The sequence below is a fragment of the Mytilus californianus genome, unplaced genomic scaffold (genome assembly GCF_021869535.1).
Source record: "Mytilus californianus isolate M0D057914Y unplaced genomic scaffold, xbMytCali1.0.p SCAF_7, whole genome shotgun sequence".
NCBI classification, from domain to species: domain Eukaryota; kingdom Metazoa; phylum Mollusca; class Bivalvia; order Mytilida; family Mytilidae; genus Mytilus; species Mytilus californianus.
In genome coordinates this window covers 15549632-16703064 of record NW_026262723.1, presented here as the reverse complement: position 1 = coordinate 16703064, position 1153433 = coordinate 15549632, and the positions used below count along the sequence as shown (strand labels likewise).

The following is a 1153433-nucleotide window of genomic DNA, read 5'->3' as shown; positions in this document are numbered from 1 at the left end:
GGTTGATGAGTCACAGAAAAGACATGTGACAAGTAAACTGTTAACATCAAAATGATTTTTTTTTATCAGTTTCACTATATACCTACGGGATATCATACATGCTATATAAGGATTTCTACGTGGTAACTTTCCCCCGGGTTAATGCACGGTATTGTGAATTTTTTTTCACAATTGAATTTATAGAATTAACTTTTTTAAGATTCATTTTCCTATGTATCAAGATCAGCGGCGGATCCAGGATTTAGGAAAATGGGGGCGAAGTATGGAATCTTTTGCCGAGCGTAGAGAGGCGAAAAAAAATTTGACCTTTTTTTGGCTAAAAAACATAAAATAAGTGTAAAATGCACTAATTCAACGGCTCCTGATGTGGGGCATGTATATTCTTACAGTTAAAGTGTAAGGGTTAGACATTTTTGATGCCGTATTCTCCCCATTAAATGTCTATCATAAAATGATTGGATGGATCCAAAGCTATGTACCAATATATTTGATGTGGGATTTGTCAGTAAAAAATGGACATGGAAAAATTATCGTTTGTTGTATGGTTAGTTAGAATAACCTCACAGATTTCTTGTTGTAAACAAGATATACGGACATTCAATGAAATTTACAATACGAACGACAAGAAGAAAGACAAAAAAGCAATTTTTATCCCAAACGACCACTACGCCCCCCTCTGGATCCGCCACTAACAGATAGCTTTCTATTACCAGTGTTATGGCATTGCAACACCACTGCATGGGCATCCAATTAAAATTTAAATATTTATTTTATTACATAAGTGTTGTCATCCGTATCAATAAATTGTTAATCAAAATTTGAAGTGAGTATTAATAACGTCTAGGATAAGTGTTGGATTTGTCTGTTGATATGAATACACAAAATTTAGCTAAATTTGTATTATCTAAATTAATGAAAAGGCCAGCTAGTGTGTGTTTAAAATGATATTGTTGGAATGGATTTATAGCATGAAAATTGTTTGTGACAGAGATTTTCCGTTGACTTGGACTGCGAATTTGAAAATAATATATTTTTCAATTCACATTCTACAAGATGACATATTTTGTAAGTACTTTAACCTTTTATTCTAATTATGGTATCTTTGAGATGACCTGTTACTTACAACTGTCACGTGTACATGTTCAAGGCGCGTGCCGCTGAAATAGGTCACCTTTCAAGTTTGAAAATATGTGAATAGGTCGGGAAAACTATCAGAAATATATATGATAAAATCAGTTAAGTTCCCACAACTTCTTTGGTAAACTTTCTTGCTGTTCCCGGGTGTGTTTTAATCGAAAAATATTCTCTCTTTTGACACTATGGTATTCCACCCTTACATTGCACACCACATAAAACCTTAACATTCCAAGTGCAGTGACTTGTAAATTAAATGATGAAAAATTGAATTGCGTATAAGAATAAGAATAAGAATAAGAATATTTCATTTCCAATTAAAGGGCCCTATAAAGAGCTTTCATCACATTACATACAAGTACATAAGATTAGACATAAATTAGAGACATATAAGAAAACAACACCGTTTAATACTATTAAAAATGCTATAAAAGGCCAGGACAGAACCAGATAATACTGTAACGAAAACCGAGCGGTCGGGCCTTAGTGTTAAACTATAAAGGTTTATCCCTTAGTGTGTTGCTATAAGAATGTTCTTGTAAGAATGCATAATTATGTATATGAAATAAAAGTTATGACGGGAGACCCTTCTTTGGTAGCGTGGTACCCTGGTTTCGTGGTACTCTGGTTTCTTTCCACACCCTGGTTAGGTTGGTTACTCTGGTAAGGTGAAGACTTGGATAAAAAAAAAGGTGTATCTGGAAATATGTTTTTGGCCTGTGGAAGTGTTTGTGTGTTTTGTATGTAACTCTCCGTATTTGTGTTTGTAGGAATAACAGACTCGTTAAATAAAAATCAACTTATATTAACTTTAAGATGCATTAATTATCAACAATACAGATAAATATTAAATAACTTAACTATATCATAATCTTATAGATAAATATATTATTAACCTTCTATCGTGAAATGAAAGAAAATGGATAGCGGAAAAATATACCCAGAAAGTTTACTATTATAGTTGGGTAATCGGCAAATGGTAAATCAAATTCAATGCCAAAAGATAAAGTTTAACTTAATAAGTTATTTCCGTGTGTAACTCGTAAAGGAATTAACAAACCAAAATATGTACGGACCTATTCTCCTCAGACATGGTTATCTGTCGTCTGCTTGGTAACTGGTTCTACCGACTTGGTCTGGTAACTGGTACTTAATTTTATTATAACGCTTGGAATTAGCGAAAGTTACTTGCCCAGGGTAAAATATGAGCTGAAGACTTAGTGAATGTTCCGCTGTATTTATACTTAGGTAAACCAATTACCGAATTGGTTTACCATTTACCATTTTGGTTTACCATTTACCATTTAGGAAAATACCTAAATTACCAAAACCGGAACTGGTGATTACCAAAATTATGTTCGGGGTGTTTGGTAAAACGTTTGTGTACTTCAATTGAAATGAACAAAAGAGAGGTGTTCCGAATATAAAAACAAAGGCAAGAATAATAAAAGTTTAACAGTTAACCATGTTTGAACTGGGATTTTCACACATGAGCATGCAAAATAAAGGTAAATTCAGCAACAACTGAAAGCATAATTATCCATACTTTACACAATAACTACATAACAACAAAAGTAATGTATCGATACCATTAAAGCAATATCAATACACAAATTTGGGGGGGGGGGACAAGTTTCCTTAAAGGGAACCGACAATCGCAGTTGACTTATAAATTCATGAAAGGCGCTACTTATATCCCCTTGATGAGACATACGCGAAAATCCGTAAAATCCTATACAACTTTAATAGATGGACGCCAATTTTGTTACACTTTCCCCACCTTTGAAAAATAATGTTTGTCCTCAAACATAGTTTACATAAGTATTCATTGAATATTAGAAAAATAAAGGTTCAACATCAATAATATGAAATATTTTTGTAACATACATATACAACAATATATAACAATATCTATATATATTACAGTCTTTGAAATGTTCATTGTTCATAATTTACGGGGCTTCAAGCGAAGCCTGATATCCCAGTCTTTTCAGATCTTTTATTACCGCTAAAAGTTCATAGAGCACCAATATATCTTCTTTGCAAGACGAATGTTCCTTAATCGCAACTAATTCCGTGTATTTTAACGAATGTTATATAACACCAACATATCCTCTTCGCAAGACGAATGTTCTTTAATACATTGTTTTCCGTGTATTTTAACGAATGTTTATATAACACCAACATATCTTCTTCGCAAGACGAATGTTCCTAAAAACAAGTTACATATTTAAACAGGTTAAACAATCATGAAATGAACACAATATCAATATAAAGTTAAAGTCCACCCCCCTACATCCAATAAATATATACACAATAACACTATAATCTAAATCCAACCCCCATTAATGACAAAGGCACCAAATTAATTTTTAAACAAGTTCATAATTTCTACAAATTTTAGATACTTCTGGTAATTTGCCAAATCCATAATCTCACACTGTGTTTCGGCGTCCTTTTTTTCCGTTTCTTTCGGGTTGCTGGGATCAGGTACCAGGGAAGTAGTACAGGTATACTTACTTCCATCTGGTAACTGAAAACTGGCTGAAAAAGTAGGTGTTGGAGAAATAGGTGCGGTAACTGGTAGAGCCGATGTGGTGGTTGGTGGATTGGACTCGGAATTCCTAGGTCGGGTTGATGATGAACAGGTAAAATAAGTTGGTATTTCCGGTGAGATCGGACACATCAAATATTCGGAGGTCAAATCTCTTGGTTTGAGACTGACAGGTGTAAGAATGGTGTTATTATTAGCATCTCCCTTTTCATTCAGCTGTTCCTGTATTAAAACCTTACGGGGAGGTGGGAAATCTAGGTTAATACCACTTTCCTGGCAAGCATTATAAAGGAAATCAAACTCATTACCATTTATATCAGTTGGTTCATATAAGGAAATCGGAGTTGGTGATCTCAATGGTGACAACGGATATTTTTCTGAATTTACCATGGGTGCTGTGATGTATTGGGCATGCTGTTCTGACATGTGATTTCTCAGCATGTACCTTCTACTTTCTGGACATGTGAAAATACACCCATCAGTATTACATTTCAATCTGGGCCCATGGCGATCAGAATGGTGTCTTTTCAGCTGACTGATAAGGTCGTAGCTTTGGTCACACTTGGGGCAGTCATAGGTTTTCTTTTTCTCACTGAAAAGCGAAAAGCAATAATTAATTTGGGATAAAATATAATATCATTCAACCTTCATTAACAAATATATGGTTTGAGTCTGTCATGGTGAATAACTTTAGGTTTGGATTGTGGTGTTTGCTTTATTACATAGACGAGGTCCGAAATGATTTCTACTATTTGGTAGGGCCCAACCCATGGGTTTTGTAATTTTGGACACAGTCCCTTTTTCCGTGTGGTATCGTGTAACCAAACCAGTGCACCCACCGAATATTGTGTTTTATTTATTTTAATGTTATAGTTCCTTTTCTGTCGGTCACGGGCACCCTCCATTTTCTTGGAGGCTACCGTATGGATTCGATCGAGTCTGTTTATCAGCTTTGCTACATAATCTGAATGTGTGCTTGGTGTCACATGGGGTGGTAGACCTAAAAGTAGATCAATTGGTAATTCTGCTTCACGACCGAACATCATCATGCTCGGAGTTTGACCAGTACTGTCATGTTCAGACGTGCGGTATGCTAGCATCACCATTGGCAATACTTCGTCCCAGTTTTTCTGGTCACGAGAAACAACTTTACTTAGCATATCTTCTACAGTACGATTAAATCGCTCAACAAGACCATCACTTTGGGGGTGTAAAGCAGTAGTGAAAGTCTTGTCAATGCGAAAAGCATCACAGATTTCTTTAAACAGTTGTGAGGTGAACTGAGCACCACGGTCAGTGTGAATTTGTCTTGGAATTCCGTACCGAGAAATAAATTCAGCAATGAATACTCTACATATGGTATGGGCCTGGATATCAGGTATGGGGTACGCTTCTATCCAGCGCGTAAAATAATCCGACACTATAAGTATAAATTTATTTCCTTGTCGAGACTGGGGTAAGGGACCAAGTAGGTCCATACCTATGCGTTCCATAGGTGCACCAACAGCATATTGACCAAGGCCACCTCTAGCGTTCCTAGCAGGTCGTTTGCGGGATTGGCAAACCAAACACTTTTGACACCACAGATTAACATCTCTAGAAATATCAGGCCAATATACTCTGCTTTTGGTGCGAGCCAGAGTCCTACCGACTCCGAGGTGACCAGATCCTGGATCATTGTGCAACATTTGGAGCACTTCATCTCTCCATATTTTAGGTATAAGTAACCGTTTTATTATCTTATTTGAATCTACATCAAGGTAATTTATGTAAAGAACACCGTTGTTTATTATTAACTGTTTCCATTTTGTCCTTAAAATTTTTACACTTGTGTTATGAACTAAAACTTCGGACCACTCAGGTTGGCCAGAATTTGTTTCCAACCATTTCATTATAATATTTAAATCTTTGTCTGCTAATTGTGCCTCTCTGATTTCTTTTTCAGATCTGGGAGACAACCAGTAATCTACTGGTTCCTGGAAACTGGTACTTGGTACTTCATTACACTGGATAGCTCTGATGTATTGTTCTTGATATTCCTTATCTTTGGTTTCTTGGCGAAAACAATGATTGCATGGGAAACATTGGCGTGAAAGTCCGTCAGCGTTTCCATGCTGTTTCCCTGGGCGATGTTCAATTTTGTAGTTATAAGTTTCAAGCACTTCTATCCACCTAGCCATTTGACCCTCTGGATTTTTAAATTTACAGAGCCAATTAAGGGCTCCATGGTCTGTACGGACTTTGAAACAAGTACCATACAAATAATGATGGAAGTGTTTGACACTTTCTACAACTGCAAGCAGTTCTCGTCTAGTAACACAATAGTTGCGTTCTTGTTTATTGAGAGAACGACTATAATATGCAACAGGTTTTTCAATGCCATCATATACTTGGGAAAGAACGGCTCCTATACCATATCCACTGGCATCGGTGTCTAAGATAAAAGGTCTGTTCATACAGGGGTAAACTAATATAGGAGTTTGTGTTAACTTTTCTTTTAACGTTTGAAAAGAGGTTTCACAGTCCTCTGTCCAAAGGAATTTGGCGGTTTTTTCAGTTAATTTATTCAAAGGTCTGGCAATGTCGGAAAAAGAAGGAATAAATCTACGGTAGTAGGAACATGTTCCTAAAAAACTTCTGACATCATGGACATTTTTTAATGGTGGCCAATTTTTAACACATTCAATTTTCCGTGGGTCGGTAGAAACTCCCTCCTCAGAAACTATGTGTCCTAAGAACTTAACCTTTTTCTGAAAAAGGTTACATTTGTTTGGTGATATTTTGAGACCAGCATTGGATATTCTTTCCAAGACTGTATCCAGTCTTTGGATATGGGAATCAAAATCTTTAGCAAACACGATTATATCATCAATATACAAGATACAGGTTTTCCAATGTAAACCTCTTAAAACAGTTTCCATTAACCTTTCGAAAGTTGCAACGGCATTACATAAGCCAAAACTCATAACTTTAAATTGGTATAATCCTTCGTGGCTGGTAAAGGCAGTTTTTTCCTTGTCAATGGGGTCCATCTCGACCTGATAATATCCAGAGCTTAGGTCCATACTACTGAACCAAGAGGAGCCCCCCAGGGCGTCAAGGGAGTCATTTATTAACGGTAGGGGGTAACAATCCCGTTTTGTTACTTGATTAATTTTTCTGTAATCAATGCACAGTCTCGTGGACTGGTCAGGCTTGGTGACCAACACAATAGGTGAGGCATATGGTCCATTAGATGGTTCAATGATTCCGTCATCAAGTAAGCGTTTTATTTCTTTGGATGCAACTTCTCGTTTGGCCATAGGTAGACGCCTGGGTTGCATCTTAAAAGGTGGTGTATCCCCAGTATCAATCTTGTGTTTAACAATATCAGTTCTACCTAAATCTGATTTACACCTGGAAAAGGCAGTTTTGTATTTTGATAAAAGTTTAAAAACCTTGACTTGTTGTTCTTTTTCTAAGTGTGAAATGGACCTCTCATATAAGTTTTGTAAATATTCAGGAAGAACATCTTCTTGGTTGCTTATTTGATACAGTGTATCCCTAGCATTTAATTGTTTAGACAGTACATTTATTTCTATTGTATCACTGTTGATTAATTCACATTGACCAATAATTGCTTCCCTATATAACTGAACTGGTTGTTCACTAAGATTGATAATGCGGACAGGTAAGTACTGCTGACTAGGATTTACCACTGCCTTGGCAATAAGACAGCCATTTTCGGTGAGAAAAGGGCCTGCCGGTTCAATTAACCCAGTTACTTTATGTGGTGTACCCTGTAATATTGTTCCCTGGACAATCATTTCACAAGTGGGTGGAATTTCTACATCTTCAACAGACGAAATTTTAAAAATAGAATTTAAACAATGTTCTCTTTGACAGGTAATAAATTGTCCGTCAATTTCTACGGTTCTCCTTCCCATATCTAATATACAACTATTTTTATATAAAAAATCAAATCCAATTATCATTGGTATATCTATGTCTGCAACAATGAGACGGTGATAAACAATTTTTTTATTCAGCTGTACTGGAAATACAGCAGTCCCCATTGGCATAACTACACTTCCATTAGCCATGCGTAAACCAGTACATGCATTGGATAGCTCTGGCTTTACACTCTTGGACATGGTATTATACATGGATGAGTTAAGGACACTTACAGTGGACCCGGTATCAATCAAACAATTTAATTTCATGTCAAAAACACTGGCAATTACATATAAGCTATCAGAACTGGTTGATTTTATCTGACTCAATTTCTCAAAATTTTTGGACTCTTCAAAATCATAATTAGTCTCAGCTAAAACTTGGTCCTCAGTTTCAGCCACTAATAGTTTCCCCGACCAGTCATTTGGTCTGCCACTTTTCTTGGAAATGAGTTGTTAGGTCTGTTACCTTCAAACCGTTGGGATCGGTTATTCAATAGGGGACATTCCCTTTTAAAATGACCGGAAACCCCACAATGGTAACAAGAAAAAGTTTTCTTATTTTTTTCATCATTTTCTATTTTTGCAAGACGACCTGAAATGTCATCAACTTGTTCAGACAAATAAATTTCCCTATTTAAATCAAAATTATCATTTACAGCACGTACTGGCTTAGTGCCGTGTTTACGTCTGCCATTTTGGAATGCTTCATATTCTAGAGCTACTTGAATGGCGTTATCAATATTTTTTGCTTTGGCCTGGAAGATAGCCCATTCCATGTCAGCATCATTTAAGGAATCAATAAAACAATCTCGTGCTAAATGTTCCCTAACCTCCATTGGAGCTGATGGATACGCCAATCCTACTAGACGTTTTATGTCTTGGCCTAACACAGGTATTTGTTCTGTGCGTCCGCGTATTTTACTTTTCATTTGCGCCCTGTACATTTCTGCTTGGTTTTCTGGTTGAAAACGAGAAGCTAAGGCGGCTGTCAGTTGGATAAAATTGGTCCGCATCTCTGGTCTTAAATCAGTTAAAATACTTTGGGCGGTACCTCTTAAGCTAGTAGCTAGTTCTAAAGCTTTCTCTATGTCAGACCATTTGTTAATTGCTGCAATTAATTCAAACTGAACTAAATAGTCTTCCCAATTACCCTCCCCATCATAAAGTGCTGGTTTCTTTTTGTGGTATTTTGTATTTTGTAAGTTTATATCATAATCACGCTCATAATTTGGTTCATTGCTAATGCCAGCATAATTTATATTACTGGTCATTTCATCAGTTCGGTGTTCATGGTCGGTCCCGTTAACCCCCACTCTGAATCGTCCGCGGGACGTCAAAGGTAATGCTTGGTACGTTGCCCCCTGATTATGGGGTACGCCCCGGTCCAAAGTCCTAGGTAAATCTCCCGAATCCCATCTACCCCGTCGGGCATCGGATTCACAAGACGTCGCGACTCGTCTTGTATTCCCGGAGTCTCCCTCAGCAGAACCCCCTGCTTTCTGACTCCAAAACCCATACCTAGACCCTCTGGCAGCATGGTCCAAAAGAGTCCTTGACTCTTCACCAAAATTCTGTTTTACCGTATGCGCTGCATTTTTTTCCAAATGCACAACCGTTGCCCTATTTGAAACTTCCGGGTTTTTCGCTTGGTCAATGGCCACTTTCCTTGATGGTGATAGATCCCCTGACAATGGCCTATTGTCAGCATGATGTATACCATCCTTTTCGTATCTATTCGTATTCTCTTGTGAGGGCCATTGATCTTGGTTCACTCTTATGCCTATCTCTCCGGTCGGCGTCAGATCATGGAAAATTTCACAGGACCGAGATCGGGGGAGCACTGGTCTACCCTGGGCAGTTAACCTAGGTGTTTCAAATTGATTTTCCGTGCTATCCATTTTATTTATTTTATTTATGTCTTATCTTAAATATAATTACACTTATTTAAAGAATATAAAAATGTAGGTACGTGCCTCCGCTGCCACCACTGTAACGAAAACCGAGCGGTCGGGCCTTAGTGTTAAACTATAAAGGTTTATCCCTTAGTGTGTTGCTATAAGAATGTTCTTGTAAGAATGCATAATTATGTATATGAAATAAAAGTTATGACGGGAGACCCTTCTTTGGTAGCGTGGTACCCTGGTTTCGTGGTACTCTGGTTTCTTTCCACACCCTGGTTAGGTTGGTTACTCTGGTAAGGTGAAGACTTGGATAAAAAAAAAGGTGTATCTGGAAATATGTTTTTGGCCTGTGGAAGTGTTTGTGTGTTTTGTATGTAACTCTCCGTATTTGTGTTTGTAGGAATAACAGACTCGTTAAATAAAAATCAACTTATATTAACTTTAAGATGCATTAATTATCAACAATACAGATAAATATTAAATAACTTAACTATATCATAATCTTATAGATAAATATATTATTAACCTTCTATCGTGAAATGAAAGAAAATGGATAGCGGAAAAATATACCCAGAAAGTTTACTATTATAGTTGGGTAATCGGCAAATGGTAAATCAAATTCAATGCCAAAAGATAAAGTTTAACTTAATAAGTTATTTCCGTGTGTAACTCGTAAAGGAATTAACAAACCAAAATATGTACGGACCTATTCTCCTCAGACATGGTTATCTGTCGTCTGCTTGGTAACTGGTTCTACCGACTTGGTCTGGTAACTGGTACTTAATTTTATTATAACGCTTGGAATTAGCGAAAGTTACTTGCCCAGGGTAAAATATGAGCTGAAGACTTAGTGAATGTTCCGCTGTATTTATACTTAGGTAAACCAATTACCGAATTGGTTTACCATTTACCATTTTGGTTTACCATTTACCATTTAGGAAAATACCTAAATTACCAAAACCGGAACTGGTGATTACCAAAATTATGTTCGGGGTGTTTGGTAAAACGTTTGTGTACTTCAATTGAAATGAACAAAAGAGAGGTGTTCCGAATATAAAAACAAAGGCAAGAATAATAAAAGTTTAACAGTTAACCATGTTTGAACTGGGATTTTCACACATGAGCATGCAAAATAAAGGTAAATTCAGCAACAACTGAAAGCATAATTATCCATACTTTACACAATAACTACATAACAACAAAAGTAATGTATCGATACCATTAAAGCAATATCAATACACAAATTTGGGGGGGGGGACAAGTTTCCTTAAAGGGAACCGACAATCGCAGTTGACTTATAAATTCATGAAAGGCGCTACTTATATCCCCTTGATGAGACATACGCGAAAATCCGTAAAATCCTATACAACTTTAATAGATGGACGCCAATTTTGTTACAATACAATTCATATCTTTGAAATATACCATTCAAAATCATATACCATTCAAAATATGTGTATTTGTGGCTAATTTGCATTTATTATCTTTGAACTTCTCCTTCTCTCAAGATTTTTAGATAAATACTTTCCCAAACATTTATACATATTTAAATTTTCTTGTGTACATAGCCATGAAGATTTTGAAAAATTGTCTAAAGATTGAAAATTATTACAAGTTAGAGAAATTTCAGTAAAAAACTCATTTCTGTTATCAACATATAGTGGACATTCAGTCACAAAGTGTATCTCATCTTCAACTTTATTTAATGTACAGTATAAACATTTTCTAGACTTGTTAACATTTTCTAAGTATATATAGTATAGATTTGATTTGGCAATCTTCGTTTAGAGACCTTTGTGATTTATGCAATTTCATTTGTGGATTACTAGCATAAAGAATTACATGCACTTTATATATAAATGACATATTTTCTACATTAAAATAAAATTGAGAATGGAAATTAAAAGCCTATTTCAAAAACATAAAAAGGATTTTTATTTGTAACTTTAAAAATCCTCGAAAAAAACTTTGTAATTGAAAGTTTCTTTAATATATTCTACACGTATACGGAAGAGTGTTCATACCAATTGTGTTCGTTTAATACCGAACCCGCGTAACCTTAAAATTTAAGACATTACACGATCAAAACATTAAAATTTTGTTTATTACAGATATTTTATAACATCCACGGTTGAATGCACAATGTCCCTATCCAAGAGAACCGTCTACTATTAGAGGAGGGACGACAGCCTAGATGTCGTGTGCAAAAATAATAATCACTTGGTACGATTTCAGCTTGCGTTTTGCAATTTTAAATCGTATAGATCGATTTGTACGTGTTTTAAAATCAAATAAACTCTACTGCATTCCTGGAAAATATAGCAAGTTTCACATAGAAAACCTTCATTGATGATCGAAAATCACTTTGATATATATATATGTAAAAATAATGTATTTGTTACTTCTTTTTGGTAAATTGTATCTTTGAAGATCATATTCCGTAATGACCGGAATTCTATTCGATGTCTATAAAAATACCAGGCAAAAGGTTTTGTTAATATTTCGTTAGATCGCCAGTAGAAATCATTGAAATTTATAACAATTAAAGAATATTGTTCATACACACAAAAGGCATTATTATGTCTGCATCCGTTGCTGCATACTTACGACGCTAAAAACGACGATTTTCAAGTAAAATGTCCAAATATATTTGTCAAATACGTGAGAAAATACGTAACATTAGGACATAAAAACTTTTTTTTGTGTATTTTGATTAAATTCAAGATAAAATAAACACCTGAACAAGCATGTATAATAAAAAAGCTTATTTAAAAATGAGTGTTATTTGTGTATTGGTCGACTTCGTTCTCTAGTTCTCGTTTGTGTTTTTTTTTTTGTACAGATAAATGAAGAAGGAGTACAATATATCTGATTTTGTAACAAATACAGTTTGGTACGAAATAAAAGCTTAAAACCAATCAAACTATTCTAGTAATCTCTCCTTGCCGTATGAAATAAGCCCTTGGGGAAAGCAGTTAAATATGGGGATAAGTATGACAAGTACGTGTATTCCCGACAAATAATGACAATTACCAAATTCGTTTATTACGTGAACATGAATGTATATTGTATAACCATTACATCTGTTTATAAATGTATAATTTCCTTTCGTATTTATTGACACGTGCATTGTGAAGTTAATTTAATTTGAATAATTAAATAAATAAATAAAGTTTGACGAATACGAATACATACGAATACTTTATTTCTCATAAAACTACAATTACATAGTTATAGAGAACATACATAAATATAACTATAAGGTACAATTATTACATGCATGTGCGAACAATACACATGAAATTAACTTGGAGGACTGACTTTCACATTTATAACTTTGATAAATTTACATAGTTTTTCTAATATCACAATATTTGATGAATTAAACAGTTGATCAAAATAGATATTAGGGTTTGACAAACAGTATTTGGGTAAACATTTCTTTCTTTCCAACTTAAATGTTCCACAATTCATAATGTAATGGTACTCGTCACCAATGTCGTTTGAGTCACAGAGACGGCAGATTCTGTCTTCTCTCGGTAAACCCTGCCACCTTCCAGACTCAATCGGCAAGTGGTGACTTCCACATCTATATTTGCAAAATGTATGAATAAATTTGTAAGGCAAAGAAGAAATACATTTTTCAAATACATGACAAATAATTGTACATAAAGTATTTTTTGGTAATATTAATATTTAGGCTCTTTCTGTCAGTAAACGAGTCCGGCTAAACAAAAGACAGATAATACAAAACTGCCTGTATGACATTATTAGTAATAACACGGGCTCCGCTTGTAAAAACTGTGTGAGAGTGGTTTTAGTTCGTAACATAAGTCCACGTTGGTAGTCAGGGACTGTTTTACAACGGGAACGGTGAAATCGATGACATCCAAAACCTGTGATTTTAAAAACTTGGAACAAATATAGGAATCTAAGCCCTGCAATCAGCCAATTATTGTATAACTAAATAAAGTCTTTGACTTATTTTTACCTATAATAATGGTTTACTTTTACAAATTGTGACTTTGATGGAGAGTTGTCTCATAGGCACTCATACCACATCTTCTTATATCTATCTATACTGTTACTTCGCTTCCATATTGAGCAAACGGCAGTGTGAATATTTTGTGTGTGTGTGTGACACATACTTGTCAGCCTTTGGTAGTTGTTGGTGTATATAATACAGGTTATAATCTTCCAAATTTCTTTCTTTATATTTTAAGCATCAAATAAAAAGTAGTACATGTTTGAAAATTTAGGTGATGAAATTTAAGGTAAAGTATTGATTTAGTCCAAATTAAAAGGATAAAACACTTGTATGATTGAAGCTTTCAAACTAAATTGTAGACCCCAACCTGCAACATAGAATGGTTCACATTTTGAGTTAGAGCTGTTAGACTGCTCTATAATTTCGGTACGTCTAAACACTGCTAAGGAGTCCTTAATGCACTATAAGGACGTATACTATGCCACTAAGGACTAGAAGGGGTGCTGTTACATGTATTATGTTTACATATTAAGTTAGAGATTGATATTTTGATAATTTGATATAATTTGTCTCAAAAGTAGTACACTGCACTGTGAGCATCTTTTTTGAGATAGAGCACGCGCGATTTTATTATTTAAAAAAAGATGCTATACGAATTAACTAGGATCAGTTCATTTGTACTCGCTACACAAAAGGAGAAAAGATTGGTGCGCCTCTCTTTTTGTCCAGTTACCAAAGTTCGTAAAATAAAATTAAGTTTTCCGACAATGCACACATATATTGTATATGTTATTCCAACACTTTCATTTTTCTTATTCTTTTAATTGTGTGGCTATTTAATGACCATTTTTATTTAAAGCCTGGATTTTCATCCTTCATTCTTAAGTACGTTTGAATTTCTACATAGATCACACTTAATTAATAAAAGTTTTGTGTTAAACGTCAATGACAAAGCAACCAATCCACACAAAAAAAGACATCTAGAGGACACATAGAGATCTTTCGTCTGGCAGCACGTATAAACCACAGTTATCGTAAATTATATAAAAGTACAAAATCGAAATATAAAAAAAAAACATTATTTTTTTTTTAAGACAAAACAGAGAAAAGAACTGATAGGTCCGGGTGATCCATGCGTCTATATATAGCTAGCTCCCGTTATGTTTCGATTTATTCAAAATTCATGTTAATTAAAAAATTATACCACATGAAACCTACACTGGTGGGTTCCATGTCATAAACCCACAGTTCGTCCTGAACATGCATGAAATATTTGCCACTGGACTTTAAGCAACCAACAATCAATCACAATTCACAACTTATAGTATATATAGTTGTGAAATACAAAATGTATGTAAAGTGATACAATTTTGCCAAATAAATAGAATACAAATACACACCGCTTTATATAACTGACACAAATTAAAGGAATACTCTCTAAACTATATAAGTAGAGAAGCGAAAAGTTTCTTTTGAATACTAAACAAACTTCCGAACTGTACATGTTTTTTTAATGGTTTGCCATGCAGCGCTCAAATATTTTGCATTATCTTTTGGTATAGTGTTTAGAAATATATAATATTGTAAGAACCTTAAACTACACATACTAAGCTATAATAGATTGATTGATTGATTGTTGGTTGCTTAACGTCCAGTGGCAAATATTTCATGCATATTCAGGACGAGAACAAGTTCACAATAAATACAATAGGTAGGTTCTGTAATAGATTAAGGTCGGAGAAATTTAGACTGCCACGGGAAACGAGGGTATATTGGATAGTGACAGAAATTTAGCCTTGCAACAGGTCACCTACGGACCCCTCAAAGAGTTGTTGCAAAGGTTCTTAACGTGCAAAGAGCGTGACACTCTCTTTACACGAGGCATCGGATTTAACGTCCCCATTCTGACCGGACGTGGCTGCAAATTTGTACATCCCGCACAGCCAAACGGACGCCCCACTTTAGCACGGGTTTTACTGCCGGTCGGAGGAAGACCAATGGTGACCATACTTCTATTCCCCAGTCACCCTTGGGGGAGCTATAATAGATTCAGATTCATTATTTTATTGAATATAAAACATAGCATATATTAAAACTGACGGTCAAACATCAACAGCTTAAAAACTAATACGTATACATAAATTCATTAATTCTTTATTAACTTTTAGCCCTACGGCACCTTTTTATTCAGAATCATGAGTGTAATTGTAAAATAGTCATGTACTTTCTTACGTTATGGATCATTGATTTTGTTACCTGTTGACCCGGTTGATTACTAGCACGTGCCATTGAACTCAATCATTTGAACTAAAACGGAAAATTTTAAATTTACGCCATACACTAAGTACTATATATATATATATTATATGGGTTAGAAAATAAATATAAGGATACATTGTTTGAATGAAAATCTTTATACGGTGGTACTTTATTTATAGTTTAACACTGTCTCGACACAGACTGAATGCAGTATCATGATCAGCTTCATGTACTATGGCGACCTTGGTGGTGTTTAGACGCACCACTATGTAAAATAAATTATTGTTTAATAATATAAAATTATATTGTAAAGTACAAAGCTACGGCAATAAAAGCTTTTCCAAGTTTAATAGAGTAACTCGCATGAAAATAAAAAAAACCAGCTCCAACGGTAATAGTAAACTAGGACATATCAACAGAAAACGAATTAAACCAACTGACATAAAACAAAAATACGCATGTGTTAATTTGCCTCCGCTTCATTTCTGTGGATTGTCTCATTGGCAATTATACCACATCTTCTTATTTTTTTAGGTTACGTTTAAGATTTTCCGTTACTAATTTTCAAATACGAAAAACATTTTCACACAGGGTTCACAACATTTTTAGGTTAAATGTATGGCAATCGTTTTTTTAAGTATACAATTAACATACGTCCTTGCATTTAATAAGTATATAAATGAATAAACTAACATTTATTAAAAAAATAAGCAACATATATAGACGAATAATTTATTAGTTCCTCAACAAAACAACAACAGAAATAAAGAATCTACAGAGGATTTAATCTTTAATTACTTTTTATTTATTCGAGAGATATACTTTAAATTCTAATAAATATATATATATTAATCTAAAATGCATTATCAAGTAGAAGGGGCGTAACTCGTAGTATCATACCGGCATACTTAACGGATCTAAACATGGTCTGACAATTTTGAACGTTAATTTTGAGATTTGGTCTGTTTTGGTCTGACACCGTCGTAACGGATCTTAACAGCTTGCTAGAAGATTCAGTCTTGTTTATCTTAACATGCCTTAACGGACTGATTTACCTAATGAGACTATCGATCGGAACGGCGTCTTAAAGTTCTTAAAAGTCTTGACGTTTTTCTCTAGCGGTAAATCCAGTCGATTAAGATATGATCAGACCAAAATGACCGTTTCAGACTGAAATCGTGCTACTAGTGAATATAGGGGAAGTCCCTAGGGTTACCCCACCCCTCCTGTTTGAGAACTTGGAAACAGTCGAGATCCCCACCCCTAAACCATATATATTCATGTATGGGACAATATAACTAATCAAATGAAATACAGGGGAGTCCCTGGGGTCACCCCAACCCTCCTGTTTGGGAACTTTGAAATGGTTGAGATCCCCACCCCTAAACCAAATATATTCATGTATGGGACAATATAATAAATCAAATGAAATATAGAGGGAGTGCCTGCGGTCACCCCACCCCTCCTGTTTGAGAATTTGGAAACGGTCAAGATCCCAAGACAAGACAAGACAATTTATTTAAACTTAAGCACACATATGGTGCTACAAGAGGATAACAATTATACATTAACAATTACATATATACTTATACATTTACAAGCAAGACACACAATAAATAAATAAGTGATATCATACAATAAAATTGAAATAAACCATAGTTGGTTGATTTGTTTGCAAAATTCTTAATTGCAACGTGGATATGAAGTTATTGTAACATGCTTTGTATTATGAAAATATTTTTTCAATATGTCTTAGAAACATGCACACTTTTGTTAGCAGTGGCACGTTACAGTGTGATAATAGACCAGTAAGTTTCAATTGGGAAGGATTTTGTGTGTAATATGTAGGTATATATCTTTCTCTTAAAGACATAATTTGTTCATTGGAGCAAACAAAAAAATAATGATCCCATAAACCATACATATTCATGTATGTGACAATATAACAAATGAAATGAAACATAGGGGGAGTCCTTGGGGGTCACCCCACCCCTCCTGTTTGAGAACTTGGAAACGGTCGAGATCCACCCCTTAACCATATATATTCATGTATGGGACAATATAACAAATCATATGAAATATAGATTGAGTGCTTGGGGCCACTCTACCCCTTCCTGTTTGAGAATTTGAAAACGGTCGAGATCCCCACCCTAAACCATATATATTCATGTATGGGACAATATAATAAATCAAATGAAATATAGGGGCAGCTCCTATGGTCACTGTAAACCATCCTGTTTGAGAACTTGGAAACGGTCGAGATCCTCACCCCGAAACCATATATACTCATGTATGGGACTAAATAATCAAATGAAATATAGGGGAGTCCCTGCAGTCACCCCACCCCTCCTGTTTGAGAACTTGGAAACAGTCGAGATCCCGACCTCTAAATTAAACCATATATATTCATGTATGGGACAGCAGAACTTATCAAATGAAATATAGGGAGAGTCCTAAGGTTCACCCTACCCCCTCCTGTTTGATAACTTGGAAACAGATGAGATCCCCACCCCCTAAACCATATATACTCGTGTATTTGGCAATATAAAAAATCAAATGAAATATAGGGGAAGTCACTGGGGTCACCCCACCCCCTCCTGTTTGAAAACTTGATAACGGTCGAGATCCCCACCCCTAAACCATATATATATTCATGTATGGGACAACATAAAAAATCAAATGAAATATGGGGTTAGTCCCTAAGGTCACCCCATCCCCTCTTGTGTGTGTTTTAAGAACTTGTAAAAGTTTGAGATACCAACTCCTAAACCATATTCATTCCTGTTTGTCATTTCAAACAGATTTGAATGACATACAAGGTCAATCTCATAGGCATCACATATGCATATCACTTTACTAGACCTAATCAATGTGTACTAGACTTTGCCCAATGTCAGGCGACCATGGGAATGAATAATTATGGCAGCTTTGTTTGGGAGACTTCGTAACAGCATTCTGTTACAATTATTTCTTGTTTATTATAAAATTTTATAGATGCAAAAAATGAGTAGGTTTAAAGAATTTACCTTAATTATATTTTGAATAATTTCTGGTTCTATAAAAAATTTCATTTTAATATGGCTCATTTTAAAGAAAACATATCTTTCAAGCCCAAGAGTGTTTGACCAACTTTATTATAATCACCTGTCATTTTATTCCAAACTTAGACATCATGGACTTGGGGTGAAGGCGGGGGTCATTTACATTTACTATGGGCAGGTCAGTCAGACCTCACCTTTGATCCCCGTAGTAGTAAACATTTGTCTGATTTGTGTCTCATAACTTTTGCACTGTAGAACACAAACTCAGTTTTCTTTCCAGGGAAGCAAGTCCATGCATAATATTACAAGCTCGTACTAAGTCAACTTGAACTACTAACAGTCAACTAATACCAACGTTAACTATCAACTAGAACAACTGCAATCATTTCGAACTTGTACCACTGCAGACACATGACCATTAAAAATATACTTGATATATGCGTTGCTTTTGAAAACCTTGATAAAATATGAATTATTTGCCTTAATAATTAATTCATTAAATGAACATAAATGCACAATATATGAATGTTTAATGTTTGTTCTTTTAAATCTTAAAAAAAATGAAGCAACATAGCCACAGTTTTCATAATTATGTTTGCCTTGGTTTTTGGTTAACTGCCTACAGCGCTTACAGTGCTTTGATTTACCTCGTATCGTCTAATTGTAACTCGTACATAAATAAAACTTGTAGGGTCCAAATCTTGAGTGAATAAGCTTCATTATTATGTATACTTATTTATGAAAGGTGTTATAAAAGTATTCTAAAACAACGATGGAAGTTGAAATTTTTTTTGGAAAATTTGCGTAGGTCTACGGAAAATCCCAAATCATTTCTTAAATGGGTTTGGTAACGTATGGAGGGGTATAAAATATGAAGTAAAACCATTTTCTGCATCTTATATATTAATTATAGATCATAAATTCCCCGGATACGCAATTGTGTCAGCTTATTCGTGGCGAAGCGGAGATCAACGGGAGATAACTCCGTACACGCGTCGTAGGAAACTGCAAGTTCACAACAGTAAATTCGAGTAAAATTAATGATTGTAGTTATATTTCGACACTTTCTTGAATAACCATTCAATATTTTATGTTCCTCTACTCTTGTAACATTAAAATAGTCATGGAATGTTTGAATATGGCATTTTTTCAAGTACCCTAAAACAGGTTTTTGAAAACTTCAAAGAAGAAAATTATAGATAACTGACTTTTCTCTGAAACTTGGACTTATTTGTATATTCTCAAACACCCTTTTGGTAGATGGAATGATACAAGTCTTTGTTTTACTTTCTTTGTATCAATATTCTAAGAAAGGATATGAAAATAAACTCAGTGTTTGTACATGTTGGTTGTTTAGAACAGTTTGTTTAAATATATTAAAATTTCACTCTAAAATTAGACTTGAATTTTTATATTTAAATAAGTATCTAACATAGAAAGTTGTTAATCTGGTGCACTGAAAATGTTCCATCAGAAATGAGATTTAACAAAGTTATTTAGACTGAAGAACTTGTCACTTTTTATGCTGATCATATGGAGAAAAAAGAGTGATATTATAAATTCTAACACAGCATCAATTGTGAAACAATAGTTCTTTCCTACAGACATTTTATTTTTCAAGATGTGAGGCTTGCGGATCAATTTACATATTTAAGATTTCACTGTTAAGAGTGGAAAAATAACTTATTGACAGAGATTCTGTATGGGAATGTTTCTCTTGATATTTTTAAATACATTTATGTTACCAACTACATTGTATCTTTGTTTTTCTACTATGATCTGCAAAGAGATGGGTTCTTTATGTGTGACCTCAATGATTGTCAAGCATGATTATTGGTAGCCTTTATTCCTGATGTAACAATGGAAAATTCTGAGAAAAGCAAGAACTTTTAAGCAGATCCAGGTCTTTTATAAAGAGAGGGTGGATTATTCCTAATTTCCATATACAGAAAAAACATATTTCATTTCATGCCAAATAATTACATACAAGAGGGGTTTATCAGCCATTTGTCAGCAGAACTTGTGTTACAATAGAATTTAACTTTGCATTACATTAAATTACAATATGGAAAAAAAGAAAATGTAGACAATACATGCCCCCCTCCTCTTTGAAAATTTGCTTGATCCACCCCGAGATAAGAAACTATATAAGATGTACAAGTTCCGTTGCTCGCTCTTAATCAAGAGAAAAAATCTGAACATCCAAAAAGCCAGAAAGGGATTTAAAACATTATAATCAACACAAAGAAAACTGAAAAAAAAGCTGTATTGCAATCTGATATCATGCAGTTCTCATAATTCCTATTGCATGTATTACTTCAAGTTTTGATTTTTTTCCCTTATATTTGAATTCATAAGTCCTACAAACAACTGTTGAGTCTTTTAATTAAATTATTGATTGAATAATGAATGATTAGCTAAGCTGGTCTGTAAATAAAGTCTGAAAATGCTTTGTTTAAATAAAAGAGTGTTATTATGTCATAAAATATACTGAATCAACTTCAAATTTAATCCAAATTCATATTTAACTGCTCTAAAATGCATAGTCAATTGAACTACAAAACAAAAACCTGAGACTACTATAACAATTAACATAGAGATTGGTCACTTCCCATGTTATAGTAGTCTCAGACAAAAACAAAGCTGACTTAAATACATGTACAGTATGTTCAGAAATTTTTTGAAGAATGGACAACAATGAGATATTTATTTTTCTGATATCAGAAAAAATCTCATAGTATCAAATCAGAATGAGAGTTCTTTTTATTGAGATAATCAATTTAATCGCATTATTTACTTTAATAAAAACCTCATGATAATATCTGAATTTACAGTCATGACTTGTCAACCTCTACACTTAAAATTTAAGGTTCCTAGGCCTAAATGTGGTTGAAATACAGACAATTTTGGTAACTTTTACAAAAAATCTCTTTTTTATGACATACCTTACAATTTCAGAATAAGCTGCATTAAGTTATATATGTATCACATATAAGAATGCTAGTTTGTATTTTAATATCATGATTATCATGATTATTGCAATAAGTTGTTATTATTCAATTAATTAAAAAAATCATCAATTATTTTTGAATTGATAGATCTGGAACTAGTACATACATTTGATTTTTAAACATCTATATACTATTCATTAGGGAACTTATTCAAATATATTTTGTACAAGACAGTCATGGCAGTTCACAATTACAGTGGTCATTATAAACATAATGACACAATTTATACAACCAAATCTTATTGTTGATATATGTTAACTGAAATCATTGCAGAATTTTTCTTTCAAATGATTTAATGTTTGTTAGTCACTTACTTTAAATACTTAACCTGTACTAAAATAAAGAGATGTGGTATGATTGCCAATGAGATAACAGTATAGAAACTATCCACCAGAGTCCAAATGTCTGTTAGCAGTTAAATTATAAGTCACTTTACAGACATCAACAATGAATACATTTCATTGTTATCAGGCAGATGAGGAAAAAGAGTAATGATAGCTTTTAGCTTACTACATGTACAAGAGAATATAAGAAATATAATAATATAAATAAGGAAATAATAGAGACAAAAAAGACAGGACTTAGCCACTGGACTATATGTAAAGTGTTCCCTTACTAATCCTTAAAGGAGCTGCTGTATACTTAGAAAAAAGGTTGTTGAGGACTTGGCCACATCAATCAGCATTTTTAGACACTACATTATGGTCGATTGCAATCTGCCCTATTTGCTCCAACCTCTAATGAGTATTAAAATTAATACCTAGGGTGGGAATTAAACCCATGTATGTTCATTTACTCTTTTGTTCTCTATGTACATACATGTACATATATATGAAATATATCAAATGCAAAAAAATGCTGGAATGTAAATATGGTAATTTACATCATGTACATTATTACAGCCTCTTTTTTAGCTCACCTGGCCCGAATGGCCAAGTGAGCTTTTCTCATCACTTGGCGTCCGTCGTCCGGCGTCATCCGTCGTCGGCGTTAACTTTTTACATTTTGAACTTCTTCTAGAGAACCACTGAATGGAATGAAACCAAACATGGCATAAATGTTCCTTATGAGGTGCTCACCAAGTGTTGTTACTTTGTAGCCGATCCATCATCCAAGATGGCCGCCAGCGGGGGACTTAGTTTAACATAGGACCCTATGGGAAATGCATACAAATGACTTCTTTTAGAGAACCACTGAATGGAATGAAACCAAACATGGCATGAATGTTCCTTATGAGGTGCTGACCAAGTGTTGTTACTTTGTAGCCGATCCATCATCCAAGATGGCCGCCAGCAGGGGACTTAGTTTAACATAGGACCCTATGGGAAATACATAAAAATGTCTTCTTTTAGAGAACCACTGAATGGAATGGAACCAAACATGGCATGAATGTTCCTTATGAGATGCTGACCAAGTGTTGTTACTTTGCAGTCGGTCCATCATCCAAGATGGCCGCCAGCGGGGGACTTAGTTTAACATAGGACCCTATGGGAAATACATACAAATGTCTTCTTTTAGAGAACCACTGAATGGAATGAAACCAAACATGGCATGAATGTTCCTTATGAGGTGCTGACCAAGTGTTGTTACTTTGTAGCCGATCCATCATCCAAGATGGCCGCCAGCGGGGGACTTAGTTTAACATAGGACCCTATGGGAAATGCATACAAATGACTTCTTTTAGAGAACCACTGAATGGAATGAAACCAAACATGGCATGAATGTTCCTTATGAGGTGCTGACCAAGTGTTGTTACTTTGTAGCCGATCCATCATCCAAGATGGCCGCCAGCAGGGGACTTAGTTTAACATAGGACCCTATGGGAAATACATAAAAATGTCTTCTTTTAGAGAACCACTGAATGGAATGGAACCAAACATGGCATGAATGTTCCTTATGAGATGCTGACCAAGTGTTGTTACTTTGCAGTCGGTCCATCATCCAAGATGGCCGCCAGCGGGGGACTTAGTTTAACATAGGACCCTACGGGAAATACATACAAATGTCTTCTTTTAGAGAACCACTGAATGGAATGAAACCAAACATGGCATGAATGTTTCTTATGAGGTGCTGACCAAGTGTTGTTACTTTGTTGCCGATCCATCATCCAAGATGGCCGCCAGCGGGGGACTTAGTTTAACATAGGACCCTATGGGAAATGCATACAAATGACTTCTTTTAGAGAACCACTGAATGGAATGAAACCAAACATGGCATGAATGTTCCTTATGAGGTGCTGACCAAGTGTTGTTACTTTGTAGCCGATCCATCATCCAAGATGGCCGCCAGCGGGGGACTTAGTTTAACATAGGACCCAAGGGAAATACATAAAAATGTCTTCTTTTAGAGAACCACTGAATGGAATGGAACCAAACATGGCATGAATGTTCCTTATGAGATGCTGACCAAGTGTTGTTACTTTGCAGGCGGTCCATCATCCAAGATGGCCGCCAGCGGGGGACTTGGTTTAACATTGGACCCTATGGGAAATACATACAAATGTCTTCTTTTAGAGAACCACTGAATGGAATGAAACCAAACATGGCATGAATGTTCCTTATGAGGTGCTGACCAAGTGTTGTTACTTTGTAGCCGATCCATCATCCAAGATGGCCGCCAGCAGGGGACTTAGTTTAACATAGGACCCTATGGGAAATACATACAAATGTCTCCTTTTAGAGAACCACTGAATGGAATGAAACCAAACATGGCATGAATGTTCCTTATGAGGTGCTGACCAAGTGTTGTTACTTTGCAGTCGGTCCATCATCCAAGATGGCCGCCAGCAGGGGACTTAGTTTAACAAAGGACCTATGGGAAATACATACAAATGTCTTCTTTTAGAGAACCACTGAATGGAATGAAACCAAACATGGCATGAATCTTCCTTATGAGATGCTGACCAAGTGTTGTTACTTTGTAGCCGATCCATCATCCAAGATGGCAGCCAGCGGGGGGCTTAGTTTAACATAGGACCCTATGGGAAATACATACAAATGTCTTCTTTTAGAGTACCACTGAATGGAATGAAACCAAACATGGCATGAATGTTCCTTATGAAGTGCTGACCAAGTGTTGCTACTTTGTTGCCGATTTACTGTTCAAGATGGCCACCAGGATATTTTATTAAATAACGGGACCAATATTAATCAAAATTTGGCCTCAATCATTATTTGGGTATCTGTTATGATTTTTATCTATCTTTACATGATTTCTAAAACCAAAGTAGAGTCAGGTGAGCGACACAGGCTCTCGAGAGCCTCTAGTTTAAGGACCTAGTAAAGGAGGTCCATGGACCTAGCTAGACATATTTCTTAGGCAAGGTGTATTATATAACTCTTGAAAGTAGTTAAATGCAATTGTAAAATTAATTTTATCTGCTGTTAAACAATAATAACACGATAATGGTTATTTCTAAGTATTTAGTAACAACAGCGTGCAATTTAGGTAAACAAACATCAATAATCTACCACGTGTTTGTCTGCTGTGCTTGAATATTCAAAACGACCCATCGGGTTTATTTACACGAATTTTTGCTAAAGCAGACAGTTAAACATGTCTGTTTACCTAGTAAGTTCTATAAAAAATGAATTTGCTGTTATGACTTGTGTATGCATGGAAATATAATGAACATTACATTGATTATTTACCGTAAATATTGAATACACATCATTCCTGAGCTATACACACAAAACACATGGCACTGTTGTAACGATGGCTGGTAACGTATAGCCACTTTATAACAGTAAATCCCATTGGATAAGCTACCCTACACAGTACATAATATGCAAATTAATGATTGGATACGAATTTGTGTCAGCTCTCAAATCGATCGAAAAATGTAAACATTGGAATCCGCCATTTTGACATAGGAAACAAACTAATTTTGAATCTTGGATTAAAGGACATTGCGCACATTGCCAGCGTATCATGCATAACCAGTCATGTGCAAATATATCTTTTAATTAGTTTTATACACTTACTTTTCTATGTTTTAGTTAATTTAATGTTTTAATTTACTACAGAACGGAACATCGTTCTCAAAGACGCCGTAGAAAAAATTATAGGTGGCGCTGTCTGTGGGCGTAAACATTTTACATACGGGTACTTTTTTTGTCGACAAATTGACCTCTGTCTGTCAGATTCAGGCGTTTGCCGTTCAACTGATGAGTGAAAATCTTATCTATTTGATGGAATAACTTCTTCATTAACTGTACATGCAATATTTTTGTAGTTTTTTTTATAACCGTGCACATTCCCATTGCATGTCCGCAAGATAAATGGGTTATGCATTTGTGAATTGTGTAAGACCCTACAGTAATATTGTGTAATAATTTGTGACGGTCAGTGCGTGATCACGTGACATTATTATTTGTAAACAAACGGGCTCCCCATGTAACACGTGTCGGAACTATCCATTCAAGGTGCAATCAATCTTTTATTTCACTATTTGATGATATTTTTGTGTCTGTTTGTAGGTTTTGCAGATCAAATCATTGACAGATGTCATAGTGTAGTTTCATAGGTAAAAAAGTACCATGATTGTTCCTGTTCAGTAGTTGTGAATTTTTTTTATAGAATTAGAAGGTAATTCTACATTAGTCATTATTTGAATTAAGTCTGAAAAAAAATGACTCAACTCTCTGTGTAATTTTTCCCCAATTTTTGAAACATGCATAATTTAAAGAGCATTTGCTTCCCTTGAACCCTCCCCCCTTACAAATTGCCCAAAACTCATACTCATAGTCTGAGATTACTCTGGTGTCCAAAATCTGTTTTTGCGATTCCGGCATTTTAACTCTTTATTTTCAAATTGAACACGCTCGGCCATTCAGCTTATTTGCATCATAAATGAACGATGTGTTAGATTATGTTTTCCTATTGAATAAGGGTCATTTTCATAAATCAGCTCTCATACATGTAATGCATTGTAAATTACTTTTTCTGTTGGTCATGTCACAATCTTTTAAAGTTAAAGTAAAAATGCCAGTATTGATGTGTCGATGTGAAAACTGTCCAAATATGAGAAAATAGTGGGTGGCAGGTCGATTAAACTTACTTTAATGAAGAGAAAAATGAACTTATTGAGGCTCGATTTATATAGATTATGTTTTCCTATGGAATATGGGTCATTTGCAGAAATCAGTTCCCATAATGTTGGTCATGTGACATTCTTATAAAGTGAAAGTTAAAATGAGGGTGGTAATGGGGGTACCTTCATGACGAATAACGGTAAAAAAATCCAGCCAAATGATGTTAACTGTAATTTTTGGTGCATGACGATAAAATACTTTCTTCAAGATGATAAAAAAATAGACAGATTTTGACGAATCACGTTAATTTTTCCCCAAAAATAACGGTAACGATAATTATTTGAGACCTCTAACGAATCACGATAAGGATATGTTGATGAATCACAGTAAAATGTTAACCAATTTGATGCTAACGGTAACTGAAAATGACTGTTTGACGCCTGACGGTAAAGGGCATTCATACCCTCTAAAATGCCAGTATTGATGGGTCAATGTGAAAACTGTCCAAAAATGAGAAGATAACGGGTGGCAGGTTGATCAAACTTACTTAAATGAATAAATTGAGGCTTGATTTATATGAATCCAGTCGCCTCCACTTAGATCAGGCAAATATCATCTATCTGATATGGGACCAGCTGAAGTCCCACTGCCCTAGCTGGTGTCGCAAAACAGTCGTCGGAGGTTAGAGTAATCTCCGACTACAAAACTCAATTCCAATGACAAAAATGCCCTAATCTTAAATTGAAAGCATTGGAAAAGTAAACTAAATTATGATTTTGACAATGACCACAATTTGTTTTAGTTCAATGTACATGTAATAATATGCGGGATAATACATGAACTTAATACTGCTTCAAGGTTAAACAGGTTTGTCAATGTAAAAATAAAATAATTTGTTTGCTAACTTAGGGAGCTACCATTTGATTTTTTAGGGGGGAGTCCAGGATGAAATTTGAAAAAAAGCAGGATGAGACAATATGAAAAAAAAGGCAGGATGACAATTTATGTAAACAAGTCGGGATAAACTAATAGAAAAAAAGGCAGGACAAAAAAGAGTGAAAAATAAAAAGGCAGGACAGATTACATCTCGAACTAACAAAAAATACAGGAAAAAAAATTTTCATCCTAGCCCACCCCCCCTTTTTCCCCCATAAAAATGGAAAGGAAGCTCCCTTATAGTGTTTCCTTCAGAGGGTGTTGGCCTGGAATGGTACCCTGCAGTTTTCATACGCCTGTTCATGAGAAATATTATGGTATGCCTTTGTCCGTCTGTCTGCCCTGATCTGTCAGTTTCTAGCATGTTGTTCACTAACTCAGTAATATTTTCACCAATTTGCATGAAACTCTGGTGAATTGATTATATCTACTGACGTGAGCTCCCTTTTAGATTTTTAGGAATTTTATAACATACATTTTCAAAATGTGAGGTTTTATTCATTAAAAAAGGGGGATTTTCATGTTAACGCCCATTAACTCTAAAAATGCTTTGTTCACCAACTCTTCAACGCTTTGACCAATTTGCATGAAACTGTTGTGAATTGATTATTTTATAAATTTTAGGTATCCCGTTTCAGAGTTATATGGGATTGTATTTATATATTGATGTGAGCTCCCTTTAGATTGTTTTGGAATTTTAGAATTTACATTATCCAGTTACAATGGAAGGGGTTTTATTCATTCAAAAAGGGGGATTTCCATGTTTTCGGACATTAACTCGAAAATGCTTTAAGCAGTTGTTATTTGTCATGAAACTTTGGTTAATTGTTTATATATATCTATTGATGCAAGCTCCCTTTCAATTTAATAAATTGTGGGAATTTATTCGTAAAAAAGGATGGCTTTCCCAGTTTGCAGATTAAATTCAAAAGTTTGTACATGCACTTCTCTGGCATGTTTCAGTAAATGTGTAAATTATAACTGACTTAACTAACTTTGACAATGACCACATATTTTTAAGTTCAATGTACATGAAATATACAAGGTAATGCATGTAGACTCGATACTGCTGCAAGGTTATACAGGGTTGTCAATGAAAAAAAAAAAATTTGTTTGCCAACTTTAGTGTTTCTTTCAGAAGGTTTTGGTGTGGTATGACACCCTGTCATTTTTATAGGCTCGTTTACGGGACGTACTATGGTATACCGTTGTCCATCTGTCTGTCCGTCGTCAACATGTCGGACATTAACTCAAAACCGCTTTAACCAATTTGCATAAAACTTTGGTGAATTGTTTATATCTATTGACATGAACTCCCTTTCGTTTTTTATAAATTTTAGATTTTACATTTCTGAGTTGTGGACTTTTATTCATTAAAAAAAGGGGGATTTTCCAGTTTTCAGACAATAAAAGCTTTCACCTACTTGCAAGAAATTATGGTGAATTGTTTATATCTATTGACATGAGTTCCCTTTGATTTTTATATACTGTAAATTCAGAAATTATTGCGTGCATTTATTATTGCGATTTTGTCATCATAGACTAAAATGCGATTTTAATTTTTGCGATATTGAGAAAAATCCTGTTTAATTCATATAAAAAATTTCAAAATGCGAGTTTAAATTATTGCGAATATAACCCTGTCGCATTTTTCGCAATAATAAAAACATCGCAATAATTTCTGAATTTACAGTATTTTAGATTTTACATTTCTGAGTTGCAGGGTTTTATTCATGAAAAAAGGGGGGATTTTCCAATTTCGGACAAAAATCAAAAATGCTTTCAGCAGTTCGTATGAAACTTTGGTGAATTGTTTATATCTATATTGATGTAAGCTCCGTTTAAAATTTTATAAATTTTACATTTTACATTTCTGAGTTATGGGGTTTTATTCATTAAAAAAGGGGTGATTTTCCAGTTATCGGACAATAGCTCAAAAATGCTGTCAGCAATTCTCATGAAACTTAAGTGAATTGTTTACTGTGGATTCATTTATTTTCGTTGGTTTCAATTTTCGTGGATTGCTGAAAACTTGCACATTCGTGGATATATGATTTCGTGGTTTTGCCAATCTCTGTATATAAAGCCTATTGGAAATATGTTATTCGTTGAATATTTGAATTCGTGGTTCACCATCACCCACGAAACCCACGAAAATTGGTATCCAACGAATAATAATGAATCCACAGTATATCTATTGATGCAAGCTCCCTTTACAGTTTCATAAATTTCTAATATGACTGGGAATTAATTGAACTTTATTTGTTTATAGTCTGACGACAGATTTACTAAGTATTGCGCAACAGCACAGTGTATTGCACAACAGCAAGAAATCTTTAATTTCATCACGTTCTAATGAAGTAACAAGCTTATTTTGCCAAAAGTTAGAATGATTTGATCTACAATGGAGTAACAAGTACCAGAAGTGATAAAAAAATTGTCTTTATGAAAATAACATGCAACCAACTTTAAAATCAATGCTTTAACCTCCTAAAGAAAATAAATTGTTTACGTCTTTGAATTTCTTTACTTTCAAATGAAAAATTGCTGTTTCAACGACTTGGTAAATGTTGAATATTGGTGATGACGAAAAAGCGACTGAAAGCGAGTATCGTAAACAACAGGGCGACTAGATTTCGCTTTTGAAGGTCAGTCAAAGCGAAGTGGCGACCGGGAAAGCGACTTTGTCGCCCCAGTAGCATGGTAACGTGAGCCCTGCACAATGCTTATTACTTTAAAACACAGTCCTGTAATATTTTTTATTCTACTTTGAATATTGCTTGCTTATTTCAGCAACTATTCTTACAAAACAATCCTCTATTTATCCTAAGTGTTGCACTCAGTATTGTTGATTATATTTATATGTATATGTAGTAAAGTGAATGCAACCCCCTTTTAACAAACTTTATCACTTATCAGTAGTTTAGAATGGTTTAAAAAAAGATCTAATAGATGTTACATGCATTTATTTATAATGCCTTCCTCTCAAAAAGTTTGCATGTGATTTAAAGTGGTTATTTAGCAATGTAATTTTTTCCCTCAGTATTAACATTAATTTGGAAGTAAGTTAAAGGATTTCAGTTAACCAAATAGTTTGGAAGTAAGTTAAAGGATTTCAGTTAACCAAAATTATTTAACGCCTAATTTATATAAACAAATCCCACGTCGATATATAACATGTACAACAATCAAACATCAACCCACGCCAAACTGTATGTAATTGAAAGACATCTAGAGGTCAATATACAGTCTCGAACAAAAGACAAAATGAGGAAAAATATAGCGAATTTTTGAGAATTATTATTGCATGTATATTTGCAATATTTAAAATGCATAGTTTAAAATCTTTTGAGTTTTATGTACACCTACCATTTTAGAAAACTGGGATTTCATTGCAGCTAGTCTATTAGATAACATTTTATAGTTTTGAATGTTTCTTCATCAGTTAACTAAAATGAGGTGGAGGTATGTTCTTATTTCTGACAGAGGGGTACTCAACCTATATCAATTTGTGCATGAAGCTATTGATAGTTGCTAGATACTGAATAATTTTACCACAAATTTGTAAAAGTTTTAATTGGTGTATATACTTAAAATATGTTAATAAAGTTCATATCTTTTTCAGGACTTCTGATACAACCATGTAGTATGGCATGTTTGTGAGATATGGTTTTGGCCAGTAGGATGTTCATGAAGGACCTGTAGTACAAAGTATATCACTGGATTAAGCTCATTGTCTAAGTGTATTATCAAAGTGCTTTGCTTTGAGCTCAGTTCATTGTTATGCAATTCATTCTTTGTGAAATAAAGATTTGACAGACAACTCTCATGTACAAGGAATTGTCAAAGTAGTATCCATTCTATGAACAATGTAAGTAATAGGGAGATAAAAGCATTTTATTTAGATTTGAATCAAACATTTTTTGTCCATTAGCCAAACTAAAAAAAAGAAGCACAAATTTACCAAACAGTGCTACTGGCGCTACTAGCAATATGATGCTAGGTTCTTTTGTTACACTTTATCAAGCCCCAGCCGTATCGGAGGGGGCATTAAGTTTTACCCTTGTCCGTCTGTACGTACGTACGTCCCAAAATTGGTTTCCGTTCTCTAACTTTAGTTTGCCTCAACCAAATGTTATGAAACTTATACACAATGCTTATTACCACAACACACAGATCAAGTTTGAATTTTGGTGGCGTCACTTTTACCATTCTAGAGTTATGCCCCTTTACAAATGGAAAAATTGCTGAATTTTTCGTTTCCGTTCTCTGACTTTAGTTTGCCTCAACCAACTGTTACGAAACTTATACACAATGCTTATTACCACAAAACACAGATCAAGTTTGAATTTTGGTGGCGTCACTTTAACCATTCTAGAGTTATGCCCCTTAAGAAATGGAAAAATTTCAAAATTTTTATTTTCTTCTAAATATCAAGTAATTTTTTAATTGGAGTTATCTTCCTTTGTCCATGATTATAGTTGAATCAGCTACAATCAATGCTTTATACAATGCAATGTTTAATTTTGACTTCCACTGATAAAACACAAATCAAGTTGAATTTGGGTAGTGTCACTTCAATCATTATTGAGTTATGCCCCTTTATAAATTGAAAGATTGCAAAATTTTTAGTTCCCATTCTGTAACTTAAGTTTGCCCCAACCAAACATTATGAAACCTATACACAATATTCATTACCACAAAACTAAGATCAAGTACAAATTTTTTGTTTCCGTTTTCTAACTTTAGTTTGCCTCAACCAAATGTAATGAAACTTATACACAATGCTTATTACTACATAATACAGATTAAGTACGAAATTTGGTGGCAACACTTTTACCATTCCAGAGTTATGTCCTTTTATAAACATAAAAATTGCTGAATTTTTCGTTTCCGTTCTCTAACTTCCAAATGTTATAAAACTTATACACAACCGTTCTAGAGTTGTTATTATTTATTGCGTGTTTACAAATAGAAATTGCTGAATTTTTAGTTTCTGTTCTCTACTTAAGTTAGCCTCAACCAAATGTTATGAGACTTGCACACAATGCTTATTACCACAAAACTAGGATCAAATTCAAATTTGGGTAGTGTCACTTTTACCACTTCAGTTATGTCCCTTTATAACTATATGATATGCAAGTGGGGGCATCATCTGTGTCCACATGTGGACACTATCAACATTTATTTTTTTTTTACATCTGTACTGCCTACTGGTGACTCAGTTCTGAGTGTAAATAGTCATTCAGTATGTTAAGAAAAAGATCAGAATTTATAAGGCCTATCTGGCCTAATTGATTTCTAAAATATATTTCATTGTACATGTTCAACATTTATCATTCATTTGTTTATTTCTTAATTTGTGTGAATTAACAGTAAATGTTAGTTACTACACTTTCATACCATAACAAAACTGCCTTACTGTATTGGTATCACTTATATTTGTATCCATATAACAAAAAAACTGAAAAGAGAATACTTTTGCAATAGCTTTTTCATATTGAATACTAAAACTTTTTAGATATTTAGAAATATTAAGTAGATGTTCATAATATCCACTTGACATTTTATCATATGACTTCTGTAGTTAGTTATGAGTCTTTGAAGCATGCTCACAAAGGTTCTTTTGTTGATATCATTTTCATACTGGTCAAACCTTTTTTTTTGCTTTGACCAGCTTTGGAGGAGATATTTTCAAAGAATTAATAAAAAATAACACAGAAAGTCACTTTCTAGCTCATCTAGCCCCAACATCATGTCAGGCATTGTCATTACTAAAAAACATTAAATGTCTTCTAAACTGAGAAACAATTTCCACATTTAACCGAAATTTTTTACTTATACTGACAATCCCCCACAAAGTAATATAAATAGAACCATACAAATAGTAAGCAAATACATGTTCTCAGATACCATCTCCCATATAAAAAAAAATCACATTAAGAAAAAAATGAACCTATTATGTGTTCCTCTCCTAGCTACAAAATGTATCCAAAATCAAAGATGTGGAACATATATATTCTATCATAATCATTTGGTAATTAATGCAATTAGTATCTGTTGAACATAAAAAACTAAATATTACATAAACAACACCCCTAATGCTCATGTTGGTTGTCATTGTGCAACACAGTTAATACATAGAAAACATAAAACATAGAACTCCTTTTGTCATATAAAACACTGTCAAACATCCAATCATACTGTCCACACTGATCTGTGTCCACACTTGTTAAATTCATAAAAAAAATGAATTCGTGGGGTTCTTTGATAAGCAAAATCTAAAAGTGCATTTGGATTTTCAATTTTGGGCCTCGTTTTCAAATTGGTCTACATTTTTGTTCAAAGGGTCCAAAACTAAAATTACGTTGAATTTGAATTTAACAAACAATGAATTCTTGAGGTTCTTTGATATCCTAAATCTAAATATGTATTTAGATGTTTTATTTTGAGCCTAATTTTTAAAGTTGTCAGAAAGTTTTTGTTTGATTTCAACAAAAAATAAATTTATTGGGTATTTTGATATGCTGGATTTAGCTTTTGAATTTTGGGCTCGTTATCAAATTGGTCTACATTGAGGTCCAAAGGGTCCAATTTTAACTTTGCATGATTGCGGTGTCAAATATTTAATCCCAATCCTCATTCAGAACTGTATCAAGCGTGAATGTTTTGTTCATACTTGCATCGTCTGTTCATGGTTAGACCTTTGCTGTCGTATCAAGCTGCGCCCTACAGAGCATTTTATTCAAAAAAGCACTTGTTGACCAAGCCCCACTTCTTAATACACTTCACGATGGACAACTAGGGATGTATAGGACACCCTCAACACCACATAAAAATCAGCTCAAAATAATGATTCAATTACCCTTGCTTAATGAAGTGGAGTAATTTAGTAGTCTGTCCATGCATCAATCCGCTGTCATGGGCAATTTCATTTGAATCAGCAAAGAAATTTAAAGAAAACCTTAGAATTCACTTTATTTTCTAATGATCTTCATAAAAATATGTTAACCCCTTTATTGTTATGCCAACTTCGATAATGCTGAAAAAAGGTTTGGAAAGTCTCGATTCGCTTCTGTGCATTCCTGTCAAAATGTGTTATCAAATAATGTTATGAACCTTCAATTTAGGTTACAGTATATAATATGCTTTTATGAAATAGATCTAGGAATGTTAAACTTTGTGTGTATAACACATCATTATGTTATCGCATAATGTTATATGAATATAATGTAAGCTGTGGTATGATCCAGGACGAATGATGCTGTATAAAGCATAGAACTCGTAACGGTAAGACAATTCATATCTTTTATCAAACAGTATGTCAGCTCTTAACGTTTAGGTTCCAATTGGGGATAAAAACGTCGTAAATACCCCGACAGTTTCCTGAATATAAACTGACATCTCTGTGTTGTTATCCAATCACAAAACTCGACACATTTGTAATCCGTAATATAAATACATATCCAAATTGGAAATGTAAGTCAACTCGTAACGTTATGTGAATACATATATATTATAAATTCAAAACGTTATGTGAATTCATATCTAAATTGGAAATGTTTATCAACTCATAAAGTTATAACTTATACGAATACATATCTTAATTGGAAATGTATGTCAACTCAAAACGTAATGTGAATACATATATATTATAAAACTCATAACGTTATCTGAATACATATCTCAATTGGAAATGTTTGTCAACTCATAAAGTTAAAACTTATACGAATACATATCTCAATTGGAAATGTATGTCAACTCATAACGTTATATGAATACATGTCTACTTATAATGCTATATATGAATACATGTCTACTCCTAACGTTATGTGAATACATATCTAAATGAAAAATGTATGTCAACTCATAACGTTATATAAATATATGTCTCCTTATAATGTTATATGAATACATGTCTACTCATAACGTTATATGAATATATGTCTGAATTGAAAATGTATGTCAATTTATAACGTTATATGAATTCATGTCTGCATGAATAGCAAGTGTATGCAAACTCATAACGTTATGGAAGTATCTGCTAGAAATCTAGAAACAATGCGAATCCATATCTACATTGCAATTTTCTATAACTCAAAACGCTATTTCAACAATTAATTCTGCCACTGCAAGTTGAAAGCATAATGCAAGTTGAAAATATAATGTGTTAGCACTGTTTTCATATTTTGACATGGTTTGTGAAACAAAAACAGAGCGAGCTGGCCCTACCTCTTTATTGACAATTTGTTTTACATATAAAAAATGACACTGAATGAAAAAAGAAAAACTTGTATTGGCTCTTTTTTGATTTTAGAATGTAAAATAAGATCAAAAACTGAAATTATATCTCTATTCACAGTGTTGAAATTAAACTCAAAATTACAACTGGCTTTGTAGTCGCTTTACTAGAAACTGAAAAAGATGCTGAGTTTTGTTTATAAACCCAGAACAAAACCCGAATTGTATATAATAGTAAGGAGATATGATTTGATTACCAGTTATACAACAATCCATAAAGACCATAGACAGAGATGTGAATAATTAAAGTCCGCCGTACTGTCCCCAGCAATGAACAAAACGTATAAATACGTACAGTTTTTAGTAAGTTATAAATCGTCCGGTACATATACATCAATATAGTACTTATATATGGCTTGCATTGCACACATATAGATTATCATATCATCGCTATCTAAGGGGAGAGAACCTTGGCTAGTAGATGAGATTCTCATTAAACACGCTTTATTGGGGGATATTTTTTGCATTATCATAAACTTTCTATTCTTATACCACATACTTAACACTATACTATGGTTTAAATGTTCAGTGTAAAACAATGGGGAAAACACGACATCGAAATCATGTAACCAAGCGTTTGTGAGTAGGTATTGCCAACTCTTTCATTATCCCTCATCGACCATTCAATTGAGTATCTATTTCGAGTTCGTTATGGGGCAGAAGTTTAAGAAGAAAAAACATGCAGAAATGGAGGAAAAGCATACGCCGTTACCATGACAAATGACAAAAAGAAAAAAAAGTCTACAGAACACCCGTGCTGCAACGTTGAAAAAAAAAAAAATTGAAGACACTTTATTAATTTTGGGCTTCCGAAGCACTTTTTAGAAAACGTCACTGATTCAGAAACAGTGATATCTCAACGAAACCTCATTGTATGCCCTTAGTTTCTTGCTTGAATTGTTTAACCTTGTCATTTTTTTAATCGTGTTATACACTGGATCGGGGTCTTATTATTCATAATTTTAGTATATCACCAGATACATACGTTTTAAATTGACCGACCTCCAATATTTACATATACTGACTGACTATAAAATTGCAAAACACAATTTTGTGTTTTTTTTTACCAAGTCTTGGTTAATCTGCACATACGCTTACCATACTTCTTTCTGTTTAGGAAAATGCAATGCCTGACCTACCTTAAAGCGATATTTAAAACCAAAGGATGAATTTTTTTGAAGTTTTGTTTTTCTTCGTGAAACATTTCTTCGAATTCATACCCACACTTTATTCAGTAAAAATGTTGCAAATCATACTGAGCAATAAAAATCCGAGTGAGGCCATAAGAATGTTGAAGGCATGTATACGCCAACATGCTGTTATTAGACAATTTCACGTCAGGAACTCCTCTTACAATCCTTAGAACAACGGTACTGGCAGACATGGTTTGTTATGACCACCCATGACCACATCAACCTGTAATGACAACACGTCAATAAAATTTCTATACGCAACGTCATTTACAAGAGAGGTTTGATTACGACTGCAATGTCAACTGCTATAACCACGTCACCACATGTCATGGTAAACAGATTCATGCCATAAATGCTTCCCATATACTGAAATGAAAAAAAAAAAACGACTGCAAAAAAAAAAAAAAAAAAAAAAAAAAACATTTTAAGGCCTACAGTTTAAACCGCATAATTGCCAAAAAAAACCCCCAAACACAACAGACTGTAATCGGTGATACAGAGGCTAAATAATAAGGGATAAGACAGAACAGAAAATATTCCCACCAGAACTGGTTGAATATTCTGTCAAACATTTAGACGTTGGTTACAATTAAGCAGCCATGCCTTCGACATCGACACATCCATTGTTAAGGAGAAAACCAGGGTTTTATCCATAAACAATCCAACTTTCGAAGCGACAACTTTATTCAAACAATGAATTAATTATTGACATTTATGTTTATTATACTTAATTGGTTAATACGAGGGAGATAATTTACTCTATCCAATGGAAAATACTATATTACCCTTCACGGAGACGCTTAGTCAAACGTGCGCCTTATTAAATATGGTGAACAAGACGTCATACTTTATTAATAAGAATTAGAAATTTAAGTGATAGTTATTGACCTAGCAAGTTGGTATATATCATTTAATCTGCACAGCTCTTAACTACGTCGTTCGGGTTAATGGGTCATCCCGACCGTGCAGATTAAATGATATATACCGAATTGATTGGTCAATAACTGTTTTAACACATGACACCAATAATTTACATGAACGTTTTGGAAGTATTCGGACGATATTCAATCCACGGCACCAGGAAAATTATAAGTAAGGGTAAAGAAAATGAAAATACGCATTTAAAAAGTAAAAGGTTGGTAACTTTTGAATTACAACTTTTTTGATATTCAGGCTTTTTCCTAAATTGTTACAGTATTTGGAGAATTGTTTTTTAATGGCAGATTGAGATCTTTGATTTTTTCTGTTAAATTTATTCACAATTTTTATATAATTTTGTGACAATCAAATCAAATCAAATAAGTTTACTTTTGAGTCGGCAAGTTGAATAACAATACAACATAAGCTTTGAGTGAGCTTTCGAACCGACATAAACGAGTTAGAACTTGACATATTGTTTAGACACCTGTCTATTGTTGAACACTATATGTTGCTTAAGTAGTTTTTGTCGTTTGATTAATGTCTTATTGGCGTATAACTCACATCTCCTACAGTTTTAGTTCCGTTTGATATACTTTTAAATCGGTGTATGACAAATCATAAATGAAAGGATTATTGAGTATAGATGTATTGCTTTTCTTTTCCTCAAGAATATGCTTAGTTTAAAATGAATCGAAGAGAGATATTCTTAAATTTATAGAAAAAGTAAAGAAAAAAAAAATCACTTTTCAATCTTTAACTCCCCCCCTCCCTCACCACCATATTTTTCATCTTTATTCATTGCTGAAGACATGTCCCATCTAAACGAAGTATGATAGATCTCCAACTATTAACTAGTATATTTTGTTTATGTTTTGGCACATACTTGAATATAAACCTCATTAAATTCGATCCCAAAATAGTCACTTAAAATGAATTGATATTTGTAACAAACTAATCCAAATCAGGTTTCAGCTATTTGGATATTTTAAGAAATTACATTTTTTTTTTATCTTGTTTGACTTTGAAACACTGCTTTAAGATTTAAATTGTACACATACTATCATAAAGTGTTCTCAGTAATGAGAAGCACTTTCAGTTTCATAATTTGAAACGGCAAAGTGTATACAAAGTTGCTAATCGATCAACTATGTCGTAATTTCCTGGTCAGTGGCGGATTCAAAAAGGGGAGAAGAAAGCGTACGCCCCCCTTTTGATTGGAAAATATATAATTCTTAATCCTAAAATCGTCAAACTTCTTTTTATGGAATTACGCCCCTATGTCTTTGAAAAATCCTGGATACGCCCCTAGAGATAAAAGTACATTTGAACTGTGCAGTATATCTGAGGTTGTTGATGCACACCTTAACTGTGTATTATTCAGATTATAGTACAGAACAACAAAGAGATTTTGTCTATGTCATGTGTTAATAGACAATACATGTAAACTTTTCTTGTTTTAGCTTTTTTCGTTTTTAAAGGAAAACATATATCAACAAAGAAATGCAGGGTGAATGTCAATCAGACAGCAACTGAAAAATTCAATAACACCAGATAGGAAGGCTGTAGGGCAACATACCCCGTCTTTAACAGTATGCAAACGTTTGTATAATGTGTCAATCAATAAATCGTCCTGAGACTAGACACGTTTTAAATTCAATTTAGATAGATACTTTCTTCACAAAAGACTAGAAATAGTAGCATAATTGCAAAAATTAAACGATTTAAAAAAAAAAAAAAATACGTTCTGATTTTTTCGATCTGTAGTAAAACGAATAACTTAAAAGCAATGCTTTCCTTCTTTTTTGTATTTCTTTCTTCGGTTGTTTATTTGTTTCTTGTTTATGTTTACTTGTTTGTTTGCTTTTATTTTGTTTTTTAGGGGAGGGAAATATCTATTCATACATTTGCTGTTAAAAGTTTTTTATCGTAAAGCTTCGCAAAAAAAAAAAAAAAAAAAAAAATCGGAAGCATTTAGTCCGTCCATCTGTGTATCAGAAACAAATGGTTTCCTGCTGATAACTTGAGTGTCTCTTGCTTGGTTGAAATGAAAGGAATACAAATTGAAGATACAGGAAAAGGGTAAAAGCTCATTGATTGTTGGGTCAAAGGTCTAGTTCATTGTTTCTAAAAATAGATTTTTTTTCCGATTTATTCAGATAAATCTTCACATACCCTTATAATACACTTGTGATAAAAATATTGGATTGAATAACTTGATTAGAATGAAACATCTACTGGTGGGAGACATAGCTAAGGAAAGAAGCCTTTTGGTTTGGGGTCAAGAGGTCAAAACACGGTCACCGTTAATTATAATTATAGACAAATTTAGGGAACATGGTTTAAGATGATAGTTTTCCCTCATTGATTTGCGTAAAATTTGTACAGATGGAAGATATGGAAAAGGGGAAAAAGACCATTGACACAAGGGTCAATAAATCGAATACTAAGGTCACTGTTACTTAAAATACATTTCGCTTTTTTAAATTTGGTTTTGGGATGGTAATTAGATTAAGGTTCCTATTTTGGTTCAAACCGAAACGTGTAGTGATGGATGATATAGAAAAGGGAAAAAAGCATATTGTTTTTCAGTTCAAAAGGTCAAAAGTCAAGATCAACTCTTGAAATAGCAATATTTTCTCTAAAATAAATGTGCAGTTTGTGGAGCATCAGTTTGCAGGGCCAGCTTTTCAATTGTTGTTTGCTTTACGTCTTGTGGCAAAATGTTCCTATATATATGGGACAAAAATAATTTAAAAATAAATGTATCCGATAAAAAGGTTCTGCAAAGTGTGGCGCAAGAGAAGACCGACAGGAAATATACACTTTCGCTGGATAATGAAGGCTTTATAGATAGCATCAGAAATTTACACTTGCAACTGACCCTCAAACATTTGTATTAAAAGATATGTTACACACAAAGAGCTTAGAACATTCCGCCTAAGAGGTATCGGAGTTAACGTCCACATAACCACCGTACATAACTGCTTATTTATACATTACAAAGTCGAACGGACTGCCCTTCTTTAGCATGGGTTAACTGTTGGAGTGAGATGTCAAGATAAATGTATAAAAATAATCTATATCATAGTCAAACCGTTGAATATTGTTCTTTCGGGTGCGCCAGAAATTTATCTGGTTTTATTTTCCTGTTTTGTCGTACTAACACTCCTGCAACACAATTGCTTTGAACGGCTTCAGTTACTTACAACATTATCAATTAAGCAATTATTAATTCTTCGATTGACGCGTGACCTCGTTTTTCTTGTAAAACTAATGTGATTGAAAGGAGATGAATGACAATGAGGCTGCAACACAACAACATAGTTTTACAAAATAGAAAACTTTTAGTACACCTTTCTAAAATTATGTGGTAGATTTTAATTTATGGAAAAATATGACAAACAATTGAGAATAAACTATTTATTTCAATATTCATGTATGTATTTATTTTGAGCATACAACACAAGTCATTTCCCGGCCATCAACATATGGAGGACATGGTAGTACTCCATTGCATTTGGCGGCAACAGCGTATAAAATACTCTTGTTGGTCCAGCTGGAAGCTTTCTTCAATCGCTCAGAATCGGCATCGACACATATATACTCTGTTGCAGACTTATGGTCAGGCCAACCAGACATTAGGTACCCAGTATATTCTTTATTCCAATCCCCAATGCAATCTTTACGGCCAGGGATCATAAGTGTTGATGACCCAATCTTGGTATGACAGACAGCACATGGAAAACTGTACCCGTCATATTTGCTTTTGTCAAAAAGTGAGTTTTTTATGTCGATATCGTAGATGTTGAAAACGGCTGCCCCGACAAAAGGATTATTGTTAACTTTCGCATCGTAAACTCCCCATTGTGGCTGTTTGGGTAGACAAAGGTGGTTGACTGCTGATCCTTCTTTTGTGTGAGACGATCCACCGGTGTATCCTGTAGAAGTTTAAAATACTGATCATTGGATATAAAAGTTTTAGACAAAAAATGCATTCACAGATACATGCAAATGAGATAATGCATTATTTATTTTAGAGGAAAACATAATATTCCATTCAATATAAACATGGGGAGATGTGGTATGATTGCAAATAAGACACCTATCCACGAGAGTTACTAGATGAAGTGAATGTAAGCAATTACAGGCTACCGTACGGCTTTTAAACAATGAGACAAACCCACGCCGTATATTTGGTTATAAGATACCCCGACATGAAAAATGTGAAACAATTCAAACAAGAAAAACCAACGGCCTAATTTATAACAAAACAATTTATCAAAACAAATATCACTTACATGAACCAAGTTATACATAAGGATCACACAATAAAAACATAACAAATAGATATTCTAATTAATATGGAAAAACAAATCCAGTTCATTAGTTATATTTGCCTTTATTGTTAGACTTGTCTTTGTGAGTTTTGTTTTCATGGTTGAGTTGCATGTTATTGTTGATCATTGATACAGTTTACTTTGTTTTTGTTATTTCTTATGCAGCAAGAATCCTGCAATCTTATTAGTTAATTTCCCAAGTGTAAAAACACCCCATCCTTGTTCACCCGGGGGGATAACATTTTGCCACAATTTCCAAAAGTTAAAATATTTGCTAAAATTAATAAATTTTAAAATAATTAAAATGCAAAAATTACAAAACAAAAATAAAAGTTTTTGCAAAATTCAAATACAACAAAAAGAAGATAACATTTGACAATGCGCAGCAACATCGGTGTTAAAAAAATGTTGTAGTGGAAGTTCTCCATAAACATTTTTCAATTTTACATCCCGGTATAAAATGAGTAAAGGAACGCTTCATATGAAATAAATTCGTTATCTTGGTGTAATCAGGGGTGTATGGAATTTTACACAGTCAGGTGTTTAAAATGTATACACCCTTCGGCTGCGCCTCATGGTGTATGAATTTTCCACACAGGTGTGAAATTCTGTACACCCCTGATTACACCAATATCACTAATTGTACACTGTACATCCCATTACTCACGAATATATTTTTATCATGTACAAGCATCACAAAGGATACAGCAATCAAAGACAACCATTACATAACAGGTGCCAGAGGCATGTGAATAATGTGGCCAGATTCATATAAGAACAAGGATATGTGGTATGATTCCAAATTAGACAACTATCCACCATAGACCAAATGACGTAGATGTAAGCAACACGTTTGTGAACGCTTGCTCAACCTTCCCCTACCTTGGAAGTGATGTAACAGCACAGCATAAAACGAACTGTTGTATGCACTTATGATAATATCAACATACCGTCGTAAACGAGCTTCGAATTTCTACTAGTGCACGTTGATCTACCCCACTGTATGTAGTTCGAACCGCCAGTAGCTTTTCCTGTAATAAATGAAAGACTTTAGCAAATGAAATATGATAACGTTTGGATGGAATATTTAACAAGCGTAGTCATTAGATTATCAACGGTGTTATAGCTGGGAGCTATCTTAAAACATTTGTTTCTTGAAACCTGAATTTACTTTGAATAAAGTCAAAGGACTATATAAGATGTTATACAAATATATAATTATGTTAGTTACCCTTAATCAACGTTTTGTTTCCTGTTATGAGGGTAAACCTATGACCTTTTTTTTTTAAATTTATATCCGTGTGTGTATGAGTTTATGTGTATGTATGAACACCACTGCATTGTTTTAAAACTTATATATGATTATCGTTTATCGAGGAAATTATTTTTAAGATTGAAATACAATTGATGGCGCAGTGAAAGGTACAACCAAAACGAAATAACTACGTTCAGTGGTATTCCTAAAGACGGTTTAAACGGCTATTTCAAAGTTTTTTAATGACCTTTTTGCCTCATGATCATCCGTCCTACATTCTTTTGTATCCATTTCCCCCCAAAACTATAATTGACCTACCTCCATTATTTTGATTATTTGGCTCGTGTTTCAAACTTTTCAGTCCAGCCCAGATAACCTGAAACATCATAGAATCCATGTTATCAGTACATGCTGAATTTGTCTTACATACAGTGGGTTTCGTCTGTTCCAGCAGCAACACAAACACAAGGAATATGTATATAGATGACATGATAATTCCGTGAAAACAATAGCACTAAAGCTGTGTATATATAAACATATATTTTTTAAAACCCGATAAGTTTGTATATTGAGTAACATATTGTACACGATATCTGATATGAAACATGATAGGATGTCAATAAATTCAATAAACATGAAGTTTCTTGATACAACGAGCATGTGACTTTCCCAGAAATATTAACTTTGAATTTGTCAAATTCACGAAATCAAATATCAACGAAAATTCAAATTTTACTCAATCCACGAAAATTAAGTTACTTGGAGTTAGGTATTTTTGTTATTTCACGTTTTACTCAAGAACTCAAAATTAATAGATCAAAAGAAAACTATCTGCCAGTGTACTTAGTGTCTTTTTTGTTGTAGGAATGTATAAGTACCCTTCCACGTCCACTCTGTGTTTTTGTTAGATGTATTGCTATTTTTATCCATCTGATGAGTTAAGCCTTTTTCAACTGATTTTTATAGTTTGTTCTTATGTTGAACTGTTACACCACTGTCCCAGGTTAGGGATAGGGTTGGCGCCTTTAAACGAGTTTAACCCCGCCATATTCTGTATGTGCCTGTCCCAAGTCAGGAGCTTGTAATTCAGTGGATGTCGTGTGTTGCTGTGTAACATATTTGTTTTTCGTTCATTATTTTATACATAAATTAGGCCGTTAGTTTTCTCGTTTGAATTGTTTTACATTTGTCATTTCGGGGCCTTTTATAGCTGACTATGCGGTATGGGCTTTGCTCATTGTTGAAGGCCGTACAGTGACCTATAGTTGTTATATTTTGTGTCATTTAGTTTCTTGTGGAGAGTTGTCTCATTGGCAATCATACCACATCTTCTTATATTTATAAACTGTATATAACTGTCTTAATTTTTAATAACCGTAAGTGAGTTGAACTTAGAATCGATCACTTCGTGGACAATCATTATGGAACTCCCAAATGAATTGAAAGCCTTACTTGTAACCATAAAATTGGGTGGAAAAGAGCCGGAATTGAAATTCACCACCAGTTCTGACCAAGTTTCAGTACAACTCACCTGGATCAAGCCCAAGGAACCGGACACGTCCTCCAGGAACCCTAAGCCGGCTCTGCAAAAGAAAAACAAGCCACCATCTAGCAGGAGACGCAACACTAAGAGTGTTGCCCAGTGGATGGACACACAAACAGCCGTTGTTCCCGCTGCTGCCAAAGAGCAAAACACCAAAGCCAGCGTTGACTACAACAGTCAGAGGGAAACCAGGGACACAGCAGTTGGTAAACAACTCACACCAACTAAGCACAGAGGTGAACCAGTGGGAGTTGACACGGACATTGTCACCAGTCCGTACAACACCAAAAAGGCATGTCATCGCTTCATTTACTACACTTCAGCTACAGAACGAGACAAGCGTAGTAGGATTGACTTCGATGAGGGGTTTGACATCGACGACCCGGACCTACTAACCACACCACCACATACGTCGTCCTTGAACCTTACATCTAAAGAGGCTATAGAAGCTGCCATACTATTAGAACGGTCAAACATTCCGTACTAGCAACAACACCGCAGGTGGCAAATGAAAGCGAAAAGACAAGCAACACTAGGTACGATAGTCCGCAATATCCGAAGGATAGCCGGACCCTAAAACCCACATATCATCATAACCGTAAAGTTCATCACATTCAAAACTATATTAATACTGATAACATAAATTGAACTTTTTTGAAAGTATTATGTCTTTGGCTAACTGGTTAGGGGTTCAGTCCCCTAAACCAAATCAGTCTCAATCCCCAAAATCTAACTTAAAAAGAAAAATCACAGAAGAAACTGATCAAAATTTAAAGTCCAAAAAGTTTTGTAAAGTAATGAGACAAGATTGTTTTGATTGGTATAAAGAAGACCCAAAAGGTCTTTGGCACTCTGAAATTTGTCGTGCTGCTAAAAAAGGCAATGCATATGCTCTTGGTCATTCAGTTCATTCAGTTCCTGCTAAGAGAATAAATCACCAGAGACATACTAGGAGTAAGTTTTCTGCATTCAATATTTCAATAAAATAAGAGTGGGGTAGATGCATATTGAGACTGTAACAAAAATAATAACAACATTGTTTTGAATATAATTTTTATTATTATTTAATATAAAAAAAACTAGGAAATGTGGTATTATCAGATTGCCAATGAGACAAATCTCCACCAGAGGTAACTGGTTGCAGTATATATGAATAAAGACATTGTTATAAAATATGGAAAAAAATTAATTAAAAATCTAAATTTTATTTTTGTATCTTACAACCCGTGATCATATAGATGCACAGGCTTTCCTGAAATTTAAAGATCAACGCCTATGCAAAAATGTTAGATAATAAACTCAGTGAAAATGAAGAAGACATCACTTCTGCCATGAACGTTTCTTATCATCTAGCAGTGACAGATCACCCTAAAAGCCATTTTTCCGCACCAATTGATTTGTTAGACTCTGTAGGGTTACACTTGTCATCTAAACTTTGTAAAGCTAAAAATGCTAGTTATGATAGTCAGGCATCTGTAACTGAATATCGGTCATGTATTGCTGAAAGTATTATGTGAAATATTGTAAATGATGTAAATAAATCAGATTTTGTTTTCTTTTATGGTAGATGAGAGTACTGATAGGGCAAATACAAAGCAACTTCTGATGTTACTCCAGTATTTTAAAGACACTGATATTCAGTCAGACCTTTTAAAAATATCCAAATTACATCTACAACTGTAAATCTGAAATGGTTGTTTTGGTCTTAACATCATTTGCAAAGTGTGAACAATAAAGTATTAAGTCATGTTAAGACTATCGGTCAATTTTCAGGCTAAACTACTAGGGTAAATTGAGGACTGTTTAGACAATTCGCTTGCAGTTAATTACGTACTGTTCAGTAGCTCTTCAGATAATCAGTATGTTGTTGATGTGTAAAGATAAATAGCAACAACTGAAAAGTTTGAGCATGAACTGAACAGATCTTTATTGTCTGAAAGCAGATTGTCTGAACAGTTCTGAATTGACCGCAGTGGATAAATCTTAAATTTAACTGAAAGACATAAAATGTAATAATAATCTATTGTTCAGTCTTTTAACATGTTTAAGATCTGTTTAGATCAAAATGTCCGTTTCAGATCAAAGTTCGTTTACCAGTGTTTGGATTTAATTAATTTCATGCTTATCCATTTTCGTGGATACAACATACATTGTATTGTTGTTGATAGTTGATTTCGTGGTTTTGTCCGAGTTTGCATACAAACCTTAACGATATTTTTATTCCGTTGAATATTTTGATTTGTGGTTCTTCTTTACAGAATCAACGTAGATTGGTACCCGACGAATGCTAAAGAAAACACATTAAAGCATATTTATACTTAAGTTCTCCAGAAGCGTCTACTGAAGAGTTATCAGTGATTCTCAAATTAAAACATGCAAATGAAAAGAAAAATACATTTCCAAGATGAAGAGAAGGAAACACCCAAATTCCCAAGGATTTGTCAACATTCTCTAAAGTCATCTATGCCTCTAGTTGAAACAAATCGTTAGTATATTAAATTATTTGTAATGTAATGATTAATGTATTATCGAAAAATGACCTTTTAGCAAATGATATTTTATGTCAACGCATGAGTACTGACCACCGAACGGTTGTTACCCCCAAGGAGGAACATCAAGATGTGGAGGGCTCGGTCCAGTGGTTGTAAAACAAACCAAAGGCATAAATTTTCTAAGTGTTGTAAACGAGTCATACCTTTCAGCGTTGTTCAAATATTTTTATGATGACTCGGTTCGTAAAATGTTTTTTCTGAAAGCAAACTTGCATACTGAGCATTAACTATATTATTTGAAATCAAATGTTTTCTCGATCTGTTTTTTTTTTGACATGCAAATAAATATTGCTATGATTTTTCCTGGAGTCTATTTTTCATAATGTTATTCAGGAACTATACGTTACATTTAGTAGATATAAGACGATGTGGTATGAGTGCCAATGAGACAACTCTCCATCCAAGTCACACTTTGTAAAAGTAAACAATTATAGGTCAAAGTCCAGCCTTCAACACGGAGCCTTGGCTCACACCGAACATCAAGCTATAAACTCCCCCAAAATGACCAGTGTAAAACCATTCAAACAGGAAAACCAACGGTCTAATCTATATAAAACGAGAAACGAGAAACACTTATGAACCACATCAACAAACGACAACCACTGAACATCAGGTTCCTGACTTAGGACAGGTGCAAACAAATTCAGCGGGTTTAAATGTTTTAATAGGCGCCAACCTTCTCCCTACCTGAAACAATAGTGTAACATCACAACATAGAAAACACACTATAAAATATCAATTGAAATGGCTTATCTCAATCAAAAGACATATTAACAAAAACAAGTGAACATACACTGAACGAATAAATTTGATCTATAACACAATGTAAACACAAAATTAATAAAACAAGGGGGTTAGATGTATAAAAATATCAGAAAGACAACCACAACCTTGGACAAAATGCCGCCAAATAAAATAACGTACACAGGTAAAAAAAAAATAATTTGGTTGTAAGGTATACACGGAGTACGAAAATAATTTTTACAAAATAAATAATTTTGTTGTTCCTAGTACGAGAACAAAAGTAAAAATTTATCGTCATACGAAACACTTATCAACGGTGGTATATATTAAAAATAGTGAGACTAGATATAACACCGAATAAGTAAACATTAAATAACAAAAATACATTACAAATTGTATCAACAGGTCAAATTAACACGAAAGTACGATTTGAGAGTACTCGCAGAAAGCTAGTTAAAAGCCAAAAACAATTAATAATAAAAAATCATGCATCACGGATAAGAACTACTTTTGTTAAACATTATTAAGGATTTCAAACACGTATCTAACAATACTAAACTATTTATTTAAAACAGGAGTAAGACTAAGTGTCCCTGTTTGCATGGTAGATATTGCGATGTTTGTTTTTAAATTTATGTAGAGGGGTAATATAATATGGAGGTTGGTTGAATTATCAGGCTATTTTGATAAGGTGCTTTAATGTGATGAATGTATTCGTCAATTACAGCTAGAATTTGTGAACCTGGCGAGAAAAAGTGTGCCTACAATTATCAGTGTATAAACATAGATAAGGTTTGTAATGAATATACGGACTGTAATGATGAATCTGATGAAGATGCAGTAGCCTGTAAATGCACTTTTTACATTTTACTTACTGCTTATGTACATATAGATTTGATCAGTTCATTTTTTTGTAAATCCACATGATCTTGACTTTGGGATTCAGTTTTTAAAACCAACATGATATTTATTAAATTATCAATCATGATTTCCCTTCGTATATCATCTGAGTATATACAAAATAATGTTTTTCTATTAAATTGATTTATTGTATACTAATTCCCTCCTGTGATCTAGATAGTTATTTATGATCAATGATTAAGCCATAAAGACTTGAGGAAGATCGCCACGCACCACTGTTAAGAACGTTGAACATATGATTATAAAAAAGTATATTGCAATAGAGAATAAACTTACTTACTTGGTAAGTTTAACGTTGGAGTATTATCCATCACGACCAAACTGGACTGAAGATTGAACTACAACCATTTCCAAAAGTAAAAAAAAACCAAACATAACGAACTCCAAGGAAAATTCAAAACGGAAAGTTCCTTAACAAATGGCAAAATCAAATGCTCAAACACATTAAACGAATGGAAAACAACTGTCATATTCAAGTTATCAATATCGTAAAAATAGTTCAAATAAATTTTTTCAGACAAATAATTCTAAACATTCGACAAGACATACCGATTATTAATCTGATGGACTGGTTATTGTTTTCTAGAATACCAATGTCCAAATGGCAAGGTAAATGTGCGGATGGAAAAGAATGTGCACGTCCAGACCATATCTGCGACGGCCGTGAAGATTGTCGTGATTGTAGTGATGAAGATAAAGAAAGATGCAAAGGTAAACACCCATCATAACATAGAAGAAAACATTGAAAAAAGTATATTCAACAAGAAGTGTATCCCCTATCATCCGACACAAATAGGTCGTCTTCAATACACACATTTGCAATGTTGTGTTCTGATTTGTCAATTTAAGTCACATTTGTGTAAGCATTTGTTAGAAATGAGTGCCAATGAGACAACTCTCCATCCAAGTCACAATTTATAAAAAGTAAACAATTATATCTCAAAGTACGGCCTTCAACACGGAGCCTTTTGCTCACACCGTACAGCAAGCTATAAAGGGCTCCAAAATGACTAGTGTAAAACAGGAAAACCAACGGTCTAATCTATATAAAAAACGAGAAACCAGAAATACCTATGAACCACACCAACAAAAGACAACTACTGAACAACAGGCACCTGACTTTAGGACAGATGCATAAAAATGCAGCGGGTTTAAACGTTTTACCAGACGCCAACCTTCACTCTAACCTGATACAGTAGTGTAACATTACAACATAAAAAGACACACTATAAAATATCAATTGAAATGGCTTAACTCGATCAAAAAGACATTAAAACAAAAACAAGTAAATACTTGTTTTTGTATGTAACAATGACGATCCCTCTACGTACAGTGTAATATGTTTTGCAATAAAAGGCATGGTAAAATGAAAATGTGTGTAAAACGTTGAAGATAATTTGTTAATATAATATCCTTTTCACAAGTTAAGCATAAATGTCTCAGACACTAAGTGGTATTTTTTTTTATCGTATCTGCATTCGACTATTTTGATGAATCCTTTGCATTTACCCTCCTCCATAATATAATTGCAATATTTGTTTTTTGGCATAAATAAACTTATGATTATCCAATGCAAAAGATGAGCCACTCAGATCCTGATTTGTTTTCGCCGACATTTTCAAATCAAACACTTTGAAATGCATAAAAGTTCAAACTGGACTAAACATTGAACTACAACCATTTTCAAAATTAAAAAAAACCAAACATACCGAACTCTAAGGAAAATTCAAAACGGAAAGTCCCTTAACAAATGGCAAAATCAAATGCTCAAACATATTAAACGAATGGAAAACAACTGTCATATTCAAGTTATCAATGTCGTAAAAATAGTTCAAATAAATGTTTCAGACAAATAATTCTAAACATTCGACAAGACATACCGATTATTAATCTGATGGACTGGTTATTGTTTTCTAGAATACCAATGTCCAAATGGCAAGGTAAATGTGCGGATGGAAAAGAATGTGCACGTCCAGACCGTATCTGCGACGGCCGTGAAGATTTTCCTGATTGTAGTGATAAAGATAAATAAACATGCAAAGGTAAACACCCATCATAACATAGAAGAAAACATTGAAAGAAGTATATTCAACAAGAAGTATCCCCTATCATCCGACACAAATAGGTTGTCTTCAATACACTCATTTGCAATGTTGTTTTCTGGTTTGTCAATTTAAGTCACATTTGGTGTAAGCATTTGTTGGAAATGAGTGCCAATGAGACAAGTCTCCATCCAAGTCACAATTTATAAAAAGTAAACAATTATATCTCAAAGTACGGCCTTCAACACGGAGCCTTTACTCACACCTTACAGCAAGCTATAAAGGGCCCCAAAATGACTAGTGTAAAACAGGAAAACTAACAGTCTAATCTATATAAAAAATGAGAAACGAGAAATACCTATGAACCACACCAACAAAAGACAACCACTGAACAACAGGCACCTGACTTAGGACAGATGCATAAAAAAGCAGCGGGTTTAAACGTTTTACCAGACGCCAACCTTCACTCTAACCTGATACAGTAGTGTAACATTACAACATAAAAAGACACACTATAAAATATCAATTGAAATGGCTTAACTCGATCAAAAAGACATTAAAACAAAAACAAGTAAATACTTGTTTTTGTATGTAACAATGACGATCCCTCTACGTACAGTGTAATATGTTTTGCGATAAAAGGCATGGCAAAATGAAAATGTGTGTAAAACGTTGAAGATAATTTGTTAATATAATATTCTTTTCACAAGTTAAGCATAAATGTCTCAGACACTAAGTTGTATTTTTTTTATCGTATCTGCATTCGACTATTTTGATGAATCCTTTGCATTTACCCTCCTCCATAATATAATTGCAATATTTGTCTTTTGGCATAAATGAACTTATGATTATCCAATGCAAAAGATGAGCCACTCAGATCCTGATTTGTTTTCGCCGACATTTTCAGATCAAACACTTTAAAATGCATAACAGTTAAGGTATATTAATGTGTTTTTAGTTAAACAAAAATTAGTGAATATTTTCGAATAGTTTGATGGTGTAAGAAACAATGGTCAAATATGTACAAAAGGTCGCAGTTTCCCCACCATTCATGACACTCGAATACAAATTGGTTAAAAACCTGTTCATGACTAACAATGTGTTCACTGAATGAATATAGACTAGTTAAAGTTTAGAAAGGTATTTGTATCAACCGTCCCCAGTCATAGGAAGTGTTATTGTCATAACCAATGGTCACAAGGAGTTGATAAATCATGTAAAGCATTGCAATCACTGTAAACACGTACAAAACATTTGGTAACAAACTCTTGTACTATAACCAATGCTCACAAATTGAGACCATTATCATGGCAGTCCATAATAGTCAAGTATAAATCTTTACATGAAGTTTTTCTCCTATTCAGTTTCCTTACGATACCTTGTTTCTGTATGTCTTTAAATAACACAGAAAATACCACTGCAATACGCAGCTCTATATTCTAAATTTCTTACCCTGATCGAATTATTTCTTTCAGCAAGAGAATGTCCTTATGGTTCTTGAAAGTGTAATGATGACTACCGTTGTATTAATGCGAACAGTGGTGTGATGGACGTAATGGGTGTTCAACGGGAGAAGACGAAGATCCCGATATGTGCTTACGTGAATATGCATATCAGCTATCCTGATTTTTAGGTGCTGTGTTTGTAAACTGTGCTACAAAAACTAAATTACTGAAAATTAACTCATTAGCGGGAGAAAAATAAACATATAAAAACTTATAACATATTAAAACTTATAACATATCTAAATGGAAATCTTCTATTAAGTTTGTTTGTCATAGCGTCACATATTGTCTTAAAAAAGATATATCAATTGTTTTATTAAAACTTGCTTGAAAAGTATCGATACTTGTGAACCTCTGGGCCCGCTGAAAAACGAGCTAATAACTTTCAATTATATAGCAATAGGTCTATAGATAATTAGATAACATTTAACATTAGACTCGTTCTTGATCACACACTCACACACTCACGCACATGTGCAACACATATTCGATAAACATACTTCCATTTCTCGAAAGTGATTTTTTCATTGAATTGTGGCCAAAGGTATCGTTTTCTTTGTTCTATTGTGTCTGAAGTCGTTTCATTCATATACTAAATGACCGTATGTGCCTTGTATAAAAATTGATTTATTCAAAATGTTTATTGAAATAAGTACATGCAAAAACGCCAGTGATTTAGAAATTAAGCTCTTTCGTGGAGTTAAAAATGACCAAGCACAAAAAGGAAATTGTGTAACCCTTAGAATATTATATTGGTCTTTCTTCTGTTCCACTTTTTTTTCACCCAATTAAAATTTATATGCAGAGCAATATTCTGAATGCATGAAAATACAAAGCAAAAAAAAAAAAGAATTAATTTTCAACAAAATAAGCAAAAGAAACCGGCAAGCTTTTTGGAAAAGCTATTACATGTAAATACATAATACTTCTTTTAAGGGGATACAGAACATCAAAGGTAGTTTACTCTTTAAAAATCAGATGAACGTTTTAATCACATACTATGAGTAAAGAGAAATCAAGCTACTGAATGATCAAAATTGGTGTTTGTCAAACTGATATATAATCAACGAAATTATTCCTGTAAATTGTGGGGTTCAAATTTCTTGAAATTTTTACATTTTTGTCAACAGATCAAAGAAAATATTTTGTCAAAATTTCATTAGAATTAAACGAGCCAATTATATTTTAGTCAAAGTGTATTTCGGGAATTATCTGAAGTTTTCAATGAAAATAAAGATCACACTGTCAAGACATACATCTATTAATATTATCTTGTACATGGCTTCAGAAAAGTCTGTTATTATAAGTTACTCCAGTATCAAAAATTCATGGACACGAAATATGTTCATTCCTTCTAATCTACTAATAAAAGAGAACCAACTGCTTTCTTAAACTTTATCAAAAGATTGCAAAAAAGATGCTGTCTATAATTAAATAGAAATTCTAAATCAAATAAAACATTTATTTAATCTGCGACACACGTAATTTAACAGACGCAACTCTATTGTAATTTTTGTTTTTTATGGAATGTATACTATATTAACCAATTAAACGGTGTTAATTCAGAGTCCCATGCATATATGTTTTAATTAAAAATAAAAAAAAACCTGATGGCCTTACCATGATGTCTTTTGAGTATTCCCTTTACTATGGCTTCATCTTTTGCGGATTCAATGACTGCTAAATCTGCTCCTAATATGTTACAAAGGCGCTGGAATATATGAGAAAAAGAATGTAGTTCTGAGACAAGCTTGAGAACTCGAATACAATGCAATTATTTGTTTAATATAAATAGTCATACGTTTTTATTATACAAGTATTTATGAAATTATCATTTAATCATGCATCTCAACAATTAATTGTAAGAAATGGTAATTGGAAATTTTGATTTTACCTTTGCTTCAACCGCCAATGACGCCAACAGTCCGACAGCTTGGTAACATTTCATTCATGACGTTCAAATGCTTCCGGACAAAGACATGCCACAAATTTAACTAAAAGGGTGGAAAAAATCATAGCGATCACAAATACATAAAAGAAAAATGCATTTTATATATCATAAAAGTATACATTACGTGAGGGGGAGATACATGAACTCGTAACCAGATTTGCCGTTCGGCGTGAGCCAAGGCTCCGTGTTGAAGGCCGTACTTTGACCTATAATTGTTAACTTCTTATACATTGTGACTTGATGGAGAGTTGTCTCATTGGCACTCATACCACATCTTCTTAACTATATAGTGTGTGAATGATCGTTTTTATTCTTATTATTAAATAACCATTTTTGTAATCGACAACCCATTCTAACTATGACGGTTTCTACTTGTTTGGAAGTCACTTTGTACACTTCCTGTACATCTGATTACCCACCCGGTCTATGGAGTGGTTCATGACGCAATTTATAGTTTTTGTGTAGTTTTTGGTTGACTGTTGTTTGTTTTTTTTAAATTTTTCTTGCCATGGTATTTTCTATTTTCCATTTACTAATTGTTTTAATTGACCCTTGATATCGTCATCATTCTTTTGTTTGTAATATCTACGAATTATATTGTAACGCCATTGGTAATGGCTTTTGTTGCTGATATCAGGTTCAAAAAAATTTACATTGAAGTTAACATTCTCGTTCACCGATGTATCAATATTTCTAGTCATGCGCAATGCAATTAATATAGATGTAATGGTTAATATCGTTATATCGAAGTTCAAATGGCTCTATCTCTAATTCAAAAGATTTCCATATGGTTTAAATGAATTTCAATCAGTGAATTGTTTTTTACGACTTTTGTATATTTTCAAGCTAGAATTTTTTGCAAGTATCAAATCTTATGGTGAGCGAATTTTAAAAGTCAATATTCAAATTAAATCTGCCTTTAAATTTTAGAATAATAAATTCTGAAATAGATAATATTATGAATATATAACTGTTTCTTGTTTTATTATTTGAGGCAAGCAGTTTGAAAAAAAATGTAAATGGTATACGATTACATAATTATTGATTCTTGTTATTTTCCTTCAAACTCTATTGTCAGTAGGAAGGTATGGCGGAAAAAATGAGTATATCAGGCAAGTTATGAATTTATTTTAGATATCTTTCTAATGAGAGCAAAGAAAGTTTGTTTTGAAGACAAAGCGTGATACTAGATTGCTACTGTGTTTTCAACTTAGGCGTTGTTAATCAAATTTGTGTGCAGCGACTGAATATATTTTGTTTTTTCTTTGTTGACATATTTGTTTGTTTGTTTAATGATTAATTTTAAAAAAGAAGATGTGGTATGATCGCCAATGAGACAACTCTCCACAAGAGACCACATGACACAGAAATTAACAGCTATAGGTCACCGTACGGCCTTCAACAATGAGCAAAGCCTATACCGCATAGTCAGCTATAAAAGGCCCCGCAATCACAAATATAAAACAATTCAATTGAGAAAACCAACGGCTTAATTAATGTACAAAAAAATGAACGAAAAACAAATATGTAACACAGCAACAAACGACAACCACTGAGATACAGGCTTCTGAATTAGGACAGGCACATACATACAGAATTTGGCGTTGTTAAACATGTTAGCGGGATCCCCCCCCCCCCCAAAAAAAAAAAACCTGGGACAGTGGTGTAACAGTACAACATAAGAACGAACTATAAAAATCAGTTGAAAAAGGCTTAACTCATCAGATGGATACCAATAGAAATACATATAACAATAACACGTGGACGTGACCGGGTACTTGTACATCCCAACAGCAAAACGACACTAAGTACAGATCTGAGAGTACTCGCAGTTACTGACAGCTAGTTCAAAGCCAATAACAACTAACATAAAAAATCATGCATCTAAGACTAAATTATCAATCAGTACACATCCAACATCCAATGGATTTAGTGTAGAGACGTCATAAACAGTCAGAGCAAAAACATGACCGTGCAATGCCAAATGCCAAATGCCAAATGCAAAAATTTATATCACAATGTTGACTGCTGTACCCCTATTTTTGACACTTTTACCTATTGTGTCTGTTTGTTTTGTTCACAAATGGAATTTTAAGCGACTGTCATGCAAGTTAAAGGTTTAGCTAGCTGTAAAACCATAAGGTTATGTCTGTACCAAGTCAGGAATATGACAGTTGTTTTCTATTCGCTTGATGTGTTTGAGCTTTTGATTTTGCCATTTGGTGAGGGACTTTCCGTTTTGAATTTTCCTTGGAGTTCGGTATTTTTGTTGTTTTACTTTTTACATCATAAAGGATAACAAGAATTGGCAAAATATTATGCTGTACAACAGAAAACACACAACTAATGAAAACGACAAACACAAAGACAAACAAAAACGACATACACACGCAGACAAACAAAAAACGACATACACACAAAGACAAACAAGAAACGCACATTACATAGTCTAGATATCCTGACTTAGTGTAGGAACAAAGTATAGTGGGGCTAAAATAAGGTTTTTTGCACTTGCAGTTGTTCAAATGTTGATTTGATTAGTGAAATTGTACAACAGAATATGAAGAGCAATCAAAGGCTAAAAAAGGAGTGGCGGAAGATCAGTCGAAATAATTTACAAATAATTAAACGAAATCCTTTATCAAAGTGAGAAATACACTTCGGCGAATCTCTGTTTCTAAGCCCCATAAAAGGTAATGTATTTCGGACAGATATTGTAAAAAGAGTATGGTTTACGTAAATCCAACGATCTGTCAACAGCGTTATTCTGAGACAATCTACACAAAAATAATGATAACTACTTACACGTCCACATTATTGCGATTAAATATGACAACATTATCACGTATTGATACTAAACAAAAATGCAGACGGGCTATAGCTATTGCAAAAAATATACCTTTACAGTGCTAACAGTTTGTAATAATGATTGCAATACACTTTTCTATGATAGTCTAAGTTTGTTCTGAAGGATCATAAATGAAGATAGTTTATACACGTATGTACCTGAATAAGATAGAAATAACAATACAACCCCGATTTTCATAATTGCAAGTCTTATCTAAGGACGTCTAAAATGTGGAACAAAAAGCTGATAAAAGAACAACTGAAAAATGTGTGCAAACGTGGCAAATATACAAACTAGTTAAGTCAAAGTGTTTAATTATTTATCCTGTAAAGATTTTACACAAAACTATTAAGTGATAGATAATCAACAAATCATTCAGCAACAATTTTTAGCTTCATTTTTTTATTCCTGTCACTTTTCTACAAACGAATGCAGAAGCAAATTAAAGGAGAAAATACTAAACTTGCTATGAATACCTTTGTGTATATTCTCTTTTTATCGTCTTTCCTAATTCTCATCAAGACAATGATATTAATAGCAACATCCATGCTTGTCTGTGTACTTAGACATATGTTGTCTCCCCTTTTAGAACAGTTCGTGTTCTGATCTCAATTTTTTTTAAGTCAAATTTATATCATATCAAAGTGAATCAACGGAACAAAACCAATAACATTCTATCCATATTTACTGAATTTGAAAACTGTTTATTCTGATAAAGCTAATACATTGATTGACATAGAAAAACATTGGTTTTTTTTATTCGTTTTCAATATGAATGCAAAAAACGAAAAGCAATCGCTACAATTTTTCAATGACTTATGCAACATAATTGGTTTTGAAAATGCGGTGAAAACAAGAAGAAATATTTTCACAGGTTTTGACTCTATTCCTATGGAGTATCTTGTTACCCCCATAAGTAGTGGCAGTAAAGAAGAAGGTTAAGATCTCGGTAGTGATTACGATCAGATGATGTGTCTTACGTTTGTTTGTGTATACGAGAGTTTAAGGAATGTCCCTTCTTATTCAAATAACATAACGTTTTATATGGATACCAATGACGTAAAACCTGAATTCACAAAATTGAAGTTCATTAATAAATCAGACATTGGTGTTGACACAAAAAAATAATTGGTGTGAGACTCATATTACGTAAACGTTTCATGGAACGCTTCTTAAGTGATGGTTTGATAATTAATGGTTCATATCAGTCTTTACCAGGTGATATTTATGATCGTGCTGTGTGTTGTAAAAGCGACGAATGGATAACACCAGCCCAACACTGTATTCATAGACCACGTTCTACATGGCCGAGCTACAAACTAGTTACATCAGTTATACAATACTGTCTTTTATCCGTTTTTTCTTTTACCATCTGAACTGACGCCGTTAATAGATAAGGAAAAAAATAAATTACAACCCGTTGTTTACTCTTATATTTTATTATGTTTGTGCTCCCACCATATTGGAGACTACAGATCGAAACCTAGCGCACTGCTTGATCTGGAACAAAATTCATTATGTTACCAATTGCAAAAAAAAACACAAAATAAATAAAAATAGTATATAAATGTATCTGTATACTTGAAATTGTAAAAACAATAATATGACAGTTACTTCGGAAGTTGTAATAACAATTTATAAAAACTGTGCGCGCAAAGGTTTGGATTTACATGATTTATAACAGGGAGTGATATGCAAGTAATTTGGTGAGCACTTTGTTGTTTTATGATCCTAGTGCAGCTAAAGTATTTTTTTAAAAACTTTTTTTGAGTTTTATAAAATATGAATAAAAGTATATTTGGGGTATACACTTATTTCAGATTATTCGTTTTCACAATCAACGTTACATGATTCATTTTTAGTTGTGCAGATTAAGGAGTCATCATTTATTAGTTTCACGTCACCTTTGTCAAACATATTTAGCAAATTCTCTCTGCATTTACTTAATTTTAGAGTAATTATTGATAATGAATTTAGAAAAAAATGGATATAAACATGTTTGATAACACAATAAATGTCCAGTAAGTGATGTTAGAAGCCTAAATATTGGAAAATCCAAAAACTGTATATACACGTTGAAGAGCTGATTAAAATAAAAAGAACTAGCAGTAAAGAAAAACCCATTACTAAGCTACGACGAGGGAGGAACATTCTTTAATTTTAGGTAATTTATTAATTGTTTCAACGGCAAATTTCATTAAACAATATCCGTATTGTATGCCAGTACCGAAAAACTGGCTACCTGTGCCACCGTCCAACACGAGATGTATAGACACTTTAGTAGTAACAACATTAACGGTAACAATGTTTACTGCACAAGATGTATATTTCAACATGCAATATCTCTTACATGTAAGTGATGCCTTAAATTGATATACTATTACTGTAGATATATTTTAACGGCTGTTCTCTTGTAATCGTAATAGTCTGCAGCACTATACAATAATGTTTATCTTGTTTAAGACAATTCAAATTTGTAATGATAAATAAACATTCCATCTGTTTTGAAGTGTTGTCGTCTTATTTAGTCTTAATTTTTCTTTGTGGAGTTTTGAGGATCTTATTTTTCTTGTCATCATCTTTCTTTTTTTTTGCTATTGCGTTGTCAGTTTTTCTTCAACTAATGAGTTTTAAATGTCCCCTTGCTGGTTTGAACGTCTTTGTGAACAATTTTGCAATTTATATTTATTTTATACAATGAACCGTGTAAATTATGTTTACTTTATATTGTGTTCCTTATTAATATATACGATGTCTTTCTACTAAGTAATTTTGTAAAATTGGTATATTTTCGTTATGAATCAAGATACCTAGTAACCGCTTAACGTGTTTAGGTATTCCATACTCCGTCCTTTCAACAGTTAATATCGGCAGTTAACCCGATGCCCAGATAACTACTTGTATTTTAAATGTTGCGTCAAATGATGTATACAAAATAAACAAGACCTTTATTCTTGTAACTTAACAAACGCTCATTCTATTTAATCTTTTTGTTTTGGAAAATTAAATTATTTATTGATCTGAAAGAAAACTATATTATTTGTAAAATTATACAGAACAAAGATAAACATAAACAATGTTGTGGAGAGTTGTTTCTTTGGCAATCATACCACATCTTCTTATTTTTATATAAATTAAAAAAAATATCAAGTGTATTAAACTACACAATTACGAAAGCAAATTAACACGTTATATTGAAGGAGCGAACTTTCAAACGAGACTTTTTTTGGAAAGACATGATCTCAGCCTATTAGATCGTAGCATTAATTGATAGCTTGGCGATGTACAAAGGAGATATTTCAGTCATATTCAGGGTGATAACAGTCTGATATAATATTATATAAAATGATATAAACATGACATCTGCTTTTCTAACCCGTTCGGATTTGTTACGGACATAATAACAAGGTAGCAGCCAAAGGGTAGACATGTTATCCCACCCTGACACTTTAATGACCTCATGAACAGGTTTCCCTTTAACGTGACATGCTTAGCAGGGCAGAAAAAAATGCTAAAAGTAAAGTCTGTTGGTTTACAAGGACTTGCGGTATTCGGAGAGAACACGTTACCCTGAGATCACCAAAGATATCCATGTATAGCAGACATCAGAGACTTATATCAAACCCAAGGACAATAAAAACTCCAATTAAACTGGAATTTTCATGACGTTTTCAATTTCTCCCATGTTTTATAGTCGACCTATTCATTTACATGGACTTATATCGTATCTACCGGAGCAACTAGCGACAATAAACATGTTTAAGGATATTCGCAATTAAAATTAAAAGTTTCAACGTTTTCATAATCAAGTTTCCTTTAATGCAGAATATATGATACATACAATTATCATAAAATATTGTTAGATATATATGCTTATACTGTGAGATACAACCATTGGAACAGCTATTTTTAAATACTTTTTGGTGACAAAAAGTAGCTGTATTTTTTATGCGGGAAGGAAAACATGAATATTTTGCTGAGTTAAATATTAGGAAATAATGCTTGGATAGTGTCAGCAGAGTTTTTTAGTTTGTAATTAGTGTTTTTCATTACTTAAAACAAATTTAGAAATGTAAGGGTTTTTATACAGTCTAAAACCCATGGCAACATTTACATTTTATTCTTATCTTCATGAGGTAATTATATCTATCAGTTAGAGGGTGCTGTTGGTTTCAGATGTCACTGTATAAAACCATTATCTGTCAGTTATAATTATCTTTGCACTGCTGGAGAAGTCAAATATTTTACACGTGTGTATGAGATAAAACCAAGTACAACACACAAGCAAATCAATTATTTATTGGACAGATGATATGCAATTTAATATATTATTGTGAAATGATAAAACTCATTTGATATAAGATGCAAAAAGACATGTTTACTCTTGGAAAATGTTACAAAAAAAGATGAATGAAAATACGGAGAGAGTAGTTTTTTTGCTATAAAAAATTGAAAACTTCAGTCACAACTGCGGAATTAAAAAAATATATATACAACTATAAAATAAACAAGTTAAAAATGAATGAAAGCATTTGCAATCATATATTTCGAAATATAAAAAAACAAGATAATCATTACTTAAAATAGCTAAACACTGAATGTTTGAAGTTTAAATGTTATTTTGTTCCCTTAACTGTACCAGAAGCCATAATAGTACAAAATTATTGTCATTAGTATAGACATTGACTTAAAAATTAATCCTGTATAAATTATGAGATATAAACAGTGATCTCTGTTTATCGACCAGAGCATAAATACATTGTTAAAACTCAATTCAAGGAATATCACTTTTCTTCGGTGTTGAGGCTACTGGCTTCTGCTTTCTTCGTCTTCCTTTCTGGGGAGTTCAAAATTTTTGATTCCTCACCTAGGTCGAATTTTATTTCACCTGCCTGTGTTTTTTTTCAGGCAACCTCTAGATATGAAATCAGGCAAGTCCTTGTTGTGGTGGCCGGCGGTTAGATAATAGTCAATTAAACATTGAACATTTGTAGCAAGTTTTAGAAGTGCAGAAGCAGGTGGCATCCAAAGCTGTGGATTTTTTAATTTCCCTTCTTTTTTACTAGATAGAAATTTCATGGTTATCTTCCGAACTTCTTCAAACGAGAGCTGTTCTGTTTTTTCCTTCTTTGAACAGTACAGTGTTTTTACAAATTCAACATATAAGGCATTATCAATTTTCACTGTTGGTGCACTGCCAAGTATTCCACATTAATGAGAGATTTTCTGAATTTTTCCTGAAGAAATACATCTAGGGTCTTTGAATGTGTAATCTTATGAAATTTGGGCGAAAAATCATTTCCACCAAGACTTAATGCAACAACTACTTTTGCTGCAACATATTTGTCTTTCCAAGCTTTTTCAAGGACTTCTATAATTTTGGTTATATTATAGATGTCCATCAATGATCCTGCTTTTTGAAGAACAACATACACATCATTCTTGAATGTGCCATCCTGAGATCGAGGCCAGAGAAAGGATAAAGTGAACAAATGAATCACTACTGCGTCAATGTCACCAGATGTGACAATACTTGCACACCCATCTCCTTGTTCCAGTTTAACAGCAAACTCAAGCAGCTAATTTAACTGAGTCATTTCTGCCTCCCCTTTTCTTTGTTTGATGTTTACCATTTTTGTTTTTGTTTTCAATCCCTCTTTTTTTTCCTAGAAGACATTCGACCGGTGCTGTATATCCATCTTCTTTGTAAAATTCACTGTCATTTGTTAAAGTCAGGTCCATGTATAGATGTAATTCATCTATTCTACGAGCCAGGTATGTACTAATAAATGATTTGCCTTCTGCAGTTGAAACCAGTGATGCTTTATCAAGTCTATTGGCAGATATTATTTTATCCACTGTTTTTAAATGAGATATGCCAACATTAGCAGAAGATGTTCTCTGTGCCCTAGTTGCTGCTTTGAAGTCATCGGGGGTAAAATGATATTTTTCCTCGTATATAACCATCCTTGAAATGTTTGGCATCTGGTTAATAGTTTTCTGAATTACATAGTTCTTTACAAAATCCAGATAGTCATTCCCACTAAATACTTTTGCCTTAAACTTGACTCCAGCGAATTCCACTGTTGCTAGTTTAACCTCTGATCGTATGGAATCGGGTAAAACATTTTCTGCAATTTTAATAATACCATTGTCCTGTATTTCTTCTTGCAAATGTCCATCCATCATATATAGTGACTTGGCCGTTAGTTGTATTATGGCTTTCTGTATACCGGTTGACTTAAGAACTTTTGGTTTGGAACAGTCTGGTTTCAAAATTGCTTGACATGCATTAATTTCTGAACTTATGCAGTCAATTGTCCTAGCCTCTCTCTTAACGGCTGTCTTCCGCTTTTGTTCTATTCGTTCTTTCTCTGATTTTGCAGTCTGTGTGTTAGCAGATGATATTCTCTTGATTGTGACACCTTTTGAACTTTTAACTTTTTGTAGTAATTGCTTAGGACCAGTAAGATCTTGCATGGATGGAGTGTCATTTTTACTACATTGAAACAGTCCACTTGTACAAAAGTACTTTTGTATCAAATATTTCCCCACATCTACAGTATGCCTATCAAGTATTGAAATAGGAAGCTGACTTTTAGGGTTAGAATAAACATTGTAAGGTATGTCATCTTGTTTAATTGAAAGTCCATCTTGTCTAAGAATAAGTGTAACAATTCGTGTTATATATGTAACATGTGTTTTGTTTAGTGATATACCAAGGATCTTTCTTCCATTAACCTTTTGATCATCTTGTCCAGCATCTGACATGACGAGACTCATTTTACTGCAATTCGATGCTTGATTCAAAGTATCTATTAGAGACATTCTTGGTAAAATGGATGACATTGTTGACCCAGAGTGGAAGCTTTTAATGACATCTTTATGATCCATTTCCCGCTGGGCATCCAAAGCAATATTTACAGTGCTACCCTTATGGGGAGTGGTATAGAGCGAACATTTCATGTTCTGGTAAAGTGGTCCTGATATAAAATGATTATACAATAAATTTACACAGTAGGCATCGTAAGATGATGCTCCATTCAAAAAAGCTAGAGGTAGAGAATTTTTAACTGCTGAAAGCAAGAGACCATACCCGTCTTTGCCTCCTAGTCGTTCGGCTAAAGCAATAGCAGCAATTTCATCAAAATGATCCATCATTTCTTTATGAAGACAAAATGTTGCATTTCCTTTACATCCTGCTTCAATAAATGCATCATAACCACTTTCAAACTCAGTTTCTGGCATTCTTCCACTTGCAAGCAATTTACCAATTCTTCTACTTTCATCACTATCTAACGTTTGCAAATAACTACACATAAAGGCAATATGAAATGCTAGTGACAACCTCTTAATGTACCTTGTTGCTTATTCTATATGGTCATCAGAAATTAGTTTTTTCAATTCCTTGTAGTCATCATCTCTCATATATTTTAGTATATGAAGGATGCCAGCTTTACTGTATGCACTACATACAGTGTTTTTTTTTATTTATTTCCGTAAGTGGAGTAATGGAAACTCAGGCAAAAACACTTTGTATTTCTTGTTTTGAACAATAAGCTTGAGTAATATATTGCCAATCTTATTATCAGGTCCAAATAATATCTTATTGAAACGTACACAGCTTTCATTAGAGTGCTTAGATTTTATCAGTATATCATCCAAAACTTTGCGGATGTTAACAAGATCGTCATCCCGACCTGTAGCAGGTGGGGGGTGGCGGGTAAACAATGAAGGAGGTTTGTACTCTATGACTCCAAGATCTTCTAACAGGGATGTTTGTGTTGCTTCATTAGTTTCATCTGATTTCAGCTGTGTAGTCTGAATTATATCTGTGTTGTTGCCTGAAGACTGACGCTCATCATCCTGATTTTCATTTAAAACCTGAAAGCAATCCAGGTCGTTCTCATCATTAAATCCCTGAATATCATCGTATTTGTAGCAAATCAACTTCATCAAGTAGGTTGTCCAACAATGATCCATCCTATTAAAAAATATAATTTGTGAATATTTGATCAACTTGTGTTCTATGTGACCAATGCCACATGTGAACAGAATCTGCATACTCATCAAAGGGCAAAGGCAACTCAAACAACCACATTTTGGTTCTGTTCTTTATGCTTAGTTTATGTTATTGAAAGCAGTGTTTAGAAGATTCATGTTTTTTCTTTCTTGATTTTTTTTGGCTATCAGCTCAATCTTATTTAATGAATTTTGATTATTGCTTTGGTTTCATTTGTGTTTTTGTGTTATTGAATTGAGTTAAATGTATTTGAAAAGTTATCGCACATCAAAAATAGCTCAATTTTGGGCTCCATGATTGCTCAATAAAATTATCATATAACCATATAAACATATACCTCTGAGTCCTGATCATCATCAAAGTCTCTGTCATCTATGCTGTCTATATCTAAAATATCTGGTAAACTTTCTTCATCTGTTGCATATGTTTCATCGTTCCCACTTACACTGTTTCCATCACATTTGTCTACATACATTTCTTCACTGTCATCTTCATTGTTTTAGCTGGGACTATTATAGTATAATAGTCCCAGGTTTAAGATATCGACAAACTGTTCAGGATTCAAAGCAAGAGGTAGTTCATAATCAATAGTATCATCAAGATCGGTTTCTTCCATTGGATTGTATGATTCCAAGTTCAAAGAAGCAAATGATGCTTCCAAAGGCTCAACATCCGGTCCCATGGACATTTGATCATACAGGTCTGGAGCTTCTCCTGAAATTACATGAAAGGAATCAAAGTTTTTTTTATTCCCTTTATATTTTAATTCAAATTGGTAATGTATCAAAAAAGTATTTGGATACTTTATGTCTTATTTTAAATCACTGTTTGTTATTCAATTATCAAGCTCATAATCAAAATCTTTGTTCCATAATGCTTGGATAGTGTCAGCAGAGTTTTTTAGTTTGTAATTAGTGTTTTTCGTTACTTAAAACAAATTTAGAAATGTAAGGGTTTTTATACAGTCTAAAACCCATGGCAACATTTACATTTTATTCTTATCTTCATGAGGTAATTATATCTATCAGTTAGAGGGTGCTGTTGGTTTCAGATGTCACTGTATAAAACCATTATCTGTCAGTTATAATTATCTTTGCACTGCTGGAGAAGTCAAATATTTTACACGAGTGTATGAGATAAAACCAAGTACAACACACAAGCAAATCAATTATTTATTGGACAGATGATATGCAATTTAATATATTATTGTGAAATGATAAAACTCATTTGATATAAGATGCAAAAAGACATGAGACTTTGAAAATGTTACAAAAAAAGATGAATGAAAATACGGAGAGAGTAGTTTTTTTTGCTATAAAAAATTGAAAACTTCAGTTAAAATAGCTTAACACTGAATGTTTGAAGTTTAAATGTTTTTTTGTTCCCTTAACTGTACCAGAAGCCATAATAGTACAAAATTATTGTCATTAGTATAGACATTGACTTAAAAATTAATCATGTATAAATTATGAGATATAAACAGTGATCTCTGTTTATCGACCAGAGCATAAATACATTGTTAAAACTCAATTCAAGGAATATCACTTTTCTTCGGTGTTGAGGCTACTGGCTTCTGCTTTCTTCGTCGTCCTTTCTGGGGAGTTCAAAATTTTTGATTCCTCACCTAGGTCGAATTTTATTTCACCTGCCTGTGTTTTTTTCAGGCAACCTCTAGATATGAAATCAGGCAAGTACTTGTTGTGGTTGCCGGCGGTTAGATAATAGTCAATTAAACATTGAACATTTGTAGCAAGCTTTAGAAGTGCAGAAGCAGGTGGCATCCAAAGCTGTGGATTTTTTAATTTCCCTTCTTTTTTACTAGATAGAAATTTCATGGTTATCTTCCGAACTTCTTCAAACGAGAGCTGTTCTGTTTTTTCCTTCTTTGATCAGAACAGTGTTTTTACAAATTCAACATATAAGGCATTATTAATTTTCACTGTTGGTGCACTGCCAAGTATTCCACATTAATGAGAGGTTTTCTGAATTTTTCCTGAAGAAATACATCTAGGGTCTTTGAATGTGTAATATTATGAAATTTGGGCGAAAAATCATTTCCACCAAGACTTAATGCAACAGCTACTTTTGCTGCAACATATTTTTCTTTCCAAGCTTTTTCAAGGACTTCTATAATTTTGGTTATATTATAGATGTCCATCAATGATCCTGCTTTTTGAAGAACAACATACACATCATTCTTGAATGTGCCATCCTGAGATCGAGGCCAGAGAAAGGATAAAGTGAACAAATGAATTACTACTGCGTCAATGTCACCAGATGTGACAATACTTGCACACCCATCTCCTTGTTCCAGTTTAACAGCAAACTCAAGCAGCTAATTTAACTGAGTCATTTCTGCCTCCCCTTTTCTTTGTTTGATGTTTACCATTTTTGTTTTTGTTTTCAATCCCTCTTTTTTTCCTAGAAGACATTCGACCGGTGCTGTATATCCATCTTCTTTGTAAAATTCACTGTCATTTGTTAAAGTCAGGTCCATGTATAGATGTAATTCATCTATTCTACGAGCCAGGTATGTACTAATAAATGATTTGCCTTCTGCAGTTGAAACCAGTGATGCTTTATCAAGTCTATTGGCAGATATTATTTTATCCACTGTTTTTAAATGAGATATGCCAACATTAGCAGAAGATGTTCTCTGTGCCCTAGTTGCTGCTTTGAAGTCATCGGGGGTAAAATGATATTTTTCCTCGTATATAACCATCCTTGAAATGTTTGGCATCTGGTTAATAGTTTTCTGAATTACGTAGTTCTTTACAAAATCCAGATAGTCATTCCCACTAAATACTTTTGCCTTAAACTTGACTCCAGCGAATTCCACTGTTGCTAGTTTAACCTCTGATCGTATGGAATCGGGTAAAACATTTTCTGCAATTTTAATAATACCATTGTCCTGTATTTCTTCTTGCAAATGTCCATCCATCATATATAGTGACTTGGCCGTTAGTTGTATTATGGCTTTCTGTATACCGGTTGACTTAAGAACTTTTGGTTTGGAACAGTCTGGTTTCAAAATTGCTTGACATGCATTCATTTCTGAACTTATGCAGTCAATTGTCTTAGCCTCTCTCTTAACGGCTGTCTTCCGCTTTTGTTCTATTCGTTCTTTCTCTGATTTTGCAGTCTGTGTGTTAGCAGATGATATTCTCTTGATTGTGACACCTTTTGAACTTTTAACTTTTTGTAGTAATTGCTTAGGACCAGTAAGATCTTGCATGGATGGAGTGTCATTTTTACTACATTGAAACAGTCCACTTGTACAAAAGTACTTTTGTATCAAATATTTCCCCACATCTACAGTATGCATATCAAGTATTGAAATAGGAAGCTGACTTTTAGGGTTAGAATAAACATTGTAAGGTATGTCATCTTGTTTAATTGAAAGTCCATCTTGTCTAAGAATAAGTGTAACAATTCGTGTTATATATGTAACATGTGTTTTGTTTAGTGATATACCAAGGATCTTTCTTCCATTAACCTTTTGATCATCTTGTCCAGCATCTGACATGACGAGACTCATTTTACTGCAATTCGATGCTTGATTCAAAGTATCTATTAGAGACATTCTTGGTAAAATGGATGACATTGTTGACCCAGAGTGGAAGCTTTTAATGACATCTTTATGATCCATTTCCCGCTGGGCATCCAAAGCAATATTTACAGTGCTACCCTTATGGGGAGTGGTATAGAGCGAACATTTCATGTTCTGGTAAAGTGGTCCTGATATAAAATGATTATACAATAAATTTACACAGTAGGCATCGTAAGATGATGCTCCATTCAAAAAAGCTAGAGGTAGAGAATTTTTAACTGCTGAAAGCAAGAGACCATACCCGTCTTTGCCTCCTAGTCGTTCGGCTAAAGCAATAGCAGCAATTTCATCAAAATGATCCATCATTTCTTTATGAAGACAAAATGTTGCATTTCCTTTACATCCTGCTTCAATAAATGCATCATAACCACTTTCAAACTCAGTTTCTGGCATTCTTCCACTTGTAAGCAATTTACCAATTCTTCTACTTTCATCACTATCTAACGTTTGCAAATAACTACACATAAAGGCAATATGAAATGCTAGTGACAACCTCTTAATGTACCTTGTTGCTTATTCTATATGGTCATCAGAAATTAGTTTTTTCAATTCCTTGTAGTCATCATCTCTCATATATTTTAGTATATGAAGGATGCCAGCTTTACTGTATGCACTACATACAGTGTTTTTTTTAATTTATTTCCGTAAGTGGAGTAATGGAAACTCAGGCAAAAACACTTTGTATTTCTTGTTTTGAACAATAAGCTTGAGTAATATATTGCCAATCTTATTATCAGGTCCAAATAATATCTTATTGAAACGTACACAGCTTTCATTAGAGTGCTTAGATTTTATCAGTATATCATCCAAAACTTTGCGGATGTTAACAAGATCGTCATCCCGACCTGTAGCAGGTGGGGGGTGGCGGGTAAACAATGAAGGAGGTTTGTACTCTATGACTCCAAGATCTTCTAACAGGGATGTTTGTGTTGCTTCATTAGTTTCATCTGATTTAAGCTGTGTAGTCTGAATTATATCTGTGTTGTTGCCTGAAGACTGACGCTCATCATCCTGATTTTCATTTAAAACCTGAAAGCAATCCAGGTCGTTCTCATCATTTAATCCCTGAATATCATCGTATTTGTAGCAAATCAACTTCATCAAGTAGGTTGTCCAACAATGATCCATCCTATTAAAAAATATAATTTGTGAATATTTGATCAACTTGTGTTCTATGTGACCAATGCCACATGTGAACATAATCTGCATACTCATCAAAGGGCAAAGGCAACTCAAACAATCACATTTTGGTTCTGTTCTTTATGCTTAGTTTATGTTATTGAAAGCAGTGTTTAGAAGATTCATGTTTTTTCTTTCTTGATTTTTTTTAGCTATCAGCTCCATCTTATTTAATGAATTTTGATTATTGCTTTGGTTTCATTTGTGTTTTTGTATTATTGAATGATTTAAATTTATTTGAAAAGTTATCGCACATCAAAAGTAGCTCAATTTTGGGCACCATGATTGCTTAATAAAATTATCATATAACCATATAAACATATACCTCTGAGTCCTGATCATCATCAAAGTCTCTGTCATCTATGCTGTCTATATCTAAAATATCTGGTAAACTTTCTTCATCTGTTGCATATGTTTCATCGTTCCCACTTACACTGTTTCCATCACATTTGTCTACATACATTTCTTCACTGTCATCTTCATTGTTTAAGCTGGGACTATTATAGTATAATAGTCCCAGGTTTAAGGAATCGACAAACTGTTCAGGATTCAAAGCAAGAGGTAGTTCATAATCAATAGTATCATCAAGATCGGTTTCTTCCATTGGATTGTATGATTCCAAGTTCAAAGAAGCAAATGATGCTTCCAAAGGCTCAACATCCGGTCCCATGGACATTTGATCATACAGGTCTGGAGCTTCTCCTGAAATTACATGAAAGGAATCAAAGTTTTTTTTTTATTCCCTTTATATTTTAATTCGAATTGGTAATGTATCAAGAAAGTATTTGGATACTTTATGTCTTATTTTAAATCACTGTTTTTTTTATTCAATTATCAAGCTCATAATCAAAATCTTTGTTCCAAAACCAGAGGTGAAAGTCTCAGAGGGGTGAAAAGATATAAAATGTAGCTAAATCTTTCTAACGCAGAGTACTGTAGGGAAAAATAAAATGTTATGATAAAAGTTCATAACTACAGAGTTTGAGTCTTTGGAATTGTCAATTTCATTATATTGTTTTATCTAAATATGTATTGTCTTACCATTAATAATAGACAGCCACAATGTGACAAATCCCCATGATAATAGTTTCTTAAAACTATTTGCCATCCTAACTTCATTTGCGACAAGTTGGTTAGTTCCTTCTGAAAATCTTCTTTGGTAAGTTTTCTCTCTTTTTTACAATTGCACTCATCTTGTCCTTCACAATCTGCTTCATGCTAAGAAGCAACTGTCAAAGAATCTTTAGGTGTTCCCTTCAGGGTAATTGGTAGGGTACAAAGTTGCAAAGCACGACTTTCACCTGGAGATGGATCAGCTCTAAACTTTAGTCTTACTAAATTTTCCATAAACAATATTAGATGGCAGTCTTTAAGATTAATGTTCTTCTTGCACATTCCAGCCTCAGTGTAATATTCAAGATCATACTCTCGCAAATATGTGTTATAAAAACAATGATCTTCGTTAACCATTTCTTTAAGTCTCCTCTCCGACTCATTCAAGCTTAATGTAACACCTGAGCTTTGAGTAACTGAGAAAACAGTTGAGACAGATTGAAAATTAAGTGCAAGCTCTTGAGAATTCAAGTCTTGTAAAACACCAGTATAGAATCTGTTGGAAAGATTCAAGAGAATATCATAAGCAGTATACAGTCTGGTAAACTTATTTTTTAGAAGAACTTCAAGATTTCCTGTTTTCTTAACACTGTTGATATTGATGAACTTTTCCAATATAATTTGTTCAATGAGAGGTACATCAAGTGTCCATTCTTGAAGAACATGAAATGATTGCCAAGACAAAGGCTTATGGATACTAAAAGTATAACAGGAAGAACAATTTCCTACGTTATTTCCATCAAGTGGGATTTCGATATCGGAAATGTTCGAGTTTGTCCAGTGATGTAAAATGTCATCATTACGTTTCATGTTCAGCAAATCTTCTCTGAATCTGTAACGGTATGGTCTTCCTAAAGAGTCGTTGTAAGGCAAAAATGTATCTTGTTTGAGAAACAAAATTTCTGCACAAGTGAGCTCATGACGATTGGCAAGGAAATTAGTTATGACTTCTGAAATAGTATTAGCACCTTCTAAAATATTCTGCTGCAATTCTACATATAAATGTACAGCCCTTTGATGGTGTAAACTTCCCAAAAAAAAACGTGTATGGTGTAATGGTGTATGGCATATGGTGCAATGGTAGAAGGTGTATTGTGCTATGGTGTATGGTGTAAGGGAAATGTTGTAATGGTGTAACGTGCGATCGGGAATAGAATGGTGTACGACATTTAAAATTATGCAAAATATTGATAAGAACTGATTTTTAATTTTATACATTAATTTACAATATTATGATCAAAATTCGTTTTTTGAAATAAATAAATAATATTGTAGTCGCACGCTTTCTTTGAAATTAAATTGCATTATGGTGTAATGTGTAAGGTGTATGGTGCAAAGGTGTAACGTGTATGGCGTAATGGCACAGAGTGTATGGTGTAATGGTGTATGGTGAATGGTGTAATGGTGTATGGTGTTAGTGGGAAGTTTACACCGTCCAAGGACTGTACAGACTTTGTATGTTGCCAGATTTAAGACATTCATGACAAAGGACAGAATTCATTCCACAGTCACAGAATTCTTCCAAAATTTGTGTCTCAATGACTTTTGGTAGATGCTTTTTCCGAATGTGTATGGTGATATCCTCATTCCCTGTAGCTATATTCTTTCTTTTAGTTCTTTCGGTAATAAGCTGGCACGACTCTTTTGCAGCTATCTTTGCCACTGTATTGGTAGTTTCTATTTCGTTAATAAATTCCAAACGTTTCTTGATCAAATATTCATACTCATAGTTTACAAGTAAATCTTCTAGGCGTTTGCAAAAATGAAATTCAAAGTAGCAAATTTTTGTCCACTCCACATTAGAAAAATCAGTTTTATATTGGATGTAAAGGCTAGGAATATCAGTTTCATTTATGTCTATATTCTGGAAAATATGATTTTCAATTACAGAACTTCTGAATGCCAAATTGGTAATACGTTTATAGATTTCTTCTACAGTGCAGGGTGCTTGAGTTTTTTCACTGGAAATTTTTTGTTGAATTTCATGAACGCATTCATGGCAAATCTTGTTGATCATAGTGTTGGAAAATATATCTGAGTACAGATGTGATAGTTATGTACAGGATACCATCTTTGTCCATTAAACTAACTTGATGTGTTTTAAACTCTGAAATAATGTTGCTTCTTTTAACTTTTTTAATTTTATCAGATGGACTGTGATATTGTCGAAGAAAAGATATAAATTCATCTAGTTCAATCCATTGTCCATCCCCAATATCTGTTCTGAATTGTAAACGTAACAACTTTGGTAAAGCCATCTATCTCTGAAAGAAATATAATGTGTCTCCCTTTAACATATATACATATTCAATGTTTTAAATAAATAAGAACCAATATTTGGAGCATTTTTTAAAAAAAGTTATGGAAACAGAATTACATCGAATTAAAAAAAAACGTTAAGCTACTTTCAATCAATGAAACATTAGGAACATTTTCATGTTTTATAAGATTTATATGATTTTTTTTTAATTTCCAACAAAGCAAATACAATTTAACTATTTAATTTTAGAAATTGCAATGAAAAATAGAAAAAAAAAATCTATATATATATATATATATACATAGATATAACAAGATGTGGTATGAGTGCCAATGAGACAACTCTCCATCCAAGTCACAATTTGTAAAAGAAAAACCATTATACATTGTAGGTCAAAATACGGTCTTCAACACGGAGACTTGGCTCTAACCGAACAGCAAGCTATAAAGGGCCCACATATATATAAGATATACCCATGAGGATGTAAGGTTGGATTGGTGTTTCAAAATTAATACTGATATATCAAGGTTAATGCAAAATTATAGGTTTAAATAATTTAGGGGTGTCTGTCAGCAATTTCACCTTACTTATGTTGTGGAAAATGCTTGTGGAGTGGACCCCCCTTTTATTTTGTTTGTCTTTTATATCTATATTACAAGTATTTTATTTATATGCTGCCTTCAAAATAAAAAATAGTGGAAAATAGGAATAGATGAGCAGAAGGTATAAACTACTACTATTGATATATCACAAAGTCAAGAACAAGTACCCTTTACAAAGTGAAAATATGTTTGGGGATATTATTATCGAAAAGGGGGGTCCATTCCTTTAGTATTCATCTTTAATGTTTTATTCATTAATTGATTTACATATAATGTCAATAATTATTAATTACTTACAAAATACCTGTATTTCTTTCTTTTCTTCTTCATAACTGGAACTTCATATCAGGCTTCATATAAACATTCCGATTCTTTTCTTTGTTTTACATATTTATGTATTTAAATAGCGCATCCGAGCTCACCCATGAGCATGAATATTGGGCCCGGTGTTTCTGCCGTGTTTGGGGAAAAATCCCTGAGTCCGGCTTTATCAGTGGTCGACTCAATAAGTTGTATATTGGCGTGTTATTTATGTTTTTTGTTTTATTTCGTATATTATATTGGACCATACACCGGTTGTCTTTGTATAACATATAAGTGGATTATGATTTAATTTTTTGTGAGCTCAGTATCATATTGTGTTGTGAAAGGTCGAGCAGACTATACCCGCTAATGCTTTGATAATAGTTCTTGTAAATTTGTATGTCTTTTATAAGCTATAATAGGCTGATGATTAAATATGTTCACACATTCAGAGTTTAATGAAATAAGGTTCCAGTGTTTTGTAATTATATTTTTTAGTTTCAGTATAGATGGGTTGAATTTTGTTAACATAACTAGTGGTTGTTCCCGTTTCGTTGGGCGTTGTATAAGCAGGTTTTTCCTTTCTATATTTTGTGTTTGATAAAAAATTTCGTTGATTTCAGATATTTTATATCCTCGTTTGAAGAGACGTGTTTTAAAAGCTTCCAACTGTTTTTTAAGTTCAGTTCTGCTACTGGTGTTTCTGATGTATCTCAATACTTCACCCTTGATAAATCCTTTGAAAACACTTTTCGGGTGTGAGCTGTATCTGTGTAGGTATTGAAATGTTTCAGTTGGTTTGATATGGGTTTTAATGTCTAGTATGCCTTCGTTAAAGAATCTTTCTCCTTTGTATATGACAGTGTCTAAGAATATTGTTTCATTACGGGAAAATTCGTAGGTGAACTTCAAGTGCGGGTGTGCAGTATTAGCTATTGTAAATAGTTCGTGTATTTCCTCTATAGGTCCGGAATATATAATCCAGCCGTCATCCCTAAATCTGGAAGTCATTATCATTTTGTTTCTGTGCTGAAAGCGTTGTAAAACGTTTTCAAGAATGACAAACATTGTAAGGTCAGCCAATTCAGCAGATGCCGATCCGCCCATAGGCACGCCCAAGGTTTCACGGTAAAGTTTATTGTTAAAAATAAATTCATTGTTCTCTAGAATAAGCCTTAATAGGCGAAGTATACTGTCCTTTGGTGGAACTTTAATTTCATACTCGCTTGGATCAATATTGGTCAGTGCCGCGTTAGTGGCTTCTAGTATTTCATTAAATGTAAAGCAAGTGTACATATTTTTGCATCGAATGTTACTAGATATCAGTCTCGTTGGGGTTTTATATTTTCAATCGAATTAATAAAACTTGACATATCTTTTATATATGTATATTGTTTTTTAACAAGTAGAACAAGAAAATAATCGATATAGTGCCCAATATTGTGAAGGGGCGTTCCACACAGTGATACAATTGTTCTGCCCGGAATTAAATTTTCTCGTCGAGCTGTTTCATTTCTCTCCATTTCTGATAGGATATTTTGAGATAGTTTATGTATTTTAGGCAACAAATAGAATTTTCCTACTTTAGTTGTATTGATGTTTTCTTTCAAATATTTGAATGTTATATTGTCAATATAATTATCATTATGTAGGTCTCTGATAATACTGAAAGCCATTTCAGCTGCCTCCTTTACTTTGGATTCAACAATTTCTTCGTAATGTATATTATGTAATTGTCTTAACCCTTCACGTAAATAGTTGTCTTTGTCAAGAATACACAGTGTTGAGTTTTTGTCTGCTTTACGTATTATAATGTTATTATTTTTCTTTAGATTCCGAATAGCCGACAATTCCTCGGCAGATATATTTCTGGTGTGTTTGTTTATTTTCATTCTACTAAGTTCTATTTTTGTTGAGAATATGTAATTTTCAATTGCTGGACAAGAATCCAACGGTTTATATCCCGAATTTATGTAAAAAGGGTGTCTCTTGTAAATTCTACCATCATTAAAGAGATATCGACACCTAAGTTTTCTTGAGAATTCGTCAAAGTCCTTCATAACGTTTCTTATGGCATTTTTGTTCGAATATTGGGCACTATATCGATTATTTTCTTGTTCCACTTGTTAAAAAACAATATACATATATAAAAGATACGTCAAGTTTTATTAATTCGATTGAAAATATAAAACCCCAACGAGACTGCTATCTAGTAACCATTGATGCAAAAATTATGTACACTTGCTTTACATTTAATGAAATACTAGAAGCCACTAACGCGGCACTGACCAATATTGATCCAAGCGAGTATGAAATTAAAGTTCCACCAAAGGACAGTATACTTTGCCTATTAAATCTTATTCTAGAGAACAATGAATTTATTTTTAACAATAAACTTTACCGTGAAACCTTGGGCGTGCCTATGGGCGGATCGGCATCTGCTGAATTGGCTGACCTTACAATGTTTGTCATTCTTGAAAACGTTTTACAACGCTTTCAGCACAAAAACAAAATGATAATGACTTCCAGATTTAGGGATGACGGCTGGATTATATATTCCGGACCTATAGAGGAAATACACGAACTATTTACAATAGCTAATACTGCACACCCGCACTTGAAGTTCACCTACGAATTTTCCCGTAATGAAACAATATTCTTAGACACTGTCATATACAAAGGAGAAAGATTCTTTAACGAAGGCATACTAGACATTAAAACCCATATCAAACCAACTGAAACATTTCAATACCTACACAGATACAGCTCACACCCGAAAAGTGTTTTCAAAGGATTTATCAAGGGTGAAGTATTGAGATACATCAGAAACACCAGTAGCAGAACTGAACTTAAAAAACAGTTGGAAGCTTTTAAAACACGTCTCCTCAAACGAGGATATAAAATATCTGAAATCAACGAAATTTTTTATCAAACACAAAATATAGAAAGGGAAAACCTGCTTATACAACGCCCAACGAAACGGGAACAACCACTAGTTATGTTAACAAAATTCAACCCATCTATACTGAAACTAAAAAATATAATTACAAAACACTGGAACCTTATTTCATTAAACCCTGAATGTGTGAACATATTTAATCATCAGCCTATTATAGCTTATAAAAGACATACAAATTTACAAGAACTATTATCAAAGCATTAGCGGGTATAGTCTGCTCGACCTTTCACAGCACAATATGATACTGAGCTCACAAAAAATTAAATCATAATCCACTTATATGTTATCCAAAGACAACCGTTGTATGGTCCAATATAATATACGAAATAAAACAAAAAACATAAATAACACGCCAATATACGACTTATTGAGTCGACCACTGATGAAGCCGGACTCAGGGATTTTTCCCCACACACGGCAGAAACACCGGGCCTAACATTCATGCTCATGGGTGAGCTCGGATGCGCTATTTAAATACATTATGATTGGGCCTAGCCCGCTACTCATCCTACTCGCGAATCACTGCTTGCAGTGATCCTCATGGACTTCAATCTTAGTCCAGCCAACCTAACTCAACTATGTACTTAGAAGTAAAAATAACAACGTACATTTAAAACAAAAGATATAACTGTAACCATATATCCTAATTATTGGACTCCAAAACTGGTTGTCTTTGGATTGTAACCGACATTTTACCAAATCACTTATTTACATCGTTCATACATAACTTTCTCAGGACACCACCCAAGGTGCTTCAAACTTATCTTAGTAGATGACAGATGACAAACCACAGTTAGCAATCTCTACCGTAAATTTTTACAAAGGAAATTACAACGCTATAAAACTGCATTTAAACTGTCAAACTACAGAACTGGTACTTCTGTGATATCCAAATCATTGAATGACGTGTCTCATATACAACCTTTTAACCTTAAAATTTCGAAGTTCGCTCACATTACTACTTGGAATTATGTGGCGCTACAATAACAAACTCTCTCTCAACAAAACTAATACAACTACGTACAATAGCCCGTTGCTAAAACTTGAAAAGGAATATAACTTAACAACGACCGAATACGACGGCAACATTTATTTGTGTGAAAAACCTCAAGCAGACAAAGAAACAGCAGTAGCAGTAGAAAATTTGGAAAAATTAAACATGGACCAAACTGACATGAACTTTACATTAGAACATCTAACCCAGAGGGACATGCCTTTGCCAGAATCCCTCAGTATGGATACCACTAAGAATGACAACCCAGTAAACTTTTTCGACATCGACTTGACATCTCCAATTCAACATGCAACACCAACAGTAGGAGCAACCATCAAAGCGATAAACACCATCCTTGAGAAAAGACATCACATTCTCACACTAGAGTATACAATGAGAAAAGAATCAACTAGAACACCCATATTTTTGAATACAAACATTGACTTTAGACCATTTCATGGATCAAATGAAGCAAAAGACTTCTTCGTGGGAAAATTAAAGGATATACGTCAAGAATCTGACCAGTGTATAATGGAAAAATTAACCGCATCCTGCAAGGAGTTTACTACCAAATGTACCTTCGATGCTGATAAACTTAAACTGGATCTATACAAAGAACTAAACTCGGGTTCTGAAAGTGGTAACAAGGCTATCACCGAGTTCAATGATGAACTACTTAAACTTAAAAACAAGTGGACGGAAGAATACAGAACAAGTGTGAACAGAATGAACTCAACATCGGGAAACACCACCAAGTTTAATAGGGATCGAAACCGCCCTTACTACAACAGGCACGAATCTACCGGAAAACTAAATAGAAAAAGATAAACTGTGCATTTGAATATATTACGCTATTTGTTCCTACTTAGTTTTTGGACTATTATATCACTATACAAATGTAAGTCTACCTCCAGATTAAAACATTAAACTTGTATATGATAGATGTTTGTATTTATTTCTATTTTGAATTTACTACGACTGGCTAGTCAATTTATGAAGAAAATTATATTAATATTGGCCATATCAACTACCATTGTACGTATTATAATTAAACCTTATTTATTACTCCTAAAACGAAACGATAACGATATAATATCTCTCAACCCTGCACCCATTAACTATAATGCAGAGTATACCAGTTGAGACAGATAAACACATAACATTTCAGTAACGATTACAACAGTCAAATATCTATACACTATACAATGTAACAAAATCAACGATATCAATTGTATTATAAACTATTATTCAGGGATGTGCAGAAAAATGTAAAATTTATAAAAAATTTTATATTATGCAAAACCACAAACTACAATTATTTTCGCTATGTGAAGAGCTTAGGAGGTCAGATATTCCATTCATAACTATTCACCTAATTAACCTTCTGCAAGTCATTCTATTTGTATCACAATTCTGACCCTTACATTATCTGCAGGTGATCGCTATGTAATACGAGAAATGAGGTTAACATAGCACGTGCACAGAATCAGTTCACTACTTTACAATCAACATGGCCAGACGCTTTAAACGAACTATTAAAAACAAAAAATTACGACATAAACTTGCAGAAAACAACAACAATAAAAGGAGTAAATTACATACCAAGTTAGTAAAAAATGCCAAATTATTTGTGAAAAATTTATCGGGGCATAATTTGACGGATCACGAAACCTTATTACTTGCAAAAGGTGTAAAGTTCATAATTAACCCTTCGAACAAAAATGCCATAAGAAACGTTATGAAGGACTTTGACGAATTCTCAAGAAAACTTAGGTGTCGATATCTCTTTAATGATGGTAGAATTTACAAGAGACACCCTTTTTACATAAATTCGGGATATAAACCGTTGGATTCTTGTCCAGCAATTGAAAATTACATATTCTCAACAAAAATAGAACTTAGTAGAATGAAAATAAACAAACACACCAGAAATATATCTGCCGAGGAATTGTCGGCTATTCGGAATCTAAAGAAAAATAATAACATTATAATACGTAAAGCAGACAAAAACTCAACACTGTGTATTCTTGACAAAGACAACTATTTACGTGAAGGGTTAAGACAATTACATAATATACATTACGAAGAAATTGTTGAATCCAAAGTAAAGGAGGCAGCTGAAATGGCTTTCAGTATTATCAGAGACCTACATAATGATAATTATATTGACAATATAACATTCAAATATTTGAAAGAAAACATCAATACAACTAAAGTAGGAAAATTCTATTTGTTGCCTAAAATACATAAACTATCTCAAAATATCCTATCAGAAATGAAACAGCTAGACGAGAAAATTTAATTCCGGGCAGACCAATTGTATCACTGTGTGGAACGCCTCTACACAATATTAGGCACTATATCGATTATTTTCTTGTTCCACTTGTTAAAAAACAATATACATATATAAAAGATACGTCAAGTTTTATTAATTCGATTGAAAATATAAAACCCCAGCGAGACTGCTATCTAGTAACATTCGATGCAAAAATATGTACACTTGCTTTACATTTAATGAAATACTAGAAGCCACTAACGCGGCACTGACCAATATTGATCCAAGCGAGTATGAAATTAAAGTTCCACCAAAGGACAGTATACTTCGCCTATTAAGGCTTATTCTAGAGAACAATGAATTTATTTTTAACAATAAACTTTACCGTGAAACCTTGGGCGTGCCTATGGGCGGATCGGCATCTGCTGAATTGGCTGAAAGCTTTACATTAGAACATCTAACCCAGAGGGACATGCCTTTGCCAGAATCCCTCAGTATGGATACCACTAAGAATGACAACCCAGTAAACTTTTTCGACATCGACTTGACATCTCCAATTCAACATGCAACACCAACAGTAGGAGCAACCATCAAAGCGATAAACACCATCCTTGAGAAAAGACATCACATTCTCACACTAGAGTATACAATGAGAAAAGAATCAACTAGAACACCCATATTTTTGAATACAAACATTGACTTTAGACCATTTCATGGATCAAATGAAGCAAAAGACTTCTTCGTGGGAAAATTAAAGGATATACGTCAAGAATCTGACCAGTGTATAATGGAAAAATTAACCGCATCCTGCAAGGAGTTTACTACCAAATGTACCTTCGATGCTGATAAACTTAAACTGGATCTATACAAAGAACTAAACTCGGGTTCTGAAAGTGGTAACAAGGCTATCACCGAGTTCAATGATGAACTACTTAAACTTAAAAACAAGTGGACGGAAGAATACAGAACAAGTGTGAACAGAATGAACTCAACATCGGGAAACACCACCAAGTTTAATAGGGATCGAAACCGCCCTTACTACAACAGGCACGAATCTACCGGAAAACTAAATAGAAAAAGATAAACTGTGCATTTGAATATATTACGCTATTTGTTCCTACTTAGTTTTTGGACTATTATATCACTATACAAATGTAAGTCTACCTCCAGATTAAAACATTAAACTTGTATATGATAGATGTTTGTATTTATTTCTATTTTGAATTTACTACGACTGGCTAGTCAATTTATGAAGAAAATTATATTAATATTGGCCATATCAACTACCATTGTACGTATTATAATTAAACCTTATTTATTACTCCTAAAACGAAACGATAACGATATAATATCTCTCAACCCTGCACCCATTAACTATAATGCAGAGTATACCAGTTGAGACAGATAAACACATAACATTTCAGTAACGATTACAACAGTCAAATATCTATACACTATACAATGTAACAAAATCAACGATATCAATTGTATTATAAACTATTATTCAGGGATGTGCAGAAAAATGTAAAATTTATAAAAAATTTTATATTATGCAAAACCACAAACTACAATTATTTTCGCTATGTGAAGAGCTTAGGAGGTCAGATATTCCATTCATAACTATTCACCTAATTAACCTTCTGCAAGTCATTCTATTTGTATCACAATTCTGACCCTTACATTATCTGCAGGTGATCGCTATGTAATACGAGAAATGAGGTTAACATAGCACGTGCACAGAATCAGTTCACTACTTTACAATCAACATGGCCAGACGCTTTAAACGAACTATTAAAAACAAAAAATTACGACATAAACTTGCAGAAAACAACAACAATAAAAGGAGTAAATTACATACCAAGTTAGTAAAAAATGCCAAATTATTTGTGAAAAATTTATCGGGGCATAATTTGACGGATCACGAAACCTTATTACTTGCAAAAGGTGTAAAGTTCATAATTAACCCTTCGAACAAAAATGCCATAAGAAACGTTATGAAGGACTTTGACGAATTCTCAAGAAAACTTAGGTGTCGATATCTCTTTAATGATGGTAGAATTTACAAGAGACACCCTTTTTACATAAATTCGGGATATAAACCGTTGGATTCTTGTCCAGCAATTGAAAATTACATATTCTCAACAAAAATAGAACTTAGTAGAATGAAAATAAACAAACACACCAGAAATATATCTGCCGAGGAATTGTCGGCTATTCGGAATCTAAAGAAAAATAATAACATTATAATACGTAAAGCAGACAAAAACTCAACACTGTGTATTCTTGACAAAGACAACTATTTACGTGAAGGGTTAAGACAATTACATAATATACATTACGAAGAAATTGTTGAATCCAAAGTAAAGGAGGCAGCTGAAATGGCTTTCAGTATTATCAGAGACCTACATAATGATAATTATATTGACAATATAACATTCAAATATTTGAAAGAAAACATCAATACAACTAAAGTAGGAAAATTCTATTTGTTGCCTAAAATACATAAACTATCTCAAAATATCCTATCAGAAATGAAACAGCTAGACGAGAAAATTTAATTCCGGGCAGACCAATTGTATCACTGTGTGGAACGCCTCTACACAATATTAGGCACTATATCGATTATTTTCTTGTTCCACTTGTTAAAAAACAATATACATATATAAAAGATACGTCAAGTTTTATTAATTCGATTGAAAATATAAAACCCCAGCGAGACTGCTATCTAGTAACATTCGATGCAAAAATATGTACACTTGCTTTACATTTAATGAAATACTAGAAGCCACTAACGCGGCACTGACCAATATTGATCCAAGCGAGTATGAAATTAAAGTTCCACCAAAGGACAGTATACTTCGCCTATTAAGGCTTATTCTAGAGAACAATGAATTTATTTTTAACAATAAACTTTACCGTGAAACCTTGGGCGTGCCTATGGGCGGATCGGCATCTGCTGAATTGGCTGACCTTACAATGTTTGTCATTCTTGAAAACGTTTTACAACGCTTTCAGCACAGAAACAAAATGATAATGACTTCCAGATTTAGGGATGACGGCTGGATTATATATTCCGGACCTATAGAGGAAATACACGAACTATTTACAATAGCTAATACTGCACACCCGCACTTGAAGTTCACCTACGAATTTTCCCGTAATGAAACAATATTCTTAGACACTGTCATATACAAAGGAGAAAGATCCTTTAACGAAGGCATACTAGACATTAAAACCCATATCAAACCAACTGAAACATTTCAATACCTTCACAGATACAGCCTACACCCGAAAAGTGTTTTCAAAGGATTTATCAAGGGTGAAGTATTGAGATACATCAGAAACACCAGTAGCAGAACTGAACTTAAAAAACAGTTGGAAGCTTTTAAAACACGTCTCCTCAAACGAGGATATAAAATATCTGAAATCAACGAAATTTTTTATCAAATACAAAATATAGAAAGGGAAAACCTGCATATACAACGCCCAACGAAACGGGAACAACCACTAGTTATGTTAACAAAATTCAACCCATCTATACTGAAACTAAAAAATATAATTACAAAACACTGGAACCTTATTTCATTAAACCCTGAATGTGTGAACATATTTAATCATCAGCCTATTATAGCTTATAAAAGACATACAAATTTACAAGAACTATTATCAAAGCATTAGCGGGTATAGTCTGCTCGACCTTTCACAACACAATATGATACTGAGCTCACAAAAAATTAAATCATAATCCACTTATATGTTATCCAAAGACAACCGGTGTATGGTCCAATATAATATACGAAATAAAACAAAAAACATAAATAACACGCCAATGTACAACTTATTGAGTCGACCACTGATGAAGCCGGACTCAGGGATTTTTCCCCAAACACGGCAGAAACACCGGGCCTAACATTCATGCTCATGGGTGAGCTCGGATGCGCTATTTAAATACTTTATTCATTAATTGAATTACATATAATGTCAATAATTATTAATTACTTACAAAATACCTGTATTTCTTTCTTTTCTTCTTCATAACTGGAACTTCATATCAGGCTTCATATAAACATTCCGATTCTTTTCTTTGTTTTACACATTTATGTACAGAAATCACCATGTGAAAAAATATAAACAAACTAAGCAATACAGATCTACCATTGCCTGTATAGAATTACATAAAGCCTCACCTAATTAGAATATGGTTATCAGCAGGAGATTAATAGATGCTGTCAACTGGGCAGTTAAAACAAACAATTTATGTAATTGGAAACTGATAAGAGGAGAGCTAGATTTAAGCCCTATATTATACCATGGGTGTAAGACTGTATACACTCATTAAACATATCAGTCTTGAAATTCGTTACAACAGACGCGCGTTTCGTCTACATCAAACTAATGAGTTGTGCTCGAATGAAAAAAATTAGAAAGCCAAATCCGATACGAAGTTGTACATATTATTCCGGCTGATTCGTGCATATGTTTAGAAGAATTGTGGGTTTGATCATAAAAGCATAATTTTTGACAAAATTGAACATATATATTTGGTAATCAATTTAAGCTATTGACCCACTGTCAAAAATTCAATTTTGAGGCCATTTTCAAAATGTAATCCAACGTTTCTAGCAAGTCATGACGTTAAATCAGACTTTTATATTGTTTTTCAAAATGGCGGAAAATTACAACATGGCCACCAAAAAATGAAAATAAACACAACTCACACAAGGCTTTGTTGATATATATTTATTCTATCGAATTGCACTTTGCATTTCTTATGATATTTTAGGGATAGCGTTTCCATGACACAAGGTTACTGCTTTCAAGACATTTTAATCAAGGGTTACAAACATGACAACATTCGAACGAAGGATGTAGGCCATCTGGATTTATTTGACCGTTAAGTACCATCTGAGTCACACGCGACTATGGATATGTTCCTCTTTTCCTTGCCACAATCCTTTCTCTTTCCTCGATTGTAACATCAAAATGTTCAAGAAGTACGACTAATCACCGAATCTATACTTTCAATGAAAAACACGTGCTACCATTTGGCCAAAAACTACTCAACCTTCTGAAACACTTTCGTTGACCGCTTGTTTTAGTGAAAAGACACACGTGTTGTTTTTGCTTTCGATGTTGAAATATTTTTTCAATGTTTGTGTTGCAACCAGTGAAAGTCTTGGTTATCAATCATACAGTCCTTGAAAACCATATTTCATATAAAACGTTCACATTCGGTCAAGTTGTAGATAATTTACCCCGTACCAATGGTTTTTATATGTTTTAATTTTGTGATTCTAAGGGTTAGAAAAAAGACATTTACATATCTACTATTGGATGATATATGTCAAATTACTGGATATGACTAAACAATCTATTTTAACAAGATCCCCTAGGTCTAACTTGGAGAAAAGGACCTGCTGGTCCTTCTTGAGCACCTGTGATCATCCTCGATTTTCATGACTGCTGTGTATCTTTTTGGCTTTTTTCCCCATGGTATTATCGTTTTTTTTTGTTCTAATGATTTTTGAGAGCCTACTTAGTATCTTCTTCATCTTTTTGTTTATCGTTTATAAAAAACAAGATATATCTATAATGTACATCAGCAGTTTCCAATATGTATTAAGGACAGCACATTAGTCTTTTTGCACACTAAACATCACACTTAAACATCACTGTACATACAATATTGCCCTCGCGCATTTGCATCTACTGCGACATCCGTTTCTATCTTTCAACCACATTTTATTAGCCCATTACAAAATGCTGATAATTGTCCAATACGGTATATGACATCGACATTCAGTCGAAGTAGCACCCTGGGTAAAAGGCCTAAACATTCCCCCTACCTAAACCTTTCACATGCTTTGAGAATGTAATTTATTCCTTTAAATCTCACATCAACATGTCCAGTTTAATCTTTGATGTTACAGACCAGTTGTGGTTAAGTAGACTCTTAAATTTCCCCTTATTACTCCATTCTTTGAATTTTGAATAGTTCCCGCCAGGGCTCGTTCCATAACACAAATTGTGTCTGGATCTTTGTATAAAAATGCGAAGTACACATGCTTTAACCTCATAAAAATGTCTTGTTGATGATTCATGAGAGACTCTAATGCAAGAATCTGTTGTTTCTAAAGTACTATGTTTCCTTGATTGAACACACTTGTCCAACCACTGTTTTCAAACCAATCACATTAGGTTCTCAACGATGCTATTTCTATATAAAGAGCTAAAAACAAAACTACTCTTTGTTCTGGAGAAAAATGTTTGCCTAGTTCCACTGTTTCGATTTCGCAAAAGCAAAAAAAGATTGATCACAAGTGATGTCCCTTAAAAAAATTAAATCATTTCTGGATTGTATTTATGGAATGTCGAATCGTTGAGACAGATTTGAGCTCTTCCTCAAACACTAGTCAATGCGGACTGATATATAAACGCAGATGAGCATTTGTCTTGGTTTTACATGCGTGGAAAGCTTTCTAGACATACTTAATGTCTTCATTATCATCTGCCTTAAGCCATCTGCGTTATTATTTTGTTTACTTAGTTTTACCATGTAAGAATAGAGATGCACAATTGACTAATTATACCACGTTGATATTTCTAGTTAGACAATTGACAGAGTGTATGCACATGTACATAAAACGGTTATTATTACAGAAAGTACGAAACGCATGGTTGTAGATTAATAAAAAATTTGGTGAGTATTAAGGATATATGCATATATATCTTATTCTACAGTATGAATTGTTATATCTATATATACATGTATATATATATTTATGACCGCCTCCTTCAATCCACAACAACCGATAAACTAAACCATCTATTTGACGAGTTAGCCTATAGATAAGGAATCAAGTCATTAATGTAAAGCTTAACGACACATGAGATGAGATTATGAATTTTTACTTATCAAAGTAAAATAGTCAACACATAAATGATGAGTGAAAAATGTCTTTAATAAACATAACTGAATTACATAGAAATAAATTGTGACAGAACATAAGGTAACATAAACGCTTATCCTAGAATGGAGACACATATGCCCATGCCAAATCAGTGTAAACTACTAAGAGGTAATTTCTTAAAACAAACACAGTGACATAAATATTCTATTATAGTAAGATATGCTACAATATGATTTAATAATCCATTCTCTTTACGCAAGTTTAAAAAGAAGATGATATGAAAGGAGAGCGGGAAAAACGAAAAAGCTAAATTATCTTATTAATAACAAATAATAGCGATCATCTTTCTGTCTGAATAATTAATTAGGAAGTATCTAAATATACCGGACCAATCAAAACACTTATGCTTATCTTTACATAAGAAATACAGAAGATGCCCTCTAAATGGTACCGAAAAATGTGGAAGAAGTTAAATGGTATTCTGATATACAAAAAGATTTCTATCATTAACATACAAACAGTTATCAAAATAACTTGCCCTTATGCTCTTCGCATTCAATCTACAACAACCGATTAACTAAACCATCTTTTCGCAGGGTTAGCTTTTTAATAAGGAATCATGTCATAAATGTAAAACATAAAGAACACATAAGATGAGATTATGCGTGTTTACTTATCAAAGTTAAATTGTCAAAACATAAAGTTTTACAAAACTTTACACTATGCACAACATGTAAATGATAAAATTGAGAATGGAAATGGGGAAAATGTCAAAGAGACAACAAACCGACCAAAGAGCAGATAACAGCCGAAGGCCACCAATGGTTCCTCAACGATAAGTGATAAATGTCATTAATTAACACAAGTAAATTACATAGCAATGACATTGTCACAAACCATTGTGGAATATAAACTATTGGCCTATAATGGGGTCACATATGACACCAGGTTAGTTGATATACAATAACATCCACCCCATTCCATCTAGGCCAAGATATTGGCAAACAATAAAAACAGAACTACCAGCTCAATCAAATAGTACTGAGTTATTTCATCTGCTGGACTGACAGTCCATTGGTATGCACCAGCATATTTATGCTATGTTCAGTCATATATCATTCATACAAAATGTGAAAAGTATACTTCCCATCAATAACAAAAATAAAATAAGATAATAAATGCAAACTACACTATACAGACAAAATAACAACCATAGTCACTTTAGTTTAAAAACCCAAACCAAAAGATGTGTAGTAATACCTTTTTTTTAAAGGAATTGACTCTCTGTTAAAGATATATATTATAATTATCTACACACGTTAAGTTTTACGTAAAATACTTAACGACCAAATCAGTTACGTTTTACACAAAAAGAAGCTAAGCATACATACTTATATTATTGAAAAGCGCTTTCCAAAATGCCTTCAATTGAAAAAAATACTGTTAATTTTGGTCACCAATCAACAATGTTTAATAATGCGTATATACATGTTGTAACATGTAAATATGATACAAGTAATGATACCGGCCAAAACAAGTACTAATAACACACTGTCATTTAGTATTGGGTATTAATTACTTTTGGAAGGCATTGGATTTCCAATTGCCCATAGACAGAAATTGTGATTCACACATGCCTCGTTTAGCTGCATATGAGCCAATATCTCTAATGCGCCTCAAAGTGAGGATATCAAAAATAGTGCTTTAAAAAAAGATCTATGTGCAGTGATATTGGACATGTTTCAATTTTTAACAAGTGACATATCTTAACCATTTGTGCTCATTTTGAAAGCAGAGGACCATAGAATAAAGGTGCAAAAACTATAAAGTTTTTAAATGTATGCAAAGAACTAAATATTCAAAGAACTTATTGTGTGAAAAAAGGGATTTTTTTTCCTCGAGAAGCCGCATCACAAAAGCTTGTCGGGGTGTGCTGAATTACGGAAAAAGAATCTTACTTCGGACCTCAAAATTTAACCACATATGTGAAAATGTCTCAGCTTCGAAACGAGCTAACATACACATCTAAGTTTATGATATGGGCAGAGGAATGGAGGAAAAGGTTACCATTACCACCAACCTGAAATGAATTGCGCATCTTTACCCATATGTAGCTGCTCTTATCCTAAAACTACGACCTTTATATCTCGAGCTGTCTATTCTACATAAGTGTAAACATTTGTATAACATTTTATAATAATATGAACGTTGTAAATGAATATTTTGCAAAAAAGGGTGTATGATGTGGTATGCGGTTCATGTAGATAATCTATAATAGCTCCCACTGCTGATTCAAATCAAATCCATTTAAAAAGTTGATAAGTTTTGAAAGGCTCTTACATTATGCTTAAATTTACGAAAACAAACTTCAACCTCAGAAGTTTTGGTTTCAACATAAATTAATGATAGATCCTGTAAGTATGATCCTCTGCCACATGTTGTGTTGAAACTAACTCCCCTATTCTAGCAAAGACTGAAAAGGCTAACAAGAAAAAAATTACTTTAAACAAAATCCGTTCATAAGAATTTATAAGCACTATAGAAATATTCTGTAGTAACTTTTTTGACCTGTTGTTGATAGTCGATTAACAACTGTATTTGATAATCTAAATGTTCTTGTTATCATTTTATAAACCATGAAATAATACGTATTGTCTGGTAAGGCTAACATTTTATGTACATATGCTATTGCTGAAAGATATGTGTATATTGTTGATGGCACAATTATTTGTTAAACATATATCCGATGAATAATGATAGTTGCCACAGATAATGAGAGGTGAATTGATAATTTCATTTTTGAAAGGAAAAGGTTAACCCTTTTCCATGGGTGTGGTGAAAGGATGAATAGCATGCCAGTTTAGAAAATATTAAATACCCAAACAAAAAAACACATAAAAAGATAAAAATATTCCTATTTTCATAACCCCCATTTCTCAATATCATTTATCCAAATTTACTAATTTGCTTTGTGTTTTTTAAATCTTTAGTACATTTTCATATGTGCATTTCAAAACATAAGATTTTAAAACTGTATAGAAACAAGTTTGAGTTATCTCTTATTGTATATGCTCTTATTTATGGATTGACTACATGTTGTAAGTCACAATATCTCATATTGTGTATATTTTGGTTTAGATATGAAAAGGGTTTTGGGTTTCTTTCAATTTAACTTTATTTCTTTTTCTGTTATGTCATACAAAAGAAGTTTACATATATCTTGTTTGAATATTAATGATTTTGAGCATAAGGAGTACAACAAACTAAGGATTTTTAAAAGAAATGAATAATAAAAATATGTTTTGTTTACAGTAAACCCATTTCTCCCTAGAGGATTCAATATCATTATCCGTATTTCAATTGAATGTAATGGAATTTTATGCGACTGTCATACAAGTGAGAGGTTTAGCTAGCTTTAAAACCAGGTTTAATCCACCATTTTCTACATAAGGAAATCCCTGTACCAAGTCAGGAATATGACACGTATTTTCCATTCGTTTGATGTGTTTGAGCTTTTGATTTTGCCAATTGTTAAGGGACTTTCCGTTTTGAATTTTCCTTGGAGTTCGGTATTTTTGTTGTTTTACTTTTTAATCAACCCAAACAGACTTTCACAAACAAAAGAGCAGGCGGTTAATCTGTTTTAGTTAAAAACAAATTAAAATCATGGTACCTTTTTCTTGAGAATACAAATAATGATTGAATATGATTAATGTCGAGTTTTTCCTTTTGTAATCTCCTTAAAGAAATATATATGTGTTTTGTTTATGTCCGCCTGGAAATTCATTGTACACTCATTCTTAATTAAATGATGATATATTAGAACTAATAAAAAGATATAGCAAAATATTCAGCATTTGGGAAATTTGCATTAGCTGCAGATCTTAACGTCAGAACCGGAAGTTAAGAATCTGGCTTTATCGATAATTATTTAACAGTCCGTCGTAGTAAAGACATACATATGAAGACCGTACTTTGACCTATAATGGTTTACTTTTATAAATTTTGACTTGGATGGAGAGTTGTCTCATTGGCACTCATACCACATCTTCTTATATCTATATATCCCGCGGAAAATTATCAAATGATATTTGTATGCATACAGGTCTCTGAATCCTTAACTGCAGAATTAGAGAATACTTTAGAGGACAATTAACCTGCTACAATCCTCGTTGGAGCAGTGTACTTGAATATCAGAGGAACTTATGAACAAAGCTGCCTTCTTTGATGTACATAACTTTTGAGCTGAACTTCCTGATCATAGTCAGGTCTCTGTAATGTTACATATTGATATGAAAATTCAAGTTTTAAATGCTCTGAGAAAACACTCTTAGTTACCACTACTTTACATTTTTGAAATGAAGAATCAGCATTAAAATTTGAAACAACCCTAGCTTCAATTGATATATATGCAAGAGAACATATCCACTTATTTGTCATATGACTCGGATTCCAATATTTGACCTCAAAACTAAACGAAAAAATCGACGAGACAGCAGATTAATCAGTCAATGATATATGCCCTAGACCTAATTCAAATAATAAACATATATAGAAACCCAAATGGTTTGATTTTTCTTAACTTAAAATGAGGAAACAATTATATGATAAAAACAAATTGTTTAAAAAAATAATAATGACACTATAGCAAGAGGACATTTCTTTAGCTTTTATGAAATATACAGTAAGACAAGAAAAAAGAAAACAAAGAGTTTAGAAAAGAACATGTTGGACAATTGCTACAATGTGAGAAAAAAAAAACCCATTTGATGTTGGGCTTTCTAACAGTCTCTTGGAAATGAATTCTACCAAAATGAGATACTTTAATATATCGGAATAAGAACATTATAATGATCCTACTTTGTAAAGAATCACTCTGATTCAAACAAAACATTCTCTAAAACGGACATTATCAAGATGTTTGATTTCTTGATTGACAACATATCTGTTATGTTTGGAGGACGTGTTTTTCAACAGACTGTCGGAATTCCAATTGGAACCAGCTGTGCCCCTCTTCTTGCCGACTTGTTTCTTTATTGTTATGAGGCTGACTTCATACAGGAACTTCTTAGGAAGAAAGATAAGAAGTTAGCAATATCCTTTAACTTTACGTTCCGCTATATAGATGATGTTCTCTCACTAAATAATACAAAATTGGGTGACTATGTTGAACGAATCTATCCCATCGAACTAGAGATAAAGGATACTACAGATACAGTTAAGTCTGCCTCATATCTTGACTTACATCTAGAAATTGACAATGAGGGTCGGTTGAAAACAAAACTTTACGATAAAAGAGATGATTTCAGCTTCCCAATTGTGAACTTTCCATTTCTATGTAGCAACATTCCAGCAGCGCCTGCATACGGAGTATATATCTCCCAATTGATACGTTATTCCCGGGCTTGTATTTCCTATCATGATTTCCTTGATAGAGGATTACTGCTCACTAGGAAGCTATTAAACCAAGAGTTCCAGATGGTGAAGTTGAAATCATCCCTTCGTAAATTTTACGGACGCCATCACGAGTTAGTTGACCGTTATGGAATAACCGTTTCACAGATGATATCGGATATGTTCCTTATGTCGTAACTACAATACCCTTCTCTTTTCACGAATGTGACCTACCCAATTAGACTATTTACCGGATTTGTAATAACATAAGCAACACGATGGGTGCCATATGTGGAGCAGGATCTGCTTACCCTTCCGGAGCACCTGAGATCACCCCCAGTTTTTGGTGGGGTTCGTGTTGCTTAATCTTTAGTTTTCTATGTTGTGTCATCTGTACTATTATTTGTCTGTTTGTCTTTTTATTTTTGGCCATGACGTTATCAGTTTGTTTTCGATCTATGAGTTTGACTGTCCCTCTGGTATCTTTCGTCCCTCGTTTACAATAGTTTTAAAAGCTTAATTCAAGCTTCTCAACTGTAAATTAAGATATAATTGATTCACTGAATAACTTAGAAAAAGGATAAGATTTTCACATATTTGAATTATAGAATTACAGAAAAAGAAATTAAATGCAGTAAAATCATAAAACATAATAAATTTAGAAGCTTTGACTCCAAAATAAATGAAATGCTGAAATGTAGCCAACTGTATTTACTCAAATATTTTATAAAGTTGATTAAAAAAGTGTTAGCGACAGAAAAACTTCCTAAAGTATGTTCCAATTCATTAAAGTGGTTCAAAAGGTTGTCCCTCCAAATTTAGAGGCATCCCAATAGGCAGTTGTATAAGAAAACTATTTTTGAAAATCCTCAATTAGCGAAACGAAAAGTTCATCACCAAAGGAAATATAGTTGGTCCTGAACAGATGTAATTTTGTAAAGGAAAAAGAACCAGTGACCACATGTTGTGCTTAAAACCCTGATTGATAAATATACAAAGCAGGTGCAAGAACGTCTCTATACCTGTTTTGTCTATTTTAAGAAAGCCTTTGCCAAGGTTTGGCACCTAGCCGTGTTTTTTAAATTGAGGGAGGTTGGATTGAGTGATTTATTTTATAATGTTATTAAGATATTTACAAACATACCTTTTGTGTGTAAACTACTAATGTCACACTTACTGGAAATTTTCCCTCAGGTGTTAATTTACGTTGGGGTCTGTCAAGACCGTAGTCCTGCTTTGTTTAAACCTTTTATAAATGATTTTTTTACCCTGAATGTTGCCCAGTTTCTTTTTAAATGAAGTACTCTGAACTGTTCAATATATGCAGATGACCTCATTATTATTTCTGAAATCTCGTCTGGTCTACAGAAATGATTGGACAACTAAGTGGATTATTGCAATAATTTTGGACAAGTAATTGATTTGCAAAAATAAAAAATAACCCAACCAGGTTTTATATTTCTAATAATACACTTAGAATATCCAATGAAAAATTTACATATATGGTTAATTTATAAAAAATAATTAGAAAAAATATGATAATCTTGGTACGGTATTTACTGTCACTTGAATATTTACAGACGGTAAAAGTCTTTTATACAATAAAGCATTGAAACATAAAAATAAGAAGATTAAGTATAATTGCCAATGAGACAACTCTTCACAAGAGACCAAGTGAAATAGAAACTAACAACTATAGGTCCCCGTACGACCTTCAACAACGAGTACACCCATACCGCATAGACAGCTATAAAATACCCCGAAATGACAAATGTATAACAATTCCAACGAGAAAACTAACGGCCTGATTTAAGTACAAAATAATGAACGAATAAAAAATATGATATACAGCAACAAACAACAACTACTGAATTACAGGCTCCTGACTTGGGACAGGCACACACAGAATGTGGCGCGTCTAAACTAGTTTGAAGGCGCCAGCCCTCCCCTAACCTGGGACAGTGGTGTAACAGTAAAGCATAAGAACAAACTATAAAAATCAGTTGACAAGGGTTAAAGCCTTTTCAATTTAAAAAGGTACTTTACTAATTTTTAATCATAATGTTAAAACTCTTTTGCGTCTTTTTGACCCTACCATACTTTGTTATATAGCTCAGTAAATTTGAGTCTGTTCACCTCAAATAAGTTGCGATCAAAAGGATATTATTAATTTTTTCCAAATGTGCAAAGATATAGTTATTGAAAAATAACAGGTCAAATTAATTTTGTAAATACACTTTGCAGGTGCCAATTAGGTCAGCTAACATAGCACATGTAGCAGTACTAGTGATGAGAGAACAGGGGCGTAATCCACTGTTCCTTGAGTTTACCCGAAACATGATAAGAAATAGTTCCGACTATAAGAACAAAATACTTTTCTCATAAAGAAGGCTTTTGACGAATTACAAATGTTATCTAAAAATATAAAGACCAGTTCGTTGGGTAGCATTTATTCCATATTGAAAAATAGTTTAAATATAACCCCGGAATACTTGCTAAATCCTAATTCTAATATGAAATCAATTATCATAAAGAGACTAAGAATCAAATGTGATGAAATTTGGTTAAACCAAATAAATAATGATAAACCTGATAAAGTGCAAAGAAATAAATTAAGAACTAACATACTTTTTAAGAATGGTAAAGGCCTTGAACATTATTTAAGCTTAGAAAATTGTACAACATTATATGAGTTTACCAAATTTAGAATAAGTGCCCATGACCTTGAAAACGAAAAGGGAAGACACCCAGGTATACCTCCAGATCAAAGATTGTTTAAAAGAGAGGCGAAACTATGTAACAATGACATTGATCAAGACGAAAAATGTATTTTCTACTTCAATGTCCATCTATTAAAGCTGAAAGGTCAAGTTTTATTTCCGATAAATTATCTAAATTTACTAATTTTAGATCTTTAGATGACACATCAAAATTTATATGGTTTATGTCAAATTTAGATCCTTTAGATAATAATATAGTGATAAATTTTTAAATACTTTAATCAGTACTCGAAGAGCCAAGTTAACTAATAAGAAATTAGTGGCCCTCCAGCTCTTTCAACAATTTACAGATTTTTGTTATCTGCACTGTTCAAACTGGGTTTGTTGTCTCCATTTTTATATATTTGTGAAGGTTAAGTTTACTGTTGTTCTCCAATCCAAAAAAAATCGTAATTATTTATTCGCTTTAATTAATTTGCTCTGAATTTTTGGGGCGTCATAATTGACATATAGAAATATTGTATTGTATTTTATTGAATTTATTTTTAAAGCATGAACATGAAATAGAAGATACTTAGACAAGTCAGACAAACTATATATAAAAATAATCCATTTACATATTTAGCTGGTAGCGGGAGACTTGTTCTATTTCAATCTATCAAAATATAATTTTTCGTTCGATTTTGGATGTCGGATATTTCAGGTAACAAGTACAATAGTCGTTTTTTAAATTTCTCATCCGTCCTTTAACATGTGGAACTAAACTGCACCTGATTAACATACATCACCCGCCATGGTATTCAGAAAGCTGTCGAAATGTCAAAATTGAGAATAGGACAACATCGATCAAATGACAGATCAGACGACTATACTGGTATTTATATAACTAAGATCGCGAGAACATGTCGCAAGAGAGTTGAGACATCGACACATCGTATCGATCAACCAATTTGTGATGTTGACCGTAAAACTTATGTAGTATCGATAAAAAGATGTGATACTATAATTTATATTTAAATGTTGTGTAACTAATTTTTGACGTATGTATCATTTAACTTGATTTGGAGTCTTATGTGTTAAGTCGTAAAAGCCGCCACATTATGTATGTGCCTTCCCAAGTCATGAGCCTGTATTTCAGTGATTGTCGTTGGTTGGTGTCTATCATACTTGTTTTTCGTTAATTGTATTGTCCAACTTAGGTCGTTGGTTTCTCTCGTTTTAATCCCAATTATTGTCATATTAGCCTATTATGTGTGTTTGGCTTGCTTTGCCACTTTTGTCAATACAACGAAACTATAAATAACTGTCAAACAATTGGGAGGTTTAGGTAGCCATAAAACCAGGTCTAACCCACCATTTTCTTTGGAAAATGCATGTTCTAAATCAGGAATATGGCAGTTGTTTTTGACTTGTTCCGTTGATTGATTTTGTCAGTTTTTATGGACTATACCCTTTCTGAATTTGCCTTGGAGTACGGTATTTTTGTTATACTTTTTCAATTCTTTTACATTTTGTCATGTTAGGGCCTTTTATAGCTTACCATACGGTACGGGTTTATCTTATTGTTGAAGGCCGTACGGTGACCCTTTAATTGTTCAAATTTATGTCATTTAGTCTCTAGTGACAAACATAATATATCTTCTTATTTTCATATTCAAAAGACTTCGCTTCGAACCATCATTCTAATTTTGTTCTTTTCGCCATAATTTACACGAAAAATAAGAATAAATGCAACGTATTTTATACGTATAATTGAGCATCACAATGCCACAATCGCACTTTAAGACGATCAAAAATTCACTTCATCTTCAAAAGTATCCATTTCAGCCTGAACATCGCAGTTTGGAGTCACATCGCGGTTCAGAGACCTACATTTATATGTAAATCACTTCAGAATTGTAAGAAAAATATATACACCAAGACATGAATTCAAGATGTTTAAATATACTTGTGAACCGATGGCATTTTGCTGTATTCAGCATTCAGTTATTCCGGACATGAACTGAATGCGTCCCGAAAAGTAAAAAAAAATATGTTAATATTTGATAAAAAACCAAGCTCTTATTTTTACAATTATATATTTACGGATATGAATTTCGCTGATTTTGGAAATTTTACAACAATCTTTTAGAATTTAATAAGCAAAAAATAGTCAACTGTTGTAACCAATGATTAATTGGATCGGTCGTTTGCATTTACATATCATTTATACTTTTCTGTGTACTCTTGGCAAAAATGACTATATTTCCCGACCCATTTGGCTCAAACAAAACAATATTTTGCGCACTTTTTTATACATATTATGACAACTTTATATTGATTGTTATCAGTACTACTTTTTTTTAATTGTTTCAGTACTGATTTGAATAGTAAGTCCTGATATGGTTTATCAGGTCTTGTTTTTTCAGGAGGTGTTGGGTTTCAGGGTTGATATCTATGGCACAGTTTTCTGCTGATATATTGATACTTTTGTTGGTACTAAATGAGTCATACACAATACGGTCAAAGCGATTTCTACATCAGCAATAAAACAGTACTTCAAAATGTAAGCTAATTATTGGTATTGTACTTACACTTTAAAATAAATTAATTCTCATATATATATTTATAAGTATTAGTGTTATTATCAAGCCGTTAAAGACTCTTCGAAACATGCACTATTTTGACTATATCTAACATGTCTAAATGTGTAAGCTTATAAAGTCAATACTTCTATGAACGAACAAAATATGATTGTCAGAGGCATACGAAGAAGCAGCGTGCTCTTCTCATAATTGAACTATAAAATATGTAAATATTGAAGCGTATAAGTAATATTATTTTGCTGTCAAATATTCTTGAAAACATACAGTTTTCTTCCCTATACATCGTTAGAAGTATTTAGTGTAATAACCCTTAAAAGATGCACAATTTTGACAATAGATACATTTGCATGTTTATAAAGTCAATATAACTATCCTATGTACTTTCTAGGGGCGTATGAAGGAGGAACATACTATTCTAAGTTTATGATTTATGATATACTTAAGATTCATTATTATTCGTGTGGTACCAATTTTCGTTGATTTCGTTGGTGTAGGTTTTCCAGGAATTCAAATGTCAAACGTAGTGCAAATTTTCCATAGGCTTGTTTGCAAACTTTAGCAGAAACGAAGTAAAATATACACAAAAATGAACTTTTTCCTCAATCCTCGAACATTGTTTACGAAAACACACGAATTCACAGTGTCTGTTCATATAATGTTATTGTATATACAATTGAACCTATTTTCATTAATTGTATTGGCTAATTCCGGAGGATAATCGATTGTAAACATTATGACATTTCAAATGCAGTATGTGTTTAATCTTACAATTTAATTGAACTAAATTTATATCACTTCCACGCCGAACACTTTTAGAAAAGGTGTTGAAAGGTCAAATATTTTTTCATATTTGAGTGTTTTTCAGTACTGTTTTTCAGTATTGATTGGTTTTCAGTACAGTTTTTCTCAGTTTTGAGTGTTTTACAGTACTGTTTTTCAGTACTACTTTGCAGTATTGATTGTTTTTCAGTACTGTTTTTCAGTATAGACTGTTTTCCCGTATTGATATTTTTCAGCAGTTTTTTCAGTATGTATTGTTTTTCAGTACTGTTGTTCAATATTTTGCATGACTCGGGGAAGGACTGACATTTTCGGTACATTTTGAATATTTCTTGTTCATGACTTTGACTTAATTATAGGTGTTTCTTCCCACTTATTGCAGTTCGTTCAAAATTCTCACCCAATTACAATTTGTTTTATCAAATCAAACTGTTCAACTGATCAGAAATGTAAAGCAACAGCAAAGTAAAGTCATCAAAGTGCAAAGGGATAAAATAAAAAGTATGCTTACAATTCTATAAGACTTCAATTTCACTTCATGGGAACTATAAAAATGTTGCCTAAATTTTCTATACAAATGATTATTGTAATGAGTCAATTGAAAGGCAAAGTATTAATTTTTGAATTGCTTACAAAATGTCAAATCTAAGTCTTTGAATTATTTCTTCTAAAAATTTTTTTCTATGCATGCTACAAAGCTGACTTCAAATCAAAATTTAAAATATTTGGTGAAATACTGCATGACTTATTACAGTAAATATATTCATAGAAATATTAAGCCATACTTTGATAGCAGCCTAAAAATGGAATTCATGTCTGATAGGAATGTAAGTATGCTTTATTTTAACACTTTGCACTTTGAATTTCCAGTTGGTTGAAATGTCCTACCACTTTTACAGCTTGATTTGATAAAATAAATTGCAAATGGGTCAGAATTTTAAATGAACTGCAAATAGGAAGGGAGAAACACCTATAATTGAGTCACAGTTGGTATTAGTTCATTTTTTTCCAACTATATTTACTTATACATCTCAGTTTGTGGGTTCAAAAATTTCACTCTAAACATTATTAACAATGTTAGTGGTATTTAACAATCAGTTATTATGACGTAAACAATTTTAATCCTGGTATCTATGATGAGTTTAATAAGATATTAAATATCATTTATATAAATAGTTACAGATTTAATATAATGTAGAAATGTACGAGCAGATAGTCAGAAAATAGGTGGCAATTTATAATAATGCAAATAAATTATACGAGAAATTTGAAATTAATTCTGATATTTACAAAATTTTTGATACTTTGAAAGTCTAAGCGAAACGTTTTTTGTTTAGCAATAAGTGGATTTCGAAAAGTATCTGGTATTTCCTTAAAAGGCTTTGATGAGAAGTAAGGTTAATGTAGAGTATATTTAGTTCTCTATTAACACGACGGGTGCCACATGTGGAGCAGGATCTGCTTGCCCTTCCGGAGCACCTGAGATCACCTCCAGTTTTCGATGGGGTTCGTGTTACTTAGTCTTTTGTTTTCTATGTTGTGTCATCTGTACTATAATTTGTCTGTTTTTTTTTAATTTTTGGCCATGACGTTGTCAGTTTGTTTTCGATCTATGAGTGTGACTGTCCCTCTGGTATCTTTCGTCCATCTTTTAAGAGGGACGGAAGGACCATTTTCTGGACGTTGGTAATGGGTCTTTATTTTTGCGGGAATTCGGGATTGACAACTTTCGGGACTTGGGATTTTTTAATTTTTTTTGAAATATGATGAAACATATGAAATTACATACTACAGTATTAGACACAAATTAAAAAAATTTAGTAACACTTGTAAGATTGATCAAGTCATAATAAGATATATTACAATTGATTTGGTTAGTCAAATGCTGCTTCTAACAATTTAAACTTTTTGTGCAGGGGTTAAGGAACAGGAGTATTTTCCTATATTTATCAAATATTTCAAATATTCTATCCAACCATAATTTGTAGACAATATGTTTTTACATCTTCATTTGTGGTTACTGATTACTAGTTTATTTATAAAACACTTAATAGAAAACACCCGGCTATCTACTGTTGGTCTGCACAAAATGTTGTCGTGTGGAATAGCTGTTGGTCCTTTTAATCCACATTTTCGCTATTGACGCGACGTTTACTGTAAATAAAATAAACCAAAACAAAACATTAAGTTATTTCTTGATTTTAGTTCTCTAGGTTTTGTTTGTGCTAGTCAGTCTTTATATTCTAAGAAGTGTTTCGTACACTTTTGTTTGTCTTTTCGTCGTTTCCTTTAAACTTATGAATTTTGATTTTACCTTTGGTATCTTGCGCCTATTTGTAGAATTAAAAAATGTATAAATTACCACAAACGGTCTATATTTCTGAGTAGTAGAAATACCTTGGATGTTATCTTTGAGCAAGTAAAGTAAAACTTTAAACAAATAGCAAACACTTTAACACAGATGTTCAATTGTAAGCATTGTAAAGTGAAAAAAATGATTTTGTAGCTAGTTTAGAAATGCATATTAGTAACTCGGAATCTAAAATGATGGTTGTTTGATCAGTCTTTATCCTTCATCTTAACGACGCATTGTTTTGTATCAATAAGTACAAATGCCCTATTTTGTCAAATATATTAAGTTGACCTTATACCAACATACACGATATATAGATGATGATGATGATGATGATGATTGAACGATGCTTCATGTCCAGTGGGAAATTCAGGACGAGAACATGCTAATGTAATATGAATATTACCCTGTATTGTACTAAGCCGCCATGCTGAGTTGGATTTTTAACGTGCTAGTTCATAATGTGACAGTCTGCAAGGAGACATGTAACCTTTCCTGGACACTTTATTATGACTCCGATCCAACTGTTCTTTGCTCTTACTCCCTAATGCCGTGTACTTAGCGGACAGATGTAGAGATGGCTGGCTGTTTAACTTCCATCGCAAATTAAAGGCGTATTCAGGACTAGAACATGATACATGATATGAAATAAACCCTGCTTTGTACTTGATCAACACGCTGAGATGGATTTTGAACGTGCTAGTTCACACGGTAACAATCTGCAGGAACAAATGTCACCCTACTCAGACACATACTCCTCTTACTCCCAAATGCCGCATGATTAGCGGAGAAGCAGCAAATACCAATTTGTAAGTCTTTGGTGTGACCCGGTCGGGATTCGAATTCAGTACATCCCGCACCCAAAGCGAAACGAAACCATGAGACCTCAGAGGTGGTACATAAAATATAAATCTGATACTATAATAAATGATATCTTATATATTTATTACCTCTTATAGTGACAGTAAATGCAGGAAATAAGGAGGATGCTGATAACAGATAAAGTAAAGCCACAAACAGCAGCAATGATAATCAAGCGTAAATGTGTCGTCGAATCTGAAATGTATTCAAATTTAAAATAAGGATTATTGTATGATGCATGCATGGCACGAGACGCTTACCCAGTTGATGCATCTAATCTCGTACCTTTATTGAGTGCATCCTAAGATTTCGTGTATGATTGACAAGAGAACTTAAATATGAATAATAATTATTTATACAATTTCCTTCTAAAAATCTATTTTAACTTTATATGTAACAAATATCATTTACAACTAACATTTCAAATGCAGTATGCGTGATATTCTTGACACACCATTTAAAGAATACAAAAGTCGATCCCTTGTAATTAAATTTGTCTTTTCATTTCTAATCAGGTTAAATACCTTTTAACCGTAAAAACTTTAAAATTGGATATAAGTTTTTACCGTCATTACATAAACAAATTGGTGTCCTATCTGACTCAATTCCATATAGACTTGTAGTTTCTGATGAAGAAAATTGTAAGTATAAAATGCGTATCTGAAATTGTTATTCTAGAATTTATTGTTATGGTTAGAATATATATTGACACTTAGGGAACAGATTACATTCCAAGCTTATATATCATTATGTGTAATAATGTTTTTGATTGGTTATTTAAATTAGTGGATGTAGTATCGTTTCCTTCACTACTTAAACATATTCTGCAGGTATTACCTGTACTAATCACATTTAGGCTTGTTTGAGTAGTTACTGAGGCTCCTTCTGTTGTCATCTCTGGTACACAATGATTTTAAAAAGACATAAATATCCTTGAGAGCAAAATATATTTAAAATATATAACAAAGTCGATCCCTTGTAATTAAATTTGTCTTTTCATTTCTAATCAGGTTAACTACCTTTTAACCGTAAAACTTTAAAATTGGATATAAGTTTTTACCGTCATTACATAAACAAATTGGTGTCCTATCTGACTCAATTCCATATAGACTTGTAGTTTCTGATGAAGAAAATTGTAAGTATAAAATACGTATGAAGTATATTCTTTGGAGAGAACACAAACGTTACACAATAAAGAAAACAAGGTGTCAAAAAAAAAAATTCAATAGACAATGTTATCTACTCGTTTCTGTTATATATAATCTTAAGTCTAATGCTATACATTATATATTTATTGATTATTTAATTGATATTGATTAACAATAAAGTAATCATCACTACCGATATTTCCTGACATGGCGAACGTCACATAATGTTGTCACGCTTGACTTATCTTATTTATGATGAACATTACAAATGGTTAAGCTTCTGTGCTATGATGTCACGTATAAAAAAAGCAATAATGATTGTGACACTAACTATGACAGCGGATAACAAATATTGGAAAAACAGTGTTGATCCTTCTAGTTTGCATGAAAATTTATTGCAAAAACGTGTTATTCATTGACTTATGCTATTGATTATAAACAATAAAACAGGTATATAACTTTCAAGAGTATCTGAAATTGTTATTCTAGGATTTTTTGTTATGGTTAGAATATATATTGACACTTAGGGAACAGATTACATTCCAAGCTTATATATCATTATGTGTAATAATGTTTTTGATTGGTTATTTCAATTAGTGGATGTAGTATCGTTTCCTTCACTACTTAAACATATTCTGCAGGTATTACCTGTACTAATCACATTTAGGCTTGTTTGATGCTGAGTAGTTACTGAGGCTCCTTCTGTTGTCATCTCTGGTACACAATGATTTTAAAAAGACATAAATATCCTTGAGAGCAAAATATATTTAAAATATATAACAAAGTTTCAAGAAGAAAACAAGAAATGCAAAAGCCAATACAAGTAAAACTGGAGTGATCGCGAGCATTTAGTTAAGATAAAAAGTCCAATATATTATTATTTATGCTGGATGTGCTTCTTCTTTTATGCCTTTGATTTGTGCCTTAATACCAGGTGAGAAAAGAAAGATATGTTTGTGACACTTACTATGTTAGCGGATAACACATATTTAAAAAAAAAGTCATATTTCATATTTATGAAAGAACTTTGCAAGAAAGGTAATTTCAAAACACATATTATTTACATGTCAATTTAAAATAGGCTAGATTTATAAAAGAGACATTTAAATTTTATAAGAAAAAGGGAAAACACTATGTCAATAAAAACCGCAAACGACGTAAAGACAATAGGTCAACAAAACGCTACACAGAAAAGTAAAGACTGAGCAACACAAACCTAACCCTAAAACTCGAGTTGATCTCATTTAAATATGACGCAGATATTTCAGTCAAAATTATTTAAAGAAAATATTGTTATCTGTTTTTCTAACATAAAATTTTGTATTTATAATAAACTACCTATGCAGTTGATGAAACCATAGTCAACTACCATTGTGCCATTACACATTGCACCTGTATCCTCGAGATTATGATTTTGTAAAAAGAACTTGAGATGTTCCAACTCGCAGTTCGAACAGTTCAGTGGATTGCCATGTAAATCCCTGTTGAAAAAATACAAATTACATCTAACTTTTTAATGTTTCAAAGCTTGAATGAATAGTATGATTATCCATGCACAACAGTATTGTATACATACAAAATGAAAAAGCTGGAACTGCCAACTGGTCCTTACTGAACTGCACTTGAATGAGGAGAAATCAATTTATTTCAAGGGTTCAAATACTAGTATGCTTGAAGGGACAAATACACATATTTTATTATCAAAAATATTTATTTTGGTAATATCGTCCTTGACCTTAGACCCAAAAAGCAATCTGATAATATCCCCTTCCGTTATATGTTCGATTTGTATAAGTCAATCAAAACAAGGAAGGGAAACTCAAACTACTACCAGGAAACAATGTTTTTATAGACACCTTTTCTATATCCTCCATCTATTTAAGTTTGATTAAAATCAGACGAAGGAATATCAAGATACCATCCCTTTTTCTCCTTTTTTTCATTTTTAGTCAACATGACCATTGATTTATGACCCCGAAATCAAAAGACTTCTTCCTTTTCCCTATATTTTCCGTATCATTGTAATCAAGGGTACACCAAGATACGATGAAGAAACTATCTTACGAAGTTTGTTCAATATTTAGTTACAGTGACCTTGATATTATACCTATTGACCAACCATGCATATTATTCTGTCATATCCTTGAATTTTCAAAAGTGTCATTCAAATCAAGCAATGGATTCTAGAGTTAATACACAGAAACCATTTGTTTTGGATTGCAATTGATTGACATATATTTCTGCAAAACAAATGGTCTTCGTCAATGTTTGTTTGTTTTTCAAGGTGTACAATGAGGCAATATGATTCATTTGTTTGTTAAACAAGCATGCTCAAATTAATATACATTGTGACTTGATGGATACTTTTCGAACTTATTGTGAAATTTTATTTAGAATATATTAAAGCATTTCCGAGTATTCGATTTTTACTAAACCTGCATATATCTACAGAATAAACAGCATTAGCCTATCATCAATATCCGTTATTGGATCATTAAAGTACTAAGCGTAGATTCCGAGTAAATATCATATTTCATGATAGATACACAATCAAATAATATATTTCGTACTTGAAATGTACAAAACTAAATTCCCATGTATCTTTGTACTTACATCAAGTTCGGGATAAACACTTAGTTGGTTTGACACATTCCATCAATATCATATTTTCAAAGGAAAATTTTAAAGATCAAAGATGATTTTATTCCAAAATCCCCCAAAATCTAAATTATCTAGCCATTTTATCAAATATTTTTCCCTAAAGTAACCCTTTCGGATATGCACATAGTACACTATTATGTACTTTATTTGCCGTTTTAACGTTTTCGATTCGAGCATCGAAGATAAGTCTTTTTTAGTCCAAACGCGAGTCTGGCGTAAAAAAATCAACGCCCGATATTTTTAATAAGTTTTTCGAGTACATCGTGTAGTAACTGATTCCTTTTCAGTCCAATTTATAGTATGTTTTTATTTGAAATTGCTTTTATATACTGATTATCATTCCATCCAATGTATGGTATTAAAATACTTTTTTTATATAGAAATAGAGTATATAGTCGAAAGAAAACAAACAACCAGCAAATTAAATAAATAGCAGATGCTCCAATGACAGCGCAGCAAAAAGAAATATTACAAGAAACGTAAGAATTGTGTAACGATACTGATAAAAGAATATACGAACAAGATGAAATGAAATTGTATTGAAAGATGTCTATACACAATGAAAGTCCCTTTTCAAAATGTGATTAAACAATAAGTTCTTTTGTGTTGAAAAATCTCTTTTCCTCATACTGGAAAAGTAGTGTTCCTATATGAGGAAAAGAGCTTTTTTCATCTCAAAAAATTAATTGTTTATACATGTACTCTTGCCCTTCATCCAGTAAAATAATATAAAAGCAGCAAGTACCCATTCTCAAGTATTTGGTTTGACAGATACGGTCTTAGTCTGTATTGCAAGTAAATGTGATGAGCAGACATTTTGAAGTTCAAATTCAACTTGTAAAATATTCGTTTACTGCTAGGCACGGTTTAAGAAGTAAACCGAACTTGGTCCTAGGACTGTTTTTATGACTTTTGAAAACGTAACCTTTTACAGGTCTGCCAGTCCTGGAAACAGATCAACTTCGACCCATGTTGCCCAGAACCCATACATTTTTGAACTGGTCTTCTCTTTGCCAAACTTGTGATCAGTATAAAATGAGAAGATGTTATAGAGTACCAATGATACAACTATCCACCAGAGATCAAACGACGTAGATTTTAGCAATATCGCCATACGGCCTTCAACAATGAACAATAATCATACCGCATTGCAAACTACAAAAGTCCCAGACAAACTAATATGCAAAACAATTTAAATGACAATATCAACCGCCTGATTTATGAACTGTACAACAAACAAAAAACAAAATATGATATACAGTAACAAACGACAACCAGTGAATTGCAGGTTCTGACTTGGATTAGACATACACATTATGTGGCGGGGTTCAACATGCTTGCGGACGCCCAATCCTCTCCCTAACCTGGGACTGCTGTATAGCAGCACACCATAAGAACAAACTATTTAAATAAGTTAAAACGGGCTTGACTCATCGGATCGACACAAAGAAAAACAAACACTAAAGACACAAAGTACCGACCTAAAAGCTAGTTCCAAGACATTATCACAATTAAGAAAAATCATGTATCCAATAAAAAATATCAATCAGTACAGATTCAAAGTATTTAGTGTAAAAACGTCATAAACAGTCTAGAAAACATGATCTGGATTTATTACGTAATAGTATCGACAGGATGAAGAACCTTAAATGTTAATAACTGTATAGCAAAACATAGTTACTTATGTTTTGATTTATTGGTAAGAAAATCAATGTTAGTACCAATAAAAACAACATTCAAAGATTTAATTACAATGTTAAAATGATAACCTTTAAGAGTAAGCTTATTCAAATGATTGATAAGCGATCAGAACGATGAATCGTTTCCGAATTAACGGGCACAGAGGAAATACATCATCATAAAACTAGAATTGTTATCCCTTGATGTAAAGGTTTTCTACAAGTGCAAGCAAACTTTAGAACTAAATTTTTGTGTTTATATAATAATTAAGTATAGATCTTACGTAATTTGAGGGAACATAATCCTCCACTTAATAACCTATCCTTGATAAACATATTAACACCAGAGGACACGTTACCGTCAAAAAAAGGTAAATTAAAAAAAGGTAAAAAAATCGTCCCTTTTGTATAGATTTAGTATATGATTGATTTAAAGCATGATGAATACACGATATCCAATTACATTCATGACATTTTGATGAACATTTTGTTGCAAACGTTAATAATTTAATCATATGTTCATTGAACATGTGAAAAAAAAGTCTGTAAAATTGGAAGGTGACATTTTTAAATTGATCGACAAGAAAGTTAAAAAAAAAAAAAAAAAAAAAAAAATAACAAAAGAAAAAAGGAAGAAAGAAAAAAAAAAGAACATAGAGAATACTAATGATTGCAAAAGAAGATAAAAAAAATCATGCAAATTTCTCAAATGGATAGAAAATTTTGATGACAATAAATATGGAGCAATAGAATAAAAAATTCAAAAGTTTGAGGGACAAATTCATTGAAAATGTAAAGTTGCTATATTGCAGTTATAACTCGACAAGGCCATAGACGGAGTTACAAAGCTCAAAATATGTTAAACAATTATAAAAACAGAGACAGCAAAATAATTATATTAAAAAATGTAAAAAAAACCGATTTATTATTACTAAAAAAAAGACGAAATATTATTCCTTTGCACGTCAAAAAAATAATTTTCAATCCAAATATTTGTTATTTTTGTCTTTGATATGCATCTTTAAAGGGTATCGAACATTCCTTACATTTGTACATCGGCATGAATCTTATGTAAAATCGACACAGTATTCAGATAGGATACGACACAAGTTAAGAAGTTCTAGCAAGTAAGTGCTAGCAATATTTCGAACCGTTGACTGTTTAAAATGTGATGGTGCCGGCAATATTGCTAGTTTCTGAGGTTACTCCCAGTTTTGATGAGGTTCCTGTTCCTAGTCTTTACATTTTTATATATTATCTGGTTGACTTATTTTTCGTATGTTCTGCAATGGCTTTATCGGTTTCCCTTCTACTAATGAGTTTTGAAGGTGCCCTTGGTATCTCTCGTCTCTTTTGTTCAAATTTTCATATCCTGCTAAAAATGACTGAACAGACTCCTTGTACCGGCCTTTTAAAAAACATGATAAAATAAACGATTGAAAAAATCATATTAAATCAAAAGTGAAATATTATAGGAAAATTGCAACATGCCTCTTTAGAAAACACAAAAAAAAAAACACAAACTTGGCCATCGGAAAATGTTAATTCTCAATGAAATTAAAATCATTAAGTTACATTTAAAGGACGTATTTTTAAGCAAACAATCAGCATACCCATGGTAAGCAACTGTGTCCCTCTTTTTTGGTGACCTGTTTCTTTATTCATATAAGGCAGACTTCACACAGAAGCTTCTAAGGAAGAATGAAAAGAAGCTAGCACTATCCCCACGTTCCGCTATTAAGATGATGTCCCCTCCCTAACAGTTTACAACCTTTCGATACCAGTGTAGTAAGCCTTTAATTGGTTGAATCAGACGTCGTAGATTTATACGCTCATGTCCTTAGCAAGATGAAGTTTTTGTTGTAAAAGTTGTGTGCAAGCAATCAAAAGCATTACAAGGTTGCTTCGAAAGAATATCAGTTAAAACATATCAATTTAGCTTAGGAGTCCTTATAAAAGTAACAAAATCCTTAATAAATCTATTATATTCTGCAAATGATTTGTAATGTTTCCCCTCAGTTTATTATTTTTGGGGAATCAAAATTGATCAGCACATCTTAAGTCTTTCTTCTTCATATGTATTTAATGCAAACTCTGCCAAAAGGGAGGGAAACATTTTTTAGCATTTAAAATTATAACTTTATATTTAAGTTTACATGAAAGATAGAATGAAACAGCAAACCACTAAAAAGAGATTAACAACTATTGTTTTTGGCAATCAATCTGCTTACAATGTAAGAAGCATCCTTAACAGGATTAAGCCATTAAATATATTTGCATCTAGCGTTGTTATTCTATTGGTATGAATGACCCGGAAAAAAAACAACATTTCAAAAATGTATTGCTACATCACTTTTTTCATCCTCATAATTACAAACATATTTACGTAACAAATAGTAGGCATGGATATAAGGTGAGATACAGCTGTTCGAAAGCTCATTGCACAAATACTCAGAGATGTGAATGACGCAATGGAAATTAGAGTATGCACGAACGCCTTTACTATCTCATAGCAAGGGATACTATCGTTTAAGTAAGCTCAGCTCTAAAACTTTAAAACAAATGTGTCATCATCCTGAATAGTTTGACCAGTACTATGTTTCTGTGTCACTCCTAGCTAGGACAAGTTTTTCGCTCTTTTGATCTTTACATACTACGAAAGTAGAAGGGGTTGAACATTCACTATTTGTGTTCAATTCCCGTTTATATAGTTGGCATGTAGTGACATGTGTGCATAGACGAAATCCCACTAATTAGAGTTATTCATTACTTCACTCTGAAGAGTATCAGCACTCATAGTATTACATTTCTTAGATATGGTACGCCTTAAGTGAATGATGAAATATCATGAAAAGAAAATAAGTATAGGACAGATCTTTTTTATCACTTCACTCAAAGTAATATTGGTCTACATACAAGTATGTTCAAAACAAAGATTTCAATATACAGTCATTTACCAAAGAAACAAATAAGAAACAGTTCTCCAAAATATAATTGATGAATGAAGGATTTTTGTTTCAAAGTACTGTCTAAGTTGCTTATTTGATAACCGTAGACTAATATTTCTTTCAACCAACCTTTGACTACTTTTGATTGCTTGCACAATATTCAGTCAACCTCAACTTTATTACGATTTTCATTGAGTTGTGTGAAAGCAATCAAAAGAGATCCAAATGCTTGGAAGCAATATTAGTGAACTTTTATCAATTCAGGAACATTGGCAATCTAATAAAACTAAAATCCTTCTTTCAGCAATTATGTTTTGCACAACGGTTTCTTTTTTCTTCTTAAGGAAATTATTTTTTTGGGAAATAGTATTGATCTACATATGTTCAGAGTCTTCCTTATTTAAATGTATCTTATTTCAAATTATAAAAAAGGGGCTATGTAATTCATAGAGCTGAAATGACAATTAGACATTTCTTTCTTAATTCATATTCGAAACTTGTTGAGCACCAAAAGAAAATACCAGAACTCAAAAAATTCACAAACAAATAGTCCAACAAATAATGTTCATGTAGTACTTTATATTGTGTTTTACTAATTAAAGAGAAAAAGCGTTGGCAATGCTATCATTGTATATGAATGTTAGGCATCAATACGATTATAACCAGGTATTTTCTGTTCCCGTTTTCTTAGTGTTCATGTAGTGAAATATCTGCGTTGACAAGATATGACCAACTTGAGTTATTTTATCACTTCACTGAAAAGATTTTTAGTTATCATATTATTTGATTTTTTTAGGTATGGGACGCCTAAAGTGTATGCCGAAATAGCATAAAAAATAAGTATATTTCTATGAAAGTTGCGAAAGATCTTTCAGAATCTAAAAAAATACAATTAGAAATTACGTTTACAAAATTTAAGATTCTATATGAATTAAGGAGACGGGAGATATAATGCAATAACAAACCCGGTTACCAAAAGGTGCAAAACTATTAACTTTTCGGCTATCAATTTACTTGCCATCGAAAATATTTTCATCTAGCGAGGTGATTTGATTATATTGCAAATCCCTGAAAAAGAACATTTTGTAAAATGTATTGTGCAACTACTTTTGTTATGTAAATAAGTACACATTTACGTCGGAAATATAGGTCAACTGAAGGTAGGACAGATGTTTTTGAAACATATATTACATATTGCACATGAACGGATAAATGTAATAGGTGATTTTTAAAAGCCGTTATTCCTATACGCAATGAAGATAAATATCATTAGATACATCTTCAAGATTAGCTCTAAATCTTCACAGTTGTTTGTTGTTACTGTTTTTGAATACGGAAAGACATATCTAAGATACTATATCTTACACCAACTAGATCGATAGAGGCGCAGTTAGACTTAAATCTGACTTCTACGGATTTCAGTGATTTACATCCTATTTTCATTAAGTCCTAAGCGAGCGGCAAGAAGTCGGGGTTGATTGAAATCTGTGCAAGAAATCAAAAGTATTCGAAAGTTGGTTGGAAGAAATATCAGTATTTGGTGGGGTTCGTAGCTCAGTCTTTAGTTTTGTATGTTGTGTTTTGAATACTGTTGTTTTTCTGTTTGTATTTTCTTTTTTAGCCATGGCGTTGTCAGTTTATTTTCGACTTCTCCCGTTGGTATCTTTTGCCTCTCTTTGGCAGTCCTATGACACTTAAATCCTTCTATCAGCAATTATGTTTTGCACAACGGTTTCTTTTTTCTTACTAAGGAAATGTTTTTTTTGCGAAAATAATATTGGTCTACATATGTTCAGAGTCTTCCTTATTTAAATGTATCTTATGGCAAATTTTACAAAAAGGGCTAAGTAATTCATAGAGCAAAAATTATATACTAAATTTTTATTGTTACTTTCTGATTTATAACCTTAGATCATTTGTCGTGATAAATCGATATAAGTTTACACATAATTTATATTGGAAACTAGTTAAACACCATCAGAAAATACCAGAACTCAAGAAATTCACATACAATTAGTCCAACGAATAATTTTCATGTAGTACTTTATATTGTGTTTTACTAATTAAAGAGGGAAAGCGTTGGTAATTTTACATTGTATAATAATATTAGGCATCAATTCGATTATAACCAGGTATTTTCTGTTCCTGTTTTCTTAGTGTCATGTAGTGAAATATCTGGGTTGACAAAATATGACCAACTTGAGTTATTTTATCACTTCACTCAAAACATTATCCGTTATCATATTATTTTATTTTTTTAGATATGGGACGCCTAAATTGTATGCAGAAATAGCATAAAAAATAAGTATATTTCTATGAAAGTTGCGAAAGATCTTTCAGAATAAAAAAAAAATACAATTAGAAATTACGTTTACAAAATTTAAGATTCTATATGAATCAAGGAGACGGGAGATATTATGCATTAACAAACCCGTTAACCAATGGTTGCAAAACTATTATTTTTTCGGCTATCAATTTACTTACAATATTTGAAGCGCCGTCAAGCCATTAAAAATATTTTCATCTAGCGAGGTGATTTGATTAGTTTGCAATTCCCTGAAAAAGAACATTTTGTAAAATGTATTGCGCAACTCCTTTTGTTAAATAAATAAGTACACACTTACGTCGAAAATAAAGTTCAACTGAAGGTAGGACAGATATTTTTGAAACATTAATTACCTATTGCACATGAACGGATAAATGTAATAGGTGATTTTTAAAAGCCGTTATTCTAATACGCAATGAAGATAAATATCATGGGATACATCTTCAAGATTAGCTCTAAATCTTCACAGTTGTTTGTTGTTACAGTTTTTGAATACGGAAAGACATATCTAAGTTACTATATCTTACACCAACTAGATCGATAGCGGTGCAGTCAGACTTAAATCTGACTTCTACTGACGTCAGTGATTGACATCCTATTTCCATCAAGTCCTTAGCGAGCGGCAATGAAGTTGGGGTTGATTGAAATCTGTGCAAGCAATCAAAAGTATTCAAAGGTTTGTTGGAAGAATTATCAATGTTTGGTGGGGTTCGTGTTGCTCAGTCTTCAGTGTTCTATGTTGTGTTTTGAATACTGTTGTTTTTCTGTTTGTCTTTTTCTTTTTTAGCCATGGCGTTGTCAGTTTATTTTTCGACTTCTCCCGTTGGTATCTTTTGCCTCTCTTTGGCAGTCCTATGACACTTAAATCCTTCTATCATCAATTATGTTTTGCACAACGGTTTCTTTTTTCTTACTAAGGAAATGATTTTTTTGGCGAAAATAACATTGGTCTACATATGTTCAGAGTCTTCCTTATTTAAATGTATCTAATGGCAAACCTTACAAAAAGGGGCTATGTAATTCATAGGGCTAAAATGACAATTATATATTTATTTTTCATTGTTACTTTCTGATTTATAACCTTAGATCATTTGTCGTGATAAATCGATATCAGTGTACACATAAGTCATATTGGAAACTTGTTGATCACCATAAGAAAATACCAGAACGCAGGAAATTTACACACAAATAGTCCAACAATTAATTTTCATGTAGTACTTTATATTGTGTTTTACTAATTTAAGAGGGAAAGCGTTGGTGATGCTATCATTGTATAAGAATGTAAGGAATCAATTCGATTATAACCAGGTATTTTCTGTTCCTGTTTTCTTAGTGTCATGTAGTGAAATATCTGCATTGACAAAATATGACCAACTTGAGTTATTTTATCATTTCACTCAAAAGATTATCAGTTATCATATTATTTGAGTTTTTAGATATGCGACGCCTCAATTGTATGCAGAAATAGCATAAAAAATAAGTATATTTCTATGAAAGTTGCGAAAGATCTTTCAGAATCTAAAAAAAAATACAATTAGAAATTACGTTTACAAAATTTAAGATTCTATATGAATCAAGGAGACGGGAGATATAATGCATTAACAAACCCGTTATCCAATGGTTGCAAAACTATTATTTTTTCGGCTATCAATTTACTTACAATGTTTCAAGCGCCGTCAAGCCATTAAAAATATTTTCATCTAGCGAGGTGATTTGATTATTTTGCAATTCCCTGAAAAAGAACATTTTGTAAAATGTATTGCGCAACTACTTTTGTTATATAAATAAGTACATATTTACGTCGAAAATAAAGGTCAACTGAAGGTAGGACAGATCTTTTTGAAACATTAATTACCTATTGCACATGAACGGATAAATGTAATAGGTGATTTGTAAAAGCCGTTATTCTAATACGCAATGAAGATAAATATCATGGGATACATCTTCAAGATTAGCTCTAAATCTTCACAGTTGTTTGTTGTTACAGTTTTTGAATACGGAAAGACATATCTAAGTTACTATATCTTACACCAACTAGATCGATAGCGGTGCAGTCAAACTTAAATCTGACTTCTACTGACGTCAGTGATTGACATCCTATTTCCATCAAGTCCTAAGCGAGCGGCAATGAAGTTGGGGTTGATTGAAATCTGTGCAAGCAATCAAAAGTATTCAAAGGTTTGTTTGAAGAATTATCAATGTTTGGTGGGGTTCGTGTTGCTCAGTCTTCAGTTTTCTATGTTGTGTTTTGAATACTGTTGTTTTTCTGTTTGTCTTTTTCTTTTTTAGCCATGGCGTTGTCAGTTTATTTTCGACTTCTCCCGTTGGTATCTTTTGCCTCTCTTTGGCAGTCCTATGACACTTAAATCCTTCTATCATCAATTATGTTTTGCACAACGGTTTCTTTTTTCTTACTAAGGAAATGATTTTTTGGCGAAAATAACATTGGTCTACATATGTTCAGAGTCTTCCTTATTTAAATGTATCTAATGGCAAACTTTACAAAAAGGGGCTATGTAATTCATAGAGCTAAAATGACAATTATATATTTATTTTTCATTGTTACTTTCTGATTTATAACCTTAGATCATTTGTCGTGATAAATCGATATCAGTTTACACATAATGTATATTGGAAACTAGTTAAACACCATAAGAAAATACCAGAATTCAAGAAACTCACATACAATTAGTCCAACGAATAATTTTCATGTCGTACTTTATATTGTGTTTTACTAATTAAAGAGGGAAAGCGTCGGTAATGCTTTCATTGTATAAGAATGTTAGGCATCAATTCGATTATAACCAGGTCTTTTCTGTTCCCGTTTTCTTAGTGTTCATGTAGGGAAATATCTGCGTTGACAAAATATGACCATCTTGAGTTGTTTTATCATTCCACTCAAAATAATATCAGCACTTGTATTATTCTATTTGTTGGATATGGGACGCCTAAAGTGAATGACGAAATAGCATAGAAAAAATAGGTATATTTCTCATAAAGTTGCAAAACATCTTTCAGAATCTAAAAAAAATACAATTAGAAATTACGTTTAAAAAATTTAAGATTCTATATGAATCAAGGACCGGGAGATATAATGCAATAACAAACCCGGTAACCAATGGTTGCAAGGCTATTTTTTTTCGTCTGTAAATTTACTTACAATCCTTCAAGCCCCGTCAAGCCACTGAAAATATTTTCATCTAGCGAGGTGATTTGATTATTTTGCAAGCTCCTGAAAAAGAACACTTTGTAAAATGTATTACGCAACTACTTTTGTTATATAAATTAGTACAAATTTACGTAGAAAATATAGGCCTACTGAAGGTAGGATATATCGTTTCGAAACATTAATTACCTATTTCATATGAACGGATAGATGTAGTTACTATATCTTAAATCAACTATATCGATAGCGGTGCTCTTACATGTTTTAGACTTACATCTGACGTCTGTTGACGTCAAAGATAGACATTCTATTTTCATCAAGTCCTTAGCAAGCAGTAATGAAGTTGAGGTTGACTGAATATTGTGCAAGCAATCAAAAATAGTCAAAGGTTGGTTGAAAGAAATATTAGTATACGATTATCAAATAAGCAACTTAGACAGTACTTTGAAACTAAAATCCTTCATTCATCAATTATATTTTGGAAAACTGTTTCTTATTTGTTTCTTTGGTAAATGATTGTATAAGGAAAAAGGACAATTGATCTACATATATTTAGTCCTCCTTTTTTTGTTTTAAATGTATCTTAAGCATAATCAGCCGAATAGGGGTGAGGCAATTTAAAGGAAAAAAACCGACAATTTTATACCTTAGTTTTATAATTGCTCCCCGACTTAAGGCATCGGCGTTAAAGTCGAAGTTCAATGAGTTGTGTGAAAGCAATCGAAAGCAGTCAAAATGCTTGGAAGCAATATTAGTGAAATTTTATCAATTCAGGAACTTTGGCAGTCTAATAAAACTTAAATCCTTCTTTCAGCAACTATGTTTTGCGCAACGGTTTCTTTTTTCTTCTTCAGGAAATTATTTTTTGGGGAATTAATATTGGTCTACATATGTTCAGAAACTTCCTTATTTAAATGTATCTTATTGCAAACTAAAAAACAAAGGGCTATGTAATTCATAGAACTTAAATGACAATTAAATATTTCTTTCCGATTGTTTCTTTCCGATCGATATCCGTAAATCATTTGTCGTGATAAATCGATATTAGTGTACACATAAGTCATTTTAGAAACTTGTTGATCACCTTAAGAAAATTCCAGAACGCAGGAAATTTACACACAAATAGTCCAACAAATAATTTTCATGTAGTACTTTATATTGTGTTTTACTAATTCAAGAGGGAAAGCGTTGGATAATGCTATCATTGAATAAGAATGTAAGGAATCAATTCGATTATAACCAGGTATTTTCTGTTCCTGTTTTCTTAGTGTCATGTAGTGAAATATCTGCATTGACAAAATATGACAAACTTGAGTTATTTTATCATTTCACTCAAAAGATTATCAGTTATCATATTATTTGAGTTTTTAGATATGGGACGCCTCAATTGTATGCAGAAATAGCATAAAAAATAAGTATATTTCTATGAAAGTTGCGAAAGATTTTTCAGAATCTAAAAAAAATACAATTAGAAATTACGTTTACAAAATTTAAGATTCTATATGAATCAAGGAGACGGGAGATATTATGCATTAACAAACCCGTTAACCAATGGTTGCAAAACTATTATTCTTTCGGCTATCAATTTACTTACAATATTTGAAGCGCCGTCAAGCCATTAAAAATATTTTCATCTAGCGAGGTGATTTGATTATGTTGCAAGTCCCTGAAAAAGAACATTTTGTAAAATTTATTGCGCAACTACTTTTGTTATATAAATAAGTACACATTTAAGACGAAAATATAGGTCAACTGAAGGTAGGACAGATATATTCGAAACATTAATTACCTATTGCATATGAACGGATAGATTTTAAAAGGGATTTTAAAAGTCGTTTTTCTGATACGCAATGAAGTTAAATATCAAGGGATATATTTTCAAGATTAGCTCCAAATCTTCACAATTGTTTTTTTTCACAGTTTTTGAATAAAGTAAGGCATATATAAGTTACTATATCTTACACCAACAAGATCGATAGCGGTGCAGACATAATCAAATCTGATTTCTCCTGAGGTCAAAGATTGACATCCTATTTTCATCAAATGTTCAGTAAGCGACAATGAAGTTGAGGTTGACTGAATACTGTCAAGCAATCAAAATGAGTCAAAGGTTGGTTGGAAAAAAATATATTAGTCTACGGTTCTCAAATAAGCAACTTAGACAGTACTTTGAAACTAAATCCTTCATTCATCAATTATATTTTTGCAGGACTGTTTCTTATTTGTTTCCATGTAAAATTAGTTTATAAAGGGAAAGGAAAATTGATCTACATATATTTAGTCTTCCTTTTTTTTTAGATATATCTTAAGCCAAATTTGCCAAATAGGGATGAGGCAATTTAAAGGGAGAACCGACTTAAGGCATCGGCGATACAGTCGAAGGTCAATACGTTGTGTCAAAGCAATTAAAAGTAGTAAAAATGGTTGGAAGCAATCTTAGTGAAATTTTATTAATTCAGGAACTTTGGCAGTCTTATCAAACTAAAATCCTTCTTTTAGCAATTATCTTTTGCACAACGGTTTCTTTTTTCTATCCTAAGCAAATGATTTTGTGGGGAAATACTATTGGTCTACATATGTTGAAAGCCTTACTTATTTAAATGTATCTTATGGCAAATTTTGAAAAAAAGGGGCTATGTAATTCATAAGGCTAAAATGACAATTATATATTTAATTATCCTTGTTTCTTTCCGATTGATAACCTTAGATCATTTGTCGTGATAAATCGATATTAGTTTACACATAATTTATATTGGAAAGTAGTTGATCACCATAAGAAAAAACAGAACTCAGGAAATTCACATACAAATAGTCTTAAAAATAACTTGAATGTAGTACTTTATATTGTGTTTTACTATTTAAAGATGGAAAGCATTGGTTATGCTTACATTGTACAAGAATGTTTGGCATCAATTCGATTATAACCAGGTCTTTCCTGTTCCCGTTTACTTGGTGTTCATGTATTGAAATATCTGCGTTTACACAATATAACCAACTTGAGTTATTTTATCACTTCACTCAAAAGATTATCATCACTAATATTTTTTTAATTTCTTAGATATGGAACGCCTTAAGTGTATGACGAAATAGCATAAAAAATAAGTATATTTCTAGGAATGTTGCGAAAGATCTTTCAGAATCTAAAAAAAATAAAATTAGAAATTACGTTTACAAAATTTAAGATTCTATATGAATCAAGGAGACGGGAGAGATAATGCAAAAACAAATCCGGTAACCAATGGTTGCAAAACTATTATTTTTTGTCTATCAATTTACTTACAATGTTTGAAGCTCCGTCAAGCCATTGAAAATATTTTCATCTAGCGAGGTGATTCGATTAGTATTCAATTTCCTGAAAAATAAAATTTTGTAAAATGTACTGCCCAACTACTTATGTTACGTAGATACATACCAATTTACGCAGAAAATATAGGCCAACTGAAGGTAGGACAGATATTTTCGAAACATAAATAACCTATTGCACATGAACGGAAAGATATAAAAAGGGATTTAAAAAGTCGTCTTACTGATACGCAATGAAGTTAGATATCAAGGGATATATCTTCAAGATTAGCTCTAAATCGTGACACTTGTTTGATTTCACAGTTTTAAAATACAGTAAGACATATATAAGTTACTATAACCTACACCAACAAGATCGATAGCGGTGCAGCTATAATCAAATCTGACGTCTCCTGAGGTCAAAGATTGACATCCTATTTTCATCAAGTCTTACCGAGCGACAATGAAGTTGAGGTTGACTGAATACTGTCAAGCAATCAAAAGTAGTCAAAGGTTGGTTGGAACAAAATATATTTGTCTACGGTGATCAAATAAGCAACTTAAAGAGTACTTTGAAACTAAATCCTTCATTCGTGAATATTTTTTGCAGAACTGTTCCTTATTTGTTTCCTTGACAAATGATTTTATAAGGGGAAAGGAAAATTTAATCTACATATATTTAGTTTTTTTATTAGATGTATCTTAAGCCAAATTTGCCGATAAGGGGTGAAGCAATTTAAAGGGAGAAAAACGACAATTTTAAATCTTAGATTCATAATTGATCTCCAACTTAAGGCATCGGCGTTAAAGTCGAAGTTCAATGAGTTGTGTGAAAGCAATTAAAAGTAGTCAAAATGCTAAGAAGCAGTATTAGTGAAATTTTACCAATTCAGGAACTTTGGCAGTCTTATAAAACTAAAATCCTTCTTTCAGTAATTATGTTTTGCGCAACGGTTTCTTTTCTCTTTCCTAAGCAAATGATTATGTGGGGAAATAATATTGGTCTAGATATGTTCAAAGCCTTACTTATTTAAATGTATCGTATGGCAAATTTTGCAAAAAGGGGCTATGTAATCCATAGAGTTAAAATGACGATTACATATTTTTTTTTTTATAAGTTTAATTATTTCTTTCCGATTCATAACCTTAGATCATTTAACGTGATAAATCGATATTAATTTACACATAATTTTTATTGGAAACTAGTTGATCACCATAAGAAAAAACTAGAAATTCAAATAGAAATAGTCCAATGAAAAATGTTTATGTATTACTTAATATTGTGTTTTACTAATTTAAGATGGAAAGCGTTGTTTATGCTTACATTGTATAAGAATGTTTGGCATCAATTCGATTATAACCAGGTCTTTTTTGTTCCTGTTTACTTAGTGTTGATTTATTGAAATATCTGCGTTTACACAATATGACCAACTTGAGTTATTTTATCACTTCACTCAAAAGATTATCAGCACTCATATTATTTATTTCTTAGATATGGAACGCCTCAAGTGTATGACGAAAAAGCATAACAAAATAAGTATATTTCTAGGAAAGTTGCGAAACATCTTTCAAAATCTAAAAAGAAATACAATTAGAAATTACGTTCAGAAAATGTGAGATTCTATATGAATCAAGGAGACGGGAGATATAATGCAATACCAACTTTCAATGTTTGAAGCCCCGTCAAGCCATTGAACATATTTTCATCTATAGAGGTGATTTGATTTTTTTGCAAGTACCTGAAAAATAACATTTTGTAAAATGTATTGCCCAACTACTTATGTTATGTATATAAGTACAAATTTTCGCAGAAAATATAGGCCAACTGAAGGTAGGTCAGATCTTTTCGAAACATAAATAACCTATTGCACATGAGCAGAAAGATATAAAAAGGGATTTAAAAAGTCGTTTTTCTGATACGCAATGATGTTAGATATCAAGGGATATATCTTCAAGATTAGATCTAAATCGTGACAATTGTTTGTTTTCACAGTTTTGGATTTCAGTAAGACATATATAAGTTACTATATCTTACACCAACAAGATCTATAGCGGTGCAGCCATAATCAAATCTGACTTCTCCTGAGGTCAAAGATTGACATCCTATTTTCATCAAGTCCTCAGCGAGCGACAATGAAGTTGAGGTTGACTGAATACTGTCAAGCAATCAAAAGTAGTCAAAGGTTGGTTGGAACAAAATATAGTTGTCTACGGTGATCAAAATAAGCAACTTAGACAGTACTTTGAAACTAAATCCTTCATTCGTGAATATTTTTTGCAGAGCTGTTCCTTATTTGTTTCCTTGGCAAATGATTTTATAAGGGGAAAGGAAAATTTAATCTACATATATTTAGTTTTTTTTTTAGATGTATCTTATGCCAAATTTGCCGATAAGGGGTGAAGCAATTTAAAGGGAGAAAAACGACAATTTTAAATCTTAGATTCATAATTGCTCTCCAACTTAAGGCATCGTCGTTAAAGTCGAAGTTCAATGAGTTGTGTGAAAGCAATTAAAAGTAGTCAAAATGCTAAGAAGCAATATTAGTGAAATTTTACACCAATTCAGGAACTTTGGCAGTCTTATAAAACTAAAATCCTTCTTTCAGTAATTATGTTTTGCACAACGGTTTCTTTTCTCTTTCCTAAGCAAAGGATTTTGTGGGGAAATAATATTGGTCTACATATGTTCAAAGCCTTACTTATTTAAATGTATCTCATGGCAAATTTTGCAAAAAGGGTCTATGTAATCCATAGAGCTAAAATGACGATTACATATTTAAGTTTTATTATTTCTTTCCGATTCATAACCTTAGATCATTTAACGTGATAAATCGATATTAGTTTACACATAATTTTTATTGGAAACTAGTTGATCACCATAAGAAAAAACTAGAAATTCAAATAGAAATAGTCCAACGAAAAATGATTATGTATTACTTAATATTGTGTTTTACTCATTAACGATGGAAAGCGTTGGTTATACTTACATTGTATAAGAATGTTCCCGTTTACTTAGTGTTGATTTATTGAAATATCTGCGTTGACACAATATGACCAACTTGAGTTATTTTATCACTTCACTCAAAAGATTATCAGCACTCATATTATTTTATTTCTTAGATATGGAACGCCTCAAGTGCATGACGAAAAAGCATAAAAAAATAAGTATATTTCTAGGAAAGTTGCGAAATATCTTTCAAAATCTAAAAAGAAATACAATTAGAAATTACGTTTAGAAAATATAAGATTCTATATGAATCAAGGAGACGGGAGATATAATGCAATTACAATTTACTTACAATGTTTGAAGCCGCGTAAAGCCATTGAAAATATTTTCATCTATAGAGGTGATTTGATTTTCTTGCAAGTCCCTGAAAAATAACATTTTGTAAAATGTATTGCGCAACCACTTTTGTTATATATATATTCATATAGTACTCAATATTGTGTTTTACTAATTAAAGATGGAAAGCTTTGGTTATGCTATCATTGTATAAGAATGTTTGGCTGCAACTCGATTACAACCAGGACTTTTTTTGTTCCTCTTTACTTAAATGCCATGTAGTGAAATGTCTTCATTGAGAAAATAAGACCAACTAGAGCTGTTTTATCACTTTACCCAAAAGATTATCAGCACTCATATTATTAAAATTCCTAGAAATGGCTCGAAAATCAAAAAAAGATTTTCGGGTATCAATTAACTTACAATCTTTCAAGCGCCGTCAAACCATTTAATACATTAGTTCCTAGATAGGTAATCTGATTGGTTGAAATGGACATATAATTGACATTTTAAAAATATATTTCCTCATCACATTTGTTATGTTTATATAAAAAAAATCAAAGCTAATATAAAACATATAAGGAAGCTAAGGTGAGATATTACTATTAACGTGTTAATCTAGTGCATGCATATATGACAGTTACAAAAAGTGCAATGAATAGTTGCTATTCTGGTTTGCCTTCACAAAATTGCTTTGACATCATTTATGAATAAAATGAGATAAAAGATTTGAAGAGAGAGCAATCACCAACAGATTGCTGCACAAATATCTGTTTTCGGAATCAGTTTACTCACAAGTACGTCAAGTTATGATATAGATTTGCTACAATCGTCGATATTTGAAAATATTTCAATTTGAAAAATAACATTGACAAAGTATGTATAACTTCATCTAATTTGTCGTCTTCAACAAAAAACCACACGTTTAGTCAAAGCATATTAGGCAACTGAAGGTTTTCCTTCTAATATCCCAAGTCAAAGGCGATGAAGTTGATGTTAATTGAGTGCAGTCAATTAAAAGACTGAGTTAGGATTTACATGGCGGGAGATGCATGCATAGCAGAAATAAGTATAATAAAGAAACCGAATTCCAAGGCAAATTCAAAAAGCGGAAGTCCATGAAAAATGAACAAAATCAAACGCTTTGAATTAAGAAAACAAGTGAAAAACAACTGCCATTTTCATGACTTGGTACAGACATTTTCCGAAGAAAATGGTGGGTAAAATTGGTTTGAAACGCTTACTCCGTCAAAGCACCCGGTCTTGCTCCTTTTGTAGTTCTCGAAGTTACATTTCTTTTAAAAAATGTCACTTCCGGTGTTATCTGTAAGGTTATTTCACACTGGTTCTTAAAATATAAGGTTTCACTTGTAATAAGGGAGACAATCTGCAATTTCCGGTTTACATAAGTTCACATCCGGTGCCATAAGATAGCTTACTTTACACAGATTTAAAAAACAATAAACATGGTTAATATATACTTTTCTTTAAAACAAAAGGAGATAATTAGCTGCTTCCGGTTTACAAAAGGTCATTTCAGTTGTCATTTTATAAGTCACTGTATGCTGATTCAAAAAATTAATAGTGTTTGAGTTCTTTTCCCTTGAATTTGTGAAAAAAATGCTACTTCAGATTTGCACGAGGTCACTTTCGGTTAATAATTTTCAAGGTCATATGTCAGCTTCATATTTTGCAAAACACCCCATGGCTTTATCATGTTAGAGATGAAGAAATAATCAATTAGCCTAAAAAGTTCTTCCACTCAAAAGTAATAATCAATTAGCCTAAAAAGTTCTTCCACTCAACAACCTAATAAATTTACATCAGTTCTTTTGTTCCTAGCTTTTACATTTTGAATTGAGATGCACACACTAACAAAGAGAAAGATTCAGAATATGGCCTTGACCTTATTTTCCAAGTTATGACTTGAAAATCTCAAATAAAAAAAAACATTAAGTCTTTACGCTAATGGTTTGTGAGTCATGTTTTTATACCGATTAATTAAAAGAGAGGCGAAAAATACCAAAGGAATATTCAAACTCATCAATCATAAATAAATTGACAACGTCATGGCTAAAAAAGAAAAACACAAACAGACAAACAACAGTACACAAAATCCAACATAGAAAGCTAAAGACTGAGCAACACGAATCCCACCAAAAACTGGGGTTAATCTCAGTTGCTCCGAAAGGATAAGCAAATCCTGCTCCACATGTGGCACCCGTCGTGTTGCTCATGTTAGTACAAACCCAGCGATAAGTCTAATTCGGTAGGTCACATTCGGGGAAAAGGGGACGGGATTGTTGTGATGATAATTGGAAAACATCCGTTGTCATCTGTGAAACGGATATTCAATAACAGTCAACCAACTCGTGATGAATTCCGTAAAATTTACGAAGGGATGATTTCAACTTCATCACTTGGAACTCTTGGTTTAATAAATTTCTTGTGAGCGGCAACCCTCTATCAAGGAAATCATGATAGGAAATACAAGCCCTGGAATATCGTATCACCTTGGAGATGTATACTCCGTATGCAGGTGCTGCTTGAATGTTGGTACATAGAAATGGAAAGTTCACAATTGGGAAGCTGAAATCAGCTCTTTTGTCGTAAAGTTTTGTTTCAACCGACCATAATTGCAAATTTCTAGATGTAAGTCAAGATATGAGGCAGACTCTGCTAGATATGTTGTATTCTTTATATCAAGTTCGATGGGATAGATGCGTTCAACATAGTCACCAAATTTTGAATTATTTAGTGGGAGAACATCATCTATATAGCGGAAAGTGAAGTGAAAGGATACTGCTTACGTTTTTACTTTCTTCCTAGAAAGTTCTTGTATGACATATTGATTTGTAGATAACTCCTTTAAAATGTCACCAGATCGCATCTGAATGACCAAAACTTAATAAGGATATAACGAACAATTTAGAAAACGAATTTTGTCAATATCTTTTTTTGTTACAGAGGAGGTGCACACACAAGATAAAAAGTGCACGTGAAGATAGCTCTTTCAAAAACAAATTGTTTGGCTTAGCAAGGTCAAAAGCACATACACTGTACAATATAAGAAATATCTAAGAGACATATTGCGAAACAAAAATTGTACCCAAGAAAAAAAAAAGAAATGATGATAATAATAATAATTAAAAACCAACTGTTCACTGAACAATTGAAGGTCTTTCCACATGAGATTAAACTAAGTGTTTTGTTAAGAAAGATAACATAAGTATAAAAACACTAAAGCTATGACAAAACATGTCACATGGAAGCATATTTTATACTAAATTAAAAAATATATGGCTGCAAGGGACATTTCTGAGAAAATAAAGGAGATAATATGCCACTTCCGGTTTAAAGAGAGTACCTATTGGTGTAATTAGGTTGCTCACTTTTCAAAAACATAAGGTAAGCTGATTCCAAAAATATCAAGTTTAATTTTGTTTTCCTTTTATAAGTTCAAAAATGGGTACTTCTTGTTTGCACACAATCACTTCCGGTTTATTAATTAAGGTCATATATCACCCAACCCTTTGCAAAAGACCCTATGGCTTTATCATGTACCAGTTTGAAGTACATTTTGAAGTAATATTCAATCAACCTTAAATTCTAACATTTGAGAGGCAATAACTCCGATAAGATGTCATTGGTTAGTTTCAGACCAAATGTATCATATCTTCATCACATTAAAAAAAAAAAACGTTTTGCACAAGTTCTTTTATATACATCTTTAAAATTTCCAGAGGACATGCAGGAACAAGCAAAAGTCAAAATTCAATACAAGACCTTGACCTTTGACCTTTACCTCATTTTGTAAGATATGACAAAAGGACCTCCAATATAAAGACCCATGGTCTATACGGCTTACGGTTTACGAGTTACAAAAACATACAGACACATTTAATTGTAAAGGGTAGATAACTCCTATCAGATGTCTGTGGATCGCTTCTGTCCGAATCAATTGAAACTTTCTGAGAATGTTGCGAACAATTAAGAAAAAAAAAAATTGTCGAAATCTTTTTCGGTTACGAAGGAGATGTAGTAAACAGGGTGAGTTACAAAATACAATAACTGTTCAATAATATATACAAAATAAAACGCGGTATCTTGCAAAACCACAATACGGCGCAAGAAAAAACTTAAGTGGAAGAAGAAAATAAAAATAATAAATATAAACCAACTGTAAACGGTCTTTCGCCTTCGAAACATGATTAATTGAGTAACTGATTGATTGACATGACTTGAGCTGTTTTTGCTTGCTTCCATGCTTGTTTGTTTGTAAATGAGTGTCTTAACGTTTATAGCTCATTGTTCACTATACAAGGAGAATCCGTTTTATTGTAGAAATTCACTGATATTTACAGAGCTCAAAAGCGATTTCTACATCATTGAAATTTGTTCACTCTACGGAAATTCTCGGGAGGTAGATGCACAACGTTGTTGAGAGAAGATGGACGACATGTTTACCCTGCTGAATTTGAGGTCAATTGGACGTGTAGTTTCAGAGCTGTTAGGATAACTTGCATTTGATCCATGTTTTCCGAGAAGAAATGTCATAACGATTTTAAAAACCAATGGTTCAGAGAAAAATTGAGGATCTTCCCCCATTAAATTTTAAAACAATTGATAAAAAGCTTCTTCCTGTTTACTCAAAGTTAATATTGGCGTCCAATCATAGGTTTCTTCATGCTGATTCAAAACAAATATATGGTTTGTATATACTTTTATCTGAAATAAGGGAGATAATTTGCTACTTCGGTTTCGAAAAGGTCACTTTCGGTCTCATATGATAGCTTTATTCACATAGATTCCAAAAATATATGGATTCTATATACTTTTGCCTGAAATGAGGGAGATAATTTCTAACTTCCGGCTTAAAAATGTCACTTCTGGTCTCATATGATAGCAGCATTTACGCTGTTTACAAAACTAAATGATTTCTATATACTTTTGCCTGTAATAAGGAAGAAATGTATTTACTTCCGGTCTCAAATGATAGGTTGAGGTCTACCTATCAAACAAATATATGGTATATAGGTCCTTTTCCAAAACAAGAAAGGCAAACTTGGAAATGTCCGGCTTATTCAAGGTTATTTCAGGTTTACATTTGTCAAGGTCATATGTCATCCAAGATTTTTCAAAAGACCCTATGGCTTTATCATGTACCAAGTTGAAGTAATAATCAATTAATCCTAAATTAAAACATTTTAGGGGCAATAACTCTTATTAGATGTCATTGTATTTTTTCAGACCAAATGTTTCATATCTTTATCACAATAAAGCAAATATTTTGCACCAGTTCTTTTATATATATCTTATAAAGTGTCAGAGGAAATAATAAAACAAGCAAAAGTCAAAATTCAGATCATGACCTTGACCTTTTATCCTGACATCATGTTGTAAGTAAAGATTCAAGGACATAAATACAAAGACCCTAGGTCTATCTGACTTACGGTTTATGAGTTACAAAAACATACTAACAAAATGAATTACAAAATTATAATTCAGATCTCATTTGAAAAAATACTTTATACTGATTTAAAAAGCATACTGTTGCAAGGTATTTTTCTGTGAAATAAGGGAGATAATTTGCCGACTTGGTTTCTAGAACGTCACTTTCGGAATCATTAGATAGCTCACATTACACAGATTTGAAAAAGATGTGTTTTTTTTTTTACATTTTAGCCTTAAATAAGGGAGATTTTTGTTTAGAAAATATCACTTTCGGTGTGATGTGAATGGTAATTTTACACTAATTCCAAAAATATATGGTTTCTGTGTATTTTCACTTGTAATAAGGGAGATAAGTGAGCCACTTCTTGTTTACAGAAGGTCACATCCGGTGCAATAATATAGTTTCTTTCATACTGATTCCGAAAATTTATGGTTTCTATGTCTTTTTTTCAAATAAGGCAGAAACTTAGCTACTTCAGGTTTACCGAAGGTCACATCCGGTACCATGAGATACCTTACTTTACACTGGTTCGAACAATATATGTCTTCTATGTACTTTTCTCTCAAATAAAGGGGAGAATTAGAGACTGCCAAATTTGCAAAAGATCCCTTCAGGTATTATTCGATAGACTACTGTATGTTTATTCCTAAAATATATGTTTTCTACGTTCTTTTCCATTAAATCAGTGCAAATTTAGCTTCTTTTGGTCATATGTCATCTTACCCTCTGCAAAAGAACCCATGGCATTATCATGTATCATTATGAAGTAGTAATCAATTAACCTAAAATTTAACCATTTCAGGGGCAATACCTCTCATAAGATGTTATCAGATAGCTTTTGACTAAATATACCATTTCTTCCTCTCAACAGCCCACATATTGTGTATCAGTTTTGTTTGAGAACAGAGGCACACACTAACAAATTTGAAATATGACATTGACCTTCCACCCTGACCTTAGTTTTCAAGATATGACTTAAGAATCTCAAATCAAAAGACCTAAGGAGGATATGTACCCACAACATAAACAGTTTCCGGGAAGATCACTCTTACAAAAAAAAAATGTTTGGTTAAGCAGGGTCAAATTAAATAGCGCCTACATTGTACAATATATAATAAAACAATATCTAAGCGACACATAACGAAACAAAATTTTGACTTTAAAAATAAAATTTTGGCAGAAATAAAAAAAAATAAATTAAAAACCGATTGTTCTTTCCACATATTTTAAAAGGAAAATAAAAACTCCCCGTAACAAAATGTAGATTCCGGTGTCAGATAATAGGTTAATCTACGCTGATTCCAAACATACATGTTTTCTATATACTTTGCTTGACATAAGGGAGATAATTTGCTACTCCCGGTTTCATATGAGAGGTTACTTCACACTGATTCTAATAATATATGGTTTAAGGTACTTTCAAATGGAATAAGTGCAATTAAAAAGGCTACTTCCAGTTTACACTAGGTCACTTCCGACTGACCATTTTAAAGTTAAATGTCTTCCAAACCTAATGCAAAAGATCCCATGCCTTTATCATGTAAAATATGAAACTATAGCAAAGGTCTAATTCTAGAACATCAAATTTACCTTTGACCTTGACCTATATTTCAAGGTTATAGGGCAAGGACCTCGTATCAAAAGACCTTTAATTTCTATCATATAATGGTAAAGAGTTATATTACCATACATCTTATTTTTAACATTTCAAGGGAGAAAACTCCAAGTAATAGTCACTGTATCGCTTTTTGGAAAAAATTTCCAGTTACGACATATGACAACTTACAATTTGGTGCAAATCTTTGGTCGATAAATATGACAGTTTTTTAGAAGTAGCATGCACAAGTAAAGGCAAATAAAAATAAAACATGGCCTTTAGCTTTGCCCTTGACCTCATTTTCTTTTTTGTAGACCCAGAACTTCAATTCAAAAGACGCTAGGTTTCTTTCACTTATAGTTTATGAGTTACTATTACATTTCACTTAATATGTCGAATACATAAAGGGAATATGGAACCTTTAAATATCTTCGATATAAATTATTCTTGATAACCTGAGGATATAACGAACAATTTTTTAAAACATTTGTTTTGTAATCTTTTATGGTTACCAAAAAGTAGTGCACACAAGAAACACAATGTTCAAGGAGATAACTCTTACAGCATGTACAAAGTAAAGTGTTCGGTTAAGCATGGTCAGTTTCAATGTATTACTTGTTGAAACATCAATACTGTGCAAGAAAAATATCTCAGACAGTTTTATTCAATTTTCATAATTAATTTGAATAAAGAAACATAATGTGTCTATATTTACAATACATATATCGATACCAGTATCGACAGACTTTGAAATGACATCAAAGATTTATACTACAATAGCTATAGTTGTATTAATAGTGTTTTCTGCAAGCAGGCAAAAATCTGCAAAACTTTTCTAATTAGTTGCTGTAAAATTCCTAATAAAAGCTTAAATTTATTTAGTCTGATAATTTCTTTAGAACAACTTTTTCTTTTCAATCGTTTACCAAAGGATTTGTCATAATTTTACAGATGTTCTGTTTTCTTTAATTAAAAATTGAATGCTGTTTTTTTTATAATTTTATTAGAGGTGTAAAAGCGTTGACCGAAGCACATTTTCTGCGCTTCATATTAAAAATGTGCGCACGATCAACGGTTTTACAACCCTATAAAATTATAAAATGTTATGCTACAACAATGAAATTAAGAGTTATACCAAGCTTTTCGTTTGTTTTTCAATGCACTATTTTAACATTGTCACGGATAACACGTGCAGTCATAGATGTTGTATTTTGTACGGAAATAAAATTATATCTTGGAGTGCCTTGCGATTCTTTTCAGCCAATCAAAATTACGGATTTTTTTTAAACATACATGTTTTGTAATAGTCAGCAATAGCAGACGCTAACTCTGCGAAATAACGTATTTAAGTAGATTTTATGTCTTTTATTCTTGACTCTTACACCACAAAAATAATAACGAAATATCTCGAATTTAGTTTACTCATAATTAATAAAAAGTTGGAAACATGTTAGTTGATATGACGAAGGTCTTAATACATAAAGTTTGATTTCCTGTGAGTTCTAGAAATATGAATTGACAATCGAAGGTGTATGGCGTCAAATAAGTTATATTATTTTGTTTTAAACATATTTTGTCTCAATTTTATAATAACCAGTCTTCCCTGTTTCTGTTTATCAATTCGAATTATCAAGGACAACAATTTTAGAAGCCCAGTCATGTCATTAAATACATTTGCAGCTACCGTGGTAATTTGATTACCGTTGATGTTCCTGAAAAAATAACTCTTTATCGTATTTGTTTGTAAATCACATTACATAAAATGCTTGATAATTGAATTAGAATTGGAAACTCAACATATACCCTAGCGCACTTAACACGAATGAAATCCTGGATAATCATAGGTCTGTTCTATGTTCATTTGGAACTTCAACCAAAAATTGTATTGGACACCTAGATTACATAAGTATCCTTACAAAAACGTTATATTGGTCTTCCAAGTGCTCAACGAAACCTCTTTATAAATTAACATCACTTCTATCAGCAGTCACAGCCGGGCTTTAAAGTTATTGTGAAACTAATTATTCTAGAGGTGGCGTGAATCGGATGTGGATACTTAAAAATTCCAAAGATCTGTTAGAGTACATACAATCTAAGACTCTTTCATCTTGCAATAGTATTAAAACATTTGACTTTTCTACACTTTACACAAGTACTCCCCATTCCAAACTAAAGGACAAATTGAAAGAGTTGTTCCTGCTTTGTTTAATAATAAAAAAAAAAAAAAACCAACGGAGATACAAGTATTTTGCCTTAGGGAGGAATAAATTGTACTTTGTAAACAATCACTCTGATTCAAACAAACAATTCTCTGAAACTCACATTATCAAGATGCTTGATTTCTTGATTGACACCATATTTGGTACGTTTGGAGGTTTTTCAACAAATTATCGACATTTCCATGGGAACTTAATGTACTCCTCTTCTTGCCGACTTGTTCCGTTATTCCTATGAGGCTGACTTCATGCAGGAGCTTTTTTTTAGAAAGAATGAAAAGAAGCTAGCATTTTCATTTTCGTCACTTTCCGCTATATAGATGACGTACTCTCATTAAATAATTTTAAAATGGTGACTTTGTTAATCGCATCAATCACATCGAACTTGCAATAAAGGATACAACAGATACAGTTAAGTCTGCCTCATATCTTAAGTTACGTCTAGAAAGTGACCATAAGGGTCGGTTGAGAACAAACCTTTACGACAAAAGAAATAATTTCAGTTTTCCAATTGTAAACTTTCCCTTTCTGTGTAGCAAAATTCAAGCAGCGCCTGCAAATGGAGTATATATCTCCCAGTTGATACGATATTGCAGGGCTTGCGTTCCCTATCATAATTTCTTTGATAGAGCGTTGCTGCTCACAAGAAAGCTATTGAATCAAGAGATCCAAGTGGTGACGTTGAAATCATTCTTTCGGAAATTTTACGGACGTCATCACGAGTTGGTTGAACTTATGAAAAATCTGTTTCATAGATGACGACGAATATGTTCAAATTCTCGTAACTACAATCCCGACCTCTTTCTAACCGAATGTGACCTACAAAATTAGACTTATCACAAGGTTTGTACTAACATGAGAATCACGACGAGTGCCACATGTGGGGCATGATCTGCTTACCCTTCCGGAGCTCATGACAACAACCCCGGTTTTTGATTGGTTTCGTGTTTATCAGTCTTTTTTTTTCTATGTTGCATTTTGTATACTGTTGTTTGTGGTTTGGTCTTTTTATTTTTGCCATGGCGTTGTCAGTTATATATCGACTTGTGGGTTTGAATGTCACTTTGGTGTCCCTTTGGTGTCTGTCGGCTCTCTTTTATAAAAATATTGCTATACAATATTTCTGATCTGAATAAAAGCAAGCACATAAGCGTGAAAAAATATAAGCAAATTGGTAGTAAGATATGACTTGTTGAAAAACCTATTGCATATGTAATGACTGATGTAAAATTAAAATTCATTACTCTTATACGCATTATATGATTGATATCAACATGATGAAGGGATATAACCTGCAAGGTTAACTCTTGATCTTTATAAATCTGTGTTCTCAGACAGCTTTTTTATCTATTGTTATTGATAATTAAGAATACAGAAACATATATCTGTATTCCTATTTTTAATAACAGTTACTATAATTAAAAAAAGGTCGACAATGGTCCAGTCATACTTAAGGTTCATCTGACGTTAAGGACTGATACATATGTTCATCATGTCATTTTGCAGCGGTGAGAAAGCCGATTTTGACGGAGAAAGACATAATTATCTAAAAAGTAAAATAACACAAATATCGAACTCCAAAGAAAATTCAAAACGAAAAGTCCCTTCTCAAATGGCTAAATCAGAAGCTCAAACACATCAATCGAATGGAAAACAACTGTCATATTCCTGACTTGGTACAGGCATTTCCTTAAGAAGACAATGGTGGATTTAACATGGTTTTATAGCTAGTTAAACCTCTCACTTGTATGACAGTCGCATAAAATGTCATTATATTGACAAAAATGTGTGTACAAAACAAACAGACATAATAAGTAAACATGTCAAAAATAGGGGTACAGTAGTCAACATTGTGTGTGTTATAATATTAATCACTATAAAAATAAACAAATATGTCAACAAAGAAAAACAAAATGGCATATAGACAAAGCACATAAGCAAAGTTAAAAGGAAAGTATACAAAAATTTACCATAGCACAATATAACAATGACGGGATGTATAATTACCGAGATACGCCAAAGGGATATTACCAAACATGGACTAAACAGTAAAGGTAATAATTTACATAGACAAATAAAAGAACAGTATAACACGTAATTAAGATGATAAACAACGTAAGTACCTAGCATCTATTTTTCAAGACCATCATGTATTATATGTGAAGATGATACGGAATATTTATCAACAAGGTCTAGGTATCTTCCGATGAACATTTTTAGAAAAAGGACGAGACGTTCTTTGACATAACTCCGGTTCATCAACTTTCTGCTCAGACACTGGTGACGTTTTATAAAGTCTGAGTAGCAGCAGCAAGCTCTTGAATACCGAATGAGTTGGAAAATGTATATCCCATATGCAGCTAAAGTTGGTAAGATGCTTCTGAGGTGGGGGAAATTGATAATTTCAAAATTAAAATCGTCTCGTTTGTCACCGTTTCTGGTACTGAGATGATCGTTTATTGTTATTGATAAATAGGAATACAGAAACATATATCTGTATTTCTATTTGTCAATAACAGTTACTATAATTAAAAAATCGGAAAATACCAAGACCTTGTTGATAAATATTCCGTATCAATGCCTGTACCAAGTCAGGAATATGACAGTTGTTATCCATTCGTTTGATGTGTTTGAGTTTATGCTTTTGCCATTTGATTAGGGACTTTCCTTTTTGAATTTTCCTCGGAGTTCAGTATGTTTGTGATTTTACTTTTTTTATGTCAAATTTGATGTATAAGTCTAAAAATTAGGCGGAGGAAGCCGTGTCTGTTGTTTCGTTAATTTCTAGTTCTGGAGGATATATAATGGAACCCAATCAGAAAAGATTGGCTTGTTAATTGAAAGAACATCATCAATATATCTGAATGTAAAATTAAATGTGGCTTCCTTGATCTTCTTGTTTTTGACAAGTGTCTGCATGAACTCCGACTCATATGAAAATAAGAAGAGGTCAGCAATGAGGGGCGCACAGTTCGTTCCCACATGATATTTACTACATTTTACAACAAACAGAGTGATAGAGTTGCAGTCATAGTTAAATTTGAGTTCTCCTGACGTCAAAATATATCAATAAAGCGTCTAAGACAGTCCTATGAAACTAAAATTCTTCATTCATCAATCATAATTTGCAGAACAGTTTCTTATTTGTTCCCTTACCAAATGATTTTTTCGGGAAGTATTTTGTCAACACATGTTCAGTCTTTTTCATTTAAATGTATCTTACGCAAAATTTGTACCTGCATGTGAAATTAAATTATCTATCTGATTTGTTCTGTAAGTATCTGAATGAACTCCGAATAAAAAAAATAAGAAAAAGTGGGCAAGCAGAGGCTGACAGCTGGGTCCAAAAGGAATACCGACAACCTGCTGGAAATTGTTTTCATATTCACGACAACAAACAAATATTCAAAACAATAGTAAGAAACTGAAGATAAAGACGCTGTCTACCAATATGTTGTCTTCCTTATTCAGAAATAACGAAAATTTTGCCAAACTGCTTTTCTTTTAGCTTGAATTGAACAATTTAGATTTAAGGTTTATTGTTCATTTAGCATATATCAATACAATGTAGTCTATTTTACGCAAAATGACGTGCACATTGCAACTTTAAAATCAAATATAAAAATTGCTCGATAGCCTTACAAAATAACAGAGTAGTTATATATTTTTTTACATATTTTGTAGAAATTATTAGTTTTATCTTAATCACATTATTTTTGCAAATTGTATTAAGTATTAAAAAGGCAGAAAATACCAAGGTGTAGTTTAAAAGTCGCAAGTGGAAGAAAAATAGATCACGCCATAGCAAAAAAAAGAAAAACGTAAAATGACAACAAAAGTTCACAAAACGCTTCAACGAGAAATAAAGACTGAGCAAAACGCACCCAAACAAAAACTGGATCATCATATGCTCCAAATGGGTAAGCAGATCCTGCTCCACTAGTTACGATTGGGCTCATTTTATGATGTCACAATCAAGGAAAAGAGGACTTGATCGTGTTAGCGAACACTTGCAGATATCTGTTGTGACATGTGCCTAACATATTTCATAACGGGCAATTACTCGTGAAGGTATACGTAAAACTTTTGAAAAAGATGAATTCATCTTTAACACTAGAAATCCTTGCACTATTGCGCGAAAAAAAAAACAAATGTCCATTTTATGATTCTTAGGACTAATTATCGCAATAAATCATAGCTAAAACAATTAAAAAACTCATCAAAGATACCAGGCTTATAATGCTGTACGCCAGAAGCGCTTAACATATTGCAACTACCATAACAATGATAATTCATTTCATAACAGGGGTGCCGACTACTGGGCTTGTGATAACCTTGGGGAGAAAATCTCAACCAGCAGTGGCATCGACCCGGTGGTTGTAAATAAACTCATCAAAGATACCAGGCTTGTAAATGTGTACGTCTTCAAAAGACTCATTAGTGACGCTCGAATCAAAACATTAAAAGTCCAAATAGATAAATTACAAAGTTGAATAGGATCCATAATTCTTAAAGGTTCTACCAAATACATCTAAGTTATGCAGAAACCCTTTTATATGAACAGGTTTCTCTATTGAATTAGATAAATCAAACACAAGTCTCTTGTAAGTACAAAATTTGAACCTCATGTTGGATTTAGTAAATGGCTTAGTATACAGAAAAAAGAAGATAAAATGTCATATCTAGACACTGTAAATATTTGAAAGAAAACAACATAAAACATTTGGGTGAAACCTACTACAGCATATTCTACATCCAATGTTTTTCGATTACAAAGCGTATTGCATTTCTCATCAACGACAAAACATATCGATTGTATTTAAAAACATTTTAATAAACCGTTCAACAACAGAGTAAGTTTGAAAAAAAAAATCATTATTTTAGCAGTCGTTAGACAACATTTAAATAATGTGTGATATTCCAGAATATGTGCTTGCTTTAATCTGAATTTGTCAACTAATAACTGCCCTAGGTAATAAGCATAATGAAACAGGGAATATCAGAAGGACCTTGGACCCATTATAACATTGAATAACACCAGTATTTGAAATAAAATATATATGATATTTTTTTAAACATTTATTTTATTAAAGACAAAATTAGCAAAAACTTCAACAAAAGTCAGGATACGAAATCGATAAACACAAGGAGTGAACCGTTGCGTTGTCCAAGACGAAATAAATCATCAAATGACATGTACAATATAAAAAACTACTTTAAATATTTTTCTGTTTGCATAAATTCTATTTTATTTTAAAAAATACTAGAAAACACAAAATTTTAACACTGATTTGACAAACTTTTGATAATGTCGTTGAAAAATTGTTTGTTCTTAGCGACTTATTTTGCAGCGACTTTCAACCCAGAATACTGTGATATTCAATTCTGCTTAAAAGATTTCAGTTAAATCCCAAATTAATTTCTTAAACGAGCCGCACAACCTCGAATAGCGTTCACATGTATAAAAAAAAACCTTTACTTGTTAAATACTTTTCATCTTTAAGTTGTCAAATTCCACAATAACACTTAATAACACAATCATGAACGCTTATATTCCCACAACTTAAATCTAAATACTTACAAAACGGTTGTTGAATTTGGAATTTCAGACGGAACTGTCGTTAGACCTTTTAATCCGCAAAAAACAGTAGAGCCATCACAAGAACATGCTTCAGGGCACCCTAAGACTGTACTTTTAAAGACAGTACATATAATTAAAAAAATGGTTTGTCGCATTGTCGCTTTAATTTACCTGCAAACAAATAATCATTGGACTGTCAGTTTAGTTTGGTTAAATACAATATAAAAGGCAAATGATTAAAAAAATACTTTACTTATATCAATTCACTCAAAATATGACAGTGATGAAGCTATACTTTTATCTCTTCCGTGCAAATAAACTGTTAAAATGATATGAGACAAAACTCTATTAGCAAAAGTTAATTATCCATATAATATGTAATTTACAAACAGCTAAGATTTCCAAGAAAATCTTTTCGTTCAAAACATTTATCCGACTGAAAACGTTCTTATTTTGTTCGTTCATAGAATTTTTAATCAAATCATACACGTAATGACTTATTTGTTAAATAAACACGGAGTATTTCTCGTGATCCAAAAAAGTTTTTAATCCTTGAAAAAAGTGAACGAAACGAATAACATTTTTTTATGAAGGCTTAATACAGAAAATGTGCGTAGAACGGACGGTTAATGCCCAGAATATAAAAAAAACTGTACATATCAAAGATTAGGTTTATCGATGTAGATATATTGAAATTTTAGTTGATGCATATTCTACATCGATTATATATTTGTTATTGGTCATAAACTTTTTCGTCGGTTAACCGTGCGTTTAAACGTACGTTCAGCATAACTATGTTTTTCTCTGTGGGTCTTCCAAAGAGTTCTGATTGTGCACTCCTATTGCTCGACTTGTTTGTGTGCCCATATGGAGCTGCTTACATAAAGAACCTTCTGATCTTTTCTTCGATATTGACAGGGATGGACGACTTCATAGTAGAATATATGACAAAACGAGATGACTACAACTTTCCCATTCAAAACTACTCATTTATCAGCAGTAATAATCCTCCACTACATCGTTTGGCGTCTATTCATCTAAGTTAATACGCTGCACTTGTGCATGTTCACACTTTATGGATTTCATTTACGGAAAGTGTGCTCCTTAAACCAAAAGTGCTCGAACAGAGTTATGAGGAAGAACGATAGAAGTCGATAAAACATCAGTTTTACGGTCACCATCACGAATAAGTTAACCGATACGATGTGTCGACGTGCCAAGTCAATAGCGGCTTGTCTTTTCTCGGTCTTAGATCTTTAGTCGTCTGATATGTAATTTATTTATTTGGTGGGTAAAGGTCAATGTAAACCACGATATTAAATGTTCAACAAAGTAATTTATTTTAATAGGCGTGTATACATATTTCGGCAAAACCACGAAATCCAATATCGACAAATATACATTTGTTCCTCAATCCACGAAATTGGAAAGCACGAAAATAAATGAATCCACGGTAACAAACAAAAACATTGGGAATTGCATTTTCTCCAACAGGAGCCAGACCGGGTTCGTCCACAGGGTAGGTGACTACTACTATGCATGCATCATCCACAATGCAAATTCAAAATCAGTCAGAAATAGCGAATAGGACACAATCGGTAGATTACAAATGTTACAGCCAGAAAATCACCTTTTAATTGTAGCCAACAAAAGACACAAATCAATAATAAAATTTAACAACATTTATTATACACAAGTTTACAAAAAGTATTACACAAAAAGAAATGTCAACTTAACTGTCAAAATATATGTCTGATCTTTTGTCTTTACTTTCTCCGGAAATCTTCTCGGGAATCCACGCAGAATATTACGTCCAATAGGTCACACTTTAGTATGATGTAGTTTGTAAATAAAAGTGTCAATCCAACTGCTGAGAATATTAATGTCTATCGATGTCTATGTCTGAAAGTTTAACTTAAGTGTCTGTATATATATAGTTGTCACGGAAATCTCTAGAACACACTGTAGAAAGGAAACTACTAGAAAACTTTAGAACGGAAACTTCTAGCACAATATTGACGTTCGAATTACGCATTTTTTGTTATGATCATTCTGGAAACATTATGTAAGTAAAATAGAAAGTTCTAATCATTCCTTGAGTGTCTATGATTGTTCCAGTGATTTTAAAACTGCACAGTTACAACATGTACAATACCATTTTGTAAACAAGTACAAATTATGTAAGCATATTATTAGGCCACACAAAAAACAAATTAGGCCAACTAAATAAATATGATAGTTACAATATCATAACACATATCAGACGATTGAAGATCCTAGAGAACAAGCCGCTATTTTTTCCTCAATCCACGAAAATTGGAAAGCACAAAAATAAATGAATCTACAGTATTTAAAATCTTACACATCTATTACATTAAAATTCTGTAATCAACATGCAAATGTGTATGCTAAATTTCTATATACACGTACCAGAATGGTATTAAAGCCCTGATGAATGCAAACATACAGTACTTGCAACCTTAGGCGTTACTACTTTAGCGGTCAGTCAGCAGTTATTGATCAGTCAACTATCAGTAAAATTTGGGTCAAACTTACGTCACCAATCCGTCACACTTACAATGAAAATATTTGACTGATCGGACGGATCGGACGGATTGAACTTTCTGGCGAATTTAACTCAACTACGTCACATGTCGAACTCTTACAAACTACGGAATTGAAGTTTCGTTTTATTTGATTAAAATGGTGCCACGGAAAAAAACGAGTCGTTTACTATTAATCATTCAGCAAAGTTTTCATAAGTAAAAGTTAACGTTTGTTAGAAGAGAAGTGAAATATGCAGATAAAACTAAATTTTATTTTCATTAAAGTATTGCGATTGTCGTTGGTATATAGACATTTCTTTTTATCAAACCCGATGAGTGCTAAACACGGTGTTTATCGCGATTGCAAAAATCTAATAAATATGCCGAAATTGCTCTAAAATATAAAACAATCAAATATTACAAATATCAGTGCATAATTTTCAATAAATAAACAAATATGGTGGTGGGACACTCTAAAAAATGCAAACACAATATAAAGTATATTTTTCTCTTAAATTCATCATATCTTTTGGAGAACAACCTATCCCGATATACAAAAATAATTTAATCACTAATGGTAAATGATTTCCATTAAATGTTAATGAAATGAAGAAATGAATGCATTCTTATTCAATACAAAAAGTTAAAGTATCTGTATCCTTATATTATTACAATTTTATAAAAAATAACTTATCTAAAGACATTTGATATAACTGATTGCAAACAAAAGTGCATTATTTTTGATAAATAGAAGAACTATTGGCATTTTAAAACAATGCAAACAACATTTTATTTTTTTTTTCTGATATTTTTTTTTATATTTTATGAAAAACAACCCATCCTGGAGTAAAAAAAAAAATACAAAAATCTAATGGTTGTTCATGATTTTATTTGAAATAAAGAAATGATTGCATTCATATTCAACAAAAACAAAAGTTTAAGCATCTTTATCCTTATAATATTAACATATCTTAAAAAAACTTATCCTGAGGCATTTAAACTGACTGATTGAAGATAACATTGCATTATTGTTTTTATAAAATGAGGAAATATTGGCATTTTTAAACAATGCGAAACAAAGATTAGTATCTTTTCTCTGATGTTCATCATATCATCGTCATATGAAAAACAAAAAATCCAGAGGTTCAAAAAGTACCTTAATCGATGATGGTGAACGATTGTCTTTTAAATAAAGAACTAATTGCACTCTTATTAAACACACACACAAGTTTAAGCATTTTTATCCTTAGAATATTGACATTCCATAAAGAAATAATTTATCCAGTTGCATTAAGAATGATTGATTGCAAACAACAGTGCCTTATTTTTGATAAAAGGAAGAAATATTGACATTTTTAAACTATACGACAAAAGTTTAGTATCTTTCTGATATTCATCATATTTTTTTTTAAACAATCTATCCTGATGTTCAAAATGTACAAAAATCCAAAGGTGGTTCATGATTAAGAAATATTTGCATTCTTATTCAACAAACACTTAATCATCTTTATCCTTATATTATTCACATTTTATAAAAAAAAAAAACCCTGAAAGATAGGCTTTTAAAATGAGTGATTGCAAAAAATAACAGTGCCTTATTTTTTATAAAAAGAAGAAATATGGGCATTTTTAAACAATGCGAACATCATTTTAGCATTTTTACTGTGATATTCATCATATTTTATGAAGAACAACACATCCTGATGTCCAAAATGTACTAAAAACCAAAAGTGGTTCGGGATTTCCATTGAGATAAAAAAACAATGTTTGTTAACTTAAGTTTAAGCATCATAATCGTTATATAATTCACGTTTAAAAAAAATGATCTTAAGGCATTTAAATCGACTAATTTTTTTTGTAAAGAACGGTGCATTATTTTGATAAAAAAAAAAGAAATATGGACATTTTTAAACAGTGCGAACAAAATTTTAGCATTTTGTCTGTGATACAAATCATAATTTATGAAAAATAACCCATCCTGATGTACAAAAAGTAATAAAAACCAATGGCGGTTTATGATTCCCATTAAATATAAGAAATAATAGCATTCCTTATTCAACACAAACAAAAGCTGAAGCATCTTTATCCTTATATTTAATTCACATGTTAAAAAAATAGAACTCATCCAGAGGCATACACAATTTTAGCATTTTGTCTGTGATATAAATCATAATTTATGAAAAATAACCCATCGTGATGTACAAAAAGTAATAAAAACCAATGGCGGTTTATGATTCCCATTAAATATAAGAAATAATAGCATTCCTTATTCAACACAAACAAAAGTTGAAGCATCTTTATCCTTATATTTAATTCACATGTTATAAAATAGAACTCATCCAGAGGCATACAAAATTACTGATTGCAAATAACAGTGCATTATGGTTAATAAAAAGAAGAAATCTTGGCATTATTGAACAATGGAAACAATATTTTAGTATTTGTTTCTCTGATATTTTTCATTCTTTATGAAAAACAACATATCTTGATGTTAAAAAAGTACTTAAAACCAATGACGGTGTATTTTTTCCATTTAAAAGAAGAAACAATTACACTCTTATTTAACACACCAACAAGTTAAGTACCTGTCTTTGTAAGAATCATGCAGAAGTTGATTCATAACATGTAACAAAGTTATTTTCTTTTGCCCTTTATCACAGGTAGATGAGTAAAATTATGTCTTTACTTTTCCTGTATGATGTGCGTTGCCATGTGAACAGTCCAAACAACATTTTGCCTGAATAGGTGAAAAAGTAGCCTTTGAAAATTGAAAATAAGGGAATTTAAAGTCCCATGGAAATAGAGTTAATCAATCAAAAAAAATAAGGGATTTTACATTGTTGACAAACAAAACACTGCACTATTCAAAAATGTCAAAATTTGAAATTTACCTTATAGTTTGTTTCCATAGCAACCAAGAAGGAATACGTTAAAATACTGTAATAAACAATTTCAAACATCGCCAATTTTTATTTCTGTTTATCTCCCAAGACCAACAATACCATAACGTGTCACTGACAAAATTTTAAAGACAACATATTATATATAAATGAAAAAAAAAGAAAGTCGTGTGTTTTTTTCAATAAAAAATATTTTTATTAAAAAATTGTCCATTTTCTCAAAAATCCAGATTGTCATACAGATGAACAATCAAATATCTTTAACTTAATAAGCCAAAATATTCCATTTATATGTGCCATTCTGGTGCAAATTTGTTAATTATAAATGATAATATATGACTCATTAAGATATTGGTACAGAATGAAAAATAATCACTCTGGGTATGGTGCACCCTCTTTTTCTTTGAAGAAGAAAAAAAAAAAAAAAACAGTTTTTCAAAATTATAAAATATCTCGAAAAAAAAGGTGGAATTTTATTATGCTTTCTTGTGAACATTTTGAGCACTTATAAAATTGCTGTAATAGTTCATGGAAAAAAAAACTACCTCCTCCACCTTTTTTAAGATATTAGATTTCTCATAAATATAAAAAAAAATGTTATTGGTTACGCATGACCCTTTGTCTTGCCTGAGACTGATGCTGTCAGTGTAAAAGAGTAATGTTGAATAACCAAAAAACATTTAAGTGTATATATAAAAATAAGAAGATGTGGTATAATTACCAATGAGACAAATTTCCACCAGAGACCAAAGGACATAGAAATTAACAACTACAGATCACCGTACGGCCTCCAACAATGATCATAACGTGTTTATCAGTAAAACAAAACAGTGAACAAATTTAAAAAAAAATAATTTGCTCAAGATTCTATTACTTTCAAGAAGCTTCTGTTCAAGCTTTGTAAAATTTCCAGAAGGTTTGAAATAGTTATCCAAATTTAAAAATCTTTAATCACAGACCAGGCTGTGCCTACATGTCAACCTTGAGTACAAAAAAGAAGTTAGTATATTTAGCATGGTTTTTATTTTTAATCTAAATGGCTATTAAGAAGCTTCAATAAAAATACCATGAAACTCAATGACAGTTTGAAACAGACTATTGATTTTTTAGTCTTTAACCCTAGACTGTTTGATCTGTTTCTAAATGTTAACACATAAAAAATGAAGTCCATTTTCCAGTTTAACATGTGAGATATGGGGAAAGTAAAATAAAATACTTTAGATCCTTTTTAGCTCACCTGGCCTAGAGGGAGCCAAGTGAGCTTTTCTCATCACGCGTCCGTCGTCGTCGTTAAATTTTACAAAAATCTTCTTCTCTGAAACTACTAGGTCAAATTTAACCAAACTTGACCACAATCATCATTGGGGTATCGTATTTAAAAAATATGTCCGATGACCCTGCTAGCCAACCAAGATCGTCGACATTGCTAAAAAAAGAACATAGGTGTAAAATGCCAGTTTTGCCTATTATTTTAAAAAACCGTTATTATTAGAGAAAATCTGACGGTAGCATAAAGATCAGAAAGTTTAGTTCTAGCAATGGTTTATATACGTCAAAACTGTCAGACGTCTTTTTATAGGAGTTATTGCCCTTAAATGACAATTTTTTCCATTTATTTTCTTTTTTGCCTATTATCTTAAAAACTATAATAGATAGAGAGAAACTTTAAAAAGCAAAAATGATCAGCAAGACAAGTTCTACAAACAAGCGTGCATGATTGAAATTATCAGTTGACTCCTTATTAGATATATTGTGCATTGATGACGATTTTTACCTTTTTTTTTGCGTTTTTGCCTTATATCTTAAAAATTGTAATGGACATGATAGATAGCAACTTAAATAAGCAAAAATTATCAGCAAGACAGGATCTATAATCAAGTTAAAAGAACAGATGTCCCCCGCGTTGCACACATTTTATCTACCCAAGGAACAAGGGCAATTACTAAAAAAAAACACCTTTATTTTGTTCTTTAAAACTTTCTATTAATATCTTTAGAGACATGAAACCTTCAGAGCAAATGCAATGTGATTTCAATTAAAATTTATATTTCCAAGGGGCATAACTCGTTTAAAATATTTGATCAGAACTTATTTTCGAAAGTGTCAAAGACATTCCTGATATGAACCTATGAAATAAGTTTCATAAAATTCTGGCAAGAATTAAACACATGAGAGCGCTAACATTGAAATTTTCCATATAATCAATATTTTCAAGGGGCATAACTCTTTTAGAAATAATTGATCGTCACTGATTTTTGAACCCTTCAAATACATTGATGATATAAACCTATGATATAAATTTCATCAAAATCTGGCAAGAATTGTACACATTAGAGCGACCATAAGGCAATTTTCCATATAATTAATATTTCCAAGGGGCATAACTCTTTTGAAAAATAATTTGATCGGCACTGATTTTCGAACTCGTCCAAGACATTACTAATATAAACCTAAGATATAAGTTTCATAAAAATCTGGAAAAAATTGCCCAAATGGGAGCGCTAACGATGCAATTTTCAATATAATTAATGTTTGCATGGGGCATAACTCTTTTAAAAATATTTTATCGGCAATGATTTTCGAACTCGTCCAGGACATTGCTGATATAAACCTACGATAAAAGTTTCATAAAATTCTGGCAAAAATTGTACACGTGACAGCACTAACAAGACCATCCGGACGGACGGACAGACGGACGGACAGACAGACAGACAGACAGACGGACGGACGCCCGGTATTTCTATGTCCCCTGCAACGCGTTGCACGTGGGACAATAAGACAATATGGAGGAAATCGTCAGACGACTCATCATTGGAGTTATTGCCCTTTAATGACGATTTTCATCATTTTTTTTTGCGTTTGCCCTATATGATAAAAATTATAATAGATAGACACTTTAAATCACAAAAATTATCAGCAAGGCAAGATCTACTAACAAGTCAAATTTTGCTGATAAAGTTGGTAGACTGTCACTCTTTATAGGAGTGATTGCCTTTAAATGAGAATTTTTTACTCTCTTTTTAGTTTTGAGCAAAAAATAAAGAAGATAGACAGAAACTAAACAGACTAAAATGATCAGCAATACAAGATCAACAAAACAGAAATTTTGTCGTGAATTCTATTCTCGTCTACAATGTTGGAGAGTTTCCTTTGTTGAATATGCACATAGACCAAGGTCGGTGACACAGCTCTTTAAACCTCTAGTTCTTGACAAACCTTCTGTTCATGTTTCATAGAAATCCATAAATGTTTAACAAAGCTAGGCATAAACAATAATACCTGTGTTTCTATTAGCATGCTGAAAAAATAGGGTCAATAGATATGCAAATAATTCTATTTTGAAAATGTTTTTGAATTAATAAGTGCTTGTTTATAAATGACAAAATATCTTTAAGGTAGACACTAAAATCCAGTGTAGGTATGAAGGATTAGTGGAAACAGGTATTTTTGTTCAGGCCTTATTAATGTCTTAGAAACATTTTAAGCACAGACTAAACTTAATTGTTGACAATAATGACTGAATGTAGGATTGCTATGACTCACCTTTGCGACCTTCGTAGCAAGCAATGCAATTAGCAGCTAAGAACGGGGCTCTAAATACACCCGTTTTGTACATATTGAAATTGTTAAGAGAATAAAGTGGAATATTTAGAATAAGGCATTTAATCAAAGTTGTTAATTAAATGGTTCACTTACAAAATTTGCAAGATGATTTCATTTAGGGAATGACCATTTAACTCTGATGGGGAGAGGTAATGTTTTTTTTCGCTAAAACTATTCTGATTCACAATTTTGAAGAAATAAATAAATTGACCAGGGAAAAAGAAAAAAAAGTATTTTCTGAATGAGAGTTATTTTCATCAAATTTTATATTAATTTCTGAAAAAATGTAAAGCAACAGAAACAATTAATAATATGACGCTTGCGTGGTTTCGATAAAAAGTGTCAGAACGAATAAAAAAATCGTAAGTGGTTCCGCAGAACCCTGTGTCTCGCCCGCGATTGCTGCTGGCAGTGTAAAAGTGTAATTTTGACTTAAAAAGTGAGTCCATTTATCACAGATGATATCGGATATGTTCCTTATGTCGTAACTACAATACCCTTCCCTTTTCACGAATGTGACCTACCGAATTAGACTATTTACCGGATTTGTAATAACATAAGCAACACGACGGGTGCCACATGTGGAGCAGGATCTGCTTACCCTTCCGGAGCACCTGAGATCACCCCCAGTTTTTGTCGGGGTTCGTGTTGCTTAGTCTTTAGTTTTCTATGTTTTGTCATCTGTACTATTATTTGTCTGTTTGTCTTTTTATTTTTGGCCATGGCGTTGTCAGTTTGTTTTCGATTTATGAGTTTGACTGTCCCTCTGGTATCTTTCGTCCCTCTTTTATCAGTAAAATACAGAATTTAAAAAAAAGTAAATTCAAACTTTATCTTTAGATGCTATTTCATGGTCTTGAATATTAGCTTCTGTCCAAGTTTCATAACAATCCATGAAGGTTAACAAATGAATCATGTCAAAAATATTTAATCCCAGACTGTGTCAATTTTAACTGTAAAAAACTACGTCCATCTATCAGAAAAATACTGAAAATGAAAAAAAAAACAATATATTTTCAAAAGTTTGCATCAGACATTATCTCTTAATCATGTTAATCATAAAAAACTTCTGCCAAAGTTTCATAAAACTCTGTGAAGGTTTACCAAAGTAATTTATAACAAACTTTAACCCCAGACTGTATCTACTTAAAAGATGTAAAAAAAAACTATTTTCACTTATCAGTTAAATAGGGAAAAATGAAAATAAATATTTGAAAAAAATTGTTTTGGATACTGTCTGTTGGTCATAAACAAGCTTCTGTCCAGGTTTTATAAACATTCCATGGAGGTTTGAAGAAGTTATTGATGACTGAAAAGCTTTAACCTCAGACTTAATATGAATGTTAACTGTAAAAAAACTAAGTCAACTTATCAGTTAAATACGGAAAAATGAAAATAAATATTTTAAAAATTTTGCTCTGGATACTGCTTTTTGGTCATAAACAAGCTTCTGTCTAAATTTCCTAAAATTCCATGGAGGTTTGACAAAAGTTATTGATATCTTAAAAACTTTAACCACAGACTGAACCTAAATGTTGACATCGTCGCCGACGACGCCGACGACAGAATCTAGGATCGTTTTGTCTCGCTTTTTGGGGGGAATTCAACATTACTCTTTTACACGGACAACATCAGTCTCAGACAAGACCATTAATATTTTTTTTATATTTCTGAGAAATCTATTAATATTATCTAAAAATAGGGGAGGGCTACATTTACTGCCATCAACAATTGAAGCAATTTCATGCTTAAATGCTCAAAATATTCACAAGGCAGCACAATTAAATACCACCTTTTTTATTTTTTTGTCATTTATAATGAACAAATTAGTGTCAGAATGGCACATATAAATGGAAGATTTTGGCTTATTGAGTTCAAGATGTTTGATTGTTTATCTGTATGGCAATCTGGATTTTTGTGAAAATGGACAATTTTTTAATAAAAATATTTGTTTAAAGAAAAAAAACCAAAAAAAATACAGGACTTTCTTTTTATTTCATGAATATATAATACATTGTCTTTCAAATTTTGTCAGTGACATGTTATAGTATTGTTGGTCTTGGGAGATAAACAGAAATAAAAATTGGCGATTTTTGAAATTTTTTATCTTAAAATTTTAACGTATTTTTAAATGGTTGCTATAGAAACTAACTATAACGTAAATGTAAAATTTTAACGTTTTTGAATAGTGTGGGTCTTTTATTGTCAACAACGTAACAGTACTTATTGTTTTTATTGATTAACTTTATTTCCATGGTACTTTCAATTTTCAAAGGCTACTTTTTGCACGTAAATAGGCAACATTTTGTTTTGATTGTTTCCATGGCAACAAAGGTCAAAAGAAAAAAATAACTAGTATATGAAACTTAATTTCATACCATACCTTCTTCAAAAACAAAATATAAAGACATTTGAAGAGGGGTCATGAATCGTCAATCAACAGGAACTTGCATGATTTACAAAGACAGGTACTTAAGTATCTTTATTTTAAAACTATTTACATATAGTAAACAAAATAACTCATCCAGAATAACCGATTATATGCAAAGTGCATTGATAGAAAATAAGAAAGTAAATGAAATATATTTTTGAATAATACATTAAATATATTTTTACTCATATCAGGATACCCTGGCATTTGTTTATACATTTATTAATGCCAAGTCATATGTATATAATTTTTTTATATAAATTTTTATTTTTTTCTTACATATCTGTGTTCAATACATTAAACATACATTGAACAATAGCAAGGTGTGTATGATGCACACAGTTCTGTACCAGTGTATTGTACAGTGTCTCATTTTAAAAATTATGTTTTGTGTGATGCAATTTAACAGAAATAAACAAAAAAGGAGAACAAAATACGTTATGTACGCACTTGTAAAAAGAAATGTACAACAACAAAATTTGAAAAAGAAAGGGTATCAAATCTAAACAGTTCAGCTTGCTGAAGTTGGATAGCCGATATTACTGTAATGTAAATCGGTCACAAACTTTCCGATGGAACGTTCAATTTATTAAGAAGCACAAACATGCACATATGATAACCAACTGTTAGATAAATGGGTAATTAAAAGTATTGAGTTGAAACTTAAAGACCAATTTATACAGAATTGCTTAAGCGAAATTAACACTACTCCTAAATGCTTATGTTATAGAATTTTTAAAACTGATATTAAATTGGAAAGTTATGTTTCCAAATTGTCAATATATAATCAATTTTTATTGTGTAAATTTAGATGTGGAAGTCACCGATTACCAATCGAGACGGGAAGGTGGAATAACATATCAAGAAATGATAGGTTGTGTCATCTTTGCGAATCAAGAGACATAGGTGATGAATATCATTATGTTATGACATGTAATGCTCTAACTCAAGAAAGAAAGAGGTTGTTACCACACTATTGTACTTTTTGTCCAAATGTATATAAATATCAACAATTAATGAGCTCTAGTAACTATATTGTTCTTGAAAAACTATGTAGATTTATAAAAATTATAAATGTGAGGGTCACTCCTCCTGGTTAGTTTGTAATTTAATGTTTATGTCTGTATTGTTCACATGTGCTTTAATATTTAATGTAATTGTTTATACATATATATTCTCTGTAACTATGTAATTTGTAGTTAATGAGAAATAAAATTCATTCATTCATAATAATTATACAGTTTGAATAATTGTGCCTCTTTTGTCAAGTTCCATAGAGCTTCGTTCTAACTGATCAGTAAATGTGTCTTCGTCGAGGTCCGCGTTTGTCACATGTAAACATTGCGGAGTCCGTTTCATATACGAATTTTAAATATATATATGTATCTGTCAGATCCGTGCATGTAATTAAAGGACAGATTGATTGCTGACTGCTGTCATGGTAACTCTCACATAAAATCCGTCAGATACGTCAAATAAGCTATGAGTCATCGATCACAGACAATTCACCGATCAGTCAAACATCCGTCACCGATCATTCACCGATCAGTCAAGTTTACGTCAAACAGTAACGCCCAAGATGCAAGTACTGTATATATGAGCCGGCTTGACTTTTCCAGGCTTTTGGAAATATTACGTCATCGTAAGAAAAACGCCGTTAACTATGACTGTTATTTAAATTTTGTTTTGGGATTTTCAAAAGTGTCTCATTACAGATTTGATAGCTTTGATATTTTCAGCAGCTTCAGATACGACACATAATTTCAAGCTTTCAGCTTAAAATGGAGAACTAAACGGATACGTGCAGAAGGAACATATGCGCTGATTATGTTTAACGATTGAACATTACAAAATTCATTTAAATTTTGTATCTTTAGAGATGCATCTTGGTTATTCCCTCTTCAACGTGATTTTTAATTGTCTTAATATTCTTTTAACTTTCAAAGTATGAGCAATATAAAAACAACTATAGAATAAATAAAAAAGAAATACAGAATAATTAAAACGAATCAGCATCTTTAAGAAAAGAAACAATTGTAACTTCCCTATATTCACGTCCATTTAAATGATACAAATTCGTATATAAAGAGATATAAATGACTAAAAGTCACATTTTGATCATTTTAAGTTTCCTTTTAAATAATTTGAGGTAAGTATCTTGGATGTCGAATTAATTTGTGCACACTGTACACAGACCGTGGTTCTAGGTGACAAATGTATCGTTACTTCAAAATCTCTTGTATCCATAAGTTTAAAAGGCCTAATCAGATGATAAGCTATAAAATATGCCGACACGACAGTACGTAAAACAATTCAAAAGGCCAAGTTTATGATAAAATCAATAAACATAATACAAATATAACTGACAGCAAGCAACGACAATAACTTAATTACAGATTTCTGACTTTGAACATGCACTACGAGAATATAACGGGATTACACATGTTTTGGGGGCTCAATCCTACCCTAATCTGAGGCAAAGGTGTAACAGTATAAGAACAGACTGTTAAATTCAGTTAAAATGGGCTTAACGTCTAAATATATATAAAACTTTGAACTTACCTAAAATGAAATTAAATACAAAACTCTCTTGGTTTGATGAACATTGAATTGTGGTTTCAATCATTACTTGTGTTGCTCTTATACGCAAACTGTCAAGGTTACACGCTTTATATCAAAAGAAATGTTGTTTCATGTGAGACTATCTACTAAAAATGTTTCATGGCTCATAAACTCATAAACACGTACAAATTTGAAATTATCACGTGAAAATTTTCTCCAAAACAATCTATGTTTACAAGATAATTCCTATTATAATGCAAATGGTCGAGAATCATATTACACTTACTATTTTTAATCAGTTTTTACCAGATTTTTAAAAAAAAATTAAAAAGAATAAGTTCACTGAAATTGCAAAATGGGTGATACTGAGAAGTATTGATAATGCCTCAAATATAGTAAGTCTTTATTTTTATGTTTTTATCTTAATTGTAAAGACAAATGGAGTCAGCATTAGCATTAAATAAAAGGGTTTGATATTGGTGTGAATACCACGTGTTCCGTTGATAGGTGTAATCAAGTACATTTATTCTAATTGTTTGATGCATACTTTTAAATATACTACTGTAAGGTTATATTTGATTTGCACATAATCATGACAGCTCTTGGGTAAAAATCTGAATAGAATTTTAAATCAATCGGATATATAGCATGCCTTTGAGAATTCGTATAGTGCGTGAAACATCAAAGAAGAGACACTTAACTTGTCAATGCACCCGGTCTAGTTCTTCGATTTTATACGTTTTTTCTCAGTTTGGTATGATTCTTGGACTTGTTCCTTCTTTCTTCCTTCATTTTGTCATCGAGCCTCACTAACGACACTAATGTTCAAAATACGCATCTGATAAAGTAACATGCGTATCGTTAATGTTAATTCACTAGGGCTTCACTAGCACAACAGGCAGTGCTCCAGTATATATGCTGATCTGAAATTTCACCCAATTTCTCTACATCTGCTGTTGATAAAACGTTAAAATCATTAACACTCTAGACGTTTTACCTCAGAAAATGATGAAATTATCCATAATTGACACGATTTATCTTCAATATCGTTTTAATTTTATTAAAACCATTGCATTTTCATTTACAAGTAAACGATGCTTACAAAAAAAAAAAAGAAATAAGAAAGAAACAAAATTACAATCGAGAGGACTAAAGTTTTTGATAAAATGAAAAAAAAGTTCTTATCACATATTTGGTCGTTCCGCCTTTTCTTGAAAGATCTTTGATTTTGTTTTCTTCCGCCACTTTTTGATGTGAGGATATTTTCCGTAAATAACCTTTTGATTTTGTTCTTATTAATTTTAGGTCCTACCTTTTTCCTTCAGAAAGATTTTGTTCTGATTATTTAGTCGTTCCACTTCCCATTCTGATATTTATTTTCTTCCACCACTTTTTGATCTGAGGGTTTTATTATTGTTTCGCAAAATATCGAAAAGAATTTTGACACATGATATCGAACAGTGATATGTTTCCGCAGTTGACCTTGTGTAACCGTACACTGTTTCATGTAAGTGTTATCTTTCAATACACTGTTTTTCTTGTTATCGCAACACCTTTGCAACCGTTGAAGAAATCGACAATTTAATTTCCAAATTGCTAGTTATATCCCCAAAATTTATTTTTCGATTTTGATCGAATCGATCTGGAGACTCATTCTAAATTTTGAAGTTTGCTTGTTATTACTAACCGTCAGAAACCGTCGGAGTTATCGACATAAGAAAATTGTTAGGCCATATCAAAACTTAGATACATTTGGGTCCTAGTGCTTAAATGACTTTAATTTCTCCACTTAGATATTCGAAATGAGCTGTTTGGCAATATACATCTTATTCCTTAAATCATAAAGATCAAGAGTCTTGTGATTTAAGATCCATAACCGAAGACCTTGAATCTGAGGTTAAGGTAAAAGGTATTTTTGACGTTTTTTGACTTTTTACCTTATTTTTAACTTCATACTGGTATATAATAAAGCCATACGTTTGTGGTATTGGATTGAAAAACGGTTCCCGGAAGTGACCTTATGCAAACCGGAAGTAGCTATTTATGCACTTACTTAAATCTTAAGTACTTAGAAACCATATATTTTTTCGCAACAGTGTAAAATATTAAACCGAAAGTGGTATTTTTAACTGGAAGTAGCGAATTATCTCTCTTATTTCAAGCAAAAGAGCATAAAGACCATATAATTTTGGATGTACTGTGATTTACCTATCATATGAAACCAGAAGTATCTTCATTATTTATAAAACGTCTTAAATCTATTGTTTTTTAATCAGTATGAAATAAACTATCTTCTCATTTTGAACTAACTTTTTAAACTAGAACATAATTTTTTTTTTTTACAAATTTCCTTATAAAATATGAATTTCGAGTAGTAGAAAGACCTTCAATATTTTTCTCTTAACATTTTTTTTTTAATTATGTCAATACTTAATAAAAAAATAGGATGAGTTTGTTAATTGCCTTTTCCTCATAATAATCATTTGGTCTTTAATTTTCTTCCCCTAAATGTACATTGTATGCCAAATATTTGCATGAAACTGTTGTTCATAAGGATTAAACCATTGTCATTGCCAGACAACAATTTTTGTGTTTTATGACTGTATATGCTCTCCATGAAAACGTTACAAAAATGCATAGGAATATTAAACAATAATTCAGCAAAAGAAATCTCAATTCAACTCTTTATTTCCCTGTTTTAGCATTTCAGAATAGAAACAAAAGCTGATTTACGATAATAACAACCACCCTCCCCCCCCCCCCAAAAAAAAACACGCTTTTGAGCTACAGTTAATATATAAAATACAGAAGTGTTTGTAGTTAATGCTAATTTTATTCTTAAATGGTCTAAAAAGAGTTATAAATAAAATATTATTGTTATCGGATATGTAGGATTTCGGGCCCCACCCATTCATACGAGCATAGTTTAATTATACGGTCCATACAAATACATTTATACGAAATCACCTTAATCTAATAGTTACAAAAATTTGTGAATATATATAGTTTCTGGTTTTGATAAATATATTTTCACAGTCAAGAAAAAAACAAATATTTAATAAAAATATTAGATGAGAGTTACGACAACTATAAAAACAACTTTGTACTATTCAACAGAATAACTTTGAACTAACTGTCAATGGAGGGCAAACTATCTATGTACCATTGTCTATACTATTTGACGTACTGCCTATATTTGTAAACAAGCATGTAAACTTATATCATATATCAAACATCGTACGTACCGCCTTGTTTTAACAAATTATTTTACTGCAACAGTTTAGAATCAAGCGATAGCCTCTAACGTACCAGATATATGTTTTTATATGCAAGAGTTGCATGTTCATTCATTTCTATATTATGTATTTGTCTTTGAATTGTCAGTACACCGAAATTTCCTTTATTCATATGACTGAACAAATTTAGAACATATTTTATTTCTAGGTAGATATATATTTCTAAACAATGTATTCAAATCATATTTGCACATACTAATAGCTTGTTGATTAATACATTTACCCATCAAAGAAAATTACACTATTTAAACATTTAAAACGAGTTTGGTATAAGATTAAAAGCACTTTAAAGCAGATCTCTTTAAATTAAAATTGAAATACGAAGATAGAAAAAACGTAAGAGAACTATTTCAAAAGGTGATTCATGTGCGTTGTATGATTGCATTCACATCTTCAAATTAATCTCTTAAATTGGCGAGAGATGATAATGGTTACAATGCTGTCTATGGAAGAGCATATTCGAGGTGCTGATTGAAAAAGGCAATGTATGAGCGGGTCACGTCCATTTAATGCTGTCTTGTTGCAAGAACGATCACTACAGAGTAAAGATTTATGTAGAGGTCATTTGGTTGTTTGGTCAAATTTTTCACGGAACGAACTCTCCTCTAATACAAGACAAACGACAATTCATAGAGAATAAAGTATGAGCAACACGAACTTCACCAAAATCTAGGGTGTGATCTCAGGTGCCCAGAGAGGGAAAGCAGACCCGTCACCTTGCGCATGTTAGTACAAACCTGGGGAATCAATTGTTTACCAAGAGTAGACATTTGGTCGTACACTTTTTCAGAAATCTTATCCTAAGAAACTACAAGACCAATAAAGACCAAACTTGGAATAAATAATACAAGATTCAAAAATATGTCAATAACTCAAATCATTGGATTACTCCTTCAAGGAATATTTTTCATTCATTAGTTACATGATACAATGTCTACAAAAATGCCATTAAATAAACAAGCATTACTGTTGACAACAAATGTAAACAACTTTATTTAAACCTGTTTATTTACTTTTGACCTTAATTATTTATCCCTTATAATTTTTATTCACTAAGTATTTGCATTCAGGTATCACAGATCAAATTTATTCGTTCATTGTGTGTTAATTTACGTTTTTTGATTGAGTTAAGCCTTCCAATTGATATTTTATAATGTGTCTTTCTATGTTGTGATGTTATACTATTGTTTAAGAAAAGGGAAAAGGTTTGGTACCATTAAAACGTTTAATCCCGCTGCAAATGTTTCCACCTGTCCTAAGTCAGGAATCTGATGTACAGTAGTTGTCGTCTGTTTGTGTAGTTCATACGTGTTTCTGGTTTCTCGTTTTTATATAAATTAGACCGTTAGTTTTCCCGTTTGAATGGTTTTACACTAGTCATTTCTGGGGCCCTTAATAGCTTGCTGTTCGGTGTGAGCCAAGGCTCCGTGTTGAAGGCCGTACCTTGATCTATAATGGTTAACTTTTATAAATTGTTACTTGGATGGAGAGTTGTCTCATTGGCACTCATACCACATCTTCCTATATCTATAGATTTCAAAAAGGTATATTTTTACAAGTTAGCATTTGAGCATAGAAGCTCCTTGATCCAATATATTTTATTATCAGAAACTGCTGCAGTTTATATGCACGCATCAACTTTATTCAAAATTATTGCAAAGCTTTGAGGCAAACTCTGCAATAACAACTTCTGTCAGATGTTCGTTGTTCTAGAAGGAAATACTAATTCAAAACTCATAGGTCGAAAAAAATAAACAACGCCATGGCTAGAAAAAGACAAACGAAAAAAAAAAGTCCCCACAACACTACATATAACACTAAAGACAGAGCAAAACGTCCCTTACTTTGAACCGGTGATAACTTGAGATGCTCCAATAGTGTTAGCAATTTCTGCTCCACACGTTGCACCCGTCCGACTGCCCATGCAAGTAAAAATCCGTCGATGAACTGAAAAAAGGACGGCGTCGTGGTTACTGCAATATGAAAATATCCTTGGTCATTTGTGACACAGATATTCTATTAAGATCAACCATCACGTGATGGCGGCCTTAAAACTATCAAACGGATGACTTCTATGTTACTATGGAACCATTAGTTCAAAAGCTTATTCGTAAACATCAACCCTCTATCAAGGAAAAATCATAGGGAACTCAATCTCTATAATATCGTAATAACTGTATTTATTCACTGCATTGCAGGCGGTGCTGGAATGGTCATTCGACGAAAAAGTCCACTTAAGGGAAGCTGAAATCATCCCTGTTGTGGAAAAGTTTTGTTTTCCACCGATCCTAATTGTCAATTTGTAGATATATGTTAAGATATGTTATGATATGTTAAGTTAAAAGAAAATGTTTGCTTCTTTTAATTCAACTTTAGAAACTGTTGACTGAAGAAATGGTAACAAACACATTTACCTTCAAACAGAAAGATAAACTGTTTGTTTGATATAAAGGCCACGAACATATGAAAAGGCTTTATCTATTTTATAATGCCACATACGGAGCAGGGATTTTCTTACCCTTCCGGAGCACCTGAGGTCAATCCCAGATTTTAGTGTGGTTCGTGTTGCTCAGTCTTAATTTTTCTATCTTGTGTTTTGTGTACTGGTGTTTGTCTTTTTGTCTTTTTAATTTTTGTTTACATGACATTTTCGGTTTGTTTTTAACCTAAGAGTTTGAATATCCCTTTGTACCTTCCGCCTCACTTTTTTAAGTCACATTATTTAGTGTTTTTATTTCATTGTAATATTTATCTAAGGGTCTGTATGGATATTACCGGATTTTACAGTCGTAAATTTTTGCATGATGGATTTCTGACACAAAACATGCAAATTTTATTCAAGTGGTCTATAACAAATCTGCAATACCCCCAACAATTAAAGAAATAGAAGAACATAATTTTACATTCACAGCGAAATTTCTTGCATTATTAAACCGATAACGATTTAAATACTTTCACCTTTATTTTTACATAATTAAACACAACTGTAATAAGGATTAATATGATTTTGTAAATTTATATTATAAAATATTTTGTTTATGAAAAGTGCCTCATAAAGCTTTACAAGCTGGTTGGTATAATGTACATGTTTATTGACACATATACGTATGTTTAAAAATGTAATATATTGTATTTCATGTAAAAGTACGAAGTTGACTTAAAATATATATGTCTATCTATCATACGAACACAATTTAATATATAATTGCAAAAATTAGTTTTAAATGTTTTGCGTTGTATATTTGATTGCTGATTGCAGCAAACCAATAAATCCTAATGTATACATTAAATTTGCATATAATCATTTATTAACTATACATACGCCCAGTTTTATTTGTGGAAACTAATAATTTTTTGCGAAGTCGTGCACATTGAGTTACATTCATTAGCATATAATTGGCCTTTTAAATGCACACTTGGATATTTATCAAGTAAATCAAATTCTTCAAACGCTTTTTAAAATGTATTTATACTCATCATTCGACTTTATGGCTTTAAGTGGATATATGTTGTCGTTGTGAAGTTTTCACCTGGGTAGAATAAAGTAGTGTTAACTGTTTAAACTGAACAATTTTATTAAAATAGAACGTGGGATATACATTTGATATACTTCAATGTGAAAGCCATTTAGAAAACAATTAACCATATCGAGAGATAAATATATTTTCTAAGTTCCACTATTTTCTTTTGTTTTTGATTTTGTAGTTTATTGTGATATGTTTTGTTATTAGAAAGAGGAATCCCGAAATAGTTTTTGGTGTTATTTTTCGTTCAATTAGTGTGCTGTAATTCACTGGCTTGACTACTTCACAAATATTGTACCTTTCTTAATCAAAGATGAATGTTTTGTTGTTTTGAAAAGTCATTTATTTAGTGAAATGTTACGTTCCTTTTACACAATCAAAAGTAAAATGGTACCTTACTTTTACACAATCAAAAGTAAAAATGTTCATTCCATTTACACAATCAAAAGAAAAATGGTACGTTCCTTTTACACAATCAAAAGTAAAATGGTGCGTTCAAATTACACAATCAAAAGTAAAATGGTCCGTTACTTTTACACAATCAAAAGTAAAATGGTACGTTCAATTTACAAAATCTCAAGTAAAATGGTACGCTCCTTTTACACAATCAAAAGTAAAATGGTACGTTGTTTTTACAAAGTTAAAAGTAAAATTGGGATGTTCCAATTACACAATCAAAAGTAAAATGGTACGTTCCTTTTACAAAATCCAAAATGAAATGATACGTTCCTTTTACACAATGTAAAATAAATATGTTCGTTACTTTAACACACTCAAACGTCAAATGGTACGCTCCTTTTACACAATCAAAAGTTAAATGGAACGTTCATTTTACACAATCAAAAGTAAATTTGTACGTTCCTTTTATACAATCAAAAGTAAAATGGTACGTTACTTTTAAACAATCAAAAGTATAATGGTCCGTTCCTTTAAAACAATCAAAAGTAGAATGATACGTTCCTTTTACAAAATCAAAAGTAAAATGGTACGTTCCTTTTACATAATCAAAAATAAAATGGACCGTTCCTTTCACACTATAAGATGTGAAATGGTACGTTACTTTTGCAAAAATAAAAGTAAAATGATACGTTCCTTTTACACAATCAACAGTAAATGATACATTATTTTTACTCAATCAAAAGTAAAATGGTACGTTCCTTTTACACAATCAAAAGTAAATGTGTACGTTCCTTTTTACATAATCAAAAATAAAATGGTAAGTTCCTATTGCAAAAGCAAAAGTAAAATTGGTTCTTTCCAATTACACAATCAAAAGTAAAATGGTACGTCCTTTTGCACAATCAAAAGTAAAATTGTACGTTCCTTTTACACAATCAAAAGTAAAATGGTACGTTGTTTTTACAAAGTCAAAAGTAAAATTGGGATGATCCAATAACACAATCAAAAGTAAAATGGTACGTTCCTTTTACAAAATCCAAGATGAAATGATACGTTCCTTTTACACAATCAAAAGTAAATATGTACGTTACTTTAACACACTCAAAAGTAAAATGGTACGTTCCTTTTACATAATCAAAAGTAAAATAGAACGTTCCTTTTACACAATCAAAAGTAAATTTGTACGTTCCTTGAACACAATCAAAAGTAAAATTGTACGTTCCTTTTACACAATCAAAACTAAAATGGTACGTTCCTATTACAAAATCAAAAATAAAATGGTACGTTCCTATTACAAAATCAAAAGTAAAATTGGTTCTTTCCAATTACACAATCAAAAGTAAAAGAGTACGTCCCTTTTACAAAATCAAAAGTAAAATGGTACGTCCTTTTACACAATCAAAAGTAAAATGATACGTTCCTCTTACACAATCAAAAGTAAATTTGTACGTTCCAATTGCACAATCAAAAGTTACATGTTCCGTTCCTTTCACACAATCAAAAGTAAAATGGTACGTTCCTTTTACACAATCAAAAGTAAAAGAGTACGTCCCTTTTACACAATCAAAAGTATAAGAGTACGTCCCTTTTACACAATCAAAAGTAAAATGGTACGTTCAAATTATACAATCAAAAGTAAAATGGTCCGTTACTTTTACACAATCAAAAGTAAAATGGTACGTTGTTTTTACAAAGTCAAAAGTAAAATTTGGATGTCCCAATTACACAATCAAAAGTAAAATGATACGTTCCTTTTACACAATCAAAAGTAAATATGTACGTTACTTTAACACACTCAAAATTAAAATGGTACGTTCCTTTTACATAATCAAACGTAAAATGGTACGTTCCTTTTACACAACAAAAGTAAATTGGTATGTTCCTTTTACACAATCAAAAGTAAAGTGGTACGTTACTTTTAAACAATCAAAAGTAAAATGGTACGTTCCTTTTACACAATCAAAAGTAAATATGTATGTTACTTTAACACACTCAAAAGTAAAATGGTACTTTACTTTTACAAAATCAAAAGTAAAATGATACGTTCCTTTTACACAATCAAAAGTAAAAAGGACCGTTCCTTGCACACTATCAAATGTAAAATGGTACGTTACTTTTACACAAACAAAAGTAAAATGAAACGTTCCTTTTACACAATCAACAGTAAATGGTACATTCCTTTTACTCAATCAAAAGTAAAATGGTACGTTCCTTTTACACAATCAAAAGTAAATGTGTAGGCTCCTTTTACACAATCAAAAGTAAAATGGTACGTTTATTTTACACAATCAAAAGCAAAATGGTACGTTCCAATTGCACAATCAAAAGTTACATGTTCCGTTCCTTTCACACAATCAAAAGTAAAATGGTACGTTCCTTTTACACAATCAAAAATAAAATAGTACGTTCCTATTACAAAATCAAAAGTAAAATTGGTTCTTTCCAATTACACAATCAAAAGAAAAAGAGTACGTCCCTTTTACACAAATTAGGCCATGTATATTATTGACAACAAATTCAACAATCATACTTTTTGGCATCGATATTTTACCAGCAGGTTACATGCTCGCAATTTGTCGGTTTAAGATCAAACGAACACAGAAGGATAACCAGCTATTACGAATATACCATAAAAAATTAGGAAAATACATTTAGAATACGTTGGGCACACATTTAACCCATGGAAATTTTCAGCAGCAGATATTTCCTGGAGCAGCGAGTATTTTGAGACAGCCCTCTATTTGTATTTTTCGTTATACTGATAACATTTGACTGCCTTATATATCAAAATCTATGTTTTTATATGCAATAACTCTTCCTTTTACTTTGTATATTCGCCACTATATCTGTTATTCAGGTATATGGTAGTATTCATCAGAAGTGTGTGCTGCACGACAATGGCGACCCTGAAATTTCTGTTATCCGATTGTGGCACCAAATTAAAGGGAAACAACTCGCGCCTGACAAAATTATCGTATTTCTCCAAAATAATCAAAATTTCGCTTTGTAATTACTAACAATCATATGTTAAATAAATTGATATTAAGATATCGTCCATTTCACTCATTATTATATTAAAGCGATCAATAAAGAATTCACAACAAAGTTATTAATTAGGTGCATTTAAATCAGACCTTTTGGGGTAGAGGGGTAAAACAAAAGCATGTACTTTTTGTAAAAGCCTGGTGACCCCCATTTTATTTTACCTTAAAAAGTTCGAAAAGTTCATAGCTTTGACATATTTTTCATATTTTTTCATGTTGGTGCCTAATATAGCAGACTATACGGTATTGGTTTTTATCATTGTTGAAGGTCATACGGTTGCCTGTAACTGCTAACATCCACTTCATTTGAAGTTTAGTAGATAGTTACTGTCAAACCTGTATTAAGCAGTCACTCATGGGAAGTACCAAAATTGACCACTAAAGAAAGTTGACCTTTCAAATGAGGTTCCGGAAAAATTTCGATTTTGACATCGCACGTTGACGGTTTAGGGAAAAATTGATGAAGTAATTTCTAGCGGTTGAGTTATCATTCGGGCGAGCAAACAAATAATATATGGCGGATTCCAGAGCTCTAAATTTGAAGAAAACATTCAAAATATTCGTAGAAAAATAATTCGATGATACCGTTTTTAATGGAAAATGAAAGGAGTGGAACACGCAAATTTCACAAAATTCACCTCGTATTGAGTGATCTCGGTTGCAAAAGGGTTCCGATTCTCATTTTGTCCTTGATACTGAACACATATTCTTTTTGTCATGATTATATTTTTGTTGTTAAAATAATGAAAATTATCGTTTTTAAAATGTTAAGATGACGATTTCGTGCGACAATTAGGTGACCGCTGACCACGTTAGACAGGTGGCCACGTGCAGAAGAGAATAAAATTATATAGTTAAACGTTTAGGGATATCTGAAAGTGACTGTTAGAGGCAGGTGAAAACCGCTGAAACGAGAAAATCATTAAGGCAGGTTTGACTGTATCTCATTGGCAATAGAACTCCATTTCATTATGTTTGTACAAATAACAGATTTCCTTCTAACATATACTACTGATGATCAGATATACCAGTAAAATGGAACAAAACTTTAAAAAATGCTTTCACCCATTACGCACATTCAAAGCATGTATGAAAAAAAAAAAAATAACAAAAATACCGAACTCCAAGGAAAATTCAAAACGGAAATTTCCTTATAAAATGACAAGATCAAAAGCTCAAACACATCAAACGAATGGAAAACAACTGTAATATTCCTAAATTGATACAGGCATTTCCTTATTAAGAAAATGGTGTATTAAGCCTCGCACTTGTATGACATAAAGTATAACTGGTTTACATTTGTATCCCATTTGATTAAGTTTTGGGACAAAAGTAGTTTAAATGTAATTAATTAAATTTCCAACTTAATTTCAATGTAATTAATTACATTTAAAAATTAACATAACTGAATTGTAATTTAATTGAAAAAAAATCAATATGTAATTGGAATGCAATTAATTACTTTGTCATGTAATTCATCACAGCTCTGCTTTCAGCACTCTCGCTATATTGTCGCGGCAAGTTTTTATTTGTTGAGAAAGCCGTAAATACGAGAAAACCACCGACAAAAAAAAACTGGTAATCCTGGTCAATTGAGAAATAGGAGTCAAAAGCACCTTTCACCACAGAGATTCGACCTTACTACCTCAGTGTTGACAGGCTAGTGATCACTCGTTACATAGATGTACAACTTAGACCACTCGCCCACCAAGGCCCCCAACAACAATTTAAGATTTTTATTTGCTTATTAGAATAAATATTAAACTGGCTGAATAAAATAATTTTTTGGAATATACACATTTTAAATATGCCGATTGATAAATATTGAGCAATAATATTTAGAGGACAGATTTACAACATGCAACAAATATATGAAACACGCTATTGTGCGCTTTTAATTGTTAAAAACGCAACGGTGATAAGCACAGAGAAAGGACAGACATTTGTTTTCTTCTGAAAGTGACGATAATGCAAATCATTTTGGCATTTAATCATTCCCTGTGATATTGATTGGTATAAAATCAATAAAATTAATAAAAAGAAACATGTAGTTTTGTGATATATTATATTGAGCATGTGTTAGTAGTTTCATCACTTTAAAATAACGGTAAAAAAATGAACAGAAAAAACACGTTTTTTTTTAGGTTGCTAACATATGGGCTTCATTTGTGAAAAGTAGGCAATCAAAGTTATATTTTCAATCGAGAACAATGTCTTACTTGCTATGCAAGTCAAGAGACCAATAAAGATTTTCAGACAAAAATAACTCTTATTCATAAAAAACGGAACTATGACGGAATGCTACAATGCTGAATGTCAACTCAAAGAAGGTTTTGTAACATTTTGCTATAGATGGAGCCGACCTTGATTATTTCATTATATCAGAATGTAGGACTTTATCTAGTTCTTTGAATCATTTTATTTTATAACTAGTCTTTAAGTTTCATTATATTCCAAAGAATCTGCAAAGCCCTTTGATCTTTACCTCTTACTTTCATATATCTTCAAATATTGTAGAAAATAATTATTTGAAACAAAAATATATTTAACTAAGTATATAATTTATTTAATAATTTACAAAGCTGGGTTTGAATTTTGAGCTGATTTTGTTGACAAAATCATAATAAAGTGTCAATTGATGACATTGAAAGACACACCATCATTAATAATAAGCTATAATTTTGAATTTATATTACAACATCGTGTTCCCTTCAATTAAATTAATAAGAATAGATGTATGAACTTCTGATAGAATATATCTGATAGGATTGTTTTCTTTTTAAAAGATAATTTTCGAAAATATCTGTTTTCTCACAAAGTAAAAACATTCAACCAATATCGGAAAATTGGAGAGGGAAGATGAAATACTAACATTTTATTGATACTTCATATGTGTCATATTTATTATGAATATGTATAAAACAGTTTTTTTTGTTTTTTTTTTAAATAGTATATAATTTATATAATAATTTACAAAGCTGAGTATGGCATGGTATTGGTTGCAAAAATTTGATATTTTTCATTTAAATGCAATATTTCTTATTTAATTGGTGTATTTCTTCATTTAAATGCAATATTGTTTTTATTTGAATGGTATATTTTTTCATTTAAATGCAATATTTTTTATTCAGATGGTATAATTTTTCATTCAAATGGTATAATTTTTCATTCAAATGGTATAATTTTCGTTCAAATGCAATAGTTTTTATTCAATTGGTATAAAATGTCATTTGAAAGCAATATTTTTTATTAAATTGGTATAGTAGTTTTTTATTTATATGCAATAATTGCATTATGGGTAATTCTTTGACGTCATAAGATCAAATTTGCAACAACGTTTGTGATTGGTCGGTAATTGTTTGGATTTCTCCCCTTTCTTTCTAAACTTGAGTGACCAAGAATTAAAAAACGCGTCAGAATATCGCCCCTCTAACTAAATTTGGCGTTCGTGCGAGTTCGTGCACTGGCTGTTAATGCCAATAATGGCCAGGACGAGCAAAAAATGCGAATGACAAGTAATAAAATTATAATTAATTTGACACACAACTTGTTCATGGATAGAAACAGATGCCTGTGTGCATGGCAAAAACACCTCCAATGAAAACCTTTTCTAAAGAAACTCTCCTACAGTCTATTGTACAGTACATTGAAATAAAAAAAAAATACATAGCTAGCCCCCCTCCCCTTTCTAAGTCCAGATAGATGTAATTATCACGTCTTTAGTGCTATATCATTTTTTACTTTTCTTGATCCTCAGAGACGTTGCAGGAAGGTTAACATGAAAAAAGAATAAAAAGCATCCAGGACGTTACAATTATTTGGACTAAGCCCCCTCTTTTTTACTACATGTAGAAAAAAAATCACCTAATTACGACAGCAGAACCAGAAACCCACAAGTAGAGACATAAGCTGTTATACTCCGGAACTAATTCTTTAATAACGACAATTCAGGATAAATTGGAACCAGTTACTAACCCATGTTACAACAATAGTTCTATGACATAGTACTCCACTATATGAGGCGTGAACTTCATATTTAATACTATCTATAATATGTGCTCTCATGTCTTATGCTGCAAATCATTTTATATTTAGGATTCGTTGCTGAGCTTTTTTTTACTGTTCTCGTCTCCGAATCCCTTAAATAGATTTTTTTTCAAGCCCCATAGTAGTTCAATAATTACTATATGTCTTTGCAAAAATAAGTATGCAGGGCATATTTCAAAACATATTTTATCTTCACGACTTTTAAACGATTTACTTTTCAATACTGCATTGGGAAGGGGGGTATACAAGTTTATTTTGTGACACATTATATAATATAATTAGGTATCCAACAAATTATATGATTGTACGTTTAGCTATTATCTAGACCCGTACACAATGTATATAATTAGACACATTTAACAGGGGCTGATAAAAAACCTCGGTGTCTAGAGGGGGGGGGGGGGGGAAGGGGGGGGGGGGGGTGGTGGCGTAGGTTCAAATTTAGATATTTGCATAGAGATGTATATATGCGAGTATTGGCAGTAATGGTTATGGTATGTGTGTGAGGGTAGGGGTTTCAGATCAAATATCGTTTCTATAATTCTATATCTTTTAGTTTTTACCATTTCACTCTATTCTTTATCCTTTGATCTGTATTATATTTGTTCTAAACATGCGTGACATATTTGCTACTGGACATAAGGCAACCAAAAGTCAATCAACGTATTCTGTATATTTCATCATTTCTTTATTATGTTTTCTAAAGGTTTGGTCCCGCTCCTTATCTATTTTTTTTGCACATTAGGGACGACATCAAAAGTTCAATGTAGGATAAAAAAAACTTAATTCATATAGTTTTTTTCACTGACCCCCTACCCCCCTTCCCCTCTTAACTTAATTTGGGAAAAATTGATTGAACAATAAGAATATGTATAAAATCGATGTTAATTAAACAAAACTTGCAGCAATTTTGATCCCCCCCCCCCCAAACTATTTGAATTAAGTTTTTTATCCTTCATTGATTTTCTGATGTCGTCCCTTATCCTCTCTATGTAAACCCAATTCATGTCCTGATAAATGGTGAATCATGCATAGCATCATATGTGGTTATTAAAACAAGAAACATATTCATATTATAATAATTAATGTATGCTAGGACTTATAGATAGATGTCATTAGTCCCAGGTAATGTAATAAAGTAGGTCTTATAAAAATACAATATCATTTTATTTTTTTTTTGTTCTTCGGAAGTGAGCCAGAAGAAGTCCATTTCTGTTTTTTTTTTGCATTGGGAAGATCTTCTGGCTCTCTTCCGCCTCTTCTGTTTTGATAGGTTGACGGCGGAGGCACATAACAAACATGGCGTCGTTTAGTCTAAAGGAAATTAATACATTGATGAATGCAGATATATTAGAATGTGAGCTGTTTTATAAACGTTTTTATGGTATGACAGCATTAGTAGGACATCCCTGTAGGACGATAAGCTGGATAAATATAAGAACTACACGGACAATAAAAGTTAAGGGATGATTATTTGATATTCTAGGGAAGGGATTTTGATTGATTGGTGTTTAACGCTACTTTCAACACTATTGGGCTATTCCGTGGTGGTAAGTTTAAATTAATAGATGAAGGATGGGGAAGGGAAGAGAGGGCATTATTATTCATTTCAATTTGTACCTAATCATGCCTATTTTTCAGCTCTTACCAGGTAACCATATTCATATATGAAATCCTTCTGTCCCCCACCCAACAAATAAATAAATATCAAATGATTTTCCTCTTATTTAACACAAGTTTAAATTGATTGATTGTTTGTTGCTAATTTTAACGCCCAGTGAAAATTATTTCATGCTTGTTCAGGAAAACACGAGTTTAGAAGTCACGTATATAATATAAAAATATAAAAATGAAGAGATGGTATATGAATGCTAATAAGGCATCTATCCACCGGAGTTCAAATATGAGGTGGATGTAAGCAATTATAGATAAGATAAGATAAGATGAGAAAAATGTATTTTAAGTCGTGTTACATGAAATACTACAAACATAAGCTCTGTAGAGCTTTTTGCCGTTATGTAGACAAATGCTTTTTGTAGACAATCGTAAGGCCTTCAACAATGACAAAAACCTGATACTGTAAAGTCGTCTACAAAAGGCCCGACATGAAAAGTGTGAACAATTCAAACGAAAAAACTAACAGCCTAATTATACATAACAAAACAATTTACAAAATATCAAATATGAGTCGAGACAGGAACCAACGACAACCATTAAACTACAGGCTCCATCCCTGGGACAGGCAAATAAAGAATATGGCAGGGTGGATAAAAAAACGAAGATGTGGTATGATTGCAAATGAGACAACTCTCCACAAGAGATCAAATGACACAGAAATCAACAGCTATAAGTCACCGTACGGCCTTCGACAATAAGCAACGCCTACACCGCATAGTCAGCTATAAAAGGCCCCGAGATAAAAAATGTAAAACAATTCAATCGAGAAAACTAACGGCCGAATTATTGTACAAAAAAATGAACGAAATACAAATATATATAACAAAGCAACAAACGGCAACCACTGAATTACAGGCTCCTGACTTGGGACAAGCACATACATACAGAATGTGGCGGGGTTTAACATGTTAGCGGGATCCCAATCTTCCCCCTAATCTGGGACAGCGGTGTAACAGCACCACAACATGTTTGTGAGCAACCCATCCCGAAGCTGGGACAGTGGTGTAACAGTACAATAAAATAACAACCTGCTCAAATCAGCAAATTAACTCAAAAGATCGGTACGAGACACACAAAAAAAAACTAACATTAAGACAATAGACACAAAGCACCGACATAAGAGTATTTGCAATTACTGGAAGTTTGCTCAAACCTAATTACAACTGGTACCGTAAAATAAATCTTGTTTTCCCAGACTGAGTTATCAATCAGTACACAACGCGCGGCAAAGGATTTATTAAAAAAAGAAAGCAGTCTGAGAAACGTCTGGTTTACGTTGTATATAGATATAAGAAGATGTGGTATGAGTGCCGATGAGACAACTCCCCATCCAAGTCATAATTTGTAAATGTAAACCATTAAAGGTCAACTTACGGTCTTCAACACGGAGCCTTGGCTCAAACAGAACAGCAAGCTATAAAGGGCTCCCAAAAAATTAGTAGTGTAAAACCATTCAAACGGGAAAACCAACGGTGTCTAATCTATTTAAAAAAACCGATATACTTGCATATAAATACATATTCAATGAAACGGTTTTTGAAAAGTGGACCGAACGTTTTGACCATCGAAATTTTGCAATAGAAATACTAGTTATGACCACAAGATTTTAACAGCCAGTGCAGGACTCGCACGAACGTTAGCTTTAGTTAGAGGGGCGATATTTTGACGCGTTTTTTAATTCTTGGTCACCCATGTTTAGAAAGAAAGGGGAGAAATCCAAACAATTTCCGACCAATCACAAACGTTGTTGCAAATTTGACCTTATGACGTCAAAGAATTTCCCATTATGCAATTATTGCATATAAATAAAAAACTACTATACCAATTGAATAAAAAATATTGCATTCAAATGACATTTTATACCAATTGAATAAAAACTATTGCATTTGAACGAAAATTATACCATTTGAATGAAAAATTATACCATTTGAATGAAAAATTATACCATTTGAATAAAATATATTGCATTTAAATGAAAAAATATACCATTCAAATAAAAAAATATTGCATTTAAATGAAGAAATATACCAATTAAGGTAGATAGGGTGTCTTCCTCCATCTTGGATTTTGAAATACCAGAAAAACAATCGGTCCAGATCTTTAATAAGAGGTGCAAATATTGAAAGTAGTAGGTAATTCATGTGTAAGAATTTTCATTTGAATAGAGAAAATGACATATTTTATCATATTTATGGTTGTATTTTACAAAAAAACACAATACTTTTGTTTGATTCTATTGTTTCCAACTTTGCCACATAAGGGGAGGCAACTCAAATGTAAGGGCAGATAATTCAGATAAAGTTACTTTACAATAGAATGTGTTAGGAATTTACCTATTTTATTATGTAGCAAGAAAACGGGTCCCGTGACCCCATTTTTTCTTTTTCTTATCTGAAAGCATACTAATAGAGCTATCTTCTAATATTTTATCTCAAAATTCTATGGTGTAGTTTTCGTTTTATGACAGAAAATTGGGTTTTCTATGCATAATCTATACAAAATCTGTCAATTTTGCATAACCTGTAGCGTGAAAATAAGCCCCGTGACCCATTCTTTTTATTATTTAAAAAAAAAGCATGATATAAACTACATTTTGGCAAATTATTAAAAAATTCTATGGATCATAATTCAGACACCCCATCTACCTTAAATAAGAAATATTGCATTTAAATGAAAAATATCAAATTTTTGCAACTAATACCATGCCATAGCCGAGTTTGAGTATTGAGATGTTTTTGTTGACAAAATCATAATTAAGTGTAAAATGATAACATTGAAAGACACACCATCATTAAAAAACATAATAACATATAATTTTGAATTTCTAATACAACATCACGTTCCCTTTAATTTAGTTATACCGTAATGATATATTAACTACTGATAGTATTATCTGATATGATTGTTTTCTTTTGATAAGATACTTTTCGAAAACATCATCAACAATCAACCAATATCAGAAAATAAAACACAATCATATTATTGATACTTTATATGTGTTTTGTTTTGTTTAAAGTAAATATATATATTTTTTAGAATATGTATAAAAAGTTTTGTTTACCAAAATATGTTTTAAATTGAGAACTTACAGTCCACATGCAGTGGTATCTACCCAGCGATAGTGAAAGAAAACATCACTTTATAAATTTAGTGCCTTCGAAACGCTTCTCTCCTTACCATTTACATAATTAACCTTATCGCCTGCTTTACCTACCGTTGTCAGAAAATGATAACCCTGTTCACACGCCGGGTCTCGTTTCTTTTGGAGTTCATGCGATACCCTCAGTTTATTGTTTGTTAAATTCATTTGTTTTCTAAATCGATTTATTAGAGTTTTCTTGCGCTATTTGGGTACTTGTTTTGTTTGTTTGTTGCCATTTTGTGTGTAGGTTTTGATAACTCCTAAGATGTTGCTAAAGTTTCCTTTCCTTACACATTTATTGAGCACAATTTACTGTAAAACTGGACAAACACAGGTGCATGTGTGGTATTCATAATACAGATAGGTCAAATGACATGTTGATTTTATAGAAGTAAATTGTAACTCTTTCTAAAGAGTCCCCTTGTTACTTTTTCCCTCACTACATTCGGAAAAGAATGGCTTTTCTCTAGTTTGTTCGTGTATTGCTTGTCTAATTGTTAGTCGATTTCTCTGAATTTCTTCATGTTTGGAGACGACGATAATTCATCCAGAATGTCGGAATTTCTGACTCGATGTATATACTTTCTGACCTTATTGCTATTTATTTCAATCCGGATAAGTTCTGAAATTACACAACGTTTTCATGACGTCACAATCCAGTTGAAGCTATCTTGGGCACTGTTTAAATAATGTTTTGTTCATAAAACGTTTAATGAAACATCTTTATAGCATCGTAAACAATCAAAGCATTTTTATGTTTGTAGGTAGTGTTTCATAGAAATGGATCATGATCTATCAAAAATGTTCACTGTATAAACTTTTTCCTCCCTCAGCTACACGTCCTTGACTTTCAAATGTTTGAATTTAATCGTTCCTGGTAAAGGTAAACCCGGAAAAGCGCTTTGTATTCGGACAAGTACCCACCATATGTATTCAATGTTATTTTAATTTAGCAGTACAATGTAGTATTAGTAGCACCTCAAGTTAGAAAAACAGAACATTGTTTTCAAACAATATATCAAATTCGATTTGTTAATTTTATAATTCGCAGATAAAATCTCAAGGTTAAGCGTTGATATAGTTTACAAATGACTGTACAAAAAACTGTATTTTTGTACTTTTCCATTTTTGTAATTAGAATATGATTAGAATAAACTGGAGTAGTAACACTATTTACCTCTAACGTGTAATTTCCCAGTGCATACCATGGAAACTTTGATAGTTAGTTCATTTAATGTTTTAAAAATCCACGAGCGTCATCATGGAATACATGGTTTAAGATTATAACACATTGTTGTCTTCTGTACCCCAATTTTTGACATGTTTACCTATTGTGTCTGTTTGTTTTGCTCACATATTGTTGTCAATAAAATGGAACTTTATGTGAATTAATCCTTGTTCATATTTTTGATATTATGAGTCTTATGTTGCTGAAAAGCGCTTCTGACGTACCAAATTATAACCTAGTTTTGAATTCAGTTCTGGGAACCAGTTGTTTTGAATTAAGAATTTGGTATATAAGGGAACAATTGGAACTATTGATTTACTTTAAACTCTTTTATCTGAAACAAAAGATACACAATCACGTTTTTTTAAACAATATTTTATTCGATAAGTCAAATTATGCTATTTATATAATACAGTATAAACAATGGGATCCAGAAACAAACAACATTGCTTATTTTAATCTGTCTTCAAAAGAATATTGACATACAATATAATGAATACTTGGAGCATGCTCTGTCAATTGGAATATATTAAGAATAGTAAATACAAAATAAGATTGATAATATATAGTTTGAGAAAAAGGGAGAAAAAAAAACCCCAAACAAAAACCAAACAAAAAATAAGTAAATGAAATAAGCTAAATGAAATGCAAGGAAAACATATAAATGAAGCTTTCATATTATGGTGTGAATCTTTCACCTTTCCATATATATTTCTGTACCAATACCAATACAAAAAGAGTACAATTTTCTTCATCAGTGAAACAATCTGACCCAAAAAGCAAAATGTTTACATCAATACGTTGCGGAAAATCAGCAAGATAATTCAGTAGCACTTGGCGTATGTTTGTATAGTAAGGACACGTTCATAAAAAATGAGAGTTTGTTTCTATAGCACCATAACGACATTTGGCGAAACCACCAAATTACATAAAGGTAAATTGGAGTTGAAAGCACTAGAGTTCATTCGCAAGCTAAAGCGTGCATCGAGAATTTGTCCAATACGATTTCCAAGATAATAATGTGTGGGAACCTTCTTATTTGTTTACAAATATGTTTTTTTAAATAGAAAGAGAGAGTCGCATTGTCTTATATTTAAAAGTATCTTATTCCATAATTTCACGGTTGCAGGGAAAAAGTATTCAGAATATAATCGAGTTCTTGTTCCGATTTCTAAGATATTTTGACGTTGCCTTGTATTATGGTTATGTCTACTTTCTACTAAACCTGGTATTTGTTCACGGAGATAACTAGGTGTTTTGTCATATACTGTATAATTTTGTGACAGAGTATCAATCTATGATTTTCCCTTCGTTTCGATAACTTTTCCTATTGAGTTTCGACATATCATTTACCAATATTCGTAAGTTTCGTCCCCCCTGTAACTATGCGTGCGGCATCTAGCTGGATATTTTCTAGCCTTTGTATTAGGTTGATATTATGTGTGTCTCATACAACATCGGCGTTATCAAGACTGGCCGTATAAAAGACAATCACGTTAATAATGGTTAGAATCTTTCAGTTTGTTGTGAATTAGAGTTATTAGTAAAGACAAACGTCTTATTTTAGTATCAAATTATGGAAATCACCAGACTGTACTTTAAAAGACATGACCAAAAAGAGTCGAAAGACACCATAGGGATAATCAAAGTCGAAAACGCACTGACAATGACATGGCAAAAAACGAAAAACGACCAACAGACTCACAAAAGTATACAAAACAAAATATAGCAAATTAAAGACTGATTAACACGGACCCAACCAAAAACTGGCGATGACAGCATGTGCTCCGGAAGGATATCCATATCAATATATCCTTTTTAAGATATTAAACTTTTTTTTAATTTCAAATACTGATGGCTACATTCAAACAAATAGAACAGATTGAATGTCGGAGCAACTAGTTATGTAAGTCGAGACATTATCTAAATATTTTGTGTGTTGGTATTATCATTCTGTTTCAACAGTTTGTTTTAAATTCAACAGAGACATTATTTAAAAAACAATTACATAAAGCATATTAGTATAAATAAAAAGAGACATGGAGTATTTTTCAACTATAAACAAACAAATATTCCACGCAGTATGCACAAGACATTGAAATCATAACATACAAAAAACATGATCTAATGTGTATTCCTCAATCTGATTTTGATATGAAAAAATTAGAAGTGCTTAAAAATTAAAGAATCGTTTATGATTAATTGGACTAGAATTCTGAAGAAATTGACAACAGGAGTATATACTGAGGGGACAATCAAACATGGCCAAAAGGAAATCTTTAAAACACTTCTTATAACTTAAATAGTAAGCAAATGAAACCCAATAAATATTGGAATAAACTCGAATTCACATCAAGGTAAACATATTCTGCTTTATAATTTCAAATACAATTCCTTGGTGTCACAATCGAAGAAAAGGTGACGGGGCAAGAGAAACACTTTCGTGGTCATCTTTGTCTACCAATTTATGATGGCGTCTTTTCGAAGTAATACATTCAACATTTCCAACTAGACCCTTCGTTCTAAAGCTACAGTATGAACAACTTTGTGCAAGCAAATATGAAAGAAAATATTGTACCCCAAAATGTAATGACAGAAATTCCAAGGTAAAGTTAAGAAGGGAAAGTCAATAAAGACTAACAAAACCCAAACGCTCGATTTGACACTACCGCACTAGGAGAAAGACTAAAACTGATGTGCTGTAACAGGTCTTTTATTTGGTTGGTATCTAAATCCGATCAACAACGTCTTATAGTATGTAATATCTATAAATGCCTATGCCCTGTTCTCATTACTGGAGATGTTAATACTTTTGAAAGAGATTTTTTGGAGCATTCGGCATACAAAGCAATACAACGGTCTGTTTCAGGAAAATTTTAGAATGTCTGTGCTCTGTGTCTAGCTCTTCATAAATGGTTAAAAACAAAGCATACTACCATTGTTAAGGATTTATTAATTAATAAATGTCGCTGATTTTCAGATTTGTTAGATGTCTTTACATAATTCCTTTACCAAGCAGTTACAATAATGTGAATTGCAAACAAATCATGGTTTATTATGACTTGTATCAACGACATCTCATCCGCTACCCATTTAATATGTATGATAATCTGACGATATATTTCCATTGTACTCTATAGAAATTAAATTTTGAGAGAACAATATGCATACCTGTAAATAACTGAATAACATTAATCCCTGAAAAAAACCATGAGCAAACTTTAGTTTTACTAATAATTTAGATGTGCTTCTTGTCCACCAAGTAGGAGAAACACATACAACACCATAACCAACAGAAAACCAAACAACAAACATTCAGTTGATCAGTAATTTTTGAATAAAAAATATTGGACAGTTTGAATGTTGTAAATTAATTTCTTAATGTTAATTATTTCAAAGACACTGTGTCACTGTGTCTAAAGTACCCCGGCAAAAATGTTTAGTCTCGATAGTATCTAATATCCGATAAGGTGACGGACCACCTACAAACAGAGAAAACATATGTTTTCTGTTACTTCATTTTAGTTGTTTTTGTATGAAATTGAAGAATATTAATATACATAGAACATGTATAAGTATGTTCAATTGCGAGATGTAATGTTTTCTAACTCGTTTTAGATTAACAGATAAATAAGTAAAAATGCACGTACAAATGATGACTAAGTAAACCACACCTCGAATGTATATAATGTCTCATTTAATTTTGCACATTGTACGGAAAGAAAGATATATACATGGAGATTACATCTCAAAATGGAAGGACCCAGTTTTGTCAATTTTGTTAACAACCTCAGGACCCGGTTTTGTCTTTATAAAGAACCATGGTTTGTTTCGTTTTGAAACCAGGAATTTATAAAAAGCAGCACGGATCTGCACATTTTCCGTCGAAAATAAATTATTTTACTAATATATGATAGTGTGTTGAGATATATTTTACTAGGAAACTTTTGAAGTAGGGAATAAAACACAATATTCGTTATCAAAATGTATTCTTTTGTAGTGTTAGTCCTTAAGAGTTGTCATCTGTTAAAACACACCATATTCATAGTAACATACCGTTCATCAAGTATGGACACTAACCACTATTGTATCTAAATACAATTCTAATAGTCACAATTGAATAAATATTAAATTTAAGCGATGTGACAAAAGAAGAAAGACAATAATATGGGAGACCAAAATCTTTTCTTGATTGATGATTGTTAAAAGTTTTGTTTCTTTGATGTCAACAGGATTTACCTTATGACATAGTGCAGGGAAAATTAAAATCACACTGTTAATGCAAACATGAGTAACGTTATTCTAACCGACAACTGAGAGCTATTCACTTGCTAGGATATTTGTGTCGGTGTCTGATAATTGTATTTTCTTCCGTCTGAGCGCAATTTTTGTGATATTTTACGTCCCTGCTGTTTCATGGTGTTAGAAAATTTCTTGGAACTACAACAATGTATAGCATTTGTTAAATTACTAGTCTAGCAGCCAGTACTTTGATACAGCAAGAAATTCTTTAATTTAATAATTCCCTTATTATAACTAGATGATGTTACAGCCCATTGGGCAATTGTCTCTTTTTTAAAAGATTCAAAATTAAAAAAAGGATATGTGTTATGTTTGCTAATGAAACAACTGTCCAACAAAGTTCAAATGAAGTGGATGTAAGCAATTATAGGCAATCATACGGCCTTCAACAATGAGAAAACCCTTTATCGTATAGTCGACTATAGGAGGGCACTACATGAAAATATGACAAAATTTATTTGAGAAAACTGACGGCCTAATTTGCAACAAAACAATGTACGAAAAAACAAATATGACCGACAAGAACCAACGACAACTACAACACAACAAGCTCCTGACTTGGGACAGGCACATACAGAATGTGGCGGCGTTAAAATGTTTGTGAAAGACTGTTTGTGTCCTTAGTTTTCACTTTTATCAATTATACTCGGTTTGACCACTAAAACATCATTGTTTGGGTTTATCACAGACAAAATCAATCTACAAATATAAAATTATATTCATTGGTTGAATGTTGTATTATTGATTGTTCTTTTGATAATTGTAGAATATACCTACAACATGTATTGAAGCAATCTGCTTGTGACTTTTCGGCGATTCCGCAAGTTTGTAATCATTGCGTTTACTTTTTTGCTTCAACTGCAAACGCTATTGGCCAGATTATTTAATGCGAATAGATGCATTACCATGTGTAATGACAATATTTAATAGTAACGAAACTCACATGAGTAGTAGTCATAACCAAACAAATTTAACTACATCTGAAAAAGCGACAAAAGTGGAATATCTTAACATTACTTCAGGAAATAACATTGAATACCATGATCAATCAAAGGTTTGGCTACCGTTTGAAATTGTTTCAATTGTTCTTGCAACATGTAGCATTTCAGTATGTGTGCTAGTAATAATTTTTGCATTTAAGAAAAACGGGAAAACATTTTTCAAATGGAAAAGGGCTCAGCGTTTCGTTGTAATAACATCAGCCTGCGATATAGTGTTTTACGGAGTACAATTCATATATAATATTGATACTCAGGTATCCGGACTCGTGCCTCCGCCCGTTATTTGTTCAATTTATGCATTTTGTTTACTAGAATTCGCCTATGCTTAGAGCAACTTGAGCATAATTACCGCAGCCACAGCTTGCTACTATATTCTAAAACAAGCAGAAATTGATTTAGGAAAGTATGATTGGAAGATGTTTTCGTTCATGTTTGTGTACCCAGCTATCTTATTGGGCATAGCAAGTTTTAATGGAGGAATGGCTCATAATGGTGTATAATAAGTTTATTTGTCTCTATCATATGCAATCATGTAATATCCTTTAGGGACCTCGCGCTGTTTATAGAAATGTAAACAAACATCAACATTTCGCATGCAGTATCCAGTAAAATATTATATGTATTTCAATCCAATTTTTAGAATGAGGTGGCTAATTTTGAAAAACATAATGTTAAGCTTTTCACCTAAAAGATACCAAATTTTATAATATTTTTGAAGGATCTATTGCTCCTTGCAATCTACAACATATCATAAGAATTGGTAACTTAAAGGCGCTAGTGCGTCAAAGTCGGGATGGTTCTGCAACAAAAGAACAAAAAAGGGCCATTACGTTAAACGTTACTCCATGTTCATTATGTTGTGCAGTTGGGAAACTGCATTTATAGTTTCAATTTCAGTACATGCATAATTGTTTAAAACTTTCATTAAAGAAGATACTGGTCGCATTATTTACGATCTTTTGTTGCCATTAAATTAGATAATAATTTGAATTCATATCAAGTTGCATGAATACCACAACGATTCGCTCCAATACGAACTTCATGAAATATTGTAATTTCAAGTACCTGATCAGGGTTAATTCCATTTGTTTATAAACATAGTTTGAGGTACTGTGCAGGATATTCTGTACACGTGAGTTAAAGGGAAATTTATGAAAAGTGTATTAGTAAATAGTAAATAGTAAATATAAAGTTTGAAAATGTATGTGTTTACTCAATAGTGTCATACTTTTCTCAAAGAAAACATCAAAAGAAAGAAAAATAAAATTATAATAATTAAAATCCCAACAAAACATGCAATGCAAGGGAAGTTGTGCTATATAAAAAATTAAATTGGTGCAGGTTGTGTAAAATAAAAATGAAATCTTTTATCTGACATAAAAATATAAAATGATGCAGATTGTGTAAAATTGAAAATGAATGTAATATTCACCCCCCCCCCCCACCCCCCCCCCCCCCCCCCCCCAAAAAAAAAGAATAAAGAGACAAAGCCAAAAAGGTAAAATGAAAAATCAAATTGAAAATAAACAAAATAGAGGCAAACAATATTTTTTAATCTTAAATTTGACATCATTTTGAGATATATATATGTTTTGTCTGGTCTGAAATATAATGGATACAAATACATCTGGCCTTTGTTAGTCTTGTATCATTTTTAATTTTAGTTTCCTGTGTATAATTTGGAGTTTAGTATGACGTCCATTATCACTGAACTAGTATACATATTTGTTTAGGGACCAGCTGAAGGACGCCTTCGGGTGCGAGAGTTTTTCGCTGCATTGAAGACCCATTGGTGGCCTTCGGTTGTTGTCTGCTCTATGGTCGGGTTGTTGTCTTTGACACATTCCCCATTTCCATCCTCAATTTTATGTAGATGTTGTTATTAATTTTCCTTATTTATCATTCAATATCAAGGATACAATATTAATATTTGTTATCAGCATTTTATTTATATCTAATGAAATGTAAATCTCCGCAATTTCTCATTTTTATGCTATTTTTTAGCGACCAAGCATAAATATGAGCAAGTGCGGAGATTCAATTTTAATTAGATTGCATTTAATATCAAATTGAATTTGTGTCATGGAACACCTACTGCACAAAGCACGCCTTCATCAATATTAGTATTACATAAATGCTTACAATCATAAGAATGAAACACTCACCGAATTCATCACGAAATTGCAAAATTGCTTCACTTATTTGAACCAAGTGCATGTCAAATTGCATGTACACTGTGCAATATTAAGATGCTTTTAATTTTAAAAATTATATATCCATGAACATCTTACAGATCTTTTTAAATCATATCTACAAATAAAAACGTCCGAATTGTATTAAAACTAGCTGTCATTAACCCAGGTGTTGTGCAACTTGGCTTGAGCATTTTGTTACTAGAAATGAAATAAGTATGCTTCTACTATCCTTTTTTTTCTAACAAAATTGTTGACCTAGGTTTAGAAAAATGGCCATCTGTGTAATTCTCCATTCCGGAAGAAAGACTCTTGTTGCGGTGGCTTCAACTTAGCTGCACGGGATATCAGATGCATTAATTATATAACATACAGCAAGATAAACTTTTAATCGATGCCCCGTTTTTTTAAGCTAGAGCGTTAATCTTACTGCAAAGCAGATCAAATTACCTTCTTAACAATCCCACTATTATATGTGGAAGTATACATTTCCTGCATTTCGTCACGATCTGCTACTTTTGTAGACATTAAATAGTTGAATTATTTCATTTGCTATGATTATCTACCTGAAATACTTGCCATTGGACGTTAAGCCAATACTAATCAACCAATCACATATCGTTACATGTATGAAAATCAGTCTACAGATGAATAAGTGTTTCTTATATTTAGCTGATTTGACTCCTTTATTGAAAGATTTGATGTTTTGGCCCAGCCTTAAACCGATTTTTTAAATATTGTAGTATTGATTTGTATCTGAAAGACAAACTATAGCTTTACTTCTAATATAGTGAAAGACATTTTTTGTGGTAAATATTAATATTTAGAACAATCTACGTAAATTGAAGTTTTAACCCATAAGGTGACATGTTGAAATATTAAAACAATAAAGTTGAAGTTTGAACTTCAAAGAACACATCAGAAGATATCATATCCTGAATTCAAGTAATGTTAAAGACGATGTGAAAATGGTCAAAATTTAATTTGTATATGCTAAAGTGAAAGTGTTGGTTCCTTCGTTATTAAATTCATCTGACTCTTTTTTGCATGATCTTATATAAAAATTAAATCATGAGATTTAAAGGAATCGTTAATATCTTGAACTGAATGTATGAAAAAGAGGCTGCAGATATGTTAGTTGTATACATGTATATTATTTTTATTTTCTGTACATACATGACATGTACATTCGCATGTCTCCATCCTGGCAGTGACACGGGTATAGAAATATGGTCATAATGAACCTCATTTTGACAGGTAGTAAACCTCTTGCCAAAATAGGGTGTCCGTTTGATGGTACGGAATGTTTCAATATACAGCCATGTTCGTAAGAATTGGGACGTTAAATCCAATGCCCAATGTATTTCCATTGCAACAACTCTTTTAAGGGTACGTAGATCGCCTTTTCCAATAGGAAAATGTCCTCATACAAATTACCCTCATTTTCCAGTGACTGTCCATATCTCTCCCTTGTTCACCCAGGTTAATGCTTTTTACTGGAACTAACTTTTGTATTTGTTGTTCTCGTCCTGAATATGCATGAAATATTTGCCACTGGACGTTATGATTCCCAATTCTTAATATTTTTATAACTGCCTCATTACTAGAAAGTCTTCAAGGTTGATGTAGAGGTTTTCACGTGGGACGGTGGATTGAAGTTATTTTCATTTGGATAGATCTCATGATATTATCAATATTCTAAGGATAAAAATGCTTAAACTTGACTGTGTGTGTGTGTGTGTGTGTTGAATAAGAGTGCATTTTTTTCTTCGTTTAAATGAACGTCATTTACCCTCATTGATTTTTTTAATTTTTGTGAACATCTTGTTGGGTTGTTTTCCATAATAATTTTTGAATATCACAGAAAAGATGCTGATACTTTGTTCCCACTTTTTTAAAATGCCATTATTTCTTCCTTAACAAAAATAATTCACTGTTGTTTGTAATCAGTCATTTTAATTGCATCTGGATAATTTTTTTTGTGATATAAGATCAATATTCTAAGGATCAAAATGCTTAAACTTGTCTGTCTGTTTTTTGTTTGTTTTTTTTTATCTATAAGATCAATATTCTAAGAATAAAAATACTTAAACTTGTGTGTGTGTTGAATAAGAGTGCGATTTTTTCTTCATTCAAATAGAAAATCATTTACTGTCAAGGATTTTTTGAAGTTTTTGAACATTTTGATAATATATGATGAATATCAGAGAAAAGTTACTAAAATTTTGTTCGCATTGATTAAAAATGCCATATTTCTTCTTTTTATGAAAATCAATGGACTTTTTTGTCAATCAGTCATTTTAAATGCCTCTGGATGAGTTATTTTCATGAAATTTGAATAATCTAAGGAAAAAGATACTTAAACTTACATGTGTGTTGAATAAGAGTTCAATTATTGCTTCATTTTAATGAAAAACACAAGCTACCGCTGGACTTTGTCACATTTTGTACTTCAGGATGGGTTGTTTTTCATGAAATATGATAATTATGAGAGTAATATAACTAAAGATGCTTAAACTTATATGTGTGTTGAATAAGAGTGCAATTATTTTCTTTATTAAAATGAAAATCATTCACCGTCATTGATTTTTTGGTACTTTTTGAACATCTTGATGGGTTGTTTTTCATAAGATATGATGAATATTAGATAGAAGATACTGAAATTTGTTCGCATTGTCTGAAAATGCCCATTTTTTTTTTTTATGAAAATCAATGCCGTTGTTTTAGCAATCAAACGTTTCGAATGTTTCTGGATGAGATGTGAATAATCTAAGAATAAATATGCTTAAACTTATGTGTGTGTTAAATACGAGTGCCCTTATTTCTTTATTTTAATGGAAATCATGAACCGCCATTGGATTTTTGTACATTTTGTACATCAGGATGTTTTTTGTTTTTTTTTTTGAAATAACGATGAATGATCAGAGAAAAGACACTAAAATTTTGTTTGACTGTTTAGAAAATTAATGCCCATATTTCTTCCTTTTAAAAAAATGTTCACTTGCAATCAGTCATTTCAAATGCATCTGGATAAGTTATTTGTTTATTGCATGACAACATTCTTACGATAAAAATGCTCAAACCTATGTGTGTGTTGAATAAGAATGCAATTATTTTTTTACTTTAAATGAAATCATGAACTGTCATTGGATTTTTGTAGTTGTTGTGCTTCAGAATGTGTTGTTTTATAAAATATAATAAATGGTAGAGAAAAGATACTAAAATGTTGTTCGCTAAGATTATGTATGTCAGTTATTTTCAATGCCTCTGGATAAGTTATGTTTTTATAAAATTGTAACAATATAAGGATAAAGATACTTAAACTTTTTTTATCGAATAAGAGTGCATTCATTTTACATTTCATTAGAATGTAATGGAAATTATTTACAATCATTGGATATCATTATTTTTGTACATTTTTGTATCTTTTCTCTGATATCAATAAAATATGATGAATTTAGGAAAATCTGGGACATAATATCGATGCGTTAATGTCACAACCAAGTAACTGAAAATATAGAATTTTTCAGAAGGCATGTTTTTAGTTTTATGGGTACTTTAAAGCAATAACGTGCACATACATGATTTTATATTTCAGTTTCAATGTTTACTAACAACATAAACATATCAAATTCATCAGAACAAAATAAGTAAGACAATTGATTTATTGCATTTAATTGAGACATACTAAAACATATTATTAAATTGAAAACAAAATTGCAAAAAACCTAGTAACTGGTGGTACAGTATTCAAATACTCATGTTTAAGAATCTGGTTTGATTGTGCCATAACACGGTAACTATCAATACGACAGTGTGGCTATTACATTTGATATGGAAACCATGCTTGTAGTAGTGTCATAATCATTTAACAAAAGATAATTGATTCTGGCATATCAAAATTAATATTATCAAACTATAAATTTTATGACAGAATACAATATCAGGCAATATGTTTTTTTTTGCCATTACAAAATAAAATGTATATTTTTTTTAAAATATGCCATAACCGTAAATAACTGATATTGACAATTCAAATTTATCATTATTTTGTGTTTAAAATAAAGACCACAATGCAATATCAAATATAAGATAATCAATTTATGAATCAAAACAAACATCATTATTGATATATGGATAAATATCGTTATGCAATATGTAAATACGTAAGATATGTTTGTAAGAAAAAGAACTGAGTATTTTTTTCTGAAATTTTAACATGTTTAAGTTTGTACTTTATAAGCAATCTATCACTCATTGTCCGAGTCTTGTTCTTCTTCTTCTACATCAGCGTTCGGTAGATTAGCAGGTATCTCTGCATTGGCAGGAAGACCCTTATTGAATTTGTGATATTCAGCGGAGATAGCCTTTGTATTGCAAAGGTAAAGAAGATCCTTCTTCTTTGCCAATGTAAAAAAGTAAAAACAACAAAAATTCCGAACTCATAGGAAACCAAACACGGAAAGTCGATAATCAAATGGCAAAATCAAAAGCTCAAACACCTCAAACGAATGGATTACAACTGTCATATTCCTGACTTAGTACAGACACTTCCTTATGTAGAAAATGGTGGATTAAACCTGTTTTTTTTAGCTAGCTAAACCTCTCACTTGTATGACAGTCGCATAAAATTCCATTATATTGACAACGATGTGTGAACAAAACCAACAGACATAATAGGTAAAAATGTCAAAAATAGGAGTTCAGCAGCCAACATTGTGTTATAATCTTAATCAATATAAATACAATCAAATATGTAAAAAAGAAACACGAAAAGGCATATAGACAAAGCACATTAGCAAAAATGAAAGACAATAATACAAAAATTTACCATAGCACAATAACACAATGACGGGAAGTATAAGAACAGAGCCTCGTGAAATGGATACCACCAAAAAATTGACAAAACAGTCAAAGTAATATTCATAAGAACAAATAAAAGAATACTATAACATGCTAGTAAGTGATAATTTACCATAGCACAATAATACTATGATGGGATGTATAAGTACAGAGCCACGTCAAATGAATATCACAAAAAATAAACTAAACAGTAAAATTTATATTCATAAAGACAAATAAAAGAATACTATAACACGTTATAAAGATGATAAACAGTACCAAGAATCTATACTTCCAGACCACCGTGTATTGTTTGTGAAGTTGATACGGAATATTTATCAACAAGGTCATGGTACCTTCCGATGAACTTTTTTAAAAAAGGACGAGACGTTCTTTGACATACCCCTGGTTCATCAATATTCTACTCAGACACTGGTGACGTTTTACAAAGTCTGAGTAGCAGCTGCAAGCTCTTGAATACCGAATAAGTTGGGAAATATATATCCCATATGCAGGTGAAGTTGGTATATTGCTACTAAGGTGGAGGAAACTGATAATTTCAAAATTAAAATCGTCTCGTTTGTCATAGATTCTGGTACTGAGATAACCGCGTATGTCAAATTCGAGGTATAAGTCTAAAAATGAGGCGCAGAAAGCCGTGTCTGTTGTTTCTTTAATTTCTGGGGGATATATTAATGGAATCCAATCAGAAAAATTTGGATTGTTAATGGTAAGAACATCATCAATATATCAAAATGTGAAATTAAATGATCTGGGTTCTTTGATCTTCTTGTTTTAGACAAGTGTATGAAGGAACTCCGACTCATATGAAAATAAAAAGAGGTCGGCAAGGAGAGGCGTACAGTTCGTTCCCATAGGAATGCGGACAATTTGTTGAAAAAAGTCTACCTCCAAATTCAACAAATACGTTTTAAATAAGTAACCAGCATACTGATCACTTGTTCCTCTGTGTAGCAAGTTTTACCTTTTTGTTCACTATTCACAAAATATGCCGTATCGTATCCCGAAATTAGTGTCTTTCCTTTGTATTTTCTTGGCCACTCGTGTTCCTAATAATTGTAACAGGAACTCCATTTTTGTCCAGCTCGATGACCCTAAATCTTCTGAAATCTTCGTCAAATGTATGCTTAGATATATATGTTCAGGTTCCTTTTTCGAAAATCGTAGCCATTTTATTTTTAGCACATTAACCTTTTCACCGTTGGCTTCCACCTTGCTGTAAGTTAGTAAGAGCTTTTTGAAATTGTAGACATCCTCATGTTGTATAGGTACTACCGAGTACAGATTAGTCCTCCTCGCCATCCTGACAACTGTTGCCCACTGGCTTGAGATGTAAATCTCAGTTTTTTCTTTGCACACACGATTGCTGGCTGCATGCTGTCACATTCCATCTGGGTGTGTCCACTTTCTAGGAACTTGTGGTCAATTATCTCTATATTTGGAAGATTGACGACAGCATGCATTAAGCCAGTTGCAGTAAACTATTTTGCCCTGCACATACACCTGAGTAGAGAATTACATTCTTGATATTGGCTGTTAGAGACAACAGTTTCAGATACAGGTAGTACTTTCTCAGGTTCCAAGTTTCCCCTCTACCTCTGACCATAAGTAGCAAGTTGCATTTTTGGTACCTAAGTTACCTAAGAAACATGGTGTTTGTAATACAGCCTGTAAGTCCAAAGTTGCTACAAAGGTTTGAGATTTATCTTTGTCTTTCTTTTTTTCCTCTCCCGCTCTCATTTTCATCTACTGGTGCTCATAATACCTCTTCTTCTCGTCTTCTGAAATAGATGCATCAGCAATACCCCTGTTACATTTGTACAAGTAACACAAAAAATACATTCGATCTTTGTGGGAACATGAAATAAGAAATTATATTTTTCGTTGAATGTTTCTCTGTATATTGTTAAACTAACTAATTGGTTCTGCGTGGTTGACACTTTGTAGTTATCAAGATAAAGCTGATACATCCTGGGTTGATGGTAATACATAATACTGATAGTTGTGTAAATTTTTGTTTTGAACTCAATTTCATACACTTTGTTTTGTGTGCATTATTTTCATATTGTTATTGTTACTCCAAGATTGTATAGCATTTAAATCGTTTTGCAATATGCTGTTAATTTGTTCGATATTCTTATCATAAAAATGCAATGTTGAATCATCAGCATTTAAATCCATGTTGAATTGCTTAACATGAAGTAGTAAATCATTGATATCAATTAAAAATAACAGGGAACCTAAAAAGAACCTTGAGGCACTCCATATTTTACAAATGTTTTATCAGATTTGATGTTTGCATATTGAACTTCTTGTTGTCTTTCAGACACATATGATTCTGTTCAATTCATCATACGTTCCTCGATAATCTCAAATGACATAACAACGCTATTAATGAGACTTAGAGAGAATAGACATGCTGGTGTCACCGATATCGAAAAGGCGTTTCTTCAAATCACGTGAGAAGAAAAAGACAGAGATATGACGATACAGACCGTACATAAGACTTGATTCCTTACCGCTTTAAAACTATCCTATTCGGTGCAACACCTTTTATAATGAAAAATTTACGTGAAAAGTCAAGTCATACATCAGGAATAATCATAGATGGATTATACGCAGACAACATAATTGCAGGCTTCGACAACACAAATTTATTTTTTGATGATTTATGGAGAGTCAAGAGCATTGATGACCAAAGGTGGATTCAACTTACGCTCATGGGCATCGAATTGTACTGCACTTAACGATTTAACCAAATTTTGTAACGTTAACAATGGAGATAATTGCATTACAGTTTGAGGATTACGATGGAACATCAAAGATGACTGTATTAGATTTTGATTCAAACCATTTTCTATGCTACCAAAAAATCAAATTACAAAACGAGAAATACTCAGAAGATCGTAAAATATCTACCATCCACTTGGAATGTTAAGTCCAGTTACTGTGCCTAGCAAAATACTTTTTCAGGATTTACGGACCAGAACCCAGCAAACAATTCAACATTTTAAAAACGTTTTAAAAATGTTTTGTTTTGGTTTCTAGAATGTTTTATTAAAACGTTTTAAAAACCAAAATTTGTAGACTCTTATAAATGTTTCAAAAACATTTTGAAGAAACGTTATTTTGGAACATTCAGAAAACGTTGAAATAAGGTATTATGAAAAACGTTTCTGTCAACCTCCAACAAACATTTTCAATACATTTGTGTAACAATGATGCATTAGTGCGACCACCATTACTTTGGTTTAAAAATATATAATTGATTGTGCAGTGTTTTGTATTTCATTCATTTCTTAATTGGTAATGCACGTGTTTAATTGAAGAAAAAGCAACATCTCCATAAGCTTGGATGGATGGTTGGTTGTTTAACGACCAGTGGCAAGTCAGATGCATATTCTGGATGAGAACATGATTATTAAAAATTAATACCCTGTCTTGTAATACACCAACATGTTGTGCCAGATTTTTTGGTTCTAGCCCACAAGGCAAGTTTGCAGGATGACATGTCACATTATTCTGACTACGGGCCAAGAAGTCTTTGCTCTAACTCATTTTGGGGAGAAGCAACAAATAATAATTTTATTGTCATTGGTTTGGCCGGGCCGAAGTTCCAACCCACAACCTCCGCACTTGAGGTGACGACACTGACCATTACACCAAAGCTCTAAAGGAAGATATTCTTTATAAAAAAAACTATGCCAAAGCAAAGCTTGTCAACCTCTAACTGTTTAAACTTGGTCCTGTGACCTTGAAAGTCAATTCAATAAGGTTCTTGCATTGACTAGGAGATAACATATCTCTTAAACCGAGAATTTGACATATTATCATAATAACTTCAGTCAATGGTCTAGTTTATAACCAAAGCTTCAATTGTTTGCAGAAATTGGAATATAGTTTTATAAACATCTTTAATCACTTTGCAACAAAAAAAAACCAGTATTGACAGGACTAAAATCAGTAGAATCAATGTACTTTTAAACAGTTTTATTTGTTCAGACTCCAATTCTTCTTGCGCAATCGTCTGTCCATTTCTTACAGGTTTCTGAAATGATCAAAAGCAATTTGTTAACGAGATCAGTACGCCCAAATACACTGTTTAGCATATAACTCTTAACCCCAGTTAGTTGTTGTACTCCCTTTCAATCAAGCTATTTCATTAAATCTATAAAGGGGAAGTTATGCTATTTTTTGCAATCCAAGTAATTATTAAGATAGGCAAAAAACATAAATAATATTTTACATGTCAAAAGCAATTGCTACAAATGTAAATCTCAATGTTTTACTTGTAGGATAAAGACAATAATTCCATCGTCAAGAACATAACAATGTATTATTCTAATGTCTCTAAATAAACAGAAGTTCTGCATGGTTGGCAAATGTTATATTGCTATAAGTGGCTCAGAAATTTGTGTATAGATATCCAAATTGCAAAAATAAACTTTTAAATAAATAAAACCTTCCACTTAAACGTATATTAAGATATTTAATTCTTCAATTGAAAAATACCTTATATTTTGGTCCTCCTGGCTTGTGTGGGGCCTGTTTTAGGAAGTCAATTAAGACACCCTCCATATCGGAAACCTTGGATTTTGGGAACACTCTTGTACAACTTTCTGAAAAAGTATTACAGAATTAAAAAGATATATTTCATTATTATTTTTAACTTCTTTAAACTTATATATATATATATATATATATATATATATATATATATATATATATATATATATATATATATATATAATAACTTTATGTAACTTTGCACTCTGTTTCTATCTAAAATAATAAGTGAGAAACATTATATTCATATTCATCATATGAATTATTTTTGAGATTAAAGTCAGATAAAAATTCCAATCTATATTAATGGCACTTGCTTTTAAATGTTCGACATATTTTCTTAATCAACTTACTCATGATTATCCTGCACAAAGGGTGACCTGTGAATGCCTCTTTTCCCTTTTGCCCCTTCAGACTGTATTTGGTCCATAACTGATTAGTGCCACACTTTTTCATCATCCTTCCTATACAGTTTGAAGGGCTGTGACCACCCTGTGACACCAAATACTGGACCTACAAAATTACAATTTAGTCCTGTTGTTATTTATTTATTTTTCGTGAAATCAAATAGTTGTTTTATAAATAATCGTGTCCATGAACCAATCTTAGCAAAACCTACTAATATTATTATTTTATTTCTTGTCCGTATCGAGTTTCTATAATGATTTTCCATGTATCGCTGTGTATACGTTATATGCAATTTTATATGCATTTGAATGTTTGTCTTCAATTACAGGTTTATTCTATTAATGCAAGATTTTTTTATTTATATATATAGCATGTTTCGCTTATATATATTTACTTTAAATTAATATATATTATCTTTAACTGTTAAAATCTGATATGACCTTTTCTCGGTAGATTGTTCTGGTGTTACATTATAAACTTTTACCCATCTATTTATTTGAAAGGATTTTCCCAACGTAAATGATCTGTGGTAATCAACACTGGTCGTATATGAATTTCTTTAATTGATGATATTACACCCGGTGTTTCGGATATCATTCAGGTCAAGTTTGACCAAGGCCGTTCATCCTCGTCAGGTGCCCTTGCGTAATATTTTTATTTACTATAACATTTGATTATGATTACTTTTTAACTATTATCAATATGTTTCTATCGTGTAACGTATCAAATGCAGTTACATTTTGCGGTAATACTGAATTGTTCATGACTGGCAAGTTACAATTAGTTTTAGTCAGACATAATCACATAAGATATTTTGTAAAATGAGGCCCAGCACTGGCAGCACGGCTATGGGTAGTCCAAAAAAAATATGACGTCTTGAAAGGATATTTTTGATTTTTGCTGTTGCTACGAAGTTGGAGGAGGGCGTCCACATTTTGTTTTGTCAAATAAGAAAGCCGTACAAAACGTCATTATTATTTGACTACGCTCTGGGTAGTTTAAATGATTAATTATGCTGTCTTCGGAAGCTTGATTTTATTTACCTCGTGTAAAAGTCATACCAGTAGCCCACGAGGCATGACAAATTGACACGTGATGGCATCATGCAGTGGTGAATGTGAATTTATGCCTATACTGTAGTAGTTAAATCTGTTAATCATGTAAATAGACTCATGCAAATCATACGAATGTCATGGAGAAAATAATGCAGTAATTTGTCTCAATTTCTACAAAATACATCGAATGTTTATTGATTTTATACATACCTCATAGACTGAACGCTATTCTGTAGAACTGCTCTTCTAGCATGTCTAGTGTCGTTGTTTTCCCAATTTAAAAAAGGCGGTGAGAGTATCCGGAAGTTTCGAACAAATTTTATCTAATGAAGAATTCTGCTTTAATACAAATTATTGTCGTAAATAATACATTTCTCAATTAAAATGTCTATCTTCGAATATGATAATACTTTAGAGATGCGATAAATGGATATATAGAAATGAAATACGAAACTAACTAATAAGTTACAACTGGTTCCCGGTTCTACAGAAAAGAAACCAGTTATTAGAATTCAAGAATTTTTTTTTTGGACATAACATATCATCATATCGACAGATCGAAGATGACTTTTTGTAATTAAAAATTAAAAGTAATTATTAAAAACAAAAATATTGCGGTGATATGGGAAACATGATTTATAAAGTTTTTCTATACTTATTAAAAAACATTTTTGAAACATTATCAAAAAACAAAATTAAAAACGTTGTTTTAAAATGTATTATTTATGTTCATCAAAAACATTTTTGAAAAAATGTTTTTTTTACGTTTAAAAAATGTTTGCAGAAACATTTCTACTATAGTTACAGAAAACGTTTCAATTTAACCTTTTAAAAACATTTCTTAAACGTTTTTTCGATACTAACTTATTTGAAACCTTTAAAAAACGTTTCTAAAATGTTCTGTGTTTGGTGGGAAGCTTGGTTGGGACGATCAAATACCATATGAAATAAGACATGAGAGGCATTCTATCGATGAAAACCTGAAAAGACGTTACTTACGTTAAATATGGACAGTACAGATGAACCTACCTTACATGTATTCACTGATTCAAGCACGGTAGCGTGAGAGCGCTTCTGCAGACTTTATAAAAGGGAAGGAATCTATCTTTATGTTGCCTTAAAATCGAGTGGCACCTTTAAGAAAGCTGACCATACCGCAACTTGAACTTATGCCATTAGTAAGAGTCCGATTATCGTCACATATAATGGCAAGTTTACGGAACATTGAAAAATGTGTACAAAGGAGTGACAATCAAATAATTCTACAATGGATATCTTTAAGAAAGCAACTTAAAACCTAATTAGCAAACAGAATTACCAAAATCAAAGAGCTCAAAGGTGAAAGTAGCTGGAAATATTACCCTACACAACACAACCCTGCTGACTTATTTTTACATGGCTTATCGTATGAACAATTAAAAATAGTAAACTATGGGTGCATGGACCTGATTGTTTGACAGACGAGAAACAATGGCCGAATGAATTCGGAATTGACAGTAAAGTTATGACCATAATTAGTAAGTACAATGAAAATCTAGAAACGCCAGATAACTATATACGGACGAAATCAATGTCGATAGATACAATTCAATCACAAGACGGTGCGTATCAAAGCTTACATACATAAATTTCTAGCAAACTGTCTTAATCGAGTTTCTGATCCTAGGTGAATGACCACAACATATCTGATACAACATGATATAAATAATGCAACAACAAAGTTGATTGAAGCTGTGCAACACCAAAGATACAGTGATACTTTTGAAAGCTTATCATCAAAGTCAAAACATAGCTTGATACGTCAATTACGGTTGTATCCTTACAAAGACGTATTAATACGATGTGGTGGGCGCATTAATTACGCACCGCTTCCGGAGAATGCACAATTTCCGTAATAATGCCATCAAAGCATAGACTTACAAACTAGGCATAGGAGCTAGCGTAACTTATTTGAGGCAGAAACATTGGATGCGTAATTCGAAAATGTTTGAGTTGTCGAAAAATAACAGAAGTTCTAAACAAAGCATGAAATCCTCTACCTCTACCTAATTAAAGATAGACTATCGTCCGAAGAACAATTTACTGTATTAGGCGTCGATTTCAACGGTGCACTTAACATAAAAGGAGAAAATGGGCTACTTCGAAAAGTGTATATATGGTTGTTTACATGTGCTAATACTCGAGCTATTCATCTTGAAATAGTTCCAGATATGAATCTTTACTTGAAAAATTAGGAAATTTGAAACCACATGGAAATTCATACTAAAACATGCCCCCTAGTACGGATGGTTTTGGGAAATACTAGTTGGACTCACTAGTATTAGCCTGAAAAAGATTCCATGACGCGAATGTCTATATTTACCGCTGTTACAGGCAATAGTTGTGGAAATTGAAACAAACCTTAACAGTAGACCACTTACCCATATATTTCGTCGGACATTGCAGATCCAGAGCCGCTTACTCCGTCGCATCTATTGTATGGAAGGCAGGTTAAATCTTTCCCGTATCCGTTACATACAAATGATAGAGACTGTTAAAGTGTCGATTTTACAAACAATCATTGAATATGAATTACCAAGTGAAAAGGAGATTACGTTTTATTAAACAATTCTTAGCAAGATAGAAACACGAATGTTTGAAATCTGTACGAGAATTTCACCGAGTGTCGGGAAGTGTAAAAATAGATGTAGTTTAAATATGCGATAATAATTCTAAACGTGCAACATGGAACTCGATGTAATAGAAACACTTACCTATTGCAACGATAGCCTTGTTCGATATGCGACGGTCCTAACTCTAAACTTAACCGACCAATTTTTAAGTTATATCCTTTGGATATTGGTGAATCTGATTCCATTATTATCCAGACGCAAAGATTTCAGCGAAAAGCCAAGACAGATGCAATAGACACTGATATTTAAGTGAAGTGACTGTAAAGTTATTTGAGAGACATTAATTTTATTGAAATATTTCACTTTATTTATATGTGAAATTTCTTTCAGTTCAAGGGCAATTTTATTCAATTTATTCACTATATTGAGCCACTTTATTCAGTCCCAGAGAACGTTGAGAAACAAACGAACTTTAACGTGACGTTGTGAAGATGTCATTAGAGAACTTCAATTTTAACGTCACTCTAGTATGTAGTTGTTACTCTATACCTTAATGTGGCTAACGTTATACAAATATACATCTTACAACGTTTGTCTCCTTCACAATATATACAAATTAATCTAACAAAGACGTCAACTAAAATGTTTAGTAGATAGTAAATTTTAAAATTTAAAATGACGTCAACAAACAAAAGTTTTTGTCGTTGATCATGTTGATAGTACATACCGTATATAGTATATAGTTACGTTTTTTTCTCAAAACGCACTCAAGACCCACTTGCACCAGGAATGCCCAAAATTAAAATATCAAAAACCCGATTCGGAATGTATAAATATCGAATCTCTTCATACGACGAAAAGAAACATAACTGTGCGTCTGATTTTGTTATGGGTTCTTTCAAAAGAAACGATTAAGTCCAAAACTTTGAATGCCATGTATGTATAAGTACTTGATACTTATAACTTGATTGCAGCTTAGTATATATGTAACAATCAGAAACGTGTCCTTCCCCCAAACGTGTTCATCCCTCAAACGTGTCCATCCTCCAAACGTGTCTTTCCCCCAAACGTGTTCATCGCCAAAATGTGTCCGATTCCCACAAATGTGACCATCTCCCAAACGTGTCCATATGACGTCACTGAACTGCAAACATGTCAGTTGCTAAGGGACATTTATGGGTCGAATACAAAATTTCAGTACATCAAATGGTCATCTCTAAAGATGAATTTGCAAATGAAGCCAGAAGTACATTTCCAACAATGGTTTTATAATAAAAGCATGAAAAGACTTGAATAAAAACTTGTATAAATCTTTCCCGAATCTTTGATGAGTTCTTATTTTTATAATTCTCAATAATAACCCAGAAAATGGATATTTTAAATGAAATTTTTTCCTTGTTTTCGTAAAACATTGGTAACGATATTTTTTATATACAAATTATCTTTAATAAAAGTCAAATTTGCTATTCTGTAATAAAAGAACATCTGAATTTTTATTTTAGCTGTGGACTGAAAGAAGGGAAAGGACTATTGTGGAACTTTTTGATGATCTTCATACCTATTGCCATATTGATCACGGTACTATCTATTGTATACTTCCTAATCTGGTACAAACTTTATGTAGAAGTTAAACAAATAAAGAAAACCCTAGGAAACCAAAGCATGGCATCAAAACAAATAGTTGTCGCCACTCGAAATATGTCCTTTTTCGTTTTAGTAAGCATTCTGAGGTTTTTAACACCAGCCGTTCATGCATTATGGGTATTTATCGACGAACCACCAAGGGCATTGTATGAAATCAACGCTTATGCTACCTGTTTTGGAGGAATTTTTAATGGAATCATTTATCTGGCTATTCGTCGTAAATAATTACAAGAAGATAGGTATAAGTCCTCGTGTAAGTGTTGTTGGCGTAAATGTGGGGTGTACATACGAAAATGAAAAATATAACATTTGGAATTTATTATGTATTTTCATCAAGATATTGGACATACATAGCGTATAGTCTCAAACACAAAATCATAGCCATTATGATCATCAAAGAAACCAACTTTCCAATTTCAGAACGAAGGACGCGAATTTCGTATACATAAGAATCAGCAATGGTGCTAACGAAGTTGAAAATTTCTAAAACAACAAAAAACAAAATAAGAATAATTTTGCCAAATCTGGCTTAAGTTTCTGCTTCTGAAGAAGAAACTCTAGTGTTTTTAATGGTAATAACATTTTGTCAACAGTTAATTTCCGACAATAACTACGTCAGTTGTTTTCATATTAGCTCAATGTGAAGGTATATCATTTTGTTTTGTTCACGCATCGTTGTCAATATAATGGAATTTGATACGACTGTCATACAAGTGAGAGGTTTAGCTAGATATAAAACCAGGTTCAATCCACCATTTTCTACATGAGAAGTACCAAGTCAGGATTATGACATTTGTTATTCATTCGTTTGATGTGTTTGAGCTTTTGATTTTGCCATTTGATTAGGGACTTTCCTTTTTGAATTTTCCTCGGAGTTCAGTAGTTTTGTGATTTTACTTTGTAACATCTCGTCAAAATATTTTATTGAGAAAAATACATTCAGAAGTTGCTTGAACAAAACATGTCAGTCATAAGGAGTAATTGATTAAATTAATTATTGGCTAAATGATATCCTTTGTTAACTAATTTTTGTAACTATATTCTATATTTTCCTGTTGCTGATTCTGGCCTTTCTACAATCGATTGTGAGTGTGTTACCCCCTTTATTGTGGCATAGGTGAATACGATAATTAGGGTTACATGCATCAATAATTATTGACACAATAGAATGATGGAGTACCCGGGCATAACTACCATATTTAATAATCCTAGTATATACATTCCTGATGTACCCCTCATATTTACTTTCACATTGATCATTTTTATGAATTAAAACAATTATACACTTTAATGCTAATGAATATAAATATTGAACAAATGGAAATCATTTGTAGCTTTAAAAATAGTGCAATACCTTTATCTCATGAGGATGGTAAGTTTTTTTTTATTTATCTGAATATTTTAAAGCTTTAGAACGCTTTAATAAAAAAGAAGTAGACTTATCTTTATTTGAAGTTTGTGCCTTTCAAATTCGTAGAGAAAAGGTAATATATAATTCTAATATTCCTCTCTATAAAGATATTTTAACTAAAATTGTAGAAATTGTTTCTTTTCTTAACATTTCTGAAGACAACTTTCAGCAATTTTTACTATTTTCACATATTTCGTTACATAATATCAAATCTTTCTTACCATTAATTCACTGTTTACTAATTTTACATTATCCAAATATTGCAAGATATTGAGCAATCAGAGGTAGGCCTCTATTATCGTTATTAAGCTATCCTCTAATTTCCTACAACAAATTTAAGCATATGTATAGAAACGCCAAATGCTTTAAAGTTAACATTTCAGCTCGGTGCCTTACCTTCAATGTACACAATTCAGACATAAATTATCATTGCATGACCAAGAAGCGCATTTTCATGAGAAAAAATATGTTCCTTGATTTGCAATGCGAGGAAAGTTAATTAATTTTGGAAAAACTACTTGGAATACATGCATAATGACCTTGATTGATAACGTTTACATAACGATAATCGTTTGTTTTAAAGTGTTCATTTGATCGAGGTTCATTAGACATTTTCAATATGTACTATTGTAAAAAATAAAGGCCTTTTATTGTTTAAGAATTTCAATTACATATTATATGGTAGCATTTATTACTCATGTTTTTAGCTCATGTTTATATCGTATGATTTATATTATTCGCATTATATCATTTTATCATCATAAATGAAAATAAAATAAAAAAAAAAAAGAAAAAGAAAAATAAAGAAATAAAAAAAAAAGTATTATTAAAAAAAATAAAACAAATAATAGTTATTACTTATAATTGCTATATCATATGTATATTTCCTTTATTGTTATTTAATGGATGTATATAAAAAATGTGTGAAAATACATGATTGATGGAATAATCATCTTTTTAAAGGGAGAACAATTATTGTAATCTGTAAAATTGTGTTTTATTTTGTTAATGTTCAATTGATAAATATTTGATATTAATTCTTGATGTTTGAAGTGATATAAGTAGATTTGACATGACTTTTGGACAAACTAGGTTGTAAACTATTTATCTAACTATTTCTGATATAATTATAAATTATTGATATCAATATGCTGTTATTAAGGTTAAAAATTGAGTTGCAAAATTCCACAACGTCTGTTATATGATTTTGTTGTCAGTACAAGCTAAAGATAAATGAATTCATGAAATTGAAACTGCTTTTATTGGTATACACGTTGATTTTATTGTCAGTAAATTAAAACCATACTTAATATCATTGTTATACACATATTAACATTAACAGTATTACAATCTGTCGATATCTATATTTTGACATTGCACAAGGTCATGTTTGACTGTTAATGACGTCTTAACACTCAATCAATTGGATGTTGGATGTGTACTGATTGATATTTAATCTTAGGTACATGATTTTTTATTAGGTGTTATTGGCTTTGAACTAGCTGTCAGTAACTGCAAGTTTTCTCAGATCTGTACTTTGTGTCTTTTTCTGTAATTGTGAGGGATGTATAAATTGCCACATCCGATCTGTGTTTTTGCTATGTGTTTTTCTGTATTGTATCGATATAATGAGTAAAGCCCTTTTCAATTGACTCTTATACCTTGTTCTACCGTTGTGCCGTTATGCCACTGTCGAGGGTTAGAGGAAAGTTGGCGCCTTAAAACATGTTTAACTCCGCCACATTCTAAAATTATGTGCCTGCTCAAGTCAGGAGCCTTTAGTTCTTTGGTTGTCGTTGGTTCATGTCTGTCATATGATATCACTTACACGTACACCTAGGACTAGACAAAGTACTTACAAAATCAATTTTGTCGAGTAATTCGTAAATTTTCGATTCCAAATATTTTCTCTTTAGAAGCGAATGTGTTGTACTTAAGATGGGGTCATTTGTTGAATAATACATTTTCAATAAATTCTTGATTTTCAGAATGGAAAGTCAGACAATCAGGTCAAATTGAATTAAATAATTCATGAACTGTGCGGGATACAATTTGACAAAGAATATTACTTTGGTATCTTTCACACTTTTCATGTTGGGACTTTATATAGGCGACTATACGGTTTGTGTTTTTCTCACTGTTGAAGTCGTACGGTTGCCTATAATTGCTTACACCCATTTTATTTGAAGTTTGGTAGATAGTTACAGTCATACCTGTATTAGACAGTCGCTCATGAAAATATACCAAAATTGACCGCTCAAGAAAGGCGACCTTTTAAATCGATTCCAACATCGCACTTGGACGGAATTGTTTTAGTGATTTCAATTGGTTGAGGGGTTATACTAATGACAGGACCGATGATAGGACAACGACAGGACCAAATGAAAATGACTTTTTTATTTCTCAAAGGATTTATCTCAAATTTAAAATCTAATAAGATTTTTTCAAAACAAAACGAAAAAAAATATTAAAAGCTTGCGAAAACGTGACCTGACCAACGTTTACAATGACCTGACCAACATCGACAATGACCTGACCGATGAAAAGTCCTAATTTCTTTGTTATTTTACTTACAAAATGTTTAAATTATTAAATTTTGATCCTTAATAATAAAGATATTATTAAAGAAATCAGGAAAACTATATTTTTTGGGTTAAGAAATTGTCCTGACCAACATTGACAATGACCAGACCAACATCGACAATGACCTGACCGATGTAAAGTCCATTTTTTGGTTATTTTTGCTTACAAAATTTATAAATTGTTAATTCTTGATCCATAATTTATGATATTACTAAAAAAATCGTGAACATATTTTTCGGGGGGTAAAAACATAAACTGACCAATGTTGACTATGTCCTGACCGTTATCATGACCAGGCATATACATACCTATTTATATGTAATAGGATTTGCTTCAAATTTATAGAAACATTAAGATAGAATCATTCATTTTATCAAATAAAAAAAAATAGAAAAAAACTTGACCTGACCAATGTTCCAAATGTTCAACTTGTCCAGAATAATCTGATTATCAGCTTATTGTAATTAAATTACTGGCTTCATCAATTCAATTATGATCAATGGTCACCAAGAAGAGAATACAAGCACTACAAACCAGTTAAAGTCTGAAATGGCCTATATCTGTACTCGACAAGGTTGACAAAAAAGCGGTCAATACTAGTATTGACCATGCCGGCGGTAAATACCGGTAAATACCGAAAAATACTGGCAAATACTGGTCGATTGAAATTTTGAGTGGACATTACTATAAAATCCACTCTCTACCTGGTCAATTACTTTTAGTAATGAAATAATAAAAGTGTTAAAGTCATGTTAAATGTTCTTAATTCTATTTTTATTATAAATTCTTAATAAACAGTGATTTACAATGATTTATTAATACATAAGATAGAAATGTTTCGTCCCTGGCAAGGAAACTCATCAGGTGGCTTTTGCACTGACTATAGCATTGCAATCATTACATTTTGCACTGGTTTTGTTGTTGACTTATATTGTATAAAAGTTCCAAATAGGGTCTTCAGGTTTCAGTTTGGTGCTTAAGGTCAAGATGGTTGTACTATGTGTATGTAAATCATGTATAAATTATTACTTGTAAAGGTAAAATTTATACATGTACTACATTATATATTTTTTGGTTTAAAACATAAATTACAGTTCAGCCATAAGAGTAAATGTCCTTCATAACTTCCATTTTCTGCATATATAAAAGATGATTTTTGTCTCACATTTAATAGACAGGAAATATTTTATTGTTTAAGTGAGTCTTCAAATATCACTTTTATTACTTTCAACCATGTTTTGTCATCATTTATTGGGGGCTGTTGTTTTTATAGTAATTAAATTTTCACACCTAGAAATGCCAGGTGATAGATAATAAGACACCTGTAACTTCATTTACTTGTAGTTTTATGTATCTGTAAAATTTATGCATTTTCAATAAAAAATATTTTGATTGAAAAATGTTGTAATAATTAATTTGCCAATTCTTTATATATATCTAAAATATGCGATATCGTAACTTATAAGGACTAAATTAGTAAGTATAAGTGTTAAAAATGAATAAAACATTTAAAATTCATTCAATTATATCAGCTGAAACATGCCAGAAGATAAAAGTTTAAATATATCTTACTTTTTGTCATTTTTTTACTTCAATAAATAGTAAAAACCATCATAAAAATTTCAATCAACCAGTATTTTCCAGTATTGACCACTTAAGGAGTATTTTCCGGGGCGGTAAATAGCGGTAAATACAAGGCGCGGTATTTACCGCCCAACCTTGGTAATCGACTGTACTGATTTTTACTCGATGAGTCTGAAATGGTCTGAATTTTAAGTGATATTACTCGACCCTAATCTTAACCATACTCGACTGTACTGATTTGTACTTGACCCTTATCATTGCTATTGAAAATAGTCTGAACTATTGCTCGACCAGTCTGAAACAGTCTGAACCCATTCTCGACCTGTACTCGACCAATACTTGACCAGTTCTCGACCTTTTTTTTCAGTCTGAACCACACTCGACCAAAGGTCTGAACAATATTCAACCAGTCTGAACCATACTTGACCAAATAACCTCTACTTTTTTTTTAATTTTGACTGTTAGAATTATTTTCTTTTTAACTGACATAACAACAGGCACAATAAATTAAAGATATCTATAAAAACAGATTTTTACATCCTTACATGATTCTCAGATTTATCAAATCATCTTAAAGTCTGAGTCTTGTTAAAAAAAATGAATTTCTTTTACCTGAAAACCACACCTTTACTAAGGGTAATAAAACCTTGAAAAAAATATCTATTCTTATTCTAATTTAAGATATATATATATATTTTAAAAAGGAATAAAAAATTAAAGAAATGAATAAAATTGTTCTTCTGATTAGGGGTAAACTATAAAGTAATACATCCTGCTTGGGACACACTTATTAAAAAGATCACACCTGTTCAGAGAGTAATAAATTTTAAAACTTCCATTGAAAATTACAACATCCTGTAAAACTTAAATCACAAGGCCTTTTGAATTCACAAGATAAATAATACACGAGTTTAAGAAAAATAGGGATTTGTTTGTACCTATAAAACACATCTGTACTGAGGTAATTAAACCTTATTAATGAGCTTCTTGTATGCCATGTCTTTAATTTTGACAAAACTTATTTGAATTTAATTAAAATAAATTTTTACTTTAGAATATATTTCCTTTTTAAAAGGTTATCAAGAAAGTTTTATTTTCATAATTATATTAAATTCTTGGTTTTACAAAACAAAGGTGTCATTTTTAACATTTATTAAGTTATATACTATTATATATATATTTTGATAAATAAAAATAGTCACTGCATTATTAACTAATCTCGACTGACACCATAAATCTAAATCAGGCTGAAGTTAGTGGTGAAAATTGTCCAGTAACCATAAAATATATTTGAAACATTAAACAAATTTTGAATAACTTAGATATTTGAATAATGATTGAAAGTTCTAGTATTTTGATGTACATAAAGCAATGCGAACATGCTATCATGTATATAAAATTCATGTAACGAAAACTTAATTTATTACATTATATTTTTTTAATCCAACCAGAAATTACTTCCTCTGATCACCTTTTTTTATTTTTATTTTAAAGGTGATATACATTGTATATATAGATATATATATATGAATGTATAACAGTTCCTAAATTGATGGAATACAATAGATAGATACAAACAATAGGTCTAGGTTGGTTGAGACTTGGTCGAGTATGGTTCAGACTAGGTCGAGTATGGTTCAGATTTGGTCGAGAATGGTTAAGACTATGTCGAGTATGGTTCAGACTGGTATAAAATGGTTAAGTACTGGTCAAGTAAAGGTCGAGTACATGTTCAGACTGTTTAGTATGGTTCAGACTACAGTCGAGTAATATAAAGTAAATTTCAGACCAATTCAGACTGGGCGAGTAAAAATCAGTACAGTCGAGTACAGATATAGGCCATTTCAGTCTTTTACTGGTTTGTAGTGAAGTCAAAGTAGCGTTTAACAAGTTTAATTTAAATCTCAAATTTGTGTATAACCTAATACTGATTCTGTAGCATAGTTCAAACTGTTTTGCTAGCATTCTGCATGACATTTATGGTCATCCCAGGGTACGTGGGCCTAGCTAGCAGTGTACCCCACCCTGCAATAAAGACAAATAACTATGATTAAACATGCAAAAAGATCGTTAAATTTCGATTTTCAAATTTTAATAATTGCCCAGTACTATTATTACTCTGCTATCCAGGGACTGCAGTAAAGTCTTGAGAAGATTTGCCCTCTGGTTGATTTCTTTAAGGTAGTCGGCGCGCTGAAGTAACCCTGGGAACTGATTGTCGGCTCTGGGAAGATGATGATATCTGCAGTAGGGTTGTTGTGCCAGATATCTGCTGTCAATTGCTGGTACGTCTTAAGCACAGCCTTGACTGACGAACCATGGGAAAGGTCTTTGGCACCGACGTGCATAACAATAGTCCTGTAGTTTTCTATGGTTGCCCTGATTGCAGTTAACATCTGACCAATACGGTAACTCGAAAAGGAAAGCACATTTTTTTTCAAAAATAGATATATATCAAAATACTTGGCCTGGGAATGGTCAGCTATTAACACTGGAAATACAGACCTGATTAAAATTTAACAATATGAAACAAAAAAAAAAAAAAAATATATCTTAATACAATTCTTTTTCTGAAATTATTTTTGCTATATATACTCTGATTTTTTGTCTTTTCTGAATTTTTTACATAAATAATAATTACTTTAAAGTAATACAAAGAGTATTAGATCTAAAACAATATAGCAATTCGAAATGATAAAAAGCACTGTGGTTGTATGTATTATAGCACTATGAAAACTTTTGAAAGGGGAAAAATGGCAATATATTTATAACTTCATGAGTTCTATTAATTGAGTTCACTCAAATTATAAAAGCCAAACAAATTTCCTTTATTCTTTTATTGAGTCAATGATCACCAATTATCCTTCTTATCTGTAGCCGATTACATTGAATGTTTATTGATAATGAATTGGATTAACAAGCCAGTAATCTAATCAAAATAAGCTGATAATTAGATTAGTTTGGACAAGGTGTACATTCGTCATGTCACGTTTTTTACCCTTAAACTGTTTTTTCCAGATTTTTTTAATTTGATAAACTTAACGATTCAATCTTAATGTTTCTATAAATTTGAAGCAAATCCTATAACATATAAATAAGTATAAAGGAATTACCCCTGATCAGTACAACGGTCAGGAGACAGTCAACGTTGGTCAGGTCAGTTTTTTTACACTAAAATAGTAATATCTTATATCAAAATTTAACAATTTAAAAATTTTGTATGTAAAGTAACAAAAAAATTAAGACTTTTCATCGGTCAGGTCATTGTTGATGTTGGTCAGGTCATTGTCAACATTGGTCAGGTCACGTTTTCTCAAGCTTTTAATATTTTTTTTTTCGCTATTGTTTCTTATATTTATGATGAAAGCTTATTAGATTTCAAAATTGAGATAAATCCTTTGAGAAATAAAAAAGTTATTAGCATTTTCATTTGGTCCTGTCATTGTCCAGTTTCATATTATCGGTCCTGTCATTAGTGTAACCCCAAAATTATCATCCGTGCGAGCAAACAAATAAAAAAATGGCGGATTCCAGCGCTCCAACTTAGAAAAAAAAACATTCAAAATAGTCCATATTCGTTGAGAAATAAATCGATTATACGGTTTTCAAAGGAAACTGAAAGGAGTGGAACACGCGAAATTCAAAAAATCACCTCCTATTGAGTGATCTCGGTTGTAAAAAGTACACAAAAATACCAAACTCTAAGGAAAATTCAAATTGGAAAGTCCCTTATCAATTGGCAAAATCAAAAGCCCAAACACATCAAACGAATGGAAAACAACTGTCATATTTCTTACTTAGTACAGACATTTCCTTGTGTAGAAATTTGGGGATTAAATCTGGTTTTATAGCTAGCTAAACCTCTCACTTGTATGACAGTTGCATAAAATTCCATTATATTGACAACAATGTGTGAACAAAACAAACAGATATAATAGGTACAATTGTCAAAATTGGGGTACAGCAGTCAACATTGTGTTATAATCTTAATCACTATAAAAAGAAACAAATATATCAACAAAGAAAAACAAAATGGCATATAGACAAAGCACATAAGCAAAAGGGTTCCGATTCTCATTTTTATCTTTGATACTGAATTGATGTATTTTTGATCGGGATTATATTCTGGTTGTTATAATCATAAAATGGCCGTTTTTAAAAGTTAAGATGACGCTTTCTTGCAAAAATGAAGTGACCGCTGACTGCGTTAGACAGGCGGCCGATGAAGAGAATTAAAGTATATGGAAGTTTGGGAGAGTCCACAAATGACTGTTAGACACAGGTGACCGCTGAAACGAGGAAACCATTAAAGCAGGTTTGACTGTATCTAATTGCCAGTAGTACCCCATTTCTTCATGTTTGTTCAAGTAACAGTTTTCCTTGTAACAGATACAACTGATGGTTAAATATAACATTGAAACAGAAAATTCAAAATCTTAAAAAAAAATACTTTTACCCATTACGCACATGTTTCAATTTTGTATACTTTATATAATGTATAAAAGTAAAACAACAAATGTATTGAACTCTAAGGAAAATTCAAAACGGAAAATTCCTTATAAGATGGCAAGATCAAAAGCTCAAACACATCCATCGAACGGAAAACAACTGTAATATTCCTGACTGGTACAGACATTTCCTTATGTATAAAATGGTGGATTAAACCTGGTTTTATAGCTAGCTAAACCTCTCACTTGTATGACATAAAGTATTAGCTGGTTTGCATTTTTATACCATTTGATTAAGTTTTGGGACAAATGTAATTGAAATGTAATATATTATATTTCCAATTTAATTTTAACGTATTTGATTACATTTCAAAGTTAACATAATTGTTATTGTAATTTAATTGAACAAATCTATAAGTAATTGAAATCTAATTAATTACTTTGGCATGTAATTCATTTTAGCTTTGCTTTCAGCATATTGCTGAATTGTCGTGGTGTGTTTTTTTTGTGGAGAAAGTCGTTAAAAAGAGAGAACCACTGAATTTCTGCAAAGAAAAACTGGTAATCCCGGTCAATGAAGAAATAGGAGTCAAAAATACCTTTCACCACAGGGGTTCGACCTTACTACCTCAGTGTTCACAGGCTAGTGATAAATCGTAGATGCACTACTAAGACCACACGACCACCAAGGCCTCCGAAAACAATATAAATTTTTAATTTGATAAGTAAAATAAATATATAACTGGCTGACATGGCTGAATAAAGTTATTTTTTGGCATATACACATTTTGAATATACCGATAGATAAATATTGAGCAACAATATATAAAGGTAAAATTGACAACAATATTAGATGCAACAAATATATGAAACACGCTATTGTGCGCTTTTCAATGTTAAAAAACGCAACAGAGATAAGCACAGAGAATGAGCAGACATTTTTCTTCTGAAAGTGACGGTAATGTAAACATGGTAAATCATATGTTCATTTAATCAATCCTTGTGATATTGTTTGGTATAAACACAGCTAAATGTTTAAAAAAAAACGTGTAGTTTTGTGATATATTATATTGAACATTTTTAACATGTTAAAACAATGGGGGAAAAATGAACAGAAAAAAAACATGTTTTTGTTAAGGTCAATGAAGGTTCTTAAAATATGGGGTTCATTTGTGAAAAGTAGGCAACCAAAGTTATATTTTCAATTGAGAACAATGGCTTAGTTGCTATGCAAAACAAGAGACAAATGGACTTTTAAGACAAAAATAACACTTATTCATAAAACCGGAACTATGACGAAATGTAACAGGTTGAACTTTGTAAATACAGCTGTTTCTCAAACCACGCCTCTTTTGGGAAGATATATAATAATTATAGATATTTCGTTTTGTTTACGTACTGGTTCCCAGATATGATCTCTATTTTTCATCTCATAGAGACATAATTTGGGAATGTTACCAGTATACAAAAATATTGTTCCGGTGAAAATTGAATAGTGAAGTAGGAGCAAAGTGAAGGTAGGGGAAGTACAGAATTTTAGTATAATTTAAACTCTAACAAGTTTGGGGCATATAAATGTTGAAAATCTGCCGCATAGCCCTATGTTTTGACCTTTGAATTAACTAGTAGTGTATGTCAACTTTCCATTCTAGGATATAATTTTTTACGAAACTTTATAGTAAAAGTGGCACAGTTTTAGCCGCAAAGGGAGTTCCTATGGGTGAAAAAAAGAGAACATACAGAATTTCACCAAATCTGGTTTATCTCAGAGATTTTAATAAAATTAACTCAAATATGAAGTTTTATAAATATTTCATGAAGATTGAGAAAATCCTGGGCCTTATCTATGATGACTCAGCATAAATTCACAGTTTGCAGTAAGCATAGTTTTCTTAAAGCCCTGAATGCAAAATACATTCATAATATATGCAAATTTGTAATTTGAATTGTTGAGAAGTTCTTATATTTACTTAGTACACATTTTTCAACGTTCCGTAAACTTGCCATTATATGTGACGATAATCGGACTCTTACTAATGGCAGTCATTGAAACTCATAGATTCTTTCTGAAAATTGTTTGTGGGGTATTTTTGTCCTGTCGATAACCCAAAAGTGAGCCGTAACACCTAAATGTGCTTTTTTGTGACCGCGGCATAAAAAAATACAAGCTAAAAATACAAAAATACCTCAGTAAAACTAACAATAGTGTGTTCTATCCTAAATATGTACTAAATATTCCATATTGCTAGAAACCACAGAATAATTTAGGAAATTTGAGGCCCCAGTGGCAAAAAACAGAGAAAAATGCCTAACCCCTGGGTCATAAAACAGATAATTTAACCTGTAAATGCTATGATAGTATTACTTAAAAGGTCTTTTGTATAGAAAACAATAACTGTGCTTGGAAGTTATGCAAAAATCAGATGTTAGCAGTCAGTTCTATAAAATTTTTAGTGAATTCATACATCAGACTGGTAACTTCATACATACAACTTTTGCAAATGTGGCTTTGTTTAAACACTTCTAGTTCATATATTTGCTAAATTATGTTAAATATATGGTTAGAGATTATACTGTTGTGACAAGATTTCAAAACTGACCATTTGAGGCAGAAATTGTGAACTTTCATTGACAAATAGGCATACAGTAAGATGTGGACTGGAGACAGAAGCAGGATTGGATACTTTATATAATCTTGAATGTTGGAATGATTAACTACTAAACTTTACATTATTTTAATAGTATTCTGAAATTAATTCAATTTGTTATCAGAATAGTTTCAAACAGGTTCTAGACATTGCATGTCAGAAAACATGCACATAGGGTAAGCTGGCAATGATTAAAGTCTTGTTTTCAAATTCTTTTAAAAATTGAAAGAGGGTGGGGTATAAAATGTACTGTAAAAGAAAACTCAGAGTATATGCAGTGATTTATCTAAGGCTACAATTCTGATAAATAAGTATTGTTGTGAGAAAAAGTGTTTTTAGAGAGTTTTCTATTTAAATAAATGTTAGTATAGGTTGCGCTTTGTAAATACAGCTGTTTCTCAAACCACGTCTCTTTTGGGGAGATATATGATATTCATAGATATTTTGTTTTGTTTACGTACTGGTTCCCAGATATGATTTCTATGTTTCATCTCATAGAGACATAACTTGGGAATGTAACCAGTATAAACACATATTGTTGCGGTGAAAATTGAATATTGAAGTAGGCACACAGTGAAGGTAGGGGTAGTACAGAATTTTAGTATAAGTTCGGGGCATATAAATGTTGAAAATATGCCGCACAGCCCTATGTTTTTAACCTTTGCATTAAAAAGTAGTGCATATCAACTTTCCATTCTAGGATATAATTTTTTCGAAACTTCATATTAAAAGTGGCACAGTTTTAGCCGCAAAGGGAGTTCCTATGGGAAAATGTATTGTCTGTATTTACAGAAATGCAACCTACAATGCTTAAATGTCAACTCTTTGAGTTTTTTTAACCATTTTGCTGTAGATGGAGCCGAGCCTGATTATTTCATTATATCAGAATGTAGGACTTTAACCAATTCTCTGAATCATTTTATTCTATATCCAGTCTTTAAGTTTCATTATATGCCAAAAAGTCTGTCCAGCCCTTGGTTATTACCTTTTACTTTCATATGTCTTAAAATATTCTAGAAAATTGTTTTTTGAGACAAAATATACTTTATTAAGTATATAATTTGTATAATAATTTACCAAGCTGAGTTTGAATTTTGAGCTGTTTTTGTTGACAAAATCATAATTAAGTGTCAAATGATGACATTGAAAGACACACCATCATTAAAATACATAATAATCTATAATTTTGAATTCATATTACAACATCGTGTTCCCTTCAATTAAATTATACAGAATGGATGTATTTACTACTGATAACATAATTTGATATGATTGTTTTCTTTTCATAATATAATTTTTTGAAATAGTTTTTTGAAACAAAATATACTTTATTAAGTATAGAACATGAATTTATACAGTAATTTACAAAGCTGAGTTTGAATTTCGAGCTGTTTTTTGTTGACAAAATCATAATTAAGTGTCAAATGATGACATTGAAAGACACACCATCATTAAAATACATAATAATCTATAATTTTGAATTTATATTACAACATCGTGTATCCTTTAATTAAATTATACTGAATGGATGTAAGAACTACTGATAGTGTAAATCTGATATGATTGTATTTCTCTTCATAAGATAATTTTCGAAAATATCTGTTTTCTCACAAATTATAAACAATCAAGCAATATCGGAAAATTGGAGAGAGAAGATAAAATACTATCATTTTATTAAAACTTCATATGTGTCATGATTGTTTAAAAGTTAAATATAATATTATTATGAATATGTATAAATTTTCGTTTTTTTTTTACCAAAATATGTTTTGAATATGGAATTAACAGTCCACCTGCAGTGGTTTCTATCCAGCGATAGTAAATGAAAACAACACTTAATGAATTTAGTGCCTTCGAAACTCTGCTCTGCTTACCATTTACCAAATATTACTGATTGACTGCTTAACCTACCGTGTCGACACGCCGGATCTCGCTTGGAGTTCATGCGATACCCTCAGTTTATAGTTTGTTAGATCGATTTGTTTTCTTACTCGATTTATAAGAGTTAACTTGCGCTATTTTGGTACCTGTTTTGTTTGTTTTTTGCCATTTTGTATGTAGTTTTTGAACACTCATAAGATGTTGCTATATTTCCTTTCCCCAACACATTTATTGCGCACAATTTACTGTAAAACTGGACAAACACAGGTACAGTTGTGGTATTCATAATACAGATATATTAAAAGAAGGACGAAAGATACCAGAGGGACAGTCAAACTCATAGATCGAAAACAAACTGACAACGCCATGGCCAAAAATAAAAAGACAAACAGACAAATAATAGTACAGATGACACAACATAGAAAACTAAAGACTAAGCAACACGAACCTCACCAAAAACTAGGGGTGATCTCAGTTAAATGACATGTTGATTTTATGGAAATAAACTTTCCATAGAGTCAACTGGTTACTTTTTCCCTCACTGAATTCGGGGAACAATGGCTTTTCTCTAGTTCATTCATGTATTACCTGTCTAATTTTTAGTGCATAGTTCTGAATTTCTTCATGTTTGGAGATGACGATTATTTATCCGGAATGTCTGAATTTCATACACGATGTATAAACTTTCTGATCGGTTACACCTTATCGTTATTTATTCTAATCCGGATAAGCTCTGAAATTACACATCGTTTTCATGAAGTCACCATCCAGTTGAAGCTATCTTTTATAATGTTCATAAAACTTTGTGATGAAACATCTTTATAACATTCTTAACACTTCAAACACAGTATTTTTATGTTTTTGAGTTGTGTGTCATAGAAATAGATCATGATCTATCAAAATTTCAAAATGTTCACTTTATAAACTTTTTCCTCCCTCAGCTACACGTCCTTGGCTTTCAAATGTTTTCATTTAAGCGTTCCTGGTTAAAGTAAAACCCACCAAATGTATTCAATGTTATTTTTAATTGAACAGTACAATGTAGTATTAGTAGCATTTCAAGTTAGAAATAGAGAACATTGTTATAAAAACATATTTCAAATTTGATTTTTAAATTTTACAATTCGCAGATAAAATCTCCAGGTTAACCGTTGATATAGTTTACAAATGAATGTACAAAAAACTGTATTTTTGTACTTTTCCTTTTTTGTAATTAGAATATGATTGGAATTTATACAAAGTTTTGATTTAAAAGAAAACAACTAAACTGGTTAAAAAATACGAATAATAACACCATTCCAAACACAATTTGATTTTACTATTCTTGTCGTGGTTAGAAAATACATAAAATAACACCATTACAAACTCAATCCCAATTTTGACATTCTTGTACGTGTCTATAAATAAAACCAATTTATTTTATTTTTAGAAATATACCTGTGATAATATAAACATCACAAAAAATACGTTACTTTATGCAACGTTGATCCATTCTTTTGACGCGCAGTTTATATTTCGTTTGTGGTGTCCTGGTGTGCTGTCGTTAAGTCATGGAAGATGTCCGTTGTCATTTTGCGGTTTACATGTTGTAATGTACTTTTATAATATTTACTAATATATTTCTCTGTGCTGAGTAATCTTGCGTTTGTTTGTACTGTACTCCTGTCACGTAGTGTCGTCATTTTAGCGGTATTTTTAACATTGCCATATAAGCGGGAGGTTTGGCTAGTCATAAAACTAGGTTCAACCCACCATTTTTGTCTGAAAATGTCCTGTACCTAGTCAGGAATATATCAGTTGTTATCTACAGTCCGTTTCTATGTATGTTGGAGTTTGCTTTTGTTGTAGGTCAGTGTTTCTGTTGTTCCGTTATTTTCCTCTTATAGTTGATGTGTTTTCTTCGGTTTAAGTTTGTTACCCGGATTTTTTTTTTTTTTTTTTTTTTTTTGCTTAATCGAATAATGACTCTTGAACAGCGGTATACTACTGTTGCTTTTATTTACCTTTATCAACAAATTAATTGTGATCAGTAACACTCTATAAAGGAAATGATATTAAAATACACCTGTGACGTACATCTTTTGTTCAAACTCTCCATTATTTTTCAGGAATGAAGCGTTATTTTCTATTGTTCGTCTTCATTCATCCGGACGTTTTGCCCTTAGGATGTTTCCATTGGCACTTTCTTAAAAAGTGTTCATCCATGGAAATAATTCTAAAGGACGTAACGCGATATTGAATGAAGATGAAATCTTGCTAAAACGACTGATACTGGATTTTTTTAAATTGGGATCGTGGTAATATAATGAACACTAAATATCTCATTATTAACAAACAGCTTTTATTTGCGAGTCGTAATTCCACCGTGTAAAATATAGTATCGTATTTACTAAATTTCAACAATATAATCCAAAATTTGTTTTCCGATGCAAATCTTGGTTGAATTTTTGTCACGGATAGTATCAAAGAGGGTAAAAACGAATATTTTCCATTGAGTCCCATTCCTCTTCTGTGTATCTACAAAATATCAAATGTGTTAACTGTGTGTAAGTCAGTGAATTATATTGTAATATTGAACACAATAACATTATTAATAATGAAAGTAAGAGAAAAATATATTTCACATAAAGATTTGATTTTAATTTTACCGTTTAAGATATCATTTCCTTGAAATATTTTGATTTTGTACAGCAAAAACCGTTTGTTGCATTTATATATATATATATATATATATATATATAAGTCTGAAAATTACACCCAACAGTGTTAGAATTAGACTTTTATGCTGACAAATTTTTGTCCCTCAACGGGATTCGAACTCACACTTTTGATACACTACAGCACCAATCGCTTAGCGTCATGTCCAGCGCTCTAGACCACACGACCACATCCGCTATATAAAAAATATAACTTCAATAGTCGTAGTGTTACCTTGTCACGTAAGGCGAATCTAGAGATAAGACATGTGTTTTAAGCGTGTGAAATATATAATATAACATCTTCAGTGTTCTGATAATAGGGAAGAATGAAAAATACTTTCAGTTTGCTTGTATTGCTATTTAAAACAAATGCATAAACGTTTTGTTCGTTATAATGAGCAAAGGGAAAGACGAAATGTTGGGTTGTGCATGACAAAAAATTAAAATCGAGCACACCGTTATTAGTTAAATAACCTATACTAGAGTCTTACATACCTAAAAATTCATTCTAGTTGTACCATTTCATTTTTCACAGACGATTCTACATCAAATACTTATCAAACGAAAAACACACATAACCCATTAACATATTTGCATAAACACTATTTTTTTTTACTCTCCCGAAATACCCCTTCAAGACACAAATAAATATCCTTTCATTCCCACTACAAGAAAGACGTGCGTATCTAATGACTTTAAACATAAATCTAAATGCACTTTATTCAAGATCTTTTTATAGTAATTATTCTACTGTTCATAAATACTTCGTTAAGTGAGTAGATGGTCAGCTTGATTTTCAATTTTGCCTGGGGAAAATGAACAGAAAACCATTACAAAATTAAATAAGATTCTTTAAAATGTTATAATCTGAAGATTCGTTTTTAATATATAAGGTGTATTCTAAGTTAGCGAAAGTCCAAATAACTGTCCATTCCTGGGAAATAATCGGCGTCGGCCCTACGGGCCTCCGCGCCATTATTTCCCAGGAATGGACAGTCTTTTGGACTTTCTCTATAACGTAAAGTATTCGTAATTGGTCAGTATTTAAAAAAATTGATAAATGTTGTGAACAGATATAAAAAGAACTCGTTGAACTACATCTGGATATAAAGAAGAAAAATATGAATCGTGTATTCCTCCAGAAAAAAATCAAACTGCATATTTGTGAAAATGCCTATAAATTTATAGAATGTAATAGAAATACAACGACGAAAATATGCATATTTCACCTAAAATTTCCATTCTCAAAAATCCGTACGCAGGCTTTTCTGTAGTACTGATATTGCATTGCTTTAAATAATTCCCTGTATTGATATGATACCATCAAGGGATCGTCGGATTCGTTTATTTCTTCAAAAGTCAGTAGAAATTAATGTGTATAATCAAATTCGGCTTAAAAAACCAAAACAAAACAAAATTGAAAACCAATTGTTCAGAAAACAACTGAAGGTGTTTCCACATCAATTTTCTAAATTATTGATGAGATAGAAGATGAAAGGATATGGAGTAAATGTACATGTACATGGAACAAAATCGCACAGAAAAAAATAGAAAACATATACAATTATCAATGAAGAAGGCTTTTATTCCTGCTACTTCCAGTTTACTCATAAAAGATAATTGTCAACTTCCGGTTTTAAAATATCACTTCCAGTCTCACATGATAGCATTATTTACTCTGATTCTAAAAATATATGGTTTCTATATACTTTTCCCTGTAATAATAGAGATATCCAGTTTAGTGAAGGTCACTTCCGATCTCAAATGATAGGTTTATGTATGCTTTTGGCTTTAATCATTTATCCCTTGTAATTTTTTTATTAACTGTGTATTTGCATTGAGGTGTCACAGGTCAAATTTATTCGTTCATTGTGTGTTAATTTACGTTTTTTGATTGAGTTAAGCCTTCCAATTGATATTTTATAGTTTGTTTTTCAATGTTGTGATGTTATACTATTGTTTCAGAAAAGGGAGAAGGTTTGGTACCATTAAAACGTTTAATCCCGCTGCAAATGTTTGCATCTGTCCTAAGCCAGGAATCTGATTACAGTAGTCGTCGTCTGTTTATGTAGTTCATACGTGTTTCTCGTTTCTCGTTTTTATATAGATTAAACCGTTGGTTTTTCCGTTTAAATGGTTTTACAGTAGTAATTTTTTTGGGGCCTTTTATAGCTTACTGTTCGGTGTGAACCAATGCTCCGTGTTGAAGGCCGTACCTTGACCTATAATGGTTTACTTTTATAAATTGTAACTTGGACTCATACCACATCTTCCTATATCTATATATATAAAAAAACATAGTTTTTACGTACTATTCCATAAAATAAGTGTAAAAATGGCTACTTCTGGTTTACTCAAGATCACTTCCGGTTGGAGAAATAATCAATTAACCTTAAATTAAATATTTTTTTCAGGGACAATAACTCCTATAAGATGTCATTTGATTGTTTCAGACCAAATGTATCATATCTATATCACAATAAGGCAAACATTTTGCATTAGTTCTTTTAAATATATCTCTATGATTGTCAGACGAAATTTCTGAACAATGAAAAGTCAAAATCTATAACATGACCTTAACCTTTGACCTAGACCTCAAATTTATTTTTATGAACCCAGGACCTCAAATACACATACCTTAGGTCTGTATTACTTACTATTCATGTGATACATTGACATATCACGTATGTCAAATTCAAAAGGGGAAATAACTGTCATATGTAGTCTACGAATTGAATCGGTTAAAATTTTACAGAACATCCTTAGGATATAACGACCAATTTAGGAAAATAAATTTGTCGCTTTCTTTCACGGTTAGGGAGGAGATCTCACCACAAAGAAAACAGTTTTTTTGGGAGATAACTCTTACAATAAAAAATCTTCGACTAAACAGTGTCAGTCTCAAAAGCGCAATTACACTGGTTCTCCGTTAAAGCACCCATTTTATGACGTTATTTTGTCCCACCGTAAGAAAGCAAAAATTAACGATTTCGAGTAATATTCCTGTAGCTTGTTATACTTATATCTGAGATTTTTTTATTTCTTTATTATCTATATTTTTAATTTGTATAAAGTTTGCACAACGATAGTGGTCGTACCGGCCGTCGAAATGATTTCTTCCTTGCCTGTAATTTCCGTTAACGGATAAAAGTTTAAGCAGGACAAATATTTAGCACAACATAGAGTGTGATATGAGTTTAATTTGATTATAACGTTACCATAAATAATTTTGTTTATAACAATGGTCGTTTATTCAAAATTATATCAGTCTGAAAACTAATCAAAGATGAAAACTGCACATTCTGCAAAGATTTGTTAATGAAATTGAGAATGTAAATGGGGAATATGTCAAAGAGACAACAACCCGAACAAAGAGCACACAACAACCGAAGGCCACCAATGGGTCTTCAACGCAGCGAGAAAATCCCGCACCCGGAGGTGGTCCTCAGCTGGCCCCAAAATAAAATTGTGCACTAGTTCAGTGAAAATGGACGTCACCCTAAACTCCAAAACATACCGGGAAAACATATAAATACAATAACATTTAAAAGCATGTTATCTCCGTGGAATGGTCTTTGCTTAACAAACACCAATTTTGAAAATAAATTCTACATCCAACAGATCGATATCGGTGTCAACATTTAATTTTAGTACAACTTCTATCTTAAGATACACATATTATATTTTACAACCGACCAAATCAACGAAATGTAACCTCCGTGTAGTTGAACGGCAAACGCCTGAATCTGACAGATAAAGGCCAATTTGTCGACACAAAAAGTACCCGAATGTACGCCCATAAACAGCGCCACCTATAATTTTTTTGTCGTCGTCTTTGAGGACGGTGCTCCGTTCTTTAGGAAATTAAAACTTTAAATTAACTGAAACACAGAATAGTAAGAATAGAAAACATATTTAAATATATATTTTATAATCACTCTGATATTTCCGTAAAGTTGTCAGGCGGTCAAAATCAAAACAATGAACGCGAATTTAGTGAATTGTTCGTGTTTTCGTGAGTTTATTTTTCTTGAAATAGGGGCATTTTAACTTTACGTGGGAACCTAGAGTTCAACGACTACACATACAAGGTTTTGACTTGCTTATTCTTTGGACATTCAAGTTTCAAGTTTCATCCCCGCAACCTGTTTTTGTAATGACAAAATTGACGTTTCAGCCATTTTAGCATGTATTTTATACTGCAATGTTAAAAGCCTCTCGCTTCGAGTTTTACAATAGCTCAGGAACCTTGATTTTTGCAACGACAGTCATTATGTTTCGTTTAAATGGTGTATATTGTTGTGTATATTTATTTTCTGTCCCCGCAACCTGTCTATCACTTAAATTAAAGTTAAAACAGACAAAATTCCCTATCATTTCAATATAATTTCCGTGACCTGTATCCGATTTCTTGAGTATAATATACAAATAAACAAAATGGCGTTGATTTCTGGATATGCAGATTTCATCCAATTTGTTATTTTTATCTTAGGAAAAAGGTTACCATGTCATAACATGTACCCTTTTCTTCGCAGGTCATTGAAAAACAAACTGATAGTTTACTAACATACTGTCTAAAATTTTTAAGAGCAGCATTCACACAGAATGTGTAGCATATTTGTTTTTTCCCCCCTTTTGAAAGTTAAATTTTATAAATATATTATTTACTAGCCTGGCATTTGAAAATTTAGTTGTCTGGAGTTGAGAAAAGTTCCTCACAAAGCAATATTTCTCTCTTATCAATTTGGAAGTTTTCATAATCTTCCACTGGAAGAACAGGAAAAAATACAATGTTCAACCATTCCATGTCTATTTTTGTGTGATAAATGTGAATGAATATGAAGTATGGAATAACGATTTAAAGAAACTCCGAAATATAACTGCAATCATTACTTTTACTCGAATTTACTGTTTTACTGAACTTGCACTTCGTACGTTGCGTGTACCGAGTTATCTCACTTTGATCTCCACTTCGCCACGAATAAGCTGACACAATTTCGTACCGGGGAATTTGGGATCAATAATGAATAAAATAAGAACCAGAAAATGGTTTTACTTAATATTTTATACCCCTCTATACGTTACCAAACCTATTGAAGTAATAATTTGGGATTTTCCGTAGACCTACGCAAATTTTCCAAAAAAAATTGCCGTTTTCATCGTCCTTTTGGAATACTTTTACAACACTTTTCATAAATAAGTATACAGAATATTGAAGCTTATTTACTCAAGATTTGGACACTGCAAGTTTTATTTATGTACGACTTACAATAAGACGATACGAGGTAAAAAAACACGACGTGTACACGTTCACAAAAAAAAAAACGGTAAACTCTGACCTTTTATCACGTGACCAATGTCTTGACCTTAGACGCCATTAAATCGTTTTCCGTTCAACTGCGTGGAATGTAATCTCCGTTGACGTGTTGGTAAAGGGTGCTTTCTATCACGTCCGCACTTTTATCGAGTATGGTATGCCAAATAAACATATAAGAAATTATGACGTCGGCCATAACTCTGGACCATATCTTATGATAGAGTACTATGTTAAACCATATTTCTGTACAAAGGGAGATAGCTCATTTTTAAAAGAATTCTTCGATAAATTGTTTGAAGATTTTTTTGCAGGTTTGTTTGTTATTTTGTATAAACTAATTTTCTGAATGCTATATATATATTAAAAAATTATGAAGTGAAATCCATTAATTAGATAATAATTTATTTTTATTAATGTATATATTTCATTACATTACATTGTGTACTAGATAAAAATTGTTGACATTTTTTAAAATAAGTTACAAATCTTTATTGGTTTGTGAAAATTGTAAAAAAAATATTTGGAACTATTAAATGTATTTGGTTATAAATTGAAAACAGACATACGCTGTATTACATCATATCTAATCTTAGATAACTATTAATCATATCTAATGTTAGATCTTTCCACACTTTTTTTCATCGTGTTTTTTTGTGTAGTGTTATGTTCCTTGGACTAGAAAAATTTACTCATATTTCAATTTTCCACACTGTTTTCAGTCATGCTTGAAGATATTGACTTGATATTTTGTTTTTGCTCACTCCATGACAAGTTATGGAAAAAGTTAGCATTTTGTTCCAGTATAATGAAGTTTTACCCGGTAGGGGACTATGTATTGCCATGCAATACTCTCAGAATGCTTGTTGAATCTGCAATTCCTTTCAATTCCCTTCAATTGTCCATTTATAAATTTTGAAATTATAAAGAAACTCAAGGTTACAACTCCATCGGGCAATGTTCTTTGACATCATTGGCTTTCAAATATTCGGCGCTATGCGTAAATGATGAAGATAAATCTAAAAAAGCGCTTCGGACGCATGAATTTTATAACTTGTTTTTTTCTACGATTGCAGAGCTTTTTGTTGTCAATGGTTATCTTGGTCTGACCTCTGTCACGCACTGTTTTATTAAAATATAATCATTGCTGACACAATACAGGAAAAGGACGTAAGGTTAACTTTGTCTGCAATAGGAGACGAAATGACGTTAACTCGTGAATGACCGAGGTTTTGGAGAAAAATACCGATGCTTATGAATGTATAGAATTTGCATCGCTATTTTCAATGAACCAGTTCCGATTACGACCAGAGTTCAACAGTTCATTACAAATGATCTACTAGTCTATTGTCAATTATCAATAATAAATTTGATAAACAGAAAACGCAAATTTTCATTATTCTGTAAATCATTTAATTTATTTCTGAAATCAGTATTATTTTTTTTATATTATTCTTAACTTTTATACAATTATTTCTTTTTTTACATTTTAGCACCCCAGTATTTTATATTCTTTATTTGAATGCCTATTTGTCGTTAACATTTTTTTACAAGGGTGGGATGGGGCGGGTGCTATATTTTTTATTCTATAAACCACCACATATATCTTGGGTTATTTCAAATAAATATCTAATATTCAAGCGGAATAGGATGCATAGCAGTAAGTTAGTATAAGGGTATCTACATGGGGAAGCTGTTCAATTGGTCGGTTTTTTTAAAGGGCCTTTTTAAAATGAAAGTAGGTGAGATTTATATGCTACAACTAACCAACAAAGAGGGTTGCCAGTTATGAATAAAAATATTTTTATATTTTATATTTTGCTGTTGGTTTTCAAGTTTTGTCGTTTCTCTCTCTCGTCATTGTTTTGTCTATCTATTTTAATTGGTATTTTTGAAAAACTTCTTTTTCAACGATAGCGCATGCAACATCTTATGCATTGTTTGAAAGTTCTTCTATCGGTCATCAATCTGCATAAAATATTTGCGACTGTAATTTCAGAAAAATAACAACAATCAATCAATCATGTCTCATCTAAAATTGCAGTATTATTATAACATTAGAAAATAAATTATTTGTTTAATCCTTTGGTCAGATATTAACACGTCTTGTCACTCTCCTAATTTATTTTTTTTTCAAATTTCCGATACAAAGAAAAAAAGTATTATTGAATATCAAAGGAAGTAACCCATCAAAAATACAAGGGTTGTTTTTCGGCTTTAAAAGAAAATTCTTAGTTTTTTTTCAAACTAATAAACAGAAGGGATAAATGCATTATACATTGTTATACGCCATTCATGTGAATTTTGAAATTGAAACAGTTAATTTATATTTTTTTCGATATTAATATGATCCTCATCATTAATAATTCATGATAACACAGATTGGCAAACTAGATGATAATGATGAAAAGGAAGAGGATTCGGCGGCGAATTATATGCATATTCGGGTCGAAAAGCATGGTAATACGATATTAATATTTATCCTGCTTTCGACAAGACCGACATGCTGAGTACCGTACCAATTCAGACGAAAACAGTCCACATGATGCTGTATCACCTTAATTTGTGTTGAAGAGATAATAAAAGACTTATATATAATAATGGAGACATGACTGAATATACCATAATTTCAACTCACATGAAAAACTCATATTAAAGTTTATGTGAATTGATAAAGATAACAAAACACCGTAAAAGAAAATTATTTCAAAGTTTGTAGCATTTTTGGTATTGAAAATCATGACGTCAAAGGAAATAAAATGACGTTTAATGTATTTTTTTTGACTTTTTGTTCATCAAAACTGTCTCGATCATTATAAATTAACGGTACCGTAGCATATTACATGCTGACATTTATATGGTGGATAGAATATACTATGAGGATGTTCCATGTTCTTTATTTACAAGTTTTTGCTGCCGTTTATATTTTATAATTTTTTACTCTAACGTTGGACGCTTTAACGGAGAACCAGTGAATAACTGTTCGATATCATATGCAAAAAGTCTAAGCGCCATCGTACGAAACCACAAAATAGGGCAAGAAACAAATTTGACGGGAGAAGAAAAAAATATTTTTTATTCTATAAACCACCACATATATCTTGGGTTATTTCAAATAAATATCTAATATTCAAGCGGAATAGGATTCATAGCAGTAAGTTAGTATAAGGGTATCTACATGGGGAAGCTGTTCAATTGGTCGGTTTTTTTAAAGGGCCTTTTTAAAATGAAAGTAGGTGAGATTTATATGCTACAACTAACCAACAAAGAGGGTTGCCAGTTATGAATAAAAATATTTTTATATTTTATATTTTGCTGTTGGTTTTCAAGTTTTGTCGTTTCTCTCTCTCGTCATTGTTTTGTCTATCTATTTTAATTGGTATTTTTGAAAAACTTCTTTTTCAACGATAGCGCATGCAACATCTTATGCATTGTTTGAAAGTTCTTCTATCGGTCATCAATCTGCATAAAATATTTGCGACTGTAATTTCAGAAAAATAACAACAATCAATCAATCATGTCTCATCTAAAATTGCAGTATTATTATAACATTAGAAAATAAATTATTTGTTTAATCCTTTGGTCAGATATTAACACGTCTTGTCACTCTCCTAATTTATTTTTTTTTCAAATTTCCGATACAAAGAAAAAAAGTATTATTGAATATCAAAGGAAGTAACCCATCAAAAATACAAGGGTTGTTTTTCGGCTTTAAAAGAAAATTCTTAGTTTTTTTTCAAACTAATAAACAGAAGGGATAAATGCATTATACATTGTTATACGCCATTCATGTGAATTTTGAAATTGAAACAGTTAATTTATATTTTTTTCGATATTAATATGATCCTCATCATTAATAATTCATGATAACACAGATTGGCAAACTAGATGATAATGATGAAAAGGAAGAGGATTCGGCGGCGAATTATATGCATATTCGGGTCGAAAAGCATGGTAATACGATATTAATATTTATCCTGCTTTCGACAAGACCGACATGCTGAGTACCGTACCAATTCAGACGAAAACAGTCCACATGATGCTGTATCACCTTAATTTGTGTTGAAGAGATAATAAAAGACTTATATATAATAATGGAGACATGACTGAATATACCATAATTTCAACTCACATGAAAAACTCATATTAAAGTTTATGTGAATTGATAAAGATAACAAAACACCGTAAAAGAAAATTATTTCAAAGTTTGTAGCATTTTTGGTATTGAAAATCATGACGTCAAAGGAAATAAAATGACGTTTAATGTATTTTTTTTTTACTTTTTGTTCATCAAAACTGTCTCGATCATTATAAATTAACGGTACCGTAGCATATTACATGCTGACATTTATATGGTGGATAGAATATACTATGAGGATGTTCCATGTTCTTTATTTACAAGTTTTTGCTGCCGTTTATATTTTATAATTTTTTACTCTAACGTTGGACGCTTTAACGGAGAACCAGTGAATAACTGTTCGATATCATATGCAAAAAGTCTAAGCGCCATCGTACGAAACCACAAAATAGGGCAAGAAACAAATTTGACGGGAGAAGAAAAAAATAATCAGAACCAATACAATAATAAGGATACAGTTGTGACAGTGTCATGCTGAAAAATCATAGTTTTTCTTGTTTTTACATACGTCAATCATACTTTAATTATTTAAACAGCAAAAACAAAAACAAAATATATATATAATTGTTAAACAAAGTTATCAATTCATGTGGACGAAATTTGGAGAAATCGTAATTTAAAGTACATACTGTTTTACTTCGCCGCTTGTTACGTACATTCTATACATTTGTAGATTGATTCTACAACTTATTAAATCGTCGAATATTGAAATCTATATTGAGATGAAGAAGGTCATCGAAAAACGTCGGAAAAAATGGTAAGGTTTTGTGTGATACAACAGAACGAATATGGACCATCTTTGTGAAATGTTGTTGTACAGGTTGAGATAGACAACGTTCTTTCGACATGTGTTGTCTCATTGATAATCATACCACATCTGCTTGTTTTATACTAATACATCATTGAATATTGTACCGAACATGCTTTTATTACTGTGATTGAAATTTAGACTTCCAGAGTAGTTTTTGCAATAAATACACCATAAAAAAATTACAGTCTGAAGTTTGTTGAATTACTTTCAATGCATATGGTTAGATGCTACAACCGGTAAACTTTTGGTCCCCGAGTAGAGGATATTACTAATACCTACCGCGTTGTAGTCAGTACTTTGGCACTGATATAATTCATATCCACTCTGTAAAAGGACTAACATTGATTAATTGATTGTTGGTTACTTAACGTCCAATGGCAAATAGTTCTTGCATTTTCAAGACGAGAACAAATTAACAATTCATATAATGTGTATGTCTTGTAATAGAAGCCGCCCGGGAAGAAGATTGGAGAAACTTAGACTACCACTGGAAAATGAAGGTAAATTGGATATGGACAGACATGTTGCCTTGCAACAGACCACCTACGGATCCCTCAAAGAGTTGTTGCAGGGGTTCCTAACGTGCAGAAAGCGTGGCACTCTCTCTACATGAGGCTTCGAATCTATATTTCATATTTTGACCGAAGTACTGCGTACTTCTACATCAACCAAACGGACGCCCAACTTTCGCACGGGTTTTACTACCGGTCTGAAGAAAACCTTTAGTGACCATATTTCTATTCTCCAGTCACCGTTAGGATGAAACGTACCGACAGGATGCAGTCTCCCAATTTAAGGATGTATTTCATTAGAACTACATTTATGGCATTGTTATATATAAATAACTAAGTTCAACAATCGATTTATGTAAATAGACTTAGTAAAATGTGTCTAGCTAAAGAAGTTATTACATTAAAACAATGTTGCCCTCCCGTTTGCATCGCTTTGAAATTCTCTGATACTGTTAAATCAATTACACTATATCAAATTGGACGTATGCTACAATGTATCTCATTGATCTGCTTCATATATTGTATGCACCAATTTTATCATGTTTCCCCTTAAAGAAGTTGATATAGATTGAAGATAGATAATGGTTTGTAGTTTAATTCCTTTTAAACCTGTCGAATTATGGGCGTTTGGGAACTCCTCTACTTTTTTTCCAATTATAAAGACACTTTATTTGTTTATATGACGTGGATCGGTACTTATACATCCCGCCATTGTGCTATGGTCAATTTTGAGTTCTTGTCTTTCATTTTGTCTATATGCCATTTTGTGTTTCTTTGTTGATACAGTTATTTATTTTTATAGTGATCAAGATTATATACAATGGTGACTGCTGTACCCCTATTTTTGACGTTTTTACCTATTATGTCTGTTTGTTTTGTCAACACATTGCTGTCAATAAAATGGAATTATATGCGACTGTTATACAAGTGAGAAGTTTAGCTAGCTATAAAACCAGGTTTAATCCACCATTTTCTAGATTTTTTTTTAGATTTTACTTTACAACTGTTTGTACTGGAGGGTCTTCATCATGTTCATTGTCAGTTCCGGATGACGGTTGGTTTTCCTGTATGACAGATGTGTTATCAGGACTGCTAGCTAGCTATAAAACCAGGTTTAATCCACCATTTTCCAGATTTTTTTTTTAGATTTTACTTTACAACTGTTTGTACTGGAGGGTCTTTATCATGTTCATTGTCAGTTCCGGATGACTGTTGGTCTTCCTGTATGACAGATGTGTTATCAGGACTGACGGGACCTTTTGGTACGTTTTCTGGACTAACAGGACGACTTGAACTTGGAAGTCTTGGTAGACTGACTTCTTGAATCTGGTCCCCAGTATTCTCTTCTTGCACTCTCTTTCTTGTTCCTGACATTCTCTTCATCCCACGGCCCAGGCCACGACCATGAACTGAATTACCTCCGCCTCTTCCTTTGGGTGGCATTTCGAATTGAATTGTTATGAAAAAGGCGGCAACACAAGACCATGTGTATTAGAAAGTAGCACAAACCCCCCCAAAATCACACGTCCCAGACACGCCAAAAGCACGAACAATCGTCCCAGGTACGTCTCAAATACGTTCAAGGGACGTTTTTCTTTCGTGGTTTTTATTTCATCTTCGTTAGACAAGCGCCAGACATAAGCCAACATACGTTACTTGAACGCCCGATAAATGCTTATGTACGCTTTTCGTACGCCCTAAACACGCTTAAGGGCATACGATACAGTTACAGGGGAGGTAATGACGTTGCTAACGTAAAATGTTATTTTGGCGACGTTAAACTGTGACATATTGGGAAAAGATGTATTTTTCGACTGATTTTTATCATTCAAACTGATTTAACTTGAAAACGAGTTCATGGACCCCTCTTTTTTAAAATGACATTCGGTTTGATTACGTATGAAGATTATTTGTACCAATTTTCATGAAAAAGTCAATAATGCAATCGTTTTAAATTTGATAAATATACAGCAAAAAAATGACGTTTTTTTCTACATTCATGAACATTTGATAAATTTGTGTTATTTCTAAACAAAAGATTTCATAAATTTATAGGATACTTATATAAAACAGAAATTACAAATAATTTAACAAAAAACAGTTTGTGTTTATCTTTTAAAACAAAAAAGTTATGCATTTCTGTCGGAAGGAAAAATACGTCCACAAATCCGAATTTTGAGCAAATGTCTGAAATTTCGAACTCATTTTACTCAAAAAGTAGCTCATGAAGGTATATTTTTTATTACATATTTGATTTAATCAGGTAAAAAATGGCCTATTTGCAAATTTTCATCAAATTTTCATTATGGGATCAAAACTGTATCGTATGCCCTTAAAGCTCGTTGTGCACACGATACAGATATAATTGACGAGTTGAATGCGTCCACAATTACTAGCGTATTGGCAGCGTACATGGTTTTTGACCACGCCCGGCGTACGTCGGTGCTATACGCTGATGTGTGATGCCGGTAATATAAAAACTAGTTTTTGTGTAGTTCCAGGTTATGACGTCTTTTTATCTTTTTATGTCGTGTTGCTATGTCTTGTCTGTTAACATTCCTGGGACTGGTGCGTGTAATTTTGTGAGTTTAAGGGTCATATATACCTGTTTACACGTATAGTTTACTTATGGATATCTTTTGTATATTTTGTTGTTTAGTTTATGTCTCATTGATGTATACTCCAAATCTCCGTTTATACATGTACATATAGTAAAAAGTGTGTATTTCATTACGATTACCCATACCCGGCAATAAAACATACAATTGATTTACTGATTTAAACATACCAATATTTATATTTTAGTGAACGGACTATGTAGTTTTCCGTGTAACTGGCAAAATAGTAGATTGTTTGTGTGATCAGATGGATCAGACAATACTATCACATGTCAGCAGTCCTCATTGTATACAGCAATTACAAGCGAAGACCAAACTGTAATAAGTGAATGTTATGCTCAGTCTGGTCCATTTATAGTTACCAAGTGAGAATATTTTTGTCATTAGCTCATTTCAATTCGCCGTGTCCGAATCTTATGCATTCTGGATAATATTTTCAAATGTGTACACCAAAACATTGTGATTGGTTTAAAACGTACTATATATAAATAATGAAAATTCGACCAAAATGTATTCATCAAGTATCAGTTCATGATGCCTTTAATCAATGTGTTTCGTGCAAATAATATGCAGTTACAAAGAAAAATAAGATGATACATCGGTGGCAATCAACGATCAAAGAAAGTCATTAGCAGAAGAACGTAAGACAATAATATAGGGGGGGCAAGACAACAGGATGTTTTAGTCTTAACAGTTGTGATTGACTTTGAACTATCTCTGTCAGTAACTGCGATTAAAACATTAACACTAGACTAGTAAGTCAAATCGGTACACTCTTCTTTTTGAGTCAACCGGGATTAACAGTAGTACATTTAGACAGGAAAACAACGGGATACTAAAAGTATGCTAAAGTATGCTTGAAAGATTGTTTCAAAAGTTCTTTAAAGTGCAGAGAACGTATCTTCTTTTCTACATACGGTATCGATTTAGAAAAGAGACAATATTTCAGTCAATACTTCGGCTTGGTGTCTGTAACTATCAGCGAGAGAGTGAAAATAAGATATTGCCGGATTTACATGAAGACATTTCTATAATTCAACGGTACATTCCTAAATACTTGTCACGACATGAAACATTGACTTAGAGCATTCGGAAAAATGACTAGAAGTGCACATCGATGTCTGCATAACACGATAGTATACATTTTATGTACACGGTTTTTAATTGACTTTTTCATAAAAAAAAAAGGAAATATACTATTGTGGACTGAAATTGAAAATAAAGGTTAGTTTTCCTTTATTCTTGTCACAACAAGGCCGTTTTATAAAAGTACTCCAAATTCTACAAAAAGAATCTAAAATATCACAGTTTCACCTGTGTAGTTAAGATTTAAAAACATTTTGAAATATTTCCAAATTTTGGCGGGAGGACTTCAACTTTACCATAACAAATTTATCGCAAAATTACGACAAGAAACGCAAAGGATAATATAGCATTCTTATTGGTAAATATGCACTTAATTTACACGTGATGTATATTATGTTACTACACAAATGAAAATATAAAAATAGTGGTATCAAGTCTCCACTAGAGACCAAATGACATAAAAGTTAAAACTATAGGTCACTGTACGGCCTTCAACAATGGTCAAAAACCATACCGCATAGTAAGTAAGCTTTAAAAGGCCCCGAGATGTTGTCTACATTTTAATAGTCAATGACCGACCTTGCATGACCCTCATCTATAGTCAAGGTCGTGAACCCCCCCCCCCCCCCCCAACCCCTAAGTAGTTTAAAAATAAAGTGTCGAATATGCATTAAGGTGACATATTTCAATAGTGATGAAGTAGAAACAAGACATTGAAACACTGTACAATTCAAATGTTTAATACTGAGAATTTCGTTAAGAAATTTAATATCTAAATGTCGTTTTTCATTTTTGCCAAGTTATATCAAAACGAAATTTTTTTTCGATTATTGTTTTAAGATATCAAAACCGAAATCGGAAACCCTCTTTTTTTGTTTTAAGATATCGAAAACGAAAAACGAAAACACTTATGTTTTTCGTTTTTGGTATTTGAGAAATCAATAAACAGCTGCGCCATGAGCGCATGATACGCCCGTCGTCTTGTGTGTGAATTTTTATGCAATAAGCATAAATAGTTTCTGACATACGGCGTGACATGCGAAAACCCCCCCTTTTTTTTTTTACAAAAAACTCAATATCTCTAAAATAAAATTTTGAATCAAAACCAAAAAGTATACAGATCTTTAGATTAATATAACTAAGAAGTGTGTAAAATTTTAAGCAATAATCATAAATCGTTTTTGAGATACGGCGTGACATGTGAAAAACCCCTCCCCCTTTTTTTACAAAATACTCAATAACTCAAAAATAAAATTTTGAATCATCACCAAAAAGTATACAGATCTTAAAGTTAATATAACTAAGAATTGAGTAAAGTTTTAAGCAATAATCATAAATTGTTTTTGAGATACGGCGCGACATGTGAAAAAAAAACCACACACCTGTTTTAGTTACTAAGTCCCGTAACTCAAAAATTTTAATCTTATTTTCACCAAAAAGTATACAGATCGTTTGACTATCATGAGAAACAACTATGTTAAGTTTCATGAAATTTGGATAAGTCATTCTCAAGTTACGGTGCGACATGTTTACGCCGGACAGACAGACGGACAGACGGACAGACAGACGGACAGACGGACAGACGGACAGACGGACAGACACACGGACGGACGCCGGACATTTGTATACCATAATACGTCCCATCAAAAATTTGACGGGCGTATAAAAATGGAGAATGAAAACACTTGTGATATGAACAAGTGATACTGTAACAGCAAATGCGTTAATTTGATTGGTCATTTCTGACTTGCAATCGGTAACAAATGTACAGCGAGTACTTAATTTTCCTTTGCAGTTATGCCGGTAATCCCGTTTTTTACCAACTCAGCACTTGATTTATCACCGAAAATGCGTTAAAGCGTTTTCATCAACACATCTGACCGCTTTGCGCCAAAAAATGACATCCCAAAGCGGCGTCAATTATGCCGAAAAATGCAAGTTTCTTCTAGTAATATTAAATTCAAACTTTTTCACATTCCATTCCTTCAGAATGTCAGAAAAATCTCCTAAACCGTTCAAAGTTATTTAATAAAAGAAGTAAGTTTTAGAAATTTACGATAAGCATCGACGCTTCTTTCAAAGACGGAATTCTCTCTTTTCAATTGACGTAATTGTTTTAATTTCCTCCCTTTTCTATATATTTTATTCAAAATATATGCTCTAATATAATTTTTGACAACTTTTCTAAAAGGTATTAGATTTCTCAAAATTTTGAAGATAGAGAATAAAGGTTTTTCTGAATTACTTAAGATCCAATTAGCGTTATGGTTATAATCTTGCTCGACACCTTTTCAATTATTTTACCAGATAAGAAGACCGAAAATAAATTATATAAGAGGTTGTCTAGCATTCAAATAAATGTTATAACATTCATCTATTTTAATTTTCAAGATAATAGGCAAAAACACTCAAATTCGTTTTTATTGTCAAAAACTAATGTAGGGTTCAATACATGGTTTTATGGATAATATGGAAAAAAAATCATTGATACCACCAAAATTAAAATTTTTTTACGCCAGACGCGCGTTTCCTATACATTAGACTCATCAGTGACACTCGAATAAAAAAGTTAAAAGGCCAAATAAAGTACAAAGTTGAAGAGTATTAAGGGCCCCAAATTCCGAAAGGTTTTGTCAAATACAGCCAAGGAAATATATTCCTGGGGTTACAAATCCTTAATATTTGGAAAAAAATCAAAGTTTATAATCAGTATTATTTGCAATTATGACCATATCAATGATGGTTCATGTCAACACAGAAGTGCTGACTACTGGGCTGGTGATACCATCGGAGAAAAACCTCCACAAGCAGTGCTGACTATTGGGCTGGTGATACCATCGGGGAAAAACCTCCACAAGCAGTGCTGACTACATGGCTGGTGATACCATCGGGGAGAAAACTTCCACCAGAAGTGCTGACTACTGGACTGGTGATACCGTCAGGGAAAAACCTCCACCAGCAGTTGCATCGACCCAGTGGTTGTAAATACACTAAAATCAGTCATGTATGGGCGATAACTACTCCGATGAGTTCATTGATGGTTGAAGTAATGCTGATATTTTATTTAAATTTTCCACTAATCACGTTTGCTGTTTACATTTTCTGCGTGTTTATTATAAAAGAGAGGTGAAGGATACCAAAGGGATATTAAGACTCGAAAAATAAACTGACAACGCTATGGTTAACAAAGAAAACTATCATCAGAAAAACAAATCAGTACACAAACTACAACAGAGAAAACTAAAGACTGAGCATCAAGAATCCCACAATAAACTTTGGGGATCTCACGTGCTTTGGGAGGCTAGGCAGATCCTGCTCCACATGTGGCATCCGTCGTATTGCTCATGTAAGCAACTTGCTTCTATCTTTTATAATTTTTCAGATAATAGGGAAAATAGGAAAATATTTTCAAGAATGGTAATCAAAGGGCAATAATACCGCTTAGGAAATTTCCGATAATGTCAATGGATAGTAGGTAGAACTTCACTTTTTGAATTTCCCCGTGCTATTCACTATATCTAATATGGTTTTCAAAATACTAGATATTAATTACTTGCATTTTACCATTACGTTTTATTTCTAGCCATGTCGGCTACGATAATTGATTCGAAAAAAACAAAACACATAAACCCTATTTTAAATACCTACGGATAATTCCATTCATCTTTTGTTGAAATTGGTTTCAGACAAAATGAGTTTATACAAAATGTTTTTGTTAGCAATTAGTCCGTTATCTTTCTGAAATGAATTACACGTATTTCATATTTTCAGATCGGGCATTTTATAGCCGACTATACGGTATGGGTTTTCTCATTGTTGAAGACCGTAAGATTGCCTTTAATTGCTTGCATCCACTTCATTTGAACCTTGGTGTCTCATTGGAAATCATACCACATCTCCTTAATTTTATACCAACGACGACGACGGACGCCAAGCAGGGGTTTAACTCATATGCAGGATAGCTGAACTTTCTTTTTATTTTTCAATTTGGATGTTTTTCATTAAATTTAATTGAAAAGAAGCGTCTTTTACGAAAATATTGTAAGTATGAATTTCTGAAGCTAATAAATCTAATCAAAAGATTGAATCTCTCTCTCCGTCCACTACAAAGTAGGATATGACCAATAAAAAGAAGAAAAGTCTTTTTGTAATTTATAATGACTAAGTTGTGTCATATTACAAATGTATCAACCATACAAGCAACATCCTACAATTGTTATGTTTCTGAAATCTAACAATGATTATTATTCATTACTTGTTGATGAGATACAAGTTGACAAACTATCTCTGTATACGAGAATTTCGCTTTATATATTATTACTACGAAGTATAGGTCTAAACATTATGAAGTAACACTACTGGAACAATGCCCCGTAGATTGTCCGTGAAAATATCCGTAAAAATGCTGGTGATTTTTACAGTGTTTGTCACGGTTAATTTACGGTGGGCCGTGAAACTTATCCGTGACAATACCGTGGAATGACTGTCGTGAAAAGGCTGTGAAAAGATTGTGAAAAGACCGTGAAGAGGTGCCACCTGAAAACTTGGGTGAAAAGACCGTAGAAACCCTGTGAAAAAAAATAATGTACACCGTGAAAAAGTCGTGATAATGCATTATGTGCCCATTGTGAAAAGACCGTGAAATGTAGATATAGTACAGTATATGCCTTTATTTGTCGTGAAAAGGCCGTGAAAACTTGGGTAAAGAGACCGTAGAAACCCTGTGAAAAACAAAAATGTACACCGTGAAAAAGTTGTGATAAATTATGTGCCCATTGTGAAAAGACCGTGAAATGTACATGTACTACTGTGATAAACAGCCATTCACTGATTGTGAAAACTCCTGTAAAATGTTAAATGTATTTTTCAGGCCATATTTAACAAAAAATGTAAATGCTGTTTCAATCAAGTGAAGTGAAATGCCTGAAAACCTAGTGAAAAAATCTACAGACAACTTATTTAAGTACAATTCAAGTGAGACTATGAAAAACCATATTAAAATGCTGTATTTTTTTTTAGTAATAATTGTGACAAAGAATAAAAATATTAATTTTAATAGAACTGTAGTAATTATGTAAAGAAAACATAAAAGCACACAAATGTCAATGTGATTAAGTAGCAAAAGTCAGCTGTAACATGTATTGTAGAAATTTTGTACATCTCTTGGGTCTGATTTTACCACTTCAGCAATATTTGTCTAATGTAATCCTTCACTTCACTGCCCTTTTGAATAACTATTCCAGAAAAACATTTATAGAAGTTCCTGTTAATTCCCAGGAAATACTTTTAACTGAAAAGCTCTTCTTTCCAACTGGATTCCTGAACTATTTTATATAAAGACTGCTATATCCTTTTGCTCTTCATTCCTAGAATAAATAAACATTACATATTATACATGTATATAAAAAAACTATTTATATATTCAAATTAATTTTTGGCATTTATGTACATACATGTACTTAAAACAGCTACAATATTATTCCATGCAATACAGGACTTCACGGTTAATGACCCCATATTGAATAGGGGGCAGATTTTCATACTGGAGGTGAAAATGGTATGAAAAATACTAAAAAACATCATTGAAACAGAACAGCCACTTGGAAACATGCATAGGTTTTCCCATATTTTCTTACCATTTTCCAGAAAATCTGCCCCCTATCCAATATATATGGCATCATTAGTTAACGAAGTTCTGTATTGTCAACTAATATTATTTTTTTTGATTTTTTTTAAAGACTAAAGACACTTTTAAGACAGACTATTAAATTTAAATGTTTCTTTGAAGTAATAATATGTATGGCTAAAGTCAAACTTGTCTAGACTAAGTGGCCGTAATGAGTTACAGCTATTTATTTTACAGGGGCCAGGGGCGTAGCAACTTTTACTGCAGGCACATTCGCCATACCAATTATTTTTTAAACACCTCATTGCCATACCAATTATTCTTATGATATGGCACAAACCCTTCTAGAAAGGACATTTTGTCGTACAAATATTAAATACTTTCCCTGCTACGCCTCTGATTAATCCCTTTTGAACTCTGTGTCCAGACGGCCAAGTCAGAAAATACTTAAATAGCTCCCGACACATTCAAAGGGGGTTACGCCTCTGATTATCAGAGTGAACTCCATTTCAGAGATACTTATTGCTATTATAATCATTTCCAATTATCTATGTCTATGTCTACGTAGTGTACTGTACATAAATGTCTTTTTTTTGGAAGCAAGTTAACTCGTACCATTGTAAACTCGTACCATGTAAACTCGTACCAAAAAAGTTAACTCGTACCAACGTAAACTCGTACCACTGGGAAGTCGTACCATTCAGAACTCGTACCACTGCAAACTCGTACCATTAAAAATATATTCAAAAATACGAATGTTTTATGATTTTTTTTTTGTAATCTTAATAAAAAAGTTGAATTACTTGAATTTTATACCAGATTTTAATGAAAACTTAGACAAAAATACGAATGTAATTCCTTAATTACCATGCTAATTGATATATTAAATTCCTTTGATTGTATGATTATTGGGTTATTATTAACTAGTCAACTTGTTAATCATATTATTAAATTTTGATTGTTGTTATATAATTTAACAGCTTGGAATTAAAAGCCACACGAACCCCACTTGAAACTGAGGGTAATCTCAGGTGCCTTTTCAGATATCAGTTATTTTCCTCTGTTGCTGGAGCGAGGTGTATCTTCGGCTACAGGTGTTATACATGTATATAAATCGGGAAAATTATAATGACCTTTTGATTATATGAATTAAAGCATGGTCTTAATCATGATTTTGTGCAACAATGAGCTGAATATTGTATAAAAATAAATTTCATACTTTCTAACTGTTGGTCATAACCAATTTTAAACCTTTAAAACACAAGAAATAAATTCTCTCATTAAATAAAATTCCTTTTAGAAACAATAGAAAAATACCCAAATCTATTCAATGTTACTTATTTGGAATGATTAAAAATTAAATCAAATAGTTGTCAGTAAAAGTAAAAAAAAGGGTCTGTTCAAGGGAGACAACAAAGCCAATCTGCCACGGTTTTCTCTATCCAATTAGACAAGGAAAATTAGCATAAATTGGTCAGTGTAATTTCAGATTATATACATTTTACAGACTTAAGAGGTATTGAGTGAAATTAAACTATATATTCATCATTAAACACCATTTGAATACATTTAAATAAGTTGGTACGAGTTTACAATGGTATGAATTTACCGTGGTACGAGTTAGCATTGGTACGAGTTTGCATTGGTACGAGTTTTTTTTTAGTGGTACGAGTTGACATTGGTACGAGTTTACAATGGTACGAGATAACTATAATTCTTTTTTTTTATGTGGCCAGTGTGGGGAAAAAGGACCCCCCCTTTTGTCCCCAAATACATAAACAAAACCGTAATCGTATTTAAAGGATCCGGTAAGTCTTAGAAAACATTAACCAAAATGATTAATGGAATCATGTGCAACAGACTCAAATATAAGTGAATATATCACATGCATGTTTGCGCGGTTTCTGCAAATTCAGTGAAAATCAGTTCAATGGAAATGCTCACAAACGTCATCAACATTTTGGTGATATGATGCATAAAAGAATAAAATGTTAATTACTTAACTTACCTCAAACTTGCTGTCACTCGTCTTGCATCTATAAAGTAAATATTAATCGACCTTCGGCGTCTTTCAAATTTCCTACCTAGCTTGCGGAAATGTGACAATTACTCTAAAAGAAACACGAATCCGGATACGGTCTGATATTCCGGGAAGTTCTCGTTTTTACATGTTTCGGTTCCAATTAAAATTAATGTTTACATTGTTTATAATAATGTACAGACGAGAAGCAAAATACTTTTCTTTAGATACAAAATATGTATTGGCACAAAGTCATTAATTATAACAATGAATGGTTCCATTGAAAAGTCAGTCCTGTACAGTAGTATTGCATATAATAATATTTAAACAGACATATATTTATAATGAAAAGTTTATAGGATATTTAGAAAAATGTGAGTGGAAATAATTAGACCATATTACAATAATCACATGGGATGTTTTAAATCTGAATTAGGATAAGAAAAAATTGACATGAAAAAATATCACGGCCTTTTCACTGGTTTCAACAACCAGTGAAAAGGCCGTGATATTTTTTATTAAGCATGAAAGGACAAATTATCACGGCCTTTTCACGGGATATTGAAATTTCACGGTCTTTTTCTAACATCAAATATTTTTCACGGCCTTTATAAATATTTTTTTTTACAAAAGTCACGGGGTATTTTTACGGGGTTTTCACGGCCCTGTGATATTTCACAGACATTTCACGGCCTTTTCATGGGCTGTTGTTACAGTAGTGTAAATACAGAACATAGTTGTGGTATAATTGTTTAAATTTCCAAGGTAGGTTTCATCATCATTTTTGTCTTTTTCAGTCTTTTTTTGACACCAAAAGTAAACCAGTAATTGCTGTCTTCAGAAACCTCCTCTTTGTAAATGCCGTTAATATTGGAATAGGTACAGGTTGAATGCCACCATCCGCTCTTCTCTGCAATACCACAATTGTGATCGTGGACATCGTTGTCCTTATCTCGTGTGGTAAATTTCATACCGTTCATTGAATTTCCAAAATGATCCTTAATTGAATCACCTGTAAAACAAAATAAAATGACTATAGAATACTTTGACAATAATACAACTAACAACTGAATCCTTTTTCATTAAACCGGTAAATGAGCATAAGACTGGCACATTCTCATCAATTGAAAAAATGTTATTAAAATATTGCAGACAAATTAACGATCAATAAATTGCTTGTCATATATATACAATATATAATTATGTGTAACTAGGAAGTAATACACAACACCGGGAGACACCTTTTTATGTATAATTATGTGTAACTAGGAAGTAATACACAACACCGGGAGACACCTTGATATGTATAATTATGTGTAACTAGGAAGTAATACACAACACCGGGAGACACGTTTATATGTATAATTATGTGTAACTAGGAAGTAATACACAACACCGGGAGACACGTTTATATGTATAATTATGTGTAACTAGGTAGTAATACACAACACCGGGAGACACCTTTATATGTATAATTATGTGTAACTAGGAAGTAATACACAACACCGGGAGACACCTTGATATGTATAATTATGTGTAACTAGGAAGTAATACACAACACCGGGAGACACCTTGATATGTATAATTATGTGTAACTTGGAAGTAATACAAAACACCGGGAGACACCTTTATATGTTTTGTATGGCCAAAATAATAGCAGAAAAAGGCAATTCTCCCGGATGGCCAGAATAATAGACATTCTGTGCTATTTTTCCGGCTAGTCGGAAGAATAGCCACTGCTTCAACAAACATTTATAGTACTAGTAATTCTTGTCTTGACGTTTGCAATATTAAGGAAACTGCCGAAATTACAATGTCTACTTCATATCTTGACTTTTCCTTGATATGAAAACAGATGGACGACTTCAAACTAGAATTGATGACAAAACGTGATTATTTAAACTTTCAAATTGTCAACTTCATATTTCTCAGTAGTAACACACCCTTTTCTACATCGTATGACCGTGAGTGCATTCCTGTGTATTGTTGTGACAGACATTTCTACCCACGTGACTTTCGTTTTTGACTGATAACCGAACGCAAAATAAAATTCCTTATCGCTTGTTATATATTAATTTCATCAATAAATATTCATGGAAATAATTTTTAAGAACATAGATAAATGATATGAAAATGTTTTGTCGTGAGAAATATATATATACGTGTATCAAAAACAAAACAAGAATACCAAAAATTTGAGTTAACGCATGCGGAAGAATATCCCAAAAACGTTTTGTGGGATAATATGAATGCCTACTCAAATCCAATCTATTAGAAAAATCGAATTATAACAGAAGAGTGTCCACCATGCACTTGCACTGCACTATCATTAGAATAGTAGAATAAAATGATATACAAATGGATTAAAATTATATATACATGTAACTGTTATATACAAATATTAATATAATATATAACAACAAACCAGAGTATACTGATTTGTATCACTACAATATATTAGTTATTACAGTGAGGTTGAATTCCCTGTCATTTATTCATCATCCACGCACGAACTTGTCTCTGAAAAAAAAATATATCTATGTACCTTAACCTCACTTTCAGGTATAGAGATGTGGCCATCCACAAAAACTTGCGGTCGTCCGATGGACAGTACTTCAGTACTTTGATTCCATCTAATGGCGTTTACATATCTAAGTTAATAAGTTAGACTCGTGCATGTTCAAACTATGCGGACTTCGTAAACAGGGATGTCATACATAACGTTTGACATCATACCAAAACAAACCTTCATAAATCTTTACTAACAAGTAAATTTAAGTATATCAGTACTCCATTTCAAAACCTTAACTTCTACCTCAGAGTCTATGATTTTTCAAAATATTTCATATCTTGAGGTATACCAAAATAAAACTAACCATTAGCAACTACTTCAAAATACAACAATACATCCTATAAGATATCTGTCCTACATGTATCTTGTCTAATCAACATATGTACATGTGGACCAACAAAAAATCATTGACATAGTGAACTTTGGCGGTATTTTCGCACTCAGTGTATTTCAGAAAATGATTAACTGTTCCGTTTAAATCACAACCATTGGCTTAGCAGCTGCAACACTAACTACATCGTCCTTCCTATACCCATAAGCTTTGCCCATTTTAGCTGCGGACAATGCACTAGCGCTGTCTTTATGTGTACCAGCCCTAACAAAAAACGCAAGCTGTTCCGGTAAACCCTTGATAAAATGAGAGAGAATTTCATGGTCCTTCTTTTTCAAAATCTGAGCTTTCTCAACTATCTGTCCATAAAAATCTTCCAAAATTTGACCCCTACTTAATTTCATATTTTGAAAATTTTCGCTCTCAAAGAACACGGTCGGCCAATCTAACTCTATTTACTTTTCATTAAAAATTGCAGGAAATTGTGTCCATGTGCGTTTGCTTCCCGCGTCTAGTGAATTAAACCATGTTAATGCAGGGCCTGTTAAGTTAAGGTGAAAAGCGGCAATCATTCTTTGATCATCGGCATGGTCAATTTTGTGAAGAGTTGCAAATGAAGTAAACTCTTTTATAAACACCGATGCATTTTCGTTGGGATATCTCCCAAATTTGCGACAAGCAGCCAATTTTTCTATTATTGCAGAATCTGAATCTCGAATAAAAATACCTGGTTGATTTGCCAATGGCACAGAAAATTTGGGAGTGTTAACTGAAGGAACTAAAGAAAGTAATTCGTTGAATTCGGCATCCTCAGATTCGTAATTTCGTGGCATATAAGTGTCATGAAAATGAGCTAGATTGTCGTCACTATTATATCGGTTTATGAGTAACGCTCGATCTTCTTGTCATAGAAAATTAAAATGTAATGAGATAAATCTCACATACATATATTCATACAGTGTTATGCAGTTCGACGGCCATTTTCTGCCCTCACGTAACGTGGTGTTTTCTACTGTTAACAATTATTTCAAGGCTTCATTTTAATGTTTCATATGGTCATTTTGTGTATATCAGGTACCAATTGTTTCGATTTTAGGGTACTCCACCATGTAATATACCTGACTTAGGTTTGGGGGATTAAAGACAAGTACTAGTATAAAATATAAATAAACGAAGAGCTCTCAAATAGTAAAGAAAGGAGATCGAACATGCTGCGATAACTACAGAGGCATAAAACTACTTTCTGTGCCAAGTAAAGTATTCACAAAAATCATTATCCAAAGAATACAAGAAGGAATAGATGAACAGCTGAGACAAGAACAAGCTGGATTCAGAAGGGGTTAAAGCACTACCGAACAACTTTTCACGTTAAGAAACACCATAGAACAATGTTCGGAATGGAATGCTCCTTTGTACATCAACTTTGTAGACTTTGAAAAGGCGTTTGATTCCATCCACAGGGAAGCTTATGGTCCATCTTAAAAGCTAACCACATCCCAGACAAACTCATCACAGTTATAAAACTCTTTTACGACTCATTTGAGTGTGCAGTCATAGACGAAGGTATACAATTGGAATGGTTTAAAGTAAAAACGGGAGTAAAACAAGGATGTCTGATGTCTGGTTTCTTATTTCTGTTAGCCATTGACTATGTCATGAAACAAACGATTAAAGATCATGAAACAGGCATCAGATGGAAATTCACCACCATACTTGAAGACCTTGATTTTGCTGACGACCTAGCACTACTGTCTTCCTAATTCCAACACATACAACTGAAAACAGATAAACTTCAAGAGAATGCCAGCAAAATAGGACTTAAGATTAACACCTTTAAAACAAAAGTAATGCGGATGAACACCACAAATAACAACCCTGTGAAGTTTAATGATAAAAACCTAGAGGATGTTGATACCTTCACTTACCTAGGAGAAATAGTAACAACGAAAGGTGGCTGTGACAATGACATGGACAACAGGTTGAAGAAAGCTAAAGGCCAATTTAGCAGGCTAAGAAAAGTATGGAGATCATCTTACTGTCATTTAAAACAAAGGTCAGGTTATTTAAAAGCTTAGTCATATCAGTCCTACTATATGGATGTGAAACCTGGAAAACAACCGAACAAGACAAGAAGAAATTGAACACCTTCCAAAACAGATGTTTAAGACAGATACTGAAAATAAGATGGCTCGATACTATATCCAACGAAAACCTCCACATAAAAGCTGGAACAAAGAAGCTAAGTGATGATATAATAGAACGGCGATGGAGATGGATTGGCCATGTACTAAGGATGGATACCAACAGAATATGCTCAGTTGCACTGACATGGAAACCTGAGGGAAAGAGGAATGTTGGACGTCCCAAAACCACCTGGAGACGGACTGTAGAGACTGAAAGAACATCACTCGGATGGAACAGCTGGGCTACAGCAAGAACAGCAGCTAAAGACCGTGTAAAATGGAAAAAAATGTATCAGGGCCTTAAATGCCGACCGGCATGAAGAGGATAGGTGAGGTGACTTTGGATTCAAACACAAAAAAGGCTGATACAAGTAATAATCACAACAATAATGGACAAGGCAATACAGTTCCGGAAAATACGGATTCAACATACAGGTATACAACAGTTTGTTTACTATCTTTATTACCGTTCGTTGTACATTCTTGTACTGTTCGTTGTGCAAAAGCCTATCAATATGGTAGAAATAAGTATGACACGGCGTAACAAATTTTCAAAGCTTTTTTAAGCGAGTTCTAAAGCTTTTAAAGGAAAAATCGCCGTAGAAATACGTTACATTCATCGATGTCCTGCTGCAGTAAATTTTCGGATCCATGACAAGATAATAGCAAACTCACCAACAATACTTAATATGCATGATATGAACGTGGTTATAGCCGTGTATATTCAAGTAAGCATCTACGACTAGCTTGCATTTCAAATTGTAAATATCACCAATATTAAAGTAATTTAAAAACTATTTTCAGTTGTTGCATGTCCAATTACATGTAACATATAAAACAACAATGAAAATGTATTGCACCTTCAAAAATTCCACGTCAGAAATGATTGCACTTACAGTGATAATTCATCGCATTTATATTTAAATGAATCGCATTCAGTAATTAGTATTATGGATTCTGCTGCTTTAATTACACTTTTTGGGACTTTCATCCTGCTATTATACATTAAAAGGTTATTTTCTAATGAAATTGTGTTAAAACATACATTCAAATCAATTATTTTGTACAAACGCAGTTTTTCCCATTATCCTTCACTCTACAATAGACATACTCGCATACAACAGTGAAAATGAAATAACTGGATTTGCACTGAGTATTTAATGCATGGATAGATTAAAAAAAATGTAAGTACAATTCTTAATTAGCTATATATATATAGATTGTTGTGATTCAACTGCTGCAGTTAACAGGTCGGGCTATTTCCAGAGGCGAACTTAAGTGGGGGAGGTGCCCCCTTATGTAGCTTCATACATGGTTATTGACACTTTTTACTTGTCCTACTCCTTACGTTGTCTAGTTTGCTCCCACCCCACCTCCTTTTCAAAATACTGGATCTGTATTTGATTCCCTTATACGGTTATGCAATATTTAGCATTCTAAAGCTTCCGCCAATACAAGTTTCAGTGTTTGTTTACAAATAATGCATTTTTTTTCTGGACGATTGACCGATCATTCCACTGATTGAGTTGCAATGCATGATGGACTACGATGTGTTTACAATTATTTATAACTGCATGACATACAACACAATTTTAAAAACGTTGCCGAAAAAGGAATTCATCGTTATACCTTTTCTTCATTTGTGTTTACATTTATGGTACAACATATTTGGTTCTGTGTTCAAATTCGCGAATAATTACTTCGTTGCTATATATACGAAAAAAAGTGTTTAAATACTTGAACCATAGCCACTAATACTATGAATATAAACAAAAACAAATCAGATATTCGTTCACGATGAAAGCAAAATATCCGAACTTCAACCACAAGGATGAACACACAGACTAAATATATCGTTCATGAATCAGCAGTCAATTGACAGAGACATAAACAATCAAAAGATTCCGAAAACGGGAGTCGCGTGAACTTTTCAGTAATCCAGTAAAATTGGAGAACCGATTGTCAAGTTTCCGTTAAATAAAAATAGACTAAAATATTGAAAAATAATAGGGTTCTTTTTTGTTAATTTGTTACTTCTTTTGATTTGTGATTTATTCATTCATTTCCATTTTCTGTTTATGCTACTAATAAACTATACCGAACCAGTTTCCCTTTACATAAATCATTATACAAATAGAAAAATCTTTTAGTTATTCAGATATACCTTTAGAAATAGAGACAATTAAGTAGTCTAATATGCTTAAATATTCAAAGCATACTGACCGTACGAGTCTTCTTAATGACTGAACGATTCAAATGATGTGCCATGCGAAAAATAGGAAGACATTTTCTCATTATCCTGAGCTCTTTTCACAAACAAATCTAATCCATGGAATAACCCGAAGGTTATTCTTAAATGTTCCAAACGTAGAAGTATTTTTTTCCATGTAAGATTTTTTTTGTGAAATAACCCCATAAACTTGAAGTTTTTTTCTAATAAAAATCGACATGTTTTACATTTAATATATTTCTATAATTTAATGATATTAGCTCTGTACATTTATTGTTATTTCAAGTGAAACTGTGGGGTGTGATGATAAAAAAATGATTAAAACAAATTCCCTTTAAATATTATTGAAAGAAAATTTAATTGTATGTATCGAAATGTAAAAGAAGTGATTATTCAAATCTCCGCTGGAAGGTTTCTGACAGACTGAGTGAGCGTAAAATCAATGTTATCGATAGCCGATGACAAACAAGTTAAAGGTAAATGATTCAGTATAATTAACAACAAAAGTATTACGGTTGTCCACACTGTTATAGAATTACCTCTAAAAGGAATGAAGCTTGCATATTTTGACGTATTTTACCCACCAAAATGGGAAATGTTGTTATGGGGAATATTGTATGTTGTGATGAAGAATGGTGCATGGTGTAATGGGGAAAAGTGTATGGTGTAATTAGGAGAGATTGTTAATGTAATGGGAATGTACGGTGTATTGGGGAATAGTTTTTGTTGTTATTGTGTAATCGAGACCAATGCATGGTATAACTGAGAATGGTGCATGGTCTATTATGAATAGTGTTAGGTGTAATTGAGAATGGTGCAATGGTGTATGGTGTATTTGAGAACGGTGTAGGGTGTAATGGAGAATCGTGTATGTGTAATGGGGAATGGTGTACGATGTAAAGGGGAATGGTGTATGTTGAAATTGAGAATGGTATGTGTTGTAATGGAAATGGTGTATGCTGTAATGGAATTGGTGTATGGGGTAATGCATGGGCAATAGTTTTTATTGTTATGGAGAATAAAGTATTGGGTAATTAGGAATAGTTTTTGTTGTTATGGAAAATGGTGTATGGTGTAATTGAGAACGCTGTAGGGAGTAATTGAGAATGGTGTATGATGTAATGGGGAATAGTGTATCGTGTAATTAGAAATGGTGTATGGTGTAATGGGGAGTAGTGTATGTTAAAATGGGGAACTGGTATGGTGTAATAGGGAATAGTGTCTGGTGTAATAGAGATTAGTGTTTGTTGTAATGGGGAATTGTGTTTAGTGCCATTGGGAATGGTGTATGGTGTGATGGGCAATGCTGTTTGGTTTTATGTGGAACGGTGTATGGTGTAATAGAGAATGATGTATGGTATTATCAGGAATAGTATATGGTAAAATGGGGAATGGGGAATGTTGTAACGGGTAATGCTGTTTTTGCTATGGTGAAGGCTGTATGATGTAATGGGGAATGGGTTATGGTGTATTAGGGAATAGTGTACATTGTAATAAGAAATGGTGTTAAATTTACACGGATCAAGTACTGCATTCATGATGTTGATTACCACTAGTAGGGCTATGTATAATCTTAATAGGCCTATTCATAATTTCAGTAGGGCTAAGTATCACCTTGGAAAGAACATGAGTAGTGCTTTGTGTAATCTAATTAGGGCTATGTATAATCTTAAAAGGGCTATGTACTTAGATGGACTTTGCATAGTTTAAGTAGGGCTATGTATAATTCTAGTAGGGTTATGTATAATTGTAGTAGGAATATGCATAACCTTCGTAGGGCTATGTATAACCAAAGTAGGGATATTTACAATCTTAGTAGGAATATGTCTAACCAAAGTAGGGATATTTATAACCTTAATAGGGCTATGCATGACCTTCGTATGATATGTTTAATCTTAGTATGGATAGTGAGTATCGTTAATGTGGAAGAGATTATCGTATTTCAGGGCAGAACTTAAAATACCTGCTGTTCCATGATATTCAGAAATGCTTAATAGGTAGCCTGTATCCTCATCACCGACTTTGAATGTGTCGTAGATAGCATATGCCGCATTTCCAGAATAATCTTCAAGGTCAAATCGGACTTTGTAATATTTTTGCTGAGTAATACTGTGAAGGTTATCATTTCCTGCAGAAAAAAAAAATCTTTGAAAGCAAATAACGACGATAAATCAAGACTTTTTTTATCCACATGTGTTATGGTCGCGCGTTTCTATTCTGTTGTTATTTAAGAAGACAATCGTTTGCTGTTTATGAATGGGCATTTATTCAACGTTTTGTATGTTTCTCTTCATCATTTTTGTTTCTCACAATATCACGAATAAAGGTGCCAGTGAGTGTTATCAAAACGGCGTATATGAACACAATTCTTACTTAACATGTTACAGGAATTTATAACGTACTGTTCGCCTTTGTTATGATTAATTGGAAATGACTAAGCAACCCAACGACAAAAAAAAAGATTTTGCGAGGTATTCAACAATGGAAAATGATCTACACAATGTGTCAAGTTCATGTTCGCCTAAATTCTATGAAATGTAAGAAAAATCTTAGAAGACAGTATTTCCCAACAACACCAAATTGTTTAATATATCTATCTTTATTATATATTTCAGTTTCACACTGAAAATCTATACAAAGATATTTGACAAAAAAGACGATTTTCGTTTCAGTTGTTAATTTGTGGATGGTGATGTTCCTTTGGTCCCTTCTTGTGTACATTCCACAACTCATTTGCCATGCTAGTGTCTGATGTTACGTTTTAGATTTCAGTGAGAGTAATCTAGGAATGACTGGTAAATTATTAAGGCAGGGATTTCGTTACTACAATTAATTTAACATTTACTAAATTCTTTTATAGATATAAAGATGTGGTTTTGAAGTTTGTTTCTACCTGTAGAAACCTTATCATTGACGGGATATTGCATCCTAATTTTTACGTTGATGAATTCAGAATTCATTCATGTAAACTTGATGATCCTTTAAATAAACTTATGTTTAAAGGTTATCATTTTAACATGTGTACCCATATTTTGCGGTTCACTGAAAATGGTAATTCCTAGGTTACTCTCACTGAAATGTGATACTGTGAGCGGGGCATAATATCCTATGGACACATAATCTAGTTTGTATGCACTATGTTAATTGGTTTAACATTACACGTGGCCACTGGTGTTTGTAATTCTTGCAATATATGGTTGTGTGGACGTATCAACTCTTTCAAAACTCGATCCCGATCTAACTCTTGGGTTTTCAAGAAGTTCCTAGCATATAAGCATACCTACCAAGCCAATGTTCTCCTTTGATGTCACCAAATCCAGTTTTGTAATCACTCAAAAACCTGAAGAAGTCTACTGTTCCGTCAAATCGTTTTTGAATGACCTACAAAAGTAGGTAAAATTTGTTGACATGCATCAAGATATTAAAAACTGCATTGTCAAAAATGATAATTTTATCCGAGGAAATGTATGAACTTAAACACCCTTTTTAAAAGACGGGGTTTCTTTTACGTCAGGTCAGAAAGACCATCAATGCCACCATCACGTACGTAATGACATCACTCCCGGAGCAAATGCTTATTTTTTGCTACAGATATTAAATCTTACTGCAAATTTTGGCGAAAAATAGGTGTTACAAGCAACAGTTATAATGAATTGATCTTTGATGTTTCAAGCCAGATGCACCAGTCGTATAATCAAGCTTGCATATTAGAGTCGTAGTAAAATTGCAAGTAAATTTGAAAACAAAGAACATTTAAAGGCAGCTTGTTGAAATATTTGCCCATTTTACATGTTCGCAAGAATTCAACAAGGACTGAGCTAGTCTGCTAACATCTTTCTTGGTGCCCAGATTTTGAAATAAACAATGTATTGTTCATTTTATAAGAGGTATCCAGGTAAGTATGAATAATCTATAGAGATATTCAGTATGAAGTAAAAAATAAATACTCATTTAACTTCGGTTGATGATTTAATACTTGTTTATTTTCCAAGTGAACAGGTTGCAATTCTGTAAATATAGACAATGCAATTTCCCATAGGAACTCCCTTTGCGGCTAAAACTATGCCACTTTTACTATGAAGTTTCGTGAAAAATTATATCCCAGAACGGAAAGTTGATATGCACTACTATGTATTCAAAGGTTGAAATATAGGGCCGTGCGGGATATTTTTAACATGCATATGCCCTCAACTTCTAAGAGTTTAAACTTATACTAAAATTCTATACTACCCCAACCTCCACTTTTGGACCTCCTTAGAATTAAATTTAAGGCGCTACCATTTTTTTTTCTATACTGGTAACATTCCCAAGTTATGTCTCTATGAGATGAAACACAGAGATCATATCTGGGAACCAGTACGTTAACAAATTAACATATCTACGAATATTATATATCTCCCCAAAAGAGGCGTGTATTTACAAGGTGCAACCTATACAAACATTTATTCAAATAAAAAACTCTTGAAAAACACTTTTTCTCACAACAATAGATATAGGAAGATGTGGTATGAGTGCCAATGAGACAACTCTCCATACAAGTAAAAATTTATAAAAGTAAACCATTATAGGTCAAGGTACGGCCTTCAACACGGAGCATTGGCTCACACCAAACAGCAAGCTATAAAGGACCCCAAAATTACTAGTGTAAAACCATTCAAACGGGAAAACCAACGGTCTAATCTATATAAAAACGAGAAACGAGATATACTTATTTATCAGAATTATAGCCTTAAAAAATCACTGCATATACTCTAACTTTTTTTTTACAGTACATTTTATACCCCCACCCTTGTTTCAATTTTTTAAAGAATTTAAAAACAAGACTTTAATTATAGTCAGCTTACCCTATGTGCATGTTTTCTGACATGAAATGTCTAGAACCTGTCTGAAACTGTTCTTATAACAAATTAAAAGCATTTTAGAATACTATAAATGTAAAGTTTAGTAGTTAAGCATTCCAACATTCAAGATTATATGAAGATATCCAATCCTGCCTTTGTCTCCAGTCCACATCTTATTGTATGCGTATTTGTCAATTAATTTATATAAAAGTTAACAATTTCTACCTCAAATGATCAATGTAGAAATGTTGTCACAACAATATCATCTCTAACCATATATATAACACAATTTAGCTAGTATATGAACTAGAAGTGTTTAAACAAAGCCATATTTTCAAAAGTTGTATGTATAAAGTTACCAGTCTAATGTACATGATGTATGACTTCACTAACAGTTGTAAAGAACTGACTGCTAACACCTGTTTTTTGCATAATTTCAAAGCACAGTTATTGTTTTCTACATGTATACAAAAGACCTTTGAAATAATAAAATCATTTACAGGTTAAATTAACTGATTTGTGACCCACGGGGTATACATCATGTACATTTTTCTGATGTTTTTTTTTTTGCCACTGGGGCCTCACAGTTGTTAAATTATTCTGCTTTTTTTCTGTGAATATGGAATATTCAGTACATATTTAGGATAGAACACAATATTGTTAGTTTTACTGAGGTATTTTTGTATTTCTAGCTTGTATTTTTTTATGCTGCAGTCACAAAAAAGCACATTCAAGTGTTACGGGTCCTTGTATATTTGCGTCCATTCGTTTTTCATTTTGAAATATCGAAAAAACAAAAAACGAGAGTGTTTTCATTTTTCGTTTTTGATTTCTCTAAAATCAAAACGGAAAACGAAAGTGTTTTCATTTTTTGTTTTTGATTTCTCTAATACCAAAATGAAAATCTAAAGTGTTTCCGTTTTTCATTTTTGATTTCACTAAACAAGAACTTTGTATTTAATTTTAATTATTTCTCGTTTTATAATGTACAATGTTTTCCTTTCTTGTTTCACAGTCATTGATAGTAAATAATGCCAATGTAAACACCCCGGTGTTCTTCCAACATAATGTAGACAAAATAGACCGCCTGACTTATGAATTGAACTACGGTGATATATGAATTAAAGCCTTTCAAATTACCTTGTTTATATCTTTAAAAAAAAAAAATATTATATCTAAATATTAAACGAATCATAAATTTAAATTGTACAATATAATATCATATAAAGATGGTACAAATAAATAGATTGATTACAACATCACATTAGCAAGGGAAGTTACTACTTTTTTAAACTTATAAGAAAACTACTCCGGTCGTTAAAGTATACATGCACAGTCACTGTGGTTATCAGATCTTTAATCGAAGATAATGTCGACGGATACAAAAGACTTTATCAATCTGAACAATAAGGGTGCGTGATCTTAACTTTTAAATTTAGAAAGGTTGATCTCAGATGATTAGAATTCATGACCAAGGTCCATTATACGAACATTCAGGACGATAATGTGTTTTGCTTGATCAATTGATTAAAAAACAAATTTCCGCAATTTCACAATTCAAACCGGGATTAGCATTCAATCATTTTGCAATTCGGAGCCTATTCGGTATTAGTTTTGTTTATTTTTGAAAGCTGTATGGTGACCTTAACTAGAGCCTGGGTGTGGATGGGGGTTTAAGGAATAGAGAATATAGGGCAAAAAAATATGAATAATAGAGACAATGGACCAAGAAATAAAAAAAAATATAGAATAATGAGGTGTTAAAATATAAAGAGAACAGAATAATTGGCAAAAAGTATAAAGAAATAAAGAATAGAGAAAAATGGCCTGAAACACTGATCAAAGAATAGAGAAAATCGGCATAGAATATCAAAGAATACAGAAATAAAGAACCCCGTATCCAGACCATCATCCTAGTTGCCTAAGTACATGTTATCTGGATGTGGATATGTAGATATAGAAAAATATCAGCCCGCGAGCCAGAATATGAAGCTAAATGTCGAGTGAGCGTAGCGAACGAGCCATTTAGCTTCATATTCTGTCGAGGGGGCTGATATTTTTCAATATCTTTACAATCCACATTCAGATAACATTTTTATCATCTTTCAAAGCAATGTTTTTTATCAAAATTTCCTTTTTCAATAATTTCGCGGGAATTGTTATTACCAGAGTGTCTCTGTTATTACTAGGCAACACACGTCATCAAAATATTAAACCGCGGATACACCTTGTGGCCAAAATACGCAGGGTAAAATATTCCCATTAACTAGAGGAAGAAAACTGTTTCGTGTACATGATAATGCATATATGAGAGTATAATATTTGAAGATGATACAAAAAAAAAAAGAAATATTAAAGATTATATTGAAAGATCGTAGTATTTCATATCACCAGAAGAAGAAAATTTCTACTCGCTGACTGCTGAAGAGCATACGCTTCATAAAAAAATTCCAGAAACGCATCAAAATGCTGTTTGTTTTCAAGACTAAAAGTTCACATATATATTTAAGTAGTCGTAATTCGTAAAGGAGAAGTTAATTTGAGAAAGACAGACGTTGGTAAATTGTCCTTCTTGTATGTAAATACCTCGACATCTCGCACCTTGTACCCGACCACCATTTGTACGTGAGAAGACAAGTAAGGTAGGTGTTATTTTTGTAACGACTACCCCACCAAATTGCATTGGGACGGTATTCTGGTTCAGGTTCTAGTGTACCATTTCCTATAAGTGCTTTGCCAAATGCTATCATTGAGGAAAACATATTTGGTTCAAACATGTCATAATCTTCCGTCAGATATTTTCTTCTGTATTGACAAATAACAGAACCAGATCACCTGGATTTTTGAAATATTATACAAAATTGCTTCGCTGCATTCTGTTTGTCCATATACATTGATATATCATTCTTTTGATGACTTGGAGTTAAAATGACAAGGTACATCATGTTTATGATTTTTTTTTAAATTATGCTTTCAGTGTATTCAACTAGGTAGCCCTGGGGTCAGAGCATCTCTTTATGAGAAGGTCTTAGGTTCAAATCCTAACTTAGTTACACTGAAACAGTAAATACTATAAATGGAATCTTAACATGTTTTACATGTATTAATCATTTGATATTTTGCTCTCTTCAGTCTATTTCATGTGAATTATCAATGTACATATACAGATATAGCAAATATATATGATTTACACCATTTTTCACAACAAAAACATTATACATTGTGACTTTTTGTGGAATTTTTCAGGATACCAATTTAATATTCAGTGAACATGATAATACAATTGTTGTATGTGTGCTTTTTTTTATGAAACAATTATTTTTCTTTGTTTTACTAGCAATTTGCGAAAACTTGGTATATAATTTAGGCTCAAATAATTTGGCATTAGTGATACATGTATGTACATGCACTCAGTTTGACTTTGACTTTCATTTGCTGAATTTCCCCCGAATTGAAGTAAAAAATGTCTGTTTGATTGGTCTTCAAAAGCATTATCTTTGTCAGTAGCCATTTTGTATGTTTGTTTTGTTTTGTTTTGTTTTGTTTTGTTTTAGCAGACGAAATAATATTTTAGACTTGTCAGAAAGAGGGTTGTTGTTTTGTGGTAGATTTTTTCCCCTATTTTATTATTTAAAATGAAATGTTTAATCTAGAGTGTATAATATATGTGCATTTAATTAATCAATTTTTATTATAAGTTTTACTGTGAATTTTATGATCACTATAAATGTTTATAATAATTTAAACTGCCACCCCCGCATACATCTTATCGCTATTTGTCCGCCATTACTGGACATCACACAGGTTCCCGTACAATTTCGACGTCATAATACAAACTATCTGACGCCACAATGGAAAAGTGATTGTTGTATGACGTCAAAAGTTCAAACGGGACAGATTCTCGGGTCAGGCGGGAATAGCGATAAGGTGTATTGTTGACATTTGTATCGATAGATTGATCTCAATACAGGTCAAATCAATAGTTCAAATTAAGTCAAATAGTTCAGTTCTGAAAAAAGTAGTGCCGGCAGAACTTATCAAGACTGCCGTCGACACCATTTTATCAACATCTCGTTTCAGAATGTAAAGTAATTTTAGGAAAAAAGAAATGGTTCATTGTAAAATATGTACTGCAAGTGTAATTTATTTTATTAAAAGAATTTATTTGGTGACTTACCACCATTACAATACAAGGCAGTTTGTTGGGAGAATTTGTTGATAAGTCCTGCTCACTTGATAATGTCTCCTCACTTGCACGCGCTAACTGGATACGAGTTTTACAGATATGTTGAGGAAGCTGATATAGCGGTAGGGAAGGATGATAAACCAACGTTATTTTGTCTCTGGTAGAATGTTATTGGTTATCATACGTTTTCTTTGTATTTCTATGCCTATCAATTAAGACGTGAGCTTTCATAATTTGCCAGCTTATTACATTATAAAAAAAGACTAAGCCGAACATCACCCTGGATTTTTTCTCAAGTGGGCCTCAGCTACCTACCCTACCACACCATTACCGAAAAGTTAATAAAAAAAAAAACTACTGCAATACTAGGTGCAAAGGGAAGTTGAGTAGCTGAGGTCTACTGGAGAAAAAAATCCAGGGTGTTATTCGTCTTAGTTTTTTTTTTTTAAGTAGGTCACCCAACCCCACCCTTACCGAAAATTTAATAAAAAAAAATTCTAAGGCAATACTTTTGTCCGCACTAAGACAAAGGGAAGCTTAGTAGCTGAGGTCTACAGTAGAAAAAACACAGGGTATTTTTCGGCTTAGTTTTTTTATTTCTAAAGTAGGTCCAAAGTTTAGGTCAGATACCCTACCCAATGCAACCCTTACCGAAAAATTAACAAACACAAATTCTATGGCAATACTTTTTCCGCACTAGGTACAAACGTAAGCTAGAGACCTAGCGCCTACTTGATCACAATTCCCAGTTTGGGTATAGCACGGATTATTTTTTAAAGCTAATAAATAATTTCCTTGCCCACCATACTTTGAGTACAAAAAAAAACCTTTCGTCCAATCATAAGTAAGCGAAATCCACTGTTTCAGAAGTAGAATGTTTTGTCAAAACAGTTTTGTGTGGCAAAAAAAAAGTTAAAGCACGAGTGCAACTTTTTTTCTTCTTATGCAGAACAATTGTTACTTTTCATGAACTATTTGACAGGATGCCGAGAATATGGAAAGCTATTTCACACAATAGTGCAATTTTGCCAACATTTAAATAATTTCATAATTATTTACGATTCTATATACACTCAAAAAGTGTTGACTATTTGAAATGTAAAGCGTGCAGCACGCTGTGTGATGTATTGAAAGCGATTTCGATTGTATTATTATAATTAATGAACAAGAAATGAAATTTTGAAATTCATTGAATAGTGTCTTTGACTGCTTAATTATATATTTAAAACTGATAATATAGTGGTTATATATTAATAAAAACATTTGAAGTACGTTTGAATCTTATGCAACATTTGGGTTTATATAAAGATCTGAAAATTGGCTGCTAGCGAAGTGGCTGCTAGCGAGTGGCTGCTTGCTTGAACCTGGTCTCACAAACTCATCATTTTCATTCACGTCTTCACATTACAGGTTTCAATAAACGTTTAGTAAATTATGTCAATGTGAAGAAAATGACCCGTATTATGCCAACAACTGGTTTTATAATTAATTAGTTTATTTCCGATGCAAAGACCTTATAAGTGAATCAATATTAATACACAAATATGTCATCTTTAATGATTCCTCAAGTGGTTTTTGATTATGTGATTACTTGGCCGTTTTTTTTAGTGATTATTTGATTACTAGACCAAATATTTCATGATTATTTGCTTATCTAGGACTGTATTTTAGATTAATTGATTACCAAGTTTAAACAATAAATTTGTGTGTATAGCATATATATAAAATTTGGCTTGAAAGACGTTATTTTTTTTTCGCCTCGCTCCGCTCGGTCAAATTGTTAAGAATTAAGTCCGAAGATTGAACGCGTTTGTCCAGTAATCTTATCAAAATTCATACAAAAAAGTTGTACAAGTACAACGAAATCAGAGATATATCTTTTAATTAGATTGGTTCGTCTAATTTAGTATTTTTATCTGAAGTAAATTTACTAACTTCTTTAAGGGAGCTACCATTTGATTTTTATTGGGGGGTGGGGGGTGGGGTGGGGGTGGGGTTTGGGGTTGGGGGGGGGGGGGTGGGGGTAGGGAAGGGGGGGGGGGGTTGCTAGGATGAAATTTGAAAAAAGGTAGGACAGGAGTTTTGAATAAAAAAAAAGGCAGGATGAGCAACTTGGCAAAAAAAAAAAAAAAGGCAGGATGACAATTTATGTAAAAAAAGTTAGGATAAATTAATAAAAAAAAAAGGCAGGACCGAATAGAGTGAAAAATAAAAAGGCAGGACAGATTTCAACTAAAAAAAAAAATGCAGGACAAAATTTTTCATCCTAGCCCCTCCATATAATCAAAAATAAAATAGATCTTTGAATATTGGTTTTATTGGTATAAATATTAATTTTGTTATCAGTAACTTAAAATTATACTACATATTATTGTTATACACATCAAGGTACTACAATCTGCTGTTGATACCTATGAGTTGGCATTGCACAAGGTCATGTCTTTCTCTGACTGTTAATGACGTCTTTACACTAAATCCATTGGATGTTGGATGTGTACTGATTGATATTTTAGTCTTAGATACATGATTTTTGTATTAGTTGTTATTGGCTTTACACTAGCTGTCAGTACTGCGATTACTCTCAGATCTGTACTTTGTGTCCTTTTTTGTTTGTTAAGGATGTATAAATACCCTGCCACGTCCAGTCTGTGCTTTTGTTAGATGTTTTTTTCTGTTTTGAATGGATCTGATATGTTAAGCCCTTTTCAACTGATTTTTATAGTTTGTTCTTATGTTGTTCTGTAACAAAAAACTCGTCCCAGGTTAACGGGAGGGTTGAGCGCTCACTTGCATATTTAACCCCGCCACATACTGTATGTGCCTGTCCCAAGTTAGGAGCCTGTAGTTCAATGGTTGTCGTTTGTTGATGTCTGTCATATTTGTTTTTCGTTTTATTGTGTTATAAATTAGGCCGTGTTTTCTCAACTGAGCTGTTTCATATTTTTCATGTCAGAGCCTTTCATAGCCGACTATACCCTACTGGTTTTTTTTCTCATTGTTAAAGGTGGTACGGTTGCCTATATATAATTGCTTATATCCACTTCATTTGAACTTTGGGGATAGTTGTCACATTGGCAATCATACCACATCTCCTTATTAAAATGTTGAGGGGGAAAGGGGGGGAGGGGGGGGGGGGGAGGGTGAAATTTGTATTTCTTAGGAAAGTTCCAATGTTTTTCTCCCAGGTCACCCAGTTTTAATTGGATATTTTCTCATTTTGCTGTGCCCTTGGATTTGTGTTTAAGGTCAACCAGAGCTTACTGCCTGTTGGTTGGTAGTTGAAGACCATATGGTAAGCTCTAGGTGTCTTTTTGTGTATTGTATATGGTGATTTGGTGATGTCTTCATGCCATTGTCCCATTACTTTATATAGACAGCTTATCAGTCAACCATATCTATCAAAGACGACAAATGATGGCCAAAGCTCTCCTGGCCTTTTGTATAGTCAGGCGAGAAACAAGATATAAACTTGGACTTGGCTTGGTATAAACATGTATATTTAGTAAATTCGTATAAATTCAAGTCAAATTAATATTTCAAAACAACATAAAAATATAAAAGTGTAAAAAAAATGTTTTTTTAATAAATCTTGAAAATATTATTGTGTTTGTGTGTGGCCATGGATAAAGGCATGTTTTTCAGTCTGGGTTAAAAAAAATTATTGACTTCAGGTACAAATCCTTGCCCCACCCAAGAGAATCAAATGGTTGTTTCCTATGGAACAATAGAGATTGAAGATGTTGAGAATGAAGATCAGGTAATAATTTTATGTTCTGCGGCGACGTTAAAGGAACACCAATCAGTCAATCGATCTTTATTACTATGGCTTCAGTTGTGTAATATTCCTTGTTGAAAAATCTCCCTTTCTGCTTTGTGTAGACTTATTAAGACTTGGAATAGATCTACGATGACTAATGAACGGTCGTGTATGGTTTGGCAATTTTGACAATGGAAATGGGGAATATGTCAAAGAGACAACAACCCGACCAAAGAGCAGACAACAGCCGATGTCCAGATATGATACGATGGTACCGGACATAGAAAAAACTGTCCTTTTTTTCATGGAAAATTAAACTGTTACAGTATATTAAAGAATACAAAACTAGCTCTCTTTTCTGTAAATACAAATAAAAAGCTGACATGGGGGAGATTAAAGCTAGAAATCCCAATCTCCCAATTCACTTAAAAAGACCATATATAGATATAAGAAGATGTGGTATGAGTGCCAATGAGACATTTCTCCATCCAAGTCACAATTTGTAAAAGAAAAACCATTGTAGGTCAAAGTACGATCTTCAACACGGAGCCTTGGCTCACATCGAACAGCAAGCTACAAAGGGCCCCAAAATGACCAGTGCAAAACCACTCAAACGGGAAAACTATGCAACGGTATAATCTATATAATAAACAAGAAACGAGGACACTTATGAACCACATCAACAAACGGCAACTACTTAACATCAGGTTCCTGACTTAGAACAGGTGCAAACAAATGCAGCGGGTTTAAACGTTTTAATAGGTACCAAATTCACTCTTATACGAAACAATAATGTAACATACAATGTAAGACCTTTAATATTGAAGGGCTAAACTTGCATTGAGCCGTGTTTAGGCCCTAAAATAGAAAATAAAGAGATGTGCATGGGACAAAATCGCACACAATACATAGAAAAAATACAAATTATCAATGAACAGGGCTTTTATTCCTGTTCTTCATCTTGAAAGTAGCTGGAGGGTCTTCAACGAGGAAAAGAACCATTCATACCCTGAAAACAACAGCCACACACTTGGCTATGTGGATTACAATGTTTTGCTTTATCCTACACCCTGGATTTTTTCTCCAGAAGACCCCAGGAACCCAGCTTCCCTTTGCACCCAGTGCGCACAAAAGTATTGCCGTAGAATTTTTTTTATTAACTTTTCGGTAATGGTGTGGTAGGGTGGGTAGCTGAGGTCTACTTGAGAAAAAATCCAGTGTGATGTTCGGCTTAGTCCTTTTTTATAATGTAATAAGCTGGCAAATTATGAAAGCTCACGTCTTAATTGATAGGCATAGAAATAAAAAGAAAACGTATGAAAACCAATAACATTCTACCGGAGACAAAATAACGTTGGTTTAGGCTACTAGTAGGATGGTCTGGATGCGTATTTCTTCATTTCTGTATTCTATGATATTCTATTCCATTTTTCTCTATTCTTGAATCAGTGTTTCATGCCATTTTTCTCTATTCTTTATCATGTTTATTTCTTTATACTTTTTGCCAATTATTCTATTCTTTTTATATTTTTACACCTCATTATTCTATTTTTTTTTTATTTCCTGGTCCAGTGTCTCTATTATTTATATTTTTTGCCCACTATTCTCTATTTCGTAAACCCCGATCCACACCCAGGCTCTAGTTAAGGTCACCATATAGCTTTCAAAAATAAGCAAAACTAATACCGAGTAGGCTCCGAATGGCAAAATGATTGAATGCTAATCCCGGTTTGAATTGTGAAATTGCAGAAATTGCTTTTCAATCAACTGATCAAGCAAAACACATTATCGTCCTGAATGTTCGTATAATGGACCTTGGTTATGAATTCTAATCATCTGAGATCAACCTTTATAAATTTAAAAGTTACAATCACGCACCCTTATTGTTCAGATTGATAAAGTATTTTGCATCCGTCGACATTATTTTCGATTAAAGATCTGATAACCACAGTGACTGTGCATGTACACTTTAACGACCGGGGTAGTTTTTAAAAGTAGTAACCTCCCTTGTTAATGTGATGTTGTAATCAATCTATTTATTTGTACCATCTTTATATCATATTTTATTGTACAATTCAAATTTATGATTCGTTTAATATTTAAATATAATAATTTATTTTTCATTAAAGATATAAACAAGGTAATTTGAAAGGCTTTGATTCATTTATCACCGTAGTTCAATTCATAAGTCAGGCGGTCTATTTTGTCTACATTATGTTGAAAGAACACCGGGGTGTTTACATTGGCATTATTTACTATCAATGACTGTGAAACAAGAAAGGAAAACATTGTACATTATAAAACGAGAAATAATTAAAACTAAATACAAAATTCTTGTTGAGTGAAATCAAAAACGAAAAACGGAAACACTTTTGATTTTCATTTTGGTTTTTGAGAAATCAAAAACGAAAAATGAAAACACTCTCGTTTTTTGTTTTTTGTTTTTGATATTTCAAAATGAAAAACGAATGGACGCAAATATACACGGACCTTTTTTGTTTTTTGTTTTTGATATTTCAAAATGAAAATGAAAAACGAATGGACGCAAATATACACACGGACCGTTACGGCTTACTTTTTTGTTATCGACAGAACAAAAACACCCCAAAAACAATATTCAAGGAGGATCTTTGAGTTTCAATGACTGCGAAGAGTAAATATAAGCACTTCTAAACAATTCAAATTACAAATATTCATACATTTAGAATTTGTTTTGAATTCAGGCCTTTAAGTAAACTATGCATACTGTAAACTGTGAATTTATGCTGAGTCATCATAGTTAAGGCCCAGGATTTTCTCAATCGTCATGAAATTTTCATAAAACTTTGTCTTTGAGTTAATGTCATTTAAATCTCTGAGATAAACCAGATTTGGTGAAATTTTATATGTTCTCTTTTTTCACCCTATATAGGTTGCAATTCTGTAAATATAGACAATGCAATTTGCCATAGGAACTCCCTTTGTGGCTAAAACTGTGCCACTTTTATTATGAAGTTTCGTGCAAAATTATATCCCAGAACGGAAAGTTGATATACACTACTATTTTATTCAAAGGTCAAAATATAGGACTGTGCGGCATATTTTCAATATGTATATGCCCTCAACTTCTAAGAGTTTAAACTTATACTAAAATTCTAAACTACCCCAACCTCCACTTTAAGCCGCTACCATGTTTTTTCTATACTGGTAACATACCCAAGTTATGTCTCTATGAGATCATATTTGGGAATCAGCACGTCAACAAGTTAACATATCTATGAATATTATATATTTCCCCAAAAGAGGCGTGGCTTGTGAAACAGTTGTATTTACAAAGTGCAACCGACATCAAAATTCCAATCTTCTCTCATCTACTCAAATGCCCAACGGTTCGATTCATTTTCATTAAATGCGGTTTACAATCTGCTTTCTTTCATGTATTTGGTAAACACATGGTCAATGCCACTTTGCTTAAAAAAGTATCAACAGCCAAGTAGTCCGCATACCTGTGCACAGATGCAAAACCATTGGTACGGCCTTTTTGTAAATGTACGGTTCATCAAATGTTAAAATCATTCAAACAGTAAGGTTTCTATCCCAAAGATAGATGGTCGCAACTATGATTTGGAACACTACTTCTGAATTGTGGTTTTCAATGCTCGTTAATTTGATAATTAATTTGGTAGTCCAATTGTTTATAATGTCTAAAGAAATATGCACCGCGCGGAGGTCGTATTCAATGATAAGCTAGGTATTTTTGATAGTTTTTTTTATCAACAAAGGCAATTATAGCATTATATTATTTTCTGTTTGTTTTCTACATACAATTAAACTCAAACTAGCGAACATAACCCACGCCGTCTAGAAAGTATCCAACTTTATATTATTTGAAAGGTTATGTATATGAGAGTTTGGGTCGGATGTATAATATGACAGCTGATTTGCAAACTTTACTAACAAGTTGACATATTAAAATTGTTTACTACAGAGAGGACTTATCACCGGAATTTTAAGTGGAATTAGCAAAAAGACAGATGTTAGCTTGGGTGTAGTATCTGCTATCCGTACATGAGCGCATGAGTTCTTCATCTATAGTTTTAAAGGGTTCGTGTTACTTTTGCTATATTTGTCTGTATTGTATATATTGTCTATTTTGGTCTTGTTTATTTTTGGTCGGGAAATACTGTTTCATTATATTTCCATTTTCGAATATTGACAATTTATGGTCGGATAATATACATGTACCGATGGTTTCTAATTTTGAAATGTATTTGAGACAAGAGACATTAGCCAAATTGAAGCATCACTGTGTAATGTCTTATCCCAAGTCATGACGCATTAACGAGTTTTGTTTGGAGTATTGTAATGGGTGTCAATAAAGAACCCATCCTCAGCACCTACTTTCATCCTCAATTTTCAGTGTAAAGTTTTGTTAACTGTTATTGGTTTTTTCGTTTTTTGTCTTGTTGATTTCGATTTTTCAGTTATATTTTACATATAGTATAGCATTCAGTAGTTGTGGTATGATTGCAAATGATACTATTGTCCACCAGAGACCAAATGACGAGTATGTAAATTATAGTGTTATTGAATCCCATTTATTTCTAGTTACTTTTTACACCAGGATGGAGATTAAGCTACCTAAAAGTATGAAAACATTCCCATCTTCATTTTAGTAATTATGTAAATTTCGTGTATTATTGTCATCTCTTTCAAAATGAATTTGCTCTCATTTGTTTTTGATAATAAATTCCTGAAAGATAACTGTAAGCGTGTAGCCGTAAGCTGATTACTAAAGAATGGTTACCCAGTCATATTCAATTGACTAGAATACTAGTATTTAATTTGATATAATCAAAATCGCGAACGTTAGCAGCGAGTCACGTACAAAAAGTGCCTTCTTTTTCATCATATTTATGAAAAAATGACAAAAAATAATTTATCTTATCTGCATTTTGCGCAATGTTCGAACATTCAAATTCTGTTACATACTTATTTCAAATAATTACTTGCATGTAGTCATTTGTAACATCAGTTGTGTTTGATCATACTCGTATACAGTGTACACTTCCTGCACACAATGTGCAAATAACCATAAATTTATTACGGTAAGATAAGTTTACAATTAAGAAATGTGCCTTACTGTCCAACCTCCATTATCAGTCTCCATTTCACAGAACACAGTCAGATTAACATCGTTTTGTTGTCTTATTATATATACTCCACTACACGTTCCTGGTAAAAGATCACTGCAATCCGTCGTTGAAGGGGTGATAACTCTTTCTGAAATAAGAAAATGGTCCAATCGGTTAACTTCAGGTGATTCCGGTACAAAATTGGCCGAGTTGTGACGAATGGAAAATGGTCATTATGTCATTTGTTTTAATAATTTACAGAGACAGCTAGTTTCTAGTAGAAAAACAGAATAAAAGAATGGATATGTGTCTCACTTTCTATTTTTTTTATTATTATTTAACATAACTTAGACATTCGGATAAGCGTATACGTTATACTTACTCAAATACCAGATTTCAATAATATGTCTCTAATCAGTGGTGTTCGAAATAAAATAAAAAAAATTCGAAATTTCAAATCAACCCAAAATAACTTACACTTCTCATGCTTAAGTTATAAACTTGCGTGAATTATTATGATGATATTAATCCTAACCCAGAACAAATATTACAGTTTGTTTAGGATTCACAAATATTCGCAAGCATCAGTATCAAATTACATCTCGCAAAATCCATAACACTATCTACGGGGTTAGTGTTACCTGAGGTCTTTAAGTCATGCAGCAAAAATATCCCCTCAAAGATAGAAATACAATCAAAATAACAAAAAAAAAGCTAAAATTGAATTAAGGCATTTCATAACCATTTCTACTTAGGTATATAGCAATCATGATGATTGAAGACTTGATATAAACAAAAATGGTATGCTGAATACACTAACTTGTCATATCATATGACTACCGACGTAGAAATGCCAAACATTCCCATTTTGTCAAATATATAGATTAACGATTACAATGCATGATATGACACGTATTTAATTTATTGAAAACTGTACATTACTAAAAAAAAAAGATATTTCTTCCGGAGACGTAAAAACTTTTGAATTTATTTCCGTGAGAAGACATGGATTTTGAAACGATTACATGTTCCGAAAAAAAAAAAAAATCATATTTATGATATTTCTTGAGGTACCAGAAGAACCAAATGTTAATGCTTTATGCCATATTTTGACGAAAGGGGAAATATGACTCCTTATATTGATGCTGACAACAAATGTATTGGCTTGGTAATCGAATACATTTTATACTTCATGATGGAATGTTTGACATTAAAGGGAAGGAATTAAGTTTAAAGTAGAAAATAAAAATGTTGTCGGTATCAACAGAAGATGCCAATACTTTCTATTTTGTTAGAATATTATATAATGGCATTAAAATTCTGGTTTTTTTTTGGTACTTCACGATTAATAGTTTTACACAAATTAAGAGCCCTATAGGAAAATGGTTACATTTACTTATATCGATAACAACAACAAGTGACAACCTTTCTTTCTTTTTTTATTAATGTTCTTGTACTGGCATGATAGTTGAGTAATTTTTGTAACTCAAGATGGATTTTTAGACATAAAAGAGAAGAAATCTAAGTTTAAAATTGCAAAATTTGTTGTCAGGATCCAATAAAGGTTCCAATATATTCCCTTTTGTTAGAATATTGTGTAACGGCATTATCATTTTGTTCTATCCTGATAATGGAGTACTTTTTATACCTCCAGATGGATTATTTGACATGAAACGGAATGCATTAAAGTTTAAAATTGCAAAATTTATTGACGGCATCAATATAAGGTGCCAATATTTGCCCTGTTTCTTGATTATTATGTACCGGCATTATCATTTTTTTTTTATCTTTTGGTACCCCAGGATGTATGGTTTTACACAAATTGAGAGCTCTTTAAGTCTACGGTTACTCATACTTATGTTGATAACAATATTATTTTTGCTATATAATAATAGCATGTACTGGCACGTACATTGATTTCTTTTTGTAAACTTTAGGATGTATTGTTTGACATAAAATGGAAGGAATTATTTTGACGCAATTATTTTTTACAATAAAAAGCAATTGCTGTGGTCTGCAGGAATAAAACAGCTTATAAAATTGATATTATATATCGTATATAAAGACAACAGTAGTATACCGCTGTTCAATAGTCATAAGTCAATTAAGTGAAAACAAATCCGGGTCACAAATTCAACAAACTTTGGTTTAAATACAGTAAACCATGAACTACGGCATCATTTTTTAATTGAGGGTATTGTCTGAATACAAATGTTTCATCAATCATTGCCTAGTTAAATCTGCCGTAACGAATATTGTTCAGATTATATAAAACTGTTTTTCTTTTTTTTTTTGTAAAGTGTTGCAGTTCTTCATTATCTAATAATTTCTTAAAATATATCTTTAGCGATACTTTATTTATTTATCATTTGCAACATATGAATAAGTCATTGAAAATAAAGAAAATGAAACTGTAAAATGTAATAGGTATCCAGATTAAAATATTTCATGAGAATCGGATCGAACGTACTGTTAAAAAAGTTATGATTTTATATCAAAACTTTAAAACTGAAAATCATTCTATCAAGAAAATATAGTTTATTTTTATAATTTTCACAAATAGTTAACGGGAAACGTTAACGCACGTTTTCTATATGGACAGGTAAAGATGTGAAATCTTAAGTAAACGCCCGTTAACTACTGACTAAACGAACGCAGAGTAAACGCGCGTTTTCTCGAGTAGACATTAGAAATTTCAATGTTGACCGCGTTAACGTATAGATATAGTAAACGCACGTTTACTAGCTAACGGGAAAATTAGAGTAAACAAATGAAATACGTACATGCGGCGTTAACGTGTAAAAAGTAAATTAATAATATATTATTACACACGGCAAACTGCATCAATGAATCGTTATACTACTGTTGATAATAGAAAATCATACAAATAATTTAAAGTACGAAACTAAGTTGAGAGAATTAACAATGTACAAGGCACCATCTTTTGAGGGGGATTAGGGTCGATTTAATGTGTTATTGATCTTTTATCATAATCATTTGATTCTTAATTTCTTGTAAAATGTATGTGTTTCAGCTGGAAGTGAAAAAAAATACTTTGTTTCCATTGAAAATTTGGGTAACAAAATGCAACATTCAGTTTCAGAAACAAAATATTGTTTCTTTATGTATTGAAAGCAAACAAATTGATTGTCCCGTAAAAAAATCATTCCCCAACAAAAATCGTAATAACTGGACATTAATTGATATCTGTTAAAGATTTTACATTCGGTTTACTCGATGTCATTACCTGTATACGTGTATTAATTGCACCAGCATTATTAAAACGGAATTCTGTCAAGTTCAGTTTTATCGAAAACAAACATTCGAACTGTGACGGATTAAGTCATAAAGCTTAGAGGACTATTTTCCGGAACGTAACATGAGTATCCCTTGCTTGATTGAAATAAACCTAATACAGATGAAAGATATAGGGAAAAGGAAGAAGCCTGTAGATATTGGAACTACTAGATCAAAGATAAAGGTCAATATAACAAAAAATAAACATTTTTTTGGAAATAATTTGTTACCGGATGGTTATATGTGTTTCCTTTAGTTGTTTCTTATGAAACGTATAAAGTTGGAAAACATGGAGAAGTTGAAGAAGCCTATTGATTTTGGGGTTAATAGATTTACGGTCAAAGACATTATTACTAAAAATAGAAACATTTTGTAAAAATGGTTTCCGAATAGTTGTTTGGGTTTCCCTTGCTTAGTTGAAATGAAACTGGGTTCAAAGGTGGAAGTCACTTACAAAAAAAAATCAGTTTTTAGTTAGTTTCGACATGGTATTCGACAACGAATGTTAACATGATATACTAGCGAAACAAGATATAATGGTACTTGCTTATGTGTTCCATTAAGCTTTCTAGTATTTTGAACCCTTGAAAGCAAATTATTTTCTCTCAATAAATGTGCAGTTCAGGGAGCAACAGTTAGTAGTACCAGCTTTGTTTGCGTTTTTTTTTTTCATTTTGAAAACATGTCACTAATAGTCGTTGTGAATTCTATAGAAACAATTCTCATATAATAAAATTGAAAATGGAAATGGGAAATATGTCAAAGAGACAACAACCCGACCAAAAAGCAGACAACAGCCGAAGGCCACCAATGGGTCTTCAACGCAGCCAGAAATTCCCGCACCCGGAGGTGGTTCTCAGCTGGCCTTTAAATAAATATGTGTACTAGTTCAGTGAAAATGGAAGTCACGCTGAACTCCTAAGCATATAAATGAACTAAAATTAAAAAAACACACAAGACTAACAAAGGCCAGAGGCTCCAGACCTAGGACAGGCGCAAAAACACGGCGGGGCCATGTGAAATTCCAACCCTCTCCCACACCTCTAGCCAATGTAGAACAAAGAAACACATAGCAATACGCACAGTAAAACTCAGTTTAAAAGAAGTCTGAGTCCGATGTCAGAATAGGTAACAAAAGAAACTAAGCAAAATGACAATGATACATACATGAACAAAGGACTTCTAGCAGTTACCGACATGCTAGCTTCAGACCCCAATTAAACTGATTGAAAGATTATGTCTTCATCATATGAAAATCAAGTACAATCCCTCCCGTTAGGGGTTTAGTATCACACTATCATAAAATATATTAGAAGAACATAACCCGTATCATCCCAACAAATGGTTTTAGAATAAATGTCTTTATTTCCGATGCAAAGACCCTATGAGTGAATCAATATTAAATACCGAAATATGCAATCCTTAAGGACTTGACAACAGTATTGTAACAATAACCCTATTTACATTTATGGCGACTACAGCTCTCTTCGAAAGTCCAACGGACCATTGTAGACTACGGGATCCTTATAAAAATCTTAGATTGTTTCAAAGAATGGCTAATCCGGATTGTTCTTAAAGCTGCAGGAAAAACGTATGCGGAGCCTTACTTTTTCTGCGTTATTCAGTGTTAGTACACTAAGAGAAGTGGATCATGGAAATAAAATCTTCAGATTTTTGTATATTCGTTTTGTACAAAATATCTGCAGTCTCGACCTTTGTTTGACTAATATCTTGGATCATGTTTCCGAAGTACGATATCAAAATATTATTTTAATGCTTTTGCCACAAGAAAAATTAAAAGAAACGTATGATATAACCTAAACTCAAATGCATCAAATTCACTAATGAAGATGTTGAGAACAACCTAACAAATGGTAACAATTATTCCAACACTTCGGTCACTCTCTCTTGCCCGATATCACGTTGAATCACATATGTTAAGGACGATGCCAGGTAGTTTCACATGTAGCATCCGTAGAAATTATAAAACTGAGACCAGACATAGATAATATAGTGAGAAAAACAAATATCTAAAATTTCCGCCTGAAAATCATCAACCCTCATTCGAAGCATTTTACCTATGTATACGTTGTTTTGTATGTTTTTATACATTATGTTTTTATCAGGACCAAAATCAAGTATAAAGACACGTATACCAAGAAAAGATTCTCAATTATTTGTTTTTTGATACGTTTGTGGATCACGTGTCGATAGCATTTTTGTAAAAAAATGTTAGGTAATAATCATACAACAACATTTTTTATTTATTAGTATTATTTTTCTGTGACAGTTGTTTTCCATTCGTTGGATGTGTTTGAGCTTTGGTTTTGCTATTTGATAAGGGACTTTCCGTTTTGAATATTTCTTGGAGTTTGCTTTTTTGTTATTTAACTTTTTATTTGCTAGCTTTTTGGTCACTTCCACTACTGATGTACTGTTAATCCCGAGGGTATCATCAGCTCAGTAGTTAGTGCTTATCAAATACTAATTTAAAAATTCCCTGTTGATAAATTAAGAAATCATTAAGAAACTAAAATTTCAACGCCCTTAGGCAAAGTTGGACTTTAATGAATTTGGTTATATTTTTTATGTCTTTTTTGGTCATATATCTTCTATCGTTTCTACGTATTTACACATCTCTGGCTTTCAAATGTTTATGTTTGATTGTTCGTGATGAACGTTACTCCCGAACAAAACCCGTTGGGTTCACTAAATTTATTAGGTGTCATTTTCATTTACGATACTGATGAGAAGAAGATTATGACCGAGAACGATCACATGATGGAATCATCCCATAGATAATATAATGAGGAAAAGGCAATTACACTAATTATATAATAAGACGAACGTTAGCACATCAAATGTTGTACCAGTTTAAAGATCCCTTTTACTTGACTACCAAAATGAAAGGATTATTTTCACAACACTTTACTGAGTAAGATGTTACTTCAGATGATATACTCTCAGTTTATAATAGTCAAGGTACTGCAATATGTATATTTTTAGATAATTTTTTTTTTAAATTGTTATCATAATGGTGTGTGTCTCTGGTGCATTTGTATTTCGTTCTGTTTCAGGTGGTAAAAAGGTAACTATTTTGTATTATTTAATTAGCAACATATAACTTCTTCAAATGATATTGTTTTTGTATGTAGATCGCACTCCTACGAGTGTCTTGTAATCGAATTCGGAATAAATGAGCACTCAGGTAATCCCAAATACAAAAACATATCATTTGACAAGGATGAGATTTTTGCGAATCATAAGTCCTATGATGAAGACATAATCTTGCAATTAGTTTAATTGGGGTCTGAAGCTGGCATATCGGTAACTGCTAGTTGTCCTTTGTTCATTTATGTATCTTCGACACTCATTCGAAGCATTTCACGTATGTATACGTTGTTTTGTATGTTTTTATACAACACATGGCTTCAATGAACATTACATCGAATAGCAAATCTGAAGACTTAACTTGTTTGTATTAGATACCAAAGCTTCACAAAATTCAGTATGAATGACGGCACATTCCCGGTATCTGCATGTTCTACAAATGGAATCGTCCATCAGATTGACAAAAACTATGTTCGCAGTGAAAGAAGATCTTCAGAAATACTGTGAAACTGTTGACTTGCGTAGAGGTATTAACAATATGTGGATTCTAAGAAACTCTAGGAGCTGCTGGATAATTTTAAATCTCAAATTGTATACCACCATTCCCAATATCAAATTAAAAAGTCGTCTTAAAGAAATAATCTACAATGCTTTTCAATATCAAATTGGTAGCATTCGCTATAAATATATCGCTTTCGAAGATCATACGACATATTTTGTCAATAGAGAACAGAAAGGTAAAACATGGTACACCGAGAAATAAGTGATCAGTATGCTTGAGTTTCTTATTAACACCAACATTTTCTAATTGGGTTCCATTAATATGTCATTCTGAACTAGAAAATAAAGAAACAAAAGACACGGCTTCCTCCACCTCATTTCTGGACTTATACTTCGAATTTGACATAAGCGGTCATCTCAAAACCAGAATCTATGATAAACGAAACAATTTTAATTTTGAAATTAAAACTTTGCCCCACCTTATCAACAGCAAAATACCAACTTCACCTGCATATGGGATAAACATTTCCCAACTCATTCGGTATTCAAGAGCTTACAGCTGCTACTCAAACTTTATAAAAAGTCACCAGTGTCTGAGCAGAAATTTGATGAACTAGTGTTATGTCAAAGAATGTCTCGTCCTTTTTCTAAAAAAAAATCATCGGAAGATACCAAGACCTTGTTGATGAATATTCCGTATCAACTTGATAATACATGATGGTCTTGGAAATATAGGTTCTTGGTAATGATGTTGTTTATCATCTTAATTACGTGTTATAGTGTTCTTTTATTAGTCTTTGTATACATGTATCTTTAACCTTTACTGTTTAGTTCATTTTTGGTCATATCCGTTTGGCGTGGCACGGTATTCATACATCCCGCAATAGTGTATTGTGCTATGGTCATTTGTTTATTCTTGTCTTTCATTTTTGCTTAATCTGTTATTTGTCTATAGAGTGTCTACATGCCGTTTTGTTTTTCTTTGTTGACATAGTTGTTTGAGTTAATTTTATAGTGATTAAGATTATAACGCAATGTTGACTGCTGTATCCCAATTTTTGACATTTTTAGCTATTATGTTTGTTTCATTTGCTCATATTTTGTTGTCAATATAATGGAATTTTATGCGACTATCATACAAGTGAGAGGTTTAGCTAGCTATAAAATTAGGTTTAATTCACCAAGTTCCACATAGGGAAACGCCTGTACTAAGTTAAGAATATAATAGTTGTTTTCCATTTGTATGATGTGTCTGAGCTTTTGATTCTGCCATTTGGTAAGTGACTTTTCGTTTTGAATTCAAAATTAAAGACACGTGATTGATTCAAAGTGCAAAAATATGACACATCAAAATTTAACCACTACTTTTTTTTTTAATCCCATTAAACTTGAAGTGAAGACTAACACAGATACAGCTAGGCCTAGTTGATATCTTCCGTAGTAATTGTCATTGATGATTGTATTTGAAATAAACTTAAATAAATAGAATATTTCAATGATTCCATAGTTGTGACTAGCCATGATGTTTCCAGGCTTGTTGCTGTAGGTTGTCTAAAATGGGCTTATTGCATGCATATCTAAGTACAAACTTACAGAAAACATCGACATAAGTTATCATGACAGATTTGTTGAAATACCTGAGAAATGGGTCTTTTTCTATATCGACATAACGCATATTCGATGGCAAAATTTTCGATTAAAGAACGCATTAATCTATAAGATAAAAATGCGTTTCATTGGCGCCTAGTAATTTCTAACAGCTTATCCTTACCTACATTTTAAATTATTTGTTCTTTTTTTCTCTCAGATATTTAATTAATATTCTTTAGAACATGTTTACAATGCGCCAATGAAACAAAAAAGGAAGAAAAGAGTGCTTTACTAACATGTTCATGTTTTTAAGACAGAGATTTTAAGAAGTTAAGTATACAGAATGTCACAACGTTATGCGCTGTTTGTGATTAGTTCTCTAGATTTGGCTGAAAGGTTTAGATTTTTTTCGTATTCAATGCTATTCATGCAGACTTTAAATTCAGTATAGAGATAAATTTGTATGTACCGATAAAAATGTTTATGTAACATTCAATGTTAATGGCTTTTTCTCACAATGGCGATATACCTCCATAAACATGGACATTTCCTTGCGGGTCACATGTATGTCGTAAGATTCCAACAACACCTGCATTTAGAGTACCTATTAAAATTGTTGTCATAGAGGATTGCTGCATAGCAAAAGTTCTTGGATTGTATGACTGAAGTCAAATATTACCGACGCCTTTTTATTTGATTGACTCTTTTTCTTTTTGGCCATGTTGTTTTTTTTTCTTCGACTTATTGTTTGATACTGACTCATTCGGATTTATTTACTTTCACTACAAAAATGCCTTACAGAAAAATAATTATGCATTTTCATTACTTTTGACAATAAGGTTCAACTCCTAAGACTGTCAAAACTCGAATTTTAGATTTTGTCAAAGGATATCTTGATAGTGTCAAATAACGAAAGGTTTATTAATTTTAATTAAAATTGCCCATAATGGCGTCCACCTTAAAAAAAAAGAAACAAAATTTATGACGAATTACTCTACTTTTAAAAGATTGAAATTTCAGAATTGTTAACGCCAACTTAAAAAAATGACATAAGAATCGACTGTTTCTGTTCTATTTGTAATTTTCTTTTCCTCCATTGTCAGTCTGCTGTTCCGTATGTTGTGCTCGCTTGCCGTTACGTCTCAAAATTAAATTAGGGAGTGTTTATATTGTTAAACATTTAAAAGGAAACGCAATATCATGTATTGGTAAAACTAATTACTGATATAAGTTCACAAAATATTTGTTGGAAGTACTATAAAATGTGGAATACAATACCAAGATTGTAATGGAAATGCTATTTGTAAGGCAATCAACATGACCAAGATAATGAGCTATCTTTTGGACTTTTATGCTTTTTTCATAGTGTTTTCTGTTTTTGCTATTAATATCTTGTTCAGATTTGAATAGTGCACAAGAGCTAGTCTTCCAACACTATTGTATACAAAAACAAACAACTCAACAGTAAAGCCGCCGATATAAGCGTGCAATATCTCGCATTTGGTACACTGTTCAACTATTTCAATAATATATACACGCTACAGTTTGTCATCAGACTGTTTTACAATATGTACATATCTGCAAACATGCATATGAAAATGATAGTTCCAATAAAGACAATATTCAAAGATCAGTGTTAAATTGATATCTTTTCAGAATAGGGTTTTTCAAAGGTTCAATCAGTTTACATTGATTGTATCTAAATGCATGCGCTTTGGAAATAACATCACAGTAAAAATTAATATGTGATATGTTTCTACAGATAAACCAAAACTTCCAAACAATAAGCTGCGTAATATTGTTTTACATGTACATGTGTTTTCGGTTTCCATTGTATCAGTTTAAATTTAGGTGGTCACATTGTATTTTTTTTTAACTTTCGTTGTTCCCCTGAACTAGTGTATAAAAGTGGAGGGTGATTGCTAAACAAAGGCCTTGTCTTGTCGCATGTTTCCATTCTTGTCCAAGATCGAAAACATTATCAGAAGTGTAGTGTTATCTTTATGCTTTGTGTTTTAAGGGAACATTGGTGTTTGTGTCAGATCTTTGATTTATTCACATCTTCTCCAGACGTGGGTATACCCTTCTCTGTATTGACTGTGTGGTAACTAACATATGTTTTCGTGGATGGCGTTCTTTTGTCGTTACATATAGGTAAAATGAAAAAAGAATCAAAAGTTTTAATTAAATATGCTGTGAAACCTAACTGCACAATATTTGAGTAGAAAGATACAAGACCTACCTTGAATGGGAGTCTTTATAAGTGTCGTTGATCCATCTACATGTTCAGTTGGAGGACAACAAGCGTAAAATAATGTACATTGTCCTAAAATGGTATCATAGTTACAGGAGCAGCATTTTGTCACATTTGTACATTCCATCGCACATTCTACTTCCGATAGTACATGCTTACTTTCTATTGACTCAACCCTGACAACTATTTGTCTATCTTTTTCTTTGGCAAACATTTGTGACAAAGTAGCAGAGAGGGATATAAGACCAAGAATATATGCGATTCTCAAATAAAACATGCTTTCTTTAGTTTGACAATGACATGATTGATGAATATTATTAAGAAAACATAGGTTTATATAGTGCTTATATCATTAACATAACCGTTGTTGAAATATTGATATTGCTAATCAATAACCAGACTGATCAAAAATATTATTTAATACAGATGCAATCTATGTATTCTGTAAAGTGAAAACCAACGGTTTGATTTAAACTACAACAATGAACGAAAAGCATATAGAACAACCAGCATCAACCACTGGATTACATGCTTGTTACATGCATTTACTGAATGTGATGTAGTTAAGCGTATTTGCACATGCCTTACCCTCCCCTAACACGGGACAGTGGTGTAACAACCAAACATAAGAACACACTGAAAAATCAGTTGAAAAGGGGTTGATTCATGAACTCGGCAAAGAGCATCACAGCTCATAAAAAAAAAAAAAAAAAAAAAAAATACACAAACCAATCTTATAGAAGTTGGCGTTAAAGAAACTATTTTTAATTCAGATTTCAATATTTCAATTACAAAATAACCATTTCTCCGTGACTTTTAAAATGTCAATCACTTAATAGGTCATAAGTAGTCTATAAACGGTGAAACGAAAGGAAAGCTTGACAAACGTATGTGTGGCCATAGCTCAGACATTTACAACAATGAATATGGCATTGTTTACTAGCATTTTAATTCCGTCTGATCATTCAAACTTGTCTATGCGAGTTCAAATCAACAAAAACATATACCACAGGACTAAAAATCATCTCCGTAGAAAACAAAGGAGATTACTGGATTCGAAAATTAGCAACTGAGACACCATATGGTTGTAATGACAAAATTGAGGTATAGTTATTCTATGTAGACCTTCCTGTTGCTCGATGAACGTAGTGAATAGTGAATAGTTGTAACTCCTTGAAGTAGACGCAACAACTTATGTTCGAAAACCACTGTTACAGACCCCCATTCAAATCATTTCAAACTTTCAGCTTTCATCTCATATATTGCCAGTCACAGATTTTTCAGACCGGTTCGCATTAGTAAAATTGAAAAGGAGAAAACATCCTTTTCAAAACTTTCCTTTGCTAACATAGATCTCGATGCCATCAACTTTGGCAATATCCGTCATCATAGATCAGTTCACTCGAAAATACCTCTCTACTTTAAAGATCAGTCTTAAACTTTCATCTCTTATGCCTATACCAAACCATTTTCAACTAAAATTTCCAATTACAAACACGTGTTGCATGATCTCAATATTGACGACTTCAAGTCTAAACCTCCTGATTGCAACTGTGCTAGCTCTCCATTCATATAATAATCCGACTAGCCATTTTGTAACAAGCAAACTAAACATTTTCAATTACACTTATCTGCGAAATGTTTTATGAAACTTTTCAGTAAGTCAATTACGATTGTTAAGTAAAATTTCTCTACAAGTAGTGTATTTTGGGCATACGAAAAAAAAAATGATGAACATCCTCAATATCAGATGTTCGGTTATGACTCACGCTGTTTTAAAGACTTGTTTTTAATTTCTATACCTTTGTATTTCTACTTTAATAACTTGGTACTTTATCAGGAAACATCTGAATGTAAATTTGTTTTGTGTTCGTCTTTGTCAGATATATTCGTATGTATTATGTCTGTGATGTTACAGTTTTCCCTTTATTTGTTTTTGTGCTATCGTGTTACGCTGGTCGTAAGACTCTAGTGAGCACATGACCCGATCATTAACACGTGACAGTGGTGTTACAGTATACAACACGACTGTATCTATACATCAGATACTCATTTAAAAGTAATTTACATTAGATAGCGTTTCTGATGAAAACTGATCAACAAGTAATTCTGACAATATCATAGAGGTATTTCCCTTGAAAGACCATATTCATAACTGCTTTTGGTTACTTTAAATGATAACCTTTTCCATTTATTTGAGAGAGAAAAAAAACTTAGAAGCAATTTTTCAAAAATAACTGTTTTAATGATACTTTGACTGTTAGCACACCTCTTTTGGTATGGGAAAAATGTTGACACATAAATTTTCTTAATATAAAACAAAGACGACGTGGTATGATTGCCAATGAGACAACCCTCCACCATAGACCAAATGACATAGCAGTTAACAACTATAGGTCACCGAACGGCCTTCAATAATAACCATATCGCATAGTCAGCTATGAAAGGCACTGAACTAACAAATGTAAATCAATTCAATCGAGAAAAATGACGGCCTGATTTATGTACAAAACAAATGAACGTAAATAAATATGATAATTGTACAGCAACAAACGACAACCACTGAATTGCAGGCTCCTGACTTGGTACAGGCATTTTTGTGTGTGTAGAAAATGGCGGATTAAAGCTGGTTTTGAAGCTAGCTAAACCTCTCACTTGGATAACAGTCGCATAACATTCCATTATATATGTAACAGGGTTAAATTTTGATTGTAATTTGTGCACTTTAACATCTGTAGTTGGTCAGTTTTTTTAGTGTAGAACTTATATAAACAAAAAAAGATGTGGTATGATTGCCAATGAGACAACTCTCCATTCAAGACCCAAAGCAGTGAACATAAACAATTACAGGTCATAGTGCGGCCTTCAATGTGGAGCCTTAATCACACCGCAATGTAAGCTATAAATGGCCCCAAAAATTACTAATGTGAAACAATTCAGACGAGACAAACTAAAGGCCAGATTTATATATAATAACAATAAACGAAAAATGAATAGTAAACTCAGTAACAAGCGACAACCACTTAAATTACAGGCTTGGGACAGGTTCATATAGTATATATGCTGAGCAGACCATAATACTTGCAGACAAAGCGGAAATGATGACGGCACGTAAATTTTTGCTAATTTACCCAAAATATTTCGCAACATGCTCCGTTCCGCAGAACAATATTTTTTGCACCCCCCTAACATTAAATCCTGGATCCGCACTTGATTTCTGGAGTTTCCGTGCTCAGAACCACCCCCATATATGAGTGGGATGAAAATTTTATGCATTAATATATGAATGGAGGTGGGTCACATTCCAGCCGCACTTCGGTGCCCATTTTTAACCGAAAACTAAAGTAATCCCCAACCCTTTTTATGTTATATTGATGCGGTTCCCCGGAAGGAAAAAGCTCTTGACGTGTAAACATATGTTGTTAAATTGCTGAGAGCGTCAAGGGAATATGTGTATCACAAACTGTTTCAGTGTAATGTCAATATTCACCGTATCTGCTACGAAATAAAATTTAATATTGCTGGGCAGATGTGCAATGACGCAAATGGTGACGGCACGTAAATATCAGAGCCAAACGTCGTGAAGGACGGTCGACCCGAACTGTTTTTTTTTCCGATTTTAACCCCCAAATACTCCTAAGAGATCTTGAAATGAACACATAATAAACTACGCAGGTCATTACCTATTTGTGGTGTAAAACAATATTCGTGGATTTTATGTGAAAGAAGAAAACGCGACACCCAATTTCAACTCTATTCATTTAGTAATATAGATGCAGCGAGGTTAAACGTATTTGCTGGATCCAAAACCTCCCTCTAACCTGGGACAGTGGTGCTACAGCACAACAGAATAACAAACGTTTTAAACTCTTTTGAAATGGGTTGAACTCATCATACGTTTACCATTTAACATAAAGTAACCAACCAATGATTAAACAGGTAAGATAAAAAAATTAATCATAAAGGACACCTCGAAGAAAATAATAAGGAATTAATAGTATCATCGGACAATTAAAACAAAGTAAAGATCTGCGAGTACTCGTAGGTACTGAAAGCTAGTTCAAAACCCGAAACAAATGATAGAGAAATCATGTGTTCTAGACCTAATATCAATCAATACACACCCGAGGGAGTTAGTGTATATACGTCATAACAGCCTGAGAAGACACAACATTGTACAATGCCAAAATAAAAGTAAAGACAGGTTGTAGGACAGTATGGGTTCATAGTACTATAAATATATATATATATATATATATATATATATATATATATATATATATATATAAGTGCCTATAAATAGCAGCACATGACATACAAATCTATGGGAGTGTGGACTAATCAGAACAGAGATTAATTCAATTACACAAATAAAACTATAGACTGCCTAACAATGTAATTTTAACACACTATTTAGTATGTAAATATAAGAATGTTTAAAATATTTACAAAACGATGAACATAAACGCAATATTTCGCTAGACTAACTAGCTTTATCAAGCGTGCATCTATCCAGGTGAAATCGGATGTAGATGATAAGAAACTTTTGCAGCTCAATGTATATGTTGCACTTGAATTTAGCTGCCTTGAAAATAATACATAATTTGGATGAGTTCAAGATTTTTACAAAATTGGTAGTTGAAGTTAGCAACGTCCATTGGCCAATATTACATGATAAAAAGGACGATGCTGTGTACTAAATTATTCTTTATCTTTCCTGTATCTTTATCATCGTTTTCGTTAAGACCATAAGGTCCTAAAGTGTGGAGTTGGTGGATCCAAACATTTTCTCTTCTCCTTCTCGCCGTGGTGTCCCACTCGGTGTTGACTTCTATGATTTGGAAAGTAACATTATGCAAATAATGTTTCGTTTAACGAATATGTCTTGTGAGAGGACAGTTTTTGTTGGTTTTGTACCATTAACGATGGTTATTTAGCCGAATATTAAATTTGTCCGTTGTTTCTCCCACATACTGAATGCCACAAGTGTCACATGTTAACATATAAATTGAGTTCTCCGTTTTACAGTTAGAATTTGAGTAGATGGTATAATTTTGTTTAGTAACGGAGCTGATGAAAGAACTGCTTGTATTGGCAGCTTTACAACACAAGCAGTTCCTTCGACCACATTGCTTGTGTTACAACCAGGAGATGGAGTAGGATGCTTTGCTAATACAGATGTCACTAATTTTTCACGGATGTTTTTAGGTCTTCTGAAGGCCATGACTGGTGGTGAGGAAAATACTTTTTTAAGATTTGAATCATTTTCTATAATTTTCCAATGCTTCTGAACAATGGCAGACACATTTTTAAAATTAGGATGGTACGTGAGTACAAGGGGTGTTCTGTTAGCTGCTTTATTCTTATCTTTGTACTCTAGAAGTTCTTGGCGACTAGTTTTGTTTGCTCTTTCGAATGCGCTATCAATGATGTTGTTATTGTATCCTCGAACATCTAGATGTTTACGTAGTTGTCCAAGTCTAGCATTTTGCGTATTTTCAGTAGAGCATATTCTCTTGATTCGCAATGCCTGGCTGAATGGGATGCCACGGGAGCAGTGTTAAGGATGGCAACTTTTAGGAGAAAGGAATTGATGTTTGTCCGTTTGTTTGGTATGAAGGTCCGTTATAATGGTTCCGTTCTTGATGTAACTCGTAGTGTCGAGGAAGTTTATTTTCTCCATAGATGATTCATATGTAAATTTTATTGAATGGTGGAAAGAGTTACAGTGTCATAGAAATTCATTAAGATGTTCTTGTGACTCTGTCCATTTCAAAGCCAGGCATTGCGAATCAAAAGAATATGCTCTACTGAAAATACGCAAAGTGCTAGACTTGGACAACTACGTAAACATCTAGTTGTTCGAGGATACAATAACAACATCATTGATAGCGCTTTCGAAAGAGCAAACAAAACTAGTCGCCAAGAACTTCTAGAGTGCAAAGATAAGAATAAAGCAGCTAACAGAACACCCCTTGTACTCACTTACCATCCTGATTTTAAAAATGTGTCTTCCATTGTTCAGAAGCATTGGAAAATTATAGAAAATGATTCAAATCTTAAAAAAATATTTTCCTCACCACCAGTGATGGCCTTCAGAAGACCAAAATACATCCGTGACAAATTAGTGACATCTGTATTAGCAAAGCAGCCTACTCCATCTCCCGGTTGCTACAAACAATGTTGTCGAAGGAACTGCTTGTGTTGTAAAGCTGCCAATACAAGCAGTTCTTTCATCAGCTCCGTTACTGAACAAAATTATACCATCTACTCAAATTCAAATTGTAAAACGGAGAACTCAATTTATATATTAAAATGTGACATTTGTGGCATTCAGTATGTGGGAAAAACAATGGACACAATTAATATTCGGCTCAATAACCATCGTTCATGGTACAAAACCAACAAAAACTGTCCTCTCACAAGACATCTTAGTTCAACGAAACATTCTTTTGATAATGTTACTTTCCAAATCATAGAAGTCAACACCGATCGCGAGTTGGACACCACGGCGAGAAGGAGAAGAGAAAATTTTTGGATCCACCAACTCCACACTTTAGGACCTTATGGTCTTAACGAAAAAGATGAGAAAAGATACAGGAAAGATAAAGAATAATTTAGTACACAGCATCGTCCTTTTTATCATGTAATATTGGCCAATGGACGTTGCTTACTTCAACTACCAATTTTGTAAAAATCTTGAACTCATCCAAATTATGTATTATTTTCAAGGCAGCTAAATTCAAGTGCAACATATACATTGAGCTGCAAAAGTTTCTTATAATCTACATCCGATTTCACCTGGATAGATGCACGCTTGATAAAGCTAGTTAGTCTAGCGAAATATTGCGTTTATGTTCATCATTTTGTAAATATTTTAAACATTCTAATATTTACATACTAAATAGTGTGTTAAAATTACTATGTTAGGCAATCTATATATATATATATATATATATATATAGCTATGTTACAAGTATATCAAACAAATTTTAAAATAGGCCTGTCTGTGTATTTATAAATCCCAAAAAAGTTCATTAACAAAAAAAATATATCTAGAAGTGTTTTAATTTATTGATATCAGTACCGATAAAAACAATATTTAATTATTTTATTACGATGTGAATATGATATCAACATAATAACCTACAAGAATTAGTATATTCAAAGGGTCAATAAGTTTATAAGGGTCGTTTATTAATTTTCGTGCTGTAAAAACAATAAAACCGTTAAAATTAGGATGCAAAATCCCGTTTTTTACAGGTATAGCCAAATTTTCTAACCAAATCTTTATATTTATGAAAGAATTTGTGAAGGATTTAAGCAATTTGTGGTAACGGAACCCTTGACTCAATAATTTACTAGTGATGCACGTTCGTTGGAATCTATTACCTCACTGCAGACAAAGGCATAGCGAACGAGTTGGCATATATAAACACCGTAAGATGGAGCCAATGAAACATCGCCTTCAAGAACAGGAAAATTAACAATAGGGAATGAAAAATCGTCTCTTTTGTCGTAAATTTTAGTGTAAAGTTTACCTTGAGAAATAGAAATATCTCAATCTAGGAATGGAAAACTACTACTGTTGACATTATATTTATATAAAGTAAGTTCCTTTGAGTAAATTTCGGCAGTATATTTAGAAAATTCTTGATTATTTAACGAAAAAAATATCATCAAGATAAGGGTAAGTATTGTTAAATATTTCTATTAAATGTACATATTACAAGGTTTGTATTAGCATATTGGGATTCAATGTGCTGTTGCCAGATTACAGTCTAATTATAATGTATATGACTAGCTATGTATTTGTTTTACAGGTAACATTCCTTGTGATTAATTTCTGTCTTGCTTGGGGTATGCCCGGAGACATTGCAAACACCCAAGAACTAAAACAATAAGAGGGCATTGGTTTACAGAGGTATTTAAATAATTATAAATATTTATATACTTAACAAATACAAAAGTGATTATTTTTAGGAAACTCAGTGGTACATGTATATGTTATAGCTGGGAACAGTATATCTAACACATGTATATATATATGTTCCTGGTTATAGTATATATAAAAAAAAATCTCAATACTAAAATTGGACTGTAAAAGTTCGTACGTGTTATGACCTGACATTTTCGTCTTCAGGACAGGTCATGACCTGCATTTCCAGTTTCAGAGGTTGACAGGTATGCATTAACAAGATTAAAATTGTTTTTATTTATGATTTTTGAAACTTCATTTTTGACAACACTCCTAAATTGTATTAAAAAATTGTAAGGCATGGTATGCAACACTTTTAAAACCATTCTGAACTCAAAACTTTAATCTGTAATGCAACAGGAACACCTCGTAAAAAAATGTTACTGTTGACAATTATGGAAAACCATTTCTTCCAGGATGCGCTCAATGACCCAAACATAATAAAAGGCAAATAAAACTAAGGTGCAATGTACATTGTTGTAGATACCTATTTAGGCTTGGAAACAGTACATCATACTTCTCAAATAACTGTCAATCTGACCTACTTTTCATGCTTGAATAACTTAATTGTAATTATGTGTCCTAGTATTTCTCATGTGATTCTTTGGTTTAATAAGTTTGAATAATATTTCTGAATTACAACTATTTCGGCCTCAAGCATCACTGAAGAACAATTATTTGTTGAAATGCACATCTGGTGCAACAAAAATTAGTTTTTTTTACATTTTTCTGTTTCATTGATTAGGATTTTATATATAAACATTCAATATATGTTTTATTCTTATTTAAGGTTGATGCAAAAAGGGCAAACAAAATAAAAACAGATGACAAGAGGACAAAGGGTAAGTTCAGCTTGGTACCAAGCCAGAGAATGGAGGCTAACTGCATCAAGATTTGGGGAAATATGGAAGGCAACCTGTAGAAGAAACACCACCAAACTTTGTGCATCTCTAGCTGGAAGGAACACTTTTTCAACCCAAGCAACACTCCATGGGAAAAATTATGAAAAGAAGGCTTTAAATGCTTTTCAATCAAAATCCAAACTACAAACCTCTGCATGTGGTTTGTTTGTATGTGTTGAATATCCTTATTTAGGTGCAACACCTGATACCACTGTGGGTGATGATGGATTGGTGGAAATCAAATGTCCATTTAATGGAAGGAGTGAACAAATTAAACCAGGGAAATGTTCTCCCTTTTTGAAATATGATGACAATGGCAATACAGTGCTTAGAAGAATCGAGCAACTATTTTGTTCAAATTCAAGGACAATTGTATGTTTCTAAAAGAGAATATTGCTATTTTGTTGTGTATACATTTTGTGATCTTTTTGGTCAAAAAATTGCCATTGATAATGCTAACTGTGATTCATGTCTTATACCAAAATTACAAGTGTTTTATAAGAACTTCTATAGACCTTACATTGCATCAAAAATGTAGAACTGAATGCATGTTATATTTTGCATATATGTATATACACATATATAAATATATATGTATACGTTAGAAAATCTTTTAAAAAGTGTTGTTTGGAACATTAAAGGAAAATAAAGATGCTTATTTAAAATGATTGATTAAATTGATAGGCCTCTTTGAGGTACATGAGTTTACATCACTTTCAAAATTAAAGAACCTTAGTGAGCACGCTCACATACCCCACGTCCCCACATTGTCATTGGAGAAATTAAATAAGTGTAACAAAAAAAAATTGTATAAGAAAAAAATATTGAATAATAATTTCCTGTCAATATGCACATCTACATAGTATGTCCTTCTTATCTACAAAATTTCATGAAATTCTGTTGTGTGGTTTCAGAAGAGTGGAGATGACAAACTGTTGCAGAAGTACATTGAAGCAAATAAGTTCAAAGGGGCGTAACTCCTAGAAAAAAAAATGAATCGTAATTTCCTGTCGATATCCACATCTACGTAGTATGTTCTTATTATCTACAAAGTTTCATGAAATTCTGCTGTGTGGTTTCAGAGGAGTTGAGATGACAAACTGTTGAAGTTGTACCTTAAAGCAAATAAGTTCAAAGGGCTGTAACTCCTAGAAAAAAAATTGAATCGTAATTTCCTGACGACATGCACATCTACATAGTATGTCCTTACTATGTTAAAAGGTTTCATGAAATTCAGTTGTGTAGTTTCAGAGGAGTTGCGATGACAAACTGTTGCAGTAGTACATTAAAGTAAATACGTTCAAAGGGGCGTAACTCCTAGAAAAAAAAATTGAATCCAAATTTCCTGTCGATATGCACATCTACATAGTATGTCCTTATTATCTAAAAAGGTTTCATGAAATTCTGTTGTGTGGTTTCAGAGGAGTTGCGATGACAAACTGTTGCAGTAGTACATTGAAGCAAATAAGTTCAAAGGGGCGTAACTCCTAGAAAAAAAATTGAATCGTAATTTCCTGTCGATATGCACATATATGGTTTGAGAGGAGTTGCGATGACAAGAAACAGGACTGACGGACGGACGGACGGACTGACAGATGGACGGGTCAAAAACATTATACCCTCCACAACTCGTTGCGTGGGGTATAATTAATCATTGTATAGTCGGTAGTACTTTATTACATATTTCTTTACTATTGACCTCCATATTCAAAACTGTGAGTTACAGCATTGGTCAGAAAAGAATAAATGAAATTTACAAAAAGATTTTGAAAATGCCAACAAGGCTATTATAAGAAGCTTATAACTCAATTCTCTATGAAATGCTCAAAATAAGTTAAGTTTTCCCAAAACAAAGCTAACAAGAAATTTAACCTAAAATATTGGCTATCATAATCTTGTATTAAAAGAATTTCATACTTCCTTGAAATATTTTGAAAAACCTGTAAAATTTACTTATAATGAGTCTTGTATTGAAACTATTAGCCCTTATTCTTATTTAGGTATAGTAATAGAATGTAATGGTAGTTTCAATTTAGCCATTTATAACCAGTGCATGCAAAATCAAAAATCCCGCATACAGTATTCTTCTACAATGTTATAAAATTAGTTTCTTTCGTAAAGTCTACACAATGGGTCAAAGACCATCTTATGTTGATATATTACACCAATTAAATTAATCATAGAGCAGCTATATGCAAAATATGCATTAAGTGCAAATGTTTTAATGATTGAAATGAATCTTAAAATCCTGTCAGTAATGACATGTCTTATTACAATGTAACATATTTACCTCAAAACAAAAAAATATTAGAAAATAAAATAAATGTTATACTAGTATTTAAGAAACAATGTATTTGCATTAACACTGTTAAAAAAATATTTCTATTGGAATTTAACAATACCTGGGCAATATTACTTAAGATTGTCTTCCTCTTTCAAACCAGAGTGTCTTAATACAAGAAATAGTGCAATAATATGATATATTAAGGATGTAGTCATGTCAGACGTTTTTACCCTATAATACATGGTAAAATATTTAGCCCAAATCACCAACTTAGTTTTCTATTCAATATCTCATAAAATGTCATTACCAAAATTTAATCAGATTCTAGGTTTCTTTTCATATGATTTGAATGCTAAATAATACCAATGTTAAATATAGTTAGAAGTTTGAAACTGCCCTTTCCTACCTTTTTTAAAGTCAAATATCTAGAAAAGGAGTTCCATTATAGCCTATCTATATAATATATATAATTAACTTAAATGTTTTTTCTGATTAAGATTATCTTTAGATTCCATTTTTTTTTTAAATTTCACCTGACTATAGATCCTTAACATGAAACAACTTTTCATTCTATCATCTCAATTAATATTATTCTATATATATGCAGTTGGTATTTACAATTTATTCTTAATGAGTTTGTGCCAAAAAACATATTTATGTATGTATCTTGAATAAAACTTTGAAAATCTTATGACACACGTTAAAATTATTTTTACTTTAGTAGCTTGATCAACCAGACTGATGTTCTAAGACTAATAATATGAAAGGAAGTTACTGTAGGTGAAATTTGTACAGTTGCGAAAAGAGTCACAATTATCATGAATAAAACATAATCCATATGAATGGATTTGTATAAATATTGATTATAATTAAAAAAAAAAGAGATATGATAATGATATGATTGCCAATGAGATAGTTTCCACCAGAGTTCAAATGAAATAAATGTAAACAACTTCACAACTGTACGGTCTTCAACAATGAGAAAAACCTATACCATATAGCATATAAATCAATTTTATCTGTTATGCATTTTTATGTACAATATTTTTTCTAAAATTAGAAAGGACAAAGCACACAAAGATAATTCTGGAACCAAGTTGAAGTTTTCCGCGGGGAATTCCATGTTTCAGAATTTTATAACTTTTCAACAATCCAATAACTCTTTCGATGTGGATTCTTTGGATGCTACTCCTATCATGAACCACTTCCTGTGGATCTAGTTGAGACTTCCCTTTTGAGAAGTGTTTGGTGTGTTAACAAACAAGTCTTGGCTGGCAAATAAATCTTGTTCCATAATGCCCCTATCTGCCATTATACTGTCCCCATTGTCAAACATTTTAACATCTGGATTCAGTTGTTTAGATTTCTCCACAATTTGTCTGTCACTTGCAGATCCACCAAAAGCTTCTGACACAAACGTTATGGCTCCCCTAGGACTACAGCCAATCATAGTTTTCAGAGTGTTTCTATGTTTATAGTTTGACCAAGTGGTGCTTTGGCAACTTACATGTGTGGGTTTTTCAATTGGTACCTCAGTAGCATCCAAAATTACACAGGTATTAGGAAACTTTTTCCTAAAGTCAACTGGCATAGTATCTTCGATGATTTCCTTGGACTGCCTTAAACCTAATTCTTTTAATTGAAAATACAAAAATTTTATCCATGTCATTATGACTCTAGAAACAGTGGACTCTGAAACTTTGAATAACATTGCTAGTTCAACTTCTAGTTTGCCTGTCTCAATTTCATTAGGGTTAAAAATAGTTGATCTTTTGGGTCTAATAAAGAGCAATGATACTGAAGTTCATATGCGGCTTGTCCAAGACAATGAAAAAAATATATTGAAATGATCATAATCATCAAAACCAGTGTAATAATTAATCAATTTACCATCAAATTTGAAACTCTCAATGCTGAATTTTCCAAATGAAGGAATAGCACACTGAATTCCTTGGTCATTAGAGGAAACATCATCTACTGTAATAGGCTTCTCATCTCTAGGTTCAGACGAATCTACTTCATACTGAAAATCAAAATGATTTAGTATCAGAGTTGGTTCTTCTACGGACCTCTGTTTGAAGCGTTTAGCTCTAGGTGATTCCTCTTTTATAATTGATCCAAAATTAAAAATTGACGGTATTGCTTCAGCTTTCAATCTTGACCGGTCACCCGAAAAAGTTATTCTATATATTATACACAATATATTTTCTCCTGAAGGTAAATTAACTATATACTGCTATCTTGGATTGTAAAATAGCAGTACACAATCATTCTAGTTCTGTGCTTATAATTCTGAAAATTCTGAGACAGATTAGCAATTAATCAATAATATGTAGACTGTTAATTTGAATTATGAAAAATAAGTGATTTAATTATTTAGACTGTATATCAAATAGCAAATTATAAATGTGATTGGTATCCTGTTTTTAAGACCACTTTACATGGAATATATATTATATGCTCACAAATGGAGTAATGCTGTCAAATCTAATGCAAAAAGGAAAAAAATATCTGTATAGTTACTAAGTATTAATGAAATTGAATAAAAAATATTTTCTGGCATAATTTTCTTTGACAGCAACCGTAGGGAACTACTTGTAGTGATGATCTGTTTCATTTACAGTACACTATCAGGTTTGGAACTAAGTTTTAGTTTTTGTCAGTATTCATACATTATGGTAATCATTTTTAACATACATGTACTTGTAGATAAGTCAACATTATGTCATATCTGTAAATGTATCGAATATTCTTATGAATTTAGATATAATAATTGCATGGGAATGATATAAGTGTTTCAATGTCCCGTGACAGTCTGTGTTTGACAGGTAGTAAATTGTAATCTTGTGAACACTTGAATGTCATGCCAAAAAGTTCACATTTCATCAATTATAGTATCTGCACAGGGAATGTATAAGCCTGTATTTTCTTAGAAGTGATCAAGGTGATAGTGCATTAATCACAAGGATTTATTCTATTCTTGTTCATATTGAATATAGGCTCATATCCCTTGTCAATGCACCCAATCAAGTTTAAAAATCTTATAATACAAATGTCAACCTCTGTTATCATCTAAGGTGTCTCCAGTGACACAATGTTAATCCTAGCAGTTGTAGCCTCTTGGATTTTAACCATGAATTCATAATAAAAATAAGGATGCATCCCATCCATCATTTCATGGTTGAGTAAAATGTCTGTTATCCATGATGGCATCTGAAATATTATAACAAGAAACCACAAAGCATCATGCTATTTAATAAACGGTAAATTCAGAATTTGGTTTCATTGTTCCTAAGGGACAACCATTTAATGCGGGGCGTGCACGTGGTAGATGTGTTTTTCCCCCACAAAAAATACTTACGATTTCCAAATTTCAAGAAAAAAAAAGATTGTTCTTACTGTATTAGCCATGAGTTTTATGTAAAGTCCTTAAAAATAAGACATTTATGTCACAAAGAAATAAAAAAAATTATGCTCATGAATAGTGTACCATATTGTTTTTTTCAAATTAAATGTTTGTTCCCTGTTAAATTAGAAATGAAACTGTGTTTATCATTTATGATTTACAATTACAAAATATTGAATGATTTGTAAGCAATAAATAAAATGTAATTGCATCAATCAATATATAATAAAATTCCAATTTGGTTGGGTTGTTCATGACAAAAAAAAACCCAAATTTTTGAATTAACATACTGTAATACAACATATAACAGAGACATTGAAAAAATATTTATCTATGTCTCTGAGGTTCTGAACAATGCAATACAAATTAACAAAGAAGAACATTTTTATTGTAATCATTTAAGAATTTAAAGGTGTTTGAAATGACCATTCAAAGGACAAATCATTGTGTGGGTTTATCCTTTATCCTCATTAGTGTTCAAACAATGTGATGATATTTAAAAATATGGGTATATGCTTGATACTTTTCCCCATAAAAGGATTGAATTATATATACCCATATTTCTCATCGTTTTGTGCATGATTTTGTCATGGTAATATGTTTCACTTGCCAAATAATTGCTTAACATAACTGCTATTGTCTAGGAATAATCTGATTAACATTGTAAACAAATGTATAGGGACTAGTGAAAAACTGACAAAATTTGTGGGTATTTGAAAAAAAAAATACATCCCTTCGACAGGTTGGGAACAAACCCTCTACATGGTGTTTTTACCTGTATAGAGATATAAACCTTCTATTAGAGGGATAAAATTAGCTCTCTATAGAGGGGTATTTTTGTTTATACTGGATTTAAAGCAAAATAGGGCAGATTGGCATTTTCTAGACATATTTGCTTTAATCTATAGCATTGTATGCATCAATTGATGTACTTAATTTAATTTGTACATACCCAGTTTACTGCTAAACTGACTGAATATACAATATATTGTCCATCATAATTGAAACCTGTGATGATCAGGTAAATTCTACTCAGTTATGCCTCACTGAACAGAATTTCTATTGTTAGATTTAACATAAAATTTAAAGGTCAACTGTCCCTTTTGTTGTTGATCAGGTGTTTAGATAGCTATACAATAGATTTCAAGTTCTGTCACTTTAGCAAAAAACTGGGCATCCCATTTTTTAGTAAAGTGCATTTATTGATGCATACAATGCTATAGATTATAGCCAATATAACTAGAAAATGCCAATCTGCCCTATTTGGCTTTAAATCCAGTCTAAACCAAAATACCCCTCTATAGAGGGATAATTTTATCCCTCTATAGAAGGATTATCCCTCTATACAGGTAAAAACACCATGTAGAGGGTTTGTTCCCAACCTGTTCGACCCTTGTCATACCCCCTATTTGTAAATGACCTGTCAATTGAACTGTTCAAAAATTTAAACATAACTGAATGCAAGAAAATTATGAATATAATAACCTAATCCAGTGGTTCTATAATCTCCTGGCGTGAAATGATTGTAACAAACTTGGTCAAATTTTCCAGGTTTTTATAACTTTTTGCTGGATGGATCAAGTCTTTTTATCGCCACTCTCTACTTCAAGTTAATTTCAGGATCTTTTGGAAATATGTGCACCCCTTCAGAATTATTGCAGCCGGGCACACAACAATATTGGGGCAACATTTAGTCAAATTATCGAGTGTTGATTTTGGTTACTAACGTAAACAGGTCCCCCGTAATGCAATTCAAGCGTTCAAGCGATTAAAACGTTTTCGACAACCACTTATGGAACACAAGCGACGTCTACAGGAAGAAAAATTACGAATGATCCCTATTATCAAAAATGTTAGCGTTTATACATGTTATAGTATCTGTAGTATTTGAACAGTTTTTTACCCGAGTTTTTTATTATACCAAGTGTTCTATAAGTAGAATAGACAGTTTAGTAATGGAACAATGGCTTGCAGACGAAATAAATGTTTATTTGGTACATAGTTGTAAAAAGGTAGCTAAAAGTAAATTTTTCAACCGAAATGTTTAAATGACAATTTACGTCCAATGCAGTAATAACATTAACGACACCAGATGCGTATTTCGACAATTAATGTCTCATCGGAGATATACGAGACCAAAATGTTTGAAAATCCAAATATTACTAAAAATATGAAGAGCTTATAATCCATAAAGAACAACAAAAAAAATATAGCCAAAGCCAGGCAACTAAACACAAATTGCATGAGGAAGATATATACCCCGTTCACACTATGCCTTTTTAAACCGGGTTCGACCCGAATTATTTAATCCAGGTTAAATTTAGGCAGTGTGAACACCTTAACCCCTCATTTTAGGTGGAGTTAATGTGGGGCGAACTCGGGTTAATTACCTCGCCTTCTATATGTTAACGCAAAGTGGAGTTAATGCGAGGTTGTTGTTATGGTAACACATGCAGTTTGGCTTAAATAGGGTTTCAATGTAACGTAATTATTGGATGACGTTATATTTTGACATTTTACGTCACAGACGTCCAGCTCCCTTGTTTTCTAGCACACGACATATAACCATTTAAATTAGCGGCAGCAATAGGGATAAGTTTATTTAACTATGTTTGAAGATTTGCATAATGACAAATGATGAGAATACGAACGGTTCAAAACCTTCAAGATTTCCGTCGCTTCTTTTGGGGCAAAACGGGTGAAATTTGGATCAATGACGTTCTTTGAAAACACGGAAAGTGATTGATGCAAAAAATTGAAAACAACACGTTTAATAATTCCATGCGTCCGAAGCGCTTTTCTGGATTTACCTTCAGCAGGAACGCTCAATGCTAAACATTTGAAATCCGAGGGATGTATAAGTACCGAAACAGTTGAAGAGCTATATGACAAAAATACCTAAAACAAATAGCCAAATTCATCTAAGGTCATCTTTGCCTGAGGGAGTTGAAACCTTAGTTTCTTTATAATTTCAAAATTTATAAACGGACAATTTTAGAAAAGTTTGTAATAAATCATGTCAGTACCGAAGTCCTGACTACTGAGCTGATGATACCCTCGGGAACTGATAGTCCACCAGCAGAGGTATCGACCCAGTGATGTGAAAAATTGGAAACAACACGTTTAATAATTTCATGCGGCCGAAGCGCTGTTCTGGATTTACCTTCATCAGGAACGCTCAATGTTAAACATTTGAAATCCGAGGGATGTATAAGTACCGAAACAGTTGAAGAGCTGTATGACAAAAATACCTAAAACAAATAGCCAAATTCATCTAAGGTCAACTTTGCCTGAGGGAGTTGAAACCTTAGTTTCTTTATAATTTCAAAATGTATAAACGGTCAATTTTAGAAACTGTGATTGAAAAGAATGTAAATATGTACAGTGGACGGATGCGGGTTACTATTTTGGCGCTTACATTTCTATTTTTTGTTGAGAGGGAAAATCCCAATCTGGGTTATTTTTCATTAAGTGTGAACTGGGGTAATTAATTCGGATTAATTATCTCGGGTTCGATCCGGAGCAGATTTCACAGTGTGAACACGCTAATATTCTTTAATTTAAGATAATTTTCAAAAAGTTGTAACAATAAATTAAAGTATATGGTAAATGGGATGTTTTTTTTTTTTTATTAAACATCGATATAGATAAAACAAAAAAAAAGGTAAATGGAATATACGTCAATGAGACAGCAATCCGACGACACAAATATTCAAATATCAAAATGTTCGATTTGACGGTACAGTATATTTACGCATCTCATATAATCAGGAATCTCATCGTCTAACATAATTATTTATGATATGTGAAAATGTAATGTTTAGTTGTACAAACAAAAAAAAAGCTTCAGTGAAGGGTATTCGCATATAACACGTGAAAATAAGCCGGAGCATGCCTCTGTCAATAAGGGACTATTATATGTATTAAGTTAACTAGTTGTACAGAATATGACGAAATCCATCTATCTGTACACATACATTATGATACTTCTTTTTGAATTATTGAACAGATATATCATGTTATGTAAGGGGTATTTGCAAAAACAAATACTAGCCAAGGGACCGTGAAATTTCCCGAGCCGCTAAGCGAGAGAATTTGGTCCTGATATATATGTTTAATTACACTGACTAGATTTTGATTGAAACTTTCTGTGCAGATGAAGGGAAATCGTTTTTTTTTAATAGTAAGCTGTAATCCATAAACATGTAAATGTATACGGGAATTATGCATGTACTTATACGCGTAAGCGCTGTCTTTATATAACGTCATATCTGACTCATTTTGGCGGAAAGAGTCATGCGGGACAGAAAAGGAATATCCAAAATGGCAAATACCACGGCACAGAGAGGAAGTTGAGGCATATTCACCGGCAGTGGAGAAAACAGACAGATCCGTTTGAAATGAGGAAAAAAGGTAAGAATATATGAAAAATACACTGGCTACCAACCAATCAAAAACCGGCATTTTTCTATAAGATGTAATTATAGTTAAAATAGCGTGACTGTACTTTCTCTGTGACGTTATAAGGAATAGTCGCCTTATTTCGTGAGGTCACATCAATATCAGAAAAAAAACAAGAACATCTGACGTTTTGTTTGAATTGTGATTAATGAATTAATGAATAAAATTAAATTAAAATCCACCCTTCTGGGTAAATAAAATTCAGCTAAGAATGAACTTGAGAATACTTTTCCTATAATTCTTTGCAATTCATTCCTTTGTGAACCCATAAGTTAATTTAGATATTTTTTAATCAACGTATGCTTGTCGATAATCATAATAGATTATTGGCTAAGTTAAGAGGTCAATATCTTTATCAGCTCTCAGAATGTATCGAGATGTGCTAACATGTGTTAGAGAAATAAACAACATTCTAAAAACATGTACGTGTACGCGGAAAAAATTAATCATCAGAATTTGTTGCTAAAGTCGTTTACTATTACATATAAATATAGATTTGATTAAATGCAATGTTCTTGATTAAAATTGGTCTTTTATAAATGTTTGCTTCCCTTTGATCCAGAGATGCAAAAATGAAGTTTTTGTGAATCACTTTCGTAAGTGTATGACACGTAAAAATCAAAGTATGGAGGCATACGAAAAAGATTTTGATTTATCAAAAATGAATATGTATTGATATTCACTAAACATGCTAAAGAAACAGATTCTTACATAGTTACTCGTGGATTATCGGATTTAGCCAATCTCGAGAGTTAAATCCGATAATCCACTTGTGCCAATGTATGAATCTATATGTTTATCACTCTATAAATTGGAATACTAAAACTTGAACTTGCGGTCCTTAAATTTTCGAGCAAGATTGTTATACTTAGACTCAAATATCAACCAAACAATAACTGGATTTGATGTTTCGGGAAAAAAGGTTGTACTCCGTAATGTGTAAAGTTTTATGACAGAAAGCCCTGTTGTGTGTGCCCATATAAGGATATATGACATTTTGGGTAGAAAGTAACAAGACAGGAGCAAACTTATATCCTAAAATGAAAAAAAAAAAAAACAAAAAGCGGAGAGGAGTTACCATGGGGCAATTACAAATCATTCTAAGTTTAATGCTAAGTAAAACAGGCAATGCCATGACCAAAAGTAAAAATACAAACAGACATCCATCAATCTATTACATTTTACAAATAAAACTACAGATTGAGGAACAAAAACTAAACCAATTACAAAAACCAGGGATAAAGAGGTTCTCCGGGAGGTTCAGCAGTTCCTGTTTTAAAAGTTACATTTTTTCCAAATTCGTTTAAAAGTGTAGATATGCAACAAAAGTGAATTTGTGAAATTCAATGCCAATTTGGATGAATCTTGATGACTTTTTGCAGATGGGATAATTTATTCAAAATTATAGCTTAGTCATAATAGTTATTGTCAGTATGGGTTGTTAGACATGTTAAATAAATAACAACTTTGGGAACTGTATAAATAGTTTACATAGTTAACAAGATAAAAAAACAAATTAAATTTATATAATTTTTTATATAATACCACTTTCTATTTATCTACTAAATTAAGAATGAAATTTGAGAAAACGTTTCGCTTACAGATAATGAATGGTGCATAATACTTAACATTCAATAAAATGTGTATTTCAACATCTGTATGTACATGTAGCAAGTTAAATCTCATACATTGGATTAGGCATACATACATTTTATTAGGATGTGATTCGAATTAAATGTCTTATATAGGTCGTTTGTCCCCACACATATCTCTGTGTCATTTGAAACTACGAAAACTCTAACGCGATCTGTACTCTAAAGGCTCGTGTGAAAGTTAAAAAATTACAATTCCTGAATAATGGACGATACTGCCTTATCATTACCAAAGGTTAAAACACTTGTTTTAGAATTTCGATAATAGCGTAAACATTAATTATCCAACAATGGATAAAAGGCACCCGTATGATCTGAAATGCATTCCTACAAATGATAAATTTTTAAACATCAATGATCTGAATGTTAAGACCATGATGCATATTTGGAAAAAACAACACTTATAAGTGTAAAAACATTCCAATAAAGTCCACAGATGATATTTAAATGGAAATAGGAATAGAGGGCCGCACATTGATATTGATTTCGATGTAGGAGTTTATTGATATGGAAACGTTTTTCAAAGATTTTACAACAAAAAAATATATAGCACATAGAACCATAATTAAAGCGTCTATGCCACAAACGCTCGTGATAAAATCGAGCTAGGCAAATCTTTCTTTTCTACTGTCAACGGGTAAAATACATTTCAATCAATTTAGTAAAACAGTTGATAACAAACTATTTTTGTTCTTTTACCCTCTTTGGTTTTTTAAAAAATTAAACTCCAATTTTACCAAGTTACGATATATTTATATATCTTATGAAACAATCAAAACACCATAATTTTTCAGACAGATCTTTCATTATATTCATTTTGTTAGACAAAAGTCAGAGTAAAGGTCAAGTCCTCCTCTAAACATTGAAACAGTATAACCTAAAATAAAATGGAAATAATTTATTCTGTTTTTAAAACGAAACATTTTTTTGTATACTCTGTCTTAAAAAAAACCATTAACAATAAAGGACATGCACGTTAATTCTTATTATCTACATAAGACCAAATTTACCATGTACCAATGCTAGAATATATGAATTTGTTTCAAAACATCCTTTAAATGGTATACATAATGGTATATAGAGTAAATGCCCAACAAAATAACAAACTGTAAAAATGTGTTGGAGAGGACTCATACAATCGACACCAAGCACAAACGAATAACAACACAAACATCAAATCTAAAACTACTCACAGTTATCTGGTTCAGACAATTTCAATTAATGAATAGTCCATTTGTTTCTAAATAAAAAGATGAGTATTTTAGACTGGTCGACCTCGGAGCCAAGTTTAAGTGACATTGAAAGATCTATTATGTCTCACTATAATTTTATCGATCTCCGGATGTCTTTTGAAAGTTGTTTTTTTATAACATTATGCTGGTAGTATTTGTAGATTACAAAAACAGAAATTTACCAAAGTTCTGTTTAATTGTAGATGTAAAGCCTTTATCTATGTCAAATAACTTAAAGGTCGAACGATCATAGAGGAACGCCCTTGACTTGTTCATTTGATTCGCGTCAATTTTATACAGAAAAGGAAGAATGGACAATTGTTTATGCATGAATTTTCAAATTTCATGAGTATTTCCGTGCTTAATGGTAAAAACATTATTAAGAAAGAGACAGACCTTTGATTTAATAGACAAATATGAAAATGGGGTTTAAACAGGCGGTAACTCATTATATATTCATTTAATATCCTTTGTGTTGTGAATATACATTTTCTTCTATTTAGCAATTCAACAAGGTGGGTATTGCGAAAGGAAGCAAAAATCATCGTAAAGTTTTGTTTTCAACTCATTGCCAATGTAAGTCAAGATATGAGGCAGACTTAACTGTATCTGTTGTATCTTTTATCTCAAGTTGGACGAAACAGGTACGTTTCACATAGTCACCAAACTTTGAATTATTCTGTGAGGGAAATTCATCGATATAGCGGAAAGTGATGTTGAAAGATAATGCTAACTTCTTTTTTCTCTTCCTAAGAAGCTACCGTATGAAGTTGGTCTCGTATAAATAAAGGAACAAGTCGACAAGAAGAGAGCACAGTTGGTTTCCATGGAATTACCGATTGCTTGTTGAAAAATACGTCCTCCAAACGTAACAAATATGTTGTCAATCAAGAAATCAAGCATCTAGATAATGTCAGTTTTAGAGATCTTTTTCTGTTTGAATCAGAGTGATTTCTTTACAAAGTACGATTTATAAAGGGTGGACAAGTCAAATGTTTTAATACTATTGCAAGATGAAAGAGTCTCAGATTGTATGTCCTCTAAAAGATCTTTGGAATTTTTCAGCGTCCACATATGATTCATGCCATCTCTAGAATAGGTAGTTTCACAATAACTTTGAAGCTCGGCTTTGATTGCTTATAAAATTGGTATTAATATTTTAAAAAGAGGTTTCGTTGAGCACTTGGAAGACCCAGCAATATACCGTTGTTTGTAAGGACATTAAAGTAGTTTAGGTATCCAATACAATGAAGAAAGATCAAATTCTTCATCCTTGGTTGAAATTCTAAAGGAATCTAGAACAGATCTATGACTATCCATGATTTCCGCCTAAATAGATGTGGTATATGTTGAGTTTCCAAGTGAACTCTCAATACCAAATTCAGTTATCAAGCAATTAAATATTTATTTAATATGTAATGCGATTTACACAAACACGATGTTGCGTAAATCTATAATTTACTGTTTAGTATTCATATCCCAAATTACATGAATTAAGTATACCTTTGATAACGTGCACAGGGCATACTTATCTTCTGTAACAAAACAGTTCATTTAACATTCACACAAAACGATTGAACGTGGTTTGGTTTCATTTCATAAACGATCAATATATATTCGCAGTATTTTATTATAAAAGACGAAAAATGATTTTTGATTATATACATGTAAGTTGAATATGTTCAGTAACGCGTTACGGTAGCTCTGCAAGATAAAAAGACACAAGATATAACTGCAATTCAAAGTTTGTCGTCAAGTGCAATAATTACATAACATGTCAATTTTGTGTCCGGTTTATATATAATGTAAAACAGTATGGCAGGAGTCTTTACAGGTATATTTTATTCGACAGTTTTGCTTTAAATATGTCGTGTTTGTTTGACTCTTTCTTGTTTATAATTGTCATAACAATAACAATTATTATACTAAATATCATTGCAGATATCAGTGGTGCTGTTAAAAATCTGTTCACTTCGACTGAACATTGCGACAAACTTGAAGATGAGGTTCGAATAGTATTGATAGGAAAAACTGGAGTAGGCAAAAGTGAAACCGGCAACACGATCCTTGGAAAGGAAAAATTTAAGGCAGCAATTTCGGGAAATTCTGCAACAAAAAAATGCAAACTTCAAAAAGCCGTTCGAGAAAAAAAGGAAATCGTTGTTGTTGATACGCCTGGTCTTTTTGACACAGCAACAACAAATCCAATAGACACGCACCGAGAAGTGGCAAAGTGTATTGGATTAACATCTCCGGGCCCACACTGTTTTTTAATTGTGCTATCAGTAGGCAGATTTTCCCCTGAAGATAACGATTCTGTAGAAACGGTGTTTAAGTTATTTGGAAAGGATGTACAGAAGTATGTTATTATTATTTTCAAAAAGCTTGATGCCATTCAAAAGAAAGGAAAAGTTAAAGATAAACTTCACACAATCTTAGAAGATATACCAGATGCATTAGATGCACTGTTGGTGCGTTGTAAGCATAGAGTCATTGCATTCGATAATACAGCACCGTCAAAGAAAAGAAAAGAACAGTTTAAAGAATTGTTTCGCCTTATTAGTGAAACTGAGGCAAAGAATGGTGGCCTTTACTTCACAAGTGAAATCTTTGAATAAGCTGAAAGGATAATTCAGCTGGAAATAGAAGAAGAAATACAAAAGCAAAAGCAGAAAGCCATAGACGAAGAACAGAAGCTTAGACAGGAAATGTCGACCGAAAAGGAAAATGAGGTCAAACTAAAGCTGGAAGAAGAACGATTAAAATTAAATGAAGATATAAAAGAGAAGATCAGACAACTAGAACTAGACGCCAAAGAACGGGAACAGAAAATAAGACGGGGAAATGACTGATGCTAAAGATGGCGAGATAAAACAGATACTAGACGAACAGCGTAAAAAGCTAGAGATCGAAAAAGACAAAATGAAAGATATGGTCAACAGCCAACAAAGATACAAAATAGAGGATGACGACTAATCCTGGACTGGGAATTTAATGCAAGGTGTTTCAGGTGTTGTATCTGGAGTTGGAAACTTTACCGTCAAAATTGCACCAGCTGCATTGGAAGTAATAAGTTATTTAACTAAATAAAACTGTGATTATTATCTAGATATTACTTCATACTTGTGCGTAGCAAACTTATCCAGATTTTGTTTCTGTAATGTGGAACCAGGTAAACATACAAGGCGTGTACCATTTGCAACCAATGAACTTTGTTTTTCTCTCGAAAACAAATGTTTATCCTGAATTCGCAGTTACCCTACATGTTACAATAAGTTCATACGTTTGCAAGTAATTAGGAAAATGGAGGTCATAATTAGTTGTGATGATTAGTTTTATAAATTGAAATCGTTGCACATTTCTACTTATATGCACGACTTTTCTTCTTGTTTACAGTTAATTTATGTATTTCAACGCTGCATAATTAATTTACAAAAGAAATATATCCCAGCTAACTTATACATGTTATATTTGTACGGCTAACAAAATTAAAGTCAGACAAGTATTGTCATTTTGAGGGATTAAATTTCAAAGGTGCGATGACATGATAATTTTTATAACAACAATTAAAAACTACATGTTTATGTATAAGTTTAAAAAAAAGTAAACCAGTTAATTATAAAATCGGTAGTGGATTTTCTAGAACTAAAGATATTGCACAAACTGGGGAAATGTTAGGGTATACAGATTAGATCAACGATTCTGATTAGAGATAACTGTATACGAGCAAGATAAAATAATATTTCATTGACAAATATTTTTGCATATCAAATAGGCCTCGGCAATGTCAACATTTATTTTCAAAATCATGGAACAAACATAAGACGATCCTTCAGTATATTAAATAGTTTCCAGAATCAAACGACTATTGACAGTGTTTATTTAAGACCATGATATACTATACCATGCAGATAATATATGCATTTAAAGCTATGTTGATATATATAGTTACGTCAATTATACAACCTAAGCACAACAAACACGGTTTTGTTTGTAAACCTCTTTTTTTTTTACTTGATTTTTTATATAAAAGTCAAACTATATTGCCATTAGTTATTTTATTGCTTGTGTTTATGGTCTCTCCTTAAATAAAAACTTTTATTACCAGAAGATTTCTTTTTGTAATTAATAATAGGAATGAAGTTTTCATAGTGAAATCTTTTGTTATGCTTCAGTAAGGAAAGTTGAAGATGTATTCGACACTGTATCAGTGGGAAATCTAGTGACAAAGTATTACCTCCCCCGTAAACACAGACATCTTGATCTTTAAATGTTTTTCTCGTTTTAGCAAGGACGCTAAATTCACAAGAAAACGTTCTGGTAAATAGTAACAAAAAAAAAAATAGATAGATATAAAAACAAAATATTCATATAATGTTATTATTCCCTCCTAAAATGGCAAATGACGAGTAAAACAGGCTATAAGCTTTGTGAAAAAATTGGTTTAAAATGTTGCTATGCAAACAAATTTCTGGAGTACTAACTTCAATATATTTTTTCTACTGGCTGTATATCTCTCCGGAACACGCCAATTATTCGTACATGTATGCAGCTAGATCAGAGAAGTTCAGGGAAAAATTTCAATGTAATCGATTAATATATAACAAAGATTAACACTTTTGAAATTAAGTTACTAAGCAAATTCAAACGGACCTTATCCCGATGTAAACATTGAATGTGAATATAACGAGAAGACTGCAAATACATGTACACAAATCGAGAGGACCTTTTCTTAAAAGTGTATGCAAAAAAATAGTAAACATCTTTTAACCGATAACTTACTTTATAAAAATAGTTATCTATAATTTTTTTACCTGCAAAAATATGACTTTTAGATTGTTATATTCACGAAAAGACAATGTATATTAAGCGTTCACGTAACAAGAGCAGACCGGTGTACTCGAAAAATTAAAATGTGAAAATTAGGTATATTTGGGGAAATTGTAACATGCTTAGGACTGTGTGGAACACTCCGAATTTTTTGGACTTGGAAGATCATTAGATTTTGTATGTTCATGATTTTTTCCAATTGTTTTTATCAATATATATGCAGCAATGATTAACATTTTTTATATTTCAGTTTCACAAGCTTCTAATGCAATTATCTCTGTAAATAATCACCATAAAACATAGTATTTTTGCATATATATTTCTTATAACACAGTTTAACAAACAAATTCTTTAAAATGTACGATTATTTTTTGATCAGTAATGTCACCTGCATTGTTTTACTATTCATTTTCTCGACTCTATCATTAGAAGAGATAATGTTCTATTGTTCTTGTTTATCAGTTAAGCCACTGTTCATACATGACTTCAGGTAAATAGTGGTGTGACTTTTTTTTTAAATAATTTTGTTCCGTAAACTTTAAGAGGATTAATCTGTGATCTGCAATTTCAAATATACCGTAGTTGTTTATTTGTTTGTGTGTACTAAGTACTTAGAATAAAGAATGGAAATTGGGAATGTGACGAAGAGAAAACAACCCGATCAATGAGCAATATACAGCCCAAGGCTACCAATGTAAAAGTTGTACACCTAAATACCCTTGATAAAATTAGGAGATGTGATATGATTGCCGTTGTGACGACTATCCAATATCATCCAAATGACGTGGATTTAGACAACTATATGTCATTGTACGGTCTTCAAAAAAGAATCACAACATTCCGTATAATCACTTATAATATTGTATAACAGGCTGCAGAAACAATTCAAATTAAAAAAAAAAAAAAAAAAAAAAAAAAAAAACAAAGACAAATAATTGCTGGCTTGTCCTGATAAATCTATTCTGTATATGTTTAGGACAGAGTTTTCTTTACATAAATCTTGCATCTTTTTATGCATAAATAAGAACACATAAATACAGTGTACTACATAAAACAATACTTAATTACGAACAAAGATTGGGTACACAAAACTTGGGTTGGACTGAAGTGTTCCGAACAAATTAACAGAGTATATCAAACATCCTCCATGACTGGTTGGTATGTTAATTCTCTGTTATCTAATAATTTTGTCTGTGATTTTGACTTTGTCCACAAAAAGAGGATATTCAGACTCATCAGTTGAAAACAAACTGACAATGCCATGTCATAAAACGATAAACGACGAAATGACAAACAATAGTACACAATACACAACATAGAAAACTAACTACTGAGCAACACGAACCCTATAGAGCTACCAGAAACCAGAGGTGACCTTAGGTGCTCTGGACGGGTTAGCAGATCCTGCTCTACATGTTGTGCCTGTCGTGTTGCTTATGTAAGTACTAGTCTAATTCGATAGGTCTATATTAAAAACAGAAAATATCATATTTTTCACGGTCACACTTTCCCTTTCCGTAACCAGGATAGTTTTGTCTCTTGATAGTTTGGAATAATAAGGTTTTACGATAACCGTAGCATACTTCCGTTCCCACTCTGATCACTCTTCCAGCTTGTATTGCCCTAAATTGTTTGTTCGCTTGACTCATTTATTTTTAACATTTGTTAGGGACCCCCTCCATCCTAAAACATCTGTTTGTATACGGAAGCCTGTATGCATTCGTTGGCACATGACACACACAAACATGTGTTTGTTGATAAATAAATCTGATTGATAAATTCTTTTTGTTTAATTTTTTTTTTCTTATTCACTATTCAATTATTCAATGATACAAATATGTCAAATTTAGGAAATTGAAAACTGCCTGAACTAAACCTAGCTTTGATTGCAAATTTGATGGGTTTTTTAACAAGATACTATTTTAAAATTATTATTCTTACATTAGAACCATATGACAGAAATCAGTCTTTTGGAAATGACTTTGCACATTTTATATCAAATTTAAAAGAGATATATCTGGAACTAATGGGGCAAATACTAGGCACTACAGCTTAGCAAATGTAGATTTCTGAAATACTTGCGACTGGGAACGATTCATTTTGTCAAATCAAAGTGTCATACCGAAATGACAAAACAAATCACCTAAAATGTTGATGTTTGCATATAAATGAAGATATATTTACCCTCACGACAATTACCAAAGAGGAAATCCTGGATAAGCATAGGTCTGTTCTATTATCCTTTGGAATTTCAACCACAGATGAAGAACTGGATCTTCCATCACTGTATTGGATACCTAAACTACATAAGTGTCCTTACAAACAACGGTATATTGCTGGGTCTTCCAAGTGCTCCACGAAACCTCTTTCTAAATTATTAACATCTATTTTATCAGCAATCAAAGCCGGGCTCCAAAGTTATTGTGAAACTGCCTATTCTAGAGGTGGCGTGAATCAGATGTGGATACTAAAAAATTCCAAAGATCTTTTAGAGTACATACAATCTAAGACTCTCTCATCTTGCAATAGTATTAAAACATTTGACTTTTTTACACTTTACACAAGTATTCCCCATTCCAAACTAAAATACAAATTGAAAGAGTTGGTATTACTTAGTTTCACTAAAAAGAATGGCGAACGTAGATACAAGTATAATGTCTTGGGGAGGGATAAATCCTACTTTGTAAAGAATCACTCTGATTCAAAAAAAAAAAATCACTGAAACTGACATTATCAAGATGCTTGATTTCTTGATTGACAACATATTTGTTACAGTTGGAGGACGTGTTTTTCAACAGACTGTCTGAATTCCAATGGGAACCAATTGTGCCCTCTTCTTGCCGACTTGTTTCTTTATTATTATGAGGCTGACTTCATACAGGTAATTCTTAGGAAGAAAGATAAGAAGTTAGCAATATCCTTTAATTTTACGTTCCGCTATATATATGATGTTCTCTCATTAAATAATACAAAATTTGGTGACTATGTTGAACGAATCTATCCCATCGAACTAGAGATAAAGGATACTACAGATACAGTTAAGTCTGCCTCATATCTTGACTTACATCTAGAAATTGACAATGGGGGTCGGTTGAAAGCAACATTTTACGACAAAAGAGATGATTTCAGCTTCCCATCTGTGAACTTTCCATTTCTATATAGCAACATTCCAGCAGCGCCTGTATACGGAGTATATATCTCCTAATTGATACGATATTCCCGGGCTTGTATTTCCTATCATGATTTCCTTGATAGAGGATTGCTGCTCACAAGGAAGCTATTAAGCCAAGAGTTCCAAATGGTGAAGTTGAAATCATCCCTTCGTAAATTTTACGGAGGCCATCACGAGTTGGTTGACCGTCATGGAATATCCGTTTAACAGATGATATCGAATATGTTCCTTAGGTCGTAACTACAATACCCTTCCTTTTTCACGAATGTGACCTACCAAATTAGACTATTTACCGGATTTGTAATAACATAAGCAACAAGACGGGTGCCATATGTGGAGCAGGATCTGCTTACCCTTCCGGAGCACCTGAGATCATCCCTAGTTTTTGGTGGGGTTCGTGTTGCTTAGACTTTAGTTTTCTATGTTGTGTCATCTGTACTATTATTTGTCTGTTTGTCTTTTTATTTTTGGCCATGGCGTTGTCAGTTTGTTTTCGATCTATGAGTTTGAATGTCCCTCTGGCATCTTTCGTCCCTCTTTTATCATAGAGTCCCAGTATGACTGTTCTGCAGGTATTGGCCCAACAGCTTGTTGTAAATATGTAAGTGCAGTTCTTTTTTGGCACTACATAATTTTCCTGTTTCAAGGAGCAATGGTAAAGGGGATGATAGAGGAAACTTGTACACAAGTTTACAAACATTTGATCAATATTTATAAATATAAACTATTTTCTGGATCGCCTACTGTCATATCTGTATAGCTATTAAAGTACAGAAACGGCCAATATCAAACAAGGGTTCAAAAGTTAGTTTTTATCCAAGGCCTCATGAATTTCGCAATTCTACTGGATACAACGAATTTTTCAGGATTATCTATATGAACCATCCTTGCAATTTCTAAATTACACCTATTTAGAAAATCCTTATCATTTTGACGTGGACCATTATTACTTTACTCTTTTATCTGAGGATCTTTAGGTAAAAGACAACACTCTTTTTTCAAACTTCCGAAGAAGACATAACTGCAATACAATGACATGAATAATAAACAGTAGGTAAACCAAAAAGCAAGCAGTGACTAAAAAGGCAAAAAATAGGAGTTGCTTTAAGAAATTGGTTTCATCATTTACAAGGTGTTGAGTTTTATACACAGCAGCTAACATGCATGGGAGACAATATCAACCAGTAGCAATAGAGAAGTTCGAATCAATCCCAAAGCAAAAAACTTTAAATGAGGAATATTTGTGTCCAAGTCACTTCCTTTTTTACTGCTTCTTTATGTGGATTAACAGAAAACAATACAGTTTTAAAAATCTAGTGGTCATATACAACCCGAATTAAAATAATCATTTTAGTCCAGCTGATTTGTGCATAGTTTTAGAAGAATTGTGGATTTGATGATAAAAGCATGAAACTTTGCACAATTGTAGATCTATGTATTATTGTCAATATAAGCTATGGACCCACTCTGAAAAATCCAATATGGCGGCCATTTTCAAGATGGCTGTCAATCAGTCAGACTATTTGTCTTGGCTCTACATGCGTGGAATGATGTCAAGACATACTTAATGTTTTCATTATCATCTCCTTCAAGCCATCTGTGTTATCATTTTGCTAAATTGTGTATACTATGTAAGGATAGAGTTGTACGATTGACTAATTATACTAGGTTGGCAAACATGTATTTCTGGTTAGACAATTGTCGACAGAGTGCATGTCCATAATACGGTTATTAATAGATGTTAGTATGAAACGCATGGTTATATTTGGTTAGTGCTAGGATATATCTTTAATATTCTATACTAATATTGTTAGTTACTAAGTTATAGCAATAATACGAACCGTTGTACTGGCGTATAATAAATTGGACTAACAGTTATAATAGTATCAGAGAAAATGAGACAAATGCATAAATTTCAAAGCATTAGGTTATGAAAAATAAGCCAAGTTAGACTAAAATCAATAAAGAAATATGGAAATGTTCGCACCATGTGACGATTCTTTAGCCGTAGTTGAACTCCTGTTGTTGTCAATATTTTCCACGGCTGCTGTTGTAAAAGCACCAGGATTCGTGGAAGGATCCAAATATTTAATACTGAATATTTCATAGATGAAATCTTCTATTACTCTACATAAATTGATAATTGGATCATACATAAACTGTACATTTTGTCATATATTTACTCCTTTACTGGTCCTAGCATCTAGTAGACGAGCCATATACATTAATAGATGATTCTAGCTGAGTTGAATGTAGTATTAGAAAGAATAAAACAGAAGTAACTTCGAAATGGACGGCGTCATACTTGCCTCAATGGAATAATACGACTGCATCTGAATATTTTCCCAAACGATAATCAACTAATGTTTTTGAGGACTGTGGAAGAGAGTTTGCCTACATCTTGTCTTTTTGAACTATTTGTATGTTTAGCTTAGCTGTATTTGCCACACTTTTAGGAATTTTTGGTCCTCAATGCTCTTCAACTTCGTACTTTATTTGGGCCTTTTTTTAATTTTGTTTGATTTGAGCGTCACTGATGAGTCTTTTGTAGACGAAACGCGCGTCTGGCGTGAATACAAAATTTCAATCCTGGTATTTATGATGAGTTTATTTAGCTTGTTCACGTATCGTTTTACAAGCAGATTGTTGCGATTGCCTTTGTAATTGCAACATCAAAATAATTATTGAACAGAAGAAGTAAGCAACTGCCTTGTTAATGGCATGGCAAGCCTCAGATTACTGCAATTTTGTTTAGATCATTTCTATATATATGTATCTTTTGCCTGATCATAAAGAAAACTGTTTTCATTCTAGTTAAATCTAGCTTAAATATTGGAAAAGCGCTAGTATCCATACGTGATCCCTCGATGTAGACTACATTTCTGCAAAAATGGTACAGTAGTTACGATTTTCTATACTTTCTTCACAAATCTTTTGATGTTTGGCTTTAGTATAAAAATGTGGCATACACTTGGTATCAAAGTCACTTGGTTCTACTAAAGGTACGTCAAAACAAAACACTGTGTAACCTTATGTTATGGATATTTGTTGATTTTTTATATCTTATGGCGGCCATCTTGGAAAAACCGCCAATTTGAAATTTCAACTGGGGTCCATAGGTAATATTGTGCGAAGCATCCAGCACGTCTAACATTCCAAATTTGAACTTGTATAAGTAATATTTGTTGATTTTGATATTTATATTTATAAAAGCCGCCATATTGAGATTTCAATGTTGGTCTATAGTCTATATTTTTCAAAATATCCCATCTTACTATCATGCCAAATTTGGCATTGCTTTTGACCTTATAAAGGTGATAAATGTTGATTTTTTATATTTTATGGCGGCCATATTGAAATTTCCAGGTGGGTTCATAGCTAATATTGTTTGAAACACCCAGGATTAGTTCCATGCCCAATTTTTTTTTTTTTTTCATTAAACCCACAATTTTTTCACCGATCTGCCGGACTACACATACATCTGTTTCTTACCTGTCTTAGGTAAATGGGGTGCTGGTGTAGGGTCAAATAACTTAATTATTACTTTAAAGTACAATGACAAATGTTTGCACTAGAAAAATGAACATGTGACTTCTTTGTGTACGTATTTAAAAATCACAAATAAATAACAATTCCAAGAAATTAGAACTCATTTCTGAAATAAAAGACGTTTTAACTTCTTTTATGAAAATATTTCAAACAAGTAGTTTTTGACAAATATCATAAAACCTTAGATTGTTCATTTGATTATTATTTTTAAGTATAAGTTATTGAATATTTCATTTCAACTTTCATTTAACAAAAAGTGTAATTGATGTATAATCACTCAGAACAAACAGATCACTGCAAACTATGCTGCCTTTGCTAGTCCTCCAGTTTTTGTCTTTTTCTTCCTTTGAATTTCTTTTTATTGAAATTATCAATTTTGTAACTCCCCATCTTTTGGAAACATATGTCCAACTATATTAAAACATACAGGCACACCCAAAGCTGAATATTTGAATGCAAGGATGTAATGTAACTGAAACAGATGAACAGCTATATTATCAAAAAAGAGCTAAATTAATAGTGAAAAAGAGTAGAGTTTCTAAGTTTACAAATGTATAAACGGACAATATATTTGTGCACATCGAAATGACAGTATTCAGTGTTTATATAATCATTAACTGCACCAGTAAACCAATTTTGATCTGAAACGGTCATTTTTGATCTGAACAGTTTTTCAAAGATTGATCAATTCATAATTCAGCCATGTGCAGTATAGAAAAAAATAAAAACTAACGAAATAAAAAACAAAAGATTAAAACAAACAGCCTGGTTTATGTACAAAAACAAAAGAAAAGAAAAGCAAGAATAACTGACAGAGACCAACGAAACCAATTATTTTACAGGTTTTTGACTTGGGACAGGCACACACATAATTTGGCAGGGTTAAACATGTTTGCTAGTGCTCAAATCCTTCTAATCGAGGACAGTTGTGGAATAGCACATCATAAGAACAAACTATTAATTGGGTTGAACATGTTTAACTCGCTAGGTTGACACAAAAACAAAATAAAATAACAAAAGACTTAAGGCACATAGTATCGATCTACGACTACCCAAAGTAACTGGCTAGTTCAAGGTCAATTACAAATAATAACTATTCTATGTATTCCTGACTTAAATCAATCAGTACACATTCAAGGTATTTAGTACACAGACTTCATCAATCGTTACACATGTTTATTTGCATTTGCAAGACTTTGGTATACTATACAAGTTTGAAGGAACAGACTTAACAAAGATACAACACTGCAAACAAAGGTCGAACTAAACCTTAAAATAGTTAAACAAATATATTTTTCTTGAAATCTTGCCTTTATATATCACATATTTATTAAAGCCTAGTCCTCACACGTTTTGTCTACTATGTTAAATGTCGGACATTTCTTCGGTCATCGGTGCAATGATCAGAATAAAAGAAAAACAATTTCAAAGTTATAGTTTCGAGTAAAAATCATGATTCCAGGTGCAGTCAATCTTTATATGAAGTAAGAGTCATAAATGATATCAGTTATGTTAATTTGCTTTATGTTTTCATTCAATGTAATGGCATGCAGAATACAGAAGATAACAAACATATATATGCAAAATCTAATATGCGTATCATGTTTTCGTACGTAACAACTTTATTAAAAAAAAATAATGAAGAGATATCGATTGTTGTATACTTTAAAGCTTTGAGAAAAACGTAATTGACTTTGCGCAAGATGTTTTACTTATGAACCGGAATTAGAACCTCGTCGACATTTATGTATTGTTGGGTATAATCTACAAACAAATAAACGTGTTTAATTCAAATAAAATAAGTGATATTGTCAACTTCTTATAATTTATTTACTATCAATAAAACAAGTAGCTGAAGTGCTTATATTTGTTTTTAACCAACACAATTGGTATAAAATTCAATGATTGTAGAATTACTTGCATATTCTAAAATTAACATGCAGAATGGAGTTGCATATTTTTTAAAATTGTAAAATGGCAAAGTATCAACAAACACAAGTAAACATGATATAAAATTAAATCTCTGCTTACCTTTTACGCAAATATCAAAATATTCATCTCCTCCGTTTGTGTATTTTTGTTGGCCGTTGCAGAACCGACTATCATTAATACACTGATGATAATTGTCCGAGCATCTAGACATTCCCGTAGTGTAAACTATGTCTGTAAAAGAAAGAAAGTTGTTTCGTATTAAATGTTTTAATCGAACATAGAGGATGTGATATTGAAAATGCATTTGAACACTTTCAACGGAATAAAACTCCGACTAAGTGACGTGGTATATTGTAAATTTCGAAATATTGCGAGGTTTTATTTATGTGAATAATGCGACTGAGTGGGTATAGCAGTAATAAGAACTCACGTTCTTATATCTGATACATATATCTGTATGCAGATTGTACTGCAATAGCAATAATCAATCTCGTATTTTCGTTAATTCTTTAAAAATCGCAATAATAAACGCACGCAATAATTTCTAAATTTACAGTTTATAACAGAGATATACCTTTTTTGGACATTATTGGCGGTATCTGATAATTGCAGTAAAAATTTAAGATCCTGTTTTTATCTCATATGTCCATAAAATGTATATGTATAAATACGGAAAATCTTAATGAGCATTATTTCAGAAATCTATTGATAAGGAGTAATCGGACACTAGGTAGGTCTACAATTGTCCGAATCTGCTTGTTAACTTTGAAAGACTGTACATTATTCAACCGTTATACCTTCGATGTCATACTTTTTAAAGTCCAACAATGATTCATGATACTTGTTCAAATCTAACAACACAGTTAAATCAAATTTCACCTGATTTAATTTTACACTAGCCCATTTTTCTAAAACAATCTAACATAATTATAGACTCAGGACAGCACTTCAAGTTTTTTAAATATTTCCGTCTATGTGACTAAACTATACATCCAAAGAGTAGTTTATTTACCTTACAAGGTAAAGACAAAGGGTGTCTTGATTTTAGATTCATAACCTTTGAACTTTAAATTACGGTCAAGATCAAAGGTCAATATGACGCTGTAGATTATAAACTTTTATATAAATTCATACCGGTTCATTTGTTTTGCATAAGGTTGGAAAAGATATGGCCTTGAAAGCAGGACGAAAGGATATTTGACCTTGAGTTTATCGGAAGTGCCCATAGCTTAAACTAAATGTATGTAAAAGTACTTGAAACCATATTTTTTAGGAGCAAGTGTGATAATCCTATTGTCTGAAACCGGATATGACTTTTTTGTAAATTGGAAGTTGCAAATTTTATCTTTCATTTCATCAAAAGTACATATAAACCATACATATTTGTTATAACTGTTAAGTATGCTACAAGTTGACACAGCAACTGGCTTTGCATTAATCGGAAGTGGCTCGTTAAATTTATTAAGATTTTGAACTTTGATTAAACTTCATACTGGTACATGATAAAGCCATAAAATCGTTTGCATTAGATGTGCCAACATATGAACTTGACAACAGAAAGAAGTATTTTGCACTAATTTCATGTCAAAGTACCTAGAAACTATATATTTTCAAGTTCAGTATGAATCAACCTTTTATATATTTAAAAATGGCAATTTTGTTAACAAGAAGTAGTAAATTATCTTCTTTATTATAGAAACCAAAGAAATTCAGGACCAGTGTTTTAAAAATTGGCATATGACACCAGCAGTGGCATTTTCTACACCAGTGGAAGCAAATTGACACTGAACATTATTTGCACATTTAACCATTCTAACTGAACAGGTGTGATCTACAAAAAATGTCCAGAAATTAAAATACATGAATGCATCTAAACCCTCTGATTGCTTGTGTTATAACAATGTATTTTACATGTGACTCAAATATGGTTTTTTCATGGACGCTGCATGGTTTACATGTAGCTTTATAAACGTTTGAATCAACAACAGAAACGCATAATGTAGGTTTTCATGCTAACGAAAAATTCAACAGAGGCTTGAAAACACTATTTTTCAAGCCTGTGCCAGTATTCTGGAATTGTTAAAAAGTATGTTTGATGAGTAACTTGAAATACAAAAAATATTTGTGTTGTTCCTTTTGTTAACATACCTACACTCAATATTATGTTTGAAAGTGTTTGACACTACAATGGTTTTGTTTACACAGCACACTGTTTCTTGTACATCATCATATTTTCGTTGGATTTGAACGTTAAGTGATTCTCAAAAATGCCGTTCATATGTTGCAAGTTATCAAAAAATAGTGAAAATCATTATCATACATTACACTGTTAGTTTTGACTTGACACAAACGATCACACTTCGCTTTCTTCTTAATAATAACAAGTGTAATGGATACAAAGATCTCCATGGATGAAAATTCAACGATGGAGGAACTTTCAATATGACAAAACCCCGCGTCTACGGCGTGGCGTCATCGAAAGTATTTCATTCCTTCATTTTCATGAAAGGAATGGTGAACAGGCTGATATATTGCTTATTATATTTATTTCATTAAAGAATAACCATTATTAATTACTATCATTAATTGTCATTTGTAACAATTCCAATGCTAAGCCGTCATGGCTCCCCCTAAGACAAGATTGACCACAAGTTGTCTTTAAGGTTCCCCACGTCGTTTTCTTGCTAATGATTAGCGGTCTTCAGCCGGATATCCCCCAGGGCTTTAAAACTGTTATCAGGAGGACCCTTTGGATTATAATACTAAAAGCCAAAGGGTTATGCAATTACATGCAATTGATTATAATTGCTAACAAAAATGGCGGCAGCTTGAGAAACAAAAACAAATTTTGACATTACGGGGATCATTTGACGATGGCGGAAGATGATTTAACGATGGCGGGGATCATTTGACGGTGGCGGAAGATATTTTAACGATGGCGTTGGGCCATCATAAACCAGGTCATGGACATTTCTTGGATATCTAGTTAACGTCATACATAGGATTTTAAAAATTTACCGGTTTTAATTGATAGGCGATGTTTGACCCAATTCAACATTTAAAGTGTTATTTGTCAACATCAGTGTCGGGTATATACCTTCTCGTAACAAGTCTCAAAGAAACTTTCAAAAACTATGCGATACCAACACTCAAACCTATGCCTATGCATACAGGAAACATTTTTGAGAAGGGGTCATCTCAATTTGTTCAACGACCATAGGCATTTCTATTTTATCTTTTTTAACTAACATTTTCAATACTGAATAAAACATTTATTTTTAATGACTTGCAACTTCATTGGCTCTGTTTAGTAGCTGGACATTTACCGATCTGAAAGTAGTGTACTTTAAAAAAAGGTGGGGAGGGGGGGGGGGGGGGGGTGGGGGTGGGGGTGGGGGGGGGCTTGTGTAATATAGTAGAACTTTAATCAGAAATAGGAACGTGTAAACCATTTTATAGCGTCAAACATAACGTATAAATATTATTAATTGTTTTGGTGTTATCAGGGGTGTACGGACTTTTCTACCGGTGTTGAAAATACATTGTAAAATTCCGTACATCCCTGCAGATTACACCAAGAACTGTTTATTTCTTATGTATCTTTTACTAATTTTTATACCTGGTTGTACAATTGAAAAAAAAATACGTTAATTAAATTTGTCAAAAAGACAAGTCACCCGTTCACTTGAACCAGTATAAATATCTAGTAATAAGTTTACTATATAAGTTTTCTATGTGACGACATGGGGCATTGTCGCCTTGTTTCGTGAGGTCATAGCAAATTCAGATTATCTCATTTGAATTTTGATTAAAGAATCAATTAGCTTGAGCGAATAACACGTTGCTTATAAAAAATTATAGTCAACCCTTCTGGGAAAGTAATATACAGCTAAAAATTAAAAAAAACAATTGTATAGCACTTTATAAATTTGTATACTAAAACGCTGACCATGCGGTAAAATAATTGCAAGCACGATTATCATAATCAGGTTTGGCTAGCCACAAAACCAGGTTCTACCCACCATTTTTTTCTTGAAATGTCATGTATCAAGTCAGGAATATGGCAGTTGTTATTTAATAGTTCGTTTCTATGAATGTTGCATTGTTGTTTGTTTTTTGTTGCACTTCTGTGTGTTGTTATTTCGTTGTTTTCCTCTTATAGTTGATGTGTTTCACTCAGTTTTAGTTTGTAAGCCGGTTTTGTTTTCTCTCAATCGATTTATGACTTTTGAACAGCGGTACACTACTGTTGCCTTAATTCAAAAATTAACTAATCAAAATACTGGATTTGGAGTTTCGAGAAAACGTGTTGTGCTCAGAGTATTGAGTACAGTTTTACAATCGAGAGCCTTGGTCTTCGTGCGCCATTTAGAATAAAAGGCATATTAGGAAGCCTACAATGTATATTGCCATATTGGGTAAAAAAAGAGAACATGTAGAATTTGACCAAATCTGGTTTATCTTTAGAGATTTGAACATTGGTGTTGGGGTATTTTGTCCTGTAAAGAAAACAATAAGTTAGGTGTAACATCTGACTGTGCATGTTTATGACCCTGACATCCATGAGTCCATCACACTTTACAGAGAAGACTACAGATTGAGCACAAAGCGACCCAACTTGAAAATATATAACAAAAATACCGATCTCAAAAGGAACACTCAAAATGACGTTATCAATCAACGGAACGAAAGGAAAACAACTGTCATATTCCTGACTTGGTACAGGCATTTTCCGAAGAAAATGGAAGACTAAACCTGGTTTTATAGCTAGCTTAACATCCCACTTGTATGTCAGTAGTTTATAGTTCCGTCGTATTGACAAAATTGGATGAGCAACCCAAACAGTCATAAATGGTGAATGTGAAAATAATTGGGATAAAAAATATCCAACTTACATACATTGATTAATTATTTTTTTACTAATGAATAGTAGGTAGCGGGGACATATTATATGGATTCTTCTTGTATATGAAAATCTCTGGTAACTGAAATATGTATATTTTTCTCGGTTCTAAGAATATATTTCTTTTTTTATATTCTACTCTTAAACATGTACTGATAAAAATCTTTGACATTTTTAAAAAGGATAATTGGGCCAAATCTTTGGCATTTTAATCGTCATTATAGCTTATTAAATGACTTGCAAAACTGCACAATAGTAAACAAAGTTCATATAACATGTATAACAAAAGTAAACTTTAAGTAAATATTGATAAGTAAATTTATATTAAGATATCACGTTTTATTGCTATGTTCATTTCATCTACTAGAATAAAAATGAAAGTTGAAAACAACACGTCTACATGTAATTGAAAGTACAATAAACTTCACTCTCAATATCCGCATGTATTGCTATAAGTATTCACTATTTGAAATATAATTGAATTTTAACAATGTTTCTGATGTAAGTCTATTGTGGTCACACAAATTGCTGTGTCCTTTAAAGATGTGATAACTTCGATACGATTTGTACCATTTAAGCTAATGTGTAACTTAAAACATAAAAATACCGGAATTCTAGACGATGCCGTTTAGGCATTACTAAAAGTACAAATGGTTTCATTATAAATGTTTGTTGTTGTAAATAACACTTATATTATATAAAAATAGTTATATATATATATTGGAACATAACAAAGAATTAATCCTGAAATTGATACGCCCTTGAAATAGTGCTGATTTATCACATGGGTGGAGCTAATAATTCTAAAATCTTTGATATAAAAATAGGAAGATATAGTTTGATTGCCAATTAGACAACTCTCCACAAGAGACAATTTGACACAGAAATTAACACTTATAGGTCACCGTTCGGCCTTCAATAATGAGTAAAACTCATACCGCATAGTCAGCTAAAAAATGCCCTGAAATGACAAATGTAATACGGTTTAAACAAGAAATGGAACAGCCTGATTTCTGCACAAAATAATGAACGATAAACCAATATGATATACAGCAACAAACGACAATCACTGCATTACAGGCTCATACAGAATGTGGCGGGGTTAAACTGGTTTGAAGGCGCCAATCTTCCCCCTAACCTGCGACAGTGGTGTAATAGTACAACATAAGAACAAACTATACAAATCAGTTGAAAAAGGGCTTTACTCATCAGATCAAAACAAATCAGAAATACATCTAACAAAAAACGCGTGGACGTGGCAGGGTACTTATACATCTCTAGGCCAAAAAAACACTTAGTACAGATCTGAGAGTACTGACAGTTACTGACAACTAGTTCAAAGCCTATAACAGCTAATAAAAGAAATCATGCATCTAAGACTTGAATATCAATCAGTACGTATACAAACGAATATCCAATGGATTTAGTGTAAAGACGTCATTTAAAGTCAGAGAAAAACACGACCTTGATCAATGCCAACATACAGGTATCGACAGATTGTAGAGCCATGAATGTGCATATGTATTTAAAACAAATTTTAGTTACTGATAACAAAATCAATATTTTTACCAACAAAAACAATTTCAAATATCAAATTATTGTGTTAAATTGGTAAACTTTCAGAAAAAGTTTATTTAAAGGATCGATAAGTTTAACCGGATCTTATCTAAAAATCCGGGTTCGATAAACAACATCTCCAAAAAATTATAGGTTGTGCTATCCCGTTTGAAATAAGTTTTCTACAGGTACAACTAAACTTCCAACCTAATCTTTATATCTCTGGATGAATTTAGTTTATATTACAAATGGGTTGTTTCCATACAATTGAAAACATATGAATGAATTACATGATTGGTTCTTTCAGCCAATAAACCATATATTAATAACTACTTTGAATATCAAAAATTAAATGCAAACTTGAAAATGCCCCTAGTAAGAAATACATTCTAGGGAAAATAGCCCTATTCCCGATGTAACAACTCCTCATTAAAATCAACCAATGAAAATTAATACCAATGAATGCCCTGGATCTCCCTTATGAATCTTCATATATGATAAATGCACAAACTTTTTACAAGTACCACTCTTAACACTGGCTTGACAAAAAGACCAGGCTTATACTTTAGTAAGCTATATAAGACTCATCAGTGGCGCTCGAATATAAACAGTTTGAAGGCCAAAATCTAATACGAAATTAAAAAGTATTTGGTGCAAGATTATGAAGCACCACAGCTGTCTTATCTGGTACTCTGACAATACGTTATGTGGCTTTCTTTTTATTAACTGATGATATTTTTTCTTCACATATATGGTTTTGACATTACGTTATAATGTCTTGATATAATTCAATATGCTATAGTCATTACTTGATGATATTTTGACATAACATGATATATTTTCTTAATGACTTGATATGGTTTTCTCATTACTATTACTTATAGTTTTGTCACCAATTAACATAATTTCAACATTATTTAATAGGGTTGTGTCATTAGGCAATGCGATTTCAAGAGTAATTGATGTGTATGTTTTTTAAATGTTATGTACTTGTTATATTACATAATGTAATTTTGTCTTTAGTAATAATGATTTGGTAATTCTTTATATGGCTTAACGATTACTTAATGATGCTTCAAGATTTGACGATTGTACACCACATGATGTATTCGTTCCATTATTTGATGTGGTTTTGTCATTCTTTGATGTGGTTTTCACATTACTTGATGAGATAAAACTACCTGACCATTTAAAGAATAGTCTTAAGAAAAAGCTAGACTGTTTGAATGATAAATGGGCTTTTTCAGGTCAGCATTACACTTTTGCAGTGACAAAATCATTCACAGCGGAACCCTTTACGATTTTATTTTACTATAATACTGCTTCCATTTGAGAGCTATGGAAAATAACGGGCGGAACGCGTAATTAGGGGAAATATATATCACCATTATGTCCGAAACGTTTTTATTTTTTTCTCAATTCTGTCTGCCGGTCCTCCATATTTTACGCACTCCCATCAGTCCCTTTTTCATCTCAAGTAAATCTAAACAGTCACTCACACTTTAATGTTAACTTTAACTTGATGGTTAGTTATATATAGCCACACCCAACCGAGGCACATAGAATAAACGACATGGAAATCGGTTTCAAATAGAATTAATTTTAAAAATGGTCACGTGGTTTCACCTCATCAAGTAATATGATAACCACATCAGATACTGGAACAAACACATATGGCAGTGTAAAATTATCAAATTTTGAAACATCATTATGTAATGTTAAAAGCCATATAAAGAATTTCCAAATTATCATTACGAAATAACAAAACCACACCATGTAATGCAACAAATACATTACGTTAACCCAAATACACATCAAATAATGCTAAAACAATATTGCATAATGACACAACCACACTGATAGTGTTGAAATCATATGACAAAACCAAATCAAATCAATACGAAACCATATCATATAATATGGAAATACCATTAAGTATTGGCAATACCAAATTGAGTAACATCGAAACACCATAAAGTAAAGTCAAAACCATATAATATAAAGACGAAATATCAACATACTGAATATTTGATGACATGTGTACATGTTACAACGATTATTTCCGTTTTAACATGGAAAAATCGTTGATGTTTAAATTAATTCCATATTCAATTGTGTGTCAAAAACTGCACAATTACTTACATTATATTCACACATGACCGTGAAGGTATTACTCATCTATGGTCTGTCAACCACATAGGTTGTTTTACACGGACTATTAAAGGATAAAACATGTATAATTATATATTATTTTAAGGATTACAGTTATATATATTGATGAATAGCTACAAAATTGGTCAAGCCTGACTTAAATGATGCTTTTATTTATCTCATAATTTTTACGTTTAGATAAAAGGCACAAAATTGCAAAACTATGACTAACTTTAAACTTACAGAAGATGGACAATAAAAAGAAATTAAAAAAAAAAATCATCAATCAATCTAGAAGGATTGCCACGTGTGTTCTCACAGTTTGGGTCATTAAAAGGATAAAAGACATGCTATTTGCAGAGTTTAATTATTACATTGCTGGAATTTAAAGCTGATATACATACAAAAGTAAGTAAACAAATTAAGACAAAAGTAATTGTTTTGCTAACGTCCAGTGACAACTTTTTAACGCATATTGAAGACTAGAACAATGTTTCCAATAAATCAAAGTCAGAATCTCCCAAAATAACCACGACCGAAATATAAGGAGAGTAACTTTAAAAAGAAGGTATTTTTTTATAGAAACATAAATGTCTACTTTCAACTGGCCACCAAGGTCCCAATGAGAAATCGATTTAAGGTTCTCTACCGTTCTCGTAATTTTTATACGAATCATCGGATTAACGTTCCAATTTCGAACGCACATAACTACATATTGGTACAACATCAAACATTGTCAAACGAACCTCTGTCTTCACGTTTTACTACCATAGACTGTATAGATTTACCCCCAAGTAACTCTTGAGGTAAAACAAATAGTTTGAGTGTTGGGGATAATTTTTAACCGCATTCACGGTCCAACTGGTCTTAATATGTTGTATTAACGGCTTAAACTCTTAGCGTAAGACTGATTATATTTATGTAGGAATAGGGAAATAGAAGTATTAAAGCAAAATAAATAAACGAAAATGTCCAGTGTCTGATTTTTTTACTTTTGTAGCTGGAACAAAGTGTGGATATGGAAAAATGAAGTGGATATCCCTTATCACAATACTATGTACATTTACTTGTCCCGAATCTGGTTTAAAAATGAAATTGACAGTTAGAAGAATAGTAAAATTAAACACGAGTATTGTTTCTAAAACATTCAATGATACTGATTTTTCAATGTTTTGATTACCAGAATATGAAAATATTTACTCATAAATGACGATGGGAATTTAAGGTCTTATGGTCAGGGTCGATAGGCAACTTCATTTCAGGCATGACTATCGTTAATGTAGATGTTGGTTTCAGTGCAAATTTGTACTTTTTTAGGCTGATAATATTCATGTATTAAACAATCAGTTAGTTTAGTTGGGTCTGCAAATAGGAAGACTGGAATGACATTTTGACTGCCACTGACGTTTGAATAAAAAAGAAGTGCATATCAACTTTCCGTTATAGGATATAATTGTTTACGAAACTTCATAGTAAAAGTGGCACAGCTTAAGCCGCAAAGGGAGTTCCTATGGGAAATTGGATTGTCTATATTAACAGAAGTGCAACCTATATTGGGTGAAAAAAAAGAACATATATAATTTCATCAAATCTGGTTTATCTCAGAGATTTTAATGACATTAACTCAAATATAAAGTTTTATAAATATTTCATGACGATTGAGAAAATCCTGGGACTCAATTATTGCTTGGTCTAGGGAGGATAGACTCACTCAGGAAAGATTTTGGATAAGAAAATTAACAACTTTGGCACAAAATGCGATAAATGAAAAGATGTAGTTCGACTCCATGCAGTGCTTCACATTTGGTTTATATTACTTATTATTACAGTCTCTGTTTCAATTTCTTTACTTTACTCTTCACTAAAATCTGTTGAATATACCAATTTAAATTGCTTAATTTTTTTAGGGATGTAAAAGTGCCAAGCCATGTTCAACTAGTTAACCTTAGTCAAAATTTATTATCATATTTTAACGGCCGTTTGTTTGCGATGTTTAAATACGCAGACTCTGTTGTAACTACTCTACCGTTGTCAAATTTGAAATATTTACAAATTTAGATCGTTCAGTGCTGTTTATTTGGAATTCTTATTGACGCAATCGTTCTTGTAACATCATAACTGTCGTCACCGTTAAAGCTTTAGAATTGTGCTAGTTCATATCGCACATTATTATTTTTATTTAAAGTATATATTTGAACTCTCTGCTGTAATTAGTCATATAACCTATGTCGTGTTTAACACATATTTAGAATTGTTCAAGCGTCTTACCTGATGTTCGGTTTGACTTTTTTATTGTATAAATTTCAAGATTGTTATAGTTTAATTTAAGTAGACTGATATATGATTCATCTAACATCACAATCATATTTACTGATGAAGGATATCTGTTATCCGAAATAATTATAAATAATTACATTTATAGGTTCTTTTTTTGTTATTGGTGTTGTTGTGTACACTTTTTAGGCGTTTATATTTATATATATATATATATATATATGTTGTGTACAAGATGCAAGTTTGTACAAATTATAATTTGTACAGGGTTTTTGTACAAGTTATATGTTTTTTGACACATACCTTTTAGCACCAGGTGACAAAAGTTTATCTTCTAAAATGTATCACCTTAATGTCTTAAATTCAAATTTATATACTTCAACATAACATTTAGTGCTATTCACCTAGTCCTAAAGCTGGAAATAAGGACACCTGAATGGTTTAAATTCTATTTTGATTTTTCGCCTTATACCAAAATCATATCCATAAAAAGTCTTTTCGTGTTCTTATCATGTTTTTTATATCAATGCTCAGTATTAGACTGTATCATTTAGTCATGGAAATATGACAGAAATGTGTGAAACAAAAGACTGTGTGCTTGCATCATCCATTTGTGTTAAGCGGTTCATAAAACACTGATAACTTGTACAAAAATTCTGTACAAATTATAATTTGTACAACATTACAATTTGTACACAACATATATATAAGATAAAATTAATTGTTTAAATATATATTCTACCACTGCATCGAGAGTGATACGATATTTATCCACTCGAGACAGTTAAATTTTCAAATTTAAAACGCGAGGCTTGCCGAGCGTTTTAAATATTTAAAATTGAACTGTGGAGAGTGGATAGATATCGTATTACACGAGATTTTGTGGTGGAATCTGTTTCTCTAATGATTTTCAAACAATACGCAGGCAAAACTATTCCTTCTTTCCGAATGATGTTCTTTCTATGTGACGTCATCAGACATGGTCGCCTTTTTTCATGCCGTCACAATAGGAAATTCAGAGGAAAGCAAGAAAATTCGACGTCATAATCGGATTTTAACAAATGAAGAACTGAGATCAAACGAACCACACGCTGCATGGATTAAATTTTTTTTATACAATGGGCGCAGAAAGGGGTAAATTGACGAATAATTAGAGAAATGTAAATATACAATGTTGTTTGTCGATATAATTTACATGTTCAAGGGGTATAACACCAGCAAAATTCTCAAATTAAACTGCTTTTCGAACTAGTTAAGATAATTCGGTAAGCCTTTAGCATAGAAGTAAAAAAAAATGCCATGAGAAATTTCTAGAAAAAATAAAAAACTTTCAAACAATATTGTCTTCAAATTTGTTTCTTTTTTATTTCAGCACACATGTGTTTAATAACAAACTGGGCATTACATTGTATCTATGAACCGAAAAAGCACGCATAATACAATTGTTGGCCATTAAGTCAATATAACCTAATAATGAATATGAAAAAGCAGACATTATTTTGGCGGGTAATGCTAAATATTATGTTTTGTCAGCAATATGTATACTATAATATAGATAACGGAACGGAGTTGTTGTACGCAGCCATAACATGGATAGTAAGCAGTTCGGTTTGATTGGTTTTATTCTGGTGTTGAAATATAGCTTAGGTAAGATTGTCATATATAATAGATAATGTTTTCATTGCCTTTGATCAAATATATTTTTAAGGAAAACAAATAGGAAGATGTGGTATGAGTGCCAATGAGACGACTCTCCATCCAAGTAACAATGTATAAAAAGTTAACAATGACTTATAGGTCAAAGTACGGCCTTCAACACGGAGCCTTGGTTCACACCAAACAGCAAGCTATGAAGGGCCGAAAAATGACTAGTGTAAAACAATTTAAACAAAAAAAAAAAAACAACGGTCTAATCTATATAAAAAACGAGAAACACCTATGAACCACACCAACAAACGACAACCACTGAACAACAGGCTCCTGACTTAGGACAGGTGCATAAAAATGCAGCGGGTTTAAATGTTCAAACAGGTGCCAACCTGTAGCTAAACCTGACACAGTAGTGTAACATTACAATATAAAAAGACACTATAAAATATCAATTGAAATGGCTTAACTCGATCAAAAAGACATTTAAACAAAAACAAGTAAACATACACTTAACGAATAAGTGTGATCTATGACACAAGTTAGTAATAAAAAAGATGAAGAAAGAGTGTCAATCAGATAACTCTTACCTGGGACAAAATGACGTTTAATAAAACAAAGTACACAGGTAAATTTAAATATAATAATTGTGTTTGTTAAGATGACGGATTCCCCAAGTAAACATTTTTTTATAAAAATAATAAATTTGTTGTTCAGAGTACGAGTACATAAGTGAACATTTATTGTCATACTAAATACTTATCAAAGGTGGTAAATATACAAAATAGTGAGACGAGATTTAACACAAAATAAGTAAACAAAACAAAAACCATGTATTTTTATTATTTGAAATTTTGAATAAACGACAGACGAGATTAAAAAAAATCTTCCACAGGGATAAAAAAATAAGCAAAAAAAAAAGAAAAAAAAAAAGAAAAAAACAAAACAAAAAACAAAACAAAAACAAAAAACATATAATTTTTTACAGTTGATGAATTTCTTGTCCGTTCTATTTATATTCTTCATACATTTTTTCATACATTACCTATTGTGTATTTGTTATATTGTAAACCATTTTATTTTAGCATTTAGAATTTTGGAGATATGTTTAACGTTTTATGGTTTATGATCTTAAAATACTAGAATAATCGTCTGATCTGTACGGAGTATGTCCTATACATTTAGTTGTACTTTGATTGAGATTGGAATCACTTGACGGTTGATACAAACATGCCTCTCCGAAGTCAGGAGCCTGTTGAATTTTTCATTTGAATTGTTTTACATTTTTTCGTTTTTCGGCCTTTTATTACTTGCTATGCGGTATGAATTTTTCTCATTTTTGAAGACCTATGGTCAATTATTGTCGATATTAATATTCACGTTATTTTGTCTCTGATAAATATTCGTTTCATATATGCAGCTTGGTACATCGATTTACGACGTGAAAACCACAATAGCACCACATACAACATAAACAACAACAATATTGATATAAAAATAAATGAAATCTAAATAAGTCTTTGGTATGACCCATCCGGTTTTCGGACCAATTATACATTAGACATGACTACCATTGCGGAAAAATATGTAAAAATGTAGTTCTTATTATGATTTTGAAAATCAGAAGTCAAGAAAAATACGTTTTTAAACTCATACTCCTTCAGCAAGATAAAGAGGAACGACTGATTAGTAGAACGAATTATTTCTTCACAAGTTTTACGGTCAAGATCACAAAGTTTAATGATCGTAAACGTAATTTCACTCTCTAGGTGTATACCAAGTTACATTTACCAAAAGTCCGCTATACAGTCCGTCTGACATAAAAACTGTTTTTCTCTAGTTCCAGGTCATATGTACCTGTGTTCATGTAAAGTTGACCTATAGATATCTTTTGGATATTTTGTTATTGAGTGTAGGTCTCATTGACGTATACTACAAATCTCATCAATGTAAACATCGGAAAAAAGTGTATATTTTATTACGATAACACGTGCCCGACAAAACAAACAATTAATATAGACTACTTTTTTAACATACCAATCATTTTATTAAAGTGAACGGACTTTGTAATTTTCCATGTAACTGGCAAAACAAAAGATATTTTGGGATATCAGATGGATCAGACAATACTATTACGTGTCAGCAGTCCTCATTGAATACAGCAATTACAAGCGAAGATCAAACTGTAACAGAGGAATGTTATGCTCAGTCTGGTCCATTTAAAGTTTTAAGGCGAGTAAACTAATGTTTTTATCATTAGCTTATTTCAATTGAGCTCAATATAAGCTATACAATTATGATCTCGTTATAAAGCGTTACCTTGTGTATAATAAGGACGTTAAAGAGTTTTATAAAAGCAAGTTTTATTCAACAAGTAGCAGTTCATGTAGCCTTTAATCAATGTATTTCTTGCAACTAACATGCAATTAAAAAGGAAAATAAGATGATACATCGGTGGTAATCAAAACTATTAGCCGAAGAACGTCAGACAACAATATGGGAAAGAAAAAAAGACAACAAACTGTTTGAGTCTTAGAAACACATGTTTTATTTAACATTCGTAGATGACTTTGAACTAGCTCTGTCAGTAACTGCGATTACAGCATAAACACAAAATCAAATCGGTACACTTTTCTTACTGGGTCAACCGGGATAAGAGTAGTACATTTCAACAGGAAAATGAAGGAGTGTTGGATGAGGAAAAACATTTTATCTTGCAACAGGTGACGCGTATTTTTTACATCCCGAATTGCAAAACCGAGAACCGAGGCACTTCATTGACGGAAGTTGTATTGCCAGATGGCAGAAGTTCAGGAGACAATATCTCAGTTAACCCTTTGACTTGGTGTCTGTAATTATCAGCGAGAGGGTGAAAAAAAGATATTGCCTGATTTACATGAAGACATTTCTGTAATTCAACGGCATATTTCTAAATATTTGTTATGAAATTGAAGATTTTTGACTTAGAACATACGGAAAAATAACTAGTCGTGCACATCGATGTCCGTATAGTACGATAATAAAATATGGAACGCCACACTGTCTTATGTGGTACTCTGATATTACATTATGTTGTTTTACTATTACTTGATGATATTTTGTCTTTACATAATATGGTTTTGAGATAACGTAATGATGTTTTGATATAACACAATATGGAATAGTCATTACTTAATGATGTTTTGATATTACTTAATACTTAATTACTGGGATGTTCCATGATAAAACATATTAGTATATATTTTATGAACATGTTTTTGAATTGACTTTATCATGAAAACATGTAGGAATCAATAGTGGACTAAAATTAAAAATTGAGAATAAAAGGATAGTTTCCCTTATTCATGTCACACCAGACATGCATAAGGACCTTTTATAAAAGTACTCCAATTAAAAAAAAAAAAAAACTAGAATATCACAGTTTCACGCTTGTAATTAAAATTTAAAAACATTTTGAAACATTTCCGAACTTTCGGAGGGAAGACTTCAACTTTACCGTTTACAACTCTTTATTCATATTGTTCCATTTAAACAGCCTTTATCGCAAAAAATAAACGAAAAAAAAAAAAACCGCAAATGATGATATATCATACTAACTGGGGGGTATACATATAGTTTACAAGTGCTGTACGAATATTGCTACACAAATGAAAATATAAAAATGAGAAGATGCAGTATGATTGCCATGACAATGAGACAAGCTTCAACCTGAGACCAAATGACATAGAAGTTAAAAACCGCAGGCCACTGTATGGCCTTCAGCAATGGTAAAAACCCATACCGCAAAGTAAGCTATAAAAGGCCCCGATGAATAAATGTTAAACTATTCAAACGTGAAAACGTACACTCTGATTTATGTCCAAACAATAAATGAAAAACAAAATTGATATACAGAAACAAACGACAACTAATAAATTATAGGCTCCTGACTAAGGAAACGATTTTTTATTTATTCTTACAATCTAAATTTCTGGTACCACATATTTTTTTTTATATATTATTTCCCAACGGAAATAATTTAGAATTAATTTGTTCACATTCATCATGTTCATATACACGCATTTATTTATAATTGCGTTCTAATTTTCTTATGTTTCTAAATTTAGACTTCAGAATACAAATCGGTACTTCTGCTTGAAAGACACATTTTTTGACAAGAATGCCGACATTATTTTCATCTACATAACACCAACCAGTAGGTATATTTTTGTATAATGTTTTAAACACAGGATTAGACATAAGGTATTCACTGAATTAAATTATTATGCATACGTAATCAGTCATATGAAAAAATAAAGAGAGAAGGTATTGTAACTTACAAAAAACTGATACTTTAAAAACTAAAATGTAGCGGCTGACGTTCAATTGTTTATTATGTTTTATCATATACCTAGCATTTCTATGATGGTCTTTGCATATGTTTAGCCACCGGACGTAAACTGGCCATAAATTGACACAAGATTGATAACCTTTAAGCATATCAGCCCTCTGTGATGTCACGTTGTTTGACTAATATGGGGTTATCAGCCTGGGTGCGTTCGTTCATCAGTAATATATGACAAAAAGATTAATACATGCCCCTTGTCATATCGGCTCGGGTATCATCCCTCGACCCATATCAGCCCTCGACCAACGTCTCGGGCTCATATGGGGGAATCATGATAATACCCGGGCCGATATGGAAAAGGCCATGTACTAATCTGTATTTACTATACTACTCAAACAAACCAACGTCGGCGAATCTCTTGTTATATGCATGATATGGGAGATATTGTGGTTGCGAATAATGATGGTCGTCTTCTCTTTTAAGGAACATACAAGCAGAGTCCTTCTATATGTGATGTGTGTTACGGTTTCCAGTTAAAACCCAGTCTCTACGTTAGTAAGTAAAATTTCAGTACACTTTGTCTATTTATTACACTTATCTGTCAAAATTTGTTGACGAACAGATGTAAGCTAAATGAAATTCCTGAAACATATTGTTTTCATTATAAATAAGGAGACGTGGTACGATTGCCAAAATTACAACTTAATACATACATTTAAGCAATAACAGGTAATCGTACAGACTTTACCTATGAGCAAAAGTCATATTATATAGCCAGTAATAAAAGGTCCTATCACAACAAAAAGTAAAATCACAAAAATACTTAACTCCGAGGAAAATTCAATCGGAAAGTCCCTAATCATATAGCAAAATCAAATGACAAAACACATCAAACGAATGGACAACAACTGTCATATTCCTGACTTGGTACAGGCATTTTCAAATGTAGAAAATGGTGGATTGAACCTGGTTTAATAGCGCTAAACCTCTCACTTGTACGACAGTCTCATCAAATTCCGTTATATTTACAACGATGCGTGAACAAAACAGACATAATAAATAAAATAGTCAAAATATGGGTAAAGCAGTCATCACTGTGTTACAATATCAAAACAAATCATAATTTACAAAAAAGCACAACAGCATCTATCAAATTAAAAACGATATTCATTGCTTCGCGTGTCTGACGTCAGAAAATGTAAACGTCACATAGGAAGAAATTTTTTCGTCCAATGTTTATTCAAAACAATTTTGTAATTTCACATGGGGAATGTTGGTATACAGAGTTAAAAAATCAAAAGTTATGTTAGAATTAGTTTCAGAAATAGACCGAGATTTAAAATTGTCCAGAAAAATGTGAAACAATAATATAAAAAAAAACAAAAAAAAAAAACAAAAAAAACTGACGGTCAGATTTAAAATTAACCAATACACGAAAAACAGATTCAAAAGACAGCAAATATTTGTTTTATAAGTTCAAGTTTCCTATTTAGTAGGTTTTATTTGATAAATTATTAATATATATTATGTGTGGGCACATATATACATACGACTAGATAGAAGTCAACAAGCATTCTTACGAGGGTGTCAGATCGTTATGGAAAGCGATATTGTACACAGTGAATACGCCTAAAAAGTACACAACAACGCCAAAACAATGACAAAACATATGAAACAAAAAATACAACACTCAATAAATATTTCGGATAACAAATATCCTTCATCAGTATAAGTAGACTGGTGTAAAATACCGTCAATAGCTATGGTAGTTTTCAGATATCTTGACCATTATACAAATCAAACACAGAACAATGTGTGTAGAAAAATTAAAGTTACAATTAAAAAAATCTTGACCTTCATACAAATTAATTAAAAACAAAAGGTGGAAAGTTAAGAGTTTTAGTATCTTTTAATCTTGGAAAAGTTACTTATTCTTATTTTGCTAATGTGTATATTACGCAAATACACCCCTAATTTAAATACCATACGAACGCAGTACACATAGACATCTATATACATTAATGACTATAGGCATATTTATATGCCCATGTAAATTTCAACCGAAAAATGTAATATTGTTCTAACACATTTGTTGTGTATACATTGTAGATACAAGAATCAATAAATACAAAATATACAAGTAATTCAAAATTTTGGATACGGATAAGATAAACTAATCCCCATTACTAGTGCTTTTGGACTTGTCATATTTGCATATATATTTTGCGGCATGTATAATCCTATTGACATTGCTGGTGTCAAAAAGAGTGAATATGACTGCTATGCTAGTTGAAAAAGTACTTTTGAAATATATGTTTCATATCTAGATGTATAATATCGTCCTAGGCTGTGCATGTTTTAAATAATTTTTCTTGCGCCGCGTAGTCAATTCAAAACCTACCAGTTAGACTTTAAGATAAACACATGCAAAAATCAACCAAGCGGCTAGCATAAATATTGACAGTAATTTGAAAACATCTGGTCAAGAATGAGGGGCGGTAGGAGAGCGGTGACATCCCGAATTCCCGGGATAAAAATCATTCTTTCAGGGATACCCCCCAAACAAAAAATCAATTCCTGAGTACCGATAAGGGTAAATCCTGAACTCCCGCTATAATAAAGGCCCAATACCGAATTTCCGCAAAAGTAAAGGCCTAATCCCGACGACCTAAAAAAAGTCATTCCACCCCTCAAGAATTTAACATTGCAAACACACATCTGTGTCGAATGTTTCGTTTCTATCAAATAATGATTAAGAGCTTTTATATAAGAAAAGTAATGTATATCCTTTCCTATCATATATTTTGTTTTTTTGAAGATTTACGTACACCGTTTTCTGTGTGTTTATTATTAAAACGATACCAGCAAAGGAACGCAAAACACTAAAAAAAACACACACATTTGGCCTTCCTGCTATAAATGTGGTATATGTATACAGATTGTTTTTTCTTTATTTCAGGTGATAATGTACAAATGAACAGTAAGTACTACAATGTATGAAACTTTCCAAAATCATAATTTATATGTTTTCTCATTCTTATATGTTGGAGTGAAAAGAGAGCCGAACGATACCAAATTGATATTCAAACTCGAAAACAAACTGACAATGCTATAGGATAAAACGGAAAACGACTAAAAGACAAACAACAATATCCAATACACGAACAACTCGTACTTCAACCAAACAACTTGAGGTGATTTCAGGTACTCCAGAGAGGTAAGCAACTCCTGCTCCATATTTGAAACCCGTCGAATAATATTTTAGTGATACCTCCTGGAAACAAAGTTTGGGATTATATAGGAATCTGTCTGGCTGGCCGTTTACCTGTCCGTCCCGCTTTGTGTCAAGTGCATAATGTTTATTCTGTAAAACATAGGTTAACCAAACTTCGTATGTAGATGCATCATTGGCTGGGGAATGGGTGTCATTTTCCGAAGTCAAGTGATTTTGGTCTTATGATAGTAAAACCTTGTCCAATTTGTGTCCGGTTCATAGCTTTTGTATCGGAAAACTAAGGTTGACTAAACCTTTTTTAGTCTTATATACATGATCTCTTTTATTAGTTGTTATTGACTTTGGCCTTTTAAAGCCGACTATACGGTATGGATTTTTCTCATTGTTGAAAGTCGTACGGTTGCCTATAATTGCTTACATCCACTTTATTTGAACTTTGGTGGATAGTTGTCTCATTGGCAATCATACCACATCTCCTTATTTTTTATATTAGTATGCTGTTGCTTCTGGGAATGGGGATCGATGTGTCACATACTAAAGTCAGGTCGCTCTCACCTTGACTTTGACCTTTGACCCCTATAATAGTCAATCCTTGTCCAATTCGTTTCCGGATTATAACTTTTGTACCGTTTAGATTAAACAACTTCGGTATGCAGTTGCATCACGGGCTTTGGTGTGTCATATACCAAAGTCAGGTCACTCTGACCTTTGACTCCTATGATAGTTAAATATTGTTTGATTCGTGGTTGGTGCATGCATTTTGTACTATATCACTTACTTTGACACAACTTCGTATTCCGAAGCATCATACTGATCTTACCTTGACCTTTAGCTTCTGGTATAGTTATTTCAGATTGACCTATCAGTAACAATGTGTCAATCTAACACAGAGGCAATGACTGTATGAAACGAATAGCTAAAAACCAAGAATATCAAAACGGCATTGCCTCAATACTGAATTTCACAGTAGGTACTAAAATGCATGCATGAGAGGTATAAGTCCCGCTATGCTGACAGCTGTATTTATTATTAAATGTTACGCTACTCTAGAAAGGGCTTATCCTTGTTACCCTACATGATCTTGTGCTATTTCTGTTACTGTTATACAAGTTTCGTTGTCGTATTCATTAATTCAAGAAGATCTGAGCTTAAACTTAAAACAAAAAAAAACAAAAAAATTCACACAACATGAACTCATCACTAATACAGATCAATTACGTACATGAGTACCCTTATGAGCATTCGAAAGAGTTAATTTGTTATTTGATTGTCGCATATCAGTATCAATGAGGGTATCTAAATAACTAAACTCTAAATTTATCAATTAAAATCTGTTCCTTTTCTGAGTGAATTATTTTTATTCCTTTATTCATTGAAATTAAAGTTTTAACATAGTATAATTACTTGCAGGCAGAATTCGTTTGAAAACGACAACATTTTAGGATTTAATTTGTAATATATATATTATATTTTCTTCTTCAGAATATGACACCATGAAACGTGAGTTGGTTTGCGTATCAAATAATAAGTCATAATATTACAACGTTATGCCTTAATAATAGTGTATCGAATGGAATTGAAAAAAATAGATAATTGTACTTCTATGGAAAGACTATTGTCTCATTACAAGCTTTCATTAGATTGTCGGTTAAATTTGTAGCCGGGTCAAATCGGAGACGTTATAAATTAGATTTCGATCACATTTTGAATGTCGGGGCGTTTTATAGCTTACTTTACTGTACTGAGTTTTGCTCGTTACCAAAATACCATACTGTATCCTATAGTTGCTTAAACCCGCAATATTTGGACTCGGTTTGATAATTGCCTCCATGGCAATAATACCACATCTTCTTATTTGATATTTAATGTCTTTAGGCTAAGTATTAGACATTTTGGATAGTGGTGCAATCTAGCTAGTTTGGAAGTAAAATATTTAAGGTGAGTTAGATGACATGTCTTCCTGCGAACTATTTACCTATCAGTTCACATTTTGTCTATTTTGAAACGAACTACTTTTGTTCATTCAAGCACTGAAACATAATTCACAATAACGGTTAACATGTTCCGTACCATATACGTATGGTAGGAGTAATAAAAGCTTTTTACAGTGCTTATTTTTTCCCATTTATTCTTTCAGTGAAATACAGTGGTAAGTAAAAGTCTTTTGCGATGCTTTTGTTTAAGCCTCTTCTTTTAAAAGCAAAATTAAAAATAGGAAATAACATTATATCAAAAATTAAATGAATCACTTTATATCTAATTGCAATTCAGGCCTTGCGGTCATAGACATTTCGAGCACGATTATCATACTCAGACTCCGAGTTGAACCAATCAAAATGCTGGAGTTGGTGTTTTGAGCACTCCGATTACTGATCATGAGTAAAATATCATGACCAAGGGCATAGATCTTTATAGTGTTACGATAGGAAAAGGGTTATCGCACTTCTTATTACACGTAGGTATCTTTGGTAGTTAAATAATCAACGGTACAGCTCTAAAAAAAAGTATACGTAACACGAATTCATTGAACTATTTATATTGTAAAAAGGTTCTTGTATATTTATGTTGTTCACCTATGGTACATACATGTATATACAGACTGTACCATGTATACAGCACTATTTATACAGGTATTTATATTTCTAACCTTTAGTACATACATGTATACAAGCACATATGCATCACGTTTGTTGTCCCTTTCAAAGTAAAATATGTGTCCACAAGTCTTACGATGCGGCTTGACAGTTTTCCGACCAACTTGCAATGATCGTCTACAGGATAGGATAGGAAGATGTCGACGTGCTATTTTAGTTTTTGATCTTAGACATCATTTTATTTCCGATACAAAAAGATATTCCTAGCTGTTTATGCTTCAATTAGGTTTTTAATTCACAACTCCTTACAACATCTTGATATACGCACATTAAACTTACACATATACTTGTACAAGACACAAGCTTTGTAAGAATTATATTTATTCTTATTTTTATTTTTGAATATTTGGTAGAAGATACATTTATTTAAACACCAAGAGTGTATAGGTATACTTTACTTTGTATTGATTTACCGTGTTGTCCAAACACAGTCCAAATAATAAACTGCCTTGTACAAGGCACAAGCTTTCATATACATCTTTTTAAAAAATGCATCACAAATACATTGTACATTTCATTGATGGTAGTCACAATTGCTCAAACATTATTTATTTGCTTTTGGCCGATAAATGAAAAGTAATGCATATGGCCATTTTGACATTTTTATTCATCTTCCTGAGCACTATAAAAAAATCAAGTGTATTATAACAAACAAATAGCCTCCGTATAATAGAAATGTGTCAGAGGATAAATTATCTTGCACGGTTTCCAAGAAGTATGTTGTTTATTTTCTTCTTTGAAATAAGGGAGATGATCATCCCCGCTTGAAACAGGGAACTTCCGGTGTTAATTGATAGCTTACCTTTCACTGATTCTAAAATTATGTGGTTTCGATGCATTTCACTTTGAAATAAGAGAGATCATTGGTTACTTACAAATAGCCGAGACGTTGTTATATGATTCGGAAATATATTTTGTTCATAAACTTGAAATAAGGGAGATGACTTGAAACTTTTAGTTTTTGCAATGTTCCTTCCAATTTCAAATAATAGGTTACTATTTCGATTCTAAACATAACTGTTACACAAAAAAAAGTGGTAGGGAAACCTACTTCCATGTACGAAAGCCACTGCCGATTGATCTTTTTTCAAGTTCATATGTCAAATCTAATGCACAATACCTTATTGCATTATCATGTATCAGTATTAAGTTATAAGAAAGCTCAAAACCTAGAAAAACACATCGAACTTTGACCTCAATTTTAAGGTGAAAAGTAAAAATACAAATACTGTACGAAGAACAAACACCTTAAATACAAACTTGTTCAATACGAATTTCAAACTAACCTGGTATATAAGAAACTTCCAGAAGGCAAGCCCAATTGTGATACATTTTTTTCTGCAAATGATTACATAAAAACAACGTCAGAGGGCCATTCGCTACGAGATATAAAAAAAAAATATGATTTGTTTTGTCCAATCATTAATGGAAATGATATAGTGATATGATTCTTCGCTTTTATTAGCCAGTTTGGTTCAGTTTTGTAAAAAAAAGCAAAGAAACATCGGTAATGAATTATTCACTTGCAAGTGAATAATTCGACTCTATTAAATCCGTATGCATGTTGACTTCATTGAACCCCTTAGCTAGAGATGGGTTATGCATGAAATAGACGTGTTCAGTTTTTAAAAAGAAAAGTATGTCATCATTGGAAGTGAAACAAGGGTAAACCATTTGGTTGACTGAGACGATCTACAAAAACTCATTGCTATAAAGGTAAAAACGATTATTAACATATTTTTCATACCTACAGTTTATATAAAATCAAACAGATAGACAGTCTTCGGAGGTCACCTCGATGGTTAATTAGAAGGCGTCTAGACTAAAATACACACGAAATGCTGATACATATTATCGAGTCCGTGCATCGTAAATTGTTTATTTTAGACTTTTTATTATTTGGATATAGATTATAGTATGTTATAAATCAAATATGAGATTTTGAATTAAATCGGTGAATATAAAATTGACAGCTATACCGGTACACCTTTAACAATTTCTTAAAAAAAAAAAAACTTTATTTCAGCCATCGGATGTAACCGTCCAAAGAACTGTCCAGCAGAAAAGCAAGGTGATTTCCAATGTACAGGATGTGAAGAGGCTTCTGATAATGGACTCTGTTGCTCCCAATGCAAAACACGACAGTTCACATATTAAATGAACTGTATGCATTGTGATTTCGCAATACAACAGTACATTATTATTAATATTTATGCACTTGTAGTTTGCCTTTAATTTACGAAAAAATCAAATTACTAGTATTGACAACAAGTTTCAGCTGTTTCTAAGAATCTCTTGAAAGCAGTTGTCTGCCACAAATAAACACTTGCACAAAAAGGCAAGTCCGGGAGTACAGTTGGTTTCGATAGGAATGTCAATTGTTTCTTGATAATTTACGAGAACAAACATAACAGACATGAACCAACGCCAACGCCTGAACTGCAGGCTCCTGACTTTAAAACCAGGTTCAACCCACCATTTTCTTAAAATGTCCTGTACCAAGTCAGGAATATGGCAGTTGTAATCAGATAGTCCGTGTCTATGTATATTGGCGTTTGTTTTTGTATCATTCCAGTGTTTCTGTTGTTCCGTTGTTTTCCTGTTATAGTTGGTGTGTTTCCCTCGGTTTGGTTTGTGACCCGAATTTGTTTTCGCTTAATCGAGTTATGGCTATTAAACAGCGGTATACTTCTGTTGCATTTATTTTGGACAGGCACATACAGAATGTTGCGGGGTTAAAATTGTTTGAATGCGTTAAGCTTTCCCTAACCTGGGACAGTGGTGCAACAGTACAACATAAGAACACACTCTAAAAATCAGTTGAAAAAAAGCTCAAAAAACATCTAATAAGAACACAGACTGGACGTGGCAGGTTTTTTTATACATCCCTCACAACACAGATCTGAGAATACTCATAGTTACAGTTTAATCACTTCAGATAAATCGTGGTTTATATAGAGTGTGTCCTTAGTTTTGTATGTTGAGGAGTGTTTACTATTGCTTTTTTTTGTATTAACATCCAATGTTTGCTTTTTGATTTATCGGTTTGAATATACCTTGTGTATCTTTCGCCTCCCCTTTAACAATATATCCAAATGACTTTGAATAATCCTTTAAGAGAAATAACACACAAGTGTCATACTAGTAAACATTATATTTAGAAGTGAATGGCAGGTTATGAAGTTAACAGACGGTTTATGACGTATGTTCACTAAATCGTGGAATGTGTACTGGTTGATACGTTAGTATTAGCGCATATGATATATCAAGTAGTTGCTATTGGCTCTGAACTAGCTTTCAACAACTGCGAGGATTATCGTGCTACATATGATTTGGTACATGAGTCAACTGTTTGATATACATAGATTGTAAAAAAAGCATCCATTAATACAGGTTTAATGTGCATTAAAACAAGTATACTTTACCTGTTATTGCAGTTACAAACAACAAAACGAGGAAATGAGAATATTGCATTGCCCTGTGAAATGTAATTGTATATATCTTATATAGGAAACTATCTATATCAATAACACAAAGCTGGGGTGATATAACAGATTTTTACCCCGGGGAAACATTGTCAACTTAGGCACCAACAATCTGCTCTATCACCCTCTTAGATATGTATTACACTGTATGTTCTGTTACTACTGTCTATTAGATTTAAATTTAAAGTAGTAAATTATGACGTCCTGTACATAACAACCATACGTATCTAATAAAGCGCATTATTCGATTATGACGTCAAATATTCTTGTTTTCCTCTGACTTCCCTATTGTGACTTCATAAGAAAAGGTGACCATGCCTGTTGATATCACATAGAAAACACACATCTTTTTGCAGATCATTCGAAAGAAAGGATTTAATTTGTCTGTATCTCGTTGAAAAAACATTAGAGAAACAGATTCCACCACCAAATCTTGTGCAATACGATATGTATCCACTCTCGACAGTTTAATTTGCATGTTCTTCAGTTAGGCGGGTTTTAGATGTGAAAATTTAAAGACTCGAGTGGATACATATCGTATCACACTCGATACAGTAGTAGAATCTATATGTGTTTTTTATCTATTACTATTGTTATTTTATTTTGTTTTCTCTCGTGACACAAAACATTAGACTAATGTTACATTGTTCAACGGATACCGAGAGTGAAACTTAGATAACATTTAGTATGAATAGGTAAGCTTCAACAAAGTTCAATGATATAAATTAAAACAACAAAATTATCATTACGATGTAGTCACGGTCAAAATATCAATTGCATCATGCAGCAATTGGGAGGAGACTTTTACCATTCATGAAGTATATCGGGATTTTTATGTAGTGATAGCAGGGGAAAAGAAGACAACTCAACTGTAATTATATTTGGGATTATTTAGGATACAAATGAAAACAAATAAGGATATTTTTCCAGAATTTAGAGGTGTATTTTCTTTTGGACAACATATCCATCTCGATTCGATGTAAACAATTATTTTTTAACATGAACTTATATGCAATTAACACGTTGTTTCATTCCAAGCTAATTTTGGATCCGTTCATCCTATTTCGACTCTTCAAAATTCCAAAGTCTATCCTAAATTGTGGAAAATTATATGGCCTTCCAAATACCGTTTCAATTCCTAACATCACTGAAGAGACATTAATTGTCGAAATCCGGATATGGTGTACAACTTTGAAAATGAGCAAAACAACGGGTTCAGAAAAAACAAATTACAACTTTGCCTGTTTACTTCTTTTTTTTTACTTTTTTACTTAGCATGCAGTTTTTTACCAGTACAGCTAAGCTTCTATAATATATGTGCGAAGTGGAGTGCAGTATTCAGGTACATGTATTCCCTCGAAACTTTATCTTATACGTAAAACACTTTGTTAATGGATGACGCAAACAAGATTCAGATAATACAGCTTGACTGTGATAACACTGTCTTGTAAAAAAATCATGAAGAATGAGGTGGCAATGAAAATAAATAATATGAATCAAGAAACCGACACCAGCACACACACACATACACAATTGCTTAAAAAAAAGTTATTAAACCATGAGTTCCAAGTTTTGAAGTTGAAATCATCGCTTGGATCATTTTAAATACGCCATCACGAGTTGGTTGACTTGTACGGAATATCTGTTTCATAGATGACGACAGATATATTTCAAATGCATAACTAAATGCCCGTCCTCTTTAACCATGATGTCGAGTCCAACCAAGCGAATAAGAATAACTAAAGGATGTGTACATATATAAGCAACGCGACGGATGCCACATGTGGATAATAATCCGCTTCTCTTACAGAGCACCTGCGATCACCCACAGTTTTTGGTGGGGTCGTGTTGCTTTAGTTTTATATATTCTTTTGGATACTTTGTTTGTCGTTTGATCATTCGTTTTGGACTGATGAGTTTGAATAATCATTTAGTAACACTTGTCGCTTTTTAGAATTGCAGGTTCATTATTTTGTTAACTATCTATAACAAAGACTTAAACCAAACTCATATCGTGAATTGTAAATGGTTATAATTTATTTAACGACACGACAATTAAGTGCAAATAAATTCAAGAAGTGAAATATTATGGCACCACATTTCTTTAAATTTCCATTTATGTTCTTTATATACATACATTTTTATATTCTTAAATAGTTATGATTTTTTTTATTTAACTTTTTCTGTACCTGATTCAAAAGAAAATAGTTTGAAATCAATAGTTCTATCAATAACCTTCGGTGACTCAACATCCTGTTCTCTAAAAGTATAGTTAACACATAAATGACAAGCAAGGAAGAACTTTTTTCATTATTTAAAAAATGATACAACATTGAAACAAGTTTGATTACATATTTACACATCTCTTTTACCTCAATTAGTATCGCAGTACCTCGATCATGGCATGTGAAAACAGATTATTATGTTACTGATATTTGCCATTGTTATACAGAACATCTTTTGTTATTTTGGAGTGTATCTCCCGCTTACACGACTCTGAGTACTTTTTTTGAATTATAAAACAATTTCTATTCTTTTCGATTACACCAGTTCTTCAAAAATTGTTTAGGTTTTCGAACTTCATATATGTTGGTCACCCGCCTCACTGAAGAAAATTAATTACAACAGTCTGCATAAACGCCTTTAGATATGTAATTTGTGATATTAAAAAAGTGTACCAACGAACTTAACGAAAATGTGTAGTTCACAATTAAAAATGAATCCACAGTAATCAACATTCAGCAGTGGGAATGGGCATGAATGTTTAATGATTTTAAAACAATTGTCTAGAGAAACTTAAGGCAATATAAGTATTATACTCTGTTCAATAGTCACAAATTGATTAAACTGAAACAAATCCGGGTCAGAAACCAAAACCGAGGGAAACATCTATAAGAGGAAAACAACGGAACAAAAGAAAAACTGAACTGCTACAAAATCAAACCTCAACATATATAGAAACAGACTATTTCATAACAACTGCCATATTCCTGACTTGGTACAGGATATTTTAAGAAAAAATGGTGGGATGAACCTGGTTTTACGGCTAGCCAAACCTCCCCCTTATATGGCAATGTTAAAAATACCGCTAAAATGACAACACATAATTCTAACAACTGTCGAGAAGTTTTCTCTGAGTGGTGACGTGGACTACCAATATAACAATTTTGCTAAAATTGAAAGGATAAGGTCAGCAGTGTTTTTCAAACTTATATTCTGTATATTTCGCTGCATAAGCAGTCTTACAAATATAAAGTTAGTGTCTTCTATTTTATCCATGACAAACAAAAGACACGGCGGGCTACTTTGACAATTTTATCAACATAAAGTTTTGGTGTCTCTTTTAGGCATGCTATTTGTATATAATTTCGTTTCTTGTTTTACTTAACTATCAATTCCAGTAAAACGATATTACATGTTTGTAATTGATATAAATCTCAAACTGAGACCAAATGACGTCAATGTTAACATCTGTAGGTCACCATACTGCATCTAACAATGAGCAAAACTCATACCGCAAAATAACTATAAAAAAAAACAGAAATGACAAACATAAAATATAAAATACAAATAATAAACGAATTATGAATATGATATAAAGCAACAAACGACAACCACTGTATTGCAGGCGTCTGACTTTGGACATGCACATACATAATTTGACATGATGAAACATGTCTCTGCAGACGCATAACCCTACCCCTTACCGGTGATAGTGACGTAACAGTACATCATGAAAACAATTATCAGAGAGTATTCGAAATTACTAAAACAAACAAAAAACAATATTAAAAAATCTAATGACGGTGTTGTATTGGTGATTTTTTTAGAAAAAGTTTATTTAAAGGTTCCCCTGATCGTATCTTAATTTACGGGCTAAGTAAATAAAATCACTGTAAAAAAGGATGTGCGTTCTAGTTTGATGCAATTGAAACACAAAAGGTACAGCAAAACTTAAAAGCTCAATTATTGTATCAATGAAATAATTTAGTAAAGTTTAAAGTAAATTTTGGTAATAAAATCTAGACTTAATAATTCACCAGCAATACAAATGTAGGACTCTAAAGTGCGATGGGGACGCTAAAACGCGATGGTCACGCTAAAGTGCGATGGTCTACGCTGAAGTGCGATGGTTTGATACGCTAAAGTACGATGGTCTGTGCTATTAAGTGGAACACGCTAAAGTCCAATGGCTCAATAAGTTAAAGTGCGTTTTTCCGCGAAAGTGCGTTTGTTCGCGAAAGTATGCACGTTTGCAACGATACTATCATTATGACGTTATAAGCCGTTTGTACAAACAAAAAATGGACGTTCCGTTAAACTAGAATATATGTCCAGATGAAGGGTTTATACTTGACAAAAAAAGAAAGGAAAGAGAAATTAATGAATCTTATCCGGAACATTTTTGGTCGGTATTGGAAGAGGTAAATTTGATATGCAAAAAGAAATTTGATGAAAATAGCTGGGGTGCTAAAAAAATAAAGGAAGAACTAAATTTACAAATGGGAGATACAAGTGTTAGAAAGTATGTTGCCAACTTTCTGTATGATGACCATACTTGTTCATTGTACCACAGAAGTACAAAGGTAGGAGACAATCATAGAAGAGTCGTATCTAAAGAAGAAATGATAGTGGAAATTAACAACAATCATAAAATTGATCACCACAAAAGTGACGCTATTTATGAAACATTAAGAAAATCATATTTTCTCGTAGTTCGTGAAAATACTAGATTACTGTTTAAGCAACATGTAAAATGTTCGCAATGCCTTGCAGGGGTTGATTTACCAAAGACACAGATAACTAGAAAACCAATACCAGCTACCTATTCCAAAAGTAGGTGGCAAATGGATTTAAAGAAGATGCCTCCATGTAAAGGATATAATTACATATGTAATATTGTTGACTGCTACAGCCGCGTTGCCTTTGGTGGACATCTCTAGCAGAAGACGGCCAAAGAAGTTTCCGAATTGCTCCTAAAATTTATCTATATATTTGGTCCACCTCGGATTCTCCAGACGGATAACGGGAAAGAATTTAACAATGCAGATCTTTGTGCAGTGATGGATGAGTTTAAAACAAGAAAAAATAATAGTCGACCGTACCATCCCCAATCACAAGGTTAGTTAAAAAAACTTAATTGTACTATAATATTAAATAATAATTTAGTATCACCTATGCATTACAATAGAAAAAGCAATAGAAATATATATTGCTTTTACATTATATCCAGGTTTACATCTTTAACAGGCTTTTTTAAAAACTTTTTTATGAATATTTATATATTTTTTTTACCTTTAATGTAGACAAACGATATACCTATACATTACTAAACTAAACTACTATCTTCAAAATGCTATATTCATTAAATATAGAATTTAAAACAATGTTATACCACTTTTTTACACCATAATTTCAGGACGTGTGGAAAGATTTAATAGAACAGTTGTTGCATACTTTAGAGCCTAATTTGTTGACACAAGAGATTGGCCAAATTAACTTGGAGAGGTTTATTACAAATAGAACAACAGAGTGAACAAATCTACTAGACCAATGACACCCCATCAAAGATTTTGCAAGACCCCAAACTTTTCAATGGCATTAGAAGAACAGGTACATTATATAAACTTTTTTTTATTATAAATAAGAAAATGAGGTATGATTGCCAATAGGACAATATTCAATTAAAATACAAATCACATATATAAAAAAAAAAAAAAAAAAGTTACAATACGATGTTTGATCATGATAAAACCCCACACTGAAAAGTACAGTTTAAAAGATCATCTTATCAACACAGTTTTATACACGAATCCAACGGTTAAATTTAAGTATACAACGTTACACTAAGTTTATAGGTTGTGTTTATTATAAAATATAAGTAAATAGTTTTATTACTTCTTGTAATTTCTTCAAGTTAACACAGTGAAAAATGATTTTTGCATGTTGAACGTACAGTGACAAATATAACATGCATATACTGGACAATCACACGCAACCTTTTGTTTATTTATATTTAAATAAATTTATTTATTGTACTGTTTATGTTTAGGTTGCAAAGTGTAATTTAACTAAAGAGGAAAAGGAATTTCTAGAGATGGATCACGTGGATGTAGAGGAAGATGATGACGACAACAATAACCTGACATTAAACATGTTAAAAGAAAACTTAAAATCAGTGAAAATAAATGGAATTACTGATGCAGAACCCGGGGTTGTTAATCAGGTATTAAAGTAGTTGCTTGTTTATATAAAATAAATTAAAAATAATGGAACTTGTAAAACAAAATATTTCACTAATGTGGGATGTCAATTGCACACAAGTCGTAAATAAAAAAATGTAATGAAATTACAATATTATTTATATATATATCTATTACTTGTAAGCTTATATTGTACCAGTGTATTATAAAGATTTCACATGAAAAATGTCTTTGTAGAAAAACAGTGAAGACCAGCAGTCGGAGATGATAGATAATACAATAACCACTGATTTTGCAACAATTGGTGCATCAAGTACAAATTCTGAGGTGAGTGCGAACACCTTGTTCTATATAAAAGCGCTTTAATGATATAAATATTTCTATTAAACAACAAATTAAAACATTGCATAACATAAATTTGTATGTTTAAAATAGGTTAAAATTCCTTTTTGTTATAATACTTGATTTATAAAACATTTTAATTGCATATTTATAGATTAACAGTGAAAGTGTGCATAAAAAATCTCAAGAAATTGCCAGTATGGATGCAGAAAATGATTATCAGGAATTTGTTGAGTCGTTGTGGAACACAAGAATTACCAACATGATCAATGAAAGTGAATTGGTATGATACATAACTGTTTATTTTAATTGTTTTACATTAAGGCATTTCATATAATTGTAATTTAATTGTAATAAGGTTAAAAAAAATGTAATGGAAGATAAAGTACTTTGAATTTGTGTACATAGTACTTGTTTGAGAATGATTATTTGTTTTCTTTACATTTCAGGTAATAAAGAGAAATGAAACTATAACTAGCAATGTACATTATATGCAGCCCGAAAATGGCGTAGAAAATGTCGAGGTAAGTATTGCTAAGATGTTTTGATCACTATTAAACGTTTAGATTGGGTATTTGGAATACATTTGAATTTTTAATTCTGAAAAAAAGTTCAATTGGTCACAACATTTTGTAAATTCTATTATACTTTTAAAATTAATACCTTATCTAAAAATACAAATATTTTTGTCGTTTTAGGTAAATAATAACGTACAGACTTCAAACAGATCGAATAAAATGATACCGTCACAACAGCAGCTCTAAATGTCTCAGCCACTGCAAGATATCACAAATTCACAAATGATGCGCAATACAAGTTTACATCAATTACGTACATTTTATAACTTTTAAAAAAGTAGCTCTTAAAAATATAGCCTAAACACTATCAATTTCAATTGCATTTCTAAACGAAATGTATTTCTATTTTACTGCATGATGTGTGTTAAGGTATTACGATTAATTATTCAAACACTTTATACAAATGTAAATAACTATTTATTCATGCGTACTAAGCGTTGTAAATAAGCAGCTATACTTACTTAATAATTAATTTTGTTTTAAAAAGTTAGAATACAAAAATAAGAAGATGTAGTTTGATACCCAATGAGACAACTCACCACTAAAGACCAAATGATATAGAAGTTTACAACTACTGGTCATCGTACGGCCTTTAGAAATGAGCAAAACCTATACAGCATTGTCAGCAGCTATAAAATGTCTCGTCAAAACAAATGTAAAACAAACCAAGAGAAAAAACCAACGGCCTGGTTTGTGTACCAAATGTTATGAACGCTTAAAAATTATAGAATATTTCTAAACCATTTCTTATTTGCTTTCAGTCAGAAGTTAGCCCATATTATAAGGACCTGTATGCAAGGAGATTCATACAACATACTGATTCTGGTATGCCAGGCTTTAAACGCCGTCACTTGGAAACCAAAATGTATATGTCTGAAATAAGCAACATATTTATTGTGACAAAATATAAATAATAATCAAGGTGAACGAACAGAGTGTAATCTATTATTTGTTGGTTACGTACTATTGAATGCTAAATTAAAGTATTATGAAATTTTTAAGCAAAAAAAAAAAAAAATATTTGCATTAATAGCGAATTTGTTTTTATTTTAATTAAGGACTTTGTTTAGTTCATAATCACTTGAACAATTTTTTTAATGATTGTTTCAATTTGTTACATTTGTTATTTTCATGTTTTGATTTAATGTTATATTTTATTGTAATATTTTACGCTTTTCAAAATCGTGAAGAATGGGACATTAGTATGTATCCGGAGGAGTTGTTCCCCAAAAAAGTATCCAAAATTACAGAAATGCAAACCTTTCATCCTGCAGTTAATGAAATTATAGACTTTAAACCAAATACAGCTCTATCAGCGGGAACAAACCTTTTTTTCTTTCAGGGTATTGGAAGAATGGACTTGTTATAAACATTGAAAATGACGACAGTAAGGGGAAGGTATATACCATAAAAGAGCTTGAAAATGGCAAAATTCATCAAGTTTCAAAATATCTATTTCGTCCAAATTTGATTTAGACAATTATTTTATGAATTCCATGTCATTTAGATGCGTCAAATAAAGTCTACTTTTTACTTTGTAATTAAATTATTTTATAAAATGTGTTTTACAACAGGTTTTATTATATAGATATTAGAAGATGTGGTATGAGTGCCGATGAGACAACTCTCCATCCAAGTCACAATTTGTAAAAGTAAAGGTAAAAGTATGTTTGTTAAAGAGATTAATATTCGCCAACAAGACAGTAACTTAACAACTAGAGGTGTATTATCATAATATGATTGCCAATGAGACAAGTCTGTGAAAGAGACGAACACTGGTCATCAAGACAGTAACGAAACGACCAGAGATTAGTATCATAATATGATTGCCAATGAGACAATCTCTATCCAAGGCTAAATGTCATTAATTCTAATAACCTATAGGTTACCGTATGCCTAACCCCGCAGATAGTAATCTATAACGACCAAAGGGTATTAAACGACAATTGAAACGGTCTGATTTATATACAAAACAAAAAACAAAAAAATATGTGGTGTACTTGTTAACGAAACAACTACACACTTAAGACCAAATTTCGTTGCTGTATGCACCTAATTATATTATGACCTTCAACGTGGAGCATTGAATCAGGCTATATAGGACAACACAATACTAGTGTTAAACAATCCAAAAGACGGTATGATTCATAAATAACACAATAAAAGAAAAACTATTATAAACACTTAAAAAACAAAAACCATTGCATTAATCCAATTCCAGTTTCACCATCGGATTAATGGTGTGTTATACCAACGCACTTTGCGTGTCGTATACCATCGCACTGTATTATGCCATACCATCGCACTTTTGCGTGTCAAATACCATCGCATTTTAGCATGCCAGACCATCGCTCTTTAGCGTGTTATACCAACGCACTTTAGCGTGTCATATACCATCGCACTTTAGCGTGTCATATACCATCGCACTTTAGCGTGTCATCTGTTTGCACTCAAAAAAACAAACAACCATCGCACTTTAGCATCTGAAACCATCGCACTTTAGCGTAGACCATCGAACTTTAGCGTGACCATCGCACTTTAGAGTACCATCGCACTTTAGAGTACCATCACACTTTAGCGTGACCATCGCACTTTAGCGTGACCATCGCACTTTAGCGTGACCATCGCACTTTAGAGTACCATCGCACTTTAGAGTACCATCGCACTTTAGAGTACCATCGCACTTTAGAGTACCATCGCACTTTAGAGTGACCATCGCACTTTAGAGTACCATCGCACTTTAGGGTACCATCTTACTTTAGCGTGACCATCGCACTTTAGAGTACCATCGCACTTTAGAGTACCATCTTATTTTAGAGTACCATCGCACTTTAGAGTACCATCGCACTTTAGAGTACCATCTTACTTTAGAGTACCATCTTACTTTAGAGTACCATCTTACTTTAGAGTACCATCGCACTTTAGAGTACCATCGCACTTTAGAGTACCATCGCACTTTAGCGTGTCATCTGTTTGCACTCAAAAAAACAAACAACCATCGCACTTTAGCATCTGACACCATCGCACTTTAGCGTAGACCATCGAACTTTAGCGTGACCATCGCACTTTAGAGTACCATCGCACTTTAGAGTACCATCGCACTTTAGAGTACCATCTTACTTTAGAGTACCATCGCACTTTAGAGTACCATCGCACTTTAGAGTACCATCTTACTTGAGTGTACCATCGCACTTTAGAGTACCATCGCACTTTAGAGTACCATCGCACTTTAGAGTACCATCTTACTTTAGAGTACCATCTTACTTTAGAGTACCATCTTACTTTAGAGTACCATCTTACTTTAGAGTACCATCGCACTTTAGAGTACCATCACACTTTAGAGTACCATCACACTTTGGAGTACCATCGCACTTGAGAGTACCATCACACTTTAAAGTACCATCGCACTTTAGAGTACCATCGCACTTTAGAGTACCATCGTACTTTATAGTACCATCGCACTTTAGCGTGACCATCGCACTGTAGCGTGACCATCGCACTTTAGCGTGACCATCGCACTTTAGAGTACCATCTAACTTTAGAGTACCATCACACTTTAGAGTACCATCTAACTTTAGAGTACCATCACACTTTAGAGTACCATCTTACTTTAGAGTACCATCTAACTTTAGAGTACCATCGCACTTTAGAGTACCATCGCACTTTAGAGTACCATCTTACTTTAGAGTACCATCGCACTTTAGAGTACCATCTAACTTTAGAGTACCATCACACTTTAGAGTACCATCTAACTTTAGAGTACCATCTTACTTTAGAGTACCATCTTACTTTAGAGTACCATCTTACTTTAGAGTACCATCTTACTTTAGAGTACCATCGCACTTTAGAGTACCATTGCACTTTAGCGTGACCATCGCACTTTAGAGTACCATCTTACTTTAGAGTACCATCTTACTTTAGAGTACCATCGCACTTTAGAGTACCATCGCACTTTAGCGTGACCATCGCACTTTAGAGTACCATCTTACTTTAGAGTACCATCGCACTTTAGAGTACCATCGCACTTTAGAGTACCATCGCACTTTAGCGTGACCATCGCACTTTAGAGTACCATCTTACTTTAGAGTACCATCGCACTTTAGAGTACCATCGCACTTTAGAGTCCTACACATATATAACTTTTATTGTAACTAAAACGTCACTACATACACTGGCTTAGCGGGAACTTAACCATAAAAATAAAAGAAATTTCAAACAGGGAACGAAAATTCATCCCTTTTGTCAAAAACATTTGTGTAGAGTTGTTTCCGTGTAAAAATGAAAAATCTAAATCTAGAAAAGGACATTTATTGCTTTTTATATTTGATTTATTTAAAGTACGCTCCTTTGGATTTGAAGGAATTATTGTATTCAATAAGAACTCGTAAAAATGTTCAAATATTTTCTTCGATGATATCTGCCTACTCTATTTACAGTTCAAACAGAGAGAACATTAGAGTAGTTAATGCTGTGTTTTAATCGGGCTCAATTTCTTCAAATTCGACATGTAAACAGATGAGATACTACTATGGTACAAAACATATAAGACGGTATAAACTAGAATTATGTATTAGAAAATACTTAGAGTTTCATTGTAAAGTATCAATGTTAACTAAATTCTGTATCGACACACTTAAATCAACAGTTGAAGATGGTTGTAATATACAAAGAGAAAATATAATTTGTTTATGTTGCAATATGAATGTTTTAGAGAACGAATATCAATTTGTGTTATCATTTCAAGCATATAGATCCTTGCGAATAGCATGTTTACCTAATATTTACTATACAAGATTTTTTAGAGCTCTTTGTAAATCTCTGACAGTAAAAATATGCAATTATGTAAAGGCAGCTTAGAAAATAAGATCCTATATATTGTCATAATATTATTGTATACTCCGTTGCTATTGTTCTCTGCTGTCTTTTGTTTGTTTGTCATGTGCTGTATATATCTTCATTTACCATACCATGTACATGCTTTTTGCAAATAAAGTATTCATCCATCCGTTCATTCAAAACAACTTTTTTTTCCATATCATATTATTAATTACGAAATCATGACCCAATACGCATGCATCTGAATATTTAATAAACGTATATACAGAACATATGTAGAATTAATCAATGAAATTATAGAATGTACACAACAAGCGACAGAATAAAAAAATTAAAAAGCAAATAACTGAACTCCAAGGAAAGTTGAAAACGGAAAGTCCTTTGGCAAATGGCAAGACAAAAACTCAAACCCATCAAACGACTGGAAAACAACTGTAATATAACTGACTTGGTACATGCATTTCCTCATGTAGAAAATGTTGATTAATAACACATTTTTACTTTTTGTTACACCTTTTTCAAAATTCAGTCAATATAAATTGATGACTTGTTTATCCATTATCTTTTATTTCAGTTTTAAAGATCAGACAAAAATAGGGAAGAAAAAGTAATATCACAAAAATACTAAACGCCGAGGAAAATTAAAAAAGGAAAGTCCCTAATCAAATGACAAAATCAAAAGCTCAAACAGATCAGACGAATGGATAAAACTGTCATACTCCTGACTTGGTACAGGCATTTTCTTATGAAGGAAATGGTTGATTTAACCTGGTTTTAAAGCTAGCTTATCCTTTCACTTGTATGACAGTCGCATCAAATTCAATTATATTGACAACGATGTGTGAACAAAACAAACACAATAGGTAAACATGTCACAAATAGGGGTACAACAGCAACACGAACCCCACCAAAAACTGTGGGTGATCTCAGGTGCTCCGGAAGGAACTGTTTTTGTTTTGATTTCTAAAAAAAATCAAGGATATTAGATGTATGTGATGTATATTTGACCTGTTGACACAATTTGTTAGCTTTTCTGTAATTCAATGTTTACGTATTTTGTGTTATTTTTCGTTTCACTATTTTAAATATGTACAAACTTTGAAGTATTTAGAATGACGATAAATTTTCACTTCTGTCCTCGTGCTGTGAAAAAACAATTTTGTAAAACATGTTTCCGTACTCCTAACAACAAAATTATTATATTTTAACTTATTTGTGTATGTTATTCTATTTAAAAACATTTATCCCAGGTTAGAGTTGTCTCTTTGACCATGTTCTCGCATCGTTTTATTTATTAAAATTGTATTTATATTATGTCATAGGTCAAACTTATTCGTTCAGTGTATGTTTAGTTGTTTTTGTTCAAATTTGTTTTTAAACTAGTTAAGCCACTTCCATTGTCTATTTATGTTGTAATGTTACACTACTGTATCAGGTTAGGATGCAGGTTGGCGCCTGTTAAAACGTATAAACACGTTGCATTGGCATGCACCTGTCCTAAGTCTGTTGTTCAGTGGTTGTCGTTTGTTGGTGTGGTTTATAAGTGTTTCTCGTTTCTCGATTTTATATAGATTAGACCGTTGGTTTTCCTGTTTGAATTGTTTAACACTAAACATGTTGGAGCCCGTTATAACTTGCTGTTCGGTGTGAGTCAAGGCTCTGTCTTGAAGGCCGTACTTTGACCTATACATCATTACAAACTTAATCTTATATTCTTGTACGTGTCTATAATAAAACAAATCGCTTCTAATTTTAGAAATTTACCCGTGATAATATAAACGTCACAAAAATACGTCACTTTTTGTGCTGTTGATATATTTGTGGGACGCACAGTTTATAATTCGTATGTGATGTCCTGTTGTGCTGTCGTGGATTCGTGTCCATTGTTATGCTGTGGTTTACATGTTGTAGTGTACTATCATATTATTTATTTACGTGTTTCTTTGTCCTGAGTGTTCTTGCGTTTATTTGTACTGTATTCCTGTCACGTAACGTTGTCATTTTTGCGGTATTTTTTATATTGCCATATAAGCGGACGATTTGGCTAGCCATAAAACCAGGTTCAATTCACCATTTTCTACATGATAAAATGCCTGTACCAAGTCAGGAATATGAAAGTTGTTATCCATTCGTTTGATGTGTTTGAGCTGGTTTTTTTGCCATTTGATGGACTTTCCGTTTTTAATTTTCCTCGGAGTTTGGTATTTTTGTTATTTTACTTTATTCTTGTTTACCATTTATACATTTTGACTTGGATAGAGAGTTGTCTTGTTAGCACTCATACATCATCTTCTTATTTATATGTAGAAACATAAAAAAAATATAACGTATGTTTATGTTGTACTTTTGAAGACTAAAATATTAAGGCAAATTGAGGTCTATTGACTTTATGAAGAGAAACAAAAGAATTCAAATGCTACCTGCTTTTTAATCACTTCAACGGATTTGTTTTCAAGCAATGACATGTCAATATAAAACAAAATTCTGTAAAAGGATTTTCAACATTCGAAATTTCAGTAGAACAAAACATATTTTACGTCGTTTAATTTCTATTACATTCTATACATTGATAGTCCTTTTCACAAATATTTAATTGGTTGAATCTCTAGAGGAATATGTGATTCGTGTCTTTTTTCGTATACAGATGCAGTTCACAGATTAGTTGTGTATCTAAATCTGCCCAATTACGTATACTTTACATTACGCTAATATGTTCTGGTGCTAGATGTATTATTACCTTTATAGAGTGTTTCTTATCACATTGAACAATGTTGAAGCTGTTGATAAGTTGAAAGCATACCTTCCCAAAATATGACGGTTATGGAATATTTGATTTCTCGGATATGTCACAATTGTCGTACTCTCAATACTGTTCTCTTTTTCAAGAGTTACCAGCTTATTTGCACTTAAAATTAGCAGCACCATGATTGTTATACGTGGGGAAGAGGCTGTGGATCGTTTCAGAGCACCTGTTCAACACCGGTTTTTGATCTGGGCCGTGTTGCTAAATCTTTATAAATAAAATGCTGTGGAATGAGTGCAGTTGAGACAAATCTCTATCCAAGTCCCAATGTGTAACAAGTAAACAATTATAGGACAAAGTACGGCCTTCAACACGGAGCCTTGGCTCACACCGAGCAGCAAGCTATAAAGCGCCCCAAATTGACTAGTGTAAAACAATTAAAACAGGAAAACTAAGGTCTAATCTATATAAAAAAAAAAAAACAAAAAAAAAAACCGAGAAACGAGAAACAGATATGAACCACACCAACAAACGACAACCACTGAACAACAGGCTCCTGACTTAGGACCTTTATTGTTTTAGTGTTGTGTGGACTTTTTTGTCTTTTTCTTTGTTCTTTTTTATTATTGACTGTTGTTTTTGAGTGTTTGGACTTTAACCGTGTCTGTATCAGTTTTAATTCCTTTTTGGCATTACTAGATTTGCTGCCTCATTGATATATGAAACATTGAACTTTGTTATCATTATATATATATATATATATATATATATGTATATATTTTTTTTTAAATCAACAAAGCCAATCTTTATCAAAAGTCTATTAATAGTGTCTACCCGAACGTTAAATGACTGTATAACTTGTCATTTTTTTTTCAAGAAAAAAAAAAAAAACATACGAGGGAAGAGTTCAAATGTTCGAATGTCCGCCAAAAATGTTACATTACGGTAGATTCACTGTATACTGCCTTCTTGCATTGTACAATAGCAGTACACAATCGGTCTAGTTCTTTGCCTAAACCTTCAAATTTTGAGACAGATTTATAATTTATGTGTCACACGGCTTATATGTATAAAGAAACATAATTGGTTTATTGCATTATCAACATTGTTCAAACAAAACCAAATATTTATGTGTTTAGAATCAATTTTTGAAACTTGGCCATTTAAGGGTAGATAACTCTTATAGTAAACATTTAATACTGGAATGATAGTGAAATTACAATTGTATAGTTGTAGCAAGAAAACAAGTTCGGTGACATCATTTTTTCTTTTTATTTTCTTAAAGCATATCATAAAACCTATCTCCTCATATTTTTATTTCGAAATTAAATCTCATATATTTCTTTTATTCACAAAAATGTGTTTTTTCATGAAAAATCTATACAAATGTGAGCAATTTTGTACGACTTGTAGATTGAAAAATATCACTGTGACCCATTCTTTTTATTATATTTTTGTTTAAAGCATTGAAAAATTTTCATTTTGGCAAAGCATAAAACAATTCTATTTTAGGAAATATATACCGTTGATCCACCGTAACAGTTCTAAATCCAACAACTTCCATTTGAGAAGAGGTACCTTTATTGAAATGAGCATCAGCATATATACATGCAAAAAGGTCAATAGAAATGGTAACAATAAGGATTGCATGAAAACGTAGTACATTGAACTAGGGCACATGTTAACATATACAAGTACTGTTAAACTCAAATTTAAAAACAAAATATTCTTAAAGGTTTAATCCGATCAACATTAAAATGAAATTGAGAATGGAAACGGGGAATGTGTCAAAGAGACAACAACCCGAACATAGAGCAGAAAGCAGCCGAAGGCAACCAATAGGTCTTCACCATTCAACATTGTTTTCTTTTCGTGTAACCAGTAATATATGCCCTAACCTCCGTTTAAAAAAATGGTGACTGTGCAAACACAAGAAGATTAAAAAGAAACAGACTTGACAATGTTATAGCCTAATTCACGTTTGTACCCTTAATGCAGATGTTGCTGTTGATTATCTGTTTTTGGTAAAATACCAATAGCAACCACCGTAAAGGGGACTTTCATCTGATTTTATTATCGTCATTAAGGCAATGCATACTAGCAATGGATGGTAACGCCAATGGCTTTTCTCTAGCGATACAAATTAAACTAATCGAAATTTGACAATGCCATGGTTTATCATCATTTTATTATCATATGATGATAACATCTCAATACAAAATTTCTACACACCAAATTGTAATCCACACTGTTTACATGCACAGTAAAGGCATGTAGTATGTATAACATAATGCATTTTTTTCTGTCGTCTTATGATGAAAGCAAGTTCGTTTTACTCAAAAATCCAATCCAACTACTATGTCAACCACGGAAATTTCTTGGATCCTTTTGGACCTGTGAAGATAAAATAAAAAAAAACATACAATGTCTAATAAATATAAAGTAATAAATTGAAACGTTTTTTGATGCAAATGATTTCTGGTATTCTGTATCATTCATGAATGTAAAATTTGACATTGTACACGTATACTACAACGAAACAGCATACTTAGAAAATTAAAAAAACAAAATACGAACGAAAGTATTCAAAAATATGCGATTGACATTAAATTCATAAATAGACATAATCTACACATATAAATATATAATATATATACAAGCCTTAATTGAAAACAACGATCAAACCTATGATAGCGTTGGATAAAAACCGCAATTTTTATACGTGCGCATGCAAAACAAATTTCTTGTTAGAGGGGTCTAAATACAGCACAAACAACATTTTCAAAAAGACCAAAAAAGTGGAAAAAGTATATTTTAACAACACGCATTTGACTAACAGGTCTAACAACAAATGTTCTTAAACCCTGCAGACTGCCATTGGCGATTGCCAAATAAACGGATCACCGATATAATAAATGGATCTTAATTTTAAATTTAATACTAAACAGAAAACAATAAATTTGCGGAAAAGATGATATACCGCAAACAAAAGGTGCAAAGGTTTTTGTACACCATATCCGGATTTCGACAAATAATGCCTCTTCATCGATGTTAGGAATCGAAACGGTAATTAGAAAGCACCTCAATTTAGGATAGACTCTTGAATGTATATTACATACAGCGATCTTCCCTTTTTTTAATGGACACTGCATTACGTATCAGTTTTAAAGTAATGGTATGAAAACTTTTTTTTTGTCATGCACACAAATAAATAGAAAATTAGTCATGAACAAGCAATCACTTAAAAAGTATCAGTACCAGCTAATATGTACTGTTAATACTAAACATTTTAAAAACATGTTAATAAATTAAGTATGACCAATAATACCAAACTCTCAAGTAATTTCAAGAGGGAGAAACCTATCAAACTTGACAAAATCAAACATTAGTCTTTATTAGCCAACAGAAACGAACTTTTATATTTTTTACACTGAACAGACATTATCAAAAGAACACGATGGGTTGAACAAAGTCTTAACAACACAATCAAACTCCAAGATCAATTTAAAAAGGGGGAAGTCTAAACCTTATACTGCATTTTTATATATTTGAGAAACTTTGCATATCATGTATTTCATTTTTTGAAGAAACAAAAAATGAAAAGAAAAATCGACTTATAGTTTACGCACATCTGAGTAAATATAAAATGATAAGCTCAAATTCACCAGTCCTGTCACCGTTCAAATTTAACCCAAACGAACGAAGTGGGTAAATGCAGTCGATATATAACAAATCTGCCTCTTTTTGCACATAAACAGTCAATACGTTCGATGTAAGGCATGCTATACATGTATATACGTAAAATACATCTTTATGTACACATGTGTTAATTTAAATATCTTCTTACGATTAAAGCAACTATTCGGACTTTCATCCTCTCTGTTTTCGCATTCGGGTTGGTTGTTGCAGAACCAACTATCATATATGCATTTTGGGTCATTTGCGGAACACCTAGACATTCCAGTAGGGCAAGCTCTGTCTGTAAAAATAGCGTAGATATTTTAATATACCATACACATAAGTCATGCAATTGCAGTAATTACAAAAACATTTATGGATAACGGGAGACGTAAACATCGTGCATGACCGGGAGTTGAAATTATTCCTCAGTTAAGGACCTAAATATCGTCCACAGTAAATTATCAATTGGAATGAGTGTTGTAACATCATCCGCGATTCACTCCTTATTTACTGGACGAAATGGATAAAACAAGAAAAATCTGACGTAAAGTCCTTAGATTCGTTTTGTTTATTTCAGTCATGAACGTAGTTATATTCAACATAAAGAACGTGTTACTCCTAAAAACAATAATAATAGCCCGATTCCTGGTATCAAATATAAGCTAAAAGAACTTGTCAGTATCTGCTACATATAGTAGTCCTTTGTTAACTTATGCATCATTGTCATTTTACTTGCTTTCTTCTGTTACCTATTCTAACATCAGACTCGGACCTCTTTCAAACTGAGTTTTACTGTGCGAATTGCTGTTTTCTTTTATTCTACATTGGCTAGAGGTATAGGGGACAGGTTCAGATCTACCGAAACATGTTTGGCCCTGTCATATTTTTGAGACTGTCCAAGTCAGGAATCTCTGGCCTTTGTTAGTCTTGTATGTTTGTTTTGTTTTTTTTTAATTATTAGTTCATTTTTGTTTGTTTCGGAGTTTAGTGACGTCCATTTTTGCTGAACCAGTACTCATTTTTGTCGAGGGACCAGCTTTTAAAGACCCATTGGTGGCCTGGGGCCTGTTTTCTGATCTTTGATCAAATTGTTGTCTCTTTGACATATTCCCCGTTTCCATTCTCAATTTTATTGTTTGGTGCTGTTTTAATACTAGGACAAATAGAACATAATACAAGTCTTTATCTTATAGTTGTGTCTAAAATTATATACTCATTACACGATCCCCTCCTCACTTGTACTCAACTCGGTAATGTTTGTTCTTCGTAATAAATATCTATATTTTCTATAGCCGCCAATGCAAAACATTAGTACATGAATACAATAACATTATAAAACCAGAAAATATACCATGAACGACCTTAACATACACATGGAAATAACACTGGTAAAAAGAATACATACAGAAAACAAAAAGTATAACGTAAAATAACAAAAATACCAAATTCCAATGAAAAATCAGAACGGAAAATCCTTTATCAAAAGGCAAAATCAAAAGTTAAAACAAATCAACCAAATGGAAAGCGGTTGTAATTTCCCTGACCTGCGTTTCATTGTGTAGACAACGGATAGTTGAATAGAAGTATATTATATTGAGAACGATGTGTTAGCAAAACAAACAGAAATAATAGGTAAAAGAGTCACAAATTGAGGCACAGCAGTCAATTATTGTAATTCAATCTTAATCACATTAAAATTAAATAACTATTTCAACAAAGAAAAACAAAACGGTAAATATATATATATACACTCGGTAGACAAAGTACCCTAGCATAAATGAAAGATAACTATACAAAAATTTCCATTTCACAATAACACAATGGCTTGATGTTTAAATACAAGACAATAGTATATTATATTGGACTATATTAGAATATATACAAAGATCAATAAAACGTTCACAATAACACGTTATCAAGATGATAAACAACGTCAGTACCTATAATCTATACTTCAAGATCACAGAATATATACAAAGATAAATAAAAAGTTCACTATAACACGTTATCAAGATGATGACAAGCGTCAGTACCTATAATCTATACTTCAAGACCACAGAATATATACAAAGATAAATAAAAAAATCACTATAACACGTTATCAAGATGATAAACAACGTCAGTACCTATAATCTATACTTCAAGACCACAGAAAATATACAAAGATAAATAAAAAAATCACTATAACACGTTATCAAGATGATAAACAACGTCAGTACCTATAATCTAAACTTCAAGACCATCATATATTATTGGTGAATTTGATATAAAATATGTATCAACTAGGTCTTGGAATCCATCGATGATTTTTTTCTTTCAAAAGGACGCAACATTCTTTGAAATTACCCTGGTTCATCAACTATTTGCTTAGACACTAATGACGTTTTATAAAATATAACTAGCAGCTGCAATCTCTTGAATACGGAATGGGTTGGGAAACTTATATCCCATATAAAGGTAAAGTTGGTATATTGTTTCTAAGTATATAAGATTTATAAACCAATAGGACAGACACTATATACATAACACATAGCTGAGAGGGTGATAGAGCAGATTGTTACCCCGAGAAAACATTGTCATGACAATGTCTTTTCGAGGGGTAACAATCTACTCTATCACCCTCTCAGGTATGTGTTATTCAATCAAGTATACTGAATGTTCTGTTATTACTGTCTATTAAATTTCAAATTCAAATTAATAAAATGTCGTCTTACAACAATCATCCGTATTTATTAAAGCGCACACTTGAGCAAGCGTCTCCGTGAAGGGTAGTATAGTATTTGCCATGGGATAGAGTAAATTGTCTCTCTCGTATTAACCAATCAAAATCTGGCATTTTGACATGAAATATAATAAAAGCATTTGCGTAATTGGTATATGTGCACAGTGTCTTTGCTCAATATCTATTTCTGTAAGTCTTCCGACACACACGTTCCAATGTTCAATGTTTTATAAAACCGTATTGCTAACATCTTGTCAAAATATGATAAAACGGCATAGACAATTAAAAATAACCATCAAAGACAACAGGCTTAAAATTTGTAAAAATTATTAGTACTGCATACTAAAACTAGCATTTATTTTTGAAATGATAAAATATCTTTAATTACCTTTTGTACAAATCTCTGGGCTTTCATCCGATTTATCCTTGCAGTCAGGATATTTACTACAAAACTGTATTTCATAAATACACTGAACCTTATCTTCACATTTCACCATTCCAACTGGACAGATACGATCTTTAAAAAAGATGCAAAGAAGTAAGAATAAGTGTATGTATCTTAAACCCTTTGACTGATGTCCCATTACAGTTTAACATATGTACAAACTTTATTATATATGATAATACTGTAAATAATGACTTTGTAAATATGTGCTGTTTGAGGAATACTTATCCGAATATTAATGTAGGTCTAACGTACATGTATATGATTCATGAACTATGTGCTTAATATTTTGTTTAACAATTTAATTATTTTCTAAAACTTATAATCATTTGATCTTTACTTTAAACAATAATGCATGGTCAGTTTTACACGAGTATTTATTTATTTATTTTGTTCAACATTAAAATTTTATTCATCAAATATTGCTTGATACAAAAACCATCAAGATTCCAAGCTTCTCTTGACGTACCCTGTTAAACTCCACTGAATACCCAGGGAATAATAAGCTGATTAGATTTATTGACATATACATTTTGTTTATATACATTTAACACTAGAATAACAATACTAGAAAATTATTCATTGATTATGTTTCTTTTGATTGTTAGTATTTATTGTGGTTTCTTTTGATTGTTAGTATTTATTGTGTGTTTATATCATTTCAACATGCAACCACTTGTGATAGTACATTTTGTTTGAGGTAGTGTACGTAAAGCAAGGAAATAATCTTATAACAACATGTTTAAAAATTAATTTCTATTCTCTAAATGTCTATGAATGCTTAAATCGAAGACAACTTAAATATATGCTTGGCAACACAACACACACTATATTATGAAAACATATGTAATGGAAATTAATCTGTGAATTATTTGATAAATGAAAAAAAGTTATCTTAGGTTTTTTTGAACATCGAAAGTCATTTTCATTCCTTGAACCTTTCGGCTATCATTTGTTTTATTGATATAATATCAATCATTGATTAATTCGATTCAAATAAACATACTCTCTACACATAAGTCTGCATTCTCGTCTGAACTATCTGCACAATCTGCAACACCATCACATGTCTTGAAATTGAGCACACATTGGTATTCATTATCACATTTCGACATAATGTCACCACAGCTGCGTGCTGCAATTGAACAACAACATGAACATTCCATGTACTCATTTTTAATTTGTCAATGTGCAGTTAACATAAGATAAGGATGATGTTTTTTTGTTTCATCTTTAAATATATGTTTCAGGCATACATAAAAAAAGACATATCTGAAAGATGCGAACCGAGAAAGAGGGATAGAAAATACCAAGGGGTATTTAAACTCACAAGTCGAAGACAAACTGAAAAAGAAATAAAAAAAAAGAAAAAAATTACCAAAGACAAACAATAGTCTATAAAAACAAAACATGGAAAACTTAAAAATCAGAAACCCCACTAAAATCTGGGTTATATCCTAGGAACTTCGGAATGATAAGCCGATGTAAAGAAAAAAAATGTACCTCAGACACTTTGTTTACAACAGAATCATTCACGCAACTAGCATAATAAAAAAAAAAAAACAGGCCGTAGATGACCAAGCATTACTCTTGTTTTTTTTTCCAAAATACACCTAACATACTCTATTTTATTAGATTATCTTAAACCTCTTACTTTTCGATTTTAATGAATCTGAACATCACTGTCTCAAATTAAAATGTGAAACCAAAAACTGCAAGACCTGTACAATCTAAATAACAGATGCTCAATTCACTAACAATTTAACTAAGAAATCTTATTTTACCAGAAGCTCCGATGATTTGAATTGTAAATCAACAAATCTCGTCTACGGATTAGAGTGTTACCTTCACGGATTGGTATATGTCGGGCAAACGAAATGGAGGCTTAACAAACCTACGTGCGGCCACTGATCAGAAATCAACAAAAAATCAAAAAGTAAAATAACAAAAATACCAAACTCCGAGGAAAATTCTAAACGAAAGTCCATAAGCAAATGGCAAAATCAAAAGCTAAAACACATCAAACGAATGGACTATCATTTGCAACACTTAGTACAGTGTAATTGTTAACCAACATTTCAATCATCCTAATCATTCAATTCTTTCTATGCAATTATCACTAACAATCCTCATCTTGCAACTCCTCTCAGTGGACAAAAAGAAGACTACTAGATTCGACAATTGGGAACTGCAGTAAAGTTATTTTATCTAGTCCTTCCTGTAGCTCGGTGAATGTGATGAACATTTTCAACTCTACTTCTCGACCTATACGCAGTCATGGTGATCGTCAGGTTTGCTATCTAAAGTGGCTATCTTTCGATGATAGTTTTCAAGATAAGACAAAACATAGTTAAAAATGTCGATTTTAGAGAAATTAAATGGTTGTTAAAGATATCTGATACAATGAATTAAGTGCAGTAAAAAAAAACAATATACTAGGAAGATTGATTCTGTAATAAGTGTACAACCATCATTCGGATCCGATTACAAAGAACATCAAAGAAATTAGAACATACAGGATGTTTTTTTAAAAAGAAAATAGTTCCTACGCATACCTGTACTTACTTTGTTTAAAAATAAAACATTTAGGTAGCTTTGATATCAAATAAAAGCTCAAGGGTTAGAGATACATGAAGAACATTTGTTGAAATCTCTTGAATAAAGAAATAAATGTATGAAATGATGAAATGATATTTGGTCTTTTGCTAAGATCAGAAGTACATGTTTCTATACTACCCAACACTCGGAAATCACTGCGATTTTCAGTACAAGTCAGAAAATTGTTCGTTTATTATAAAATGACTGCCACTTTATTTGAACTTTAGACAAAATTGCAATTTGGCTATGAATTAGTGATTTTATTCCAGACAGGAAATACATACATTCCTACTCACATCATATTAGTTACTTATTTATCTGTTTTATTATCTTTAGTAGGAAATGGAATATAAGTGAATGTCTGGTAATTGGCATAGCTCTTTTCTGTCAACCGTGAAATGTGAAGTAGTCCTGCATTTAACCCTGCTACTTGTAACGATTGAAAATACTCATCTTTATAAAAAAAAAGTTAATTAATGAATTACTTTTACAAAATTGTTGTTCATCTTCTGATTCGCCATCACACATCTGTTCCCCAGAACAAATCATTGACTGATGTACACATTGATGACCATTAGGACACTTTTCAAAGTACACGGGGCATTCGTAAGCTACAATATCAAGAAATAAATAACTGTTCGATAAATTACTAATTTTTGGACATAAACACAGTTTCAAAAGACATGCATTTCAGATTCGCACGAAGTGACAGGTAACAGAATCATTTTACACACTTTAGTGTGAATAAAACAAATATATTCAATTAATGCAAATCGATCCGTTATATCAATTATGTGTATACTGCCTGCGAATGTGTCTAGCGAATGTGTTTATTTAAAATGAGGGCTATATATCACTCATTTAGATAAAAAATGCAATATTGTTTTATTCCGGATTTGAAAATCCAGGAGTCTTGAGCACCGAAATGTATTTTTATTTGTTAACTGTGCACTCAAATGAGTCGTTTAATATTCGAGAATTTTCAAACATAATTCTGTAGCGGTTATACACATAGTAACAATATAAGAAGCTTAATCACGTGCTAGGGTTATAGCTGTTTAGCGTCAATTTGTTTAAAGAAATATGTTCTCTCTTATTTTCATTTCATTTTGTTTTATGTCCTATTCACCAAACTTGATCGCAATGTTGTTTACACATCTACATGACTGATATGGTTTATATGCCAAAGAGTCAGCTTAGGATCAACACAACAAACCAAACAAAATACAGTTACAATCAGTCAGTACATACTATAGTTGAACGTTGATATTAAAGATAGCATAAATGTTATTATTACTCAAACTGCATAAAATTTGTTTTTCTCTTACTTAAAAAAAAAGAACAAAAAAACCAAAAAATGAATAAGATAAAATAATCAATAGAAAGGATGTATTTTAAAAGCTTGAATTCTGCGACAATATTTATTTTTCTTTTTTTTTTTTGCCGTGGTATATTTTCATAAACACTGACACAGCATATAAAATAAACTGCGTTTCTTTTTCGGTTTCTGGAATTTTTTGAGATGCAAATTGTCCCTGTTTACTTTATCAGGACCTTTGTTGGCAAAGGATACGTTTTCGAAGGAACATTTTCTCCTTTTCATCTTTTTCAATAAGAACCAGTCTGAAACGTTTCATAACATATAACGTTGATTATTACGTTTAACCATTTTAAATAATTCACAAATTTATACCTGAACAATGATCTGTATCATTATCGGAACCATCTTTACACTCTGAACCCGAACCAAGAAAATTTCCAGTACACATGGAAAAAGCACGAATACACTGCAGCCCGTCTTTGCATTTTACAAATCCGACAGGACACTCATAATCTACAGAGAAAAGCAGATTTAATGTTACAAAAATATTACATTTTATGGCAATACTATAAGTTATATGGTTTGCTACTGACCCCGTACGGATCCATAGAGGCTTAGTAAACGCCATAGGGATGGAGCCGAAGTGTTTCAAACACTCTTTCTTTATCTTATAATATGGATTTAGGCAACTATATGTAATTTTTCGTCAATTTTTGTCAGAGTAAAAGCAAGGATAAGGATTTAAAAGTCTGTTGTCATCTTGATAGTAAATTATCGTTAACTGTATTTGTTTTTTGATCGGTGGTAGGTCGTACTCCATAAGCACAGAGAATATTGAATGTGTAGTCAAAATTAAGCCACATATTTATAAAGTTCATGTTTAGTTGCGGGACAATTTACTCAAAATTACCTACCGTGCATTCAAACATGAGCCCTAGCGTTTATATACGAAACTTTCAAATTGAATGAAAACAAATATCTTGCGTTCGGAGCTATTTACCTACACCAGGAACGTTCAATTGAAACCATTTCAAAGACCAGGATGTATCAATTCAAAGAACGTGAGAGCTATATGACTAATAGGGACCTAAAGAAAAACCATGTTTATGTAAAGTAAAATTTATCTGAGCATGCTGAGGGAGTAAGAACCTTAGTTTCTAGATAGTTTCTGTATTTATCACCGGGAAATGGTTGGAAAATGTATCGTACTCATTTCGATACCGAAACATTTGACTTCTTTGGAAAATCCGTAGTCAAATGGCAAAATAAAAAGCTCAAACACATCAAACAAATGGATAACAACTGTCATATTTCTGACTTGGTAAAGGCAGTTTATAATGTAGAAATCATATGACTAAAGTGTTGTTCAACCTGTCGTTGAATTCAATGCGGTGTTAAAAATGCTAAACCTGTCGTAAAATTAAATCCATGAAGGTGTATTAATTTTTAATTATATGAGTAAAACATCCAATATGGCTGTTGTAGTAATTAAAAAATTGGTTAAGACTCGAAAAATGAGACATTTTAGAGGTATTTATCCCCTATTGGATTTGAGCAATGCTCAGCTCTGAATGCGTTTTAGATTTGAAAGAAACACAATAAATTTGTTAGTAGTTGAGTTGAAACATACATTGAAAAGGGATTAGACGAGGCAAGGCGAATGATCGGAGAGGTTCATACAACGTAAATCTGATAACAGAAAGAAATTGCACATTTTGGCAGGTTGTATGCTATCGCTTTCTGAGCATTTCTGATTGTAAACATGGACTCATTGTTGTTCGGTATAATTCAACAAATTATGGCGAACCAGTATGTTTTTAATAAGAAATCTTTCTACAGCATAAATGTACAGGTCATAAGTGATTTCCAAAGCAAGTTTACTAATTTTCCCGTTTTTCGAAGTTCAAATATAGGAACAATTTATAACGCCCTTGACCTCACTGCTAACACTGGTACATTCTAATGGGAAAATTCAGCCCACAGATACTCCGGATCGTACGATGATAATATTTTTGCTTAGTTTTTTTTTTATCATATAGTTAGTTTCATTTAGTAAAAACTATGAGCCAAAGATGGATACAATGAGAGCTCTCTACCAGCAGGCTAAACATATTGATAAGGACAATTTACTTTTGTATATTTTATGTCAGTGGTTAAGTATAATTTATAGTGAACAAAAAGCCTCATATTTCTCAGCTGACACGATATACAAAGACAAGAACCTGTTACTCAGAATATGGGAAACCTAAGGTCAGACAGACAGGGATTTTTCAACAAAAGTCGTATAACCCCGTGTGGTTATAGGTAGGAGGCCTATTACTAGTATCTTCATGAAACACAAAACTTTCCAATCATTCATATCGCCAATATATTTTTGATTTTAAAACACTGAACACTACTTCTCCAATGTCTCCGGTAACGCAAACAAGGTCTACGTAAGACATGATAAATATAATATAAATTGCAAAAAGAGCATGCAGCATCCCTATAGTATTTACATGTAGTATTCAATATATAAATTTCACCATGTAATATTCTACCGTTATGTGAGAAGTAATCGTTACAGTTGAGATAAAACTTGATAGACACTCAAAATTAACCGTCAAACCCCAGCCGGATCAAACCAAAGACTTTGAAATTGGTATTTGGTGAGATTCAGCTAATCACGCGATATTGATGGATAAGAGGATAGGCTAGTCGGCTCATAGTCATACTAATGGGTCTGAGGAGAGTGATATGTCTTTCTGCGCACTGTTACCTTGTGTACCTCATGCAAGTCAAAAATCAGGCTCAGGCAGTCAGTCTGGTACAAATTAGGGTTAATATTCATATTGCATTAACATGTTCTAGTCTTAAATAGTATCTCATCTGAACATTATTCATTCATCCATCTTCATCATCATGAGACAAACAACCCATGAAGATACACGATGTATTCCTTTGATATTGTTTTAATTCTTTGTTTGAAAGCTGAAGGCAGGGTATGCATCTTTTAGTCGTCAAAGTTCAACTTTCCAGTCTTAGTAGTCACCAATGTATGGTATTGTTACAGTTCTAAATTTATTTCATCATTCGTTATAATTATCTAAAACTTGGCATGCCATATTTGATAGAAATGCAGACGTGAAAAAAAAGCAATCCTCAGCCATGTCAGCAAAGCGTCAACGGAGATTATATTTCACGGATGTTATAATGCGACGATTTCATCAATTATCAAAACCAAAATACGTGGAATCTGTATCGAGTTGCACTAAATTAACAACAGAAAATACAGGTTTTTGAAGGACCCATTATAATGTTGATGTATATATATATATATATATATATATATACTAAACAAAGACTTCAAATTATCTGCTATCAAAAACACTCAAATTCCTTGAAAGATAAAACATGTAAAATGTATGCAACGGAGAGGCGAAGGATACCAAAGAGACATTTAAACTCACCAGTCGAAAATTAACAGACAATGCCATTGCTAAAAAAGAAAATACAAACAATAGTGCAAAAAGCAAAACATAGAAAACTAAAGACTTGGCAACAAAAACCCCACCAAACACATGTATTCCGGAAGGGTAATTAGATGCTGCTCCAAATGTGGCGCCCGTCGTGTTGCGCATGTTAGTACAAACCTGGTGACAAGTCTAATAAGGTAGGCCACATTCAGGGAAAAGGGGGACCGGATTGTAGTTACGACAATTGAAACATATCCGTTGTCATTTGTTAAACGGATATTCCATAACGGTCAACCAACTGGTGATGACGTGCGAAAATTTACGAAGGGACGATTTCAACATCACCACTTGGAAATCTTGGTTTAATTGAATCCTTGTGAGCAGCAGCCCTCTATCAAGGATATCATAATAGAAAATACAAGCCTTATAATATGGTCTCAACTGGGCGATGTATACTCCGTACGCAGGGGCTGCTGGAATGTTGCTTAACAGAAATGGAAATTTCACAATTAGAAAGCTGAAATCATCTCTTTTGTCGTAATATTTTGTTTTCAACCGACCATCATTGTCAATTTCCAGAGGTTAGTGGAGATATGATGCAGACTTTACTTTATCTGTTGTATCCTTTATTTCAAGTTCGATGGAACAGATGCGTTCAACATAGTCACCAAATTTTAAATTATATAGTCAGAGACATCATCTATGTAGCGGAAAGTGAAGTTAAAGAACACTGCTGATTTCTTTTCTTTCTTCCGAAGATGTTGCTGTATGAAGTCACATTCATATATATAAAGAAACAAGTCAGCAAGACGAGGAGCATAAATGGTTAACGGTTAAAAAGGAGAAGAGAAGGTAACTTAAAGCAGAAAAGGATGTTATAGGCCCTGATTTTCAATGCATTGTGTATGTTGTGGGAAACACTTGCTAATTACCCAAAATTAATCATATGATTAAAAATGATTACAGTGCTTAACTTATAAAATTATTAAAATTTGTTAAACAACAAAATTTCATCATTGCATTTCTTATCATGCGATTAACTTTTAACGACTCGTTAAAAGTAATCATATGATTAGTTTAACGACAAGTTGAACAACAGACCCCTGATAATAAACATATCAGCAGTGACAAGCAACTGTAGTTATTATTTCATTTAGCAGATTTAAATTCAAGGTAAAAAGAACACCTGAGGGAATCAAATGAACTTAAAATGATCTTATTTGAATGCATTTTCCTGCTTTTATTCAAATAATATGAAAAACAGAACGAAGCTTATTTCAATGTCGGTTCGAAGATACTGGAGATTTGTTGTATTCTTCATACATTTATTAGAGACGGCCAGAAAATTGAAATACCTATAAGTATCAGATAAAGAAGACGTACCATTACAGAAACTTGGTAGTATTCTAACTTGTGTTTAAAAAAACACATATGAAATATTTAACATTTCACCAACCACTACCAATGCATACGTCTAATATTTAAGATTTATATAAGTGATGCTGAACATTTTGTAATAAGTTCAACTTCTAGAGCCGGATATCAAATGAAAATGTTTACAAGTGTTTGTGTGTTTGTGTGTATGTTTGTGTGTGTGTGTGTGTGATCTAGAACGAGGCTAATGTTAACTGTTATCTGTCTATCTATAGACCTATTGTTATATAATTGAAAGCTATTAGAACGTTTTTCAGAGGTATCAGAGTTTCACAAGTATCGATAATATTCTAGAATGTTTTAAAAACAGTTTATATATTCATTTTGAGACAATATGTGACACTAAGTTAAACAAACTGAATAGAAGATTTATACCTAATTATGCTATACATTTTAATATGTTAAAACACAATGTTGACTGTTTGCTTCCAATTTTTGACATTTTTATCTATTATGTCTGTTTGATTTTAGTACATTGTTGTCAATATAATGGAACTTTAAGCGACTGTCATACAAGTGAGCTAGCTATAAAAAAAGTTTTCATCCACTATTTTCTACATAAGGAAATGCTTGTACCAAATCAGGAATATGACAGATATTTCTATTCGTTTGATGTATTTGAGCTTTTGATTATGACTTTTGATAAGGGACTTTCCGTTTTGAATATTCCTTGGAGCTCGGTATTTTTGTTGTTTTACTTTTTTATAAGTTTTATATGTTTACATTTTTTCCCCACTAATGAGTTATTGTTCAGTGATTTAGATTTTGTAGCACGGTTTGCAAACACAGCACCTTATAATCAGGATAACTAAGATGCATATTTACGTAAGCACATATCTGGATCTTCGTCTTCTCCTGTTGAACACTCATCACGTCCATCACACCACCGTTCTTCATTAATACAACGGTAATCATCATTACACTTTCTAGAACCATAAGCACATTCTCTTGCTGAAAGAAATGATTCAATCAGGGTACAAAATTAGGAATATAGAGCTACAAATTTCAGCGGTATATTATTTGTTATTTAATGACACATAGAAACAAGGTATCGTAATTGTACTAACTGAGAGAATAATTTCATGTAATTATTTATACTTTACTATAACGAACTGCAATGACAATTGTCTCACATTTTGAATGGTGTTTATAGCGCCAAATTTAGTCTGCGACCATTCTTCGTACGTTTTGTCATTGATTGCAATCATTTACATGATCCATTAACGCCTTGTGAACAATGATCATGCCCGTTACACTTCCTATGATAGGGGACGGTTGATACAAATTACTTTCTAAACTTTAACCGGTCTATATTCATTAATGGAAAACAGGATTAATCATACACAGTTTTTATTCAATTGATATTCGAATGTCATGAATGGTTGCAAAACTGCGACCTTCGGCACATATTTGACCATTTGTTCTTACACCGTCAAAACATTCGAAAATATTCACGATCCTTTGTTAACTTGAATGCATACTTAGGAGATATAAACATTAAACAGGGAATTAAAGAGGTATGATGGGCAAAGTATTAAAACAGTTATTAAAATTGAAAAAAATAAAAACGCTTGACATGAATGTTTTGAATGAGATTTTTGCTTGCAGTCTTTCTATAGAAAATTGAAACATTCTTACAATGGTTCTTTAACATGCACTGAGTCACTTATTACCGGCGGGGGCCTCGGTGGCCGAGTGGTCTAAGTAGTTACTACTGTAATCACTAGCCAGTCAACACTGAGGTTGTGAGTTCGAACACCGTTCGTGCGGGTGCACTCGACTCCAATCTTAATTGATTATGATTGTCAGTTTTCCTATCGAAGGTCGGTGGTTTTCTCCGGGCACACCGGCTTCCTCCACCAATAAAAACTGGCCGCCACGAAATAGCCCAAAAGCGGTGCTTAATAGTGGCGTTAAACACCAAAAATCTAAATCAAATCAAACTTATTACCGGCATAAAATTCAACCTTCATAATCCGATCAAACGAACCTTGTATTTCTCAACCTCAAAAAGGACCTATATCAATGTTGATGTGTAAAATATTTTGCGATAAGGATTTAGTATATTGAAATAAGTTCAAGAGAAAACTGCTTATTTCTTAGTGTAATATATCTGAGAGTATGAGAATATGGACATAAAGTAAAAGGATCCATCGTCAAATACAGGTACGATCAGAAATACCTCTTTGTGTCTGAAACATTTATGCTTTTACATGTTTAACTAATGAAAAGAATCCTACAGTAACCACCCAACTGCAACTTTTTACAAAAATTTATTAACACACGCCTTTTATCTTTTATCAAGAATTATATTGCACTGCACGCAGAGGGATTTTCATTGTTGCATACAAAACATAGTATGTAACAAAATTTCTAACGATTGATTCTGCAAATATGACTTAAATTGACAAACCGAAACTATGAAAATGGGGGTATTAAAGACCAACAATTTGTTTCGGGTGATAGGGGATAAACTTCTTGTTGAATATACTTCTTTTATTGATTCCTCCTATGTTATGATGAGTGTTTACCTTTGCATTTTACTTTATCTTCGTCACTACCATCACGACAATCTCCATGGCCGTCACAGATACTGTCTATACGTACACATTCTATTCCATCCGCACATTTAACTCTACCACTTGGACATTGGTATTCTAGAAAACAACAACTAGAACATTCCATCCGATTTATAATCGGTATGTCTTGTCGAATATCTTTCACATTTATTTGAACTATGTTTATGACATCCATAACTTGAAGATGGTTCTAATTCAGTCTTCTGTCCAGTTTGGATGTGATTGATAATACTCTTACAATGTTTAACTTACCAAGTCAATAAGTTTATTTTCTATAGCAATATACCTTTCTTTGTCATATGTTCAACGTTTTTAACAGTGGTGCGTGGCATTCTTCCTCAAATCTTTATGGTGTAATCATTGATAATAAATAACTATATGACAGGAATGAAGTTGTATACAATATATCAATTTAAAAATTTTTAGGAAATTATTATTTTGTTTATTATTTAAATGATATACGTGGGAAATTAAGATTGATAATCAAATAAATGTGTTGGTCTTAAAAACTGAATCTCAGAGTCAAGAGCATGTAGAAATACACAGTGCTGTACACAAAAAGAAATTGATTAAATATATATGTACATTAACAGTAAGTTAAATGTAAAAGAAATACCTTTACAGGCAACTGCATCTTCGTCAGACTCATCATTACAGTCCGTATATCCATTACAAAAATTATCTATGTTTATACACTGATAATTGTCTGCACACTTTTTCTCGCCTGGTTCACAAATTCTATCTGTAATTGACGTATACATTCATCACATTAAAACACTTTATCAAAATAGCCTGATAATTCAACCTACCCCTATATTATCCCTCTACATAAAATTTAAAAAAAAAGTAAAAACAAATGTTGCAATATTTACCCTGCAAATGTCTCAGTCCTGGTTTAAATAAACAGTTTAATATCGTTAATACTTATTTGAGAACCTAAAAAATGTTTAACATAAGTAGTTCGTATCCGTGATGAACTAAGTGTAACAAATAGTACCAGAACAACATTATGAAAAATAAACTCCAGAAAAAATCAAAGCAATATTTCTTTCCGTGTCAAAAATACAGATCGGAAAACATTTGATTTCCTACAATGTAGTCAATTCTCAGTATGGAAGTTTTCAATCAGAAAATACTTTTTCCGAACTGAGTCGTCATAAAAAAAATTAGACAAAACTGAAAATTATGCCTTGTTTACAACACCGAGAAAATATATGCCTTTTATTAGTTTCACACCCACTGGACTTTGTGCTTGCGGTCAATTATGATCTGTTTAGTCTAAGCTCTAACTTTTTGTGTCTCAATGTTCATTGTATGCAATCTGAGTTTTGTGTAGAAGAAATGCGCGCTTCAACTCACATTATATGCAATCTGAGTTTCAGGTTTTGCATTTTAACCCCAAACAGGAATATGACTGGGGCAAATCTGCAGTTGATGTGCCATGTAGTGACGTCATCAGCAGTTATTGTGTTCTGTTATGACTCATAAGCTGTTATTGTGTCCTTTTATAAACTGTGTGTCTCAATGTTCATTTTATGCAATCTGAGTTTTGTGAAGACAGCAATGATGGACGAGGAACGTCGATTTAATAAGAGCGGAAGGTGTTAATGAAATTGTGAACACTGCTACTAAAGGAAAATCTCACATTGGTATCATAAAATTAAAGTACTACAAATTTAAACGGCCTGGGGACTCATAATAAATTTATTTTAATGGAGGACAAAACTTGCTAAAGTTTGTTCTACTTTTTTAAGCATTTATATGATATGTGATAAATATATAATAACACGTGGTTTGCCATATGAGCCCTGGTATCAGCGCCTTGCGTTTATTATGAGAGTCTCGGGATGATACCGGAGCCGATAGAAAAAGACATGTCTTAATCTATAATTATTTACTGTTGCATATTCAGGATTGTCATCTAAATCATTATTGCAAAAGATTAGTAGTAACATTAATTCCTATCCAAATATGTAACATTTTTTTTTTCTTCAAAATGATATTTATGTCGTCGGGTTGCAGTCTGGCAGATCTATAACAAAAGCCTCTTTTTATGCATGTTAAAAAGAAATTATGTTTAAGAATTGATTCTCCTCCTACTGTTCTATAACGAAAACATTGCAATGAAATAACAACATGCCAAACTTTTAATGTTTTTTTGTCAACAAATCACCATACAGATACACATCCAAATTCAAAATTCTCAAAAACAGACATCTGACTCACAATATCTCACCTTTACACATATCTTCATTCTCATCAGATTTGTCATTACAATGTGTGTATTTGTTACATACATTTGATTTATAAATGCATTGTATGCCATCATCACATTTCACTTTGACTCTGTCACATTCCCTTGCTGCAAAAAAGAAGTTATTCATGTTTCAGCAAAAGTGTTTGTTTTTGTTTTTGTATATCTTTTTTTTTTTTTTTTTTTTTTTATGAAATTTAAATGAAGATTAAACGGGTATGTAGATAAACTCAATCAAACATATTAAAAAGAAAACTAACAGAATGTTGCGTCTTTTGGTGCTTGTGATATCAGTATATATGATATTATTAGACGTGAATCTATCATAATATTGGTGTATAGGACAGCAGATTCCATTTGTACTCGTTGGTTTAACGTATTTGTTTTTACCGTAATTATTACACGAGTTCATTTGCTTCCCTTAAATTGATTTCTTTTCATTTCAGATACACATTTCTAGTCAACTAGCTGTGATTTACAAGAGGAGCTTCGGCATGATTTCATGGTCCTGCCGTACTAACATTGGAAAAAATGACTCGTAGGAATATGTCTGAAACCGATTATAGCAATACATTATACCGATCTAAATTTCTAATTTTCTACAATTTGTTTAAAAAGATCTCTCATATACTGCATGTATCCGTTTGGTGTACTGTTTTTAAAACGATAAACCTTGTGGCGACCTGTATGTCTTTAAATGGTGTACAATTTCCATGTGAACGCGTATAACGTCTGGTTGGTTAAAAAACAGGAGTCATTGCGTCATTGCCGTCTATTTTATGTTCTGTTAGTGATGTAATTCAATGGTGCAGGAAATAGGTGGCATGGTATTAGGTGTATTGTTTATGTGTGAAGTTACCACCATTTAGGAACTGTCATCATGTAAAAGAGATATTCAAACTCCTAAGTCGAAAAAAAAACATAATTAAAATGCCATAGCAAAATTTGAAAAAACGGTAAAATATGCATCAATCTGTAAAAAGGAAGATGGTGCAAATAACATGAATAAACCAGAAAAAAAATGTTCTCGTGCGGCCTGCGAGTTTCTGTGTATAAACAGATTGAAAAAAAAACGTTGCATGGTTTTAACCTCACATTTTATTTTTCAATATACCTCTACAAACGTCTGGATCTTCATCTGATTTATCTGTACAATCTTCATGGCCGTCACATAAGCTGTATTCACCGATACATTGCAATCCGTCAGAACATTTTCGATTGTAATCACTGCAGCTATAATCTAGATATGTGTATGCAATGTAAAATATAATCAAATGATAATTCAGACATGAACAGAGTTGTTATATCAAGCATATAATAGTTTTGCGCAGCTAAAAATAAGTATATGTGATTATAATGATATTTATTCATTTTTTTGTTTTTGCATTAGGAAACTGAGTCTGTTCCCACTAATGCCTCTGTATACACATCTGACACATTATTGTATCCAGTTTCAACATCAATTTTACCAAAACTGATATAAAATAAGGATACATTACCATGCCAAAAGTTATGTTTTAAAATTGCTGTTTTTTGTTTTTTGTTTGTTTTTTTTTTTAAACATGCAAAAATACCGTTTTTTTGTTGATTTTGATTGTTATCAAAGTATTGTGATATATTGAATATTATAATTAATTTGGCAGATATACTGTATAAATAGAATTAGCAGCATATCTCCTTAACGATATAAAACAACAAAAGTACCTCGACAAAACCCTTGATCTTCATCTGACTTATCGTTACAATCTACATTTCCATTACACAAACTATTTTGTTCGTCGACACATTGTTGTCCATCAGCACATTTCCTTTTCCACTCAGGGCAAACATATGCTAAACATAAAATTTAAAAACCTGTTTAAAATCAAATTATTTTAGCTTTTTATATGGGTTTAAAACATGTTATACATAACTATCATACACATAGTAAAAATAGATCAAAAGATCTAAATGTGGGACTAGCTGCCACTGCTCTGTTTCATAAATGAGTAAACACCATGTACTATTGTAAGCCTACTGTCGACATAAAATCTGTAATTGTTTTGAAAAACAATTGCACTAAGAAAAAGCGCGAACTGCGATAAACGATATATGCTAACTGGATGAAAAACAACAATTAAAGCGTTTTTTTATTTCGTATTTTACTGAATCATAATATTGTTTGCTAAACAAAAACCCGCCATTTTCCTCCTTAGTTGAAACAAACTTTTTCTGCTATGGTTAATTATATATTACATTTCTGTGAAGTGTTTTGTACACTCTTTATATATATATATATTTTTTTGTCGTTTACCTTTTTGATGATGTAGTTATTTGCTCATTTTCGACTTATATTTATAGTCTTTGCCCTTGATGTAATTAAGTGTTTGGTAAATTTTTACTTTCTTGTTTGAAGTGATTTTTTTCTCTCTGATTTTATGAGATTTTCACTGCGGAGGGTGCCACTTATGTTTTCAACAGTTTAAAAATTATTTATAATAATCATTCCCTATCGTTTGTCTGAAAAAAAAGATAATTGAGAACTAAAATAGATTATTATATATTTTTATCTGTAATAATATCTTTTATTTGAAGCGATAACAAAAATCGACAGTTAAAGTGTGCATTAAAGACGTTTGGTTCTAGTATTGCAATGAAATTTACGGAGGAAATAACCATTTTGAATTCAAACCTTAAAAGAATATTTAAGATGGTTAATTGAACAGAAAACCCGAAAGTGGAAACAAAACAAGACTAATATCAAGTGAATTTAATAATTTTACAAACTCAAGTCTTCATTTTAATATGGGTTAATCATGACATTACAGGGATCATACTTGTATCCTTTGAAGTACATTTAATTGAACGATGGGCGCAGTCCGAACCTGTACTTAAATTGACTTGGCGCCGAATTTTTGACTGCTGTTCAAGTTAACAAAACAAAAGACGGCAGACAAGCCAGTTAACTTCATCAGTGGTAAAGAGGACCTAAATCTACTTTTTCATGACTGATACAGACCTACTGACAAGTCTGTTCCAAACCAGACCTTTGAACATGAATGCTTTTGAACGGTCCTTATGTATGGTCAGCTCCAGAACTTACATAAGGACAGATTACTAATTACGAAAGATTGTTGGGCTAGTAATTGTTAACACTTTTATTATCAGACATGACCTTTGATTATATAAATGATAATCGTATTGTTCTATTTAACAATATATTAAAGTACTATTCTAGTTACCATGTGACTCAAATTTGTTTTCTCTGAATTTCATACCTGAGAGAATTTGTTTTTGTAATCCGAATGCGTATAAAAAGGTTATACATGCTTTGGAAAATCGAATTTATATGATGGGATAGTAAAACATTGTTTAAGTTGCTTCGTTTCCCATTGTTTACACTCTCTTCTTAATATATATTGTCTATGAAATAAATGGATTATTCAATGTGAATCACATTGTTTACCTTTGATTCGATTATATTTTCGACGGCAGTTGTATAGTGTCAGGATATAGGCGTTGTATAATTTTCTGAATCTTCTAGCCAATTTCGGCTTATTTACCTTTTTATCATACAGCTTTACCATTTTCATTATGAATTCCGAATATGGTAACTTTTGATCGATACGAACACAACGGTTTGTTATACAAACTATCTCAAGATATCTGATCTACTTTCTTTTAGTGACAGTTTAGTATTTTGGCTAAAAGAAGGAAGTGTTGACACTCGAAATTAAGGCGGACATGTAGTCAATGTGTACCAATGTCGCTTGCATTTGTATTATACAATCATCCTTAGTTAACAAATTTACTGATTTATGATACCGCCATATCATTTATATTACAAAGTATAAATATTGTAACCTTTGGTTGATGCAGACAAAATGATTCCACAAACCATCCTGAGATATCAAAACTACTGATTTTTAATGACGGTTCAGTACTTTGACATAAAAGAGGAAATTGTTGGCAGTCTAAACTGATGCAGACACATTTATGTTTTTAATGTGTACCAACATTGCTGTCATTTGTATTATACAATCTATCATGAGTTAACACATTTAATAATTTATGATACCGCCATTTGATTTCTTTATTTGCAAATATGATCAGTTTTGGTTGATGTAATCCAATATTGTTCTTACACAATATATCCTGAGATATATGAAAAATAGATGAAGTGCGGGCATTCTAATTAAAATTAATACAGACACAAGTCATAAGTCGGAATTAAATGTTTAGAATTTGGGATCTTAGTTTTGAAAGTAAGGTTAATCTGCAAAAGTCCAACGTGTATCCGAGGAAAGTATCATTTGGCAAACGCAAAACTATTTCCAATGGTATTTGATTTGTTTTTTGATCTTTATATAGTTTAAGTAGAACAATTAAGAACAAAATTACTTTTGAAATATTTGATAAAATTGATCGGATTCATGTTCTTGAAAAGTATTTTATTTTCATCACTTATCATTTTTCTCTCACTCGTATCAACACTCCAAATAAATGGGACGTTTAATCCTTAACGTAAAATTATAAACTCTGGCTATGTTATGTAAAATAAACACTTGATTTCTTTTAACAAACCTTTGCACACCTCTTCCTCTTCATCAGAACCGTCTGCACAATGTTTCACTCCATCGCAAAAAGTAGAATTATGGACACATTGAAGACCATTTGCGCACTTGACCTGGTAGTATTCACAAGGAAAGGCTGCATAGAATAAATTAAAATGTGTATGGTCTTTATTAATTCTTAAATTATAAACAAGCTATTGTTCTACCTCCGGCAAGCAAAGTTGACCTCATGCATATTTGACTTTTAAGTCGGTATGTATTCATATAGCTTAAAAATGTTTGGCTGTTATATTTCCGATGAAGGTTAATCCACAAAAGCGCTTTGGACGCGAAAAATTGATAAATCGTTTTTTGCATTTTAAACCTATAATATGCTGGTTTGTTTTTGTTTGTTGTTTGTTTTTGTTTTTGTTTGTTGTTTAGGTTTGTTTTTGATTTGATAGAATAAGAAGATTGCTTATGAGACAAAACTCCACCAGAGATCAAATTACCTGCAACGATTAGTAAATTCCATACCACATAGTGAGCTATAAAAGGCTCCGAAAATATAAAACGAATAAACAAGAACATTGTTTTGTTTGTTCATATTATCAGGCCGATAACTTGAGTCTTATATATATACATTTGTTAAAGGTTTGCATATTTAACGCGTTTGACAGCTAGACTTATTAAACAGGCACTCGTTAACCATATATGTCTTACGAAAATAAATCAAATATCTTTTGAAGTTTTATTGTTTTAAATATATCTAATTAATGCAAATACCCTACATGACCTTTTATACATGCATATACCTTTACACAATTCTTCATCCTCGTCAGATCCGTCGTGGCAATTAGTATATTGATTGCATAGACCTGATTTATAAATACACTCTATGTTATCCCTACATTTAACTTGATCATCTGGACACTTATAATCTACAATTCAAAGAAATGAAACATAGATAAAATCTACAAACATTTTATTTTGAGAAAAGTTTCGACGCTATCGTTAAAAACAAGGTTTACATCTATAATGAAAATCTTTTCCTTTCTTCTCGTGGATTGCACTTATTATAAAATGGTAAATTGAATTTGTCTTCCAGTATAAGTTTATATCTATCCATTTGTTTACATACTTACAATAATTGTTTGATATTAATATTAAAAACATGTCCTGGATACGAAAACATAAGTAGTGTCATTCAAAATATTAGTTGACATTGACAAATAATTGATAATGTTTCGTTTTCGAATCAAGTGTCCTGATGATTTGTTGAAGCAAGTTAAAAAACTAACAGTAGCGCAAGATAAAAAATAATCAATATATTCTTCTTAAAAGTGCTTCATTAAAATATTTCACTTCTTATTCAAAACTTTTATTTGATTTCAATTTTTACATAACAGTTCTTACTTTGACAATGTCTAAAATAGTCTCAGGAAATGAACAATTTTCGTTTCTTAATCGAACAAAAAGTAAACATTTGTTTGTATGTGTCAATTACAATGAACTAAATGAAAATATCGAACTAAATTCAGCGAAATTCATTCGACTGCATTTGTAAACAAGTCAACATTATGTCGTAGCTTTGCCCCATCATTTTACGGTGGAACTATTTTATGGATTTTTAAACGAATCGCCATGGAGTTTGCAAATGATCATTTTGTAATTAAAAAAAAAATACAGGCAATTAGTCAGATCAATCATGTTGTGAATAACCAGAATATTGGTCATCCTTATATATACCCTAGATACCATCCGGGCATTTGATCCTGCCTCCATCAACGATAATCAGAAAATTATTGACGCTTCTATAATTTTCAACAGTTAACCAAAAGCATAAAAAACACTATAGAAAATGATTTGTTTTATATCGGTGTTTTTTAATTGACAATTGTATAGCTCTGATTAAGTAACATTTAAAAAAAAACTGTATCAAACGCTTTACACAGCTCTTTGGTCGGGTTGTTGACTTTTTGACATATTCCCCGTTTCCATTCTCAATTTTGCGTAGCAGTAATAAAAGGTTGGGTACAAAATACGACAAAGCAAAATCCAAAACCAAAATAAAATGAACAGACCACAGCAGTAAGGAGTTGAAACATTGATTCCTTAAATAAGTAGTCTATTTTCCTATTACAACTATTGACTCCGGAGTATATAGTTTTCCAACAGATTAACTTCTCTGTTGTAGGATATTCTGGTACTCAGTCAATAGGTTAATGTCTCTCTTGTAGGACATTCTGGTACTCAGTCAATAGATTAAAGTCTCTGTGATAGGACATTCTGGTACTCAGTCAATACTTTCATGTCTCTGTGGTAGGACAGTCTATGACTCATTCAACATATTAAAGTCTCTGTGGTAGGACATTCTGGTAAACAGTCAATACGCTCACGTCTCTGTAGTAGACGAATCTGGGACTCAGCCAATAGATTAAAGTCTCTGTGGTAGGACATTCGGGTACTCAGTCAATAGAGTAACGTCTCTGTGGTATGATATTCTGGTACTCAGTCAATGGAGAAACGTCTCCGTGGTAGGACATTCTGGTACTCAATCAATACGTTAACGTCTCTGTTGTAGGACATTATGGAACTCAGTCAATGCGTTAACGTCTCTGTGGTAGGACATTCTGGTACTCTGTCAATATGTTAACGTCTATGTGGAAGGACATTCTGGTACACTCTCAATAGAGTAACGTCTCTGTGGCAGGACATTCTGGGACTCAGTCAATAAGTTAAAGTGTCTATGGTAGGACATTCTGGTATTCAGTCAATACGTAAGCGTCTCTATGGCAGGAGATTTTGGGGCTCAGACAATAGAGTAACGTCTCTGTGATAGGACATTCTTTTACACAGTCAATAGAGTAACTTCCCGTGGTAGGACATTCTGGTACTGAGTCAATACCTTAACATCTCTGTGGTAGGACATTTTGAGACTCAGTAAATAGATTAAAGTCTCTGTGGTAGGACAATCTGGTTCTCTGTCAATGGGTTAACGTCTCTGCGGTAGGACATCCTGTGACTCAATCAATACTGTAGTCTATTTTCCTATAACAACTATTACCTCTGGAGCATATAGTTTTCTAGCAGATTAACGTCTCTGTTGTAGAATATTCTGGTAATCAGTCAATAGGTTAACGTCTCTCTAGTGGGACATTCCGGTACTCACTCAATGGATTAAAGCCTCTGTGGTAGGTCAATCTGGTTCTCTATCAATACGTAAACGTCTCTATAGAAGGCCATCCTGTGACTCAGTCAATAGATTAAAGTCTCTGAAGTAGGACATTCTGGTACTCTGTCAATACGTTCACTTTTCTGTGGTAGGACATTCTGGTACTCAATGAATAGGTTAAAGTCTCTGTGGTATGACATTCTGGTACTCAGTCAATAGAGAAACGTCTCCGTGGTAGGACATTCTGGTACTCAATCAATACGTTAACGTCTCTGTTGTAGGACATTATGGAACTCTGTCAATGCGTTAACGTCTCTGTGGTAGGACATTCTGGTACTCAGTCAATAGAGTAACGTCTCTGTGGTAGGATATTCTGGTACTTAGTCAATAGAGAAACGTCTCCGTGGTAGGACATTCTGGTACTCAATGAATACGTTAACGTCTCTGTTGTAGGACATTATGGAACTCTGTCAATGCGTTAACGTCTCTGTGGTAGGACATTCTGGTACTCTGTAAATACGGTAACGTCTATGTGGAAGGACATTCTGGTATTCTGTCAATACGTTAACGTCTATATAGTAGGACATTCTGGTACTCAGTCAATAGATTAAAGTCTCTGTGGTAGGAAATTCTGGTACTCTTTCAATAGAATAACGTTTCTGTGGTAGGAAATTCTGGTACTCTCTAAATAGAGAAACGACTCTGCGGTAGGACATTCTGGGACTCAGTCAATAAGTTAAAGTCTCTGTGGTAGGACATTCTGGTACTCTGTCAATTTGTTAGCGTCCCTGTGGTAGGACATTCTGGTATTCAGTCAATACGTATGCGTCTCTATGGCAGGATATTTTGGGACTCAGACAATAGAGTAACGTCTCTGTGATAGGACATTCTTGTACACAATCAATAGAGTAACTTCCCGTGGTAGGACATTCTGGTACTCAGTCAATACGTTAACATCTCTGGGGTAGGACATTTTGAGACTCAGTAAATAGATTAAAGTCTCTGTGGTAGGACAATCTGTTTCTCTGTCAATGGGTTAACGTCTCTGCGGTAGGACATCCTGTGACTCAATCAATATAGTAGTCTATTTTCCTATAACAACTATTACCTCTGGAGCATATAGTTTTCTAGCAGATTAACGTCTCTGTTGTCGAATATTCTGGTAGTCAGTCAATAGGTTAACGTCTCTCTAGTGGGACATTCCGGTACTCACTCAATAGATTAAAGCCTCTGTGGTAGATCAATCTGGTTCTCTATCAATACGTAAACGTCTCTGTAGAAGGACATCCTGTGACTCAGTCAATAGATTAAAGTCTCTGTAGTAGGACATTCTGGTACTCTGTCAATACGTTCACTTTTCTGTGGTAGGACATTCTGGTACTCAATGAATAGGTTAAAGTCTCTGTGGTATGAAATTCTAATACTCAGTCAATAGAGAAACGTCTCCGTGGTAGGACATTCTGGTACTTAATCAATACGTTAACGTCTCTGTTGTAGGACATTATGGAACTCTGTCAATGCGTTAACGTCTCTGTGGTAGGACATTCTGGTACTCTGTCAATACGTTAACGTCTATGTGGTAGGACATTCTGGGACTCAGTCAATAGATTAAAGTCTCTGTGGTAGGACATTCTGGTACTCAGTCAATAGAGTAACGTCTCTGTGGTATGATATTCTAGTACTTAGTCAATCGAGAAACGTCTCCGTGGTAGGACATTCTGGTACTCAATAAATACGTTAACGTCTCTGTTGTAGGACATTATGGAACTCTGTCAATGCGTTAACTCCTCTGTGGTAGGACATTCTGGTACTCTGTCAATTAAGTGACGTCTAAGTGGAAGGACATTCTGGTATTCTGTCAATACGTTAACGTCTATATGGTAGGACATTCTGGTACTCAGACAATAGATTAAATTCTGTGTGGTAGGACATTCTGGTACTCTCTCAATAGAGAAACGACTCTGTGGTAGGACATTCTGGGACTCAGTCAATAAGTTAAAGTCTCTGTGGTAGGACATTCTGGTACTCTGTCAATTTGTTAGCGTCCCTGTGGTAGGACATTCTGCTATTAAGTCAATACGTAAGCGTCTCTATGGCAGGAAATTTTGGGACTCAGACAATAGAGTAACTTCCCGTGGTAGGACATTCTGGTACTCAGTCAATACGTTAACATCTCTGTGGTAGGACATTTTGAGACTCAGTAAATAGATTAAAGTCTCTGTGGTAGGACAATCTGGTTCTCTGTCAATGGGTTAACGTCTCTGCGGTAGGACATCCTGTGACTCAATCAATATTGTAGTCTATTTTCTTATAACAACTATAACCTCTGGAGCATATAGTTTTCCAGCAGATTAACGTCTCTGTTGTAGAATATTCTGTAATCAGTCAATAGGTTAACGTCTCTCTAGTGGGACCTTCCGGTACTCACTCAATAGATTAAAGCCTCTGTGGTATGTCAATCTGGTTCTCTATCAATACGTAAACGTCTCTGTAGAAGGACATCCTGTGACTCAGTCAATAGATTAAAGTCTCTGTGGTAGGACATTCTGGTACTCTGTCAATACGTTCACTTTTCTGTCGTAGGACATTCTGGTACTCAATGAATAGGTTAAAGTCTCTGTGGTATGACATTCTGGTACTCAGTCAAAAGAGTAACGTCACCGTCGTAGGACATTCTGGTACTCAGTCAATAAGTTACCGTCTCTGTTGTAGGACATTTTGAGACTCAGTCAACAGATTAAAGTCTCTGTGGTAGGACATTCTGGGACTCAGTCAATAGATTAAAGTCTCTGTGATAGGACATTCTAGTACTCTTTCAATAGAGTAACGTCTCTCTGGTAGGACATTGTGATACTCTCTCGATATAGTAACGTCTCTGTGGTAGGACATTCTGGGACTCAGTCAATACGTTAGCGTCCCTGTGATAGGAAATTTTGAGACTCAGTCAATAGGTTAAAGTCTCTGTGGTTGAACATTCTTGTACTCTGTCAATAGATTAACGTCTCTGTGGTAGGACATTCTGGTTTTCAGTTTATACGTAAACGTCTCTATGGTAGGACATTTTGGAACTCAATCAATAGAGTAACATCTCTGTGGTAGGACATTCTGGTACTCAGTCAATAGAGTAAGGTCTCCGTGGTAGGACGTCCTGTGACTCAGTCAATAAATTAAAGTCTCTGTGGTAGGTCATTCTTGTACTCTGTCAATACGTTCACGTCTCTGTGGTAGGACATTCTGGTACTCAATGAATAGGTTAAAGTCTCTGTGTTAGGACATTTTGGTACTCTGTCAATACGTTAACGTCTCTGTGGTAGGACATTCTGGGACTCAGAAAATAGATTAAAGTCCCTGTGGTAGGATATTCTGAAACTCTCTCAATAGATTAAAGTCTCTGTTGTAAGTCATTTTGGTATTCAGTCAATACGTTCACGTCTCTGTGGAAGGACATTCTGGGACTCAGTCAATAGATTAAAGTCTCTGTGGATAGGACATTTTGGTACTCGGTCAATGAAGTAACGTCTCTATGGTAGGACATTCTGGTACTCAGTCAATAGAGTAACGTCTCCGTGGTAGGACATTCTGGGACTCAGTCAATAGATTAATGTCTCTGTGATAGAACATTCTGGTACACTGAATAGAATAAAGTCTCTGTGGTAGGACATTCTGGTACTCACTGTATAGGTTAATGTCTCTGTGGTAGGACATTCTGGTACTAAGTCAATAGGTTAACGTCTCTGTGGTAAGGAACTGTGGTACCCAGACATTACGTTAACGTCCCTTTGGTAGGACATTCTGGTACTCAGTCAGTAGGTTAACGTCTCTGTGGTAGGACATTCTTGGATTCAGTCAAACCAAAATATAACGGAAATGAACAATTTTCGTTTCTAAATCGAATCAAAAATAATTGTAAACATGTGTTATTAAACCTATCAATTATGATAGAATCCTTGCCTAAACTTATTCTAGTTTTGAAATATCAGCATCTCTAGAAATATACTTGGCTTATGTAAGCATACGGAATAATTTGTTGAAATGTACATGTCCTTGATGTTATAGATTTCCATGTTAATATTTGTTATTGTACGATTGACATTTCATTGTTTTAATTTTCGTAAGTGGATGTTAGCTATTACAGGCAAGCGTACGGCCTTCATAAATGAGAAACACCCATACCGTATAGTCGGCTATAACATGTATAAAAGGCCCCGACATGAAAAATATGAAACCAGTCAATTGAGAAAACTAACTGCCTAATTTATAATATAACAATTTACGAAAAACACATGTGACCGACATGAACTAACGGCATTCACTTAAAAACAGGCTCCTGACTTAGGACAGGCACATCAAAAAGTGTGGCGTGGTTAAACATGTTTCTAAGCGCGCAGCCCTCCCCTAACCTTGGACAGTGGTGTTTATTTAAAGTCTCTGTGGTAGGACATTCTGGTACTCAGTCAATACGTTTACATCTCTGTGATAGGACATTCTTGGAATCAGTCAATAAGTTAAAGTAACTGTGGTTGGACATTCTGGTACTCAGTCAATAGGTTAACGTCTCTGTGGTAGGACATTCTGGTATGCAGTCAATACGTAAGCGTCTCTATGGTAGGACATTATGGGACTCAGACAATATTTAACAGTCTCTGTTTTAGAACATTCTGGGACTCAGTCAATACGTTAACGTCTCTGTGGAAGGACATTTTGGGACTCAGTCGATAGATTACAGTCTCTGTGGTAGGACATTCTGGTATTAAGTCAATAGATTAACGTCTCTGCGGAAGGACATTCTGGGACTGAATCAATAGACTAAAGTGTCTGTGCTAGGACATTCTGGTATCCAGCAATAGAGTAAAGTCTCTGTGGTAGGACATTCTGGGACTCAGTCAATAGATTAAAGTCTCTGTGGTAGAACATTCTGGTACACACTGAATAGATTAAAGTCTCTGTGGTATGAAAATCTGGTACTAAGTCAATAGGTTAACGTCTCTGTGGTAACAAACTGTGGTACTCAGTCATTACGTTAACGTCCCTGTGGTAGGACATTCTGGTATTCAGTCAGTAGGTTAACGTCTCTGTGGTAGGACATTCTGGGACTCAGTCAAACCAAAATATAACGGAAATGAACAATTTTCGTTTCTAAATCGAATCAAAAATAATTCTTAACATGTGTTAATATAACCTATCAATTATGATAGAATCCTTGCCTACACTAATTCTAGTTTTGAAATATCAACATCTCTAGAAATATACATGGCTTATGTAAGCATTAGGAATAATTTGTTGAAATATACATGTCCTTGATGTTACTTCTATTACACAGAGGACTATTTATATAGATTTCCATGTTAATATTTGTTATTGTACGATTGATATTTCATTGTTTTAATTTTCGTTGATAAACATAAAAATAAGGAGATGTGGTATGATTGCCAATGAGACAATTATCCACCAAAGTTCAAATGAGGTGAATGTTAGCAATAACAGGCAAGCGTACGGCCTTCAACAATGAGAAACACCCATACCGTATAGTCGGCTATAACATGTATAAAAGGCCCCGACATATAAAATATGAAACCAGTCAATTGAGAAAACTAACTGCCTAATTTATAATATAACAATTTACGAAAAACACATATGACAGACATGAACTAACGGCATTCACTGAAAAACAGGCTCCTGACTTAGGACAGGCACATCAACAAATGTGTCGGGGTCAAACATGTTTCTGAGCGCTCAGCCCTCCCCGAACCTTGGACAGTGGTGTTTATTTAAGTGAGTGTGTTTCTTAAATAATAATACATAATAATTAATAATAAATAGTAGTTGGTCTAGGTCAATGTGGTGCTAAATTTGAATTTTGAAATATACATTGCACTCCATAATTAAGTTGTTTTCTTACCATTACAAACTTCAGCTGATTCATCAGATCTATCTTTGCAATCCGGCCAACCATTACATAGACTTGTCTCATATACGCACTGCAAACCATCCTGGCATTTGACCTTATCTTCACCACATTCGAAATCTTAATAATAATCAGAAAATTATTTCCTCGTCTACACTTTTCAACTGACAACCAAATAAATAAAAACACTTTTGTCTACTGTGTCCTAAAAGAAATTATCTTTAGTATATTGGTGCTATTAGTCGACAATTTTGTAGCCCTAATTTAAATACATATCAAAACTAAATACATCGAAGATAAATGATCATAATGCATGAAACTCTTTACATGTACATTGTAGCGTACCAGAAATAGGTGGCTGTTTATCAAATTAAAAATGTCAAAGCAGGAATGCAGTTTATCAGTGAATCTTACGATCAATCATACACGCACACAACTAACACAAAAAAAAAATGAACACACGCCGACCGCAAGAAATTAAAACAATATGATTGTTATGAACAAACGATATTGAATGATATGTTCTTGTAAGGAAAAAATATAGGCACAAAATACCAAATATGACATTAAAATAAAGTAATGAAAATATCTGACAATGCAATGGCAAAAAAAAATCAACATCATACAAAACACAACACAACATAACAAAACTACAGACTGATCAGTACGTACTCTACAAAACGTTAGAGGTGCTCCGGAAGGGAACGCATATTCTGCTTCAGATATGACACGGGTTGTGTTGCTCATGTAAAAACAAACCAGGCGATGAGTCGTATCTGTAAGGTCACATTGAAATGAAATGTTTTTACTAAAAATATTAACTTAATGATGAATGTGAAGTTAGCCGCCGGATCGTTATTCGATATTCGATATTCTATATCCAACCGGCTGCTAGAATATTTGACGTCCCAATCCTTAAAACACAATTATTATGAAGAGCTGATCTCAGAAAGACAGGTGTATAGAAATAAGATAACAAAGATTGCAAAATCCAAGAAGCAGTGTGATAAAGTATTTATCCGGTGAAATACACAGAACAAGCTAAAAATTAAGAGTATATAAAATAATATAAAAGTATGCAAATAAGGATATACAGACCCACACATGTGTCTTTACTTTCGTCGGATTCATCATTACAGCGTGTATATCCATTACAGAGGTTATGCGTTCTTATACACTCTAAACCATCAGCACATTTTACATGATCCGGTGGGCACTGAAAATCTTAAAAAAAATAAATATTTGTATTATAGAAATAAGAAGATGTGGTTTATTGCCAATAAGACAACTCTCCCCAAAAGACAAACTGACATATAAGTTAACGAATACACAGACCAAACGTGGCAGCGTATTTATACACCCCTCAACAAAACGACATTTAGTACAAACCTGAGAGTATTCGCAGTTACGGTCAGTTAGTTGGAAGCCTATAACAACTAATACAAAATGATGTATCTAAGACTATTACCTTGATATGACAATATAATAAGGAAACACATTCGCTGACTCTTATACATGTATAACATGTTACAATTTAGTCTTAATTAAATTAAGCTAAGATATATCATGTTCTTTCAATGTGTTTAAAATACCAAGAAATTGTTTAAATCATGCAATATGACCATTTTAGGTTAAGTATAGATAACAACAAAAAAAAATAGAATATGAATTGACCATATGTAAAGTATATAAACAATTACCAATCACTATTTTTCAGTAGTGAAATGTGTGTATGTACACCATGCTCAGAAGATTAAGAATCTATATAAGCCAAAATTAAAACTCACAAAATATTACAGTTTTGTCAAAAGCATACTTCTTCTGATCATAACGCATAAATGTGTCATATATCAGTTAAGCAGTACTCAAATTAAAATTTAAGACTTTCAAACTAGTGTAAAACACAAGTAGTATGCAGAGCTGATCTCAGAAATAGGTGCATAGAAGAAAGATAACAAAGATTTCAAAATCCAAGGAGCAAATATACATGTAGGAAGCATATTTATCCCGTGAAATACACAGAACAACCTAAAAATAATGAGTAGGTAAACAATGTAAAAGTATGCTACATGTAGCAGTGCTACTCGAATGATGATATAAAGACCTGTACACGTCTCTTTACTTTCATCGGACCCATCCTTACAACGTGGATATCCATTACAGAGGTTATGCGTTCTAATACACTGTAAACCATCAGCACATTTTACTTAGTCCGGTGGGCACTGAAAATCTAAAAAAAATATTTGATTTGTATTATAAGAATAAGAAGATTTGGTTTATTGCCAATGAGACAACTCTCCACCAAAGACTAAATGACATATGAGTTAACAACTATATGTCATCGTAGGGCCTTCAACAATGAGTAAAACCCATACCGTATAGTAGGCTATAAAGGCCCCAATATAACAAATCTAAATAAATTCAAGCAAGAAACCTAACGGCCTGATTTATGTACACACTATGAACGAAAATAAACGATTAACAGCAACAAACGACAACCAATAATTACAGGCTCCTAACTTGGCGCAGGCAAATACAGAATGTGGTTGAATTAAACCAGTTTGCTGGCACCCGATCCTCCCCTAACCTAGAACAGTAGAAGTGTAACATTACAGCAGAAGAACAAACTATACAAAATAACTTATCAAATCGATACAAAACACAGACCGGAAATGGCAGGGTATTTATACGACCCTTAACAAAAACGACAATTAATACAGATCTGAGAGTACTCACTAGCTAGTAATACGTTTATCCGCAGACAAAATAGCGATTACTTTGTCAAACGCTTACTGTTTTGTCAAAGAGCAAACAGTCCAAAAACCTCCACATAGGGTTCATGTTCAGGTGTCCTTTTATTCTCTGATCATAATATTTTTACACGTTTCGTTATTGTTAATATGAACATTATTTGTCGAGTTACTGCCAATGTTTTTCTGTATCATTTTTAAATGCAATTTGTTTACCATGTTAATCTTTAAATCGTTCCAATTTAGTGAACCGACCTAATTGTAAACATTCAACAACGTAAGACAGTAAACTTTTTTTTCAATTTCCATTTTATAAATTGTAGTTTGCTAGAATGTTTAACCAATAAAAAGATGTTTGGCTTATATGGCAATAGTCATTAAACGGTATTTAAAAAAAAACATTGTACCTAAACAGTAATCATTTGTTTAACAAATGATAGTAAGTTGATAAGGTTGTAGCTATTAAATAATTCGTTGATAATTGCTTTGATGAACTGTAGCAGACAGTCTGTATGACCCATATATTTAATATATAATGCAGCTGTGTTTTTACAGCTGTGTTTTTACATTCAAACATTGTCATATTACACTGTAAATATTATGACTTTGTCTGTTTATGCTCTGTCCATATATGTGTGTGGTCATGAGGAGAATACTACTTTGATTGGTGTGAAAAGTGTGGAAGGGGCAGTCGAAGTGATATAGGAATTTAAGAATGTCGACATTCCAGAGGAATAGAGAATGACAAGTGAATAGACGTGTTTTTGTTTAACCATGTTATAATTGTAAAGTGTATTTATATTAACTTGTATATAATTCATATGAATATTTAAAACTACTTTTTATAAACCTGTGCTTGTCAAGAACTCCAAGACACAATACAGAAACATTATTCACATTTGCACTTAAGAACTAACCTTTGCACATGTCTATATCTTCATCATCACCAGTTTTGCATAATTCTGCACCATTACAGCGATCCTTTTCCGAATAACAAGCAATGCCATCACTACACTTTGTTGTATTAGTTGGACACGTTCGATCTGTTGACATGGTCGAAAAAGTAAGTCGACTTACTAATTACAGTAATGCGATAACGATATTAAGTTTTAAAATAATATTACTATAAACAGTTGTAGTAGTAGCAGTCTAATAACTTTATAAACATATTACTGCCTACTTTACAGAATTTAATATTTCCTACTTGTCGTTACAAATACTTTCCATGACAGATACGCATGCATTAATATCTAAATGAATGAACTATCATACATGCCATTGAATATATTAAAAGTAAGAAAAATAAAGGAACGGCAATCGTAAAATAGCGAGATTTTTTATATTGTTTTTTTTTTTTTTAAAGAAATCCATATTAATTTCGTATTAATGAAATAATAATGACCATTCCATTTTTATTCAAATGCGTATCTGTTGCAGTAAAATCGATAGCTTTAATGTTTTTAGTTGCTGACACCATTCTGCTTGGAATTTCATTTGGAAAAAAAATTCTTTATAGATAGAAATTTCAAATACTGCACAAAAAATATTAAACAAACCGTTACTATGTTTAGATAAAACAAGACACCACAATATTATGTCATTTTTTAAATTATGTTATGCAGCTATAACTCCTTACTTACTTTTGCACATTTCAGGATCGTCATCTGAACCATCTTTGCAGTAGGCGTAGTAATCACAAAGAGTATATTCAGGAAAACAATGTATCCCGTTTTTACATTTCATTTTTCCTTTTTCGCATTCCAATTCTAAATAAAACCAAGCAGCACATGATAGGATTAATGGGTAAACTACGTATAAGTATTTTATTACAGACATTTTAGGTGCACAATATTGATTGAGCTCCCATGTTGACCGGGCATATTCATATGACATCAAGAAAAGTCTGATATGGATTTTGTTTAGCATGATTTAACGTTCATGTTATCTTTCTAGAATAACAGAATGCTTCTAGTAGTATCTTGGTTAAACAGTAGAGGACTGGCGTTCTTTATTTTTCTTATATAATATTGTTAAAATTTTCAGATTTCGATCAATTCTTAAAATAATTTGTGGCCATTAAATATAAAATATTGAAAGAAATGAGAAAAAAAAAGAATGCCCTGTTTTGATACAAAACATGAATTATACATACACAATGAACAATCATTTTCTTAAAATATATAACAGATCCCTGTTACAGCTAAACAATTAACCTTGGTACCTCTACATAAATCCTCGTTTTCATCTTCGCCATTTGAACAAGTATTATATCCATTACAAAACGCTAGTCTATAAGCACAACCAGAACCGTCTGAACATTCTCTACATTCTCCTGGAGGAATAACGTCCGTCGACCCACCTGTTTAGAAATTACAATTATCAATTAGAACACATCTAAATTTATTATGTGAAATTTCCATGTGTGTGGCAAACATCAAGCAACGGATGTTTTAAGGTATATGTACTTATTTACTTGACTGTTATATATGACCACGAATATATTCTATTTGGTTTTGAACTAAAATCTAGTCCATATTTTCGATTGTGAAATAATCAAATTCTGCTTTTCACCGATGTGTTACTTGCAAGAAGTAACAGTACGTTTGGAACTATTTGCGCTATGCTTTATATGTGTCTTAAGTATCTAAGCAGTCTACTTTTGAGGAGACAAAATTACCTAACTAGCACGAACAGATTCCTCTGAAAATCTGACGAGAAATATATAAGTATTCTAATTCCCTTAAATCTAATGTTTTATACGAATATGTATAGAATCAACTACTTTTTACAAATTCAAACTTCTTTTTTATATTTGTGTTTGTTTACATTAGTAATTTTGTAAACTGTATATTCATTGATTTAATAAATGATATCGATTTAACAATCTTATCTAATGTCTATAATGATCAGATTGTTTTACTGGCCTATTATGTGAGAAGCCAAGTTTGTTAGGCCTATTATATGAGAAGCCAAATTTGTTAGGCCTATTACATGTATTATGTGAGAAGCCAAATTTGTTAGAGCTACTACATGAGAAGCCAAATTTGTTAGGCCAATTTTATTTCAAGCTGAGTTTGTCATTGTCTAGGAATGTTATTGGCCGAGCCATAAGAGATAGAAGATATAGCGGCATTAAACTCGAAATCTACGATAATGGCCGAATGGTCACACGGTCATCATCTTTTTTTTTAATATTGATTTTTTATTTCTGCCAAATAAGTTTTACCGATAAAAACTAATGAAGGTCACAATTTTAAAAGCCGTTACGTAAAGCTTCAATGCCTTTCTTAATATTACTAAATGGTGGTTACAAAATATGTTTTCTTTTCCAGAGTTCATTCGCATTTTATTACAAGTTACTAGTCCGGTTGTTTGTCGATCAGCTGTATTGGACCAAGGCTACGTCTCGAGCCAATACAGCTAACCTAGATTCTATACTACTGTACTTGAACATAATACATAATTAATAAGAAAACACCCATTTAAAGGGGCATTAGTTGTCAAATCCATGTTCACCGATTTGATTCAAGATCTCATATTTGATTTATAACATTCTAAAAAGTAGATCCAAATTATGGAAAATCTAAAATAAACAATTTCAAATGCATGGGATCAATAATATGTATCAGCATTTCGTGTGTATTTTAGTCTAGACGCCATCTTATTAACCATCGAGGTGACCTCCGAAGGCTGTCGACGGTAATATAACTTGAAATAAACATAACTATAGATATAAATAGATAGCGAACTCGTGCAATTGTTTCTTTCTAGGTCTGTTTGATTTCATATTATAGGTTTAAATATATGTTAATCCTCGTTTTACTTGTATACGAATGAGTTTTTGTGAATCGAATCAGTAAATCAAATGGTTTACCACATTTGCCATAGTTTCACTTTCAATGTTGACATTATTTTCCATTAATAACTGAACACGCCTAATTCATGCGTAATCCATCTCTAGCTAAAGGATTAAATGGAAGGTCACATGAATACGGATTCAATTAGGTCGAAATATTCTTTTCGCAGCGATTAATTTATCAGCGATGTTTCTAAGCTTATTTTGACAAAACTGAACCAAACTGGCTGCTAAAAGCGAATTATTATTTCACTATTTCACTTTCATTAATAGTTGAAAAAAAAAATCATATTTTAAATTTAATATATCTCGTAGCTAATACCCCTGTAATAACACTATGATATATATTTATACAATGTGTACAAATCTGTTTTATCCAAATGATTACAAATTTTTATATGAGATGATTAATGACACAGCAGATTTTTACTGTGCATCTAAAACAAAAACGTCCAATAATGATAAAGCAAATCCCAATGTTTTAATTCATATAATTATTACGATACTGTTGTCAGGTCATTAAAGATGGCATATATTGGTATTACTATTGATTCACTTATAGGGTCTTTGCATCAGAACTAAACACATTTATTCTAAAGCCAGTTGTTGGCATGATACGGGTTATATATGTTTTTCTAATATATTTTGTGATGGTATGATACTAAACCCCTAACTGGAGGGATTGTGCTCGATTTTCATATGATGAAGACATAATCTTTCAATGAGTTTGATTAAACTCTGAGGCTTGCATGTCAGTAAGTTCTGGTAGTCCTTTGTTAATTTATGTATCATTGTCAATTTGTTTAGTTTCTTTTATTACCTATTATGACATCGAACTCGAACTTTTTTAAACTGAGTTTTACTGTGCCTATTGCTGTGTGTTTGTTTTTTTTTTATTCTACATTAGCTAGAGGTATAAGAGGAGGGTTGAAATATCACAAAACATGTTTAACCACGCCGCATGTTTGCGTCTGTCACAAGTCATGAGCCACTGGCCTTTGTTAGTCTAGTATGATTTTTAATTTTAGTTAATTTAAATGTTTTAGAGTTGAGTATGACGTGCATTATCACTAAACTAGTACGCGTTTTAGTTTGAAGGCCAGCTGAAGCAAACATCCGGGTGCGGAATTTATTCGCTGTGTTGAAGACATGTTGGTGGCCTTCGGCTATTTCCTGCTCTTTGGTCGGGTTGGCAAATTCCCTATTTCCATTCTCAATTGTATTGTAAATCAAGCAGCTATCAGAAGTTTATTAACCAATGACTTAAAATACATTATAAATTTTCATTTATTACGATTCAGTGTATCTCAGAGATGGTCATTAGTACAAGTTTTTTACCAAATAAAGCAGTTAAAACAGAATTTTTACTGGCCTTAATACAGGATTTTTTTCTGGTTCAAAAAGGTGTCGGAAAATTAATAAATGTATTACGCAAAATATTAGATTTCAACATGTTTGATGTTTGAGTTGGTTTTATTTTTCATATGTTATATTATTTCTTTGAGTATATACATTTATGGACGATAGAATGTGTGAATATTCAGAATTGTCAACAATAAACGATTATTTCTCTGATGGTGCAGACTAAAGTGATAGTAATTTGTAGGGTTGGCAATCTTGGATATGATGTATCACTGTAGCATCAAATAATCTGTCAAAACATTAAGCCAGAGATTTATATTATGATCTCCTATGTACAATAAATGAAGACTCTCTGTAAAGTATTGGTGTCGCGAAAACGGCCGTTTGTGAATGCTTGCCTCGGAAGCAGATGGATTTCAAATATTTTTTTCTTTGTCACTCTAGTCCACAGACCAGTTCTTACCTGGAAGTTGTGTCATTTTTGTTAACATACGTAAGTAACGTCATTTTGATGGGAGATGACTCGTGTAAAAATCGAGTTTTTTTTATCGGTGAATAAGATGGTAATTCAACGCACATCATTACTTTTAAGTATTATTCAACATTCATTGTATTAGAATGATAATTAACGCAAATAGTTCATATTGATCCTGTATGATTCTTCCGACAGTCGTGTTTATCATTATCAGTCAGCTTACCTTGACCATGTTGACCCAATAAGACTGTGCTTGAACATAAAACAGTTATAATATGAAATCACCAATTAAGTGCAACCTCGCATAGATACAAGTATACTTCACCTGTTATTGCAGTTAAAAGCAACACAACAAAGAAAGGATAATTTTCCATTGCCCTGTGAAAAATAAGTAAAAAGTATAGCAACGTAGCACAGCTTTCGCATGTACTGTTTTTATCAAATCTTTGTCACTAATTGTAATATATTTTTCGCCAATTGTACATACATTAAACGAGTAATACAATTGATGATGAAGACATAACAAACTAAATTCAAAAGATTTCGAATATATGAAATAAGAAACATTTAAGAATTAAAAGTAAATGTTTTCAAAATTAAAATAGCCATATATTTTTATGTAATTTATATTAGTCTGGTTTTGATTTTCTATAATTTTAGAAAATATTTTTTCCTCGTGACATTATAATTTAGCTTAACAGTCAGGGGCATTACTTAAACAAGTAATTTTTTTTAGTTACTTATATAGGTAATTTTTGTTTTTAAAAATTATAAAATTACTCAATAGAGTTATTTTAAATTTCAATAGAAGCATGGACTGAATGTAGTTTTCATAAATTTTTACATCATTTTATATCATAAAATGAAGAATTTATTAGATTTTAGAGGAGTATAGAGATAAACGGTTACTTTAAAAACAATGACAAAAATATTGCTTGAATAAGTTATTTTATACATCTGTGAAATAATTAGTAATAACACTTATTTAAGGAACATATGTAAGTGTTTTGGGTTACAAATTATAAATAATTCAAAGTCTTACTTAATTCACAAGTTTCTATTTATTTATATCTGTCTACCTTCAAGATTTTTGAGAAAAATGATATTGTAATAGTCCCAAGAGACCAATCTTTGACCCAAAAGCGTCGATATAAAAGATAAGTGCGGCAGAAAGACAATTAGTGTTTCAGAAGGATTAGAGTTTATATTTCATGGGAAAAATAACCAGATGAAACCAGGTGAAAATTTGTTAAAGCTAGTAAAATCTGTATAGTTGGACACCTATAAAAATAATATTTAAAAAAGTTACTTATATAAGTAATATTAAATATAGCCTCGTTTTCAACATTACTTGTATAGGTATTTTTAAATGTTACTTTTTTAAGTAATGCCCCTGACTGCTTAATGTAAATTGTTGAAAGGATAATAAGAGTGACTATTAAATAACACTTAACCCAATAAGATAAACTTTGAAAAAAAGTTAATGATGTAAAACAAGACCTCATAATTAGCATAAAGATGTATGATTCAGTTAATCTGTTGAATTTTTTGCGACATAACCCAAACACCACAACGACAATTAGGTTTCGGATATAAATGAAAAAAAACAATACCAAGGATATAAGTACCAACAATAGATTCAGATGTGAATTTTTAGACATGATTTCCGTTCTCGGTTTAATGTTAAAAACTTTATTTTTCAAAAATGAACAAATGGATGCAAATTTACGCATTGTTTAATCTTATTAATGTTTCACATACAAAGCTTGAAGCCCAAATCCCGATAGCGTACGTAAAAATATGCAGACAAATTGATGTGGATTTTTATAGTTTATGGATGTTGGCTGTTATGTGTCAAAATAACAAGCTTTTACAAAAACTGTTATACATTGATAAAATATAGATAATATAACTAAATTACCAGAAAAAAATAAAAGGTCCGTTTCCTTATTCGTGCTATTTGTTTTTACACACAAGCCATTGCGAATTTTGCAATAAATGGTTCTCTCAATATTTTTATAATTTATGAATACTTTGTTGTATATGTTATAGCAACGAAAACATATTTACAACATGGTAAATGATAAACAGATTAGGTCAATACATTAAAAGCCTAATAAGAACACAAATAACATTAATTATGGCTATTTTACGAAATGTTCCTTTGATCTTAATGACTGATAATTTCCTTTCTCAGGACAGTAGAGTGATATGAAAAATTATCGCTAGAAACTTAGGGAGCACGTGCCGTTGTCAATGTAAATATCAACGTCGACATAGGCAAAATTGCGATAAACCGATTATCAATGGTCATTTCATCTCGATCGTTTTTCTCACTTTCGGCGTACCGGCTTAAGCGAGAAAATGAATCTCGTTGAGATGACCAACGATTATCCGTAAGTAGCAAATTGTGATCTGATTGACCCCGCAAATTGTATTTAAGTACACAATTTCCTTTATACGTAAAGCAAACGTTAATTTAAATAAATATTATAATTAAGTAATGGTTGGCCAAGAACAATTAACTTTTGTCAAATATTTAGGCCTAGTTGATATATAGGCAGGGCATACTGATAACAAATTTAACATTGTTACATTTTTTTACAAATTTAAATTAATTTTCATCGACAGAATAAGAGGATTCCGAATATCTGCCATGTCTGACAAAAGTCAATAAACAAGAATAGCAAACATCCTTAATATAACAACATGAGGTAAGAATTCATAAAATATGAACATGTACGTAATCAAATAGGTTTCATATAGGGGAAAACTTTATATCCAATAAAGTCATGACAAAAATAGGAGTAAGCGGGCCATATTTGTAATGGTACTTCGTCGATAAAATCAGAGGATCCCAAGTATCTGACAAAAAGTCACCTACAAGAACAGCGAACACCTTTAATATCAAAAACATTAGGTAAGAATTCGTAAAAAAAAACGTGTATGTTATCGAATCGGAACACATGGAGCAACACTTTATACAGGTTTTTAGAGATGAAAACTGTTGACTCTTTACGTTTATCAATGTAACCAACACAAAGTGAACTGGACAATGAATTAATCTTCAAACAAAAAATTAATAATTAACATTTGTCAATGAACGTTTAAAGCAAACAAAAAAAAACCCCACCTTTGATGCCCAAGTTTGCCTTTAGAAAATACATGCAATCATCAGATATCGAAAATTTATGTTACAAATTTTAATTGATATGTCTTGCATACTGAGCTACAGCTCTTGGATGGTGTAAACTTCCCAAAAAAACGTGTATGGGTTAATAGTGTATGGCATATGATGCAATGGTAGAAGGTGTTTGGTGCTATGGTGTATGGTGTAAGGGGAATGGTGTAATAATGTAACGTGTGATCGGGAATGGTGTGAATGAATGGTGAACAACATTTAAAACTATGCAAAATATTGATAAGATCTGATTTTTGATTTTATACATTAATTTTCAATATTGTGATTAAAATTCGTTTTTTTAAGATAAATGAATAATTTTGTAGTTGCACGCTTTCTTTGAAATTAAATTGCATTATGGTGTAGTGTGTAAGGTGTATGGTGCTAATGTGTAACGTGTATGGTGTAATGGCACAGGGTGTATGGTGTAACGGTGTATGGTGAATGGTGTAATGGTGTATGGTGTTAGTGGGAAGTTTACACCATCCAAGGACTGTAATGATAATATCAGAGAATAGCAGTCCAACATAAGGGGTCATGTGTTATGTAAAAAGCTCTTGTCTAGAGTTGACTTCATCAGGAACACCCAAAAGGGAAGCCAGGTATGCATATATATCAAAGGATTAAAACAAAATTAAAAATAAAAGCCAGATATATTTGGTCAGTGTTCTTGATTAGCTAATTATAAGTGAAGACATGCATGAATTATGTCATTTGCATTTCGTTGTGGACATGGTTGCTGATGCCGTCGAGGATTTACGGTCTATTCGGATTTTATTGGCCGATTAGTAGAAACACTTTTAAATTTGTATCGAGCCAATTAATGATCCTTTTATATCCAACACAAGTGTTCTGTGATGTATGTTTGAGTTATTGAAATAAAGCATTATGATACATCGTCAAATGATATTGACTATATAATAACATTTGCCAACTTTTGACATAAATAAGTTGGGTTTTTCCATCCATGTTTCACCCTTACATATAAGATTAATTGATGTTTGCTTAACGTCCAGTGTCATAAATTCAAAGCATTATTTGATTTGAAAATAATACAAATAATATGTACTTACACATATGTAGAATAGAAGCTTACTTTCGAGAAGTGAATATTCAAGTAAATCACAAGGCGAGTGGGAAACGAATTTAAATGTTTACAACCAATTACTGACATTTCAAAAAAAAAAACTGTTGATTATCCTTGTTTGAAACACTTATCTCTTTATCAACCATTTACCTCCAATAAATCATTATCCGCCTTTCTAAAAAAAATTACCATGTTGAACTTTCACATTTCAATTTAACCTACATGTAGGATGACCTTTCTAAAAAAATATAAATTTAATTGACGAGTCGGAAAAAATAGTTTTACACAGAAATATCCTGGGTTTAATGTAAAATGATACTAGTTATCACCATTGATTTGGCTGTGCATTATATAACTGCAGTTTAAATCTGTGGAAACATCATGATCGTGTGCATAGTATTTTTTACTGTATCTATTTTAGAAAAAAATGTCCGTTTAATATACAATGATATAAAGCAGCTTAGTAATAATTTCAGTAATTGTATGTTATATTCTGGCAGGATGATTTATATTGACCTTTATCATATATTTAGTACTAAATACAGCAATTTTTTATATCTAATAAAGGTTGTTTTTTTCGAGTCTGTATCACCTATCCTGTTTTGCATACCCCATATTGCATGGCTAAACCCGTATCGCATACCCCGTATCGCATAGCTTAACCCGTAACGCATACCGGTCGTAAAAGTTTGACATATGACGTCCAGTTGCTGTATTTCCTGGCATGATACGAAATGTAACCTCATTTAGTTAGAATTTCTGAAAAATACTTGCAAGAGAAAATGGGTCATTTATGACACTAATTCAGACTAGAAATATTAATTTTGGAAAATGATCAAAAGACCCATTCTCTCTTCACTAGTTTTTTTGTTTATTTAAAAGTACAGGTACATGAATGTGTGTTAATTTTGGTGCAATCGAACTGAGATAATAACAGTAAGGAGTCTATAGATTACTATTCTAAAGCATTTGTATTAATTAGCAATACTTCATTGATGTGCATTGATACTTTTCCTAAATCAAGGGTTTAAATAGCAAATTGTTCACTTCAAAATCCAAATTATTTCGAATTATGCAAATATTAAAAGTGGTGTTAAAACAAATTACATCTGCCTGTATTAATATGAGGTTCAAAATGAGAAAACGGAAATTTATAAATCACATGCATCAAAAAAGGGTGGGAAAGTAATTTTGACACCAAATACGTGTAAAACAAAATGAGTCATATATGCCAGAATAGGACTAGAAATTCCTAGGATGGATTATTTTAACAAATGACAGGATTTCTCTGTTAATAACAGTATTAAACCTAGTGTAGTTGTTTTTGATGTTATGTGATCCTTGTTGTGAAATTATTATTTTGATAGTTAGATTAAAAAGAAATGGTGTTTTATTAATATTTATTCATTTATCAGAGTTTCATTTTTGGAAATTCCAAGTCCAATGTTTTTAGTTCTAAAAAATGATGGGGTTTCACAAGCTTCAGAAATAATCATGGTATTCAGTATATATATATACCCCCTGGAAAAAAAAAACATGATAGTAAAGTTTTAACATCAAGTACTATTGAAGAAATTTTAGTTTTCGAAGTATACACATATTTGGTAGAGCTAAATTGCAACCCTGTCGAATATGTGGAGTTCATATAAATATATATATAGGAATCCCTCTGTTTGTCTGTCCATAATCTTTGAATTGATGATACTTAGTAACATTGTTGTCCACATTTATGTATATAAATGAGATCAGATTGCAGTATAAAATGGTTAAACTTAACAATAAATATTGGGAAGGTGAGTTGTATTCTACAGGAGAGAACAGCTGACAGTATCGTTAGTGAATGCATTTGAATGCATGGTCACAAAACATATTATTTGCCAATTTCATAGCTCTATATTGAGCATGTAATAAGGTTATAATGGACATTACGATGTCGATGTCTCGTCCAGTATGAACGATCCCGAATTTTGTTATGACTATCACGAAACGGGATATTAGGCAAAGTTAGGAAGTGTTTAAAAAAAAAGTCAACTGGAAAAATACAGGAAAATCATAATTTTCTTGTCTCTCACATATTTTACGGACAATTAAAACAGGATATCCCATGAATCTGATTCTATAAAAATATATGATAAACAGAATAATACATTGCAAAATCCGTATCGCAAGTTGTATTACCACTCAACCAATATCAACCCTCGGGACCTTCGGCCCTCGGGACTGATATTAGTTCCTCGTGGTGATACAGCATACGATACGGATTTCGCAATATATTATTCTATATTTATTTGAATTTCTTCCGTTGTTCTAATTTGGCTTCGCACCTGCTTTGAATTGAGCGCTATTGATGAGTCGTATAGTAGCTGAAGTAAGCGTGTGGCCTGTCACATTGTAAGCCAATTATTTATAATGAGTTTTTATATCTGGTCTATAATTCTTCATTAAACGTGAACTTCTGGTATTATTAACAAAAATGTATTGGAACTTTGAAAAGAAAAACTGTATCTGTAATAGTTTTGTTCATAATTAATATTGTGTCCTTAGAATAAATGGATAAACCAAATGCAATGCAAATACCCTAATATATGTTACTTCCATATTTCTGTTAAAAGACCTGAATCTGACATGACAAAAGAGGGACGAAAGATACCAGAGGGACAGTCAAACTCATAGATCGAAAACAAACTGACAACGCCATGGCCAAAAAAAAAGAGAAACTCTTTTCCAGTCGGTTTCGATAGTCGAGCGTTTAATTTTGTCTCTTTAAATGGACTTTTCCTTAAGGAAATCATTTCAGAATTCATTTTTTTTTATTACATTTTGAGTTGCAGTAATAAATAATGCAGTAATCTTGTACGTACGATATAAAAAGAAAATGTTCGATGAATTATAAGTTCGTTTAAAGTTGTTAACTATTTGTTAAAAGGGTAAAACATGTATGTATTGTGAATTATTATCATTTCTGTATTAGCAGTTTTCATGGTTCCCTGGGCATAGGTAGACCAAGAAGTAAATGTTCTATGGTATCCCGTTCTAAATAGATTACACAAAACTATCAATGTTTATGAATAAAATGTTGTATATCACACTGCAGATTTATTTTTTAAATAAAGCATGTAGAAAGTTTCGACAGTGTATATGATGCTTGTATTATAGTATTCTATGTTAATTTAGATGCAGCGAAAAACAATCCTTGATTTTCCTACCTACCAATGATTAACCACGATTGTATCATTTTAAAAACGAGTTCTTTGTAAAAATACGTAAATTTATATACTTACTTCTAATTTAACTCTGAAGAGCTAATGTTCGGGTAAATAATCTAGTGAAAGTAAAAACAACTTACAATTTTACATTGAATATCTGACATTTCAAAATCTATTAGTATACTGAAGTTTGAAATGCTAACTACCCCTTTATTAGCCACTATCCTCATTAAACTGTTATACGCCTTGTTAGACAAGACGAATGTATTATTATTGAACCTAACCATTGTTCATTTTACCTATGATAATCATTCTGAAAATATATTTAAAATAAAAGACAGTTAATCAAACAAATGTTATCACTAGATAGGAAAACTGTGAGAGTTCTGTCATATCATATGTAACTGTGTGTGTTGTTGTTGGATGTGTTTTTTCCTTTTTGTTTTTTTTTATTATTCAAAAAATAGTTTTCTAAAAGGTAAATGTAAGGAGATGTGACAAAAACATATCAACTCAATTAGAAATAAACATACATCTACAGAATTCAATTATATTTTGTTTATCTTTAGCATTAAATTTTACAAAAAGTAAAATGACATATGCAAAAAATAACTTCGAAATGCAATTACGATTTTGCCTTTTCACTTAATTTATCTCATTAGCATGCCTTTTTGAACGAGTACAACTTGGCTTCTAATACATTTTTTGGACCTTAGGTACACATTTACCTCGAAATGTCATCTTATCATTGAAGACTCGTTGTAAGTTGATGAAGAAAAAAAGATTCAGACGATGAATCTTTACTATGATAACACAATGATAAATAATACATGAACTTTAATAAATTAATCAGAGTTGATAAGTTGATGAACAAACAGACACAACCATATACATTATCTACTGTTACACAAAACAAAACCCGTTAAAGTTTTAGGTTCATAATTCAATAAACTATTTTTTATAAAGAACCAAACCAAACTCAAACGCCTTTATTGTAAATTGTTAAATGGCTAAATATTTGCACACAAGGAAGCTATTGAACCAAGAGTGCCAAGTGTGAAGTTGAAATCGTCCCTTCGAAAAAATTACGGACGCCATTACGAGTTGGTTGAACGTTATGGAATATCTGTTTCACTGATGACGACGGATATATTCCAATTGTCGTAACTAAAATCCCGTCCGCTATTGCCCGAATGTGACCTACCAAATTAGGCTTGTCACAGGGTTTGTACTTACATGAGTAACACGACGGATGCCACATGTAGAGCAGAATTACCCTTCCGGAGCATCTGAGATCACCCCCAGTTTTTATTGTCAACAATATTTCATCTGCATCAATTAAGAGTGTCAATAGTTCCTCTTTTAAGTAAAAAGTAAAAAAATCTGAACTGTCACAAGAATCTGAAGTTTTCATTTCTACAGATGGTTTGTATTTATATGGACCAAAAGTTAGTATATTTGTACTTTATTTTAACAATTGTATAGGCAAATTATAAGTCAGTAAATTTGTCAACTCAGGGTGGATTGGATATAAAAAATTACAGCAATATCAGTACATCATGTACATGATGAATGGAAAATTTTAACCGCATCAATGTAGAGTGGCAGTTTTCGTATCTCACGATCTTTAACCGCATCAAGAAAAACTGACCATTTTGATATTTAATAAGCCAATCATATATACATGTACATGATAAATATTATAAGAATGATAAATAAAAAAAAATGTTAACTCAGGATGAGACGTCACTAAGAATCTGTAGTGTCTATATCTCAGAGTGATTTGTATTATAAAAACTAGAACACACACGCGACATCGCGGGTCCGTGACTGAATTAAAGTATCTACGCCTTATTTTCAGCCTGGATTAATATTCGTATTGTCATTTGATAAAGTCATGCTGATTAGAAGGTGCACAGTTTTCTATGCCGTCAAAATTTGTCTGTGTTAATCCGTCCGGGTTTTTCTAACTACAGAAGGTAACTACTTGTAGATATATTGTTTTAGTCAATTATTAAATTTAGTAGTGTCAATCCCTGTATAATGACGAAGTTAACATCTGATTATTCCCGTGAACATAGCAAATCACAAATACACCGTTTAGTGGTGCGCCTGACAGAGGCGATACGTAGAGATTAGGTAACAGGTAACAAGTACTATTGGTGTCGGTATCGGATTCCACCCGGAATTTGTTAATTATTGGTAATAATAATTATGTGGAAAACAAAAAAAGACTCGAATGATGTAATTTTTAATCAACACCATTGTCCTACATTATTTATTAATAAAGTTGAATTGATTCGTCGTGTTTACGTCATGCCGGCTAATAAATTGGATCTCGTCATTTACGAAGTATAGATATTTGCCCGGTTCAACTTATACTTACCATATTTATGCTTAGATGAATAATGTACATTACTCTGCTTTAACATATTATACAGTTTATAAAATAGAAAAGAGATGGGAAACTGTTTTACATTAAAATCATCGTAAAGATTTTTTTTTTTAACTTCGTGAAATAAAATAAGAGAATTTTAAATATTGTGTGAAAACTTCATTGAAGTTTAGAAAAACTTTGCAAATCATTAAATGCGGATAGCAAAAAAGATTAATAATAAATGTTAATCAAGCATAAATATGTTCTCAATATACTAACCAAGAATAGCGAGTGACTTTGCTGGCAAAACCTGTTTTTGACATACTTCTTCTATACACTTTTTTTTCTGCACTACATCTCACAAACCAGTATGAAGATCAAACAGTACAAATAAACAAATAAATAAAAAATGACAATAAAGATAACTATGATAAAAAGAAAAAAGAATAACTAAATAAATAATGTTCTTGTCAGTTTTTTGTTACAAACAATATGTATTTAAAGAACCTGCAAGCGAACATTTTCATAGTTAGTTTGATCTTGTCAGTCTTTCATTATTTTCCATTATATTTATCATGAAAACTATCTATTTACTTATTTATCTTAGAATTACCTTTCTATCTTACTATTATTTGTTCGAAAGCAAAATTGCTGCCAACAGACAAAAAGATAGTCAAAATTAAATGTTAAACGTTAGAACTCATGTTTTTTTTTAATATGATATACAACAATACATGTATTTGGAATAATTGAACATATACATACATGGAAATTAATAAAGGTAAAGACATAAATAAATGAAATAGATATAAATAGAAAATAGTAAAAATATACCGATTAACTTTAGATTTAATGATTAATAAGTCAGCTGATTCGTTTTGGTTCACATTCCGAAAACTAACATAATTACCAAACATCCAATCAAGTGAGATAGTATCGTTTCAGAACGAAACAGGATTGTTAACACGGAATTAATTGATCGTTTTGTCCACACATGACTTTGAGCGGAAAACAAATATGCGAAAAAGGTGGAGATACACGATTCTGATTGATTTAAATCGTTCGTTCTCGTTCATTCCGTTCTTGTGTTCTTTTTGGTTTTGTTTAGTTCGTGAAAGAGGGAATTTGAGGGGTTCAGTAGCTATATAGCTATATATGCAACGATATTTTTAAGGGTTTTTGTGTTGTTTCGTGAGTCAATATATAGTAGGAACCCTCAGATGTTCTGACGAGGTATCAAGCCAATATGTTATGATTATATGATTGTCTACTACATGAATCTGTAGACATCAATGTAGAAGAATTTATATTTTCATTCTAGGTAGTATTTAGGACATGCCATTGCCGCAATGTTGGCTGTTTTGTCAGCCGGTACGAACACAAACTGTCTTGCGAGAACTTGAAGTTAGTTTCTTATTCTATAAATAGGCGTATTATAAATCCTTTTATTTATTTCTGATTTTGTTTTCAAAATGCAATTGTCGATTTTTTACAAGATTCATACTTTAATTTAAAAAAAAAAAGAATCAAAATATTGTTTCTCAGATTTTTCCTGTAAACACCAAGTTTTACAATAGGACAAAAGAGCGTCTTTAATTACATGTAGGCACTGTTTCCAATCTATTTTAGATGGATGATGATATTGAAGTTCTTTTGAAAAAAAATAAACATATTGGTCTTGAACGATGTTGAGGTACCCCGTATTTCCATGGTCATAGGAATCATATCTAAAATTCAAAGATTCATGGTCTCAAGTTGAAGGAGCATTACTTTCGATGACGTCTGATGTAACTGACATTAAATTAAAAACTTAACCTTTACTGAGTTGTTTGTATGTATACGAAATAATAGGTGGTTCTGTTTTATCAGCATAGGTAGGTACAAATAAGTTCAGGTGAACATCGATGTATGTCACTGTGTATCGTGGTTGAAATTGTAAGCCTATCTTATCTCATAAAAGGCACAGTAAATATCAAACGATAACATTGACGGAACAAGGTGAAAAAATGTTGTACAACATGTACAATGTGCATACAAGTTCGCAGATAATACTTAAAACTAATCTCATTATAACATTTATGACTTTTAGTTTAGTATTTCTGATAGAATGACGTTTTATAAATACATAAAAATGTCTTAACTGATTGAAGTGACCAGTTTGTTTATTATCATGTCAGAATATTGTGTATACTTAATACTTTGGACATCTATGTCTCTGGATCTGAACAAGGACGTATATTTTAGATATCATTCCTTGATCTAAACAAGGAAATGCAGCCGTTGTCTGACCTAGTATATTTTTACTTATTAAATATGGTTTCATATGTACATAATGCTAATTTTCGTATTTAATATCAAATTCCAATAACTATTGAAGGTGATACTTATACGTCGTATATTGGTCAAAGATTTAAGAAATAATGAACATTCATCTATTTGGCATGGGTCGATATTGTCAGTAAGTCTTGTTATCTAAACATATCTCCGCAGTTAAGCGCAGCCGGAGTTGGAGTTGTATTAGAGTTATTGTTTCAGATATTAGACATTGGTTTTGAATCTGAAGGAAACAAATTGCAAGGAATTAATTTATGTAGATAGCATAATTATGTCTGAATTAATTTCCGTTTTTTTTACAGTGAGTCTTACCAGTTAATAAAAAAGATACTTTTTAAATTTACAGTTTCTAAAAAATAAAAACAAAATGTTCTCAAATACTAGTATCGGAAAATCAATTATTAATGAATTACAAACGGCAGTGAACCAATGCCTGGTAACTCTTCAGTACGATAGAATCGCTCAAGTGGATACCCCGGGTATGCTTGATTGCTTATTGTTTAAGTTATAGACACTTTAAACGTACGCAGATTTAGGGGAGGGGTATCGTGCAATTTGACCAAAGAGATTGTGGTGTTTAGTTTTATTCTTGATATTTTTATTTTGACGAACTTTTATATTCCTCTAGAACTCGTTGAACGTTACAATAATTTCTTTGATAATGCCTGCAAATTCTTTTAATAGTTCGAACTAAAAGGATTATATGTCTTTTTTTAAAAGACCAAAATTCTACAAATGTCACATATAAATGGATGGGGTTTTAATATAAATACAACTTACTTTTTTTGGTACATCACATTATATATTGTAAGTAACCAAATAATGACCCCTTGCTTCTTGCTTATGCATTATGATAAGTATATATCATATATTTGACTTTTTTACACTTTACACAAGTATTCCTCATTCCAAACTAAAAGTCATTTTGAAAGAGTTGGTCCTGCTTTTTTTCGTAAAAGGAATGGCCTACGTAGATACAAGTTTCTTGACTTAGGAGAGGGATACATCGTACTTAGTAAAAAATCAGTCTTATTCAAACAAAAAGTTCTCTGAAACTGACATTATCAAGATGCTTGATTTATTTATTGACAACACATTTGTTATGTTTGGAGACCGTGTTTTTCAACAATCAATCGGCATTCCCATGGAACCAACTCTTTTTGCCGACTTGTTCCTTTTTTTATATGAGGCTGACTTTATACAGGAACTTCGTAGGAAGTAATAAAAGAAGTGAGCAGTATCCTTAACTTCACTTTCCGCTATATAGATGATGTTCTCTCACTAAGTAATTCAAAATTTGGTGACTATGTTGAACGCATCTATCCCATCGAATTTGAGATGAAGGATACAACAGATACTGTAAATTCAGAAATTAATGCGTGCATTTATTATTGCGATTTTTGAAGAGTGGACACAAATGCAAGATTAATTATTGCGATTTCATGAATATCTGCACACAGATGTGTGTATCAGATATCATAATGCGAGTTCTATATATTGCGATACTATCCCAGTCGCATTATTCGCGTTAATAAAAACATCGCAATAATTTCTGTTAAGTACAGTTAAGTTTGCTTCGTATCTTGACTTACAGCTAAAAATTGAAAATGATGATCGGTTGAAAACAAAACTTTACGACAAAAGAGATGATTTTAGCTTCCCAATTGTTAACTTCTCATTTCTATGTAGCAACATTCCAGCTCTACCACCATACGGAGTATTTATCTCCCAGTTGACACGATATTCCAGGGCTTGTATTTCATGTATTTCCTATCATGATGTTCATTGATAGAGGGTTGCTGTTCACAAGGAAGCTATCAAAACCAAGAGTTCCGAGTCGAGAAGTTGAAATCGTCCCTTCGTAAACTTCACGGACGCCATCACGAGTTGGTTGACCGTTATGGAATATCCGTTTCAATTTTCAAATTATCAGTTTCCCCCACCTTAGTAGCAATTTACAACTGCACCTGCATATCGAATATACATTATTTCTCAACTCATTCGGTATTCAAGAGCTTGCAGCTGCTACTCAGACTTTATAAAACGACACCAGTGTCTGAGCAGGAAGTTGATGAACCAGGGTTATGTCAAAGAACGTCTCGTAATGGAAGATACCAAGACCTTGTTGATAAGTATTCCGTATCAATTTCACAAATAATACATGATGGTCTTGAAGTATAGATTCTAGGTTCTGACGTTGTGTATGATCTCAATTACGTGTTATATTGTTCTTTTATTTGTTTTTGTAAATTAATATCCTTTTATGTTTAGTCCATTTTTAGTAATATCCTTTTGGCGTGGCTCGGTATTTATACATCTCGTCATTGTGTTATTGTGCTATGGTCATTTTCTGTATTTTTGTCTTTCATTTTTGCTGATGTGCTTTGTCTATAAGCCATTTTGTTTTTCTTTTTGACATATTTGTTTGTTTTATAGTGATTAGGTAATAACACAATGTTGACTGCTGTATCCTTATTTTTGGTACTGTTACGTATTATGTCTGTTTGTTTTGTTCACAAGTTGTTGTCAATAGAATGGAATTTTATGCAACTGTCATACAAGTGAGAGGTTTAACTAGCTAAAACACCAGGTTTAACACACTCTTTTCTACAAAAGGAAATGCCAGTACCAAGTCAGGAATATGACAGTTGTTTTCCATTCGTTTGATGTGTGTGAGCTTTCGATTTTGCCATTTTAGAAGGGCTTTTTCTTGGAGTTTGCAATTTTTGTTATAATTTAACTTTTTTTTTCACAGATGACAACGGATATGTTCCAATTGTCGTAGCTGAAGTCCCGTCCTCTTTTTCCTGAATGTGATTCACCGAATTGGACTTATCACCGGGTTTATACTAGCATGAGCAACACGACGAGTGCCACATGTGGAGCAGGATCTACTTACCCTTCCAGAGCAACTGAGATCAAGCCCCAGTTTTAGGTGGAGTTCTTGTTGCCCAGTCTTTCGTTTATTTTCTATGTTGTGTTTTGTGTACTGTTGTTTGTCTGTTTATCTGTTTGTCTTATTTTTTTTAGTCATGGTGTTGCCAGTTTATTTTCGACTTACGAGTTTTAAAGTCACTTTGGTAATCTTTGCCTCTCTCTTAGTTTATAAATATATAAAATGCACGTAACAATCGATTAAATAATTAAATAATACACATTTTACTTTTAATTACGATATTTTGACATTCCATCCAAATGAATTGATAACTGTGTTTTAAAATCAAATATTATTTATAGTTTTACAGATAAAAAAAAAAAACAGGGAGTAACTGCTTTCGTGTTTGCTGTCTAAATAATTTAAGTATGAGTGATGCATGTAAAACATGACAATCTATGATGCTGCAAATGCGACGGCCCTTTGGTGATTCCTATTCTTAAAACGGAAATATTCATTGCTATGACATATCTAGGGTTGAGATCTCAAAAAACATGTTTAACCCCACCGCATGTTTGCACCTGTCCCAAGTCAGCAGCCTCTGGCCTTTGTTAGTCTTGTATCATTTTTAATTTTAGTTTTTTGTGTATAATTTGGAGTTTAATATGACGTCCATTATCACTGAACTAGTATACATATTTGTTTAGGGGCCAGCTGAAGGACGCCTCCGGGTGCGGGAGTTTCTCGCTGCATTGAAGACCCATTGGTGGCCTTCGGCTGTTGCCTACTCTATGGTCGAGTTGTTGTCACTTTGACACATTCCCCATTTCCATTCTCAATTCTATTCTAAACAAAGTTCTGTGTATTGATTTTTGAGAATCAAATTTAAGGTGAAACATGTATATTTTTCGTCGTGTCAATTCTATTACATTCGATACATTTACAGGCTTGTTTTTCACAAATATTTAGTTGGTTGTATCTCTGGTGGAGTACATGATTCATATATCTGTTTTTTAATGTCTAGATGCAGTTCAACGAGTTTGTTATTTATCGATAATCAATATTTCATCATATCTATTTTATTCTGCCAAAACGACGTATATTTGATATTACGCTAATAAGTCGTGATGCTATCATTTCCTTTATAGAGTGTTCCTGATCACAATGAACATGTTGATCAAGTTGAAATCATCCCTTTTCTCAATATGAATATACCAACTGTAATGGAAAAAATGTAAACTTGGACATGTTACATTTGTCGTAGTCATAAAACCGTTCTAGTTAACCACATGTAGATGATAATAAAATCATTGTATTTTTACTTGCAATAAGCAACACCATTGGTATCATAATTATATATTGGACTGAGGACTTTCCAAGTACACGAGTTCAACACCGGTGTTTGATTGGACAGTGCTGCTTAACTTAAGTTTTCTCTGTAGTGCTGTATGGATTTTTTTATTAGTTTATTTCTTTTTTTTATTATTGTCTGTTACTGTTGACCTTATGGATTTCGACTGTCTCTGTGGTATTTTTTTTTTTTTTTTACCAGTAATGGATTTAATACCATGTTTATATCTTCAAATCACTGAACATTGTTATTGTTATATTCTAATTATCATACGATCAACACAGCCAAATCCGACTAAAGTTCATTTACTAGGGTTTTGCACAAATCTGGAAAAAAGGACCTGACATGAACTATTAAAATTAATGATTGACTTGTAAGAGGCGACTATATACCTTCTATAGCAAAAAAAAAAAAAAACGTATGTGGTACGTTATATCTTCCACATATGCAAGGACTGGTTTCAAGTTTGTTTAATGTCAGCTAGGAAATGTGTGTATAACAATTTGAAATCCGATAACCACATGTTTGAAGTGATTCATTATTTGAAATAAGTATCAGTTCATATACATGCAAATTTGAAAGTCTTACACAAAAAAACAATATAATAAAAACACCGAAGATTGCAGACAAATATGGTACATTGAATACGGGCACTTGTTTACATATACATACACTTAATTTAGACACTTTCTTTTATATACAAGTATAATACTGTGAAAATTCAAATTTAAAATCAAAATTGTCTTTAAAGTTTGATCGGATAAGCATTGTTTATGTTCGCGTTCCCAGATTTGTTTACCTAACCTCTTGAAAAGAAAGAAACATTGGTCATGACTGTGCATAAACTACAATTTGGGTAACTGCAAAACCGAGATCATACTGCTGGAAAGAAAAATCGTGACTATGAAAGACAGTTTTATTCCTCTTACATAAACGTTTTATCCTAATTCACTTTTTATATTCCATGTGGATTAGTTTGTACCTTGTGTGTTTTTTCTCGAAAAAAAAAATAAATTAGTTGTTATGACTTTCAGCTGATTCTTATATCGTCATGAATGCAATGCCTATTAGCTATGGCTGGAAACGCCAATGGCAAGACTAATGATATAAATAAACTTGGTCGAAATTGAACAATACCGTGACGTGTTTCATATCTTTTTATTATATGATGATAACATCTCAAAACAAGATTCGTACAAACTGTATTGCTATCCCAACTATTTACAGATACAATAAAGGCATGTAGTATGTTTAACATAATTAATTTTTTATATGTTGTTGTATGATTAAAGCGAGATGGTTTTACTAAAAATCTAATCAGACTGCTAGCTATGTCAGCCACGGCAATTTAATGAATCCTTTTGGACCTGTAAAGATAAATTAACAAAACCTTCAATATTTTATCAATATATTGTTATACTTTTAAACATTTTTAGATAAAAATAGTTTCTGGTGTTCTGAACCATTCTTAAATTTTAAATGATACATTGTACACGTATCTTACAACGAAGCAGTATACTTTTAAAAATCAAAAACGAAATTTGAAAGTATAAGAAAATAACGATCGACACCAAATTCATAAATGGACATAAGATACAAATAGATATATACAAAACTACATGCAAACGATGTTCCCTATCTTTAATGGACACTGCAACACGTATCATTTTTAAAGTAATTGTATGAAAAATGTTCGTTTCGTTATGTACAAAATAAATAGTTGTAAGAAAATTAGTCAAGAACAAGCAATCAATTACAAAGTATCAGTATTGATGACGGCAAAAAAACACAACACCCTAAAGTAATAAATTATACCATATCCCGATATAACGAGTATACATAAATTTTCGCGCAAGAACTTAATTTCATAACGTTTTCTTGTTTACACGATTTCATTTGTAGTTGAAAGACTTTTGATTTCATAAATGTTTTATTGAAGGAACATTCATAAAAAAAATACCGTTACGCATGCTCATCTGGAAACGAAGCTTACAATTGCACTCATAAAAAAATAAAACAAAAAACAGAAAAAAACCAAAGCAAAAACTGCTGATTTGTTATACTACATATTTTGAAAACATGCTAGTAAATCAAGTACTAACAAAATATCGAACTCTCAGGTAAATTCAAAAGGGGACAATTCATCAAACTGACAAAATCAAACATTAGTCTTCATCAACCAACAGAAAACAACTGTCGTATATCTGACTTTGAACAGACATTTTCCAAAATGTTGATGGGTTGAAAAAGTCTTAACAAAATTACCTAACTCCAAGGTAAATTCAAAAAGATGATAGTCTAAACCTTATACCGCATTCTTCAGATATTTGAAAAACTTTACATATCACGCATGTCATGTTTTGAAGAAAACAAATCAAAGATAAACATTTAAATATATTTTACGCACTTCTGAGCAAAAATAACATTTTGTCGTTCAAATTCACCTGTTATCGTTCCAATTTAATCCAAACGAAAGCAATGAGTTAATGAGGTCGAGTTATGACCAATCTGTCTCTTTTTCTACATAAAAAGTTTATTGGATCGATTTAAGGCAGGATTCGTCTACCTCACAAAATGTGTCCATGCTTTATTTATGTTATACATGGCGTAAATTAAAAACAAGCAAGTTTACATCTTTATGTACATATATGTTTTGTTAAATATCTTCTTACGATTCAAGCAACTCTTCGGGCTTTCATCCTCTCTGTTTTCGAATTATGGTTGGTTGTTGCAGAACCAACTATAATATATGCAATTTGGGTCATTTTCAGAACATCTAGACATTCCAGTAGGGCAAGCTCTGTCTGTGGAAACATAGCGTTGTTTTAATACCGGGGAACATCGAACATATAGGATATTCAATTGATAATGTTAAGTGAGTCTCAACGGAAATAAAACCAAAATGTGTAAGTGAAACAATTTGTTAAACATAAATCCAATATACCTGTGTTTTGAACATTTAGTTTTTTACATTTCTCTCGATTAAAACAATAATCGGGCCATTGCAGTTCGAAACTGAGATCAAGTCTTTATCTCATAGTTGTGTCAAAAAATATATACTCATTACACGACTCCACCGCATACTATATGCTTTAACCTATTATATATATTTATTTCGAAATAGTCTCTATATTTACCACTTATACTCAATTTAGATTTACACCATATTACATATAACAACTCGTTTGTTTTTGTCGTTCTTTATACATATCTATATTTTCTCAAACCGCCAATGCATAATATCAGTACATGAATACAATAACATTGAAAAAAGGAAACACGAAATTTACAATGAACAAACTTTACATACACATGAAACTAAAACTGGTAAAAAGAAAACAAAACGTATAAATTAAAATATCAAAAATACTAAACTCCAAAGAAAATCGAAACGAAAAATACTTTATCAAATGGCAAAATCAAAAGCTCAAACACATCAAACAAATGGAAAACAATTGTCTGACATAGACGTACTACTGTTTATTAAACCTTATTACAAACATCTTGTCAAAATACGATACACGCCATTGACAGCTAAAACTGATTACCAAAAACACCAGGCTTAATATATGTATAGTCAGGATATTTACTACAAAACTGTATTTCATAAATACACTGAACCTTATCTTCACATTTCACCATTCCAACTGGACAGATGCGATCTTTAAAAAAGATATAAAGAAATAAGAATATGTTTATGCATCTTAACCCTTTGACAGATTGTCCCATTAAAATTTCACATGTGTTTTATGCATGGTTTAGCTATATTTCAGTATGCAACAATAACAGAAAAGAAAACATGTTGGTTAAGTAGGTTTAAGTACTGACTGCAATTTCTACGGATGCGCCCACACACCATTTCAGGAACATTTTTGTTAAAAGTGACTCGACATTAGAAACAATTTTCGTATTTCTTTTGTCAATAAAGGTTAAGCTGATTTCAATGTTAAGTTTAAAAAGTGTCAACAAGTTTGACAGAATAATGGTTTTAATGTTTTACTTGCACAGCCAATGTGACTTGTACATTAATATATGTTCCTTGGATCTGTAAGGTTATTGTTGATGTCGACATGTCAATCAAATGTTGCAAATAATTCCAAATAATAAAGATCATTACAAAATTAATTATATATCATATTACTGTAAATAGTGACTTTTTAAAATATGTTATGCTTTAGGTATGGAAGCGCATATGGTACACCCCTTGTTAAGTTATTTTGTTGCAAATAAGTTGGAATTATTAGTTAAGTTGTGTGTTATAAGCTGGAATCAAACATCATATTGAACATGTTAAAGTCAACTTGTAGGAATGATGAAGAAAAAATTGCATTACAATGTCGACTTGCTAATATAAATGTAATGACATAGTAATAAGAAGTCGACATGTTGAATTCAACTTGTTAACTGATTAAGTCGACAACTTCTTTATTTGACGATGAGGTAACACCACGTGACCATTTTGGAAAAACATAGGTCTATTTTTAAATCGATTTCCATATGTCGTTTGTTTAATGTGCTTCGAATCAGTGTCGCTATCGATTGAGTTCAAGTTAAAATTAAAGTTCGAGTTGATGTTCAGGGTTATTTGGTATGAAAAGGGGGAACGGCAGTCAAATATAAGAAAATAAGTACTAAAAAAAATAACAATATTTCGGACATAAGGGGATATCACCACACCACATAGTCCGGCAGCTTATTTTCCTTAGTTCTCAAATGGAATCAGTTTTATAATAAATTCGTGGAGGATTCCACGGAACCCTTACTCGCCCGAATTGCTGCTGTCAGTGTAAAATTGTAATGTTGACTGTAAACAGTTAATTTTTCTGCAACATACAAAATTTAAAAAAATAGTTTTTTTTTCTGTAGATGCTTTATCTTGATCTAAAACATTAACTCCTATACAAGTTTTATAACAATTCATGGAGATTGATAAATTTATCAGGACAAAACAGTTTAATTAACTGCAAAAAAAAAATACCTTATATAAAAATAAGAAGATGTGGTATGATAGCCAATAAGACATCTCTCCATCACATACAAAATCATGGAGAAGTTAACAACTATATGTCACTGTATGGTCCTCAACAATAAGGCAAAATCTTTACCGCATAGTAAGCTATGAAATATCCCGAAATGACTTATGTAAAAAAAAAAAAAACGAGAAACATAACGATCTAAATGACGAAGACGCAGACGCCATTAACGACGACGGAATAAAGGTTTGCTGTGTCTCAGTTCTGCGGCATTAATGTCGGAGGCTCGACACAAATCAAAAGACTTGTACTTTGTTGTCAATAAATGAAATAAAATTGAGAATGGATATAGGGAATGTGTCAAAGAGACAACAACCCGATCATAGATCAGACAACACTTTTTATCAACTCACACTCAAGTTACAGGGAAACAACGGATAATATATTATCCAATTGTCGTAACCACAATTCCGTCCTCTTTTCCGCGAGGATGAGCTACAGCATTAGACTAAATCACTGGGTTTGTATTTTCACGAATAACACGATAGGTGACTCAGTTGAAGATCGTTGAACAGGATCAGCTTACTCATCCAAAGCATCGAGATCTACGCCGGATTTTGATGAATTTATATTTGCCGGTAATACCGATTTATTGAGTTAGCCAGCTGCAACTGATTTTATAGTTTCTGTTGTGCTGTTACACAACGGTCTCAGGTTAGGCTTATGCATATGCCTGTCCCAAGTCAAGAGCCTATAGTACAATGGTTTTCGTTGGTTCATGTGTTTCATATTTATTTTTAGTAAATTGTTTTGTTATAAATTGGGCCGTTACATTTCTCGATTGAATTGTTTTATATTTCCACGTGGTGGCCTTTTATAGCCGACTATAAGATTTGTTGAAGGTCGTACGGCTGCCTATGATTGCTAACATCCTCTTCATTTAAAATCTAGTGGCTGGTTGTCTCATTGGCAATCACCCCACGTCTCCTCACTGTATGTAGTAGTGGCGTCGGCGTTGGCGTCATTTAGATCGTTAGGTTTCTCGTTTGAGTTGTTTTACATGTCATTTCGGATTCTTTCATAGCTTACTATGCGGTAAAGGTTTTGCTCATCTTCTTATTTTTTGTAGTAAATTAAACTGTTTTGTCCTGATCAATTTGTAAATCTCCATGAATTTTTATAAAACTTGCGAAGGAGTTAATCTTTAAAACTAGTTTTCAAATTTTGTATGTTACAGAAAAAAATAAACTGTTTACTGTCAACATTACAATTCTACACTAACAGCAGCAATCTCAGGCGAGACAGAGGGTTCCGTTGAATCCTCAACGAATTTATTATAATACCGATTCCATTTGAGAACTAAGGAAAATAAACGCCGGACCAAGTGGTGTGGGGATATCCCCCTTTATGTCCGAAATATAATATTTTTTTTTGTACATTTTTATTGGTATTTGACTGCCGTTCCCCCTTTTCATACCAAATAACTCTGAACAACAACTCGAACTTTAATTTGAACTTGAACTCAATGGATAGCGACACTCATTCGAAGCACATTAAACAAACGACATATGGAAATCGATTTAAAAATAGACTTTTGTTTTTCCAAAATGATCACGTGGTTTTACCTCATCAAATAAAGAAGTTGTCGACTTAATCAGTTAACAAGTTGAATTCAACATTTCGAATTCTTATTACTATGTCATTACATTAATATTAGCAAGTCGACATTGTAATACAATTTTTTCTTCATTATTCCGACAACACTACTGGACGAAAAAACAACTGTCCATACCAGTAACAGTCGTTCTAAGACTGATAATGTTTGTTAAAGTTGTAACAGTTGTTAAATTTCACTGCTGCAGTTATTTTGTAACTGTCCCAACTTTGAAAGTGTTTGTCTATAACATAAATCGACTGCAACAACGCTAGAAATAACTGTCACAGTCATTAAAGGACTGATACAACTATTTCAAAGTTGTAACAGTTGATTTACCACTGTCCCAACTCGAAAAACGTTGCAACAGTCATAAATAAACTGATTAAACGCCTAAAAGGTTGTCACAGTCACAATAAGACTGCTCCAATCATTTGAAAGTTGTAACAATTATTTAACAACTGTCCAAACACGGAAAACGTTGAAACAGTCATAAATAAACTGTTTAAATGCTGAAAAGGTTGTAACAGTAAAATTATGATTGCTACAACCATTATATATTCATAGCTAATTTATAAGTGTAGCAACTTCCAAACATTGATAGTCATTAAGACTTAAAGTCACGGATACAAAATTTCTGACAGTCAGGGATAGGTTAAATTATTTGTAAAACAATTTTACCGTGTGCAATATAATTAAGGTTGTGACAAAGAGACACAACTATCACACCATTTAATACATTAACTTAAGATAGAAATTGATTTTTTTTTTAAATAGTATTTTGAAATATTTGCCGCTGAACATTTTGGTATTTCCCGCTTATTTAGTGAATGTGCTAAATTTATATAATTATTTAACAATACCTCGCCTCTCATCTCTTCGAACAAAATCGGAACCAGCACTAGATACTGTACCTGCAATTTCACACAGGACGGTTTTATTCGCATTTAAAACTACTTACAGATAAATCGAAAGAGGTTACCCCAAATGTATCTTTAACTGTATTAACAGTTGACAATTTTCAATATTATTTAAATACAACTTTTTAATTTTTTTATATTAGTTAGGTGTGAAATCATTCATGCATACAAGGTTGTCTTCAATACGCGTAGTTTTTACGAATCACATTACTTCATAATAACGGTCAATATACATGATATACTAGCTGTAAACCTAGCGGGGAACTCCGAATATACACACTTGTCAAATTTATCCCCATATCAAACTGCTTAATTTTTTCCCGAGGGCTTATTTCACACACTTATTTTGAGCTTTTATTTGCGGCTACATTTTTTTTCTTGCAAAATTATAAATATTGCCGTATTAACCATTTTGTTTTCTATACATATAAAAAAAACAAAGCTATAACTAACATTTATAAACACATCTTTTGCAGCTATGGAAAAACAAAAATATTCTTAAATCTATCTAAATTTAATTTATTTTACCGTATTTTATTTTTGAATAGTTCAATATTTACTTGACTTTGTACTGTATATTGTACCAAGTGGTCTATTTAAAGTTCAAATGTCCTTGATAAATAGCACTTCGGCATTCATGATTGAAGTAAAAAATATTATCACTTGAGATCATTCATATTTTCACCGATTTTTCGAAACCAATTTACCATACATATTTATAAGTATTTATAAATAGATGGACGTACTGTACAAGACCGACAAAATAACTAGCACCAGTGAAAGTTGAAATGTTCAAAACAAGAAAACTTGCATTGTTTCAGACAAGGAAATCAAATCTTCTTTTATTTATTCACATCACGGTTTAGAACTTGTGGTATTCTTTTGACTCCGGTCTTGTTAAATTCTACAGACTGACATCAGAATCTCTTTTGTGGTTTCAGTTGATCAGATGTCGTACTAACATTAACCCAAAATATTTTTCCCATTTCCATTTTTTAAATTCAATTTATTTAATCATATAAATGCTTGTCCAATATTGATATATTATTCAACCAGTATAGAAAACTAACAATTTTACTAGATGTAATAGAAATTTTAAAATGGTCACATTTATAAATTAGGCAAATGGGTCCATTATTCTGATTATTTTCATCTTCAATCAGTGATGAAAACAGTACATACAATGACATATTATGTATTACCGGCAAAACTTATTAGGGCGCCCCTTAGAAAAAAAATCATTGATTAAATCATACAATTTTTTTTTAACTCAATTTAATAGAAGGATGGACTGAAAATAAGTATTCTGGCCCTAGTCTGAGTGAAAATATATAATCTGGCTGCCTATATGTTGGAGATTAATATTCTGACCTTATCAAATTTGCCAGTTCAGTTGCTAACTTCTATGTCATTGGGTTTTCTGTGAAAAATTGCCTAATTTGTAAACAAGTACCACACCATTTTATTTATTAAATAATGATCTTATTAAAAAAAATGCAGTTATACATGTATTTAACATTGTTGTGTCGATATTTTGAGTAATTATGATTTCAGCCATGTATCGATCACCCATCAATGATCACTTGTTCTCCAATGGATGAATTTGTCATAAAGTTTTCACGTGTTTAGACGTACATATATATATATATGTTGACCTCTAGATTGTTATTTAGTTGTTGTTGGGTTGATGTCTCATAATAGCAGTTTACTCAATTTCACCAGTTTATTATCATGTTTTAGTCTATTTGTATTACATAGGCTTTTCATACCATGCTATATATATATATATATATATGTATAATGTACAAACATAGTCGATACATTAATTCTAATTGTACAACCACAAAAAAAAAATAATCCAATTATCATACCTTTCTTGAACCACTTTTTGTTTATTTTTTTTTCATTTCAGGTTGTTTGTTTTCTTTTGCTAGAAGTTTTAAAAATCATAGCAAATTAAAACCTCAAAAATATGCTTCCACACATAAATAATATAATTAAATTATAACAAACAGCTCACTAATAGTGCATAATACATGTATGCCTTTGTAATGCTTATTGTGTATATTGAAAATGTTGCTAAACATCTTGAGATATATATATATATAGAAGGCATTTATTCAAAAACAGATAGAATGGATTTGTAGAAAAACATGAATAAGGGCAGAAGCCTGTTAATATTGGATCACCTATAAGTCTTTGGTAAACCATAATATATTTGTCATCACTCATGTTTCAATGGGCCTATAAACATATACAAATGGGAGACATCAGAAATGATGATCCAGGAACTATTTTTTTCAAATTCTAAACATGCACAACTGTAATTTTGATGCCCTATATAGCTGGCTGTTTGGTGTGAGCCAAGGTTCTGTGTTGAAGACTGTACTTTGACCTATAATGGTTTACTTTTTCAATTTTTTTTACCTGGATGGAAAGTTGTCTCATTGGCAATCATACCACATCTTCTTATATCTATTAACTGACCTAATTTATCACCAACTGATTGTTTGTTGCTTTTGTATATAAATCAAACTTGGGTTTCTCATCTAAACTTGTTTATATTGTGTTACATATTCCAATATGGCTAGGCCTGTTATAGGTTTTTCATTATCATGATTATGGGTTACTGATTTTGCTCATTGTTGAAGGAAGTGCAGTTACTAACAATTACATCACTTGGTCTACAGTTGATAGTTGTCTCATTGAAAATCATACCACATCTCCTTATTCTGGTTATTGTACATTATACATGTTATACACCCTAGTTTATTTTCAATCTATGAGTTTGACTATCCCTCTGGTATCTTTCGTCCCTCTTTTATACAAGACTACAATATTATCAAATGAATTTTCATGATTATAACAATTGTTAATAGTTGTCCGACTATTGTTAACAAAAAGCAGCTATAATCAACATGGTCATGATGGTAGACATGATCAATGGTGATGTAAACAAGAGTGACTGTGCACACGCTGAAATGTCATGTCTGCTTTGCCTACATGTAAAATTGAATTTATGTTGAATGTAAAAAATGTAATACATGTATGAAAGGTTTTACTACATGTACAAGTATCACATAAACTTTCTATTATCAATTACCTTTGAAAATGAAGTCACGGTCAAATTAACCATGCCAGACAGATGATGTACACCCTATAAACTGACATTCCATACCCAAAATTTAGTGGTTTATAGTATCTGTGAAATAGACTTAACATCCAAACCATGAAAACTAAACACTGCCCAATGAAACATGAAAATGAGGTCATGGTCAGATTTAAAACCTGCCAATCAAACTTGTACAACTTACGAATATCCAATACGCCAAAAATAGTGATCCTATACATGACATGCATTATGCATGTACATGTACATGTAGTTTATAGCATCTGAGAAACATTGGGAAATAGACCAAACCACAAAAACTAAACATTGTTCAATGAACCATGACATTTTCATTGAGGTCAAAGTCTGATGCAAGTCTGGCAGTCAGACATATTCACCTTACAATCATTTCATACACCAAATATACATGATATAGTTGACCTACCATTTCTACTGCTTGTAGTATCTGAAAACAGACTTGACAAAGTAACTGAAATAACCTTAATCACTGATCCATGAAATGAAGTCAAGGTCAGGTGAACCCTGCCTGTCAGACAATGAGACATGTAGACCTTTCAAGATACCTACATATATATATACCATATAAATTTATCCAATTACTCGTTATACATGTTATACATGTAAGAGAGTATTTCACTGTATGACTGTTCAAACAGTAATATTTATTTTCAAACAGTCAGTGAACCATGAAAACAAGGTAAAGTGCAACGGACAAGTAACTAACAGAAACTTCATAACATAAAGAAGTATCCAGGTCTTTAAGCTTCTAAAATGTACCTGGTGAAGCTTTATACAAATAGGTTACACTGTAGCCGCTGCCAGATTTTAATACCTATTTCTTGCACATTGTTGCATACTTCAACTTTTGTTGCAGGCGGGACAATAAAATTATACTTTGAAGTACATGGTTTATTTGTTTAATATGCTTGGACACTAATTTAGATTTGTATTTAATTCTAATTCAGACTTCAAGTACAGCAGGCAGTCATTCATTGTCATTTGACACTAAACAATTGTGACGGACTATGAGAGACCCTCATGGGTGGTTAAGGTCTTTTTACACACCCTGGTGGTAGTTAACAATTGCAATGCCAACATAAACTTCAGATGCGATATACATGCACTTTATTGTAAATTTCACTGAAACTAGAATTTCACATTATCCAAATTGTTATTATATTAAAATGACTGATTATCCACTATTACTAAAGTATTCACGATTCATGAATTCAGATATGATGCACTATTATTATTAATATTCACTGAAACTATGAATTTTCATTATTCCAAATTGCTATTTCAAATGAATAATTATCCAAGGTATTCATGGAATTCAGATACAATGTATGATTGCACTATAAATATGCACTGAAACTATGAAATCTTGTTATTCCAAATTCATTATTGATATACCAAATGAATAACTATCATGATTATCCAAGGTATTTAGTCATCCAGTAATGTGGTCCTCCTTTAATACAATTTGTAAGTTTCCTATTTGTACAATGCACAATTTTTTCCTTGTCCAATTTAATCCTAACATCACATCATCAGCATGGAATAATGCTGCAAGCGCTATTCATTATAACCAAAAAAAATAACTAGCACAAAATAATGAATTAATCCACTGTTTCACAATTTGCAGCTATAAGAGTGACTCATTGACATCTATATTTCCTATGCATCAAAGTGCACATGTAGCAGGCTTCATATTCTAAGTGGGAATCATTCTCAAACCAATATGATTCTACAAAAAAAAATATACATTGAGACTAAAGTACAGTAAAATTTTAACTAATATAATACTATATATATTGTACGGTACTTAGAAGACAGTCAATTACAATAACTGTATTTACCTAGATGAAAACTAGCAATCCTTATTTGATTGACAAAAAAATTCTAGAACAAATACAATTATATTTTTAAGTCCCAATTAACAAGAAGTATAAATCTTTTTAGGGGGTCTAAATTCTATAAACGGTGTTGTCTTTTTTCCTACATAAATGATTTTTTATGAGTGACTGTGTACTTTCATTGAAGGGTTACTGTCTTATTGAGGCTCACATCATACTTTATTTCATCAATTCTTTAAAGTCAGACATAGTTATTCCTCTCTAAAACACAACAGGTTATTTCTTTTGTTCATGTTATGAAATAGATTGATACTACAGAGAAAAGTTTAAAGAATGAAAAAATAAATTAATAAATGCACTCTTACTATATAGATGCTATTGACTTTCCCTTTGTCAAGTGCATATAATGAATAAACCTTTGTGATGCAAATGTAGAATCTTTGTCCTCAAGTTAATCAGGAAAATATATATTCTGTTCCAAGGCTTAACCATCCCTGTTAATGTTTTAAATCCTTGAGTATTTTTACATCTTTTGTGTTACCCGGTATACCTTTTATTTATTATGTACAGCTTGTATTAAATAATGCTTTGCAGCTCAGACAACACTTTCTTTATTTTATTTTAGTTATTTACCCAATTTTATTTTGATAAATCAATACTCAGATAACTTTTAAAATATGCATTTTTTATATCCAAAATAATGTTATATCCTGCTGTTTCATATTTTTCTTAAATTATAATTTATTTTGAAAAATTTATCCAAATTTTGAAGAGGACAATTATAATTTGTGAACATCATCATAAAATCATCTTCAATATATACCCATGACAGTTTAAAATTCACCCCCAAGGCAATAAACTATTGTGTCTTAATCTGTATATTAGCTATAGCATGTATATAAGAATTCCTGATTATTACCTATCCAGTGTTAACATCCTGATTATTACCTATTTTAATGTCACATTTGCATGGTCATGAATTCATGTTCAGTAAATACATATATTTTAATTATTTATTTTGAATTTGAATAAAAGGTATTTTTAAACTAAATTATTAGACATACAATGCAGTTAACACAATAAATTTTATGACAACTTACTTGATAATACAATATCTATAAAAAATATTTTGAGCTTCATAAAATACTTTAAAAAAGTTTATATCATGTTTAGATAAAAAAAATATGCTTACAGATAGATTTTTTTGTTATGTTTTCCCCAAATATTGAATGTTAAACATAAAATAATTATGTAGAACATGTAGAAAAGGCAAAAAAATCTGCAGTCAGATGTGAATGCACATGATGAAAGGAGATGTGGGATATATATCAATGATGCATCAACCCAACAGTAAGGCAACAATAAAGTAACCAAAACACAATTTAACACATGTAGAAAAATATGGATAACAGGGCACAATTTATATAAAAATTTGACATGAAAATATATTGTTTAGGTTCAAAGTATTTATAAATGTATAGTGATGTAATATTCTATGTTAAATCTAAAAAGAATATAATTAAGATGCTAACTCTGCTCTTTTAATATGTTTTTTTATTTCTTTTTAACTTAAAACCATGTAGCAATAAACATGATGAAATATTTATAGATATTTTATTCATTGTAATTATTCATTTTGAGAAAAGATGCAACAACCTCCACAACCCTTGTTCAATATGAATCCTTAAGTACATGATGAAACAATTACTAATTGAATTAGCACATTTTGTTTAATTAACTGTGTTTAAATGGCAACTGTTATGACTCTGTGCATTGTTTCAGGAACATTAATTTAATAGTATTGTTTTATTTTGTTGATTAATGTTATTTTGAACCATCTAATACATATTCACTTTCAATGCCTTATATTATCAAATATGTTCATGTTTTGTTGTCCATGATTTTGGAATTACTTAAAAATTAAATGAAAATGCATACTTGCTAAATAAGTCACTAAAATTAATAATTTTCATAACATTTTATGGTCAGATCATATGTTTTCGTATGCCAACATATCAATTTGTACTATGCATGTTTTTTCAATGGAAATTGTGACGTCACAATGCATTCTTAATATCAGCTGACAAAGCAAAACCAGGGAAATACTTGTAATCCAGCATTAGTCATGTTAGTAACACAATTATATGGATATGTACATATAAGGATTGGTTGGTTGTTGGTTATAAAAAGTCCAGTGACAAGTATTTCATGCAATTTAGGACCAGAGAGTTAACAATACATTAACATACAATATGTGCATGATGTGTCCTGTAAAAGGCCATCCCGCACAACAAAAGTTAACTAATGCCCCACATGTTAGAGTTTAACAGTAAGAGATGAAGATCAAGAGTAACCTTTTTTTTTTATTCCCTTGACCTTGTCACCCTTGGGGTGATGTATGCAAAGTAAATAAAGGATTACATGACATACACATGATAAAAGGGGGAGGGGGAATGGTGTCATACATGAATTTCAATGATGCACACCTTTTACAAGCCCAAATCTTAACTTTGCCTTGGATCATGCAACTATGCACGAGTGTGGTGATATAGAACGTCGATTCATAGCCTATCTGTAGGAAGAACAAATGTGCACATTTTCCCTTCAAAATCTTGGATCCATGATTATTCGATAGACATGCTTTAAAATATAATTGTTCATTTCTACTCACCGATTGTAATTTCCATCTCAGCTTATATTGTACATGTGGTCTAACATCTGTACCTAAGGTTCCTGTGTAAAATATAGTTTGCCGACCTGCAGGTCCAGTTTGCCGACAAGAAAATGAAGAGGGTAAATCGTTTACGGTGAAGAATTGTTTTCCGTTTTTAATGAAACTTGACAGATCTAATTTATTATTATTTTTTATCATCGGAAATGTCCCTCATGGAGAGTAATTCAAATTAAAACGGTTTTATTATGCTGTACAGTATCGGTAACTTAATCATATTCTTTAAATTTACTTCAGGAACATCCACGGTAATGTTTTCTATTCCGCAGAATTTATCAAAACTTTTTTAAATATAAATCTGAATGAATTCATTAGCATCTTCTGCAATAATATTAAATTTCTATTTTTAAACGAAGGCTTCTGGTATGTTAAACCATACTTATGAACGAATCTGAATAGATAAAATAAAAAGTAAAGATAACTAAAGGAAAGTCAAACGCACATGTCAAAAATGAACGGACAATGCTATGGCAATAAACGGAAAACGACAAAAGAAAGACAAACAACGATCGCAAAATGAATAATTAAAAAACAAAACAAGTCAACAACTGCACAATAGATGATAATAGTATAAATTATGGGCTATTTCACAACTATATCAAATCTTGAGAGCCGGGTGAGACGTGATTTTTTTTTACACTGAGTTGCTAACGTGACGCTAAAATATTTGGATTAAACATTTACCGACTGCAACAACCTATGAAATGTTTGTTTTAAACATTTAACGACTGTAGCAACCTTTTAAAATTTGTAATAAATATTTAATGACTGTTACAACCTTTAAAAAGTTGTAACAAACATTTTACAACTGTCCCAACTCTAAAAACGTTGTAACAAACATTTTTTGACTGCATCAACGTCTGAAAAGTTGACACAAACAAATTTCAACTGTCCCAACTATTAAAAGGTTGGGACAAACATTATACAACTGCCACAACTTTTGGAAAGACTGTAATAAATAGTATTTGACTGTGACAACGCCGTAAATCACTGCAGCAGTCCTTAAATGACTGTTGATAACATTTTTTGATTTTCACAACCCATAAAAGTGTTGGGACAGACATTAATTAACTGTATCAGTTGCTTTGACAGTCATCTTCAGTTTTCCACAGACTAAGACAGTCGTACAACGACTGTTACTGGTATGGACAGTTGTTTTTTCGTCCAGTAGTGCAAGTTGACTGCACATGATGATTTAAATCCAGTTTATAACACACAACTTAACTAATAATTCCGACTTATTTGCAACAAAATAACTTAACAAGGGGTATACCATATGCGTTTCCATATTTAGGAATTCACATCCTAATATTAATGCACGTCTTACATATATAAAACACCGACTATGTAACTATGTTTGTTCGTTAAATCAATAATTTTCTAAAAATATAATCATTTGAGCTTTACTGTTAATAATATCAAACTCTTATCACTTGTTTTCCAATCTCTTCTGTGTGTTTTGGTTTCTGTGTAAATAATTTCAAATTGTAATGCATTGCAGATAGGAACATAACCTTACTCGATAGAAGCTGGATGGACATTTTCACTCTTCCTCTAGTTAAGAGGAAAAAGAAATCATTTTAATCTAATTGCCATCAATCTTTTTTCAAACCAATACGAAACAAACAAAGAGTTCGTTACTTGTATGAAATGTCATCCTTTTTCGAAAGGACATTTTTGATTTTTGCGTGGAAATGCATGGTCTATTTTACACAACACTATAACTAGTATTTATTGTTTGTTTATATTATTTTAACATGCAACCACTAGTGATTGTAATTCTTTTTGTGGTAGTGTACCTGAAAGAGAAATTATCTCATAGAAGCATGTTTTTAAATTACTTTCTATTCTCTAATTATCTGTATATGTTTGAAACAAAGACAACTTAAATATATAATTGGCCGCACAACAAACACTATACTATGAAAAAATATGTAAAGGAAACTAATATGTGAAATATTTGTAAGATAAAGAAAAAAGTTATCTTTAATGTTTTTTTAACCTCGACAATCATTTTCATTACTTAAACCTTTCGACTATGAATTGTTTAATTCTTTTGATGCACGTGAACATACTCTGTACACAGAAGTCTTGATTCTCGTCTGAACCATCTGTACAATCCGCGAAGCCATCACATTTCTTGGAATCGATCACACATTGGTATCCATTATCACATTTAGACATTATGTCACCACAACTACGTGCTGTAATTGAACAACATATGTATATCACATTTGCTCATTAATAATTTGCTAATGTACAATTATCATTCAGTAAGGATGATGATTTCCTATTTCATCATTTAAATATTTGTATCAGGCATACAATAAAAAGAGATAGACATATTCGAAAGATGAAAACCGAGGAAGTGGGGCGGAAATTACCAAGTCGATGACAAACTGAAAACGCAATGAAAAAAAAAAAACAAAACGAAAAATTACCAAAGAAAAACACCAGTCTACAAAACAAAACATAGAAAACTTAAGACTCAGCAACCCCACTTAAAACTGGGTTAGATCCTAGATGCCCCGGAAAATTAAGCAGACGTTTAGAAAAATATTGGTATTTCAGTCGCTTTGTTTACAAAAGAATCACCAATGACACTTGAATAAAGAAAGATAAACCGGCTGTAGAGGACCAAACATTACGCGTGGTTTTGCAAAATACAGCTAACGCACTCTTTCTTATTTGAATATCTTAAGTATTTCGGACAATTCAACGTTTTGTCATTAAGATTCGAAATACATTAACATACTTTTTTTTTTAGATATTTACACAAAGAAAAACACAACATATTGATTAATTTCAAAAGGTTATTCTAAACGAAATCGAAGAGCCTGTGTTGCTAACCTAGGTCTATGTGCCTCTTTAACAATGGACACTCTTCAACATTGAATACAAGAATAGAATCCATCACAAATGTTGATCTTGTATTGCTGGTAATATTTATTGTTTACGGCTTCTCTCTATCTTATTTAGTCTTCAACCAAAACACAAAAAGGGTACAAAATTTGATATTTAGGTGCTGTCACTACTATAATGAGTCTACTTTATAGGTAAATCCAGATTTTGACTTGTTAGTCATTTTTGCTATATGAAGGGTCTATATATATCTTTTATAGTTTTCAAGATAATAAGCAAAACCTTACAATATTCGTCAACATATTCATTTAAGAACAACTTCAATAATAAGTGGACTAACGATTTTGGCTTTGTTGAACAAATTTTAGATCTAGTCTTGCTGATCATGTTTTCTATCTGAAGTGGCAATCTTTCGATAATAGTTTTCACGATGAGAGGAAGACGACTAACAGAAAGACAAACATGGTTATTTAAAAGCAAATACTCTAATAATGAGTGGAATGATTATTTCGCCCTGAAGAATTATTTGTAGAAATAAAGGCAACAGTAGTATGCCGCTGTTCGAAACTCATAAATCGAAAGAGATAAAACCAAATCCGAGTTACAAACTAAAATTGAGGAAAACGCATCAAATATAAGAGGAGAACAACGACACAACAAAAACACAACATTACAATTTAACACACACAGAAACGGACCATAATATAATAATGGCCATTTTCCTGACTTGGTACAGGACATTTTAAGAAAAAAATGGTGGGTTGAACCTGGTTTTGTAGCATGCCAAACCTCCCGCTTTTATGGCAACGTCAAATACAACACCAAAACGACAACATCACATGACAGGACCACAATACAAATAAATGGGTGAACATATAGGACAAAGAAACACACGAATAATAGCTAACAAAAAGTACTAGGCTTAAAATTCAATACGCCAGACGTGCCTCTCCTCCACACAAGACCAACCAGTGACGCTCATATGAAAAAAGTTTGAAAGCCAAAACAAGTACAAAGCTGAAGAGCACCGAGGAGCAAAACTTCCTTGTCGTTCCGATCGTTTTTGCTTTCTATTATATATTACAATATATGGACTGCTTTATTTATAATCAATGAACAAATTCTTATAAGATCAAGACTGATAGATAAGAACATGGTTATTTGAGTAGATATTAACAAACAAACTAAAAATGTGTTCATAATGGAAAAAGTGTAATATTGGTCACTTTTATTATCCCAATGCAGTTTTGATGTCGATTGATACTTGAAGATATTTTTTGCACAATGTTTTTCCTACATTGGTGGTTTGTAGCGGCTACATACATATTACCAATATCAGAAGTTTAATGACATGTAAGAGTTTAGCTCATTCGCGTCAATTTGTTTAAAGACATATGTTTCTATTATTTTCATTTGGTTTAGTATTATTATCTGTATGTCCTATTTACCAAACTTGATCGCAATGTTTTTCACACATATGCATGACTGATATGCTGTATATGCATAAGAGTCAGCATTGGAACAACACAACAAACCAGACAAAAAAACAGTTAGTATATAATATAGTTGAGATATGATATTAAAGATAGCATAAATGTTGTTATTACTCAAATTGCTTATTATTGTTGTTTTTTAAGAGGATTTTTCTCTTTATTTAAAAAAAAAAAAAAAATAGAAAACAAGATACAATAGTTAAAAGAAAGGATCGATTTTAAAAGCATGAATTCGACTACAATTTTCATTTTTCTTCGCTTGTCGGTGTTATATTTCCATAAATACTGTCACAGCATGTAAAATTAAACATTGCTTTTCCTTTTTGTTTCTTGAATTTGAAAGATGCAAATTGTTAACAGGAAAAAAAATGTAAACAAATTGATTTGTTTTTAGTATCAATGTTCTTAAATCAATTTAAAGTTCTGCTGTATTTTGAGTTTTGAGGAATGCAATTGAGGTTTGACAAGTCCCAAGTGTTGGTCAAGTTACATTGAGCATAAAGGCAAGCATACATTTCACTTTTTAATGTACCATGAAAGCAAGTAGATTTCGAAAGAAATATAAGTCTAAGTAAAATTTTAATGAAGCCGCTTTTCATGACTTGAAGTTAAAAATTTATAACTTTACAGTATTTGTGAAAAAATAATGAAAAAAAGAATATTTAGCATAAATCAATTGAAAAGAATTTAAACAGTCAGATTACCTTACAAAATTCACAACTTTTGTACAAACAGAACATGCATATGGCACTGTGAATTCTGAATTTTCTGATTTAGCGATGGTCGGAAAAATTGTCTTTATAAGATGGACACATGACTTTATAAATAATGTATTCGGTAAAAAAAATTGCGGGCTTTGTTTTTTACACTTGCAAATAAACATGTGTGCAAAAGCCGTCGTTGTTTCATATATTTGAAATGTTCGAATGACTTACCAGTGCTCTACAGTCTAGTATATGTGTATTGTTTTGTTGACTCTCCTGAGAGTGCTAAAATAGTTCTTCAATGGGAGCTTTAAGGAGTTGTTGCAAGATTCGGGTAACTAAACCCACATATCGTTATTACATTGGTTAGCGATTAGGTCAAATTTATCCTTCAAGACTTTGTATGCAATGTAGTTCCCTTAATCATCATCTTTTTTGTAAAATATAAAAAGGCCTCATCACTTTGTTTATGTGGTGATATAGAAACCACAGCGCATTACTTGTTGCACTGCCCCTGATTTCACATCATGCGTGCACAGCAATTTTAAAACATCAGAATCAAACATTTTTTGTCAGAGAAAATTTTGTTAAACGGTTCAACGGAACTCAGCTACGAACAAAACATCGAAATATTCTTGGTAGTTCCAAAACTCATACTCAGTAGCAAAAGATTTGTCATATGATAACAAACATCTTGTTCACATGTCTACAGTGAATTATTCAATCTGAAATACTTCGGCCCGCCCAGCACTTTACTATTGTATTTCTGATGTATCTGATTTATTTCTTTTTCTTGTGCATGTTGTGTTCACAACTTTATTATATGTTTTGTTTGTTTTCCATCTAGTGTTACATTATTCAATTTTATACATTCTACTTCTTGAGTATTACACATATGAAATGTTCTTATTTGAATTAGGAAACGGATTAATACAAGATAACAGCTTGTTACCGCATCCTTGTTATTATTTAGCTATAATAATATGCTAATGCCAAAGTGTGTATATTATTCAACTTGAATTTAATAAATAGAATATGTTTACACAAACCAATTTGGAAAGAGTGTTTATGCTCTTTTTGTCACGTCAATCCCAATGCATAGAATAATCCTCGACTGAATCCATCAGAAATGTATAGTTGTGTTTTCAATTGATAAATAGGAAAAAGGTTTCGAAAAGACCTTTTCTCTTTTTCAGATATTTTATTTTACCAATAAGAACCGGTCTGAAAAGTCTTATAACATATAAAGTTTCATTTCTATGTTTAATCTTTTTATATAATTCACAAATTTATACCTGAACAATAATCTGTATCATTATGGAAAAAGCACGAATACACTGCAGTCCGTCTTTACATTTTACAAATCCAACAGGACGAAGAGGAATATCTTAGCGTTTATTTCGAAAGATTGTATGCAAAATAATTGATAGAACGGTGCATTAGGATCACCTTAGCTGTGGTTGGCAAATACAATGTGTCGTAAATGTTGTCTGAAATATTAACATGACGTACATGCATGAACACTTCTTTTTATTAAAATATTATACATCGGAAATTGAAAAGTTATCCACTTCATGATACACTTATTAATAAATGACTATATGGTTTGACAAAAATACTAATCATTTAAGCAGATGGAGCAAACCTCTCCAACTCTTATTCAGAAGCCGTAAACAGTTTGAAAGACGTCTATTTGTACACACATGATACAATTGATGTTACTAATTTAGAACGAGGTTTCGTGGAGCACATGGAAGACCGAACAATATACCGTTGTTTGTAAGGACATGTTTACTGGAATCCAATAAGGTGAAGGACGACCCAATTCTTTATCTTTCGTTGAAATTTCAAAGGCACATACCTATTAGTATCTAGGATTTCCTCCTTGATTAGTGTCGTGTGGTATATGTTGAGTTTCTAAGTGAGCCGTCAATACCTAATTCATTTAGTAAGCTGTTTATGTAATGTTATTTACACGCAAAAGCAATGTTGTTTGGGGCTTTATCTGCAGGAACAACAACATATTTGTCATGGAGGTAGGCAAGGTGCTCTACAATATCTATGGGTCTTTCAAGATTGAAGTAGTCTATGGATTCATAGACCCATTCAGTTTTCTTTTAAATTCTGATTAGTATTAACGACGTCACATCTATAATCAATATGGAAAGAGTATCTACGTCTTCTTTCTCGCGTTTAACCCATTGCTTGGAACAGTCCGCGACTGAATACATCAGCATATTTTGAAGTCGTATTTCCATAAATTAAAGCCATGTTGCGTTAATATTTTTTACTGTTTAAAGACACCTGCTACAAGTTAATCAACGCATTTCATTTCATTTTGTAAACATAAAAAAGGAAAAAGGAGCACGTGTAAGACATGTAATATGTTAATCACGACTCCTGATTTTACCAGTAATTTGACAGGTAAAACGTATTATACTAAATCTTTCGAGCCTCTGGACTGTTCCACGGACAATTTCTTGTACGGAATTGAATGTACTGTGTGCGGGCTACTTTATGTTGGTGAAACTCGACAAACTTTGCGCAAAAGGATGAATCAACACCGGTCTGATAATAAAGATCCGCAATTCAGGGTTCCTTATAACCATTTTAATCAACCTGACCATGATCCTTCTTTATCTATGAAAGTACGCATCATCGAAAAAATTTATCATCACACAAATAGCCCTGTACTAAGCACTCTTTTCCGAAAAGATAGAGAAAATTTCTGGATAAGGGAATCAGGTACTGCAATGCCTTATGGTTGCAATGATAATGTCAAAGGAGTAGGAAATTTGTCAAGTCCAGCCTGCAGTGAGTTTATTTAATACTACCTTACGACAACAACGTAGTCATGGGCAAAAAAACATTACCATCGGCCTAATGTAAAAAAGTCTTCCAAATCTAGATCGCCCTCTGGGAGCTTTGATAACCTTCTTTCACATCTTCATCATCCGCTAGGTTACATTACATTAGAACTATTCTCTTTTCACTGCCTGTTAATTTTCTTAAATGTTTGAGAGATTTTTCTCTTGATAAAGAAAAGAATTGAAAACAACACGTTAAATAATTTTAATGCGTCCGAGCATCTAAAGGATGCATCAATACATTTTCTCCCATATACAAACTTGTCAGTATAATTTGTGATCTAACTCTTTTCCGTCTTTTCAAACCAGTAAGATCGGAACTTTTACATGAGGAAAAGAGGAAATTCCTTCCTGTTCATTTTACCAGTAGAGGAATTGATGCAATCAACATCTGCAACGTTCTACATCACAAGGAGGTAGCATCTAAAATTCCTATTTATTTTCAAAATCAGTCTGTTCCTATTGTATCGTACAGTTACACCAAAACCATTGCACCCAAAGTATTTAACTATAAACAAGCATTGCAGAACCTTGATTTAGAACAATACCTAAAAAAACCCTAAGACATGTGACTGTTCCCCATTCGCCTTATAATTACAGCCCCTCTGGCCATGTTATTACTGGAGATCTAAACATAATTCAACATGAAAATCTCCGAAAGGTGATATCTCATGGTCCTAAGTTTAGAGAACCCCAACACATCAATTGGAACCATAACTTCAAAATAATTATGAATTCTTTTGAGGACTACGCCAGAGCATGGGCTAAACGAGAAGAAGTTGAACTGGACACTTTTTCAGAATGGGTCAAAACAATCAGGTCTCTGATAAAACGTCGCATTCATAAGTTGAAAACTGTGTGAATGATCGACCAAAGTCCATTTTCAGAAAAAAAAGAGGCTGTTTAATGTCTATCATCTCTTCATAATAAATATGTTGTTGTTCCTAAGGACAAAGCTTCACATGATATTGTCTTTGTATGTGAATCATATTACAACGAATGTCTTTTAAAAGAATTAGGAATAAATGAGCACTCAGGTAATCCCACATACAAAGACATATCATTTGACAAGGATGAGATTTTGGCGAATCATAAGTCCTTCATGGTTTCAATGAACATTACACTGGACAACAAATCAGAAGACTTACCTTGTTTGTATTGGATACCTAAGCTTCACAAAATTCCGTACAAACAACAGTACATTGCCGGCTCATCTGCATGTTCCACCAAAAAATTGTCCATTAGATTGACTAAAATACTGTCCGCAGTGAAAGAGGGTCTTCAGAAATACTGTGAAACTGTTTACTCGCGTAGTGGTATTAATCATATGTGGATTCTTAAAAATTCTAAAGAACTTCTGGATAATTTTAAATCTCGGTCTTTTTCTGAAATTAGTTCTATCAAAACTTTTGATTTTTCAACCCTGTATACCACCATTCCCCATGTGAAATTGAAAAATTGCCTAACAGAAATAATCCACAATGCCTTTCAACATAAAAATGGAAGCATACGCTATAAATTTATTACTTTTGGATACCATTAGACATATTTTGTTAATAGCGAACAAAAGGGTAAAACATGCTACACAGATGAACAAGTGATCAGTATGCTGGAGTTTCTTATCGACAACATTTTTGTTGAATTTGGAGGTAGACTTTTTCAACAAATTGTAGGCATTCCTATGGTAACGAACTGTGCGCCTCTCCTTGCCGACCTCTTCTTATTTTCATTTGAATCGGAGTTCCTTCAGACACCTGTCACAAACAAGAAGATCAAAGAAGCCAGATTATTTAATTTCACTTTCAGATATATTGATGGTGTTCTTTCCAATAACTATCCGAACTTTTCTGATTGGGTTCAATTAATATATCCCTCAGAACTAGAAATTAAAGAAACAACAGACACGGCCTCCTCCGCCTCATTTTTAGACTTATACCTCGAATTTGACATACACAGTCATCTCAGTACCAGAATCTATGACAAAAGAGACGATTTTAATTTTAAAATTGTCAATTTCCCCCACCTTAGTAGCAATATAAGAACTTCACCTGCATATGGGAAAATCATTTCCCAACTTATTCGGTATGCAAGAGCTTGCAGCTCCTACTCAGACTTTGTAAAACGTCACCATTGTCTGAGCAAAAAGTTGATGAACCAAGGGTATGTCAAAGAACGTCTCGTCCTTTTTTCTAAAAATGTTCATCGGAAGGTGCCAAGACCTTGTTGATAAATATCCCGTATCAACTTTACAAATAATACATGGTCTTGAAGTATAGATTCTGCGTACTGACGCTGTTTATCATCTTAATAACGTGTTAAAGTGTTCTTTTATTTGTCTTTATTTATATTACTTTTACTGTTTGATCTGTTTTTGGTGATATACATTTGACGTGGCTCTGTACTTATGCATCCCGTCATTGTGCTGTTTGTATTTTTTTTTTCATTTTTACTTGTGTGCTTTTTCCGTGTGACGTTTTATGATTCTTTGATACATATGACGTGTCTCTGTACTTTAAAAATCCCGCCATTGTGTTATTGTTCTATTATAATTTTTGCACACTTTGAAGGACAAAATGATTTTATATCTCTACCTGTGTGACGTTTACATTCTGACGTCAAACACGCAATTCTACGCCAGAGTTAATGTTAAAATTACGATTCGGTCCCAGTGCTTAAAATTCCTCGATCCTTTATGGGTTGATTTGGCATGCATAAATACAATACAAAAATAAGTAAGCAATGAACGAGGATGTTAAAGGTGATACATGCTTTTTTGTGCTTCTTTGTTAAACATTTGTTTGTTTTTGTTGTTATTAAGATTGTGACACGGTGTTGACTGTTGCACCCCTATTTTGACATTTTTACTTATTATGTCTGTTTGTTTTATTCACGCATCGTTGTCAATATAATGGAATTTGATGCGACTGTCATACAGGTGAGAGGTTTAGCGCCATAAAACAAGGTTCAATCCACCATTTTCTACATGAGAAAAATGCCTGTACCAAGTCAGGAATATGACAATTGTTGTCCATTCGTTTGATGTGTTTGTGCTTTTGATTTTGCCATTTGATTAGGGACTTTCCGTTTTGAATATTCCTCAGAGTTTAGTATTTTTGTGATTTAACTTTTTTTTTCCAATTGATTAGGCTCATAATCTTTCGGGCACATTTCGCAGTGAAGTGTTATTTACAATGTTAAGGTCTAGTAATAACGTGGTCTGTCGAATTATATACAAAATGGGGAACTTGCACAGAGGCAATCTGGAAGTTTAGACTTGAAGTCGTCATTATTGAGATCATGCAACACGTGTTTGTAAAAAGTAATTTACGTACGTACATTATTTGATCGATTTAACGGTTTTAATTCGAGCGTCAATGATGAGTCTTTGGTAGACAAAACGCGCGTCTGGTAACTCTGATGAATTTATTTACAAGTGCTTCACATGACTTATATAAAAATAAGAAAATGTGGTATGATTGTCAATCAGACAACTCTCCACAAGAGACAAAATGACACATGAATTAACAAATACGGTTGTGTTTGTTTTAGGATAAAAAATAGTTATTACTGTAGTTGTGACTTGCAGCTGATTTTTATATCGTCATAAGGGAAATACATATATATGCAATTGCTGGCAACGACAATGGTTTTTATCTAACGATAACACTTAAACTGATCAGAATTTAACTATACCCTGGCTAATTTCATTATTTTTTTATTATATGATTATAAAATCTCAATAGACGATTTCTAAACACAAAATTGCAATCCCCACTGTTCAAATATAAAGTAAAAGCATGTAGTATGTTTAACATAAGTTAATTTTTATTCTTTGTCGTATGGTCAAAGCAAGATGGTTTTACTAGAAATCTAATCAAACTACTAGCTATTTCAGCCACTGCAAGTCAATGGACCCTTTTGGACCTGTAATGATAAATTAACAAAAACATTTAATGTCTTATCAATATCTTGTAATACTATTTAAAATGTTAAAGTGAAAATAGTTTCTGGTATTCTGTTTCATTTTTGAATTTTAAATGATACTTCGTACACGTATACTACATCGTAGCAGTATACTTAAAACAAATGAAAAACGAAATTTGAACGTTTTAAAAAATCTACGATCGACAACAAATTCATTAAGGGGTATGAGATACACATACATATATACAAAATTACATGCAACGATGTTCCTTATCTTTAATGGACACTGCAACACGTATTATTATTAAAGTAATAATACATGTATGAAAACTTTTCTTTTCGTCATGTACAAAAAAAATAGTTGTAAGAAAATTAGGCAAGAATAAGCAATCAATTACAAAGTATCAGTATTGGTAATGCCAATAAACACAGCACCCCTCAGTAATAATCTATATATCACGATATAACGAGTATACATACACATTTGCGTAATAACTAAATTTGATAACGTTTTCTTTACGTGTAGTTGAAAGACTTTTCTTTTTAAACATGTTTTATTGAAGGAATATCTAAACAAAAATACCATTATGCATGCTCATCAGGAAATGAAGCTTAACATTGCACTTATATAAACAAAAAGTAAAAACAAAACAAAACAAAAGGAAAACAGCTATTATCTATTATTCATACTACAAATTTGGAAAACATGTTAATTAATCAAGAATTAACAAAAATACCGAACTCTCAGATATATTCAAAAGAGAGAAATCAATCAAACCTCACAAAATCAAACATTAGTTTTTAACAACCAATGGAAAACAACTGTCATATTTCCGACTTGGAACAGACATATCAAAAAGAAAATGATTAGTTAAAAAAGTAAAAAAAAAAAAAAAAAAAAATCCAAACCTTATACCGCATTCTTCAGAAATTTAGAAAGTTGTCATATCATGCATTTAAGTTTGTGAAGAAAAAAATTGAAGAAAAACAATGAAATATATTTAACGCACTTCTGAACAAATTGAAATTTTTTGTTCAATTTTATCGTTCCAATTTAACCCAAACGAAATCAGTGAATTAGTGAGGTCGAGATATGACAAATCTGCCTCTTTTTGTACAAAAACAGTTAATTAGAATGATTGAAGGGTGAATTCGTTTACCTTACAAAATATGTTCATGCTTTTGTATATGCCATACATTGCGTAAATTAAACATACGCATATTAACATTTCTAGGTATACATATGTTTGGTTAAATATCTTCTTACGATTAAAGCAACTGTTCGGACTTTCATCCTCTCTGTGTTTGCATTCTGGTTGGTTGTTGCAGAACCAACTATCATATATGCACATCGGATCATTTTCAGAACATCTAGACATTCCAGTAGGGCAGGTTCTGTCTGTAAAAAAGAGAGTTGTTTGGTACTGTTTAAATTTTGGGATACATAGAACATATAAATGATATAGGATGTTCAGTTGATAATGGTATGTGGAAAAAAACAAGATGTGAAAGTTTAACAATTTGTTAAGCATAACATGTCAACAATCCTTGTATTGTGTACGTTTTTTGAAATTTTTTTCTCGATTAAAGCCAAAATCGAACAATTGCAGTTTTAAACTGAGATCAAGTCTTTATATCATAGTTGTGTCAAAAATATATACTCATTACACCTCATGCTAAATGTTTGAACCTATTATGCATATTTATTCCGAAATAGTCTCTTTATTTACCACTTGTACTCAATTTAGATGTACACCAAATTACATTTAACAACTCGGTAATTAATGTCGCTTTATATACACATACTAGTATACACTTTCTCAGACAGTCAATGCATCAATACATGGATACAATAACATTAAAAAACACACAATGGTCAATATGAACAAACTATACATTGTGATACTATGTGATCCGTGTAAACTCATCGAACCTTTAAACAAACTTATTAGTAAAGGTTATCTTACCAATGTTGTAATTAGATCTTTAAATATAGTTTACATTGGCACTAATATCGATTTTGTCATCAGCAAATCAAAACATAACTAAATTTGTATTCTTTTCAACCGGGATGTATAAAGACACACCCACGTTCATGTTGATCTATAAAGAGGTTAAACTCCTAACTATCCTACTGCCTGTCGATACATTTATTTTTGGCATTGCACAAGTCATGTCTTTTTTGACTGTCCATGACGTTAAAATACTAAATCCCTTGGATGTGTTTTAGCTGATTTAAGTCTCTGATGCATGAATTTTTATCATTAATTGTTTTTGGCTTTTAACTAGCTGTTAGTAACTGCGAGTACTCTCTAATCGTACTTTCTTGTTTATTTGACCTGTTGATACTAATTGTAATGCGTTTTTGTTATTTAATGTTATTCCGGGTTATATCTGGTCTATATACCAGCTTTGATAAGTGTTTGGTATTACTATAAATTTTCACTTCGTACTATGAACATCAAAATTATTTATTTTGTAAGAAAAATTTCCTTTCTCTTTTTGAACTGTACACGTATACCTAACAACAAAATTATCTTCATTCACCTGTGTTTAAAGTAATTGCAAATGGCTGATATTTTTGTTCCAGCATATTGTTTTTCTTAAATTGTTTAAAATTTCATAGCGGTATTACATGTTACTTTTATTATTCTTCCCTTAGTTTATTTATTTTTTATTTACATTGTATCATATGTCAAATTTATGTGTTCAGTGTATGTTCACTGGTGTTAATATGTCCTTTGATTTAGTTAAGCTATTTCAGTTGATATTCTATAGTGTGTCTTTCTATGTTGTGATGTTACACTATTGTTTCAGAAAAAGGGTGAAGGTTTGGTACCATTAAAACGTTTAAACCCGCTGCAATTGTTTGCACCTGTCCTAAGTCAGGAATATGATGTTCAGTAGTTGTTGTTTGTTGATGTGGTTCATAAGTGTTTCTCGTTTCTCGTTTTTTATATAGATTAGACCGTTGGTTTTCCCGTTTGAATGGTTTTACGCTAGTAATTTTTGGGGCCTATTATAGCTTGCTGTTCGGTGTGAGCCAAGGCTCCGTGTTGAAGACCGTACTTTGACCTATAATGGTTTACTTTTATAGACTTTGACTTGAATGGAGAGTTGTCTCATTGGCACTCATACCACATCTTCTTATATCTATATACATATGAAACTAACAATGGTTAAGGGAAAGCATACAGAAAACATTAAGTATAAAGTAAAAAAAAACAAAAATACCAAACTCCAAGGAATATTCGAAACGAAAAATCCTGTATCAAATGAAAAAATCCAAACCATAAACACATCGAACGAATAGAAAACAACTGTCATATTCTTGCTACAGGCATTGTATTATGTAGAAAATGGCATATTAAACCTGGCTTGAATTCTAGCTTAAAATTTCACTTGTATGACAGTCGCATAGAATTCCATTATATTGACAACAATGTGTAAGCCAAACAAACAGACATAATAGGTAAAAATGTCAAATATTGGGGTACAGAAGTCAACATTGAGTTTAAATGTTTAAATAGTAATCACAATAAAAACAAATAATTATTTCAATAAAGAATAAAGACAATGGCATATAGACATTAAGGTGATAATAAAACGTCAGCACCTAGAATCTTTACCATCATATAATTTTTGTGAAGATGATACAGAATATTTATCAACAAAGTCTTGGCATCTTTCGATGAACTTTTTTTCGAAAAGGACGAGACGTTTTTGACATAACCCTTGTTCATCAACTTTCTGCTGAGACACTGATGACGTTTTATAAAGTCGGACTAGTAGTTGCAAGCTCTTGAATACCGATGAGTTGGAAAATGTATATCCCGTATGCAGGTGAAGTTGATATATTGCTACTAAGTATATAATGGTTACAAGCCAGGAGGACAAACACAAGTATTTGATATACGTGCGGCGTTTCTTTGCTAAATATTTATTTTTGTAATTCTTCTGACATAGACGTACTACTGTTTATTAAACCGTATTACGAACATCTTGTCAAAATATGAAACATGGTATTGACAGCTAAGAAAATATTATCAAAGACACCAGGCTTAAAATTTTGTATAAATTACTATTATTGTTTACCTAAACAAGCAATTTGTTTTTATAAATATAGTGTAATATATGTTGTTACCTTTTGTACAAATCTTTGGACTTTCATCCGAGTTATCTCTGCAGTCAGGATATTCACTACATAACTGCATTTCATAAATACACTGAACCTTATCTTCACATTTTACCATTCCAACTGGACAGCTGCGATCTTTAAAATAAGTTGTTATGAAATTAGAATAACTTTATGCATCGTAAACCCTTTGACCTATTTTCCAATTACAATTGAACATGTGGTTTTCATGCATGGTTTAGCTATACTTAAATAAAACATGTAGGTTAAGTAGGTTTAAGTACTGACGACAATTTCTACAGAAGAGCCAACAACATTTGACGAACATTTTTGTTAACAGTGACTCGACCTTAAAAACAATATTCGTATTCCTTTTGCCAATAAAACTGATTTGAATGTTAAGTTTAAATAGTGTCAACGTGTTTGACAGAATAATGGTTTTAATGTTTTACTTGCACGGCCTATGTGACTTGTACATTACTATATGTTTCTTCGTTCTGAAAGGTTAAGTGAGTGTCGACTTGCCAATCAAATGTTGCAAACAATTCCAAATTAATAAAAAAACAAGATCACGACAAAACTAATTATATATCATAATACTGCAAATAATAACTTTGTAAAGAAGTTATATTTTAGGAATACAGATTCTAATTTAAATGCAGGTCCAACATATATGAAAAACAGACTATGTGATTATGTTTGTTTGTTAAAAATATAAACATTTGAGCTTTACTGTAATAGTATCAAACTCTTATGACTTTTTTCCAATCTCTTCTGCGTTTTCTGGTACCTCTGTAAATAATTTCAAATTAAACATACTTTAAAATTAATGTCTATTATTAAACTATCTTTATATGTTTGAATCAAAGACAACTTCAATATATGGTTGGCCACACAACACAAACTCTACTATGAAAAAAATATGTAAAGGAAACTGATTTGTGAAATATTTGATAAATGAAAAAAAAAGTTATCCTTAGACTTTTTTGATACTCCACAATCATATTCATAACCTTTTGAATATAAATTGTTTAATTAATATGATATCAATCGCTGATTCATTTGATGCAAGTGAACATACTCTCTACACATAGATCTGGATTTTCGTCTGAACCATCTGAACAATCTGCAACACCATCACATTTCTTGAAATTGAGCACACATTGGTATCCATTATCACATATAAAGATCAAAGAAGCCAGATTATTTAATTTCACTTTCAGATATATTGATGGTGTTCTTTCCAATAACTATCCGAACTTTTCTGATTGGGTTCAATTAATATATCCCTCAGAACTAGAAATTAAAGAAACAACAGACACGGCCTCCTCCGCCTCATTTTTAGACTTATACCTCGAATTTGACATACACAGTCATCTCAGTACCAGAATCTATGACAAAAGAGACGATTTTAATTTTAAAATTGTCAATTTCCCCCACCTTAGTAGCAATATAAGAACTTCACCTGCATATGGGAAAATCATTTCCCAACTTATTCGGTATGCAAGAGCTTGCAGCTCCTACTCAGACTTTGTAAAACGTCACCATTGTCTGAGCAAAAAGTTGATGAACCAAGGGTATGTCAAAGAACGTCTCGTCCTTTTTTCTAAAAATGTTCATCGGAAGGTGCCAAGACCTTGTTGATAAATATCCCGTATCAACTTTACAAATAATACATGGTCTTGAAGTATAGATTCTGCGTACTGACGCTGTTTATCATCTTAATAACGTGTTAAAGTGTTCTTTTATTTGTCTTTATTTATATTACTTTTACTGTTTGATCTGTTTTTGGTGATATACATTTGACGTGGCTCTGTACTTATGCATCCCGTCATTGTGCTGTTTGTATTTTTTTTTTCATTTTTACTTGTGTGCTTTTTCCGTGTGACGTTTTATGATTCTTTGATACATATGACGTGTCTCTGTACTTTAAAAATCCCGCCATTGTGTTATTGTTCTATTATAATTTTTGCACACTTTGAAGGACAAAATGATTTTATATCTCTACCTGTGTGACGTTTACATTCTGACGTCAAACACGCAATTCTACGCCAGAGTTAATGTTAAAATTACGATTCGGTCCCAGTGCTTAAAATTCCTCGATCCTTTATGGGTTGATTTGGCATGCATAAATACAATACAAAAATAAGTAAGCAATGAACGAGGATGTTAAAGGTGATACATGCTTTTTTGTGCTTCTTTGTTAAACATTTGTTTGTTTTTGTTGTTATTAAGATTGTGACACGGTGTTGACTGCTGCACCCCTATTTTGACATTTTTACTTATTATGTCTGTTTGTTTTATTCACGCATCGTTGTCAATATAATGGAATTTGATGCGACTGTCATACAGGTGAGAGGTTTAGCGCCATAAAACAAGGTTCAATCCACCATTTTCTACATGAGAAAAATGCCTGTACCAAGTCAGGAATATGACAATTGTTGTCCATTCGTTTGATGTGTTTGTGCTTTTGATTTTGCCATTTGATTAGGGACTTTCCGTTTTGAATATTCCTCAGAGTTTAGTATTTTTGTGATTTAACTTTTTTTTTCCAATTGATTAGGCTCATAATCTTTCGGGCACATTTCGCAGTGAAGTGTTATTTACAATGTTAAGGTCTAGTAATAACGTGGTCTGTCGAATTATATACAAAATGGGGAACTTGCACAGAGGCAATCTGGAAGTTTAGACTTGAAGTCGTCATTATTGAGATCATGCAACACGTGTTTGTAAAAAGTAATTTACGTACGTACATTATTTGATCGATTTAACGGTTTTAATTCGAGCGTCAATGATGAGTCTTTGGTAGACAAAACGCGCGTCTGGTAACTCTGATGAATTTATTTACAAGTGCTTCACATGACTTATATAAAAATAAGAAAATGTGGTATGATTGTCAATCAGACAACTCTCCACAAGAGACAAAATGACACATGAATTAACAAATACGGTTGTGTTTGTTTTAGGATAAAAAATAGTTATTACTGTAGTTGTGACTTGCAGCTGATTTTTATATCGTCATAAGGGAAATACATATATATGCAATTGCTGGCAACGACAATGGTTTTTATCTAACGATTACACTTAAACTGATCAGAATTTAACTATACCCTGGCTAATTTCATTATTTTTTTATTATATGATTATAAAATCTCAATAGACGATTTCTAAACACAAAATTGCAATCCCCACTGTTCAAATATAAAGTAAAAGCATGTAGTATGTTTAACATAAGTTAATTTTTATTCTTTGTCGTATGGTCAAAGCAAGATGGTTTTACTAGAAATCTAATCAAACTACTAGCTATTTCAGCCACTGCAAGTCAATGGACCCTTTTGGACCTGTAATGATAAATTAACAAAAACATTTAATGTCTTATCAATATCTTGTAATACTATTTAAAATGTTAAAGTGAAAATAGTTTCTGGTATTCTGTTTCATTTTTGAATTTTAAATGATACTTCGTACACGTATACTACATCGTAGCAGTATACTTAAAACAAATGAAAAACGAAATTTGAACGTTTTAAAAAATCTACGATCGACAACAAATTCATTAAGGGATATGAGATACACATACATATATACAAAATTACATGCAACGATGTTCCTTATCTTTAATGGACACTGCAACACGTATTATTATTAAAGTAATAATACATGTATGAAAACTTTTCTTTTCGTCATGTACAAAAAAAATAGTTGTAAGAAAATTAGGCAAGAATAAGCAATCAATTACAAAGTATCAGTATTGGTAATGCCAATAAACACAGCACCCCTCAGTAATAATCTATATATCACGATATAACGAGTATACATACACATTTGCGTAATAACTTAATTTGATAACGTTTTCTTTACGTGTAGTTGAAAGACTTTTCTTTTTAAACATGTTTTATTGAAGGAATATCTAAACAAAAATACCATTATGCATGCTCATCAGGAAATGAAGCTTAACATTGCACTTATATAAACAAAAAGTAAAAACAAAACAAAACAAAAGGAAAACAGCTATTATCTATTATTCATACTACAAATTTGGAAAACATGTTAATTAATCAAGAATTAACAAAAATACCGAACTCTCAGATATATTCAAAAGAGAGAAATCAATCAAACCTCACAAAATCAAACATTAGTTTTTAACAACCAATGGAAAACAACTGTCATATTTCCGACTTGGAACAGACATATCAAAAAGAAAATGATTAGTTAAAAAAGTAAAAAAAAAAAAAAAAAAAAATCCAAACCTTATACCGCATTCTTCAGAAATTTAGAAAGTTGTCATATCATGCATTTAAGTTTGTGAAGAAAAAAATTGAAGAAAAACAATGAAATATATTTAACGCACTTCTGAACAAATTGAAATTTTTTGTTCAATTTTATCGTTCCAATTTAACCCAAACGAAATCAGTGAATTAGTGAGGTCGAGATATGACAAATCTGCCTCTTTTTGTACAAAAACAGTTAATTAGAATGATTGAAGGGTGAATTCGTTTACCTTACAAAATATGTTCATGCTTTTGTATATGCCATACATTGCGTAAATTAAACATACGCATATTAACATTTCTAGGTATACATATGTTTGGTTAAATATCTTCTTACGATTAAAGCAACTGTTCGGACTTTCATCCTCTCTGTGTTTGCATTCTGGTTGGTTGTTGCAGAACCAACTGTCATATATGCACATCGGATCATTTTCAGAACATCTAGACATTCCAGTAGGGCAGGTTCTGTCTGTAAAAAAGAGAGTTGTTTGGTACTGTTTAAATTTTGGGATACATAGAACATATAAATGATATAGGATGTTCAGTTGATAATGGTATGTGGAAAAAAACAAGATGTGAAAGTTTAACAATTTGTTAAGCATAACATGTCAACAATCCTTGTATTGTGTACGTTTTTTGAAATTTTTTTCTCGATTAAAGCCAAAATCGAACAATTGCAGTTTTAAACTGAGATCAAGTCTTTATATCATAGTTGTGTCAAAAATATATACTCATTACACCTCATGCTAAATGTTTGAACCTATTATGCATATTTATTCCGAAATAGTCTCTTTATTTACCACTTGTACTCAATTTAGATGTACACCAAATTACATTTAACAACTCGGTAATTAATGTCGCTTTATATACACATACTAGTATACACTTTCTCAGACAGTCAATGCATCAATACATGGATACAATAACATTAAAAAACACACAATGGTCAATATGAACAAACTATACATTGTGATACTATGTGATCCGTGTAAACTCATCGAACCTTTAAACAAACTTATTAGTAAAGGTTATCTTACCAATGTTGTAATTAGATCTTTAAATATAGTTTACATTGGCACTAATATCGATTTTGTCATCAGCAAATCAAAACATAACTAAATTTGTATTCTTTTCAACCGGGATGTATAAAGACACACCCACGTTCATTTTGATCTATAAAGAGGTTAAACTCCTAACTATCCTACTGCCTGTCGATACATTTATTTTTGGCATTGCACAAGTCATGTCTTTTTTGACTGTCCATGACGTTAAAATACTAAATCCCTTGGATGTGTTTTAGCTGATTTAAGTCTCTGATGCATGAATTTTTATCATTAATTGTTTTTGGCTTTTAACTAGCTGTTAGTAACTGCGAGTACTCTCTAATCGTACTTTCTTGTTTATTTGACCTGTTGATACTAATTGTAATGCGTTTTTGTTATTTAATGTTATTCCGGGTTATATCTGGTCTATATACCAGCTTTGATAAGTGTTTGGTATTACTATAAATTTTCACTTCGTACTATGAACATCAAAATTATTTATTTTGTAAGAAAAATTTCCTTTCTCTTTTTGAACTGTACACGTATACCTAACAACAAAATTATCTTCATTCACCTGTGTTTAAAGTAATTGCAAATGGCTGATATTTTTGTTCCAGCATATTGTTTTTCTTAAATTGTTTAAAATTTCATAGCGGTATTACATGTTACTTGTATTATTCTTCCCTTAGTTTATTTATTTTTTATTTACATTGTATCATATGTCAAATTTATGTGTTCAGTGTATGTTCACTGGTGTTAATATGTCCTTTGATTTAGTTAAGCTATTTCAGTTGATATTCTATAGTGTGTCTTTCTATGTTGTGATGTTACACTATTGTTTCAGAAAAAGGGTGAAGGTTTGGTACCATTAAAACGTTTAAACCCGCTGCAATTGTTTGCACCTGTCCTAAGTCAGGAATATGATGTTCAGTAGTTGTTGTTTGTTGATGTGGTTCATAAGTGTTTCTCGTTTCTCGTTTTTTATATAGATTAGACCGTTGGTTTTCCCGTTTGAATGGTTTTACGCTAGTAATTTTTGGGGCCTATTATAGCTTGCTGTTCGGTGTGAGCCAAGGCTCCGTGTTGAAGACCGTACTTTGACCTATAATGGTTTACTTTTATAGACTTTGACTTGAATGGAGAGTTGTCTCATTGGCACTCATACCACATCTTCTTATATCTATATACATATGAAACTAACAATGGTTAAGGGAAAGCATACAGAAAACATTAAGTATAAAGTAAAAAAAAACAAAAATACCAAACTCCAAGGAATATTCGAAACGAAAAATCCTGTATCAAATGAAAAAATCCAAACCATAAACACATCGAACGAATAGAAAACAACTGTCATATTCTTGCTACAGGCATTGTATTATGTAGAAAATGGCATATTAAACCTGGCTTGAATTCTAGCTTAAAATTTCACTTGTATGACAGTCGCATAGAATTCCATTATATTGACAACAATGTGTAAGCCAAACAAACAGACATAATAGGTAAAAATGTCAAATATTGGGGTACAGAAGTCAACATTGAGTTTAAATGTTTAAATAGTAATCACAATAAAAACAAATAATTATTTCAATAAAGAATAAAGACAATGGCATATAGACATTAAGGTGATAATAAAACGTCAGCACCTAGAATCTTTACCATCATATAATTTTTGTGAAGATGATACAGAATATTTATCAACAAAGTCTTGGCATCTTTCGATGAACTTTTTTTCGAAAAGGACGAGACGTTTTTGACATAACCCTTGTTCATCAACTTTCTGCTGAGACACTGATGACGTTTTATAAAGTCGGACTAGTAGTTGCAAGCTCTTGAATACCGATGAGTTGGAAAATGTATATCCCGTATGCAGGTGAAGTTGATATATTGCTACTAAGTATATAATGGTTACAAGCCAGGAGGACAAACACAAGTATTTGATATACGTGCGGCGTTTCTTTGCTAAATATTTATTTTTGTAATTCTTCTGACATAGACGTACTACTGTTTATTAAATCGTATTACGAACATCTTGTCAAAATATGAAACATGGTATTGACAGCTAAGAAAATATTATCAAAGACACCAGGCTTAAAATTTTGTATAAATTACTATTATTGTTTACCTAAACAAGCAATTTGTTTTTATAACTATAGTGTAATATATGTTGTTACCTTTTGTACAAATCTTTGGACTTTCATCCGAGTTATCTCTGCAGTCAGGATATTCACTACATAACTGCATTTCATAAATACACTGAACCTTATCTTCACATTTTACCATTCCAACTGGACAGCTGCGATCTTTAAAATAAGTTGTTATGAAATTAGAATAACTTTATGCATCGTAAACCCTTTGACCTATTTTCCAATTACAATTGAACATGTGGTTTTCATGCATGGTTTAGCTATACTTAAATAAAACATGTAGGTTAAGTAGGTTTAAGTACTGACGACAATTTCTACAGAAGAGCCAACAACATTTGACGAACATTTTTGTTAACAGTGACTCGACCTTAAAAACAATATTCGTATTCCTTTTGCCAATAAAACTGATTTGAATGTTAAGTTTAAATAGTGTCAACGTGTTTGACAGAATAATGGTTTTAATGTTTTACTTGCACGGCCTATGTGACTTGTACATTACTGTATGTTTCTTCGTTCTGAAAGGTTAAGTGAGTGTCGACTTGCCAATCAAATGTTGCAAACAATTCCAAATTAATAAAAAAACAAGATCACGACAAAACTAATTATATATCATAATACTGCAAATAATAACTTTGTAAAGAAGTTATATTTTAGGAATACAGATTCTAATTTAAATGCAGGTCCAACATATATGAAAAACAGACTATGTGATTATGTTTGTTTGTTAAAAATATAAACATTTGAGCTTTACTGTAATAGTATCAAACTCTTATGACTTTTTTCCAATCTCTTCTGCGTTTTCTGGTACCTCTGTAAATAATTTCAAATCAAACATACTTTAAAATTAATGTCTATTATTAAACTATCTTTATATGTTTGAATCAAAGACAACTTCAATATATGGTTGGCCACACAACACAAACTCTACTATGAAAAAAATATGTAAAGGAAACTGATTTGTGAAATATTTGATAAATGAAAAAAAAAGTTATCCTTAGACTTTTTTGATACTCCACAATCATATTCATAACTTAAACCTTTTGAATATAAATTGTTTAATTAATATGATATCAATCGCTGATTCATTTGATGCAAGTGAACATATTCTCTACACATAGATCTGGATTTTCGTCTGAACCATCTGAACAATCTGCAACACCATCACATTTCTTGAAATTGAGCACACATTGGTATCCATTATCACATTTTGACATAAAGTCACCACAGCTACGTGCTGTAATTAAACAACAACATATGAATACAGTTAACATAAAATAAAGATGATGATTTTCTGTTTCATCTTTAGATATATGTATCAGGCAAAAAAACAAGAGAAAGACATATCCGAAAGATGAAAACCAAGACAGAGGGGCAGACAATATCAAAGGGTACTCAAACTCATAAGTCGAAGACAAACTGAAAACGCAATGGAAAAAAACGAAAAATTACCAAAGACAAACAACAGTCTACAAAACAAAACATGGAAACCTTAATACTCAGCAACCCCACTCAAAACTGGGTTAGATCCTACATGTCCTAGGTGCCTCGGAATAGTAAGCCGATGTGTAGAAAAATAATAGTGCTTCACACGTTTTGTTTACAACAGAATCATTCATACCGTTGGAAAAAAATAAAGGCCGTAGATGATCAAACATTACGCTTGTTTTTCCAAAATACACCTACCATACTCTATTTCATTAGAATATCTTAAACATCTTACATTTTCGATTTTAATGACTCTGAACAACACCGTCACGTTTCAAAATATAAAACCAAAATATTCAAGACCTGTAAAATTTTAATAACAGATGCTCAATTCACTAGCAATTTAACTGAGAAATCTTATTTTACCAGAAGCTACGATGATCTGAATTGTAAATCAACAAACCTCGTCTACGGATTACAGTGTAACCTTTACGGATGGGTATATGTTGAGGAAACGAAAGGACGCTTAACAAACGTACGTGCGTCCACTGATCATACGTCAACAAGAATGCAAGTGACATTGTTTACCAACATTTCAATCAGCCTGATCATTCAATCCTTTCTATGCAAGTTCGCATCATCAAATAAATACACCACATCACTAACAATCCTCATTTTGCAACACCTCTCCGTATACAAAAAAAAAGACTACTGGATTCGACAATTGGGAACTGCGACACTATATGGTTGCAATGACAAAATTGACGGTAAAGGTATTATATCTAGTCCTTCATGTAGCTCGGTGAATGTGATGAACATTTTCAACTCTACTCCTCGACGTAGACGCAGTCATGGTCATTGCCATTATACATCACCTACTCTCCATGATGTCTCTGTTAATGACCTTCTGCCATTTATACAAAAGCCGTTAGGTATTCATCACATTCGCATGAAGCTTTATTCATTACCCCTTTTCAACACTTCAGTCAACTTGAGCAATATCCTTCACCATAAATCCGTTCAATCGAAAATACCACCCTATTTCAATATCAGTCTTTACCTATTATTTCTTATACCTATACCAAACTAATTGCAACTAAAATTTTCAATTACAAACACGTGTTGTCATTAAGATGCGGAATACATTATTATCCTCTTTTTGTTTTAGATATTTACACTAAGAGAATTACAGCAAATTTGTTAATCTTAAACGTGATTCTATACGAGTTGCCGGTTCGAAAAGCTTGTGTCGCTAGCCTAGGTCTATGTTCATCGTCAACAGTGGACTCTCTTCAACATTGAATACTAGAAAAATTGATGATACAAGACCAACATTTCTGGTGAATTATATTTTTTATTCACAGCTTCTCTCTATGTTCTTTAGTCTTTGCCCAAATACAAAAAAATAAATAAAATAAATTAACACTTGTCAATTAGGGGCAATCACTCCTACGAGTCTACTTAATAGGTAGATCCAGATGTTGTCCTGTTGGTCTTTTTTGCTATATGAAAAGTCTATATAACCTTTTAAAAATTTAAGATAATGGACAAAACCTTACATTATTCGTCAACATATTCATCTAAAAATAAAAATTCCAATAATAAGTGGACTAACGATTGTGGCTTTGTTAACTTATTTGTAGATATGTAAAAATAAGAAGACGTGGTATGATTGCGAATGAGACAATAGTCTTGCTGATCATGTTTGCTATCTAAAGTGGCTATCTTTCGATAATAAATTTTTTTATAAATGGCCGACGAAAAAACATAGGTAAAAATGGTGATTTAAGAGAAATTAAATGGTTTTTAGAAATAGATAATACAATGAAATTAAGTGCAGAAAAAATCAATATAAGAAGTTTGGTTCTGTTACAAATATATAACCATTATTCGGGTCCGATTACAAAGAACATAAAAGGAAGTAGTACATACAGAATGTTTTTAAAGAAAATAGTTCCTACGCATACCTGTGACTTCGTCCGAAAATGAAACATTTAGGTAGCTTTGATATCAAATGAAAGCTCAAGGGCAAGGGATCCATGTAGAACATTTGACCTGTTGATACTAGCTCTTGAATAAAGAAATAAACATATGAAATGATGAAAAGAGGGCATATTTGCTTAGTTGCTAAGATCAGAAGTATATGTTTCTATACTACCCAACATCCGGAAATCACTCCACTTTTCAGCACAAGTCAGGGGAGGTTTGTTTTATAATGAAATGACTGTCATTTTATTTGAACTTCAGATAAAATAGCAATTAGGCTATGAATCAGTGATTTTACTCCATACAGGAAATACATACATTCGTACTCACTTCGTATTATTACTTATTTAACTGTTTTATTATATTCAGTAAGAAATGGAATATCAGTGAATGTCTGGTAATTGGCATAGCTCTTTACTGTCAACTGAGAAATGTATAGTAGTCTCTGCATTTTACCCTGCTACTTGTAACGATAGAAAATACTCATCTTAAAAAAAAGTTAATTAATGAATTACTTTTACAAAATTGTTGTTCATCTTCTGACTCGCCATCACACATCTGTTCTCTAGAACAAATCGTTGTCTGGTCTACACATTGATGACCATTAGGACATTTAGCCAAATACACAGGACATTCATAAGCTACAATATCAAACCAAGAAATAAATAACTGTTTGAAAAATTACTTATTTGGAACATAAAAACAGGTTCAGAAGAGTCATGCAAATCACATTTGCATTAAGTGACAGGTAACAGAATCATTTTACACACTTTAGTCTGAAAAACAAAAATATATTCAATCAATGTAATTCGATTGATTATGTCAAGTATGTGTTTATTACCTATAGATGTTTCTATCGAATGTATTTATATAAAATGATGGCTTGGTGATGCAACATCAAATTGCATCCACTGTATGATTTAATTCAACGGATTGCTATATATCACACTTATTTAAATAAGAAATGCAAATATTGTATTATTCCGGATTTAAAAATCCGGGAGTCTTGAGCACTCAAATGTAATTGTATATGTTATATGTGCATTTAAATGAGTCGTTTGATATTTGATAATATGTTTTGGACAATATTTTTCATACATTATTTTGAAGCGGTTTAACACATATTAACAATATAAGAAGCATAATGACTTGTAAGGGGATATAGCTCATTTGCGTCAATTTGTTTAAAGAAATATGTTCTCTCTTATTTTCATTTCGTTGAGTATTATGTTCTATTTACCAAACTTGAACGCAATGCTGCTTACAAATATTCATGACTGATATGGTTTATATGACAAAGAGTCAGCTTTTGAACAACACAACAAACCAGACAAAATACAGTTACAATGAGCTAGTACATAATATAGTTGAACTATGATTTTAAAGATAGCATAAATGTTAATATTTCAAACTGCTTATAATTTGTTTTTCTCTTTTTTAAAAGAAAAACTAAACGAATAAGATAAAATAGTAAATTGAAAGGATCTATTTTAAAAGCTTGAATTCAGCGACAATTGCTATGTTTCTTTTCTTGCCGTGGTATATTTTCATAAACACTGTCACAGCATATAAAATAAACATTGTGTTTCTTTTTTTTACTGGAATTTTAAAGATGCAAATTGCACCGAGACCATTGTTGTCAAAGGATAAGTTTTCGAAAGAGCATTTTCTCCTTTTCATCTTTTCAATAAGAATCGGTCTGAAAAGTTTTATAACATATAACGTTTGATTTCTTAGTTTAACTATTTTAAATAATTCACAAATTTATACCTGAACAATAATCTGTATCATTATCGGAACCATCTTTGCACTCGGAACCCGAACCAAGAAAATGTCCAACACACATGGAAAAAACACGAATACACTGCAGTCCGTCTTTGCACTTTAAAAATCCAACAGGACATTCATAATCTACAATGAAAAAGCAGATTTACTGTTACAAATATATAACAGATTATGACAATTCAAGCGTTTATGTCGTTAATGTTGTTCATGCAATACTTCAATATAAGTCTTACAAAAGCATGAAAAGCATTGACAACAATAAATTTCAAAATTTGTACGAAAAATGGCTCAGGACATTTTTATATGTGTAGGGAGGAGGAAAGCCTCAGTGTTTATTTCAAAGAAGTGTATGCAGAATACTTGACCGAACAGTGCTTTAATTTTCACCTTAGATGTGGTTGGCAAATATGATTTGTCATATATGATGAATGAAATATTAATATGGCGTAAATGCAAAATAACTGTTTTTTATTAATAACTAGACATCGAAAATTGAAAAATTATCCACTTCATGGTATATATATTAATAAAGGACTATGTCGTTCCAAACACACTTTTTATCTTGTTACGTAATATGGATTTTTGTAACTATATATAATTGTTCGTCAATTTTAGTCAACTGATGATTAGTAACGTAAAAGCAAGGTTAGGATTTGAAAGTCTGTTGTCATCTTAATAGCAGATTATCATAAACTGTATGTTTTGGTTTTAGATCAGTGCTAGTTTGTACTTCATAAGCACAGAGAACATTGAATGTGTAGTCAAAATAAAGCCACATATTTTCCGTTGATGTTTAGTTGCGGGACACTTTACTCAAAATCACCTACCCTGTATTCAGAAATGAGCCTTAGCGTTTATATTCGAAACTTTCAAATAAGAAACAAATTGAATAAACACAAATATCTTTTCAATCAGCCTGATCATTCAATCCTTTCTATGCAAGTTCGCATCATCAAATAAATACACCACATCACTAACAATCCTCATTTTGCAACACCTCTCCGTATACAAAAAAAAAGACTACTGGATTCGACAATTGGGAACTGCGACACTATATGGTTGCAATGACAAAATTGACGGTAAAGGTATTATATCTAGTCCTTCATGTAGCTCGGTGAATGTGATGAACATTTTCAACTCTACTCCTCGACGTAGACGCAGTCATGGTCATTGCCATTATACATCACCTACTCTCCATGATGTCTCTGTTAATGACCTTCTGCCATTTATACAAAAGCCGTTAGGTATTCATCACATTCGCATGAAGCTTTATTCATTACCCCTTTTCAACACTTCAGTCAACTTGAGCAATATCCTTCACCATAAATCCGTTCAATCGAAAATACCACCCTATTTCAATATCAGTCTTTACCTATTATTTCTTATACCTATACCAAACTAATTGCAACTAAAATTTTCAATTACAAACACGTGTTGTCATTAAGATGCGGAATACATTATTATCCTCTTTTTGTTTTAGATATTTACACTAAGAGAATTACAGCAAATTTGTTAATCTTAAACGTGATTCTATACGAGTTGCCGGTTCGAAAAGCTTGTGTCGCTAGCCTAGGTCTATGTTCATCGTCAACAGTGGACTCTCTTCAACATTGAATACTAGAAAAATTGATGATACAAGACCAACATTTCTGGTGAATTATATTTTTTATTCACAGCTTCTCTCTATGTTCTTTAGTCTTTGCCCAAATACAAAAAAATAAATAAAATAAATTAACACTTGTCAATTAGGGGCAATCACTCCTACGAGTCTACTTAATAGGTAGATCCAGATGTTGTCCTGTTGGTCTTTTTTGCTATATGAAAAGTCTATATAACCTTTTAAAAATTTAAGATAATGGACAAAACCTTACATTATTCGTCAACATATTCATCTAAAAATAAAAATTCCAATAATAAGTGGACTAACGATTGTGGCTTTGTTAACTTATTTGTAGATATGTAAAAATAAGAAGACGTGGTATGATTGCGAATGAGACAATAGTCTTGCTGATCATGTTTGCTATCTAAAGTGGCTATCTTTCGATAATAAATTTTTTTATAAATGGCCGACGAAAAAACATAGGTAAAAATGGTGATTTAAGAGAAATTAAATGGTTTTTAGAAATAGATAATACAATGAAATTAAGTGCAGAAAAAATCAATATAAGAAGTTTGGTTCTGTTACAAATATATAACCATTATTCGGGTCCGATTACAAAGAACATAAAAGGAAGTAGTACATACAGAATGTTTTTAAAGAAAATAGTTCCTACGCATACCTGTGACTTCGTCCGAAAATGAAACATTTAGGTAGCTTTGATATCAAATGAAAGCTCAAGGGCAAGGGATCCATGTAGAACATTTGACCTGTTGATACTAGCTCTTGAATAAAGAAATAAACATATGAAATGATGAAAAGAGGGCATATTTGCTTAGTTGCTAAGATCAGAAGTATATGTTTCTATACTACCCAACATCCGGAAATCACTCCACTTTTCAGCACAAGTCAGGGGAGGTTTGTTTTATAATGAAATGACTGTCATTTTATTTGAACTTCAGATAAAATAGCAATTAGGCTATGAATCAGTGATTTTACTCCATACAGGAAATACATACATTCGTACTCACTTCGTATTATTACTTATTTAACTGTTTTATTATATTCAGTAAGAAATGGAATATCAGTGAATGTCTGGTAATTGGCATAGCTCTTTACTGTCAACTGAGAAATGTATAGTAGTCTCTGCATTTTACCCTGCTACTTGTAACGATAGAAAATACTCATCTTAAAAAAAAGTTAATTAATGAATTACTTTTACAAAATTGTTGTTCATCTTCTGACTCGCCATCACACATCTGTTCTCTAGAACAAATCGTTGTCTGGTCTACACATTGATGACCATTAGGACATTTAGCCAAATACACAGGACATTCATAAGCTACAATATCAAACCAAGAAATAAATAACTGTTTGAAAAATTACTTATTTGGAACATAAAAACAGGTTCAGAAGAGTCATGCAAATCACATTTGCATTAAGTGACAGGTAACAGAATCATTTTACACACTTTAGTCTGAAAAACAAAAATATATTCAATCAATGTAATTCGATTGATTATGTCAAGTATGTGTTTATTACCTATAGATGTTTCTATCGAATGTATTTATATAAAATGATGGCTTGGTGATGCAACATCAAATTGCATCCACTGTATGATTTAATTCAACGGATTGCTATATATCACACTTATTTAAATAAGAAATGCAAATATTGTATTATTCCGGATTTAAAAATCCGGGAGTCTTGAGCACTCAAATGTAATTGTATATGTTATATGTGCATTTAAATGAGTCGTTTGATATTTGATAATATGTTTTGGACAATATTTTTCATACATTATTTTGAAGCGGTTTAACACATATTAACAATATAAGAAGCATAATGACTTGTAAGGGGATATAGCTCATTTGCGTCAATTTGTTTAAAGAAATATGTTCTCTCTTATTTTCATTTCGTTGAGTATTATGTTCTATTTACCAAACTTGAACGCAATGCTGCTTACAAATATTCATGACTGATATGGTTTATATGACAAAGAGTCAGCTTTTGAACAACACAACAAACCAGACAAAATACAGTTACAATGAGCTAGTACATAATATAGTTGAACTATGATTTTAAAGATAGCATAAATGTTAATATTTCAAACTGCTTATAATTTGTTTTTCTCTTTTTTAAAAGAAAAACTAAACGAATAAGATAAAATAGTAAATTGAAAGGATCTATTTTAAAAGCTTGAATTCAGCGACAATTGCTATGTTTCTTTTCTTGCCGTGGTATATTTTCATAAACACTGTCACAGCATATAAAATAAACATTGTGTTTCTTTTTTTTACTGGAATTTTAAAGATGCAAATTGCACCGAGACCATTGTTGTCAAAGGATAAGTTTTCGAAAGAGCATTTTCTCCTTTTCATCTTTTCAATAAGAATCGGTCTGAAAAGTTTTATAACATATAACGTTTGATTTCTTAGTTTAACTATTTTAAATAATTCACAAATTTATACCTGAACAATAATCTGTATCATTATCGGAACCATCTTTGCACTCGGAACCCGAACCAAGAAAATGTCCAACACACATGGAAAAAACACGAATACACTGCAGTCCGTCTTTGCACTTTAAAAATCCAACAGGACATTCATAATCTACAATGAAAAAGCAGATTTACTGTTACAAATATATAACAGATTATGACAATTCAAGCGTTTATGTCGTTAATGTTGTTCATGCAATACTTCAATATAAGTCTTACAAAAGCATGAAAAGCATTGACAACAATAAATTTCAAAATTTGTACGAAAAATGGCTCAGGACATTTTTATATGTGTAGGGAGGAGGAAAGCCTCAGTGTTTATTTCAAAGAAGTGTATGCAGAATACTTGACCGAACAGTGCTTTAATTTTCACCTTAGATGTGGTTGGCAAATATGATTTGTCATATATGATGAATGAAATATTAATATGGCGTAAATGCAAAATAACTGTTTTTTATTAATAACTAGACATCGAAAATTGAAAAATTATCCACTTCATGGTATATATATTAATAAAGGACTATGTCGTTCCAAACACACTTTTTATCTTGTTACGTAATATGGATTTTTGTAACTATATATAATTGTTCGTCAATTTTAGTCAACTGATGATTAGTAACGTAAAAGCAAGGTTAGGATTTGAAAGTCTGTTGTCATCTTAATAGCAGATTATCATAAACTGTATGTTTTGGTTTTAGATCAGTGCTAGTTTGTACTTCATAAGCACAGAGAACATTGAATGTGTAGTCAAAATAAAGCCACATATTTTCCGTTGATGTTTAGTTGCGGGACACTTTACTCAAAATCACCTACCCTGTATTCAGAAATGAGCCTTAGCGTTTATATTCGAAACTTTCAAATAAGAAACAAATTGAATAAACACAAATATCTTGCGTCCAGAGCTATTTACCTACATCAGGAACGTTCAATTGAAACCATTTAAAAGACCAGGATGTATCAATACAAGGAAACATGAAAGCTTTATGACTAATGGGGAACTAAAGTAAAAACCTATTCATGTAAAGTCAATTTTATCTGAGGGAGTAAAAACCTTAGTTTCTATGTAATTTCTTTATTTATCAACAGGAAATTGTAGGAAAATGTATCATTACTTATTCCGATACAGAAAAAATCACTTGTGACCGGGAATATGTTGTTCAACTGGTTGTTAGTACTAACGAGTGGTTAAAATTTCTTAAACATTCGATTAAAAATAATCATATGATTAGTGTGTTGGTGTTAAATTTAATGCTGTGTTAAAAATGCTAAACCTGTCGTTCAATTTAATAAACCCCATGAGGATGTATTAATTTTTAATCATAAGAGTAAAAGATCCAATATGGCTGTTGTAGTTATGCAAAAAACGGTTTATGCTCGAAAACATGAGACGTTTTAAAGGTAATTATCCCCTGTGGGATTTGAGCAATGATCAGCTCTGAAAGTGTTTAAGATTGAAAGAAACACAATAAATCTGTTAGGAGTTGAGTTGAAACATAAATTTGAAAGGGATTAGACGAGACAAGGCGAAGGATTGGAGGGATACATATAATGGTAATCTAATAACAGAAAGAAATTGCACATTTTGGCAGGTTGTATGTTACCGCTTTCCGATCAGTTCTGATCGTAAACACGGACTCGTTATTGTGCGGTATCATTCAACAAATTATGACGAACCAGTGTTTTTGAAATAATACCACCGCATTAATGTGCAGGAAATAAGTGATTTCCAAAGCAAGTCTTTACTAATTTTCCCGTTTTTCGAAGTTCAAATATTAGCACATTTGGTAACGTTATTGACGTTAGTGCTAACAAAGGTACATTGTAATGGGTTAATTCGGCCCACAGATAGCTCGTACCGTACGATAATGATATTTTTGCGTAGTTTATTTTATCATATATTTATTTTCATTTAGTGAAATGTATGAGCCTGAGAAGGATACAATGAGACAACTCTCTACCAGGATACAAATATTCATAATGAAAATTTACTTTAGTAGGTGTTTTATGTCAGTGATTTAGTATAATGTATGGTGAATGAAAAGTCTCATATTTCTCAGCCGACACGATATACAAAAACAAGTACCTGTTACACAGCATTTGGGAAACCTGAGGTCAGGTACAAATTTGGATACAGACGTACGGCTGGGGTTTGAAAAACACACCCCATTCATATATTGATTTATGCTAAAATCCTTATCCATTCATATATTTCATATATATAACCACAACCCATTTCCATTTATTTTCGAGCTATCATGACATCTTATCCCAATGATATGTTAACCACATGGGATCCGATATTCATAGTACGAGATTAAATGATCAGAACACAGTTTTTTAAGACATCTTAACAGAAGATTAACATAAATGACCCATTGACGTATACATTTCTACACATTGACATATTACCTCCGTGAAAACATCCCATTGATAATATATTTGACATTCTAAAAAAGTGACCCATACCAGCGGGACGTCTGTGTATACCTTTATATAGGAAAAGAACCCCACCCCGTGTCCTCGTATATATAAATTTTTCTGTATGTGCCTGTCCCAAGTCAGCAGCCTATAATTCAGTGGTTGTTGGTTGTTGCTATATATTATATTTGTTTTTCGTTCATTGTTTTGTACATAAACCATGACCGTTAGTTTTCTCTTTTGAATTATTTAACATTTGTCATCTAAGGGCCTTTTATAGCGAACTATGCGGTAAGGGTTTGGCTAATTTTGACGGCCGTAAAATGGACTATAGCTGTCAAATTCTACTTTATTTTATCTCTGGTAGAGCGTTGTCTCATTGGTAATCATACCACATCTTTTTATTTTTATATTAACTATTATGCACCCTCCGCGTGAATATCGGATATCCAAGATATATCATAGGTATTGTATCGGATAGTTCTTTATTATTTTTTTTACGGCCAAAAATTATTTGTTAAGGGTTTTGTAAATAAATGTAACGAACAAGTCGTAACTGTATTTTACAAAACAAGGAGATGTGGATGATGCTCTGCTATGCCCTATGCATGAGTAAAGTCCCACATACTTTAGATTTCACAAAAAGTTTGTTGAAATACAACTTGAAATTGTTGCGCTGTCTGTAATACACCAATGATGCCCCCGCCTGACCATATGAAATTATAAATCAAACAATATATAATACTGTCAGCTACAAGTTTTTCTTAAATATACTCACTGAATTACTGACAAACAATAGCAAGCAATTTATGGTCTGAGAAATAAGTAGGAAATTCATAAATTTTGTTTGAAAGCATCTTTTAGTCGTCAAAGTTCAACTTTCCAGTTTTAGTAGTCACCAATGCATGTAATTGTTACAGATCTAAATTTATTTCACCATCCGTAATAACTATCTAAAACTTGGCATGCCATATTTGATAGAAATGCGTACGTGAAAGAAAGCACTCTTCAGCAAAGCGTCAACGGAGATTGCATTTCACGGATGTACAATACGACGATTTCATCAATTATCAAAAACAAAAAAAAAGTGGAATCTGTATCGAGTTGTACTGAATTAACAACAGGAATTACAGGTTTTTGAAGGACTCATTATCATGTTAATATATAGATTAAACAAAGACTTCAAATTATCTGCTATCAACACTCAAATCAATGAAAGATAAACTGTATGCAAAAGAGAGGCGAAGCATACCAAAGGGACATTCAAACTCTTCAGTCGGAAATTAAGGGACAATGCCATTACTAAAAAAGAAAAACAAAAACGAACAAACAATAGTACACACAACACAACATAGAAAACTAAAGACTAAGCAACATGAACCCCACCAACCATAGGGGGTGATCTCAGGTGTTCTGGAAGGGTAAGCAGATTCTGCTACACATGTAGCACCCGTCGTGTTGCTCATGTTGGTACAAAACCGGTGATTAGTCTAACTAGATAGATCACATTCAGGGAAAGGGGGACGGGTTTGTAGTTACGACAATTGGAACGTATCCGTTGTCATTTGTGAGACGGATATTCCATAACGGTCAACCAACTCGTGATGACGTCCGTAAAATTTACGAAGGGACGATTTCAATTTCACCACTTGGAAATCGTGGTTTAATAACATCCTTGTGAGAAGCAACCCTCTATCAAGGAAATCATGATAGAAAATACAAGCCTTAGAATATCGTATCAACTGAGTGATGTATACTTCTTACGCAGGCGCTGCTAGAATGTTGCTACAAAGAGATGGAAATTTACCAATTGGGAAGCTGAAATCTTCTCTTTTGTCGTAATTTTTGGTTTTCAACGGACCATCATTGTCAATGTCTAGATGTAAGTCAAGATATGATGCAGACTTAACTGTATCTGTTGTATCCTTTATTTTAAATTCGATGGAATAGATGCGTTCAGCATAGTCACTAAATTTTGAACTATTTAGTTAGAGAGCATCGTATATATTACGGAAAATAAAGTTAAATGATACTACTAACTTCTTTTCTTTCTTCCTAAGAAGTTCTTGAATGAAGTCAGCCTCATATGAATAAACAAACAAGTCGGCAAGAAGAGGGGCACAATTGGTGCCAATGGAGATGCCGATTGTATGTTGAAAAGCACGTTCTCCGAACGTAACAATATGTTGTCAATCATGTTATTGATTTAACCAACAACATAAAGAGATGACCGAAGACAGAACTGACAATGTTTCAAAGTTTGAATAGCCACATATATCCGACAGCACATTTTGTTGAAACGATTGCATTGATTTTCCGCATTTCTGAAATTATTTTTCTATTCAAGCACATTTCGTTTTGATATTTAAACAGACAATTATGGTTACTCTAAAATATGAACATGTTACCATACAAAATATGAACATGTTATAAGATATGTAATCAATCATATGTGTCGCCCAAAAACCTTTAAAAAACGAAGAGAAGGTTATTTAAAGCAGAAAAGGAAGTTATAGGCCCTGATTTACAATGCATCGGGTAAGTTGTGGGAAACACTTGCTAATTACCCAAAATTAATCATATGATCAAAAATTAATACAGTCACTGTGATTAACGAATAAAATAAGTTGAACAACAAAATTTAATCATTGTATTTACTAATCATGCGATCAACTTTTAACCACGCGTTAAACTTAATCATATGATTAGTTTAATGACAAGTTGAACAACAGAACCCTGATGCTCAACCTACCAGCAGTGACATGCAACTGTAGTTTGCCGTTTAACCGTATTATTTCATTTAGCAGATTAAAATTCAAGGTAAAAAAAAAACAATTGAGGGAATCAAATGAACTTTAAGAAGGGATATATGGTCAATAGGGTATCAAGTTATACACTTGACTGAACAGATCTGAAATGATCTCATTTGACTACATTTTGCTGCTTTTATTTAACTAATATGAATAAAAGAACAAAGCTTATTTCAATGGTGGTTCGAAGATACTTGCGATCTGTTGTTTTCTCCGTACATTTATTAGAGACGGTCAGAAAATTGAAATACCTAAATATCGGATAAATAAGACATACAAATGCAGAACCTTAGTAGTATTTTAAGTTGTGTTTGAAAAAAGAGAACATATGAAACTTTAAACACACTACCAATGCATACGTCTAATATTTAAGATTTATACAAGTGAAGCTGAACGTTTTGTAATAAGTGCAATTTCTAAAGCTGGATGTCAAATGGAAAAGTTTACAAGTATGTGTGTGTGTGTGTGTGATCTAGAACGAATCTAATGTTAATTGTTATCTGACTATCTATAGACCTATTGTTATATAATTAAGGCCATTAGAACGTTTGTCAGCGGTATCAGAGGTTCACAAATGTCGATAATATTCTAGAATGTTTGAAAAAAAAACCAGTTGATATATTTATTTTGAGACAATATGTGACGCTAAAACATACACACTTAATTGAAGATTTCCACCTAGATATTTTATACGTTTTAATATGTCAAAACACAATGTTGACTACTTTGTCCCATTTTGACATTTTTACCTACAGTTTGGTGCAGACCAAGCATTACATAAAGTAAACGCAAGTTAACGCCGCGTGCACATATTTCGTTAGTTAACTTCAATTTTGGCGTTTACTATAATTACGTTAACGCGGTCAAAAAGGAAATGTCTAATGTCTACCCGAGTAAACGGGCGTTTACTCTGTGTCCGTTTAGTCAGTAGTAAACGGTCGTTTACTTCAAATTTCACAAGTTTATTTTTACGTGCACTTAAAAGTAAACGGGCGTTTACTACAGATTTCACAAGTATATTTGTACGCGCACTTGAAAGTAAACGCGCGTTTACTTTTCGCGTTATCTTATTTTGTAAATTAAGAAATAAACTACGTGTTCATTTGGACATTTATTTTATTAAAACGACTTTTATCTAAATAATTTACGTATATGTTTCAAACCAGAACAATTCAAAAACACTTTTAATTCGAAATATTTACTTTTATTATTTACAAAAAAACATTTCCAATAACTTTACTGAGTAGCAGGTTAAACGTTTTCTATATTTTCTTTTCAAAAGTTACATGTACAAATATCGAGAAGGATAGAAAGGTTATCCAACACATCGGAAAAATATTTTTATATAATTGGAGATAATCATCATGATTTACGTTGCTTCGTTCCCCATTTTCAACAGTCTCTTCCTAAATATAGCTCGATACATTTTATACATGGATTTTTAATCGTAATTAACCTTGTTTGCCTTGGATTTATATGATTTAAAAAAAAGTAAAATCACAAAAATACTGAACTCCGAGGAAAATTCAATCGGAAAGTCCCTAATCACATGGCAAAATCAAATGACAAAACACATCAAACGAATGGACAACAACTGTCAAATTCCTGACTTGGTACAGGCATTTTCAAATGTAGAAAATGGTGAATTGAACCTGGTTTTATAGCGCTAAACCTCTCACTTGTACGACAGTCTCATCAAATTCCGTTATATTTACAACGATGCGTGAACAAAACAGACATTATAAATAAAATAGTCAAAATATGGGTAAGATTCTGTTTTGCAAAGTGTTCAAACGAAAATTGTACTTTGTAAATATAGGGATATTAATCAAGTATGTACATTTGTACCGTCTCCTCAATTTAGACAGACTTATCCATAACGATTATAAATGATATCTCGGACGTCCAAAAAATACACTCGATCTGATTGTGTTCCAATATTGCTGTCATTTGTTTTATATAGTCCTTCCTGACATAAAAATATTACTGATTAACTATGCGGCTATATAGACTTACATAATAAAAAGCAAATATGGTCAGTTTTGGTTATTGCAGTCAATTAATTTTGTTATACGAGTCATCCTGCGGAACCAAAACTACTGAAATTTTTTTACGATTCAATATTTTGAATAAAAGTGAACATGCTGGCATTCTAAATTGATGCGAACAGATTTTTGTGATGTCATTTGTATTATACTATCCATCCTTACATGAATATATTACTGATTTACTATGCGACTATAAATTTACAAAATAAAGTGCAAATATGGTCAGTTTTGGTTGATGTGGACAAATAATTTTGTTATACAAGTCATCCTGAGGAACCAAAACTACTGAAATTTTTTAACGATTCAATATTTTGAATTAAAAGAGGACATTCTTGCTCTCTTAATTGATGCGAACAAAATTTTGTAGTAATTATGTTCCAATATTGCTATCATTTGTATTATACAATCTATCCTTACATGAATATATTACTGATTTACTATGCGACTATAAGATTTACATAATAAAGTGCAAATATGGTCAGTTTTGGTTGATGTGGATAAATAATTTTGTTATACAAGTCAGTCTGAGATATCAAAACTACTGAAATTTGTTTTCAATTCAATATTTTAAATAAAAAGAGGACATTATGGTACTCTTAATTGATGCAAAAAATTTTTTTAGTCATTGTGTTAATATTGCTGTCATTTATATTATACAGTCTTTCCTAACATAAAAATATTACCGATTTACAATGCGGCTATATAGATTTACATAATAAAGAGCAAATATGGTCAGTTTTGGTTGATGCGGTCAAATAGTTTTGTTATACCAGGCATCCTGAGGTATCAAAACTACTGAAATTTGTTCACGATTCAATAGTTTAAATAAAAAGAAGACATGCATGTACTTTTAATAGATGCAGAATTTTTTTTGTAGTTATTGTGTTCCAATATTGCTGTCACCTTTATTATACAATCTGTCCTGACGAAAAAATATTACTGATTTACTATGCGACTATAAGATTTACATTACAAAGTTCAAATATGGTCTTTTTTTTTTGATGCGGACAGATAATTTTGTTATATGAGTCAGTCTGAGGTATGAAAACTACTGATATTTGTTTTACGATTCAATATTTTGAATAAACAAAGGACATGCTGGCACTCTAAGTTGATGCGAACACAATTTTGTATTCATTTTGTTCCATTATTGCTATCATTTGTATTATACAATTCATTTTTACATGAATATATTACTGATTTACTATGCGACTATAAGATTTACATAATAAAGTGAAAATATGGTCAGTTTTGGTTGATGCGGACAGATAATTTTGTTATAGGAGTCAGTCTGAGGTATGAAAACTACTGATAATTGTTTACGATTCAATATTTTGAATAAAAAGAGGACATGCTGGCATCCTAAATTGATGCGAACAAAATTTTGTATTCATTGTGTTCCAATATTGCTATCATTTGTATTATACAATCCATTCTTACATGAATGTATTACTGATTTACTATGCGACTATAAGATTTACATAATAAAGTGAAAATATGGTCAGTTTTGGTTGATGTGGACAGATAATTTTGGTATACGAGTCAGTCTGAGGTATGAAAACTACTGATATTTGTTTACGATTCAATATTTTGAATAAAAAGAGGACATGCTGGCATTCTAAATTGATGCGAACAAATTTTTGTGATGTCATCTGTATTATACTATCTATCCTTACATGAATATATTACTGATTTACTATGCGACTATAAGTTTACATAATAAAGTGCAAATATGGTCAGTTTTGGTTGATGTGGACAAATAATTTTGTTATACAAGTCAGTCTGAGATATCAAAACTACTGAAATTTGTTTACGATTCAATATTTTGAATAAAAAGAGGACAATATGGTACTCTTAATTGATGCAGACATTTTTGTTTAGTCAGTGTGTTCCAATATTGCTGTCATTTGTATTATATAGTCCTTCCTAACATAAAAATATTACTGATTTACTATGCGGCTATATAGATTTACATAATAAAGAGCAAATATGGTCAGTTTTGGTTGATACAGACAAATAATATTGTTATTCAAGTCAGTCAAAGATATCAAAACTACTGAAATTTGTTTACGATTCAATATTTTGAATAAAAAGAGGACATTATGGTACTCTTAATTGATGCAGAAATTTTTTTTTAGTCAGTATGTTCCAATATTGCTGTCATTTGTATTATATAGTCTTTCCTAACATAAAAATATTACTTATTTACTATGCGGCTATATAGATTTACATAATAAAGAGCAATTATGGTCAGTTTTGGTTGATGCCGTCAAATAATGTTGTTATACCAGGCATCCTGAGGTATCAAAACTACTGAAATTTGTTCACGATTCAATATTTTTAAATAAAAAGAGGACATGCATGTACTTTTAATAGATGCAGAATTTTTTTTTGTACTTATTGTGTTCCAATATTGCTGTCACCTTTATTATACAATCTATCCTGACAAAAAAAATATTACTGATTTACTATGCGACTATAAGATTTACATAATAAAGTGCAAATATGGTCAGTTTTGGTTGATGCGGACAGATGATTTTGTTATACGAGTCAGTCTGAGGTATGAAAACTACTGATATTTGTTTACGATTCAATATTTTGAATAAAAAGAGGACATGCTGGCATTCTAAATTGATGCGAACAAATTTTTGTGATGTCATTTGTATTATACTATCCATCCTTACATGAATATATTACTGATTTACTATGCGACTATAAGTTTACATAATAAAGTGCAAATATGGTCAGTTTTGGTTGATGTGGACAAATAATTTTGTTATACAAGTCAGTCTGAGATATCAAAACTACTGAAATTTGTTTACGATTCAATATTTTGAATAAAAAGAGGACAATATGGTACTCTTAATTGATGCAGAAATTTTTGTTTAGTCAGTGTGTTCCAATATTGCTGTCATTTGTATTATATAGTCCTTCCTAACATAAAAATATTACTGATTTACTATGCGGCTATATAGATTTACATAATAAAGAGCAAATATGGTCAGTTTTGGTTGATACAGACAAATAATTTTGTTATTCAAGTCAGTCTGTGGTATGAGAACTACTGATATTTGTTTTACGATTCAATATTTTGAATAAAAAAGGACATGCTGGCACTCTTAATAGATGCGAAAAAAATTTTGTATTCATTGTGTTCAAATTGTGCTGTCATTTGTATTATACAATCCATCCTTACATGAATATATTACTGATTTACTATGCGACTATAAGACATACATAATAAAGTGAAAATATGGTCAGTTTTGGTTAATGCGAACAGATAATTTTGTTATAGGAGTCAGTCTTAGGTATGAAAGCTACTGATATTTGTTTACGATTCAATTTTTTTGAATAAAAAGAGGACATGCTGGCATCCTAAATTGATGCAAACAAAATTTTGTATTCATTCTGTTCCAATATTGCTGTCATTTGTATTATACTATCCATCCTTACATGAATATATTACTGATTTACTATGCGACTATAAGTTTACATAATAAAGTGCAAATATGGTCAGTTTTGGTTGATGTGGACAATCAATTTTGTTATACAAGTCAGTCTGAGATATCAAAACTACTGAAATTTGTTTACGATTCAATATTTTGAATAAAAAGAGGACATTATGGTATTCTAATTGATGCAGAAATTTTTTTTTAGTCAGTGTGTTCCAATATTGCTGTCATTTGTATTATATAGTCCTTCCTAACATAAAAATATTACTGATTTACTATGCGGCTATATAGATTTACATAATAACGAGCAAATATGGTCAGTTTTGGTTGATGCAGACAAATAATTTTGTTATACCAGGCATCCTGAGGTATCAAAACTACTGAAGTTTGTTCACGATTCAATATTTCAAATAAAAAGAGGACATGTATGTACTTTTAATAGATGCAGATTTTTTTTTTGTAGTTATTGTGTTCCAATATTGCTGTCACCTTTATTTTACTATCTGTCCTGACAAAAAAATATTACTGATTTACTATGCGACTATAAGATTTACATTACAAAGATCAAATATGGTCTTTTTTTTTTTTATGCGGACAGATAATTTTGTTATATGAGTCAGTCTGAGGTATGAAAACTACTGATATTTGTTTTACGATTCAATATTTTGAATAAACAAAGGACATGCTGGCACTCTAAGTTGATGCAAACAAAATTTTGTATTCATTCTGTTCCAATATTGCTGTCATTTGTATTATACTATCCATCCTTACATGAATATATTACTGATTTACTATGCGACTATAAGTTTACATAATAAAGTGCAAATATGGTCAGTTTTGGTTGATGTGGACAAATAATTGTGTTATACAAGTCATTCTGAGATATCAAAACTACTGAAATTTGTTTACGATCCAATATTGTGAATAAAAAGAGGACATTATGGTATTCTAATTGATGCAGAAATTTTTTTTTAGTCAGTGTGTTCCAATATTGCTGTCATTTGTATTATATAGTCCTTCCTAACATAAAAATATTACTGATTTACTATGCGGCTATATAGATTTACATAATAACGAGCAAATATGGTCAGTTTTGGTTGATGCAGACAAATAATTTTGTTATACCAGGCATCCTGAGGTATCAAAACTACTGAAATTTGTTCACGATTCAATATTTCAAATAAAAAGAGGACATGTATGTACTTTTAATAGATGCAGATTTTTTTTTTGTAGTTATTGTGTTCCAATATTGCTGTCACCTTTATTTTACAATCTGTCCTGACAAAAAAATATTACTGATTTACTATGCGACTATAAGATTTACATTACAAAGTTCAAATATGGTCTTTTTTTTTATGCGGACAGATAATTTTGTTATATGAGTCAGTCTGAGGTATGAAAACTACTGATATTTGGTTTTACGATTCAATATTTTGAATAAACAAAGGACATGCTGGCACGCCTAAGTTGATGCAAACAAAATTTTGTATTCATTCTGTTCCAATATTGCTGTCATTTGTATTATACTATCCATCCTTACATGAATATATTACTGATTTACTATGCGACTATAAGTTTACATAATAAAGTGCAAATATGGTCAGTTTTGGTTGATGTGGACAAATAATTTTGTTATACAAGTCATTCTGAGATATCAAAACTACTGAAATTTGTTTACGATCCAATATTTTGAATAAAAAGAGGACATTATGGTATTCTAATTGATGCAGAAATTTTTTTTTAGTCAGTGTGTTCCAATATTGCTGTCATTTGTATTATATAGTCCTTCCTAACATAAAAATATTACTGATTTACTATGCGGCTATATAGATTTACATAATAACGAGCAAATATGGTCAGTTTTGGTTGATGCAGACAAATAATTTTGTTATACCAGGCATCCTGAGGTATCAAAACTACTGAAATTTGTTCACGATTCAATATTTCAAATAAAAAGAGGACATGTATGTACTTTTAATAGATGCAGATTTTTTTTTTGTAGTTATTGTGTTCCAATATTGCTGTCACCTTTATTTTACAATCTGTCCTGACAAAAAAATATTACTGATTTACTATGCGACTATAAGATTTACATTACAAAGTTCAAATATGGTTTTTTTTTTTTATGCGGACAGATAATTTTGTTATATGAGTCAGTCTGAGGTATGAAAACTACTGATATTTGTTTTACGATTCAATATTTTGAATAAACAAAGGACATGCTGGCACTCTAAGTTGATGCGAACACAATTTTGTCTTCATTGTGTTCCAATATTGCTATCATTTGTATTATACAATTTATTCTTACATGAATACATTACTGATTTACTATGCGACTATAAGATTTACATAATAAAGTGCAAATATGGTCAGTTTTGGTTGATGCGGACAGATAATTTTGTTATACGAGTCAGTCTGAGATATCAAAACTACTGAAATTTCTTTACGATTCAATATTTTGAATAAAGAGGACATCTTGACACTCTAAATTGATGCGAACAAAATTTTGTATTCATTGTGTTCCAATATTGCTGTCATTTGTATTATACAATCCATCCTGACGTGAAAATATTACTGATTTACTATGCGACAACAAGTTTAACATAATAAAGTGCAAATATGGTCAGTTTTGGTTGATGCGGACAGATAATTTTGTTATATGAGTCAGTCTGAGGTATGAAAACTACTGATATTTGTTTACGATTCAATATTTTGAATAAAAAGAGGACATGTTGGCACTCTAAATTGATGCGAACAAAATTTTGTATTCATTGTGTTCCAATATTGCTATCATTTGTATTATACTATCCATCCTTACATGAATATATTACTGATTTACTTTGCGACTATAAGATTTACATAATAAAGTGCAAATATGGTCAGTTTTGGCTGATGCGGACAAATAATTTTGTTATACGAGTCAGTCTGAGATATCAAAACTACTGAAATTTGTTCACGATTCAATATTTCAAATAAAAAGAGGACATGTATGTACTTTTAATAGATGCAGATTTTTTTTTTGTAGTTATTGTGTTCCAATATTGCTGTCACCTTTATTTTACAATCTGTCCTGACAAAAAAATATTACTGATTTACTATGCGACTATAAGATTTACATTACAAAGTTCAAATATGGTCTTTTTTTTTATGCGGACAGATAATTTTGTTATATGAGTCAGTCTGAGGTATGAAAACTACTGATATTTGTTTTACGATTCAATATTTTGAATAAACAAAGGACATGCTGGTACTCTAAGTTGATGCGAACACAATTTTGTCTTCATTGTGTTCCAATATTGCTATCATTTGTATTATACAATTTATTCTTACATGAATACATTACTGATTTACTATGCGACTATAAGATTTACATAATAAAGTGCAAATATGGTCAGTTTTGGTTGATGCGGACAGATAATTTTGTTATACGAGTCAGTCTGAGGTATGAAAACTATTGATATTTGTTTACGATTCAATATTTTGAATAGAAAGAGGATATGCTGGCATCCTAAATTGATGCAAACAAAATTTTGTTTTCATTGTGTTCCAATATTGCTATCATTTTTATTATATAATCCATTCTTACATGAATATATTACTGATTTACCATGCGACTATAAGATTTACATAATAATTTAAAAGTGAAAATATGGTCAGTTTTGGTTGATGCGGACAGATAATTTTGTTATATGAGTCAGTGTGAGGTATGAAAACTACTGAAATTTCTTTACGATTCAATATTTTGAATAAAAAGAGGACATGCTGGCACTATAAATTGATGCGAACAAAATTTTGTTTTCATTGTGTTCCAAAATTGCTGTCTATTGTATTAAACAATCCATCCTTCCATGAAAATATTACTGATTTGCTTTGCGACTATAAAATTTCCATAATAAAGTGCAAATATGGTCAGTTTTTCTTGATGCGGACAGATAATTGTGTTATACGAGTCAGTTTGAAGTATGAAAACTATTGATATTTGTTTACGATTCAATATGTTGAATAAAAAGAGGACATGCTGGCATCCTAAATTGATGCGAACAAAATTTTGTATTCATTGTGTTCCAATATTGCTATCATTTGTATTATACTATCCATCCTTACATGAATATATTACTGATTTACTTTGCGACTATAAGATTTACATAATAAAGTGCAAATATGGTCAGTTTTGGCTGATGCGGACAAATAATTTTGTTATACGAGTCAGTCTGAGATATCAAAACTACTGAAATTTCTTTACGATTCAATATTTTGAATAAAGAGGACATCTTGACACTCTATATTGATGCGAACAAAATTTTGTATTCATTGTGTTCCAATATTGCTGTCATTTGTATTATACAATCCATCCTGACGTGAAAATATTACTGATTTACTATGCGACAACAAGTTTAACATAATAAAGTGCAAATATGGTCAGTTTTGGTTGATGCGGACAGATAATTTTGTTATACGAGTCAGTCTGAGGTATGAAAACTACTGATATTTGTTTACGATTCAATATTTTGAATAAAAAGAGGACATGTTGGCACTCTAAATTGATGCGAACAAAATTTTGTATTCATTGTGTATCACTATTGTTGTCATTTGTATTATACAGTCTATCTTGACATAAAAATATAACTGATTTACTATGCGGCGATATAGATTTACTTGATAAAGAGCAAATGTGGTTTTGGTTAATGTGATCAAATAATTTTGTTGTACGAGTCATCCTGAGTCAGCCAGTCTGAGATGAAAAAAAAATGTTCGATTTAGGTGATGATTAAATTATTTGAATAAAAGAAGGACTTGCTTGAACTATTTATTTGTGAAGACAAAGAAATTTACTATGATTAATTTTCAATGAATTAAAGGGATGTAATAACATTATTAATTAATTGTAATCGTCAATATGTCAATCAAAAATGACCAGTTGGTCATTTAATTTTTATGTACCTTATCATTTGATATTTAAGGTCAGTGTATCCAGAATACGAAGACAATCTGCGTTAACGCGCGTTTACTACAAACAAAAATAGAGGACGCGCCTTTTTTCACGTTAACGAGGAAGTAAACGCGAAAGTAAACGCCCGTTTACTATTTACAAAATTAGAAGACGCGCCGTTTTTGCGTTAACGCGGAGGTAAACGCGAAAGTAAACGCGAAAGTAAACGCTAGTTTATTTTTTATGTCTACTGAAATTTCGGAGTTAACGCACAGTTAACACGGCGTTTACATGAAGTGCACGCGAGTAAACGCCGCATTAACTTTTTAATGCTTGGTCTGCACCCAACTGTATTATGTCTGTTTTATTTTCGTACATTGTTGTCATTATAATGGAATTGTATGCGACTGTCATACAAGTGCGAGGTTGAGATAGCTATAACACTAGGTTTAATCCACTATTTTCTACATAAGGAAATGCCTGTACCAAGTCAGGAATATGATAGTTGTTTTCCATTCGTTTGATGTATTTGAGCTTTTGATTTTGCAATTTGATAAATAGCTATCCGTATCGAATTTTCCTTGGAGCTCGGTATTTTTGTTATTTTACTTTTTTAAGTTTTAAATTTTTAGATTTTTCCCCACAAATGAGTTAATGTACATTAATTTAGTTTTTGTAGCACGGTTTGCAAACACTGCACCTTATAATCAGGCCAACTAAGATGCATATTTACGTAAGCACATATCTGGATCTTCGTCTTCTCCTGTTGAACACTCATCACGTCCATCACACCACAGTTCTTCATTAATACAACGGTAGTCATCACTACACTTTCTAGAACCATAAGGACATTCTCTTGCTGAAAGAAATAATTTGATCAGGGTAAGAAATTAGGAATATAGAGCTACATATTTCAGTGGTATATTATTTGTTATTTAATGACACATAGAAACAACGTATCGTAAGTTTACTAACTGAGAGAATAATTTCATGTAATTATTTATACTTGACTATAACGAACTGCAATGACAATTGTCTCACATTCTGAATGTTAGTTATAGTGCCATTCTTCGTACGTTTTTTCATTGATTGCAATCATTTACATGATCCATTAACGCCTTGTGAACAATGATCATGCCCATTACACTTCCTATGACAGGGGACGGTTGATACAAATTACTTTGTAAACTTTAACAGGTCTATATTCATTAATGGAAAACATGATTAATCATACACAGTTTTTATTCAATTGATATTCGAATGTCATGAACTACGACCTTCGGCACATATCTGACAATTTGTTCTTACATCGTCAAACCATTCGAAAATATTTACGAACTTTTTTTTAACTAAATACACATTAATATATCTTAAATATTATGCATGTCAAAGTGTTTCATTTGAAATGTTGGAAAGCTTCATGTCGACGAAAACAAAACATGATCTGGGTAGATCATCTTTTGCATTGAATGATAGTAAGTTCATTTATGCCAAAAGACACATATTGCAATTATATTAAGAAGGAGGGTAAATGCAATATACTTTAAAAAAAACAAGCTTTTCAACGTGTATCGACTCGAATTATTATAAGTCACTTAAACCAATGTTATTTCGTTGGAAAAGAGAAACATGCAGCACTATTGGAATGCATACTTACGAGATAGATACATTAAACAGGGAATTAAAGAGGTATGGTGGGCAAAGTATTAAAACAGTTATTACAATTGAAAAAAATAAAAACGCTTGACATAAATATTTTGAATGAGATTTTTGCTTGCAGTCTTTCTATAGAAATTGAAACGTTCTTGCAATGGTTCTTTAACATGCACTGAGTCACTCATTACCGGCAGAAAATTCAACATTCATAATCCGATCAAACGAATCTTGTATTTCTCAACCTCAAAAACGACCTATATCAATGTTGAACAGTGTAAAATATTTTGCGGTGAGGATTTGTCTTATATTGAAATAAGATCACGAGAAAACCGCATATTTCTTAGTGTTATATTTCTGAGAGTATGAGAATATGGACATAAAGTAAAAGGATCCATCGTCAAATACATATACGATCACTAATTACCTCTTTGTGTCTGCAACATTTATGCTTTTATATGTTTAACTTGTGAAAAGAATCCTATATTAACCACCCACCTGCAACATTTTACAAAACTTTCTTTAACACATGCCTTTTATCTTTTATCAGGAATTATATAGCACTGCACGTAGAGGGATTGTCATTGTTGTTTCATTTTCACACAAAACATAGTATGTAACAAAATTTCCAACGAGTGTTTGCGCAAATATGACTGAAATTGATAAACCGAAACACAACCATGAAAATGGGGGTATTGAAGATCAACTGTTTGCTTCGGATAATAGGGGATACACTTCTTGTTGAATATTCTTCTTTTATTGTTTCCTCCTATGTAATGATGAGTGTTTACCTTTGCATTTTACTTTATCTTCGTCACTACTATCACGACAATCTCCATGGCCGTCACAGAGACTGTCTATACGTATACATTCTATTCCATCCGCACATTTAACTCTACCACTTTGACATTGGTATTCTAGAAAACAACAACCGGAACAGTCCATCAGATTTATAATCGGTATGTCTTGTCGAACGTTTAGAATTATTGTCTTTAACATTTATTTGAACTATGTTTACGACATTCATTACTTGAAGATGGTTCTACTTCAATCTTCTGTCCAGTTTGGATGTGATTGATAATACTCTTACAATGTTTTTTTACCAAGTCAGTTAGTTTATTCTCTATTGCAATATACCTTTCATTATCATATGTTCAACGTTTTTAACAATGGTGCGTGGCGATCTTCCTCAAATCCTTTTGGTGTAATCATTGATTATAAATAACTAGATGACAGGAATAAAGTTGTATACAATATATCAATTTAATAATTTTTAGGAAAATATTATTATGTTTATTACTCAGATGATATACGCGGGAAATCAAGATTGATAATCAAACAAATGTGTTGGTTTTAATAACTGAATCCAAAAGTCAAGAGCATGTAGATATACACAGTGCTTTGCAAAAACATCAATTGATTAAATATATCTGTACATAAGCAGTAAGTTAAATGTAAAAGAAAATACCTTTACAGGCAACTGCATCTTCATCAGATTCATCATTACAGTCCGTATATCCATTACAAAAATTATCTATGTTTATACACTGATAATTGTCTGCACACTTTTTCTCGCCTGGTTCACAAATTCTATCTGTAATTGACATATACATTCATCACATTAAACACCTTATCAAAATAGCCTGATAATTCAACATACCCTTAAAAAAAGTACAAACAAATGTCGCAATATTTACTATGAAAATGTCTCAATCCTGGTTTAAATAAATAGTTTAATATCGTTAAATACCTATTTGAAAACCTTAATAATGTTTAATAAAAGTAGTTCTTATCCGCAAATAACTAAGTTTAACAAATAGTACCAGAACAACGTTATGAAAAATGGACTTCAGGAAAAATCTTAACAATATTTCTTTGCGTGTCAAAAATACAGATCGGAAAACATTTGATTTTCCACAATGTAGTCAATTCTCAGTATGGAAGTTTTCAATCAGAAAATACTTTTTTCGAACTGAGTCGTCATAAAAAAATTTGAACAAAACTGAAAAGTATGCCTTGTTTACAACACTGAGAAAATATATGCCTTTTATTAGTTTTACATCCTCTGGACTTTGATCTGAAACGGTCGTTTTGATCAAATCAAATCTTAAAAGACTGAACAATAAATCACTATTACATTTTCAGTCTTTCAGTTAAATTTTGAATTTATCAAATGCGGTAAATTCAGAATTGTTCAGACAATGTGCTTGCGGTAAATTATGATCTGTTCAGTCTAAGCTCTAACTTTTCAGTTATTGCTATTTACCATTACACATCAACATCATACGGATTCGTCTAAAAAACTACTGAACAGTACTGAATTAACTGCTAGTATGAACAGTCTTCAATTCACAGCAGTACTTTAGTCTGAAAATTTACTGATAGTCCCAACATGACTTAATACTTTATTGTTCAGACTTTTCAGGTGATGTTAAGACCAACATAGCCATTTCAGACTAAAACTCGTTACTAGAATTTAAAGAATTTATTCCACCAATGCCGTCGACATATTTGTGTGTTTTAATCTATCCAGACGGTATCACAAACCAATTAGTCAGCCTTTTTGTCTTTGTGCTCATATGACATTTATTTGATGCGATCATTATCATCTGTTAACCCTCAAACATTGTTGTCAGCCTGATTCGTCAAAACATATGTAATTTCAAGTATTTAATGCTCTTAAACTTTGTCATTGAAATGGATTTATTCAACTACTACTTATGAATTTTGTGTGGCAATGTTCATTGTATGCAATCTGAGTTTGTGTAGAAGAAATGCTCGCCTCAATACTCATTGTATGCAATCTGAGTTTCAGGTTTTGCATTTTTACCCCAAACAGGAGTATGACTGAGGCAAATCTACAGTTAATGTACCCTGTAATGACGTCATCAGCAGTTTTTGTGTTCTGTCATGACTCATAATAAGTTTTTGTGCCCTTTTATAAACTTTGTGTCTCAATGTTCATTTTATGCAATCTTAGTTTTGTGTAGACAACAATGATGGACGGGGAACGTCGATTAAATGAGAGCGGAATGTGTTAATGAAATTATGAATACTACTACTAAAAGAAAATCTCACATTGATATAATAACATTCAAGTACTACAAATTTAAACGGCTTGGGTACTCCGTCATTTTAAAGTTATTTCAATGGAGGACAAAACTTGCTAAAGTTTGTTCTACTTTTTTTTATTATAATAAGCATTTATATAATATGTGATAAATATATTATAACACGTGGTTTGCCATATCATATGAGCCCTGGTATAATCCCTCGACCCATATAAGCCATCGACTAGCGTCTCGCGTCTATCACCAGAGTCTCGGGTTTATACCGGAGCCGATTTAGAAAATGACATGTCATAATCGATAATAATTTACTTTTGCATATTCAGGATTTCCATCTGAATCATTATTACAAAAGGAATAGTAGTAACGTTAATCGTTATTCAGAAGACAAATAAACAATGTAACCTTTTTTTTTCTTCAAAATGTTATTTATGTCGTCGGGTTGCAATCTGGCAGATCTATAACAAAAGCCTCTTTTTATGCATGTTAAAAAGAAATTATGTTTCAGAATTGATTCTCCTCCTATTGTTTAATAACGAAAACATTGCAATGAAATAAAAACATGCCAAACTTTTAATGATTTTTTGTCACAAATCACCATACAGATACACATCCAAATTCTCAAAAACAGAAATCTGACTCATCATATCTCACCTTTACACATATCTTCATTCTCATCAGATTTGTCATTGCAATGTGTGTATTTGTTACATACATTTGATTTATAAATGCATTGTATGCCATCATCACATTTCACATTGTCTCTGTCACATTCCCTTGCTGCAAAAAAAAATGTTATTCATGTTTAAGCAAAAGTGCTTGTTTTTTGTTTTTGTAAATCGTCAGCATGGAATCATACTAATTAAATCAATGACATTCATTCTCTAGTTTTAACTAGCTTACATTAATAACAAATATCGTTTTAATATATTTTGAAAAACCGAAGAAAATTGTTTAATTTCAAAAACATTTGATCTTCATTTTTTGATTTTGAAAGTGTGATAACCAAGAACATTTGTATTTATTATTTTAATGAAATTTCAATGAAGATTAAACAGGTATATAGATAAACTCAATCAAACATATTAAAAAGAAAATTTACAGAAAGTTGCGTCTTTCGGTGCTGGTGATATCAATGAATATGATATTATTAGACGTGAATCCATCATGATATTGGTGTATTGGACAGCAGATTCTTTTTGTTCCAGTTGGTTTAACGTATTTGTTTTTACCGTAATTATTTAACTAGTGCATTTGCTTCGCTTAATTTGATTGCTTGTCATTTCAGGTACACATTGCTAGTCAACTAGCTGTGATTTACAAGAGGAGCTTCAGCATGATTTCATATTCCTACCCTACTAACATTGGAAAATATGACTCATAGGAATATGTCTGAAACCGATTATAGCAATACATTATACAATTCTAAATTCCCTATTTTCTAGAATTTTTTTAAAAGATCTTTCATATACTGCATATATCCATTTGTTGTACTGTATTAAAAACAAAAAACCTTATAGTAACCTATACAGTCTTTAAATTGTGTGCAATTTCAAAGTGAACGCGTATAACGTCTGGTTGGTCTTTTCTTCTTCCTGTTAAAGAACAGGAGTCATTGCCGTCTATTGTATGTACTGTTATTGATGTAACACAATGGTGTAGGAGATAGGTGTAATGGTGTTTAGTGTATTGTTTATGCGAGAAGTTTACATCATTTAGGAATTTTCATCATGTAAAGAGATATTCAAACTCCTTAGTCGAAAACAAAAAGAACATGCCATAGCAAAAATTGAAAAACGACAAAATATGGATCAATCTTTAAAAAAAGGAGATGGTGCAAATAAGCCAGAAAAAAAATGTTCTCGTGCAGGCTGCGAGTTTCACCGTATAAACAGATTTAAATAACGTTGCATGGTTTTAACCTCACATTTTATTTGCAAAACAATAAGTAGGTTGAGACTAAACAGACAATCGCTTCAGAATATACCTCTACAAACGTCTGGATCTTCATCTGATTTATCTGTACAATCTTCATGGCCGTCACATAAGCTGTATTCACCGATACATTGCAATCCGTCAGAACATTTTTGATTGTAATCACTGCAGCTATAATCTTGATATATGTATGCAATGTAAAATATAATCAATATGATAAAATCAGACATGAAAAGAGTTGCTACATCAAGCATACAATAGTTTTGCGCCGCTAAAAATAAGTATATGTGATTATAATGATATTTATCCATTTTTTTGTTTTTGTAATGAAACTGAGTTTGTTCCCACTAATGCCTCTGTATACACATCTGACACATTATTGTATCCAGTTTCAACATCAATTTTACCAAAACTGATAAAAAACACGGATACATTACCTTGCCAAAAGTTATGTTTGAAAATTGCTGGGTTTTTTTAAACATGCAAAACACCGTTTTTTTTTTATTTTGATTGTTACCAAAGTATTATGGTATATTGAATATTATAATTAATTTGACAGATATTCTCTATATCTCCTTAACGATATAAATCAACATTTGTTTTGTTCGAGAAAAAGAGTAAGCAGTTCCTTATTAAAGTACCTCGACAAAAGCCTGGATCTTCATCTGACTTATCGTTGCAATCTACATTTCCATTACACAAACTATTTTGTTCGTCGACACATTGTTGTCCATCAGCACATTTGCTTTTCCACTCAGGGCAAACATATGCTATACATAAAATTGAAAAACCTATTTAGAATCACATTATTTTAGTTTTTTAAATGGTTTTAAATCATGTAATACATAAATATCATACAAATAGTAACAAAAGATCAAAACGTCTAAATGTGGGACTAACTGTCACTGCTTTGTTTCATAAATGAATAAACACCATGTCATAATGTAAGCCTACTGTTGAAATATAATCATTATATTGTTTGCTAAACAAAAATCCGCCATTTTCCTCCTTAGTTGAAACAAAATTTTCCTGCTATGGTTAATTATATATTACATTTCTGTGAAGTGTTTTGTACACTCTTTATATTTCTTTTTTTTTTTGTCGTTTACCTTTTTTATCATGGTGTTAATTGTTTCTTTTCGACTTCTATTTATTGACTTTGCCCTTGATGTAATTTAGCGTTTGGTAAGTTTTTACTTCCTTGTATGAAGTGATTTTTTCTCTCTGGTTTTATGAGATTTTCACTGCGGAGAAGCCATTTATGTTTTCAACAGTTTAGAAAGAAATTATTTAGAAGAATCATTCTCTATCGTTTGTCTGAAAAGAGAAGATAATTGAGAATTAGAATAGATTATTATATATTTTTATCTCAAATTATATCTTTTATTTGAAGCGAGAACAAAAATTCAAATTATTTGGATCGACAGTTAAATTGTGCATTAAAGACGTTTGGTTCTAGTATTTCAATGAAATTTACGGAGGAAATAACCATTTTGATCTCAAACCTTAAAAGAATATATAAGATGGTTAATTGAACAGAAAACCTGAAAGTTGAAGCAAAACAAGACTACTATCAAGTGAATTTAATAATTTTACAAACTCAAGGTTGCATTTTAATCTGGGTGACACATTTGATTGACATATGGGCGCAGTCCGAACCTGTACATCAATTGACTTTGAGCCGACTTTATGACTGCTGTCCAAGTTAAAAAAAAAAGAAGGCAGACAAGCCAGTTAACTTCATCGGTAGTAAACAAAACCTAGATTTGCTTTTCAAGGGCTGCTACAGACCTACTTACAAGTCTGTTCCAGACCAGACCTGTGAACATAAATGCTTTTGAACGATCCGTATGTGTGTTCAGATCCTGAACTTACATAAGGACAGGTCGGCTTATGAAAGATTGTTGGGCTAGTAATTTTTAACACTTTTAATATCAGACAGAACCTTTTAAACGATAATTGCATTGTTCTATTTTACAAAACATCAAAGTACTATTCTATATACCCTGTGACTCAAATTTGTTTTCTTTGATATAAATACAATAATGGTTAACAATTTCGCATTTGTTGATCGTCATATATATATATATATGTACATGCATTTCATACATGAAAGAATATTATTTTTTTTTTGTTAATCCAAATACGTATAAAAAGGTTATATAATGCGTTCGAAAATCAATTGTATATGATGGGATAGTAACAACATTGTTTTAGTTGCCTTCTTTCCGATTATTTACACTCTCTTCTTAATATTTATTTTCTATGAAATAAATTCATTTTTCAATGTGATTCACTTTGTTTACCTTTGATTCGATTATATTTTCTACGGCAGTTGTATAGTGTCAGGATATATAGGCGTTGTATAATTTTTTTTTAATCAATTATGAACCTTCTAGCCAATTTCGGCATATTTACCTTTTTATCATACAGCTATAACATTTTTATCATAAAGCACGAATATGGTAACTTTTGATCGATACGAACACAACGGTTTGTTATACAAACTATCTCAAGATATCTAAACTACTTTCTTTTAGTGACAGTTTAGTATTTTGACTAAAAGAAGGAAGCGTTGACACTCGAAATTAAGGCGGAAAAAACTTTGTAGTCAATGTGTACCAATATCGCTTGCATTTGTATTATACAAACATCCTTAGTTAACAAATTTACTGATTAATGATACCGCCATATCATTTATATTACAAACTATAAATATTGAAACCTTTGGTTAATGCAGACAAAATGATTCTACTAACCATCCTGAGATATCAAAACTACTGACTTTTAATGACGGTTCAGTACTTTGACATAAAAGAGGAAATTGTTGGCACTCTAAACTGATGCAGACACATTTGTGTTTTTAATGTGTACCAACATTGCTGTCATTTGTATTATACAATCCATCATGAGTTAACAAATTTACTAATTTATGATACCGCTATTTGATTTCTTTAACTGCAAATATGATCAGTTTTTGGTTGATGCAATCCAATATTGTTCTTATACAATCTATCCTGAGATATATGAAAAATACTAATTTTCAGTGTCGGTTCAGTAATTTGAAAAAAGAGGAAGTGCCAGCTTTCTAATTTAAATTGATGCAGATAAAAGTCATAAGTCGGAATTATATGTTAGGAATTCGAAACCTTAGTTTTGAAAGGAAGGTTAATCTGCAAAAGGCCAATGTGTATCCGAGGAAAATATAATTCGGCAAGCGCAAAACTCTTTTCAATGGTATTTGATTTGTTTTTTTGATCTTGGTATAGTTAGTGTAGAACAATTTTGTACAAAATTACTTTTGAAATATTTGATAAAATTGATCGGATTCATGTTCTTGGAAAGTATTTTATTTTTATCACTTATCATTTTTTTCTCACCCGTATCAACACTCCAAATGAAGGGGACGTTCAATCCTTAATCTACACTCTAAGAAAACCAAAAACATTTAAACCTTTTATTTCAGTGATAAGTTAAAAAAAAAGGTTTGTTTGAATTTACATATAACTCTTTGAAAGTAAAATTATAAACTCTGGCTATGCTATGTAAAATAAACAGTAGATTCCTTTTAACGAACCTTTGCACACCTCTTCCTCTTCATCAGAACCGTCGGCACAATGTTTCACTCCATCGCAAAAAGTAGAATTATAGACACATTGAAGACCATTTGCGCACTTGACCTTGTTGTATATACAAGGAAAGGCTGAATAGAATAATTAAAAATGTGTATGGTCTTCATTAATTCTTAAATTATAAACGAGCTAAGGCTCTAACACCAGCAAGCAAAGTTGACCTCAGGCATCTTTGACTTTTAATTCGGTATTTATTCATATGGCTTAAACATGTTTTGCTGTTGTGTTTCCGATGAAGGTTAAACAATAAAAGCGCTTTGAACGCAAAAATTTGAAATCGTTTGCTTGCATTTAAAACCTCTAATGTGCTGGTTTGTTTTTGTTTGTTGTTTAGGTTTGTTTTTGTTTTGATAAAAAAATAAGAAGATTGCTAATGAGACAAAACTCCAGCAGAGATCAAATGACCCAGACATTAACAGCTATAAGTCAGGGTACGACCTGCAACGATGAGCAAAATCAATACCACATAGTGAGCTATAAAAGGCACCGAAAATATAAAACGAATAAACAAGAACAGTTGTTTTGTTTGTTTGTATTATCAGGCAGATGAGTTATATATACATTTTTTAAAGGTTTGCATATTTAACGCGTTTAACAGCTAGACTGATTAAACAGGCAATCGTTAACCATATATGTCCTTAGTTAATAAATCAAACATCTTTTGAAATTTAATTGTTTCAAATCTATCTGAGGCAAATACCCTAAATGACCTTTTATAAATGCATATACCTTTACAAAAATCTTCATCCTCGTCTGATCCGTCATTGCAATTGGTATATTGATTGCATAGGCCTGATTTATAAATACACTCTATGTTATCCCTACATTTAACTTGATCATCTGAACACTTATAATCTACAATTCAAAGAAATGAAACATAGATAAAAGAGTTTTTATTTTGAGAAAAGTTTCGACGCGATCGTTAAAGGCACGGTTAACATCTATAATGAAAATCTTTTCCTTTCCTCTCGTGGATTGCTCTTATTACAAAATGTAAATTGTGTGTGTCTTCCAGTATAAGTGTTTTATATTAGTTACTTAAAAATAGCCTGGATACGATAACATAAGTAGTGCTATTTGAAAAATTAGCTGACATTGATAATGTTTCGTTTTCGAAACAAGTGTCCTGATGATTGCTTGAAGCAAGGTAAAAGACTAACGATTGCGCACGATAACAAATGGTCCATAATTTCTTCTTAAAAGTGCTCCATTAAAATATTTCACATCTTATTTCAAACTTTTATTTGATATCAATTTTTACATAATAGTTCTTACTTTGACAATGTCTAACATAGTCTCAGGAAATGAACAATAAAGTGTCTTTATCGAACAAAAATTAAACATTTGTTAGTATGTGTCAATTTTAACCAAATGAAAATATCGAACAAAATTCAGCGAAAATTTACTCGACTGCATTCATAAACAAGTTATCATTATGTCTTAACTTTGCCCTATCATTTTACGATGGAACTATTTTATGGATTTTTAAACGAGACGCCATGGAATTTGCAAGTGGTCATTTTTTAATATAAAAATCAATACAGGCAATTAGTCAGATCCATCATGAGATTGTGAATAACCAGACTATAGGTCATCCTCATATATACCCTGAATACCATCCGGGCATTACATCCTGCATCCATCAATAATAATCAGAAAAATTATTGCCGCTTTTATAATTTTCAACAGATAACCAAAAGAATAAAAAACACTATTAATAATAGAAAATGATTTGTTTTATATCGGTGATTTTAATCGACAATTGTATAGCTCTGATTGAGTAATCTTAAAAAAAAAAAAACTGTATCAAACGCTTTACAGAGACACGGCGTCCATTTTCTCTGAACTAGTACACATTCTTTTTAGGGGCCAGCTGAAGCCCACCCCGGGGTGTGGGATTTTCTCGCTGTCTTGAACACCTATAGGGGGCCTTCGGCTGTTTTCTGCTCTTTGGTCGGGTTGTTGTCTCTTTGACATATTCCCTATTTCCATTCTCAATTTTACGTAGCAGTAATAAGTGGTTGGGTACAAAATACGACAATGCAAACGCCAAACCCAAAATAAAACGAACAGACCACGGCAGTAAGGAATTGAGACATTGATTCCTTAAATAAGTAGTCTATTTTCCTATTACTACTATTGACTCCGGAGTATAAAGTTTTCCAGCATATAAACGTCTCTGTGGAGGACATTCTGGTACTCAGTCAATAGATTAAAGTCTCTGTGCTAGGATATTCTGGTACTCAGTCAAAACGTTCACGTCTCTGTGGTAGGATATTCTGGTACTCAGTCAAAACGTTCACGTCTCTGTGGTAGGACATTTTGGTACTCAGTCAAAACGTTCACGTCTCTGTGGTAGGACATTCTGGGATTCAGTCAATAGATTAAAGTCTCTGTGGTAGGACAATCTGGTTCTCTATCAATACGTTTACGTCTCTGCGGTAGGACATCCTGGGATACAGTCAATAGATTAAAGTTTCTGTGGTAGGACATTCTGGTACTCTGTCAATTCGTTAACGTTTCTGTGATGGGACACTCTAGTACTCAGTCAATATATTAAATCTCTCAGGTAAGACTTTCTGGTTCCACAGTTAATACGTTAACGTCTCTGTGGTAGGACATTCTGGTACTCTGTGAATGCGTTAACGTCTCTGTGGTGGGACAATTTGGTACCAACTGAATAGGTTAAAGTCCCTGTTGTAGGACATTATGGTTCTCAGTAAATAGAGTTACGCCTCTATGGTGGGACATTATGGTACTCTTTAAATGCGCTAACGTCTGTGTGGCAGGACATTCTGGGACTCAGTCAATAGATTAAAATCTCTGTGGTAGGACATTCTGGTACTCTGTCAATACATTCACGTCTCTGTGGCACTCCATTCTGGTACTTACTGAATAGGTTAAAGTCTATGTGGTAGGACATTCTGGTACTTAGTCAACACGTCCACGTCTCTGTGGGTGAACATTCTGGGACTCAATCAATAGAGTAACGTCTTTTCGGTAGAACATTCTAGTATTCAGCCAATACGTTAACGTCTCTGTGGTAGGACATTCTGCTACTCTGTTAATACGTTAACGTCTCTGTGGTAGGACATTCTGGTACTCTGTTAATACGTTCACGTCTCTGCGGTAGCACATTCTGGGACTCAGTCAATAGATTAAAGTCTCTCTGGTAGGACATTCTGGTACTCAGTCAATACGTTCACGTCTCAGTGGTAGGACATTATGGGACTCAGTCTATAGATTAAAGTCTCTGTGGTAGGACATTTTGGTACTCAGTCAAAACTTTCACGTATCTGTGGTAGGACATTGTGGGACTCAGTCAATAGATTAAAGTCTCTGTGGTAGGACATTCTGGTATTCAGTCAACAGAGAGTAATGTCTCTGTAGTAGGACATTCTGGTACTCTGTCAATACGTTAACGTCTCTGTGGTAGGACATTCTAGTACTCAGTCATTAGGTTAACGTCTCTGTGGTAGGACAATCTGTTTCTCTATCAATACGTTAAAGTCTCTGCGTTAGGACATCGTGGGATAAAGTCAATAGATTAAAGTCTCTGTGGTAGGACATTCTGTTACTCTGTCAATTCCTTAACGTCTTTGTGGTAGGACATTCTAGTACTCAGTCACTAGATTAAATCTTTGCTGTAGGACATTCTGGTACTCAGTTGATGCGTTAACGTCTCTGTGGTAGGACATTCTGATACTCTGTGAATACGTTAACGTCTCTGTGGTAGGACAATTTGGCACTAACTAAATAGGTTAAAGTCCCTGTTGTAGGACATTCTGGTACTCAGTCAATAGAGTAACGCCTCTATGGTGAGACATTATGGTACTCTGTAAATACGTTAACGTCTCTGTGGAAGGACTTTCTGGGACTCAGTCAATAGATTAAAGTCTCTGTGGTAGGACAATCTGGTTCTCAGTCAATAGATTAAAGTCTCTGTGGTAGGACATTCTGGTATATAGTCAATACGATAACTTCTCTGTGCTAGGACATCCTTAGGCGCAGTCAATACGTTAATGTCTCTGTGGTATGATATTATGGTATTAAATCACTTGATTAACGTGTCTGTGTTAGGACATTCTTGGATATAGTCAATACGTTAACGTCTCTGTGGAAGGACATTCTGGGAGTCAGTCAATACGTTAACGTCTTTGTGGTAGGACATTCTAGTACTATGTTAATACGTTAACGTCTCTGTGGTAGGACATGCTGGTACTTACTAAATGCGTTAACATCTCTGTGGTAGGACATTCTGGTGCTCTTTTAATACGTTAACGTCTCTGTGGTAGGACATTCTAATACTCTGTCAATAGGTTAACGTCTAGGTGGTAGGACATTCTGGCACTCAGACAATAGATTAAAGTCTCTGTGGTAGAACATTATGGGACTCAGTCAATAGATTAAATATCTGTGGTAGGACACTCTGTTACTCAGTCAACAGAGTAACGTCTCTTTATTAGGGCATTCTGGTATTCAGTCAATCAGTTAACGTTTATGTGGTAGGACATTATGGTACACTGGTTATACGTTAACTCCTCTATGGTGGGACATTCTGGTACTCTGTCAATTCGTTAACGTCTCTGTGGTAGGACATTCTATTACTCAGTCAATAGATTAAAGTCTCTGTGGCTAGACATTCTGGTACTCAGTTAATACGTTAATATCTCTGTAGAGGGACAATTTGGTACTCACTGAATAGGTTAAAGTCCCTGTTGTAGGACATTCTGGTACTCAGTCAATAGGTTAAAGTCTCTGTGGTAGGACATTCTGGTATTCTGCTAATACGTTAACGTCTCTGTGGTAAGACACTCTGTTTCTCAGTCAACATAGTAACGTCTCTGTGTTAGGACATTCTGGTACTCAGTCAAAACTGTGGTAAGACATTCTAGTACTTTGTTAATACGTTAACTCCTCTGTGGTAGAACATTCTGGGACTCAGTCAATAGATTAAGTCTCTGTGGTAGGACACTCTGTTGCTCAGTCAACATAGTAATGTCTCTGTGTTAGGACATTCTTGTACTCAGTCAATACGTTGACATTTCTGTGGTAGGACATTCTGGTACTCTGTTAATACGTTAACTTCTCTGTGGTAGGACATTCTGGGACTCTGTCAATAATTTAAAATCTTTGTGGTAGGAAATTCTCGTACTCAATCAAAAAATTAAAGTTTCTGTGGTGGGACATTCTGGTACTCTGTCAATTCGTTAACTTCTCTAGGGTATAGGACATTCTAGGACTCAGTCAATAGATTAAAGTCTCTGTGGTAAGACATTCTGATACTCAGTTAATACGTTAATGTCTCTGTGGTAGGACATTCTGGTACTCTGTGAATTTGTTAATGTCTCTGTAGAGGGACAATTTGGTACTCATTGAATAGGTTAAAGTCCCTGTTTTAGGGCATTCTTGTACTCAGTTAATAGGTTGACGTCTCTGTGGTAGGACATTCTGGTACTCATTCAATAGGTTAACGTTTCAGTGGTAGTACACTGTGATACTCAGTCAATACGTTAACATCCCTGTGGTAGGACATTCTGGTACTCAGTCAATAGAGTAACGCCTCTGTGGTGGGACATTCTTGTACTCTTTAAATACGTTAACGTCTCTGTGGTAGGACATTTTGGGTCTCAGTCCATACGTTAACGTCTCTGTGGTACATGTAGGACATTCTGGTATTCTGCTAATACGTTAAAGTCACTGTGGTAGGACATTCTGGTACTCAGACAATAGATTAAAGTCTCTGTGGTAGGACACTCTGTTACTCAGTCCACAGAGTAATGTCTCTGTGTTAGGACATTCTGGTACTCAGGCAAAACGTTAACGTTTCTGTGGTAGGACATTCTAGTACTTTGTTAATACGTTAACTCCTTTGTGGTTGGACATTCTTGGACTCTGTCAATAGAGTAACGTCTCTGTGGTAGGACATTATGGTACTCAGTCAATAGATTATAGTCTTTGTTTTATGACATTCTGGTACTCAGTCAAAAAATTAAAGTCTCTGTGGTAAAACATTCTGGTAGTCAGTTAATACGTTAAAGTCTCTGTGGTAGGATATTATGGTACTCACTGAATACGTTAATGTCCCAGTGGTAGGACAATTTGGTACTCACTGAATAGGTTAACGTCTCAGTGGTAGGAAACTGTGATACTCAGTCAATACGTTAACATCCTTGTGGTAGGACATTCTGGTACTCGGTCAATAGAGTTAGGCCTCTGTGATGGGACATTCTGTTACCCTGTAAATATGTTACCGTCTCTGTAGTAGGACGTTTTGGGATTCAGTCAATACGTTAACGTCTCTGTGGTAGGACATTCTGGTATTCTGCTAATACGTTAACGTTTCTGTGGTAGGACATTCTGGTACTCTGTTAATACGTTAACCTCTCTGTGGTAGGACATTCTTGGACTCAGTCAATAGGTTAAAGTCTCTGTGGTAGGACAATATGGTACTCAGTCAAACCAGAATATATCGGAAATGAACAATTTTCGTTTCTCAATCGAATCAAAAATAATTGTTAATATGTGTTAATATAACCTATGAATTATGAAAGAATACTTGCCTAAACTAATTATTTTTGGATATAACAACATCTCTCGAAATATACATGGCTTATGTAAGCATTAGGAAAAAGTAGTTGAAATATACATGTCCTTTATGTTACTTCTATTACCCCGAGGACTATTTATATAGATTTCAATGATGATATTTGTTATTGTACGATTGATATTTCATTGTTTTGATTTTCGTTGATAAACATAAATATAAGGGGACGTGGTATGAGACAACTATCCACCAACGTTCAAAAATGAAGTGGATGTTAGCAATTACAGTTAAGCGTACGGCCTTCAACAATGAGAAAAAAACATACCGTATAGTCGGCTATGACATGTATAAAAGTCCCCGACATGAATAATATGAAACCAGTCAATTGCTAAAACTAACGGCCTAATTTATAACAGAACACATATGACAGACATTAACTAACGGCAATCACTGAAAACCATGATGCTGACTTAGGACTGGCACATAAAAAATGTGGCTGGGTTAAACATGTTTGTGAGCGCTCAGCCCTCCCCTAACCTTGGACAGTGGTTTTTATATAAGTTAGTGTGTTATTTAAATAATAATGAATAATAAATAATAGTGGGTCTAGGTCAATGTGGTGCTAAATTTGAATTTTGAAATATACATTGCACTCTATAATTAAGTTGTATTCTTACCATTACACACTTCAGCTGATTCATCAGATCTATCTTTACAGTCCGGCCAACCATTACATTGACTTTTTTCATATATGCACTGCATACCATCCTGGCATTTGACCTTATCTTCACCACATTCGAAATCTTAATAATAATCAGAAAATTATTTCCTCGTCTACACTTTTCAACTGATAATCAAATGAATAAAAACACTTTTGTCTACTGCGTCCTAAAGGAAATTATCTTAATTATATAGGTGCTATTAGTCGACAATTGTGTAGCCTTAATTTAAATACATATCAAAATTAAATACATGGAAGAAAAATTATCCTAATGCATGAAACTCTTTACATTGTAGCGTACCAGAAATGAGTGGCTGTTTACAAAATTAAAAAATGTAATAAAAGGAATGTAGTATATCAGTGAATCTTACATCAACCATACACGCACACAACTAACACAAAAAACAAGTGAACACCCGACGACCGTGAGAAATTAAAACAATATGTTTGTTATGAACAAACGATATTGAATGCTATGTTCTTGTAAGAAAAAAGATAGGCACAAAATACCAAATAAGACATTAAAATAAAGTAAAAAAATAACTGACAATGCAATGGCAAAAAATAAAATCAACATCATACAAAACACAGCATAACAAAACTACAGACTGATCAGTACGTACTCTACAAAAGTTAGAGGGGACCTCGGGTGCTCCGGAAGGGAACGCATATTCAGCTTCAGATATGACACGGGTCGTGTTGCTCATGTAAAAGCAAACCCGGCGATGAGTTTTAACTGTAAGGTCACATTGAAATGAAATGTATTCACTTAAAAATAGTAACTTAATGATAATTGTGAAGTATTTGATATTTGATATTCGATATTCAATATCCAACCGGCTGAAGTAACAATCCTTATATCACAATAATTATGAAGAGCTGATCTCACAAAGACAGATGTATAGAAGAAAGATAACAAAGATTGCAAAATCCAAGAAGCAGTTTGATAGAATATTTATCCGGTGAAATACACATGACAAGCTAAAAATATGTAAAAATAAATAGAGTATGTAAAATAATATGAAAGTATGCAAATGAGGATATACAGACCTACACATGTATCTTTACTTTCGTCGGATTCATCATTACAACTAGCATATCCATTACAGAGTTTATACGTTCTTATACACTCTAAACCATCCGCACATTTTACATGATCCGGTGGGCACTGAAAATCTAAAAAAATAAATATTTGATTTGTATCTTTTGTGACTAATACAAAATGGTGAATCTAAGACTATTGCCTTTATATGACAAGGAAACACATTCGCTGACTCTTATACGTGTGTTACATGTTACAAGTTAATCTTAACAAAATTAAGCAATGATATATCATTTTTTTTCAATGTGTTTGAAATACCAAGAAGTTGTTTTAATCATGCAATATGACCATTTCTGGTTAAGTATAGATAACAAAAACAAATAGAATATGAATTGACCATATGTAAAGTATATGAACAATTACCCATCACTATTTTCAATAGTGAAATGTGAAGAAGTAAGAATACTCAAAGATTTCTTATAAAACTAAGTAATCTCCTCAAATATCTCTTAACTCAAATCTCAAAATGGACTCCTATCAATTTAGCCATTTGAAACATGAATATATGTACTGGCGTTATTATGTACGTACGCCATGTACAGAAATTAATAATCTATATAAGCTAAAATTAAAACTCATTAATATTACAAATTTGTCATTAGCATACTTCTTGTGATCATAATGCATAAATGTGTTAGATATCAGTAAAGCAGTATTCAAATTTAAATTAAAGTCTTTTAAATTAGTGTAAAACACAAGTATTATACAGAGCTGACCCCAGAAAGACAGGTGCATAGAAGTAAGATAACAAAGATTGCAAAATCCAAGGAGCAATTATAGGAAGCTTAATTATCCCGTTACATACACAGAACAACCTAAAAATAATGAGTAGGTAAAAAATATAAAAGTATGCTACATGTAGCCATGATACTCAAATTAGGATATACAGACCTGTACACGTCTCTTTACTTTCATCGGACTCATCCTTACAACTTGGATATCCATTACAGAGGTTATTCGTTCTAATACACTGTAAACCATCAGTACATTTTACATGATCCGGTGGGCACTGAAAATCTACAGAAAAATATTTGATTTGTATTATAAGAATAAGAAGATGTGGTTTATTGCCAATGAGACAACTCTCCACCAAACACTAAATGACATATGAGTTAACAACTATATGTTATCGTACGGCCTTCAACAATGAGCAAAACCCATACTGTATAGTGGGCTATAAAGGCCCCAATATGACAAATCTAAATAAATTCAAGCAAGAAACCTAACGGCCTAATTTATGTACACACTATGAACGAAAATAAACGATAAACAGCAACAAACGACAACCAATAATTACAAGCTCCTAACTTGGCGCTGGCATATACAGAATGTGATAGAATTAAACCAGTTTTCTGGCACCCAACCCTTCCCTAACCTGGAACAGTAGAAGTGTAACATTACAGCAGAAGAACAAACTATACAAAACAGTTGAAAATTGCTTAACTTATCAGATCGATGCAAAGCATACAAAACACAGTCCGGAAGTGGCAGGGTATTTATACGACCCTCAACAAAAACGACAATTAGTACAGATCTTGGAGTACTTGCTAGCTAGAAATACGTTTATCGGCAGACAAAATAGCGATTACATTCTCTAACGCTTAATGTTTTGTCGCAGAACAAACAGTCCAAAAACCTCCACATAGGGTCCATGTTCAGGTGTCCTTTCATCTTCTCATCATAATATACTTAAACGTTTCGTTATTGTTAATATGAACATTATTTGTCGGGTTAATGGTCAATGTTTTTCTGTATCATTTGTATATGCAATTGGTTTACCATGTTAATCTTTAAATCGTTCCAATTTAGTGAACCGACCTAATTGTAAACATTCAACAACGTAAGACAGTAAACTTTTTTTTTTTTTTGCATATTATAAATTGTAGTTTGCTAGAATGTTTAACCAATAAAAGGATGTTTGGCTTATATACAATATTTCGAAAAAAACTGTCTTTAAATGATAGCAAATTGATAAGGTTTTAGCTGTTAAATAATTCTTTGATAAATGCTTTGATGAACTGTAGCAGACAGTCTGAGTAGCCCATGTATTTAATATATAATGCAGCTGTGTTTTTACATTCAAACATTGTCTGTAAATTTAATGACTTTGTCTGTTTATGCTCTGTCCCTATATGTGTATGGTCATGAGGAGAATACTACTTTGATGGGTGTGAAAAGTGCGGAAGAGGCAGTCGAAGTGATATAGAAATTTAAGAATGTCAACATTCCAGAGGAATAGAGAATGACAAGTGAATAGACGTGTTTTTGTTTAACCATGTTATAATTGTAAAGTGTATTAATATTAACTTGTATATAATTAGTATGAATATTTAAGCCTACGTTTTATAAACATGTGCTTGTCGAGAACTCTCAAGACACAATACAGAAACAATATTCACATTTTGCACTTAGGAACCAACCTTTGCACATTTCTATATCTTCATCATCACCAGTTTTGCATAATTCTACACCATTACAGCGATCGTTTTGCGAAAAACAAGCAATGCCATCACTACACTTCGTTTTATTAGTTGGACACGTCTGATCTGTTGACATGGTCGAAAAAGTAAGTCGACTTAATAATAACAGTAATGCAATAACGATATTAAGTTTTAAAATAATATTATTATATTAATTATAATTGGTAATATAACAGTTGTAGTAGTAGCAGTCTAATAACTTTATAAACATATTACTGTCTTTACTTTACAGAATTTAATATTTCCTACTTGTCGTTACAAATACTTTCCATGACAGATATGCATGCATTAATATCTAAATGAATGAAATATCATACATCCATTAAATATATTAAAAGTAAGAAAAATAAAGGAACGGCAATTATAAAATGGCGATATTTTTCGAATTTCTTTTTCTTTATAAGAAATCCATACTAATTTCGCATTAATGAAATAATAATGAACCTTCCAATGTTATTCAAATGCGTATCTGTTGCAGTAAAATCTATAGTTTTAATGTTTTTAGTTGCTGACACCATTCTGCTTGGAATTTCATTTGGAACAAAGTTCTTTAAAGACATATATTTCAAATACTGCACAAAAAATATTAAACAAACCGTTACTATGTTCAGATAAAACATAACAGCACAGTATTATGTCATTTTGTTAATTATGTTATGCAGCTATAACTCTTTACTTACTTTTGCACATTTCAGGATCGTCATCTGAACCATCTTTACAGTAGGCGTAGTAATCACAAAGAGTATATTCAGGAAAACAATGTATCCCGTTTTTACATTTCATTTTTCCTTTTTCGCATTCCAAATCTAAATAAAAACAAGCAGCACATGATAAGATAAATGGGTAAACAACGTATGAATATTTCATTACAGAATAGTTAGGTGCAGAATATTGATTAAGCTCCTATGTTGACCGGGCATATTCATATGGCATCAAAACAAGTCTGATATGGATTTTGTTGAGCATGATTTAACGTTCATGTTATCTTTCTAGAATAACAGAATGCTTCTTCTAGTAGTAGCTTGATTAAACAGTAGAGGGCTGCCGTGCTTTATTTATTGTATGTAATATTGTTAAAATTTCTTATATCGATGGATTCTTAAAATAATTTAAGGTCATTAAGTACAAAATATCGAAAGAAAAGAGGGAAAAAAAGAATGCCCTGTTTTGATACACAACATGAATAATACATACACAATGAACAATCATTTTTTTAAATATATAACATATCCCTGTTACAGCTAAACAATTAACATTGGTACCTCTACATACATCCTCGTTTTCATCTTCGCCATTTGAACAAGTATTATATCCATTACAGAACGCATATCTATAAGCACAACCAGAACCGTCTGAACATTCTCTACATTCTCCTGGAGGAATAACGTCCGTCAACCCACCTGTTTATATATTACAATTATCAATTACTACATATCTTAATTTATTATGTGAAATTTCCATGTGTGTGGCAAGCATCAAGCAACGGATGGTTAAAGGTATATATACTTGTTTACTTGACTGTTATATATGACCACGAATATATTCTATTTGTTTTTGAACTAAAATCTAGTCCATATCATCGATTGTGAAATAACCAAATTCTGCTTTTCATCGATGTGTTACTTGCAAGAAGTAACAGTACGTTTGGTACTATTTGCGCTATGCTTTATATGTGTCTTAAATATCTAAGCAGTCTCTTTTTGAGGAGACCTAATTACCTAACGTGCACTAACAGATTCCTCTGGAAATCTGACGAGAAATATATAAATATTCTAATTCCCTTAAATCTAATGTTTTATACGAAAATGTACAGAATCAACTACTTTTTACAAATTCAAACTTCTTTTTTATATTTGTGTTTGTTTACATTAGTAATTTTGTAAACTGTAAATTCATTTATTAGATTTAGTTAATTTTCTTCAAATTTAATAAATGATATCGATTTCACAATCTTATCTTATGTCTATAATGATCAGATTGTTTTACCGGCTTATTATGTGAGAAGCCAAATTTGTTAGGCCCATTTTGTTTTAAGACTAGTTTGTCATTGTCCAGGAATGTTATTGGCCGAGCCATAAAAGATAGAGGATATAGCAGTATTAAACTCGAAATCTACGGTAATGGCCGAATGATCACCCGGTCATCATCTTTTTTTTTTAATATTGATTTAAAATGTTTGCCAAATAAGTTGTACCGATAAAAACTAATGAAGGTCACTATTTCGAAAGCCGTTACTTAAAGCAGCAATGCTTTTCCTAATACTACTAAATGGTCGTTAAAAAATATGTTTTCTTTTCCAGAGTGCATTAGCATTTTATTTCAAGGTACCAGTCCGGTTGTTTGTGGATCAGCTGTTATGGACCAAGGCTACGTATCGAGCCAATACAGCTAACCTCGATTCTATACTACTGTACTTGAACATAATGCATAATTAATAAGAAAACACCCATTTAAAGGGGCATTAGCTGTCAAATCCATGTTCACCGATTTGATTCAAGTTCTCATATTTGATTTATAACATTATAAAAAGTATATCCAAATTATGAAAAGCCTAACATAAACAATTTCAAATGCATGGGATCGATAATATATATCAGCATTTCGTGTGTGTTTTAGTCTAGACGCCATCTTATTAACCACCGAGGTGACCTCCGAAGTCTGTCGACGGTAAAATGACCCGAAATAAACATAAATATAGATATAAATAGATATCAATTGTTTTTTTGTTAGGTTTGTTTGATTTCATATTATAGGTTAAAAATATATGTTAATCATCGTGTTACCTGTATACGAATGAGTTTTTGTGAATCGAATCAGTAAATCAAATGGTTTTCCATACATTTGCCATAGTTTCACTTTCAATGTTGACATTATTTTCAATTAATAACTGAACACGCCTAATTCATGCGTAACCCATCTCTAGCTAAGGAGTTAAATGGAAGGTCTCATGAATACGGATTAAATTAAGTCGAAATATTTATTTGGCAGTGAATAATTTATCAGCTTATTTTGACAAACTTGAAACAAACTGGCTGCTAAAAGCGAATTTTTTTTGTTCACTATTTCACTTTCATTAATAGTTGAACAAAAAAAATCATATTTTAAATATTTAGTAAATCTCGTAGCTAATGCCCCTGTAATAACACCATAATATATATTTATACAATTTGTACAAATCTGTTTTATCCAAATGATTATAAATTTTTATATGAGATGATTAACGACAAAGCAGATTTTTACCTTGCATTTAAAACAAAAACGTCGAATACACGTTTCGTGCTTCGTGAATAATGATAAAGCAAATCCCAGTGTTTGAAATTAATACATATATTACGATACTGTTGCCAGGTCATTAAAGATTGCATATTTTGGTATTAATATTGATTCACTTATAGGGTCTTTGCATCGGAACTAAACACATTTATTCTAAAACCAGTTGTTGGCATGATACGGGTTATGTTCTTATCATATATTTTATGATGGTATGATACTAAGGGATTGTGCTCGATTTTCATATGATGAGGACATAATCTTTCAATCAGTTTAATTGAGATCTGGAGCTGGCATGTCAGTAACTTCTAGTAGTCCTTTGTTAATTAATGTATCATTACCAATATGTTTAGTTTCTTTTGTTACCTATTCTGACATCGGACTCGGACTTCATTTAAACTGAGTATTACTTTGCACATTGCTGTGTGTTTGTTTTTTTCTACATTGGCTAGAGGTATAAGAAGAGGGTTGAGATCTCACAAAACATGATTAACCCCGCAGCATGTTTGCGCCTGTCACAAGTCAGGAGCCTTTGTTAGTCTAGTATGATTTTTAATTTTAGTTCATTTATATGTTTTGGAGTTTAGTATGACGTCCATTATCACTAAACTAGTACGCTTTTTTGTTAAGGGGCCAGCTGAAGCACGCCTCCGGGTGCAGGATTTTCTCGCTGTGTTGAAGACCCATTGGTGGCCTTCGGCTGTTTTCTGCTCTTTGGTCAGGTTGTTGTCTCTTTGAAACATTCCTCATTTCCATTCTCAATTTTATTGTAAATTAAGCAGCTATCAATATAGAATTTTATTAACCAATGACTAAAAATACATTATAAATTGTCCATTTTATACGATTCATTGTATCCCAGAGATGTTCATTAGTACAAGTCTTTTACAAAAAAGCCAGTTAAAACAGATTCTTACTGGCCTTAATACAAGATTTGTTTTTTGGTTCAAAAAGGTGTAGGAAAATGAATAAATGTATTACGCAAAATATTAGATTTCAACACATTTGATGTTAGAGTTGGTTTTATTTTTCATATGTTATATTATTTCTTTGAGGTGTGAATATCCAGAACTGTCAACAATAAAAGATTATGTCTCTGACGGTGCAGACTGAAGTGAAAGTAATTTGTAGGGTTGGCAATCTTGGATATGCACTGCTCTTTTACATGTCTTACTGTAGCATCAAATAATTTGTCAAAACAATTAAGCCAGAGAATTATTTTGACTTAAAATGCCACATCTGATCTCCTATGTACAACAAATTAAGACTCTTTCTGTAAAGTATTGGTGTCGCGGAAACGGCCGTTTGTGAATGCTTGCCTCGGCAGCAGATGGATTTCAGATATCTTTTTCTTTGTCACTCCAGTCCACAGACCAGTTCTTACCTGGAAGTTGTGTCATTTTTGTTTTCACACGTCAGTAACGTCATTTTGATGGGAGATGACTCGTGTAAAAATCGAGAGGCTCAAAGGTTTTTTTTTTTTTCGGTGAATAAAATGGTACTTCATCGCACATCATTTCTTCTAAGTATTATTCGACATTTATTGTATTAGAATGATAATTAACGCAAATAGTTCATATTGATCCTGTATGAGTCTTTCGACTGTCGTGTTTATCATCAGTCAGCTTACCTCGACCCAATACGACTGTACTTGAACATAATACAGTTATATTATAAAAACACACATTTAAGTGCAAGCTCGCATATATACAAGTATACTTTACCTGTTATTGCAGTCAAAAACAACAATACAAAGAAAGGATAATTTTCCATTGCCCTGTGAAAAATAAGTTTATAAATGTTACATCGTTTTCCGTTCTCGGTTAAATGTTAAAAACTATATTTTTCCAAAATGAACATATGGATGAAATTTACGCATTGTTTGATATTAAAACTGTTTCACATACAAAGCTTGAAGCCCAAATCCCGATAGCGTAGTACGTAAAAAATATGCATACAAGTTGATGTGGACTTTTATAGTTTATGGATGTTGGCTGCCCTGTGTCAAAATAACAAGCCTTTACAAAAACTGTTGTACATGGATAAAATATAGATAATATAACTAAATTACCAGAAAAAAATAAAAGGTCCATTTTTTTATTTGTTTTTACACACAAGCCATTGCGAATTTTGCAATAAATAGTTCTCTCAATACTTTTATAATGAATGAAAACTTTATTGTAGGAAGCACTAAATATGTTATAGCAACGAAAACATATTTACAACATGGTAAATGATAAACAGATTAGACCAATACATTAAAAGCCTAAAAAGAACACAAATAACATTAACTATTTTACGAAATGTTCCTTTGATCTTACGGACTGATTATTTCCTTTCTCAGCACAGTAGAGTGATATGAAAAATTATCGCTAGAAACTAAAGACGCATGTGCCGTTTTCAATGTCAACATCAACGTCGTCATAGGCAAAATAGCGATCAACAGATTATTATTGGTCATTTCACCTCGATTGTTTTTCTCACTTTCGCCTTACCGTTTGAAGCGAGAAAATCAATCTCGTTGAGATGACCAACAATAATCTGTAAGTAACAAAATGTAATCTCATTTACCCCGCAAATTGTATATAAGTACACAATTTCCTTTATACGTAAAGCAAACATTAATTTGAATAAATATTGTAATTAAGTAATGGTTGGCCAAGAACAATATAACTTTTGTCAAATATTTAGGCCTAGATGATCTATAGGCAGGGCTTACTAATAAAAACATTTAACATTGTTACATTTTTTGCCAAATATAAATTAATTCTCATCGATAGAATAAGAGGATTCCGAATATCTGACAAATGTCAATAAACAAGAACAGCAAACATCCTTAATATAACAACATTAGGTAAGAATTCATAAAATATGAACATGCATGTAATCAAATCGGTTTCACATAAGAGAAAACTTTATATACAATAAGATCATGAAAAAATAGGAGTAAGCGGGCCAAATTTGTTATGGTACTTCGTCGATAAAAATCAGAGGATTCCTAATATCTGACAAAAAGTAACATACAAGAACAGCGAACACCTTTAAAATCAAAACATTAGGTAAGAATTCATAAAAAAAAGCATGTATGTTATCAAATCGGAACACATGGAGCAACACTTTATACAAGTTTTTAGAGATGAAACCGTTTACTCTTTACTCCTTCAGGGATTTACGGTTTATTCGGATTTTGTTGGCCGATAAGTAGAAAATGAAGTTGACACTTTTAAATTTGTGTCGAGCCAATTAATGATCCTTTTACATCCAACTCAAGTGTTCTGTGATGTATGTTTGTGTTATTGAAATGATTTGATTTGATTTTTGGTGTTTTAACGCCACGTTTAAGCACCGCTTTTGGGCTATTTCGTGGCGGCCAGTTTTTATTGGTGGAGGAAGCCGGAGTGCCCGGAGAAAACCACCGACCTTCGATAGGAAAACTGACCGTCCTAGTGAATTAAGATTGGAGTCGAGTGCACCCGCACGAGCGGGGTTTGAACTCACAACCTCAGTGATGACTGGCTAGTGATTTCAGTAGTAACTACTTAGACCACTCGGCCACCGAGGCCCCGTTATTGAAATGAAGCACAATGATACATCGTCATATGGTATTGACTATTTAATAACATTTACCAACTTATGACATAAATTAGTTGGCTTTTTTCATCCATGTGTCACCCTTAAATATAAATTAATTGATGTTTGCTGAACGTCCAGTGTCATAAATTCAAAGCATTAGTTGACTTAAAAATAATGAAAATAATATTTACTTACACATATGTAGAATAGAAGCTTACTTTCGAGAAGTGAATATTCAAGTAAATCACAAGGCGAGTGTGAAAGAAACGAATTTAAATGTTTACAATTAAATACTGACATTTCAAAAAAACTGTCGATTAACCCTGTTTGAAACACTTATCTCTTTATAAAACATTTACCTTCATTAAATCATTATCCGCCTTTCTAAAAAAAAGTAACATTGAACTTTCACATTTTCAATTACACCTACATGTATGATGACCATTCTAAAAAAAATATTGATTTAATTGACGATTCGGAAAAAATAGTTCTACACAGAAATAGCCTGGGGTAATGTAAAATGATACTAGTACAAATTTATCACCATTGATTTGGCTGTGCATTATATAACTGCAATTTAAATATGTGGAAACATCATGATCGTGTGCATTGTATTTTTAACTGTTTATATTATAGAAAAAAAAATGTCAGTTTAACATACAATGATATAAAGCAGCTTAGTGATAATTTCGGTAACTGTATGTTATATTCTGGCAGGATGATGTATATATATATTGACCTTTATCATATATTTAGTACTAAATACAGCAATTTTGTATATCTAATAAAGGTTTTTTTTCCAGTCTGTATCACCTACTTTGCATCGCATACCCCGTATCGCATGGCTAAACCCGTATCGAATACCCCATATCGTATAGCTTAACCCGTATCGCATACCGTGCGTGACGTCATATATCAAATGACGTCAAAGTTTGACATATGACGCCCAGTTGCTGTATTTCCTGGCATGATACGAAATGTAACCTCATTTAGTTAGAATTTCTGAAAAATACTTGCAAGAGAAAATGGGTCATTCATGACATTGATTCAGACTAGAAATATTCATTTTGGAAAATGATCAAAAGACCCATTCTCTCTTCACTAGTTTTTTTTTTTTTTTTTTATTTTATTTAAACGTACATGTACATGTATGTGTGTTAATTTTTAGTGCAATCGAACTGAGATAATAACAATTAGAAGTCTATAGATTACTCTTCTAAAGCATTTGTATTAATTATCAATACCTCATTTATGTGCATTGATACGTTTCCTAAATCAAGGGTTTGAATAGCAAATTGTTCACTTCAAAATCCAAATTATTTTGAATAATGCAAATATTAAAAGTGGTTTAAAAACAAATTACATATGCATGTATTAATATGAGGTTCCAAATGAGAAAAGGGAAATTTATTAATCACATGCATCCAAAAAAGGGTAGGGAAGTAATTTTGACACCAAATACTTGCAAAACGTAATGATTCATATATGCCAGAATATACTAGCAGTTCCTATGATGGATTATTTTAACAAATGACCAGATTTCTCTGTTAGTTCATGTTTTAAACCTAGTGTAGTTGTTATTTTGTTTTTGATGTAATATGATCTTTGTTGTGAAATTATTGTTTTGATAGTCAGATTAAAAATAAAATGGTGTTATATTAATATTTATTCATTAGTACCAGAGTTTCATTTGTGGAAATTCCAAGTTTAATGTTTTTAGTTCTAATAAATGATGGGGTTTCACAAGCTTCAGAAATAATCATGGTTTTCAGTATATATATACTTCCTGGAAAAACACATGTTAGTAAAGTTTTAACATCAAGCATTATTGAAGAAATTTTAGTTTTCGAAGTATACACATATTTGGTACAGCAAAATTGCAACCCTGTCGAAAATGTGGAGTTCATACATATATATAGGAATCCCTCTGTTTGTCTGTCCATAATCTTTGAATTGATGATACTTGGTAACTTGTTGTCCACATTTATGTATACAAATGAGATCAGATTGCAGTATAATGGCTAAACTTAACAACACATATTGGTAAGGTGAGTTGTATTCTACAGGAGGGAACTGCTGACAGTATCGTTAGTGAATGCATTTAAATACATGGTCTTAAAATATATTACTTGCCAATTTCATAGCTCTATATTGAGCATGTAATAAGGTTATAAGGGACAATATGAGTTCGATGTCTCGTCCAGCATGAACGATCCCGAATTTTGTTATGACTATCACGAAACGGGATATTAGGCAAATAAGGAAGTCTCTAAAAATACAAGTCAGCTAGAAAAATACAGGTAACCATAATTTTCTTGTCTCTCTTATATTTTCGGACGATTTTAAAAAAGGATGTCCCATGAATCTGATTCTATTAAAATATATAATAAACAAAATAATACATGGCAAAATCCATATCGCATGATGTATCATCACTCGACCAATATCAGCCCTCGGGACCTTCGGCCCTCGGGACTAATGTGATACAGCATACGATACGGATTTTGCCATGTATTATTCTATATTTATTTGAATTTATTCCGTAATTTTAATTTGGCTTCGCACCTGTTTTGAATTGAGCGCTATTGATGATTCATATAGTAGATGAAATAATCGTGTGGCCTGTCACAATGTAAGCCAATTATTTATAATGAGTTTTTATATCTGGTCTATAATTCTTCTTTAAACGTGAACTTCTGGTATTATTGACGTGATCTTCTGGTATTATTGACGTGATCTTCTGGTATTATTGACAAATATGTATTGGAACTTTGAAAAGAAAAACTGTATCTGTAATAGTTTGCGTTTTGTTCATAATTAATAGTTTGTCCTTAGAATAAATGGATAACCCAAATGCAATGCAAATACCCTAATATATGTTGCTTCCATATTTCTGTTAAAAGACCTGATCTATAGGCATATAACAACTATGTACCAGTCGGTTGAGATATTCGAGCGTTTAATTTTGTCTTTGTAATGGACGTTTCCTTAATGAAATCATTTCAGAATTCATTTTTTTAAATAAATTTTGAGTTGCAGTAATAAATAATGCAGTAGTCTTGTACGTACGATACAAAAGGAAAATGTTCGATGAATTATAAGTTCGTTTAAAGTTGTTAACTGCTTGTTAAAAGGGTAAAACATGTATGTATTGTGCATTATAATCATTTCTGTATTAGCAGTTTTCATTGTTCCCTGTGCATAGGTAGACCAAGAATTAAAAGTTCTATGGTATCCCGTTCTATATAGATTATATATGATGCTCGTATTAAAGTATTCTATGTTAATTTAGATTCAGTGAAAATTAATCCTTTATTTTCCTACCAATGATTAACCACGATTGTATTATTTTAAAAACGAGTTCTTCGTTAAAATACGTAAATTTATACACTTACTTGTAATTTGACTTTGAATAGCTAATGTTCGGGTAATTATCTAGTGAAAGTAAAAAAAAAACTTACAATTTTACATTGAATATCTGACATTTCAAAATCTATTAGTATACTGAAGTTTAAAATGCTAACTATCCCTTTATTAGCCAATTACCCTCATTAAACTGTTATACGCCTTGTTAGACAAGACGAATGTATGATTACTGAACCTAACCATTGTTCATTTTACCTATGATTATCATTTTGAAAATATATTTAAAATCACAGACAGTTAATTAAACAAATGTTATCACTAGATAGGAAAACTGTGAGAGTTCTGTCATATACTATGTATTTCTGTGTAGAGTTGTTGGGTGTGTGTTTTTCTTCTTTTTTTTTGGATTATTCAAAAATAGTTTTTCTATAAGGTAAATGTAAGGATATGTGACAAAACAAATCATAACAAATAAAAATAGACATACATCTACAGAATTCAATTATATTTTGTTAATCTTTAGCATTCAATTTTACAATAAATCTGTTGATAAGTAAAATGACAGATGCAAAAAAATAATTTCGAAATTCAAATACGATTTTGCCTTTTCACTTACTTTATCTCATTAGCATGCGTTTTTGAACCAGTACAACTTGGCATCTAATATATTTTTTTGGACCTTAGGTACACATTTACCTCGAAATATTATCTTATCATTGAAAACTTGTTGTAAGTTGATGAAGAAAAAAAGATTCAGACAATGAATCTTTACTATGATAACACAATGGTGAATAATACATAAACTTAAATAAATTAATCAGAGTTAATAAGTTGATGAACAAACAGACACAACCATAATCATTATCTACTGTTACACAAAACGAAACCCGTTAAAGTTTTAGGTTTATAATTCAATCAACTATTTATTATGAAGAACCAAACAAACTCAAATGCCTTTATTATAAATTGTTAAATATCTAAATATTTGCACACAAGGAAGCTATTAAACCAAGAGTGCCAAGTGTGAAGTTGAAATCATTCCTTCAAAAAATTACGGACCCTATTACGAGTTGGTTCAACGTTATATAATATATTTTCACTGATGACGACGGATATATTCCTATTGTCGTAACTGAAATCCCGTCCTTTATAGCTCGAATGGGACCTACCAAATTAGACTTATCACAGGGTTTGAACTTACATGAGTCACACGACGGGTGTCACATGTGGAGCAGGATTACCCTTCCGGAGCATCTGAGATCACCCCAGTTTTTATTGTCTACAATATTTCATCTGCATCAATTTACAGTGTCAATAATTCCTCTTTTAATTTACAAAATCTGAACTGTCACAAGAATCTGATGTTTCATTTCTACAGATAGTTTGTATCCTCATCGACCAAAAGTTGCCATATTTGTACTTTGTTATAACAATTGTATAGGCAAATTATAAATCAGTAAATTTGTCAACTCAGCATGGATTGTATATCAAAAATGACAGCAATATCAGTACATGATGAATGGAAAAGTTTAATCGCATCAATTTACAAGGCAGTTTTCGTATCTCAAGATATTTGACCGCATCAACTAAAACTGACCATTTTGTTATTTATTAAGCAAATCATATATCTACATTTACATGATATATATTGTAAGAAAGATAAATAAAAAAAAAATGTTAACGCAGGATGGATTTTAACATACAACTTGACATCAATATTGTTACACAATGACTACAAAATATTGTTTAATTTGACATTAATCAAGAGTGCAAATATGTCCACGTTGTATAAAAAATACTTAGCCTTAACTAAGAATCTATAAGTTCTATATCTCAGAGTGATTTGTATTATAAAAACTAGAACACACACGCGACATCGCGGGTCCGTGACTGAATTTAAGTATCTACGCTTTATTTTCATCCTGGATTAGTATTAGTATTGTCATTTGAAAAAGTCATGCTGATTTTAAGGTGCACAGTTTTCTATGCTGTCAAAGTCTTTCTGTTTTAATCCGTCCGGGTTTTTCTAACTACAGCCGGTAACTACTCGTTTATATATTTGTTTTGGTCAATGATTGAATTTAGTAGTGTCAATCCCTGTATGATGACGAAGTTTACATCTGATTATTCCCGTGTACAAATACACCGTTTGGTGGTGCGCCTGACAGAGGCGATACTTAAAGATTAGCATAGGTGACAAATAACAGGTACTATTGGTGTCGGAATCGGATTCGACCCGGAACCTGTTAATTATTGGTCATAATAATAATGTGGAAAACAAAAAAAGCCTGGAATGGTGTAATTTGTAATCAACACCATTGTCCTATTATTAGTTATTAATACAGTAGAATTGTTTGATCCGTCGTTTTAACTTCATGCCGGCTAACAAATTGGATCCTCGTCATTTAAGAAGTATAGATATTTGACCGGTTCAACTTAGACTTACCATATTTGTACATAGATGAATAATGTACACTACACTGCTTTAACATATTATATTGTTTATGAAATAGAAAAGAGATCGGAAAATGCTTACACAAAAATCATCGTAAAGATATTTTTTTTACATCGTGAACTTTAAATATTGTGTGAAAAACTTCTTTGAAGTTTAGTTTAATAACTTTTTAACATGAATTGGATCATAACTTTGATAAAGAAAAACTATGCAAATCATTAAATGCGGATAGCAATAGATTGATAATAAATGTTAATCAAGCATTAATACAGTATGCATACTAGCCAAGAATAGTGACTGACCTTGCTGACAAAACATGTTTTTGACATATTTTTTCAATTCAATACACGTTTTCCTGCATTACATCTCATAAACCAGTATAATGATCAAACGGTACAAATAAACAAATAAATAAAAAATGACAATAAAGATAACTATGTTAAAAAAAAAACAAAATGAATAATGTTCTTGTCAGCTTTTTGTTACAAGAAATATGTATTTAAATAACCTGTATTACGATACAAGCAAAAGAAGAAGCAGACAGTTTGATAGTTAGTTTGATCTTGTCCGTCTTTCATTATTTTCCCTTATATTTATTATGAAAACTATCTATTTACTTAGTTATCTTAGAATTACCATTTTATCTTACCATTTTTTGTTCGGACGCAAAATTGCTGCAAACAGACAAAAAGATAGTCAAAATTAAATGTTAAACGTTAGAACTCATGGTTTTTTTAACATGATATACAACATTTCATGTATTGGATTACACATAAATACATGGAAATTAATAAAGGAAATGAAATAAATAAATGAAATAGATATAAATAAAGAGTAGTAAAAATATAACGATTAACTTTAGATTTAAAGGTTAACATGTCAGCTGATTCGTTTTGGTTCACATTCCGAAAACTAACATAATTACCAAACATCCAATCAGGTGAGATAGTATCGTTTCAGAACAAAACAGGTTTGTTAACATGGAAATAATTGATCGTTTCGTCCACACATGACTTTGTGCGAAATAAAATCGATTCGACTTCAATGTGCGAAATATGTAGAGATACACGATTCTGATTGATTTAAATCGTTCGTTCTCGTTCATTCCGTCTCGTGTTCTTTTTGTTTTTTGTTTAATTCGTGAAAGAGGGAATTTGAGGGGTTCAGTAGCTTTACACAGCCAAATTTTGCTCACGTGAATTTCACGTGAATCTCATTTCACGTGAATTTCACATGAATTTCACGTTAATTTCACGTGAAGTGATTTCACGTGAAATTCACGTTAAATTTTCACGTGAAATTATTTCACGTGAATTTCACGTAAAACATTTCATGTGAATTTCACGTGAAAAAATATAAATGGTGTCTAAGTTAAAAAAAAATAACCGAAAATCAAACATTTTGTCAACCTCTAATATCTTGTATTATATGTATCATATATTCCATGGAAATCTTAATTTAATTTGAAAAATTCTATTTTCACGTGAAATTCACGTGAATATTTCACGTGAAATTCATGTGAGTATTTCACGTGAGTATTTCACGTGAAATTCACGTGAATATTTCACGTTAAATTCATGTGAATATTTCATGATATATTCACATGAAAAATTTCACGTTAAATTCACGTGAACAATTTCACATGAAATTAACATGAATCAAAACTCATGTGAAAATGTTATGTTTCATTTTATCTGAATTAAACCATGAATTCATAAGAGAAATTTAACTTTATTGAGTTAAATTTTTGTAACATGAGAAACAAATTCACCTGAATTTTGCTATTATTCATTCCAATTTTCTTTTTGCCAAATTGAATCATTTTAAAAACTGTTATTCTTTGTCTCTCAAGATTTACACATTTGGACATACAATCATTGTAAATGATAAATATTTATCTTTTTGTTAAGCATGAATTATCTCCCTTGATAGTGGGTTAGATGCAACTACAAAAACATGTTGGTTTTGAATTATATTTTCTATCACTGTTTATATTTATCTCTAGTAGAGTCATTAGGATGGAATTTTGTATACATGTGTATCTCTTATTTCAAATTCCTAAATGCCTATATTATATTGATGGGCTAATTTGATTTACTAGTAATATTTCTATAATTATTAAGTAGTAAATTTAATTACTTTCACACATCTTATGTCTTCTTTACTTTTATACTTTTAAAAAATGTGGGAGGTAACTCCAACTTATGAAATAGATTACTGTTACTGTAATAGATTCTTTACTTCCCATTATTGCAAAGAAAAAAAGGATAATATATATCATATATATATCATTAACTTCCAAACATGAGTTATCTCCCTTTTTTACTGTGCATAAAACTTTTCCTCAAACTTATAAGTCAAGAAAATTTGTGAGCATTGAATCGCACATAAGTTTAACATTAGGACATATATGAATAAAAACTAGTAAGAATACAGAAAAGAATTTTATATGTACTAAATTTTGTCAATAAATGTAAATTTGAATGTTTATCAATTTTTTAAGTATATTGAAAGTGCAGTATAAAATTTTTTGTATTGCTTTTTATAACATGACATCTATACAAGAAGCAAATTTTGTTTATAATCTTTGAAATTGAAAGATTGCATGATCAATTGTTGCACTGGGACACATTTTAAAATTACAAAACAATTTTACGTCCCTGTATTCTTAGATTAATGTTTTTATTCAGAAAAAATGAATGGTTACATCAAGGAATTGAATATTTAAATATACAATTCCTTGGTTACATTTACACTTTATTATTAAAAAAAACTTACATTCTTTAAGCTTTAATAAATGTGTGGTAAATGATTGCCAATTAGACAAGGCTTGCTCATTGAATTAAGGTTAAACATTTTACTTTTGTATAGATATATATATATATTCTTTTACACAATGACATCAAAGTCATAATTGAAATTATATTTATTATATTTTATCTGGGACTATTATACTAAGTTAGTATAATAGACCCAGATTTTATAAATATATATATTAAATAGTTGTAAGGGTTTAATTAACTAACAGCTCCATGTGGAGGTGCTCCTATGTAAAGGATGCTTATTAACAAAATAATTTGTTATATGTTCCAAGGATTTGTATAGTAGGAATGGGGGAACTAGCAGGTACCTATTTTTCACTTTTCACATGGAGAAATACTTTGAACATCAGATCAGGACAATATCCGTGAATCTCTCGTCCGGAGTCGGGTTTTTTTAAAACGCTTGAAAGATACAGATTATGACGCGTCTTAAAGAGAAGAACGCCGTCAGCCGATTGTCAACAACAGTACTTGTTTCAGTTAATTTAACAAGACAAACAATACCAAGGAGCTATGAATCAATGAATACTCGAGGATGTACTACAGGTAACTCAAACAAATGATTTAATAGTGCAGGAATAAACAGAAATCTGCAATGACTGAATGAGAATGGTTTTCATCTTCGATTTTGGTATCGTTTTCGTTCGCTCCCAAATAATTTTTATACACGTTCGCCCCATAGGACCTAACGCATCTAATTTCAAATTCCAGTTGAATTGTAAGTTATTTTATTATTTGTATACAGTAACGTAGCTTGCATTCTGTTATTCACGAAGTCAAGGGGTCTTAAGCTATCGATTTTTTTTAAAAATTTAAACAAACTAAAGTTAAACTACCAACTTATTAGTTCATTACCTGCTTATAATTTTTCAATGTTCATATGGATACTTAAATCTTTTAAGACGCATTCATGATTTAGTTTCTCATATCGAATTCTTTAAGTGTCGCAACTTCCCAGATAATGGCAGATCAAAAAATATTTATGAATAATGGAGATGGATATGTCAAATTCTGACTGATTCTTATACAGTATAAATTTGTCACTTCTTTTTTTATTTGTGTATGATTCAAATCATACGTATTACTATCTTATCTATGATTAACTCAAAAGTTATATAGATAACAAACACTTGGCTGACTTGCAGTTATCACATACATGACACAAGACAATCACTGACAAGTTTCCGGACTTGCTAGCAGTAACTGAAAGCCAGATCAAATACAATGTACCTAATCTGTTGTACAAAATGTACACTCTAATACTGGTCACGTGGCTGTACCTCACTTTGACATTAGATTTAACGTCATATCAGAAGCAACACAATTGACTTGAATTGTGTCAATTTTTTTTATTCCAGCATATTTAGATTACAGAAAACTACAAATGGTATAAATCAATAATGACAACAAAACGATACAGTATAAAAAAGAAGATGTGGAATGATTGCCAATGAGAATGCTACAGGTCACTGTACAGCATGGCCAACTATTATCCTCAGTGTAAGCCAGTACAAGTTATCGCGCATGATTTTAATTTCTTATCCGTCTGATCAGTCTTTTCTGTGTGTGATATCTTATCAAGACAACATGCTGAGTTTGTAAAGACAATGTTGACACTCGTTAATAATTTGACAACACTAAGTAAACAATATTATAACCATATGACATTGTAGCATGCTAGGTTCCACATGAATACGAGTTGTATAAACTGACTTTATTTCCAAAAGATAAAATTCTATTTTACCGAATATCAAACATACAAAATAAAAAGTCGAAAAAGGACAAATACGAGATTATGATAACCAAACATATATACATGTATATATATCTATCATTAAATCGTTGGCTTGTTATAGTTTATAAAAGCACTTACATAAAATTAAAATTGTTCTTTAACAATTTCAAAAGCAAGAGGGTTGTAATTGTGAGGTTATATTATATTAGATATAATATTCTTGATTTCAGTAACATCATTTTTAGAGAAGTATGCAATGAGTTGACAATCAAAATATGGATAGATGTAATTCATGTAATAACAAAATACATAATCGAAAAATGATTCACTATAGTCATCAATAGAAATGTTCACACGATGTTGTTCGATTTTGATATATCTTAAACCTTTCTTTCGACGTAAATCCGAATATGAGACAACGTAGATTTTTATCTTGTTTTACATAAAGAAAGTCCCACAGAAAAAGTGTATACAATAATGTTCAGAGTATAATATAAAAAAAGGGGGGGAGTACCCTGCCCAGATAATAATATAACTGATATGTAAAGGAAAGTTTTAACCACAGATTTGAACTTGACAATTTTATCTGAAATTCACACCAGGTGACCAAATACATGTTGAAATTTGTGAACTTCACACGGATATCTTTAGAAAACATGCTAATCGAAACAACAGGGGTCGCAGGCATCTGTTTTCAAGTATAATTCTGAATTTTAACGATTCCAATTATCTTATTCATTTGATAAATTAAAAATTTCAAATTCTGCAAATACATGTACAAAAAATGTACAATATACATTTTTTTTTTTATAAATTTTGTAAATGTAAGAAGATGTGGTATGAGTGCCAATGAGACAGCTCTCCGTAAACTTTACATTAACAGAAAAATAATTAAAATAAGTTTCCTTTTTAATAAATATTTTACATAAATGTTCAATTGCAAAATTAAAATTTTTTTCATGATAGAATCTTTTGAAAGGACGGAGACAAATTAAAAATAATATTTATTTTGTTCAATGCGATTTATTTTTCTAAAAGTTAAGTGTATAAAAGGAGAATGTGCATCAAACAAGCAATAGACTAGTAAATTCACATGTACATGTATGTATCTAAAATTTTGTTTCTTAAGGTAGATAGGGTGTCTTCCTCCATCTTGAATTTTGAAATACCAGAAAACAATCGGTCTAGATCTTTAATAAAAGGTGCAAATTTTGAGAGTAGTAGGTAATTCATGTGTAAGAATTTTCATTTCAATATAGAAAATGACCTATTTTATCATATTTATGGTTGTATTTTACAAAAAAAACAGAATACTTTTGTTTGATTCTATTTTTTCCAACTTTGCCATATAAGGGGAGGCAACTCAAATGTAAGGGCAGATAATTCAGATAAAGTTACTTTTACAATAGAATGTGTTAGGAATTCACCTATTTTATTATGTAGCAAGAAAACGGGTCCCATGACCCCATTTTTTATTTTTCTTATCTGAAAGCATACTATTAGAGCTATCTTCACATATTTTATCTCAAAATTCTATGGTGTAGTTTTCGTTTTATGGCAGAAAATTGGGTTTTCCATGCATAATCATTACAAAATCTGTCAATTTTGCACAACCTGTAGCGTGAAAATAAGCCCCGTGTCCCATTCTTTTTATTATTTTTTTTTAAAAAGCATGATATAAACTACATTTTGGCAAATTATTAAAAAAATTCTATGGATTATAATTTAGACACCCCATCTTCCTTAAACTGTTAAAATATTTTAGTTCAATTTATTTCAATTTTAAGCGATTGTCGTTTTGTAATCTTTAAATTAGCATTACTACATACAAATATTTTCGTATATAGTCCACACTGGCACATATGCTGCCCTTGTCTTATTCTTTTAAGACTTTGGCAATTGGTTTATCTTGGAGAATATTTTTTTTTTCTCATTTGAAACTTTTGTGCATTGAAATTTACAATTTATAAAGTAAACTTGAAAAGAAAGAGGCTATTAAACATTGTTAAACCGTCAAAGAAAAAAAAAACACAAACAACTCATGTCTACTGAGAATAACAGAAGTTATCACATTGTCATGTGTTAATTATTTATCCATGAATATTATATTTACCTGGTTTGACTTAGATTATTTCTGGTCAACTTCAAAAAATGATCGCATCTCGATTTTTGAATAAAAAAGGCCCTGATTCAAAAAAAATTGTAAAATATGAAATTTATATCGTTGGATAGATTTAAAACCAGAGAATAAATATACATGCGAATGAAGCTGTTTCTAATAAAGATTTTATGTCAATTCATTAAAGAAAACCCATGTGCACACATTTTTGGTTTCGTATTGTATGAAGTACAATGTAATAGGTCGTGCACCCGGTGTTCTTTAATTGAAAAAGGTCCTAACTTCTGCAATCCTTATCAAAATACAAATTAGATCTGTAGAAAGCTTATAAATTGAACTTTCAAAATTGATGCCAATGAAAAAGAAATTTAATGATATTTACAGACAGCTAATCAAAATTTAAGATTTCCTTTAACAATCTATAGTAAATTTATCGATATCGATTGTGGTCAAATTTGACGCATGCGCAAAGCGGGTGCTGATAATAGTTGCGTATGGCCTTCAACAATGAGCAAAGCCCATACCACAAACCCAGCTATAAAAGGCCCCAAAATCACAAATGTAAAACATTCAAACAAGAAAACTAATGGCATAATTAATGTATAAAAAATGAACGCTAAAAACAAATATATATGTAACAAAGCAACAAAGGACAACCACTGAATTAATATTACAGGCTCCTGACTTGGGACCGGCAAATATATACAGAATGTGGCGGGGTTAAACATGTTAGGGGAATCCAAACCCTCGCCCTTATATATAGAATAGAATATAATATTTTTATTCACCAAATTAGGGCCCCAGAAGGGCATATAGCAAACAAACAATATTATTATAAACAATAATATTTAGATATGTATACATTATGACAAGTTCACAGATCAAGTTCAATATATATTCTGTTCAGAAAAAATAACTTAAGTTGTTTTAATTTTGCAGAGCTACATTCACGCAAACAATCAGTTTTTCACTTTCATTTTTATACTATCGCAAAAAATTAAAAAATTTTGCGGTCGTATATTGGTATGAAGTTGGCGTCGTCGTCTTCGTCCGAAGACACATTGGTTTTCGCACAATAACTTTAGTTCAAGTGAATGGATCTCTATGAAATTTTACCATAAGGTTTGATACCACAAAAGGAAGGTTGGGATTGATTTTGGGGGTTATGGTACCAACAGTTAAGGAATTAGGGGCCAAAAATAAACATTTTTGTAACTTCCAGACAATAACTTGTGTGTTAGTGTATGGATCTCTCTGACATTGTACCACAAGGTTCCATATCACAAAGGGAATGCTGGGATTGATTTTGGGGGTAATTGCCTCAAAATTTTAGGCGAGTCCCCTGGGGTCACCCCCACCCCCTTCTTTTTGAAAACTTGTAAAGGGTCAAGATCTCCGAAACCATATATATTCTTGTATGGGACAATAAAACAAATTAAATGAAATCCATGGGGTATAAGGCGAGTCCCTTTGGGTCACCCCCACCCCCCTCCTGTTTAAGAACTTGTAAACGGTCGAGCTTTTCATTATTAATAAGATAATACCACATTGAGGTCCAAAGGGTCCTAAATTAAACTTTTGTTTAATTTCATCAAAAATTGAATTCTTTGGTTCTTTGATATGCTGATTCTAACAATGTTTGAGTGTTAAATCATATCTAATTTTAGAGAACTTATATTAATTAGTCATCACTGGTTGTTGTTATTATATTATTGATTATAATTTGAAAAAATGCATCATATCTTATTTTAGAGAACTATTTATCCAGTTTGAGTTATTTCCATTTGCACAGAAAATATTATGGATAAAATTAACCAGTGTTTCATTTCAACATAAATTAAATATATATATAGGGTTCTTTCAAATGCTGAATTTAAACTCTATTTAGATATTAGATTTTTAGGCCCAGTTTTCAAGTTGGTCCAAATCAGGGTCCAAAGGGTCCTAGATTAAACTTTTGTCTGATTTCATCAAAAATTGAATTCTTGGGGTTCTTTGCTGATTCTAATATGTACTTAGATTTTGGATATTGGACCATAATAGGTATTTAAATGTCCAATTTCAAATATATCAGTTCTTTGACTACATTCATTTTGTGTCACAAACCTATGATGTGTCAAATATTCAATCACAATCCAAATTCAGAGCTGTTTTAAGTTTAAATGTAGTGTCCATACTTGCTCAACTGTTCAGTGTTCGACCTCTGCAGGAAAATCCGGTTTGCTGTCTCTCTGACAGCCTCTTGTTCAAATTAGTCTACATTAGGGTCCAAAGGGTCCAAAATGAAACTTAGTTTGATTTTAACAAAAATTGAATTCTTGGGGTTCTTTGATATGCTGAATCTTTAAGTTCTTTGACCACATTCATTCTGTGTCAGAACCTATGCTGTGTCAAATATTTAATCACAATCCAAAGCTGTATCAAGCTTGAATGTTGTGTCCATACTTGCTCCAACTGTTCAGGGTTCGACCTCTGCGGTCGTATCAAGATGTGCCCAGCAGAGCATTTTATTGTTATATATGCTTGAAGATATTGATCTGATAATTTTCATGATTATTGTATACATGTAGTTTTACCATGACAAGTTGCATATCAAGCTCAAATTTTGTTTCAGTTCAGATGATTTTTTTTTATAGCAGAAACTGTTTAGGACAAATGTAGGAATTATGGTCCAAAACAAGCATTTTTCATGTTTCATGGCAATAAATTGTGTATAAGTGTAGGATAACTATAAAATTGTACTACTTAATAGGTCATTTGTAGGTTCCATACCTCAAAAGAAGGTTTGGATTAATTTTTGGGGTAACAGACTAAACCATGTAAACCATTTAATAATTTGGGGCCAAAAAAAAAGAAGGATTTTCTGGTTTCAAAACATTTAAGTCTTGAATAATATACATTGTACATCATTTGTATATGTTCATACACCTGAACTAATATATAGATAAAAGAAGATATGGTATAATTTCCCTTCACCCAAGATTAAATGACATACATGTAGAAGTTAACATAAACTACAGGTCACAGTTCATCCTTCAACAATGAGCAAATCCCATACAGTCTAAGGGGAAATTGTAAACAATCAATTTCAAATGGTTACAACTTGAAAACTAATTTAATAATGACAAGGGGTCTTCAGTTACTGTTGTAAGACTACAATGGGATGACCTGCTTTTAGTTTAAACTACTGGACCAAATTTAATAAAATCATTAAAAGGGTATCTAATACTATTAATTATGATTTTCAAAACAACAGTGGATACAGGTGAGTGACACAGGCTCTTGAAAGCCTCTAGTTGATATTTGATAGTACAATTCTAAGTTTAATATAAATACATATAGCAAGAAATACATGTATATTATAAGCTAATTGTTTGCAAAACTCTTTGAATAGTATTGCGTCCACAAATGTACTGTTTTCTCCCTTTCAGCAGTATTACAAGGTATGGGCAGAGGAGTTGACTATTGATAATGACTGATACTGGAATTAATGAAGTAACCTACATGTAGTGTCCAATCTCTATGTGGAGTTTGCCTATCAGACAGTCCATTTTTACATGTACCAAAAAATGTACGTTGACAGCCAATGCTAAGTATTAATCTTAAACATATATTCAATGATTGTATGTGCATCTCTGATACATATATTTCGCTGTTGTGTGGCTTTATTTCTGATCAGAGACTGATAAAAATCAGATTATCCTTTATTTTAAGTTCAAATATTATGTACTAGTAACTACATGTACTCAATGTCTTGCATTCATTTAACTAATAATGATGATGTAGCATCCAACAAAAAGTATATCTTTTTGACCTTCATTATATGCCTCACTGATTATGTATATGTATGAATTCTGTCAGATTGTGGTACATAAAAAACGTTTGGAGTGTTTTGCACATATACTCTGTCATTGGACTTTAAATAAATTTGATTTCTGATAATGGCAGAGTGTTTTGAACATTGCTTCATAGTGATGATCAGATTACCTTTAATCAATATATATACAATGTACATGTACACTGCTACTGTAAAATAAAGTTTCCTAAATATTGCACTAATTTTAAAGTAACAAAATAGTACTGAATATTAAAAGTAGATTTCCAGTACTACATATGTTTGGTACAGAAATAGTACCTATGCAAAAGTAGCTGTGTATATAAATAGAATTTAATTGTTGCAGATTGATAATTTTTAGTAATTTGAAAATAAGGAGATGTGGTAGGATTGCCAATAAGAAAACTATCATGATCAGCCACGGTCAAAATGAAGGGGATGTAAGCAGTTTTAGGCCACTTTAAGACCTTCAACAATGAACAGAACAATACTGTTTACTCAGCTGTTAAAGATCCTGACAACATGCGCAACAGTTCAATCTAGAAATTTAGTACTAGTCATTTTGCTAGTGATGTTCACTTATTGGTTAAAAGAAAAATTAATTGTTTTCTCTCTTGGTGAATATTTTTATGCCCCTGCCGTAACGGTGGGGGCATTAAGTTTTACCCTTGTCCGTCTGTACGTACGTCCCAATATTGGTTTCCGTTCTCTAACTTAAGTTTGCCTCAACCAAATGTTATGAAAATTATACACAATTCTTATCACCACAAAACACAGATCAAGTTTGAATTTTGGTGGCGTCACTTTAACCGTTCTAGAGTTATGCCCTTTAGAAATAAAAAAATTGCAAAAGTTTTAGTTTCCGTTCTCTAACTTAAGTTTGCCTCAACTAAATGTTATGAAACTTATACACAACTGTTCTAGAGTTATGCGTGTTTACAAATAGAAAAATTGCTGAATTTTTAGTTTCTGTTTTCTACTTAAGTTAGCCTCAACCGAATGTTATGAGACTTACATACAATGCTTATTACCACAAAACTCAGATCAAGTTCAAATTTGGGTAGCATCACTTTTACCGTTCTTCAGTTATGTTCCTTTATAACTATATGATATGCAAGCAGGGGCATCATCTGTGTCCTCATGTGGACACTATCAACATTTATTTAAAACAATTGCCTGTGTGAATTTGACATATATCTAAATGAATTTTCAGTTGTATTGCCATGTTTTTATTTGGAAAACAGTTCATCAGCCTGATCAGGTTCAGGTCTTATATTTATAATAATCACTGGAATTTAAATTTTCAGAATTAGCTCCCCAGATGTAAGTGGAAGTGAAGTTATACATGTTATATGTTTCGATGAAATGAATGACTTGATTAGATATACATGTAGTGGAGACCCTATAGATACAGTACATGTAACTGGTATGTATTTGTTACAGTATTTGCTGTCAAAATTGTATAACAAAAATGCCGAATCCTGTGCAAATTTAAAAAGGAGTCCACGCAAACTGACAAAATAAAAAACACTATCAATCAACAGATCAAGGGAAAAGTTAATCTGCTATATATACATGTATGGAATAGGCATGTAGTTAGATTTGTTTACCCCTTTTCAGTCCATGTAAATTTATGAGAATAGAATATTATATTCTGGATTTCCATAGATTTCAATTCTTATTTCATATTAATATTCCCATGTGTATATATGTTATGCTTGTAGTTTGAGGAAAATTATCAAAATAGCTTGACCAAGATTGAACAATAACTGCTATCATGAATTAGGCCATTTTTGTCTTGTCTGCAACTGATTGTATGGTGTACATGTCTGTCTGGGCAGGGTTCATCTTACCATGACCTGATATTCATAGTTCATTAGTCAATAATAAGTTTCATATTTTGGTCTGTTTGCAGAGGCGGATTTAGAGGGGCAGGGGGCCTCCCCCTTCCCTGTTCTGGGAAAAATTTGGTTGATTATATAGGGAATCACTGAAGCTTGACCAGAGCGGGCCCCTTCTTAGGCAGTCAGTGGGCCCCCACTTATGAACATTTCTGGATTTGCCACTGTGTTTGTTGTATACTATACCAGCTATAATCAATTAACAGATCAGCTATATTTGGGGTAGGCAATGATTGTAAGGTGCACATGTCTGTCTGGCTTGGTTTTTCTGACCTTGGCATTATTTGCTTGACTGTATTTTTTTCATGGATCATTGGTTATGTTAAGTTTATATATCATACTTATAGTAAAATTATATCTTTAGCATGTTTAGAACAATCAACATAAAATATATCATGAATAGTAAAACATGCAAGACATTTCAGCGTGTTTACTCGTCTCTTGTGATATCTATTTTATATAAATTTATACTGAGTGCCAATAAAAACACAATTCTGGTCCCCTTACACATGCTACAGCACATGTAGTTATGCCCAGCAACAGTCGAGGGGGAATAATATCAATTTACCCCTGTCCGTCCGGATGAAAATACTTTGTTTGTCTGGCTATCTCCTCCTACAGTTTTGGAGGTACAACTTGTTAACATGGCAAAGTTCAACCATAATGAACCGCCACACTTCCGTTGCAGAGGTAATTAAAAAATGTACAGTCTGCTAGATTATCAATTTTCAGAGCATTTGGAGTTTTGATTTATACCCCTATGGAAGCTAATCACAAATTTCTTAACTGGAAAAGTATCAGGTAACCAGATGTTTCCAGAATGCATAGAGCCATAAACATACTGTGTTAGTATTGTAATTTAAATGGGGCTAAGACATGTAAGAAGGGGGCTTGAAAATGATGAGTTGTGTTTCTATAGGCACTAAGTATACTTATATATACAGGTAATGTGGTTTGTTTTCATAAGTAATTTATTATAAAATTTGACATGGTATGATTGCCAATGAGACAACTATCCACCAGAGTCCAAATGACTGAATATTGACAACTGTAAATGATCATATGTACAGCTTTCAACAATGAGCAAAACTGATACAGCATAGCGAGCTACAAAATGTCCTGAAACAGGGTTGGCAAAAACCTGGGTTTTATGAGTATTGCCCAGCCCAGTGGGAATTACTGGGTTTTACTGGGTAAATCACCATCAAATCACCAATGATCATGTCTGAGCTTAAAATACAAAACAGATATTATCTCCTAATAATAAGTTTGGTAATCATTGGAGATTAAATTGGTGTTATCTTTTTTGCTTGACTACAGAAACAAACATGCTGATTTTATTATATTACAGGAACTGTAGGAAGTATTCAAAGAGTCTGATTGCTAAGTATGCATTACAGGATTTTATCATTGGAGCAACATCTTAGGAGGAGAAGTGCAAATGTATGAAGGAATCCTTGGGTACAAATAGCAATTATATGCAGAAGAGGACTCTTAAACATTATTAACAGACATGTAGTCATAGTAGTGGTGTTTTCAAGAAACGTAAACCAACTGGAATTAACAATTGTGTATATTTTTTCAACCACAAGTACTTTCAGAATATAATACAATTCAAATTAAAATTATTGTGTCAACATACAAGTTACAGTAAAAAAATGAAAATGCATGTTTTAAAATGAATTTTATATAAAAAAATGAAATAACAAGAATTTTTAGCTTATTGTGCAGCCAAACTTTGAGATCTTTTAATGGTATATGCCTGTTGTTTGTCAACATTTTGCCTTAACCTTAAGATCAGTGTTAAAATGAGAAAAAAACTATTTTTGCATATATGAAATAAGAAGTAAATGGTTGTAAATTACAGAGAGCCTTTCAATATGGTACATTTGTATATCAGCTATATTTCACAGAACTTTCTATTTTAGTTTATTAGTACAATGAGACATGAGGTATACATCAATCAGCCAGCAATATAACAACAAAAACACCTGAAAGGCATTAAGGTGCTAACATGCAGTCCTCAACAAAAGACAGGTGTCTAAAAGATATGCCATGATCTATTTAATTGACCATAGGCTATAAAAAAAATTACAATATGAATCAAGAATAGCCATCAACACCAAATTCTCTGAATATTTTTTTTTATTAAGACGAGATTTTTGACAACCACTGAAAAGATTTCTGGCTTTAAGCAGGTACATGAATAAGTGGCGAGGTGAACTAGTTTTTTTTCTTCAAAACCTTCTTAAAGAGAATTGGCATCTTTTGCAAGTAAGTCTTTTCCATAATGTGATTGGTTTGTGTCAAAACTGATGACCACACAATATGACTTATACAAACATAATAAAAATCAACTCAAATGAAATATACATCAGTGCAATCAACTTCTATAAATGACCACAGTCCATAAATCATTTACAAAAAAGGATTGAGACTCAACACAACCAAAAAAGTTCTAGGAGTGAACTAAGGTGCCCTGGATATAATTTATATCCTGTGATGCATTTGCTTGCCTTCTTTGTTTAAGACCAAACAATTTTGGAAACAAAGAAAGTAAAACAGAATGGAAGTATGAACACATGGTCCAGACCAAGAATAATATTTTTCATGTTTATATATATATCAAAACAGAATTTGTATTAGATTAGAATTGACTTACATAAATAAGCTCAAATCCTGTGAAATTAGTGTGATTGAGGCTGAATTCACTTTAATTTCATTAAAAAAAAGAAGCTCGATTCATGTTAATTTCACGTGAAAAGTTCACGTGAATTTCACGTGAAGGCTCAATTCACGTGAATTTCACATGAAAAATTTCACGTGAATTTAACGTGAATCAGTATTTCACGTGAAAATCACGTGAGTTTAACGTGAAATTCACGTGAAATATTTCACGTGAATTACGCGTATAAGCTCGATTAACGTGAAATTCACGTGAATTTTTTCACGTGAAATTCACGTTAATTTCACATTAAATTCACGTGAACAAAATTTGCCTGTGTAGATGCGACGACATTTTTAAGGGTTTTTATGTTGTTTCGTTATCCAATATATAGTAGGAACCCTCAAATGTTCTGACGAGGTATCAAGCCAATATGTTGTGATTATATTATTGTCTACTACATGAATCTGTAGACATCAATGTAGAAGAATTTATATTTTCATTCTAGGTAGTATTTAGGACATGTCATTACCGCAATGTTGGCTGCTTTGTCAGCCGGTACGAACACAAACTGTCTTGCGAGAACTTGAAGTTAGTTTCTTATTCTATAAATAAGCGTATTTTAAATCCTTTTATTTATTTCTGATTTTGTTTTTGAAATGCAACTATTGAATTTTTACAAGATTCATACTTTAATTACAACAAAGAATCAAAATATTGTTTCTCAGATTTTTCCTGTAAACACCAAGTTTTACAATAGGACGAAAGAGCGTCTTTAATTACGTGTAGGCACTGTTTTCAATCAATTTTAGATGGATGAGGATATTGAAGTTCTATTGAAAAAAAAAAATAAACATATTGGTCTTGAACGATGTTGAGGTACTCCGTATTTCCATGGTCATAGGAATCATATCTAAAATTCGATATTTCTTGGTCTCAAGTTGAAGAAGCATTACTTTCCATACTGACGTCTAGTGTAACTGACATTTAATTAAAAACGTAACCTTTACGGAGTTGTTAGGTGGTTCTATTTCATCAGCATAGGTAGGTATATATAAGTTCAGTTGAAAACCGATGTATGTCACTGTGTATCGTGGTAAGCCTATCTTATCTCATAGAAGGAACAGTAAACATCAAACGATAACATGGACAGAACAAGGTGAAATAATATTGTACAACATGTACAATGTGCATAGAAGTTCGCAGATAATACTTAAAACTAATCTCATTATAACATTTAGGACTTTTAGTTTAGTATTTCTGATAGGATGACGTTTTGTAAATACATACAAATGTCCTAAATGATTCAAGTTACCATTTTATTTACTATCATTTGAGAATATTGTGTATACTTAATACTTTGCACATATATGTCTCTGGGTCGAAACAAGGACGTATATTTTATATATTATTCCTTGATCTTAACAAGGAAATGCAGCCGTTGTCTGACCTAGAATATTATTACTTATAAGATATGATTGCATATGTACCATGTGTACATAATGCTAATTTTCGTATTTAATATTAAATTCCAATAACTATTGAAGGTTGTATATTTGTCCAAGATTTAAGATTAACATTCATCTATTTGGCATGGACCGATATTGTCAGTAAGTCTTGTTATATGTAAATATCTCCCCAGTTAACCGCAGCCGGAGTTGGAGTTGCTTTAGAGTTACTGTTTCAGACATTAGACATTGGTTTTGAATTTGAAAGAAACAAATTGCAAGGAATTAATTTATGTAGAGAGCATAATTATGTCTGAAGTACTTTCCGTTTTTTTACAGTGAGTCTTACCAGTTAATAAAAAAGATACTTTCTAAAAATACAGTTTCTAAAAAGTAAAAACAAAATGTTCTCAAATACTAGTATCGGAAAATCAATTTTTATTGAATTTCAAACGGCAGTGAACCAATGCCCGGTAGATCTTCAGTGCGATAGAATCGCTCAAGTGGATACCTCGGGTATGCATGATTGCTTATTATTTAGGTTATAGGCTCTTTAAACGTAAGCCGATTTAGGGGAGGGGTATCGTGCAATTTGTCCAAAGAGATGGGGGTGTTTAGTTTTATTCTTTAACTTTTTTTATTTTGACGAATTTTTGTATTCCTCTAGAACTCGTTTAACGTTACAATAATTTCTTTGATAATGCCTGCAAATTCTTTTAATAGTTCAAACTGAAAAGGGTTATATGTCTTTTTTTAAAACCAAAATCTACAAATGTCACATATAATTGGATGGAATTTTAATATAAAAAATTAATACAACCTACATTATACATTGTAAGTTACCAAATAATGACCCCTTGCTGTTTGCCTATGCATTATGATATCGAATAAGTATATATCATATATTTGACTTTTCTACACTTAACACAAGTATTCCCCATTCCAGACTAAAAGACAATTTGAAAGAGTTGGCCCTGCTTTGTTTCATAAAAACGAATGGCCTACGTAGATACAAGTTTCCTTTTCTTAGAGAGAGATACATCGTATTTTGTAAAAAATCAGTCTTATTCAAACAAAAAGTTCTCTGAAACTGACATTATTGATTGACAACACATTTTTCATGTTTGGAGACCGTGATTTTCAACAATCAATCGGTATTCCCATTGGAACTAACTGTGCTCCTCTTTTTGTCGACTTCTTCATTTATTCATACGAGGCTGATTTTTTACAGGAACATCTTAGGAAGTAAAAAGAAGTGAGCAGTATCCTTAACTTCACTTTCCGCTATATAGAGGATGCTCTCTCACTGAGTAATGCAAAATGTGGTGACTATGTTGAACACATCTATGCCATCACATTTGAGATGATGGATACAACACATACTATTACAGTTAAGTTTGCCTCGTATCTTGACTTGCATTTAGACATTGACAATGCTGATCGGTTGAAAACAAAAGTTTACGACAAAAGAGATGATTTCAGCTTCCCAATTGTTAACTTCTCATTTCTATGTAGCAACATTCCAGCTGTACCACCATATAGAGTATATATCTCCCAGTTGACAAGATATTCCAGGGCTTGTATTTCCTATCATGATTTTCTTGATAGAGGATTGCTGTTCACAAGGAAGCTATTAAAACCAAGAGTTCCGAGTCGAGAAGTTGAAATCGTCCCTTCGTAAACTACGAGTTGGTTGACCGTTATGGAATATCCTTTTCAATATTCAAATTATCAATTTCACCCACCTTAGTAGCAATTTCCAACTTCACCTGCATATCGAATATACATTTCTCAACTCATTCAGTATTCAAGAGCTTGCAGTTGCTACTCAGACTTCATAAAACGTCACCAGTGTCTGAGCAGAAAGTTGATTAACAAGGGTTATGTCAAAGAACGTCTCGTTATTAGAAGATAACAAGACCTTGTTGATAAATATTCCGTATTAATTTCACAAATAATACATGATGGTCTTGAAGTATAGATTATAGGTACTGACGTTGTTTATCATCTCAATTACGTGTTATATTGTTCTTTTATTTGTCGTTGTAAATTAATAACCTTTTATGTTAAGTCCATTTTTGGTAATATCCTTTTGGCGTGGTTTGGTTCTTATACATCCCGTCATTGTGTTATTGTGCTATGGTCATTTTCTGTATTTTTGTCTTTCATTTTTGCTTTTGTGATTTGTTTATAAGACATTTTGTTTTTCTTTGTTGACATATTTGTTTGTTTTTGCAGTGATTAGGTTATAACACAATGTTGACTGCTGTACCCCTATTTTTGACATGGTTACGTATTATGTCTATTTGTTTTGTTCACACTTTGTTGGCAATAAAATGGAATTTTATGCAACTGTCATATAAGTGGGAGGTTAAGCTAGCTATAAAACCAGGATTAACCCACGATTTTTGACATAATGAAATGCCTGTACCTATTCAGGATTAGAACAGTTGTTTTCCATTTGTTTGCACTAGTAACCAGAATTTAGCTTAAACGGCCAAATAGGTATTAACCCTCTTTTAAAAAGATTACTGGAATATTGAATCAATTTAACAAAAATTAAAAACGGTTTTCTATCGTATTCAATCCATTTTAAACTATTTTAATACCAGTCAAATAGATTCCCTTGCGGTCATTCAAGTTATTTTAAGACCCGGTTAACCTCCGTCCAACCAATAAGCCGCGCCCCCGTTAAACTTTTTCAAACCGATGTTAAGTCGTTTTAAACTTTAATGTGACCGCCTCCTTGTAAGGTAAATCACTCAAGCAGAAAAGCAACTCCGATAGATATATATTTATCTTCAATCCATTCCATACGTTATCGAATTTCTTAACAATTATTCACAATTAAAATGACTTAATGACAAATGAAAATAAGAAACTTAAAGTTATTGATCTAAGATATATTTTTAAAATGCAGCAAGAAAAGTGAACCTGTTGAAAATAGAAATTTCCGGTAAATAATATGATGTCCACATGCAGTAGCTCTTTATCTGAAAGAGTGTTGATAACTGATATGAAAACTCGAGTTATCTCAGTATTTGTGGTCTCTAAGCAATAATGTCTAAAAAAAATTAAAACGAGAAACGGAATCAAGGATTGTGAAAGACAATAAAAAAATCAAATAGAAATAAATTGAATACAATAAATTTGTCAGTCTGTTACTTTGTATGGTGATGACTATTATTTATATTTCTGTTAATTTGCATTGTCGTATTCGCTTAAATTTACTTTTTCTCTTAGTCTGTATTCCTATCGTGTATTCCTTACGGATAATCAATAAAGGGACACATGTTAAAAGAACAGACAATAGTCATTGTTTACATAAATAAAATCGATAAAATTATGTATCCTTAAGGTTATTAAAAAACTCTTGCAAAGGAAGCAACATTGGTCATGACTGTGCATAAACTACAATTTGGTTAACTGCAAAACCAAAATTATACTACTGAAAAGAAAAATCTTGACACCGAATGAAAGCTTTATTTCCTTTACATAAACTTTTTATTCTTATTCACTTCTTTATATTGCATGTAGATTAGTTTGTACCTTGTGTGTTTTTCTTCGAAAAAAAAATAATAAAAACGTTGCGATAAATTTTAGCTGGATTTTATATCGTCATGAAGGCATATTAGCAGTGACTGAATACGCCAATGACAAGACTAACAATACAAATGAACCGGGTCGAAATTGAACAATTCCATGACGTATTTCATATTTTGTTTATTATATGATGATTACATCTCAAAGCAAGATTCGTACAAACCAAATTGCTATCACCAATGTTCAAAGATAAAATAAATTCATGTAGTATGTTTCACATAATTGATTTTTGTATCTGTTGTCGTAGTCCTAAAGCGACATACTTTTTTTTCTAAAAGTCCAATCAGACTGCTAGCTATGTCATCCACGGCAATTTAATGGATCCTTTTGGACCTGAAAAGATAAATTAACAAGAAGCTCTTTCAATGTCTTATCAATATAATGTAATACTTTCAAACATTTTCAGATGGAACAAGTGTCTCGTGTTCTAACCATTCTTGATTCCAAAAGAAACGTTGTACAGTTATACTCCAACGAAACATTATACTTGTACAAATAAGAACGAAATTTGAAAGTATCAAAAAATCTACGATCGACACCTAATTCACGAATGGACATAAGATACATATTACATGCAACAGTGTTTCCTATCTTTTATGGACACTGCATCACGTGGCATTTTTAAAGTAATGGTATGGAAACTTTTTTGGTCATATACAAAAATTAATAGTTGTAAGAAAATCAGTCAAGAACAAGCTACCAATTAAAAAGTATCAGTATTGATGGCGGCTAAAAACAGCTGATATTTATTGTTAATAATAAACATTTTGAAAACATCTTTATAAATAAAGTATGAATAATAATACTGAACTTTCATGTAATTTCAAGAGGGAGAAATCGTCAAACCTGATATAAATCAAACATTAGTTTTTATCAACCAACTTAAACCAACTGTCATATTTCTTACGTTGAACAGACATTTTCCAAAGATCACGATGGGTTGAAAAGGTCTGAACAAAAAAATCAAACTCCAAAGTTAATTCAAAAAGGAGGAAGTATAACCCTTACTCTGCATTTTTCATATATTTGAGAATCTTTACATATCATGCATTACATTTTTTGTAGAAAAAAATTGAAAAGAAACATCGACTTATACATGTTATATTTGACGCACATCTAAGCAAATACGAAATGTTCAATTTCACCTGTTATCGTTCCAACGAACAGTGAGGAAATGAGGTCGAGATATGACAAATCTGTCTCTTTTTGGACATAAAAAGTTACAAATTTCGAGTAAAGGTATGCTATACAGGGCGTAAATTAAAAGTACTCAAGTTAACATCCGTATGTGCAATGTGTTTAGTTAAATATCTTCTTAGGATTAAAGCAACTATTCGGACTTTCATTCTCTGTTTTCGCATTCTGGTTGGTTGTTACAGAACCAACTATCATATATGCAATTCGGGTCATTTGCGGAACGTCTAGACATTCCAGTAGGGCAAGCTCTGTCTGTGAAAATAGCGTAAGGATTTTAATAAACAATACATATACAGTAATTCCAAATACATTGATGACCCTAGCTCCCATGTTATAACAGGAGACCTTAATATTGTCCATGACCGACAGTTGAAATCATTACTCAGTAATCCCCTAAATATCATCCCCAGTCAATTATCAATTGGAATGAGTTTGATAACATCATCAAAGATTCACTCTTCGCTTACTGCACGAAATGGATAAATCGAGAAAAAGCTGACATAAAATCCTTCGATGATTTTGTTTAATTCAGAAATGAAATTTTGTATTTGCGCCAGACGCGCGTTTTGTCTACAAAAGACCGATCAGTGCCGCTCGATTCCAAAAAAGTTAAAAGGCCAAATAATGTACGAATTTGAAGAGCATTGCGGACCAAAAAGTCCTAAAAGTTTTGCCAAATACAGCTAAGGTAATCTTTTCCTGAGGTAGAAAAGCCTTAGTATTTCAAAGATTTAAAGTTTTGTAAACAGTTAATTTAAAATTATGACCATATCAATGATAATTCATGTCAACACAGAAGTGCTGACTACTGGGCTGGTAAGAGATATTAATCAAGCAGAAAGACACAAACATTTCCGTACTTGATATGTATGTAGAGTTTCTTTGCTCAATATTTTTTTCTGTAATTCTTCTGACATAGACATACTAATGTGCATTAAACTGTATTACTAACATCTTGTCAAAATATGATACATGGTTTAGACAGCTCAAAATAACAATCAAAGACAACAGGCTTAGAATTCGTATAAACTACTAGTATTGCATACTAAATCTATCATTTTATTCAAATGATGAAAGAACTGTTATTACCTTTTGTACAAATCTTTGGGTTTTCATCCGATTTATCTTTGCAGTCAGGATATCTACTACAAAACTGCATTTCATAAATACACTGAACCTTATCTTCACATTTCACCATTCCAATTGGACAGATACGATCTTTAAAAAAGTTGTAAAGAAATTAGAATAAGTTTATGCATCTTAAACCCTTTGACGGATTTCCAATTACAATTTCGCATGTGTTTAATGCATGGTTTAGCTATATTTGAGTATGCACCAATAACAGAAAAGAAAACACGTAAGTTAAGAAGGATTCAGTACTGATGATGATTTTTACAAAATTGTCAAACCACCATTTCATGTTATGTTTTAGGAATACATATCCTTATATTAATATAAGTCCAACATATATGAATCACAAACTTAGTAATTACTTTCTTTATACAATAAATCATAATCATGTGAGCTTTATTGTAAATAATATCAAACTCTTTTCATTTTTGTTTTCAAATCTCGTCGGCGTGTTCTGGTACCTGTGTAATTAATTTCAAATTGCATTGCATTGCATCACATTATTTAACCCTGACTCGATAGTAACTGGATGGACATTTTCTACTCTTTCTTTAGGTAAGAGGATAAAGTAATCAGTTTAAAGTGATTGCATTAATCTGTTTTCAAACAAATTAAACACAAATCAATTTCGTTACATGTTTGAAATTTCTTCTTTTTCTTGCGTGGAAATGCATGGTCAATGTAACACAACTCTATAACTAGTATTTATTGTGTGTTAATACTATTTCAACATGCAGCCACTCGTGATAGTACTTTTTGTTTGTGGTAGTGTACCTAAAGCAAAAAAAGAAAAACTCTTATTGAAACATGTTTATAAATTAAGTTTCTTTCCACTTACTGTCTTAATATGCCTGAAACAAAGACAACTTAAACATATGATCGGCAACACAACACACACTATACTTAGTGAAAACATATGTAATGAAAACTAATCTGTTAAATATTTGATCAATGAAAAAAAACAAATAGGCTTTTTCATTACTTAAACCTTTCGGTTATCATCTGTTTGATTGAAATAATATCAATCATTGATTCATGCGATTCAAATAAACATACTCTCTACACATAAGTCTAGATTCTCGTCTGAACCATCTACACAATCTGCGAAGCCGTCACATTTCTTAAAATCGAGCACACATTGGTATCCATTATCACATTTGGACATTATGTCACCACAATTATGTGCTGTAATTGAAGAAAAAAAAAAGACATTATCCGAAAGATGAAAACTGAGGAAGTAGAGCAAAACATATTAAAAAGGATATTCACACACATTTTTTTTTTTTGTAAGTCGATGACAAATAGAAAACGAAATGGGAAAATAAGAAGACGTCTAAAACAATAGTGGTACTTCAGACGCTTTGTTTACAAAAAAAAAAAACAAAAAAAAACATCCATGATACTAGAATAAATAATAAACAAGTCATAGGGTACCAAACATAACTCGTATTTGTATGCAATATACACATACACATAGCGTATGATTTTTGATTGTATTATCTTTAGTATTTCGGGCAATTTAACGTGTTGTCATTTAAATGCGAGATACATTGACATCTTCTATTGTTTTATAGATATCTACACTAAGAAAAACACGACATATCAATTTATTTTTAACGTTATTCTAAACCAGAGATTTTAAAAAGCCTGTGTCGCTAACCTAGTTCTATGTGCAACTTAAACAATGGACACTCTTCAACATTGAATACTAGATTAGAATTCATCACCAATGTTGATCTTGTATTGCTGATATTATTTATTGTTTAAAGCTTCTCTCTATCTTCTTTAGTTTTACCCCCCCCCCCTTTTCCCTCATCGAAAAAGGTTAAAAACTTGTCATTAAGGGGCAATCACTCTACTGTATATGTAGATTCAGATTTTGTCCTGTTTTCAAACAACCTAACTTCCGGAAACCAGTGAGCTGTAAAATGCAATAAAACGTAAGTTTAACTTTTCAGCACAAGTTAGGTTTATTCAAGACAGGCAATACATGCATTCGTATTCACGTCATAATATAACTTATTAACATGTTTTGTTATCTTCAGCAAGAAATGGAATATTAGTGAATGTCTGGTAATTGGCGTAACTCATTTTTGTCAACCGTGAAATGTGACGTAGTTTCTGTATTTTACCCTGCTACTTGCAACGATAGAAAATTCCAATCTTAATAAAAGAAGTGTATTAATAAATTACTTTTACAAAATTGTTGTTCATCCATCCTCTGACTCGCCATTACACATCTGTTCCCCGGAACAAATCATTGACTGATGAACACATTGATGACCATTAGGACACTTTGCAAAATACGGGGTACATTCGTAAGCTAAAATCTTAAACCAAGAAATAAATAACTGTTTGACAAATTACTAGTTTGAAACATAAAAACAGGTTAAAAACGATTCATGCAATTCAGATTCGCATTAAGTGACATGTAATAAAAACATTTTACACACTTTAGTGTGAATAGAAAATTATATTCAATTAAGGAAATTCGATCAATAATATGAATATCACCCTTGAATGATTCCATCGAATGTATGAATCTGAAACGATGGCCTGATAACGCAACACCAAAATGCATCCACTGTGTGATTTACTACAACGCTCTGCTATATATAAATTATTTCAATACAAAAAAGCAAATATTGGTATTCCGGTTTAAAAAATCCAGGAGTCTTAAGCATGCTAAGAAATTGTATTTCTTAATTGTGCATTCACATGAGTCGTTTAATATTTTAAGATGTGTTTTGGACAATGTTTTTCTTCCATTGTTATTTTGTAGCGGCTACGTACATATTAAGTGATAACCTGCCTACGATTGAGGCAGTGGTGAAAACATGACAAACAAAAACCCAATCAAGTTTAAATTAATTTTAAGTTCAAAATGTTTATTGGTGCATGAATATAACATTTGTTTCCTTTTGCTATTCTGGTATTTCAAGATATGATTTGGTTGAAATGCACTAGAAAAAAACAATTAAGGGGGCCAAGAGTGATCTAGAGATTTCTCGAATTAGCAGACACACAGAAACGAAAGACCTACCATTTCTAACTCAGGACGAGAATAACTTCAAAATAGGTTGGTTAACTTAGTGGGTATTTTTTCGGCCATGTTTTGAAATTTTTATAAATCGCCTGATTCTTACAAAGATTGCCATTTAATATAAAAAAGCTTAATGACACTTCAGAATGTATAGCTCAGTTGCGTCAATTTGTTGAAAGAAATATGTTCTCTATTATTTTCATTTGGTTAAGTATTATTATCTGTATGTCCTATTTACCAAACTTGATTGCAATGTTTTTCACACATATGTATGACTGATATGGTTTACATGTCAACATTGGAACAACACAACAAACCAGACAAAACAGTTAGTACATAGTATAGTTTAGATTTGATATAGAATGTTGAATGTTATCTTATTATTTAAAGATCCATTGTTATATAATTGAAAGCTATTTGATTGTTTTTCAGCGGTATCAGATGTCACGAATATTTAAATATAACAATCGATATATATTTTTTTAAGACAAGGTGTGACGCTATGAGAAACAAACTTAAGAATATGTCCAACTAGATACTTTATAAGTTTTAATATGTTATAATACAATGTTAACTGTTGTTTGTTCACACAGTGTGTCGATATAATGTAATTGTATGCGACTCTCATACAAGTGAGATGTTTAGCAGGCTATCAAACAAGGTTTAATCCACCGTTGTCTACATAAGCAATATAACAGTTGTTTTCCAGTCGTTTGAAGTGTTTAAGCTTTTGATTTTCCCATTAAATAAGAGACTTCCCGTTTCGAATTTTCCTTGGAGTTCATTATTTTTGTTTTTCAAAATTTTTGTTGATATGTTTTGATTTTGTTAACCACTAATGAGTTAATGTTCAGTTATTTAGTTTTAGTACATATGTGTATAGCAATAGTAGTATTAAGTTTGGTTTTTGACTATTGTCGTGGCTAGTTATTTATACGTCCCGCCATTGTGGTATTGTGCTATGGTCATTTTTGTATTCTTGTCTTTACATTTTGCTTATGGACTTTTTCTATAGCGTGTCTACCTGCCATTGTGTTTTTCTTTGTTGAAAAGGTTATTTGGTTTTATAGTGATTAAAATTGTACACACTATTGACTACTGCACCCAATTTGTTGACATTTTTATCTTTTATGTCTAATTGATTTGCTCACACATTGTTGTCAAAAAATGGAATTCTATATGACTGTCATACACGTGAGATGTTTAGCTAGCTATACAACCAGGTTTAATCCACCGTTTTCTACATAAGGAAATGTCTATATAAAGTCAGGAATATGACAGTTGTTTACTAATCGACTGATGTGTTTGAGCGTTTAAGTCTAACATTTGATACAGACGTTCCGTTTTGAATTTTCCTTGGAGTTCGGTATTTTTGTTATTTATTTTTTTATAATAGCTTGTATGCACTATGAGCATTCATATGAGTACATACACGATTTAAGATTTTGTAGAAATAGCAATACACATGAATAAATACAATTTTGTTTATCAATGAAAATATAACTTAGTCTTGTAATAAGTAAACAAAAACATATGAGGTTTTTGCTTAATTCATACATTTGTTTTTTTAAAGTAGATTAGTTTTCTTTCAATAAAAACATGACAAATCCTTTTATTAGTTTCAATTATATTGACATTTAATTTTTTCAAATTATTATTTATGATAAATCATATCTGTCTAAAAAAAGAATGATGTGTTTTAAAATGATATATGATATATGATCTCGTCTTAAAAGATGTTCTCGATTGATAATATTGCATTTAAAATCAGAAAGTCAAATTTAAATACTTTTCTACTTCCTAAATTAACACAGAGTAGTTAAAACAGTTGATTTATAAATTGATAAAACAACAACACAATAATACTAAATATTGGTTACACTGGAAAGTTCGACATACATAAATACAGATTTACCCAAAAAAATCAATCATCTCTTTAATTTCTAATATGTCTTATGCAATTTTTTTTATAGTAGTAGTTAATATGATTATTTTCATTTCGCAATTGAGCAAGTTTGCCAAATGCTCATTCATTTATAGAGAGAAAACAGAAATTTGCTTGTCATCGTTGTTTGCAATAAATAAACAAGACTTCGTTTTGTCGAAACACAATGCCCTAAGTTTAGATATCGTGTTGTTTCTACTAATGGTTATGCCACAGTAATCTCCCGCTTTTGACAACATGAAGACATCGTTTGCCATTTGATCCGAAACGTATATATTTCCTTCATCGTCGGATGCAATACCTCGAGGATATATTAAACTATCGTGGTATTGCCACTTTAGTTTGCCATCAGCGGAAATCTTATATACGGCATAGTCATCTGTGTACACAATACTATCTTCATCGGGTGTAATGATATTCTGTATCATGTGACCAGGCTTTGTTGGTACGGTGAGTCGAAGGAGAACACATCCACTGTTGTTTAGAATATATAAAACTCCATCCCCGCCAACTATAATGTTATCCTTAGACGCAGCAATGCCAACACCTTTTATATCAATGAGTATTGTTCTGTTCAAGCTCATCGACACAGTGTCAATGAGTTGTATGGCTTTTTGATTAGAAATGCTGACTACAGCGATATCTTTTTTGAGGATGGTGGCAATGTTACAAGGATTGCCATTTAGCTTGAATTCAGAAATAAGGCTGCCGTCAAATGCGTGTTTAGAAATTCGTCTTGAGTAGAACTCGATTATTAATAAATGATTGTCATTTGAAAAAGCCAGATGAATTCTGGACAATATTTCATCTTTTTCGAATTTAAATGAACGTACAGGTTTATTATTTTTAGAATCTGATACAAAATGTGCTTGTTCCTGTCCTATAGGTTCATATTTAATAACCGATGGTTTTACGTCTACTACTAGACTACCAACAATATTTTCCACAGAAGAGATATTTTCCAGAGACTCCCCATTATATTCGTATTCAAGCCTTTGAAAGTTGGACAAAAGAGTTTTGAGTTTGTGTTCATCGGAGAGAATTTTTACTTCTATTTGTGAAACGAGGACAAGCATATCATTATTTGAATGAAACTGTTTCGTACTATTTAATTGTTCTTCGTAATTTTCTAATGAAGTTTCAAGCGATTCTAAAATTGCATCTCTCTGAGTCAATTTCGAAAGTGTTTCGGCTTTCAGGATCGTCAGATCATCCAAAACTGATTTTTCAAATTCTTGCTTTTCAATTAAAGCTTTTTTCGCGGAAGAAACATCTTGCCTAATTTTTTCTTCCCGTGCTTCAAGATATCTTAAGCCTGTTCGGTTATGATTTTTTATTCTTGAAAGTGTTTTAGCGATATTTTGTACATCGTTCAACACAGAACGAAGTTTTTTATCTTTTGCACCTTTAGATGCAACTTCTATCGGATATATATTCTCACAAAGATTATTGCTTTGTCTTCATACACAACCTACAACAAATGCCATCATGTTTAGTGCAAAATGCATCAATTGATTCATCCGGGTGGATTTTGCAATATCGCCCTGAATAAATAGTTGACATTGAATGCGATAAAAAGATTCCAATTTCGACTAAATGGTGAGTTTTAGTAAGCTTTACTATCTTATGGTCACCCTTACAAGACGTACACAGTTTCTCCTCACATACACTGCACCAAAATGTTGCATCTTTAAATTCCAAGTCTTCTCGAAGACATACACAGCAATAATATCGTTACATACTTGACACTGATTACGCGTCTGCATATAGAACTGAAAAAAGCACAGAATAATAAATTTGTGTAATGGAAGTTTATATTGTTATACATGTTATATTTATGTTTGGTCGTATGTGTTTTGAAGTAAGTTGTGGCCCTTTGTGTGATGATCTAATACGTCATGTGATGTAATGTTTATTTTGAATAAAAATGGGAGTAGCATGGTATTTGTTGCTTTCAAGCAAATATAAGTTAAGCAGACTGGCGAGGCATGTATATATCCCCCATGTACGTTATAATATATAACCTATTAAAAAGATAAATTGGAATTAGAAATCAGGGATACCAGAAATTCGTTTAAAGGATTTAATTCGGTATTTATGAATTTCTAATTAGATATAAATTTTACGTTACAGAAGCCATACTAACAAAGATCCATCTTAGTAGTTTTTACAACCTGAGGCATAGATATTCTTAGTCGCATTTTCGTAAATTTTTATTATCAATGCTCTAAACTTCGTTCTTGATTTGGCTATAACAATATTTTGATTCGAGCGCCTTATGCTAGTCTTGTGTAGACGAAAGGCGCGCCTTGTGTACCGAATTGTAAGCGTGTTATAACTGAATGAGATTTGTAAGTAATAGCATTTTTTTAGCCAGATTTTCTTGGTAGCATACTAGTATGATAAAATGAGTCAGTACAAGTTATTAAGATTTGTTATGTGCAATGTCAGATTTTAAATTCCTTTTTCAAGAACTTGATCTGTAATAACAATTTTTAATTGATGTTTGTGTGCTAACATTACCAAAAGGGATATGAATCACTTAAAACCCGGGTAAAAATATCTGTGTAATCATATAATTGGACTTAGTCAGATTTATGGAATGGTTCATCATTTTGCGATTAACTTTGCTTTTCAACTGATTTATTCAAATTCAACCGACGAGTCTTGTGTGTAGTCGAAACATGGGTTTGAAATACTAATGTATAAGCCTGATGATTTTTTACAACCATTTCATGGATGGATACCACTGCTTAAAAAATTTCTTTGTTTATAAAGGCATAACAAGCCCAGTAGTCAATCCTATCATACTTACATAAAATTGATGCGGATAATTTTTGTACATCATTTATCTATATAAATGTTAGAACTATTCGAAGAATAAGTATATTCTAGTTTAAGGCATACATGTAGATAGTCTTAGCCAGATTTTGCACAACATTAGATCTTTTTCAGTACTTTTACGATATAATTTATTAAGAATTTTCTAGCGTCAATGCAGAGTTTTGTGTAGTTTAAACGCGATCTGGCGTTGTTGATAATAAGCAGGGAAGTTTAAACAATGGTTTAAACACGAGAAAGAAGACGTAGATACTCTTTCAGAATGGATTAAGGCTGTGAGGTTGGTAATACAAATTAGATTAAGAAACTGAATGGGTCTATTAAAATTTATGATACATCAATCTTTAAAGACCCAAATGTTGCAAAACACTTGTCCATGTCTGCCCTACCTCCATGACAAATATGTTGTTGTCCCCGCATATAAAGCCCAAAACAACATCGTGTGTGTGTGTAAATCACATTACATAAACTGCTTACTAAATAGATTAATTATGGACAATTCACTTGGAAACTCAACTTATACCTCTACGACACTTACTAAAGAGGAAATTCTGGATAATCATAGGTCTGTTTTATGTTCCTTTGAAATTTCAACCAAAGATGAAGAACTGGATCTTCAATCACTGTATTGGATACATAAACTACATAAGTGTCGTTAAAAACTATATAGCTGGGTCTTCCAAGTGCTACACGAAACCTCTTTCTAAATTATTAACGTAACATTTATCAGCAATAAAAGCCGGACTTCAAAGTTATTGTGAAATTACCAATTTTAGAGGTAGCGTGAATCAGATATGGATACTAAAAAAAATCCAAAGATCTTTTAGAGAACATAAAATCTAAGACTCTTTAATCATGAATAGTATTAATTCATTTGACTTTTCTACACTTTACACAAGTATTCACAATTCCAAACTAAAAGACAAATTGAAACAGTTGGTCCTGCTTTGTTTCATAAAAAAAGAATGGCCAACGTAAATACAAGTTTCTTGTCTTAGAGACAGATAAATCCTTCTTTGTAAAAAATCGCTCTGATTCAAACAAAATATTTTCTGACACTGACATTATCAAGATGCTTGATTTCTAGATTGATAACATATTTGTTACGTTTGGAGGACGTGATTTTCAACAAACAATCGACATTCCCATGGAACCAACTGTGCTCCTCTTCTTTCCGACTTGTTCCTTTAAATATACACGATATATGAGGCTGACTGCATACAGGAACTTCTTAGGAGGAAAGAAAAGAAGTTAGCCGTCTCATTTAAAAAAAATGAGAATGGAAATTCTTTAAGTTTACTTTCCGCTATATTCAATGAATACACATAAAAATATTTTTTTAGAACATACTAGTAGATTAATAATATGAAAATGTTATCGTACTTTTCAGTATACTACTCATGTTCGGAATCAGTTGATACCACACACAGTGCACAGATATACATCATTAACAAGTTCTTCGAGATAGTTTGCTCAACAAAGGGAAAAAGAAAAAAAAAAGAAACAGTTAAACATTTAGAAATAGTGTCGACAATTTGAAAATTTAAAACACCTACATTGAAACAAATTTCATTTCGTTCTAAAATAAAAGAATGATGCATATTGGATCATTTTTCAAACTTTAATATTGCTTAGTAAAATGAAAAATGCTCTACCATAGAGCATTTTTTATTTTCCAATTTATTATGCAAAATGAAAAATGCTCCATATTGGAGCATTTTTCATTTTTCAATTTTTAAAGTCAAATTAAAAAAATGCTCCACGTTGGAGCATTTTTCATTTTTCAATATTTAAAGTCAAAATGAAAAATGCTCCACGTTAGAGCATTGTTCATTTTTCAATATTTAAAATCAAATTGAAAAATGCTAAAGGTCACCAATTCCAATTTCAATATTTGCTTTTTAGAATGAGATTGAAATATGTTTTTTTTTCTAAAACAAGCAAATGCAAATGTTTTAATTTATTCAAACTGTTGATAAATTAAATCATTTTTAACACAAACTTATCATTATTTTTTTTAATATCCTCGCGAAATCAAAAAATGTAATCTCATGAAAATTACAAATTTCGCATCTCATTAAGAAAATGGTTTTTCAAAAGTGACTTCAAAAGATTTTTGTTACATTTTTCAAACCAGTTAATTTTGAAATTTGTAAAGTATTTTGCAAAATCTATTTTTTCAGTTTATAATGACAATTGTTTGTCGTAAATATACACGGTCTCATTGATAAGGGACTTTCCGATTTGAATTTTCCTTGGAGTTTTGTATTTTTGTTATTTTGCTTTTTATTGCAATCTAGGATAATTATTAACAAACGTATAAGATTAATAACATCAACGAAAACCAAAATAATATTGGAAGAATTTTTTTTTTATTTTGGGTATCACATACAATTAAGTAAAAATTGAATTAAAAAGTTTCTTAGATGCAAAATATTGCAGAAATATGTACAAGTTAACTTTCATTATTGTCTTCAACCAAATATTGAGCACGGAATAACATTTTTACCTGTTGCCCTTTATCTTTCTATCTGCAGTATGTATTTACACATATATGGCAGCACATCTTGTACAATACACGATTTTTGCATTGTAATAGACATTATCTAAGAATAAACTGCAAGGAAAGCTAACACAATTTTTCATTGTACGTTTGATTTTGTCAGTTTTTATGGACTTCCCCTTTTTGAATTTACCTTGGAGTTCGGCATTTTTCCATTATGTTAATGTTTTAATAATAAAAGATGTGCTTAAGAAGAAGGTTTGTGATGGTTCGCATTAGGTATATTCGTTTATATATTTCGTTTTTTTACACAACTCTTTGCTTTCTTAATTTTGCTTCAATAAACAATACTTTCGCATACTTTTCTACATTTGCTATTAATTGATTATGAATGAGAATCGTTATGATCAATCATGAATCTATTTTATTGCGGTATATGTAGGATATTGATTAGTTTTTTGAATTAATATTAAATTATCTAAGAACACAAAAAAAGTTTTACTTTCTTTTGTTATCTACCGAAAGATAGGAACTGCACACTTATATGGTTGGTACAGACTATTCAATTTTATAATCAATAAACAATTTGTCTTATTTTTTTATTTAATTCAATGATACTTAATAGTTGGCTAACTAGGGGTTAATAAAGGCAACAGTAGTATACTGATGTTCAATAATCATAATTCGATAAAACAAAAACCAGGGTAACAATCTTAAACCAATGGAAACACATCAACTATAAGAGGAAAACAACGGAACAACAGAAACACTGAACTACAACAAAAACAAACACTAAAATAGACAGAAACATACTGCTTGATAACAATTGCCATATTCCTGACTTGGTATAGGACATTTTAAGAAAAAATGGTGGGTTGAACCTGGTTTTATGGCGGCTATCCAATTTTTCGCTTATATGGCAATGTTAAAAATAGCTCTAAAATGCAACACTACGTGACAGGAATACAGTACAAACAAACGCAAGAACACTCAGCACAGAAAAATACATAAATAGATAACATAATAGTACATTACAACATGTAAACCCCAGTATAACCTCCACAAAATGCATGATAGAAATGCAAAGTCAGCAACACGGCGCATTTGAATTACCTTTTATATCACTTGTATTATAGTATGTGTTATCAACATTGTTAATATTAGGAAAAAAACAACTTCTTGATCTTAGTTTAAATTGTTACGAAATTCTAAACCACTTTAATGTAGTTATACAGGAAGCCATACACATTTTTCTGTTTATTTAAATATACCAAAAGCAATAATGTTACAATAAAACCTTAGTTAGTAGGAATTCATCCAATGTGTTTGAAATCATGCATGAATCCTAAGGTCATTTGTAGTGAATATTGAAAAACACTAATCTTCATTTTCATCGTTCCTGAAATAAGGTTTTATATTATGGAAACAAAAGCGATATTATGTATGCAATATAACATGTACCTATAAACATTTTTGTAAATCGCATTTAATAAGATTTTCTCAGTTTTAGTTAGGTATGTTTAGTCTGACAAATTATTTTTATATATTTAAATCGATGTGCAATGTTTAAACATTTAACACGCAATTAAGCTCATTTATGACCCTGGAATGTGATAACATGTACCTTGATTAATTTATGTCTTTATTTTATTTCAGCTTAAACATCCAAAGACATGAGTTCCATTCCAAACTGTAGTCCTTGCAGTATCGAAAACAGCTATAAACCTGCAACTGTTTGGTGTTCAAACTGCGACGAAGGTTTATGTGTTGTTTGCTACAGAGCTCATAAACGTGTAAAACTAACAAAAAAACATCAACTAATTGATATATCGCTCGCTGTATCTGGAAATAAGTCCTATAATACTGACCTCATATATTGTCAAACCCATAACGGTTCAGCTTTTGTCAAGTTTTGTTCATGGCATCTGGAGCCCTGTTGTCGGATATGTTCCACAGGAAAACATCGACAATGTGACATTATGGACATAGATTTTGCATCGGAACGTATTCAGTCATCAAATTCATGTAAACAGCTTTTCGAGAAAATCAAAATGATGTTGAATTTAGTGAAACAACTTAAAAAAGAAGCAAGCATTACAAATGAAAAATTAGAAAGTCAAGAAACAATTATTATAACCCAAATTCTTCTCAATAGAGAACTAATAAATGATCATATCGGAAAACTCGAGCAATCTATTTCAGATGCTTTTACAAGTCACCGTCGAAGTTTAGAGCAAGAAGATTGTGAAGTGTCCAAAATCAATAAATGCATAGAAAATCACCAAAAAGATATTCAGTTCGCTTTAGATTATGGGTCAGATGAACAAGCGTTCCGTCTTGCATGTAATATCAAAGACGACTTATTAGATCAACAAAACAAGCTGTCTGAAGTTATATCAAGATGTAAAACCTTCCGTATCGACTTCATATCAACGAAGAGTAACATTTGTGCTTCTAAGTCGTCCCAAAAAACACTTAAACTACGTCCGCTTTCAATTGATTGTACATTAGGTCACGCATTAAACATTTTTTTTTACAGCGCACAATTTGCAATGATCTCAGAAGATTCTGAAAAGGCGATTCCTTTCATTTTAAAGAGAAAATCAGATCGCGATCAGAAACTGGATGATCAAAATGTGGAGTCCGAATAAAAGGAGCAGAATGGCTTTCATATCCTTGGTCTCGCATTTGCAACAGGAATTGCCATAACGAATGAAGGAAATTTATTAGTTTGTAATTTTTTTCTGCCATGTTTATATGAATACAGTACTGAAGGGGAAAGAAGACGAGACTGCAAAACAGATGGCAAGCCACATGGAATCGCAGTTATCCCTGGCTCTGATACAGCAGTCTTTACTCTTCCTTATACTCACGAAATACAGTTCATCCGTCCGTCGTCTTTTATACCGAAACGGAAAATAAAGCTGCCTGGAGAAGGAAGGGGAATAGCCGCAACAAAGTTCCAAATTGCAGTAGGAGGAATTGGAAACATATATTTACTCTCCTGTAAAGGGGATCTCCAGGGAACAATAATTGTTCAAAAATTATTTGGTAAAATACCCGCTGATACAATTCAATATATTCATATAGTCAAACACAATTCATTTATATATACCAACACCACGGCAGTTTATTTTCTAGATGCTTCAATTTCGAGAGACCAAGAACCACCCTATGAGGTTCTGCTTGCTTCAACTGGCTCACAAGGTATCACTAGAGATAACGACGGAAATATCTATGTAGCATCCAATTTAAAACATAAAATTTTGAAACTATCGGAGGAGGGTACAGTTTTGGATGAAGCATTTGGCAATCATGTCCACATAGAAAAGCCATGGGCGCTTTGCTTTGATCAGTCTTGCTCTAAATTGTATGTTACAAACGAAGACGGAGAATCTATTTACTTCATTGACGTATGATGAGCAGTTCTTTATGAAGGAAACACTTTTAAGATATATCTTTGAAAGATATTTTAAGTAAAGATATAAAAAATAGGTCAATAAAGATATATATTTGGTGAATATATTATTGAGAAACTGACACTTGAATACACTTAAATAACATTATAACGAAGAAAACACAGTTTAAAGTTAAGATACAGATCCGTGGCAAATACGGCGGGGTGTTTTTATTTTTTGTTGTCTTTCTTCCGCTTACTGATATGTGTGTTATGGTCTTTACTAAGAATCAAAACACAGCAGTATTGATATATACATGAACAAAATTGGCATTCGTAACCAATTGAAAATTATCACTTCGGAAAATAATCAGCAAAATATGATATAATATATGGTCATAACCTTGACAACGTCAAACATTGGACAACAATCCGGTATCAAAGAACTTCATGGACAAAAACAAATCCTGACACACCTATTTCTTTCTTTTTTGTTGTTGTCTAAATGAATGCAAAAGAATATAATGACCGATATACAAATGTTTCATGACATTTCCAAAAGCAAAAACAATTGAAAAACAGTTTTTATCTTCAAAATAACTTCATGATAAGACTAAAGGGATCTGGAAATAAAATCCTGACTTTCCAATTTTATTTTTTGGAAAAAAGCAACAGGAAATCCACCTATTTTTTTTCTTTATTGGCCTCAAATGAAACTGCACATAATTATTGTTATAATTCAACAACAAAAAAATGATCTAACTTGTAAACGAAAATTTCCTCTTTTACTGATTATAATGGACCATTACTCAATAACACCGTCTGCTGCAATTGCAGGTGGTAACACATTTTCATATTTTGTCTTTCTGCAAAAAAAGTTGCCAAATCTAAGATGCATGATGCTCTTTTTGGAATATCCAATGACGTAAACGTTTTGCTAAAGATTGTTATTACATTTTAAGTTTAGTATTACTGATAGGATGATACCGTTTTATAAATAAAAAAAGATGTCCTAAATGATTCTAGTGACCAGTTATTTTATTTATATTATTTATAATTAATACTTTGGACATCTATGTCTCTGGATCTAAACAAGGACGTTCATATACGTTAGCATCCCTTGAAATAAACAAGAAAATGTAGCCGTTGTCTGTCATAGTAAATTATTACTTATTAAATATGATTTTATATCTACATAATGCTAATTTCTGTATTTGTATTAAATTCTAATAACTTTTGAAGACGAGTCTTATACATTGTATGTTGGTCACAGATTTAAGATATAATTAACATTCATCTATTTAGCATGTGCCGATATTGCCTGTAAGTCTTTTTATCTGTAAATATCTCTCTAGTTAAACGCAGTCGGATTTTGAGTTCTATTAGAGTTAATGTGTCAGACATTAGACATTGCTTTTGAAATTGGACGTAACACATCGCAAGGAATTGATTTATGTAGAGAGCATAATTATGTTTGAAGTAATTTACATTTTGTTCTACAGTGAGTCTTACGAGTTAATAAAAAAAAACATTTTAAACACACCTTCATTACTGTTTTCTGCTTCCTAATTATGAACTTCCCATTTCTATGTAGCAACATACCTGCAACGACTGCATACCGAGTATATATCTCCCAGTGTACCAATATTCCTGGGCTTGTATTTCCTTTAATGATTTCCTTAATATAGGGTTCCGCTCGCAAGGAAGCTATTAAACCAAGAGTTCCAAGTGGTGAAGTTGAAATCGTCCCTTTGTAAATTTCACGGACATTATCACGAGTCCCTTGACCATTATGGATTATTCGTTTCACAGATGACATAAGATATTTTCTAATTGTCGTAGCTGCAATACCGTATATTTTTTTTTCCGAATGTGACCATTGAACTATACTTATCATCGGGTGTGAAATAACATAAGCAACACAACGGGTGCCACATGTGGAGCCGGATCAACTTACCCTTCCGGAGCACCTGAGATCATCCCCCGTTTTTGGTGGGTTTCGTGTTGCTCAGTCTTTGTTTTTTTATGTCGTGTTTTGTGTACTGTTGTTCGTCTTGTTTTCTTTCTTAGACATGTCGTTGTCATTTTTTTTTTTTTTTTAACTTACGAATTTGAATTTCTCTTTGGTATCCTTTGCCTCTCCCTCAGTATATAAATATACAAAAAAAGCGACAGAATAATACACATTTTACTTTTAATTACCATTTTTCGAAATTCCATCAAACGGAATTGATAATTTTGTTTAAAAATCAAATTCTATTTATAGTTTTACAGATTAAAAAAGTACAGGGAGTGACTGTTTTCTTGTTTGCTGTCTAAATAATTTCAATATGAGTGATGCATGTAAAACATGACAATCTATGATGTTGTAGTATTACACCGTCACACCATTTTTCTTATTTGTCCTTTTTTGAAGACTAACATATTAATACACATTTCTTAAACAAAATGACAAATAACCGAATCCGACGCCCCTTGATGTTTTCATATTCTTAAAGCGGAAATATCGAATGCTTTGACTTATCTTTTCTAAACAAAATCTTGTGTATGGATTTTCGAGAATCGAAATTTAAGGTGAAACATATATATTTTTCCGTCGTTTAAATTCTATTACATTTTATACATTTACAGGCTTATTTAATATTTAATTGGTTGTATCTCTGGTGGCAGAAAATGATCTATACATCTGTTTTTTAGTGTCTGGATGCAGTTCAGCGAGTTCAGTATATATCAATAAACAACGTTTCATCGTTTTATGATCCTGCCAAAATGACGTATACTTGACATTACGCTAATAAGTCGTGATGCTATCATTTCCGTCATAGAGTGTTACTGATCAAAATAAACATGTTGATAAGTTGAAATCATCCCTTCTCCAAATATGAAGTTACCGACCACAATATTTACATTAGTAGTAGTCATACAAACGTTCTATTCACCTGCATGTATATGATTATAAAATCATTGTATTTTCACTTGCGATAAGCAACACCATTCGTATCATAATAAAGTTGAAGTTTGATTGGATAAGAATAGTTCATGTTCGCGTACCCAGATTATGTTTGTTCCGACATCTTGCAAAGGAAGCAACATTGGTCATGACTGTGCATAAACTACAATTTGGTTAACTGCAAAACCGAAATTATACTACTGAAAAGAAAAATATTGACACTGAAAGAAAGCTTTATTTTCCTTACATAAACTTTTTATCCTTATTCACTTTTTATATTTCTTGTAGATTAGTTTGTACCTTGTGTTTTTTTTTCTCGAAAAAAAATAATAAAAACGTTGCGATAAATTTCAGCTGGTTTTTATATCGTCATGAAGGCCTATTAGCAGTGACTGAAAACGCCAATGACAAGACTAGCAATACAAATAAACCTGTTCGAAATTGAACAATTCCATGACGTATTTCATATTTTTTTTATTATATGATGATTACATCTCAAAGCAAGATTCGTACAAACCAAATTGCTATCACCACTATTCAAAGATAAAATAAAGTCATGTAGTATGTTTCACATAATTCATTTTTGTATCTGTTGTCGTAGGACTAAAGCGAGATAGTTTTTTCTAAAAGTCCAATCAGATTGCTAGCTATGTCATCCACGGCAATTTAATGGATCCTTTTGGACCTGAAAAGATAAATTAACAAGAAGCTCTTTCAATGTCTTATCAATATAATGTATTACTATCAAACATTTTCAGATGAAAAAATTGTCTCGTGTTCTAACCATTCTTGATTTTAAATGAAACGTTGTACAATTATACTCCAACGAATCATTATACTTGTACAGATAAAAACGAAATTTGAAAGTATTTAAAAATCAACGATCGACACCAAATTCACGAATGGACATAAGATACATATATGTAAATTTACATATTACATGTTACGATGTTCCCTATCTTTTATGGACACTGCATTACGTAGCATTTTTAAAGTAATGGTATAAAAACCTTTTTAGGTCATAAACACAAATTAATAGTTGTAAGAAAATCAGTCAATAACAAGCTATAAATTAAAAAGTATCAGTATTGATGACGGCTAAAACAGCTGATATTAATACCAAACTTTCATGTAATTTCAAGAGGGAGAAATCTTCAAACCTGATATAATCAAACATTATTTCGTACGTTGAACAGACATTTTCAGAAGATCACGATTGGTTGAAAAAGTCTTAACAAAAAAAATTAAACTCCAAAGTTAACTAAAAAAGGAGGAAGTATAACCCTTATACTGCATTTTTCATATATCTGAGGAACTTTACATATCATGCATTACATTTTTTGTAATAAAAAAAAATTGAAAAGAAACATCGACTTATACATGTTATATTTGACGCACATCTGAGCAAATACGAAATGTTCAATTTCACCTGTTATCGTTCCAATGTGACCCTTACGAACTCAGTGAGGAAATGAGGTCGAGATATGATAAATCTGTCTCTTTTTGGACATAAAAAGTTACAAATTTCGAGTAAAGGCATGCTATACAGGGCGTAAATTAAAAATACTCAAGTAAACATCCGTATGTGCAATGTGTTTAGTTAAATATCTTCTTACGATTAAAGCAACTATTCGGACTTGCATCCTCTCTGTTTTCGCATTCTGGTTGGTTGTTGCAGAACCACCTATCATATATGCAATTCGGGTCATTTGCGGAACATCTAGACATTCCAGTAGGGCAAGCTCTGTCTGTGAAAACAGCGTAAAGATTTTAATAAACAATACATATACGTCATGAAATTACAGTAATTCCAAATATATTGATGACCTTAGCTCCCATGTTATAACAGGAGACCTTAATATTGTCCATGACCGACAGTTGAAATCATTCCTCAGTAATCCCCTAAATATCATCCCCAGTCAATTATCAATTGGAATGAGTTTGATAACATTATCAAAGATTCACTCTTTGCTTACTGCACGAAATGGATAAATCGAGAAAAAGCTGACATAAAATCCTTCGATTATTTTTGTTTAATTCAGAAATGAACATGGTTGATATTCGTATTCAACATTTTAAAGAACATGTTACTCCTAACAACAACCATAGTTGGCCAATTTCTGGTATCAAATATAAGATAAAAAGAACTCGCCAAGCAATTTATGTTTGTCCCGGCTGATAAGGCTGACAATAATATCATTATTGTTTGACGTAATTTTACATTGAGGTTCTGCAAAAGGAAATCACAAATTAACCAACATTCTATTTGACTCCATTTTCGGAAAATGACATCTGTAACAACTATAAACGTTTAGCTACCTCTACAAGCAGAACCGAATAATATGAAAGTTTCAACTATGTGCAGGCTTCTGAAAGAGAGGTGAAAGATACCAGATAGGACATTCAAACTCATATGTCGAAAAAGAAACTGACAACGCCATTGCTAACAAAGCTGCACAAAACACCTTACAAATATAGATTGATTTCGTCTTCAAGCCATTGCTCCACTGCTAAACTGACTATGACTTACTGTGCCCCACTTATTGCGGACTAGTTTCTGTATTGTTACGAGTTACAATTTATGACTAAAATCAGCAAAGAGTCATCGAAACAACATATGATTCAAACATTTGATAACACTTTTAGATATTTGGATGATGTGTTGGCTCTCAATTATGCCGACTTCATTATGTTCAATAACGATTTGTACTAAATTCTATTATCGGTACAAGAACATCATTCGTATGTTATAAATCAATTTGCAGACATCTAATGCGTTCAGGTATTCACATTCAATCTTTTATGATAATATTCTATACAAAGCACAAAAATATCGTCAGTTATCTCAAAAGTTAACTAAACCCTTAAACAGACTTAATCAGAATGGATATAGTTACGATACAGGTGTCGGTCATTAAAAATGTTTTTTTTTTAATTACTATGATTCATTCTTTGCATTGGAATTAAACACATTTATTCTAAAACCAGTAGTAAGTATGAATAGACTCATCATAGATACCATGATTGAAATTTTGTATTTGCGCCAGACGCGCGTTTTGTCTACAAAACCCATCAGTGCCGCTCGATTCCAAAAAAGTTAAAAGGCCAAATAATGAAAGAATTTGAAGAGCACTGAGGACCAAAAATTCCTAAAAATACAGCTAAGGTCATCTATTCCTGAGGTAGAGAAGCCTTAGTATTTCAAACATTTAAAGTTTTGTAAGCAGTTAATTTATAATTATGACCATATCAATGATAATTCATGTCAACACAGAAGTGCTGACTACTGGGCTGGTAAGAGATATAAATCAAGCGGAAAGACACAAACATTTCCGTACTTAATATATATGCAGAGTTTCTTTGCTCAATATTTTTTTCTGTCATTCTTCTGACATAGACATACTAATGTGCATTAAACTGTATTACTAACATCTTGTCAAAATATGATACATGGAATAGACAGCTCAAAATAACAATCAAAGAATACAGGCTTATAATTTGTATAAACTACTAGTATTGCATACTAAATCTATCATTTTATTCAAATGATGAAAGAACTTTTATTACCTTTTGTACAAATCTTTGGGTTTTCATCCGATTTACCCTTGCAGTCAGGATATCTACTACAAAACTGCATTTGATAAATACACTAAACCTTATCTTCACATTTCACCATTCCAATTGGACAGATACGATCTTTAAAAAAGATGTAAAGAAATTAGAATAAGTTTATGCATCTTAAACCCTTTGACGGATTTCCAATTACAATTTCGCATGTGTTTAATGCATGGTTTAGCTATAATTGAGTATGCACCAATAACAGAAAAAAAAACACGTAAGTTAAGAAGGATTCAGTACTGATGATGATTTTTACAAAATTGCCAAACCACCATTTCATGTTATGTTTTAGGAATACATATCCTTATATTAATATAAGTCCAACATATATGAATCACAAACTTAGTAATTACTTTTTTATACAATAAATCATAATCATGTGAGCTTTATTGTAAATAATATCAAACTCTTTTCATTTTTGTTTTCAAATCTCGTCGGCGTGTTCTGGTACCTGTGTAATTAATTTCAAATTGCATTGCATTGCATCACATTATTTAACCCTGACTCGATAGTAACTGGATAGACATTTTTACTCTTTCTTTAGGTAAGAGGATAAAGTAATCAGTTTAAAGTGATTGCATTAATCTGTTTTCAAACCAATTAAACACAAATCAATTTCGTTACATGTTTGAAATTTCTTCTTTTTCTTGCGTGGAAATACATGGTCAATGTAACACAACTCTATAACTAGTATTTATTGTGTGTTAATACTATTTCAACATGCAACCACTCGTGATAGTACTTTTTGTTTGTGGTAGTGTACCTAAAGCAAAAAAAGAAATACTCTTATTGAAACATGTTTATAAATTAGGTTTCTTTCCACTGACTGTCTTAATATGCCTGAAATAAAGACAACTTAAACATATGATCGGCAACACAACACACACTATACTTAGATAAAACATATGTAATGAAAACTAATCTGTTAAATATTTGATCAATGAAAAAAAATAAATGACATCATAGGCTTTTTCATTACTTAAACCTTTCGGTTATCATCTGTTTGATTGAAATAATATCAATCATTGATTCATGCGAATCAAATAAACATACTCTCTACACACAAGTCTAGATTCTCGTCTGAACCATCTGCACAATCTGCGAAGCCGTCACATTTCTTAAAATCGAGCACACATTGGTATCCATTATCACATTTGGACATTATGTTACCACAATTATGTGCTGTATTGAAGGAAAAAAAAGACATTATCCGAAAGATGAAAACTGAGGAAGTGGAGCAAAACATATTAAAAGGGATATTCACACATATTTTTTTTTGTATGTCGATGACAAATAGAAAACGAAATGGGAAAATAAGAAGACGTCTAAAAAAATAGTGGTACTTCAGACGCTTTGTTTACAAAACAAAAAAACAAAAAAAAAAACATCCATGATACTAGAATAAATAATAAACAAGTCATAGGGTACCAAACATAACTCGTATTTTTATGCAATATACACATACACATAGCGTACGATTTTTGATTATATTATCTTTAGTATTTCGGGCAATTTAACGTGTTGTCATTAAAATGCGAGATACATTGACATCTTCTATTGTTTTATAGATATCTACACTAAGAAAAACACGACATATCAATTTATTTTTAACGTTATTCTAAACCAGAGACTTTAAAAAGCCTGTGTCGCTAACCTAGTTCTATGTGCAACTTAAACAATGGACACTCTTCAACATTGAATACTAGATTAGAATTCATCACCAATGTTGATCTTGTATTGCTGATATTATTTATTGTTTAAAGCTTCTCTCTATCTTCTTTAGTTTTACCCCCTCCCTCATCAAAAAAGGTTAAAAACTTGTCATTAAGGGGCAATCACTCTACTGTATATGTAGATTCAGATTTTGTCCTGTTTTCAAACAACCTAACTTCCGGAAACCAGTGAGCTGTAAAATGCAATAAAACGTAAGTTGAACTTTTCAGCACAAGTTAGGTTTATTCAAGACAGGCAATACATGCATTCGTATTCACGTCATAATATAACTTATTAACCTGTTTTGATATCTTCAGCAAGAAATAGAATATTAGTGAATGTCTGGTAATTGGCGTAACTCATTTTTGTCAACCGTGAAATGTGACGTAGTTTCTGTATTTTACCCTGCTACTTGCAACGATAGAAAATTCCAATCTTAATAAAAGAAGTGTATTAATAAATTACTTTTACAAAATTGTTGTTCATCCATCCTCTGACTCGCCATTACACATCTGTTCCCCGGAACAAATCATTGACTGATGTACACATTGATGACCATTAGGACACTTTGCAAAATACGGGGTACATTCGTAAGCTAAAATCTTAAACCAAGAAATAAATAACTGTTTGACAAATTACTAGTTTGAAACATAAAAACAGGTTAAAAACGATTCATGCAATTCAGATTCGCATTAAGTGACATGTAACAAAATAATTTTAAACACTTTAGCGTGCATAGAAAATTATATTCAATTAAGGAAATTCGATCAATAATATGAATATCACCCTTTGATGATTCCATCGAATGTATGAATATGAAAGGATGGCCTGATGACGCAACACCAAAATGCATCCACTGCGTGATTTACCATAACGCTCTGCTATATATAAATTATTTCAATACAAAAAAGTGAATATTGGTATTCCGGTTTAAAAAATCCAGTAGTCTTAAGCATGTTAAGCATTAAAATGCAATTGTATTTCTTAATTGTGCATTCACATGAATCGTTTTATATTTGAAGATGTGTTTTGGACAATGTTTTTCCTCCATTCTTATTTTGTAGAGTCTACGTACATATTAAGTGCCAACCTGCCTACGAATCAGACAGTGTTGAAAACAAACAAAAACCCACTCAACTTTAAATTAATTTAAGTTTAAAATGTTTATTGGTACACGAATATAACATTTGTTTCCTTTTTCTATTCTGGTATTTCAAGATATGATTTGACCAACTAAGGGGAGACAAGAGTGATCTAGAAATTTCTCGATTTGGCAGACACACAGAAACAAAAAAAAAAACTATCATTTCTAACTCAGGACGAGAATAACTTCAAAATATGTTGGTTAGCTTAGTGGTTTTTTTTCGGCCATGTTTTGAAATTTTTATAAATCGCCTGATACTTACAAAGACTGCCACTTAATTATAACAAAAGCTTAATGACACGTCAGAGTGTATAGCTCATTTGCGTCAGTGTTTTGAAAGACATATGTTCCCTATTATTTTCATTTGATTAAGTATTATTATCTGTATGTCCTATTCACCAAACTTGATTGCAATGTTTTTCACACATATGTATGACTGATATGGTTTATCTGTTAAAGAGTCAACATTGGAACAACACAACAAACCAGACAAAACAGTTAGTACATAATATAGTTTAGATTTGATATCAAAAAATAGCATAATGATATTGATACTCAAATTGCTTATTATTTATTAAAAAAAAAAATAGATAAAAATGTGAAATGAACGGATCGATATAAAAAAGAAACATGAATTCATCGACGATTTTCGTTTTATTTCTTTGCTTGCTTTTCATTTTTTGTTTTTGGAGTTTGAAAGGTGCAAATTGTTAACAGAAAAAAAATTAAAACAAATTAATTTAAAATTCTGCTATATTTTGAAATTAACATTTTTTTACACGGTTCAACGGAACTCAGCTACGAACCTAACATCGAAATATTCATTGCAGTTCTAAAACTCATAATCAATAGCAAACCGTTGTCAAATGAGAACAAACGTCTTGTTCACACATCTACAGTGAATATTTATATCTAAAATATTTTGGTCCGTACCTCCAGCACTTTACTACTGTATTACTGATGTACAGTGAATTCATTTATTATTTAGGGTTCCAATATCGTGGATTAAGGATAACTTAAAAAATATTTAATTTCGAGGTTTTGCAGAAGTCTGCACCCACGCCTATACACAAAGTTGTATTCGTTGAACGTTCAATTTCTTGGTTCACCTGTACCCACAAAATCCACGAAAATTAGTAGTCAACGAATAACAATGAATCCCCAGTATCTGATTTTTTTTCTCTGTGTTGTGCATATTCACAAATTTCTACCTGAACAAAAATCTGTATCATTATTCGAACCATCTTTACATTCTGAACCGGGACCAAGAAAATTCCAAGCACACATATAAAAAACACGAATACACTGCAGTCCGTCTTTGCATTTTACAAATCCGACAGGACACTCATAATCTACAAGGGAAAGCAGAGTTACCGTGTGTGTGTGTGTGTGTGTGTGTGTGTGAATGTGTGTGTGATCTAAAACGAGTAGAATGTTGAATTTTATCTTATTATCTAAAGACCCATTGTTATATAATTGAAAGCTATTTGGTTGCTTTTCAGCGGTATTAGATGTCACGAATATTTAAATATAACAATCGATATATATTTTTAAAAAAAATGTGTGACGCTATGAGTAACAAACTTAAGTAGATGTCCACCTAGATACCATATAAGTTTTAATATGTTATTATACAATGTTGACTGTTGTTTGTTCACACAGTGTGTCAATATAATGTAATTATATGCGACACTCATACAAGTGAGATGTTTAGCTCGCTATCAAACAAGGTTTAATCCACCGTCGTCTACATAAGGAATACAACAGTTGTTTTCAAGTCGTTAGAAGTGTTTGAGCTTTTGATTTTCCCATTTAATAAGAGACTTCCCGTTCCGAATTTTCCTTGGAGTTCATTATTTTTGTTTTTTTAAATTTTTATATAAGTTTTTATATATTTTGATTTTGTTTAATGTACAGTTATTTAGTTTTAGTAGCACAGTTTAAAAATACAGCACCTAGAAATCAGGACAAATGTGGTGCATATTTACGTGAGCACATATCGGGATCTTCATCCTCTCCCGATGAACACTCATTGCGTCCATCACACCACAGTTCTTCATTAATACAATGGTAGTTATCATTACACTTTCTGAAACCATAAGCACATTCTCTTGCTGAAAGATATTATTCGATCAGGGTAATAAAATTAAGAATATAAAGTTGCATATTTCAGAGGTATATTATGTATCATCTACAGACACATAGAAACAATGTATCTTAAGTTTACTGACTGTGAGAACGTCATGTAAATATGTATACTTGATTATAACGGACTGCAATGCTAATCGTCTCACACTCTGAATATTAGTTATAGCGTCAAAGTAGTTTGCGACTATTCTTCGTACGCTTAAACTTTGATTGCAATGCTTTATATGATCTATTAACGCCGTGTGAACATTGGTTATGCCCATAACGCTTCCTAAGACAGAGGACGGATGATACACATAACTGTCTAAACATAAACTGGTATATATTCATTAATGGAAAACATGTTTAGTTATCAACAGTTTGTATTCAATTGATATTCGAAGGTCATGCATGGTGGCAAAACAGCGACCTTTGGCTCATATTTGACCATTTGTTTTTACATCATCAAACTATTCGAAAATATTCACCAAATTTTGTTTAGCTAATTACACATTAATTTACCTTTAATATTATGCATTTCAAATTGTTTGATTTAAACATGTTGGAAACCGTCTGAGTCTGATCTGAGTGAATCATCTTTTACATTGAATGATTGTAAGTTCCTCATATTGCAATTATATTAGGCAGGAGGATAAACGCAACACACTTAAAAAAAAAGTATTTCGACTCGAATTATCATGAGTCACTTAAACCAATGTTGTGTCGTTAGACCAGAGAAACATGCAGCAATAATGTAATGAATAGTTATGAGAGATAAATAAATTCAACAGGGAATTGAAGAGAAATAGTGGGTTATGTATATCAACAGTACTAAAAGTGAAAAATTTAACCTACATTAGACATAAATATTATGAATGAGATATAAATTTGGCTTGCAGTCTTTTCTTTAGAAAATTGAAACGTTCTCGCCTCGCAATGGTTCTTAAAAATGCACCGGATCATTTAAAACCGACATAGTATGCAACCTTCATAATTTGATCAAACGAACACTGTTTGTTTTTCTGAACCTCGAAAACTCGACCTATATCAATGTTAATGTGAAAAAAAATTTTGTTAGGATAAGTCTTAAATAAATGACAGGAAAACTGCATATTTCTAAGAACGATATTTCTGAGAGTATCAGAATATGGACACAAAGTAAAGATTCATCAACATAGTCGAATACAAATACAATCACAATATACCTCTTTGTGTATGAGACATTTTTGCTTTTACATGTTTAACTTGTGAATAACATCCTTTATTAACAAACCATCTTCAACTTGTTACAACAATGTTCTTTAGAATTTGCCTTTTATCGCAAAATATATCACACTGTACGAAGTGGGATTATCTTTGTTAAACACAAAAACTAATATGTAACAAAATTTGAAAAACTGAAACACAATCATAAAAATGTTGGTTTTGAAGGGATGATTAGCGATAAACCTCTCGTTGAATATACTTTTAATGTTTGCTCCTCTGTTATGATGGGTGTTTACCTTTGCATTTTTCTTTATCTTCATCACTACCGTCACGGCAATTTTTATTGCCGTCACAGATACGTTCTAGACGTACACATTGTAGTCCATCCGCACATTTAGCTCTGCCATTTGGACATTTGTATTCTAGAAAGAAAAAATAACGAGAACAGTCCATTAGATTAATAATCGGTATGTGTTGTCGAATGTTTAGAATTATTTGTTTTAACATTTATTTCAAATATTTTTACGACATTGATAACACTCATACAACGTTTGACTTATCACGTCAGTAAATGTATTTTCTATTGCATTGCAATATACCGTTTATTACCATATGTTTAACGTTCTAAAAGTGGGGCGTAGTAATCTTCCTCGCATCTCTATGGTTTAATCATTGATTATAAATAGATATCTAGATGACAGGAGGGAAGTTGTATAGAATAAATCAATTTGATAGATTTACGGAAAACATTATTTTATATATTACTCAGATGATCTTCAAGGGAAATCAAGATTGTTAAACAATAAGTGTGTTGGTTTAAAAAAAAACTGATTCCAAAAGTCAAGAGCATGTGGATATACACAATGCTTTACATAAAATAAATTGAACAAGTATATTTGTACATAAGCAGTACGTAAAATGTAAAAAAAAGTACCTTTGCAGGCCACCGCATCTTCATCAGACTCATCATTACAGTTCGTATATCCATTACAAACATTATCTTTGTTTATACACTGATAATTGTCTGCACACTTTGTGTGGCCAGGTTCACAAATTCTAGCTGCAATTGACATATACAGTCATCACATAAAAAAACATCATCAATATAGCCTGATTATTTAATCAACCACCATTGAACACCTCTACATAGAATTAAAAAAAAGTGAAACCATACGTCGCAATATTGACCATGCAAACGGGAACATTTAGTCTTACTCCTGTTGTACCTAAATAGTTTGATGTTGTTAAATACTTATTTGAAATCCTTACTATTGTTTAACAAAGGTAGTTCTTATCCGTGACGAACTATGTCAAAGTAAGTGTAATAAATACATGAATTAGTTTCTGAAAAACATTATGAAAATTAAGCTCAAGGAAAAAAATCATAGCAATATATATTTGCGTGACATGCAAAATTACAGATCGAGAAAATATTTGATTCCAAAAATATAGTCAATGCCCAGTATGCAAGTTTTCAGTCAGAGAATACTTTTCCCAAACCGAGTCATCATGAATATATTTGAACAACACTGACAGGTATGCCTTGTTTACAACACTGAGAGAAAGTGTGCCTTTCATCAGTTTTACAGCCACTGGGCTTTGATCTGAAACGGTCATTTTGATTATTGACATGAAATATCATTTGCTTAGACGTCATTTTTTTGATAATACATTATTCATTATACATACACATTATTTGAAATACTAGCGATTTGTTTTAACTGGAGACAAAGTTGACTTTCGAGAATTTTGACAAATCCTTGAGAATTTTGGTGTTTCCTTCTTTTCATCTTGAAAATGTAATTATCTTTTCATTTGCATTTTGCATGTTTTGATTTGGGAAGCACTGATAACTCTTTAGTAGACACTTCTGGTGAACAAAGATAATCTTAATTGTGGATTGTTACACATTGTTGTCAATATAATGGAACTTTATGCGACTGTCATACAAGTGAGAATGTTCAGCTAGCTAGATAACCGGGTTTAATCTACCATGTTCTACATAGAAAATGCGTGTACCCAGTCTGGAATATGACAGTTGTTTTTCATTCGTTTGATGTGTTTGAGCATTTGTTTTTGCCATTTGACTAGAAACTTTCCGATTTTATTTTTTTTTTTAGTTCGGTCTTTGTTATTTGTTTTCATTGTTAATCATTGGGTACCAATCTACGTTAATTTGATAAAGACGAAGCTAAAACCATAATGCTCAATGGAATACAGATATCTTTAAGGTTTGTATGCAAACTTGGACACAAAAAAAAAAAGAAATCAACAATTAACAACAATACAATATATGTTCTATGCACGGAAAATGATAAACATTAATGTAATCAAATTCACACACTGGTAAACCAATTTTAATCTGAAACGGTCATTTTGATATGATCAGATCTTAAGACTAGACAATAAATTCAGAAATTATTATCACATTTTCAGTCTCTCATTTTAATTCATAAAATTATCCACTGCCGTTAATTCAGAACTGTTCAGAAAGTGTGCTTGCAGTTAATTATGATTTGTTCAGTTAAACGTTTCAGTTGCTGATATTTACCTTCACACATCAACAAACTTCTGATTTGTCTGAAAAGCTACTGAACAGTACTGAATTAACTTCAAGTGAATTATTTGAACAGTCCTCAATTTACAGCAGTAGCTAGTTCAGCTTAAAAATTTACCGATAGTCTTAACATGAATTATTACGTCATTGTTCACAATTTTCAGATAATGCTCAAACCGAAATAGCCATTTCGGAATAAAAATCGTTACCAGTGACATGATTTAAAGAATTTATTTAACCAATGCCGTTGACATATTTGTTTGTAAATTCATGTCTTTTTGTTTTTGGCATTCATCTTCCGTGGAGAAAGAAGAGTGGGCTAATAGCTTAACTTACGATTTTGATCATTGTTCAACTTTATTCTAGTATGACATGCATACGTTTTACCTCAAGCCAATGCTTTATCTTATTAAAGTGCCACTCTAGAATTGTTATCATTTGCTTCAGGTCGATCCACTTTGCATCTTGTCGTGAATATGCATGACATATTTGCCACTGGACATTAAGGAAGCAATCAATTGATAATCATGATAATTGTCTCGTACAGTTTTCAAACTTTTAAGTGTAAATTTTAGCATTTCTTTCTTCATTTTTCTATTTGCATTTTATTTTAATAATAAATAACGTAGTCCACATCAGGTGGTGCATTGTATCCTATCCATCCAAACTAGGAGGAATTAGGGGTGGGGTGTGGGTTGGGGTGGGTTTTTTTTTTTTTTTTTGGGGAGAGGGGGGGGGGGGTAGAACAGAAAAAAAAATCGGCATTGAGTGGCAATTACTCATATATTGAAGCGTACAACGACGGCAGTCTCGTCTAGGTGACACACTTTGCTGTGTCAAGTTTTTTTTTATATCTGGTATAGTTGCTATAAAAGAAAAAAGGGATAAAAAAAATGTGGGCAACAATTTATATAAGGATTCAACTTATTTTGGCCGTTTCATTTATTCTTTAGATATCGTCTTTCTGATCGGTTTTGTTATTTAAAGATTTTTTTTCATCTACAATTGTCCTTGCAAAAGGCAAAAAAAATCAGCCATGCGATTTATTGGATGATTTAGCTGACCTTTGTTGTTTTTTAGAGATTTTGATCATTTAACTTGTGCGTAGATCGTATTTCCCCCTCGAAGAATTATTCGAATTGTTTTTGAACGTGTAGACAGCGTGAAATTCTCCTTACGCCAGACATTGGATATAAGTCATTTATATTTAGACCGGACGAAGCTGTGTATTTATACATCCGAACAGCCAAAGATGCACCCCTTTAGCTAGGGTATACTGTCGGACAGGAGAAGTCTAGAGATGTCAATATTTCTATACCCAAGTCAATCCTTTGGTTTTGAATAAAAGGAGATAAGAGCATGGCATAAATTAATGCGACAGCAACCCAATGACACAGACAAATCAAAACATTAAGATTCAACATAGTCTTTTTTAAAAGAAAGATGCTTATACAGAATTATAGGCTCAAAACCGTCCCATGACTAAAAAATACGGATGTAATTTAATAACATTTACGGTCAAAGATATCCCAACAGGCACATTAGATTCAATATAATTTACTGTTAAAGATATCCCAACAGGCACAAGTATTTTGTTGAAAAATATCACCTGCCCTTTTTTAATTTCGATCGATGGAAATTAAAGAAATTGTAATATATACTAGTAGAAGAAAAAAACACTTCACTGTATAGTAACGGTAAAAAAAATGATGAAAATTACAGCATGTGCAGAATCTAAACCATAATGAACATTTACCTGAATATTTTGATTAGAAGTTTTGTTTTAATAACTAATTGTTGGAAGAGTTTACTTACTGTTTTCGTATGGTCTGGCCTTTACGAATCATTTCCATGATTACTGATAGTTTAAAAACATCAAATATATATAACAAGAAGTTTTTGTTTAGAACATCCAGTGGTCAGTTGTAAATGTGTATGTATAGGGTTTTAATTTTATTCATTTATGAAATTTATAAAATAAAAATCGTTATTTTGAAAAGTTGGAATTCAAAAATATAAATTTACTCTTTACTTTTATAAAACTATCCTATGGTGTTATTTTGATTGTAAACAAATATAATAAATAAATAATTAAATGATGTACTGCCATTTAATTGGTCCGTTTCCAATGCAATTAGGTAACTGTTATTTGTATATATCAGATTGAGTACTCTTTAACTATCATTTAGGTTGAATATATTTAGACTCGTCCAATGCAGGGGAATTAGGCTTCTGCAAGTGTGTTTTGGCGGTTTGTAAGTCAGTAAAAATTCAAAGTTAATATTGACATTAAAAGACCTCCTCACAAAAAGGGCTGTTCACATTTCAACATCCCTTTTTGTTCGAAGGTTTTTAATATCAATATTGACTTATCATTGAACTTTTACTATTACTAAGTGGCCGTTTTTTTTTTAAACACTTGCAAAAATACCTGTTGTTTGTTAATTTTGATTTATACCAATTTGAAAGTTCTACATGTTCTATTGTATATTAAATTTCATACTCAATTTGGTAGATAATCTGTGTATTTAAAATTAGCAGCATATCTTCTTCACGATAAAAAATAAATAAATCTCTTTTCGAGAAAAAGGTTAAACAGTTTATTATTAAAGTACCTCGACAAAAGCCTGGATTTTCATCTGACTTATCGTTACAATCTGCATGTCCATTACACAAACTACCTTGTTCTTCGACACATTGTTGTCCATCAGCACATTTCCTTTTCCACTCAGGGCAAACATATGCTAAACATAAAATTCAAGACCTTGATTGTTCATATCGGACATGATCTTTGATTATATAAACAGTAATCGTATTGTTCTATTGTACAATACTTCAAAGTACTATTTTATTTACATTGTGACTTTATGTATACACATTGACAAATTTGTGTTCTCTTTATTCTTGTATAAATACAATAATTATTATGGTTACACAATTTTTTGGATCGACCTATATATAAAATATATATAGGTACATGCAGGTATCATAAAACAGATAATGTTCTGAATCAATTGTAAACCTTTTCGTCAATTTCTGCATGTTGACCTTGTATACAGCTATTACATTTGTATTATAATTATGAATATGGTAACTTTTGGTTGATGCTAACACAACTTCTTGTTATACAAAATATCCTGAGATTTTTGTAACTACTTTCTTTAAGTGATGGTTTAATACATGTAATATTTGACCTAAAAAGAGGAAACGTTGTCAACTCGAAATTAACGAGGACAATTCTTTGTAGTCAATGTGTGCCAATATCGCTGTCATTTAAATAATACAATCGTCTTTAGTTTACAAATTTAATGATTTATAATACCGCCATATCATATATGTACTACAAATTACAAATATTGTAATGTTTGATTAATGCGGACAAAATTATTACACAAACCGTCCTGAGATATCAAAACAACAAATGTATAATGACAGTTCAGTACTTTGACTAATAAGAAGCACTCTAAATTTATGCAGACAAAATTATGTAGTCACATCAGTATTGCTGTCGTTTGTATTTTACAATCCATAATGAGTGAACAAATTTACCAATTTGTGATACTGCTATTTGATTTTTTGTAACTGCAAAAATGGTCAGTTGTGGTTAATTCAATCTTATATTTTTTTCTTATACAAACCATCCTGATATATAAAATCGTTTGATTTTCAATGACGCTTCAGTATTTTGACAAAAAAGAGTAAGTGCTAGCATTCTAAATTGATGCAGACAAAAAGTTATAAGACGGAATTTAATGTTTAGAAATTGACATCGTAGTTATGAAAAGAAAGTTTATCTGAAAAAGGCTTATTTTTATCTGAGAAAGTATAAATCAGCAAACGCAAAATTCTTTTCAATGGTATATGATTTGTTTTTTTATCTTGGTATAGTTAGTTAGAATAATTTTGACAAAAACATTTTTCAAGTATTTGATAAAATTGCTAAGATTCGTGTTTTGGAAAGGGATTATGATTATCTTGATCACTTATCATTTTGTTCTCACCCGTATCAACACCCCAACTGAACTCGACGTTCAAGTCTTATTCTACACACTAAAAAACTACAACATTAAAATTTTCAATTTTGGTAAATAAAAAAAGAAATTGTTTGGATTTACCTTTGCACATCACTCCTTCTTCATCAGAACCGCCTGAACAGTGTTTCGTACCATCGCAAAAAGTAGAATTATGGACGCATTGAACACCATCCGCGCACTTGACCTGGTTGTTTTCACAAGGACGAGCTGCATAGAATAATTTAAAAAGGTATGTGGTCATCATTAGTTCTTACATTATTAACACACTGATGTTGCAACTCCGACAGGCAATGTTGACCTCAGGCAGATAAGACTTTAGTCTGTATTTAATAATCTGACTTTAACATGTTTTGTTGTTATGTTCCTGATGAAGGTAAATTCAGAAAGGGGCTTTGTACGCATATAATTGACAAATCATTATTTGCATTTTAACACTATAGTATGTTGGTTTTGTTTTTGTTTGCTGTTTGTATTTTATGTCTGTTTATGTTTTGATAACAATAGAAACTCGTTGATGAGACAAATCTACACCAGAGATCAAATGATGTAGATATTAAAAGCTTTAAGTCACCGTGTGACCTTGAACGATGAGCAAAATCCATTCCGCATAGTAAGTGATAAAAAACACAGAAAGTGAGAAACAAATAAACGAGAACGCCTGTTTTGTTTGTTTGTATTATCAAGCAGATGAGGCGAGTCTTATATATATATTTAAATATTAAATCGTTTAACAGCTTGACTTATGAAACAAGCAATTATGGACGTCTTTATGTAACCTAAATCGAATATCTTTTGAAATTTTATTGTTTGAAGATTATCAAATGTATGCAAATACCCTATATGACCTTTTGTACACGTATATACCTTTACACATTTCTCCATCCTCGTCAGATCCATCTCTGCAACTGGTATATTGATTGCATAGGCCTGATTTATAAATATACTCTATGTTATCCCTACATTTAATTTGATAGTCTGGGCACTTATAATCTAAAATTAAAGGAGATTAAACATAGATAAAACTTACAACATAATTATTTTTCTAGAAAAGTTTCGACGCACCACTATCGTTATAGAAACTGTTAAGATTTATTATAATGAAAATATTCCTTTCTTCTCGTGGTTTGCATTTATTACAAAATGAGAAATTGTTTTTGTCTTCCAGTATAATTTTTCATTTACCACTTTGTTCGCAAGATTACTACTATTGTTTAATATTAATTACTTAAAACATGTCCTTCATACGAAAACATGAGTAATGTTATTTGAAATAAAATCTGACATTAAGAATGGTTCGTTTTTAAAACAAGTTTCCTGATGATTGCTTAAAGCAACAATGCGTACGATAACAAATGGCTCATATTTTCTTATTAAAAGTTCCCCATTCAAATATTTTACAATAACCAATGTTCGTTTCTTAATCGAACAAAACACTACACATATCTTCAATCCAAGTAAGAGCGGAAATGAACAATCAACATTTCATTGTTTTTATTTTCTTTATTAATTATACATAAATGAGTGTGTTTCCTAACAAAATAATGAATAATGCGCCGAGTGGGCCTAGCTCAATGTGGTGCCAAATTTAAATTTTGAAATCTACATTGCACTCCTTAGATTTATTGTATTCTTACCATTACAGACTTCGGGTGATTCATCAGATGCATCTTTACAATCCGGCCAACCAGAACATAGACTATTCTTATGTATGCACTGGATACCATCCTGGCATTTGATCTTATCTTCACCACAGTCGAAATCTTAATAAAAACCTTAGAATTATTCCCACGTCAATATTTTTCAACTAATGATCACATGAATAAAAAAAATGTCTATTGTGTTCTAAACGAAACTATATTTATTATATCGGGGATATAAGTCGACAATTTTGTAGCCCTGATTTAAATACATATCCAAACTAAATATATCTAAAAAGAATTATCAAACTGCATGAAACGCTTAATATAGTAACGCAGTAGGAATAAGTGGCACTTTACAAAATAAAATAATGTAAAAGAAGGAATGTTGTGTATCAGTATATATAACAATAAATTCTACGCGCAAACGACTAATAAAAAAAACAAAACGAAAACACGACGACCGTGAGAAATGGAAACAAAATTTCCATCAATGCATGATATAACCAAACGACATTGAATGCTATGTTCTTGTAATGAAACAGAGAGGCGTAAAATACTAAATATGACATTAAAAAAAGTAAAAAAAAAAAAATATGACAATGCAATGGCAAAGTTAAACATGTTAAATACTGCATAAAACGACAAAAATACTTAACAACATTATACAAAACACAACATAAAAAAAACTAAAGACTGACAAGTTCGTACACTATCAAAAGCAAGAGGTGATCTTAGTGTTCCGGAAGGGTACGCAGATTCAGCTTCACATATGGCATGGGTCGTGTTGCTCTTTTGAAAACAAAGCAAGCAATAAGTCTTATTCAAAAAGGCACATTGAATAAAAAAAGGTTGTATATACGTAACCCATTAACTCAATGCCGATAATGTGGTAGTTTTAGCAGTATATTGTTATTCTTATTAGATTTTCAGTATATTGAGAATTTGAATATCAGTTACCAATACGAGGCTTGTTGTCAAAGAAGCGCTAATTACGAGACTCAAGGTTCTTATGTTGTCAAGTGACTAACATTTTCAAAATATCCATATAAGGACAATCTTGAAATTGACTTGTATATGTATTTGTATGATATTTTCATGAAATACAAATTAAACCGTTGACTATACTATCAAATCGGTAGGTAGAGGACATGTTAATGTGGGTTTAGATGTGTCAACGATCTGTGAAATCTCCTGAGGTCAATGGACAATTCGGTTCCGAGTTGTTAAGACCGGGTTAAAAATATTTGACGTCACAATCCTTAAAACACAAGCATTATAAAGAGCTTATCGCAGAAATATAGGGACATAGATAGTAAGATAACAATGATTAAAAGTCCAAAAAGCAGTTTGATAGCATATTTATCCCCTGAAATTCACAGAACAACCTTAAACATGTAAAATAACATAAAAGCATGCTAACAGCGATTTTCGAATAGGAATATACACACCTGCACATGTCTCTTTACTTTCGTCGGACTCATCATTGCAACTTGCATATCCATTACAGAGGCTATACGTGCTAATACACTGTAAACCATCTGCACATTTTACGAGACCTGGTGGGCACTGAAAGTCTTTTATAAAGTATTTGATTTGTATTATTAAAATAAGAAGATGTTATGTAATTCCAATGCGACAACTCTCAACCAAAGACCAATAACATATACATTAACAATTACAGGTCACCGTACGACCTTCAATAATGAGCAAAACCTATACTGCATAGTTGGATGTAAAAACCCCGATATTGCAAGACAAATAACGGCCTGATTTATGAATTTAACAATGAACAAACGGAACAAAATATGATATACAGAAACAAACAGCAGCCACTGATTTACAGGCTCCATACTGAATTTTGTTACTCATTCTTTGGTTTTCTATGTTGTTTTGTGTACTGTTGTTTGTCTGTTTGTCTTTTTGGTTTATTTTTTAGCCATGACGTTGTCAGTTTATTTTCGACTTATGAGTCTGAATGATCCTTTCGTATCGTTCACCCCTCTTTAGGTACAGATCTGAGAGGTACTGACAGCTGGCTTAAAGCCTAAAGCAACTAAAAAAAAAGATAATATTTCTAAGACTATTGAACTTTTAATGACAATAGTAAAAGGAAACTCTTTAGCTGACTTTGATATATGTGTTAAATGTAACAAGTTAATTCTAATCAAATTTCGCTACGATGTAATTTTCTGTCATTGTGTTTGAAATAAAAAACGATGGCGTTTCATTAAATATATGACCATTTCGTGTTACAAACAGATAATCAAAAAATAGAAGATGTGAATTTAAACCTGTTTAAGTATATGAACAATTTTACATTACTATTTTTTCAATAGTGAAATGTGTAGAAGGAAGAACACTTAAATATTTCATCAACAAAACTAAGATATGTCTTCAAATATTTCTTAACACAAATATTAAAATTGAATCCCATCAATTTGGCCATTTGAAACAGAAAAATGTGTTCTGGCGTTAGAAGTTATGTATACCCTCCTCAGAAGATTAGGAATCTATATAAGCTTAAATAAAAACTCATAATGCATAAATGTGTAAGATATCCGCGAAGCAGTATCCAAATTTAAAATATAGCTTTCAAATTAGTGTAAAACAAGCTGATGTCAGAAAGATAATATTTTATAATAAACATGATCATTGATGATACAAGTATGACATGTATAAGATGGCATCATTTGGGAATAGTTTACTCAGACTGACCATAATAGTTATGATCATTTGTTCACTCAGGATGTTATGTATAGAACAAATGACAGCAGCATTGGTACACAATGGCCATGATGACTACAAAATATTCTCCGCATCAATTTAGAGTGCCAGCATTTCTTCTCCGTATTACAATATCGAACCGTCACTAAAGTCAGTAGTTCAAGATGGTTTGTATAACAAAACTATTTGAGGGCATCATCCAACACTGACATGACTGATTTCATTTGTACTTTAAAATGAAATGTATGAGAAGTTCTCTTCTCGGAATAGTATACTGTTAGTACATTATGTCGGGTAATTGGTTTTGTTGGTAGCTTAACGTCAAGGAGCAAATACTTCATTCATGTTTAGAACGAGTATATCTTTTCAGACGTCCCAGATATCATACATAATCGGTAAAGATAATTCTGTCGAATTGACGAGACGGTTCATATTTAAACAACTGTTACACCTAATATATCCGGACACTGTACAATTTTCGTTTGAACATTTTGTCAAAAACAGAATTGTTAATCCAAGGTTAACATGGTGAATTACGAGGAAAAATCTATGTAATGCATAGAGTTATATTTAGGAAGAGACTGTCAAAAAAGGGGAAAGAAAAAACGTAAACAATGATGTCTCATCATATAAAAATATTTTTCCGATGCGTTGGATAACCTTTTTATCCACCTTCTAATAAAATAAAACAAACTTTCCTTTCTTTTATGATAACTGAATGTATATGTGTCGCTCACAAGCGTGTAATTTTATAACCATTATTTAATGTTCGGGTATTTCACATCCAATCTTTTATGGTAATATTCTTTACAAAGCACAAAAATGTCAGTATTCACCTCAAAAGCTAACAAAACCTTTAAACAGACTTATTAAGAAGGGATATAGTTACGATTTTGTTGTCAGGTCATTAAAGATTGCACATTTTGGCTTTAATATTGATTCACTTATAGGGTCTTTGCATCGGAATTAAACACATTTATTTTAAAACCAGTTGTTGGTATGACACAGGTTATCTTCTTCTCATATATTTTATGACGGTATAATACTAAACCCCTAACAGGAGGGATTGTGCCTGATATTCATATGATGAAGACATAATCTTTCAATCAGTTTAATTGAGGTCTGGAGCTGGCATGTCAGTAACTGCTAGTAGTCTGTTGTTATTTATGTATTATTGTCATTTTGTTTATTTTCTTTTGTTTCCTATTCTGACATCGGACTCGGACTTCTCTTATACTGAGTTTTACTGTGCGTACTGTTGTGCGTTTGTTTTTTCTACATTGGCTAGAGGTATAGGGGGAGGGTTGAGATCTCCAAAAACATGTTTAACGTCGCCGCATTTTTGCACCTGTCCCAAGTCAGGAGCATCTGGCCTTTGTTAGTCTTGTATCATTTTTAATTTTAGTTTCCTCTGTATAATTTGGAGTTTAGTATGACGTCATTATCACTGAACTAGTATACATATTTGTTTAGGGGCCAGCTGAAGGACGCCTCCGGGTGCGGGAGTTTCTCGCTGCATTGAAGACCCATTGGTGGTCTTCGGCTGTTGTCTGCTCTATGGTCGGGTTGTTTTCTCTTTGGCACATTCCCCATTTCCATTCTCAATTTTAAGAATATGAAATGAACAAAGAAATTTGTAATGTATATAATCTTGATAATATCTATACAGAGTCTAACTAGTATAGTAATTGGCTATACCGGAAAAAAAGAACAATGCGATTATTTTTTACACAATAAAAGCTCAGGTCTAATATGAAAAGTCTTAAACACGGTAATCTGTCATAACCAGACCGGTCATCAGGTCTGGTCAGTAACAGACCTGTCCACGGGTCTGATCTGGGCAGACCTGTCCTCATGTCTGGTCTGGGGCAGAGCTGTCCTCAGGACTGGTCCATAGCAGACTTGTCCACAGGTCTGATCTGGAGCAGACTTGTCCATAAGCCTACAGCAGTCCTAAAAAAGCAGACCTCGGTGTGGTTTACTAACGACGAAGTTAATTTGCTTGTCTGCATATTTATTCCATGAAATACACAGAACAACCTTTTAATATAAAAGAATGCTAGCAATGTTACCTGAATTGGTATATACAGACCTGCACACGTCTCTTTACTTTCGTCGGATCCATCCTTACAACTTGTATGTCCATTACAGAGGTATTTCGTTCTAATACACTGTAAACCATCAACACATTTTACATGATCTGGTGGGCACTGAAAATCTTAAAAAATGTATTTTAGAAATAGGAAAATTTGACTTGTTTATATGGACCAAGGCTCCGTGTTGAAGGCCGATCTTTGACCTATAATGGTTTACTTTTTACAAGTTGTGACTTGGATGGAGAGTTGTCTCATTGGCACTCATACCACACCTTCTTATTTCTATTCGAACAAAATTGGCGATCGAGTAAACGGCAATTTTGTTCTTTTATCATAAATTGCAGATTGCTAGAATATTTAATCAAAATAAAAGATGTTTGACTAATATGATAATAGTCATAGAACCGTATTTTCAAAAATTGTATCGCAACATTAATCAGTGTTTTAACAAACGATATTAAATTGACAAGGTTGTACCTTCGTAAATTTTACGGACGCCATCACGAGTTGGTTGACCGTTATGGAATAACTGTTTCACAGATGACATCGGATATGTTCCTTATGTCGTAACTACAATACCCTCCCTTTTCACGAATGTGACTTACCGAATTAGACTATTTACCGGATTTGTAATAACATAAGCAACATGACGGGTGCTACATGTGGAGCAGGATCTGCTTACCCTTCCGGAGCACCTACGATCACCTCCAGTTTTTGGTGGGGTTCGTGTTACTTAGTCTTTGGTTTTCTATGTTGTGTCATCTGTACTATTATTTGTCTGTTTGTCTTTTTTTTTTTTTTTGGCCATGGCGTTGTCAATTTGTTTTCGATCTATGAGTTTGACTGTTCCTCTGGTATCTTTCGTCCCTCTCTTGTAGGTTGTATTTGTTGAATTATTCGTGAATAATTGCTTTTATGAACTGTAGCAGAGAGTCTGAATGCCCCTTATATTTTATATACATTACAGCTGAGTTTTTTTTTTCGTTCGGAACTAGTCAAATCACGCCGTATGTTTTATGACTTTGTTTGTTTATGTTCTGTCCCTATAGTTGTGTGGTCATGAGGAGAATACTACTTTGTTGGATGTGGAAGGTGTGGAATGGGCAGTCAAAGTGGTATAAAAAGGAATGCCGACATTTCAGAAGATTAGAGCATGAAAAGTGTATAGACAAATTTTTGTTTAAAGGGACACTAGCTACGAGATATATAAGAAAATCAAATTATGATTTTTTTGCTCAATCATTAATTGTGAAATAGTGAAACAATAATTCGATTTTAGCAGCCAGTATGGTTCAGTTTTGTAAAAATAAGCTAAGAAACATCGATGATGAATAATTCACTTGCAAGTGAATAATTCGACCTCATTGAATCCGTATTCATGTTAACTTCAATTAATCCCCTTAGCAAGAGACTTATGCTTTTCAGTTATTAAGAGAAAAGAGTGTCAACGTTGAAAGTGAAACAAAGGTTAATCATTTGATTGACTGATTCGATCCACAAAAAATCATTCTTAAACAGGTAAAATCGAAAATAAACTTATTTTTTAACCTATAACATGAAATCAAAAAGACATAGAAAAATACAATTGCACAATGTTTATATCGTGTTATGTGACCGTCGGTAGTTTTCGGAATTCATCTCGATAGTTAATTAGATAACGTCTAGACTAAAATACACACGAAATTCTGCTATACATTATCTAGTATATGCATTGTTAACTGTTTATTTAATACTTATTATAATTTGGATGTGTGTTTTAGTATGTTATATGTTTTCCAAGTCAGGAAAATGGCCATTGTTATAGTATAGTTCGTTTCTGTGTGTGTTACATTTTAATGTTGTGTTTTTGTTGTGTCGTAGTTCTCTTATATTTGATGTGTTTCCCTCAGTTTTAGTTTGTAACCCGGATTTGTTTTTTTTTTTCTCAATCGATTTATGAATTTCGAACAGCGGTATACTACTGATGCCTTTATAAATCAAATATGAGAATTAAAGTCAAATCGGTTCACATGATTTTGACAGCTAGTGCCCCTTGAACCATGTAATAATTGTAAATTGTATTTATATTAACTTGTATATAATAAGTATGAATTTTTAAAACTCTATTTTATAAACTTGTGCTTGTCAAAAACTCCATGACACAATACATAATGAAGATTTACATTTTGCGCTTAAGAACCAACCTTTGCATATGTCTTTATCTTCATCATCACCAGTTTTGCACAATTCTTCTCCATTACAGAGATCTTTTGGTGAATAACATGCAATACCATCACTACATTTCTTTGTTTCATTTGGACACGTTCGATCTGTTGAATTGGTAGAAACAGTAAGGTGACTTAATAACTACAGTGCAGCAATTCGCCTTTTTAGAATCTAAAGGACTATGGGTAATCTCATTGTTCGTACACCAAAATGAAAATAACGTTACCTCATTGGTTGAATTTCCATTGTTTAGTACATTATAATCCATTCACAACGTTTTGGTGTACGCTTTTTACAATATCACCCAGAACGCATTAGATTATGAAACGGCGAATTACAATATTAAGTTTTAAAATAATATTACTATAAACTGTTGTAGTAGTACCAGTCTAATGACTTGATAAACGTGTTACTATACATAGCTTTATTTTGACTTAACCGAATTTGATATTTCCCGTCACAAATATAACACTTGCCATGTCAGATATGCATGAGTTCATATTTTTAGTTCAATATGGTTTCTAAATGAACTATCATATATGCAATTGAATATGATGAAAATGAAACCAAAATAAGCACAATCATACAGTAGCAAGGTTTTCGATCATGTTTTTTTTAAAGAAATCAATATTTATTTCGTATTTTCTAAATAATAATGAGCCTACACCCTTTAAAAAAATGCACATATGTTGCAGTAAATTTAATAGCTTTATTGTTCTTTACTTGTTGACACTGTTCTGGTTGGAATTTCATTTGATAAAAAAACCCGCATGTTCTTTATGGTTAGATATTGAATACTTCAAACAAAATATTAAAGGAACCTTTATTATTTTCTAGATAAAACAAGACACCACAATATTATGTCAATTTTGAAATTATGTTATCCAGCAATAACTCACTAAAAACCATGTACTTACTTATGCACATTTCAGGATCGTCATCTGAACCATCTTTACAGTATGCGCCGTAGTCACATAAAGTATATTCAGGAAAACAATGTATCCCGTCTTTGCATTTCATTTCACCTTTTTCACATTCCAATTCTAAATAAAACCAAACAAATAAAAAAATAAATGGGTAAATAAAGGCAACAGTAGTATACCGCTGTTCGAAACTCATAAATCGATAGAGATAAAAACAAATCCGGGTTACAAACTAAAACTGAGGGAAACTCATCAAATATAAGAGGAGAACAACGACACAACAAAAACACAACATTAAAATGTAACACACACAGAAACGAACTATAAATAACAATGGCCATTTTCCTGATTTGGTACAGGACATTTTAAGAAAAAAATCGTGGGTTGAACCTGGTTTTGTGGCATGCCAAACCTCCCGCTTTTATGGCAACGTCAAACACAACACCAAAACGACAACATCACATGACAGGACCACAATACAAATAAATGGGAGAACATATAGGACAAAGAAACACACGAATAATAAATTACGTTTTGAATATTCTATTACATAAATTGTATGTACAGAATAATAATATAACACTCATTGACCGGGTTTATTCAGATGACATCCAGTGAAGTTTGATAATAATTTTAATGAGCACGATTGAACGTTTGTGCTACTTTCTAAAAACAAACGCATGCTTCAAGTAGTAATTTCGTTAAACAATAATGGCTTGTCGTTTTTTTTATATATAATTATAAGTCATTTTGTTGAAATCCCTAATTCGATTAATTTCTCAAAATGATTAAGGCCATTAAGTATGTATTATTGAAAAAAGAGAGGAAAAAAAATGCCCTGTTTTTATACAAAATATGAATTATACATTTTCGTACGTCATATGAATTCTTGCAATGCATTCTTTATCAATGGAAATAGTGACGTCACAGATCATTCTAACTAGTATGAAAACCCATAACACGAGAAAACGCAATGAAACAATTATTTTATAAACCAATTACAGATTTCCGTTACAGCTAAACATTTAACCTTGGTACCTCTACATTAATCCTCGTTTTCATCCTCCCCATTGTCACAAGTATTCCATTTATCACAGAATTGCCATCTATAAGCACAGCCAGAACCGTCTGAACATTCTCTACATTCTCCTGGAGGAATAATGTCCGTCGACCCACCTATTTAGGTATAACGAGTATCAATTACAACATATCTTAACTTATAACAACGCTTTCATTCCACCAATGTGAAATTTCCGTGTGTGTTGCAAACTTCAAGCAACGGATGTTTATATAGTATATATGTAAGACACCGCTCGACGTCCGGTCTCTAATTGACGTCTGTTCCTCAAATCGACGTCTAAAGCTGACGTCACAATAAAATAAGATTCTAAATGGACGGCCATTTTTATGCCCCTCTAATCGATGTCTTTTTTTGTTGTTTTCAAATCGATGTCTAATTGTTCGCTTCCTTTATCGACGTTTGTTTTATGAATTTGCCGCAATGACATTCGATAACGTAGATCGATTGGATTAGTTTCTATCAAGATAAATATTAATATACATGTATGTGTTATAAGATATCGTTAGGTGTCTTGTTGTCATTTGTCGACGTAAGTCATTTATTTTGTTTAATCGATTCTTTTTAGAAGAGACTGTGTTGTTCCTTCTCATACGTCTATTAAGTCAGTACGATTGGTAATGTATAAAGACAATAAGTTTCTTAGAACAGATTTATATAAAGACAAAACAGTACAGATGATATAATTAGAAATCAATTTAATAACAATAATTCTGCGTCGAATTTGAATCGTCCTTATGCAAATGAATATCAAAACATTCGTTACCTATGTCAGGTTGGAAAAAAAGTCTATGGTATGTCTTTAAATGTTTAAAAATTAGGTTGTTATAAAAAAACAAACAGACCAAAATTCATCTTCAATTCGTATTTAAATGTTCCAAAATCAATTAAAGTCTTATATATGTACATGTATACCATGTATACTTGCAGTAATTTATTATTTATTGATCATAGCCATCAATTAGAGAAATTACAATCGGTCGGACGTCCTTTTGGCAATACATGACGTCATATTGGCCGTCTATTAGAGGATCAAAATATTAGACGTCGATTTGAGAAGGTGACATCAGATTAGGACATCGATTTGAGGAACGGACGTCGATTAGAGACCAGACGTCAATCTGAGTCTAACATGTATACTTATTTGCTTGACTGTTATATATGATCACAGATATGTTCTATTTGTTGTTGTAATTCAGTCATATCCTCGATTGTGAAATAACTAACTTCTTATTTCACTGATTTGTTACTCGAAACGAGTTATATTACGATTGGTATTATTTGGACTATGCTTTATATGTGTGTGGGAATACATAACTATCGAACGTGTACGAATATATTCCTCTATTTCTGGAAATCTGATAAAAATATCTCAATATTCCAATCTCCTGATATCAAATGTTTTATACTAATGTGTATAGAATCAACTAGTTTTAACAAATTTAAACCTCTTTTTTATATTCGTATTTGTTTAAATAAGAAATAAGTAATTTTAATAACTGTAAATTCTTTCATTCAATCTAGTTAATTTTCTTCAAATTTACTAAATGATATCGTTTTCAATTTCTAATGGTCAGAGTGTTTTTCCGGTCTATTATGCTAGAATCCAAATGTTGTAGACCCATTTTGTTTTAATAAAAAGAAGATGTGTTATGATTGTCAATGTGACAACTTTCAACCCAAGTCACGATGTGCAAAAAGTAAACCATTATAGGTCAAAGTACAGCCTTCAACAGGGAGCATTGGCTCACACCGATCATTCACCTATGAAAGGTCTAAAAAGACTGATGCCTAGTTTGGTATTGTCCAGAAATGTTATGGGCCAAGTCATAAGATAAAGAGAGGGTAGCAGCATTAACTCCCAAATCTACGGTAATGACCGATTGAATTACTATAAAATTTATTGTTAGATGATTAATGACACAAAAGACGTATACTGTGCATTTAAAACAAAAACTTTGAATACACGATCCGTGATGCTTGTAAAATGATAGATTACATCCCAATGTTTGAAATTATCACATTGTACAATAAACAACCATCAATACAGAAGTTAATTAACCATTGACCTCAAAAACATTATAAATTGTCTTTATATTACAATTCAATGTGTGTCTCAGAGATGATCATTAATACAGGTGTTATACAGAATGCCGGTTTGTACAGAATTTTTGTTGGCCTTAATACAGGATTATTTTTGGTTGAAGGTGTCAGATAATAAATACATTTATTAAGTAGCAACACATGATTTGTCAAAACAATTACGCCAGAGAATAATTTTGACTAAAAATGCCACTTATGATCTCCTATGTGTAACAAATGAAGACTCTTTCTGTAATTTTTTCGTACATCAGTTACGTCATTTTAATGTGAGATAGTTTTGTCGGTGAATAACTAAACAGTTCATCGCATATTATCATGCGACAATCCTTGCATTGAAATGATAATTGACACAAATAGTTCATATTGATCATGTTATGTATGAGTATGCTTACAGACATTTTGTTCATCAGTCACCTTACTTCGACCAAATACGATTGTACTTGAATATGATACAGTTATAATATGAAAACAACCATTTTAGTGCAACCTCGTATATATATACGTTACCTGTTATTGCAGTCAAAAACAACACAACGAAGAAAAGATAACTTTCCATAGACCTGTGAAAAATAAGTTTATACATGTTACATGATAAAAAAAAACTATATCAACGTAGCACACGCTTCGCATGCAATGTTATTTCTTAACCAGCCTTTGTCATAATTTGTATTATAATGTATATATACCGATTTTACTTACACTAAAACAGAAATCAATTCGTGATACAACTGATACATTGTAATAATGTACACATTAGAAAGTGAAACAAAACTTAAAACAATTCGAATACATGAAATGATAAAGCTTTCAAAATTAAAACAACTATATTTTGTAATATAAATAAGTCTGTCTTTTTTATTTTCTGTTATAATATAACATGTTTTGCTCCTGAGCTTATGATATCATAACTTAGCTTAATTGGAATTGTCCAATGAATAATACGAGTGAATATCATAAAACATTTAACATCTATACTATAATCTATACTTTTAAATGAGAAGACTTCATTTTGTGTGTCGCTTCCACAATAAATTAATTATCATGCCTTTGTGTCCTAAAGGTACCATGCATAGTCGCATTTGTCATCCTCGCTTGTGATTATTCCGTTTGTGTTATTTTGTGAGGAAAACGAAAATAAAGGCGTTCGGATGTTGTTTCCGTCATTGGACAAGACCGCCGTTCAAAACTGTTTAAAATTACACATAATGAACATAGGTACTTGGGGGGACAGGACATTTGTTTTCGTTTTTCTGTATACTATGAACATGATGAACATACATATACTATAAATAAAGTGTACATTGTATTTGCTATTTCCTATCACTTCAAGTTTACTATCAACGGCGGTCATATATTATATAGAGATAATAGTATGTGTCTGTTAACAATATACAGAAAAACGCAGAAAATTCATTGAAATTAAATAAAAAATAAAAAAATAAAGGATTTTGAAAAAAGGGGGAGGCTAAAATAAATTTTGCTGTCCGCAAATATTTATGACTTTTGATACTTTTCTTGAAATTCTCCAGTCATAAAATATTTTACAAAAAATCATCCTACAACAGTTTACATATTTTCAACTACGCTCTAAATGTCCCCGATTTCGCGGGTGTGTTCCAGTAATTAGTGTAATCATGTAAAACAAAATATTAAATTACCATTAAGATGTACGATTCAGTTAATCTTTTGATGTTTTTGGTACAGAATCAGAATATCACTATCACAACTGTAATTAGCTTAAGGTTTTCGGATATCAGAGAAAAAATACTAAGGATATGTTTACCAATAAAATATTCAGTTGTGTTTTTTTTAAACGTGATGTCTGTTCTCGATTCAGTGTTAACAGCATTTTTTTAAATGAATATATGGATGCAAATTTACACATTGTTTAATCTGAAATGTGTTTCACAAGTAAAACTCCAAGCCCACATTAATGTGCACTTTTTATAGTCATTGTATAGTTAAAGATGTCGGATGCTCTGTTTTAAAATCACGATAAAAAAAGAGGAAATGATATGATTGCCAATGAGAAAACTCTCCACAAGATACCAAATGACACAGAAATTAACAGCTATAGGTCACCGTATGGCCGACAACAATAAGAAAAACCCATACTGCTAAGTCAGCTATAAAAGGACCCGAATTCACAAATGTAAAACAACTCATACGAGAAAACTAAAGGCCTAATTAATGTACAAAACATGAACGAAAAACAAATGTGTAACACAGCAACAAACGACAACCACTGATTTGCAGGCTCCTGACCTGGGACAGGCACATAGATACATAATGTGGCGGGGTTTAACAGGTTAGCGGGATCCCAACCCTTCCCTAACCTGTGACAGTTGTGTAACAGTACAATATAAGTAAGAACTGTAAAAATCAGTTGAAAAAGGCATAACTCATCAGAATGATACAAACTGAAATACATCTAACAAAAACAAAAAGTTTTTTGGTAAGTGTTCTTAATTAGCTAAAATCAATAAAAAGTCAAGACATACATGATATAAAGAGTGGCGAAAGATACATGAGGGACACTCAAACTCATAAGTCGAACATAGACGGACAATTCCATGGCTAAAAGAAAAAGACCAACAGACAAACAATAGTTCATAAAACACAACATAGAAAACTGAAGGCTGAGCAAGACGAACTGCACAAAAAGATATGAGTGATTTCATTTGCTCCCGAAAGGGTACGCAATCCTGCTCCACATGTGGCACCCGTCGTCTTGCTAATGTTAGTATAAACCAGGTTATAAATCTGATTTGATTGGCAACATTCTGAAAAAAAGGGTTGTACATTGTAGTTACTACATTAGGAACTTATCCGTTATTATTTGTGAAACGGATTTTTCATCCAACTCGTGATGGTGTTCGTAAAACTTACGAAGGTATGATTTCAACTTCACCACTTGTAACTCTTAATTTAGAAGCTTCCTTTTGAACAGAAACCCACTATCATCGAAATTATGATAGGAAATGCAAGCCCTGAAATACGCATCAATTGGGATATATATTCCCGGTATAAATGCGTTGCTGGAATGTAGCTACATAGAAAAGGAAAGTTCCCAATTGGAGAGATAAAATCATCTCTTTTAGTTGTAAAGTTTTGTTTTCAACCGACACTCATTGTTAATGTAAGTCAATATATGAGACAGACTTAAATGTATCTGTTGTATCCTTTGATGGGACAGATATGTTCAACGTACATGACGTAGTTACCAAATTTTGAATTATTTATATAGCGGAAAGTAATTTTTAAGGATACTGTTAACTTCTATTTCCCTTTTTCCTAAGAAGTAAAAATTATGTCATTTGCATTTTGTGGAGTACATGACTGCTGGTACTGTCTTGGATTTACAGTATATCCGCAGTTTGTTTGCCAATAAGTAGAAAATAAAATTGACACTTGTAAATTTGTATCGAGCTTATTTATCATCCTTTTGGCATCCAACTCGGTTGTTCTGCGATGTATGTTTGTGTTTTTTTTTAGAACAAGCATTGAGACACATCATCATGTGTTATTGGCTTTAGAATAACATTTTAACAACTTGTGACATTGATTAATAGCTTTTTCCGTCAATGTTTTACTCAGATTAAATTATAATATTCGTTGAGGTTTGCTGAACGTCCAGACTAAAAAGAATCCAAATCATTTTGACTTAAAAATGACAAAATGTATACTTACACTATGTAGAGTAGACACTTACATTCGAAAAGTGAATATGCAAGTAAATCATAAACTGAGTAGGAGACGAATTTAAATGTTAACAACTAATTACTGGCATTTCAAAAACTGCCGATTATCCTGGTTTGAAACACTTATCTCTTTATTAAACAATTTCCTTCATTACATCACTATCCACCTTTTTAGATATAATTATAACAATAAACTTTCAAGTGTCACCTATGATGACCATTTTTAAATATTTATCAATTTAATTGACGATTCAGAATAGAAAAATGTAAAAGATAGTTTGACATAGAAATAACCTGGGATTGATGTAAAATACTTATAATGATCACCATTGATTTGACTATTCATTATTATAACTGCAGTTTAAAATCTGTGAAAATATATTATGATCGTGTGCATGGTATTTTTTTTTTAATCTATTTCTAATTAAAACAAATATCCGTTTAAAAATTTCCATTATTGTATGTTATATTTTATCAGGATGATGTATATGACCTAAAATTAACATTTGAATTTATACTGTCATGACTGTTGTTTTGATTTTGCTTTCCATTCTTTTTAATCGAGCGGTTCTAATGAGTCGTATAATATACAATACTAGGTCCGTGTATATTTGCGTCCATTCGTTTTTCGTTTTGAAATATCAAAAACAAAAAACAAAAAACGAGAGTGTTTTCATTTTTCGTTTTTGATTTCTCAAAAACCAAAACGAAAAAACAAAAGTGTTTTCATTTTTCGTTTTTGATTTCTCTAAAACCAAAACGGAAAACGAAAGTGTTTTCATTTTTTGTTTTTGATTTCTCTAAAACCAAAATGAAAATCAAAAGTGTTTCCGTTCTTCGTTTTTGATGTAACTAAACAAGAATTTTGTATTCAGTTTTAATTATTTCTCTTTTTATAATGTACAATGTTTTCCTTTCTTGTTTCACAGTCATTGATAGTAAATCATGCCAATGTAAACATTCCGGTGTTCTTTCAACATAATGTAAACAAAATAGACCGCCTGACTTATGAATTGAACTACAGTGATAAATGAATCAAAGCCTTTCAAATTACCTTGTTTATATCTTCAATAAAAAATAAATTATTATATTTAAATATTAAACGAATCATATATTTAAATTGTACAATATAATATTATATAAAGATGGTAATAATAAATAGATTGATTACAACATCACATTAACAAGGGAGGTTACTACTTTTTTTAAACTGATAAGAAAACTACCTCGGTCGTTAAAGTATACATGCACAGTCACTGTGGTTATCAGATCTTTCATCGAAAATAATTTCGACGGATGCAAAAAAACTTTATCAATCTGAACAATAAGGGTGTGTGATCTTTTCTTTTAAGTTTAGAAAGGTTGATCTAAGATGATTAGAATTGATAACCAAGGTCCATCTGCCAGTAGTATGCGAAGATTCAGGACGATAATATGTTTTGCTTGATCAATTGATTGAAAAACAAATTTCCGCAATTTCACAATTCAAACCGGGATTAGCATTCAATCATTTTGCCATTCAGAGCCTACTCGGTATTAGTTTTGCTTATTTGTGAAAGCTATATGGTGACCTTAACTAGAGCCTGGGTGTGGATAGGGGTTTACGGAATAGAGAATAGTGGGCAAAAAATATGAATAATAGAGACAATGGACCAAGAAATAAAAAAAATAGAATAATGAGGTGTTAAAATATAAAGAGAACAGAATAATTGGCAAAAAGTATAAAGAAATAAAGAATAGAGAAAAATGGCCTGAAACACTGATTAAAGAATAGAGAAAATCGGCATAGAATATCAAAGAATACAGAAATGAAGAACCCCATATCCAGACCATCATACTAGTTGCCTAAACCAACGTTATTTTGTCTCCGGTTGATTGTTATTGGTTATCATACGTTTTCTTTTTATTTCTATGCCTATCAATTACTATCAATTAACACGAGCTTTCATAATTTGCCAGCTTATTACATTATAAAAAAAAATAAGCCGAACATCACCCTGGGTTTTTTCTCAAGAAGACCTCAGCTACCTACCCTACCACACCATTACCGAAAAGTTAAAAAAAAAATCTACGGCAATACTTTTGTCCGCACTAGGTGCAAAGGGAAGTTGGGTAGCTGAGGTCTACTGGAGAAAAAAATCCAGGGTGTCATTCGTCTTAGTTTTTTTTTTAAGTAGGTCCAAAGTTGGGGTTCGCGGACACCCAACCCCACCCTTATCGAAAATTTAATAAAAAAAAATTTTAAGGCAAAACTTTTGTCCGCACTAGGTGCAAAAGGAAGCTTGGTAGCTGAGGTCTACAGTAGAAAAAAAACTAGGGTATTGTTCGGCTTAGTTTTTTTTTTCTAAAGTAGGTCCAAGGTTGAGGTCAGATACATACCCAACCCTTACCGAAAAGTTAATAAACAAAAATTCTATGGCAATACTTTTTTCCGCACTAGGTGCAAACGTAAGCTAGAGACCTAGCGCCTACTTGATCAAAATTCCCAGTTTGGGTATAGCACGGATTATGTTTTAAAACTAATAAATAATTTCCTTGCCCACTGTTTCAGAAGTAGAAAGTTTTGTCAAAACAGTTTTGTGTGGCAAAAAAAAAGTTAAAGCACGAGTGCTATTTGACAGGAAGCCGAGAATATGGAAAGCTATTTCACACAATAGTGCAATTTTGCCAACATTTAAATAATTTCATAATTATTTACGATTCTATATACACTCAAAAGTGTTGATTATTTGAAATGTAAAGCGTGCAGCACGCTGTGTGATGTATTGAAAGCGATTTCTATTGTATTTATATAATTAATGAACAAGAAATGAAATTTTGAAATTCATTGAATAGTGTCTTTGACTGCTTAATTATATATTAAAAACTGATAATATAGTGGCTATATATTAATAAAACATTTTAAGTACGTTTGAATCTTATGCAACATTTGGGTTTATATAAACATCTGAAAACTGGCTGCTAGCAAAGTGGCTGCTAGCGAGTGGCTGCTTGCTTGAACCTGGTCTCACAAACTCCGCATTTTCATTCACGTCTTCACATTACAGGTTTCAATAAACGTTTAGTAAATTATGTCAATGTGCTTTCCAATGGGGTTTTATGCAGAACAATTACCGGAAATCTATGGTAGTTTGCAAAATAAATGTCAAAACCGAAATCTTACTGAACAAAGTAGACACCCACATTTAAAAAGGTTGAGGCATTGAAGGCCAAATAAGTTTTCATATTTCACATTCTTGCGGTTCTACTTGTAATCAGACGGTCATTGTAGAGTTGCAAGAAGTTCACAAATTAATTAAATACAAAGGCAAAAATCAATGTAAAAAAAAAGTTTCATTGATGAAATTAAGACGGCAATATATATAACAATTATAATAACAACAAACAAATGATTATCAAATGGTCATGACTTTTGTTTGGAGCAACATGAGCAAATCCCTTTACAATCAATCAATCAATCGATCAATCAATCAATCAATCAATCAATCAATCAATCAATCAATCAATCAATCAATCAATCAATAAAATTGAGAATGGAAATGAAGAATGTGTCAAAGAGACAACAACCCAACCAAAGACATTTGTGAAAGAGCAGAAAACAGCCGAAGGCCACCAATGGGTCTTCAACACAACGAGAAAATCCCGCAACAGGAGGCGGGCTTCAGCTGGCCCCTAAATAAAAATGTATACTAGTTCAGTGAAAATGGACGTCACACAAAACTAAAAATTAAAAAAAAACATACAAGACTATCAAAGGCCAGAGGCTCCCGACTTGGGACATGCGCAAAAATGCGGTGGGGTTAAACATGTTTTGTGAGATCTCAACCCTCCCCCTATACCACTATAGCTAGCCAATGTAGAATAAACAAACACACAGCAATATGCACAGTAATACTCAGTTTAAAAGAAGTTCGAGTCCGATGTCAGAATAGGTAACAAAAGAAACTAAGCAAAATGACAATGATTCATAAATTGATAAAGGATTACTAGCAGTAACTGACATGCCAACTCCAGACCCCAATTACACCAATTGAAAAATTATGTTTTCATCACATGAAAATCAAGCACAATCACTCCTGTGAGGGGTTTAGTATCACACCCTCATAAAATATATGAGAAGAAAATGACCCGTATTATGCCAACAACTGGTTTTAGAATTAATTAGTTTATTTCCGATGCAAAGACCTAATAAGTGAATCAATATTAAAACAAAAATATGTCATCTTTAATGATTCCTCATGGGGTTTTTGATAATGTGATTACTTGGCCGTTTTTTTTTAGTGATTATTTGATTACTAGACCAAATATTTCATGATTATTTGATTATCTAGGACTGTATTCTAGATTAATTGATTACCAAGTTTTAACAATAAATTTGTATGTATAGCATACATATAAAATTTGGCTGGAAGACGTTATTTTTTTGGGCCTCGCTCCGCTCGGTAAAATTGTTAAGATTTAAGTCCGAAGATCGAACGTGTTCGTCTTGGTAATCTTATTAAAATTCATACAAAAAAGTCATATAAGTATAACGAAATCAGAGATATATCTTTTAATTAGATTGGTTCGTCTAATTTATTATTTTTATCTGAAGTAAATTTACTAACTTCTTTAATAAAGGATTTGAACAAGAATGTGTCCATAGTACATGAATGCCCCACTCGCACTATCAGTTTCTATGTCCAGTGGACCGTAAATTGCGGTCAGAACTCTAACTTGGCATTAAATAAGAAAGATCATATCATATGGAAAATGTGTACTGAGTTTCAAGTTGATTGGACTTCAACTTCATCAAAAACTACTTTGACCAAAAACATTAACCTGAAGCGGAACAGACGGATGAACGGAAGAACAAACGGACGCACAGACCGAAAATCATAATGCCTATAAACGGGACATACATTCACAAAATGTGCTGAAATTGAATGTAGGTCTTGTAAATCTCAATTAGACCATAACAGGCATATCCAAATAAAGTTCCCTGAAGTCACAAACAACTTCCCTCACTTGTAGATCTATTTCCACTACTTCTGCACTATTGTATTTATCAATAATAATATAAATAGAAATTGTATGCATGTAAATTAAAAAGATCAGGGTAAACTTATCAATCCTTTAAATAAACTTATTTTAAAAGATTACCAATTGAACACTGTAAATAGGTCTTTGAATATTGTTTTTATTGGTATAAATATTAATTTTGTTATCAGTAACTTAAAATTATACTACATATTATTGTTATACACATCAAGATACTACAATCTGTTGATACCTTTGATTTGGCATTGCACAAGGTCATGTCTTTCTCTGACTGTTAATGACGTCTTAACACTAAATCCATTGGATGTTGGATGTGTACTGATTGATATTTAAGTCTTAGATACATGATTTTTTTATAAGTTGTCATTGGCTTTGAACTAGCCATTACTACGATTACTCTCAGATCTGTACTTTGTGTCCTTTTTTGTTTGTTAAGGATGTTTAAATACCCTGCCACGTCCGGTCTGTTCTTTTGTTAGATGTTTTTTTTTCTGTTTTGTATTAATCTGATATGTTAAGCCCTTTTCAACTGATTTTTATAGTTTGTTCTTATGTTGTTCTGTAACAAAACTCGTCCCAGGTTAACGGGAGGGTTGAGCGCTCACTTGCATGTTTAACCCCGCCACATACTGTAAGTGCCTGTCCCAAGTTAGGAGCCTGTAGTTCAATGGTTGTCGTTTGTTGATGTCTGTCATATTTGTTTTTCGTTTTATTGTGTTATAAATTAGGCCGTTTTTTCTCAACTAAACTGTTTCATATTTTTCATGTCAGAGCCTTTCATAGCCGACTATACCCTACTGTTTTTTTTTCTCATTGTTGAAGGTGGTACGGTTGCCTATATATAATTGCTTACATCCACTTCATTTGAACTTTGGGGATAGTTGTCACATTGGAAAACATACCACATCTCCTTATTAAATTGTTGAGGGGGAGGGTGGGGGTTGAAATTTGTATTTCTTAGGAAAGTTCCAATGTTTTCCTCCCACGTCACCCAGTTTTAATTGGATATTTTGCTGTGCCCTTGGATTTGTGTTTAAGGCCAACCAGAGCTTACTGCCTGTTGGTGGGTAGTTGAAGACCATATGGTAAGCTCTAGGTGACTTTTTGTGTATTGTATATGGTGATTTGGTGATGTCTTCATGCCATTGTCCCATTACTTTATATAGACAGCTTATCAGTCAACCATATCTATCAAAGACGACAAATGATGGCCAAAGCTCTCCTGGCCTTTTGTATAGTCAGGCGAGAAACAAGATATAAACGGACTTGGCTTGGTATATATATATAAACATGTATATTCAAGTCAAATTAATATTTCAAAACAACATAAAAAAATATAAAAGTGTAAAAAAAATGTTTTTTAATAAATCTTGAAAATATTATTGTGTTTGTGTGTGGCCATGGATAAAGGCATGTTTTTCAGTCTGGGTTAAAACAAAAATATTGACTTCGGGTACAAATCCCTGCCCCACCCCAGAGAACCAAATGGTTGCTTCCTTGGGAACAATAGAGATTGAAGATATTGAGAATGAAGATCAGGTAAAACATTTAATGTTCTGCGGCGACGTTAAAGGAACACCAATCGGTCAATCGATCTTCATGACTATGGCTTCAGTTGTGTAATATTCCTTGTCGTAAAAGTTCCTTTTCTGCTTTGTGTAGACTTATTAAGACTTGGAATAGATCTACGATGACTAATAAACGGTCGTGTATGGTTTGGCAATTTTACATGCCTACCGATAATAAAATTGACAATGGAAATGGGGAATATGTCAAAGAGACAACAACTCGACCAAAGAGCAGACAACAGCCGATGTCCAGATATGATACGATGCTACCGGACATAGAAAAAACTGTCCTTTTTCATGGAAAATTAAACTGTTACAGTATATTAAAGAATAGAAAATTAGCTCTCTTTTCTGTAAATACAAATAAAAAGCTGACATGGGTGAGATTAAAGCTAGAAATCCCAATCTACCAATTCACTTAAAAAGACCATATATAGATATAAGAAGATGTGGTACATGTATGAGTGCCAATGAGACATTTCTCCATCCAAGTCACAATTTGTAAAAGAAAAACCATTATAGGTCAAAGTACGATCTTCAACACGGAGCCTTGGCTCACACCGAACAGCAAGCTACAAAGGGCCCCAAAATGACCAGTGCAAAACCATTCAAACGGGAAAACTATGCAACGGTATAATATATATAATAAACAAGAAACGAGAACACTTATGAACCACATCAACAAACGACAAACACTGAACTTCAGGTTCCTGACTTAGAACAGGTGCAAACAAATGCAGCGGGTTTAAACGTTTTAATATGTACCAAATTCACTCTTATCCGAAACAATAATGTAACATATGACCTTTAATATTGAAGGGCTAAACTTGCATTGAGCCGTGTTTAGGCCCTAAAATAGAAAATAAAGAGATGTGGAGTAAATGTGCATGGGACAAAATCGCACACAATACATAGAAAAAATACAAATTATCAATGAACAGGGCTTTTATTCCTGTTCTTCATCTTGAAAGTAGCTGGAGGGTCTTCAACGAGGAAAAGAACCATTCATACCATGAAAACAACAGCCACACACTTGACTATGTGGATTACAATGTTTTGCTTTATCCTACACCCTGGATTTTTTCTCCAGAAGACCTCAGCTACCCAGCTTCCCTTTGCACCTAGTGCGGACAAAAGTATTGCCGTAGATTTTTTTTATTAACTTTTCGGTAATGTTGGGGTAGGGTGGGTAGCTGAGGTTTTCTTGAGAAAAAATCCAGAGTGATGTTCGGCTCAGTCTTTTTCTATAATGTAATTAGCTGGCAAATTATGAAAGCTCGTGTCTTAATTGATAGGCATAGAAATAAAAAGAAAACGTATGAAAACCAATAACATTCTACCGGAGACAAAATAACGTTGGTTTAGGCAACTAGTATGATGGTCTGGATGCGTATTTCTTCATTTCTGTATTCTTTGATATTCTATTCCATTTTTCTCTATTCTTTAATCAGTGTTTCATGCCATTTTTCTCTATTTTTTATCATGTTTATTTCTTTATACTTTTTGCCAATTATTCTGTTCTCTTTATATTTTAACATCTCATTATTCTATTTTTCTTATTTCTTGGTCCATTGTCTCTATTATTTATATTTTTTGCCCACTATTCTCTATTCCGTAAACCCCTATCCACACCCAGGCTCTAGTTAAGGTCACCATATAGCTTTCACAAACAAGCAAAACTAATACCGAGTAGGCTCCGAATGGCAAAATGATTGAATGCTAATCCCGTTTTGAATTGTGAAATTGCGGAAATTTGTTTTTCAATCAATTGATCAAGCAAAACACATTATCGTCCTGAATGTTCGTATAATGGACCTTGGTCATGAATTCTAATCATCTGAGATCAACCTTTTTAAATTTAGAAGTAAAGATCACACACCTTATTGCTCAGATTGATAAAGTCTTTTGCGTCCGTCGACATTATCTTCGATTAAAGATCTGATAACCACAGTGACTGTGCATGTATACATTAACGACCGGGGTAGTTTTCGTAAAAGTTTAAAAAAGTAGTAACCTCCCTTGTTAATGTGATGTTGTAATCAATCTATTTATTATTACCATCTTTATATAATATTATATTGTACAATTTAAATTTATGATTCGTTTAATATTTGAATATAATAATTTATTTTTTATTGAAGATATAAACAAGGTAATTTGAAAGGCTTTGATTCATTTATCACCGTAGTTCAATTCATAAGTCAGGCGGTCTATTTTGTTTACATTATGTTGAAAGAACACCGGAATGTTTACATTGACATGATTCACTATCAATGACTGTGAAACAAGAAAGGAAAACATTGTACATTATAAAACGAGAAATAATTAAAACTGAATACACAATTCTTGTTTAGTTACATCAAAAACGAAGAACGGAAACACTTTTGATTTTCATTTTGGTTTTAGAGAAATCAAAAACAAAAAATGAAAACACTTTCGTTTTCCGTTTTGGTTTTAGAGAAATCAAAAACGAAAAATGAAAACACTTTTGTTTTTCGTTTTGGTTTTTGAGAAATCAAAAACGAAAAATGAAAACACTCTCGTTTTTTGTTTTTTGTTTTTGATATTTCAAAACGAAAAACGAATGGACGCAAATATACACGGACCATACTAGTATGGCCTGTCACATTTTAATTCTTCACTAAAAGTAACCGTCGAGTAATATTGACAAAAAGATATTTGAACTTTGATTAATAAAATGTAATCTGTAATTGTTCGCAATTTTTCGTTATTTATATTTTGTCCTTAAAACAAATGGATAACCTAAATGCAGTACATGCTACTCCCACAAATTTGTCAATATAACGAAATTATAGGAATATGACTCGGTTGCTGAAGTCGAGCGCTTGGTTTTGTCGTATTTTTATCGACTTCTCCTTTATAAAATTACCATCATGGAGATTGATTTTGTGTAAAACATTTTGAGCAGTAGGTAATAAATAACAGAGTATGTTTGTGGGTACGATTCGAAATGAAAATGTATGGTAGATTCGTTTGTTTATAATTGTTTACTGTTTGTTAAAAGGGTTAAACAAGTAATCACTGTGGATGTATGTGTACTCATGGGGAAGTGGTTGTCTTGGTTTCCATGAGTGCAGGCACATCAAGGATGCAAAAGTTAAAGAAGAATTTTTTGTTGAATGAACTGAATGTGACTTTTTTCCTTTGTAATACTAGTTATTTCAAGCATTCCTGTTAAGTTTTGTTATAATCAGTTCAACAGTTTAAGAAAAATCTAGTATAATGTAAGACGAAATCTACAGCGATTCGAGCAAAATTTCTTCTAAAAATCCAAACCAAGCCGCATCATGATAGAATATACTGTGGACCAATAAATGATCAAATATTTATCTCATCTGCCTACAAACAGTTGAATATGATACAAAAGATGACTTTAGGATGAAAAATACTACTAATAATGGACCTCTTTGTCTTCCTTATAAGGTCTCTTTTGGTCCATTTATACCTTTCATTTCCTCAAAATTTCAACATTTTAGGTGAATAAGCAAAGATTTTGGGGTTAATTACACTCATTTATGATAGAAATATTATAATAAATGAATAATTGAAGTAATCAAGCTGAATGAACTATCCATATAAAAGTTTACTGTCTCCAAGGAGGTTTCAATAAGTCCTTACGTAAAACTTAAATTTACGCCGCGTTCCAGAGAGGGACATGAAAAGTTTCTCTTTTAGTCAATAATTTGTTGTAACTGCTATAGAAAAAATTTCATTTATTTATAACTAAATATTTATTAAAGTATTTCTTAGGAAAAATTTTCTATTATAGCAGAAGATAAGAAATAAGAAGTAAAAGCTCCATAAAACACTAAGTATGGCTTGTTCTGTCTACTAATATTCATGATAGAACCAGGTTCAACCCACCATATTTTTCTTAAAATGTCCTGTACCAAGTCAGGAAAATGGCAATTGTTATATTGTAGTTCGTTTCTGTGTGTGTTACATTTTAATGCTGTGGTTTTTTTTTTGTGTCGTTGTTCTCCTCTTATATTTGATGCGTTTCCCTCAGTTTTGTTTGTAACCCGGATTTGTTTTTATCTCTATCGATTTATGAGTTTCGAACAGCGGTATACTACTGTTGCCTTTATTTAGAGTCCTATTTTAAGGAGATTTCCTCATAACATTTGTTTTAGAGACTCAACAAATTAGAGTACTCACAAGGTCAAAGGTGCATGTACAGCTTCCCACATTAGGTGTAATACCACCATTGGGTTACCCCTATTAGTCTTTGTTAAATTTGCACTTTTCAAAAAAAATTGCAGAATTTATATTTGTTTCAAATAAAGAAATACTTGGCATGAGTTTTATCCTGTCAAGTACTATAGAAAAAATTTCACATAACATTAAATTGCATATAAGAAAATAACCATCACTGGAAGTTAATCAATCAAATGTTTACCTCTTTTTTTTTAACCTTTGTGCAAGCTTTAGTAACCATGTCACCTCAAATTTCCAAAATACTCTATAAAAACCCCTAATAAAAGAAATAATGGTGCTTTGAAATACCCAAGATATATGTTTATGACCCAGAAATGTTTAACTGTAATGAAATGTAGGATTAATTACCTACAACTGTCAAATTCAAGGAAATATTTTTTTCTACCTATTTTCGTATGCAACCGGATGTGACGTACTATGATTTGGTGGTATTACACCTACAGTATTCCATGTTATATAATTTTAAATTAAACGACAATTTTCTTTGTTTCTTACTAAAATGTTTTATATCACACTACACAGTTCTACAATAACGCAGTCAGACATTTTCCACGGTGTAGATAAGATGTTCGGAAGCATTCAGACATTTTCCACGGTGTAATTAAGACGTTCGGGTTATATTCTTACCACATTGGCTTAGATACTGTTAAATTAAATCTTGCACTTTCAATCAAAGATAAATAAAAATTGCATTATTTTTTCAACGATTCCTTCTTTGAATTTTTTTTAAAGTTTATTTACTAGTATACGAAGGAATTCGCATTTGAAGACATACTATGTAAGTAAATATTTTACTAAATGTGAGAACAACTTACAATATAACATCCAATATCTAATATTTAAAAAAATGTAACCTTTCAGAAGTTTGAAAGCTAACTATCCCTTTATAAGTCAATTACCTTCATTAAAGTTTAGTACATTTTTCTAGAGGAGACAAATGTATGGCCAGTGAACCTATCTATTGTTAAATTGACCATTATAATCATTCTGACAATCCATTTAATTGACTGACAGTAACGTAAACAAATGTGATCACTAGATAGGAACACTGTGAAATTTCATCTTATCATATGCAAATGTGTGCTATTCAGATTTGTTAACAATTGGAATATCTGCAAATAATTTACAACCAAATGTTTACTGTTTTTAATTGTATGTCGTTTACCAACTCCCTTATGTATGTTCATGAACGTATATAAGTAAAAGAAATTACTCTACAACTACCGAAAAACAATGTGTCGTCAAAATTTTGTGTGGTAAATTGTTTTAGGTTTTTTTGGTAATATAGGTTCTTATACATCTTTGGCTTCAAATGATCGGCTTTGAGAGTTCCTTGTGCAGGTAAATTATCAAAAGCGGTTTGGACGCATGAACAATATTTATCAAAATTATATACTCTCAATTTTAAACATAATAATAAACAAAATGAATGTCGATAAAACGGATGTAAACCAATTAAGTGTACTAAGGATACATTATACCAGATAACTGTCGTTAATATATTTTAGATTGATAATACTAAATTTGATTTAACCTATCATCGTTTACCGAAACAATATGTGTATAAAAAGAAGATGTGGTATGATTGCTATTGAGACCACTATTTACAACAGACCAAATGACACAGAATTTAACAACTAGTGGTCAATGTACGGCCTTCAACAATGAGCAAAGTCATACCGCATAGTCAACTATAAAAGGTCAACAATGACAGATGTAAAAATTTTTAAATAGAAAATTAACGGCTTAATTCATGTACAAAGTAATGAACGACAAACAAATACATTACACAGCAACAAACGACAACCACTGAATTACAGACTCCGGAATTAGGACACATTTCCCGATTGACATTAAACAGACCTGTAACCTTGCATATGCCGAAGATAAATCGTACCATATACGCTTTTCTGCTATAAAGGGTATATAGCCGCCTCTTACAAGCCGATCAATAATTTTAATAGTTCGTGTTAGGTCCTATTACCAGATAAATGCAAACCCTAGTAAATGATTGAAGTCGGATTTGGCTTTGTTGATCTTATCATAAACTGACTACAACTATAATAATGAGCAGATGTATAAACTCATTACTGGTAAAAAAGACAAATATGTTACAGAAACAGTTGAAATCCATAAACTCAAGAAAAGCAGACAATAATAAAGAAAATGGAATAAACTGAAAGATGAACAAACATTCCAGGCACATACATAATGTGCCGGGGTTACAGATATGCTTCAGTTCCGGAGCACCTGAGATCATCCCCAGTTTTTGGTGGGGTTTGTGTTGCTTAGTCTTTAGTTTCTATGTTGTGTCTTGTGTACTATTAGTTGCGTGTTTGTCTTTTCCTTTTTTAGCCATGGCGTTGTCAGTTTATTTTCGATCTATGAGTTTGAATGTCCCTCTGGTATCTTTCGCCCCTCTTTCAAACACGTAAGTGTGCGCCAAAACCTCCTCCTACTCCTGGGACAGTGGTGTAACAGTACATCATAAGAAAAAACTATACCAATCAGTTGAAAAACCCTTAACCCATCAGATGGATACAAATACACATCAACTTACAAAAACACTCAGAGGACGTGGCCGGGTATTTGTACATTCCAACAACAATGAGACACACAGATGTGAGAGTACTTGCAGTTACTGACAGCTAGTTCAAAGCAAACGACAACTAATAACAAAATGATGCATATAAAACTTAATTATAAATCCGTACACATCAAATATCCAATGGATTTAGTTTAAAGACGCCATAAACAGTCAGAGAAAAAGCATGACCTGATGCAATGCAAAAATACAGGCATCTTCAGATCGTAGTGCCTAAAATATGCCGTGTGTAAAACAATAATATTAAGTTTGTTTTTAATTTACAAATAACAAAATCAATAATTATCAATATTTAGTTCACTTTATTTACTGATGAAAATCAATATCTATACCTGTACCTGTTTGCATACATTTCATTTGCAAGTCTTTTTGTTGTTTAGATTAATTTTAGCATGATGTTTTTGGCAGATAAGTTAGGACATAATTTTCTTTTTCTTTAACGTTCATTACCTTTATTAAATTCATAAAACAGCAATTTAAGAAATAAAAAAGAATTCATTTAACGGTTTGATAAAATTAGTTATTGAATGCACTTTGTGTGGACTACTATATGTTGTTGAAACTCGACAAACTTTGTGTAAAAGGATGAATCAACACTGGTCTGATAATTAAGATCCGCAATTTTGGGTTCTGTATAACCATTTTAATCAACCGGACCATGATTCTTCTTTATTTATGAAAGTACGCAACATCGAGAAAATTGATCAGCACCCCAACAGCCCTGTACTAAGTACTCCTTTCCGAAAAGACAGAGAACATTTCTGGATAAGGGATCTAGGTGCTGCAATGCCATATGGTTGCAATGATAATGTCAAAGGAGTAAAAAAATTGTCAAGTCTAGTCCGCAGTGATATTATTGTAAAGAGCTTATTGAATACTACCTCACGACACCAACGTAGTCATGGGAAAAACATTACTATTGGCCTAATGTAAAAAAAGTCGTCCAAATCTAGATCGCCCTCGGGGAGCGTTGATGACTTTCTTTCACATCTGCATCATCTGCTAGGGTTATATTACATTAGAAATATTCTGGGTTTTTTCACTGCCTGTTAATATTCTAAAATGTTTCAGAGATTATGCACTTGACAAAGGATGCATACATACATTTTCTCCAATATACCGACTTGTCCTTATAAATTTTGATGTAGCTCTTTTCCGTCTTTTTAAACTAGTAAGATCGGAACCTTTATATGAGGAAAAGAGGAAATGCATTCCTGTTCACTTTAACAATAGAGGAATTGATGCAATATCAGCAACTTTCCACATCACAAGGAGGTAACATCTAAAATTCCAATTTATTTTCTAAATCAGTCTGTTCCTATTGTATCCTACAGTTACACCATAACCATTGCACCCAAAGTATTTAACTATATACAAGCATTGCAGGACCTTGATTTATAACAATACCAAAACAAAACCTCTGACATGTGACTGTTCCCACTCGTCTTAAAATTAAAGCCCCTCTGGCCATGTTATTACTGGGGATCTAAACATAATTCAATATGAAAATCTTCGAAAGGTGATTTCTCATGGTCCTAAGTATAAAAAACCCCAATACATCAATTGGAACCATTACTTCAAAACATTAAGATTAAGAGCCAGAGCATGGGCTAAACGAGAAGAAGTTTAACTGGACATTTTGTCAGAATTGGTCAAAACAATCAGGTCTCTGATAAAACGTCGCATTCATAAGCTGAAAAACTGTGTGAATGATCGACCAAAGTCTGTTTTCAGAGACAAAGAGACTGTGCAATGTCTATCATCTCTTCATGATAAGTATGTTGTTGTTCCTGCGGACAAACCTTCAAATAATATGGTCTTTGTATGTGAAAGAATTAAATATAGATGAGCACTCAAGTAATCCAACATACAAAAACATATCATGCGACATGAATTGTCCATCAGATTGACAAAAATTCTGTCCGCGATGAGTCTTCAGAAATACGGTTAAATCGTTAACTGGCGTAGTGGTATTAGCCATATGTGGATTCTATAAAACTCTAAAGAACTTCTGGATAATGTTTAATCTTGATATTTTACTGAAATTAGTTCTATCAAAACCTTTGATTTTTCAACCCTGTATTCAACCATTCTCCATGTGAAATTGAAAAAATCGTCTACAAGAAATAATCCACATTGCTTTTCAACATAAAAATGGTAGCATTCAATAAACAATTATTACTTTGGGATACCATACGGCATATTTTGATAATAGTGAACAAAAAGGTTAAACATGCTACACAGAGGCTTTCTCCGCCTCATTTTTGACTTGTCATCTCAGTACCATAATCTATGACAAACGAGACGATTTTAATTTTGAAATTATCAATTTCCCCCACCTTAGTAGCATTATACCAACTTCACCTGCATATGGAATATACATTTCTCAATTTATTCGGTATTCAAGAGCTTGCACTCAGGCTTTGTAAAACGTCACCAGTATCGGAGCAGAAAGTTTATGAACCAGGGGGTATTTCAGAGAACGTCTCGTCCTTTTTCTAAAGAAGTTCATCGCAAGGAACAAGACCTTGTTGATAAATATTCCGTATCAACTTCACAAATAATACACGATGGTCTTGAAGTATGGATTCTAGGCACTAGTGTTGTTTATCATCTAAATAACGTGTTATTTTTATTATTTGTCTTTACGAATTTTACTTTTACTGTTAAGTCTGTTTTTAGTGATATTCATTTGACGTAATTCTGTACATCCCGTCATTGTGTTATTGTTCTATGATAGTTTTTGTATTTTTGTCTTTCATTTTTGCTAATTTGCTTTGTCTATATGCCTATTTGTGTTTCTTTGATACATATTTGTTTGTGTTTTAGTGATTAAGATTATAAGGCAATGTTGGCTGCTGTACCCCTTTGTGACATTTTTGCCTATTTTGTCTGTTTGTTTTGTTCATACATCGTTGTCAATATAATGGAATTTGATACGACTGTCATACAAGTGAAAGGTTTAGCTAGCTATAAAGCCAGGTATTCCACCATTTTTTACATACGAAAATGCCAGTACCAAGTTAAGAATGTGACAGTTGTTATCCATTCGTTTGATGTGTTTGAGTTTTTGAATTTCCCATTTGATTAGGGACTTTCCATTTTGAATTTTTTTCGAAGTTCGGTATTTTTGTGAATTTGCTTTTTACATACTATATGAACAATAATTCTTTTGAATCTGTATCAGCCGTTTTTTTTTTTCGAATTCTTCCAAATAGGGATTTCTAATAGGTAGATTTAATAAAATCTTGTCCTGGAAATAAAATAAATCTATATATATCAAATAAGACGAGACTTTTACGTTGTATAGTGTCACAGATTTAAAATATGATTAAAATTACATGTGCCGATATTGTCAGTACGTCTTTTTGCTGTAAGTATATCCTTAGCCAAACGCAGTCGGATTTGGAGTTCTATTATGGTTATAGTGTCAGGCATTAGTAATTGCTTTTGAATATAAAGGTAACAAATCTCAAGGAATTAATTTATGTGGAGAGTACAATTTTGTCTGAAAAAATTTTCCTTTTTTTTTTTACAGTGAGTCTTACGATTTAAAAAAAAAATGCCTTTTTAACACAACTTCAACACTAATGTTTGCTTACCAATTTTGAATTTCCAATGTCAATGCAGCAACATACCTGCAGTACCTGTATATAGAATATTTATCTCCCAGTTGAAACGATATTCCAGGACTTGTATTGCTTATCATGATTTCCTTGATTTAGGGTTGCTGCTTACATGGAAGCTATTAAACGAAGAGTTACATGTGGTAAAGTTAAAATCTTCCTTTCGTTAATTACACAGAAGTCATCACGTGTTCCTAGACCGTTATCGAATATCTGTTTTTACAGATGACACAAGATATGTTCTAATTGCTGCAATACAGTCCAACCTTATCCCAATGTGACCTCTGAATTAAACTTAATACCGAGTTTGTACTAGCATAATCAACCCGACAGGTGCAACATATGGAGTAGGATAAACTCGGCCTTCTGGAGCAGCTGAGATCACCCCCGTGTTTGGTGATATTCTTTTTGCTCAGTCTTTTGTTGTCTATGTTGTGTTTTGCGTACTGTTGTTTGTCGTGTATTCTTTTTTAGTCATGGCTTTGTCAGTTCATTTTCGACTTACGAGTCTAAAATATTTAATAGATACAAGAAGATGTGGTATGAGTGCAATGAGACAACTCTCCATCCAAGTCAAAATTTATAAAAGTAAACCATTGTAGGTCAAATTACGGTCTTCAACACGGAGCCGTGGCTCACACCAAACAACAAGCTACAAAGGGCCAAAAAATTACTAGTGTAAAACCATTCCAACGGGATAACCAACGGTCTGATCTATATAAAAAACGAGAAACGAGAAACACTTATGAACCACATCAACAAACGACAACTACTGCACATCAGATTCCTGACTAGGACAGGTTCAAACAATTGCAGCGGGTTTAAACGTTTGAATGAGACCAAACGTTCACCCTTTTTCTGAAACAATAGTGTTACATCACAACATAGAAAGACACACTATAAAATATCAACTGAAATGGCTTAACTCAATCAAAGGACATATTAACACCAGTGAACATACACTGAATAAATAAATTTGACCTATGATACAATGTAAATACAAAATAAATAAACTAAGGGAAGAATAATAAAATTAACATGTTATATCTCTATGATGCAGTTCGACGAGTTGGTTATATATCTATAAACAACTATTCATCGTTTAATATCCTGCCTAAATGACGTATACTTGGCGTTACACTAACAAGTATAGATGCTTTTATTTCATTTATAGAGTGTTACTGATCGCAATGAACCTGTTGAAATCATCTCAAAATATAAAGGAAGTTTTGTGAACTTGGGCATGTTACATTAGTCCAAGTCATAAAACCGTTTTATTTACTTACATCATGTATTAAGGATTATTATTAAATCGTTCCATGTTCCCTTGCAACAAGCAACACCATTGGTATCATAGTCAAATATGGGACTGAAGATTTTCCAAGAACACGAGTTAAAGAACGGCGTCTGATGAGACAGTGTTGCTTAACTAAAGTGTTCTTTGTAGTGTTGTATGGATGTTTTTTTTTTTATCTTTCAGGTAATTTCTTTTTTTTTTTCTTATTGCCTGCTTTTCTTGAACTTATAATTTCAACTGTTTCTGTGGTATTTTTGTCTTTTTTTCCTGTAATTGATTCAATGACCTGTTTATACATGTTGTAACACTGAACAATATTATAGTTGTATTATTTATTATAATATAAACAAAGCCAAATCTGACTAAAGTTCATTTATTAGGTTGTTGTTGTTGCACTAATCTGTAAATAGAACCTAACATGAACTATTAAACTTAATGATCGACTTGTAAGAAGCGACTATATACCCTTTATAGCAGGAAAAATCGTATATGGAACGTTTATCTTTGAAATATGCAAGGACTGGTCTAAGGTCTGTTTAGTGTCAGCCAGGAAATCTGATAACCACATGGTGGAAGTGAGTCATTATTTGAAATGAGTATCAGTATATATGCAATCAAATATGAAAGTCTTACACAAAAGATAATATCACATTGTGGATTGCAGGAAAATATTAACATTGAACAAGGGCATTTGTTTACGAATACATATTTTTTCAGACAAGTACCGTGAAAATTCCAATTTATAATAAAAATTGTCTTTTAGGTTTGATCGGAAAAGCATTTGTTCATGATTGCAAATTATGTTTGTCCGAACCTCGAGCTCTTACAAAGAAATCAATATTGGGCATGACTTTGCATAAACTACAATTCGGGTTGCTGCAAATCTGAGATCATATTGCCGAAATTATACTACTGAAAAGAAAAATCTTGACACTGAAAAAAGCTTTATTTCCTTACATAAACGTTTTTTTCTTATTCACTTTTTTTATTTCATGTAGATTAGTTTGTACCTTGTGTGTTTTTTCTGGAGAAAAAAAAACAACTATAAAAGTTGAGATGAATTTCAGCTGATTTCTTATGTTCACAAAGGCCTATTAGACGTGGCTGGAAACGCCAATGGAAAGACTAACGATACAAATAAACCTGGACGAAATTGAACAATTCCATGACGTATAGCAAATAATTTTATTATATGGTGATAACATATCAAAACAAGATTCGTGCAAACCAAATCGCTATCCCCACTATTTACAGATACAATAAAGGCATTTTATACTTTTCAAACAATTCAATTATTGTCTGTTGTCGTAGGACTTAAGTGCAATGGCTTTAATAAAAATCCAATTAGACTGCCAGCTATGTCAGCCACGGCAACTTAGTGGATCCTTTTGGACCTGTTAAGATAAACTAACAAGTTATTGTAATACTATTAAACATTTTTAGATGACAAAAATAATTTCTGTTTTTCTAACCATACTTGAATTTTAAATGATACCTGGTACAGGTATACTACAACGAAACATTATTACAGAAACATAAAAAATGATGCTTGAAAGTATTTAAAGATATACGATTAAAACCAAATTAAAAAACGGACAAAAAATACACATAGATATACACAAAACTACATGCAACGATCCTTATAGCAGAAAGAGCAGATTGTTACCCCTTTTGCTTCGCCTCGGTTGATTTTCTTTTTCGGGGTAACAATCTTCTCTATCACTCTCTCAACTATGTGTTATTTATATAATATCATATCACGCTCTCACGAGTATACATACACTTTTGCACAAGAAGCTTAAAATTGTTCTAATAAAAAAAAGGACGAAATCCCTCCATCCTGACAAAATCAACTGTCATATTTTTTACTTTGAACAGACATTTTCCAAAGAACAAGATGGGTTGAAAGTCTAAACAAAATACTTAACTCCAAAGTATATACAAAAAGGAGGAAGTTTTAACCTTATACCGCATTCCTCAGATATATTATTCATATACTACATTTCTTTTTTTTTAAATAATGGAAGAGAAACATTGAAATATATTATACATATGTCTGAGCAAACATTAAGTGAACATGTTTAGTTTAATTTGACCTGTTATCGTTCCAATTTAATCTAAACGAACACAGTGAGTAAATGAAATCGATATATGACAAATCTGCCTCTATCTGAACATAAAAGGTAATTAAGAAGTTCGATTCAAGGAATGTTATGCATGGCGTAAATTAAAAATACGCAAGTAAACATAGTTATGTGCACATGTGTTTAGTTAAATATCTTCTTACGATTTAAGCAATTGTTCGGATTTTCATCCGCTCTGTGATAGCATTCTGGTTGGTTGTTACAGAACCAACTATCATACATGCACATCGGGTCATTTTCAGAACATCTAGACATTCCAGTGGGACAAGCTCTGTCTGAAAAAAAAGTGGTGTTTAGTACTGTTTCAATACCGAATGCATAGAATATACACATTATATATGATGTCCTAATAATAATGATACAAAACAATATGAAAGTGAAACAATTTGTTAAGTATAAACAAGTGGCCAATGCTAGTCTCGTGTGCTTTTTGTTTATTTAAGTTCATTTGTATGTTTTTGAGTTAAGTATGACGTCGATTTTCACTGAACCTGTACACATTCATGTTAAGGGGTCAGCGGTAGAACGCCTTCGGCTGCCGAATTTTCATGCTGTGTTGATGATTTTTTTGGTGGCATTCGGCTGTGTTCTACTCTTCTGACGGGGTGTTGTCCTTTTGACAAATTCCCAATTTTCATTCTCAATTTTTATATATGTATTTGAACTTTTTTTACGATTGCTCTCTTTTAAAGCAATAACATGGCCATTTAAGTTCAAAGCTTAGATTCAGATTGTATCTAAAAGTTGTGTCAAAAAATATATACTCATTACACGAATCCACCCCAATCATGCTATATATATTTTTCAATCTATAATACATATTTATTTCGAAAATGTCTATACACATATACGCTGGTACAAACATTAAATTTATACCATATTATATTTAAAAACTCGATAATTTTTCTCGTTCTTATACCATATATTATGTTTTTGAAACAGCCAATGCATAACATCTGTATATTGATACAATAACATAAAAAAGGAAACACACACTTTACACTAAAGGAACTTTGTAACCATATTAACATATACCTGGTAAAAAAAAACATACAGAAAACATAATGTATGCGCTAAAATTAGGGTACAGAAGTCAGCACTGTGTTTTACTCTTAATCACAATAAAGTTAAATAACTATTTCAACGAAGACAAACAAATTAGCATACACACACTTGATGGCCAAGTATAAAGGCAAAAAAGAGAGACAGGAATACAAAAATGTATATAGCACAAACACACAATGGCGGCTTATTTAAATAACAAGCTACGCAAAAGTATATTACAAAAATATAGACTTAATAGTAATGGTTGAAAACATAAAAAGACAAATACAAAATTCACTTATTATATAAACACTTAAATAAGATGATAAACAACGTTACTACCTAGAATGAATAATGCAAGACCATCATATATTATTTGTTAAATTGATACGGAATATGTATTAACAAGGTATTGTTATCTACCGATTCTCTTTTTTTTAAGGACGAGAGTTCTTTGACAAAACTCTCTGTTCAGACACTGATGACGTTTTATACAGTCTGACTACCAGTTGTAAGCTCATTAATGAATGAGTTGGGAAATGTATATCCCATATGCAGGTTAAGTGAGTATATTACTGTTAAGAGTTACAAGCAAGGAGGACAAACACAAGTATGTTCGTGCTTGATATACGAGGACAGTTTCAATGTTCATTATATATGTCTGCAATTATTCCAAAAAAGACGCACTACTGTGCGTTTAACCTTATGAATAACAGCTTTACTTAATACGATACAGGGTATAGACAGCTTACAATACTTTCAAAGATATCAGGCTTACAATATTATATACATTACTATAATTGCATACACAAACTAGCAATTTATATTACCTCTTGTACAAATCTTCGGGTTTTCATCCGATTTATCGTTGCAGTCAGGATATGCACTACAAAACTGCATTTCGTAAATACACTGAACATTATCTTCACATTTCACCATTCCCACTGGGCAGGTGCGATCTTTAAAAAAAAATATGTAAAGAAATTAGAATAAGTATATCCAATTAAAATTTTAAAATGGTTGTCCTATCTCGATATCACATGTCTTTTCATGAGAGGTTTAGTTAAATGTACGACAGAGGAGAACACATTTAGGTTAAGTAGGTTCAAGTATCGACGACAATTTAAACAGAAGCACCAATACACCATTTTACAAATTTTGTGTTTCACATTGACTAGACATTGAAAACAATGTTCGTATTCCTTTTGTCAAACAAGCTGGTTTGAATGTTAAGTTCAAAGTGTCAAAGGTTTTACAGAATATTAGATTTGATGTGTCACTTGGACAGCCAATGAGACTTGTACATTACTTTATGTTCTTTGATCTAAAAAGCTAAGTGAGTGTCGACTTGCCAATAAAACGTTAAATAACGAAGACCATAATAAAACTGATTATATATCATGATATATCATAATACTGTAAATAATGACTTTGTAAAGATGTTAAGTTTTAGAAATACAGATACTTCTATTAATTTAATTTCTACATAAAACACCAACAGTGTGATTACGTTTGTTACTTTGAGTCATACTTTTCTAATAAAAACAAAATAATCCTTTACTTTTTTCCAATCTCCTCTGCGTGCTCTGGTACCTCTGTTAATAATTTAAAAATGCATTGCATATCAAAGGATAACCTGACTCAACATTTTGCACTCTTTTTTTTTAATTTTAAAGAGGAAAAAAGAATCAGTTAAATCCAATTTCAATAATTTTTTTTTGTCAAACCAAACAACAAAAAACAATGATTTATGTATTCTTATTCAAAATGCGTTTTAATGCATGTTCTATTTTACACAACACTATAACTAATGTTTCTTATATGTATATACTATTTTAGCATGCAACTACTAGTGATCGTACGTCTTTTTGTTGTAGTTTACCTGAAGCAAAGAAATTATCTTATAGAAACATGTTTTAAGATTAATTTCTATTCTCTAATGATATGTTATATGCATGAACCAAAGACAATCTAGATATATGATTGGGTACACAAAACACAATGTACTATGAAACATATGAAAAGGAAACAAACTCATGTAATGTTTGATAAAAGAAAACATTGTTATTAGTTGGATTATGTTGTATAGTTGTAATTAATATGATATAAAACAATGATTCATGCGATATACGAGTACATACTTTCTACACACAAGTCTGGATTTTCGTCTGAACCATCTGCACAATCTGCGGAGCCGTCACATTTCTTGGCATCGAGCACACATTGGTATCCATTATCACATTTCGACTTGAAGTCACCACAACTGTGTGCTGTTATTATACAACAACTGATTAATATTCAATATACCCATTACCATGAATAATAATTTGCCAGTGTACAGTTAACATTAAGTAAACATGACGATTTTCCTGTTTCATCAATTATATATTTGTATCACGCATACGACAAGGACAGAAACATATCTAAAAGATAAAAAACCAAGGAAGTATGTCAATAAATGTTAAACGGATAGCAAAACTGATCATTCGATGACAAACGGAAAACGCAATGGAAAAAACAAAAAAAATGACCAAAGAAAAACAACAGTCTAAACAACAATACATAGACAACTTAATGTGAGACCGAACAACCCCATTTAAAACTGGATTAAATCATATGAGCCCCGGAAAAGTAAACAGCCGTGAAAAAAATAAGTTTCTTCAGACGCTTTGTTTAAAAAAAAGAATCATCCATGACAATGGAATAAAAAAGGAAATGAGTAGGCCGTAGAGGACCACACATTACGTGTGGATATCCAAATACACCTAACATACTTGATTCTCCATAGAATATCTTTAGCATTTCGAACAAATCAATGTTTAATAATTGAGATGCGACATACATTAATACTCTCTCTTTTTTAAAAATATTAATACCAAGAGAATCACAACACACATATTGGTTTTAAAGGTTCTTCTAAACAAGAGGCCTCAAAAAGTCTGGGTCACTAAGTTACCTTGATCAATGAACATATTTAACAATGGAATCACTTCATCTTTGACTATTATAAAAAAAACATCATCACCAATGTTGATCTTGTATTGCTGCTAATACAATTTGTTACATGTTCTCTCTGGCATCTTAAGCTTTTGCCCAAAACACAAAATAAGTTTTACAACTTGTCGAATATGGGCAATCACTTCTATAATGAGTTTGTTTCAAAGGTAGATCCCGATCATCTCCTGTTGATCTTTTTCAATAGAGAAATTATAAACTTATCAATTATAATAAAATGGGCGAAATCTTAGATATTGGTCATCATATTTATTACATGTAACGAACAAGAATTTCAATGATAAGTCATTCTTCTTGTTAACATTTTTTGCTTTTTTAAATTTCTATCTTAACGTTTATATAATACGTAATTATATTTAAACACATTCTTATAATATAATGACTGATAGGTAAGAAGATGGGTATTTGAGTGGATGTTAACAAACAAACTTGAAGTGCTCCTAATAGAAAAAGTGTAAAATTGGTCATTCTTATTATCCCAATCCATTTAGCTTGGATAATAAATATGATGCTATTAGTTTAGTTGGACCTTATATAAAGTGACAAAATGTTTTGACAAAACCTTTATATAGTTTTGGCTGTTAGAAATGGATTATACAATGACATTATATAATAAGTAAAAAAGAAATCAATATAAGAATTTTTTTTTTTTTTTTTTTTATAAATAAACAACCTTTATTCGGATTTAGTTGTCAAGAATAGAACACGGAAGTAGTACATGCATAATGTTATTTTGAAGAAAATATTACCTATGGATGCCTGTTACTTGGTCAAAATGTAAAACATATAGGTAGTGTTGAATGTTTGATATAAATATATGAAATAATGAAAGGAGGACATAATTGCCTGTTGCTAAAATAAAAATTACTTGGTCTTAAATTGCTACCCAACTTTCGGAAACAAGCGCGCTTAAATGTGCAATAACAGGCAAGGGAGACTTTTATGCACAAATCAGGACATGGTATAAATATGCTATGAAATGACTGCCAATTTATCATTTGTATTTGAACTTGCAAAATAGCAATGGGACTATGCATTAGTTATATAATTCCAGACAGGCAATGCATACATTCGTACTAACTTAATATTGAAACTATTTAAACTGTTTTGTTATCTTCAGCAATAAATTGATTATTAATGGATGTCTGGTTATTGGCATAACTCTTTTCTGACAACCGTGAAATGTGAAATAGTATATGCATTGTAACCTCCTACTTGTAACAATAGAAACCATTTGTCTTATTAAAAACAGATTAGTTAATGAATTACTTGTGCATAGTTCTTTTTCATCTTCTGACTCGCCATCACACATCTGTTCTCCAGAACAAACCATTGAATGATGTACACACTCATGACCATTAGGACACTTTTCCATATACATGGGACATTCGAAAGCTACAATATTGAACCACGAAATAAATTATTTGATTGAAACATCAAAACAGTTCAAAAGAATCATGCAAGTTAAATTCGCATTTAGTGACAGGTAGCAGAATAAGTTTTATAGTATTATATTTAATTAATGAAATTCTAGCAACTATATGTATATTACCCTTATCTATCAAATTTACTCAACATATAAAATGATGGCCTGGCAACACCAAAACACATGCACTGTGTGATTGACTACAACGCTCTATTAAAAAAACTGCAAATATTGTTTATTCCTGATTACCAACTTCCTGGGTCTTTAGCATGCTAATCCCTAATATGTCATTGTATTTATCAACTGTGCATTTACATGAGCTGTTTTGGACAATTTCTTATTATATTATTTGTTCACAGCTACAAAAGACTAATGACGTGTTATATAGAAAGCTAGAGGTTTAATAATTCCAACTGTGCAATTTTCAAATTGTATGTACTACGTTACTCGGTAGGTCTAAAATTCTTACTTTGCAATTCTTAATTTTTTACATTGCTATTCGACAGTTGAATGATTGACAATCGTGATTCGAAATATAAAACTATCCAATTCAAAATTTTATTTAGATCTTCCGTCATTTATTGCATCGTTTTTTGTACATTTGTGACTAAATTTTTAATACGGAATTTGTATGTGGTCAATTGGCATCTTGCATTATGCTCGGAAGAATACTTCTAAATCAACATTAAGCTGACATGAATAAACGGACAACATTTGTAGACCGATGTTATGGTACATTTCTTATTTTGATTATAAATGGCCTATAAATAATCGGAATATAAGACGAATGCTTTTCACTCTGTTTGAAACTACTTATCAATGAAAAAAAAATGTTTATCTTTTACCAGAGACTAACGTAGAAGCCTGCAGTTCAGCTGTTGTCGTTGGTTCATGTCTGTCATAATTGTTCTTCATAAATCAATTTGTTATAAATTAGGCCGTTAGTTTTTTCCATTTTATTCGTTTGTTTTTTTTTTTTTTTATGGCAGGGCCTTTTATAGCCGGCTATACGGTATGAATTGTTCTCATTATTGAGGGCCGTACAGTTGCCTTCAACTGCTTACAACCACTCCAACCACTTAGCCGTGGTGGATAGTTGTCTCATTAGTAATCATACAACCTCTCCTCATGTATTATATGATACATGTATTCTATTTTAAAATGCTGCGTTTGTATGCAATTTCATTTAGATGATTACTTCTGCCTAGAATAATCATCGACTGGGTCAATCAGAGCTGTATAATTGTGTTTCAATTGATAAGTAGGAAAGGTTTCGAAAAAAAGTAAAATAACAAAAATACCAAACTCCAAGGAAAGTTCAAATTGGAAATTCCCTCATCAAATGGTAAAAGCAAAGGCTCAACCACATCAAACGAAAGGAAACATACCATCATATTCCTGACTTGGTACGGGCATGTCCTTATTGAGAAAATGATGGATTGAACTTGGGTTTTATGGCTAACTGATCCTCTCACTTTTATGACAGTCGCATAAAATTCCATTATATTGACAACAGTGTGTGAACAAAACAAAAAGACATAATAAGAAAAATGTCAAAAATAGGGGAACAGCACTCTACATTGTGTAATACTCTTAATCAGTATAACAACAAACAGATATGTCATCGCAGGAAAACAAAATGACATATAGACAAAGCACATATGCAAACACGATAAGCAAGAATACTAAAAATTACCACAAGACAACAAAACATTGGCAAGATGCATTAGTACCAAGCCAAGACAAAAGGTTATTACCGAACATGGACTAAAGCGGAAAGGTATATAATTAACAAAGACAAATAAAAGAACACAATACCATGGTATTATGATAAAGATGATAAAGAACGTCAGTACTTAGAATATATACGTCAATACCATCATGTATTATTTGTGAAGTTGATACGGTATATTTGTCAACAAGATTTCGGTATCTTCAGACAAATGTCCTTTTCAGAAAAATGACGATACGTTCTTTAACATAACCCTTGATCATCAACTTTCTGCTCATATACTGCTGACATTTTATAAAGGCTGGGTAGCAGCATACCTAGTGATTTGTATATCACATTGCATGTTAATAATAATCGAAAAGTATGATTAAATTTAACGTTTGATTTCTATAATTAATCTTGTTAAGGTAAATCATTAATATATACCAGAACAATAATCTGTATCAGTATCGGAACCATCTTTACAAACTGTCCTGGAATGATTCCAAAACCAAGCACACATGTCAAAAAAACGAATACACTGCAGCCCGTCTTTGCATTTTACAAATCCGAGAAGGCACTCATAATCTACAACAAAATCATATTTACTGTTTCAAATATATAAGAAACAATCGCAAAAATAGTGTTTATGTCGTGAATGTTGTCCATTAGACACTGCAATATAATTTTTGCCTGAAGAGCATTGACAACAATACATTTCAACCTTTTTCACAAAATATGACTAATGCGAATGTTTATATGTGAAGGGAGGAGTAAAACGTTAGCGTTTATCTCGAAGGATAGTATGCAGAATAAATGATAATACGGTGCTTTTAGATCATCCTTGTTGTGGTTGGCAAATGTAATCTGTCATTAATAGTGCCTGAAATATTAACATGGCGTACATGGATGAACACTAGATCGTCCTAAAATATTATACATCAGAAATTGAAAAAGTATCCACTTCATGATACACATATTATTAAATGACTAAATAAATAAACCAAGCTACTTATATTTTAGTACTAATTATTGAAGCAGAAGGAGCAAGCCTCTACGAATCTCAATCGGAAGCCGTACACATTTTTGAAGACATCTCTTTGTTCAAACACCTTTAGATCAGGCCACTTGATAATGACAATATTTTAACTAATCCTACGGTAAATATTTAAAACAAGTGATTGTTTACAAGTTAATGTAAAATATGCTATCTCAACATACTTAAGTTGTAATATGTCCACAAATCATGGCTTTTAAGAAACAGAGCAGTGCTAATCATGTTATATATTCTTCAGACGATTACAGTTTCGCTTTCTTATAAATCTTGTCACAGTTTTGTCAGTAAGTGTAGTGTCTGTTAATAATACACGAAAGCTGTTTGATTAATTCAGATTTAATCTAAAATCTAATTATGTAAAATAAAATTTATTTAAGGGAGTTGGAACCTTATTTGACATCTGATCTGATGATCAACCTACCAAAAGGGGTAGGCAGCGGTAGAAAGAACAACAGAAGTATTCAAATGAACTTTGGAAAGGGAGAATATATTTTACATGTTATGGGAAATCTATGTGTAGACATGATTGAACATATCTGAAATGATGTCATTTTACAGCAGTATTTATTCAAATTAAAAGAAAGAAATAACAAATATTATCCCAACGATGGTTCGCAGATACTTGCGATTTATTGTTTTCACCATACACTAAATAGAGACGGCCATTAACGGATCAGATCTACTCATACAGAAAATCATAAATATTTAAACTTGTGTTTTAAAAAAGCGAACATATACAACCTTTTTCATTAACCACTACCAAAACCTACTTCTAACATGCGCATGAAGCTGTTCGTTGTGTATCAAGTGCAATCTATTTAGCTGGATATGCAATAAGAATGATAACAATTGTTCGTTTAGACAGTACGTGACACTATGACAAACTAATTAAATAGAAGATTTTCACCTAGATATTTTATTAGTTTTAATATGTTGTATTTTTTTATTCATTTAAATTCTTTCACGCTAAGGTGTTAATGCCTAGTAATTCAGTTTTTATAACACTGTTTACAAAAACGACACCTTATAATCAAGATAACTGAGATTTATATTTACGTAAGCACATATCAGTATCTTCGTCTTCTCCCGTTGAACAATCACTACGTCCATTACACCACAGTTCTTCATTAATACAACGATAGTCAACACTACACTTTCTAGAACCATAAGGACATTTTCTTCCTTAAAAAAAAATTCAACATGATCAATCAGAATAAAATATTTAGAATATAGAGATGCGTATTGCAGTAGACTTTTCTCTGTTATTTAAAGACATGCAAAACTATTCGAAAATTATCACTAATTTTTTTTTTTACTAAAACATATTAATATACAAAACATGATAGAAGTGGCTCATCTTTTACATTGAATTAAAGAAAATAACGAATTAGACTATTTACCGGATTTGTAATAGCATAAGCAACACGACGGGTGGCACATGTGGAGTAGGATCTTCTTGCCCTTCCGGAGCACCTGAGATCACCCCCAGTTTTTGGTGGGGTTTGTGTTGCTTAGTCTTTAGTTTTCTATGTTGTGTCATCTGTACTATTATTTGTCTGTTTGTCTTTTTATTTTTGGCCATGGCATTGTCAGTTTGTTTTCGATCTATGAGTTTGATTGTCCCGCTGGTATCTTTTGTCCCTCCTTTTTACCGAACTTCGAAAATTCAGAACAGAATGTCCCATATTAAAGGCAAAATCAAAACCGAATACACGTAAAACGAATCAAAAACTGATATTTTGCTGACCTGATACAGACAATTGTTTATGTAGAAAATTGCGTATCGAACAAGGTTTTAAAGCTTGCTACACATCTCACTTGTATGAAAGTCTCATACAAATTCAATTATATTGACAACTATCTGTGAACAATACTAAAGACATAACAGGTAAATGTAGAAAATAGGGGTACAGCAGTGATCATTGTGTTATAAACTTAGTCACTATAAAAGCAAACAAATATGTTAACAATGAAAAACAAAATGGCATACAACTCAAAAGCATAAATGAAATCCGAGAATGTGAAAAATTACCATAACACAATAACGCAATCATGGGATATATAAGTACTGAACTGCGTCCAAATGAAGATACAAAAAAATTGACCCAGCAGTTCAGGTTAATAATAACAAATGAAACAAAGAAAATCAAAGAAGACTTTATCACGTTATTTTAAAGTAAATAAACAACGTAAGTACCTAGAATATATATTTCAAGACAATCTTGAGTATTTGTTAAATTGACATAGAATATTAACAAAGGATCTTGGTACCTTCCAAAAAAAAAAAACTTTTTTTTTAAAAAGGACGAGGTGTTCATCAACTTCATTTGTATCAAAAGACAAATATTGTCATTATATTAGGGAAGAGGATATTAGCAACGTAATAAAACAAAACAAGCTCTTTAACTTATATCAACCCTCATACGAATGCTATTTCGCCAGAAAAGGGAAGCATATATGTATATAAAAGAGGGGCGAAAGATACCAGAGGGACTATCAAACTCATAGATCGAAAATAAACTGACAATGCTATGGTGAAAAAAGAAAAAGACAAACAGGCAAATAATAGAACACAATACACAACATAGAAAACTAAAGGCTAAGTAACACGAACCCCACCAAAAACTGGGGGTGATCTCAGGTGCTCCGGAAGGGTAAACAGATCCTTCAGTAACCAAATACAGTAAGTAAACAGTTAAAAAGTACCTTTACATGCTACTGGATCTTCATCAGACTCATCAATACAATTCGTATTTCCATCACACACATCATCTATGTGTATACACTGATAATTGTCTGCACACTTTGTCTGGTAAGGTGCACACTCTCTAACTGAAATTGACATACATGTATATATTAGTCACATTTAAACACCTAATCAAAATAGCCTGATAATTCAACCAACCTCCATTTAGAATGTTCTTCCATTTATATGTATTGTAGTACTGGCATGTAATGTTGTCATTTTAGTGTTATATTTTACATTACCATAAAATCGGGAGGTTTGGCTGGCCACAAAACCAGGTTCAACCTACCATTTTTTCTTAAAATGTCCAGTGCCAAGTCAGGAAAATGGCAATTGTTATCGTAAAGTTCGATTCTGTGTGTGTTGCATTGTCGTTTGGATTTTGTTGCACTTTAGGGTTTTTGTTGTTTCGATGTTTTCCTCTTATATTTGATGTGTTTCCCTCAGTTTTTGTTTGTAGCCCGGATTTGTTTTCTCTCAATCGAGTTATGACTTTCGAACAGCAGTATACTACTGTTGCCTTTATTTACCTCTCTACATAAAATTTATACAAAAACGAAGTGAAAACAAACGTCGAAATATCTACCATGCTTAACGTGAACACAAGATACCTCTTTGTATCTCAGACATTTATTCTTTAACATGCTTAATTTTTTAAAAGAAGACTATACTTATAATTCATCTTTCATTGAAACATGTCTTTTATAGTGAGATATATTACACTGTATGCAGAGGGATAGTCATTGGTACATACGAACATATGTCTGTCACATTATTTCTTACGAATACTTGCGAAAATGGGACCTACATTGACAAACCGGAACACAACCATGAACATGTGGGTAGTTGTTTCGGATGAAAGTGGAGAACTATTTTGGTGAATATACTTCTTTTAATTATTCTTCCTCTGTTATTATAGGTGCTCACCTTTGCATTTTTCCTTATTTTCATCACTACCATCACGACAATCATCACGGCCATCGCATATACGGTATAGATGTATACATTCTTTTCCATCCGCACATTTAACTCCGTCATCTGGACATTGGTATACTAGAAAACAATAACCAGAACATTCCATCAGATTTATAATACCTCTGTCTTGTCGAATGTTTAAAATTATTTGTCTGAAACATTTATTTGAACTTTTTTTAAGGACATAAATAACTTAAATATGACAGTTGCTTTCCATTCGTTTGATGTGTTTGAGCTTTTGATTGTGTTATTTCTTCAAAGACGTCTGTTTTTAATTTGCCTTGTAGTTCCTTGTTTTTTTGTTTCGTTTTTTTTTTAACTTATGAAAAGGTTTTAATTCATCATTCGGTTCACTTTACATGTGATTGGTAAATATTTTCTAACGTATTTCTTACCAAGTCAGTAAGTTTTTCTCTATTGCAATATACTTTTTATGATCATATGTTCAACGTTTTAAAGGTGGTGCGTTGCAATCTCCCTTAAATCCCTATAGTTTAATCAGAGATTATAAATAAATATTAAGATTTCAGGAATAGAGTTGTTTACAATGAATCAAATTGGAAACATTTCATTATGTTTATTACTCAAATGATAAACGGGAGGAAAACAACAAGATAGACCATTTAATCAATTTGATGATGATTTGTATAAAATGTATCAGTACATAAGCAGTAAGTAAAATATTAAAAGTACCTTTACATGCTTCTGGATCTTCATCAGACTCATCATTACAGTTCGTATACCCATCACAAATATTATCTATTTCTATACACTGATAATTGTCTGCACACTTTGTCTCGCCAGTTTTACACTCTCTAGCTGTAATTGACGTATATATTTATGACAATAAAACTACTTATCAAAATAGCCTGATAATTCAACTGACCTTCAAAGTATCTCTCTAAATAACATTAAAATGTAAAAAACCCAAGTAAAACAACAGTCTCAATATCTATTATGCAAACATGAACACTTAGGCCTTGTTCACACTAAATGCTACGTACTGTAAACCTGTTTACAATTAGTTTCATGTAATGAACACTGGTTTTACATTAAATTTGTTCGTTTGTGATTCAACATGGAGTTTAAAAAATTTTCTGTATGTTTTTTAAAAACAAATTGCTGTTTTCTTTATCAATTATTTTTTTCAATTAAATGGTTTGTCCCACTAAGATGAATAACCCGCTTCTTAAGAAAATCGTTCTATTGATTTGAAGAACTTTAAGAGTTCTGAAGATGTCACGATCACGTTTGCTCAAACAACGCTACAATAGCCGAAAAAAAGGATTTTGAAAATGATTTCATTGTGGCAAATATGTCATGCATGCTCAGAGCGAGAACAAATCCACAATAGATACAATAGGTAGGTCATTAAATATAGGCACTCCAAGATGAAAATAGTCGTAGTTGGGTACTTGTACATCCCGTATAACCAAAACAGACGCCCTACTTTGGCAAAGATTGTACGACCGATTGGGAGAAGATATCAGTGGCTATATTTCTATTCAGTCACACACAGGGTAATATTGGGAACGAATAGTGTTGTACTAATAGTAAAAATAACATTGTCTACGACATGGTGAAAAATATTAAATTGTCCTTCAAAATGTAGTTTACAAAAAAGTGAAAATGATTTTCCGGCTAAGTAATTAATCCCCCTCCAACTTAAAATCAAATGGTCTACTAAGGATATTAAATTTCATCATATTTTAAAAGAGCAATTTTTGAGTTTTTATCAGATTAATAGGAAAATAACCTACTTCATAGTGTTATTTAATCATATGTATTCAGTATATATAGCTTTCTGCAATATTCACAATAAATCCACGTTCTAATTTTATGAACATTTAACCCACACAAGGTCTACATTAACTATCGACTGTGTGTAGTCAAAACTTGATTTAAACTACATGTAAACATTGAATTTTGTCAATGGGAACGTAATTGAGTTAAGTTTAAGTGTAGAGTACAACTGCACCACATCGAGTTTAGCTCAATATGAACCAGGCCTTAGTAATCAATACATGGTTTAATGTTGTACAATACGTATTTGAAATCTTTGAAAATATTTAACAAAAGTAGTTCTTATCCAGGATAAACTTAGTCTATTTCAGTGCAACAGATAATTAGATAGGGCACATCTGCAGTTATTGTGCCCTGTAATGACGTCAGATACAGATATTGTGCTCTTTTACTCATTGGCAGTTATTATGCTATTGTATGACGTCATAAGGTTTCGGATCTGCAATGATGGACAGGGAATATCTATTAAATGACAGCACAATGTTTAAGTGAAATTGAAAACACTACTACAAATAGATAATCTCATATTGACATAATAACATTCAATGACTACAAATTTAGGCAGCTTGAGAAATCCGCCATAATACAGTTAGTAAACTGGAGGGCTTTATCTTGCCAGAGGGAATACTTAATTTCATTCTACTTGTTTAAGCATTTGTAAAATATGTGGTTCAAACATTATAAGACGTGTTTTACATATGGGCCCTGGTATCATCTCTCAACCTATATGATCCCTTAAGTAGCACTTTCTGCCAATATGGGAGTCTCGGGATGATACCGGGGACAATTCAGAAAAGAACAGGTTAAAATCTATCATTATTTACTTTTGCACATTGGGGGTTGTCATCTGAATCATTCTTACAGGAGACATACATGTAGTAGTAGCATTAATGGTAGTATACCGGTGTTCAAAAGTCAACAATCGATTGACAGAAAACAAATGCGGGTAACAAACCGAAGGAAACACATCAACTATAAGAGGAAAACAAAGGAACAACAAGAACACTAAAGTACAACAAAAACAAACACCAAAATACATATTACATGTATAAACGCACTATTTGATAGCAACTGCCATATTCCTGACTTAGTACAGAAGAGGGGCGAAAGATACCAGAGAGACATTCAAACGCATACATGATATTTTAAGACAACATGGTGGGTTGAACCTTTTTTAATTGCTAGCCAATCCACCCGCTTAATGACAATGTGAAAAAAAATATATCGCTAAAATGGTAAAATGGCTAGGATAGCCATATATCTTCAGAAGGTTATTTGTGTCGTTGGGATGCAGTTTCGTAGACTGATAACCAAAGACTCGTTTTATTCATGTTAAATAATAAATTATGTTGAAGGAATTAATGATTCTCCTCCTACTGTGTGAATATGAACATGACATATCAACATGCCAAACGTGGAATGATTTTTTTTCAACAAAACACCATACAGATTACCATCCAAATTCCAAATTTTCAAAAACAGAAATCTGACTCACAATATCTCACCTTTACACATATTTTCATCTTCATCAGATTTGTCATTGCAATGCGTGTCTTTGTTACATATTGCAGATTTATAAATGCATTGTTTGCCATCATCACATTTCACTTGGTCGTTGTCACATTCCCTTGCTGCAAAAAAAAAAGTAAATGTGTTTGTTTTTTTATGTTGTCTATGGTACGCATAGCACCATAATAATTAAAGCAATGACATTAACTGTCTAGTTTTAACAAGCTTCTTTACACAAATAACTAATTTAGTTTTAATATATTTTGAAGGAAAAAAACGAGCAAATATTGTTCAAGTTCATTTATTACATTTTAGTTTGGGTCAACTAAATTTATACGATATATTTGGTTTGCAGTTTGATTTAGAAGAAACACCAACATAGCTAGATAATACAATTATATATCCAATTACTACCACAATTTTATATTAATAAGTATTGTAATTTTCATTGTTATTAATAAATGTTATATGAGTATTACAAACCTAATCTTGAATTCTATCCTAATCCTATCCTATTTTGGGGAAAATGTTTAGAAATTCAAATGTGACGTCACTTTGTGCGTTGATCTCTTTGGCTAACTCGGCAGTGAATTTTTATGTGCTGGTTTATGTTGTTTTATGTATCCGTTTTTGTCTGTAGTTAGTCACCACTTCGGTGTTATCATGTTTATGTATATTATTTTTTCTTCTTCAGAATATGACACCATGAAACGTAAGTTGGTTTGCGTATCAAATAATTAGTCATAATAATACAACGTTATGCCTTAATAATAGAGTATCGAATGGAATTGAAAAAAATAAAAAAAAATAATTGTACTTCTATGGAAAGGCTATTGTCTCATTGCAAGCCTTCATTAGATTGTCGGTTAAATTTGTAGCCGGGTCAAATCAGAGACGTTATAAGTTAGATTTCGATCACATTTTGAAAGTCGGGGCGTTTTATAGATTACTTTACTGTACTGAGTTTTGCTCGTTACCAAAATACCATACTGAATCCTATAGTTGCTTAAACCCGCAATATTTGGACTCATTTGATAATTGCCTCCGTGGCAATAATTCCACATCTTCTTATTTGATATTTAATGTCTTTAGGCTAAGTATTAGAAATTTGGATAGTGGTGCAATCTAGCTAGTTTAGAAGTAAATTATTTAAGGTGAGTTAGATGACATGTCTTCCTGCGAACTATTTACCTATCAGTTCACATTTTGTCTATTTTGAAACGAACTACTTTTGTTCATTCAAGCACTGAAACATAATTTACAATAACGGTTAACATGTTTCGTACCATATACGTATGGTATGAGTAATAAAAGCTTTTTACAGTGCTTATTTTTTCCAATTTATTCTTTCAGTGAAATGCAGTGGTAAGTAAAAGTCTTTTGCGATGCTTTTGTTTAAGCCTCTTCTTTTAAAAGCAAAATTAAAAATAGGAAATAACATTATATCAAAAATTAAATGAATCACTTTATATGTAATTGCAATTCAGGCCTTCCGGTCATAGACATTTCGAGCACGATTATCATACTCAGACTCCGAGTTGAACCAATCAAAATGCTGGATTTGGTGTTTTGAGCACTCCGATTACTGATCATGAGTAAAATATCATGACCAAGGGCATAGATCTTTATAGTGTTACGATAGGAAAAGGGTTATCGCACTTCTTGTTACACGTAGGTATCTTTGGTAGTTAAATAATCAACGGTACATCTCTAAAAAAAATTATACATAACACGAATTCATTGAACTATTTATATTGTAAAAAGGTTCACGTATATTTATGTTGTTCACCTATGGTACATACATGTATATACCATGTATACAGCACTATTTATACAGGTATTTATATTTCTAACCTTTAGTACATACATGTATACAAGCACATATGCTTGTTGTCCCTTTCAAAGTAAAATATGTATCCACAAGTCTTACGATGCAGCTTGACAGTTTTCCAACCAACTTGCAATGATCGTCTACAGGATAGGATAGGAAGATGTCGACGTGCTATTTTAATTTTTGATCTAAGACATCATTATATTTCCGATACCAAAAGATATGCCTAGCTGTTTATGCTTCAATTAGGTTTTTAATTCACAACTTTATACAACATCTTGATATACGCACATTTAACTTATACATATACTTGTACAAGACACAAGCTTTGTAAGAATTATATTTATTCTTATTTTTATTATTGAATATTTGGTAGAAGATACATTTATTTAAACACTAAGAGTGTATAGGCATGCTTGACTTTGTATTGATTTACCGTGTTGTCCAAACACAGTCCAAAAAATAAACTGGCTTGTACAAGGCACACGCTTTCGTATACATCTTTTTAAAAAAATGCACCACAAATACATTTCATTGATGGTAGTCACAATTGCTCAAACATTTGTTGTTTGCTTTTGGCCGATAAATGAAAAGTAATGCATATGGCCATTTTGACATTTTAAATTCAACTTCCTGAGCACTATAAAAAAATCAAGTGTATTATAACAAACAAATAGCCTCCGTATAATAGAAATGTGTCAGAGGATAAATTATCTTGCAGGGTTTCCAAGAAGTATGTTGTTTATTTTCTTCTTTGAAATAAGGGAGATGATCATCCCCGATTGAAACAGGGAACTTCCGGTGTTAATTGATAGCATACCTTTCACTGATTATAAAATTATGTGGTTTCGATGCATTTCACTTTGAAATAAGAGATATCATTGGTTACATACAAATAACCGAGACGTTGCTATATGATTCCGAAATATATTTTGTTCATAAACTTGAAACAAGGGAGATAACTTGAATCTTTTGGTTTTTGCAATGTTCCTTCCAATTTCAAATGATAGGTTACTATACTCGATTCTAAACATAACTGCTACACAAAAAAGGTGGTAAAGAAACCTACTTCCATGTACGAAAGGTCACTTCCGGTTGATCTTTTTTCAAGTTCATATTTCAAATCTAATGCACAATACCTTATTGCATTATCATGTATCAGTATTAAATTATAGGAAAGCTCAAAACCTAGAAAAACACATCGAACTTTGACCTCAATTTAAAGGTGAAAAGTAAAAATACAAATACTATACGAAGACCAAACACCTTAAATACAAACTTGTTCAATACGAATTTCAAACTTACCCGGTATACTTCCAGAAGGCAAGCCCAATTGTGATACATTTTTTTTCCTGCAAATGATTACATAAAAACAACGTCAGAGGACCATTCACTACGAGATATAGAAAAAAAAATATGATTTGTTTTGTCCAATCATTAATGGAAATGAAATAGTGATATGATTCTTCGCTTTTATCAGCCAGTTTGGTTCAGTTTTGTAATAAAAGCAAAGAAACATCGGTAATGTATTATTCACTTGCAAGTGAAAAATTTGACTCTATTAAATCCGTATGCATGTTGATTTCATTGAACCCCTTAGATAGAGATGGGTTACGCATGAAATAGACGTGTTCAGTTTTTAAAAAGAAAAGTATGTCATCATTGGAAGTGAAACAAGAGTAAACCATTTGGTTGACTGAGACGATCTACAAAAATTCATTGTTATAAAGGTAAAAACGATTATTAACATATTTTTTATACCTACAGTTTATATAAAATCAAACAGATTTAGAAAAATCTGATTGCACGAGTTTGCTATCTATTTTTATCTATGTTTATAATTATATCCGGTTATATGACCGTCGGCAGTCTTCGGAGGTCACCTCGATGGTTTATTAGAAGGCGTCTAGACTTAAATACACACGAAATGCTGATGCATATTATCGATTCCGTGCATCGTAAATTGTTTATTTTAGACTTTTTATTATTTGGATATAGGTAATAGAATGTTATAAATCAAATATGAGATTTTGAATTAAATCGGTGAATATGAAATTGACAGCTATACCGGTACACCTTTAACAGTTTCTTTAAAATAAAACCACTTTATTTCAGCCATCGGATGTAACCGTCCAAACAACTGTCCAGCAGAAAAGCAAGGTGATTTCCAATATACAGGATGTGGAGAGGCTTCTGATAATGGACTCTGTTGCTCCCAATGCAAAACACGACAGTTCACATATTAAATGAACTGTATGCATTGTGATTTCGCAATACAACAGTACATTATTATTATTATTTTTGCACTTGTATTTTGCCTTTAATTTACGAAAAAATCAAATTACAAGTATTGACAACAAGTTTCAGCTGTTTCTAAGAATCTCTTGAAAGCAGTTGTCTGCCACAAATAAACACTTGCACAAAAAGGCAAGTCCGGGAGTACAGTTGGTTTTGATAGGAATGTCAATTGTCTCTTGACAATTTACGAGAACAAACATAACAGAAATGAACCAACGCCAACCACTGAACTGCAGGCTCCTGACTTTAAAACCAGGTTCAACCCACCATTTTCTTAAAATGTCCTGTACCAAGTCAGGAATATGGCAGTTGTAATCAGATAGTCCGTGTCTATGTATATTGGCGTTTGTTTTTGTATCATTCCAGTGTTTCTGTTATTCCGTTGTTTTCCTGTTATGGTTGGTGTGTTTCCATCGGTTTGGTTTGTGACCCGAATTTGTTTTCGCTTAATCGAGTTATGGCTATTAAACAGCGGTATACTTCTGTTGCATTTATTTTGGACAGGCACATACAGAATGTGGTCGGGTTAAAATTGTTTGAATGCGTTAAGGTTTCCCTAACCTGGGACAGTGGTGCAACAGTACAACATAAGAACACACCCTAAAAATCAGTTGAATAAAAGCTCAAAAAATATCTAACAAGAACACAGACTGGACGTGGCAGGTTTTTTATACATCCTTCATAACACAGATCTGAGAATACTCATAGTTACAGTTTAATCACTTCAGATAAATCGTGGTTTATATAGAGTGTGTTCTTAGTTTTGTATGTTGAGGAGTGTTTACTGTTGCTTTCTTTTTGTATTAATATCCAATGTATGCTTTTTGATTTATCGGTTTGAATATACCTTGTTTATCTTTCGCCTCCCCTTTAACAATATATCCAAATGACTTCGAACAATCCTTGGAGGGAGATACACAAGTGTCATACTAGTAAACATTATATTTGGAAGTGAATGGCAGGTTATGAAGTTAACAGACGGTTTATGACGTATGTTTACTAAATCGTGGGATGTGTACTGGTTGATACGTTAGTATTAGCGCATATGATATATTAAGTAGTTGCTATTGGCTCTGAACTAGCTTTCAACAACTGCGAGGATTATCGTGCTACATATGATTTGGTACATGAGTCAAATGTTTGATATACATAAATTGTAAAAAAAGCATCCATTAATACAGGTTTAATGTGCATTGAAACAAGTATACTTTACCTGTTATTGCAGTTACAAACAACAAAACGAGGAAATCAGATCATTCCATTGCCCTGTAAAATATAATTGTATATATCTTATATAGGAAACTATCTATATCAATAACACACAGCTGGGGGTGATAGAACAGATTTATAGCCCGGGGAAACATTGTCAACTTGGGCACCAACAATCTGCTCTATCACCCTCTTAGATATGTATTATACTGTATGTTCTGTTACTACCGTCTATTAGATTTAAATTTAAAGTAGTTTTTTAAAAGAAAAGTATGTCATCATTGGAAGTGAAACAAGGGTAAACCATTTGGTTGACTGAGACGATCTACAAAAACTCATTGTTATAAAGGTAAAAACGATTATTAACATATTTTTTAAACCCACAGTTTATATAGAATCAAACAGATTTTAAAAAATCCTATTGCACGAGTTTGCTATCTATTTTTATCTATGTTTATAATTATATCCGGTTATATGACCATCGGCAGTCTTCGGAGGTCACCTCGATGGTTAATTAGAAGGCGTCTAGACTAAAATACACACGAAATGCTGATACATATTATCGAGTCCGTGCATCGTAAATTGTTTATTTTAGACTTTTTATTATTTGGATATAGGTAATAGAATGTTATAAATCAAATATGAGATTTTGAATTAAATCGGTGAATATGAAATTGACAGCTATACCGGTACACCTTTAACAGTTTCTTTAAAATAAAACCACTTTATTTCAGCTATCGGATGTAACCGTCCAAACAACTGTCCAGCAGAAAAGCAAGGTGATTTCCAATGTTCAGGATGTGGAGAGGCTTCTGATAATGGACTCTGTTGCTCCCAATGCAAAACACGACAGTTCACATATTAAATGAACTGTATGCATTGTGATTTCGCAATACAACAGTACATTATTATTATTATTTTTGCACTTGTATTTTGCCTTTAATTTACGAAAAAATCAAATTACAAGTATTGACAACAAGTTTCAGCTGTTTCTAAGAATCTCTTGAAAGCAGTTGTCTGCCACAAATAAACACTTGCACAAAAAGGCAAGACCGGGAGTACAGTTGGTTTCGACAGGAATGTCAATTGTCTCTTGACAATTTACGAGAACAAACATAACAGACATGAACCAACGCCAACCACTGAACTGTAGGCTCCTGACTTTAAAACCAGGTTCAACCCACCATTTTCTTAAAATGTCCTGTACCAAGTCAGGAATATGGCAGTTGTAATCAGATAGTCCGTGTCTATGTATATTGGCGTTTGTTTTTGTATCATTTCAGTGTTTCTGTTATTCCGTTGTTTTCCTGTTATAGTTGGTGTGTTTCTCTTGGTTTCGTTTGTGACCTGAATTTGTTTTCGCTTAATCAAGTTATGGCTATTAAACAGCGGTATACTTCTGTTGCATTTATTTTGGACAGGCACATACAGAATGTGGTCGGGTTAAAATTGTTTGAATGCGTTAAGCTTTCCCTAACCTGGGACAGTGGTGCAACAGTACAACATAAGAACACACTCTAAAAATCAGTTGAATAAAAGCTCAAAAAACATCTTACAAGAACACAGACTGGACGCAGACTGGACGTGGCAGGTTTTTTATACATCCCTCACAACACAGATCTGAGAATACTCATAGTTACAGTTTAATCACTTCAGATAAATCGTGGTTTATATAGAGTGTGTCCTTAGTTTTGTATGTTGAGGAGTGTTTACTGTTGCTTTCTTTTTGTATTAACATCCAATGTATGCTTTTTGATTTATCGGTTTGAATATACCTTGTGTATCTTTCGCCTCCCCTTTAACAATATTTCCAAATGACTTTGAACAATCCTTAAAGAGAGATAACACACAAGTGTCATACTAGTAAACATTATATTTAGAAGTGAATGGCAGGTTATGAAGTTAACAGATGGTTTATGACGTATGTTCACTAAATCGTGGAATGTGTACTGGTTGATACGTTAGTATTAGCGCATATGATATATTAAGTAGTTGCTATTGGCTCTGAACTAGCTTTCAACAACTGCGAGGATTATCGTACTACATATGATTTGGTACATGAGTCAAATGTTTGATATACATAAATTGTAAAAAAGCAAAACTCCGTTAATACAGATTTAATGTGCATTGAAACAAGTATACTTTACCTGTTATTGCAGTTACAAACAACAAAACGAGGAAATCAGAATATTCCATTGCCCTGTGAAATATAATTGTATATATCTTATATAGGAAACTATCTATATCAATAACACAAAGCTGGGGGTGATAGAACAGATTTTTACCACGGGGAAACATTGTAAACTTAGGCACCAACAATCTGCTCTATCACCCCCTTAGATATGTATTATACTGTATGTTCTGGTACTACTGTGTATTTAAATTTAAAGTAGTTAATTATGACGTCCTGTACATAACAACCATACGTTTCTAATAAATGTTGTTTTCTCTCGTGACACAAAACATTAGACCAATGTTACATTGTTCAAAGGATACCGAGAGTGAAACTTAGATAACATTTAGTATGAATAGGTAAGCTTCAACAAAGTTCAATGACGTAAACTAAAACAACCACAAAATTATCATCACGATGTAGTATTCACGGTCAAAATATCAACTGCATCGTGCAGCAATTGGGAGGAGACCTTTTACCATTCATGAAGTATGTCGGGATTTTTATGTAGTGATAACAGGGGAAAAGAAGACAACTCAACTGCAATTATATTTATGATTTTTTAGGATACAAATGAAAACAAATAAGGATATTTTTCCAGAATTTAGAGGTGTATTTTCTTTTGGACAACATATCCATCTCGATTCGATGTAAACAATTATTGTTTAACATGAACTTATAGGCAATCTACACGTTGTTTCATTCCAAGCTAATTTTGGATCCGTACATCCTATTTCGACTCTTCAAAATTCCAGAGTCTATTCTAAATTGAGGTAAATTATATGGCCTTCCAAATACCGTTTCAATTCCTAGCATCACTGAAGAGACATTAATTGTCGAAATCCGGATATGGTTTACAACTTTGAAAAACGAGCAAAACAACGGGTGCAGAAAAATAAAATTACAACTTTGCCTGTTTACTTCTTTTTTTTACTTTTTTCCTTAGCATGCAGTTTTTTACCAGTACAGCTAAGCTTCTATAATATATGTGCGAAGTAGAGTGCAGTATTCAGGTACATGTATTCCCTCGAAACTTTATCTTATAAGTAAAACACTTTGTTAATGGATGACTCAAACAAGATTCAGATAATACAGCTTGACTGTGATAACACTGTCTTGTAAAAAAATCATGAAGAATGAGGTGGCAATGAAAGTAAATAATATGATTCAAGAAACCGACACCAGCACACACACACATACACAATTGCTTAAAAGAAAGTTATTAAACCATGAGTTCCAAGATTTGAAGTTGAAATCATCGCTTGGATCATTTTAAGGACGCCATCACGAGTTGGTTGACTTGTACGGAATATCTGTTTCATAGATGACGACAGATATATTTCAAATACATATATAAGCAACGCGACGGATGCCACATGTGGATAATAATCCGCTTCTCTTACAGAGCACCTGCGATCACCCACAGTTTTTGGTGGGGTCGTGTTGCTTTAGTTTTATATATTCTTTTGGATACTTTGTTTGTCTTTTGATCATTCTTTTTAGACTTATGAGTTTGAATAATCATTTAGTAACACTTGTCGCTTTTTAGAATTGCAAGTTCATTATTTTGTTAACTATCTATAACAAAGACTTAAACCAAACTCATATTGTGAATTGTAAATGGTTATAATTTATTTAACGACACGACAATTAAGTGCAAATAAATTCAAGAAGTGAAATATTATGGCACCACATTTCTTTAAATTTCCATTTATGTTCTTTATATACATACATTTTTATATTCTTAAATAGTTATGAATTTTTTTTATTTAACTTTTTCTGTTCCTGATTCAAAAGAAAATAGTTTGTCATCAATAGTTCTATCAATAACCTTCGGTGACTCAAAATCCTGTTCTCTAAAAGTATAGTTAACTCATCAATGACAAGCAAGGAAGAACTTTTTTCATCATTTAAAAAATGATACAACATTGAAACAAGTTTGATTACATATCTACACACCTCTTTTACCCCAATTAGTATCGCAGTACCTCGATAATGGCATGTGAAAACAGATTATTATGTTACTGATATTTGCCATTGTAATACAGAACATCTTTTGTTATTTTGGAGTGTATCTGCCACTTACACGACTCTGAGTCCTTTTTTTTTTTTTTATTATAAAACAATTTCTATTCTTTTCGATTACACCAGTTCTTCAAAAATTGTTTAGGTTTTCGAACTTCATTTATGTTGGTCAACGCCGCACTGAAGAAAATTAATTGCAACAGTCTGCATAAACGCCTTTAGATATGTAATTTGTGATATTCAAAAAGTGTACCAAAGAACTTAACGAAAAAGTGTAGTTCACAATAAAAAATGAATCCACACTAATCAACATTCAGCAGTGGGAATGGGCATGAATGTTTAATGATTTTAAAACAATTGTCTAGAGAAAAATCAAGGCAATATAAGTATTATACTGTTGTTCAATAGTCACAAATTGATTTTTACTGAAACAAATCCGGGTCAGACACCAAAACCGAGGGAAACACATTAACTATAAGAGGAAAACAAAGGAACAAAAGAAAAACTGAACTGCTACAAAAACAAACCTCAACATATATAGAAACGGACTATTTAATAACAACTGCCAAATCCTGACTTGGTACAGGATATTTTAAGAAAAAATGGTGGAATGAACCTGGTTTTACGGCTAGCCAAACCTCCCGCTTATATGGCAATTTTAAAAATACCGCTAAAATGACAACACATAATTCTAACAACTGTCGAGAAGTTTTCTCTGAGTGTTGACGTGGACTACCAATATAACAATTTTGCTAAAATTGAAAGGATAAGGTCAGCAGTGTTTTTTAAACTCATATTCTGTATATTTCGCTGCATAAACAGTCTTACGAATATAAAGTTATTGTCTTCTATTGTATCCATGACAAACAAAATACACGGCGGGCTACTTTGACAATTTTATCAACATAAAGTGTTGGTGTCTCTTTTAAGCATGCTATTTGTATATAATTTCGTGTCTTGTTTCACTTAACTATCAATTCAAGTAAAACGATATTACATGTTTGTAATTGATATAAATCTCAAACTGAGACCAAATGACGTCAATGTTAACATCTGTAGGTCACCATACTGCATCTAACAATGAGCAAAACCCATACCGCAAAATAAGCTATAAAAAAACAGAAATGACAAACGTAAAATATAAAATACAAAACAATAAACGAATTATGAATATGATATAAAGCAACAAACGACAACCACTGTATTGCAGGCGTCTGACTTGGGACATGCACATACATAATTTGACATGATGAAACATGTCTCTGCAGACGCATAACCCTACCCCTTACCGGTGATAGTGACGTAACAGTACACCATGAAAACAATTATCAGAGAGTATTCGAAATTACTAAAACAAACAAAAAACAATATTAAAACATCTAATGACGGTGTTGTATTGGTGATTTTTTAGAATAAGTTTATTTAAAGGTTCCCCTGATCGTATCTTAATTTACGGGCTAAGTAAATAAAATCACTGTAAGAAAGGGTGTGCGTTCCAGTTTGATGCAATTGAACCACAAAAGGTACAGCAAAACTTAAAAGCTCAATGATTGTATCAATGAAATAATTTAGTAAAATTTAAAGTAAATTTTGGTAACAAAATCTAGACTTAATAATTCACAAGCAATACATATGTAGGACTCTAAAGTGTAATGGGGACGCTAAAACGCGATGGTCACGCGAAAGTGCGATGGTCTACGATAAAGTGCGATGGTTTGATACGCTAAAGTACGATGGTCTGTGCTTTTAAGTGGAACACGCTAAAGTCCAATGGCTCAATACGCTAAAGTGCGTTTTTACCGCGAAAGTGCGTTTGTTCGCGAAAGTATGGACGTTTGCAACGATACTATCATTATGACGTTATAAGCCGTTTGTACAAACAAAAAATGGACGTTCCGTTAAACTAGAATATATGTCCAGATGAAGGGTTTATACTAAACAAAAAAAGAAAGAAAAGAGAAATTAATGATCCTTATCCGGAACATTTTTGGTCGGTATTGGAAGAGGTAAATTTGATATGCAAAAAGAAATTTGATGAAAATAGCTGGGGTGCTAAAACAATAAAGGAAGAGCTAAATTTACAAATTGGAGATACAAGTGTTAGAAAGTATTTGGCCAACTTTCTGTATGATGACCATACTTGTTCATTGTACCACAGAAGTACAAAGGTAGGAGACAATCATAGAAGAGTCGTATCTAAAGAAGAAATGATAGTGGAAATTAACAAAAATCATAAAATTGATCACCGCAAAAGTGACGCTATTTATGAAACATTAAGAAAATCATATTTTCTCGTAGTTCGTGAAAATACTAGATTACTGTTTAAGCAACATGTAAAATGTTCGCAATTCCTTGCAGCGGGTGATTTACCAAAGACACAGATAACTAGAAAACCAATACCAGCTACCTATTCCAATAGTAGGTGGCAAATGGATTTAAAGAAGATGCCTCCATGTAAAGGATATAATTACATATGTAATATTGTTGACTGCTACAGCCGCGTTGCCTTTGGTGGACATCTCTAGCAGAAGACGGCAAAAGAATTTTCCGAATTGCTCCTAAAATTTATCTATATATTTGGTCCACCTCGGATTCTCCAGACGGATAACGGGAAAGAATTTAACAATGCAGATCTTTGTGCAGTGATTGATGAGTTTAAAACAAGAAAAAATAATAGTCGTCCGTACCATCCCCAATCACAAGGTTAGTTAAAAAAACTTAATTGTACTATAATATTAAATAATAATTTAGTATCACCTATGCATTACAATAGAAAAAGCAATAGAAATATATATTGCTTTTACATTATATCCAGGTTTACATCTTTAACAGGCTTTTTTAAAAACTTTTTTATGAATATTTATATATTTTTTTTACCTTTAATGTAGACAAACGATATACCTATACATTACTACACTAAACTACTATCTTCAAAATGCTATATTCATTAAATATAGAATTCAAAACAATGTTATAACACTTTTTTAGACCATAATTTCAGGACGTGTGGAAAGATTTATTAGAACAGTTGTTGCATACTTTAGAGCCCAATTTGTTGACACAAGAGATTGGCCAAGTTTACTTGGAGAGGTTTATTACAAATAGAACAACAGAGTGAACAAATCTACTAGACCAATGACACCCTATCAAAGTTTGTTCAAGACCCCAAACTTTTCAATGGCATTAGAAGAACAGGTACATTATATAAACTTTTTTAATTATAAATAAGAAAATGAGGTATGATTGCCAATAGGACAATATTCAATTAAAATACAAATCACATATATAAAAACAAATAAAAAGGTTACAATACGATGTTTGATCATGATAAAACCCCACACTGAAAAGTATAGTTTAGAAGATCATCTTATAAACACAATTTTATACACGAATCCAACGGTTACATTTAAGTATACAACGTTACACTAAGTTTATAGGTTGTGTTTATTATAAAATATAAGTAAATAGTTTTATTACTTTTTGTAATTTCTTCAAATTAACACAGTGAAAAATTATTTTTGCATGTTGAACGTACAGTGACAAATATAACATACATATACTGGACAATCACACGCAACCTTTTGTTTATTTACATTTAAATTAATTTATGTATTGTACTGTTTATGTTTTGGTTGCAAAGTGTAGTTTAACTAAAGAGGAAAAAGAATTTCTAGAGATGGATCACGTGGATGTAGAGGAAGATGATGACGACAACAATAACCTGACATTAAACATGTTAAATGAAAACTTAAAATCAGTGAAAATTAATGAACCCGGGGTTGTTAATCAGGTATTAAAGTAGTTGCTTGTTTATATAAAATAAATTAAAAATAATGGAACTTGTAAAACAAAATATTTCACTAATGTGGATGTCAATTGCACACAAGTCGTAAATAAAAAAATGTAATGAAATTACAATATTATTTTTATATATATCTATTAGTTGTTAGCTTATATTGTACCAGTGTATTATAAAGATTTCACATGAAAAATGTCTTTGTAATAAAATCAATGTAGACCAGCAGTCAGAGATGATAGATAATACAATAACCACTGATTCTGCAACAATTGGTGCATCAAGTACAAATTCTGAGGTGAGTGCGAACACCTTGTTCTACATATTATACATTGCATAACGTAAATTTGTATGTTTAAAATAGGTTAAAATTCCTTTTTGTTATAATACTTGATTTATAAAACATTTTAATTGCATATTTATAGATTAACAGTGAAAGTGTGCATAAAAAAGCTCAAGAAATTGCCAGTATGGATGCAGGAAATGATTATCAGGAATTTGTTGAGTCGTTGTGGAACACAAGAATTACCAACATGATCAATGAAAGTGAATCGGTATGATACATAACTGTTTATTTTAATTGTTTTTACATTAAGTCATTTCATATAATTGTAATTTAATTGTAACAAGGTTAAAAAAAATGCAATGGAAGATAAAGTACTTTGAATTTGTGTACATAGTACTTGTTTGAGAATGATTATTTGTTTTCTTTACATTTCAGGTAATAACGAGAAATGAAACTATAACTAGCAATGTGCATTATATGCAGCCCGAAAATGGCGTAGAAAATGTCGAGGTAAGTATTGCTAAGATGTTTTGATCACTATTAAACGTTTAGATTGGGTATTTGGATTACATTTGAATTTTTAATTCTGAAAAAAAGTTCAATTGGTCACAAAATTTTGTTAATTCTATTATACTTTTAAAATTAATACCCTATCTAAAAATGCAAATATTTTTGTCGTTTTAGGTAAAAAATACCGTACAGACTTCTAACAGATCGAATGAAATGATACCGTCACAACAGCAGCTCTAAATGTCTCAGCCACTGCAAGATATCACAAATTCACAAATGATGCGCAATACAAGTTTACATCAAGTACGTAAATTTTATAACTTTTAAAAAAGTAGCTCTAAAAAATATAGCCTAAACACTATCAATTTCAATTGCATTTCTAAACGAAATGTATTTCTATTTTACTGCATGATGTGTGTTAAGGTATAACGAGTAATTATTCAAACATTATACACATGTAAATAACTATTTATTCATGCGTACTAAGCGTTGTAAGTAAGCAGCTATACTTACTTAATAATTAATTTTGTTTTAAAAAGTTAGAATACAAAAATAAGAAGATGTAGTTTGATATCCAATGAGACAACTCACCACTAAAGACCAAATGATATAGAAGTTTACAACTATTGGTCATCGTACGGCCTTTAGAAAAGAGCAAAACCTATACAGCATTGTCAGCTATAAAATGTCTCGTAAAAACAAATGTAAGACAAACCAAAAGAAAACACCAACGGCCTGGTTTGTGTACAAAATGTTATGAACGCTTAAAAATGATAGAATATTTCTAAACCATTTCTTCTTTGCTTTCAGTCAGAAGTTAGCCCATATTATAAGGACCTGTATGCAAGGAGATTCATACAACATACTGATTCTGGTATGCAAGGATTTAAACGCCGTCACTTGGAAACCGAAATTTATATGTCTGAAATAAGCAACTTATTTATTGTGACAAAATATAAATAATAATCAAGGTGAACGAACAGAGTGTAATCTATTATTTGTTGGTTACGTACTATTGAAGGCTAAATTAAAGTATTATGAAATTTTTAAGCAAAAAAAAAATAATATTTGCATTAATAGCGAATTTTTTTTTAATTTTAATTAAGGACTTTGTTTAGTTCATAATCACTTGAACAATTTTTTTAATGATTGTTTCAATTTGTTACATTTGTTATTTTCATGTTTTGATTTAATGTTATATTTTATTGTAACATTTTACGCTTTTCAGAATAATGAAGAATGGGACAATAGTATGTATCCGGAGGAGTTGTTCCCCAAAAAATATCCAAAATTACAGAAATGCAAACATTTCTTCCTGCAGTTAATGAAATTATAAACTTTAAACCAAATACAGCTCTATCAGCGGGAACACACCTTTTTTCTTTCAGGGTATTGGAAGAATGGACTTGTTATAAACATTGAAAATGACGACAGTAAGGGGAAGGTATATACCATACAAGAGCTTGAAAATGGCAAAATTCATCAAGTTTCAAAATATCTATTTCGTCCAAATTTGATTTAGACAATTATTTTATGAATTCCATGTCAACTAGATGCGTCAAATAAAGTCTACTTTTTACTTTGTAATTAAATCATTTTATAAAATGTGTTTTACAACAGGTTTTATTATATAGATATTAGAAGATGTGGTATGAGTGCCAATGAGACAACTCTCCATCCAAGTCACAATTTGTAAAAGTAAAGGTAAAAGTATGTTTGTTAAAGAGATTCATATTCGCCAACAAGACAGTAACTTAACAACTAGAGGTGTATAATCATAATATGATTGCCAATGAGACAAGTCTGTGAAAGAGACGAATACTGGTCATCAAGACAGTAACGAAACGACCAGCGATTAGTATCATAATATGATTGCCAATGAGACAATCTCTATCCAAGGCTAAATGTCATTAATTCTAATTACCTATAGGTTACCGTATGCCTAACCCCGCAGATAGTAATCTATAACGACCAAAGGGTAATAAACGACAATTGAAACGGTCTGATTTATATACAAAACAAAAAGCAAAAAAATATGTGGTGTACTTGTCAACGAAACAACTACACACTTAAGACCAAATTTCGTTGCTGTATGCACCTAATTATATTATTACCTTCAACGTGGAGCATTGAATCAGGCTATATAAGACAACACAATACTAGTGTAAAACAATTCAAAAGACGGTATGATTCATAAATAACACAATACAAGAAAAAATATTATAAACACTTAAAAAACAAAAACCATTGCATTAATCCAATTCCAGTTTCACCATCGGATTAATGGTGTGTTAAACCAACGCACTTTAGCGTGTCATATACCATCGCACTGTATTATGCCATACCATCGCACTTTAGCGTGTTATACCATCGCACTTTTGCGTGTCAAATACCATCGCATTTTAGCATGCCAGACCATCGCTCTTTAGCGTGTTATACCATCGCACTTTAGCGTGTCATATACCATCGCACTTTAGCGTGTCATACCATCGCACTTTAGCGTGTCATCTGTTTGCACTCAAAAAAACAAACAACCATCACACTTTAGCATCTGACACCATCGCACTTTAGCGTAGACCATCGAACTTTAGCGTGACCATCGCACTTTAGAGTACCATCGCACTTTAGAGTACCATCGCACTTTAGAGTACCATCGCACTTTAGCGTAGACCATCGCACTTTAGCGTGACCATCGGACTTTATAGTACCATCGCACTTTAGAGTACCATCGCACTTTAGAGTACCATCGCACTTTAGAGTACCATTGCACTTTAGAGTACCATCGCACTTTAAAGTACCATCGCACTTTAAAGTACCATCGCACTTTAGAGTACCATCGCACTTTAGAGTACCATCGCACTTTAGAGTACCATCGTACTTTAGCGTGACCATCGCACTTTAGAGTACCATCGCACTTTAGAGTACCATCGCACTTTAAAGTACCATCGCACTTTAGAGTACCATCGCACTTTAGAGTACCATCGCACTTTAGAGTACCATCGCACTTTAGAGTACCATCGCACTTTAGAGTACCATCGCACTTTAGCGTGACCATCGCACTTTAGAGTACCATCGCACTTTAGAGTACCATCGCACTTTAGAGTACCATCAAACTTTAGTGTGACCATTGCACTTAAGAGTACCATCGCACTTTAGAGTACCATTGCACTTTAGCGTGACCATCACACTTTAGAGTACCATTGCACTTTAGAGTACCATCGCACTTTAGAGTACCATCGCACTTTAGAGTACCATTGCACTTTAGAGTACCATCACACTTTAGCGTGACCATCGCACTTTAGAGTACCATCGCACTTTAGAGTACCATCGCACTTTAGAGTACCATCGCACTTTAGAGTACCATCGCACTTTAGAGTACCATCACACTTTAGCGTGACCATCGCACTTTAGAGTACCATCGCACTTTAGAGTACCATCGCACTTTAGCGTGACCATCGCACTTTAGAGTACCATCGCACTTTAGCGTGACCATCGCATTTTAGAGTACCATCGCACTTTAGAGTACCATCGCACTTTAGCGTAGACCATCACACTTTAGCGTGACCATCGCACTTTAGAGTACCATCGCACTTTAGAGTACCATCGCACTTTAGAGTACCATCGCACTTTAGCGTGACCATCGCATTTTAGAGTACCATCGCACTTTAGAGTACCATCACACTTTAGCGTGACCATCGCACTTTAGAGTACCATCGCACTTTAGAGTACCATCGCACTTTAGAGTACCATCGCACTTTAGAGTACCATCGCACTTTAGCGTGACCATCGCACTTTAGAGTACCATCGCACTTTAGAGTCCTACACATATATAACTGTTATTGTAACTCAAACGTCACGACATACACTGGCTTAGCGGGAACTTAACCTTAAAAAAAAGAAAATTCAAATAGGGAACGAAAATTCATCCCTTTTGTCAAAAACATTTGTGTAGAGTTGTTTCCGTGTAAAAATGAAAAATCTAAAGCTAGAAAAGGACATTTATTGCTTTTTATATTTGATTTATTTAAAGTACGTTCCTTTGGATTGGAAGGAATTATTGTATTCAGTAAGAAATCGTTAAATTTTCAAATATTTTCTTCGATGATATCTGCCTACTCTATTTACAGTTCAAACAGAGAGAACATTAGAGTAGTTAATGTTGTGTTTTAATCGGGCCCAATTTCTTCAAATTCTACAGGTAAACAGATGAGATACTACTATGGTACAAAACATATAAGACGGTATAAACTAAATTTATGTATTAGAAAATACTTAGAGTTTCATTGTAGAGTATCAATGTTAACTAAATTCTGTATCAACACACTTAAATCAACTGTTGAAGATGGTTGTAATATACAAAGAGAAAATATGATTTGTTTATGTTGCAATATGAATGTTTTAGAGAACGAATATCAATTTGTGTTATCATTTTAAGCATATAGTTCTTTGCGAATAGCATGTTTACCTAATATTTACTATACAAGATTTTTTAGAACTCTTTGTAAATCTCTGACAGTAAAAATATGCAATTATGTAAAGGCAGCTTAGAAAATAAGATCCTATATATTGTCATAATATTATTGTATACTCTGTTGCTATTGTTCTCTGCTGTCTTTTGTTTGTTTGTTATGTGCTGTATATATCTTCATTTACCATAGCATGTACATGCTTTTTTGCAAATAAAGCATTCATTCATCCGTTCATTCAAAACAACTTTTTTTTTCCATATCATATTATTAATTACGAAATCATGACCCAATACGCATGCATCTGAATATTTAATAAACGTATATATAGAACATATGTAGAATTAATCAATGAAATTATAGAATGTAAACAACAAGCGACAGAATAAAAAAGTAAAAAAGCAAAAAACTGATATCCAAGGAAAGTTGAAAACGGAAAGTCCTTTGGCAAATGGCAAGACAAAAAACTGAAACCATCAAACGACTGGAAAACAACTGTAATATTCCTGACTTGGTACATGCATTTCCTCATGTAGAAAATGTTGATTAGTAACACATTTTTACTTTTTAGTTACACCTTTTTCAAAATTCAGTCAATATAAATTGATGACTTGTTTATCCATTATCTTTTATTTCAGTTTTAAAGATCAGACAAAAAATAGGGAAGAAAAAGTAATATCACAATAATACTAAACGCCGAGGAAAATTAAAAAAGGAAAGTTCTAAACCAAAGACAAAATCAAAAGCTCAAACAGATCAAACGAATGGATAACAACTGTCATACTCCTGACTTGGTACAGGCATTTTCTTATGTAGGAAATGTTTGATTTAACCTGGTTTTAAAGCTAGCTTAACCTTTCACTTGTATGACAGTCGCATCAAATTCTATTATATTGACAACGATGTGTGAACAAAACAAACACAATAGGTAAACATGTCACAAATAGGGGTACATCAGCAACACGAACCCCACCAAAAACTGTGAGTGGTCTCAGGTGCTCCGGAAGGAACTGTTTTCGTTTTGATTTCTAAAAAAATCAAGGATAAGTGATGTATGTGATGTATATTTGACCTGTTGACACAATTTGTTAGCTTTTCTGTAATTCAATGTTTACGTATTTTGTGTTATTTCTCATTTCACTATTTCAAATATGTACAAACTTTGAAGTATTTAGTATGACGATAAATTTTCACTTCTGTCCTCGTGCTGTGAAAAAAACAATTTTGTAAAACATGTTTCCGTACTCCTAACAACAAAATTATTATATTTTAAATTACTTGTGTACGTTATTCTATTTAACAACATTTATCCCAGGTTAGAGTTGTCTCTTTGACCATGTTCTCGCATCGTTTTATTAATTTAAATTGTATTTATATTATGTCATAGGTCAAACTTATTCGTTCAGTGTATGTTTAGTTGTTTTTGTTCAAATTTGTTTTTAAACTAGTTAAGCCACTTCCATTGTCTATTTATGTTGTAATGTTACACTACTGTATCAGGTTAGGATGCAGGTTGGCGCCTGTTAAAACGTATAAACACGTTGCATTGGTATGCACCTGTCCTAAGTCTGTTGTTCAGTGGTTGTCGTTTGTTGGTGTGGTTTATAAGTGTTTCTCGTTTCTCCTTTTTATATAGATTAGACCGTTGGTTTTCCTGTTTGAATTGTTTAACACTAAACATGTTGGGGCCCTTTATAACTTGCTGTTCGGTGTGAGTCAAGGCTCTGTATTGAAGGCCGTACTTTGACCTATACATCATTACAAACTTAATCTTATATTCTTGTACGTGTCTACAATAAAACAAATCGCTTCTATTTTTAGAAATTTACCTGTGATAATATAAACGTCTCAAAAATACGTCACTTTTTGTGCTGTTGATATATTCGTGTGACGCACAGTTTATAATTCGTATGTGATGTCCTGGTGTGCTGTCGTGGATTCGTGTCCATTGTTATGCTGTGGTTTACATGTTGTAGTGTACTATCATTTTATTTATTTACGTGTTTCTCTGTCCTGAGTGTTCTTGCGTATATTTGTACTGTATTCCTGTCACGTAACGTTGTCATTTTTGCGGTATTTTTGATATTGCCATATAAGCGGACGATTTGGCTAGCCATAAAACCAGGTTCAATTCACCATTTTCTACATCATAAAATGCCTGTACCAAGTCAGGAATATGAAAGTTGTTATCCATTCGTTTGATGTGTTTGAGCTGTTTTTTTTTGGCCATTTGATGGACTTTCCATTTTTAATATTCCTCGGAGTTTGGTATTTTTATTATTTTACTTTATTCTTGTTTACCATTTATACATTTTGACTTGGATAGAGAGTTGTCTCGTTAGCACTCATACATCATCTTCCTACTTATATGTAAAAACATAAAAAAATATAACGTATGTTTATGTTGGACTTTTGAAGACTAAAATATTAAGGCAAATTGAGGTCTATTGACTTTATGAAGAGAAACAAAAGAATTCAAATGCTACCTGCTTTTTAATCACTTAAACGGATTTGTTTTCAAGCAATGACATGTCAATATAAAACAAAATTCTGAAAACGGATTTTCAACATTCGAAATTTCAGTAGAACAAAACATATTTTACGTCGTTTAATTTCTATTTCATTCTATAAATTGATAGTCCTTTTCACAATTATTTAATTGGTTGAATCTCTAGAGGAATATGTGATTCGTGTCTTTTTTTCGTATACAGATGCAGTTCACAGATTAGTTGTGTATCTAAATCTGCCCAATTACGTGTACTTTACATTACGCTAATATGTTCTGGTGCTAGATGTATTATTACATTTATAGAGTGTTTCCTATCACATTGAACAATGTTGAAGCTGTTGATAAGTTGAAAGCATACCTTCCCAAAATATGACGGTTACGGAATATTTGATTTCTCGGATATGTCACAATTGTCGTAGTCACAATACTGTTCTCTTTTTCAAGAGTTACCAGCTTATTTTCACTTAAAATTAGCAGCACCATGATTGTCATACGTGGGGAAGAGGCTGTGGATCGTTTCAGAGCACCTGTTCAACACCGGTTTTTGATCTGGGCCGTGTGAATCTTTATAAATAAAATGCTGTGGAATGAGTGCAGTTGAGACAAATCTCCATCCAAGTCACAATGTGTAACAAGTAAAAAATTATAGGACAAAGTACGGCCTTCAACACGGAGTCTTGGCTCACACCGAGCAGCAAGCTATAAAGCGCCCCAAAATGACTAGTGTAACACAATTCAAACAGGAAAACTAAGGTATAATCTATAAAAAAAAAAAAAAAAAAAAAAAAAAAACGAGAAACGAGAAACAGATATGAACCACAACAACAAACGACAACCACTGAACAACAGGCTCCTGACTTAGGACCTTTATTTTTTTAGTGTTGTGTGGACTTTTTTGTCTTTTTCTTTGTTCTTTTTATTATTGACTGTTGTTATTGAGTGTTTGGACTTTAACCGTGTCTGTATCAGTTTTAATTCCTTTTTGGCATTACTAGATTTGCTGCCTCATTGATATATGAAACATTGAACTTTGTTATCATTATATATATATATATATATATATATATATATATATATATATATATATATTTGTTTAAATCAACAAAGCCAATCTTTATCAAAAGTCTATTAATAGTGTCTACCCGAACGTTAAATGACTGTATAACTTGCCATTTTTTTTTCAAGAAAAAAAAAAAAACATACGAGGGAAGAGTTCAACTGTTTGAATGTCCGCCAAAAATGTTGCATTACGGTAGATTCACTGTATACCGCCTTCTTGCATTGTACAATAGCAGTACACAATCGGTCTAGTTCTTTGCCTAAACCTTCAAATTTTGAGACAGATTTACAATTTATGTGTCACACTGATTATATGTATAAAGAAACATAATTGGTTTATTGCATTATCAACATTGTTTAAACAAAACCAAATATTTATGTGTTTAGAATCAATTTTTGAAACTTGGCCATTTAAGGGTAGATAACTCTTATAGTAAACATTTTATACTGGAATGATAGTGAAATTACAATTGTATACTTGTAGCAAGAAAACAAGTTCGGTGACATCATTTTTTATTTTTATTTTCTTAAAGCATACCATAAAACCTATCTTCTCATATTTTTATTTCAAAATTCAATCTCATATATTTATTTTTATTCACAAAAATGTGTTTTTTCATGAAAAATCCTATACAAATTTGAGCAATTTTGCACGACTTGTAGATTGAAAAATATCACTGTGACCCATTCTTTTTATTATATTTTTGTTAAAAGCATTGAAAAATTTTCATTTTGGCAAAGCATAAAACAATTCTATTTTAGGAAATATATACCGATGATCCACCACAACAGTTCTAAATCCAACAACTTCCATTTGAGAAGAAGTACCTTTATTGAAATGAGCATCACCATATATACATGCAAAAAGGTCAATAGAAATGGTAACAATAAGGATTGCATGAAAACGTAGTACATTGAACTAGGGCACATGTTAACATATACAAGTATTGTTAAACTCAAATTTAAAAACAAAATATTCTTAAAGGTTTAATCTGATCAACATTAAAATGTAATTGAGAATGGAAATGGGGAATGTGTCAAAGAAACAACAACCCGACCATAGAGCAGAAAGCAGCCGAATGCTACCAATAGGTCTTCAACATTCAACATTGTTTTCTTTTCGTGTAACCAGCTTATATATGCCATAACCTCCGTTTAAAAAAATGGTGACTGTGCAAACACAAGAAGATTAAAAAGAAACAGACTTGATAATGTTATAGCCTAATTCACGTTTGTACCCTTAATGCAGATGTTGCTGTTGATTATCTGTTTTTGGTAGAATACCAATAGCAACCACCGTAAAGGGGACTTTCATCTGATTTTATTATCGTCATTAAGGCAATGCATACTAGCAATGGATGGTAACGCCAATGGCTTTTCTCTAGCGATACAAATTAAACTAATCGAAATTTGACAATGCCATGGTTTATCATCATTTTATTATCATATGATGATAACATCTCAATACAAAATTTCTACACCCCAAATTGTAATCCACACTGTTTACATGTACAGTAAAGGCATGTAGTATGTATAACATAATGCATTTTTTTTCTGTCGTCTTATGATGAAAGCAAGTTCGTTTTACTCAAAAATTCAATCCAACTACTATGTCAACCACGGAAATTTCTTGGATCCTTTTGGACCTGTGAAGATAAAATAACAAAAACATACAATGTCTAATGAATATAAAGTAATATATTGAAACGTTTTTTGATGAAAATGATTTTTGGTATTCTGTATCATTCATGAATGTTAAATTTGACATTGTACACGTATACTACAACGAAACAGCATACTTAGAAAATTAAAAAAAGAAAATACGAACGAAAGTATTCAAAAATATGCGATTGACATTAAATTCATAAATAGACATAATTTACACATATAAATATATAATATATATACAAGCCTTAATTGAAAGCAACGATCAAACCTATGATAGCGTTGGATAAAAACCGTAATTTTTATACGTGTGCATGCAAAACAAGTTTTTGTTAGAGGGTTCTAAATACAGCACAAACAACATTTTCAAAAAGACCAAACAAGTGGAAAAAGTATATTTTAACAACACGCATTTGACTAACAGGTCGAACAACAAATGTTCTTAAACCCTGGCGATTGCCAAATAAACGGATCACCGATGTAATAAATGGATCTTAATTTTAAATTTAATACTAAACAGAAAACAATAAATTTGCGGAAAAGATGATATACCGCAAACAAAAGTTGCAAAGGTTTTTGTACACCATATCCGGATTTCGACAAAAAATGCCTCTTCATCGATGTTAGGAATCGAAACGGTAATTAGAAAGCCCAACAAGTTACCCCAATTTAGGATAGACTCTTGAATGTATATTACATGCAGCGATCTTCCCTTTTTTTAATGGACACTGCAATACGTATCATTTTTAAAGTAATGGTATGAAAACTTTTTTTTTGTTATGTACACAAATAAATAGAAAATTAGTCATGAACAAGCAATCACTTAAACAGTATCAGTACCAGCTAATATTTATTGTTAATACTAAACATTTTGAAAACATGCTAATAAATTAAGTATAAACAATAATACTGAACTCTCAGGTAATTTCAAGAGGGAGAAACCTATCAAACTTGACAAAATCAAACATTAGTCTTTATTAGCCAACAGAAACGAACTTTTATATTTTTTACTCTGAACAGACATTTTCAAAAGAACACAATGTGTTGAATAAAGTCTTAACAACACAATCTAACTCCAAGGTCAATTTAAAAAGGGGAAGTCTAAACCTTATACTGCATTTTTATATATTTGAGAAACTTTACATATCATGTATATCATTTTTTGAAGAAACAAAAAATAAAAAGAAACATCGACTTATATTTTACGCACATCTGAGTAAATATAAAATGATAAGCTCAAATTCACCAGTCCTGTTACCGTTCAAATTTAACCCAAACAAACGAAGTGGGTAAATGCAGTCGATATATGACAAATCTGCCTCTTTTTGCACATAAACAGTCAATAAGTTCGATGTAAGGCATGCTATACATGTATATATGTAAAATACACGAGTTAACATCTTTATGTACACATGTGTTAATTTAAATATCTTCTTACGATTAAAGCAACTATTCGGACTTTCATCCTCTCTGTTTTCGCATTCTGGTTGGTTGTTGCAGAACCAACTATCATATATGCAATTAGGGTCATTTGCGGAACACCTAGACATTCCAGTAGGGCAAGCTCTGTCTGTAAAAATAGCGTAGATATTTTAATATACCATACACATAAGTCATGCAATTGCAGTAATTACAAAAACATTTATGGATAACAGGAGACGTAAACATCGTGCATGACCGGCAGTTGAAATTATTCCTCAGTTAAGGACCTAAATATCGTCTACAGTAAATTATCAATTGGAATGAGTGTTGTAACATCATCCGCGATTCACTCCTTATTTACTGCACGAAATGGATAAAACAAGAAAAATCTGACGTAAAGTCCTTAGATTCCTTTTGTTTATTTCAGTCATGAACGTAGTCATATTCAACATAAAGAACGTGTTACTCCTAAAAACAATAATAATAGCCCGATTCCTGGTATCAAATATTAGCTAAAAGAACATGCCAGTATCTGCTACATATAGTAGTTCTTTGTTAACTTAAACATCATTGTCATTTTACTTTCTTTCTTCTGTTACCTATTCTAACATCAGACTCGGACCTCTTTCAAACTGAGTTTTACTGTGCGAATTGCTGTTTTTTATTTTATTCTATATTGGCTAGAGGTATAGGGGACAGGTTCAGATCTACCGAAACATGTTTGGCCCTGTCATATTTTTGAGACTGTCCAAGTCAGGAATCTCTGGCCTTTGTTAGTCTTGTATGTTTTTTTTGTTTTTTGTTTTTTTTAATTTTTAGTTCATTTTTGTTTGTTTCGGAGTTTAGTGACGTCCATTTTTGCTGAACCAGTACACATTTTTGTCGAGGGACCAGCTTTTAAAGACCCATTGGTGGCCTGGGGCCTGTTTTCTGATCTTTGATAGAATTGTTGTCTCTTTGACATATTCCCCGTTTCCATTCTCAATTTTATTGTTTGGTGCTGTTTTAATACTAGGACAAATAGAACATAATACAAGTCTTTCTCTTATAGTTGTGTCTAAAATCATATACTCATTACACGATCCCCTCCTCACTTGTACTCAACTCGGTAATGTTTGTTCTTTGTAATAAATATCTATATTTTCTATAACCGCCAATGCAAAACATTAGTACATGAATACAATAACATTATAAAACAAGAAAATATACCATGAACGACCTTAACATACACATGGAAATACACTGGTAAAAAGAAAACATACAGAAAACAAAAAGTATAACGTAAAATAACAAAAATACCAAATTCCAATGAAAAATCAAAACGGAAAATCCTTTATCAAAAGGCAAAATCAAAAGTTAAAACAAATCAACCAAATGGAAAGCGGTTGTAATTTCCCTGACCTGCGTTTCATTGTGTAGACAATGGCATAATGCTAGTTAAATAGAAGTATATTATATTGACAACGATGTGTTAGCAAAACAAACAGAAATAATAGGTTAAAGAGTCACAAATTCAGGCACAGCAGTCAATTTTTGTAATTAAATCTTAATCACATTAAAATGAAATAACTATTTCAACAAAGAAAAACAAAACGGTAAATATATATATATACACTCGGTAGACAAAGTACCCTACCATAAATGAAAGATAACTATACAAAAATTTCCATTTCACAATAACACAATGGCTTGATGTTTAAATACAAGACAATAGTATATTATATTGGACTATATTAGAATATATACAAAGATCAATAAAACGTTCACAATAACACGTTATCAAGATGATAAACAACGTCAGTACCTATAATCTATACTTCAAGATCACAGAATATATACAAAGATAAATAAAAAGTTCACTATAACACGTTATCAATATGATGACAAGCGTCAGTACCTTTAATCTATACTTCAAGACCACAGAATATATACAAAGATAAATAAAAAAATCACTATAGCATGTTCTCAAGATGATAAACAACGTCAGTACCTATAATCTATACTTCAAGACCACAGAATATATACAAAGATAAATAAAAAACAACAACACTATAACACGTTATCAAGATGATAAACAACGTCAGTACCTATAATCTAAACTTCAAGACCATCATATATTATTGGTGAATTTGATATAAAATATGTATCAACTAGGTCTTGGAATCCATCGATGATTTTTTTCTTTCAAAAGGACACAACATTCTTTGAAATTACCCTGGTTCATCAACTATTTGCTTAGACACTAATGACTTTTTATAAAATCTAACTAGCAGCTGCAATCTCTTGAATACGGAATGGGTTGGGAAACTTATATCCCATATAAAGGTAAAGTTGGTATATTGTTTCTAAGTATATAAAATATATAAACCAAGAGGACAGACACTATATACATAACACATAGCTGAGAGGGTGATAGAGCAGATTGTTACCCATAGAAAACATTGTCATGACAATGTCTTTTCGAGGGGTAACAATCTACTCTATCACCCTCTCAGGTATGTGTTATTTAATCAAGTATACTGAATGTTCTGTTATTACTGTCTATTAAATTTCAAATTCAAATTAATAAACTATGTCGTCTTACAACAATCATCCGTATTTATTAAAGCGCACACTTGAGCAAGCGTCTCCGTGAAGGGTAATATAGTATTTGCCATGGGATAGAGTAAATTGTCTCTCTCGTATTAACCAATCAAAATCTGGCATTTTGACATGAAGTATAATAAAAGCATTTGCGTAATTGGTATATGTGCACAGTTTCTTTGCTCAATATCTATTTCTGTAAGTCTTCCGACACACACGTTCCAATGTTCAATGTTTTATAAAACCGTATTGCTAACATCTTGTCAAAATATGATAAAACGGCATAGACAATTAAAAATAACCATCAAAGACAACAGGCTTAAAATTTGTAAAAATTATTAGTACTGCATACTAAAACTAGCATTTATTTTTGAAATGATAAAATATCTTTAATTACCTTTTGTACAAATCTCTGGGCTTTCATCCGATTTATCCTTGCAGTCAGGATATTTACTACAAAACTGTATTTCATAAATACACTGAACCTTATCTTCACATTTCACCATTCCAACTGGACAGATACGATCTTTAAAAAAGATGCAAAGAAATAAGAATAAGTGTATGTATCTTAAACCCTTTGACTGATGTCCCATTACAGTTTAACATATGTACAAAATTTATTATATATGATAATACTGTACATAATGACTTTGTAAATATGTGCTGTTTGAGGAATACTTATCCGAATATTAATGTAGGTCTAACGTACATGTATATGATTCATGAACTATGTGCTTAATATTTTGTTTAACAATTGAATTATTTTCTAAAACTTATAATCATTTGATCTTTACTTTAAACAATAATGCATGGTCAGTTTTACACGAGTATTAATTTATTTATTTTGTTCAACATTATAGTTTTATTCATCAAATATTGCTTGATACAAAAACCATCAAGATTCCAAGCTTCTCTTGACGTACCCTGTTAAACTCCACTGAATACCCAGGGAATAAAAAGCTGATTAGATTTATTGACATATACATTTTGTTTATATACATTTAACACTAGAATAACAATACTAGAAAATTATTCATTGATTATGTTTCTTTTGATTGTTAGTATTTATTGTGGTTTCTTTTGATTGTTAGTATTTATTGTGTGTTTATATCATTTCAACATGCAACCACTTGTGATAGTACATTTTGTTTGAGGTAGTGTACCTAAAGCAAGGAAATAATCTCATAAAAAACATGTTTAAAAATTAATTTCTATTCTCTAAATGTCTATAAATGCTTAAATCGAAGACAACTTAAATATATGCTTGGCAACACAACACACACTATATTATGAAAACATATGTAATGGAAATTAATCTGTGAATTATTTGATAAATGAAAAAAAGTTATCTTAGGTTTTTTTGAACATCGAAAGTCATTTTCATTCCTTGAACCTTTCGGCTATCATTTGTTTTATTGATATAATATCAATCATTGATTAATTCGATTCAAATAAACATACTCTCTACACATAAGTCTGGATTCTCGTCTGAACTATCTGCACAATCTGCAACACCATCACATGTCTTGAAATTGAGCACACATTGGTATCCATTATCACATTTCGACATAATGTCACCACAGCTGCGTGCTGCAATTGAACAACAACATGAACATTCCATGTACTCATTTTTAATTTGTCAATGTGCAGTTAACATAAGATAAGGATGATGATTTTCTGTTTCATCTTTAAATATATGTTTCAGGCATACATAAAAAAAGACATATCTGAAAGATGCGAACCGAGAAAGAGGGATAGAAAATACCAAGGGGTATTTAAACTCACAAGTCGAAGACAAACTGAAAAAGAAATAAAAAAAAAGAAAAAATTACCAAAGACAAACAATAGTCTATGAAACAAAACATGGAAAACTTAAAAATCAGAAACCCCACTAAAATCTGGGATATATCCTAGTAACTTCGGAATGATAAGCCGATGTGTAGATAAAAAATGTACCTCAGTCGCTTTGTTTACAACAGAATCATTCACGCAACTAGCATAATAAAAAAAAAAACAGGGAGTAGATGACCAAGCATTACCCTTGTTTTTTTCCAAAATACACCTAACATACTCTATTTTATTAGATTATCTTAAACCTCTTACATTTTCGATTTTAATGAATCTGAACAACACTGTCTCAAATTAAAATGTGAAACCAAAAACTGCAAGACCTGTACAATCTAAATAACAGATGCTCAATTCACTAGCAATTTAACTAAGAAATCGTATTTTACCAGAAGCTCCGATGATTTGAATTGTAAATCAACAAATCTCGTCTACGGATTAGAGTGTTACCTTCGCGGATTGGTATATGTCGGGCAAACGAAATGGAGGCTTAACAAACCTATGTGCGGCCACTGATCAGAAATCAACAAAAATTCAAAAAGTAAAATAACAAAAATACCAAACTCCGAGGAAAATTCTAAACGAAAGTCCATAAGCAAATGGCAAAATCAAAAGCTAAAACACATCAAACGAATGGATAACAACTGTCATTTGCAACAATTAGTACAGTGTAATTGTTAACCAACATTTCAATCATCCTAATCATTTAATTCTTTCTATGCAATTATCACTAACAATCCTCATCTTGCAACTCCTCTCAGTGGACAAAAAGAAGACTACTAGATTCGACAATTGGGAACTGCAGTAAAGTTATTTTATCTAGTCCTTCCTGTAGCTCGGTGAATGTGATGAACATTTTCAACTCTACTTCTCGACCTATACGCAGTCATGGTGATCGTCAGGTTTGCTATCTAAAGTGGCTATCTTTCGATGATAGTTTTCAAGATAAGACAAAACATAGGTAAAATGGCGATTTTAGAGAAATTAAATGGTTGTTAAAGATATCTGATACAATGAATTAAGTGCAGTAAAAAAAAACAATATACTAGGAAGATTGATTCTGTAATAAGTGTACAACCATCATTCGGATCCGATTACAAAGAACATCAAAGAAATTAGAACATACAGGTGTTTTTTTTTTTAAAGAAAATAGTTCCTACGCATACCTGTACTTACTTTGTTTAAAAATAAAACATTTAGGTAGCTTTGATATCAAATAAAAGCTCAAGGGTTAGAGATAAATGAAGAACATTTGTTGAAAGCTCTTGAATAAAGAAATAAATGGATGAAATGATGAAAGGATATTTGGTCTTTTGCTAAGATCAAAAGTACATGTTTCTATACTACCCAACATTCGGAAATCACTGCGATTTTCAGTACAAGTCAGAAAATGGTTCGTTTATTATAAAATGACTGCCACTTTATTTGAATTTCAGACAAAATTGCAATTTGGCTATGAATTAGTGATTTTATTCCAGACATGAAATACATACATTCCTACTCACATCATATTAGTTACTTATTTATCTGTTTTATTATCTTCAGTAGGAAATGGAGTATAAGTGAATGTCTGGTAATTGGCATAGCTCTTTTCTGTCAACCGTAAAATGTGAAGTAGTCCTGCATTTAACCCTGCTACTTGTAACGATTGAAAATACTCATCTTTATAAAAAAGAAGTTAATTAATGAATTACTTTTACAAAATTGTTGTTCATCTTCTGATTCGCCATCACACATCTGTTCCCCAGAACAAATCATTGACTTATGTACACATTGATGACCATTAGGACACTTTTCAAAGTACACGGGGCATTCGTAAGCTACAATATCAAGAAATAAATAACTGTTCGATAAATTACTAATTTTTGGACATAAACACAGTTTCAAAAGACATGCATTTCAGATTCGCACGAAGTGACAGGTAACAGAATCATTTTACACACTTTAGTGTGAATAAAACAAATATATTCAATTAATGCAAATCGATCCGTTATATCAATTATGTGTATACTGCCTGCGAATGTGTCTAGCGAATGTATTTATTTAAAATGAGGGCTATATATCACTCATTTAGATAAAAAAATGCAATATTGTTTTATTCCGGATTTGAAAATCCAGGAGTCTTGAGCACCAAAATGTATTTTTATTTGTTAACTGTGCACTCAAATGAGTCGTTTAATATTCGAGAATTTTCAAACATAATTTTGTAGCGGTTATACACATAGTAACAATATAAGAAGCTTAATCACGTGCTAGGGTTATAGCTCTTTAGCGTCAATTTGTTTAAAGAAATATGTTCTCTCTTATTTTCATTTCATTTTGTTTTATGTCCTATTCACCAAACTTGATCGCAATATTGTTTACATATCTACATGACTGATATGGTTTATATGCCAAAGAGTCAGCTTAGAATCAACACAACAAACCAAACAAAATACAGTTACAATCAGTCAGTACATACTATAGTTGAACGTTGATATTAAAGATAGCATAAATGTTATTATTACTCAAACTGCGTAAAATTTGTTTTTCTCTTACTTAAAAAAAAAGAACAAAAAAACCAAAAAATGAATAAGATAAAATAATCAATAGAAAGGATGTATTTTAAAAGCTTGAATTCTGCGACAATATTCATTTTTCTTTTTTTTTTGCCGTGGTATATTTTCATAAACACTGACACAGCATATAAAATAAACTGCGTTTCTTTTTCTGTTTCTGGAATTTTTTGAGATGCAAATTGTCCCTGTTTACTTTATCGGGACCTTTGTTGGCAAAGGATACGTTTTCGAAGGAACATTTTCTCCTTTTCATCTTTTTCAAAAAGAACCAGTCTGAAACATTTCATAACATATAACGTTGATTTCTACGTTTAACCATTTTAAATAATTCACAAATTTATACCTGAACAATGATCTGTATCATTATCGGAACCATCTTTACACTCTGAACCAAGAAAATTTCCAGTACACATGGAAAAAGCACGAATACACTGCAGCCCGTCTTTGCAATTTACAAATCCGACAGGACACTCATAATCTACAAAGAAAAGCAGATTTAATGTTTCAAAAATATTACATTTTATGGCAATACTATAAGTTATATGGTTTGCTACTGACCGCGTACGGATCCATAGAGGGTTAGTAAACGCCATAGGGATGGAGCCGAAGTGTTTCAAACACTCTTTCTTTATCCTATAATATGGATTTAGGCAACTATATGTAATTTTTCGTCAATTTTTGTCAGAGTAAAAGCAAGGATAAGGATTTAAAAGTCTGTTGTCATCTTGATAGTAAATTATCGTTAACTGTATTTGTTTTCTGATCGGTGGTAGGTCGTACTCCATAAGCACAGAGAATATTGAATGTGTAGTCAAAATTAAGCCACATATTTATAAAGTTCATGTTTAGTTGCGGGACAATTTACTCAAAATTACCTACCGTGCATTCAAACATGAGCCCTAGCGTTTATATACGAAACTTTCAAATTGAATGAAAACAAATATCTTGCGTTCGGAGCTATTTACCTACACCAGGAACGTTCAATTGAAACCATTCCAAAGACCAGGATGTATCAATTAAAAGAAACATGAGAGCTATATGACTAATAGGGACCTAAAGAAAAAACATGTTTATGTAAAGTAAAATTTATCTGAGGGAGTAAGAACCTTAGTTTCTAGATAGTTTCTGTATTTATCACCGGGAAATGGTTGGAAAATGTATCGTACTCATTTCGATACCGAAACATTTGACTTCTTTGGAAAATCCGTAGTCAAATGGCAAACTAAAAAGCTCAAACACATCAAACTAATGGATAACAACTGTCACATTTCTGACTTGGTAAAGGCAGTTTCTAATGTAGAAATCATATGACTAGAGTGTTGTTCAACTTGTCGTTGAATTCAATGCGGTGTTAAAAATGCTAAACCTGTCGTAAAATTAAATCCATGAAGGTGTATTAATTTTTAATTATATGAGTAAAACATCCAATATGGCTGTTGTAGCAATTAACAAATTGGTTTAGACTCGAAAAATGAGACATTTTAGAGGTATTTATCCCCTATTGGATTTGAGCAATGATCAGCTCTGAATGCGTTTTAGATTTGAAAGAAACACAATAAATTTGTTAGTAGTTGAGTTGAAACATACATTGAAAAGGGATAAGACGAGGCAAGGCGAATGATCGGAGAGGTTCATACAACGGAAATCTTATAACAGAAAGAAATTGCACATTTTGGCAGGTTGTATGCTATCGCTTTCTGAGCATTTCTAATTGTAAACATGAACTCATTGTTGTTCGGTATAATTCAACAAATTATGGCGAACCAGTATGTTTTAAATAAGAAATCTTTCTACAGCATAAATGTACAGGTCATAAGTGATTTCCAAAGCAAGTTTACTAATTTTCCCGTTTTTCGAAGTTCAAATATAGGAACAATTTATAACGCCCTTGACCTTACTGCTAACACTGGTACATTCTAATGGGAAAATTGAGCCCACAGATACTCCGGATCGTACGATGATAATATTTTTGCGTAGTTTGTTTTTTATCATATAGTTATTTTCATTTAGTAAAAACTATGAGCCAAAGATGGATACAATGAGAGCTCTCTACCAGCAGGCTAAACATATTGATAAGGACAATTTACTTAAGTATATTTTATGTCAGTGGTTAAGTATAATTTATAGTGAACAAAAAGTCTCATATTTCTCAGCTGACACGATATACAAAGACAAGAACCTGTTACTCAGAATTTGGGAAACCTAAGGTCAGACAGACAGGGATTTTTCAACAAAAGTCGTATAGCCCCGTGTGGTTATGGGTAGGAGGCCTATTACTAGTATCTTCAGGAAACACAAAACTTTCCAATCATTCATATCGCCAATATATTTTTGATTTTTAAACACTGAACACTACTTCTCCAATGTCTCCGGTAACGCAAACAAGGTCTACGTAAGACATGATAAATATAAATTGCACCAAGAGCATGCAGCATCCCTATAGTATGTACATGTAGTATTCAATATATAAATTTCACCATGTAATATTCTACCGTTATGTGAGAAGTAATCGTTACAGTTGAGATAAAACTTGATAGACACTCAAAATTAACCGTCAAACCCCAGCTGGATCAAACCAAAGACTTTGAAATTGGTATTTGGTGAGATTCAGCTAATCACGCGATATTGATGGATAAGAGGATAGGCTAGTCGGCTCATAGTCATACTAATGGGTCTGAGGAGAATGATATGTCTTTCTGCGCACTGTTACCTTGTGTACAAGCACGTCAAAAATCAGGCTCAGACAGTCAGTCTGGTACAAATTAGTCTTAGTTCTAGTCTTAAATAGTATCTCATCTGAACATTAATCATTCATCCATCTTCATCATCATGAGACAAACAACCCATGAAGATACACGATGTATTCTTTTGATATTGTTTTAATTCTTTGTTTGAAAGCTGAAGGCAGGGTATGCATATTTTAGTCGTCAAAGTTCAACTTTCCAGTCTTAGTAGTCACCAATGTATGGTATTGTTACAGTTCTAAATTTATTTCATCATTCGTTATAATTATCTAAAACTTGGCATGCCATATTTGATAGAAATGTAGACGTGAAAAAAAAGCAATCCTCAGCCATGTCAGCAAAGCGCCAACGGAAATTATATTTCACGGATGTTACAATGCGACGATTTCATCAATTATCAAAAACAAATTACGTGGAATCTGTATCGAGTTGCACTAAATAAACAACAGAAAATACAGGTTTTTGAAGGACCCATTATAATGTTGATGTATATATATATATATATATATATATATATATATATAAATATATATAAATATATATATATACTAAACAAAGACTTCAAATTATCTGCTATCAAAAACACTCAAATTCCTTGAAAGATAAAACATGTAAAATGTATGCAACGGAGAGGCGAAGGATACCAAAGAGACATTTAAACTCACCAGTCGAAAATTAACAGACAATGCCATTGCCAAAAAAGAAAATACAAACAATAGTGCATAAAGCAAAACATAGAAAACTAAAGACTTGGCAACAAAAACCCCACCAAACACATGTATTCCGGAAGGGTAATTAGATGCTGCTCCAAATGTGGCGCCCGTCGTGTTGCGCATGTTAGTACAAACCTGGTGATAAGTCTAATAAGGTAGGACACATTCAGGGAAAGGGGGACCGGATTGTAGTTACGACAATTGAAACATATCCGTTGTCATTTATTAAACGGATATTCCATAACGGTCAACCAACTGGTGATGACGTGCGAAAATTTACGAAGGGACGATTTCAACATCACCACTTGGAAATGTTGGTTTAATTGAATCCTTGTGAGCAGCAACCCTCTATCAAGGATATCATAATAGAAAATACAAGCCTTATAATATGGTCTCAACTGGGTGATGTATACTCCGTACGCAGGGGCTGCTGGAATGTTGCTTAACAGAAATGGAAATTTCACAATTAGAAAGCTGAAATCATCTCTTTTGTCGTAATATTTTGTTTTCAACCGACCATCATTGTCAATTTCCAGAGGTAAGTGGAGATATGATGCAGACTTTACTTTATCTGTTGTATCCTTTATTTCAAGTTCGATGGAACAGATGCGTTCAACATAGTCACCAAATTTTAAATTATATAGTCAGAGACATCATCTATGTAGCGGAAAGTGAAGTTAAAGAACACTGCTGATTTCTTTTCTTTCTTCCAAAGATGTTGCTGTATGAAGTCAGATTCATATATATAAAGAAACAAGTCAGCAAGACGAGGAGCATAAATGGTTAACGGTTAAAAAGGAGGAGAAAAGGTAACTGAAAGCAGAAAAGGATGTTATAGGCCCTGATTTACAATGCATTGTGTATGTTGTGGGAAACACTTGCTAATTACCCAAAATTAATCATATGATTAAAAATGATTACAGTGCTTAACTTATAAAATTATTAAAATTTGTCAAACAACAAAATTTAATCATTGCATTTCTTATCATGCGATTAACTTTTAACGACTCGTTAAAATTAATCATATGATTAGTTTAACGACAAGTTGAACAACAGACCCCTAATAATAAACATATCAGCAGTAACAAGCAACTGTAGTTATTATTTCATTTAGCAGATTAAAATTCAAGGTAAAAAGAACACCTGAGGGAATCAAATGAACTTAACAAAGGGGTTTCGGTCAATACGGTATCTGGCTATAGACTAGATTGAACATATGTAAAATGATCTTATTTGAATGCATTTTCCTGCTTTTATTCAAATAATATGAAAAACAGAACGAAGCTTATTTCAATGTCGGTTCGAAGATACTGAAGATTTGTTGTATTCTCCATACATTTATTAGAGACGGCCAGAAAATTGAAATACCTATAAGTATCAGATAAAGAAGACGTACCATTACAGAAACTTGGTAGTATTCTAACTTGTGTTTAAAAAAACACATATGAAATATTTAACATTTCACCAACCACTACCAATGCATACGTCTAATATTTAAGATTTATATAAATGATGCTGAACATTTTGTAATAAGTTCAACTTCTAGAGCCGGATATCAAATGCAAATGTTTACAAGTGTTTGTGTGTTTGTGTGTATGTTTGTGTGTGTGTGTGTGATCTAGAACGAGGCTAATGTTAACTGTTTCTGTCTATCTATAGACCTATTGTTATATAATTGAAAGCTATTAGAACGTTTTTCAGCGGTATCAGAGTTTCACAAGTATCGATAATATTCTAGAATGTTTTAAAAACAGTTTATATATTTATTTTGAGACAATATGTGACACTAAGTTAAACAAACTGAATAGAAGATTTATACCTAATTATGCTATACATTTTAATATGTTAAAACACAATGTTGACTGTTTGCCTCCAATTTTTGACATTTTTATCTATTATGTCTGTTTGATTTTAGTACATTGTTGTCAATATAATGGAACTTTAAGCGACTGTCATACAAGTGAGCTAGCTATAAAACAAGTTTTCATCCACTATTTTCTACATAAGGAAATGCTTGTTCCAAATCAGGAATATGACAGATATTTCTATTCGTTTGATGTATTTGAGATTTTGATTTTGACTTTTATTAAGGGACTTTCCGTTTTGAATATTCCTTGGAGCTCGGTATTTATGTTGTTTTACTTTTTTATAAGTTTTATATGTTTACATTTTTTTCCCACTAATGAGTTAATGTTCAGTGATTTAGATTTTGTAGCACGGTTTGCAAACACAGCGCCTTTCTAATCAGGATAGCTAAGATGCATATTTACGTAAGCACATATCTGGATCTTCGTCTTCTCCTGTTGAACACTCATCACGTCCATCACACCACCGTTCTTCATTAATACAACGATAATCATCATTACACTTTCTAGAACCATAAGCACATTCTCTTGCTGAAAGAAATGATTCAATCAGGGTAAAAAATTAAGCATATAGAGCTACAAATTTCAGCGGTATATTATTTGTTATTTAATGACACATAGAAACAAGGTATCGTAATTGTACTTACTGAGAGAATAATTTCATGTAATTATTTATACTTGACTATAACGAACTGCAATGACAATTGTCTCACATGTTGAATGTTGTTTATAGCGCCAAATTTAGTCTGCGACCATTCTTCGTACGTTTTGTCATTGATTGCAATCATTTACATGATCCATTAACGCCTTGTGAACAATTATCATGCCCGTTACACTTCCTATGATAGGAGACGGTTGATATAAATTACTTTCTAAACTTTAACCGGTCTATATTCATTAATGGAAAACAGGATTAATCATACACAGTTTTTATTCAATTGATATTCGAATGTCATGAATGGTTGCAAAACTGCGACCTTCGGCACATATTTGACCATTTGTTCTTACACCGTCAAAACATTCGAAAATATTCACGAACCTTTGTTAACTTGAATGCATACTTAAGAGATATAAACATTAAACAGGGAATTAAAGAGGTATGATGGGCAAAGTATTAAAACAGTTATTAAAATTGAAAAAAATAAAAACGCTTAACATGAATGTTTTGAATGAGATTTTTGCTTGCAGTCTTTCTATAGAAAATTGAAACATTCTTACAATCGTTCTTTAACATGCACTGAGTCACTTATTACCGGCGGGGGCCTCGGTGGCCGAGTGGTCTAAGTAGTTACTACTGTAATCACTAGCCAGTCAACACTGAGGTTGTGAGTTCGAACACCGTTCGTGCGGGTGCACTCGACTCCAATCTTAATTGATTATGATCGTCAGTTTTCCTATCGAAGGTCGGTGGTTTTCTCCGGGCACACCGGCTTCCTCCACCAATAAAAACTGGCCGCCACGAAATAGCCCAAAAGCGGTGCTTAATAGTGGCGTTAAACACCAAAAATCTAAATCGAATCAAACTTATTACCGGCATAAAATTCTACCTTCATAATCCGATCAAACGAACCTTGTATTTCTCAACCTCAAAAAGGACCTATATCAATGTTGATGTGTAAAATATTTTGCGATAAGGATTTAGTATATTGAAATAAGTTCAAGAGAAAACTGCATATTTCTTAGTGTAATATTTCTGAGAGTATGAGAATATGGACATAAAGTAAAAGGATCCATCGTCAAATACAGATACGATCAGAAATACCTCTTTGTGTCTGAAACATTTATGCTTTTACATGTTTAACTAATGAACAGAATCCTATATTAACCACCCACCTGCAACTTTTTACAAAAATGTTTTAACACATGCCTTTTATCTTTTATCAAGAATTATATTGCACTGCACGTAGAGGGATTTTCATTGTTGCATACAAAATATAGTATGTAACAAAATTTCCAACGATTGATTCCGCAAATATGACTTAAATTGACAAACCGAAACTATTCAAATGGGGGTATTAAAGACCAACAATTTGTTTCGGGTGATAGGGGATAAACTTCTTGTTGAATATACTCCTTTTATTGATTCCTCCTATGTTATGATGAGTTTTTACCTTTGCATTTTACTTTATCTTCGTCACTACCATCACGACAATCTCCATGCCCGTCACAGATACTGTCTATACGTACACATTCTATTCCATCCGCACATTTAACTCTACCACTTGGACATTGGTATTATAGAAAACAACAACTAGAACATTCCATCCGATTTATAATCGGTATGTCTTGTCGAATATCTTTCACATTTATTTGAACTATGTTTATGACATCCATAACTTGAAGATGGTTCTAATTCAGTCTTCTGTCCAGTTTGGATGTGATTGATAATACTCTTACAATGTTTAACTTACCAAGTCAATAAGTTTATTTTCTATAGCAATATACCTTTCTTTATCATATGTTCAACGTTTTTAACAGTGGTGCGTGGCGATCTTCCTCAAATCTTTATGGTGTAATCATTGATTATAAATAACTATATGACAGGAATGAAGTTGTATACAATATATCAGTTTGAAAATTTTTAGGAAATTATTATTTTGTTTATTATTTAAATGATATACGTGGGAAATTAAGATTGATAATCAAATAAATGTGTTGGTCTAAAAAACTGAATCTCAAAGTCAAGAGCATGCAGATATACACAGTGCTTTACACAAAAAGAAATTGATTAGATATATCTGTACATAAGCAGTAAGTTAAATGTAAAAGAAAATACCTTTACAGGCAACTGCATCTTCATCAGATTCATCATTACAGTCCGTATATCCATTACAAAAATTATCTATGTTTATACACTGATAATTGTCTGCACACTTTTTCTCGCCTGGTTCACAAATTCTATCTGTAATTGACATATACATTCATCACATTAAACACCTTATCAAAATAGCCTGATAATTCAACCTATCCATAAAAAAAGTACAAACAAATGTCACAATATTTACTATGAAAATGTCTCAATCCTGGTTTAAATAAATAGTTTAATATCGTTTAATACCTATTTGAAAACCTTAATAATGTTTAATAAAAGTAGTTCTTATCCGCGAATAACTAAGTTTAACAAATAGTACCAGAATAACATTATGAAAAATGGACTTCAGGAAAATCTTAACAATATTTTTTTGCGTGTCAAAAATACAGATCGGAAAACATTTGATTTTCTACAATGTAGTCAATTTTCAGTATTGAAGTTTTCAATCAGAAAAAACTTTATTCGAACTGAGTCGTCATAAAAATATTTGAACAAAACTGAAAAGTATGCCTTGTTTACAACACTGAGAAAATATATGCCTTTTATTAGTTTTACATCCTCTGGGCTTTGATCCGAAACGGTCATTTTGATCAAAACAAATCTTAAAAGACTGAACAATAAATCACTATTACATTTTCAGTCTTTCAGTTAAATTTTGAATGTATCAAATGCGGTAAATTCAGAATTGTTCAGTCAATGTGCTTGCGGTAAATTATGATCTGTTCAGTCTAAGCTCTAACTTTTCAGTTATTGCTATTAACCATTACACATCAACATCATACGGATTCGTCTGAAAAACTACTGAACAGTACTGAATTAACTGCTAGTATGAACAGTCTTCAATTCACAGCAGTACTTTAGCCTGAAAATTTACTGATAGTCTCAACATGACTTAATACTTTATTGTTCAGACTTTTCAGGTGATGTTAAGACCAACATAGCCATTTCAGACTAAAACTCGGTACTAGAATTTGAAGAATTTATTCCACCAATGCCGTCGACATATTTGTGTGTTTTAATCTATCCAGACGGTATCACAAACCAATTAGTCAGCCTTTTTGTCTTTGTGCTCATATGACATTTCCTTGATGCGATCATTATCATCTGTTAACCCTCAAACATTGTTGACAGCCTGATTCGTCACAACATATGTAATTTCAAGTATCCAATGCTCTTAAACTCTGTCATTGAAATGGATTTATTCAACTACTACTTATGAATTTTGTGTGTCAATGTTCATTGTATGCAATCTGAGTTTTGTGTAGAAGAAATGCTCGCCTCAATACTCATTGTATGCAATCTGAGTTTCAGGTTTTGCATTTTTACCACAAACAGGAGTATGATTGAGGCAAATCTACAGTTTATGTGCCCTGTAATGACGTCATCAGCAGTTATTGTGTTATGTTATGGCTCATAGTAAGTTTTTGTGCCCTTTTATAAACTTTGTGTCTCAATGTTCATTTTATGCAATCTTAGTTTTGTGTAGACAACAATGATGGACGGGGAACGTCGATTAAATGAGAACGGAATGTGTTAACGAAATTATGAACACTACTACTAAAAGAAAATCTCACATTGATATAATAACATTCAAGTACTACAAATTTAAACGGCTTGGGGACTCCGTCATTTTAAAGTTATTTCAATGGAGGACAAAACTTGCTAAAGTTTGTTCTACTTTTTTATTATAATAAGCATTTATATGATATGTGATAAATATATTATAACACGTGGTTTGCCATATCATATGAGCCCTGGTATAATCCCTCGACCCATATAAGCTATCGACTAGCGCCTCGCGTCTATCAACAGAGTCTCGGGATTATACCGGAGCCGATTTAGAAAATGACATGTCATAATCTTTAATTATTTACTCTTGCATATTCAGGATTTTCATCTGAATCATTATTACAAACGGAATAGTAGTAACGTTAATCGTTATTCAGAAGACAAATAAACAATGTAACCTTTTTTTTCTTCTTCAAAAGGATATTTATGTCGTCGGGTTGCAGTCTGGCAGATCTATAACAAAGGCCTCTTTTTATGCATGTTAAAAAGAAATTATGTTTCAGAATTGATTCTCCTCCGATTGTTTAATAACGAAAACATTGCAATGAAATAACAACATGCCAAACTTTTAATGATTTTTTGTCAACAAATCACCATACAGATACACATCCAAATTCTCAAAAACAGAAATCTGACTCACAATATCTCACCTTTACACATATCTTCATTCTCATCAGATTTGTCATTGCAATGTGTGTATTTGTTACATACATTTGATTTATAAATGCATTGTATGCCATCATCACATTTCACATAATCTCTGTCACATTCCCTTGCTGCAAAAAAAAAATGTTATTTATGTTTAAGCAAAAGTGCTTGTTTTTTGTTTTTGTATATCGTCAGCATAGAATCATACTAATTAAATCAATGACATTTATTCTCTAGTTTTAACTAGCTTACATTAATAACAAATATCGTTTTAATATATTTTGAAAAACCGAAGCAAATTGTTAAATTTGAAATACATTTGATCTTCATTTTTTTAATTTTGAATGTGTGATAACCAAGAACATTTGTATTTATTTTTTTTATGAAATTTCAATGAAGATTAAACAGGTATATAGATAAACTCAATCAAAAATATTAAAAAGAAAATTTACAGAAAGTTGCGTCTTTCGGTGCTGGTGATATCAATGAATATGATATTATTAGACGTGAATCCATCATGATATTGGTGTATAGGACAGCAGATTCTATTTGTTCCAGTTGGTTTAACGTATTTGTTTTTACCGTAATTATTAAACTAGTGCATTTGCTTCGCTTAATTTGATTGCTTGTCATTTCAGGTACACATTGCTAGTCAACTAGCTGTGATTTACAAGAGGAGCTTCAGCATGATTTCATATTCCTACCCTACTAACATTGGAAAAAATTACTCATAGGAATATGTCTGAAACCGATTATAGCAATACATTATACCATTCTAAATTTCTTATTTTCTGGAATTCTTTTAAAAAGATCTTTCATATACTGCATATATCCGTTTGTTGTACTGTATTAAAAAATAATAAACCTTATAGTGACCTATACAGTCTTTAAATTGTGTGCAATTTCAAAGTGAACGCGTATAACGTCTGGTTGGTCTTTTCTTCTTCCTGTTAAAGAACAGGAGTCATTGCCGTCTATTGTATGTACTGTTATTGATGTAATACAATGGTGTAGGAGATAGGTGTAATGGTGTTTGGTGTATTGTTTATGTGAGAAGTTTACATCATTCAGGAATTTTCATCATGTAAAAGAGATATTCAAACTCCTAAGTCGAAAACAAAAAGAACATGCCATAGCAAAAATTGACAAACGACAAAATATGCATCAATCTTTAAAAAAAGGAGATGGTGCAAATAAGCCAGAAAAAAAAACGTTCTCGTGCAGGCTGCGAGTTTCACCGTATAAACAGATTTAAATAACGTTGCATGGTTTTAACCTCGCATTTTATTTGCAAAACAATAAGTATGTTGAGACTAAACAGACAGTCGCTTCAAAATATACCTCTACAAACGTCTGGATCTTCATCTGATTTATCTGTACAATCGTCATGGCCGTCACATAAGCTGGATTCACCGATACATTGCAATCCATCAGAACATTTTTTATTGTAATCACTGCAGCTATAATCTTGATATATGTATGCAATGTAAAATATAATCAATATGATAAAATCAGGCATGAAAAGAGTTGCTGCATCAAGCATATAATAGTTTTGCGCCGCTAAAAATAAGTATATGTGATTATAATGATATTTATTCATTTTTTGTTTTTGTTATGAAACTGAGTTTGCTCCCATTAATGCCTCTGTATACACATCTGACACATTATTGTACCCAGTTTCAACATCAATTTTACCAAAACTGATATAAAAACACGGATACATTACCTTGCCAAAAGCTATGTTTGAAAATTGCTGTTTTGTTTAAACATGCAAAACACCGTTTTTTTTTTTTATTTTGATTGTTACCAAAGTATTATGGTATATTGAATATTATTATTAATTTGGCAGATATTCTCTATATCTCCTTTACGATATAAATCAACAATTTTTTTGTTCGAGAAAAAGAGTAAGCAGTTCCTTATTAAAGTACCTCGACAAAAGCCTGGATCTTCATCTGACTTATCGTTACAATCTACATTTCCATTACACAAACTATTTTGTTCGACGACACATTGTTGTCCATCAGCACATTTCCTTTTCCACTCAGGGCAAACATATGCTATACATAAAATTGGAAAACCTATTTAGAATCACATTATTTTAGCTTTTTACATGGTTTTAAAACATGTAATACATAAATATCATACAAATAGTAACAAAAGATCAAAATGTCTAAATGTGGGACTAACTGTCACTGCTCTGTTTCATAAATGAATAAACACCACGTCCTAATGTAAGCCTACTGTCGAAATATAATCATAATATTGTTTGCTAAACAAAAATCCGCCATTTTCCTCCTTAGTTGAAACAAAATTTTCCTGCTATGGTTAATTATATATTACATTTCTGTGAAGTGTTTTGTACACTCTTTATATTTCTTTTTTTTTTGTCGTTTACCTTTTTTATCATGGTGTTATTTGTTTCTTTTCGACTTCTATTTATTGACTTTGCCCTTGATGTAATTTAGCGTTTGGTAAGTTTTTACTTCCTTGTATGAAGTGATTTTTTCTCTCTGGTTTTATGAGATTTTCACTGCGGAGAAGCCATTTATGTTTTCAACAGTTTCGAAAGAAATTATTTAGAATAATCATTCTCAATCGTTTGTCTGGAAAAAAAAAGATAATTGGGAATTAGAATAGATTATTATATATTTTTTTATCTCAAATAATATGTTTTATTTGAAGCGAGAACACAAATTCAAATTATTTGGATCGACAGTTAAATTGTGCATTAAAGACGTTTGGTTCTACTATTTCAATGAAATTTACGGAGGAAATAACCATTTTTATCTCAAACCTTGAAAGAATATATAAGATGGTTAATTGAACAGAAAACCTGAAAGTTGAAGCAAAACAAGACTACTATCAAGTGAATTTAATAATTTTACAAACTCAAGGTTGCATTTTAATCTGGGTGACACATTTGATTGACAGATGGGGCGCAGTCCGAACCTGTACATCAATTGACTTTGAGCCGACTTTATGACTGCTGTCCAAGTTAAAACAAAAAGAAGGCAGACAAGCCAGTTAACTTCATCGGTGGTAAACAAGACCTAGATCTGCCTTTCAAGGGCTGCTACAGACCTACTTACAAGTCTGTTCCAGACCAGACCTGTGAACATAAATGCTTTTGAACGATCCGTATGTGTGTTCAGATCCTGAACTTACATAAGTTAGGTCGGCTTATGAAAGATTGTTGTGCTAGTAATTGTTAGCACTTTTAATATGAGACAGAACCTTTTAAACGATAATTGCATAGTTCTATTTTACAAAACATCAAAGTACTATTCTATTTACCCTGTGACTCAAATTTGTTTTCTTTGATATAAATACAATAATGGTTAACAATTTCGTATTTGTTGATCGTCATATATATATATATATATATATATATATATATATATATATACATACATGAAAGAATAGTATTTTTGTTGGTTAATCCAAATACGTATAAAAAGGTTATATAATGCGTTCGAAAATCAATTTTATATGATGGGATAGTAACAACATTGTTTTGAGTTGCCTCTTTTCCAATTATTTACACTCTCTTCCTAATATTTATTTTCTATGAAATAATTTCATTTTTCAATGTGATTCACTTTGTTTACCTTTGATTCGATTATATTTTCTACGGCAGTGGTATAGTGTTAGGATATATAGGCGTTGCATAAATTTTTTAATCAATTATGAACCTTCTAGCCAATTTCGGCATATTTACCTTTTTATCATACAGCTATAACATTTTTATCAAAAAGTACGAATATGGTAACTTTTGATCGATACGAACACAACGGTTTGTTATAAAAAATATCTCGAGATATCTGAACTACTTTCTTTTAGTGACAGTTTAGTATTTTAACTAAAAAGAGGAAGTGTTGACACTCGAAATTAAGGCGGACAAAACTTTGTAGTCAATGTGTACCAATATCGCTTAGTAAACAAATTTACTGATTAATGATACCGCCATATCATTTATATTACAAACTATAAATATTGAAATCAATACAGGCAATTAGTCAGATCCATCATGAGATTGTGAATAACCAGACTATAGGTCATCCTCATATATACCCTGAATACCATCCGGGCATTACATCCTGCATCCATCAATAATAATCAGAAAAATTATTGCCGCTTTTATAATTTTCAACAGATAACCAAAAGAATAAAAAACACTATTAATAATAGAAAATGATTTGTTTTATATCGGTGATTTTAATCGACAATTGTATAGCTCTGATTGAGTAATCTTAAAAAAAAAAACTGTATCAAACGCTTTACAGAGACACGGCGTCCATTTTCTCTGAACTAGTACACATTCTTTTTAGGGGCCAGCTGAAGCCCACCCCGGGGTGTGGGATTTTCTCGCTGTCTTGAACACCCATAGGGGGCCTTCGGCTGTTTTCTGCTCTTTGGTCGGGTTGTTGTCTCTTTGACATATTCCCTATTTCCATTCTCAATTTTACGTAGCAGTAATAAGTGGTTGGGTACAAAATACGACAATGCAAACGCCAAACCCAAAATAAAACGAACAGACCACGGCAGTAAGGAATTGAAACATTGATTCCTTAAATAAGTAGTCTATTTTTTCTATTACTACTATTGACTCCGGAGTATAAAGTTTTCCAGCATATAAACGTCTCTGTGGAGGACATTCTGGTACTCAGTCAATAGATTAAAGTCTCTGTGCTAGGACATTCTGGTACTCAGTCAAAACGTTCACGTCTCTGTGGTAGGATATTCTGGTACTCAGTCAAAACGTTCACGTCTCTGTGGTAGGACATTTTGGTACTCAGTCAAAACGTTCACGTCTCTGTGGTAGGACATTCTGGGATTCAGTCAATAGATTAAAGTCTCTGTGGTAGGACAATCTGGTTCTCTATCAATACGTTTACGTCTCTGCGGTAGGACATCCTGGGATACAGTCAATAGATTAAAGTTTCTGTGGTAGGACATTCTGGTACTCTGTCAATTCGTTAACGTCTCTGTGATGGGACACTCTAGTACTCAGTCAATATATTAAATCTCTCAGGTAAGACTTTCTGGTTCCACAGTTAATACGTTAACGTCTCTGTGGTAGGACATTCTGGTACTCTGTGAATGCGTTAACGTCTCTGTGGTGGGACAATTTGGTACTAACTGAATAGGTTAAAGTCCCTGTTGTAGGACATTATGGTTCTCAGTAAATAGAGTTACGCCTCTATGGTGGGACATTATGGTACTCTTTAAATGCGCTAACGTCTGTGTGGCAGGACATTCTGGGACTCAGTCAATAGATTAAAATCTCTGTGGTAGGACATTCTGGTACTCTGTCAATACATTCACGTCTCTGTGGCACTCCATTCTGGTACTTACTGAATAGGTTAAAGTCTATGTGGTAGGACATTCTGGTACTTAGTCAACACGTCCACGTCTCTGTGGGTGAACATTCTGGGACTCAATCAATAGAGTAACGTCTTTTCGGTAGAACATTCTAGTATTCAGCCAATACGTTAACGTCTCTGTGGTAGGACATTCTGCTACTCTGTTAATACGTTAACGTCTCTGTGGTAGGACATTCTGGTACTCTGTTAATACGTTCACGTCTCTGTGGTAGCACATTCTGGGACTCAGTCAATAGATTAAAGTCTCTCTGGTAGGACATTCTGGTACTCAGTCAATACGTTCACGTCTCAGTGGTAGGACATTATGGGACTCAGTCTATAGATTAAAGTCTCTGTGGTAGGACATTTTGGTACTCAGTCAAAACTTTCACGTATCTGTGGTAGGACATTGTGGGACTCAGTCAATAGATTAAAGTCTCTGTGGTAGGACATTCTGGTACTCTGTCAATACGTTAACGTCTCTGTGGTAGGACATTCTAGTACTCAGTCATTAGGTTAACGTCTCTTTGGTAGGACAATCTATTTCTCTATCAATACGTTAAAGTCTCTGCGTTAGGACATCGTGGGATAAAGTCAATAGATTAAAGTCTCTGTGGTAGGACATTCTGTTACTCTGTCAATTCCTTAACGTCTTTGTGGTTGGACATTCTAGTACTCAGTCACTAGATTAAATCTTTGCTGTAGGACATTCTGGTACTCAGTTGATGCGTTAACGTCTCTGTGGTAGGACATTCTGATACTCTGTGAATACGTTAACGTCTCTGTGGTAGGACAATTTGGCACAAACTAAATAGGTTAAAGTCCCTGTTGTAGGACATTCTGGTACTCAGTCAATAGAGTAACGCCTCTATGGTGAGACATTATGGTACTCTGTAAATACGTTAACGTCTCTGTGGAAGGACTTTCTGGGACTCAGTCAATAGATTAAAGTCTCTGTGGTAGGACAATCTGGTTCTCAGTCAATAGATTAAAGTCTCTGTGGTAGGACATTCTGGTATATAGTCAATACGATAACTTCTCTGTGCTAGGACATCCTTAGGCGCAGTCAATATGTTAATGTCTCTGTGGTATGATATTATGGTATTAAATCACTTGATTAACGTGTCTGTGTTAGGACATTCTTGGATATAGTCAATACGTTAACGTCTCTGTGGAAGGACATTCTGGGAGTCAGTCAATACGTTAACGTCTTTGTGGTAGGACATTCTAGTACTATGTTAATACGTTAACGTCTCTGTGGTAGGACATGCTGGTACTTACTAAATGCGTTAACATCTCTGTGGTAGGACATTCTGGTGCTCTTTTAATACGTTAACGTCTCTGTGGTAGGACATTCTAATACTCTGTCAATAGGTTAACGTCTAGGTGGTAGGACATTCTGGCACTCAGACAATAGATTAAAGTCTCTGTGGTAGAACATTATGGGACTCAGTCAATAGATTAAAGTATCTGTGGTAGGACACTCTGTTACTCAGTCAACAGAGTAACGTCTCTTTATTAGGGCATTCTGGTATTCAGTCAATCAGTTAACGTTTATGTGGTAGGACATTCTGGTACACTGTTTATACGTTAACTCCTCTATGGTGGGACATTCTGGTACTCTGTCAATTCGTTAACGTCTCTGTGGTAGGACATTCTATTACTCAGTCAATAGATTAAAGTCTCTGTGGCTAGACATTCTGGTACTCAGTTAATACGTTAATATCTCTGTAGAGGGACAATTTGGTACTCACTGAATAGGTTAAAGTCCCTGTTGTAGGACATTCTGGTACTCAGTCAATAGGTTAAAGTCTCTGTGGTAGGACATTCTGGTATTCTGCTAATACGTTAACGTCTCTGTGGTAAGACACTCTGTTTCTCAGTCAACATAGTAACGTCTCTGTGTTAGGACATTCTGGTACTCAGTCAAAACTGTGGTAGGACATTCTAGTACTTTGTTAATACGTTAACTCCTCTGTGGTAGAACATTCTGGGACTCAGTCAATAGATTAAGTCTCTGTGGTAGGACACTCTGTTGCTCAGTCAACAGAGTAATGTCTCTGTGTTAGGACATTCTTGTACTCTGTTAATACGTTAACTTCTCTGTGGTAGGACATTCTGGGACTCTGTCAATAATTTAAAATCTTTGTGGTAGGAAATTCTCGTACTCAATCAAAAAATTAAAGTTTCTGTGGTGGGACATTCTGGTACTCTGTCAATTCGTTAACTTCTCTAGGGTATAGGACATTCTAGGACTCAGTCAATAGATTAAAGTCTCTGTGGTAAGACATTCTGATACTCAGTCAATAGAGTAACGCCTCTGTGGTGGGACATTCTGGTACTCTTTAAATACGTTAACGTCTCTGTGGTAGGACATTTTGGGTCTCAGTCCATACGTTAACGTCTCTGTGGTACATGTAGGACATTCTGGTACTCAGTCAATAGAGTAACGCCTCTATGGTGAGACATTATGGTACTCTGTAAATACGTTAACGTCTCTGTGGAAGGACTTTCTGGGACTCAGTCAATAGATTAAAGTCTCTGTGGTAGGACAATCTGGTTCTCAGTCAATAGATTAAAGTCTCTGTGGTAGGACATTCTGGTATATAGTCAATACGATAACTTCTCTGTGCTAGGACATCCTTAGGCGCAGTCAATACGTTAATGTCTCTGTGGTATGATATTATGGTATTACATCACTTGATTAACCTGTCTGTGTTAGGACATTCTTGGATATAGTCAATACGTTAACGTCTCTGTGGAAGGACATTATGGGAGTCAGTCAATACGTTAACGTCTTTGTGGTAGGACATTCTAGTACTATGTTAATACGTTAACGTCTCTGTGGTAGGACATGCTGGTACTTACTAAATGCGTTAACATCTCTGTGGTAGGACATTCTGGTGCTCTTTTAATACGTTAACGTCTCTGTGGTAGGACATTCTAATACTCTGTCAATAGGTTAACGTCTAGGTGGTAGGACATTCTGGCACTCAGACAATAGATTAAAGTCTCTGTGGTAGAACATTATGGGACTCAGTCAATAGATTAAAGTATCTGTGGTAGGACACTCTGTTACTCAGTCAACAGAGTAACGTCTCTTTATTAGGGCATTCTGGTATTCAGTCAATCAGTTAACGTTTATGTGGTAGGACATTCTGGTACACTGTTTATACGTTAACTCCTCTATGGTGGGACATTCTGGTACTCTGTCAATTCGTTAACGTCTCTGTGGTAGGACATTCTATTACTCAGTCAATAGATTAAAGTCTCTGTGGCTAGACATTCTGGTACTCAGTTAATACGTTAATATCTCTGTAGAGGGACAATTTGGTACTCACTGAATAGGTTAAAGTCCCTGTTGTAGGACATTCTGGTACTCAGTCAATAGGTTAAAGTCTCTGTGGTAGGACATTCTGGTATTCTGCTAATACGTTAACGTCTCTGTGGTAAGACACTCTGTTTCTCAGTCAACATAGTAACGTCTCTGTGTTAGGACATTCTGGTACTCAGTCAAAACTGTGGTAGGACATTCTAGTACTTTGTTAATACGTTAACTCCTCTGTGGTAGAACATTCTGGGACTCAGTCAATAGATTAAGTCTCTGTGGTAGGACACTCTGTTGCTCAGTCAACAGAGTAATGTCTCTGTGTTAGGACATTCTTGTACTCAGTCAATACGTTGACATTTCTGTGGTAGGACATTCTGGTACTCTGTTAATACGTTAACTTCTCTGTGGTAGGACATTCTGGGACTCTGTCAATAATTTAAAATCTTTGTGGTAGGAAATTCTCGTACTCAATCAAAAAATTAAAGTTTCTGTGGTGGGACATTCTGGTACTCTGTCAATTCGTTAACTTCTCTAGGGTATAGGACATTCTAGGACTCAGTCAATAGATTAAAGTCTCTGTGGTAAGACATTCTGATACTCAGTTAATACGTTAATGTCTCTGTGGTAGGACATTCTGGTACTCTGTGAATTTGTTAATGTCTCTGTAGAGGGACAATTTGGTACTCATTGAATAGGTTAAAGTCCCTGTTTTAGGGCATTCTTGTACTCAGATAATAGGTTGACGTCTCTGTGGTAGGACATTGTGGTACTCATTCAATAGGTTAACGTTTCAGTGGTAGTACACTGTGATACTCAGTCAATACGTTAACATCCCTGTGGTAGGACATTCTGGTACTCAGTCAATAGAGTAACGCCTCTGTGGTGGGACATTCTGGTACTCTTTAAATACGTTAACGTCTCTGTGGTAGGACATTTTGGGTCTCAGTCCATACGTTAACGTCTCTGTGGTACATGTAGGACATTCTGGTACTCAGTCAATAGAGTAACGCCTCTATGGTGAGACATTATGGTACTCTGTAAATACGTTAACGTCTCTGTGGAAGGACTTTCTGGGACTCAGTCAATAGATTAAAGTCTCTGTGGTAGGACAATCTGGTTCTCAGTCAATAGATTAAAGTCTCTGTGGTAGGTCATTCTGGTATATAGTCAATACGATAACTTCTCTGTGCTAGGACATCCTTAGGCGCAGTCAATATGTTAATGTCTCTGTGGTATGATATTATGGTATTAAATCACTTGATTAACGTGTCTGTGTTAGGACATTCTTGGATATAGTCAATACGTTAACGTCTCTGTGGAAGGACATTCTGGGAGTCAGTCAATACGTTAACGTCTTTGTGGTAGGACATTCTAGTACTATGTTAATACGTTAACGTCTCTGTGGTAGGACATGCTGGTACTTACTAAATGCGTTAACATCTCTGTGGTAGGACATTCTGGTGCTCTTTTAATACGTTAACGTCTCTGTGGTAGGACATTCTAATACTCTGTCAATAGGTTAACGTCTAGGTGGTAGGACATTCTGGCACTCAGACAATAGATTAAAGTCTCTGTGGTAGAACATTATGGGACTCAGTCAATAGATTAAAGTATCTGTGGTAGGACACTCTGTTACTCAGTCAACAGAGTAACGTCTCTTTATTAGGGCATTCTGGTATTCAGTCAATCAGTTAACGTTTATGTGGTAGGACATTCTGGTACACTGTTTATACGTTAACTCCTCTATGGTGGGACATTCTGGTACTCTGTCAATTCGTTAACGTCTCTGTGGTAGGACATTCTATTACTCAGTCAATAGATTAAAGTCTCTGTGGCTAGACATTCTGGTACTCAGTTAATACGTTAATATCTCTGTAGAGGGACAATTTGGTACTCACTGAATAGGTTAAAGTCCCTGTTGTAGGACATTCTGGTACTCAGTCAATAGGTTAAAGTCTCTGTGGTAGGACATTCTGGTATTCTGCTAATACGTTAACGTCTCTGTGGTAAGACACTCTGTTTCTCAGTCAACATAGTAACGTCTCTGTGTTAGGACATTCTGGTACTCAGTCAAAACTGTGGTAGGACATTCTAGTACTTTGTTAATACGTTAACTCCTCTGTGGTAGAACATTCTGGGACTCAGTCAATAGATTAAGTCTCTGTGGTAGGACACTATGTTGCTCAGTCAACAGAGTAATGTCTCTGTGTTAGGACATTCTTGTACTCAGTCAATACGTTGACATTTCTGTGGTAGGACATTCTGGTACTCTGTTAATACGTTAACTTCTCTGTGGTAGGACATTCTGGGACTCTGTCAATAATTTAAAATCTTTGTGGTAGGAAATTCTCGTACTCAATCAAAAAATTAAAGTTTCTGTGGTGGGACATTCTGGTACTCTGTCAATTCGTTAACTTCTCTAGGGTATAGGACATTCTAGGACTCAGTCAATAGATTAAAGTCTCTGTGGTAAGACATTCTGATACTCAGTTAATACGTTAATGTCTCTGTGGTAGGACATTCTGGTACTCTGTGAATTTGTTAATGTCTCTGTAGAGGGACAATTTGGTACTCATTGAATAGGTTAAAGTCCCTGTTTTAGGGCATTCTTGTACTCAGATAATAGGTTGACGTCTCTGTGGTAGGACATTCTGGTACTCATTCAATAGGTTAACGTTTCAGTGGTAGTACACTGTGATACTCAGTCAATACGTTAACATCCCTGTGGTAGGACATTCTGGTACTCAGTCAATAGAGTAACGCCTCTGTGGTGGGACATTCTGGTACTCTTTAAATACGTTAACGTCTCTGTGGTAGGACATTTTGGGTCTCAGTCCATACGTTAACGTCTCTGTGGTACATGTAGGACATTCTGGTATTCTGCTAATACGTTAAAGTCACTGTGGTAGGACATTCTGGTACTCAGACAATAGATTAAAGTCTCTGTGGTAGGACACTCTGTTACTCAGTCCACAGAGTAACGTCTCTGTGTTAGGACATTCTGGTACTCAGGCAAAACGTTAACGTTTCTGTCGTAGGACATTCTAGTACTTTGTTAATACGTTAACTCCTTTGTGGTTGGACATTCTTGGACTCTGTCAATAGAGTAACGTCTCTGTGGTAGGACATTATGGTACTCAGTCAATAGATTATAGTCTTTGTTTTATGACATTCTGGTACTCAGTCAAAAAATTAAAGTCTCTGTGGTAAGACATTCTGGTAGTCAGTTAATACGTTAAAGTCTCTGTGGTAGGATATTATGGTACTCACTGAATACGTTAATGTCCCAGTGGTAGGACAATTTGGTACTCACTGAATAGGTTAACGTCTCAGTGGTAGGAAACTGTGATACTCAGTCAATACGTTAACATCCTTGTGGTAGGACATTCTGGTACTCGGTCAATAGAGTTAGGCCTCTGTGATGGGACATTCTGTAACCCTGTAAATATGTTACCGTCTCTGTAGTAGGACGTTTTGGGATTCAGTCAATACGTTAACGTCTCTGTGGTAGGACATTCTGGTATTCTGCTAATACGTTAACGTTTCTGTGGTAGGACATTCTGGTACTCTGTTAATACGTTAACCTCTCTGTGGTAGGACATTCTTGGACTCAGTCAATAGGTTAAAGTCTCTGTGGTAGGACAATATGGTACTCAGTCAAACCAGAATATATCGGAAATGAACAATTTTCGTTTCTCAATCGAATCAAAAATAATTGTTAATATGTGTTAATATAACCTATGAATTATGAAAGAATACTTGCCTAAACTAATTATTTTTGGATATAACAACATCTCTCGAAATATACATGGCTTATGTAAGCATTAGGAAAAAGTAGTTGAAATATACATGTCCTTTATGTTACTTCTATTACCCCGAGGACTATTTATATAGATTTCAATGATGATATTTGTTATTGTACGATTGATATTTCATTGTTTTGATTTTCGTTGATAAACATAAATATAAGGGGACGTGGTATGAGACAACTATCCACCAACGTTCAAAAATGAAGTGGATGTTAGCAATTACAGTTAAGCGTACGGCCTTCAACAATGAGAAAAAAACATACCGTATAGTTGGCTATGACATGTATAAAAGTCCCCGACATGAATAATATGAAACCAGTCAATTGCTAAAACTAATGGCCTAATTTATAACAGAACACATATGACAGACATTAACTAACGGCAATCACTGAAAACCATGATGCTGACTTAGGACTGGCACATAAAAAATGTGGCTGGGTTAAACATGTTTGTGAGCGCTCAGCCCTCCCCTAACCTTGGACAGTGGTTTTTATATAAGTTAGTGTGTTATTTAAATAATAATGAATAATAAATAATAGTGGGTCTAGGTTAATGTGGTGCTAAATTTGAATTTTGAAATATACATTGCACTCTATAATTAAGTTGTATTCTTACCATTACACACTTCAGCTGATTCATCAGATCTATCTTTACAGTCCGGCCAACCATTACATTGACTTTTTTCATATATGCACTGCATACCATCCTGGCATTTGACCTTATCTTCACCACATTCGAAATCTCAATAATAATCAGAAAATTATTTCCTCGTCTACACTTTTCAACTGATAATCAAATGAATAAAAACACTTTTGTCTACTGCGTCCTAAAGGAAATTATCTTAATTATATAGGTGCTATTAGTCGACAATTGTGTAGCCTTAATTTAAATACATATCAAAATTAAATACATGGAAGAAAAATTATCCTAATGCATGAAACTCTTTACATTGTAACGTACCAGAAATGAGTGGCTGTTTACAAAATTAAAAAATGTAATAAAAGGAATGTAGTATATCAGTGAATCTTACATCAACCATACACGCACACAACTAACACAAAAAACAAGTGAACACCCGACGACCGTGAGAAATTAAAACAATATGTTTGTTATGAACAAACGATATTGAATGCTATGTTCTTGTAAGGAAAAAGATAGGCACAAAATACCAAATAAGACATTAAAATAAAGTAAAAAAATAACTGACAATGCAATGGCAAAAAATAAAATCAACATCATACAAAACACAGCATAACAAAACTACAGACTGATCAGTACGTACTCTACAAAAGTTAGAGGGGACCTCGGGTGCTCCGGAAGGGAACGCATATTCAGCTTCAGATATGACACGGGTCGTGTTGCTCATGTAAAAGCAAACCCGGCGATGAGTTTTAACTGTAAGGTCACATTGAAATGAAATGTATTCACTTAAAAATAGTAACTTAATGATGATTGTGAAGTATTTGATATTTGATATTCGATATTCAATATCCAACCGGCTGAAGTAACAATCCTTATATCACAATAATTATGAAGAGCTGATCTCACAAAGACAGATGTATAGAAGAAAGATAACAAAGATTGCAAAATCCAAGAAGCAGTTTGATAGAATATTTATCCGGTTTACCATGTTTATCTTTAAATCGTTCCAATTTAGTGAACCGACCTAATTGTAAACATTCAACAACGTAAGACAGTAAACTTTTTTTTTTTTGCATATTATAAATTGTAGTTTGCTAGAATGTTTAACCAATAAAAAGATGTTTGGCTTATATACAAAAGTCATTGAACCATATTTCGAAAAAAAATTGTATCTAAACAGAAATCATTTGTTTAACAAATGATAGCAAATTGATAAGTTTTTAGCTGTTAAATAATTCTTTGATAAATGCTTTGATGAACCGTAGCAGACAGTGTGAGTTGCCCATGTATTTAATATATAATGCAGCTGTGTTTTTACATTCAAACATTTTCATATTACGCTGTAAATTTAATAACTTTGTCTGTTTATGCTCTGTCCCTATATGTGTATGGTCATGAGGAGAATACTACTTTGATGGGTGTAAAAAGTGCGGAAGGGGCAGTCGAAGTAATATAAAAATTTAAGAATGTCAACATTCCAGAGCAATAGAGAATGACAAGTGAATAGACGTGTTTTTGTTTAACCATGTTATAATTGTAAAGTGTATTGATATTAACTTGTATATAATTAGTATGAATATTTAAGCCTACGTTTTATAAACATGTGCTTGTCTAGATCTCCCAAGACACAATACAGAAACAATATTCACATTTTGCACTTATGAACCAACCTTTGCACATTTCTATATCTTCATCATCACCGGTTTTGCATAATTCTACACCATTACAGCGATCGTTTTGCGAAAAACAAGCAATGCCATCACTACACTTCGTTTTATTAGTTGGACACGTCTGATCTGTTGACATGGTCGAAAAAGTAAGTCGACTTAATAATAACAGTAATGCAATAACGATATTAAGTTTTAAAATAATATTACTATATTAATTATAATTGGTAATATAACAGTTGTAGTAGTAGCAGTCTAATAACTTTATAAACATATTACTGTCTTTACTTTACAGAATTTAATATTTCCTACTTGTCGTTACAAATACTTTCCATGACAGATATGCATGCATTAATATCTAAATGAATGAACTATCATACATGCCATTAAATATATTAAAAGTAAGAAAAATAAAGGAACGGCAATCATAAAATGGCGAGATTTTTCGATGTTGTTTTTCTTTATAAGAAATCCATACTAATTTCGTATTAATGAAATACTAATGAACCTTCCAATGTTATTCAAATGCGTATCTGTTGCAGTAAAATCGATAGTTTTAATGTTTTTAGTTGCTGACACCATTCTGCTTGGAATTTCATTTGGAACAAAGTTCTTTAAAGACATTTATTTCAAATACTGCACAAAAAATATTAAACAAACCGTTACTATGTTCAGATAAAACATAACACCACAGTATTATGTCATTTGGTTAATTATGTTATGCAGCTATAACTCCTTACTTACTTTGGCACATTTCAGGATCGTCATCTGAACCATCTTCACAGTAGGCGTAGTAATCACAAAGAGTATATTCAGGAAAACAATGTATCCCGTTTTTACATTTCATTTTTCCTTTTTCGCATTCCAAATCTAAATAAAAACAAGCAGCACCAAGATAAGATAAATGGGTAAGCAACGTATGAATATTTCATTACAGAATTGTTAGGTGCAGAATATTGATTGAGCTCCTATGTTGACCGGGCATATTCATATGGCATCAAGACAAGTCTGATATGGATTTTGTTGAGCATGATTTTACGTTCATGTTATCTTTCTAGAATAACAGAATGCTTCTTCTAGTAGTAGCTTGATTAAACAGTAGAGGGCTGCCGTTGTTTATTTATTGTATGTAATATTGTTAAAATTTCTTATATCGATGGATTCTTAAAATAATTTAAGGTCATTAAGTATAAAATATCGAAAGAAAAGAGGAAAAAAAAAAGAATGCCCTGTTTTGATACAAAACATGAATAATAAATACAGAATGAACAATCATTTTTTTAAATATATAACATATCCCTGTTACAGCTAAACAATTAACATTGGTACCTCTACATACATCCTCGTTTTCATCTTCGCCATTTGAACAAGTATTATATCCATTACAGAACGCATATCTATAAGCACAACCAGAACCGTCTGAACATTCTCTACATTCTCCTGGAGGAATAACGTCCGTCAACCCACCTGTTTATATATTACAATTATCAATTACTACATATCTTAATTTATTATGTGAAAATTTCCATGTGTGTGGCAAACATCAAGCAACGGATGGTTTAAGGAATATATACTTATTTACTTGACTGTTATATATGACCACGAATATAATCTATTTGTTTTTGAACTAAAATCTAGTCCATATCATCGATTGTGAAATAACCAAATTCTGCTTTTCATCGATATGTTACTTGCAAGAAGTAACAGTACGTTTGGTACTATTTGCGCTATGCTTTATATGTGTCTTAAATATCTAAGCAGTCTCTTTGTGAGGAGACCTAATTACCTAACGTGCACTAACAGATTCATCTGGAAATCTGACGAGAAATATATAATTATTCTAATTCCCTTAAATCTAATGTTTTATACGAAAATGTACAGAATCAACTACTTTTTACAAATTCAAACTTCTTTTTTATATTTGTGTTTGTTTACATTAGTAATTTTGTAAACTGTAAATTCATTTATTAGATTTAGTTAATTTTCTTCAAATTTAATAAATGATATCGATTTTACAATCTTATCTTATGTCTATAATGATCAGATTGTTTTACCGGCTTATTATGTGAGAAGCCAAATTTGTTAGGCCCATTTTGTTTTAAGACTAGTTTGTCATTGTCCAGGAATGTTATTGGCCGAGCCATAAAAGATAGAGGATATAGCAGTATTAAACTCGAAATCTACGATAATGGCCGAATGATCACCCGGTCATCATCTTTTTTTTTAATATTGATTTAAAATGTTTGCCAAATAAGTTGTACCGATAAAAACTAATGAAGGTCACTATTTCGAAAGCCGTTACTTAAAGCCTCAATGCTTTTCTAAATACTACTAAACGGTCGTTAAAAAATATGTTTTCTTTTCCAGAGTGCATTAGCATTTCATTTCAAGTTACCAGTCCGGTTGTTTGTGGATCAGCTGTTATGGACCAAGGCTACGTATCGAGCCAATACAGCTAACCTCGACTCTATACTACGGTACTTGAACATAATGCATAATTAATAAGAAAACACCCATTTAAAGGGGCATTAGCCGTCAAATCCATGTTCACCGATTTGATTCAAGTTCTCATATTTGATTTATAACATTATAAAAAGTATATCCAAATTATGAAAAGCCTAACATAAACAATTTCAAATGCATGGGATCGATAATATATATCAGCATTTCGTATGTATTTTAGTCTAGACGCCATCTTATTAACCACCGAGGTGCCTTCCGAAGTCTGTCGACGGTAAAATAACCCGAAATAAACATAAATATAGATATAAATAGATATCAATTGTTTTTTTTGTTAGGTCTGTTTGATTTCATGTTATAGGTTAAAAATATATGTTAATCATCGTGTTACCTGTATACGAATGAGTTTTTGTGAATCGAATCAGTAAATCAAATGGTTTACCATACGTTTGCCATAGTTTCACTTTCAATGTTGACATTATTTTCCATTAATAACCGAACACGCCTAATTCATGTGTAACCCATCTCTAGCTAAGGAGTTAAATGGAAGGTCTCATGAATACGGATTAAATTAAGTCGAAATATTCATTTGGCAGTGAATAATTTATCAGCTTATTTTGACAAAATTGAAACAAACTGGCTGCTAAAAGCGAATTATTATTTCACTATTTCACTTTCATTAATAGTTGAACAAAAAAAATCATTTTTTAAATTTTTAGCAAATCTCGTAGCTAATGCCCCTGTAATAACACCATAATATATATTTATACAATTTGTACAAATCTGTTTTATCCAAATGATTATAAATTTTTATATGAGATGATTAACGACACAGCAGATTTTTACCTTGCATTTAAAACAAAAACGTCGAATACACGTTTCGTGCTTCGTGAATAATGATAAAGCAAATCCCAGTGTTTGAAATTAATACATATATTACGATATTGTTGCCAGGTCATTAAAGATTGCATATTTTGGTATTAATATTGATTCACTTATAGGGTCTTTGCATCGGAACTAAACACATTTATTCTAAAACCAGTTGTTGGCATGATACGGGTTATGTTCTTATCATATATTTTATGATGGTATGATACTAAACCCCTAACGGGAGGGATTGTGCTCGATTTTCATATGATGAAGACATAATCTTTCAATCAGTTTAATTGAGATCTGGAGCTGGCATGTCAGTAACTTCTAGTAGTCCTTTGTTAATTAATGTATCATTACCAATATGCTTAGTTACTTTTGTTACCTATTCTGACATCGGACTCGGACTTCTTTTACACTGAGTATTACTTTGCACATTGCTGTGTGTTTTTTTTTTTTCTACATTGGCTAGAGGTATAAGGAGAGGGTTGAGATCATAAAACATGATTAACCCCGCCGCATGTTTGCGCCTGTCACAAGTCAGGAGCCTTTGTTAGTCTAGTATGATTTTTAATTTTAGTTCATTTATATGTTTTGGAGTTTAGTATGACGTTCATTATCACTAAACTAGTACGCTTTTTTGTTTAGGGGCCAGCTGAAGCACGCCTCCGGGTGCGGGATTTTCTCGCTGTGTTGAAGACCCATTGGTGGCCTTCGGCTGTTTTCTGCTCTTTGGTCAGGTTGTTGTCTCTTTGAAACATTCCTCATTTCCATTCTCAATTTTATTGTAAATTAAGCAGCTATCAATATAGAAGTTTATTAACCAATGACTAAAAATACATTATAAATTGTCCATTTTATACGATTCATTGTATCCCAGAAATGGTCATTAGTACAAGTCTTTTACAAAAAAGCCAGTTAAAACAGATTTTTACTGGCCTTTATACAAGATTTTTTTTGGGTTCAGAAAGGTGTAGGAAAATGAATAAATGTATTACGCAAAATATTAGATTTCAACACGTTTGATGTTAGAGTTAGTTTTATTTTTCATACGTTATATTATTTCTTTGAGGTGTGAATATCCAGAATTGTCAACAATAGAAGATTATTTCTCTGACGGTGCAGACTGAAGTGAAAGTAATTTGTAGGGTTGGCAATCTTGGATATGCACTGCTCTTGTACATGTCTTACTGTAGCATCAAATAATTTGTCAAAACCATTAAGCCAGAGAATTATTTTGACTTAAAATGCCACATCTGATCTCCTATGTACAACAAATTAAGACTCTTTCTGTAAAGTATTGGTGTCGCGGAAACGGCCGTTTGTGAATGCTTGCCTCGGCAGCAGATGGATTTCAGATATCTTTTTCTTTGTCACTCCAGTCCACAGACCAGTTCTTACCTGGAAGTTGTGTCATTTTTGTTTACATACGTCAGTAACGTCATTTTAATGGGAGATGACTCGTGTAAAAATCGAGAGGCTCAAAGGTTTTTTTTTTTATCGGTGAATAAAATGGTAATTCATCGCACATCATTACTTCTAAGTATTATTCGACACTTATTGTATTAGAATGATAATTAACGCAAATAGTTCATATTGATCCAGTATGAGTCTTCCGACTGTCGTGTTTATCATCAGTCAGCTTACCTCGACCCAATACGACTGTACTTGAACATAATACAGTTATATTATAAAAACACACATTTAAGTGCAAGCTCGCATATATACAAGTATACTTTACCTGTTATTGCAGTCAAAAACAACAATACAAAGAAAGGATAATTTTCCATTGCCCTGTGAAAAATAAGTTTATAAATGTTACATCGTTTTCCGTTCTCGGTTAAATGTTAAAATCTATATTTTTCCAAAATGAACATATGGATGAAATTTACGCATTGTTTGATATTAAAACTGTTTCACATACAAAGCTTGAAGCCCAAATCCCGATAGCGTACGTAAAAATATGCATACAAGTTGATGTGGACTTTTATAGTTTATGGATGTTGGCTGCCCTGTGTCAAAATAACAAGCCTTTACAAAAACTGTTGTACATTGATAAAATATAGATAATATAACTAAATTACCAGAAAAAAAATAAAAGGTCCATTTTCTTATTTGTTTTTACACACAAGCCATTACGAATTTTGCAATAAATAGTTCTCTCAATACTTTTATAATGAATGAATACTTTATTGTAGGAAGCACTAAATATGTTATAGCAACGAAAACATATTTTCAACATGGTAAATGATAAACAGATTAGACCAATACATTAAAAGCCTATTAAGAACACAAATAACATTAACTATTTTACGAAATGTTCCTTTGATCTTACGGACTGATAATTTCCTTTCTCAGCACAGTAGAGTGATATGAAAAATTATCGCTAGAAACTGAACACGCATGTGCCGTTTTCAATGTCAACATCAACGTCGTCATAGGCAAAATAGCGATAAACAGATTATTATTGGTCATTTCACCTCGATTGTTTTTCTCACTTTCGCCTTACCGTTTGAAGCGAGAAAATCAATCTCGTTGAGATGACCAACAATAATCTGTAAGTAACAAAATGTAATCTCATTTACCCCGCAAATTGTATTTAAGTACACAATTGCCTTTATACGTAAAGCAAACATTAATTTGAATAAATATTGTAATTAAGTAATGGTTGGGTAAGAACAATATAACTTTTGTCAAATATTTAGGCCTAGATGATCAATAGGCAGGGCATACTAATAAAAACATTTAATATTGATACATTTTTTGCCAAATTTAAATTATTGTCATCGATAGAATAAGAGGATTCCGAATATCTGACAAATGTCAATAAACAAGAACAGCAAACATCCTTAATATAACAACATAAGGTAAGAATTCATAAAATACGAACATGCATGTAATCAAATCGGTTTCACATAAGGGAAAACTTTATATACAATAAGATCATGAAAAAATAGGAGTAAGCGGGCCAAATTTGTAATGGTACTTCGTCGATAAAAATCAGAGGATTCCTAATATCTAACTAAAAGTAACATACAAGAACAGCGAACACCTTTAAAATCAAAACATTAGGTAAGAATTCATAAAAAAAAGCATGTATGTTATCAAATCGGAACACATGGAGCAACACTTTATACAAGTTTTTAGAGATGAAACCCGTTGACTCTTAACGTCAATCAATGTAAACAACACAAAGAGAACTGGACAATGAATAATTAATCCTCGACATAAAATCTAATAAATTAACATTTGTCAATGAACGTTTTACGCAAACAAAAACAAAAACCTTTAATGCCCAAGTTTGCCTATAGTAAATACATAAAATCATCAGATATCGGAAATGTATGTTACAAATTTGAATTGCTATGTCTTGCATACTGAGCTAATGATATTATCAGAGAATAGCAGTCCAACATTAGAGGTCATGTGTTATGTACAAAGTTCTTATTTAGATTTGACTTCATCGGGAACACCAAAAAGGAAAGCCAGGTTTGCACATGTACGTAAGGATTAAAACAAAATTTTAAATAATAGTCAGATATAATTTGTTAGTGTTCTTGATTAGCTAATTATAAGTCAAGCCATGAATGAAATATGTCATTTGCATTTCGTTGTGGACATTGTTGGTGATACCTTCAGGGATTTACGGTCTATTCGGATTTTGTTGGCCGATAAGTTGAAAATGAAGTTGACACTTTTAAATTTGTATCGAGCCTATTAATGATCCTTTTAAATCCAACCCATGTGTTCTGTGATGTATGTTTGTGTTATTGAAATGCTTTGATTTGATTTTTGGTGTTTTAACGCCACTTTTAAGCACCGCTTTTGGGCTATTTCGTGGCGGCCAGTTTTTATTGGTGGAGGAAGCCGGAGTGCCCGGAGAAAACCAACGACCTTCGATAGGAAAACTGACCGTCCTAGTCAATTAAGAGTGGAGTAGAGTGCACCCGCAATAGCGGGGTTCGAACTCACAACCTCAGTGTTGACTGGCTATTGATTACAGTAGTAACTACTTAGACCACTCGGCCACCGAGGCCCCGTTATTGAAATGAAGCATCGTCATATGGTATTGACTATTTAATAACATTTGCCAACTTATGACATAAATTAGTTGGCTTTTTCCATCCATGTGTCACCCTTAAATATAAGATTAATTGATGTTTGCTTAACGTCCAGTGTCATAAATTCAAAGCATTAGTTGACTTAAAAATAATGAAAATAATATTTACTTACACATATGTAGAATAGAAGCTTACTTTCGAGAAGTGAATATTCAAGTAAATCACAAGCGAGTGTGAAACGAATTTAAATGTTTACAATTAAATACTGACATTTCAAAATAAACTGTCGATTGTCCTTGTTTGAAACACTTATCTCTTTATAAAACATTTACCTTCATTAAATCATTATCCGCCTTTCTAAAAAAAAGTAAAATTGAACTTTCACATTTTCAATTACACCTACAAATATGATGACCATTCTCAAAAAAATATTGATTTAATTGACGATTCGGAAAAAATAGTTTTACACAGAAATAGCCTGGGGTAATGTAAAATGATACTAGTACAAATGTATCACCATTGATTTGGCTGTGCATTCTATTACTGCAGTTTAAATATGTGGAAACATCATGATCGTGTGCATTGTATTTTTAACTGTTTCTATTATAGAAAAAAAATGTCCGTTTAACATACAATGATATAAAGCAGCTTAGCGATAATTTCGGTAACTGTATGTTATTTTCTGGCAGGATGATGTATATTGACCTTTATCATATATTTAGTACTAAATACAGCAATTTTGTATATCTAATAAAGTTTTTTTTTCCAGTCTGTATCACTTACTTTGCATCGCATACCCCGTATCGCATGGCTAAACCCGTATCGAATACAACATATCGTATAGCTTAACCCGTATCGCATACCGTTAGTGACGTCATATATCAAATGACGTCAAAGTTTGACATACGACGTCCAGTTGCTGTATTTCCTAGCATGATACGAAATGTAACCTCATTTAGTTAGAATTTCTGAAAAATACTTGTAAGAGAAAATGGGTCATTTATGACATTGATTCAGACTAGAAATATTCATTTTGGAAAATGATCAATAGACCCATTCTCTCTTCACTAGTTTTTGTTTTTATTTTATTTAAAAGTACATGTACATGTATGTGTGTTAATTTTTAGTGCAATCGAACTGAGATAATAACAATTAGGAGTCTATAGATTACTCTTCTAAAGCATTTGTATTAATTATCAATACCTCATTTATGTGCATTGATACTTTTCCTAAATCAAGGGTTTAAATAGCAAATTGTTCACTTCAAAATCCAAATTATTTTGAATAATGCAAATATTAAAAGTGGTTTTAAAACAAATTACATATGCATGTATTAATATGAGGTTCCAAATGAGAAAAGGGAAATTTATTAATCACATGCATCCAAAAAAGGGTAGGGAAGTAATTTTGACACCAAATACTTGCAAAACGTAATGATTCATATATGCCAGAATATACTAGAGGTTCCTATGATGGATTATTTTAACAAATGACCAGATTTCTCTGTTAGTACATGTTTTAAACCTAGTATAGTTGTTATTTTGTTTTTGATGTAATATGATCTTTGTTGTGAAATTATTGTTTTGATAATCAGATTAAAAATAAAATGGTGTTATATTAATATTTATTCATTAGTATCAGAGTTTCATTTGTGGAAATTCCAATTTTAATGTTTTTAGTTCTAATAAATGATGGGGTTTCATAAGCTTCAGAAATAATCATGGTTTTCAGTATATATATACTTCCTGGAAAAACACATGTTAGTAAAGTTTTAACATCAAGCATTACTGAAGAAATTTTAGTTTTCGAAGTATACACATATCTGGTACAGCAAAATTGCAACCCTGTCGAATATGTGGAGTTCATACATATATATAGGAATCCCTCTGTTTGTCTGTCCATAATCTTTGAATTGATGATACTTGGTAACTTGTTGTCCACATTTATGTATACAAATGAGATCAGATTGCAGTATAATGGCAAAACTTAACAACACATATTGGTAAGGTGAGTTGTATTCTACAGGAGGGAACTGCTGACAGTATCGTTAGTGAATGCATTTAAATACATGGTCTTAAAATATATTATTTGTCAATTTCATAGCTCTATATTGAGCATGTAATAAGGTTATAAGGGACATTATGAGTTCGATGTATCGTCCAGCATGAACGATCCCGAATTTTGTTATGACTATCACGAAACGGGATATTAGGCAAATAAGGAAGTCTCTAAAAATACAATTCAGCTAGAAAAATACAGGTAAACCATAATTTTCTTGTCTCTCTTATATTTTCGGACGATTTTAAAAAAGGATGTCCCATGAATCTAATTCTATTAAAATATATAATGAACAGAATAATACATGGCAAAATCCATATCGCATGGTGTATCATCACTCGACCAATATCAGCCCTCGGGACCTTCGGCCCTCGGGACTATGTATTATTCTATATTTATTTGAATTTATTCCGTTGTTTTAATTTGGCTTTGCACCTGTTTTGAATTGAGCGCTATTGGTGAGTCGTATAGAAGTTGAAATAATCGTGTGGCCTGTTACAATGTAAGCCAATTATTGATAATGAGTTTTTATATCTGGTCTATAATTCTTCTTTAAACGTGAACTTCTGGTATTATTGACAAAAATGTATTGGAACTTTGAAAAGAAAATTTGTATCTGTAATAGTTTGCGTTTTGTTCATAATTAATAGTTTGTCCTTAGAATAAATGGATAAACCAAATGCAATGCAAATACCCTAATATATGTTACTTCCATATTTCTGTTAAAAGACCTGATCTATAGGGATATGACAACTATGTACCCGTCGGTTGAGATATTCGAGCGTTTAATTTTGTCTTTGTAATGGACTTTCCTTAATGAAATCATTTCAGAATTCATTTTTTTAATTAAATTTTGAGTTGCAGTAATAAATAATGCAGTAGCCTTGTACGTACGATACAAAAGGAAAATGTTCGATAATTATAAGTTCGTTTAAAGTTGTTAACTGCTTGTTAAAAGGGTAAAACATTTATGTATTGTGCATTATAATCATTTCTGTATTAGTAGTTTTCATTGTTCCCTGGGCATAGGTAGACCAAGAATTAAAAGTTCTATGGTATCCCGTTCTATATAGATTATATATGATGCTCGTATTATAGTATTCTATGTTAATTTAGATTCAGTGAAAATTAATCCTTGATTTTCCTGCTAATGATTAACCACGATTGTATTATTTTAGAAACGTTAAAATACGTAAATTTATACACTTACTTGTAATTTGACTTTGAATAGCTAATGTTCGGGTAATTATCTAGTAAAAGTAAAAAAAAACTTACAATTTTACATTGAATATCTGACATTTCAAAATCTATTAGTATACTGAAGTTTGAAATGCTAACTATCCCTTTATTAGCCAATTATCCTCATTAAACTGTTATACGCCTTGTTAGACAAGACGAATGTATGATTACTGAACCTAACCATTGTTCATTTTACCTATGATTATCATTTTGAAAATATATTTAAAATCACAGACAGTTAATTAAACAAATGTTATCACTAGATAGGAAAACTGTGAGAGTTCTGTCATACACTATGTATTTCTGTGTAGAGTTGTTGGGTGTGTTTTTTTTCTTTTTTTTCGAATTATTCAAAAAATAGTGTTCTATAAGGTAAATGTAAGGATATGTGACAAAACATATCAAAACAATTAAAAATAGACATACATTTACAGAATTCAATTATATTTTGTTAATCTTTAGTATTCAGTTTTACAATAAATCTGTTGATAAGTAAAATGACAGATGCAAAAAAATAATTTCGAAATTCAAATACGATTTTGTCTTTTCACTTACTTTATCTCATTAGCATGCGTTTTTGAACCAGTACAACTTGGCATCTAATATATTTTTTTTGGACATTAGGTACACATTTACCTCGAAATATTATCTTATCATTGAAAACTCGTTGAAGTTGATGAAGATGAATCTTTACTATGATAACACAATGGTGAATAATACATAAACTTAAATAAATTAATCAGAGTTAATAAGTTGATGAACAAACAGACACAACCATAATCATTATCTACTGTTACACAAAACAAAACCCGTTAAAGTTTTAGGTTCATAATTCAATCAACTATTTATTATGAAGAACCAAACAAACTCAAATGCCTTTATTATAAATTGTTAAATATCTAAATATTTGCACACAAGGAAGCTATTAAACCAAGAGTGCCAAGTGTGAAGTTGAAATCATCCCTTCAAAAAATTACGGACCCTATTACGAGTTGGTTCAACGTTATAGAATATCTTTTCACTTATGACGACGGATATATTCCAATTGTCGTAACTGAAATCCCGTCCTTTATTGCTCGAATGTGACCTACCAAATTAGACTTATCACGGGGTTTATATTTACATGAGTCACACGACTGGTGTCACATGTGGAGCAGGATTACCCTTCCGGAGCATCTGAGATCACCCCAGTTTTTATTGTCTACAATATTTCATCTGCATCAATTTACAGTGTCAATAGTTCCTTTTTTAAGTAACAAAATCTGAACTGTCACAAGAATCTGATGTTTCATTTCTACAGATAGTTTGTATCCTCATCGACCAAAAGTTGCCATATTTGTACTTTGTTATAACAATTGTATAGGCAAATTATAAATCAGTAAATTTGTCAACTCAGCATGGATTGGATATCAAAAATGACAGCAATATCAGTACATGATGAATGGAAAAGTTTAATCGCATCAATTTACAATGGCAGTTTTCGTATCTCAAGATATTTGACCGCATCAACTAAAACTGGCCATTTTGTTATTTATTAAGCAAATCATATATATACATGTACATGATATATATTGTAAGAATGATAAGTAAAAAAAAATGTTAACGCAGAATGGATTTTAACATACAAATTGACATCAATATTGTTACACAATGACTACAAAATATTGTTTAATTTGACATTAATTAAGAGTGCAAATATGTCCACGTTGTATAAAAGATACTTAGCCGTAACTAAGAATCTATATGTTCTATATCTCAGAGTGATTTGTATTATAAAAACTAGAACAGACACGCGACATTGCGGGTCTGTGACTAAATTTAAGTATCTACGCTTTATTTTCAGCCTGGATTAGTATTCGTATTGTCATTTTATAAAGTCATGCTGATTATAAGGTGCACAGTTTTCTATGCTGTCAAAATCTTTCTGTTTTAATCCGTCCGGCTTTTTCTAACTACAGCCGGTAACTACTCGTTTATATATTTGTTTTGGTCAATGACTGAATTTAGTAGTGTCAATCCCTGTATAATGACGAAGTTCACATCTGATTATTCCCGTGTACATAGCAAGTCACAAATACACCGTTTGGTGGTGCGCCTGACAGAGGCGATACTTAGAGATTAGGTGACAAATAACAGGTACTATTGGTGTCGGTATCGGATTCGACCCGGAACCTGTTAAATATTGGTCATAATAATTATGTGGAAAACAAAAAAAACATGGAATGGTGTAATTTCTAATCAACACCATTGTCCTATATTAGTTATTAAAAAAGTAGAATTGTTTGATTCGTCGTTTTTACGTCATGCCGGCTAACAAATTGGACCTCGTCATTTAAGAAGTATAGATATTTGCCCGGTTCAACTTAGACTTACCATATTTGTACATAAATGAATAATGCATATTACACTGCTTTAACATATTATACCGTTTATGAAATAGAAAAGAGATCGGAAAATGCTTACACGAAAATCATCATAAAGATAATTTTTTTTACATCGTGAAACAAGATAAGAGAACTTTAAATATTGTGTGAAAAACTTCTTTGAAGTTTGGTTTAATAACTTTCTAACATGAATTGGATCATAACTTTGATAACGAAAAACTATGCAAATCATTAAATGCGGATAGCAATAGATTGACAATAAATGTTAGTCAAGCATTAATACAGTATGCATACTAGCCAAGAATAGTGACTGACCTTGCTGTCAAAACATGTTTTTGACATATTTCTTCAATTCAATACACGTTTTCCTGCATTACATCTCATAAACCAGTATAATGATCAAACGGTACAAATAAACAAATAAATAAAAAATGACAATAAAGATAACTATGTTAAAAAAAAACTAAATGAATAATGTTCTTGTCAGCTTTTTGTTACAAGAAATATGTATTTAAATAACCTGTATGACGATACAAGCAAAAGAAGAAGCAGACATTTTGATAGTTAGTTTGATCTTGTCCGTCTTTCATTATTTTCCCTAATATTTATTATGAAAACTATCTATTTACTTAGTTATCTTAGAATTACCATTTTATCTTACTATTTTTTGTTCGGAAGCAAAATTGCTTCAAACAGACAAAAAGATTGTCAACATTAAAAACGTTAGAACTCATGTTTTTTTTTTAACATGATAAACAACATTACATGTATTGGATTACACATAAATACATGGAAATTAATAAAGGAAATGAAATAAATAAATGAAATAGATATAAATAAAGAGTAGTAAAAATATAACGATTAACTTTAGATTTAATGGTTAACATGTGAGCTGATTCGTTTTGATTCACATTCCGAAAACTAAAATAATTACCAAACATCCAATCAGGTGAGATAGTATCGTTTTAGAACGAAACAGGTTTGTTAACATGGAAATAATTGATCGTTTCGTCCACACATGACTTTGAGCGAAACAAAAAACAACTCGACTTCAATATGCGAAATAGGTAGAGATACACGATTCTGATTGATTTAAATCGTTCGTTCTCGTTCTTTCCGTTCTTGTGTTCTTTTTGTTTTTGTTTTAGTCCGTGTAAGGGGAAATTTGAGTGGTTCAATAACTATAGATGCAACGATATTTTTAAGGGTTTTTGTGTAGTTTCGTGAACCAATATATAGTAGGAACCCTCAAATGTTCTGACGAGGTATCAAGCCAATATGTTGTGATTATATGATTGTCTACTAAATGAATCTGTAGACATCAATGTAGAAGAATTTATATTTTCATTCTAGGTAGTATTTAGGACATGTCATTACCGCAATGCTGGCTGCTTTTGTCAGCCGGTATGAACACAAACTGCCTTGCGAGAACTTGAAGTTAGTTTCTTATTCTATAAATAGACGTATTTTAAATCCTTTTATTTATTTCTGATTTTTTTTTAAAATGCAACTATTGAGTTTTTACAAGATTCATACTTTAATTAAAAAAAAAAAATCAAGATATTGTTTCTCATATTATTCCTGTAAACACCAAGTTTAACAATATGACGAAAGAGCGTCTTTAATTACGTGTAGGCACTGTTTCCAATCAATTTTAGATGGATGAGGATATTGAAGTTCTATTGAAAACAAAAATAAACACATTGGTCTTGAACGATGTCGAGGTACTCGGTATTACCATGGTCATAGGAATCATATCTAAAATTCGATAATTCTTGGTCTCAAGTTAAAGGAGCATTACTTTCGATACTGACGTCTGATGTAACTGACATTTAATTAAAAACTTAACCTTTACTGAGTTGTTAGGTGGTTTTATTTCATCAGCATAGGTAGGTATAAATAAGTTCAGTTGAAAATCGATGTATGTCACTGTGTATCGTGGTTGAAATTGTAAGCCTATCTTATCTCATAGAAGACACAGTAAACATCAAACGATAACATGGACGGAACAAGGTGAAATAATATTATACAACATGTACAATGTGCATAGAAGTTCGCAGATAATACTAAAAACTAATCTCATTATAACATTTAGGACTTTTAGTTTAGTATTTCTGATAGGATGACGTTTTATAAATACATACAAATGTCCTAAATGATTAAAGTTACCATTCTATTTACTATCATTTTAGAATATTGTGTATACTTAATACTTGCACATATATGTCTCTGGATCGAAACAAGAACGTATATTTTAGATATTATTCCTTGATCTAAACAAGGAAATGCAGCCGTTGTCTGACCTAGTATATTATTACTTATAAGATATGATTGCATATGTACATAATGCTAATTTTCGTATTGAATATTAAATTCCAATAACTATTGAAGGTGAGCCTTATACGTTGTATATTTGTTCAAGATTGAAGAAATAATTAACATTCATATATTTGGCATGGGCCGATATTATCAGTAAGTCTTGTTATATGTAAATATCTCCCCAGTTAATCGCAGCCGGAGTTGGAGTTGTTTTAGAGTTACTGTTTCAGACATTAGACATTGGTTTTGAATTTGAAAGAAACAAATTGCAAGGAATTAATTTATGTAGAGAGCATAATTATGTCTAAAGTAATTTCCGTTTTTTTTTTTACAGTGAGACTTATGAGTTAATAAAAAAAAAGATAATTTTTAAACATACAGTTTCTAAAAAATAAAAACAAAATGTTCTCAAATACTAGTATCGGAAAATCAATTTTTATTGAATTTCAAACGGCAGTGAACCAATGCCCGGTAGATCGTCAGTGCGATAGAATCGCTGATAGACAAGTGGATACCTCGGGTATGCATGATTGCTTATTGTTTAAGTTATAGCCACTTTAAACGTAAGCCGATTTAGGGGAGCGGTATCGTGCAATACGACCAAAGAGATTGTGGTGTTTAGTTTTATTCTTTATTTTTTTTATTTTGACAAACTTTTGTATTCCTCTAGAATTCGTTTAACGTTACAATAATTTCTTTGATAATGCCTGCAAATACTTTTAATAGTTCGAACTGAAAAGGGTTATATGTCTTTTATTTAAAAGACCAAAATCTACAAATGTCACATATAAATGGATGGAATTTTAATATAAAAAATTAATACAACCTACTTTTTTTTTGGTACATCACATTATACATTGTAAGTTACCAAATAATGACCCCTTGCTTCTTGCTTATGCATTATGATATCTAATAAGTATGTATCATATATTTGACTTTTCTACACTTGACACAAGTATTCCTCATTCCAAACTAAAAGACAATTTGAAAGAGTTGGTTCTGCTTTGTTTCATAAAAACGAACGTAGATACAAGTTTCTTGTCTCAGGGAGAGATACATCGTATTTTGTAAAACATCAGTCTTATTCTAACAAAAAAATTCTCTGAAACTGACATTATCAAGATGCTTGATTTATTGATTGACAACACATATGTCATGTTTGGAGACCGGGCTTTTCAACAATCAATCGGTATTCCCATGTTAACCTACTGTGCTCCTCTTTTTGTCGACTGTTTCATTTATTCATATGAGGCTGATTTTATACAGGAACTTCTTAGGAAGTAATAAAGGAGGTGAGCAGTATCCTTAACTTCACTTTCCGCTAAATAGATGATGTTCTCTCACTGAGTAATTCAAAATTTGGTGACTATGTTGAACGCATCTGTCCCATCAAATTTGAGATAAAGAATACAACATATGTTCAAACTCTTTTAGGTCATTTTTCAGAAGGAACAAACAAAAGAGCTATGTCAATTGGACATGCTTTGATACTATATCTGCCCTTGAAATTGTACTTGATAACATTTTTGTTCGCTTTGGAGATTCCGTATATCGTCAAGTTATCGGAATTCCAATGGGGACTACCTGTGCACCACTTATTACGGACCTTTTTTTGTATTGTTATGAGTTACAATTTATAACTAAAATCAGCAAAGACCAATCGAAACAACATCTGATACAAAAGTTTAACAATACTTTTAGATATTTGGATGATAAATTGCCTCTCAATAATGACGACTTCAGTATGTATACTAATGAAATTTATCCTGTTGAACTTACTTTAAATAAAGCTAATACAAACAATGACCACTGTCTTTTCCTCGATCTTGATATCTATATCATTAACGGGAAGCTTAATACAAAAATTTATGATAAATTAGATGATTTTTCATATCATATCATTTATTATCCATTTTTAGATGGTGACAATCTTATGGTGTTTATATATCTCCACTTGTACGATTCACACGTGTATGTAACTACGTATTAGATTTTGCGAGAGAAATTTATGTATTACTATAAAATTATTACACCAGGGTTTTCGATATCATAAACTAGTCAAAACATTTACTAAATTTTATCATCGGTATAAGGACATCGTTCGTAAATATATTTCAACATGCAGACATCTTATACGTTCGGGTATTTCACATCCAATCTCTTATGGTAACATTCTTTAAAAAGCACAAAAATGTCAGTATTCACCTCAAAAGCTAACAAAACCTTTAAACAGACTTATTAAGAAGGGATATAGTTACGATACTGTTGTCAGGTCATTAAAGCTTGCATATTTTGGCTTTAATACTGATTCACTTATAGGGTCTTTGCATCGAAATTAAACATATTTATTCTAAAACCAGTTGTTGGCATGACATGGGTTATGTTCTTCTCATATATTTTATGATGGTATAATACTAAACCCCTAACAGGAGAGATTGTGCCTGATATTCATATGATGAAGATATAATCGTTCAATCAGTATAATTGAGGTCTAGAGCTGGCATGTCAGTAACTGCTAGTAGTCTGTTGTTATTTATGTATTATTGTCATTTTGTTTATTTTCTTTTGTTTCCTACTCTGACATCGGACTCGGACTTCTATTAAACTGAGTTTTACTGTGCGTACTGTTGTACGTTTGTTTTTTCTACACTGGCTAGAGGTATAGGGGGAGGGTTGAGAAAAAAAAACATGCTTAACCCCGCCGCATGTTTGCGCCTGTCCCAAGTCAGGAGCCTCTGGCCTTTGTTAGTCTTGTATCATTTTTAATTTTAGTTTCTTGTGTATAATTTGTAGTTTAGTATAACGTCCATTATCACTGAACTAGTATACATATTTGTTTAGTGGCCAGCTGAAGAACGCCTCCGGGTGCTGGAGTTTCTCGCTGCATTGAAGACCCATTGGTGGCCTTTGGCTGTTGTCTGCTTTATGGTCGGGTTGTTGTCTCTTTGACACATTCCCCATTTCCATTTTCAATTTTATTGACAATGCTGATCGGTTGAAAACAAAACTTTACGACAAAAGATATGATTTCAGCTTCCCAATTGTTAACTTCTCATTTCTATGTAGCAACATTCCAGCTCTACCACCATGCGGAGTATATATCTCCCTGTTGACACGATATTCCAGGGCTTGCATTTCTTAGCATGATTTCCTTGATAGAGGATTACTATTCACAGGGAAGTTATTAAAACCAAGAGTTCCGAGTCGTGAAGTTGAAATCGTCCTTCGTAAATTTCACGGACGCCATCACGAGTTGGTTGACCGTTATGGGATGTCCGTTTCAATTTTCAAATCATCAATTTCCCCCATCTTAGTAGCAATTTCCAACTTCACCTGCATATCGAATATACATTTCTCAACTCATTCAGTATTCAAGAGCTTGCAGCTGCTACTCAGACTTTATAAAACGTCACCAGTGTCTGAGCAGAGAAAGTTGATAAACCAGGGTTATGTCAAAGAACGTCTCGCTATTGGAAGATACCAAGACCTTGTTGATAAATATTCCGTATTAATTTCACAAATAATACATAATGGTCTTGAAGTATAGATTATAGGTACTGACGTTGTTTATCATCTCAATTACGTGCTATATTGTTCTTTTATTTGTTGTTGTAAATCAATAAGCTTTTATTTTTATTGTATTCTTGGAAATATCCTTTTGCAAGGCTTGGTACTTATACATCCCGTCATTGTGTTATTGTGCTATGGTCATTTTCTGTATTTTTGTCTTTCATTTTTGCTTTTGTAATTTGTTTATAAGACATTTTGTGTTTCTTTGTTGACATATTTGTTTGTTTTTATAGTGATTAGGTCATAACACAATGTTGACTGCTGTACCGGTACCCCTATTTTTGACATTGTTGAGTATATATGTTTGTTTTGTTCACACGTTGTTGGCAATAGAATGGAAGTTTATGCAACTGTCATACAAGTGAGAGGTTTAGCTAGCTATAAAACCAGGATTAACCCACGATTTTCAACATTACGAAATGCCTGTACCTATTCAGGAATAGAACAGTTCTTTTAGAAATGCTTTTGGTTGGGGTTTTGCTGCTCAGTCTTTGATTTTTTATGTTGTGTTCTGTGTACTGTTGTTTGTCTGTTTGTCTGTTTATCTTATGTTTTTAGTCATGGTTTGTCCATTTATTTTCAACTTACGAGTTTAAAAGTCCCTTTGGTATTCTTTGTCTCTCTCTTACTTGATAAGTGGGGGGGGGGGGGGGGGGGGGGGGAGGGGTTAGATTTGCATTTGTGGACCATTTCTTCTCTTTTATTGTCTGCCAATTATTCTCTATTCTTTATATTTCGTCACACTTTTAATTTGTTTTCTATACTTCTGGGTCCATTCCTTTCTTCTAATCATTTAATCTTTTCTTTTTGACCAATAATTCCTAATCTGTAAACCTCATCCATACGTATACCCTCATTCAGGGTGGTAACCCATACATACCCTCTTATATGCTAATTGAAACAAGAAACATACACACACATTACTGTATTATAGGACAGTTATAAAGTAGGGCTTCTAAAAATACAATATAATATATACTTTATTACATTAAGCTTTACAGCTCATCGTGTAAACAAGACATAATAAATTATGATTGAAATAAAACATGTAGCTAGAGAATGTAAATTATTTTGTAAAATACTGTCCTTCCTTTTAAAAGCCAGGATAATGAATTTTCCTAAAAAAAGTCAACTGCTTAATATTTTGTAGAGTTAACAACTGTTTCCGTTTATATACGCTCGGTCTATACCAGTAGTATTGTTTTATAAACTTTGCACGCAAGTCTCTATATGCCGGACACCCAAGAATAAAGTGGAACTCGTCCTCAATACATTGGCTACATACCAGTCTCAATATTCAATGATTTAGTTTTATTTTTGTAATAGCCTTTCCGGGCTTTCGGTATAGAGTAGGGATATATTTAGTCAAGTAATATTGAAAATCAAGGTTTGTGATTATATTTTTGTAAATAGCACGCTACTAATTGCTACTGTTTTCCAACAAAGAATATAGTTCTTGTGTTTTTATATATAGTAGGCGCTGTTTTATAAGTGAAAAGGCGTTTTCAAATGTCAGTTTAGACTGGCTTAGCCACAATTCACCTAGTCCGAAGTTGTGTAATTCATCCTTAATCAGTTTTACCCTGTTCTAAATCACAGCCGTACCCTGTACACACTTCCCTAACAGTCAAAGTATTTGTGCTAAATACAACTGTAGGACCATTGTTCAAGATTGACGTATTTTGTAGACAGTCAATTGTTGACGGATTTTAGTTATTTGTGTTGTTGAGTTGTTGATGTCTCCTTGACGTATCTATCACATCTCCTTTTATTCATAAGGTGTATTTATCTCGATTTGTCATGATCACAAAACGTTTGATCACCAGTTATGACGATTTTATTAAGTAGATCGTACTGTTGTCACGTGCCCTCAATTTTTGCGCACTCATTTTCAAAAGTATTTGATAATTATTCCTGGACGTTCGAATGGTTGCAACTTCTTTAAGCCAGATTAATATTGTGTTGTAAACACATGTCTATCAAAATATTAGCAGTTACAAATATTGATTAACGATATTTATATTTTACTTAAAAAAACATGATTATCTGGTACCTAGTCGACGAAAAACTAAACGAAAAAAAAAATTAATTTTTCCCAAAGTTAAGAGGATTTTTTCATACGCACATTCTAGAAAACATATTAGATGCAAAAATTTAAAGTAACGGTTTCATGTAATATATAGTTTCCATCCTTACCTTTAAATTGTTGATGTATTGCTGTATTATTGCGTGGAATCCATCGAAAGGAATTAAAAAGAACATGATGTTCTTTAACGATGTGTGGCCCTCGTGTGAAGTAAAATTGATTATACATCATAAATTAAAAAAAAATGTGATATAAGTAAAAATCAACAAAATAATGTTGCAACTAGATAAGCTTGCCAATTACAATGGAACAAATTTCATTATATTGGATATACTGAAGAGGAGATAAGAAATAAATCCAACAATTCAATGGGATTTGTTACTTTCGTAGGAATGGTTAAGAAAATCAAGTGCATATTCTTGCGTATTGGATAAATAACACATGATTTATATTAGTTGTTTTAAACCATATAAATTCATTTTATAAATATAAAAAAAAGACAATCAAAGCAAAACTTAAAAATAAATTGGAGGAATCTATGTTTCTGTGTATTGCAAATGAATCATACATATAGGATGTAATTGTCAAAACGGTTTAATTAACAGGGGAATTTTTAATTTGGAAAGAAAGGAACATCATTAAGTACGAACAGATAAAAAAAAACATATTAAAGAATGTACTGAAATATTTCAAATGGCAAGCATACAAAACTATCATTCTACGAACCTAGAATAAATTTAAGTTTAACATGTTTAAGTTCATCATACTCTTTAAATTTTGTATGTACATTGTTTTGCTTTGCAATGACTTATTTTTTTTGGATCGTAATATTTAAAACCCCTTATGTAGGCCTGTGTATTACAAAGGATTTATCGATTAAAAAACTATTCCAAATATCACACTCGGAAGAGCGTGTAGAACCCCACCCCGCCATGTGTATACTAGTAATCATTTCTATGCTCCTGTTTTAAGTTGCTCTTTCGTTAAAACCAATGTTCAATGCATACATAAACTTTTTAAGGGGTGGACAATTTACAGCTTGCCAAATTTTCTATTGTTGAGGCAAAATGCAATAGTCCCAGAAGTACTGTTTCATGTATATCAAATTCCGGTAAATTGAGTTATTTTCGGGTTACAGCGGTGTGCGGTACTTATAAGAGGGTTTGATGAGAACTGAATTGCACGATATTTACTTAACACAATCGTATAGCCGTGCTTTATTGTTTTTTAAGTTTCATTTTGATTTTTTCAGCCTTTTCCGCTGTGAATGTTTTTTTTTTTTTTGCACCAGTGACAAGTATTACAACTTTAATACAGAGTTAAAAGTAGATACATTTGTTAATTTATTTCAACAAGACTATACTGTTAACGGAAAAAAGTCAACAATATCAACAGTTTCACAATCAAAGGTTTCATTAATTTTAATAAAACTTTTAATACATATTGTTTTATTTGTCGGTAATTGTAAAAGATTTTTACTAACCTAAAGAATTAATAATTTTATCGATTTTAATTATGTAAACAATGACTATTGTCTGTTCTGTTTACATGTGTCCCTTTATTGATTATCCGTAAGGAATACACGATAGGAATACAGACGAAGAAGAAAAGTAAATATACGGAAATACGAAAAATCAACAGAAATATAAATAATAGTCATCCCCATACAGAGTAACAGACTAACAAATTTATTGTATTTAATTTATTTCTGTTTAATATTCTTATTGTCTTTCACAATCCTTGTTTCCTTTTCTCGCTTTAATTTTTTTTAGAAATTATTGTTTAGATATCACAAATACTGAGATAACACGAGTTTTCATATCAGTTATCAACACTCTTTCAGATAAAGAGCTACTGCATGTGGACACATTAAAATCATATTATTTACCGGAAATTTCTATTTTCAACTGGTTCATTTTTCTTGCTGCAATTTCAAAATATATTTTGGATCAATAACTTTAAGTTACTTATTTTCTTATTTATTTGTCAGTATGTCATTTTAATTGTGAATATTTGTAAAGAAAATCGATAACGTATGGAATGGATTTTAGATAAATATATATCTATCGGGTTGCTTTTCTGCTTGAGTTGTTTACCTTACAAGGAGGCGGAAACATTAAAGTTTAAAAGGACTTAACATCAGTTTGAATTAGTTTAACGGGGGCGTGGCTTATTAGTTTGACGGAGGTTTTCCGGGTTTTAAAATGAATTGAATGACCGCAAGGGAATCTATTTGACTTGTATGAACATAGTTTAAAATGGATTGAAAAGATAGAAAACCGTTTTTAATTTTCGTTAATCTAATTCAATATTCCAGTAATCTTTTTTAAAATGGTTAATACCTATTTAGCCGTTTAAGCTAAATTCTGGTTACTAGTGTATATTGGTCACAGATTTCAGATTCAATACACATTCATCTAATTGTCATGTGCCGATATCGTCTGTGTGTCTTTTTATCTGTAAATATCTCCTTAGTTAAACGCAGTCGGATTTGGAGTTCTATTAGAGTTAATGTGTCAGACATTAGATATTGCTTATGAAATTGGACGTAACACATCGCAAGAAATTGATTTATGTAGAGAGCATAGTTATGTCTGAAGTAATTTCCATTTTGTTCTACAGTGAGTCTTACGAGTTAATAAAAAAAAGAAACATTTTAAACACACCTTCATCACTGATTTCTGCTTCCTAATTATGACCTTCCCATTTTTATGTAGCAACATACCTGCAACACCTGCATACCAAGTATATATCCTAGTGTACACGATATTCCTTGGCTTGTATTTTCTTTTTGATTTCCTTAATATAGGGTTCCGCTCACAAAGAAGCTATTAAACCAGGAGTTCCAAGTGGTGAAGTTGAAATCGTTCCTACGTAAATTTCACGGACGTTATCATGATTTCCTTGACCATTATGGAATATTCGTTTCGCAGATGACATACGATATTTTCTAATTGTCGTAGCTGCAATATCGTATATATTGTTTCCGAATGTGACCATTGACATATACTTATCACCGGGTTTATAATAACATAGCCAACACAACGGGTGCCACATGTGGAGCCGGATCAACTTACACTTTCGGAGCACTTGAGATCATCCCCTGTTTTTTTGGTGGTTTTCGTGTTGCTCAGTCTTTGATTTTCTATGTCTTGTTTTCTTTCTTAGTCATTTTGTTGTCATTCTTTTTTTTACTTTCGAAGTTTAATTTATCGTTGGTATCCTTTGCCTCTCCCTCAGAACATAAATATACAACACAAGCGACAAAATAATACACATTTAACTTTTAATTAGGATTTTTTGAAATTCCATCCAACGGAACTGATAGTGTTGTTTAAATATCATATTTTATTTATAGTTTTACAGATTAAAAAAGGCACAGGCAGTGACTGTTTTCGTGTGTGCTGTCTAAATAGTTTCAAAATGAGTGATGCATGTAAAACATGACAATCTATGATGCTGCAGTATGACATCATCACAACATTTTTCTTATTTGTCCTTTCTTGAAGACTAACATTTTAATACACATTTCTAAAACGAAAAAACAAATAACCGAATCCGAAGCCACTTGATGTTTTTGTATTCTTAAAGCGGAAATATTCAATTCTATGACATATATATTCTAAACAAAATCTTGTGTATGGATTTTCGAGAATCGAAATTAAAGGTCAACCATGTATATTTTTTCGTCGTTGAAATTCTATCACATTTTATATATTTACAGGCTTTTTTGATATTTGATTGGTTGTATCTCTGGTGGAGTACACGATTCATACATCTGTTTGTTAATGTCTAGATGCAGTTCAACGAGTTCATTATATATCAATAAACAACGTTTTATCGTTTTATGATCCTGCCAAAATGACGTATACTTTACATTACGCTAATAAGTCGTGATGCTATCATTTCCGTTATAGAGTGTTACTGATCAAATAAACATGTTGATAAGTTGAAATCATCCCTTCTCCAAATATGAATTTACCGACCGTGACGGAATATTTGTGAACTTGGAAATGTTCGATTAGTATTAGTCATAAAACCGTTCTATTCACCTGCATGCAAATGATTAAACAATCAGTGCATTTTCGCTTGCGATAAACAACACCATTCGTATCATAATAAAGTTGAAGTTTGATTGGATAAGCATAGTTCATGTTCGCGTACCCAGATTATTTTTGTTTCGACCTCTTGCAAAGGAAGCAACATTGGTCATGATTGTGCATAAACTTCAGTTTGGTTAACTGCAAAACGAAAATTATACAACTTCAAAGAAAAATCTTGACACCGAAAGAAATCATTATTTCCTTTACATAAACTTTGTATTCTTATTCACTTCTGTATATTGCATGTAGATTAGTTTGTACCTTGTGTGTTTTTTCTCGAAAAAAAAATAATAAAAACGTTGCGATAAATTTCAGCTGGTTTTTGTATCGTCATGAAGGCATATTAGCAGTGACTGAATACGCCAATGACAAGACTAACAATACAAACGAACCGGGTCGAAATTGAACAATTCCAGGACGTATTTCATATTTTGTTTATTATATGATGATTACATCTCAAGGCAAGATTCGTACAAACCAAATTGCTATCACCACTATTCAAAGATAAAATAAAGTCATGTAGTATGTTTCACATAATTGATTTTTGTATCTGTTGTCGTAGTACTAAAGCGAGATACTTTTTTCTAAAAGTCCAATCAGACTGCTAGCTATGTCATCCACGGCAATTTAATGGATCCTTTTGGACCTGGAAAGTCAAATTAACAAGAAGCTCTTGCAATGTCTTATCAATATAATGTAATACTTTCAAACATTTTCAGATGAAAAAAATGGCTCGTGTTCTAACCATTCTTTATTTTAAATGAAACGTTTTACAATTATACTCCAACGAAACATTATACTTGTACAAATAGAAACGAAATTTGAAAGTATAAAAAAATCTACGATCGACACCAAATTCACGAATGGACATAAGATACATATTACATGCAACAATGTTTCCTATCTTTTATGGACACTGCATCACGTAGCATTTTTAAAGTAATGGTATGAAAACTTTTTTTGGTCATATACACAAATTGATAGTTGTGAGTAAATCAGTCAAGAACAAGCTACCAATTAAAAAGTATCAGTATTGATGACGGCTAAAAACAGCTGATATTTATTGTTAATAATAAACATTTTGAAAACATCTTTTTAAATCAAGTATGAATAATAATATAGAACTTTCATCTAATTTCAAGAGGGAGAAATCGTCAAACCTGATATAAATCAAACATTAGTTTGTATCAACCAACTTAAACCAACTGTCATATTTCTTACGTTGAACAGACATTTTCCAAAGATCACGATGGGTTGAAAAAGTCTAAACAAAAAAATCAAACTCCAAAGTTAATTCAAAAAGGAGGAAGTCTAACCCTTATACTGCATTTTTAATATATTTGAGGAACTTTACATATCATGCATTACATTTTTTGTAGAAAAAAAATTGAAAAGAAACATCGACTTATACATGTTATATTTGACGCACATCTGAGCAAATACGAAATGTTCAATTTCAACTGTTATCGTTCCAATGTGACCCTAACGAACTCAGTGAGGAAATGAGGTCGAGATATGATAAATCTGTCTCTCTTTGGGCATAAAAAGTTACAAATTTCGAGTAAAGGCATGCTATACAGGGCGTAAATTAAAAATACTCAAGTTAACATCCGTATGTGCAATGTGTTTAGTTAAATATCTTCTTACGATTAAAGCAACTATTCGGACTTTCATCCTCTCTGTTTTCGCATTCTGGTTGGTTGTTGCAGAACCAACTATCATATATGCAATTCGGGTCATTTGCGGAACATCTAGACATTCCAGTAGGGCAAGCTCTGTCTGTGAAAATAGCGTTAAGATTTTAATAAACAATACATATACGTCATGAAATTACAATAATTCCAAATACATTGATGACCCTAGCTCCCATGTTATTACAGGAGACCTTAATATTGTCCATGACCGACAGTTGAAATCATTCCTCAGTAATCCCTTAAATATCATCCCCAGTCAATTACCAATTGGAATGAGTTTGATAACATCATCAAAGATTCACTCTTTGCTTACTTCACGAAATGGATAAATCGAGAAAAAGCTGACATAAAATCCTTCGATTATTTTTGTTCAATTCAGAAATGAACATGGTTGATATTCGTATTCAACATTTTTAAGAACATGTTACTCCTAACAACAACCATAGTTGGCCGATTTCTGGTATCAAATATAAGATAAAAAGAACTCGCCAAGCAATTTATGTTTGTCCCGGCTGATAAGGCTGACAATAATATCATTATTGTTTGACGTAATTTTACATTGAGGTTCTGCAAAAGGAAATCACAAAATTAACCAACATTCTATTTGACTCCATTTTCGAAAAATGACATCTGTAACAACTATAAACTTTTAGCTACCTCTACAAGCATAACCGAATAATATGAAAGTTTCAACTATATGAAGGCTTCTGAAAGAGAGGTGAAAGATACCAGATAGGACATTCAAACTCATAAGTCGAAAAAGAAACTGACAACGCCATGGCTAACAAAGCTGCACAAAACACCTTACAAATATAGATTGATTTCGTCTTTAAGCCATTGTTCCACTACTAAACTGACTATGACTTACTGTGCCCCACTTATTGCGGACTAGTTTCTGTATTGTTACGAGTTACAATTTATGACTAAAATCAGCAAAGAGTCATCGAAACAACATATGATTCAAACATTTGATAACACTTTTAGATAATTATATGGATCTCAAAAGTTAACTAAACCCTTAAACAGACTTAATCAGAATGGATATAGTTACGATACAGGTGTCGGTGATTAAAAATTTTTTTTTTTTAATTAATATGATTCATTCTTTGCATTGGAATTAAACACATTTATTCTAAAACCAGTAGTTAGTATGAATAGACTCATCATAGAAACCATGATTGAAATTTTGTATTTGCGCCAGACGCGCGTTTTGTCTACCAAAGAGCCATCAGTGCCGCTCGATTTCAAAAAAGTTAAAAGGCCAAATAATGTACGAATTTGAAGAGCATTGAGGACCAAAAATTCCTAAAAATACAGCTAAGGTAATCTATTCCTGAGGTAGAAAAGCCTTAGTATTTCAAACATTTAAAGTTTTGTAAACATTTAATTTATAATTATGACCATATCAATGATAATTCATGTCAACACAGAAGTGCTGACTACTGGGCTGGTAAGAGATATTAATCAAGCGGAAAGACACAAACATTTCCGTACTTGATATATATGCAGAGATTCTTTGCTCAATATTTTTTTCTGTAATTCTTCTGACATAGACATACTAATGTGCATTAAACTGTATTACTAACATCTTGTCAAAATATGATACATGGAATAGACAGCTCAAAATAACAATCAAAGAAAACAGGCTTATAATTTGTATAAACTACTAGTATTGTGTACTAAATCTATCATTTTATTCAAATGATGAAAGAACTTGTATTACCTTTTGTACAAATCTTTGGGTTTTCATCCGATTTATCCTTGCAGTCAGGATATCTATTACAAAACTGCATTTCATAAATACACTGAACCTTATCTTCACATTTCACCATTCCAATTGGACAGATACGATCTTTAAATAAGATGTAAAGAAATTAGAATAAGTTTATGCATCTTTAACCCTTTGACGGATTTCCAATTACAATTTCGCATGTGTTTAGTGCATGGTTTAGCTATATTTGAGTATGCACCAATAACAGAAAAGAAAACACGTAAGTTAAGAAGGATTCAGTACTGATGATGATTTTTACAAAATTGCCAAACCACCATTTCATGTTATGTTTTAGGAATACATATCCTTATATTAATATAAATCCAACATATATGAATCACAAACTTAGTAATTACTTTTTTATACAATAAATCATAATCATGTGAGCTTTATTGTAAATAATATCAAACTCTTTTGATTTTTGTTTTTCAAATCTCGTCGGCGTGTTCTGGTACCTGTATAATTAATTTCAAATTGCATTGCATTGCATCACATTATTTAACCCTGACTCGATAGTAACTGGATGGACATTTTCTACTCTTTCTTTGGTAAGAGGATAAAGTAATCAGTTTAAAGTGATTGCATTAATCTGTTTTCAAACAAATTAAACACAAATCAATTTCGTTACATGTTTGAAATTTCTTCTTTTTCTTGCGTGGAAATGCATGGTCAATGTAACACAACTCTATAACTAGTATTTATTGTGTGTTAATACTATTTCAACATGCAACCACTCGTGATAGTACTTTTTGTTTGTGTTAGTGTACCTAAAGCAAAAAAAAAATACCCTTATTGAAACATGTTTATAAATTAAGTTTCTTTCCACTGACTGTCTTAATATGCCTGAAACAAAGACAACTTAAACATATGATCGGCAACACAACACACACTATACTTAGTGAAAACATATGTAATGAAAACTAATCTGTTAAATATTTGATCAATGAAAAAAAACCAAATGACATCATAGGCTTTTTCATTACTTAAACCTTTCGGTTATCATTTGTTTGATTGAAATAATATCAATCATTGATTCATGCGATTCAAATAAACATACTCTCTACACACAAGTCTAGATTCTCGTCTGAACCATCTGCACAATCTGCGAAGCCGTCACATTTCTTAAAATCGAGCACACATTGGTATCCATTATCACATTTGGACATTATGTCACCACAATTATGTGCTGTATTGAAGAAAAAAAAAAGACATTATCCGAAAGATAAAAACTGAGGAAGTGGAGCAAAACATATTAAAAGGGATATTCACACACATTTTTTTTGTAAGTCGATGACAAATAAAAAACGAAATGGGAAAATAAGAAGATCTAAAAAAAAAAGTGGTACTTCAGACGCTTTGTTTACAAAAATAAAAACAAAAAAAACATCCATGATACTAGAATAAATAATAAACAAGTCATAGGTACCAAACATAACTCGTATTTTTATGCAATATACACATACACATAGCGTATGATTTTTGATTGTATTATCTTTAGTATTTCAGGCAATTTAACGTGTTGTCATGTAATTGCAAGATACATTGACATCTTCTATTGTTTTATAGATATCTACACTAAGAAGAACACGACATATCAATTTATTTTTAACGTTATTCTAAACCAGAGACTTTAAAAAGCCTGTGTCGCTAACCTGGTTCTATGTGCAACTTAAACAATGGACACTCTTGAACATTGAATACTAGATTAGAATTCATCACCAATGTTGATCTTGTATTGCTGATATTATATTTATTGTTTAAAGCTTCTCTCTATCTTCTTTGATTTTACCCCCCCCCCCCCCTTTCATCAAAAAAGGTTATAAACTTGTCATTAAGGGGCAATCACTCTACTGTATATGTAGATTCAGATTTTGTCCTGTTTTCAAACAACGTAACTTCCGGAAACCAGTGAGCTGTAAAATGCAATAAAACGTAAGTTGAACTTTTCAGCACAAGTTAGATTTATTCAAGACAGGCAATACATGCATTCGTATTCACGTCATAATATAACTTATTAACCTGTTTTGTTATCTTCAGCAAGAAATGGAATATTAGTGAATGTCTGGTAATTGGCGTAACTCATTTTTGTCATCGTGAAATGTGACGTAGTTTCTGTATTTTACCCTGCTACTTGCAACGATAGAAAATTCCAATCTTAATAAAAGAAGTAAATTACTTTTACAAAATTGTTGTTCATCCTCTGACTCGCCATTACACATCTGTTCCCCGGAACAAATCATTGACTGATGTACACATTGATGACCATTAGGACACTTTGCAAAATACGGGGTACATTCGTAAGCTAAAATATTAAACCAAGAAATAAATAACTGTTTGACAAATTACTAGTTTGAAACATAAAAACAGGTTAAAAACGATTCATGCAATTCAGATTCGCATTGAGTGACATGTAACAAAATAATTTTACACACTTTAGTGTGAATAGAAAATTATATTCAATTAAGGAAATTCGATCAATAATATGAATATCCCCCTTTGATGATTCCATCGAATGTATGAATATGAAACGATGGCCTGATGACGCAACACCAAAATGCATCCACTGCGTGATTTACCACAACGCTCTGCTATATATAAATTATTTCAATACAAAAAAGTGAATATTGGTATTCCGGTTTAAAAAATCCAGTAGTCTTAAGCATGTTAAGCATTAAAATGCAATTGTATTTCTTAATTGTGCATTCACATGAATCGTTTTATATTTGAAGATGTGTTTTGGACAATGTTTTTCCTCCATTGTTATTTTGTAGTGGCTACGTACATATTAAGTGCCAACCTGCCTACGAATCAGGCAGTGTTGAAAACAAACAAAAACCCACTCAACTTTAAATTAATTTAAGTTTAAAATGTTTATTGGTACATGAATATAACATTTGTTTCCTTTTTCTATTCTGGTATTTCAAGATATGATTTGACCAACTGAGGGGAGACAAGAGTGATCTAGAAATTTCTCGATTTGGCAGACACACAGAAAAAAAAAAATACCATTTCTAACTCAGGACGAGAATAACTTCAAAATAGGTTGTTTAGCTTAGTGGTTTTTTTTTCGGCCATGTTTTGAAATTTTTATAAATCGCCTGATTCTTACAAAGACTGCCACTTAATTATAACAAAAGCTTAATGACACGTCAGAGTGTATAGCTCATTTGCGTCAGTGTTTTGAAAGAAATATGTTCCCTATTATTTTCATTTGATTAAGTATTATTATCTGTATGTCCTATTCACCAAACTTGATTGCAATGTTTTCCACACATATGTATGACTGATATGGTTTATATGTTAAAGAGTCAACATTGGAACAACACAACAAACCAGACAAAACAGTTAGTACATAATATAGTTTAGATTTGATATCAAAAATAGCATAATGTTATTGATACTCAAATTGCTTATTATTTATTAAAAAAAAAATAGATAAAATTGTGAAATGAACGGATCGATATAAAAAAGAAACATGAATTCATCGACGATTTTCGTTTTATTTCTTTGCTTGATTTTCATTTTTTGTTTTTGGAATTTGAAAGGTGCAAATTGTTAACAGAAAAAAAATTAAAACAAATTAATTTAAAATTCTGCTATATTTTGAAATTAACATTTTTTTTACACGGTTCAACGGAACTCAGCTACGAACAAAACATCGAAATATTCATTGCAGTTCTAAAACTCATAATGAATAGCAAACCGTTTGTCAAATGAGAACAAACGTCTTGTTCACACATCTACAGTGAATATTTATATCTAAAATATTTTGGTCCGTACCTCCAGCACTTTACTACTGTATTACTGATGTACAGTGAATTCATTTATTATTTAGGGTTCCAATATCGTGGATTAAGGATAACTTAAAAAATATTTAATTTCGTGGTTTTGCAGAAGTCTGCACACAAGCCTATACACAAAGTTGTTTTCGTTGAACGTTCAATTTCTTGGTTTACCTGTACCCACAAAATCCACGAAAATTAGTAGTCAACGAATAACAATGAATCCCCAGTATCTGATTTTTTTCTCTGTGTTGTGCATATTCACAAATTTCTACCTGAACAAAAATCTGTATCATTATTCGAACCATCTTTACATTCTGAACCGGGACCAAGAAAATTCCCAGCACACATATAAAAAACACGAATACACTGCAGTCCGTCTTTGCATTTTACAAATCCGACAGGACACTCATAATCTACAAGGGAAAGCAGATTTACCGTGTGTATGTATGTGTGTGTGAATGTGTGTGTGATCTAAAACGAGTAGAATGTTGAATGTTATCTTATTATCTAAAGACCCATTGTTATATAATTGAAAGCTATTTGGTTGCTTTTCAGCGGTATTAGATGTCACGAATATTTAAATATAACAATCGATATATATTTTTTAAGACAATGTGTGACGCTATGAGTAACAAACTTAAGTAGATGTCCACCTAGATACCATATAAGTTTTAATATGTTATTATACAATGTTGACTGTTGTTTGTTCACACAGTGTGTCAATATAATGTAATTGTATGCGACCCTCATACAAGTGAGATATTTAGCTCGCTATCAAACAAGGTTTAATCCACCGTTTTCTACATAAGGAATACAACAGTTGTTTTCAAGTCGTTTGAAGTGTTTGAGCTTTTGATTTTCCCATTTAATAAGAGACTTCCCGTTCCGAATTTTCCTTGAAGTTCATTACTTTTGTTTTTCAAAATTTGTATATAAGTTTTTATATATTTTGATTTTGTTTACCACCAATGAGTTAATGTTCAGTTATTTAGTTTTAGTAGCACAGTTTAAAAATACAGCACCTAGAAATCAGAATAAATGTGGTGCATATTTACGTGAGCACATATCGGGATCTTCATCCTCTCCCGATGAACACTCATTGCGTCCATCACACCACAGTTCTTCATTAATACAATGGTAGTCATCATTACACTTTCTGAAACCATAAGCACATTCTCTTGCTGAAAGATATAATTCGATCAGAGTAATAAAATTAAGAATATAAAGTTGCATATTTCAGTGGTATATTACGTGTCATCAAAAGACACATAGAAACAATGTATCTTAAGTTTTACTGACTGTGAGAACGTCCTGTAAATATTTATACTTGATTATAACGGACTGCAATGCTAATTGTCTCACACTCTGAATATTAATTATAGCGTCAAAGTAGTTTGCGACTATTCTTCGTACGCTTAAACTTTGATTGCAATGCTTTATATGATCTATTAACGCCGTGTGAACATTGGTTATGCCCATAACGCTTCCTAAGACAGAGGACGGATGATACACATAACTGTCTAAACATAAACTGGTATATATTCATTAATGGAAAACATGTTTAGTTATCAACAGTTTGTATTCAATTGATATTCGAGGGTCATGCATGGTGGCAAAACAGCGACCTTTGGCTCATATTTGACCATTTGATTTTACATCATCAAACTATTCGAAAATATTCACCAAATTTTGTTTAGTTAATTACACATTAATTACTTTTAATATTATGCATTTCAAATTGTTTGATTTAAACATGTTGGAAACCGTCTGAGTTTGATCTGAGTGAATCATCTTTTACATTGAATGATTGTAAGTTCCACATATTGCAATTATATTAGGCAGGAGGATAAACGCAACACACTTAAAAAAAACGTATTTCGACTCGAATTATCATGAGTCACTTAAACCAATGTTGTGTCGTTAGACCAGAAAAACATGCAGCAATAATGTAATGAATAGTTAGGAGAGATAAATAAATTCAACAGGGAATTGAAGAGAAATAGTGGGTTATGTATATCAACAGTACTAAAAGTGAAAAATTTAACCTACATTAGACATAAATATTATGAATGAGATATAAATTTAGCTTGCAGTCTTTTCTTTAGAAAATTGAAACGTTCTCGCCTTGCAATGGTTCTTAAACATGCACCGGATCATTTAAAACCGACAGAGTATTCAACCTTCATAATTTGATCAAACGAACACTGTTTGTTTTTCTGAACCTCGAAAACTCGACCTATATCAATGTTAATGTGAAAAAAAATTTTGTTAGGATAAGTCTTAAATAAATGACAGGAAAACTGCATATTTCTAAGAACGATATTTCTGAGAGTATCAGAATATGGACACAAAGTAAAGATTCATCAACATAGTCGAATACAAATACAATCACAATATACCTCTTTGTGTATGAGACATTTTTGCTTTTACATGTTTAACTTGTGAATAACATCCTTTATTAACAAACCATCTTCAACTTGTTACAACAATGTTCTTTAGAATTTGCCTTTTATTGCAAAATATATCACACTGTACGAAGTGGGATTATCTTTGTTAAACACAAAAACTAATATGTAACAAAATGTTGGTTTTGAAGGGATGATTAGCGATAACCCTCTCGTTGAATATACTTCAAATGTTTGCTCCTCTGTTATGATGGGTGTTTACCTTTGCATTTTTCCTTATCTTCATCACTACCGTCACGGCAATTTTCATTGCCGTCACAGATACTTTCTAGACGTACACATTGTAGTCCATCCGCACATTTAGCTCTGTCATTTGGACATTTGTATTCTAGAAAGAAAAAATAACTAGAACAGTCCATTAGATTAATAATCGGTATGTGTTGTCGAATGTTTAGAATTATTTGTTTTAACATTTATTTCAACTATTTTTACGACATTGATAACACTCTTACAACGTTTGATTTATCACGTCAGTAAATGTATTCTCTATTGCATTGCAATATACCGTTTATTATCATATGTTTAACGTTCTAAAAGTGGGGCGTAGTAATCTTCCTCGCATCTCTATGGTTTAATCATTGATTATAAATAAATATCTAGACGACAGGAGGGAAGTTGTATAGAGTAAATCAATTTAATAGATTTACGGAAAACATTATTTTATATATTACTCAGATGATCTTTAAGGGAAATCAAGATTGTTAAACAATAAGTGTGTTGGTTTAAAAAAAACTGAATCCAAAAGTCAAGAGCATGTGGATATACACAATGCTTTACGTAAAATAAATTGAACAAGTATATTTGTACATAAGCAGTACGTAAAATGTAAAAAAAAAGTACCTTTGCAGGCCACCGCATCTTCATCAGACTCATCATTACAGTTCGTATATCCATTACAAACATTATCTTTGTTTATACACTGATAATTGTCTGCACACTTTGTGTGGCCAGGTTCACAAATTCTAGCTGCAATTGACATATACAGTCATCACATAAAAAACATCATCAATATAGCCTGATTATTTAACCAACCACCATAGAACACCTCTACATAGAATTAAAAAAAAGTGAAACCATACGTCGCAATATTGACCATGCAAACGGGAATATTTAGTCTTACTCCTGTTGTACCTAAATAGTATGATGTTGTTAAATACTTATTTTAAATCCTTACTATTGTTTAACAAAGGTAGTTCTTATCCGTGACGAACTATGTCAATGTAAGTGTAATAAATACATGAATTAGTTTCTGAAAAACATTATGAAAATTAAGCTCAAGGAAAACATCATAGCAATATATATTTGCGTGACATGCAAAATTACAGATCGAGAAAACATTTGATTTCCAAAAATATAGTCAATGCCCAGTATGCAAGTTTTCAGTCAGAGAATACTTTTCCCGAACCGAGTCATCATGAATATATTTGAACAACACTGACAGGTATGCCTTGTTTACAACACTGAGAGAAAGTGTGCCTTTCATCAGTTTTACAGCCACTGGGCTTTGATCTGAAACGGTCATTTTGATCATTGACATGAAATATCATTTGCTTAGACGTCATTTTTTTTATAATACATTATTCATTATACATACACATTATTTGAAATACTAGCGATTTGTTTTAACTGGAGACAAAGTTGACTTTCGAGAATTTTGACAAATCCTTGAGAATTTTGGTGTTTCCTTCTTTTCATCTTGAAAATGTAATTTTCTTTTCATTTGCATTTTGCATGTTTTGAATTGGGAAGCACTGATAACTCTTTAGTAGACACTTCTGGTGAACAAAGATAATCTTAATTGTGGATTGTTACACATTGTTGTCAATATAATGGAACTTTATGCGACTGTCATACAAGTGAGAATGTTCAGCTAGCTAGAAAACTGGGTTTAATCTACCATGTTCTACATAGAAAATGCGTGTACCCAGTCTGGAATATGTCAGTTGTTTTTCATTCGTTTGATGTGTTTGAGCATGTGTGTTTGCCATTTGACTAGAAACTTTCCGATTTTAATTTATTTTTAGTTCGGTCTTTGTTATGTGTTTTCATTGTTAATCATTGGGTACCAATCTACGTTAATTTGATAAAGACGAAGCTAAAATCATAATGCTCAATGGAATACAGATATCTTTAAGGTTTGTATGCAAACTTGGACACAAAAAAAAAGAAATCAACTATTAACAACAATACAATATATGTTCTATGCACGGAAAATGATAAACATTAATGTGATCAAATTCACACACTGGTAAACCAATTTTAATCTGAAACGGTCATTTTGATATGATCAGATCTTAAGACTAGACAATAAATTCAGAAATTATTATCACATTTTCAGTCTTTCATTTTAATTCATAAAATTATCCACTGCCGTTAATTCAGAACTGTTCAGAAAGTGTGCTTGCAGTCAATTATGATTTGTTCAGTTAAACCTTTCAGTTGCTGATATTAACCTTCACACATCAACAAACTTCTGATTTGTCTGAAAAGCTACTGAACAGTACTGAATTAACTTCAAGTGAATTATTTGAACAGTCTTCAATTTACAGCAGTAGCTAGTTCAGCCCTAAAAATTGACCAATAGTCTTAACATGAATTATTACTTCATTGTTCACACTTTTCAGATAATGCTCAAACCGAAATAGCCATTTCGGAATAAGAATCGTTACCAGTGACATGATTTAAAGAATTAATTCAACCAATGCCGTTGACATATTTGTATTCTAATCTTTCCAGAATGTGTCACAAGCCAATTAGTCAGCCAAGTATCCAATGGTCTAACACTTTGTCATTGAAATTATTTACATCGCCCATTGCTTATTAATTTTGTGTAAAAGAAATGAGCGCCTCAGTATTCATTGTTTGCAATCTGAGTTTTGTGTAGAAGAAATACACGCCTCAATACTCATTGTATTTAATCTGAGTTTTTGGTTTTGGTTATTTACCCCAAACTGCAATATGACTAAGGCATATTTGCAGTTAATGTGCCCTGTAATGACGTCAGATGCAGATATTGTGCTCTGTTGGTCATTAGCAGTTATTGTGCCCTTTTAGGACGTCATAAGTTTTCGGAACAACAATGAAGGACGGAGAATGTGTTTACGAAATTAAGAACACTACTACTACTAAAAGAAAATCTCACATTGACATTATAACATTCAAGGTCTACACATTTAAACAGCTCATAATGAAGTTATAACAACAGAGGGGAAAACCTGCATGACCTTGCCAGACGAAATACTAAATTTCATTCTACTTTTTTAAGCATAAGTATAATATGTGATAAATAAATTGTTATTCATATGGGCCATGGTATCATCCTTTGATCCATATGATCCTTGGGCTATTATGGAAGTCTCAGGATGATACCGGGGTCTATTTATTAAAAGACACATTATAATCTATCATTATTTACTTTTGCACATGCAGGATTGTCATCTTAATCATTTTTTCAGAAGAAATAGTAGTAGCATTAATCGTTATCAAGAAGACAAATTAAACAATGTAACCGTTTTTTCTTTTTCTTCATAAGGCTATTGCTGTCTCGCAAATTTAAAACCAAAGCCTCTTTTTATTGTGTTAAAAACATTATGTCGAAGTAATGATTCTCCTCATACTGTGTTATAACGAAAACATTGAAATGAATTATCAATTGCCAAACATGTTATGATTTTTTGTCAACAAATCACCATATTGATACACATCCAACTTCTAAATTCTCAAAAAAACAAAAAATGAAACCTTACGCATAATGTCTCACCTTTACACATATCTTCATTCTCATCAGATTTGTCATTGCAATGTGTGTATTTGTTACATAGTTCTGATTTATAAATGCATTGTATGCCATCATTACATTTCACTTTGTCGTTGTCACATTCCCTTGCTGCAAAAGTTTTGTTATTCATGTTTACGCAAATATGTTTGTTTTTACTTTGTATATGGTACGCATGAAACCATTATAAATAAATTCATGACATGCAATATCTAGTTTTAGCAAGCTTACATTAATAACAAATGTCGTTTTAATATGTTTTTAAAAACCGAAGAAAATTGTTAATTTAAATACCAATGATCTCCATTATTGATTTTGAAAGTGTGATAACCAAGATCATATGTATTACTTTCTTTTATATATGATATTTAAAAGGATATGTAGATAAACTAACTCAAACATATTGCAGTGAAAATTTGCAGAAAATCTTGTCTTTCGGTACTGGTTATAGCAGTGTATTTGACGAGTGCATTTGCTTCATTTAATTTGATTGCATGTCATTTCACGTAAACCTTTCCTAGTCAACTAGCTGTCATTTTAAAGAGAATAAAAACAATAGCTTAACCTTTTTGTATCATATTCCTACCTTGCTAACATTGAAAAAAAAAGATGCAATATGTCTAAAACCGATTATAGCAATCCATTAAACCAATCTAAATTTCTTAATTTCTATATTTTTTTTAAAGATCTTTATATATACTTCATATATTCATTTGTTGTACATGTATTGTTTAAAGAACAACTAGCCTTTTGATGAACTATGTAGCCTTGAAATGGTGTAAATTTGCCACTTAAACGCGTATAAGTATGGTTTGTCCTCTTCTTCTTCTGTTGAAGAACAGGGGTCATTGCAGACTATTTAAAGTTCTGTTAATTGCGAAATAAAATGGGAAATTACCACAAACATGTTACAGTGTGACTATTTTTGAATGTTGCGTTTTGTGTAGGAGAAAGGTGTATAGTGTAAATGGTATTTGGTGTGTTATTTATGTGTGAAGTTTACACCATTTAAAAACTTTCATTAGGCAAAAGAGAGGCGAAAGATGCAAAACAATAAAAAAAACGAAAAAGTATGCATCAATATGTAGATACAGAAAATGGTGCAAATAAGCAAGAAAGAAAACAATATTCTCGTACAATCTGCGTGTTTCTGCATATAAACATATTGTATACACGTTGCATGTGTTAAACATCACATATTTTTTTGCAAAACAATAAGAATGTTGAGACGAAAAAGACAACCGCTTCAGAATATACCTCTACAAACGTCCGGATCTTCATCTGATTTATCTGAACAATCTTCGTAGCCGTTACATAAACTGTATTCACCGATACATTGCAATCCATCAGAACACTTGTGATTGTAATCACTGCAGCTATAATCTAGATAAGTATATACATGTATGAAATGCAAAATACTATCAAATGATAAATTCAGGCGTGGGAACAATTTGTTACTTCAAACATATACTTATTTTGTGCCGCTAAAAATCAGTTTGTGTGATTCCAATGGGATATATTTATACATTATTTTTTTTTAGTTTTGTTAAACTGAGTTTGTTCCACCACTGTCTCTGTATACACATCGGACACATTATTGTATCTAGTAACAGCATCAATTTTAACATAACAAATATAAAAACGCGGATATATTAACATGCCAAATGTTTAGATTTTTTTACAAACCTGTTTGTGCATTTTCCATTGTTATTCAACGCAAAATAATTATCTAAGATACCTGTGACGATATCATTTCGTAAAGGATCTCTTTTGTTTACTTTTTGTACCTCGAACTTATTAACCCGGTGTAGGTCTTTAAGTTGAGGTCTAATTTACTAAAAGTTAACCGAGCATGACAAATTAGACACGCCCTCTTAGAATCAGGGGGTCCAAAAAAGGGACCAGGGAAAACAGCCAGCGAAATACCAAAATTTTCAATTTCAAAAAATCAAAGTGCTTTTGGTTGAAAAAATATTTCCAGTCAATAATCAGACGGTTTTTGAGTGGAAATACAAACCTGTCCGAAACCGAGAATTGTTGGCTGCAATAGGAATTTATTAAGAAAATAAGTCCATCATATCTCATTTACTGATAGTGGCAGCTATTGATTGTAAATTCATGTCTTTTTGTTTTTGGCATTCATCTTCCGTGGAGAAAAAAGAGTGGACTAATAGCTTAACTTACGATTTTGATCATTGTTCAACTTTATTCTAGTTCGACATGCATACGTTTTACCTCAAGCCAATGCTTTATCTTATTAAAGTGCCACTCTAGAATTGTTATCATTTGCTTCAGGTCGATCCACTTTGCATCTTGTCGTGAATATGCTTGACATATTTGCCACTGGACATTAAGGAAGCAATCAATTGATAATCATGATAATTGTCTCGTACAGTTTTCAAACTTTAAAGTGGAAATTTTAGCATTTCTTTCTTTATTTTTCTATTTGCAATTTTTTTTAACAATAAATAACGTAGTCCACATCAGGTGTTGCATTGTATCCTATCCATCCAAACTAGGAGGAATTAGGGGTGGAGTGTGGGTTTGGGTGTGTTTTTTTTGGGGGGGAGGGGGGGAGAACAGAAAAAAAATTGTCATTGAGTGGCAATTACTCATATATTGAAGCGTACAACGACGGCAGTCTCTTCTAGGTGACACACTTTGCTGTGTCAAGTTTTTTTTTATATCTGGTATAGTTGCTATAAAAGCAAAAAGGGATAAAAAAAAATGTGGGCAACAATTTATATAAGGATTCAACTTATTTTGGCCGTTTCATTTATTCTTTAGATATCGTCTTACTGGTCGGTTTTGTTATTTAAAGATTTTTTTTCATCTACAATTGTCCTTGCAAAAGGCAAAAAAAAAAAGTGTTAAAATCAGCCAGGCGACTTATTGGAAGATTTAGCTGACCTTTGTTGTTTTTTAGAGATTTTGATCTTATAACTTGTGCGTAGATCGTATTTCCCCCTCAAAAAGTTATTCGAATTGTTTTTGAACGTGTAGACAGCGTGAAATTCTCCTTACGCCAGACATTGGATATAAGTCATTTATATTTAGACCGGACGAAGCTGTGTATTAATACATCCGAACGGCCAAAGATGCACCCCTTTAACTAGGGTATACTGTCGGACGGGAGAAGTCTAGAGATGTCAATATTTCTATACCCAAGTCAATCCTTTGGTTTTGAATAAAAGGAGATAAGGGCATGGCATACATTAATGCGACAGCAACCCAATGACACAGACAAATCAAAACATTAAGAGTCAACATAGTCTTTTTTAAAAGAAAGATGCTTATACAGAATTATAGGCTCAAAACCGTCCCATGACTAAAAAATACGGATGTAATTTAATAACATTTACGGTCAAAGATATCCCAAGAGGCACATTAGATTCAATATAATTTACTGTTAAAGATATCCCAACTGGCACAAGTATTTTGTTGAAAAATATCACCTGCCCTTTTTTAATTTCGATCGGTGGAAAGTAAAGAAATTGTAATATATACTAGTAGAAGAAAAAACACTTCACTGTATAGTGACGGTAAAAAAAAATGATGAAAATTACAGCATGTACAGAATCTAAACCATAATGAACATTTACCTGAATATTGTGATTAGAAGTTGTGTTTTAATAACTAATTGTTGGAAGAGTTTACTTACTGTTTTCGTATGGTCTGGCCTTTACGAATCTTTTTCATGATTACTGATAGTTTAAAAACATCAAATATATATAACAAGTAGTTTTTGTTTAGAACATCCAGTGGTCAGTTGTAAATGAGGTATGTATCGGGTTTTAATTTTATTCATTTATAAAATTTATAAAATAAAAATCGTAATTTTGAAAAGTTGGAATTCAAAAATATAAATTTACTCTTTACTTTTATAAAACTATCCTATGGTGTTATTTTAATGGTAAACAAATATAATAAATAAATAATTAAATGATGTACTGCCATTTAATTGGTCCGTTTCCAATGCAATTAGGTAACTGTTATTTGTATATATCAGATTGAGTACTCTTTAACTATCATTTAGGTTGAATAAATTTAGACTCGTCCAATTCAGGGGAATTAGGCTTCTGCAAGTGTGTTATTTTTTTTTTTTGGCGTACTTTTCTTGTGTTTTTGGCGGTTTGTAAGTCAGTAAAAATTCAAAGTTAATATTGACATTAAAAGATCTCCTCACAAAAAGGGCTGTTCACATCTCAACATCCCTTTTTGTTCGAAGGTCTTTAAATATCAATATTGACTTATCATTGAACTTTTACTATTACTAAGTGGCCGTTTTTTTTTAAACACTTGCAAAAATACCTGTTGTTTGTTGATTTTGATTTATACTAATTTGAAAATTCTATTGTATATTAAATATCATACTCAGTTTGGTAGATATTCTGTGTATTTAAAATAAGCAGCATATCTTCTTCACGATAAAAAATAAATAAATCTCTTTTCGAGAAAAAAGTTAAACAGTTTATTATTAAAGTACCTTGACAAAAGCCTGGATCTTCATCTGACTTATCGTTACAATCTGCATGTCCATTACACAAACTACCTTGTTCTTCGACACATTGTTGTCCATCAGCACATTTCCTTTTCCACTCAGGGCAAACATATGCTAAACATAAAATTCAAAACCCTGATTGTTCATATCGGACATGATCTTTGATTATATAAACAGTAATCGTATTGTTCTATTGTACAATACTTCAAAGTACTATTTTATTTACATTGTGACTTTATGTATACACATTGACAAATTTGTGTTCTCTTTATTCTTGTATAAATACAATTATGGTTACACAATTTTTTGGATCGACCTATATATAAAATATATATAGGTACATGCAGGTATCATAAAACAGATAATGTTCTGAATCAATTGTAAACCTTTTCGTCAATTTCTGCATATTGACCGTGTATACAGCTATTACATTTGTATTATAATTATGAATATGGTAACTTTTGGTTGATGCTGACACAACTTCTTGTTATACAAAATATCCTGAGATTTTTGTAACTACTTTCTTTAAGTGATGGTTTAATACATGTAATATTTGACCTAAAAAGAGGAAACGTTGTCAACTCGAAATTAACGAGGACAATTCTTTGTAGTCAATGTGTGCCAATATCGCTGTCATTTAAATAATACAATCGTCTTTAGTTTACATATTTAATGATTTATAATACCGCCATATGATATATACTACAAAGTACAAATATTGTAATGTATGATTGATGCAGACAAAATTATTATACAAACCTTCCTGAGATATCAAAACCACAAATGTGTAATGACAGTTCAGTACTTTGACTCATAAGAAGCACTCTAAATTTATGCAGACAAAATTATGTAGTCACATCAGTATTGCTGTCGTTTGTATTTTACAATCCATAATGAGTGAACAAATTTACCAATTTGTGATACTGCTATTTGATTTTTTGTAACTGCAAAAATGGTCATTTTTGGTTAATTCAATCTTATATTTTTCTTATGCAAACCATCCTGATATATAAAATCGTTTGATTTTCAATGACGCTTCAGTATTTTGACAAAAAAGAGTAAGTGCTAGCATTCTAAATTGATGCAGACAAAAAGTTATAAGACGGAATTTAATGTTTAAAAATTGACATCGTAGTTATGAAAGGAAAGTTTATCTGAAAAAGGCTTATGTTTATCTGAGAAAGTATAAATCAGCAAACGCAAAATTCTTTTCAATGGTATATGATTTGTTTTTTTTTATCTTGGTATAGTTAGTTAGAATAATTTTGACAAAAACATTTTTCAAGTATTTGATAAAATTGCTAAGATTCGTGTTTTGGAAAGGGATTATGATTATCTTTATCACTTATCATTTTGTTCTCACCCGTATCAACACCCCAACTGAACTCGACGTTCAAGTCTTATTCTAAACACTAAAAAACTACAACATTTAAATTTTCAATTTTTGTAAATAAAAAAAGAAATTGTTTGGATTTACCTTTGCACATCACTCCTTCTTCATCAGAACCGTCTGAACAGTGTTTCGTTCCATCGCAAAAAGTAGAATTATGGACGCATTGAACACCATCCGCGCACTTGACCTGGTTGTTTTCACAAGGACGAGCTGCATAGAATAATTTAAAAAGGTATGTGGTCATCATTAGTTCTTACATTATTAACACACTGATGTTGCAACTCCGACAGGCAATGTTGACCTCAGGCAGATAAGACTTTAGTCTGTATTTAATAATCTGACCTTAACATGTTTTGTTGTTATGTTCCTGATGAAGGTAAATTCAGAAAGGGGCTTTATACGCGTATAATTGACAAATTGTTATTTGCACTTTAACACTATAGTATGTTGGTTTTGTTTTTGTTTGCTGTTTGTATTTTATGTTTGTTTATGTTTTGATAACAATAGAAACTCGTTGATGAGACAAATCTACACCAGAGATCAAATGATGTAGATATCAAAAGCTTTAAGTCACCGTGTGACCTTGAACGATGAGCAAAATCCATTCCGCATAGTAAGTGATAAAAAACACAGAAAGTGAGAAACAAATAAACGAGAACGCCTGTTTTGTTTGTTTGTATTATCAAGCAGATATGCTGAGTCTTATGTATATATTTTTTAAAGGTTAAATCGTTTTACAGCTTGACTTATGAAACAAGCAATTATGGACGTCTTAAGTTAACCTAAATCAAATATCTTTTGAAATGTTATTGTTTGAAGATTATCAAATTAATGCAAATACTGTAAATTCAGAAATTATTGCGTGCATTTATTATTGCGATTTTTCAAAAATTGACAAGAATGCGAATTTAATTATTGCGATTTCAGAAAAATCTACATACAGATCTATGTTTTAGTTATCAAAATGCGAGTTCTTATTATTGCGATACTCATCTAGTCGCATTATTCGCATTAATAAAAACCGTTCTGAATTTACAGTACCCTACATGACCTTTTGTACAGGTATATACCTTTACACATTTCTTCATCCTCGTCAGATCCATCTCTGCAACTGGTATATTGATTACATAGGCCTGATTTATAAATACACTCTATGTTATCCCTACATTTAATTTGATAGTCTGGGCACTTATAATCTAAAATTAAAAGAGATTAAACATAGATAAAACTTACAAAATAATTATTTTTCTAGAAAATTTTCGACGCACCACTATCGTTATAGAAACTGTTAAGATATATTATAATGAAAATATTCCTTTCTTCTCGTGGTTTGCATTTATTACAAAATGACAAATTGTTTTTGTCTTCCAGTATAATTTTTCATTTACCACTTTGTTTGCAAGATTACTACTATTTTTTAATATTAATTACTTAAAACATGTCCTTCATACGAAAACATGAGAAATAAAATCTGACATTAAGAATGGTTCGTTTTTAATACAAGTTTCCTGATGATTGCTTAAAGCAACAATGCGTACGATAACAAATGGCTCATATTTTCTTATTAAAAGTTCCCCATTCAAATATTTTACAATAACCAATGTTCGTTTCTTAATCGAACAAAACACTACACATATCTTCAATCCAAGTAACAGCGGAAATGAACAATCGACATTTCATTGTTTTTATTTTCTTTACAAATTATACATAAATGAGTGTGTTTCCTTAAAAAATAATAAATAATGCGCCGAGTGGGCCTAGCTCAATGTGGTGCTAAATTTAAATTTTGAAATCTACATTGCACTCCTTAGATTTATTGTATTCTTACCATTACAGACTTCGGGTGATTCATCAGATGCATCTTTACAATCCGGCCAACCAGAACATAGACTATTTTTATGTATGCACTGGATACCATCCTGGCATTTGATCTTATCTTCACCACAGTCGAAATCTTAATAAAAATCTTAGAATTATTCCCACGTCAATATTTTTCACTAATGACAATTTTGTAGCCCTGATTTAAATACATATCCAAACTAAATATATCTAAAAAGAATGATCATACTGCATGAAATGCTTAATATAGTAACGCAGTAGGAATAAGGTGCACTTTACAAAATAAAATAATGTAAAAGAAGGAATGTTGTGTATCAGTATGCATAACAATAAATTCTACGCGCAAAGACTAATAAAAAAAAAACAAAATGAAAACACGACGACCCTGAGAAATGGAAACAAAATTTCCATCAATGTATGATATAAACAAACGACATTGAATGCTATGTTCTTGTAATGAAACAGAGAGGCGTAAAATACTAAATATGACATTAAAAAAAGTAAAAAAAAAGATATGACAATGCAATGGTAAAGTTGAATACTGCATAAAACGACAAAAAGACTTAACAACATTATACAAAACACAACATAAAATAAACTAAAGACTGACAAGTTCGTACACTATCAAAAGCAAGAGGTGATCTTAGTGTTCCGGAAGGGTACGCAGATTCAGCTTCACATATGGCATGGGTCGTGTTGCTCTTTTGAAAACAAAGCCAGCAATAAGTCTTATTTAAAAAGGCACATTGAATAAAAAAAGGTTGTATATACGTAACCCATTAACTCAATGCCGATAATGTGGTAGTTTTAGCAGTATATTGTTATTCTTATTAGATTTTCAGTATATTGAGAATTTGAATATCAGTTACCAATACGAGGCTTGTTGTCAAAGAAGCGCTAATTACGAGACTCAAGGTTCTTATGTTGTCAAGTGACTAACATTTTCAAAATATCCATATAAGGACAATCTTGAAATTGACTTGTATATGTATTAGTATGATATTTTCATGAAATACAAATTAAACCGTTGACTATACTATCAAATCGGTAGGTAGAGGACATGTTAATGTGGGTTTAGATGTGTCAACGATCTGTGAAATCTCCTGAGGTCAATGGACAATTCGGTTCCGAGTTGTTAAGACCGGGTTAAAAATATTTGACGTCACAATCCTTAAAACACAAGCATTATAAAGAGCTTATCGCAGAAATATAGGGACACAGATAGTAAGATAACAATGATTAAAAGTCCAAAAAGCAGTTTGATAGCATATTTATCCCCTGAAATTCACAGAACAACCTTAAACATGTAAAATAACATAAAAGCATGCTAACAGCGATTTTCGAATAGGAATATACACACCTGCACATGTCTCTTTACTTTCGTCGGACTCATCATTGCAACTTGCATATCCATTACAGAGGCTATGCGTGCTAATACACTGTAAACCATCTGCACATTTTACGAGACCTGGTGGGCACTGAAAGTCTTTTATAAAGTATTTGATTTGTATTATTAAAATAAGAAGATGTTATGTAATTCCAATGCGACAACTCTCAACCAAAGACCAATAACATATACATTAACAATTACAGGTCACCGTACGACCTTCAATAATGAGCAAAACCTATACTGCATAGTTGGATGTAAAAACCCCGATATTGCAAGAAAAATAACGGCCTGATTTATGAATTTAACAATGAACAAACGGAACAAAATATGATATACAGAAACAAACAGCAGCCACTGATTTACAGGCTCCATACTGAATTTTGTTACTCATTCTTTGGTTTTCTATGTTGTTTTGTGTACTGTTGTTTGTCTGTTTGTCTTTTTGGTTTATTTTTTAGCCATGACGTTGTCAGTTTATTTTCGACTTATGAGTCTGAATGATCCTTTCGTATCGTTCACCCCTCTTTAGGTACAGATCTGAGAGGTACTGACAGCTGGCTTAAAGCCTAAAGCAACTAAAAAAAAAGATAATATTTCTAAGACTATTGAACTTTTAATGACAATAGTAAAAGGAAATTCTTTAGCTGACTTTGATATATGTGTTAAATGTAACAAGTTAATTCTAATCAAATTTCGCTACGATGTAATTTTCTGTCATTGTGTTTGAAATAAAAAACGATGGCGTTTCATTAAATATATGACCATTTCGTGTTACAAACAGATAATCAAAAAATAGAAGATGTGAATTGACCATATTTAAACATGTTTAAGTATATGAACAATTTTACATTACTATTTTTCAATAGTGAAATGTGTAGAAGGAAGAACACTTAAATATTTCATCAACAAAACTAAGATATGTCTTCAAATATTTCTTAACACAAATATCAAAATTGAATCCCATCAATTTGGCCATTTGAAACAGAAAAATGTGTTCTGGCGTTAGAAGTTATGTATACCCTCCTCAGAAGATTAGGAATCTATATAAGCTTAAATAAAAACTCATAATGCATAAATGTGTAAGATATCCGCGAAGCAGTATCCAAATTTAAAATATAGCTTTCAAATTAGTGTAAAACAAGCTGATGTCAGAAAGATAATATTTTATAATAAACATGATCATTGATGATACAAGTATGACATGTATGAGATGGCATCATCTGGGAATAGTTTACTCAGACTGACCATAATAATTACGATTATTTGTTATTCTATAGTCGTATCAGAAATCATAAATTAGTTCACTCAGGATGTTATGTATAGAACAAATGACAGCAGCATTGGTACACAATGGCCATGATGACTACAAACTATTCTCCGAATCAATTTAGAGTGCCAGCATTTCTTCTCCGTATTACAATATCGAACCGTTACTAAAGTCAGTAGTTCAAGATGGTTTGTATAACAAAACTATTTGAGGGCATCATCCAACACTGACATGACTGATTTCATTTGTACTTTAAAATGAAATGTATGAGAAGTTCTCTTCTCGGAATAGTATACTGTTAGTACATTATGTCGGGTAATTGGTTTTGTTGGTAGCTTAACGTCAAGGAGCAAATACTTCATTCATGTTTAGAACGAGTATATCTTTTCAGACGTCCCAGATATCATACATAATCGGTAAAGATAATTCTGTCGAATTGACGAGACGGTTCATATTTAAACAACTGTTACACCTAATATATCCGGACACTGTACAATTTTCTTTTGAACATTTTGTCAAAAACAGAATTGTTAATTCAAGGTTAACAAGGTGAATTACGAGGAAAAATCTATGTAATGCATAGAGTTATATTTAGGAAGAGACTGTCAAAAAAGGGGAAAGAAAAAACGTAAACAATGATGTCCCATCATATAAAAATATTTTTCCGATGCGTTGGATAACCTTTCTATCCACCTTCTAATAAAATAAAACAAACTTTCCTTTCTTTTATGATAACTGAATGTATATTTGTCGCTCACAAGCGTGTAATTTTATAACCATTATTTAATGTTCGGGTATTTCACATCCAATCTTTTATGGTAATATTCTTTACAAAGCACAAAAATGTCAGTATTCACCTCAAAAGCTAACAAAACCTTTAAACAGACTTATTAAGAAGGGATATAGTTACGATTTTGTTGTCAGGTCATTAAAGATTGCATATTTTGGCTTTAATATTGATTCACTTATAGGGTCTTTGCATCGGAATTAAACACATTTATTTTAAAACCAGTTGTTGGTATGACACAGGTTATCTTCTTCTCATATATTTTATGACGGTATAATACTAAACCCCTAACAGGAGGGATTGTGCCTGATATTCATATGATGAAGACATAATCTTTCAATCAGTTTAATTGAGGTCTGGAGCTGGCATGTCAGTAACTGCTAGTAGTCTGTTGTTATTTATGTATTATTGTCATTTTGTTTATTTTCTTTTGTTTCCTATTCTGACATCGGACTCGGACTTCTCTTATACTGAGTTTTACTGTGCGTACTGTTGTGCGTTTGTTTTTTCTACATTGGCTAGAGGTATAGGGGGAGGGTTGAGATCTCCAAAAACATGTTTAACGTCGCCGCATTTTTGCACCTGTCCCAAGTCAGGAGCATCTGGCCTTTGTTAGTCTTGTATCATTTTTAATTTTAGTTTCCTGTGTATAATTTGGAGTTTAGTATGACGTCATTATCACTGAACTAGTATACATATTTGTTTAGGGGCCAGCTGAAGGACGCCTCCGGGTGCGGGAGTTTCTCGCTGCATTGATGGTGGTCTTCGGCTGTTGTCTGCTCTATGGTCGGGTTGTTTTCTCTTTGGCACATTCCCCATTTCCATTCTCAATTTTAAGAATATGAAATGAACAAAGAAATTTGTAATGTATATAATCTTGATAATATCTATACAGAGTCTAACTAGTATAGTAATTGGCTATACCGGAAAAAAAGAACAATGCGATTATTTTTTACACAATAAAAGCTCAGGTCTAATATGAAAAGTCTTAAACACGGTAATCTGTCATAACCAGACCGGTCATCAGGTCTGGTCAGTAACAGACCTGTCCACGGGTCTGATCTGGGCAGACCTGTCCTCATGTCTGGTCTGGGGCAGAGCTGTCCCCAGGACTGGTCCATAGCAGACTTGTCCACAGGTCTGATCTGGAGCAGACTTGTCCATAAGTCTGCAGCAGTCCTAAAAAAGCAGACCTCGGTGTGGTTTACTAACGACGAAGTTAATTTGCTTGTCTGCATATTTATTCCATGAAATACACAGAACAACCTTTTAATATAAAAGAATGCTAGCAATGTTACCTGAATTGGTATATACAGACCTGCACACGTCTCTTTACTTTCGTCGGATCCATCCTTACAACTTGTATGTCCATTACAGAGGTATTTCGTTCTAATACACTGTAAACCATCAACACATTTTACATGATCTGGTGGGCACTGAAAATCTTAAAAAATGTATTTTAGAAATAGGAAAATTTGACTTGTTTATATGGACCAAGGCTCCGTGTTGAAGGCCGATCTTTGACCTATAATGGTTTACTTTTTACAAGTTGTGACTTGGATGGAGAGTTGTCTCATTGGCACTCATACTACACCTTCTTATTTCTATTTGAACAAAATTGGCGATCGAGTAAACGGCAATTTTGTTCTTTTATCATAAATTGCAGATTGCTAGAATGTTTAATCAAAATAAAAGATGTTTGACTAATATGATAATAGTCATAGAACCGTATTTTCAAAAATTGTATCGCAACATTAATCAGTGTTTTAAAAAACGATATTAAATTGACAAGGTTGTACCTTCGTAAATTTTACGGACGCCATCACGAGTTGGTTGACCGTTATGGAATAACTGTTTCACAGATGACATCGGATATGTTCCTTATGTCGTAACTACAATACCCTCCATTTTCACGAATGTGACTTACCGAATTAGACTATTTACCGGATTTGTAATAACATAAGCAACATGACGGGTGCTACATGTGGAGCAGGATTTGCTTACCCTTCCGGAGCACCTAAGATCACCTCCAGTTTTTGGTGGGATTCGTGTTACTTAGTCATTGGTTTTCTATGTTGTGTCATCTGTACTATTATTTGTCTGTTTGTCTTTTTTTTTTTTGGCCATGGCGTTGTCAATTTGTTTTCGATCTATGAGTTTGACTGTTCCTCTGGTATCTTTCGTCCCTCTCTTGTAGGTTGTATTTGTTGAATTATTCGTGAATAATTGCTTTTATGAACTGTAGCAGAGAGTCTGAATGCCCCTTATAGTTTATATACATTACAGCTGAGTTTTTTTTTCGTTCGGAACTAGTCAAATCACGCCGTATGTTTTATGACTTTGTTTGTTTATGTTCTGTCCCTATAGTTGTGTGGTCATGAGGAGAATACTACTTTGTTGGATGTGGAAGGTGTGGAATGGGCAGTCAAATTGGTATAAAAAGGAATGCCGACATTTCAGAAGATTAGAGCATGAAAAGTGTATAGACAAATTTTTGTATAAAGGGGCACTAGCTACGAGATATATAAGAAAATCAAATTATGATTTGTTTGCTCAATCATTAATTGTGAAATAGTGAAACAATAATTCGATTTTAGCAGCCAGTATGGTTCAGTTTTGTAAAAATAAGCTAAGAAACATCGATGATGAATAATTCACTTGCAAGTGAATAATTCGACCTCATTGAATCCGTATTCATGTTAACTTCAATTAAACCCCTTAGCAAGAGACTTATGCGTTTTCAGTTATTAAGAGAAAAGAGTGTCAACGTTGAAAGTGAAACAAAGGTTAATCATTTGATTGACTGATTCGATCCACAAAAAATCATTCTTAAACAGGTAAAATCGAAAATAAACTTATTTTTTAACCTATAACATGAAATCAAAAAGACATAGAAAAATACAATTGCACAAGGTCGCTATATATTTATAACAATGTTAATGTTTATATCGTGTTATGTGACCGTCGGTAGTTTTCGGAATTCATCTCGATAGTTAATTAGATAACGTCTAGACTAAAATACACACGAAATTCTGCTATACATTATCTAGTATATGCATTGTTTACTGTTTATTTAATACTTATTATAATTTGGATGTGTGTTTTAGTATGTTATATGTTTTCCAAGTCAGGAAAATGGCCATTGTTATATTATAGTTCGTTTCTGTGTGTGTTACATTTTAATGTTGTGTTTTTGTTGTGTCGTAGTTCTCTTATATTTGATGTGTTTCCCTCAGTTTTAGTTTGTAACCCGGATTTGTTTTTTTTTTTTTCTCAATCGATTTATGAATTTCAAACAGCGGTATACTACTGATGCCTTTATAAATCAAATATGAGAATTAAAGTCAAATCGGTGCACATGATTTTGACAGCTAGTGCCCCTTTAACCATGTAATAATTGTAAATTGTATTTATATTAACTTGTATATAATAAGTATGAATTTTTAAAACTCTATTTTATAAACTTGTGCTTGTCAAAAACTCCATGACACAATACATAATGAAGATTTACATTTTGCGCTTAAGAACCAACCTTTGCATATGTCTTTATCTTCATCATCACCAGTTTTGCACAATTCTTCTCCATTACAGAGATCTTTTGGTGAATAACATGCAATACCATCACTACATTTCTTTGTTTCATTTGGACACGTTCGATCTGTTGAATTGGTAGAAACAGTAAGGTGACTTAATAACTACAGTGCAGCAATTCGCCTTTTTAGAATCTAAAGGACTATGGGTAATCTCATTGTTCGTACACCAAAATGAAAATAACGTTACCTCATTGGTTGAATTTCCATTGTTTAGTACATTATAATCCATTCACAACGTTTTGGTGTACGCTTTTTACAATATCACTCAGAACGCATTAGATTATGAAACGGCGAATTACAATATTAAGTTTTAAAATAATATTACTATAAACTGTTGTAGTAGTACCAGTCTAATGACTTGATAAACGTGTTACTATACATAGCTTTACTTTGACTTAACCGAATTTGATATTTCCCGTCACAAATATAACACTTGCCATGTCAGATATGCATGAGTTCATATTTTTAGTTCAATATGGTTTCTAAATGAACTATCATATATGCAATTGAATATGATGAAAATGAAACCAAAATAAGCACAATCATACAGTAGCAAGGTTTTCGATCATGTTTTTTTTAAAGAAATCAATATTTATTTCGTATTTTCTAAATAATAATGAGCCTACACCCTTTAAAAAAATGCACATATGTTGCAGTAAATTTAATAGCTTTATTGTTCTTTACTTGTTGACACTGTTCTGGTTGGAATTTCATTTGATAAAAAAACCCGCATGTTCTTTATGGTTAGATATTGAATACTTCAAACAAAATATTAAAGGAACCTTTATTATTTTCTAGATAAAACAAGACACCACAATATTATGTCAATTTTGAAATTATGTTATCCAGCAATAACTCACTAAAAACCATGTACTTACTTATGCACATTTCAGGATCGTCATCTGAACCATCTTTACAGTATGCGCCGTAGTCACATAAAGTATATTCAGGAAAACAATGTATCCCGTCTTTGCATTTCATTTCACCTTTTTCACATTCCAATTCTAAATAAAGCCAAACAAATAAAAAAATAAATGGGTAAATAAAGGCAACAGTAGTATACCGCTGTTCGAAACTCATAAATCGATAGAGATAAAAACAAATCCGGGTTACAAACTAAAACTGAGGGAAACTCATCAAATATAAGAGGAGAACAACGACACAACAAAAACACAACATTAAAATGTAACACACACAGAAACGAACTATAAATAACAATGGCCATTTTCCTGATTTGGTACAGGACATTTTAAGAAAAAAATGGTGGGTTGAACCTGGTTTTGTGGCATGCCAAACCTCCCGCTTTTATGGCGACGTCAAACACAACACCAAAACGACAACATCACATTACAGGACCACAATACAAATAAATGGGAGAACATATAGGACAAAGAAACACACGAATAATAAATTACGTTTTGAATATTCTATTTCATAAATTGTATGTACAGAATAATAATATTACACTCATTGACCGGGTTTATTCAGTTGACATCCAGTGAAGTTTGATAATAATTTTAATGAGCACGATTGCACGTTTGTGCTACTTTCTAAAAACAAACGCATGCTTCAAGTAGTAATTTCGTTAAACAATAATGGCTTGTCGTTTTTTTTATATATAATTATAAGTCATTTTGTTGAAATCCCTAATTCGATTAATTTCTCAAAATGATTAAGGCCATTAAGTATGTATTATTGAAAAAAGAGAGGAAAAAAAATGCCCTGTTTTTATACAAAATATGAATTATACATTTTCGTACGTCATATGAATTCTTGCAATGCATTCTTTATCAATGGAAATAGTGACGTCACAGATCATTCTAACTAGTATGAAAACCCATAACACGAGAAAACGCAATGGAACAATTATTTTATAAACCAATTACAGATTTCCGTTACAGCTAAACATTTAACCTTGGTACCTCTACATAAATCCTCGTTTTCATCCTCCCCATTGTCACAAGTATTCCATTTATCACAGAATTGCCATCTATAAGCACAGCCAGAACCGTCTGAACATTCTCTACATTCTCCTGGAGGAATAATGTCCGTCGACCCACCTATTTAGGTATAACGAGTATCAATTACAACATATCTTAACTTATAACAACGCTTTCATTCCACCAATGTGAAATTTCCGTGTGTGTTGCAAACTTCAAGCAACGGATGTTTATATAGTATATATGTAAGACACCGATCGACGTCCGGTCTCTAATTGACGTCTGTTCCTCAAATCGACGTCTAAAGCTGACGTCACAATAGAATAAGATTCTAAATGGACGGCCATTTTTATGCCCCTCTAATCGATGTCTTTTTTTGTTGTTTTCAAATCGATGTCTAATTGTTCGCTTCCTTTATCGACGTTTGTTTTATGAATTTGCCGCAATGACATTCGATAACGTAGATCGATTGGATTAGTTTCTATCAAGATAAATATTAATATACATGTATGTGTTATAAGATATCGTTAGGTGTCTTGTTGTCATTTGTCGACGTAAGTCATTTATTTTGTTTAATCGATTCTTTTTGGAAGAGACTGTGTTGTTCCTTCTCATACGTCTATTAAGTCAGTACGATTGGTAATGTATAAAGACAATAAGTTTCTTAGAACAGATTTATATAAAGACAAAACAGTACAGATGATATAATTAGAAATCAATTTAATAACAATAATTCTGTGTCGAATTTGAATCGTCCTTATGCAAATGAATATCAAAACATTCGTTACCTATGTCAGGTTGGAAAAAAAGTCTATGGAATGTCTTTAAATGTTTAAAAATTAGGTTGTTATAAAAAAACAAACAGACCAAAATTCATCTTCAATTCGTATTTAAATGTTCCAAAATCAATTAAAGTCTTATATATGTACATGTATACCATGTATACTTGCAGTAATTTATTATTTATTGATCATAGCCATCAATTAGAGAAATTACAATCGGTCGGACGTCCTTTTGGCAATACATGACGTCATATTGGCCGTCTATTAGAGGATCAAAATATTAGACGTCGATTTGAGAAGGTGACGTCAGATTAGGACATCGATTTGAGGAACGGACGTCGATTAAAGACCAGACGTCAATCTGAGTCTAACATGTATACTTATTTGCTTGACTGTTATATATGATCACAGATATGTTCTATTTGTTGTTGTAATTCAGTCATATCCTCGATTGTGAAATAACTAACTTCTTATTTCACTGATTTGTTACTCGAAACCAGTTATATTACGATTGGTATTATTTGGACTATGCTTTATATGTGTGTGGGAATACATAACTATCGAACGTGTACGAATATATTCCTCTATTTCTGGAAATCTGATAAAAATATCTCAATATTCCAATCTCCTGATATCAAATGTTTTATACTAATGTGTATAGAATCAACTAGTTTTAACAAATTTAAACCTCTTTTTTATATTCGTGTTTGTTTAAATAAGAAATAAGTAATTTTAATAACTGTAAATTCTTTCATTCAATCTAGTTAATTTTCTTCAAATTTACTAAATGATATCGTTTTCAATTTCAAATGGTCAGAGTGTTTTTCCGGTCTATTATGCTAGAATCCAAATGTTGTAGACCCATTTTGTTTTAATAAAAAGAAGATGTGTTATGAGTGTCAATGTGACAACTTTCAACCCAAGTCACGATGTGCAAAAAGTAAACCATTATAGGTCAAAGTACAGCCTTCAACAGGGAGCATTGGCTCACACCGATCATTCACCTATGAAAGGTCTAAAAAGACTGATGCCTAGTTTGGTATTGTCCAGAAATGTTATGGGCCAAGTCATAAGATAAAGAGAGGGTAGCAGCATTAACTCCCAAATCTACGGTAATGACCGATTGAATTACTATAAAATTTATTGTTAGATGATTAATGACACAAAAGACGTATACTGTGCATTTAAAACAAAAACTTTGAATACACGATCCGTGATGCTTGTAAAATGATAGATTACATCCCAATGTTTGAAATTATCACATTGTCCAATAAACAACCATCAATACAGAAGTTAATTAACCATTGACCTCAAAAACATTATAAATTGTCTTTATATTACAATTCAATGTGTGTCTCAGAGATGATCATTAATACAGGTGTTATACAGAATGCCGGTTTGTAAAGAATTTTTGTTGGCCTTAATACAGGATTATTTTTGGTTGAAGGTGTCAGATAATAAATACATTTATTAAGTAGCAACACATGATTTGTCAAAACAATTACGCCAGAGAATAATTTTGACTAAAAATGCCACTTATGATCTCCTATGTGTAACAAATGAAGACTCTTTCTGTAATTTTTTCGTACATCAGTTACGTCATTTTAATGTGAGATAGTTTTGTCGGTGAATAACTAAACAGTTCATCGCATATTATCATGCGACAATCCTTGCATTGAAATGATAATTGACACAAATAGTTCATATTGATCATGTTATGTATGAGTATGCTTACAGACATTTTGTTCATCAGTCACCTTACTTCGACCAAATACGATTGTACTTGAATATGATACAGTTATAATATGAAAACAACCATTTTAGTGCAACCCCGTATATATATACGTTACCTGTTATTGCAGTCAAAAACAACACAACGAAGAAAAGATAACTTTCCATAGACCTGTGAAAAATAAGTTTATACATGTTACATGATAAAAAAACTATATCAACGTAGCACACGATTCGCATGCAATGTTATTTCTTAACCAGCCTTTGTCATAATTTGTATTATAATGTATATATACCGATTTTACTTACACTAAAACAGTAATCAATTCGTGATACAACTGATACATTGTAATAATGTACACATTAGAAAGTGAAACAAAACTTAAAACAATTCGAATACATGAAATGATAAAGCTTTCAAAATTCAAACAGCTATATTTTGTAATATAAATAAGTCTGTCTTTTTTATTTTCTGTTATAATATAACATGTTTTGCTCTTGAGCTTATGATATCATAACTTAGCTTAATTGGAATTGTCCAATGAATAATACGAGTGAATATCATAAAACATTTAACATCTATACTATAATCTATACTTTTAAATGAGAAGACTTCATTTTGTGTGTCGCTTCCACAATAAATTAATTATCATGCCTTTGTGTCCTAAAGGTACCATGCATAGTCGCATTTGTCATCCTCGCTTGTGATTATTCCGTTTGTGTTATTTTGTGAGGAAAACGAAAATAAAGGCGTTCGGATGTTGTTTCCGTCATTGGACAAGACCGCCGTTCAAAACTGTTTAAAATTACACATAATGAACATAGGTACTTGGGGGGACAGGACATTTTTTTTTCGCTTTTTCTGTATACTATGAACATGATGAACATACATATACTATAAATAAAGTGTACATTGTATTTGCTATTTCCTATCATTTCAAGTTTACTATCAACGGCGGTCATATATTATATAGAGATAATAGTATGTGTCTGTTAACAATATACAGAAAAACGCAGAAAATTAATTGAAATTAAATAAAAAATAAAAAAATAAAGGATTTTGAAAAAAGGGGGAGGCTAAAATAAATTTCGCTGTCCGCAAATATTTATGACTTTTGATACTTTTTCTTGAAATTCTCCAGTCATAAAATATTTTACAAAAAATCATCCTACAACAGTTTACATATTTTCAACTACGCTCTAAATGTCCCCGATTTCGCGGGTGTGTTCCAGTAATTAGTGTAATCATGTAAAACAAAATATTAAATTACCATTAAGATGTACGATTCAGTTAATCTTTTGATGTTTTTGGTACAGAATCAGAATATCACTATCACAACTGTAATTAGCTTAAGGTTTTCGGATATCAGAGAAAAAATACTAAGGATATGTTTACCAATAAAATATTCAGTTGTGTTTTTTTTAAACTTGATGTCTGTTCTCGATTCAGTGTTAACAGCATTTTTTTAAATGAATATATGGATGCAAATTTACACATTGTTTAATCTGAAATGTGTTTCACAAGTAAAACTCCAAGCCCACATTAATGTGCACTTTTTATAGTCATTGTATAGTTAAAGATGTCGGATGCTCTGTTTTAAAATCACGATAAAAAAAGAGGAAATGGTATGATTGCCAATGAGAAAACTCTCCACAAGATACCAAATGACACAGAAATTAACAGCTATAGGTCACCGTATGGCCGACAACAATAAGAAAAACCCATACTGCTAAGTCAGCTATAAAAGGACCCGAATTCACAAATGTAAAACAACTCATACGAGAAAACTAAAGGCCTAATTAATGTACAAAACATGAACGAAAAACAAATGTGTAACACAGCAACAAACGACAACCACTGATTTGCAGGCTCCTGACCTGGGACAGGCACATAGATACATAATGTGGCGGGGTTTAACAGGTTAGCGGGATCCCAACCCTTCCCTAACCTGTGACAGTTGTGTAACAGTACAATATAAGTAAGAACTGTAAAAATCAGTTGAAAAAGGCTTAACTCATCAGAATGATACAAACTGAAATACATCTAACAAAAACAAAAACTTTTTTGGTAAGTGTTCTTAATTAGCTAAAATCAATAAAAAGTCAAGACATACATGATATAAAGAGTGGCGAAAGATACATGAGGGACACTCAAACTCATAAGTCGAACATAGACAGACAATTCCATGGCTAAAAGAAAAAGACCAACAGACAAACAATAGTTCATAAAACACAACATAGAAAACTGAAGGCTGAGCAAGACGAACTGCACAAAAAGATATGAGTGATTTCATTTGCTCCCGAAAGGGTACGCAATCCTGCTCCACATGTGGCACCCGTCGTCTTGCTAATGTTAGTATAAACCAGGTTATAAATCTGATTTGATTGGCAACATTCTGAAAAAAAGGGTTGTACATTGTAGTTACTACATTAGGAACTTATCCGTTATTATTTGTGAAACGGATTTTTCATTCAACTCGTGATGGTGTTCGTAAAACTTACGAAGGTATGATTTCAACTTCACCACTTGTAACTCTTACTTTAGAAGCTTCCTTGTGAACAGAAACCCACTATCATCGAAATTATGATAGGAAATGCAAGCCCTGAAATACGCATCAATTGGGATATATATTCCCGGTATATATGCGTTGCTGGAATGTAGCTACATAGAAAAGGAAAGTTCCCAATTGGAAAGATAAAATCATCTCTTTTAGTTGTAAAGTTTTGTTTTCAACCGACACTCATTGTTAATGTAAGTCAATATATGAGACAGACTTAAATGTATCTGTTGTATCCTTTGATGGGACAGATATGTTCAACGTACATGACGTAGTTACCAAATTTTGAATTATTTATATAGCGGAAAGTAATTTTTAAGGATACTGTTAACTTCTATTTCCCTTTTTCCTAAGAAGTAAAAATTATGTCATTTGCATTTTGTGGAGTACATGACTGCTGGTACTGTCTTGGATTTACAGTATATCCGCAGTTTGTTTGCCAATAAGTAGAAAATAAAATTGACACTTGTAAATTTGTATCGAGCTTATTTATCATCCTTTTGGCATCCAACTCGGTTGTTCTGCGATGGATGTTTGTGTTTTTTTTAGAACAAGCATTGAGACACATCATCATGTGTTATTGGCTTTAGAATAACATTTAACAACTTGTGACATTGATTAATAGCTTTTTCCGTCAATGTTTTACTCAGATTAAATTATAATATTCGTTGAGGTTTGCTGAACGTCCAGACTAAAAAAAATCAAAATCATTTTGACTTAAAAATGATAAAATGTATACTTACACTGTGTAGAATAGACACTTACATTCGAAAAGTGAATATGCAAGTAAATCATAAAGTGAGTAGGAGACGAATTTAAATGTTAACAACTAATTACTGGCATTTCAAAAACTGCCGATCATCCTGGTTTGAAACACTTATCTCTTTATTAAACAATTTCCTTCATTACATCATTATCCACCTTTTTAGATATAATTATAACAATAAACTTTCAAGTGTCACCTATGATGACCATTTTTAAATATTTATCAATTTAATTGACGATTCAGAATAGAAAAATGTAAAAGATAGTTTGACATAGAAATAACCTGGGATTGATGTAAAATACTTATAATGATCACCATTGATTTGACTATTCATTATTATAACTGCAGTTTAAAATCTGTGAAAATATATTATGATCGTGTGCATGGTATTTTTTTTTAATCTATTTCTAATTAAAACAAATATCCGTTTAAAAATTTCCATTATTGTATGTTATATTTTATCAGGATGATGTATATGACCTAAAATTAACATTTGAATTTATACTGTCATGACTGTTGTTTTGATTTTGCTTTCCATTCTTTTTAATCGAGCGGTTCTAATGAGTCGTATAATATACAATACTAGTATGGCCTGTCACATTTTAATTCTTCACTAAAAGTAACCGTCGAGTAATATTGACAAAAAGATATTTGAACTTTGATTAATAAAATGTAATCTGTAATTGTTCGCAATTTTTCGTTATTTATATTTTGTCCTTAAAACAAATGGATAACCTAAATGCAGTACATGCTACTCCCACAAATTTGTCAATATAACGAAATTATAGGAATATGACTCGGTTGCTGAAGTCGAGCGCTTGGTTTTGTCGTATTTTTATCGACTTCTCCTTTATAAAATTACCATCATGGAGATTGGTTTTGTGTAAAACATTTTGAGCAGTAGGTAATAAATAACAGAGTATGTTTGTGGGTACGATTCGAAATGAAAATGTATGGTAGATTCGTTTGTTTATAATTGTTTACTGTTTGTTAAAAGGGTTAAACAAGTAATCACTGTGGATGTATGTGTACTCATGGGGAAGTGGTTGTCTTGGTTTCCATGAGTGCAGGCACATCAAGGATGCAAAAGTTAAAGAAGAATTTTTTGTTGAATGAACTGAATGTGACTTTTTCCTTTGTAATACTAGTTATTTCAAGCATTCCTGTTAAGTTTTGTTATAATCAGTTCAACAGTTTACGAAAAATCTAGTATAATGTAAGACGAAATCTACAGCGATTCGAGCAAAATTTCTTCTAAAAATCCAAACCTAGCCGCATCATGATAGAATATACTGTGGACCAATAAATGATCAAATATTTATCTCATCGGCCTACAAACAGTTGAATATGATACAAAAGATGACTTTAGAATGAAAAATACTACTAATAATGGACCTCTTTGTCTTCCTTATAAGGTCTCTTTTGGTCCATTTATACCTTTCATTTCCTCAAAATTTCAACATTTTAGGTCAATAAGCAAAGATTTTGGGGTTAATTACACTCATTTATGATAGAAATATTATAATAAATGAATAATTGAAGTAATCAAGCTGAATGAACTATCCATATAAAAGTTTACTGTCTCCAAGGAGGTTTCAATAAGTCCTTACGTAAAACTTAAATTTACGCCGCGTTCCAGAGAGGGACATGAAAAGTTTCTCTTTTAGTCAATAATTTGTTGTTACTGCTATAGAAAAAATTTCATTTATTTATAATTAAATATTTATTAAAGTATTTCTTAGGAAATTTTTTTCTATTATAGCAGAAAATAAGAAGTAAAAGCTCCATAAAACACTAAGTATGGCTTGTTCTGTCTACTAATATTCATGATAGAACCAGGTTCAACCCACCATATTTTTCTTAAAATGTCCTGTACCAAGTCAGGAAAATGGCAATTGTTATATTGTAGTTCGTTACTGTGTGTGTTACATTTTAATGCTGTGTTTTTTTTTTGTGTCGTTGTTCTCCTCTTATATTTGATGCGTTTTCCTCAGTTTTGTTTGTAACCCGGATTTCTTTTTATCTCTATCTATTTATGAGTTTCGAACAGCGGTATACTACTGTTGCCTTTATTAAGGGTCCTATTTTAAGGAGATTTCCTCATAACATTTGTTTTAGAGACTCAACAAATTAGAGTACTCACAAGGTCAAAGGTGCATGTACAGCTTCCCACATTAGGTGTAATACCACCATTGGGTTACCCCTATTAGTCTTTGTTAAATTTGCACTTTTCAAAAAAAAATGCAGAATTTATCTTTGTTTCAAATAAAGAAATACTTGGCATGAGTTTTATCCTGTCAAGTACTATAGAAAAAATTTCACATAACATTAAATTGCATATAAGAAAATAACCATCACTGGAAGTTAATCAATCAAATGTTTACCTCTTTTTTTTACCTTTGTGCAAGCTTTAGTAACCATGTCACCTCAAGTTTCCAAAATACTCTATAAAAACCCCTAATAAAAGAAATAATGGTGCTTTGAAATACCCAAGATATATGTTTATGACCCAGAAATGTTTAACTGTAATGAAATGTAGGATTAATTACCTACAACTGTCAAATTCAAGGGAGTATTTTGTTCTACCTATTTTCGTATGCAACCGGATGTGACGTACTATGATTTGGTGCTATTACACCTACAGTATTCCATGTTATATAATTTTAAATTAAACGACAATTTTCTTTGTTTCTTACTAAAATGTTTTATATCACACTACACAGTTCTACAATAACGCAGTCAGACATTTTCCACGGTGTAGATAAGATGTTCGGAAGCATTCAGACATTTTCCACGGTGCAATTAAGACGTTCGGGTTATATTCTTACCACATTGGCTTATATACTGTTAAATTAAATCTTGCACTTTCAATCAAAGATAAATAAAAATTGCATTATTTTTTCAACGATTCCTTCTTTGATTTTTTTTTAAAGTTTATTTACTAGTATACGAAGGAATTCGCATTTGAAGACATACTATGTAAGTAAATATTTTACTAAATGTGAGAACAACTTACAATATAACATCCAATATCTAATATTTAAAAAAATGTAACCTTTCAGAAGTTTGAAAGCTAACTATCCCTTTATAAGTCAATTACCTTCATTAAAGTTTAGTACATTTTTCTAGAGGAGACAAATGTATGGCCAGTGAACCTATCTATTGTTAAATTGACCATTATAATCATTCTGACAATCCATTTAATTGACTGACAGTAACGTAAACAAATGTGATCACTAGATAGGAACACTGTGAAATTCCATCTTATCATATGCAAATGTGTGCTATTCAGATTTGTTAACAATTGGAATATCTGCAAATAATTTACAACCAAATGTTTACTGTTTTTAATTGTATGTCGTTTACCAACTCCCTTATGTATGTTCATGAACGTATATTAGTAAAAGAAATTACTCTACAACTACCGAAAAACAATGTGTCGTCAAAATTTTGTGTGGTAAATTGTTTTAGGTTTTTTTGGTAATAGAGGTTCTTATACATCTTTGGCTTCAAATTATCGGCTTCGAGAGTTCCTCGTGCAGGTAAATTATCAAAAGCGGTTTGGACGCATGAACAATATTTATCAAAATTATATACTCTCAATTTTAAACATAATAATAAACAAAATGAATGTCGATAAAACGGATGTAAACCAATTAAGTGTACTAAGGATACATTATACCAGATAACTGTCGTTAATATATTTTAGATTGATAATACTAAATTTGATTTAACCTATCATCGTTTACCGAAACAATATGTGTATAAAAAGAAGATGTGGTATGATTGCTATTGAGACCACTATTTACAACAGACCAAATGACACAGAATTTAACAACTAGTGGTCAATGTCCGGCCTTCAACAATGAGCAAAGTCATACCGCATAGTCAACTATAAAAGGTCAACAATGACAGATGTAAAATTTTTTAAATAGAAAATTAACGGCTTAATTCATGTACAAAGTAATGAACGACAAACAAATACATTACACAGCAACAAACGACAACCACTGAATTACAGACTCCGGAATTAGGACACATTTCCTGATTGACATTAAACAGACCTGTAACCTTGCATATGCCGAAGATAAATCGTATCATATACGCTTTTCTGCTATAAAGGGTATATAGCCGCCTCTTACAAGCCGATCAATAATTTTAATAGTTCATGTTAGGTCCTATTACCAGATAAATGCAAACCCTAGTAAATGATTGAAGTCGGATTTGACTTTGTTGATCTTATCATAAACTGACTACAACTATAATAATGATCAGATGTATAAACTCATTACTGGTAAAAAAGACAAATATGTTACAGAAACAGTTGAAATCCATAAACTCAAGAAAAGCAGACAATAATAAAGAAAATGGAATAAACTGAAAGATGAACAAACATTCCAGGCACATACATAATGTGCCGGGGTTACAGATATGCTTCAGTTCCGGAGCACCTGAGATCATCCCCAGTTTTTGGTGGGGTTTGTGTTGCTTAGTCTTTAGTTTCTATGTTGTGTCTTATTAGTTGCATGTTTGTCTTTTCCTTTTTTAGCCATGGCGTTGTCAGTTTATTTTCGATCTATGAGTTTGAATGTCCCTCTGGTATCTTTCGCCCCTCTTTCAAACATGTAAGTGTGCGCCAAAACTTCCTCCTACTCCTGGGACAGTGGTGTAACAGTACATGATAAGAAAAAACTATACCAATCAGTTGAAAAACCCTTAACCCATCAGATGGATACAAATAGACATCAACTTACAAAAACACTCAGAGGACGTGGCCGGGTATTTGTACATTCCAACAACAATGAGACACACAGATGTGAGAGTACTTGCAGTTACTGACAGCTAGTTCAAAGCAAACGACAACTAATAACAAAAATGATGCATATAAAACTTAATTATAAATCAGTACACATCAAATATCCAATGGATTTAGTGTAAAGACGTCATAAACAGTCAGAGAAAAAGCATGACCTGATGCAATGCAAAAATACAGGCATCTTCAGATCGTAGTGCCTAAAATATGCCGTGTGTAAAACAATAATATTAAGTTTGTTTTTAATTTACAAATAACAAAATCAATAATTATCAATATTTAGTTCACTTTTTTACTGATGGCAAAATCAATATCTATACCTGTACCTGTTTGCATACATTTCATTTGCAAGTCTTTTTGTTGTTTAGATTAATTTTAGCATGATGTTTTTGGCAGATAAGTTAGGACATGATTTTCTTTTTCTTTAACGTTCATTACCTTTATTAAATTCATAAAACAGCAATTTAAGAAATAAAAAAGAATTTATTTAACGGTTTGATAAAATTAGTTATTGAATGCACTTTGTGTTGACTACTATATGTTGTTGAAACTCGACAAACTTTGTGTAAAAGGATGAATCAACACTGGTCTGATAATAAAGATCCGCAATTTTGGGTTCTGTATAACCATTTTAATCAACCGGACCATGATTCTTCTTTATTTATGAAAGTACGCAACATCGAGAAAATTGATCAGCACCCCAACAGCCCTGTACTAAGTACTCCTTTCCGAAAAGACAGAGAACATTTCTGGATAAGGGATCTAGGTGCTGCAATGCCATATGGTTGCAATGATAATGTCAAAGGAGTAAAAAAATTGTCAAGTCTAGTCCACAGTGATATTATTGTAAAGAGCTTATTGAATACCACCTCACGACACCAACGTAGTCATGGGAAAAACATTACTATTGGCCTAATGTAAAAAAAGTCGTCCAAATCTAGATCGCCCTCGGGGAGCGTTGATGACTTTCTTTCACATCTGCATCATCCGCTAGGGTTATATTACATTAGAAATATTCTGTGTTTTTTCACTGCCTGTTTATATTCTAAAATGTTTCAGAGATTATGCACTTGACAAAGGATGCATACATACATTTTCTCCAATATACCGTATATTTGTCCTTATAAATTTTGATGTAGCTCTTTTCCGTCTTTTTAAACTAGTAAGATCGGAACCTTTATATGAGGAAAAGAGGAAATGCATTCCTGTTCACTTTAACAATAGAGGAATTGATGCAATATCAGCAACTTTCCACATCACAAGGAGGTAACATCTAAAATTCCAATTTATTTTCTAAATCAGTCTGTTCCTATTGTATCCTACAGTTACACCATAACCATTGCACCCAAAGTATTTAACTATATACAAGCATTGCAGGACCTTGATTTAGAACAATACCAAAACAAAACCTCTGACATGTGACTGTTCCCACTCGTCTTAAAATTAAAGCCCCTCTGGCCATGTTATTACTGGGGATCTAAACATAATTCAATATGAAAATCTTCGAAAGGTGATTTCTCATGGTCCTAAGTATAAAAAACCCCAATACATCAATTGGAACCATTACTTCAAAACATTAAGATTAAGAGCCAGAGCATGGGCTAAACGAGAAGAAGTTTAACTGGACATTTTGTCAGAATTGGTCAAAACAATCAGATCTCTGATAAAACGTCGCATTCATAAGCTGAAAAACTGTGTGAATGATCGACCAAAGTCTGTTTTCAGAGACAAAGAGACTGTGCAATGTCTATCATCTCTTCATGATACGTATGTTGTTGTTCCTGCGGACAAACCTTCAAATAATATGGTCTTTGTATGTGAAAGAATTAAATATAGATGAGCATTCAAGTAATCCAACATACAAAAACATATCATGCGACATGAATTGTCCATCAGATTGACAAAAATTCTGTCCGCGATGAGTCTTCAGAAATACGGTTAAATCGTTAACTCGCGTAGTGGTATTAGCCATATGTGGATTCTATAAAACTCTAAAGAACTTCTGGATAATTTTTAATCTTGATATTTTACTGAAATTAGTTCTATCAAAACCTTTGATTTTTCAACCCTGTATTCAACCATTCTCCATGTGAAATTGAAAAAATCGTCTACAAGAAATAATCCACATTGCTTTTCAACATAAAAATGGTAGCATTCAATAAACAATTATTACTTTGGGATACCATACGGCATATTTTGATAATAGTGAACAAAAAGGTAAAACATGCTACACAGAGGAACTAGTGATCAGTATGCTTGAGTTTCTTATTGACAACATATTTGTTGAATTTGGAGATAGACTTTTTCAACAAATTGTCGGCATAACTATGACAACGAACTGTGCGCCTCTCCTTGCCGACCTGTTTTTATTTTAATATACATCGGAGTTCATTCAGATACTTGTCTTAAACAAGAAGATCAAATAAGCCAGGTTATTTAATTTCACATTCAGATTTATTGATGATGTTCTTTCCATCAACAATCCGAACTTTTCTTATTGGGTTCCATTAATAAATCCCCAGAGCTAGAAATTAATCATACAACAGACACGGCTTTCTCCGCCTGATTTTTTGACTTGTCATCTCAGTACCATAATCTATGACAAACGAGACGATTTTAATTTTGAAATTATCAATTTCCCCCACCTTAGTAGCATTATACCAACTTCACCTGCATATGGAATATACATTTCTCAATTTATTCGGTATTCAAGAGCTTGCACTCAGGCTTTGTAAAACGTCACCAGTGTCGGAGCAGAAAGTTTATGAACCAGGGGGTATTTCAGAGAACGTCTCGTCCTTTTTCTAAAGAAGTTCATCGCAAGGAACAAGACCTTGTTGATAAATATTCCGTATCAACTTCACAAATAATACACGATGGTCTTGAAGTATGGATTCTAGGCACTAGTGTTGTTTATCATCTAAATAACGTGTTATTTTTATTATTTGTCTTTACGAATTTTACTTTTACTGTTAAGTCTGTTTTTAGTGATATTCATTTGACGTAATTCTGTACATCCCGTCATTGTGTTATTGTTCTATGATAGTTTTTGTATTTTTGTCTTTCATTTTTGCTAATTTGCTTTGTCTATATGCCTATTTGTGTTTCTTTGATACATATTTGTTTGTGTTTTAGTGATTAAGATTATAAGGCAATGTTGGCTGCTGTACCCCTTTGTGACATTTTTGCCTATTTTGTCTGTTTGTTTTGTTCACACATCGTTGTCAATATAATGGAATTTGATACGACTGTCATACAAGTGAAAGGTTTAGCTAGCTATAAAGCCAGGTTTAATCCACCATTTTCTACATACGAAAATGCCAGTACCAAGTTAAGAATGTGACAGTTGTTATCCATTCGTTTGATGTGTTTGAGTTTTTGAATTTCCCTTTTGATTAGGGACTTTCCATTTTGAATTTTTTTCGAAGTTCGGTATTTTTGTGAATTTACTTTTTACATACTATATGAACAATAATTCTTTTGAATCTGTATCAGCCGTTTTTTTTTCGAATTCTTCCAAATAGGGATTTCTAATAGGTAGATTTAATAAAATCTTGTCCTGGAAATAAAATAAATCTATATATATCAAATAAGACGAGACTTTTACGTTGTATAGTGTCACAGATTTAAAATATGATTAAAATTACATGTGCCGATATTGTCAGTACGTCTTTTTGCTGTAAGTATATCCTTAGCCAAACGCAGTCGGATTTGGAGTTCTATTATGGTTATAGTGTCAGGCATTAGTAATTGCTTTTGAATATAAAGGTAACAAATCTCAAGGAATTAATTTATGTGGAGAGTACAATTTTGTCTGAAAAAATTTTCATTTTTTTTTTACAGTGAGTCTTACGATTTAAAAAAAAAATGCCTTTTTAACACAACTTCAACACTAATGTTTGCTTACCAATTTTGAATTTCCAATGTCAATGCAGCAACATACCTGCAGCACCTGCATATAGAATATTTATCTCCCAGTTGAAACGATATTCCAGGACTTGTATTGCTTATCATGATTTCCTTGATTTAGGGTTGCTGCTCACATGGAAGCTATTAAACGAAGAGTTACATGTGGTAAAGTTAAAATCTTCCTTTCGTTAATTACACAGAAGTCATCACGTGTTCCTAGACCGTTATCGAATATCTGTTTTTACAGATGACACAAGATATGTTCTAATTGCTGCAATACAGTCCAACCTTATCCCAATGTGACCTCTGAATTAAACTTAATACCGAGTTTGTACTAGCATAATCAACCCGATAGGTGCAACATATGGAGTAGGATCAACTCAGCCGTCTGGAGCAGCTGAGATCACCCCCGTGTTTGGTGATATTCTTTTTGCTCAGTCTTTTGTTGTCTATGTTGTGTTTTGCGTACTGTTGTTTGTCGTGTATTCTTTTTTAGTCATGGCTTTGTCAGTTCATTTTCGACTTACGAGTCTAAAATATTTAATAGATACAAGAAGATGTGGTATGAGTGCAATGAGACAACTCTCCATCCAAGTCAAAATTTATAAAAGTAAACCATTGTAGGTCAAATTACGGTCTTCAACACGGAGCCTTGGCTCACACCAAACAACAAGCTACAAAGGGCCCAAAAAATTACTAGTGTAAAACCATTCCAACGGGATAACCAACGGTCTGATCTATATAAAAAACGAGCAACGAGAAACACTTATGAACCACATCAACAAACGACAACTACTGCACATCAGATTCCTGACTAGGACAGGTTCAAACAATTGCAGCGGGTTTAAACGTTTGAATGAGACCAAACGTTCACCCTTTTTCTGAAACAATAGTGTTACATCACAACATAGAAAGACACACTATAAAATATCAACTGAAATGGCTTAACTCAATCAAAGGACATATTAACACCAGTGAACATACACTGAATAAATAAATTTGACCTATGATACAATGTAAATACAAAATAAATAAACTAAGGGAAGAATAATAAAATTAACATGTTATATCTCTATGATGCAGTTCGACGAGTTGGTTATATATCTATAAACAACTATTCATCGTTTAATATCCTGCCTAAATGACGTATACTTGGCGTTACACTAACAAGTCTAGATGCTTTTATTTCATTTATAGTGTGTTACTGATCACAATGAACCTGTTGAAATCATCTCAAAATATAAAGGAAGTTTTGTGAACTTGGGCATGTTACATTAGTCCAAGTCATAAAACCGTTTTATTTACTTACATCATGTATTAAGGATTATTATTAAATCGTTCCATGTTCCCTTGCAACAAGCAACACCATTGGTATCATAGTCAAATATGGGACTGAAGATTTTCCAAGAACACGAGTTAAAGAACGGCGTCTGATGAGACAGTGTTGCTTAACTAAGGTGTTCTTTGTAGTGTTGTATGGATGTTTTTTTTTTATTTTTCAGGCAATTTCTTTTTTTTTCTTATTGCCTGCTTTTCTTGAACTTATAATTTCAACTGTTTCTGTGGTATTTTTGTCTTTTTTTCCTGTAATTGATTCAATGACCTGTTTATACATGTTGTAACACTGAACAATATTATAGTTGTATTATTTATTATAATATAAACAAAGCCAAATCTGACTAAATTTCATTTATTAGGTTGTTGTTGTTGCACTAATCTGTAAATAGAACCTAACATGAACTATTAAACTTAATGATCGACTTGTAAGAAGCGACTATATACCCTTTATAGCAGGAAAAATCGTATATGGAACGTTTATCTTTGAAATATGCAAGGACTGGTCTAAGGTCTGTTTAGTGTCAGCCAGGAAATCTGATAACCACATGGTGGAAGTGAGTCATTATTTGAAATGAGTATCAGTATATATGCAATCAAATATGAAAGTCTTACACAAAAGATAATATCACATTGTGGATTGCAGGAAAATATTAACATTGAACAAGGGCATTTGTTTACGAATACATATTTTTTCAGACAAGTTCCGTGAAAATTCCAATTTATAATAAAAATTGTCTTTTAGGTTTGATCGGAAAAGCATTTGTTCATGATTGCAAATTATGTTTGTCAGAACCTCGAGCTCTTACAAAGAAATCAATATTGGGCATGACTTTGCATAAACTACAATTCGGGTTACTGCAAATCTGAAATAATATTGCCGAAATTATACTACTGAAAAGAAAAATCTTGACACTGAAAAAAGCTTTATTTCCTTACATAAACGTTTTTTTCTTATTCACTTTTTTTATTTCATGTAGATTAGTTTGTACCTTGTGTGTTTTTTCTGGAGAAAAAAAAACAACTATAAAAGTTGAGATGAATTTCAGCTGATTTCTTATGTTCACAAAGGCCTATTAGACGTGGCGGGAAACGCCAATGGAAAGACTAACGATACAAATAAACCTGGACGAAATTGAACAATTCCATGACGTATAGCAAATAATTTTATTATATGGTGATAACATATCAAAACAAGATTCGTGCAAACCAAATCGCTATCCCCACTATTTACAGATACAATAAAGGCATTTTATACTTTTCAAACAATTCAATTATTGTCTGTTGTCGTAGGACTTAAGTGCAATGGCTTTAATAAAAATCCAATTTGACTGCCAGCTATGTCAGCCACGGCAACTTAGTGGATCCTTTTGGACCTGTTAAGATAAATTAACAAGTTATTGTAATACTATTAAACATTTTTAGATGACAAAAATAATTTCTGTTTTTCTAACCATACTTGAATTTTAAATGATACCTGGTACAGGTATACTACAACGAAACATTATTACAGAAACATAAAAAATGATGCTTGAAAGTATTTAAAGATATACGATTAAAACCAAATTAAAAAACGGACAAAAAATACACACAGATATACGCAAAACTACATGCAACGATCCTTATAGCAGAAAGAGCAGATTGTTACCCCTTTTGCTTCGCCTCGGTTGATTTTCTTTTTCGGGGTAACAATCTTCTCTATCACTCTCTCAACTATGTGTTATTTATATAATATCATATCACGCTCTCACGAGTATACATACACTTTTGCACAAGAAGCTTAAAATTGTTCTAATAAAAAAAAGGACGAAATCCCTCTATCCTGACAAAATCAACTGTCATATTTTTTACTTTGAACAGACATTTTCCAAAGAACAAGATGGGTTGAAAGTCTAAACAAAATACTTAACTCCAAAGTATATACAAAAAGGAGGAAGTTTTAACCTTATACCGCATTCCTCAGATATATTATTCATATACTACATTTCTTTTTTTTTAAATAATGGAAGAGAAACATTGAAATATATTATACATATGTCTGAGCAAACATTAAGTGAACATGTTTAGTTTAATTTGACCTGTTATCGTTCCAATTTAATCTAAACGAACACAGTGAGTAAATGAAATCGATATATGACAAATCTGCCTCTATCTGAACATAAAAGGTAATTAAGAAGTTCGATTCAAGGAATGTTATGCATGGCGTAAATTAAAAATACGCAAGTAAACATAGTTATGTGCACATGTGTTTAGTTAAATATCTTCTTACGATTTAAGCAATTGTTCGGATTTTCATCCGCTCTGTGATAGCATTCTGGTTGGTTGTTACAGAACCAACTATCATACATGCACATCGGGTCATTTTCAGAACATCTAGACATTCCAGTGGGACAAGCTCTGTCTGAAAAAAAAAGTGGTGTTTAGTACTGTTTTAATACCGAATGCATAGAATATACACATTATATATGATGTCCTAATAATAATGATGCAAAACAATATGAAAGTGAAACAATTTGTTAAGTATAAACAAGTGGCCAATGCTAGTCTCGTGTGCTTTTTGTTTATTTAAGTTCATTTGTATGTTTTTGAGTTAAGTATGACGTCGATTTTCACTGAACCTGTACACATTCATGTTAAGGGGTCAGCGGTAGAACGCCTTCGGCTGCAGAATTTTCATGCTGTGTTGATGATTTTTTTGGTGGCATTCGGCTGTGTTCTACTCTTCTGACGGGGTGTTGTTGTTTTGACAAATTCCCAATTTTCATTCTCAATTTTTATATATGTATTTTGAACTTTTTTTACGATTGCTCTCTTTTAAAGCAATAACATGACCATTTTAGTTCAAAGCTGAGATTCAGATTGTATCTAAAAGTTGTGTCAAAAAATATATACTCATTACACGAATCCACCCCAATCATGCTATATATATTTTTCAATCTATAATACATATTTATTTCGAAAATGTCTATACACATATACGCTGGTACAAACATTAAATTTATACCATATTATATTTAAAAACTCGATAATTTTTCTCGTTCTTATACCATATATTATGTTTTTGAAACAGCCAATGCATAACATCTGTATATTGATACAATAACATAAAAAAGGAAACACACACTTTACACTAAAGGAACTTTGTAACCATATTAACATATACCTGGTAAAAAAAAACATACAGAAAACATAATGTATGCGCTAAAATTAGGGTACAGAAGTCAGCACTGTGTTTTACTCTTAATCACAATAAAGTTAAATAACTATTTCAACGAAGACAAACAAATTAGCATACACACACTTGATGGCCAAGTATAAAGGCAAAAAAGAGAGACAGGAATACAAAAATGTATATAGCACAAACACACAATGGCGGCTTATTTAAATAACAAGCTACGCAAAAGTATATTACAAAAATATAGACTTAATAGTAATGGTTGAAAACATAAAAAGACAAATACAAAATTCACTTATTATATAAACACTTAAATAAGATGATAAACAACGTTACTACCTAGAATGAATAATGCAAAACCATCATATATTATTTGTTAAATTGATACGGAATATGTATTAACAAGGTATTGTTATCTTCCGATTCTCTTTTTTTTAAGGACGAGAGTTCTTTGACAAAACTCTCTGTTCAGACACTGATGACGTTTTATACAGTCTGACTACCAGTTGTAAGCTCATTAATGAATGAGTTGGGAAATGTATATCCCATATGCAGGTTAAGTGAGTATATTACTGTTAAGAGTTACAAGCAAGGAGGACAAACACAAGTATGTTCGTGCTTGATATACGAGGACAGTTTCAATGTTCATTATATATGTCTGCAATTATTCCGAAAAAGACGCACTACTGTGCGTTTAACCTTATGAATAACAGCTTTACTTAATACGATACAGGGTATAGACAGCTTACAATACTTTCAAAGATATCAGGCTTACAATATTATATACATTACTATAATTGCATACACAAACTAGCAATTTATATTACCTCTTGTACAAATCTTCGGGTTTTCATCCGATTTATCGTTGCAGTCAGGATATGCACTACAAAACTGCATTTCGTAAATACACTGAACATTATCTTCACATTTCACCATTCCCACTGGGCAGGTGCGATCTTTAAAAAAAAATATGTAAAGAAATTAGAATAAGTATATCCAATTAAAATCTTAAAATGGTTGTCCTATCTCGATATCACATGTCTTTTCATGAGAGGTTTAGTTAAATGTACGACAGAGGAGAACACATTTAGGTTAAGTAGGTTCAAGTATCGGTGACATTTTAAACAAAAGCACCAAAACACCATTTTACAAATATTGTGTTTCACATTGACTAGACATTGAAAACAATGTTCGTATTCCTTTTGTCAAACAAGCTGGTTTGAATGTTAAGTTCAAAGTGTCAACAGGTTTTACAGAATATTAGATTTGATGTGTCACTTGGACAGCCAATGAGACTTGTACATTACTTTAGGTTCTTTGATCTAAAAAGCTAAGTGAGTGTTGACTTGCCAATAAAACGTTAAATAACGAAGACCATAATAAAACTGATTATATATCATGATATATCATAATACTGTAAAGATTGACTTTGTAAAGATGTTAAGTTTTAGAAATACAGATACTTCTATTAATTAAATTCCAACAGTGTGATAACGTTTGTGACTTTGATTCATACTTTTCTAATAAAAACAAAATAATCCTTTACTTTTTTCCAATCTCCTCTGCATGTTCTGGTACCTCTGTTAATAATTTAACAATGCATTGCATATCAAAGAATAACCTGACTCAATAGAAGCTGGATGAACATTTTGCACTCTTTTTTTTTATTTTAAAGAGGAAAAAAGAATCAGTTAAATCCAATTTCCATAATTTTTTTTTTTTGTCAAACCAAACAACAAAAAACAATGATTTATGTACTTCTTATTCAAAAGACATGTTGCTTTCGCGTTTTAATGCATGTTCTATTTTACACAACACTATAACTAATGTTTCTTATATGTATATACTATTTTAGCATGCAACTACTAGTGATCGTACGTCTTTTTGTTGTAGTTTACCTCAAGCAAAGACATTATTTTATAGAAACATGTTTTAAGATTAATTTCTATTCTCTAATTACATTTTATATGCCTGAAACAAAGACAATCTAGATATATGATTGGGTACACAAAACACAATGTACTATGAAACATATAAAAAGGAAACAAACTTATGTAATGTTTGATAAAAGAAAACATTGTTATTAGTTGGATTATGTTGTATAGTTGTAATTAATATGATATAAAACAATGATTCATGCGATATACGAGTACATACTCTCTACACACAAGTCTGGATTTTCGTCTGAACCATCTGCACAATCTGCGGAGCCGTCACATTTCTTGGCATCGAGCACACATTGGTATCCATTATCACATTTCGACTTGAAGTCACCACAACTGTGTGCTGTAATTATACAACAACTGATTAATATTCAATATACCCATTACCATGAATAATAATTTGCCAGTGTACAGTTAACATTAAGTAAACATGACGATTTTCCTGTTTCATCAATTATATATTTGTATCACGCATACGAAAAGGACAGAAACATATCTAAAAGATAAAAACTAAGGAAGTATGTCATTAAATACTGAAGGGATAGCAAAACTGATCATTCGATGACAAACGGAAAACGCAATGGAAAAAACAAAAAATGACCAAAGAAAAACAACAGTCTAAACAACAATACATAGACAACTTAATGTGAGACCGAACAACCCCATTGAAAACTGGATTAAATCATATGAGCCCCGGAAAAGTAAACAGCCGTGAAAAAAAAATAAGGTTCTTCAGACGCTTTGTTTAAAAAAAGAATCATCCATGACAATGGAATAAGAAAGGAAATGAGTAGGCCGTAGAGGACCACACATTACGTGTGGTTATCCGAATACACCTAACTTGATTCTCCATAGAATATCTTTAGCATTTCGAACAAATCAATGTTTAATAGTTGAGATGCGACATACATTGATACTCTCTCTTTTTTAAAAATATTAATACTAAGAGAATCACAACACATACATTGGTTTTAAAGGTTCTTCTAAACAAGAGGCTTCAAAAAGTCTGGGTCACTAAGTTACCTTGATCAATGAACATTTTTAACAATGGAATCACTTCATCTTTGACTATTATAAAAAAAACATCATCACCAATGTTGATCTTGTATTGCTGCTAATACAATTTGTTACATGTTCTCTCTGTCATCTTAAGCTTTTGCCCAAAACACAAAATAAGTTTTACAACTTGTCGAATATGGGCAATCACTTCTATAATGAGTTTGTTTCAAAGGTAGATCCCGATCATCTCCTGTTGATCTTTTTTAATAGAGAAATTATAAACTTATCAATTATAATAAAATGGGCGAAATCTTAGATATTGGTCATCCTATTTATTACATGTAACGAACAAGAATTTCAATGATAAGTCATTCTTCTTGTTAACATTTTTTGCTTTTTTAAATTTCTATCTTCACGCTTATATAATACGTAATTATATTTAAACACATTCTTATAATATAACGACTGATAGGTAAGAAGATGGGTATTTGAGTGGATGTTAACAAAGAAACTTGAAGTGAAATGAAATAATGAAAGGAGGACATAATTGCCTGTTGCTAAAATAAAAATTACTTGGTCTTAAATTGCTACCCAACTTTCGGAAACAAGCGCGCTTAAATGTGCAGTAACAGGCAAGGGAGACTTTTATGCACAAAGCAGGACATTGTATAAATATGCTATGAAATGACTGCCAATTTATCATTTGTATTTGAACTTGCAAAATAGCAATGGGACTATGAATTAGTTATATAATTCCAGACAGGCAATGCATACATTCGTACTAACTTAATATTGTAACTATTTAAACTGTTTTGTTATCTTAAGCAATAAATTGATTATTAATGAATGTCTGGTTATTGGCATAACTCTTTTCTGACAACCGTGAAATGTGAAATAGTATATGCATTGTAACCTCCTACTTGTAACGATAGAAACCATTTGTCTTATTAAAAACAGATTAGTTAATGAATTACTTGTGCATAGTTCTTTTTCATCTTCTGACTCGTCATCACACATCTGTTCTCCAGAACAAACCATTGAGTGATGTACACACTCATGACCATTAGGAAACTTTTCCATATACATGGGACATTCGAAAGCTACAATATTAAACCACGAAATAAATTATTTGATTGAAACATAAAAACAGTTCAAAAGAATCATGCAAGTTAAATTCGCATTTAGTGACAGGTAGCAGAATAATTTTTATAGTATTATATTTAATTAATGAAATTCTAGCAACTATATGTATATTACCCTTATCTATCAAATTTACTCATATAAAATGATGGCCTGGCAACACCAAAACACATGCACTGTGTGATTGACTACAACGCTCTATTAAAAAAACTGCAAATATTGTTTATTCCTGATTACCAACTTCCTGGGTCTTTAGCATGCTAATCCCTAATATGTCATTGTATTTATCAACTGTGCATTTACATGAGCTGTTTTGGACAATTTCTTATTATATTATTTGATCACAGCTACAAAAGACTAATGACGTGTTATATAGAAAGCTAGAGGTTTAATAATTCCAACTTTGCAATTTTTAAATTGTATGTACTACGTTACTCGGTAGGTCTAAAATTCTTACTTTGCAATTCTTAATTTTTTACATTGCTATTCGACAGTTGAATGATTGACAATCGTGTTTCGAAATATAAAACTATCCAATTCAAAATTATAATTTAGATCTTCCGTCATTTATTGCATCGTTTTTTGTACATTTGTGACTAAATTTTTAATACGGAATTTGTATGTGGTCAATTGGCATCTTGCATTATGCTCATGGGATATATAAGTACTGAACTGCGTCCAAATGAAGATACAAAAAAATTGACCCAGCAGTTCAGGTTAATAATAACAAATGAAACAAAGAAAATCAAAGAAGACTTTATCACGTTATTTTAAAGTAAATAAACAACGTAAGTACCTAGAATATATATTTCAAGACAATCTTGAGTATTTGTTAAATTGACATAGAATATTAACAAAGGATCTTGGTACCTTCCAAAAAAAACAACTTGTTTTTAAAAAGGACGAGGTGTTCATCAACTTCATTTGTATCAAAAGACAAATATTGTCATTATATTAGGGAAGAGGATATTAGCAACGTAATAAAACAAAACAAGCTCTTTAACTTATATCAACCCTCATACGAATGCTATTTCGCCAGAAAAGGGAAGCATATATGTATATAAAAGAGGGGCGAAAGATACCAGAGGGACTATCAAACTCATAGATCGAAAATAAACTGACAATGCTATGGTGAAAAAAGAAAAAGACAAACAGGCAAATAATAGAACACAATACACAACATAGTAAACTAAAGGCTAAGTAACACGAACCCCACCAAAAACTGGGGGTGATCTCAGGTGCTCCGGAAGGGTAAGCAGATCCTTCAGTAACCAAATACAGTAAGTAAACAGTTAAAAATTACCTTTACATGCCAGTGGATCTTCATCAGACTCATCAATAAAATTCGTATTTCCATCACACACATCATCTATGTGTATACACTGATAATTGTCTGCACACTTTGTCTGGTAAGGTGCACACTCTCTAACTGAAATTGACATACATGTATATATTAGTCACATTTAAACACCTAATCAAAATAGCCTGATAATTCAACCAACCTCCATTTAGAATGTTCTTCCATTTATATGCATTGTAGAACTGGCATGTAATGTTGTCATTTTAGTGTTATATTTTACATTGCCATAAAATCGGGAGGTTTGGCTGGCCACAAAACCAGGTTCAACCTACCATTTTTTCTTAAAATGTCCAGTACCAAGTCAGGAAAATGGCAATTGTTATCGTAAAGTTCGTTTCTGTGTGTGTTGCATTGTCGTTTGGATTTTGTTGCACTTAAGGGTTTTTGTTGTTTCGATGTTTTCCTCTGATATTTGATGTGTTTCCCTCAGTTTTTGTTTGTAGCCCGGATTTGTTTTCTCTCAATCGAGTTATGACTTTCGAACAGCAGTATACTACTGTTGCCTTTATTTACCTCTCTACATAAAATTTATACAAAAACGAAGTAAAAACAAACGTCGAAATATCTACCATGCTTAACGTGAACACAAGATACCTCTTTGTATCTCAGACATTTATTCTTTAACATGCTTAATTTTTTAAAAGAAGACTATACTTATAATTCATCTTTCATTGAAACATGTCTTTTATAGTGAGATATATTACACTGTATGCAGAGGGATAGTCATTGGTATATACGAACATATGTCTGTCACATTATTTCTTACGAATACTTGCGAAAATGGGACCTACATTGACAAACCGGAACACAACCATGAACATGTGGGTAGTTGTTTCGGATGAAAGTGGAGAACTATTTTGGTGAATATACTTCTTTTAATTATTCTTCCTCTGTTATGATAGAATGCTCACCTTTGCATTTTTCCTTATTTTCATCACTACCATCACGACAATCATCACGGCCATCGCATTTACGGTATAGATGTATACATTCTTTTCCATCCGCACATTTAACTCCGTCATCTGGGCATTGGTATACTAGAAAACAATAACCAGAACATTCCATCAGATTTATAATACCTCTGTCTTGTCGAATGTTTAAAATTATTTGTCTGAAACATTTATTTGAACTTTTTTTAAGGACATAAATAACTTAAATATGACAGTTGCTTTCCATTCGTTTGATGTGTTTGAGCTTTTGATTGTGCTATTTCTTCAAAGACGTCTGTTTTTAATTTGCCTTGTAGTTCCTTGTTTTTTTGTTTCGTTTTTTTTTTTAACTTATGAAAAGGTTTTAATTCATCATTCGGTTCACTTTACATGTGATTGGTAAATATTTTCTAACGTTTTTCTTACCAAGTCAGTAAGTTTTTCTCTATTGCAATATACTTTTTATGATCATATGTTCAACGTTTTAAAGGTGGTGCGTTGCAATCTCCCTTAAATCCCTATAGTTTAATCAGAGATTATAAATAAATATTAAGATTTCAGGAATAGAGTTGTATACAATGAATCAAATTGGAAACATTTCATTTTGTTTATTACTCAAATGATAAACGGGAGGAAAACAACAAGATAGACCATTTAATCAATTTGATGATGATTTGTATAAAATGTATCAGTACATAAGCAGTAAGTAAAATATTAAAAGTACCTTTACATGCTTCTGGATCTTCATCAGACTCATCATTACAGTTCGTATACCCATCACAAATATTATCTATTTCTATACACTGATAATTGTCTGCACACTTTGTCTCGCCAGTTTTACACTCTCTAGCTGTAATTGACGTATATATTTATGACAATACAACTACTTATCAAAATAGCCTGATAATTCAACTGACCTTCAAAGTATCCCTCTAAATAACATTAAAATGTAAAAAACCCAAGTAAAACAACAGTATCAATATCTATTATGCAAACATGAACACTTAGGCCTTGTTCACACTAAATGCTACGTACTGTAAACCTGTTTACAATTAGTTTCATGTAATGAACACTGGTTTTACATTAAATTTGTTCGTTTGTGATTCAACATGGAGTTTAAAAAAATTTCTGTATGTTTTTTAAAAATAAATTGCTGTTTTCTTTATCAATTATTTTTTTCAATTAAATGGTTTGTCCCACTAAGATGAATAACCCGCTTCTTAAGAAAATCGTTCTATTGATTTGAAGAACTTTAAGAGTTCTGAAGATGTCACGATCACGTTTGCTCAAACAACGCTACAATAGGCGAAAAAAAGGATTTTGAAAATGATTTCATTGTGGCAAATATGTCATGCATGCTCAGAGCGAGAACAAATCCACAATAGATACAATAGGTAGGTCATTAAATATAGGCACTCCAAGATGAAAATAGTCGTAGTTGGGTACTTGTACATCCCGTTTAACCAAAACAGACGCCCTACTTTGGCAAAGATTGTACGACCGATTGGGAGAAGATATCAGTGGCTATATTTCTATTCAGTCACACACAGGGTAATATTGGGAACGAATAGTGTTGTACTAATAGTAAAAATAACATTGTCTACGACATGGTGAAAAAGATTAAATTGTCCTTCAAAATGTAGTTTACAAAAAAGTGAAAATGATTTTCCGGCTAAGTAATAAATCCCCCTCCAACTTAAAATCAAATGGTCTACTAAGGATATTAAATTTCATCATATTTTAAAAGAGCAATTTTTTATCAGATTAATAGAAAAATAACCTACTTCATAGTGTTATTTAATCATATGTATTCAGTATATATAGCTTTCTGCAATATTCACAATAAATCCACGTTCTTATTTTATGAACATTTAACCCACACAAGGTCTACATTAACTATCGACTGTGTGTAGTCAAAACTTGATTTAAACTACATGTAAACATTGAATTTTGTCAATGGGAACGTAATTGAGTTAAGTTTAAGTGTAGAGTACAACTGCACCACATCGAGTTTAGCTCAATATGAACAATGCCTTAGTAATCAATACATGGTTTAATGTTGTACAATACGTATTTGAAATCTTTGAAAATATTTAACAAAAGTAGTTCTTATCCAGGATAAACTTAGTCTATTTCAGTGCAACAGATAATTAGATAGGGCATATCTGCAGTTATTGTGCCCTGTAATGACGTCAGATACAGATATTGTGCTCTTTAACTCATTGGCAGTTATTATGCTATTGTATGACGTCATAAGGTTTCGGATCTGCAATGATGGACAGGGAATATCTATTATATGACAGCACAATGTTTAAGTGAAATTGAAAACACTACTACAAATAGATAATCTCATATTGACATAATAACATTCAATGACTACAAATTTAGGCAGCTTGAGAAATCCGCCATAATACAGTTAGTAAACTGGAGGGCTTTATCTTCCCAGAGGGAATACTTAATTTCATTCTACTTGTTTAAGCATTTGTAAAATATGTGGTTCAAACATTATAAGACGTGTTTTACATATGAGCCCTGGTATCATCTCTCAACCTATATGATCCCTTAAGTAGCACCTTCTGCCAATATGGGAGTCTCGGGATGATACCGGGGACAATTCAGAAAAGAACAGGTCAAAATCTATCATTATTTACTTTTGCACATTGGGGGTTGTCATCTGAATCATTCTTACAGGAGACATACATGTAGTAGTAGCATTAATCGTAGTATACCGGTGTTCAAAAGTCAACAATCGATTGACAGAAAACAAATGCGGGTTACAAACCGAAGGAAACACATCAACTATAAGAGGAAAACAAAGGAACAACAAGAACACTAAAGTACAACAAAAACAAACACCAAAATACATATTACATGTATAAACGAACTATTTGATAGCAACTGCCATATTCCTGACTTAGTACAGAAGAGGGGCGAAAGATACCAGAGAGACATTCAAACGCATACATGACATTTTAAGACAACATGGTGGGTTGAACCTTTTTTAATTGCTAGCCAATCCACCCGCTTAATGACAATGTGAAAAAAAATATATCGCTAAAATGGTAAAATGGCTAGGATAGCCATATATCTTCAGAAGGTTATTTGTGTCGTTGGGATGCAGTTTCGTAGACTGATAACCAAAGACTCTTTTTATTCATGTTAAATAATAAATTATGTTGAAGGAATTAATGATTCTCCTCCTACTGTGTGAATATGAACATGACATATCAACATGCCAAACGAGGAATGATTTTTTTTCAACAAAACACCATACAGATTACCATCCAAATTCTAAATTTTCAAAAACAGAAATCTGACTCACAATATCTCACCTTTACACATATTTTCATCCTCATCAGATTTGTCATTGCAATGCGTGTCTTTGTTACATATTGCAGATTTATAAATGCATTGTTTGCCATCATCACATTTCACTTGGTCGCTGTCACATTCCCTTGCTGCAAAAAAAAAGTAAATGTGTTTGTTTTTTTATGTTGTCTATGGTACGCATAGCACCATAATAATTAAAGCAATGACATTAACTGTCTAGTTTTAACAAGATTCTTTACACAAATAACTAATTTAGTTTTAATATATTTTGAAGGAAAAAAACGAGCAAATATTGTTCAAGTTCATTTATTACATTTTAGTTTGTGTCAACTAAATTTATACGATATATTTGGTTTACAGTTTGATTTAGAAGAAACACCAACATAGCTAGATAATACAATTATGTATCCAATTACTACCACAATTTTATATTAATAAGTATTGTAATTTTCATTGTTATTAATAAATGTTATATGAGTATTACAAACCTAATCTTGAATTCTATCCTAATCCTATCCTATTTTGGGGAAATTGTTTAGAAATTCAAATGTGACGTCACTTTGTGCGTTGATCTCTTTGGCTAACTCGGCTGTGAATTTTTATGTGCTGGTTTATGTTGTTTTATGTATCCGTTTTTAGTCTGTAGTTAGTCACCACTTCGGTGTTATCATGTATATATATATTATTTTTTCTTCTTCAGAATATGACACCATGAAACGTAAGTTGGTTTGCGTATCAAATAATTAGTCATAATAATACAACGTTATGCCTTAATAATAGAGTATCGAATGGAATTGAAAAAAAAAAAATAATTGTACTTCTATGGAAAGGCTATTGTCTCATTGCAAGCCTTCATTAGATTGTCGGTTAAATTTGTAGCCGGGTCAAATCGGAGACGTTATAAATTAGATTTCGATCACATTTTGAAAGTCAGGGTGTTTTATAGATTACTTTACTGTACTGAGTTTTGCTCGTTACCAAAATACCATACTGAATCCTATAGTTGCTTAAACCCGCAATATTTGGACTCATTTGATAATTGCCTCCGTGGCAATAATTCCACATCTTCTTATTTGATATTTAATGTCTTTAGGCTAAGTATTAGAAATTTGGATAGTGGTGCAATCTAGCTAGTTTAGAAGTAAAATATTTAAGGTGAGTTAGATGACATGTCTTCCTGCGAACTATTACCTATCAGTTCACATTTTGTCTATTTTGAAACGAACTACTTTTGTTCATTCAAGCACTGAAACATAATTTACAATAACGGTTAACATGTTTCGTACCATATTCGTATGGTATGAGTAATAAAAGCTTTTTACAGTGCTTATTTTTTCCAATTTATTCTTTCAGTGAAATACAGTGGTAAGTAAAAGTCTTTTGCGATGCTTTTGTTTAAGCCTCTTCTTTTAAAAGCAAAATTAAAAATAGGAAATAACATTATATCAAAAATTAAATGAATCACTTTATATGTAATTGCAATTCAGGCCTTGCGGTCATAGACATTTCGAGCACGATTATCATACTCAGACTCCGAGTTAAACCAATCAAAATGCTGGATTTGGTGTTTTGAGCACTCCGATTACTGATCATGAGTAAAATATCATGACCAAGGGCATATATCTTTATAGTGTTACGATAGGAAAAGGGTTATCGCACTTCTTGTTACACGTAAATCTTTGGTAGTTAAATAATCAACGGTATACAGCACTATTTATACAGGTATTCATATTTCTAACCTTTAGTACATACATGTATACAAGCACATATGCTTGTTGTCCCTTTCAAAGTAAAATATGTATCCACAAGTCTTACGATGCAGCTTGACAGTTTTCCAACCAACTTGCAATGATCGTCTACAGGATAGGATAGGAAGATGTCGACGTGCTATTTTAATTTTTGATCTTAGACATCATTTTATTTCCGATACCAAAAGATATGCCTAGCTGTTTATGCTTCAATTAGGTTTTTAATTCACAACTCCATACAACATCTTGATATACGCACATTTAACTTATACATATACTTGTACAAGACACAAGCTTTGTAAGAATTATATTTATTCTTATTTTTATTATTGAATATTTGGTAGAAGATACCAAACACTAAGAGTGTATAGGCATGCTTGACTTTGTATTGATTTACCGTGTTGTCCAAACACAGTCCAAAAAATAAACTGGCTTGTACAAGGCACACGCTTTCGTATACATCTTTTTAAAAAATGCACCACAAATACATTTCATTGATGGTAGTCACAATTGCTCAAACATTTGTTGTTTCCTTTTGGCCGATAAATGAAAAGTAATGCATATGGCCATTTTGACATTTTAAATTCAACTTCCTGAGCACTATAAAAAAACCAAGTGTATTATAACAAACAAATAGCCTCCGTATAATAGAAATGTGTCAGAGGATAAATTATCTTGCAGGGTTTCCAAGAAGTATGTTGTTTATTTTCTTCTTTGAAATAAGGGAGATGATCATCCCCGATTGAAACAGGGAACTTCCGGTGTTAATTGATAGCATACCTTTCACTGATTATGAAATTATGTGGTTTCGATGCATTTCACTTTGAAATAAGAGATATCATTGGTTACATACAAATAACCGAGACGTTGCTATATGATTCGGAAATATATTTTGTTCATAAACTTGAAATAAGGGAGATAACTTGAAACTTTTGGTTTTTGCAATGTTCCTTCCAATTTCAAATGATAGGTTACTATACTCGATTCTAAACATAACTGCTACACAAAAAAGGTGGTAAAGAAACCTACTTCCACGTACGAAAGGTCACTTCCGGTTGATCTTTTTTCAAGTTCATATTTCAAATCTAATGCACAATACCTTATTGCATTATCATGTATCAGTATTAAATTATAGGAAAGCTCAAAACCTAGAAAAACACATCGAACTTTGACCTCAATTTAAAGGTGAAAAGTAAAAATACAAATACTATACGAAGACCAAACACCTTAAATACAAACTTGTTCAATACGAATTTCAAACTAACCCGGTATACTTCCAGAAGGCAAGCCCAATTGTGATACATTTTTTTTCCTGCAAATGATTACATAAAAACAACGTCAGAGGACCATTCACTACGAGATATAGAAAAAAAAATATGATTTGTTTTGTCCAATCATTAATGGAAATGAAATAGTGATATGATTCTTCGCTTTTATCAGCCAGTTTGGTTCAGTTTTGTAAAAAAAAGCAAAGAAACATCGGTAATGTATTATTCACTTGCAAGTGAAAAATTCGACTCTATTAAATCCGTATGCATGTTGATTTCATTGAACCCCTTAGCTAGAGATGGGTTACGCATGAAATAGACGTGTTCAGTTTTTAAAAAGAAAAGTATGTCATCATTGGAAGTGAAACAAGAGTAAACCATTTGGTTGACTGAGACGATCTACAAAAACTCATTGTTATAAAGGTAAAAACGATTATTAACATATTTTTTATACCTACAGTTTATATAAAATCAAACAGATTTAGAAAAATCTGATTGCACGAGTTTGCTATCTATTTTTATCTATGTTTATAATTATATCCGGTTATATGACCGTCGGCAGTCTTCGGAGGTCACCTCGATGGTTTGTTAGAAGGCGTCTAGACTTAAATACACACGAAATGCTGATGCATATTATCGATTCCGTGCATCGTAAATTGTTTATTTTAGACTTTTTATTATTTGGATATAGGTTATAATATGTTATAAATCAAATATGAGATTTTGAATTAAATCGGTGAATATGAAATTGACAGCTATGCCGGTACACCTTTAACAGTTTCTTTAAAATAAAAACACTTTATTTCAGCCATCGGATGTAACCGTCCAAACAACTGTCCAGCAGAAAAGCAAGGTGATTTCCAATATACAGGATGTGGAGAGGCTTCTGATAATGGATTCTGTTGCTCCCAATGCAAAACACGACAGTTCACATATTAAATGAACTGTATGCATTGTGATTTCGCAATACAACAGTACATTATTATTATTATTTTTGCACTTGTATTTTGCATTTAATTTACGAAAAAATCAAATTACAAGTATTGACAACAAGTTTCAGCTGTTTTTTAAGAATCTCTTGAAAGCAGTTGTCTGCCACAAATAAACACTTGCACAAAAAGGCAAGTCCAGGAGTACAGTTGGTTTCGACAGGAATGTCAATTGTCTCTTGACAATTTACGAGAACAAACATAACAGACATGAACCCACGCCAACCACTGAACTGCAGGCTCCTGACTTTAAAACCAGGTTCAACCCACCATTTTCTTAAAATGTCCTGTACCAAGTCAGGAATATGGCAGTTGTAATCAGATAGTCCGTGTCTATGTATATTGGCGTTTGTTTTTGTATCATTTCAGTGTTTCTGTTATTCCGTTGTTTTCCTGTTATGGTTGGTGTGTTTCCATCGGTTTGGTTTGTGACCCGAATTTGTTTTCGCTTAATCGAGTAATGGCTATTAAACAGCGGTATACTTCTGTTGCATTTATTGTGGACAGGCACATACAGAATGTGGTCGGGTTAAAATTGTTTGAATGCGTTAAGCTTTCCCTAACCTGGGACAGTGGTGCAACAGTACAACATAAGAACACACCCTAAAAATCAGTTGAATAAAAGCTAAAAAAATATCTAACAAGAACACAGACTGGACGTGGCAGGTTTTTTATACATCCTTCATAACACAGATCTGAGAATACTCATATTTACAGTTTAATCACTTCAGATAAATCGTGGTTTATATAGAGTGTGTTCTTAGTTTTGTATGTTGAGGAGTGTTTACTGTTGCTTTCTTTTTGTATCAACATCCAATGTATGCTTTTTGATTTATCGGTTTGAATATACCTTGTTTATCTTTCGCCTCCCCTTTAACAATATATCCAAATGACTTTGAACAATCCTTGGAGGGAGATACACAAGTGTCATACTAGTAAACATTATATTTGGAAGTGAATGGCAGGTTATGAAGTTAACAGACGGTTTATGACGTATGTTTACTAAATCGTGGGATGTGTACTGGTTGATACGTTAGTATTAGCGCATATGATATATTAAGTAGTTGCTATTGGCTCTGAACTAGCTTTCAACAACTGCGAGGATTATCGTGCTACATATGATTTGGTACATGAGTCAAATGTTTGATATACATAAATTGTAAAAAAAGCATCCATTAATACAGGTTTAATGTGCATTGAAACAAGTATACTTTACCTGTTATTGCAGTTACAAACAACAAAACGAGGAAATCAGAACATTCCATTTCCCTGTAAAATATAATTGTATATATCTTATATAGGAAACTATCTATATCAATAACACAAAGCTGGGGGTGATAGAACAGATTTATACCCCGGGGAAACATTGTCAACTTAGGCACCAACAATCTGCTCTATCACCCTCTTAGATATGTATTATACTGTATGTTCTGTTACTACTGTCTATTAGATTTAAATTTAAAGTAGTTTTTTAAAAGAAAAGTATGTCATCATTGGAAGTGAAACAAGGGTAAACCATTTGGTTGACTGAGACGATCTACACAAACTCATTGTTATAAAGGTAAAAACGATTATTAACATATTTTTTATACCTACAGTTTATATAAAATCAAACAGATTTAAAAAAAATCCTATTGCACGAGTTTGCTATCTATTTTTATCTATGTTTATAATTATATCCGGTTATATGACCATCGGCAGTCTTCGGAGGTCACCTCGATGGTTAATTAGAAGGCGTCTAGACTAAAATACACACGAAATGCTGATACATATTATCGAGTCCGTGCATCGTAAATTGTTTATTTTAGACTTTTTATTATTTGGATATAGGTAATAGAATGTTATAAATCAAATATGAGATTTTGAATTAAATCGGTGAATATGAAATTGACAGCTATACCGGTACACCTTTAACAGTTTCTTTAAAATAAAACCACTTTATTTCAGCCATCGGATGTAACCGTCCAAACAACTGTCCAGCAGAAAAGCAAGGTGATTTCCAATATACAGGATGTGGAGAGGCTTCTGATAATGGATTCTGTTGCTCCCAATGCAAAACAAGACAGTTCACATATTAAATGAACTGTATGCATTGTGATTTCGCAATTCAACAGTACATTATATTTATTATTTTTGCACTTGTATTTTGCCTTTAATTTACGAAAAAATCAAATTACAAGTATTGCCAACAAGTTTCAGCTGTTTCTAAGAATCTCTTGAAAGCAGTTGTCTGCCACAAATAAACACTTGCACAAAAAGGCAAGTCCAGGAGTACAGTTGGTTTCGACAGGAATGTCAATTGTCTCTTGACAATTTACGAGAACAAACATAACAGACATGAACCCACGCCAACCACTGAACTGCAGGCTCCTGACTTTAAAACCAGGTTCAACCCACCATTTTCTTAAAATGTCCTGTACCAAGTCAGGAATATGGCAGTTGTAATCAGATAGTCCGTGTCTATGTATATTGGCGTTTGTTTTTGTATCATTTCAGTGTTTCTGTTATTCCGTTGTTTTCCTGTTATAGTTGGTGTGTTTCTCTTGGTTTCGTTTGTGACCTGAATTTGTTTTCGCTTAATCGAGTTATGGCTATTAAACAGCGGTATACTTCTGTTGCATTTATTTTGGACAGGCACATACAGAATGTGGTCGGGTTAAAATTGTTTGAATGCGTTAAGCTTTCCCTAACCTGGGACAGTGGTGCAACAGTACAACATAAGAACACACTCTAAAAATCAGTTGAATAAAAGCTCAAAAAACATCTAACAAGAACACAGACTGGACGTGGCAGGTTTTTTATACATCCCTCACAACACAGATCTGAGAATACTCATAGTTACAGTTAAATCACTTCAGATAAATCGTGGTTTATATAGAGTGTGTCCTTAGTTTTGTATGTTGAGGAGTGTTTACTGTTGCTTTCTTTTTGTATTAACATCCAATGTATGCTTTTTGATTTATCGGTTTAAATATACCTTGTGTATCTTTCGCCTCCCCTTTAACAATATTTCCAAATGACTTTGAACAATCCTTAAAGAGAGATAACACACAAGTGTCATACTAGTAAACATTATATTTAGAAGTGAATGGCAGGTTATAAAGTTAACAGATGGTTTATGACGTATGTTCACTAAATCGTGGAATGTGTACTGGTTGATACGTTAGTATTAGCGCATATGATATATTAAGTAGTTGCTATTGGCTCTGAACTAGCTTTCAACAACTGCGAGGATTATCGTACTACATATGATTTGGTACATGAGTCAAATGTTTGATATACATAAATTGTAAAAAAGCAAAAACTCCGTTAATACAGGTTTAATGTGCATTGAAACAAGTATACTTTACCTGTTATTGCAGTTACAAACAACAAAACGAGGAAATCAGAATATTACATTGCCCTGTGAAATATAATTGTATATATCTTATATAGGAAACTATCTATATCAATAACACAAAGCTGGGGGTGATAGAACAGATTTTTACCCCGGGGAAACATTGTAAACTTAGGCACCAACAATCTGCTCTATCACCCTCTTAGATATGTATTATACTGTATGTTCTGTTACTACTGTCTATTTAAATTTAAAGTAGTTAATTATGACGTCCTGTACATAACAATCATACGTTTCTAATAAATGTTGTTTTCTCTCGTGACACAAAACATTAGACCAATGTTACATTGTTCAAAGGATACCGAGAGTGAAACTTAGATAACATTTAGTATGAATAGGTAAGCTTCAACAAAGTTCAATGATGTAAACTAAAACAACCACAAAATTATCATCACGATGTAGTATTCACGGTCAAAATATCAACTGCATCGTGCAGCAATTGGGAGGAGACCTGTTACCATTCATGAAGTATGTCGGGATTTTTATGTAGTGATAACAGGGGAAAAGAAGACAACTCAACTGCAATTATATTTATGATTTTTTAGGATACAAATGAAAACAAATAAGGATATTTTTCCAGAATTTAGAGGTGTATTTTCTTTTGGACAACATATCCATCTCGATTCGATGTAAACAATTATTGTTTAACATGAACTTATATGCAATCTACACGTTGTTTCATTCCAAGCTAATTTTGGATCCGTTCATCCTATTTCGACTCTTCAAAATTCCAGAGTCTATTCTAAATTGAGGTAAATTATATGGCCTTCCAAATACCGTTTCAATTCCTAGCATCACTGAAGAGACATTAATTGTCGAAATCCGGATATGGTGTACAACTTTGAAAAACGAGCAAAACAACGGGTGCAGAAAAATAAAATTACAACTTTGCCTGTTTACTTCTTTTTTTTACTTTTTTCCTTAGCATGCAGTTTTTTACCAGTACAACTAAGCTTCTATAATATATGTGCGAAGTAGAGTGCAGTATTCAGGTACATGCATTCCCTCGAAACTTTATCTTATAAGTAAAACACTTTGTTAATGGATGACTCAAACAAGATTCAGATAATACAGCTTGACTGTGATAACACTGTCTTGTAAAAAAATCATGAAGAATGAGGTGGCAATGAAAGTAAATAATATGATTCAAGAAACCGACACCAGCACACACACACATACACAATTGCTTAAAAGAAAGTTATTAAACCATGAGTTCCAAGATTTGAAGTTGAAATCATCGCTTGGATCATTTTAAGGACGCCATCACGAGTTGGTTGACTTGTACGGAATATCTGTTTCATAGATGACGACAGATATATTTCAAATACATATATAAGCAACGCGACGGATGCCACATGTGGATAATAATCCGCTTCTCTTATAGAGCACCTGCGATCACCCACAGTTTTTGGTGGGGTCGTGTTGCTTTAGTTTTATATATTCTTTTGGATACTTTGTTTGTCTTTTGATCATTCGTTTTGGACTTATGAGTTTGAATAATCATTTAGTAACACTTGTCGCTTTTTAGAATTGCAAGTTCATTATTTTGTTAACTATCTATAACAAAGACTTAAACCAAACTCATATTGTGAATTGTAAATGGTTATAATTTATTTAACGACACGACATTTAAGTGCAAATAAATTCAAGAAGTGAAATATTATGTCACCACATTTCTTTAAATTTCCATTTATGTTCTTTATATACAAACATTTTTATATTCTTAAATAGTTATGATTTTTTTTTATTTAACTTTTTCTGTTACTGATTCAAAAGAAAATAGTTTGACATCAATAGTTCTATCAATAACCTTCGGTGACTCAAAATCCTGTTCTCTAAAAGTATAGTTAACTCATCAATGACAAGCAAGGAAGAACTTTTTTCATCATTTAAAAAATGATACAACATTGAAACAAGTTTGATTACATATCTACACACCTCTTTTACCTCAATTAGTATCGCAGTACCTCGATAATGGCATGTGAAAACACATTATTATGTTACTGATATTTGCCATTGTAATACAGACAATCTTTTGTTATTTTGGAGTGTATCTCCCACTTACACGACTCTGAGTCCTTTTTTTTTTTGGACTATAAAACAATTTCTATTCTTTTCGATTACACCAGTTCTTCAAAAATTGTTTAGGTTTTCGAACTTCATTTATGTTGGTCAACGCCGCACTGAAGAAAATTAATTGCAACAGTCTGCATAAACGCCTTTAGATATGTAATTTGTGATATTCAAAAAGTGTACCAACGAACGAAAAAGTGTAGTTCACAATAAAAAATGAATCCACACTAATCAACATTCAGCAGTGGGAATGGGCATGAATGTTTAATGATTTTAAAACAATTGTCTAGAGAAAAATCAAGGCAATATAAGTATTATACTGTTGTTCAATAGTCACAACCAAAACCGAGGGAAACACATTAACTATAAGAGGAAAACAAAGGAACAAAAGAAAAACTGAACTGCTACAAAAACAAACCTCAACATATATAGAAACGGACTATTTAATAACAACTGCCAAATCCTGACTTGGTACAGGATATTTTAAGAAAAAATGGTGGAATGAACCTGGTTTTACGGCTAGCCAAACCTCCCGCTTATATGGCAATGTTAAAAATACCGCTAAAATGACAACACATAATTCTAACAACTGTCGAGAAGTTTTCTCTGAGTGTTGACGTGGACTACCAATATAACAATTTTGCTAAAATTGAAAGGATAAGGTCAGCAGTGTTTTTTAAACTCATATTCTGTATATTTCGCTGCATAAACAGTCTTACGAATATAAAGTTATTGTCTTCTATTGTATCCATGACAAACAAAATACACGGCGGGCTACTTTGACAATTTTATCAACATAAAGTGTTGGTGTCTCTTTTAAGCATGCTATTTGTATATAATTTCGTGTCTTGTTTCACTTAACTATCAATTCAAGTAAAACGATATAACATGTTTGTAATTGATATAAATCTCAAACTGAGACCAAATGACGTCAATGTTAACATCTGTAGGTCACCATACTGCATCTAACAATGAGCAAAACCCATACCGCAAAATAAGCTATAAAAAAACAGAAATGACAAACGTAAAATATAAAATACAAAACAATAAACGAATTATGAATATGATATAAAGCAACAAACGACAACCACTGTATTGCAGGCGTCTGACTTGGGACATGCACATACATAATTTGACGTGATGAAACATGTCTCTGCAGACGCATAACCCTACCCCTTACCGGTGATAGTGACGTAACAGTAAACCATGAAAACAATTATCAGAGAGTATTCGAAATTACTAAAACAAACAAAAAACAATATTAAAACATCTAATGACGGTGTTGTATTGGTGATTTTTTTAGAATAAGTTTATTTAAAGGTTCCCCTGATCGTATCTTAATTTACGGGCTAAGTAAATAAAATCACTGTAAAAAAGGATGTGCGTTCCAGTTTGATGCAACTGAACCACAAAAGGTACAGTAAAACTTAAAAGCTCAATTATTGTATCAATGAAATAATTTAGTAAAATTTAAAGTAAATTTTGGTAACAAAATCTAGACTTAATAATTCACAAGCAAAACATATGTAGGACTCTAAAGTGTGATGGGGACGCTAAAACGCGATGGTCACGCGAAAGTGCGATGGTCTACGATAAAGTGCGATGGTTTGATACGCTAAAGTACGATGGTCTGTGCTATTAGGTGGAACACGCTAAAGTCTAATGGCTCAATACGCTAAAGTGCGTTTTTCCGCGAAAGTGCGTTTGTTCGCGAAAGTATGGACGTTTGCAACGATACTATCATTATGACGTTATAAGCCGTTTGTACAAACAAAAAATGGACGTTCCGTTAAACTAGAATATATGTCCAGATGAAGGGTTTATACTTGACAAAAAAAGAATGAAAAGAGAAACTAATGATCCTTATCTGGAACATTTTTGGTCGGTATTTGGAAGAGGTAAATTTGATATGCAAAAAGAAATTTGATGAAAATAGCTGGGGTGCTAAAAAAATAAAGGAAGAACTAAATTTACAAATGGAAGATACAAGTGTTAGAAAGTATTTGCCCAACTTTCTGTATGATGACCATACTTGTTCATTGTACCACAGAAGTACAAAGGTAGGAGACAATCATAGAAGAGTCTTATCGAAAGAAGAAATGATAGTGGAAATTGACAACAATCATAAAATTGATCACCGCAAAAGTGACGCTTTTTATGAAACATTAAGGAAATCATATTTTCTCGTAGTTCGTGAAAATACTAGATTACTGTTTAAGGTATAAAACCACTAATTCATAGCCCCATTGCTTTCTATGTTAAATTCTGCAATTTCAAGCATTAATGGCTACTTTATCTTAAGTTCAAATAAAGTGGCAGTTATTTCATGTCAAAACTGTACCTTATCCTGACTTGTGCTGAAAAAATCAACATAACTTTAATTGCATATTAGAGCGTACTGGTTCCCGGAACAGCAGGCCAAATGAGCCCTCCTATTAAAATTTCATATACTTCTCTATTATTCAAATAAAACTTTCAACAAGGCTTCTACAGTGATCCCAAGTCCCCAAGCTTTCATTTGATACTAAAACAACCCAAATATTCCTGCTTTTGACAAAGATACAGCTATGCGTAGGAACTATTTTGTTTAACATATGTACTACTTTCTCGTATGTTCTTTCCGACCGGGCCTGAATTAGTGGTTCTATACCTATAACAGCACCAAACTTGTTATATTGACTTCTGCTTGACTTAATTTCCTTCTATGATCTATTTCTAGCATAGAAAAACACATAAAGCTTTTGTCAAAACACTATATCACTAAATTCAAGCTCAAATTAGACTGGTAGTAACATATGCGTTAAACAAAGAAAACTACATATGGATACTAATAGTGACAGATATGACACTTTTTCAATTTTTACCACTTCTGATTTGTTAATATCTACTCAAGTAACAGTGTTCTTACCTATATGTCTTATTTTTATCAGAGATTTTTCCTTGAATATAAATACAGTGGTCCAAACATACAATATAAATGATAATTTTGTCCCCCCCCTTTTTTCTACATGTTGGAAAAGGAGAATGATTTGGTAAAAGAACATACTTTTATATATAAACATGGATCAGCAGGAGCAATTTATGTATATCTAAGCTAGACAACTTGCTAAAATGGTTATAAAATGCATTTCAAGTGAGAATTTGGAATTCCTATATAAGTATACACCAGTTTTCTTTGAAATAAATAATTCACTAAGAAACACAATAAAACATGAACACTCACTAGATAATTTGACCAAAAACAATATTTATACTATAAACTAGTCATAATATACAAGTTTCATTGGTTTCAGTGTTAGATAATCCAAAAATTAAAATTTCAGGTAAAATCTTAACTGTGTGTATGCTAAATGACCAAAAAAGGCTAAATTACCTTATTGTAGCAATTTGAGGGCTGTAATTTGACACTAACATAATTGTTACATAAAAAATTAATGTAACATGATTTCTGACAACAAAAGTGACCAATTTTCACTGTAAAGTGTATGATTTCTAAAAAAAGAATTTCACATGTCTGTCAGTAATAGGTATAAAACCACTAATTCATAGCCCCATTGCTTTCTATGTTAAATTCTGCAATTTCAAGCATTAAAGGCTTCTTTATCTTAAGTTCAAATAAAGTGGCAGTTATTTCATGTCAAAACTGTACCTTATCCTGACTTGTGCTGAAAAAATCAACATAACTTTAATTGCATATTAGAGCGTACTGGTTCCTGGAAGTTTGATAGTACAAAAACAGGAACTTCTCATCTGAACAACAGGCCAAATGAGCCCTCCTATTAAAATTTCATATACTTCTTTGTTATTCAATTACAATTTTCAACAAGGGTTCTACAGTGATCCCAAGTCCTCAAGCTTTCATTTGATACTAAAACAAACCAAATATTCCTGCTATTGACAAAGATACAGCTATGCGTAGGAACTATTTTGTTTAACATAGGACTACTTTCTTGTATGTTCTTTCCGACCGGGCCTGAATTAGTGGTTCTATACCTTAAGCAACATGTAAAATGTTCGAAATGCCTTGCAGCGGTTGATTTACCAAAGACACAGATAACTAGAAAACCAATACCAGCTACCTATTCCAATAGTAGGTGGCAAATGGATTTAAAGAAGATGCCTCCATGTAAAGGATATAATTACATATGTAATATTGATGACTGCTACAGCCGCGTTGCTTTTGGTGGACATCTCTAGCAGAAGACGGCAAAAGAAGTTTCCGAATTGCTCCTAAAATTTATCTATATATTTGGTCCACCTCGGATTCTCAAGACGGATAACGGGAAAGAATTTAACAATGCAGATCTTTATGCAGTGATGGATGAGTTTAAAACAAGAAAAAATAATGGTCGTCCGTACCATCCCCAATCACAAGGTTAGTTAAAAAAAACTTAATTGTACTATAATATTAAATAATAATTTAGTATCACCTATGCATTACAATAGAAAAAGCAATAGAAATGTATATTGCCTTTAAATTATATCCAGGTTTACATCTTTAACAGGCTTTTTTAAAAACTTTTTTATGAATATTTATATTTTTTGTTTATACCTTTAATGTAGACAAACGGTATACCTATACATTACTAAACTAAACTATTATCTTCAAAATGCTATATTCATTAAATATAGAATTTTAAACAATGTTATAACACTTTTTTACACCATAATTTCAGGACGTGTGGAAAGATTTAATAGGACAGTTGTTGCATACTTTAGAGCCCAATTAGTTGACACAAGAGATTGGCCAAGTTTACTTGGAGAGTTTTTTTACAAATATAACAACAGAGTGAACAAATCTACTAGACCAATGACACCACATCAAAGGTTTTTCAAGACCCCAAACTTTTCAATGGCATTAGAAGAACAGGTACGTTATATAAACTTTTTTAATTATAAATAAGAAAATGAGATATGATTGCCAATAGGACAATATTCAATTAAAATACAAATCACATATATAAAAACAAAAAAAAGGTTACAATACGATGTTTGATCGTGATAAACCCCCACACTGAAAAGTACAGTTTAAAAGATCATCTAATAGAGGTTTCTCAACATCTTACGAACGGACGAAAATCGCCTTAACTTGACGTAACTTGCCGTAACGAGAAAAGAGGGAGTACTCATTTATTGAATGATTTGGACTATCGGATGTGCACTTCCTTTCATTAAGATATGCATGCAGGGTTCTTTTAAACCATTTTGAGTTGTGGACATATTATTATATTGAATGCGAGTTCTCTCTGATGTGTACTTAGTGACTTAGTGTCCTTTTTTGTTGAGATTGGAGGGGCAATGAATATTTTTGAAATTTATCTAGGCTCAGATCAAAGGTAAAAAGTCCTGCGCATAAAAGAGGTAAATTTAATCTAGGAGTGAACGACTCTAGAAAAAAATCGGTTTTTAATTTGAAAAAAAAAATCCTTGGGTCCGAGATAACTTTGCTGCCTCAAAGCTATAAAATCCAAATGGTCAGTTCTTCACCTTACATAATTATCATTGAACTACTTTCTACCTAAATTGGCAAGAAAATGAATAAAGGGAAATACTGAAATAGATATTTGAGAAAAAAAAGTTCACTTGAAAAGATATTCTGTAATGTATTGTTGATTTTTGTTTTATTTTCAAGGCCTTTCTTATCCTTTTTGTCTATGTTTTTATTATCGTACACTTATTAGTATATTAGTATAATTTAAATTGTTTCAATGTACATTTTAATATCTATATTACAATCAGTTCTGTTGGTGCTGTAGCACTCATACTTTCCATTAGATTACACACAACTCTATTAATTACAATGTAACTGACTCCCCCAAAAAACTTTTAAAATACATATAAATAAATAGCGGTTTTAACGACATATATATCAAAGATACATAAAAAATGCCGCCTTTTCTTGCTGTTAGGAGTGGTTCCCAATATTTATTATTGAATACTATCAAATAAATGTGGAGATAAATTAAGAAATTAAACTGTTTTAAACCACATCTTATCTCTTTTTGCGTTATAATTCAATATGTATATATATTTATCGAAGTTGTTTTACACTTATACATGTATTAACATTAATCAGAATATATGAAAAATGGGTTTATGGTAACGAGTTTTTGTGTAAGACCTTTCTTGCCACCTTTGATTTGTTTATGAAGTGACCAAATTTCATTTCTCTGTGACTTTCAAAATTCAATCTTTATTATTTGTCAACAATTATTAAGGATAGGAAAAGATTAGTCTACTTTGTTTGAACTATAAGAACTAGCTAAGGCCATATGCACTGCTGATATATTAGTCTGTGTGGCCTATAAATCCTCGCAAAACATCTCTATAATACAGTGATCTGCTGTGGTTTTTAAAGTCCAGCGCGCTGGGGTGTAAAGTCTAGCGCTGTAGATCTAAAGTCGAGCGCTAGAAATGTTAAAGTCATATGAAACGAGTGACTGGTGAAAAATAATGTTTATCCAATTCTTAAAACAATGCATGTATATATCATAAACTTAGTCTTCTGTACACGATTTTATCATTTTTTACGCAAACATATCGTATAATCGTCAATTTTTTTTTCTCTCTGTCTGTTATGATGTGAAAATATGGCAGCTCCTTAATTGTCGTGTTTTGAAGCCGTAGTTTACCGATTGTCACCTTATAGTAAACAATCAACAAAGAAGCATGGATATTGAGCACGTGTATAACATGTACAATCAGATAATAGTTCATTTTAATGACAGATCCATGCGTATTGCGATCACCGGAATTTTAAGAGGAGGGTCACGCTAAGGTCACTTGCATACGGAAAATATGTCGGCGAATTGCTTCCTGGAAGCAAGCAATTAAAAAAAGTAAACTTCTTCTAAATGTGGACAATTTTAAAAAATTTCTTCGGAAAAAGTATATGTACACAAGTTTTATAATGAAAACTATCCATTTAGTTATAAAAAAACATATGCATCATTTTTTTTAATTTGAGGTTTCATATGAGGGTAGTAATGCCCTTTACCGTCAGGCGTCAAACGGTCATTTTCGGCTACCGTTAGCGTCAAATTGGTTAAAATTTTACCGTGATTCGTCAAAATATCCTTATCGTGATTCGTCAGGGGTCTCAAATAATTATCGTTACCGTTATTTTTGAAAAAAATTAACGTGATTCGTCAAAATCAGTCGAATTTTTTATCGTCTAAAAGAAAGTGTACATTTTATCGTCATGCACCAAAAATTACCGATAACGTCATTTGGCAAGAATTTTTACCGTTATTCGTCATGAAGGTACCCCCATTACGACCCTCTCATATGACTTTATGTCCAGAGTTGGAGATTTAAATATAAAGGTTGTGTCCTCTCAACCTCTTTTCAATCCTTTATCAAATGTTAATATCGTCGTGAAATGCATGGAATACTCGCCACTGAACGTTTTATAAAAAAACATCCAACAATCATTCAGTCAAATGCAAACCAAATGCGCAGATTCTTTTTTAACAACGACTATCAAAAACATTGTTCTTTTTAAATGGATAAGGGAGATAAATCGAACGTATATTCGACATGTAAATAAACGAAACTCAACGTAAGGTTACGCAACATTCAATAACACAAAACCAATTGGAACACAAATTACAAGGTTGCAAAATGAATATTAAATTGTTTACTGTTGTCTTTAAACACGTTGCAATATCGGTAGAAAATTTAACTGCATAAAATTACAGCTCCCTAACGATACGTTCGTCGAGTTTCGTCCGTTCGTAAGATGTTGAGAAACCTCTAATAAACACAATTTTATACACGAATCCAACGGTTATATTTAAGTATACAACGTTACTTTAAGTTTAAAGGTTGTGTTTATTATAAAATATAAGTAAATAGTTTTATTACTTCTTGTAATTTCTTCAAGTTAACACAGTGAAAAATGATTTTTGCATGTTGAACGTACAGTGACAAATATAACATGCATATACTGGACAATCACACGCAACCTTTTGTTTATCTATATTTAAATAAATTTATTTATTGTACTTTTTATGTTTAGGTTGCAAAGTGTAATTTAACTAAAGAGGAAAAAGAATTTCTAGAGATGTTACACGTGGATGTAGAGGAAGATGATGACGACAACAATAACCTGACATTAAACATGTTAAATGAAAACTTAAAATCAGTGAAAATTAATGGAATTACTGATGCAGAACCCGGGGTTATTAATCAGGTATTAAAATAGTTGCTTGTTTATATAAAATAAATTAAAAATAATGGAACTTGTAAAACAAAATATTTCACTAATGTGGGTTGTCAATTGCTCACAAGTTGTAAATAAAAAAATGTAATGAAATTACAATATTATTTTTATATATATCTATTACTTGTTAGCTAATATTGTACCAGTGTATTATAAAGATTTCACATGAAAAATATCTTTGTAGAAAAACAATGAAGACCAGCAGTCTGAGATGATAGATAATACAATAACCACTGATTCTGCTACAATTGGTGCATCAAGTACAAATTCTGAGGTGAATGCGAAAACCTTGTTCTATATAAAAGCGCTTTAATGATATAAATATTTCTATTAAACAACAAATTAAAACATTGTATAACGTAAATTTGTATGTTTAAAATAGGTTAAAATTCCTTTTTGTTATAATACTTGATTTATAAAACATTTTAATTGCATATTTATAGATTAACAGTGAAAGTGTGCATAAAAAAGCTCAAGAAATTGCCAGTATGGATGCAGAAAATGATTATCAGGAATTTGTTGAGTCGTTGTGGAACACAAGAATTACCAACATGATCAATGAAAGTGAATCGGTATGATACATAACTGTTTATTTTAATTGTTTTTACATTGAGTCATTTCATATAATTGTAATTTAATTGTAATAAGGTTAAAAAAAATGTAATGGAAGATAAAGTACTTGGAATTTGTGTACATAGTACTTGTTTGAGAATGATTATTTGTTTTCTTTACATTTCAGGTAATAACGAGAAATGAAACTATAACTAGCAATGTGCATTATGTCGAGGTAAGTATTGCTAAGATGTTTTGATCACTATTAAACGTTTAGATTGGGTATTTGGATTACATTTGAGTTTTTAATTCTGAAAAAAAGTTCAATTGGTCACAAAATTTTGTAAATTCTATTATACTTTTAAAATTATTACCCTATCTAAAAATACAAACATTTTTGTCGTTTTAGGTAAATAATACCGTACAGACTTCTAACAGTTCGAATGAAATGATACCGTCACAACAGCAGCTCTAAATGTCTCAGCCACTGCAAGATATCACAAATTCACAAATGATGCGCAATACAAGTTTACATCAAGTACGTAAATTTTATAACTTTTAAAAAAGTAGTTCTTAAAAATATAGCCTAAACACTATCAATTTCAATGGCATTTCTAAACGAAATGTATTTCTATTTTACTGCATGGTGTGTGTTAAGGTATTACGAGTAATTATTCAAACACTTTATACAAATGTAAATAACTATTTATTCATGTGTACGTAAATTTTATAACTTTTAAAAAAGTAGCTCTTAAAAATATAGCCTAAACACTATCAATTTCAATGGCATTTCTAAACGAAATGTATTTCTATTTTACTGCATGGTGTGTGTTAAGGTATTACGAGTAATTATTCAAACACTTTATACAAATGTAAATAACTATTTATTCATGTGTACTAAGCGTTGTAAATAAGCAGCTATACTTACTTTATAATTAATTTTGTTTTAAAAAGTTAGAATACAAAAATAAGAAGATGTAGTTGGATATCCAATGAGACAACTCACCACTAAAGACCAAATAATATCGAAGTTTACAACTATTGGTCATCGTACGGTCTTTAGAAATGAGCAAAACCTATACAGCGTTGTCAGTGACGAATGGGACATTAGTATGTATCCGGAGGAGTTGTTCCCCAAAAAAGTATCCAAAATTACAGAAATGCAAACCTTTCATCCTGCAGTTAATGAAATTATAGACTTTAAACCAAATACAGCTCTATCAGCGGGAACAAACCTTTTTTCTTTCAGGGTATTAGATGAATGGACTTGTTATAAACATTGAAAATGACGACAGAAAGGGGAAGGTATATACCATAAAAGAGCTTGAAAATGGCAAAATTCATCAAGTTTCAAAATATCTATTTCGTCCAAATTTGATTTAAACAATTATTTTATGAATTCCATGTCATTTAGATGCGTCAAATAAAGTCTACTTTTTACTTTGTAATTGAATTATTTTATAAAATGTTTTTTACAACATGTTTTATCATATAGATATTAGAAGATGTGGTATGAGTGCCAATGAGACAACTATCCATCCAAGTCTTAATTTGTAAAAGTAAAAGTAAAAGTACGTGTGTTAAATAGATTTATATTCGCCAACAAGACAGTAACTTAACAACTAGAGGTGTATTATCATAATATGATTGCCAATGAGACAAGTCTGTGAAAGAGACGAATACTGGTCATCAGGACAGTAACGAAACGACCAGAGATTAGTATCATAATATGATTGCCAATGAGACAATCTCTATCCAAGGCTAAATGTCATTAATTCTAATAACCTATAGGTTACCGTATGGCTAACCCCGCAGATAGTAATCTATAACGACCAAAGGGTATTAAACGACAATTGAAACGGTCTGATTTATATACAAAACAAAAAACAAAAAAATATGTGGTGTTCTTGTTAACGAAACAACTACACACTTAAGACCAAATTTCGTTGCTGTATGCACCTAATTATATTATGACCTTCAACGTGGAGCATTGAATCAGGCTATATAGGACAACACAATACTAGTGTAAAACAATCCAAAAGACGGTATGATTCATAAATAACACAATAAAAGAAAAACTATTATAAACACTTAAAAAACAAAAACCATTGCATTAATCCAATTCCAGTTTCACCATCGGATTAATGGTGTGTTATACCAACGCACTTTAGCGTGTCGTATACCATCGCACTGTATTATGCCATACCATCGCACTTTTGCGTGTCAAATACCATCGCATTTTAGCATGCCAGACCATCGCTCTTTAGCGTGTTATACCATCGCACTTTAGCGTGTCATATACCATCGCACTTTAGCGTGTCATACCATCGCACTTTAGCGTGTCATCTGTTTGCACTCAAAAAAACAAACAACCATCGCACTTTAGCATCTGAAACCATCGCACTTTAGCGTAGACCATCGAACTTTAGCGTGACCATCGCACTTTAGAGTACCATCGCACTTTAGAGTACCATCGCACTTTAGCGTGATCATCGCACTTTAGCGTGACCATCGCACTTTAGCGTGACCATCGCACTTTAGAGTACCATCGCACTTTAGAGTACCATCGCACTTTAGAGTACCATCGCACTTTAGAGTATCATCGCACTTTAGAGTGACCATCGCACTTTAGAGTACCATCGCACTTTAGAGTACCATCTTACTTTAGCGTGACCATCGCATTGTAGAGTACCATCGCACTTTAGAATACCATCTTATTTTAGAGTACCATCGCACTTTAGAGTACCATTGCACTTTAGAGTACCATCTTACTTTAGAGTACCATTTTACTTTAGAGTACCATCTAACTTAAGAGTACCATCGCACTTTAGAGTACCATCGCACTTTAGAGTACCATCGCACTTTAGCGTGTTATCTGTTTGCACTCAAAAAAACAAACAACCATCGCACTTTAGCATCTGACACCATCGCACTTTAGCGTAGACCATCGAACTTTAGCGTGACCATCGCACTTTAGAGTACCATCGCACTTTAGAGTACCATCGCACTTTAGAGTACCATCTTACTTTAGAGTACCATCGCACTTTAGAGTACCATCTTACTTTAGAGTACCATCGCACTTTAGAGTACCATTGCACTTTAGAGTACCATCTTACTTGAGTGTACCATCGCACTTTAGAGTACCATCGCACTTTAGAGTACCATCGCACTTTAGAGTACCATCGCACTTTAGAGTACCATCTTATTTTAGAGTACCATCGCACTTTAGAGTACCATCGCACTTTAGAGTACCATCAACCTTTAGAGTACCATCACACTTTGGAGTACCATCGCACTTGAGAGTACCATCACACTTTAGAGTACCATTGCACTTTAGAGTACCATCACACTTTAGAGTACCATCGTACTTTAGAGTACCATCGCACTTTAGCGTGACCATCGCACTGTAGCGTGACCATCGCACTTTAGCGTGACCATCGCACTTTAGAGTACCATCTAACTTTAGAGTACCATCACACTTTAGAGTACCATCTAACTTTAGAGTACCATCACACTTTAGAGTACCATCTTACTTTAGAGTACCATCTAACTTTAGAGTACCATCGCACTTTAGAGTACCATCGCACTTTAGAGTACCATCTTACTTTAGAGTACCATCGCACTTTAGAGTACCATCTAACTTTAGAGTACCATCACACTTTAGAGTACCATCTAACTTTAGAGTACCATCTTACTTTAGAGTACCATCTTACTTTAGAGTACCATCTTACTTTAGAGTACCATCTTACTTTAGAGTACCATCCCACTTTAGAGTACCATCGCACTTTAGCGTGACCATCGCACTTTAGAGTACCATCTTACTTTAGAGTACCATCGCACTTTAGAGTACCATCGCACTTTAGAGTACCATTGCACTTTAGCGTGACCATCGCACTTTAGAGTACCATCTTACTTTAGAGTACCATCGCACTTTAGAGTACCATCTAACTTTAGAGTACCATCACACTTTAGAGTACCATCTAACTTTAGAGTACCATCTTACTTTAGAGTACCATCTTACTTTAGAGTACCATCCCACTTTAGAGTACCATCGCACTTTAGCGTGACCATCGCACTTTAGAGTACCATCTTACTTTAGAGTACCATCTTACTTTAGAGTACCATCGCACTTTAGAGTACCATTGCACTTTAGCGTGACCATCGCACTTTAGAGTACCATCTTACTTTAGAGTACCATCTTACTTTAGAGTACCATCGCACTTTAGAGTACCATCGCACTTTAGAGTACCATCGCACTTTAGCGTGACCATCGCACTTTAGAGTACCATCTTACTTTAGAGTACCATCGCACTTTAGAGTACCATCGCACTTTAGAGTCCTACACATATATAACTTTTATTGTAACTAAAACGTCACTACATACACTGGCTTAGCGGGAACTTAACCATAAAAATAAAAGAAATTTCAAACAGGGAACGAAAATTCATCCCTTTTGTCAAAAACATTTGTGTAGAGTTGTTTCCGTGTAAAAATGAAAAATCTAAATCTAGAAAAGGACATTTATTGCTTTTTATATTTGATTTATTTAAAGTACGCTCCTTTGGATTTGAAGGAATTATTGTATTCAATAAGAACTCGTAAAAATGTTCAAATATTTGCTTCGATGATATCTGCCTACTCTATTTACAGTTCAAACAGAGAGAACATTAGAGTAGTTAATGCTGTGTTTTAATCGGGCTCAATTTCTTCAAATTCGACATGTAAACAGATGAGATACTACTATGGTACAAAACATATAAGACGGTATAAACTAGAATTATGTATTAGAAAATACTTAGAGTTTCATTGTAAAGTATCAATGTTAACTAAATTCTGTATCGACACACTTAAATCAACAGTTGAAGATGGTTGTAATATACAAAGAGAAAATATAATTTGTTTATGTTGCAATATGAATGTTTTAGAGAACGAATATCAATTTGTGTTATCATTTCAAGCATATAGATCCTTGCGAATAGCATGTTTACCTAATATTTACTATACAAGATTTTTTAGAGCTCTTTGTAAATCTCTGACAGTAAAAATATGCAATTATGTAAAGGCAGCTTAGAAAATAAGATCCTATATATTGTCATAATATTATTGTATACTCCGTTGCTATTGTTCTCTGCTGTCTTTTGTTTGTTTGTCATGTGCTGTATATATCTTCATTTACCATAGCATGTACATGCTTTTTGCAAATAAAGTATTCATCCATCCGTTCATTCAAAACAACTTTTTTTTCCATATCATATTATTAATTACGAAATCATGACCCAATACGCATGCATCTGAATATTTAATAAACGTATATATAGAACATATGTAGAATTAATCAATGAAATTATAGAATGTACACAACAAGCGACAGAATAAAAAAATTAAAAAGCAAATAACTGAACTCCAAGGAAAGTTGAAAACGGAAAGTCCTTTGGCAAATGGCAAGACAAAAAACTCAAACCCATCAAACGACTGGAAAACAACTGTAATATAACTGACTTGGTACATGCATTTCCTCATGTAGAAAATGTTGATTAATAACACATTTTTACTTTTTGTTACACCTTTTTCAAAATTCAGTCAATATACATTGATGACTTGTTTATCCATTATCTTTTATTTCAGTTTTAAAGATCAGACAAAAATAGGGAAGAAAAAGTAATATCACAAAAATACTAAACGCCGAGGAAAATTAAAAAAGGAAAGTCCCTAATCAAATGACAAAATCAAAAGCTCAAACAGATCAGACGAATGGATAACAACTGTCATACTCCTGACTTGGTACAGGCATTTTCTTATGAAGGAAATGGTTGATTTAACCTGGTTTTAAAGCTAGCTTATCCTTTCACTTGTATGACAGTCGCATCAAATTCAATTATATTGACAACGATGTGTGAACAAAACAAACACAATAGGTAAACATGTCACAAATAGGGGTACAACAGCAACACGAACCCCACCAAAAACTGTGGGTGATCTCAGGTGCTCCGGAAGGAACTGTTTTTGTGTTGATTTCTAAAAAAAATCAAGGATATTAGATGTATGTGATGTATATTTGACCTGTTGACACAATTTGTTAGCTTTTCTGTAATTCAATGTTTACGTATTTTGTGTAATTTTTCGTTTCACTATTTTAAATATGTACAAACTTTGAAGTATTTAGAATGACGATAAATTTTCACTTCTGTCCTCGTGCTGTGAAAAAACAATTTTGTAAAACATGTTTCCGTACTCCTAACAACAAAATTATTATATTTTAACTTATTTGTGTATGTTATTCTATTTAAAAACATTTATCCCAGGTTAGAGTTGTCTCTTTGACCATGTTCTCGCATCGTTTTATTTATTAAAATTGTATTTATATTATGTCATAGGTCAAACTTATTCGTTCAGTGTATGTTTAGTTGTTTTTGTTCAAATTTGTTTTTAAACTAGTTAAGCCACTTCCATTGTCTATTTATGTTGTAATGTTACACTACTGTATCAGGTTAGGATGCAGGTTGGCGCCTGTTAAAACGTATAAACACGTTGCATTGGCATGCACCTGTCCTAAGTCTGTTGTTCAGTGGTTGTCGTTTGTTGGTGTGGTTTATAAGTGTTTCTCGTTTCTCGATTTTATATAGATTAGACCGTTGGTTTTCCTGTTTGAATTGTTTAACACTAAACATGTTGGGGCCCTTTATAACTTGCTGTTCGGTGTGAGTCAAGGCTCTGTCTTGAAGGCCGTACTTTGACCTATACATCATTACAAACTTAATCTTATATTCTTGTACGTGTCTATAATAAAACAAATCGCTTCTAATTTTAGAAATTTACCCGTGATAATATAAACGTCACAAAAATACGTCACTTTTTGTGCTGTTGATATATTTGTGGGACGCACAGTTTATAATTCGTATGTGATGTCCTGTTGTGCTGTCGTGGATTCGTGTCCATTGTTATGCTGTGGTTTACATGTTGTAGTGTACTATCATATTATTTATTTACGTGTTTCTTTGTCCTGAGTGTTCTTGCGTTTATTTGTACTGTATTCCTGTCACGTAACGTTGTCATTTTTGCGGTATTTTTTATATTGCCATATAAGCGGACGATTTGGCTAGCCATAAAACCAGGTTCAATTCACCATTTTCTACATCATAAAATGCCTGTACCAAGTCAGGAATATGAAAATTGTTATCCATTCGTTTGATGTGTTTGAGCTGGTTTTTTTGCCATTTGATGGACTTTCCGTTTTTAATTTTCCTCGGAGTTTGGTATTTTTGTTATTTTACTTTATTCTTGTTTACCATTTATACATTTTGACTTGGATAGAGAGTTGTCTTGTTAGCACTCATACATCGTCTTCTTATTTATATGTAGAAACATAAAAAAAATATAACGTATGTTTATGTTGTACTTTTGAAGACTAAAATATTAAGGGAAATTGAGGTCTATTGACTTTATGAAGAGAAACAAAAGAATTCAAATGCTACCTGCTTTTTAATCACTTCAACGGATTTGTTTTCAAGCAATGACATGTCAATATAAAACAAAATTCTGTAAAAGGATTTTCAACATTCGAAATTTCAGTAGAACAAAACATATTTTACGTCGTTTAATTTCTATTACATTCTATACATTGATAGTCCTTTTCACAAATATTTAATTGGTTGAATCTCTAGAGGAATATGTGATTCGTGTCTTTTTTCGTATACAGATGCAGTTCATAGATTAGTTGTGTATCTAAATCTGCCCAATTACGTATACTTTACATTACGCTAATATGTTCTGGTGCTAGATGTATTATTACCTTTATAGAGTGTTTCTTATCACATTGAACAATGTTGAAGCTGTTGATAAGTTGAAAGCATACCTTCCCAAAATATGACGGTTATGGAATATTTGATTTCTCGGATATGTCACAATTGTCGTACTCTCAATACTGTTCTCTTTTTCAAGAGTTACCAGCTTATTTTCACTTAAAATTAGCAGCACCATGATTGTTATACGTGGGGAAGAGGCTGCGGATCGTTTCAGAGCACCTGTTCAACACCGGTTTTTGATCTGGGCCGTGTTGCTAAATCTTTATAAATAAAATGCTGTGGAATGAGTGCAGTTGAGACAAATCTCTATCCAAGTCCCAATGTGTAACAAGTAAACAATTATAGGACAAAGTACGGCCTTCAACACGGAGCCTTGGCTCACACCGAGCAGCAAGCTATAAAGCGCCCCAAAATGACTAGTGTAAAACAATTAAAACAGGAAAACTAAGGTCTAATCTATAAAAAAAAAAAAAAACCAAAAAAAAAACCGAGAAACGAGAAACAGATATGAACCACACCAACAAACGACAACCACTGAACAACAGGCTCCTGACTTAGGACCTTTATTGTTTTAGTGTTGTGTGGACTTTTTTGTCTTTTTCTTTGTTCTTTTTTATTATTGACTGTTGTTTTTGAGTGTTTGGACTTTAACCGTGTCTGTATCAGTTTTAATTCCTTTTTGGCATTACTAGATTTGCTGCCTCATTGATATATGAAACATTGAACTTTGTTATCATTATATATATGTATATATATATATGTATATATTTTTTTTTAAATCAACAAAGCCAATCTTTATCAAAAGTCTATTAATAGTGTCTACCCGAACGTTAAATGACTGTATAACTTGCCATTTTTTTTTCAAGAAAAAAAAAAAACATACGAGGGAAGAGTTCAAATGTTTGAATGTCCGCCAAAAATGTTACATTACGGTAGATTCACTGTATACTGCCTTCTTGCATTGTACAATAGCAGTACACAATCGGTCTAGTTCTTTGCCTAAACCTTCAAATTTTGAGACAGATTTATAATTTATGTGTCACACTGCTTATATGTATAAAGAAACATAATTGGTTTATTGCATTATCAACATTGTTCAAACAAAACCAAATATTTATGTGTTTAGAATCAATTTTTGAAACTTGGCCATTTAAGGGTAGATAACTCTTATAGTAAACATTTAATACTGGAATGATAGTGAAATTACAATTGTATAGTTGTAGCAAGAAAACAAGTTCGGTGACATCATTTTTTCTTTTTATTTTCTTAAAGCATATCATAAAACCTATCTCCTCATATTTTTATTTCGAAATTAAATCTCATATATTTCTTTTTATTCACAAAAATGTGTTTTTTCATGAAAAATCTATACAAATGTGAGCAATTTTGTACGACTTGTAGATTGAAAAATATCACTGTGACCCATTCTTTTTATTATATTTTTGTTTAAAGCATTGAAAAATTTTCATTTTGGCAAAGCATAAAACAATTATATTTTAGGAAATATATACCGTTGATCCACCGTAACAGTTCTAAATCCAAAAACTTCCATTTGAGAAGAGGTACCTTTATTGAAATGAGCATCAGCATATATACATGCAAAAAGGTCAATAGAAATGGTAACAATAAGGATTGCATGAAAACGTAGTACATTGAACTAGGGCACATGTTAACATATACAAGTACTGTTAAACTCAAATTTAAAAACAAAATATTCTTAAAGGTTTAATCCGATCAACATTAAAATGAAATTGAGAATGGAAACGGGGAATGTGTCAAAGAGACAACAACCCGAACATAGAGCAGAAAGCAGCCGAAGGCAACCAATAGGTCTTCAACATTCAACATTGTTTTCTTTTCGTGTAACCAGTAATATATGCCCTAACCTCCGTTTAAAAAAATGGTGACTGTGCAAACACAAGAAGATTAAAAAGAAACAGACTTGACAATGTTATAGCCTAATTCACGTTTGTACCCTTAATGCAGATGTTGCTGTTGATTATCTGTTTTTGGTAAAATACCAATAGCAACCACCGTAAAGGGGACTTTCATCTGATTTTATTATCGTCATTAAGGCAATACATACTAGCAATGGATGGTAACGCCAATGGCTTTTCTCTAGCGATACAAATTAAACTAATCGAAATTTGACAATGCCATGGTTTATCATCATTTTATTATCATATGATGATAACATCTCAATACAAAATTTCTACACACCAAATTGTAATCCACACTGTTTACATGCACAGTAAAGGCATGTAGTATGTATAACATAATGCATTTTTTTCTGTCGTCTTATGATGAAAGCAAGTTAGTTTTACTCAAAAATCCAATCCAACTACTATGTCAACCACGGAAATTTCTTGGATCCTTTTGGACCTGTGAAGATAAAATAACAAAAACATACAATGTCTAATAAATATAAAGTAATAAATTGAAACGTTTTTTGATGCAAATGATTTCTGGTATTCTGTATCATTCATGAATGTTAAATTTGACATTGTACACGTATACTACAACGAAACAGCATACTTAGAAAATAAAAAAAACAAAATACGAACGAAAGTATTCAAAAATATGCGATTGACATTAAATTCATAAATAGACATAATCTACACATATACATATATAATATATATACAAGCCTTAATTGAAAGCAACGATCAAACCTATGATAGCAATGGATAAAAACCGCAATTTTTATACGTGCGCATGCAAAACAAATTTCTTGTTAGAGGGGTCTAAATACAGCACAAACAACATTTTCAAAAAGACCAAAAAAGTGGAAAAAGTATATTTTAACAACACGCATTTGACTAACAGGTCTAACAACAAATGTTCTTAAACCCTGCAGACTGCCATTGGCGATTGCCAAATAAACGGATCACCGATATAATAAATGGATCTTAATTTTAAATTTAATACTAAACAGAAAACAATAAATTTGCGGAAAAGATGATATACCGCAAACAAAAGGTGCAAAGGTTTTTGTACACCATATCCGGATTTCGACAAATAATGCCTCTTCATCGATGTTAGGAATCGAAACGGTAATTATAAAGCACCTTAATTTAGGATGGACTCTTGAATGTATATTACATACAGCGATCTTCCCTTTTTTTAATGGACACTGCATTACGTATCAGTTTTAAAGTAATGGTATGAAAACTTTTTTTTTGTCATGCACACAAATAAATAGAAAATTAGTCATGAACAAGCAATCACTTAAAAAGTATCAGTACCAGCTAATATGTACTGTTAATACTAAACATTTTAAAAACATGTTAGTAAATTAAGTATGACCAATAATACCGAACTCTCAAGTAATTTCAAGAGGGAGAAACCTATCAAACTTGACAAAATCAAACATTAGTCTTTATTAGCCAACAGAAACGAACTTTTATATTTTTTACTCTGAACAGACATTTTCAAAAGAACACGATGGGTTGAACAAAGTCTTAACAACACAATCAAACTCCAAGATCAATTTAAAAAGGGGGAAGTCTAAACCTTATACTGCATTTTTATATATTTGAGAAACTTTGCATATCATGTATTTCATTTTTTGAAGAAACAAAAAATGAAAAGAAAAATCGACTTATAGTTTACGCACATCTGAGTAAATATAAAATGATAAGCTCAAATTCACCAGTCCTGTCACCGTTCAAATTTAACCCAAACGAACGAAGTGGGTAAATGCAGTCGATATATAACAAATCTGCCTCTTTTTGCACATAAACAGTCAATAAGTTCGATGTAAGGCATGCTATACATGTATATACGTAAAATACATCTTTATGTACACATGTGTTAATTTAAATATCTTCTTACGATTAAAGCAACTATTCGGACTTTCATCCTCTCTGTTTTCGCATTCGGGTTGGTTGTTGCAGAACCAACTATCATATATGCAATTTGGGTCATTTGCGGAACACCTAGACATTCCAGTAGGGCAAGCTCTGTCTGTAAAAATAGCGTATATATTTTAATATACCATACACATAAGTCATGCAATTGCAGTAATTACAAAAACATTTATGGATAACGGGAGACGTAAACATCGTGCATGACCGGGAGTTGAAATTATTCCTCAGTTAAGGACCTAAATATCGTCCACAGTAAATTATCAATTGGAATGAGTGTTGTAACATCATCCGCGATTCACTCCTTATTTACTGGACGAAATGGATAAAACAAGAAAAATCTGACGTAAAGTCCTTAGATTCGTTTTGTTTATTTCAGTCATGAACGTAGTTATATTCAACATAAAGAACGTGTTACTCCTAAAAACAATAATAATAGCCCGATTCCTGGTATCAAATATAAGCTAAAAGAACTTGTCAGTATCTGCTACATATAGTAGTCCTTTGTTAACTTATGCATCATTGTCATTTTACTTGCTTTCTTCTGTTACCTATTCTAACATCAGACTCGGACCTCTTTCAAACTGAGTTTTACTGTGCGAATTGCTGTTTTCTTTTATTCTACATTGGCTAGAGGTATAAGGGACAGGTTCAGATCTACCGAAACATGTTTGGCCCTGTCATATTTTTGAGACTGTCCAAGTCAGGAATCTCTGGCCTTTGTTAGTCTTGTATGTTTTTTTTGTTTTTTTTTTTAATTATTAGTTCATTTTTGTTTGTTTCGGAGTTTAGTGACGTCCATTTTTGCTGAACCAGTACTCATTTTTGTCGAGGGACCAGCTTTTAAAGACCCATTGGTGGCCTGGGGCCTGTTTTCTGATCTTTGATCAAATTGTTGTCTCTTTGACATATTCCCCGTTTCCATTCTCAATTTTATTGTTTGGTGCTGTTTTAATACTAGGACAAATAGAACATAATACAAGTCTTTATCTTATAGTTGTGTCTAAAATTATATACTCATTACACGATCCCCTCCTCACTTGTAATCAACTCGGTAATGTTTGTTCTTCGTAATAAATATCTATATTTTCTATAACCGCCAATGCAAAACATTAGTACATGAATACAATAACATTATAAAACCAGAAAATATACCATGAACGACCTTAACATACACATGGAAATAACACTGGTAAAAAGAAAACATACAGAAAACAAAAAGTATAACGTAAAATAACAAAAATACCAAATTCCAATGAAAAATCAGAACGGAAAATTCTTTATCAAAAGGCAAAATCAAAAGTTAAAACAAATCAACCAAATGGAAAGCGGTTGTAATTTCCCTGACCTGCGTTTCATATTGTAGACAACGGATAGTTGAATAGAAGTATATTATATTGAGAACGATGTGTTAGCAAAACAAACAGAAATAATAGGTAAAAGAGTCACAAATTGAGGCACAGCAGTCAATTATTGTAATTCAATCTTAATCACATTAAAATTAAATAACTATTTCAACAAAGAAACACAAAACGGTAAATATATATATATACACTCGGTAGACAAAGTACCCTAGCATAAATGAAAGATAACTATACAAAAATTTCCATTTCACAATAACACAATGGCTTGATGTTTAAATACAAGACAATAGTATATTATATTGGACTATATTAGAATATATACAAAGATCAATAAAACGGTCACAATAACACGTTATCAAGATGATAAACAACGTCAGTACCTATAATCTATACTTCAAGATCACAGAATATATACAAAGATAAATAAAAAGTTCACTATAACACGTTATCAAGATGATGACAAGCGTCAGTACCTATAATCTATACTTCAAGACCACAGAATATATACAAAGATAAATAAAAAAAAATCACTATAACACGTTATCAAGATGATGAACAAAGTCAGTACCTATAATCTAAACTTCAAGACCATCATATATTATTGGTGAATTTGATATAAAATATGTATCAACTAGGTCTTGGAATCCATCGATGATTTTTTTCTTTCAAAAGGACGCAACATTCTTTGAAATTACCCTGGTTCATCAACTATTTGCTTAGACACTAATGACGTTTTATAAAATATAACTAGCAGCTGCAATCTCTTGAATACGGAATGGGTTGGGAAACTTATATCCCATATAAAGGTAAAGTTGGTATATTGTTTCTAAGTATATAAGATTTATAAACCAAGAGGACAGACACTATATACATAACACATAGCTGAGAGGGTGATAGAGCAGATTGTTACCCCGAGAAAACATTGTCATGACAATGTCTTTTCGAGGGGTAACAATCTACTCTATCACCCTCTCAGGTATGTGTTATTCAATCAAGTATACTGAATGTTCTGTTATTACTGTCTATTAAATTTCAAATTCAAATTAATAAACTATGTCGTCTTACAACAATCATCCGTATTTATTAAAGCGCACACTTGAGCAAGCGTCTCCGTGAAGGGTAGTATAGTATTTGCCATGGGATAGAGTAAATTGTCTCTCTCGTATTAACCAATCAAAATCTGGCATTTTGACATGAAATATAATAAAAGCATTTGCGTAATTGGTATATGTGCACAGTGTCTTTGCTCAATATCTATTTCTGTAAGTCTTCCGACACACACGTTCCAATGTTCAATGTTTTATAAAACCGTATTGCTAACATCTTGTCAAAATATGATAAAACGGCATAGACAATTAAAAATAACCATCAAAGACAACAGGCTTAAAATGTGTAAAAATTATTAGTACTGCATACTAAAACTAGCATTTATTTTTGAAATGATAAAATATCTTTAATTACCTTTTGTACAAATCTCTGGGCTTTCATCCGATTTATCCTTGCAGTCAGGATATTTACTACAAAACTGTATTTCATAAATACACTGAACCTTATCTTCACATTTCACCATTCCAACTGGACAGATACGATCTTTAAAAAAGATGCAAAGAAGTAAGAATAAGTGTATGTATCTTAAACCCTTTGACTGATGTCCCATTACAGTTTAACATATGTACAAACTTTATTATATATGATAATACTGTAAATAATGACTTTGTAAATATGTGCTGTTTGAGGAATACTTATCCGAATATTAATGTAGGTCTAACGTACATGTATATGATTCATGAACTATGTGCTTAATATTTTGTTTAACAATTTAATTATTTCTAAAACTTATAATCATTTGATCTTTACTTTAAACAATAATGCATGGTCAGTTTTACACGAGTATTTATTTATTTATTTTGTTCAACATTATAATTTTATTCATCAAATATTGCTTGATACAAAAACCATCAAGATTCCAAGCTTCTCTTGACGTACTCTGTTAAACTCCACTGAATACCCAGGGAATAATAAGCTGATTAGATTTATTGACATATACATTTTGTTTATATACATTTAACACTAGAATAACAATACTAGAAAATTATTCATTGATTATGTTTCTTTTGATTGTTAGTATTTATTGTGGTTTCTTTTGATTGTTAGTATTTATTGTGTGTTTATATCAACATTTCAACATGCAACCACTTGTGATAGTACATTTTGTTTGAGGTAGTGTACGTAAAGCAAGGAAATAATCTTATAACAACATGTTTAAAAAATGATTTCTATTCTCTAAATGTCTATAAATGCTTAAATCGAAGACAACTTAAATATATGCTTGGCAACACAACACACACTATATTATGAAAACATATGTAATGGAAATTAATCTGTGAATTATTTGATAAATGAAAAAAAGTTATCTTAGGTTTTTTTGAACATCGAAAGTCATTTTCATTCCTTGAACCTTTCGGCTATCATTTGTTTTATTGATATAATATCAATCATTGATTAATTCGATTCAAATAAACATACTCTCTACACATAAGTCTGGATTCTCGTCTGAACTATCTGCACAATCTGCAACACCATCACATGTCTTGAAATTGAGCACACATTGGTATCCATTATCACATTTCGACATAATGTCACCACAGCTGCGTGCTGCAATTGAACAACAACATGAACATTCCATGTACTCATTTTTAATTTGTCAATGTGCAGTTAACATAAGATAAGGATGATGTTTTTTTGTTTCATCTTTAAATATATGTTTCAGGCATACATACAAAAAGACATATCTGAAAGATGCGAACCGAGAAAGAGGGATAGAAAATACCAAGGGGTATTTAAACTCACAAGTCGAAGACAAACTGAAAAAGAAATAAAAAAAAAGAAAAAATTACCAAAGACAAACAATAGTCTATAAAAACAAAACATGGAAAACTTAAAAATCAGAAACCCCACTAAAATCTGGGTTATATCCTAGGAACTTCGGAATGATAAGCCGATGTAAAGAAAAAAAATGTACCTCAGACACTTTGTTTACAACAGAATCATTCACGCAACTAGCATAATAAAAAAAAAACAGGCCGTAGATGACCAAGCATTACCCTTGTTTTTTTTCCAAAATACACCTAACATACTCTATTTTATTAGATTATTTTAAACCTCTTACATTTTCGATTTTAATGAATCTGAACATCGCTGTCTCAAATTAAAATGTGAAACCAAAAACTGCAAGACCTGTACAATCTAAATAACAGATGCTCAATTCACTAGCAATTTAACTAAGAAATCTTATTTTACCAGAAGCTCCGATGATTTGAATTGTAAATCAACAAATCTCGTCTACGGATTAGAGTGTTACCTTCACGGATTGGTATATGTCGGGCAAACGAAATGGAGGCTTAACAAACCTACGTGCGGCCACTGATCAGAAATCAACAAAAATTCAAAAAGTAAAATAACAAAAATACCAAACTCCGAGGAAAATTCTAAACGAAAGTCCATAAGCAAATGGCAAAATCAAAAGCTAAAACACATCAAACGAATGGATAACAACTGTCATTTGCAACACTTAGTACAGTGTAATTGTTAACCAACATTTCAATCATCCTAATCATTCAATTCTTTCTATGCAATTATCACTAACAATCCTCATCTTGCAACTCCTCTCAGTGGACAAAAAGAAGACTACTAGATTCGACAATTGGGAACTGCAGTAAAGTTATTTTATCTAGTCCTTCCTGTAGCTCGGTGAATGTGATGAACATTTTCAACTCTACTTCTCGACCTATACGCAGTCATGGTGATCGTCAGGTTTGCTATCTAAAGTGGCTATCATTCGATGATAGTTTTCAAGATAAGACAAAACATAGGTAAAAATGGCGATTTTAGAGAAATTAAATGGTTGTTAAAGATATCTGATACAATGAATTAAGTGCAGTAAAAAAAAAACAATATACTAGGAAGATTGATTCTGTAATAAGTGTACAACCATCATTCGGATCCGATTACAAAGAACATCAAAGAAATTAGAACATACAGGATGTTTTTTTTAAAAAGAAAATAGTTCCTACGCATACCTGTACTTACTTTGTTTAAAAATAAAACATTTAGGTAGCTTTGATATCAAATAAAAGCTCAAGGGTTAGAGATACATGAAGAACATTTGTTGAAAGCTCTTGAATAAAGAAATAAATGTATGAAATGATGAAATGATATTTGGTCTTTTGCTAAGATCAGAAGTACATGTTTCTATACTTCCCAACACTCGGAAATCACTGCGATTTTCAGTACAAGTCAGAAAATTGTTCGTTTATTATAAAATGACTGCCACTTTATTTGAACTTCAGACAAAATTGCAATTTGGCTATGAATTAGTGATTTTATTCCAGACAGGAAATACATACATTCCTACTCACATCATATTAGTTACTTATTTATCTGTTTTATTATCTTCAGTAGGAAATGGAATATAAGTGAATGTCTGGTAATTGGCATAGCTCTTTTCTGTCAACCGTGAAATGTGAAGTAGTCCTGCATTTAACCCTGCTACTTGTAACGATTGAAAATACTCATCTTTATAAAAAAAAAGTTAATTAATGAATTACTTTTACAAAATTGTTGTTCATCTTCTGATTCGCCATCACACATCTGTTCCCCAGAACAAATCATTGACTGATGTACACATTGATGACCATTAGGACACTTTTCAAAGTACACGGGGCATTCGTAAGCTACAATATCAAGAAATAAATAACTGTTCGATAAATTACTAATTTTTGGACATAAACACAGTTTCAAAAGACATGCATTTCAGATTCGCACGAAGTGACAGGTAACAGAATCATTTTACACACTTTAGTGTGAATAAAACAAATATATTCAATTAATGCAAATCGATCCGTTATATCAATTATGTGTATACTGCCTGCGAATGTGTCTAGCGAATGTATTTATTTAAAATGAGGGCTATATATCACTCATTTAGATAAAAAATGCAATATTGTTTTATTCCGGATTTGAAAATCCAGGAGTCTTGAGCACCGAAATGTATTTTTATTTGTTAACTGTGCACTCAAATGAGTCGTTTAATATTCGAGAATTTTCAAACATAATTCTGTAGCGGTTATACACATAGTAACAATATAAGAAGCTTAATCACGTGCTAGGGTTATAGCTGTTTAGCGTCAATTTGTTTAAAGAAATATGTTCTCTCTTGTTTTCATTTCATTTTGTTTTATGTCCTATTCACCAAACTTGATCGCAATGTTGTTTACACATCTACATGACTGATATGGTTTATATGCCAAAGAGTCAGCTTAGGATCAACACAACAAACCAAACAAAATACAGTTACAATCAGTCAGTACATACTATAGTTGAACGTTGATATTAAAGATAGCATAAATGTTATTATTACTCAAACTGCATAAAATTTGTTTTTCTCTTACTTAAAAAAAAAGAACAAAAAAACCAAAAAATGAATAAGATAAAATAATCAATAGAAAGGATGTATTTTAAAAGCTTGAATTCTGCGACAATATTTATTTTTCTTTTTTTTTTTGCCGTGGTATATTTTCATAAACACTGACACAGCATATAAAATAAACTGCGTTTCTTTTTCTGTTTCTGGAATTTTTTGAGATGCAAATTGTCCCTGTTTACTTTATCGGGACCTTTGTTGGCAAAGGATACGTTTTCGAAGGAACATTTTCTCCTTTTCATCTTTTTCAATAAGAACCAGTCTGAAACGTTTCATAACATATAACGTTGATTATTACATTTAACCATTTTAAATAATTCACAAATTTATACCTGAACAATGATCTGTATCATTATCGGAACCATCTTTACACTCTGAACCCAAACCAAGAAAATTTCCAGTACACATGGAAAAAGCACGAATACACTGCAGCCCGTCTTTGCATTTTACAAATCCGACAGGACACTCATAATCTACAGAGAAAAGCAGATTTAATGTTACAAAAATATTACATTTTATGGCAATACTATAAGTTATATGGTTTGCTACTGACCCCGTACGGATCCATAGAGGGTTAGTAAACGCCATAGGGATGGAGCCGAAGTGTTTCAAACACTTTTTCTTTATCTTATAATATGGATTTAGGCAACTATATGTAATTTTTCGTCAATTTTTGTCAGAGTAAAAGCAAGGATAAGGATTTAAAAGTCTGTTGTCATCTTGATAGTAAATTATCGTTAACTGTATTTGTTTTTTGATCGGTGGTAGGTCGTACTCCATAAGCACAGAGAATATTGAATGTGTAGTCAAAATTAAGCCACATATTTATAAAGTTCATGTTTAGTTGCGGGACAATTTACTCAAAATTACCTACCGTGCATTCAAACATGAGCCCTAGCGTTTATATACGAAACTTTCAAATTGAATGAAAACAAATATCTTGCGTTCGGAGCTATTTACCTACACCAGGAACGTTCAATTGAAACCATTTCAAAGACCAGGATGTATTAATTCAAAGAAACATGAGAGCTATATGAGTAATAGGGACCTAAAGAAAAACCATGTTTATGTAAAGTAAAATTTATCTGAGCATGCTGAGGGAGTAAGAACCTTAGTTTCTAGATAGTTTCTGTATTTATCACCGGGAAATGGTTGGAAAATGTATCGTACTCATTTCGATACCGAAACATTTGACTTCTTTGGAAAATCCGTAGTCAAATGGCAAAATAAAAAGCTCAAACACATCTAACAAATGGATAACAACTGTCATATTTCTGACTTGGTAAAGGCAGTTTATAATATAGAAATCATATGACTAGAGTGTTGTTCAACCTGTCGTTGAATTCAATGCGGTGTTAAAAATGCTAAACCTGTCGTAAAATTAAATCCATGAAGGTGTATTAATTTTTAATTATATGAGTAAAACATCCAATATGGCTGTTGTAGTAATTAAAAAATTGGTTTAGACTCGAAAAGTGAGACATTTTAGAGGTATTTATCCCCTATTGGATTTGAGCAATGATCAGCTCTGAATGCGTTTTAGATTTGAAAGAAACACAATAAATTTGGTAGTAGTTGAGTTGAAACATACATTGAAAAGGGATTAGACGAGGCAAGGCGATTGATCGGAGAGGTTCATACAACGTAAATCTGATAACAGAAAGAAATTGCACATTTTGGCAGGTTGTATGCTATCGCTTTCTGAGCATTTCTGATTGTAAACATGGACTCATTGTTGTTCGGTATAATTCAACAAATTATGGCGAACCAGTTTGTTTTTAATAAGAAATCTTTCTACAGCATAAATGTACAGGTCATAAGTGATTTCCAAAGCAAGTTTACTAATTTTCCCGTTTTTCGAAGTTCAAATATATGAACAATTTATAACGCCCTTGACCTCACTGCTAACACTGGTACATTCTAATGGGAAAATTCAGCCCACAGATACTCCGGATCGTACGATGATAATATTTTTGCGTAGTTTTTTTTTTATCATATAGTTATTTTCATTTAGTAAAAACTATGAGCCAAAGATGGATACAATGAGAGCTCTCTACCAGCAGGCTTAACATATTGATAAGGACAATTTACTTTTGTATATTTTATGTCAGTGGTTAAGTATAATTTATAGTGAACAAAAAGTCTCATATTTCTCAGCTGACACGATATACAAAGACAAGAACCTGTTACTCAGAATATGGGAAACCTAAGGTCAGACAGACAGGGATTTTTCAACAAAAGTCGTATAACTCCGTGTGGTTATAGGTAGGAGGCCTATTACTAGTATCTTCATGAAACACAAAACTTTCCAATCATTCATATCGCCAATATATTTTTGATTTTAAAACACTGAACACTACTTCTCCAATGTCTCCGGTAACGCAAACAAGGTCTACGTAAGACATGATAAATATAAATTGCATAAAGAGCATGCAGCATCCCTATAGTATTTACATGTAGTATTCAATATATAAATTTCACCATGTAATATTCTACCGTTATGTGAGAAGTAATCGTTACAGTTGAGATAAAACTTGATAAACACTCAAAATTAACCGTCAAACCCCAGCCGGATCAAACCAAAGACTTTGAAATTGGTATTTGGTGAGATTCAGCTAATCACGCGATATTGATGGATAAGGGGATAGGCTAGTCGGCTCATAGTCATACTAATGGGTCTGAGGAGAGTGATATGTCTTTCTGCGCACTGTTACCTTGTGTACCTCATGCAAGTCAAAAATCAGGCTCAGGCAGTCAGTCTGGTACACATTAGGGTTAATATTCATATTGCATTAACATGTTCTAGTCTTAAATAGTATCTCATCTGAACATTATTCATTCATCCATCTTCATCATCATGAGACAAACAACCCATGAAGATACACGATGTATTCCTTTGATATTGTTTTAATTCTTTGTTTGAAAGCTGAAGGCAGGGTATGCATCTTTTAGTCGTCAAAGTTCAACTTTCCAGTCTTAGTAGCCACCAATGTATGGTATTGTTACAGTTCTAAATTTATTTCATCATTCGTTATAATTATCTAAAACTTGGCATGCCATATTTGATAGAAATGCAGACGTGAAAAAAAGCAATCCTCAGCCATGTCAGCAAAGCGTCAACGGAGATTATAGTTCACGGATGTTATAATGCGACGATTTCATCAATTATCAAAACCAAAATACGTGGAATCTGTATCGAGTTGCACTAAATTAACAACAGAAAATACAGGTTTTTGAAGGACCCATTATAATGTTGATGTATATATATATATATATATATATATATATATATATATATATACTAAACAAAGACTTCAAATTATCTGCTATCAAAAACACTCAAATTCCTTGAAAGATAAAACATGTAAAATGTATGCAACGGAGAGGCGAAGGATACCAAAGAGACATTTAAACTCACCAGTCGAAAATTAACAGACAATGCCATTGCTAAAAAAGAAAATACAAACAATAGTGCAAAAAGCAAAACATAGAAAACTAAAGACTTGGCAACAAAAACCCCACCAAACACATGTATTCCGGAAGGGTAATTAGATGCTGCTCCAAATGTGGCGCCCGTCGTGTTGCGCATGTTAGTACAAACCTGGTGACAAGTCTAATAAGGTAGGCCACATTCAGGGAAAAGGGGGACCGGATTGTTGTTACGACAATTGAAACATATCCGTTGTCATTTGTTAAACGGATATTCCATAAAGGTCAACCAACTGGTGATGACGTGCGAAAATTTACGAAGGGACGATTTCAACATCACCACTTGGAAATCTTGGTTTAATTGAATCCTTGTGAGCAGCAGCCCTCTATCAAGGATATCATAATAGAAAATACAAGCCTTATAATATGGTCTCAACTGGGTGGTGTATACTCCGTACGCAGGGGCTGCTGGAATGTTGCTTAACAGAAATGGAAATTTCACAATTAGAAAGCTGAAATCATCTCTTTTGTCGTAATATTTTGTTTTCAACCGACCATCATTGTCAATTTCCAGAGGTAAGTGGAGATATGATGCAGACTTTACTTTATCTGTTGTATCCTTTATTTCAAGTTCGATGGAACAGATGCGTTCAACATAGTCACCAAATTTTAAATTATATAGTCAGAGACATCATCTATGTAGCGGAAAGTGAAGTTAAAGAACACTGCTGATTTCTTTTCTTTCTTCCGAAGATGTTGCTGTATGAAGTCAGATTCATATATATAAAGAAACAAGTCAGCAAGACGAGGAGCATAAATGGTTAACGGTTAAAAAGGAGAAGAGAAGGTAACTTAAAGCAGAAAAGGATGTTATAGGCCCTGATTTACAATGCATTGTGTATGTTGTGGGAAACACCTGCTAATTACCCAAAATTAATCATATGATTAAAAATGATTACAGTGCTTAACTTATAAAATTATTAAAATTTGTTAAACAACAAAATTTCATCATTGCATTTCTTATCATGCGATTAACTTTTAACGACTCGTTAAAATTAATCATATGATTAGTTTAACGACAAGTTGAACAACAGACCCCTGATAATAAACATATCAGCAGTGACAAGCAACTGTAGTTATTATTTCATTTAGCAGATTTAAATTCAAGGTAAAAAGAACACCTGAGGGAATCAAATGAACTTAAAATGATCTTATTTGAATACATTTTCCTGCTTTTATTCAAATAATATGAAAAACAGAACGAAGCTTATTTCAATGTCGGTTCGAAGATACTGGAGATTTGTTGTATTCTCCATACATTTATTAGAGACGGCCAGAAAATTGAAATACCTATAAGTATCAGATAAAGAAGACGTACCATTACAGAAACTTGGTAGTATTCTAACTTGTGTTTAAAAAAACACATATGAAATATTTAACATTTCACCAACCACTACCAATGCATACGTCTAATATTTAAGCTTTATATAAGTGATGCTGAACATTTTGTAATAAGTTCAACTTCTAGAGCCGGATATCAAATGAAAATGTTTACAAGTGTTTGTGTGTATGTGTGTATGTTTGTGTGTGTGTGTGTGATCTAGAACGAGGCTAATGTTAACTGTTATCTGTCTATCTATAGACCTATTGTTATATAATTGAAAGCTATTAGAACGTTTTCAGAGGTATCAGAGTTTCACAAGTATCGATAATATTCTAGAATGTTTTAAAAAAGTTTATATATTTATTTTGAGACAATATGTGACACTAAGTTAAACAAACTGAATAGAAGATTTATACCTAATTATGCTATACATTTTAATATGTTAAAACACAATGTTGACTGTTTGCTTCCAATTTTTGACATTTTTATCTATTATGTCTGTTTGATTTTAGTACATTGTTGTCAATATAATGGAACTTTAAGCGACTGTAATACAAGTGAGCTAGCTATAAAACAAGTTTTCATCCACTATTTTCTACATAAGGAAATGCGTGTACCAAATCAGGAATATGACAGATATTCTATTCGTTTGATGTATTTGAGCTTTTGATGTTGACTTTTGATAAGGGACTTTCCGTTTTGAATATTCCTTGGAGCTCGGTATTTTTGTTGTTTTACTTTTTTATAAGTTTTATATGTTTACATTTTTTCCCACTAATGAGTTATTGTTCAGTTATTTAGATTTTGTAGCACGGTTTGCAAACACAGCACCTTATAATCAGGATAACTAAGATGCATATTTACGTAAGCACATATCTGGTTCTTCGTCTTCTCCTGTTGAACACTCATCACGTCCATCACACCACCGTTCTTCATTAATACAACGGTAATCATCATTACACTTTCTAGAACCATAAGCACATTCTCTTGCTGAAAGAAATGATTCAATCAGGGTACAAAATTAAGAATATAGAGCTACAAATTTCAGCGGTATAGTATTTGTTATTTAATGACACATAGAAACAAGGTATCGTAATTGTACTAACTGAGAGAATAATTTCATGTAATTATTTATACTTTACTATAACGAACTGCAATGACAATTGTCTCACATTTTGAATGTTGTTTATAGCGCCAAATTTAGTCTGCGACCATTCTTCGTACGTTTTGTCATTGATTGCAATCATTTACATGATCCATTAACGCCTTGTGAACAATGATCATGCCCGTTACACTTCCTATGATAGGGGATGGTTGATACAAATTACTTTCTAAACTTTAACCGGTCTATATTCATTAATGGAAAACAGGATTAATCATACACAGTTTTTATTCAATTGATATTCGAATGTCATGATTGGTTGCAAAACTGCGACCTTCGGCACATATTTGACCATTTGTTCTTACACCGTCAAAACATTCGAAAATATTCACGAACCTTTGTTAACTTGAATGCATACTTAGGAGATATAAACATTAAACAGGGAATTAAAGAGGTATAATGGGCAAAGTATTAAAACAGTTATTAAAATTGAAAAAAATAAAAACGCTTGACATGAATGTTTTGAATGAGATTTTTGCTTGCAGTCTTTCTATAGAAAATTGAAACATTCTTACAATGGTTCTTTAACATGCACTGAGTCACTTATTACCGGCGGGGGCCTCGGTGGCCGAGTGGTCTAAGTAGTTACTACTGTAATCACTAGCCAGTCAACACTGAGGTTGTGAGTTCGAACACCGTTCGTGCGGGTGCACTCGACTCCAATCTTAATTGATTATGATTGTCAGTTTTCCTATCGAAGGTCGGTGGTTTTCTCCGGGCACACCGGCTTCCTCCACCAATAAAAACTGGCCGCCACGAAATAGCCCAAAAGCGGTGCTTAATAGTGGCGTTAAACACCAAAAATATAAATCAAATCAAACTTATTACCGGCATAAAATTCAACCTTCATAATCCGATCAAACGAACCTTGTATTTCTCAACCTCAAAAAGGACCTATATCAATGTTGATGTGTAAAATATTTTGCAATAAGGATTTAGTATATTGAAATAAGTTCAAGAGAAAACTGCATATTTCTTAGTGTAATATATCTGAGAGTATGAGAATATGGACATAAAGTAAAAGGATCCATCGTCAAATACGGATACGATCAGAAATACCTCTTTGTGTCTGAAACATTTATGCTTTTACATGTTTAACTAATGAAAAGAATCCTACAGTAACCACCCAACTGCAACTTTTTACAAAAATTTATTAACACACGCCTTTTATCTTTTATCAAGAATTATATTGCACTGCACGCAGAGGGATTTTCATTGTTGCATACAAAATATAGTATGTAACAAAATGTCTAACGATTGATTCCGCAAATATGACTTAAATTGACAAACCGAAACTATGAAAATGGGGGTATTAAAGACCAACAATTTGTTTCGGGTGATAGGGGATAAACTTCTTGTTGAATATACTTCTTTTATTGATTCCTCCTATGTTATGATGAGTGTTTACCTTTGCATTTTACTTTATCTTCGTCACTACCATCACGACAATCTCCATGGCCGTCACAAATATTGTCTATACGTACACATTCTATTCCATCCGCACATTTAACTCTACCACTTGGACATTGGTATTCTAGAAAACAACAACTAGAACATTCCATCCGATTTATAATCGGTATGTCTTGTCGAATATCTTTCACATTTATTTGAACTATGTCTATGACATCCATAACTTGAAGATGGTTCTAATTCAGTCTTCTGTCCAGTTTGGATGTGATTGATAATACTCTTACAATGTTTAACTTACCAAGTCAATAAGTTTATTTTCTATAGCAATATACCTTTCTTTATCATATGTTCAACGTTTTTAACAGTGGTGCGTGGCGCTCTTCCTCAAATCTTTATGGTGTAATCATTGATAATAAATAACTATATGACAGGAATGAAGTTGTATACAATATATCAATTTAAAAATTTTTAGGAAATTATTATTTTGTTTATTATTTAAATGATATACGTGGGAAATTAAGATTGATAATCAAATAAATGTGTTGGTCTTAAAAACTGAATCTCAGAGTCAAGAGCATGTAGAAATACACAGTGCTGTACACAAAAAGAAATTGATTAAATGTATATGTACATTAACAGTAAGTTAAATGTAAAAGAAAATACCTTTACAGGCAACTGCATCTTCGTCAGACTCATCATTACAGTCCGTATATCCATTACAAAAATTATCTATGTTTATACACTGATAATTGTCTGCACACTTTTTCTCGCCTGGTTCACAAATTCTATCTGTAATTGACGTATACATTCATCACATTAAAACACTTTATCAAAATAGCCTGATAATTCAACCTACCCCTATATTATCCCTCTACATAAAATTTAAAAAAAAAGTAAAAACAAATGTTGCAATATTTACCCTGCAAATGTCTCAGTCCTGGTTTAAATAAACAGTTTAATATCGTTAATACTTATTTGAGAACCTTAAAAATGTTTAACATAAGTAGTTCGTATCCGTGATGAACTAAGTGTAACAAATAGTACCAGAACAACATTATAAAAAATGAACTCCAGAAAAAAATCAAAGCAATATTTCTTTCCGTGTCAAAAATACAGATCGGAAAACATTTGATTTCCTACAATGTAGTCAATTCTCAGTATGGAAGTTTTCAATCAGAAAATACTTTTTCCGAACTGAGTCGTCATAAAAAAATGTAGACAAAACTGAAAATTATGCCTTGTTTACAACACCGAGAAAATATATGCCTTTTATTAGTTTCACACCCACTGGACTTTGTGCTTGCGGTCAATTATGATCTGTTTAGTCTAAGCTCTAACTTTTTGTGTCTCAATGTTCATTGTATGCAATCTGAGTTTTGTGTAGAAGAAATGCGCGCCTCAACTCACATTATATGCAATCTGAGTTTCAGGTTTTGCATTTTAACCCCAAACAGGAATATGACTGGGGCAAATCTGCAGTTAATGTGCCATGTAGTGACGTCATCAGCAGTTATTGTGTTCTGTTATGACTCATAAGCTGTTATTGTGTCCTTTTATAAACTGTGTGTCTCAATGTTCATTTTATGCAATCTGAGTTTTGTGAAGACAACAATGATGGACGAGGAACGTCGATTTAATAAGAGCGGAAGGTGTTAATGAAATTGTGAACACTGCTACTAAAAGAAAATCTCACATTGGTATCATAAAATTCAAGTACTACAAATTTAAACGGCCTGGGGACTCATAATAAATTTATTTTAATGGAGGACAAAACTTGTTAAAGTTTGTTCTACTTTTTTAAGCATTTATATGATATGTGATAAATATATAATAACACGTGGTTTGCCATATGAGCCCTGGTATCAGCGCCTTGCGTTTATTATGAGAGTCTCGGGATGATACCGGAGCCGATAGAAAAAGACATGTCTTAATCTATAATTATTTACTGTTGCATATTAAGGATTGTCATCTAAATCATTATTGCAAAAGATTAGTAGTAACAATAATTCCTATCCAAATATGTAACATTTTTTTTTTTCTTCAAAAGGATATTTATGTCGTCGGGTTGCAGTCTGGCAGATCTATAACAAAAGCCTCTTTTTATGCATGTTAAAAAAAAATTATGTTTAAGAATTGATTCTCCTCCTACTGTTCTATAACGAAAACATTGCAATGAAATAACAACATGCCAAACTTTTAATGTTTTTTTGTCAACAAATCACCATACAGATACACATCCAAATTCAAAATTCTCAAAAACAGACATCTGACTCACAATATCTCACCTTTACACATATCTTCATTCTCATCAGATTTGTCATTACAATGTGTGTATTTGTTACATACATTTGATTTATAAATGCATTGTATGCCATCATCACATTTCACTTTGACTCTGTCACATTCCCTTGCTGCAAAAAAGAAGTTATTCATGTTTCAGCAAAAGTGTTTGTTTTTGTTTTTGTATATATTTTTTTTTTTTTTTTTTATGAAATTTAAATGAAGATTAAACGGGTATGTAGATAAACTCAATCAAACATATTAAAAAGAAAAATTACAGAATGTTGCGTCTTTTGGTGCTGGTGATATCAGTATATATGATATTATTAGACGTGAATCTATCATAATATTGGTGTATAGGACAGCAGATTCCATTTGCACTCGTTGGTTAAACGTATTTGTTTTTACCGTAATTATTACACGAGTTCATTTGCTTCCCTTAAATTGATTTCTTTTCATTTCAGGTACACATTTCTAGTCAACTAGCTGTGATTTACAAGAGGAGCTTCGGCATGATTTCATGGTCCTGCCCTACTAACATTGGAAAAAATGACTCGTAGGAATACGTCTGAAACCGATTATAGCAATACATTATACCGATCTAAATTTCTAATTTTCTACAATTTGTTTAAAAAGATCTCTCATATACTGCATGTATCCGTTTGGTGTACTGTTTTTAAAACGATAAACCTTGTGACGACCTGTACGTCTTTAAATGGTGTACAATTTCCATGTGAACGCGTATAACGTCTGGTTGGTTAAAAAACAGGAGTCATTGCGTCATTGCCGTCTATTTTATGTTCTGTTAGTGATGTAATACAATGGTGCAGGAAATAGGTGGCATGGTATTAGGTGTATTGTTTATGTGTGAAGTTACCACCATTTAGGAACTGTCATCATGTAAAAGAGATATTCAAACTCCTAAGTCGAAAAAAAAACATAATTAAAATGCCATAGCAAAATTTGAAAAAACGGCAAAATATGCATCAATCTGTAAAAAGGAAGATGGTGCAAATAACATGAATAAACCAGAAAAAAAATGTTCTCGTGCGGCCTGCGAGTTTCTGTGTATAAACAGATTGAAAAAAAAACGTTGCATGGTTTTAACCTCACATTTTATTTTTCAATATACCTCTACAAACGTCTGGATCTTCATCTGATTTATCTGTACAATCTTCATGGCCGTCACATAAGCTGTAATCACCGATACATTGCAATCCGTCAGAACATTTTCGATTGTAATCACTGCAGCTATAATCTAGATATGTGTATGCAATGTAAAATATAATCAAATGATAATTCAGACATGAACAGAGTTGTTATATCAAGCATATAATAGTTTTGCGCAGCTAAAAATAAGTATATGTGATTATAATGATATTTATTCATTTTTTTGTTTTTGCATTAGGAAACCGAGTCTGTTCCCACTAATGCCTCTGTATACACATCTGACACATTATTGTATCCAGTTTCAACATCAATTTTACCAAAACTGATATGAAATAAGGATACATTACCATGCCAAAAGTTATGTTTTAAAATTGCTGTTTTTTGTTTTTTGTTTGTTTTTTTTTTAAACATGCAACAATACCGTTTTTTTGTTGATTTTGATTGTTATCAAAGTATTGTGATATATTGAATATTATAATTAATTTGGCAGATATACTGTATAAATAGAATTAGCAGCATATCTCCTTAACGATATAAAACAACAAAAGTACCTCGACAAAAGCCTTGATCTTCATCTGACTTATCGTTACAATCTACATTTCCATTACACAAACTATTTTGTTCGTCGACACATTGTTGTCCATCAGCACATTTCCTTTTCCACTCAGGGCAAACATATGCTAAACATAAAATTTAAAAACCTGTTTAAAATCAAATTATTTAGCTTTTTATATGGGTTTAAAACATGTTATACATAACTATCATACACATAGTATAAATAGATCAAAAGATCTAAATGTGGGACTAACTGCCACTGCTCTGTTTCATAAATGAGTAAACACCATGTACTATTGTAAGCCTACTGTCGACATAAAATCTGTAATTGTTTTGAAAAACAATTGCACTAAGAAAAAGCGCGAACTGCGATAAACGATATATGCTAACTGGATGAAAAACAACAATTAAAGCGTTTTTTTATTTCGTATTTTACTGAATCATAATATTGTTTGCTAAACAAAAACCCGCCATTTTCCTCCTTAGTTGAAACAAACTTTTTCTGCTATGGTTAATTATATATTACATTTCTGTGAAGTGTTTTGTACACTCTTTATATATATATATTTTTTTGTCGTTTACCTTTTTGATGATGTAGTTATTTGCTCATTTTCGACTTATATTTATAGTCTTTGCCCTTGATGTAATTAAGTGTTTGGTAAATTTTTACTTCCTTGTTTGAAATGATTTTTTTCTCTCTGATTTTATGAGATTTTCACTGCGGAGGGTGCCACTTATGTTTTCAACAGTTTAAAAATTATTTAGAATAATCATTCCCTATCGTTTGTCTGAAAAAAAAGATAATTGAGAACTAAAATAAATTATTATATATGTTTATCTGTAATAATATCTTTTATTTGAAGCGATAACAAAAATCGACAGTTAAAGTGTGCATTAAAGACGTTTGGTTCTAGTATTGCAATGAAATTTACGGAGGAAATAACCATTTTGAATTCAAACCTTAAAAGAATATTTAAGATGGTTAATTGAACAGAAAACCCGAAAGTGGAAGCAAAACAAGACTAATATCAAGTGAATTTAATAATTTCACAAACTCAAGTCTGCATTTTAATCTGGGTTAATCATGACATTACAGGGATCATACTTGTATCCTTTGATTTACATTTAATTGAACGATGGCCGCAGTCCGAACCTGTACTTAAATTGACTTGGCGCCGAATTTTTGACTGCTGTTCAAGTTAACAAAACAAAAGACGGCAGACAAGCCAGTTAACTTCATCAGTGGTAAAGAGGACCTAAATCTACTTTTTCATGACTGATACAGACCTACTGACAAGTCTGTTCCAGACCAGACCTTTGAACATGAATGCTTTTGAACGGTCCTTATGTATGGTCAGCTCCAGAACTTACATAAGGACAGATTAGTAATTACGAAAGATTGTTGGGCTAGTAATTGTTAACACTTTTATTATCAGACATGACCTTTGATTATATAAATGATAATCGTATTGTTCTATTTAACAATATATTAAAGTACTATTCTAGTTACCATGTGACTCAAATTTGTTTTCTCTGAATTTCATACCTGAGAGAATTTGTTTTTGTAATCCGAATGCGTATAAAAAGGTTATACATGCTTTGGAAAATCGAATTTATATGATGGGATAGTAAAACATTGTTTAAGTTGCTTCGTTTCCCATTGTTTACACTCTCTTCTTAATATATATTGTCTATGAAATAAATGGATTATTCAATGTGAATCACATTGTTTACCTTTGATTCGATTATATTTTCGACGGCAGTTGTATAGTGTCAGGATATAGGCGTTGTATAATTTTCTGAATCTTCTAGCCAATTTCGGCTTATTTACCTTTTTATCATACAGCTTTACCATTTTCATTATGAATTCCGAATATGGTAACTTTTGATCAATACGAACACAACGGTTTGTTATACAAACTATCTCAAGATATATGATCTACTTTCTTTTAGTGACAGTTTAGTATTTTGGCTAAAAGAAGGAAGTGTTGACACTCGAAATTAAGGCGGACAAAACTTTGTAGTCAATGTGTACCAATGTCGCTTGCATTTGTATTATACAATCATCCTTAGTTAACAAATTTACTGATTTATGATACCGCCATATCATTTATATTACAAAGTATAAATATTGTAACCTTTGATTGATGCAGACAAAATGATTCCACAAACCATCCTGAGATATCAAAAATACTGATTTGTAATGACGGTTCAGTACTTTGACATAAAAGAGGAAATTGTTGGCACTCTAAACTGATGCAGACACATTTGTGTTTTTAATGTGTACCAACATTGCTGTCATTTGTATTATACAATCCATCATGAGTTAACAAATTTAATAATTTATGATACCGCCATTTGATTTCTTTATTTGCAAATATGATCAGTTTTGGTTGATGTAATCCAATATTGTTCTTACACAATATATCCTGAGATATATGAAAAATAGATGAAGTGCGGGCATTCTAATTAAAAATAATACAGACACAAGTCATAAGTCGGAATTAAATGTTTAGAATTTGGGATCTTAGTTTTGAAAGTAAGGTTAATCTGCAAAAGTCCAACGTGTATCCGAGGAAAGTATCATTTGGCAAACGCAAAACTATTTCCAATGGTATTTGATTTGTTTTTTGATCTTTATATAGTTTAAGTAGAACAATTAAGAACAAAATTACTTTTGAAATATTTGATAAAATTGATCGGATTCATGTTCTTGAAAAGTATTTTATTTTCATCACTTATCATTTTTCTCTCACTCGTATCAACACTCCAAATAAATGGGATGTTTAATCCTTAACGTAAAATTATAAACTCTGGCTATGTTATGTAAAATAAACACTTGATTTCTTTTAACAAACCTTTGCACACCTCTTCCTCTTCATCAGAACCGTCTGCACAATGTTTCACTCCATCGCAAAAAGTAGAATTATGGACACATTGAAGACCATTTGCGCACTTGACCTGGTAGTATTCACAAGGAAAGGCTGCATAGAATAAATTAAAATGTGTATGGTCTTTATTAATTCTTAAATTATAAACAAACTATTGTTTTACCTCCGGCAAGCAAAGTTGACCTCATGCATATTTGACTTTTAAGTCGGTATGTATTCATAAGGCTTAAAAATGTTTGGCTGTTATATTTCCGATGAAGGTTAATCCACAAAAGCGCTTTGGACGCGAAAAATTGATAAATCGTTTTTTGCATTTTAAACCTATAATATGCTGGTTTGTTTTTGTTTGTTGTTTGTTTTTGTTTTTGTTTGTTGTTTAGGTTTGTTTTTGATTTGATAGAATAAGAAGATTGCTTATGAGACAAAACTCCACCAGAGATCAAATTACCTGCAACGATTAGTAAATTCCATACCACATAGTGAGCTATAAAAGGCTCCGAAAATATAAAACGAATAAACAAGAACATTGTTTTGTTTGTTCATATTATCAGGCCGATAACTTGAGTCTTATATATATACATTTGTTAAAGGTTTGCATATTTAACGCGTTTGACAGCTAGACTTATTAAACAGGCACTCGTTAACCATATATGTCTTACGAAAATAAATCAAATATCTTTTGAAGTTTTATTGTTTTAAATACATCTAATTAATGCAAATACCCTACATGACCTTTTATACATGCATATACCTTTACACAATTCTTCATCCTCGTCAGATCCGTCGTGGCAATTAGTATATTGATTGCATAGGCCTGATTTATAAATACACTCTATGTTATCCCTACATTTAACTTGATCATCTGGACACTTATAATCTACAATTCAAAGAAATGAAACATAGATAAAATCTACAAACATTTTATATTGAGAAAAGTTTCGACGCTATCGTTAAAGACAAGGTTTACATCTATAATGAAAAGCTTTTCCTTTCTTCTCGTGGATTGCACTTATTATAAAATGGTAAATTGAATTTGTCTTCCAGTATAAGTTTATATCTATCCATTTGTTTACATACTTACAATAATTGTTTGATATTAATATTAAAAACATGTCCTGGATACGAAAACATAAGTAGTGTTATTCAAAATATTAGTTGACATTGACAAATAATTGATAATGTTTCGTTTTCGAATCAAGTGTCCTGATGATTTTTTGAAGCAAGTTAAAAAACTAACAGTAGCGCACGATACAAAATAATCAATATATTCTTCTTAAAAGTGCTTCATTAAAATATTTCACTTCTTATTCAAAACTTTTATTTGATTTCAATTTTTACATAACAGTTCTTACTTTGACAATGTCTAAAATAGTCTCAGGAAATGAACAATTTTCGTTTCTTAATCGAACAAAAAGTAAACATTTGTTTGTATGTGTCAATTACAATGAACTAAATGAAAATATCGAACTAAATTCAGCGAAATTCATTCGACTGCATTTGTAAACAAGTCAACATTATGTCGTAGCTTTGCCCCATCATTTTACGGTGGAACTATTTTATGGATTTTTAAACGAATCGCCATGGAGTTTGCAAATGATCATTTTGTAATTAAAAAAAAAATACAGGCAATTAGTCAGATCAATCATGTTGTGAATAACCAGAATATTGGTCATCCTTATATATACCCTAGATACCAACCGGGCATTTGATCCTGCCTCCATCAACGATAATCAGAAAATTATTGACGCTTCTATAATTTTCAACAGTTAACCAAAAGCATAAAAAACACTATAGAAAATGATTTGTTTTATATCGGTGTTTTTTAATTGACAATTGTATAGCTCTGATTAAGTAACATTTAAAAAAAAAACTGTATCAAACGCTTTACACAGCTCTTTGGTCGGGTTGTTGACTTTTTGACATATTCCCCGTTTCCATTCTCAATTTTGCGTAACAGTAATAAAAGGTTGGGTACAAAATACGACAAAGCAAAATCCAAAACCAAAATAAAATGAACAGACCACGGCAATTAGGAGTTGAAACATTGATTCCTTAAATAAGTAGTCTATTTTCCTATTACAACTATTGACTCCGGAGTATATAGTTTTCCAACAGATTAACTTCTCTGTTGTAGGATATTCTGGTACTCAGTCAATAGGTTAATGTCTCTCTTGTAGGACATTCTGGTACTCAGTCAATAGATTAAAGTCTCTGTGATAGGACATTCTGGTACTCAGTCAATACGTTCATGTCTCTGTGGTAGGACATTCTATGACTCATTCAACATATTAAAGTCTCTGTGGTAGGACATTCTGGTAAACAGTCAATACGCTCACGTCTCTGTAGTAGACGAATCTGGGACTCAGCCAATAGATTAAAGTCTCTGTTGTAGGACATTATGGAACTCTGTCAATGCGTTAACGTCTCTGTGGTAGGACATTCTGGTACTCTGTCAATATGTTAACGTCTATGTGGAAGGACATTCTGGTACACTCTCAATAGAGTAACGTCTCTGTGGCAGGACATTCTGGGACTCAGTCAATAAGTTAAAGTGTCTGTGGTAGGACATTCTGGTATTCAGTCAATACGTAAGCGTCTCTATGGCAGGAAATTTTGGGGCTCAGACAATAGAGTAACGTCTCTGTGATAGGACATTCTTGTACACAGTCAATAGAGTAACTTCCCGTGGTAGGACATTCTGGTACTCAGTCAATACGTTAACATCTCTGTGGTAGGACATTTTGAGACTCAGTAAATAGATTAAAGTCTCTGTGGTAGGACAATCTGGTTCTCTGTCAATGGGTTAACGTCTCTGCGGTAGGACATCCTGTGACTCAATCAATATAGTAGTCTATTTTCCTATAACAACTATTACCTCTGGAGCATATAGTTTTCTAGCAGATTAACGTCTCTGTTGTAGAATATTCTGGTAATCAGTCAATAGGTTAACGTCTCTCTAGTGGGACATTCCGGTACTCACTCAATGGATTAAAGCCTCTGTGGTAGGTCAATCTGGTTCTCTATCAATACGTAAACGTCTCTGTAGAAGGACATCCTGTGACTCAGTCAATAGATTAAAGTCTCTGAAGTAGGACATTCTGGTACTCTGTCAATACGTTCACTTTTCTGTAATAGGACATTCTGGTACTCAATGAATAGGTTAAAGTCTCTGTGGTATGACATTCTGGTACTCAGTCAATAGAGAAACGTCTCCGTGGTAGGACATTCTGGTACTCAATCAATACGTTAACGTCTCTGTTGTAGGACATTATGGAACTCTGTCAATGCGTTAACGTCTCTGTGGTAGGACATTCTGGGACTCAGCCAATAGATTAAAGTCTCTGTGGTAGGACATTCTGGTACTCAGTCAATAGAGTAACGTCTCTGTGGTAGGATATTCTGGTACTTAGTCAATAGAGAAACGTCTCCGTGGTAGGACATTCTGGTACTCAATCAATACGTTAACGTCTCTGTTGTAGGACATTATGGAACTCTGTCAATGCGTTAACGTCTCTGTGGTGGGACATTCTGGTACTCTGTAAATACGGTAACGTCTATGTGGAAGGACATTCTGGTATTCTGTCAATACGTTAACGTCTATATAGTAGGACATTCTGGTACTCAGTCAATAGATTAAAGTCTCTGTGGTAGGAAATTCTGGTACTCTTTTAATAGAATAACGTTTCTGTGGTAGGACATTCTGGTACTCTCTCAATAGAGAAACGACTCTGCGGTAGGACATTCTGGGACTCAGTCAATAAGTTAAAGTCTCTGTGGTAGGACATTCTGGTACTCTATCAATTTGTTAGCGTCCCTGTGGTAGGACATTCTGGTATTCAGTCAATACGTAAGCGTCTCTATAGCAGGAGATTTTGGGACTCAGACAATAGAGTAACGTCTCTGTGATAGGACATTCGTGTACACAATCAATAGAGTAACTTCCCGTGGTAGGACATTCTGGTACTCAGTCAATACGTTAACATCTCTGGGGTAGGACATTTTGAGACTCAGTAAATAGATTAAAGTCTCTGTGGTAGGACAATCTGTTTCTCTGTCAATGGGTTAACGTCTCTGCGGTAGGACATCCTGTGACTCAATCAATATAGTAGTCTATTTTCCTATAACAACTATTACCTCTGGAGCATATAGTTTTCTAGCAGATTAACATCTCTGTTGTAGAATATTCTGGTAATTAGTCAATAGGTTAACGTCTCTCTAGTGGGACATTCTGGTACTCTGTCAATACGTTCACTTTTCTGTGGTAGGACATTCTGGTACTCAATGAATAGATCAAAGTCTCTGTGGTATGACATTCTGGTACTCAGTCAATAGAGAAACGTCTCTGTTGTAGGACATTATGGAACTCTGTCAATGCGTTAACGTCTCTGTGGTAGGACATTCTGGTACTCAGTCAATAGAGTAACGTCTCTGTGGTAGGATATTCTGGTACTTAGTCAATAGAGAAACGTCTCCGTGGTAGGACATTCTGGCACTCAATCAATACGTTAACGTCTCTGTTGTAGGACATTATGGAACTCTGTCAATGCGTTAACGTCTCTGTGGTAGGACATGCAGGTACTCTGTAAATACGGTAACGTCTATGTGGAAGGACATTCTGGTATTCTGTCAATACGTTAACGTCTATATAGTAGGACATTCTGGTACTCAGTCAATAGATTAAAGTCTCTGTGGTAGGAAATTCTGGTACTCTTTCAATAGAATAACGTTTCTGTGGTAGGACATTCTGGTACTCTCTAAATAGAGAAACGACTCTGCGGTAGGACATTCTGGGACTCTGTCAATAAGTTAAAGTCTCTGTGGTAGGACATTCTGGTACTCTGATAATTTGTTAGCGTCCCTGTGGTAGGACATTCTGGTATTCAGGCAATACGTTAGCGTCTCTATGGCAGGATATTTTGGGACTCAGACAATAGAGTAACGTCTCTGTGATAGGACATTCTTGTACACAATCAATAGAGTAACTTCCCGTGGTAGGACATTCTGGTACTCAGTCAATACATTAACATCTCTGGGGTAGGACATTTTGAGACTCAGTAAATAGATTAAAGTCTCTGTGGTAGGACAATCTGTTTCTCTGTCAATGGGTTAACGTCTCTGCGGTAGGACATCCTGTGACTCAATCAATATAGTAGTCTATTTTTCTATAACAACTATTACCTCTGGAGCATATAGTTTTCTAGCAGATTAACGTCTCTGTTGTCGAATATTCTGGTAATCAGTCAATAGGTTAACGTCTCTCTAGTGGGACATTCCGGTACTCACTCAATAGATTAGGTCAATCTGGTTCTCTATCAATACGTAAACGTCTCTGTAGAAGGACATCCTGTGACTCAGTCAATAGATTAAAGTCTCTGTAGTAGGACATTCTGGTACTCTGTCAATACGTTCACTTTTCTGTGGTAGGACATTCTGGTACTCAATGAATAGGTTAAAGTCTCTGTGGTATGACATTCTGGTACTCAGTCAATAGAGAAACGTCTCCGTGGTAGGACATTCTGGTACTTAATCAATACGTTAACGTCTCTGTTGTAGGACATTATGGAACTCTGTCAATGCGTTAACGTCTCTGTGGTAGGACATTCTGGTACTCTGTCAATACGTTAACGTCTATGTGGTAGGACATTCTGGGACTCAGTCAATAGATTAAAGTCTCTGTGGTAGGACATTCTGGTACTCAGTCAATGGGTTAACGTCTCTGCGGTAGGACATCCTGTGACTCAATCAATATAGTAGTCTATTTTTCTATAACAACTATTACCTCTGGAGCATATAGTTTTCTAGCAGATTAACGTCTCTGTTGTCGAATATTCTGGTAATCAGTCAATAGGTTAACGTCTCTCTAGTGGGACATTCCGGTACTCACTCAATAGATTAGGTCAATCTGGTTCTCTATCAATACGTAAACGTCTCTGTAGAAGGACATCCTGTGACTCAGTCAATAGATTAAAGTCTCTGTAGTAGGACATTCTGGTACTCTGTCAATACGTTCACTTTTCTGTGGTAGGACATTCTGGTACTCAATGAATAGGTTAAAGTCTCTGTGGTATGACATTCTGGTACTCAGTCAATAGAGAAACGTCTCCGTGGTAGGACATTCTGGTACTTAATCAATACGTTAACGTCTCTGTTGTAGGACATTATGGAACTCTGTCAATGCGTTAACGTCTCTGTGGTAGGACATTCTGGTACTCTGTCAATACGTTAACGTCTATGTGGTAGGACATTCTGGGACTCAGTCAATAGAGTAACGTCTCTGTGGTATGATATTCTAGTACTTAGTCAATCGAGAAACGTCTCCGTGGTAGGACATTCTGGTACTCAATAAATACGTTAACGTCTCTGTTGTAGGACATTATGGAACTCTGTCACTGCGTTAACTCCTCTGTGGTAGGACATTCTGGTACTCTGTCAATACAGTGACGACTAAGTGGAAGGACATTCTGGTATTCTGTCAATACGTTAACGTCTATATGGTAGGACATTCTGGTACTCAGACAATAGATTAAATTTTGGGTGGAAGGACATTCTGGTACTATTTTAATAGAATAACGTTTCTGTGGTAGGACATTCTGGTACTCTCTCAATAGAGAAACGACTCTGTGGTAGGACATTCTGGGACTCAGTCAATAAGCTAAAGTCTCTGTGGTAGGACATTCTGGTACTCTGTCAATTTGTTAGCGTCCCTGTGGTAGGATATTCTGCTATTAAGTCAATACGTAAGCGTCTCTATGGCAGGAGATTTTGGGACTCAGACAATAGAGTAACGTCTATGTGGTAGGACATTCTTGTACACAGTCAATAGAGTAACTTCCCGTGGTAGGACATTCTGGTACTCAGTCAATACGTTAACGTCTCTGCGGTAGGACATCCTGTGACTCAATCAATATTGTAGTCTATTTTCTTATAACAACTATAACCTCTGGAGCATATAGTTTTCCAGCAGATTAACGTCTCTGTTGTAGAATATTCTGTAATCAGTCAATAGGTTAACGTCTCTCTAGTGGGACATTCCGGTACTCACTCAATAGATTAAAGCCTCTGTGGTATGTCAATCTGGTTCTCTATCAATACGTAAACGTCTCTGTAGAAGGACATCCTGTGACTCAGTCAATAGATTAAAGTCTCTGTGGTAGGATATTCTGGTACTCTGTCAATACGTTCACTTTTCTGTCGTAGGACATTCTGGTACTCAATGAATAGGTTAAAGTCTCTGTGGTATGACATTCTGGTACTCAGTCAAAAGAGTAACGTCACCGTCGTAGGACATTCTGGTACTCAGTCAATAGATTAAAGTCTCTGTGGTAGGACATTCTAGTACTCTTTCAATAGAGTAACGTCTCTCTGGTAGGACATTGTGATACTCTCTCGATAGAGTAACGTCTCTGTGGTAGGACATTCTGGGACTCAGTCAATAGGTTAACGTCTCTGTGGTAGGACATTCTGGTACTCTGTCACTACGTTAGCGTCCCTGTGATAGGAAATTTTGAGACTCAGTCAATAGGTTAAAGTCTCTGTGGTTGAACATTCTTGTACTCTGTCAATAGATTAACGTCTCTGTGGTAGGACATTTTGAGACTCAGTCAACAGATTAAAGTCTCTGTGGTAGGACATTCTGGGACTCAGTCAATAGATTAAAGTCTCTGTGGTAGGACATTCTAGTACTCTTTCAATAGAGTAACGTCTCTCTGGTAGGACATTGTGATACTCTCTCGATAGAGTAACGTCTCTGTGGTAGGACATTCTGGGACTCAGTCAATAGGTTAACGTCTCTGTGGTAGGACATTCTGGTACTCTGTCACTACGTTAGCGTCCCTGTGATAGGAAATTTTGAGACTCAGTCAATAGGTTAAAGTCTCTGTGGTTGAACATTCTTGTACTCTGTCAATAGATTAACGTCTCTGTGGTAGGACATTCTGGTTTTCAGTTTATACGTAAACGTCTCTATGGTAGGACATTTTGGAACTCAATCAATAGAGTAACATCTCTGTGGTAGGACATTCTGGTACTCAGTCAATAGAGTAAGGTCTCCGTGGTAGGACATCCTGTGACTCAGTCAATAAATTAAAGTCTCTGTGGTAGGTCATTCTTGTACTCCCTCAATACGTTCACGTCTCTGTGGTAGGACATTCTGGTACTCAATGAATAGGTTAAAGTCTCTGTGTTAGGACATTTTGGTACTCTGTCAATACGTTAACGTCTCTGTGGTAGGACATTTCGGACTCAAAAAATAGATTAAAGTCCCTGTGGTAGGATATTCTGAAACTCTGTCAATAGATTAAAGTCTCTGTTGTAAGTCATTTTGGTATTCAGTCAATACGTTCACGTCTCTGTGGAAGGACATTCTGGGACTCAGTCAATAGATTAAAGTCTCTGTGGATAGGACATTTTGGTACTCGGTCAATGAAGTAACGTCTCTATGGTAGGACATTCTGGTACTCAGTCAATAGAGTAACGTCTCCGTGGTAGGACATTCTGGGACTCAGTCAATAGATTAATGTCTCTGTGATAGAACATTCTGGTACACTGAATAGAATAAAGTCTCTGTGGTAGGACATTCTGGTACTCACTGTATAGTATAGGTTAATTTCTCTGTGGTAGGACATTCTGGTACTAAGTCAATAGGTTAACGTCTCTGTGGTAAGGAACTGTGGTACCCAGACATTACGTTAACGTCTCTTTGGTAGGACATTCTGGTACTCAGTAAATAGATTAAAGTCTCTGTGGTAGGACAATCTGGTTCTCTGTCAATGGGTTAACGTCTCTGCGGTAGGACATCCTGTGACTCAATCAATATTGTAGTCTATTTTCTTATAACAACTATAACCTCTGGAGCATATAGTTTTCCAGCAGATTAACGTCTCTGTTGTAGAATATTCTGTAATCAGTCAATAGGTTAACGTCTCTCTAGTGGGACATTCCGGTACTCACTCAATAGATTAAAGCCTCTGTGGTATGTCAATCTGGTTCTCTATCAATACGTAAACGTCTCTGTAGAAGGACATCCTGTGACTCAGTCAATAGATTAAAGTCTCTGTGGTAGGATATTCTGGTACTCTGTCAATACGTTCACTTTTCTGTCGTAGGACATTCTGGTACTCAATGAATAGGTTAAAGTCTCTGTGGTATGACATTCTGGTACTCAGTCAAAAGAGTAACGTCACCGTCGTAGGACATTCTGGTACTCAGTCAATAAGTTACCGTCTCTGTTGTAGGACATTTTGAGACTCAGTCAACAGATTAAAGTCTCTGTGGTAGGACATTCTGGGACTCAGTCAATAGATTAAAGTCTCTGTGGTAGGACATTCTAGTATTCTTTCAATAGAGTAACGTCTCTCTGGTAGGACATTGTGATACTCTCTCGATAGAGTAACGTCTCTGTGGTAGGACATTCTGGGACTCAGTCAATAGGTTAACGTCTCTGTGGTAGGACATTCTGGTACTCTGTCAATACGTTAGCGTCCCTGTGATAGGAAATTTTGAGACTCAGTCAATAGGTTAAAGTCTCTGTGGTTGAACATTCTTGTACTCTGTCAATAGATTAACGTCTCTGTGGTAGGACATTCTGGTTTTCAGTTTATACGTAAACGTCTCTATGGTAGGACATTTTGGAACTCAATCAATAGAGTAACATCTCTGTGGTAGGACATTCTGGTACTCAGTCAATAGAGTAAGGTCTCCGTGGTAGGACATCCTGTGACTCAGTCAATAAATTAAAGTCTCTGTGGTAGGTCATTCTTGTACTCCCTCAATACGTTCACGTCTCTGTGGTAGGACATTCTGGTACTCAATGAATAGGTTAAAGTCTCTGTGTTAGGACATTTTGGTACTCTGTCAATACGTTAACGTCTCTGTGGTAGGACATTCTGGGACTCAGAAAATAGATTAACGTCCCTGTGGTAGGATATTCTGAAACTCTGTCAATAGATTAAAGTCTCTGTTGTAAGTCATTTTGGTATTCAGTCAATACGTTCACGTCTCTGTGGAAGGACATTCTGGGACTCAGTCAATAGATTAAAGTCTCTGTGGATAGGACATTTTGGTACTCGGTCAATGAAGTAACGTCTCTATGGTAGGACATTCTGGTACTCAGTCAATAGAGTAACGTCTCCGTGGTAGGACATTCTGGGACTCAGTCAATAGATTAATGTCTCTGTGATAGAACATTCTGGTACACTGAATAGAATAAAATCTCTGTGGTAGGACATTCTGGTACTCACTGTATAGTATAGGTTAATGTCTCTGTGATAGGACATTCTGGTACTAAGTCAATAGGTTAACGTCTCTGTGGTAAGGAACTGTGGTACCCAGACATTACGTTAACGTCCCTTTAATAGGACATTCTGGTACTCAGTCAGTAGGTTAACGTCTCTGTGGTAGGACATTCTTGGATTCAGTCAAACCAAAATATAACGGAAATGAACAATTTTCGTTTCTAAATCGAATCAAAAATAATTGTAAACATGTGTTTTTAAACCTATCAATTATGATAGAATCCTTGCCTAAACTTATTCTAGTTTTGAAATATCAGCATCTCTAGAAATATACATGGCTTATGTAAGCATAAGGAATAATTTGTTGAAATGTACATGTCCTTGATGTTATAGATTTCCATGTTAATATTTGTTATTGTACGATTGATATTTCATTGTTTTAATTTTCGTAAGTGGATGTTAGCTATTACAGGCAAGCGTACGGCCTTCATAAATGAGAAACACCCATACCGTATAGTCGGCTATAACATGTATAAAAGGCCCCGACATGAAAAATATGAAACCAGTCAATTGAGAAAACTAACTGCCTAATTTATAATATAACAATTTACGAAAAACACATGTGACAGACATGAACTAACGGCATTCACTGAAAAACAGGCTCCTGGATTAGGACAGGCACATCAAAAAGTGTGGCGTGGTTAAACATGTTTCTAAGCGCGCAGCTCTCCCCTAACCTTGGACAGTGGTGTTTATTTAAAGTCTCTGTGGTAGGACATTCTGGTACTCAGTCAATACGTTTACATCTCTGTGATAGGACATTCTTGGAATCAGTCAATAAGTTAAAGTAACTGTGGTTGGACATTCTGGTACTCAGTCAATAGGTTAACGTCTCTGTGGTAGGACATTCTGGTATTCAGTCAATACGTAAGCGTCTCTATGGTAGGACATTATGGGACTCAGACAATATTTAACAGTCTCTGTGGTAGAACATTCTGGGACTCAGTCAATACGTTAACGTCTCTGTGGAAGGACATTTTGGGACTCAGTCGATAGATTAAAGTCTCTGTGGTAGGACATTCTGGTATTAAGTCAATAGATTAACGTCTCTGTGGAAGGACATTCTGGGACTGAATCAATAGACTAAAGTGTCTGTGCTTGGACATTCTGGTATCCAGCAATAGAGTAAAGTCTCTGTGGTAGGACATTCTGGGACTCAGTCAATAGATTAAAGTCTCTGTGGTAGAACATTCTGGTACACACTGAATAGATTAAAGTCTCTGTGGTATGAAAATCTGGTACTAAGTCAATAGGTTAACGTCTCTGTGGTAACAAACTGTGGTACTCAGTCATTACGTTAACGTCCCTGTGGTAGGACATTCTGGTATTCAGTCAGTAGGTTAACGTCTCTGTGGTAGGACATTCTGGGACTCAGTCAAACCAAAATATAACGGAAATGAACAATTTTCGTTTCTAAATCGAATCAAAAATAATTCTTAACATGTGTTAATATAACCTTTCAATTATGATAGAATCCTTGCCTACACTAATTCTAGTTTTGAAATATCAACATCTCTAGAAATATACATGGCTTATGTAAGCATTAGGAATAATTTGTTGAAATATACATGTCCTTGATGTTACTTCTATTACACAGAGGACTATTTATATAGATTTCCATGTTAATATTTGTTATTGTACGATTGATATTTCATTGTTTTAATTTTCGTTGATAAACATAAAAATAAGGAGATGTGGTATGATTGCCAATGAGACAATTATCCACCAAAGTTCAAATGAGGTGAATGTTAGCAATAACAGGCAAGCGTACGGCCTTCAACAATGAGAAACACCCATACCGTATAGTCGGCTATAACATGTATAAAAGGCCCCGACATATAAAATATGAAACCAGTCAATTGAGAAAACTAACTGCCTAATTTATAATATAACAATTTACGAAAAACACATATGACAGACATGAACTAACGGCATTCACTGAAAAACAGGCTCCTGACTTAGGACAGGCACATCAACAAATGTGTCGGGGTTAAACATGTTTCTGAGCGCTCAGCCCTCCCCGAACCTTGGACAGTGGTGTTTATTTAAGTGAGTGTGTTTCTTAAATAATAATACATAATAAATAATAAATAGTAGTTGGTCTAGGTCAATGTGGTGCTAAATTTGAATTTTGAAATATACATTGCACTCCATAATTAAGTTGTTTTCTTACCATTACAAACTTCAGCTGATTCATCAGATCTATCTTTGCAATCCGGCCAACCATTACATAGACTTGTCTCATATACGCACTGCAAACCATCCTGGCATTTGACCTTATCTTCACCACATTCGAAATCTTAATAATAATCAGAAAATTATTTCCTCGTCTACACTTTTCAACTGACAACCAAATAAATAAAAACACTTTTGTCTACTGTGTCCTAAAAGAAATTATCTTTAGTATATTGGTGCTATTAGTCGACAATTTTGTAGCCCTAATTTAAATACATATCAAAACTAAATACATCGAAGATAAATGATCATAATGCATGAAACTCTTTACATGTACATTGTAGCGTACCAGAAATAGGTGGCTGTTTATCAAATTAAAAATGTCAAAGCAGGAATGCAGTTTATCAGTGAATCTTACGATCAATCATACACGCACACAACTAACACAAAAAAAAATGAACACACGCCGACCGCAAGAAATTAAAACAATATGATTGTTATGAACAAACGATATTGAATGATATGTTCTTGTAAGGAAAAAATATAGGCACAAAATACCAAATATGACATTAAAATAAAGTAATGAAAATATCTGACAATGCAATGGCAAAAAAAAAATCAACATCATACAAAACACAACACAACATAACAAAACTACAGACTGATCAGTACGTACTCTACAAAACGTTAGAGGTGCTCCGGAAGGGAACGCATATTCTGCTTCAGATATGACACGGGTCGTGTTGCTCATGTACAAACAAACCAGGTGATGAGTCGTATCTTTAAGGTCACATTGAAATGAAATGTATTTACTAAAAATATTAACTTAATGATGAATGTGAAGTTAGCCGCCGGATCGTTATTCGATATTCGATATTCTATATCCAACCGGCTGCTAGAATATTTGACGTCCCAATCCTTAAAACACAATTATTATGAAGAGCTGATCTCAGAAAAACAGGTGTATAGAAATAAGATAACAAAGATTGCAAAATCCAAGAAGCAGTGTGATAAAGTATTTATCCGGTGAAATACACAGAACAAGCTAAAAATTAAGAGTATATAAAATAATATAAAAGTATGCAAATGAGGATATACAGACCCACACATGTGTCTTTACTTTCGTCGGATTCATCATTACAGCGTGTATATCCATTACAGAGGTTATGCGTTCTTATACACTCTAAACCATCAGCACATTTTACATGATCCGGTGGGCACTGAAATTCTTAAAAAAAATAAATATTTGTATTATAGAAATAAGAAGATGTGGTTTATTGCCAATAAGACAACTCTCCCCAAAAGACAAACTGACATATAAGTTAACGAATACACAGACCAAACGTGGCAGCGTATTTATACACCCCTCAACAAAACGACATTTAGTACAAACCTGAGAATATTCGCAGTTACGGTCAGTTAGTTGGAAGCCTATAACAACTAATACAAAATGATGTATCTAAGACTATTACCTTGATATGACAATATAATAAGGAAACACATTCGCTGACTCTTATACATGTATAACATGTTACAAGTTAGTCTTAATTAAATTAAGCTAAGATATATCATGTTCTTTCAATGTGTTTAAAATACCAAGAAATTGTTTAAATCATGCAATATGACCATTTTAGGTTAAGTATAGATAACAAAAAAAAACAATAGAATATGAATTGACCATATGTAAAGTATATAAACAATTACCAATCACTATTTTTCAGTAGTGAAATGTGTGTATGTACACCATGCTCAGAAGATTAAGAATCTATATAAGCCAAAATTAAAACTCACAAAATATTACAGTTTTGTCAAAAGCATACTTCTTCTGATCATAACGCATAAATGTGTCATATATCAGTTAAGCAGTACTCAAATTAAAATTTAAGACTTTCAAACTAGTGTAAAACATAAGTAGTATGCAGAGCTGATCTCAGAAATAGGTGCATAGAAGTAAGATAACAAAGATTTCAAAACCCAAGGAGCAAATATACATGTAGGAAGCATATTTATCCCGTGAAATACACAGAACAACCTAAACATAATGAGTAGGTAAACAATGTAAAAGTATGCTACATGTAGCAGTGCTACTCGAATGATGATATAAAGACCTGTACACGTCTCTTTACTTTCATCGGACCCATCCTTACAACGTGGATATCCATTACAGAGGTTATGCGTTCTAATACACTGTAAACCATCAGCACATTTTACATGGTCCGGTGGGCACTGAAAATCTAAAAAAAATATTTGATTTGTATTATAAGAATAAGAAGATTTGGTTTATTGCCAATGAGACAACTCTCCACCAAAGACTAAATGACATATGAGTTAACAACTATATGTCATCGTACGGCCTTCAACAATGAGTAAAACCCATACCGTATAGTAGGCTATAAAGGCCCCAATATAACAAATCTAAATAAATTCAAGCAAGAAACCTAACGGCCTGATTTATGTACACACTATGAACGAAAATAAACGATTAACAGCAACAAACGACAACCAATAATTACAGGCTCCTAACTTGGCGCAGGCAAATACAGAATGTGGTTGAATTAAACCAGTTTGCTGGCACCCAATCCTCCCCTAACCTAGAACAGTAGAAGTGTAACATTACAGCAGAAGAACAAACTATACAAAATAACTTATCAAATCGATACAAAACACAGACCGGAAATGGCAGGGTATTTATACGACCCGTAACAAAAACGACAATTAATACAGATCTGAGAGTACTCACTAGCTAGTAATACGTTTATCCGCAGACAAAATAGCGATTACTTTGTCAAACGCTTACTGTTTTGTCAAAGAGCAAACAGTCCAAAAACCTCCACATAGGGTTCATGTTCAGGTGTCCTTTTATTCTCTGATCATAATATTTTTACACGTTTCGTTATTGTTAATATGAACATTATTTGTCGAGTTACTGCCAATGTTTTTCTGTATCATTTTTAAATGCAATTTGTTTACCATGTTAATCTTTAAATCGTTCCAATTTAGTGAACCGACCTAATTGTAAACATTCAACAACGTAAGACAGTAAACTTTTTTTTCAATTTCCATTTTATAAATTGTAGTTTGCTAGAATGTTTAACCAATAAAAAGATGTTTGGCTTATATGGCAATAGTCATTAAACGGTATTTCAAAAAAAAAATTGTACATAAACAGTAATCATTTGTTTAACAAATGATAGTAAGTTGATAAGGTTGTAGCTGTTAAATAATTCGTTGATAATTGCTTTGATGAACTGTAGCAGACAGTCTGTATGACCCATATATTTAATATATAATGCAGCTGTGTTTTTACAGCTGTGTTTTTACATTCAAACATTGTCATATTACACTGTAAATATTATGACTTTGTCTGTTTATGCTCTGTCCATATATGTGTGTGGTCATGAGGAGAATACTACTTTGATTGGTGTGAAAAGTGTGGAAGGGGCAGTCGAAGTGATATAGGAATTTAAGAATGTCGACATTCCAGAGGAATAGAGAATGACAAGTGAATAGACGTGTTTTTGTTTAACCATGTTATAATTGTAAAGTGTATTTATATTAACTTGTATATAATTCATATGAATATTTAAAACTACTTTTTATAAACCTGTGCTTGTCAAGAACTCCAAGACACAATACAGAAACATTATTCACATTTGCACTTAAGAACTAACCTTTGCACATTTCTATATCTTCATCATCACCAGTTTTGCATAATTCTGCACCATTACAGCGATCCTTTTCCGAATAACAAGCAATGCCATCACTACACTTTGTTGTATTAGTTGGACACGTTCGATCTGTTGACATGGTCGAAAAAGTAAGTCGACTTAATAATTACAGTAATGCGATAACGATATTAAGTTTTAAAATAATATTACTATAAACAGTTGTAGTAGTAGCAGTCTAATAACTTTATAAACATATTACTGCCTACTTTACAGAATTTAATATTTCCTACTTGTCGTTACAAATACTTTCCATGACAGATACGCATGCATTAATATCTAAATGAATGAACTATCATACATGCCATTGAATATATTAAAAGTAAGAAAAATAAAGGAACGGCAATCGTAAAATAGCGAGATTTTTTATATTGTTTTTTTTTTTTTTTTTTAAAGAAATCCATATTAATTTCGTATTAATGAAATAATAATGACCATTCCATTTTTATTCAAATGCGTATCTGTTGCAGTAAAATCGATAGCTTTAATGTTTTTAGTTGCTGACACCATTCTGCTTGGAATTTCATTTGGAAAAAAATTCTTTATAGATAGAAATTTCAAATACTGCACAAAAATTATTAAACAAACCGTTACTATGTTTAGATAAAACAAGACACCACAATATTATGTCATTTTTTAAATTATGTTATGCAGCTATAACTCCTTACTTACTTTTGCACATTTCAGGATCGTCATCTGAACCATCTTTGCAGTAGGCGTAGTAATCACAAAGAGTATATTCAGGAAAACAATGTATCCCGTTTTTACATTTCATTTTTCCTATTTCGCATTCCAATTCTAAATAAAACCAAGCAGCACATGATAGGATTAATGGGTAAACTACGTACAAGTATTTTATTACAGACATTTTAGGTGCACAATATTGATTGAGCTCCCATGTTGACCGGGCATATTCATATGACATCAAGAAAAGTCTGATATGGATTTTGTTTAGCATGATTTAACGTTCATGTTATCTTTCTAGAATAACAGAATGCTTCTAGTAGTAGCTTAGTTAAACAGTAGAGGACTGGCGTTCTTTATTTTTTTTATGTAATATTGTTAAAATTTTCAGATTTCGATCAATTCTTAAAATAATTTGTGGCCATTAAATATAAAATATTGAAAGAAATGAGAAAAAAAAAGAATGCCCTGTTTTGATACAAAACATGAATTATACATACACAATGAACAATCATTTTCTTAAAATATATAACAGATCCCTGTTACAGCTAAACAATTAACCTTGGTACCTCTACATAAATCCTCGTTTTCATCTTCGCCATTTGAACAAGTATTATATCCATTACAAAACGCTAGTCTATAAGCACAACCAGAACCGTCTGAACATTCTCTACATTCTCCTGGAGGAATAACGTCCGTCGACCCACCTGTTTAGAAATTACAATTATCAATTAGAACACATCTAAATTTATTATGTGAAATTTCCATGTGTGTGGCAAACATCAAGCAACGGATGTTTTAAGGTATATGTACTTATTTACTTGACTGTTATATATGACCACGAATATATTCTATTTGGTTTTGAACTAAAATCTAGTCCATATTTTCGATTGTGAAATAATCAAATTCTGCTTTTCACCGATGTGTTACTTGCGAGAAGTAACAGTACGTTTGGAACTATTTGCGCTATGCTTTATATGTGTCTTAAGTATCTAAGCAGTCTACTTTTGAGGAGACAAAATTACCTAACTAGCACGAACAGATTCCTCTGAAAATCTGACGAGAAATATATAAGTATTCTAATTCCCTTAAATCTAATGTTTTATACGAATATGTATAGAATCAACTACTTTTTACAAATTCAAACTTCTTTTTTATATTTGTGTTTGTTTACATTAGTAATTTTGTAAACTGTATATTCATTGATTTAATAAATGATATCGATTTAACAATCTTATCTAATGTCTATAATGATCAGATTGTTTTACTGGCCTATTATGTGAGAAGCCAAGTTTGTTAGGCCTATTATATGAGAAGCCAAATTTGTTAGGCCTATTACATGTATTATGTGAGAAGCCAAATTTGTTAGGCCTATTACATGAGAAGCCAAATTTGTTAGGCCCATTTTATTTCAAGCTGAGTTTGTCATTGTCTAGGAATGTTATTGGCCGAGCCATAAGAGATAGAAGATATAGCGGCATTAAACTCGAAATCTACGATAATGGCCGAATGGTCACACGGTCATCATCTTTTTTTTTAATATTGATTTTTTATTTCTGCCAAATAAGTTTTACCGATAAAAACTAATGAAGGTCACAATTTTAAAAGCCGTTACGTAAAGCTTCAATGCCTTTCTTAATATTACTAAATGGTGGTTACAAAATATGTTTTCTTTTCCAGAGTTCATTCGCATTTTATTACAAGTTACTAGTCCGGTTGTTTGTCGATCAGCTGTATTGGACCAAGGCTACGTCTCGAGCCAATACAGCTAACCTAGATTCTATACTACTGTACTTGAACATAATACATAATTAATAAGAAAACACCCATTTAAAGGGGCATTAGTTGTCAAATCCATGTTCACCGATTTGATTCAAGATCTCATATTTGTTTTATAACATTCTAAAAAGTAGATCTAAATTATGAAAAATCTAAAATAAACAATTTCAAATGCATGGGATCGATAATATGTATCAGCATTTAGTGTGTATTTTAGTCTAGACGCCATCTTATTAACCATCAAGGTGACCTCCGAAGTCTGTCGACGGTAATATAACTTGAAATAAACATAACTATAGATATAAATAGATAGCGAACTCGTGCAATTGTTTCTTTCTAGGTCTGTTTGATTTCATATTATAGGTTTAAATATATGTTAATCCTCGTTTTACTTGTATACGAATGAGTTTTTGTGAATCGAATCAGTAAATCAAATGGTTTACCACATTTGCCATAGTTTCACTTTCAATGTTGACATTATTTTCCATTAATAACTGAACACGCCTAATTCATGCGTAATCCATCTCTAGCTAAAGGATTAAATGGAAGGTCACATGAATACGGATTCAATTAGGTCGAAATATTCTTTTCGCAGCGATTAATTTATCAGCGATGTTTCTAAGCTTATTTTGACAAAACTGAACCAAACTGGCTGCTAAAAGCGAATTATTATTTCACTATTTAATTTCATTAATAGTTGAAAAAAAAATCATATTTTAAATTTAAGTATATCTCGTAGCTAATACCCCTGTAATAACACTATGATATATATTTATACAATGTGTACAAATCTGTTTTATCCAAATGATTACAAATTTTTATATGAGATGATTAATGACACAGCAGATTTTTACTGTGCATCTAAAACAAAAACGTCGAATAATGATAAAGCAAATCCCAATGTTTTAATTCATATAATTATTACGATACTGTTGTCAGGTCATTAAAGATGGCATATATTAGTATTACTATTGATTCACTAATAGGGTCTTTGCATCAGAACTAAACACATTTATTCTAAAGCCAGTTGTTGGCATGATACGGGTTATATATGTTTTTCTAATATATTTTGTGATGGTATGATACTAAACCTCTAACTGGAGGGATTGTGCTCGATTTTCATATGATGAAGACATAATCTTTCAATGAGTTTGATTAAGGTCTGAGGCTTGCATGTCAGTAAGTTCTTTGGTAGTCCTTTGTTAATTTATGTATCATTGTCAATTTGTTTAGTTTCTTTTATTACCTATTATGACATCGAACTCGAACTTTTTTAAACTGAGTTTTACTGTGCCTATTGCTGTGTGTTTGTTTTTTTTATTCTACATTAGCTAGAGGTATAAGGGGAGGGTTGAAATATCACAAAACATGTTTAACCACGCCGCATGTTTGCGTCTGTCACAAGTCATGAGCCACTGGCCTTTGTTAGTCTAGTATGATTTTTAATTTTAGTTAATTTAAATGTTTTAGAGTTGAGTATGACGTGCATTATCACTAAACTAGTACGCGTTTTAGTTTGAGGGCCAGCTGAAACAAACATCCGGGTGCGGAATTTACTCGCTGTGTTGAAGACATGTTGGTGGCCTTCGGCTATTTCCTGCTCTTTGGTCGGGTTGGCAAATTCCCTATTTCCATTCTCAATTTTATTGTAAATTAAGCAGCTATCAGAAGTTTATTAACCAATGACTTAAAATACATTATAAATTTCCATTTATTACGATTCAGTGTATCTCAGAGATGGTCATTAGTACAAGTTTTTTACCAAATAAAGCAGTTAAAACAGAATTGTTACTGGCCTTAATACAGGATTTTTTTCTGGTTCAAAAAGGTGTCGGAAAATTAATAAATGTATTACGCAAAATATTAGATTTCAACATGTTTGATGTTTGAGTTGGTTTTATTTTTCATATGTTATATTATTTCTTTGAGTATATACATTTATGGACGATAGAATGTGTGAATATTCAGAATTGTCAACAATAAACGATTATTTCTCTGATGGTGCAGACTAAAGTGATAGTAATTTGTAGGGTTGGCAATCTTGGATATGATGTATCACTGTAGCATCAAATAATCTGTCAAAACATTAAGCCAGAGATTTATATTATGATCTCATATGTACAATAAATGAAGACTCTCTGTAAAGTATTGGTGTCGCGAAAACGGCCGTTTGTGAATGCTTGCCTCGGAAGCAGATGGATTTCAAATATTTTTTTCTTTGTCACTCTAGTCCACAGACCAGTTCTTACCTGGAAGTTGTGTCATTTTTGTTAACATACGTAAGTAACGTCATTTTGATGGGAGATGACTCGTGTAAAAATCGAGTTTTTTTTATCGGTGAATAAGATGGTAATTCAACGCACATCATTACTTTTAAGTATTATTCAACATTCATTGTATTACAATGATAATTAACGCAAATAGTTCATATTGATTCTGTATGATTCTTCCGACAGTCGTGTTTATCATTATCAGTCAGCTTACCTTGACCATGTTGACCCAATAAGACTGTACTTGAACATAAAACAGTTATAATATGAAATCACCAATTAAGTGCAACCTCGCATAGATACAAGTATACTTCACCTGTTATTGCAGTTAAAAGCAACACAACAAAGAAAGGATAATTTTCCATTGCCCTGTGAAAAATAAGTAAAAAGTATAGCAACGTAGCACAGCTTTCGCATGTACTGTTTTTTATCAAATCTTTGTCACTAATTGTAATATATTTTTCGCCAATTGTACATACATTAAACGAGTAATACAATTGATGATGAAGACATAACAAACTAAATTCAAAAGATTTCGAATATATGAAATAAGAAACATTTAAGAATTAAAAGTAAATGTTTTCAAAATTAAAATAGCCATATATTTTTATGTAATTTATATTAGTCTGGTTTTGATTTTCTATAATTTTAGAAAATATTTTTTCCTCGTGACATTATAATTTAGCTTAACAGTCAGGGGCATTACTTAAACAAGTAATTTTTTTAGTTACTTATATAGGTAATTTTTGTTTTTAAAAATTATAAAATTACTCAATAGAGTTATTTTAAATTTCAATAGAAGCATGGACTGAATGTAGTTTTCATAAATTTTTACATCATTTTATATCATAAAATGAAGAATTTATTAGATTTTAGAGGAGTATAGAAATAAACGGTTACTTTAAAAACAATGACAAAAATATTGCTTGAATAAGTTATTTTATACATCTGTGAAATAATTAGTAATAACACTTATTTAAGGAACATATGTAAGTGTTTTGGGTTACAAATTATAAATAATTCAAAGTCTTACTTAATTCACAAGTTTCTATTTATTTATATCTGTCTACCTTCAAGATTTTTGAGGAAAATGATATTGTAATAGTCCCAAGAGACCAATCTTTGACCCAAAAGCGTCGATATAAAAGATAAGTGCGTCAGAAAGACAATTAGTGTTTCAGAAGGATTAGAGTTTATATTTCATGGGAAAAATAACCAGATGAAACCAGGTGAAAATTTGTTAAAGCTAGTAAAATCTGTATAGTTGGACACCTATAAAAATAATATTTAAAAAAGTTACTTATATAAGTAATATTACATATAGCCTCGTTTTCAACATTACTTGTATAGGTATTTTTAAATGTTACTTTTTTAAGTAATGCCCCTGACTGCTTAATGTAAATTGTTGAAAGGATAATAAGAGTGACTATTAAATAACACTTAACCCAATAAGATAAACTTTGAAAAAAAGTTAATGATGTAAAACAAGACCTCATAATTAGCATAAAGATGTATGATTCAGTTAATCTGTTGAATTTTTGGCGACATAACCCAAACACCACAACGACAATTAGGTTTCGGATATAAATGAAAAAACAATACCAAGGATATAAGTACCAACAATAGATTCAGATGTGAATTTTTAGACATGATTTCCGTTCTCGGTTTAATGTTAAAAACTTTATTTTTCAAAAATGAACAAATGGATGCAAATTTACGCATTGTTTAATCTTATTAATGTTTCACATACAAAGCTTGAAGCCCAAATCCCGATAGCGTACGTAAAAATATGCAGACAAATTGATGTGGATTTTTATAGTTTATGGATGTTGGCTGTTATGTGTCAAAATAACAAGCCTTTACAAAAACTGTTATACATTGATAAAATATAGATAATATAACTAAATTACCAGAAAAAAATAAAAGGTCCGTTTCCTTATTCGTGTTATTTGTTTTTACACACAAGCCATTGCGAATTTTGCAATAAATGGTTCTCTCAATATTTTTATAATTTATGAATACTTTGTTGTATATGTTATAGCAACGAAAACATATTTACAACATGGTAAATGATAAACAGATTAGGTCAATACATTAAAAGCCTAATAAGAACACAAACCTCATTAATTATGGCTATTTTACAAAATGTTCCTTTGATCTTAATGACTGATAATTTCCTTTCTTAGGACAGTAGAGTGATATGAAAAATTATCGCTAGAAACTTAGGGAGCACGTGCCGTTGTCAATGTAAATATCAACGTCGACATAGGCAAAATTGCGATAAACCGATTATCAATGGTCATTTCATCTCGATCGTTTTTCTCACTTTCGGCGTACCGGCTCAAGCGAGAAAATGAATCTCGTTGAGATGACCAACGATTATCCGTAAGTAGCAAATTGTGATCTGATTGACCCCGCAAATTGTATTTAAGTACACAATTTCCTTTATACGTAAAGCAAACGTTAATTTAAATAAATATTATAATTAAGTAATGGTTGGCCAAGAACAATTAACTTTTGTCAAATATTTAGGCCTAGTTGATATATAGGCAGGGCATACTGATAACAAATTTAACATTGTTACATTTTTTTACAAATTTAAATTAATTTTCATCGACAGAATAAGAGGATTCCGAATATCTGCCATGTCTGACAAAAGTCAATAAACAAGAATAGCAAACATCCTTAATATAACAACATGAGGTAAGAATTCATAAAATATGAACATGTACGTAATCAAATCGGTTTCATATAGGGGAAAACTTTATATCCAATAAAGTCATGACAAAAATAGGAGTAAGCGGGCCATATTTGTAATGGTACTTCGTCGATAAAATCAGAGGATCCCAAGTATCTGACAAAAAGTCACCTACAAGAACAGCGAACACCTTTAATATCAAAACATTAGGTAAGAATTCGTAAAAAAAAACGTGTATGTTATCGAATCGGAACACATGGAGCAACACTTTATACAGGTTTTTAGAGATGAAAACTGTTGCCTCTTTACGTTTATCAATGTAACCAACACAAAGTGAACTGGACAATGAATTAATCTTCAAACAAAAAATTAATAATTAACATTTGTCAATGAACGTTTAAAGCAAACAAAAAAAAACCCCACCTTTGATGCCCAAGTTTGCCTTTAGAAAATACATACAATCATCAGATATCGGAAATTTATGTTACAAATTTTAATTGCTATGTCTTGCATACTGAGCTACAGCTCTTGGATGGTGTAAACTTCCCAAAAAAACGTGTATGGGTTAATAGTGTATGGCATATGATGCAATGGTAGAAGGTGTATGGTGCTATGGTGTATGGTGTAAGGGGAATGGTGTAATAATGTAACGTGTGATCGGGAATGGTGTGAATGAATGGTGAACAACATTTAAAACTATGCAAAATATTGATAAGATCTGATTTTTGATTTTATACATTAATTTTCAATATTGTGATTAAAATTAGTTTTTTTAAGATAAATGAATAATTTTGTAGTTGCACGCTTTCTTTGAAATTAAATTGCATTATGGTGTAGTGTGTAAGGTGTATGGTGCTAATGTGTAACGTGTATGGTGTAATGGCACAGGGTGTATGGTGTAACGGTGTATGGTGAATGGTGTAATGGTGTATGGTGTTAGTGGGAAGTTTACACCATCCAAGAACTGTAATGATAATATCAGAGAATAGCAGTCCAACATAAGGGGTCATGTGTTATGTAAAAAGCTCTTGTCTAGAGTTGACTTCATCAGGAACACCCAAAAGGAAAGCCAGGTATGCATATATATCAAAGGATTAAAACAAAATTAAAAATAAAAGCCAGATATATTTGGTAAGTGTTCTTGATTAGCTAATTATAAGTGAAGACATGCATGAATTATGTCATTTGCATTTCGTTGTGGACATGGTTGCTGATGCCGTCGAGGATTTACGGTCTATTCGGATTTTATTGGCCGATTAGTAGAAACACTTTTAAATTTGTATCGAGCCAATTAATGATCCTTTTATATCCAACACAAGTGTTCTGTGATGTATGTTTGAGTTATTGAAATAAAGCATTATGATACATCGTCAAATGATATTGACTATATAATAACATTTGCCAACTTTTGACATAAATAAGTTGGGTTTTTCCATCCATGTTTCACCCTTACATATAAGATTAATTGATGTTTGCTTAACGTCCAGTGTCATAAATTCAAAGCATTATTTGATTTGAAAATAATACAAATAATATGTACTTACACATATGTAGAATAGAAGCTTACTTTTGAGAAGTGAATATTCAAGTAGATCACAAGGCGAGTGGGAAACGAATTTAAATGTTTACAACCAATTACTGACATTTCAAAAAAAAACTGTTGATTATCCTTGTTTGAAACACTTATCTCTTTATCAACCATTTACCTTCAATAAATCATTATCCGCCTTTCTAAAAAAAATTACCATGTTGAACTTTCACATTTTCAATTTAACCTACATGTAGGATGACCTTTCTAAAAAAATATAAATTTGATTGACGAGTCGGAAAAAATAGTTTTACACAGAAATATCCTGGGTTTAATGTAAAATGATACTAGTTATCACCATTGATTTGGCTTTGCATTATATAACTGCAGTTTAAATCTGTGGAAACATCATGATTGTGTGCATAGTATTTTTTACTGTATCTATTTTAGAAAAAAATGTCCGTTTAATATACAATGATATAAAGCAGCTTAGTAATAATTTCAGTAATTGTATGTTATATTCTGGCAGGATGATTTATATTGACCTTTATCATATATTTAGTACTAAATACAGCAATTTTTTATATCTAATAAAGGTTGTTTTTTTCGAGTCTGTATCACCTATCCTGTATTGCATACCCCATATCGCATGGCTAAACCCGTATCGCATACCCCGTATCGCATAGCTTAACCCGTAACGCATACCGGTCGTCAAAGTTTGACATATGACGTCCAGTTGCTGTATTTCCTGGCATGATACGAAATGTAACCTCATTTAGTTAGAATTTCTGAAAAATACTTGCAAGAGAAAATGGGTCATTTATGACACTAATTCAGACTAGAAATATTAATTTTGGAAAATGATCAAAAGACCCATTCTCTCTTCACTAGTTTTTTTGTTTATTTAAAAGTACAGGTACATGAATGTGTGTTAATTTTGGTGCAATCGAACTGAGATAATAACATTAAGGAGTCTATAGATTACTATTCTAAAGCATTTGTATTAATTAGCAATACTTCATTGATGTGCATTAATACTTTTCCTAAATCAAGGGTTTAAATAGCAAATTGTTCACTTCAAAATCCAAATTATTTCGAATTATGCAAATATTAAAAGTGGTGTTAAAACAAATTACATCTGCCTGTATTAATATGAGGTTCAAAATGAGAAAACGGAAATTTATAAATCACATGCATCAAAAAAGGGTAGGAAAGTAATTTTGACACCAAATACGTGTAAAACAAAATGAGTCATATATGCCAGAATAGGACTAGAAATTCCTAGGATGGATTATTTTAACAAATGACAGGATTTCTCTGTTAATAACAGTATTAAACCTAGTGTAGTTGTTTTTGATGTTATGTGATCCTTGTTGTGAAATTATTATTTTGATAGTTAGATTAAAAAGAAATGGTGTTATATTAATATTTATTCATTTATCAGAGTTTCATTTTTGGAAATTCCAAGTCCAATGTTTTTAGTTCTAAAAAATGATGGGGTTTCACAAGCTTCAGAAATAATCATGGTATTCAGTATATATATATACCCCCTGGAAAAAAAACATGATAGTAAAGTTTTAACATCAAGCACTATTGAAGAAATTTTAGTTTTCGAAGTATACACATATTTGGTAGAGCTAAATTGCAACCCTGTCGAATATGTGGAGTTCATATAAATATATATATAGGAATCCCTCTGTTTGTCTGTCCATAATCTTTGAATTGATGATACTTAGTAACATTGTTGTCCACATTTATGTATATAAATGAGATCAGATTGCAGTATAAAATGGTTAAACTTAACAATAAATATTGGGAAGGTGAGTTGTATTCTACAGGAGAGAACAGCTGACAGTATCGTTAGTGAATGCATTTGAATGCATGGTCGCAAAACATATTATTTGCCAATTTCATAGCTCTATATTGAGCATGTAATAAGGTTATAATGGACATTACGATGTCGATGTCTCGTCCAGTATGAACGATCACGAATTTTGTTATGACTATCACGAAACGGGATATTAGGCAAATAAGGAAGTGTTTAAAAAAAAAGTCAACTGGAAAAATACAGGAAAATCATAATTTTCTTGTCTCTCTCATATTTTACGGACAATTAAAACAGGATATCCCATGAATCTGATTCTATAAAAAATATATGATAAACAGAATAATACATTGCAAAATCCGTATCGCAAGTTGTATTACCACTCAACCAATATCAACCCTCGGGACCTTCGGCCCTCGGGACTGATATTGGTTCCTCGTGGTGATACAGCATACGATACGGATTTTGCAATATATTATTCTATATTTATTTGAATTTCTTCCGTTGTTCTAATTTGGCTTCGTACCTGCTTTGAATTGAGCGCTATTGATGAGTCGTATAGTAGCTGAAGTAAGCGTGTGGCCTGTCACATTGTAAGCCAATTATTTATAATGAGTTTTTATATCTGGTCTATAATTCTTCATTAAACGTGAACTTCTGGTATTATTAACAAAAATGTATTGGAACTTTGAAAAGAAAAACTGTATCTGTAATAGTTTTGTTCATAATTAATATTGTGTCCTTAGAATAAATGGATAAACCAAATGCAATGCAAATACCCTAATATATGTTACTTCCATATTTCTGTTAAAAGACCTGAATCTGACATGACAAAAGAGGGACGAAAGATACCAGAGGGACAGTCAAACTCATAGATCGAAAACAAACTGACAACGCCATGGCCAAAAAAAAAAGAGACAACTCTTTTCCAGTCGGTTTCGATAGTCGAGCGTTTAATTTTGTCTCTTTAAATGGACTTTTCCTTAAGGAAATCATTTCAGAATTCATTTTGTTTATTACATTTTGAGTTGCAGTAATAAATAATGCAGTAATCTTGTACGTACGATATAAAAAGAAAATGTTCGATGAATTATAAGTTCGTTTAAAGTTGTTAACTGTTTGTTAAAAGGGTAAAACATGTATGTATTGTGAATTATTATCATTTCTGTATTAGCAGTTTTCATGGTTCCCTGGGCATAGGTAGACCAAGAAGTAAATGTTCTATGGTATCCCGTTCTAAATAGATTACACAAAACTATCAATGTTTATGAATAAAATGTTGTATATCACACTGCAGATTTATTTTTTAAATAAAGCATGTAGAAAGTTTCGACAGTGTATGTGATGCTTGTATTATAGTATTCTATGTTAATTTAGATGCAGCGAAAAACAATCCTTGATTTTCCTACCAATGATTAACCACGATTGTATCATTTTAAAAACAAGTTCTTTGTAAAAATACGTAAATTTATATACTTACTTCTAATTTAACTCTGAAGAGCTAATGTTCGGGTAAATAATCTAGTGAAAGTAAAAACAACTTACAATTTTACATTGAATATCTGACATTTCAAAATCTATTAGTATACTGAAGTTTGAAATACTAACTACCCCTTTATTAGCCAATTATCCTCATTAAACTGTTATACGCCTTGTTAGACAAGACGAATGTATTATTATTGAACCTAACCATTGTTCATTTTACCTATGATTATCATTCTGAAAATATATTTAAAATAAAAGACAGTTAATCAAACAAATGTTATCACTAGATAGGAAAACTGTGAGAGTTCTGTCATATCATATGTAACTGTGTGTGTTGTTGTTGGATGGGTTTTTTCCTTTTTGTTTTTTTTTATTATTCAAAAAATAGTTTTCTAAAAGGTAAATGTAAGGAGATGTGACAAAAACATATCAACTCAATTAGAAATAAACATACATCTACAGAATTCAATTATATTTTGTTTATCTTTAGCATTAAATTTTACAAAAAGTAAAATGACATATGCAAAAAATAACTTCGAAATGCAATTACGATTTTGCCTTTTCACTTAATTTATCTCATTAGCATGCCTTTTTGAACGAGTACAACTTGGCTTCTAATACATTTTTTGGACCTTAGGTACACATTTACCTCGAAATGTCATCTTATCATTGAAGACTCGTTGTAAGTTGATGAAGAAAAAAAGATTCAGACGATGAATCTTTACTATGATAACACAATGATAAATAATACATGAACTTTAATAAATTAATCAGAGTTGATAAGTTGATGAACAAACAGACACAATCATATACATTATCTACTGTTACACAACACAAAACCCGTTAAAGTTTTAGGTTCATAATTCAATAAACTATTTTTTATAAAGAACCAAACCAAACTCAAACGCCTTTATTGTAAATTGTTAAATGGCTAAATATTTGCACACAAGGAAGCTATTAAACCAAGAGTGCCAAGTGTGAAGTTGAAATCGTCCCTTCGAAAAAATTACGGACGCCATTACGAGTTGGTTGAACGTTATGGAATATCTGTTTCACTGATGACGACGGATATATTCCAATGGTCGTAACTAAAATCCCGTCCGCTATTGCCCGAATGTGACCTACCAAATTAGACTTGTCACAGGGTTTGTACTTACATGAGTAACACGACGGATGCCACATGTAGAGCAGAATTACCCTTCCGGAGCATCTGAGATCACCCCCAGTTTTTATTGTCAACAATATTTCATCTGCATCAATTAAGAGTGTCAATAGTTCCTCTTTTAAGTAAAAAAATCTGAACTGTCACAAGAATCTGAAGTTTTCATTTCTACAGATGGTTTGTATTTATATGGACCAAAAGTTAGTATATTTGTACTTTATTTTAACAATTGTATAGGCAAATTATAAGTCAGTAAATTTGTCAACTCAGGGTGGATTGGATATAAAAAATTACAGCAATATCAGTACATCATGTACATGATGAATGGAAAATTTTAACCGCATCAATGTAGAGTGGCAGTTTTCGTATCTCACGATCTTTGACCGCATCAAGAAAAACTGACCATTTTGATATTTAATAAGCCAATCATATATACATGTACATGATATATATTATAAGAATGATAAATAAAAAAAAATGTTAACTCAGGATGGAGTTTAACATACAATTTGGCAACAATATTGATACACAATGACTACAAAATATTGTTTAATTTGACATTAATTAAGAGTGCAAATATGTCCACGTTGTATAAAAAATACTGAGACGTCACTAAGAATCTGTAGTGTCTATATCTCAGAGTGATTTGTATTATAAAAACTAGAACACACACGCGACATCGCGGGTCCGTGACTGAATTAAAGTATCTACGCCTTATTTTCAGCCTGGATTAATATTCATATTGTCATTTGATAAAGTCATGCTGATTAGAAGGTGCACAGTTTTCTATGCCGTCAAAATTTGTCTGTGTTAATCCGTCCGGGTTTTTCTAACTACAGAAGGTAACTACTTGTTGATATATTGTTTTGGTCAATTATTAAATTTAGTAGTGTCAATCCCTGTATAATGACGAAGTTAACATCTGATTATTCCCGTGAACATAGCAAATCACAAATACACCGTTTAGTGGTGCGCCTGACAGAGGCGATACGTAGAGATTAGGTAACAGGTAACAAGTACTATTGGTGTCGGTATCGGATTCCACCCGGAATTTGTTAATTATTGGTAATAATAATTACGTGGAAAACAAAAAAAGACTCGAATGATGTAATTTTTAATCAACACCATTGTCCTACATTATTTATTAATAAAGTTGAATTGATTCGTCGTGTTTACGTCATGCCGGCTAATAAATTGGATCTCGTCATTTACGAAGTATAGATATTTGCCCGGTTCAACTTATACTTACCATATTTATGCTTAGATGAATAATGTACATTACACTGCTTTAACATATTATACAGTTTATAAAATAGAAAAGAGATGGGAAACTGTTTACATTAAAATCATCGTAAAGATTTTTTTTTAACTTCGTGAAATAAAATAAGAGAATTTTAAATATTGTGTGAAAACTTCATTGAAGTTTAGAAAAACTTTGCAAATCATTAAATGCGGATAGCAAAAAAGATTAATAATAAATGTTAATCAAGCATAAATATGTTCTCAATATACTAACCAAGAATAGCGAGTGACTTTGCTGGCAAAACCTGTTTTTGACATACTTCTTCTATACACTTTTTTTTCTGCACTACATCTCACAAACCAGTATGAAGATCAAACAGTACAAATAAACAAATAAATAAAAAATGACAATAAAGATAACTATGATAAAAAGAAAAAAGAATAACTAAATAAATAATGTTCTTGTCAGTTTTTTGTTACAAACAATATGTATTTAAAGAACCTGCAAGCGAACATTTTCATAGTTAGTTTGATCTTGTCAGTCTTTCATTATTTTCCATTATATTTATCATGAAAACTATCTATTTACTTATTTATCTTAGAATTACCTTTCTATCTTACTATTATTTGTTCGAAAGCAAAATTGCTGCCAACAGACAAAAAGATAGTCAAAATTAAATGTTAAACGTTAGAACTCATGTTTTTTTTTTAATATGATATACAACAATACATGTATTTGGAATAATTGAACATATAAACACATGGAAATTAATAAAGGTAATGACATAAATAAATGAAATAGATATAAATAGAAAATAGTAAAAATATACCGATTAACTTTAGATTTAATGATTAATAAGTCAGCTGATTCGTTTTGGTTCACATTCCGAAAACTAACATAATTACCAAACATCCAATCAAGTGAGATAGTATCGTTTCAGAACGAAACAGGATTGTTAACACGGAATTAATTGATCGTTTTGTCCACACATGACTTTGAGCGGAAAACAAATATGCGAAAAAGGTGGAGATACACGATTCTGATTGATTTAAATCGTTCGTTCTCGTTCATTCCGTTCTTGTGTTCTTTTTGGTTTTGTTTAGTTCGTGAAAGAGGGAATTTGAGGGGTTCAGTAGCTATATAGCTATATATGCAACGATATTTTTAAGGGTTTTTGTGTTGTTTCGTGAGTCAATATATAGTAGGAACCCTCAGATGTTCTGACGAGGTATCAAGCCAATATGTTGTGATTATATGATTGTCTACTACATGAATCTGTAGACATCAATGTAGAAGAATTTATATTTTCATTCTAGGTAGTATTTAGGACATGCCATTACCGCAATGTTGGCTGTTTTGTCAGCCGGTACGAACACAAACTGTCTTGCGAGAACTTGAAGTTAGTTTCTTATTCTATAAATAGGCGTATTATAAATCCTTTTATTTATTTCTGATTTTGTTTTCAAAATGCAATTGTCGAATTTTTACAAGATTCATACTTTAATTTAAAAAAAAAAAATCAAAATATTGTTTCTCAGATTTTTCCTGTAAACACCAAGTTTTACAATAGGACAAAACAGCGTCTTTAATTACATGTAGGCACTGTTTCCAATCTATTTTAGATGGATGATGATATTGAAGTTCTTTTGAAAAAAAATAAACATATTGGTCTTGAACGATGTTGAGGTACCCCGTATTTCCATGGTCATAGGAATCATATCTAAAATTCAAAGATTCATGGTCTCAAGTTGAAGGAGCATTACTTTCGATGACGTCTGATGTAACTGACATTAAATTAAAAACTTAACCTTTACTGAGTTGTTTGTATGTATACGAAATAATAGGTGGTTCTGTTTTATCAGCATAGGTAGGTACAAATAAGTTCAGGTGAACATCGATGTATGTCACTGTGTATCGTGGTTGAAATTGTAAGCCTATCTTATCTCATTAAAGGCACAGTAAACATCAAACGATAACATTGACTGAACAAGGTTAAAAAATGTTGTACAACATGTACAATGTGCATACAAGTTCGCAGATAATACTTAAAACTAATCTCATTATAACATTTATGACTTTTAGTTTAGTATTTCTGATAGAATGACGTTTTATAAATACATAAAAATGTCTTAACTGATTGAAGTGACCAGTTTGTTTATTATCATTTCAGAATACTGTGTATACTTAATACTTTGGACATCTATGTCTCTGGATCTGAACAAGGACGTATATTTTAGATATCATTCCTTGATCTAAACAAGGAAATGCAGCCGTTGTCTGACCTAGTATATTTTTACTTATTAAATATGGTTTCATATGTACATAATGCTAATTTTCGTATTTAATATTAAATTCCAATAACTATTGAAGGTGATACTTATACGTCGTATATTGGTCAAAGATTTAAGAAATAATGAACATTCATCTATTTGGCATGGGTCGATATTGTCAGTAAGTCTTGTTATCTAAACATATCTCCGCAGTTAAGCGCAGCCGGAGTTGGAGTTGTATTAGAGTTATTGTTTCAGATATTAGACATTGGTTTTGAATCTGAAGGAAACAAATTGCAAGGAATTAATTTATGTAGATAGCATAATTATGTCTGAATTAATTTCCGTTTTTTTTACAGTGAGTCTTACCAGTTAATAAAAAAGATACTTTTTAAATATACAGTTTCTAAAAAATAAAAACAAAATGTTCTCAAATACTAGTATCGGAAAATCAATTATTAATGAATTACAAACGGCAGTGAACCAATGCCTGGTAACTCTTCAGTACGATAGAATCGCTCAAGTGGATACCTCGGGTATGCTTGATTGCTTATTGTTTAAGTTATAGACACTTTAAACGTACGCAGATTTAGGGGAGGGGTATCGTGCAATTTGACCAAAGAGATTGTGGTGTTTAGTTTTATTCTTGATATTTTTATTTTGACGAACTTTTATATTCCTCTAGAACTCGTTGCAAATTCTTTTAATAGTTCGAACTAAAAGGATTATATGTCTTTTTTTTAAAAGACCAAAATTCTACAAATGTCACATATAAATGGATGGGGTTTTAATATAAATACAACTTACTTTTTTTGGTACATCACATTATATATTGTAAGTAACCAAATAATGACCCCTTGCTTCTTGCTTATGCATTATGATAAGTATATATCATATATTTGACTTTTTTACACTTTACACAAGTATTCCTCATTCCATACTAAAAGTCATTTTGAAAGAGTTGGTCCTGCTTTTTTTCGTAAAAGGAATGGCCTACGTAGATACAAGTTTCTTGACTTAGGAGAGGGATACATCGTACTTAGTAAAAAATCAGTCTTATTCAAACAAAAAGTTCTCTGAAACTGACATTATCAAGATGCTTGATTTATTTATTGACAACACATTTGTTATGTTTGGAGACCGTGTTTTTCAACAATCAATCGGCATTCCCATGGAACCAACTCTTTTTGCCGACTTGTTCCTTTTTTTATATGAGGCTGACTTTATACAGGAACTTCGTAGGAAGTAATAAAAGAAGTGAGCAGTATCCTTAACTTCACTTTCCGCTATATAGATGATGTTCTCTCACTAAGTAATTCAAAATTTGGTGACTATGTTGAACGCATCTATCCCATCGAATTTGAGATGAAGGATACAACAGATACTGTAAATTCAGAAATTAATGCGTGCATTTATTATTGCGATTTTTGAAGAGTGGACACAAATGCAAGATTAATTATTGCGATTTCATGAATATCTGCAAACAGATGTGTGTATCAGATATCATAATGCGAGTTCTAATTATTGCGATACTATCCCAGTCGCATTATTCGCGTTAATAAAAACATCGCAATAATTTCTGTTAAGTACAGTTAAGTTTGCTTCGTATCTTGACTTACAGCTAAAAATTGATAATGATGATCGGTTGAAAACAAAACTTTACGACAAAAGAGATGATTTTAGCTTCCCAATTGTTAACTTCTCATTTCTATGTAGCAACATTCCAGCTCTACCACCATACGGAGTATTTATCTCCCAGTTGACACGATATTCCAGGGCTTGTATTTCATGTATTTCCTATCATGATGTTCATTGATAGAGGGTTGCTGTTCACAAGGAAGCTATTAAAGCCAAGAGTTCCAAGTCGAGAAGTTGAAATTGTCCCTTCGTAAATTTCACGGACGCCATCACGAGTTGGTTGACCGTTATGGAATATCCGTTTCAATTTTCAAATTATCAGTTTCCCCCACCTTAGTAGCAATTTACAACTGCACCTGCATATCGAATATACATTATTTCTCAACTCATTCGGTATTCAAGAGCTTGCAGCTGCTACTCAGACTTTATAAAACGACACCAGTGTCTGAGCAGGAAGTTGATGAACCAGGGTTATGTCAAAGAACGTCTCGTAATGGAAGATACCAAGACCTTGTTGATAAGTATTCCGTATCAATTTCACAAATAATACATGATGGTCTTGAAGTATAGATTCTAGGTTCTGACGTTGTTTATGATCTCAATTACGTGTTATATTGTTCTTTTATTTGTTTTTGTAAATTAATAACCTTTTATGTTTAGTCCATTTTTAGTAATATCCTTTTGGCGTGGCTCGGTATTTATACATCTCGTCATTGTGTTATTGTGCTATGGTCATTTTCTGTATTTTTGTCTTTCATTTTTGCTGATGTGCTTTGTCTATAAGCCATTTTGTTTTTCTTTTTGACATATTTGTTTGTTTTATAGTGATTAGGTAATAACACAATGTTGACTGCTGTATCCCTATTTTTGGTACTGTTACGTATTATGTCTGTTTGTTTTGTTCACAAGTTGTTGTCAATAGAATGGAATTTTATGCAACTGTCATACAAGTGAGAGGTTTAACTAGCTAAAACACCAGGTTTAACACACTCTTTTCTACAAAAGGAAATGCCAGTTCCAAGTCAGGAATATGACAGTTTTTTTCCATTCGTTTGATGTGTGTGAGCTTTCGATTTTGCCATTTTAGAAGGGCTTTTTCTTGGAGTTTGCAATTTTTGTTATAATTTAACTTTTTTTTTCACAGATGACAACGGATCTGTTCCAATTGTCTTAGCTGAAGTCCCGTCCTCTTTTTCCTGAATGTGATTCACCGAATTGGACTTATCACCGGGTTTATACTAGCATGAGCAACACGACGAGTGCCACATGTGGAGCAGGATCTACTTACCCTTCCAGAGCAACTGAGATCAAGCCCCAGTTTTAGGTGGAGTTCTTGTTGCCCAGTCTTTCATTGATTTTCTATGTTGTGTTTTGTGTACTGTTGTTTGTCTGTTTATCTGTTTGTCTTATTTTTTTTAGTCATGGTGTTGCCAGTTTATTTTCGACTTACGAGTTTCAAAGTCACTTTGGTAATCTTTGCCTCTCTCTTAGTTTATAAATATTTAAAATGCACGTAACAATCGATTAAATAATTAAATAATACACATTTTACTTTTAATTACGATATTTTGACATTCCATCCAAATGAATTGATAACTTTGTTTTAAAATCAAATATTATTTATAGTTTTACAGATAAAAAAAAAAAACAGGGAGTAACTGCTTTCGTGTTTGCTGTCTAAATAATTTAAGTATGAGTGATGCATGTAAAACATGACAATCTATGATGCCGCAAATGCGACGGCCCTTTGGTGATTCCTATTCTTAAAACGGAAATATTCATTGCTATGACATATCTAGGCTTGAGATCTCAAAAAACATGTTTAACCCCACCGCATTTTTGCACCTGTCCCAAGTCAGCAGCCTCTGGCCTTTGTTAGTCTTGTATCATTTTTAATTTTAGTTTTTTGTGTATAATTTGGAGTTTAGTATGACGTCCATTATCACTGAACTAGTATACATATTTGTTTAGGGGCCAGCTGAAGGACGCCTCCGGGTGCGGGAGTTTCTCGCTGCATTGAAGACCCATTGGTGGCCTTCGGCTGTTGTCTACTCTATGGTCGAGTTGTTGTCACTTTGACACATTCCCCATTTCCATTCTCAATTCTATTCTAAACAAAGTTCTGTGTATTGATTTTTGAGAATCAAATTTAAGGTGAAACATGTATATTTTTCGTCGTGTCAATTCTATTACATTCGATACATTTACAGGCTTGTTTTTCACAAATATTTAGTTGGTTGTATCTCTGGTGGAGTACATGATTCATATATCTGTTTTTTAATGTCTAGATGCAGTTCAACGAGTTTGTTATTTATCGATAATCAATATTTCATCATATCTATTTTATTCTGCCAAAATGACGTATATTTGATATTACGCTAATAAGTCGTGATGCTATCATTTCCTTTATAGAGTGTTCCTGATCACAATGAACATGTTGATCAAGTTGAAATCATCCCTTTTCTCAATATGAATATACCAACTGTAATGGAAAAAATGTAAACTTGGACATGTTACATTTGTCGTAGTCATAAAACCGTTCTAGTTAACCACATGTAGATGATAATAAAATCATTGTATTTTTACTTGCAATAAGCAACACCATTGGTATCATAATTATATATTGGACTGAGGACTTTCCAAGTACACGAATTCAACACCGGTGTTTGATTGGACAGTGCTGCTTAAATTAAGTTTTCTCTGTAGTGCTGTATGGATTTTTTTATTAGTTTATTTCTTTTTTTTATTATTGTCTGTTACTGTTGACCTTATGGATTTCGACTGTCTCTGTGGTATTTTTTTTTTTTTTTACCAGTAATGGATTTAATACCATGTTTATATCTTCAAATCACTGAACATTGTTATTGTTATATTCTAATTATCATACGATCAACACAGCCAAATCCGACTAAAGTTCATTTACTAGGGTTTTGCACAAATCTGGAAAAAAGGACCTGACATGAACTATTAAAATTAATGATTGACTTGTAAGAGGCGACTAAATACCTTCTATAGCAAAAAAAACGTATGTGGTACGTTATATCTTCCACATATGCAAGGACTGGTTTCAAGTTTGTTTAATGTCAGCTAGGAAATGTGTGTATAACAATTTGAAATCCGATAACCACATGTTTGAAGTGATTCATTATTTGAAATAAGTATCAATATATATACATGCAAATTTGAAAGTCTTACACAAAAAACAATATAATTAAAACACCGAAGATTGCAGACAAATATGGTACATTGAATACGGGCACTTGTTTACATATACATACACTTAATTTAGACACTTTCTTTTATATACAAGTATAATACTGTGAAAATTCAAATTTAAAATCAAAATTGTCTTTAAAGTTTGATCGGATAAGCATTGTTTATGTTCGCGTTCCCAGATTGTTTTACCTAACCTCTTGAAAAGAAAGAAACATTGGTCATGACTGTGCATAAACTACAATTTGGGTAACTGCAAAACCGAGATCATACTGCTGGAAAGAAAAATCGTGACTATGAAAGACAGTTTTATTCCCCTTACATAAACGTTTTATCCTAATTCACTTTTTATATTCCATGTGGATTAGTTTGTACCTTGTGTGTTTTTTCTCGAAAAAAAAAAATAAATTAGTTGTTATGACTTTCAGCTGATTCTTATATCGTCATGAATGCAACGCCTATTAGCTATGGCTGGAAACGCCAATGGCAAGACTAATGATATAAATAAACTTGGTCGAAATTGAACAATACCGTGACGTGTTTCATATCTTTTTATTATATGATGATAACATCTCAAAACAAGATTCGTACAAACTGTATTGCTATCCCAACTATTTACAGATACAAAAAAGGCATGTAGTATGTTTAACATAATTCATTTTTTATATGTTGTTGTATGATTAAAGCGAGATGGTTTTACTAAAAATCTAATCAGACTGCTAGCTATGTCAGCCACGGCAATTTAATGAATCCTTTTGGACCTGTAAAGATAAATTAACAAAACCTTCAATATTTTATCAATATATTGTTATACTTTTAAACATTTTTAGATAAAAATAGTTTCTGGTGTTCTGAACCATTCTTAAATTTTAAATGATACATTGTACACGTATCTTACAACGAAGCAGTATACTTTTAAAAATCAAAAACGAAATTTGAAAGTATAAGAAAATAACGATCGACACCAAATTCATAAATGGACATAAGATACAAATAGATATATACAAAACTACATGCAAACGATGTTCCCTATCTTTAATGGACACTGCAACACGTATCATTTTTAAAGTAATTGTATGAAAAATGTTCGTTTCGTTATGTACAAAATAAATAGTTGTAAGAAAATTAGTCAAGAACAAGCAATCAATTACAAAGTATCAGTATTGATGACGGCAAAAAAACAAAACACCCTAAAGTAATAAATTATACCATATCCCGATATAACGAGTATACATAAATTTTCGCGCAAGAACTTAATTTCATAACGTTTTCTTGTTTACACGATTTCATTTGTAGTTGAAAGACTTTTGATTTCATAAATGTTTTATTGAAGGAACATTCATAAAAAAAATACCGTTACGCATGCTCATCTGGACACGAAGCTTACAATTGCACTCATAAAAAAATAAAACAAAAAACAGAAAAAAACCAAAGCAAAAACTGCTGATTTGTTATACTACATATTTTGAAAACATGCTAGTAAATCAAGTACTAACAAAATATCGAATTCTCAGGTAAATTCAAAAGGGGAAAATTCATCAAACTGACAAAATCAAACATTAGTCTTCATCAACCAACGGAAAACAACTGTCGTATATCTGACTTTGAACAGACATTTTCCAAAATGTTGATGGGTTGAAAAAGTCTTAACAAAATTACCTAACTCCAAGGTAAATTCAAAAAGATGATAGTCTAAACCTTATACCGCATTCTTCAGATATTTGAAAAACTTTACATATCACGCATGTCATGTTTTGAAGAAAACAAATCAAAGATAAACATTTAAATATATTTTACGCACTTCTGAGCAAAAATAACATTTTGTCGTTCAAATTCACCTGTTATCGTTCCAATTTGTTAAACATAAATCCAATATACCTGTGTTTTGAACATTTAGTTTTTTACATTTCTCTCGATTAAAACAATAATCGGGCCATTGCAGTTCGAAACTGAGATCAAGTCTTTATCTCATAGTTGTGTCAAAAAATATATACTCATTACACGACTCCACCGCATACTATATGCTTTAACCTATTATATATATTTATTTCGAAATAGTCTCTATATTTATCACTTATACTCAATTTAGATTTACACCATATTACATTAAACAACTCGTTTGTTTTTGTCGTTCTTTATACATATCTATATTTTCTCAAACCGCCAATGCATAATATCAGTACATGAATACAATAACATTGAAAAAAGGAAACACGAAATTTACAATGAACAAACTTTACATACACATGAAACTAAAACTGGTAAAAAGAAAACAAAACGTATAAATTAAAATATCAAAAATACTAAACTCCAAAGAAAATCGAAACGAAAAATACTTTATCAAATGGCAAAATCAAAAGCTCAAACACATCAAACAAATGAAAAACAATTGTCTGACATAGACGTACTACTGTTTATTAAACCTTATTACAAACATCTTGTCAAAATACGATACACGCCATTGACAGCTAAAACTGATTACCAAAAACACCAGGCTTAATATATGTATAGTCAGGATATTTACTACAAAACTGTATTTCATAAATACACTGAACCTTATCTTCACATTTCACCATTCCAACTGGACAGATGCGATCTTTAAAAAAGATATAAAGAAATAAGAATATGTTTATGCATCTTAAACCTTTGACAGATTGTCCCATTAAAATTTCACATGTGTTTTATGCATGGTTTAGCTATATTTCAGTATGCAACAATAACAGAAAAGAAAACATGTTGGTTAAGTAGGTTTAAGTACTGACTGCAATTTCTACGGATGCGCCCACACACCATTTCAGGAACATTTTTGTTAAAAGTGACTCGACATTAGAAACAATTTTCGTATTCCTTTTGTCAATAAAGGTTAAGCTGATTTCAATGTTAAGTTTAAAAAGTGTCAACAAGTTTGACAGAATAATGGTTTTAATGTTTTACTTGCACAGCCAATGTGACTTGTACATTAATATATGTTCCTTGGATCTGTAAGGTTATTGTGGATGTCGACATGTCAATCAAATGTTGCAAATAATTCCAAATAATAAAGACCATTACAAAATTAATTATATATCATATTACTGTAAATAGTGACTTTTTAAAATATGTTATGCTTTAGGTATGGAAGCGCATATGGTACACCCCTTGTTAAGTTATTTTGTTGCAAATAAGTTGGAATTATTAGTTAAGTTGTGTGTTATAAGCTGGAATCAAACATCATATTGAACATGTTAAAGTCAACTTGTAGGAATGATGAAGAAAAAATTGCATTACAATGTCGACTTGCTAATATAAATGTAATGACATAGTAATAAGAAGTCGACATGTTGAATTCAACTTGTTAACTGATTAAGTCGACAACTTCTTTATTTGATGATGAGGTAAAACCACGTGACCATTTTGGAAAAACATAGGTCTATTTTTAAATCGATTTCCATATGTCGTTTGTTTAATGTGCTTCGGATGAGTGTCGCTATCGATTGAGTTCAAGTTAAAATTAAAGTTCGAGTTGATGTTCAGGGTTATTTGGTATGAAAAGGGGGAACGGCAGTCAAATATAAGAAAATAAGTACTAAAAAAATAACAATATTTCGGACATAAGGGGATAACACCACACCACATAGTCCGGCAGCTTATTTTCCTTAGTTCTCAAATGGAATCAGTTTTATAATAAATTCGTGGAGGATTCCACGGAACCCTTACTCGCCCGAATTGCTGCTGTCAGTGTAAAATTGTAATGTTGACTGTAAACAGTTAATTTTTCTGCAAGATACAAAACTTAAAAAAATAGTTTTTTTTTTCTGTAGATGCTTTATCTTGATCTAAAACATTAACTCCTATACAAGTTTTATAACAATTCATGGAGATTGATAAATTTATCAGGACAAAACAGTTTAATTAACTGCAAAAGAAAAAAAAACCTTATATAAAAATAAGAAGATGTGGTATGATAGCCAATAAGACATCTCTCCATCACATACAAAATCATGGAGAAGTTAACAACTATATGTCACTGTATGGTCCTCAACAATAAGGCAAAATCTTTACCGCATAGTAAGCTATGAAATATCCCGAAATGACATATGTAAAAAAAAACAAAACGAGAAACATAACGATCTAAATGACGAAGACGCAGACGCCATTAACGACGACGGAATAAAGGTTTGCTGTGTCTCACTTCTGCGGCATTAATGTCGGAGGCTCGACACAAATCAAAAGACTTGTACTTTGTTGTCAATAAATGAAATAAAATTGAGAATGGATATAGGGAATGTGTCAAAGAGACAACAACCCGATCATAGAGCAGACAACACTTTTTATCAACTCACACTCAAGTTACAGGGAAACAACGGATAATATATTATCCAATTGTCGTAACCACAATTCCGTCCTCTTTTCCTCGAGGATGAGCTACAGCATTAGACTAAATCACTGGGTTTGTATTTTCACGAATAACACGATAGGTGACTCAGTTGAAGATCGTTGAACAGGATCAGCTTACTCATCCAGAGCATCGAGATCTACGCCGGATTTTGATGAATTTATATTTGCCGGTAATACCGATTTATTGAGTTAGCCAGCTGCAACTGATTTTATAGTTTCTGTTGTGCTGTTACACAACGGTCTCAGGTTAGGCTTATGCATATGCCTGTCCCAAGTCAAGAGCCTATAGTACAATGGTTTTCGTTGGTTCATGTGTTTCATATTTATTTTTAGTAAATTGTTTTGTTATAAATTGGGCCGTTACATTTCTCGATTGAATTGTTTCATATTTCCACGTGCTGGCCTTTTATAGCCGACTATAAGATTTGTTGAAGGCCGTACGGCTGCCTATGATTGCTAACATCCTCTTCATTTAAAATCTAGTGGCTGGTTGTCTCATTGGCAATCACCCCACGTCTCCTCACTGTATGTAGTAGTGGCGTCGGCGTTGGCGTCATTTAGATCGTTAGGTTTCTCATTTGAGTTGTTTTACATGTCATTTCGGATTCTTTCATAGCTTACTATGCGGTAAAGGTTTTGCTCATCTTCTTATTTTTTGTAGTAAATTAAACTGTTTTGTCCTGATCAATTTGTAAATCTCCATGAATTTTTATAAAACTTGCGAAGGAGTTAATCTTTAAAACTAGTTTTCAAATTTTGTATGTTACAGAAAAATAAACTGTTTACTGTCAACATTACAATTCTACACTAACAGCAGCAATCTCAGGCGAGACAGAGGGTTCCGTTGAATCCTCAACGAATTTATTATAATACCGATTCCATTTGAGAACTAAGGAAAATAAACGCCGGACCAAGTGGTGTTGGGATATCCCCCTTTATGTCCGAAATATAATATTTTTTTTTGTACATTTTCATTGGTATTTGACTGCCGTTCCCCCTTTTCATACCAAATAACTCTGAACAACAACTCGAACTTTAATTTGAACTTGAACTCAATGGATAGCGACACTCATTCGAAGCACATTAAACAAACGACATATGGAAATCGATTTAAAAATAGACTTTTGTTTTTCCAAAATGGTCACGTGGTTTTACCTCATCATCAAATAAAGAAGTTGTCGACTTAATCAGTTAACAAGTTGAATTCAACATTTCGAATTCTTATTACTATGTCATTACATTAATATTAGCAAGTCGACATTGTAATACAATTTTTTCTTCATTATTCCGACAAGTTGACTGCACATGATGATTTAAATCCAGTTTATAACACACAACTTAACTAATAACTCCGACTTATTTGCAACAAAATAACTTAACAAGGGGTGTACCATATGCGTTTCCATATTTAGGAATTCACATCCTAATATTAATGCACGTCTAACATATATAAAACACCGACTATGTAACTATGTTTGTTCGTTAAATCAATAATTTTCTAAAAATATAATCATTTGAGCTTTACTGTTATTAATATCAAACTCTTATCACTTGTTTTCCAATCTCTTCTGTGTGTTTTGGTTTCTGTGTAAATAATTTCAAATTGTAATGCATTGCAGATAGGAACATAACCTTACTCGATAGAAGCTGGATGGACATTTTCACTCTTCCTTTAGTTAAGAGGAAAAAGAAATCATTTTAATCTAATTGCCATCAATCTTTTTTCAAACCAATACGAAACAAACAAAGAGTTCGTTACTTGTATGAAATGTCATCCTTTTTTGAAAGGACATTTTTGATTTTTGCGTGGAAATGCATGGTCTATTTTACACAACACTATAACTAGTATTTATTGTTTGTTTATATTATTTTAACATGCAACCACTAGTGATTGTAATTCTTTTTGTGGTAGTGTACCTGAAAGAGAAATTATCTCATAGAAGCATGTTTTTAAATTACTTTCTATTCTCTAATTATCTGTATATGTTTGAAACAAAGACAACTTAAATATATAATTGGCCGCACAAGAAACACTATACTATGAAAACATATGTAAAGGAAACTAATATGTGAAATATTTGTAAGATAAAGAAAAAAGTTATCTTTAATGTTTTTTTAACCTCGACAATCATTTTCATTACTTAAACCTTTCGACTATGAATTGTTTAATTCTTTTGATGCACGTGAACATACTCTGTACACAGAAGTCTTGATTCTCGTCTGAACCATCTGTACAATCCGCGAAGCCATCTCATTTCTTGGAATCGATCACACATTGGTATCCATTATCACATTTAGACATTATGTCACCACAACTACGTGCTGTAATTGAACAACATATGTATATCACATTTACTCATTAATAATTTGCTAATGTACAATTATCATTCAGTAAGGATGATGATTTCCTATTTCATCATTTAAATATTTGTATCAGGCATACAATAAAAAGAGATAGACATATTCGAAAGATGAAAACCGAGGAAGTGGGGCGGAAATTACCAAGTCGATGACAAACTGAAAACGCAATGAAAAAAAAACAAAACGAAAAATTACCAAAGAAAAACACCAGTCTACAAAACAAAACATAGAAAACTTAAGACTCAGCAACCCCACTTAAAACTGGGTTAGATCCTAGATGCCCCGGAAAATTAAGCAGACGTGTAGAAAAATATTGGTATTTCAGTCGCTTTGTTTACAAAAGAATCACCAATGACACTGGAATAAAGAAAAATAAACCGGCTGTAGAGGACCAAACATTACGCGTGGTTTTGCAAAATACACCTAACGCACTCTTTCTTATTTGAATATCTTAAGTATTTCGGACAATTCAACGTTTTGTCATTAAGATTCGAAATACATTAACATCCTTTTTTTTTAGATATTTACACAAAGAAAAACACAACATATTGATTAATTTCAAAAGGTTATTCTAAACGAAATCGAAGAGCCTGTGTTGCTAACCTAGGTCTATGTGCCTCTTCAACAATGGACACTCTTCAACATTGAATACAAGAATAGAATCCATCACAAATGTTGATCTTGTATTGCTGGTAATATTTATTGTTTACGGCTTCTCTCTATCTTATTTAGTCTTCAACCAAAACACAAAAAGGGTACAAAATTTGATATTTAGGTGCTGTCACTACTATAATGAGTCTACTTTATAGGTAAATCCAGATTTTGACTTGTTAGTCATTTTTGCTATATGAAGGGTCTATATATATCTTTTATAGTTTTCAAGATAATAAGCAAAACCTTACAATATTCGTCAACATTTTCATTTAAGAACAACTTCAATAATAAGTGGACTAACGATTTTGGCTTTGTTGAACAAATTTTAGATCTAGTCTTGCTGATCATGTTTTCTATCTGAAGTGGCAATCTTTCGATAATAGTTTTCACGATGAGAGGAAGACGACTAACAGAAAGACAAAAATGGTTATTTAAGAGCAAATACTCTAATAATGAGTGGAATGATTATTTCGCCCTGAAGAATTATTTGTAGAAATAAAGCCAACAGTAGTATACCGCTGTTCGAAACTCATAAATCGAAAGAGATAAAAACAAATCCGAGTTACAAACTAAAATTGAGGAAAACGCATCAAATATAAGAGGAGAACAACGACACAACAAACACACATCATTAAAATTTAACACACACAGAAACGGACCATAATATAATAATGGCCATTTTCCTGACTTGGTACAGGACATTTTAAGAAAAAAATGGTAGGTTGAACCTGGTTTTGTAGCATGCCAAACCTCCCGCTTTTATGGCAACGTCAAATACAACACCAAAACGACAACATCACATGACAGGACCACAATACAAATAAATGGGTGAACATATAGGACAAAGAAACACACGAATAATAGCTAACAAAAAGTACTAGGCTTAAAATTCAATACGCCAGACGTGCCTCTCCTCCACACAAGACCAACCAGTGACGCTCATATGAAAAAAGTTTGAAAGCCAAAACAAGTACAAAGCTGAGGAGCACCGAGGAGCAAAACTTCCCTGTCGTTCCGATCGTTTTTGCTTTCTATTATATATTACAATATATGGACTGCTTTATTTATAATCAATGAACAAATTCTTATAAGATCAAGACTGATAGATAAGAACATGGTTATTTGAGTAGATATTAACAAACAAACTAAAAATGTGTTCATAATGGAAAAAGTGTAATATTGGTCACTTTTATTATCCCAATGCAGTTTTGATGTCGATTGATACTTGAAGATATTTTTTGCACAATGTTTTTCCTACATTGGTGGTTTGTAGCGGCTACATACATATTACCAATATCAGAAGTTTAATGACATGTAAGAGTTTAGCTCATTCGCGTCAATTTGTTTAAAGACATATGTTTCTATTATTTTCATTTGGTTTAGTATTATTATCTGTATGTCCTATTTACCAAACTTGATCGCAATGTTTTTCACACATATGCATGACTGATATGCTGTATATGCATAAGAGTCAGCATTGGAACAACACAACAAACCAGACAAAAAAACAGTTAGTATATAATATAGTTGAGATATGATATTAAAGATAGCATAAATGTTGTTGTTACTCAAATTGCTTATTATTGTTGTTTTTTAAGAGGATTTTTCTCTTTATTTAAAAAAAAAAAAAATAGAAAACAAGATACAATAGTAAAAAGAAAGGATCGATTTTAAAAGCATGAATTCGACTACAATTTAAATTTTTCTTCGCTTGTCGGTGTTATATTTCCATAAATACTGTCACAGCATGTAAAATTAAACATTGCTTTTCCTTTTTGTTTCTTGAATTTGAAAGATGCAAATTGTTAACAGGAAAAAAAAATGTAAACAAATTGATTTGTTTTTAGTATCAATGTTCTTAAATCAATTTAAAGTTCTGCTGTATTTTGAGTTTTGAGGAATGCAATTGAGGTTTGACAAGTCCCAAGTGTTGGTCAAGTTACATTGAGCATAAAGGCAAACATACATTTCACTTTTTAATGTACCATGAAAGCAAGTAGATTTCGAAAGAAATATAAGTCTAAGTAAAAATTTTAATGAAGCCGCTTTTCATGACTTGAAGTTAAAAATTTATAACTTTACAGAATTTGTGAAAAAATAATGAAAAAAAGAATATTTAGCATAAATCAATTGAAAAAGAATTTAAACAGTCAGATTACCTTACAAAATTCACAACTTTTGTACAAACAGAACATGCATATGGCACTGTGAATTCTGAATTTTTCTGATTTAGCGATGGTCGGAAAAATTGTCTTTATAAGATGGACACATGACTTTATAAATAATGTATTCGGTAAAAAAAATTGCGGGCTTTGTTTTTTACACTTGCAAATAAACATGTGTGCAAAAGCCGTCGTTGTTTCATATATTTGAAATGTTCGAATGACTTACCAGTGCTGTACAGTCTAGTATATGTGTATTGTTTTGTTGACTCTCCTGAGAGTGCTAAAATAGTTCTTCAATGGGAGCTTTAAGGAGTTGTAGCAAGGTTCGGGTAACTAAACCCACATATCGTTATTACATTGGTTAGCGATTAGGTCAAATTTATCCTTCAAGACTTTGTATGCAATGTAGTTCCCTTAATCATCATCTTTTTTGTAAAATATAAAAAGGCCTCATCACTTTGTTTATGTGGTGATATAGAAACCACAGCACATTACTTGTTGCACTGCCCCTGATTTCACATCATGCGTGCACAGCAATTTTAAAACATCAGAATCAAACATTTTTTTGTCAGAGAAAATTTTGTTAAACGGTTCAACGGAACTCAGCTACGAACAAAACATCGAAATATTCTTGGTAGTTCCAAAACTCATACTCAGTAGCAAAAGATTTGTCATATGATAACAAACATCTTGTTCACATGTCTACAGTGAATTATTCAATCTGAAATACTTCGGCCCGTCCAGTACTTTACTATTGTATTTCTGATGTATCTGATTTATTTCTTTTTCTTGTGCATGTTGTGTTCACAACTTTGTTATATGTTTTGTTTGTTTTCCATCTAGTGTTACATTATTCAATTTTATACATTCTACTTCTTGAGTATTACACATATGAAATGTTCTTATTTGAATTAGGAAACGGATTAATACAAGTTAACAGCTTGTTACCGCATCCTTGTTATTATTTAGCTATAATAATATGCTAATGCCAAAGTGTGTATATTATTCAACTTGAATTTAATAAATAGAATATGTTTACACAAACCAATTTGGAAAGAGTGTTTATGCTCTTTTTGTCACGTCAATCCCAATGCATAGAATAATCCTCGACTGAATCCATCAGAAATGTATAGTTGTGTTTTCAATTGATAAATAGGAAAAGGTTTCGAAAAGACCTTTTCTCTTTTTCAGATATTTTATTTTACCAATAAGAACCGGTCTGAAAAGTCTTATAACATATACAGTTTCATTTCTATGTTTAATCTTTTTATATAATTCACAAATTTATACCTGAACAATAATCTGTATCATTATGGAAAAAGCACAAATACACTGCAGTCCGTCTTTACATTTTACAAATCCAACAGGACGCTCATAATCTACATAGAAAAGCATATTTACTGTTACAAATATATAACAGACTATCGCAATAATAGCGTTTATGTCGTTAATGTTGTTCATTAAATACTGCAATATAAGTTTCGCCTGAAGAGCATTGACAACAATAAATTTCAAAATCTGTACGAAATATGGCTAAGGCGATTGTTATGTGTGTAGGGAGGAGGAATATCTTAGCGTTTATTTCGAAAGATTGTATGCAGAATAATTGATAGAACGGTGCATTAGGATCACCTTAGTTGTGGTTGGCAAATACAATGTGTCGTAAATGTTGTCTGAAATATTAACATGACGTACATGCATGAACACTTCTTTTTATTAAAATATTATACATCGGAAATTGAAAAGTTATCCACTTCATGATACACTTATTAATAAATGACTATATGGTTTGAAAAAAATACTAATCATTTAAGCAGATGGAGCAAACCTCTCCAACTCTTATTCAGAAGCCGTAAACAGTTTGAAAAACGTCTATTTGTACACACATGATACAATTGATGTTACTAATTTAGAACGAGGTTTCGTGGAGCGCATGGAAGACCGAACAATATACCGTTGTTTGTAAGGACATGTTTACTGGAATCCAATAAGGTGAAGGACGACCCAATTCTTTATCTTTCGTTGAAATTTCAAAGGCACATACCTATTAGTATCTAGGATTTCCTCCTTGATAAGTGTCGTGTGGTATATGTTGAGTTTCTAAGTGAGCCGTCAATACCTAATTCATTTAGTAAGCTGTTTATGTAATGTTATTTACACGCAAAAGCAATGTTGTTTGGGGCTTTATCTGCAGGAACAACAACATATTTGTCATGGAGGTAGGCAAGGTGCTCTACAATATCTATGGGTCTTTCAAGATTGAAGTAGTCTATGGATTCATAGACCCATTCAGTTTTCTTTTAAATTCTGATTAGTATTAACGACGTCACATCTATAATCAATATGGAAAGAGTATCTACGTCTTCTTTCTCGCGTTTAACCCATTGCTTGTAACAGTCCGCGACTGAATACATCAGCATATTTTGAAGTCGTATTTCCATAAATTAAAGCCATGTTGCGTTAATATTTTTTACTGTTTAAAGACACCTGCTACAAGTTAATCAACGCCTTTCATTTCATCTTGTAAACATAAAAAAGGAAAAAGGAGCACGTGTAAGACATGTAATATGTTAATCACGACTCCTGATTTTACCAGTAATTTGACAGGTAAAACGTATTATACTAAATCTTTCGAGCCTCTGGACTGTTCCACGGACAATTTCTTGTACGGAATTGAATGTACTGTGTGTGGGCTACTTTATGTTGGTGAAACTCGACAAACTTTGCGCAAAAGGATGAATCAACACCGGTCTGATAATAAAGATCCGCAATTCAGGGTTCTTTATAACCATTTTAATCAACCTGACCATGATCCTTCTTTATCTATGAAAGTACGCATCATCGAAAAAATGTATCATCACACAAATAGCCCTGTACTAAGCACTCTTTTCCGAAAAGATAGAGAAAATTTCTGGATAAGGGAATCAGGTACTGCAATGCCTTATGGTTGCAATGATAATGTCAAAGGAGTAGGAAATTTGTCAAGTCCAGCCTGCAGTGAGTTTATTTAATACTACCTTACGACAACAACGTAGTCATGGGCAAAAAAAACATTGCCATCGGCCTAATGTAAAAAAGTCTTCCAAATCTAGATCGCCCTCTGGGAGCTTTGATGACCTTCTTTCACATCTTTATCAACCGCTAGGTTACATTACATTAGAACTATTCTCTTTTCACTGCCTGTTAATTTTCTTAAATGTTTGAGAGATTTTTCTCTTGATAAAGAAAAGAATTGAAAACAACACGTTAAATAATTTTAATGCGTCCGAGCATCTAAAGGATACATCAATACATTTTCTCCCATATACAAACTTGTCAGTATAATTTGTGATGTAACTCTTTTCCGTCTTTTCAAACCAGTAAGATCGGAACTTTTACATGAGGAAAAGAGGAAATTCCTTCCTGTTCATTTTACCAGTAGAGGAATTGATGCAATCAACATCTGCAACGTTCTACATCACAAGGAGGTAGCATCTAAAATTCCTTTTTATTTTCAAAATCAGTCTGTTCCTATTGTATCGTACAGTTACACCAAAACCATTGCACCCAAAGTATTTAACTATAAATAAGCATTGCAGAACCTTGATTTAGAACAATACCTAAAAAACCCTAAGACATGTGACTGTTCCCCATTCGCCTTATAATTACAGCCCCTCTGGCCATGTTATTACTGGAGATCTAAACATAATTAAACATGAAAATCTCCGAAAGGTGATATCTCATGGTCCTAAGTTTAGAGAACCCCAACACATCAATTGGAACCATAACTTCAAAATAATTATGAATTCTTTTGAGGACTACGCCAGAGCATGGGCTAAACGAGAAGAAGTTGAACTGGACACTTTTTCAGAATGGGTCAAAACAATCAGGTCTCTGATAAAACGTCGCATTCATAAGTTGAAAACTGTGTGAATGATCGACCAAAGTCCATTTTCAGAAAAAAAAGAGGCTGTTTAATGTCTATCATCTCTTCATAATAAATATGTTGTTGTTCCTGCGGACAAAGCTTCACATGATATTGTCTTTGTATGTGAATCATATTACAACGAATGTCTTGTAAAAGAATTAGGAATAAATGAGCACTCAGGTAATCCCACATACAAAGACATATCATTTGACAAGGATGAGATTTTGGCGAATCATAAGTCCTTCATGGCTTCAATGAACATTACACTGGACAACAAATCAGAAGACTTACCTTGTTTGTATTGGATACCAAAGCTTCACAAAATTCCGTACAAACAACGGTACATTGCCGGCTCATCTGCATGTTCCACCAAAAAATTGTCCATTAGATTGACTAAAATACTGTCCGCAGTGAAAGAGGGTCTTCAGAAATACTGTGAAACTGTTTACTCGCGTAGTGGTATTAATCATATGTGGATTCTTAAAAATTCTAAAGAACTTCTGGATAATTTTAAATCTCGGTCTTTTTCTGAAATTAGTTCTATCAAAACTTTTGATTTTTCAACCCTGTATACCACCATTCCCCATGTGAAATTGAAAAATTGCCTAACAGAAATAATCCACAATGCCTTTCAACATAAAAATGGAAGCATACGCTATAAATTTATTACTTTTGGATACCATTAGACATATTTTGTTAATAGCGAACAAAAGGGTAAAACATGCTACACAGATGAACAAGTGATCAGTATGCTGGAGTTTCTTATCGACAACATTTTTGTTGAATTTGGAGGTAGACTTTTTCAACAAATTGTAGGCATTCCTATGGTAACGAACTGTGCGCCTCTCCTTGCCGACCTCTTCTTATTTTCATTTGAATCGGAGTTCCTTCAGACACTTGTCAAAAACAAGAAGATCAAAGAAGCCAGATTATTTAATTTCACTTTCAGATATATTGATGGTGTTCTTTCCAATAACTATCCGAACTTTTCTGATTGGGTTCAATTAATATATCCCTCAGAACTAGAAATTAAAGAAACAACAGACACGGCCTCCTCCGCCTCATTTTTAGACTTATACCTCGAATTTGACATACACAGTCATCTCAGTACCAGAATCTATGACAAACGAGACGATTTTAATTTTAAAATTGTCAATTTCCCCCACCTTAGTAGCAATATAAGAACTTCACCTGCATATGGGAAAATCATTTCCCAACTTATTCGGTATGCAAGAGCTTGCAGCTCCTACTCAGACTTTGTAAAACGTCACCATTGTCTGAGCAAAAAGTTGATGAACCAAGGGTATGTCAAAGAACGTCTCGTCCTTTTTTCTAAAAATGTTCATCGGAAGGTACCAAGACCTTGTTGATAAATATCCCGTATCAACTTTACAAATAATACATGGTCTTGAAGTATAGATTCTGCGTACTGACGCTGTTTATCATCTTAATAACGTGTTAAAGTGTTCTTTTATTTGTCTTTATTTATATTACTTTTACTGTTTGATCTGTTTTTGGTGATATACATTTGATGTGGCTCTGTACTTATGCATCCCGTCATTGTGCTGTTTGTATTTTTTTTTTTTCATTTTTACTTGTGTGCTTTGTCCGTGTGACGTTTTATGATTCTTTGATACATATGACGTGTCTCTGTACTTTAAACATCCCGCCATTGTGTTATTGTTCTATTATAATTTTTGCACACTTTGAAGGACAAAATGATTTTATATCTCTACCTGTGTGACGTTTACATTCTGACGTCAAACACGCAATTCTACGCCAGAGTTAATGTTAAAATTACGATTCGGTCCCAGTGCCTCGATCCTTTATGGGTTGATTTGGCATGCATAAATAAAATACAAAAATAAGTAAGCAATGAACGAGGATGTTAAAGGTGATACATGCTTTTTTGTGCTTCTTTGTTAAACATTTGTTTGTTTTTGTTGTTATTAAGATTGTGACACGGTGTTGACTGCTGCACCCCTATTTTGACATTTTTACTTATTATGTCTGTTTGTTTTATTCACGCATCGTTGTCAATATAATGGAATTTGATGCGACTGTCATACAGGTGAGAGGTTTAGCGCTATAAAACAAGGTTCAATCCACCATTTTCTACATGAGAAAATGCCTGTACCAAGTCAGGAATATGACAATTGTTGTCCATTCGTTTGATGTGTTTGTGCTTTTGATTTTGCCATTTGATTAGGGACTTTCCGTTTTGAATTTTCCTCAGAGTTTAGTATTTTTGTGATTTAACTTTTTTTTTCCAATTGATTAGGCTCATAATCTTTCGGACACATTTCGCAGTGAAGTATTATTTACAATGTTAAGGTCTAGTAATAACGTGGTCTGTCGAATTATATACAAAATGGGGAACTTGCACAGAGGCAATCTGGAAGTTTAGACTTGAAGTCGTCATTATTGAGATCATGCAACACGTGTTTGTAAAAAGTAATTTACGTACGTACATTATTTGATCGATTTAACGGTTTTGATTCGAGCGTCAATGATGAGTCTTTGGTAGACAAAACGCGCGTCTGGTAACTCTGATGAATTTATTTACAAGTGGTTCACATGACTTATATAAAAATAAGAAAATGTGGTATGATTGTCAATCAGACAACTCTCCACAAGAGACAAAATGACACATGAATTAACAAATACGGTTGTGTTTGTTTTAGGATAAAAAATAGTTATTACTGTAGTTGTCACTTGCAGCTGATTTTTATATCGTCATAAGGGAAATACATATATATGCAATTGCTGGTAACGACAATGGTTTTTATCTAACGATTACACTTAAACTGATCAGAATTTAACTATACCCTGGCTAATTTCATTATTTTTTTATTATATGATTATAAAATCTCAATAGACGATTTCTAAACACAAAATTGCAATCCCCACTGTTCAAATATGAAGTAAAAGCATGTAGTATGTTTAACATAAGTTAATTTTTATTTTTTGTTGTATGGTCAAAGCAAGATGGTTTTACTAGAAATCTAATCAAACTACTAGCTATTTCAGCCACTGCAAGTCAATGGACCCTTTTGGACCTGTAATGATAAATTAACAAAAACATTTAATGTCTTATCAATATCTTGTAATACTATTTAAAATGTTAAAATGAAAATAGTTTCTGGTATTCTGTTTCATTTTTGAATTTTAAATGATACTTCGTACACGTATACTACATCGTAGCAGTATACTTAAAACAAATGAAAAACGAAATTTGAACGTTTTAAAAAATCTACGATCGACAACAAATTCATTAAGGGATATGAGATACACATACATATATACAAAATTACATGCAACGATGTTCCTTATCTTTAATGGACACTGCAACACGTATTATTATTAAAGTAATAATACATGTATGAAAACTTTTCTTTTCGTCATGTACAAAAAAAATAGTTGTAAGAAAATTAGGCAAGAATAAGCAATCAATTACAAAGTATCAGTATTGGTAATGCCAATAAACACAGCACCCCTCAGTAATAATCTATATATCACGATATAACGAGTATACATACACATTTGCGTAATAACTTAATTTGATAACGTTTTCTTTACGTGTAGTTGAAAGACTTTTCTTTTTAAACATGTTTTATTGAAGGAATATCTAAACAAAAATACCATTATGCATGCTCATCAGGAAATGAAGCTTAACATTGCACTTATATCAACAAAAAGTAAAAACAAAACAAAACAAAAGGAAAACAGCTATTATCTATTATTCATACTACAAATTTGGAAAACATGTTAATTAATCAAGAATTAACAAAAATACCGAACTCTCAGATATATTCAAAAGAGAGAAATCAATCAAACCTCACAAAATCAAACATTAGTTTTTAACAACCAATGGAAAACAACTGTCATATTTCCGACTTGGAACAGACATATCAAAAAGAAAATGATTAGTTAAAAAAGTAAAAAAAAAAAAAAAAAAAAATCCAAACCTTATACCGCATTCTTCAGAAATTTAGAAACTTGTCATATCATGCATTTAAGTTTGTGAAGAAAAAAATTGAAGAAAAACATTGAAATATATTTAACGCACTTCTGAGCAAACTGAAATTGTTTGTTCAATTTTATCGTTCCAATTTAACCCAAACGAAATCAGTGAATTAGTGAGGTCGAGATATGACAAATCTGCCTCTTTTTGTACAAAAACAGTTAATTAGAATGATTGAAGGGTGAATTCGTTTACCTTACAAAATATGTTCATGCTTTTGTATATGCCATACATTGCGTAAATTAAAAATACGCATATTAACATTTCTAGGTATACATATGTTTGGTTAAATATCTTCTTACGATTAAAGCAACTGTTCGGACTTTCATCCTCTCTGTGTTTGCATTCTGGTTGGTTGTTGCAGAACCAACTATCATATATGCACATCGGATCATTTTCAGAACATCTAGACATTCCAGTAGGGCAGGTTCTGTCTGTAAAAAAGAGAGTTGTTTGGTACTGTTTAAATTTTGGGATACATAGAACATATAAATGATATAGGATGTTCAGTTGATAATGGTATGTGGAAAAAAAACAAGATGTGAAAGTTTAACAATTTGTTAAGCATAACATGTCATCAATCCTTGTATTGTGTACGTTTTTTGAAATTTTTTTCTCGATTAAAGCCAAAATCGAACAATTGCAGTTTTAAACTGAGATCAAGTCTTTATATCATAGTTGGGTCAAAAATATATACTCATTACACCTCATGCTAAATGTTTGAACCTATTATGCATATTTATTCCGAAATAGTCTCTTTACTTACCACTTGTACTCAATTTAGATGTACACCAAATTACATTTAACAACTCGGTAATTAATGTCGCTTTATATACACATACTAGTATATAAACTTTCTCAGACAGTCAATGCATCAATACATGGATACAATAACATTAAAAAACACACAATGGTCAATATGAACAAACTATACATTGTGATACTATGTGATCCGTGTAAACTCATCGAACCTTTAAACAAACTTATTAGTAAAGGTTATCTTACCAGTGTTGTAATTAGATCTTTAAATATAGTTTACATTGGCACTAATATCGATTTTGTCATCAGCAAATCAAAACATAACTAAATTTGTATTCTTTTCAACCGGGATGTATAAAGACACACCAACGTTCATTTTGATCTATAAAGAGGTTAAACTCCTAACTATCCTACTGCCTGTCGATACATTTATTTTTGGCATTGCACAAGTCATGTCTTTTTTGACTGTCCATGACGTTAAAATACTAAATCCCTTGGATGTGTTTTAGCTGATTTAAGTCTCTGATGCATGAATTTTTATCATTAATTGTTTTTGGCTTTTAACTAGCTGTTAGTAACTGCGAGTACTCTCTAATCGTACTTTCTTGTTTATTTGACCTGTTGATACTAATTGTAATGCGTTTTTGTTATTTAATGTTATTCCGGGTTATATCTGGTCTATATACCAGCTTTGATAAGTGTTTGGTATTACTATAAATTTTCACTTCGTACTATGAACATCAAAATTATTTATTTTGTAAGAAACATTTCCTTTCTCTTTTTGAACTGTACACGTATACCTAACAACAAAATTATTTTCATTCACCTGTGTTTAAAGTAATTGCAAATGGCTGATATTTTTGTTCCAGCATATTGTTTTTCTTAAATTGTTTAAAATTTCATAGCGGTATTACATGTTACTTTTATTATTCTTCCCTTAGTTTATTTATTTTTTATTTACATTGTATCATATGTCAAATATATGTGTTCAGTGTATATTCACTGGTGTTAATATGTCCTTTGATTTAGTTAAGCTATTTCAGTTGATATTCTATAGTGTGTCTTTCTATGTTGTGATGTTACACTATTGTTTCAGAAAAAGGGTGAAGGTTTGGTACCATTAAAACGTTTAAACCCGCTGCAATTGTTTGCACCTGTCCTAAGTCAGGAATATGATGTTCAGTAGTTGTTGTTTGTTGATGTGGTTCATAAGTGTTTCTCGTTTCTCGTTTTTTATATAGATTAGACCGTTGGTTTTCCCGTTTGAATGGTTTTACGCTAGTAATTTTTGGGGCCTATTATAGCTTGCTGTTCGGTGTGAGCCAAGGCTCCGTGTTGAAGACCGTACTTTGACCTATAATGGTTTACTTTTATAGACTTTGACTTGAATGGAGAGTTGTCTCATTGGCACTCATACCACATCTTCTTATATCTATATACATATGAAACTAACAATGGTAAAGGGAAAGCATACAGAAAACATTAAGTATAAAGTAAAAAAAAACAAAAATACCAAACTCCAAGGAATATTCGAAACGAAAAATCCTGTATCAAATGAAAAAATCCAAACCATAAACACATCGAACGAATAGAAAACAACTGTCATATTCTTGCTACAGGCATTGTATTATGTAGAAAATGGCATATTAAACCTGGCTTGATATCTAGCTTAAAATTTCACTTGTATGACAGTCGCATAGAATTCCATTATATTGACAACAATGTGTAAGCCAAACAAACAGACATAATAGGTAAAAATGTCAATTATTGGGGTACAGAAGTCAACATTGAGTTTAAATGTTTAAATAGTAATCACAATAAAAACAAATAATTATTTCAATAAAGAATAAAGACAATGGCATATAGACACTCTGTAGAAAAAGTATAAAGGCAAACATGAAAGAAAAGAATACAAAAATGTCCACAGCACAAAAACTCAATGGCGGGATGTATGAATTACGAGCCACGCCAAAAGTATATTACCAAAATATGGACAAAACAGTAAATGTAAAAATATAAAAAAAGCCAAATACAAAAAAAACACTTAAACATGTAATTAAGGTGATAATAAAACGTCAGCACCTAGAATCTTTACCATCATATAATTTTTGTGAAGATGATACAAAATATTTATCAACAAAGTCTTGGCATCTTTCGATGAACTTTTTTTCGAAAAGGACGAGACGTTTTTGACATAACCCTTGTTCATCAATTTTCTGCTGAGACACTGATGACGTTTTATAAAGTTGCACTAGTAGTTGCAAGCTCTTGAATACCGATGAGTTGGAAAATGTATATCCCGTATGCAGGTGAAGTTGATATATTGCTACTAAGTATATAATGGTTACAAGCCAGGAGGACAAACACAAGTATTTGATATACGTGCGGCGTTTCTTTGCTAAATATTTATTTTTGTAATTCTTCTGACATAGACGTACTACTGTTTATTAAACCGTATTACGAACATCTTGTCAAAATATGAAACATGGTATTGACAGCTAAGAAAATATTATCAAAGACACCAGGCTTAAAATTTTGTATAAATTACTATTATTGTTTACCTAAACAAGCAATTTGTTTTTATAAACATAGTGTAATATATGTTGTTACCTTTTGTACAACTCTTTGGACTTTCATCCGAGTTATCTCTGCAGTCAGGATATTCACTACATAACTGCATTTCATAAATACACTGAACCTTATCTTCACATTTTACCATTCCAACTGGACAGCTGCGATCTTTAAAATAAGTTGTTATGAAATTAGAATAACTTTATGCATCGTAAACCCTTTGACCTATTTTCCAATTACAATTGAACATGTGGTTTTCATGCATGGTTTAGCTATACTTAAATAAAACATGTAGGTTAAGTAGGTTTAAGTACTGACGACAATTTCTACAGAAGAGCCAACAACATTTGACGAACATTTTTGTTAACAGTGACTCGACCTTAAAAACAATATTCGTATTCCTTTTGCCAATAAAACTGATTTGAATGTTAAGTTTAAATAGTGTCAACGTGTTTGACAGAATAATGGTTTTAATGTTTTACTTGCACGGCCTATGTGACTTGTACATTACTATATGTTTCTTCGTTCTGAAAGGTTAAGTGAGTGTCGACTTGCCAATCAAATGTTGCAAACAATTCCAAATTAATAAAAAACAAGATCACGACAAAACTAATTATATATCATAATACTGCAAATAATGACTTTGTAAAGAAGTTATATTTTAGGAATACAGATTCTAATTTAAATGCAGGTCCAACATATATGATAAACAGACTATGTGATTATGTTTGTTTGTTAAAAATATAAACATTTGAGCTTTACTGTAATAGTATCAAACTCTTATGACTTTTTTCCAATCTCTTCTGCGTTTTCTGGTACCTCTGTAAATAATTTCAAATTAAACATACTTTAAAATTAATGTCTATTATTAAACTATCTTTATATGTTTGAATCAAAGACAACTTCAATATATGGTTGGCCACACAACACAAACTCTACTATGAAAAAAATATGTAAAGGAAACTGATTTGTGAAATATTTGATAAATGAAAAAAAAAGTTATCCTTAGACTTTTTTGAAACTCCACAATCATTTTCATAACTTAAACCTTTTGAATATAAATTGTTTAATTAATATGATATCAATCGCTGATTCATTTGATGCAAGTGAACATACTCTCTACACATAGATCTGGATTTTCGTCTGAACCATCTGAACAATCTGCAACACCATCACATTTCTTGAAATTGAGCACACATTGGTATCCATTATCACATTTTGACATAAAGTCACCACAGCTACGTGCTGTAATTAAACAACAACATATGAATACAGTTAACATAAAATAAAGATGATGATTTTCTGTTTCATCTTTAGATATATGTATCAGGCAAAAAAACAAGAGAAAGACATATCCGAAAGATGAAAACCAAGACAGAGGGGCAGACAATATCAAAGGGTACTCAAACTCATAAGTCGAAGACAAACTGAAAACGCAATGGAAAAAAACGAAAAATTACCAAAGACAAACAACAGTCTACAAAACAAAACATGGAAACCTTAATACTCAGCAACCCCACTCAAAACTGGGTTAGATCCTACATGTCCTAGGTGCCTCGGAATAGTAAGCCGATGTGTAGAAAAATAATAGTGCTTCACACGTTTTGTTTACAACAGAATCATTCATACCGTTGGAAAAAAATAAAGGCCGTAGATGATCAAACATTACGCTTGTTTTTCCAAAATACACCTACCATACTCTATTTCATTAGAATATCTTAAACATCTTACATTTTCGATTTTAATGACTCTGAACAACACTGTCACGTTTCAAAATATAAAACCAAAATACTCAAGACCTGTAAAATTTTAATAACAGATGCTCAATTCACTAGCAATTTAACTGAGAAATCTTATTTTACCAGAAGCTACGATGATCTGAATTGTAAATCAACAAACCTCGTCTACGGATTAGAGTGTAACCTTTACGGATGGGTATATGTTGAGGAAACGAAAGGACGCTTAACAAACGTACGTGCGTCCACTGATCATACGTCAACAAAAATGCAAGTGACATTGTTTACCAACATTTCAATCAGCCTGATCATTCAATCCTTTCTATGCAAGTTCGCATCATCAAATAAATACACCACATCACTAACAATCCTCATTTTGCAACACCTCTCCGTATACAAAAAAAAAGACTACTGGATTCGACAATTTGGAACTGCGACACTATATGGTTGCAATGACAAAATTGACGGTAAAGGTATTATATCTAGTCCTTCATGTAGCTCGGTGAATGTGATGAACATTTTCAACTCTACTCCTCGACGTAGACGCAGTCATGGTCATTGCCATTATACATCACCTACTCTCCATGATGTCTCTGTTAATGACCTTCTGCCATTTATACAAAAGCCGTTAGGTATTCATCACATTCGCATGAAGCTTTATTCATTACCCCTTTTCAACACTTCAGTCAACTTGAGCAATATCCTTCACCATAAATCCGTTCAATCGAAAATACCACCCTATTTCAATATCAGTCTTTACCTATTATTTCTTATACCTATACCAAACCAATTGCAACTAAAATTTTCAATTACAAACACGTGTTGTCATTAAGATGCGGAATACATTATTATCCTCTTTTTGTTTTAGATATTTACACTAAGAGAATTACAGCAAATTTGTTAATCTTAAACGTGATTCTATACGAGTTGCCGGTTCGAAGAGCTTGTGTCGCTAGCCTAGGTCTATGTTCATCGTCAACAGTGGACTCTCTTCAACATTGAATACTAGAAAAATTGATGATACAAGACCAACATTTCTGGTGAATTCTATTTATTATTCACAGCTTCTCTCTATGTTCTTTAGTCTTTGCCCAAATACAAAAAAATAAATAAAATAAATTAACACTTGTCAATTAGGGGCAATCACTCCTACGAGTCTACTTAATAGGTAGATCCAGATGTTGTCCTGTTGGTCTTTTTTGCTATATGAAAAGTCTATATAACCTTTTAAAAATTTAAGATAATGGACAAAACCTTACATTTTTCGTCAACATATTCATTTAAAAACAAAAATTCCAATAATAAGTGGACTAACGATTGTGGCTTTGTTAACTTATTTGTAGATATGTAAAAATAAGAAGACGTGGTATGATTGCGAATGAGACAATAGTCTTGCTGATCATGTTTGCTATCTAAAGTGGCTATCTTTCGATAATAAATTTTTTTATAAGAGGCCGACGAAAAAACATAGGTAAAAATGGTGATTTAAGAGAAATTAAATGGTTTTTAGAAATAGATAATACAATGAAATTAAGTGCAGAAAAAATCAATATAAGAAGTTTGGTTCTGTTACAAATATATAACCATTATTCGGGTCCGATTACAAAGAACATAAAAGAAAGTAGTACATACAGAATGTTTTTAAAGAAAATAGTTCCTACGCATACCTGTGACTTCGTCAGAAAATGAAACATTTAGGTAGCTTTGATATCAAATGAAAGCTCAAGGGCAAGGGATCCATGTAGAACATTTGACCTGTTGATACTAGCTCTTGAATAAAGAAATAAACATATGAAATGATGAAAGGAGGGCATATTTGCTTAGTTGCTAGGATCAGAAGTATATGTTTCTATACTACCCAACATCCGGAAATCACTCCACTTTTCAGCACAAGTCAGGGTAAGGTTTGTTTTATAATGAAATGACTGTCATTTTATTTGAACTTCAGATAAAATAGCAATTAGGCTATGAATCAGTGATTTTACTCCATACAGGAAATACATACATTCGTACTCACTTCGTATTATTACTTACTTAACTGTTTTATTATATTCAGTAAGAAATGGAATATCAGTGAATGTCTGGTAATTGGCATAGCTCTTTACTGTCAACTGAGAAATGTATAGTAGTCTCTGCATTTTACCCTGCTACTTGTAACGATAGAAAATACTCATCTTTAAAAAAAAGTTAATTAATGAATTACTTTTACAAAATTGTTGTTCATCTTCTGACTCGCCATCACACATCTGTTCTCTAGAACAAATCGTTGTCTGGTCTACACATTGATGACCATTAGGACATTTAGCCAAATACACAGGACATTCATAAGCTACAATATCAAACCAAGAAATAAATAACTGTTTGAAAAATTACTTATTTGGAACATAAAAACAGGTTCAGAAGAGTCATGCAAATCACATTTGCATTAAGTGACAGGTAACAGAATCATTTTACACACTTTAGTCTTAAAAACAAAAATATATTCAATCAATGTAATTCGATTGATTATGTCAAGTATGTGTTTATTACCTATAGATGTTTCTATCGAATGTATTTATATAAAATGATGGCTTGGTGATGCAACATCAAATTGCATCCACTGTATGATTTAATTCAACGGTTTGCTATATATCACACTTATTTAAATAAGAAATGCAAATATTGTATTATTCCGGATTTAAAAATCCGGGAGTCTTGAGCACTCAAATGTAATTGTATATGTTATATGTGCATTTAAATGAGTCGTTTGATATTTGATAATATGTTTTGGACAATATTTTTCATACATTATTTTGAAGCGGTTTAACACATATTAACAATATAAGAAGCATAATGACTTGTAAAGGAATATAGCTCATTTGCGTCAATTTGTTTAAAGAAATATGTTCTCTCTTATTTTCATTTCGTTGAGTATTATGTTCTATTTACCAAACTTGAACGCAATGCTGCTTACAAATATTCATGACTGATATGGTTTATATGACAAAGAGTCAGCTTTTGAACAACACAACAAACCAGACAAAATACAGTTACAATGAGCTAGTACATAATATAGTTGAACTATGATTTTAAAGATAGCATAAATGTTAATATTTCAAACTGCTTATAATTTGTTTTTCTCTTTTTTTAAAAGAAAAACTAAACGAATAAGATAAAATAGTAAATTGAAAGGATCTATTTTAAAAGCTTGAATTCAGCGACAATTGCCATGTTTCTTTTCTTGCCGTGGTATATTTTCATAAACACTGTCACAGCATATAAAATAAACATTGTGTTTCTTTTTTTTTACTGGAATTTTAAAGATGCAAATTGCACCGAGACCATTGTTGTCAAAGGATAAGTTTTCGAAAGAGCATTTTCTCCTTTTCATCTTTTCAATAAGAATCGGTCTGAAAAGTTTTATAACATATAACGTTTGATTTCTTAGTTTAACTATTTTAAATAATTCACAAATTTATACCTGAACAATAATCTGTATCATTATCGGAACCATCTTTGCACTCGGAACCCGAACCAAGAAAATGTCCAACACACATGGAAAAAACACGAATACACTGCAGTCCGTCTTTGCACTTTAAAAATCCAACAGGACATTCATAATCTACAATGAAAAAGCAGATTTACTGTTACAAATATATAACAGATTATGACAATTCAAGCGTTTATGTCGTTAATGTTGTTCATGCAATACTTCAATATAAGTCTTACAAAAGCATGAAAAGCATTGACAACAATAAATTTCAAAATTTGTACGAAAGATGGCTCAGGTCATTTTTATATGTGTAGGGAGGAGGAAAGCCTCAGTGTTTATTTCAAAGAAGTGTATGCAGAATACTTGACCGAACAGTGCTTTAATTTTCACCTTAGATGTGGTTGGCAAATATGATTTGTCATATATGATGAATGAAATATTAATATGGCGTAAATGCAAAATAACTGTTTTTTATTAATAACTAGACATCGAAAATTGAAAAATTATCCACTTCATGGTATATATATTAATAAAGGACTATGTCGTTCCAAACACACTTTTTATCTTGTTACGTAATATAGATTTTTGTAACTATATATAATTGTTCGTCAATTTTAGTCAACTGATGATTAGTAACGTAAAAGCAAGGTTAGGATTTGAAAGTCTGTTGTCATTTTAATAGCAGATTATCATAAACTGTATGTTTTGGTTTTAGATCAGTGCTAGTTTGTACTTCATAAGCACAGAGAACATTGAATGTGTAGTCAAAATAAATCCACATATTTTCCGTTGATGTTTAGTTGCGGGACACTTTACTCAAAATCACCTACCCTGTATTCAGAAATGAGCCTTAGCGTTTATATTCGAAACTTTCAAATAAGAAACAAATTGAATAAACACAAATATCTTGCGTCCAGAGCTATTTACCTACATCAGGAACGTTCAATTGAAACCATTTAAAAGACCAGGATGTATCAATACAAGGAAACATGAAAGCTTTATGACTAATGGGGAACTAAAGTAAAAACCTATTCATGTAAAGTCAATTTTATCTGAGGGAGTAAAAACCTTAGTTTCTATGTAATTTCTTTATTTATCAACAGGAAATTGTAGGAAAATGTATCATTACTTATTCCGATACAGAAAAAATCACTTGTGACCGGGAATATGTTGTTCAACTGGTTGTTAGTACTAACGAGTGGTTAAAATTTCTTAAACATTCGATTAAAAATAATATGCGACTATGCGACTATAAGATTTACATAATAAAGTGAAAATATGGTCAGTTTTGATTCAATATGTTATACGAGTCAGTCTGAGGTATGAAAACTACTGATATTTGTTTACGATTCAATTTTTTGAATAAAAAGAGGACATGCTGGCATTCTAAATTGATGCGAACAAATTTTTGTGATGTCATTTGTATTATACTATCCATCCTTACATGAATATATTACTGATTTACTATGCGACTATAAGTTTACATAATAAAGTGCAAATATGGTCAGTTTTGGTTGATGTGGACAAATAATTTTGTTATACAAGTCAGTCTGAGATATCAAAACTACTGAAATTTGTTTACGATTCAATATTTTGAATAAAAAGAGGACAATATGGTACTCTTAATTGATGCAGAAATTTTTGTTTAGTCAGTGTGTTCCAATATTGCTGTCATTTGTATTATATAGTCCTTCCTAACATAAAAATATTACTAATTTACTATGCGGCTATATAGATTTACATAATAAAGAGCAAATATGGTCAGTTTTGGTTGATACAGACAAATAATTTTTTTATTCAAGTCAGTCTGAGATATCAAAACTATTGAAATTTGTTTACGATTCAATATTTTGAATAAAAAGAGGACATTATGGTACTCTTAATTGATGCAGAATTTTTTTTTTAGTCAGTATGTTCCAATATTGCTGTCATTTGTATTATATAGTCTTTCCTAACATAAAAATATTATTGATTTACTATGCGGCTATATAGATTTACATGATAAAGAGCAATTATGGTCAGTTTTGGTTGATGCCGTCAAATAATGTTGTTATACCAGGCATCCTGAGGTATCAAAACTACTGAAATTTGTTCACGATTCAATATTTTTAAATAAAAAGAGGACATGCATGTACTTTTAATAGATGCAGAATTTTTTTTGTACTTATTGTGTTCCAATATTGCCGTCACCTTTATTATACAATCTATCCTGACAAAAAAAATATTACTGATTTACTATGCGACTATAAGATTTACATAATAAAGTGCAAATATGGTCAGTTTTGGTTGATGCGGACAGATAATTTTGTTATGAGTCAGTCTGTGGTATGAGAACTACTGATATTTGTTTTACGATTCAATATTTTGAATAAAAAAGGACATGCTGGCACTCTTAATAGATGCGAAAAAAATTTTGTATTCATTGTGTTCAAATTGTGCTGTCATTTGTATTATACAATCCATCCTTACATGAATATATTACTGATTTACTATGCGACTATAAGACTTACATAATAAAGTGAAAATATGGTCAGTTTTGGTTAATGCGAACAGATAATTTTGTTATAGGAGTCAGTCTTAGGTATGAAAGCTACTGATATTTGTTTACGATTCAATTTTTTTGAATAAAAAGAGGACATGCTGGCATCCTAAATTGATGCAAACAAAATTTTGTATTCATTCTGTTCCAATATTGCTGTCATTTGTATTATACTATCCATCCTTACATGAATATATTACTGATTTACTATGCGACTATAAGTTTACATAATAAAGTGCAAATATGGTCAGTTTTGGTTGATGTGGACAAATAATTTTGTTATACAAGTCAGTCTGAGATATCAAAACTACTGAAATTTGTTTACGATTCAATATTTTGAATAAAAAGAGGACATTATGGTATTCTAATTGATGCAGAAATTTTTTTTTAGTCAGTGTGTTCCAATATTGCTGTCATTTGTATTATATAGTCCTTCCTAACATAAAAATATTACTGATTTACTATGCGGCTATATAGATTTACATAATAACGAGCAAATATGGTCAGTTTTGGTTGATGCAGACAAATAATTTTGTTATACCAGGCACCTGAGGTATCAAAACTACTGAAATTTGTTCACGATTAAATATTTCAAATAAAAAGAGGACATGTATGTACTTTTAATAGATGCAGATTTTTTTTTTGTAGTTATTGTGTTCCAATATTGCTGTCACCTTTATTTTACAATCTGTCCTGACAAAAAAATATTACTGATTTACTATGCGACTATAAGATTTACATTACAAAGTTCAAATATGGTCTTCTTTTTTTTATGCGGACAGATAATTTTGTTATATGAGTCAGTCTGAGGTATGAAAACTACTGATATTTGTTTTACGATTCAATATTTTGAATAAACAAAGGACATGCTGGCACTCTAAGTTGATGCGAACACAATTTTGTCTTCATTGTGTTCCAATATTGCTATCATTTGTATTATACAATTCATTCTTACATGAATATATTACTGATTTACTATGCGACTATAAGATTTACATAATAAAGTGAAAATATGGTCAGTTTTGGTTGATGCGGACAGATAATTTTGTTATACGAGTCAGTCTGAGGTATGAAAACTACTGATATTTGTTTACGATTCAATATTTTGAATAAAAAGAGGACATGCTGGCATCCTAAATTGATGCAAACAAAATTTTGTATTCATTGTGTTCCAATATTGCTATCATTTGTATTATACAATCCATTCTTACATGAATATATTACTGATTTACCATGCGACTATAAGATTTACGTAATAATTTAAAAGTGAAAATATGGTCAGTTTTGGTTGATGCGGACAGATAATTTTGTTATATGAGTCAGTGTGAGGTATGAAAACTACTGAAATTTCTTTACGATTCAATATTTTGAATAAAAAGAGGACATGCTGGCACTATAAATTGATGCGAACAAAATTTTGTATTCATTGTGTTCCAATATTGCTGTCTATTGTATTAAACAATCCATCCTTCCATGAAAATATTACTGATTTGCTTTGCGACTATAAAATTTCCATAATAAAGTGCAAATATAGTCAGTTTTTCTTGATGCGGACAGATAATTGTGTTATACGAGTCAGTTTGAAGTATGAAAACTATTGATATTTGTTTACGATTCAATATGTTGAATAAAAAGAGGACATGCTGGCATCCTAAATTGATGCAAACAAAATTTTGTATTCATTGTGTTCCAATATTGCTATCATTTGTATTATACTATCCATCCTTACATGAATATATTACTGATTTACTTTGCGACTATAAGATTTACATAATAAAGTGCAAATATGGTCAGTTTTGGTTGATGCGGACAAATAATTTTGTTATACGAGTCAGTCTGAGATATCAAAACTACTGAAATTTCTTTACGATTCAATATTTTGAATAAAGAGGACATCTTGACACTCTAAATTGATGCGAACAAAATTTTGTATTTATTGTGTATCGCTATTGCTGTCATTTTTATTAAACAATCCATCCTTACATGCAAATATTACTGATTTACTTTGCGACTATAAGATTTACATAATAAAGTGCTAATATGGTCAATTTTGGTTGATGCGGACAAATAATTTTGTTATACGAGTCAGTCTGAGGTATGTTAACTGCTGAAATTTCATTACGATTCAATATTTTGAATAAAGAGGGCATCCTGGCACTCTAAATTGATGCGAACAAAATTTTGTATTTATTGTGTATCGCTATTGCTGTCATTTGTATTAAACAATCCATCCTTACATGCAAATATTACTGATCTACTATGCGACAATAAGATTTACATAATGAAGTGAAAATATGGTCAGTTTTGGTTGATGCGGACAGATAATTTTGTTATACGAGTCAGTCTGAGGTATGAAAACTACTGAAATTTCTTTAAGATTCAATATTTTGAATAAAAAGAGGACATTCTTGCTCTCTAAATTCATTAGAACAAAATTTTGTAGTGTTTATGTTCCAATATTACTATCATTTGTATTATGCAATCCATCCTTACATGAAAATATTACTGATTTACTATGCGACTGTAAGATGTACATAAATAAGTGAAAATATGGTCAGTTTTTGTTGATGCGGACAACTAATTTTGTTATAAGAGTCAGTCTGAGGTACGAAAACTACTGAAATGTCTTTACGATTCAATATTTTGAATAAAAAGAGGACATGCTGGTACTTTAAATTGATGCGAACCAAATTTTGTATTCATTGTGTTCCAATATTGCTGTCATTTGTATTATACAATCCATCCTGACGTGAAAATATTACTGATTTACTATGCGACAACAAGATTAACATAATAAAGTGCAAATATGGTCAGTTTTGGTTGATGCGGACAGATAATTTTGTTATAAGAGTCAGTCTGAGGTATGAAAACTACTGATATTTGTTTACGATTCAATATTTTGAATAAAAAGAGGACATGTTGGCACTCTAAATTGATGCGAACAAAATTTTGTATTCATTGTGTATCACTATTGTTGTCATTTGTATTATACAGTCTATCTTGACATAAAAATATAACTGATTTACTATGCGGCGATATAGATTTACTTGATAAAGAGCAAATGTGGTTTTGGTTAATGTGATCAAATAATTTTGTTGTACGAGTCATCCTGAGTCAGCCAGTCTGAGATGAAAAAAAAATGTTCGATTTAGGTGATGATTAAATTATTTGAATAAAAGAAGGACTTGCTTGAACTATTTATTTGTGAAGACAAAGAAATTTACTATGATTAATTTTCAATGAATTAAAGGGATGTAATAACATTATTAATTAATTGTAATCGTCAATATGTCAATCAAAAATGACCAGTTGGTCATTTAATTTTTATGTACCTTATCATTTGATATTTAAGGTCAGTGTATCCAGAATACGAAGACAATCTGCGTTAACGCGCGTTTACTACAAACGAAAATAGAGGACGCGCCTTTTTTCACGTTAACGAGGAAGTAAACGCGAAAGTAAACGCCCGTTTACTATTTACAAAATTAGAAGACGCGCCGTTTTTGCGTTAACGCGGAGGTAAACGCGAAAGTAAACGCGAAAGTAAACGCTAGTTTATTTTTTATGTCTACTGAAATTTCGGAGTTAACGCACAGTTAACGCGGCGTTTACATGAAGTGCACGCGAGTAAACGCCGCGTTAACTTTTTAATGCTTGGTCTGCACCCAACTGTATTATGTCTGTTTTATTTTCGTACATTGTTGTCATTATAATGGAATTGTATGCGACTGCCATACAAGTGCGAGGTTGAGATAGCTATAACACTAGGTTTAATCCACTATTTTCTACATAAGGAAATGCCTGTACCAAGTCAAGAATATGATAGTTGTTTTCCATTCGTTTGATGTATTTGAGCTTTTGATTTTGCAATTTGATAAATAGCTATCCGTATCGAATTTTCCTTGGAGCTCTGTATTTTTGTTATTTTACTTTTTTAAGTTTTAAATTTTTAGATTTTTCCCCACAAATGAGTTAATGTACATTAATTTAGTTTTTGTAGCACGGTTTGCAAACACTGCACCTTATAATCAGGCCAACTAAGATGCATATTTACGTAAGCACATATCTGGATCTTCGTCTTCTCCTGTTGAACACTCATCACGTCCATCACACCACAGTTCTTCATTAATACAACGGTAGTCATCGCTACACTTTCTAGAACCATAAGGACATTCTCTTGCTGAAAGAAATAATTTGATCAGGGTAAGAAATTAGGAATATAGAGCTACATATTTCAGTGGTATATTATTTGTTATTTAATGACACATAGAAACAACGTATCGTAAGTTTACTAACTGAGAGAATAATTTCATGTAATTATTTATACTTGACTATAACGAACTGCAATGACAATTGTCTCACATTCTGAATGTTAGTTATAGTGCCATTCTTCGTACGTTTATTCATTGATTGCAATCATTTACATGATCCATTAACGCCTTGTGAACAATGATCATGCCCATTACACTTCCTATGACAGGGGACGGTTGATACAAATTACTTTGTAAACTTTAACAGGTCTTTATTCATTAATGGAAAACATGATTAATCATACACAGTTTTTATTCAATTGATATTCGAATGTCATGAACTACGACCTTCGGCACATATCTGACAATTTGTTCTTACATCGTCAAACCATTCGAAAATATTTACGAACTTTTTTTTAACTAAATACACATTAATATATCTTAAATATTATGCATGTCAAAGTGTTTCATTTGAAATGTTGGAAAGCTTCATGTCGACGAAAACAAAACATGATCTGGGTAGATCATCTTTTGCATTGAATGATAGTAAGTTCATTTATGCCAAAAGACACATATTGCAATTATATTAAGAAGGAGGGTAAATGCAATATACTTTAAAAAAAACAAGCTTTTCAACGTGTATCGACTCGAATTATTATAAGTCACTTAAACCAATGTTATTTCGTTGGAAAAGAGAAACATGCAGCACTATTGGAATGCATACTTACGAGATAGATACATTAAACAGGGAATTAAAGAGGTATGGTGGGCAAAGTATTAAAACAGTTATTAAAATTGAAAAAAATAAAAACGCTTGACATAAATATTTTGAATGAGATTTTTGCTTGCAGTCTTTCTATAGAAATTGAAACGTTCTTGCAATGGTTCTTTAACATGCACTGAGTCACTCATTACCGGCAGAAAATTCAACATTCATAATCCGATCAAACGAATCTTGTATTTCTCAACCTCAAAAACGACCTATATCAATGTTGAACAGTGTAAAATATTTTGCGGTGAGGATTTGTCTTATATTGAAATAAGATCACGAGAAAAACGCATATTTCTTAGTGTTATATTTCTGAGAGTATGAGAATATGGACATAAAGTAAAAGGATCCATCGTCAAATACATATACGATCACTAATTACCTCTTTGTGTCTGCAACATTTATGCTTTTATATGTTTAACTTGTGAAAAGAATCCTATATTAACCACCCACCTGCAACTTTTTACAAAACTTTCTTTAACACATGCCTGTTATCTTTATCAAGAATTATATTGCACTGCACGTAGAGGGATTGTCATTGTTGTTTCATTTTCACACAAAACATAGTATGTAACAAAATTTCCAACGAGTGTTTGCGCAAATATGACTGAAATTGATAAACCGAAACACAACCATGAAAATGGGGGTATTGAAGATCAACTGTTTGCTTCGGATAATAGGGGATACACTTCTTGTTGAATATTCTTCTTTTATTGTTTCCTCCTATGTAATGATGAGTGTTTACCTTTGCATTTTACTTTATCTTCGTCACTACTATCACGACAATCTCCATGGCCGTCACAGAGACTGTCTATACGTATGCATTCTATTCCATCCGCACATTTAACTCTACCACTTTGACATTGGTATTCTAGAAAACAACAACCGGAACAGTCCATCAGATTTATAATCGGTATGTCTTGTCGAACGTTTAGAATTATTGTCTTTAACATTTATTTGAACTATGTTTACGACATTCATTACTTGAAGATGGTTCTACTTCAATCTTCTGTCCAGTTTGGATGTGATTGATAATACTCTTACAATGTTTTTTTACCAAGTCAGTTAGTTTATTCTCTATTGCAATATACCTTTCATTATCATATGTTCAACGTTTTTAACAATGGTGCGTGGCGATCTTCCTCAAATCTTTTTGGTGTTATCATTGATTATAAATAACTAGATGACAGGAATAAAGTTGTATACAATATATCAATTTAATAATTTTTAGGAAAATATTATTATGTTTATTACTCAGATGATATACGCGGGAAATCAAGATTGATAATCAAACAAATGTGTTGGTTTTAATAACTGAATCTAAAAGTCAAGAGCATGTAGATATACACATATACACAGTGCTTTGCAAAAACATCAATTGATTAAATATATCTGTACATAAGCAGTAAGTTAAATGTAAAAGAAAATACCTTTACAGGCAACTGCATCTTCATCAGATTCATCATTACAGTCCGTATATCCATTACAAAAATTATCTATGTTTATACACTGATAATTGTCTGCACACTTTTTCTCGCCTGGTTCACAAATTCTATCTGTAATTGACATATACATTCATCACATTAAACACCTTATCAAAATAGCCTGATAATTCAACATACCCTTAAAAAAAGTACACACAAATGTCGCAATATTTACTATGAAAATGTCTCAATCCTGGTTTAAATAAATAGTTTAATATCGTTAAATACAGCCCTTGGATGGTGTAAACTTCCCAAAATAACGTGTATGGTGTAATGGTGTATGGCATATGGTGCAATGGTAGAAGGTGTATGGTGCTATGGTGTATGGTGTAAGGGGAATGGTGTAATGGTGTATGAGGAATGGTGTGATTGTGTAACGTGCGATCGGGAATGGTGTGAATGAATGGTGTACGACATTTCATTGGTTGAAACCGAAGTTCATTTTATTTTAATTTTTCGGATTGTAAACATAAACAATAATAATAATCCTATTGTTCTTTTTTCCCAGTAAAGCAAATTACTTTACTCGTTAGACTCTATGTCATATATATTCAATATACACATATTAAAAAATCTTTTTTTTTCATATTCTTATTTACATTAAACAATGGCTTTAAAATTACACACTTGTGATCACATGCAGATATCATAAAAGAAAGGATTTTATTTAAACTAGAAGGCGGATAGAAAGGTTATCCACGCATCGGAATAGTATTTTTATATCACGGGTTATCAACATCATTTTTAAAGTTGCTTCGTTCCCCACTTTTGACAGTCTCTTTATAAATATCTTATCGTCATTCACCTATGTTTGCCTTGGATTTACGATTCTGTTTTCCAAAAAATGTTCAAAGGAAAATTGTACAGTGTTATTGCACATAAGGTGTTGTATAATTATGAACAATCTGGTCAATTTCGTTAGATTTGTCTTGACGGATTATAAATGATATCTTGAACGTCCGAAAAAATATACTTATGTGAAACGGAATGAAATGTTTGCCACTTGATATTTAGCCACCAACAAAATCAACCAACCGACATAATATACTAACAGTATACTTTTCCTAGAAGAGAACTTCTCATACTTTTCATTATAAAGTACAAATGAAATCTGTCATGTCAGTCACACTGTTGGATGATGAGGTGGAATTGTTTTATTATACAAACCATCCTGAACTACTGAGTTTAAATCATCACACCTCAGCAAGCACGACTAATTTATGCGCAGACCAAACCATCACACAATAGCCCAAAAGGAAACTGTGATGTACCCGTCCATATTCAGAAGTCATGTAAGTGGGAAATACAGATACTGATACTGACTTTAGTGACAGTTTTATATAACGAATACAGAGATGAAATGCTGGCACTCTAAATTAAAGCGGACAAGATTTTGTTATCATTGTATTGCAATGTTGCTGTCATTTGTATTATACAATCCATCCTGACATCAAAATATTGCTGATTTACTATGCGGCTGCCGCTATATAGATTTACATAATAAAGTGCAAATATGGTCAGTTTTGTTTGATACTTTAAAATAGTTTTGTTATACGAGTCAGCCTGAGGTATCAAAACTACTGAAATTTTCTTGCGAGACAATATTTTTAATAAAAAGAGGACATGCTGGCTATCTAGATTGATGGGGACAAATTTTTGTTGTCATTGTATTGCAATGTTGCTGTCATTTGTATTATACAATCCATCCTCACATCAAAATATTGCTGATTTTCTTTGCGGCTATATGCTGATTTACTATGCGGCTATATAGATTTACATACATGACATAATAAAGTGCTAATATGATCAGTTTTGGCTGATGCTTTAAAATAATTTTGTTATACAAGTCAGCCTGAGGTATCAAAACTACTAAAATTTTCATGCGAGACAATATTTTGAATAAAAAGAGGACATGCTGGCTATCTACATGTAGATTGATGGGGACAAATTTTTGTTGTCATTGTGTTGCAATGTTGCTGTCATTTAATTTGTATAATGCAATCCATTCTGACATCAAAATATTGTTGTTTACTATGCGGCTATATAGATTTACATAATAAAGTGCAAATATGGTCAGTTTTGGTTGATTCGTTTAAATAATTTTGTTATACGAGTCAGCCTGAGGTATCAAAACTACTGAAATTTTGTTGCGTGACAATATTTTGAATAAAAAGAGGACATGCTGGCTATCTAGATTGATGGGAATAAATTTTTGTTGTCATTGTATTGCAATGTTGCTGTCATTTGTATTATACAATCCATCCTGACATCAAAATATTGCTGATTTACTATGTGGCTATATAGATATACATAATAATGTGCAAATATGGTCAGTTTTTGTTGATGCGTTTAAATAATTTTGTAATACTAGTCAGCCTTAGGTATTAAAATTACTGAAATTTTGTTGCGAGACAATATTTTGAATAAAAAGAGGACATGCTGGCAATCTAAATTGATGGGGATAATTTTTGTTGTCATTGTGTTGCAATGTTGCTGTCATTTGTATTATACAATCCATTCTGACAATAAAATATAGCTGCTTTACTATGTGGCTATATAGATATACATAATATTAAAAGTGCAAATATGGTCAGTTTTGGTTGATGCTGTAAAATAATTTTGTTATACAAGTCAGCCTGAGGTATCAAAAATAATGAAATTTTCTTAAGAGACAATATTTTGAATAAAAAGAGGACATGCTGGCTATCTAGATTGATGGGGACAAATTTTTGTTGTCATTGTATTGCAATGTTGCTGTCATTTGTATTATACAATCCATCCTGACATCAAAATATTGCTGATTTATTATGCGGCTATATAGATTTACATAATAAAGTGCAAATATGGTCAGTTTTGGTTGATTCGTTTAAATAATTTTGTTATACGAGTCAGCCTGAGGTATCAAAACTACTGAAATTTTGTTGCGAGACAATATTTTGAATAAAAAGAGGACATGCTGGCTATCTAGATTGATGGGAACAAATTGTTGTTGTCATTGTATTGCAATGTTGCTGTCATTTGTATTATACAATCCATCCTGACATCAAAATATTGCTGATTTACTATGTGGCTATATAGATATACATAATAATGTGCAAATATGGTCATTTTTTGTTGATGCGTTTAAATAATTTTGTAATACTAGTCAGCCTTAGGTATTAAAATTACTGAAATTTTGTTGTGAGACAATATTTTGAATAAAAAGAGGACATGCTGGCAATCTAAATTAATGGGGATAATTTTTGTTGTCATTGTGTTGCAATGTTGCTGTCATTTGTATTATACAATCCATTCTGACAATAAAATATAGCTGCTTTACTATGTGGCTATATAGATATACATAATATTAAAAGTGCAAATATGGTCAGTTTTGGTTGATGCTGTAAAATAATTTTGTTATACAAGTCAGCCTGAGGTATCAAAACTACTGAAATTTTCTTAAGAGACAATATTTTGAATAAAAAGAGGACATGCTGGCTATCTAGATTGATGGGGACAAATTTTTGTTGTCATTGTATTGCAATGTTGCTGTCATTTGTATTATACAATCCATCCTGACATCAAAATATTGCTGATTTACTATGTGGCTATATAGATATACATAATAATGTGCAAATATGGTCAGTTTTTGTTGATGCGTTTAAATAATTTTGTTATACTAGTCAGCCTTAGGTATCAAAATTACTGAAATTTTGTTGCGAGACAATATTTTGAATAAAAAGAGGACATGCTGGCTATCTAGATTGATGGGAATAAATTTTTGTTGTCATTGTATTGCAATGTTGCTGTCATTTGTATTATACAATCCATCCTGACATCAAAATATTGCTGATTTACTATGTGGCTATATAGATATACATAATAATGTGCAAATATGGTCAGTTTTTGTTGATGCGTTTAAATAATTTTGTTATACTAGTCAGCCTTAGGTATCAAAATTACTGAAATTTTGTTGCGAGACAATATTTCGAATAAAAAGAGGACATGCTGGCAATCTAAATTGATGGGGATAATTTTTGATGTCATTGTGTTGCAATGTTGCTGTCATTTGTATTATACAATCCATCCTGACATCAAAATATTGCTGATTTACTATGTGGCTATATAGATATACATAATAATGTGCAAATATGGTCAGTTTTTGTTGATGCGTTTAAATAATTTTGTTATACTAGTCAGCCTTAGGTATCAAAATTACTGAAATTTTGTTGCGAGACAATATTTTGAATAAAAAGAGGACATGCTGGCAATCTTAATTGATGGGGATAATTTTTGTTGTCATTGTGTTGCAATGTTGCTGTCATTTGTATAATGCAACCCATTCTGACAATAAAATATAGCTGCTTTACTATGCGGCTATATAGATCTATATAATAAAGTGTATATATTATGGTCAGTTTTGGTTGATGAGTTAAATAATTTTGTTATATGAGTCAGCCTGAGGTATCAAAATTACTGAAATTTTGTAGCGAGACAATCTTTTTAATAAAAGGAGGGCAAAAATATTTCCTAATTTTTTAACCCTATATAAATTAACAGATTGACACACTCCCCATTTCCATTCTCAATTTTATAATTATAAGTGCAAATATGGTCAGTTTTGGTTGATGCTTAAAATAATTTTGTTGTACATGTTGTACATGTACCAGTCATCCTGAAGTATTCATTTTTGGCATTGTTTGTCGATTTTATCTGAAAACCAAGTTTATAAGATTTAGGATACATGTTAAAACCGATAATAATAGCATTGTAACCGATATCGTTTTTAATTTATAGATAGGCAGATCGCGGATAAATTTGCATTACAAGCAAAGTTTTATGCGTACTTTATTTACAAATACATGTATATATATTTAATCTGTATTGTTTATATAACCATCATAGGCATGACCACGGAGATTTAAATTTTATACATTAATTTACAATATTGTGATCAAAATTCGTTTTTTAAATCAAATAAATAATTTTGTAGTCGCACGCTTTCTTTGAAATTTAATTGCATTATGGGTAATTTCGGATCGTGTAGATAGAATGGGGAATGGTGTATGGTGTAATGTGTAAGGTGTATGGTGCAAAGGTGTAACGTGTATGGTGTAATGGCACAAGGTGTATGGTGTAATGGTGTATGGTGAATGGTGTAATGGTGTATGGTGTGAGTGGGAAGTTTACACCATCCAAGGACTGTACCTATTTGAAAACCTTAATAATGTTTAATAAAAGTAGTTCTTATCCGCAAATAACTAAGTTTAACAAATAGTACAACGTTATGAAAAATGGACTTCAGGAAAAATCTTAACAATATTTCTTTGCGTGTCAAAAATACAGATCGGAAAACATTTGATTTTCCACAATGTAGTCAATTCTCAGTATGGAAGTTTTCAATCAGAAAATACTTTTTTCGAACTGAGTCGTCATAAAAATATTTGAACAAAACTGAAAAGTATGCCTTGTTTACAACACTGAGAAAATATATGCCTTTTATTAGTTTTACATCCTCTGGACTTTGATCTGAAACGGTCATTTTGATCAAATCAAATCTTAAAAGACTGAACAATAAATCACTATTACAATTTCAGTCTTTCAGTTAAATTTTGAATTTATCAAATGCGGTAAATTCAGAATTGTTCAGACAATGTGCTTGCGGTAAATTATGATCTGTTCAGTCTAAGCTCTAACTTTTCAGTTATTGCTATTTACCATTACACATCAACATCATACGGATTCGTCTAAAAAACTACTGAACAGTACTGAATTAACTGCTAGTATGAACAGTCTTCAATTCACAGCAGTACTTTAGTCTGAAAATTTACTGATAGTCCCAACATGACTTAATACTTTATTGTTCAGACTTTTCAGGTGATGTTAAGACCAACATAGCCATTTCAGACTAAAACTCGTTACTAGAATTTAAAGAATTTATTCCACCAATGCCGTCGACATATTTGTGTGTTTTAATCTATCCAGACGGTATCACAAACCAATTAGTCAGCCTTTTTGTCTTTGTGCTCATATGACATTTATTTGATGCGATCATTATCATCTGTTAACCCTCAAACATTGTTGTCAGCCTGATTCGTCAAAACATATGTAATTTCAAGTATCCAATGCTCTTAAACTTTGTCATTGAAATGGATTTATTCAACTACTACTTATGAATTGTGTGTGTCAATGTTCATTGTATGCAATCTGAGTTTTGTGTAGAAGAAATGCTCGCCTCAATACTCATTGTATGCAATCTGAGTTTCAGGTTTTGCATTTTTACCCCAAACAGGAGTATGACTGAGGCAAATCTACAGTTAATGTACCCTGTAATGACATCATCAGCAGTTTTTGTGTTCTGTTATGACTCATAATAAGTTTTTGTGCCCTTTTATAAACTTTGTGTCTCAATGTTCATTTTATGCAATCTTAGTTTTGTGTAGACAACAATGATGGACGGGGAACGTCGATTAAATGAGAGCGGAATGTGTTAATGAAATTATGAATACTACTACTAAAAGAAAATCTCACATTGATATAATAACATTCAAGTACTACAAATTTAAACGGCTTGGGTACTCCGTCACTTTAAAGTTATGTCAATGGAGGACAAAACTTGCTAAAGTTTGTTCTACTTTTTTTTATTATAATAAGCATTTATATAATATGTGATAAATATATTATAACACGTGGTTTGCCATATCATATGAGCCCTGGTATAATCCCTCGACCCATATAAGCCATCGACTAGCGTCTCGCGTCTATCACCAGAGTCTCGGGTTTATACCGGAGCCGATTTAGAAAATGACATGTCATAATCGATAATAATTTACTTTTGCATATTCAGGATTTCCATCTGAATCATTATTACAAAAGGAATAGTAGTAACGTTAATCGTTATTCAGAAGACAAATAAACAATGTAACCTTTTTTTTTCTTCAAAATGTTATTTATGTCGTCGGGTTGCAATCTGGCAGATCTATAACAAAAGCCTCTTTTTATGCATGTTAAAAAGAAATTATGTTTCAGAATTGATTCTCCTCCTATTGTTTAATAACGAAAACATTGCAATGAAATAAAAACATGCCAAACTTTTAATGATTTTTTGTCACAAATCACCATACAGATACACATCCAAATTCTCAAAAACAGAAATCTGACTCATCATATCTCACCTTTACACATATCTTCATTCTCATCAGATTTGTCATTGCAATGTGTGTATTTGTTACATACATTTGATTTATAAATGCATTGTATGCCATCATCACATTTCACATTGTCTCTGTCACATTCCCTTGCTGCAAAAAAAATGTTATTCATGTTTAAGCAAAAGTGCTTGTTTTTTGTTTTTGTAAATCGTCAGCATGGAATCATACTAATTAAATCAATGACATTCATTCTCTAGTTTTAACTAGCTTACATTAATAACAAATATCGTTTTAATATATTTTGAAAAACCGAAGAAAATTGTTTAATTTCAAATACATTTGATCTTCATTTTTTGATTTTGAAAGTGTGATAACCAAGAACATTTGTATTTATTTTTTTAATGAAATTTCAATGAAAATTAAACAGGTATATAGATAAACTCAATCAAACATATTAAAAAGAAAATTTACAGAAAGTTGCGTCTTTCGGTGCTGGTGATATCAATGAATATGATATTATTAGACGTGAATCCATCATGATATTGGTGTATAGGACAGCAGATTCTTTTTGTTCCAGTTGGTTTAACGTATTTGTTTTTACCGTAATTATTTAACTAGTGCATTTGCTTCGCTTAATTTGATTGCTTGTCATTTCAGGTACACATTGCTAGTCAACTAGCTGTGATTTACAAGAGGAGCTTCAGCATGATTTCATATTCCTACCCTACTAACATTGGAAAATATGACTCATAGGAATATGTCTGAAACCGATTATAGCAATACATTATACCATTCTAAATTTCCTATTTTCTAGAATTTTTTTAAAAGATCTTTCATATACTGCATATATCCATTTGTTGTACTGTATTAAAAACAAAAAACCTTATAGTAACCTATACAGTCTTTAAATTGTGTGCAATTTCAAAGTGAACGCGTATAACGTCTGGTTGGTCTTTTCTTCTTCCTGTTAAAGAACAGGAGTCATTGCCGTCTATTGTATGTACTGTTATTGATGTAATACAATGGTGTAGGAGATAGGTGTAATGGTGTTTAGTGTATTGTTTATGCGAGAAGTTTACATCATTTAGGAATTTTCATCATGTAAAGAGATATTCAAACTCCTAAGTCGAAAACAAAAAGAACATGCCATAGCAAAAATTGAAAAACGACAAAATATGGATCAATCTTTAAAAAAAGGAGATGGTGCAAATAAGCCAGAAAAAAAATGTTCTCCTGCAGGCTGCGAGTTTCACCGTATAAACAGATTTAAATAACGTTGCATGGTTTTAACCTCACATTTTATTTGCAAAACAATAAGTATGTTGAGACTAAACAGACAATCGCTTCAGAATATACCTCTACAAAAGTCTGGATCTTCATCTGATTTATCTGTACAATCTTCATGGCCGTCACATAAGCTGTATTCACCGATACATTGCAATCCGTCAGAACATTTTTGATTGTAATCACTGCAGCTATAATCTTGATATATGTATGCAATGTAAAATATAATCAATATGATAAAATCAGACATGAAAAGAGTTGCTACATCAAGCATACAATAGTTTTGCGCCGCTAAAAATAAGTATATGTGATTATAATGATATTTATCCATTTTTTGTTTTTGTAATGAAACTGAGTTTGTTCCCACTAATGCCTCTGTATACACATCTGACACATTATTGTATCCAGTTTCAACATCAATTTTACCAAAACTGATAAAAAACACGGATACATTACCTTGCCAAAAGTTATGTTTGAAAATTGCTGGTTTTTTTTAAACATGCAAAACACCGTTTTTTTTTTTATTTTGATTGTTACCAAAGTATTATGGTATATTGAATATTATAATTAATTTGACAGATATTCTCTATATCTCCTTAACGATATAAATCAACATTTGTTTTTTTCGAGAAAAAGAGTAAGCAGTTCCTTATTAAAGTACCTCGACAAAAGCCTGGATCTTCATCTGACTTATCGTTGCAATCTACATTTCCATTACACAAACTATTTTGTTCGTCGACACATTGTTGTCCATCAGCACATTTGCTTTTCCACTCAGGGCAAACATATGCTATACATAAAATTGAAAAACCTATTTAGAATCACATTATTTTAGTTGTTTAAATGGTTTTAAATCATGTAATACATAAATATCATACCAATAGTAACAAAAGATCAAAACGTCTAAATGTGGGACTAACTGTCACTGCTTTGTTTCATAAATGAATAAACACCATGTCCTAATGTAAGCCTACTGTTGAAATATAATCATTATATTGTTTGCTAAACAAAAATCCGCCATTTTCCTCCTTAGTTGAAACAAAATTTTCCTGCTATGGTTAATTATATATTACATTTCTGTGAAGTGTTTTGTACACTCTTTATATTTCTTTTTTTTTTGTCGTTTACCTTTTTTATCATGGTGTTAATTGTTTCTTTTCGACTTCTATTTATTGACTTTGCCCTTGATGTAATTTAGCGTTTGGTAAGTTTTTACTTCCTTGTATGAAGTGATTTTTTCTCTCTGGTTTTATGAGATTTTCACTGCGGAGAAGCCATTTATGTTTTCAACAGTTTAGAAAGAAATTATTTAGAATAATCATTCTCTATCGTTTGTCTGAAAAGAGAAGATAATTGAGAATTAGAATAGATTATTATATATTTTTATCTCAAATTATATCTTTTATTTGAAGCGAGAACAAAAATTCAAATTATTTGGATCGACAGTTAAATTGTGCATTAAAGACGTTTGGTTCTAGTATTTCAATGAAATTTACGGAGGAAATAACCATTTTGATCTCAAACCTTAAAAGAATATATAAGATGGTTAATTGAACAGAAAACCTGAAAGTTGAAGCAAAACAAGACTACTATCAAGTGAATTTAATAATTTTACAAACTCAAGGTTGCATTTTAATCTGGGTGACACATTTGATTGACAGATGGGCGCAGTCCGAACCTGTACATCAATTGACTTTGAGCCGACTTTATGACTGCTGTCCAAGTTAAAAAAAAAAGAAGGCAGACAAGCCAGTTAACTTCATCGGTAGTAAACAAAACCTAGATTTGCTTTTCAAGGGCTGCTACAGACCTACTTACAAGTCTGTTCCAGACCAGACCTGTGAACATAAATGCTTTTGAACGATCCGTATGTGTGTTCAGATCCTGAACTTACATAAGGACAGGTCGGCTTATGAAAAATTGTTGGGCTAGTAATTTTTAACACTTTTAATATCAGACAGAACCTTTTAAACGATAATTGCATTGTTCTATTTTACAAAACATCAAAGTACTATTCTATTTACCCTGTGACTCAAATTTGTTTTCTTTGATATAAATACAATAATGGTTAACAATTTCGCATTTGTTGATCGTCATATATATATATATATATATGTACATGCATTTCATACATGAAAGAATATTATTTTTTTTTTGTTAATCCAAATACGTATAAAAAGGTTATATAATGCGTTCGAAAATCAATTGTATATGATGGGATAGTAACAACATTGTTTTAGTTGCCTTCTTTCCGATTATTTACACTCTCTTCTTAATATTTATTTTCTATGAAATAAATTCATTTTTCAATGTGATTCACTTTGTTTACCTTTGATTCGATTATATTTTCTACGGCAGTTGTATAGTGTCAGGATATATAGGCGTTGTATAATTTTTTTAATCAATTATGAACCTTCTAGCCAATTTCGGCATATTTACCTTTTTATCATACAGCTATAACATTTTTATCATAAAGCACGAATATGGTAACTTTTGATCGATACGAACACAACGGTTTGTTATAAAACATATCTCGAGATATCTGAACTACTTTCTTTTAGTGACAGTTTAGTATTTTAACTAAAAAGAGGAAGTGTTGACACTCGAAATTAAGGCGGACAAAACTTTGTAGTCAATGTGTACCAATATCGCTTGCATTTGTATTATACAAACATCCTTAGTTAACAAATTTACTGATTAATGATACCGCCATATCGTTTATATTACAAACTATAAATATTGTAACCTTTGGTTAATGCAGATAAAATGAGTCTACTAACCATCCTGAGATATCAAAACTACTGATTTTTAATGACGGTTCAGTACTTTGACATAAAAGAGGAAATTGTTGGCACTCTAAACTGATGCAGACACATTTGTGTTTTTAATGTGTACCAACATTGCTGTCTTTGTATTATACAATCTATCATGAGTTAACAAATTTACTAATTTATGATACCGCTATTTGATTTCTTTAACTGCAAATATGATCAGTTTTGGTTGTTGCAATCCAAAATTGTTCTTATACAATCTATCCTGAGATATATGAAATATCCTAATTTTCAGTGTCGGTTCAGTAATTTGAAAAAAAGAGGAAGTGCCTGCATTCTAATTTAAATTGATGCAAATAAAAGTCATAAGTCGGAATTAAATGTTAGGAATTCGAAACCTTAGTTTTGAAAGGAAGGTTAATCTGCAAAAGGCCAATGTGTATCCGAGGAAAGTATAATTCGGCAAGCGCAAAACTCTTTTCAATGGTATTTGATTTGTTTTTTGATCTTGGTATAGTTAAAGTAGAACAATTTTGTACAAAATTACTTTTGAAATATTTGATAAAATTGATCGGATTCATGTTCTTGGAAAGTATTTTATTTTTATCACTTATCATTTTTCTCCCACCCGTATCAACACTCCAAATGAAGGGGACGTTCAATCCTTAATCTACACTCTAAGAAAACCGAAAACATTTAAACCTTTTTATTTCAGTGATAAGTTAAAAAAAAAGGTTTGTTTGAATTTACATATATCTCTTTGAATAAAAAATTATAAACACTGGCTATGCTATGTGAAATAAACAGTTGATTCCTTTTAACGAACCTTTGCACACCTCTCCCTCTTCATCCGAACCGTCTGCACAATGTTTCACTCCATCGCAAAAAGTAGAATTATAGACACATTGAAGACCATTTGCGCACTTGACCTTGCTGTATTCACAAGGAAAGGCTGAATAGAATAATTAAAAATGTGTATGGTCTTCATTAATTCTTAAATTATAAACAAGCTAAGACTCTAACACCGGCAAGCAAAGTTGACCTCAGGCATCTTTGACTTTTAATTCGGTATTTGTTCATATGGCTTAAACATGTTTTGCTGTTGTGTTTCCGATGAAGGTTAAACAATAAAAGCGCTTTGAACGCAAAAATTTGAAATCGTTTGCTTGCATTTAAAACCTCTAATGTGCTGGTTTGTTTTTGTTTGTTGTTTAGGTTTGTTTTTGTTTTGATAAAAAATTAGAAGATTGCTAATGAGACAAAACTCCAGCAGAGATCAAATGACCCAGACATTAACAGCTATAAGTCAGGGTACGACCTGCAACGATGAGCAAAATCAATACCACATAGTGAGCTATAAAAGGCACCGAAAATATAAAACGAATAAACAAGAACAGTTGTTTTGTTTGTTTGTATTATCAGGCAGATGAGTTATATATACATTTTTTAAAGGTTTGCATATTTAACGCGTTTAACAGCTAGACTGATTAAACAGGCAATCGTTAACCATATATGTCCTTAGTTAATAAATCAAACATCTTTTGAAATTTAATTGTTTCAAATCTATCTGAGGCAAATACCCTAAATGACCTTTTATAAATGCATATACCTTTACAAAAATCTTCATCCTCGTCAGATCCGTCATTGCAATTGGTATATTGATTGCATAGGCCTGATTTATAAATACACTCTATGTTATCCCTACATTTAACTTGATCATCTGAACACTTATAATCTACAATTCAAAGAAATGAAACATAGATAAAATCTACTTTTTATTTTGAGACGCGATCGTTAAAGGCACGGTTAACATCTATAATGAAAATCTTTTCCTTTCCTCTCGTGGTTTGCTCTTATTGCAAAATGTAAATTGTGTTTGTCTTCCAGTATAAGTTTATATCTATCCCTTTGTTTCCATAATTACTACAAGTGTTTTATATTAGTTACTTAAAAATAGCCTGGATACGATAACATAAGTAGTGCTATTTGAAAAATAAGCTGACATTGATAATGTTTCGTTTTCGAAACAAGTGTCCTGATGATTGCTTGAAGCAAGGTAAAAAACTAAAGACTGCGCACGATAAAAAATGGTCCATATTTTCTTCTTAAAAGTGCTCCATTAAAATATTTTACATCTTATTTCAAACTTTTATTTGATATCAATTTTTACATAATAGTTCTTACTTTGACAATGTCTAACATAGTCTCAGGAAATGAACAATTTTCGTTTCTTAATCGAACAAAAATTAAACATTTGTTAGTATGTGTCAATTTGAACCAAATGAAGATATCGAACAAAATTCAGCGAAAATTTACTCGACTGCATTTATAAACAAGTTATCATTATGTCTTAACTTTGCCCCATCATTTTACGATGGAACTATTTTATGGATTTTTAAACGAGACGCCATGGAATTTGCAAGTGGTCGTTTTTTAATATAAAAAAGAATACAGGCAATTAGTCAGATCCATCATGAGATTGTGAATAACCAGACTATAGGTCATCCTCATATATACCCTGAATACCATCCGGGCATTAGATCCTGCATCCATCAATGATAATCAGAAAAATTATTGCCGCTTCTTTAATTTTCAACAGATAACCAAAAGAATAAAAAACACTATTAATAATAGAAAACGATTTGTTTTATATCGGTGTTTTTAATCGACAATTGTATAGCTCTGATTGAGTAATCTTTAAAATAAACCTGTATCTAACGCTTTACAAAGACACGGCGTTCATTTTCTCTGAACTAGTACACATTTTTTTAGGGGCCAGCTGAAGCCCGCCCCCGGGGTGTGGGATTTTCTCGCTGTCTACAACACCCATAGGCGGCCTTCGGCTGTTTTCTGCTCTTTGGTCGGGTTGTGGTCTCTTTGACATATTCCCTATTTCCATTCTCAATTTTACGTAGCAGTAATAAGTGGTTGGGTAGATAATACGACAAAGCAAACGCCAAACCCAAAATAAAATGAACAGACCACGGCAGTAAGGAATTGAAACATTGATTCCTTAAATAAGTAGTCTATTTTCCTATTACTACTATTGACTCCGGAGTATATAGTTTTCCAGCATATAAACGTCTCTGTTGTAGGACATTCTGGTACTCAGTCAATAGATTAAAGTCTCTGTGCTAGGACATTCTGTTACTCAGTCAAAACGTTCACGTCTCTGTGGTAGGATATTCTGGTACTCAGTCAAAACGTTCACGTCTCTGTGGTAGGACATTCTGGTACTCAGTCAAAACGTTCACGTCTCTGTGGTAGGACATTCTGTGATTCAGTCAATAGATTAAAGTCTCTGTGGTAGGACAATCTGGTTCTCTATCAATACGTTTACGTCTCTGCGGTAAGACATCCTCGGATACAGTCAATAGATTAAAGTTTCTGTGGTAGGACATCCTGGTACTCTGTCAATTCGTTAACGTCTCTGTGGTGGGACACTCTAGTACTCTGTGAATGCGTTAACGTCTCTGTGCTGGGACAATTTGGTACTAACTGAATAGATTAAAATCTCTGTGGTAGGACATTCTGGTACTCTGTCAATACATTCACGTCTCTGTGGCACGCCATTCTGGTACTCACTGAATAGTTTAAAGTCAATGTGGTAGGACATTCTGGTACTTAGTCAACACGTCCACGTCTCTGTGGGTGAACATTCTAGGACTCAATCAATAGAGTAACGTCTTTTCGGTAGAACATTCTAGTTATCAGCCAATACGTTAACGTCTCTGTGGTAGGACATTCTGCTACTCTGTTAATACGTGAACGCCTCTGTGGTAGGACATTCTGGTACTATGTTAATACGTTCACGTCTCTGTGGTAGCACATTCTGGGACTCAGTCAATAGATTAAAGTTTCTCCGGTAGGACATTCTGGTACTCAGTCAATACGTTCACGTCTCTGTGGTAGGACATTATGGGACTCAGTCTATAGATTAAAGTCTCTGTGGTAGGACATTTTGGTACTCAGTCAAAACTTTCACGTATCTGTGGTAGGACATTGTGGGACTCAGTCAATAGATTAAAGTCTCTGTGGTAGGACATTCTGGTATTCAGTCAACAGAGAGTAATGTCTCTGTAGTAGGACATTATGGTACTCTGTCAATACGTTAACGTCTCTGTGGTAGGACATTTTAGTGCTCAGTCATTAGGTTAACGTCTCTGTGGTAGGACAATCTAGTTCTCTATCAATACGTTAAAGTCTCTGCGTTAGGACATCGTGGGATAAAGTCAATAGATTAAAGTCTCTGTGGTAGGACATTCTGTTACTCTGTCAATTCGTTAACGTCTTTGTGGTAGGACATTCTAGTACTCAGTCACTAGATAAAATATTTCCTGTAGGACATTCTGGTACTCAGTTGATGCGTTAACGTCTCTGTGGTAGGACATTCTGGTACTCTGTGAATGCGTTAACGTCTCTGTGGTAGGACAATTTGGTACTAACTAAATAGGTTAAAGTCCCTGTTTTAGGACATTCTGGTACTCAGTCAATAGAGTAACGCCTCTATGGTGAGACATTATGGTACTCTGTAAATACGTTAACGTCTCAGTGGAAGGACTTTCTGGGACTCAGTCAATAGATTAAAGTCTCTGTGGTAGGACAATCTAGTTTTCAGTCAATAGATTAAAGTCTCTGTGGTAGGACATTCTGGTATATAGTCAATACGATAACTTCTCTGTGCTAGGACATCCTTAGGCGCAGTCAATACGTTAATGTCTCTGTGGTATGATATTATGGTATTCAATCACTTGATTAACGTGTCTGTGTTAGGACATTCTTGGATATAGTCAATACGTTAACGTCTATGTGAAAGGACATTCTGGGAGTCAGTCAATACGTTAACGTCTTTGTGGTAAGACATTCTAGTACTATGTCAATACGTTAACGTCTCTGTGGTAGGACATGCTGGTACTTACTAAATGCGTTAACATCTCTGTGGTAGGACATTCTGGTGCTCTTTTAATACGTTAACGTCTCTGTGGTAGGACATTATAATACTCTGTCAATAGGTTAACGTGTAGGTGGTAGGACATTCTGGGACTCAGACAATAGTTTAAGTCTCTGTGGTAGAACATTATGGGACTCAGTCAATAGATTAAAGTCTCTGTGGTAGGACACTCTGTTACTCAGTCAACAGAGTAACGTCTCTTTATTAGGGCATTCTGGTATTCAGTCAATCAGTTGACGTTTATGTGGTAGGACATTCTGTTACACTGTTTATACGTTAACTCCTCTATGGTGGGACATTCTAGTACTCTGTCAATTCGTTAACGTCTCTGTGGTAGGACATTCTAGTACTCAGTCAATAGATTAAAGTCTCTGTGGCTAGACATTCTGGTACTCAGTTAATACCTTAATATCTCTGTAGAGGGACAATTTGGTACTCACTGAATAGGTTAAAGTCCCTGTTGTAGGACATTCTGGTTCTCAGTCAATTGGTTTAAAGTCTCTGTGGTAGGACATTCTGGTATTCTGTTAATACGTTAACGTCTCTGTGAAAGGACATGTTGGTACTTAGACAATAAATAAAAGTCTCTGTGGTAGAAACTTATGGGACTCAGTCAACAGATTAAGTCTCTGTGGTAGGACACTCTGTTTCTCAGTCAACAGAGTAACGTCTCTGTGTTAGGACATTATGGTACTCAGTCAAAACTGTGGTAGGACATTCTAGTACTTTGTTAATACGTTAACTCCTCTGTGGTAGAACAATCTGGGACTCAGTCAATAGATTAAGTCTATGTGGTAGGACACTCTGTTGCTCAGTCAACAGAGTAATGTCTCTGTGTTAGGACATTCTTGTACTCAGTCAATACGTTGACATTTCTGTGGCAGGACATTCTGGTACTCTGTTAATACGTTTACTTCTCTGTGGTAAGACATTCTGGGACTCTGTCAATAATTTAAAATCTTTGTGGTAGGAAATTCTGGTACTCATTCAAAAAATTAAAGTTTCTGTGGTGGGACATTCTGGTACTCTGTCAATTCGTTAACTTCTCTAGGGTATAGGACATTCTAGTACTCAGTCAATAGATTAAAGTATCTGTGGTAAGACATTCTGATACTCAGTTAATACGTTAATGTCTCTGTGGTAGGACATTCTGGTACTCTGTGAATTTGTTAATGTCTCTGTAGAGGGACAATTTGGTACTCACTGGATAGGTTAAAGTCCCTGTTTTTGGGCATTCTGGTACTCAGTCAATAGGTTGACGTCTCTGTGGTAGGACATTCTGGTACTCATTCAATAGGTTAACGTTTCAGTGGTAGTACACTGTGATACTCAGTCAATACGTTAACATCCCTGTGGTAGGACATTCTGGTACTCAGTCAATAGAGTAACGCCTCTGTGGTGGGACATTCTGGTACTCTTTAAATACGTTAACGTCTCTGTGGTACGACATTTTGGGTCTCAGTCCATACGATAACGTCTCTGTGGTACATGTAGGACATTCTGGTATTCTGCTAATACGTTAAAGTCACTGTGGTAGGACATTCTGGTACTCAGACAATAGATTAAAGTCTCTGTGGTAGGACACTCTGTTACTCAGTCAACAGAGTAACGTCTCTGTGTTGGGACATTCTGGTACTCAGTCAAATCGTTAACGTTTCTGTGGTAGGACATTCTAGTACTTTGTTAATACGTTAACTCCTTTGTGGTAGGACATTCTTGGACTCTGTCAATAGAGTAACGTCTCTGTGGTAGGACATTATGGTACTCAGTCAATAGGTTATAGTCTTTATTTTATGACATTCTGGTACTCAGTCAAAAAATTAAAGTATCTGTGGTTAAACATTCTGGTAGTCAGTTAATACGTTAAAGTCTCTGTGGTAGGATATTATGGTACTCACTGAATACGTTGATGTCCAAGTTGTAGGACAATTTGGTACTCACTGAATAGGTTAAAGTCCCTGTTGTATGACATTCTTGTACTCAGTCAATAGGTTAACGTCTCTGTGGTAGGACATTCTGGTACTCAGTCAATAGGTTCACGTCTCAGTGGTAGGAAACTGTGATACTCAGTCAATACGTGAACATCCTTGTGGAAGGACATGCTGGTACTCGATCAATAGAGTTAGGCATCTGTGATGGGACATTCTGTTACCCTGTAAATATGTTACCGTCTCTGTGGTAGGACGTTTTGGGATTCAGTCAATACGTTAACGTCTCTGTGGTAGGACATTCTGGTATTCTGCTAATACGTCAACGTTTCTGTGGTAGGATATTCTGGTACTCTGTTAATACGTTAACCTCTCTGTGGTAGGACATTCTTGGACTCAGTCAATAGGTTAACGTCTCTGTGGTAGGACAATATGGTACTCAGTCAAACCAAAATATATCGGAAATGAACAATTTTTGTTTCTCAATCGAATCAAAAATAATTGTTAATATGTGTTAATATAACCTATTAATTATGAAAGAATACTTGCCTAAACTAATTATTTTTGGATATAACAACATCTCTCGAAATATACATGGCTTATGTAAGCATTAGGAAAAAGTAGTTGAAATATACATGTCCTTTATGTTACTTCTATTACCCCGATGACTACTTATATAGATTTCAATGATGATATTTGTTATTGTACGATTGATATTTCATTGTTTTGAATTTCGTTGATAAACATAAATATAAGGGGACGTGGTATGAGACAACTATCCACCAACGTTCAAATGAAGTGGATCTTAGCAATTACAGTTAAGCGTACGGCCTTCAACAATGAGAAAAAAACATACCGTACGTATAGTCGGCTATGACATGTTTAAAAGTCCCCGACATGAATGATATGAAACCAGTCAATTGCTAAAACTAACGGCCTAATTTATAACAAAACACATATGACAGACATTAACTAACGACAATCACTGAAAACCAGGATGCTGACTTAGGACTGGCACATAAAAAATGTGGCTGGGTTAAACATGTTTGTGAGCGCTCAGCCCTCCCCTAACCTTGGACAGTGGTGTTTATATAAGTTAGTGTGTTATTTTAATAATAATGAATAATAAATAATAGTGGGTCTAGGTCAATGTGGTGCTAAATTTGAATTTTGAAATATACATTGCACTCTATAATTAAGTTGTACTCTTACCATTACACACTTCAGCTGATTCATCAGATCTATCTTTACAGTCCGGCCAACCATTACATTGACTTTTCTCATATATGCACTGCATACCATCCTGGCATTTGACCTTATCTTCACCACATTCGAAATCTTAATAATAATCAGAAAATTATTTCCTCGTCTACACTTTTCAACTGATAATCAAATGAATATAAACACTTTTGTCTACTGCGTCCTAAAGGAAATTATCTTAATTATATAGGTGCTATAAGTCGACAGTTGTGTAGCCTTAATTTAAATACATATCAAAATTAAATACATCGAAGAAAAATTATCCTAATGCATGAAACTCTTTACATTGTAACGTACCAGAAATGAGTGGCTGTTTACAAAATTAAAAAATGTAATAAAAGGAATGTAGTATATCAGTGAATCTTACATCAACCATACACGCACACAACTAACACAAAAAACAAGTGAACACCCGACGACCGTGAGAAATTAAAACAATATGTTTGTTATGAACAAACTATATTAAATGCTATGTTCTTGTAAGGAAAAAGATAGGCACAAAAAACCAAATAGGACATTAAAATAAAGTAAAAAAATAACTGACAATGCAATGGCAAAAAATAAAATCAACATCATACAAAACACAGCATAACAAAACTACAGACTGATCAGTACGTACTCTACAAAAGTTAGAGGGGACCTCGGGTGCTCTGGAAGGGAACTCATATTCAGCTTCAGATATGACACGGGTCGTGTTGCTCATGTAAAAACAAACCCGGCGATGAGTCTTAACTGTAAGGTCACATTGAAATGAAATGTATTCACTTAAACATAGTAACTTAATGATGATTGTGAAGTATTTGATATTTGATATTCGATATTCAATATCCAACCGGCTGAAGTCACAATCCTTATATCACAATAATTATGAAGAGCTGATCTCACAAAGACAGATGTATAGAAGAAAGATAACAAAGATTGCAAAATCCAAGAAGCAGTTTGATAGAATATTTATCCGGTGAAATACACATGACAAGCTAAAAATATGTAAAAATAAATAGAGTATGTAAAAATAATATGAAAGTATGCAAATGAGGATATACAGACCTACACATGTATCTTTACTTTCGTCGGATTCATCATTACAACTAGCATATCCATTACAGAGTTTATACGTTCTTATACACTCTAAACCATCCGCACATTTTACATGATCCGGTGGGCACTGAAAATCTAAAAAAATAAATATTTGATTTGTATCTTTTGTGACTAATACAAAATAGTGAATCTAAGACTATTGCCTTTATATGACAAGGAAACACATTCGCTGACTCTTATACGTGTGTTACATGTTACAAGTTAATTTTAACAAAATTAAGCAATGATATTTCATTTTTTTTTCAATGTGTTTGAAATACAAAGAAGTTGTTTTAATCATGCAATATGACCATTTCTGGTTAAGTATAGATAACCAAAACAAAAAGAATATGAATTGACCATATGTAAAGTATATGAACAATTACCCATTACTATTTTCAAAAGTGAAATCTGAAATAGGAAGAACACTCAAAGATTTCTTATAAAACTAAGTAATCTCCTCAAATATCTCTTAACTCAAATCTCAAAATGGACTCCTATCAATTTAGCCATTTGAAACATGAATATATGTACTGGCGTTATTATGTATGTACGCCATGTACAGAAATTAATAATCTATATAAGCTAAAATTAAAACTCATTAATATTACAAATTTGTCATTAGCATACTTCTTGTGATCATAATGCATAAATGTGTCAGATATCAATAAAGCAGTATTCAAATTTAAATTCAAGTCTTTTAAATAAGGGTAAAACACAAGTATTATACAGAGCTGACCTCAGAAAGACAGGTGCATAGAAGTAAGATAACAAACATTGCAAAATCCAAGGAGCAATTATAGGAAGCATAATAATCCCGTAACATACACAGAACAACCTAAAAATAATGGATAGGTAAAAAATATAAAAGTATGCTACATGTAGCCATGATACTCGAATTAGGATATACAGACCTGTACACGTCTCTTTACTTTCATCGGACTCATCCTTACAACTTGGATATCCATTACAGAGGTAATTCGTTCTAATACACTGTAAACCATCAGTACATTTTACATGATCCGGTGGGCACTGAACATCTAAAGAAAAATATTTGATTTGTATTATAAGAATAAGAAGATGTGGTTTATTGCCAACGAGACAACTCTCCACCAAAGACTAAATGACATATGAGTTAACAACTAAATGTCATCGTACGGTCTTCAACAATGAGCAAAACCCATACTGTATAGTGGGCTATAAAGGCCCCAATATGACAAATCTAAATAAATTCAAGTAAGAAACCTAACGGCCTAATTTATGTACACACTATGAACGAAAATAAACGATAAACAGCAACAAACGACAACCAATAATTACACCATTCTGCTTGGAATTTCATTTGGAACAAAGTTCTTTAAAGACATATATTTCAAATACTGCACAAAAAATATTAAACAAACCGTTACTATGTTCAGATAAAACATAACACCACAGTATTATGTCATTTGGTTAATTATGTTACGCAGCTATAACTCCTTACTTACTTTTGCACATTTCAGGATCGTCATCTGAACCATCTTTACAGTAGGCGTAGTAATCACAAAGAGTATATTCAGGAAAACAATGTATCCCGTTTTTACATTTCATTTTTCCTTTTTCGCATTCCAAATCTAAATTAAAACAAGCAGCACATGATAAGATAAATGGGTAAACAACGTATGAATATTTCATTACAGAATTGTTAGGTGCAGAATATTGATTGAGCTCCTATGTTGACCGGGCATATTCATATGGCATCAAGACAAGTCTGATATGGATTTTGTTGAGCATGATTTAACGTTCATGTTATCTTTCTAGAATAACAGAATGCTTCTTCTAGTAGTAGCTTGATTAAACAGTAGAGGGCTGCCGTTCTTTATTTATTGTATGTAAAATTGTTAAAATTTCTTATATCGATGGATTCTTAAAATAATTTAAGGTCATTCAGTACAAAATATCGAAAGAAAAGAGGGAACAAAAGAATGCCCTGTTTTGATACAAAACATGAATAATACATACACAATGAACAATCATTTTTTTAAATATGTAACATATCCCTGTTACAGCTAAACAATTAACATTGGTACCTCTACATACATCCTCGTTTTCATCTTCGCCATTTGAACAAGTATTATATCCATTACAGAATTCATATCTATAAGCACAACCAGAACCGTCTGAACATTCTCTACATTCTCCTGGAGGAATAACGTCCGTCAACCCACCTGTTTATATATTACAATTATCAATTACTACATATCTTAATTTATTATGTGATATTTCCATGTGTGTGGCAAACATCAAGCAACGGATGGTTTAAGGTATATATACTTATTTACTTGACTGTTATATATGACCACGAATATATTCTATTTGTTTTTGAACTAAAATCCAGTCCATATCATCGATTGTGAAATAACCAAATTCTGCTTTTCATCGATGTGTTACTTGCAAGAAGTAACAGTACGTTTGGTACTATTTGCGCTATGCTTTATATGTGTCTTAAATATCTAAGCAGTCTTTTTTGAGGAGACCTAATTACCTAACGTGCACTAACAGATTCCTCTGGAAATCTGACGAGAAATATATAAATATTCTAATTCCCTTAAATCTAATGTTTTATACGAAAATGTACAGAATCAACTACTTTTTACAAATTCAAACTTCTTTTTTATATTTGTGTTTGTTTACATTAGTAATTTTGTAAACTGTAAATTCATTTATTAGATTTAGTTAATTTTCTTCAAATTTAATAAATGATATCGATTTCACAATCTTATATTATGTCTATAATGATCAAATTGTTTTACCGGCTTATTATGTGAGAAGCCAAATTTGTTAGGCCCATTTTGTTTTAAGACTAGTTTGTCATTGTCCAGGAATGTTATTGGCCGAGCCATAAAAGATAGAGGATATAGCAGTATTAAACTCGAAATCTACGGAAATGACCGAATGATCACCCGGTCATCATCTTTTTTTTTTAATATTGATTTAAAATGTTTGCCAAATAAGTTGTACCGATAAAAAACTAATGAAGGTCACTATTTCGAAAGCCGTTACTTAAAGCCTCAATGCTTTTCTTAATACTACTAAATGGTCGTTAAAAAATATGTTTTCTTTTCCAGAGTGCATTAGCATTTTATTTCAAGTTACCAGTCCGGTTGTTTGTGGATCAGCTGTTATGGACCAAGGCAACGTATCGAGCCAATACAGCTAACCTCGATTCTATACTACTGTACTTGAACATAATGCATAATTAATAAGAAAACACCCATTTAAAGGGGCATTAGCTGTCAAATTCATGTCACCGATTTGATTCAAGTTCTCATATTTGATTTATAACATTATAAAAAGTATATCCAAATTATGAAAAGCCTAACATAAACAATTTCAAATGCTTGGGATCGATAATATATATCAGCATTTCGTGTGTATTTTAGTCTAGACGCCATCTTATTAACCACCGAGGTGACCTCCGAAGTCTGTCGACGGTAAAATAACCCGAAATAAACATAAATATAGATATAAATAGATATCAATTGTTTTTTTGTTAGGTCTGTTTGATTTCATATTATAGGTTAAAAATATATGTTAATCATCGTGTTACCTGTATACGAATGAGTTTTTGTGAATCGAATCAGTAAATCAAATGGTTTACCATACGTTTGCCATAGTTTCACTTTCAATGTTGACATTATTTTCCATTAATAACCGAACACGCCTAATTCATGCGTAACCAATCTCTAGCTGAGGAGTTAAATCGAAGGTTTCATGAATACGGATTAAATTAAGTCAAAATATTCCTTTGGCAGTGAATAATTTATCAGCTTATTTTGACAAAATTGAAACAAACTGGCTGCTAAAAGCGAATTATTATTTCACTATTTCACGTTCATTAATAATTGAACAAAAAAAAATCATTTTTTAAATGTTTAGTAAATTTCGTAGCTAATGCCCCTGTAATAACACCATAATATATATTTATACAATTTGTACAAATCTGTTTTATCCAAATGATTATAAATTTTTATATGAGATGATTAACGACACAGCAGATTTTTACCTTGCATTTAAAACAAAAACGTCGAATACACGTTTCGTGCTTCGTGAATAATGATAAAGCAAATCCCAGTGTTTGAAATTAATACATATATTACGATAGTGTTGCCAGGTCATTAAAGATTGCATATTTTGGTATTAATATTGATTCACTTATAGGGTCTTTGCATCGGAACTAAACACATTTATTCTAAAACCAGTTGTTGGCATGATACGGGGTATGATACTTAACCCCTAACGGGAGGGATTGTGCTCGATTTTCATATGATGAAGACATAATCTTTCAATCAGTTTGATTGAGATCTGGAGCTGGCATGTCAGTAACTTCTAGTAGTCCTTTGTTAATTAATGTATCATCACCAATATGCTTAGTTTCTTTTGTTACCTATTCTGACATCGGACTCGGACTTCTTTTACACTGAGTATTACTTTGCACATTGCTGTGTGTTTGTTTTTTTTCTACATTGGCTAGAGGTATAAGGAGAGGGTTGAGATCTCACAAAACATGATTAACCCCGCCGCATGTTTGCGCCTGTCACAAGTCAGGAGCCTTTGTTTGTCTAGTATGATTTTTAATTTTAGTTCATTTATATGTTTTGGAGTTTCGTATGACGACCATTATCACTAAACTAGTACGCTTTTTTGTTTAGGGGCCAGCTGAAGCACGCCTCCGGGTGCGGGATTTTCTCGCTGTGTTGAAGACCCATTGGTGGCCTTCGGCTGTTTTCTGCTCTTTGGTCAGGTTGTTCTCTCTTTGAAACATTCCTCATTTCCATTCTCAATTTTATTGTAAATTAAGCAGCTATCAATATAGAAGTTTATTAACCAATGAACTAAACATACATTATAAATTGTCCATTTTATACGATTCATTGTATCCCCGAGATGGTCATTAGTACAAGTCTTTTACAAAAAAGCCAGTTGAAACAGATTTTTACTGGCCTTAATACAAGATTTTGTTTTGGTACAAAAAGGTGTAGGAAAATGAATACATGTATTGCGCAAAATATTAGATTTCAACATGTTTGATGTTAGAGTTGGTTTTATTTTTCATATGTTATATTATTTCTTTGAGGTGTGAATATCCAGAATTGTCAACAATAAAAGATTATTTCTCTGACGGTGCAGACTGAACTGAAAGTAATTTGTAGGGTTGGCAATCTTGGATATGCACTGCTCTTGTACATGTCTAACTGTAGCATCAAATAATTTGTCAAAACAATTAAGCCAGAGAATTATTTGGACTTAAAATGCCACATCTGATCTCCTGTGTACAACAAATTAAGACTCTTTCTGTAAAGTATTGGTGTCGCGGAAACGGCCGTTTGTGAATGCTTGCCTCGGCAGCAGATGGATTTCAGATATCTTTTTCTTTGTCAATCCAGTCCACAGACCAGTTCTTACCTGGAAGTTGTGTCAGTTTTGTTTACATACGTCAGTAACGTCATTTTGATGGGAGATGACTCGTGTAAAAATCGAGAGGCTCAAAGGTTTTTTTTTATCGGTGAATAAAGTGGTAATTCATCGCACATCATTACTTCTAAGTATTATTCGACATTTATTGTATTAGAATGATAATTAACGCAAATAGTTCATATTGATCCTGTATGAGTCTTCCGACTGTCGTGTTTATCATCAGTCAGCTTACCTCGACCCAATACGACTGTACTTGAACATAATACAGTTATATTATAAAAACAAACATTTAAGTGCAAGCTCAAGTATACTTTACCTGTTATTGCAGTCAAAAACAACAATACAAAGAAAGGATAATTTTCCATTGCCCTGTGAAAAATAAGTTTATAAATGTTACATCGTTTTCCGTTCTCGGTTAAATGTTAAAATCTATATTTTTCCAAAATGAACATATGGATGAAATTTACGCATTGTTTGATATTAAAACTGTTTCACATACAAAGCTTGAAGCCCAAATCCCGATAGCGTACGTAAAAATATGCATACAAGTTGATGTGGACTTTTATAGTTTATGGATGTTGGCTGCCCTGTGTCAAAATAACAAGCCTTTACAAAAAATGTTGTACATTGATAAAATATAGATAATATAACTAAATTACCAGAAAAAAAATAAAAGGTCCATTTTCTTATTTGTTTTTACACACAAGCCATTACGAATTTTGCAATAAATAGTTCTCTCAATACTTTTATAATGAATGAATCCTTTATTGTAGGAAGCACTAAATATGTTATAGCAACGAAAACATATTTTCAACATGGTAAATGATAAACAGATTAGACCAATACATTAAAAGCCCAATAAGAACACAAATAACATTAACTATTTTACGAAATGTTCCTTTGATCTTACGGACTGATAATTTCCTTTCTCAGCACAGTAGAGTGATATGAAAAATTATCGCTAGAAACTAAAGACGCATGTGCCGTTTTCAATGTCAACATCAACGTCGTCATAGGCAAAATAGCGATAATCAGATTATTATTGGTCATTTCACCTCGATTGTTTTTCTCACTTTCGCCTTACCGTTTGAAGCGAGAAAATCAATCTCGTTGAGATGACCAACAATAATCTGTAAGTAACAAAATGTAATCTCATTTACCCCGCAAATTGTATTTAAGTACACAATTGCCTTTATACGTAAAGCAAACATTAATTTGAATAAATATTGTAATTAAGTAATGGTTGGCGAAGAACAATATAACTTTTGTCAAATATTTAGGCCTAGATGATCTATAGGCAGGGCATACTAATAAAAACATTTAACATTGATACATTTTTTGCCAAATTTAAATTAATTGTCATCGATAGAATAAGAGGATTCCGAATATCTGACAAATGTCAATAAACAAGAACAGCAAACATCCTTAATATAACAACATTAGGTAAGAATTCATAAAATACGAACATGCATGTAATCAAATCGGTTTCACATAAGGGAAAACTTTATATACAATAAGATCATGAAAAAATAGGAGTAAGCGGGCCAAATTTGTAATGGTACTTCGTCGATAAAAATCTGAGGATTCCTAATATCTAACAAAAAGTAACATACAAGAACAGCGAACACCTTTAAAATCAAAACATTAGGTAAGAATTCATAAAAAAGCATGTATGTTATCAAATCGGAACACATGGAGCAACACTTTATACAAGTTTTTAGAGATGAAACCGTTGACTCTTTACGTTAATCAATGTAAACAACACAAAGACAACTGGACAATGAATAATTTATCCTCGACATAAAATCTAATAAATTAACATTTGTCAATGAACGTTTTACGCAAACAAAATCAAAAACCTGTAATGCCCAAGTTTGCCTATAGTAAATACATAATATCATCAGATATCGGAAATTTATGTTACAAATTTTAATTGCTATGTCTTGCATACTGAGCTAATGATATTATCAGAGAATAGCAGTCCAACATTAGAGGTCATGTGTTATGTACAAAGTTTTTGTCTAGATTTGACTTCATCGGGAACACCAAAAAGGAAAGCCAGGTTTGCATATGTACTTAAGGATTAAAACAAAATTTTAAATAATAGTCAGATATAATTTGTTAGTGTTCTTGATTAGCTAATTATACGTCAAGCCATGAATGAATTATGTCATTTGCATTTCGTTGTGGACATTGTTGGTGATACCTTCAGGGATTTACGGTCTATTCGGATTTTGTTGGCCGATAAGTAGAAAATGAAGTTGACACTTTTAAATTTGTATCGAGCCAATTAATGATCCTTTTACATCAAACTCAAGTGTTCTGTGATGTATGTTTGTGTTATTGAAATGATTTGATTTGATTTTTGGTGTTTTAACGCCACTTTTAAGCACCGCTTTTGGGCTATTTCGTGGCGGCCAGTTTTTATTGGTTGAGGAAGCCGGAGTGCCCGGAGAAAACCACCGACCTTCAATAGGAAAACTGACCGTCCTAGTCAATTAAGATTGGAGTCGAGTGCACCCGCACGAGCGGGGTTCGAACTCACAACCTCAGTGTTGACTGGCTAGTGATTACAGTAGTAATTACTAAGACCACTCGGCCACCGAGGCCCCGTTATTGAAATGAAGCACAATGATACATCGTCATATGGTATTGACTATTTATAAACATTTGCCAACTTATGACATAAATTAGTTGGCTTTTTCCATCCATGTGTCACCCTTAAATATAAGATTAATTGATGTTTGCTTAACGTCCAGTGTCATAAATTCAAAGCATTAGTTGACTTAAAAATAATGAAAATAATATTTACTTACACATATGTAGAATAGAAGCTTACTTTCGAGAAGTGAATATTCAAGTAAATCACAAGGCGAGTGTGAAACGAATTTAAATGTTTACAATTAAATACTGACATTTCAAAAAAACTGTCGATTATCCTTGTTTGAAACACTTATCTCTTTATAAAACATTTACCTTCATTAAATCATTATCCGCCTTTCTAAAAAAAAGTAACATTGAACCTTCACATTTTCAATTACACCTACATGTATGATGACCATTCTAAAAAAAATATTGATTTAATTGACGATTCGGAAAAAATAGATTTACACATAAATAGCCTGGGGTAATTTAAAATGATACTAGTACAAATGTATCACCATTGATTTGGCTGTGCATTATATAACTGCAGTTTAAATATGTGGAAACATCATGATCGTGTGCATTGTATTTTTAACTGTTTCTATTATAGAAAAAAAATGTCCTTTTAACATACAATGATATAAAGCAGCTTAGTGATAATTTCGGTAATTGTATGTTATATTCTGGCAGGATGATGTATATTGACCTTTATCATATATTTAGTACTAAATACAGCAATTTTGTATATCTAATAAAGGCTTTTTTCCAGTCTGTATCACCTACTTTGCATCGCATACCCCGTATGGCATGGTTAAACCCGTATCGAATACCCCATATCGTATAGCTTAACCCGTATCGCATACCGTGCGTGACGTCATATATCAAATGACGTCAAAGTTTGACATATGACGTCCAGTTGCTGTATTTCCTGGCATGATACGAAATGTAACCTCATTTAGTTAGAATTTCTGAAAAATACTTGCAAGAGAAAATGGGTCATTTATGACATTGATTCAGACTAGAAATATTCATTTTGGAAAATGATCAAAAGACCCATTCTCTCTTCACTAGTTTTTTTTTTTTTTTTTTATTTTATCTAAAAGTACCTGTTCATGTATGTGTGTTAATTTTTAGTGCAATCAAACTGAGATAATAACAATTAGGAGTCTATAGATTACTCTTCTAAAGCATTTGTATTAATTATCAATACCTCATTTATGTGCATTGATACTTTTCCTAAATCAAGGGTTTAAATAGCAAATTGTTCACTTCAAAATCCAAATTATTTTGAATAATGCAAATATTAAAAGTGGTTTTAAAACAAATTACATATGCATGTATTAATATGAGGTTCCAAATGAGAAAAGGGAAATTTATTAATCACATGCATCCAAAAAAGGGTAGGGAAGTAATTTTGACACTAAATACTTGCAAAACGTAATGATTCATATATGCCAAAATATACTAGAAGTTCCTAAAATGGATTATTTTAACAAATGACCAGATTTCTCTGTTAGTTCATGTTTTAAACCTAGTGTAGTTGTTATTTTGTTTTTGATGTAATATGATCTTTGTTGTGAAATTATTGTTTTGAAAGTCAGATTAAAAACAAAATGGTGTTATATTAATATTTATTCATTAGTATCAGAGTTTCATTTGTGGAAATTCCAAGTTTAATGTTTTTAGTTCTAATAAATGATGGGGTTTCACAAGCTTCAGAAATAATCATGGTTTTCAGTATATATATACTTCCTGGAAAAACACATGTTAGTTAAGTTTTAACATCAAGCATTATTGAAGAAATTTCGAAGTATACACATATTTGGTACAGCAAAATTGCAACCCTGTCGAAAATGTGGAGTTCATACATATATATAGGAATCCCTCTGTGTGTCTGGCCATAATCTTTGAATTGATGATACTTGGTAATTTGTTGTCCACATTTATGTATACAAATGAGATCAGATTGCAGTATAATGGCTAAACTTAACAACACATATTGGTAAGGTGAGTTGTATTCTACAGGAGGGAACTGATGACAGTATCGTTAGTGAATGCATTTAAATACATGGTCTTAAAATATATTACTTGCCAATTTCATAGCTCTATATTGAGCATGTAATAAGGTTATAAGGGACATTATGAGTTTGATGTCTCGTCCAGCATGAACGATCCCGAATTTTGTTATGACTATCACGAAACGGGATATTAGGCAAATAAGGAAGTCTCTACAAATACAAGTCTGCTAGAAAAATACAGGTAAACCATAATTTTCTTGTCTCTCTTATATTTTCGGACGATTTTAAAAAAGGATGTCCCATGAATCTGATTCTATTAAAATATATAATAAACAGAATAATACATGGCAAAATCCATATCGCATGGTGTGTCATCACTCGACCAATATCAGCTCTCGGGACCTTCGGACCTCGGGACTAATGTGATACAGCATACGATACGGATTTTGTCATGTATTATTCTATATTTATTTGAATTTTTTCTGTTGTTTTAATTTGGCTTCGCACCTGTTTTGAATTGAGCGCTATTGATGAGTCGTATAGAAGATGAAATAATCGTGTGGCCTGTCACAATGTAAGCCAATTATTTATAATGAGTTTTTATCTGGTCAATAATTCTTCTTTAAACGTGAACTTCTGGTATTATTGACGTGATCTTCTGGTATTATTGACAAAAATGTATTGGAACTTTGAAAAGAAAAAATGTATCTGTAATAGTTTGCGTTTTGTTCATAATTAATAGTTTGTCCTTAGAATAAATGGATAACCCAAATGCAATGCAAATACCCTAATATATGTTACTTCCATATTTCTGTTAAAAGACCTGATCTATAGGCATATAACAACTATGTACCAGTCGGTTGAGATATTCGAGCGTTTAATTTTGTCTTTGTAATGGACGTTTCCTTAATGAAATCATTTCAGAATTCATTTTTTAAAATAAATTTTGAGTTGCAGTAATCTTGTACGTACGATATTAATAGAAAATGTTCGATGAATTATAAGTTCGTTTAAAGTTGTTAACTGCTTGCTAAAAGGGTAAAACATATATGTATTGTGCATTATATTCATTTCTGTATTAGCAGTTTTCATTTTTCCCTTGGCATAGGTAGACCAAGAATTAAAAGTTCTATGGTATCCCGTTCTATATAGATTATATATAATGCTCGTATTATAGTATTCTATGTTAATTTAGATTCAGTGAAAATTAATCCTTGATTTTCCTACAAATGACTAACCACGATTATATTATTTAAAAACGAGTTCTTCGTTAAAATACGTAAATTTATACACTTACTTGTAATTTGACTTTGAATAGCTAATGTTCGGGTAATTATCTAGTGAAAGTAAAAAAAGAAAACTTACAATTTTACATTGAATATCTGACATTTCAAAATCTATTAGTATACTGAAGTTTAAAATGCTAACTATCCCTTTATTGGCCAATTACCCTCATTAAACTGTTATACACCTTGTTAGACAAGACGAATGTATGATTACTGAACCTAATTAATGTTCATTTTACCTATGATTATCATTTTGAAAATATATTTAAAATCACAGACAGTTAATTAAACACATGTTATCACTAGATAGGAAAACTGTGAGAGTTCTGTCATATACTATGTATTTCTGTGTAGAGTTGTTGGGTGTGTTTTTTTTTCTTTTTTTTCGGATTATTCAAAAAATAGTTTTTTATAAGGTAAATGTAAGGATATGTGACAAAACATATCAACACAATTAAAAATAGACATACATCTACAGAATTCAATTATATTTTGTTAATCTTTAGCATTCAATTTTACAATAAATCTGTTGATAAGTAAAATGACAGATGCAAAAAAATAATTTCGAAATTCAAATACGATTTTGCCTGTCACTTACTTTATCTCATTAGCATGCGTTTTTTAACCAGTACAATTTGGCATCTAAAATATTTTTTTGGACCTTAGGTACACATTTACCTCGAAATATTATCTTATCATTGAAAACTCGTTGTAAGTTGATTAAGAAAAAAAGATTCAGACGATGAATCTTTACTATGATAACACAACGGTGAATAATACATAAACTTAAATAAATTAATCAGAGTTAATAAGTTGATGAACAAACAGACACAACCATAATCATTATCTGCTGTTACACAAAACGAAACCCGTTAAAGTTTTAGGTTCATAATTCAATCAACTATTTATTATGAAGAACCAAACAAACTCAAATGCCTTTATTATAAATTGTTAAATATCTAAATATTTGCACACAAGGAATCTATTAAAGCAAGAGTGCCAAGTGTGAAGTTGAAATCATCCTTTCAAAAAATTACGGACCCTATTCCGAATTGGTTCAACGTTATAGAATATCTTTTCACTGATGACGACGGATATATTCCAATTGTCGTAACTGAAATCCCGTCCTTTATTGCTCGAATGTGACCTACCAAATTAGACTTATCACAGGGTTTGTACTTACATGAGTCACACGACAGGTGTCACATGTGGAACAGGATTACGTTTCCGGAGCATCTGAGATCACCCCAGTTTTTATTGTCTACAATATTTCATCTTCATCAATTTACAGTGTCAATAGTTCCTCTTTTAAGTAACAAAATCTGAACTATCCCAAGAATCTAATGTTTCATTTCTACAGATAGTTTGTATCCTCATCGACCAAAAGTTGCCATATGTGTACTTTGTTATAACAATTGTATAGGCAAATTATAAATCAGTAAATTTGTCAACTCAGCATGGATTGGATATCAAAAATGACAGCAATGTTAGTACATGATGAATGGAAAAGATTAATCGCATCAATTTACAATGGCAGTTTTCGTATCTCAAGATATTTGACCGCATCAACTAAAACTGACCATTTTGTTATTTATTAAGCAAATCATATATATATATACATGTACATGATATATATTGTAAGAATGATAAATAAAAAAAAAATGTTAACGCAGGATGGATTTTAACATACAAATTGACATCAATATTGTTACACAATGACTACAAAATATTGTTTAATTTGACATTAATTAAGAGTGCAAATATGTCCACCTGGTATAAAAAATACTTAGCCGTAACTAAGAATCTATAAGTTCTATATCTCAGAGTGATTTGTAATATAAAAACTAGAACACACACGCGACATCGCTGGTCCGTGACTGAATTTAAGTATCTACGCTTTATTTTCAGCCTGGATTAGTATTAGTATTGTCATTTGATAAAGTCATGCTGATTATAAGGTGCACAGTTTTCTATGCTGTCAAAATCTTTCTGATTTAATCCGTCTCGGTTTTTCTAACTACAGCCGGTAACTACTCGTTTATATATTTGTTTTGGTCAATGACTGAATTTAGTAGTGTCAATCCCTGTATAATGACGAAGTTAACATCTGATTATTCCCGTGTACATACATGTAGCAAGTTACAAATACACCGTTTGGTGGTGCGCCTGACAGAGGCGATACTTAGAGATTAGCATAGGTGACAAATAACAGGTACTTTTGGTGTCGGTATCGGATTCGACCCGGAATCTGTTAATTATTGGTCATAACAAGTAATAGCTTTTCTAAAAAGCTTGCCGTATTTTAGCTGCTTATACATGCATTGAGATCGGTGGTTTGTGGATATAAGGTTTTTTTATTGGAATCTTGCACTCCTAGCATTAGAATATATAGTGTCTTTTTTCTCCTGGTTTTTTATTTTAGTTGTAGTATTGGTGAATCAGGGTTATCATTGAAGGAGGCTTGATAGTCACATATGATAATATATATATATATGGTTTGTAATAGCTAAAGTAACGATACAAACACTTTTTTATTTGTTTTGTGGAATATGATTGTTTACTCTTTATGACAATGCAAGTAGTTTTAACATGCATACTGTGTCTTGACAGTTATGTAATAGTTAGCAAGGTTATAATCAAGTTGATAAGAAAAACGTATTATTTACTTTTGAGGATTACTGCTAGACAAAATGGACTACCAGTGGCAGATCTAGAAATTTGCATAAGAGGGGACCAGCTCCAGTCATGATTCAGTGATTCACTACATGTATATGATCAACCAAAGTTTTCCCACAAAAGGGGGAGGGTCCCCCTGAAAAACTCTCTAAATCCGCCTCTGACTACTATAGTTGGCCGTTCGAATATGAGTATATTACATCTTATATGTATAGAAGACAGTGGTCTCTTTAGCCCAAATTAGAAGGGCGCCGCACCCTGGGTGCCCTTAGCCACGCCCTGGATGCCTTCAATTGCGCCCCTCTCTGACGCCTTTTTCCAAGGGGGAAGAATAGTAAGTTTATTTCGCTTCTTTTGGTTAATAGTGATCTGATGTATGAATGTGTATTGCCATGTTTTATGAACATGTAGTATGAATGACTTTTCTAATGCAAATTTTATAGAGTCAATAATCAAAACAACAATTTATGCATCTTTATTAACAACATATACAGTAAAAAAAAAGTGAACTCGTGATACACACAGAAACGTAGACAAAAGAAATGAGAAGTGCATTTTCCTATCATAAAAAAGTGCCCTGCCCTTCACTGGCACCCTGCCCCTTTCTATGTCTAGCTGGAGCACTTCAAGTGATGAATATCTCATCTGGCTTTTGTCTTAGAGGAAGCAATTAGTTTTGAAGGTACAGGTTAAGTGTTGTTATTACTAATTTCCAGATGAAGTATAACTGTAAGAAGATATTTTGTGGTAATGGATTTGGAATGAAATATTAATTGCAAAAAATATTTTAGAACATGTTGTAGCTGGCTTCTTATATTTTTTATTATTTTGTTGTGGTTTGTGATCTTGACATTTTCTCTGTAAGTTCTATAGATGAGAGCTTCATATTGGTATTATCATTTAGTGCTTTTAATAATATTTGGTTGCATGTGCAAGCATATGCTTTTGTTAGTTGGAATATTTATATTTTCATTTCTGAAGGCAACAAGTTCATGTAATACATATAGTCAGGATTATTAGTAAGCGATAGTTATTTTGTTTGTTTATTTTCATTGTCATGATTGATATGGACTATATAACTTGCTGTTTGGTGTGAACCAAGGCTTCATGTTGAAGACCGTACTTCAACCTATAATGGTTTACAAATTGTGACTTGAATAGAGAGTTGTCTTTGGTACTGATATGACATTCTGTTATATCTATCAACAAGATTGAGAACACATTTTTTTGTAATAAAACATATTTAATTCTATGATATCATATTCAACAATTTATCGGTAATTTGTGCATTTTTCCTTTGATTTGTACTCTCTGATAATGTCAGTATCAGTTGACTGGTCGTGATATATAAATTATTGGGTCAGTTCGCAATCGACATGCTAAGGTGCGCTGTGTCAGGATCTTCTTTCTCCTTTCATTCACAAAATCATGCATGATTTTGTTTTTGCAGAATCGCAAGAGTGTTTTGGTGATTGAAACACTTCTCATATTCTTTGAAAGTTTCAGTAAAGTTAGTTTTGCATTTTTTGACAGATTGTGTGAAAATTCGAACAGAATATGAATACAAAACCCAACTATAGAGGCTCTCAAGAGCCTGTGTCGCTCACCTGCAGTTGACCTGTATTTACTGATGCTTTGGAAATCATGTAAAATAAGGTTAAAATCATAATTAATAGTATTAGATATTAGATATTATAATGATATCTAAGATAATAAAAAAAAAACTGCAAAATTTTTGTAAAATTACTTACTCAGGGGCAGCAACCCAACAACGGGTTGTCGGATTCGTCTGAAAATTTCAGGGCAGATAAATCTAAATCTGATAAACATTTTTGCCACCTGTCAGATCTGCTCTAAATGAGTTAGTTTCAGAGATATAAACCAAAAACTGCATTTTACCCCTATGTTCTATTTTTAACCAAGTCGGCCATGATGGTTGGAAGGCGGGGTCATCTGACAATTTTTTAAAACTAGATACCCTAATAATGATTATGGCCAAGTACGGTTAAATTTGTCTCAGTAGTTTCAGAGCAGAAGATTTTTGTAAAAGATTACAAAAATTTACAAAAAATTGTTAAAAATTGACTATTAAGGGCAATTACTTCTAAAGGGGTTGACTGACAATGTTGGTCATGACAACTTATTTGTAGACCTTACTTTGCTGAACATTATTGCTGTTTACAGTTTATCTCTATCTATAATAATATTCAAGATAATAACCAAAAACTGCAAAATTTCCTTAAAATTACCAATTCAGGGGCAGCAACCCAACAACAGGATGTCTGATTTGTCCGAAATTTTCAGGGCAGATAGATCTTGACCTGATAATCAGTTTTACCCTATGTCAGATTTACTCTAAATGCTTTGGTTTTAGAGATATAAGCCAAAATCTACATTTTACCCCTATGTTCTATTTTTAGCCATGGCGGCCATCTTGGTTGGTTGGCGGGGTCATCGGACACACTTGTTAAACTAGATACCCTAATGATGATTGTGGCCAAATTGGTTAAAGGAGTAGGTTCGGTAAGGGCCGATTTTGGCCTCAAAATTCAAGTTCATCTGATGAAAGATTTTGGACACTTTTTAAACACTTAAGTGTTTACTTCAGTCGATTAAATCAGTTTATGTGAAAGGTTTGAACCGATTTAGTCATTAAAGACGCTCAAATTCAAGCTTAAATATGAAAAATCTATCAAATATGCCATAATATGTCACTTTTCAGATAGTTTTTGTCAAAAATGAAAGTGGCCGCATCCGTGTTCATTCTCAACCTTTATATATGTTATGTATTATCATCAAATTCAACTTACATTTAAATATTAAGAATGAACACAAATGCGGCCACTTCCATTTTAGACGGAAACCGTCTAAAAATTAACCAAAATGCGAAAATTTCGAAAATTTCAGTTATTTAGCATGACTTCATGATGCTTGTACCCGATACATGTGCATTGTATTATCAAAAACAGCCCATATGTATGTAACAGAAGTATTCTTCTTTCCAATGAATAGTTAAAAGTTTACATTTTAACAATTTTGTAAAACTGCTATATTTTGGGGCCAAAAAGGGGTCTTACTGAACCTACTCCTTTGGCTCCGTGGTTTCAGAGGAGAAGATTTTTGTAAAAAGCTAACGACGACAGACGACGACGACGGACAACGAACGACGGACGCCAAGTGATGAGATGAGCTAATAAACTTTTAAAAAATGCACCATTAATTAATAGCTTTCCTTGCTTATTCACAATGATGTACAAAATGTATAAATATATCATCCATGCTATTCCGATCTTAGTTTTTATTCATACATAGTCTGGTGCTGTTCCAAGTAGTCTTCTTTTTCTGTTTCTTGAGAAGTATTTGTTTTACCTGTTCAGTAACTTTAAAGTGTTACAATTAATATTTAGACGCAACACAGAATAGTGACCAAAAAGGTACTGCTATCATATGAGAGGAGCTAGAAAAAAAAATGAAATGTACACATTATCAACATTTTTGTGAGACCATCAAGATGTGGTTTCATTGACTTTTTTGTCAATATATAGACCAAATAACAAACAAGCAACAAATTCAAAAGTAGATGTAGGATGAAGTATAGAAAGAAGGGGTACCCGGGTGCCCGAAACTTGACAAGGTTTGGTTTGGACATGTTGGAACAAGTAATATGTCTGCATTAACATTAAATGTAGGTTTTAAAAGGGGGACCCAGATCGCCTTTCCCTAAATCCTTTTCTGAAATTAAAGGTAGCCGCATATTTCTGGGCGCAGTTGAAAAATAAATGAACATGACTTTGAAAAAGCAAAACTATTAAGCTAAAAGAAAAAGACCAAATTTGGATGACATCTATTAAAATGTTTGAAATAATTATGAAGTTGACAAGAAATGAACTTGTTCAGATAATATATAGTCAGCCTACATACTTGTTGCTTCCTGAAATGTCTGCTTACACAGTGCTTTCCTAAAATGATTTGTAATGTGATCGTTTTCATGATGAATGATGAGCAAACATAGATTATGCCGTTGGTTTTCTCGTTTGAATTGTTTTACATTGTTATTTCGGGGCCTTTTATAGCTGACTATGCAATATGGACTTTGCTCATTGTTGAAGGCCATAAGGTGACCTATAGTTGTTTATTTCTGTGTCGTTTTGGTCTTTTTTGGAGAGTTGTCTCATTGGCAATCATACCACATCTTCTTTTTTTATGTTATAATGACAAGATAAATGTTATGTTACCCACTCAACTAAGTAAAATATATAACTGCTCGTTGAACTTTTAAAACAACGATAAATCTGCTGATTCATATCGTATCATTCAATGCTGTAAGATGCTATGTGAAAAATAAAGAAATTTACCTTAATATATGCTTCCATTATATTCGGCATTGTTATTCAGTTATGTCCAAAGCAGAACTTATGAAAGGCATGCAATAATTTATTTTCAATAGATGCATTTGAAAAATTTATTTTCGGCACTTAAGTAAAGCGACGTCTATGTTCATGATGTCATGTGATCATCTATATATATAAGAATATTTCATTAGAGTTTATTTATTTTAAAAAATTGCTTTGAATCCTACTTATTGCTATTTGTCTGCAATTACTGGCCATCACAAAGGTTCACGTAAAATGTTGATGTCATAATACAAAATATCTGACGCCACAATGGAAAAGTGATTGTAGTATGATGTCAATGGTTGAAGCGGGACAGATTCTCAGATTAGCTGGGACAGAATTCCATAAAGCGATTAGGTGTATGGTTATTATATATGGGTACTATGTTCAGGAGGATGAATTCTAATATATATACGTAAAATACCTGTTCGGTTTTGAATTAACATCCTGGATCTGGATTTCCTTATCAAACACCATCATTGTTAACGCATCCAAGTCATAAACTAGAGCCTTTATACATAGCCAGTTCGATCTGCCAATACCACATATTACAAATACTTATACAAATACAGCCGATAGATTAAACTCAGCACCATTGTATATTGATAATTATACATATAGTATCAGCTGATTCAGATTTGAAAAGGTTAGCAAAATAGCAGCACCATCTGAAAATGGGAAACCTTGATTATCTCGAGCATGTGAATCAAAGCAAATAGTAATTATCATCACGACGAAATATACTTATTGTAAGACCTGATACATTGTACATTGTAATGTGAACAAATTAGAATTGGATTTATCTATATCAAACATTTGTCAAATGCAGTTCTCAGTGCTGTTGATATATCAATTAACAATGACTGCTGAGCGCCACTGTGTACAGTGGCAGATCCAGAACTTTCATAAAGGGGGGCCTATATAATCAATCAAGGGGAGTGGCAGTCTCAGCACCCTCCCCCCCCTCTTTGGATCCGCCTGGGGTGTACAACGACTCCAAAGAATAAATCATCATGTACGAGTACATTAAACTGTCTACCCCACATGCGAACATCATTTGGGACCTCGCTGTGTTGCAAGTATCTTTGGTTTTCAGGCATATTAATTCAAATTGCTCATTGGTCTTGGTGCCTTTTTTAATTTCATCTATCTATAGTCGTAGACGTCCAGCTAGAGGGGTCATTTAACAAACTATAGTGCACTGAAACCCTTGCCCATAACTAAACCGTGATGCTTGGTGTTTGCTTCCTAAGGATTTTCTATTCTTCTAATCAGCTGTTTATCGGCAATTGTCTGTTTTGTTTACATCAGAAATCAATGAAGCGGTGAATACGCGGGGAAACGAAAGGACATCTTCGTATCAATACGGTAAATTCCGTGATTTGAATATTTTCTAATCAATATGTTCAAGCAATGAAAAATATGAGGATAACATTTTTAATCATATAGCACACGTTTTGTGTATTTACTATTTAAAATAATAGTTTATGAAGAAATATAGCAAAATATGTTTCAATACGCACTATAAACTGAAGATTAGATGTATTGTTGTTTTGTTTTTGAAAGAACATTAATAATCCATAATTACACACCTTTGTACCAAAATTGCAACAAAATTTCAAGTTTACATAAATTTCATCATCACAGAATGATATTATTTGCTCAAATTGACAGAGCTTCGTGAACTAAATTTGGCTTAAATTATGATAGCAATTGAACACTTCATTATAGTTTATACCGATGACCTACTATCATGATTTATATCCGACCCCAGTTACGGACGCGTTGACATATAATGCATACAACTCAATAATAGCCAATCAGACGTTAAGATATCCTTCACTTCCCCCAGAAGCAGCCCGGAAGCAGCTGAGATGCAGCCATCGCTTATCTAATAATACTACCATCGCTAACATTTTTAACAATAAAAATCGTGGTTACCCTTCTATCGATAAGTGTCATGCCAAAAAATGACTTACATGTCCCCGTCTTTCCACCAACAATACGGTAAGGTCCACGTTTAATGGTCGCACATTTTCTTTAAATTTTGAAACTGATATAACTTGAAAAACAAACAGTATAATTTATTTACTCACATGAAACAAACCGGGATGCGGTATTCAGTACGTAGGTGAAACTGGACGATATTTATCTAAACGCACTCAAGAACATCTGTATCGTTTTAAAAGACCCAATAAATTCAAAAGTATCATTTATCAACACCTTAAGAAGCACAATCATCCTATTAAATATTTAGCAGTTCAACCTTTAGAAGTAGTAAATAAGCAGCCTGGTGAATCTCATTCAAAGTTTGTACGATCGCGGAAAATAATTGAATTAAATTGGATTAAAAAATTACGGACAGTCTACCCTCTCGGTCTTAATGATAATATCATGGGAATTGGTAATATATCAAGAACCGATTCTGTTAACATTTTAGATATAGTTTCTAAAACTGTTCGTAAAAACCGTTCTCATGGTCGTAGAAAAAATCGCAATCAAAGAAAATTTCGGACCAATCATACCAATATTTCGGACCTAATTTCTATTTCAAAAAACAACGGCAGACATTATCTGTTAACAAAGCTCTGTTCATTACCGGTTAATAAGTTAATTAAAATTTTAGAGGATTGCAACACAATTTCATATAGCAGTCCTAAGTATGAAATCGTTCAAATTATAATGGCATATTGTTATTCTAAACTGTTTCCCAAAATTGATCGCCCTGAAGATCATAAAAAACAGTTTATTAAAATAAAGTATGTCAATAAAGGTTTTGATTTTGTAAATATTGCCGGTATTTTTAACGACCATTCTGTTAAAGAACAAATTCCGGGATATTTTGATAATACTGAGCTCCCTCTTATTTGTTATATTTACAAGAAATCTACCCGGAAATTTGTGTTTAATTATAGCCAATTGTGTAAAGATGTTAATATCAGTGAAAATACACCTACTTCATGTAATTGCAGTAATTCCGAATACATTTATGGACCCATTTCCCATGTTATAACAGGAGATCTTAACATCGTTCAAGACCGAGAGTTAAAATCATTCCTCAGTAAAGGACCTAAATATCGCCCCCCGTCAATTATTAATTGGAATGAGTGTCGTAATATCATCCACGACTCACTCCATACTTACTGTTTGAAATGGATAAAACGGGAAAAAGCTGACAAAAAATCTTTGGACTCTTTTTTTAAATCAGTAATGAACATAGTTGATATACGTATTCAACATTTTAAAGAACATTTTACTCTTAACAATAACCACAATAAACCTATTTCTCGTATCAAACATAAACTAAAAGAACTAGCCAAGGAATTTGTTTTTGTCCCGGCCGATAAAGCTGCTAATAATATTATTATTGTTTGACGTAAATTTTACATTGAGGTTCTGAAAAAAGAAATCACCAATTCACCAACATTCCAACTGACTCCTTTTTCAGAAAACGACATATGTAACAAACATAAACTTTTAGCTACCGCTTTACAAGCTGAACCAAATACAATGAAAGTCCCAACTATGTATTGGCTTCCGAAGCTACACAAAACACCTTACAAATATAGATTCATTTCGTCTTCAAGCCATTGTTCCACTACTAAATTGTCTATTCTTCTTACCAGTAAACTTGGTACAATCAAAAACCTGATAATAAATTGTTCAAATAAGGCCTTCGAAAATAGTGGAATTAATTACTTTTGGAGTGTCAAGAACTCGTTGGAAGTACTTGATAAATTGCATGCATATATTGGTGATTTTGAATCTGTTCAAAGTTTTGATTTTTCTACCCTATATACCACATTGCCTCACATTCTCATTAAGAAAAAAATCACACACCTAATTAAATGGGCATTTAAAAAGTCAGAATGTGAATATATATGTTCAAACTCTTTTAGGTCATTTTTTAGTAGCAATAAACAAAAAAACTATGTCAATTGGACATGCTTTGATACTATATATGCCCTTGAATTTTTACTAGATAACATTTTTGTTCGCTTTGGAGATTCCGTATATCGTCAGGTTATCGGAATTCCAATGGGGACTAAGTGTGCACCACTTATTGCGGACCTTTTTTTGTATTGCTATGAGTTACAATTTATGACAAAAATCAGCAAAGACCCATCGAAACAACATCTGATACACAAATTTAATAATACTTTTAGATATTTGGATGATATTTTGGCTCTCAATAATGACGACTTCAGTGTGTATACTAAAGAAATTTATCCTGTTGAACTTACTTTAAATAAAGCTAATACTAACAATGACCACTGCCCTTTCCTCGATTTTGATATCTATATCATTAACGGAAAGCTTAATACTAAAATATATGATAAAAGAGATGATTTTTCATTTCCTATCGTTAATTATCCATTCTTAGATGGTGACGTTCCCTTGTCACCATCTTACGGTGTTTATATATCTCAACTTGTACGATTCGCTCGTGTATATAACAATGTTTTAGATTTTAACGAGAGAAATTTATGTATTACTGAAAAATTATTACACCAGGGTTTTCGATATCACAAACTAGTCAAAACATTTACTAAATTTTATCATCGGTATAAGGACATCATTCGTAAATATAGCTCAACATGCAGACTTCTTATACGTTCAGGTATTTCACATCCAATTTTTTATGGAAATATTCTTTATAAAGCACAAAAATGTCAGTATTCACCTCTGAAGCTAACAAAACCTTTAAATAGACTTATTAAGAAGGGATATAGTTACGATACTGTTGTCAGGTCATTAAAGATTGCATATTTTGGCGTTAATATTGATTCACTTATAGGGTCTTTGCATCGGCACTAAACACATATATTTAAAAACCAGTTGTTGGCATGACACGGGTTATGTTCTTCTCATATATGTTATGATGGTATGATACTAAACCCCTAACGGGAAGGATTGTGCCTGATATTCATATGATGAAGACATAATCTTTCAATCAGTTTAATTGAAGTCTGGAGCTGGCATGTCAGTTAACTGCTAGTAGTCTGTTGTTATTTATGTATTATTGTCATTTTGTTCATTTTCTTTGGTTACATCTTCTGACATCAGACTCGGACTTCACTTGAACTGAATTTTAATGTGCGTATTGTTATGCGTTTACTTTTCTACATTGGCTAGAGGTATAGGGGGAGGGTTGAGATCTCATAAACATTTAACCCCGCCGCATTTTTGCGCCTGTCCCAAGTCAGGAGCCTCTAGCCTTTGTCAGTCTTGTATTATTTTTAATTTTAGTTTCTTGTGTACAATTTGGAGTTTACTATGGCGTTCATTATCACTGAACTAGTATATATATTTGTTCAGGGGCCAGCTGAAGGACGCCTCCGGGTGCGGGAATTTCTCGCTGCATTGAAGACCTGTTGGTGACCTTCTGCTGTTCTATGGTCGGGTTATTGTCTCTTTGACACATTCCCCATTTCCATTTTCAATTTTATTTAATGTTATTTATAACCAATGAGATACAGTTAACAGATTAACCACATTCCAGACGTCCAGCCTCTGACTAATCAGACCGTATCACCATGGTGATACGGTAATAATTATGTGGAAAACAAAAAAATAGCCTGGAATGGTGTAATTTTTAATCAACACCATTGTCCTTTATTAGTTATTAATACAGTAGAATTGTTTGATTCGTCGTTTTTACGTCATGCCGGCTAACAAATAGGACCTCGTCATTTAAGAAGTATAGATATTTGCCCGGTTCAACTTAGCCTTACCATATTTGTACATAGAGGAATAATGTACATTACACTGCTTTAACATATTATGCCGTTTATGAAATAGAAAAGAGATCGGAAAATGCTTACACGAAAATCATCGTAAAGATATTTTTTTTACATCGTGAAACAAAATAAGAGAACTTGAAATATTGCGTGAAAAACTTCTTTGAAGTTTAGTTCAATAACTTTCTAACATGAATTGGATCATAACTTTTATAAAGAAAAACTATACAAAACATTTAATGCGGATAGCAATAGATAGATAATAAATGTTAATCAATCATTAATACAGTATGCATACTAGCCAAGAATAGTGACTGACCTTGCTGTCAAAACATGTTTTTGACATATTTCTTCAATTCAATACACGTTTTCCTGCATTACATCTCATAAACCAGTCTAATGATCAAACGGTACAAATAAACAAATAAGTAAAAAATGACAATAAAGATAACTATCATGTTAAAAAAAAACCTAAATGAATAATGTTCTTGTCAGCTTTTTGTTACAAGAAATATGTATTTAAATATCCTGTATGACGATGCAAGCAAAAGAAGAAGCAAACATTTTGATAGTTAGTTTGATCTTGTCCGTCTTTCATTATTTTCCCTTATATTTATTATGAAAACTATCTATTTACTTAGTTATCTTAGAATTACCATTTTATCTTACTATTTTTTGTTCGGAAGCAAAATTGCTTCAAACAGACAAAAAGATTGTCAACATTAAAAACGTTAGAACTCATGTTTTTTTTTTTAACATGATATACAACATTACATGTATTGGATTACACATAAATACATGGAAATTAATAAAGGAAATGAAATAAATAAATGAAATAGATATAAATAAAGAGTAGTAAAAATATAACGATTAACTTTAGATTTAATGGTTAACATGTGAGCTGATTCGTTTTGGTTCACATTCCGAAAACTAAAATAATTACCAAACATCCAATCAGGTGAGATAGTATCGTTTTAGAACGAAACAGGTTTGTTAACATGGAAATAATTGATCGTTTCGTCCACACATGACTTTGAGCGAAACAAAAAACAACTCGACTTCAATATGCGAAATAGGTAGAGATACACGATTCTGATTGATTTAAATCGTTCGTTCTCGTTCATTCCGTTCTTGTGTTCTTTTTGTTTTTGTTTTAGTCCGTGTAAGGGGAAATTTGAGTGGTTCAATAACTATAGATGCAACGATATTTTTAAGGGTTTTTGTGTAGTTTCGTGAACCAATATATAGTAGGAACCCTCAAATGTTCTGACGAGTATCAAGCCAATATGTTGTGATTATATGATTGTCTACTAAATGAATCTGTAGACATCAATGTAGAAGAATTTATATTTTCATTCTAGGTAGTATTTAGGACATGTCATTACCGCAATGCTGGCTGCTTTTGTCAGCCGGTATGAACACAAACTGCCTTGCGAGAACTTGAAGTTAGTTTCTTATTCTATAAATAGGCGTATTTTAAATCCTTTTATTTATTTCTGATTTTTTTTTTAAATGCAACTATTGAGTTTTTACAAGATTCATACTTTAATTTAAAAAAAAAATCAAAATATTGTTTCTCATATTATTCCTGTAAACACCAAGTTTAACAATATGACGAAAGAGCGTCTTTAATTACGTGTAGGCACTGTTTCCAATCAATTTTAGATGGATGAGGATATTGAAGTTCTATTGAAAACAAAAATAAACACATTGGTCTTGAACGATGTCGAGGTACTCGGTATTACCATGGTCATAGGAATCATATCTAAAATTCGATAATTCTTGGTCTCAAGTTAAAGGAGCATTACTTTCGATACTGACGTCTGATGTAACTGACATTTAATTAAAAACTTAACCTTTACTGAGTTGTTAGGTGGTTTTATTTCATCAGCATAGGTAGGTATAAATAAGTTCAGTGGAAAATCGATGTATGTCACTGTGTATCGTGGTTGAAATTGTAAGCCTATCTTATCTCATAGAAGACACAGTAAACATCAAACGATAACATGGACGGAACAAGGTGAAATAATATTGTACAACATGTACAATGTGCATAGAAGTTCGCAGATAATACTAAAAATTAATCTCATTATAACATTTAGGACTTTTAGTTTAGTATTTCTGATAGGATGACGTTTTATAAATACATACAAATGTCCTAAATGATTAAAGTTACCATTTTATTTACTATCATTTTAGAATATTGTGTATACTTAATACTTGCACATATATGTCTCTGGATCGAAACAAGAACGTATATTTTAGATATTATTCCTTGATCTAAACAAGGAAATGCAGCCGTTGTCTGACCTAGTATATTATTACTTATAAGATATGATTCCATATGTACATAATGCTAATTTTCGTATTGAATATTAAATTCCAATAACTATTGAAGGTGAGCCTTATACGTTGTATATTTGTCCAAGATCGAAGAAATAATTAACATTCATATATTTGGCATGGGCCGATATTATCAGTAAGTCTTGTTATATGTAAATATCTCCCCAGTTAATCGCAGCCGGAGTTGGAGTTGTTTTAGAGTTACTGTTTCAGACATTAGACATTGGTTTTGAATTTGAAAGAAACAAATTGCAAGGAATTAATTTATGTAGAGAGCATTATTATGTCTAAAGTAATTTCCGTTTTTTTTTTACAGTGAGACTTACGAGTTAATAAAAAAAGATAAGTTTTAAACATACAGTTTCTAAAAAATAAAAACAAAATGTTCTCAAATACTAGTATCGGAAAATCAATTTTTATTGAATTTCAAACGGCAGTGAACCAATGCCCGGTAGATCTTCAGTGCGATAGAATCGCTGATAGACAAGTGGATACCTCGGGTATGCATGATTGCTTATTGTTTAAGTTATAGCCACTTTAAACGTAAGCCGATTTAGGGGAGCGGTATCGTGCAATACGACCAAAGAGATTGTGGTGTTTAGTTTTATTCTTTATTTTTTTTATTTTGACAAACTTTTGTATTCCTCTAGAATTCGTTTAACGTTACAATAATTTCTTTGATAATGCCTGCAAATACTTTTAATAGTTCGAACTGAAAAGGGTTATATGTCTTTTATTTAAAAGACCAAAATCTACAAATGTCACATATAAATGGATGGAATTTTAATATAAAAAAATAATACAACCTACTTTTTTTTTGGTACATCACATTATACATTGTAAGTTACCAAATAATGACCCCTTGCTTCTTGCTTATGCATTATGATATCTAATAAGTATGTATCATATATTTGACTTTTCTACACTTGACACAAGTATTCCTCATTCCAAACTAAAAGACAATTTGAAAGAGTTGGTTCTGCTTTGTTTCATAAAAACGAACGTAGATACAAGTTTCTTGTCTCAGGGTGAGATACATTGTATTTTGTAAAACATCAGTCTTATTCTAACAAAAAAATTCTCTGAAACTGACATTATCAAGATGCTTGATTTATTGATTGACAACACATATGTCATGTTTGGAGACCGGGCTTTTCAACAATCAATCGGTATTCCCATGTTAACCTACTGTGCTCCTCTTTTTGTCGACTGCTTCATTTATTCATATGAGGCTGATTTTATACAGGAACTTCTTAGGAAGTAATAAAGGAGGTGAGCAGTATCCTTAACTTCACTTTCCGCTAAATAGATGATGTTCTCTCACTGAGTAATTCAAAATTTGGTGACTATGTTGAACGCATCTGTCCCATCAAATTTGAGATAAAGAATACAACATATGTTCAAACTCTTTTAGGTCATTTTTCAGAAGGAACAAACAAAAGAGCTATGTCAATTGGACATGCTTTGATACTATATCTGCCCTTGAAATTTTACTTGATAACATTTTTGTTCGCTTTGGAGATTCCGTATATCGTCAAGTTATCGGAATTCCAATTGGGACTACCTGTGCACCACGTATTACGGACCTTTTTTTGTATTGTTATGAGTTACAATTTATAACTAAAATCAGCAAAGACCAATCGAAACAACATCTGATACAAAAATTTAACAATACTTTTAGATATTTGGATGATATATTGCCTCTCAATAATGACGACTTCAGTATGTATACTAATGAAATTTATCCTGCTGAACTTACTTTAAATAAAGCTAATACAAACAATGAGCACTGTATTTTCCTCGATCTTGATATCTATATCATTAACGGGAAGCTTAATACAAAAATTTATGATAAATTAGATGATTTTTCATATCATATCATTAATTATCCATTTTTAGATGGTGACAATCTTATGGTGTTTATATATCTCCACTTGTACGATTCACACGTGTATGTAACTACGTATTAGATTTTAGCGAGAGAAATTTATGTATTACTATAAAATTATTACACCAGGGTTTTCGATATCATAAACTAGTCAAAACATTTACTAAATTTTATCATCGGTATAAGGACATCGTTCGTAAATATATTTCAACATGCAGACATCTTATACGTTCGGGTATTTCACATCCAATCTTGTATGGTAACATTCTTTAAAAAGCACAAAAATGTCAGTATTCACCTCAAAAGCTAACAAAACCTTTAAACAGACTTATTAAGAAGGGATATAGTTACGATACTGTTGTCAGGTCATTAAAGCTTGCATATTTTGGCTTTAATATTGATTAACTTATAGGGTTTTTGCATCGGAATTAAACATATTTATTCTAAAACCAGTTGTTGGCATGACATGGGTTATGTTCTTCTCATATATTTTATGATGGTATAATAAGAAACCCCTAACAGGAGAGATTGTGCCTGATATTCATATGATGAAGACATAATCGTTCAATCAGTATAATTGAGGTCTAGAGCTGGCATGTCAGTAACTGCTAGTAGTCTGTTGTTATTTATGTATTATTGTCATTTTGTTTATTTTCTTTTGTTTCCTACTCTGACATCGGACTCGGACTTCTATTAAACTGAGTTTTACTGTGCGTACTGTTGTACGTTTGTTTTTTCTACACTGGCTAGAGGTATAGGGGGAGGGTTGAGAAAAAAAAACATGATTAACCCCGCCGCATTTTTGCGCCTGTCCCAAGTCAGGAGCCTCTGGCCTTTGTTAGTCTTGTATCATTTTTAATTTTAGTTTCTTGTGTATAATTTGTAGTTTAGTATAACGTCCATTATCACTGAACTAGTATACATATTTGTTTAGTGGCCAGCTGAAAAACGCCTCCGGGTGCTGGAGTTTCTCGCTGCATTGAAGACCCATTGGTGGCCTTCGGCTGTTGTCTGCTTTATGGTCGGGTTGTTGTCTCTTTGACACATTCCCCATTTCCATTTTCAATTTTATTGACAATGCTGATCGGTTGAAAACAAAACTTTACGACAAAAGATATGATTTCAGCTTCCCAATTGTTAACTTCTCATTTCTATGTAGCAACATTCCAGCTCTACCACCATGCGGAGTATATATCTCCCTGTTGACACGATATTCCAGGGCTTGTATTTCTTAGCATGATTTCCTTGATAGAGGATTGCTATTCACAGGGAAGTTATTAAAACCAAGAGTTCCGAGTCGTGAAGTTGAAATCGTCCTTCGTAAATTTCACGGACGCCATCACGAGTTGGTTGACCGTTATGGGATGTCCGTTTCAATTTTCAAATCATCAATTTCCCCTATCTTAGTAGCAATTTCCAACTTCACCTGCATATCGAATATACATTTCTCAACTCATTCAGTATTCAAGAGCTTGCAGCTGCTACTCAGACTTTATAAAACGTCACCAGTGTCTGAGCAGAGAAAGTTGATGAACCAGGTTTTGTCAAAGAACGTCTCGCTATTGGAAGATACCAAGACCTTGTTGATAAATATTCCGTATTAATTTCACAAATAATACATGATGGTCTTGAAGTATAGATTATAGGTACTGACGTTGTTTATCATCTCAATTACGTGCTATATTGTTCTTTTATTTGTTGTTGTAAATCAATAAGCTTTTATTTTTATTGTATTCTTGGAAATATCCTTTTGCAAGGCTTGGTACTTATATATCCCGTCATTGTGTTATTGTGCTATGGTCATTTTCTGTATTTTTGTCTTTCATTTTTGCTTTTGTAATTTGTTTATAAGACATTTTGTGTTTCTTTGTTGACATATTTGTTTGTTTTTATAGTGATTAGGTCATAACACAATGTTGACTGCTGTACCGGTACCCCTATTTTTGACATTGTTGAGTATATATGTTTGTTTTGTTCACACGTTGTTGGCAATAGAATGGAAGTTTATGCAACTGTCATACAAGTGAGAGGTTTAGCTAGCTATAAAACCAGGATTAACCCACGATTTTCAACATTACGAAATGCCTGTACCTATTCAGGAATAGAACAGTTCTTTTAGAAAGGCTTTTCCTTTGAGTTCGGTATTTTTGTTATAATTTAATTTTTTTTCACAGATGACAACGGATTTGTTCCAATTGTATTAGCTGCATTCCCGACCTTATTCTCGAATGTTATTTACCGAATTAGACTTATCACCGGGTGTGTACTAGCATGAGCAACACGACGAGTGCCACATGTGGAGCAGAATCTACTTTACTCATCCGGAGCAACTGATACCAAACCCCAACTTTTGGTTGGGGTTTTGCTGCTCAGTCTTTGATTTTTTATGTTGTGTTCTGTGTACTGTTGTTTGTCTGTTTGTCTGTTTATCTTATGTTTTTAGTCATGGTTTGTCAGTTTATTTTCAACTTACGAGTTTAAAAGTCCCTTTGGTATTCTTTGTCTCTCTCTTACTCGATAAGGGGGGAGGGGGGGGAGGGTTTAGATTTGCATTTGTGGACCATTTCTTCTCTTTTATTGTCTGCCAATTATTCTCTATTCTTTATATTTCGTCACACTTTTAATTTGTTTTCTATACTTCTGGGTCCATTCCTTTCTTCTAATCATTTAATCTTTTCTTTTTGACCATTAATTCCTAATCTGTAAACCTCATCCATACGTATACCCTCATTCAGGGTGGTAACCCATTCATACCCTCTTATATGCTAATTGAAACAAGAAACATACACACACATTACTGTATTATAGGACAGTTATAAAGTAGGGCTTCTAAAAATACAATATAATATATACTTTATTACATTAAGCTTTACAGCTCATCGTGTAAACAAGACATAATAAATTATGATTGAAATAAAACATGTAGCTAGAGAATGTAAATTATTTTGTAAAATACTGTCCTTCCTTTTAAAAGCCAGGATAATGAATTTTCCCAAAAAAAGTCAACTGCTTAATATTTTGTAGAGTTAACAACTGTTTCCGTTTATATACGCTCGGTCTATACCAGTAGTATTGTTTTATAAACTTTGCACGCAAGTCTCTATATGCCGGACACACAAGAATAAAGTGGAACTCGTCCTCAATACATTGGCTACATACTTTGCATAAACGATATCATTACGGGAACGTTCAGAAAACGACCAGTCTCAATATTCAATGATTTAGTCTTATTTTTGTAATAGCCTTTCCGGGCTTTCGGTATAGAGTAGGGATATATTTAGTCAAGTAATATTGAAAATCAAGGTTTGTGATTATATTTTTGTAAATAGCACACTACTAATTGCTACTGTTTTCCAACAAAGAATATAGTTCTTGTGTTTTTATATATAGTAGGCGCTGTTTTATAAGTGAAAAGGCGTTTTCAAATGTCAGTTCAGACTGGCTTAGCCACAATTCACCTAGTCCGAAGTTGTGTAATTCATCCTTAATCAGTTTTACCCTGTTCTAAATCACAGCCGTACCCTGTACACACTTCCCTAACAGTCAAAGTATTTGTGCTAAATACAACTGTAGGACCATTGTTCAAGATTGACGTATTTTGTAGACAGTCAATTGTTGACGGATTTTAGTTATTTGTGTTGTTGAGTTGTTGATGTCTCCTTGACGTATCTATCACATCTCCTTTTATTCATAAGGTGTATTTATCTCGATTTGTCATGATCACAAAACGTTTGATCACCAGTTATGACGATTTTATTAAGTAGATCGTACTGTTGTCACGTGTCCTCAATTTTTGCGCACTCATTTTCAAAAGTATTTGATAATTATTCCTGGACGTTAGAATGGTTGCAACTTCTTTAAGCCAGATTAATATTGTGTTGTAAACACATGTCTATCAAAATATTAGCAGTTACAAATATTGATTAACGATATTTATATTTTACTTAAAAAAACATGATTATCTGGTACCCAGTCGACGAAAAACTAAACGAAAAAAAAATTTAATTTTTCCCAAAGTTAAGAGGATTTTTTCATACGCACATTCTAGAAAACATATTAGATGCAAAAATTTAAAGTAACGGTTTCATGTAATATATAGTTTCCATCCTTACCTTTAAATTGTTGATGTATTGCTGTATTATTGCGTGGAATCCATCGAAAGGAATTAAAAAGAACATGATGTTCTTTAACGATGTGTGGCCCTCGTGTGAAGTAAAATTGATTATACATCATAAATTAAAAAAAAATGTGATATAAGTAAAAATCAACAAAATAATGTTGCAACTAGATAAGCTTGCCAATTACAATGGAACAAATTTCATTATATTGGATATACTGAAAAGGAGATAAGAAATAAATCCAACAATTCAATGGGATTTGTTACTTTCGTAGGAATGGTTAAGAAAATCAAGTGCATATTCTTGCGTATTGGATAAATAACACATGATTTATATTAGTTGTTTTAAACCATATAAATTCATTTTATAAATATAAAAAAAAGACAATCAAAGCAAAACTTAAAAATAAATTGGAGGAATCTATTTTTCTGTGTATTGCAAATGAATCATAAATATAGGATGTAATTGTCAAAACGGTTTAATTAACAAGGGAATTTTTAATTTGGAAAGAAAGGAACATCATTAAGTACGAACAGATAAAAAAAAACATATTAAAGAATGTACTGAAATATTTCAAATGGCAAGCATACAAAACTATCATTCTACGAACCTAGAATAAATTTAAGTTTAACATGTTTAAGTTCATCATACTCTTTAAATTTTGTATGTACATTGTATATTCAATGTATAATTTCTTTTTTGCTTTGCAATGACTTATTTTTTTTGGATCGTAATATTTAAAACCCCTTATGTAGGCCTGTGTATTACAAAGGATTTATCGATTAAAAAACTATTCCAAATATCACACTCGGAAGAGCGTGTAGAACTCCACCCCGTCATGTGTATACTAGTAATCATTTCTATGCTCCTGTTTTAAGTTGCTCTTTCGTTAAAACCAATGTTCAATGCATACATAAACTTTTTAAGGGGTGGACAATTTACAGCTTGCCAAATTTTCTATTGTTGAGGCAAAATGCAATAGTCCCAGAAGTACTGTTTCATGTATATCAAATTCCGGTAAATTGAGTTATTTTCGGGTTACAGCGGTGTGCGGTACTTATAAGAGGGTTTGATGAGGACTGAATTGCACGATATTTACTTAACACAATCGTATAGCCGTGCTTTATTGTAATTTAAGTTTCATTTTGATTTTTTCAGCCTTTTCCGCTGTGAATGTTTTTTTTTTTTTTTGCACCAGTGACAAGTATTACAACTTTAATACAGAGTTAAAAGTAGATACATTTGTTAATTTATTTCAACAAGACTATACTGTTAACGGAAAAAAGTCAACAATATCAACAGTTTCACAATCAAAGGTTTCATTAATTTTAATAAAACTTTTAATACATATTGTTTTATTTGTCGGTAATTGTAAAAGATTTTTACTAACCTAAAGAATTAATAATTTTATCGATTTTAATTATGTAAACAATGACTATTGTCTATTCTTTTTACATGTGTCCCTTTATTGATTATCCGTAAGGAATACACGATAGGAATACAGACGAAGAAGAAAAGTAAATATACGGAAATACGAAAAATCAACAGAAATATAAATAATAGTCATCCCCATACAGAGTAACAGACTAACAAATTTATTGTATTTAATTTATTTCTGTTTAATATTCTTATTGTCTTTCACAATCCTTGTTTCCTTTTCTCGTTTTAATTTTTTTTAGAAATTATTGTTTAGATATCACAAATACTGAGATAACACGAGTTTTCATATCAGTTATCAACACTCTTTCAGATAAAGAGCTACTGCATGTGGACACATTAAAATCATATTATTTACCGGAAATTTCTATTTTCAACTGGTTCATTTTTCTTGCTGCAATTTCAAAATATATTTTGGATCAATAACTTTAAGTTACTTATTTTCTTATTTATTTGTCAGTAAGTCATTTTAATTGTGAATATTTGTAAAGAAAATCGATAACGTATGGAATGGATTTTAGATAAATATATATCTATCGGGTTGCTTTTCTGCTTGAATTGTTTACCTTACAAGGAGGCGGAAACATTAAAGTTTAAAAGGACTTAACATCAGTTTGAATTAGTTTAACGGGGGCGTGGCTTATTAGTTTGACGGAGGTTTTCCGGGTTTTAAAATGAATTGAATGACCGCAAGGGAATCTATTTGACTGGTATGAACATAGTTTAAAATGGATTGAAAAGATAGAAAACCGTTTTTAATTTTCGTTAATCTAATTCAATATTCCAGTAATCCTTTTTAAAATGGTTAATACCTATTTAGCCGTTTAAGCTAAATTCTGGTTACTAGTGTATATTGGTCACAGATTTCAGATTCAATACACATTCATCTAATTGTCATGTGCCGATATCGTCTGTGTGTCTTTTTATCTGTAAATATCTCCTTAGTTAAACGCAGTCGGATTTGGAGTTCTATTAGAGTTAATGTGTCAGACATTAGATATTGCTTTTGAAATTGGACGTAACACATCGAAAGAAATTGATTTATGTACAGAGCATAGTTATGTCTGAAGTAATTTCCATTTTGTTCTACAGTGAGTCTTACGAGTTAATAAAAAAAGAAACATTTTAAACACACCTTCATCACTGATTTCTGCTTCCTAATTATGACCTTCCCATTTTTATGTAGCAACATACCTGCAACACCTGCATACCAAGTATATATATCCTAGTGTACACGATAATCCTTGGCTTGTATTTTCTTTTTGATTTCCTTAATATAAGGTTCCGCTCACAAAGAAGCTATTAAACCAGGAGTTCCAAGTGGTGAAGTTGAAATCGTTCCTTCGTAAATTTCACGGACGTTATCATGATTTCCTTGACCATTATGGAATATTCGTTTCGCAGATGACATACGATATTTTCTAATTGTCGTAGCTGCAATATCGTATATATTGTTTCCGAATGTGACCATTGACATATACAGTCCGTGTAACGTAAAAGTTAACAAAACGAACGATGCCCGAATCATGTACGGACGATGCCCGAACGATGTACGTACGCTACCCGAACGGTGTACGAATGCAAACGAAACGCTGACCGAACGTTGCACGGACGCTGAACGAATGATGTACGAACGAAACCATGTACCATAAACCATACTCTAAACGATAACATAAGCGCCCTTTTATCGTACATCGTATGGTTTTGCGTACTTCGTTTCGTTTAGCGTATACCGTATCGTTTAGCGTACATCGTTTCGTTTAGCGTATATCGTATGGTTAAGCGTACATCGTTTCTTAGCGTGCATAGTTTCGTTTAGCGTACTTATTTTTTTTTTAAATATAAAACTAGAATTGTGTTCTGTTAAATATGTTTTATATAGGTGATAATAGGCTTATAAATTTAGATTGGATGCATAATTCAGTTTTTAATCATTCATTAAATAAATTATAATTTATTCTGTCTCGATGTTGATCCAAAACTATTTACATAAAAAATTTGAAAAATAAACACTGAAATAGATTTAAACAAACTAAAAGATACGATTATGAATTTTGTTAGCCGTGGAAAAGGTAAATGTGCGAGTAAACTGCAATCTGCAGGGTGTTTAGTCAACAGTTTTTAGATTATATATATATTTTTATTCATCTATCAAATCAGTCGAAAAAAAACAAATATTCAAGAAATTTCAAATAGAAACAATATTCTGTTATGTGCCTCATCAACCCCAAACATAAATCCCTACCAATGTACAAACGATTGTGTATTATTTTTACTACTAATGCACTTGACTTTTAACAATCATCAAAGAAGAGCGTGTCCGGCAAACGAAAAATTTCTAAAAAATGAAAAAATGAAAAATCTAAAAACTGTAAGTGAAATTATAATTTCGCGTTTTCATTTTTTTATTTTGTAACAACAACAAAAATCTAGAACCATTTCCCTCTTTTCTTTAATAATCTAAGACCATTTTCCTCTATTCTTCATTTTGCCCGTTATACTCTATTCTTATTTTATATTTTTTTTCTTTATTTTCCTGTATCTATATACCTCCTTTATTCGGAGCAACCCCACCCTAAATATACATATGATACACAGGGTCTATAGGTCATCGCTTGTGCCGTGATACACATGTTTGCATAACAAAGGATTTCCTTGTTTATATTCATGACATTTTAAATGTCCTCCTAATAATACATCTAATAGTTGCCACTGGACGTTAACAGCTAACTATAAATGCATCCGTCATATTCTTAGTTTTGTTGTAATGTGTAAATCAAACAACATGATGAAACACTTGAAGATTTTCACTGCCGACATAATGGGAAATAATTGTAAACAAAACCACTCAGGCCCTATTTTCCAATTTCTATTGTAATGTGGTTTAATGCAAAAAAGGTAACTCCTGAATACTGATCTGTACCCATCAAGCATTTAGGATTAATAACAAATCTATGGTAGTCCCTTTTTCTTTACTCGCAAATTATTCGACTAAATCATGTTTTATTTATGAAAATAGCTTATTGCTGGCAATTGTTAAATATTGATCCCTAGATTTTCAATTGTTTAGTTGTTGGGTTACTGTCTGATCTCGCAAACTTGACATTTTATGGTCAGTATTGTTTGCATCCAATTGCACCAATTTATCAAAAAGATAATAATGCGACACCGTACGAGAGTCGTTACTTTACATAAACTACTAGGTTTTTTTCTATAACGAAATACGAAACCACTTCTCGTAATTCGCCTTGGAGTAATTGTGCTTCTCATTTGACAAAATATGGCCTTGTCTCAAAAAAAAAAAAAATACAATATAATACAGAGTAATATATAAAACTGGACTAGAGTGAAGAGTTTGAAAGTAGGAATTCTGAATTTTAATTGAATTTTCTAAATCTTTGTGTATTTTTTATATAAGATTGTACAGACTCAACTATTTCTTTGTTTTTGCTGTGCTGAAATGAAAGGTCATCAGCCAATAGTAGCAAAAAGGATATAGTAGATCTTTCTAATTTTGAAGATTATATTTCTCTTGCTTCAATGTGAAACGGGCACCAAAAAAAAGAAGGTGAATACTATCCTCAACAGGATGGCCACAGCTGCATGCGGGATTGTGTTTCATATTAACAAGGTTTTTATAAATCAGCATTTGAAGAACTTCACATATTTCTCAAACGTGTATCATTGATATTAAGATTTATATCACCACAACTAAAATAGGAAGTGCGTACTATGAATAAATACTCAGTTTAGTATTGTTTACAGCAATTTATCACATATAATACCATGTTAACAGTTAATAACATAAACGTTACCAATTTTTCTGCACCAGATGCGCATTTCGACAATCAATGTCTCTTCAGTGAAGGTGACGGTATTTGACAGTCTGAAGGAGACAGCATCGAGGATTTAATAAGGCAAAGCTTCTGTTGTACTCAATCTTACTAAAGTTTTCTTTATTATATTTTATAGATATGTATTCGAGATACGATAATGTAGTTTCCTTTTTTTATATTACACCTGATCATCTATGATGGGATAATGTCTAATGAGAGAATTTAACCATAGACTGAATAACGTAGAAATGACCAATTAAAGGTCACTGTACGGCTTTCAACAATGAGCAAAATCCATACAGCATGGTAAGATATACAAGGCTCCGAAAGGACAAATGTAAAATACACTCAACGTCTTCTCAGCGATTGCAAAGTACTTTTTCTAAATTAATTAAGTTTTGAATCAGGTTACACAGTCACAATAGTATACAGTAAATAGCCTTTCATGTTAAAATACAATGTCATACAACAAATGGAAGTTTTTAACGACCTTGACTGGCTATACAGCCCTTGCACGGTCACTACAATGTCATAATACTATGACAATGTCATTTACACTGTTCAAACATCACCGCACGTCATCCTATCAAGTACCTTCAGAAAGCTTCCATTAAAATAATTTTACATACAAGTAATTGTGTATTTTATTTTCTAAACAAAACAAAATGTGCAATGAAGCCACGGATTCGTAATCTTCAAAAATAGTTCACAAACGGTTGATAAAATGTGGAAAGTCTAAATAGAAATATAACAATTATGTCCAGTGTGCGTTTATAAAACGGGCTCTGTTTGGACATTTTGAGATACTATAAGTACTAGTTTAATACTGGTTCTCTGTAACAATTTAAACTCTTATATAGGGAGTGTGGCACGCATGGTTATGGATTTTCTTCAAACTTCACACACTAAATAGTCTTGATGAAACAAACAAAAAATAGCAAAAATTTGGTTGCTAAGCATATCGGTTGTCATAGCAACCGATGACCAGTTTTACCTCTTCTGAATATCTATGATTTTAAGCTGAAAAAGGCTATTTTCAACATAGTTTTTCATAATAAATAATTAAGAGAATGAATATTGTTTTATGATTTTATTAAATATATGAATTTTATTAATGTAATTTAATAACTGATATTTTCATATTCCATTTCAATCATAATCACATATACCCCCCTTTTTATGTGGTTTGCATTAGGTAAAAAATACCCTTTTGAGGTCATTTTTGAATGCTCACCATAATTGTTTGCGGACACCTGAGTTAAAGTCAACCATGAATTCATAAATATCATAGTCTTATCTTATCAATGATGCGAAAAAGTAATGGGGAAGTATGTCTCAATATTTTGTTACCATGGATACAAAATGCTTAGTTTTCATTTTTTCAGAAATTTATTTTTTTTAAATTTTGAAAAAAAATGTTTTAAAACCTAATTCTGCAGTCAGAAAAAAGTAAATAAATATACAATATGTAGAAATTATTGTAATCATCAAAATTTTAAACATATTCATATATAACGGTAGTATAGTTTTAACTGTGTTGCTATGGAAACAATTTCATTTTGATACACAAGTTTAAAACAATTTTGAAAAAGGTTTCAGTTAGTTTCTTAAATGTGCACAAAAGTAGGAAAACTAAAACACTTATTAAGTTTCACTGTATACACACATGTGTATATATAAATGATTTTGCTAGTATAGTATTTCGATAATGGTGTTACCCGTGACTTGAAGGAAACAAACACAATTTCTCTATTCTGGATAAAAGTGCTGATTATAAAGAAATTTCAGTCTGTTTTCATGATCATGAAAAATATACAAGAAAAACAATTACTCAATCTAGAAAAAAAAACAAATAAAATCATGTAAAAAATTACATATTCAATTGTACAATATTTGCCATTGAATGTGTTGCCATGGAAACAAGAAGTTCATTTGCAAAAATACGGATAAGTACTAATTTTTACAAATGCGTTTTAATGAACTTCGATACATATAACAATGAATGTATACAGTTTTGCTTACATAAGCAGGTTTTCTTGTATTTGAGAAATATTAATAATATTCCAGGCATTATTAGTGATAGTGTTGCCATAGAAACAACAAATTACATGTATTTGCATAAACTTGGAAAATGCTTGAAAATAGACTAAATCTCTCATACAAAAACTCTCTTCTGTAAGTTTTCAATTTAATGCAGTGTCAAAGAATGATGGCTTTTACAAGTCAGTCCATCAACTAGTATTAAAATGCTGTAGTGAAGATTAAAGATCAAAGTGCAACTTGGTGTTGACAGTTTGGAATTTTGGCTACTAGCTACTAACTATTTATATATAATATTAAGAAGATACAATCAGAACATTGACAGTTCAAGAAAGGCCAAGCTTAAAATTGTTTGTGTGAGGCACAGGAATAAATACTTATCACAAATGAAAATAATCAATATCGTTTGGGGGGGGGGGGGGGGGGTAAGATTTTGTAAAAATGAAATGATCGATTAGTTATGGTTTGCTTTGTATCCAGTGTCAAATATCTCATGCATATTTCAGAAGAGAACAAAATCAATAAATTTAATAGGAACATTGTTGGATCAGTGCTAGTCTACTGACCCAAAATTAATTAAAGGCAAAAATTTGATACACTTCAACACAATAAAAAATAGAACAAAAAGAGTCAGACGTTAGTCCTCTAAGTAAATGATAATTGACCATCTAACCTTTCTTTCTATAAAGGAAAAAATACCTATATTATGAGCTGTTTATTTTTCTTATTCATTATTAAACTCGATGTTGAAATGGCAAAGCATGTATAGCTATACGTTTTGAATATTATTGTGTTATTGGATGATGAGTATCTACATGAGGATCATTTTTGAGGAGAAGTTGAAAAAAATAGACAATTTCAAAAAGGTCCGGCAATATGGGTAGGCTGGGATGAAGGCGGACAATTTGAAATATCACTGGAAATCGGGATAAATTGGACAAGGACAGAAATTTCAATAGGTCAACTTGGGTGCCCCTAAAAGAATTAACACAAGGGTTCTTTAGCAAACAAAGGGCGTAACCAACAAGGGCGGGTACTGTCGGCCGTTGACCCGATGGTCCCTGCTATCCATCCGACACATTTCTTGTTTGCCGTTCTGGCCGGGGAGGAATTCTTGAGATTTTCCAAAAAGATTCGTTTCCCTACGAGGACCCGCGGAAAATCTGTCAGATGGTTGCTGCGGGTCTTAAAACGAGCAGTGGGGGAAATATACCATATGGACAATTTTCATATAACGGGTCCCACTGACTGCCTAAAGTGATGGCCCACTACATTTATGCTTCAGTGATTCCATATGTAATCAATCAAATATTTCCAATAAATAAGGAGGGGACGGGCCCTCAGGGCCCCTGGATCCGCCTATGGTATCACTATCTTAACATTAGTATTAGGCATTGGATTATTGAAATTTGAGAAAATAACAATTATCTTAAGTTCATGGATTTTTAGCAGCAAATTAAAAAAATATTGACCATAAATTGTGCTAACTCTTTACCGTGAAAGGGTAACTTTAAAAGAATTATATACATGTACATATAATTTGATTTTCACTGAACATGCTGAAAGCCCATTACAGAAAGATGTTTCTCAAAATTAGTAAATTGTCTTTTTTTTAACAAAAAAAATTAGATTTTACTTTGAAACAGGACTCAATGTTTATAACATTATAATACATGTGACTTTTTGTCCTTGACTTTTTGTCCTTGACTTTTTGTCTGTGACTTTCTGTCCTATATTCTGACCGTTATCATGACCAGGAAAAATGACTTTATACCTATTTATATGTAATAGGCTTTGCATCAAATTGATAGAAACACTTAGATTGAACCATTAATTTTATCAAATAAGAAAATATAAAATGCTTTTCAAACATATTAGCAAACGATAAATGTATTGACTTTCGAGAACATTTGGCATACCTCAAGTTAAGTCGTTGAATATGTTTACTTATATTTTATTAAAATATTTTAAACTACCAAGATATCGTGCATGCAGGGGCTCGGGCATACCTCAAGTAGTCCGCGAAATGTTTATTTGTTTATGAAAATATTTAAAACTACCTAGATATCGTTCACAAGGCTCTGGCATGCCTTAAGTTGTCCGTGGAAATAATTATTTACTGTTATGAAAATAATAAAAAAACAATTATATTGGATTTATCAACTTACATGTATTTTTGGCCTACTTCACACCTTTTGTGTGTTACTTTATATTTGTGATCAAATTATAACCGGTAATATACAACATAATTTACAACACAGTAAAATACAATATACTACTCAATACCATAAAAAGTTTAAATAACCTGGTGCCCGTCACAGTACCCTAAACTGTTTTTCCCAGTTTTTTTTATTATTTGATAAAGACTTTACCATTCAATCTTAATGGTTTTTTTATATGAATTTTAAGCAAATCCTATAAGATATAAATAGGTATTAGGTAGTACAAAGATCAGGATACAGTCAACGTTGGTCAGGTCAAGTTTTTTTTTACCCAAAAACATATATTTTCCCCCCTTTTTTTTAATGATATAAAATAACACAGAAACTTTCATCGGTTAGGTCATTGCTGTTATTGGTCAGGTCATTGTCAACGTTAGAAGGGTCACGTTTTCGGAATTTTTCGGAATTTTTTAATATTTTTTTCTATTTTTTTTTCATATAGTTATATATTGAATGATCAAATTTTATTATATTTCAAATTTAACATAAATCCTTTAAGAAATAAAAAAAAGTAATGAACATTTTCATTTGGTCCTGTCATTGTCAGCGTTGGTCAGGTCACGTTTTATGAAGATTTAAAAGTTTTCTATATTTTTTCTCATATTCATGTATTAAATGGACTAAATTTATAGCAATTTTTGACAAAATTTTTAAGAAATAAAAAAGTTATTAGCATTTTCGTTTTGGTCCAGTCATTAGTGTTACCCGTCAAAGGGAGATAATTCGTATTGTGAGGAATATTGCACAATGACCATTTTTTAGAAATTAATTTCAGATGTTTCTAAGTAGATTCCCCATAACTTTTTTTGATTTTTGATAAAAACAAGGCTGAAATTAATTGTTTTTGTGTTTCTTTTTAATAGGTGTAGCCGCATAATTTCACAACACTACACCAAATATTGTATTTTTCTCAAAATTCCCAACTTTCTCCGCAGTTACCATGGTAACCAACCAATATTTATATCGGTTGGCATTATTTTTCTGACTAGGCTTATAGGATATACATATCAGCCAATTTTCAGAAAGATCGGTGACTATGTGTGCCGAAAAAGTTTAAGAGAATGAGTATTAATGTGTATAGAATTTTAGACGTCTTACGACTTTTGATCAGTTGGATTTTCAATTTCAATATAAAAAAAAATGTTTTGGGTTTTCTTCTTTTCTTTCAATTTATATCATGATTCTTTGGATATTTCCCATTATCTTCTGATTTTTTTTAAGATGAATAATTTAAAATTTGTATACCAAACATTTAAAATTTTACTCTGCATTTATAAATAGCATTGAAAGTACAACATCTTATAAACGATAAACATTGATAGTGGTAATTGAGCCACTCTTTCTCGTGTTGAGATGGAATATGTTCGTTATTTGATTTGATGAGTTTAACAATCGAAACCCCTGAAATATCGTCTCATAACAAGCACGAAAAATGGCAAAACTGAACTTACAACAGCGGGCGATGATTTCTAAGTATACAATACTCTTGCAATGGATTTTTTAAATGCATTGTATAACTTATCAAATTAGACATTTCTTATCCCGAATTACTTCTTTGTTAAAACTATAATGCACTATTTCATGGTCAACTAACCCAAGAAGTCAAATGAAATATCATAATCGTGGTAATTGTTTCATGATATATTTTAGCTATCATTTGTGACTTTCAGCAAGTGACATTCCCTGTTGACCATATTAAACAGTGCACAATAATAAATTAACATATACGTTTATACATGAGGTTAAGAATGATCGAATGGACTACTTTTTTTCTACCGTTTCCCTTTAACAATCGATGGGCATTCCATTCCCTTTTGAAATTACTTAATCGAATATGAAGTCTCATGCACGAAGAAGTTTGTCTGACGTGAAAATACGTAGTCCCATATCTCGAGGCTACATGGAGACACAAAGAGTAAAATAAAAAGGCAGGACTACATTTACATTGAAATTATATACATTTAAGAATAAAACAGGACAAAATTTTTCATCATAGTCCCCCCCCCCCCCCCCCCCCCCATCTCGTAAAAATCTAATGGTAGCTTCCTAGTTGATTTCGACCACGAGCTTTGTAACCGCAGAGAAAAAGTCAAGTGTAAGTCGGTGTGACTATACCCACCAGCAACATATGTTCACAAGCTTCGGGTACGTGAGGAGACTTTCTTGCTACGTATAAGACGGTTGATATTTTCTTCATTATGAGCTAGAACTATTTTCGACCTTCGCATCTTTTATTTTTTAGATTACGTCATTGATGATCTGATCACTACAACGTTTTTACAAACTATTCGTTCCCGTGAAAATTAAGATTTGTTTAACTTAAAAAGTTCATCAAGGTCTTCTTAGGATATAAGCCATCTGTCTGGCTGGCTTTCAAGTCGGCAAGATAATAGGTCAATGTATTCGAGTGAATTTAAGATTTGTTGCAATTCTAAAGTACAATGGGTAAATCAATCTTATCTTCGATTTGCAACATAGGCATCTCTATAAAGTAATACAGTCCATGCGTGACCTATAACATTAGAAAATTTTATGCATTTCATTGGATATTTTCTATTACAATCCAGGCCACCTATAGTAACCTATATTAATTTACTTGTCTGAACGCGAATTTGTATAAAACACTTTGTTCGATTTTAATTTCTGAAAATTAAACTAAACTCTAGAACAGACCTTTTACGAACGTCGGGCTGGGACTTTGTTATTTGTGTGAATTCGGGATTTACAAGTATTAAACTCTGGAAGAATATATGATTAACTTTTCGGGATTCGGATGAAAAATTGCTTCAGTAAACACTGTTTAATTTAATCGAAAATTCAACTACGTTACTCAACACTTTTAATATTGAAACAAAACGAGATATCAATATTTTTTCATATCAAATTCGAATATTGGGAGCTATCTGCAGTCGGTTCAAAGGACCTCAGTTTTAATATAGGCGTGGCAATCCATCACTTTTATCCAATCAACTGTCACTTAACTTTTTACTTTATTTGGCCTTTTAAACATTTTTTTTTATTCGAGCGTCACTGATGAGTCTTTTGTAGACGAAACGCGCGTCTGGCGTAAATATAAAATTGTAATCCTGGTATCTATGATGAGTTTATTTATAAAAAAGATTGGCGTGCAATCATGTATCTGAATCCAATAGTATCAATTTAGATAAATATATTCATATTTCTGGACGTACATATGTCGGGGTTTAGACTTTTTCATTCGATAGTTATATCTATCTATAACTGCATGCTGAGTATCACATAATTATTACTGTTTCGCAAATTATAATAATTTAGATATTTGACCAAAAAGAGGCAAAATCGTAGAGGCAGTCCCATTATGTAAAGAATAAAACATATTGAGCTTTCTGGACTTTCTTCTGTCCACTAGCAAATGTCACCCTGTGTCTCTGAAAATGTATAACTTCCCGACTAGCAAACACGGGCGACCCAGTGACTTATCATTCTGCTTCACACTTAACGTCATGTTCTAAATTCATGACAACAATTCCCTAATCACATGTTGTTTAAATTGCTATAAAAACACAGAGGTTTAATTTGTTTATTTAATATTTTTATCTAAATTCACATTTTGCCTTAGTTCAATTCCCATCTCGCCTTAGTACCATATTTTTTACCTTTTTTACCTGGAATTCACAGCTAAGGCGAAATGAGAACACACCAGTAAGATTATCTAGTCAGTACATATTTCTTTTTTTTTTTAATTTAATGTTGTGCTTGCACAACTTAAAACGTATTCTATATGTGTATAGAAATTACCATTGGGATCAAAAGTAATCCCAAAGTGTTAATGACAGAAGACAATTCTACTACTTGATTTCTTATGTCATCTGGGGAAAAATTAAAGGAAAATAGCATATTTTGCATTTGTCTTGTTTGGATTAAAATCAATAAGCCAATCTTTAGACTATTTATTCTAAATCGCTATTTAAGACATCCTTTATTGTGTAAGGACTATTACTTAAATTAGAAAGGGAAGTTTAATCAGCACTCAATCGAGGTAGACTTATCAAATTACCAGCTATGTAATATACATGAATAATAGGGGACCTAATACAGAGCCTTGCGGAACTCCTGCATTAGTATTCTCAAAAGGCGAATATGAACTTGAAACAAAAACGCTTTCTTGTCTATTTGAAATATAACTAAATAAGTGATTAAATACATTTTTAAATACACCTTTTTCAAATACTTTGCTCACTGCTGATAATAATGAGATTGGTCTATAATTGGAAATCAGTGATTTGTCTCCGGTTTTGAATACATATATATATATATATGCTCAAAGTCAACACATTTTAAAGATTTTGTGAAAATACGATGGTTATATGCATTTTTTTTTTACATAAAGCACAAATTACTTTACATAGAGTGTCAGATCAAAATATCTTAAATGCCCCAGTCCAGATATACCGTGTATATTCGACAGGAATATACCATATCGATAATTTTACATTCGTACTTGTTACGTAATAAAATAAGTGTCAATGTAAAAAGAACCAGCAGGTGGTATATATTCTAAAGTGTTTATCGCCTTCCATTATACATCTGACGATGACATTTAGCTTTAGGGCCAGCTTGTTTTCGCGAAGAATTTAAAAAAAAATTTTTATATTTATAACATTCTGTGAAAAAATCATGTTAAAGGTAAACTGAGCATAACGTCTTCGCAATTTCTTGTTCAGATCCAGGGACACAGATGTCGGAATGAATAAGAATACACTAAATTCTTAAACGATATATTGTTAAATGGACACCAAGCACATTTTGATAGTGTATTTTAGTCTAATAGATTTTCTGGTGTATTTTCTATGTTCTGGAAACTTCATCATTCCATCAAAAATAAATTAAATGTTATTTATTTTTAATATTATTTGCGAGGCTGCATGCACATTGCACCTATTGTTTTCTTATGTTTCTTTTCCGCCATGCATAAGTTTAATGTTTACTGTGACTTCTTTATATAATAATTGTGTTTCATCGATTTAAAAACTTTATGCTAAAAATAATTGACCGACACGGAGCGATAGCACGGACATTGGAAAATGCTTCTGAAAGAGGATTGTTTGCAATTCATTTTGAAAAAAAAACCTGTGAATTATTTTGATATCCTTATGATAATGTTTCTTTTTGGCAGCATTATATTTTGTTGATTATTCAATATATTTATATGGTATTTGGCATTTATGAACATGCATAATAATAATCCCTTGGATATATTTTAGTTGTTTGATTGTTGGTTGTTTAATGTCCAGTGTAAACTATGTCATACATTTCTATGAAGAAAGAGTTCTCATTCCAAGGAAGATTTGAGGTGTTTTTTGTGCAAAATGTAATTTAAAGAATTAAATCCGTGTTTCAAAGTCAAACAAGATAATTATCATTTTCTTCATATTTCTTTTAAAAAATTTGAATATCCATATAATTCAAATCTGGTTTTGTTTTGTTTTGTGCTCAATGGAATTTACTTCGACAAATTCAATTTTATTGACAATTTTGGGAACACATGTGATGAGGTTTATATGTAGGTACATGTATGTGCCAAACAGGGTAACACTAAACTGGTAAGTTGGAGACCATTCAGACTTCGTTTAGATGAGACACATCTTCAAAATCAATACAGTTTAAAATTTTGGGAAGTTAAAAATTGAAAAAAAGATTTTGTTTTTAATGTTTACTTTGCACTAAGAATTTATATATATATACCTCTTCAATTTATTACTCTTCATCTGAGCAAAATTATTTCAAATATCAATTGTTTTTTAAACCGATTTAAACAGTAGAGCACACCTTGGGTAACGACAATAAGACAGCAATCAAACAACAAAAAACACATAAGGACATCTAGTGATAGCAAGTTATACTAAATGTTCATGACTTACGAGTATTTTTCTCATTAGATTTCTAAGACTCTTGTGAAATTGATCGATGAGCAGCTTTTTACAAATACCAAAAAAAAAAGATATGGCGTAAACGTCAATGGACAAGCAACCCAACGAGAAAAATGAAAAATTTAAGAGGCAATTATAACTAGTTTTGAGTTGGAAAATCATTCAATGCCATGTGATTGTTTTTCGGTCTAAAATTTGTGCGTGTTTTTGATTTATGAAGAAGTCCATTAGAAAAAATTAAGTAATTGACGACCAAAAAAGAAGTCATCTGGTAAATATCCTTGCAAAGCATGATTTAACAGCGCGCATTATATTCCTCCATTTTCTCTATATTTTTTGACAAACCGGTAATTTCGTCGCCCGGGGATATGAATTTGACATTAATCTTCCTTCAGTAACTTTACAATACGCAGCCGTGTCATTTCCGTATATTGTAGATAGTACGTGTGATATTTACAGTAGAAATACTCATTCAAGTGAATTTTATCGGGTAACATTAAATATAAATAAAAATAAAATTCCACTAAAAAAAATGATATTAATAAGTTCAAGTGTTGCTTTATTAAATGCACATAGGTACGTATTTGTAAACTTATTGACTTTTTAATCAGCGCGTGTCACTGGTACAAATCCAGGATAGTTTAAGAAAGTTTTTAAAATTTTAAAAACTTTAATCACAGGGTGTATGTAATGTTAAGTCTATTTATAAATAAAGTACGGATAAATAGAATTCTAAGCTTCTGTCCAAGTTTGGTAGAAATCCGGGATATTTCAAGAAAGTAATTAAAATTTTTAAAACTTAAACGCCGTGACAGAGTGAATGTAATGTTAAATGACAGAAAAAACTAAGCCCATTTATAAGTAAAATACGGATAAACATGATTTTTTTTTACAAAATTTCCTCCTGGATACTATTTTATGATCATAAACAAGCTTCTGTCCAAGTTTGGTAGAAATCCAGGATAGTTTAAGAAAGTAATTAAAATATCAAAAACTTTAATCTTACAGTGAATATTTGCCGATGACGGAATGTAGGATCGCTATGTCTCACTTTTGCGACAAAAGTCGCAGGCTCGACAAAAATGTAATAAACTGTTATACTTTGAACATGTGTATCTTATGTGCTGGTAAATAAGAATATATATATACATTCTAAAATATTCTTAGAAAAAAATACTAGAGAACTATTAAAGAGTAAGCTTAACAAACAAGCAAAAGAAAAGGAACACAAATTAAAAAAAATAGTAGAAAATACACTATTACATAGAATTAAGAAATATAAATGACAGAAAAACAAAATAAATACAGCAGTAATAAACAAACGAAAAAGATCAGAGAAAATTGAAATACGATAAATATGTTTAATCAGTATACAAGTGGATCCAAAACGGGTCAAGGATGAACAAACACGAATTTCTATCGATTACACAAGTGACAATCAACGGAGGGTGGCGCGTGTCGATAAAACATTAAATCAATTTATAATTACTAAAGATATGATTTTCAAATTTGAAATTATGTCCTTTTAGAAAGTCTCCTTCTATATGCCTTGTTCTTTGAGTCAATACTATCATTGATTTCAAAATAAGTGCAAAACTTTGTTCTTCGTGCACTAATCGGTCCTTTGCGGTATTTCTACATTTTACATTTTTTGGCGCAAATGAATGCTGCAAAAGAATAATTAGCGTAATTAAGTTGTGGCAAATTATTTTTTTTTCAGCGCAAATGGATATCGGTCTTCAAAACACCGTTTGTACAAAGGTGCATTCATCTTTTACGCTGTCTAGACTGAGGATAAAAGTTTTGGCAATTTGTGTAGGATTTTAATTTCAGAATGTAATAAACAATTAAGAAAATCGGTAAAAACCTTAAGTGAATCGGAAAATGAGCTATGGACGATAAAAGGAAATAGTTTGGTGCGCCAATATGAAAGTTCACAGAGGTATGTAATATTTGTAAAATTTGCATTAAGTCTTTATATAACAACCAGTTGTAGAACTGATTGTTTCGATCCTTCAAATATGTGTTAAAGAATTAATATTTATATTATTTAGTCTCTTTCATATATACATTTGCAGTATGTTTATAAATACTGTAGATTTGTAATTGATCATTGATTGCATGCATAACGTCCAGTGACAAATATTTCATTGATTCGTATGTAAAGAACAAATCAATAACTTTTAATATACAATTGATTGGTTATTTAAGGTGATTCGATCTAAATGATTTGCGTTAAAACTTATGAAACTTGGACGGAAGCTTACCTCTAAAATAAATAAATGTATGAAAAAAAGGTAGAGTTATTTTTTTCATTCTGTATTTTACTCATACATGGACTTAAACACTTTGTACAGTCAAAATAACAGTTTTAACACCAACAGCAGCAATTGCAAGCGACGCTGGGTTTAAAAGAAGTCTTCACGATTTTTGGTATATATCCCTGGCAATCTTCGATTTAAATTAGACTCTGACATTGAGGGGAACAAATACCATTGATAACTTGTCTTTTTTTAATACATTTAGATATAGTACGTGTATCTCATATAAAGCCTCATTTATAGAAAGTTATACATAGTTTATTGTGTCAAAGAAATATTTGGATTAAAGAAATATTTGGTGGAGGAGGAGGAGAGAGAGAGACTAATATATTTCCCGTATTTGTCTCATTTTACAACAAATGTACTACTGTCAAAATGTGATGGAAGGAAATGTTTCCCCTTCGTGTTATACAGCAGGCTATTCCATAGTGTAATGATATTAGTTGCAAACATTTTTTCTATCGGTTAGAAATGGTATACAGTTCGAAATCTACATTAAGTTATAATACATTTAAAGTAAGTTTATTGCATTGCTAAACGTTTCTCAATCAAAATAAAACGTTACAACCAATACTATTTTTTACGACTACATAAGTTTTATGTAAAATAGATAGATATAGGAAGATATGACTATGAGACAACTTTCCATCCAAATAACAATTTATAAAAGTAAACCATTATAGGTCGAGGTACGGCCTTCAACACGGAGCCTTTGCTCACACCGAACAGCAAGCTATAAAGCTATAAAGCTATAAAGATAATTCACGTTCCATTGAACTAGTTAAGGGTCTTGTTTAGGTTAGTTTTTTTTTTAACATTTTATAAGATCAAATTTGAAATGTTATTAATTACGCAATTAGTATTAAATAAAAAAGTACGCAACCAACTATTAATCAATCCAATCTTGTTTTTTTTATCTCGCATTTTTTTTTTATATAAAATTATTTCAACTCAAAATAATAAACGAAATAATTTTCTGAAATAAAACCCGAAAAACGATGTACCATACGATAGATGAAACGCTAAACCATACGATAAACGAAACGCTAAATCATACGATAAACGAAACGTTAAACGCTAAACCATACCATGTTACATACGACAAATAAAACGCTTTACGATACCATGAACCACACGATATACAAAACCCTAAACGATGGCATTTACCATACGATGAACGAACGATGAACGTACGCTGACCGAACGTTATACGAACGCTATACGAATGATGTACGAACGATGGCCGAACGCTATACGAACGATTCCCGAACGCTGTACGTACGATTCCCGAATGAAAAAAGTGTTAACTTTTACGTTACAGGGACTGTACTTATCACCGGGTTTATAATAACATAGCCAACACAACGGGAGCCACATGTGGAGCCGGATCAACTTACACTTTCGGAGCACTTGAGATCATCCCCTGTTTTTTTGGTGGTTTTCGTGTTGCTCAGTCTTTGATTTTCTATGTCTTGTTTTCTTTCTTAGTCATTTCGTTGTCATTCTTTTTTTTTACTTTCGAAGTTTAATTTATCGTTGGTATCCTTTGCCTCTCCCTCAGAACATAAATATACAACACAAGCGACAAAATAATACACATTTAACTTTTAATTAGGATTTTTTGAAATTCCATCCAACGGAACTGATAGTGTTGTTTAAATATCATATTTTATTTATAGTTTTACAGATTAAAAAAGGCACATGCAGTGACTGTTTTCGTGTGTGCTGTCTAACTAGTTTCAAAATGAGTGATGCATGTAAAACATGACAATCTATGATGCTGCAGTATGACACCATCACAACATTTTTCTTATTTGTCCTTTCTTGAAGACTAACATTTTAATACACATTTCTAAAACGAAAAAACAAATAACCGAATCCGAAGCCACTTGATGTTTTTTATATTCTTAAAGCGGAAATATTCAATTCTATGACATATATATTCTAAACAAAATATTGTGTATGGATTTTCGAGAATCGAAATTAAAGGTCAACCATGTTTATTTTTTCGTCGTTGAAATTCTATCACATTTTATATATTTACAGGCTTTTTTTATATTTGATTGGTTGTATCTCTGGTGGAGTACACGATTCATACATCTGTTTGTTAATGTCTAGATGCAGTTCAACGAGTTCATTATATATCAATAAACAACGTTTCATCGTTTTATGATCCTGCCAAAATGACGTATACTTTACATTACGCTAATAAGTCGTGATGCTATCATTTCCGTTATAGAGTGTTACTGATCAAATAAACATGTTGATAAGTTGAAATCATCCCTTCTCCAAATATGAATTTACCGACCGTGACGGAATATTTGTGAACTTGGAAATGTTCGATTAGTATTAGTCATAAAACCGTTCTATTCACCTGCATGCAAATGATTAAAAAATCAGTGCATTTTCGCTTGCGATAAACAACACCATTCGTATCATAATAAAGTTGAAGTTTGATTGGATAAGCATAGTTCATGTTCGCGTACCCAGATTATTTTTGTTTCGACCTCTTGCAAAGGAAGCAACATTGGTCATGATTGTGCATAAACTTCAGTTTGGTTAACTGCAAAACGAAAATATACAACTTCAAAGAAAAATCTTGACACCGAAAGAAATCTTTATTTCCTTTACATAAACTTTGTATTCTTATTCACTTCTGTATATTGCATGTAGATTAGTTTGTACCTTGTGTGTTTTTTCTCGAAAAAAAAATAATAAAAACGTTGCGATAAATTTCAGCTGGTTTTTGTATCGTCATGAAGGCATATTAGCAGTGACTGAATACGCCAATGACAAGACTAACAATACAAACGAACCGGGTCGAAATTGAACAATTCCATATTTTGTTTATTATATGATGATTACATCTCAAGGCAAGATTCGTACAAACCAAATTGCTATCACCACTATTCAAAGATAAAATAAAGTCATGTAGTATGTTTCACATAATTGATTTTTGTATCTGTTGTCGTAGTACTAAAGCGAGATACTTTTTTCTAAAAGTCCAATCAGACTGCTAGCTATGTCATCCACGGCAATTTAATGGATCCTTTTGGACCTGAAAAGATAAATTAACAAGAAGCTCTTGCAATGTCTTATCAATATAATGTAATACTTTCAAACATTTTATAGAAACGAAATTTGAAAGTATAAAAAAATCTACGATCGACACCAAATTCACGAATGGACATAAGATACATATTACATGCAACAATGTTTCCTATCTTTTATGGACACTGCATCACGTAGCATTTTTAAAGTAATGGTATGAAAACTTTTTTTGGTCCTATACACAAATTGATAGTTGTGAGTAAATCAGTCAAGAACAAGCTACCAATTAAAAATTATCAGTATTGATGACGGCTAAAAACAGCTGATATTTATTGTTAATAATAAACATTTTGAAAACATCTTTTTAAATCAAGTATGAATAATAATATAGAACTTTCATGTAATTTCAAGAGGGAGAAATCGTCAAATCTGATATAAATCAAACATTAGTTTGTATCAACCAACTTAAACCAACTGTCATATTTCTTACGTTGAACAGACATTTTCCAAAGATCACGATGGGTTGAAAAAGTCTAAACAAAAAAATCAAACTCCAAAGTTAATTCAAAAAGGAGGAAGTCTAACCCTTATACTGCATTTTTAATATATTTGAGGAACTTTACATATCATGCATTACATTTTTTGTAGAAAAAAAATTGAAAAGAAACATCGACTTATACATGTTATATTTGACGCACATCTGAGCAAATACGAAATGTTCAATTTCAACTGTTATCGTTCCAATGTGACCCTAACGAACTCAGTGAGGAAATGAGGTCGAGATATGATAAATCTGTCTCTTTTTGGACATAAAAAGTTACAAATTTCGAGTAAAGGCATGCTATACAGGGCGTAAATTAAAAATACTCAAGTTAACATCCGTATGTGCAATGTGTTTAGTTAAATATCTTCTTACGATTAAAGCAACTATTCGGACTTTCATCCTCTCTGTTTTCGCATTCTGGTTGGTTGTTGCAGAACCAACTATCATATATGCAATTCGGGTCATTTGCGGAACATCTAGACATTCCAGTAGGGCAAGCTCTGTCTGTGAAAATAGCGTTAAGATTTTAATAAACAATACATATACGTCATGAAATTACAGTAATTCCAAATACATTGATGACCCTAGCTCCCATGTTATTACAGGAGACCTTAATATTGTCCATGACCGACAGTTGAAATCATTCCTCAGTAATCCCTTAAATGTCATCCCCAGTCAATTACCAATTGGAATGAGTTTGATAACATCATCAAAGATTCACTCTTTGCTTACTTCACGAAATGGATAAATCGAGAAAAAGCTGACATAAAATCCTTCGATTATTTTTGTTCAATTCAGAAATGAACATGGTTGATATTCGTATTCAACATTTTAAAGAACATGTTACTCCTAACAACAACCATAGTTGGCCGATTTCTGGTATCAAATATAAGATAAAAAGAACTCGCCAAGCAATTTATGTTTGTCCCGGCTGATAAGGCTGACAATAATATCATTATTGTTTGACGTAATTTTACATTGAGGTTCTGCAAAAGGAAATCACAAAATTAACCAACATTCTATTTGACTCCATTTTCGAAAAATGACATCTGTAACAACTATAAACTTTTAGCTACCTCTAAAAGCAGAACCGAATAATATGAAAGTTTCAACTATCACTAGTAGCACGATTTCAGTCTGAAACGGTCATTTTGGTCTGATCATATCTTAATCGACTGGATTTACCGCTAGAGAAAAACGTCAAGACTTTTAAGAATTTTTCAGACGCCGTTCCGATCGATAGTCGCATCAGGTAAATCAGTCCGTTAAGACATGTCAAGATAAACAAGATTGAATCTTCTAGCGAGCTGTTAAGACCCGTTACGACTGATTCAGTCGAAATCAGACCAAATCTCAAAATTAACGTTCAAAATTGTCAGACCATGTTAAGATCCGTTCAGTATGTCGGTATGATACTACGAGTTACGCCCCTTCTGCTTGATAATGCATTTTAGATTAAGATATATATGTATTAGAATTTAAAATGTATCTCTCGAATAAATAAAAAAATAATTAAAGATTAAATTGTCTGTTGATTCTTTATTTCTGTTGTTGTTTTGTTGAAAAAACTAAAGTAATAACTTATTCGTCTATATATGTTGCTTATTTTTTTAATAAATGTTAGTTTAGTTTATTTATTTATATACTTCTTAAATGCAAGGACGTATGTTATTTGTATACTCACAAAAATGTTTGCTATACATTTAACCTTAAAATGTTGTGAACCCGGTGTGAAAATGTTTTTCGTATTTGAAAATCAGTAACGGCAAATCTTAAACGTAACCTAAAAAAACAAGGAGATGTGGTATAATTGCCAATGAGATAATCCACTGAAATGAAGCGGAGGCAAATTAACGCTTGCGTATTATTTTTATGTCAGATGCTTTAATTCGTTTTCTGTTGATATGTGCTAGTTTACTATTACCGTTGTTGCTGATTTTTTTTTTTTTTTTATTTCCGTGCGAGTTACTATATTAAACTTTGAAAAGCTTCTATTACCATATCTTTGTAGTACAATATATTATTAAACAATAATTTACTTTACACAGTGGTGCGTCTAAACACCACCAAGGTCGCCATAGTACATGAAGCTGCTGATACTGCATTCAGTCTGTGTCGAGACAGTGTTAAAACTATATATAAATTACCACCGTATACAGATTTTGATTAAAAAAAATGTATCCTAATAATTATTTTCCTACCCATGTATATATAGTAGTTATGGCATAAATTTGAAATTTTCCGTTTTAGTTATAATGATTGAGTTTAATGGCACGTGCTAGTAATCAACCGGGTCAACAGGTAACAAAATCAATGATCCATAACGTATGAAAGTACATGACTATTTTGCAATTACACTCAAAGGTGCCGTAAGGCTAAAGGTTAATAAAGAATTAATGAATTTATGTATACGTATTAGTATTTATAAGCTGTTGATGTTTGATCGTCATTTTTAATATATGCTATGTTGTATATTCAATAAAATAATGAATCTGAATCTATTATAGCTTAGTATGTGTAGTTTAAGATTCTTACAATATTATATATAGTGGCTTCTTTCTAAACACTATACCAAAAGATAATGAAAAATATTTGAGCGCTGCATGGCAAACTATTAAAAAAACATGTACGGTTCGGAAGTTTGTTTAGTAGTCAACAGAAACTTTTCGCTTCTCTACTTATATAGTTTTGCGAGTATTCCTTTAGATTGTGTCAGTTATGTAAAGTGGTGTGTATTTGTATTCTATTTACTTAGCAAAATTGTATCACTATATATACATTTTGTATTTCATAAGTATTTATATATATATACTATAAGTTGTGTATTGTGGGTTTACGGGATGATTTCATTTTTTAAATGAAAGTAAGGTATTGTCATTATACTATGACATGGAACCCACCAGTGTAGTTTTCACGCAGCATAATATTTATAAGTAACTTAAATGTAATTAACATGAATTTTGAATACTAGTAAATCGAAACATAACGGGAGTTAGACGCATGGATCCCCCGGACCTATCAGTTCTTTTCTCGGTTTTGTTTTTAAAATTTTTTAATGTTGATTTGGTTTTTATATTTCGATTTATTTTGTACTTTTATATAATATACGGTAACTGTAGTGTATACGTGCTGCCAGACGAAAGATCTATATGTGTCCTCTAGATGTCTTTTTTTTTGTGGATTGGTTGCTTTGTCATTGACGTTTAACACACAACTTTTATTTAGTGTGATCTATGTAGAAATTCAACGTACTTAAGAATGAAGGATGCAAATCCAGGCTTTATATAAAGATGGTCATTTAAGAGCCACACAATTAAAAGAATAAGAAAAATATAAGTGTTGGAATAACATATACACTGGTGATATATGTAAATTGTCGGAAAATATAATTTTTATTTAACGAACTTCGGTAACTGGACAAAAAGAGAGGTGCACCAATCTTTTCTCCTTTTGTGTAGCGAGTACAAAATGAACTGATCTGAGTTATTTCGTATTGCATTTCTTTTAAATAATAAAATAGCACGTGCTCTATCTTAAAAAAAATGCTCACAGTGCAGTGTACTACTTTTCAGACAAATTATAGAGCAGTATAACAGCTCGAACTCAAAATGTGAACCATTCTATGTTGCGGGTTGGGGTCTACAGTTTAGTTTGAAAGCTTCAGTCATACAAGTGTTTTACCCTTTTTATTTGGACTAAATCACTACTTTATCTTAAAATTCATCACCTAAATTTTCAAACATGTACTTCTTTTTAGTTGATGCATAAAATATAAAGAAAGAAATTTGGAAGATTATAACTAGCATTATACACTAACAACTACCAAAGGCTGATAAGTATGCCATCGAATCATTTGAAACAAACACACACACACACACACACACACACACAATATTCAATATGGAAGCGAAGTAACAGTATAGATAGATATAAGAAGATGTGGTATGAGTGCAAATAAGACAACTCTCCATCCAAGTCACAATTTGTAAAAGTAAACCATTATAGGTAAAAAAAAAAGTCAAAACTATTTAGTTGTACAATAATTGGCTAATTGCAGGGCTAATTCATATATTTGTTCCAAGTTCAAGTTTAAAATCTCAGGTTTTTGATGTCATCGATTTCATCGTTCCCGGTGTAAAACAGTCCCTGACTACCAACGTGGACTTATGTTACGAACCACTATCACACAGTTTTTACAACCGGAGCCCGTGTCATTACTCATAAATGTCATACAGGCAGTTTTGTATTATCTGTCTTTTGTTTACCCTGACTGATTTACTGACAGAAAGAGCCTAAATATTAATCTTACCAAAAAATACTTTGTGTACAATTATTTGTCATGTATTCGTCAAACTTTATCTATTTATTTGATGATTTGAATTAACCTCACAACGCACGTGTCAATAAATACAATAGGTGAATTATAGTTATAAACAGACGTAATGATTATACAAGTAATTATCATTATTTGTCTGGAATACACATACTTGTCATACTTATCCCCAAATTAATCTGCTTTCCCCCCAAGGGTAGCGCTTATTTCATACGGCATGGAGATTACTAGAACTCGCTTGATTGGTTATAAGCTTTTATTTGGGACCAAACTGTTTTTGTTACAAAATCAGATATATTATACTAATTCTTCATTCATCTGTACAAAAAAAAACACAAACGAGAACTAGAGAACGAAGTCGACCAATACACAAATAACACACATTTTTAAATAAGCTTTTTTATTACAAGCAAGCTTGTTCGGGGTTATATTTTATCTTGAATTTAATCAAAATACATAAACAAGATGTTTTTATGTCCTAGGGTTACGTATTCTCTCGCGTATTTGACATATACATTTGATCATTTTACTTGAAAATCGTCGTTTATAGCGTCGTAAGTATGCAGCAACGGATGCAGACATAGTGAGGCCGTTTGTGTGTTAGGTTGTATGAACAATATTCATTAATTGTTATAAATTTCAATAATGTCTACTGGCGATCTAACGAAATATTAACCAAAAGTGTTGCCTTGTATTTTTATAGACATCGAATTAAATTCCGGTCATTACGGAATATGATCTTCAAAGATACAATTTACCAAAACGAAGTAACAAATACATTATTTTTTTTTATATCAATGTGATTTTCGATCGTCAATACAGGTTTTCTATGTGAAAAATTGCTATATTTTCCAGGAATGCAGTAGAGTATATTTGATTTCAAACACATACAAATCCATCTAGACTATTCAAAATTGCAAAACGCAAGCTGAAATCGTACCAAGTGATTATTATTTTTGCACACGACATCTAGGCTGTCGTCTCTCCTCTAACAGTAGAGTACAGCTGGTTGAGTATCAATATTCAAGATTCAAGATTTTATTCATAACCTCAGACACATACAGGTGTACAAGAGGACAATTTAATTACAAACATAAGATAATACATAGCGAGACATGACAGACGAAACACAAATACACACTTGTCAGTATATTATAAAAGACAATTGGTATAATTAGTTTAAGTATTCTATATTTTTTTTCACGAAAATTGATAACTTCTTTTGAACGTGTACGTTACATATAGACAGCAAACCAGTAAATTTGTTCTTGCATGGATTCATTACATAATAATTAAGTATAAACTTTGATCTAAGAGCAGGAACATCGGCATTTTTACAGATAAACCATATATGAAACTCATCCCCTGTTCCCTCATTACATAATGTACATATTTGACTTTCCCTCGCAACCACCCCCCCCCCCCCCCTTACCCACCCCCCCCCCCCCCTCACCCCCCTTTTCCCCCGTCTCAATAGGTAACTTCAAATTCGAACATCGAAGTTTAGATATATAATATCTGTCCTTAGGTAATAATCGTAATAGATATGGTTCTCTGGGATAGACGCATTGTGAAATTAACCGTGGATATTATTAAATATCTGTAATAAACATAATTTTAATGTTTTGATCGTGTAATGTCTTAATTTTTAAGGTTACGCGGGTTCATATTAAGCGAACACAATTGGTATGAACACATTTCGGGATACGTGTAGAATATATTAAAGAAACTTTGAATTATAAAGTTTTTTCGAGGATTTTTAAAGTTACACATACAAATCCTTGTTATGTTTTTGGAATAGGCTTTTAATGTAGAAAATATGACATTTATATATAAAGTACATGTAATTCTTTATAAAATGTAGAATGGTGTGTTTTTGGAACAAACTTCTCGTCAATGAAAATAAACTAAGCAGTATACTTTATCAAATTATGTTCAACTTAAAAGACGATCACATGTTCAAATGGATTGACTATATTAAATCGATTTTAGACAATTCCGGACTTAGCTATGTTTGGACTCAGCAATTGCCATTAGATGTATATCAACTAAAAATCGTTCTGAAAGAAAAACTTAAAGATGCATTTATTCAAAATTGGCATAGTCAAATTGACAACTCATCCAGAGGAGAATTTTATGGTCTTTTTAAAACAATGTTTGGCTTGGAAAACTATCTTGTACAATTATCACCAATCGAACGTGAATATATTTCAAAATTAAGATGCTGTAATGTAAAAATTCCAGTAGAGTTGGGTAGATGGTACACTATTCCAAAAGACGAGAGGACATGTAATTTGTGTTTAAATGCTATTGGTAATGAATACCATTATTTGTTTGAATGCAATTCTGTATTAGTAAAAAGTATCAGAAATCAGCACATTCCAGAATACTATGTTAAATATCCCAGTGCAGCAAAAATGAAAGGACTACTATCATTGGTTAATATTAATGTACTTAAGAATGTATCTTTATTCGTTTCAAAGTTAACGAAACCATTATAAAGTAAAGTAATTATTAATATATTTCATTTCTAAGTTGGTCTATTTATTTCTATGATTGTATGTGATTGTATTTTGTATATATTTACCTCTTGTTTCACATGTCAATGTGACGGAGTGTTTTTAAATAAAGCATATATTGTATATTGTATATATTGTATTGTATGCTAGAAATCCATAAATGAAATTGCATAAATCACAAAGGTCTCTAAACGAAGATTGTCAAATCAAATCTATACTATATGGGTAGGACGCAATTAAATTTTTCATCATTTACAAGTGCACTTGGATTGTTTGGGTTTTATGTGGTGTGCAATGTAAGAGTGGAATACCAAAGTGTCAAAAGAGAGAATATTTTTCGATTAAAACACACCCGGGAACACCAAAAAAGGTTACCAAAGAAGTTATGGGAACTTTACTGATTTCATCGTATATATTTCTGATAGTTTTCCCGACCTATTCACATATTTTCAAACTTGAAAGGTAACCTATTTCAGCGGCACGAGCCTTGAACACGTGACAGTTGTAAATAACAGGTCATCTCACAGATACTATAGTTATAATAAAAGGTTAAAGTACTTACAAAATATGCATCTTGTAGAATGTGAATTGACAAATATATTATTTTCAAGTTCGCAGTCCAAGTCAAACGGAAAATCTGTCGCAAACAATTTTCATACTATAAATCCATTCCAACTATATCATTTAAACACACACTAGCTGGCCTTTTCATTAATTTAGATAATACAAATTTAGCTAAATTTTGTGTATTTACATCAACAGATAAATCTCACACTTAACATCCTAGACGTTTATTAATACTCACTTCAAATTTGGATTAACAATTCATTGATACGGATGACAACGCTTAATAAAATAAATATTATAACTTTCCGTTTAGATTTTAATTGGATGCCCAGCGGTGTTATAATGCCATAAAACTGTTAATGGAAAGCTATCTTGATACATAGGTAAATGAAAAAAAAAAATCAATTGTAAAAAAATTTTTACAATTCCGTGCATTAACCCGGGGAAAAGTTACCACGTAGAAACGCTTGTATAGAATTCATGATATCCCGTAGGTATATAGTGAAACTGATAAAAAAAAATCATTTTGATGTTAACAGTTTAGTTGTCACATGTCTTTTCTGTGACTCATCAATGGTCCATCGACAAATATTACTTGATATATTATTTAGTGATATGATAACATGCAGAGTGTATACAATTATTGTAAAAGCAGAGCATCCTTAAATTCTAGGCAGTTGCTATTTGCCCGCCGGCTAACCGGACGAATAGTAGCAGGACTATTTGTCCGGCCAATACCGTTGAATGTGCATGTCTGTGTGTGTCAAATAATAGTTTTGTCAAAGCAGATTCATACGTGTTTCAATTTACGAGTTTTACCGATGCATGCAAAGATATTTTATATACTGAGTTGAAATGGCCTAGCGGTAGTCTGGTCACTTCGAATGCAACATGCTTAATCAAATTTCGTATTAAATGCAAATTTTGCTTTATCTTTGCAGAGCATACATAAAGTATTTAAAACTAAAATAAGAATTATAATAGCTTTAATAGCAAAAAAAAAAAAAAAGAATCACAAATAAAACAGTCCCGAAAAAAGAAATTCACAAGAAATGGTAATGTAACGGAATTTTGTTATGAAGGCATATTCCATTTATCGATACTATTAGTAACATTCTTGGCAATAAACATTTATTTGTACATATTCTTTAAAAACACACAGAATTTAGTTAGTAATTTCTTTCCTGATCAGAAGATTTCACCTGTTAATCGATCTTAATCTGTGATATTGTATTAACAACCAATAAAGAAAATAGTACTATTCCAATCAACATGTACATGTAGTTTACATCACGACATTACACACAGGTGTCAATATTTACACACCCACCGATAAGTTGTCATAAATATTGCATGTTGAAACAGGGGTTAATTAACGGCTAGTTTAGAAGTCAAATCAAGCTGTGATTATAATTTCTGCTCTAGATAAGCAGATTCAGTAGCAATAAAAAAGATTTTTTTTTTAGACCCGGAATAGGGCTTATATATATATTCTTTATTCTCACAAACCAAATTACAAAGGTATAGAGATAATTATACATATTTCAATACAATTACATAAATAAATAATGTACGATAAGTAGATAGAGGCATTCACAATTGTTCACCCAGAAAAGTTCAATTTGTTATTGATCTCCTTGATATGTTTACAAAGTTCATTCAGTTCTGTACATTTTTTGGAATTCATTAAGTCATAAAACTTCAGCGTGTTGGGTCTATTTCTATAATGAAATGCAATACATTGTTTTCTACAGTTATCAAAAGCTGAACAATGGCGTCTAAATTACACAATACACACTTTCTGTTTTCTCTTTCTATGTTTTGCCATCTTCCAGTTTCTATTGGAAATTTCATATTCAGAGTTCGAAATTTAAGAAATAAAGATATCTGCCTGTCATCCAAAATACTTAAATAATTCTCAAACTCCAAAGTATCTTTAAATAAAAGATAATTTAATGCTTTTGGCTGCCCCCCTGTGCCCCCGATAAATTCACCATTGCTAAGGGGCATATTATAAGTCCTTAGTGCACTTAGAAGTCCTTATCGGTGTTTAGACGGCATATTATAAGTCCTTATATTGCACTAAAGAGTCCTTAGAAGTGTTTAATATTCCACTAAAAGGACTAAAAGGGGTGCTATTACATGTAAAATAATTTCATACAGTGGCGTATTGTTAATCCTTAGTGCACTAAGGAGTCCTAAGCAGTGTTTAGACATACCGTTATATATATGGTAAATTAAGTAGAATGTATTTTTGGACTGGGGTGTAAAAGATATTTAAATCTGACAACACGAATGTCATTTGAGATCAAACCACATCTCCTTATTTTTATATGTGTTTTTAGATTTATTTGTGTTTTATGTCCAAACAAAATGTGCTGCCTTGGGGCCAATATCGTTCCTATTTTGGGTTTTTGAAAAAGAAGCATTTAATGAATAATTGCGGCTTTTTTTTTTCTTATTTATTAATATACAATTAAGACGGCGTCCCCGAAAAAAGCGTTCCGAATTCACTCCATATTTCTGAATTTATCAACATGATGCAATCAAGATGAAAGAAATTTTAAATGTTTAGTCAAAACAAAAAATACCTTTTTCAGCCAAAATGGTCCTTAGGAAAAGATGCACACAAGAGCTAACAGTTCACCTTTTGTTATATTGAACCGATTTGAAAGTCAAACGTAACGTACTTTATCACATATTTGTTACGAATACGTTGGGTTTTGCATATGTAATAACCTCAAAATTGCCCGGGGCAAAAAAGAGGTTATTGGTTATTGTGCCCTGATTCCAAATGACGTGACGTCATTGCGTCCTTAACGACAATGGCAACTTGTAACAAGGCACAACCAACAGTTATAGATTTAGCCCCAATTATGCCAAATTCTGGCGTTTGTGTATTGCCATATTCCAAAATAAGTGGAAATGTGACAATAAATTTCTATATGGAGTTATGATAAAAACTAAATTTGAAAATGGGATAAAACTTTTGTGATAAAATTTTTAAGATTTTACCTGTTATATTTCATTAAATTGTTATAATTGAACTTTTTTCTCTTTTCTGCAGAACTTAAATATGTGATAAATTGATTATAACATGTCTTTTCCATATTGGCCCTGGTATCATCCCTCGACCCATATCGTCCCTCGGCTAAAGCCTCGAGGCCAATATGGGAGTCTCGGGATGATACCAGGGCCAATATGGAAAAGGGCATGTTATAATCTATACATATTTTGATAGATACATTCCGTATTTCCCAAAATGAATGCTTGGATGATATTGGGTTTTCTTTTATTATTATTTGAAAATTAAGTCCTGGTAAATTTTTTACAACTGAAAAACCATCGAAACCATTTTTAGTTTGACAGTCTATTGTTGACGACTTTTTTTGTTTATTTGTAAGGTTGAGTTGCTGTCTCCCTAGCGTATCTATCGCATCTCCTTTTATTCATATAGTGTTTTCGTATATGTACGCGACTTTAATATCATCATTAAAATCGTGTCATTCACACAATACTTAACGTTGCTTTATATTCTCTTATTTTCACATGATTAATATACAAATAAGAAGATGTGGTATGATTAACAAATTCGAATATTTATAGTATATAACCTCGCCATTTTCATGATCACAAAACTGTTCAATGTGTGTGACATTGATCTTCAGTTATGGCATTTTTTTTTAATTTGAGTTAATATTGACAAACAATCGCAGTTTTTACACGATCCTTCGTTTGCTATTCCGTAAACAAAGTATTTCCTTCTCGAACTTTAACGTTCTTTTTTCCGCAATTATTTTTAAAAGAATTTCAAACCAATTGATGGACTTTTTCAAAAAGATGTTTGTCTCATCTGTTAGCTAGAGTAATAATGTGTTGTACATATACATACATGTTGAAAAAAATGTAGATATCTATAACAAATTTAGCAGTTCAAATATGTATTCATGGTATTCATATTACTATCAGAAGTCCATTACTACTTATCAGAAGTGCATTTTCAAAATTATTTGTTGGGCTTGATACAAATTATTTAACGAATGTCCAAGCGGATAGTCTACTGAGAAACGTTACGCAGTGCTGGTAATTCATTTACCTTTATAATTTTAATTTTCACATCGAAAATCGATTCAAATGTTCATATGAAAATAAGAAGATGTAGTATGGTTGCCAATGATACAACTCTCCTCTATAGACCAAGTGACATAAAAGTATAGAAAACTAGATCATTTTATGGTATTCAACAACGAGCAATACCCATAATAGTAAAAGTCCCCGAAATGACAAATGTAATAGAATACAAACGGGAAAACTAACGTCTTGATTTATGTACACAACTATTATGTAAAAAACGAAAAACAAAAATGATATACAGTAACAAATTTGAACAACAACGTGACTGATTACAGCAGGGGCGGATACAGCAAACGGGTGTTCCAACTTATTTTCCCCTTGACATGTTATATGAAGTGCACATATTTGCACTAATACAAGTACACCGCGGCTGATATGATTAAATTATACCTCAATTATAAATATATATATCTCTCTCGGTGCGTGCCTGTGTATGTGTGGGTGTGTGTGTGTGTGTGTGAGGGTGTGTATGTATGTGTGTAATTATGTGTGTAAATATATGTATATAGCCTGATGATATATTTGATACTGATGAGGGTTGTATATAATGCTACTTAAGTATTTTCGTTGAAAAAAGATGCATCATGTATGACATGTTGTGTGATTACTTATTTAGTTAACAAATATTATTGGTACTAGTATTCACTGTATTTTACTGCATGTATCATGTGTATCATAGCACAGAACGACCATGGCAAGGATTGAGTACTCAAAGTCAACTATTCCTTTTTTATGATACTGTTTCAGACTATGACTAATATTATTGGTATTTAGCATAAGTAAAGTCTTTATTGTCATATAAGTATAGTACACTGAAAATCGACCATATATTTGTGACGAATACAATGTCAGGCTTTTGTATGCTTGTATTTTATTCCAATATATATAGTAGCAGAGACATTGTATTATATGTCTCTGATAGTAGTAATATTGTTCATCAGTACTGGAAAGTAATTATGATTTGCGAAAAAGGCAGTTTCGTTATGTGGGAAGAATCATAAAAGTGTTGTTTTTCTAAATTCTATATATTAACGTGGACATTGATTCGTAGATAACTCAGATTGAAGAAATTTATCTGATTATGTACCCACGCGGACTTCAACGAGAGCACCTAGATGAAATTTTTTTTTTAAATCAGTCAGGAACATATATATGTTTGATATACTGTTCCAAGAATCAGTCAATCATTTTTTTTGCAGTTTCTGTATATTCGTATTAAATTCCACAAACTTATGATAAGGTAAAACACATTATTTAAAAGCCCCCATTGGGTGTAAGCCAGGGCTGACCGTGCGAGGTCTTTATAGCCAGTGACCAGTATTATAATTTTACACAGTTTGAATAGTTCATTGAGCTGTTAATCTATAATTTACAAATTTTAGCAAGACTAAACTGTTTACACAATGAATTCAACTAGTGTCAACATCATCTATATCAATTTTATTATTTAACACAAAATTGTTTTATATACAAACTATTTTAAATGTCGGTATAATTATATTTTTTTTTATACCGAAAATGTAAGATGCATCAATTTTTTCTATGTAAACAATAAATAATTACTGTTCCTTAGACACACGTGTCTCTATTTAAATAACGAGTACAAAAAAGGAAAACAGAAAAAGAGAAAAGGTAAATATATACAGGAATACAGCAATTCGATGCATATAATAATGACAAATTTAAACAGAAATGTAAGTGATAATTTTTCATCACAACTTTGTTTAAATCTATTTATGTTCTATTGAATTGTTTTTAAAACATCTTTAACTTCAAGGCTCGCGCCTATGAGTGCAATGCGGACCTTTTCATTCGCATTCTCTTTCCATTTAAAAAAAAATCCCCATGTATTTGTAAGAGACCAAACTTTACTGACACGTTAATTGTGAATATTTGTTGGAGGTATTTTCTGACTTAAATCGATAAAGTTTGTAACGGATTAACGATAGATAAACGGGGATGCTGTTCTGCTTGAGTGATTTACCTTACAAAAAGGCGGTCACTTTAAAGATTAAAAGGATTTAACATCAGTTTAATGTCGTTTATTGGGGGCGTGGCTGATTAGTTTGACACAGCTTAACCACATATGAAACTAACTTGAATGACCGCAAGGGAATCTATTTGACTGGTATTAAAATAATTTGATATGGATTGAAATGCATTAAAAACAATTTTTAATTTTTGTCAATCCTTAACTAATGATAATCAACCTTTTTTCAATGTAGTTAATACCTTTTTGGTCAAATTTGGGTTACTAGTGTGAGTATAATTGAATTGTTGTTGAAATTCTGTAATATGAAGGTTTTACTAGTCTACAAATCACATACACTTTACATTATTAAAAACTACATTAAAATGAAGTCAGGTAAAATTAACCATGCCAGATAGATGATGTACACCTTACAGTCATTCCATACCCTAAATTTAGTGGTTTATATACATAGTATCTGAGAAAAAGACCAAACATCCAAAGCATGAAAATTACACATTGTCCAATGAACCATGAACATGAGGTCATATATGGTCAGATTAACCCGGCCATTCAAACATGTGCACCTTACAATCATTCCATAGCATGCCAAAATAGTGATCCTATACATGTAGCTTATAGCATCTAAAGAAACATTGGAAAATATTCAAACCACAAAAACTAAACATTGTTCAATGAACCCATGACAGGTCAATGTCTGATGAACCCTAGTAGGCTACCAGTCAGACATAATACACTGTACAATTGTTCCATACATCAAATAAACATATAGTTGATCTACTGGCATGACTGGAGTACTGCTTATATATATATATATACAACTGTATATATATAAAAGTTCACCGTGTACGCTGAGGCTGCAGGTTGGACAGACAAACAAAAACGAGACCAGCTTTGCTGGTGCTTGGAGGACAAGGCTAGTAATTTTTATACAGTGCTGCTGGACTCTAACAAAGACATTGCTTTTAGTGCAGTAGTGACTAAAATGGTGAAACGCTATATATATATATATATAAACAAGTCAAATTGAAAACGACGTTCAAACCTATGATTGCGTTGGATAAAAACCGCAATTTTTATACGTGTGCACGCAAGAAAAATTTCTTGGTAGAGGGGTCTAAATACAGCACAAACAACATTTTCCAAAAGACCAAAAAAGTGAAAAAGTATATTTTAACAAAACGCATTTGACTAACAGGTCGAACAACTGATGTTCTTAAACCCTGCTGACTGCCATTGGCGATTGCCAAATAAACGGATCACAAGATGTAACAAAATGGATCTTTAAAAATTATTAATCTCATATATATATATATATACAATGTATATATATATAGTATCTGCGAAACAAAATTACCATGTGACTATAAAATAACCTTAGTCTGACACTTATCCATGAAATAAAGTCAAGGTCTGGTCAACCCAACCTGATAGACAAGTAGACCTTGCAAGATACTCATATACAAAAAAATGTATCCAATTACTCATATAAGAGAGCATTTCACTGTTAAAAAAAAAACAGTATTTTTTTCATACAGTCACTGAACCATGAAAATGAGGTCAGGTGCAATGGACATTTAAGTATAATGACAGACTGAAACTTCATAGCATATTAGCTATCTGAATACAAGATAAGAAGTATCCAGATCTTTTAGCTTTTAAAATGTAAAGCTTAAAACAAAGTTTACATGTACATCATCACCCCCAGATTGTAATACCTATTTCTTGCATATACCACCAACTTTTGTCGTAGGTGAGACAATAAAATGATACTTTGAAGTACATGTATTGTTTAATATGCTTGACCAGTATAAAATGCAAGTTTCAGTATGACCAATAATTTATACTATTATCAATATTGTACATTCAGACTCTTATAAGTACAACAAGCAGTCATTTGACACTAACCAACAAGCATGCGAGGGCTGTGACAGACCCTCATGGGTAGTCAAAGTTGTTTAACACCCCCTGGTGGTACATGTAGCTCACAATAGCAATGACAGCATTAACTTCAGATGTGATGTACTATAAATTTCACAGAAACCAGAAATTCTCATTGTCCAAATTCTTATTTTAAATGAATAATTATCCAAGGTATTCATGAATTCAGATATGATGCACTATGGAGACACCTAAAAATCCCTAGGGACAACTGGTTGTGTCAGTCCTGCAATACAATTGAGGATGAAAAACATTTTCTTTTGTATTGCAGGAAAAACGCTACCATTAGACTAGTTTTTATTGAAAAATTAACAAAGGCTAAAAGTATAGAAAATTTTAATAGCCTCAATGAAAATGAAAAAATGATAAATCTTCTTTGCCCATCAACACAAAAACAGATAGAAAGCATATGTTCCTTTATAAAAAAAGTCATTGGCACTAAGGATAGGGGACTCATAATTGAATTTTGAACTATTTTCATTAATTTGTTTAATATGATTATACATGCTTTTTTCTTGTCATTTAATGTATATAATTATTAATGTTGTTTTTGTCACAAATCGTATAAGTTGGTTTATATGGCAATACAAGTTTGATTTGATTTGACTATTAGTAATCACTGAAACTATGAATTTTCATTATTCCAATTTGCTATTCTAAATGAATAACTATCCAAGATATTCATGGAATTCAGATATGATGCACTATTAATATTCCCAGAAAACTATGAATTCTCTTTATTCCAAATTGTTATTTCAAATGAATAATATATCAAAGGCATTCACCATGTTCACTGTCATCAAGTAATGTAGTCTTTCTTACAAACTATAAGTTTGCTAGGTGTTCAATTCACAATTTTCTTCTTGTCCAATCTAATACGAACATCCCATCAACATCATGGCATAATGCTGTAAGCCCTATTTGTTATTTACAAAAGCAATAAGTAAACACAAAATTATGAATTAATCCACTGTTGCACAATTAGCAGCTATGCGAGTTACTTAGTGACATCTATATATATTTCCTATATCATGTATATGCCGGCTTCATAATCTGGCTGGGAATCATGCTCAAACCAATGTGAATTCTACAAAAAAAAAATATACATTAAGAATAAAGTACTGAAACTAATCTAATATTGTATATATTTACTTGTATTTATCTAGAAGAAAAACCGTCAAGTCTAATTTGCTTGATAACAAAGTTCTATGACTAATACAACTGTATTTATGACTTATACAATTGAACTTATATATAAGTCCCATATAACATGTATAACAAGAAGATTAAATCTTTCTTTGGGGTTCTATTTTTAAAAAGATATTGTCTCTCATTCTACATTAATGTTTTCTCATGTGTGTACTTCATTGAAGGGTTACTGTCTAATTGAGGCTAGCACTTTACATTTGTTTTGATCAATTCTTTAAAGTCTGACATAGTTATTTCTCTCTAAAACACAACAGCTGATATTTCTTTTGATCATTTTGATAGGAATAAAATTACTACAAAGTTAAGTTTAAAGATTGATTAAAAAAAAAACAGAAATAAATGCACTGTTTCTACCTTACAGACTTTCCTTTTGTCAAGTGCATATATATATATATATGAAAGAATTTTGTGTCATAAATGAATAAACCTTTTTTAGGTAAAGCATGTAAATGAAGAATCTTTATCCAAAGGTTAACCCTCTCTTTTAACATTTTAAGCAACCTAAAAAAGGCATATATTTCCTTCTAATATTTAGTATTAAACCTTGAGTTAATTTGACATTTTCAAAGTTACCCAGTATACTTTACCAGAGACATATATATCTCTGTGTATATATGTCTCTGACTTTACATATTACAACTTGTATTAAATAATGCTTTGCAGTTTATTTTCCCCAGACCACACATTTTCTTTATTTTATATTAGTTATTTACCCATTTTTATGTTGATAAATCAATACTTAGATAACTTTTAAAACCTGTATTTTTTATATATATATATCCAAAATACCAGAATAAAATTATATCCTGTTGGTGCTGCCAGGATTTAAAACTATTAGAATTACACAGTTTTGTCAGCATTCAGAGAAAATTTCATGGTGTAAACACAGCTATTTTTGTTGAAGTGTATAGATGAACCTTAAATTTAAAACATTGACATACAATATGTATAGGTCCTGTAATAGGCCATCCCGCACAACCAAACCAATGCACCACATGTTGGGTTTAACAGTAAGAAGATGAACAGGGGTGGATCCAGCCATTTTTAAAAGGGGGGGGGTGGGGGGGGGTCCCAACCCAGGATAAAGGGGGTCGGTCCCCTTTCAAATGCATTGATCCTCCAAAAAAGGGGGTCAATCCCAGGAACCCCCGGCCCCGCCACTGGATGAAGACCAAGAGTAACCTTTTTTCTATTACTTTCAATTGTCACCCTTGGGATGTACATTTGAAGTACATAAGTCATAATTAAGGGTTTAAATGACATAATTTCATAAGCATGACAAAGGGGAGGGGAATGGTGTCATACATGAATTTCAACGATGCATAAACTTTTTACAAGCCTAAATCCTAACGTTGCCTTGGAACATGCCACTATGCACGAGTGCGATGATATATAACGTTGATTCATACCTGTAGGAACAAATGTGCAGATTTTTCCTTCAAAATCTTGGATCCATGATTTATTTATTCTGATGGACATGCTTTAAAATATTGTTCATTTCTACTCACCGATTGCAATATTCAGCTCAGCTTATATTGTACCGTAAGTTTCCCTTCTACGATTTTGTGTAAAATATAGTTTGCCGACCTGCTTTTCCGCCGACAGAATGCAACAAAAATAAAAGGGTACAGTAACGTTAAATCGTTTACGGGTGAAGAATTGTTTTCCGTTTTTTATAAAACTTGACAGATTTGATTAATTATTATCGGAAAATGTTCCTAATGGATAGTAATTCAAATTAAACCAGTTTCATTATGCTGTATAATATATATGTAACTTAGTCATATTCTTTAAATTTACTTCACATACACCGACGGAACATTTTCACTTCCGCATAATCATCATGATAATTTATCAAATATTTTTCAAATATAAATTTGAATTTATGAATTCATAAACCATCATCTCCAATAATATATAAACTCTATTTTTAAACGAAGGCTTCTGGCATGTAAAACAAGTTATAAAAGACTCTAAATAGACAGAATAAAAAAATAAAAGATACCTTTCATGACGGCTTAAGGAAAGTCGAATACACTAGTCAAACACGATCGCAAAATATTTAAATAAAAAACAACAGCAATATATTTTTTTTTAATATAAAAAATGTTTTATAATTACATAGGAAAAAGTAAGAATTACAATTTTTTTTTTTTAATTAAGTAGACATGGTAGACTATCAAAGTAACACAAACCGTCTTCTTTCTAATTCGTATTTTACTCTTGAAGGGGAACAACCCCTGATACACACTGGGAAAGTTTCACCCGTTTTGTGTCCAAATTATTTAAATCTGAACACGACTGAACACGGTCTGACTACATCTTGACGTAATTTTGTATCCATGGTCTGATTTAGACTGAATCAGTCGTAACGGATCTTAACAGCTCGCTAGAAGATTCAGTCTTGTTTATCTTGACATGCCTTAACGGACTGATTTACCTGATGCGACTATCGATCGGAACGGCGTCTGAAAAGTTCTTAAAAGTCTTGACGTTTTTCTCTAGCGGTAAATCCAGTCGATTAAGATATGATCAGACCAAAATGACCGTTTCAGACTGAAATCGTGCTACTAGTGTATGTGCAGGCTTCTGAAAGAGAGGTGAAAGAAACCAGATAGGACATTCAAACTCATAAGTCGAAAAAGAAACTGACAACGCCATGGCTAACAAAGCTGCACAAAACACCTTACAAATATAGATTGATTTCGTCTTTAAGCCATTGTTCCACTACTAAACTGACTATGACTTACTGTGCCCCACTTATTGCGGACTAGTTTCTGTATTGTTACGAGTTACAATTTATGACTAAAATCAGCAAAGAGTCATCAAAACAACATATGATTCAAACATTTTATAACACTTTTAGATATATGGATCTCAAAAGTTAACTAAACCCTTAAACAGACTTAATCAGAATGGATATAGTTACGATACAGGTGTCGGTCATTAAATTTTTTTTTTTTTTTAATTAATATGATTCATTCTTTGCATTGGAATTAAACACATTTATTCTAAAACCAGTAGTTAGTATGAATAGACTCATCATAGATACCATGATTGAAATTTTGTATTTGCGCCAGACGCGCGTTTTGTCTACCAAAGAGCCATCAGTGCCGCTCGATTCCAAAAAAGTTAAAAGGCCAAATAATGTACGAATTTGAAGAGCATTGAGGACCAAAAATTCCTAAAAATACAGCTAAGGTAATCTATTCCTGAGGTAGAAAAGCCTTAGTATTTCAAACATTTAAAGTTTTGTAAACATTTAATTTATAATTATGACCATATCAATGATAATTCATGTCAACACAGAAGTGCTGACTACTGGGCTGGTAAGAGATATTAATCAAGCGGAAAGACACAAACATTTCCGTACTTGATATATATGCAGAGATTCTTTGCTCAATATTTTTTTCTGTAATTCTTCTGACATAGACATACTAATGTGCATTAAACTGTATTACTAACATCTTGTCAAAATATGATACATGGAATAGACAGCTCAAAATAACAATCAAAGAAAACAGGCTTATAATTTGTATAAACTACTAGTATTGCGTACTAAATCTATCATTTTATTCAAATGATGAAAGAACTTTTATTACCTTTTGTACAAATCTTTGGGTTTTCATCCGATTTATCCTTGCAGTCAGGATATCTATTACAAAACTGCATTTCATAAATACACTGAACCTTATCTTCACATTTCACCATTCCAATTGGACAGATACGATCTTTAAATAAGATGTAAAGAAATTAGAATAAGTTTATGCATCTTAAACCCTTTGACGGATTTCCAATTACAATTTCGCATGTGTTTAGTGCATGGTTTAGCTATATTTGAGTATGCACCAATAACAGAAAAGAAAACACGTAAGTTAAGAAGGATTCAGTACTGATGATGATTTTTACAAAATTGCCAAACCACCATTTCATGTTATGTTTTAGGAATACATATCCTTATATTAATATAAATCCAACATATATGAATCACAAACTTAGTAATTACTTTTTTATACAATAAATCATAATCATGTGAGCTTTATTGTAAATAATATCAAACTCTTTTCATTTTTGTTTTTCAAATCTCGTCGGCGTGTTCTGGTACCTGTGTAATTAATTTCAAATTGCATTGCATTGCATCACATTATTTAACCCTGACTCGATAGTAACTGGATGGACATTTTCTACTCTTTCTTTGGTAAGAGGATAAAGTAATCAGTTTAAAGTGATTGCATTAATCTGTTTTCAAACAAATTAAACACAAATCAATTTCGTTACATGTTTGAAATTTCTTATTTTTCTTGCGTGGAAATGCATGGTCAATGTAACACAACTCTATAACTAGTATTTATTGTGTGTTAATACTATTTCAACATGCAACCACTCGTGATAGTACTTTTTGTTTGTGTTAATGTACCTAAAGCAAAAAAAGAAATACCCTTATTGATACATGTTTATAAATTAAGTTTCTTTCCACTGACTGTCTTAATATGCCTGAAACAAAGACAACTTAAACATATGATCGGCAACACAACACACACTATACTTAGTGAAAACATATGTAATGAAAACTAATCTGTTAAATATTTGATCAATGAAAAAAAACCAAATGACATCATAGGCTTTTTCATTACTTAAACCTTTCGGTTATCATCTGTTTGATTGAAATAATATCAATCATTGATTCATGCGATTCAAATAAACATACTCTCTACACACAAGTCTAGATTCTCGTCTGAACCATCTGCACAATCTGCGAAGCCGTCACATTTCTTAAAATCGAGCACACATTGGTATCCATTATCACATTTGGACATTATGTCACCACAATTATGTGCTGTATTGAAGAAAAAAAAAAGACATTATCCGAAAGATGAAAACTGAGGAAGTGGAGCAAAACATATTAAAAGGGATATTCACACACATTTTTTTTGTAAGTCGATGACAAATAAAAAACGAAATGGGAAAATAAGAAGATCTAAAAAAAAAAAAAGTGGTACTTCAGACGCTTTGTTTACAAAAATAAAAACAAAAAAAAACATCCATGATACTAGAATAAATAATAAACAAGTCATAGGGTACCAAACATAACTCGTATTTTTATGCAATATACACATACACATAGCGTATGATTTTTGATTGTATTATCTTTAGTATTTCAGGCAATTTAACGTGTTGTCATGTAATTGCAAGATACATTGACATCTTCTATTGTTTTATAGATATCTACACTAAGAAGAACACGACATATCAATTTATTTTTAACGTTATTCTAAACCAGAGACTTTAAAAAGCCTGTGTCGCTAACCTAGTTCTATGTGCAACTTAAACAATGGACACTCTTGAACATTGAATACTAGATTAGAATTCATCACCAATGTTGATCTTGTATTGCTGATATTATTTATTGTTTAAAGCTTCTCTCTATCTTCTTTAGTTTTACCCCCCCCCCCCCCCCCCCTCATCAAAAAAGGTTATAAACTTGTCATTAAGGGGCAATCACTCTACTGTATATGTAGATTCAGATTTTGTCCTGTTTTCAAACAACGTAACTTCCGGAAACCAGTGAGCTGTAAAATGCAATAAAACGTAAGTTGAACTTTTCAGCACAAGTTAGATTTATTCAAGACAGGCAATACATGCATTCGTATTCACGTCATAATATAACTTATTAACCTGTTTTGTTATCTTCAGCAAGAAATGGAATATTAGTGAATGTCTGGTAATTGGCGTAACTCATTTTTGTCATCGTGAAATGTGACGTAGTTTCTGTATTTTACCCTGCTACTTGCAACGATAGAAAATTCCAATCTTAATAAAAGAAGTAAATTACTTTTACAAAATTGTTGTTCATCCTCTGACTCGCCATTACACATCTGTTCCCCGGAACAAATCATTGACTGATGTACACATTGATGACCATTAGGACACTTTGCAAAATACGGGGTACATTCGTAAGCTAAAATATTAAACCAAGAAATAAATAACTGTTTGACAAATTACTTAAGGAAATTCGATCAATAATATGAATATCCCCCTTTGATGATTCCATCGAATGTATGAATATGAAACGATGGCCTGATGACGCAACACCAAAATGCATCCACTGCGTGATTTACCACAACGCTCTGCTATATATAAATTATTTCAATACAAAAAAGTGAATATTGGTATTCCGGTTTAAAAAATCCAGTAGTCTTAAGCATGTTAAGCATTACAATGCAATTATTGTATTTCTTAATTGTGCATTCACATGAATCGTTTTATATTTGAAGATGTGTTTTGGACAATGTTTTTCCTCCATTGTTATTTTGTAGTGGCTACGTACATATTAAGTGCCAACCTGCCTACGGATCAGGCAGTGTTGAAAACAAACGAAAACCCACTCAACTTTAAATTAATTTAAGTTTAAAATGTTTATTGGTACATGAATATAACATTTGTTTCCTTTTTCTATTCTGGTATTTCAAGATATGATTTGACCAACTGAGGGGAGACAAGAGTGATCTAGAAATTTCTCGATTTGGCAGACACACAGAAACAAAAAAAAATACCATTTCTAACTCAGGACGAGAATAACTTCAAAATAGGTTGTTTAGCTTAGTGGTTTTTTTTTCGGCCATGTTTTGAAATTTTTATAAATCGCCTGATTCTTACAAAGACTGCCACTTAATTATAACAAAAGCTTAATGACACGTCAGAGTGTATAGCTCATTTGCGTCAGTGTTTTGAAAGAAATATGTTCCCTATTATTTTCATTTGATTAAGTATTATTATCTGTATGTCCTATTCACCAAACTTGATTGCAATGTTTTCCACACATATGTATGACTGATATGGTTTATATGTTAAAGAGTCAACATTGGAACAACACAACAAACCAGACAAAACAGTTAGTACATGATATAGTTTAGATTTGATATCAAAAATAGCATAATGTTATTGATACTCAAATTGCTTATTATTTATTAAAAAAAAAAAAATAGATAAAATTGTGAAATGAACGGATCGATATAAAAAAGAAACATGAATTCATCGACGATTTTCGTTTTATTTCTTTGCTTGATTTTCATTTTTTGTTTTTGGAATTTGAAAGGTGCAAATTGTTAACAGAAAAAAAATTAAAACAAATTAATTTAAAATTCTGCTATATTTTGAAATTAACATTTTTTTTACACGGTTCAACGGAACTCAGCTACGAACAAAACATCGAAATATTCATTGCAGTTCTAAAACTCATAATGAATAAGAAACCGTTTGTCAAATGAGAACAAACGTCTTGTTCACACATCTACAGTGAATATTTATATCTAAAATATTTTGGTCCGTACCTCCAGCACTTTACTACTGTATTACTGATGTACAGTGAATTCATTTATTATTTAGGGTTCCAATATCGTGGATTAAGGATAACTTAAAAAATATTTAATTTCGTGGTTTTGCAGAAGTCTGCACACAAGCCTATACACAAAGTTGTATTCGTTGAACGTTCAATTTCTTGGTTTACCTGTACCCACAAAATCCACGAAAATTAGTAGTCAACGAATAACAATGAATCCCCAGTATCTGATTTTTTTCTCTGTGTTGTGCATATTCACAAATTTCTACCTGAACAAAAATCTGTATCATTATTCGAACCATCTTTACATTCTGAACCGGGACCAAGAAAATTCCCAGCACACATATAAAAAACACGAATACACTGCAGTCCGTCTTTGCATTTTACAAATCCGACAGGACACGCATAATCTACAAGGGAAAGCAGATTTACCGTGTGTATGTATGTGTGTGTGAATGTGTGTGTGATCTAAAACGAGTAGAATGTTGAATGTTATCTTATTATCTAAAGACTCATTGTTATATAATTGAAAGCTATTTGGTTGCTTTTCAGCGGTATTAGATGTCACGAATATTTAAATATAACAATCGATATATATTTTTTAAGACAATGTGTGACGCTATGAGTAACAAACTTAAGTAGATGTCCACCTAGATACCATTTAAGTTTTAATATGTTATTATACAATGTTGACTGTTGTTTGTTCACACAGTGTGTCAATATAATGTAATTGTAAGCGACACTCATACAAGTGAGATATTTAGCTCGCTATCAAACAAGGTTTAATCCACCGTTTTCTACATAAGGAATACAACAGTTGTTTTCAAGTCGTTTGAAGTGTTTGAGCTTTTGATTTTCCCATTTAATAAGAGACTTCCCGTTCCGAATTTTCCTTGGAGTTCATTACTTTTGTTTTTCAAAATTTTTATATAAGTTTTTATATATTTTGATTTTGTTTACCACCAATGAGTTAATGTTCAGTTATTTAGTTTTAGTAGCACAGTTTAAAAATACAGCACCTAGAAATCAGGATAAATGTGGTGCATATTTACGTGAACACATATCGGGATCTTCATCCTCTCCCGATGAACACTCATTGCGTCCATCACACCACAGTTCTTCATTAATACAATGGTAGTCATCATTACACTTTCTGAAACCATAAGCACATTCTCTTGCTGAAAGATATAATTCGATCAGAGTAATAACATTAAGAATATAAAGTTGCATATTTCAGTGGTATATTACGTGTCATCTAAAGACACATAGAAACAATGTATCTTAAGTTTTACTGACTGTGAGAACGTCCTGTAAATATTTATACTTGATAATAACGGACTGCAATGCTAATTGTCTCACACTCTGAATATTAATTATAGCGTCAAAGTAGTTTGCGACTATTCTTCGTACGCTTAAACTTTGATTGCAATGCTTTATATGATCTATTAACGCCGTGTGAACATCGGTTATGCCCATAACGCTTCCTAAGACAGAGGACGGATGATACACATAACTGTCTAAACATAAACTGGTATATATTCATTAATGGAAAACATGTTTAGTTATCAACAGTTTGTATTCAATTGATATTCGAAGGTCATGCATGGTGGCAAAACAGCGACCTTTGGCTCATATTTGACCATTTGATTTTACATCATCAAACTATTCGAAAATATTCACCAAATTTTGTTTAGTTAATTACACATTAATTACTTTTAATATTATGCATTTCAAATTGTTTGATTTAAACATGTTGGAAACCGTCTGAGTTTGATCTGAGTGAATCATCTTTTACATTGAATGATTGTAAGTTCCACATATTGCAATTATATATGGCAGGAGGATAAACGCAACACACTTAAAAAAAACGTATTTCGACTCGAATTATCATGAGTCACTTAAACCAATGTTGTGTCGTTAGACCAGAAAAACATGCAGCAATAATGTAATGAATAGTTAGGAGAGATAAATAAATTCAACAGGGAATTGAAGAGAAATAGTGGGTTATGTATATCAACAGTACTAAAAGTGAAAAATTTAACCTACATTAGACATAAATATTATGAATGAGATATAAATTTAGCTTGCAGTCTTTTCTTTAGAAATTGAAACGTTCTCGCCTCGCAATGGTTCTTAAACATGCACCGGATCATTTAAAACCGACAGAGTATTCAACCTTCATAATTTGATCAAACGAACACTGTTTGTTTTTCTGAACCTCGAAAACTCGACCTATATCAATGTTAATGTGAAAAAAAATTTTGTTAGGATAAGTCTTAAATAAATGACAGGAAAACTGCATATTTCTAAGAACGATATTTCTGAGAGTATCAGAATATGGACACAAAGTAAAGATTCATCAACATAGTCGAATACAAATACAATCACAATATACCTCTTTGTGTATGAGACATTTTTGCTTTTACATGTTTAACTTGTGAATAACATCCTTTATTAACAAACCATCTTCAACTTGTTACAACAATGTTCTTTAGAATTTGCCTTTTATTGCAAAATATATCACACTGTACGAAGTGGGATTATCTTTGTTAAACACAAAAACTAATATGTAACAAAATGTTGGTTTTGAAGGGATGATTAGCGATAAACCTCTCGTTGAATATACTTTAAATGTTTGCTCCTCTGTTATGATGGGTGTTTACCTTTGCATTTTTCCTTATCTTCATCACTACCGTCACGGCAATTTTCATTGCCGTCACAGATACTTTCTAGACGTACACATTGTAGTCCATCCGCACATTTAGCTCTGTCATTTGGACATTTGTATTCTAGAAAGAAAAAATAACTAGAACAGTCCATTAGATTAATAATCGGTATGTGTTGTCGAATGTTTAGAATTATTTGTTTTAACATTTATTTCAACTATTTTTACGACATTGATAACACTCTTACAACGTTTGATTTATCACGTCAGTAAATGTATTCTCTATTGCATTGCAATATACCGTTTATTATCATATGTTTAACGTTCTAAAAGTGGGGCGTAGTAATCTTCCTCGCATCTCTATGGTTTAATCATTGATTATAAATAAATATCTAGACGACAGGAGGGAAGTTGTATAGAGTAAATCAATTTAATAGATTTACGGAAAACATTATTTTATATATTACTCAGATGATCTTTAAGGGAAATCAAGATTGTTAAACAATAAGTGTGTTAGTTTAAAAAAAAACTGAATCCAAAAGTCAAGAGCATGTGGATATACACAATGCTTTACGTAAAATAAATTGAACAAGTATATTTGTACATAAGCAGTACGTAAAATTTAAAAAAAAAGTACCTTTGCAGGCCACCGCATCTTCATCAGACTCATCATTACAGTTCGTATATCCATCACAAACATTATCTTTGTTTATACACTGATAATTGTCTGCACACTTTGTGTGGCCAGGTTCACAAATTCTAGCTGCAATTGACATATACAGTCATCACATAAAAAACATCATCAATATAGCCTGATTATTTAACCAACCACCATAGAACACCTCTACATAGAATTAAAAATAAGTGAAACCTTACGTCGCAATATTGACCATGCAAACGGGAATATTTAGTCTTACTCCTGTTGTACCTAAATAGTATGATGTTGTTAAATACTTATTTTAAATCCTTACTATTGTTTAACAAAGGTAGTTCTTATCCGTGACGAACTATGTCAATGTAAGTGTAATAAATACATGAATTAGTTTCTGAAAAACATTATGAAAATTAAGCTCAAGGAAAACATCATAGCAATATATATTTGCGTGACATGCAAAATTACAGATCGAGAAAACATTTGATTTCCAAAAATATAGTCAATGCCCAGTATGCAAGTTTTCAGTCAGAGAATACTTTTCCCGAACCGAGTCATCATGAATATATTTGAACAACACTGACAGGTATGCCTTGTTTACAACACTGAGAGAAAGTGTGCCTTTCATCAGTTTTACAGCCACTGGGCTTTGATCTGAAACGGTCATTTTGATCATTGACATGAAATATCATTTGCTTAAACGTCATTTTTTTTATAATACATTATTCATTATACATACACATTATTTGAAATACTAGCGATTTGTTTTAACTGGAGACAAAGTTGACTTTCGAGAATTTTGACAAATCCTTGAGAATTTTGGTGTTTCCTTCTTTTCATCTTGAACATGTAATTTTCTTTTCATTTGCATTTTGCATGTTTTGATTTGGGAAGCACTGATAACTCTTTAGTAGACACTTCTGGTGAACAAAGATAATCTTAATTGTGGATTGTTACACATTGTTGTCAATATAATGGAACTTTATGCGACTGTCATACAAGTGAGAATGTTCAGCTAGCTAGAAAACCGGGTTTAATCTACCATGTTCTACATAGAAAATGCGTGTACCCAGTCTGGAATATGTCAGTTGTTTTTCATTCGTTTGATGTGTTTGAGCATTTGTTTTTGCCATTTGACTAGAAACTTTCCGATTTTATTTTTTTTTTAGTTCGGTCTTTGTTATTTGTTTTCATTGTTAATCATTGGGTACCAATCTACGTTAATTTGATAAAGACGAAGTTAAATCATAATGCTCAATGGAATACAGATATCTTTAAGGTTTGTATGCAAACTTGGACACAAAAAAAAAAGAAATCAACTATTAACAACAATACAATATATGTTCTATGGACGGAAAATGATAAACATTAATGTGATCAAATTCACACACTGGTAAACCAATTTTAATCTGAAACGGTCATTTTGATATGATCAGATCTTAAGACTAGACAATAAATTCAGAAATTATTATCACATTTTCAGTCTTTCATTTTAATTCATAAAATTATCCACTGCCGTTAATTCAGAACTGTTCAGAAAGTGTGCTTGCAGTCAATTATGATTTGTTCAGTTAAACCTTTCAGTTGCTGATATTAACCTTCACACATCAAAAAACTTCTGATTTGTCTGAAAAGCTACTGAACAGTACTGAATTAACTTCAAGTGAATTATTTGAACAGTCTTCAATTTACAGCAGTAGCTAGTTCAGCCCTAAAAATTGACCAATAGTCTTAACATGAATTATTACTTCATTGTTCACACTTTTCAGATAATGCTCAAACCGAAATAGCCATTTCGGAATAAGAATCGTTACCAGTGACATGATTTAAAGAATTAATTCAACCAATGCCGTTGACATATTTGTATTCTAATCTTTCCAGAATGTGTCACAAGCCAATTAGTCAGCCAAGTATCCAATGGTCTAACACTTTGTCATTGAAATTATTTACATCGCCCATTACTTATTAATTTTGTGTAAAAGAAATGAGCGCCTCAGTATTCATTGTTTGCAATCTGAGTTTTGTGTAGAAGAAATACACGCCTCAATACTCATTGTATTTAATCTGAGTTTTAGGTTTTGGTTATTTACCCCCAAACTGCAATATGACTAAGGCATATTTGCAGTTAATGTGCCCTGTAATGACGTCAGATGCAGATATTGTGCTCTGTTGGTCATTAGCAGTTATTGTGCCCTTTTAGGACGTCATAAGTTTTCGGAACAACAATGAAGGACGGAGAATGTGTTTACGAAATTAAGAACACTACTACTACTAAAAGAAAATCTCACATTGAAATTATAACATTCAAGGTCTACACATTAAAACAGCTCATAATGAAGTTATAACAACAGAGGGGAAAACCTGCATGACCTTGCCAGACGAAATACTAAATTTCATTCTACTTTTTTAAGCATAAGTATAATATGTAATAAATAAATTGTTATTCATATGGGCCATGGTATCATCCTTTGATCCATATGATCCTTGGGCTATTATGGAAGTCTCAGGATGATACCGGGGTCTATTTATTAAAAGACACATTATAATCTATCATTATTTACTTTTGCACATGCAGGATTGTCATCTTAATCATTCTTTCAGAAGAAATAGTAGTAGCATTAATCGTTATCAAGAAGACAAATTAAACAATGTAACCGTTTTTTCTTTTTCTTCATAAGGCTATTGCTGTCTCGCAAATTTAAAACCAAAGCCTCTTTTTATTGTGTTAAAAACATTATGTCGAAGTAATGATTCTCCTCATACTGTGTTATAACGAAAACATTGAAATGAATTATCAATTGCCAAACATGTTATGAATATTTGTCAACAAATCACCATATTGATACACATCCAACTTCTAAATTCTCAAAAAAAACAAAAAATGAAACCTTACGCATAATGTCTCACCTTTACACATATCTTCATTCTCATCAGATTTGTCATTGCAATGTGTATATTTGTTACATAGTTCTGATTTATAAATGCATTGTATGCCATCATTACATTTCACTTTGTCGTTGTCACATTCCCTTGCTGCAAAAGTTTTGTTATTCATGTTTACTTTGTATATGGTACGCATGAAACCATTATAAATAAATTCATGACATGCAATATCTAGTTTTAGCAAGCTTACATTAATAACAAATGTCGTTTTAATTTGTTTTTAAAAACCGAAGAAAATTGTTAATTTAAATACCAATGATCTCCATTATTGATTTTGAAAGTGTGATAACCAAGATCATATGTATTACTTTCTTTTATATATGATATTTAAAAGGATATGTAGATAAACTAACTCAAACATATTGCAGTGAAAAGTTGCAGAAAATCTTGTCTTTCGGTACTGGTTATAGCAGTGTATTTGACGAGTGCATTTGCTTCATTTAATTTGATTGCATGTCATTTCACGTAAACCTTTCCTAGTCAACTAGCTGTCATTTTAAAGAGAATAAAAACAATAGCTTAACCTTTTTGTATCATATTCCTACCTTGCTAACATTGAAAAAAAAAGATGCAATATGTCTAAAACCGATTATAGCAATCCATTAAACCAATCTAAATTTCTTAATTTCTATATTTTTTTTAAAGATCTTTATATATACTTCATATATTCATTTGTTGTACATGTATTGTTTAAAGAACAACTAGCCTTTTGATGAACTATGTAGCCTTGAAATGGTGTAAATTTGCCACTTAAACGCGTATAAGTATGGTTTGTCCTCTTCTTCTTCTGTTGAAGAACAGGGGTCATTGCAGACTATTTAAAGTTCTGTTAATTGCGAAATAAAATGGGAAATTACCACAAACATGTTACAGTGTGACTATTTTTGAATGTTGCGTTTTGTGTAGGAGAAAGGTGTATAGTGTAAATGGTATTTGGTGTGTTATTTATGTGTGAAGTTTACACCATTTAAGAACTTTCATCAGGCAAAAGAGAGGCGAAAGATGCAAAACAATAAAAAAAAAACGAAAAAGTATGCATCAATATGTACATACAGAAAATGGTGCAAATAAACAAGAAAGAAAACAATATTCTCGTACAATCTGCGTGTTTCTGCATACAAACATGTTGTATAAACGTTGCATGTGTTAAACATCACATTTTTTTGGCAAAACAATAAGAATGTTGAGACGAAAAAGACAACCGCTTCAGAATATACCTCTACAAACGTCCGGATCTTCATCTGATTTATCTGAACAATCTTCGTAGCCGTTACATAAACTGTATTCACCGATACATTGCAATCCATCAGAACACTTGTGATTGTAATCACTGCAGCTATAATCTAGATAAGTATATACATGTATAAAATGCAAAATACTATCAAATGATAAATTCAGGCGTGGGAACAATTTGTTACTTCAAACATATACTTATGTTGTGCCGCTAAAATCAGTTTTTGTGATTCCAATGGGATATATTTATACATTAATTTTTCTTAGTTTTGTTAAACTGAGTTTGTTCCACCACTGTCTCTGTATACACATCGGACACATTATTGTATCTAGTAACATCATCAACTTTAACATAACAAATATAAAAACGCGGATACATTAACATGCCAAATGTTTAGGTTTTTTTACAAACCTGTTTGTGCATTTTCCATTGTTATTCAACGCAAAATAATTATCTAAGATACCTGTGACGATATCATTTCGTAAAGGATCTCTTTTGTTTACTTTTTGTACCTCGAACTTATTAACCCGGTGTAGGTCTTTAAGTTGAGGTCTAATTTACTAAAAGTTAACCGAGCATGACAAATTAGACACGCCCTCTTAGAATCAGGGGGTCCAAAATAGGATCAGGGAAAACAGCCAGCGAAATACCAAAATTTTCAATTTCAGAGAATCAAAGTGCTTTTGGTTGAATAAATATTTCCAGTCAATAATCAGACGGTATTTGAGTGGAAATACAAACCTGTCCGAAACCGAGAATTGTTGGCTGCAATAGGAATTTATTGAGAAAATAAGTCCATCATATCTCATTTACTGATAGTGGCAGCTATTGATTGTAAATTCATGTCTTTTTGTTTTTGGCATTCATCTTCCGTGGAGAAAAAAGAGTGGGCTAATAGCTTAACTTACGATTTTGATCATTGTTCAACTTTGTTCTAGTACGACATGCATACGTTTTACCTCAAGCCAATGCTTTATCTTATTAAAGTGCCACTCTAGAATTGTTATCATTTGCTTCAGGTCGATCCACTTTGCATCTTGTCGTGAATATGCATGACATATTTGCCACTGGACATTAAGGAAGCAATCAATTGATAATCATGATAATTGTCTCGTACAGTTTTCAAACTTTAAAGTGGAAATTTTAGCATTTCTTTCTTCATTTTTCTATTTGCAATAAAACAATAAATAACGTAGTCCACATCAGGTGTTGCATTGTATCATATCCATCCAAACTAGGAGGAATTAGGGATGGGGTGTGGGTTGGGGTGGGTTTTTTTTTGGGTGGGGGAGGGGGGGGTTTAGAACAGAAAAAAAATTGTCATTGAGTGGCAATTACTCATATATTGAAGCGTACAACGACGGCAGTCTCGTCTAGGTGACACAAGTTTTTTTTATATCTGGTATAGTTGCTATAAAAGCAAAAAGGGATAAAAAAATGTGGGCAACAATTTATATAAGGATTCAACTTATTTTGGCCGTTTCATTTATTCTTTAGATATCGTCTTACTGGTCGGTTTTGTTATTTTAAGATTTTTTTTCATCTACAATTGTCCTTGCAAAAGGCAAACAAAAATGTGTTAAAATCAGCCATGCGACTTATTGGAAGATTTAGCTGACCGTTGTTGTTTTTTTTTTTAGAGATTTTGATCATTTAACTTGTGCGTAGATCGTATTTCCCCCTCAAAGAGTTATTCGAATTGTTTTTGAACGTGTAGACAGCGTGAAATTCTCCTTACGCCAGACATTGGATATAAGTCATTTATATTTAGACCGGACGAAGCTGTGTATTTATACATCCGAACAGCCAAAGATGCACCCCTTTAGCTAGGGTATACTGTCGGACGGGAGAAGTCTAGAGATGTCAATATTTCTATACCCAAGTCAATCCTTTGGTTTTGAATAAAAGGAGATAAGGGCATGGCATACATTAATGCGACAGCAACCCTAATGACACAGACAAATCAAAACATTAAGAGTCAACATAGTCTTTTTTAAAAGAAAGATGCTTATACAGAATTACAGGCTCAAAACCGTCCCATGACTAAAAAAAACGGGTGTAATTTAATAACATTTACGGTCAAAGATATCCCAACAGGCACATTAGATTCAATATAATTTACTGTTAAAGATATCCCAACAGGCACAAGTATTTTGTTGAAATATATCACCTGCCCTTTTTTAATTTCGATCGGTGGAAATTAAAGAAATTGTAATATATACTAGTAGAAGAAAAAACACTTCACTGTATAGTAACGATAAAAAAATGATGAAAATTACAGCATGTACAGAATCTAAACCATAATGAACATTTACCTGAATATTGTGATTAGAAGTTGTGTTTTAATAACTAATTGTTGGAAGAGTTTACTTACTGTTTTCGTATGGTCTGGCTTTTACGAATTTTTTTCATGATTACTGATAGTTTAAAAACATCAAATATATATAACAAGAAGTTTTTGTTTAGAACATCCAGTGGTCAGTTGTAAATGAGGTATGTATAGGGTTTTAATTTTATTCATTTATAAAATTTATAAAATAAAAATAGTTATTTTGAAACGTTGGAATTCAAAAATATAAATTTACTCTTTACTTTTATAAAACTATCCTATGGTGTTATTTTGATGGTAAACAAATATAATAAATACATAATTAAATGATGTACCGCCATTTAATTGGTCCGTTTCCATTGCAATTAGGTAACTGTTATTTGTATATATCAGATTGAGTACTGTTTAACTATCATTTAGGTTGAATATATTTAGACTCGTCCAATTCAGGGGAATTAGGCTTCTGCAAGTGTGTTTTTTTTTTGACGTACTTTTCTTGTGTTTTTGGCGGTTTGTAAGTCAGTAAAAATTCAAAGTTAATATTGACATTAAAAGGCCTCCTCACAAAAAGGGCCGTTAACATCTCAACATCCCTTTTTGTTCGAAGGTCTTTTAATATCAATATTGACTTATCATTGAACTAACACTATTACTAAGTGGCCGTTGTTTTTTAAACACTTGCAAAAATACCTGTTGTTTGTTGATTTTGATTTATACCAATTTGAAAGTTCTATTGTATATTAAATTTCATACTCAATTTGGTAGATATTCTGTGTATTTAAAATTAGCAGCATATCTTCTTTACGATAAAAAATAAATAACTCTCTTTTCGAGCAAAAGGTTAAACAGTTTATTATTAAAGTACCTCGACAAAAGCCTGGATCTTCATCTGACTTATCGTTACAATCTGCATGTCCATTACAAAAACTACCTTGTTCTTCGACACATTGTTGATCATCAGCACATTTCCTTTTCCACTCAGGGCAAACATATGCTAAAATTCAAGACCTTGATTGTTCATATCGGACATGATCTTTGATTATATAGTAATAGTAATCGTATTGTTCTATTGTACAATACTTCAAAGTACTATTTTATTTACATTGTGACTTTATGTATACACATTGACAAATTTGTGTTCTCTTTATTCTTGTATAAATACAATTATGGTTACACAATTTTTTGGATCGACCTATATATAAAATATATATAGGTACATGCAGGTATCATAAAACAGATAATGTTCTGAATCAATTGTAAACCTTTTCGTCAATTTCTGCATGTTGACCGTGTATACAGCTATTACATTTGTATATAATTATGAATATGGTAACTTTTGGTTAATACTGACACAACTTCTTGTTATACAAAATATCCTGAGATTTTTGTAACTACTTTCTTTAAGTGATTGTTTAATACATGTAATATTTGACCTAAAAAGAGGAAACGTTGTCAACTCGAATTTAACGAGGACAATTCTGTGTAGTCAATGTGTGCCAATATCGCTGTCACTTAAATAATGCAATCGTCTTTAGTTTACATATTTAATGATTTATAATACCGCCATATCATATATACTACAAAGTACAAATATTGTAATGTTTGATTGATGCAGATAAAATTATTATACAAACCGTCCTGAGATATCAAAACAACAAATGTTTAATGACAGTTCAGTACTTTGACTCATAAGAAGCACTCTAAATTTATGCAGACAAAATTATGTAGTCACATCAGTATTGCTGTCGTTTGTATTTTACAATCGATAATGAGTGAACAAATTTACCAATTTGTGATACTGCTATTTGATTTTTTGTAACTGCAAAAATGGTCATTTTTGGTTAATTCAATCTTATATTTTTCTTATGCAAACCATCCTGATATATAAAATCGTTTGATTTTCAATGACGCTTCAGTATTTTGACAAAAAAGAGTAAGTGGTAGCATTCTAAATTGATGCAGACAAAAAGTTATAAGACGGAATTTAATGTTTAAAAATTGACATCGTAGTTATGAAAGGAAAGTTTATCTGAAAAAGGCTTATGTTTATCTGAGAAAGTATAAATCAGCAAACGCAAAATTCTTTTCAATGGTATATGATTTGTTTTTTTATCTTGGTATAGTTAGTTAGAATAATTTTGACAAAAACATTTTTCAAATTTTTGATAAAATTGCTAAGATTCGTGTTTTGGAAAGGGATAATGATTATCTTTATCACTTATCATTTTGTTCTCACCCGTATCAACACCCCAACTGAACTCGACGTTCAAGTCTTATTCTAACCACTAAAAAACTACAACATTTAAATTTTCAATGTTTGTAAATAAAAAAAGAAATTGTTTGGATTTACCTTTGCACATCACTCCTTCTTCATCAGAACCGTCTGAACAGTGTTTCGTTCCATCGCAAAAAGTAGAATTATGGACGCATTGAACACCATCCGCGCACTTGACCTGGTTGTTTTCACAAGGACGAGCTGCATAGAATAATTTAAAAAGGTATGTGGTCATCATTAGTTCTTACATTATTAACACACTGATGTTGCAACTCCGACAGGTAATGTTGACCTCAGGCAGATAAGACTTTAGTCTGTATTTAATAATCTGACTTTAACATGTTTTGTTGTTATGTTTCTGATGAAGGTAAATTCAGAAAGGGGCTTTGTACGCGTATAATTGACAAATTGTTATTTGCATTTTAGTATGTTGGTTTTGTTTTTGTTTGCTGTTTGTATTTTATGTTTGTTTATGTTTTGATAACAATAGAAACTCTTTGATGAGACAAATCTACACCAGAGATCAAATGATCAAATGATGTAGATATCAAAAGCTTTAAGTCACCGTGTGACCTTGAACGATGAGCAAAATCCATTCCGCATAGTAAGTGATAAAAAACACAGAAAGTGAGAAACAAATAAACGAGAACGCCTGTTTTGTTTGTTTGTATTATCAAGCAGATATGCTGAGTCTTATGTATATATTTTTTAAAGGTTAAATCGTTTAACAGCTTGACTTATGAAACAAGCAATTATGGACGTCTTAAGTTAACCTAAATCAAATATCTTTTGAAATGTTATTGTTTGAAGATTATCAAATTAATGCAAATACTGTAAATTCAGAAATTATTGCGTGCATTTATTATTGCGATTTTTCAAATTTGGACAAGAATGCGAATTTAATTATTGCGATTTCAGAAAAATCTACATACAGATCTATGTTTTAGTTATCAAAATGCGAGTTCTTATTATTGCGATACTCATCTAGTCGCATTATTCGCATTAATAAAAACCGTTCTGAATTTACAGTACCCTACATGACCTTTTGTACAGGTATATACCTTTACACATTTCTTCATCCTCGTCAGATCCATCTCTGCAACTGGTATATTGATTACATAGGCCTGATTTATAAATACACTCTATGTTATCCCTACATTTAATTTGATAGTCTGGGCACTTATAATCTAAAATTAAAAGAGATTAAACATAGATAAAACTTACAAAATAATTATTTTTCTAGAAAATTTTCGACGCACCACTATCGTTATAGAAACTGTTAAGATATATTATAATGAAAATATTCCTTTCTTCTCGTGGTTTGCATTTATTACAAAATGACAAATTGTTTTTGTCTTCCAGTATAATTTTTCATTTACCACTTTGTTTGCAAGATTACTACTATTTTTTAATATTAATTACTTAAAACATGTCCTTCATACGAAAACATGAGAAATAAAATCTGACATTAAGAATGGTTCGTTTTTAATACAAGTTTCCTGATGATTGCTTAAAGCAACAATGCGTACGATAACAAATGGCTCATATTTTCTTATTAAAAGTTCCCCATTCAAATATTTTACAATAACCAATGTTCGTTTCTTAATCGAACAAAACACTACACATATCTTCAATCCAAGTAACAGCGGAAATGAACAATCGACATTTCATTGTTTTTTGTTTCTTTACAAATTATACATAAATGAGTGTGTTTCCTTAAAAAATAATGAATAATGCGCCGAGTGGGCCTAGCTCAATGTGGTGCTAAATTTAAATTTTGAAATCTACATTGCACTCCTTAGATTTATTGTATTCTTACCATTACAGACTTCGGGTGATTCATCAGATGCATCTTTACAATCCGGCCAACCAGAACATAGACTATTCTTATGTATGCACTGGATACCATCCTGGCATTTGATCTTATCTTCACCACAGTCGAAATCTTAATACAAATCTTAGAATTATTCCCACGTCAATATTTTTCACTAATGACAATTTTGTAGCCCTGATTTAAATACATATCCAAACTAAATATATCTAAAAAGAATGATCATACTGCATGAAACGCTTAATATAGTAACGCAGTAGGAATAAGGTGCACTTTACAAAATAAAATAATGTAAAAGAAGGAATGTTGTGTATCAGTATGCATAACAATAAATTCTACGAGCAAAGACCAATAAAAAAAAACAAAATGAAAACACGACGACCGTGAGAAATGGAAACAAAATTTCCATCAATGTATGATATAAACAAACGACATTGAATGCTATGTTCTTGTAATGAAACAGAGAGGCGTAAAATACTAAATATGACATTAAAAAAAGTAAAAAAAAAGATATGACAATGCAATGGCAAAGTTGAATACTGCATAAAACGACAAAAAGACTTAACAACATTATACAAAACACAACATAAAATAAACTAAAGACTGACAAGTTCGTACACTATCAAAAGCAAGAGGTGATCTTAGTGTTCCGGAAGGGTACGCAGATTCAGCTTCACATATGGCATGGGTCGTGTTGCTCTTTTGAAAACAAAGCCAGCAATAAGTCTTATTTAAAAAGGCACATTGAATAAAAAAAGGTTGTATATACGTAACCCATTAACTCAATGCCGATAATGTGGTAGTTTTAGCAATATATTGTTATTCTTATTAGATTTTCAGTATATTGAGAATTTGAATATCAGTTACCAATACGAGGCTTGTTGTCAAAGAAGCGCTAATTACGAGACTCAAGGTTCTTATGTTGTCAAGTGACTAACATTTTCAAAATATCCATATAAGGACAATCTTGAAATTGACTTGTATATGTATTTGTATGATATTTTCATGAAATACAAATTAAACCGTTGACTTTACTATCAAATCGGTAGGTAGAGGACATGTTAATGTGGGTTTAGATGTGTCAACGATCTGTGAAATCTCCTGAGGTCAATGGACAATTCGGTTCCGAGTTGTTAAGACCGGGTTAAAAATAATTGACGTCACAATCCTTAAAACACAAGCATTATAAAGAGCTTATCGCAGAAATATAGGGACATAGATAGTAAGATAACAATGATTAAAAGTCCAAAAAGCAGTTTGATAGCATATTTATCCCCTGAAATTCACAGAACAACCTTAAACATGTAAAATAACATAAAAGCATGCTAACAGCGATTTTCGAATAGGAATATACACACCTGCACATGTCTCTTTACTTTCGTCGGACTCATCATTGCAACTTGCATATCCATTATTACAGAGGCTATACGTGCTAATACACTGTAAACCATCTGCACATTTAACGAGACCTGGTGGGCACTGAAAGTCTTTTATAAAGTATTTGATTTGTATTATTAAAATAAGAAGATGTTATGTAATTCCAATGCGACAACTCTCAACCAAAGACCAATAACATATACATTAACAATTACAGGTCACCGTACGACCTTCAATAATGAGCAAAACCTATACTGCATAGTTGGATGTAAAAACCCCGATATTGCAAGAAAAATAACGGCCTGATTTATGAATTTAACAATGAACAAACGGAACAAAATATGATATACAGAAACAAACAGCAGCCACTGATTTACAGGCTCCATACTGAATTTTGTTACTCATTCTTTGGTTTTCTATGTTGTTTTGTGTACTGTTGTTTGTCTGTTTGTCTTTTTGGTTTATTTTTTAGCCATGACGTTGTCAGTTTATTTTCGACTTATGAGTCTGAATGATCCTTTCGTATCGTTCACCCCTCTTTAGGTACAGATCTGAGAGGTACTGACAGCTGGCTTAAAGCCTAAAGCAACTAAAAAAAAGATAATATTTCTAAGACTATTGAACTTTTAATGACAATAGTAAAAGGAAACTCTTTAGCTGACTTTGATATATGTGTTAAATGTAACAAGTTAATTCTAATCAAATTTCGCTACGATGTAATTTTCTGTCATTGTGTTTGAAATAAAAAACGATGGCGTTTCATTAAATATATGACCATTTCGTGTTACAAACAGATAATCAAAAAATAGAAGATGTGAATTGACCATATTTAAACATGTTTAAGTATATGAACAATTTTACATTACTATTTTTTCAATAGTGAAATGTGTAGAAGGAAGAACACTTAAATATTTCATCAACAAAACTAAGATATGTCTTCAAATATTTCTTAACACAAATATCAAAATTGAATCCCATCAATTTGGCCATTTGAAACAGAAAAATGTGTTCTAGCGTTAGAAGTTATGTATACCCTCCTCAGAAGATTAGGAATCTATATAAGCTTAAATAAAAACTCATAATGCATAAATGTGTAAGATATCCGCGAAGCAGTATCCAAATTTAAAATATAGCTTTCAAATTAGTGTAAAACACAAGTATTATAAAAAGCTGATGTCAGAAAGATGATATTTTATATTAAACATGATCATTGATGATACAAGTATGACATGTATGAGATGGCATCATTTGGGAATAGTTTACTCAGACTGACCATAATAGTTATGATCATTTGTTCACTCAGGATGTTATGTATAGAACAAATGACAGCAGCATTGGTACACAATGGCCATGATGACTACAAAATATTCTCCGCATCAATTTAGAGTGCCAGCATTTCTTCTCTGTATTACAATATCGAACCGTCACTAAAGTCAGTAGTTCAAGATGGTTTGTATAACAAAACTATTTGAGGGCATCATCCAACACTGACATGACTGATTTCATTTGTACTTTAAAATGAAATGTATGAGAAGTTCTCTTCTCGGAATAGTATACTGTTACTATATTATGTCAGTTAATTGATTTTGTTGGTAGCTTAACGTCAAGGGGCAAATATTTCATTCATGTTTAGAACGAGTATATCTTTTCAGACGTCCCAGATATCATACATAATCGGTAAAGATAATTCTGTCGAATTGACGAGAAGGTTCATATTTAAACAACTGTTACACCTAATATATCCGGACACTGTACAATTTTCGTTTGAACATTTTGTCAAAAACAGAATTGTTAATCCAAGGTTAACAAGGTGAATTACGAGTAAAAATCTATGTAATGCATAGAGTTATATTTAGGAAGAGACTGTCAAAAAAGGGGAACGAAAAAACGTAAACAATGATGTTGTCCCATCATATAAAAATACTTTTCCGATGCGTTGGATAACCTTTCTATCCACTTTCTAATAAAATAAAACAAACTTTCCTTTCTTTTATGATAACTGAATGTATATTTGTCGCTCACAAGCGTGTAATTTTATAACCATTATTTAATGTTCGGGTATTTGACATCCAATCTTTTATGGTAATATTCTTTACAAAGCACAAACATGTCAGTATTCACCTCAAAAGCTAACAAAACCTTTAAACAGACTTATTAAGAAGGGATATAGTTACGATACTGTTGTCAGGTCATTAAAGATTGCATATTTTAACTTTAATATTGATTCACTTATAGGGTCTTTGCATCGGAATTAAACACATTTATTTTAAAACCAGTTGTTGGCATGACACAGGTTATGTTCTTCTCATATATTTTATATAATACTAAACCCCTAACAGGAGGGATTGTGCCTGATATTCATATGATGAAGACATAATCTTTCAATCAGTTTAATTGAGGTCTGGAGCTGGCATGTCAGTAACTGCTAGTAGTCTGTTGTTATTTATGTATTATTGTCATTTTGTTTATTTTCTATTTCCTATTCTGACATCGGACTCGGACGTCTCTTATACTGAGTTTTACTGTGCGTACTGTTGTGCGTTTGTTTTTTCTACTTTGGCTAGAGGTATAGGGGGAGGGTTGAGATCTCCAAAAACATGTTTAACATCGCCGCATTTTTGCGCCTGTCCCAAGTCAGGAGCCTCTGGCCTTTGTTAGTCTTGTATTATTTTTAATTTTAGTTTCCTGTGTATAATTTGGAGTTTAGTATGACGTCATTATCACTGAACTAGTATACATATTTGTTTAGGGGCCAGCGGAAGGACGCCTCCGGGTGCGGGAGTTTCTCGCTGCATTGAAGACCCATTGGTGGTCTTCGGCTGTTGTCTGCTCTATGATCGGGTTGTAGTCTCTTTGGCACATTCCCCATTTCCATTCTCAATTTTAAGAATATGAAATGAAAAAAGAAATTTGTAATGTATATAATCTTGATAATATCTATACAGAGTCTAACTAGTATAGTAATTGGCTTTACCGAAAAAAAAAGAACAATGCGATTATTGTTTACACAATAAAAGCTCAGGTCTAATTTGAAAAGTCTTAAACACGGTAATCTGTCATAACCAGACCTGTCATCAGGTCTGGTCAGTAGCAGACCTGTCGTCGGGTCTGATCTGGGCAGACCTGTCCTCATGTCTGGTCTGGGGCAGAGCTGTCCTCAGGACTGGTCTATAGCAGACTTGTCCACAGGTCTGATCTGGAGCAGACTTGTCCATAAGTCTGCAGCAGTCCTCAAAAAGCAGACCTCGGTGTGGTTTACTAACGACGGAGTTAGTTTGCTTGTCTGCATATTTATTCCATGAAATACACATAACAACCTTTTAATATAAAAGAATGCTAGCAATGTTACCTGCATTGGTATATACAGACCTGCACACGTCTCTTTACTTTCGTCGGATCCATCCTTACAACTTGTATGTCCATTACAGAGGTATTTCGTTCTAATACACTGTAAACCATCAACACATTTAACATGATCTGGTGGGCACTGAAAATCTTAAAAAATGTATTTTAGAAATAGGAAAATTTGACTTGTTTATATGGACCAAGGCTCCGTGTTGAAGGCCGATCTTTGACCTATAATGGTTTACTTTTTACAAATTGTGACTTGGATGGAGAGTTGTCTCATTGGCACTCATACCACACCTTCTTATTTCTATTCGAACAAAATTGGCGATCGAGTAAACGGCAATTTTGTTCTTTTATCATAAATTGCAGATTGCTAGATTGTTTAATCAAAATAAAAGATGTTTGACTAATATGATAATAGTCATAGAACCGTATTTTCAAAAATTGTATCGCAACATTAATCAGTCTTTTAACAAACGATATTAAATTGATAAGGTTGTACCTTCGTAAATTTTACGGACGCCATCACGAGTTGGTTGACCGTTATGGAATAACTGTTTCACAGATGATATCGGATATGTTCCTTATGTCGTAACTACAATACCCTCCCTTTTCACGAATGTGACTTACCGAATTAGACTATTTACCGGATTTGTAATAACATAAGCAACATGACGGGTGCTACATGTGGAGCAGGATCTGCTTACCCTTCCGGAGCACCTAAGATCACCTCCAGTTTTTGGTGGGGTTCGTGTTACTTAGTCTTTGGTTTTCTATGTTGTGTCATCTGTACTATTATTTGTCTGTTTGTCTCTTTTTTTTTCCATGGCGTTGTCAGTTTGTTTTCGATCTATGAGTTTGACTGTTCCTCTGGTATCTTTCGTCCCTTTCTTGTACATTGTATTTGTTGAATTATTCGTGAATATTTGCTTTAGATGAACTGTAGCAGAGAGTCTGAATGCCCCTTATATTTTATATACATTACAGGTGAGTTTTTTTTTCGTTCGGAACTAGTCAAATCACGCCGTATGTTTTATGACTTTGTTTGTTTATGTTCTGTCCCTATAGTTGTGTGGTCATGAGGAGAATACTACTTTGTTGGATGTGGAAGGTGAGGAATGGGCAGTCAAAGTGGTATAAAAAGGAATGCCGTCATTTGAGAAGAATAGAGCATGAAAAGTGAATAGACGCATTTTTGTTTAAAGGGGCACTAGCTACGAGATAAATAAGAAAATTAAATTATGATTTGTTTGCTCAATCATTAATTGTGAAATAGTGAAACAATAATTCGATTTTAGCAGCCAGTATGGTTCAGTTTTGTAAAAATAAGCTAAGAAACATCGATGATGAATAATTCACTTGCAAGTGAATAATTCGACCTCATTGAATCCGTATTCATGTTAACTTCAATTAAACCCCTTAGCAAGAGACTTATGCGTGTTCAGTTATAAAAAGAAAAGAGTGTCAACATTGAAAGTGAAACAAAGGTTAATCATTTGATTGCCTGATTCGATTCACAAAAAATCATTCTTAAACAGGTAAAATCGAAAATATACTTATTTGTTAAACTTATAACATGAAATCAAAAAGACATAGCAAAATACAATTGCACAAGGTCGCTATATATTTATAACAATGTTAATGTTTATATCGTGTTATGTGACCGTCGGTAGTTTTCGGAATTCATCTCGATAGTTAATTAGATGACGTCTAGACTAAAATACACACGAAATTCTGCTATATATTATCTAGTATATGCATTGTTAACTGTTTATTCAAGACTTATTATAATTTGGATGTGTGTTTTAGTATGTTATATGTTTTCCAAGTCAGGACAATGACCATTGTTATATTATAGTTCGTTTCTGTGTGTGTTACATTTTAATGTTGTGTTTTTGTTGTGTCGTAGTTCTCTTATATTTGATGTGATTGATTGGGGGGGGGGGGGGGGGGGTCTCATCACGATTCACGAGTTGATTTTTTTGTCAATCACGATTCACAGAAAATAAATTTCCATGATCACGAATCACGAAAATATAAAAAAAAAAATCTGTAGAAAAACGGATCACGATAGCGAAAATACGCCGATCACGAAGAACGAAAATAACCCATCAGGCCCCTCAGTAAAGCGACTTAATAACTACAGTAATGCAATTCGCCTTTTCAGAATCTAAAGGACTATGGGTAATCTCATTGTTCGTACACCAAAATGAAAATAAGGTTACCTCATTGGTTGAATTTCCATTGTTTAGTATATTATAATCCATTCACAACGTTTTGGTGTACGCTTTTTACAATATCACCCAGAACGCATTAGATTATGAAACGGCGAATTACAATATTAAGTTTTAAAATAATATTACTATAAACTGTTGTAGTAGTAACAGTCTAATGACTTGATAAACGTGTTACTATACCTAGCTTTACTTTGACTAACCGAATTTGATATTTCCCGTCACAAATATAACACTTGCCATGTCAGATATGCATGAGTTCATATTTTTAGTTCAATATGGTTTCTAAATGAACTATCATATATGCCATTGAATATTATGAAAATAAAAACAAAATAAGCACAATCATACAGTAGCAAGGTTTTCGATCATGTTTTTTTTTAAAGAAATCAATATTTATTTCGTATTTTCTAAATAATAATGAGCCTACCACACTTTAAAAAAATGCATATATGTTGCAGTAAATTTAATAGCTTTATTGTTCTTTACTTCCTGACACTGTTCTGGTTGGAATTTCATTTGATAAAAAACATGCATGTTCTTTATGGTTAGCTATTAAATACTTCAATCAAAATATTAAAAGGAACCTTTCTTATTTCTAGATAAAACAAGACACCACAATAGTATGTCAATTTTTAAATTATGTTATCCAGCAATAACTCACTAAAAACCATGTACTTACTTATGCACAATTCAGGATCGTCATCTGAACCCTCTTTACAGTAGGCGCCGTAGTCACATAAAGTATATTCAGGAAAACAATGTATCCCGTCATTGACTGGGTATATTCAGATAACATCCAGTGAAGTTTGATAATAATTTTAATGAGCACGATTTAACGTTTGTGCTACTTTCTAAAAAAAACGCATGCTTCAAGTATTTATTTCGTTAAACAATAAAGGCTTGTCGTTTTTTTTTATATAATTATAAGTCATTTTGTTGAAATCCCTAATTCGATTAAATTCTCAATATAATTAAAGGCCATTAAGTATATATTATTGAAAAAAGAGAGAAAAAAGAATTCCCTGTTTTTATACAAAATATGAATTATACATTTTCGTACGTCATATGAATTCTTGCAATTCATTCTTTTTCAATGGAAATGGTGACGTCACATATCATTCTAACTAGTATGAAAACCCATAACACGAGAAAACGCAATGAAACAATTATTTTATAAACCAATTACAGATTTCCGTTACAGTTAAACATTTAACCTTGGTACCTCTACATAAATCCTCGTTTTCATCCTCCCCATTGTCACAAGTATTCCATTTATCACAGAATTGCCATCTATAAGCACAGCCAGAACTGTCTGAACATTCTCTACATTGTCCTGGAGGAATAATGTTCGTCGACCCACCTATTTAGGTATAACAATTATCAATTACAACATATCTTAACTTAAAACAACGCTTTCATTCCACCAATGTGAAATTTCCGTGTGTGTTGCAAACTTCAAGCAACGGATGTTTATATAGTATATATATGTAAGACTCCGATCGACGTCCGGTCTCTAATTGACGTCTGTTCCTCAAATCGACGTCTAAAGCTAACGTCACAATAAAATAAGATTCTAAATGGACGGCCATTTTTATGCCCCTCTAATCGATGTCTTTTTTTGTTGTTTTCAAATCGTTGTCTAATTGTTCGCTTCCTTTATCGACGTTTGTTTTATGAATTTGCCGCAATGACATTCGATAACGTAGATCGATTGGATTAGTTTCTATCAAGATACATATTAATATACATGTATGTGTTATAAGATATCGGTGGGTGTCTTGTTGTCATTTGTCGACGTAAGTCATTTATTTTGTTTTAATCGATTCTTTTTGGAAGAGACTGTGTTGTTCCTTCTTATACATTTTTGTACGTCTACTAAGTCATTACGATTTGTAATGTATAAAGACAATAAGGTTCTTCTAACAGCTTTATATAAAGACAAAATGATACAGATGATATAAATAGAAATCAATTTAATAGCAATAATTCTGCGTCGAATTTGAATCGTCCTTATGCAAATGAATATCAAAAATGTCTATGGAATGTCTTTAAATGTTTAAAAATAAGGTTGTTATAAAAAAACAAGCAGACCAAAATTCATCTTTCAATTCGTATTTAAATGTTCCAAAATCAATTAAAGTCTTATACATGTACATGTATACCATGTATACTTGCAGTAATTTATTATTTATTGATCATAGACATCAATTAGAGAAATTACAATCGGTCGGACGTCCGTTTGGCAATACATGACGTCATATTGGCCGTCTATTAGAGGATCAAAATATTAGTCGATTTGAGAATGTGACGTCAGATTAGGACATCGATTTGAGGAACGGACGTCGATTAGAGACCAGACGTCGATCTGAGTCTAACATGTATACGGAAATATTCTTTATAAAGCACAAAAATGTCAGTATTCACCTCTGAAGCTAACAAAACCTTTAAATAGACTTATTAAGAAGGGATATAGTTACGATACTGTTGTCAGGTCATTAAAGATTGCATATTTTGGCGTTAATATTGATTCACTTATAGGGTCTTTGCATCGGCACTAAACACATTTATTTAAAAACCAGTTGTTGGCATGACACGGGTTATGTTCTTCTCATATATGTTATGATGGTATGATACTAAACCCCTAACGGGAAGGATTGTGCCTGATATTCATCTGATAAAGACATAATCTTTCAATCAGTTTAATTGAAGTCTGGAGCTGGCATGTCAGTTAACTGCTAGTAGTCTGTTGTTATTTATGTATTATTGTCATTGTGTTTATTTTCTTTGGTTACATCTTCTGACATCAGACTCGGACTTCTCTTGAACTGAATTTTAATGTGCGTATTGTTATGCGTTTACTTTTCTACATTGGCTAGAGGTATAGGGGAGGGTTGAGATCTCATAAACATGTTAAACCCCGCCGCATTTTTGCGCCTGTCCCAAGTCAGGAGCCTCTAGCCTTTGTTAGTCTTGTATTATTTTTAATTTTAGTTTCTTGTGTACAATTTGGAGTTTAGTATGGCGTTCATTATCACTGAACTAGTATATATATTTGTTTAGGGGCCAGCTGAAGGACGCCTCCGGGTGCGGAAATTTCTCGCTGCATTGAAGACCTGTTGGTGACCTTCTGCTGTTGTCTGTTCTATGGTCGGGTTGTTGTCTCTTTGACACATTCCCCATTTCCATTCTCAATTTTATTATTTGCTTGACTGTTATATATGATCACAGATATGTTCTATTTGTTGTTGTAATTCAGTAATATCCTCGATTGTGAAATAACTAACTTCTTATTTCACTGATTTGTTACTCGAAACGAGTTAAATTACAATTGGTACTATTTGGACTATGCTTTATATGTGTGTGGGAATACATAACTATCGAACGTGTACGAACATATTCCTCTATTTCTGGAAATCTGATAAAAATATCTTAATATTCCAATCTCTTGATATCAAATGTTTTATACTAATGTGTATAGAATCAACTACTTTTTTCAAATTTAAACCTCTTTTTTATATTCGTGTTTGTTTAAATAAGTAATAAGTAATTTTATTAACTGTAAATGTTTTCATTCAATTTAGTTAACTTTCTTCAAATTTACTAAATGATATCGTTTTCAATTTCTAATGGTCAGAGTGTTTTTTCCGGCCTATTATGCTAGAATCTAAATTTTGTAGACCCATTTTGTTTTAATAAAAAGAAGATGTGTTATGAGTGTCAATGTGACAACTTTCAATCCAAGTCACGATGTACAAAAAGTAAACCATTATAGGTCAAAGTACAGTTTTCAACAGGAAGCATTGGCTCACACCGATCATCCGCCTATAAAAGGTCTAAAAAGACTGATGCCTAGTTTGTTATTGTCCAGGAATGTTATGGGCCAAGTCATAAGATAAAGAGGGGTAGCAGCATTAAATCCAAAATCTACGGTAGTGACCGATTGAATTACTATAAAATTTATTGTTAGATGATTAATGACACAAAAGACGTATACTGTGCATTTAAAACATAAGCTTTGAATACACAATCCGTGATGCTTGTAAAATGATAGATTACATCCCAATGTTTGAAAGTATCACATTGTAAAATAAGCAACCATCAATACAGAAGTTAATTAACCATTGACCTCAAAAAACATTATAAATTGTCTATATATTACAATTCAATGTGTGTCTCAGAGATGATCATTAATACAGGTGTTATACAGAATGCCGGTTTGTACAGAATTTTTGTTGGCCTTAATACAGGATTATTTTTGGTTGAAGGTGTCAGATAATAAATACATTTATTTAGTAGCAACACATGATTTGTCAAAACAATTACGCAAGAGAATAGTTTTGACTAAAAATGCCACTTATGATCTTCTATGTGTAACAAATGAAGACTCTTTCTTTAATTTTTTCGTGTCCTGTAAAAGGGCCGTTGTGAATGCTTGCCTCGGTACCAGATGGATCTCAAATATTCGTTTCTTTGTCACTTCATTCCACGGACCAGTTATAACATGTCTAACCTGGATGTTGTGTAATTTTGTTAACATACGTTAGTTACGTCATTTTAATGAGAGATAGTTTTGTCGGTGAATAGCAGGACAGTTCATCGCATATTATCATGCGACAATCCTTGCATTGAAATGATAATTGACACAAATAGTTCATATTGATCATGTTATGTATGAGTATTTTTACAGACGTTTTGTTCATCAGTCACCTTACTTCGAGAAAATACGATTGTACTTGAACATGATACAGTTATAATATGAAAACAACCATTTTAGTGCAACCTCGTATATATATATATATACGTTACTGTACCTGTTATTGCAGTCAAAAACAACACAACAAAGAAAAGATAACTTTCCATAGCCCTGTGAAAAATAAGTTTATACATGTTACATAATAAAAAAAACTAAAGCAACGTAGCACACGCTTCACATGCAATGTTATTTCGTATCCAGCCTTTGTCATCAATTGTATTATAATGTATATATACCGATTTTACTTAAATTAAAACAGTAATCAATTCGTGATACAACTGATACATTGTAATAATGTAAACATTAGAAAGTGAAACATAATTTAAAACAATTCGAATACATGAAATGATAAAGCTTTCAAAATTAAAACAGCTATATTTTGTAATATAAATAAGTCTGTCTTTTTCATTTTCTGTTATAATATAACATGTTTTGCTCATGAGCTTATGATAACATAACTTAGCTTAATATGAGTTGTCCAATGAATAATACGAGTGAATATCATAAAACATTTAACATCTATACTATAATCTATACTATTAAATGAGAAGACCTCATTTTGTGTGTCGCTTTCTCAATAAATTAATTATCATGCCTTTGTGTCCTAAAGGTACCATGCATAGTCGCATTTGTCATCCTCGCTTGTGATTATTCCGTTTGTGTTATTTTGTGAGGAAAACGAAAATAAAGGCGTTCGAATGTTGTTTCCGTCATTGGACGGACTTTTAAGTCACAGACAAGACCGTCGTTTAAAACTGTATAAAATTACACATAATGAACATAGGTACTCGGGGGGACAGGTCATTTGTTTTCGCTTTTTCTGTATACTATGAACATGATGAACATACATATACTATAAATAAAGTGTACATTGTATTTGCTATTTACTATCATTTCAAGTTTACTATCAACGGCGGTCATATATTATATAGAGAGTATAGTATGTGTCTGTTAACAACATACAGAAAAACGCAGAAAAATAATTGAAATTAATAAAAAATAAAAAAATAAAGGATTTTGAAAAAAGGGGGAGGCTAAAATAAATTGTGCTGCCCGCAAGTATTTATGACTTTTGATACCTTTCTTGAAATTCTCAAGTCATAAAATATTTTACAAAAAATCATCCTACAACAGTTTACATATTTTCAACCACGCTCTAAATGCCCGCGATTTCGCGGGTGTGTTCCAGTAATTAGTTTAATTATGTAAAACAAAATATCAAATTACCATTAAAATGAACGATTCAGTTAATCTTTTGATGTTTTTGGTAAAGAATCAGAATATCAAAACTGTAATTAGCTTAAGGTTTTCGGATATCAGAGAAAAAATACTAAGGATATGTTTACCAATAAAATATTCAGTTGTGTTTTTTTGATGTCTGTTCTCGATTCAATGTTAACAACATTTTTTTAAATGAATATATGGATGCAAATTTACACATTGTTTAATCTGAAAAGTGTTTCACAAGTAAAACTCCAAGCCCACATTAATGTGCACTTTTTATAGTCATTGTATAGTTTAAAGATGTTGGATGCTCTGTTTTAAAATCACGATAAAAAAAGAAGAAATGGTATGATTGCCAATGAGAAAACTCTCCACAAGATACCAAATGACACAGAAATTAACAGCTATAGGTCACCGTATGGCGGTCAACAAACGACAACCACTGATTTGCAGGCTCCTGACCTGGGACAGGCACATAGATACATAATGCGGCGGGATTTAACAGGTTAGCGGGATCCCAACCCTTCCCTAACCTGTGACAGTTGTGTAACAGTACAATATGTGAACGAACTATAAAAATCAGTTGAAAAAGGCTCAACTCATCAGAATGATACAAACTGAAATACATCTAACAAAAACAAAAACTTGTTTGGTAAGTGTTTTTAATTAGCTAGAATCAATAAAAAGTCAAGACATAAATTATATAAAGAGAGGCGAAAGATACATGAGGGACACTCAAACTCATAAGTCGAACATAGACGGACAATTCCATGGCTAAAAAAGAAAAAGACCAACAGACAACAATAGTACATAAAACATAACATAGAAAACTGAAGGCTGAGCAACACGAACTACACCAAAAGATATGAGTTGATCATTTGCTCCCGAAAGGGTACGCAATCCTGCTCTACATGTGGCACCCGCCGTCTTGCTAATGTTAGTATAAACCAGGTTATACATCTGATTCGATTGGCAACAATCTGGAAAAGGGGATTGTACATTGTAGTTACTACATTAGGAACTTATCCGTTATTATCTGTGAAACGGATTTTTCTTAGCGGTCAACCAACTCGTGATGGTGTTCGTAAAACTTACGAAGGTATGATTTCAACTTCACCACTTGTAACTCTTAATTGAGAAGCTTCCTTGTGAACAGAAACCCACTATCATCGAAATTATGATAGGAAATGCAAGCCCTGAAATACGCATCAATTGGGATTTTTATTCCCGGTATATATGCGTTGCTGAAATGTAGCTACATAGAAAAGGAAAGTTCCCAATTGGAAAGATGAAATCACCTCTTTTTGTTGTAAAGTTTTGTTTTCAACCGACCTTCATTGTTAATGTAAGTCAATATATGAGACAGACTTAAATGTATCTGTTGTATCCTTCGATGGGACAGATATGTTTATCGTACATGACGTAATTACCAAATTTTGAATTATTTACATAGCGGAAAGTAATGTTTAACTTCTTTTTTTCCTTTTTTCTAAGAAGTAAAAATTATGTCATTTGCATTTTGTGAAGTACGTGACTGCTGGTACTGTCTTGGATTTACAGTATATCCGCAGTTTGTTGGTCAATAAGTAGAAAATAAAGTTGACACTTACGCTTACGCTTACATTCGAGAAGTGAATATGCAAGTAAATCATAAAGCGAGTAGGAGACATATTCAAATGTTAACAACTAATTACTGACATTTCAAAAACTGCCGATTATCCTGGTTTGAAACACTTATCTCTTTATTAAACAATTACCTTCATTACTTCATTATCCACCTTTTTAGATATAATTATAACAATAAACTTTCAAGTGTCACCTATGATGACCATTTTTAAATATTTATCAATTTAATTGACGATTCAGAATAGAAAAATGTAAAAGATAGTTTGACATAGAAATAACCTGGGATTGATGTAAAATACTTATAATGATCACCACTGATTTGACTATTCATTATTATAACTGCAGTTTAAAATCTGTGAAAATATATTATGATCGTGTGCATGGTATTTTTTTTAACTATTCATAATTAAAACACATATCCGTTTAATAATTTATATTATTGTATGTTATATTTTATCAGGATGATGTATATGACCTAAAATTAACATTTGAATTTATACTGTCGTGACTGTTGTTTTGATTTTGCTTTCCATTTTTTTTATCGAGAGGTTCTAATGAGTCGTATAGTAGATACAATACGAGTATGGCCTGTCACATTTTAATTCTTCACTAAAAGTAACCGTCGAGTAATATTGACAAAAAGGTATTTAAAATATAATCTGTAATTGTTCGCAATTTTTCGTTATTAATATTTTGTCCTTAAAACAAATGGATAACCTAAATGCAGTACATGCTACTCCCACAAATTTGTCAATATAGCGAAATTGTAGGAATATGACTCGGTTGCTGAAGTCGAGAGCTTGGTTTTGTCGTATTTGTATCGACTTCTCCTTTATGTGATTACCATCATGGAGTTTGGTTTTGTTTAAATTATTTTGAGCAGTAGGTAATAAATAACAGAGTATGTTTGTGGGTACGATTCGAAATGAAAATGTATGGTAGATTCGTTTGTTTAAAATTGTTTACTGTTTGTTAAAAGGGTTAAACAAGTAATCACTGTGCATGTATGTGTACTCATGGGGAAGTGGTTGTCTTAGTTTCCATGAGTGCAGGCACATCAAGGATGCAAATGTTAAAAAAGACGTTTTTGTTGTATAAACTGAATGGGACTTTTTTCCTTTGTAATACTAGATATTTCAAGTATTCCTGATAAGTTTTGTTATAATCAGTTCAACAGTTTGAGAAAAATCTAGTATAATGTAAGACGAAATCTACAGCGATTCGAGCAAAATTTCTTCGAAAAATCCAAACCAAGCCGCATTATGAAAGAATATATAATGTGGACCAATAAATGATCAAATATTTATCTCATCTGCCTACAAACAGTTGAACATGATACAAAAGATGACTTTAGGATGATAAATACTACTAATAATGTACCTCTTTGTCTTTCTTATAAGGTCTCTTTTGGTCCATGTGTACCTTTCATTTTCTCAAAATTTCAACTTTTTAGGCCAATAAATTAAGATTTTGGGGTTAATTTCACTCATTTATGATAGAAATGTTATAATAAATGAGTAATTGAAGTAATCAAGCTGAATGAACTATCCATATAAAAGTTTACTGTTTCCAAGGAGGTTTCAATAAGTCCTTACGTAAAACTTAAATTTACGCCGTGTTCCAGAGAGGGACATACAAAGCTTCTCTTTTAGTCAATAATTTGTTGTTACTGCTATAGAAACAATTTCATTTACTTATAACTAAATATTTATTAAAGTATTACTTACGAAAATTATTCTATTATGGCAGAATATAAGAAATAAGAAGTAAAAGCGCAATAAAACACTAAGTATAGCTTGTTCTGTCTACTAATATTTATCTTAGAGTCCTATTTCAAGGAAATTTCCTCATAACATGTGTTTTAGAGACTCAACAAATTAGAGTAATCACAAGGTCAAAGGTGCATGTACAGCTTCCCACATTAGGTGTAATACCACCATTGATTTTCCCCTATTAGTCTTTGTTAAATTTGCACTTTTCAAAAAATTGTGCAGAATTTATCTTTGTGTCAAATAAAGAAATACTTGGCATAAGTTTTATCCTGTCAAGTACTACAGAAAAAATTTCACATAACATTTCATTGCATATAAGAAAAAACCATCACTGGAAGTTAACCAATCAAATTTTTACCTCTTTTTTACCTTTGTGCAAGCTTTAGTATCCATGTCACCTCAAGTTTCCAAAATACTCTAAAGAAACCCCAAATAAAAGAAATAATGGTGCTTTGAAATACACAAGATATAAGATTATGACCCAGAAATGTTTTACTGTAATGAAATGTAGGATTAATTACCTACAACTGTCAAACTCAAGGGAATATTTTTTTCTACCTATTTTCGTATGCAACCGGTTGTGACGTACTATGATTTGGTGGTATTACACCTACAGTATCCCATGTTATATAATTTTATATTAAAGGACAATTTTCTTTGTTTCTTACTAAAATGATTTATATCACACTACACAGTTCTACAATAACGCAGTCAGACATTTTCCACGTTGTAGATAAGATGTTTGGAAGCATTCAGACATTTTCCACGGTGAAATTAAGACGTGCGGGTTATATTCTTACCACATTGGCTTAGATACTGTTAAATTAAATCCTGCACTTTTAATTAAAGATAAATAAAAATTGCATTATTTTTTCAACGATTCCTTCTTTGAATTTAAAAAAAAAATTATTTACTAGTATACGAAGGATTTCGCATTTGAAAACATACTATGTAAGTAAATATTTTACTAAATGTGAGAACAACATACAATATAATATCTAATATTTAAAAAAATGTAACCTTACAGAAGTTTGAAAGCTAACTATCCCTTTATTAGTCAATTACCTTCATTAAAGTTTAGTACATTTTTCTAGAGGAGACAAATATATGGCCAGTGAACCTATCTATTGTTAAATTGACCATTATAATCATTCTGACAATCCATTGAATTGGCTGACAGTAACGTTTACAAATGTGATCACTAGATAGGAACACTGTGAAATTTCATCTTATCATATGTAAATGTGTGCTATTCAAATTTGTTAACAAATGGAATATCTGCAAATAATTTACAACCAAATGTTTACTGTTTGTAATTGTATGTCGTTTACCAACTCCCTTATGTAAATTCATGAACGTATATGAGTAAAAGAAATTACTCTACAACTACCGAAAAACAATGTGTCGTCAAAATTTTGTGTGGTAAATTGTTTTAGGTTTTTTTGGTAATATAGGTTCTTATACATCTTTGACTTCAAATGATCGGCTTTGAGAGTTCCTCGTGCAGGTAAATTATGAAAAGCGGTTTGAACGCATGAACAATATATATTAAAATTATATACTTTCAATTTTAAACATAATAATAAACAAAATAAATGTCGATAAAACGGATGTAAACCAATTAAGTGTACTAAGGATACATTATACCAGATAACTGTCGTTTATATATTTAAGATTGATAATACTTAATTTGATCTAACCTAGCATCGTTTACCGAAACAATATGTGTATAAAAAGAAGATGTGGTATGATTGCCTTTGAGACCACTATTTACAACGGACCAAATGACACAGATTTAATAACTATTGGTCAATGTACGGCCGTCAACAATGAGCAAAGTCATACCGCATAGTCAACTATAAAAGGCCAACAATGACATATGTAAAAAATTTTAACGACGAAATTAACGGCTTAATTTATGTACAAAGTAATGAACGACAAACAAATACATTACACAGCAACAAACGACAACCACTGAATTACAGACTCCCGAATTGGGACACATTTCCTGACCGCCATTAAACAGGCCTGTAACTTTGCATATGCCGAAGATAAATCGTACCATATACGCTTTTCTGCTATAAAGGGTATATAGTCGCCTCTTACAAGCCGATCAATAATTTTAATAGTTCATGTTAGGTCCTATTACCAGATAAATGCAAACCTAAGTAAATGATTTAAGTCGGATTTGGCTTTGTTGATCTTATTATACACAGACTTCAACTATAATAATGAGCAGATGTATAAACTCATTAATGGTAAAAAAGACAAAAATGCCACAGAAACAGTTGAAATCCATAACCTCAAGAAAAGCAGACAATAATAAAGAAAATGGAATGAACTGAAAGATGAACAAAAATTCCAGGCACATACATAATGTGGCGGGGTTAGCAGATATGCTTATCCTTCCGGAGCACCTGAGATCATCCCGGTTTTTGGTGGGGTTCGTGTTGCTTAATCTTTAATTTTCTATGTTGTGTCTTGTGTACTATTAGTTGTCTGTTTGTCTTTTCCTTTTTTAGCCATAGCGTTGTCAGTTTATTTTCGATCGATGAGTTTGAATGTGCCTCTCGTATCTTTTGCCCCTCTTTTAAACATGTAAGTGTGCGCCAAAACCTCCTCCTACTCCTGGGACAGTGGTGTAACAGTACATAATAAGAAAAAACTATACAAATCAGTTGAAAAACCATTAACCCATCAGATGGATACAAATAGACATCAACTTACAAAAACACTCAGTGGACGTGACCGGGTATTTGTACATTCCAACAACAATGAGACACACATATATTAGAGTACTTGCAGTTACTGACAGCTAGTTCAAAGCAAATGAAAACTTATAACAAAAATGATGCATATAAAACTTAATTATAAATCAGTACACATCAAATTTCCAATGGATTTGGTGTAAAGACGTCATGAACAGTCAGAGAAAAAACATGACCTGATGCAATGCAAAAATACAGGCATCTTCAGATTGTAGTGCCATAAATATGCCATGTGTAAAACAATAATATTAAGTTTGTTTTTAATTTACCGATAACAAAATCGATAATTATCAATATTTAGTTCACTTTATTTACTGCTGACAAAATCAATATCTATACCTGTACCTGTTTGCATACGTTTCATTTGCAATTCTTTTTGTTGTTTAGATTAATTTTAGTATGATATTTTTAGCAGATAAGTTAGGACATCATTATCTTTTTTCTTTAAAGTTCATTACGTTTATTAAATTCATAAAACAGCAATTTCAGAAAACAAAATGAATTTATAACGGTTTGATAAAATTAGTTATTGAATGTACTTTGTGTGGACTACTATATGTTGTTGAAACTCGACAAACTTTGTGTAAAAGGATGAATCAACACTGGTCTGATAATAAAGATCCGCAATTTTGGGTTCTGTATAAACCATTTTAATCAACCGGACCATGATTCTTCTTTATTTATGAATGTACGCAACATCGAGAAAATTGATCACCACCCTAATAGTCCTTTCCGAAAAGACAGATAACATTTCTGGATAAAAGATCTAGGTGCTGCAATGCCAGATGGTTGCAATGATAATGTCAAAGGAGTAAAAAATTTGTCAAGTCCAGTCCGCAGTGATATTAATGTAAAGAGCTTATTGAATACTACCTCACGACACCTACGTAGTCATGGGAAAAACATTACCATTGGCCTAATGTAAAAACGTCTTCCAAATATAGATCGACCTAGGGGAGCGTTGATGACTTTCTATCACATATGCATCATCCGCTAGGGTTAAATTACATTAGAAATATTCTGGGTTTTTTTCACTGCCTGTTAATATTTTAAAATGTTTCAGAGATTATGCACTTGACAAAGGATGCATAAATACATTTTCTCCAATATATCGACTTGTCCTTATAATTTTTGATGTAGCTCTTTTCCGTCTTTTTAAACTAGTAAGATCGGAACCTTTATATGAGGAAAACAGGAAATTCATTCCTGTTCACTTTACCAATAGAGGAATTGATGCAATATCAGCAACGTTCTGCATCACAAGGAGGTAACATCTAAAATTCCAATTTATTTTCCATATCAGTCTGTTCCTATTGTATCCTACAGTTACACCAAAACCATTGCACCCAAAGTATTTAACTATATACAAGCATTGCAGGACCTTGATTTAGAACAATACCAAAAAAATAAACCTCTGACATGTGACTGTTCCCACTCGTCTTTAAATCAAAGCTCCTCTGGCCATGTTATTACTGGGGATCTAAACATAATTCAATATGAAAATCTTCGAAAGGTGATTTCTAATGGTTCTAAGTATAAAGAACCCCAATACATCAATTGGAACTATTACTTCAAAATATTTACGGATTCAGTTAAGGACTACGCCAGAGCATGGGCTAAACGAGAAGAAGTTTAACTGGACATTTTGTCAGAATTGGTCAAAACAATCAGGTCTCTGATAAAACGTCGCATTCATAAGCTGAAAAACTGTGTGAATGATCGAACAAAGTCCGTTTTCAGAGACAAAGAGACTGTGCAATGTCTTTCACCTCTTCATGATAAGTATGTTGTTGTTCCTGCGGACAAAGCTTCAAATAATATGGTCCTTGTATGTAAAAGAATTAAATATAGATGAGCACTAAAGTAATGCAACATACAAAACCATATCATGCGACAAGAATTGTCCATCAGATTGACAAAAATTCTGTCCGCGATGAGTCTTCAGAAATACTGGTAAATCGTTTACTCGCGTAGTGGTATTAGCCATATGTGGATTCTAAAAAACTCTAAAGAAATTCTGGATAATTTTGAATCTCGATATTTTACTGAAATTAGTTCTATCAAAACCTTTGATTTTTCAACCCTGTATACAACCATTCTCCATGTGAAATTGAAAAAATCGTGTACAAGAAATAATCCACAATGCTATTCAACATAAAAATGGTAGCATTCACTAAACAATTATTACTTTGGGATACCATACGGCATATTTTGTTAATAGTGAACAAAAAGGTAAAACATGCTACACAGAGGAACTAGTGATCAGTATGCTTGAGTTTCTTATTGACAACATATTTGTTGAATTTGGAGGTAGAATTTTTCAACAAATTGTCGGCATTACGATGGCAACGAACTGTGCGCCTCTCCTTGCCGACCTTTTTTTATTTTATGAATTGGAGTTCATTCAGATACTTGTCTTAAACAAGAAGATCAAATAAGCCAGGTTATTTAATTTCACATTCATATTTATTGATGATGTTCTTTCCATCAACAATCCTAACTTTTCTGATTGGGTTCCATTAATATATCCCCCAGAGCTAGAAATTAAAGAAACAACAGACACGGCCTTCTCCGCCTCATTTTTTGACTTGTCATCTCAGTACCATAATCTATGACAAACGAGACGATTTTAATTTTGAAATTATCAATTTCCCCCACCTTAGTAGCATTATACCAACTTCACCTGCATATGGGATATACATTTTTCAATTTATTCGGTATTCAAGAGCTTGCACTAAGGCTTTGTAAAACGTCACCAGTGTCTGAGCAGAAAGTTTATGAACCAGGGGGGTATTTCAGAGAACGTCTCGTCCATTTCTAAAGAAGTTCATCGCAAGGAACAAGACCTTGTTGATACATATTACGTATCAACTTCACAAATAATACACGATGGTCTTGAAGTATGGATTCTAGGCACTTATCATCTTAATAACGTGTTATTTCTATTTTATGTCTTTACGAATATTACTTTTACTGTTAAGTCTGTTTTTAGTGATATTCATTTGCCGTTACTCTGTACATTCCGTCATTGTGTTATTGTTCTATGATAATTTTTGTATTTTTGTCTTTCATTTTGGCTAATTTGCTTTGTCTATATGCCTTTTTGTGTTTCTTTGATACATATTTGTTTGTGTTTTAGTGATTAAGAATATAAGACAATGTTGGCTGCTGTACCCCTTTGTGACATTTTTGCCTATTTTGTCTTTTTGTTTTGTTCACACATCGTTGTCAATATAATGGAATTTGATACGACTATCATACAAGTGAAAGGTTTAGCTAGCTATAAAGCCAGGTTTAATCCACCATTTTCTACATAAGAAAATGCCAGTACCAAGTAAAGAATATGACAGTTGTTATCCATTCGTTTGATGTGTTTGAGCTTTTGATTTTCCTACTTGATTAGGGACTTTCCATTTTGAATTTTTTTCGAAGTTCGGTATTTTTGTGATTTTACTTTTTACATACTATATGAACAATAATTCTTTTGAATCTGTATCAGCCGTTTTTTTTTTCGAATTCTTCCAAACAGGGATTTCTAATAGGTAGATTTAATAAAATCTTGTCCTGGAAATAAAATATATCTATATATATCAAATAAGACGATACTTTTACGTTGTATAGTGTCACGAATTTAAGATATAATTAAAATTACATGTGCTGATATTGTCAGTATGTCTTTTTTCTGTAAGTATATCCTTAGCCAAACGCAGTCGGATTTGGAGTTCTATTATGGTTATAGTGTCAGGCATTAGTAATTGCTTTTGAATATGAAGGTAACAAATCTCAAGGAATAAATTTATGTAGAGAGTACAATTTTGTCTGAAGTAATTTCCAATTTTTTTTTACAGTGAGTCTTACGATATAAAAAAAAGATGCCTTTTAAACACAACTTCAACACTAATGTTTGCTTACCAATTTTGAATTTCTAATTTCTATGCACCAACATACCTGCAGCACCTATATACAGAGTATTTATCTCCCAGTTCACACGATATTTCAGGACTTGTATTTCTTATCATGATTTCCTTGATTTAGTGTGGCTGCTCACATGGAAGCTATTAAACGAAGAGTTACATGTGGTAAAGTTAAAATCTTCCTTCGTTAATTACAAAGAAGTCATCACGAGTTCCTAGACCGTTATCGAATATCTCTTTTTACAGATGACACAAGATATGTTCCAATTGCTGCAATACAGTCCAATCGTATCCCAATGTGACCTCTGAATTAAACTTATCAGCGGGTTTGTACTAGCATAAGCAACCCAATGGATGCAACATATGGAGTAGGATCAACTCACCATTCTGGAGCAGCTGAGATCACTCCCCGTTTTTGGTGGTATTCGTTTTGCTCAGTCTTTTGTTTTCTGTGTTGTGTTTTGTGTACTGTTGTTTGTCTTGTATTCCTTTTTAGTCATGGCTTTGTCAGTTCATTTGCGACTTACGAGCCTAAAATATTTAATGTCTAGATGCAGTTCAACGAGTTGGTTATATATCTATAAACAACTATTCATCGTTTTATTATCCTGCTAAAATGACGTTTACTTGGCATTACACTAACAAGTCTTGATGCTTTTATTTCATTTATAGAGTGTTACTGATCACAATGAACCTGTTGAAATCATCTCAAAATATGAACTTTAAGGAAGTTTTGTGAACTTGGGCATGTTACATTAGTCGAAGTCATAAAACCGGTTTATTTACTTACATCATGTACATAAGGATTATTATTAAATCGTTCCATTTTCACTTGCAAAAAGCAACACCATTGGTATCATAGTCAAACATGGGACTGAAGATTTTCCAAGAACACGAGTTAAAGAACGGTGTCTGATGAGACAGTGTTGCTTAACTAAAGTGTTCTTTGTAGTGTTGTATGGATGTTTTTTTTTTTTTATCTTTCAGGTAATTTCTTTTTTTTTCTTATTGTCTGCTTTTCTTGAACTTATGGATTTCAACTGTTTATGTGGTATTTTTGTCTTTTTGATTCAATGACCTGTTTATACATGTTGTAACACTAAACAATATTATAAGTTGTATTATTTATTATAAGATCAACAAAGCCAAATCTGACTAAAGTTTATTTACTAGGTTGTTGTTGTTGCACTAATCTGTAAATAGAACCTAACATGAACTATGAAACTTAATGATCGACTTGTAAGAAGCGACTATATACCCTTTATAGCAGAAAAATCGTATATGGTACGTTTATTTTCGAAATATGGAAGGACTGGTCTAAGGTCTGTTTAGTGTCAGCCAGGAAATCTGATAACCACATGGTGGAAGTGAGTCATTATTTGAAATGAGTATCAGTATATATTCAATCAAATATAAAAGTCTTACACAAAAGATAATATAACATTGTTGATTGCAGGAAAATATTAACATTGAACAAGGGCACTTGTTTACGTATACATATTTTTTCAGACAAGTACCGTGAAAATTCAAATTTATAATAAAAATTGTCTTTTAGGTTTGATCGGAAAAGCATTTGTTCATGATTGCAGATTATGTTTGTCCGAACCTCGAGCTTTTACAAAGAAAGCAATATTGGGCATGACTTTGCATAAACTACAATTCGGGTTACTGCAAATCTGAGATCATATTGCCGAAATTATACTACTGTAAAAAAAAAATTTTGACACTGAAAAAAAGCTTTATTTCCTTACATAAACGTTTTATTCTTATTCACTTTTTTTAGTTCATGTAGATTGGTTTGTACCTTGTGTGTTTTTTCTGGAAAACAAAACCAACTATAAAAGTTGAGATGAATTTCAGCTGATTTCTTATGTTCATGAAGGCCTTTTAGACGTGCCAATGGCAAGACTAACGATACAAATAAACCTAGAAGAAATTGAACAATTCCATGACGTATAGCAAATAATTTTATTATATGGTGATAACATCTCAAAACAAGATTCATGCAAACCAAATTGCTATCCCCACTATTTACAGATACAATAAAGGCATTTAATACTTTTCACACAATTCAATTATTGTCTGTTGTCGTAGGACTTAAGTGCGATGGCTTCAATAAAAATCCAATTCGACTGCCAGCTATGTTACCCACGGCAACTTAGTGGATCCTTTTGGACCTGTAAAGATAAATTAACAAGTTATTGTAATACTATTAAACATTTTTAGATGAAAAAAATAATTTCTGTTTTTCTAACCATACTTGAATTTTAAACGATACCTGGTACATGTATACTACAACGAGACATTATTACAAAAAACATTAAAAACGATGTTTGAAAGTATTTAAAGATATACGATTAAAACCAAATTAAAAAACGGACAAAAATACACATAGATATTTACAAAACTACATGCAACGATCCTTATAGCAGAAAGAGCAGATTGTTACCCCTTTTGCTTCGCCTCGGTTGATTTTTCTTCTCGGGGTAACAATCTTCTCTATCACCCTCTCAACTATGTGTTATTTATATAATATCATATCACGCTCTCACGAGTATACATAAACTTTTGCACAAGAAGCTTAAAATTGTTCTAATAAAAAAAAGGACGAAATCCCTCCATCCTGACAAAATCAACTTTTTATATTTTTTACTTTGAACAGACATTTTCCAAAGAACAAGATGGGTTGAAAGTCTAAACAAAAAACCTAACTCCAAAGTATATACAAAGAGGAGGAAGTCTTAATCTTATACCGCATTCCTCAGATATATGATGCATATACTACATTTCTTTTTTTTTTAAATAATGAAAGAGAAACATTGAAATATATTATACATATGTCTAGGCAAACATTAAGTGAACCTGTTTAGTTTAATTTCACCTGTTATCGTTCCAATTTAATCTAAACGAACACAGTGAGTAAATGAGATCGATATATGACAAATCTACCTCTATCTGAACATAAAAGGTAATTAAGAAGTTCGATTCAAGGAATGTTATGCATGGCGTAAATTAAAAATACGCAAGTTAACATAGTTATGTGCACATGTGTTTAGTTAAACATCTTCTTACGATTTAAGCAATTGTTCGGATTTTCATCCGCTCTGTGATAGCATTCTGGTTGGTTGTTGCAGAACCAACTATCATGAATGCACATCGGGTCATTTTCAGAACATCTAGACATTCCAGTGGGACAAGCTCTGTCTGCAAAAAAATAAGTGGTGTTTAGTACTGTTTTAATACCGAATGCATAGAATATACACACTATATATGATGTCCTAATAATAATGATACAAAACAATATGAAAGTGAAACAATTTGTTAAGTATAAACAAGTGGCCAATGGTATTCTCGTGTGTTTTTTGTATATTTAAGTTCTTTGTATGTTTTTGAGTTTAGTATGACGTCGATTTTCACTGAACCTGTACACATTCATGTTAAGGGGTCAGCTGTAAAACGCGTTCGGTTGCAGAATTTCCATGCTTTGTTGATGATTTTTTGGTGGCCTTCGGCTGTGTTCTACTCTTCGGAAGGGTTGTTGTCTTTTTGACAAATTCCCAATTTTCATTCACAATTTTAATATATGTTTTTTGAACTCTTTTAAAGCAATAACATGGCCATTTTAGTTCAAAGCTAAGATTCAGCTTGTATCTAAAAGTTGTGTCAAAAACATATACTCATTACACGAATCCACCCCATACCAATCATGCTATATATTTTTTTTCAACCTATAATACATATTTATTTCGAAAATGTCTCTACGCATATACGCTGGTACTAACATTAGATTTATACCATATTATATTTAAAAACTCGATAGTTTTTCTCGTTCTTAATACATATATTATGTTTTTTCAAACAGCCAATGCATAACATCTGTATATTGATACAATTACATAAAAAAGGAAACACACACTTTACACTAAAGGAACTTTGTAACCAAATTAACATAGACTTGGTAAAAAAACATACAGAAAACATAATTTATGCGCTAAAATTAGGGTACAGCAGTCAGCACTGTGTTTTACTCTTAATCACAATAAAGTTAAATAACTATTTCAACGAAGACAAACAAAATAGCATACACACACTTGGTGGTCAAGTATATAGGCAAAAAAGAGAGACAGGAATACAAAAATGTATATAGCACAAACAAACAATGGCGGCATATTTCAATAACAAGCTACGCAAAATTATATTACAAAAATATAGACTTAATAGTAATGGTTGAAAACATAAAAAGACAAATACAAAGTCACGTATTATATAAACACTAAAATAAGATGATAAACAACGTTACTACCTAGAATGAATAATTCAACACCATCATATATTATTTGTTAAATTGATACGAAATATGTATCAACAAGGTATTGTTATCTTCCGATTCTCTTTTTGTAAAGGACTAGAGTTCTTTGACAAAACTCTCTGCTCAGACACTGATGACGTTTTAAATAGTCTGACTACCAGCTGCACGCTCATTAATGAATGAGTTGGGAAATGTATATCCCATATGCAGGTTAAGTGAGTATATTGCTATTAATAGATATAAGAGATAAGCAAGGAGGACAAACACAAGCATGTCCGTGCTTGATATACGAGGGCAGTTTCAATGTTCACTATATATGTCTGCAATTATTCTGAAAAAGACGCACTACTATGCGTTTAACCTTATACATTACTATAATTGCATACACAAACTAGCAATTTATATTACCTCTTGTACAAATCTTCGGGTTTTCATCCGACTTATCGTTGCAGTCAGGATATGCACTACAAAACTGCATTTCGTAAATACACTGAACATTATCTTCACATTTCACCATTCCCACTGGGCAGGTGCGATCTCCAAAAAAAAATGTGTAAAGAAATTAGAATAAGTATATCCAATTAAACTCTTAAAATGGTTGTCCTATTCCGATATCACATGTCTTTTCATGAGAGGTTTATTTAAAGGTATGACAGAGGAGAACACATTTAGGTTAAGTAGGTTCAAGTATCGACGACAATTTAAACAGAAGCACCAATACACCATTTTACAATTTTTTTGTTTCACATTGACTAGACATTGAACACAATATTCGTATTCCTTTTGTCAAACAAGCTGATTTGAATGTTAAGTTCAAAGTGTCAACAGGTTTTACAAAATAATAGATTTGATGTGTTACTTGGACAGCTAATGAGACTTGTACATTACTTTAGGTTCTTTGATCTAAAAAGCTAAGTGAGTGTCGACTTGCCAATAAAACGTTAAATAACGAAGACCATAATAAAACTGATTATATATCATGATATATCATAATACTGTAAATAATGACTTTGTGAAGATGTTAAGTTTTAGAAATACAGATACTTCTATTAATTAAATTCCTACATAAAACACCAACAGTGTGATAACGTTTGTTACTTTGAGTCATTCTTTTCTAATAAAAACAAAATAATCCTTTACTTTTTTCCAATCTCCTCTGCATGTTCTGGTACCTCTGTTAATAATCTAAAAATGCATTGCATATCAAAGAATAACCTGACTTAATAGAAGCTGGATGAACATTTTGCACTCTTTTTTTTTAATTTTAAAGAGGAAAAAGAATCAGTTAAATCCAATTTCCATAATTTTTTTGTTTGTCAAACCAAACAACAAAAACAATGATTTATGTACTTCTTATTCAAAAGACATGTTGCTTTCGCGTTTTAATGCATGTTCTATTTTACACAACACTATAACTAATGTTTCGTATATGTATATACTATTTTAGCATGCAACTACTAGTGATCGTACGTCTTTATGTTGTAGTTTACCTGAAGCAAAGAAATTATCTTATAGAAACATGTTTTAAGATTAATTTCTATTCTCTAATGATATGTTATATGCATGAAACAAAGACAATCTATATATATGATTGGGTACACAAAACACAACGTACTATGAAACATATGAAAAGGAAACAAACTTATGTAATGTTTGATAAAAGAAAACATTGTTATTAGTTGGATTATGTTGTATAGTTGTAATTAATATGATATAAAACAATGATTCATGCGATATACGAGTACATACTCTCTACACACAAGTCTGGATTTTCGTCTGAACTATCTGCACAATCTACGGAGCCGTCACATTTCTTGGCATCGAGCACACATTGGTATCCATTATCACATTTCGACTTGAAGTCACCACAACTGTGTGCTGTAATTATACAACAACTGATTAATATTCAATATACCCATTACCATGAATAATAATTTGCCAGTGTACAGTTAACATTAAGTAAACATGACGATTTTCCTGTTTCATCAATTATATATTTGTATCACGCATACGAAAAGGACAGAAACATATCTAAAAGATAAAAACCAAGGAAGTATGTCATTAAATACTAAAGGGATAGCAAAACTGATCATTCGATGACAAACGGAAAACGCAATGGAACAAACAAAAAATGACCAAAGAAAAACAACAGTCTAAACAACAATACATAGACAACTTAATGTGAGACCGAACAACCCCATTGAAAACTGGATTAAATCATATGAGTCCCGGAAAAGTAGACAGCCGTGTAGAAAAATACGGTTCTTCAGACGCTTTGTTTAAAAAAAAAGAATCATCCATGACAATGGAATAAAAAAGGAAATGAGTAGGCCGTAGAGGACCACACATTACGTGTAGTTATCCAAATACACCTAACATACTTGATTCTCCATAGAATATCTTTAGCATTTCGAACAAATCAATGTTTAATAATTGAGATGCGACATACATTGATACTCTCTCTTTTTTAAAAATATTAATACTAAGAGAATCACAACACATATATTGGTTTTAAAGGTTCTTCTTAACAAAAGGCTTCAAAAAGTCTGGGTCACTAAGTTACCTTGATCAATGAACATATTTAACAATGGAATCACTTCATCTTTGACTATTATAAAAAAAAACATCATCACCAATGTTGATCTTGTATTGCTGCTATAACAATTTGTTACATGTTCTTTCTGGCATCTTAAGCTTTTGCCCAAAACACAAATTAAGTTTTACAACTTGTCGAATATGGGCAATCACTTCTATAATGAGTTTGTTTCAAAGGTAGATCCCGATCATCTCCTGTTGATCTTTTTTAATAGAGAAATTATAAACTTATCAATTATAATAAAATGGGCGAAATCTTAGATATTGGTCATCATATTTATTACATGTAACGAACAAGAATTTCAATGATAAGTCATTCTTCTTGTTAACATTTTTTGCTTTTTTAAATTTCTATCTTAACGTTTATATAATACGTAATTATATTTAAACACATTCTTATAATATAATGACTGATAGGTAAGAAGATGGGTATTTGAGTGGATGTTAACAAACAAACTTGAAGTGCTCCTAATAGAAAAAGTGTAAAAGTGGTCATTCTTATTATCCCAATTCATTTAGCTTGGATAATAAATATGATGCTATCAGTTTAGTTGGACCTTATATAAAGTGACAAAATGTTTTGACAAAACCTTTATATAGTTTTGGCTGTTAGAAATGGATTATACAATGACATTAAGTAAAAAAGAAATCAATATAAGAATTTTTTTTTTTTTTTTTTTTTTTATAAATAAACAACCTTTATTCGGATTTAGTTGTCAAGAATAGAACACGGAAGTAGTACATGCATAATGTTATTTTTAAGAAAATATTACCTATGGATGCCTGTAACTTGGTCAAAATGTAAAACATATAGCTAGTGTTGAATGTTTGATATAAATATATGAAATAATGAAAGGAGGACATAATTGCCTGTTGCTAAAATAAAAATTACTTGGTCTTAAATTGCTACCCAACTTTCGGAAACAAGCGCGCTTAAATGTGCAATAACAGGCAAGGCAGACTTTTATGCACAAATCAGGACATAATATAAATATGCTATGAAATGACTGCCAATTTATCATTTGTATTTGAACTTGCAAAATAGCAATGGGACTATGAATTAGTTATATAATTCCAGACAGGCAATGCATACATTCGTACTAACTTAATATTGTAACTATTTAAACTGTTTTGTTATCTTCAGCAATAAATTGATTATTAATGAATGTCTGGTTATTGGCATAACTCTTTTCTGACAACCGTGAAATGTGAAATAGTATATGCATTGTAACCTCCTACTTGTAACGATAGAAACCATTTGTCTTATTAAAAACAGATTAGTTAATGAATTACTTGTGCATAGTTCTTTTTCATCTTCTGACTCGCCATCACACATCTGTTCTCCAGAACAAACCATTGAATGATGTACACACTCATGACCATTAGGACACTTTTCCATATACATGGGACATTCGAAAGCTACAATATTAAACCACGAAATAAATTATTTGATTGAAACATCAAAACAGTTCAAAAGAATCATGCAAGTTAAATTCGCATTTAGTGACAGGTAGCAGAATAAGTTTTATAGTATTATATTTAATTAATGAAATTCTAGCAACTATATGTATATTACCCTTATCTATCAAATTTACTCAACATATAAAATGATGGCCTGGCAACACCAAAACACATGCACTGTGTGATTGACTACAACGCTCTATTACAAAAACTGCAAATATTGTTTATTCCTCATTACCAACTTCCTGGGTCTTTAGCATGCTAATCCCTAATATGTCATTGTATTTATCAGCTGTGCATTTACATGAGCTGTTTTGGACAATTTCTTATTACATTATTTGTTCACAGCTACAAAAGACTAATGACGTGTTATATAGAAAGCTAGAGGTTTAATAATTCCAACTGTACAATTTTCAAGTTGTATGTACTACGTTACTCGGTAGGTCTAAAATTCTTACTTTGCAATTCTTACTTTTTTACATTGCTATTCGACAGTTGAATGATTGACAATCGTGTTTCGAAATATAAAACTATCCAATTCAAAATTATAAGTTAGATCTTCCGTCATTTATTGCATCGTTTTTTGTACATTTGTGACTAAATTTTTAATACGGAATTTGTATGTGGTCAATTGGCATCTTGCATTATGCTCGGAAGAATACTTCTAAATCAACATTAAGCTGACATGAATAAACGGACAACATTTGTAGACCGATGTAATGGTACATTTCTTGTTTTGATTGTAAATGGCCTATAAATAATCGGAATATAAGACGAATGCTTTTCACTCTGTTTGAAACTACTTATCAATGAAAACAAAATGTTTATCTTTTACCAGAGACTTACGTAGAAGCCTGCAGTTCAGCTGTTGTCGTTGGTTCATGTCTGTCATAATTGTTCTTCATAAATCAATTTGTTATAAATTAGGCCGTTAGTTTTTTCCATTTTTTTCGTTTGTTTGTTTTTTTTTTTTTTTTGGCAGGGCCTTTTATAGCCGGCTATACGGTATGAATTGTTCTCATTATTGAGGGCCGTACAGTTGCCTTCAACTGCTAACAACCACTCCAACCACTTAGCCGTGGTGGATAGTTGTCTCATTAGTAATCATACAACCTCTCCTCATGTAATATATGATACATGTATTCTATTTTAAAATGCTGCGTTTGTATGCAATTTCATTTAGATGATTACTTCTGCCTAGAATAATCATCGACTGGGTCAATCAGAGCTGTATAATTGTGTTTCAATTGATAAGTAGGAAAGGTTTCGAAAAAAAGTAAAATAACAAAAATACCAAACTCCAAAGAAAGTTCAAATTGGAAATTCCCTCATCAAATGGTAAAAGCAAAGGCTCAACCACATCAAACGAAAGGAAACATACCATCATATTCCTGACTTGGTACGGGCATGTCCTTATTGAGAAAATGGTGGATTGAACTTGGGTTTTATGGCTAACCGATCCTCTCACTTTTATGACAGTCGCATAAAATTCCATTATATTGACAACAGTGTGTGAACAAAACAAAAAGACATAATAAGAAAAATGTCAAAAATAGGGGAACAGCACTCTACATTGTGTAATACTCTTAATCAGTATAACAACAAACAGATATGTCATCGCAGGAAAACAAAATGACATATAGACAAAGCACATATGCAAACACGATAAGCAAGAATACTAAAAATTACCACAAGACAACAAAACATTGGCAAGATGCATTAGTACCAAGCCAAGACAAAAGGTTATTACCGAAAATGGACTAAAGCGGAAAGGTATATAATTAACAAAGACAAATAAAAGAACAAAATACCATGGTATTATGATAAAGATGATAAAGAACGTCAGTACTTAGAATATATACGTCAATACCATCATGTATTATTTGTGAAGTTGATACGGTATATTTGTCAACAAGATTTCGGTATCTTCAGACAAATGACCTTTTCAGAAAAATGACGATACGTTCTTTAACATAACCCTTGACCATCAACTTTCTGCTCATATACTGCTGACATTTTATAAGGTCTGGGTAGCAGCATACCTAGTGATTTGTATATCACATTGCATGTTAATAATAATCGAAAAGTATGATTAAATTTAACGTTTGATTTCTATAATTAATCTTGTTAAGGTAAATCATTATACTAGAACAATAATCTGTATCAGTATCGGAACCATCTTTACAAACAGTCCTGGAATGATTCCAAAACCAAGCACACATGTCAAAAAAACGAATACACTGCAGCCCGTCTTTGCATTTTACAAATCCGAGAAGGCACTCATAATCTACAACAAAAGCATATTTACTGTTTCAAATATATAAGAGACAATCGCAAAAATAGTGTTTATGTCGTGAATGTTGTCCATTAGACACTGCAATATAATTTTTGCCTGAAGAGCATTGACAACAATACATTTCAACCTTTTTCACAAAATATGACTAATGCGAATGTTTATATGTGAAGGGAGGAGTAAAACGTCAGCGTTTATCTCGAAGGATAGTATGCAGAATAAATGATAATACGGTGATTTTAGATCATCCTTGTTGTGGTTGGCAAATGTAATCTGTCATTAATAGTGCCTGAAACATTAACATGGCGTACATGGATGAACACTAGATCGTCCTAAAATATTATACATCAGAAATTGAAAAAGTATTCACTTCATGATACACATATTATTAAATGACTAAATAAATAAACCAAGCTACTTATATTTTAGTACTCATTATTTAAGCAAAAGGAGCAAGCCTCTCCGAATTTCAATCGGAAGCCGTACACATTTTTGAAGACATCTCTTTGTTCAAACACCTTTAGATCTGGCCACTTGATAATGACAATATTTTAACTAATCCTACGGTAAATATTTAAAACAAGTGATTGTTTACAAGTTAATGTAATATTTGCTATCTCAACATACTTAAGTTGTAATATGTCTACAAATCATGGCTTTTTAGAAACAGAGCAGTGCTAATCATGTTATATATTCTTCAGACGAATACAGTTTCGCTTTCTTATAAATCTTGTCACAGTTTTGTCAGTAAGTGTAGTGTCTGTTAATAATACACGAAAGCTGTTTGATTAATTCAGATTTAATCTAAAATCCAAATTATGTAAAATAAAATTTATTTAAGGGAGTTGGAACCTTATTTGACTTCTTATCTGATGATCAACCTACCAAAAGGGGTAGGCAGCGGTAGAAAGAACAACAGAAGTATTCAAATGAACTTTGGAAAGGGAGAATATATTTTACATGTTATAGGAAATCTATGTGTAGACATGATTGAACATATCTGAAATGATGTCATTTTACAGCAGTATTTATTCAAATAAAAAAAAAATGAAATAACAAATATTATTCCAACGATGGTTCGCAGATACTTGCGATTTATTGTTTTCACCATACACTAAATAGAGACGGCCATTAACGGACCAATAAGACCTACTCATACAGAAAATTATAAATATTTAAACTTGTGTTTTAAAAAATCAAACATATACAACATTTTTCATTAACCACTACCAAAACCTACTTCTAACATGCGGATGAAGCTGTTCGTTGTGTATCAAGCGCAATCTATTTAGCTGGATATGCAATAAAAATGAAAACAATTGTTCGTTTAGACAGTACGTGACACTATGACAAACTAATTAAATAGAAGATTTTCACCTAGATATTTTACTAGTTTTAATATGTTGTATTTTTTTATTTATTTAAATTCTTTCACGCTAAAGAGTTAATGCATAGTAATTCAGTTTTTATAACACTGTTTACAAAAACGACACCTTATAATCAAGATAACTGAGATTTATATTTACGTAAGCACATATCAGTATCTTCGTCTTCTCCCGTTGAACAATCACTACGTCCATTACACCACAGTTCTTCATTAATACAACGATAGTCATCACTACACTTTCTAGAACCATAAGGACATTCTCTTCCTTAAAAAAAAATTCAACATGATCAATCAGAATAAAATATTTAGAATATAGAGATGCGTATTGCAGTAGACTTTTCTCTGTTATTTAAAGACATGCAGAACTATTCGAAAATTATCACTAATTTTTTTTTTACTAAAACATATTAATATACAAAACATGATAGAAGTGGCTCATCTTTTACATTGAATTAAAGAAAATAACGAATTAGACTTTTTACCGGATTTGTAATAGCATAAGCAACACGACGGGTGGCACATGTGGAGCAGGATCTGTTAACCCTTCCGGAGCACCTGAGGTCACCCCCAGTTTTTGGTGGGGTTCGTGTTGCTTAGTCTTTAGTTTTCTATGTTGTGTCATCTGTACTATTATTTGTCTGTTTGTCTTTTTATTTTTGGCCATGGCATTGTCAGTTTGTTTTCGATCTATGAGTTTGACTGTCCCGCTGGTATCTTTTGTCCCTCTTTTTTACCGAACTTCGAAAATTTAGAACAGAATGTCCCTTATTAAAGGCAAAATCAAAACCGAATACACGTAAAACGAATCAAAAACTGATATATTGCTGACCTGATACAGACAATTATTTATGTAGAAAATTGCGTATCGAACAAGGTTTTAAAGCTTGCTACACATCTCACTTGTATGAAAGTCTCATACAAATTCAATTATATTGACAACTATCTGTGAACAATACTAAAGACATAACAGGTAAAAATGTAGAAAATAGGTGTACAGCAGTGATCATTGTGTTATAAACTTAGTCACTATAAAAGCAAACAAATATGTTAACAATGAAAAACAAAATGGCATACAACTCAAAAGCATAAATGAAATCCGAGAATGTGAAAAATTACCATAACACAATAACGCAATCATGGCATATATAAGTACTGAACTGCGTCCAAATGAAGATACAAAAAAATCGACCCAGCAGTTCAGGTTAATAATAACAAATGAAACAAAGAAAAATAAAGAAGACTTTATCACGTTATTTTAAAGTAAATAAACAACGTAAGTACCTAGAATATATATTTCAAGACAATCTTGAGTATTTGTTAAATTGACAGAATATTAACAAAGGATCTTGGTACCTTCCAAAAAACAAATTTTTTTTAAAAAAGGACGAAGTGTTCATCAACTTCATTTGTATCAAAAGACAAATATTGTCATTACATTATATTAGGGAAGAGGATATTAGCAACTTAATAAGACAAAATTAGCTCTTCAACTTATATCAACCCTCATACGAATGCTATTTCGCCAGAAAAGGGAAGCATATATATGTATATAAAAGAGGGGCGAAAGATACCAGAGGGACTATCAAACTCATAGATCGAAAATAAACTGACAATGCCATGGTGAAAAAAGAAAAAGACAAACAGGCAAATAATAGAACACAATACACAACACAGAAAACTAAAGACTAAGTAATACGAACCCCACCAAAACTGGGAGTGATCTCAGGTGCTCCGGAAGGGTAAGCAGATCCTTCAGTAACCAAATACAGTAAGTAAACAGTTAAAAAGTACCTTTACATGCTACTGGATCTTCATCAGACTCATCAATACAATTCGTATTTCCATCACACACATCATCTATGTGTATACACTGAAAATTGTCTGCACACTTTGTCTGGTAAGGTGCACACTCTCTAACTGAAATTGACATACATGTATATATTAGTCACATTTAAACACCTAATCAAAATAGCCTGATAATTCAACCAACCTCCAATTAGAGTGTTCTTCCATTTATATGTATTGTAGTACTGACATGTAATGTTGTCATTTTAGTGTTATATTTTACATTGCCATAAAATCGGGAGGTTTGGCTGGCCACAAAACCAGGTTCAACCTACCATTTTTTCTTAAAATGTTCAGTACCAAGTCAGGAAAATGGCAATTGTTATCGTAAAGTTCGTTTCTGTGTGTGTTGCATTGTCGTTTGGATTTTGTTGCACTTTAGGGTTTTTTTTGTTTCGTTGTTTTCCTCTTATATTTGATGTGTTTCCCTCAGTTTTTGTTTGTAGCCCGGATTTGTTTTCTCTCAATCGAGTTATGACTTTTGAACAGCAGTATACTACTGTTGCCTTTATTTACCTCTCTGCATAAAATGTACACAAAAACGAAGTAAAAACAAACGTCGAAATATCTACCATGCTTAACGTGAACACAAGATACCTCTTTGTATCTCAGACATTTATTCTTTAACATGCTTAATTTTTTAAAAGAAGACTATACTAATAATTCATCTTTCATTGAAACATGTCTTTTATAGCGAGATATATTACACTGTATGCAGAGGGATAGTCATTGGTACATACAAACATATGTCTGTCACATTATTTCTTACGAATACTTGCGAAAATGGGACCTACAATGACAAACCGGAACACAACCATGAAAATGTGGGTAGTTGTTTCGGATGAAAGTGAAGAACTATTTTGGTGAATATACTTCTTTTAATTATTCTTCCTCTGTTATGATAGGTGCTAACCTTTGCATTTTTCCTTATTTTCATCACTACCATCACGACAATCATCACGGCCATCGCATATACGGTATAGATGTATACATTCTTTTTCATCCGCACATTTAACTCCGTCATCTGGACATTGGTATACTAGAAAACAATAACCAGAACATTCCATCAGATTTATAATACGTCTGTCTTGTCGAATGTTTAAAATTATTTGTCTGAAACATTTATTTGAACTTTTTTTAAGTACATAAATAACTTAAATATGACAGTTGCTTTCCATTCGTTTGATGTGCTCGAGCTTTTGATTGTGCTATTTCTTCAAAGACGTCTGTTTTTAATTTGCCTTGTAGTTCCTAATTTTTTTGTTTCGTTTTTTTTTTAACCTATGAAAAGGTTTTAATTCATCATTCGGTTCACTTTACATGTGATTGGTAAATATTTTCTAACGTTTTTCTTACCAAGTCAGTAAGTTTTTCTCTATTGCAATATATTTTTTATGATCATATGTTCAACGTTTTAAAGGTGGTGCGTTGCAATCTCCCTTAAATCCCTATAGTTTAATCAGAGATTATAAATAAATATTAAGATTTCAGGAATAGAGTTGTTTACAATGAATCAAATTGGAAACATTTCATTTTGTTTATTACTCAAATGATAAACAGGCGGAAAACAAGATAGACCATTTAATCAATTTGATGATGATTTGTATAAAATGTACATAAGCAGTAAGTAAAATATTAAAAGTACCTTTACATGCTTCTGGATCTTCATCAGACTCATCATTACAGTTCGTATACCCATCACAAATATTATCTATTTCTATACACTGATAATTGTCTGCACACTTTGTCTCGCCAGTTTTACACTCTCTAGCTGTAATTGACGTATATATTTATGACAATAAAACTACTTATCAAAATAGCCTGATAATTCAACTGACCTTCAAAGTATCCCTCTACATAAACATTAAAATGTAAAAAACCCAAGTAAAATAACAGTCTCAATATCTATAATGCAAACATGAACACTTAGGCCTTGTTCACACTAAATGCTACGTACTGTAAACCTGTTTACAATTAGTTTCATGTAATGAACACTGGTTTTATATTAAATTTGTTCGTTTGTGATTCAACATGGAGTTTAGAAAAATGTTTCTGTATGTTTGTTAAAAACAAATTGCTGTTTTCCTTATCAATTATTTTTTCAAATAAATGGTTTGTCCCACTAAGATGAATAACCCGCTTCTTAAGAAAATCGTTCTATTGATTTGAAGAACTTTAAGAGTTCTGAAGATGTCACGATCAAGTTTGCTCAAACAACGTTTCAATAGGCAAAAAAGAGGATTTTTAAAATGATTTCATTGTGGCAAATATGTCATGCATGCTCAGAGCGAGAACAAATCCACAATAGATACAATAGGTAGGTCATTAAATATAGGCACTCCAAGATGAAAATCGTCGTAGTTGGGTACTTGTACGTCCCGTATAGCCAAAACAGACGCCCTACTTTGGCAAAGATTGTACGACCGATTGGGAGGAGATATCAGTGGCTATATTTCTATTCAGTCACACAAAGGGTAATATTGGGAACGAATAGTGTTGTACTAACAGTAAAAATAACATTGTCAACGACATGGTGAAAAAGATTAAATTGTCCTACAAAATGTAGTGTACAAAAAAGTGAAAATGATTTTCCGGCTAAGTAATAAATCCCCCTCCAACTTAAAATCAAATGGTCTACTAAGGATATTAAATTTCATCATATTTTAAAGGAGCAATTTTTGAGTTTTTATCAGATAAATAGGAAAATAACCTACTTCATAGTGTTATTTAATCATATGTATTCAATATATATAGCTTTCTGCAATATTCACAATAAATCCACGTTCTTATTTTATGAACATTTAACCCACACAAGGCCTACATTAACTATCGACTGCGTGTAGTCAAAACTTGATTTAAACTACATGTAAACATTGAATTTTGTCAATGGGAACGTAATTGAGTTAAGTTCAAGTGTAGAGTACAACTGCACCACATCGACTTTAGCTCAATATGAACAAGGCCTTAGTAATCAATACATGGTTTAATGTTGTACAATACGTATTTGAAATCTTTGAAAATATTTAACAAAAGTAGTTCTTATCCAGGATAAACTTAGTCTATTTTAGTGCAACAGATAATTAGATAGGGCATATCTGCAGTTATTGTGCCCTGTAATGACGTCAGATACAGATATTGTGCTCTTTTACTCATTGGCAGTTAGTATGCTATTGTATGACGTCATAAGGTTTCGGATCTGCAATGATGGACAGGGAATATCTATTAAATGACAGCACAATGTTTAAGTGAAATTGAAAACACTACTACAAATAGATAATCTCATATTGACATAATAACATTCAATGACTACAAATTTAGGCAGCTTGAGAAATCCGCCATACTACAGTTAGTAAACTGGAGGGCTTTATCTTGCCAGAGGGAATACTTAATTTCATTCTACTTGTTTAAGCATTTGTAAAATATGTGGTTCAAACATTATAAGACGTGTTTTACATATGGGCCCTGGTATCATCTCTCAACCTATATGATCCCTTAAGTAGCACCTTCTGCCAATATGGGAGTCTCGGGATGATACCGGGGACAATTCAAAAAAGAGCAGGTTAAAATCTATCATTATTTACTTTTGCACATTTGGGGTTGTCATCTGAATCATTCTTACAGGAGACATACATGTAGTAGTAGCATTAATCGTAGTATACCGGTGTTCAAAAGTCAACAATCGATTGACAGAAAACAAATGCGGGTTACAAACCGAAGGAAACACATCAACTATAAGAGGAAAACAAAGGAACAACAAGAACACTAAAGTACAACAAAAACAAACACCAAAATACATATGACATGTATAAACGAACTATTTGATAACAACTGCCATATTCCTGACTTAGTACAGAAGATGGGCGAAAGATACCAGAGAGACATTCAAACGCATACATGACATTTTAAGACAACATGGTGGGTTGAACCTTTTTTAATTGCTAGCCAATCCACCCGCTTAATGACAATGTGAAAAAAAATATATCGCTAAAATGGTAAAATGGCTAAGATAGCCATATATCTTCAGAAGGTTATTTGTGTCGTTGGGATGCAGTTTCGTAGACTGATAACCAAAGACTCTTTTTATTCATGTTAAATAATAAATTATGTTGAAGGAGTTAATGATCCTCCTCCTACTGTGTGAATATGAACATGACATATCAACATGCCAAACGTGGAATGATTTTTTTTCAACAAAACACCATACAGATTACCATCCAAATTCCAAATTTTCAAAAACAGAAATCTGACTCACAATATCTCACCTTTACACATATTTTCATCCTCATCAGATTTGTCATTGCAATGCGTGTCTTTGTTACATATTGCAGATTTATAAATGCATTGTTTGCCATCATCACATTTCACTTGGTCGCTGTCACATGCCCTTGCTGCAAAAAAAAAGTAAATGTGTTTGTTTTTTATGTTGTCTATGGTACGCATAGCACCATAATAATTAAAGCAATGACATTAACTGTCTAGTTTTAACAAGTTTCTTTACACAAATAACTAATTTAGTTTTAATATATTTTGAAGGAAAAAAACGAGCAAAAATTGTTCAAGTTCATTTATTACATTTTAGTTTGAGTCAACTAAATTTATACGATATATTAGATTTACAGTTTGATTTAGAAGAAACACCAACATAGCTAGATAATACAATTATATATCAAATTACAACCACAATTTTCTATTAATAAGTATTGTAATTTTCATTGTTATTAATAAATGTTATATGAGTATTACAAACCTAATCTTGAATTCTATCCTAATCCTATCCTATTTTGGGGAAAATGTTTAGAAATTCAAATGTGACGTCACTTTGTGCGTTGATCTCTTTGGCTAACTCGGCTGTGAATTTTTATGTGCTGGTTTATGTTGTTTTATGTATCCGTTTTTAGTCTGTAGTTAGTCACCACTTCGGTGTTATCATGTATATCTATTATATAGTCATTTTTATATTTTTACTGTTTGCAAAAGTATGAATTATTCTAAATACTAAGGATGTTCTTATCCCAGACAGAAAACCTTAGCCGTATTTGGCATAACTTTTTGGAACTTTTGGTCCTCAATGCTTTTCCAACTTTGTACTTGTTTTGGCTTTCGAACTTTTTTTATCTGAGCGTCACTGGTTAGTCTTGTGTGGACGAAACGCGCGTCTTGCGTATTAAATTTTAAACCTGGTACCTTTTGTTAGCTAATACTTGTATGTTTCTCTGTCCTATATGTTCTCCCATTTATTTGTATTGTAGTCCTGTCATGTAATGTTGTCATTTTAATGTTATATGTAACATTGCTATAAAAGCGGGAGGTTTGGCTGGCCACAAAACCAGGTTCGACCTACCATTTTTTCTTAAACTGTCCTGTACCAAGTCAGGAAAATGGCAATTGTTATCTTATAGTTAACGTAATAATTAAACGAGTGCATTTGCTTAACGTTATTTGATTACATTGTCATTTTGCGTAAAGTTTGATAGTCAACTAGCTGTGATTTACAATAGGAAATTTATAATAATGAACTAGAGGCTATTTAGAGCCTATGTCGCTCACCTGATTCTACTGTGGTTTTGGAAATCATGTAAAAATAAATTGAATTAAAATCATATCAGATACCCTTATAAAGATTGATGCCAAATTCTGTTTAATATTGGCCCCGTAATTAAATCAAAAGTAGAGGACCTTTGTAAAGTTTACAGAAATTACCAATACATATATTGAAATTGTAGAAAAAAGACTGTATATGGACATTAACTCCAACAAGATGTGAATTAACAATATTGCTCATGTTGACATATGTTTAAGTCTTGTTTCCTTGATGTATATTATTTTTACAGTTTACAGAAATTCTCAATCAATAAAGATACATGCATTTATATCTTCACCAGAAACGCATAAGGAACATTTATGCCATGTTTGGTTTCATTCCTTTCAGTGCTCTTCTAGAAGAAGCCTTTGTATGTCCAAATGTATTTCCCATAGGGTCTCATGTTGAACTAAATCCCCTGCTGGCTGCCATATTGTATGATTTTTGGCTACAAAGTAACTACACTTGTTCACCACCTCATTAGAAACATTTATGCCATGTTTGTTTCATTCTATATGGTGGTTCTCTCTTTAACTTACCCCCCCCCCCCCCCTCTCCCCCTTTCTGACAAATTAGCTACAAAGTAACAAAACTTGGTGAGCACATCAAAAGAAACATCTATACCATGTTTGGTTTCAATTCATTCAGCGGTTGTCTAGAAGAAATCATTTATGTATATTTCCAAAAGGAATCTTTCTTAAACTAATTCCCCCGTTGACAGCCATCTTGGTTAATAGATTTGCTACACTGTATCTCATAAGGATCATTCATGTCATGGTTGGTTTCACATGTTTCATTCCATTCAGTGGATTTCTAAAAGCAGTCATGTGTATGTATTGTCCATTGGGTCCCTAGTTAAATAAGCTGGCGGCCATCTTGGATGATTGATCGGTTTCCAAGTACGTGTAACAACACTTAATTGGCTTCTCATAAGGAACATAAATTGTATGTTTGGTTTCATTCCATTCAGTGGTTCTCTAAAATATGACATGTGTATAAATTGTCCATAGGGTCCTTTGTTAAACAAAGTCCCCCGCTGATGGCCAAAGTAACAACATCTCACAAGTAACATTGATGACATGTTTGGTTTCATTGCTTTCTGTGGTTATCTAGATTAAACCAAAAAATGTAAAAGGTTAACTACGTTGACGAACGACAGGTGCCAAGTGATGAGAACAGCTCAATTGGCCCTTCCGGCAAGATGAACTAAAAAGAATACTTTAACCTTTGTATGTTTTTCTTCATCAACCAATAATTAAGTGAACTAGTGAAATTATAATTTGCTTTTAGCAGCCAGTTTTGTTCGATTTTGTTAAAATATGCTGAAAACATAGCTGATGAAATATTCATAGCAAAAGAATAATGCGATCTAATTAAATTCATATGCATTTGACCTTTGATTAAACCCCTTAGCAAAAGACAAGTTATGCATAAATAAGACTTGTTAAATTATTTAAAGGAAAATAATATCAACATGGAAATTAGTTCAAGGGTAAACAATATGAATGACAGATTTGATCTATACAAAACTCATTCTTAGCGATGATTAATATATATTTAACCTATAATATGGAATCAAACACACCAAAAATTACACGAGGTTGCTATCTATTATATCTATATTTATGTTTATATCAGGTTATATGACCGTCCGCAGTCTTCGGATGTCACCTGGAAAGATAATTAGATGACGTCTACACTAAAATACACGCAAAATGCTGATCCATATTATCGATCCTATGCATTGTGAATTGTTTTTTTTTAGACTTTTAATATTCTGGATATACATTATTTTATGTTATAAATCAAATATGAGAATTTGATTCAACTCGATGAAATGAATTTAACAACTATTGTCCCTTTTATGTCTAGAAATATTTTAAAAGAGATGATAATAAATGTATCTTTTATATACAGTATATCAACGTGTGTCGTATAGTGTAAAAAGCAATTAGTCTTTTAAATGTTGCTGAATTATACAGGCTATCAATGGGGTAAAATTTCCCCTTTAAACGCTTATAAGTATGGTTTATCTTTTCGTCTTCTGTCCAAGACCAAAGGTCGTTGCCGGCTGTTTAAAATTCTTTAAATGATGTAATATGATGTGAAATTCTCACAAGCATGTTACAGTCTGTCTACTTTTGAATGTTGCGATTTGTTTAGCAGAAAAAAAGAATGATTTGTAGTATTATGGTATTTGATGCATTAAAAAAAAACGGAAAATTATGCATTAATCTATACATAAGGGAAATGGTGCAAATAAGCAAGAAACAATTTGTCCTCATGCTACGTGTTTCTGTGTTTACATATATTGTATTAATGTATAATGGGTAAAATAGTACAATTCATTTTGCAAAACAAGATGAATGTTGAAACAAAAAAGATAACCACTTCAAAATATACCTCTACAAAAGTCATTATCTTCATCTGATCTATCTGTACAATCTTCACGTCCATCACATAAACTGTATTTACTGATACAATGTAATCCATCAGAACACTTTTGATTGTACTCACCGCAGCTATAATCTAGATATATGTAAGTTGTGAAAAATGCAATCAAATTTAGGCACGAAAACAGTTGTTAATTCAATCATGAACTAATTTTGCGTCACTTAAAATCAGTAAATGGGATTCCAATGCGATTTATTTAAAAATTGTATATTCTTTTTATATTTTGAAACTGAGTTCCAACTTACGCATCTCTATACACATCAGAGACGTTATTGTATCAAGTTACAACATCAGTTTACCATAATTGACATACAATAGCAGAGATATTACCTTGACAAATGTGTTTTTGCTTAATGCCTTTTTTATCAAAACACTTGCAAAAAGACCTGCTTTTTTTTTTTTTTTAAATGTCATAATTAATTTGTTAGATATACTGTGTATTTAAAATTAGCAGCACATATCCTTCATGATACAAAAAAAAAAATAAAATCCTTGTTCGAGAAAAAGATTAAGTAGTTCATTATTAAATTACCTCGACAAAAGCCTGGATCTTCGTCTGACTTATCGTTACAATCTTCAAATCCATTACACAAACTTTGTTTATCAACGCATTGTTGGCCATCAGCACATTTCTTTTTCCACTCAGGGCAAACATAAGCTTAACATAAAATTAAAAAAAAAACCTGATTGTTGGGCTAGTAATTGTTAGCACTTATCATATCAGACATAATATTTGATTATATAAACAATAATCGATGTTCTACAATGTTTTACAATACCTCAAAGTGCTATTTTATTTACACTGTAACTTTGTTTATACACATCTTTATCCTTGTATGAATACAATTATGGTTACAAAATTTCGCATGTTTTTCTTTGTAAAATTCCTTGAAGCTTTAGGCATTCCTAAAATGCCTGGAATATTCAGGCATTTTACATAATGACTAATTTTTCTGGACATTTTACAAAATGCCTGGAATTATTTTACAGAATGAAATGTAAAAAAAAAACAATTTAAAGCTTTAAACAACAGAGCAGTTTTAATGATAAAACACTCAACATTCGACAACATTGGGGTTCACAGTTAGCCCACACGTCACACATGCATATATTCTTTTTCATATGTTCCCAAAATATTCGAAGTACACTATCATGATTAGTTTGACTTGTATCTTTTGGCTTTTAGCTTTTAACAGATTGAAGCAGATCTGCCAATAACGGGTGATGCATCAATAACAGGAGACGCTAAACCCTGTCAATGTACCGTTTGTTTTTTGTCTCTTCTTAGTCAAATTAAACACAGTTGACTATTTCTCATTAATTAATCAGATTACAAAGACACAGGAGTTTACTTGAGGCAGTGAATATGAAGATACTCATATATTGGCATCACAACCATCAACCTCCTTGTATCGCGAAACCCATGCTATACATGGGCAAGCGGCAGTCTAAAATTTTATCCAGATTGATCCAATGCAGAAATAACTCGACATATGAATTATAACCAAATTATTCTCGTCCTAAACAATATGAACTATTTGCTACTGAAAGCAAACAAACAGCAATCAGTCAATAATAAACAAACTTTTTTTCTCTGCTTCATATGTTTCACTTCACTGTTTTGAATCTGGATTTTCTAAAAATTCATTTGTAAATTTTGTTCTATCGAAAAAACAATTTGTCCTGTCATTTTGACAAAATAATCCTAAATCTACTGTCTGATACATGTATACAGAGTGAGTACATACTTAGCATAGTTTCACTAAAAAGAACATATCAGATTACATTCAAACTTTCCAAACTGATTTTGGAAAAGTGAATTAATTATAAGGTTGTTTCGTTATTTTTTTTTTTTTTTTTGCAAATTGCATGTTGTGTTTTTTTGTTCACATTTTGTTATATGCATCTAAATGATACTCTTTTTTACAAATTGCCTGAATCTGAATAAGGCAATTTGTTGAATTTTGGTTCAAAATTTCAGTCATTTTACAAAATGATTAGGTATTTTTAGTCATTTTATATAATGCCTGTCAAGGTTAGGCATTTTATGAATTGCCTGAAAAGTCAATCATTTTACAAAATGCCTTAATTTAGAAAATGTCTGTAACATATACATGTATAAGTACATACAGGTATTATACACAGTTTTTTACTGAAAGATCTGCAATCCTTTTCGTCAATTTCTGTCGATAAATACAGCCATTACGTTTGTAATATAAATAACGTTTGATAGATGCCGATTGGTAATGACAGTTCAGTACTTTAGCTCAAAAGAAGAAAATTATTGGCACTCTAAATTGATAACGACAAAATGTGTATCAATATTACTGTTAATTGTATTGTACAATCCAGCATGTGTTAACTAATTTACTAATTTGTGACACCGCTATTTGATTTATTGCTACTGAAAATATAGTTAGATTTGGTTGATGCAATTCAATATTTTGTCTTATACAAACCATCATGAGATACAAAAACTATTGATGTTTAGTGAAGGTTCAGTATCTCGAAAAAAGAGTAAGTGTTGGCATTCCAAATTGATGCAGAAAAAAAATCATAAGTCGGAATTTAATGTTTAGAATTTGGCTTCTCAGGTAAGAAAGGAAGGTTAATCTGCAAAAGGCTAATGTTTATCTAAGTAAACAATCAATCTGAAAATGCAAAACTCTCCTCAATGGTATTTTATTTTATTTTTCGGTCTCTGCATAGTTTGAGTAGAACAATTTTATTAAAAATCATTTTCCAAATATTTGATAAAATTGATTAGATTCATGTTTTGGGAAGGGATTATATCTTTATCACTAATCATGTTTTTCTCATCCGCATCAACACTCTAAATACACGCAAAATTTAAATCTTAATATACACGCTAAAAATACATTATAATCTTTCATTAATTATAAATTTTAAAAAAATGTGTGAATTGATCTACATATTACATGTATTACTCATCACAAATATTTCTCTGTCTATGCTTTGTGAAATAAAACGTTGTGTTCTTATGACGAACCTTTACAAATCTCTCCCTCTTCATCAGAACCGTCTGAACAATGTTCCATTCCATCGCAAAAAGAATTATTATTGATACATTGAACAGCATTCGCGCACTTGACCTGGTTGTTTTCACAAGGAAGAGCTGCATAGAATAATTCAAAATGTATATGGTCATCATTAGTTCTTAAATTATGAAATAAACATACTGATGTTGTAACTCCGACAGTCAAAGTTGACCTCGGCACATAAGACTTTATTTTGGTACTTTAACATGTTTGGCTGTAATGTTCCTGATGATTGTACATTCAGAAAAGCGCTTTAAACACATATATTTTATACATCGTAATTTTCTTTTGCATTCTAACGCTATTAGATATTGGTTTGATTTTGTTTGCTGTTTGTATTTTATGTTTTTTGAAGTTTTGATAACAATAAGAACATCGTTCGTGAATGAGAAAATCTTCATCAGAGATAAAATTACGTCATCGTACGACTTTAAAACGATGATTTAAATCCATTCAGCATAGTAAGTTATAAAAGACCTCGAAAGTGGAAGTTTGTTTGTATTATCAAGCATATGATCTGAGTCTGATATATCTATTTGTTAAAGGTTAACGCCTTAATCAGCATGACTTATGAATAAGACAATGGTTAACCTTATGTCTGTAGTTAACCTAAATCAAATAATTGATGCAAATAACCTATATTTTTATACACGCATATACCTTTACATAATTTTTCATCCTCGTCAGATCCATCATTGCAACTGGCATATTGATCACAAATGCCTGATTTATATATACACTGTATGTTATCCCTACATTTTACTAGCTCATCTGGACACTTATAATCTAAAATTAAAAGAGATAAAACATAGATAAAATCGACAAACATTCAATAGTTTTTACCCTATATGTCGGCATGTCATCATTATGACGTAACTTTGTCCCATCTTTTTACTGTGAAACAATTTTTTTTAACTTTAAACAAAACACCATTGAATGTGCAAGTGGTGATATTTAAATACAAAATTAGAATACACTGTCAGGTGATTCGTCCGATCCATTGTGAACACCAAGAATAAGAGCAATCCATTTAATTGAAAACAACGTTCAAACCTATGATTGCGTTGGATAAAAACCGCATTTTTTATACGTGTGCATATATAATGTTGCATTTGAACCGGCCTTTATCACACTCGAGATCTTAATAATAATCAGAAAAAATACAGTTGCGTCTATACGTTTCAAATGATGACCAAATAAATAAAAGCCGTCGGTTTTCTACTGCCGTTTAAAAGAAAGAATCGCATATATCTTTGCTTTTAATCGACATTTGTATAGCTCTGATTGAGTAACATATTATAAAAAAAAACTTGTATCAAACGCTTTTAACAGTCGCGCAGCAGTGATAAGTGGTTTGATCCAAAATCCTACAAGAAGAACGACAAACCCAAATTAAAGTGATCAGACCACGACAATAAGACTTGGAAACATTAATTCTTGAATAAATAGCCTAAATTCACATTACAACTGTTGACTCCGGAATACATAATTTCCCGCCAGAAGAACATCTCTGTGGTAGGACATTTAGGTACTCAAACAAAGCAGCTAACAGAAGAATTAAACATTTTTTGTTTCTTGATCGAATCAAAAATATTTGGTAATATGTAATAATATAATCTATCAGTTATGAAAGGATCATTGCATAAACTTAATCTTGTTTTGATATATCAACATCTTTATACCGATACGTGTCTTATGTAAGTATCAGGGATAATTAGATAAAATAAATATATGTCTTGGTGTTACTTCGATTTCATATAGAACTATTTGTACTGATTTCTATGTTACCATTTGTTAATGTACTGATTTGTGTTGATAGGTATAAAATTAAAGATATCTTGTATTCTTGTTAATGAGATAGCTACCCACCAAAGTACAAATGAAGTCGATGGCAGCAGTTATAGGCAATCACAAGGCTTTCAACATTGATAAAAAAAAACTCAAACCGTAAAGTCGGCTATAAGGCCTCGACAAGAAAACAATAAAACAATTCAATTGAGAAAACAAACGGCCCAACTTAAATCAAAACAATTTACGAAAAAAAAAATATGACAGACATGAACCAACGAGAATCACTGAACTATAGGTTTCTGACCTCTGACAGACACACCCCAAATGTGTCGGGGTTAAACATGTTTGATCACTCAGCCCACAACCCCCTACCCCATATATCCAAAAGAATGGTGTTTATATAAATGAGTGTGTTTTTCTTAGATAAAAATGACTAATTCAACGATTGATCCTAACTGGTGCAAAATTTGATATACTTTGCACTCCATAATCTAATTGTATTCTTACCATTACAGACTTCAGGTGATTCATCAGATCCATCATTACAATCTGTCCTACCAGAACATAGACTATACTTTTGTATGCACTGGATACCATCCTGGCATTTGACCTTATCTTCACCACAGTCGTAATCTTAATGATAATCAGAAAATAAATCCCTCATCTACATTTTTCAACTGATCATCAAATGAATAAAAACAATTTTGTCTACTGTGTTTGAAATGAATTACCCGTTTTATATCGGATATATTACTCGACTATTTTGTAGCCTTATTTAAATACATCATGTACAGATAAGCATTAATTTTAATTATTTATCCAAGATTCTGGTCATACTGCATGCAACGCTTTACTCAGTAAAATAGGAGGAATAAGTGACTGTTAACTTAATTCCATAATGTAAAAATAAATAATGTTGTGTACAGTGTAATATCCCCTATAATGGTTTACTTTTACATATTGTTACTTCTGTGGAGAGTTGTCTCATTGGCGTTCAATAACATCTGTTTATATCTACTAACTATCGAGAAGCTCCGATATGACAAATCGAATCAATTAAAAAAAGAAAACTAACGTTTTTTGATTTAATTTATGAACAAAGCAATGAACACAAAACAAAGATACAAGCAACAAACGACAATCACTAAATTACAGGCTGCTAACTTTAGCAGGCAGATACAAAATGTAGCGGGGTTAAACTTTGTTGCTGGCACCAAACCTTCCCCGAAACTTTGACAGTAAAAGTGTAACAGTACAACAAAAGAACAATATATACAAAATATTTGAAAAACTGCTTAACTCATTAGATCATTACAAAACAGAAGACATCTAACAAAATCACAGACCAGACGTGGTAGGGTATGAATACACCTATCAACAAAAACGACATGTAGTACGAGAGTACCCGCAGTTTGTGACAGCTAACTAAAGCCTTTATTGTATCTCAACATTTACCAGTGTTTTAACAAATGAAAGTAAATTGATAAGGTTCTACATTGTATTTGTTGAATAATTCTAGAATGATTGATTCGATGAACTGTAGCAGACAGCCTGAATAACACTTAACTGTAATGTATGATACAGCTGTGTTTTTACGTTCGAACCTTGTTGGATCACGCCGTATATTTTATGACTTATTTTAATGCTCGATTATATTGTGCCCCTATAGTTGTATGATAATGAGGCTAATAATGCTTTGATGTGTTATAAAAATTGTGAAAGTGGCAGTCGAAGGAAGTGATATACAAGTTTGAGAATGCAAAAGGACAAGGTACGATAAGCATCAGAGAACGGCCCACCCAATTTTCGTTCAAATTAAAAGTGATATGCCATGAATTATAATTCTATATTTTTAAAATGTAAACCTATATTTTGTAGACACCAATATATTTGTCAACTTCCGCTTATATTATTCATGCTTTGTTGCTTGGGATTCGCGAAAAGGGCAGAAAAATGGCAGTTTCCAAACTTTTTTCTGCATTTTAAACTATGAGCCTACCTATAATCCACGATCATATTTATATCTAACATTCTTGAATATAAATGTTGATGCAGTTCAAATATCTTAGTGGGCCGAAGGTACGCTCATAGTTAAGAATTAAAAAAAGGTGAAAAAAAATCGTCATAGTTTTCATTGAATCGTCGAAATATTTAAACAAACTGCGGACCGGAGATGATTTCCGGTATTTACTAGATCCGACGACAGACTTCGTGCTATAATGAATGGTTTTCGTATGGCAAATATTTAACATCTACGAGAAAGGAACACAGGATATTCCTGCATTTATTATTGTATGAATTTAAAGTGACATTTTAGCATACCGTTGAGTTCTGACACAAAATCAGAAGGAACTTTGACAAACTTCCGAGAAATTTAGAAATGTAAATGAAACAAAATCATTTAATAACTGGTTGATACTCAAACAGTTCCTTTTCGATTAAATTTTAATATTAAGGACACTGTGACACAGGCGTTACTTATGTCGAAGCGTACATATGTCTAAAGCGTAAAAACTGCAAAGATTTGTTAAGCATGTAATCTCCGTGAAATGGTGAATTCTAAACAGAAGCACCAATACTTAATATAATTTCTATACTCAACAGATCGATATTGATATCAACATTTAATTTTAGTACAAATTTACCCTTTAGAAAAACATATTTTTTTTCATAAATGACGAAATCTTCGCCGAAATCTTCGCCGAATGTATTTATCTCCATTGACGCTTTTATGAAAAATGCTTTCTTTCACGTCCGCATTTCTATCAGGTATGAAATGCCAACTTGACATTTTAGGCAATCATTACGGATGGCGTCAAATACATTACAAAACTGTGAATAATAACATACATTGTAGTTCATACGACATAAGAAGACACCATATGACAATTTTGATTTTTCAATTTTGTTAGTGTAACAGTAAAAAAGATCAAACAAAACTATCCAACACTATTGTGTATATTAAGTACATGTTTGGTCATGGTGTAGTTTTTATCATTTGCAATTGTCTCCCGCCTTCCCGCTGCTGTTTTTCAGCGAAAACGCGTGCCACTTCGTATTTCTTAAATGAAAATTATTCTCTATATTATTTTTCGTCAAACATATGCATAAAGCGTTTGCCACTGGACGGTCAGAAAACAACATTCAATCAATTATATCTCCTCTTTAATTGTTATACTATAATGATTTTAAACAAATTTAAATAAATAAAAGATTCGTTTAGTTTTTTAATCAGATATTTACACGTCAAAGAAAAGAAAAACGAATATTGAATATCAAAGGAAAAAAAGCGTCAAGTCAAAAATATCATGCTTGTAATTTTGTAAGCCAGACGCGTGTTTCGTGTACAAAAGACTCATCAGTGACGGTCGAATAAGATAGTCAAAGGCCATAAAAACTCAAATTCAGAAACGTTTTGCAAAATACAGCTAAGGTTATCTATTTCTGAGTAGATAAGCCGTAGTTTTCCAAACATTTCAAATTTTTATAAACAGTTAGCTTATAAATATGACCATATCAATGCTAATTCATGATAACACAGAAGTGCTGACTATACTGGACATCGTGGTTCTGCATGGGTTGTTTGTGGTACTACTTTTAATTTGCTAGCTCATAAAGTTACAGTCTGCAGGAAAATATATCACCCTAACTTGACACTATATATTCTGACTCCGAGCCAACTAGTCTCAGCTTTTACCCCTGAATGCCACATGATACAGAAAATCAGCAAATACCAATTTTAAGGTCTTTGCCTAGAACCCATGATATCCGGTACTCGAGGTGAATACGCTTCCACGAGACAACTGAGGCGGTATTTGTCTCATGAGTTTAATGCTTGGTGGGAAAATGACTAACATAGCGAAACTGTGCACCAAAATGTGCATGGTGTTTTAAAAGATGAATATTTAATATTCGAAAATTAACTACAATAGACAAATGTGATTATAAATGTTTGATATTTCTAACTTGGAAAAAATACTAAACATATCATCACTTTTATTCTTAGCTGTTTGTTTTTTCGTATTTAATTAATGGACTTATTAAGAATCAAATACTATTGCTTGTAATTGGGGTGTAAAGCGATGACCGTAGCATATTTTGGATGAAGCGCGGAAGTTACAAGTTTCTATGTTGTGTCATCTGTACTATTTTTTGTCTGTTTGTCTTTTTATTTTTGGCCATGACGTTGTCAGTTTTTTTTCGATCTATGAGTTTGACTGTCCCTCTGGTATCTTTCGTCCCTCTTTTACAAAAGAGGCATTCAAAGCGTTATTTGATTTTAATGCTACATCAAATGTTTCGTATGTAATGTTTTCATATGCATTCTTGTGATGTTGTCAAGTAAAGTACGTGCTGTCATAAATGTTGCATTTTGCTGGATGCCTCTCAATTGTTGTTATGCAATTAAAATATGGCTTCTTATGAGACATAAATGTAATGTAATTATTGATAATAAAAAGTTGAAACAACCAAATGTCATTCGATTACAACTTTTTGAATTGTATGATTTGATAAAACATTTAATGTGCAGTCAGTTTTGACAAGATTTTGTATAGTTTTAATTCATTTCTTCTATTTATTTAATTGTACAATGACTCAAATGAAGGGTGTTTATAGTAAGAATCCTTCTTATTGATATAATTCCACGCTTTAACATACGCTTCCACCGAAAGAATTGACTTCTGTAATCATATACTCTTATTAGTATCTTACATGTCCAAGTATAATTGTTCATTTTGATAAACAAAATTATAAAAAAATAACGAAAAAATACATATTGCTGAATAAACACATACTCTGAATTTTACATGATGTTAAACAAATCAAAACGACATGAAAGAGGAATCGTTGTTTGTCATCGCCAGTATCCACATCATAATTACAGATAAAGAAAATCGGTCCATGTTTCATTTAATCGTGAAAGAAACAGCAGTTTTTTCAGTGCTTAGTTCTCACTTTTCTTTGTCATTTTTCCCTGGTTTCGAAGAACAGAATGGATACATTATGTTTAACTTAAGTATTCTTCTTCCTCTTTTTTTTCTGGATTTTATTCTCATTCACACTTGTCCGAGCCAACATTTGTTTATTTTTTTACATTGACTTATGATATTTGGCATTAGGTGTATAGCCATGAAATATCAGTTTAATTTCATTATGACATTTGCCGTTGATCTCAAGGTCAAACTAATTGAAGTTTTGTTCTTGACCTTTGACTTTCAAGGTGATATGATTGAGTTGTATATGCCCAACCCTAAAACCATTTATATATTCCTTCAGGCTATGTCAATTTCTTTTTACTGCACCGAAAGAATAATTCCTGGATAAGACATTTTATATCATACGAGGACTATGCGTGGTACAAACAACATCTCTTTCATTTCATTAACTGTTAAATATCTTTAAAATCTTTTCAGACCCACCCCTAATTAGAAAATCTTTTATATTCTTGTTTTCATTAAAAAACCTTCACATGAAACATAGGTTGTGTAGTTGTTTTTAATTTTTTAAAAAAGTTTGCTGTTGCTTAGCATCATGTGGGTTTCTATGCTCGATATGGAATTCGTCAAGAAAGATTAATGATACTCTAGATGCTTGTATTATAATGTTGCACCATATGGGAAGGCACATTCCTTAAAAATACTAAATTCATACTTCAGATAACATTTAGAACCCATTATTGAACGGTTGTTATGCACTTGTTATGTTGCTAAGTTGTTGATCAGCATTAAGTAAACTACAATCGAACTAACTTTTCATTTCTAACTTTAAGGTGTTCATCAACAGACAATCTGCATTACATTTAATTCAATTTGTTCGATAAAATGACTAATTGATTTGTAGTTGTCTTTAATTCAAACATATTTTTTTTTCCCGTTGCTAAGCAACATTTGTGTTGCTATGCTTAATACGGAATTTGTTAAGAATAAAGATGTATATGACAGTAAATGGGAATGAAACACCATATGGAAAAGAAATATCTTCAAACAACTGCTATATGCATACTTCAGAGGGAGAAACACCCATTTTTTAACCGTTGCTAGGCAGCATTTTGGTTGAAAGGTTGTTGTTAAGCATATAGCAAACGAAATCAAAGGGAATTTGTATTTGTGACTTCAAGTTCTTCCTGGACAAACAACATTATTTTGAAATATTTGAATTTGTACAGATAAAGCAATTAATATGTGATGATTTTGATACTTAATAAAAACCGTTGCTAAGCAACCATCCTTTCACCAAAACTATATAAAATCAATGTTTTTTCAAGTTTCTATACTTAGACCATCAATCATATTAATATAAACTTATTTGGAAAGGGGGCCAAAAACACCCCTTATCATACCTTGTACTTTGAAAAGAATAGATGAAAAGTGAATGGACGTGTTTTTATTTAATCATGTAATAATTGTAGAGTGTATTAATGCTATTGTATTTAGTGAACTGAGTGGAACTCATACCACATCGTCTTGTATATATATATGTAAAACTGCATTTTATCAACCAGTGCCCGTCAAGAAATCTGTGATACAATACAGAATTATTATAAACATTTTGCACTAAAAACCAACCTTTGCACATTTCTATATCTTCATCATCACCAGTTTTGCACAATTCGGCACCATTACAGCGATCTTTTGGCGAATAACAGGCAATGCCATCACTACACTTCGTTGTATTAGTTGGACACGTTCGTTCTGTAAAAAATTGCAGAATCACTAAGGCGACTTAATAATTACAGTAATGCAATTACGATATGGCGATTTAAACATGCTAAAATAATATAACTATAAAACGGTTGTAGTAAGTAAACTTATCATATGCGTTTTGTTAAAATATACTTTTTCACTTTTTTGGTCTTTTGGAAAATGTTGTTTGTGCTGTATTTAGACCACTCTACCAAGAAATTTGTTTTGCATGCACACGTATAAAAATTGCGGTTTTTATCCAACGCAATCATAGGTTTGAACGTTGTTTTCAATTTAGACTTGTTTATATTTTTTCGTTTGGGCTTGTATTATATATGCCTTCGGGTTTATATGATCCGTTCATCCTATTTTGACTCTTCAAAATTCAAGAGTCAATCCCAAATTGAGGTAAATTATATGGCCTTCCAAATACCGTTTCGATTCCTAACATCACTGAAGAGACATTTATTGTCGAAATCCAGATATGGTGTACAAATTTTTGCACCTCATGTTTGCGGTATACAATCTTTTCCGCAAGTTTATTATTTTCTGTTTGGTATTTAGTTAATAAATTAAGATCCATTTTTACATCTGGTGATCTATTTATTTGGCAATCGCCATGGCAGTCAGCAGGGTTTAAGAACATCCGTTGTTCGACCTGCTAGTCAAATGCGTTTCGTTAAAATATACTTTTTCACTTTTTTGGTCTTTTGGAAAATGTTGTTTGTGCTGTATTTAGACCACTCTACCAAGAAATTTGTTTTGCATGCACACGTATAAAAATTGCGGTTTTTATCCAACGCAATCATAGGTTTGAACGTTGTTTTCAATTTAGACTTGTTTATATTTTTTCGTTTGGGCTTGTATTATATATGCCTTCGGGTTTATATGATCCGTTCATCCTATTTTGACTCTTCAAAATTCAAGAGTCAATCCCAAATTGAGGTAAATTATATGGCCTTCCAAATACCGTTTCGATTCCTAACATCACTGAAGAGACATTTATTGTCGAAATCCGGATATGGTGTACAAATTTTTGCACCTCATGTTTGCGGTATACCATCTTTTCCGCAAGTTTATTGTTTTCTGTTTGGTATTTAGTTAATAAATTAAGATCCATTTTTACATCTGGTGATCTGTTTATTTGGCAATCGCCATGGCAGTCAGCAGGGTTTAAGAACATCCGTTGTTCGACATGCTAGTCAAATGCGTTTCGTTAAAATATACTTTTTCACTTTTTTGGTCTTTTGGAAAATGTTGTTTTTGCTGTATTTAGACCACTCTACCAAGAAATTTGTTTTGCATGCACACGTATAAAAATTGCGGTTTTTATCCAACGCAATCATAGATTTGAACGTTGTTTTCAATTTAGACTTGTTTATATTTTTTCGTTTGGGCTTGTATTATATATGCCTTCGGGTTTATATGATCCGTTCATCCTATTTTGACTCTTCAAAATTCAAGAGTCAATCCCAAATTGAGGTAAATTATATGGCCTTCCAAATACCGTTTCGATTCCTAACATCACTGAAGAGACATTTATTGTCGAAATCCGGATATGGTGTACAAATTTTTGCACCTCATGTTTGCGGTATACCATCTTTTCCGCAAGTTTATTGTTTTCTGTTTGGTATTTAGTTAATAAATTAAGATCCATTTTTACATCTGGTGATCTGTTTATTTGGCAATCGCCATGGCAGTCAGCAGGGTTTAAGAACATCCGTTGTTCGACTTGCTAGTCAAATGCGTTTCGTTAAAATATACTTTTTCACTTTTTTGGTCTTTTAGAAAATGTTGTTTGTGCTGTACTTAGACCACCCTACCAAGAAATTTGTTTTGCATGCACACGTATAAAAATTGCGGTTTTTATCCAACGCAATCATAGGTTTGAACGTTGTTTACAATTTAGACTTGTATATATTTTTTCGTTTGGGCTTGTATTATATATGCCTTCGGGTTTATATGATCCGTTCATCCTATTTAGACTCTTCTAAATTCAAGAGTCAATCCCAAATTGAGGTAAATTATATGGCCTTCCAAATACCGTTTCGATTCCTAACATCACTGAAGAGACATTTATTGTCGAAATCCAGATATGGTGTACAAATTTTTGCACCTCATGTTTGCGGTATACAATCTTTTCCGCAAGTTTATTGTTTTCTGTTTGGTATTTGGTTAATAAATTAAGATCCATTTTTACATCTGGTGATCTGTTTATTTGGCAATCAAATATACAAGTCTAAATTGAAAGTAAACGGAGCACCAGATATTACAAAATGGATCTTATTATTAATTTGTACAGCAAACATGAGGTGCAAAAATCTGTACACCATATCCTGATTTCGACAATTATTGTCTCTTCAGTGAAGTTCGGAATCGAAACAGTATTTGGAAGGCCATATAATTTACCTCAATTTAGGATAGACTCTTGAATTTTGAAAGAGTCGAAATAGGATGAACGGATCATATAAACCCGAAGGAAAATATAATACAAGCCCAAACGAAAAAATATAAACAAGTCTAAATTTAAAACAACGTTCAAACCTATGATTGCGTTGGATTATAACCGCAACTTTTATACGTGTGCATGCAGAAGAAATTTCTTGGTAGAGGGGTCTAAATACAGCACAAACAACATATTCCAAAAGACCATAAAAGTGAAAAAGTATATTTTAACAAAACATATATATATACAAGTCTGAATTGAAAGCAACGTTCAAACCTATGATCGCGTTGGATAAAAACCGCAAATTTTATACATGTGCATGTAAAACAAATTTCTTAGTAGAGGGGTCTAAATACAGCTCAAACAACATTTTCCAAAAGACCAAAAAAGTGAAAAGTATATTTTAACAAATCGCATTTGACTAACAGGTCGAACAACTGATGTTCTTAAACCCTGCTGACTGCCATTGACAATTGACGATTACCAAATAAATTGATCACGAGATATAACATGGATCTTAATTATTAATGTAATACCAAACAGAAAACAATAAACTTGCGGAGAAGATGGTATACCGCAAACATGAGGTGCAAAAATTTGTACACCATATCCGGATTTCGACAATTAATGTATATTCAGTGATGTTAGGGATCGAAACGGTATTTGGAAGGCCATATAATTTACCTCAATTTAGGATAGACTCTTGAATTTTAAAGAGTCGAAATAGGATGAACGGATCATATAAACCGTAAGGAAAATATAATACAAGCCCAAACGAAAAAATATAAACAAATCTAAATTGAAAAAAACGTTCAAACCTATGATTGCGTTGGATAAAAACTGCAATTGTTATACCTGTGCATGTAAAACAAATTTTTTGGTAGAGGGGTCCAAATACAGCACAAACAACATTTTCCAAAAGACCAAAACAGTGAAAATATAAAAAAAGAAGATGTGGTATGACTGCCAATGAGACAACTCTCCACAAGAGACAAAATGACACAGAAATTAACAACTATAGGTCACCGTACGGCCTTCAACAATTAGCAAAGCCCATACCGCACAGTCAGCTATAAAAGGCACCGAAATGACAATGTAAAACAATTCAAACGAGAAAACTAACGGCATAATTTTTGTACAAAAAATGAGCGAAAAACAAATATGTAACACATAAACAAACGACAACCATTGAATTACAGGCTTTTGACATGGGACAGGCACATACATATAGAATGTTGCGGGGTTAAACATGTTAGCGGGATCCCAACCCTCCCCAAACCTGGGACAGTGGTGTAACAGTACAAAATAAGAACGAACTATAACAATCAGTTGAAAGAGGCTTAACTCATCAGATGGATAAAATGCAAATACTACAAATGCAAGTGGACGTGTCCGGGTACTTGTACATCCAAACAACAAAAAGACACTAAGTACAGATCTGAGAGTACTTGCAGTTACTGACAGCTAGTTCAAAGCCACTTACAACTAATAAAAAAATCATGCATCTAAGACTAAATTATCAATCCGTACACATCTAACATCCAATGAATTTAGTGTAAAGACATCATAAACAGTCAGAGAAAAACATGACCTTGTGCAATGCCAAGATACAGGTATCGACAGATTGTAGATCTATGAATGTGTATATGTATATAAAAAAAATAATAAGTTTGCTTTTAATTTACTGATAACAAAATCAATATTAGTACCAATAAAAAAAATATTTAATGATCTGATTACAGTGTTGAATTTGTAACCTTTTAGAATAAGTTTATTTAAAAGATCGATAAGTTAACCAGGATCGTTTCTAAATTTCCGGGTACGGTAAACAATATTGCCGTAAAAATGAGGATGTGCAATCCCGTTTGAAATAAGTTTTCTACAGGTACAACCAAACTTCAAAACCAAATCTTTGTATCTGTAGAAGAATTTAGTAAAGGTTTTGAGTAATTTGTGGTAACGAAATCCCTGGTTTTTTAGTGTGGAGTTTCCCGTGTAAAACTGAAATATCTAAATCTAGGAAAGGACAGTTGTTACCGTTTAAATTTGATTTATTTTAAGTAAGTTCCTTTGGGTAAATTTCGGTAGTATATTTAAAAAATTCTTGATTATTTAACGAAAAATTATCATTAAGATAACGGTAAGTGTTGTTGAATTTATCAATTAAATGCAATTAAGACGGGTCTTTACTGAGTTTGGTCATAAACTGTGATTCATAACAGTACAAAAACAAGTCTGCTATTAAAGGGGCGCAATAAATGCCTATAGGAATGCCTACAACCTGTCGATAAACTTTGCTGCTGAATCGTACATAAATATTATCAAGGAGAAAATTAGCAGCTTCAATCATCTCATCACACCTCCAGTAAGTATATCTAGCATATTTACCTTTCTCATTAGAGACGAAGGCTTTAAATGAGTTGCAGCAAATATATTTGCATTCAGATTTACCAAACGACCATTTAATTAAATAGTCAAATTTTTGTTTGATTAGATTATGTGGTAGTGTAGTGTAAAGAGTAGAAAAGTCAAAACTGTCAACAAAAGTATATTTTAACAAATCGCATTTGACTAACAGGTCGAACAACTGATGTTCTTAAACCCTGCTGACTGCCATTGACGATTATCAAATAAATTGATCACGAGATATAACATGGATCTTAATTATTAATTTAATACCAAACAGAAAACAATAAACTAGCGGAGAAGATGGTATGCCGCAAACATATACAATATATATTTTGCATCGAAATTTCAACCCATCGGAAGCCGAGAAGTTTCGTCAATATGCTAATGCCAGTCACACATAAGAGATTTTAAGGTGGGGTTCGATTCCCACTGAAGGCGTATTGAAATTTGTAAAAAATTGAAGATAGGATTTTTGAATTTATCACACTAGTGAACACAAATCAGCAACTGAATATAATTTGGTGAGCTCATTTCAGCGACAGATTTAGAAAACGTTGATACTATGAAAAGAATCAATGGTAAATGAATAGGCTCACGACACGACAATGGTTTAATAAATTGGGATTGACTTTGTAATGGTGTTATTTTATGTATTCTAATCATGAGACGAATATTAAAAGGGAGTTATGTTTGTAATGGTGTTATTATTTGTATTTTCGTTGTCGTTTTTTTTTTCAAATTCGAAACTGTTTACAGACGAAACAATCCTGTTCTTATAGTTGTTTCAATCTTACAATCGCATAAATACAGAGGCTGATTTTAGCTTAACTTTTGCATACATATAGAAAGTAAAAGTAAAATAACTGTAATATAAGGACAGATGATTGAGCCTCCAAAATTAGAATAAAAGTATTGTATTTGTGGTAGCAAAATTGATAGCGTTAATGTTATTTATTTGCTAAACAACTTCTTATTAGAATTTCCTTTGTAAAAGTACGCATGTTCTTTACAGTTATATATTTACTACAGTCAAATATACTGTTACACAAGCCGTTACTTTTTTGAGAAAAAACATATTACATACTACAATATTAAGTATGTAAATTTTTGAATTATGTTGTCCAGCTTTTAAGTATACTCACTACTTACCTTTGCACATTTCAGGATCGTCATCTGAACCATCTTTACAATAGGCGATGTAATTACATAAAGTATATTCAGGAAAACAATGTATCCCGTCGTTACATTTCATTTGGCCTTTTTCGCATTCCAAATCTTAAAACAAACATGCACATTAATGAGATTAATAAGTAAACTAAGTATGTCATTAAGTAATTTTAGGTACATGCAATTGATGTTGCTCCAATTGACCGGATATATATATATATTTGACGTTAAGATACTGTAAATTCAGAAATTATTGTGTGCATCTATTATTGTGATTTTGTAATTTTTGCGATAATGAAAAAAATCCTGTTTAATTCATACTCATAATTTCAAAATGCGAGTTTAAATTATTGCAATTATAACCCTGTTGCATTTTATGCAATAATAAAAACATCGCAATACTTCCTGAATTTACAGTACGTCTGATATTACTTTTCATGAGCATAATGTTATCTTTCTAAAAAAAAGATGCTTCTAGTAGTAGCATGGTAAAACAGTAGAAGACTGCCGTTTGTCTTTTCATAATTTATGTAATATTGTTAAAATCTCTAAGACTATTAAATATACAATATTGAAAGGGAACTAAGATGAAAAACTGGAATACCTTCTTTAAAATCAAAATATGAATTATACATACAAAATGAAACAATCATTTTTTATACATGATTAAGAATAACATATCCCCCTTTTTAGGTAAACATTTAGCATTAATACCTCTACATATATCCTCGTTTTCATCCTCTCCATTGTCACAAGTATTCCAATTATCACAGAATTGCCATCTATAAGCACAGCGAGAACCGTCTGAACATTCTTTACATTCTCCTGTCGGAATTATTTCCGTTGACACACCTGTTAAGATATTATAATTATCAATGACAATTCATCAAAACTTATTACAACGCTTTCATTCCACAAATTTGAAATTCTTAAGTGTTGCAAACTTCAAAGAACGGCTGTTTATTAAGTATATTTACTATTTGCTTGATTTTCATATATGATTAAATATATTTTCTGTTTGTTGTGAAACTGAAATTTAGTCCAAATAATCGATAGTGAAATAACATAATCCTGCTTTCACCGATATGTTACCTGCAACAAGTAACAGTATGATTATTACTTTTGGGCTATGCTTTATGTATGTCTTGATTATCTAAGCAGGCTCCTCTGAGTATATCTAACGATCTAACGTAAAACAACCGATTCCTATGTTTCTGGAAATTTGATAAAAAATAGCTTAACATTTCAATTTCCGGAAAAACTAATGTGTTATACTAGTATATATAGAATCAACTAATTGTAGCAAGTTCAAATAGTTATCAAAGGTACCCGGATTATAATTTAATACGCAAGACAGTGATGCTCAGATCAAAATAGTTATAAAGCCAAACAAGTACAAATTTGAAGAGCATTGAGGACCCAAAATTCCAAAAAGTTGTGCCAAATATGGCTAAGATAATATATGCCTGGGATAAGAAAATCCTTAGTTTTTCGAAAAATTCAAAGTTTTGTAACTCTTTCTTATATATTTGTTTGTATAATCTACTTAATAAATTACTATTAACTTCAATGATTTAATTTAAGTTATTTTCTTCAAATTTACCAAATGATACAGTTTTCACAATCTTATCTAAGTTCTTTAATGGTTGGATTCTTGTTTCGGCCTATTATGTGAGAAGCTAAGTTTGTTAGACCCGTTTTTTTTTAAGTATAGTTTGCTTTTGTCCAGGAATGTTATGGACCGATTCATAAGTGATATAGGAGGTGGCAGCATTAAATCGGAAATCTACGGTAGTGGCCGATTGAATTACTATAAAATTTATTGTTAGATGATCAATGACACAAAAGACGTATACTGTGCATTTAAAACATAAACTTCGAATAGACGATCCGTGCTGCTTGTGAAATGATAGAACACACCGCAATGTTTGAAAGTTTTTCATTGGAAAATAAGCATTCACCAATACAGAAGTTTATTAACCAATACCTTCAAATTTATTATAGATTTTCCATTTAATTGATCGTTCCTGGTGAAGGTAAATCCAGAAAAGCGCTTCGGATGCATAAAATTATTAAATGTGTTGTTTTCAATTTTGTACATCACTGGGTCGATACCTCTGCTGGTGGACTATCAGTCCCCGAGGGTATTATCAGCTCAGTAGTCAGTACTTCGGTACTGACATGATTTATAACAAACCTTTCTAAAATTGTCCGTTTATAAATTTCGAAATTATAATGAAACTAAGGTTTCAACTCCTTCAGGCAATGTTGACCTTAGATGAATTTGGCTATTTGTTTTGAGTATTTTTGTCATATAGCTCTTCAACTGTTTCGGTACTTATAAATCCCTCTGATTTCAAATGTTTGGCTTTGAGCGTTCCAGATGAAGGTAAATCCAGAAAAGCGCTTCGGACGCATACAATTATTAAACGTGTTGTTTTCAATTTTTTAATACGATTCAGGGGGTCAGTCAAACAAGTCATATATAGAAAAGCTGCATAGTACAGATTTTTTCCTGGCTATAATACAGGATTCAAAAGGTGTCATAAATCAATACATATATTACGCTAAACATAAGATTTCAACATGTTTTATGTTAGAGTTGATTTTATTTTTGATATGCTATATTTTTTTTAGTATAAGAATAAGAATAAGAATACTTTAATAATCCAATTATGGACCCTTGCGGGTTTTAAATTTTATACAATGATTATATTGATTTGTGTTATAACAATGAAATAATAAAATAAAATACATCACAATAGAACACTGAACAGTTATTGCATGCACATGGAAGAGAAAGTAATATGGGAGACAATCAATGTATGTAAGGATTATTCCCCTTTAAACAGTATCCAATAGTCTTTGAAGATATGGTGTTTAGAGCTGCATAAAAATAACTGATTAGATATAAGGGTAGTTTTCTCCCATGTACACACAGCAACCAATTACTAGATATTTATGTATATAATCTTTTTTTAAAATTGCAAGAATTGGATAAGCACCTTAGGAATTTGACTTCGGTTTATTAACGCATATATAAGCATTTACATATAAATAGATGAAATATGCATACACATAGATAGAGTAATGTGTATTAAAATTTTGAATTTAAAATATATATAGATAAACTAAAAGAGATTTAGCCATTTACAGAATTTGTGGATCTCAATTCAAAACTCTTGATAAGAAAACTACTTATTTTTTTAAATATATGTTTATCTTCAGTGGTCATTAACCATAAAAATTTTGATTTGCAGTCTAAGTTTAGTATACTAAGTGTAGTATACAAATTATGGACGGTAGAAGTTTGGAATATCCAGAATTGTCAACAATATTATTTTTCTGACAGCGCATTCCAATGTGAGAGAAATTTGAAGGGTTGACAATCTTGGATATGCACCGTTTCGAATGGACTCTATTTTAGCACAGGGCCTTGTGGACCTTTGGAGGAAATACATGTCAAAAAAGCTCTTGTACATTTCTTACTATAGCGACAAATTAGTTGTCAAAAAAAGTACGCCAGAGAAATATTTTGACTTCAAACGCCACATATGAGCTCCTGTGTACAGTAAATGTAGATTCTTTCTGTAAATTGTTTGTGTCCATGAAAAGGGCCGTTTGTGATATTGCCTCAGCAGCAGATGGATTTCAAATATTTGTATCTTTGTAACCCTACTCCACGGACCAGTTCTGACCTCAAAGTTGTGTCATGTTTGTTAACATACGCCAGAAACGTCATTTTAATAGGTGATAACTCGTGTACAAATCGAGAGACTCAAAATCTTTTTTATCGGTGAATAAAAGGATAATGCATCGCACATTATCATGTTTTTCGTGTTATTCGACATTCCTTCCATTAGAGAGACAATTAACGCAAATAGTGCATATTGATCCTGTTGTATACGTCTTCCTACAGTGGTGTTTCTTTTATCAGTCAGCTTACCACGACCCAACACGACTGTCTATGAACATAATGCATTTATAATATGAAAACACCCATTTAAGTGCAATCTCGCATGGATACAGGTATACTTTACCTGTTATTGCAGTCAAAAACATCACAACAAATAAAGTATATTTTTCCATTGCCCTGTAAAAAAATAAGTTTATAAATGATACATCGTAAATAAGTATAGAAACGTAGTATATGTTTGGCTTGTACTGTTTTTCTTATCAAGCATTTGTGATTAATTATATAATCATTTATTTTTATCAACTTTACATACATTAAACGAGTAATAGTGGTACCAGTTGTAATACAACTGATAATGGAATCATTACACTGTTAAACTAAATTTAAAAGATTTCAAATACATGAAATAATAGACCTTTTAAAATAAGAACAGCCATATTTTGTAATATAAATAAGTTTGTTTACGATTTTCTACTACATTGTGGCATATTTTGCGCATGAGCTCATGACATCATAGCTACAAGATTAATGTGAATTGTTCAAAGGATAAACGGGCTGACTATTTAAAAACATTGATCATAATTAGGTAAATTTCATAAATGTTTAATGGTGTAAAATAAAATATCAAAACTAGGAGAAAGGTGTATGATTGAGTTAATCTTTTGAATTTTTGGGTACAGAACTATAATATCACAACTGCAATAAGGTTTCGGTTTTACGAGAAAAATAATACTAAGGATATGGTATCCATCAAGATATGCAGTAATCTTTTTTTTTTTTTTTTTACTTGATGTCTGTTCTTGATTCAATGTTAATTTTTTTTTAAATGAACATATGGATGCAAGTTAACGCAATGATTAATCTTAAAAGTGTTTCACAAGTAAAACTCAAAATAATGTTCAATTTATATAGTCATTTTATAGTTTAAAGATGTTAGATGCTCTGATTTAAAATAACAAGCCCTTAACAAAACTGTTGTACATTGATAGTATATGGACAATGGAACTAAATGACCAGCTTAAAGGTCCGTGTCCTTGGCCAATGAAATGATTACCAACACAAGATTCAATGGTGTTTTTTTTAGACTTGATGACCGTTATTGGTGTCGGTTCTTGATTTAATATTGAAAAATATATTTTTTAAATGAACATATAGCTGCAAATTTACGCATTTTTTAATCTTAAAGTATTTCATAAGTAGAGCTCAAAGCAAATATCCTGAATTTCGCAATAAATGGTTCTCTTCATATTTTTTAATGAATGAATACTTGATTACATGATAACATGAGGCATTAAATATGTTAAAACAACGAAAACATATTAACAACATGACAAATGATAAACAGCAGGGACCAATAAATACAAAACATAATAAGAATAACAAATAACATTAAGTAACAACATGTGATCTGATTTACCTCGCAGATTTTTCAATAATTACACAATTTCCTTTACACGTATCATATACGATAAGTTAAAGAAATAATGTAATTAGGTAGTGGTTGGCCAACAACAATAACTTTTGTCAAAAAACTAAGGCCTAATTGATATATAGGCATGCCTTACTGATAAAAACATTTAACATTGATACATTTGTTTTCTTTCGTAAACTATGAAACAACAACAAGCTTTGTATAAGATTTTCAAAAATGATTGTTTAACCTAATTGTAATAAAATTATGTAAAGAAAATAAGTGTAAGCCTGCCAAATTTTAATTGCAATTGATCGATAAAATCAAATCATTCCAAATATCTGACCACAGTCACAATAAAGAACAGCGAACATCCTTAACATAAACACGTAAGATAAAAATTCATAAAAGAATAAATCACAAAATGCCAATTTTGTCTATAGAAAATACAGAAAATTATCAGTTATCAGAAATTGATGTTACAAATTTTAATTGCTGTGCGCAACATACTGAGCTTATGAAAATATCAGATCATAGCAGTCCAACATTCGAGGGAATGTATTATGTTCGAAGCTTTTGTCTATATTTGACTTCATCTGGAACCCAAAATTAATTTAAAGGAAAGCTAGGAATGCGTATATACTTAAAAGGCTATGTGATTTAAACGCTGTTCTTAATTAGCAATATTGAATAAAAAGTCAATACATGCATGGTATAAATTATGTCAATTGCATATCTAGTAACACCTTTTGATTTACGGTCCATCCGCAGCTAATTTGCCAATAATTAGAAAATGAAGTTGACAATTGTAAATTTGTATCAAGCCTATTGATGATCCTTTCAGCATCCAACTCGATTTTTCTATGATATATGAGTGTGTCTTTGAAATAGAGCAATTTGCCACATCATCATGTGATATTGACTTTATAATAAAAATATTACAACTTGTGAAATTGATATATGATATTTTCTATCAATGTTTTACCCAGATTGATTGGGATTAACTGATGTTTACTTAACGTCCAGTGTCATAACTTTCAAGAATTGTCTGACTTTAAAACTACTAGTAATAAAATATATACTTACACTATTTAGAATAGAAGCTTACATTCGTGAATTAAATATTCAAGTAAATCATAAAATTTAAATGTTAACCACTGATTACTGACATTTCAAATATTGCCGATTATCCTGGTTAGAAACACTCATTTACCTTCATTAAATCATTATCCGCCTTTCTAAATAAAATTTTATATTATCAATGAACTTCCAAATTTTCCATTTCACCTATGATGACCACTCTACACGCTTATTACTTTTACTGACGATTCGGGAAAAAAATAATTACATAGAAATAACCTGAAATTAAAATAAAATCATAATTATAATTATCACCATTGTTTGACTGTTCATTATATGACTGAATTCTAAAATCCGTTGAAATATCATGATCATGTGCATAGTATTTTTAACTGTTTGTTTAATAATCAAGTAGCTCTGTAATAATTTCTATACTTTTAATGATATATTTTGTTAGGATTATGTTTTTTTACCTTCATTTAACATTTGAATTTCAATTGTAGTTTTGATTTGGCTTTGCACCTGTTTTTATTCGAGCGCTACAGATGAGTCATACAAAAGATGAAAAACACAAGTAGTCTACCACATTATAAGCTAAATATCTATGATGAGTTTTTATATCTGGGGTATAATTCTCTGAAAGTGGTCCATTTGTCAATTTAACGGAACTATAGAAATATGACAAACGTTTTTCTTGTCGGTTTATATAGTCGAGTGGTTGATTTTGTCAGATTTGTGTGGACCTCTCCTTTATTCAATTGCCTTTAAAGTTTGGTTTTATGTAATACCATTTTGAGTAGCAGTAATAAATAACAGAGTATTTTTGTGTATACCATTCAAAATGAAAACGTACGTTGGAGTCGTTCCTTTATAGTTGTTCACTGTCTGTCAAACGAGTTTAACATGTAACTACTGTGGACTTATTTGTATTCCTGGGGTAGCCGTTTTCATAGCTTCTATGGGTACAGATACACCACGATTGCATATGATGTATGGTATCCCATACTAAAAAATAATAAAATTAAACGACAATTATCTTTGTATCTTAATAGAATAGTATATGTCACACTGCAGACACTATAAACTGCTCAGAGACTAAAAAGACCATATTTTGTTACTGGTCGAGCACAGATTTTACTTAACAAGACTCGATATAATCTCGACAGTACTAAACTGTACTTAACTGCACTCTGGTCTCGACTTTATCTAATGAGTCTGATTGAGTATTGGACAATCTTGGTATGGTTTGAATATGGTCTCCTCAAATACTCGACCAGTCTCGACTAGTCTTAACTAAGTCTCGACCTGTCTCGACCAGTCTTGACCTTTGTCTCGAATGGTCTGAATCAATCAATATAACTCAATTATATATCAATCTTTCAAAATTCCAGGTTATTTGGTAGTTTGGTTCACTGATGTCAAAATAAATAATTTAATAAATAGGTTAAAAAAGCCAGAATGTTCAGTTCTGATTAAATTCAGATAATCACATTTAATCATTTCTATTACTTTTTCAAATCAGCTTGAATTTTTATAAACTTTGCAGCTATTTCAATTATATATTGATCTAACAGAATGCCAGGTTGTTTGATAGATTGGTGTATTGTTGTCAAATTTAATGTTTTAATTCATAGGTACTAAATCCCCTTTCCCGGAGTGTGACCTGCCGAATAAGACTTATTACCGGGTTTGTACTAACATTAGCAACACGAGGGGTGCCACATGTAGAGCAGGATCTGCTTACCATTCCGGAGCACCTGCGATCACCCCCAGTTTTTTGTGGGGTTCGTGTTGCTCAGTCTTTAGTTTTTTATGTTGTGTTTTGTGTACTATTGTTTGTCTGTTTGTCTTTTTCTTTTTAAGCCATGGCGTTGTCAGTTTATTTTCGACTTATGAGTTTGAATGTCCCTTTGGTATCTTTCGTTCCCCTTTTTCAGATGAAAAGCACACACATGGTCTTAACAACATGCTCTAAGCAGTTTGTAGTGAGAACCTCTAAAATAAAGCATTTATACATTTTCGAAGGTGTAATGAGCGCTCAGAATATATGTTTACCCCTTTTGCTAATCTTTATACTTACATAGAAGAAGAAATTCGTATTTGATGAGCTATTATCTAAGTAAATAGACTAGTGAAAGTGCTAACAACTTAAAGCACTACATTAAATATTTGACATTTCAAAATTTTTTACAGAAGTTCGAAAGGCAAGCTATCCTTTTAATAGCCAATTGCCTTCATTAAATTAAGATTACCGTACTTTATGTCCATCTACATCTTTTTTTATATTTAATCTGTACAAACTATATTTGTTTTGGTTTATCTTTCAAGATAACACCAAATAACTATGTTTGTTTGCGTTGATATTTGTATGTCATTTCAGCTATCATAGTTTGTCAATAGAATAAAAAATACATGCATCATGTGTTAATCTGATTGCTTACCTTTGAGGTAAAAATTATAAGACAAATAGATGTCTGTTGACTTTTAAAAATATAATCTAAAACCCCTTGGTAATTATTAAAATGGAAATATATTTAAAGTAATCACATAACAGTACTTTACAGAATAATGTTTATTTTACATTATGATAATAAGTCCTAATGCTATCATTTTCTTTATTTGCCAACCGTTATGGAATATATGTTACATTCGTGGTTGTCTATAAAATACCATGTTTTTTTCTAGATGATGACAAAATTGAACCCGAATTATCATTTTATTTTTACATGTAATAAGCATTACCATAGGTGTCATACGTCAAGAAGGGGCTATGGATCCTGTCAGAGCACCAGTTGAATACTACTGTTTGCTTTGGGCTTTGGTGCTTAATCTTAAGTGTTTTATGTAGTGTTGTTCGGATTTTAGGTCTTTTATTAGCTCTTTTTTATTGTTGTCTGTTTTTCTTGAATTTATGGTTTTTGACTGTCTCTGTGGCAGTTTTCCCTTTTGTAAACATGGATTTACTGCAATGTATATATCTTACAATCACTGAACTTTGTTATTGTTATATTCTAACGTTTATAAGATCAACAAGGCAATCACTATTATGAGTCATTTACTAGTGTTTTACAGAACGTTCCATGCTTCTATTACTTGACATTTTCTATTCCAGAAAAATCCGTATGCGGTACTTTTTTCTTTTCCACATATGCGAGGACAGAGTTAAGTTTTGAATATCCATCAGGAAATGTTAAATTAGCAAATTAAATCAAACAGCCACCACTTTTTAAGCAATCAATTATTTGAAATGAGCATCAGTAGATGAAATACAAATTCTTACACAAACAACAAAACACTGACGATTGCGCGAAAATGTGGTATATTTTACTGGGGCACATGTTTATATATACAAGCACTGTTAAAATGCAAATTTAAAAAACAAAATTACCGTTTTAGTTTGATCGTATAAGCATAATTCATGCTCGTTTAAACAGGTTATATATACCCTAACCTTCAGTGTGAGTGGGATTTTATAATGATAATTCTTTACATTTAATGTAAATGGTGTTGTCGCAAATAATAGTTACAACGGTAGTGGTGATTTTCGGCTGATTTGTATATCGCCATTGAGGCAAGGCATATTAGCAATTGCTTTTCATCATCGATACAAATAAACTGATTGAAATCTATCAATGCCAGGGCAAATTGTATAACGTTTTTAATATATAATAATAAAATCTCAAAACAAATTATTTACGAACAAAATTGCAATCCCTTGTGTACAGTATAGGCAAGTAGCATGCATACCATAATGCATTTGTTATCTGTCGTCGTATGATGATAGCTTATACTCTTTACTAAAAATCCGGAAATATTTTGGATCCTTTTGGACCTGTTAAGTAAAATAACAAAATCATTGAATGTCTTAAAAATATATTGCAAACATTATCATGACTATTAAACATGTTTAGATAAATAGTTTATCGTATTCTGTACAGTTCATGAATTTATTCTAAACGATACATTCTTCACGTTACTTCTACGAAACAGTGTTCTTCAAAAATAAGAAAAAAGAAATTTGAAAGTATTGAGAAATCAGCAGTCGACACAAAATTTACAAATGGACTTAAGACATGTAAGATACACTTAGATATATATAAATCTACTTGTAACGGTGTTCTTTATCTTTAATTGACACTGCATTAAGAATGCCTTTTAGGAACTGTATCAACATTTCTGTCGGTCATGTACAAACATTAATGGTTGGGAGAAAATTAGACAAGAACAAGCCTTTATTTCAAAATGTAGTGTATTAATGACGACAAAAATCAGAGTATCCCAAAGTATTAAACTGTACCATATCACGATATCATTAGACTATAAATCAAATTTTGCGCAAGAACTTAATGTCTTAACATTTTCTTGTTTACTCGATTTTATTTGTAATTATAAGACTTTTTTCATTACAGACATGTTTCATTGAAGGAACATTCATAAAGAATATTACAATTATCAATGTCTATCTAGAAACATCATGAAGCTTAAACATTGCACTAATACGAAAAAAAAAGACAAAAGGAAACAAAAACAACTGATATTTACTGTTCATACTTAAAGTTTTAAAAATAAGCTAACAAAGTAAATTCTATGTTACTTTGAATTAGAGAAATCCATAAACATGACAAAATCTGACGAAATCAAACATTAGACTATGTCAACCAACGGAAAACAAATTTCAATTTTCTGACTTGGAACGAACACTTCCAAAGAAAATGGTGCTTTGAAAAAGTGTTAACAAACATATCTTACTCCAAAGTAAACTGAAAACGTCGAATTCCAAGAGGAACATTGAAATATATTTTACGCACGTCGAAATCATTTTAAGGCAGGATTCGTGCACATCACAAAATCTGTTCACACGTTATACATGTTATACATAGCGTAGATCAGAAATACTCAAGTGAACATTTTCATGAGCACATGTGTTTAATTAAGAATCTACTTACGATTAAAACAAATATTCGGATTTTCATCCTCACTGTGTTCGCATTCTGGTAGGTCGTTGCAGAACCAACTATCATATATGCACATCGGATTATTTTCAGAACATCTTGACATTCCAGTAGGGCAAACTCTGTCTGTAATACGTAGCTTTGTTTTAATGCCGGGACATATATCATGTTCAATTAAAAATATTATGTGAATTTCAACGGGAAAGATATGTAAGTCAATCAATGTTTATACAACGAATCGAGAATACATGTACAAGTCGTGTGTGCATGTGATTTACTATGTTTCCTTCAATAAAAACTACGACCGGGCCATTGTAGAGCGAAACTGAGGTCAAATCTTTATATCAAAATTGTATGAAATAATATATACTCATTACACGACTCAACAACATATTATGTAAAAAAAACCTTTCATGTATATATATATATGTATTGGCGAATTCTGGATAAGGTGTACTAATTTTTGCACCTTTTGTTTGCGGTATACCATCTTTTCCGCAAGTTTATTGTTTTCTGTTTGGTATTAAATTAATAATTAAGATCCATTTTGTTTCATCTGGTGATCCGTTTGTTTGGCAATCGCCAATGGCAGTCAGCAGGGTTTAAGAACATCCTACATGTCCTGGTCAACTGCGTTTTGTAAAAATATACCTTTTCACTTTTTTTGGTCTTTTGGAAAATGTTGTTTGTTCTGTATTTAGACCCCTCTACCAAAAAAGCCTTTGTTTTGCATGCACACGTATAAAAATTTCGGTTTTTTATCCAACACAATCATAGGTTTGAACGTAGTTTTCAAATTAGACTTGTTTATATATATAAATATACCTAAATTGAAAACAACGTTCAAATTGATATATTATATACTTCCGATAACATCTAATCTTAAGACTACTCAAATTAGGTATCATCAAATTTCTCTTAACAACTCGGTAATTTTTGCAGTTCTTTAGTGTCTAACCTCAATATATATATTTGTAAATCTGTATATTAAACCTAACTACTAACATGTTGTTCGAATATTTTACATGACAGCTAAACAAACGAACAAACATACCAGGCATTTGATGTTGTATACATTACTCTTATAGGTTACTTAAACAAGCAATTTGTTTACAAAATGACAGATCTTGTTTTACCTTTCGTGCACATCTTTGGATTTTCATCCGAATCATCGCTGCAGTCAGGAAATCCACTACAAAAATGCATTTCATAGATACACTGAACGTTATTTGCACATTTCACCATTCCGACTGGACAGATTCGATCTTTAAAAAAAATGTTAAGAATTAAAACTTGTTTATACATCTGAAATCATTCAACCGATTATTCCCTTTTAATAAATTTACCTTTGTTTTTCATAGCCACTGTATTCTTCAGCTGAATCTAAGATCTGAAAGGTCAAGTGGGTTTCAACATGCCAATCAAGTGTTGCAAATGATTCAAAATAACAAACACTGTACCAAAATTAAGTGTATACTATAACAAAGTAAATGGTGTAATATTTGAGGATTAACGATATAACTATCAATGCAGGTCTTGTATATGTATTGTAACAACTATGTGTTTTGTTTGTTTATTAAATCAAACAGTTTCGAAAATATATAATCACTTGAGCGTTACAGTAAATACTATCGAACTTTTATTTCTTATTTCAATCACTGCTGGTACCTCTGCATATTGTTTCGAATCATTTCGCAAAGCAAATACGAAAATAATCTACTAGATAGTAGCTTAAAGGACATTTTCAACTCTTTTTTTTTTATTTGGTTCATCAATCAATTTAATATATGTACAAAGTAATAAAAAACAAATGCTGTCTTTATTTGCATGAAACGTCATCTTTTTCAAAGAACAGTTTTGGCAAAAAAATGTGGGGTATATTTTACGCAACACAATGACTAGTAATCATTGTGTGTTTACTCTGTTTAACTTTCAACAACTAGTGACCGTACTCTTTTTTGTGGAATTTTACCTGCAGCAAAGACAAGATGTCATAGAACCATGTTTTAAGATATATTTAAAGTGTAGAGCTATCTTTATATGCATATGTTTGAAACAAGGGCAGCTTTTATATATATTCGTGGCCTCACAACAAGCACCATATGGTCTGACCACATTTGATAGGGAAACTAATTTTCTAAATATTTGATAAATGACTTCATTTGTAAGCTTCAGGCTGTTTTTGAAACTCACCGAGCATGTTCATAACTTAAACAATTCAACTATAAACGTGTTAAGTTCATTGGATATAAAAAAAATAATAATTATTTTTATGCACGTTAACATACTCTTTAAACAGAAGTCTGGATTCTCGTCTGAACCATCTGAACAATCTGCGTAGCCATCACATTTCATAAAATCAAACACACATTGATATCCATTATCACATTTGGACATCATGTTACCACAACTACGTGCTGTAATTAAACAAAATATCTATATGACATATATTTATTATTATTTTCGAATTTTTAATAAATATGAAATAAAGATGACAATTGTCTGTTTCCTCCTTGAGGCCTGGATATTCACTAAACAAAAATGAGAACGAAAAACAATCAAAATACAAACCGGACTGACAGTACATATGCAGAGAGAGTAACCATATGATTCAAATTTCAGGAAATTAAACATTATGATTTATAACCCGGATTTGTTTTAGCCTTATCGATGTATGACTACTGAACAGCAGTATACTACTGTTACCTTTATTAATACATAGGTTCACATTTGGAGACATGTTTAATTTTTGGTATACATGACATATCTTAAAGATGTAAGCCGATGAAGAGGGTCGAACGATAACAAATGGATTTCCAAACTCATAAATCAAAATCAAAATGACAACGTCATTGAAACAATCAAAAAAAACATCAACAGACAAAGAACAGTCTACAAAAATGTATTATTTGAAATTATAGACTGAGTAATAAGAACAAAAAAAACCGGGGAAAAGGGGGAGGGCTGATTTCAGGAGCCCCGAAAGGTAAGCTGACGTGTAAAGTGATACATATGCGATCTATGTATGCGAATACACAGCATATGTATTTATCTTAAAAATTATTCTTCAAAATGGACATAGATGTGTTCATAGTCATTCGAAAGTCTGTGCTTATTTTTTCAGAAGCAAAGATTAGCGTATCGCATAATTAAAAGTCAACAATTATATTGGATTACAAATTTCACAAATGAAAATCTTTCATAGTAAAACCTGCCTAAAATATCTGCAAAGTATCTGTGTTGTCATTTCTAAATAATGATTGAATATGAATTAAAGTAGCATAACAATAACAAATGTTCTGGAACATCCTCATCGAACTTTACTGTGAATTCATTATTAACTCATTGGGTAACTATGTTTGTGGATTTCATGGATTTAAGTGACCCACAAAATTAATTTAAATGTTAAACGAATTACCAATTACTGTAAATTGGGTTATTTTGGTTGTAGTTTTATTTTGGTTTATTTGGTGCCTCCAATGAAAGTGAAAAATTAAACACGCGAAAATAAAGCAAACACTAAAAATTGAAACGCCATTATTGCGTACTGGTACGACAATATCGTAATGTTAATTGTTGGGGAAAATATTGTTGTATGTTATTACATCTTCCGTATATTTCCTACAATTCTATACATAGCCAAATCTGCAAATAAATACCTGGTATAATTTGGAAACAACACTATATAACTTTTACTTAATTGTCAATTTTCTGAAATTGTTAAGAAAACACAACATGAATTTTTATTTACACATGTCATATATATGCCAGGCTATTGCTGATTAGGCGCTGTTTGGTAATTAGAATATCAAAACTCCTGGTCATCCTTTATCTTCAATTAATTAACATGTACTGCCAGATGTATAAGGATTAAAATTTAAATCCTTGATCGTCAATAGATTAACTTGTACTGCAACAGAGATGATAAAAATGTATTTCATATGATATTTGTAAAAAATAAATAATCTATTTAAAAAGTGATTTTAATGTTTAAAATTTATTTCTTCTTTTTTTCAGCTTTGAACCACAATACACGGACATATGTGCAATTGCATCCGTATCCTATTCCTTTATTAAGTTTACTTTGTCATGTTTCTAGTTTGAGAAAGTCAATGATATTTTGTCAATATACAGGTAAATAAAGGCAAATATAAATGAGCTTGCTCACTACTATTGTTCCAAAATTAAACATATCATTTGGACGAAGCACCAAAATTACACACACCAAAATAAAACACATGCCTTTCAAAAAAAAACGCCAAAATATCCCGACGCCAAAATTTCCCAAGTAACGGTAGATGTTTCGAAAAACGGTGAAATAAAATAGCCACGGAAATGCAAGTGTTCCTCAATCCTCGAAAATTGGTACCCACAAACATAGATGAATTCACAGTACATGTATATGATAATTTTGATAAGACCCCAGGTAGATAAGTACACTGTGTGGTCGGTTCTTTTTCCATAACTCTGATAGCACAACAGCACGAAGAAATGCAATATATTAATGTTTACGCACTTTATATGGTAACTAACTCAACAGTTCTAATATCTTAAGTAAAAAGAAGAAGTCGTGTTACCATTTCATCCTGTAAATTGTAACGGTAGAAAACACTAATGTTGATAAAATTAATAAATTACTTGTACAAAATTGTTGTTCATCTTCTGACTCGCCATTACACATCTGTTCCCCAGAACAAATCGTTGACTGATGTACACATTCATGACCATTCGGACACTTTACACGATGAACTGGACATTCGATAGCTGCAATAATGACTCACAAATAAATTGCCGTTTGACTGATTACTACAGAGTCATCTATTAATATTCGTATTAGGTGAAAAAAAAAGACAAATACCAGAATTATTTTACACATTTTACTTAAATCTTATCAACATATTATAATGTTAAAATTCGATGACTTATACTTCAATGAAATGAGTTGTATATTACGATTGAATTATTCTCTCGTATGTACATGTTTGTATCTAAAATAATTGCTCGGAGATGTAATAAGAATGTATTCAATATGTGATTTGCTACAAAGATCTGCTACGCATCACGTGAATCAAGAAATAAAAATCTGCAAATTATGTTATTTGGAACATAATTCAGGATGCGTTAAACCCTACAGTCTATTGTATGTTTTAATTGGGCATACAAATTAGTCATTTGATACTTAAAGGTGTATTTTTGGACAATAGTTTCCAGACAAAAAATATATTACATATGTCAGAATATTAATGCAAGTGTTTATGCTGAGATCTCATTGGCGTCATTTGCTTAACGAAATAAGTTTCTTATTATCTTAATGTCGTTGTAGTATTATTCTCTGTGTGTCTATTTACAAAAAAAACTTGATTGCAATATATTTCATATAGATTCATGAGGGATAAGGTTTATATGGCCCTCACCAGCCAACATTAGAACAACACAGCACAGCAGACAACACAAAATCAGTTTGTCTCGCAGTTTCTACTCCATTCATAAACATCTTGACAGTACGACCGAACAAGTCAAAATAAATCATTTTCGGTGTACTTATCCTTTATGTTTAGCATATATAATGTCATTTTTTTTTGGGGGGGGGGGGGGGGGGGGGGAGGAGTGCATCTCTTAATTAAAAAATCATACAACCAAGATAAGATATTAAATAGAAAGGATCGATTTCAAATGCTTGAATTCAGCGACAATTTCAATCTGCCTTTGCTTCCCGGTATTATATTTTTAAACACTGGCACAGCTTTTAAAACCTCAAAGTTGACTTTTTCGTTTTATTTCTGGAATTTGATAGATGGAAATTGTTAACTTAAAAAAAATCATCTAACTTTGTTTTTAATATAAATATCATTAGTTGTAGATATTTCATATCTTTTGAATAGTTTTCGGGGTTAAGTGAATTATATTTTAGCTTTTGTTCAAACCCACGGCAATAACCTCACGAGACGAGTTAAAATATTCTTTTTATGCCTTTTGCCTTAAGCTAATATACACCGGCATCTGGATGCGCATTTACATTGGTGAAGGATAACGTTACAGATGAAAAAAATGTGGAAGCAATGAGATGTTTCGGATATGGATGCAAGAGAATACAAATTTCCGATATTTCTAAAGATTTCAGGAATTCAAGATTGAACGTTGAATTGCAACGGGTAGGTTTATTTTACTTTTTTATTTCGTCTAAATGTTCGAATTGATATGATTTTTTAATATCAATGTTTCTACATAAGAAAAATGCCTGTACCAAGTCAGGAATATGACAGTTGTTCGTTTGGTGTGTTTGAGGTTATTATTTTGCCATTTGATTAGGGACTCTCCGTTTTGAATTTTCCTCGGAGTTCAGTATTTTTGTGATTTTACTTTTTATTTCGTCTAAATGTTCGAATTGATATGATTTTTTAATATCAATGTTTCTACATAAGAAAAATGCCTGTACCAAGTCAGGAATATGACAGTTGTTCGTTTGGTGTGTTTGAGGTTTTTATTTTGCCATTTGATTAGGGACTCTCCGGTTTGAATTTTCCTCGGAGTTCAGTATTTTTGTGATTTTACTTTTTACACTTATGAGGAAATTAATTTTACAATAATCTTTCTAGAAGTTTGGATGAGTCATTCCACATTTTAATTTGAACCAAGTCAGACATTAATTAAAAGGGATTTCAAAATGTTTATGATTAAGATCACATGAGTTGCAACGGATAGAAAATGAATTTTTGCAAGTCCACATGTACATATACATGTATAAGACTTTGATGGATTTTGGAACATTCATCTTCGAAATAAATGATTTGTTTGGTCTGTTTTGCAGGTTTTCTATATCAACTTAATTTTCAAACGGTTACATACTTCTATCTAATTTTTTTCAACCCGAAATAGGTTAACTTATGTATTGATTTTTATTTGCATAAAATCGATTTCTATCCGACGTTGTTCACATGTTGGCTGTAGATGAAGTTGGACAAAATTTTAAGCTTTATTTAAAGTAGCCAGACGCTATCTTAATTTTAACGGTTCAACATTATTAGTATTACATAAGCAACTTCGTTAAAGTGTCGATGTTAGCAGTGTATAACAAATCAGGTGCCGATCGGTGATTTTGAAAAGGCGGTTGGGAAAAGCAACCCAACGTTTGGAGTAAAACTTTAAGAAATTCCATTCATTAAACATATAGGAAGCTTCATAAAAGAGGCATGACCCCTGGCCTCCCTAAATCCCCCTCTACAACTGTTCTTAGACCTATACATGTAACTGTACAATAGAACCTTTGGGAATACAATCCAAGTATACATCTCAATAACTGAAAATCAACCTATCCAGTGTAATATATATATGTATAAATATAAAGCTAAAAAAACTAAAATGAGTCTAAACTTATTTGTTGATTTGTTTGTTTTATGTACGGAAAAAAAGTTATAATTTGTGTGAACGACCCCCTGTCTTAACCTATTTGTAAAAAAGTATTTATATCAGAACTGGGTAGTTGTACTTCCAATTGTTGGATTCAGGCTTACGATATGTTGAGCCTTTTGGATAACACATTACGTAATGAAGTGTTTATGGCAATGTCCAGGTCAAAAGTAATGACGTGACCAGACGGAGTATATATAAATAGAGAACTAGAACAGTCGCAATTAATATGTTGAGACTTGAAGTCGTCAATATTGATATTCTGCAGCACGTGTTTGTATTAGAAAATTTGTGTGTGATCTTGACTGATCTATACAGTAGGAAGGTATTATCAAGTCAACTGGTTTAAGAACGATACTGCCTAAGCTTATTGCATCGAAATTTTTGTTTGCATAAATTTTTTTAGAAAGGACCTTTTCTCCTTCTTTTCCAATTTGAACCAATCTGAAAAGTTTTATAACTTGACACGTTTGATATCTCTGTTTACTCATTTTAGATCATCCACAAATTTGTACCTGAACAAAACTCTGTATCATTATCGGAACCATCTTTACACTGTGGAACAGGATCAAGAAAATTCCAAGCACACATGTAAAAATCACGAACACACTGCAGTCCGTCTTTGCACTTAACAAATCCGTGAGGACACTCATAATCTACAATAAAAAGCAGATTAACTGTTACAAATATATAATCGACATAGCACTAACGGCGCTTATGTCGTAAATGTTTTGTATGCAATACTGCAATATAAGTCTCACCAGCGCCTGTAGAGCATAGACAACAACAAAAATCAAATATCGAAATCCGGACAAGGCAAATTTTATTTATGTAGGTAGAAGGAATACTTCGAAGGATTGTTTATCGAATGATTGACCAATGGTGCATTATGATACCCAAGATTTAGTTGACAAATATGATCTGTCATCAATATTATCTAAGATATGTACATGTCGTGCATGCTAATACTAATTTTTATTTGCATATACGACATTCAAAAATGACAAATTATCCACAACATGACACTTCTTCAAAACATGACTACATGGTTTACAAAAACTATTAATTATTCAAGCACAGCATGCACAAGGAGAAACAACAATCCAACTAATAATTGGATGCTATTGTTTTACAAGTTTAAGTTGACATGTTTTTGAATTACAATCCCGGAGCCGTTTACAATTTGAAAGGAATCCATATGTACTCACGTCTTTGGATCAGGTAAAAAAGTCAAATACAGATCCGATCACAAAATACCTATTTGTATCTGAGACATTTATACTTTAACATGTTTAACTTGTGAAAAACTACTATATTTACAAATCATCTTCAACGTCTTACAATTTTTCTACTAAACATGCTTTTATTGATTCTGACTTAAATTTAAAACCCGAAACACAACCATGAACATTTTTTATATTGAAGACAAAATATATTTTCGAATGATAGGGAATTAATATCTTCTTGAATATACTTCTTTTAATGTTTACTCCTCTGCTATTATTGGTGTTTACCTTTGCATTTTTCTATATCTTCATCACTACCATCACGACAATCTTCACGGCCGTCACAGATACTGTCTAGACGTTCACATTCTTTTCCATCCGTACATTTAACTTTACTTTTTGGACATTGGTATTCTAGAAAATAACCAGAACAGTCCGTCAGATTAATAATCGGTTTATCTTGTCGAATGTTTATAGTTATACGTCTATAACATGTATTTGAAATATGTTTACCAAATTGATGGCTTATATGACAGTTGTTATCCATTCGTATGATGTGTTTTAAGCTTTTCATTTTGCCATAAGTTAAGGGGACTTTCCGTTTGGAATTTTCAAAGGAGTTCGGTATTCTTTTTTTATTTTTATTTTGAACATATTTTTAATTCAATCTTCTGTCCACATTGGACGTGGTTAGAAATTCTTTCACAAGGTTTAGTTTACCAAGTCGTAAATATATTGTCTATTGCAATAAATCTTTTATGATCAAATGTTTAAAGTTTTTACCAGTGGTGCGTGGCGATCTACCCCACATCTTTATGATTTAGTTATTGATAGTACAATAATTATCTAGATGACAGCAGTGAAGTTGTTTAGAATACACGAATTTTATAGTTTTAAGGAAAAATTCATTTTATGTAGTACTCAGATGATATACGAAGGGAAAGCTAGATAGATAATTTAACAAATGTGTTGGTTTTAAAAACTGAATAGGAAATTCAAGAACAAGTGGATATGCACTGTGCTTTACAAAAATATCTATATATTGATTCAATATTTCGGAACATTATCAGTTAGATAAATGTTAAAAGTACCTTTACATGCCACTGGATCTTCATCAGACTCATCATAACAGTCCTTATTTCCATCGCAAACCTTGTCTTTGTTTATACATTGATAATTGTCTGCACACTTTGACTCGTAAGGTTCACAAGTTCTAGCTGTAATTGACGTATACATTTATCACAATAAAACACTTATCAAAATAACCTGATAATTCAATCAACCTCTATATTACACCTCTACATAGAATAATAATCAAAAAAGCAAAGAAAAGCAAACTCGCAATTTCTACCATGCAAACGTGAACAATTTGTCTAAACCCTGTTTTAAGATAAGTTTAATATTGTCAAAATCTTATTTGAAATCCTTAATAATGTTAAAAACAGTAGTTCTTATCTAATAAGTGTTACAAAAATTTCCTGGATAACATTATGAAAATCAGCCTTCGGGAAAAAAATATAGCAATATTTGAATTTGTATCAATAATACAGATCAATACAAATTCTATTTTCTACAATAAATTCAATGGTCATTATGCAAGTTTCAAGTCAGAAAATACCTTTTTCGAACCGAGTCATCATAAAAAGTATTTGAACAACACTGAAAAGTATGCTGCGTTTCCGGAAGCGCCTGCATACGGAGTATATATCTCCCAGTTGATATATTATTCCAGAGCTTGTGTTTTCTGTCATAATGTTCTTAATATAGGATTGCTGCTCACGAATAGGCTATGTAACCAAGAGCTCAAAGCGGTTAAGTTGAAATGATCCCTTCGAAAATTTTACGGACGCCATCACGAGTTGGTTGACGGTCACGGAAATCTGTTACGCAGATGACGACAGATATGTTCCAATTGTCATAACTACAGAATCGTCCCTTTTTACCCGAATACGACCTACCGAATAAGGGATTTGTACTTAACATAAGCAACACGACGGATGCAACATGTGTGGCAGGATCTGATTACCCTTCCAAAACACCTGAGATCACCCCATTTTTAGTGGGGCTTGTGTTTCAATGGAGGACATATGTATGATCTTGCCAGATGGAATAATAAAAATATGAGTCCTCGTATATAAATATATATCGACTTGGGATTTTATGGGAGTCTCGGAATGATACCGGGGCGATATATAATTGGACATGTTATAATCTATAAATATTTACTTTGGATTATTCAGGATTGTCATCTGAATCATTTATGCAGTAGACATTGTAGACGAAGTAGTTACATTAATCGTTATCCAGAAATCAAATTAAACAATGCAATTTTTTTCTCGACATAAGGTTATTTGTGCCGTTGGCTTGCAGTCTCGCAGATATAGTCTCCTTTTTATCTATAGTATAAATAATTTTTATTTTAAAGTTATGATTCTACTCCTACTGTTACAAACACACCGAAATTATTTATCAACATGTCAAACGTGTAATGATTTGTTTTCAACAACTCACCATACAAATACACATCCAACTTCTAAATTATTTCAATGAAACTAAAATCTGACTTTTAATGTCTCACCTTTACACATATCTTCATTCTCATCAGATTTGTCATTGCAATGTGTGTATTTGTCACATACATTTGGTTTATAAATGCATTGTATGCCATCATCACATTTCACGTTGTCGCTGTCACATTCCATTACTGCAAAATATTTGTATACATGTATATGACAATTTCTTTGTTTTCATATTTGTTGATGTCAAGCTTTATGATTAAATCGATGAAATATATTCTCTGGTTAATAAGCTTACATTAACTACAAGTAGCGTTTAAATATATTTTGAGTGAACGTAGAACATTTTTCAATTTAAATGCCTTTGATCTTCATTGTTGATTTTGAAAGAGTGATAACTAAGCACATTTGAATGAATTTCCATCGCTATGAAATAAACATGACGATTAAACAGGTATATAAATAAAATAAATCAAACAAACCAAAAAGAAACATTTGAAGAAAGTCGAGTCTTTCGGTGCAGTTAAAAACAAGACAGATAATACCTCTACAAAAGTCTTGATCCTCATCTGATCCATCTGTGCAGTCTTCATAGCCGTCACATAAACTGTATTTACCGATACATTGTAATCCGTCAGAACACTTTTGATCGTAATCACTACAGCTATATTCTAGATATATATATAAAAAAGAAGATGTGGTATGATTTCCAATGAGACAACTCTCCACAAGAGACCAAATGACACATAGATTAACAATTAAAATAAGTATGCAATGTAAAATCTAATCTAATGATAAATTATGTCATGAAAACAGTTGTTAGGTAAAAGAGGGGCGAAAGATACCAGAGGGACATTCAAACTCATAAATCGAAAATAAACTGACAACGCCATGGCAAAACAAAACAAACAATAGTACACAAAACACAACATTGAAAACTAAAGGCTAAGCAACACGAACCATGCTAATTTTGAGCCGTAAAATTTCATTATATGTGACACTAATGAGATTCATTTAAAAACTTAGTTCATTTGTATTTTTGTATTGTGATACTGAGTTCGTTCCCACTAAAGCATCTGTATACACATCGTAGACATTATTGTATCAAGTTACAACATCAATTTTACCATAACTGATATAACAACACGGATATAATACCATGCCAAATATTATTTTTTTTTATAAATGGCTGGATTTTTTTCATTCAAAACAACTCGCAAAAAACCGTTTATCGTTGTTTTTGATTATTTTGATTATTACCAAAGTATCATTGTATATTAAATATTAAACGATATAGAAAATAAAAATCCTTGTTCGAGAAAAAGACTAAGCAGTTAATTATGAAAGTACCTCGACAAAAGCCTGGATCTTCATCTGACATATCGCTACAATCTACGGTTCCGTTACACAAACTTTTTTCGTCGACACATTTGTGTCCATCAGCACAGTTTCTTTGCCAATCAGGGCAAACATATGCTAAACACAACATTTAAAAACCTGTTTAGTTTCACATTATATGAGCTGTTTAAATGGTTTTAAAACATGTTCTAAATGAACGTAATACAAATAGGAGCCAAGGACCAAAAGCACTAGATTGTAAAAAAAATGTCACTTCTCGCTTTCATAAATGAGTCAATCCCATGTCTGATTGTAAACCTCTTGTCGCATTTAAATTCGTCGGTATGGATAAACAATTGCAGTAAGAAAAAGAACGATAAACGATATATGCTGACTGGATGAAAAAAAAAAAACAATAACAGCGTTTTTTTTATATCATGTAAATGATGTATTGCTTAATCATAATATTGATTGCTAAAAAATACATAGTTTCCTCCTTAGTTGAAACCAACATTTCCTGCAAACGTACTTTATAGATTACATGTTTTTGAAGTGCATTGTGCATTCTTTTTTTTCTGTCTTTTTGTTGTTTTCCTTTGATTATGGTGTTATTTGTTTCTTTTTAACAGAGAGAAAATATACAAGCGGCATAACATTATACACTTTACTATACTTAGAAGTGAATAACAGGTAATGCGTTTCTCAGATTTTCTTTGACGTCTTCATCCTAAATGCGTTGGATGTTAACTGATTGACACTTTAGTCTAGGAGCACAAGATTTATTATAAGATGTAATTGGCTCTTAAGTAGCTTTCAGCATTTGCAAGTGCTTTGTGTCTATTGTATTTATGTTACTTGTTATTTGAGCTCCGTCCGATCTATTTATTAAAGCCATTTACAACAGACTGTTACTAATTGTTTTTATGTTGTGCAGTTTCACCACTTTTCCAGTTGAAAGGTAGAGTCGACCGCTCACAAAAATATTTAACCCTGCCAAATTCATAATGCATAAAATTGAGAATGGAAATGGGAAATATGTCAAAGAGATAACAACCCGACCAAAGAACAGATAACAGCCGAAAGCCACCAATGGGTCTTCAACGCAGCGAGAAAATCCCGCACCCGGGGGTGGTCCTCAGCTGGTCCCTAAAACAATTGTGTACTGGTTCAGTGAAAATGGATGTCACACTAAACTCCAAAACATATAAAGGAACTAAAATTAAAAAAAACATACAAGACTAACAAAGGCCAGAGGCTCCTGACTTGGGACAGGCACAAAAATGCGCCGGGTGCGCCTATTAAATTCAGGAGACGTCATTCAGTAGTTGAAGTTAGTTCATGTCTGTCATACTTTTTTCGTAAATTGATTTTACAAATTAGGCCGTTAGTAATCTCGCTTAAATTGGTTCACATTTTTTATGTCGTTGCCTTAGCTGACTGTATTGTATGGTTTGTTTCCCATTGTTGAAGGCCATGCAAAGACTAAAACAATGTTCCACCATATCATTTGAACTCTCGTGGATTGTTTTCTCATTGGCAATGTTATGAGATCTGTTTATTTCTATATAAGGTATATAACTGATACGTAATTGATCGCAATCTATGTATATATATGAAGTAGACTTTTACTGTGCATTTAAAACAAAAACGTCGAATACACATCTCGTGTTGCATGTAAACTGATAAAATACACCTGAATGTCTGAAATTAATCAATTGTAAAATAAGCAGTTATCAATACAGAAGTGTACAATCAAGTGCAACCTCGAATAGATATAAGTACATATTACCTGTTACTGCAGTTAAAAAGAATGTTAACACAACAAAGAAAGGATAATTTCCCATCGCCCTGTGAAAAATAAGTTTATAAATGTTACATAGTAAAATAGCATAGCAACATAGCACATGTTTCGACATACAGGTTTTTTTTTATCAAACATTTGTCATCAATTATATCATAATTTACTTTTACCCCTTTTACTTATATTAAACAAGTTATATTGGTGCCAGTCGTAAAACAACTGTTAATGAAGAAATTACGAACTAATGTTGAAAGAATTCAAATTATAAACCTTTAAGAAATTAAGAATAATGTTTTCAAATTTTAAACAGCCATATTTTGATATATAAATTAGTGTTTTTGAATTAGTTTTTTTTTCTCATGATATTATAAATTAGCTTAATGTGAAATTGTTCAACGGATAATAAGAGTGACTATTAGATAATATAATATAATTAAGTCGACATCAAAAAAAATTATTGATGTAAAACAAAACCACACATTTATCATCATGGTATATGATTCAGTAAAATTTTTGAATATTTGGGCACAGAACCAAAATGTCACAACATCACGATTTGGGCTTGTTTCGGATATAAGTGAAAAACAAGACAAGGAATATTTTAATAATACTATATTCAGCAGTGTGTTTTTTAAACATAATTTCCGTTCTCGATTCAATGTTATAAAATATACATATGAATGCAAATAAGAGCATTGTTTAACTTTAAATTGTTCCCCAAGCAAAGCTCGTAGCCCAAATCCCGATATCGTACGTAAATATATGCATGTTCAGTGGTTGTCGTTTGTTGATGTGGCTCATAAGTATTTCTCGTTTCTCGTTTTTTATATAAATTAGACCGTTAGTTTTCCTGTTTGAATGGTTTAACACTAGTCTTGTTGGGGCCTTTTATAGCTTGCTGTTTGGTGTGAGCCAAGGTTCCGTGTTGAAGGCCGTACTTTGACCTATAATGGTTTACTTTTACAAATTGTGACTTGGATGGAGAGTTGTCTCATTGGCACTCATACCACAACTTCTTATATCTATATACAAATTTATGTGTCAATTTATAGTTAAGGGATGTTAGCTGCTCTGTTTCAAAATAACAATCCTTTTTAAAATAAAAATGTGATGTTGTCGTTTCGGTGTTGTGTTTGACGTTGCCATAAAAGCGGGAGGTTTGGCATGCCACAAAACCAGGTTCAACCCACCATATTTTTCTTAAAATGTCCTGTACCAAGTCAGGAAAATTGACATTGTTATATTATAGTTTGTTTCTGTGTGTGTTATATTTTAATGTTGTTTTTTTTTTGTTGTGTCGTTGCTCTCCTCTTATATTTGATGCGTTTCCCTCAGTTTTAGTTTGTAACCCGGATTTGTTTTTATCTCTATGGATTTATGAGTTTCGAACAGCGGTATACTACTGTTGCCTTTATATAGTATATAGATAATGGAACAAAATGACCAGGCTAAATGAATGGTCCTTGGCCTTGTTTTATTGTATCTACCAAACATTGAAAATTTTCCGAAAAATGGTTCTCTATATATTTTTGAATGAATGAATACTTTTTTGCAGGAAGGATTACCTGTGCTATTGCAACGAAAATATATTTACAACATGAAAAATTATAAACAGCAGAGACCAATACATAAAAAGCATACCAAGAAAACAAATAACTTTAAGTAACAATAGGTGATCTGATTGACCCCGCAAATTTTATTTAATTGCACTATTTCTTTTTTAGTAAAACATATGTTGATTAAGATAAATACTGTAATTAAGTAAAGGTTGGCCAAGAACAATAATTCTTTTTTCAGATAGTTAGGCCTAACTATTCTATAGGCAGGAAAAATAAAGTAGGAGTAAGCTTACCGATTCTAAATGTCACTTCAGTGCTGAAATTAGAGGATTCCGTATATCTGACTAATAGTAAAAAACAAGAACAGCGAATACACTTAACATAGCAATATTACATAAGTCTTCATAAAACATGTACATGTGTGTTATCAAATCGGTTCATATGGGGCAATTCTTTATTTTTGGATATAATTATGAAAAGAAAAGAAAAGAAGAGTAAGCGGGCAAAAAATCTACATGACACTTTGTCGATAAAATCAGAGGATTCTGAATATCTAACAAAAAGTCAAATACAAGAACATCCAACACCCTCAATAGAACAACATTAGGTTAGTCTTCATCAAATATGTACGTGTATGTAGTCGAATCGATTCACATGACGGGATATTTTTTACCAGTTTGTCAATGAACGCTCAAAGCAAACAAACCTATGAAAAGTCCAACAATAGATGTAATGTGTTATGTACAAAGCACTTGTCTAGTTTTGATTTCACCAGAAACACCCAAAAGGAAAGCATGCATATATATTTAAAGAGCTATGAGAGTAAACCGAAATTTAAAGTAATAGCCAAACATCTTGGTAAGTGTTCTTAATTAGCTAGAATCAATGACAAAATCAAGACATGCATGGTATAAATTGTTTTCTGCATAAGGAAATGCCTGTACCAAGTTAGGAATATGACAGTTGTTTTTCATTCGTTTGATGTATTTGAGCTTTTCATTGTGCAATTTCATAAGGGACTTCCCGTTTTAAATTTTCCTTGGAGTTCGGAATTTTTGTTATTTTACTTTGTATGTCATTTGCATTTCGTTGAGGCTAATGATACTCTCGGGGATTTACGGTCCACCGGCATTCGTTTGGCCGATCAATAGAAAATGAAGTTGACACTTGTAAATTTGTATCTAGCCTATTACATGTGTTAACGACACTTTTAGCATCCAATTGGAGTGTTCTGCGATGTATGTTTGTGTTATTGAAATGAAACATTTTGACACTTCGTCATGTGGTATTGTCTTTATAATAACATTATTACAAATTGTAACATGAATTAGTTGGCTTTTTCTATCAATGTTTTACCCAGAGTAAATTCAAAGATCAATTGCTGTTTGCTTAACGGGAAGTGTCATATATTCCAAGAATTGTCTGACTTAGAAATAGCAAAATATATACTTACACGTGCGTAGAATAGAAGCTTACATTCGACAAACGAATATTCAAGTAAATCATGTAGTGAGTGGGAGACGAATTTAAATGTTTACCACTAATTTCTAATATTTCAAAAACTGTCGATTATCTTGGTTTGAAACATTTATCTCTTTATAAACTACTGAACTTCATTAAATCGTTAAACGCCTTTATCAATTTTATATTAAGAATGAACTTTCACATTTTCCATTTCAACTATGATGATCATTCTAAACGTCAGATGGCAGATCATAATAATCATCATTGATTTAATTCTCCATAATTTAACTGCAGTTTAAATCTGTGAAAATATTATGATTGTTTGAATAGTATTTTAAACTGTTTCTTTTGAAAATAAACACTTTAATTTTAAGTAACTTATTAATCAATTATATCACTGAATTTCATTTTCTGTCGGGATTCTGTATATTGACCTTCATATAATATCTAAATTTCTTCTGTTGTTTTCATATTGCTTCGCACCTGTTTTGACTCGAGCGCTACTGGTGGCATTTGTTCTGGTTTAGATTTCACCAACAATTCGTTTATGTATTTACACAAACAAAACAATCAACTGGGCGACTACGCGTTATGTTCTACACGTGTAATTAAAAAAAGCACGCAACAATTCCTTGTTTACCAGTATATTATATTTCATTTAAGGTCACAAGAAAAATTTATAAAAAAATCAGAGAAAAAACACACCCTTGTACAAAGTAAATGTTAATATTTTTAGAATTGATATCCTTCCACATTTCAATGTATTTGATATCTCCGTGGAACTATCTTCCCTTAATAATCTTTTCCAGACGTGCATTCATATTGTAAAAATCACAAATTTACTAACACATTGTAACACTTGTGTTGATAAATTGATTTCGTGTATCAATGTTTCTCTGCAAATTATGAACCAATACACTTGCTTTCAACAAAACATCAACATGTAATATTATACATGTATACTGAACATGCATTGTTACAATTTTAGTATAAAGAAAAGAAAATGTTAAGGAGAATAAGATTAATTAAGGATTTGGTATTTGAAAGAAAAGTGCAACATAACCGTTGTCAGATATTGCCATAACAGTCAACCAGTCAACAGGTTTACGCCATTTTCAAACTTTTCGACAATCTGCATTCAATTGTTCTAGACAGTAGATACATACGGTTAAGAGATACCGCTGTTTGTTAACTATTAGTCCCCATGGGTATCAATATCTTAGAATTCAATCTTTCGTTACTGACATGATTTATAAATTACACTCATTTAAAATGTCACGTTCAATAAATAGCGAATTATTAAGAAACTAAGATCCAACTCCTTCGTGAAAATTTGATATTCAACGAATTTTGCTCTTTCGTTTAAGTCCTCTTCTGTCATCATTATTTTAACGTTGCAGCGTTAATTTCCCAATCAGCAATAAGTCGATACCGCTACAGGTGAACTGTAATTCCCGATAGTATTACCAGGTCAGTAGTCAGTGCTTCGGTACTGATATAATTTAAAGCATATAATTATTAACATTCCCCTTTCATTAATTAAGAAGTTACCAAAACACTAAAATGACTACATTAATTTGCCGATTTTTTTTTTCTTTTTGTCCTCTTTGGTCTTATTGCTCCTTACGTAGCAAACATCCATGGCGATCAATGTTTAGGCTTAACGCACGACATGTATAAAGTGTGTATTTCCTTTAGAACTCTCCTCTAAAGTGGCAAGCCTTTTTCAAGAAAACTATATGCGTTAAAAGAAACATTACACCTGTAGAAAAGGTAAATAACTAATAAGATTAAAATTGTTTGATGTTGCCTAACTACCCACCTAAAAAGCAGCCTACCCGAACAATTTTATAACACAAAAAGTTTCAATTTTTTTTGAAAGTTTTGTTCATGCTCTAACGTCGTTTTCTTGTCTATAACATGTAACGTTTGTTGTTGGCCAAAACAATATTTAAAAAAATCCCTACCTACCTACCTAATCCTACAAGGCATGGGAAGGCAACATCATCAAACAAAGAATTCATTAAGGGTGGCCAAAATATATAGTTGCACATGTTACTGGCATCTAAAAATTAATTTAATCAAGTACACATGTGACGAAATCTTTAAATTGTTATAACAGTCTTTGGAACACAATTACACAACCTTTCTGAAGGAAAATTACATATCCATATTAGGCTTCATCGGAGAAAGCTAAGATGAATAAACAAACATGGTTCCTCCGCCTCATTTTTAGACTTACACCTCGAATCTCATATAAGCGGTCATCTCAGTACCAGAATATATGACAAACGAGACGATTACAATTTTGAAATTATCAATTTCCCCCACCTTAGTAGCAATATACCAGCTTAACCTGCATATGGGATATACATTTCTAAACTCATTCGGTATTTAAAAACTTGCAGCTGCTACTCAGACTTTATAAAACGTCACCAGTGTCTGAGTAGAAAGTTGATGAACCAGCATTATGTAAAAGCACGTCTCGTTCTTTTTCTAAAAAAGTTCATCGGAAGATACCAAGACCTTGTTGATAAATATTCCGTATCAAATAATACATGATGGTCTTGAAGTATAGATTATAGGTACTGATGTTGTTAATAATCTTAATTACGTGTTATAGTGTTCTTTTATTTGTCTTTGTATTTTATTAAGTATTACTGTTAAGTACATGTTTGGTAATATCCTTTTTGGTGTGGTTCGGTATTTATACATCCCGCCATTGTGTTATTGTTCTATGGTCATTTTTTGTATGCTTGTCTTCCATTTTTGCTTTTGTGCTATGTCTTTATGCCATTTGGTTTTTCTTTGTTGTCAAAGATATTTGTTTTTATGGTGATTAAGATCATAACAAAATGTTGACTGTTGCACCCTAATTTTTTACATTTTTACCTACATGTATTATGTCTGTTTGTTTTGTTTACACATTATTGTCAATATAATGGAATTTGATGAGACTGTCATACAAGTGAGAGGTTTAGCTAGCTATAAATCCAGGTTTAATACACCATTTTCTACATAAGGAAATGTCTGTACCAAGTCAGGAATATGACAGTTGTTTTCCATACGGTTGATATGTTTGTACTTTTGGCTTTTGCCATCTGATGAAGGACTTTCCGATTTGAATTTTCTCTGGAGTTCGATCGGTATTTTTGATCGTCTGCGGCGGAAAGCGAGACATAGGGATTGCTTTTCCGGTGACGGCGACGGCTGCGGCTGTGGCGTCAACAATTGTTAAGTTTTCTGCTTACATTAGTTTGATAGGAACTACTTGTGACAGATCATTGATATTAAGTTGCATTACTATCAGTACATATGTTTCACGAATATTTTTAGGCCCTGCCCCCTGGGTCATGGTCCGGCAACTTTGAATTAACTAGCAATTTTCAATGTTAAGTTTGCTGCTTAAGTTAGTTTGATAGGAACTACTTGTGATAGATCATTGATTTTTAATATGAAGTTGCATTACTATCAGTACATATCAGTTTGACGAATATTTTGAGGCCTTGCCGTCTAAGTCATGGTCAAATGACTTTAAATTAATAAGCAATTTTCAATGTTAAGTTTTTTGCTTAAGTTAGTTCGATCATTGTCGATCGGATCTACTTGTGATAGATTAATGATATTTTATATGAAGTCGCATTGCTATCAGTACATATCAGTGTGACGACTATTTTGAGGCCCTGTACCCTAGGTCATGGTCCAACGACTTTGAAATTTATTAGCAATTTTCAATGTTAGGTTTTTTCTGCTTAAGTCAGTTTGATAAGAACTACTTGAGACAGCTCAATGATATGTTGTATAAAGTTGCATTACTATCAGTACATCTCAGTTTGTCGACCATTTCTAGGCCTTGCAATGAATTTTTTTGCGGACAGGCGAGACATATCTCTGTGTCAACACTTTATTGTTATTATGCTTTTTTCGTATAGTTTACAAAATCAAAAAGAAATAACAACGGTGTCACAATATAACTTTGAACACATTCCAAATAGCACAAAGGTGTAAGTTGATAACAATCGCAGCAATATATAATATAACCAATGGTGAATGGTGATCAATTTTCAGATCTTGATGCAGAATCTGTTTTCTGTAAATACTTTGCATAGTATGCATGATAACATTAACATTTGTACTGCGAAGTAAACGATTTAGTATTTTTTTTTTTTTTTTTTTGTATTATCACCTGTATAAGGACTATTAATTATTTATCTATATATCTACTATACGATTCAGAATTTGATTGTATGCAATTCTTATAGCATAATTATATAAGGGCTATTAAATATCAATCTACATTAAAGGTAAAGTGTACTATACATCCAACACTTAATATTGTAATAAAATGTATTTTTCAACTATAATGATCCATGTTACAATTCATTTTGTTTGCAGGTCTATATTATTGATTCTTAATACAATATATGAACTTTTTTTCTTTTCGTAGTGCTAGTTCTACTGTTTTATTTCTTTGCATTGTATATACGACCTGCTGGTAAAAATATGCTTATATAACTGATATTGACTTCAAGAACAAAATAATTTGTAAAAGTAAGACGGAGTGTCTGGAAAATCCCTTCGTTCAGCTTGCAGTTGCATCATGCTCTTTAAGCTTTAGAACAATTAAATAAGTCGAATACAAATAGAAGATTAAAAATGATATATATAGTTTTTAAGGGGGTACTCAAGACTTGTCATAAAATTTGGACACCATATTTACTTTGGCTCATTGACAAAAGAATACCAAAAATTCAAGAAACTTAAACCACACAATTTACAGGAATAATTTCATTGAATATATAGCAGTTTGACAAACATTATTTTTGTCATTGAAAATCTTGATTTCTTTTTAGTATGTGATTAAAACGTTCAGCTGATTTTTAACTCCCTTATGTGTTTTGTACCCCCTTAAAACATACTAATTCCTGGAGATTCAGAAATATTTGGGACATTTTCATTATTGCAAAAATTACGACGGGATAGGTGTCGCAATAATATAAACTCGCTCGCATTTTTTATGTTAATATCATAATTTTTAGCAGCTTTTCCTGTATTTCGTTTTTTGTTTTCTAAAAATTCAAAAACGATGGTGAAAAATTTACACGGACCTAGTTAACACTGGTGTTCAGATAATGTAATATCACTTTGTTAGAATGATGGTTAGAGTATCTAAAAACCGAATAACGCAGTCGTTATATTCCGCTAATCTACGAGGGCTACATAAACGCCTGGTGGCACAGTAATAATAAATTCTTTATTAAACGAAGATAACTCATTTAACATACAATTGTTAATCTCACACGAGGCCTTCACACATTAAAATGAACAATACATATAACAATCAAAGCATATAACACAATAATAGATAGAGATGTACACAATTACAAATCTATATACACAAACATGAAAAAAGACGGTTGAACTAACATGGCAAGAATGTCCTAAGAAAAACGAGTGCCTACTCATTTTGTTTTGTGATAAAAAGATTGGCACATTTCACCTTAAAGCTTTCTATATATCTTGAATCCTTTATATCATTTGGCAAACTATTCCAAATAATTAGACCAGAATATTGAAATCTTTGTTTTAAGTATTCAGACTTTGCCCTTGGTATATGAAGATGTCCAGATGTTGTTAACCTAAGAGAATAACTATATAGATCACTGCACGCAGTAAATTTACTGGCAAGATTATCTGGCACTAGTCTATTCATACATTTAAACATTAAAATGGCTTGAAAATATTTTATCCGTGAAAAAATGGTCATCCAATTAATATCTTTAAACATTGATATTGATGGATAATCAAAAGGCTTATTCAAAATTAATCTTTCTGTGGGCTTTTGCAGCTTATGAATCCGCTCAATGTTGCAGTTTGCGGTAAGACCCCATATGGTGCAACAATAGTCAATTATTCGTAATATATAACTGTTGTAAAAAACCTTTGCGTGGCAAGTATCGTTTTAATCTGTTTAGAAGGTATGATCTGCTTGAAAAAATCTCACATACTTTATCTACTTGAATTGACCATGATAGATTTTTATCAATATGGATACCAAGAAGTCTTTCAACTTCCACATTGTCAAATGAAGTTTGATTTTGCGATAATACACACAAGACATCATTATAATTCTCAAGTTTTCTCTCAGATCCCATAAGCATACATTTGGACTTCATGTTTTCAGCACACCATTCAATTACGTTTTCAAAGTCTTTATTTAAACAAGAGTTTATGTTTTAAATAGATTTGGATGATATATGCAAAGTTGTGTCATCAGCATATAATTCAGACTCTGTGTGTTTTAATGTAAACGAGAGATCATTTATATAGATTATGAATAATAAAGGTCCTAATATGGAATCTTGTGGGACATCGAATGTTACATTATTGTAACATTCAATGGAAAATTGTCAATTAATCATTCGGAATTGGCTCCAAATTTACCTATCTCGATAACATTGAGCTTTCATCTGATTGGCTCTCTCACTGAAAGAGCACTAATCAAATTCCTTGATTCGCGATGCATATTCATCGTATAAAGAGTTCAGGTCCTCGCGAGTGGGAGAGTCGATCACGGGGAGGGACTGAATTATTCGGGTTAGAATAGATGTGGTGTTACTCAGCAAGTCAACGACACAATACCATAGCAACAGATATAACCAATCCACTATGAGAGAAAAAAACCTTTAGACAAATTTCTAGATAATGAAACAAACTTTATATTATCAAGAAATATAGGAATCTTTATCTAGAGTACATACATTTACGACACACATGATTTGTATAAGTTGCACTTATTTTCCGGGTTAGACGAAGTATAAAACCGGCTTATATATTTTTTTCTGATATCGGGCGAGCGAGCGGATGGGTAAAATTTGTTACCGAACTTTGTAATTAACTCCTCCGCTGAAACTTCACGGAAAGATTGCACACATGTTGAAGTTGTGCACCTGATAAAATGGAATTATTTAAGGATTTTTTTCCCATTTTACCAAATTTTAACACTTAGTCTTTTTTCATCAAAATCTACAAAAAATGGCACCAATTAGTGCAATCAACTCGAGCTACAATTTTCAAACCAGACCCTTAAAACGTCTCAAGACTTTGGGATGTAGTAATTCATTTTTTAGCAAATCTTCAAAACATAGTTACAACGTTTGTTTTTAGCTTTGGATCTTTTCATGGAGTTTTTAACCCTAGTGAGGTTGTACATCTGCCATACTGGAGTTGTATAAAGATTTTTTTTATTTTTACATTTCCCACTTCCACCTATTATTGACCATTCGTTGTATAAAGACCAATCGAGCAACCCCCCAATAGAGTCTTATTTTGATGAGGAAGGTATAGTGTGGTGATGAATAGCTGGTTTATCACAAATATTGCAGTACACTATATATAGTTCTTGAATGGTGTAAACTTCCCAATAACACGTGTATGGTGTAATGGTGTTTGGAGTATGGTGTAATGGTGTTTGGGGTATGGTATAACGGTTAATGGTGTATTGTGCACGGGGAAAAGTGAATGCAGCATGATGAATATTGGGTGTTGTTTAAATTTTTGTTAGTTTCGCAAAAGATGTTTTGAATTTGAAATATCTTCATGCACGTTACATTTGGGACAAATTTGATTGGTTAGAAATCGTGTACTAGCATGTTTTAATTGGAAAAGGTAAAATGAAATAGTGTATGTCATATAGGAAATTGTGTATGATGTAATGGTGTATATATGTAATTTAATGGTGCACGCCGGACTGAATTATGGTGTAAGAGGGAAATTTACCTCATTCAAAAACCTTAATGACATGAATTATTCATGACGAATATCATCAGATTGAAGATTGATTAAAATGTCAACCTAATTTTCTTAGTCTATTCATTTTGAGCATTGACCAATCAAACCAAATAAATAATAGACAACCAAATCCATACAATTTGTTTCGAACGCAAACAGATAAAGAATTTTACGCTGTTATTTTGTGTTGATATATAAATGTAATGATGATTTTCTGTCACTAATTAACACACATACTAGCGAATGAATGTATCTAATGTATCTTAGTAAAGGAGAGGAGAAAGATACAAAGGAACATTCAAACTTATAAGTCGAAAATAAATTGACAACGCCATGGCAAAAAAAGAAACAAATATACAACGGTATACAAAACACAACATAGAAAACTAAATTCTGAGCAACACGAACCCCACCAAAATATAGTAGTAAACATCTGATTCACCTTAATAATTCTACCGAAAACAGAATGTTTGTCTCGTTTTTTGATATTTTTGTTTAACTTACAACAGATGGGTACTATCAAACTAGGATCTATAAAATACAAGCAGAACGTTCACATTTTTAAAAGTAATTTCTAAATTCTTAGTTGTTCATTTTACATAACCTCTGGTTCAACGCTACGGACTTGCATGTGTTCGTTCATACTTGTGGTATGACAATGATCACAGTATAAGTATGATGGAGTCGAGGAAGCTGTTTATTAATACCACTGCCAGTGATGTTGGGTTTTCATGCTTTATCCTATAAAATAGTTTATATGTATTCATTCTCTTTCTAGGTTATTCTAGGTAGTCGACATAACTATGAATATATAAAAATGAAGCATATGCCTGTGTGTTTCAATTATACTAAGGAAATACATTTGTGAAGTATGTATCTAAACATAATATGCGAATGTGTAAGAAATGCAGTCTTAGTGAAATTTTTTTTGTCATTTTATTTTTTTGTAATTATATCTCTACATTTCAATAATCAGTAATAAAATTACGGTCCTAGGTGTATGTCTTTTATGCTTTATCAACTGCCCATGGACTGCAAGACAAATTTTATTTTAAAGAAATATGCAGTTTTGGACTATCCCAGAACATGGATAAACCTTTTCAAGAAGCCCGATTGCTTCATCCTTTTTGAACGAAAAATATAAGTTGATTTAGCATACAAACCTCTAGCAATACTGTTTTTATAAGCAACCGGTATTCATTGGAATGTCTAACTAAATAACTTGCAATTGACAGTCGATCCCACATAAACAGGTACAAAGAAAATCAGAGATTCGTCCATCTTACCGTTTGTATTAATATCAGAAAGGACTATATATATACGACAAAATCTCGTTTTTATACTGGACATCTAAGCTCAGTGACCAACGTTTCAGTGAGTGCTTGTATTTTAGTTATCCCAGTGAACTTGCAATTAATAATACTACCAAAACTGGATGGTCTGCTTCATGATTTAACCTTTTTCTTGCTATTGACACAGATTGAAGTCTTTTGAATACAATGTATGACAAACATAAAGCTTTCATTATTTCAATGGTCAACTTAATGTAAAAGGTGCCCTATCTGCTTCACAAATCACAATTGATATGTTCTTATTTTCATAGAAACAATTGCATCCTTGTTTTCGTTATTGTGACATCTCCGAACGAAAATCATCACCATATTTGTACTTACCATAAGCAACACGAAGGATGCTGTATGTAAAGCACTTCCGGAATCAATGAAATTTATCCCGGTTTACGGTGGGTTTCCTGTGGTCAGTCTTTAGCGTTCGATGTAATGTTTAAAAGACTGTGGTTTGTCTTAAGCTTTTCCTCGTTTTTCGCTTTTTCCCATGCTTTTGGGATGTTTTGTCTTCTACGCACGTGTATGACGATATTTGAGTAGAGTTATTTCTTGTAGCATTGTTGTTTATCCCTTTTTTGACCCATTTCTAGGCAGAACTATACACCTGCCCAATTATATGCCATCAACATACAATTATCTTAATTAATACATTACGCTTGTTCATTTTTAAAAAAGACGACATAAATAGTTCTTCCATGTGTCGTTTATGGCATACACATATGTTATGAAACCTCAAGTGCGAAGAGCTATAATTGCAGTCTTAAAGAAATTTGCAATCAACATGATCAAACGCGAACTACTCTTTAAAACGAGTGAACCTGTAACTAATTGATTGATATTTTTTCAGATATCTTCACCATATTTTGGAAAAATTACGTGGGTTATTGTATTGAAAATACATGCAACATAAAACAAAGTATTCGTCGGATCTGTGTAACAGATTACTTCTGCCGAACCGGTCGGCGGTGATAGGGTCTTATTCCGAGATAACAAGAAATCTAAATAATATAAATGGACTGAGATGCAAAATTCGCTTTTGGGGAGTTGTTTTTCAGAGTGTTAGGTTTGAACAAATTACAAACTAGGAAGACAATACCATATATCACATGGCATGCGAATCCACATGCAGTAAAAAACAAACAAGAAACGACGAAAAGACAAACAACAATAACAAGAAACACTAAACAGAAAATCTATGATTTAGAAAATGTAAGAGGCGGACGATACCATAGGGACAATCAAAATTAACAAATCGAAGAGAAACCTACGAATGCCTTTTGTTTTTATTTTAGTTGCTGTTCATGCTCCGTATCCATATATTGCGTTAAGCCTTTTCCACCTAATATGTACAGCTTGTTCTTATGTTGTGATGATACATCACTGTTCATGGTTAGGGGAGAGCGAAAACTCACAAACTTCTTTAACTCCGTTCTGTACAAATGTAAGTGTTTGTCTAAAGTGAGGAGCCTGTAATTAGTGATGTCTTTCGTTGATGTCTGTCATATCTGTTTTTAGTTTGTTTTTTTTCGTAAATTTGCAGACTTTTTGTTATTTAAGGATGTAGTTAGGTGAAATTAAAAAAATCTAGAATTCAAAATTGATGCTATAAGTCAGAAGGGCATTAGTTGAGGAATAAAACCACTACTAGTAATTAATGGTCCCATTGCTTTTTATGTTAAATTCCTTGATTTCAAGCCTTCATAGCTCTTTCGTTTTAAGTTTAAATAAAGTGACACTCATTCCATGTCAAAACAATACTTTCTGGTTACCCTTGCTGGAAAACTCATCATACCTTTAATTGCATATAAAACCGCACTGGTTCCCAGAAGTTCGGAAGAACAAAAACAGGTACTTCAGATCTGAGAATCAGGCAATAAATGACCTCCTGTTACAATTTCATACAACTTTTTTTATTATTTAATATAACATTCATTGAAAGGTTTTACAATGATCCACAGTCATTCAGCTTTCATTTGATATAAAAATTACCCAAATATTTTACAAATTATAAAAGATACAGCTATGCGTAGGAACTATTTTGTTTGAAATATGTACTACTTTCTTGTGTGTTCTTTCAGACCGGGCCCGAATTAGTGGTTCTTTGCCTTAAGGAAGTAAATAAAAACATTGATATGTTATGAACCTCCTTTTTGAGATATTTGATGTTTTTTAAATGGCGGAAAAGGCTGACTCGGACTTATAGGTGTAATACCACCAAATCATAGTACGTCACATCCGGTTGCATGCGAAAATAGGTCGAAAAAAAATATTCCCTTGAATTTGACAGTTGTAGGTAATTGATCCTACATTTCATTGCAGTAAAACATTTCTGGGTCATAAACATATATCTTGGGTATTTCAAAGCACCATTATTTTTTTATTTGGGGTTTCTATAGAATATTTTGGAAACTTGAGGTTACATGGTTACTAAAGCTTGTACACAGGTTAAGAAAGGGGGGAAATTTGATTGGTTAACTTCCAGTGATGGTTATTTTCTTATATGCAATGAAATGTTATGTGAATTTTTTTCTATAGTACTGGACAGGATAAAACTTTACTCATGCCAAGTATTTCTTTATTTGAAACAAAGATAAATTCTGCACAATTTTTTGAAAAGTGCAAATTTAACAAAGACTAATAGGGGAAAATCAATGGTGGTATTACACCTAATATGGGAAGCTGTACATGCACCTTTGACCTTGTGAGTACTCTCATGTGTTAAAATTTCTTGCTATTTAAGTGAAATATTACAAATAATGAAATATTTTGAGTGGATTGAGTCTCCAAAACACATTTTATGAGAAAATTTCCTTGAAATAGGACTTTACCATGAATATTAGTTTACAGAACAAGCCATACTTAGAGTATTGGGGAGTTTTTTCTCCTTATTTCTTATATTCTGCTATACCAGAAAATTTTTCCTAAGAAATACTTTAATAAATATATAGTTTTAAGTAAAAATTATTTTAAAAGCAGTAACAACAAATTATTCACCAAAAGAGAAGCTTTTTATGTCCCTCTCTGGAACGCGGCGTAAATTTAAGTTTTACGTAAGGACTTATTGAAACCTCCTTGGAGACAGTAAACTTTTATACGGATAGTTCATTCAGCTTGAATACTTCAATTAATCATTTATTATAACATTTCTATCATAAATGAGTGAAAGTTACCCCAAAATTTTTATTTATTGGCCTAAAAAGTAGAAATTTTGAGGAAATTAGAGGTATTAATGGACCAAAAGAGACCTTATAAGGAAGACAAAGAGGTCCATTAGTAGTATTTATCATCATAAAGTCATCTTTTGTATCATATTCAACTGTTTGTAGGCAGATGAGATAAATATTTGATCATTTATTGGTCCACACTATATTCTATCATGATGCGGCTTGGTTTGGATTTTTCGAAGAAATTTTGCTCGAATCGCTGTAGATGTCGTCTTACATTATACTAGATTTTTCTCAAACTATTGAACTGATTATCACAAAACTTGACAGGAATGCTTGAAATAACCAGTATTACAAAGGAAAAAAGTCACATTCAGTTTATTTAACAAAAAAGTCTTCTTTAGGTGTAATACCACCAAATCATAGTACGTCACATCCGGTTGCATGCGAAAATAGGTCGAAAAAAAATATTCCCTTGAATTTGACAGTTGTAGGTAATTGATCCTACATTTCATTGCAGTAAAACATTTCTGGGTCATAAACATATATCTTGGGTATTTCAAAGCACCATTATTTTTTTATTTGGGGTTTCTATAGAATATTTTGGAAACTTGAGGTTACATGGTTACTAAAGCTTGTACACAGGTTAAGAAAGGGGGGAAATTTGATTGGTTAACTTCCAGTGATGGTTATTTTCTTATATGCAATGAAATGTTATGTGAATTTTTTTCTATAGTACTGGACAGGATAAAACTTTACTCATGCCAAGTATTTCTTTATTTGAAACAAAGATAAATTCTGCACAATTTTTTGAAAAGTGCAAATTTAACAAAGACTAATAGGGGAAAATCAATGGTGGTATTACACCTAATATGGGAAGCTGTACATGCACCTTTGACCTTGTGAGTACTCTCATGTGTTAAAATTTCTTGCTATTTAAGTGAAATATTACAAATAATGAAATATTTTGAGTGGATTGAGTCTCCAAAACACATTTTATGAGAAAATTTCCTTGAAATAGGACTTTACCATGAATATTAGTTTACAGAACAAGCCATACTTAGAGTATTGGGGAGTTTTTTCTCCTTATTTCTTATATTCTGCTATACCAGAAAATTTTTCCTAAGAAATACTTTAATAAATATATAGTTTTAAGTAAAAATTATTTTAAAAGCAGTAACAACAAATTATTCACCAAAAGAGAAGCTTTTTATGTCCCTCTCTGGAACGCGGCGTAAATTTAAGTTTTACGTAAGGACTTATTGAAACCTCCTTGGAGACAGTAAACTTTTATACGGATAGTTCATTCAGCTTGAATACTTCAATTAATCATTTATTATAACATTTCTATCATAAATGAGTGAAAGTTACCCCAAAATTTTTATTTATTGGCCTAAAAAGTAGAAATTTTGAGGAAATTAGAGGTATTAATGGACCAAAAGAGACCTTATAAGGAAGACAAAGAGGTCCATTAGTAGTATTTATCATCATAAAGTCATCTTTTGTATCATATTCAACTGTTTGTAGGCAGATGAGATAAATATTTGATCATTTATTGGTCCACACTATATTCTATCATGATGCGGCTTGGTTTGGATTTTTCGAAGAAATTTTGCTCGAATCGCTGTAGATGTCGTCTTACATTATACTAGATTTTTCTCAAACTATTGAACTGATTATCACAAAACTTGACAGGAATGCTTGAAATAACCAGTATTACAAAGGAAAAAAGTCACATTCAGTTTATTTAACAAAAAAGTCTTCTTTAGGTGTAATACCACCAAATCATAGTACGTCACATCCGGTTGCATGCGAAAATAGGTCGAAAAAAAATATTCCCTTGAATTTGACAGTTGTAGGTAATTGATCCTACATTTCATTGCAGTAAAACATTTCTGGGTCATAAACATATATCTTGGGTATTTCAAAGCACCATTATTTTTTTATTTGGGGTTTCTATAGAATATTTTGGAAACTTGAGGTTACATGGTTACTAAAGCTTGTACACAGGTTAAGAAAGGGGGGAAATTTGATTGGTTAACTTCCAGTGATGGTTATTTTCTTATATGCAATGAAATGTTATGTGAATTTTTTTCTATAGTACTGGACAGGATAAAACTTTACTCATGCCAAGTATTTCTTTATTTGAAACAAAGATAAATTCTGCACAATTTTTTGAAAAGTGCAAATTTAACAAAGACTAATAGGGGAAAATCAATGGTGGTATTACACCTTATACCTTATATTTAGCATTGGCATTATTTGGGTGTCAAATCGTAAGAAAAAAAATCCAGAATCAGCTTGAATTTTGGTAATGACCTTTTTATGGGCTATTGAAGTCTTCTATAAAATGAAAAGTGTGTGATATGGGGCAAAATATTTTACCCTGTATCTTAGGAAAAAATCCAAGGAGTCCGAACATCTGACAAAAATTTTCCTAAACCTCACCAGAGGACATCCTTAAGGTACGTCTAAATTGGGAGATAGGTCTCATTCAGTAAAGTGATGATCTGGGAAAATGGGACGGGATAATGGCTACGACAGTTTGAACATATCCGCGGTCGTCTTTGACAGATATACTTCATTATAATCAACAACTCATGAAGGTGTCCGTAAAACTTTCGAACCGATGACTTCACATTTACCAATAGAAACCATTAGGTCAAAAGCTATATGTACGTTGAAAGCAGCAACTCTCTATCAAGGATATCATGACAAGAACCGCAAGCTCTCGAATATCGTATCAATTGAGAAAAATAGTACATTTCATAAGCAGGCGCGTCTGGAATGTTGGTAGATAGAAATGGAGGGCTTACAATTGGAAAGCTTGAATCATCTCTTTTGTCGAAAGTCTTTTTCTCAATCGACATGTTCTTTACCAAAATCTGGGGTTGGACGCAGGTGCACCAGAATGCAAGCAGCTATGGTTTCCTAGTGACAATCGTCAAACGATAGTATTGACCAGAAAAACAGCACAAGGCGGAGTAATAGTTGCTGCATCAGTTCTTTTTGTCTCCAATTCTAGCCCGTTTGGTTTTTACGTTAAGGCTAGTTTAGCATTCAAGAAGTATTGTTACCAACAGAGACTTCCTTGTCAGACTGTAAGAAGTGCTTCACAATAGCTATAAACGAACTTTCTAAGAAATTCAATACAACGAGTACGTTGGAGCACAATTGAAGTGATAATAATCTCTATTTACATTTTATTCACACAACATTCACTTGAAAAATGTAAATGTGTTATGTGTCTTTCTATGTTGTGATGTTACACTATTGTTTCAGAAAAAGGGTGAAGGTTTGGTACCATTAAAACGTTTAAACCCGCTGCATTTGTTTGCACCTGTCCTAAGTCAGGAATCTGATGTTCAGTAGTTGTCGTTTGTTGATGTGGTTCATAAGTGTTTCTCGTTTCTCTTTTTTTTATATAGATTAGACCGTTGGTTTTCCCGTTTGAATGGTTTTACACTAGTAATTTTTTGGGGCCCTTTATAGCTTACTGTTCGGTGTGGCCAAGGCTCCGTGTTGAAGACCGAACTGTGACCTATAATGGTTTACTTTTATAAATTTTGACTTGGATGGAGAGTTGTCTCATTGGCACTCATACCACATCTTCTTATATCTATGTGGAACATCACGTGTTGGTGATAAATAGGCGTAATACCCACTAATTAAGTTTCCTTTTCATTACTTAATATTGCAAATAACTTGCTATGTCGAAAGGAATAAACAAAGGGTTTTGGCATACATTTGTACACGACGTTTTAGAGCAACTAATATTATGCTTAGTTTTAAATGTGTTTTTATTTGGTCATGTTTTCTTATTTATTTTTTGCCTTTGCACATGCACATTAAAATAATGGTGTGATGATTTTGAGCTTTGTATGGTTCATTGTTTCTGTCTTTTTATCATTTTTATTATTTCATAGTACAAAAAATGGTCCAGTGATTGGTCAGGTGTTTAATAAATCCGTCGAAGTGTTAGCTTCTGAATTGGTCGTAACTCATAAGAAAACACACGACTTCTATTTGGTAATTTTTAATGCGGACCTTTTTAATAAACATACACAAAGTAAAACAGGTATTAAACTTATAATAGTATTCATCATGTATCCCATTTCAGTGCAATGCAAACCTCTGCAAAATAATTTAGAATCACTGACATTGTCATCATAAAATAATCCGAATAGATATTGGAAGAGAAGGGTGGTAACTGCGTGGGCTCCTTTAATCATACCGTAATTTCTGTTATAGTTGTCAATGTGGAACATTTCACTCACGACAGAACTAACTAAAGCATACAAAGAACCTAACGACGTTCCCGTTAAAACTACAGATAATACTATAAAAGCCTTGCTTTGAACAAGTATCATATTACTGAAAGAACATAGTGTTTGTAGAACACATGAAAATAAAAGAAAGGGGAGTCTGGTCATTGATTGACGTAATTTATCAGACAACAATCCAACTATGATACCACTGCTTGACGAAAATACAGGAACATAAATAAAAATGTAAGAATCAAATCTACTCAACCCCGAAACTTGACTCAACACGGTCAAGTTGGTTTTTAACACAGAACCTGTGGCAAATGCTAGCGTTGACAACCAGGCTAACAACTGATAGTTTGGGTCTTTGATAATTTGCAGGAATGTCTTTGGAATGCATATATAATCTCGTTAAACTGTGTTCATGATTATCATCTTCAGGCAATATATTCGTATATTCTGTTTCAGAATGTACTTCACGAAGAAACAAAAAACAGAATATATATACAAACACACTAAAGAAGAATAGAAATATCATCAGCTGTTGGAATCGGTGTTTCTTTGACGGAATGCTGTAATAGATACCGGAAAACAAGAGCATTCCAATACTAATACTTTCCCCCATAACTGCCATAATTATTCCTCTGTTTGATGAAGAAAAATTCTTTGCAACTATCTTCTGTGATATAATAATCTGAATAGAATCACTTAATCCTAAAAAAAAAAAAAGAAATGCAGATCTGATTTTTTAAAAATCAACAATTTTGCGCCCGAAAACATGTTTAACCGCGCCACATTATGTTAAGTGCCTTTCTCATGTCAGGTGCCTGTTAATGAGTGGTTGTCGTTTGTAACAGTGTATTATATTTGTTTTTAGTTTAGACTTAGTGCTTTGTACAGTTCGTCCTTGTGTTTTGTTGTGCTGTTATACCGCTGTACAGGCCCAGTTTTGGGGAGGGTTGGGCGCCGGCTAGCATGTTTGACCCTGCCACATTATGTATATGCCTGTCCCAAGTAAAGGCTATATTTCAGTGGATGTCGTTTGTTACTGCATATCATATTTGTTTGGTTTTTTTTAAACGCAGAGGGCGGCTGGTTTTAAGATATACTCTTTCTATAACTGAACGGATATCTCAATTATGTATTCAGCTTATCTGGCATGTCTAAATTTGATCTTATTCAACTAAAAAATGCATATTGTGCAAAACGGAAAGGTGAAATAAAATCTATATGAAATTATTTCAACAAAATATTAATCTAAATAAAAGTAATATTGGTAAGGTTTGTTCCATGTTAAAAAAAACTTGTAAGCAAGTAAATCGATGGTTGAAACTAACCAAAAACTAGTGTTACATGTACAAAAAAAAATGTAACAAGAATCGTATATAGAGAGTCGGAATTCAAGTGACTGTGGATCGAGTATAAAAATACCAATAGGAAAAAAGTGTCAATACTAAAACGGTGCATTTCTATTACTTTGGAAGAAACATTGCAAAAAAGCATCAGAATATATTTTACCGCAATCGCAGTCAAAATGTACAGGTTATATCCAATCTGTCTGTATCTTTAATTTTCATTCACAGGAGAAAATTACGTAAAAGTCATTTATGAATATTTGTCTACATTCAACCGATATTAACCTTGTTTTATCAGTTTTATTTATCTGATTTCTTTTTTTTTTCTTTCTAAAATGATAATCAAAAAAGGTATAAAATCGATAAGTCATGATATAGTTGAAAACCAATATCGTCCTTAATTGATAATCCGAGCATACACTCACCGTTACATAGAAATCCAAAAATAATGAAGTAACTGTTTGTCATATGCTGATCTAATGTCGCCACCCATAATACAGTCGGCCCAATCAGAGTAAACACGAAACCAAACACCAAGAAACACATGGGATTTAATGAATCTGTAAATGTGCATAACATGAATCCAATTCCGTTTCCTATAGTCTGGATGGACGCGAACATTTCAACTAATAAAACAAGAAAAACAAGAAAAATGAGTCGTAATTAAAATTAAACAACCGATTCAAACTAAATTGTATACAAAGCAATTTCTAAAATAAAATTGATTGATCTTCTACATTTTCTAACAATAAGTTCATTGTGTTAATTGCGTAAGATAAATTACATTTCGTGAAAATAACAGAACTAAAAAATCTATGAGATACATATACAAACATAATATTACAGTATATTTCTGTATTACAGTGTCAAGTCTTTGTCAATGTTACAGTGTCAAGTTTCTTTCTGTGTTACAGTATCAAGTTGTTTTCTGTGTGATGGTGTCAAGTTTCTATGTTATAGAGTTAAAATTCTTTCTATGTTTCAGTGTCATTTTTTTTATGTTACAGTGTCAAGTTTCTTTTTGTGATTCAGTTTCAAGTTTCTATGTGTTTCAGGGTCAGGTTTCTATGTTATAGTTTCAAGTTTTTTTCTGTGTTATAGTGTCAAGTTTCTATGTTATAGAGTTAAGTTTCTTTCTTTGTTACAGTGTCAAGTTTCTGTCTGTGTTATAGTGTCAAGTTGCTTTAAAAGTGACAGTGTCAAGTTTTTTTCTGTGTTATAATGTCAAGTTTCTTTCTGTATTATAATGTCAAGTTTTTTTCTGTTTTATAAAGTCATTTTTTTTTTGTGTGTTACAGTTTCAAGTTTCTTTCTGTGTTACAGTGTCAAGTTTCTCTCTGTGTTACAGTGTCAAGTTTCTTTCCGATATTGACAGATATACCTATATGTGCAAATGGTCATTTTAAAATCACAAAGGAAATCTGTCTTTGTTAAGTATGACCGACTATAATCTATAAAAGGGCAGACATACTTTTCTTAATAGTTATCGTTTTGGTTTTCGGTTAAACATAAAACATCCTTACCTTGTTCCTTATTGATGTTAAATATGACTTGAAGCTCATTTGCGTAAATATAGAATATTTCCGATGGTCCCAACAGCGCATTGGCTAGAACACCAGCAACAAACGACAACCATAGTCTCAATTTCTGACTTTTGATCAGTGATGAAAAATGCATGTCTTTTGAGCAATTATGCTAAAAATAATAAGTATAAAAATAAGAAGATGCGGAATGATTGCCAATGAGACAACTCTAGAACAAAAAACCAAATGCCACCGAAATAAGCAACTATAGATCACCGTACGGCTTTCAACAAAGAGTAAACCCATTACGCATAGTCAGCTATAAAATGCCCCGGAATGGCCAATGTAAAACAATTCAAACGAGACAACAATCGGCCTCATTTATGTACAAAATAATGAACGAAAAACAAATATGATATACATCAACAAACGACAACCACTGAATTACAGGCTACTGACTTGACACAGATACATAAAGAATGTTGCGGGGTTAAACTAGTTTGTTGGTGCCAAATCCTCCCCCTAACCTGGGACAGTGGTGTAACAGCATTTTTCTCAGGAATTACATCATAAGGATTTCTGAAATTTGGTTTCAGGGTTTATATAAGTCAGCTATACCGTGTGATGTGTTTTCAGATGCATCACTTCCTGTTTACCGTCAAGTATTTGGGCGGGGGTATCATCAGTGAGCAGAAGCTCGCATTTTCACTTGTTTTGGACGACAAAGTCCCTTTAACATCTTCTTACGGTTTGTATATTACCGACTCGTTCGCTATCTCGTGTCTACTGTTACATTCTAGATTTCTATATTCAATGAACGGGATATCACATCCCAATGTACTCGATAATGTTGTTTATAGAGTCCGAATATTTAGATTTTTTAGACCCATGTTAACGTATAAAATCATTTGAATTTCTTATTCTTAAAGATTATCTATTCAACATTGTAGAGAGATATTGGAATACTAAAACTTCAACCTGAAAATGCTTTAATTTTCAACTGATTTTGAATGATGATTTGTTCTTGTGTCGCTCTGTTACACAACTGTCCTAGGTAAGGGAGATGGTTCGGCGTTCGCCAAAGGTTTGACCCGCCACATTCCACATGTGCCTGTTCCAAGTCGGAAGCATGTATGCTACATGTATTGGTTGCTGGTTGTTATATCAATCTGTTTTTCGTGAATTTATTTTGTGATAGATAAGGCCGTTGATTTTCTAGTTTCGACTGTTTGACATTTTGTTATGTCATAGTCTTTTATGGATTGCTATATATGTGGTTTGGGTGTCCCCTTATTGTTGAAGGTCGTACAGTGACCTAAAATGCTAACATATACGTCAGCTGGTCTCTGTTGGATATTTATCTTATTAACCTTTTTAGAATCTAAAAGACTATGGGTAATCTCATTGTTCGTACAACAAAATGAAAATAACGTTACCTCATTGGTTGAATGTCCATTATTTAGGACGTGTTTAACCAATCACAACGTTTTGGTGTACGCCTTTGGAAATATTATCAAGAATGTATAAGATTCTGAAACGGCAATCCTATCACATCTCCTTATTTTATATTTATTTCTCACTGTCAAGTTTCACGTTTGATGTGACCACGATGATAAACTCCCTTAATCAAAATTAAAGCTGTAACCTTATTCGGGACGGACTATCGGACGGATGGCATTGTGCCCAGTATGATCGTAGACGGGGTTAGAAGAATTAAGCATAAGAATATATAGATTTGAAATTTTAACTAATAAGGATTAGTAGTTTAAGCTTTGATAATTAATGTATAAAGTTTTATATTTATAGTGCCTCATCAGTCATATTTGTATGGCTGATTATTAACTGTTTTATGTGTAAGTATTACACATTTTGTACATGATTTTTGACAATCATCGGAATGTGACACTTTAAATTTAATACATTGCTTTAGTATTGAGATGACATTACGTTATTGGAATTAAGCACACCTTGGATTATTTGTTTTTATTAGTTGCTATTGGCTTTGAACTAGCTGTCAGTAACAGCGAGAACTCTCAGATCTGTACTTCCTGTCTTTTTTTTTTGTGGGGATGTATAAGTACACTGCCACGTCCCCTCTCTGTTAAACGTATTTCCGTGTTGTATCGATCTGATGAGTTAGGCCTTTTTCAACTGTTTTTATAGTTTGTTCTTTTGTTTTACTGTGACACTACTGTCCAATGTTAAGGAGAGAGTTGGCGCGCCTTCAAACTAGTTTAACCACGCCGCTTTTATATGTGCCTGGACGGACGGTCAGACAGAGGTAAAACAGTATACCCCCGATTTTTTAAAAGTGGGGGTATAAAAATGAAAATTAACAATAGAAAAATTCATATTTCTTGTATACAGAATTTTCCGTTTTAAACTGATATATCTGAATGTAAAAAGGGAAATTGTTGCTGTTTATATATTAAGAGTTCTTTGAGCTCAGTTCCCTTCAATAAATTTCGATATTTCCATATTCACTCAATTCAACTAGTTCATATTTAATCTATGCTTAGAGGTATTGTACTATGAGCACAAAAAAAATAATTAAAAATTGCACAGTATAGTTGATTAGTATATTAAGCAAATTAGTGATTTTTTTTTTATGTTAAAACCATTGATCGGTAAAGATAGTAGGCCTGTTTCGTTTTTTCTTCTTCATTTTTTTTATATAGATGACCAAAGTGTTGTTTGCATATATATTTTACTTCTTATTTTGATTAGTTTTTCCTTATCTTTTTTACAAATTTTTCAAACACCGTAAACTGTTTTTTACATACTTTCAATTGATTCAAGAATACCTTTCAATAAATCGTCTGTTGGCATACGTCTTCTTCAGTATATCATTGATGAACTTCTACCAACTGTAAAATGAAGATAAGCTTTATACAAAAAAATGTATTTCTGATGCATTAGTAAACTCTTTGTACAAAATGAAGCAATTCGGCCAAATATTCTAATGCATGCTGGGTAATATTTACAAAATCGTACACCAAAACACCCAAAAATGTAGAATCCCGCCACATTCTATATGTCCATGTCATAAGTGTTGAGCCTGTAATTCTCTTGTTGTCGTTGTTTGCTGTCTGTGATATTTGTTTTTATTTCGTATATTGTGTTGTCATTAATCAGGACGTTGGCAAGTTTTGTTCGCATGCTCTAAAACGTTCTAAATGTTTGACCCTTAGTGATATTAAATCCAAAAATACGAAATTCTACGGTTGAAAACCTATCCATAATATAGGATTAGCTATATCTATAATATCAGATTTAACCCACCATTTTTCTTTGGACAATGCCGTACTAAGCCAGGCATGTGACAGTTAGTGTCCAATCATTCCGTTGGTTGGTATAGTCGAGCGTTTGTCAGTTTCTATGGACTTCTTTTTCCTATTAACATTAACCTTATAGTTCAATATATTGTAATTACATATGTTTTTCAATACTGTCTGATTTATATGCTAAACTATTTTGACAATCATGCATTAATACATTGAATATATATTTATTTTTATTAAGGGTCATACTCAGTGTGTATAAATTTATATAGTATAATTTGCAGTTTAAGAATCTAACATACTCCGTGTATATAATATGACCCATTTTTGTCGTTCTTACCGTTTGGATTTTTCTAATTTAAGCTCAATACCAGTGTGAAAAAAAAATTTACACAAATTGAAATGTATTCATTTTTCTTTTAGTGAGTGCATGTAAAGGTGTACCCAAATTTATTCGCTCCAGACTCTGTTATTTTCACATTTAATCTCAATTCGTACCAACCCTATGTTCTCTTCGCCGGATCATACAAAATAATAGACATATTGGTATACGCTGCTTTTTCCTTGATCAAACGGTATTTAGGAGTAAGCGAAAAGATTTGTCGGCTCGGAGTTAATTTTGTCGACATCATAACATTGGTGTGTTTGATATGATAAAACTAGGCACAATTTATTTTTTTCTTATTAAACCTGTTTATGTTTAACGGGTACGTGCCACTAGAAACATGTACCAGTGTATCAGACTACATTTGAAGTTTTTTTTATTTTATTTACATTCTAAATTTAGCTGATTTAAATCAACTAAATGGAATTAAATATATGGACCAGTTGAAATACATGAATCACTATTACTTGGTTTTTTTTTTTTTTTATTATTTTTTTTTTATTTTAACATAACGTTCCTCCCTCCTTTTTCTCTCTTATAACTGTAACTGTTAAGACACATTATTTTATCAGTGCAATAAATTATACTCAGGTTCTGCTCATTTCTATCCTCGTCTAAAAATAACCAATTAAGTTTTTTTTTTTTTTTTGGTTGTTTTTTTTTTGGTTTTTTTGTATCTCGTGGCGGATCCAAGATAGAGTGAAGAAGGTGTTGGGATCGCCATACATGTTTATATCTCATGTTTTTCATGATTCATATGATTTTTTAGCAAAAGATGTTCAAAATATTTTTAGCCTCGCTACGCTCGGCAGTATCTATTTCATTTGACAGAATTACGTCAGCTTCAAACATCCTGCAACCGGCCCTGGTTTCAATAAACAATACAACCTGAAACCAATAACTGAATCATTTGCTAAAACACTCTGTCAATTGAATACATCTCTTGGCGTGTATCAAGTAAAAACTCAGTCATGTAAACTTCAAATCCATTTTCCAAAATATTTTGTTTAAATTGATTTGTGGATTTTTTAAATGTATTTTTCTACATATTTTCAACAAGCAATGAGTACAGAATTCCGCGTTTAAAACTACCATTGAAATCGAGTGTCATCTAACAACCGTTACAGGTCAGTTCCTTATTTTATCATTCATTGATGTATGACGCTTGATTGTCAATCAGGGCACGTTTGTTATGTTAATCAGTTACAGATAATATAATTTCGATCAAGATTTCATCCCAAGGGTTGACTTGGGTATACAAATATGGTCATCCTTGGAATTCTCCAATTCCGGCAGTAAAAATCCTTTCTGTGTCCGTTTTGCTGTGTGGGATGTATAAATACGAATGATTGGACACTAACTGTCACATGCCTGGTCAGAATTGAGATGATCATCGAATGCTTTGTGCATAAAAATGCAGCGTTTTTCAAGTGGCAGTCCAAATTTCCAAGCCATCATCCTGGGCAACATCTGCCTTGCAGAACCTTCTTATTGTATCAAAATATTATTGTTTATTTGTTCTAGTCCTGAACATGCCTGAATTAGTTGCCACTGGACGTTTAGCAAACAACAATCAATCAATTGAAAAGTCATGAATGATGGTAAAATTCAAGGTTCTGTGTTGCCATCGGATATTGAACTTTCTATGGTATTTGTATAAGCGAAGGGTCATAATTACAGACTTTATTATCATAATCTTGTGATTTCAACCAATTGTTCCCGACCCCACCCCCCGAAAAAAAATCACTAATTAAACTGATTAAGCGTCCAGTGTAATATATCATAATTGATAAAATACAGCTTGAAAACTATATACTTCAGTATAACATGTCGGTCATGTTCACTGTTACAAAACTTTATTCCCTACATGTAAGGATGTCGTGCACATTAAGAATACTTGGACTACTAATTTTAGCCTTTATTTCCAGAAAATATATTACGTACGATCCGTCAGAGGTATATAATTACAATATGAGACGGGTTTTTAAATGTGTTTATGTTGGAACGAAAAAAAAAAAAAAACTTCTTCATAAAAAGTAACTTATTGTGCAAAGAAAATTAAGATTTACACCGAAAATGCTTTCATTCGAATTTTATATACAAAGTATATTATATTCTTGGGGAAAATTGTCAATCAATTTTTTGCGAAAGCAGTGGATATTGCCTCTTCAATACATTAGAATTACTGTATGCAGTGCTAGCAATGATTTCCTAGGAACAAGATGATAACAAGTACAAATAAGGGCTTCATTAGGTGCGCTCGACTTGAGTTACTCGACACGAGGTTTTATAGGATTATAAAGTTAAACGTTGTTTAGGACTTTTTTTTTAACAAATAGATAACATTATGTATGTGCCTGTCCCAAGTCAGAAGCCTGTAACTTAGTTGTCGTTTGTTGCTGTTTGTCATGTTTGTGTTTACTTAAGTCGAGCACACCGTAGAAGGTGTACTGGAATATCATGTTTGCGCTTGTTTTTAATTATTATCTATATTTAAAAACGTATATTAGGGAAGTCGTTACTAGAACTACATGCAGTATACCTCTATCGATTAGGTTCCAAATATTCAAATTCAAGGGAAACGCTACGGATTTTCCATAAATTTTCCCTTTTGGTTTATCAACCCTTCTGTAGCACCGTGTATTACGATATTTTCAATCCATAAAACCTCGTGCTGAGACACTAAAGTCGAGCGCATCTTAGAAGTTGTACTTGAATTGGTCCAAAAATGTACTTGTATTAAGATCTATTAACTATTATCTTCATTAAAAAAAAAGTTTAAGGAAAATCATTGGAAACACTGCATGCAGTAATCCCTATCCATTAGGTGCAGAATTGTCAAATATAAGTAGTGTACACATGGATAGGATATGGATTTTTTTTTATAGAATTTCCATATGTTTAGCATTGAAACAATAAAAGGATTCATAATCTTCAAAGAATATATTCAGTTATATTCAAAAGCTCAGCAAACATTATTATTATATTCTATTGTCAACATGCAATAAGAACTTACATTAATTTTAAACTGCACATAAATAACACCTGATCTATTAGTTAGTCAGAATCAATGATTACATGTACGATGAACGTGATTTTGGCTTCAGTCAAGGACCACTCGATTCAACAGTATGTTTGGACAAAATCCTAATCTTATAGGGACGAGAAAGTCGAGTACACCCTTTTACATCCACATGTTTTGGTCGACTACTTTCTCCCTAAAACGTATAAAACAAAATTAAGGGATATATCATTTCGACATGTGAGTAAAGTTTAGTTTTATCTTAATTCAAGACAAGTGCATAAAGGCTTCCGGGGTATTTGCATATCAAATAATTTTAACAAATCAACAAAACATATACACAGGACTAAAGGTTGATAAACAATTAAAAGAGGCTGAGAATTAAGAATGAATTAAACAAAACCTTCACATGTTAATTAGTCTGTCCCAAGTCAGGAACCTCGGCAATGATTGCCATTTGGTGAATTTTATTGGTTTTTTTTTTATTAAGTTTTAAGCGAATTTTTATTTAAAGCAGATCTGCGAAAGCTATTGTTTGATTGATTCGCAACTTGTATTTAGACGAGGCCAACGCAGAGCTTAACACGTTGCAAAGAAGCTTAAATTGTTAAAGACTGCATGATGACGATGTATTTTTGTTCGTTTGTGTTGTTGGTTAACTGTCTGATTGACGTATACCGATCATCTTCTTGTTGTTTACAAAAGAAAATACAAATAAATCTTTCAACAAAAAGTTTTCTTTTTATAGAATTGAACGCCAATTTGTCAGTGGATTGCATTTAAAACATGACCATTGATTGTCAAACAAGCATTCGTTAAGAGGCAAAAAATACACATGGTATTTTTTTCATTTTGTTTAATGTTAAAAACCTTCACTTTTATACGTTATAAAACATCAGAAAAGGTTTTGAACATTCAGACATCGCATCATATAGTTTGAACCTCACTTAAAAACGAATCAAAGGGGCAGATCTAGAATCTCAGCTCGAAATTTACAAATACTGTTTTTCATACCCTTTATTCATATCTAGTAACATTGAAAAGAGCACGCAGTATATTTATATTTACAACCTCGAGTGGTTTAAAAATCATGATTTTCTGGCTCATCGGTAAGCACAATGCAAAGTCAGGCGGAAACCCAGTTGAAATAAAAAAAAAAAGAAATGGAACTCTTTGTTGGAGAAGGTAAAAATAGGCCAAGTGGGTAAATTTAGAGATTCACTTGTTGTCGAGTATCGAGTTGCAAGTTACAAAAGTCGAGTTGCGAGTTACGAAAGTCGAGTTGCGAGTTACAAATGTCGAGTTGCGAGTTACGAAAGTCGAGTTGCGAGTAACGAAAGTCGAGTTGCGAGTTACAAATGTCGAGTTGCGAGTTACGAAAGTCGAGTTGCGAGTTACAAAAGTCGAGTTGCAAGTTACGAAAGTCGAGTTGCGAGTAACGAAAGTCGAGTTGCGAGTTACAAATGTCGAGTTGCGAGTTACGAAAGTCGAGTTGCGAGTTACAAAAGTCGAGTTGCGAGTTACGAAAGTCGAGTTGCGAGTTGCAAAATTAGATTTGCGTGAAAATCGGGAAAACTATTTTAATTTTTTGGTGTACCTCTTTGACATTTTTGAATGATGATTGCTTATAGAATTGTATACAGTATTGTTGATTCTTTTTGTTGTTTGCACTTCTTCTGAGTCTCGTGTAAAAAAAATGAATGGATTGCTTACATAATCACTACGCAAAGTATGGTTATTTTCTGAAGAAACAGATAGCCTTTGAAATACAGCGGATGGCTTGTATTCTAATTATTATTAAATTTCATAGCTAGCACCGTCATATTAAACGTAAAGGGAGATAGCAACTAAACTATAGTACATATATGTAAAAGACCCCTTCTGCAGATTTCGTTAAGAGTGGACTCTTTGTGGCAGCTGCAGAGGCAATATTTGATAGGGACCCCACAATTTATTCTTTGGCAGTGACACTCAAAATTGTGGACGTTTAAGTTATATAAGTCTACATTGGCTAGAGGTGAAGGGGGAAGGTTGAGCGCTCAAAATACCTGTTTAACCACGCCGCATTATTGCGTCTGTCCTAAGTCAGGAACCTCTAGCCTTTGTTGGTCTTGTATATGTTTTAATTTTGGTTCATCTACATGTTTTTGAGCATAGAATGGCGTCCATATTCTTGATATAGTGTACATTGTGTTTCGGGGCCTACTCGGGTCTGCCTCTGGGTGTGGGATTTCTCGCTGTGTTGAAGACCCATTGGTGGCCTTGGGTTGACTTGTATATTTTGGTTGGGTTGTTGTCTCTTTGACACATTCCCCGTTTCCATTCTTTATTCTATACATGTGGCTGTCAAAGATACTTTTGTAAAAGAGACAAAAGAAGCAGTATTGGAATATGTAACTTCTTTCTAAAAAACGGGTTAATCATAACCAAATCAATCAAGTTAATTTAGGAATAACATGCTGACAAATATAACTCTTTTGACTTTTTTAAAACGTTTTTTTAAATGATGCACAATGGCTATTTAATTCATTTTTTTGGGGTGCATGCGTCCTTTAAGGATACATTTTTTTCAAATATTTTCAGAAATAAAACACCAAATGTGTTTTGTTTTCATTAAAATCCGAACACTTTATTAGAAACTTAATGTTAATATATATATTTTATCCTAATTTTCAGTAGAAATAATCTTGAAATTTATTCACTTCCATTTTAGATAATTTTTTTCTCAAGGAATTCAGAATCAAACAATTCTTTAAAAAAAACCTACGCCTTTCCAAAATATGGATGGCAGATGCCTGAAAGTACAACTTGATGCCATACTTAGCTGGGTAAAACTTTTTTCAGGTGCTCTCGTGACAGGCTATACATGATATTAAAATGAAAAGGAAGCACATTTTTTTTTTTAGAAAAATGTACAATACCCAGCTGATATCTGAAACTACAACATTTGTATCAAGGCGGCATCAGTGGGAAATCTAGTGACAACATATTACCTCCCCTGTAAATATTGAAAACTAGATCTTCTATATGTTTGTCCCATTTTAGGAAGGACGCTATCAATTATGGATTCACGGGAAAACGTTCTGGTAAAAATTAAAAAGAGAAATAAGGTGAAATAAAAACAAAACTTCCATTCAATGTTATTATTTCCCTCCTTAAGTAGCAAACGACGAGTACAGCAGGCTATATAAGCTTGAAGTAAAATTGGTTTAAAATATTGCTATGCGAATAAATTCCTGGAGTACCAACTTCAATTTATTTTTCTACTGGCTGTATACCTTTCTGGAACATGCTAATTATCTGAATATATATACAGCTAGATCCGAGAAAGTCGGGGAAAAAATTCCAAAGGAATCGATTGATATGCAGCAAAGATTGGCACTTTTGAAATTAAGTTACTAAGCAAATTCAAACGGACCTTATCTCGATGTAAACATTGAATGTGAATAGATCAAGAAGACCGATGTGAATAGATCAAGAAGACCGCAAATACATGTACAAAATTCGAGACGACCTTTTCTTAAAATTGTATAAAAATAGAAGAAAGATACCTACTTTATAATAGTTATCTTTAATTTCTTAACCTGCACAGAAAGACTTTTAAATTTTTATATTCACAAAAAAGACAACATTTCTCTACTGAATGTACATGTGACAAGAGTAGACCGGTGTGCTCGATAACTTAGGTGTGAAAAAATAAGTATACTTTGGGAACTTGTAACATGCTAAGGACTTTTTGAAACACTCAGAAAATTGGGACCCGAAAGATCTTTAGATTTTGTATGTTAATGAATTTTTTCCAATTTTTTTTATCAATATGCAGCAAAGATTGGCAGTTTTTAAATCTCAGTTTCACAAGCTTCTAATGCAATTATCTCGATAAATACTGAACATAAAACATCGTGTATTTGCATGTATGTTTCTTATAACACAGTTTAAAATTAATTTATTCAAAATGAACAATTATCATTTAGAAATAGCTTTTGATCAGTATCGTCACCGGCATTGTTTTATTATTGACTATAAGAAGAGTGAATTTTCTTTTGTTCTCGTTCACTGGATATCCCACTGTGCACTTGTGACAGACAAGGCTTCCAAATATCAAGTGACTGACTGGCGGATGAACGGACAGAGGTAAAACTTTGTCCCTGTTTCCGCGAAGAGCATCTGAGGTAAGATGGCAAGGTATCCTACAAAATTGGAAAAATCAACAACGATCTAGTAACATCCCTAACTTACGCCCTAAGGGATTCATAATGAGTTTTTAATTTTTTGATTTTCGGAGGTCGTGCCAGACTTTATATATACTGTTTTCGCCGCAAACCACTAAAATCAAAATTAGATGCTTTTACGAAGTTATGTTTTTTTTCTTGGGATCCCATGTAACACGGTAGTACGGGTCGGGGGCCTTGATCGTTTATGCATACTTCGCGAAATTTTAGGTTGCAAGTGAGAAATATATATTATAGACACAGAGATATTAAATAATGATACAAATTAATAAACTAACCTTTCGCTTGAAACAGTATTTCTATCTTTCATTAAGAATGAATCTAACCTGGATTGTTTTCTTGGCTATGCCATGATGAAATAAGCAATCCAACCGCGGGTAGGGCACATTCACCTACTTCGTGGGAATGTGAGTTAGGGATGTTTTGAAACTTCGATTATCAAAGAAATTGTTTACAAAAACCGTAAATACAATGTAGCAATTGTTTTACTTTAACTGCTAAAAGCCTCTAATACTTGTCATCAAACGCATCACCGCGTTTGACACATTTCTTTGAAGTAAATAATATTTATAGAACTTAAATAAACCGTAGTTCAGTTTATGAGTAATCAATTCACGTTGGTTCTGTTAAACGTACTCTTTATAATACAATTTGAATGTTAAAACGGATGGAATGCGACGGCTTTAATTTTCGTCGTCTCTTTAGATACTTTATAAAGCTAAGGACAACCCATGCTTTGCAAATTTTAGGGGGGGGGGAGGGGGCGCACGCCCGCTACGCCCCCGCCTGTATTCGCCCCTGTTTGAAGGTATATTTCATTTGTCTACATGATTTATCTTCTTATGCTTGATTTGTTCAGTACGGTATACATTTTGTCTTATATCTACAGTATATCCTGTTCTATTTTAAAAAATGAACAATGCCGTTCTCATGAAAGAAATTTAAGCGTACGTGACTTTGCAACATATAGACTCTTATATCACACAACTCTTTCAAATCCTGCAATCAAAATACCGGGACCCTTCCTCATGCAGTGTATAACTAAGTTTGTTTATTAACTGCGAAGTAAACCTGAAAATTCTGTTTCAAAAATCAGACGACACGACCGTTTATATATTCGATCGTTTATATATAATTCTTAAGAAATTAGAGAAACATAATATTTTCGTAACTCGCAACTCGACTTTTGTAACTCGCAACTCGACTTTCGTAACTTGCAACTCGACTTTTGTAACTCGCAACTCGACTTTCGTAACTCGCAACTCGACTTTTGTAACTCGCAACTCGACCTTCGTAACTCGCAACTCGACCTTCGTAACTCGCAACTCGACTTTCGTAACTCGCAACTCGACATTTGTAACTCGCAACTCGACTTGTATAACTCGCAACTCGACCTTCGTAACTCGCAACTCGCAACTCGACTTTCGTAACTCGCAACTCGACTTTTGTAACTCACAACTCGGCCTTTTCAACTCGCAACTTGCAACTCGACGATAAGAAACCCTCGTAAATTTGAGTTGTTTACATCTGTTTCTGTGAGATTTAAAAGTTTAATGAATGTGCCCAATTTAGGATAGTATGCATCTTATGTACATGCAACTATGTGTTTTTATCTAAATAATGGTATGAAGCTTCGAGATATTTGTAAACTTTTAATTTAAACACAAATTATCACAAAACAGTTGATTGTGGTAGGTTCATATACAAGTGGATCATCTCTTTTGTGCATAAGCATAAATTTCGCCGAATAAAAATTCAAAAGAAAGATAATAGATTGGTCTTTATAAAGCATTAATTTGCATATCTGCCCCCGGCGACAGTTTTTGGGAAAAAATCCCAAAATGGGCAACAATTTCATCGAAAAGAGAAAGTCGAGTACACCATTTTATGTTCAGGCCTGTTTGGGTTGACTATTTTGTCTTGAAAACGTATAAAAGAAAAATATTTGATACATCATCTCGCTTCAGATTCTATTATTTTGATATATTTAGGCTCTAGGATGACATAATAACATTTAAAATTTACAGTACTAGAAAATGAAATATATGGGTCAAGTGAAATACCTTTCTAATGAATCATAACAACAGAGTAGGTGTGTTTGAATAACAAGTTTTTACTAAAAGTACTTGACGACAGACTTTTCAAGTGGATCTTAAAAATGCATTACTTCAAAAAAACTTCATTTTTTGTTTGTGTTATCTAGGGTAATTAGTCTTCAACCTCTGAAAATATTTAGTCTGCCCTTCCACGAGATATTTAATCAGAATTTTTGAAATATTTTTGAACTTTCGAAAATTCCCCCTGACAACCAATCAAGACAATAGTTTTAAGTTGACCAAATGCATAAAAGTACATTAAATGATGCTCAATAGATAGTGGATGCATTTATCTTTTAAATACAACTAGCATATACGGATCGTAATGATGCTATGTAGATACATTTATCGGTTTTCAAGAGCTAAATTGACAGCGCGTCATCCCTACAATGGCTTCCATTTTTACGATTATAAAAATTAGGTGGCGTAATGGGGAGATAATTTTGACGAGGTAGAATCCTGACTGAAGTCATGTAACACATGTGTCCGGGCACTCCGGCTTCCTCCACCAAAAAAAATTGACCGCCACGAAAATATCACAATAATGTTGAAAGTGGCTTTAAACATCAATCAATCAATCAATCAATCAATGTAACTCATGTGAAAGGTCAACGTGTCGTTCTAGTAAATTTAATAGACTGGTACACTTCATAAAGATCTCAAAACTGATACTGAGACAGAATTTTACTCGTCACATTCAAACTTTGAATTTCGTAAACTTATTACTAAATTTAGAATATGTGATCATAATCTGGAACTTGAATTGAGTAAAAAAGTACCACGAAATCTTAGATTATGTAGTTTTTGCTCTATTTAAGGATATTTTAGATGATGAATTTCATTTCTTCTTTCATTGCGAAATTTTAGAGACAATTACTTCTCTTAGATGTTTGGTATGTGATATCGAACAAATTATGCGCCTTTAAAATTGACCCTGCTTAACCGAATACTTTTCTTTGTAGGAGTTATCTCCCCGAACACTGTTTTCTCTGTGAGTACATTTCCTCCGTAACCGTAAAAGAAAGCACAAAATTAATTTTACCAAATTGCTCGTTATATCCTCAGGATGTTTTGTCCAATTTTGACCGAAGCGATACGAAAACTCCATATGAGAGTTATTTCCCCTTCTGTATTTGACATAAGGGATATATATAAATGTATAGCATGAATGGTAAGTGATAGAGACCTAAGGTAAAGTAACTTTGAGTACACCGGATCTAGCTTCTTATCAATCATTTAGAAAATTCATGTGGAAAGACCTTTAATTGTTCTCTGAACAATTGCTTTTTATTTTTTTTTCTTCCGCCAAATTTGTTTCTTGCGTGTACATTTTGTTTCGCAACATGTCACTTAGATATTTGGTAAATGTTATCGAACACTTTATCCGCTTTTAAATTTAACCCTGCTAAACCGAACTAATTTCTTTGTAAGAGTTTTCTCCCCGAACACTGTTTTGCTTGTGTGTGCATCTCCTTTGCAACTGTTAAAAAATCGATAAATTTATTTTTCAAAATTGCTCCTTAAATCCCCAGGATGCTTCGGTCAATATTAACCGAAGCAATACTGAGCCTCCATATGAGAGTTATTTCCCCTTTTGTATTTGACATAAGTGATATATGAATGTAACTCATGAACCGTAAGAGATAGAGACTTATGGTATCTTGATTTGAGGTCCTTAGTACCCCAACATGAAAATTAAGTCAAGGTCAAAGGTCAATGTCATTTTCTAAATTTCGCCCTTTGATTATGTATGCATCTTATCTCACATAAGATATTGTCTTCTTTAATCCGGAAGTAACTTATTATCTCCTTTATTTGAAAGAAAAGTATACAGAAACCATATCTTTTCGGAATCAGTGGAAAATAAGCTATCAGCTATCATATGAAACCGGACATTTTCTTAACCGGAAGTAGCAAATTATCTCCCATATTTTAAGACAAAAGTATAAAGAAACCATGTATTTTTTGAATCAGTATGAAGAAAACTATGATTGACGCCAATAGTAACTTTGAGTAAACCAAAAGTAGTTTCTCATCAGGTATCTAGAAATGTAATGTGGAAAGACCTTCAATTGTTCTCTGAACAATTGGTTTTTAATTTGTATTTTGTTTTGTCACTATATTATATACTATACAACAAGTGATATATATATTATATATATGAGGTATGTTGGTTTTTTTTTATCTCAGTTTGTCACAAACATGTTTTTACTTGTTTATATGACAATAAAGATTACTTATTAACATATCAATCTCGTCCTGATATGGATGTATTATTTAAACTGGACATTAAAAATCAAACCATCTATGCATCTGTGCATCCTCTAATTCTATTCAAGCAAATAAAACATGTAAAAGCAAGAATACTAAGTTTGTATCTTTATTGATATTTTACTTAAACCATTTGTAATTGATATACTCCACAAAAGCCATACATATTTTATAATTAGTATGATGGCTTGACTTTACGAAATGTTTCAACAGTGATTCGGGTGGCAACTCTTCGGAGAGTGAAAAGTGTTTTTGTCAGTTTTCTTTCTTCTTTTTTTTTTCTGAAGATCAGTTACCTTGATTTTCTTTTTTTTACTATGTTCATGTCGAGAAACGCAATTTTTACGTTTTAAAAAATCCAATGTTTATTTAATAGAATGGTGGAACTTGCATGTACGTGTTTCACAATGATCTAGAAAAACTAATAAATTTTCTATAGTAAATGTTCATTATATGTTAAGGTCATCAATAAAACGGAGCCAAGACACACTCGACTGGATGCGTTCTCCGAACTTACATGGAAATGTTGGCAAAAAAAACCAGCCATTTTGGTTCCCCTGCTGGTACAGTAAATCTGTTAGCAGTGCTTGTTGTTGAAAAAAAAAGTTGTTGTATTTTTAAAGCACTTGGTTTCATGTAACTAACTTAATCAAGTCAGCCTGTTGTGCGCTGCTTATCCCTACGAGTGGTCCATATCGTACTTTTCACAAGCGCGTCTCTTCGTTTATCTTTTTCGGAATACTTATGTTTAAAGAACCCCGGACACATCCATCGAAACGATGATTGCGCTATCCGGAAGGAATTTAATGAATACGTTTTCTTCAAATAATCTGTTGTATCATAAATGGAGGATGGTATTTTTCCAACATGTGGTCTAAGGTGGTAATCAACAAGTTCAGAAATGTTTCCGTAGGGTGACCATTGATGATACAATTGGTCTTCCCGGGATTCTTTCTTCACGGAATCATTTATTTATGGAGGTATTAAGACTAACTATACACGACAATGTAGCAGTTCAAGTCAACTCACAAACATAATTACTCTACAGAGTTTTGAAGCTAAGGTTCAGAACTCTCTACAGTGTAATAATGAAACTTAGGTTCACACCACTCCCACAATCACCAGAGATTACAGAATACGTATGCAATTATTATTTTTAAATACAGACACGTGCAAATTATATCATAAAAAAAGAAATGTGGTATGATTTCCAATGAGACAACTATCCACTAAAGTTCAAACGAAGTGGATGTAAGCAATTATAGGCAAGCGTACGGCCTTCAACATTGAGAAAAATCAATACCGTATAGTCGGCTATACCAGGCCCCAACATGAAAGCTATGAAAAAATTCAATTGAGAAAACTAACGACCTAAATGTATAACAAAACAATCTACGAAAAACAAATATGACAGACATGACCCAACGACAACCACTGAACTACAGGCTCCTGGCGTGGGTCAGGCAAATACAGAATGTGGCGGGGTTAAACAAGTTAGTGAGCACTCAACCCACCCCTAACCTGGGACAGTGGTGTAACAGCACAACATAAGAACAGACTATAAAAATCAGTTGAAAACGGATTAACTCATCAGATCGATACAAAAAAAATAATAAAACAAAAACACAAATAGAAAGTGGAAGGGTATATATCCATTCCTCATCCCTCATTAAAAAAAAACAACAGATCTAAGAGTATTCGTAGTGACTGACAGCTAATTCAAGCCAATAACAACTAATGAAAAAAATCATGTATCTAAGACTAAAATATCAATCAGTACACATCAAACATCCATTGGATTTAGTGTAAAGGCGTCATTAAAAGTCATAGAAAACCATGACCTTGTGCAATGCCAAAATATAGGTATCGATAGATGTAGTACCGTGAAAGTACATATGTGTAATATTTAGTACGGTTTTTTATTTACTGATAACAAAATCAATATTTATACCAATAAAAAACAATATTTAAAGATATAATCAAAGTGTTAAATTGGTAACCTTTTAGAAAAATGTTATTTCAAATGGATTTATAAGTATACTCTGATCGTCTCTAAATTTCCAGACTCGGTTAACAACATCACCGTGAAATTAAGAATATGCTATTCCGTTTGAAATAAGTTTTATACAGGTACAGCCAAACTTCCAAACCAAATCTGAATATCTATGGAAGAATTAAGTAAATGTTTTAAGTGATTTTAGGTAATGTGTACTTATTATACTCCCGCTTTAAAAAAGGGGCTATACAGTTTTACCTCTGTCTGTCCTTCCGTCAGTCCATCCGTCAGTCCGTCAGTCCGTCAGTCCATCCGTCCGTCCCATTAATATTTTCGTCGCATTTTTCTCAGGAACTACTTGACAATGATTTCTGAAATTTGGTTTCAGGGTTTATATCAGTAAGTTACACCGTGTGATGCGTTTTCAGATTCGTCACTCAACAACTTCCTGTTTACCGAACACTTGTATTATTTTACACATGATAGCCAAGTTGAAAATTTTCGTCGCATTTTTCTCAGGAACTACTTGACAAGGATTTCTGAAATTTGGTTTCAGGGTTTATATAAGTCAGCCTTACCGTGTGATGCGTTTTCAGATTCATCACTCAACAACTTCCTGTTTACCGAAATATTACGGCGGAGGTATTATCAGCTCACAGTTTTACTTGTTTTTCTAGTGACTTATCCGATATTCACGACACGTAAATTTTGTTGTATGCATATGTACAAATGTAAGAAAAACATAATTATTTAATATGATATCTTCATTTACAAGTGTATAATTTCATATATATCTATTTCAATTCAAAGTTTGTTGTAAGGTTTGGTTCTCATTTACTTTGAACCCGCCCGGTAGATGGTCGGCAATCTTATATTGTTCTGATAATATATAAATAACACATAGCTGAAGGGTGCTACCCTGAGAAAACACTACTGTCAACCGCGACACTGTTATAGAGGGGTAATAACCTGCTCTATCACCCTCTAGGCTATGTGTTATTTGATTTACCCGAGAAAAACCCGCGAGAGCGCGGCTTGAAGACTACTTGAAATGTTTGTGGTGATACATAGCTTGGGTTCGTGTTTCTCAAACTGTTTTTATGCACTGATGTATTATGTTGAAAAAAAAGCTTGTGCTTGATAATATTGTATCGAAGTGTAGTGTATAGAGTTCAACAGTCAAAACTCTCTTTCAAATGGAAAGGAACATCAAACTCACGTTAGAAATAAGCGTATTATGTACCTTTTTTATTTTCATTTCTAACTTATTTTTAAAATATGGTATTCGAAAACCCATAATATTCTCATATATATTGAAACAAGAATAGATAAACCAAGTTTGTAAGTTTATTATTTTGGTCGTTTAACCATCACATCGACCTACACCATTTTGGACAATATCGATTTACATAATTCAAAGTTCTCATTCTGTTTAATTTATACTTTGAGATAGATATTAGTATCACATTGTGAATAATCTTTCACTATAACTATGATCACGAACAATACATAAAAGAGTTATTAGGGCGAATCCACTTACTGAGGACTAACATTTTACACGAGTTTTGAATACAAGTTCATCTACACTTTTTTTTTATAGTTTCAGTGACAAGTTATACTTGAAGTCTCCCGAAATCTGCAAACAAAACCACTGGAAATTCAAATACAAAAGTACATGTATGTAATTGACTACTATTTGATATATTCTTTACAATTTTATTTAGTAACTTCGTGTACCACAACATAAACTTGTACGTCTATACTAATCCATTTATGATCTCTTAATTGGCCCTTATATAATAGAAAACAATCATCTCCCCGTATCCTTGATAGGTGTCCTTTGAACGTCATTTTTTTTTTAAATCGGAAAAGATTTTTGAGCATTGGAAACACTAGTTATTGCCAGAAGTACATGTTTCTGATTTGCACTTGTATTGGCATTACAGTATACTCCGTATAGACTCCCATAGACATTTGATGGTTGAAGGGGGGAAATCCTCATGAATTCCATTATGAGTTTATGTCAAATGTCGCTTGCGGGAAATATGTATATAAGCAACATATCATTCTGTTGAATGTTCAACCATCTTATAATTACCACAATGCAAGATTTAAACCCGTGTTGGAAAATTCTTAATGCCGAGTACTTTTTATTGAAACCGCGAGCTTGGCGGAGAAGCAGCAAATACTAATTTGCAAGTCTTTGGATTAACCCCTCGATGAGAATACGCTTCCGCCATGCCACAGAAGCGGTGTGTATTTTTTAACAGAATATTACAATTGAATATAAAAAACTTTTTTATTATTCAATTGAGCAGATTTCTCAACTTAAAAGACTGTTCAGCTCAGCCCTGAGTTGGAATATTATGTTTAGAATACTTGTTAAACCAAAGGTATGGGCTTAGCTCATTGTTGAAGGCCGTACGGTGACCTGTCATTGTTAATGTCTGTGTCATTTGGTCTCTTGTGGAGAGTTGTCTCATTCGCAATCATATCACATCTTATTTTTATATATGTTCCAGACCATATGCATGAGTATTTTGACCGTACGCGTACGTTCTGGACCGTATGCGTACTTTTTTCAAAATACGCATACGGCCTGACTGTACGCGGACGGTCTGCCTAATTTTAAGAAGTTGGTCAAGTTTATCAGATACAAATGTATATTACAGATCAACATAATGTAACTGAAATCTCTAATTGATATAAAAAGTTTATTTGAAATAAAAACTTTATATTTTAACCATTTAAAAAAATCACGTTAATTTAATCTGTTAAGCTCCTGTATTTAGCATGTCAGTAATACATGAAATTTAAGTATGCTCACTGAAATTGAAGTTATCGGAAGTACATGCAAATATAATGTTGGAAGAAAAGTTTTTAGAATATTTAGGAACTTTACTACAAAAGCCGTCAAAGATACTGGACAGAAATTATAAAAAAAAATGTGTTGAAAATACAATGAGAAAATATAATAATGACGTGTCGAAAACTATGAAAAGATTGAAAAAGGTAGCTGTGTCGCTCTAAGAATTCCATTTGTTGATAGGCTCTTCTACGATTATTATGTAGGGTTGATGATATAATTGGTGAAGATGAAAGTTTGTACAAACTATCATGTGAATTTGGCATATTAAACTCTCATTATGATATGGGTGACATAGAACTTTTAACACGCATAATTGAAACTGCACATTGGAAAACAGAAGGATATGCATTGCATCGGCTGTCACAAAACAAGCAAGTACGCGTACGGTCCAGATACTCATATGGTCTGGAACATTTACAAGTTAGGGTTAATTTTGATATCACATTCACTTATTCTCGTCATAAAAATGCATGATATTTGTCACTGGACGTTGAACAGCCATCTAGTCTAAACAACAGATGGTTTGTAGAAATTATTGTTTGTTTTATTTGCTAGGCTTAATAATTCTAATAAATGTGTCCTATATACCATGAAATTTAATAAAATGTGCGTCAGTGGTCATTTTTCATTGAAAAGGACAAACGAACAATCTCTTTTTTTATAATTATTCTTTATATGCATTTTTTTAAAATGCGGTCAAGACGTTAAAAAAAATGAATGCATGTACCTTATACATAAGGTGTATACATTTTCAGTAAATCTATTTCTTTAATATTGATGTTGTAACCTTGTGTTCGTTCCATTTTTGTATTTGCTAATTCCGTTCTTGACCCTTTAATTTGAGATCTTTGTGAACGATTTATTTCCCCTAAGAGACGGTCATTCATTTTCATTGCAAATGAAGAGCAGTCGCAAAAAGCAAATGTTTATGTGCGTAATTTTTGTAAGTTTTTCAAATCTTTCATTCAATGTTTAGATATGCTTAAAAGTTTTGATATCAATCAACATAAGTTAATAACATAAATCAGGCCGTTAGTTTTCTCGATTGAATCGTTTTACATTTGTCATTTCGGGGCCTTTTTAAAGCTGACTATGCGGTATGGGTTTTACTCATTGTTGTAGGCATATATACAGTGACCTATAACTGTTAATTTCTGTGTCATTTGGTCTCTTGTGGAGAGTTGTCTCATTGGCAATCATACCACATTTTCTTATTTTTATAAAACGTCTTTCTATCACTTTTACCTTATCATGTTTTGCAAAGGAAGCATGTAGGACGGTTTAGTATACAATCAGCAACGGGAAACACTTGTTTTAAAGTAGGTAATAACAGAATCGAATCGGTAATTGGCAAATAGACAATTGTGAAATCGGAGACTTAAGCAAAAATTAAGACCTGTTGTAGTCATTGTTGTTTGCTTAACGTCGAGTGACTTAATCTGTTATGGTAGTATTGCATGAAGTACCAAGCATTTATCATCATTGTATTTAAATATAACTGTAACATACTAACTGTAAAGTTTAACTTACTTCGATAAGAATCATTGTATTCAAACATAACTATAATATAAAACTTACTTCGTTTAGAGAATTACGTTCATTACGGGTCAATATTTAGTATCGAATGTGCAATACATGCACTTTAATATAACTCCTCAACTGATATTTGTACGGTCCTGTCTCGTTACGTTTAATGTTCCATTGTCAGTTATCCACCTTCTTGATATTTCTATACAGGTGACCATCCAGTTCATGTATAATTTATGGTTCGTGTTATTGTATAATGTGTAGTTAAGCAGTAAAGTTATTTTCTTTTGTATAACCTTTATATTTAAAAAAAAACTACTTTTGCACAACCAGTCACCCGTGCGAAAATGAAACTCTATCCCTGTTCAGTGACATTTTATATTAAACACTATTAAAGGCTTGCTCATCGTTTTTTTAATGGCCAGGATGTGTATATTTCTTTCGATCATTATACTGCCTTTTCTGCATTCCTTGTACTTATTATTTTTTAATATTTTGTGGAAATATACAGTAATTATGCTTAAGTATTGTTAATTTTGGTATACTGTAACAGTATGAAGAGACTACATTAGCACTATAACAATTCTGGTCAGTGGATCTCTCAGGTAAAAGACATTTTTCACAAAGGGGATATTATTTTTGCGCCTGCCCCAAGTCAGGAGCCTCTTGCATTTGTCAGTCTTGTATGTTTTTTAATTTTAGTTCATTTATATGTTTTGGAGTCTAGTATGACGTCCATTTTCACTTAAACTAGTACACATTTTTGTTAAAGACCAAACAGCCTATTGTTGATGCGCATCAACTAACGCAACTTGATAGTGACATAAAAGCTCTATGACGTTGTTTCTAGCCATGAAAAAAAAACGTCAAATTATAACGTCCTATTTCGCGTTTTTCACGGACTCCAACATGGTGTACGCTTAAAACTACGTCTTCCAAGAAAAGTGGAATTAAGCGTCGCACTGATACCTAGTGGAAATTAAACACAAATGGACACAAAAGATACTACACTATCTGTAACCTCCGTTCTAATAAAAATAATAATAAACATATAAATTTTGAACTCGGCTTTTTGCTTTTGCGCCGATCTGCATTTCACTTTTTTTCTTTCACTTGCGCCGATTTTGTCTTTCATTTGCACCGATTGTGTACAGGTAAATTATAGGTGAAAGGTATTTTTTATTTATCATATACATGTAAACCTCTTCCGTTAGCCAGTTATACATATGTTATGAATTGTCAATTATAACATGTATATAACTGTTGTCCCCTGCTCACAAAGTGGAGATGGGAGTAGAATTTCGAGCAGGATAAGTCAATTTAAAAGATATTTGTGCACTCTGTTTACATTCACTAAAATCACGGAGTAAAATTCTATTTACAGCATTTCAAAGCACCACAATAAAATCCATAAAAATGTAATACTAGTACAATGAATTATTATCTTGCCGAGAATTTATATGCCACACATCTGATATATTCCTTTCTTGTCATTTTATCTTTTCTATACTTGTTGTACTTGCCAATAACGAAGTCCATCTTTTCTTTCTCGTGTCAAAACGAAGTTCTCGAACAATATGACCAAAATTATCTTAAACATAAGGGAACACTATTTATATCCATATATTACCATGCAATATACATCCTAGGTTTACTTTATGTACATGTATTTACTCGTATAGCAAATAAAGTATCGGGGCAAGTGATAAAAAAAAAATAAAATAGGCGCTAATGAAAGAATCAAATCGGCGCAAATTAGAGATCGAATTTTTTTTTTTAAATCGGCCCAAATCTCGTACGCCCGTGTAACTTTACACTGGTAGATTTATATGGCTTACGCTTAGAATTTTAACTTAATATGTGATTTTCAAAACTGAGTTTTCAGAAGGTTAGGCCGATAAACAATACTTTCTAGAAGTTTCGATATACTGGCAACGTATGCGTGTTGAGATTAACTTATTTCTTTAAGATTCTCGTAAAATAATGTTGATCTTGCAATGAAGTTAAATTTTATCTATACTGCTTAATTGACAAAATCTTATAGTAAAAATAAAAATAATAAAGGTTCATTGTCTTTTGTCATTTGATTCATTTCAAATTGTCTCAAGGAGAAATGATAAAGAATTCGCCTGATCTCACAGAAGCTTAAGGCAAAAAATATAAGAAAATAACATACTCAGTGAATGTGAATTAAAAAAAAAAATTTACAGTTTTTAAAACTAAACTTGTCGTAAATTTAACTTATGACAAAAACAGTTGCTTCAAGAATAAGACCCAACATAAAATTTCTCACTTTCAAAAAGCTACAATGACCGGAAAGATTGAAAACAAATTTCGATTTTCAATGCCGGCAGGCTATACATACAACCTTGTCTTTGTTTTAATTTCCAAAATGAGCTATTTAGATTCATAATATTTCATCCAGTTTTGAGAAATACTTTATAGTTTTCAACGGAAAATTATTTCTTAGATTCTAAATCAATTTTTGAATTAAAAACTTATTTGTATTTTATATTTACTGTCTCGTTTATTCAAAACACGTGAGGTAGTAATAACGGGGATCGTATTTTATGATAAATGGATGTATAACGTTTTAGAATCAAAAACTTTAATTCATATATTATACCTATAATTTTAATTTTCTTATATTTCAAATATTCAGAAATAATGAATCCACAAACTAGATGGAATAATTTGTATACGCTCGTCTTAGTCGGGACACATAATGGTATAAAGAATTCCGTCCGTGCTAATGTCTGTCCGTCTGTCAACAGAAGCGAAAGAGTGCGCTAGGGCGAAATTCTGAAATTGACGCGACAAAAAAACCCACACATCTAGTCTAATATAGTCAAATAGTCTGTAAGTTAGCCAGTGTCATCTTTCATTTCTCGTTTTATTTTCAATGATTTTGCTAATGAGAGGGAGAGGATTAAAACAGACTTTCCTTTCTAAAGCGTCGTTAAAGGTTATTTCGAACAATTTTTCATTCCGACGGATGGTGTTTCTGAAGGTTAATTTTGTGCGGCAACAACATCATGAGATCTGATACTGATACATACATGTGATCTCTTGTATTACCGGATAATAAAGTAGGTGAATATAGTTCTTATTCTTGATTCTTGAAAATTTAAATGTGGGTTTCAAACGTCCAATTTGCAATTTTTTTCAAACAGTACGCCAGCAAGGAAAACTTGTACTATGACGTCAGATTCAATGACTGTTCTGAAGAAAGACAACTCTTTTCTTCAAAACGAACGAGAAAAAAACATGAAAATTAATCATAACTTTTTTGAAAGGTCGGTGACATATACATTTTTTTGCTTTATTTTGAAGAGTACACACGTCACTTTCCTTCTTGAAATTTTTATGAAAAAATCACTGGTAGATATTTTTTAATACTTGAAACGTTTTTCATTCTTGCGTTTTATTTTTGGCGGGAATGAAATAAATCTTTTTTTTTTAGGTTAAAACAATAAGAGTCTTAAAATCTTGAACCTGTATTTGATAGACACAAATCTGCTGTTTAACATGAAACAAGAATTATGCTTGTAGGTTTGATATAATGGGATTTTTTGAGAGTTTAAATAACAAGCAAATATCATGTTAATATTCGGGAAAACACGAAACTGAGGTTGCTATAGTGACAAAACTAAGTCGGTGACCCCCAATTTTTTTTATCATATTTTGTTCCTCAAATCATGAAATACCTTCACACAAAATTTTAAGGAAAAATCACTGGTAGAACTGAATAGGCTGTTTGGTCTTTAAGGGGTCAGCTGAAGCCTGCCTCCGGGTGCGGGATTTTCTCTCTGTGTTGAAGACCCATTGGTGGCCTTCGGCTGTTTTCTGTTCTTTAGTCGGGTTGTTGTCTCATTGACACATTCCATATTTCAATTCTCAATTCTCAATTTTATTGACAGTTGCTATCTTCGGAAACAACATTCTCGGAACGTCTCGAACGTTTTCGATCATGTATACAGGTAGTTATCTAATAGTATGTCTTTGATATGGTCCCTCTATGGATAGGCTACCATGTGACATTGTATTTTTCAACAATCAAAGTTCATTTGTAGATCGGAAAGTAAAAACTAGATTGCAGTAAAAATTCATTCATTTCAACCTATTTGCCGTTTGACATAACACATGTGAATGTTTATTTAATATCAAAATATAATGATAAGACAATTACATAATTTATGTTTTGAGACGGTCCTTGCACGCGTTATGTGTGTAGTTTTAATACAACGTGCTATTGTGCATTATGACAATACACATAAGAATAGTATACATGGTATACTGACAATGTATTATGTCCCAGAATAAACTGATTATTTCTGAAAGTTTACCACGTGAGATTTTGCATTTCCTTCATATCCTGAGCAAATGCCGGAAAGCAAGAAGAAATTAAACAAAACGATATTTCTGTTAAAATATTTATTTAAAGTTGGAAACACAGTGGTCGGAAACAGAAAGATAATTAAACAAAACGGTATTTCTGTCAAAATATTTAATTTCATTTATCGTTACTAACAGACCAAGGGAATATTCATTAAAAATATTAAGTTTGAAACTGAAACTAAATTTATCAATAATTTTTTAATAATCATAGTTATATATGTCCTATCGTTTTACAGGTAAAAAAGGGCAAACGTCTTGTGCCCAGTTATATACCCATAAGTTTTAACAGTGAATACACTGACGAAAATTATATCAACAAATTTGCACCAAATTTCAGGGATGCACACAAGTAAATTAGTATCTAAAAGTAAAACTGTAGTGAATGAAAAACAAAATAGTTGCATGGTTATAATTTACAAAGATTTTTAAATCCTCAAAACAAAACGTAATAATACATTTTTTACAATCATCTAACTTCTACGCTAATTATTTTATACAATTTAAGAATAGTTTTATAAATCTCTGTTTACATTTTGTATAGCAATAAATTCATAAAATGGAAAGTTGGACTTAAAGAAGAGAATAATTTGGCAGAAAAATATCCATCATAAAAAAATACTTGACGTTTGTGTTTATTGATGGTGAATTTAAAATTTTCGTTTTTTTTTTTTTAGCAGATTGTATGTTAATTAAATTTCAATTCTTTTTGTTTTTTTTTTTTTTTTTTTTAATAGTTCAACCTTGCAGGATTTAGTTTTTTGCAAATTGGTGCAATTTTGAAAAATGTATGTATGATTTCCATTATATTGCAACCTGTTCACACAACACAACAATACCGATTTGACAACGATATCGGTCTGCGTTCACACAAATACCGGATTAAATGGCAAAGAATCCAGAGTCAAACCACTGGAGGTAGATAGTTTGACATCCGAATTGAACCAAGTTTCATTAGATTTGAGCCTAGGATAGATAAACGTGATAATGCAAATGCATATTCTAATCCATAATATCATTGCGTATGCTTTCAATTTTCTAACCCCAAGGGTGACTGGAGAATAGAAAAATGGTCACTCTTGGTCTTCTTCCGACTGGTAGTAAAACACTTGCCAAAGTGGGGCGTCCGTTTGTTTGTGCTGGGTGTAAAAAAAACGCAGCCACGTCCCATCTGAATGACTGACAACAAAATTATTTTCATTTACCTGTGTTTAAAGTAATTGCAAATGGCTGATATTTTTGTTCAAGCATATTGTTTTTCTTAAATTGTTTAACATTTCACAGCGGTATAACATGTTACTTTAATTATTCTTTCCTTAGTTTATTTATTTTGTATTTACATTGTATCATAGATCAAATTTATTTGTTCAGTGTATGTTCACTGGTGTTAATGTGTCTTTTGATTGAGTTAAGCCATTTCAATTGATATTTTATAGTGTGTCTTTCTATGTTGTGATGTTACACTATTGTTTCAGATAAGGGTGAAGGTTTGGTACCATTAAAACGTTTAAACCCGCTGCAATTGTTTTCATCTGTCCTACGTCAGGAATCTGATGTTCATTAGTTGTCGTTAGTTGATGTGGTTGATAAGTGTTTCTCGTTTCTCGTTTTTTATATAGATTAGACCGTTGGTTTTCCCGTTTGAATGGTTTTACACTAGTAATTTTTGGAGCCCTTTATAGCTTGTTGTTCGGTGTGAGCCAAGGCTTCGTGTTGAAGACCGTACATTGACCTATAATGGTTTACTTTTATAAATTTTGACTTGGATGGAGAGTTATCTCATTGGCACTCATACCACATTTTCTTATATCTATCTATCATGATTAGTTTAAAAATCTATTGACTTTTACCAAACATATCTTTTTATATAAACTGGTTCCATTGAGAGCATGTCCAGGTATCCATAGAACATCTGAAAACAAGAATTTTTCAAAAGTAAGTTTTTACTGTAAATTATATGGATTGATTAAAAGTAACTTCATGAAATCCATAAATTTTTAGATGTTTTATGAGACCAAAATATTGTCGGTATATATGAGGTCCTTATAAAGCTGGTGTGTTATTTTCAAGAAAAAAAAATGAATCCTTATAAGTTGTATTACACTTGAAAGCATCAAGGAAACAAATATGAAGATATAAAAGATAAAATAAATGCATCCAGATTAATAAGCAAACTACGTGCTGAAATTTATATAGCAATTTGTTATAGACATCCAGTTTGCAGAACTGGGTTTTGCAATAGGATTAGGTCTATGTATATTAAACACGAAGAAAAAAATATTTAGTATACACTCTTTTAAGAAATAAATAAAATGGTCAAGCCTTAAAATGTAAATTCAAATGGTAGCTGTATATACTTTTCAATTTACAACTACAATCTAACAAAGCTTTAAATTGACTTTTGCAAGAATCTACACAAAATAACATATTTTCAAAGAAGGTGTTTTAACATCATCATTACCTTATTGTACTCACAGTCATTGATTTCAAATAAAAAAACAAAAACATTCAGCAACAATTTATTTGACCAGTCGGCTGTCTCAGGTTCATGTATTGCTTTTCTTTTTTAAAGAAAGCAACTTGTTTTTTGCTTGAAAGGGGTTGCAACATTAGTTATACAAATGTAGCTCATTTACCTCCTAACAAATAGATTTGCACAGGCTTTAATCATCAAATATTATCCAATCTACGTGGCTAATGATACTTGATAAAATGTTAAGCCAGCACCATTTCCTGGAATAAAAAAAAGAAAAACAACACTGTTTGCTTGCCTAGCAATGTCTTTTTTTAAATTTAGTTGTGTGTTGTTCTGGTGCTGTCTCAATGTCATAATACCGCAAACCTACTTTTATCCATTTGTTAGAAATTAAAAATCTCGCATAGAATGGTCTTGATTTTTTTATATCTACTTTTCAATCAAAATGGAAATAAGAAGAGATGGTACGATTGCCAATGGGACAAATCTGAAAAAAGAGACCAAATGACACAGACATTTACAACTATAGGTCATCGTACGGCTTTAACAATGAGCAAAACCCATAACGCATAGTCAGCGATAAAAGGCCCCGAAGGGACAAATGACAAATGTGAAACAATTCAAACGAGAAAAACAATATTATATACAGCAACAAACGACAACCACTGAATTATAGGATCCTGACTTGGGACAGGCAAATACATAATATGGTTGGCTTAATACTAGTCTATTTCTGTGTCAGTTGGTCTTGTGTAGAGATGAGATGAGAAACAAGCCCCCCAAAAAATGCTATTGTTATGTTTTTCATGTTTTCGATGTGTTTCTATTTGTTAATTAAACTTTGAAATACAAAATGTCCTAAAAGTTGTTAAACGAATGGTGTATTATTTTTTTTACTTTCCGAACCAGTGAACATTATCTAACTCCCATATAAAAAAGAAGATGTGGTATGAGTGCCAATGAGACAATTCTGCAATAGAGACAGGTCTAAAATAGAGACCAAAATAACACAGAAATTAACAACTATAGATCACCGTACGGCCTACAACAGTGAGCAAAGCCCATACCGCATAGTCAGCTATAAAAGGCCCCGAAATGACAAATGTAAAACAATTCAACCGAGAAAACTAACAGCCTAATTTATGTAGAAAAAAACTGAACGAAAGTCATATATGTAACACAGCAACAAACGACAACCACTGAATTGCAGGCTCCTGACTTGGGACAGGCACATACATACAGAATGTGGCGGGGTTAAACATGTTTGCGGGATCTCAACCCTTCCACTAACCTGGGACAGTGGTGTAACAGTACAACATATTAATAAACTATAAAAATCAGTTGAGAAAGGCTTAACCCATCAGATCGACATAAAAAAAAACATCAAACAAAACAGATAGGAAGTGGAAGTGGTATTTACATAGTCATTTAGTGACCGGGTTCGGAATTTAGGCTTGATATCTGGCGAGGCGAAGCCGAGTCAAGTATCAAATCTAATGACCAGGGTAAATTCCGTACCCAGTCAATACATGACTATGTAACGAATTTACCCAATCGATCATCTAACACAACCAAACAAACAGATTATATGTCAAGACAAAGAAAAGTATTAAATTTCAGTACAAATTAACAGCGTGTAGTCATTTTTGAAACCTAGAAGTTGTTAACACGACTACTTTTTTGTCATACATTATAGGTCCGCTCTCGTTATAAGTTTACCGTGTAAGTACAAAACCAAAACATAGTCTTTTACATTTTGCGTCAACCTCCTCAACTTTAAAGCTTTCGGGCATATACTATTGCACAAATATTCGTAAAAAAAATTAACGGTACTAATTTTACTGCACAAGATGCGCATTTCGACAATTAACGTATCATCAGTGATACAGGAGACCAACATATTTTAAATTCCAAAAACTTAATACATACTTGTTCTTTGAAGAGCTGACAAAATCCCAAAGAGACCAAAAGTATTTCTAGCCAAACACGGACAAGGTTAAATGAAGAAGATAAGCTTTATTTAATAATACATGTATATTGAACAAGTTACTCTTCACGAAAAAAACCTGTATAATTACATTTGTTACATGTGTCTATAAACAAAGCTGATAAAACTCAAAATAACAAGCAGAACGACCTAATATGATAAAAAATATGTACTTACATCTGAATGTGCTCTCAATCGCTCATTTTCCTGTCTCCAAGCGAGAGCTGTGAAACTTTCAAAGAAATTCCCGTCCGCTTCATGAACTCTGGAATAAAAAGAGTTTTTGGGTTTAGCTTTCGCCATTTCACTTTTTTCTACGATAACATGAGTAAATGGAGCTCTATTCACTGTAGTCTCTACAGATGATTATATGATATCCCATATCTCCTTTTTTTCAAAGCAGTTTTCTAGTTATATTCATAATATCTATATACTTAACTAAGATGTCCTGTTTAAATATCCGATACACTTAGGCTAGTGATATGAGCTTCCTCTGTTATTAATCAAGTCGCTTCGCATGTTGAACTGAATATTTCTTCCATAAATAACAAAATATAAATAGTTAACTATAAAGTCATTAATATTTATAAATATTCAGTTACTTAGATCAATGAAAATGACAACACAATGTGTATTGCAAATTGCAACGTCACATAGTATATTTATATTTAACACTGAATGATTAAGCTAATGGTTGGCCTGTCAATAATAGAAATTGGAGTTTCCATATTTTTCTAACATCGGCAAACTAGATATATAAAGTAAAAATCCCAATGTAAACTATAAAAACCTATTATAAGATCGATTTGAAGTTGAATGGTTGAAGATAGTATTATTGATACAATGATGATACCTAGTTTCTTTGAACTTTATGTATTTTCTACAAAAACATCAATATTTATTGTTTCTTCCTAGACGCGAAAGAGCAGTATGTGAATAGCCCAAATAAAATGTCAAAACCTATCAATATAACCAATAAAACCAATACAAAGTTTCTTCCCTTGGGCAAATTTAGTCGGATAAGCCACAAAGACTGCTGGAAGCTGCAAATTAAACATTTATGATGAGAATAATAGAATTTACTAGTCATTTTATTGTTTGATAATGGAGTTATTGTTAATATATCGACTTTTAGGTGCGATCTAACGAAATAAATAATCCGCATATGATACAGAAAATTAACCAGTTATATTATAACCTGTACCACAAGAAGATCCCATTCCAGAATTATCTATTACAATATTTATTGTGAATGAAAATTGTCAATTAGGTATTATATGAGTAATGACGTTATTAAAATTAGTTTTAACAGTTTTTAATACAGTCAGCAGAAAAAAATTACAACCCTTTACCCGAATGAAATATATATAGATTCCACCTCTACACCAAATGTGTTACGATATTTCTCCACTCGAGACAGTTAAATTTTAATATTTAAAGCGCGAGACTTGCCGAGCTTTTTAAATAATTAAAATCTAACTGGTGAGAATGGAGAAATATCGTAATACACGAGTTATAGTGGTGTAATCTGTTTATCTAGACGATATCCAAACAAAGTTTATCCTTCCTTTTCAAAGATTTGCAGAAAGTTGTGTTCTTTATATTGACGTCATCAGGCATTTGCCATGACGTCCCAATAGGAAATTCAGAAGAAACCAAGAAAATTTGACGTCATAATTAAATTTCGACCAATCAATTGCCGAGGACAAAGTTTTCTCTAGAGATGAGAAATATTTTTCTCACGCCGATCGAAAAATGTGAAAAAATCATGAAAATAAAGAAAACACCATCCAAGCACTATACAAGGTTTCATGTAGTAATGATAAACATCTATAAAATACCGTTTTTTGATTAATATCGGAATGGTCCGATTTCTCTCACCTTCTAACTAGTGTTACTATCATGCTAAAAATGTTGAATTTGTTCTAAAAGAGGGACGAAAGATACCAGAGGGACAGTCAAACTCATAGATCGAAAACAAACTGACAACGCCATGGCCAAAAATAAAAATACAAACAGACAAATAATAGTACAGATGACACAACATAGAAAACTAAAGACTAAGCAACACGAACCCCACCAAAAACTGGGGGTGATCTCAGGTGCTCCGGACGGGTAAGCAGATCCTGCTCCACATGTGGCACCCGTCGTGTTGCTTATGTTATTACAAATCCGGTAAATAGTCTAATTCGGTAAGTCACATTCGTGAAAAGGGAAGGGTATAGTAGTTACGACATAAGGAAAATATCCGATATCATCTGTGAAACGGTTATTCCATAACGGTCAACCAACTCGTGATGGCGTCCGTAAAATTTACGAAGGGATGATTTCAACTTCACCATTTGGAACTCTTGGCTTAATAGCTTCCTTGTGAGCAGCAATCCTCTATCAAGGAAATCATGATAGGAAACAGAAGCCCTGGAGTATCGTATCAATTGGGAGATATATACTCCGTATGCAGGCGCTGTTGGAATGTTGCTACATAGAAATGGAAAGTTCACAATTGGGAAGCTGAAATCATCTCTTTTGTCGTAAAGTTTTGTTTTCAACCGACCCTCATTGTCAATTTCTAGATGTAAGTCAAGATATGAGGCAGACTTAAATGTATCTGTAGTGTCCTTTATCTCTAGTTCGATGGGATAGATTCGTTCAACATAGTCACCAAATGTTGTATTATTTAGTGAGAGAACATCATCTATATAGCGGAACGTAGAGTTAAAGGATATTGCTAACTTCTTATCTTTCTTCCTAAGAAGTTCCTGTATGAAGTCAGCCACATAATAATAAAGAAACAAGTCGGCAAGAAGAGGGGCACAATTGGTTCCCATTGGAATTCCGACAGTCTGTTGAAAAACACGTCCTCCAAACGTAACAAATAGGTTGTCAATCAAGAAATCAAGCATCTTGATAATGTCGGTTTCAGAGAATTTTTTGTTTGAATCAGAGTGATTCTTTACAAAGTAGGATTTTTTTAGTATCCACATCTGATTCACGCCACCTCTAGAATATACCTAGAATATAGAAAAAATGTCGTTTGCATTGAGCTAATTTTGTGCTGTTACACCATTGTTCCATATAAGGCATCTACATGTTTTACACCGCCACATTCTTTATGTGCCTGTCCCAAACCTGTTGTTCGGTGATTGTCGTACATTGGTGTCTGTCATAATTATTTTTCGTATTATGTTGTTAAAATAAGGCTATTGAGTTCCCCTTTTGACTTGTTTCACATTGTGTTATTCCGGGGCCTTGTGTAGCTTACTATACGGCATGGGTTTTGCTAATTGGTTTACAACCTAGCAATTTGGTGTTAGGTGAAAAATTGTCTAATTGGCAAGCTAGACTCAAGCTAGCAGCCACTCGCTAGCAGCCACTCCGCTAGCAGCCAGTTTTCAGGTATGTCTATAAACCCAAAAGTTGCATAAGATTCAAACTTACTAAAACGTTTTTATTTTATATTACCACTACAATACCTGTTTTAACTTCAATTTAGCGGTCGAAAACACTACTCAATGAATTTGAAAATTTCATTTCCTGTTCAATATTTTAAAAACAATAGTATGTGCTTTTAACATCGTGCAGGTGCTACACGCTTTTAGACTTCACTTCAACTGTCAACACTGAAAAATGACATTTTAAATGTTGCCTACATTTTCGTGTTACATGGTATAGACTTTTCCATCAGAAAATGTTTGTGAGACATATCTGAAAACTGGCTGCTAGCGGAGTGGCTGCTAGCGAGTGGCTGCTAGCTTGAGCCTAGCACAAACAACACGATGCTCATGCGTCCGCTAATGTAATCCCCCGCCGAATTCTGTTATATTTGTTTTTCGTTCATTGTTTTGTCATAAGTCAGGCCGTTATATTTCTAGGTTAAATAACTAGACGTTTTGTCAGGTCGTAGCTATTTATAGATTGATATGGGTTTCACTCATTGTTGAAGGCCGTACGGTGACCTTAAGTTGCTACAGTAACATATACGTCAGTTGGTCTCTGGTGGATAGATGTCATATTGGCAACCTTATTTCATTTAATTTTCCAATTTTTCAAGTTTCACGTTAACTTTACCATAGCTTGATGGTCAACTATCTTAATCAAAACCTGTAACTTCATTCTGGGCGGTCTACCAGACGGACGGACACACATACCAGACACCACAGTGCCCCCTCTATTGTAGACGGGGGCATAACAATTAAACTTATGGATATATAAACATGAAATAATGTATAAAGCTTTATATTGTTAGTGCCTTATCTGTAGTATTTTTATGGCTGGATATTGATTTATTAATGAGTAAATATTAGAAAGTTTGTAGATGTTTTATGCCAATCAATATATGAAACCTTAATAATTAAATATATTGTGGATCGTTATCATTATTATTTATAAAAAAACATGTAGATTATATTATCTATTCATTATTGTATAAGCTGTCACACATGTTGCAACGACAAAGTCATTACATTTAAAGATCGTGATTGGAAACAGATCATATTATTTTTTAGCATAATTACTCAAAAGACATTTATCTTTCATCACCGTTCAAAAGTCAGACATTGAAATTATGGTTGTCGTTTGTTGCTGGTGTTCTTGCCAGTGCGCTGTTGGGACCATCGGAAATATTCTATATATATGCAAATGAGCTTCAAGTTATATTTAATATTAATAAGAAACAAGGTTAGTTCGTTATGTTTAACCCGAAACCAAAGAAATTGCAATTCAGTGGGGTGGAAGGACTTTTTTTCGACCTTTTTTTGCGGGTATTCGGGGATTTACACTTATCGGCTCTGAGTAATTTTTCGGAATCTGTGAAAAAGTGCTTTAACATTTTTTTCGGGAATTAATGATTCATCGTTTGATTCGAATGACACCCACTCTTCCCTCCTCTTGCGGCCCTTTCCCCCAGTTCAGAAAAGCATATCTGCCTAGTTGGTTATCTTTATCGAAGACTGAATTACTTCCGATATTTTAAAATGATGTACTCAATAAGTGTCATGTACACATATAGTATACAGCAGGTAAATTTCCGTCGAAATCAGAATGAAACTTGACACTGTAACATTGTATTAATATGTGTCACATAGATTTTTTGAATTCTATTATTTTCCAAATACTTCATTTCTTTTTATATTGCAGTCATACAAATTTAGATAGCGAAAATATCAAAGATAATCTAATATTATTGAAATAGTTCAAATGAAATATAAAATTTAGCTTACGCAATTAACACCATGAACTTATTATTAAATCATAAATCAATGTTAGCATGGTTAATGTAGATATGCCTCTATACACTTTCACATTTAACTTACTGCTAGAACACACCCGCGACATCGCGGGTCCTTGGCTGTTTCAAAGTACCTAAGCCTTATTTTCAGCCTGGATGTTTAGTATTCGTATTGTCATTTGATAAAGTCATGCTGATTATAAGGTGCACAGCTTTCTCTGCTTTCAAAATATTTCTGTTTGAATCCGTCCTGGTTTTCTTACTACAACCGGAAACTACTTGTTGATATATTTTTGTTGGTCAATGATTGAATTTAGTAGCATCAATCTCTGTATAATGACGAGGTTCGGGTGTGATTATGACCCGTGTATATAGCAAATCCCAAATACACCGTTTGGTGGTGCGCCTGACAGATGCAGAACGTACAGATAAGGTAACAGGTAATATTGGTATCGGTATCGGATTCGACCCGGAACTTGTTAATTTCTGGTTATATTAATTATGTGGAAAACAAAAGGGCCTGGAATGGTGCAATTTTTTAATCAACACCGTTGTCATATATTAGTTATATATAAAGTTGAATTCTTTGATTCGTCGTTTTAACGTCATGCCGGCTAACAATTTGAACCTAGTTATTTTAGTAGAATTGATGACGTTTTCAATACAATTATTAAAATGCAATCGTTTAAGCTTTAGTTACGACTAACTTTTATTGTTTTTCTTATTTTATTAGTTGAAATGTTCGCGTCCTTCCAGACTATAGGAAATGGAATTGGATTCGTGTTATGTACGTTTACCATAGGCGGATCCAGGGGGGGGGGGGGGGGGGGGGGGGGGGGGCTGCGGGGCCCGGGCCCCCCCCCCCCTTTCGTGGGAAAAATTTGCAGTACAGGAATTTTCAATGAACGGTACTAAACAAAACGCTATAAAGACAATGAAACATAACGAGATTCGGAATTTGGTCATTACACATGTATACATGAAATAAACGGGTTTCTCATTAGTTGGGACTATTTTAAATAGAAGTGCGTATGAATTACTTGTAAACATCGCGAAACAAAGATTCTGTGTAACACCAACTTGATTAGACTATGAATAAAAGCATGGTATGTTGACTCGAAAACTAAATGTGACCGTGCGTTTAATAATTGAATCTATAACTATCTATCCATGTTCATCAAAGGTTACATTACCCTTTATAACTATGTTTTTATGTTTATATTTGTAGTTCTTCACTTTCTGTATTATATATGTTTGTATTTGTGTTTGTTTGACCCATATGGGTGTATTTTGTAAATAAAATTATTATTATGTATACATTTGTCATTTCCGGGCCTTTTTAAATAGCTGACTGCGGTATAGGCTTTGCTCATTGTTGAAGGTCGTACAGTGACCTATAGTTGTAATTTTCTGTGTCATTTAATCTCTTTTTTAATTAATTACAAAAACAATAAATTGTGCCGTGTTTTATCATATCTAACACACCAATGCTATGATGTCGAAAAAATTTACTACGATCCGACAAATCTTTACTCTTACTCCTAAATGCCATTTGATCAAGGAAGAAGCAGCGTATACCAATATGTCTATTATTTTGTTTGATTCGGCCGTGAATTAAACCAGGTAGGTGATATTGCTACAAAGAGAACAAGGGGTTTGCACAAATTGAGAGATTAAATATGAAAATAACAGAATCCGAAAAGAGTCCGCTCTCACAAGACAAAATAGAAGTCAAACACGTATTTATTTTAAAAGTTAATAAATTTGGGTAGACCGTTTACACGCACTGACTAAAAGAAAACTGGATATATTTCTATTCGTGTAAATTTTTAAAAATCCAAACCGTCAGTAAGAACGACAAAAATGGGTCATATTCAGGTGTAATACCACTATTGATTTTCCCCTATTAGTCTTTGTTAAATTTGCATTTTTGAAACAATTGTACAGAATTTATCTTTGTTTCAAATAAAGAAATACTTAGCATGAGTAGAGTTTTATCTTGTCCAGTACTATAGAAAAAAAAATCACATAAAATTTCATTGCATATAAGAAAATAACCATCATTGGAAGTTAACCAATCAAATATTCACCTTTTTTATCTATGTGCAAGCTTTAGTAACCATGTAACCTCAAGTTTCCAAAATATTCTATAGAAACACCAAATAAAAAAAAATAATGGTGCTTAGAAACACCTAAGATATATGTTTATGACCCAGAAATTTTTTACTGCAATAAAATGTAGGATTAATTTCCTACGACTGTCAAATTCAAGGCAATATTTTTTTCGACTCTTTTCGTATTCAACCGGATGTGACGTACCATGATTTGGTGGTATTACACTTAAAATACCCATAGTCTTTTAGATTCTTAAACTGCAAATTATTGTATATAAATTTATACTAACTGTGTATGACCCCTAATGAGCTAAATACCTACGGTATTCAATTTTTCAATGCATGATTGTCAAAAATCTTTAGCATGTAATTTAGAGAGTATTAAAAAATATGTAAATACAAAATATCGTTCTATTAGGTAAATGCTAATTATAGGAAAAATAAGTTCATATAAACTGTCCAACGCTCGACTATATCAACCAAACGAAATTACTAGACACTAAATGTCACATTCCTGACTTTGTATGGCAATGACCAAACGAAACTGATGGGTTAAATCTGGTGTAAAAGCTGTAACAGCTGAAATAAAATTAAGAATGGAAATGGGGAATGTGTCAAAGAGACAACAACCCGACCAAAGAGCAGAAAACAGCAGAAGGCAACCAATGGGTCTTCAATACAGCAAGAAAATCGTATACTATGGATTGGTTAACAACGATTTTTCTATTACTGTTAATTTTCGTATATTCTGACGACGAAGTTCTTTTGACACCGTCTTACGGTGTGTAAATTTACCAACTCGTTCGCTATCCAGTGTCTGTTGTGACATTGTTAATTCAATGAACGGGATCAAACTCTGAAACAGTGGTGACATCATGATTCACATGTATGACCCAAACGATAACGCTGTATGGAGTTTGGAACGGAGAACAGATCCCAATTTACTCGATAATGTTGTTTATAGAGCCCTAATATTTAGATACGACGCATGTTAACTTATTGAGAATTTGAATTTCTCATTCATAAAGATTATCTATTCAACATCGTAGAAAGATATTGGAAAACTAAAACTTCAACCTGTGAATGTATTTTCAATTGATTTTGATGGTTTGTTATTTTGTCGCTCTGTTACACAACTGTCCCAGGTAAGGGCGAGGATTCGGCGTTCGCCTAAATGATGACCCGCCATATTCTGCATGTGCCTGTTCAAATTCGGAAGCATGTATGCTATTGGTTGCTGTCTGTTATATTTGTATTTTTTGTGAATCTATTTTGTCCTAAATAAGGCAATTGGTTTTCTAGTTTTAACTGTTTGACAATTTGTTATGTTATAACCTTTATTGATATATATATATATGGTATTGATTTCCCCTTATCGTTGCTATCGGCCTTGATATAGCTGTCAGTAACAGTCATTACTCTCAGATCTGTACTTCGTGTTTTTGTAGGAATGTATAACTACACTGCCACGCTCACTCTCTGTTTTTGTTATATGTGTTTCTACTTTGTATCAATTTGAAAGCCCTTTTCAACTGTTTTATTTTGATAGTTTGTTCTTAGGTTGTACTGTAAAACAACTGTCTCGGGTTAGGGAGAGGGTTGGAACGCCTTCAAACTACTTTCTATATGTGCCCGTCCTAAGTCGGGAGTTTGTTATTGAGTAATTCTCGTTTTTTTATGTTTCTCTTATTTTTTTTCGTTTATTGTTTTGTATAGTTTACTCTTATGTTGTGCTGTTCTCTACTGTCTAATGTTTTGGGGTGGGTTGGCACTAAGAAACTAGTTGACGCCGCACCATTCTTTATGTGTATGTCCTTAGTCAGGAGCCGGCAATTTAATTGCCGTGTGTTGCTGTTTATCCTTTTTTTTCGTTTATTGTTTTGTACATAAATCAGGCCGTTAGTTTTCTCGTTTTAATTGTTTTACATTTGTCATTTCGGGGCCTTTTATAGCTGACTATGCGGTATGGGATTTGCTCATTGTTGAAGGCCGTACGATGACCTATAGTTGTTAATTTCTGTGTCATTTGGTCTCTTGTGGAGAGTTGTCTCATTGGCAACCATACCACATCTTCTTTTTTATATATAAAGAATAATTATAAAACAAAGAGATTTGTTCGTTTGTACTTTTCGGGAAATGACCACGGACGCACATTTTATTAAATTTTATGGTATATGGGACACATTTATTCGAATTACTTAACCTAGGAAATACAACAAACAATAGTTTCTATAAACCTTCTATTGTTAAGACTTAATGGCTGTTCAACATCCAGTGACAAATATAATGCATTTTCATTATGAAAATAAGTGAATGTGACATAAATATTAATCCTACGTTGTATATAAAAATAAGATGTGGTATGATTGCCAATGATACTACTCTCAGCAACAGACCAAATAACACAGACATTAACAATGATAGGTCACCATACGACCTTCAACAATGAGATAGGCCCATACTTTTGGTTTGACGAGTATTCTAAACATATCTTTCCGACTCAGGGTTGAGCAGAAAAGTCTTTTAAGTTGATAAATCTGCTCAATAGAATAATTAAAATGTTTTTTATATTCGTTTTTAATATTCTCACAAATCTGTTAAAAATACACACCACTTCTGTGGTATGGCGGAAGTGTATTCTCATCGAAGGGTTAATCCAAAGACTTACAAATTGGTATACATGTATTTGCTGCCTCTCCGCCAAGCTCACAGTTTAAAAAAAAGTATTCGGCATTAAGAATTTTCCAACACGGGTTAAAATCTTGCATTGTGGTAAGTATAAGATGGTTGAACATTCAGATGAACGATATGTTGCTTACATATTTCCCGCAAGCGACATTCGACAGAGTCCATAAACTCATAATGGATTTCATGAGGATTTTCCCCCTTCAACCATCAAATATCTGGGAGTCTATTCGGCGTATCCTGTAATGCTCCTACAAGTGCAAATCAGAAACATGTACTTCTGGCAACAACTAGTGTTTCCAATGCTTCAACAACTTTTCGAATTTAAAAAATAATGACGTTTAGGACACCTATCAAGGATACGGGGAGATGATTGGTTTCTATAAAGGCCAATGAAGTGATCATAAATGGATTATTATAGGTATACAAGTTAATGTTGGAGTATTCGAAGTTACTAAATAAAATTGTAAAGACTATATCAAGCTATACTAGTCAATTACATGTGCTTTTTTATTTACATTTCCAGTGCGTTTATTTGCAGATATTTCGGTAGACTCCAAGTAAAACTTGTCACTGAAACTATGAGATGAGTGTAGATGAACTTGTATTCAAAACTCGTGTAAAATGTTAGTCTTCAGTAGGTGGACTCGCCCTAATAAATCTTTTATGTATTGTTCGTGATCATAGTTACGGTAAGGGATTATTCACAATGTGAATCAGATGCTAATATCTATCTCAAAGTATAAATTAAACTGAATAAGAACTTTGAATTATGTAAATAGATATTGTCCAAAATGGTGTAGGTCGATGTGATGGTTAAACGACCAAAATAATAAACTTACAAACTTGGTATATCTGTTCTTGTTTCAATATATATGAGAATATTATGGATATTCGAATACCATATTTTAAAAATAATTTAGAAATGAAAATAAAAAAGGTACATAATACGCTTATTTCTAACGTGAGTTTGATGTTCCTTTCCATTTGAAAGAGAGTTTTGACTGTTTAACTTTATACACTACACTTCGATACAATATTATCAAGCACAAGCTTTTTTTTTCTTCAACATAATAAATCAGTGCATAAAAACAGTTTGAGAAACACGAACCCAAGCTATGTATCACCACAAACATTTCAAGTAGTCTTCAAGCCGCGCTCGCGCGGGTTTTCCTCTAGTAAATCAAATAACATATAGCCTAGAGAGTGATAGAGCAGGTTGTTACCCCTCTATAACAGTGTCTCGGTTGACAGTGTTTTCTCAGGGTAGCACCCTTCAGCTATGTGTTATTTATATATTATCAGAACAATATAAGATTGCCGACAATCTACCGGGCGGGTTCAAAGTGAATGAGAACCAAACCTTACAACAAACTTTGAATTGAAATAGTAAATATGAAATTATACACTTGTAAATGAAGATATCATATTAAATAATTATGTTTTCTTACATTTGTTCATATGCATACAACAAAATTTACCTGTCGTGAATATCGGATAAGTCACCAGAAAAATAAGTACACATTACCATAAATCACTTAAAACCTTTACTTAATTCTTCCATAGATATAAAGATTTGGTTTGGAAGTTTGGCTGTACCTGTATAAAACTTATTTCAGACGGAATAGCATATTCTTAATTTCACAGTGATGTTGTTAACCGAGCCCGGAAATTTAGAGACGATCAGGGTATACTTATAAATCCTTGAAATAACATTTTTCTAAAAGGTTACCAATTTAACACTTTAACTATATCTTTAAATATTGTTTTTTATTGGTATAAATATTGATTTTGTTATCAGTAAATAAAAAACCGTACTAAATATTACACATATGCTACTTCACGGTACTACATCTGTCGATACCTATACTCTCTGTGCGCATGTGTGAAAAAAAATGTCGTGTTTTTTTTTTCTCTCCTTCAAAAAATAATTTACTAAAGGAATATGAAGTGTTTTCAAATGGACTTATAGTGATAGAATATGACATTTTACAAAAGGAACATTAGTTATTCTTTATGAATTCAAAAAAAGGAGAAAAGAAGGTTAGAAAAAGGAAAAAATCAAGTACACAGAATGTGAGTGGTGAGAATCCAAACAAAAAGACAGTGATTAATACTCAAAAGTCCTCGTCAAACGTAAACAAAACTAAGAGTAATGTAAACAAAAACAAAACAAATGAATACTCGACCAATAATGTAAATATGGCAACTTTTAATGTTCCCGTCTACGATACCCCAGTTACACAAAATAGACAGCAATTTCAACCTTACTCATTGACGCAGCCAGTCCAGAATCCAAATTTTACACAACAGTCTCCAAGTTCCCCGGCCGTTGGTTTTTACACCAGTATTCCACAGAATATAAACTCTGTTATGCAGCCAATGGTGAATCCTTATTTAGACGCAAATTGTAAACTAGACGATCTTACCCAAAAAGTTAATATGATATGTGACAAATTGTCAACACTTGATGAACTTTCAAAAAAGATTTCTACATTTGACAGAACCGTCCAAAATTTAGTAAAAACTGTAGAAAAAGTGTCCAAAAGAGTTGATGATGTTGAGCAGGGTATGAATTTCATAAACGAAAAATTTGAAGATGCGAAAAAGGATGTGTCAGATGTCAAAGGTGCATGTGTGGTAATTCGAGAAGATACTGATTCTGCGAACGAAGCTATATTTCGCTTACAAAAAGATCTCGATGAATTGTATACAAGACACATTGACTTACAGACGAGATCAATGCGAGAAAATTTAATTTTTACCGGAATACCGATGCAAGATAAGTTTGAAGAGTCAGAGTCGACTGAAAAAGTTCTCGAGAAATTTATGACTGAACAATTGAAATTATATCGAATAGCTGAATACGACCGTGCCCACCGTTTTGGTAAAGAATATGTCGAACGATTCCCCGATGGATCAGTGAAATTCATGACAAAGCCAATAGTTTGCAGATTCCGACATTTTAAAGAAAGGGAATTCGTGAGAAAAGCTGCAAGTGAATTGAGGGGAACTCACTTCGGTATCAGTGAACAATTTCCTAAAGAAGTTAACGATAAACGCAAAGAACTTTAGCCACACTTTCAAGAAGCCCGTAGACAACGGAAAAAGGCTTTTTTCAAACGAGACCGCCTATTCATCGAAGGAGTTGAATGTTGCCCATCCAAGAAAGATGACGAGAAGAGAGATGATGATGTACCTCGACGACAGTACAACGAGCAAGGTGCACGACCAAAAAAGTTCACACAAAAAGACAATGACCCCGGACGACGACAAAGGCGCAATACACCGCATTAGGATAACCGTGGAGGAATAGAACACGAAACCGTTAAATCAGACGAGTTATTTGACACTTGTGACTTTCATTCAAATTGTAATAGTTTTTCTGTAGATATAGATAAACCCTCTAGCAATTGTTTTAAACTATTATCCTTAAATGTCTGTGGTATAAAAAATCGATTACTATATCCTGAATTTAAATCACTGTTGAACACTTATGATATTGTCTGTTTTACAGAAACTAAATTAGATGATTATGATGTTATAAACTGTGACGAATTTATTTTTAGTTTTAAAAATAGACATAAAATTACAAGCCATAGGTCTGGCGGTATTGCTCTAGGCTACCGGAAGTGTTTGGATAAATGTATTAAGCCTTTTGATACCGAATGCAAATTTGTGTATTGGTTTTCTGTTGACAAAAAAGTTTTTGACCTTGATGAAAATGTTGTTTTTGGCATTGTTTACATACCCCCTGTTAATACAAATTACACATCAGAAGAAGATTTTAACGAGATTGATGTCGAATTCAAAAGATTTTCCCAAAACAGTAAATATATTGTAGTACTTGGTGACTTTAATAGTCGCACAGCTAATTTGCCCGATTTTTATGTTGAAAGTTCTGCCGATGAGTTTATTGTCCAACATTTTACTGATCAATTTGATTATACTGATGTACATATACTAGATAATTTGAATATACCTAGAGTAAGAAATACTCCAGATGATGTAGTTAACGGCTTTGGTAGAAAATTATTAGACTTTTGTAAATCTAACAAAGTGTTTATACTAAATGGAAGAGTAGGTCAAGATGTTAATGCAAAACCTACAAGTAGAAACAATAGTGTTATTGATTATATTATATGTACCCCACATTTTCTACAATTTGTAAGCAATTTTGAAATTGGTGAGTTTTCCAAACTTTTTTCTGATGTGCACTCACCTTTATCATTGCAGATAGATTGTAAATCCTTGATTAAAAATAATGTAATTGAAAATAATTTTGTACAGCAAAATATGATTGGAAAATGGAATATTGAAAGAATAAATGAATACAGAAATAATATTGATACAGATAAAGTTGATTATGTTATAAGCAAGCTGAATACTTATAATGATAAAGAGAATATCTCAAAAAATGACATGAATAATTTGGTACATGAAGTTTCTGATATCTTGATTGATTCTGCAAAACTTACTTTTGGTACAAATATGTATACTAAAACTATGTTGCGTAATTCTAAGAAACAAAACAACAAACAATGGTATGATAAAGACTGTAACAAAGCAAAGAAAGAATTAAGAAAATCACAAAGACTTTATAAACACTATGGGTCAAATGTTTTTAAAGAAAGATTGCGACAGAGTGAGATATATTATAAGAAAGTGATGGATGAAAATATTAAGAAATTTAATGCAGATATGAGTGACAATATGAAAAAAATGAAAAATAAAAATCCAAAAGAATTTTGGAAATTGTTTAATAAGGGACGTCAAAGAGAAAAAAGCAATATATCTATTGGAACATTATTTGATTTTTTTAAAGATTTGAATAAGAACAAGTTTGAAGATGAATACATAATTGAAAAAGATGTGAGTACATAATTGAAAAAGATGTGAGTTCATCTTATGACGATGACACACTTAATTGTGTTATTACACGAGAAGAAATTTTAAAAGCTGTTAAAAAGGCGAAGAATAATAAATCGCCTGGGGCAGATCAAATCATTAATGAATACATTGCTTCATCTCTAGACAGTATGATTGATATATACATAAAATTGTTTAATCTTATTTTTGATACGGGTATGTTGCCGGAAGCCTGGCTTATTGGTAATGTGATACCAATATTTAAGAACAAGGGGTGCAAATTAGATCCAAAAAATTATAGACCGATAACTTTATTGTCGTGCTTAGGGAAAATATTTACATCTATTCTTAATGACAGGTTGGGTTTATTCGTTGATGAATTGAATATAATAAATGAAAATCAAGCCGGCTTCCGACATGGTTACTCTACTACGGATCATATTTTTTCTTTATATGCACTTTTTGAACTTCTCAGTGTTAAAAAGAAAAAGCTTTTTTGCGCTTTTGTAGATTTTGAAAAGGCCTTTGATTTTGTACACCGTAATTCTTTATTATATAAACTCCTTTTGAATAATGTAAAAGGAAAGTTTCTTAGAGTTGTTAAAAATATGTATGATGATGTTAAATCACGTATTGTACATAATAATAATTTATCTGACATGTTTGCTAGTGAAATTGGTGTTCGACAAGGGGAAAATCTTTCTCCTTTGTTATTCTCTCTATATTTGAACGATTTGCAGCAGTATTTAGAAAATGTTAACATAATTGGTGTACAATCTTTAACATTGGATATAGAAAATGAACTAAATATATACCTTAAACTGTTTGTATTATTATATGCCGATGATACTATTTTACTTGCTGAATCAAGTTCAGATTTACAGTTACTTTTAAATAATTTTTCACAGTATTGTAATAATTGGAAATTAAGAATCAATGTTAGCAAAACCAAAGTGCTGGTTTTTACAAGAGGAAGAATATTAAATAATTTGAATTTTTAAATTGAAAAAGAAGAAATAGAGATAGTTAAACATTATAAATACCTTGGTGTTATTTTCTCTAGAAATGCATCTTTTTTCGAAACTAGGAAATATTTACGAGACCAAGCAACTAAAGCTATGTACAGTGTTATCAAGAAGAGCAGATTAAACCACTTATCGATTGAATGCCAACTAAATGTGTTTGATAAAGCTGTTGTACCCATTCTTCTATACGGGGCTGAAATTTGGGGATACGAAAATTTTGATATACTTGAGCGAGTGCATTTGAAATTCTGTGAGCACATTTTAAAACTTAAAAACTCGACTCCAAGTTTTATGATTTATGGAGAACTTGGGAGATACCCTATTTCTTTATATGCTAAACTACGAATGATAAACTTTTGGTGTCGCCTTCTTGATAATACAAATGAAGATAAATTATCCTGTATACTTTATAAACTATTATACATTAATTGTAACAATTATGGTATTGGAAATAAATGGATGTTATTTATTAAGAAAATATTTGATGAATGTGGCATGTCAAATGTATGGCATTGCCAAGATTATTTTAACAAAAAATGGATAAAATTAAGTATTGAGCAAAAGCTAAAAGACCAATTTCGACAAGACTGGTTTGCAGATTTACATCAATCCTCGAAAAGTTTATGTTATAGAATTTACAAGACCGAATTTAAATTTGAAAAGTATTTATCGATTTTGCCTTTTAATTTTTTATACACTTTGTGTAAATTTAGATGCGGAAATCATCGTTTGCCAGTGGAGACGGGAAGGTGGCAAACTATTCCGAGATCGGAAAGGTCTTGTCACCTCTGCAGCTCTACAGATATTGGCGATGAATTTCATTACATAATGTCATGCAATTTTTTCAACATAGAAAGAGAAAAATATTTACCACATTATTGTAACAAAAATGTTAACATTATTAAATTTAATCATATATTCTCATCTGAAAATGTTGTTGAACTAGAAAAATTGTGTAAGTTTATACGATACATATCAGTGAAAGTCTGTCCTCCTGGTTAGAGGAACTGTAATATTATTATATTGTTATTTATTTTCACACATGCGAAACAAAATATGTATTATATATGGACTGTTATTTTCTCTGTAGCTATGTACTAGTTTATGAGAATAAAATCATTCATTCATTCATATATTTTGGCATTGCACAAGGTCACGGTTTTCTATGACTTTTAATGACGTCTTTACACTAAATCCAATGGATGTTTGATGTGTACTGATTGATATTTTAGTCTTAGATACATGATTTTTTTCATTAGTTGTTATTGGCTTGAATTAGCTGTCAGTCACTACGAATACTCTTAGATCTGTTGTTTTTTAAATAAGGGATGAGGAATGGATATATACCCTTCCACTTTCTCATTGTGTTTTTGTTTTATTATTTTTTTTTTTGTATCGATCTGACATTTCTGATGAGTTAAGCCATTTTCAACTGATTTTTATAGTTTGCTCTTATGTTGTGCTGTTACACCATGTCCCAGGTTAGGGGTGGTTTGAGCGCTCACTAACTTGTTTAACCCCGACACATTCTTTATTTGCCTGCCCCACGTCAGGAGCCTGTACTTCAGTGGTTGTCGTTGGTTCATGTCTATCATATTTGTTTTTCGTAAAAAATTTTTGTTATGCATTAGGTCGTTAGTTTTCTCAATTGAATTTTTTCATAGTTTTCATGTCGGGGCCTGGTATAGCCAACTATAGGATATGGGTTTTTCTCACTGTTGAAGGCCGTACGCTTGCCTATAATTGCTTTTATCCACTTCATTTGAACTTTAGTGGATAGTTGTCTCATTGGAAATCATACCACATTTCTTAATTCTTATATGTATATGATATAATTTGCACGTGTCTGTATTTAAGCAAAATAATTGCATACGTATTCTGTAATCTCTGGTGATTGTGGGAGTGGTGTGAACCTATGTTTCATTACACCGTAGAGAGTTCTGAACTTTAGCTTCAAACCTCTGTAGAGTAATTATGTTTGTGAGTTGACTTGAACTGCTACATTGTCGTGTATAGTTAGTCTTAAAACCTACATAAATAAATGATTCCGTGGAGAAAGAATCCCGGAAAGACCAATTGTATCATCAATGGTCACCCTACGGAAACATTTCTGAACTTGTTGATTACCACTTTAGACCACATGTTAGAAAAATACCATCCTCCATTTAAGATACAACAGATTATTTGAAGAAAACGTATTCATTAAATTCCTTACCGGATAGCGCAATCATGGTTTCGATGGATGTGTCCGTGGTTCTTTAAACACAAGTATTCCGAAAAAAATAAACGAAGAGCCGCGCTTGTGAAAAGTACAATATGGACAACTCGCAGAGATAAGCTGCGCGCAACAGACTGCCTTGATTAAGTTAGTTACATGAAACCAAATGCTTTAAAAATATAACATTTTTTTTTCATTAACAAGCACTGCTAACAGATTTACTGTACCAGCAGGGGAACCAAAATGCTTTTTTTTGCCAACATTTCCATGTAAGTTCGGAGAACGCATCCTGTCGAGTGTGTCTTAGCTCCGTTGTATTGATGACCTTAACATATAATGCACATTTACTATAGAAAATTTATCAGTTTTTCTAGATCATTGTAAAACACGTACATGCAAGTTCCACCATTCTATTAAATAAACATTGGATTTTTTTCAAACGTAAAAATTGCGTTTCTCGACTTGAACATAGTTAAAAAAAAAACAAAAAAAAAAAAACAAAAAAAAAAACAAGGCAACTGATCTTAAAAAAAAAACAAAAAAAAAACTGATAATAACCCATTTCTCCCTCCGAAGAGTTACCATCCTCCATTTAAAATACAACAGAATATTTGAAGAAAACGGATTCATTAAATTCCTTACCGGATAGCGCAAATATGGTTTCGATGGATGTGTCCCGGGTTCTTTAAACACAAGTATTCTGAAAAAATTAACGAATAGGCGCTTGTGAAAAGGTCGGAATGGACCACGTGTAAGGATAAGCAGTGCGCAACAGGCTGTCTTGATTTACTTACTTACATGTAACCTAGTGCTTAAATATACCAACTTTATTTTTAACAACCAGCACTGCTTACAAATTTACTATACCAGCAGGGGAATCAAAATGGCTCTTTTTTGCCAACATTTACATGTAGGATCTCGGAGAACAATGGCTGAGCCAGGGGCGTAGCTGCCGTTAGGCACTTTAGGCACATGCCTACACATAACTTTTTCACAAATATTTTTTTCTACTGATTAAAAATAAAAAAAATAATATACAATGTTATCTGTAGATGCACGTGAAATCGTCAAAACTCGGTATCTAATTATCAAATGTAATTTGTAAACTAGTCTATCACCCTTAGTGAATGAAGTATTGGATATTATTGAATATAGGTATAAGAAGAAGTGGTAGGAGTGTCAATGAGTCAACTCTCAATCCAAGTCAAAAATTTTTAAAAGTGAACCATTATTGTCAAAGTATTTCCTTCCCACCATGAGCCTTTCCTCACACCGAACAACAGTGTGTCAATATATTCCACCTTATGTAGAAACTAAAAACTAGAACGTTGGTTCAGATTATTTCACTTCTATCAACAAATACTTGAATGAACCTCAACATGATAAAAAAAAAAACATGACATTTTATTCTTAGATACATGATTTTTTTTTTTATTAATTAGTTATTTTTCAACTAGCCTTCCATGTTGTCTTCATCCGACCCTTGCCTAATTTGGGCGTCTGGATGTATAAATATGCAGTCACGTCTGTCAGATGCTTAGTGTAGAGAGAATTCCGCGCTCTCTGCACGTTAAGAAACTTGCAACAACTCTTTGAGGAATTCGTATAGGTGGTCTACTAGAATTTCTGTTCCTATCCTTTAACCCTCATTTTCCAATGCATGGCATTTCCAAATTTCAAGACCTTCATCCTGGACGACCCTGGCTCTAATTACAGGACTTAGGTACCGGTTGTATTTATTGTAAATGTTTTTTTCTTTAGCATGTATGATCTATTTGTCACTGGAGGTTTAGCAATCAATCAATCAACTAGCTTTCAGTAACTTCGAGTACTCTCAGATCTACGTGTAATGACTAATATTATTCTAATCCCTAAGCAGGCAGAGATTTTACAGTACCCGTTATTTATCAGAAAATATAAATCTATTGAATTTTCTAAGATTGTATGAACAGAACAGAACTTCTGCATAAGGCATGATGCCATTGAGTTTGAGTTGGTATGTGTTTGTATGGATGGGGGATGGTGAAGATTCAAATATCAAAAGATGAATGGTCGATGCGTAGTCCAAAGGATAGTATGGTCAAATAGTAGTCTCAGTGTTAATGTGCCTATTTTTTAAATGTAGGATCATCAATATTACATCCCAGCTCCTTTGTTCTACCTGGGGTGATCTGAGCCGGATCATCCTTACCAGATCACCCCAGCTTAAGATTTTTTTTGTTTTGCATGCTTTCCTTTGTTTTGCAACATTTTGGCGGGAGTGCCTAATCCACAATAATCCACAATAAAACTTAGAATTATTCTTCTAAAGGATAGAATAAAGACACACTTTCAAAATTTAAGTAGAAAAAAATCACCAGGACGACTGGATACCAATTCAGTGGGATTATAACTCTTTTCATAAATAAAGCGAGTTGTCAGACTGATTGTTCAATGGTATTTTACCCCTTTTCATAAGTGGGGAGAGTTGCTAAACAAGAGTCGGGCGATTTTTTAGAAAGTGGCGATTTAGTGTGGGCCGATTTTCCATTTAGGCGAGTTGACATGGTTTCATATTTAAACATCGTGTTCGGGGGACTTAAAGGGTATATATTATATAGTAATATATAAAGTATATTATAATGGTTGTGTGGCGTTCTAACTAGATTTTATGAATTATAAATGGTTTTTCGTCTAATCTTAAACAGCCGGGATGTAAAATAGTTTTCCCATTCGGACTTGGTGTCTCAGTGTTAGATCACCCTCTGGCCTCCGGGGTGATCTTACACTGACACACCGCGTCCTCATGGGATAACTATTACAATACTATCAATTGATGTATGATATCAATTATCCTCAATCACAGGGGAATAAATATGAAACTATTTACTAAAACAGGGTTTCGGCTTAATAAAGGGCTACGCTGATTCACGCTGGACAATGCATATTCCAAATATTGTTTTTATATTTCCGATTGTGCTGCCGGTTAATTCATCAGTCAGACGGTTTATTGTAAAATTGTGTATATTATGCGATTTTTTTTTTCATGTTTATAATATATCATAATAAAATTACCAGTAAATTTTATGTGTTTTTTGTACACAAAATTTTGCAACTAAAATGCTAAAAACCGTTTTCCGTCGGGGGCTAACTGTTCTCCGAGATCCTACATTTAAATGATGGCAAAAAAAGAGCCATTTTGATTCCCCTGCTGGTATAGTAAATCTGTAAGCAGTGCTGGATGTTAAAAATAAAGTTGTTATATTTAAGCACTAGGTTACATGTAAGAAAGTGAATCAAGACAGCCTGTTGCGCACTACTTATCCTTACACATGGTCCATTTCGACCTTTTCACAAGCGCCTATTCGTTCATTTTTTCAGAATACTTGTGTTTAAAGAACCCGGGACACATCCATCGAAACCATATTTGCGCTATCCGGTTAGGAATTTAATAAATCCTTTTTCTTCAAATATTCTGATTTATTTTAAATGGAGGATGGTAACTCTTCGGAGGGAGAAATGGGTTATTGTCAGTTTATTTTTCTTTTAAGATCAGTTGCCTTGTTTTTTTTTTTGTTTTTTTTTTAAATATGTTCATGTCGAGAAACGCAATTTTTACGTTTGAAAAATTCCAATGTTATTTAATAGAATGGTGGAACGTGCATGTACGTGTTTTACAATGATTTAGAAAAACTGATAAATTTTCTATAGTAAATGTGCATTATATGTTAAGGTCATCAATACAACGGAGCTAAGACACACTCGACAGGATGCGTTCTCCGAAATTACATGGAAATGTTGGCAAAAAAACATTTAGGTTCCCCTGCTGGTACAGTAAATCTGTTAGCAGTGCTTGTTGTTTAAAAAAAATTGTTATAATTTTAAAGCACATGGTTTCATGTTACTAACTTAATCGAGGCAGCCTGTTGCGCGCTGCTTATCTCTGCGAGTTGTCCATATTGTAATTTTCACAAGCGTGGCCGGCTCTTCGTTTATTTTTTTCGGAATACTTGTGTTTAAAGAACCACGGACACATCCATCGAAACCATGATTGCGCTATCCGGAAAGGAATTTAATGAATACGTTTTCTTCAAATAATCTGTTGTATCTTAAATGGAGGATGGTATTTTTCTAACATGTGGTCTAAAGTGGTAATCAACAAGTTCAGACATGTTTCCGTAGGGTGACCATTGATGATACAATTGGTCTTTCCGGGATTCTTTCTTCACGGAATCATTTATTTATGGAGGTATTAAGAGTAACTATACAAGACGATGTACAAAATGTAGCAGTTCAAGTCAACTCACAAACATAATTACTCTACAGAGTTTTGAAGCTAAAGTTTAGAACTCTCTACAGTGTAATGAAACATAGGATACAAACAGAAATACATCTAACAAAAACACAGAGTGGACGTGGTCGGGTACTTGTATATTCCAACAATAAAAAGACACTAAGTACTGATCTGAGAGATCTGAGTTACAGACAGCTAGTTCAAAGCCAATAACAACTAATAAAAAAATCATGCATCTAAGACTAAATTATCAATCAGTACACATCCAACATCCAATGGATTTAGTTTTAAGAGGTCATATATATGCATTTTTTATATGCGGTCAAGACGTAAAAAAAAGTTGAATAAAATCAGCAATGGGTAACACTTGTTTTAAAGTAGGTAATAACAGAATTGAATCGGTAATTGGTAAATAGAAGATTCTGAAATCGGAGACTTGAGCAAAAAAATAAGACCTGTTGTAGTCATTGTTGTTTGCTGTACGTCCAGTGACTTAATATGTTATGGTAGTATTGCATGAAGTACTAATATGTGTCATCAATGTATCCACAATATAAGTGTAATATACAAACTGTAATGTAAAACTTACTTCGATTAGAAAATCACGTACTATATGGATTTCATAACACTGAACATATATTGTTGGGTCCTCTTGAGAACGGGTAAATATCTAGTATCCAATGTGCAATAAATGCACTATGATATAACTCCTCAACTGAGATAACTCCTCAAGTGACATATTTGTACGTTCCTGTCTTCTAACGTTTAATGTTCTATTGTCAGTTTTCCACCTTCTTGATATTTGTAGGCAGGTGGCCATACAGTTTATCTATAATTTATGATTCGTTTT

At 32.2% G+C, this 1153433-nt stretch overlaps 8 protein-coding genes and 10 long non-coding RNA genes across 42 annotated transcripts; 2 read left to right on the top strand and 16 right to left on the bottom strand.

The window, feature by feature from the left end:
- Nucleotides 1-41612: 41612 nt before the first annotated feature.
- LOC127707464 (short-chain collagen C4-like) lies at nt 41613-44304 on the bottom strand. Its single transcript, XM_052211992.1, has 3 exons — nt 44118-44304; nt 43495-43575; nt 41613-42145 (listed from the first exon to the last, which is right to left on the bottom strand). The coding sequence occupies exons 1-3, from the start codon at nt 44287-44289 to the stop codon at nt 41652-41654; spliced, it is 747 nt and encodes a 248-aa protein (XP_052067952.1). The 5' UTR covers nt 44290-44304; the 3' UTR covers nt 41613-41651.
- A 56575-nt stretch (nt 44305-100879) lies between these two features.
- On the bottom strand, nt 100880-152300 carry LOC127707822 (protein slit-like). Of its 4 annotated transcripts, XM_052212572.1 has the most exons (13): nt 152212-152300; nt 138170-138340; nt 123337-123408; nt 120036-120107; nt 118350-118421; nt 116750-116821; nt 115250-115321; nt 113748-113819; nt 105314-105456; nt 104624-104689; nt 103665-103724; nt 102917-103022; nt 100880-101767 (listed from the first exon to the last, which is right to left on the bottom strand). In XM_052212572.1, the coding sequence occupies exons 2-13, from the start codon at nt 138322-138324 to the stop codon at nt 101734-101736; spliced, it is 996 nt and encodes a 331-aa protein (XP_052068532.1). In that variant the 5' UTR covers nt 138325-138340; nt 152212-152300; the 3' UTR covers nt 100880-101733. The 4 variants fall into 4 exon arrangements, with proteins under 4 accessions (XP_052068532.1, XP_052068533.1, XP_052068534.1 ...); XM_052212573.1 differs by lacking the exon at nt 103665-103724; XM_052212574.1 differs by lacking the exon at nt 104624-104689.
- Nucleotides 152301-188821: 36521 nt separating this feature from the next.
- On the bottom strand, nt 188822-191313 carry LOC127707823 (uncharacterized). Its single transcript, XR_007985029.1, has 4 exons — nt 191166-191313; nt 189846-190005; nt 189439-189545; nt 188822-188974 (listed from the first exon to the last, which is right to left on the bottom strand). It is a non-coding gene; the product is annotated as an uncharacterized LOC127707823 (long non-coding RNA).
- Nucleotides 191314-231982: 40669 nt separating this feature from the next.
- On the bottom strand, nt 231983-235309 carry LOC127707824 (uncharacterized). Its single transcript, XR_007985030.1, has 2 exons — nt 234579-235309; nt 231983-232310 (listed from the first exon to the last, which is right to left on the bottom strand). It is a non-coding gene; the product is annotated as an uncharacterized LOC127707824 (long non-coding RNA).
- Nucleotides 235310-322605: 87296 nt separating this feature from the next.
- Nucleotides 322606-327549, top strand: LOC127707825 (uncharacterized). The gene is made up of 4 exons (XR_007985031.1): nt 322606-322682; nt 323298-323369; nt 325774-325794; nt 327532-327549. It is a non-coding gene; the product is annotated as an uncharacterized LOC127707825 (long non-coding RNA).
- Nucleotides 327550-349061: 21512 nt separating this feature from the next.
- LOC127708934 (low-density lipoprotein receptor-related protein 2-like) lies at nt 349062-676132 on the bottom strand. 6 transcript variants are annotated; one of them, XM_052214142.1, is made up of 22 exons: nt 676079-676132; nt 673587-673639; nt 669845-669982; nt 669260-669385; nt 668519-668644; nt 489053-489178; nt 488110-488235; nt 487016-487141; nt 480521-480646; nt 479737-479862; nt 476801-476929; nt 368494-368619; nt 367362-367487; nt 365742-365867; nt 365078-365203; nt 363372-363497; nt 358030-358170; nt 356822-356947; nt 354745-354873; nt 353682-353810; nt 350738-350869; nt 349062-349284 (listed from the first exon to the last, which is right to left on the bottom strand). In XM_052214142.1, exons 2-22 carry the CDS (start codon nt 673633-673635, stop codon nt 349247-349249), a joined length of 2523 nt encoding a protein of 840 aa, XP_052070102.1. In that variant the 5' UTR covers nt 673636-673639; nt 676079-676132; the 3' UTR covers nt 349062-349246. The 6 variants fall into 6 exon arrangements, with proteins under 6 accessions (XP_052070102.1, XP_052070099.1, XP_052070100.1 ...); XM_052214139.1 differs by lacking the exons at nt 363372-363497; nt 365078-365203; nt 365742-365867; ... (3 more) ...; nt 669260-669385; nt 669845-669982 and adding exons at nt 470237-470362; nt 471948-472073; nt 472625-472750; ... (3 more) ...; nt 491322-491447; nt 491904-492041; XM_052214140.1 differs by lacking the exons at nt 363372-363497; nt 365078-365203; nt 365742-365867; ... (4 more) ...; nt 669845-669982; nt 673587-673639 and adding exons at nt 470237-470362; nt 471948-472073; nt 472625-472750; ... (4 more) ...; nt 491904-492041; nt 495636-495688.
- Nucleotides 385969-393743, bottom strand: LOC127708942 (uncharacterized). Its single transcript, XR_007985440.1, has 3 exons — nt 393689-393743; nt 389760-389812; nt 385969-386100 (listed from the first exon to the last, which is right to left on the bottom strand). It is a non-coding gene; the product is annotated as an uncharacterized LOC127708942 (long non-coding RNA).
- LOC127708938 (very low-density lipoprotein receptor-like) lies at nt 432839-445036 on the bottom strand. The gene is made up of 3 exons (XM_052214150.1): nt 444580-445036; nt 434227-434358; nt 432839-432959 (listed from the first exon to the last, which is right to left on the bottom strand). The coding sequence occupies exons 1-3, from the start codon at nt 444686-444688 to the stop codon at nt 432922-432924; spliced, it is 279 nt and encodes a 92-aa protein (XP_052070110.1). The 5' UTR covers nt 444689-445036; the 3' UTR covers nt 432839-432921.
- LOC127708940 (uncharacterized) lies at nt 440315-441768 on the bottom strand. The gene is made up of 2 exons (XR_007985439.1): nt 441703-441768; nt 440315-440435 (listed from the first exon to the last, which is right to left on the bottom strand). It is a non-coding gene; the product is annotated as an uncharacterized LOC127708940 (long non-coding RNA).
- On the top strand, nt 506329-517384 carry LOC127708939 (uncharacterized). Its single transcript, XR_007985438.1, has 4 exons — nt 506329-506673; nt 513413-513552; nt 515124-515242; nt 517069-517384. It is a non-coding gene; the product is annotated as an uncharacterized LOC127708939 (long non-coding RNA).
- LOC127708932 (low-density lipoprotein receptor-related protein 2-like) lies at nt 634699-1057963 on the bottom strand. 17 transcript variants are annotated; one of them, XM_052214131.1, is made up of 22 exons: nt 1057935-1057963; nt 1055562-1055614; nt 1052236-1052373; nt 1051504-1051629; nt 1045383-1045508; nt 898052-898177; nt 897108-897233; nt 896013-896138; nt 889531-889656; nt 888748-888873; nt 885812-885940; nt 800787-800915; nt 800198-800323; nt 707141-707266; nt 651448-651573; nt 649077-649202; nt 643693-643827; nt 642486-642611; nt 640408-640536; nt 639344-639472; nt 636380-636511; nt 634699-634922 (listed from the first exon to the last, which is right to left on the bottom strand). In XM_052214131.1, the coding sequence occupies exons 2-22, from the start codon at nt 1055608-1055610 to the stop codon at nt 634885-634887; spliced, it is 2520 nt and encodes an 839-aa protein (XP_052070091.1). In that variant the 5' UTR covers nt 1055611-1055614; nt 1057935-1057963; the 3' UTR covers nt 634699-634884. The 17 variants fall into 17 exon arrangements, with proteins under 17 accessions (XP_052070091.1, XP_052070098.1, XP_052070084.1 ...); XM_052214138.1 differs by lacking the exons at nt 707141-707266; nt 800198-800323; nt 800787-800915; nt 885812-885940 and adding exons at nt 653703-653828; nt 655042-655167; nt 655632-655760; nt 803649-803751 and having other exon boundaries at nt 888851-888873; XM_052214124.1 differs by lacking the exons at nt 634699-634922; nt 636380-636511; nt 639344-639472; ... (4 more) ...; nt 651448-651573; nt 707141-707266 and adding exons at nt 694117-694311; nt 695313-695444; nt 785380-785508; ... (4 more) ...; nt 797449-797574; nt 799071-799196.
- Nucleotides 821133-828878, bottom strand: LOC127708946 (uncharacterized). The gene is made up of 3 exons (XR_007985444.1): nt 828849-828878; nt 824923-824975; nt 821133-821264 (listed from the first exon to the last, which is right to left on the bottom strand). It is a non-coding gene; the product is annotated as an uncharacterized LOC127708946 (long non-coding RNA).
- Nucleotides 950346-975480, bottom strand: LOC127708936 (low-density lipoprotein receptor-related protein 8-like). Its single transcript, XM_052214148.1, has 6 exons — nt 975363-975480; nt 973588-973713; nt 972463-972591; nt 971357-971485; nt 951434-951565; nt 950346-950524 (listed from the first exon to the last, which is right to left on the bottom strand). Exons 1-6 carry the CDS (start codon nt 975436-975438, stop codon nt 950487-950489), a joined length of 630 nt encoding a protein of 209 aa, XP_052070108.1. The 5' UTR covers nt 975439-975480; the 3' UTR covers nt 950346-950486.
- On the bottom strand, nt 981382-985829 carry LOC127708943 (uncharacterized). Its single transcript, XR_007985441.1, has 3 exons — nt 985782-985829; nt 982571-982696; nt 981382-981443 (listed from the first exon to the last, which is right to left on the bottom strand). It is a non-coding gene; the product is annotated as an uncharacterized LOC127708943 (long non-coding RNA).
- On the bottom strand, nt 985879-988371 carry LOC127708947 (uncharacterized). The gene is made up of 3 exons (XR_007985445.1): nt 988253-988371; nt 987267-987392; nt 985879-985910 (listed from the first exon to the last, which is right to left on the bottom strand). It is a non-coding gene; the product is annotated as an uncharacterized LOC127708947 (long non-coding RNA).
- LOC127708937 (low-density lipoprotein receptor-like) lies at nt 1013991-1020359 on the bottom strand. Its single transcript, XM_052214149.1, has 5 exons — nt 1020239-1020359; nt 1018100-1018228; nt 1016759-1016887; nt 1015114-1015245; nt 1013991-1014218 (listed from the first exon to the last, which is right to left on the bottom strand). Exons 1-5 carry the CDS (start codon nt 1020348-1020350, stop codon nt 1014181-1014183), a joined length of 540 nt encoding a protein of 179 aa, XP_052070109.1. The 5' UTR covers nt 1020351-1020359; the 3' UTR covers nt 1013991-1014180.
- Nucleotides 1057964-1061509: 3546 nt separating the features above from the next.
- On the bottom strand, nt 1061510-1077203 carry LOC127708935 (low-density lipoprotein receptor-related protein 2-like). Its single transcript, XM_052214147.1, has 12 exons — nt 1077157-1077203; nt 1075380-1075505; nt 1074575-1074700; nt 1074092-1074217; nt 1072605-1072730; nt 1071802-1071927; nt 1070803-1070943; nt 1067519-1067644; nt 1065169-1065297; nt 1064017-1064145; nt 1062875-1063006; nt 1061510-1061760 (listed from the first exon to the last, which is right to left on the bottom strand). The coding sequence occupies exons 2-12, from the start codon at nt 1075408-1075410 to the stop codon at nt 1061726-1061728; spliced, it is 1227 nt and encodes a 408-aa protein (XP_052070107.1). The 5' UTR covers nt 1075411-1075505; nt 1077157-1077203; the 3' UTR covers nt 1061510-1061725.
- A 19942-nt stretch (nt 1077204-1097145) lies between these two features.
- LOC127708944 (uncharacterized) lies at nt 1097146-1106442 on the bottom strand. The gene is made up of 5 exons (XR_007985442.1): nt 1106318-1106442; nt 1102440-1102502; nt 1099636-1099807; nt 1098538-1098738; nt 1097146-1097471 (listed from the first exon to the last, which is right to left on the bottom strand). It is a non-coding gene; the product is annotated as an uncharacterized LOC127708944 (long non-coding RNA).
- Nucleotides 1106443-1153433: the final 46991 nt, after the last annotated feature.

Bases quoted from the DNA above. Each gene is read 5' to 3' on its own strand.
- LOC127708937 (XM_052214149.1), bottom strand. From the start codon at position 1,020,350: ATGTATATGGAAAAGTGTCCTAATGGTCATGAGTGTGTACATCATTCA. The intron at 1,016,888-1,018,099 runs GTATGTACTCGT...TTTTTTTTGGAG, and splicing joins TCCAGACTTGTGTGTAGAGA to ATCGCACCTGCCCAGTGGGA. The intron at 1,015,246-1,016,758 runs GTAATATAAATT...ATTTTTTTGCAG, and splicing joins CCCGAAGATTTGTACAAGAG to ACAGAGCTTGTCCCACTGGA.
- LOC127708934 (XM_052214142.1), bottom strand. From the start codon at position 673,635: ATGGAAAATTATCCTTTCTTTGTATTGTTGTTTTTGACTGCAATAACA. The intron at 669,983-673,586 runs GTAAAGTATACT...ATATATAAACAG, and splicing joins GTTTTTGACTGCAATAACAG to GTGGGTTGACGGACGTTATT. The intron at 353,811-354,744 runs GTATGTTTATTT...TCTTTTTTAAAG, and splicing joins TGCAGACTTATGTGTAGAGA to ATCGTATCTGTCCAGTTGGA.
- LOC127708932 (XM_052214124.1), bottom strand. From the start codon at position 1,055,610: ATGGAAAAATATACTTTATTTGTTGTGATGTTTTTGACTGCAATAACA. The intron at 897,234-898,051 runs GTCTGTATATCC...TTATTTTTTTAG, and splicing joins AAGTAAAGAGACGTGTACAG to ATTTTCAGTGCCCACCGGAT. The intron at 788,652-789,732 runs GTATAAATTTGT...TTGATATTGTAG, and splicing joins TGATACAGATCATTGTTCAG to CTTACGAATGCCCCGTGTAC.
- LOC127708935 (XM_052214147.1), bottom strand. From the start codon at position 1,075,410: ATGTCAGATGAAGATCCAGGCTTTTGTCGAG. The intron at 1,074,701-1,075,379 runs GTACTTTCATAA...ATATATATCTAG, and splicing joins AGATCCAGGCTTTTGTCGAG to AATATAGCTGTAGTGATTAC. The intron at 1,065,298-1,067,518 runs GTAATTTATTAA...GTTTAATTACAG, and splicing joins TGAACAACAATTTTGTACAA to CACGTAGTTGTGGTAACATG.
- LOC127708938 (XM_052214150.1), bottom strand. From the start codon at position 444,688: ATGGTAAAATGTGAAGATAAGGTTCAGTGTATTTATGAAATGCAGTTA. The intron at 434,359-444,579 runs GTAACAACATAT...TCTTTTTTACAG, and splicing joins TCCAAAGATTTGTACAAAAG to ACAGAACCTGCCCTACTGGA. The intron at 432,960-434,226 runs GTAAGAAGATAT...TTATCATTACAG, and splicing joins TCCGAACAGTTGCTTTAATC to GTCCAAAAGGGTCCATTGAC.
- LOC127708936 (XM_052214148.1), bottom strand. From the start codon at position 975,438: ATGTGTGCTGGGAATTTTCTTGGTCCCGGTTCAGAATGTAAAGATGGT. The intron at 951,566-971,356 runs GTAATAAAAGTT...CTATTTTCACAG, and splicing joins CCCAAAGATTTGTACAAAAG to ACAGAGCTTGCCCTACTGGA. The intron at 950,525-951,433 runs GTAAGAAGATAT...TTATCTTTTCAG, and splicing joins TCCGAATAGTTGCTTTAATC to GTCCAAAAGGATCCATTAAA.
- LOC127707464 (XM_052211992.1), bottom strand. From the start codon at position 44,289: ATGTCATCTATATACATATTCCTTGTGTTTGTGTTGCTGCTGGAACAG. The intron at 43,576-44,117 runs GTAGGTCAATTA...CATTTATTACAG, and splicing joins AAATAATCAAAATAATGGAG to GAAAAGCTACTGGCGGTTCG. The intron at 42,146-43,494 runs GTATGTTGATAT...AAACTTCTACAG, and splicing joins TTCGAAGCTCGTTTACGACG to GATACACCGGTGGATCGTCT.
- LOC127707822 (XM_052212572.1), bottom strand. From the start codon at position 138,324: ATGCGACAAACCATTTTTTTAATTATATGTACTGTCTTTAAAAGTACA. The intron at 116,822-118,349 runs GTAAGTAAATTG...GTTCTTTTTCAG, and splicing joins TTGACGGCGCTTCAAATATT to GAGCTTGCAAAATAATCAAA. The intron at 115,322-116,749 runs GTAAGTAAATTT...GTTCTTTTTCAG, and splicing joins TTGACGGGGCTTGAAGGATT to GGAATTGCAAAATAATCAAA.